The sequence below is a fragment of the Penicillium waksmanii genome, assembly GCF_028829765.1.
Source record: "Penicillium waksmanii strain IBT 27052 chromosome Unknown utg000008l:1.0-5622682.0:1.0-5626561.0, whole genome shotgun sequence".
Taxonomy (NCBI): domain Eukaryota; kingdom Fungi; phylum Ascomycota; class Eurotiomycetes; order Eurotiales; family Aspergillaceae; genus Penicillium; species Penicillium waksmanii.
The window spans coordinates 338,966-1,429,700 of NW_026643254.1; the positions used below are offsets into that span (position 1 = coordinate 338,966).

General features: G+C 47.9%; 361 protein-coding genes across 361 annotated transcripts in view; 188 read left to right on the forward strand and 173 right to left on the reverse strand.

Moving 5' to 3' along the window:
• Window positions 1-5,502: 5,502 nt before the first annotated feature.
• N7481_008535 (Superoxide dismutase) lies at window positions 5,503-6,315 on the forward strand (the record flags this gene model as incomplete). Its single annotated transcript, XM_057267754.1, has 5 exons — window positions 5,503-5,515; window positions 5,655-5,834; window positions 5,885-6,036; window positions 6,089-6,185; window positions 6,236-6,315. The coding sequence occupies 5 exons, from the start codon at window positions 5,503-5,505 to the stop codon at window positions 6,313-6,315; spliced, it is 522 nt and encodes a 173-aa protein (XP_057118431.1).
• A 3,013-nt stretch (window positions 6,316-9,328) lies between these two features.
• On the reverse strand, window positions 9,329-9,544 carry N7481_008536 (uncharacterized protein; the record flags this gene model as incomplete). The annotated part of the gene is made up of 1 exon (XM_057267755.1): window positions 9,329-9,544. The coding sequence occupies one exon, from the start codon at window positions 9,542-9,544 to the stop codon at window positions 9,329-9,331; it is 216 nt and encodes a 71-aa protein (XP_057118432.1).
• A 2,508-nt stretch (window positions 9,545-12,052) lies between these two features.
• On the reverse strand, window positions 12,053-12,802 carry N7481_008537 (MARVEL domain-containing protein; the record flags this gene model as incomplete). Its single annotated transcript, XM_057267756.1, has 4 exons — window positions 12,053-12,248; window positions 12,311-12,433; window positions 12,489-12,592; window positions 12,641-12,802. The coding sequence occupies 4 exons, from the start codon at window positions 12,800-12,802 to the stop codon at window positions 12,053-12,055; spliced, it is 585 nt and encodes a 194-aa protein (XP_057118433.1).
• Window positions 12,803-18,106: 5,304 nt separating this feature from the next.
• N7481_008538 (3,4-dihydroxy-2-butanone-4-phosphate synthase) lies at window positions 18,107-19,298 on the reverse strand (the record flags this gene model as incomplete). The annotated part of the gene is made up of 4 exons (XM_057267757.1): window positions 18,107-18,154; window positions 18,430-18,844; window positions 19,010-19,127; window positions 19,238-19,298. 4 exons carry the CDS (start codon window positions 19,296-19,298, stop codon window positions 18,107-18,109), a joined length of 642 nt encoding a protein of 213 aa, XP_057118434.1.
• Window positions 19,299-20,169: 871 nt separating this feature from the next.
• On the forward strand, window positions 20,170-21,015 carry N7481_008539 (FAD synthase; the record flags this gene model as incomplete). Its single annotated transcript, XM_057267758.1, has 1 exon — window positions 20,170-21,015. One exon carries the CDS (start codon window positions 20,170-20,172, stop codon window positions 21,013-21,015), a length of 846 nt encoding a protein of 281 aa, XP_057118435.1.
• Window positions 21,016-24,465: 3,450 nt separating this feature from the next.
• N7481_008540 (catalase) lies at window positions 24,466-26,553 on the forward strand (the record flags this gene model as incomplete). Its single annotated transcript, XM_057267759.1, has 11 exons — window positions 24,466-24,499; window positions 24,551-24,680; window positions 24,751-24,774; window positions 24,825-25,035; window positions 25,106-25,198; window positions 25,256-25,263; window positions 25,312-25,435; window positions 25,486-25,773; window positions 25,823-25,907; window positions 25,969-26,397; window positions 26,477-26,553. 11 exons carry the CDS (start codon window positions 24,466-24,468, stop codon window positions 26,551-26,553), a joined length of 1,503 nt encoding a protein of 500 aa, XP_057118436.1.
• A 1,596-nt stretch (window positions 26,554-28,149) lies between these two features.
• Window positions 28,150-29,527, forward strand: N7481_008541 (DUF2841 domain-containing protein; the record flags this gene model as incomplete). The annotated part of the gene is made up of 3 exons (XM_057267760.1): window positions 28,150-28,843; window positions 28,897-29,082; window positions 29,133-29,527. 3 exons carry the CDS (start codon window positions 28,150-28,152, stop codon window positions 29,525-29,527), a joined length of 1,275 nt encoding a protein of 424 aa, XP_057118437.1.
• Window positions 29,528-34,476: 4,949 nt separating this feature from the next.
• On the forward strand, window positions 34,477-35,022 carry N7481_008542 (uncharacterized protein; the record flags this gene model as incomplete). The annotated part of the gene is made up of 1 exon (XM_057267761.1): window positions 34,477-35,022. One exon carries the CDS (start codon window positions 34,477-34,479, stop codon window positions 35,020-35,022), a length of 546 nt encoding a protein of 181 aa, XP_057118438.1.
• A 7,694-nt stretch (window positions 35,023-42,716) lies between these two features.
• On the reverse strand, window positions 42,717-43,065 carry N7481_008543 (uncharacterized protein; the record flags this gene model as incomplete). The annotated part of the gene is made up of 2 exons (XM_057267762.1): window positions 42,717-42,844; window positions 42,921-43,065. The coding sequence occupies 2 exons, from the start codon at window positions 43,063-43,065 to the stop codon at window positions 42,717-42,719; spliced, it is 273 nt and encodes a 90-aa protein (XP_057118439.1).
• A 2,078-nt stretch (window positions 43,066-45,143) lies between these two features.
• Window positions 45,144-45,644, forward strand: N7481_008544 (uncharacterized protein; the record flags this gene model as incomplete). Its single annotated transcript, XM_057267763.1, has 2 exons — window positions 45,144-45,239; window positions 45,327-45,644. 2 exons carry the CDS (start codon window positions 45,144-45,146, stop codon window positions 45,642-45,644), a joined length of 414 nt encoding a protein of 137 aa, XP_057118440.1.
• Window positions 45,645-57,404: 11,760 nt separating this feature from the next.
• N7481_008545 (ankyrin repeat domain-containing protein) lies at window positions 57,405-57,887 on the forward strand (the record flags this gene model as incomplete). Its single annotated transcript, XM_057267764.1, has 1 exon — window positions 57,405-57,887. One exon carries the CDS (start codon window positions 57,405-57,407, stop codon window positions 57,885-57,887), a length of 483 nt encoding a protein of 160 aa, XP_057118441.1.
• A 707-nt stretch (window positions 57,888-58,594) lies between these two features.
• On the forward strand, window positions 58,595-58,905 carry N7481_008546 (uncharacterized protein; the record flags this gene model as incomplete). Its single annotated transcript, XM_057267765.1, has 2 exons — window positions 58,595-58,660; window positions 58,720-58,905. The coding sequence occupies 2 exons, from the start codon at window positions 58,595-58,597 to the stop codon at window positions 58,903-58,905; spliced, it is 252 nt and encodes an 83-aa protein (XP_057118442.1).
• Window positions 58,906-59,522: 617 nt separating this feature from the next.
• N7481_008547 (uncharacterized protein) lies at window positions 59,523-60,713 on the reverse strand (the record flags this gene model as incomplete). The annotated part of the gene is made up of 5 exons (XM_057267766.1): window positions 59,523-59,642; window positions 59,673-59,917; window positions 59,972-60,071; window positions 60,132-60,305; window positions 60,378-60,713. The coding sequence occupies 5 exons, from the start codon at window positions 60,711-60,713 to the stop codon at window positions 59,523-59,525; spliced, it is 975 nt and encodes a 324-aa protein (XP_057118443.1).
• A 248-nt stretch (window positions 60,714-60,961) lies between these two features.
• Window positions 60,962-62,007, forward strand: N7481_008548 (uncharacterized protein; the record flags this gene model as incomplete). The annotated part of the gene is made up of 3 exons (XM_057267767.1): window positions 60,962-61,361; window positions 61,424-61,731; window positions 61,792-62,007. 3 exons carry the CDS (start codon window positions 60,962-60,964, stop codon window positions 62,005-62,007), a joined length of 924 nt encoding a protein of 307 aa, XP_057118444.1.
• Window positions 62,008-62,140: 133 nt separating this feature from the next.
• On the forward strand, window positions 62,141-63,991 carry N7481_008549 (uncharacterized protein; the record flags this gene model as incomplete). The annotated part of the gene is made up of 1 exon (XM_057267768.1): window positions 62,141-63,991. The coding sequence occupies one exon, from the start codon at window positions 62,141-62,143 to the stop codon at window positions 63,989-63,991; it is 1,851 nt and encodes a 616-aa protein (XP_057118445.1).
• Window positions 63,992-69,732: 5,741 nt separating this feature from the next.
• N7481_008550 (uncharacterized protein) lies at window positions 69,733-70,071 on the forward strand (the record flags this gene model as incomplete). Its single annotated transcript, XM_057267769.1, has 2 exons — window positions 69,733-69,964; window positions 70,019-70,071. The coding sequence occupies 2 exons, from the start codon at window positions 69,733-69,735 to the stop codon at window positions 70,069-70,071; spliced, it is 285 nt and encodes a 94-aa protein (XP_057118446.1).
• A 3,034-nt stretch (window positions 70,072-73,105) lies between these two features.
• On the forward strand, window positions 73,106-74,272 carry N7481_008551 (bulb-type lectin domain-containing protein; the record flags this gene model as incomplete). Its single annotated transcript, XM_057267770.1, has 7 exons — window positions 73,106-73,265; window positions 73,323-73,504; window positions 73,558-73,575; window positions 73,646-73,648; window positions 73,711-73,723; window positions 73,768-73,793; window positions 73,871-74,272. 7 exons carry the CDS (start codon window positions 73,106-73,108, stop codon window positions 74,270-74,272), a joined length of 804 nt encoding a protein of 267 aa, XP_057118447.1.
• Window positions 74,273-80,716: 6,444 nt separating this feature from the next.
• On the reverse strand, window positions 80,717-82,803 carry N7481_008552 (uncharacterized protein; the record flags this gene model as incomplete). The annotated part of the gene is made up of 2 exons (XM_057267771.1): window positions 80,717-81,537; window positions 81,612-82,803. The coding sequence occupies 2 exons, from the start codon at window positions 82,801-82,803 to the stop codon at window positions 80,717-80,719; spliced, it is 2,013 nt and encodes a 670-aa protein (XP_057118448.1).
• Window positions 82,804-84,164: 1,361 nt separating this feature from the next.
• On the reverse strand, window positions 84,165-84,693 carry N7481_008553 (uncharacterized protein; the record flags this gene model as incomplete). The annotated part of the gene is made up of 2 exons (XM_057267772.1): window positions 84,165-84,387; window positions 84,527-84,693. 2 exons carry the CDS (start codon window positions 84,691-84,693, stop codon window positions 84,165-84,167), a joined length of 390 nt encoding a protein of 129 aa, XP_057118449.1.
• An 816-nt stretch (window positions 84,694-85,509) lies between these two features.
• N7481_008554 (bZIP transcription factor) lies at window positions 85,510-86,382 on the reverse strand (the record flags this gene model as incomplete). The annotated part of the gene is made up of 1 exon (XM_057267773.1): window positions 85,510-86,382. The coding sequence occupies one exon, from the start codon at window positions 86,380-86,382 to the stop codon at window positions 85,510-85,512; it is 873 nt and encodes a 290-aa protein (XP_057118450.1).
• A 1,710-nt stretch (window positions 86,383-88,092) lies between these two features.
• On the forward strand, window positions 88,093-89,554 carry N7481_008555 (VTA1 family vacuolar protein sorting-associated protein; the record flags this gene model as incomplete). Its single annotated transcript, XM_057267774.1, has 4 exons — window positions 88,093-88,195; window positions 88,260-88,360; window positions 88,492-88,619; window positions 88,699-89,554. The coding sequence occupies 4 exons, from the start codon at window positions 88,093-88,095 to the stop codon at window positions 89,552-89,554; spliced, it is 1,188 nt and encodes a 395-aa protein (XP_057118451.1).
• A 129-nt stretch (window positions 89,555-89,683) lies between these two features.
• On the reverse strand, window positions 89,684-90,117 carry N7481_008556 (uncharacterized protein; the record flags this gene model as incomplete). Its single annotated transcript, XM_057267775.1, has 3 exons — window positions 89,684-89,774; window positions 89,843-89,998; window positions 90,071-90,117. 3 exons carry the CDS (start codon window positions 90,115-90,117, stop codon window positions 89,684-89,686), a joined length of 294 nt encoding a protein of 97 aa, XP_057118452.1.
• Window positions 90,118-90,975: 858 nt separating this feature from the next.
• N7481_008557 (uncharacterized protein) lies at window positions 90,976-92,298 on the reverse strand (the record flags this gene model as incomplete). Its single annotated transcript, XM_057267776.1, has 1 exon — window positions 90,976-92,298. One exon carries the CDS (start codon window positions 92,296-92,298, stop codon window positions 90,976-90,978), a length of 1,323 nt encoding a protein of 440 aa, XP_057118453.1.
• Window positions 92,299-93,096: 798 nt separating this feature from the next.
• N7481_008558 (uncharacterized protein) lies at window positions 93,097-93,601 on the reverse strand (the record flags this gene model as incomplete). The annotated part of the gene is made up of 2 exons (XM_057267777.1): window positions 93,097-93,422; window positions 93,535-93,601. The coding sequence occupies 2 exons, from the start codon at window positions 93,599-93,601 to the stop codon at window positions 93,097-93,099; spliced, it is 393 nt and encodes a 130-aa protein (XP_057118454.1).
• A 309-nt stretch (window positions 93,602-93,910) lies between these two features.
• N7481_008559 (YoaK family protein) lies at window positions 93,911-94,519 on the reverse strand (the record flags this gene model as incomplete). Its single annotated transcript, XM_057267778.1, has 1 exon — window positions 93,911-94,519. One exon carries the CDS (start codon window positions 94,517-94,519, stop codon window positions 93,911-93,913), a length of 609 nt encoding a protein of 202 aa, XP_057118455.1.
• Window positions 94,520-96,304: 1,785 nt separating this feature from the next.
• Window positions 96,305-97,415, forward strand: N7481_008560 (isocitrate lyase/PEP mutase family protein; the record flags this gene model as incomplete). The annotated part of the gene is made up of 3 exons (XM_057267779.1): window positions 96,305-96,514; window positions 96,575-96,722; window positions 96,793-97,415. The coding sequence occupies 3 exons, from the start codon at window positions 96,305-96,307 to the stop codon at window positions 97,413-97,415; spliced, it is 981 nt and encodes a 326-aa protein (XP_057118456.1).
• A 270-nt stretch (window positions 97,416-97,685) lies between these two features.
• N7481_008561 (uncharacterized protein) lies at window positions 97,686-99,320 on the reverse strand (the record flags this gene model as incomplete). Its single annotated transcript, XM_057267780.1, has 6 exons — window positions 97,686-97,990; window positions 98,041-98,314; window positions 98,390-98,577; window positions 98,627-98,705; window positions 98,758-98,798; window positions 98,969-99,320. 6 exons carry the CDS (start codon window positions 99,318-99,320, stop codon window positions 97,686-97,688), a joined length of 1,239 nt encoding a protein of 412 aa, XP_057118457.1.
• A 519-nt stretch (window positions 99,321-99,839) lies between these two features.
• N7481_008562 (uncharacterized protein) lies at window positions 99,840-100,473 on the reverse strand (the record flags this gene model as incomplete). Its single annotated transcript, XM_057267781.1, has 2 exons — window positions 99,840-100,166; window positions 100,369-100,473. 2 exons carry the CDS (start codon window positions 100,471-100,473, stop codon window positions 99,840-99,842), a joined length of 432 nt encoding a protein of 143 aa, XP_057118458.1.
• A 197-nt stretch (window positions 100,474-100,670) lies between these two features.
• N7481_008563 (pH-response transcription factor) lies at window positions 100,671-101,270 on the reverse strand (the record flags this gene model as incomplete). The annotated part of the gene is made up of 2 exons (XM_057267782.1): window positions 100,671-100,970; window positions 101,028-101,270. The coding sequence occupies 2 exons, from the start codon at window positions 101,268-101,270 to the stop codon at window positions 100,671-100,673; spliced, it is 543 nt and encodes a 180-aa protein (XP_057118459.1).
• A 19,076-nt stretch (window positions 101,271-120,346) lies between these two features.
• Window positions 120,347-121,510, reverse strand: N7481_008564 (uncharacterized protein; the record flags this gene model as incomplete). The annotated part of the gene is made up of 1 exon (XM_057267783.1): window positions 120,347-121,510. The coding sequence occupies one exon, from the start codon at window positions 121,508-121,510 to the stop codon at window positions 120,347-120,349; it is 1,164 nt and encodes a 387-aa protein (XP_057118460.1).
• An 8,485-nt stretch (window positions 121,511-129,995) lies between these two features.
• Window positions 129,996-130,459, forward strand: N7481_008565 (uncharacterized protein; the record flags this gene model as incomplete). The annotated part of the gene is made up of 2 exons (XM_057267784.1): window positions 129,996-130,241; window positions 130,295-130,459. 2 exons carry the CDS (start codon window positions 129,996-129,998, stop codon window positions 130,457-130,459), a joined length of 411 nt encoding a protein of 136 aa, XP_057118461.1.
• A 765-nt stretch (window positions 130,460-131,224) lies between these two features.
• Window positions 131,225-131,968, reverse strand: N7481_008566 (uncharacterized protein; the record flags this gene model as incomplete). Its single annotated transcript, XM_057267785.1, has 3 exons — window positions 131,225-131,591; window positions 131,645-131,778; window positions 131,843-131,968. The coding sequence occupies 3 exons, from the start codon at window positions 131,966-131,968 to the stop codon at window positions 131,225-131,227; spliced, it is 627 nt and encodes a 208-aa protein (XP_057118462.1).
• Window positions 131,969-132,776: 808 nt separating this feature from the next.
• Window positions 132,777-133,330, forward strand: N7481_008567 (uncharacterized protein; the record flags this gene model as incomplete). Its single annotated transcript, XM_057267786.1, has 2 exons — window positions 132,777-132,939; window positions 133,041-133,330. 2 exons carry the CDS (start codon window positions 132,777-132,779, stop codon window positions 133,328-133,330), a joined length of 453 nt encoding a protein of 150 aa, XP_057118463.1.
• A 2,543-nt stretch (window positions 133,331-135,873) lies between these two features.
• N7481_008568 (uncharacterized protein) lies at window positions 135,874-136,448 on the forward strand (the record flags this gene model as incomplete). Its single annotated transcript, XM_057267787.1, has 2 exons — window positions 135,874-135,993; window positions 136,044-136,448. The coding sequence occupies 2 exons, from the start codon at window positions 135,874-135,876 to the stop codon at window positions 136,446-136,448; spliced, it is 525 nt and encodes a 174-aa protein (XP_057118464.1).
• A 15,093-nt stretch (window positions 136,449-151,541) lies between these two features.
• On the forward strand, window positions 151,542-151,865 carry N7481_008569 (uncharacterized protein; the record flags this gene model as incomplete). Its single annotated transcript, XM_057267788.1, has 1 exon — window positions 151,542-151,865. The coding sequence occupies one exon, from the start codon at window positions 151,542-151,544 to the stop codon at window positions 151,863-151,865; it is 324 nt and encodes a 107-aa protein (XP_057118465.1).
• Window positions 151,866-151,894: 29 nt separating this feature from the next.
• Window positions 151,895-153,592, forward strand: N7481_008570 (uncharacterized protein; the record flags this gene model as incomplete). The annotated part of the gene is made up of 1 exon (XM_057267789.1): window positions 151,895-153,592. One exon carries the CDS (start codon window positions 151,895-151,897, stop codon window positions 153,590-153,592), a length of 1,698 nt encoding a protein of 565 aa, XP_057118466.1.
• A 2,000-nt stretch (window positions 153,593-155,592) lies between these two features.
• N7481_008571 (alpha/beta hydrolase family protein) lies at window positions 155,593-156,459 on the reverse strand (the record flags this gene model as incomplete). Its single annotated transcript, XM_057267790.1, has 1 exon — window positions 155,593-156,459. The coding sequence occupies one exon, from the start codon at window positions 156,457-156,459 to the stop codon at window positions 155,593-155,595; it is 867 nt and encodes a 288-aa protein (XP_057118467.1).
• Window positions 156,460-158,111: 1,652 nt separating this feature from the next.
• N7481_008572 (uncharacterized protein) lies at window positions 158,112-158,902 on the forward strand (the record flags this gene model as incomplete). The annotated part of the gene is made up of 2 exons (XM_057267791.1): window positions 158,112-158,341; window positions 158,398-158,902. 2 exons carry the CDS (start codon window positions 158,112-158,114, stop codon window positions 158,900-158,902), a joined length of 735 nt encoding a protein of 244 aa, XP_057118468.1.
• Window positions 158,903-164,195: 5,293 nt separating this feature from the next.
• On the reverse strand, window positions 164,196-164,633 carry N7481_008573 (uncharacterized protein; the record flags this gene model as incomplete). Its single annotated transcript, XM_057267792.1, has 1 exon — window positions 164,196-164,633. One exon carries the CDS (start codon window positions 164,631-164,633, stop codon window positions 164,196-164,198), a length of 438 nt encoding a protein of 145 aa, XP_057118469.1.
• Window positions 164,634-171,491: 6,858 nt separating this feature from the next.
• N7481_008574 (regulator of G-protein signaling domain-containing protein) lies at window positions 171,492-172,262 on the reverse strand (the record flags this gene model as incomplete). The annotated part of the gene is made up of 2 exons (XM_057267793.1): window positions 171,492-171,627; window positions 171,682-172,262. 2 exons carry the CDS (start codon window positions 172,260-172,262, stop codon window positions 171,492-171,494), a joined length of 717 nt encoding a protein of 238 aa, XP_057118470.1.
• Window positions 172,263-173,718: 1,456 nt separating this feature from the next.
• Window positions 173,719-174,103, forward strand: N7481_008575 (uncharacterized protein; the record flags this gene model as incomplete). Its single annotated transcript, XM_057267794.1, has 2 exons — window positions 173,719-173,986; window positions 174,042-174,103. The coding sequence occupies 2 exons, from the start codon at window positions 173,719-173,721 to the stop codon at window positions 174,101-174,103; spliced, it is 330 nt and encodes a 109-aa protein (XP_057118471.1).
• Window positions 174,104-174,110: 7 nt separating this feature from the next.
• On the forward strand, window positions 174,111-174,625 carry N7481_008576 (uncharacterized protein; the record flags this gene model as incomplete). Its single annotated transcript, XM_057267795.1, is given in 2 exon segments — window positions 174,111-174,199; window positions 174,211-174,625. The coding sequence occupies 2 exon segments, from the start codon at window positions 174,111-174,113 to the stop codon at window positions 174,623-174,625; spliced, it is 504 nt and encodes a 167-aa protein (XP_057118472.1).
• Window positions 174,626-176,180: 1,555 nt separating this feature from the next.
• On the reverse strand, window positions 176,181-177,867 carry N7481_008577 (oleate hydratase; the record flags this gene model as incomplete). The annotated part of the gene is made up of 2 exons (XM_057267796.1): window positions 176,181-177,246; window positions 177,311-177,867. 2 exons carry the CDS (start codon window positions 177,865-177,867, stop codon window positions 176,181-176,183), a joined length of 1,623 nt encoding a protein of 540 aa, XP_057118473.1.
• A 6,582-nt stretch (window positions 177,868-184,449) lies between these two features.
• Window positions 184,450-184,809, reverse strand: N7481_008578 (uncharacterized protein; the record flags this gene model as incomplete). The annotated part of the gene is made up of 1 exon (XM_057267797.1): window positions 184,450-184,809. The coding sequence occupies one exon, from the start codon at window positions 184,807-184,809 to the stop codon at window positions 184,450-184,452; it is 360 nt and encodes a 119-aa protein (XP_057118474.1).
• Window positions 184,810-189,698: 4,889 nt separating this feature from the next.
• N7481_008579 (uncharacterized protein) lies at window positions 189,699-191,339 on the forward strand (the record flags this gene model as incomplete). Its single annotated transcript, XM_057267798.1, has 1 exon — window positions 189,699-191,339. One exon carries the CDS (start codon window positions 189,699-189,701, stop codon window positions 191,337-191,339), a length of 1,641 nt encoding a protein of 546 aa, XP_057118475.1.
• Window positions 191,340-206,602: 15,263 nt separating this feature from the next.
• Window positions 206,603-207,301, reverse strand: N7481_008580 (uncharacterized protein; the record flags this gene model as incomplete). Its single annotated transcript, XM_057267799.1, has 1 exon — window positions 206,603-207,301. The coding sequence occupies one exon, from the start codon at window positions 207,299-207,301 to the stop codon at window positions 206,603-206,605; it is 699 nt and encodes a 232-aa protein (XP_057118476.1).
• A 745-nt stretch (window positions 207,302-208,046) lies between these two features.
• Window positions 208,047-208,724, reverse strand: N7481_008581 (uncharacterized protein; the record flags this gene model as incomplete). The annotated part of the gene is made up of 2 exons (XM_057267800.1): window positions 208,047-208,215; window positions 208,474-208,724. The coding sequence occupies 2 exons, from the start codon at window positions 208,722-208,724 to the stop codon at window positions 208,047-208,049; spliced, it is 420 nt and encodes a 139-aa protein (XP_057118477.1).
• A 3,479-nt stretch (window positions 208,725-212,203) lies between these two features.
• N7481_008582 (uncharacterized protein) lies at window positions 212,204-212,754 on the forward strand (the record flags this gene model as incomplete). Its single annotated transcript, XM_057267801.1, has 2 exons — window positions 212,204-212,585; window positions 212,636-212,754. 2 exons carry the CDS (start codon window positions 212,204-212,206, stop codon window positions 212,752-212,754), a joined length of 501 nt encoding a protein of 166 aa, XP_057118478.1.
• A 961-nt stretch (window positions 212,755-213,715) lies between these two features.
• On the forward strand, window positions 213,716-214,347 carry N7481_008583 (uncharacterized protein; the record flags this gene model as incomplete). Its single annotated transcript, XM_057267802.1, has 2 exons — window positions 213,716-214,017; window positions 214,305-214,347. 2 exons carry the CDS (start codon window positions 213,716-213,718, stop codon window positions 214,345-214,347), a joined length of 345 nt encoding a protein of 114 aa, XP_057118479.1.
• A 3,571-nt stretch (window positions 214,348-217,918) lies between these two features.
• On the forward strand, window positions 217,919-220,847 carry N7481_008584 (GAG-pre-integrase domain-containing protein; the record flags this gene model as incomplete). Its single annotated transcript, XM_057267803.1, has 2 exons — window positions 217,919-219,756; window positions 220,721-220,847. The coding sequence occupies 2 exons, from the start codon at window positions 217,919-217,921 to the stop codon at window positions 220,845-220,847; spliced, it is 1,965 nt and encodes a 654-aa protein (XP_057118480.1).
• An 8,284-nt stretch (window positions 220,848-229,131) lies between these two features.
• Window positions 229,132-232,132, reverse strand: N7481_008585 (DUF3723 domain-containing protein; the record flags this gene model as incomplete). The annotated part of the gene is made up of 4 exons (XM_057267804.1): window positions 229,132-230,501; window positions 230,552-231,299; window positions 231,363-231,642; window positions 231,714-232,132. The coding sequence occupies 4 exons, from the start codon at window positions 232,130-232,132 to the stop codon at window positions 229,132-229,134; spliced, it is 2,817 nt and encodes a 938-aa protein (XP_057118481.1).
• Window positions 232,133-232,381: 249 nt separating this feature from the next.
• On the forward strand, window positions 232,382-233,574 carry N7481_008586 (uncharacterized protein; the record flags this gene model as incomplete). Its single annotated transcript, XM_057267805.1, has 4 exons — window positions 232,382-232,963; window positions 233,024-233,123; window positions 233,180-233,394; window positions 233,455-233,574. 4 exons carry the CDS (start codon window positions 232,382-232,384, stop codon window positions 233,572-233,574), a joined length of 1,017 nt encoding a protein of 338 aa, XP_057118482.1.
• A 452-nt stretch (window positions 233,575-234,026) lies between these two features.
• On the reverse strand, window positions 234,027-235,823 carry N7481_008587 (ferric reductase family protein; the record flags this gene model as incomplete). Its single annotated transcript, XM_057267806.1, has 5 exons — window positions 234,027-234,127; window positions 234,184-234,373; window positions 234,433-234,500; window positions 234,553-235,288; window positions 235,335-235,823. 5 exons carry the CDS (start codon window positions 235,821-235,823, stop codon window positions 234,027-234,029), a joined length of 1,584 nt encoding a protein of 527 aa, XP_057118483.1.
• Window positions 235,824-246,297: 10,474 nt separating this feature from the next.
• On the forward strand, window positions 246,298-246,982 carry N7481_008588 (uncharacterized protein; the record flags this gene model as incomplete). The annotated part of the gene is made up of 2 exons (XM_057267807.1): window positions 246,298-246,761; window positions 246,865-246,982. 2 exons carry the CDS (start codon window positions 246,298-246,300, stop codon window positions 246,980-246,982), a joined length of 582 nt encoding a protein of 193 aa, XP_057118484.1.
• A 315-nt stretch (window positions 246,983-247,297) lies between these two features.
• N7481_008589 (uncharacterized protein) lies at window positions 247,298-247,688 on the forward strand (the record flags this gene model as incomplete). Its single annotated transcript, XM_057267808.1, has 2 exons — window positions 247,298-247,451; window positions 247,525-247,688. 2 exons carry the CDS (start codon window positions 247,298-247,300, stop codon window positions 247,686-247,688), a joined length of 318 nt encoding a protein of 105 aa, XP_057118485.1.
• An 848-nt stretch (window positions 247,689-248,536) lies between these two features.
• Window positions 248,537-250,429, reverse strand: N7481_008590 (uncharacterized protein; the record flags this gene model as incomplete). The annotated part of the gene is made up of 2 exons (XM_057267809.1): window positions 248,537-249,991; window positions 250,058-250,429. The coding sequence occupies 2 exons, from the start codon at window positions 250,427-250,429 to the stop codon at window positions 248,537-248,539; spliced, it is 1,827 nt and encodes a 608-aa protein (XP_057118486.1).
• A 1,218-nt stretch (window positions 250,430-251,647) lies between these two features.
• On the forward strand, window positions 251,648-252,263 carry N7481_008591 (uncharacterized protein; the record flags this gene model as incomplete). The annotated part of the gene is made up of 2 exons (XM_057267810.1): window positions 251,648-252,133; window positions 252,192-252,263. 2 exons carry the CDS (start codon window positions 251,648-251,650, stop codon window positions 252,261-252,263), a joined length of 558 nt encoding a protein of 185 aa, XP_057118487.1.
• An 8,149-nt stretch (window positions 252,264-260,412) lies between these two features.
• Window positions 260,413-260,879, forward strand: N7481_008592 (uncharacterized protein; the record flags this gene model as incomplete). The annotated part of the gene is made up of 2 exons (XM_057267811.1): window positions 260,413-260,655; window positions 260,709-260,879. The coding sequence occupies 2 exons, from the start codon at window positions 260,413-260,415 to the stop codon at window positions 260,877-260,879; spliced, it is 414 nt and encodes a 137-aa protein (XP_057118488.1).
• An 835-nt stretch (window positions 260,880-261,714) lies between these two features.
• On the forward strand, window positions 261,715-261,933 carry N7481_008593 (uncharacterized protein; the record flags this gene model as incomplete). The annotated part of the gene is made up of 1 exon (XM_057267812.1): window positions 261,715-261,933. One exon carries the CDS (start codon window positions 261,715-261,717, stop codon window positions 261,931-261,933), a length of 219 nt encoding a protein of 72 aa, XP_057118489.1.
• Window positions 261,934-264,470: 2,537 nt separating this feature from the next.
• On the reverse strand, window positions 264,471-265,208 carry N7481_008594 (uncharacterized protein; the record flags this gene model as incomplete). The annotated part of the gene is made up of 1 exon (XM_057267813.1): window positions 264,471-265,208. The coding sequence occupies one exon, from the start codon at window positions 265,206-265,208 to the stop codon at window positions 264,471-264,473; it is 738 nt and encodes a 245-aa protein (XP_057118490.1).
• A 2,425-nt stretch (window positions 265,209-267,633) lies between these two features.
• Window positions 267,634-268,998, forward strand: N7481_008595 (ice-binding family protein; the record flags this gene model as incomplete). Its single annotated transcript, XM_057267814.1, has 1 exon — window positions 267,634-268,998. One exon carries the CDS (start codon window positions 267,634-267,636, stop codon window positions 268,996-268,998), a length of 1,365 nt encoding a protein of 454 aa, XP_057118491.1.
• A 6,642-nt stretch (window positions 268,999-275,640) lies between these two features.
• Window positions 275,641-277,707, forward strand: N7481_008596 (uncharacterized protein; the record flags this gene model as incomplete). Its single annotated transcript, XM_057267815.1, has 4 exons — window positions 275,641-276,058; window positions 276,123-276,460; window positions 276,523-276,773; window positions 276,855-277,707. The coding sequence occupies 4 exons, from the start codon at window positions 275,641-275,643 to the stop codon at window positions 277,705-277,707; spliced, it is 1,860 nt and encodes a 619-aa protein (XP_057118492.1).
• A 3,843-nt stretch (window positions 277,708-281,550) lies between these two features.
• On the forward strand, window positions 281,551-281,971 carry N7481_008597 (uncharacterized protein; the record flags this gene model as incomplete). Its single annotated transcript, XM_057267816.1, has 2 exons — window positions 281,551-281,739; window positions 281,801-281,971. 2 exons carry the CDS (start codon window positions 281,551-281,553, stop codon window positions 281,969-281,971), a joined length of 360 nt encoding a protein of 119 aa, XP_057118493.1.
• Window positions 281,972-283,889: 1,918 nt separating this feature from the next.
• Window positions 283,890-284,429, reverse strand: N7481_008598 (uncharacterized protein; the record flags this gene model as incomplete). The annotated part of the gene is made up of 1 exon (XM_057267817.1): window positions 283,890-284,429. One exon carries the CDS (start codon window positions 284,427-284,429, stop codon window positions 283,890-283,892), a length of 540 nt encoding a protein of 179 aa, XP_057118494.1.
• Window positions 284,430-285,150: 721 nt separating this feature from the next.
• Window positions 285,151-287,954, reverse strand: N7481_008599 (patatin-like phospholipase family protein; the record flags this gene model as incomplete). Its single annotated transcript, XM_057267818.1, has 6 exons — window positions 285,151-285,739; window positions 285,792-285,818; window positions 285,897-286,302; window positions 286,368-286,582; window positions 286,641-286,899; window positions 286,946-287,954. The coding sequence occupies 6 exons, from the start codon at window positions 287,952-287,954 to the stop codon at window positions 285,151-285,153; spliced, it is 2,505 nt and encodes an 834-aa protein (XP_057118495.1).
• Window positions 287,955-288,467: 513 nt separating this feature from the next.
• N7481_008600 (uncharacterized protein) lies at window positions 288,468-288,998 on the forward strand (the record flags this gene model as incomplete). Its single annotated transcript, XM_057267819.1, has 2 exons — window positions 288,468-288,772; window positions 288,836-288,998. 2 exons carry the CDS (start codon window positions 288,468-288,470, stop codon window positions 288,996-288,998), a joined length of 468 nt encoding a protein of 155 aa, XP_057118496.1.
• Window positions 288,999-290,204: 1,206 nt separating this feature from the next.
• Window positions 290,205-290,468, forward strand: N7481_008601 (uncharacterized protein; the record flags this gene model as incomplete). The annotated part of the gene is made up of 1 exon (XM_057267820.1): window positions 290,205-290,468. The coding sequence occupies one exon, from the start codon at window positions 290,205-290,207 to the stop codon at window positions 290,466-290,468; it is 264 nt and encodes an 87-aa protein (XP_057118497.1).
• Window positions 290,469-292,309: 1,841 nt separating this feature from the next.
• N7481_008602 (uncharacterized protein) lies at window positions 292,310-293,098 on the forward strand (the record flags this gene model as incomplete). The annotated part of the gene is made up of 1 exon (XM_057267821.1): window positions 292,310-293,098. One exon carries the CDS (start codon window positions 292,310-292,312, stop codon window positions 293,096-293,098), a length of 789 nt encoding a protein of 262 aa, XP_057118498.1.
• A 528-nt stretch (window positions 293,099-293,626) lies between these two features.
• On the reverse strand, window positions 293,627-294,694 carry N7481_008603 (ankyrin repeat domain-containing protein; the record flags this gene model as incomplete). Its single annotated transcript, XM_057267822.1, has 1 exon — window positions 293,627-294,694. One exon carries the CDS (start codon window positions 294,692-294,694, stop codon window positions 293,627-293,629), a length of 1,068 nt encoding a protein of 355 aa, XP_057118499.1.
• A 1,600-nt stretch (window positions 294,695-296,294) lies between these two features.
• Window positions 296,295-298,800, reverse strand: N7481_008604 (DUF3435 domain-containing protein; the record flags this gene model as incomplete). Its single annotated transcript, XM_057267823.1, has 5 exons — window positions 296,295-297,334; window positions 297,385-297,773; window positions 297,821-298,143; window positions 298,213-298,447; window positions 298,511-298,800. 5 exons carry the CDS (start codon window positions 298,798-298,800, stop codon window positions 296,295-296,297), a joined length of 2,277 nt encoding a protein of 758 aa, XP_057118500.1.
• An 11,491-nt stretch (window positions 298,801-310,291) lies between these two features.
• N7481_008605 (uncharacterized protein) lies at window positions 310,292-311,496 on the forward strand (the record flags this gene model as incomplete). Its single annotated transcript, XM_057267824.1, has 6 exons — window positions 310,292-310,363; window positions 310,813-310,892; window positions 311,079-311,118; window positions 311,167-311,223; window positions 311,263-311,405; window positions 311,448-311,496. Coding segments are annotated over 6 exons (441 nt in total), but the record flags the coding sequence as incomplete, so codon positions are not given.
• A 1,077-nt stretch (window positions 311,497-312,573) lies between these two features.
• Window positions 312,574-313,017, forward strand: N7481_008606 (uncharacterized protein; the record flags this gene model as incomplete). The annotated part of the gene is made up of 2 exons (XM_057267825.1): window positions 312,574-312,582; window positions 312,790-313,017. 2 exons carry the CDS (start codon window positions 312,574-312,576, stop codon window positions 313,015-313,017), a joined length of 237 nt encoding a protein of 78 aa, XP_057118502.1.
• A 4,626-nt stretch (window positions 313,018-317,643) lies between these two features.
• On the reverse strand, window positions 317,644-319,045 carry N7481_008607 (major facilitator superfamily domain-containing protein; the record flags this gene model as incomplete). Its single annotated transcript, XM_057267826.1, has 3 exons — window positions 317,644-318,376; window positions 318,471-318,836; window positions 318,888-319,045. 3 exons carry the CDS (start codon window positions 319,043-319,045, stop codon window positions 317,644-317,646), a joined length of 1,257 nt encoding a protein of 418 aa, XP_057118503.1.
• An 820-nt stretch (window positions 319,046-319,865) lies between these two features.
• On the forward strand, window positions 319,866-320,407 carry N7481_008608 (uncharacterized protein; the record flags this gene model as incomplete). The annotated part of the gene is given in 2 exon segments (XM_057267827.1): window positions 319,866-320,126; window positions 320,144-320,407. 2 exon segments carry the CDS (start codon window positions 319,866-319,868, stop codon window positions 320,405-320,407), a joined length of 525 nt encoding a protein of 174 aa, XP_057118504.1.
• A 67-nt stretch (window positions 320,408-320,474) lies between these two features.
• N7481_008609 (uncharacterized protein) lies at window positions 320,475-321,344 on the forward strand (the record flags this gene model as incomplete). The annotated part of the gene is made up of 1 exon (XM_057267828.1): window positions 320,475-321,344. One exon carries the CDS (start codon window positions 320,475-320,477, stop codon window positions 321,342-321,344), a length of 870 nt encoding a protein of 289 aa, XP_057118505.1.
• Window positions 321,345-322,850: 1,506 nt separating this feature from the next.
• Window positions 322,851-323,366, forward strand: N7481_008610 (uncharacterized protein; the record flags this gene model as incomplete). Its single annotated transcript, XM_057267829.1, has 1 exon — window positions 322,851-323,366. One exon carries the CDS (start codon window positions 322,851-322,853, stop codon window positions 323,364-323,366), a length of 516 nt encoding a protein of 171 aa, XP_057118506.1.
• A 13,328-nt stretch (window positions 323,367-336,694) lies between these two features.
• Window positions 336,695-337,562, reverse strand: N7481_008611 (class I SAM-dependent methyltransferase; the record flags this gene model as incomplete). Its single annotated transcript, XM_057267830.1, has 2 exons — window positions 336,695-337,279; window positions 337,350-337,562. The coding sequence occupies 2 exons, from the start codon at window positions 337,560-337,562 to the stop codon at window positions 336,695-336,697; spliced, it is 798 nt and encodes a 265-aa protein (XP_057118507.1).
• A 1,820-nt stretch (window positions 337,563-339,382) lies between these two features.
• Window positions 339,383-343,197, forward strand: N7481_008612 (uncharacterized protein; the record flags this gene model as incomplete). Its single annotated transcript, XM_057267831.1, has 2 exons — window positions 339,383-342,715; window positions 342,811-343,197. The coding sequence occupies 2 exons, from the start codon at window positions 339,383-339,385 to the stop codon at window positions 343,195-343,197; spliced, it is 3,720 nt and encodes a 1,239-aa protein (XP_057118508.1).
• Window positions 343,198-345,756: 2,559 nt separating this feature from the next.
• N7481_008613 (SDR family oxidoreductase) lies at window positions 345,757-346,667 on the forward strand (the record flags this gene model as incomplete). The annotated part of the gene is made up of 2 exons (XM_057267832.1): window positions 345,757-346,450; window positions 346,522-346,667. 2 exons carry the CDS (start codon window positions 345,757-345,759, stop codon window positions 346,665-346,667), a joined length of 840 nt encoding a protein of 279 aa, XP_057118509.1.
• Window positions 346,668-348,067: 1,400 nt separating this feature from the next.
• Window positions 348,068-348,871, forward strand: N7481_008614 (Glucose/ribitol dehydrogenase; the record flags this gene model as incomplete). Its single annotated transcript, XM_057267833.1, has 1 exon — window positions 348,068-348,871. The coding sequence occupies one exon, from the start codon at window positions 348,068-348,070 to the stop codon at window positions 348,869-348,871; it is 804 nt and encodes a 267-aa protein (XP_057118510.1).
• A 566-nt stretch (window positions 348,872-349,437) lies between these two features.
• On the forward strand, window positions 349,438-350,829 carry N7481_008615 (Aromatic prenyltransferase DMATS type; the record flags this gene model as incomplete). The annotated part of the gene is made up of 1 exon (XM_057267834.1): window positions 349,438-350,829. One exon carries the CDS (start codon window positions 349,438-349,440, stop codon window positions 350,827-350,829), a length of 1,392 nt encoding a protein of 463 aa, XP_057118511.1.
• Window positions 350,830-352,177: 1,348 nt separating this feature from the next.
• On the forward strand, window positions 352,178-353,537 carry N7481_008616 (Aromatic prenyltransferase DMATS type; the record flags this gene model as incomplete). The annotated part of the gene is made up of 4 exons (XM_057267835.1): window positions 352,178-352,853; window positions 352,981-353,108; window positions 353,174-353,364; window positions 353,429-353,537. 4 exons carry the CDS (start codon window positions 352,178-352,180, stop codon window positions 353,535-353,537), a joined length of 1,104 nt encoding a protein of 367 aa, XP_057118512.1.
• A 520-nt stretch (window positions 353,538-354,057) lies between these two features.
• On the reverse strand, window positions 354,058-355,955 carry N7481_008617 (FAD-binding oxidoreductase; the record flags this gene model as incomplete). The annotated part of the gene is made up of 3 exons (XM_057267836.1): window positions 354,058-355,017; window positions 355,078-355,610; window positions 355,679-355,955. Coding segments are annotated over 3 exons (1,770 nt in total), but the record flags the coding sequence as incomplete, so codon positions are not given.
• An 811-nt stretch (window positions 355,956-356,766) lies between these two features.
• Window positions 356,767-358,084, reverse strand: N7481_008618 (NmrA/HSCARG family protein; the record flags this gene model as incomplete). The annotated part of the gene is made up of 5 exons (XM_057267837.1): window positions 356,767-357,032; window positions 357,094-357,426; window positions 357,505-357,655; window positions 357,731-357,942; window positions 358,036-358,084. The coding sequence occupies 5 exons, from the start codon at window positions 358,082-358,084 to the stop codon at window positions 356,767-356,769; spliced, it is 1,011 nt and encodes a 336-aa protein (XP_057118514.1).
• A 1,201-nt stretch (window positions 358,085-359,285) lies between these two features.
• Window positions 359,286-361,726, reverse strand: N7481_008619 (cytochrome P450; the record flags this gene model as incomplete). Its single annotated transcript, XM_057267838.1, has 11 exons — window positions 359,286-359,448; window positions 359,506-359,749; window positions 359,843-360,020; window positions 360,074-360,193; window positions 360,253-360,355; window positions 360,417-360,597; window positions 360,654-360,840; window positions 360,906-361,034; window positions 361,097-361,201; window positions 361,261-361,400; window positions 361,573-361,726. 11 exons carry the CDS (start codon window positions 361,724-361,726, stop codon window positions 359,286-359,288), a joined length of 1,704 nt encoding a protein of 567 aa, XP_057118515.1.
• An 872-nt stretch (window positions 361,727-362,598) lies between these two features.
• On the reverse strand, window positions 362,599-363,873 carry N7481_008620 (uncharacterized protein; the record flags this gene model as incomplete). Its single annotated transcript, XM_057267839.1, has 5 exons — window positions 362,599-362,864; window positions 362,949-363,281; window positions 363,334-363,549; window positions 363,596-363,772; window positions 363,828-363,873. The coding sequence occupies 5 exons, from the start codon at window positions 363,871-363,873 to the stop codon at window positions 362,599-362,601; spliced, it is 1,038 nt and encodes a 345-aa protein (XP_057118516.1).
• A 1,226-nt stretch (window positions 363,874-365,099) lies between these two features.
• On the reverse strand, window positions 365,100-367,099 carry N7481_008621 (cytochrome P450; the record flags this gene model as incomplete). Its single annotated transcript, XM_057267840.1, has 6 exons — window positions 365,100-365,709; window positions 365,781-365,905; window positions 365,966-366,181; window positions 366,236-366,360; window positions 366,436-366,618; window positions 366,694-367,099. 6 exons carry the CDS (start codon window positions 367,097-367,099, stop codon window positions 365,100-365,102), a joined length of 1,665 nt encoding a protein of 554 aa, XP_057118517.1.
• Window positions 367,100-367,948: 849 nt separating this feature from the next.
• Window positions 367,949-370,047, forward strand: N7481_008622 (cytochrome P450; the record flags this gene model as incomplete). Its single annotated transcript, XM_057267841.1, has 9 exons — window positions 367,949-368,219; window positions 368,286-368,349; window positions 368,404-368,665; window positions 368,726-368,840; window positions 368,918-369,009; window positions 369,074-369,391; window positions 369,457-369,567; window positions 369,650-369,807; window positions 369,879-370,047. 9 exons carry the CDS (start codon window positions 367,949-367,951, stop codon window positions 370,045-370,047), a joined length of 1,560 nt encoding a protein of 519 aa, XP_057118518.1.
• An 821-nt stretch (window positions 370,048-370,868) lies between these two features.
• On the forward strand, window positions 370,869-372,545 carry N7481_008623 (FAD-dependent oxidoreductase; the record flags this gene model as incomplete). Its single annotated transcript, XM_057267842.1, has 4 exons — window positions 370,869-371,037; window positions 371,093-371,682; window positions 371,751-372,094; window positions 372,164-372,545. 4 exons carry the CDS (start codon window positions 370,869-370,871, stop codon window positions 372,543-372,545), a joined length of 1,485 nt encoding a protein of 494 aa, XP_057118519.1.
• A 985-nt stretch (window positions 372,546-373,530) lies between these two features.
• N7481_008624 (Cytochrome P450) lies at window positions 373,531-374,963 on the reverse strand (the record flags this gene model as incomplete). The annotated part of the gene is made up of 5 exons (XM_057267843.1): window positions 373,531-373,536; window positions 373,662-374,273; window positions 374,344-374,708; window positions 374,732-374,774; window positions 374,892-374,963. 5 exons carry the CDS (start codon window positions 374,961-374,963, stop codon window positions 373,531-373,533), a joined length of 1,098 nt encoding a protein of 365 aa, XP_057118520.1.
• Window positions 374,964-375,981: 1,018 nt separating this feature from the next.
• Window positions 375,982-377,358, forward strand: N7481_008625 (Winged helix-turn-helix transcription repressor DNA-binding; the record flags this gene model as incomplete). The annotated part of the gene is made up of 4 exons (XM_057267844.1): window positions 375,982-376,095; window positions 376,170-376,287; window positions 376,354-376,483; window positions 376,548-377,358. 4 exons carry the CDS (start codon window positions 375,982-375,984, stop codon window positions 377,356-377,358), a joined length of 1,173 nt encoding a protein of 390 aa, XP_057118521.1.
• Window positions 377,359-377,799: 441 nt separating this feature from the next.
• N7481_008626 (NmrA/HSCARG family protein) lies at window positions 377,800-379,046 on the reverse strand (the record flags this gene model as incomplete). The annotated part of the gene is made up of 5 exons (XM_057267845.1): window positions 377,800-378,059; window positions 378,119-378,451; window positions 378,529-378,673; window positions 378,753-378,958; window positions 379,007-379,046. The coding sequence occupies 5 exons, from the start codon at window positions 379,044-379,046 to the stop codon at window positions 377,800-377,802; spliced, it is 984 nt and encodes a 327-aa protein (XP_057118522.1).
• Window positions 379,047-380,780: 1,734 nt separating this feature from the next.
• On the forward strand, window positions 380,781-387,934 carry N7481_008627 (Male sterility NAD-binding; the record flags this gene model as incomplete). The annotated part of the gene is made up of 3 exons (XM_057267846.1): window positions 380,781-383,238; window positions 383,288-384,090; window positions 384,170-387,934. The coding sequence occupies 3 exons, from the start codon at window positions 380,781-380,783 to the stop codon at window positions 387,932-387,934; spliced, it is 7,026 nt and encodes a 2,341-aa protein (XP_057118523.1).
• A 1,066-nt stretch (window positions 387,935-389,000) lies between these two features.
• On the forward strand, window positions 389,001-390,422 carry N7481_008628 (synaptic vesicle transporter; the record flags this gene model as incomplete). The annotated part of the gene is made up of 1 exon (XM_057267847.1): window positions 389,001-390,422. One exon carries the CDS (start codon window positions 389,001-389,003, stop codon window positions 390,420-390,422), a length of 1,422 nt encoding a protein of 473 aa, XP_057118524.1.
• A 1,482-nt stretch (window positions 390,423-391,904) lies between these two features.
• On the reverse strand, window positions 391,905-394,347 carry N7481_008629 (putative NRPS-like enzyme; the record flags this gene model as incomplete). Its single annotated transcript, XM_057267848.1, has 2 exons — window positions 391,905-393,802; window positions 393,858-394,347. 2 exons carry the CDS (start codon window positions 394,345-394,347, stop codon window positions 391,905-391,907), a joined length of 2,388 nt encoding a protein of 795 aa, XP_057118525.1.
• Window positions 394,348-397,088: 2,741 nt separating this feature from the next.
• On the forward strand, window positions 397,089-398,135 carry N7481_008630 (uncharacterized protein; the record flags this gene model as incomplete). The annotated part of the gene is made up of 1 exon (XM_057267849.1): window positions 397,089-398,135. One exon carries the CDS (start codon window positions 397,089-397,091, stop codon window positions 398,133-398,135), a length of 1,047 nt encoding a protein of 348 aa, XP_057118526.1.
• Window positions 398,136-399,573: 1,438 nt separating this feature from the next.
• Window positions 399,574-399,884, reverse strand: N7481_008631 (Thiamine pyrophosphate enzyme C-terminal TPP-binding; the record flags this gene model as incomplete). Its single annotated transcript, XM_057267850.1, has 2 exons — window positions 399,574-399,644; window positions 399,707-399,884. 2 exons carry the CDS (start codon window positions 399,882-399,884, stop codon window positions 399,574-399,576), a joined length of 249 nt encoding a protein of 82 aa, XP_057118527.1.
• A 4,487-nt stretch (window positions 399,885-404,371) lies between these two features.
• N7481_008632 (glycoside hydrolase family 18 protein) lies at window positions 404,372-405,382 on the reverse strand (the record flags this gene model as incomplete). Its single annotated transcript, XM_057267851.1, has 1 exon — window positions 404,372-405,382. One exon carries the CDS (start codon window positions 405,380-405,382, stop codon window positions 404,372-404,374), a length of 1,011 nt encoding a protein of 336 aa, XP_057118528.1.
• A 2,222-nt stretch (window positions 405,383-407,604) lies between these two features.
• On the reverse strand, window positions 407,605-408,062 carry N7481_008633 (uncharacterized protein; the record flags this gene model as incomplete). The annotated part of the gene is made up of 2 exons (XM_057267852.1): window positions 407,605-407,892; window positions 407,970-408,062. 2 exons carry the CDS (start codon window positions 408,060-408,062, stop codon window positions 407,605-407,607), a joined length of 381 nt encoding a protein of 126 aa, XP_057118529.1.
• Window positions 408,063-408,770: 708 nt separating this feature from the next.
• On the forward strand, window positions 408,771-410,299 carry N7481_008634 (glycoside hydrolase family 30 protein; the record flags this gene model as incomplete). Its single annotated transcript, XM_057267853.1, has 2 exons — window positions 408,771-409,629; window positions 409,680-410,299. The coding sequence occupies 2 exons, from the start codon at window positions 408,771-408,773 to the stop codon at window positions 410,297-410,299; spliced, it is 1,479 nt and encodes a 492-aa protein (XP_057118530.1).
• A 902-nt stretch (window positions 410,300-411,201) lies between these two features.
• N7481_008635 (uncharacterized protein) lies at window positions 411,202-411,417 on the forward strand (the record flags this gene model as incomplete). The annotated part of the gene is made up of 1 exon (XM_057267854.1): window positions 411,202-411,417. One exon carries the CDS (start codon window positions 411,202-411,204, stop codon window positions 411,415-411,417), a length of 216 nt encoding a protein of 71 aa, XP_057118531.1.
• Window positions 411,418-413,052: 1,635 nt separating this feature from the next.
• N7481_008636 (non-ribosomal peptide synthetase) lies at window positions 413,053-418,080 on the reverse strand (the record flags this gene model as incomplete). The annotated part of the gene is made up of 3 exons (XM_057267855.1): window positions 413,053-417,049; window positions 417,105-417,917; window positions 418,058-418,080. The coding sequence occupies 3 exons, from the start codon at window positions 418,078-418,080 to the stop codon at window positions 413,053-413,055; spliced, it is 4,833 nt and encodes a 1,610-aa protein (XP_057118532.1).
• Window positions 418,081-424,132: 6,052 nt separating this feature from the next.
• On the forward strand, window positions 424,133-424,776 carry N7481_008637 (uncharacterized protein; the record flags this gene model as incomplete). The annotated part of the gene is made up of 2 exons (XM_057267856.1): window positions 424,133-424,590; window positions 424,650-424,776. The coding sequence occupies 2 exons, from the start codon at window positions 424,133-424,135 to the stop codon at window positions 424,774-424,776; spliced, it is 585 nt and encodes a 194-aa protein (XP_057118533.1).
• Window positions 424,777-424,929: 153 nt separating this feature from the next.
• N7481_008638 (putative C6 transcription factor) lies at window positions 424,930-426,630 on the reverse strand (the record flags this gene model as incomplete). Its single annotated transcript, XM_057267857.1, has 1 exon — window positions 424,930-426,630. One exon carries the CDS (start codon window positions 426,628-426,630, stop codon window positions 424,930-424,932), a length of 1,701 nt encoding a protein of 566 aa, XP_057118534.1.
• Window positions 426,631-427,673: 1,043 nt separating this feature from the next.
• tcsB (putative sensor histidine kinase/response regulator TcsB/Sln1) lies at window positions 427,674-431,246 on the reverse strand (the record flags this gene model as incomplete). Its single annotated transcript, XM_057267858.1, has 8 exons — window positions 427,674-427,767; window positions 427,822-427,961; window positions 428,011-428,134; window positions 428,184-429,691; window positions 429,804-430,380; window positions 430,450-431,016; window positions 431,068-431,102; window positions 431,163-431,246. 8 exons carry the CDS (start codon window positions 431,244-431,246, stop codon window positions 427,674-427,676), a joined length of 3,129 nt encoding a protein of 1,042 aa, XP_057118535.1.
• Window positions 431,247-432,879: 1,633 nt separating this feature from the next.
• Window positions 432,880-434,738, forward strand: N7481_008640 (acyl--CoA ligase; the record flags this gene model as incomplete). Its single annotated transcript, XM_057267859.1, has 4 exons — window positions 432,880-433,153; window positions 433,210-433,538; window positions 433,601-433,703; window positions 433,759-434,738. 4 exons carry the CDS (start codon window positions 432,880-432,882, stop codon window positions 434,736-434,738), a joined length of 1,686 nt encoding a protein of 561 aa, XP_057118536.1.
• Window positions 434,739-435,919: 1,181 nt separating this feature from the next.
• On the reverse strand, window positions 435,920-437,581 carry N7481_008641 (sugar porter family MFS transporter; the record flags this gene model as incomplete). Its single annotated transcript, XM_057267860.1, has 1 exon — window positions 435,920-437,581. The coding sequence occupies one exon, from the start codon at window positions 437,579-437,581 to the stop codon at window positions 435,920-435,922; it is 1,662 nt and encodes a 553-aa protein (XP_057118537.1).
• A 2,423-nt stretch (window positions 437,582-440,004) lies between these two features.
• N7481_008642 (uncharacterized protein) lies at window positions 440,005-441,536 on the forward strand (the record flags this gene model as incomplete). The annotated part of the gene is made up of 4 exons (XM_057267861.1): window positions 440,005-440,397; window positions 440,465-440,975; window positions 441,036-441,164; window positions 441,244-441,536. 4 exons carry the CDS (start codon window positions 440,005-440,007, stop codon window positions 441,534-441,536), a joined length of 1,326 nt encoding a protein of 441 aa, XP_057118538.1.
• Window positions 441,537-442,273: 737 nt separating this feature from the next.
• N7481_008643 (S1 family peptidase) lies at window positions 442,274-443,233 on the forward strand (the record flags this gene model as incomplete). The annotated part of the gene is made up of 1 exon (XM_057267862.1): window positions 442,274-443,233. One exon carries the CDS (start codon window positions 442,274-442,276, stop codon window positions 443,231-443,233), a length of 960 nt encoding a protein of 319 aa, XP_057118539.1.
• A 138-nt stretch (window positions 443,234-443,371) lies between these two features.
• Window positions 443,372-443,611, reverse strand: N7481_008644 (uncharacterized protein; the record flags this gene model as incomplete). The annotated part of the gene is made up of 1 exon (XM_057267863.1): window positions 443,372-443,611. One exon carries the CDS (start codon window positions 443,609-443,611, stop codon window positions 443,372-443,374), a length of 240 nt encoding a protein of 79 aa, XP_057118540.1.
• A 56-nt stretch (window positions 443,612-443,667) lies between these two features.
• On the reverse strand, window positions 443,668-445,391 carry N7481_008645 (uncharacterized protein; the record flags this gene model as incomplete). Its single annotated transcript, XM_057267864.1, has 3 exons — window positions 443,668-443,906; window positions 443,953-444,727; window positions 444,783-445,391. The coding sequence occupies 3 exons, from the start codon at window positions 445,389-445,391 to the stop codon at window positions 443,668-443,670; spliced, it is 1,623 nt and encodes a 540-aa protein (XP_057118541.1).
• Window positions 445,392-446,196: 805 nt separating this feature from the next.
• N7481_008646 (zinc-dependent alcohol dehydrogenase family protein) lies at window positions 446,197-447,449 on the reverse strand (the record flags this gene model as incomplete). The annotated part of the gene is made up of 3 exons (XM_057267865.1): window positions 446,197-446,285; window positions 446,452-446,550; window positions 446,600-447,449. The coding sequence occupies 3 exons, from the start codon at window positions 447,447-447,449 to the stop codon at window positions 446,197-446,199; spliced, it is 1,038 nt and encodes a 345-aa protein (XP_057118542.1).
• Window positions 447,450-448,112: 663 nt separating this feature from the next.
• N7481_008647 (uncharacterized protein) lies at window positions 448,113-448,746 on the forward strand (the record flags this gene model as incomplete). Its single annotated transcript, XM_057267866.1, has 2 exons — window positions 448,113-448,562; window positions 448,717-448,746. 2 exons carry the CDS (start codon window positions 448,113-448,115, stop codon window positions 448,744-448,746), a joined length of 480 nt encoding a protein of 159 aa, XP_057118543.1.
• Window positions 448,747-449,360: 614 nt separating this feature from the next.
• On the forward strand, window positions 449,361-450,446 carry N7481_008648 (uncharacterized protein; the record flags this gene model as incomplete). The annotated part of the gene is made up of 1 exon (XM_057267867.1): window positions 449,361-450,446. The coding sequence occupies one exon, from the start codon at window positions 449,361-449,363 to the stop codon at window positions 450,444-450,446; it is 1,086 nt and encodes a 361-aa protein (XP_057118544.1).
• Window positions 450,447-451,592: 1,146 nt separating this feature from the next.
• N7481_008649 (uncharacterized protein) lies at window positions 451,593-452,616 on the reverse strand (the record flags this gene model as incomplete). Its single annotated transcript, XM_057267868.1, has 2 exons — window positions 451,593-452,256; window positions 452,324-452,616. 2 exons carry the CDS (start codon window positions 452,614-452,616, stop codon window positions 451,593-451,595), a joined length of 957 nt encoding a protein of 318 aa, XP_057118545.1.
• A 2,599-nt stretch (window positions 452,617-455,215) lies between these two features.
• N7481_008650 (proline permease PrnB) lies at window positions 455,216-456,987 on the forward strand (the record flags this gene model as incomplete). Its single annotated transcript, XM_057267869.1, has 3 exons — window positions 455,216-455,399; window positions 455,449-455,586; window positions 455,675-456,987. The coding sequence occupies 3 exons, from the start codon at window positions 455,216-455,218 to the stop codon at window positions 456,985-456,987; spliced, it is 1,635 nt and encodes a 544-aa protein (XP_057118546.1).
• A 759-nt stretch (window positions 456,988-457,746) lies between these two features.
• N7481_008651 (TauD/TfdA dioxygenase family protein) lies at window positions 457,747-458,974 on the forward strand (the record flags this gene model as incomplete). The annotated part of the gene is made up of 3 exons (XM_057267870.1): window positions 457,747-457,849; window positions 457,903-458,482; window positions 458,545-458,974. The coding sequence occupies 3 exons, from the start codon at window positions 457,747-457,749 to the stop codon at window positions 458,972-458,974; spliced, it is 1,113 nt and encodes a 370-aa protein (XP_057118547.1).
• A 169-nt stretch (window positions 458,975-459,143) lies between these two features.
• Window positions 459,144-460,962, reverse strand: N7481_008652 (LipA and NB-ARC domain protein; the record flags this gene model as incomplete). Its single annotated transcript, XM_057267871.1, has 2 exons — window positions 459,144-460,096; window positions 460,164-460,962. 2 exons carry the CDS (start codon window positions 460,960-460,962, stop codon window positions 459,144-459,146), a joined length of 1,752 nt encoding a protein of 583 aa, XP_057118548.1.
• A 500-nt stretch (window positions 460,963-461,462) lies between these two features.
• On the reverse strand, window positions 461,463-462,861 carry N7481_008653 (class I SAM-dependent methyltransferase; the record flags this gene model as incomplete). Its single annotated transcript, XM_057267872.1, has 8 exons — window positions 461,463-461,831; window positions 461,886-461,988; window positions 462,058-462,201; window positions 462,253-462,316; window positions 462,372-462,497; window positions 462,557-462,584; window positions 462,639-462,755; window positions 462,811-462,861. The coding sequence occupies 8 exons, from the start codon at window positions 462,859-462,861 to the stop codon at window positions 461,463-461,465; spliced, it is 1,002 nt and encodes a 333-aa protein (XP_057118549.1).
• Window positions 462,862-465,470: 2,609 nt separating this feature from the next.
• Window positions 465,471-466,532, reverse strand: N7481_008654 (ankyrin repeat domain-containing protein; the record flags this gene model as incomplete). Its single annotated transcript, XM_057267873.1, has 1 exon — window positions 465,471-466,532. One exon carries the CDS (start codon window positions 466,530-466,532, stop codon window positions 465,471-465,473), a length of 1,062 nt encoding a protein of 353 aa, XP_057118550.1.
• An 822-nt stretch (window positions 466,533-467,354) lies between these two features.
• On the forward strand, window positions 467,355-468,758 carry N7481_008655 (FAD-binding oxidoreductase; the record flags this gene model as incomplete). The annotated part of the gene is made up of 2 exons (XM_057267874.1): window positions 467,355-467,968; window positions 468,017-468,758. The coding sequence occupies 2 exons, from the start codon at window positions 467,355-467,357 to the stop codon at window positions 468,756-468,758; spliced, it is 1,356 nt and encodes a 451-aa protein (XP_057118551.1).
• Window positions 468,759-469,010: 252 nt separating this feature from the next.
• On the reverse strand, window positions 469,011-469,841 carry N7481_008656 (A4/G1 family peptidase; the record flags this gene model as incomplete). Its single annotated transcript, XM_057267875.1, has 1 exon — window positions 469,011-469,841. The coding sequence occupies one exon, from the start codon at window positions 469,839-469,841 to the stop codon at window positions 469,011-469,013; it is 831 nt and encodes a 276-aa protein (XP_057118552.1).
• A 1,702-nt stretch (window positions 469,842-471,543) lies between these two features.
• N7481_008657 (hemerythrin domain-containing protein) lies at window positions 471,544-472,139 on the reverse strand (the record flags this gene model as incomplete). Its single annotated transcript, XM_057267876.1, has 2 exons — window positions 471,544-471,975; window positions 472,032-472,139. The coding sequence occupies 2 exons, from the start codon at window positions 472,137-472,139 to the stop codon at window positions 471,544-471,546; spliced, it is 540 nt and encodes a 179-aa protein (XP_057118553.1).
• Window positions 472,140-473,163: 1,024 nt separating this feature from the next.
• Window positions 473,164-474,652, reverse strand: erg9 (bifunctional farnesyl-diphosphate farnesyltransferase/squalene synthase; the record flags this gene model as incomplete). Its single annotated transcript, XM_057267877.1, has 2 exons — window positions 473,164-474,520; window positions 474,585-474,652. The coding sequence occupies 2 exons, from the start codon at window positions 474,650-474,652 to the stop codon at window positions 473,164-473,166; spliced, it is 1,425 nt and encodes a 474-aa protein (XP_057118554.1).
• A 306-nt stretch (window positions 474,653-474,958) lies between these two features.
• Window positions 474,959-476,715, forward strand: N7481_008659 (DnaJ domain protein; the record flags this gene model as incomplete). Its single annotated transcript, XM_057267878.1, has 5 exons — window positions 474,959-475,064; window positions 475,127-475,170; window positions 475,248-475,341; window positions 475,424-476,502; window positions 476,560-476,715. 5 exons carry the CDS (start codon window positions 474,959-474,961, stop codon window positions 476,713-476,715), a joined length of 1,479 nt encoding a protein of 492 aa, XP_057118555.1.
• Window positions 476,716-477,284: 569 nt separating this feature from the next.
• N7481_008660 (MARVEL domain-containing protein) lies at window positions 477,285-478,085 on the reverse strand (the record flags this gene model as incomplete). Its single annotated transcript, XM_057267879.1, has 2 exons — window positions 477,285-477,588; window positions 477,652-478,085. 2 exons carry the CDS (start codon window positions 478,083-478,085, stop codon window positions 477,285-477,287), a joined length of 738 nt encoding a protein of 245 aa, XP_057118556.1.
• An 868-nt stretch (window positions 478,086-478,953) lies between these two features.
• N7481_008661 (glycoside hydrolase family 55 protein) lies at window positions 478,954-481,748 on the reverse strand (the record flags this gene model as incomplete). The annotated part of the gene is made up of 8 exons (XM_057267880.1): window positions 478,954-479,147; window positions 479,199-479,413; window positions 479,453-479,545; window positions 479,618-479,698; window positions 479,751-480,261; window positions 480,305-480,880; window positions 480,937-481,389; window positions 481,445-481,748. The coding sequence occupies 8 exons, from the start codon at window positions 481,746-481,748 to the stop codon at window positions 478,954-478,956; spliced, it is 2,427 nt and encodes an 808-aa protein (XP_057118557.1).
• A 782-nt stretch (window positions 481,749-482,530) lies between these two features.
• Window positions 482,531-483,389, forward strand: N7481_008662 (glycoside hydrolase family 128 protein; the record flags this gene model as incomplete). Its single annotated transcript, XM_057267881.1, has 2 exons — window positions 482,531-482,730; window positions 482,783-483,389. 2 exons carry the CDS (start codon window positions 482,531-482,533, stop codon window positions 483,387-483,389), a joined length of 807 nt encoding a protein of 268 aa, XP_057118558.1.
• A 979-nt stretch (window positions 483,390-484,368) lies between these two features.
• On the forward strand, window positions 484,369-485,823 carry N7481_008663 (DUF1996 and WSC domain-containing protein; the record flags this gene model as incomplete). Its single annotated transcript, XM_057267882.1, has 2 exons — window positions 484,369-484,700; window positions 484,746-485,823. The coding sequence occupies 2 exons, from the start codon at window positions 484,369-484,371 to the stop codon at window positions 485,821-485,823; spliced, it is 1,410 nt and encodes a 469-aa protein (XP_057118559.1).
• A 1,173-nt stretch (window positions 485,824-486,996) lies between these two features.
• N7481_008664 (sugar porter family MFS transporter) lies at window positions 486,997-488,553 on the reverse strand (the record flags this gene model as incomplete). The annotated part of the gene is made up of 1 exon (XM_057267883.1): window positions 486,997-488,553. The coding sequence occupies one exon, from the start codon at window positions 488,551-488,553 to the stop codon at window positions 486,997-486,999; it is 1,557 nt and encodes a 518-aa protein (XP_057118560.1).
• A 705-nt stretch (window positions 488,554-489,258) lies between these two features.
• On the forward strand, window positions 489,259-491,049 carry N7481_008665 (transcription factor domain-containing protein; the record flags this gene model as incomplete). The annotated part of the gene is made up of 6 exons (XM_057267884.1): window positions 489,259-489,467; window positions 489,540-489,993; window positions 490,042-490,394; window positions 490,448-490,696; window positions 490,744-490,936; window positions 491,023-491,049. The coding sequence occupies 6 exons, from the start codon at window positions 489,259-489,261 to the stop codon at window positions 491,047-491,049; spliced, it is 1,485 nt and encodes a 494-aa protein (XP_057118561.1).
• Window positions 491,050-491,553: 504 nt separating this feature from the next.
• N7481_008666 (beta-glucosidase) lies at window positions 491,554-494,296 on the forward strand (the record flags this gene model as incomplete). The annotated part of the gene is made up of 4 exons (XM_057267885.1): window positions 491,554-491,623; window positions 491,673-492,279; window positions 492,332-493,601; window positions 493,658-494,296. 4 exons carry the CDS (start codon window positions 491,554-491,556, stop codon window positions 494,294-494,296), a joined length of 2,586 nt encoding a protein of 861 aa, XP_057118562.1.
• Window positions 494,297-495,338: 1,042 nt separating this feature from the next.
• On the reverse strand, window positions 495,339-499,057 carry N7481_008667 (uncharacterized protein; the record flags this gene model as incomplete). The annotated part of the gene is made up of 14 exons (XM_057267886.1): window positions 495,339-495,481; window positions 495,536-495,949; window positions 496,003-496,109; window positions 496,161-496,500; window positions 496,557-496,693; window positions 496,749-496,788; window positions 496,849-497,366; window positions 497,419-497,506; window positions 497,557-497,641; window positions 497,695-497,730; window positions 497,787-497,834; window positions 497,899-498,204; window positions 498,271-498,733; window positions 498,768-499,057. 14 exons carry the CDS (start codon window positions 499,055-499,057, stop codon window positions 495,339-495,341), a joined length of 3,015 nt encoding a protein of 1,004 aa, XP_057118563.1.
• Window positions 499,058-500,764: 1,707 nt separating this feature from the next.
• N7481_008668 (uncharacterized protein) lies at window positions 500,765-502,539 on the reverse strand (the record flags this gene model as incomplete). Its single annotated transcript, XM_057267887.1, has 8 exons — window positions 500,765-500,924; window positions 500,980-501,167; window positions 501,228-501,489; window positions 501,552-501,908; window positions 501,969-502,048; window positions 502,107-502,159; window positions 502,215-502,352; window positions 502,407-502,539. 8 exons carry the CDS (start codon window positions 502,537-502,539, stop codon window positions 500,765-500,767), a joined length of 1,371 nt encoding a protein of 456 aa, XP_057118564.1.
• A 1,385-nt stretch (window positions 502,540-503,924) lies between these two features.
• N7481_008669 (uncharacterized protein) lies at window positions 503,925-504,798 on the forward strand (the record flags this gene model as incomplete). Its single annotated transcript, XM_057267888.1, has 2 exons — window positions 503,925-503,990; window positions 504,052-504,798. The coding sequence occupies 2 exons, from the start codon at window positions 503,925-503,927 to the stop codon at window positions 504,796-504,798; spliced, it is 813 nt and encodes a 270-aa protein (XP_057118565.1).
• Window positions 504,799-505,650: 852 nt separating this feature from the next.
• Window positions 505,651-507,358, reverse strand: N7481_008670 (uncharacterized protein; the record flags this gene model as incomplete). Its single annotated transcript, XM_057267889.1, has 3 exons — window positions 505,651-506,500; window positions 506,561-506,690; window positions 506,743-507,358. The coding sequence occupies 3 exons, from the start codon at window positions 507,356-507,358 to the stop codon at window positions 505,651-505,653; spliced, it is 1,596 nt and encodes a 531-aa protein (XP_057118566.1).
• An 880-nt stretch (window positions 507,359-508,238) lies between these two features.
• N7481_008671 (uncharacterized protein) lies at window positions 508,239-510,133 on the reverse strand (the record flags this gene model as incomplete). The annotated part of the gene is made up of 5 exons (XM_057267890.1): window positions 508,239-508,274; window positions 508,356-509,435; window positions 509,494-509,663; window positions 509,714-509,848; window positions 509,917-510,133. 5 exons carry the CDS (start codon window positions 510,131-510,133, stop codon window positions 508,239-508,241), a joined length of 1,638 nt encoding a protein of 545 aa, XP_057118567.1.
• A 909-nt stretch (window positions 510,134-511,042) lies between these two features.
• On the reverse strand, window positions 511,043-514,337 carry N7481_008672 (uncharacterized protein; the record flags this gene model as incomplete). Its single annotated transcript, XM_057267891.1, has 8 exons — window positions 511,043-511,721; window positions 511,787-512,176; window positions 512,245-512,372; window positions 512,428-512,562; window positions 512,616-513,045; window positions 513,112-513,707; window positions 513,773-513,920; window positions 513,979-514,337. The coding sequence occupies 8 exons, from the start codon at window positions 514,335-514,337 to the stop codon at window positions 511,043-511,045; spliced, it is 2,865 nt and encodes a 954-aa protein (XP_057118568.1).
• Window positions 514,338-514,549: 212 nt separating this feature from the next.
• N7481_008673 (uncharacterized protein) lies at window positions 514,550-516,231 on the reverse strand (the record flags this gene model as incomplete). The annotated part of the gene is made up of 10 exons (XM_057267892.1): window positions 514,550-514,637; window positions 514,691-514,794; window positions 514,844-515,023; window positions 515,081-515,120; window positions 515,199-515,289; window positions 515,344-515,503; window positions 515,557-515,570; window positions 515,622-515,686; window positions 515,741-515,914; window positions 515,981-516,231. The coding sequence occupies 10 exons, from the start codon at window positions 516,229-516,231 to the stop codon at window positions 514,550-514,552; spliced, it is 1,167 nt and encodes a 388-aa protein (XP_057118569.1).
• Window positions 516,232-516,620: 389 nt separating this feature from the next.
• On the forward strand, window positions 516,621-517,799 carry N7481_008674 (uncharacterized protein; the record flags this gene model as incomplete). The annotated part of the gene is made up of 2 exons (XM_057267893.1): window positions 516,621-516,829; window positions 516,884-517,799. 2 exons carry the CDS (start codon window positions 516,621-516,623, stop codon window positions 517,797-517,799), a joined length of 1,125 nt encoding a protein of 374 aa, XP_057118570.1.
• A 1,582-nt stretch (window positions 517,800-519,381) lies between these two features.
• N7481_008675 (uncharacterized protein) lies at window positions 519,382-520,828 on the forward strand (the record flags this gene model as incomplete). The annotated part of the gene is made up of 3 exons (XM_057267894.1): window positions 519,382-519,672; window positions 519,736-520,322; window positions 520,429-520,828. 3 exons carry the CDS (start codon window positions 519,382-519,384, stop codon window positions 520,826-520,828), a joined length of 1,278 nt encoding a protein of 425 aa, XP_057118571.1.
• Window positions 520,829-521,211: 383 nt separating this feature from the next.
• On the reverse strand, window positions 521,212-523,082 carry N7481_008676 (uncharacterized protein; the record flags this gene model as incomplete). Its single annotated transcript, XM_057267895.1, has 2 exons — window positions 521,212-522,217; window positions 522,469-523,082. 2 exons carry the CDS (start codon window positions 523,080-523,082, stop codon window positions 521,212-521,214), a joined length of 1,620 nt encoding a protein of 539 aa, XP_057118572.1.
• Window positions 523,083-523,598: 516 nt separating this feature from the next.
• On the reverse strand, window positions 523,599-525,476 carry N7481_008677 (Y-family DNA polymerase; the record flags this gene model as incomplete). The annotated part of the gene is made up of 2 exons (XM_057267896.1): window positions 523,599-525,281; window positions 525,333-525,476. The coding sequence occupies 2 exons, from the start codon at window positions 525,474-525,476 to the stop codon at window positions 523,599-523,601; spliced, it is 1,827 nt and encodes a 608-aa protein (XP_057118573.1).
• Window positions 525,477-525,698: 222 nt separating this feature from the next.
• On the forward strand, window positions 525,699-528,118 carry N7481_008678 (DNA damage response protein RcaA; the record flags this gene model as incomplete). Its single annotated transcript, XM_057267897.1, has 5 exons — window positions 525,699-525,735; window positions 525,798-525,860; window positions 525,923-526,002; window positions 526,071-526,219; window positions 526,285-528,118. 5 exons carry the CDS (start codon window positions 525,699-525,701, stop codon window positions 528,116-528,118), a joined length of 2,163 nt encoding a protein of 720 aa, XP_057118574.1.
• Window positions 528,119-529,932: 1,814 nt separating this feature from the next.
• N7481_008679 (protein kinase family protein) lies at window positions 529,933-533,143 on the forward strand (the record flags this gene model as incomplete). Its single annotated transcript, XM_057267898.1, has 2 exons — window positions 529,933-530,253; window positions 530,591-533,143. The coding sequence occupies 2 exons, from the start codon at window positions 529,933-529,935 to the stop codon at window positions 533,141-533,143; spliced, it is 2,874 nt and encodes a 957-aa protein (XP_057118575.1).
• A 644-nt stretch (window positions 533,144-533,787) lies between these two features.
• N7481_008680 (uncharacterized protein) lies at window positions 533,788-535,708 on the forward strand (the record flags this gene model as incomplete). Its single annotated transcript, XM_057267899.1, has 5 exons — window positions 533,788-533,797; window positions 533,862-534,431; window positions 534,493-534,569; window positions 534,625-535,149; window positions 535,211-535,708. 5 exons carry the CDS (start codon window positions 533,788-533,790, stop codon window positions 535,706-535,708), a joined length of 1,680 nt encoding a protein of 559 aa, XP_057118576.1.
• A 1,086-nt stretch (window positions 535,709-536,794) lies between these two features.
• On the forward strand, window positions 536,795-538,484 carry N7481_008681 (uncharacterized protein; the record flags this gene model as incomplete). The annotated part of the gene is made up of 5 exons (XM_057267900.1): window positions 536,795-536,894; window positions 536,956-537,033; window positions 537,212-537,855; window positions 537,913-538,056; window positions 538,125-538,484. 5 exons carry the CDS (start codon window positions 536,795-536,797, stop codon window positions 538,482-538,484), a joined length of 1,326 nt encoding a protein of 441 aa, XP_057118577.1.
• Window positions 538,485-538,571: 87 nt separating this feature from the next.
• N7481_008682 (glycosylphosphatidylinositol-alpha 1,4 mannosyltransferase I) lies at window positions 538,572-539,917 on the reverse strand (the record flags this gene model as incomplete). Its single annotated transcript, XM_057267901.1, has 2 exons — window positions 538,572-538,865; window positions 538,922-539,917. 2 exons carry the CDS (start codon window positions 539,915-539,917, stop codon window positions 538,572-538,574), a joined length of 1,290 nt encoding a protein of 429 aa, XP_057118578.1.
• Window positions 539,918-540,608: 691 nt separating this feature from the next.
• Window positions 540,609-543,049, reverse strand: N7481_008683 (uncharacterized protein; the record flags this gene model as incomplete). The annotated part of the gene is made up of 3 exons (XM_057267902.1): window positions 540,609-541,598; window positions 541,653-542,760; window positions 542,820-543,049. 3 exons carry the CDS (start codon window positions 543,047-543,049, stop codon window positions 540,609-540,611), a joined length of 2,328 nt encoding a protein of 775 aa, XP_057118579.1.
• A 2,507-nt stretch (window positions 543,050-545,556) lies between these two features.
• Window positions 545,557-548,651, forward strand: N7481_008684 (beta-mannosidase; the record flags this gene model as incomplete). The annotated part of the gene is made up of 6 exons (XM_057267903.1): window positions 545,557-545,678; window positions 545,743-546,702; window positions 546,775-547,205; window positions 547,300-547,535; window positions 547,594-548,345; window positions 548,594-548,651. The coding sequence occupies 6 exons, from the start codon at window positions 545,557-545,559 to the stop codon at window positions 548,649-548,651; spliced, it is 2,559 nt and encodes an 852-aa protein (XP_057118580.1).
• An 88-nt stretch (window positions 548,652-548,739) lies between these two features.
• On the forward strand, window positions 548,740-549,924 carry N7481_008685 (zinc-dependent alcohol dehydrogenase; the record flags this gene model as incomplete). Its single annotated transcript, XM_057267904.1, has 3 exons — window positions 548,740-548,878; window positions 548,924-549,673; window positions 549,734-549,924. 3 exons carry the CDS (start codon window positions 548,740-548,742, stop codon window positions 549,922-549,924), a joined length of 1,080 nt encoding a protein of 359 aa, XP_057118581.1.
• Window positions 549,925-550,334: 410 nt separating this feature from the next.
• Window positions 550,335-551,242, forward strand: N7481_008686 (translin family protein; the record flags this gene model as incomplete). Its single annotated transcript, XM_057267905.1, has 2 exons — window positions 550,335-550,525; window positions 550,585-551,242. 2 exons carry the CDS (start codon window positions 550,335-550,337, stop codon window positions 551,240-551,242), a joined length of 849 nt encoding a protein of 282 aa, XP_057118582.1.
• A 166-nt stretch (window positions 551,243-551,408) lies between these two features.
• N7481_008687 (uncharacterized protein) lies at window positions 551,409-552,810 on the reverse strand (the record flags this gene model as incomplete). The annotated part of the gene is made up of 3 exons (XM_057267906.1): window positions 551,409-551,509; window positions 551,573-552,105; window positions 552,167-552,810. The coding sequence occupies 3 exons, from the start codon at window positions 552,808-552,810 to the stop codon at window positions 551,409-551,411; spliced, it is 1,278 nt and encodes a 425-aa protein (XP_057118583.1).
• Window positions 552,811-556,047: 3,237 nt separating this feature from the next.
• Window positions 556,048-556,545, forward strand: N7481_008688 (uncharacterized protein; the record flags this gene model as incomplete). Its single annotated transcript, XM_057267907.1, has 1 exon — window positions 556,048-556,545. One exon carries the CDS (start codon window positions 556,048-556,050, stop codon window positions 556,543-556,545), a length of 498 nt encoding a protein of 165 aa, XP_057118584.1.
• A 782-nt stretch (window positions 556,546-557,327) lies between these two features.
• Window positions 557,328-558,118, forward strand: N7481_008689 (uncharacterized protein; the record flags this gene model as incomplete). The annotated part of the gene is made up of 2 exons (XM_057267908.1): window positions 557,328-557,547; window positions 557,604-558,118. 2 exons carry the CDS (start codon window positions 557,328-557,330, stop codon window positions 558,116-558,118), a joined length of 735 nt encoding a protein of 244 aa, XP_057118585.1.
• A 1,640-nt stretch (window positions 558,119-559,758) lies between these two features.
• On the reverse strand, window positions 559,759-564,099 carry N7481_008690 (uncharacterized protein; the record flags this gene model as incomplete). The annotated part of the gene is made up of 3 exons (XM_057267909.1): window positions 559,759-561,390; window positions 561,442-563,781; window positions 563,842-564,099. The coding sequence occupies 3 exons, from the start codon at window positions 564,097-564,099 to the stop codon at window positions 559,759-559,761; spliced, it is 4,230 nt and encodes a 1,409-aa protein (XP_057118586.1).
• A 1,695-nt stretch (window positions 564,100-565,794) lies between these two features.
• N7481_008691 (glutaredoxin family protein) lies at window positions 565,795-566,590 on the forward strand (the record flags this gene model as incomplete). Its single annotated transcript, XM_057267910.1, has 2 exons — window positions 565,795-566,463; window positions 566,519-566,590. The coding sequence occupies 2 exons, from the start codon at window positions 565,795-565,797 to the stop codon at window positions 566,588-566,590; spliced, it is 741 nt and encodes a 246-aa protein (XP_057118587.1).
• An 839-nt stretch (window positions 566,591-567,429) lies between these two features.
• N7481_008692 (cytochrome P450) lies at window positions 567,430-569,048 on the forward strand (the record flags this gene model as incomplete). The annotated part of the gene is made up of 2 exons (XM_057267911.1): window positions 567,430-568,546; window positions 568,624-569,048. 2 exons carry the CDS (start codon window positions 567,430-567,432, stop codon window positions 569,046-569,048), a joined length of 1,542 nt encoding a protein of 513 aa, XP_057118588.1.
• Window positions 569,049-569,490: 442 nt separating this feature from the next.
• On the reverse strand, window positions 569,491-570,228 carry N7481_008693 (acetoacetate decarboxylase family protein; the record flags this gene model as incomplete). Its single annotated transcript, XM_057267912.1, has 1 exon — window positions 569,491-570,228. One exon carries the CDS (start codon window positions 570,226-570,228, stop codon window positions 569,491-569,493), a length of 738 nt encoding a protein of 245 aa, XP_057118589.1.
• A 1,159-nt stretch (window positions 570,229-571,387) lies between these two features.
• Window positions 571,388-571,980, reverse strand: N7481_008694 (RPEL repeat-containing protein; the record flags this gene model as incomplete). The annotated part of the gene is made up of 3 exons (XM_057267913.1): window positions 571,388-571,572; window positions 571,676-571,776; window positions 571,844-571,980. 3 exons carry the CDS (start codon window positions 571,978-571,980, stop codon window positions 571,388-571,390), a joined length of 423 nt encoding a protein of 140 aa, XP_057118590.1.
• An 812-nt stretch (window positions 571,981-572,792) lies between these two features.
• On the reverse strand, window positions 572,793-574,246 carry N7481_008695 (uncharacterized protein; the record flags this gene model as incomplete). Its single annotated transcript, XM_057267914.1, has 2 exons — window positions 572,793-574,015; window positions 574,126-574,246. 2 exons carry the CDS (start codon window positions 574,244-574,246, stop codon window positions 572,793-572,795), a joined length of 1,344 nt encoding a protein of 447 aa, XP_057118591.1.
• A 736-nt stretch (window positions 574,247-574,982) lies between these two features.
• Window positions 574,983-576,075, reverse strand: N7481_008696 (sulfurtransferase; the record flags this gene model as incomplete). Its single annotated transcript, XM_057267915.1, has 2 exons — window positions 574,983-575,040; window positions 575,099-576,075. The coding sequence occupies 2 exons, from the start codon at window positions 576,073-576,075 to the stop codon at window positions 574,983-574,985; spliced, it is 1,035 nt and encodes a 344-aa protein (XP_057118592.1).
• Window positions 576,076-576,275: 200 nt separating this feature from the next.
• On the forward strand, window positions 576,276-576,713 carry N7481_008697 (anaphase promoting complex subunit 11; the record flags this gene model as incomplete). Its single annotated transcript, XM_057267916.1, has 3 exons — window positions 576,276-576,417; window positions 576,468-576,627; window positions 576,692-576,713. The coding sequence occupies 3 exons, from the start codon at window positions 576,276-576,278 to the stop codon at window positions 576,711-576,713; spliced, it is 324 nt and encodes a 107-aa protein (XP_057118593.1).
• A 4,689-nt stretch (window positions 576,714-581,402) lies between these two features.
• On the reverse strand, window positions 581,403-581,864 carry N7481_008698 (uncharacterized protein; the record flags this gene model as incomplete). Its single annotated transcript, XM_057267917.1, has 1 exon — window positions 581,403-581,864. One exon carries the CDS (start codon window positions 581,862-581,864, stop codon window positions 581,403-581,405), a length of 462 nt encoding a protein of 153 aa, XP_057118594.1.
• A 2,200-nt stretch (window positions 581,865-584,064) lies between these two features.
• On the forward strand, window positions 584,065-585,126 carry N7481_008699 (uncharacterized protein; the record flags this gene model as incomplete). Its single annotated transcript, XM_057267918.1, has 1 exon — window positions 584,065-585,126. The coding sequence occupies one exon, from the start codon at window positions 584,065-584,067 to the stop codon at window positions 585,124-585,126; it is 1,062 nt and encodes a 353-aa protein (XP_057118595.1).
• A 279-nt stretch (window positions 585,127-585,405) lies between these two features.
• N7481_008700 (fungal specific transcription factor domain-containing protein) lies at window positions 585,406-587,280 on the reverse strand (the record flags this gene model as incomplete). The annotated part of the gene is made up of 3 exons (XM_057267919.1): window positions 585,406-586,121; window positions 586,174-587,210; window positions 587,267-587,280. The coding sequence occupies 3 exons, from the start codon at window positions 587,278-587,280 to the stop codon at window positions 585,406-585,408; spliced, it is 1,767 nt and encodes a 588-aa protein (XP_057118596.1).
• Window positions 587,281-588,181: 901 nt separating this feature from the next.
• On the forward strand, window positions 588,182-589,683 carry N7481_008701 (uncharacterized protein; the record flags this gene model as incomplete). The annotated part of the gene is made up of 5 exons (XM_057267920.1): window positions 588,182-588,216; window positions 588,282-588,410; window positions 588,466-588,775; window positions 588,843-589,313; window positions 589,378-589,683. The coding sequence occupies 5 exons, from the start codon at window positions 588,182-588,184 to the stop codon at window positions 589,681-589,683; spliced, it is 1,251 nt and encodes a 416-aa protein (XP_057118597.1).
• Window positions 589,684-589,902: 219 nt separating this feature from the next.
• On the reverse strand, window positions 589,903-593,601 carry N7481_008702 (putative kinesin family protein (BimC); the record flags this gene model as incomplete). Its single annotated transcript, XM_057267921.1, has 3 exons — window positions 589,903-590,862; window positions 590,913-593,060; window positions 593,122-593,601. 3 exons carry the CDS (start codon window positions 593,599-593,601, stop codon window positions 589,903-589,905), a joined length of 3,588 nt encoding a protein of 1,195 aa, XP_057118598.1.
• A 309-nt stretch (window positions 593,602-593,910) lies between these two features.
• On the forward strand, window positions 593,911-595,499 carry N7481_008703 (UPF0183 domain protein; the record flags this gene model as incomplete). The annotated part of the gene is made up of 3 exons (XM_057267922.1): window positions 593,911-593,968; window positions 594,029-594,448; window positions 594,502-595,499. The coding sequence occupies 3 exons, from the start codon at window positions 593,911-593,913 to the stop codon at window positions 595,497-595,499; spliced, it is 1,476 nt and encodes a 491-aa protein (XP_057118599.1).
• Window positions 595,500-595,779: 280 nt separating this feature from the next.
• Window positions 595,780-598,770, forward strand: N7481_008704 (isoleucine--tRNA ligase ISM1; the record flags this gene model as incomplete). The annotated part of the gene is made up of 1 exon (XM_057267923.1): window positions 595,780-598,770. One exon carries the CDS (start codon window positions 595,780-595,782, stop codon window positions 598,768-598,770), a length of 2,991 nt encoding a protein of 996 aa, XP_057118600.1.
• A 1,022-nt stretch (window positions 598,771-599,792) lies between these two features.
• N7481_008705 (opsin family protein) lies at window positions 599,793-600,971 on the reverse strand (the record flags this gene model as incomplete). The annotated part of the gene is made up of 5 exons (XM_057267924.1): window positions 599,793-599,874; window positions 599,934-600,068; window positions 600,125-600,612; window positions 600,697-600,763; window positions 600,826-600,971. The coding sequence occupies 5 exons, from the start codon at window positions 600,969-600,971 to the stop codon at window positions 599,793-599,795; spliced, it is 918 nt and encodes a 305-aa protein (XP_057118601.1).
• A 936-nt stretch (window positions 600,972-601,907) lies between these two features.
• On the reverse strand, window positions 601,908-602,307 carry N7481_008706 (uncharacterized protein; the record flags this gene model as incomplete). The annotated part of the gene is made up of 2 exons (XM_057267925.1): window positions 601,908-602,076; window positions 602,156-602,307. 2 exons carry the CDS (start codon window positions 602,305-602,307, stop codon window positions 601,908-601,910), a joined length of 321 nt encoding a protein of 106 aa, XP_057118602.1.
• Window positions 602,308-602,936: 629 nt separating this feature from the next.
• On the reverse strand, window positions 602,937-604,160 carry N7481_008707 (zinc-dependent alcohol dehydrogenase family protein; the record flags this gene model as incomplete). Its single annotated transcript, XM_057267926.1, has 4 exons — window positions 602,937-603,114; window positions 603,176-603,533; window positions 603,590-603,671; window positions 603,738-604,160. The coding sequence occupies 4 exons, from the start codon at window positions 604,158-604,160 to the stop codon at window positions 602,937-602,939; spliced, it is 1,041 nt and encodes a 346-aa protein (XP_057118603.1).
• A 327-nt stretch (window positions 604,161-604,487) lies between these two features.
• On the reverse strand, window positions 604,488-605,804 carry N7481_008708 (Cys6 transcription factor domain-containing protein; the record flags this gene model as incomplete). Its single annotated transcript, XM_057267927.1, has 3 exons — window positions 604,488-605,021; window positions 605,081-605,549; window positions 605,617-605,804. The coding sequence occupies 3 exons, from the start codon at window positions 605,802-605,804 to the stop codon at window positions 604,488-604,490; spliced, it is 1,191 nt and encodes a 396-aa protein (XP_057118604.1).
• A 478-nt stretch (window positions 605,805-606,282) lies between these two features.
• Window positions 606,283-607,032, forward strand: N7481_008709 (uncharacterized protein; the record flags this gene model as incomplete). The annotated part of the gene is made up of 1 exon (XM_057267928.1): window positions 606,283-607,032. The coding sequence occupies one exon, from the start codon at window positions 606,283-606,285 to the stop codon at window positions 607,030-607,032; it is 750 nt and encodes a 249-aa protein (XP_057118605.1).
• A 460-nt stretch (window positions 607,033-607,492) lies between these two features.
• On the forward strand, window positions 607,493-607,753 carry N7481_008710 (uncharacterized protein; the record flags this gene model as incomplete). Its single annotated transcript, XM_057267929.1, has 1 exon — window positions 607,493-607,753. The coding sequence occupies one exon, from the start codon at window positions 607,493-607,495 to the stop codon at window positions 607,751-607,753; it is 261 nt and encodes an 86-aa protein (XP_057118606.1).
• A 923-nt stretch (window positions 607,754-608,676) lies between these two features.
• On the forward strand, window positions 608,677-610,966 carry N7481_008711 (uncharacterized protein; the record flags this gene model as incomplete). The annotated part of the gene is made up of 6 exons (XM_057267930.1): window positions 608,677-608,753; window positions 608,801-609,152; window positions 609,204-609,254; window positions 609,313-609,600; window positions 609,662-609,923; window positions 609,978-610,966. The coding sequence occupies 6 exons, from the start codon at window positions 608,677-608,679 to the stop codon at window positions 610,964-610,966; spliced, it is 2,019 nt and encodes a 672-aa protein (XP_057118607.1).
• Window positions 610,967-611,911: 945 nt separating this feature from the next.
• Window positions 611,912-612,758, reverse strand: N7481_008712 (uncharacterized protein; the record flags this gene model as incomplete). Its single annotated transcript, XM_057267931.1, has 2 exons — window positions 611,912-612,275; window positions 612,379-612,758. The coding sequence occupies 2 exons, from the start codon at window positions 612,756-612,758 to the stop codon at window positions 611,912-611,914; spliced, it is 744 nt and encodes a 247-aa protein (XP_057118608.1).
• Window positions 612,759-613,726: 968 nt separating this feature from the next.
• N7481_008713 (40S ribosomal protein uS5) lies at window positions 613,727-614,886 on the reverse strand (the record flags this gene model as incomplete). The annotated part of the gene is made up of 3 exons (XM_057267932.1): window positions 613,727-613,984; window positions 614,070-614,327; window positions 614,623-614,886. The coding sequence occupies 3 exons, from the start codon at window positions 614,884-614,886 to the stop codon at window positions 613,727-613,729; spliced, it is 780 nt and encodes a 259-aa protein (XP_057118609.1).
• Window positions 614,887-615,568: 682 nt separating this feature from the next.
• N7481_008714 (Mpv17/PMP22 family protein) lies at window positions 615,569-616,356 on the forward strand (the record flags this gene model as incomplete). The annotated part of the gene is made up of 4 exons (XM_057267933.1): window positions 615,569-615,579; window positions 615,637-615,866; window positions 615,941-616,246; window positions 616,313-616,356. 4 exons carry the CDS (start codon window positions 615,569-615,571, stop codon window positions 616,354-616,356), a joined length of 591 nt encoding a protein of 196 aa, XP_057118610.1.
• A 674-nt stretch (window positions 616,357-617,030) lies between these two features.
• Window positions 617,031-617,890, forward strand: N7481_008715 (eukaryotic translation initiation factor 4E; the record flags this gene model as incomplete). Its single annotated transcript, XM_057267934.1, has 3 exons — window positions 617,031-617,219; window positions 617,270-617,341; window positions 617,423-617,890. 3 exons carry the CDS (start codon window positions 617,031-617,033, stop codon window positions 617,888-617,890), a joined length of 729 nt encoding a protein of 242 aa, XP_057118611.1.
• A 1,501-nt stretch (window positions 617,891-619,391) lies between these two features.
• Window positions 619,392-622,804, reverse strand: N7481_008716 (uncharacterized protein; the record flags this gene model as incomplete). Its single annotated transcript, XM_057267935.1, has 4 exons — window positions 619,392-619,509; window positions 619,590-621,051; window positions 621,106-621,741; window positions 621,820-622,804. 4 exons carry the CDS (start codon window positions 622,802-622,804, stop codon window positions 619,392-619,394), a joined length of 3,201 nt encoding a protein of 1,066 aa, XP_057118612.1.
• A 1,069-nt stretch (window positions 622,805-623,873) lies between these two features.
• Window positions 623,874-625,580, forward strand: N7481_008717 (Cytochrome monooxygenase xanG; the record flags this gene model as incomplete). The annotated part of the gene is given in 4 exon segments (XM_057267936.1): window positions 623,874-624,470; window positions 624,542-625,051; window positions 625,068-625,415; window positions 625,467-625,580. The coding sequence occupies 4 exon segments, from the start codon at window positions 623,874-623,876 to the stop codon at window positions 625,578-625,580; spliced, it is 1,569 nt and encodes a 522-aa protein (XP_057118613.1).
• A 409-nt stretch (window positions 625,581-625,989) lies between these two features.
• Window positions 625,990-626,637, forward strand: N7481_008718 (uncharacterized protein; the record flags this gene model as incomplete). Its single annotated transcript, XM_057267937.1, has 1 exon — window positions 625,990-626,637. One exon carries the CDS (start codon window positions 625,990-625,992, stop codon window positions 626,635-626,637), a length of 648 nt encoding a protein of 215 aa, XP_057118614.1.
• A 2,558-nt stretch (window positions 626,638-629,195) lies between these two features.
• N7481_008719 (peptide MFS transporter) lies at window positions 629,196-630,980 on the forward strand (the record flags this gene model as incomplete). Its single annotated transcript, XM_057267938.1, has 2 exons — window positions 629,196-629,221; window positions 629,297-630,980. 2 exons carry the CDS (start codon window positions 629,196-629,198, stop codon window positions 630,978-630,980), a joined length of 1,710 nt encoding a protein of 569 aa, XP_057118615.1.
• Window positions 630,981-632,378: 1,398 nt separating this feature from the next.
• On the forward strand, window positions 632,379-633,647 carry N7481_008720 (syntaxin; the record flags this gene model as incomplete). The annotated part of the gene is made up of 4 exons (XM_057267939.1): window positions 632,379-632,511; window positions 632,631-633,103; window positions 633,184-633,463; window positions 633,583-633,647. Coding segments are annotated over 4 exons (951 nt in total), but the record flags the coding sequence as incomplete, so codon positions are not given.
• Window positions 633,648-634,223: 576 nt separating this feature from the next.
• On the reverse strand, window positions 634,224-634,755 carry N7481_008721 (BolA family protein; the record flags this gene model as incomplete). The annotated part of the gene is made up of 3 exons (XM_057267940.1): window positions 634,224-634,401; window positions 634,494-634,600; window positions 634,666-634,755. 3 exons carry the CDS (start codon window positions 634,753-634,755, stop codon window positions 634,224-634,226), a joined length of 375 nt encoding a protein of 124 aa, XP_057118617.1.
• Window positions 634,756-635,012: 257 nt separating this feature from the next.
• Window positions 635,013-637,179, forward strand: N7481_008722 (acyl-CoA synthetase; the record flags this gene model as incomplete). The annotated part of the gene is made up of 4 exons (XM_057267941.1): window positions 635,013-635,349; window positions 635,433-635,755; window positions 635,899-636,842; window positions 636,915-637,179. Coding segments are annotated over 4 exons (1,869 nt in total), but the record flags the coding sequence as incomplete, so codon positions are not given.
• A 2,327-nt stretch (window positions 637,180-639,506) lies between these two features.
• On the forward strand, window positions 639,507-641,198 carry N7481_008723 (uncharacterized protein; the record flags this gene model as incomplete). Its single annotated transcript, XM_057267942.1, has 3 exons — window positions 639,507-639,658; window positions 639,703-641,027; window positions 641,116-641,198. The coding sequence occupies 3 exons, from the start codon at window positions 639,507-639,509 to the stop codon at window positions 641,196-641,198; spliced, it is 1,560 nt and encodes a 519-aa protein (XP_057118619.1).
• A 362-nt stretch (window positions 641,199-641,560) lies between these two features.
• N7481_008724 (exoribonuclease II) lies at window positions 641,561-644,812 on the reverse strand (the record flags this gene model as incomplete). The annotated part of the gene is made up of 3 exons (XM_057267943.1): window positions 641,561-641,844; window positions 641,937-644,547; window positions 644,603-644,812. The coding sequence occupies 3 exons, from the start codon at window positions 644,810-644,812 to the stop codon at window positions 641,561-641,563; spliced, it is 3,105 nt and encodes a 1,034-aa protein (XP_057118620.1).
• Window positions 644,813-646,902: 2,090 nt separating this feature from the next.
• On the forward strand, window positions 646,903-648,571 carry N7481_008725 (FAD-binding oxidoreductase; the record flags this gene model as incomplete). The annotated part of the gene is made up of 4 exons (XM_057267944.1): window positions 646,903-647,398; window positions 647,457-647,570; window positions 647,634-648,000; window positions 648,049-648,571. 4 exons carry the CDS (start codon window positions 646,903-646,905, stop codon window positions 648,569-648,571), a joined length of 1,500 nt encoding a protein of 499 aa, XP_057118621.1.
• Window positions 648,572-649,933: 1,362 nt separating this feature from the next.
• N7481_008726 (uncharacterized protein) lies at window positions 649,934-650,631 on the forward strand (the record flags this gene model as incomplete). The annotated part of the gene is made up of 3 exons (XM_057267945.1): window positions 649,934-650,095; window positions 650,154-650,482; window positions 650,550-650,631. 3 exons carry the CDS (start codon window positions 649,934-649,936, stop codon window positions 650,629-650,631), a joined length of 573 nt encoding a protein of 190 aa, XP_057118622.1.
• Window positions 650,632-652,242: 1,611 nt separating this feature from the next.
• N7481_008727 (uncharacterized protein) lies at window positions 652,243-653,967 on the reverse strand (the record flags this gene model as incomplete). Its single annotated transcript, XM_057267946.1, has 1 exon — window positions 652,243-653,967. One exon carries the CDS (start codon window positions 653,965-653,967, stop codon window positions 652,243-652,245), a length of 1,725 nt encoding a protein of 574 aa, XP_057118623.1.
• Window positions 653,968-655,064: 1,097 nt separating this feature from the next.
• On the reverse strand, window positions 655,065-655,964 carry N7481_008728 (uncharacterized protein; the record flags this gene model as incomplete). The annotated part of the gene is made up of 1 exon (XM_057267947.1): window positions 655,065-655,964. The coding sequence occupies one exon, from the start codon at window positions 655,962-655,964 to the stop codon at window positions 655,065-655,067; it is 900 nt and encodes a 299-aa protein (XP_057118624.1).
• A 2,113-nt stretch (window positions 655,965-658,077) lies between these two features.
• N7481_008729 (uncharacterized protein) lies at window positions 658,078-658,497 on the forward strand (the record flags this gene model as incomplete). The annotated part of the gene is made up of 1 exon (XM_057267948.1): window positions 658,078-658,497. One exon carries the CDS (start codon window positions 658,078-658,080, stop codon window positions 658,495-658,497), a length of 420 nt encoding a protein of 139 aa, XP_057118625.1.
• Window positions 658,498-659,627: 1,130 nt separating this feature from the next.
• N7481_008730 (uncharacterized protein) lies at window positions 659,628-660,695 on the forward strand (the record flags this gene model as incomplete). Its single annotated transcript, XM_057267949.1, has 2 exons — window positions 659,628-660,169; window positions 660,242-660,695. The coding sequence occupies 2 exons, from the start codon at window positions 659,628-659,630 to the stop codon at window positions 660,693-660,695; spliced, it is 996 nt and encodes a 331-aa protein (XP_057118626.1).
• A 264-nt stretch (window positions 660,696-660,959) lies between these two features.
• Window positions 660,960-661,443, reverse strand: N7481_008731 (uncharacterized protein; the record flags this gene model as incomplete). Its single annotated transcript, XM_057267950.1, has 2 exons — window positions 660,960-661,288; window positions 661,347-661,443. 2 exons carry the CDS (start codon window positions 661,441-661,443, stop codon window positions 660,960-660,962), a joined length of 426 nt encoding a protein of 141 aa, XP_057118627.1.
• Window positions 661,444-662,198: 755 nt separating this feature from the next.
• N7481_008732 (uncharacterized protein) lies at window positions 662,199-662,887 on the reverse strand (the record flags this gene model as incomplete). Its single annotated transcript, XM_057267951.1, has 2 exons — window positions 662,199-662,656; window positions 662,716-662,887. The coding sequence occupies 2 exons, from the start codon at window positions 662,885-662,887 to the stop codon at window positions 662,199-662,201; spliced, it is 630 nt and encodes a 209-aa protein (XP_057118628.1).
• A 1,335-nt stretch (window positions 662,888-664,222) lies between these two features.
• Window positions 664,223-665,248, reverse strand: N7481_008733 (cystathionine gamma-synthase; the record flags this gene model as incomplete). The annotated part of the gene is made up of 1 exon (XM_057267952.1): window positions 664,223-665,248. The coding sequence occupies one exon, from the start codon at window positions 665,246-665,248 to the stop codon at window positions 664,223-664,225; it is 1,026 nt and encodes a 341-aa protein (XP_057118629.1).
• A 556-nt stretch (window positions 665,249-665,804) lies between these two features.
• On the reverse strand, window positions 665,805-669,638 carry N7481_008734 (uncharacterized protein; the record flags this gene model as incomplete). The annotated part of the gene is made up of 6 exons (XM_057267953.1): window positions 665,805-665,878; window positions 665,945-666,291; window positions 666,392-666,443; window positions 666,497-666,694; window positions 666,775-668,978; window positions 669,028-669,638. 6 exons carry the CDS (start codon window positions 669,636-669,638, stop codon window positions 665,805-665,807), a joined length of 3,486 nt encoding a protein of 1,161 aa, XP_057118630.1.
• A 2,615-nt stretch (window positions 669,639-672,253) lies between these two features.
• Window positions 672,254-672,626, reverse strand: N7481_008735 (uncharacterized protein; the record flags this gene model as incomplete). The annotated part of the gene is made up of 2 exons (XM_057267954.1): window positions 672,254-672,302; window positions 672,373-672,626. The coding sequence occupies 2 exons, from the start codon at window positions 672,624-672,626 to the stop codon at window positions 672,254-672,256; spliced, it is 303 nt and encodes a 100-aa protein (XP_057118631.1).
• Window positions 672,627-674,070: 1,444 nt separating this feature from the next.
• On the forward strand, window positions 674,071-677,566 carry N7481_008736 (uncharacterized protein; the record flags this gene model as incomplete). The annotated part of the gene is made up of 2 exons (XM_057267955.1): window positions 674,071-674,693; window positions 674,770-677,566. 2 exons carry the CDS (start codon window positions 674,071-674,073, stop codon window positions 677,564-677,566), a joined length of 3,420 nt encoding a protein of 1,139 aa, XP_057118632.1.
• A 2,180-nt stretch (window positions 677,567-679,746) lies between these two features.
• Window positions 679,747-682,374, forward strand: N7481_008737 (ferric reductase family protein; the record flags this gene model as incomplete). Its single annotated transcript, XM_057267956.1, has 7 exons — window positions 679,747-680,175; window positions 680,227-680,267; window positions 680,340-680,627; window positions 680,703-680,932; window positions 680,988-681,049; window positions 681,103-681,224; window positions 681,279-682,374. The coding sequence occupies 7 exons, from the start codon at window positions 679,747-679,749 to the stop codon at window positions 682,372-682,374; spliced, it is 2,268 nt and encodes a 755-aa protein (XP_057118633.1).
• Window positions 682,375-682,694: 320 nt separating this feature from the next.
• N7481_008738 (uncharacterized protein) lies at window positions 682,695-683,249 on the reverse strand (the record flags this gene model as incomplete). Its single annotated transcript, XM_057267957.1, has 1 exon — window positions 682,695-683,249. One exon carries the CDS (start codon window positions 683,247-683,249, stop codon window positions 682,695-682,697), a length of 555 nt encoding a protein of 184 aa, XP_057118634.1.
• A 1,231-nt stretch (window positions 683,250-684,480) lies between these two features.
• N7481_008739 (uncharacterized protein) lies at window positions 684,481-685,233 on the forward strand (the record flags this gene model as incomplete). The annotated part of the gene is made up of 3 exons (XM_057267958.1): window positions 684,481-684,606; window positions 684,665-684,798; window positions 684,861-685,233. 3 exons carry the CDS (start codon window positions 684,481-684,483, stop codon window positions 685,231-685,233), a joined length of 633 nt encoding a protein of 210 aa, XP_057118635.1.
• A 531-nt stretch (window positions 685,234-685,764) lies between these two features.
• N7481_008740 (ankyrin repeat domain-containing protein) lies at window positions 685,765-688,884 on the reverse strand (the record flags this gene model as incomplete). The annotated part of the gene is made up of 6 exons (XM_057267959.1): window positions 685,765-685,787; window positions 685,841-686,949; window positions 687,065-687,312; window positions 687,372-687,663; window positions 688,174-688,550; window positions 688,606-688,884. 6 exons carry the CDS (start codon window positions 688,882-688,884, stop codon window positions 685,765-685,767), a joined length of 2,328 nt encoding a protein of 775 aa, XP_057118636.1.
• A 672-nt stretch (window positions 688,885-689,556) lies between these two features.
• On the forward strand, window positions 689,557-691,707 carry N7481_008741 (phosphatidylinositol-3-phosphate-binding ubiquitin-protein ligase; the record flags this gene model as incomplete). The annotated part of the gene is made up of 2 exons (XM_057267960.1): window positions 689,557-691,056; window positions 691,126-691,707. 2 exons carry the CDS (start codon window positions 689,557-689,559, stop codon window positions 691,705-691,707), a joined length of 2,082 nt encoding a protein of 693 aa, XP_057118637.1.
• Window positions 691,708-692,439: 732 nt separating this feature from the next.
• N7481_008742 (putative C6 transcription factor (War1)) lies at window positions 692,440-695,104 on the forward strand (the record flags this gene model as incomplete). Its single annotated transcript, XM_057267961.1, has 4 exons — window positions 692,440-693,539; window positions 693,592-693,872; window positions 693,924-694,459; window positions 694,517-695,104. The coding sequence occupies 4 exons, from the start codon at window positions 692,440-692,442 to the stop codon at window positions 695,102-695,104; spliced, it is 2,505 nt and encodes an 834-aa protein (XP_057118638.1).
• Window positions 695,105-697,319: 2,215 nt separating this feature from the next.
• On the reverse strand, window positions 697,320-698,132 carry N7481_008743 (uncharacterized protein; the record flags this gene model as incomplete). The annotated part of the gene is made up of 1 exon (XM_057267962.1): window positions 697,320-698,132. One exon carries the CDS (start codon window positions 698,130-698,132, stop codon window positions 697,320-697,322), a length of 813 nt encoding a protein of 270 aa, XP_057118639.1.
• Window positions 698,133-698,984: 852 nt separating this feature from the next.
• N7481_008744 (major facilitator superfamily domain-containing protein) lies at window positions 698,985-700,373 on the forward strand (the record flags this gene model as incomplete). The annotated part of the gene is made up of 1 exon (XM_057267963.1): window positions 698,985-700,373. The coding sequence occupies one exon, from the start codon at window positions 698,985-698,987 to the stop codon at window positions 700,371-700,373; it is 1,389 nt and encodes a 462-aa protein (XP_057118640.1).
• A 545-nt stretch (window positions 700,374-700,918) lies between these two features.
• On the reverse strand, window positions 700,919-703,108 carry N7481_008745 (Zn(II)2Cys6 transcription factor domain-containing protein; the record flags this gene model as incomplete). Its single annotated transcript, XM_057267964.1, has 9 exons — window positions 700,919-701,055; window positions 701,121-701,220; window positions 701,276-701,373; window positions 701,474-701,941; window positions 702,021-702,288; window positions 702,343-702,641; window positions 702,748-702,942; window positions 703,002-703,030; window positions 703,098-703,108. 9 exons carry the CDS (start codon window positions 703,106-703,108, stop codon window positions 700,919-700,921), a joined length of 1,605 nt encoding a protein of 534 aa, XP_057118641.1.
• Window positions 703,109-705,157: 2,049 nt separating this feature from the next.
• Window positions 705,158-707,373, forward strand: N7481_008746 (putative MFS transporter Fmp42; the record flags this gene model as incomplete). The annotated part of the gene is made up of 4 exons (XM_057267965.1): window positions 705,158-705,551; window positions 705,636-705,798; window positions 705,855-706,434; window positions 706,516-707,373. 4 exons carry the CDS (start codon window positions 705,158-705,160, stop codon window positions 707,371-707,373), a joined length of 1,995 nt encoding a protein of 664 aa, XP_057118642.1.
• A 249-nt stretch (window positions 707,374-707,622) lies between these two features.
• Window positions 707,623-709,149, reverse strand: N7481_008747 (ankyrin repeat domain-containing protein; the record flags this gene model as incomplete). Its single annotated transcript, XM_057267966.1, has 1 exon — window positions 707,623-709,149. One exon carries the CDS (start codon window positions 709,147-709,149, stop codon window positions 707,623-707,625), a length of 1,527 nt encoding a protein of 508 aa, XP_057118643.1.
• A 590-nt stretch (window positions 709,150-709,739) lies between these two features.
• N7481_008748 (uncharacterized protein) lies at window positions 709,740-711,637 on the reverse strand (the record flags this gene model as incomplete). The annotated part of the gene is made up of 3 exons (XM_057267967.1): window positions 709,740-710,647; window positions 710,723-711,103; window positions 711,166-711,637. 3 exons carry the CDS (start codon window positions 711,635-711,637, stop codon window positions 709,740-709,742), a joined length of 1,761 nt encoding a protein of 586 aa, XP_057118644.1.
• Window positions 711,638-712,301: 664 nt separating this feature from the next.
• Window positions 712,302-715,052, reverse strand: N7481_008749 (fungal specific transcription factor domain-containing protein; the record flags this gene model as incomplete). The annotated part of the gene is made up of 7 exons (XM_057267968.1): window positions 712,302-712,797; window positions 712,852-713,007; window positions 713,059-713,277; window positions 713,328-713,460; window positions 713,516-713,724; window positions 713,783-714,777; window positions 714,915-715,052. The coding sequence occupies 7 exons, from the start codon at window positions 715,050-715,052 to the stop codon at window positions 712,302-712,304; spliced, it is 2,346 nt and encodes a 781-aa protein (XP_057118645.1).
• Window positions 715,053-715,749: 697 nt separating this feature from the next.
• On the reverse strand, window positions 715,750-717,130 carry N7481_008750 (uncharacterized protein; the record flags this gene model as incomplete). Its single annotated transcript, XM_057267969.1, has 6 exons — window positions 715,750-716,176; window positions 716,242-716,322; window positions 716,383-716,505; window positions 716,558-716,748; window positions 716,806-716,927; window positions 716,977-717,130. The coding sequence occupies 6 exons, from the start codon at window positions 717,128-717,130 to the stop codon at window positions 715,750-715,752; spliced, it is 1,098 nt and encodes a 365-aa protein (XP_057118646.1).
• Window positions 717,131-720,415: 3,285 nt separating this feature from the next.
• N7481_008751 (uncharacterized protein) lies at window positions 720,416-721,012 on the forward strand (the record flags this gene model as incomplete). Its single annotated transcript, XM_057267970.1, has 1 exon — window positions 720,416-721,012. The coding sequence occupies one exon, from the start codon at window positions 720,416-720,418 to the stop codon at window positions 721,010-721,012; it is 597 nt and encodes a 198-aa protein (XP_057118647.1).
• A 700-nt stretch (window positions 721,013-721,712) lies between these two features.
• On the reverse strand, window positions 721,713-723,384 carry N7481_008752 (uncharacterized protein; the record flags this gene model as incomplete). Its single annotated transcript, XM_057267971.1, has 3 exons — window positions 721,713-722,350; window positions 722,410-723,166; window positions 723,286-723,384. The coding sequence occupies 3 exons, from the start codon at window positions 723,382-723,384 to the stop codon at window positions 721,713-721,715; spliced, it is 1,494 nt and encodes a 497-aa protein (XP_057118648.1).
• Window positions 723,385-726,878: 3,494 nt separating this feature from the next.
• On the forward strand, window positions 726,879-727,276 carry N7481_008753 (uncharacterized protein; the record flags this gene model as incomplete). Its single annotated transcript, XM_057267972.1, has 2 exons — window positions 726,879-727,190; window positions 727,256-727,276. The coding sequence occupies 2 exons, from the start codon at window positions 726,879-726,881 to the stop codon at window positions 727,274-727,276; spliced, it is 333 nt and encodes a 110-aa protein (XP_057118649.1).
• A 731-nt stretch (window positions 727,277-728,007) lies between these two features.
• On the reverse strand, window positions 728,008-730,319 carry N7481_008754 (Zn(II)2Cys6 transcription factor; the record flags this gene model as incomplete). Its single annotated transcript, XM_057267973.1, has 6 exons — window positions 728,008-728,715; window positions 728,773-729,279; window positions 729,326-729,873; window positions 729,928-730,022; window positions 730,077-730,205; window positions 730,252-730,319. 6 exons carry the CDS (start codon window positions 730,317-730,319, stop codon window positions 728,008-728,010), a joined length of 2,055 nt encoding a protein of 684 aa, XP_057118650.1.
• Window positions 730,320-731,198: 879 nt separating this feature from the next.
• On the forward strand, window positions 731,199-732,233 carry N7481_008755 (uncharacterized protein; the record flags this gene model as incomplete). The annotated part of the gene is made up of 1 exon (XM_057267974.1): window positions 731,199-732,233. The coding sequence occupies one exon, from the start codon at window positions 731,199-731,201 to the stop codon at window positions 732,231-732,233; it is 1,035 nt and encodes a 344-aa protein (XP_057118651.1).
• Window positions 732,234-733,331: 1,098 nt separating this feature from the next.
• N7481_008756 (uncharacterized protein) lies at window positions 733,332-733,658 on the forward strand (the record flags this gene model as incomplete). The annotated part of the gene is made up of 2 exons (XM_057267975.1): window positions 733,332-733,441; window positions 733,502-733,658. 2 exons carry the CDS (start codon window positions 733,332-733,334, stop codon window positions 733,656-733,658), a joined length of 267 nt encoding a protein of 88 aa, XP_057118652.1.
• Window positions 733,659-734,362: 704 nt separating this feature from the next.
• Window positions 734,363-736,297, forward strand: N7481_008757 (putative acetamidase; the record flags this gene model as incomplete). Its single annotated transcript, XM_057267976.1, has 4 exons — window positions 734,363-734,403; window positions 734,476-734,879; window positions 734,941-735,411; window positions 735,474-736,297. The coding sequence occupies 4 exons, from the start codon at window positions 734,363-734,365 to the stop codon at window positions 736,295-736,297; spliced, it is 1,740 nt and encodes a 579-aa protein (XP_057118653.1).
• A 1,590-nt stretch (window positions 736,298-737,887) lies between these two features.
• Window positions 737,888-739,916, forward strand: N7481_008758 (uncharacterized protein; the record flags this gene model as incomplete). The annotated part of the gene is made up of 3 exons (XM_057267977.1): window positions 737,888-738,551; window positions 738,614-739,115; window positions 739,175-739,916. The coding sequence occupies 3 exons, from the start codon at window positions 737,888-737,890 to the stop codon at window positions 739,914-739,916; spliced, it is 1,908 nt and encodes a 635-aa protein (XP_057118654.1).
• A 2,251-nt stretch (window positions 739,917-742,167) lies between these two features.
• Window positions 742,168-742,646, forward strand: N7481_008759 (uncharacterized protein; the record flags this gene model as incomplete). Its single annotated transcript, XM_057267978.1, has 2 exons — window positions 742,168-742,345; window positions 742,504-742,646. The coding sequence occupies 2 exons, from the start codon at window positions 742,168-742,170 to the stop codon at window positions 742,644-742,646; spliced, it is 321 nt and encodes a 106-aa protein (XP_057118655.1).
• Window positions 742,647-744,058: 1,412 nt separating this feature from the next.
• N7481_008760 (uncharacterized protein) lies at window positions 744,059-745,529 on the forward strand (the record flags this gene model as incomplete). Its single annotated transcript, XM_057267979.1, has 2 exons — window positions 744,059-744,545; window positions 744,613-745,529. 2 exons carry the CDS (start codon window positions 744,059-744,061, stop codon window positions 745,527-745,529), a joined length of 1,404 nt encoding a protein of 467 aa, XP_057118656.1.
• A 1,209-nt stretch (window positions 745,530-746,738) lies between these two features.
• Window positions 746,739-748,151, reverse strand: N7481_008761 (kinesin family protein; the record flags this gene model as incomplete). Its single annotated transcript, XM_057267980.1, has 1 exon — window positions 746,739-748,151. One exon carries the CDS (start codon window positions 748,149-748,151, stop codon window positions 746,739-746,741), a length of 1,413 nt encoding a protein of 470 aa, XP_057118657.1.
• A 1,255-nt stretch (window positions 748,152-749,406) lies between these two features.
• N7481_008762 (putative general amidase) lies at window positions 749,407-752,145 on the reverse strand (the record flags this gene model as incomplete). The annotated part of the gene is made up of 5 exons (XM_057267981.1): window positions 749,407-749,979; window positions 750,036-750,111; window positions 750,414-750,528; window positions 750,581-750,665; window positions 750,730-752,145. Coding segments are annotated over 5 exons (2,265 nt in total), but the record flags the coding sequence as incomplete, so codon positions are not given.
• A 376-nt stretch (window positions 752,146-752,521) lies between these two features.
• On the forward strand, window positions 752,522-753,852 carry N7481_008763 (M20 family metallopeptidase; the record flags this gene model as incomplete). Its single annotated transcript, XM_057267982.1, has 3 exons — window positions 752,522-752,611; window positions 752,664-753,055; window positions 753,108-753,852. 3 exons carry the CDS (start codon window positions 752,522-752,524, stop codon window positions 753,850-753,852), a joined length of 1,227 nt encoding a protein of 408 aa, XP_057118659.1.
• A 1,609-nt stretch (window positions 753,853-755,461) lies between these two features.
• Window positions 755,462-758,275, forward strand: N7481_008764 (putative ubiquitin conjugating enzyme; the record flags this gene model as incomplete). The annotated part of the gene is made up of 3 exons (XM_057267983.1): window positions 755,462-755,627; window positions 755,681-757,506; window positions 757,562-758,275. The coding sequence occupies 3 exons, from the start codon at window positions 755,462-755,464 to the stop codon at window positions 758,273-758,275; spliced, it is 2,706 nt and encodes a 901-aa protein (XP_057118660.1).
• A 508-nt stretch (window positions 758,276-758,783) lies between these two features.
• N7481_008765 (5'-methylthioadenosine/S-adenosylhomocysteine nucleosidase family protein) lies at window positions 758,784-762,464 on the forward strand (the record flags this gene model as incomplete). The annotated part of the gene is made up of 3 exons (XM_057267984.1): window positions 758,784-759,894; window positions 759,957-762,242; window positions 762,268-762,464. 3 exons carry the CDS (start codon window positions 758,784-758,786, stop codon window positions 762,462-762,464), a joined length of 3,594 nt encoding a protein of 1,197 aa, XP_057118661.1.
• A 200-nt stretch (window positions 762,465-762,664) lies between these two features.
• On the reverse strand, window positions 762,665-764,203 carry N7481_008766 (uncharacterized protein; the record flags this gene model as incomplete). Its single annotated transcript, XM_057267985.1, has 2 exons — window positions 762,665-763,927; window positions 763,997-764,203. 2 exons carry the CDS (start codon window positions 764,201-764,203, stop codon window positions 762,665-762,667), a joined length of 1,470 nt encoding a protein of 489 aa, XP_057118662.1.
• Window positions 764,204-765,021: 818 nt separating this feature from the next.
• N7481_008767 (Gfo/Idh/MocA family protein) lies at window positions 765,022-766,095 on the forward strand (the record flags this gene model as incomplete). Its single annotated transcript, XM_057267986.1, has 1 exon — window positions 765,022-766,095. The coding sequence occupies one exon, from the start codon at window positions 765,022-765,024 to the stop codon at window positions 766,093-766,095; it is 1,074 nt and encodes a 357-aa protein (XP_057118663.1).
• A 1,562-nt stretch (window positions 766,096-767,657) lies between these two features.
• On the reverse strand, window positions 767,658-769,292 carry N7481_008768 (T6SS phospholipase effector Tle1-like catalytic domain-containing protein; the record flags this gene model as incomplete). The annotated part of the gene is given in 3 exon segments (XM_057267987.1): window positions 767,658-768,902; window positions 768,913-769,019; window positions 769,166-769,292. The coding sequence occupies 3 exon segments, from the start codon at window positions 769,290-769,292 to the stop codon at window positions 767,658-767,660; spliced, it is 1,479 nt and encodes a 492-aa protein (XP_057118664.1).
• Window positions 769,293-771,649: 2,357 nt separating this feature from the next.
• N7481_008769 (uncharacterized protein) lies at window positions 771,650-773,099 on the forward strand (the record flags this gene model as incomplete). The annotated part of the gene is made up of 2 exons (XM_057267988.1): window positions 771,650-772,981; window positions 773,046-773,099. 2 exons carry the CDS (start codon window positions 771,650-771,652, stop codon window positions 773,097-773,099), a joined length of 1,386 nt encoding a protein of 461 aa, XP_057118665.1.
• A 1,570-nt stretch (window positions 773,100-774,669) lies between these two features.
• N7481_008770 (uncharacterized protein) lies at window positions 774,670-775,377 on the forward strand (the record flags this gene model as incomplete). The annotated part of the gene is made up of 3 exons (XM_057267989.1): window positions 774,670-774,768; window positions 774,857-774,961; window positions 775,006-775,377. The coding sequence occupies 3 exons, from the start codon at window positions 774,670-774,672 to the stop codon at window positions 775,375-775,377; spliced, it is 576 nt and encodes a 191-aa protein (XP_057118666.1).
• Window positions 775,378-776,614: 1,237 nt separating this feature from the next.
• On the reverse strand, window positions 776,615-778,104 carry N7481_008771 (uncharacterized protein; the record flags this gene model as incomplete). The annotated part of the gene is made up of 4 exons (XM_057267990.1): window positions 776,615-777,208; window positions 777,287-777,358; window positions 777,417-777,708; window positions 777,797-778,104. Coding segments are annotated over 4 exons (1,266 nt in total), but the record flags the coding sequence as incomplete, so codon positions are not given.
• Window positions 778,105-780,362: 2,258 nt separating this feature from the next.
• On the forward strand, window positions 780,363-782,009 carry N7481_008772 (uncharacterized protein; the record flags this gene model as incomplete). Its single annotated transcript, XM_057267991.1, has 1 exon — window positions 780,363-782,009. One exon carries the CDS (start codon window positions 780,363-780,365, stop codon window positions 782,007-782,009), a length of 1,647 nt encoding a protein of 548 aa, XP_057118668.1.
• Window positions 782,010-782,530: 521 nt separating this feature from the next.
• Window positions 782,531-783,029, forward strand: N7481_008773 (uncharacterized protein; the record flags this gene model as incomplete). Its single annotated transcript, XM_057267992.1, has 3 exons — window positions 782,531-782,552; window positions 782,615-782,729; window positions 782,786-783,029. The coding sequence occupies 3 exons, from the start codon at window positions 782,531-782,533 to the stop codon at window positions 783,027-783,029; spliced, it is 381 nt and encodes a 126-aa protein (XP_057118669.1).
• A 1,311-nt stretch (window positions 783,030-784,340) lies between these two features.
• rhgB (putative extracellular rhamnogalacturonase) lies at window positions 784,341-785,916 on the forward strand (the record flags this gene model as incomplete). Its single annotated transcript, XM_057267993.1, has 4 exons — window positions 784,341-784,967; window positions 785,048-785,086; window positions 785,138-785,339; window positions 785,465-785,916. The coding sequence occupies 4 exons, from the start codon at window positions 784,341-784,343 to the stop codon at window positions 785,914-785,916; spliced, it is 1,320 nt and encodes a 439-aa protein (XP_057118670.1).
• Window positions 785,917-786,769: 853 nt separating this feature from the next.
• N7481_008775 (putative sugar transporter) lies at window positions 786,770-788,320 on the forward strand (the record flags this gene model as incomplete). The annotated part of the gene is made up of 1 exon (XM_057267994.1): window positions 786,770-788,320. The coding sequence occupies one exon, from the start codon at window positions 786,770-786,772 to the stop codon at window positions 788,318-788,320; it is 1,551 nt and encodes a 516-aa protein (XP_057118671.1).
• Window positions 788,321-789,188: 868 nt separating this feature from the next.
• N7481_008776 (uncharacterized protein) lies at window positions 789,189-789,535 on the forward strand (the record flags this gene model as incomplete). Its single annotated transcript, XM_057267995.1, has 2 exons — window positions 789,189-789,204; window positions 789,279-789,535. The coding sequence occupies 2 exons, from the start codon at window positions 789,189-789,191 to the stop codon at window positions 789,533-789,535; spliced, it is 273 nt and encodes a 90-aa protein (XP_057118672.1).
• Window positions 789,536-790,406: 871 nt separating this feature from the next.
• On the forward strand, window positions 790,407-791,965 carry N7481_008777 (TDT family transporter; the record flags this gene model as incomplete). Its single annotated transcript, XM_057267996.1, has 5 exons — window positions 790,407-790,543; window positions 790,614-790,982; window positions 791,072-791,398; window positions 791,454-791,743; window positions 791,781-791,965. The coding sequence occupies 5 exons, from the start codon at window positions 790,407-790,409 to the stop codon at window positions 791,963-791,965; spliced, it is 1,308 nt and encodes a 435-aa protein (XP_057118673.1).
• A 703-nt stretch (window positions 791,966-792,668) lies between these two features.
• Window positions 792,669-795,547, forward strand: N7481_008778 (uncharacterized protein; the record flags this gene model as incomplete). The annotated part of the gene is made up of 3 exons (XM_057267997.1): window positions 792,669-794,252; window positions 794,352-794,928; window positions 795,291-795,547. 3 exons carry the CDS (start codon window positions 792,669-792,671, stop codon window positions 795,545-795,547), a joined length of 2,418 nt encoding a protein of 805 aa, XP_057118674.1.
• A 1,977-nt stretch (window positions 795,548-797,524) lies between these two features.
• On the forward strand, window positions 797,525-799,333 carry N7481_008779 (neutral amino acid permease; the record flags this gene model as incomplete). The annotated part of the gene is made up of 5 exons (XM_057267998.1): window positions 797,525-797,764; window positions 797,833-797,975; window positions 798,035-798,161; window positions 798,236-799,156; window positions 799,244-799,333. The coding sequence occupies 5 exons, from the start codon at window positions 797,525-797,527 to the stop codon at window positions 799,331-799,333; spliced, it is 1,521 nt and encodes a 506-aa protein (XP_057118675.1).
• A 1,902-nt stretch (window positions 799,334-801,235) lies between these two features.
• N7481_008780 (nmrA-like family protein) lies at window positions 801,236-801,439 on the reverse strand (the record flags this gene model as incomplete). Its single annotated transcript, XM_057267999.1, has 1 exon — window positions 801,236-801,439. The coding sequence occupies one exon, from the start codon at window positions 801,437-801,439 to the stop codon at window positions 801,236-801,238; it is 204 nt and encodes a 67-aa protein (XP_057118676.1).
• Window positions 801,440-801,453: 14 nt separating this feature from the next.
• Window positions 801,454-802,318, reverse strand: N7481_008781 (NmrA/HSCARG family protein; the record flags this gene model as incomplete). Its single annotated transcript, XM_057268000.1, has 3 exons — window positions 801,454-801,663; window positions 801,720-802,205; window positions 802,298-802,318. 3 exons carry the CDS (start codon window positions 802,316-802,318, stop codon window positions 801,454-801,456), a joined length of 717 nt encoding a protein of 238 aa, XP_057118677.1.
• Window positions 802,319-803,119: 801 nt separating this feature from the next.
• N7481_008782 (SDR family oxidoreductase) lies at window positions 803,120-804,050 on the forward strand (the record flags this gene model as incomplete). Its single annotated transcript, XM_057268001.1, has 4 exons — window positions 803,120-803,156; window positions 803,213-803,747; window positions 803,825-803,924; window positions 803,979-804,050. 4 exons carry the CDS (start codon window positions 803,120-803,122, stop codon window positions 804,048-804,050), a joined length of 744 nt encoding a protein of 247 aa, XP_057118678.1.
• A 384-nt stretch (window positions 804,051-804,434) lies between these two features.
• On the reverse strand, window positions 804,435-804,933 carry N7481_008783 (Endoribonuclease L-PSP/chorismate mutase-like protein; the record flags this gene model as incomplete). The annotated part of the gene is made up of 2 exons (XM_057268002.1): window positions 804,435-804,766; window positions 804,822-804,933. The coding sequence occupies 2 exons, from the start codon at window positions 804,931-804,933 to the stop codon at window positions 804,435-804,437; spliced, it is 444 nt and encodes a 147-aa protein (XP_057118679.1).
• A 424-nt stretch (window positions 804,934-805,357) lies between these two features.
• Window positions 805,358-807,620, forward strand: N7481_008784 (tryptophan synthase; the record flags this gene model as incomplete). Its single annotated transcript, XM_057268003.1, has 3 exons — window positions 805,358-805,493; window positions 805,571-805,874; window positions 805,925-807,620. 3 exons carry the CDS (start codon window positions 805,358-805,360, stop codon window positions 807,618-807,620), a joined length of 2,136 nt encoding a protein of 711 aa, XP_057118680.1.
• Window positions 807,621-809,107: 1,487 nt separating this feature from the next.
• On the reverse strand, window positions 809,108-809,567 carry N7481_008785 (TMEM14 family protein; the record flags this gene model as incomplete). The annotated part of the gene is made up of 3 exons (XM_057268004.1): window positions 809,108-809,304; window positions 809,371-809,463; window positions 809,531-809,567. 3 exons carry the CDS (start codon window positions 809,565-809,567, stop codon window positions 809,108-809,110), a joined length of 327 nt encoding a protein of 108 aa, XP_057118681.1.
• Window positions 809,568-812,293: 2,726 nt separating this feature from the next.
• On the forward strand, window positions 812,294-814,054 carry N7481_008786 (transcription factor domain-containing protein; the record flags this gene model as incomplete). Its single annotated transcript, XM_057268005.1, has 3 exons — window positions 812,294-812,920; window positions 812,978-813,729; window positions 813,793-814,054. 3 exons carry the CDS (start codon window positions 812,294-812,296, stop codon window positions 814,052-814,054), a joined length of 1,641 nt encoding a protein of 546 aa, XP_057118682.1.
• An 8,691-nt stretch (window positions 814,055-822,745) lies between these two features.
• On the reverse strand, window positions 822,746-825,383 carry N7481_008787 (Zn(II)2Cys6 transcription factor; the record flags this gene model as incomplete). Its single annotated transcript, XM_057268006.1, has 3 exons — window positions 822,746-824,045; window positions 824,101-824,807; window positions 824,874-825,383. 3 exons carry the CDS (start codon window positions 825,381-825,383, stop codon window positions 822,746-822,748), a joined length of 2,517 nt encoding a protein of 838 aa, XP_057118683.1.
• Window positions 825,384-825,993: 610 nt separating this feature from the next.
• Window positions 825,994-827,854, reverse strand: N7481_008788 (fungal specific transcription factor domain-containing protein; the record flags this gene model as incomplete). The annotated part of the gene is made up of 4 exons (XM_057268007.1): window positions 825,994-826,657; window positions 826,730-827,050; window positions 827,103-827,431; window positions 827,594-827,854. 4 exons carry the CDS (start codon window positions 827,852-827,854, stop codon window positions 825,994-825,996), a joined length of 1,575 nt encoding a protein of 524 aa, XP_057118684.1.
• Window positions 827,855-829,839: 1,985 nt separating this feature from the next.
• ugp1 (UTP glucose-1-phosphate uridylyltransferase) lies at window positions 829,840-831,321 on the reverse strand (the record flags this gene model as incomplete). Its single annotated transcript, XM_057268008.1, has 1 exon — window positions 829,840-831,321. One exon carries the CDS (start codon window positions 831,319-831,321, stop codon window positions 829,840-829,842), a length of 1,482 nt encoding a protein of 493 aa, XP_057118685.1.
• Window positions 831,322-836,574: 5,253 nt separating this feature from the next.
• On the reverse strand, window positions 836,575-837,480 carry N7481_008790 (uncharacterized protein; the record flags this gene model as incomplete). The annotated part of the gene is made up of 1 exon (XM_057268009.1): window positions 836,575-837,480. The coding sequence occupies one exon, from the start codon at window positions 837,478-837,480 to the stop codon at window positions 836,575-836,577; it is 906 nt and encodes a 301-aa protein (XP_057118686.1).
• Window positions 837,481-837,965: 485 nt separating this feature from the next.
• Window positions 837,966-839,777, reverse strand: N7481_008791 (fungal specific transcription factor domain-containing protein; the record flags this gene model as incomplete). The annotated part of the gene is made up of 4 exons (XM_057268010.1): window positions 837,966-838,490; window positions 838,546-839,128; window positions 839,186-839,468; window positions 839,534-839,777. 4 exons carry the CDS (start codon window positions 839,775-839,777, stop codon window positions 837,966-837,968), a joined length of 1,635 nt encoding a protein of 544 aa, XP_057118687.1.
• Window positions 839,778-840,513: 736 nt separating this feature from the next.
• Window positions 840,514-841,725, reverse strand: N7481_008792 (alpha/beta hydrolase; the record flags this gene model as incomplete). Its single annotated transcript, XM_057268011.1, has 1 exon — window positions 840,514-841,725. One exon carries the CDS (start codon window positions 841,723-841,725, stop codon window positions 840,514-840,516), a length of 1,212 nt encoding a protein of 403 aa, XP_057118688.1.
• Window positions 841,726-842,652: 927 nt separating this feature from the next.
• On the reverse strand, window positions 842,653-844,029 carry N7481_008793 (MCT family MFS transporter; the record flags this gene model as incomplete). Its single annotated transcript, XM_057268012.1, has 1 exon — window positions 842,653-844,029. The coding sequence occupies one exon, from the start codon at window positions 844,027-844,029 to the stop codon at window positions 842,653-842,655; it is 1,377 nt and encodes a 458-aa protein (XP_057118689.1).
• A 1,885-nt stretch (window positions 844,030-845,914) lies between these two features.
• N7481_008794 (uncharacterized protein) lies at window positions 845,915-857,772 on the forward strand (the record flags this gene model as incomplete). Its single annotated transcript, XM_057268013.1, has 8 exons — window positions 845,915-846,214; window positions 846,285-846,429; window positions 846,484-853,536; window positions 853,593-855,013; window positions 855,064-856,204; window positions 856,293-856,795; window positions 856,863-857,042; window positions 857,083-857,772. The coding sequence occupies 8 exons, from the start codon at window positions 845,915-845,917 to the stop codon at window positions 857,770-857,772; spliced, it is 11,433 nt and encodes a 3,810-aa protein (XP_057118690.1).
• Window positions 857,773-859,521: 1,749 nt separating this feature from the next.
• N7481_008795 (sphingomyelin phosphodiesterase) lies at window positions 859,522-861,487 on the forward strand (the record flags this gene model as incomplete). The annotated part of the gene is made up of 4 exons (XM_057268014.1): window positions 859,522-859,653; window positions 859,723-859,809; window positions 859,858-859,998; window positions 860,123-861,487. 4 exons carry the CDS (start codon window positions 859,522-859,524, stop codon window positions 861,485-861,487), a joined length of 1,725 nt encoding a protein of 574 aa, XP_057118691.1.
• Window positions 861,488-863,945: 2,458 nt separating this feature from the next.
• N7481_008796 (uncharacterized protein) lies at window positions 863,946-864,687 on the forward strand (the record flags this gene model as incomplete). The annotated part of the gene is made up of 3 exons (XM_057268015.1): window positions 863,946-864,118; window positions 864,177-864,480; window positions 864,553-864,687. 3 exons carry the CDS (start codon window positions 863,946-863,948, stop codon window positions 864,685-864,687), a joined length of 612 nt encoding a protein of 203 aa, XP_057118692.1.
• A 486-nt stretch (window positions 864,688-865,173) lies between these two features.
• Window positions 865,174-866,700, forward strand: N7481_008797 (Zn(II)2Cys6 transcription factor domain-containing protein; the record flags this gene model as incomplete). The annotated part of the gene is made up of 4 exons (XM_057268016.1): window positions 865,174-865,287; window positions 865,341-865,805; window positions 865,855-866,132; window positions 866,178-866,700. The coding sequence occupies 4 exons, from the start codon at window positions 865,174-865,176 to the stop codon at window positions 866,698-866,700; spliced, it is 1,380 nt and encodes a 459-aa protein (XP_057118693.1).
• A 41-nt stretch (window positions 866,701-866,741) lies between these two features.
• N7481_008798 (uncharacterized protein) lies at window positions 866,742-867,197 on the forward strand (the record flags this gene model as incomplete). Its single annotated transcript, XM_057268017.1, has 1 exon — window positions 866,742-867,197. The coding sequence occupies one exon, from the start codon at window positions 866,742-866,744 to the stop codon at window positions 867,195-867,197; it is 456 nt and encodes a 151-aa protein (XP_057118694.1).
• Window positions 867,198-867,775: 578 nt separating this feature from the next.
• On the reverse strand, window positions 867,776-868,438 carry N7481_008799 (uncharacterized protein; the record flags this gene model as incomplete). The annotated part of the gene is made up of 2 exons (XM_057268018.1): window positions 867,776-868,092; window positions 868,174-868,438. 2 exons carry the CDS (start codon window positions 868,436-868,438, stop codon window positions 867,776-867,778), a joined length of 582 nt encoding a protein of 193 aa, XP_057118695.1.
• A 498-nt stretch (window positions 868,439-868,936) lies between these two features.
• Window positions 868,937-869,215, forward strand: N7481_008800 (uncharacterized protein; the record flags this gene model as incomplete). The annotated part of the gene is made up of 1 exon (XM_057268019.1): window positions 868,937-869,215. The coding sequence occupies one exon, from the start codon at window positions 868,937-868,939 to the stop codon at window positions 869,213-869,215; it is 279 nt and encodes a 92-aa protein (XP_057118696.1).
• A 190-nt stretch (window positions 869,216-869,405) lies between these two features.
• N7481_008801 (ankyrin repeat domain-containing protein) lies at window positions 869,406-870,521 on the reverse strand (the record flags this gene model as incomplete). Its single annotated transcript, XM_057268020.1, has 1 exon — window positions 869,406-870,521. The coding sequence occupies one exon, from the start codon at window positions 870,519-870,521 to the stop codon at window positions 869,406-869,408; it is 1,116 nt and encodes a 371-aa protein (XP_057118697.1).
• A 639-nt stretch (window positions 870,522-871,160) lies between these two features.
• On the forward strand, window positions 871,161-872,357 carry N7481_008802 (Zn(II)2Cys6 transcription factor domain-containing protein; the record flags this gene model as incomplete). The annotated part of the gene is made up of 1 exon (XM_057268021.1): window positions 871,161-872,357. One exon carries the CDS (start codon window positions 871,161-871,163, stop codon window positions 872,355-872,357), a length of 1,197 nt encoding a protein of 398 aa, XP_057118698.1.
• Window positions 872,358-872,812: 455 nt separating this feature from the next.
• N7481_008803 (alpha/beta fold hydrolase) lies at window positions 872,813-874,084 on the forward strand (the record flags this gene model as incomplete). Its single annotated transcript, XM_057268022.1, has 1 exon — window positions 872,813-874,084. One exon carries the CDS (start codon window positions 872,813-872,815, stop codon window positions 874,082-874,084), a length of 1,272 nt encoding a protein of 423 aa, XP_057118699.1.
• A 914-nt stretch (window positions 874,085-874,998) lies between these two features.
• On the reverse strand, window positions 874,999-879,830 carry N7481_008804 (uncharacterized protein; the record flags this gene model as incomplete). Its single annotated transcript, XM_057268023.1, has 5 exons — window positions 874,999-875,699; window positions 875,761-876,382; window positions 876,448-879,393; window positions 879,463-879,525; window positions 879,624-879,830. The coding sequence occupies 5 exons, from the start codon at window positions 879,828-879,830 to the stop codon at window positions 874,999-875,001; spliced, it is 4,539 nt and encodes a 1,512-aa protein (XP_057118700.1).
• A 2,256-nt stretch (window positions 879,831-882,086) lies between these two features.
• sti1 (Hsp90 cochaperone STI1) lies at window positions 882,087-884,069 on the reverse strand (the record flags this gene model as incomplete). Its single annotated transcript, XM_057268024.1, has 7 exons — window positions 882,087-882,239; window positions 882,329-882,565; window positions 882,612-882,921; window positions 882,971-883,257; window positions 883,352-883,662; window positions 883,722-883,915; window positions 884,005-884,069. The coding sequence occupies 7 exons, from the start codon at window positions 884,067-884,069 to the stop codon at window positions 882,087-882,089; spliced, it is 1,557 nt and encodes a 518-aa protein (XP_057118701.1).
• Window positions 884,070-884,775: 706 nt separating this feature from the next.
• Window positions 884,776-887,251, forward strand: N7481_008806 (ATP-dependent 6-phosphofructokinase; the record flags this gene model as incomplete). Its single annotated transcript, XM_057268025.1, has 3 exons — window positions 884,776-885,513; window positions 885,582-886,043; window positions 886,100-887,251. The coding sequence occupies 3 exons, from the start codon at window positions 884,776-884,778 to the stop codon at window positions 887,249-887,251; spliced, it is 2,352 nt and encodes a 783-aa protein (XP_057118702.1).
• An 826-nt stretch (window positions 887,252-888,077) lies between these two features.
• isn1 (IMP 5'-nucleotidase ISN1) lies at window positions 888,078-889,835 on the reverse strand (the record flags this gene model as incomplete). Its single annotated transcript, XM_057268026.1, has 9 exons — window positions 888,078-888,176; window positions 888,261-888,400; window positions 888,486-889,066; window positions 889,131-889,281; window positions 889,353-889,500; window positions 889,570-889,584; window positions 889,646-889,666; window positions 889,740-889,750; window positions 889,811-889,835. The coding sequence occupies 9 exons, from the start codon at window positions 889,833-889,835 to the stop codon at window positions 888,078-888,080; spliced, it is 1,191 nt and encodes a 396-aa protein (XP_057118703.1).
• Window positions 889,836-890,673: 838 nt separating this feature from the next.
• N7481_008808 (uncharacterized protein) lies at window positions 890,674-891,372 on the forward strand (the record flags this gene model as incomplete). Its single annotated transcript, XM_057268027.1, has 1 exon — window positions 890,674-891,372. One exon carries the CDS (start codon window positions 890,674-890,676, stop codon window positions 891,370-891,372), a length of 699 nt encoding a protein of 232 aa, XP_057118704.1.
• A 700-nt stretch (window positions 891,373-892,072) lies between these two features.
• On the forward strand, window positions 892,073-893,206 carry N7481_008809 (uncharacterized protein; the record flags this gene model as incomplete). Its single annotated transcript, XM_057268028.1, has 1 exon — window positions 892,073-893,206. One exon carries the CDS (start codon window positions 892,073-892,075, stop codon window positions 893,204-893,206), a length of 1,134 nt encoding a protein of 377 aa, XP_057118705.1.
• A 184-nt stretch (window positions 893,207-893,390) lies between these two features.
• On the reverse strand, window positions 893,391-894,233 carry N7481_008810 (uncharacterized protein; the record flags this gene model as incomplete). Its single annotated transcript, XM_057268029.1, has 1 exon — window positions 893,391-894,233. One exon carries the CDS (start codon window positions 894,231-894,233, stop codon window positions 893,391-893,393), a length of 843 nt encoding a protein of 280 aa, XP_057118706.1.
• A 456-nt stretch (window positions 894,234-894,689) lies between these two features.
• Window positions 894,690-895,213, forward strand: N7481_008811 (uncharacterized protein; the record flags this gene model as incomplete). The annotated part of the gene is given in 3 exon segments (XM_057268030.1): window positions 894,690-894,885; window positions 894,900-894,982; window positions 895,001-895,213. 3 exon segments carry the CDS (start codon window positions 894,690-894,692, stop codon window positions 895,211-895,213), a joined length of 492 nt encoding a protein of 163 aa, XP_057118707.1.
• Window positions 895,214-895,452: 239 nt separating this feature from the next.
• N7481_008812 (uncharacterized protein) lies at window positions 895,453-895,925 on the reverse strand (the record flags this gene model as incomplete). The annotated part of the gene is made up of 2 exons (XM_057268031.1): window positions 895,453-895,612; window positions 895,702-895,925. The coding sequence occupies 2 exons, from the start codon at window positions 895,923-895,925 to the stop codon at window positions 895,453-895,455; spliced, it is 384 nt and encodes a 127-aa protein (XP_057118708.1).
• Window positions 895,926-896,271: 346 nt separating this feature from the next.
• On the reverse strand, window positions 896,272-898,390 carry N7481_008813 (Zn(II)2Cys6 transcription factor; the record flags this gene model as incomplete). The annotated part of the gene is made up of 4 exons (XM_057268032.1): window positions 896,272-897,005; window positions 897,063-898,010; window positions 898,079-898,281; window positions 898,341-898,390. 4 exons carry the CDS (start codon window positions 898,388-898,390, stop codon window positions 896,272-896,274), a joined length of 1,935 nt encoding a protein of 644 aa, XP_057118709.1.
• Window positions 898,391-898,718: 328 nt separating this feature from the next.
• Window positions 898,719-899,637, forward strand: N7481_008814 (uncharacterized protein; the record flags this gene model as incomplete). Its single annotated transcript, XM_057268033.1, has 3 exons — window positions 898,719-899,349; window positions 899,411-899,499; window positions 899,554-899,637. The coding sequence occupies 3 exons, from the start codon at window positions 898,719-898,721 to the stop codon at window positions 899,635-899,637; spliced, it is 804 nt and encodes a 267-aa protein (XP_057118710.1).
• A 574-nt stretch (window positions 899,638-900,211) lies between these two features.
• Window positions 900,212-900,853, forward strand: N7481_008815 (cupin domain-containing protein; the record flags this gene model as incomplete). Its single annotated transcript, XM_057268034.1, has 1 exon — window positions 900,212-900,853. The coding sequence occupies one exon, from the start codon at window positions 900,212-900,214 to the stop codon at window positions 900,851-900,853; it is 642 nt and encodes a 213-aa protein (XP_057118711.1).
• A 3,695-nt stretch (window positions 900,854-904,548) lies between these two features.
• N7481_008816 (class I SAM-dependent DNA methyltransferase) lies at window positions 904,549-905,208 on the forward strand (the record flags this gene model as incomplete). The annotated part of the gene is made up of 1 exon (XM_057268035.1): window positions 904,549-905,208. The coding sequence occupies one exon, from the start codon at window positions 904,549-904,551 to the stop codon at window positions 905,206-905,208; it is 660 nt and encodes a 219-aa protein (XP_057118712.1).
• A 2,927-nt stretch (window positions 905,209-908,135) lies between these two features.
• Window positions 908,136-910,036, reverse strand: N7481_008817 (hexose transporter protein; the record flags this gene model as incomplete). Its single annotated transcript, XM_057268036.1, has 7 exons — window positions 908,136-908,795; window positions 908,850-909,135; window positions 909,194-909,284; window positions 909,338-909,455; window positions 909,515-909,750; window positions 909,806-909,859; window positions 909,913-910,036. The coding sequence occupies 7 exons, from the start codon at window positions 910,034-910,036 to the stop codon at window positions 908,136-908,138; spliced, it is 1,569 nt and encodes a 522-aa protein (XP_057118713.1).
• Window positions 910,037-912,468: 2,432 nt separating this feature from the next.
• On the forward strand, window positions 912,469-912,952 carry N7481_008818 (CVNH domain-containing protein; the record flags this gene model as incomplete). Its single annotated transcript, XM_057268037.1, has 3 exons — window positions 912,469-912,686; window positions 912,739-912,854; window positions 912,912-912,952. The coding sequence occupies 3 exons, from the start codon at window positions 912,469-912,471 to the stop codon at window positions 912,950-912,952; spliced, it is 375 nt and encodes a 124-aa protein (XP_057118714.1).
• Window positions 912,953-916,892: 3,940 nt separating this feature from the next.
• N7481_008819 (fungal specific transcription factor domain-containing protein) lies at window positions 916,893-917,238 on the forward strand (the record flags this gene model as incomplete). Its single annotated transcript, XM_057268038.1, has 2 exons — window positions 916,893-916,900; window positions 916,944-917,238. The coding sequence occupies 2 exons, from the start codon at window positions 916,893-916,895 to the stop codon at window positions 917,236-917,238; spliced, it is 303 nt and encodes a 100-aa protein (XP_057118715.1).
• A 48-nt stretch (window positions 917,239-917,286) lies between these two features.
• Window positions 917,287-918,162, forward strand: N7481_008820 (C6 transcription factor; the record flags this gene model as incomplete). Its single annotated transcript, XM_057268039.1, has 1 exon — window positions 917,287-918,162. The coding sequence occupies one exon, from the start codon at window positions 917,287-917,289 to the stop codon at window positions 918,160-918,162; it is 876 nt and encodes a 291-aa protein (XP_057118716.1).
• Window positions 918,163-918,292: 130 nt separating this feature from the next.
• On the reverse strand, window positions 918,293-919,518 carry N7481_008821 (isopenicillin N synthase family dioxygenase; the record flags this gene model as incomplete). The annotated part of the gene is made up of 4 exons (XM_057268040.1): window positions 918,293-918,726; window positions 918,784-919,158; window positions 919,226-919,411; window positions 919,482-919,518. The coding sequence occupies 4 exons, from the start codon at window positions 919,516-919,518 to the stop codon at window positions 918,293-918,295; spliced, it is 1,032 nt and encodes a 343-aa protein (XP_057118717.1).
• A 620-nt stretch (window positions 919,519-920,138) lies between these two features.
• Window positions 920,139-921,779, reverse strand: N7481_008822 (sugar porter family MFS transporter; the record flags this gene model as incomplete). The annotated part of the gene is made up of 3 exons (XM_057268041.1): window positions 920,139-920,318; window positions 920,348-921,498; window positions 921,572-921,779. 3 exons carry the CDS (start codon window positions 921,777-921,779, stop codon window positions 920,139-920,141), a joined length of 1,539 nt encoding a protein of 512 aa, XP_057118718.1.
• A 3,588-nt stretch (window positions 921,780-925,367) lies between these two features.
• N7481_008823 (uncharacterized protein) lies at window positions 925,368-925,904 on the reverse strand (the record flags this gene model as incomplete). The annotated part of the gene is made up of 2 exons (XM_057268042.1): window positions 925,368-925,600; window positions 925,652-925,904. 2 exons carry the CDS (start codon window positions 925,902-925,904, stop codon window positions 925,368-925,370), a joined length of 486 nt encoding a protein of 161 aa, XP_057118719.1.
• Window positions 925,905-926,030: 126 nt separating this feature from the next.
• Window positions 926,031-926,315, reverse strand: N7481_008824 (uncharacterized protein; the record flags this gene model as incomplete). Its single annotated transcript, XM_057268043.1, has 1 exon — window positions 926,031-926,315. The coding sequence occupies one exon, from the start codon at window positions 926,313-926,315 to the stop codon at window positions 926,031-926,033; it is 285 nt and encodes a 94-aa protein (XP_057118720.1).
• Window positions 926,316-927,753: 1,438 nt separating this feature from the next.
• On the reverse strand, window positions 927,754-929,386 carry N7481_008825 (uncharacterized protein; the record flags this gene model as incomplete). The annotated part of the gene is made up of 3 exons (XM_057268044.1): window positions 927,754-928,394; window positions 928,452-929,165; window positions 929,218-929,386. The coding sequence occupies 3 exons, from the start codon at window positions 929,384-929,386 to the stop codon at window positions 927,754-927,756; spliced, it is 1,524 nt and encodes a 507-aa protein (XP_057118721.1).
• Window positions 929,387-930,972: 1,586 nt separating this feature from the next.
• On the reverse strand, window positions 930,973-931,320 carry N7481_008826 (uncharacterized protein; the record flags this gene model as incomplete). Its single annotated transcript, XM_057268045.1, has 1 exon — window positions 930,973-931,320. The coding sequence occupies one exon, from the start codon at window positions 931,318-931,320 to the stop codon at window positions 930,973-930,975; it is 348 nt and encodes a 115-aa protein (XP_057118722.1).
• An 892-nt stretch (window positions 931,321-932,212) lies between these two features.
• On the reverse strand, window positions 932,213-933,907 carry N7481_008827 (uncharacterized protein; the record flags this gene model as incomplete). The annotated part of the gene is made up of 1 exon (XM_057268046.1): window positions 932,213-933,907. One exon carries the CDS (start codon window positions 933,905-933,907, stop codon window positions 932,213-932,215), a length of 1,695 nt encoding a protein of 564 aa, XP_057118723.1.
• A 1,421-nt stretch (window positions 933,908-935,328) lies between these two features.
• On the forward strand, window positions 935,329-935,760 carry N7481_008828 (MAPEG family protein; the record flags this gene model as incomplete). The annotated part of the gene is made up of 1 exon (XM_057268047.1): window positions 935,329-935,760. The coding sequence occupies one exon, from the start codon at window positions 935,329-935,331 to the stop codon at window positions 935,758-935,760; it is 432 nt and encodes a 143-aa protein (XP_057118724.1).
• A 2,858-nt stretch (window positions 935,761-938,618) lies between these two features.
• N7481_008829 (uncharacterized protein) lies at window positions 938,619-939,383 on the forward strand (the record flags this gene model as incomplete). The annotated part of the gene is made up of 1 exon (XM_057268048.1): window positions 938,619-939,383. The coding sequence occupies one exon, from the start codon at window positions 938,619-938,621 to the stop codon at window positions 939,381-939,383; it is 765 nt and encodes a 254-aa protein (XP_057118725.1).
• Window positions 939,384-940,260: 877 nt separating this feature from the next.
• N7481_008830 (glycosyltransferase family 69 protein) lies at window positions 940,261-941,670 on the reverse strand (the record flags this gene model as incomplete). The annotated part of the gene is made up of 1 exon (XM_057268049.1): window positions 940,261-941,670. One exon carries the CDS (start codon window positions 941,668-941,670, stop codon window positions 940,261-940,263), a length of 1,410 nt encoding a protein of 469 aa, XP_057118726.1.
• Window positions 941,671-945,319: 3,649 nt separating this feature from the next.
• On the reverse strand, window positions 945,320-945,859 carry N7481_008831 (uncharacterized protein; the record flags this gene model as incomplete). The annotated part of the gene is made up of 2 exons (XM_057268050.1): window positions 945,320-945,670; window positions 945,758-945,859. The coding sequence occupies 2 exons, from the start codon at window positions 945,857-945,859 to the stop codon at window positions 945,320-945,322; spliced, it is 453 nt and encodes a 150-aa protein (XP_057118727.1).
• Window positions 945,860-946,671: 812 nt separating this feature from the next.
• Window positions 946,672-947,052, forward strand: N7481_008832 (uncharacterized protein; the record flags this gene model as incomplete). The annotated part of the gene is made up of 2 exons (XM_057268051.1): window positions 946,672-946,683; window positions 946,786-947,052. 2 exons carry the CDS (start codon window positions 946,672-946,674, stop codon window positions 947,050-947,052), a joined length of 279 nt encoding a protein of 92 aa, XP_057118728.1.
• A 1,170-nt stretch (window positions 947,053-948,222) lies between these two features.
• N7481_008833 (uncharacterized protein) lies at window positions 948,223-948,563 on the forward strand (the record flags this gene model as incomplete). The annotated part of the gene is made up of 2 exons (XM_057268052.1): window positions 948,223-948,444; window positions 948,498-948,563. 2 exons carry the CDS (start codon window positions 948,223-948,225, stop codon window positions 948,561-948,563), a joined length of 288 nt encoding a protein of 95 aa, XP_057118729.1.
• Window positions 948,564-950,346: 1,783 nt separating this feature from the next.
• On the forward strand, window positions 950,347-950,656 carry N7481_008834 (uncharacterized protein; the record flags this gene model as incomplete). Its single annotated transcript, XM_057268053.1, has 2 exons — window positions 950,347-950,399; window positions 950,485-950,656. 2 exons carry the CDS (start codon window positions 950,347-950,349, stop codon window positions 950,654-950,656), a joined length of 225 nt encoding a protein of 74 aa, XP_057118730.1.
• Window positions 950,657-951,168: 512 nt separating this feature from the next.
• On the reverse strand, window positions 951,169-952,289 carry N7481_008835 (hydroxymethylglutaryl-coenzyme A reductase family protein; the record flags this gene model as incomplete). Its single annotated transcript, XM_057268054.1, has 2 exons — window positions 951,169-951,204; window positions 951,240-952,289. The coding sequence occupies 2 exons, from the start codon at window positions 952,287-952,289 to the stop codon at window positions 951,169-951,171; spliced, it is 1,086 nt and encodes a 361-aa protein (XP_057118731.1).
• A 1,962-nt stretch (window positions 952,290-954,251) lies between these two features.
• On the forward strand, window positions 954,252-954,950 carry N7481_008836 (uncharacterized protein; the record flags this gene model as incomplete). The annotated part of the gene is made up of 1 exon (XM_057268055.1): window positions 954,252-954,950. The coding sequence occupies one exon, from the start codon at window positions 954,252-954,254 to the stop codon at window positions 954,948-954,950; it is 699 nt and encodes a 232-aa protein (XP_057118732.1).
• A 461-nt stretch (window positions 954,951-955,411) lies between these two features.
• On the reverse strand, window positions 955,412-956,831 carry N7481_008837 (uncharacterized protein; the record flags this gene model as incomplete). Its single annotated transcript, XM_057268056.1, has 5 exons — window positions 955,412-955,722; window positions 955,798-956,237; window positions 956,309-956,432; window positions 956,515-956,641; window positions 956,691-956,831. 5 exons carry the CDS (start codon window positions 956,829-956,831, stop codon window positions 955,412-955,414), a joined length of 1,143 nt encoding a protein of 380 aa, XP_057118733.1.
• A 1,028-nt stretch (window positions 956,832-957,859) lies between these two features.
• Window positions 957,860-959,314, forward strand: N7481_008838 (uncharacterized protein; the record flags this gene model as incomplete). The annotated part of the gene is made up of 1 exon (XM_057268057.1): window positions 957,860-959,314. One exon carries the CDS (start codon window positions 957,860-957,862, stop codon window positions 959,312-959,314), a length of 1,455 nt encoding a protein of 484 aa, XP_057118734.1.
• A 472-nt stretch (window positions 959,315-959,786) lies between these two features.
• On the reverse strand, window positions 959,787-960,290 carry N7481_008839 (uncharacterized protein; the record flags this gene model as incomplete). The annotated part of the gene is made up of 1 exon (XM_057268058.1): window positions 959,787-960,290. The coding sequence occupies one exon, from the start codon at window positions 960,288-960,290 to the stop codon at window positions 959,787-959,789; it is 504 nt and encodes a 167-aa protein (XP_057118735.1).
• A 2,323-nt stretch (window positions 960,291-962,613) lies between these two features.
• Window positions 962,614-963,480, forward strand: N7481_008840 (uncharacterized protein; the record flags this gene model as incomplete). Its single annotated transcript, XM_057268059.1, has 1 exon — window positions 962,614-963,480. One exon carries the CDS (start codon window positions 962,614-962,616, stop codon window positions 963,478-963,480), a length of 867 nt encoding a protein of 288 aa, XP_057118736.1.
• Window positions 963,481-963,793: 313 nt separating this feature from the next.
• Window positions 963,794-965,528, reverse strand: N7481_008841 (uncharacterized protein; the record flags this gene model as incomplete). The annotated part of the gene is made up of 5 exons (XM_057268060.1): window positions 963,794-964,690; window positions 964,745-964,879; window positions 964,938-965,044; window positions 965,094-965,237; window positions 965,294-965,528. The coding sequence occupies 5 exons, from the start codon at window positions 965,526-965,528 to the stop codon at window positions 963,794-963,796; spliced, it is 1,518 nt and encodes a 505-aa protein (XP_057118737.1).
• A 996-nt stretch (window positions 965,529-966,524) lies between these two features.
• Window positions 966,525-967,268, forward strand: N7481_008842 (fungal specific transcription factor domain-containing protein; the record flags this gene model as incomplete). The annotated part of the gene is made up of 1 exon (XM_057268061.1): window positions 966,525-967,268. One exon carries the CDS (start codon window positions 966,525-966,527, stop codon window positions 967,266-967,268), a length of 744 nt encoding a protein of 247 aa, XP_057118738.1.
• A 286-nt stretch (window positions 967,269-967,554) lies between these two features.
• On the forward strand, window positions 967,555-968,362 carry N7481_008843 (uncharacterized protein; the record flags this gene model as incomplete). Its single annotated transcript, XM_057268062.1, has 2 exons — window positions 967,555-967,866; window positions 968,018-968,362. The coding sequence occupies 2 exons, from the start codon at window positions 967,555-967,557 to the stop codon at window positions 968,360-968,362; spliced, it is 657 nt and encodes a 218-aa protein (XP_057118739.1).
• A 367-nt stretch (window positions 968,363-968,729) lies between these two features.
• N7481_008844 (putative cytochrome P450) lies at window positions 968,730-970,412 on the reverse strand (the record flags this gene model as incomplete). Its single annotated transcript, XM_057268063.1, has 3 exons — window positions 968,730-970,006; window positions 970,092-970,189; window positions 970,393-970,412. The coding sequence occupies 3 exons, from the start codon at window positions 970,410-970,412 to the stop codon at window positions 968,730-968,732; spliced, it is 1,395 nt and encodes a 464-aa protein (XP_057118740.1).
• A 589-nt stretch (window positions 970,413-971,001) lies between these two features.
• On the forward strand, window positions 971,002-971,819 carry N7481_008845 (uncharacterized protein; the record flags this gene model as incomplete). Its single annotated transcript, XM_057268064.1, is given in 3 exon segments — window positions 971,002-971,098; window positions 971,213-971,531; window positions 971,543-971,819. 3 exon segments carry the CDS (start codon window positions 971,002-971,004, stop codon window positions 971,817-971,819), a joined length of 693 nt encoding a protein of 230 aa, XP_057118741.1.
• A 493-nt stretch (window positions 971,820-972,312) lies between these two features.
• On the forward strand, window positions 972,313-972,726 carry N7481_008846 (uncharacterized protein; the record flags this gene model as incomplete). Its single annotated transcript, XM_057268065.1, has 2 exons — window positions 972,313-972,454; window positions 972,518-972,726. 2 exons carry the CDS (start codon window positions 972,313-972,315, stop codon window positions 972,724-972,726), a joined length of 351 nt encoding a protein of 116 aa, XP_057118742.1.
• A 900-nt stretch (window positions 972,727-973,626) lies between these two features.
• Window positions 973,627-975,098, reverse strand: N7481_008847 (uncharacterized protein; the record flags this gene model as incomplete). Its single annotated transcript, XM_057268066.1, has 2 exons — window positions 973,627-974,918; window positions 974,969-975,098. The coding sequence occupies 2 exons, from the start codon at window positions 975,096-975,098 to the stop codon at window positions 973,627-973,629; spliced, it is 1,422 nt and encodes a 473-aa protein (XP_057118743.1).
• Window positions 975,099-976,018: 920 nt separating this feature from the next.
• Window positions 976,019-977,800, forward strand: N7481_008848 (cytochrome P450; the record flags this gene model as incomplete). Its single annotated transcript, XM_057268067.1, has 3 exons — window positions 976,019-976,151; window positions 976,212-977,048; window positions 977,115-977,800. The coding sequence occupies 3 exons, from the start codon at window positions 976,019-976,021 to the stop codon at window positions 977,798-977,800; spliced, it is 1,656 nt and encodes a 551-aa protein (XP_057118744.1).
• A 174-nt stretch (window positions 977,801-977,974) lies between these two features.
• N7481_008849 (uncharacterized protein) lies at window positions 977,975-979,054 on the reverse strand (the record flags this gene model as incomplete). The annotated part of the gene is made up of 1 exon (XM_057268068.1): window positions 977,975-979,054. One exon carries the CDS (start codon window positions 979,052-979,054, stop codon window positions 977,975-977,977), a length of 1,080 nt encoding a protein of 359 aa, XP_057118745.1.
• A 1,406-nt stretch (window positions 979,055-980,460) lies between these two features.
• On the forward strand, window positions 980,461-981,735 carry N7481_008850 (uncharacterized protein; the record flags this gene model as incomplete). Its single annotated transcript, XM_057268069.1, has 2 exons — window positions 980,461-980,549; window positions 980,691-981,735. The coding sequence occupies 2 exons, from the start codon at window positions 980,461-980,463 to the stop codon at window positions 981,733-981,735; spliced, it is 1,134 nt and encodes a 377-aa protein (XP_057118746.1).
• Window positions 981,736-982,729: 994 nt separating this feature from the next.
• On the reverse strand, window positions 982,730-983,523 carry N7481_008851 (TNT domain-containing protein; the record flags this gene model as incomplete). The annotated part of the gene is made up of 2 exons (XM_057268070.1): window positions 982,730-983,350; window positions 983,431-983,523. 2 exons carry the CDS (start codon window positions 983,521-983,523, stop codon window positions 982,730-982,732), a joined length of 714 nt encoding a protein of 237 aa, XP_057118747.1.
• Window positions 983,524-984,602: 1,079 nt separating this feature from the next.
• On the forward strand, window positions 984,603-985,424 carry N7481_008852 (uncharacterized protein; the record flags this gene model as incomplete). The annotated part of the gene is made up of 1 exon (XM_057268071.1): window positions 984,603-985,424. One exon carries the CDS (start codon window positions 984,603-984,605, stop codon window positions 985,422-985,424), a length of 822 nt encoding a protein of 273 aa, XP_057118748.1.
• A 448-nt stretch (window positions 985,425-985,872) lies between these two features.
• On the reverse strand, window positions 985,873-988,135 carry N7481_008853 (uncharacterized protein; the record flags this gene model as incomplete). Its single annotated transcript, XM_057268072.1, has 11 exons — window positions 985,873-985,990; window positions 986,084-986,168; window positions 986,246-986,515; window positions 986,576-986,672; window positions 986,756-986,885; window positions 986,985-987,115; window positions 987,175-987,260; window positions 987,325-987,418; window positions 987,503-987,677; window positions 987,773-987,946; window positions 988,014-988,135. The coding sequence occupies 11 exons, from the start codon at window positions 988,133-988,135 to the stop codon at window positions 985,873-985,875; spliced, it is 1,482 nt and encodes a 493-aa protein (XP_057118749.1).
• A 647-nt stretch (window positions 988,136-988,782) lies between these two features.
• On the forward strand, window positions 988,783-989,563 carry N7481_008854 (uncharacterized protein; the record flags this gene model as incomplete). The annotated part of the gene is made up of 2 exons (XM_057268073.1): window positions 988,783-988,798; window positions 988,950-989,563. 2 exons carry the CDS (start codon window positions 988,783-988,785, stop codon window positions 989,561-989,563), a joined length of 630 nt encoding a protein of 209 aa, XP_057118750.1.
• Window positions 989,564-990,004: 441 nt separating this feature from the next.
• On the forward strand, window positions 990,005-990,557 carry N7481_008855 (uncharacterized protein; the record flags this gene model as incomplete). The annotated part of the gene is made up of 2 exons (XM_057268074.1): window positions 990,005-990,113; window positions 990,226-990,557. 2 exons carry the CDS (start codon window positions 990,005-990,007, stop codon window positions 990,555-990,557), a joined length of 441 nt encoding a protein of 146 aa, XP_057118751.1.
• Window positions 990,558-991,483: 926 nt separating this feature from the next.
• Window positions 991,484-993,073, forward strand: N7481_008856 (uncharacterized protein; the record flags this gene model as incomplete). Its single annotated transcript, XM_057268075.1, has 1 exon — window positions 991,484-993,073. One exon carries the CDS (start codon window positions 991,484-991,486, stop codon window positions 993,071-993,073), a length of 1,590 nt encoding a protein of 529 aa, XP_057118752.1.
• A 953-nt stretch (window positions 993,074-994,026) lies between these two features.
• N7481_008857 (uncharacterized protein) lies at window positions 994,027-994,521 on the reverse strand (the record flags this gene model as incomplete). Its single annotated transcript, XM_057268076.1, has 3 exons — window positions 994,027-994,052; window positions 994,128-994,189; window positions 994,250-994,521. 3 exons carry the CDS (start codon window positions 994,519-994,521, stop codon window positions 994,027-994,029), a joined length of 360 nt encoding a protein of 119 aa, XP_057118753.1.
• Window positions 994,522-995,872: 1,351 nt separating this feature from the next.
• N7481_008858 (uncharacterized protein) lies at window positions 995,873-996,280 on the reverse strand (the record flags this gene model as incomplete). Its single annotated transcript, XM_057268077.1, has 1 exon — window positions 995,873-996,280. The coding sequence occupies one exon, from the start codon at window positions 996,278-996,280 to the stop codon at window positions 995,873-995,875; it is 408 nt and encodes a 135-aa protein (XP_057118754.1).
• A 524-nt stretch (window positions 996,281-996,804) lies between these two features.
• Window positions 996,805-999,787, reverse strand: N7481_008859 (Zn(II)2Cys6 transcription factor; the record flags this gene model as incomplete). Its single annotated transcript, XM_057268078.1, has 7 exons — window positions 996,805-997,559; window positions 997,645-997,718; window positions 997,779-997,855; window positions 997,918-998,056; window positions 998,147-998,722; window positions 998,795-999,484; window positions 999,618-999,787. 7 exons carry the CDS (start codon window positions 999,785-999,787, stop codon window positions 996,805-996,807), a joined length of 2,481 nt encoding a protein of 826 aa, XP_057118755.1.
• A 929-nt stretch (window positions 999,788-1,000,716) lies between these two features.
• Window positions 1,000,717-1,001,194, forward strand: N7481_008860 (cupin domain-containing protein; the record flags this gene model as incomplete). Its single annotated transcript, XM_057268079.1, has 2 exons — window positions 1,000,717-1,000,760; window positions 1,000,822-1,001,194. 2 exons carry the CDS (start codon window positions 1,000,717-1,000,719, stop codon window positions 1,001,192-1,001,194), a joined length of 417 nt encoding a protein of 138 aa, XP_057118756.1.
• Window positions 1,001,195-1,001,340: 146 nt separating this feature from the next.
• N7481_008861 (NADP-dependent oxidoreductase) lies at window positions 1,001,341-1,002,343 on the reverse strand (the record flags this gene model as incomplete). The annotated part of the gene is made up of 2 exons (XM_057268080.1): window positions 1,001,341-1,001,744; window positions 1,001,791-1,002,343. The coding sequence occupies 2 exons, from the start codon at window positions 1,002,341-1,002,343 to the stop codon at window positions 1,001,341-1,001,343; spliced, it is 957 nt and encodes a 318-aa protein (XP_057118757.1).
• Window positions 1,002,344-1,003,571: 1,228 nt separating this feature from the next.
• On the reverse strand, window positions 1,003,572-1,004,870 carry N7481_008862 (uncharacterized protein; the record flags this gene model as incomplete). Its single annotated transcript, XM_057268081.1, has 1 exon — window positions 1,003,572-1,004,870. The coding sequence occupies one exon, from the start codon at window positions 1,004,868-1,004,870 to the stop codon at window positions 1,003,572-1,003,574; it is 1,299 nt and encodes a 432-aa protein (XP_057118758.1).
• A 1,053-nt stretch (window positions 1,004,871-1,005,923) lies between these two features.
• Window positions 1,005,924-1,006,690, reverse strand: N7481_008863 (putative SNF7 family protein Fti1/Did2; the record flags this gene model as incomplete). The annotated part of the gene is made up of 2 exons (XM_057268082.1): window positions 1,005,924-1,006,526; window positions 1,006,646-1,006,690. The coding sequence occupies 2 exons, from the start codon at window positions 1,006,688-1,006,690 to the stop codon at window positions 1,005,924-1,005,926; spliced, it is 648 nt and encodes a 215-aa protein (XP_057118759.1).
• A 1,152-nt stretch (window positions 1,006,691-1,007,842) lies between these two features.
• On the reverse strand, window positions 1,007,843-1,008,976 carry hacA (transcription factor HAC1; the record flags this gene model as incomplete). The annotated part of the gene is made up of 3 exons (XM_057268083.1): window positions 1,007,843-1,008,150; window positions 1,008,228-1,008,706; window positions 1,008,765-1,008,976. 3 exons carry the CDS (start codon window positions 1,008,974-1,008,976, stop codon window positions 1,007,843-1,007,845), a joined length of 999 nt encoding a protein of 332 aa, XP_057118760.1.
• A 479-nt stretch (window positions 1,008,977-1,009,455) lies between these two features.
• Window positions 1,009,456-1,009,734, forward strand: N7481_008865 (uncharacterized protein; the record flags this gene model as incomplete). The annotated part of the gene is made up of 1 exon (XM_057268084.1): window positions 1,009,456-1,009,734. One exon carries the CDS (start codon window positions 1,009,456-1,009,458, stop codon window positions 1,009,732-1,009,734), a length of 279 nt encoding a protein of 92 aa, XP_057118761.1.
• Window positions 1,009,735-1,011,672: 1,938 nt separating this feature from the next.
• N7481_008866 (uncharacterized protein) lies at window positions 1,011,673-1,012,254 on the forward strand (the record flags this gene model as incomplete). Its single annotated transcript, XM_057268085.1, has 1 exon — window positions 1,011,673-1,012,254. The coding sequence occupies one exon, from the start codon at window positions 1,011,673-1,011,675 to the stop codon at window positions 1,012,252-1,012,254; it is 582 nt and encodes a 193-aa protein (XP_057118762.1).
• Window positions 1,012,255-1,014,388: 2,134 nt separating this feature from the next.
• On the reverse strand, window positions 1,014,389-1,015,173 carry N7481_008867 (putative histone h1.3.; the record flags this gene model as incomplete). The annotated part of the gene is made up of 2 exons (XM_057268086.1): window positions 1,014,389-1,014,721; window positions 1,015,057-1,015,173. The coding sequence occupies 2 exons, from the start codon at window positions 1,015,171-1,015,173 to the stop codon at window positions 1,014,389-1,014,391; spliced, it is 450 nt and encodes a 149-aa protein (XP_057118763.1).
• Window positions 1,015,174-1,016,964: 1,791 nt separating this feature from the next.
• N7481_008868 (snoRNA-binding rRNA-processing protein ENP1) lies at window positions 1,016,965-1,018,582 on the reverse strand (the record flags this gene model as incomplete). The annotated part of the gene is made up of 3 exons (XM_057268087.1): window positions 1,016,965-1,017,823; window positions 1,017,886-1,018,139; window positions 1,018,202-1,018,582. The coding sequence occupies 3 exons, from the start codon at window positions 1,018,580-1,018,582 to the stop codon at window positions 1,016,965-1,016,967; spliced, it is 1,494 nt and encodes a 497-aa protein (XP_057118764.1).
• A 394-nt stretch (window positions 1,018,583-1,018,976) lies between these two features.
• Window positions 1,018,977-1,020,855, forward strand: N7481_008869 (SPRY domain-containing protein; the record flags this gene model as incomplete). Its single annotated transcript, XM_057268088.1, has 2 exons — window positions 1,018,977-1,019,223; window positions 1,019,255-1,020,855. The coding sequence occupies 2 exons, from the start codon at window positions 1,018,977-1,018,979 to the stop codon at window positions 1,020,853-1,020,855; spliced, it is 1,848 nt and encodes a 615-aa protein (XP_057118765.1).
• A 301-nt stretch (window positions 1,020,856-1,021,156) lies between these two features.
• N7481_008870 (glutamyl-tRNA(Gln) amidotransferase subunit HER2) lies at window positions 1,021,157-1,022,935 on the reverse strand (the record flags this gene model as incomplete). The annotated part of the gene is made up of 4 exons (XM_057268089.1): window positions 1,021,157-1,021,899; window positions 1,022,033-1,022,325; window positions 1,022,391-1,022,715; window positions 1,022,800-1,022,935. The coding sequence occupies 4 exons, from the start codon at window positions 1,022,933-1,022,935 to the stop codon at window positions 1,021,157-1,021,159; spliced, it is 1,497 nt and encodes a 498-aa protein (XP_057118766.1).
• Window positions 1,022,936-1,023,487: 552 nt separating this feature from the next.
• N7481_008871 (uncharacterized protein) lies at window positions 1,023,488-1,023,769 on the reverse strand (the record flags this gene model as incomplete). The annotated part of the gene is made up of 1 exon (XM_057268090.1): window positions 1,023,488-1,023,769. The coding sequence occupies one exon, from the start codon at window positions 1,023,767-1,023,769 to the stop codon at window positions 1,023,488-1,023,490; it is 282 nt and encodes a 93-aa protein (XP_057118767.1).
• A 1,136-nt stretch (window positions 1,023,770-1,024,905) lies between these two features.
• Window positions 1,024,906-1,025,514, reverse strand: N7481_008872 (uncharacterized protein; the record flags this gene model as incomplete). The annotated part of the gene is made up of 1 exon (XM_057268091.1): window positions 1,024,906-1,025,514. One exon carries the CDS (start codon window positions 1,025,512-1,025,514, stop codon window positions 1,024,906-1,024,908), a length of 609 nt encoding a protein of 202 aa, XP_057118768.1.
• Window positions 1,025,515-1,026,574: 1,060 nt separating this feature from the next.
• N7481_008873 (NAD(P)/FAD-dependent oxidoreductase) lies at window positions 1,026,575-1,027,840 on the forward strand (the record flags this gene model as incomplete). The annotated part of the gene is made up of 1 exon (XM_057268092.1): window positions 1,026,575-1,027,840. The coding sequence occupies one exon, from the start codon at window positions 1,026,575-1,026,577 to the stop codon at window positions 1,027,838-1,027,840; it is 1,266 nt and encodes a 421-aa protein (XP_057118769.1).
• Window positions 1,027,841-1,029,210: 1,370 nt separating this feature from the next.
• N7481_008874 (uncharacterized protein) lies at window positions 1,029,211-1,030,954 on the reverse strand (the record flags this gene model as incomplete). Its single annotated transcript, XM_057268093.1, has 4 exons — window positions 1,029,211-1,029,846; window positions 1,029,930-1,030,342; window positions 1,030,400-1,030,822; window positions 1,030,861-1,030,954. The coding sequence occupies 4 exons, from the start codon at window positions 1,030,952-1,030,954 to the stop codon at window positions 1,029,211-1,029,213; spliced, it is 1,566 nt and encodes a 521-aa protein (XP_057118770.1).
• An 857-nt stretch (window positions 1,030,955-1,031,811) lies between these two features.
• On the forward strand, window positions 1,031,812-1,032,793 carry N7481_008875 (uncharacterized protein; the record flags this gene model as incomplete). Its single annotated transcript, XM_057268094.1, has 2 exons — window positions 1,031,812-1,031,883; window positions 1,031,990-1,032,793. Coding segments are annotated over 2 exons (876 nt in total), but the record flags the coding sequence as incomplete, so codon positions are not given.
• A 757-nt stretch (window positions 1,032,794-1,033,550) lies between these two features.
• Window positions 1,033,551-1,034,664, forward strand: N7481_008876 (uncharacterized protein; the record flags this gene model as incomplete). The annotated part of the gene is made up of 4 exons (XM_057268095.1): window positions 1,033,551-1,033,652; window positions 1,033,729-1,034,303; window positions 1,034,372-1,034,525; window positions 1,034,581-1,034,664. The coding sequence occupies 4 exons, from the start codon at window positions 1,033,551-1,033,553 to the stop codon at window positions 1,034,662-1,034,664; spliced, it is 915 nt and encodes a 304-aa protein (XP_057118772.1).
• A 34-nt stretch (window positions 1,034,665-1,034,698) lies between these two features.
• N7481_008877 (uncharacterized protein) lies at window positions 1,034,699-1,037,099 on the reverse strand (the record flags this gene model as incomplete). Its single annotated transcript, XM_057268096.1, has 7 exons — window positions 1,034,699-1,035,009; window positions 1,035,062-1,035,384; window positions 1,035,432-1,035,518; window positions 1,035,575-1,035,800; window positions 1,035,907-1,036,380; window positions 1,036,435-1,036,516; window positions 1,036,572-1,037,099. 7 exons carry the CDS (start codon window positions 1,037,097-1,037,099, stop codon window positions 1,034,699-1,034,701), a joined length of 2,031 nt encoding a protein of 676 aa, XP_057118773.1.
• Window positions 1,037,100-1,038,115: 1,016 nt separating this feature from the next.
• Window positions 1,038,116-1,038,723, forward strand: N7481_008878 (uncharacterized protein; the record flags this gene model as incomplete). The annotated part of the gene is made up of 2 exons (XM_057268097.1): window positions 1,038,116-1,038,274; window positions 1,038,334-1,038,723. The coding sequence occupies 2 exons, from the start codon at window positions 1,038,116-1,038,118 to the stop codon at window positions 1,038,721-1,038,723; spliced, it is 549 nt and encodes a 182-aa protein (XP_057118774.1).
• A 601-nt stretch (window positions 1,038,724-1,039,324) lies between these two features.
• Window positions 1,039,325-1,040,676, forward strand: N7481_008879 (enoyl-[acyl-carrier-protein] reductase; the record flags this gene model as incomplete). Its single annotated transcript, XM_057268098.1, has 4 exons — window positions 1,039,325-1,039,545; window positions 1,039,633-1,039,672; window positions 1,039,731-1,040,415; window positions 1,040,465-1,040,676. The coding sequence occupies 4 exons, from the start codon at window positions 1,039,325-1,039,327 to the stop codon at window positions 1,040,674-1,040,676; spliced, it is 1,158 nt and encodes a 385-aa protein (XP_057118775.1).
• A 244-nt stretch (window positions 1,040,677-1,040,920) lies between these two features.
• On the reverse strand, window positions 1,040,921-1,042,820 carry N7481_008880 (uncharacterized protein; the record flags this gene model as incomplete). Its single annotated transcript, XM_057268099.1, has 3 exons — window positions 1,040,921-1,041,975; window positions 1,042,005-1,042,606; window positions 1,042,660-1,042,820. 3 exons carry the CDS (start codon window positions 1,042,818-1,042,820, stop codon window positions 1,040,921-1,040,923), a joined length of 1,818 nt encoding a protein of 605 aa, XP_057118776.1.
• Window positions 1,042,821-1,043,275: 455 nt separating this feature from the next.
• N7481_008881 (pyruvate dehydrogenase (acetyl-transferring) subunit E1 beta) lies at window positions 1,043,276-1,044,730 on the forward strand (the record flags this gene model as incomplete). Its single annotated transcript, XM_057268100.1, has 4 exons — window positions 1,043,276-1,043,529; window positions 1,043,615-1,043,738; window positions 1,043,843-1,044,129; window positions 1,044,259-1,044,730. 4 exons carry the CDS (start codon window positions 1,043,276-1,043,278, stop codon window positions 1,044,728-1,044,730), a joined length of 1,137 nt encoding a protein of 378 aa, XP_057118777.1.
• A 592-nt stretch (window positions 1,044,731-1,045,322) lies between these two features.
• On the reverse strand, window positions 1,045,323-1,045,565 carry N7481_008882 (uncharacterized protein; the record flags this gene model as incomplete). Its single annotated transcript, XM_057268101.1, has 1 exon — window positions 1,045,323-1,045,565. The coding sequence occupies one exon, from the start codon at window positions 1,045,563-1,045,565 to the stop codon at window positions 1,045,323-1,045,325; it is 243 nt and encodes an 80-aa protein (XP_057118778.1).
• Window positions 1,045,566-1,045,758: 193 nt separating this feature from the next.
• Window positions 1,045,759-1,046,620, reverse strand: N7481_008883 (putative C2H2 finger domain protein; the record flags this gene model as incomplete). Its single annotated transcript, XM_057268102.1, has 3 exons — window positions 1,045,759-1,046,466; window positions 1,046,523-1,046,549; window positions 1,046,612-1,046,620. The coding sequence occupies 3 exons, from the start codon at window positions 1,046,618-1,046,620 to the stop codon at window positions 1,045,759-1,045,761; spliced, it is 744 nt and encodes a 247-aa protein (XP_057118779.1).
• Window positions 1,046,621-1,046,914: 294 nt separating this feature from the next.
• Window positions 1,046,915-1,047,979, forward strand: N7481_008884 (MCP1 family protein; the record flags this gene model as incomplete). Its single annotated transcript, XM_057268103.1, has 2 exons — window positions 1,046,915-1,047,125; window positions 1,047,195-1,047,979. The coding sequence occupies 2 exons, from the start codon at window positions 1,046,915-1,046,917 to the stop codon at window positions 1,047,977-1,047,979; spliced, it is 996 nt and encodes a 331-aa protein (XP_057118780.1).
• A 327-nt stretch (window positions 1,047,980-1,048,306) lies between these two features.
• On the forward strand, window positions 1,048,307-1,050,454 carry N7481_008885 (tRNA (guanine26-N2)-dimethyltransferase; the record flags this gene model as incomplete). The annotated part of the gene is made up of 1 exon (XM_057268104.1): window positions 1,048,307-1,050,454. The coding sequence occupies one exon, from the start codon at window positions 1,048,307-1,048,309 to the stop codon at window positions 1,050,452-1,050,454; it is 2,148 nt and encodes a 715-aa protein (XP_057118781.1).
• Window positions 1,050,455-1,051,553: 1,099 nt separating this feature from the next.
• N7481_008886 (trifunctional fatty acid synthase subunit FAS2) lies at window positions 1,051,554-1,057,167 on the reverse strand (the record flags this gene model as incomplete). Its single annotated transcript, XM_057268105.1, has 4 exons — window positions 1,051,554-1,052,064; window positions 1,052,099-1,055,649; window positions 1,055,678-1,056,582; window positions 1,056,648-1,057,167. 4 exons carry the CDS (start codon window positions 1,057,165-1,057,167, stop codon window positions 1,051,554-1,051,556), a joined length of 5,487 nt encoding a protein of 1,828 aa, XP_057118782.1.
• Window positions 1,057,168-1,058,288: 1,121 nt separating this feature from the next.
• N7481_008887 (tetrafunctional fatty acid synthase subunit FAS1) lies at window positions 1,058,289-1,064,549 on the forward strand (the record flags this gene model as incomplete). The annotated part of the gene is made up of 1 exon (XM_057268106.1): window positions 1,058,289-1,064,549. The coding sequence occupies one exon, from the start codon at window positions 1,058,289-1,058,291 to the stop codon at window positions 1,064,547-1,064,549; it is 6,261 nt and encodes a 2,086-aa protein (XP_057118783.1).
• Window positions 1,064,550-1,065,841: 1,292 nt separating this feature from the next.
• On the forward strand, window positions 1,065,842-1,066,800 carry N7481_008888 (uncharacterized protein; the record flags this gene model as incomplete). Its single annotated transcript, XM_057268107.1, has 2 exons — window positions 1,065,842-1,066,269; window positions 1,066,362-1,066,800. The coding sequence occupies 2 exons, from the start codon at window positions 1,065,842-1,065,844 to the stop codon at window positions 1,066,798-1,066,800; spliced, it is 867 nt and encodes a 288-aa protein (XP_057118784.1).
• Window positions 1,066,801-1,067,603: 803 nt separating this feature from the next.
• N7481_008889 (transcription factor IIF subunit TFG1) lies at window positions 1,067,604-1,069,960 on the reverse strand (the record flags this gene model as incomplete). The annotated part of the gene is made up of 2 exons (XM_057268108.1): window positions 1,067,604-1,068,449; window positions 1,068,536-1,069,960. The coding sequence occupies 2 exons, from the start codon at window positions 1,069,958-1,069,960 to the stop codon at window positions 1,067,604-1,067,606; spliced, it is 2,271 nt and encodes a 756-aa protein (XP_057118785.1).
• A 450-nt stretch (window positions 1,069,961-1,070,410) lies between these two features.
• N7481_008890 (Oligopeptide transporter OPT superfamily) lies at window positions 1,070,411-1,075,431 on the reverse strand (the record flags this gene model as incomplete). The annotated part of the gene is made up of 9 exons (XM_057268109.1): window positions 1,070,411-1,071,305; window positions 1,071,382-1,071,892; window positions 1,071,966-1,072,479; window positions 1,072,571-1,073,575; window positions 1,074,098-1,074,880; window positions 1,074,951-1,075,064; window positions 1,075,145-1,075,248; window positions 1,075,308-1,075,353; window positions 1,075,411-1,075,431. The coding sequence occupies 9 exons, from the start codon at window positions 1,075,429-1,075,431 to the stop codon at window positions 1,070,411-1,070,413; spliced, it is 3,993 nt and encodes a 1,330-aa protein (XP_057118786.1).
• A 412-nt stretch (window positions 1,075,432-1,075,843) lies between these two features.
• N7481_008891 (inositol monophosphatase family protein) lies at window positions 1,075,844-1,076,876 on the forward strand (the record flags this gene model as incomplete). The annotated part of the gene is made up of 4 exons (XM_057268110.1): window positions 1,075,844-1,075,961; window positions 1,076,029-1,076,110; window positions 1,076,200-1,076,764; window positions 1,076,823-1,076,876. 4 exons carry the CDS (start codon window positions 1,075,844-1,075,846, stop codon window positions 1,076,874-1,076,876), a joined length of 819 nt encoding a protein of 272 aa, XP_057118787.1.
• Window positions 1,076,877-1,077,161: 285 nt separating this feature from the next.
• N7481_008892 (lipase ROG1 family protein) lies at window positions 1,077,162-1,080,613 on the reverse strand (the record flags this gene model as incomplete). Its single annotated transcript, XM_057268111.1, has 2 exons — window positions 1,077,162-1,080,270; window positions 1,080,423-1,080,613. The coding sequence occupies 2 exons, from the start codon at window positions 1,080,611-1,080,613 to the stop codon at window positions 1,077,162-1,077,164; spliced, it is 3,300 nt and encodes a 1,099-aa protein (XP_057118788.1).
• Window positions 1,080,614-1,080,865: 252 nt separating this feature from the next.
• Window positions 1,080,866-1,082,332, reverse strand: N7481_008893 (uncharacterized protein; the record flags this gene model as incomplete). Its single annotated transcript, XM_057268112.1, has 1 exon — window positions 1,080,866-1,082,332. The coding sequence occupies one exon, from the start codon at window positions 1,082,330-1,082,332 to the stop codon at window positions 1,080,866-1,080,868; it is 1,467 nt and encodes a 488-aa protein (XP_057118789.1).
• A 572-nt stretch (window positions 1,082,333-1,082,904) lies between these two features.
• Window positions 1,082,905-1,086,867, reverse strand: N7481_008894 (inositol polyphosphate kinase VIP1; the record flags this gene model as incomplete). The annotated part of the gene is made up of 4 exons (XM_057268113.1): window positions 1,082,905-1,082,992; window positions 1,083,051-1,084,419; window positions 1,084,475-1,086,551; window positions 1,086,604-1,086,867. 4 exons carry the CDS (start codon window positions 1,086,865-1,086,867, stop codon window positions 1,082,905-1,082,907), a joined length of 3,798 nt encoding a protein of 1,265 aa, XP_057118790.1.
• Window positions 1,086,868-1,087,832: 965 nt separating this feature from the next.
• N7481_008895 (rRNA-processing protein UTP21) overlaps window positions 1,087,833-1,090,735 on the forward strand; it is a gene marked incomplete at both ends in the record, with an annotated part of 3,369 nt that continues 466 nt past the window's right edge. Inside the window, 5 exons of the mRNA XM_057268114.1 lie at window positions 1,087,833-1,087,952; window positions 1,088,025-1,089,518; window positions 1,089,579-1,089,839; window positions 1,089,894-1,090,532; window positions 1,090,593-1,090,735. The exon at window positions 1,090,593-1,090,735 is cut by the window's right edge and continues 466 nt beyond it. Of these exons, the coding sequence (XP_057118791.1) occupies window positions 1,087,833-1,087,952; window positions 1,088,025-1,089,518; window positions 1,089,579-1,089,839; window positions 1,089,894-1,090,532; window positions 1,090,593-1,090,735 (2,657 nt within the window). The remainder of the gene's footprint in view (window positions 1,087,953-1,088,024; window positions 1,089,519-1,089,578; window positions 1,089,840-1,089,893; window positions 1,090,533-1,090,592) is intronic.

The window sequence follows — 1,090,735 nt, forward strand, 5'->3', positions numbered from 1 at the left end:
GATGCGAGCTACTCTTAGTCTTAGCACCTATCATTTGCCTAATACGGGGGTCGACCTCGCTGAACATCCCCATGACGGCTTCCTTCAGCTCTGCAGGCACGTCCTCCAAGGTCTCGGAGACATTTGCCACCCACTGTCTCTTCTCGGCCTCATCAAAGACTCTGTTCCATAGCTCCCGTGGCTGGACGTAATCCTCGTCATCAACCAAAATCTCATTCTGGGCTAGAATAGCGTTATGTTCGATGCGCTCGGTGTGTCGCACATCAGACACCACTTGGCTGGGCATGCCTGGGCTCAGAGTACTACGCACATAATTTGGGTCACCGCCATAGTTTCGGGTGACGGTACCCATGCCATCACGCTCAAAGGGCGCGTAAACAGGGCAAATGGCGCGGTTTGGGGGGAGCTGTGTGTAGTTTACCCCCAAGCGGTATCGCTGAGCGTCAGGGTAGGCAAACATGCGCGCCTGCAACACTAAAGGGCGGAAGGGTTAGTGTTTTGTCAATCGCGATACTTGAGTATGCACTTACTAGGATCAGGTGTCATGGCAATTCCAGGGACCATGTTGGAAGGTGAAAAGGCCGCCTGCTCGATCTCGGCAAAATAATTCTCCGGCTAGGTTCTCGTTAGCATGCGCTCCTTGGCCTTCCGTCAAAAGCGGTCTTACGTTTTTATTCAGAGTCATCTGGCCAACCTCAATCAAGGGAAAGTCTTTGTGGGGCCAGACCTTCGTGATGTCGAAAAGAGCACGACCATATGTCTCAGCCTGCTCGGGCTCCATCACCTGCATGTAAAGCTTCCAGGCTGGGAACTGATTGCGAGAGATGGCATCCCACAGGTCCTGGGTATGGAAGTCGGCATTCACTCCAGCCATCCGGGTGGCTTGTTGTTCAGAGAAATGGGTGATGCTCTGAGTCGGTCGGAAGTGGAATTTGCAGTACCGGGACCTGCCGTCCGCTGCCACCAATTTGAAAGTATGCACCCCAAAACCGGTCACTCTCCGGATCGAATCAGGGATACCGCGGGAGCCGAACAAGTGCATCAACGCGTGGACACTCTCTGGCTGGTTGACATGGAAGTCCCAGAACTGACCGATTAGCTTCACCAACAAGAAGAGAAATTAAACCACACTCACCATAGTCCAATCCGGTCGGTTTGTGGCGGGGTGCCTTTTGTGACTTCTGTTGAGGGAGGGGAATCGAATTGGATCGCGCACGAAAAACACCGGCTTCGATTGGATTAGAAAAAGAAAAAGAAGACATCAAGGAATGGAGACTCACAACGTGGTTCCCTACAATGTCGTGATTGCCGTCCTCTGTAAAAAATTTGACAGAGAAACCTCGCACATCCCGGACAGTGTCTGCACTGCCCTTTTCACCGCCAGTAGTACTTAAACGAAAAAGCACCGGAGTCTTTTTGCCCACGCCATTCAGGAATTTGGCCGACGTGATGGAGGAGATATCATTGGTGACTTCGAACTCTCCCCACGCTCCAGCAGCTTTGGCATGGACAACTCTGCTCAGTGTTAGCTCTGGATTTACTTCAAGGGCGGACTGTCCACTGACCTTTCAGGAATACGCTCACGGTTGAAGTGCGAGAGCGTCTCAATAAGGAGCGTATCACCCAAGGTTGTGATACCTCCACCGCCTAAAGTAGGCAATGTAGTGCTTACGGATGGGTTCGCAATTGGCTGGCCTTTCAAATTATAAGCAGGAGCATATTGTGTTGGTCATTGAAGTGACGTACCTTCTGCCAGCGTGAATGTAGGCTTTGACATAGCGATCCCTTGTTCTGGGGTGCCAAATACACGTGCTGTGATAATTATCTATGGCGGCGGCAGTCTGGCCTTTATTAGAGCAAATTCTGACAGTACATGAAGCCCATTTCCGATGACAAAGAACCAGGGCCATTATCCGGGGGCACTCGGGGATACTATGATGTGAGGGGTAGAACGGACAAATCCGTATTAGACACTGACAGCCTGCGGGCAAATAGAAACCGGCGCAGTACAAAGCGAACCGAACCTTAACGGCGGGCCGAGATCCATAGCTAGTGTGAGCCGATGCACCACCGAGTATTCGCCGGACTCGGCATCCTACCCGCGCACCGTACCAGCATTGCTTACATGATCGTGCGGGGAACCCTTACCCCTCATGCGGGGTCAAATATCTCTGCTGCCATTCTATCTGATGCCTGCGCAATGACAATTAAGGTTACAGAAAGGCGTTTTTGAGATGTTTAAGTAAGTGGAGCCATCAAATAGCCATATTAGGTAGTACTACCATTGTGAGAGCTGGACCTCACCATGTCCTTGCTCGAAATTCGGCAGCTATGAAGATCTAGCCGTATAAAGCTCGCTGTCTTGGCTCACTAAGAGCGTGTTTGCACATCAGGTCTGCTAGACATTGAACAACGCTCAACGTCTATTCCTCTACTTTTCTTCCAGACAGATCTAAATCATGGCAACCGTTTCTAACGGCTCCGAGTACGACTTCATCGTCGTCGGTGGTGGCACTGCTGGCAATGCCGTTGCTGGTCGGCTGGCTGAGAACCCCGACGTCCGCGTTCTGGTTGTTGAAGCCGGTATCCCGAACCCGGACCAAATCGAACAAATCACCACGCCATCGAAGGCGTTTACTCTTCGTGGAAGCAAATATGACTGGGCCTACAAGACTACCATGATCAAGCGCGATGATTACGAGCGCATTGAAAAGCCCAACACCCGCGGAAAGGCCCTCGGTGGAAGTACATGTGCCAACTACTTCACCTGGATCCCTGGTTCAAAACCCACATTTGACGATTGGGAGGACTTTGGTGGCCGCGACTGGAACTGGGACAGCTGTGTAGACTACCTTCGCAAATGTGCCACTTATCATGACGACGAGAAGCTGTATCCGGCCGAACTCAGCAAGATTGGAACCGGAGGTCCTGTGCAGATCTCCCATGCCGACTTGGTGCCAGAGATGCAACCATTCCGCGACGCCCTTACTCAAGCTTGGGTCTCTAAGGGTGAACCCCTGACCGAAGATATCTTTTCTGGCGAAATGAAAGGTCTCACGCATTGTGTGGATACCATCCACCGTGGTGAGCGTCAGGGCAGTTTTTTGTACTTGAAAAACAAGCCGAATGTGACGATCCTTTATGGGGTCCAGTCCAAGCAATTGATTATCGACCCCACCACCCGAATTTGCTCCGGCGTCACTGTGGTCAGCGAAGCTTCCAACACTGAGATCAGTGTTTATGCTAGCCGGGAAGTGATTGTGTCTCAAGGCGTGTTTGAGACGCCTAAGCTTCTGATGTTGAGCGGTGTCGGGCCTGCCACGGAACTAGCGAAGCATGGAATCAAGCCAATCGTGGACTCTCCTCACGTCGGCCAGCATCTCCTGGACCACCCCATCGTGCCGTTCGTGCTTCAGATCAAGGATGGATATGGTCTGGATGATCACATTCTCCGCCCCGGTCCTTTGAATGACAAAGCCCTGGCAACCTACCAGCGTGACAAGACTGGTCCTGCCAGTTCCGGCTTTTTGGAGCTGGTGGGATTCCCTCGCATTGATGAACGACTGGAGAAGTATCCAGCCTACCGTGAGGCTAAGGCTGCGAATGGTGGACTGGATCCCTTTGGACCCGCGGGTCAGCCGCATTTCGAGCTTGACTTTGTCGGCCTCTTTAGTACCGCTTTCCAGTGGCACTTCCCATTGCCCGAGAAGGGTAGTTACATGACTGTCATTGTCGATCTGCTCCGTCCCCTGTCCGAGGGCGAAGTTACCTTGAACAGTTCCAACGCCCTGGTACAGCCCAACATCAATCTCAACTTCTTCGCCAACGATTTGGATATTCTGGCCATGCGCGAGGGTGTTCGCTGGACATACGACGTTCTGACCAACGGAGCTGGGTTCAAAGACATCGTCGTTGGGGAATACCCTTGGAAGATGCCTCTCCATTCCGACGACGATATGAACAAGTCTGTTCTGGACCGAAGCCAGACCGGATTCCGTAAGACCGACCCGCATCAAGACTGCCAACAGCACTAACATAATTCACAGACCCCTGTGGTACGGCGCGACTCTCCAAGAGCATCCATCAAGGTGTCGTCGACTCTAAGCTCCGAGTACATGGGGTGCGCAATCTCCGCGTAATGGATGCTTGTGTTATCCCCGTGATTCCAGACTGCCGTATCCAGAACTCCGTATATATGATTGGGGAGAAGGTGAGTGATCAAATCAATCTTGCTCAATCATACGAGGAAACTAATCCATCTTCTAGGGTGCGGACATCGTCAAATCAGACCACAAGGATCTGTATGAGGCAAAGAATATTCCTTACTTTGTCTCCAGCAAGCTATGACTTGGTCCATGGCCTCGGGATGAAAGCCATTGAATATCCTTCACAGAGCAACCCCATTGTTCGATGCACTGGCACAGCCCCATAAAAGCCTCGCGGCTTCGAATTTGTGATTTAAATCGCCATCTCTTTGTAGCTTTTACGGTTTTGAATATGAATCTATTTTAGTTTCTTGCCGTTCTTAGTACGAAAAAGACTTTTCGTTTCACCTAAAGCATAGATAATTTAATCATCAAGCAAAGCCTTTTTCAGCGATGAGAACAGACTGATACCAGATGACAGCCAATCAAACTTGCTTCATTCAGTAATGAGCCATGTTGTCATGTGAGGAGCATAGAGTACAATGTATCTACAAAATTCTCAGCAAGTCCGCAATACTCATAACTATGCGCATGATACGTTGAAAGTCAGTTCGCTTTCGTTGTTGTGGTGGAAATGCATTGTACCACCTAGATTCCGCTGTCATGCGGAGGGTATGTATTCAAACCAAAGGGCTCCTCGTATTCGCGTTACCTAGCCACTGAAGTACCGTCATGAAATATACAGGAGACACAGGTTATCACGGAGAAAAACCATAATGAGCTGATTGACTATTCACCACTGCCGCATGGTCGCTCTGTAGTCAAGCGCATATGATACGAAACAGGCGTGCCGTCCGTCCCGACTCCGAGCTGAGTCCGAGTGGTGGATTACCACCCTATGAACTTAGTGCCCGATTAGCCGTTTGTGGAGTCGTAAAACTGGGCGGACCAATTTTCTGGTGCTACCAAATAGGGAAACACTAAATGAAGCGGCGGAGGTTGGCACTCTGGCAATGTCGAACCCAAATAATGATTTTCGTTCGTTTGCGAAGTTCTAGATCGCCTTGCACTGTAGTCAGGCGCCAGCTGGAACGAAATTGGAGGCTGTGTAGATTCAAAATCAATCATATGTCTCAAGTTTGAGGAAACTTTAATAAATACGACAGGATCGCCGTTTCCGTTCCCCTAATGCACACAAAAATCAAGCCTACCCCACCCCGTGGCATGTCCGATTTTTTTCTCGGCCTTTCAAATTTGAGCTCACGTATCCAATAAATTTCAGGCGACCGTTCCCCTCCCATCCTTGCTCTGCTGACCACGAGAAAAATTTCATTCTCAAAACACCTGCGAACCAGAGATGGTACGGGGCGGTAAGACTTCTTCTCTCGCGATGTCGTCAGCTCTGCTCAGTTGTTGCAGATGTATAATCTGGTTTTCTTGGACATTCCTGGAACCCACGCCAGCACTGAACGAGCCGGGGGTTCAAGATCGCTGACTAATCCTACGCAGTTGCTCTTGTTCGGGGTGACTCGAAGATCACCGGGGTAGTAAGCTTTGAGCAAATCGATGAGAACTCTCCTACCACTATTTCCTGGAATCTTACAGGAAACGATGCCAATGCCGAACGTGGATTTCATATCCATCAGTTTGGTGACAATACCAACGGCTGTACATCTGCTGGCCCCCATTGTTTGTTACACTTTGTCTTCAAACTGGTTCTACCTCTAACACTAAAACAGACAACCCCTTCGGTAGAGCCCATGGTGGACCAGGCGACACTGAACGTCATGTCGGTGACTTAGGAAACTTCAAGACCGATGCTGCTGGCAATTCCAAGGGGAGAATGAAGGACCACCTCGTCAAGTTGATTGGCCTGGAAAGTGTGCTTGGTGTAAGCTTCACCTTGTGCTGGACAATAATATAACTCTAACAAAGCTGGTCAGCGTACCTTAGTCATTCACGCTGGTACAGATGACTTGGGCAAAGGCCATAACGCAGAATCTAAAAGAACGGGCAATGCAGGACCTCGGCCTTCTTGTGGTAAGTCGAGGCACCTACCAACGGGCTCTCCTGTTTAACATTCCGGACAGGTGTAATAGGACTCGCGGCTGAGTCCAATTCTTTGGCCAGGTCAACCTTGGTAAAATCGGTCTCGCCTTCCCATCTGTGAATGTGCGGGATATCGTGGCGACGAGAGTCAGCGCGACTGTATAAATCTTTGGCGACGAAAGGTCATCGATGCGGCAGTGACTTTCCATATTCATGCCTATACCGAGTGTAACCCTAGTACTTGAATGACACGGCCAATTATTCAAGGAAAGAGGTATGCACCAGTACTGCAATACGCCGGAGGCCCTTGCATGGCACTTAAAATGTGTTTTTCTATGAACGTCTGAGAGCACGACTTAGGCCCGCCCCATTGATGATTCAACACCTAGTACTCTAAGAAGCAGGAAGCAGGAAGCCGAGGAGGCTGAATGGAACAATAGTACTAATAAGATTGTCTCCGCTTTCACCGTCATTTTATTCTGCATATAAACTTGATATAAATCTACTATGAGTCTAGGCTGTAATACCAAGATGCTGTAACTGTCTGTTTTTCCGATATGGTTTCCGATAGGCTATATCTAGATATATGCTGAGACGCTCTATCGACGAGAAGGTCCCGGGGGGGGGGGGGGGCGCATGGCCAATGAAAAGGAGTACACACTCATGCCCACATGGTAAAGGTAACTGGGGCAATATGTACGGAGCAAATCCGAGGAGTTATAGAACAACCGGGCTACTTGAGGCAATATAATAAACCTCGACGTGTCTGTATAAACTAGCAGGTAAATTGGAAATCGAACGCAATCCCATTATATATGTATATATAGACCCATGTAATCCCACACAAACAACGATGAATCTTTCTTTGATTAACAACCGAGTAAGTAGACAAAGTAGAACATACAAGGCTTGCTGACCAGCACAATGGGATATGCAAAGTCAGTATCATATCCGGTGAATAGAAATGTGGCATACACCGAGTTTCGAGCAAAAATACTGCGAGGGGTATTTTTCGCCATGTTGGGGTCGCGAGTGTGCCGAGATTTCTCCCCTCATGAGGGGAAGCTGTGACGCCTGGACCTTCCGCGGCTTGTAAGTCATTATTGCCAGCATAAGAATCAACAGCCTTGAACCAAGAAAGACGCATGACTCATAAAGGACTCTACATTGGGTTCTAGCTATTCTCTGCACTACCCCTTTGAGAAGTAGTAAATGTGGGGCTTTCGTCCGGAGGCAAGTGGAAAGTAGTGAAGTCTAACCCGACCAATCAATACCCGCAGACGTTCCTCCTCCTTCTTGCATAAAAAATATCTATCTTTATACGCACCTTCCAATTGAAATTACAACGAAGCCTAGTAATCACCAGAACCTTGGAATATGAGCCGAGGACAATGTTAGTGGTCGTAGCGCAGAAAATATCTGCTGATTGAATTCGCCACACCAAATCCATAGAGTAAACCACTCATAAGGCATTTGCAACAGAAATATCATTCTAGAATTCCAATGCGCTAAAAACTGCGGGGCGACATATTGTCAGAATGCTGTCGAAGTTTCCAACAGGGGTGGGGGGTCGGAGTAGAAACCTTTTCTATGTCTGTTCGATTCACCTTCAACAGCTCTCGCTGCTTTTCCTTTTTTTTTTTGGCTCTATCTACTCTATCAAGTCTGTCTTACTTTACTATACACGATCTTTTACTGACCAAATAAAAAAGCAACGTCAGAATAGCGATGATACGATGTCTGCCGATATGACAGACTTCCTACCAACCTCCAACTGTACGACGAAAAACCCGCGTTTCTTTTTTGTCAATGGAAATGAAGCCGAATCCCGCAAACATGCCATGCGAGAACACTGGAGGAAACGAAAGGAACGGAAGATGGCTGCTAGGGAACATGACAAACCATTTCGATTGCTCCGCTTTGTCTCCAAAAAGGACCATATGGTCTGCAGAATGGAAGCTCAAAGCCATTCCGATGATCCAATACTGAGTCAAGCCCATCCATACAGCTGTGGAGCTACGTCGGCCTCTACCCGTGGGTACCCGTCAAACATGCAGCCCAATCCATATGAAGACACGTTAGCGGCTGCGGTGGTCCAAAGTCAGGCTGAATATCGCAAGACACTCGCCCCTGAAACGTGCTTACCATAACACTAACATATTTCATAGGCCCCTGCAACACATCACAGCCTCCGAAGGGCATCTTAAAAGACAGCCTTGACCCAATGCCTGGCATACATGAGGTATGCAACCTCAGGGTTGGAGATGCCTCCTTCGATTCTTTGGTCCCTCATGGCGCTATTGAGGACCCGGTCATTATACTTGACACCAAGGTGATGTTCCATTCCCCTTGATATCGCAAATACACTAACCATAGCCTAGGGACTGAACCATTTGCAACGCAAAAGCACAGAGCTCTATGGTGTCAATGGTGCGTCTTGTGTTGTTGCTAGCAAATTGTAATACTGTTTCAAAGCGTCAATAGGATGAAGTTAGGTCCATAAACCAGAATTTACCACTTTTGCTATCAAGATCGAGCTGTGACAGCCTGTGGTATCGTATCCTAACATTCTACTTGAAGCGCTTTCAAGCCAGCCTACTAAGAAAGCTACTTTATCACGAGGATCCGCCACGCTACTGATGGCTGCGATGACATGTACTGAAAATAACCACGTATGGGCTCCAAGGAAAGACGACTTATATTAGGAAACTTACTGATAGACTAGTGATAGTTGCTCTTTCCGCTTGGCTGCCGAGCGCTAATTAATTATGGGTGTACACCATAGCGTGGAGATACATGCTACAGTGCCGTTTGGTCCTGTCCTTCACAAGCCCAACATCAAAACAGGGTCCCCCCTTCTCTTGCTGGCTCTTATTGGCTCTCCTTTACGCTGTTTTCTACTGCCAGCGAAATAAGCCAAGAAATTTCAACTTTCAATTTATGAAAACTATATGCTGCCCTCGTTGAGACGAGTGTCTGTCCCGAGGGCTGATATCCATTAACTGCGAAGGCAGCACATCAACTGTTTGTAATAGACTAAGTGACTTGCAATTCCGGAGATGGATTTCTGGATATTCATGGATCACTGTTAGTTTAGAGAACACAGCCGACTCTTTAACTGTGGGCACTGACCATTATCGAAATACCTGCGAGTCGTCCTGGCCGGCATATCTGCCAGGAGGAAAGTTGTATTCGTCGTCCAAATGCTCCTTAGCAGCCATAAGAGGTCCCCATTTACGCTTCATAGCTTTCAGATGTTGCTTGAGACCCGATAATACAGTAGTAGGATGTGGGGACTCTGTAGAGGACAGAGCAAGGCTATGAGTATGAACAGATGTTGTTTTATTCATTTTTGCGGAAACACCCGTGGGAAATGAGATGAAGGGAGATATCTGACAAGGTAGCTTTGAAACATTTCAGGTTCCCAGCTGATTCTGGATGAGAAGTCTAACAATTTATAGCTTTCAGAATTGACAAGTTGCGACCACACGGTACAGCCGCTCCAACCACTGTTGGCCGAGCCCCAGCCGAAATATCTGCGTCTTTTCTATTCTCAAAATACAACATACCTAGCACCTCTCTACAAATCAGCTGTCGGGTGTCATAGTCAGCGTGGATGAATAATGGATTCAGAAAGCCCATTTAGGCTCCAGAGCATGCAATCTGGCGGTGTGACATGGTTTGAAGTTGGGGAGGAATGATTGGAGTTCTAGTATTACCAGATCAGGAAATTTTGCATGTGGACGATCCAGGAGCTGCATTTGCCGAGCTATCACCGAGGCCGTACCCCAAAGTCGACTTGCTTTTTAGAGTGACGTTGGCTATGACTCAATGGTATCGTTTTTATAATCGTGCGGAGATCACTTTCCCCTCGCGAGGAGACGGGTATTTCCCTATAGAAAATTTTCAGTCGCCCTTTGCCGGTAATACATACGGAGTTTCTTGCAATTGATAGCGAAGAGAGTCTGTCTGGGCCTTGAAATAGTATGTAGGATACAAGGCAGGCGAGGCCGATACTTGATTGATTCCACTTGGCTGAATCTCGGCACTTTGATTTATAACATTTTCTGACATCATCTGGAATCTCTGATGCCACACTAATATAGTAACATCGATTGCTGCTTTTATGGGAATCAAAATTTGGCTCAATTAGCTTGGCTTTAAACCATGATGGTCCCTATCGTTTTCAGGGGCTGGGTGGTAGTCTCCATGGGTAGTAACAATGTAGATCACGCCTCATGGGTTAGATGGCTCAGAATTGGAGGCGGATCATAATTTTCATGGTCCCTAGCTATGCGACCATACTTTGGACGAACGATGAAAATTCTCGTGATTCATACTATAAGATTGGTGTTCACAGAAAGGGATCCTAACCCGCACAGTGCAGTACACATAGAGGACAACCATATTAGAAACGCCATTGCAGCCTTCAAAGCCCTATCTGACACTAACCCATTTGAGGAATTATCTTGCCATAAGAAAAGTTTGTATTAAACTTTCTACCAAAATCCCTTGATATATACGTATCTCTCGGAAATCGTTTACAGTACTTGAAGACTTGAACTAAGCTTACCTTCCTCCGCCATTTAGTGACTGATTTTTGGCCCGGAAGAGACACCCCGGTACCAAAATAGATTACATAGCCAGAAAATCCAATTATCACGCTCTGTGATCGCGGAGACAATTTCACTTAATCTTTGGTGCAAGTTCATCATTCAGTACTCCCAATAGTCCAAATATCTGGGCTGGAGTTATTCACAAATTGGTCTCTTTATACACACTGATGTAGCTAGAATGATGCCGCACGTACAAGAACAGGTACTAAAGGTTTTAACTAGTCATATCCAACGCACTCCTCAATAGACTCTATGCAACGACAGACAACGATTTCTTAAAATCTTGTCTCTACTGCCCTGCGCAAGTACAGCATTTCGGAGCTTGTCATACTTCCGGTCCTTTTTTAACAGAGCTTGACTGTTATTTGACCAGCCTACGGTAGGTCTTAAGAGAGCATAGGAAGGCAAACCCCACCAGAAGTCGGAATTAAATTACGATGTGGTTATTCGTGACATTCCGGTATGTCGTAGATATCCGTGCCGTCGATTCGCTCTCAGCCTTTGATGATTTAGTCATAAGCTCTGCTGGAATCTACGGAGTTAAAATTGAAGAACTTACCATGAGGTCCTCGGAGATAGCCATGCAAGATGCTTATGATAAATATTGCTCGCAACAGTTAGGATCTCGGGGCATGTTAGTTGGTACTCGTCGATCTGGTCCTCATAGCGAAAACAAATCACTTTTCCATGAAATATACCAATGATAAGTGAATATTCTTCGCATTCATCATATTACTAATTGCGATTACACCGGTCTTTAAGCCTTTTATTCCTCATTTTGATTGTGAATATTGCAATTGCTATAGCAAGGTTTAGAGCGGGTTGGGAGGAACCCCAGACCCCCAACCAAACCCCAAGTCACCGAGGCAACACTTTTTCCCAACCGAACTCACTGTAGACGATAGCCCAGAATTATAGTTCTCATAGATTCAGCCCTGGATAGCTTAGTGAGTACGTCACCGAAATCTGCAAATTCAGACGAATAGAATGGAGAACAAAGTGGCTCGGAGTAATTGCAAACTGAAAAGCGTCGGTCAATTTGAGTAAACAAATGCACATCAATTAGGTTGATCTCTTAGGCGAAACGACCATTTGCACAAGATGCCTTTTAAACACAAAGATCCACCATTCAATTCTTGTCACAAGTTGGCGGCCGAGTATAAATGAAATTTGATTCCTCTTCAAAGCCACCTTGATGATCACTATGGGTGTTCTGGTGGCTATTAAAGGAAAGAGACTGTCTCAGACTTGGTTTGCCCCTGTGGCATCCCGGGTAGCCTCTAGGTTGCCAGCCTCCAGGTTGGCGGCATGCATTTCACCGCTGGTCCCCTCGGCGTTGAGGTTTCTCTTTTCATGCAGCTCTGAGCAGCTTCGATGCTTTTTGTCGTCGATCCAGAGCGACAAGGCTTCAAGAAATAGTGCAAAGAATGTGAAGATGCTATAGTAATGTGAGCTGATGATAATGATGATAGTAATTAAATGGAGGCCATTGACTCATACAATACCAGAAAGATGAAGGCTTCATTTGCCCATTTCTTGGAACATGCGACCCCAGGGGGTGCGTTGGCATTGCAATTGTTCTGGTTGTAGTCCACTGCGGAAAATATGAATGCAGCGAGCCAACTGGGAAACGTCAGTAACTTATTTTGGATTTTTCTTTTGGTTCAAATGGCCTCACAGATATGAAAAAATCACATCAATGAAAACCACAAAGTCCTTCACTGGTGTGGTCAAGAAAGGAGATACAAAGGCAGGTAAAAAAATAACCACGGAAACAACAGCCTATTTCCATCAGTATCAAATAATGCCTCAGTCTTACTGTCTGCTTACTATGATTTCCACATAAACGATGGTCAGTCCGCGGGGCCCAACATTGATGAATGAGGACGTTATGCCGAGAACTATCACGCTACTCAGCCACTGAATGACTCTGTTGCAAAGTAGGAAAAAGGTCATTTGGCCGTCGGTCAGGTAGGGGATTTTGGAAGTCATAGTGTCTGAGTGGTATGTAGTCCCGGACAGATGTAGCAAAATCCACAACGTTTTGAATGATAAAAACTTTCTAGGAAGGTATGACCATGCTTATACAGTTAATGAAAGGATAGATTCCAGTGTATATAGCTCATCTAGTCTTACTAAGTTTGAGGGCTTCATGATGTCAAGACTGCCTAGTTATTATTTGGCCTGAGTAACAAAACCCAAATGTCATCTGCGTCTGCATGGTCAGCATTTCTACCGGCCATTCCATGGAAACACTTTTTTCTTCAACTCCAGTGCAGAACCTGAAGGTGGAAAAATTTGGAAAGAAAAGTTTTGGCACTGTACATGGCTGGCTGTCAGTGTCTGGGTTGCCAGACAGTTGGAAAGCACTGAAACCTTGCCGAGAACCGCAGCCACAAGTCAACCACAAGTGGATCTCACGTCATAATTGTCTCCGAAGTTTGGCTATTGGAGTCGCATTATGATTCGAGAGTAAAGGATGAGAAAATGTTTCATAATTGAGCGAGAATCGTGCTGCGGTTTTTCTAATAATCCCGTTTTTCGGAATTGTTACAATATCTTTCTTAATCTTGTCTTGCATTGTGGAATTTACATGAAATGGAACCTCTTCCGAATCCACAGCCAAAAGCTGTGCAGATATTTAACCGAATTGTGATAGTGTCGTTGGCCATGACCCGCATCCCCGACAATGGATAATTGTGATTTTTGCAGATAATGGAATGTATGACGGCAAATTGGACAGCTAGCATCCTTTGAAACCATCCACTCGTCGATACAAGGCTTGTGAAATATGTGGCTGCACGGAATCTGACGAAAGGTAGATTCGGACTCCATATCTTCAAAGCAAAGATCGCAAACACTGGGCAACAAACCGACTGATAATATATTAACACGGAACAAATTGTGTGAAGCATCAAGACAGACATACAGGTGGATTTCTCCTCGCACTTGGTATAGCATGGCATAGCTGCGGTCTCGATATCTTCGATACTGAGCGGAACCTGTCCGCTTGCTGAGGATCTGTGAGTAAATGATGACAAGCTTTCTCTCTGCATCATCGACTAAAGTAAGAAGCATAAGGGTTCTAAAAAATGTCAATGTTTGGATTTGAGCGTAGAAGCTCATGGCGTCAATTTGTATTATTTCCCCACATATTCTTTTTCGCGCATTCAATAAGTGGCGGAAACTCTAACTTGGATAGAATTCCACCATAAATCTTTTATAGAATCTGATAGGCACAATAGTATTACTCAAAGAAGGTGGCCGCTCGGCGGCGCCTTTTGGCCTTATCAATTGGGAAAGTTAGACTGCACCGACCCACTCTACAACAATTCGAACGTCATCGTTATTCATTCAAAGATCGTCGAAAACACCCACCGGTATGCTTTTCTAATTCGAGTATAGTTACCAACTTGTGGATTCGGTACTGAAGAACGGATCGCTCATCTTAGTATTCTAATCTTGTGAAAACATCCGCGGTCGCGGTAAGACCGATCGTGAGGCTTATTCATCATCGATTTGGTCGTTCTGCCTCATGGGATGCGGTCCTTTGCTAGCTCTAGTTAGGGATCAGATAGGCTGCTTTTTTAAAAAGATTTTTTTGATAAAAAGGACTGTCTAAGTCGTACACTACATCTTTAGCAGACTTGTGATCGGCTGCAATTTATATCTCCATATTTGAAAGTGCGGTCGTTGACTCAATGTTCAACGTTGCAGAGTGAAATATTCATTCTATGGGAATGGGAGAGTCCTTGGGCTTTAATGTAAGCGTTTCTGTTTACTGAGTTGCTTTTACAACAGCCCAGTACTTCACACAAGTTACCTCCTCCAATAAACGATCCTTCAACGGCATTGTTTGAAAAGACTTAAATCACGGGTCGGCATGATAGCGGAAGCTGAGCCCCGGCTGTCTTAAGAGATTGAGAATATCATTCATAGCAGACAACTGGTGGATTGTCTCGAAAAACAGTTTTTAATTTAGTGCAGAACTTCGCCATACTCAGATTTTGATACTCAACAGGGTATTTCATCTGCCCAAGCCCTACAGCATGCTTCGAGCCCTAATTGAATGTTCGTATTGTGTGTAATTGATAGATAAATGCGGGGACAGAAGCGGACTATAGGGAAAAATTGAATGAGTCCATCGAGGATAGGTGTTCAGGTCGAGTCATGTTGGGCAGGAAAAATTACATGGGCTTGAAAGGCAGAGACTCTCGGCTTGCAGAATCTCCTCATGCCATATTAAGCCACTGCAAAAGCGAGCCACTACAAAGCACCTTCGAGCAAACCCCAAGAGGAGTGTTCCTTCCTTTGGGTCAGACGAGCTATATTCAAGTAGATGCTAGTATTTTAATTTGTTCTTCATACTCAATTTGAGAAATAGTAATCCACACGTGCAAGTTATGGCCATCTACAAATAGATTTCCATATTGAATAACGCCCAATATCCTTCAACCGACTTCGGTCAGCTTATTTGTAGAAATCAGAATGATCGCGTTTGATGGCATCGGCGCCCTTTTCGGCGACCATGTACACAGAGTTCTGAATCCGACAGTCAGGGATGACAGGGATACAAGATGCGTCAATCACGCGGAGATTTTTTATGCCGTGAACCTTGAGGCCGGGATCAACCACCCCCTGTTGAATATTCTTAGACAGACGGGCAGTGCCACAAGGATGGAAAGATGTCTGGGAGCGATCAAGGACAGTTCTCTTCATAAGATTGTCATCGTGCAGCGGCATTGGCCATGGATACTCGTCTTCGATGATGTCTTTAAAGCCTTCTCCATTTTTGAGGACATCATATGCGTAGCGAATACCCTCGCGAATAGCAATGATGTCGAGATCGTTATTGAAGTAGTTCAAATTGATATTGGCTTGCTGCAGGGGATCACTGCTGTGGAGAGTCACAGTACCGCCTTCCGATACAGGACGAACAAGATCCACCATGACAGTCATATAGTTGCCCTTACTGGGAGTAGGATAGTGCCACTGGAAAGCACTGCCGAACAGACAGACAAAGTCAAGCTCAAAATGAGGCTGGCCGTAGGGGCAAAAAGGGTCTTTGTTGTCGTTGGAGGCTTTGGCCTGACGATACAAAGGATCTTTTTCCAGGTAGTCGTCAATGCGAGGGAATCCGACCATCTCCAAAAATCCGGAGCCCAGAGGACCACGGTGATTGTTTTCGTATGTTTTGATGGCCTGATCATTGTGGGGCGTTCCTTTCCGTAATACATAATCGTCCATGCCAAATCCGTCTTTCAGACGCAGAACGAAAGGAACACCGGGATGATCCAGCAGATGCTGCCCCACATGAGGGCTATCGACAACCACTGGGATGTTGTGTTTTTTGAGCTCGGCAGAGGGCCCAATACCACTCAACATCAGCAACTTAGGGGTCTCGAAAACACCTTCAGATACAATGACCTCACGGGTGGCAAAAAGATTGAGCTCTTGGCCGGAGCCGAGGATGACAGTCACACCCTTACAAGTTTTGTCGGCAGCGTCAAGAATGAGACTCTTCGAATGAGCCTGAGGGAGAATCGTCACATTGGACTTGTCAGCAACACAGAGGAAACTGCCGGATCGACGACCCTTGTAAATAGTGTTGACGCTGTGAGTAAGGCCAGACATAGTGCCATCAAAGATATTTTCGGTGACTGGATGACCAGTGGATTTCCATGCCTTTGTGAGAAGGTCTCTGAAAGGCTGCATCTCAGGGATGAGCTCCGAGTGGGCGATTGGGATCGGACCACCCCCGCCGATCTTCTTCATGTCTGGGGAATATGCGTTGTGATCGTCGTGGTATGTAACGCTCTTCCGCAGATAGGGTACAAGTGGATCCCAAGTCCACTCCTTTCCTCCGTACTCCTCCCACATGTCAAAAGTACCCTTAGACCCAGGAGCCCAAGTGAAATAGTTCAAGGATGAACTACCACCGAGCACTTTACCACGTGTATTGGGCTTTTCAATGCGCTCGTAATCATCGCGCTTGACCATGGTGGTTTTGAACGACCAGTCATACTCACTATCACGAAGTTGCATGGCATTTGAAGGGACTCTGATAGGCTCTAGATCCTTTGCGTTCTCAACACCTGCCTCAATGACAAGAATCCGAGCTTTGGGGTTCTCGGCGAGGCGACCTGCAACGACGTTGCCGGCTGTGCCCCCACCGACGACAATGAAGTCGAATCTGGCATTGTTCTGGATAGTCATATTGGAGGAGAACAAATCCAAGAAAGTGTAAGGGGTTGAAGTAGTTGTATCGAACAAAAGATTGTCATGGAGAGCGGCGGGGACAGAGGCTCCAATGCGCCTTTTATAAGTGCGTTGGCTACGAATTTTAGGATAAGGAGATTGCAAGCAATAGCTAAGTCTCCTCATGTCATGAGGTCATAGAGTCTGTATATTTTAACGCTTATGCGGTTCCATTGCCTTGCCTAAGTGGAACATAAAGAAATGTTATTAGATATTTATCTATGGGATCATTCTATTATGTACGTCAACTTTTATAGCCAGTGGCGCGAAGGTGTTCAAGCCAATCAACAAACATCCGACTGACTCGTGACGCGATTGACGTCGTGGGGCTACCAAAAGCCACGCAGTGGGTATCCAACCGGGTGGGGCATGATCGTCGGTTCAAGGGTCTGGGCAGTTCTCTGCACGAGGTGATGCAAGTGTGGACAAATCATATGGACTGAAAGAAAGAACTACGTCTGTGCTACTCCCAACAGCAGATTTCTCGCAATGGTTGGGGGAAATTTTTACTTTTATTCAGATATCTGATTGGTTGAATGCTATTGCCTGTTTGGAATAGCAACAACCCTGCTTTCGGTTCCAGACACCACGTTCCGGTTCCAACCCCTGCTACATGGTTCATGCTCAGCAGTCTGAAACCGTCCATAGATCTCCCTAAGTAGTGCACTCTAATACAGACTTGGCAATTCATTCTCCACATTGTGTCTCAAAGTCAAATTCAATTGGTTATCGGGTGCCAACGCTCAGCAGACGAATCATTCACATGGTCCAGAAACCTTGAGCTAAGCTTTCTAACAATTTCTTTCGAGGCCAGCCACTTGCTTTCTTTGTCGAAGAGAAGAAGAAAATAACGATGAAGTTGGCACTCGTGGCCACGCTAGGTAACACGCTTTTTTCGGTAGAAACAGACGCACTTGGGATCGAGAAAAGTGTGAGGGCTGGACCTGACGAATGCCTTGGCGTCTGCTTTTTCCCGTACACTTTCCTTTGCGAATTTATCAGCTACAACGTCGCGGCTGGTGACTTTTGTGTTGTAGCTCATTCTTCCACGGTTCCAGCACCAATGAGGTCCGCTGCGAGAACTACCTCCGAGAAATGTGGCCATCACTGATCACGACTTGTGCACTTTGTACTTTGGAATTTCGAAAGAATTGATTCGGAATTTCTTTCGTCGTCGCCTCGCTCTCTTGTTCCGTGCCATACTTTTGTCATTTGGCTTCAATTGTACAGTACTTATTTTTCCGTGGATTGAGATATTTATATCGAATGCTGTACATTCCATAGGCAGATGCTTATTGTCTTGTATTTGAGATTCCCTCTTCCCTATCCAAGTATATCACCAGGTCCTCAATTGTGCATACCCTAATTCCCCATCTTTCCCCAAATCTTAAGCACCCATCGCGACGCATCATTCCATTATTCCCACCTACCTCCGGTACCCCCTCCACAATCTCTCCGTCTTCAACCAGCTCTGCTATAACGCCGACGGGAGCTTTGCCAGCAAGTCGGCACAAATCCACCGCAGCTTCAGTGTGGCCCTTACGCTGGCGCACACCACCAGGTCGAGCGGCTAGCGGAATAATGTGCCCTGGCCGTCTGAAGGAGTCCACATGAGCATTTGGAGAAGCTAGGGTGCGGCATGTCAGAGCGCGGTCTTCGGCGGAGATACCTGTTGTGATAGAGTCGGCGCTTGAGTCGATCGCAATTGTATAAGCCGTTCCCTTTGGATCGGAATTTTGGGTGACCATTTGAGGGAGGCCGAGGCGTGACGCAAGGCTCGGGGTGATGGGAGCACATATCAGACCACTGAATACCATGATGAATAAATGACACGTCATCAATACATGGCCAATGATTAGAAAGCAGCAGTCGCACCTTTCCCAACACGATCTCCTCCTTGGGTGACGTGGAGTAGTGTGTGGCCTCAGGGTCCTTTCTCACCTGGTGAATCTAACTAGAAAGGCCATTTGAGCAGACGTGATCGACTCCGCGGCGATGATCAAATCGGCTTCATTCTCTCGGTCCTGGTCATCGAGGACAATGATGAATTCTCCATTCTCTGCATGGACACAAATCAGCTTTTATATGGGTTGTCCTCAAATCCTGCGCGTCTTTCTGATACACGCGCATACTGTAGGAAAAAACTTATTTGGCAAGATGGAAACTCACTGAAAGCGGCGATTGTGTCGGCAATCGAATCAAATTGATATTCTGGAGAAGTTGTAGACATCTTGTCCCAGGTATAACCGGCTCGTTTTTTACCACGAAGGTTCTTCTCTCCCAAGTGCAAACGCAAGGCGACATCTATGAGTGTTAAAAGCAAAGATAAAATCTTGGAGATTTAGAATACATTTTGGAGAACCCCGCAATTTTGAGATGCTCAGCCACTGTGCCGGTGAATATGTTCCTATTCCGAACCTTCCTTGATAGTCTAGGGCGAGAAATATCCATTTTGATTGGTGTTGTAGGTCTCTCCGGAATTGGACGACCTGGTCGCTTCCGCGTAACAATTTTTGATCTACCATTGGTCTGTAAATGGGAATGTTAGCCGGCTAAGGCGGAGACGTCCGCTGCATCGGGCTGTTAGCTGTGTCTGGCAATACTACTGATCCAATCACCTCCTCAATGTGGAAAAGATACTTCCCACAGCATATTCCAAACGATCTGCGACCTTGTTCACCCCGGGTCTGTACCAATGTCACCGGTGACCGGCATCCACATAGAAAATCAATCAGGCGCTAGACCATATATGGATGAATATGAAGAATTCCGGCATGAAAATATTGGATTGGGTAGTTCTACCAAATTCCGACTGGGCCCGACCAGGTCGCTTTTCTGCGGAGGACCCTTTATGTATGTAATATCCAATGATCAAGGGAATGAAGCTAGCGACCTTCTTATCGGAAGTGTCGTTGCCCGAAAGAAACCCCTACCCCTCTCAGGACGGTATTACTGGTAACTCCACTTTCTCTTGCTGTGATCCAAGTCTCACGTGATGGCAATTTTACGCCTTTCCTGTTCGCTTCATACCCCTTTACAAAAGGTTCGGCAATGCTACATTCGTAAATTATCTATGTGATTTGAATTATCTCCTTCAAATCATGTTATTGCAGATACACGCACAGATCCAGTCATTCCTTGACGAGCCACATGCCTCTGACTCACTACTCGGCTCCGTGCAACGACAGACAGCAATTTCCTTAGATGTTGTGTCCGCAGCTCTCCACAAGTACGAAATTTCAGAGCTTGCTATTTCTTACAACGGGGGAAAAGACTGCCTTGTACTTTTGGTGCTGTTTCTGGCCGAACTTGGTCGCCGCCAAAGTCAACAACGGAACGAAAGGGCAATTATGAGTCTTGGGACGAATGGAATGCCGGAAGCAGTATTCGGCACAGAAATGAAGAGCATTCCAGCTGTATATGTTCGCCCAGCCGATCCATTCCCAGCCGTTGAAGATTTTGTTATGAGGTCTGCCAAGTATTACGGCCTTTCTCTCACGAAATTCACTATTGGGTCTTCAAACATGACATTGCGAGATGTTTTCGAAGAATACTTAGCGGGCCAATCCGATATTCGGGCCATATTAGTGGGAACTCGCCGATCTGATCCACATGGTGAAAATTTGTCGCATTTCAACAAGACAGACAAAGGATGGCCTGAATTCGTTCGTATCCATCCTGTGATTGACTGGAGTTTCACGGAGATATGGGCGTTCATCCGTCACCTGGGCCTAGAATATTGCAGTCTCTATAATGAGGGGTATACAAGCCTAGGAGGAACATCGGATACACAACCTAACCCCAAGCTATTGAAGGAGCAAATTAGCTCGACCAAAGCTAGGAATAGGAGTGATAGCATGGCGGAATCGGAACAATACTGCCAGGAAAAATACCACCCTGCCTACGAACTCGTGGATGAGAAGAGTGAAAGACTGGGCCGCAAATGACCCTCCTAAAAAATGATGGATTCATCCATTGAGTGGCCAAGAAATTGAAACTGTGAATCAACTCAAACTTTGTTCACGACGAGAGCAGCTGCGAGCAGAGTTGGCCACATCTCGCGGCCGAGATTCTATTGTTTAGAATGGGAGGGCTGTATATAGGTTGGGATATTTGAGCCATTATAATCAGGCATAATTTACAAATGGAGCCTCTGTATGTGGCCGGGATATTTACATGCTGGTCAGTCCTAGGTTTTTCTTACTCCTACCTCTCAAGTGGCAAAAGCCGACAGGACAGCGTCCGAAGCCAAAGATTTCAAGGTACTGTAGTATCTTAAATGTTTGCGCATAGCATAGGTTATTGTGCAATACACTTAAAAGTTCACCCAGGCAACAGACGATAGCAGTCACCGGATACAATTGAGCTCCCTGGTGGCCATAGGCCTAGGGTTTAGATGTCATTTCCGAGTCTCGCTGGCCCGCCCCTGGTAGCTGATGTGAGATTTGGCACAATTTGTCGTCGTCATTCAGCATTCTGCCATCCAAGTCACAACATCAGTCTCTGTTGGTATCACCAGCTAGGTACTGTATGCACAGTTAAGTGAACAGCATGTGTGCTCGAAAAGCAAAGTCAATTGGTTCATGTAGATAGATGTGTGTCCCGGCTCAGGTTTGAAGTACCCCTGAATCCCATAAGCCGGAACCGCAGCTTAGCGCGAGGTTACATACACAGAAATGTGATCTATCAGACGCTGGCTTGTTCTGATAGAGGGATATATCCCGACAGTCTCAATCTGCATGAACCTACCGATACAGTGAGTTTCAGCTACCAGCAAGCGTAATTGAGTCAGGCCTCTGCAGGAGAGCCTGGATCAGCATCCGCACTCTCTCCCGTGGTCCGTAAATACCCACACAATGCGAAAGAGTTTGCGGCACAGCAAAGGCGGGAAATAAAGTAATAGTGTCCAACAAAGGAGTAATAGACTGGTGATAACGAAGGCATTGACGATAATCTTTTCCGTAGGAGTCATGACATACAGCCCAAACGTGACTTCATAGCGATAATACTCCAGCCTTAGGAAGTGCACCCCTTGTTGGATCATATTGTGCCGTGCTTTCTGCAGCGCTGCAGTTGGCATGCTGGATTTCATAGTTGAGCCGCGTCTACTGATTCCACTAGTCAACTATCATGGATATGTGCGACGCGGTAATTCTGGCGCGAAGGTTAGAGTGCAAAAAATGATTTGATCCCTCTTGGTATGACCTACTTCATCGAAATTGAAATTAGAGACCCATAAAATTTTGACAGATTTGGAAACTAGGTGGATATTGTTCATCCTGTAACACTTTGCGAGACCAGACTGAGTGATTTGGGCGGGGAAGGCAGTTGAAGGTAAGACAAAGAGCCGACGAAGGTAAGCACAGAAAAGAGGGTATGAAAAGCTCAGCAGAAGCACAACTCTCCGCTTTTGAGCTGCTGCCACGAATTAAATCGCGAATGAATATTCATTGACAAACAGCATACACATTCATACATATATTGAACTGGTCATTGGGCCAACTTCGCTTGTAATCTAGAAATAAACTCCACAATTTGGTATCCGAGGTTGGAGATAGCAGGCTTATGTGTAGCTTCATTGAGCTAATGGGTACCTTTTGAATAGGACATTGATCTGGTACATTAGTTGATTGGGTTGGTAGTACTACCAGATGGGGCAAGCAATTGGATGCGGCGATCTCTCATATGTTACCTCATCACTTATAACTTCTCGGTCACTCAAAGTTTCTTTTCTACGTCTTCATTATTTCATTATTTTACTTTTTGCTCAGCCCAGGCCAATTGCCTAGATTGGAGAAGTACGTTTACGGAATTCCGATATACGGAACAACATAAGGCCGATACTAAGAAATTTTCGGAGCCGGCTCGGCATTCCGCATACGTCACTAGCTTCCCTGTCCAGCTAAAGCCATGGGTAAGATGCAAATCCACCAAGCTGTCGCTTTTTAGTCTAAGAAACCACCAAATCCTTCTGTATCATAAAGGTGGAGTGCAATCATCAACCTACAAGCCTTGCACAGTCATATATCTGGTTACGTTCGCTCTCATTTTGATTACCTCACATCCTTTTCTACCACCGAAAATGCACACTGTGAAAAATCCAAAGTCCACCCTCAAAAACCGTGGAAATGTTATAATTGCCTGGCAGGGTGTGAGGGTTTGTCGAAAAAAAAAACATCATAATTCAGAAAGCCTCGACATACTTGCTCTGGTTAGCTTCACTTCCGTTTCTGGTCCTGGGTTACGCTCTTTAATTCGGCGGCATAAACAATTTAGATAGCCCCCTACTATACGTCAGAATTCGAAATCAGTTCACCCAGACAAGCTTTCTTTCTCGGCATCCCACTCATAGCGCTAAAAAGAGAACGACGAGGTCATGTCATCAATTTTGGGTTGATTTATCTCCTAGTGGGTCACAAATTTTATGTACCGTAATTATGTGTTCCGGTATTGGACAGATTCTTTCAGCTGAAACTTCAGTTTGAAGCGAGTCCATTTGTAACAAGCTTTCGATAATGTAAAAATAATGTCAATATCCACAAGATTAATGAATAAGGGAGCAACGGAAGTAGATCGGGGGGGCTCTGTGCTCGTTCAGCCACATAGTCATTACGTCACCCTCATGCGGAGAATAACATCAGTTCCTAGGCTCTTATTGCTTCTGCAGAGGAAAAGTTTGAAATTGGATGAAGAAAGAACTGAAAGAACTGTACCCCAGGATATGGGCCCTCTTACGAAACGGAACCAGCGATCATGCAACTGAAGCTAATGCACTCATTCGCTGCTGCGAGGTGAAAATCCACCCTGCGAGAAAATTCCACATTGATTGGTCATCAACAAAGTAATTGTTGAATTGAAGGCTGCGAGTGTCTTTCACTGTAAGATCTATCAGTTCCTAGTTCTTTGGCAGTTACATAGTATCGAGCATACAGCTTCAGACCAAGCCTTCCAAACCTTGCTAAACGGCGGTGGGTGGGTCAAGCGTTCTGTGCCGTACAGTCCGGATCTAGTAGTGGTATTTGCCCAATCAAAGATGGACTGTGTCTTGTTGCAGCTTTGATGCTGTCATCAATTTCGCAAAGCTTCATTTTGGCTTTCCTGGCTTGCCACGCACTCCTACAACAGCCCGTACATGGTATCAGTGCATCGTCATAATGCTCGTTACTATGATTCAAAGTTACGCTTGATAGCCTTTTCAGGGTGGAGCGCTGAGCTCCAATAATCGTAATCGTATTACTATGGCTCAATCCCAAGTTCCATCTCAGGAGCAGGCAGCACATCACTGTTTCCAAGCTGGAAAATATAACGAGTCTCATTCCTCACACAAAGTCTAACTTCTTCCCACTCCACTTTCTGCCTTCACAAATCCTTCATCATTGATCAATTCATAATTCGACATGGGCGACGATAGATACTATACTCTGGCCGAGGGTGTGCCCTTTCTTTATTATTTGTGATTTTACTATAGACTGACTTTTGCAGGCTGTCCCTTCGCGAATAGCAGCACCGCTGTCCTGATGCAAGGTAGACAGGGCGGCAGCCTCGGATTACTGCAAGATACCCAGCTCATCGAAACCCTTGCTCATTTCTCTCGGGAGAGAATTCCCGAGCGGTTAGTTTTTTCCTCAGATGGCTCTTGGGTTCCAATTATCTACTGTGCACTGACTAGAGATTTTGAGTAGTGTCGTTCACGCCAAGGCTGTCGGGTGAGTTGTCATGTCCCACTATACGAAGGATTTCGGATTGACAGTTGTAGATCATTTGGTGAATTCGAAGCCACACGCGATTGCTCTGACTTCACCAGCGCCCAATTCCTCAACACAGTCGGAAAGAAGACACCCGTGCTGCAGCGGGTGTCAACCGTTGGGCCCGAGTCCGGATCTGCCGATACCTCCCGCGATGTGCACGGATGGGCGATGAAGTTTTATACCGAGGAGGGAAACCAAGATTTTGTTTTTAACAATACGGTGTGACATCCATTCCTTCTGAGACACTTTAGTCTCTTTTGTTATTTATTTCTGATTTCGCTCGATTTAGCCTGTCTTCTTCATTCGTGATCCGATCAAATTCCCGTCTATGAACCGTTCTCACAAGCGGCATCCTCAGACCCACCTCCCCGACCCGAACATGGTAAGTTTTATTATCTTAACCGCCCATAGTATGTCGCAGAACTAATTGGTATCGCAGTTCTGGGAGTATGTGATTTCCCAAGCTCTAGTTATCGAATCAGGCTAATCATTTAGTTTTCACGTCGGCAATCCTGAGGGTATTCATCAACTTCTGGTTCTGTTCAGCGACCGTGGCACGCCTAAATCAGTTCGCTACATGAACTCTTACAGCGGACATACATACAAATTTACTCAGGCTGTAGGTAACACTGCGCGTGGGATCGGGATCTTCTACTAATGTGTGCATAGGACGGCTCGTTCAAATATGCCAAAGTCCACGTCAAAACGCAGCAAGGGGTTGAGAACCTCTCCTCTCAAGAGGCCACCAAAATCGCCGGGGAGGATCCTGATTTTATGATCCGTGACATGTTCGAAGCAATTGACAGAGGCGACTATCCTGTCTGGAATGTCTACGTCCAACTGATGAGTCCCGAAGAGGCCGAGAGGTACAAGTGGAATATCTTTGACATGACTAAGGTTTGGTCGCACAAGGATTTCCCTCTGCAGCAGATTGGTCGACTTACTATGAACCGCAACGTGAGTCTTTGTTTTTGAGTTTTATATTACAGTCGCTGAATTGGAATAGCCACAAAACTACTTCGCCGATATCGAGCAAGCTGCGTTCTCGCCCTCGACAATGGTCCCCGGAATCGCTGCGTCCGCTGATCCAGGTAGGCCAGAAAGCTGGAAAATTATAGGCCTTATGATTTGCAATGACTAACTCTCCCCGAGTGCTGCAAGCAAGACTCTTCGCATACCCCGATGCAGCCCGCTACCGCCTCGGTGTCAACTACCAGCAACTCCCCACCAACGCCGCGAAGGCGCAAGTCTACTGTCCCTTCCAGCGTGACGGAGCCATGCGATTTGATGGTAACTACGGTGGCGATCCCAACTACGTTGGCTCCTCGATCAAACCCATCAAGTTCTACCAAGACCAGAAGGGAATTCGCGCTTCTGCACTGGCCCTACACACCGAACACGAAAAGTGGGCAGGAGAGGTGTCCGCCTATACCAGCGAGATCACTGACGATGATTTCGTTCAGCCCGCAGCGTTGTGGGAAGTTATTGGCCGCCAGCCTGGTCACCAGGATAGAGTCATCGAGAACCTCGTCGGTAATATCAAGGGTGTTAAGTACCCTGAATTGCGTAAGGCTGTCTATAGTAAGTTTCCCCTGTAGCCTGAACCGAGCATTTTCGGTGAATCTGTCTACTAAGAAAATGAGGCTAACACCGAGCCTAGGCCTCTTCGGACGTGTCAACAAGGATCTCGGTTCTAAGTTGCGGCAGCGCACAGAAGCAGCGATCCAGGCTGCGTAGACCTCGGTAGGGCTGATTCACATATTCATTCTACATCACAAAATGAGTATATACGCGTCAGTCCGAAAAGGGAATCATTGAAATGATTAGGTTTCTGGGATCAATACGATTGAAGGATTGAATCATCGGGTTCGCAGTTTGTCTGACCAATGAGAAAAAAAAAACAAAAAAAAAACAATGACCACCTGGTTAACGAAAAATTGATAATTGTTTGAAATGGATAGCCACTCTTTCTCATCTTCTATTCTACACAAAGTGCATGCTGTCCTGCAACTGCATCCAACTCTTGGATGATTTTGTTGAGGGAGACACGGCGGATTTTGCCCTACCGTCACCAGTCACGTGTAGAATTCGGAATCATGGCTCTCAAGAACAACTGAGTGGAATGATTTGGATGTCTGACCCATCGGTCCATCAGTAGCTAGAGAGTAATTAATCAAGTAGGGGTGTCGGAGACACGTTAGGCGAAATCGCGAAACTCACGGTGGGACTGGATGTCTAATTGTGCAGATGGGCACGGAAATCCCAAATCATACAATGAGATCTGGAAATAGTAAATCCCTTCGACACTACGGCTTTTCTTTTCCAGTCTCCCCACTTCAATATATTGATTCAGGGAAAATTTGTCGTGCCATGAGGCATAGCAAACTCTGTCGTTTCAAATACCGGTTCAAGCATACGTTATACCTAAGCCTCAGAGCCGGCGAATTGTCTTTGCTACTGCATTTAGAGTTAGTGGCGTGGACCTGTAACTCAAAAAATCAAAGAAGTCTAATCACTCCATACTGGGGCATTGCGATAGTTGATATGATTGGTCAGATACTATTACCTAATTTGGCTTGATGCACTTTTGCCGACCGTCAAAAATACCGTACTTCCAATTTCTAATACATACCGAGCACCCCGCGTTCCTAATTTCCTCTCCCAGTGTTTTAGGAAGGCCGTTCAGTTGCGCCGGCCCTCTCTTAAACCCTTAAGGCTTAGTTCCCAGTGAACTGATTCACTACCCCAGGAAGCAAATTCCGTGATGCATGCATCGCAGAAACATGTAGCTACTTCATAGGCACACTGCGATTGAACTATTTCTGAGCCCTGATCAAGATTACATACGCTCGGCTGAGGACAACAACCTAACCCACAACTGATCTTGATTGCCTACCAGTACTGTGGTACAAGTAATAATATATATGGAAGTAATTTACGACACCATAAAAACGTCACGATACGACTGTTGGGTGAAGGATGTATTTCTTGGCAATTAATCATCATCTCTTGCTGCTGATCGGCAGCTTGCTCTCACGCTCGGCCTTCTCTGCGCTTTCCATAGGCGAGCCACAGATCTATCATAATTTTATTTTCGTAGTAAAGTTTTGCCGCGCGGTAGCAACGATTTAGCCATCACCTTCGGACCTCAAGGATGTTTGCCTCTACATCAATCATGAGCGCTCAAGCGAAGTTCTCTTTGTCCTTCATCTTTACGGCTAGAGCTCACTTTCTTTGAAGCTTGTCTCTGCTACGTGTATGTGTCATGTAAGCTGATCTCAACCTTCTTGCTTCTTGGACCTTCAGCAGAGCGAATGAACATAGCCAGCAAGCATGTCGAGCCAGGCCCCACAGGATTACACGTCTGCCCAGCATTTTGCCCTCATATATATTGATCAATATGGGAAAATTCGCCATCAGGTGTCCCCTTCACTCGTCCACTATCGCGGCACTATCCTCAGCCCTCAAGTCACCACGGAATTCCTGAACGCGGTGGCAAGATCCACTCAAGTTGGGCTGCAAAAGCCTTCCCTAGAATTCGCTTCTACCCAGCTATTTCCTAGTCACCTCGTGACGTATGACTCTAACGATTCCTGGTTGCCAGAAGACAGCAAGATCGAGGGACATATTGCGCCCATGACGAGTGGATACCATTACAAACCTACACAATGGCCAGGAACTGGAAAAGCTGGCTCGGCAATCTTGAAAGATGAACTGTTTCACATGGAAAGCCCTTGTATCCAGAAGCACAGACTGAAGCTCCAGGAAGCCGTGTTATCTATCAAAGATACAAACTTCCTTCGTCGATACTACGAAAAGGTTTTCCAGAATATACAGCAAACCAATTGCCGAATCCTGGCAAAAGCCTATGTGAAACTTGTTGAGCCCCAAAAGCAAGTTCACCACCCATACAATGGGCGAAAACTCGCGGGGGGAGAATTGCAGCAATTGAGTCCCGAGGAGAGTAAGCCACCCTGGTGGCCTCCTGGAGTACGCCATCGAGAGCCCGACCATTTACTTAAAGCAGGTAAGAGGACACTTTCCTGCGCATGATACTCGCTTAACTCATCATCTCACTAGAACGCATCGCGCTTCTTCTCCATATTCTTTGTGATTTGCGCTGCAGTCACGGAATTACTTCACAAAAATTGAAGAATGCAGAGCAGACTGTCCGGTCGCAGATCATCCCGGTCGAGCGATTAGAACTCCTAGATGAGTTGTATCGTGTTAGAGGCGAAGAGGAAAAGTTTTTGGATGGCCTTCTTGGTAGGGACTTGGAACCGCCTATTATTCACAATCTAACGAGGTATATCTAGACAAAGACGCATATGTTCTTGTTTCGCGGATCAATTTACCCGTTCCCGATGAAATGTCCAGCAAAAAGGGCCGACCGAATAGTCGGGTCTCTTCGAAGTACAAACAGGATACAGCGACACACAAATCATCATCTCGTAATCGAGTTGTGTACAATATGCCTTTGGACCTTCAGCATAGCTTCGCAGGATACACCACTGGCCAACAATCTATGACAAGTTCTTCGCCAGCCTCTGCAACGCCGTCCGCTCCCCTTGAAAACAACTGCTCGGCGATTGAGGAGGCATGTCTTTCGACAGCCATTGTTAACCCCACGGAGTTATTATCCTCTGATTATGCCAACAGCCCTTCTTGGCTTATGAACTTTCCAGTAATGGAGTGTTATGCGGCACTTTAACTGCAAAATGTCAGATTGGCTATTTTGAATGGCAGTATTTTTGCAAATCGCATCTCAATTTACGAAATTGGAAGGTAAATACCGACATTTACTCTGCTTGATACTTGCCTGTGTTATATACTGTTGTCACCACACAACATCAAGGGGGCTCCTTTCTTCTGCAATCGATTCTGGAGGGCATTCCCGGTAGAAAAGGCATGGGCTTTTCATTTGAAGTACATCCCGTGATATCTTATATCGTTAATTCCAGATAAACTTAGTCCACTAGAAAGAGGTCTGGGAGCGTGGTCTCTAAGTATGAAAATATCACAAATTACCCTTTTTACGTTCATCTTTCAGGTCACAGGCCATAAGAGCTAACGTAATAGCCAATTTCAGATACCACTACATCAGATTGTGGACATCCCCGGTTAAGAAAACTGCTACCCCATCCCCGTGATGGACCATACATGTATTTATAACTGAGCTAAATGTGGCGTAATTAACAACTGTGGCTACTAGAAGTCTTAAGTCTATTTTGATCACTGTACCTGTAAGATACGGCACTACGGCCGATATACGTATAATGGTAGGCAAAATGCCTCATTCGAACTCCTCGGGGCCTTTTTTTTAAAAAAGGCAAAGATCCACGCAAGTGTCTAGAAGAGCGAGTATTTTAGAAGAATTCATGGTCTTAAGGAAAATCTATCATCAACGCCATCACTGGTGCTATCACTAGTCGTAAATCAAAATGTTGCGAGAACTTGTGTGAACAAATAACGGCAGGATGGCAACCAATCACCCAAGGTGAGACTGATAGCAGGTAACGACGACCTTCACTCTGTCGGTATTATAGCGGGGCAACCGGTGGAAAACTGTAATTTCTTTCAAAGACGTACCCACTGTTTTGTGACTGCATCTCCGTTATCTTTAGTGGAACACATGTACCCGCCGGCACCGAGCCAACTTCATTGTAGGTCATGGCAAATGCATCCACAACTCCAGGTCTCTGACGGACTCCTGGCTGCTTCATCTATATTCATTAGTTAGGTGAGCTTTAAATGGATCTCTGCATATGTTATATCACTTTGATGTTTGGAATTTCGCCCATACCTCGAATTTTCTGGATCTCTCTATCCGTCGCTTCCATCAGTTGCTGCCATTGGCTTTGATAGCCCTCAAGCAATGAAACACTACTTTTTTCTCCCTCCTCTGGTTGGCAGCTTTCCCTTAGATGTTTCCATTGCCGTTGGCATGTCTCATAATATGCAAGGTGAGCAACGGCTTCTTTCGGGCGGTCGAAGTCTCTCATTTCAACTTGATCCATTTCAGGCTAAAAAAGAGATATATTGGAGAATTAGGCACTGCCTACCAAAGCGACGGGGTATATGATAACTTATTTCACTAAAGTTCACGATCAAACAAATGGGGTGGGAGGAGTCTTTATTCATTTTTGAATGCTCTCGACCCATAAGCGGGACTGCATGACTAACATTGCTGTCCAATCGTAGCCAAGTAGTTCGATTTAATTCTCAAAATATCTGAAACTAGTCACAGACTACAGCCGGGGCCCCGATTTCTTGAAACAATTTCCCCCTTAGATCAGAAAAATCCTAGCGTTATTTCGTCGTTACATCATTGTCCGGTAAGAAGAAAAAGCCTCACTACCTCGAAAGGCCTTCTGGTCAATCGTACAAGTCGTAGCATCTCCAGACAAAGAAAATTGCCAAGGCACTGCCACACTTCAGCCTCTCTATGGTCTCGATAGGGGCAAATTAGGTTTTAATACATCACGCTACCAATGTGATATCCAGACTCCAAAGGGGTAGGTGGGTGAGTCTCAGCCTGGCAGTGCAGTCTTGGCGCGTGAATGTCTGAAGCCAATAACGATGACTCAACTAGTTGAAAGCGTAAATCCAGAAACTAGGGCAATAGGATAAACCTGTGGATCCAAATTCCCCGGGATTTATTCGATTGATGGGTGTAGGCTTTATTGATGCGATGGGGATTAATCCCTTTCTAACTCGCACAACATTTCCCTTTCAGGACGGGTCAAGATCGTCTTATTCCGCCCCTCGCTTTCCCTTCAACAAGAACACCATGACGCACTAAATATTTATCTTAAGAATAATGTTGACTTCCTATAGAAGATTCGCTATTCCTGGCTATTCAGGAGTTACGCTAAGCTACGGATACCCTGATATTCCGAAAGCCACAACATAATGCGCAGCATTCATTCAAATCGACTAATGGCCTAGGGACACAGCATATGGCGAAGTCTTAGGGTCTTTGGGCGAAAAGCTTTTGGGAGAAAATTTGTGGTATGTTGATTGGGCCGCTCATTTTGATTTCAGATTTTCTGGGCATAGTCACTAGCTGCTGTTCGACAAGGTACACTGAGATCGTCATCACAAAAGAGTGATCTACGGGCCATAACTCCCCAAGCCTATTAAGTACTACGGACCCGTCAAGACTTGCATGGCCACAAACATCCCCACCATAATCTAAATTAAGCAATGTGATTCACCTCTAGCCGCACAGTTCTTCCACATTGGGCCGAGCAACGAGCTGGAGAAACGACCAAATCTCCCAATTTAGACTTACCTGATTGGAAATGAGGAACCGAATTCTACAATACATCCCAGCTGGTATTATATGCATCCCTAGAGTAATTCTTAACTGGGTTTCGAGAGCATGCCAGACTATCTCTCCTAGGCATAGGATTTGTTTCGCGCATGGCCCACCTTCAGGCATAATGGTGCCCGAGGGGTTCTCACGTTATTGTCTGAGTGCCTGAATGGGATTAAATATCCGTTGGCTGCCTTTCGTTCCCGCGAACTTTACGCCCACTGCCCCTGGACACCCCTCGGGGATGTCTGGTCACCATGCACTGTTGCACTTGATAAATCATCATACTGATTGATTGTCTACAGTCTAGTTTGCCTGTAGATTTACTATGAGCTAGGGTAGGTAGTACAGGTGACCAACTGTACCTCCCATTTTGATCTCACTTTTTTTTTTCATTTGTGATGCCGCCCAAACGAGCCGTGTCAATCGGAGGCGGTGGGAAGATGGTCTGTGCGACTGAAGATGCGCTGAAATACCCCTGGTTTTGGGACTGCTACCAACTGCCCTTCTGATAGGTAGCAAGTACGAACTCAGAAGGAATGTGAGTTCATTTTTCTCAGCAAAAAACATAAATCGTACCGGTAAGGGCAATGAAGAGTAGATAAAAATTTTCTGACCGGCCAATTTCTCAGTTCGATATGACTGAACAGGACTTCTATCAAGGGATGGTTTTCCCAAGTGATCACGATCTTCCTAAGAACTGCTTGGCCAGCACTATCCTTATAACTATCGTAGGTCTCGTCCTTTCTTACCTTCCACTCGGCACCGTATCTATGTTCTTTGCCTTTTCTGCCATTTTCGGTGTCGTGTTCAAGTCTACTCTTCATAAATCAGGGACTTCGGCGACGCTGTACTTGACATGCCTGAACGTGTCTACCCTCACGCTCAAGTCGAGCGATATTTGTGGTCCGAAGGGTCTAGTCCATCTTGGCGGTTGAGACCAGGCGCCCCGGGCCTACCGGAGTTCATCCCCTCGCCATATCGGTGGTCTCCAACCTATCAGCCCCAAATGAACAAGCAGCGGGCGACCTCACTGGCTCCGCTGTCACTTCCCGCCGATCCATGCCCAAAACTTCAATCACAAAGCTCAAAAGGAGCATCCTCCCCAGGCAAGGAATCGTTGACCTGTACCTCCATGTCGCCAAGGTATACACGCTCTCACTAAGCTTTTATCGCAAACGCCCTCCAATCAGTATCCTATACCGCTAGCATTGCTAACTTTGGCCTATTTTATAGGCGTACGAGCTTGCCATATAACCCCGCACCTACGAGGCCAAATGCTTCAGCCGATAAATATGACAACAATCAAACTATCCAAAGCAAAGTTGAACATCCCAGGGAAACAGCACACAATCCTGCTCGACAAAAAATCCAAAAAAAATGGAGAGAGAATGAAGAAGACAGGCAATCAAGCCTTTTTCGTTCCAAAAAAGGGAAATATTGATAGAATGTGCAAAATTATCAACCACGCTGATAAACATTCATGTTGTCAAGAGACAGATTCAAACCAGACGTGGCAGGGTAGCGCCTATCGCTCGAAGCTGCCTTTGACTCAAACTGAGATCATACCCGTCCCATCCCCTTCACCGACATTCCATCATTGTGGTCATCTGCCTGTCGAAGACATTTTTCCAGATATTCCACAGCCGGAGACGAAAGATATACTCAAGGAGAAAAACTCGGTATCGAACAGCCTGTTTCATTGCAAGACGTGGCTGAGGGGTGTGCCAGACGGTCGAGACGATAATAATCACAGTGATACTGCGGCTTCCAGCCGTAGAAAATTTCAGATTGTTGAGCAACCTCCTCTTTCCATGCCGAAGGTATTCCCAGAGGCCAAGTCAGCTGATGTACCTGGGGTGGATTTTTCACATCCATTGCAAGGTCCCGGTACTGGATGCACTGGAGCCTACCAGAAGCAATTCTTCAAAGTTACCTAAATCGCTTCAAGTCGGACAAGCATCTTCGACCTCAGTGGCTACTGTCGTGTCCACAACGCATATGCTGCCACTTGCTTCGCTGCCAAGTGAGACACCTTTTGAGCCGCAAGAGCGATGCGTTGTTTCAAGCCGAGATGTACCAATAGATATGCCACTTTTTGGCTGCAGTATGCTGGAACGTATGATTGCCCCAAAAAGCTGCCGAAATTTGGCTGAGAATGGAGTACATGCTCATTCGGAGGGTTTAGAACCTGGCTGTTTCATATCATCTGCTATCGGTGACTCGTCGGAATCCTCGCAAATGCAGAGAAGAACAATCTATCAGTCTGAACCACAACCACTCAGTCTGGACTCAAAACGCCATCACCGGCTAGTATTTACTTGCCTTATTTTAATTCCGACATGTCCGAACTGGGAGACAGGATGGATTTGCGGCCCAAGCAGCCCCTAAAGGATCCCAAATGGACTCTACGGGAGCTTGATCTCTCCGTGAAACGTTTCCCTCACCACATCCCCGTTCTTACATCACCTGTCATCTCCTTTTTGCGCAAAAGCAAAAGGAGAGACCTTCTAAGACCCTTTCGCGTGATCTTCCCTGAAGTCACTGAAAGTGTTTTGAATTCCCTCTGCGCTACAGTAATTGCTCGCAATTATCTTTTTTCTACTTCAAAATTTGATCTCCAAAAGCTCTCACGAAATTGTTACAATGTATCCTCCCCCGATCAAGCTGATACAAAAGCCCGCAATTACCGTGGAGCTCACTCCGCTCTAAGGTTACTGGATCAAGACGAATGCCAAGCTCTCGATCCTCAAAGTGCTTACCTTTGCCAAGCATCTGATAAAATTGTTCACCATCTTATATTTACAGTCATGGGTCGAGTTGACCAAAATCTGAAGTCGACGGTTGAAGTCTTAGCTCAAGTTCTTGAAGCAAGTGCCTCGAAATGAACTTCGTTATGTATCATAATTTTGCTCAATGATGTTTTCATCATGACGTGTAGATCCTAGAAATGTTTTCCCGGCTGCTAACATGTTTCCGGGCGCCCTACTCCGATTGTAACTTACTAAGCTACCGTTGGACAGAAAAGGTTCCCTCTGTGGAGCTTACAGCGGTAGGATTGGCTATATGAGACTTCGAAGCTGGGCTGGACCACTCTTCTTTCGTTATTATGCCCTAGATGTTTCCAGGGTGGGTAGGTTGCGTTTTGGTAGGACCAACTACAAGGCTCAATACTATGCCAAGAGGGAACCCCACCAATCGCTATGAGGGTCTGCGGGCGATTTTGCACGGCCGGAGTATATGCTTAGCTGCAAGTGTAGAATAGCACCTGTGGTCGATAGATCAAGTTCAGTGAAAATGATATTGTTTAAATAATGGAGGTAGCTGTCGAAGCTATATAATTACCGAGGGTATTGGTCGCTCCTGATCAATTTGATATTCGTCTGTACCTATGGGGATTTTATTGTTAACAGTGCAGCTATTTTCCTGCGTTGGGCGCATACTACGATAGGCCTCTGCGAGACTTTTTAATTATATCCTAGAAGCCATGTATTGCTAGACTTTTTTAATGCTAGTTTTGATAAGTAACCTCTATATCATGTTATTTGAAGCTTACGATTGTAAGACTATTCCATATTATACTTGGACAACCCGAGGTAGTCGGCATATACGGCAAGTTTCTGTAGAAGCGTAACTGTCTCGATGTTTCTTCTTTTCCTAGCTTGGCACAGAGACATACCATTATCGCTAGATACCATTATCGCTAGGAGTCGCGGGATCTAGATCTGGCAGTTGCACCAATTGAAGGATCAGTCGTTCGTTGTCAGTATTTGCTGTATGCCACAGTACTGACCGGCCTCTTTAACCTCGCTTATTACCATGGTCTTTGAATTTGAAAGTAGAAGATCTATGACCTCGTTTCTCTTAGGGTCCGGGCCGTCGTAGGCCTGGGAAGCTAGAAGGAGTACGCTATTCCATGTAGAATAGCGATGGTTGATGTTAATATGCGCATTATCCAACAGAATCTTCACGGCAACAGGGTCATCATATATCATAGCGAGCTGAAGTACAATCTGGCCTTCGCTACCTTGAATGGCAATATCGAGTCGCGGATCTTTCAGAAGGATCGTCAAGATTTCATATCGTTGATATTCTAAAGCTATCAGAATCGGAACCTGGACTTTCGGACGCCGGCCGTTAACATCAATATCGCGTTGATGAAGTAGTTTTCGAACGGGTCAGCTGCCTTGAGATGTACTGATACTTATATATGAGGTCATGGCTCACGAATGACAGATGGGGCGTGTGCCATATTTTCCAAAGAGGGTGGGGGCTATCTCACTATTTTGGTACCTCGTGTGAAAAAAGAGGGCTCTGTGCTGTATTATGGAATTATTGATTCATTACGGAGACATGCAGGGCCGTATTTGTAGCGAGACGTTGTCACGAGCAACTTCTGATGTGCACTCACATATCTGTAGGCGTGAGCTCTCATAATTGCGGTGATTCGATTGCTAATCTTTCTTCGAGCTCAACACATACATTTATGGATACGCTACAGTCAACAAATTGGTCCCACAGAGCAAGAATCTCGCTATTGGGAGAATAAAAACTCTCTGTCATGGTCTCACATATCTGTATATATGGATAGTGTTGTTCAAAACATCGACAATCAGTCTTAGGTAATTTATAGTCAAGGTTAGACACAAAAAGTGGCGCGAGGAGGCAAAATAATAATAGTTTTCTTGCGGTTAAGACATACCGTTTATATGTATACTTCTTGCCTGTCCCTGGCACACATTTAACGAAGTTCCCAGGATATCGAGGTGAATATTGCTTTGCGCAAGCTCAAAGCTGATGGAGAGGCAAATTTTCCATGGAAACATGACCAACATAATGATTCCACTACTCCCGGGATATCCTAGGGTTCGCTTGTATTCACCGAAGCGTCACCGTATTTATGAGCCTATGTTTCGCCATCAGCACGTGTCGTATTACGAGTATTTGCGTTGACATATACGGTCTCAGAGACAATAATTATATTCATTGGGGCATTCATGCTAGATGGCATTCCTCGCATCGCTCCCTTCCTGCCGTTTCTGGATCATCTCAGTGAAATGCATAGTACCGATGGTTGGTAAAAGGCGACACGCAGGGCCGGAAAAGGCTGCATTTCGTCTTAACTCATTTATCAAAAATGGGTCTTATATTACTAGGAGCCGCTATTCCTGATGCTATTTCAAGGAAATGGGACATTGCACTTGAGGTATTTTTCTATTATTTAAGCCTACGTGATGGGAGAGCTGAATTTAAGTTGAAAAAGAGTCATTTGATAATTTGAAACATCGCTAAAGACGCGAATCTTTATTTTTGAATTCCAATTCCCTCTTTAAAGGCGCTGAACATACTTCTCCCAATTCTTCTTCGAGAAAGTGGAAATTCGTCAAACAACTGAATCTAGTTCTTCCTGACGTGGCAATTTTCTAAACTGCCTGACTTTAACCCTCATTGTTTTCTTCGGGTCATGAAAAACCGGTCGCTAGGTGATCCTGATAACGTAACTTTGGAGGCTTACGAGATTGAATCCAATTCTCTCGCATGCTGTATGAATTAGTTTGCAATACTCTGACCCACTCAATCTAGGATCTGCACTAAAGGCTTACTAATGGACCAGAGAAAGATTCATGGAGTCCGCATTGGGAAGTTTCATTTTGAAGGAATGTAAATGACGTGTCAATATGACACATCCGATGATCAAATATAGTATGCGCCGGGGCGAGCTATGTAGCTCCGAGCTCCTCAACCAAGATCAGCAGATTTCATTGGTCTCTGATTGGCCAACTACTAATACCGGATCGGGAAAACAAGATATCGACTCATCGTATCATTGAATCGTTCCCAGGCTTTCAACTATATTGCACTCTAGCATTATGCCTACAGTATGCACCATGGTGAAATGTTAGCTAGTAAAAGCATTGTTGAGGTTTTTACAGAGCCTGCTGGAACATCCTAGCTTGACAGGGAGGTCGGGAGATCCAGCTAGGAGGACAGTTTAACATTACTGGCAATATTTTTAGCTAATACCACTATTACCTGGAAGAACTAAACCAAATCCAACCCCACAATATCGCGTTGTGAAACTACATAATGATGTTGAATTACCATTACCCACGATATGCCACGAAGAAAGCTCGCCCACCTTACTAGCGGTCTCGGAAACAAAAAATTCTTATCTCACACAGTAAGTCTAGTTTCTTTAGCAAAATTCGCATTTGTGCCAGATATCAGTTACTTGCAAGCTATAGATCATAAGGTATGTGATTACAAGCAGCGAAATGGATGCCAAACAGACGAAATCTGGTCTGGTCTCATGCGAGGATCTAGAGAGATGTCTCCTCGCCATGAAAGAACGAGAGATACGTTGCAACACCTAGCAAATGTGAGAAGGGACTTAAGCAGGTGGCAGCGGGGTATTAGAAAGAGAGAGAGAACAATCCCAATATAACTGTGTAGCTTTTGTGTGCTGTGAGTTGCACTCTGTTTGATTAGAGGTCAGATTCATTTTAAAAACGCCCTGTTTCTTTCACCTGTCAACACCAAAGAGTCTATAGTACACCGTTATATTCTCGCAGTGACGAACCAAAATAAACTATTGACAGTCTTAAGAGACGTTAAAGATACGAATCGGGAACTAAATCCGATGGTGCGGTTTCGTTCCCGATCTACACCGGTCTCATATCACAACATATATATTTGACTGCTAGCCTTCTCGTACATGACGCATAAAAAACATATAAGTATCCCATCGAATATGTGAAAACAAAAGTGTGACTTATCAATCAACAGGTTTATCAAAGCCAAAACCCGCGTTAGGCAAATATATATTATATGATATCAAGACCATAGACATGACCCTTCAACCTGGGAATACAAGCCCACTAAAACTGCTGGTTGATAAGCGATGCTTTGGTGCTCATAATATAGTTGGAGTTGACTGGATGATGTTATGCTAGAAGTCGGCCGATGGCCAAGTATATATGTATGCACGTGCTATCAGTGGCCGTGATCATCTCAGTGACCGTGATAGTCAACAGTGCAAGCCCCGCGATTTATAAAGAAAATGGACGCACCAGATCGCTCTTCATCGACCAAGCGAAAAATTAAAGACAGCGGCAGCTCCCCAAACACTCTGGGGATGACACTACCAACCTGCATGGCCTATTCCGAGAACCTTCGGGCGTGAAAGTATCGACTTCAAGGTCAGGATCTTCCCACTAGCGAAATAGAAGCTTAATTGACATGTTATAGGACACGAACGGCACTGCCAGCCTTTTGACAACCGAGGCCAAGCAGATTCTCCGGATGGGCTCTTCCGTCTCGAGGCCAGCTCTCGACCTACTCGACCTATTCCTACGTCTCTGGCAATGTTATGTTGTCAAATCTGCCGAGACAATCCGACTCGAACGCGAGCGACGTCAAATTTGGCTGTCAAATGACGAGCTAAAAGCCGAAAATGGTCTTCTACAGCAGCGTTTGAATGAGCAAGGGCTGGTACTCTGGGACCGTGGGCGCGCAGCCCACGCTGTTCAGGCTGGGATCATCTCAGTGTTACGGAAGTGTGGTCAATATTCTGACCAGATGAACTGTCTTCAAGGATCAACAAAAGTTGGTGAAGATGCATGAAGGCGAGGGTGCTGGATGATCTTCCCTCACGGCCAACGGGGATGACCGTTAAAACGTCGATGCAGCCGAGAGTTGATTATTAAACCGTTGAGCTTGTGGCTATCCATACCTTGCTCATATAAGACCGCTTGAAATATCAATCGACCTTTGATTAATACGATGTCTGGCTCTGATATGAAGGTTAAATTGGTCTATTGCTCGCCCCATTCCAGCCCACAGGATCGTCGATCTAACATCAATGATCCAGTTCTGCTCTCTCCAACTCTTAGAACTCTCGACTTCCGAGGAAATGAATCATTTGGCCCAAATTGGTTGGTAAAGTCCATTTTACATCACCCATACACGCTTACTTACCGCCATACAGACTTTGTCTCCGATGATGACATCCACGCAGCCTGGCAGGAGTCCTCTAATGTACCCGCTGTACCCCCCTGCCTTGCTACCGACCGCCGCGGATTGAAGCAAAATTCATTTAACTTATCAGGGGTCTCCAGCTCTGAGGTTTACGGGCTATCTTTGGTCGACTGTTTTTTTTTATCCGAATCCTGAAAACCAACAAAGCTTTCCGTGGACAGGTCCGGATCCTCTGTCTCCGTCTACCAGGGCGGAGGATATTTTTGTGTACCTCTCCGCCTTCTTGCTACCAGAGGAAGTCTATTGGGTGGAATTTCGTCTTTCAAGATTTGACTCTCTCAGTGATGAGTTGATGGGTGAGCACACCTTTTTTTCCTGCCACGATTCGAGACAGCGATGGGGAATCTTTCTCGGGTGCGCAATCAGATTCTCGACATAATCTCCCAAGTATGCTCTGCAGCGCAGACACCCCGCTTCCGACTGTCGATGTGGCCCCGCTTGGAACCTCTTCCTTACACTCAGCACTTCATGATGTCGCCGCACTCCACCCTGCCTTCGTTGCCATGCCTTGATCCGGGGTTCTTCGTCCATAACATCTGCGGAAATTTCAGATAGAATTAGCAGTTGAACTAAAGATACATACCTAATCAAAAATACAACGACTTGACATGAGTACAAATGGTAATTTGGGGATACTCATCCTTTCAAATGAAATCCTCTTTAATTCTTGGACTAAAGATAAGGCCAAATCGTGCTAAGAAAATGCCGCTACTGGCACTTCATTCAAGTTCCCTTTGCTCTATTCTTTAGGAAAATTGTCTCGAGAGATCAGCATTTGGGGTTTGAATGTAATATATCTCTATTATAATTTTTTCTTATAAGCCTGATTTCGCCTTTCCGTTTATCGAAAACTCCTTGATTTCTCATTCCTTCACTTCATTATAAGAGTAAGAATCTAGTTGTATTCGAGGATCTATTTTTTGCCTGCCTCTTGCCTGTATTCTGCCTGCATAACCTCCGCAATATTCCCTGCTAACGGATACGAAAAAGATACCAGAGGCTGATGAGACTGGTCAAAATCACGAGGCCACCAAGTACAATCTGACCAATAGCTCCATGGTATATGATGCTGCAACGAGGGAGGGAGCCTCGATCATCGAATGCTGCGGAAATGTCTAGAAATCCATGCATCTGGTCCATAATATACCCAAGCAAAGTCAGGATATCCACTCCGAAGGGTACCTGGGCGAAAAAGAAGTTGACAAAGGCAGTCCTGCCTTCTCGTATCCACCTTGACTAGACCAAAAGTGCAGGGCCAAACAGTGAAAGCATGGCCGAAGAAAGTGCGATAATGATTATTGCCTTGCAAAAGTCACTCATGAGTTTTCGGAATGCGCCGCGAGGATGGGACTGTCGTATTCAATGAGGCCAGCTGTTGCCTGGTCTCTCAAAGTATAGTATCTGCGTAGCGAGCTGTGATGGAATTAAACGCAGCTACGAGCAGCCAGTTCGTGGCGAGGGGAAAGACACCGAGACGAATTAGAATCCGGGATGCATCTATATATTGAGACATGGTGTAGTTCAAAGCAGGGAAACCGAGATGAAGTCTAGCCAGAAGCTTAAGCTGCACAATTTCAGGGATTCAATCTAGGCTCAGAATGAGTTGGTAAAAAGAGATGGGACAATAAGACAATTATTTGGGAACCAGCGTATAAATACTTTCCATATATTCCAGAGGCATATGCGAGTGCATCATCCTTGCAAGCTCTCACATCACAATAGGTAGGTTGCCTACAATTTCTTTCTTGCTCCAGCTCGTCAATCCATGGCTGCTGTAGAACCATATTATCCTAGGAGCAGACAAGGAATACCATTCAGCCCAAGCTACTGAGATTATCGGAAAACAAGATAAGTTTATCATTCCCCAGAAGCATTATTGCTCCAAGGAATCGGACGTAACTTTCTAGGAGTTATTTCTGAGATGGCAATGCCTAGAACGAATAGATATTTTTGCTACCCACTGTTTGCACATTTAGCTTCATGCCAGGGTGTTATTTCTTCTTTTACTGTATGATGGGTGCCCTGAACAGTTGGTGGATGCTCAAAATGCCCGCATTGCAGCAAACCAGTTACTTTCGAGGGACAGCCTTTGACAGGATTGTACAGAAAGAGATGAAATGCTTCAGTTCCATACCCGAGTAGCGAGTGTCTAGTAACTTGAGATATATTCCAGTAGTTCTATTTGGAGGTAGCACTTTGCTGGCTCGGAACCAGCACTATGTTCCACCTGTACCTAATGAGCATCACTAGTCTCGTTTGAGTGGTGGTTCACGAAGAATGCGAAATCTCTAGATCTTACTCAAGACCCACCAGCCCAGTCTGCTCCCCGCGAGAGTACTGGCTCCAGTCATTGAGAAAGCTGGTCAATCGCTGTCGAGACAATTCCAACTCTCGGTCCAAAAGAAGCAATCGAGACTGCTGCTCGTCATGGTGGAGTTCAAGTACATATGTATCTTTCATTGTTCAGATCCATGTTAGCCTCTCGCAATTTTTCTTTGTTCTTTTCGAGGCTCTCGCCATCGAGGTGCTTGGACACGCAGGACTCCTATAGGCGTCGATAGATACCCAAAATTCGCGCTTCTTGGAAGCCTAACTTTGGATCGTCCCGCTCAAGGTCTGCCAAGGCGCTCAGAACGCGCTGAAAAGGCTCGTTCACCAAGGTGACTCGCTCGTCTGTTATCTACAACGAGTGTGACATACGGTTGTCAGTCAGAATAGCCGACGCGATTGGGAAGACACAATTACTTACCACAAGGAATACTTGCCCGGGCTGGGGGACCAGGGTTGGTAGGATAGCCGCAGTCTGGCGTGCGATCCGAGGGAAACTCAGCTAACTTACTCTCTTCCGCGTCTTGCCCGATTTGAATGTCTTTTGTGATATCCATGTCAACCATGCAGAAAAGTAACTTTAAATTTCGCGGATGATCGGGGGAACTTTTTTCTGTCAATCTCTCTTTTATAGATTTATCATAGACAAGCGGAGAGGTAAATGGAATCGAATTCCCTAGTGGTGAACCAGGATCATATTCAAGGCAGTTGGTTCGTGCGTCGTTGTTAGTTCAGCGATGACAGTTCAGCGATGACAGTTCAACTTTGATGCCTCCAGAGGCCCATGATTCCGACGGTAAGTCAAAGATTGGTAAGATACCCAATTTGCCAAACCCTCAATCGGTGAAGTGATTGACCGATATTTCAGCAATTAGGTCTGTCACTCAACGAATAGTGCAGAAGCAACTGATTATCATACACACGGGCCTAACTTCATAAGATGTTGGTGGGAAAAAATACGATAGGCGCATGAGGGTGACAGTCATCATCGCACATGGACATATCTCCCAGATTTAGCCACAGGCCAAATATTTTGAAAGAACAAGCCAGTCTACGTCGGTCATTTACGCGCCGCTAGTTTGTCTCAATGAGACTATTCTTAACCAATCAAACAGTGGCCTCTTTGTTGGCCAAGAGACTAGCGCTGTTAGCGCTGGTACTTGAACTGTCTTGAGGCGTCTCCAGACTTTCTTTCACTTGAGCTAGATAGGTCCTGCCACGTCCAATAATTAAATTCGAAGATTTACATGGTCGGAATTTAACATGATGTTTCATTGCATTTGTTCTGGCTGCTGTAAACCATGATTAGAACATTGAACCTTTACCGAAGTCAGCTGCGGGCCTAAGAGCCTTCAGAGGCTTGGACCACAAATAAGTACGTGCCCCGGGGCTAAAAACATGGATATCCACTTCCCAGGCTCCCCGAAATTAACGATCGTCGGGGCTCTTACTTGTGAGGTGGATTACCTGGTCCTTGTAGCGTGCTCCACCACTCGATCGACTTTCGTGGTCGCGGAACACGATTTCTGGGATATGCCGACGACCCAAAAATTGTCTGTTTCCATCCTGATCCGTGTCACATGCATAGCTTGTAGTATCGCATGGTTTTTGTATTAATAAAAAAGTGGTAAAACGCGCAAGCATGACTGAAGCCTAGATTGAGGGCTATGTCTTCTAATGCGTGTGACTGCTTCGGTGTTCCTTCAATCACCAACGGCGCTTAGAGTCTCGTTGTCATTGCAGGAATACACACCCAGGAATCATGTGGCTCCCTTGTGACAGTGCTTTCCGTCGAATATTTGCACTTCAAGGCGATCAGAAATAAGACGAGGCGAACTTGAGATACATATACCTGACCTAGCCTTCTTCGAAGCAGGTTGTCGGTAGATCCCCGTTTACCCCGGTGTCAAATTTGGACTACTCAAGTTTAGAAACTGACTCCTGAGCCGATACTCGGCTGGGAACCTTTTATCCGTGCCAGGGTTGAGAAAAGCGCTAAGCTCAGGCGGTCGGCATGAACCATGGTTCCAGGGAGAGCGCCCCTCATTCAAAATGCGACCATAGAATATCGCCTAAATTATTGGATGTCTAAGATTTACCATGGTTCTCTTGCCAATACTAAAAATCAGTACGACTCGAATTTACTTGTGCCTTGAATGACGAGGCGGTACTTTGGGAGCATCGAGTGTTTTTTCATCATGCTGTGAGACTAAGAAGCTGATTTAGAAAACTCACCCTATGATCCGTCAAAGAGTTTGGTGGGATAGGGCGAAGTAGGTTACGCAAAAAAAGACCAAGCTCCAAAGGTCCGGAGACTAAATACATGTCATGAGGGCGGGTACGGAACACAGTGGGTGAAATCGTGATGGTAGCTCGTGGATAGGATTGCTTCGCTAGAATCCCCGGCTAGCTTCGTGTAGCTTGGCGGAATCAAAATAGAGATAGCGCCGTAGCATCCCGACAGGGCTTCAATGGCTAAGTGTGTTGGGGGCCAAAATTGTTCATTGGATTTAAAAAGTCAAAGTCACGCATATCATAAAGGCACAGCTTAGAGACCTATGCCTTGTGCTCTTTGAGAGGGAAATCGACAAGCATTCGCCTCCTTATACTCTCTCCACTTGTGTATACCCTCTAATTCGATACCATGCCAGCTTCAACCCTATCCAACCGGAAGTCAGATGACTCGGCTCGACCCGTGAAGAGGAGACGTCTCCGGGACGAGATCGACACTATACTTTCAGTGAGTCACCAGATATCCGTCCATTCGCCGTTCTAGAAGACTGACTGATCCTACTGGGAATCTGATGGCACGATTGAAGACCACCAGCTTTGCGACTATTTGATCGAAGCAACTACCGACTCGAACATAAGGCTGAGATCCGAGTTGGTAGAAACCCGGGAAAAGCTTGCAAAAGCTCAAGGAAAATATGATGATTTGGAATCGAGTCATTTGCAGTGTCCCTACTGGATACAAAGAAACGAATCTCTTGCTTTGACTTCGGACGATCGTTGCGAAAAGTTAGAGAAAGAAAATGAGAAACTCCAGAAGATGTGCGATGGGTTGAAGGCGGAAAATAGACGCCTCCGGAGACAAGGTAGCGTGGAAGACGTCGATAGTGAAGGGGAGGAAATGCACGATGTCTAGTCATTGCTTCAAGAAGGGGGTCTAAGTTAAATCAAGCAAGTCTCATTCTCCGTCTCACACGCGTCAGCGTTTGGAATGTTTAGCATTTTGTAAAAAGTAGTCACATGAGGTCAAGGTCTCAGACTTGTGCAGTACCACTTCTTGTAGACTTCCTCCAAGCTTTGTTCTCGAGGAACGATAACAACACTCATTCCTTTTGAATATCCGTTCGCATCCTATTTGATCCGGTCTTGAAAACGCATCCTCAAACGATGCAGGATCAGCGTCCTTCAAACGCGAGATTTTCAGCGATCCGGTGACATACAGCTTGTGTAGCGTCCCCAGGGACGGCCAAGAAGGTCGTCGCCTCCAAACGCATGTAAAACAGCCAAGCCTCCATTTAAACTGTAGCTGATGCTTTATTAGAATGTTCAGTGAAAGCGTTTCTCTAAGACTCAAGATTGGCACTTCCTTTCCTTCGTAAGAGGCTAAAGGCGATGACGGTGGCTTAGGCAAGCAGTGCATAGAGAGCGCACAGTTTGTGGAACGATAAGTGATATATAGCCGTTGTCCGGGAAGTCTTTGTCCGTTTCTCCCATAATGAATGGCGCCACCGAGGTTCTCTCGTCGAATTCGGCCTCATATCGTAGATGGTCACAACGCATCGAGCAATTCAAGTGTGTCTAGGAGATTTCTTTTGACTGTCGAGCTAGCTGGAGGAACTAGATCGGCGAAAAAATACCGATTAGCGCCGTTGCCTCTCATTTAATCTCTGAAGACGGGCTTTCGGTGATACAGTATTAACTTTATCTTGTGCCAATCGTGGGGCGAGAGAGATCCGGCCTGAATATGATGCGAGCGAAGATTCGTCTTCGTAAGCCAATTCATATTTTCGACAAGACAACATTCTCGGCCTCGGATCTCAGATTCAAATACTGACAGGTGGTTTTTGTCCTCTACGCAGGACTTGAATGAGTAAAATACCTGGATGAAACCCAGCTTTAACTCAATGTTTGGGTAAACGACGATGAGAGGGAACAGCCTGCCGTGGCTGCACTTGCACCATGCCTGACTTCAGGAGGATTTTCTGTAGAAAATCAAAAAGACGACAGAGAGTCTCTGCGCCATAGTTGTCGCCGACGCGAAGGCATAATTCGATGGCAGCACAATTCTTATCAAGCAGTCTATCTCTGTCTTGGGCTAATCGATGAACAGCGGCGTGGCGAATGCCGGCGATCGAATGGCGCAAGTTCTGAACAGTGGTGATATTTTCACGGTGTTGCTCAGACGAGATCTTTGATCGGTTTCTGGCTAAGAGTTGGAAGAACTTGTGCAGCTCCAATGCCTCGGGGCATGTCCAACCAACCGCCAAAGACTGTGGTAAAAGCCATTTTTGAACACATTGGAGGCGGAATGCTCGAGGTCGCGTTGCAGCGTTTGGAGGATCATATGTTGCGCTCGAAAATGGATAGGCATCTTATGCTGTCCTAGCATGGGAGACAAAATCTCTATAAACTCTACCGATCATAATTAGCGAAGGCACGCTAGTCTCTTCTTTTAGCTTACCCTTAGCTTTCAGTCCCCGGCTCTGTTTCAAAAAGAATTTCAAGGACCTTCGACAGTCAATTATGGAACTATTCCATTTCGAGAGAATCGCGAGGTGATTTACCGGTAGCTGATTGACCGTGGAGACCATGCATGCTGGACAGCGGCGGAGTCTCTATTGGGGCGCGACGAAATCATGTTCCGACGACGGAGTCGGCGTCGACATCTCTTCATCGATGGTACCTCGGCTGGCTTGTAGGTGTGGGCACACGAAGTATCCTGGTCGTTCTGTGCTGGCAAGTGAAATAAAGATTTGGGCGGCATGAGGCGTTGCAGTGGCTGCGACTTGCGGCGGAAAATATGTCGGCTAGGCTGAGGGAAACCATTCTTCTCTCACGGTGGCGAGGGCAAAAGGTTTGCAGACAGAAATTTCAGTGGGCGGGCAAGCGATCTGCCAAGGCGAGTCTCCCATGGAACGACTCTACATATTAGCTGCGTGAAAACCGTTTCACATCGTTGAGCAATGTTGAGACCAATGATTCGCAAATCGATTGGCCACGGTGCGAGCGAATACTGGCAGACTTTTCAAGCTACGATGATTAGGATGCCACGGCGAGTGGTCCATGGAATGCCACTTCGATCTACAACTCATACCAACTGCGTTAAAAGCCGTTTCATCATTGTCAACAACGTTGATGAGGCAAATGATTTGTCACGCATCGCATCGTGTCAACCACGGCTCCAGGTGGATCCAGCCACTCCGCCCGCTCTCCACTCCAAACTCTTGAAATTTCTTATTTCAACGTTGATAAACAGCCTCAACGGCCAGCGAAAATGCGACCGCCCGGTGCGAATGTCGAGTGGAAATCTCTGGGTCCGGCAAAATGTACGCAAGTGGTCGCTGCCGAAGGACGTATCCGAAATGACATAAAAGACGCTCTTTTCCCGTCGAAAAGAAAAGCAGGACTTTCCTCCTCACACTCCCGGGCAGTCGGGTTTTCTTCGCAGGATAAGCTCTGCGATATCAAGTGTGCTTCGCAGGATAAGCTCTGCGTTACCAAGTGTGCTTCGCAGGATAAGCTCTGCGATACCAAGAACTCTTCGCGGGAAACGCCCCGCGTCATCAAATTTGCCTCGCAGGGGGACGCTGCGTTACCAAGGGAGACCCGCAGGGAAGTGCTGCGTCAACAAATTCTCCCTCGCAGTGATGAGCCCTGCGATTGTAAGAGTGCGCTCCCTCATAGCCAATGAGCCCTGTGTTGTATAAATGCGCTCCGCGGGGACTACCGCGACATCAAGAGCCTCCGCAGGGGGACGCTGCGAAACCAAGGGAGACCCGCAGGAGACCGCTGCGATACCAAGTTCTCCGCAGGAGACCGCTGCGTCACCAAGTTCTCCGCAGGAGAGTGCTGCGTTAACAAGTTCTCCCTCACAGCCCATGAGCCCTGTGATTGTTGTATAAGTGTGCTCCCTCACAGCCAATGAGCCCTGTGTTGTATAAATGTGCTCCGCGGGGACTACCGCGACATCAAGAGCCTCCGCAGGGGGACGCTGCGAAACCAAGGGAGACCCGCAGGAGACCGCTGCGTCACCAAGTTCTCCGCAGGAGAGTGCTGCGTTAACAAGTTCTCCCTCACAGCCCATGAGCCCTGTGATTGTAAAAACGTGCTCCCTCACAGACGATGAGCCCTGTGCTGTAGAAACGTGCTCCCTCGCAGCAATGAGCCCTGCGTTGTAAACATGTGCTCCGCAGGGACGCCTGCGTTACCAAGAGCCTCCGCAGGAGAGCCGCTGCGACACCAAGTTCTCCCTCACAGCCCTGAGCCCTGTGATTGTATAATCTTGAGCTTCCATGCAGCCTTAAGCCCTGCGTTATCAAATTTGTGCTTGTTAGGCGACCCGTGGCGCCGCGGTCCTCGTCCTGATCCTCTGGCGATTGCAGGCACCTCTTCGTGGTGTCAGAGACTAGTATTCGAGGGTCCTCGAAGAAGCCAAGACCTGCTCCAAAGAATCGATAGAATCAAGAATCCAATAAGAAATGGTGTAAAATGACTTCCGTATCGTATTTATATGCCACCGTAATGGTAGCGCTCAACCATGCCCTGAGCTTCAAGAATAGACATACTCCTCCATGCAGTATGAATCAGAGTATCGAGTCATGGCTGATAGCGGGGTGGCCAATCTGGATAGCGGCTGTAATCTAAGGTAGTTCATTTGCGTGAATGTTTGTCTCTGCTGGCTGGCAGTGGCAGCAGGGTTTGCCTGGATGTATGGAGATGCGGAGTTTCGACGGTGAGTGGTTGGTGTGCTGGGGTGTTGATGGTGAGGGCATGTTGACGATGAAGACATGTTGACGGCGATTGACGGTGATTGACGGTGATGGATGGTGTGCTGATGGTGAGGGCCAAAGGTGAGTGAGGGTTGAGAGTGAGAGCTGGTGATAACGGGGCAGTGGGTCCCTCTGTTGATGTGCAGTGCGGGTGACTCCCGGGCGGTGAAGTGGCGGCCAAAGGTAAGCACCCATCCCCGTCATAGTGGGGATCTATGTTCCTCACGAATGCAAAAGTTGATAAAAAGTGTGAAATGATGATATCTACATACTGGATTCGATATGATAGTAAATAATTTGGTCGCTTTTCTGTATGGCATTCTCTCGATTCGAGCTTCATCGCGTGCTCTCTGGCCATATTCTGTACAATATCTGAAATGGTGTTGCCGTATGCTGATTCAATACCAATATATATATTCCCAACCCAATCCTATTAGGTACATTATCGGCGGTAAAATCGGCAAGGAACTATTAGCGTACCAGCGATAGAAAGACTCATTCTTCTAAGTATACTTCATTTATCATTTGGACTCGGCCTGACCGAATGAAGGACACTTCTGGAGCTCGAAACGCTGATCTTGCCGGATGTGTGCCCAGAAGAACGCGGGGTGTCATTACTTGGAATGTGGTGGCTATAATGAAGCAAAAGCGTCGCCTGCAGCCTTTCTCGCTGCGTGGTCTAGTGGAATTTCTTATTTGCTCTCTGTAGCGGCACGGGTTCGATTTCCGCAGGGTGCATCAATTGAAATTGAGTCAGAGCGACGGAACTTGCTCATGCGGCCCACCCGAAATCGCAGCCACTTTGTGTTTCCGATTCGTTTTCCGAGCATTCGCTCTACGGACCCGATTGACCTTCCCGCCAAAGTCAGCTACCGGCGGTATGAAATTGAGTATGAAATTGATGGTCATCGAGGATCTGCCGCACCAGACTCATCTACGGGGGGCCAAGGCTGGGTGCACTGGAGCGTCGCGTAGAACACCCGTCACGCCCACTCTGAGAGTACCACCAGCGGCTACGTTCGAAGTCAACAAGCACGTCTTCTCCACTAATATCACAAACTGAACTGGCATCTTTCGAATATCAATTGGGCCATTGTGACCGTCTCGGCAATCGACTGGCTGTACTTGCAAGACAGCTTCTGCTGGCGAGTCCGTGCCCCTCGGCGGTGGCATGAAGGGGGCATTCGGTCGGCTTGCGGCTGCATTGAGCATAGCATTAGCCTCTAGCGACTTTACTATGGTTAGTTGACTACCGAATTATTCTGATGAGAAGGTACTTACCAGGATCAATCATGAAAGAAGCCATGGTGGCGGCTTTCAATGACCGTCTGCATCAGATCACATGCAAGGCAATTTGCCGCTGGATTTTTCAATCTAGCACTGATTATCAGCAGCTGGCGCAGGATGTCGCTCGCAACTTACCTCGTTCGCGGCCTAGATGAGGTCCCCAGCTGGCTATAGTGCACTTTCTCGATCGGACTCGTCAGAACGGCTGAACTAGGGCTGTCTTTCACTGCCTCTCTATGTTAATATGATTTCTGGTGACCGAGGGTGGGATAGACTTGCCGTGATTCAGCCTGGAATCAGTATAGGCATTCCAGGGACGAGGTAGCGGGCTCAATTCGACCACGCGTGGAGGGCCTGGGATCACATCATTTCACGGGGAATGGATGTAGGCGTACATGCCAATGCACGATTCTGGGCAAATATTCAACCATGCCAGGGCAAAGTACCACCAGAAAAGAGATTCATGGTATTTTGTTTGCGACAAATTCGACCAGACCTGAAAATGACTGCTCTCGCGGCGAGGGATCTGTAATAGCTATAAGCCACGGCTTATCTTATCGCTTGCTCAGCTCAAATCAGGGGTTGAAATAACTGGCCTTTAGACTATCGCTAATAGCTCGTTTCAATTCGCTGATTGATGCTCCCCGGGGAAATAGTTGTCCTTTTCTGTGGTCGTCGATTCTCGGCTTCTCTTCGTTGTCGCGGATGCTCCGATGGCTCGCTTGGTCCACAGTGAGGCCGCATCATGGCCACTGACAAACCTTCGTATCGTATTTGGGGAAGGGGGGCTCATAGCCGTCATAACATGTTGAGTTACTCATACATTGACTGTCAGTCTTTTTTTCGGACAGGGTGATGTAGAAGAGACGAATGAAAACCTTTGGAAATTTTACCATATGGCTAATCAGAGGGCATCAGGCCTTCCTGATTTGGGCTTGATTAAGTGCCCGTGTCAATCATTTCTTCGGAAACAAGAAAGACGCAAGCGTAGTGAGATTAAATGGCTTGGCCCATCGGGTTGTTGCAGCTGATTTAGTTTCGAGGAAGATGGGGGAACATAGCTCGGCCAGGTCGAGTGTAAGATTGAAGCTTGCCCTATGACGAGAAAGAATCATCAGCGGTATTTCCTGAAGAACGGAGAGTACCGAACGGCCAGCGTTCATTTTGAGATCAAAGTGCAGTACCGGGCGTTGAGAATGGATAGGGGAAAAGCCCAAGCGTGACTTACAAGACATTGAGTGACTTGCGATAGAAAGTTTGCCATCCTACAAAGAGGGCCGTCAGCATACGATATCTGCTATTAATTTTGCCGTATTTTTGGACTTACGTTGTCGGTTATTGCTGTTCACTGTAGGGGATTTTAAAAAGTATGACATCTATTTATCATCAATCATTAGTAGGTAGCTTGTGAAGGCAGCTTGGAACTCACTGTGCCCGCAGTTTGGACCACTCCAGATCCTGAAACATTTGTTCAATAAACTCTCAGAGTTTTGCAGAGGCGGGGCTATATTGGGTATCCTCCGCGTTAGCATGATTTCAAATGATTGGGCAGCCACACTCACTGTTCGAAGACTTGACTATCGAGAAAGGTTAGGCTATTGTGATGTAAGAGGTTAGCTCATTTCATTGCATGAATCGGAGGTCAATCCATACCAAATAGTAGCCGTGGAGACGAATCATACTTGACACTCTTTGTTCCAGAATCACAAAGGAATCTTTGTGAACGACTGCTAAGCTGGCCAAGGACCGAGTATTTATAGTTATTCAGCAATGCATTCACTCTGCGTCAATGAGATCATCATTTTGAATTGCGAGGGCTCAAACGCGAACTTCTCTTCAATAATGACTGACTCAACATTTCATCATTGGCTTAATGCAATTTTCAGAGAAATTGAAATTTGCGCCTAGTGATCCAGACAGAAAATATAAAACGTTTCTGGCTGTCGGCATTGTTTAAACAGTCATGAGGATCCCGCTGATAAAAACCGATGACAGTCATCAACATTCACCACCGTCTGTCCGCCCCTTATTGCGACGGGCAAGGTGACGAGATCATGCGATTTCATCTCACTCACCGGCGATGAGCCCGTTACTCCACGCAACAGCAACTCACCAAAGTCAGGCAGACCGCAATGTTGTTTGTTGCCTACCTCGCATATCGGCGAAGATGCATGGCACCTACACAACATCAAGAAGATACAAGCTATGTTACGGCGCGGGACTGACTCGCACAGCCCCATCTCACAACAGAGTCTCCTGTTTAGTGAGTCAGATTATAGGTTAACAACAAGTCTGTAGAAAAAACCTTTGCGATCAGTCTCATCTTGCGTCTGGCAATACCCACATCAATCTCCTGGGAACGAAGCGGAGGTGGGTGGGTACTCGGAAAATATAAGCCAATTAGTGCCATCGATGGCCCACATGCTCACAAGTCGTCTTTGAAATAATTGGCTCATAATTGGCCTTGGCTCCCAGGAGCTCATAGCTAAATTTAGACCAATCATTTCTACGGAGGCTTTATGGACAATCTGGATTAATCATGGCACCTATTGGCTCGTCATTCCTCTGCTCTATTAGTGGTATCCAATTATAGCATTCTACTCGACGACCCACAGACTCCTGGGAGCCCGACCCTACCATCATACCTACCGTAATTGGATAGCCAGTCAGCAATACCCACATCGAATTCCCGGGAGCTGAGTGCACATGTGATCTGGAGCCAAATTGATTGTAAATCAACTCGATTGTCTGTATAGAAATTTCTGAGCTAATTCAGATGCTACGGCCTGCTTCCTGATCTGTGAATCCTCATCCCACAAGATAAGTATTCCCTTGTTCCCCCATCTGATCGTAATTTACCAATCTTCTTCTCTTACGCTTCTAAGAATTTTCTCGATTGACAGATGGCTTCATCACAAGAGCCATGGAACTACTGTTGTGGTCGACCGTGGTATTGTAATCATCTAAAGCTACATCCATCCCCCGTGTCAAGCTATGGACAGTGAATGGAACCAAGCGGGCTGGCATTGTAGGATCGCAGCTCTCCATGGATTGCCTTTTACCGGGCTGCTTGTTATATAATCATTCTTTTACGGTGTAAATCTAGCCTACCTGAAAAAGCCGCAACCTAGCTTTACAGCCATTTCACCACCTTTTTCATTTACGAACCCTTTTCATTGGATCCAATGATATGATTGATTCATCATTGACAATTTGAATTTCTTCATCTTTCGGAATGACTTAGTTTGATTCAATCAAGGTACATAAAGCCACCTATTGCGCTTTACGTGATATTCTGGCTTTATATCGCCTGCATGGTCAAAATTATGAGCTGTATCTAATCTGTGTCAGCTGTCCCATAATGTAAGCTTAAATGGTAGAAAATCACCTCAAGTGCAATGTCCCGTTTTCTTGAAATCATGCCAAAGATAGCGACTCCTAGCAATATAACACCCATATTTGATAAATGGGTCAAGATAACATGCAGCTTCTTCCGGCCCTGCGTGACACCTTTTACTAACCATAGGCACCATGCCATTTCACTGAGATGATCCAAGAAAATTAAGAAGGGAGTGATGGAATGAATGTCATCGCGCATGAATGTCCCAATGAATGTAATTATTATTTTCAGGGCCGTAGACGTCAAAGCATATATTCTGAATACGACACGCGTCGATCGATTTATGAAAGGATTGTTGAGCTGCTGAAAACCGATGCGGAGAAACTGAGCCAGTATTAGCATAAAAATGGCTTTTTTAACGGATATGACGAACATTTTGCATAGAAGGAATTGTTGAAAGTATTCCAAGAAGAATTTGAATCCATATCGATTTCTTGTCGCTCCAGAAAATCCCTGCCAATACAGCGGACAGGAGAAAGGATAAGACGTATAGTGCCAAGTCCATCTTATATAATGGCCAATTATCTTCGAACACCCACACAAGAAGTGACTTGGCAATCAAGACAGATAGAAGCATTCTGATCAGCAGTGCTTGGAGGGATGATTCGGAAACCATGACAAACGAATCGGAATAGATGTGTGCCGGTGAGAAGGGGACGTCGATGGCGACATAAAGATCATTTAATAAAGCAACGCTTCATTGAACGCCAGTAGAGCCTTAGGATAACCCAGGAAGCGAACCGTCATTCTTTGCGAGTAGAATGTCTGCCTCGCCATCATATTTGAGCTCGCGCAAGGAACTATTCACACTAAGTTCCTAGGAACTCTGCTAAAAATGTGCCAGGGAATGGCATAAAGTATACACGATTTGCGCAGGGTACAGTCCCACATGGCTCATCAGTGCTTTCCTTGACAAGAAAATGCTAATTCTCTTCTGTTTCCTCGCGCTAAGTCTTGTGTCTAAGATCAGCCTGTGGTTCCCTACTTTTGGCTGTTAATGCTTCGAAAACACAAACCGCGTCTACAGATACGTTAGCCCTTGACAGCTATATTCCCGGGAGCAGACCGCTTGATCTGCGGAATCAATATCTTCTAGGAACTACAATGATCCATATTAGTATGACATGAGCTCTGAGTAAGCTAAAAAACTGTAGGAAACCAATTATGGGAGCTTATGCATACAAATATGTGGATAATAATCAAATATTTTCGAGATCAAAGCTGCTTGCAACATAGTCTCGCTATAAATACTGCCCTCCGTATCCTTGTGATGGAATCAATCATCTCATAAAAGCGCAACGAGCTCTCTCCTCTTCACATCTTCACATTGCCAGAATTGAGGCCCCAAAGTAGCGAAGTAATATCATCCTTTTCGAAAACATGGAGCATCTCCCACATATCATTCGTCAGTCATTACCCCATATACAAGCATAAGTACGACCAAAGGTAGCTGACCCGTCTGATTTTATCAGTGCGCCAGGGAGCTTCTTGTCTAGTTGGTCCATTCCCATGCTGCAAGTCTCTAGATATCGCTCAACTCCCCCAGTGGGCACAAACCGTCCTTTCATTTGCTATCATACAAGGAAAATTGTCAACCGTCCGAAGGCTACTCCGTCGACATGATATTGATATCAATGGTCGAAGTCCGAGAGCCCCACCTCCAATCCTGACAGCACTCGAATATCAACAATACGAGATCTTGAGGGTCCTTATGAAAGATCCGGGACTCAATATCAACGTTCAAGATAAGCGAGGATACACCGCACTTCATCTGGCTGTCATATACGACGACCCGGCTGCAATAGACATCCTCTTGGGTCACAAACATATCGACGTCAACCATCTCGATTTTGCGGGGAATAGCGCACTTCTTATAGCTGCCATGGCATGTGACGGCCTGGAACCCGTGAGGAATGATATCATAGATCTTCTACTCTTGAATTGCAAAACTCTGGTGAATCAGCGAGACCAGAGAGGCCGCTCGGTACTGTGGCATGCAGCAAATACTGGCAACAAAAGACTGATCCTTCAACTGGCGCAGCTACCAGATCTGGAGCCTGAGATTCCAGGCAATGATGGTGTGTCTTCTCTGGACCAAGTAAAAAAAGGGGAAAGAACGAGATACTTGCGCTTCTGCAGGGCCTTGCTGCACGTGCTGGCTGCGGGGGGGGGGGGGGGATATCCAAGCATGGCATGCGATGGCCCGATAATCGCAAATTTGAAATGTATTGATAAAAGGCTAGTCGTTCAAGCCAACAAAAAAACATTTCGGGATTCCTTTTCTGAACAACGTACCTTGGGAGGCTTTGCAAACAAAGGGTGTGCTCTCGGGGGTGATCTGTTTTCGAAATCTTCCATGTGTGCGTAGAGCCTATACATGCTGTATCTCCTCGTATACCTTGAGCTCTTACCACTGAAAGTCTTCATCGATTGGTAGGTCAGGGGAAGCCAGAGGCTAGGTCGCGAATCTATTTCGTAAAGTTCGCGTTGAGAGCTTGAACTTACTCTCCCAGCGATTATTCCCGTGGCTCATTAATTTCATCAAGTTAAGACGTAAAAGTGTAGCAATCGAAATTCCGCTTCTGAAGTAATTACTGTAGGCGTCGGCACTGGGTGTCGTTGCGTTGACCTAGCGTGTCTCAAGGCGAGACATATGGGAATAAGATTTCCGTTGACACCGACGAGCTCACGGCCATGCTGGAAGTATATCTTGGCTGATAATTGCGCGGGTCCCAGAATTCTCCTTATATGGCCTGCTATTGAATTTCGCCATTGATATTCGCTGCCCTCTACATTATGTGTTTCTAACCTAATTATCACCCCGGGAGTCAACCATGCGACACCCAATTTTTGTGAGGCAATGTGATTTCCACGTTAGTCAATGTCATTTTTCCATAATTAATTCTACCCCGGGAAGCTTTATTAGTCGCCGACAAGATTCTGCGGCAAAGATGTCTTAGAGTACAGGTTGTTCAACTAAATCGTGTATCTAACCATTCCTGACCAGACATTTTTCTGACCAGGCATTATTTCAGGAACGCAGAAATTTGATAGGCACGAAAAGAGTGGAAGGTAAATACTGGAGTTCATATCCTAGAAGCTATTTAGTCAAGGCCTATAATTGCCCGATCCCAGCTTGGGTGCCATTTGGAATATCATTCTTGACGTCAGTGTCGACACCATACAATATAATCAAGTTCACATGGCTTCGCAAACTACCATGAGCATCATTGATAAGGAGTTTGAGCGCCTGAAGAATATGCGGGAGAACCGTTTGAACAAAGACATCATGAATTACCTCGATCAAACACACAAAGAGATCCAACTCAGGGGCATATGTAACCCCAGAGGCCCGCATAAGAAGTCTCTCGTTCATTTCGCCGCGATGGGAGATTGTACCTCTCTACTTCAAAGTCTGCTGGACGCCGGTGCTCCCGTTGACGATCGTGATCAGAATAAAAGAACATCCCTCTCTTGGGCCGCAGAGTATGGTTCTCTCGGCGCGGCCAAAATTCTGCTGAAGAACGGTGCAAAGGTTAATTCTCTGGATGATATGTACAGCTCGCCGCTTTCATGGTTGATCCATGCTGGTAGTCCTCAATACAAGGGTCTCGAAGCTACCAGATCATACCTCAAAGAGAACGGGGCCACTACGAAGGGTGCAAAGCGCGCATGGATACTTAATAAATTGCGACTCCTCTGAGAACGAGGATGAGGCTGTGCTTGTCGTATATCAAAAACTTATGTTTATTATGGAAGAAGGTGAAATTTAAGAGAAGAACTGGGATTCGTCTTGCAAGTGCCTCATGGCCATCAAATAGAGCGTTATTTACTGCGCAATGAATATTGCCGTGCTACATATCCGTGTCCAGATCACGGGTGCATCCTGCACTGATCCAGCTCTCCCATCGCCTTCTTGTACTCATGATACAAGGTCCGTGAATAATTGCGCAGACGTTCGAGTTCAGAAATGAGATTCTGTTGACGATTTTCAAGTAGCGATACATGCTCCTCGATTTGGCAAAATAGATGATAGAAGCGTGTTCTTGCTTAATGCCCCCTTGGATATTCAAGGAAAGCTATTCAGAATTAGTAGGAAATTTTTGACTGTGCACATCAGACTCACGGTAGCGCCAGAAACGGAGATCAGAGGCGAGGGCCGTGGATGACACGTATCTGTTGGGGGTCATTTCGCAACCAGTGAGATTGTTGACGGGTATGAAACCGTGCTTCTGGTTGCGAGTGGTTTCGGGATCGCCGCAACAATTCCGTATCTGAAAAAGATGATACCTGGTTATAATACCTGCACACTTCATGTCCGTCGGCTGCATTTGGTATGGCAGATAGAATCAATTGGTGAGAAGACCCTTCCGTTTCCAGTCAGCCAGCAGCAGCACTAACAAATTAGAAATGGTCAGCGCAGCTGAGGACCTGCTCAACCCCCTCCTGGAGGACGATTTTATAGATAAAGGCTATGTAAGTCACCGGCTTCAAAATGGAAACTTTGTTTAATATTGACAGAAATCCGTATACAGATTCTCAGCATTTCAATCTACGTCGAAAGAGGGCTTGCTCATGATAAGACGCCAATAGGAAAACATGAAAGAGCCTGCTTTTACCAAGGTGTACCCGATTATGACAACATAGTCTCGCTCGAGGCATTGGGGGACCAGATCGAGAGGCTACCGAACATTCGCGATGAGCAAGGCCGGACCTTGTGATGGGTAAGTGATCCTACTGTAGCCTGGCTCTATTCTCTCGTTTACTTAGCTCTTTCTAGTTTCAGCAGCAGGTAGTATCAGAGACCAGATCTGAAAGACCGTCAAGGGCTTTTTGCATCATGGGGTGAGGCTTTCGGAGCTGGAATATCAGCCGGAGTTATTAAATGACAGGGAGTTCGCATAGACCTAACGCAATAAGTAGCCCCGAGCATTTGATGCTAGTTGGAGTTGCCTTCCATGCACTTGAAAGCGTAGTAAAAGTGTGATATTTGGGCAATTGGAATGCGATATACGACGGATAAATTTGCCGATTTGATCTCCGAATCTCCCGGATCAGCCAATTTAAATGAGCTACTTGGTCAATTATGAATTGACTGGGGCCAGGCATTACACTGAAAACAGCGGCTAGATCTTGATTAATGATGCAATTAATGCAACTCTTTTCTATCAAAATCAAAACGCGTATTATTTAATAGCAGACAGAACAAAAGCTTGAACAATGAGGAACAGGAAGATCGTCGATTACCGTACCATGCATTGAATTTTTTTCATCGGTCATATTACTGCTGCTGTGCCTGGCAAAGTAGGAGTGCCCGTATGGGAATTTGACTTCTGCTTTAATCGTTCTTCATGGGCCCTGGCGTGTACGAGTAGAATGTACGAGCGGAGATCAACGCAAACCATGCAAGTCCGATGAGATTCCCTGGGCGGCATGGAATTTCCGTCAACAGTCGTTGCTAGATATTATTAGTACCGTTTGAAAGCACCGTTATGGAAAAAGTCCGAGGGAAACAAAGCTCTTTCAGTTCCTCAAAAGAGCTTGCCGAATTCGTCGCGCAGAGAAATTCGATCGCAGCCGGGCAGCTTCTCCAGCGGTCGAGATTATCAATTCCTATTGCCCCATCTTCTTTGACATATTTCTGCATCAATTCCATCATGATTCTCGAAACTGGTGCCAAGTCACTGGCTTGAATTGTGCCCTGTTGCCGGATAACACAGCAATCGATCCGTGCTGCCGTGCCTCGTTAGGTAGGGTTGTCTGCAGGTAGAAATGGAATAAACTTACCGATTTTGACCTGCCCATTGAGATTCACAATGACGCTAGAACAATTCAGGGATGTGTGATGGAAGTTGTTCGCCACGAGATATAACAGCCCGTCAATGAACTGGGCCCAGTCAGTCATTTTGTCAGGTGGCAGACAAGTGGAAAGAAATGAGGAACAAACCTGAGACATTATGGCTGCCAGCTCCTGCTCGTCTGGGAAGGCTTTAAAAACGACGATATGATCCAGAACGAGAGGGCCGAAATCCCCCAGTGTGTACAGAAGCTCGGGAGTGCGGAAACACTCCCGAATGGAGGCCAGGTTCTCATGGCGCATAGAGCGGAGAATCCGCAGTATCTAGTCAGCGTCCTCAATCGGATACTGGCGCACCGCCCAGACACCGCGGTCTCCAGAAGATCGAACGCATACCGCGACGGGGCCAGCTAGGTCACAATCGTAGTACTTTCTGAAAGTACCCCAAGGAGATTCGTCTCGGACTGTCAGGCCCGAACCAATAATGCTCTGCCACTGCATAGTCTTCTGGCGAGGCGGGCTTAGTGGCATCAATCGAGTTTTCTTGCCGGTGTACTCCGAAGTTAAGGAAGTGATGGACCTCTTTCCAGGTGCGGGTCCTAGATGGAGAGGTTGTGGACCGGGCTCGAGGTCAGTTACCGGTGATACTTCTGCTCGGGTTTGCGGCTGGGGAAGCAATGCAACTTGAGCGGCCTGGATTCTTGTCACTCTTTTTTCGCCGAGTTTTCGCATTATGGAAGGAATTTGGCCAAAGCGTTGAAAGCAGAAAGATGAGCATGAAACGCAAAGAGAGAATCTGGTCAGTTTAAATGGGCTTTTCGTACGGGTGGAACACTAGGGTGTTGGATCAAATCCTCACCGGCAAAGAAACGCGGTGCCAACGTTGAGCCACCACAACAAGGGAGTCCAGATATATTTATAAAGGCATTCACGCCCGATAAAACCAAGCCAATATTGAGCCCCATCTTTATCCTGACACCATGACTCGACATGTCTTCACCGAGCAAGAGGTGCGACTCGCAGCAGAACGACGACTCAAATACATTGGTGCTGCTAAAGTCAGCATCCGCCAAATCCAATTTGAACCTCCCTTACCACGGGACTTGGACCCCAAAAATTTGGATCGGCTACGGAATATCTTTCGTAAGAATCGTTGTCGCCGCCTCGATGTCCACAACCATGTGCCCGCGACCGTGTCTCGGCATGACCTCGCGGATGCATTGCAGAAGGCGAACGTTCCCCAGGAATCATTGCTGACAACCGAAGGCCGCCATATCCCCCGGCTAGAATTTCGGACGGGGCAACTTAGGGGTCTCCATGGTCGTCATCGCGTACAAGCTGGCGTCGCGGTACTCCCCCCCGGCGGATCGCTGGTGGACGGTTGATCTCTACACAGACGGTACGTGACGGACCCTTACCTTCCGCCAGATCGATATTGACAGTCCCACAAGACATTGGTGAAGAACTGAGAGCCGCGTTGGTGGAAGAATATTCCAATCAGAAGAAGCCGACCGACGGGGAGGTCTATCGCAAGATCAGACAGTATGAAGGCGAGGGTAACGAAGCTTTCCGAGAGCGATGGTTCGTGAGACTATCGCCCAGCAATCAAGACCGTTTAGATCAACTCGACAATAAGACGAATCGTCGTCTCCGGCATGCAATTGACCGATTGCTAACGATTCCTGGACTTTGGCCAGGCGGAATGAGAATCAGCCTGCTTCATCGATTAATCGCCTCGGGCTGCATTGAGGTGAGTTTCAGGCTCAAGCTGCTGTCTTTCGCTGGCTAACCACAACTCTTCATTTCTCAGGAGATAGCAACCTATTTTGACCACATCTTCGACTTCTGGTCTTCTCTGGTCGGATCGGATCGGCGTCTGATGAAGAAAATCGATCGGGATACAGTTCACACCCTGCAGTTACTGGCACCAGGTAAATCACGCACTGATGAAATGACGGCGTGCGGGATGGTTCTCAGTGGCCATGTGTTTGCCGAGTTCAGTGCTGACGAGCGAAGCGCGGTATAGGCCAGAATGAAAGATTTTGATGGTCTCATTCCGTCCTTGTACACTTTCTTTGAGGATTTCAAGTACCTGGAGAGTTGCGCTCACTGTCTGAAGCGGCTCTTGGGCCCATCCCCCCCGATCTGTGAGAGAAGCCATGAGCTCGATGTTTGACCCAGACTCGGAGTCCGAGGAAGATCACCGAGAGAAAGGGAAGTGTATCATTCAGACCTCGGAGTCAACTTTCCGACGCCTGCGTGCGACCGAGGCAGAATGCCTTCAGACCGGATACCAACAGGTATGGCTCTATGCCATGCGATATTATCCTCTGATGCCCCCGGACCCCAAGAACACTGATGATCTGTTGGCCAAACCGACTCGCGCTAAGCCGGACCCGCGCGCGATCTACGACATGGCCCATCTTGCTCATCAGCTCGGGTTTCGATCCCCAGAAATTGATGGGCTGCTGAACAGTTCTCCGGATCACCAAATTGCACGATCGGCCCTTCTCCAGGCCCGAAAGTCAGGGCGATATCGATACAATGACCAGCAGTTTGATGTTCTGGTGCGCCGAATTGTAGATTGTTTTACTGAAGCTGTACCCGATCAGCCTGGTCCCTCGCGAGATCTTTTGGCAGACAGTACCGTCAAGGCGCACGCTCGATCTGGGGTACCACAGACCCGTACCCATGTGCAAGATGCCCCATTTTTATTTTTAGATAGATTGCATGCTGATGTCGATGTCGCCGACACCATCACTAGCTTTTTTGTTCGCCGTTGTGTCTTTTTCGCATTTTTGGGAAAGCCGCCAACGGCTGATCCCATCAATAACAGAAGATGTGGCAATTTGAATGCAGATCAAAGGTTGGAAGGGGTAGTGGAATCGCCCTTGTTTGTTGAAAAGGACGGTGTGCCGGGTGCGCCGGGCTTGGATACGTCTGGACGGCACATGGACACATCCGGCAGGTCATCTCTTCTCCGAAGGAGCAACACTACAACACGCCAGCTAGTTTCCTGCGAGACTGACACTTCAGAAATTGCACCCGAGCCTATGGACTTGGATTTTCTGGAGCCAACTCTAGACCAGGACAGCTTTGATCAAAGAAGTCCATTGGATGGAGATCACTCTACTCCCAGAGGGTCACTGAGCGAATCCGTGCTGGAAATGGTCCCTTCTCATCACGCGTCTGGAGCCAATGCAGAGCTTGGGGATGCTAGAAGTGAATGTACTCAGATCTCGTTGGAAACAGTCTCGATGGAATGGAGTCAGGGCGAGCGAGCAACAGGAGAGGAACCCAACCCCGACACTGGATCTGTCCTTGGAATTGCTGCTCAGGCATCTATCGATCCTGCAGCACAGCGACGATCTTCTTCAGAAACGATAATATTGTCAGAAGAACGCCGTCCCTCCAGGTCTGAAGAACTAGAAGCTTTTCTCGGTGGCCTGAGGAGGGCCCAAGTGGAGCAAGAGGAGTTGGAAAAAAGGATGGAGAGCGACCGGCTCAATGAAGAGCTCAATCTGCTCTATCATAATCAAGCTTTACCGAGAGACTTGCTTCAATTAGGTCAAACTCAGAATTTGTCACTGCCGACCTCTGCTAACCAGCAATCGGAAGCAACATACAGAGAGACCGGGCACATCGCAACAAAACCTGTCGACCCCAATTGTCAAACGTCTACACAACCGCTTATCGAAATCAAGTTCTGGTCACTCGAGCGAGGTCAGTGGAATCAATCAGACTGTCTCCTCGTAGACCGGTTGGATCCCTCACCTATGGAGCGACTCGCACGGAAGTACTCATGCAAAGGATATACACTCTACGATGTGAACCTCAAGAGCCTTCGTCCAGCCCATTGTTACCGCGCAGCAACAGCGGATGATACCAATGCGATATTCTTGATTTCCACACATGAAGAGAAGAATATTGTGGCCACGGACGGATTAAAGAAGGAGGAAAAACTGATGTCCATGTCCGCTCGCGTTGTGGGACGTGCAGGTGAGCGATGAACCAATTTGCCCGGCAGTGCGCGGTACAACCAGGATCTTCATGTGAATCATTGGTTCCTAAGACTTTCTTCTTGGGGAGCTGATGAGGACAAGAATCTTCTTTTGAGAGGGCCGTGTTTCTAGAACACGTCTCCCAGAAGGCCCTTGTTCTTGTGAAGCGCTGCCAATTGAGAGAACCTCGAATGAGCATAAAAATCTAGACGTACCTTCGCAATGCAGCCACCTTTGTAGAGAAGATTACTTGTAAGCATTTGTGCAACTTTGGCACACCTTAATTGCTGGCCTGGCAGGCGGAGATGAACCGGCAAAAGGGATCAACGGGAAAGGATTGCACCATAAGTGCTTGCGTGTTTCTTTCAGAGATCCGTGATATTTTAAAAATTGCTATTAGTAGATTCAACCGGCACTCAAAAATGCAGAATCTATCCATGCTATCCTGCCTGCTGAGTGAAAACTAGCGTTATTTGCAGTGCCTCTAGAATATGATGTTTTATGCAAACCAACACCTTCACAATAGCTTGTTGGACAGGAATTGATGATACTGGAAGCAGGAAAATGAAACATCTCAACAACATGATATCAAAATAGGTTGGTGGACAAGTGCACATACCGATTTATGCATACGATATTGGGTGTCAGATATTCATCACCGAAATGATCAATTGTCATCGTTGATCACAAGTTTTTCTGGTGACACAGTATATGAAAAAGTTTTTGCCACTGTTGGCACCGTTTAATCAGTCGTGGCAATGCCGCAGAAAAGTTTCGATCACGCGATTCGACATTCACCACCAACCTTTAGCTGGGTACCATTCCTCTGCGAGAAGGTCTGGCTAAATTTTTCAAAGGTAGCTGTTGATGTTTGAATATTGGGACAGAGCTGTTGAGCAACATGAAAAGAATGCGGTCGCATTGGAAAAACACCTAATATGATTCATTACCGAGGAGAAACTGGTGTAGCTATGGGCAGCAGCACGAATTTGACCGTGCAGTATGCAGCAGGTCAAAATTTGAGGGTCAATTTCCTTGGCTTTTCCCTCAGTCACCGATGATTGCTGCAACTGTGCAAGTTATGAGGCAGTTCACGGTTCTATAGATAAACCAAAACCATCGTCACCAAGAGAGCTGTTATCGTGACAAAAAAAAACCAGCCCTTGTCATCCTTACCCACTCTTTCTGCGAACACGATTGAAAGCACAATATCATAATCAACTACTGATCTCTTCTAGAGACGACGCAATCTATATATAAATACGTCAACCTTGCTCTTAGCGTCTGCCAACATACTTTGTTTCCGGTATGGAATGAAGCTGGGCTCATCTTTGTAATTGAATGCAAAAAGACGCACCAGCTCACCTTGACTTGATTGCGAAGAGTGCTCCTAGTAGGTGTGTTTATTGATGCCCAGCTACTTCACATTATGCTAACGGAGAAGATGCCCTGAGTAGAAGTTCTGCATTTACTGTCCCCCAAAATTCAGGCGACAAGCCCATCTCTCTTTCTCGCTATTCCTGGATCTCATTCTCATACAGCTCAGATCAAGGAATTCAGAATATACCACCGTTCGCCATTGTATCAGGTCGCAGACGCGCTGAAAAGCATCTATATGGAAACACTGGAGACCATCAATCCATTCACATTGGCACCATGGGAGGAACGCGTGCGGAGCGATAGTCATGCTGTACCGGAGACACAGACCGAAGCGGGCGGAGTTATGAGAATCGCGGTCAGCAGTTCGGCGCGGAATATGGTAGGATTTGGCGTGGCGATTGAGAAGCAGCCACCTCGATATCAAAAACCGAGGCTGAAAACTTTCTCCATCACACTGGGTGCAAGAACCAAGCAGAACCCATACTGCCGAATTGGTGGCAATGGCATACGCACTGGGTACACTACAGGGACTGAAACGGTGCAGGGTCACGCTGCTCACGAGCAACAAAGCGGCGGCACTCACGCTGAAGAATCCTCGACAACAGTCGGGCCAGGAACATATCTGCCAGATATACAAGTTGATCCAAAGACTACGGAGACACGAAAACCGGATGGACATCCGCTGGGTCCTAACCAACGGTTGGGCCTGGCGAAAGACCAGGCCGGGGCTGCAACGCACGAGGACACTACCCACAAGCACAGGTCCCCCGAATGAAGTTGACCACCCTGAACATTGTACGATCCCAAGTCGCAGCCAATCAATGCTTGCCGGAGAACGTAGGCAGACATTCCAAACGGGTAGATGCAGTCCTCCCTGGGAAACATACCCGGAAGCTGTACGATCGATTATCGTGGAAAGAAGCGAGCGCGCTGGCCCAGCTCCGGACTGGCATGGCGAGACTCAATGTATATCTCTATCGATTTAACGTTGCAGAGATGGATCAATGCGCATGTGGACAAGCCAGAGAGACCGTGGAGCACTTCCTCTTTCGATGTCGGCGGTGGACCACACACCGAACGGAAATGCTGCAATGTACCCATACTCACCGAGGCAACATATCTTCTTTCCTAGGTGGAAAATGGCCTTTAGATGACCAGAACTGGAAGCCTAATTTGGAAGCAGTGTGAGCCACAATACGGTTTGCAATCGCCACGGGCCGACTCGACGCCGCTTAACCGTGTCAACTCCTATACGATGATTCCAGCATCAGCAAGACCACAGCCGCGGCTTCCACGGAGACCGAGTCCGTGACAAGCATAATCACCGCCTCTGCAACAAAGGCCGCCACAGCCGTCTCATCTGAAGTAGTTGAATTCTCGCAAATAGCTTTGCTTTACATTCTAGAAAAGGCGGGCTCGTTTGACTCCGCCGTCAGTACGAAGGAAAACATCCAGTCATATCTTGTCGGCTACTACAGCAGCGCGACCCACCCATCATTGCAGGTGCTAGGCAGTTATGACCTGGACTTTAAGAACAAAACCATTACGTTACCAAACGGGACCATGATTGGAGGATGAATTGAAGTTAGGGTTTGTGTACCGAAGGAGATTAAGGAGAGAAAAGAAACGATATATAAGAAGACAAATGATGTATCTTATAATGAGTGGCTTTTAGGTGTGTTTTAAAGGGTTGACCAATAACAAAGATCCGGAGAAAACTTATTCCTTTCTTCCTTTTACTCTTATCTCTTCATTACAACTATCGATATTCAAAGGGATCACGTCGTTTTTCCCTTCAAATCTCTCATATATAAGCGTACTTCAATAGGCCATTTCTGGTTCAAACCGAAGTAAGATGTAAAATTGGGTAAATGAGAATGCAATCAAATATCGAGTTTACAGAGAAGTTAGATGTGTCGTGATATGAGGCTGGTGCAGATCAGGAACCAAGCCGAACCACCGGAATTAATCCCGAGATATTTATACGAAGAACCAGGTTGATTTCTAATCAACTTGCCCTTCTCATTGTATATATAGCCTAATGTTTCCCTCTGAACAATCACAATTTATACCTCTGAACTACAACAGACAGGAATTGTCGGAGTAAATAAAACCATTGGCTTTACTACGAGCTGAATCGATCTTCTCTCTACTATAGTATAGGCGAAGCTACTACGTTACCCTAATTGTGATCTCATACCGACATTCTCTAGTCCATGAATTTCTTCGCTCACCGCTTTGATTTTAGACAAAAGAAATGTAATGGTGCAAGAGTGGGTGTATCAGCGCGCAATACTTGAAAACTACGCAGATCCTTGACAGCTGAACGCATCGCTTGCGAGATCGAAGGATGCGGCAAAGCAATGCAAAATCACCGAATGATTTTTTCGCGATCTGTTAGTCTCCTTTTCTGCACACACCTGCCTGAGGCCGGTTCAACCTTCCCCTCCTTGTGGGATCTCGCACCAGGACAAAATGTTTTCAAGCAAGCGAGTCATTATTTGTACGAGCGAGACAACAGGGTAAAATATTAGTCCTGCGCTGAACCATGCCAGACGAGTACAGAAATCTTCGGGGTTTCGGGGATCTGCATTGCTGGATCGCCACATTGTGCAGAGCATATTGCGGATTCTTCAACAAACTATTTTGGAACGGGTTCGGCGCTATTGCAGCCACCTGTCTATGCTTCCGCAATAGAGGATAGCGGTGGCAATTTCAGCTAGACTGTTGGATCCCCTGTACAGATGGTACTGTCCTGTCACCCTGATACGCACTACTCATGCATTAGGGATAGACCAGTACCTATAGTACTGGATTATGACCCACAGAACTCCATAACATAAGACTACCATACTATGCTACAAGACGAAGTATATATTGTATAATTGGTTTTGTTTATGTATCGGAACAATGGATCATTTATAACTAATCAGATCTTTCGTCAGCTTAATTAGTCAGCAGACCACACAAGTTGCTGTGTGGCAGATTAGAGAATACCTGACAAGTACATATACGTGACCCACACCATTGGTACATGATTACGTGTTCAGAGATTATGCCACTGTCACGTGCTTCTCTGATACACTTTTCGTGTCGTCGCCATCAGTCTGCAGGTTGTCGAATCTCAATAAGTGCAGGTGGGTCCAATGAACCGATGGTCCGTTCATGTAGTGGAGTTCGTATGCATTTCCATATCATCAACACGATGGTCAAGACTGCTCAGTAGCATTCACAAGATGGTTGACAGTAGACCTGCGACTGAGTTATCGACCCTGAGGGTCGGACGCAGACGTATACGACCCTCAGGGTCCTCACGTGACTGGCCTTCGCTCAAAAAGTCACGTTTTTATCGATTTGAGGTGTTAAATAGCTTAGTCACTCAGCCTAATTAGTTAAGTAAAGCGTGTCCCAAATAGGTAACGTGTGGCTTTTGAGGGTCTATGAGGGTCGATGCGGATAACCCTCAAGGGACCCTCAGAGGGTCAGGGTCAGGGTTAGTGTTAGTGTTGGAATATCCCGGCTGGCGAGATAATAATGAGGGCGGGTGAGTGCCAGGTCTAGTTGACTAAAAAATCAGTGGCGTCGATCCTGTGCGACAGCAGCAGGCCTTGCCGGCAATTCAAAACGCGAGGAGCAGAATTAAATCGTTCACGTGACATACCATGCCATAGGCCTATGCAAAATACATATATTCTGCCCTCAACTCACCAAGCAGAGGACGTGCAGTTGGTGTAACATCTTGCTTAGTAGGGCCAATGTGGAATTCGTCTACCAAAGGTAGACGTCTGTGAAAGACTGACAGAGCGATCGTAGTCAAGACAATTGTACTGTACGGAAGTCGAGCAGACTTTCTGATGATAGTTGCGATCCCAGCTTGCAGGATCTTCCTTGAGATCCCCGATCGCAGCGGGGGTTGAGTTTCATGCATAGCGGGTCTGCTCCACACAAAGTCGCTGGGTGAGATTCGAAGAACTGCTGTCACCGAAACCCCCCCCGCCTTGGCCCTGCTACCGCAAATTAAATGACTGGTCACCAGAGTCCGGGTATCAGACCCCGCCGATCTGGGACTAGCAAAATTCGAAGAACCACAAGAGCTGAGCCAACTCCGAATTACTGCCACACTCGGCCGGAACTCTTTAATGGCGGTGAGACTCCTGCGTCGAACTCGAGTTTACTTACGGAAATGTTCTCTAGATTACTGAAAATCTGTTCGGTGCAAGCGGACCGAAGGACGACGCCCAGTGAAGACTTTACGTTTCGATAAATTCAGGATTCGGCCCCACTTTCTCGACCCTGATCTGTGATCATTTCCAGTGGAAATATCCCTTGTTGTGTGCCTTCCATATTTCCAAATACAGCATATTTCTGCCATGCCCACATCCAGATTTAACAACAATCTCATCTCCACGGCGGTGCCGATTGGCCATATTTATCTAGGGGATGATGAGACGAATTACCTCGGGAAATGTTTTACTGGCGAGGTAGAGAACGTTCGCCTCACATTTGAGGACCAATATGGCCGAACCCGGCACCTGCAGTGCCAAATTGCTGAAGACGTGGACTTCCTCCCTAACGAAAGCGTTGTGCTATTAGAAAACCAGAGTGAGCAGTTTTATGGTTCCGACTTTATGAATCATCGCTGACTATGCACTTCAGGGGTCCACAAGTTTTATCTTCAACAGGGCAGCAAGAAGACTTGGCTGCTTTAATGTATGCAGCTACTGTAAACATTTCTGTTCGTGTATTGCGACATTAAGTCTGCGTTACGCGTTGCTGACTCGTCACGGTTAGTGGTTAATCAGTTGGTGAACCTACCTTGTTATTGTTATCAGGGAGATTTAGACCTCGACATGGTAGGGTTACGGTTCTGCAAGTCGGAACCCGTAGTCGGACCATGCGGATCGCAGGTTCCAACTTTTAGAACTGGAAGCAGACCAACCGTCCTGCGGGATCTCCCGGTTCGCATCTGCAGGAACCTCGAGTACATAATTTTGCCAAGAAATTTCCTATTTTGGGTGCATGAATTGCTGATTCATCCTCTTTTATCACTGGCGTATTTTGCCGAAATATGGAACTCAATAACGAACAGCACCGAAAAGAACCCAGTGTTTATTAATTCATCCAGCCCTTTGCTAGGGCGTCTTATTCAATACTTTGGACCAAAATTTTTCGTTCCGCGTCGGAATGAGAAGGAGAAGCAGAATACATCGAATGACGTGCCTGTTGTTATTCCTTTCCTATAAAAATCTAAGATTCTTCGATCAAAGCTATTCCACTTTTTCTACATACCTCAACCCTCATATCATCTATTGTCACTCAAGCTGAGCTAAAATAATGGAAAATACCCTATGTGGCTTCGCAAACACCGGCCCCAGCGCTACTGCAATCAACGATGAACATAAGAGCTACAGTTATGGAGATCTCATTGCAAGGGCTGATGTCTTAGCGTGTGAGCTACAGGAAAGAGATGACTCTACATCTATCTTACCGTCGATAATCCTCCTATTTGTGATGAACCACCGATATCTGTTTGGATCGGAAATGATCGAAGTGCTCATCTTAGGCTCCGCCTATTTCATCAAGCGACATAGTTTCACCGTTTTCAGGCCCTTTTTGGATACTTTTTCAGGCCCTCATTTTAGGGGCTACTCTCTTTCCTCTAATAATAGTTTTAATAATAGTTTTAAAAGAGCCTTTGTATTGTGGTCGTACCTACCTCACGACGATCCTCTTTTTGGTAACAATACTATGGAGACCTCTTGCCTCCTACGATCTGACTAAACGCCTAGGTTAGCACTTTACAATAGGTTTTGTCTCAAGTACCGAACTCAATGTTTCTATTGAGCACTAGTCAGCACTAGTCAACACTCCAAACTGGAGCCGAGATCCCCGTATGATTATCTCGCGGGATACGAGCACATCTTCACGTCCAAAGTAGTCCCGAAAACAATTTCCTCCTCCGAGCATGGTTTGGCCGGGCTGGCAAATTGCACTAGAACATCATATTCGGACAATAATAAAATTTAGAACTTCGTCTATCGCTCAGGAACGAAACTAAGCGAAACAGGTACTTTGTGGTGTTGAAGAAACAATAGTGATATCAAAAAGTAATGCATATAGCACAGTTCTGCTCCGTAGCGATAGCAGAAGACAACCTGGAAAAAAAGAGCTGTCAAAATGCGCAGATCCGTCAATCCGTCAATGCGTATAGGCACTCACATAGATGCAACTCAGACCTCGATCTAGCGTGAAACCCTAACAAAAGAAAAAGGGGAAAAAAAGACGACGACGACGTAAACATCATTCAACGTTTTGATTGGGGAAACACTGCCCATGATCAGTGAATAGATTTAAATGAGGTGGCCGCTGTTGTGCCACCTCTGGTAGCGGTAAATTACACACCCATGTTGATGAATGTTGAAACACGTCGTCGGCGCTGTTCTGTGGACCGCCGGGAGTATTGGAATGGTGCCAACAGTGAGGGAGGCTTTTTGATATACTCAATCATCAAGAAAAAGCCGCGATGCCTCCGAATACTGCATCAGATCAATGGGTAAATGTTGAACCAGCTGAAATCTGAGAGTCAGCGGTGTTGAGACCCTCACAATTCGCAAGAATTATCACATCGACTCGAGAGTAAGGGTTGCATGCAATGCTATAAGTACCCGAACTCTCGCCAGCAGAATGGTCCTTCTCAAATATTCCCATGTCATCCTGAAGAAAAGAATATCGAGCACTTCTCGATTTCGCCAGCTGCTCTCCTCCGGTATGGACTAGCCCAGCCCCCGAAATTCCATGCACTTGTGATCGACTGACATGTTGTATCGCTCCTAGTCTGTCTATGCCCGACACTGAAATCTGTAAATGGCAGGTAAGTTTAGTTGCCCGATCATTTGAGACCATGCTAACGTGGAAGATGTTTAATATCAGTTCCGTCTCGGCTGTTCCTCTGGAATTTAATCAAAGGAACTGGAATGTTCTCGATAATCAATCCAGGTTGCGAAGATAGTGAGTAATTAAGAGTCCCATAAGCTACCTATGATGATTTATCATAGATCGGAACCATCCACTACCAAAACGGCTCGACCAAACTCGAATGGCGCGCAGCAGTAGCTGGCATGGTACGTTTCGATCACTATGGCAGTTTCGAGAATGGTTAGTATGCGCTGACAACTCTCTGTATAGGAAGCCGATTGTTTTACCATGAGCCAGCCCATGTCTTGTAAGTTGCCCCATGCGATGCCATTACCTATCCCCAATGACCGAGACTCAATTTTGAGCCTCAGTGCGGAGTCTATCTGTTTGTGGCTCTTTGTTCTTCGGAAAATATCGCTGATGTCTCTTGCTCCTCATAGGGTGAATAAAACTTCACCGGCAGCTTTTGGTTCAATAGTCTACTGCCTACTGGTAGCGAGGAAACTATTGGTCTCCAACTGAGTTATACGCACACACTTGAGAAAGCGTCGAGTAAAAGAGTCCTAATTAGCATGGTCTTCGACACCTTCTCCACATCTACCCCACTCTTCAGCTCTCAACCCCTGTGGTCATGGACAGGCTATTTGACTCAGGACGGCCTCAGCTGAGAGCTGACGTGGCGTAACTTTAAGATTCACTCTGACTGGGGATTTCGGATGTCTATATATTCACAGATCCAGCCATCGTTCGTCCCAGGATAATATCGACGTTTTTGTCTTTTCTGTTTCCATCTGCGACTCAATTTGACATACTTAAACGACCATCAACATGCCCCATCTTCAAGATATCTTCGATAGGGTCGAGATCAAGGATGTGAAAAATTTCATCAAAGGCCAGTATTTCACTTTTCCATCATCTGTATTGATCTTCTACAGAGATGGTGAAAGCTTCAGCATTGACCTTGCTGGGCATGTTGGAAATGACAATGGTAGGAGGTTCTGTCATGGTAACTGATGATATCCACATCTAATCGTACCATCCACAGGGGCTTTCTGTGTTCCGGGAGAGAACTTCCACAAATCCTCAAATGGATCGAGAGTTGAAGATAATGGTGGGGGTTGGGAGCTTGCGTCTGGGCTCAGAGAGGCCTGCTCGTCGTCATATTGGTTAGCAAAATTGAAGCTAGATGATTACATCGAGTTTCAAGATGGTCAACTTGTATTCATGGTGAGTGTCCTCTGGTGACTATACAAAATACTATATGAGGGTAATGTTAACAGTCATGGGACATACAGGGCGTGAGTGATAAACAACATTCTATTGAAAGGCCATGCTACATAAGGAGGATGCTAACAATTCTCCACGCAGAATGTAAGTATCCAAGACATTTTTATCAATATGCTAATGTGAAGGACATAACGCTAATACAACAGGATGAAAAAGGAAGTAAGTAGGGATGCTACATTCGCAATTATCTTGACTTGCAACAGATCGAGCTGACAAAGAGCATTTAACAGTCGGTAAGTGGTGAACCGAACATCGCGCAGATGAGACTGCGATCAGATTCTGAGATAAACTAATAAATTCCAAAAGTCAACCAATGAAGAGGACGCAGCCGATGAAGAGGGCCCAGAAACAACAAATCGCCTTAATGTTGGGCAGACCTTAGAGCTCGGCGACAGGCTTGTTTCCGACAATGGTGAATGGACTCTGTTGTTCCAGAGCAACGGAAACCTGGTTCTCTATAGCAGCGGCAGTGCCTACTGGCAGTCCAATACAACGAATAATTCCTCGGGAACTGGATCATTCAACGTTCGACTTGAAGAAGACGGGAACTTTGTTGTCGCGCGAGAGGGTGGAGGCCGGAATCGCTGGGAGAGTGAAAGCAATGACTATGGCGCTATTACACCGTATATTCTGGTCCAGGATTATGGCGATGTTTGCCTATATGATGAAGAAGTCGAGGGTTGCCATTGGTCAGCGCGTGATATCTAGATGGTGTGGCTTTAGGATTCGGCCTTGATATTGGTGGATTAGTAAGTCGTTACTCAACACTAGTCCCTTCAGCCACTATAAGCTAACTGTTAGAACTAGTCTTGACATGGGCCTTTCCTATCAAAACAATCGTGCAAATGTGAGGGATAGTGGATGCTATTAAGCTTGACCTTCTTCTACCCTAAACAAGTGGCTGGATGAATCAAACCTTCCCTGCAAAGCTCCGTAGACATGTATCTGTCAATCAATAAGCATGATACCCAGCCAACCACGAGTCGTATGATGTTAATACCTGCTCGGTCCCTCAGTCTTCCTGGCGGGCATCCATTCCTGCAGTCTCCGCATCCCCGCGAACACTTCTCCGCAGCACCAGGTGTCCACTAAACGAGGGACAACAAGTCCATTTGGAACGCTCGACAAGACTGGGGAAAGCTGGCAAACCTGTGCTGGCTAAGAGAGCCGGTTTCTTTCAGTTGAAAGGGACCTAGTTATAGGCCGCAGTCCGAAAGAGCCTAAATACATTTACTCCTTGAGGTGGTTTTCATCATAATCAAACGATACTCTCCTTAGCCTTATCAGTGATATTTCGGGACTTGTTGCGTATAGTAGTTGCCCTAAGGCGTTAATCTCAATATATAAAGCAATCAAACCATAAAGAACGGGTTATTTGAGCTGTGGCGAGACCGAATCTGCCCGGCCCTAAGGATTTGGGGCTTCGACCACTGGGAACCAAATTAGCCTTTCTACTGAACGTTTATTCCATGATACACTCCTCGTCTTCTATGAGGACCTCTGGGCAGACTACGAGAAGGATATCAAGATCTTCTCCAAAAGACCTAAGTTTCTTTGTCGGCACGGTCGGAACAGCGAAGACCTGGCCCACATTCAGCAACTGAAGGCAGGCACGGCGACAGAGTCCCTCGTTAACACCGTCAGCCGTCATTCACATCTCAGATTCCTTCGCCTTTTGTACTGTTACCACCACCATGAACATTCGATCATCTTGGTGTGGGAACCTGTGGAACTGTTCTTGCAAAAGTCATAGGGTCCAAGTACTCGATCCGGGAAGCAGAACTTAGCTCGATAGCATGGCCAGTCAGTTACGAAGTCCGCTTCTTGCCATTGGAATATGAGCGCCGCGCTCATATACTCCAGATCATCCAGGGTATTCGGTACCTCCGTGACTCAAGCAGAGCCCTGGGCCATCTCACATGCGAGACCATTTTTCTGACCAGTTCCGGAAGTGTGAATATTGGTATGTGCGGCTCTAGCTGCTAATGCTAGGATTGACAGAGTCCGCATGTGTACTGACGCCGTTCCGTTTTCTATCGCTCAGCGGACGTTGATCGCGGTTGGGTAATCGATAGGGAGGACATGAATGCTGCGACGCTGAAGCTCTTGGGTGTTCGCAGCTTGCCTTGCTCGCAGTCTAGATGAGATTCTAAATTACAACCACAATACACTATCCCGATCGGACTCTTGGGAACAGTCGAACTAGGGCCATGTTCCACTAGCTATGTCAGCATGCTTTCCGGTGAATGAGGCTGGTACAGACTTGCCATCAATATAGTCTGGCATCAGCATGGGCAAATCAGAGACGTAGTAGCAGGCGTCAGCTCGATCACACGTGCGCGAGGGCCCGGAACCACTCCATACCGCGGGGAATAGATGTTGACAATACCTGCCAATGCAGATCTGTTTCGTATTTGCTGTTCGTGCGCCATGCAAATCCTGAACTGTGTTAGGGAAAAGTGTGACTGGAGTAGAGACTCATGGTAATTAACCTAGGGTAAATTAGAAACTGATCTGAAACGACTGCTCTCGCGACGAGAGGTCTGGGGTAGATCCAGTGCTGTGGCCTGCCTCGTCACTTGCTCAGCTGCAACCGGGGCATGATAGAGCCATCCCTCAGCCTGTGACCAGAAGCCCAATTCCTTATTGGTTGATACCATCTTCGGAGAGATCATGGTCTTTCTCTTACTCGTCAATGCTCCGCTTCCCTTCGTCATCACTAGATACTGCGATAGCTCACTTGGCGTAGCATGGGACCAGATGATGCCGTCGTCGAGACTTCGAATCGGATATCGGACAAGAGGTGCAGGGCTGCCGGGATACGGAAGCTAATATAGTGACATTTAACCTTTGGTCAAATAGGATGAAGCTGAGAGAGATGAAAATATGTTGGAACTCTACCGTATGGCTAATCAAAGCACACTGAGCCTTCCTAGATTTGTTCCGTCAACGTGAGCGAAATGGACGTTTCAAGCAGGTGTCCTGGAACTTAGTTTTGAGGGCAATGGGGTAGTACGGCACGGTCGTGGCGAGTGCCATCTTGATATTTGTCTTATGACTAGAAAGTTGAATCAGCGATCGTTTCTGATGGATAGAGAGCACAAGATAAAACCCCAAGTAAATAGCAGCCGCACCGAGATCCAAAATGCAGCCCCGGCCATGGGAGTAGACAGAGGTAACGCACCAAGGTGACTTAGAGGAGATCGAGCGGCTCGTGATCGAACGTTTGCCTCCTCATACAGGGAGTAGTCAGCACAGGATGAATACTCTCCAAATTGCCGCTGATGAAAATTCCGTTGTTAGCTATTGCTGTTCGCTGCATTCTGGCAAGGCCGAAGATGCTCCGTAAGGGATTACTTCGATCTATCACTTATGTTAGTAGTAAGCTTATGAAGGAAACCTATAACTTACCGTGCTCGCAGCTGGTATAATTTTTGAGGTCATCCGAGGTCCTTCAAATGATTTCCTAGAGAAGTAGTGGAGGTGGAACTGATCTTGAGCATATTCGATGTCAGCATGATTTCAAATGACGGGGCAGCTACACTCACTTGCTATTTGAAGACTTCAGTATCCAAGAATGATAGGCTAGTGTGATGCAAAAGGTCAGTTAAATTATAAGTGCATGACTTCGAGATCAGTCCATACCGAAGTGTTGCTAGCGAAGACAAAAAAGCAATCGATATTCTTTGCCCCAGAGTGACAAAGGAATGCTTGAGACCGAATGTTCTGTTGGTGAGGGCTCGTGTATTTATAGCATTACAGCCGAGCATTCTGCTTGCGTCGATGCGATGATCATTGTCAATTGTGAGGGCACGAACACAGATGATTCATTAATTGCAGCTGGTTCAACATTTCATCATTGATTTAGTGCAGCACTCGAAGGCATGGTATTTTCCCCTGATGATCCAGCATATGAATTGTTTTTTCTCTCTGTTGGTCTCGTTGAGAGCCGTAAGGATGCCGCAGAAAAGCACCGATGCCGAATATCAACATTCACCACCATGTGTCGGTACGTCATTGCGACGGGTGGGGCGGCAACAGGTCATGCCGTTTCAGTTCACTCACCGATGATGAGCGCCTTATTCAACTCAAAGAACACCTCGTCGGGATCGTTGCGCCTCTGGCTACCTGCTAACCCAACCGCAAGTTTCTTCCTCTTCATCCACTGTTGGTGTCTGCCTCGTATATCAGAGAAAACTTTTACGTTTCCGTGGAATAATTGTCTGCCATCAGCCTCGTCTTTGCGTAAGGCAATACCCACATCAGCCTCCCGGGAAGTAAACTACATGTAAATAGAAGCCAATTAGTGCCATGAAGAGCCCACATACGCACAAGTATTGAATGCAATTATTGGTTGATATCTGGCCGTGGCTCCTAGGAGCCTGTGGGTCGTCAGTATTATTACTATAATTGGATACAATGAATAAAATTATATCGGCAGATCAGTAGAAATGATTAGTCCAAATTTGGCGCTGAGCTCCTAGGAGCCTGTGGGTCATAAATTCCTTGTTATCATTTGGTCGTGCTAATAAATGATGTCCATCGCATTTAACCCCCATCCCGGTGACATGAAATGCCCTGTGTGACGAAACTCCCCCCAGGTACCTGCATATTCGAGCACGTTCACTCCCAATTTACATATGGAATATTGCCTGGGAGCAGCAAAAGAATTATCATTTGATTCCCTATTTGATCTGTCAGCGCATCGAGTGGTATTTTACCACTAGCAAGCGATTGATTACCCAGGAACCCACATTTCTTTGTGTTTTGTATCGTAAATTAGCAACCTCGGTGTAATAACCACCGAGTATACGCACATACGGGGGGGTATTTCAACCTGCCCTCAATCGCATGCTTATTTCGATTCAATCAATCAATCATTTCATCCTGAATTGGTTCCGCTCGATCTCATTCGTCCTGAATGCATACTAGTCCATATGCTTCTAGCAAGTGCTGATATAGTTTGAGATTTGGCGTATCCGGTTGTTGAAATGGACAGAGCCGACTTCAGAGTCACTAGATGGAGACTGACGGAAGTGCCTTCCACAAATGACACACTCCTTGTAGCTTTGCTGACCGGGTTGCCCCATTTTAAGTTTGCCGTAACCGCATTGGGTGGGGCTTAGTGTTATCACTACTAACGCCCGGCCCCACTACCCACTGATCGGTGAGCTCTGATGTTTTTTGTACTTCTTTCCAGCCCACAAGTTCGTCGATCTAATACCAATGATCCAGTTCTGTTCTCCCCAACTCCTTGAACTACCGACGTCCGAGGAAATGAATCATTTGGCCCAAATTGGTTGGTAAAGTCTATTTCACATCTCCCTTAAACGCATACTTACCGCCATACAGACTTTGTCTCCGATATCGACATCCACGCAGCCTGGCAGGAGTCCTCTAACGTACCCGCTGTACCCCCCTGCCTTGCTACCGACCGTCGCGGATTGAAGCAAAATTCACTAAACTTATCAGGTGTCTCCAGCTCTGACCTTTACGGGCTATATTTGGTCGCCTGTCTATTTTATTCGAATCACGAAAGCCAGCAAAACTTTCCGTGGACAGGTCCGGATCCTCTGTCTCCGTCTACCAAGGCGGAGGATATTTTTGTGTACTTTTCTGCCTTCTTGCTATCAGAGGAAGTCTACTGGGTGGAATTCCGTCCTTCAAGATTTGACTCGCTCAGCGATGAGTTGATCGGTGAGCACCTCTTTTTCCTGCCACGAATCGAGACAGCGATGGGGAATCTGTCTCGGGTGCGCGAGCAGATTCTCGACATTATCCCCCAAGTATGCTCTGCAGCGCAGACTGCCCGCTTCCGACTGTCCATGTGGCCCCGCTTGGAGCCCCTCCCCTACATTCAGCACTTCATGATGTCACCGCAGTCTACTCTGCCTACCTTGTCATGCCTCGATCCGCGGGTTTTCGTCAATAACCTCCACGGGAATTTTAGATAGACCTGGGAGCTGAACTGGAGATGCAGAATTGGAAATGCATCGAGTCTGTTCAGGCAAGTAGTACGTTACAGAGGCTAGTGCCGAGCTACTCACCTTGCCAAATGAACTCTTTGAATTCTAATATTAATTATGAGGCCAAATAGTGCCGAGAAAGACCGCCACGAACAGATTAGTTGATGATGTCTATTCTTTAGGACCCTTGTCACTTGGACTCCACATTTGGTGTGTCAATTAAACAAGAACCCATCGTTTCTGTCTCACGGGCCGACTGGACGCCACTTGACCATGTCGACCAACACAAACGAACCCTTTCCCCCAAACTAACTCTCATCAACCACCTCGTGCCCGAGACGGTAGGCACGCTTCAACTGCCGATAATAGTATGTTGAAAACTTGAAGAAGCGCCTTCAAGCCAGTCTACTAACAAAAGTACTAACCCGCGAGGACCCGCCACGATATCGATAGCTGAGATGGCATATACTGAAAGGAACAATGTATGGGCTCTAAGGAGGCACTGCATATAATAGGCCATGTATTGGTAGATTAGTCATAGTTGCCCTTTCGGCTTAGCCGCCGGGCGTTGATGAATTGTGTGTGTGTATATGCAGCGTGCAAAATTGCGGAAAAGAAAATTGAGAGTTCGAAAATTGAGAGTTCCCGTGCGATGCATTTTCAAGTCCCGGGGGAGTAATCAACTTGAACGTGGGGTATTATATGAGGGGTAGCTCGGTTTACGTTCCAGGTACTTAACCAAGCACACTATTGCTATGGGCTATGGGCTCCCCCTACCTGCGCCCAAGTTCACATCTTATTAAGATTCTGATTTCGTCCCTAAGCAATGATCTAAGTTAATTTACGTTGATGAACCTGGATGTGATAAATGGGCGGGGTTTAGGCGGACAGGCTGGTCACCACTTGGGAAGATGGCCCGAATCTAACTATGTTCTGGTTATGAACAATGCACCATTCCATCATCCAGAGCGGATTGCACAGAAATGCGTGGACAGGGGTGAAACTGGCCCTCCGCGAACCAGCCATGTAGCGGCCGGGAAGGTTACCCTACAGGACGCACTGGCCAGTACGTGAGGGACGCTGACTTTCGGCGAGGGCGATCTGTTTCAACCCCCGCCTGGTCCTGTCGAGATCCACCTAAGGACTGCACTGGAGAAGACGATTACGGCGGAAGGTAGTCGTTATATTACGTTCCGCACCACTTCCAAAGTACATTTACCAGCTGCTGCCGATGCAGTGGTTTAGCAACACAGTCATTCATGCCCCTGGCCAGGTAGGTCTCGGCATCGCCCTTCAAAGCGTTCCCTGTCAGCGCAATGACAGGCACAGCTGCATTCATTTTGCGAATATGCTCTGTCGCCGTCAAGCCATCCATGACCGGCATATTGATGTCCATCAAGATCAGGCTGTAGGCGAGTGGCTTTGATTTCACCATTTGCACGGCTTCCGCACCGTCCCAGGCGGCATCCAACCGGTCAAACCCGAGACTATTCAGAAGCTTTAGCATGATAGTGTGATTGATCTTGTTGTCCTCGACTAGCAGGATATGCGTCTGCGGGGCAACCTTCTGGAGGAGGACAGAAGTATCAAGCGGCGTTTCGTCTTCCCATGAGCGCGACTGATTTGCTTGAAAATTCGATGTATCGACGCGACCCACCTTTACGGCCATCCAAAATACGTTGCCCGGCCCGTCGGGATTCGCATGGAAGCCAACCGTTCCATTCATCAACTCGGCTAAAGTTTTGCAGATCGAGAATTCCAGCCTAGTAGCCGGAAAACTCTTGGTGGCTGAGTCTGCAAATTGGGTTAAGGGTTCGAAGAGAGAATTGATAGTATCATGTGGGACGCCGACCCCGGAATCCACTACCCGAGCCGTGATGATATATGTCTCAGGATCATCCTCATCGACGGTGTACGTGACATCGACGCGGACATATCCGCATTCTGTGAATTTCACCGCATTGCTGACCAGATTCTGCAGAACCTGCCGGAACCGCAGCCGGTCGCCTTTTACGTTTTGGGGAAATTGGGGGGGGCAACGGTACACCCTAAGACTACCCCGGGCTTTGTCCCCGACTTACATTTGCGGGTCACCATGCTGACCTCGTCGGGAATACTGAAGATATCTGTGTGCAAAAGTAAAGGATCCGACGACAGTTGGGAGTAGTCCAGCAAGTTGTTTATCACCTGCATGAGGAACTTGCCTGAGTCCTCGAGCATGGATGCATATTCGCGCTGGTTGTCATTCAGCGGTGTATCCATAAGCATGGCCAGAGCCAGAGACATCCCGTTCATCGGGGTGCGCAGCTCATGCGACATGCTGGCCAAGAAACGAGACTTCAGGTTGGATGATTCTTCGAAAGCATCGATGAGGCGCGCTTCAGCTGCTCTATGTTCAGTCATGTCACGGGTGACCTTCACAAATCCCACGTGGCGGCCATATTGATGGGTCGCCGTGATCATCACATTGGCCCAGAATCGTGTGCCATCTTTCCTGTAACGCCATCCTTCGTCCTCCACCTTGCCCTCCTGTAAACAAATCTCCAACTCCCGGGCGGGCTTGTTCTTCTCACAGTCCTCGCGCCCATAAAAGATGGAGAAATGCTGGCCGATGATCTCTTCGGCTGTGTACCCCTTCAAAGTCGCGGCCCCCGAGTTCCAAGTCGTGATGTGACCCCATGTATCCAACATGAAAATGGCATAGTCCTTCACGGCGTCGACAATAACTCTGTACAGCTCGTTCGGATAGACCTGTTCCCCCATGACCTTCAATTCAGCCATTTCACGTTTCGCTTTTTGCACCTCCATGAGTACGTATATCAAGTCATCGTCGTCAAAAATCGGTGTTATGTGGAATGCGATGTCTACATCGTTCCTCCCGACGCGAACATTGTTGATCACTTGAACGGCCCGCGTGGCGATAGCCATTCCCAGCGCACCACTTAACGATGCGATGTCTGGGGCCAGGATCACGCGCGGTGTCAACGCGTACACGCTAATGTTGATTGTCTGGTCCCGAGGCGTATCGGACAAAGCCTCGTAGCTCTCAGAGACTTCCACTACTTGTAGGGAGCCGTCTAATACAATCGTTGGTGTCGGTGTGCAACGGTAGATCCGTAGAATTGTATGACCGATGCATGTGCTAGTCGGCACGCCGGCCGCAATTGCAAGATTCTGGGGAGCCTCGTGCTCAGGAGCCAGCGTCTGGGCCGTAGGTTTGGCAGTCAAGGTGACATTTCCGGTCCGACAGTCTTCCTCTTGGTCCAAATCCATCGTCGGATCAAATCGGTCCTAACCACTCTGAGGGAACAGAATTCGAATGAGCGAATGACTGATTCGTTCAGCCAGTCGGTATCAAACGGTCAGAAAGAAGGAATATTAGCTTGGGGTATAAAGAGACTGGCGAACAAAAACGACGAAACGCCAGACACGCTCATATTACGGGTTAGCTCGGTTGCTGAAAATTATCAGCTAGGGCACAGCGAAGGTCGTTTGCTCAGTGGCGCAACCAGGGGCCATAGACGAAAGGCCTCCTTTGGATATTTTCCAAGGTGGCGCACCGCTGGTGCTTGGGCGGAGTTAACTATCTAACCGACTTAAGAACAAGTCACCAGACCCCCAACGAATCACATTTGCCCAATGCCAGACTCAGAAATCAAAAGCTCAACTTTCGGGTTCCATCATGTTCCAGACTAGTTTTACGGAGCTACATTTTTCCGACTTGATTGCCGAAACCGAGATGAAGCAAGGGACCACAAGAGGGCGAATCTAGTCAACAGTTCGACGGTTTGGCTTTTGGTGAACTTGTCACATCGCCGAGCTAGCATCCTCCCTTTCAGATGTAACAGAACCTGTGTGTACCATATCTTAAATTTACTACGAAAACCGACGAAAGATAGTTGGGCCAATCACTTTTATTCGCTTACAGGCAGCCAATAGTTCGCTTACAGACAGCCGAAGCAGAAGTCGAAAACGTGTTGTAGTTCAGAGGTATGAATTGTGTTATTGTTCAGAGGGAAACATTAGGCTATATATATACAACAAGAAGAACAAGTTGATTGGAAATCAACTTGGTTCTTCGTATAGATATCTCCGGATTAATTCCGATGGTTCGGCTTGCTTCCTGATCTGTACCAGCTTCATATCAACAAAACGGATTACCCCTCAGACACTCGTGCTTTCTTTCCCAGCGACCCACCCAGATCGCGCTAAACTAGATCTGGGTCATGAAAACCCCACTATTCTTTCTTGATGTATCCGTCGTAGGTCATGAAAATTACCGTAATTGCCGTTACCGGCCTTATGGACCCATATTTGCCAAGACGCCCTGGCCATAGCCTACCTAGTTTTAGCTTGGCCTCGATTGCACCAGTTTTGAGGATCCTAACGTCCCCCCCTCCCCATCCCAGATTTCCCTTTTTTTTTTTTTTTTTTTCCTCCCGAAACTTACAAAACTGTTGCACTGTGGATATGCTAATCCAGAATAACAAAACTTAATTCTGCCTCATATCTTATTCGATAAACATGATTTTTAAATACATACATCTGACAATGGTGGCATATTTCGGGTCTCAACGGGAAAGTGACAGATAACCGAAACAAGCTCACTTCGGACCCAAATTCGGTCTTGCGTTTTAGATACTATCCTTATAGAAGGAATTCATTGCTGTTCGAGCAGATAGAAGACTGTCATTCAGATTGCCGATTTCTTCCTTAATGAGGGTAAGACGGAACATCTCAATTGCTTCTGCGACCTCGCCATGTATACTCATCATCGCACTGACTCTTCCAATATTTTCACAGCTTTCGTGAAATTCGCGGAAGCCCAACGCCACTGCACATTGTTGCAGGGATTCACTGTTGAAGATCAAAGAAACAAAGTCTCTTTTCGAACTACCCATGAGCATATATCGTCAGAATGCCAGTTCACCTCTCTTAATTGCCTCAAGTTATGCACTCTGATTAAGGCAGGTTTGCATCGGGCATCAGCGCTTACAGGGCCATCTCCATATAGTCCACCTTCTCCTTGCCTCTTTCAATGAAGCCATAGAGCGCTGTTGAGCTACTCTTTCGATCTTCTTCCTCATCCGTCTCCAACAACTGGGAGAAGACGGTCATATCAAGTACTCCCTTCATCTTGATGTTGAGTTCATTGTTTTCCATGATCCTTTGAGAGGCTATTAGATGATAAGTTAAACGCCAAATGAATGGGTCGGCTTGCCTTTATAGCTCTGTACTATGGAATCCTAGAATATAGTATTCACAGTGCAGCAATCTCATAGGTTTTGGAAGGAAACCGCAAAAAAGAAAAGAAGTAGTCTTGGGGTTTTGGGTGGGGTGGTTCCACAAGACTGGTGCGATCGAGGTAAAGCTAAAACTCAAGCTAGGCTACCTATGGCTACAGGACATATTTGCCAAGTGCTGGAAACTGCATTTGCGGTAATTTTGATGATCTACCAGAAATTCATCAAGAAAAGCTGGTGGGACTTTCCTTGACCATATTAGGTTTAGCGCTACTGAGTGGGGCGCTGTAGAAACAACATGCAGATACGGAAGGATAGTTCGGGGAAGGATAAGACATAAGAGAGAGTGCCAGGATGAGGAATTGATGTACTGGCTAGGTAGTACTGAACATGTCCAATAGAATCAGATGATTGATTGATTAAGGATCAGAGTGGTTGAGCACCCGTGAGAGTCTGTATCGTCCAGTTTTGGTGTGTTACGGCACCGTACTCCGAGTCTAGCCCGAATACCACGCGAATACCTCTGGAATTGGGTGGACGATGAATATCCTATCCCGAATGGGTCTTAGTGGTATTTTACCACTCCTTCGGTTGGACAGAAAGGAAGAAGAAAAGAATCCGGGAAAGATAACGTTAACGCAAGAACAAAACTCAAAGACTATTAATTTCCCCAAGTCAAGAACCATCTCACAACAAAGCTTCAAATCTATAGGCTACAACCTAGCATGGATAGCCATCAATCTGCCTTTTCTGATTTGTCAGGATAGTGAGACATTGCTGCCGGCAACGATACAAGTCTTTTTTCTTTGTTATTTGCTGAAACCACAGTAGTTGCCTGCTGAACATCACTTGCAGTATCCTCACTAAGGACCCTTCCCGTCATCTGCTCCACGTACCGCTTGATGTACCCCTCACACTGTGAATGCTTGAGGATTTCAAGTCGCAGATCCAACAACTCGTATTGTAGCCTATTGGTACCAGCCAACAGTTCCTTGTTCCTAGCGGCTTGCTTTTTCAGAGTCGATTCGTCCTGCTGGTTCTGTAGTTTTCTTTTTTGACGGCATCGTTTCGCTGCTTGTCGGTTACGTTTGAGCAGCAGTTCATGATGGGCTAGGGGCATTAATGGTTTTGATGGTTGCATGGTTGATTTGGTATTGGAGGCAAGGCTGCCATTTACCAGTTCAGGCTTCGGCTTAGTAGGTTCGATAGAAGCGATGGAGTTTTCTCTGTTCGCATTCGGGCCGTTGGGTTGTGCTTTCATATCCGAGGAGACGCATTCTTGCGTAGTCTTCAGATTTTCGGCCTGTCTCAAGGCCGATGGTGCAATGCACGATAGGCTAAATATCTCATTCTGTGATATGTTCTGGTTGAGTTGGAGGGGAGAATATGGTTGTATTGATGATGCGTCCAAGGTGAGGTTGACTGACTTTGGGAAGATCTGATTGAATTCTCCCAGTGACAAAACTGGCGGTGGTGAAATGAGGGGTAAGCCGCAGAAGGAGTCATCTTTTACCTCGGTGGTGATGGCGTCGAATGGGATAATGTTTACGTCGTCGGGGCCTAGACTGTCGATACCGTTGAGCCACGTAATGTTTTTGAGATTCCCCATTGTCGTCGTTGTTGCCGACTCAAAATCCAAAAACTTACGGAGACCTCGGATTGTTAATGTATGTGCTAGGTTTAAATGGGCTGAAGAATCTTTTGATCTGCCTGGCTATGTAAGTAGTTCACGGAGGAACTAGCAAAGTAAGCCCGGCGGAATTTCGTCTTATGTATACCAGTTTTCTGTAGATAGTGGACGAGGGTGGTTGGACGAGCGAATAGATCTACGACTCTGTCAAGTCATCTTACAAAATAGAATCCATTATTTACAGAGGGGCAAGATTTCAATCCAATAAAAACCCGTCCTCGAATTTCCCCGCACTGTCCGGTGACTCACTCTTTGGGGACAGAAATCGACCGGATATTTGGGCCATCGAGTGAGGAGGCTCGGGAGCCTAGTCACCTACCTCGACCCCTCAGAGTTTGCTTTCCTACTAGATCAAAATACGAATACAGTACATATGTACTTAGCCTAATGGGTGAGGTTTACAATCAATCGCGGAGCAACACACAGGCTACAGCAATTATATATTTCCATGCACACACATGTAGGTTATAACTACTACTTCCAAAAAACGGACTTAGAGCTTCGTCAAATCCTGTCGTGACCGAATTGCCGTTCGTGTTGTTAGGCTACCCTCGAGGCGCGCGGCTTCGAACTCGTTGTGACGCCCCGGCGAAGTCTAGAACGGCCTCGGCCGCCCTAGCCCGGGACATATGTACCCGTCAACCTCAGGCTCTCGGTCACCACGCTCTCCAACTCCCTTGCCGTCGCTGCGGCCTGGCACCATCTTCACCCCATATTCGTAAGCTGCACCCCGAACGTGGTTTGTCTAATTTTTGTTGGTATATTTTGAGGAAATTGGCAGCTTTGAGGATTACAAAGTGGTCTCCGGTCACACTGTCAGCTCAGATGGGAAGTGGGACCCTAAGAACCGATTCGGTCAAATTTCTATCTTTTTTTTTTTCTCATTTTTAGCTAACCTTAACTCATTTACTAAAAAGGAATTCTCTTTATTTATTTCATCTATGCCTGCCGACGAGAGTCTTTGATTTTTTTTTTGGCGTTGGCAATGAACACGTCTAGTTAGCAGGACGCAGGAAACGGCCACACCCACCGCCTTTCGCCGGAACTCATTAGCCATAAATCAGCACTTGCTAAAAGTGTCAGGACCAGTATGCATTCAGGACGAATAAGACAAAGCGGAAACACCTCAGGATAAAAAGATTGATTGATTGAATAGAAAACAAGCTGATGAACTGAGGGGGTGGTCAAATTCCACTAAGACCCTTCAGGATAGGCTTATTCGTCGTTCACCCAATTCGTCCTAGTATGGTTTCATAACAAGCCATAGTTCAATTAGAAGAAGAGACCCCTGAGATCGCTCAACCGATCTCAATACCTTCAATCAATCATCTGATTCTATTGGGCATGTTCGGTACTAGCCAGTAGATCAATTCCTCATCCTGACATAAGCATTCGATAGGGGGCAGGTTGAAATACCTCTGTATGTGCGTATACTCGGTGGAACACAAAGGAATGTGGGTTCCTGGGTAATTAATCCGCTTGCTAGTGGTAATTTACCACTGCATGCGCTGACATGTAAACTCGAGCTCCTGAGAATTGGAGCTTTCGCCTCCGCAGGCTGTGATGTCATCGCCATGATCAGGCGCCTCTCCTGGGTGTCATTAATTCTTCCTATCCCATACCTCGGACATGGCAAAAATTATTCCAGAGGGGCTGAGATCCACTGACATTGGCCTCTTTGCCATGAGAGCAGCCCAGATCGAGAAGACCAAGCCTGTGATTGCCTATTGGTGTGAGTCTCAACTCCCTGGATGCTGCAGTGGATGTTGGAGCTTACTGAATCGCCAATATCGCAGGCCACTTTCACATAGTGAATCAGATCATCGGACGGGGTCTTCATAAATCCAACGATGAAATTAAAACCTACACCACCAACCTGGTGGATAAGCTTGAGCAGGTTCGCCGAGTCCCCAAACTCGACCTCTTTCCTGCTCTTTACTACCTGCTCTTTACATGACTGACAACGATTGTGACTGACAACGATTGTGACTGACAACGATTGTGACTGACAACGACGCTGTGATATAGTTCAAAAGCGAGCATTCTGGCGATGAATCGGTGGTGGATAGCGTCGTGGCGAGTGCACTCGTCGAGCGCTTTGGGTTGGAAGTTTTCGCTCGCGCTGAAGATGCTATGAACGCTAACAAGGTCACAAAGTGAGCTCCCAAATGTTGCTTGTGGCTACCAAGATGCCTCTTCTCTGATTTTACTAGGCAAACCGCAGATACATTCCAGGCAGCGGCTCTATTTCTCGAACTACGTCAAATCTGGGGGGGCTCTGGACCCGGAAATTGCCGGAAGGATCAAGTTCGGAAAGTATCATGCAGTCCGAATTGTGAAGGCGATCAGGAATGGCGAAGATCCCAATGCGACGAATCCTGTTCCAGAAGAGGAAGCACAAAAATCAATCGCCAATCTGGAAGTTCGAACATTCGATGGATCGGTAGCGGAACAGCCCTCTCCATCCAGACAGCCGCCAATCGAGAAAATTCCAGAAGAATTCGACTGTCTAAAAGGGCGGGAGCTGACCCAGGAATTGTCTCTTGATGAATCGCTTCACACTTCCCGAGCTTCATCACTTCAGTGGCCGCCTGCAACATCGAATCATGATATTCCGTCTGTACTCGATGATATCCCTGGTTCTCCTGCGCGAACAAAGGAAATCAGCAATCCACAACCAGGAGACTTAGAACTCTCCTCATCCCCGGGGACAATTGGGTACTCTTCTCCAGTGCCGGGCCTACCAGGTATTCCCGGGGCCTCAAATACCTTGCACTCCTTTCCATCACCAACCACTGGTTCTTCAATCGCCGTACCGGCCTCAGATTCGTTCCATGAGCTATCGGGCACTAGCTCTCATATTCCGCATCCTGCAGCTGTGCCGTCCGGACCACCTCCAGTCCTACGTGCATCTCTGGCTCATGTGCCCACTGGACCACCAAGTCAACCATCACAGTCGGTCGACGAACAGTCTATCTCTCTGGCACAGAAACATGCTCACTGGGCGCTCTCTGCGTTGACATTCGATGACATCGACACGGCCATAAAGGAATTCAAGAACTCTCTGAGACACCTGGGTGCAGCGCGTTAATATTGCTCTTTTAAGACATAAAAGCTAAGGCAACCGATAAAACTACTCCCGTTATACATTGTGATCGCAGTAATACCTTAAAGATCCCTATATTAGCTGGCATTGAACTACTCGCGTGAAATGGGATCATTATTCCTCGGGACTTTCGCCACCCATCCGAATCAATTCCTCGTATGCCTTCTTCTTGTCCATTTTGGTTACACCAGGACTCTTCTGAGCTCTTAAGTAAATTAGGGTTGTTAGCCATATCACATCACTGTAGCCACTTTCATTGATTTCAGCACTGACGCTTCAGGTCCAGCAGGGACTTTGCTCAAGTCTTTGCTTTGACCACCTCTAGCATTGTATAGCCTTTTGCATGACTGGTCACAGTCAAGATCTTGATCAAGTTGTACTTGATCGGGTCCCTTTACCTCATCTGAGGCATTTGGGTTGCTTAGTCCTCTGTATTGCAAATTGTAATTAGCGTTGGCCATAGACCCTCAGCGTTTAGTTGCCAGGTGGTAGTCCACGAACGACTTATAACCTCTCATAGCATCTGGGTTCTCTTCGGTATTGGACATGTCGGGGTTCCTAGCTCATCAATTAACTCCTAAATATATTCGTCGATTGATAATAGTGAACAATGCGTGAATAAAATGTGCAATGTCTTTATACCTTCTGATCTGTATTACAAAACTAGCGTGTTGTGTCGTCACGCATCCGTCATCTTCCGCCTTTAGGCATATGACGTAATTCATCACGGAAAGAAGGGAATTAATACAGTCTGTCGGAAGTTGTCGTTACAGTACGGACTAGTACGGGCATGGCCAATTGAGTACTTGAGAGTGTTGATTTTGAATACTACGGGAAGTACAGAATAGTTATAACTAGTTATGCGATGTGGGCTTAGTAAGATCGTTTAGAGCCATGCAATCATGGTTGAAAACAGGCATGTGGGGGTGCTGAATATTCCCCGGGCGCACTAGTAAAACTGCGACCCTCTTTTGTCGACACCATACAAAACTGTATGGTAAGGGGGGCACTTCAAATTGAGACTCCTTGCTATCTCATTCGTGCATGCTAATTAGGGCCCACACCTGCTCCGACAAAATAGTGGGCCATCCACGAGCTGTTATGCCCCTTTTGATAAGGTGGGTAATTAACAATCATAATTGGCTGCTTGTATATCCACCGGCTCTGAGGCGTGCGAACTATTCTACTGAGCACTGCCTTGTCATGACGATCAAGACCCAAGAGGACTCTCCTATTAGGGGAAAATTGGACCTAGATTGGCCCTGCTTGTTGAAATATCCTCGGGGGGGATTGGGCGATTCCTGGACTTTATAACCTAAGTCTCATAAGCTGCTCTCCCGAGCGCCGAGGGACAAAAAAAAAAAGAAAAGAAAAAAAAACCAATTTCCAACTGGGACACGCAACGTTCATTCAAAGTCATCCAGCATCAACCGCTTTCTCCTTTCATTCGAGCTCGGTCTGCCATATTTTCCTTTCAACTCCGCAGATTGCTCGCCATGGCTTGTTTCGGGGACAAAGACCGGTCGGCTGGTTTTTGTCTTGTTAATCGAAGGCAAATCAGAGGTAGAAGATCCAGCAGGGGCGGACTTTTGGGTATGTGAGCCAAACCGACTGCTGTAACGTCTTTCAGTCAGATGACGAAGTGCCTCATCCGTCATTGATCCGACTAATTGTGCTGAATTACCCTGAGAAACAGCTCTTTTGATGTCGAACAGATCAGCCAAAGTAGTCACTACTACTTGATCGCTGTCGCCCTCCGCAATCACCTCTCCAATTCTGTATGTTTTCTGATTTGACACTTCACTTGCAACTCTGCATACCTCTAAGCACTGCTTAGAACTATTGATATCTTCTTGTAGACGAGCCCTCTCTTTCTCATCGCTAGGGTCGTTTTTCAAGATCAAGCTCTCCAGACGATTCCGGAGCTGACTTATGATCAATGAGAAGCTATCACGATTCTCATCCAAAGCTTGACGTGTGAGTAGTTGCGCTTGGAAGCGTTTGTCTCCATCATCTTCTGCGTTATTTTGTGATCGGTCTTGCAAAAGAGAAAATTCTCGGATTCCTATGGATTCGATGCAATGTCTCGCGTCTTCGCAAACACGAAGACACTGCTTGGTAACCTCGCGTTCGTCGTTTAAATCCACTGTTAAATCAGAAGAACCTGCGCTGTTGATGTTAAATCGTTCCACTTTCTCGTCGATTCGTTGCAGATGCAGCTCGAGATTATAGACTGTATCCTGAATCATCTCATTGTATTGCTTGAGGACGTCCTGGGATATTTTGGCGGCATGTCTTGGGGACACGTTAGCGAAACCTCGAGAATTAGGCAAGGTGACAAACATGTTAACGGTACCTAAGCCCACAGAAATTGTAGACTTGTAGCCAGATATCATTTCGATGAATTCGTTGATGTCTCCTCTCATGAATTCCATTTTAGTCCAGTCTCGAATGCTTGTTTTCGACTTTCGCCAAAAAGACTCCATCGACTCTTCGAACTCTCGACAAACTCTGCTGCATCGGTCGATTGGACTCTGCAGGAGCTCCAACATTGTAATTTCCTCGTCAATGACACGCGCCAAGGACTCCAGGATTTTTGTGAGGTCTTGAAGCTCATCTTGCAGCCTTCCGAGGGTTTTGTCACGACCTCTGTAGCGTGAGACAGCACCGTATAATGATTTTGTTGATTGAACTGCGGCTGTTATGACAGCAAGCGCTGAAGCAGTCATACTTATTGGATCAGCCATCATCTAAATCTTTTGCAGGCCCTTCTTGTTGATGCTATTTAGGGAGAGAAACGTATTGAAGGAGAATTGTTTCCTCGCCGGATAAAGGGCGGGGTAGGGGGCTTTCATCACGTGCCTAAACTGATTGGCTGAGTTTAGGCGTCGCCGAAACCCACGCACGAAAAACCAACATACGGGTTGGGTTGGGTCTTAGTCAGCAGATCCGCTGTCGGAGCAGCTGTGGACCTAAGTAGCATACACGAATGAGATAGCAAGGAGTCTTAATTGAGAACGTCCCTGTTACCATACGATTTTGTATGGACAATCTATCTACCGAATATTACAATCACGTTACTAAATACAACATATGACAAAACAAAGCTCCATATATTCCGACATGAAGAGAAGTTTGGAGTGCTCAGCTCGACCTAGTGAGCAAATCCCGACGAGGTTAAGCACTAAACCAGAAAGGGAACGCGAATGCAAAAGGTTTCAGAGGAAATTTAGCATGTAGCTGAAAAGATCAATGTGGCGGGCGCGCGATGAAGGGCGATTCTTATCCGCTCTCACTCTGTCTACGTAGCCAAACATTGAAAAATAGTTGGGCTCCATAGCCCCTCGGCGAAAATGTTCCAGCCGTAAACAATTTCTTTATCTTCTATCGGGCGCACAAGCATGATGTGCTCGCCGCTGGCTCAGCTAGTATCTAACTCATAGATCAAATCACAGTATTTACGTAGATATACGAAAGTGGTCGCTTATATTAGCCGATGTACTATGAAGTCGATACTCTTGGCAGGGCTAAGAGGTCCCTTTATCGCCTTCAGGCTCTTCCACCATTTCCTTACCCGTGCTGGAGCTAAAGGAAAGTGACTCGGAAGATTGAATTGAACCCCCGCCGGGACCAGCCTCGTCGGTTTTTTCCGGGGAACTTGGCGAAGTCGGGAATTGTATCACGACCATCAACGCAGCCACTCTGCCAATCAAGCTTTCTCCGCCCTCAGCACCCATCGCGGAGAAGGTGTGATCTGTGAGCAGGGTTGCGGCGCTGCCGCGGACTGAGCGGGTGATTGCGGACGCAGTAATGAGATAGACATCCACGAGGAAATTCCGCACTGCGTTCCGAGCTGGTGGAGAGGGTCCGATAATGAGGAAGATGGATTGACTGGAATGCGAGAGAGCTTTCCGAGATTTGATAACGAAAATTTAAGAAAGGTAATAGGTAATAGTTAATAGTACCTAGATCTGGTAGCTCAGCGACGAGGCGTGTTTGGTAGTATTGCGTAGTCGTGTGCAACAGTTCCATACTAGACGCTATACTTCATAAACGGCCGCCATATGGTGAGGAGTAGGGGAAGTCACACTCGAGAAGCTTTATGAATTACGAAGATGGAGGGTCAGGCAAGGATACAAGGACTCTGTGTAATCTATATGCAAGTGATTTTCACATCTCTACAGAATTCACAACTCGACTGACCTTTACCAGGATAATTGCTGCCTGAATGTTTAGGCTGTACATTGTGGCCCGAGAATCATGGCCACCAACACTCCCTGGTTTCCTTCCACTTTCACTCTGAAACTATTCCAACTTCAACTTCCCCAACTACTCCAAGAATCATGCCTTGGTTTTCCACATTCCCCAGGATCCCGCCACAAGGAATTTGATTCCAGCAGCCAGCCAAAGGATTGGAGCGATGTTCCCTGTGGCCTTGGTGACCCAGCCCCCAACAATGGCACCCGCCAGCGTTAGAACGAACGCTATGATACGACGGTCCCGCTTGTCGTTTCGCAAGAGAAACAGTTTCGGGTCCGACATCAGATCGCAGAGCAGACTGGTGATTACCACGGTCGGAATCTCGTTGAAGCCCAACGCACGACTGGCCACGATCTGTCCTGCCGACTGAAGACTAAGAAGCACGATCGGCACTTCTTGGTCCCATCGAGTGATGGATTGTGATAAATCGTCATCGAGAGCACTCGACACAACTCTTCCCTGAACGAGGGCAGCTGTTATGATGATGATGCAAGCTTGGATGAGGAAAGACAGCATCAGAGACCCCCGACGCCGTGCCCCAATGATGCGATTGAGCCGTGCAAAGAGGAAGCAGCCGATCACAAAACACACGATCGAGGTCAACGAGTGTGCCCATCCGAACGGACGCGGGTTTTGATTTGAAGCTCCCAGTCCCACGAAAATGGTATTCCCTGCAATGCGAGACATCATGGAATATCAGCATCTCTACACCATCTCAAGCTCATTGATTGCTGATTGTGACCAACATCGCGTTCATACCAGTTTGCATAGACACAAAAGTGTTATAGGCTGCTCAAGTCAGTTCGACCAGCCTCAACTTCCAAACCAAGCCAACAAGACGACGCTCGTACCCTTGTATATTGTACTATCCACCAAACCCGAAGTCAAGCAGCAGGTAAACAATAACAGGTCGGCATGGCGAGGATCGACCTCACCTCCCAAGAACCTGGATAATCCACGAAAAGGTTTCTCAGGTTGTTCCATTGCAAGTGACAGAAATCAGAATGTATGACGGGAGACAATTTGCTCTTGTTCCTATGGGGCTAGGAACTCGCCGGAATATGTGAGAAGCCTAGGCGAGGGTCCTCCCCTCCCTGTCGGTCCGTCGATCTCATCCTTTTTCGGGAACTCCTCTTTCTTCATATCGGGGATGTGTGTCCTTCTTGGCCTGAGGGGCAAAGCGAAACAACCCCCCACGGATGCTGGCTTCCAAGACGAGCAAGCCTGGGCATGGACATGAATCTCCGCCCGGAAAGACCGAACAGCCTCTGTCACCATTTAGCCTTCGGGTAGATCATTCTTCGGCCGCAATCTGAGCATTGGGCGGAGTGTCTGACCCCCGCCTGGACCGGATATTTTGCCTTGCACACCGGCTGAATAAGGTGGTCCTGAAGCGCCAAGAAGGACTCGGGGGGAATTTGTGGTGACACTCAGCGGCTTGGCGCCGTATCTGGTCTTGCCCCTGAGATCCACCACACCACCCACCACACCACGGAAGTTGTGTCACAACGGCTTCTCGTGTGTGGGGGATAGAATTAAACTTCCAGCTTTGTTTGTGATCGTTCTGCCCCCTCTATGGGTCGTCATGGCCGAATGATGAGCCATAGCTTTATGTTCCTTGAAATTAAGTTATAAGAGCAACTTTGAACTGACGGATATACTCCCCTTTCCCCCTCCGAAAATGGAGGATACCACGCTGTTACGCTCCCATGGCTAATGTGGCTGCTGATCTCCCGAAAGATTAACTGCGAAAAACGCTTGGCGAACTGGGGTTTGAATAATTGAATCGCGGGCCAAGAATTATATCACTCCCGAGCACTGCCCCCTTCACCCCTGATAGGAATTTGCAGATGCAAGTGAGAATGCGACTCATGCGCAGCTGCATATGCATTTGCCGTCACTGGCGTCTTCAGACAGATTATCTTGCCTGTGTACTCCGTGTCAATTGCCTCTCTTCTGCCTCGCCTATCCCATGCTACTCATTTTGCCTTTGTCCGATTGGATCGCAGTTCCGTTATCAGGACCGGAGCCTGACGATTTCACCACCTTCTTCCATCCGTGCCGTAAATGGCTTGACCTTATCGGGAATGATAGTCATCCTAATATCTCCTCGGCGGTCTTCACGCCTTCATTTCCTGGCAGGAACTAACTGGGTTACCATGTCATCTATGCCTCCTTTCTAAGCCAGTACGACCCAAGAATGAGCAAATGATCAATTTCTGGCTTAGCACATGATGGGATGTTGCATCCTCAAGAGACCTAAGCCCTTTTTTTCGTGACCAGTGTCGGAGATCCGCTCGGGGTTATTCTGCGCAATTGAATTCACTCGAAAATCGGGCCATGCTACTCCGGATAGGAGACTATTGAACTATAAGTAGTGAGATCCGAAATTTGAATTCAAACCAAATCATAATTCGCCTTACAATCACACAAACTCTTTCTGTCTTTTCCCGTCGTTGTGCTACCGTCGGCACAATGACAATCACTATCACTGTTGAGAAGGATGGCTTCTATGAAGTCAATGGAATGCGCCATGAGCCTAGTGTCTCTCTTTATGTCATTCCCGCTGCGTCTAAGCTGCGTCGAATGCTGAAGGACTCCAAGGACCTCATTATCTGCCCAGGAGTGTACGATGGTCTGTCTGCTCGAATTGCCATGGAGCTAGGCTTCAAAAGCATGTATATGGTATGTCATGCGTTCTGGTTGCTCCTCACTTGGGCCTTGGGCCATAACTGATGTCAATAGACTGGTGCCGGTACAACTGCTTCACGACTTGGAATGGCGGATCTGGGTCTAGCTCAGCTTCATGATATGAGAACCAATGCGGAGATGATTGCCAACCTTGACCCATTTGGTCCTCCTCTTATTGCAGACATGGATACCGGTTATGGAGGTACGTCTAGAAGGGCTTGCTCAAATAATACAACTAAACATGGATGTGGAGCTGACATGCTCAATTGCAGGGCCTCTGATGGTGGCCAAGTCCGTGCAGCAGTACATTCAGGCTGGCGTGGCTGGATTCCATATCGAGGACCAGATCCAGAATAAACGATGTGGCCACCTTGCCGGAAAGAAGGTAGTGGGCCGTGAAGAGTACCTGACGCGAATCCGGGCGGCCAAGTTGACCAAAGATCACTTGCACTCGGATATTGTCCTCATCGCAAGGACTGATGCCCTCCAACAACATGGCTATGAGGAATGCATCGCCCGCTTGAAAGCAGCGCGAGACATTGGGGCAGATGTAGGTCTTTTGGAAGGGTTTACATCGAAGGAGCAGGCGCGCCAGACAGTGCAGGATCTTGCCCCCTGGCCTCTTCTCCTCAACATGGTAGAAAACGGTGCCACTCCAGTGATTACCACCAAGGAGGCGGAAGAGATGGGATTCCGAATCATGATCTTCTCATTCGCTTCTCTTGCCCCGGCTTACATGGGCATTCGGTCGGCTTTGGAGCGCCTGAAGACTGACGGGGTGGTCGGAACGCCCGATGGGCTTGGACCTCGTAAGTTGTTTGAGATATGCGGACTTATGGAGTCTATGAAGGTGGATACAGAGGCAGGAGGCGATGGCTTTGTGGACGGTGTCTAGGGAGTGATGAGAAATTGTTGATTGAATTTCTGTGCTTCCTCTTGTTTCGTAGCTAAATAGAGCCAAATCCTCGATAAAGCTATTTTGAACCTTGAAATCACAACTAGCCCCTACTTAAAGTGAACGACTGGAGAAATCCGCGGAGAATCCAGTTTCAGTGACAGTCACAGGATCCGGCTCGATTAGTTGGACGACTTCCTTCTCCACAGTGATCCAATTATCAGAGATTCATTGCAGAGCATCGGCCATATACTTTGCGAGACAGTCGCTTCAGTAGAGGATACCCCGGTCAAACCCCGCATTCGTTCTTCGAGGAAAGGTGTCCCCGGGCAGCTCCAACGGAAAAAGTATACAGATGCTTGACCGCTCAGGTCTCAGCTTGAACCTCGCGCATTCCAGTAGCAGGTCTTTCAATTGATGCTTCCTTTCCTTGGTATTTGTGAGAGTATACAACCCGAAGAGTTCGTCTATGTTTTGTGTAATCTGATCACAAATTTCGCCAAGTGCTTCCCCCGCGAGAGATGCCCCTGCAAGGCTAGTGGAAGCACGCCAGTGTTGCCAAACATGCGGTGGGACTGATATTGTTAGCACAAAGCCCCCGGTTAGGTCAGGTACGCTAACTTACAAGCTCTTGATACTTTGGTGTCAACTTCATAGAAAATTTCGTCATAGAATCTGCCTGGGAGGCCAACCATATAGCGGGAAAATATTCCATGGTGGATTTGCTCGGAGATGGCTGCCTGAATAACCTGAATAGTAAGAGCAGAATTGTTGTAGCTAAGCAGAGCTGCATCAAGACTAGCATTTTTTGTAGACTGTGCTGCATGGAATACTTGGTTGAAATGCCGTTTGGTCCAGTCCTCCAATCCCCGAAAAACCTTGCGCATAACTTCAACGACCTCACCATCGTCAACGCTTTCAGTCCATTTTGAAGCTCAGTAAGCTTGGCCAATGTCTGAGATTTCTCTTAGTACAGTCTCTGCATTTCTGCGTGACTCTTGGAGTAGCTCATTTTGCCGTCGAAGGCTCTCCTCTCCGATCAATTGCGCCATCCGCGCCGCGTTTGCTGTCTTCTCGGCAATTTCTAGTCTTTGCATTAGGCTTTGATTCTCCCGATGAAGATTCTCGATCTCTGCAACAAGATCAAATTGAGTTTCAATATCTGAGTAATTTAGCTTGTTCTTGAATTTGGAAATCTTGCCCTTGCTTACCTTCGAAAGAATCCCCACCCAAGTGCTCTGGGAACGTTTCAGGAAGGAAAGCCGATAAGACGCGGATCAGCGAGTTTCTCTGTACTGTGTTCAGGTGTCACAGATGGGTCTTATCTCTCAACGGGTCGTACCATGCGGTTGACGCGTAGTCGACGACCGGCGTGACGCATGCCTGGTAAAGCTGTCGCATCTGTTCAGGCCGCAGGTGCCGCAACCCACATAGAACGATGGTGGTTTTGGTTGCGCGCTTGATGGCCTGCTGTACGTGTTCCTTCCATCGTAGCTCCGGGTCAAAGACCACGCCCAGCAGATTCGTTGTGGGTGAGGGTTAAACAACTGTACCATTCACGACTATCTGGCCTTGCAGCCGGTCTCCTCTCTTCCTGGCGAGGTGAATGAGCTCAGTTTTCTTGACGACGAAGCAGGGTCCAGTTTGCCGTGCCCACGTCTCAATACGGAGGATATCTTCGGATTGTATGTTGGCCAGGTTCTCTTCGGCCGACCTACCCACTCGCCAGCGGAAGTAGTCGTCTATAAATGCCGAAGCGCCTCCGTGGATGGTGACGGGTTGATCAACTAGGTCAGCGTTGAAGAATGCGAATAGGATGGGTGATAGCGGCGAGCCCTGCGAGAGTCCCGCGTTGGCTAGCGGTGCTGTCTCGGTACGAAAATCGTCGAACCCTATCTTGAGCATGGCGGTCCGTCCAAAAGGTTGCAATCCATTTTCGTTCCACAGAGGGAATCCGTCTGGTTCGTAAACAGGCGTCTAGACTCATCTCGTTGGTTCCGTTAAATGCTCCCTTTAGATCGAATGAAACGAGGGTGACTACTTTGTGTTATACCATGCTTGGTCGATGGAATTCGAGAGTACCAGCAGCGTTTGCTCAGTGGTCCTTCCGGGGCTACCGCCGAACTGGGTGTCCGGCAGCAGCCCGTGCTTTTCTGAGAGATATGAAAGTCGTCGGGCGACGACTGCTTCCAGGAGCTTGCCTAGAGTGTTGAGGAGTGAGATCGGACGATAGGCACCTGAAATCAAATAATCTGGCTTCCCAGGCTTCCTTAGCACCACAATCTTCGTTCTCCGCCAGTGTTTCGGGTGGTACCCTAGGTTCACTGAGGTATTGCATATTTTGGTGATGACGCTCCTGAGGTGTGTCCAAAGCTGTTTCCATTAAAGCATCGGTAGATTGTCTCCTCCCGGGGCGGTGGTTCCTTAAGCAGCTTTGAGGGATCGTTGAATTTCAAGCTCGGTGATAAGCTGCCACGGGAGTTCCAACGGGGCCGCCATGGACGCGTTGGTGACTGGCGTGTCCATTTTGGGGAAGAAGAAGCGGAGGAAGGCCTGCGCCTTGTCTTCGCTCTCGATAATTCCGTGGCTGCCCACCTTCAAGACCCCAAGCTGTCTCGGGATTTCATGTAGGTAGTAGCCTCCCAGGGATTTCTTCCCCGGTTTCGTCCAAGAACGTCCTCCAGTGTGATGTTTTAGCCTTTTCAATGGTCCAAGTCCAGGCTCGTCTTTCCCTAACGTTGCACAATGTTCCTACAATCTAGACGCAGCCTGTTGACAATGTCTTGTTGAACTTTAAAGTTTGGCATAAACCACCGCTTAGAGTAAGGAGTTGGGCGTGTGTCAGGTGTATACTGGTTCGCGGCCTCCGTTGTCGCATCTATGGGTTTCTGGACCATGTCGCCGAGGGTTGGTCGAGTTTTGATTTCTTTCATGGGTCGACCTGCTTAACTACCTCATCGCCAATATTGGTCCAGTCTGCGCGGGTGTAGGCCTTTTTTCCTGTTTGGTAAAGGTACGTTGGGTTTGGAGCTTCCATGGTCGGACCTGTAATTTTCATGGTAGAGGTGGCACTTGATGAGTCGATCCGGTCGGTTCGTCGCCGTCAGATCAATTGCGGAGGTCCTCCCTGGGTGTTAAGGGACCGGTGTGTTACTGTCCCTCTAGCAAGACAGCCATGTAGGCTGTTGGTCTGAAATAAATTGACTAGGTCGATTGCGCGTTACGGCGAAAGGTTCCAGAAGTAGGGCGGAAGAATCACGAGACTAGATCTTCTGATTCCCAGAGAATACGATAATCTTTTTGCTTCATGCTCATCTCAGAAAATCGAATCTCCGGGTCGTTCGCATGAGTCTTGACATGTTTCTTCAAATCATGGGGCCGCTTGTAAGAGTCGCCGCAGACATGGCATTCGTGAGGCTTGAACGGCACATGAACCCGAACATGGGAGGTAATATGGTACCGCTTGGCAGCAGTAACATTGCAGCTACCCCATTGGCATGCCAAGCTGAGGTTGTTAGTGGCCTTGCGGTCAATATGCCCCTCGCAGATGTGCTCCTGTGTTGCAATAACAGTTAGAAATTTCGGGGGCAACTGATTCGTCGACGAGCTTACATATAAGGCCTCGGCAGTGAAAAACGTTTCACTGCATCCAATCCATTGGCAGGGCAGTTCACGAAACCTATCTGTGGACGTGCGATTGACAGCCGCAGTGGCGGCCCCAGTACGGACGGCGGTCGAGGGGATAGAGATTGCAGTTGTCTTAATAGACGCGGCTTGCTCAGTGTCCACGACAAAGGCGGAAGTTATCGAGGTCTGCCGCGTGGTACTAGAAAAGCTGAAATTGCTTTCCGTCATGGTGCCAAATAGAGCTATGCTGACAGAAAGCCTCAGCACAAGTTCAGATGAGTAAAGACGTGGGGTCCAAACCAACCAACCTCTAAGAGTGGAAGGAAACGAATTGAGGTGACTTATTCTTGAGAATGCGGTAGGATAGGAAATATACTTTCCAGCATACGTGGTCCAGAGGTGAACGAGAGAGATAAGGTGAGAAACTAGGGAGAAGAAGAAAGGGAGCATGTCAGGCGGAGTTAGCATCCGCGGGTCTTCAAATTGGGAGTCATCAGGGACCTACTCCGCCGAGCGCGTGCCGCGGGGAGGATAAGGCGGTGAATTTACGCGGCGTAACGCGTCGTTCCCTTAGTCGCGTGGGACGCATTGGCAGCTCCGTTCGAAGTCAACAAACTCCACCTGGTATGTATCAAAAACAACCTTGCATCTTTGGAATTATCAACGGGATAATTAGACCTTCGCGGCAACTGACTGACCATGAGCATCGCAAGTCTATTTCTGCCGGCGAGTCCGTGCCCCTCGGTGGTGACATAGATGAAAAGTGACTGTTCGGTCGGCTTTCGGCTGCATTATGCATAGCCTAGTTCGGAGGGAAACGGTCATCTTCATATCAGCGATTTGATAACATGGTTAGTTTGCTTCCAAAACGTCTGAGGGATGAGAACGTACTTTGTCAGCTTTGTTTCATGAAGTTGGTTATAGTGGCAGCTTTCAATGGTCGTCTGCATTGGGAAACTGCCAAGGCAGTTCATTACCAATGTTACTCAAACTATCGCTAATGATCAGCAGATGGCTCGATATGTTCGTTTGCAACTCACCGTTCTAGCGGCATCAATGAGATTCCCATGCCAGCCATCATACAGTATCTTAATTGGATTTGTGGGAACGGCCAGAACAGGCTGAAGTTCAATATATCTCACGTCAGCAAGATTTCCTGTGACCGAGGGCTACACATACTTGCTCTGAGTGTAGCTTCACTTCGAGCACGGGCAAGGTAGAGACGAGACAGCAGGCGTCAGCTCGATCACGACCCAGGGGTCCAGTATCAGTCCGTACCCAGAGGAAATAGATGTGGGCACAGGCTCATATTCTCCAATGTATAGCTGTATGCTTTTGCTGCTTATGTGGCCACAGGCAGTGGCCAGGCGGGTGTTCAATCATGCCAGGACAAAGAACCACTAGTGGCTAGTGAACAAAATATTTTGATGTTTTGTCCAGGGCAGGCTAGGAACTAACCTCAAAGCGAGTGCTCTCGCGGCGAGAGATCCGGGGAAGTTCTCATACCGCGGCCTGCCATGTCGCTTGCCCGGCTGCAACTGGGGGCTTGACAGAGCTGACCATCAGATTGTGGCCGATAACTCAATGCATCACTGGCTGATTCAACTTTCGGAGAAACCGTAGTCTTTCTCGGTGCTCGTCGCTGCTAGGTTTCCCTTCGTTCTTGTCGGATGCTGCGATAGCTCGGTCTAGCATGGGACCGGACTATGCCATCGTCGAGGTTTCGAATCGGAGGTGGGGCAAGAGGTTCATAGCCGTCGGAATACAGCAAGTCCCTAATACATTGACAGTTAACTTGTACCGGACAGGGTAATGCTGGAGAGATGAAAACACTTTGGAATTTTACCGTACGGCTAACCGGAGGCCATCAAGCCTTGCTGAATTGGGCCCGCTAAATACGCCAGGCGAAGTGGCCGCGCCAACCATGTCTTCAGAAACAACAAAGGCGCAATCATACTGGAAGTCAGTGGCTTGGCCCATCAGGCTGGTGCACCTGACTTAGTTGCAAGGATGATGGGGGAATACGGCTCGGTTCGTGTCGACTACAATAATCACATTCGCCCTATGGTGAGAAAGAGACATCAGCGATATTTCTGAAGAACAGAGAGCCCCAAACAGAAAGATTCCACACTGAGATTCAAAACGCAGTCCCGGGCGTTGGGAATAGGCAGTGGCAACGAATGGGGCAACTTACAAGACATGGGCTGGCTCATGGTAAAACAATCGGCTTCCTATACAGAGAATCGTCAGCACAGGCTAACTACTCTCGAAAATGCTATAGTGATCGAAACTTACTTTGCCAGCTACTACTGCGCGCGGCATTCGAGTTTGGTCGAGCCGGCTTGGTAGGGGACGATTTCGGTCTATGATAAACCATCAGTAGGTTGCTTATGGAGGCCCTTCATAACTCACTGTCTTCGCAACCTGGATTTATTATCGAGACCATTCTAGGTCCGTCGATTGAATTTCCAGAGGAACAACCGAGACGGAACTGATAATAAACATCTTCCACGTTAGCATGGTCTCAAATGATTGGGCAACCAAACTTACCTGCCGTTAATAGATTTCATTGTCGAGCATAGAAAGACTAGGAGCGATACAATAGGTCAGTTCGATCACAAGTGCATCACAGTTCGGGGTCGGGCCAGTCCGTACTGGAGGAGAGTAGCTGGCGAAGTCGAGAAGTATTCGATATTCTTTGTTCAAGGATGACAAGCGAATGCTTGAGAACGACTGTTCTGCTGGCGAGAGTTCGGGTACTTATAGCATTGCATCCAACCCTTACTCTCGAGTCGATGGACCAATCCTTGCGAATTGTGAGGGTCTCAACACCGCTGACCCTCAGATTTCAGCTGGTTCAACATTTACCCATTGATCTGATGCAATATTCGGAGGCATCGCGGCTTTTTCTTGATGATTGAGTATATGAAAAACCCTTCCTCACTGTTGGCACCGTTTCAACACTCCCGGCGGTCCGCAGAAAAGCGCCGACGATGTGTTTCAACATTCATCAACATGGGTTTGCACTTTATCGCTACCAGAGGTGGCACAACAGCGGCCACCTCATTCCAATCTATTCACTGATCATGGGCAGTGTTTCGCCGATCAAAACGTTGAATGATGTTTACGTCGTCGTCGTCTTTTTCCCCCTTTTTCTTTTGTTAGGGTTCCACGCGAGATCGAGGTCTGAGTTGCATGTAAGTGAGTGCCTATACGCAGTGACGGATCTGCCGATTTTGACAGCTCTTTTTTCTGTTTGTTTTCTGCTATCGCTACGGAGCAGAACTGTGCTATCTGCATTGCTTTTTGATGTCGCTATTGTTTCTTCAAGACCACAAAGTACCTGTTTGGCTCAGTTTCATTCCTGAGCGATAGACGAAGTTCCAAATTTTATTATTGTTCGAATATGATGTTCTAGTGCACTTTGCCAGCCCGGTCAAGCCATTGTCGGAGGAAATATCCCACGATCCGGAAACTGTTTTCGGGGCTACTTTGGACGCGAAGATGTGCTCGTATCCCGCGAGATAATCTACCCGCCGCGGCGGCGGCAGAAAAAGGGGTCTGTCTCGCAGCGCAGACGTTCAGGTCAATTCCTTAGGTCGCAAGCAGCTGCTTCAAAATCATTATATGCGACCGAGTCGCGGCATGGTGTAGTGGTGCCGAGGGTGTGTCATGCCGACCGAAGCCACCGATCAAGTTGGCATCAATGTCCTCCTCAGCTAGAAGCCTTTCGGTAATCTCGTAATATGACAAAAACGTCGACCACCAAAGCGGGGATTTGCCGTCATTATCTATACAGTTCACATCCACTCGAGGATGCCGGAGAATGAGGTCGACCACTTCCAAGCTTCGACTGCGGACAGCGAGATGGAGGGCTGTCGCACCATCACTGTCGATTACCGCCAAGTCAAGACCTTTCCGCCCCAGGAGCAGCTTCACAGCATCCACAGATCCATGCGGGACTGCCTGGTGCAGTGCCGACGCATCAGAGTGAGCATACATTGGCTGGACATACTCTTCCTCTCGTGAAAACACAGCCTTCATAAAGGGCCTATCGTATTGAAATGCCCAATCCCATGGCGAGCGACCAGAAACATCGTATGCGTAGGGATCACCACCGTTGGAGAGCAGCGCTTCCACCAAGTCGATTCGACCCCACCATACGGCGAAATGGAACGCAGTCTGGCCTCGTCGATGCCGGAGATTCACTGCGCAGCTGGGCAATTCCAAGAGAGCCCGCAGCGTCGAGCATGATCCATATGTAACCGCAAACCATAAGGCACTTTCCTGCTCTCGGTTTTGGATATTGATATCTAGCCTAGGGCTTTCCAGTAGGAGCTTGAGCACTGCAGATGAAGAGTACTTGAGAGGCCTCATGACCGGGGTTTTCGCACGAAAGAAAGCATTGACGTTTGCTCCGTGGTGAAGCAACATGAGCGTAAGATCAACATTGTCATCTTTGGCGGCCAGGCCCAGAAGATTGCTGTTCTGATATTCGATGTTGAATTGAAGGACTGCGGTTCGTAGTCGGTAATACAGCGCTCTGCAGGATCTTGCAAGAGCGAACTTTGCGCTACCATGTAGGTATGTGGTAATCATCAACACTATTTCTGGAGGCAAGTCTCCGATTTGAGACTATTAATCTGTTTAGTTTCCCATGGGCAATATGTCGTGAGGATAATTAACGAACCATGATGTAAAAGAAGTGTGAGAGGGTGTGAAATTGAGAGAAGCTTGTAGAAAGCCAAGAGACGAGCGCAGCTTTATGAAGGGCTCCAGTCCTCAGACCAGTCCATCCGACTAAAGCGTTTGCAGCTATAAATAGGTATTAGCACAGGGCTTCTGGGATCACTTCAGTGGTTCCAGGGGCCTACTCTCTGATGCCAAAGTCACCATTGAGGCCCCAAGGCGCTTCGTTGCTCCTGGGAACGTGGAAGGTCTTCCCCGGGTCACTACAATTCTCTCAGCATGTCACAATTGATGTGACTCCAGACCACAGGCTATTTCTGTCCAGAGAATAAGGGGTGAAAGTGTCAGGGCATGCTGAGTGCCGCGACGCTCCAGATAATACCATGCATTTTCAGGCAGCATCGGATCCAGTATGCCGAAAGGGCTCACTACTTACCACTTTAGGAGCCGTACAGCTCGCCACCAAAGCCTTGAAGAATGTTAAAGAAAATACCGTCTGAAGAATACCATGGCCACGGTTGTTGGTGAATTTAAAGTAGACTCAGTGTCGCTTCGATTGCATTTCACTTTTATCAAAGTTTCATCCAAATCAAATATCCCCAAGCCACGAACTATCTCGACTGCTCCTCTTATTACAAATTGCTTCGCAATTTTGATAGAGGCAAAAGAATACATCTGCGATCAATCCAATTTTGATGGTTTATTTCCCGAAGCCATGACAGAACCTTATGGAATGGCAGCCCCATGCTCTAGAAAATTACGGCGGCCCTGCATCCCCTGTCGCAATTCCAAAAAAGGATGCAGTAGAGATATACCCGCCTGTCAGTCTTGCTGTGAACGTGGGCAACCGAATCTATGTTTGTATGAAGAACGGGTCGCTTTGGCGTTGGGGTACAAGACAATGCCGCCAACCCAGCCAAGAAACTCGAAGCGGCAAAAGGCTGTCTTCGAGGTCGAGCAGACGCATTATCATGAGTGGAATGACAAGACGATCGATGTACAAAAAGAGACCGGGCAATTTGCCAATCAATCGGGGTATGAATGCCAATCTCCATCTACCAATGACGTCTTGTTTCCCAGGGACTTCCAAGCCAGCAACGGCCTGATAGAAGATTGGAAAAACGAAGGCGAAGTGGTGACATCGCAGAAGTCACCTCCCGGTCTCGTCGGTCGCTTTCCACTCACTACAGGCGATCCTGAGGAGCGCCCCAGCTCTTCCAGTCCTTGTAGCAACGCAGTCATACTTTAATATGGCACTTCCGGTAAATTCGGCTGTCTCTTTGTACATTAGCATTCACGGCTCACGCTATTCCAGGTTTCCTTGCCACCTCGGCTCCAACCCCAAATTCCAGCACCTGGCACTCCGTCAGCCGAGAGCCACCACACCTTTCATCAGCTCTTACTGGTACTGAACTACTTATTGGTTACTGCAATTATGCCCGGTGATGAGGGCACCTTATATGCCATAATATACCGGAATGACCATAACTGGGAGAAGAGTTTCGTCTTGCAGTACTGTCACTTGCAGTCCTGGCTCATTGATATCCGCGACGCGTTAAGCGAATTTCAGGGCTTGCATACTATGTCCTGCGAAGACTTGGATATACAGATCCGATATATTCTGTCCCTTTTCGGGCAATATTCATCACAAGAGTCTAGCTTTGTTCAAACGTGTTTCGAACAACCCTGTTTTCCTTACAGACCGTTTGGTGCGGGAGCCAGTATCGCTCTGATATGCTACGCTTTTATGGGTATTGATGCTCTGCATATACGGGGCTACGAGTCGAAAGAGATATGGTTACGTGACGAGCTATTCTGTTCTGCTATGCTGGAGCATCTCAGATTTTCACCAATATTCTCCTCTCATCTCTCGATGAGGCAGCTACAGTCCATTCTCACAAGCCTTCAAACGGCGTTCCAGAACGAAGAAGTCAGGGTTGCGGCAGTACTTCCCCAAAGAATTGATGTCAAAAACAGAGCGGAGGTGATAAACTATTACACGCATGCATTCTTATCGTTAGATCCGCTCCTTCTTCCCAGGATATCTCTGGTTTGGGGGATTAAGCCATTTGCTAACTGCACCATTCGTGATTTGGCCACCACCTCTGCAATTTTGTTCTACAGCAAAAGTCTGATCCCAGATCTAGAAGAAGATATCAAAATGATCCCTGAAATTATGCAATCAAAGCCCGATCGCATCGTGGTCACGGAAATGTTTCATGTCAAAGCATGGCAGGAGATTTGTCGGGGTGGCCGCCGAGAAGAACTGTACATTAATGTCTTTTATGTTTCTGTCGGACCTATGGCACAACGGATGACCTAGAAGGGGCTGGTATATTGACTGGATGATCAGATACGAGAAAGAAACCTAATTTCTTAATTCGAATAGAAAGGTCCATTTGAAGATTTTTGACCGTATGTATCATAACCGAGAGAGTAGGCTGCGGTAAAGTTATGGGAAAAGAATCATGCATGCCCTGCCGTGGTAAAAAGTACTGAAGTTACCGAGCTCGGTTTGATGGCATAGCTAGCCCGATGGATATTATTTCCTATGCAGCGGATACAGTACCCAAAAAGACTCCTCTGTGGCGAGACTGAGAGCCTCTTTCCACAATCACAACGTTTCAAACTTTGGCCTCCCTGCGGGGGCTGAGAGGGGCCGAGATATGTGTTTGTGTATCATTAGTTGCTGCACTGGTGAAATCAGTTCAAGTCTCAACGACATAGTGCTAGGTGAATCATCACTGAATGATCTAGATTATGATCCATCACCATCCCATTTCAAAATCTGTTTTGGACAACTGCATAGCTGCAAATCTCGGCGTGATTGCTTTTCTCTCGACATCATCTTGCATAGAAGTGTCTTGGTTGATTTTTTTACACTACATCACCCCCCTATACAAGCCTTTAGATCGCCAATTTGTCTATCCCAGCTTCGCCGCATTGCTTTCAGGCCCGTTCTGTATTCACGACTACGAAAAAATGGATCTGAATGGCAAACCATTGTACAGACACTCAAAGCTCGACTTCAATCGCTTCTGTAAAAAGCCCGTTGGTATGTGATATCTGATTCCGGCTATGGCAAACATGAAAGCTAATCCTGATCAAGACAAGCCTCCATCTCCGATGCATCGCTCCTCTGAAGCCTTTGTGAACCGGCTCCCTTTTCTATATTCGAAAACCGAGGAGATTGTCTGGAAATGGGAGCAGTCCAAGTTCTGTGGCCAGAGCATCAACACTACCTTGCAATCCACCATCATGCCACAGGATCACCCTTCCAACAGACCGGACAGGGCAGACAAATTCGTTTGTATGCTGAATGGAAGTGTCGTCGTGAAACCTCCGGCCTACCTGACGAATCTGAAGCCGGAGGATTATCAGGTGGGATTTCTGCATACAGAAAACCTGACAGATATGAAGATCATTCTCCTTGAGCTACCCGAATGGAAAAGACCTTCCAAAGTCCGGGAAAGCATGCTTCGTTTTGAGAATTTGCTGGCCGGGAAAAGTTTTCCACTCTTCTACAATTGGTCAACCGAGTACTGGATCTCAGATTCGGTCATTCTCGATCCACGGTCAACCGATGAGGTGGAGATGATCAGTAAGGGGAAACGGACGGCAAGTAGTCAAGATTTGAGGTACCTTTGCGCCGACCTTCCGTCAACCACGATAGGACCTCTTTTCAACACGCTTGTGACCTCGGGGAATGCAGACCCAGCCTGCTTTGAGTATTCGATGGGGTTCATTTGGATTCATGCGTCGATAGATGGGAGGAACTTCGAGATAGAGCTTGACACTTCTATCGATCCGTCTTGCGATCGCGTTGATTACATGCTACAACAGATGAGAGAGAGGTCGTGGTTGGTTCAGGCAAAGCTAGCGATCAAGCTCGAGAGGTCCAGCAGGGTGAAAGCCGCTATCTCGGTTCAGGTTCTGGGCGTTTCTCAAATTCGCGTCACTTCTACTCATAAACCAATTACTCATCAGTAGGATGTGTTTCAGAGCCAGGTGCCATACCTTCGCCTGGGCCATGCTATTTGTGTCAAAATGTCTCTTCAAATTCCATCATCTTCATATCAAGTTAAAAACAATTGCGTTATTCGTCGCGTTGCCGCTGTACCGGAAAGACTTACCGAAGGGACGAATTGGTATAAAGAATCGGCCACTGAGCAAAGATTTACCTCTGTGTAATACGTAATATCGACTGACTCGGTTGGTAGGTATATTCATAAAAGGTACATTTGAAAAGCCTTTGCTGTATTCGCAGAAGACAGATGTAGTGTATAACACGTAGAGAAAGCACCAGAGTGGTCCTAGTCCAAAAATACAACAGCTGCTAGTCGTAAGGCAAGAGTGTAGTCAGCGTGAGAGAGCCCATATGACGAATTCTTGATGAATCTATGCATAGATAGTGTCCATAGAGGCCCCTGAGCCAGCCGAATTTTATCCCCGCTGCGACCGCCGGGTCTGCTCCGTCTTCTGCTCCGGCCCAACTGGCGCATCAGTCATATCACTTTTGATCCGCTCCTCTGCTTCCGCCTCGACAGCCTCCAGCCGGTGGAGAAGGTCTGCCAGGTCCCTGCGGAGATCCTCGATACACTTATTTTGGTCCGTCAATTTACAATCTAGGGATCTGGCCTTATGTTAGCCCTTTGTGTATTGCTTGGAGGAAATGTAAAACTCACTTCACCCGCACGTCTAATCTTCAAGTATCATCTGTTAGTAAAGACTTTGCTTTCACGGTAAGGGGTGACTCGGACTAACTCTGCGAGGCATGTGAGGGTAAGCACGTTGCTATCTCTGGGCTGAGATAAGTGTCCGCCGTATTGAGGACTCGGAAGCACCCTGTGATCGTGGGTACTGGGAGGATTGCCCTGTTGCGAAGCAGCTTGATCATTCTTGTTGGAGGGCGTCGATGGCTCTTCCTCGGTAGTGTCTCCAGACAGAGGTCGGGATGGGCTTCGGCTGTATTCGGACTCCGAGGATGACAAGGACAGTGCGCGCTGCAATCGACGTCGGAAGTCTGGCATCTGCCGTGTGTATGGAATTTTCCGAATGGCTCCCATAGTCGTGTATCGAATCAAGCGGGGTGCTGCCGACAAATAGACCTGTTTGAAAGTTATGACGGGAGTCGCTCTTATATGATTCGTGACGGGTGACACTCTATATATGTGAATATAGATTCGGCGAGCAAATGGTCGCAGTGGAAGAGGCCATCACCCTGAGCCCCGGCCAGCCATATCTGGCCTCACATCGTGAAAATTCAAAGCGGGGCCCAATAAGCATTTGGCCACACTTCAGCGGAGTTTCAACGGGACAAACGTTGACTAACAAGCTCTCGGCACGAAGTGGACATCCCAATCCGCGGCTTGCAGAAAGTTGGATTTGCGGTTGGAGTTGCAAGTCAGCGCCCAGCGATTGGTGCCGCAAAGCTGTCACTTTCAATGTGTCCTACTAGCAAAGATTCATCTGCGTGCACATCGGGCTGGATAATCTTGTAACATCCTAGCAGGGGTCAATCGAACTGATAATTTAATTAAAGATTCGTTCATTCAGTGCCTATATTAGATAAATGTAGTGAGGAAGGGTAGATGCGTCCAAAATTGGTAGCATGCATCGAGGCAGCTACGATGGCAAAGTCTACAAACACAAGTTCGAGGGTATGGTCAGTCGATTTGCCAGAGCCAGCCTATTCTTTCGAACTTACCAGCCAAGTTGAGAGTCGTTTGACATTTGTCAACAACGTTGAGGCATTTTATTTGTCAGGCCTAGACCCAGGAGAGCCAAGGGACCAGGTGGGGCGTGCCACTCCACCCGCTCTCTCCGCCCCGAACTCTTGAAATTTCTTATTTCAACGTTGATAAACCGCCTCAACACCCACGAAATTAGGGTCGCCCAGTGCGAATTTGAAGTCAAAATCTCTGGACTCGGCAAAATTTACGCAAGTGGTCGCTGCCGGAGACCCTACCCACAATGGCATAAAAGACGCTCTTTTCCCGTCGAAAAGAAAAGCAGGACTTTCCTCCTCACACTCCAGGCCTCGCAGCCTTGGGGTGTCTTTTGCAGGTAAGATCTGCGTTACTAAAAAGTCTTCGCGCGAAAGGCCCCGCGTAATCAAGTTTGCCTCGCAGGGGGACGCTGCGTTACCAATTGAGACCCGCAGGAGAGTGTTGCGTCAACAAGTTCTCCCTCGCAGCAATGAGCCCTGCGTTGTAACAATGTGCTCCGCAGGGACATCTGCGAGATCAAGAGTCTCCGCAGGGACATCTGCGACATCAAGAGTCTCCGCAGGGACATCTGCGACATCAAGAGTCTCCGCAGGGACATCTGCGACATCAAGAGTCTCCGCAGGGACATCTGCGAGATCAAGAGTCTCCGCAGGGACATCTGCGAGTTCAAGAGTCTCCGCAGGGACATCTGCGACATCAAGAGCCTCCGCAGGGACATCTGCGACATCAAGAGCCTCCGCAGGGACATCTGCGAGATCAAGAGTCTCCGCAGGGACATCTGCGACATCAAGAGTCTCCGCAGGGACATCTGCGAGATCAAGAGTCTCCGCAGGGGGACGCTGCGAAACCAAGGGAGACCCGCAGGGACGCCTGCGTTACCAAGAACCTCCGCAGGAGACCGCTGCGACACCAAGTTCTCCCTCACAGCCCTGAGCCCTGTGATTGTATAATCTTGAGCTTCCATGCAGCCCTGAGCCCTGCGTTATCAAATTTGCGCTCATTAGGCGACCCGTGGCGCCGCGGTCCTCGTCCTGATCCTCTGGCCATTGCAGGCACCTCTTCGTGGTGTCAGAGACTAGTATTCGGGGTCGTCAGATCCCGAAGAAGCCAAGACCTGCTCCAAAGAATCAATAGAATCAAGAATCATCCCGCATACTTTGTGTCATGCCCTTCAGCCTGTTTGTAGAGTTCAATAGCCAGGTTCCTGGTTCGCGTGTAGTTTTAATGTAGCCTTGAATCACGCCCTGGCTTTCGACAATGGGCATTTCTTCAACGTAGTGCGAAGTAGAGCACTGAGTCATCGGACCAGTGGGGATCTAAGTGTATGATAGCTTGGTGGCCGATCCGAGCGACGCGTGCAATCCAAAGTAGCCTCCATTTGTGTGAATGCGTATCTTTGCTGGCTATCAGTGGTGGCAAAAGTTGTCGCGACGTGATGAGACGCGGGTTATCGACAGTGAGTAGGTAGTGTTGGCGTGCTGATGAAGGCGTGCTGATGGTGAAGACGTGTTGGTGGTGAGGACACGTTGATGGTGAGGGCTGGAGATGAGGGCCGGAGGTGAGTGACAGTTGAGAGTTGGTGACATCGATGGGAACCAGTGGGTCAACAAATTGATTTGCGGCGCGGCGTAACTGCCGAGCGGTGAAGTGGCTGCCAACGGTGACTACCCATCGCCGTTACCGTGGGATCTTCGTTGGCTCACCAATGATGTAAAAGATGACAGACGGTGAAACATGATACCGTTCATCAACCTAGAGTATTTCATTACAGCAGATCGCAATTAGATTATCTGTTGAAAGTCTTTTCTGGAAAACTCGATTATGGGCTTGGAGTTGCGTGATGGTGCAATCAACTTTGGTTCCCAATTCAAAAATATGTTAGAGGGTACGCCATGTACATCTATTGACGATAGACTGTATCGTTATTTTCACTCGGGTCGCTCTTCTACGCGGCTCGAGCTTCGCCGTATATTCTTTGGCGATACACAGCTCTTAGGTATTATCGATGAATGATCATCATGTGCGTAATATATATCCTCAGATGCGCACGTACATGGTAGCAGTAGAATTGGAAAACCATCAGAATGTCAGCGATTCAAGCCCTCTATTCTGGCCCTCTTTTCAAATGTCATATTACGTTAGCACGGCCAAATGAGAGACACTCGTGGAGCTCAAAGGGGTGATGTAGCTGGGTACGAGTCGAGACTCACGGTGGCTATAATATTCTAAAAAGACGGTGGATATAGTGAGGCAGATTTCGCGCGTTCAGCGCATCTGCTCCCGTGATCTAGTCGAATGTAACACGTTGGCTTCCTTAACGAACCGGGTTCGATTCCCGCAGGGCGCATCTGGATTACCATTCCTCAGAAAGACGGTTCTCGCTCATGCATCGTGTTCCCAACCTGGGGGTTTCCCAGCTCATCTCGCGTACATTTTTATCTCGTGGGCCTCGTGCTTTCTGTCGTCACTTGACACCGTCCTAGGGCAGCACCCGGCGGTATACTACAGGCGACAAGGCCGTGCACTGACGCGTCGCAGCGTCTCTCGTCGGGCGCAAGTGATAGGCCCCACAATGGCAGAACAACACAGCTACGTCCGAGGTCAATAAGCACGGCTATTCTACCAGTTATCACAAACTCGCCTGGCATCCTTCGAGTAACAATTGAGCAATTCCAACCGCTGCAGCAATCGAACGGCCGTAATTCGCGAGGCTGCGTCCGCTGGTGAATTCGTGCCGTTCGGTGGTGACCCGGGGCACAAGAATGCGACAATTGCGGTTTATTGCCAGGAATGAATCACCTCGAGTATGGCAGAGTGACTCCCTTAGCTCGCACCCGTCGGCCCTACAATGCACTCCCGCCCAGCTCCAGGTCGATTCCTGTTTTCGGCCATGCAACAACCTCTATCGGCAGCAACTTTCCAGCGAACTCGGTCATGATGCGTGATATAAGGATTGCCAGACTTCACCTGTGGAGCATTCGATCGGCTTGCGGCCACGTTTGGAAGGGAAAATTTATCTTTATATCAGCGGTTTGGCAAAAATGTCAATTGATTGTCCCAAGCGTGCAGTTATGAGAACGTGTTGCCAGCTTCGTTCGCAAAGCAGGCCATGGCCGCAGCCTGGGTATCGCTTTCTGCATTGGGACACAGCAAAGCAGTTTGCCGAGGGATATACTAATTCTCAGCACACATTTTTCGCTGCTGGCGCAAGAGAGGTCTTCGCCACTCACCATGCTCGTGGTATAGATGAGCTTCCCTAATACCAGCCCACAAACAGAACCCCGATTGGACCCGTGGGAGCGGCCGAACCACGGCGGTTTCTCACTGCCTCTCCATATTAGCATGATCCCAGGCGATGAGGGTAGTGCAAACCTACTTCAGTGAAGCCTGGCATCAGCATAGGCAGACTAGACACGAGGTAGCTGTCTCGCCTCATTTACACGTCAAAGGGCCCGGCATTGCTCCGTACAGCAGGAATGAGTGGGCTATATCTGTCAATGCGTATCCCTAGGCAACTTCCAGCTGTGTCAGTGAAGGACATGACTGGAGGAGATAGTCATGGTATGTTGTTCTGAGGAGGCTAGGAACTGACCTGAAGATTACCGCGCTCGTGGCGAGAGATCCGGGGTGGATCCAATGCCGTGGCCTACAATGTTGCTTGCTCGGCTGCAACCAGGCTCTAACAGAGCTGGTCCTCATAGTGTAGCCAAAAGCTCAGTTCATTCCATATTGATTCTTTTACTGGGGAAACCGTGGTCCTCCTCGGTGGTCGTTAATGCTCGGCTTTTTGCTGTCGCCGGACGCTGCGATAGTTCAGTCGGTCTATCATGGGTCAAGATCAAGCCTGTCGATATACGGAAGATCTTTCATGCTGTGACGGTTAACCTTTAGTTGGAAGGAGGGGGCATGTGGGAGATGAAAGCATGTTGGAGCTCTACCATATGCAAATCGAAGAGGACTCAGGTTTCCCAGGGGGTTTTCCGTCAACACCAGCGAAATGTCCCTGAAACAACAAAGGCGAAACACACTGATTGTCAGCGGCTCGGTCAGTCGTGCATCCTCAATTTGAGGGCGATGGGAAAGTGTGGACCGGCCTTGATTATTAGCTTCTTGGTGAATGCTCTATGGCTAGAGAGAGGCATTAGCATTGTTTCTGATAATCAGAGAGCAAGGCAAGATAGAGGATGAAGAAAGTCACATTCGCATAAAATTCAAAACGCGGCCCCGGCCATGGGAATGGGTAGAGGCGACGCACCAGGGTGAATTAGAAGACATTCGGGGGCTTGCAATCGACTATTTGCCTTCCTATGAAGCGTCAGCTTGAAGTAAGTAGTCTTGAAACTGCCGCAATGATAAAAACTTACGCTGTCAGCTATAGTTGTCTGCTACATTCTGGCACGATCAAAGCAGTTGCATAAAGCATGTTATCGATCTCTGAATGATGGTAAGTAGGTAGGTAGCTTATGAAAGCACTTTGTAACTTTCCCGCAGATTCCATTGTATCAGAAGTCGTCCACGGTCTGTGTAAGGATTTGCCAGAGAATGGGTGGGTCGGCACTGATGTTAGACATCTCGTCGTGAGATGCTGCTATAGCTCGCTCGGTCTGGCATGGGGCCGGATCATGGCTGCTGACGAGGCCTCAGATTGGACGTGGGATAAGAGGTACGGAGCCATCGGAACACGGAAACCTCCTATTACAGTGATTGTTAGCCTTGATCAGACAGGGTAACACAGAGGAGTTTAAAACGCTTTGGAATGGTACCGTATGGCTAACCGGAGGTCCACAAGCCTTCTCCTGAATTGTTCCAATTGACAACTCCAGGTGAAGTGGCCATGGCAACCACGTCTTCAGAAAACCAAAGGTGCAAGCATACTGGGAGTCAGTAACTTGCCTCATCAGCCCGGACACCTGGCTTACTTCCAAGGACAATGGGGGAATAGGGGTTCGACCACGTTGACTGCGATTTTGGCATTCGCCCTATGAGGAGAAAGAGACGTCAGCGAAATTTCTGAAGAACAGAGAGCTATAAATAGATGGATTCCATAGTGAGATTCAAAACGTAGTCCCGGTTTTGGGAGTAGACAGTGGCAACGCGTGGGGCACTTACAAGATATGGACTGGCTCATGGTAAAACGATCGGCTTCCTTTATAAAGAGTCGTTAGCACAGGTAAACTACTCTTGAAGCTGCCATAGTGATCGAATCTTACCTTGCCAGCTACCGCTGCGCGTGATATTCCAGTGTGGTTGAGCCGGTTGGTTAGTGGATGGTTTCGATCTATGATAAATCATCAGTAGGTAGCTTATGGGGCTCTTATAACTCACTGACTTCGCAACCTGAGTTTATTATTGAGACCACTTCAGTTCCTTGAATTGAACTCCCAGAGAAGCAGAGACGGAGCTAATTTGAAACATCCTCCACGTTAGCATGATGTCAAATTATCGGGTAGCTAAGCTTACCTGCCGTTTACGGATTTCGATGTCGAGCATAGGCAGACTAGGAGCGATACAACAGGTTAGTTCGATCACACGTGTATCACAGTTTTGGGTCGGGTCAGTCCATACCGGCGGCAGCTGGCGAAGTCGAGAAGTTCTCGATGTTTTTGCGGGGTAATATGTAGAGGAATATTTGAGAACGATCGTTCTACTGGCGAAAGCCCAGGTACTTATAGCCTTGTACTCAGACCTGACCTTTGCGCTGGTGTCATGAATGCTGCCAATTGTGAGGATCTCAACATCCTGGCCCTCAGATTGCAGTTGACCTAACGTTTAACCTGTGATTGAGGCAGTATTCGGCGACATCACGGGTTTTTGTGCATTCTGTTGATGATTGAGTACAAAAAAGCCCACCTCCCCGTTGTTCTCGTTTCAACACGCACAGTGAAACCGCAGAATAGCGCCGACGACAATGTTTCAATATTCATCGACATGGGTATACACGTTATCGTGATAGGAGGGACGGCAAGTGGTTGTTCGACCATTCTGTCTTGGCGTTTGCTAGGTGTCTCTGTATACTGATTCCGCAGGCTGGTCACCAGGGGTTGGCAGTGTTCACTCCCAGAACGGAGGCGAAGACTGATCATGAAGCAGGTTGAGCTCTCCGTCGAGCCGCTCGATCGCCATCCTTTTTTCAAACTGTTCTCCCTCCTCCTGGGCCCGCCTCAGACCATCAAGTGAGGTATTTAGTGCTTCTGGCCTAAAGGACCTGCCTGTTTCAGACACACTGCCTCAGTCGGATAAAGGTGGCTGCTATACCTGAACGTCGACCTCGAGCTCAGATGCAGTACATATCTGGCTCTCGCTCCTGGCCCCCTTCCGTTGTCAGTTCGTCCTGGCTCCATCTGAGCTGTACTATTTCCAACAATATTTGAGTACCTTCACTCAGGGAATCGCCACTTTTTGGACCCGTGGGGGGAGGGGGTGAACGGCAACAGGATACATTTTCCCAGCATTGATTAACGTTGTGATGCTTCGGGTGGGCCGTATGAATGACTTCTTTGACTTAGGCTGCATAGCATAAATACCCAATCCGTGGGTCCTAATGGCCTAATTTATACGCTCATTTCAACATCTGAACTGTTTGGCTGATGGGAAATGCGCTCGCTGGCTACGACGTCGTATTTTTCCCCATGGGCGGGTAGTGTGTGGAGCGTGGGAGCCAGTTCTGCGCTGGCCTGCAAGTTCTCATTCATGTTTGATTTTGATTGAGCAAAACATTTTTTGGAGAAGATGTCCGAATATTCAAAAGTTTGTTATGCTCATGGAGACTGGACACCATGAATATGGGCTGGGTTCCTTTCAAACTAATTTTCACCTCATTACTGGCTGGTTGTGGTACCGAATCGCTGTGGGGAGATCGTGGAAACAAGAACTGATTTTGCTCCTCTTTCTAGATCTCTACGCTCCAGATTTGAGACGATCGTGGATAGAACACTGGCTCCACACTTCAAAACCTGTTCTCAATATGCTCGATATCAAAGTAATCATCGACGCTGGCCTATCCGCCAGACTCTCACGGAAGTTAAAGAACAGCCATACTTTCAAGACCTAGCTAATCTAGTCTGATAGTATGTAAACAAAATACTTTGATGTCTTTACAGTCTGGACTTTTGGAAAAGAAACCAGCTTTTGTGGACTTTCTTCTGGGCATAGGATTTCTGCTTTCGATCGTAGGGTTAGAAAAAGAGCACATGTATGGAGGAAAAACTAGAAAATGCACTTCTTACTCAAGCAATTCGAAGCCCCGCTTATTTTAAAGGGAATGGTTGACATATCTCAAACTCCCATGATACTCAACTGCTTGTACGCCACTATTTCCTTCACCGAAGCTGGCATGCGTGACCCCAGAATTCGCCTTATAATCTGGCTCATGGCTCCGTTTCAATAGATCAAGAACCCTTTGGGAATGGTATATGACTAGACCTGGTTGCTCTGCTCTGGCAGCATACTGAGCTTCCATGACATCTAATTGCTCCATGGTCGCCGTGAGTTTCTGTTGCTGTGGTACATGTCATCCGGATTCCTAGAATGCCAACCTGATTAGATAACTTATACTGTAAGCGCCACATGAGAAGCCCGAAACATACATCAGAGCTGCGCCATACACGCATTGGAGTGCCAAATGGCATGCGGTAAATCCATCGTGAGACGGAGAGTTCGTAAGGGGAGTGGAAGAGAGCTCGCCGCAGTCTATGGTGCAGCAATACAAGAGCGAAAAGACATTCGACACGACTTCGCTGCCTAGGGAGCCCCATCGTTCAGTTTTGAGCTCTTTGGTATTCAGAAGAAGACTTCCAATCTGTGTCATGATATCAATGATTCGCGAATGCAGAGATATATCTCGCTGAACTAGGACGGAGTGCACGTATTTATATGTTCTTCGCCCATGACCTCGCTCTGGGCCGGATGTCGTTCATAACATGCAATAGTATGGTGACGAGCTCAATAGCTCACCTGGCTGCATGGTGCAGGTGGGACATGCATGGACCCTGTTGGCTCATTTTCATTGGCAGAACTGAGTTAGTATTCATAGCATCCAATGATGCTAATGATTTGGTGATTTGGACGACCCACAGAAACCATTACCTGATATCGGCCAATAATGTCACTGAAGACCCGTGTATGTGTGGGCAATATAATTTACATGACGTTGGCAAGGCATTTGCATGATGTATTTTAGACGAAAGTGCTATACGCTTGCTGCCTGCGTGCCCCTCCTTGGTTGCTGTCAACCTCCCCAACCGAAAGGCTTCTTCCCGTTGACTCTTGATCATCATCCAACGTTGAGATACGTAATATGGCTTCAAGGCTCCCCCTCTGAACACTGTATCTCATCCGTGATAAGATCGAGAGCCAGTCCTTTACCACCTCTCGAATGGCTGAAGAAGCTGAATGCGGCAAGCTTACAATCACAAATATTCGCAGAAACTTGCGGCGATTTGGGAGCTGCCAGTTCCTAACGCCTGTTATTCTACATTTTGCTCCTGGAACGCTTTAGAGTGATATTCACGGTGTCCATGAGCTGTCACACTTTCCTGGTGGTGACTCGGTCTTTCGTTTCCGTAGCTTCTCTGTTGAAATCTTCATTTGTTGCCGGCGTTCGTCAGTATCCAACCAGGCTAGCCGTGCTCAGAAGAATTCTATTGTAGCTAGTGATGATGCGAAGCCTCTTTCACGTCAATCTTATCTCGTTATATATGTGTTGAAGAGTAATCTTCGAGTCGGTCATGGATGTGGCTATAGTTGAAGAACCTAGAATGAGGTTCTCGCTAAAGCCAAAATGGATAGATGTGGGTTTGTAAACAGCCATTGGGTGACAATGGCAAGGATAACTCTTGCTGCCAACGTATCCAGCGTGCAGACCTTATAAGCCTCGGTAACCACTATTCAAGACATCATGCAGAAAAGCTCCTCTAAATACCACTCCCCCTTCGCACTTCGTCTGTTTCGCGTAAACCGAAGAAACGTTTTCGCTTCGTCTGAGCTCAGACCATCTCGAAGGCGTGAACTGGCTAGACGAAAAGTTCCATAATCATGGACTCTGTAATCCTCTGGAATAAGTTCTTGCTGCCTGTCGGCAGTGGACGGGTACCACTCTTCAAGCGCAACCATGACCAGTTCGTCCTCGCGCGGAGGCAAACTGAGATGCCTTCCTTTCAGCAGTACGCGTTTCCTTACTTCGGAAAGCCGTCCCTCTTCAATTTCAAGGACCTTCTCGGCCAGAGCAGCCCATAACGAGCAGTTAAAGAAACCTTGTACCGAAGGCGCTTGTCGAAGGAGATCCAGTGCGTCTCGGCGTAGGGCCGGATGACGGCACTTAACAGTGGTGAAAAATAGAGGCATGCCGACGCCCATTTCGAAAGTGAACGGTGATTGTGATCGACCTGGCGTTGCTGAGAAATCTAGAATATGCTTTGACCAGCTAACAATAGACCGGAATTGACCTAAATGCATATCATACTCGGTCTCATGTTGTTTAAGGCAACTTGAAATCATGACTGAGATGGCTGCGTGCCAACTCAATAGAGTTGCTGCAAAAGCTGTTTTTGCGAACGAGGAGTCCTTTTCACTCCATATGGCAAAGTCGACCCTCCACCGCTGGAGCTTGGACTGAAGATCCCATTGACGCGACTGGAAGAGGGGCGACCTGCTCACGACCTCTCCAGCACGGGTTTGTCTGTTTGCTTCTCTTTGGAGAAGCATCGTTTCCGCTATTAGCGAGATGATCGTTGTTCGATAATCGGCGGGGGTACGAAGCGCAGTTTCCGTGAATGCAATAATTGCCGACGAATTTTTAATCGGATACCGCGTAGCTACCAACGCGAATGTACCCAGCCGGAGGAATAATGGGACAATAACATCTCGCAGGACTGACGAATTCCAAGCCGCATCTCTTCTGTCAGGCAGAGCTGCGATGAGACTAGCACCCTGGTTATATAAATGTAGAGCCTCTTCAAAATGACCTTGGAGAGCCTCGATACAGATATATAGGATGCAGGTCACAAGCGCGATATACATATCAGTGGCATTTTTTTTAATCTGCCGACGCATTTGGGAAATTGATCGGCAATACCACCTGAGTGCTTCGCGTTGTTTGGGCCCTAGTTCCGTTGCAGTAGATACCGTTGATGTACGAGCAAGGCGGTCCCCATCTTCGTATAGCCCACTGATAGCAATAATGGCGTCATATACAGCTCGTTCAGAGCGGCAAGTCTCTAGGACTATTCCTTGCCAAAAGGAGACATCAAAGCAGCCTCCGATCGCAGGACCGACTCGTTCAAAATAGTACTTAAGTGCTACTTCTTCTCGATTTTCTCGAAGAGATAGGTCGAGCGGAGAATAAGTACGCAGAATAGATGCCGGGCCCGGCGCCTCGAAGGCATTGTCATATGAGCAGGATCGGATAGAGGTTCGACAGCGTAGGCAATAGGGCTTTTCCTCGTCACATTTCACTTTGTGGGTCCTATAGTCCATTAGATGGTCCCTGTGCAGGAAATCACTACGCACCTACAGGCTATACAGCCTGTTCGGGATTTCAGTTTTACAGTTCGATGAATTGACTGACGAAAGGTATGTTCCATGCTCTGAAGTTAAAAGAGCAGCCAATGTAAGAAATATCCGAGGTACGTGGTAGCGTTTTTGGACAGAGCCGAGTAAAAGTGTCATAAATCCACACACAGTAGAGATGGCGTGACGATAGAGTGTGCTCGAGTGAAACGTCAATGCAGAGGATCGAATGGCGAACTGAGGGGCGGGTCTCAGGTTACGTGGGAAGGAGTGGATACTCGCTCTATAACATGATTGGCCGATGTAGTGCGACATGTATCTACGATGTCAGATCACGCTAGGGAACCGAGGGATAAACACCATCCGAGAAGGTTATAAAAGATCTGAAATGCGCACAAATATAGTTATTACTTGTATGCTCCTTTTGACCGAACCACTTTCTAGACCCCGAAGGGTCAAAAATTTGCTCTCTAAGCAACTTGAACTTCAGTTCTAGTGGGACTACGGACTAGCCACAACCTCATACAATCGTCGATCCTGTGAGTCTAAACCTAAGCTGGACTGCTATTATTAACTAGCTCTAATATGGAAACCAAAAAGGCACCAGTTAAACCGACGGCCTACACAGCTACCATGAAGAGTGACAGCGATGACAAAGGCAGCTTAGTTGTTGGTCTGTTCATCCTGGGGGGGTGCAATCACCACTATGATATATTGCGGAATCCGACAACTTATTGAAACAATGCCGACATATGGCGTTCGAGACATTTCTTCGGATCAAGTCAAGTACATGCGGGGTGTTCGGCGGAGGAATCTGAGCTGGCTATGGTATAACTCTCGGACAGAAGATATTGCCTCGGCGGCGTGATGGTTTCTCGTATTTACTATGATTGCAATGAGGCTTTCATTTATTGGCTGTGGGTCCATAAAATAGTTATAAAGTGTATGTTGGTCAAGTCGATTTCGAGAACGACTGTAGAGTGCGTGGCCGGCGACGACTCTCACCTCCCGTGGTGCCGGCTGGGAACCTGTAAATACCTAGCCTGGATGGTATTTGCAGAGCTAAGAAGAGTCACCACCGGCCAGCACTGTCCGCTGGCTAGGGCTACGGCTGGAGCGAGAGCTCAGGGGTCAGGGGCTGACCCTAGCCGCAGGCGACAAGGGAACACTTTGAAAACCACCCGACACACGACTGCGAGACCGATCCTACAATCAGTGGACACTAGAGTCGTGGGATAGGACACCCTTGGGGTGCTCTCGGGCTGCTCTGTTGAAAGGAAGATATCGCTGGGTCTGAGACACAGAAACGACATAGTGTTGTGATATGAGGCTGGTGCAGATCAGGAACCAAGCCGAACCATCGGAATTAATCCCGAATTATGCATACGAAGAACACAAGTTGATTTTCAATCAACTTGGCCTTCTCGTTGTATATGTAGCCTCATGTCTGCCTCTAGAATAACACAAGAATATACCCCTGAACTACAAGAAGAGCTCATCCGGAGAATCTTGCTTGGCCTCGGTTGTCAAAAGGCTGGCAGCGCCGGTGGTGTTCTATTGCATGTTATTTTGGCTCTCCATTCGCTACTGGAAAGATCCTCACCTTGAACTCGATACTCTCGCGCTGCGAAGGTTCGCGGAATAGGCCATGCAGGTTGACGGTAGTGTCATCCCCAGAGTGTTTGAGGAGCTGCCGCTGTCTTTTAATTGGTCGCTCGGTCGATGAAGACCGATCTGGTGCGTCTATTTTCTTTATGTACGAAGTGAGCTGCATGGGTTGCGAGAAGAGACTCTTCAGAAGCTTCTTATATGCTATCATGGAAGGAGACACGCGAAGCCAACATATACTCCACGCCCGCAATGATCAGCTTCTTACCCGTAATGGAGCTCTATAACGACGCATGTTTCAATCTAAGCCCGTTTGCCATATCGCATAGATGAGGATCAACAACAGGGTCGTTCATGAATTGATGCAAAGACAAACATTCTGTGGCAGTATCTAATCCTGATTACTGTCGAGCTATCAACGCCGCGCCCTATGACGGTTGGCATTATTCTCAATCCATCAAGATCCTGGCCTTCCACCATCCCATTCCACACGTCATCATTGATCTACACCTCTAGCGGCCTTTCAATGCAGGTTGTATCGCCCTGCTGTACAAGTCTTTTCCTGAACTTTGAGAAATCCACCGATTCTCCCGATTCTCCATTTAAATGATGAGGCTGCACTTGTACCTCGACGGCTGCGGAGATCATTGACCCGCTTCTGGATTGCCTGCCGAATTGGACCCTCCTCGGCAAAATGAAGCGATGCCCCCAAACTGTTACGATCCATTCTCCGGTCCTGCAGCAGCATGTCAACGACCACCAAATGTCCGCCTTTTACTGTAAGCAACAAAGGATCCTCGAACCAACGATTCTGGTGGTTGGGATCAACTTTGGGATGGCGCAGTAAAACTCGCACCATCTCCGAGTCGCCCGCCCGGGCGGCGAGACACAGGGCGGTGTCTTGGACGGTAACAGTGCTCTGGTTAATTGCCAGAGCCTCGCCCTGCAGCACTAGGAGCTTCACCGCTTCCAGGTGGCCGTTTTCCGCCGCTCGACAGAGGGGCGGATCTGCCAACTCGGTCGCATTGATCTCTACGCCTCCCTTGTTCAAGAGCATCGCCATCGCATGGGTGTTTCCTTTCGCGGCCGCTTCGGACAAAGGAGAGACGCCTGCCACACAGAGGTTGGGGTCGATGCCAGGTATCTCGAGAAGCCACCGCAGAGCGACAGTGTCACTCCTTGCGACCACGTGGTGCAGCGAAGTGGAAGGCGTTTGGGTCTGACCACGACCACCCACAAAGTTGATATCAATGCCACCCGCCTTTAACAGCCTCTCGGTCATGTCGTCGCGCGATAAGAACGTCGACAACCAGAGCGGAGTGTTGCCGTCTTTGTCTTGGCAGTTTATGTCGGTGCACGGGTGGCTCAACAGCAATTCGTCACTGCCAGACGCCGACATCGAACAGCGAGGTGGAGTGGAGTATCCCCGTTGTGATCCTGATCATCCAGGGCCAGCTCCTTTTGCGTCAGAAGTAGCTTGACAGCGTCTGCGGACCCATGGGCTATTGCTTGGTGGAGCGGCAGCTCGCTGTTATCAGTGGTCTGATAACCGGCGGATGGCCTGTAGAAAGAGAGCGAGTGCCCAGCTTCCTGTGGGCCTACAAAGATCCACTTCATGGACGGCCGGCCGATGCGCCATGCCCATGCGCGGGGTGACTTGCCAAAGTCATCTGTAGTGAGAGGATCGCTGCCACTGGAGAGGAGCAGACGCGCCAGGCCCGTTTTGCCCCACCAGATCGCGAGATGGAGTGCCGTTCGTCCTCGCCTGTGCGGGAGGTCAACTTGTAACTTTGGGACCTGCAGCAAGCTCTGTACCACAGAAAACGTTCCGTATGTGACGGCATACCATAGCGCGCTTTCTTGCGCCTGGTTTTGGAGGTTGATATCCAGCGTGGGGCTTCCCAGCAGGAGCTGCAATACGTCATAGGATGAGTACTTGAGAGCTCTCATCACCGGGGTCTTCCCTCGAAAGAAAGCGTTGACGTCTGCCCTGCGATATAGGAGTCTTTCGGCGAGATCAATATCGTTGTTCATGGCAGCGAGGCCGAGCAAATTGCTGTTTTGACATTCGACGTTGATTGCAAGTATGGCCGGCTGTAGTCTGGCTCTGAGATTTCGACATGATCTCGCAAGAGAAAATATCTCGCTGCTCTCGAGATATGCTACAACTCTGTATAAGATTGGGTTGGGTAGACCTCGCAGATGGGGCTGCCTCTAGTTAAGTATGTAGTTGCCAGCGTAATGGATATACGTAACGAACCATAATGAATATTGGGAGGGCGAGCAAGGATAGGGCAATATGATTACGCGTAGGGTTATGATGGCCTCGTGAAAAGAGCGGCCAAGCGAGTTTATATTTTGCGTCGTGCCGCTAACACAATCATCGTGTCGAATCTATCAAGGCAGCTCCTACTACAAGAATGCGTTGCGAAGAATGGAAGTTTCGCAAAGCGGATTGTAAGAGTAGCACTGCTCATGCCCCCAAGATTGCATTCATAGTTCCTAGGAGAGCCAGGTTCCGGGGAGCCCCCCCACGTATTTCCAGGCACTGCCTTCAAGCCACAATGGGACTGGTGCTTGAGGCAATGCACTCTAGATGCAATGAGACTACAGAGGAGCGTTCAATGTGAATCTTGGTCCTGATTCCTGCCCTTGGTCTTATTTGAGTGGGTCTGACGGTTCATCTTTATGTCGTTCCGAAAGCAACTAGTTGAGGTTCTTTCCATATAGACCAAGCCGACTATACGTCCCGTTCGTCCGCTATACGAAACACCCTCACCCATATGGGCTCTATCATCTAATCTAACAGCATTTTGTTCCGTTTGACTTTTCTATCCTTCTCTAAGGCCAAGAATCCTTGCATGTGTGATTTCTGTTGGGTGGGCGGAATTCAGTCAATCGGTCATTTTGACTCGTCTGAATGGCCGATTCTCTATGATCTTGCTAATTTCGTCTCAAGCGCCAGGAGATACCAAAAGCTAACATTGATGAACTTTGTCACGCTGGCGCGAGGCTTATAAAGGGAATGTCGACTAGGACACGGGGCCAAATGGTCAATATGCAGCCTGTCATGGCCGTCCAATCCGTGTCAAAGTGCGCCATAGCTCTCATTAATCGTCATGTTGTTATAGGACAGCGGATGTTACTAGGACAGCGGAACGCGATAGCAATGCGAGAGTGATAAAAGATACGACTTGCTCAGTCCATATACTTCCGTCTTTTGCTTCTCGGCTCTTGGGCAGATGAAGCTGTTTTTCTCTTGATCCGCGGCGGACCCGAACAATCGATTGGCCCGTGCCTGTGTTGGACATCACCGAGAGGCTGACCGCCGACGACAACGGAGGGTCCAATCTCCGCCACTGCTAGGGGATACAAAGACTCCGTTATTAGACCGTACAATGCGGACCTTTCGTTGAGTGAAACCGTCGCGTAGTACCTTTTGAATTCATCCAAGTCTGCGAACAGGCATTGTTTGGTCCGCTGCGGAACGAACTGCTGACGGCACCCGCAGACTGCAAGGTCCGACGAGTCCAGAACTATATGGCAAGTATCAGAATTAATTGTCAGTCCTAAATGATGATCGAGAGAGTCTTACCTGGGTCCGAGTGCAGGAGCTCCTGCTTCATGTCGATACAGCTTTCCTCGTGTAGTATCACATTATACGCCGCCCCATCGAGGCCATGCTTCCGAAACAGCTCTGTCTCATTATCTTCCCAAGCAACCGTCAAGCCGCGCTCCGAGGGCGCCAAAGTGATCTGGTGTGGCATGTACCGGAGTAGACGTCGGATATGGCGCATATACCTCATCTCGGTGGTCCGAGGGGCCTGAGAGCCTCCAAAAATCGACGAGATGGAAAGAGATAAAAGCTCCTCAATGATGTGACCGCAAAAGAAGGGTTCGCGCTTTCCGCTTTCCTTGTTCGCACTACGAAGAATCCAGTTCCGGCACGATGTTCGCTGATGTGTATCGTCAAAGTCCAGCCATCGGCGGTGGACCTTCAGTGTCCTTTGTTGAGGATTATACACAACATCCGCCCTACTATCGAACCCCTTGACGTAAACCACTTGAATCTCCTGCATCGAATGTAGCAAGGCAAAACATGCTCTCAGTGCCTTCCGCACAGTTCTCGAGAAAGTAGTACTCGGGGGGGCTACAGACCTCGGCATTTTGGAAAAGCATTGAAAGTTCTTCCGCAGCACTGCGGATAGGCGTAGTCGACCGCAGTAGGCGCCACAATTCTCGTGACAGCCTCATCGGCCTTTTTCCAATGGTCTCTCGTATCATCTTGACATCCTAGATTTGCATTAGCCTGTGACAAGGGATACGGATATTGGACTTCCGACAAACCTGGGCTCCGGATGTTTCGCAATAGAAAAAGTCCTTGCCCTTGGACTCCTGTAGCAAATACGTCCAGATGCGAGATATTGTCGAGGGTAAGAGCAAATCAGCAGCCAGACTAACGTCCATCAGCGCTGGTGTCTTTCGGAGGAGGCTCACGTATATCGGAAGAAGGACGTCCTCGTGCGTTTGGAGGGCGGACTCCCAGATCCGGCACACTCGCTCTGCCAGTCCATGCCGGTCCATGAGCCATCGCCGATCGCGATTGAATTTCCCCTCTGTAAAGTTATAACCAAGTTTGAACGGGTAAATCGAGTTTGTTCCAGAGATTAGCACACCGTGCGCATAAATAATCCTACCAAGGAGATTTTGGTCAAAAAGCAGGTCCCCGTGGCTTGTCTCGACAACCGAGGACGGGTAGGCGAGGCCACGAATATCCAACGATATTTGCAGCCACTCAAGAAATTCTTCAGGTGCCACCGGCCGACCCTGGGTGGTGCGTCCAGGGCCGATGAGCACGGCCACATCTCGCTCGGGGTGGAAGCGCAGTCCGGCAATATCTTCGGCCCAGTCCGTCCGGGTGGACCCAGATTGGCGCGATGGGGTGATGGTGCAATGGAGGCGAGACTTGCATGGCTCCCGCAAATAAAAATTCCAGGAACACCGGCTGGCCGCCACTTGCAACCTATACCCATCCCGAGACAGAGCCACGGCTGCCAGCTTGAGTCCGTCGCCGTGGGAACCCGCCAGTTGGTTCTGGTCGCCCTTGGTCGTGAAGCCCAACTCGAGAGCCTCAAAGGGCAATTGCAGGCAGGCGTTCGCCAAAGTGACCCGACTGGACTTTTTGTCATAATTAATGAATCCCAGGGATCGGCGGCCCTTGGGGTCCGCGGGGTCTGGTACCAAGACGGCGTAATGATCGCAGGCGTCGACGAAATATGGCCGGAAGGCGATTCGATCGATCTAGAACCGTTCCAATATGGCGTCCTTCCTGTTTTATGATTTAGCCCCATGATCCGACAAGACGACAGACACATACCAATTCTGATATAGTTCCCGAAAGGCATCGGTAGAGGTCCAGTGACTCACGTAATGAGGAGAAACCCCGAGCGAGACAATTCGCCGCGAATGCACAGCAGTTGGAGATGAACCTTTGTGGCACTGAAGAAGTTCGCGTTCAAGTTGCTGATTCGCGTCAGTCATCTCGCGACTATCGTCACTGGAGTCGATTTCCATGCGGTCGGCCATCCTTTTGCAGGGGGGGTAGATGTCCCTGAGAAACTAGGCTCTTTGTCGGCTATTTATATTCCGTCCCTCTGTAACTCTAGCGCATAGCTCTGTACGGTAATGCATGGCCAACTAGATAACGGTAACCAACGTCATGATATCAAGATAGAGCCAAGCAAAGATCGAAAGGATCTTAATGGGAGAACGATGGTCAACCACCACCAATCCTGCGGCTGATTGCGCCATCCCTTCCACCTAGGTGTGTGTATCATCATGGGCCGTGCCACAGATTTTCCATCGCCGCCTGGCTTCAAGATAGTATGAGGATTTTGATCATATATTGATGTCTTCAGTCATGGCCTTGCGACGATTCTGCATCGTCGACAGTTGGTGCTCAACATTACGCAACAGTTGAACCCAAGTTGTCGACAAGAATCAATATCTTTACAAAATTGGGGTGTGCATCAATTAATTCAAGTCATCTTGTTGAGATGAGTCCACGACACGCTGTTTCTGGCCGACTCGCAGACTGACCGCGGTGGTACTCGTTTCACCCGCGTCACCAACGTTGACGAGGCAAATGATTTGTCACGAGTCATCTGGGCCAACCAGGGGCCTCTGGTGGGTCAGCGCTTTCCGTGATTCAACCATCTTAATGCCCAGTGATGGTCCCTGCCAACACATCGCAAAATTATTTTTGCTTTTTCTTAGAACTTAGCATTATGTTCCTCACCTATAATCACATATCTTCAACCTCAAGCTACCGAGTACTACCGCACGCCCATGATTCTATAAATTGAGATGATCTCTGCCCTGCTTGAAATATCCAAGTCAGTTGTGGCACTTCATTTTAAAAATGCCAGAGAAAAGAGAGGAAAGTGACAGTGAGATCCTCGAGGTCCTATCCAGTTACGGAGACCTGAATATTGAAGAGACGGATGACGATTCTACTTCCACAGAAGGTGACATGTCGGAAACCAGCGAGGATCGCAGATTTGTGGCATCAGAGAGCGATGATGCCACATATTCCGACGAAGAGTCGCTAGGATCCAGTTTTCCCTACATACACCCCCTCATGGATGGTCAGGAGACATCGAGCACTGTAAGTGTGCCCATGGGATTTCTTTGGGCTGCCGAGCTAATGGGAGCAACCAGGTCGGCAAAAAGATACCGATTAGCGCCATTGCCTCTCGCTTGATCTCGGAAGATGGAATTTCAGTGGTACAGTATTTGGTCTTGTGGCAATCGTGGGAGCGCGAGATGCCGCATGAGTATAATGTGAGCGAGGATCTGTCTTCTTCGCCAAGGTCATGTATCTAATACGAGAAAGTTTTGGATGCCGTCTCATTATTCAATATCGAATGCTCACCACCAAATTTCTATGCAATATCGAGCTGAATACTCAGATTGAAGTCAGTTTCATCTAACTGGATGGCAAGTCGGTGTGTCTCGCGTTTTCTTCGGAGCAGGTTACCGATGGATAAAGTGCCTCACCAGGTGTTCAAAGATCAGGTGTATTTGCTTCGGAGCTCAACTTCTTTTGTTCGAAATTCTATCATCCCTAGCACTGCAGTACTGTAACTACTATAACAACACTGTAGTTCTGTCCAGGGACTTTAAACCCCATCGAACACATTTGAAATATTGCGTATGCGGAATTCATACTTGCACGAGTGTTGTGAGTCCCGGAAAAGCCATACTTGGGAGAACTCTTTACGTCCGGTCCATGATTATGAACTTGGAAATACGCCTATCTGGCTCTGTTACACAACTTAAAAGATTTCAAATCAAGGACGTCTGCATCGAAAGTTTTCTAAAATCTTATCTTTCGGCACCCTTAAGCAGCAAAAGTGACTTCTTTTTTGGACAGGAAATGGCCCTCACTAGACACAGTAGCGTATCGTGTCTTCCTGCTCATCTGAGTATCTATATGTGACACGATTCCTTCTGTATGATCTAGACTGATCATCATTTATACAAGATGACTGATATGAAATGGTACCGGTATCAACAAAGGAGAACGAGCTGCAGGTGCCGTTTCTTTCAAGCGAGCCTGAGCAGTGAATTACCAGACTTTGGTCACTGTCAAGATTGAAATTGCGAGCCCATCAATGGGAAAAGCAAGGTGTATCCCGGAGTTCCAGCCATAATCGATCCCATTGTGGCATATAAGCCCCATGAGGTCTTGAGCCAGAATGTTCCTTGGCTCTGAGCTGCCAGTGTAGTAGCCGTTTCTGTTCCTGATGGCAGCTTCACGGGAGATGTGACCATAACTTGCTGGGTGGAGATTGAGGAGCTTACTGCACCTGTTGTAGTTGATATCGCGGACATGACTGGTATTGCCATCCAGTTGAGGTCTTTCGGGGCTAGTGTGGCGTGAACCGAAATCTTGTTGGTAGCATAGCAGGATGCGTAAGTTGTTCCGGTAATATGACACGACAGGGACGCGGTGCTGCAATGATTCATTAATATCAAAAATTCTTTGAGTGTATACAGGGTACCGACCTATTCTTTTTGTTGACATCCACCAGCTTTACGGAGTCCTTAAGGATAGCCGTCATTCCTGCTTCAGAAACGCCGCAGTCAGATGCAGCGACGGTTTGAGGGCAAGTCACAAGGAACGTTGTCGCTTCATCATCCTAGAATGTAGTTAAAAGTTATGTCAGAGCCCTGAATCCCAATGTCTCGGCATTTCTCACATACGGTAGATAATATGCTCGCTTCCAATTCACGCCCTTGAAATCCCGGCAGTAGGAGGCTGACTGTTTGTCCGAGAATTGTTGCAGCTGCTCCAAAAAGGAAAATGCAGTAAGTGAGTAACATGGTCATTCAGATTGTGGCCGTCTCAAGCTTCGGAGGATGACTGTTTCAAGTTCGGACACTCAATCTGTCAAATCAGAGGCTTGATATGCTGCCGATAGCTGGGATGGCGGACTATTGTGATATGACTGTAAAATCTTGATTTTTTTCAGCAGCAGCCACGCGAAATCCTAAAGATTTCTCTTGATAGACGAGAAAACCAGAATCTATCAGCAAGGCATTGTGGGAAACGTTTGTGGTTACCTGGGAAGAACCTGTTGAGTGATCTCAAACGACCGGTAATTAAAAGCTGTTGTGACTAGAAACACCGCTTTGGGGGTCAGTGAGTCTCTTTTTTTTCAGCACCTCTTTGATAATTTTCATAGAATTTTTGAGGTTCTATCTGGCAACTTGGGTACCCTTGAGCGGCCGCCAAATTGCGAAAGGGGCGGTACGTCCGTAGCCAAAGAGCGCATAAAACTTCTACCGATGATTGTATTTTTGTTTGATAGCCAACATTATTGTATCAATTTTATGGGAGCAATGAAAGCTTGAGGCCTTTCAGCTATTGATAAGTGAATCGATTCCAATTTATAATTCCACGACAACTCATCATAAAAAAGTCTTTATAGATACATTCAGTATGAGTTCTTTGGCCAAGTCAAAATTTTGATGGCTATGTAAAATCTATCGGAAATAGAGTATGCACGAAACCTCCTGCAGCTTTATTCGAAACGGAGCTATAAGTAGTTTCGCGCGTGTCGCAAAATGCCTGGTTTGAAGAGCAGGACAGATCCTGGTCTGCTGAAGACACCCCATCTCCAGAAGCGAAAGAGACATGTATCGTTTGTTTATTTACTCTACTCTTATCTCGACGGTCTTTGGCGGAATGTTTCAGATCATTGACCATAATAATCAATGTTTTGTGTATTCTACGGGGAACTTCGACTGCACCGGGATCTCGGAGTCGTTTGCGCCTCTTGATGGCATATCATGTTCCAGTAAGTAACGCAATCCATTCCCGAGGAGAAACCTTTCTGACATCTTTGAGACCTCTACCCAGAAACCAAAGGCACACACTCTAATTCATCGTCATTTAAAGCCATACTATGTGACTCTGATCAGGGTACCGCATGGGTTGAGGTACATCGAAGCGGCTTGATCAACTTCCATAATGAAGAAGGGGATGCGGTAAGTTGCAAGGTCGCGGATCCCCTGGTTAAGGGAAGCTTGTGTACCGCCAGCAATAAAGCAAGGACTTCGACGAAAGACATTGAATCCCAACTGACTTCTTTGTCTACCACAACCATCCATGTGTCAGTGACAGCGCCATCGGCGGCCCCGACTACTCCCTCGGGCCCGAACAGCTCTTTGAACACGACAGATTGCTGAACACAAAAACGTGTTTGATTTTTAAAGCTTTTGCTGGGCTATGTTACTTCTGTTCTATCAATCAAGGCTACCATTTGACTATGAAGCCCTAAGCCCAGCACGGGTCTTTTCTTGCACCTCGCTGCCCAGGTCTCCGATTCACAATTTACAAGCAGCCTACCTTTTTAGCACAAAAATGAGATGAAATGGAATAAAATCAAATAAAAATTCGTTGTATGCCTGAAGCTTATATCAGAGCCCTGCTCCTATTGAGATAACACGAATATTCAACCCAATGGATCTGACAAAAGGGAGCCAGAGTTTCAAAGCACAAACTGGTTGATTGGTGTCTAATGTAATGATGTTGTCTGCTTTTACTATAATTCCCGGGCGATAGGTCGATCATTTATTCCTTGCCACTACATTTATCGGGATGGGCAATTTCTTCGGGGGTTCATGGTTCCAGAGAAGGGTTCTAGAAACCGCGGGATTGATAGCATGGCTAGTTTATTGATGACCTCACGCAGTCAAGAGGAGCAAGAAGAGTGTGGTTTGGCCGTAACGGGTCACCTGTTGCTGCGGTCGTAGACCGTAGCGTCAGATAGGGCCCGTCCGCGCTCCCCTGAAGGGAGGCAATGTGTTTGTATTGTAGTGGATTCTATATACAGAGGGAAGGCGGGAGGGACAAAATCAAGACTTGACTGCGTGAGAGATGACGAGCTACCCGCAGAGGCAAGCAACTGACTCTCGTGAAGCAGTTGTGGGAGGAAGAGGCCCTCAGTAATGTCGGTGTAGATATCACGTGAGGCTACAGGCATTGTGAGGCAACCCCAATAAAACCACTCCCTATATCAATATTTACTACATGCATCACACGCGAATTACATTAAAATGCGGCTATACATTATTTATTTGCAACCGGTGGCAGGCGAGGAAAATCATTTTGGGGGCAAAAGCAAATTCATCTCACATCTTCGGGGAAATATTTCATACTTTAAAGCGGCCGGGACCTCAAGACGCAAGCCATGAAACGGAAGGGGTGGTCATGGCGTAACATGAACATCATGTTCTCGAAATTGAATCTTCTCGATATTAGAAAAAGCCGGCCAGCCCTCCAATGTCAATCGACCGCGAAACTTAGGGTCGTAGGTAGGACTCGTATTGTCCAAGGTTGCTACATAGCGGTTGCGACCGCCCATTTTGGCATGAGTCTGGTAGTGTGCTTCCAAATTGTCCGAGCGTTTGAAGCTGCGATGACATTCTGGCACCCAGCATACGTATGGTCTTTCATCTGAGTGGCAGGTCAGATGTCTCTCGAAGGCCGTTCGGCGCCTGAATTGGCGGTCACAGCCCAGGTATGTACACTTGAACTGCCGCTGGAGTATTTTGTGTGGCAATTTCCGGAAGCTCCCGTCCGGAGGTACCTAAGGGGAAAACAGAGACGCGGCGTTTGTAGGCCCTAGAGAAACTGGGCTCATTGCAAGCACTTCATTGCTATCAAGTCGCATAGAACGGGGGTTGCAGGTAGGGGCCATCTTTGCCTCACAGGCATTAGGCTTGGAGAATGGCTGCGAGGGGCCGAAAGGATACGAATGCGACATATGTTCAAGCCAATAAATGACAGGGATCGGCTCGCAATGGATGAAGCTAAGATCGGGAACGTGTCCTGGTCGTTGAAAGCCGCAACCGAAGAGATCATTTCGATGAATCTGCCGCATGGTATCTCCTGAATTAAACATCCCAAGCGACGGTTGTGGAAAGGGCACACAGATAGGACGTGTTATGAAGCACTTTTCGAGAATCAAGGGCCATTGGTCGTTCGACTCGTTCATGAGAGATCTTTGACTCAAAAAATGCGAATTCATTTGGAAACAATCGTTTGGGAATTGCACGTAAGGGGTATCGCGTTGTGACTGATGGCTGCTTTGTACAGAGTAGAAGAAAGCGAAACACGACAGTGGCAATTGCATAATCCAAAGGACAATCTGCGACGGGAGAGATTTGGGCGGCAATATTCTGAGTGTGTGATAGACTGAGGCCGCCAGTAGCTTGATACAAACGGCGAGCAGATATACAAAAGAAAACGTCGATATGCAAATCGGCGGAAGTAAAGAAATCTCCCTCTTTCTTGCCCGGAAGACTTTTGACAACATCCCGTTGGTTCAATTTACAAGTACTGTATAGCAAAAACGCAAAAACCATGTTTGAGCGACATCTGATTTATCACTGTTTCAACAGCTGAAGTGTCGGTGATGGTTCCACGCCGAGACAATCAAAGCCTATTCCGACTGTCACTTCAAAGTTTTCTTGCGCGAAGTTCTTCATTTTTTGTCAGTAATTACCAAGTTAACGTTGCTTCACTTCTTTCAAACTGTGTTATTTGTTGACCGCATATTCCTTGCTATTAAGATTGGTGATAACAACATCACCAAGTATCGAGCATTATGGAGAACCGAATTTGCGGCCTTTATCGGTCGTTGTGGCTATAAATTAGATGAAAAGGAGCTAAAGCTATCCATACTACGTGTATCCAAGTTCTTGAATATATTACTTTGAACATAGAAATGGATCCTTTTACTGTGTGCCATGACATACAAGGGGACGGAAAGACCGATTCCGATCCAAATGCAAGCGCAGATGAGCGACTGAACCCGGAAATGACAGCTGAAGGAACTCCTACTCAGGTAAGGATAATTTTAACCTCTAATGTCATGCACGATGCTAACCAACGCAGCCGGTCTCCCCGCGGCCAGCCGACGACGAACAAACCCCAGCAGCAGAACCCTTCCAGCCGATACTACAGCTTCTTGCAGAGCTTGAACGGGATGATCCAAAACTCGCCTTTCAAGCAGCTCGGATCTTGGGACTCTACCGTCGACTTTGGGATTCATGCATGTCGAAACATACTGGCAGTGAGAAACTCCGTCAAACCAACCAGGAGTTGAAAAGGGAGAATACACGATTGGAAAATGAAAAGGGGCTGCTTCTGGCTCATCATGATGAGCAGCTATCTCAGTTCGATCATCTGAACCAAGCATTGGAGGCGTCTCGGGAGCGATTGATCAGCATTCTCAATGATTGGGAGCAGTGCTCGGAAGGCCAAGTGGCAGGGCTAATGAATTGTGAGCGAGGTCAGTGATAGAATCCTGGTCAATTGATCTTTCACTGTACCTACGAGATAGTCAAGTAAGTTGTGGTGTTTGTCCAATTTTATGTTTTGCCCATTGATATTCAAAGTCGGATCCATTCGATCTCACACGTCACACTGTATCATAAATGATGACATTTTTGGAGATAGCCGAAAAGATAGGTTGGGCGGTTGATTCGATAATAGCTGTAAGAAGAAAACCAGACTGTTCATGTTTGCCGATGGAAGATCCCTATGTGAAAGGGAACCATACATTGATAAGAAATCACATTGTTACAGTACAAGATATAAGTAGCTTATAGGTGGCTGAGAATTGAGGCCATGGAAGCTATTTGAGAAACATCACAAGACAGCGAATGATGGGGTCGTAGAGCTTCGCTTTGCTTCACATACATGGTACAGTAAATCACATTTCCATGGAAGTTCCAGCTGAAGTTGTACTATCGAAAAGAATATATATCTCTAAACGGACAAAGGACGTATGGCTCTGTGCATGAATCAAGGCCTATCAATGCGATAGTAAGGGAGATCGATGGTTTGCAAGGCCGATATGACATTCACATGGAATGCCTTCACTGTCCGTTTTCGACTCTCTAACTCCACTCCCTGCCGGTTGCAGCATTGGAGGAGACTATCGGTCTCTTCTTCCAGCAATTCGTTTAACTCGCATATCTGACGCCACTCATCTTCGAGCCGGATGCTCTCCGCCGATTTCACAACATAACTTTCCCATAGACATAGATACAAATCCAAGAGTCTTAGGGCCGGTAGGGCGAGGTCGCTATTGCGGCGCAGGATTTGATCAAGTTGCGTCGTAGGGAGGTTGCTCACTGCGGTAGAGCCTGAGGCGGGTGAAGTATCCTCTGCGTTCGGGTCGTTGCAAGTGTCCTCGGAGAGTCTTCGCTGTCTTTTGGCCGGCCGATCCGCGGGTGAAGGGGATGCCGTGAGTGGATTCATTAGGGAGGAATGGGGAAGATTGAGCGTGCACAACAGAGCGGGTTTCCATAGATCTTAAATACAGCATATCACTCTGGGAGAGAGATTTACTGCCATCAAACTATCCTGGGTCATACTTCACCCGTGTTGTGTTGACAGACAGTCCACGCACGTTCTGACCTTTAATGCACGACGTTGAAAAACCTGTGGCAAGAGCAATGCAGTTTCTGCAGCTCCTAAAGGCAATCTGGTTACCACCACGTATTGTGAGATCAATGGTTATATTCCTTTCATGCTTGCTATACGCTGCAGTACACGTTGCGCATCGTGTATCAATGCTGGTCGGCACTTTTCTGTAGCCCACATTCAGTACCTCAAGCAGCACTACCTCAGCACCCGTCCACGCAGACTACCCGCGTCCACTATGCCAGGGACCAGTGTGCCTTAATCCATTCACAGCGGGCTCTGCGATCATCCATCTCATACTGAATGGCCCTTCGGATACCCTCTGTGTCGCGATTGCTCGTGCGACTCGCAAACTGTACGTATCCACCCTTGGATCCGCCAGTAGAGCATCGACGACAAGGACATGTGCGCCTTTGACTGCCAACACCAACGGAGACTCCAGCCATCGGTTCTCCAGGCTGGGGTCAATCTTTTTGTGTCTTAACAGAGTCTGGACTATTTCCAGGTCACCCGCACGGGCGGCAATCCCCAGAGCCGTGTCATGCATCGTCAAGGTACCCTGGTTGATTCTGAGCCGCTGTCTTTGCTAGACCAACAGTCTCACAGCCTCCAAGTGGCCTCCTACCGCCGCTTGGCATAGAGGAGGGTCCATTAAAATTCCTCCCGTATTGATTTCGACGCCCCTCTGACTTATAAGGATTCTCATTGCGCTCACTCTGCCTGCAGCGGCGGCGGCAGAAAAAGGGGTCTGTCTTGCAGCGCAGATGTTCAGATCGATTCCTGGAGCCGCCAGCAGCTGCTTCAAAATAGTGGTATCCGATCGAGTCGCGGTATGGTGCAGTGGTGCCGAGGGTGTGTCAAGCCGACCGAAGCCACCGATCAAGTTAGCGTCAATGTTCTCCTCGGCTAGAAGCCTCTCCGTAATGTCGTAATATGACAAAAACGTCGACCACCAAAGTGGGGATTTGCCGTCATTATCTATACAGTTCACATCCACGCGAGGATGCCGGAGAATGAGGTCGACCACTTCCTAGCGTCGACTGCGGACAGCGAGATGGAGTGCTGTCGCACCATTGCTGTCGATTACCGCCAGGTCAAGGCCTTTCCGCCCCAGGAGCAGCTTCACAGCATCGACTGATCCATGCAGGACTGCCCAGTGCAGCGCCGGCGCATCAGAGTGAGCACACATTGGCCGAGCATACTCTTCCTCTCGTGAAAATATAGCCTTCATAGATGGCCTATCGTATTGGAATGCCCAATCCCGGGGCGAGCAACCAGAATCATCGTATGCGTAGGGATCACCACCGTTGGAGAGCAACACTTTCACTAAGTCGATTCGGCCCCACCATACGGCGAAATGGAGTGCGGTCTGGCCTCGTCGATGCCGGAGGTTGACTGCGCAGTCGGACAATTCCAAGAGAGCCCACAGCGTCGAAGATGATCCATATGTAACTGAAAACCATAAGGCGCTTTCCTGCTCTCGGTTTTGGATATTGATATCTAGCCTCGGATTTTCCAGCAGGAGCTTGAGCACTGCAGATGAACAGTATCCGAGAGCCCTCATGACCGGGGTTCTCGCACGAAAGAAGGCATTGACGTTTGCTCCGTGGTGAAGCAACATGAGCGTAAGATCAGCATTGTCATCTCTGGCGGCTAGGCCAAGAAGATTACTGTTCTGATATTCGATGTTAAATTGGAGTATTGCCTTTCGCAGACGGTGATACAGCGCTCTGCATGATCTTGCAAGAGCAAATTTTGCTCTACCATGCAGGTATGTGGCAATCATCAACAATATCTCTTGAGGCAAGTCTCGAATTTGACTCTATTCACTATTAGCTTTCCAAAGGGTAATAGGTCGTGAGAGGACGTGACGAACCATAATGTGGTGGTGGTTTGAGGGGATGTGAAAATGAGAGGCTTGCCGAAAGCCAAGAGACACGAGGGCAGCTTTATTACGGCTTCCAGTCCCCAGGCCAGTGCATCCGAAAAAGAATAGTCTGCAGCTCTAAATAGGTCGTCACAGGCTCCTGGGATCTAGTCGGTGGACCCAAAGGTCTCATTTCTGATGCCAAAGTCAGCACTGAGAGCTCAAGCGCTTGGAACTCCCAGGAATACGAGAGGTGTTCCCCGAATCGCTGCAATCTTCTCATTATGTCACATTTGGTGTGTCTCCAGACCACAAGCTATTTCTACCAGAGGAAAGGGGTTTGAACATTTCAAGGTATGATGAGTACCGCGCCGCTCTAGATACTACCGTCTATTTCAGGGTAGCATCTGACCTAGTATTCCGAAAGGGCTCGCTGCTTACCTTTTCAGCATCCGTACAGCTCGCCACCAAGCCTTGAAGAATGTGAAAGAAAATGCTTCTGAAGAATAGCATGGCCACGCTTGCTGGTGTATTTAAAGAAGGCTCAAGGTAGCTTCAATTGGATCTCACCTCCCTCTATTCATTCAAATCAGATATCCTCAAGCTAATAGCTACCTTGATTGCTCTTATTTAATATAAGTTGCTTCTCTTTTTGATAGAGTGGAAAGAATATTTCTATCGACCCAGACCCCTTATTTTATTTCTGAATCTATGGCAGAGCCGCGTAGAATGGCAGCCTCGTGCTCTAGGAAAGTACGGCGGCCCTGCATCCCCTGTCGCGTTTCCAAAAAAGGCTGCAATAGAGAGATACCCGCCTGCCAGTCTTGCTGTGACCGTGGGCAACCAGGTCTATGCTTGTATGAAGAACGGGTCCCACTATTCTTGGGGTACGACACAACGACACCAATCCAACCAGAAGGCCTGGAGCGGCAGGAGATTGTTTTCGAGGCTGAGCGGATGCAGGATACTGAGCGAAATGACAAGACGACGGATTTCCAAGAAGAGGTTTGTGAGACCGGGCAAGCTGCCTATCAATCGGGGCAGGAATTCCAGTCTCCATCTGCCTATGCCGCCTCATTACACATAAATTTCCAAGCCAGCAACAGCCAGATAGAAGACTGGACAAACGAAGGTGAATTAGTGATGTCGAAGAGGTCATCTCCTGGTCTCGTCAGTCGGTGTTCCCTCACTACAGGCGATCCTGAGGAGCGCCCGAGCTCTTCCAGCCCTTGTACAACGCAGTCATACTTTAATATGGCACTTCCGGTAAATTCGGCGGTCTCTTTGTACATGAGGTATCACGGCTCACACTATTCCAGGTTTCCTTGCCACCTCGACTCCAACCCCAAATTCCAGCACCTGGCACTCTGTTAGCCGAGAAATCCCACACCTTCCATCAGCTCTTACTGGTTCTAAACTACTTATTCATCACTGAAATGCTCCCTACAAATGAAGGCTCCTTATGGGCCATAATATACCGGAGTGACCATGACTGGGAGAAGAGTTTCGTCTTGCAGTACAGTCAGTTGCAGTCCTGGCTTACTGATATCCGCGACGCTTTATGCGAATCTCAAGGCTTGCATACTATGTCCTGCGAAGACTTGGAAATACAGATCCGATATATTCTGTTCCTTCTCGGACAATATTCATCGCAAGAGTCTAGCTTTGTTCAAACGTGTTTCGAACAGCCCTGTTTTCCCTACAGACCATTTGGTGTGGGAGCCAGTATCGCTCTGATGTGCTACGCTTTCATGGGTATTGATGCTCTGCATATACGGGGCTACGAGTCGAAAGAGATCTGGTTACGTGACGAGCTATTTTTGTCTGCCATGCTGGAGCATCTCAGATTGTCACCAATATTCTCCTCTAATCTCTCGATGAGGCAGCTACAGTCCAGTCTCACAAGCCTTCAAAGGGCGTTCCAGAACGAAGAATTCAGGGTTGCGGCGGTAGTTCCTCAAAGAATTGATGTCAAAGTCAGAGCAGAGGTGATTAAATATTACACCCATGCATTCTTATCATTAGATCCGCTCCTTCTTCCCAGAATCTCTCTGGTTTTGGGAATCAATCCATCTGCCAACAGCACCATTCGTGATTTAGCCATTACCTCTGCAAATGTGTTTTACAGCAGAAATCCGATCCAAGATATAGAAGAAGATATCAAAATGGTCCCTGCAATCATGCAATCAAAGCCCGATCGCATCGCGGTCACGGAAATGTTTCATGTCAAAGCGTGGCAGGAGATTTGTCGGGGTGGCCGCCGAGAAGAATTGTATATCAATGTATTTTATGTTTCTGTCGGACCTATGGCACAACGGATGGCCTGAAGGGCTGGTATATTGACTTGATGATCAGATACAAGAAAAAAATCTAGTCTCTTAATTCGAATAGGAAGGACCACTTCAAAGATATTCCATCGCATCATGACCTACATAGTAGGCTGCAGTAAAGCTATCGGAAAAGAATGATGCATGTCCTGCCGTGGTAAAAAGTACTGGAGTTACCGAAATTGGTTTCATGGCATAGCTAGCCCCATGGCTATTCTGAGTCCTAGGCAGCGTATACAGTACCTAAAAAGCCTTCTCTGTGGCGAGACTGAGAACCTCTTTCCACAATTACAATGTTTCGAACTTTGGCCTCCCTGCTGGGGTTGAGAGGGGCCGAAATTTGTGTTTGTGTATTATTAGTTGCTGCATAGGTAGAATCAGTTCAAGTCTCAACAGCATAGTGTTAGACGAATCATCACTGAATGATCTGAACTCTGATCCACCATCATCAGATTTCGAAATCTAATTTGGAAACCTTGCGACCGTTATTGTATACTAGATAGCTCGGTGTGAATGTTGTTGTCTCGCCATCACCTTGCATATAAGTATCTTGGTTTATTTTTTACACTACATCACCCCCTATACAAGCCTTTGGATCGCCAATTTGTCTATCCCAGCTTCGCCGCATTGCTTTCAGGCCCGTTCTGTATTCACGACTACGGAAAAATGGATCTCGATGGTATACCATCGTATAGACACTCAAAGCTCGACTTCAATTGCTTCCGCAAAAAGCCCGTCGGTATTTGATATATCTTATTCCGGCTATGACAATCATAAAAGCTAGTTCTGATCAAGACAAGCGTCCATCTCCGGTGCATCGCTCCTCTGAAGCTTTTGTGAACAGGTTTCCTTTCCTATATTCGAAAACCGAGGAGCTTGTCTGGAAGTGGGAGCAGTCGAAGCTCTGTGGCCAGAGCATCAACACTACCTTGCAGTCCACCATCATGCCACAAGATCACCCTTCCAACAGACCTGACAGGGCAGGCAAATTCGTTTCCAAGCAGAATGGAAGTGTAATCGTGATGCCTCCGGCCTACTTAACGAATCTGAGACCGGAGGAGTATCAAGTTGGATTTCTTCATGCAGGAAGCCTGACAGATATGAAGATCATTCTCCTTGGCTTGCCAGACTGGAAAAGGCCTTCCAAAGTCCGAGAGAGCATGCTTCGTTTTGAGAACTTGCTGGCCGGGAAAAGCTTTCCACTCTTCTATAATTGGTCAACCGAATACTGGATCTCAGATTCGGTTATTCTCCATCCACGATCAACCGATGAGATTGAGATGATCAGTATGGGGAAAAGAGCGGCAAGTAGTTACAATTCGAGATACCTTTGCGCTGGCCTCCCATCAACCACGATGGGACCTCTTTTCAACACGCTTGTGACCTCGGGGAATGCAGATCCAGCCTGCTTTGAGTATTCGATGGGGTTCATTTGGATTCATGCGTCGATAGATCCGAAGAACTTCGAGGTAGAGCTTGACACCTCTATCGATACGTCATGCAATCCCGTCGATTACATGCTACAACAGATGGGAGAGAAGTCTTGGTTGGTTCAGGCAAAGCTAGCGATGAAGCTTGAGGGGTCCAGCAGGATGAAAGCCGCCATCTCGGTTCAGGTTTTGGGCGTTTCTCAAGTTCGCGTCACTTCTACTCATAAACCAATTACTCATCAGTAGGATGTGTTTCAGAGCCAGGCGCCATATCTTTCGCTTGGGCCATACTATTTGTGTCAAAGTATATTTTCAAATTCAATCATCTTTCCTGTAGAGTCAAACCCTCGCGTGGCGTTGCCGCCGTACCGGAAAGACATACTGAAGGGACGAATTGGTATATAGACTCGGCCACTTAGCAAAACTGTACCTCCCTGCAATCCGTAATACCGACTGTCTCGGTGGGTAGGTACATTCATGAAAAGTTCATTTGCAATGCATTTGCTGTATTCGCAGAGGACAAATTTTATTATGTACCACCTCTAAAAAGCACAAGAAGAGTCCTGGTCCAAACATTCTACTATTGGTAATCGTAAGAAATGCAAGTGTGTACTCAGCGTAAGAGAGGCTATATGACGAATGCTCGATGAATTTCTGCATAAATAACGTCCTCGGAGACCCCTTAACCCGTCAAATTTCATCACCGCTGCGACCGCCGGGTCCGCGTCGTCTTCTGAACCGACTCATCTGGCGTATGAGCCATGTCACCTTTGGTTTTCTCCTCTTCTTCCGTTTCGATAACCTCCACTCGGCGGAGGAGGTCTACCAGATCCCTGCTGATGTCTTCGATGTATTTGCTTTGGTCCGTCAATTTACTATCCAGGGACCTGGCCTTAGGTTAGCAGGTTAGCCCTTTCTTCATTGCTTGGAGGGAACGTGAAACTAACTTCACTCGCACGTCTAGTCTTGAAGTATCATATGTTAGCCAACATTTTACATTCACGATAAGGGGTCACCCGGACTAACTCTGCGAGGCATGTGAGGGTGAGCACATTGCTGTCCCTGGGCTGAGACAAGTGTCCGCCGAATTGAGGATTCGGTAGCACCCCGTGATCGTGGTTGCTGGGAGGATCGCCCTGTTGCGGAACAGCTTTGTCGTTCTTGTTCGAGGGGGGTCGATGGCTCTTCCTCGGTGGTGTCTCCAGACAGAGATTGAGATGGGCTTCGGCTGTATTCGGACTCCGAGGATGACAAGGACAGTGCGCGCTGCAATCGACGTCGGAAGTCTGGCATCTGCCGGGTGCGTGGAATTTTTCGAATGGCTCCCATAGTCGCGTATCGAATCAAGCGGGGTGTTGCCGACAAATAGACCTGTTTGAAAATTATGACGGGAGTGGCTCTTATATGATTCGTGACGGGTGTGACACTCTATATGTGTGAAAATAGATCCGACGAGCAAGTGCCCGCAGTGGAAGAGGCCATCACCCTGAGCCTAGGCCAGCCATATCTGGTCTCACATTGTGAAAATTCAAAGAAGCGGGGCGCAATAAGCATTTAGCAACACTTCAACGGATTTTCAACGGGACAAACGTTGACTAACAAGCTACCTGCACGAATTAAACGTCTCAATCCGCGGCTCGCAGAAAGTTGGCTTCGCGGTTGGACTTGCAAGTCAGCGCCCAGCGATCGGTGCAGCTAAGCTGTCACTTTCAACGTGTCCTGCTAGAAAAACATTCATCTGCATCCACATCGGGCTGGATAATCTTGTAACATTCTAGCAGAGGTCAATCGAACTGATAATTTAATTAAAGATTCGTTCATTCAGTGCCTATATCAGATAAATGTAGTGAGGAAGGGTAGATGTGTCCAAAATTAGGAGCATGCATCGAAGCAGCTACGATGGCAAAGTCTACAAACACAAGTTCGAGGGTATGGTCAGTCGATTTGCCAGAGCCAGCCCATTCTTTCGAACTTACCAGCCAAGTTGAAAGTCGTTTGACCTTTGTCAACAACGTTGAGGCATTTTATTTGTCAGGCCTAGACCCAGGAGAGCCAAGGGTCCAGGTGGGGCGTCCCACTCCACCCGCTCTCTCCGCCCCGAACTCTTGAAATTTCTTATTTCAACGTTGATAAACCGCCTCAACGCCCAGCGAAATTAGGGTCGCCCGCTGCGAATTTCGAGTCAAATCTCTGGGTCCGGCAAAATGTACGCAAGTGGTCGCTGCCGAAACCCATACTCAGAATAGCATAAAAGACGCTCTTGTCCTGTCGAAAAGAAAAGCAAGACTTTCCTCCTTACACTCCGGGCCTCGCAGCCTTGGGGTGTCTTTTGCAGGTAAGATCTGCGTTACCAAGTACTCTTCGCAGGACGGGCTCTGCGTGATCAAGTGTGCCTCGCAGGAGAGTGCTGCGTCAACAAGTTCTCCCTCGCAGCAATGAGCCCTGCGATTGTAAGAGTGCGCTCCCTCACAGCCAATGAGCCCTGTGTTGTATAAATACGCTCCCTCACAGCCAATGAGCCCTGTGTTGTAGAAACGTGCTCCCTCGCAGCAATGAGCCCTGCGTTGTAAGAGTGTGCTCCGCAGGGACGCCTGCGATATCAAGAGCCTCCGCGGGAGACCGCCGCGACACCAAGTTCTCCCCCACAGCCTTGAGCCCTGTGATTGTATAATCCTGAGCTTCCATGCAGCCTTAAGCCCTGCGGTATCCAATTTGTGCTTGTTAGGCGGCCCGTGGCGCCACGGTGCTCGTCCTGATCCTCTGGCGATTGCAGGCACCTCTTCGTGGTGTCAGAGACTAGTATTTGGGTCCGTCTGAGGGACCCAAAGAAGCCAAGGCCTGCTCCAAAGAATCCATAGAAATTAAGAATCCTCCAAGGGGGCTTTGTGTGTTATGCCATTCAGCCTGTTTGTAGAGTTCACTATTCATGTTCCTTGTTCGCGTAGGGTAACTATTTTGTAGCCTTAAACCACGCCCTGGGTTTCAAGGATGGGCTTTTTCTTCCACGCAGTGTGAAGTAGAGCATTGAGTCATGGGGCCGGTTGAGATCTTGGTGTATGATAGCGTGGTGGCCAATCTGGGCGACGGATACAATTCAAAGTAGTCTCCATTGGTGTGAATGCTTGTGTCTTGCCTAGGAGCGGCGGTAGAGTTTGTCCGGAGAGGCGAGTATGATGAACATCGAGGATGGAACTTGTTGAGGGTAACGGTTGAGGATGAGGGTTGAAGGTGAGGTTCGATGGCGATTGACGGTGATGGATGGTGTGTTGATGGCGAGGGCTAGAGGTGAGTGAGGGCTGAGGGTGAGGGTTGGTGATAACGGGACCGGACCAGTGAGTCCACATGTTAATGTGCAGCGCGGCGCGATTGCCGAGCGGTGTGGCCGCCACCGGTGACCTGATCACCCATCGCTGTCAAACAGATTATTTTCAGCTAGCTCATGTCAAGAGCTAGGGCTAGTTAGGGGTCCGAGAACAAGAGATTTATTTCGGGAGGGTTCGGCTCGTGGGAGAATCCTCTCAAGAGGAAATCAGTCACAGGACGGCCTACTGAAGAGAACAGGCGACGCAGAAGGATACACGTCATATGAGCTGGCTCTTCGTACTACTCCCCTCCTAGTCCAATCATTCTAGGCCTAGAACAGTCTTGAGATAGCCTAGAGAGCCACGCTGCCCCAGTAAGTATTGCTTTCATTCGCGTATCAGCTGTGCAGAAGGAGTGGGTCCGCGCAATTTTGATATAGAGTTTGTGCAGGACAGGGCCAAGCCGCACCATAACTTGTATTTGCCTGCTATCGTGTAAAATGTGCTTAGGCAAAATTTACTCTGCTGTGATAAGGTAGATATCAAGGCTGAATGAACATTAACAACTTTGCGGTTCAGCTAGCACGTAACCAGAGGCGCATCTATAACTTGATGTTTGCATAATTTGGAGATGGGACATTCTTCGAGTAAAATATTACGCTCATCATCGGTGAGCGGAATGACATGGCATGACCACTTGCCGCCCCTCCTGTCGCACTAACGTAGGGACCCATGTTGATGAATGTTGAAACGTGTCGTCGGCGCCTTTCTGCGGACCGCCGGGAGTGTTGAAACGGTGCCAACAGTGAGGAAGGGCTTTTCATATACGCAATCATCAAGAAAAAGCCGCAATGCCTCCGAATACTGCATCAGATCAATGGGTAAATGTTGAACCAGCTGAAATCTGAGGATCAGCGGTGTTGAGACCCTCACAATTCGCAAGGATTATTACATCGACTCGAGAGTAAGGGTTGGAAGCAATGATATAAGTACCCGAACTCTCGCCAGCAAAACGGTCGTTCTCAAGCATCCCCTTGTCATCCTTAAGCAAAGAATATCGAACATTTCTCGACCTTGCCAGCTACTCTCCTCCAGTACGGACTGACCCGACCCCGAACTGTGATGTACTTGCGATCGGACTGACCTGTTGTATCGCTCCTAGTCCGCCTATGCTCGACACTAAAATCTTTAAACGGGAGGTAAGTTTAGTTGCCCAATAATTCGAGACCATGCTAACATGGAAGATGTTTAATATCAGCCCCGTCTCTGTTCCTCTGGGAATTCAATCAAAGGAAATGGAATGCTCTCGATAATAAATCCAGGTTGTGAGAGAGTGAGTTATGAAGGACCCCCATAAGCTACCTACTGATGGTTTATCATAGATCGAAACCATCCCCTACCAAGCCGACTTGAACAAATAGAATGCCGCACGCAGCAGTAGCTAGCAAAGTAAGTTTCGATCACGATGGCAGATTCGAGGGTAGTTAACTTAGTCCGTGCTGACGACTCTCCGTATAGCAAGGCAAACTTTCTATCGCGAGCCGCTCAATGTCTTGAAAGTCACCCTGGTGCGTTGCCACTGCCCATTCCAACGCCCGGTACTGCATAGTGAATCTCAGTACGAACGCCATCTGTTTGTGGCTCTTCGTTCTTCAGAAATAATCGCTGATCTCTCTTTCTCGTCATAGGGCGAATGTCAATATCGCAGTCGACGTGGACGAGCCGCATTCACCCATCGTCCTTGAAACTAAGCCAGGTGCACCAGCCTGCTGGGCCAAGCCACTGACTCCCAGTATGCTTGCGCCTTCGTTGTTTCTGAAAACGTAGTTGACACGGCCACTTCGCCTGGCGTATTTAGCGGGCCCAATTCAGAAAGGCTTGATGCCCTCTGGTTAGCCATACGGTAACATTCCAAATTGCTTCCATCTCTCCAGTATTACATTGTCCGATCCAAGGTTAACTGTCACTGCATTAGGAACTTGCCGTACTCCGATGGTTATAAACCTCCTGTCCCACATCCGATCTGAAGGCTTGTTGGTAGCCATGAGCCATATCCACGCTTGATTGAGCGAGCCATCGCAGCATCCAGCGACAACGAAGAGAAGTCGAGCATCGACGGTCATCGAATAAGACCATTGTCTCTCCGAGGCTAATATCAAACAGTAAGAAATTGAGCTTCTTGCTACCGTCTGATGGAAAGCTCTCTCAGACCCGGTTGCAACTGAGCAAGTGGCGAAGCAGGCCACAGCACTGATTTACCCCAGACATCCCGCCGCGAGAGCAGTCGTTTCAGGTCAGTTCCAAGTTTACCCTAGACCAAATAGCACGAATCTCTCTTCCAGTGGTACTTTGTCCTGACACGTTTGAATATTTGCCTGGCGCACGAACAGCAAGTACGAAACGGCTATGCATTGGAAGATATGGCCCACTTCCATTCCCTGCGATACGGAGTGATCCCGGTCCCTCGTGCACGTGTGGTCGATCTGACGCCTGTCACCTCGTCGTTGGCTTGCCTATGCTCGATGCCAGACTTCATTGACGGCAGGTCTGTACCACCTTCAGTCACCAGAAATCATGCTAATATGGAGAGGCAGTGAACGACAGCCCTCGTTCGGCCGTTCCCACGAGTTCGATCGGAATAGTGTATTGGGGCTGTTATTAGGAATCTCATTAAGGCCACGAGCAAGGCAAGTTGCGAACACCCATCTTGCGCCAGCGGCTGATAATTGGTACCAGATCGAGTGTATCCAACGGCAAATTGCTTTGGCCGTGTCCAATGCAGAGGGCGATTCATAACTGCCACCGTGGCCTACTTGATAAAGAAGCTGGCAAGTACGCTGTCATCACTAAGATAGTTTGGAGGCCAACTAACCATGTTGTCAGGTCAATATGATGAAGATGACTGTTTCCTCCCAAATGCGGCCACGAGCCGATCGGATGCTCCCTCATCGATGTTACCACCGAACGCCACAGAATCGCCAGCCGAAGCAGCCTCGCAAAGCACCTGGCTGATGGTTTGCTTCAGCTGTCACAATTTCCCATTAACGATTCAAGAGGTATATGGCTAGTTTTTAATGCAAGACGGAGATGGCCTGCTTATTGACGTAGCCGCTCATGTTTCTTTCATTGTGGGCGTGTCAATGTACGTGGCGCGCTGTGACGCGTCAGGGCAACCACTGCCTTGTGCCCTCCGTTGCATGCGTCTGGTGCGGCAGGTCCGCGATGACCATCAATTTCAATACCGCCGGTTACTGACTTTGACCGACATGCCCAATCGACTCCGGGAAAGTGGTTTCACCATTCTCAAGGAATATTCCCGTCAGCATGGTATCAAGTGCTAGGGTTGATGTACATACCTTCCATGAGCGTATCCCCATCAAGCATAGACAAGCTAGAGGCGGTGCTGTGAGCGTCAGTTCAATCACAAGTATGAGAGATCAGGCTCCGTACCACAGAAAGAAGGCCCAAGGTGCTGGCCATAGTCCGAAGCAGAGCCGTGCTACTGGGTGCCATCTCGCCCTGGAACAAGGCATACGCCAGACTCGATATGTTCAATCGCACCAGTACAAAAGACGGTCAAGGGGGAAGAGAAACTGCTCATGTCTTAGGCTGGGCTGACTGGGACATTTTTGCGAAGAGACCGTTGTGCTGGGGTCTGGGGGACATATTTATAGTGCTGCAGGCGCGTTGTCGCTCGCGCAGCTGTGATCGAGGGTCCGACCGAGTTGGCCCTCATATCATGGCCCGTTGAACCGTTTCACGATTGATTATATGCTAGTTTGATTGGAACCGCAGTTTTCATCTCGATGAAAAAACTATTCTGAAGTCGTATTCCAGGATTTCAACGTCGCTTCAACGTTCGTGACGCAGCTACCAAATCAAAACACCAACAACGCATCGTGTCAACTTTCATAAACATGAGCTTCTACCAGTCCGAAAAAAAGTCTATTCCTGAGCCCTGTAAATAACGCTGGTTCCCGGAGATATATTCGCCATCGATTAGCATGGTCGGGCCGACCTCAAATGGAGGGCGAGCAAGCAGGAAATGATGGACAGATGCGGCATTTTTGAGTGTCGCGTTGAATATTTCCATGTAAACTTCCTCCGAAATATCACAAATCTCGAAAGTACCACTCAAGCACTCGTGCTGCGATCTTTTTTCGTTAATCCCTTTTGCCGGTTCGTCTCCGGGTGATCATCCCGGACCGCCTGCCAGGCCGGCAATAAGGCGGTGAATAGAGAATTTCCCTTTGCGATGATCCCAAGACTTGTCTCCAAGAAACACGATGTACCGAAGTTGCTGTTGAGAGAGTGTTTAGCACAGCGAGGGATCTGCTAGGCATCCGGAGATATTCTTTGAAAGGTGATACCATAAGAATGCTGATGTTGATTCGCGACGGGTATAAGTGGTAGCAGTCAAGGGTCGGAGTTGGTAAAATTATGCCGTCGCGATGCCCCGGTTTTGCATTCATAAATTGTCAAATAAAACGGCTGTTCGATCAAAGCACGCTCGCTCTCTAGATGATTTAAAGGAAAAATGTGCCGATGCCGATACGATATAACGATATCGTGGGTGGTGATATCGTCAAATTTGAAGCCCGCCGATATCGTACCGGCAATCGGCATCGACAAATTCAAAAGCAGCCGATATCGTATCGTCTGTCGATATCGTATCGCCAATATCGGTATATTGGCAATATCGTCAACAGCCCTATTCCAGGTTGGCCGCTTCAGACCTCGATTACTAATCGATTACATTCTCCGCTCGATCCAGGAATACTGGGTGGATGAGACCAACGTCAAGAAGATGGGGAATGGAGAATATTGCATTATCGGTGTGAATTGTACTTAGCGGTGGAGGCACTGGCACGGATAGGAGCGTGCGTCTGTTGAGAGTCGAGACCCCAAGAACAGCGGTGTTTTGAGTGCAGCGGTAGGCGGTGCGGTGTGATAGGCGGTAAAAAACTCATGTTGCGTCATTCTACCCCTGACACTCTCATTTAGCACACCACCACGGGAACCAAATAACCTACACGATGAGCGACGACGACAATGGGGATTCTGAACTCGATGAGGAAATCCACCAGTTTTCCAAAAATCTGGAAAGGATGCGGAAGCGCAGACGGCTCATAGAGCTGCAGGCACAAATCGCGGAGGAGAGGAAATGGCTGCAAGAAGCGCAAGAACGCCTCGACAACGCTCGACGAACTGTGGGCCCCGACGCTTTGGCTTCGGTTAGTCACCAATCGTCGGTGGTTCCTAGATCGTCTGTCGTTCCAAATCCACCTGTCATCTCGGAATCGACAGCGTTCTCCGTTGCCCCGGCCAAGACACCAGCAGCGCTGTGGATGCGTTCATGAAATCTGTCCTGAACCCTTCCGGCGAGAATATGGCACCGAGAAATAACAATGCACTTGAAAATAATCAAACGTTTGCCGATAACGACACACCTGCCAATGGTCACACGCCTGCAAATAATGAGCGGGTTCAACTAGAGGATTATCTTCCGGCAGCTCACCAGTTCCATATATCAGAGCACGCGGCTGCAACTTCTGCCCCTACCCAAGCACGGATGGTCAACGGGGAAGTGAAACGGGAGTCACCAGCTCCGGCGATCTGGGGCAACAACGTAGCCCCTGGATCTGCTTCCCTGGAACACCCTCTCTACATAGGGCCTTATGAAAAGGAGAACAATGAAAAAAAGATGACGCTTCTCTCTGAAAGCGGGCACGAACCCGAGGAAGCAACAGACGCAGTCCCTCCTCAACATCGGACAAGCATCCAACCCGATGTGCCGTGGCCATTCATCCAATCTACAACTGTGCGTCGAATAGCTACTCCGCCAATTCCGCCAGCTCTTGAATTTGGAAGCTACCGAGGAAGAAGATGGGCTGAGTGCGTACACTATATTAATACCATGGAAGCCCACTTCGCCCGTTACCCCAACTACTACACCGAGGCTCGCAAAGTGGAGCTAGGTGCAAAATACATCTCGTCCGTACTGATGGATAAGTGGCACAATCACATAATAGCGTCTGGAAACACATCATGGATGTTATACTGTACATTCCTAGCTCAGCAGCTCTCACGATACGCAAACCACAGGCAAGCCCTTGAGGGAATTGCAAGCGCCTCCCAGAAAATTGCCCAGCCTGTCACTCATTTTGCTCTCTGGCTAATCCAATGGGCACCTGTCACTCCGGACATCAGCAGCAATGAATTTATGGCCTATTTGCTGAGAGGAGTTCTCCCCGATATTCGTGCTCATGCGCAAAAGTCATACGTGCAGTTTTCGGATTACAATTCCTTTGCTATGTATCTGCAGGAAGTCGAAAACTCCACTCCGTCCCGAGCGAAATTTCTCGCAAAACGGAATAATAGTACCGCCTCGACTGACGAGATTTTGGTCTCGCTGAATATGAATGAAGCTGAACGGAAACCCAAAGAAATTTTGTCATCAGAACCGCCTACACAGCTGCGTAGTCAATTCGAATGCCGACTATCACCAGAAATGCCGGCTCCTGGGGACCTGCGGCTCTACTCGGCACGCAGCTGGCGGGAATGCAAAACTTTCATGTCTAAATTGCAGGATTACTTCGACCAGTACGGAAGCCACTTCAACGAAGCTCGCAAAATCAAGATTGGCAGGGACAACCTCTCGCGTGTATTGCTTGGAAAATGGGACGAGCATGCCGCCCATCTTAGAACAGCAACCTGGTTCGCATTCTGTGTTTTCCTCGTTGACCAAATTCCTTCCGAAGGCGCAGGAAACTTCAAGTACACTAATACCTACCAAAGGGTCAACCAATCTGTGTGCACCTTCGCGCTGGAGCTACTCCGTTGGGCTCCACCCAACTTCGGCGCGACGCATAACCGTCTGCGGCATCTGTGGGACCGGGTGCTCCCGGAAATCCGTTCAAGGGCCAATAAAAACTGGGAGGACTTTGACGATTTTCTTGCCTTTCTTGCTTATCTGCAGCAGGTCCAAGACTCTTTTTCAATCCGAAAACAGACAGCAAATCCGTGCAGGCCCCCCCCCACGAAAGCGTTTTCGCGTCGATGGGAGCTCTTGAGCATGAAATCTTAGATTCCTCTGTTGGGGAATAATTGAGACTTGTACAAAATTGAGGATTGCACAGTGGTGTTGTGAGTCGCGTTTTACAGTACATTCTTAATCTTCTGTAAACATAGGTAGGCAGAGCATAAGCGTCGACATTGCATATCAGGGTGACAGAATAATGTCATGAGAACAAATGCTCCGAAAAGAACAATTTCGGCGCATCTTTGAAAATCCGATCAACCCTCGTTTTGGCGATTCCTGCTCAAGCATAGAGATTGTCTGGGCCTCAGGAGCTGCGCAAAGTCCCAACTACGCATGTCAGGGATATACATGAGGCATACACGCGCATACGTCGATCTAATTAAGCTATCAATTTTATTTTGATCTAGGGCATCCCACGCCTCAATTATCGCCTTTTTGAATAGCTTCCAATCAGCATCAGAGGTGCCGCAATTCAAAAGATTAGGGTATAGCTCATATAATTTGCGTTTGAGCATACGCCACACGGGTTCAATAGGGCTTAGATCGGGCGAATGTGCAGGCCAATCTAACACCTCAATACCGTGACGTTCAAACCACTCTTGCGCCCTATATGAACGATGGATTTTGTCGTTATCTTGCTGAAAGATAATTCCAGGTTCGTAGTGTTGAATAAAACCTTTTTCTAAGACATCAATGTATGATTGGGTTGTATAGCCCCCATTTTGATTCTCTGAAAAGTCACGCTCCATGATCATAAGATTTGTACGCCCCCCAAGCCAGATACCAGCCCAAACCATTTGACTAATGTCCTTTACATGAGGCTTAACAAGCACAAGTCCCCGCCGATATGCTTCTCCTTCAAGGCGTGTAACATATTGGCCGTTTAAATTCGGAATACGTTGGACGCTGCATTCGTCAGAAAAGATGAAGTCTTCGAGGCGGGAATTAAGGGCCTCACGGCGCCAAGTTGGACAAAATTTCTTTCGCTTTCGAGCAACTACCTCTGAAATAGGTATACAACGGCGCGCCCTAAATCTCCGAAGACTTTTATGGCGGAGGAATCGCTTAATTGTTGATCGAGATGGATGACCGGGTATCGTAGCACTAAGCTCACTGAGGCTTTTCCAGGGCTCCCGACGCGCTAGAAGAACAGTATATTTAAGTGTTGAGAGGTCAAATGTCCTAGGGGTACCTGAGCAAGGCCTTGATTTTGTGTTGTGTTGTTGTTGAAAGCGTTCAATTGTTTTGTATATCTTAGGGCGCTGTCTAGCTGTTCTTGACTAGCAAATGGACTGATATGTTCCAGGAGCTGTTGCTTCATCTCAGCTTTACCGTTCATGATATGTTCCATCGTACACCGCGCAACGCCTATATCGGAAGCGATTTTAGTAGGCGATACACCACATTCACGTGCAAATATGATAGCGGCGCGGGCTTCAGATGAAAGCTCTGCCCCAGGCCTTCGATTAGCACTTATTTCGGTACCAAATTGACGCATATTGGTGGTGTATTAGGTGTTTGAAAAGGAGAGGTTGGGGGGGTGGACGCGAAAAAACGCGCTAAATAATTAGCGTGTGTAGCCAGACTTCTGGACCGCCTTTGTATCTAGAGTCGACTGTAGCTTTCTTTAATATTGACTATACATCCGAAAGACACGCTACTCATCCACAGATACGTGAGACCCTCACATTAAATATTAATCAATCATTCAACCGAAGGCCTGTGTGCAGGTGGGCCACTCACGGCACTAATTGGTCATATATCCAATCTGTTGTCCCAAGTATTTTCTCATTTACTGCGCGCAAAGACCGATATCTCCGAATACTCCGAGATTGTCTCTTGAAGCGGACACTGCGAGGTTTGGCCAAGCCCAAAGCCTAAGAAGGCAGCGACGTTTCGGTGAACAATTTCAAATCCCTTGGCTCCGTCTAAAGTTCCAACCATCATTTGAATGGCCGGTATCTGCTCAACAGGCAGACGCAGGAGCTTCAATAGAAACGGCAAGTCGGAGAATGCGTAGTGTTGAATCTTGGCGACTTCCAGCTCTAATTTCCACCCTGCAGATTTGACCAAAACTCTTTCCACGTTGAGTCTGTCCTCTGGGTCTTGTTTTCATGTCCGAATAGGAGGAATGGTCCCTGAAGGCCTTTTTGAACCACCGGTCCGAACATTGACCCGTCCAGGTTTGCACCTGCAACAATCCGACGGTCCAGATGCATGGCTGCGGCGGTAGCTGCACCCCCGACTGAGTGACCATACATCGCAACGTGCCGAGTTCTCAATCCCGCAGCCCCTGTTCCAGGGAGTAGGGCTGCGACGCCAGCCTTTGTGCCCAGCTGATCCAGCACGAACCTCACATCCTGAGCTCTGGTTTCGACATCTAGTGGAACCTGCGCGTCACTGATGTTTGCTGCAGTCACGATGCTTCCGTCTGGGAACTCCAGAAACTCGGTATCATAGGGATGGTCAAGAGACACCACGATGTACCCGGCGCTGGCCACAGCCTGCGCAATGGCATTGTAGAACAGGCGTGTCGTGCCGAGAGCAGGCGAGAAGATCACCACCGGAAAATGGAGGTGATGGCCTCGTGGCGGCTCTGGGCATGCCTGGAAAGAGATGGATTGAAGCGAACCGTTGGGAAGTCCGTATGCGCCGTATAGTTCAGAGTAGTATTCGGCTGTTGCGGGGGGCAGGTAGTCTTTCTTCTTGAGAGCGACTTTGCAGTGGGTGGGAGCAAATATTGAAGTCATGACTACACGCGGACCGTGCTTGGGATCAAAGGGATCGACTCTGGTCTTTTCGACCATTTTGGCCGTGTGGTAAAACACATCGTATTGTCCGAGTGGGTTGGGGATCACCACTGCAGAGACAGACATGGCCACAATGGGCAGAAGGCGAAGAATCTGAAACATTCTCAATCACCAAAATATACAGCCCAGGAGAAAAGTAGGATTAGAGTAAAGTCTTTGAAATCTTGCTGATGTAGATAATGAGATTCAAGCACAATAGTCAGAGGACCGCCCCGACCTTTATACATCAGTAAAGCACCCGTAGCAACTCACGAATACAAATTTCTCTCTGCCAACGTAAATGAGGTTCCCAAAATGGAAAGGATAGAGCGTTAGTTGATCAGATTTAAGTCAGTCACCAAGAACTATCCAGAATTGCTGAAGCAATGTGCATCGGTGCGTCGCGATATTACTTTCTAATTGGGGTTAGTGCCATCTACCAAATTGCAGCCTGATGTTGGAGTAGGGCCCGCTGGAATATATCCATTTTCATGGTAGCGGTCATCGGGGACAAACTGACAACTTGAAGGAGTGGTCAAATACCACTAGGACCCTTCGGGATAGGCTTATTCATCGTTCACCCAATTTCCTTCTAGTATGGTGTCATAACACGCCATAGTTCGAATATAGAGACCCCTGAGATCATTCAACCGATCTCAACACCTGCAATCAATCATCTGGTTCTATTGGACATGTTCAGTACTAGTCAGTACCTCAATTCCTCATCCTGTCACAAACAAGTAATGTTCAAGTAATGTCGATCCTTGTCTCGCGACATTAGTTCCCAATTGGGCTAGCGCCATTCGTGTCGCGACATTGATTCTTAATTGGGCTAGCGCCATCAGCCACGTCGCAGGCTGCTGCCGGACCAGGTCTCGCTCGAATATGTCCATTTTCATCGTAGTGGTCATCGGGAATATACGCTTGAAGTGTTTGTTAGAGAATTCTCCAAGGTCATGTCCACATCTGCAACGTTGCAGGGGAGAATGGTCGGCCCGCTGGACAAGCGAAGGCGGATGACGCGCTGCCTCAGCTGTGCGAAACGACGCATCAAGGTCTGAATTGTGAAGCATAAATTATATGGGATCCGAGCAGCTAATATTTAGTAGTGTGAAGGGGGATTTCCATGTGCTCGTTGCGTTCGACAAAACACGATGTGCATTGCCCAGGAGCAATCGGGCCACGGTATGACTGTGTTTGTCAACCAAACCCAGCAAGATGATTTTGGTGGCGCCCACCGAAGTTCTGATCAAAAGGGCATGACTATTAAAAATAAACATACCTCAGGGATTCACCCACTCGATTTTATCGGGAAGGATAAGGGTACCCGCCTTTTTGATTATTTTGTTTCTTTTATTCAGCAGAACATGTTCACGATGGGCTTCTCATCGATAGTTCCGGACTTGCTTCCTCTAATTTCGACTTCCCCGCTCCTGTATCATGCAGTGATTGCGGTTGGTGCTTTAGATGCGAACCGACATACCGGTGGACGAGCATTACAGGGAGAGAGACCCCCCCTATGTGGATGCCATGACCTCTTACCATAAGTCAATTGGTATTTTGCGGTGCTGTGTCGGGAGAAGTAATGTGATGCAAAGAGAGGACGTTCTCTGGGCCACATTTTTCCTAGGGCTGTTTGAGGTATGCTTTTTATCAGAAAGGGTATCCTCTATCGGGTGCATTAAATCGGGGTTGACTGACATCGATACACCTAGTTGCTTTCAGACGATTCGGGCCAAGGCTGGGTTAAGCACATGCTCTATGGAACATCAAAAATGCTCCAGCTTGCAGGACCAAGTGATTGCATGTCATCGGCCAGAAGAATATTCTACGACCTGTTTCGTATTCTCGAAGCCAGTCGAGCATTACTCTTCGATGAAGAAACAATCCTTTCTCAGGAATGCTGGCTTCGACTCCAAAACAGCTTGTCGAGAAATGCCACTCGCTGGGAGCCCTTGGAAGAGATTATAACGCTCATGATTCAGGCATCCGCCTTCACCCTACGGTAAGTCAGCAATAACAAATGAGCGACTTCTTCTATTTTAACAATTCGAATGACAGAGCCGGTGCTATAATTGATAAGATTCCTGAAGAAGAACGTTTCACGGATCCATCAGTTGCTCTGATTGCGGCTGAGGGTCTCGATGTCCAAGGAAATATCTATAACTGGTACACGAAGACGCTGCTGCAGCTGGTCCAGGGTGGTCCTAATGAATATTCAAAATTAGCTTTGCTATATTATCACGCGCTACTAATCTTCCTTTCTGGCAACTATGACTATTTCACCTACTGGGACAATATCCCAGCCCCGGTGTTATCCCCTGCTGAAGTTTCTGAACACCTGAGTTCGATCCTGTATCTCTCGGGAGAGGTGTTGCGCCACTCCAAGATCCCAGGAGTGATGCTATTTTTCCCAGTAACTGTTGCAGGAGCTCGAGCCCGGACGGTCGATCAACAATTCGAAATTCTGAATCTGCTCAACCTAGTCTTCTGCAAAGGGTTTGTGGTCGCAAACAAGATACGGGATGGTCTGCTGGAACGGTGGGCCGAGAAGGATCGAGAATAGACGATACATCTAGCTACATGAAATAATTCGCCTCAATCTGATACTCACGAGCAATATGACCCTTGAAGGTCTTATATGTACCTACATAGTTAGGCACAAGTTGCTTGTTCATTTACGGGAAAGCTGCCATCTAATAATAGATAACAATGTTGAGGTGCAACGTACCACATTATGCACACAGCACTACCTATGTTGTACAGCATACCGATCCCTTGCAAAATGGGCTGCATATGCAGCTTACATGTCGAATACTATGCAGTGCAGACGTCATAGCATCTGTTGCCCATTATGATCCATTTCCCCTGGATTTACTTGTATCCCCTATCCTATCTGTCAGATATACCTAGTTCCCTCTGATTCTATAGTTCCAATTGATTGGGGGTCTTGCACTGCCCTTTCGGTTACACCTCGTTTCTCACTTCGTCAAGGAACACTTTGGCACCCATGTGGTGGTGCATAGATTATGCGGCGATCCTATAGTTGTTTCTGGGAGTGGGCTTCCACCTCTTCCTCCGTTTCTGTTTCTCGGGTGAATGCATTGAGTATTGCTCCAGATTTCCGCTCCGTTCTTATAGAGAGGTTATCAGCCCTTTGCTCTACTTATAAGCACCCTTTCTGCACTTCAATTTGATGAAATTTAATGGTTGGATGGTATTGACGGAAAACCTGTCCCACTGGCTACGCCTCCACGAGTTCCCTTTAGCTGGTTTATTCGGTGGTCACATTTTAGAGAATAAAGCAAAGTAAATCGTAATAGAACAAAAGAATTACCCGGAGCTTCAATTTATCAACACACACACACACACACACACAATTCATTAACGCCTGGCGGCTAAGCCGAAAGGGCAACTATCACTGATCCACCAATACATGTCATGGTACATGCCGTATCTCCCTAGAGCCCTTACATGGGTCTTTTCTGTATATGTCATCTCAGCTGTCAATATCGTAGCGGGTCCTCGTGGGTTAGTATTTTGTTAGTAGATTGGCTTGAAGGAACTTCTTCAAGTTTTCAACATGCTATCCTCGGCAGTTGAAGCGCGCCTACCGTCTCGGTCACGAGGTGGTTGATGGGAGTTAGTTTGGGGGAAAGGGTTCATTTGTGTTGGTCGACATGGTCAAGTGGCGTCCAGTCGGCCCGTGAGACAGAAACGATGGAATTTTGTTTAATTGACGTACCAAATGTGGAGTCCTAGTGACAAGGGTCCTAAAGAATAAAGCTCATCATCTAATCTGTTCGTGGCGGTCTTTCTCGGCACTATTTAGCCTCACAATTGGTATTAGAATTCAAACAGTTCATTTGGCAAAGTGAGTAGCTCGGCACTAGTATCTGCTACATACTACTTGCCTGAGAATACTCGTTGCATTTCCGATTCTGTTTCTCCAGTTCAGCTCCCAGGTCTACCTGAAATTCCAGCGGAGGTTAATGACGAAAAACCCCGGATCGAGGCAGGACAATGCAGGCAGAGTGGACTGCGGTGACATCATGAAGTGCTGAGTGTAGGGAAGGGGTTCCAAGCGGGGCCACATGGACAGTCGGAAGCGGGCAGCTTGCGCTGCAGAGCAGGCTTGGGAGATTATGTTGAGCATCTGCTCGCGAACCCGAGACAGATTTCCCATCGCTGTCTCGATTCGTGGCAGGAAAAAGAGGTGCTCACCGATCAACTCATCGCTGAGCGAGTCAAATTTTGAAAGACGAAATTCCACCCAGTAGATTTCCTCTGATAGCAAGCAGGCGGAAAAGCACACGAAAAATATCCTCCGCCTTGGTAGACGGAGACAGAGGATCTGGGCCTGTCCACGGAAAGCTTTGCTGGCTTTCGTGATTCGGATAAAATACACAGTCGACCAAAGATAGCCCGTAAAGACCAGAGGAGGGGACATCTGATAAATTTATAGAAGCCTGCCTCGCATGGCTGCGGTCGGTAGCAAGGCAGGGGGGGTACAGCGGGTACGTTGGAAGACTCTTGCCAGGCTGCGTGGATGTCGATATCGGAAATACAGTCTATATGACGGTAAGTATGAGTTTATGGGTGGTGTGAACTGTACTTTACGAACTAATTTGGGCCAAATCATTCATTTCCTCGGACGTCGGTAGTTCTAGGAGTTGGAGAGAACAGAACTGGTTCATTGGTGTTAGGTCGACGAACTTGTGGGCTGGAAATGGAGCGAACAATAGGCCAATTTAATCTTCTTATCAAAGCCAGACATTGTATTAATCAAAGGTCGATTGATACATCAAAATGATCTTACTGTAGAAAAGTATGGATAGTCACAAGCTAAACGGGAATTAACTCTTGGCTGCATCGACGTCTCACCAGTCATCCCCGTTGATCGTAACGGATGATCATCCAGCACCCTCCCCTTCATGCACATTCACCAATGTTAGTTGATGCTTCAAGGACAATACATATGGTCAGGATTCCGATCACACGTCCGTAACACTGAGATGACTCCGTCCTGAACAGTGTGAGCTGCCCGCCAACGGTCCCACAGTACCAGCGCCTGCTCATTACAACGCTGCAGGAGAAGACCATTTTCAGCTTCTAGTTCCTCGTTTGACAGCCCAAGTTGGCGTCGCTCGTTCTCGAGTCGGATTCTCCCGGCAGATTTGACAACATAACATTGCCAAAGACACAGGAACAAGTCGAGCAGGTCGAGAGCTGGCTTCGCGACAGATGAGCCCAGGCGTAGGATCTGCTTGACCTCCGTCGTCAAACGGCCGGCAGTGCCAGTGGTATTCTATTACCCATTAATTAGGCTCTAACTTTCTTACTAGAAGACCCTAACCTTGCACTCAATACTTGCAGCCCCCAGAGGTTCTCGGAACAGGTCATGCAGGTCGGCGGTAGCGTCATCCCCCGGGTATTTGGAGAATCGACGCTGCCTTTTTGTAGGTCGCTCGGTCGATAGAGGAAGATCTGGTGAGTTCATTGCGTTCACGAAGTGAGTTGCATGGGCTGGATGAGGGGTATCGGCAGGGGTTTTTATATGCTACCATAAGGGAAGGCATGTGAAGCCCGACAAAGTTTGGACTCCCGCAAGTACTAGACTCTTGCCTGGAATGGCGTTATATTTCGATGCATGTTTCAATTAAGGTGCATTTGACGTGTCGCATAGATCAGAATCAAAAGCAGGGTGGCTCAAAAAATCGAAGCGGATAGAACAATTCCGTGGCAATAGTTGGCCCCTGGTGCTCGTCAAGCTATCAACGCCACCGCTTTATGTAGGTTGGCTTTCTTCTCAATGCATCAAGTTGTTGGCCTTTCATCATCCCACCTTTGTGTATCCTCCATTATCCACGCATCGTCACTGGTTCAGATATCTGTTGGCCCTTCAAAGCATCATGCTGGATTATTCTACAATTCTTCTGTTGACATTTGAGCAAGACACCAAGTCTCCATTTTGATGATGAGGCTGTACCTGCCTCGCGACGGCTGCTGAGATCATTGACCCGCTTCTGGATCGCCTCATGAATTGGACCCTCCTCGGCAAAATGAAGCGATGTCCACAAATTGGCATGCCGCAACCTCCGGTTCTGCTGAAGCATGTCAACAACCAGCAGATGTCTCCCCTTTACTGCAAGCAACAAAGGATCCTCGAACCACCGATTCTGATAATTGAGATCAACTTGGGGATGGCGTAGTAAAACCCGCACCATCTCCGAGTTGCCTGTCCGGGCGGCGATACACAGGGCGGTGTCTTGGGCGGCGACGGTGCTCTGGTTAATTGCCAGAGACTCGCCCTGTCGCACCAAGAGCCTTACCGCTTCCAAGTGGCCGTTTTCCGCCGCTCGACAAAGGGGAGAATCCGCCAAGTCTGTCGCATTGATCTCTACGCCTCCCTTGCTCAAGAGCATCGCCATCGTATGAGTGTTGCCGTTCGCGGCCGCCGCGGAAACGGAGAGACGCCTGCCACACAGAGATTGAGGTCGATGCCAGGTATCTCGAGAAGCCATCGCAGAGCGACTGTGTCACTCCTTGCGACCGAGTGGTGCAGAGAAGTAGAAAGCGATTGGGTCTGACTGCGACCACCCACAAAGTTGACATCAATGTCTTTTGCAGCCAATAGTTTCTCGGTTATGTCGTCGCGCGAGGAGAATGTCGACAACCAGAGCGGCGTGTTGCCGTCTTTGTCTCGACAGTTGATGCTGGCACACGGGTGGCTCAGCAGCAAATCCACCACTTCCAGGCGTCGACATCGAACGGCGAGGTGGAGTGGAGTAGTCCCCGTTGTGGTCCTGAGCATTCGGGGCCAGATGCTTCTGCGTCAGAAGGAGCTTGACCGCGTCTGCAGATCCATGGGCGACGGCGGTGGAGCGGTTGTTCACTGTCATCGGTCGTCTGATAGCCGGCGGATGGCCTGTAGAAAGAGAGCGAGGGCTCGACTTCTTGTGAGCCTACAAAGAACCACTTCATGGACGACTGGCCGATGCGCCATGCCCATGCGCCAGGTGACTTGCCGAAGTCATCCACAGTCGAACGATCACTGCCGCTGGAGAGGAGTAGTTGCACGAGCCCTATTTTGCCCCACCACACCGCGAGGTGGGGTGCCGTCTGCCCTCGTTTGTGGGGGAGATCCACGATGAAGTTTGGGACTTTTAATAGGCTCCGTAGTGTAGAACAAGTTTCACAGGTGATGGCGTACCACAGCGCACTTTCTTGTTCCTGGTTCTGGAGATTGATTTTCAGTGCCGGGCTTTGCATTAGGAGCTGCAATACTTCATAAGCAGAGGACTCGAGAGCCTCATCGTAGGGGTTCCTCTCTCGGAAGAATGCATTACGTTGCCGTGCCTTGCAGTAAATCCTCGGTTTATTGGAGATCTATTGTGGTCGGTGGCTAGTTTTAGTGCATAATTCATAAAATTACATGGAAAGACATGGCAGATTGTAGCACAACGCTTCAGCTAGAGCTTGACTTTCGCTATGTAGATCGCATGAAATGGATGTCTCGACATGGAGGCCTCAGAAATGCTTCTCGTTGCTGAAATTGACATAATTTTTGTGCAAATTTCATTAAACTGTTATCCACATGCTTCACGAAAACATTAGTCGTTGCTGTTGTGCCTTTCTTCCTATTCATCGAGACATCGTCGCCGCGAAATCAAGCTGGCTTCAAAAGAAAACATCCGGTAACGTATGCTGTGAAGGCGTCGTTCGAATTGCAAATGTCTGAAACCCCGCTTTCGTTAAAGCTGCCTATTTGGTGAGAGTGAGTGATTGAGTTTGCTGCGCGACACAGGCGGTTGTCCACGATTCGTTTTAAATGTTTCAGATTTTCTAGGGATCTGAGATCATTTTACCACATTGTCCGTTGTCTTCCCAGCAGGCTTTTCTTCGTTAAACCCAGATTGAGCCCAATTTTTCTCCGAGTAGATAGGTGCTTGTTTGGAAGGAATGGCGGGATCGAATCCCCAAAGGTCCGGTGTGTTGCAGTCTTTCTCTTCAGTTTGGCAATGAAAAGCGCTATCAGGACGGTAGAACTCCGGGTTGAGTCTCATTGGTAAGTCACGGGATTCCGGTTCCTCGGGATATAAGCTTGTGGACGAATGCCACGCGATATCCTGCTTTTGACGTCTTGAATGATTTCCCGTTTCTTGGTGCGGCTTGTATCTTTTGTCCGTCAATGGAGTAACAGTATCAAAGCCAAAGTAATTGTTTTCATGCTCTTGCTCACGCCACCGCTCCACCACTTGACGCGTTCGGGAGTCGTCTCTTTTAGGTCGATCCATAATATATGTGAAGCTGAATGAAAGGAACGCCCTTTTTGTTTTTCCAACAAAAGGCTGCAATCGTGAACGCAGACACATGTAAGTGTGACAGCAAAAATGTTTGAAACTTGGAAAGTACGTAGCGGCTGATTGGTCGGAGCTTTCAACCACGGGAGGGTTACTCGCACGAAGATCCGGTTTTCGTTCCGGCCTTAGTGCTATCTCATAGCCCCACCCCGCTTAGGAACAAATACTCGCAACGGGATTATTTGTATGCACCCTTAGCTCACGTAATTAGAACCATCTATAGCTAATGGCAGTTCATAATATCCGAATGGGTCATTTCAAAGATTCTCGATTGGTGCAGACGTGGCCGTCTTGCTCAGTGTTCCTCTTCAGATGCTGCTTACCCAATATGCACGCCGGGCGGCGTTGCCTGCAGTTGCTCCTGCGTCAGCGGTCGGTACGGAGTGCCGGTCTGCCGGAGGCACCCTCAAGTCACCCCAGATCAGATGTCCCATCCGAGCGTGCCACAACGCTCCGAAGGCCTGGTCCGCTCCTGTACCCGCATCTGCTTCGAGTATCCCTTCACCACCGAGTTCAGAGGTTGACGCTGTACATTCTACGTCACTTGACTCTCGAGGGTCGTCGACATCCATGGCCACCGCCTGCGGTTCCAGGGAATCTGCATGGTTATGGGTCGCCGGCGCCCTCGCCAGTTGGACTCGCTCTCGGGATCTCTTGCTCACATGGCACCGCAGGATCAGTAGATCCTCCTCCGCATGGTAAGCAGTCCCCACCGTCCGTCCTCGGCGTTGCACAAAGACATTCTGCGGGTGTGCCACCACCGAGTAGCGGTCTCGCAATAATCTCGGCACGCTGATCAGGTTCATCCCGATGCGTGGTGCGAAGTACACATTCTTCAGCACCAGGGGTTGGTTGAACTTCCCCGGAGCGTGAGCTTCACCGTTCCCATGCCCTCAGCTTCCACTGGATCGCCCGCCGTGTCCAACATCTCGCGATGGGGTCGCAAACTGCTGAAGCAGTTCCGATCTCAGCAGATGTGGCTGGTGGCGGCTGAGTCCAAGATCCACCGGAGTGACGGTGCGTGGGTATAAAGGGTCGTCACCCTCGCCCTCACGATATTGGTCCGCGGTCTCTTGGAAGTCGGCGGGCCCTGCCGACCTTCCATCTGGATTGATGGTATATTTCGTAAATTGCTTCTTGGTGAGCCGGAAGCACTCCGTTCTGCCTTCAGGGCATGGTCCCTGGGCGGTTGTTGCTCGCGTTGCTTCTTCCAGCATTCCGCAACTACGTGGCCGCGTTTCTTGCAGTAATTGCATTTCTTGGTGTTTTTCTGCACCGTGTTGATGGAAGGGTTGCTCATTCCGTTGGGGACTCTCTGCGGGAACATCGCAGCGTCCTTCCGCTGCACCGTCTGCTCGGCATTCGCCAGACGGTTGCCAATAGTCGCCGGGTTGACGGGATCTTTATCATTTTGGATCGCATCCACGATCAGGATGTATTCTGGTCCGATCTGCGTGAGCAGAATCGCAATATGGGCTTTGTCGCCGATCGATCCAGGGGCGATCGCATTCAATCGGTGCACTAGCATCCGTACACGATCGACAAATTCGCGGGCACTGCCGCAGCGCTCGCCGGTGGTTTCACGAAGCTGGGCGAACAGCTCGCAGAACGTGGCGAGTTCCATCCGCCGGTACCGTTCTTCGAGCTCATTCCAGAGGTCGCGAGACGTCTCGAGTCCCGCGACATGGATGCTGATCTGGGGGGATAGGTACCGGAAGATGGTGTGGTAGGCTTCGGCTTCGCGGCGCGACCATTCACGGTGGCGCTCGAACGCCTGGGCCTCCACTTCGAGGCGCGCCTCAATGGCTCGGGATCTCGCCACAAGACGGTATGGAATTGAATATATGTAACTCTGAACTTCGAAATAATGACTGGATCCTCTAAGTATATCCGTCTACGTGCAAGTAGTTGTGCTCCACTTCCTGAAAACGAACTTACAGCCTCGTCAAAGCCTACCGTGGCCTAATTGCCGCTCCCATCGTTAGGCTGCCCTCGTGGCGCGCGGCTGCGATACCATTGTGACGCCTCGGCGAAGTCATGGACCGTCTTCGCTATCGAGATGGTGTGTGGTTTACCTTTCTCTCCTTGTTTTGAGCCTCCCAGCAGACTCAACACGCTACTGAACGCGTCCCCAGCTCTTCAACTTAGTTCCCTTCGTAACTCCTTCAATATTGGGCCGTCCACCAGTACATGAGTGAATTTTTCTTTTGCGCACCGCACACGCACTGATCATCTTCGCGGAAGCCGAAGAGCCTGGCGTAAGTGGATAACCAATTGTGGCCCGTGTGTAGTTGTGCCAACAAAATGTTCGTGTTGTGATATGAGGCCGGTGCAGATCAGGAACAAAGCCGCAGCATCAGAAATTATTCCAGGTGTCTATAAGAAGAACCAAGTTGGTTTCCAATCAACTTGGTCTTCTCGTTGTATATATGACCTCATGTATTCCCTCTGAAATAAGCAATCAATTCATACCTCTGAACTACAACATGATCGGCTCGTGGCCGCATTTGGGAGGAAATAGTCATCTTCATCATAGCGACCTGACAAGACAAGGTTAGTTGGCCTCCAAGCTATTTTAATGATGACAGCGTACTTGCGAGCTTCTTTATCAAGTAGGCCATGGTGGCAGCTTTGAATCGCCACCTGCATTGGGACACGGCCAAAGCAATTTGCCGTTGGATATACTCGATCTAGCATCAATTGTCAGCAGCTGTTGCAAGATGGGTGTTCACAACTTACCTTACTCACGGCCTAGATGAGATTCCCAATAACAGCCACAATACACTATTCCGATCGAACTCGTGGGAACGGCCGAACCAGGGCTGTGTTTCACTGCCGATATCAGCATGATTTCCGGTGAATGAGGGTGCTACAGACTTGCCGTCAATATAGTCTGGCATCAGGATGGACAAATCAGAGACGAGGTAGCAGGCTTTAGCTCGCTCACACGTGTACGAGGGCCCGGAATCACTCCGTACCGCGGGGAATGAATGTGGGCTATATTTGCCAATGCATAGCTGTTTCGTCTTTGCTGTTCGTGTGACAGGTAATCCTTGAACCGTGTCAGGACAAAGTACCGCTGAAGGATAGATTCATGGTATTTGGTCTAGGGTAAACTAGTAACTGACCTGAAACGACTGCTCTCGCGGCGAGAGATCTGGGGTAGATCCAGTGCTGCAGCCTGGCTTGTCGCTTGCTCAGCTACAACCAAGGCTTGGCAGCGCTGGCCCTCAGCTCGTGGTCGGTAATTTGATGCATCGTTGGATGATTCTGCTTTTATAAAGACCGTGGTATTTCTCGGTGGTCGTCGATGCTAGGCTTCTCTTTGTTGTCGTCGGATGCTGCGATGGCTCGCTCGGTCTAGCGTGGAACCGGCTCATGGCTGCCGACGAGGCTTCGGATAGGACGTGGAGCAAGAGGTTCATAGCCGTCGGAACACGGCAAGTTCCTAATACGATGACAATTAACCTTCGATCGGACAGGGCAATGCTGAAGAGATGAAAACACTTTTGGAGTGTTACCGTATGGCTAACCGGACGGCATCAAGCCTTCCTGGATTGGACCCGCTAAATACGCCAGGCGAAGTGGCCGTTTCAACAAAGTCTTTAGAAACAACGAAGGCGCAAGCATACTGGGAGCCAGTAGCTTGGCCCATCAGGCTGGTGCATCTGGCTAAGTTTCAAGGACGGTGGGGCTATATAGCTCGGTCATGTCGAGTGCAATATTGACATTTGCCCTATGACGAGAAAGAGACATCAGCGATATTTTCCGAAGAACGGAGAGCCACAAATATATAGCGTTTGTTTTGAGATTGAAAATCCAGTACCGGGCGTTGGGAATAGGCAGTGGCAACGCATGGGGCAACTTACAAGACATGGGCTGGCTCAAGGTAAAACAATCGGCTTCCTATACAGAGAGTGGTCAGCACAGGCTAAATACTCTCGAAACTTACTTCGCTAGCTACTGCTGCGCACGGCATTCGAGTTTGGTCGAGCCGGTTTGGTAGTGGATGATTTCGATCTATGATAAACCATCAGTAGGTAGCTTATGGGGCTCTTAATTACTCACTGTCTTCGCAACCTGGATTTATTATCGAGACCATTCCAGTTCCTTTGATTGAATTCCTAGAGGAACAGAGACGGAGCTGATATTAAACATCTTCCACGTTAGCATGGTCTCGAATTATTGGGAAACTAAACTTACCTGCCGTTTACAGATTTCAGTGGCGAGCATAGACGGAATAGGGCGATAAAACAGGTCAGTTAGATCACAAGTACATCACAGTTCGGGGTCGGGTTAGTCCATACTGGAGAAGAGCAGCTAGCGAGGTCGAGAAATGTTCGATATTATTTGCTCCATCATGACAAGAGAATGCTTGAGAATGACTGTTCCGCTGGCGAGGGATTATATTTATAGCATTGCAGCCTGTCATTTTGCTTGCGTTGACGCAATGATCATTGTGAATTGTGAGGGCACAAACACAGACGATCCTCTAACTCTAAATGGTTCAACAGTTCCACATTGATGCTAGGCTGTATTCGGAGGCATTGCGGCTTCTTCTTGATGATTGAGTATATGAAAAACCCTTCCTCACTGTTGGTACTGTTTCAACACTCCCGGCGGTCCGCAGAAAAGCGCCGACGACGTGTTTCAACATTCATCAACATGGGTCTGTACTTTATCGCTCCGAGGTGGCACAACAGCGGCCACCTCATTCAAATCTATTCACTGGTCATGGGCAGTGTGTTTCGCCGATCAAACGTTGAATTATGTTTACGTCGTCGCCGTCGTCTTTTTTTTTCCTTTTTCTTTTGTTAGGGTTCCATGCGAGATCGAGGTCTGAGTTGCATGTATGTGAGTGCCTATACGCAGTGACGGATCTGCCCATTTTGACGACTCTTTTTTCAGGTTGTTTTCTGCTATCGCTACGGAGCAGAACTGTGCTATCTGCATTGCTTTTTGATATCTCTATTTGTTTCCTCAAGACCCGCAAAGTACCTGCTTCGCTCAGTTTCATTCCTGAGCGAGAGACGAGGTTCCAAATTTTATTATTGTCCGGATATGATGTTCTAGTGCACTTTGCTAGCCCGGTCAAGTCTTTGTCGGAGGAAATATCCGATCTGGAAACTGTTTTCGGGGCTACTTTGGACGCGAAGATGTGTTCGTATCCCGCGTGATAATCATACGGGGATCTCGGCTCCAGTTTGAAGTGTTGACTAGTGCTGACTAGTGCTCAATCGAAACATTGAGTTCAGTAGTTGAGACAAGACCTATTGCAAAGTGCTAACCGATACTATTCTAGACAAAGCGCCTCTCCGTCGAAGAAGAATATGGGTAATCCATCATGGTATTATGTGGCCCTTATTAGTACCAGGGCTTTTTAAGATTAAGAGGATCTCAGGATGGTCATCTCAGAACGAGAACTCTCTCAAAACAGGACTCTCATTCCAGTCCTCTTCCCACGTACGAATCAGTCATATGAAGACTGATCAGTTCCACACCCACGACTGTCAAGGTTGCTTCATCTTGTCACTGCCCCAGCTACAACTCGTGAAGCCATTGATATCAGCTGTCTCTCCTTTCCAAATCTTCCGTCGGCAGCGAGCTGGTTCTCTTCGTGCGCGGAAATCAAGAAAATGGCATTGCTGCCATCGGCTGTGGCTGCACGGTAACAGTGGCCTGTACGGAGGCTGTGTAGGTTCACATCATAGAGTGCATAGCCTTTGCATGAGTACTTTCGAGCGACCCGCTCCACGGGTGACGAATCCGACCGGTCTATGAGGAGACAGTCTGATGGATTCCACTCACCTCGTTCGAGTAGTCAATCTCGCACATCCTGCATTGGAGGTTAGGGATTATTGGTTCGACCACTCTGTGTTGGTATGTGGTCGGTGTCTCTGTGTATTGCTTTCGCTGGCTGGTCACCACAGGCTGACAGTGACCAAATTTGTAAACTTTCTGGTCAATGAGATTCCTCGGGCGGAGGCTGATGATGAAGCAGATTGAGCTCTTCGTTGAGCTGTTCGCCCTCCATTCCTTTTTCCAACCGCTCTTGCTCCTCCAGACCCCTCCTTAGGCCATTAAGGAAGGCCTCTAGTTCTTCAGACCTAGATAGACCGCTTTCTTTTGGCAAGATTGCCGTGTCCGATGAAGATCGTCGCTGTGCTGCAGGATCGATAGATGTCTGAGCAGCGATTCCGAGTAGAGATGCAGTGTCTGGATTGAGTTCCCCTCCTGTTGCTCTTTTGTCCTGACTCCATTCAAGTGAGACTGTTTCCAACGAGATCTGGGTGCATTCGCTGCTAGCATCTCCAAGTTCTGGATCGGCCCCGGGCGAGCAGCGAGAAGGAACCGTTCCCAACACTGATTCGCTCTGTGACTCTCTGGGAGTAGCGTGATCTCCGTCCGGAGGACTTCTCTGACCTAAGATGGCTTGGGTTCATATCCGGGTCCAGAAGATTTAAGTCTATAGGCTCGGGTGCAATTTCTGAATTGTTCGTCTCGCAGGGAACCAGTTGGCGTGTTGGAGAATTGCTCCTTCCGAGAAGAGATGACCTGCCTGATGTGTCCATGTGCCGTGCGGACCCATCCAAGCCAGGTGGGCCGTCGTTTTCCACAAAGAAAGGCGAGTGCGGCATCTCTCCCACCCTTTGGTCTGTGTTTACGCCCCCATTTTCTCTGGTGTTGGTAGGTTCAACCCTTGGCGAATTCCCCAAAAGGGCGAAATAGACACAACGCCGAACAAAAAGCTAGTGATTATGTCGGCGACATCGACATCAATACTGTTCTAGGTCACGGGGTCTGACGCTTATGAAAACTAAACCATGTCCTGAACTTGAAATCTTTGGAAAATCGCGACTTCACCCGGGAACCTTCAAGAAGCTGACTATCCTCAACCCGTTTCGTGATAGACCCATCAATAGAAGATCTGGAAGCTGGAATTAGAGGCTGTATGGTTCACGTTTATAGGGATTTATCATACAAATTATCCCTTCGCGAGGAGTTTGCTGTCCGACCAATATCCGAATCGGATAAAGTCGATTTTGGAATATATTCTGGACCTATATGGTGATTGTCTGCCAAATGAAAACTTCTGATGAAGGGTACCAATACATCTTCTGTCAGAATTTCGTAGGCATGATTCATGGCAGAGCTTAATTGTTCAGGACTTGGAGAGGATACCATCTCAGAAACAATGCCAAGTAACCGGTCACGCATATAGCTTGGTAAGTTGATTTCACTTGGAGACCCGGGATAAATGTACGTGGCCATTAAACGTTTCCACTGCTTTCCGACAAGCATGGGGTCCCGAGTCATGTCGTTATTGTCGATAGATGCTGAGTTCACATGGTAAATGTCACAGTAAGCTTCTGCGTCAGTAATGAAGTCCAATGTCTCAATGCAATGATTCTGAGTCAGGAAAATCATAAAAGCATTTAGTGTGTAAGGCTTCGGCGACTGGTCAGATAGAATATTCTTGAGAGTGATACAGGACAGAGAAGGCATATCGCTCGAGGGCGAGGCTTTAGGTTGCTTGGAGTTGCTTGCTATTGCAAGAGTCATCATGCTCGTATCGGTGAAAGAATATAGAAGCATCAAAGGATATATTTTGAGACTAAGGGGATCAATTGACCATATAACTTTTGGATTAGAAACTCGGGGCGAAAGAGGGGTTAGTAATTTGCCTCACCCGCGGCACACTTGGTTAGGAGTGTCCGCGTAGACATCTTCCTACTAGACGAAAGGTGGGGTTTTCGGACAGCATACATGCGATTGAGACCATCATACGATTTGATTGCATGGTTCCCATTAAAAGAGTTCAGGCGCAGTGAGAATTTAGCCATCCGTGGTAAAGTAAAGCGCCACAAAACCCAACCAAGCCACGGACCAAAGGGCAAGAACCAAGCAAGCATTTCTAGTCTAGGAGAATCTATATTTTCCGATAAGGGACTGCTAGGCAAGCTAGCCGGTGCTCGATGGTACAGTATAGAACGGTTTCACCAGCTTATTAGCCACATCGCAGAGGTAATAAATTCCCAGCACAGTCCACATCCTGCAGCTTGTAGCCCGAAGGATGAGGTCTCGTTTTTAAGGAAGAATGTATAAATCCATTTAGTTTAGGTTTTACTTTGGATACTGTAAAATTCAGAATAAATAAAAGACGGTCATGGGTAAAAAGAAGTCTGGGTGATGCTTTGTTATTGGTGGTGAGGGAGGGACAAGATGGTGCGCGTATGGCAGTTTCGTGTAAAATACATTCGTTGACGCCTCACATCAGTATTGTAATAAACATAAACCGTCTTTACTTTAGGGAAGCGGTCTGAGGACAGGCTCGAAGATCCCATCCTATCAGGACACGCGCACTTCGGTTATATTTTCCGAGATGCCCTCGGACCCACTCCGGAGTGCTTTTTACTCGGGACCTTTGCCAAGTGGCAATGCTGACATCATCACTGGAAACCTTCCATTGACTTGCTGTATGTGTTTGGCTTGAGGAGTCACTGGAAGCCATCCTCTTATACGCACCTAGCAAGATCCCCGGCGCCAGATCCGCTGCACAACTTCTTTCCCCGCAATACCCACCACAATGTAGCCGCAGTTTCGAGCTATCTTCTTATGGTTCGTGTCGCCGAGTCTCCGGAGCTTTCAATTATCTCCTTATTGATCGCTTTTTGGATCTACTTGAATCCGTTCACAGGTCCCTACTTTGCATCCGAAAGAATTATCCGGTGTGGGATATGGCTTTTCTCATAACTTTGTTCGTGAGACATGGGCGCTCTGTGCCATCGGGGTCCTAGGTGCTGTCCTCAGGTTGTACGTTATCATGGTTGAGGTGAATGAAGTATTAACTGACTTGAGAGCGTTCCATAGCATTGCTCGGTTTCAATGTTCAGGTACTCGCAATCTTCAAGCAGATTACTATATAATGTCTTTCAGTCTCGTGTGGTATACCGTTCTTTGCGTTGCCCTCAATAAAGTCATCCAAGGAGGGGGCTAAAACCTAATGATAACAACGGAAATGAACTCCATGACTCCCTCTATCCATCAAGAACGGGTGAGGGTCAGAAGATGGGTTTTTGTGTCAGAACATGCTTTCGTTCTTGCTGTCTGGAGCTGCAAAGCGTGTATGCTAGTGATCTATGCTCGAATCACCGCCGGTTTGAAGCAACGCAGAATCATTAACTACGTTACCCTCTATGTTGGACTTGGCTTTATCGCTACTGAACTTTCACTTCTCCTCATATGCCGCCCACTGTCCGAATACTGGGCTGTGCCCAAGCCTAACTGTAAGGGAAAATATTTGCCCCTTAGAAAACAGACTTAACTCTGAAGTTTCGCAAGACCAAATGTTCATCTTATCAGCACGACGACATAATCCAGGGGTGTATTTCGATTTCCGCTGAAATCACCATGCTTATTTTCGCCATTCCGTTGCTTATGCAGGTCCGTGTCCCACTGAAGCAGAAACTGATCTTACTCATTCTCTTCGGCATGGGTACGTTTGTCGTAGTTGCCGCCATCTAAATAAGGTGTACTGCTTATTTCCGTCACTCATCTCTTACGTTTACATGAATTGGTACTTCCGCGAAGCCACTGTGGCAATCCTCGTTACCAACGTGCCATGGATCTGGCCTCTCATGTGGGCTCTCTTGCATGCGACCAAGCCGAGGCTCGAGGGATTGAAGCACGGCCTTCATAAATATGGAAATGGTCAATCGACCACCAAAGGGTCCGGATCCCGGCCTTACGCGGGTCATTTTGAGATGCAAAACTTCACACATAGCGCGACTGTCACTCCGTTCGCAAATATATACACCAATTGCAATATCGGTGTCGATACCAACTCAGAACAAAGAACGATTAGCCGCGGCGACGACCGCGCGTGGGGATTAGAAATTAAACAGGACAATACAGTGACTGTGTAACGCCAATTATTCTCATGGAAGCTCTCGGTAAACGCTTCTAGATGATCAAAATACAGAGGCCATTCTCTACTGGTAGCGACTAGCACGCTCCTTTGGACTCAGCGAGAGGTTTCAGCCGGCTTTCGTCCCACCACCTGGTTCTCTGGACTTCAACAGACCACCGGAAAAGGAAAGTCAGGTACCGAAGATCCATCCTCTGAAGCCTTGGTGCGGAGATTTAATAAGAATATATTCGATTGCAGCTGGCAGTTAAGCGAAAGACGTCCATATATATTAAATGTTTATCGTGAAGAATTGAAACTTCATTATCAAGCTCAGTGTTGGGGGGAGGGTAATGGGAATCGTGGGTTCGTAGGCCCTAATTGTGTATTGATTTTACAGCCACATCCATAAGGTTTAATAATCTATCAGCACTTGCTAAAAGCGTATGGACTAGTATGCACTCAGGACGAATGAGATCAAGCGGAACCAATTCAGGATAAAATGATTGATTGGTTGAATCGAAATAAGGATGTGATCGAGGGCAGGTTGAAATACCCCCCGTATGGGCGTATACTCGGTGGTTATTACACCGAGGTTGCTAGTTGAACCAATTCAACATACAAAACACAAAGAAATGTGGTTTCCTGGGCAATCAATCGCTTGCTAGTGGTAAAATACCACTCGATGCGCTGACAGCATGGTTTCAAAGACGTAGATAGCATGATAACAACGATCTCCTGGAATATAACACGTGAGCATAGCTGGTGGCGGCGAATATGAAACAGACGACTGAGCATATAAAGTTTTGGGTATTCTTCAGATTACGCACCAATAATCGCTCAAAAATGGGATCAGGAATTAAAGAACCAGGTTGCGTAGTAAGACTTTTCATACTCTTCCTCACTCACAGTGCTAACCAAAATTCCCCAGCTACTATCAGAAAGTGAAAAATGCCACCCCAGCACACATGAAAAGCGAACTCTTGACGATCTACTTGGGCAACGATCCAAGGTACTCTGTTGTAATTTCACAGAGGGGATTCAAACTGACAGTCAAAAGAAACGTACCTATTTCGACTCCGATGATCTCGCACTTTCCACCGCTCATTAAATGACCGATGATGGCACTACTCAAGCAACTGATGCTCATCCCCGTTGCGAGAGCATTTCCCATCCTTATTCCACGGTCCCTAATACCAGCAATGTTGATAAGGATGCCATCGGGAATTTTTATAGGGGGGGAAAGCGTGAGTCCTGAAAGAAAACGCCATTTAGATCAGAGAAAAGATATCGAGCGTAACAGTTCAGCTTAAAGGGAGGAGCAGGGAATGGCTATATCACGCGTTGACGAATAATACCGCTTTAGATATTCAGTTGATGTTGAGCAAAAGCATCTGACATTCAGTAAATAGTATGCTGCGTCAGTACAGCAGCGAAATTATGACTTGTTTACTACTATCAAGCAGTTTCAAAGCTTTATAGGTACCCGGATATCCACCACCCTAGTCTTACGCTAGGGCATTACTGTATTTTTTGAGAGAATGATGTTAGAATTGTATCTTTTGTTAGGTCCATCAAACCCAGAAATCCAAGAAAAGAAAACTTAACCTTTTCTTTGTCTCCTCTGGTTGTTTATGAAGGTCCATCAAATGACTAACTGCTAACTGGGCTCCTCGTACCCCATAATCCATACTAACAGTGGTCTCATCTGGTATCTCCACAAATTGGCCTATCGCAGCGAGATTGGTCATGCCGTCCAGTATCACCGTTGGCCGATCTCCACGAATTCGAGGCAATAGTGATGCTGTCCTTCTTGGCATCACAGATGGGATTGTGATGGAGTTTTTAAGGATTGTGTCTAAAGGGAAACCCAAGTGCCGTAGCAGCTCGACCATTATTTCCTCTCCAGAACAAACGAGCATCGGCTTTTTCACGAAGTTTCCCTGACTTTCTGGGCAAAGTCCATAGCCCCAGAAGGTTTGTACATTGTCAGGTTGACAAGAGAAAAATGGCTGGCGAGGTATGCAGATACTGATCTTCCAATTACTGTGTTTTAGAGATACCAAGTGTCCTATTCCGGGCTTGTCGCATGTCAGTTTAACGAGGCGATCGAAGTACTCAGCATCCCTGAGTGTAACCGTAAAGGTCTCCAGCCTAGACTCAGTGAGGCGAGTGCAGAAATTGTACGGATCTCCAAAGCCCGGATACTTTGTTCCCAGATTCAGCCAAAGCGACCAGTTTTCATCTAGCTCATCTTCGGCTATCATTGTCTTCAAAGGTGGCGGAATTTTGTTGGAACCACTCGACGAGCCTGATGTAACGGATCCAAGAGTGACAATAACGATATCATCGGGACGGACATGGAATGTTTCCTGAGAACTGTTGTGCAATACATGAATCGCTGAAACAGTTTCTGCACCACGGTCTGAATGTGTTACAATATCAGTGACCTTGGTGCATAGTCGGAAATCAACCCCTCGGTTTTGGAGAAATTGGATTATCGGCATGATTATTGATTCAAATTGGTTGAATTGAATGCTATCCAAGGGGCTCTTAGTGTTTAGGTTTCGAAATTCGTGGAAGTATCTTCGAAGGCATCGACGGAATTCGGCAGCACTGTGCCACGGCTGGAAGGTAAATCTAAAAGCTTTTTTTAGCATGTGTGCTATCAATTTGTTTTATTATTATTCGGTAGGCAGCCTACATAGTAGAGAAGACAGTCCAAAACACACTGTCGAAAAAGGGTTTGCTAAAAAGCTGATCGATTCTCTTTTTGTTCAGCCTTTCCTCGGATCGCAACATGAGAATCGTCAATTTCATTCGATCTTTCAGGCCCAGGTCGAGTTTTCCAATTTTGATTCTCTTCGGTCCATGATCTCCTTTAGTTAAGATGTGCGTGGTAGGAACTTCTTGGCAGTGTTCATCGTCATAAAACTTTTCGATATCCTCTTTGACTGTTCTTCCGGAGCCGCTGGGGGAGGGCACCAACGCAAGCAGCTTTTCCATGCAGACGTCACTGAAACTTGGCAAGCATCCTGGCCGATGATCGTATCCGTTCAATGGATTGCCACTACTGATTATGCCATCTCCAGGGGTGCTTTGTGACTCGAGTATATGGATATGAGAGGCGGGCACATTGGCATCGGAAATTAAATGAACTGCCGACGCTAATGACGCAAGACTGCTCCCTAATATCCAAGCGTCGACCCTGTCAGATGTTTGATGGGTATGGGCTAGGGTAGCGTGATGTTGTCGGACCATCGTAGACGTGAGTTTATAAAAGGGCTGAACTATGAGAGGCCTGGTCGCGATATGTTCTCAGAGATACTGTCATGTACTGGTCCATCTGGTTATCTCGATGATGTATTTCGAAGAAAGTGATGACGTAAGGCTAACCGCTCGCCTTGAACGAGCCGCAAGCTAGAAACCTTAAATATCTAGTTTAATGGGGACATGCCGACATTTGTAATGCCTGATGGGTAAGGCAGCGTTTGATTTTGCATTAACTATGATCGCATTCATTCTTGTTGTAGTTCAGAGGTATATATTATCTTATTGTTCAGAGAGAAACATTAGGCTATATGTATACAACAAGAACAAGTTGATTCCCAATCAACTTGGTTCTTCGTATAGATATCTCGGGATTAATTCCGATGGTTCGGCTTGGTTCCTGATCTGCACCAGCCTCATATCACAACAATTCTTTAGCATCGGTTAGCACAGTTTAGAAACTTACATATATATGGCACCTTTCGAACGGTGTAAGGCTTTTTCGCATTCCCATTTTCTTCATGTCATCTATTCCCTCCTCCTTACTAGAGAGCATGCTACGTGTGTGCTGCTACTAGGTGGCGTGTTGTGTATGTGTGTGTGTGTGTGCGTGTGTGTGTGTGTGTGCGTGTGTGTGTGTGTGTGTGTGTTCTAGTCCCGGCTGTTCTACAGGTTGCCATCGTGCATGTCCCATTTTAGTGACTAAATTCTACAGCAAACTGTATATGGGTTAGCGAATTATGGCTTTCATTGATAATAGGAACAACCATGCCTCACCCTTAGACGTGGAGGAGGTTTGCTTGCGAAGGCCTCTGGCAGCACTGGCTACCGTATAGCTTGTGATAGAATAATTGCCTTCATATATGGCAAATTTTCAACACTTGTCAGCTCTGGTTCGTGAAGCGCTGGCTATCGGTGTGGCTTTCAATCACCACGCAGCGCTGCATTTCGGCACGTCCAAGTCACTTACTCGCTTGATGGCCCGTGCAGTCTATCATGAATAATGGTAGCACGGGAGGTCTCCTCCTGATCCCCCATTATCACAGCCTGAGTGTTATCTTTCCAACCGAAGGTAGATAGGAGGTAGGGTCCGTCGACGGGAGTCTTGGGGAACAGCGGAAACGGGGGATGGTACTCAATGCACATTTCAAGTGACTAGGTAGCAAAATATATACCTCTAATAAGCTGAGACAAGCTAGAGACGATTTTGCAAGTGCCAGTGCCATCGAAGTATGCGAGACTAGGTTGAGTCTGGGCCAAAGAAAGCAGGTTAATGTAGGCCCAACCCATATTCTAATGCAAATCCAACAATCCTTTGTGCTATCTAGTGATGTGAAAAGACCAGAGACTTTCAGTCGGTCAGTCAGTACAAAGGACCGGGCAATTTGGAGGTGAAAGGTATCATGTCTTTCGCCCAGAGATGAGTAGTGGCGATAGTCCTGGACTCGAGTATTGATAGTGTTGTGGCTAGCCTTATTGCCTATACAGCTGCAGTCACCCTTGGGTATTATCAAGGTTCCCCAACAGAGCCAGCTCTCAGATTGTGGCCTGTTGATCTATTTCACCGTTGAGATTGTGCTGCTTTTGGTGTCACTACGGTCTTTACCACCAGTGATCAACCATGCCAGGCTCATTTTGTTGCGTGCAGCAAAACCAGTCCCACCCTGATCATCCTTCGAAGGAAATACCCATTGATCCAGCGCCACTACCCCCAGAACTGTAACGCTCTCGGTGATAATACACCTCCAGTTAAAAGTTGGTGGCCTCATTCGACATGTCCAAAATTTCGAGCCCTCACAGACATTTGTCACAGCTGGCCATATTATCAGATATAATTGTCTAGTGTGTGTCAACTTCTCCTATCCTTGCCATTGCAATCCGAACGCTAATCGTTAATTCACAAACGGCTTTCCTTAAATCCTCACAGATCCGTATCCTTTGTAACCTGTGCGTCTTCTTGAACGCCCTTTCGGTAATAACATGATCCACCTTCTTTTATTAGCTGATTGAGCTGAACATGCGCATACAGTTTCACTCCTAAGGTTCGTGCCACTCAGTGGTGACATCGAGAAGGAGGCATTCGATCGGCTTGCGGCTGCATTGAGCATAGAATAGTTTGGGAAAACGGTCATCTTCATATCTGCGATTTGGCAACATGGTTAGTTAGTTTCCAAAGTTTCCAAGTGGTGAAAACGTCTTTTGCTAGCTTCATTTATCAAGTAGGTCATGGCGGCAGCTTTGAATCGCTGTTTTCATTGGGACACGACTTAAGCAGTCTTCCGCTGGTAATCCTCAATATACCATCAATAATCAGCAGTTGGCGCAAGGTGATCGTTCGCAACCACCGTGCCAGCGGCCTCAATAAGATTCTCAATGCCAGCCATCATACAGTATCTCGATTGGATTTGTGGAAACGGCCAGAATAGGCTGAAGTTCAATGCATCCCACGTCAGCATGCTTTCCAGTGGCCGAGGGCTACATATACTTGCCATGAGTGTAGCTTGACTTCGAACACGGGCAAACTAGAGATGAGACAGCAGGTGTCAGCTCGACCATGTACCTGAGGGTCCGGGATCAGTCCGTACCAGAGAAAATAGATATGGGCGCAGGCTCGTATTCTTCAATGGATATATATATGTTTGCGTGGACACAGGTAGTGGTCAGGCGGATTTTCAATCATGCCAGGACGACGAACCACTAGTGACTAGTGAACAACAAATTTTGATGTTTCGTTGAGGGAAAACTAGGAACTGTCCTGGAAGCGAGATATATGGGGTAGATCCAGTGCTGCGGCCTGCCTTGTCACTTGCTCAGCTACAACCGGGAGTCATACCCTGCGGAGCTGGCCAATCTCCATAATGACGGTGTTTTCTAGATAACGATCCTGACTGAAGGTCCTTTAGTGGCTGAATACCTAGGGGGCATGAAAAGAGCAGCTCACATCAAATTCGACATGGGGAGAGAGAAACCGGTGGCAAGAATAACGCCCCCTCCAGGATGTAAAGACCCCTTGAGAATCTCCAAATTCGTGCTATCGGATAAACCCTCCCAGTCGAGCCCATGTCAAAACATCAGTCTTCTATAAATCACCAAGGAGATATATTTGCTCCATCTTTTTGCCAATTTGATTGACTAGCTGGGGCAAAGTAAGTATCTTCACGAGAATAGTGGGAGAGCCTACTGACATCGGAAGCGGCATTGTCATCCTAATCGGGCCCATATTTTGGATAGAGATCCTTGAAGATGAGCCAATCAGATTTCGTTCGGAGGCCCAACCTCCTCCTCCCCCCTCCTACCCGAAATGATGGCATTGCATTGATTTGCTACCCGTTAGGCAAGAGGCACGTATTGTACTTCATAGTTGTGTGGCGACTTAGAATACCTTCAGATGCTTCAGCTCCAAATTTGCATAGGCTGTATTTTGAAATCCCTATCAAATGGAAATGACGATGACGAGTGTAACACGTCAGACAACAATACACCTGGAACTGGTAGACGCCAAAACACACCCAGGACAACTCAACCCAAGGCCCAGATAGTTACCCAGTATGACTCGCAAAAGAAAACAAAAAGGTGGTTGAAATGATGATGATGATGATGATTATTATTATTATTATGGGTTCCAAGCAAGCGCTTAAATTCAGCCTTGTGTAAAAGTACGGTGGTAAACCCTTTCACTCCGTTCCTTGTTTTGGGCACTGGACTAGAAGAGGCGCCCGTTGCACAAATCCGCCATAAATCGAAGAAACTGAAAGGCAGAGATGGAAAGTAAAAGAAAATAAAGTCGAATTGATTTGCTTTGACGGGAACTTGAAAGCAAGTGAGCTTTTATGGACTACATGCATAATAATTTGCCACATCGAGTCTCAAGCGTCGCGTCGCAATACTATTCCTTTATGTGGCCGGGGAGGATCCGCCCTATTAAGAACTGCTTAGAACCATGGTAAATTAAAAATGATCCGTGGTGCCGCAGGATCGGGAGCGAAGCTTGGTCTGGGCATATCTAGACCTTATCGCTCCAAGGTCTAATTAAGGGAACCAAGGCCCAGAAGGCGGCAAATTTTCTACCCCAAAAATAAGTCTTCGCTACTGAATATGTACGGCCCGCATTGAAATCACCCCAACCCCACCAACACCTCAAAACTTTCACACACACACACACACATTATACGTCTACTGACCGCGGATTGCCTCTGTATTATTTCTATGACCTCCACTCCAGACTTCGAAGCCAGCAATTTTTTGGAGAGTGTAGGGCACGTTACACAATCCATCTCAACCTGTCTTCGAAACAATAAGCTGAATACGAACAAAGTCCAAAAGGTTTTGTCACAATACAGCTCTAATGCATTGAGTGACGGCCATCTGATTGATAGGGCACGTTCCGATGCTCGATGTGTTGACCATGCAACACATCTACTACTCGCTCATATCGACTTGATTACATGGCTGGTCGCGCAGAATTATACCCTTACTTCCTGCTCAGTCAAATTTTATAACTGCAAAGCACTCCTAAACTGGAATGACCTACGAAATTACCATTTGTGGCCGAAATTAGCACAACTCCAGGAGTTAATGGAAAGAATTCGAGAAAAAGAGACACTCGTCAGGGCTGATATAGCCTTTTATCAAGTGAGCTAAATTATCCAAGCTGTGGATTGATAGATCACTAATCTGGAATTCAAGATTACTGCCGGTCTGGTTGGATTCCAGCATCCCACATCTTTCCCTGACTCTCCGAGGATTACATCCCATGAAGGTAATGTCCCACTCTTGTACCTTCACTCGATTACATGCAGTGAAAAGATCTCATTTGTATAGAATTCTACAATGCGCTTCGTAAAGGCCGGGATATTGTGGAATATCTCTATTGAGCCTGTTCGAATGTCTAGTTGTTTAATGGCATTTGTCTTATGGTCATAAGAAGTCACCTAATTTGCACCCTGTGCGATGGGCGGACAGGATCTGCAGTACTTGTTATACGACGCGGTGAGCTTGATGTTGCTCACAAGCAGATTAAGTTTGGATGAATTGGATCCAGTAAAGGGCGAATCTATAGCATAGCGCCTTCCTGACTTCTGATTTTGTCTAATTCTCATAGGTTTACGATGGCTAAGAAAGCCCTCATCAAAGGAAATGCGACGCTGGGTCTTTGGTCAGCCCTAGGAGCCCATTTTATCTAGAATAGGGCCTATGAGATATCCGTTAATTTAAAAGTATTTCTAATAATCCACACCCAAATAATTGATAGTGCCATAATGGCCGTGCCGGCAATAATCATGTTGCTTTGAGTAAGACACTAGTTTGCTTTAGGTGGAACCCGGGGATCGAAGAGAGATATCGAAGATGAAGCCGATTGCGCATAATACGGTAGTCCATGCTACAGAAAAATAAGCACCCAAGTCCTTGTACATCTGACCGCAGCTTCACTAACACTTCACCCGCAATAATCGACTAAAAGCATGTCTCATTCTGATATTCTTTATAGGATTAGCGGTGATGAGTTATAAGCGCGAAGTACATGATTTCTTTGAGGTAAGTCCAATGGAATATAAATAATAGAAGTACGGTACCGGCAACTGGAACTACACTCCGCTTTTCGTTCGCAAGTATATCAGCAATACTGACCTCGCTAGACTTTAGGGCTATCCATATATCCGAACTTAATCATATCTGCCACTATTTCCCCAATATGAACGCTCTCTGACACTGAAACACATTGTCTGCTCTCAAAGTCGAACGCTTATATAAATTAATTTTGGAGCCATCTTCCAGGGGTTTCCATAAACTTCTTTTCCATCATTCCTGGCCACTAGGCCATTCGGCCAGAAATGTCGTGCACCTACCCAATATTGGGCACAGGAGCACAGACAGGAGGCACATTCTAATTATCTCGATAAATCAGTGGATCTCTAACCTATTGCCCATTCTAGTGCTTTTCACTTCCTCATAAGCCTAGTCAGGGAGCGCGATTTCCTCCGGGAAGCCTCAACATTGGGCGTATGCAGGGTCCTTCATAGAGGGCTGCTATCCCCCCCCCCCCCCACATATGTACAAGCGCAGAGGAGGCGATCCGTACGTGACTGACTCGCAATCGTGAGTTGCTGTTCAAGGGAAACTTTCTTGACTTTACAAAGGGAACAGCAAGGGCCTACGCTATGTAAACCTCTTTCATTTCCCAGCCTCTAAATTGTCTGTATCTGATGAGATTCCTGCAGCATAAGTCCCGCGACACCCTTTTGGTTCAGGCGTTCTGGGTCGAGGGGTTTTCGTTTAGTCATTTCCCTGAAAGCCAATCATTGAAGCAACATAGAGAAGCCTCGCTTATAGAAAGACCACCGACCCCGCTTTCATTCTGTTCCCGAGAATCACCTCCCGACCTTCCAGAAAGATTCCAATACCGCTCAACTTGATTTGCCTCCTCCATTTGGTTTATTCAATATTTGGCTGAGGGCTTGCTTCGAACTCCAATAAATTCCAACCCGAAGTCACGACACGACCTTCCTTGATAATTACCAGCAAATGGTCATCAGGCCGATGAAACACAGTTATATCACCTAAAGGGTTTGCATTTCATATGAGCAAGTCGGCGGCAAACCCAGGCGCACTCTGACCGAGGAAGCTATCCTGTCCCAGCATCCGGGCAGGAGTGGTAGTAGCGCTTCGAAGGATTTCCAAATTTGACTGGACAGTGCTCTGAATGGCGAAGTCTTTACTCTGGGCGTAGTGCAAGGGCCCCAATAGATCGGTTCCAAAACAGATATTCACCCCAATCTTACTGGCGAGGCCCAGAGCATGAAAGCTTTTGTCAAAGCCTGCGCGGTTCTTCTTCGCAGAGACTAGGGGAAGGAACCCGCTAAATTCTGGAGCAGCCATGGCCGCATAAGTTACCAAAGTGGGGGTAAGAAAGACGCCATAGTCCTTCATCATCATTGTCGCTTTTTCATCGAGGAGATTGCCATGTTCAATCCCTTGACTCCCTACCTAATGGCCTGCTAGATCGCTTGCGACGTATACACGTGGCTGGTACGTATGTCCCAGTATTTTTGGCCACTGTGACAATTGCTTTTATTCCTTATCGGAGAACTGAGGGCTGTGCCTGGTCCGTTGGACTAGCAACCCCACCGCCTCCCATGCTTTTGACAAAATAGGAGCCCTGTCTCAGCTCCTCGCGGAATATATGGTTTCACAATATGAAGCAATCTTGGCAGTCGTGGGTGTGGAACTGGTCAGTCTCCATATAAATGATTCGTAGCTGGGAGAAGGACTGGAATGAGAGAGTTGTTTTGAGAGAGTTCTCATTCTGAGATGACTGTCCTGAGATGTTCTTAGTCTTGAGAAGCCTCAGGAATAATAAGGCCACGGTAAGCCACGACTGATCACCCGTATTTCTTCGAGGCTAGAGAGAAGGTTTATAGAGAAGAGTATCGTTTAGTACTTTGCAATAGGCCTTGCCTCAAATACTGAACTCAGTGTTTTGATTGAGGACTATTCAACACTCCGAACTTGAGCGGAGATCCCCATATGATTATCTCGTGGGAAACGAGTACATCGTCGCGCCCAAAGCGGCCCCGAAAAGGGTTTCCGGATCGTAAGATATTACCTCTAGCCATGGCTTGCCCAGGCTGGCAAAGTACCCTAGAAAATCACCTCCGGATAATAATAAGCTGCGAGCCTCGTATATCGCTCAGAAGTATAATTGAGCAAAGCCGGTTGTTTACGGGTCTCAGGAAATCAAATAGCAGCACCAAAAATCAGTGTGGGTGGCAGTAGTTTTGCTCCGTAGCGATAGCAGGAAACAACCAAAAAAAAAGAAGAAGAAAAGAGATGCTAAAACGGGGAGATACCTTAATGCGTATACAGAAGGCACTCACACAAATGTAACCCAGACCTCGATCTCGCGCAGAACCCCAAACAAGGACGACGATGACGATGTTAACAACATTCAGCGTTTGATCAGCGAAGTAAGTGTTCATGATCAGTGAATAGAATGGCCGCTGTTGTGCCACCTCCTGTAGCGGTAAAGTACAGACCCACGTTGATGAATGTTGAAACGTGTCATCGGCGCTTTTCTGCGGACCGCCGGGAGTGTTGAAACGGTGCCAAGAGTGAGGAAGGGTTTTGATATACTCAATCATCAAGAAGAAGCTGCGATGCCTCCGAATTCTACCTTAGATCAATGATTAAATGTTGAACCAGCTGCGATCTGAGGGTAAGGGTTGGGTGCAATGCTATAAGTACCCGAACTCTCTCCAGCAGAACGGTCGTTCTCAAATATCCCCTCGTTATCCTGGAGCAAAGACTATTGAACACTTCTCGACTTCGCCAGCTGCTCTCCTTCAGTATAGACTGACCCGACCCCGAACTGTGATATACTTGTGATCAAACTGACCTGTTGTATCGCCCCTAGTCTGTCTATACTCGACACTGGTATTTGTTAACGGCAGGTAAGTTTAGTTACCCGACCATTTGAGACCAAGCTAACGTGGAAGATGTTTAATATCAGTTCCGTCTCGGCTATTCCTCTGGGAAGTCAATCAACGGACCTCGAATGATCTCGATAATAAACTCAGGTTGCGAGACAATGAGTTATGAAGGGCCCCCATAAGTTACCTACTGATGGTTTATCATAGATCGAAACAATCCACTACCAAGCCGACTGGACCAAACTAGAATGCCGCGCACAGCCGTGGCTGGCAAAGTAAGTTTCGATCACTATAGTAGTTTCGAGAGTAGTTACCCTGTGCTGACGACTCTCTGTATAGGATGCCGATTGTTTTATCATGAGCCAGCCTCTGTCTTGTAAGTTGCCCCAGACGTTGCCACTGCCTATTCCCAACGCCCGGTACTGCATATTGAATCTCAGTGCGGAGTCTATCTGTTTGTTGCTCTCCGTTCTTCAGAAGATATCGCTGATGTCTCTTTCTCATTATAGGACGAATGTCAATGTTGCACTCGACATGACCGAACCGTATTCCTCATCGTCCTTGAAACTAAGCCAGGTGCACCAGCCTGATGGGCCAAGCCACTGACTCCAAGTATGCTTGCATCTTTGTTGTTTCTGAAGACGTGGTTGACACGGCCACTTTTTTCTGGCGTATTTAGCGGGCCCAATGGAGGAAGGCTTCATGCCCTCCGGTTAGCCATACGGTAGCATTCCAAAGTATTTTCATCCCTCCAGCATTATCCTGTCCGATCGAAGGTTAACTTTCAATGTATTAGGAACTTGCCGTATTCGGACGACTATGAACCTCTTGTCCTACGTCCGATCATAAGCCCCGTCAGCAGCCATGACCCCGTCCCATACTAGACCGACTGAGCCATCGCAGCATCCGGCGACAACAAAGAGAAGCCTAGCATCGACGACCACCGAGAGAGACCATGGCCTCTCCAAGCATAGTATCAACCAGTAAGGAATTGAGCTTCTGGCCACAGTCTGAGGGATAGCTCTGTCAGGCCGCAGCATGAGATCCGCCCCAGATATCTCGTCGTGAAAACACTTGCTACCCGGTCATTGTCTAGTCTCGCCTAGAGGAAATGCCATAAGTCTCCCCTCTAGTGGTTCTCTGTTCTGGCATAATCTAACATCCGCATGGCCACTTTCTGTGTCCGCGCAAGCACCAAATTGATATAGCCATACGTTGAAAGATATGGGCCTGCGCCCACGTCCATTTCTTCTGGTACGCACTGCTCTTGGACCCTTGTGTACGTGATCGAGCTGACCTGCTGCCTCGTCTCTAGTTCGACCATGCTCAAGCCCAAACTACATTGACGGCAGGTATGTGCAGTCCTCGGTAGCTGGAAACCATGCTGACGTGGAGACGCATTGGATTTCAGCATTTTAAGCTGTTCCCATGAATTTCATCGAGATAATCTATCATGGCTCGCCTTAGGAGTTTCATTGGGCCCGCAACTTACGAACGATCACCTTACGGCAGCTGCTGATCATTGATGGCATATTGAGGATGTCCAGCGGGACATTGCTTTGGCCGTGGCCCAATGCGGATTCAAAGCTGCCACCATGACCTACTTCATGAACTGGAGCTGGCAAAGTACGTTTCCACCACTTAGAGATTTCGGAAGCCAGCTAACCATGTTGCCAAATCACTGATATGAAGATAGTCGTTTACCCACTATGCTGTACACAAGCAGACGCAAACCGACCGGATGCTCCCTTCTCAATGTCACCATCGAGCGACACAGACTCGCCAGCAGAAGCAGCCTCGCGAAGCTCACGGCCAGCCGGTTGCCCCAGCGGTCACAATTGCCCACTGATGATCCCAAAGGTACAAGGTTACTTTTTGATGCCAGATGGAGAAGGCAGGCTTGTTGACTTCGAACGTAGCTGCTGATGTTTCTTTTAGTGTCCTCAAAAGTCTCCATCAACGACTGACAATTGTCATCTCAATTGTCAAAGTCACAGGCATTATATGGTCAAATATTCGAGGACAGAAGCCATTATTAATAACATTTCTGCGGTTGGTGGGGTGAATCATTCATTGCCATGGTGTCAGAAGCGGTGAAAGCCTATCATGGAGCATACGCGGAATGGCGGAGGAATCTGATCTAATTGTATGTATCTTCCCACCTGTTTTGTGTGGGAAGTTACCTAATCTAAGCTAACCGTTCTTGTCTAGTCCCTTGGTATTCTGCCATACGCTCCGCCTATTTCTCCTGACACATGGAGCTCGATCAGCTGACATGATCTTCCCCTATTCTCGTACCCACCGCCTTTGTGTACCGCGGCCCGTCTTGGGCTGTCATTGGGCCAATAGCGTCTCATCTTTTTTTCAAGCCGTCCTCGCCCAGGTTCGGGTATCCCTTCATGCATTAGCCTCAAGCCTCTTCTCTATTCCTTCACCCTGTTTTCTCTGTCTTCAAGGGTTTTCAATTTGACACTCCCCAACATGATCCAATCATCGCAGCCTAGCTGGAGGGATAAGAACCTCCACAAAATTTACTTAGCCGAGGTAAGGAATACGCTGTATTTGCTCAAACGGGAACGTGGAAGGGGCAGGATTTCATGCCCATCAAGCTTCAAAGTATTATTTCGACTGTCATCTGCTAAATTCACCTAGTAGCTAGGAATTCCCCTAGTAGTCAAGAATCGCCTCGTAGCTAGGAATTTGCCTAACACTTTAGATATACCTACCATTCCCTACGCCTAGTCGTGTCCTCGCTCACCGGTCTCATACCTCTGAATCCACCTCTCCTAAAGTCTGCCTAACCCGTGAGTGGCAAATGATCTTTGATGCCGAACGAGCTGCGTAGGATACGTGATCAACCGTCTGTGATGCAGCCTAAATAGGCCAGAAAGTTCAGTCGGCGTTGCAATGGTATGCTGACTTGAGGAAGAATTCTATGCATTGCCGACTTGGCGCATTCTCGCCAGACAGCACCATCGTTCATGCCCGAAAAGCTACAAGGCAGGGATGGGAAATGGAGATTGACCTCGGATGGTCAGAGGGGTCAGTACGAGACTTCATTGCCAATTACTCTGCTTTGCTTGTCTTCCTTGTATCTGCACCTTATCCATGCCCTTTGGGCTGTCGCCATGCCATAAGCCCATTCCGCCGACGCCACGAAGCCCTTAATGGAATGGATGGCTCCTGGACTCACGAGCTAACTAGGATCGCGGACCTTTCGTGGAATGGAGTTTGTATGCGCGGCATGGGTCTACGCGTGGATTTCGTGGAGTGATTTGCAACTGTGCTTGGTGTCCACGCTGTCTATATATAGAAAATTCCCAACACTGAGGACACACTCATTACGCGACGCTTTTGACTTGCAAGTCCAAGCCTTGGCAAAAATTGTCCGCCAATATGGCATCCTCGATATTTTTGCCACGCACTCGAAAAGTCTTTCTCGCCCTCGTCATTTCGACATTCTGTCGCAATGTTCATTCGAACCCAGAACACTACCGCGCTTCCTGGCCTGCCGCGGTTCATGACCGCTGGGCAATGTTACGGGACGAGCGCGTGTCGCAAAGTTACTCAATGGACACCACCATCCAGGGATGGGACGACGACGGCAGCGTCCAATGCGGAACGCCGGACGACAGCCAGCCAATGTGGTTCACTCAGGGCGGTTGCAGCCTTGCAAGCCAAGACATCACCTACGCCGACACGAGCGGCAATGTCACTGTCATCCGTACGGCCGCAAAGGGGGATCTTATCAAATTGACTTGCGACGACGTGTATTGTCCGATCCCAGCTCGAGTCGACTGTTATGAACAGCCGGGTATCTGCTCGTCCGATGAGTGGTGCATGATCGACATCCACGAGAGATGGGGTCCGTGGGCCATGGCCCGTGATGGATCTACTCCCCAATGGGAATACTGCTTCACTGCCGCCGATATCGTCGCGAACTCTACTGACGAGGCGTTGATCGCCAGCTACAATGCCGATTGCGTTGCCAGCACTGTCGGCGACTACGGCATCAAACTTGGACCCAAGACGGAAGCCTGGAAACCTGTGAGGGGTAGGTGCGTTTCATTCCGAAAGGAGGAGGAGAGCTGCATTGGCAACCCGCTCGAGTTTGGCCCTTTTGATCCCGACTTTGGTCTGAACTATGCCCGGGAAGAAAATGGTTGGCCGTTCCCTCGCCCGCTCGTTTGCGGTCCTGGACTTACCTGCACGGGTGCTGAGTTTGAGGTCCGCCCATCGACCTGCGTTGTCCAACGGCCCGTCAATATATGCTTTGCTGGTCCGTGGTGGGATTCTACACAGTGTCCGAGAACGAAATCCGATGCCCCAAAAGGCGGCCTAACCATGAACCAGGCGGTGGAAGCTATTCGCAGGGCCATCCTGTTGTATCCGGGCGAGATTGCCTCTCCCGGAGAATGCGCCTATTGGAATCGCACCAGCAACGTCGGCGTGAGTGTGCTCGCTACGCAGCATAGGATCTACAACATAGTCGCTGCTCTGTGGCCCACCCAACTCTTCGACACAATACCTAGTTTCAACCAAGTTATGCAACTGATTCCGGATCCCAATCTTTACGGAAGTGCCTCGGATTGCGTCGCCCAAGCCGACGTTCCTGACTCGGACATCAACAAAGCTCTCGCTAGCGCGGCCACGCTTTCCTCGCAACCTAACCAAGTGTGGTCGCTCGTTCACTTTTTGATGCACAACCAACAAGCTCCTCTGAGTCCTAAGCGCGTTGCTGCCTCTCGAGCACTCGCCGCTCACCTCTCGGAAAGCTTTTGGTGTGACGACTGTCGGGGCTTTTTCTCAGTTGGCATTATCGAGGTATACGGACTCCCACCTATGAGCTCAAATCCTGAAGACCATGCCCAGTGGTGGTGGTACGGCCACAACGTCGCTTCAGAACACGTCGCCACGACCCGTGGCGGCCATCCCTGGATCCATGAATTGGGGGAGCAAGGCGTTGCCTCGTTTCAAAACCCCTTCTTCATGACCTGGAGAGATGCTGTGGACATGTGGACATACAACGATTCTTAAACCAACCACTATCAGACCGGTGCTTTCATCAGTGTGATTCATTTCTTAATCTCAGTTAATTTAACATCCAACTCACAAAACTATGCTATCATGAACGTGCCAGACGGGGTGGTCATCATGGGCAGAGGCGGTCAATCTGTACAAGAAGGCCGTGTGGTTAAGCGTTGTCGGAAGTGAGATATAATAAATACTTGGGCTTCCTAAGCAGCTGTACCTTTAACTAGCAGCTCGAATTAATTACAACCGGAAAAGTAATAAATCAAGGCCCCTATCTATAGGTATAATGTGTGATGCAGGAATACGATCATGCAATTCGAAAATCGGGCTCGTTCGCCCTGGGGTTCAAGATGACAGCTTCAAATTCCCTATGTGGCGCCACACACAGACCATTCATGTGCTACTATTGGGTTAGTCGACGGAATAAAAGACATCACGAATCGTTTCTTCGTCAAAATTGAGTAGAGGTTTTTCACATCTGCTAAGAACTCAAGTATCGCGACATATAACTTGACCACGTTATCAGTCAGCTGGGATTTGAACACCGATGTTCCTGAGAGCTGCTTTTTCTCGACTTCTTCATATCGGGCAATAAACTCAGACACAATCTCAACCACTTCAAAGATAGAACTGAACTTTTTAATCTCATCGACTCCAGCATCCAAAAGATACCGAATAGCGGCCTATGAAACTCCAGCATGCGACGAGTCAAATGCCACCAAAGCAACACCGATTTCCTTGAATTTGAGTACCCATTTCGCGATCCTTTCAAATAGGTCTCGGACCAGATATTCCTTCCCATTTCGCGTGTAAATCTTCCAAACCGCGAGATGGAGTGCCGTTCGTCCTCGTCTGTGTCGCAGGTCGCCGCGGAGGCTCGGGATCTGCAGCAAGTTTTGTAGCACAGAACAAGTATCGAATGTGACGGCATACCATAGCGCGCTTTCCTGCGCCTGGTTTTGGATGTTGATATCCAGTACGGGGCTTTTTAGAAGAAGCCGCAAACGTCAATAGATGAGTACTTGAGAGCCCTCATTACAGGGGTCTTTCCTCGAAAGAGCGCATTGACGTCTGCCTTGCGTTGCAGAAGATTTTCGGCGAGGTAAACAACGTTGTTCGTGGCAGCGGGGCCCAGCAAATTGTTGTTTGACAGTTGATGTTGATTGTAAGTATGGCCGGCTGTAGCCTGGCGTGGAGGTTCTGACATGTTCTCGTGAGAGCAAATATCTCGCTGCTCTCGACACATAAGCTGCGGCTCTGTATAAAATTGTGTTCGATAGACCTCGCAGATGGGGCTGTCTCTGGTTAGTATTCAATTGCCGAGATAAAGCATATCCGTTACGAACCATGGTGAATTTTGGGACGGCGGGCGAGGATAGGACAACAGAAGCGCGCGGAGGATGGTGATGGCCTAGTGAAAAGGGCAGGCAGGCGAGCTTATATCGTTTCCTTCTTGCTACCGCTGCCCGGCAATCATCATGCCTGATCCTATAAAGACAGCTTGTACCACAAGAATGCGTCGCGAAGAATGGAAGTTTTGTATTGCGAGTTGTAGCAGCACTACCTATGCCCCCAGGATCGCATTGGTAATTCCTAGGAAAGTTAAGTTCCTGGGAGCTGCTACAGTATTCCCAGGCACTGCCTCTCCGCCACATTGGGGCTGGTGCTTGAAATTTTGCATAGGCACCTAGTCTAGGATTTTCAATGTGGATATTGTTCATACATTCTACCTGCAGTCTTGCTCAGTGACTGTTCATTATGTTGCCAAAGCAGCTAGTCAAGGTTCTACCCGAAGCGGCTTACGCGACTGTCAGTCCCGCTCGTCTACAATACGAAACATCTCATACTAGGCTTTCCCCGTACTAGATACATATTACACTAAAGGATTGCGCTGGCTGCGAGCTATTAAAAGAATCGTCAACCTAGATATGAGTCACCCTCAGCTATATGGATCCTCCCCACGGAAGCTTGTTCCGTGGGACTTTCTATAAATTATGGAGGCCAAGAATACTCGCATGTATGGTTAGGCAGCATTCAGTCAATCAGTCATTTTGACTCGTTTGGATGGCCGATGCTCTGTGACCTCGCTGACGTCTTCTCGAGCGCCAGGAGATACCGAAAACTTACGTCGGTGACTTTTGTCACGTTAGCGCGAGGCTGCCGAGAGAGGATATTGATGAGGACACGGGGCTAAAATATACGGTCTGTCACGGACCATCCACTGCCGTGTCCATGTGGTCCCATAACTCTCAGCAATCATCGTAGTATTGTTCGGACAGCGGAACGCAATGGCAATATGAGGCTGGAAAGAGTCGCGACTTGCTCACCTCATATACTTCTGTCTTTAGCTTTCCGGCTCATGCATAGATGAAGCCGTTTTCATCTCGATTGTCGGCGGACCCCGGCCGATCAACCCGTATCTGTGTCGGACATCAACGGAAGGCTGATCGCCAACGACCGAGCACTGTCCAGCCACGGCCACGGCCAGGGGAAACATAGGCTCCGAGATCAGACCATAGAATTCAGACCTCTCATTGAGTGCTACCATGGTGTAGTACCTTTTGAAACCATCCAAGTCTGCAAACACGCATTGTTTGATACGCTGCGGAACCAGCTGCTGACGGCACCCGCAGACTGCAAGGTTCGACGAGTCCAGGGCTATATAGCAATATCAGAATTCAATTTCCAGCTTCAGGCAACGATCAAGCGAGACTTACCTGGGTCCGAGTGCAGAAGCTCCCACTTCATGCTGGTACAACTTTCCTCATGGAGTATCACATGATACGCCGCCCCAAGGAGAGTCACGACCGTCGCCACATCAGGACGCTTTTGCCTCAAGAGCATAATCACAGCATCCACTGCTCCATGAAGCACTGCCTGATGCAGCGCTGGCGTATCAGAATGATTTTGCACCAGGTGAAAATAGTCTTGCTCCTTTATGAAGATGGCCTTCATAGACGGCCGGTTGTATCGGGAGGCCCATGCCCATGGCGAACTGCCAGTATCGTCGTATGCGTAGCGGTCACCGCCTTTGGAGAGCAACAATTGTACTAATCCAATTTTGCCCCACCATACAGCGAGGTGTAGTGCGGTTTGGCCTCGTTGATGCCGAAGGTCGACTACACAGTCAGATCAGTATTCCACGCCGAGAAAACTGGGCAGCCATTGAGTTTGAGCAGTTTTTGAAACTTGAGAAATAATTCTTCCCCAACGTGATATAGTATTTGAATCGACATCTCTTTGTCAATAGTTCAGTTCTAGCTTAATTTTGTGTAGAAAACGTCGATGAGGCGAATTATTTGTCTGGCCTGACCCTAGAACAATAACGTCTAGTTAAAGGTAAAAACTTAAATGCTGATCTCATCATTGTCGTCAAACACTGACTACTGCTGTTACTGAGAAGGCTACATTCTCCATCAACATGGCAACTAAGAAAGTGCTCGCGTTGTCTGGATGTTGGATATCAACCAACAGAATCGCATGAGCAAGTCAACCCACAAACACAAGGTATCTAGAGTATATTGACGTCATATCCTACAATTGCTCGAAGGTGATTGATTGACACATGTACATGCGAGCAATGGACTACTTTATTGCCACTGCTCCCGCCGCGCGTATGGATCTTTTCTCATCTTCAAGGGTCAATGACTTCACAACAGCAACTGGAGGTAAATTTATGGGAAGGAGCCTTTCTTCCGAAGGAAATTTTGAATTTACAAAAGCAGGTCATGGAGTTCGACACTGGTAGGAGAATTCCGTTCTAGGCCACAGGTACTTTCTGAACCAATGAGTACATTACTGTACAGAGCCCTTTACAGTAACAAAGACGCTTAATCGTTTATCGTGAAAATTTGCAGAATTTGATAGGTATTGTTAGCATTGATGAGCCAATTTATCAATCTCATCCATGCAATCGGCCAAATTGACTTCGGCTGCTAAGCTTTTTGATTGAATGACGCTTCAGTGTAGTCATTGTAACTTTAATTTTTGACGTAATGCCTACATTCAAGACAGTGACGAATTTAGATCCAGACTAAAGCGCTCTTCATTACGTCAGTGATCACGCTGTATGCCATTCCGAGAAATATGCAGCCTATTCTCAATCTGGTCTCAAGCTCACTGGTTTTTTCGCAACATTCATACGCCACTTACTCTTACATGTATTTAGTACATAGCTGCAGCGGTATACTTATATGTGGTAATGCGCAAGTGTGGAGCATTTAAGAAATAACTGAGCAATCAACCCATTCAACATCACCTATACACCATTCAAATTTCACAAATGGAACAAGAGCTACAGCAAAATATTGACTATCAATTCAAGTCACTGAATCTCCTTCAAGAGGCCTTGCATCCTGCAGGTACTGCACCACTTCAAGGCAATAAGCGACTAGCCCTTGTTGGCGATTCTGCGTTGGCTCTTTCTATCCTCTATAGTTCCTACGACCACCATGATTCCACCAGTAAGTAGCAATGCTGATACATGCATACAAAGCCCAGGACTTTCTAATCTTAGGAATCAGTGGAGGGTACCAGAATTCTGCAGAAGCATACCTGCAACTCAAATCTGAGTTCTCAAGGGCTCAAATCTAATCTTGACGGTTTTATTGAGAAGCATCCTGCCCAAAAAGGACATATTACTGAAAGTGTGCGTGCATCAACCGTAGAGGCTATTCTGGGTGCTGTGTGGGTTGATTCAGACATGGATATGCGAGCGGCTGATCGTGTGCGCAAAAATCTTGGCGTCGACCCAGAATTTAATTGATACAATACTAGGGTACTGAAAGGAACAATATATGGGCTTTGAGGAAACACAGCATATACAAGAACATTTATTGTTAGATCAGTGATAGTTGCCCTTTCGGCTTAGCTGCCAGGCATTAATAACTTGTGTGTGTGTATCGTGAATGTGTGTGTGTGTGTGTGTATGTGTAATCGGCCTTGCAATTCGATTAGTCAAATAATGTGACGTATCTTAATGCACACACATCGCTCTCTGCACTCGCCTGCGCACAATCAAGACCTTGCACAGCTGATGCCAAGGTCTGCAGCGTGCCCCGTAAACCGGCTCATGTTATGCAACAGCATCCAATTTGAGTCTAGGCAATCTAGCAACCCCAAAAAGATATCAAGCAACCTCTCCCCATCTATACCCTTATTTTCCATCTTCTACTGTTCGCTCTTCCGAGACCCTACCTTCAAACCCAATCATAGAATGGTCCATTCCTCCGCCTCGCACCAGCTTTTATTTTGACTCTATAGGCTAACAAATCTCTCAGCTACATATTTCTGATGCTGGATCCTGCCACGTCCATAACAGAATGCGATTGAAGAATCCACATCTTAAAGACACCCTCCCAACCCAGCTATGTCTTCTATGCGATCGAGCTTTCTGCGTCGACCACAAGGGAAAAGAGGATGGCGTTTGTGAAATCAACCATGAGACATACTATCGTAACCACCCGGCGGCCCAGAAGCACTTGTATCGGACGTATGAGGACTGGCAGAAAGATAATGAGCAGATGATGATTGATCAGGTGTCGGATAATGAGGGGAAGGTGGTGGTGGTGGGGAGAAAAGAAAGCGATCCATCGGGCAGATACCCCGCATGTGGGTCTTCCAAAAACGCATAAATTTGACAGCACCATTTATTTCTGCTTTTTTGCAGGTATCAGAAAGCATTTTGACTACAATCAAATGTAATGACGAGGAAAAGCCATGTATTTGGAAGGGTGTAATTGCTAAGCGTGCTAGTCGCACCCACCACAGCGATAATCGTGCTGCAAGCAGACGGCGCTGAGGATTCCGGCGAAGCTTTTCGCGGCAGGCATCACAGGACCTAAAACTATCCAGGGTGCCAATGCCGTGCATAGTTAGAGCAGAGCATGCAGTGTGCAGATTTCCTGCTGCAGTAGAAACCGAAGGAGTTTGAAGGAAGCAGATCGTCCGTGGTTGGAAGGAACGGAATGGTGAGAAGCAAGTCGTGTCAAACGCACAGACCTCGCGTGGCCACGTCCTGTGACGCAGGGAGCGCCAGGGTCGGGCACAGCCAGAGCAGAACTTCCGCGGCTCAGAGGGAGAGGGGACAGACGAAATCAAGTAGAGTGGTGATAGAGGAGAACGCAGTGTTACTAACAGCAGCGAGCTCGCGAGATGCGTGTTGTCTCCGGAGCCTAGCCTTTCGACGGCAGTCATCACCACGCGGCGGTGCGGTTTTGATGTTATGATTAGTTGGATAGTTGGATGCGTCCCCATCGAGCAACTAGGAAAATCCGATGGCCCAATGAGGTAAGAGCCCATTGCGATCGTGGTGCCGACGGAACCGAGGAACAGGGACAGGAACATAGCACTAATGACAATTTCGAGCATCTCTGTTGCGATCGGGGTCATAGTTTGGATTGATTATCTTGGAATGAGTCACTACACAAGCTAGTGACTCTGACTCTTGGGCGCTACTAATCAATCCATATAACTGGACTAAAATTAGGCTAGATCACGATCTAGGTAGCTTGGGGCGCGTTCCTCAAGAATCGTATTAATGCTAAAATACTACCGCACTTGAGCCATCAGCTTATTGATGGATTATCATAGCCTGAGGTTTCAGACATGTGCAAGTAATCGATACATGCCACCATTCCAATCTAGCCCAAGAAGCAAGTTTCACGACGACCGAGGTAAACGACGGTGTTTGCGGTCTCTCCAGAAAATAAGTGCACTTGAAGAAGACTAGGAGACCTAGAGATTGATTGGTCCGCCAATTATCATGACCAAATCCAAAGCATTCTCTCAAGGGTACTGTAAATAACAATAAGCTCAGAGGTCAGTACGAGCAAACATGACTCGAGAGCATCAAGGATTTGAAATTATTCTATAAATAGTACCGATAGAGTTTGACGTAGTCTACTAACAATGTTTGTATTTTGAATATATCCGCAAAAGCTAAATCTGAATCTGAACGGTCAGAGCGTAATATAATTTCTATTCTGGGCTCATAAGAATGGAGACATGGGTATGTTGGGGATATCATTGTATCAGCGCTATCCAATGATGGCGAGTAGAATAGTAACCTCAGGCTCCTAGGAGCTCATAGCAAAACTTAGACCAATCATATCTACCGAGGCTATGTGGTGTATGTGGGTTTTTTATGACACCGATTGGCTCATTATTCCTCCACAGATATCATTGTATTCATAGTATCCAATGATAGCATTGGTATTGACTACCCACAAGCTCCTGGGAGCCATGACTAGATATTAGCCAATCGTTCCACTACATACTTGTTCGTATGTGGGCCATTCATGGCACTAATCGTCTTATATTTCGTTGTAGCAGTGCCCACCTTCCCGGGTCCACTTAGTTCCCATGAGATTGATATGAGTATCGCCATACGCAACGTCGAGACCGATGGCAGCAACAATTGTTCTACGGAAACTTCATCGATCTAGTGACTGAACTCACTCACTATTCAAGGAGCTCTTTGGTAACATGTAGACTGCGCGAATCAGTCCCAAGCTGCACCGTAGCTTGTATCTGCTTGAACATAAAACATTATGTGTTTGGCCTAGTAGGTAGCCAGGAGCGAAGCATCGCTTGACGGTTGTTTATTATTGATGGGGCAATCTTCGAGTAAAATAATGCGCTCATCATCGGTTAGTGAAGGTTGCCACCCCACCCATCGTAATAACCTACGGACACATGGTGGTGAGTGTTGATACACGTCATCGGTGCGTTTCTGCGGCATTTTCTCTACTGTTTAAACGATACCAACAGTCAGAGAAGCAATTCATATGCTGGACCATCAGATAGAAATATAATGCCTTCAAGCGCTGCATTAAATCAATGATGAAATGTTGAACCAGCTGCAATTAGAGAGTCATCTGTGTTTGTGCCCTCACAATTCACAATTATCATCGCGTCGACGCAAGTAGAATGCCCGGCTGGAATGCTATAAATACACGAGCCCTCGCCAACAGGAAATTCGGTCTCAATCATTTCTTTGTCACTCTGGGGCAAAGAATATCGATCGCTCTTCGTCTTCGCAGCAACACTTCGGTATGGACTGACCTCAGAGTCAGACATTTATAATTCAACTGACCTTTTTTAATCGCACAGGCCTGTCATTGTTCGATGCTGAAGACTTCAAATGGCAAGTGAGTGTAGCTGCCTCGTCATTTGAAATCCTGCTGACATGGAATATGCTCAAGATCAGTCCTTCTCTACTATCTCTCTGGGATACCATTTGAAGGACCTCGGATGACCTCACATTTCATCACAGCTGCGAGCACGGTGAGTTATAAGTTGCCTTCATAAGCTTACTAGTAATAATATGTAATGATAGATCGAAGTCGTCCCTTACGCAGCTGCTTCGACCTTCCCATAATGCATTGAACAGCAGTGGCTAACAGCACCCTGTATAAGAAAGCAAACTTTCAATCACAAGCCGCTCAATCCCCATCAAGTCACCCTGGTGCGTTGCCTCTGCCTATGCCCATGGCAGCTGAATTTTTGGTCTCGTACGGATCTATCCAGTTGAGTGTTTTATCGTGTCGTGCTGTCTGTCCGTCAGAATTTTTGCTAATGCTTCTTTCGAGTCATAGGACAGATTCCAAGATGGCAATCGCCACTACGGAGCCGTACTTCCCCATTGTCCTCAAAACTAAGGATGCGCGTCAGGCCGGACCGATAACTCTCAGTGTGTTTCTATTTCGCTGTTCCAATACACCTGTTTGAAACGTCCACCTTGCTCAGATTGACAGAATAAATCTAGGCAGGTTCACCGCCCTTCGATTAGCCATATGCTAGTGTTCTAACATTTTTTGGCTCTCCCGGCTTCATCCCTTTCGACCAAGCATTAACTATCACTATACTAGCTTCCGTATCCCGAAGGTCCTGAACCCTTGTCCTATTCCCAATTCGAAGCCTTGGCGGCGCCATCATCCGCCCCCATGCTAAGCCGAGTGAGCTATCGCAGCACCCAGTGACAGTGAAGATAGGCTGAGCATCGACAATCACCGAGAGAGAGCATAGTCTTTCCGATGATAGTATCAACCAATAAGAAATGGAGCTCTGGCCACAGTCTGGGACATAGCTCTATCAGGCTCGGTTGCGGCTGAGCAGGCGACAAGCCAGGCCGCAGCACTGGATCTAGCCCAAATCCCTCGCCGCGAGAGCAGTCTTTTTCAGGTCAGGTCGAAGTTTGTCGTAATCAAAATACCATAGATCTCTCGTCCAGTGGTACTTTGCCCTAACACGGTTGAAGATTTGCCCAAAGCCGTGCATTGGCAGGTATGGCTACATTCATTCCCCATGGTACAATGTGATCACGGGCCCTTGTGCACGTGGGATCGAGCTGACGCCTGCTACCTCGTCTTTGGCTTGCTTATGCTGATGCCAAACTATATTTACGGCAAGTCTGCACCACCTCCAGATACCAGAAATCATGCTGACATGGAAGGGCAGTGAAACACAGCCCTGGTTCGACTTTCCCACGAGTCCGGCCGGGGTGCTGTTCGCAGCTGGTAGCAGGGAATCTCATCTGGAGCATGAGCACGGTGAGTGGCGAACGACCACCTTGCGCCAGCTGCTGATAATAGGTGCTAGATCAAATGCTCCCCCCCTTGATGTCGTCACCGAACGCCACGAACTCATCAGCAGAAGCAGCCTCGCAAAGTACGGCCATTCGATTGCCGCTATGGTGACAATTGCTCAATTATTACTCGAAAGATGCCGGGTCAGTTTGTGATAACTCGTAAATAAGATGTACTTGTTGACTTCAAACTTGGCCGTCATCTGAATTTATCCTGCAGGAATCGAACCTGAGCCGTTATTAGAAAGTAAATGCAGCAAGTTCCACTAGACCACACAAGGAGAGGTGCTGGCTGAGCGAATTTTGCTTAATTATAGCCACAATTTTCCCAAATAATCATACCCGCCGTTCTTCACGTATCCAGCTAGATCAGCGTTTTGAGCTCCACAAGTGTTTTTCATTCTATCAGACTGACACAAAATGATAACTGAAATATGTTCAGAAGAATCAAGCTTATATATTGCAGGTATCAACTCAGCATACGGCGACACTACCTCAGATACAGAATATCGCCAAAGAGCACGCAATGAAGCTCGAGCCGAGAGTATTTCACACAGAAGAGCAACCGGAGTACACACACACACACACACACACACACACACAACTCATTAACGCCCGGCGGCCGAACCGAAAGGGCAACTATCACTAATCTACCAATACATGCATGTTTGAGTATACGCCGTGTCTCCTTGGAGCCCATACAATATTCCTTTCGATATATGCCATTTCAGCTGTCAATGTCATAGCGGGTCCTTGTGGGTTAGTATTTTGTTAGTAGACTGGCTTGAAGGCGCTTCTTCAAGTGTTCAACATCCTATCCTGAAGCGCGTCTACCGTCTCTGGCACAAGGAAGATGGTGGGGGTTAGATTGGGGATGGGGTGGGGTATGGTTAATTTGTGTTGGTCGACATGGTTAAGAGGCGTCGAGTCGGCCCGTGGCGATTGCAAACCGTATTGTAGCTCGCACTGCTTCCGAGTTCGGCTTCCAGTTCTGGTCATCCAAAGGAGATTTCCCGCCTAGGAAAGAAGATATGTTGCCTCGGTGAGTATGGGTACATTGCAGCATTTCCGTCCGGTGCGTGGCCCACTTCTGGCATCGAAAGAGGAAATGCTCCACGGTCTCTCTTGCTTGTCCACATGCACATTGATCCGTCTCTGCGACGTTGATTCGATAGAGGTATCCATTGAGCCTTGCTATGCCAGTCCGGAGTTGAGCCAGCAGGCTTGCTTCTTTCCAAGACAATCGATTATACAACTGTCGAGTGTGTTTCCCTGGAAGTGCTGTATCCACTCGTTTGGAATGTCTCCTGGCGTTCTCTGGTAGGCTTTTGGTGGCGACTGCTTGGGACCGTGCGATATTCAGTGTGGTTGACTTCGTCCGGGGGTTCTCTGTTTGCGGGGTAGCGTCCTCTTGGGTCGCGGCCCTGGCCTGCTCTTTCGTCAGGCCCAGCAGTTGATTATCTTCGCTGCCTGGGACCCAGCGGATGCTGCTTTCGTTTCCGTGTCGTCGTAGTCTCTTGATTATCTTATACACCTGGCAGATATGTTCCTGGCCCGACTGTTGTCGAGGGTTCCTCGGCGTGAGAGCCGCTGCTTTGTTGCTTGTGAGCAGTGTGATTCTGTACTGTTTCAGCCCCGATAGCGTGTCCAATGCATGTTCCATCGCTGCCAGCTCCCCAGGGTATGGGTTCCGCTCTGCTCTGGCACCCAGTGTGACGGAAAAAACCTTCAGTTTCAGTTCTCGATAACGAGGTGGCTGCTTCTCGATCGCCACTCCAAATCCAACCACCTCGTTCCGTGCCGAACTGCTGACTGCGATCTGCATGGATCCGCCTGCTTCGGTTCGTTTCCCTGGGGTTTCTTGAATATCTGTCTGTATGCGCTTCTCCCATGGGGCTAAGGCAAATTGGTTAATGTGTCTCCATCTCGATATTCTTCAGCGCATCCGCTACTTGATGCAATGGCGAACGGTGATATCTCCTGAGTTTCTTGATCCGCGCTGTATGCCTGCGGACGGGGTTTGTTTCGGGCAGGGTGTGGATGTCCGTCCACATCTTCACGGCGCGTCTCCAGAACCGATGCTGTGCAGTCGCAATGTGGGCCTCGGCCTCTGCTACGCTGGTCGCAACTGTGAGAAATGTTCCCACAATTGCTTGCGCTTCTTCCCTTTGAACTCAATTGATCGGTCTGATGTTCTTTTCCGCTTCAAAGGTCGCTCCGCTCCTCATTTACCAAACCAGCCCTTCATTGATAATTGCTTCAATACCTTCCCGGTTACTCTGCGCGGTTCGCCCGGTTACCCATGTGGTAAAGTCATCCACCAAAGCAATCGCTCCCCCCTGGCCGTCCATCTGTCGCTGTACGAGGTCTCCGTTAATGAAGAGGAATAGGATCGGGGACAAGCGGGAGCCCTGGGGTAGTCCAGCCTGTGGAAGGCTCTGGACCTCGGACACTTGCCCATTGATTTGGAGGGTCGCCGTTCGTTCCGAGCAGAACGCCTCGATCTACCGGGCAGCACCTCTGGTATGCCCCGCGCCTTCATCCCCTGGAGCAGTCGTTCTTTGCAAACCCCATTGTAAGCCCCTTTGACATCGAAGCTGATCAAGCTCAAGTACCGTCGGCCGCGCCATGCCGCGTAGATTCGCCGAGCATATGTAATCCAATTTTACAACATCCGCGTCCTTCTATTTTCTTCTCATTCTCAAAATTATCCTGTATAACAACTTGCTCTTGTTGACTCGAATACCAGGATGAACATTGCCCAGTCTCAAGGCTTAATGGTTTACAATATCCTCTATGCCCACGGTTCAAAGTTGAGTCAATGATCACATCTTTCAAACGCTGACAAACGAGCCGCAATTTATTTACGGTATTTGTAGCATTCTGCCTATCCACAGCTCTCGGACGGTGTGAGTAGAAAGAAGCGAGGATACTATATAGCTTCCTACTCTATACTCCCATCCCCAAACACAGCTAATACCTTCTCTGCACCATCCCCACGCTAGGCTCATTCGCAAAAGTCTTCCCCCACTTCACACCCTCCCCATGCCTTTGTGTAACTTTCCCATCGCAATCAGAGATAAAGCCTTTTAACTTCACGGTTTTCTACTTCACTCTCCATCACCTTTTCACCAGGTATATGTCCACAGCGTGCAGAGCGTGCGTCACCAGTCCTATTTGATTAACTCCCTTCTCATGTCATCTAGGGCCCGGAAACCCTTATTGTGACAAAAAGCTTTTAAAGGCTTTGTCAACAACGAGTAGACCACGGATGGGTCGGTCTTCAACCAATACCTCAAAGGCGAGGGCGCTCAGGCGCAGACCTGCGTGGTGACAACCCCGCAATCCGCGGGGCTGAGCACAGCCCCTCTCCAATCCTCCCAGATCATCATCTTTGCTCCCTTCTCTTTCGCGATTTGTCCGTGATAAGTCGCTCCTAGTGGGCATATCATTGGGAGTCAAAACGTGGGAAATGGAGAGCGAAGTGGCGTGGCCATGGAAGCCCTCTCAGACCAGATCTCGCAAATGTACATAGCAACAAAGCTCTGAAACGGTCAATTTCATGACCTTGGGCGGATTTCATATTAATTTGATAACTGAATGGATACACAGACGTTTATGCTGATCCAACTTTATTGCAATGCAAAGCTTTATTAAGTTTAGAGTGAATGCATTGTGGAGATTGGATGCTCGGATTTACAAAGTCTCGATGAAAGTATAAAAGTTAAAGGCTGAACCTAACCTACCATTAATGAAATCATCAAGTTGAGTTAGGCATACGTAGCTATCAGACTATACACACCAATGAAATTTTGGGCGCCAAAAATTACATTTTCAGGTCTCTGATTGTCATTGATATGGAATATCTCCCTCGGAAATACAATTATGACATGCATGACGGTGACAATTCATCCTCCGTGCAGCGATGTTGTGAGACCGGCACAGTAGATTATGAAGATGGTTTCATTTACCTTGACCCCTCGCAATTGAAGTTGATTATAAACCTCATCCACCAGGCTGAGAGCGGATTCGTTTTTGGTCTGGTGGTAAAATCTACAATTGGAGCGACATGCAGCATACGAATACGTATATGCATGTACACCTCTATGTTAACTGCCTGTACATACAATCTAACGATATTAAGATCCTCAATGGCTCTCCATTCATAGAGAACTGTAGTACTCCAAGCACGTCCCTCCCTGTATTAAATATTCTCTCAACTGAGACTTCGGAGGCTGGAATTGCTAAACAATGATTGGCAGCAGCAGCCATCCAATAGTATTCCTTCTTATGCACCTGGTTTTCCAGACCTCATTCTTACCAAAAGGTTCGACAGCCGGTCAGATATCGCTTTGTTGTCTTTCTGAGTTATTTTTAGGACGCATTCCCATGAAAACAAGCTATTTTATCATCTCAAGATGAATGAAAACCGGGACTGCATCCAGGGGGAAGGATGGCAAATCCCCACAGCCACTTTTGGAAGTGGGGACCAAAAATACATGAGGGCAATGTGGATTCCATTCTTATCTTGGCTTTTTGATATTGGAACAATTAGGACCGCTGAGTCCTGTGACCACAATAAGATTATCGATGGTAACTGGTCGAGGCATTATTCCCTGTGGTCGCAGTTTTACCACTGTGTTCATTCCATGCTCTTTTGGAGTAGGTAGAGGAATTAAAGCACGGGGTTATGAGTCTCCACACGAAGAATAAAGCGACTGGCAACTAGACCGAAGGAAACACGAGGATTAAGATCGCTATGTAGCTAGAGCCACATAAGGAAGCAGGGAAGTGAGAGCGGAGGTGCTATTTGGCCGAAAGACGCTGAGTGAGCTGCCAGTAACCGATCCCTCACTCTGTGAGTGTTTTGAGATAGTTTTGTGGGATTATTACCTGCTTTTATATGGCTCTACGTCATATCTCCTTTGTATTTGTCAGTTTTATGCGTGGTATTTGGACGGCTCTAGTTTCCAACGGAGGAAACATTTGCATAGCCCCTCCGGTTCAAGTTAAGCTGCACCAGGTTATTGAGATTTGAATCCAATAGAATCAAATAGAATTTAATTGGATTGAATTGAAAGTTCGAGTTTAGGAATCGGTGGTAGTCGTAGCCCTAAGCCCACTGGACTTCCGTGGCGCCTAGGAACAAGCTAGTATTCGTATGCTTTCACTATAGTAGGCCGCCCTTACGTACTTATTTTACATACATGTCTTTCATTTTATGGGTATTTAAGAGTAAGAAAGAGTAAAGCTCAATTATTTCTCAAAAATTTCTAGTTATGGGCCATTCCAAAAATGCCTCCGACTACATCCTAGCAGGGGAAGAAAATCGGCGAGACAGCCTCTGAGGGGTGACTGCACCCACCCCCCTAAATCCCCTCATATGGAGGAGTAGACCGTTTAATAGGACATTGTCGAAAGGGATAAAATACCAAAACAAGTATTATCCCTAGCTAGCTACCTAAGTGGCACTAGCAAAATAAAAATATTCGCAGGTCTCACACAGCCGAGTATCAGTCGCATTGAACAACTACCACTCAATGACTAAAAGTCGTAGTAGCTAGAGCTAAAAGAATAAGGGAATTTTGTGCCAAACTTGTCCTTTTGGTCTGTGCAATCTCCAATTGCGTTGAAAACCAACCACTTTAGGAATTTTGTTAGCAGAAGTACAAATTTATCATTAAAGAATGCGACTCACATCAACATTAGTCGTCTTTTGGCCTTTCATCGTACTGCCAACTTTCAATTCACAAATTGGCAAGTTGAACATTTTGGTTGTGTCCACCTCTGGCCAGTCCTCAAGCATCTCTAACGCCGACCAACCCTTTAGGTATCCCCCAAGATCTTGCGAATTGATAGCCGCATTGATGAGAGTTTCCTGATTGGGCAGATCGAAGTCGTCCAGATTGTCGATATTTGGAGGCTTTTCAATAGGGAAAGTCGTCATCCCGTTGTTGTTAGACGTCTTGGCCTTATGGAAGACGTATGCCACATCATCGATGCATGTGCAAGTTGTCTCGAAAGTAGACTCCCAGTCAATATCACAGGGCTTAGTGCCCTGAACCGAGTCAGAAAGCTTAATAATAAAGACATTCTCCTGATACCAAGCGGATGTCAGTGCACCAACGTTCACTTTCCTGCCATATGCACCCGCAATTTCTGCGACGACATCGTCAGTGTGCCCCTCCACAAATGCTCCATCCTTGAGGAGATTAGGTAAGCTTCGGTCTTGGTCAGAATACCAATCCGCGTTGTAGGCATCATTTTCATGCCAAAAAGGCTTGGCATATAGATCAACGCCCCATGTGTTGACGTATTCCCGCAGTGTAGCCGTGATATCGTCAATGCGCTGGCTAATGGCATCCCCACGCAGGATCATATCTTGGACCCTCCTAAATGCCATTAGTCTGTGTCATATATTCTGGGACATGGGTCACTTACTTGGCATTGTCATCAGTTGATGCCATATTGGCAAGTCCAACTCCAATAGTGGCCATACCAGATCCAAATCCTGCAATCGCGTTCCCACCAGGGAGAACGGCCCCCCCAAGCGCCCAAAAACCCCGCAGCAATCACAAGAGGGTTTCCAACGTTGGTCTATACCACTTTGAGTCAAAGATATCTTTTGAAAATGTTGGTAGAAACTTCACTAACGCTGCTTTCGTCCACATGTGAGCTAAATTGATGCATAACATTCGTGGCATTGTCCCTTGCAGTCTCCACCCTGGAGGATTCCATCCTGTACTGCCGTAATCCAGGCCGAATAGTGCTTGATAGATCGCATGAACATGAGCCACATTGGGTTCAAATCGGCCATATGGCAAACCTCGTCATCGGGCTCGACGTCATCGCATCCGTCATCTCTGTTCATGACCTAGTCAGTTGTATTCCCACGATACAAGAAAGGACTTCACTGGAAATTCAGATACTGATGCGTTACAGCCCTCATATCCTTTGAAACCCTCAACCCGGTCTCGGATCGCGTCCATGAAGTTCTTGTAGTTGCTAAACGAAGGGTAAAGTCCGGCTCCGCAGGGTCCATCGGTATAGAAATTATTAGATCTAGAATTCCCTCAAAATCAACGTCTCTTCACAGAAAATCATGAGGTTTCTGTACCATTGACTTACTGGGCTACGAGCTCGGTTCCCAAATCAGCTTCATCCCATTGAGCCTTGTTAAAATTGGTCGAATCGCAGAACTTGGAGTATTTTTCCTTGGTATCCTCGTCGTCTCTTTTAGTAATATCAGTTCCATGACTTCCCAATTTACCGAAAGTCTCGAGCCAAGTGCCGCTGTAGGTAATGACCTTGTCTGTTATCTTGTTAGAAAATAACATAGAAACGGGGCCGTAAGATTTAAGTTTAAAGGCTTTTTTTACCAAGATCCACTGTACCCTTGCAGTTATCTGCATGACACTCCATTGGAGCACTGTCGCCCTTCTTAACAATGACGGCGCATTGATTTGAGTCGCAATACCCCATTGCACCCCCCCCCCCCTGGCCCTGTCAGTTTGACATATACAGCATATGTTAGGGGTAAGGGAGTCTTACTTTTCTTGGATTACGAGTTCGCCATTTTGATTACCGAGACAATCGTTCAGGTGAATACCAAAAGTGCCAAGTTTTGCACCCACATCACATTGAACTGTGAGCCAATCACCATCAACAATATTTGCGTTCGAACAGCCCTGGGAGAGAGGAATCTTAGATCCCCCACCAGAATCCAGCCCGTCCGCGTCATTGCATGGAATATAACTTGCGGCGGCAGCCCCAACGAATGGAAGGACTTGAAGAAGATGCATCTTGTGTTGATGGTGAAGAAACTTGCACCCCTGAGACCCTCGACTTATATACCCCTTAGAGCTGTAGTGAAGCCCCAATTATATGTTTCGGACCCCACGGTCCTTTCGCAGTGTTGACCGTATCTAGTAAGTTGCTGCGTAGAAATCGGGGTTGCCAAGATTTAGTGGCAGAGAATGTCCATTTACTGGGTCGGGACCCACATAAATCTACAACAATATAACTACCATACACATGCTATAAGACATAGTATGTTACTGTATTTAGGGTACTAGCGTCTTGGCAACTTGTCAGGGCCCCAAACTTGGCGTTTGGGGCCAGCTCTATTATTGTCACGGCCCCTCGGACGCACGGGCAGACAAGATTCGGTATATGTCCATCAATATCGCAATCTCCAAACACTTGAAGAGACGGAACATAATATCTTATCTCGTTTCCTCGTCTAAGTTATCTAGATCTGGGCTAACCTATCGAGCCACAGCGTGTAGGTCTTCAGCCGCAGCGTCACACTTAAAGAGGTGCCTTGTCAAATTGCTTGTACGGGAAGTCCCAACCAGCATATTAACTACTAGCCTCGTCGCTGTGCCCCTTTTCGGCGAATTTGGGGAGGTTGCTTGAGACACAAAATTCGAGACGTAGGCAGGTCACAGGTGAAGGACACTGCAGTCACTGAAGTTGAGCGGCTTAAGAAGGAGACTACGCAGCTGCGGCAAGAGCTGGAGTCTACAAACACCACGTTGCAGGACCAGGTGGCATGGGACGATATACAGCCAGTCTTGCATCAGACACACGGAGAACTGATATCCGCTGCGACTCGTTTCGGAAACTTGATCGATGGTCTTCAGAATAAACGACTGGCATCCTTCTTGCCTGGCACCGAGGTGTTCCATGGCAATTGGACCGCCCCTGCCGATCCTTCGGGATCCGCGGATCCTTACGCGCTTCCCGGGTTCTCCGGATCAAGCAATCCGCCGCTGCTTGACACACAAGCTTCAACCTCGGCCAATGAGTATGGGCTATTTGTTTAAAAATCGACGAGGCCGACGATCTCGCGGGGTAGGATATCGTGGTCTATGCGAGGAAGCCTCTCCATGTCCTTTCAGATTATTCAATTATTTGCTACGGCCTTGTCTCTACTATAGTATGAACAGTAACATCAGGTTCATTCTGTCGATAAAGTCAAACTGCGTCTTTTTTTCACTACCGAATAGCGCCGATTGGAGGGCACTCTAAGTGGTACTTTTGTCCTACCTCAGTTCTATGGCTCCAAAACTTCATACCGTTCGGGCCTACCCTTTCGTTTCCCGGGAACCGTCTCTGTCCGCCTGTTAGCTTCTCTGCCTAGTGGTATATTTGCACAACAGTGCAAAGCATTCAGTTAAACCATGGAAAGCTAGTATATCATAATCTTACTCTCCACTTCAGTCTTACTGGCACGACCTAATTGTGGAACCACAACCTTTTTTTCACTTGGGATTTCGTACCTCATCTTAAAAGTACATAATGCTCTAGAACAAAAGACTTGTTTCCAAAGAAACAAGTTGATAGGCTTGTGTTTCCTAGAGTCTAGAACATCCCACGATGAGACCTATAAGAATTTGATTTAGCCAAAAGCCCTACACCCACTAATCAAGATGCTACTAGGGTCGGTCTGACAATGGAAAGGATGAGAAAATAATATCACGTCCGAGATCGGAGCTATTAGACTTTATCGATTGCAAATATAGGTAGACTATAGCAACCAGTAATTTGGAACCAGGGAGGACAATCAAGCTATATTTCAAATCTGGCTAATAGAAATCAGGAGTAGGAGAAATCAGCTCCTGGTAGCTAGCACGATATTACGTCTTAATTTTTTATGGCATAGTCGACCGCTAAGACTTACTATTGCGAGTTCTCAGTGCCATAACAATTATACACATTAAGAAAATATAGGATTTAGTGGTAGCTCAAACAGCATTATCTTCGTGGCAGTCTTTCTATCGGCTAATTCTTTTTCGACACTACAGCCTCTTTCTATTCCATCGTATCATTTATTCGAGTCTCCATGGTGGCTAGCCGGCTCAGAGTATCTCCCAGATCACGCCGGATCGTCTTATTCCAAGCAAACTGGTGGCTAACAGAATTTGCTAAAGATCTGTAGAGTAAAAATCAGTAGTGTTTCTAGCCTCTTTATTATATACTGTACTACTGACTTCATTCGGTCATCCAGACTTGATTCAATATATTAGTAAAATAACAACCATTTTCAGTCTTAGTACTCACTCTGAAACATATTTCGGTGCAATAATGCTATATTATATGGACTCTTCGGGCTCGGGCTCGGGCGCGGATAGAGTCTCGGGCCGACTTATCTTATTCTCAGATTTCATCTCCCACAGTCGGCAATAGTACCCCTTCAGATTGTCGGCTTCAATTCCGACTTTCTGCATCCGACAGCTCTATTATTCTCGAAAGACAACGTATGCCCAGTGGTATAATTTATTCTAGGTCTTTGGCTCCTAGTTTCGTTGCTTAATTCGGAGGATAACAGAGATAATGCACGTTTTAGTCTGTTTCGGAAGTCGCGCCGTCCATTGACAAGTGATAGTCTTCGACGAGAAGGTATATTTAGAGTTGTTAATATCAGGGCAGAGAATTCCAGCTTATTTGGATCTCTTACGTTAAAGTGGAATATTAAATAAAGGAAAAAAATGGAAACTTAGGGGTATGCTAAACCCGCGACCAAGCCTGGAGCGGATGGACGATCTGAGGTGGCGGGGAGATCTTGCCCCACTGATCTCTATATCCGGAGATCTAATCGAAATAGCCTCCACTATTTTTAGCCTCTAGCCGGCATCCAGTTTCTAGTTTTTCTATTAGAATTAATACGTCTGCAACAACGGCGTCATATAGACTTGATCAATCTACAATTCACTCCAATTGACGAACAGATAATATACGGAAATTGGCAGATGTTGATTATAGTGATCACAGAAAAAGCTAATCGCCGTGGTACGATATCTGAATCACAATGTTCAGTCGTGACGCCATGTGGCGTTATGGGCGAAGAATGGCTTTGTGTGGATTCAAAGACGTTCTTTCAAGCTCTCAACACGTTACATCCGCTCTTTCGGTGAACTTGTTGGGAAACAAACCATGCGTGTTGGTTGAGCATCGTTGGATAACATCCGAAATTCAGTAAATAAATGAGGGTTCAAGGTTACAGAACAGAACCACGGGACATCTCAATCTACCCATGTCTCTGACGTGTTGCATTGGTTCATCACTTCACTGGCAAGTTCTAGGGATAACCAGTGATCCCTGGGGATTAGTTGAGTATTCTGGGTATGATTGCTTCTAGAATCCGCCGCTTCACTGGAACCATTTCAGTAGGTGCGAAAAGTTTAAAGCTCACCACGCCCACTTTCTGTACGTTTCACTTTCCTGCAGAAAGCTCACAAAACAGCATTTTATTTCCTACTGCCCCTTATTACCTGAGATGTCTCAACACAGTTCGCTAGGCTGGTCAGAATGGGAGGAGGATAAACTTCTCCCTTGGCTGAATACAAACCGAGCTCTGTCTTGGGATGCCCGTGCTGCCGCCTATCATGAGCAATATGGGATCAAGCGAACAGTCGAATCGCTCCGGGGGAAGAATTACCACATTCTCCGCAAACGCCGTCTCAATCGTGCCAAGTTATCTAGGCAGCGCTCGGTTCCAAAACGTCAGAAACGTATTCGACGGCTTGGGGGTGCCAGGAAGAGATTCCCAGCATTCACAGATACCAAGGCTCGAAATATCGACCAGTGGCTTCAGAGAATTCCTTCAGCAGAGTCCACCACTTCAGATAACAGTTCCGCCACAGAAAGATCGCATCCCGGTACGCAGGCACTTCTTTGTAGATTACTCATGCTAATTGTTCTGTCATAGTTTATACCACACCAGTTCCGCATCATCCTCAACCGCAAGAATTTCAGTCCAGGTCCTGGCTTTGGGACTATGTACACCGTGTCTGCGGAACCAATGGGCTACGTCTTCACCGCGAGTAACAATCGGGGGGTGGTATTGCGGGTGAATTTCGAAGCGACAGTATTATTGGTAAAGATACCTATCAGAGCAGCTTTGATATGCCAGTTACTTTAAACACAACATTTATCGGTGTGTTTTGCAGAATCTACTTGGTATGCGATTTTATGAAACCTCTGCATAGTTTCCTCATAGATATTGTTGTTCAAATACACATTAAAGTACTATATGAGCTCATTGTTTCTCTTCCACGTCTATCGTAGAATTTTAATCCCGAGCAGGTGATCTAGTACTTCAATAGTCATATGAGGCCTTTTAAGAAGCTAATAATAGTCCCTCGAAAGCGTGTCACTACCGAGTGAGATTTTTGCGAAGAGAGACGTGATTCCTCGAACATTTTTCATTCATTCAAGCCAGAGGAAGCATAAGGTAGGGGTTGAAAAGAGTTAACTTCGCCAGAGTTCAAAGAGGGATTACCATTCGAAGACTGAAGAATCTCCCCAGGTCCATTTATCAGAATGCCATTTCGACCCAGAATTGCAACCGTGTTGAATCTCCAGTCCTGATTAAGTTCCTTATAGAGGCAGATGTTTTGAAACAAGCATAAAAAAAACCTTTGGCCTTGTGTTTGAGTCTCTGAGTTAACCTCTGGGCTGGTTTAGAGATAGAGTTCTATTTTTCTGGACATGTTTTGAATTCTTTGAGAGCCTAGACTTTTCCCAGAGTTGTTAAGTTACATGTACCTTAGAATGAAAACGGAATTCCTTCCCTAACCACTGTCCATTGGGTTTTGTTCCATGGATCCTGAGGCCAAGAAACACACACGGTAGATAATGCTGACACATAAAGTCTGAAGCTCCCTTTAAATGGCATGCTCTTAGATATATTCAATGTTTCCTATTTCTAAATCTCTGACAATCCTCTGCTGTTGCTTCCCAATATCGTTCTTTTGCTTCCTGGAGTGTCTTCCACTGCTATACTATTATGAGCGACCAAGCCAATCACGTATCCAGTCACTGGGTGAAAAAATTGCACGCACATGTCGCTCGTGTTAACACGAATCACAACGAGGGCCGAGCAGAGAAGGCAAGAAATGGAGAGATTCTCTCTGGACAAAAGCCACAAAGCACCTTTCGCGTTCGAGACAACGACATGGAGAGAATTAAGAAGCGTCGTCATGACGCAAAGCGCGACCGCAAGGTCCGATTCGAAGGGGTTCCGGAAAAGGGATCTGTCGACGGCTCTTTACCCTGTCAGTCTGATGATTTTCATTCTTCGGCTAATCGGTAAGTCACTACGTCTCAGAATATTGTGGTGCTCTGTCTTTAGTGTCCCATATGATATCTAACCAGTGTCTCTACAGTAGCGTGAGCAAAGCAACAAATTAAGTACTCGTAGCCAGCCTCAGCTCATATTCCGTGAAATTTCTTGGATTCCACAGTCAAGAGACTTGAAGGTAGAAAGACGCTAATGGTTGACTCGAAAGTTTGGATAGCAAATCCAACATGGGTTATCCGGAAACCCTTGCTGGTGATGTGAGAATTCTAGCTCGACAGATTGGAACTCTAAAAAGGGAGATGGAGAAGATGAAGCAAATGCTGGAGAATATGCAGTGAACTCTACGCGGGAAGTCAAAAGGTCATACTTTTTTTCAAGTAATCTTAGTCGATGCATAGAAATTTTGATCGTTGACCAAAGTTTCCGAAACGTATACAACGCTTTTTGAACAAGTATTTTGATGGCGTTGCTGGGCTCCCTCGCCGTCAGGACTACCAGCCTCTGAGAGATGCAACAGCCTGGCAGATATCGATGCACACGCGATTTCAATAGCAGTGGAAGACTGAATACGTATACATACTGTAGATTCCAGTACGCCAGCTATTGAGGAAAGAACAGATCAGCTTAGTACATATGTAGCGAAGGCGCTCTAGTCTCTTACTTTAGCTTACCCTGGCTTTTAGTCCCTGGGTGCAGTCCCTGGTTTTGTTTTAAAAAGCGTTTCAGGGCCTTCGATAATCACTAATTATTCAATTTCGAGAGGATTGCGAGGTGATTTACCGGCTGCTGATTGACCATGGAGACCTTGAATGCTGGGCGCGACAATATCATGTTCCGACGACGGACTCGGCGTCGACATCTCTTCATCAATGGTACGTCGGCCGGCTTGTAGGCGTGGGCACACGAAGTACCCTTGTCGTCCTGTACTGGCAAGTGGAATTATAATTTGGGCGGCATGAGGCGTTGCAGTGACTGCGACTTGCAGCGGAAAATGTGTCGGCTAGGCTGAGGGAAAGCATTTTTCTCTCACGGAGGCGAGAGCAAAATTTTTGCTGGCGAAAATTTCCGCGGGCGGGCAATCGATATGCCAAGGCGAGTCTTCCATGGAACGACTCTACATATTAGCTGCGTGAAACCCGTTTCACATCGTTGAGCAATGTTGAGACCAATGATTTGCGAATTGATTGGCTACGGTGCGACCGAATATTGGCAGACTTCTGGAGCCTCAAGAAATTAAGCTGCCACGCCGAGTAGCCCATGGCATGCCACTTCGGTCTTTACCTCATACCAACTGCGTTGCAGGCCGTTTGACCCAGGTGAATCAACGTTGATGAGGCAAAAGATTTGTCACGCATCGCATCATGCCGACCACGGCTCCAGGTGGATCCAGCCACTCCACCCGCTCTCTCCGCCCCGAACTCTTGAAATTTCTTATTTCAACGTTGATAAACCGCCTCAACGCCCAGCGAAATTAGGGTCGCCCGCTGCGGATTTCGAGTCAAATCTCTGGGTCCGGCAAAATGTACGCAAGTGGTCGCTGCCGAAACCCATACTCAGAATAGCATAAAAGACGCTCTTATCCCGTCGAAAAGAAAAGCAGGACTTTCCTCCTCACACTCCGGGCCTCGCAGCCTTGGGGTGTCTTTTGCAGGTAAGATCTGCGTTACCAAGTACTCTTCGCAGGACGGGCTCCGCGTCAACAAGTGTGCCTCGCAGGAGAGTGCTGCGTCAACAAGTTCTCCCTCGCAGCAATGAGCCCTGCGATTGTAAGAGTGTGCTTCCTCACAGACGATGAGCCCTGTGCTGTAGAAACGTGCTCCCTCGCAGCAATGAGCCCTGCGTTGTAAACATGTGCTCCGCAGGGACGCCTTCGTTACCAAGAACCTCCGCAGGAGACCGCTGCGACACCAAGTTCTCCCTCACAGCCTTGAGCCCTGTGATTGTATAATCTTGAGCTTCCATGCAGCCTTGAGCCCTGCGTTATCAGATTTGTGCTTGTTAAGCGACCCGTGGCGCCGCGGTCCTCGTCCTGATCCTCTGGCGACATGCAGTCACCTCTTCGCGGTGTCAGATACTAGTATTCGGGTCCGTCTGGGACCTCGAAGAAGCCAAGACCTGCTCCAAAGAATCGATAGAAGTAAAGAATCCAACAATGCTTGTTGTAAAATGACTTCAGTATTGCATGTAGATGCCACCGTACATGGCCCTGCTTCGAGCAATGCACTTTGTAGCGCTCAACCGCGTCCTGAGCTTTGAGAATGGACATTCCCTTCCACGTAGTCACGTAGTGTGAATTAGAGCATCGAGTCAATCACCGATATGAGGATAGCCAATCTGGGTGCCAGGTGATATCCAAAGTAATCCATTGGTAGGAATGCTTGTTTCTTCTGGCTGGTAGTGGCAGCAGAATTTGTTCGGATGTAGGGAGATGCGGAGTTTCGACGGTGAGTGGGTGGTGGGTCGGTGTGTTAATGGTGTTTGGTTGTTGACAGTGTTGACGTGTTGATGTGTTGATGGTGAGGGCTGGAGGTGAGTGACGGTTGAGAGGTGGTGATGATGGTTGTTGAATATCACGGTGGTCAAAGCTTGTGTGGCGAGACTAGCGATGTACATTTAAATAGATGGGTCTCCCACTTTTGATAGTAACCTTAACAAGAATATTACAACTACCTATCTCAACAGGTTATGAGCCCGGATGGCTTTATCTTTGGGCACTCAAGGATCTAAAGAGAAAAATGGAGACATTTTTATGTCTGCCATTACAGCTAAGCTTCTCTATCAAAAACCGAGTCCATGAAGTTCTGAAACTGATCATATATTTTCAGTAACTTGATGGAAACTACGAAGTCCTATGACTCGAATTCTCTTGGAGCATTAACACAGTTGGACTATCTCCGCCAAAGAATCACAGAAAATATCTCATCATTGCTACTGTTACAGTCTCGCCGACATGGGGTACTGCAGGGTTACCCTCGTAGCGGAGACATGTCACCGTTTGCAGCGAAGTTTCAATTGTGTCTCTGCTAGAAGGATCATATACATTACGCCATTATTGCTACGGTTACTCTATCGCACTGGCATGGGGTACTGTGGAGTCGTATCTACAGCTAGGATGTGTCACAATTTGAATCAAGCCCAAGAATCATCTTCTCGGGTTTACCAGCCCGAGGGATATCTCGATTCTGCGACAAAATGCGGGGGAAAGTACAAAAGAGACATTCTTGGACGGACGAGGAGCTCAACATCCTCTCGTACCTTCGATACACTCACCACTTGGGTTTCAAACAAATCCAAACGTCATACTTCCCAACACTTTCTTCCAGCGCACTCCGAGGAGCCTACTGGAACCTGTCCATTGAGGACCGCAATCACCGAGCGTCGAGAACCATTATCCCAGCTGCACCTTGCAGCTCTGTGGAAGGCTTCCCAACGGCCGTCGAAACGCAACCCGCGTCATCCAGTATTGAGCAGGGGACAAGTCGCTTTAGTTGCCCCGCCTCTGGCACTATCACTCTCACTCGGTCAGAAAACAGAATTGAGGCTTTGGCATCGACCCATCAAAGCCCCGAGGATAGAAACACGCCATTCATTTCCAACGAGTCCAACTCGAGTCGCTACGAACTTCGGCCACACAGACCCTCAACTTTCCCTCCAAGGGAGCCGCAGTATCTAGTTGACCGACACCATTTCCCACACTTCTTTAGATCGTATAAGCACTCTATCGATCTACAAGGGCTCTCAGACAGCGACTATATTCCTCCATCTCGGATGTCTACGCCAAGCTCATCAGATCGAAGCGTCTCCATTGTCTCAAGCCTTCCCAGTGCGGCGTCAAGCCTTGAACTTTTCGGCTTAAAGCGACATATCTACCTCTGAATTCTTCAGTTCCGAGGAGCATCCTATGCCGACATGACTGAAATCGCAAAGTTCGAACAATTCGGAATCATTGCCGACGATGGAGAGACTCCACCGATAGATGAAGAAGAAGCACGGAAATGGATTCACCGCCAAAAGTTCTATTCTGCGATGATTACGGCAAAGTTGACACACAACGCGGCGCAAAGAACCAATGCTTTTGAGATCCGGCGAGTTCAACTACTGCTTAAGGCAGTCCAGGACAACTTCAAACCCGAAGGCTCTGGCACATATGTTTGTCTCCAGCGACGATACATGACCCTCACAAGAGACAAGTGTGGGAGCACCCAAGCGCTAGGGGCAGAGATCAGGAAAATCCACGCTGAAAAGCTCCTTCTTGACCCTGACTGCGTGACCTCCGAAATTGAGCGAACATTTTTCTTTGTTCATGCACTCGGCCCCGAGTACGAGAGCTTCCGCGATCATATCTTCCGACAAATGAATCTTGTCAACGAAAGAGATGCAAATGGGAGTATCATCAAAGCAGCACCTACATTTGACTATATCGAGAATAAGGCAATTGAGGAAGAGCATAGAAAAGGGCAATTGGGCAAACAAGCAATGGAGACGCAAGCACTTCCTGCTCTCGCCCTAGTCCGTGGGCCAGGTGATAAGAAGCTCATACCGTCGTCGGACGGAAGTACTTGCCGAATAGAGATTGATAACGTCCCGTATTGCTCCTTCTGCCGAAAACCTTATCACATCGACGCCGAATGTTTCACCAAGAACCCGAGACTGAAGGTCCAAAACAAAAACGGAGACGGACCGAAGCCAAGACCAGGCAGAATGCCCATAGGCGCACGCAGACAGTCAAAGAGGCGGACCTTGACGGACGACGAGGACGACGATGCGAGTGGCTCAAAGGACCCGAAGAAACCAACCTTCATGGCGACAAAAGTCTCCGGGAAAGATGTCAACGAAGCATTTAGAAACGATATCGAGGGCAATCTCGCCCTATGTGACCATGTTCCCATATTGATGGCGATCAAGACCCCCTCTATCCGGGACGCATGGATCGTGGATAGTGGATGCGCTCAACACGTTTGCAATAGCGCCTCCGGGTTTGTCCAAATGGCTAAATATCACGGGCCTTCACTGAGAGTCATTGATACCTCAACAACTCCCTCGGGAGTGGGAATAGTAAATATCCTGTGCAATTTACGCGGCAGAAAGAAATGGCTAGTGCTTTATGACGTCTTGTATCTCCCATCTGCACATGCCAATCTCATATCGGTGCTCCAGCTTCTCCAACGAGGGGCAAAGGTCGAATTCTCAAGCCGGGATGCTATTCTTCGCAACAAGTCAAACGGAAAGAATCTGTTTACTGCCAGCGAATATCACGGAGTCTACGCACTCGATCTATGGGCAAGTCTAGCTTTCCCCTCTTACCATGTTAGCCCACAAATGTCTCTGTGGCACAGCCGGCTTGCTCACATGAGTGATGCAAACCTTCAGCGACTCAAGCAGCAGGCTCATGGCGTGCGGGATATGGAGGCACGCCATCCATGCAATCCCTGTCTGCAGGGGCGAATGATCGAAAGGTCTCACAGAAGATCAAGAGCCAGCAGGAGAGGAGAACACGCAATGGACTTCCTCCATATTGACGTCGCAGGGCCATTTGATGAGGGCCTTGATGGCAGCCGGTATTGGCTGACCATCGTTGACGACTTCACGGGTTGGATCGAGATTTTCCCTATACCGCAAAGACAACACTTCGTCATAGAATCACTACGGTTCTTCCTCGACCACAACGAGCGCCCCGAGCAAAAATGCAAACGAATACGTCTGGACTGGATATCTGAACAAATAGGAGACGAGATGAAGTTCATGTTGTTCTCGCGCGCAATCCAAGCGGAGGTGACAGGAGTGAATCAACATCAGCAAAATGGGGTTGCCGAAAGAGCTCATAAGACAATCTATGACCGCCTTGGGCCTACACTAGCACATGCAAGGCTGCCGTCTAAGTTCTGGCCGGAAATTTCTCGAACTGCAGCTTTCCTCTCAAATCGGTCCCCGTCTTCGAAGCTCCACATGACTCCGTACCAAGCGTGGTACGGCGACAGACCTGACCTCTCCAGACTAAGAGTCATCGGATCCAAAGGAGAATACTTAATTCCGCCAAAGCAAAGAAAGAAGCTCACGGATCCACGAACAAGGCCATGTATTTTGCTAGGCTACGAAGGAAATACCAACTACCGTATCCTCTTGGGAGACGGGAGAATCATTGGAACACCAAATGCTGAATTTCGAGAAATCCTTACAGCTCCCTCCACACGGACCATGGAAGATGTGGGAGCCAGACAAGACGGCTCACCTGAGGCAACGGCTGCTGCCGCAGGGGGAGTGGAACGGTGGGACTAATAAACCAACCGTCGGTAGGAATGCGGCAAGCATCCGTGCCTGCCTCGGGGCACCGATTGTCGATGGATCCCCCCCGAGCGGGCCCTACCTAAGCCGAGAGACGATATCTCGCACACACTGCCTCGGAGTGATGATAACTCGCGAGTGCTTACCCAGCCGAGTGACGATATCTCGCAAACTCAAGCGTCGTCCCAAACGAGTGACGATGACACGCAGCCGGCTGTTGCTGTACAGGGAGACAGGACCTTGTCGCGCACACGGAGTGAAAACACCTTCGGACCTCTATCACCTGCTTTTCAGGATTCTGTCCCTGGGATTGAATCGCCACCCGGTGGCGACCAGCAACAGGGCGACGCAGTTGCTGCACAGGGAGACATAACCTTATCGACCACACGGAGAGGGAACACCCTCGGGCCATTATCACCTGATTATCAGGATTCTGTCCTTGGGATTGATTCACCATCCGGTGGCGATCAGCAACACCAACGTGGGCCAATTTCAGAATGCCAACGATATTCCGAGCTCCATCGGCCAATCCATGAAGTTCAACAAGGAACATTAGATCACCACCCTGAACTCAAACTTTGGGCTTCGGAAGCTACATTGAATAATCCTGATGGGGACGAAGAGCTTGCGCTCATGAACGTACCTGAAGGGAACGTCATTCCAACCCTCTTGGCCATGGCTGCAAAGGAGACGGAGCCATTCGAACCCAAAAGTCTGAGCCAAGCAAAAAACGACCCAAGCTGGATGGATTGGGAAAGAGCCATGCTTGAGGAAGTGAATTCGCTCCACCAAAATCACACGTGGGAACTTGTGGATACTCCCAAAGATCGGCGGGTGCTCAGCGGTAAATGGGTCTTCAAACTCAAGCGCGGGCCGCATGGCGAAATCATCCGCCACAAAAGCCGATGGGTAGTGAGAGGATTCACACAAGAAGAAGGGATGGACTATGATGAAACTTTCGCATCGAAGCCAATGAGCTACAAGGCTCTCTTCGCCATCGGAGCGGCCCTGGACTTGGAGATTGAACAAATGGATGTCAAAACCGCATTCCTGTACGGAGATATCGACCACGAGATCTACGTCGAACAGCCCCATCACATGGCGGACGGCACGCCACGGGTCTGCAAGCTTCGAAAGGCCCTCTATGGCCTGAAGCAGGCCCCTCGGATCTGGTACCAGACCCTGACAAACTTCCTTCGCAGCCTTGGTTTCGAGCCAATCACCGCCGATCTCGGTATCTTCGTCCGGAGCAGTGTATACATCGCAGTATACGTTGATGATCTCCTGATCGTGGGTCCGAGCATCGCTGAGATCAAGAGGATCAAGCGAAGCCTGAGAAACCGGTTTCAGATGACGGACCTGGGGCCATGCAGTTACTATCTCGGGGTGTCCATCCAGCGAGACCGTCAAAACAGGAGACTGCTCCTAAGCCAAGAGGCATATATTGACAATATCGCTTATCAATTTGGAATCGACAACTGCGCTCCCGTCAGTACGCCGATCGAAACCTCACCACTTCCGGAAAATAGACCAGACTACACCTGCTCTCCAGATCAAAGGACCTCTTACCAACGCATTATCGGATCACTGATGTATATCATGCTTGGAACCAGGGGGGGACATCGCGTATGCGGTCTCTGTCGCTAGCAGATCTCTCTCGAACCCCGGGCCCCAGCACATGAAACTGGCCCGTCGCATCCTGCGGTACCTCAACGGAACAAAGAACCTCAGACTCACCTACCAAGGTCAGCTTCAGACACTGAGAGGCTTCACAGATGCAGATTGTGGAGGATGTCACGCCACGAAACGATCCACAGCTGGCTATCTCTTCAACATTGGAAGCGGAGCAATCAGTTGGCAATCGAAACGCCAGGGCGTTGTTGCCCTTTCAACCTGCGAGGCCGAGTTTCTAGGGCAAACGCAAGCCACCAAAGAAGCCGTCTGGCTGAGAAGACTTCTCAATGAATTGAATATGGATCAAGGAACAACCGCCACAATCATCTGCGGTGATAACCAAGGTGCCATCGCTCTTGCTTCAAATCCACGATACCACTCCCGCACAAAACATATGGAAATCCAACGCAAATGGCAGGGGGAGGTCCAAGATAGCGGAAGTGTACAGCTTGGTTATGTCCCAACCACAGAGCAGATTGCCGATGGTTTTACCAAACCTTTGCCTCGGCAAAGATTTGAGTGGTTTCGAAAAGAACTTGGCATCGAGTGATCACGACTCCATTTCACTTGAACCAGTTCAAGGTACAGGATACCCTTTCCTTCTTTTCTTCTCAAATGAAGTTTTTTGGAAGGTTTTAATGGGACCTGCTAACCCCGATTGAAGTGTCACTGGCACCATCGGAGATGGTTGCCATCGAGTGGGAGTGTTGAATATCACGGTGGTCAAAGCTTGTGTGGCGAGACTAGCGATGTACATTTAAATAGATGGGTCTCCCACTTTTGATAGTAACCTTAACAAGAATATTACAACTACCTATCTCAACAATGGTGATGGCGATCGGACCAGTGAATCGTGAATCAATATGTTGATGGGCAGTGCGGGTGACTCCTGGGCGGTGAAGTGGCGGCCAACGGTAAACACCCATCCCGTCATAGTGAGAGTCTTTGTTCCCTCACGAATGCAAAAGTTGATAAACAGTGCGAAATGATGATTTCTACATATAAGATTCAATATGGTAGTACATACTCCGGTCGCTCTTCAGTATGACATTCTCTCGGCTCGAGCATCGTCGTGTGCTCTTTGACGATATTCTGTATCTGAGGTAGTGTCGCTGCATGTTAGCTTGATATCTGATATATATATCCGTAGACCGGTGCTACTATGTATATTATCGGCGGTAAAGTCGGGAACGAACCACCAGAATACACTAGGATTCGAAAACAGTTTCCCCTGCGGAGACTCAGACTTTCTCTCACAGAGTGTAATTAAAGCGAATTTTACAATGGAATGATCTAGCCAAAAGCTGTTCCGGAAATTATTGGCCATTATCTTACAGCTATATCCTATTTCAGTTCAGCTTCATTGCGGGTACAACCCGAGATACAACACGTGTGTGTCAAGAGGGGAAACTGTTTTCGAATTTCTCTGTAACAGCGATAGAAAACTTGATTCTTCCGAACATAATTCATTTATCATTTTGTGTCGGCCTGATCAAATGAAAGACACTTGTGGAGCTCAAAACGCTGATCTGGCTGGGTGCGTGCCCGGAAGAACGGCGGGTATGATTATTTAGAAAATGGTGGTTATGATTAAGCAAAATTCGCGCTGCCAGCACCTCTCCCAATCTGGTCTAATGGAACTTGCTGCATTTACTTTCTAATCACGGCTCCGGTTCGATTCCTGCAGGATACATTCAGATGACCTTTCATCAGAAAGACGGATCAAAACCCGCTGGATTTTCGGGTGATTTCGTGTTTTCTACGGTTGATTTTTACCTCTTGGCCACCTCATGATTAAAATGAAACCAATTTTCCGTAGTCACTTGAGCATGCCGACCCATGGCAGCATCCGGCGGTATTCGGACGTGTGCCACAGGCGACGAGGCCGTGCACTTACGCGTCGCAGCGTCTCGCGCCGGGAACACGTGACATTCCCACTGACAGAAACATGACTGCTAATTTCGAAGTCAACAATTACGTCTTATCCACGAGTTATTACAAACTGACCTGGCATCTTTCGAGTCATAATTGAGCAATTGTAACCGTTGCGGCAATCAACTGGCCCTACTTCACGAGGCTGCTTCTGCTGATGAGTTCATGGCGTTCGGTGATGACATCGAGGAGGAGCATTCGATCTAGCACAGATTATCAGCAGCTGGCGTAAGGTGGTCGTTCGCCACTCACCGTGCTCATGCCCCAGATGAGATCCCCTGTTACCAGCCGCGAACAGCACCCCGGCCGGACTCGTGGGAAAGGCCGAACCAGGGTTGTGTTTCACTGCCATCGGAGGTCAGCATGGTGTCTGGTGGCTGAGGAGTGGTAGAGCCTTGCTGTCAGTGTAGTCTGGCATTGGAATAGGCAAATCAGAGACGAGGCAGCGGGCTCGGCCGGATCACAGGTGCACGAGGGCCCGGGATCACTCCAGATCGCGGGGAATGGATGTTGGCTGAATCTGCCAATGCATAGCTGTCTCGCCTTTGCTGTTCGTGCGCCAGGCAGATCTTCAACCATGTCGGGAGAAATTTTCACTGGAGAAGGGATCCATGGTCTTTGGTCCAGGGAAAACCATGAACTGACCTGAAAACGACTGCTGTCGCGGCTAGAGATCTGGGATACATCCAGTGCTGCGGCCTGGCTTTTCGCTTTCTGTTCTGCAAACCGGGGCCTGACAAAGTTGGCTTCAGCCTGTGACCAGAAACTCGATTCTTCCTGATTGCTACTATTATCGGAGAAACCGGGCTCTATCTCGAGGGCCGTCGATGCTAGGTTTCTTTTCAGTGCCGTCGAACGCTGCGATAGCTCACTCGATTTAGCATGGAGCCCGACCATGCCGTCGCCGGAACTTTAAATCGGCAATGGGAAAAGACGTGCAGAGCCGTCTGAATACGGATGACTTCTAGAGCAGCGACAGTTGACATGTGGTCGGACAGGAAGGGCTGGGAGAGGTGCGGCTCGGTCGATGCGAGTGATCTCTTGGCATTTTTGCTGTGACGAGAAAGAGGCCTCAGAAATGTTTTTGATGGACAAAGAGCAGGACAAGATAAAACCTCAACTACACAACACCTGCAGTGAGATCCAAAATGCAGCCCCGGCCATGGGAATCGGCAGAGGCAACACACCACGCCGACTTACAAGTCATGGAACGGCTTGTCATCGGAAGTCTGCTATCTTATACAGGGAGTCGTCAGCGCATGGTAACTACTCTCATAATTACCACAATGACAAAACTCACGTTATCAGCTATTGCTGCCCGCTGCATTCTGGCAAGGTCGAAGCGACTGCATAAGGGATGACTTCGACCTATCATTAATCATCAGTAAGTAGCTTGAGAAAGCATTCTATCACTCACTATACTCGCAGCTGCGATAATTTGAGATCGTCCAAGGTTCGTTCGGTGGTTTCCTAGGGCGTGGTGGAGGTGGGACTGATATGAAGCATCTTCCATGTCAGCAAGATTCCAGATGACGGGGGGGGGGGGGAACAACCACACTCACTTTTCTCTTCAAAAAATTCAGTACCGAGGAAAACAGGCTAGTGCGATAATGTGAAAGGTTAGCTTATCACAATTGCATATCAATTTGGGGTCATTCTATCCAAATGAGTAGCCGGCAGAGACGAGAAGCGCTTCGAATGCTCTGGCCCAGAGTGACAAAGGAATGCTTGAGAACGAATGTTCTGATCTTGAGGGACCAGGTATTTATAGCATTGCAGCCAGTCATTCTGCTTGAGCCGATGCATTGATAATTCTGAATTATGAGGGCACAAACACAGATGACCCTCCAATTATGGCTGGTTTAGCGTCTCATCATTGATTCAACGCGTACTCGAAGCCCTTCTGATTTTCTTGACAATAAAGTGCATCAAGGATTCCCACTCTCTGTTGGGATCATTTCAACACCCGGGCTGAAGGCCCATCTCAACGTTCCCCAACGTAGGTCTGTCCGCTGTTGCTACATGAGGTACAGAAAGGTGACTTGTTGGTACATTCCGTATTACTTATTTAGATCCCACGAAAGATTTTTGACCTGCCTGATATCCCTGAACCTCACCAACTCATTTCTCTTTTAAACACCAGACTCTGATTCTGCAAAACGACTCTTCTCGCAGATCTGACATGTTCTCCAATAATTCAAACGCCGTACAAATAAAACCGCGACTTATTACATTCTTCCTTGCTACCGCTTGGCTAGCTGTTGCTAGCCTCAGCTCCATAATTGCGCATTGTGCAACTCTTCTGCTTGACCGCGCAACGCATGATATAGCTAGTGGCAGCGGCTGGATTCTGGACATAGAATTCAAACGCCTCATGAACAAAGTCTTCGGTGGAGCACTCGCTGTGGCAATTATTTCAGCTCTGCTTTCAACTTTTGGAACCGCTCTTCTTTTCCAGCCGAGATTGCTGAGCAAGAACAGTCAGGCTCGAGCTTTTTACGGCTGCATCCAACTTTTGCTGAGTTTTCCTCTCGTATGCATCGAAGTTTACCTTGCCGGTCAAGTCCGCGGCTTTCAGCCCTCTTTCAAATTCTTTACAAGCCAGGACTATACTCCGTACTACGAGATCATGTATTATGGCGCTACGAGCAAAGCTATCTTCGGCACTATAGTGGCCATTTCTTATCTAGTTTATGTTTTCGCATGTCATTGATAAAGCCCCTGGTATCCAAAGCAAATGGAAGTGTTGATACAATTCTATTCTATAGTCATGAAGCACTGGCGACAAGAATCAAGAATCTTATTTCACACTAAACGTTCCCCAGTAATTGATTAAGCATATCGAATTTCTGCGACCACTGGCTCTAGCAGCCTGGGGCTTCGAGAAAGAGTTTGGCTGGCTCCTTGTACTGCATTGATGAAACCCTTGAGTTTAATAGTTTTAACTGCACATTCAAGACGGACCATGGCCACATTAGGCACGAAGACGCATTCAGTAGGTTTGTTTCTATCTTCAGGGTGTTCTTAATTTTTCAAGTATATGAAATAAAATACTATTAGGTATAAACCCCCACAGCTGTAAGGTGTCGTTAAAATCGCCTATACTTGATTTGGCATGTTGAAATTACCTCTGGGGGCACAGAATAGTGGTCAGTGGTCAATAGATAGAAGACTGGGCTCTACGAAAAGATAATAACAGTTTTCAGCTCCAAATATATCATTTTAAATGATGAAAGTTACTTCCACATGCCGATACGCTTGGTTTCCATCCACATAGATATAATTAGTATACTGCTTTCTCACTGGAAAGAGGTGAACTCGGCTAAAGCAGCATCTGGATTTTGAACATAGTACAGTACCTCTGACTTCCAGTGAGAGAACATTGCGTGCGATATAAAGAGGCGCCAATCTATCACTGAAAGAAACAATCCTTCGTTTTTGTTGAGCTCCTTTTCTCTTAGACCAGAGAAGGATGCCCAGCGTCGCGTCGAGTGCCCATAATCCTGAGTGAACTTCCAACCCAGCATGAGAGCTGCAAGGAACATCCGCCGCTGACACTGTAGAGGCTGAAGCTCCTTGGGCACTTCAAACGGCTCAATGGGAAACTTTTGCTTAATCGTGAACCGTAAGATAGCTAGATAGTAGAACGCCGCGATGAGTGTATGATATGTCGTATGAGATCTTCGAAGGATATTTTTCAGATAAACCCGAAACCCCGTCGAATTTTTGGGACTGTTCTTCGCTAGAGGAGACCAGAGGATAATAAGAAATCTTTCCGAGAAATCTAACGACGCAAGTATGAGCATCACGAGTATTCTTGTCATTAGATGACTTACCAATGAGATCTTCGATAGAGACAAGCCGTCTGATTCCTTTATTCTCGCTCAAAAGTTGTGCCATGAGAATCAGATCAAGAAATAGCGAGAAAGAGAGATGAGCTTTTTGCCTGAATCTCGGGGGACAGTAAATGCAAAATTTCTATTCAAGGCGTTTGTTAGCATAGATTGAAGTAGCTGGGCACTAAGAAAAGAAAATTAATATACTGACCTATCAGTAGCACTCTTCGCAGCCAAGCCAAAGTGAGCTGGTGCGTCTTTTTCCTTCGATCCAAGACGAGTCCAGCTTCATTCCATATCGGAAACAAAGTATGTTTTCAGAGAATTGTAGGTAAACTGACGTATTGATATAGAGACTTCGTCGTCTCTAGGAGAAATCAGTAGCTGGCATCGATATTGTGTTCTCAATGGTGTTCGCAGAAGGAGTCGGTAAGGATGACAAGGGCCGGGTCTTTTTCCAGTCCAGGTCAGATGATAGGATGTCACGATAGCAGCTCTCTTAGTGACGGGAGTTTTGGTTTATCTGAAAAGCCGTGACTTGCTTCATAACCTGCACAGTTGCCGCAATTATCGGTGACTGAGGGAAAATAGAAGGAAATTAACTCCCCAATTTGGCTTGTTGCATACTGCACAGTCAAATTCGTGCTCCTGCTCATGGCTACACTAGTCTTTCCTCGGTGATGAACCATATCGAGTGTTTTTCCAACGTGACTGCATCATTTTCATGTTGATCAACAGCTCTGTCCCAACATTCAAAGATCAACTGCTACCTATGCAAGATTTGGCCAGATTTTCTCACAGGGGAATGTTAACTAGCTCAAGGTTGGTGATCAACGTTGAGACGCGTGATCGAAGCTTTTCTGCGGCATTCAAACGACTACTCATATGGTGCCAACAGTGGCAAACATATTATCATATACTGTGTCACCAGAAAAATCTGTGATCAACGCTGATAATTGATCAATTCGGTGATGAATATCTGACAATCAACATCGTATAGATAAATCGATATGTGCACTTGTCCACCAATATGCTTTCATATCATGTTGTTGAGATGTGTTCTTTTTCTGCTTCAACTAGCATTACTTCCTGTCTGGCATTGTGAAGGTTGCTATTGTGAAGGTGTTGGTCTGCATAAAAATTATATTCCAGAGGCAGTCTTCTCTACAAACTTGTCCGCACTGCGAAGATACATCTAGATTTGAATGCTTCTTCAAGGCACTCTTAGTTGGCAGCACTTCACAAGAACAAGGGCCTTCCGGGATTGTCGTCCTAGAAACATGGCCCTCTCAGAAGAAAATCCTTGTACTCATCTGCTCCTCAAGAAGAAGGTTTTAGGAACCAAAGATTCACATGAAGATCCTGGCTGTACCGCGCACCGCCGGGCAAATTGGTTCATCAATATCGTGCACGTCCCACAACGCGAGCAGCCATTGAAATCAGCTTTTCCTCCTTCCCTAATCCTTCTGTAGCCGCAATGGCTTTCTCCTCATGTGCGGAAATCAAGAATATCGCATTGGTATCATCCGCTGTTGCTGCGCGGTAACAATGGGCTGGACGAAGGCTCTTGAGGCTCACATCGTAGAGTGTAAATCCTTTGCAGGAGTATTTTCGTGCGAGCCGCTCCATGGATGAGGGGTCGGATGGGTCTACGAGGAGACAGTCTGATTGATTCCACTGACCTCGTTCGAGTGACCAGAACTTGATATCTATAAGCCGTTGTGTAGATGCTTGGCAATTGGGGTCGGCATTTCTTGTTCGGATGTGCTCGGCCTCTCTGTTTGTTGCTTCCGCTTGCTGATCAGCAGAGATTGGCAGTAACAAATTCTGAGTGTGACCTGATTGAAGCAAGTCTCTGGGTGAAGCTTGATTATGATAGAGCATATTGAGCTCTTCATTGAGCCGGTCGCTCTCCATCCTTTTTTCCAACTCCTCTTGCTCCACTTGGGCCCTCCTCAGGCCATCGAGAAAAGTTTCTAATTCTTCAGACCTAGAGGCCCGGATCTCTTCTGACAATATTACCGTTTCTGAGGAACGTCGTCGCTGTGCTGCAGGATCAGCAATTCCGAGCGCAGATCCAGTGTCTGGGCTGGGTTCCTCTCCTGTTGCTCGCTCGCCCTGACTCCATTCGAGTGAGACTGTTTCCAACGAGATCTGGGTGCATTCACTCCTAGAAACTCCAAGCTCTGGATCGGCCCCGGGCGAGTAGCGAGAAGGGACCATTTCCAGCACTGATTCGCTCAGTGACCATCGGGGAGTAGAGTGATCTCCACCCGATGGACTTCTCTGATCAAAGATTTCCTCATCTTGAGCTGGCTCGAGAGGATCTAAGTCCATAGGCTCGGGTCTATTTTCTGAATGGTCGATCTCACTGGAGAGTACCAGACGTGTTGAAGCGTTGCTTCTTCCGGTAACAGATGACCTGCCTGATGCGCCCTTGTGCCGTGCAGACGTATCAAAGCCCGGTGCATGTTCCTTTTCAACAAACAACGGCGATTCCATCCCCTCTTCAAACCCTTGGTCTGTATTCAAATTGCCGCATCTTCTGTTATTGATGGGATCAACCGTTGGCGACTTCCCCCAAAAGGCGAAAAAGAGACAACGCCGGACAAAAAAGCTAGTGATTGTATCGGCGGCATCAACATCAGCATGCAGTCGATCTAAGAATAACAAAGGGGCATCTTGAATATGGGTGCGGGTCTGCGGAACCCCAGAGCGAGCGTGCGCCTTGACGGTGCTGTCTGCCAAAAGATCTTGCGGGGACCGGGCTGATTAGGCACAGCCTCAGTAAAACAATCTACAATTCGTCGCACCAGACTATCAAAGTGTTGGTCATCGTATCTAAACCAGCTTGGCTTTCGGGCCTGGAGAAGGGCCGATCGTGCAATCTGGTGATCCGGAGAACTGTTCAGCAGCCCATCAATTTCTGGGGACCTAAAGCCGAGCCGGTGAGCTAGATGGGCCATGTCGAAGATCGCGCGCGGGTCCGGCTTAGCGCAAGTCGGTTTGGCCAACAGATCATCAGAGTTCTTGGGGTCCGGCGGCATCAGTGGATAATGTCGCATAGCATACAGCCATAGTTGCTGGTATCCTGTCTCGAAGCATTCTGTCTCGGACGCATGAAGGCGTCGGAAGGTAGACTCCGAGGTCTGAATGATACACTTCCCTTTCTCTCGGTGATTTTCCCCAGACTCCGAGTCTGGATCAAAGATCGAACTCATGGCTTCCCTCACAGATCGGGGTGATAGACCCAAGAGCCGCTTCAGACAGTGAGCGCAACTCTCCAGGTACTTGAAATCCTCAAAGAAAGTGTACAAGGACGGAATGAGGCCATCATAACCTTTCATTCTGGCCCATATCGCGCTTCGCTCGGCAGTACTGAATTCGGCAAACACATGGCCACTGAGAACCAGCCCGCACGCCGTCCTTTCATCAGTGCTTGATTTACGTGGTGCCAGTAACTGCAGGGTGTGAACCGTATCCTGATCGATTTTCTCCATCAGACGCCGATCCGATCCGACCAGAGAAGACCAGAAGTCCAAGATGTGGTCAAAATAGGTTGCTATCTCCCGAGAGATGGAGAGTTGTGGTTAGCCAGCGAAAGGCAGCAGCTTGAGCCTGAAACTCACCTCGACGCAGCCAGAGGCGATTAATCGATGAAGCAGGCTGATTCTCATTCCGCCCGGCCAAAGTCCAGGAATCGTCAACAATCGGTCAAATGCATGTCGGAGACGACGGTTCTTCTTGTTGCCGAGTTGATCTAAACGCTCTTGGTTGCTGGGCGATAGTCTCACGAACCATCGCTCTCGGAAAGCTTCGTTACCCTCGCCTTCATACTGTCTGATCTTGCGATAGACTTCCCCGTCGGTCGGCTGCTTTTGATTAGAATATTCTTCCACCAACGCGGCTCTGAGTTCTTCACCAATGTCTTGATTGACGGTCAGTATCGATCTGCTAAAACGCAAGGGTACGCTACGTACCGTCTGTGTAGATATCCACCGTCCACCAGCGATCCCCCGGGGGGGAGTACCTCGACGCCAGCTTGTATGCGATGACGGCCATGAAGACCCCTAAGTTGCCCCGCCATAAATTCCAGCTGAGGAATATGTTGACCTTCAGTTGTCAGCAAGGATTCCTGTGGAACATTCGCCTTCTCCAATGCCTCCGCGAGGTTATGTCGAGACACGGTCGCGGGAACATGGTTTTGGACATCTAGGCGGCGACAGCGATTCTTACGGAAAATGTTTCGTAGCCGGTCCAGATTTTTAGGGTCCAAGTCCCGTGGTAAGGGAGGTTCGAATTGAATCTGGCGGATGCTGACTTTAGCTGCACCAATGTATTTAATTCGTCGTTCTGCTGCCAGCCGCACCTCTTGCTCGGTAAAGACGTGTCGAGTCATGGGGATAAATATGAAGATGTGGTTCAAAATGACTTGGTTGAGCTGATTGTGGATTTCAATATATATATATTCATGGCTTCCATTGTTGAGGTGGATCAACGTTGACACTGCGTTTCTTTGCCGGTGAAGATGTGATCCAACACCCTAGTGTTCCACCCGTACGAAATACCCATTTAAACTGACCAATTCTCTCTTTGCGTTTCACGCTCCTCTTTCTGCTTTCAACTCTTTGGCCAAATTCCTTCCATAATGCGAAAACTCGGCGAAAAAAGAGTGACAAGAATCCAGGCCGCTCAAGTTGCATTGCTCCCCCAGCCGCAAACCCGAGCAGAAGTATCACCGGTGACTGACCTCGAGCCCGGTCCACAACCTCTCCATCTAGGACCCGCACCTGGAAAGAGGTCCATCACTTCCTCAACTTCGGAGCACACCGGCAAGAAAACTCGATTGATGCCACAAAGCTCGCCTCGCCAGGAGACTATGCAGTGGCAGAGCATTATCGGTTCGGGCCTGACAGTCCGAGACGAATCTCCTTGGGGTACTTTCAGAAAATACTACGATTGTGACTTAGCTGGCCCTGTCGCGGTATGTGTTAGATCATCTGGAGACCGCGGCATCTGGGCGGTGCGCCAGTATCCAATCGAGGACGCTGACAAGATTCTGCGGTTCCTCCGCTCCATGCGCCATAGGAACCTGGCCTCCATTCGGGAGTGTTTTCGCACTCCGGAACTTCTGTACACACTGGGGGATTTCGACCCTCTCGTTTTGGATCATATCGTCGCTTGTAAAGCCTTCCCAGACGAGCAGGAGCTGGCAGCCATTATGTCTCAGGTTCGTTCCTCATTTCTTTCCACCTGTCTGCCACATGACCAAATGACTGATCTGGCACAGTTCATCGACGGGCTGTTATACCTCGTGGCAAACAACTTCCATCACACATCTCTGGACTGCTCTAGCGTCCTCGTGAATCTAAATGGGCACGTCAAAATCGGCAAGTTCATTCCATTACTACCTCCCAAGTCAATCCAACCTAACAAGGCACTGTAGCACGGATCGATTGCTGTGTGTTCCGGCAAAGAGGTACAGTCGATGCCAGTAATCTGGCGCCAGTCTCGAGAATTATGATGGAATTGATGCAAAAATATGTCAAAGAAGATGGGGCTGTAGGCATTGATAATCTCGACCGCTGGAGAAATTGCCCGGCTGCGATCGAATTTCTCTGCGCGACGACCTCGGCAAGCACATTTGAGGAGCTGAAAGAGGTTTGTTTCCCTCGGTTTTTTTCCAATACAGTTCTTTCAAACGGTACTAATGATATCTAGCAACGACTGTTGACGGAAATTCCATGCTGCCCAGGGAATCTCATCGGACTTGCGTGGTTCGCGTTGATCTCTGCTCGCACATTCTACTCGTACACTCCAGGACCCATGAAGAACGATTAAAGCAGAAGCCAAATTTCCATACTGTCACCCTCTGCTTTGTCGGCCACCGCAGATTCGACCGATGAAAAAAATTCATGCAGGGTACGGTAACTGACGATCTTCCTGTTCCCATGGTTCAAGCTTTTGTTCTGTCTGCTATTAAATAATACCCATTTTGATGTTGATAGAAAAGTTTTAAATTAATTGCATCATTAATCAAGGTCTAGCCGCTGTTTTTCAGTGCAATGCCTGGCCCTATTCAATTCATGATTGACCAAGTAGCTCATTTAAATTGGCTGACCAGGGAGATTCAGAGATCAAATCGGCAAGTCTGTCCATCGTAGATCGCATTTAAAGTGCCCAAAGATCACATTTTTACTACTTTTTCAAGTGCATAGAAAGAGACTCCAACTAGCATCATATTCTCGGGACTACTCATTGCGTTTGCTCCATGCGAACTCCCTATCATTTCATTACTCCGGCTGGTATTCCAGCTCCGAAAGCCTGACGCCACGATGCAAAAAACCCTTGACGGTCTTTCGGATCTGGTCTCTGAGACTACCTGCTGCTGAAACTAGAAAGAAATTAGTATACGATAAAATAAAGCCAGGCTACAGTATGGTCACTTACCCATCACTAAGGTCCGGCCTTGCTCATCGCGAATGTTCGGTAGCCTCTCGATCTGGTCTCCCGATGCCTCGAGCGAGACTATGTTGTCATAATCAGGTACACCTTGGTAAAAGCAGGCTCTTTCATGTTTTCCTATTGGCGTCTTATCATGAGCAAGCCCTTTTTCGACGTAGATTGAAATGCTGAGAATCTGTATACGTATTTTCGTCAATACTAAACAAAGTTTCCATTTTGAAGCCGGTGACATACATAGCCTTTATCTATAATATCGTCCTCCAGGAGGGGGTTGAGCAGGTCCTCGGCTGCGCTGACCATTTCTAATTTGTTAGTGCTGGTGCTGGCTGACTGGAAACGGAAGGGTCTTCTCACCAATTGATTCTATCTGCCACACTAAATGGAGCCGACGGACATGAAGTGTGCAGGTATTATAGCCATGTATCATCTTCTTCAGATACGGAATTGTTGCGGCGATCCCAAAACCACTCGCAATCAGTAGCACGGTTTCATACCCGTCAACAATCTCACTGGTACCATGTGGTCCTGTGAACATGGCCAGGAATGGTACCGGATAGCCAGGAGCGCCAGCGGCAAGACTCAGTAGGTCTGATGTCATGCCACTGCGTGGCTGCACAAATAACTCAATCGTGTCATGTCTTCCGCGCGACCACGATGTGACTATGAAAGGGTGTGTTTGAAGCCACGACCAAGATCCGGCGGACGGCATCCACAGGTTGATATACTGGCCCGCATCGATCTTGATAGATCGGGGCAGAACCAGACGAATCTGGGCCGCTTTTCTTAGCTTAGGATATGTCAGAGATCTTTCTGGGGTGAAGGATACAAAGGCCCGAGGAGCACCGTGGCCCGAAAATAGCCCGTTCGTGTAACATAAGTTGACAACCTCCAGGAATGTAGTCAGGGCCAGAATTACCAGCGGCACGTAAAGGTACAATCTTGGCAAGCGACTCTGGTCTGGAAGATGTTGCCACGTGCCATATAAAAAGAGAGCAGTCAGGGCTTGGTGGCTTCGGAGGAAGACTTCATAGCACCGTCGACGAAGCCAGGGGAGCGAGGTGAGGGCAAGTGTGGCCAAGGAAATTGACCCCTATCAGCGTTAGTCCTGAATTCATGACAGCGAGAAGGAAACTTACAATTAGGGTAAATATGTTACGTATTGCCCCAAGAGGAAAACTGAATCCCCGGCTCTGGCATTCTGCAACCACGTGAAAAGAAAGCAGAGCAACAGACATCCAACCTGTTGCCTGGTGAATCTTACAGCAAGTGTGCCAGGTGATACCCAGAAGGTCAGCCAAGTACCCAAGGTGAGTGGCCGAGAGGGGGAAAATAAGGTTGATGAGAGCCAGCTCTCCGGCTCTCCGGCCAGCTTGGGCGACGGAGTGTGTATGGAAGAATACCACAATGATATTGACCACAGTGTAGGTAAAGTAGATGAGAACATTCAACCGGGACCAGGGGCCCCAAATACGATGCCTGTGGACAAGAGCAGGAAGTGTGAGGTGCCGAGAGATCAGAACAGAGCAGGACTCGATCCAGCCAATCATAGTGGTTCGGGTCTGGATGAGGAAGAGAGCTAAAAAGCAGCCTCCCGCAGCGATTGCATAAATCGATGACACATTCATCCTTAGTGGGATCTCCATTTACAATGGACCTTGGAGGACGGCATGTGAGGGGAGAACGGACCTCTTTAAATGAAAGCCATTAACCACGACATCGTCATGTCCCTATTAGCGACATCTTGCAGTGGAGGCGGAAGCATCAGGAACAAGAAGCAGAATACTTTAGAGAGCCTCGACTAAGTGTTTTCGGTGTCAAATTTCCCAGCTTCTGCAGACATCAAAATGAATGAGCTGCCGTTGAGTGTACTGGGAAGAGAGTGTGTCAGATAATGAAGGCTTTTCAAGACTCACAAATACATCCCTTCTTGCTCTGAATCAACAAATCAGAATCTTCAAGAGAATAGTGGAGTGGAAAAGCCATAAAAATGAGGTTGTTCCTTCTTTCCGTTCGATCTATTAATGAGCTTTTTGGCTATTATCGGCAATTCTGAGCGCGCAACTTATCTCACATAATGACAGGTCCATTCCTAGCTAGCACCGAAGGTGCTGCACGGAAGCATTCACTTAAACATAGAGGCCCGTATGTAACAAGCAGCCTGAATAAAGCGATAAATTAAAAGGGTGAGTGCAGTTAATCAACGGATGTGCGAAGAGACTCCGCATTGTGTGTGCTCAAGAGGAGGCAGGGGTTCGGCTTAGCACTTTTAAACGTGCGAGTTGAGTGGCGAAATCCTCACCCCTTACTTCATAATCATATTTGATGCATTTTACTGGCTACATTAACACTTGTGAATGTATTGCATGGCTCTAGACTGAACAGTTGCAGTCTGCATCTAGGTTTCTAGTCTCGGCGTATACAAGAGTGTGGATTTCGCGTCTAACTTCATAGGAGGACCGCTCATAGCTCAGTATTGATGGGGGACAATAATACGATAGCACACAAACAGAAGGATACATTTCCCTTGCTCTTTTACGTCATCTCTCTTGAAAAAACTCTTTGCAATTCTTTTACCACAGGAATGGGCTCGGGGCTCGAGGAAGCGCGACTTGAATCCTGGGAGTAGGATGGGAAGTATGCAGAAATAAGGTATCCTGTGACTCCTCAGCCAGGGTATAAGTATCCAACGTGCAGTCGAATCTGTAACCATCGTAACCCATTGGAACCCCGGCTGGCGTGCACCCGCAAAGGAAACCTGCGAAATGACCCCCGACAGATACGTGCCATCCACGGCCCTCGCCTATTATTTCCGCTCCAGGCGCTATCGTGAGTCTGTTATGTACAATCAAAATATTCCTACTAATTCCGAATAGCTTTTCTTGAATATCCAAGACGAAACCAAGCAATAACACGATTCTATCATCTATTTTACCAAAGCGAGGAGCAGGTATCGCTACTTGAAAATCAGCAACAGGATCTCATTTCTGAATTCGAACGTCTGCGCAATTATTCATGGACCCTGTACAATTAGTATAATAAGGCAATGGGAGAGCTAGAACAGGCCAAAATGCACCAGTGATCTGAACATGGATGACGAGGGACTATTCATTGCGCCGTAAACAATGCTCTATTTGATGGCCATGAGACACTGTCACCAGAAACTCCAGATACTATCTCATTTCAATTTCATTCGTAATTGATAAAGTACATTTTTTGAACCACGATTTCTAGTAGGGTTCTCGTAAGAAACCCGGTCGGGCTGTGCGTCTTATACTCCGATTGAATCCTCCATGAATTTTACGATATACTGTGACCTGGTCTACAAAAAATTCTTGTATTTTGAATACATCCGCAAATACTACACCTGAATTTCAACGGCCAATTCTTAATGTCGTCTCTATCTCGGGTTTAAAGGAGAGAAGACGTGGGTACATTGTGGACATAATTGTATCAGCCTTATCCAATTATGGGAGGTTATGGTAGGCTCAGGCTCCCAGGAGCTCACAGCCAAATTTGGGCCAATCATTTCTACGGGGGCTTTGTGGCAGACCTGGATTATTCATAGCACCGATTGGCTCATTCTTTCCTCCGATCTGTTATTAGTATCCAATGATCGCATCAATATTTACGACCCACAGGCTCCTGGGGGCCATGGCCAAATATCCACCAATCATTTCATAGTCGACTTGCACGCATGTGAGCCATTGATGGCACTAATTGGCTTATATTTCCTTGTTGTAGTACCCACTTTCCCCCATCCACTTTGTTCCCAGGAGATTGGAGTGGGTAATGCCTTTGCAAAGATGAGGCTGATCGCAGAGGTTTGTTCTACGAAAACGTAATCGACCTAATATCTGACCCACTATACAAGGGACTGTTGTGAGATGGGGCTGTGTGAATCAGTCCCGCGCTGTACTATAGCTTGTATCTACTTGATATTGTGTAGGTGTGCTTCCTTTTCTCCGATATACGATAGGCACTGAAAAAACATGCCGTTTGGCTGGTAGAGATCCAGGGCCGCAATATGGCATGGTTTTTGCCTGTCTTTGATGAGGTGTTCATTAGGTAGGGTATCGTGCCCATCATTAGTGGGTGAAATTAAATGGCGTGATATGCCGCCGTCTCACCTGTCGCAATAACGTACGAGCCCATGGTGGTGAATGTTGAAACGGGTCATCGATGCTTTCCTGCGGCATGCTCACCACTGTTGAAACGGTGCCAACAGTGAGAAAAGAAATTGCATATATCGAGTCGCCAGGAAAAATGCGATGTCTCCGAATGTTGTGTTCAAATGTTGTGTCAGATGAATAACCAAATGTTGAACTGGCTGCAATTTAAGAGTAGTTTGTGTTTACGCCCTCACAATTCACAATGGTGATCTCATTGAAGCAGACTGAATGCCTGGCTGGATAATTATAAATACCCGATCCTTCGCCCGCTGAAGAGTCGTTCGCAAGCATTCCTTTTTGATTTTGGACCAAAGAATGTCGATCGTGATTCGTCTTCGCGGCTACTCTTTGGTATGGATTGACCTCCAAATCATGCAATGAAATAAGCTGACCTTTTATATCGCAATGGCCTAGTCTTTCTCAATAATAGAGTCTTCAGACAGCAAGTAAGTGTTGTTTCCCAGTCATTTAGAATCATGCTAAGTCGGAAGACGCTCGATATCAGCCCCGTTTCCGCTACTCCTCAAATAACCCATTGAGCGAACCTTTCTGGATCCCGAATAGCCCAAGCTGCGAGCACAGTGAGTTACAAGTTGTCTTCATGAACTGCCTACTGATGATTGATGATAAATAGATGTCATCTTTTATACAGTTCCCTGCAGCGGACAGCAATATCTGAGAACGTAAGTTTCAAAACATTCCGCAATTTTTAAGGCAGATATCATGCGCTGACGACCCTCTATATAGGATGGCAATCTTTCTATCGCGAGTCGCTCAATGTCTTGTAAGTCACGCTTGTGCTTTGCCCCTGTCCATTCCCAACGCCCGATCCTACATTTCATTTTCCCTACCATTGCTATCCGTTCGTGGCTCTCTGTTCCTCAGTACGGATTGCTGATGATTCTTTTTCGTCATAGGGCGAGCTTCAATTTTACACTCGACCTGACGGAGCCATGTTCCCTCTCGTCTTCGAAACTAAACCAGCTTCAATAACCTCATGGGTCAAGCCACTGAATATTACTACTCTTGCGCCTTTGTTGTTTCTGAAGACGTGGTGAAAATGGCCAATTCACCTGGCGCATTTAGCGAACCTAATTCAGAAAGGCTTGATGCCCTCTGCTTAGCCATACGGTAAGTCTCCAAAGTGTTTTCGTCTCTTCAGCATTACCTTTTCCGATCGAAGGCCATTAATCAGGTTATTAAGAACTTGCCATATTCCGACAGCTATGATCTCTTGCCGACCTCCGATCCGGAGCCTCGTCGGCAGCCATGGCCGGTCCCATACTAGGCCGAGTGAGCCATTGCAGCATTCGACAACACCGAAGAAGAGTCTAGCATCGACGGCCACCAAGAAAGGCCATGGTTTCTTTTCTCCGGGTGTAAAATCAGCCAGCAACGAATCGAGCTTTAGGCCAGCTCTGCCAAGCCCTGATTGCAGCTCAGCAAGCGACAGGCCAGGTCGCAGCACTGGATCTATCCCATGTCTCTCTCCATGAGAGCAGTCGCTTTCAGGTCAGCTACTACTTCACCTCAGACCAAATACCATGAGCTTCTCCGTCAGTGAAACTTTGTCCCGACACGTTTGAAGATTCACCTCTCACACGAAAACCAAAGACGAAACAGCTATGCATTGGCAGATGGTGCCAACATTCATTTGCAGCGATACGGATTGATTCTGGGCCCTCGTCCACGTGTAATCGAGCTAAGCCCGCTAAATCTCTGGTTGGCTTTCACTGATACGAAACTACATTGACGGCAAGTCTGTACCACCCTTAGCCACCGGAAGTCTTGCTGATATGGAGAAGTAGTGAAACGTAGCACTGCTTCGGCCATTCCCACCACCGGGTGCTGTTCGCGGCTAGTATCAGGGGATTTCATCTAGGCCATGAGCACGATGAGTTGCGAACGAACATCTTGCGCCAGCTGCTGATAACCGGTGCTAGATCAAATGTGACCTACAGCATATTCCTTTGGCTGTGTCCCAGTGAAGACGGCGATTCAAAGCCGGTCAGTACGTTCTCATCAGCGAAAGAAATTTAGATGACCAACCGACCATTTTGCCAGATCGCTGATATGAAGCTGACTGTTTCCTCCCAAAGGCAGCAGCAAGCCGATCGATTGTTCCCTTCTCAATGTCATTACCGAACGCCACGAATTCATCAGCAGAAGCAACCTCGTAAAGTACGGCCAGTTAATTATCGCGGCGCTCAAATTTCCCAACTATTACTCTAAAGATGCCAGGTGGGTTTGTGATAGCTCGTGGATAGTTAAACGTAATTGTTGACTCAAACGCAGCCATCATGTTTCTATTCATGTGAAAATATCACATGCGCCCGGCGCGAGACGCTGCGACGCGTCAGTGCACGGTCTCGTCGCCTGTGGCACGCGTCTGAGTACCGACGGATGCTGCTTGATCGGCATGCTCAAGCGACTATGAAATGTGGTTTCATTGTCGACGCGATGTAGCCAAGAGGTAAAAATAACCGTAGAAAACACGAGATCACCCGAAAAATCAAGCAGGTTTTAATCCGTCTTTCTGAAGAAGAGTCATCTGAATGTATCCCGCAGGAATCGAACCCGGGCCGTTATTAGAAAGCCAAAGCAGCAAATTCCATTAGACCACGCAATGAGAGGTGCTGGCGCACGAATTTTGCCTAATCATGACCACCATTGTCCAAATAATCATCCCCGCCCGTTCTTCAGCACATACATCCAGCCGGATCAACGTTATGAGCTCCACAAGTGTCTTTCATTCGATCAGGCCGACACAAAATGATAAATGAAATATGCTCGGAAGAGTTAAACTTTCTATCCCTGTTAGTTTGGTGGTCTGTTCCCGATTTCACCGCCGATAATGTACATAATATCGCTGATCTAGCGATATATATTTATCGGCTATTAAGCTGCATGTACATAGCGATCCTGCATCAGAAATAGAATATCGCTAAAGGCTATGCGATGAATTTTGAGCCGAGAGGAATTCATATAAAAAACCGACCGGCATATGTACTACAATATCGAATTCTATCTGAAGAAATCATCATTTCGCACTGTTTATCAACTTTTGCATTCGTGAGGGAACAAAGATCCCCACGATGACGGGGATTTACCGTTGGCCGCCACTTCACCGCCCGGGAGTCACCCGCACTGCAACGATTCACATGTTCGGTCCCTTCACCATCATAACCAATTCTCAACCGTGACTCACCTCCAGCCCTCACCATCAATACGTCCTCACCATCAACATGCCCTTGTCATCAACACCTCAACAAACCAACACATCAGCACGTTCACGCATCAAAATATCAAAACCATCAAAACACCAACCCACCACCCACTCACCGTCGAAAATCCGCATCTCCCTACATACGAACAAAGTCTGCTGCCACTGCTAGCCAGCAGAGACAAGCATTCACACCAATGGATTACTTTGGATTTCAGCCGCCACTCAGAATGGCCTCCCAGCTATCAGCCATGACTCGATGCTCTAATTCACACTACGTGGAAGAGAATATGCATTCTCGAAGCTCAGGGCGTGGATGGAGCGCTACAAAGTGCGTTTTTCGAACCAGAGCCATGCACGGTGGCATCTACATACAATGCTGAAGTCATTCTAGACCATGTCTCATTGGATTCTTGATTTCTATCGGTTGTTTGGAGCAGGTCTTGGCTTCTTCGAGGACCCCCCCGAATACTAGTCTCTGACACCACGAAGAGGTGCCTGCAATCGCCAGAGGATCAGGACGAGGACCGTGGCGCCACGGGTCGCCTAACAAGCACAAATTTGATAACGCAGGGCTCAAGACTGCATGGAAGCTCAAGATTATACAATCACAGGGCTCAGGGCTGTGAGGGAGAACTTGGTGTCGCAGCGGTCTCCTGCGGAGGTTCTTGGTAACGCAGGCGTCCCTGCGGAGCACAGGTTTACAACGCAGGGCTCATTGCTGCGAGGGAGCACATTTTTACAGTCACAGGGCTCATGGGCTGTGAGGGAGCACGTTTTTACAATCACAGGGCTCATGGGCTGTGAGGGAGCGCGTTTTTACAATCACAGGGCTCATGGGCTGTGAGGGAGCACGTTTTTACAATCACAGGGCTCATGGGCTGTGAGGGAGCGCGTTTTTACAACCACAGGGCTCATGGGCTGTGAGGGAGCACGTTTTTACAATCACAGGGCTCATGGGCTGTGAGGGAGAACTTTTTGACGCAGCACTCTCCTGCGGAGAACTTGGTGACGCAGCGGTCTCCTGCGGAGAACTTGGTATCGCAGCGGTCTCCTGCGGGTCTTCCTTGGTTTCGCAGCGTCCCCCTGCGAGGCACACTTGTTGACGCGGAGCTCGTCCCGCGAGGCACACTTGATCACGCAGAGCCCGTCCTGCGAAGAGTACTTGGTAACGCAGATCTTACCTGCAAAAGACACTCCAAGGCTGCGAGGCCCGGAGTGTGAGGAGGAAAGTCCTGCTCTTCATTTTGACGGGAAAAGAGCGTCTTTTATGCTATTCTGAGTAGGGGTTTCGGCAGCGACCACTTGCGACATTTTGCCGAGTCCAGAGATTTTGACTTCAAATTTGCACCGGGCGACCCTAATTTCGTGGGTGTTGAGGCGGTTTATCAACGTTGAAATAAGAATTTTCAAGAGTTCGGGTTGGAGAGCGGGTGGAGTGGCTGGATCCACCTGGAGCCGTGGTCGGTATGATGCGATGCGTGACAAATCATTTGCCTCATCAACGTTGTTGACAATGGTGAAACGGCCTTTCGCGCAATTTTGTATGAGATGTAGACCGAAGTGGCATGCCATGGGCTATTCGCCGTAGCAGCTTAATTTCTTGTGGCTCCAGAAGTCTGCCAATATTCGGTCGCACCGTAGCCAATCAATTCGCAAATCATTGGTCTCAACATTGCTCAACGATGTGAAACGGTTTTCACGCAGCTAATATGTAGAGTCATTCCATGGAAGACTCGCCTTGGCAACTCGCTTGCCCATCCGCAGAATTTTTCGCCTGCAAAATTTTTGTTCTCGCCCCGTGAGAGAAAATGATTTTCCTCAGCCTAGCCGGCATATTTTCCGTTGCAAGTCGCAGTCACTGCAGCGCGTCATGCCGCCCAAATCTTTATTTCACTTGCCTGTACAGGATGACCAGGGTACTTCGTGTACCCACGCCCACAAGCCGGCCGAGGTACCATCGATGAAGAGATGTCGACGCCGAGTCCGTCGTCGGAACATGATTTCGTCGCGCCCCAATAGAGACTCCGCCACTGACCAGCATCCATGGTCTCCACAGTCAATCAGCTACCGGTAAATCACCTCGCGATCCTCTCGAAACTGAATAATTCCAAAATTGACTGTCGAAGGTCCTTGAAATCCTTTTTGAAACAGAGCCGGGGACTGAAAGCTAAGGGTAAGCTGAAACAAGAGACTAGAGTGCCTTCGCTAATTATGATCGATAGAGTTTATAGAGATTTTGTTTCCCATCCTAGGACTTCATATGACGCCTATCCCTTTTCGAGCACAACATTTGATCCTCCAAACGCTGCAACGCCACCTCGAGCATTCCGCTTTCCGATTTGTTCAAAAATGGCTTCAACCTCAGTCTTTGGCCGTTGGATGGACATGCCCCGAGGCACTGGAGCTGCACATGTTCTTCAAATTCTTAGCTAGAAACCGATCGAAGATCTCGTCGGAGCAACATGGTGAAAATATCACCACTGTTCAGAACTTGCGCCATTCGATCGCCGGCATTCGCCACGCCGCTGTTCATCGCTTGGCCCAAGACAGGGATAGTCTGCTTGAGAAGAATTGTGCTGCCATCGAATTCTGCCTTCGCGTCGGCGACAACTATGGCGCAGAGAGTCTCTGTCGTCTCTTTGAATTCCTACAGAAAATCCTCCCGAAGTCAAGCATGGTGCAAGTGCAGTCACAGCAGGCTGTTTCCTCTCATCCTCATTTACCCGAGCTCTCTCTCCGCACACGACTACAAGAACGATCCATGATACCCATTGACGTGATAAAGAGACTCATTGGATGTATCGAGGAGGACTTGATCTCAGAGGTGATGCATTTCTTGCAGATTGAGTTTCCGTGAGGCGTGGTGTGTGGGCCGGTCCGATTTATGTTCGGGACCTTAGTGAATTGCGGCATGTACCTGAGCATGGTCAGCCCAAGCAAAAGAGACCTCTATGTACTGTAAACATTCAACTTCCCATTTAATTTTACGTTATTGACCTCGTTACCTGTAGTCTCTGAAATGTGTGTCGGAAAGCGGGTTACACCATCTGAACTCAGCGTTTCAAGAATATCTCCCGCATTTGGACATACGCTTGAGCAAATGATCAGATCTGCGTCAAACTCCTCGACGATCAGATATATAATGCAAAGAAAATGCTTTCGAAGTGCGAGAGGAGGTGCCAGCCGCGGCTGAGCGACTGCATATTATAAGCAGCCCCGAGAAAGTGCGATCTATCTTCACAATAAGGCCCCATTGACGTCGCGAGATCAGGGCAGCAGATACTCCCAGAACAGCATATCGGCAGTCATAATCTTTGGAGCGTGATGTGTATAAGATCTTTCAACAGTGCCATTGATGTTTCAACGTTGCTTTCAGTGCTTCATCATCAGCAAACCGATCTAATCGTGCTGCCAACGTTGGGATTATGGCTTCGGCATAGCCATGTCAAATAGACTGGCCTGTGATTTCCTATGCTTTTCAGAGCCGGTCATCTTCCGTGACCAGAGATTCATGGGCTATAAATTTCCTACTCATCATCGACTTCTGAGAAAATAACTTTTTTTCTCCGCCTCATACCCACCACATCTTCTCTGGTCCCACAAGGTAGGCAACGAATCTCGATGTAAGGCACCAACACCTGCTGATCTCTATGACTTTCTAGACGAATACCACGATCGTCACGAGCCTACAGCCAACCGCCACGATTAAGACTCCAGCAGTCGCAAGACTGAATCTATGTTCTCCGAAAAAAATCAAAGCCTAAATCACCGCCCAGGAGGCAATTTCCTGGAGCTAAGAGAAAGTCTCCTGGAGCAGTTCCAACCGCTGCAAGAAAGACTTTGCCTCACCCTAGAAGAATCCCAGGACATATTGGATCAATTTGAAAAAAATGCGAGCCTCGCGGTCGTTTACAATGCCCCGATGATCAGTGTCAATCTTATGGAAGGGATAGACGCCATCTTTGGTTCTCCAAGCCCGAAAATCATCCAGCTCGAAAATGGCACGATGCAGAGGACCATCACTTGGCTGGATTTTCTGAATGCAGACAGATCCAAGATCGAATTCAAGGAAGCCGAAGTCTATCATTATTATCTGCATGACTTCAACGCAACTGCGGAGCTGTCAGACTTCCAGCATAATATGATGATTTCCGGCCTACCACAGAAATTGATTCAACCTTGGTACTATAAGAGGGATGTCCAAACAGAGTTATATACACTGTCGTTCACTGCCGAGATGGTTGCAATTTCGAACCAACTTGCATCAAAAGGTGAGTTATCTTAGGCCTTATCTGGTACAAAAAACGATCGTGCTTTGACTGACCAGCAAATTCCTGAGTCATAGTGATTGAGGTCAACAATAAGATAATTGGAAAGGCTAACCAGAGAACTCGAGCGCTTCAAGATATTTTGAACAAATGGAAAGAATCAACAGATTCGAATACATATCCATCAAGCCTAGTTTTGGAGCAGGCCTAGCATGATCAAGGTTTAGGGTACGCGGCAGTTCCCAATAAAGAGACTCTCGTGGGGAAAGCATGGTCATCCCTGAAGGAGCTCAAAAGAGCGCATCGCATGTGGCGCAGGAGAAAGTTTCGAAGTAGTCTTCCTGGCAAGCTTACTAGACGGAGTTTCCACGGTAGGAAAACAATGCCAGCTTCCAGGATAATGGCGAATAAACTGCTCGGAAGAGCCCCCATGAGAATGGGCCAGAGGAAAAGGCTACATAGCCGAAATGGTCGGCGAGTCACCCTTCCAGATGCACCGTTGTGGATGCCCGTGAAAGGTTCTGAAAAACGACAGAGTCTTAGTTGCCAACCAGGGCCCCTGATGGGGCATCCCTATCCACAAACAGAGAATTTCAACCATACCTGTCAGCATACAAATCCTAGCGAGGACAGTGGAAACCGCAGAAACTCCCTTGAGGAGGCGAGCAGTGGATTTGTCAAGACCTGTTTTGATCGGCAAAATAGCCTCCCAGAACTAAGGCCGAATATCGTGAGCCCATCCAACGACAGGGAGACGCTGGCTGAACATGAGTCAATGACCGGGAGGCCTACGCCTCTGAATCCGGGGGCTGAAGCCATGGAAGGCCAGAGCAATACTGGCATAGGACGCTACGGTACAAGAGGAATTACTGATCTACGGGACGAAAATGATGAACGCGTGTCAGTGCTGACAGACCCAGTCAACAACACAGGTCTCACCTTTCATGGTAACACTGTGACCGAAAATCGTCAACCACAAACAATATCTCGAAATTCTTCAAAGACATCTTCAAGCCCTCACCCCACAGAGACAGCGAAACATAGCGAAGAAGCCGTTTGCCAAGGGCCAGGCGGGTCCAATCTGCCGGATGGAGTTCCATATTCTGCGACACATCAATTGAATGCTTCGGGCGCTTCTACACATGGCGGGAGAAAAGGCGTGTCAACCCACAAATCACATATAGAGGTCCAAATTATAAATAAACCTCAACTTAGTAAGTGACGCAATCAATACCATACCAGGGGCTAGAGCTGATAGAGAAAAAGCCAGATCCCGCAATCGTCGATGGGCAACCCAGGACCTGGAGCGCTTACCATTCTGGTTTATGCAAAGGAGACATTTGAATAAGGAAGAGATCCAAGCTGAGTTTCTGGCAGACTTTCAACATGAGAGGAGCTTTGGAGCAATTCATACTGCTTTCAAACGACAAATGAGGATGTACCACGAGACAAACCACGCGAACAGGATGCCACATTTTGTTCGAGATATTGATCAACCAGGCGACTTTGTCGCAGCCGATAACTTCATGCATCCAGCGCCACAACTCGGGGATGGACAACTTCGGGATTATCGGAGTTTGCCCCCAGAAGGTATGTACTGCACATAAGACCCATTATTCCAGGCTCACAATAGCTAACTTTGATTATCTTTCCTTTTAACTAGCCCCCACACCAGAAATTCTCGCAGCCATCCCTGGGTATTCGGATGGCATAGAGGGCTTCCCAGAGAGGGCATACCTGAGTGAAAGCCCCTCCACGATTGCATATCGAGCGACCACTACAGAAAATACTCCCTTCTCTCCTTCCTTTTACGACCAAGGAAAGTGAGCTGCTGTCTCCCGGCTAGAGTACAGATATGTTTTGTTGCCATTTGGAATTTGCCATTCAAATTCTGAGTGTGTGTTCTTGTGAAAGTTTGTCTTATGCCTTGTGTGCTGTTATACTCATCTGCTGAAAATTCCAGGCCCGTCCTATCGTTAACCCCAGAACTATTGTCCTTCCACAGGATAGTGACACCCCAAGCACCTTTTTCCCCTTCGTCTTCTTTTTAGTAGTCTGGTTGTTTCAAGGCCGTCAAACCCAGCACGCGAAATACAGGTTTTTGAGCCTTGAATTGCTCTTTTTTACATGATACCTATGAATTTTGGGACACCACCTGTCAAAATATAATGAGTTTTTGATGGGCTAGTACACGCATAGCTCGACGAGGACAAGATCCCCTTCGAGATAACTGCTCACTCTACGTGCAACCTTCCTGACTGCGGTCTTTCCAAGGTCTCAATTTACTCCAGAAGATTACCATTTGATGACCTCCGCTTTCTCTCGATCTCGATCTCATGATATAAATGAAAACATTCTTACATCACTTTAGGGGCCGAAACGCTTTCAACCCGGGCTTCACCCATTTGACTAGGTCCTACATCGCTAATTTTTATACTGCCACGTCCTCCACATCAAAGACCATTCATGCCACGTCGTTTGAGGGCTTACAACGTGCGGCAGCACGCGTCCCCAGTGGAGAGACCGTCGCGGTGTAAACGTGTCGAAGCACAACGCGTCCCCATTGGCCTATCTACCCCTACGGTTGGGGCGCTAATACCAAAAGAGGGAGGGTCCTCTAACGCAGGCATAGTTGAAAGTCTTTGCATGAATATCCATAGATACTATTCATATGCTCATTTCGAATTATCCTTCTGTTCTAAAAGGGCAAGAAGTTTCATTTGCAGTTCCTTCTGTTCTGCTTCTCGCTTCTCTTCCCGTGCCTTCTGTTCTATTTCTCGTTGCTCTTCCCGGAGCTTTTGCTGCTCTAGTTGAGCGAGAAGTTTCTCTTCCCGTGCTTTCTGCTCCGCTTCTCGCTTTTCTTCCTGTGCCTTTCGTTCCGCCTCTCGTTTCTCCTCTCGGTCCTTCTGTTCAGCCAATTGTTCTTGTAATGTTTGAACCATCATGCGTAGCTCCGGTTGCAAACCACGATTCTGCGAGGATGCAGCTCTGCGATACCCCAGACGTTCCTGCGATCCACCCACGGAGAGCTGAGAGTCAGGCCCGTCGACAACGACACTTAAAGAACCCTCGTCTGGGTCCGGAACTCCTTCAAGTATCCGCAATAGCCGGTGAGTATGGATAGGCAGAAATTCGCGGTCCACGTTCTCCACGAACCGATAACATGTCCACCGATCCTCTTTGGTCCAGATGTTGGGTTGCGCGACCGGCCAGCGGTAAAATGACACTTTGCCACCATCGACCTCAGGATAGTAGCCGTACAAACGAACGCCTTCGAGCTCATGAGAGACCGAAAACCCCAAAATCCGCCGATGCACCTCTTCCGTGCAGCCCGCCGCTTGGCACAGAGAGACCACAGCCCGCAGGGCAATGCACATACTGTGCATATTCTGCCGGTCGGCAAGCTCCAGCGCTTGGTTCCCACATTTGATTTCTGCTGTCAAGTAAGGGAAATACATATCCTCTCGCGCTGTATACGGTGATTTCTCGTCCGGCTTGATCCCCAGTTTGCGCCGCTGGCTCTCGGAAAAGGTCGACCACTTCAAGCCGCGCGCGTGGTCCGGCTGCGGTTTCGGACCATATATTGGCTCGGTCTTCAGCCACGGATCATTGTATCCATCAATCACGTCTTTCAAGGATTCATTCCCCTGTATATACTGATTTTCCGCGGATGGCATAATGAGAGGGTGTAGGTCCACCAGGAGACGCGCTTCAGATCGATTCCGCAATGCATTATGGAAGTCTGTGATGTACAAGTCGTCGAAAAGTGTACCGGTAGGAGGCTCGACCGGCTGAGCGAGAAGACGCTCACAAAGCGCAATATCGTCGGGTACCGGGCCGGCGGGGGACGGTCGCATGAAGCAGCCCTTGGTTTCCAAAATAGTGACATAGTTGACGGCTCTGTAGGCATATGATCTGGTGTCCCGGGCCGAGCTGCTCTCGCTGTTCTCCGACGAAACCGACCGAGCACGCCCCCGATCCGTTGAGATCGAACGTGATCGGGACCTTTTCGATGATGGTTGACTCATTGTCTCAAGCGCGTCGACCTCCGATGGGGCAGGTATCCACTGATATATTCCGTCCGTGAGCTCGGTGGGCGCATGCGTGAGAGACGTTGGTGCTGTTCGATGCTCTAGGGTATTGGGATTCTATGCAGTCAGTCAAATGGCTATTGAGAGACGAGATTGAAAACTGACTTCGCTGTTACAATCAGGCGAGAGTGGAGAGAGTGGCTGCTGTACTCTGCCGGGGTCTTGCCCGAGCTTCAAGGGCCCTGGATTCGTGCTTGAGCTTCCTCGCCGGGGCACTTTTGCTGGTCGCTCATCACTCTCACTATTGCAGCCTCGTGATTCAGACGCGGCTTCACGTTTCATGTTTGTCGATGTGACCAATCGAAGGAGATCATTTTCGTGGCTAGAGATCACACATGCACAAGAGTGAAAAACCGGCTCCGTTTCATCAGTCAGAAGGAGTCGGGCATCGAGTGGTGACAGGAGGTCGTTGACCAGGATTAGCGCGGCGTTGTTCCTTGGCATGGCTTGGGCGCGAAGATATCCAATCAACTTCATCATGGACCCACTCGTTGTTGGAACCGGGGTGCGATCTCGTCACAACACAGCACGGAATTGAATATATGCATCTCCTAAACTTCAAAAAGATGACTCGATGCTTAAACCAAATATATCCGCGTATGTACAATTAGTTATGCTCCACTTGCTGAAAACGATCTTAGAGCTTGGTCAAAGCCTGCCGTGGCCTAATTGCCGCTCCTATCGTTAGACTACCTTTGGGGCGCGCGGCTGCGATAGTTGTGCCCCGGCGAAGTGTCGGGATGAGGAATTGATGTACTGGCTAATACTAAAAACGTCCAATAGAATCAGGTGATTGATTGATTGGAGGTCCAAAGATCGGCTGAGCGATCTCTGAGTCTACTGTTCGTGCTCTAATGTGTTGCGACACCATATCCAAACTCAGTCCGAATACCATACCATTACTTGGGGAAATGGAGTGAACGAGGAACAAGCCTATCCTAAAAGGCCATAGCAGTAATTGGCCGCTTTTCCAGTTTGTCAGAGACTGGCGATGTTCATAAGGTACAGGTTGAACATAGTGCTGGCTCCGAGCCGGTGAAGAATTGCCACCTCCGAAAAGTAATATTGGAACATATCTCAAGGTACTAGAAGCTCGCGAATAGTGTATAGAACTTAAGCATTACAAGTCTGTTTGTACCATCCTGCCGTAGTCGGTCCCTCGAAATAACCCATTTACTGTCCACCAATGCTCAGTGCACCCATAATACAGCAAAAGAAGGAGTAGTACACTGGCATGAAGCTGTATGTGCAAACAGTGAGTAGCAAATTTATCTATTCGTTCCGGGAATTTCCATTTCAGAAAGAACTCCTAGAAAGTTATGTCCGATTCCTGGGAGCAATAAGGATTCTGAGCAATTTTTAACTTATCTATTTTGTCGATCATCCAGCAGCTGGGGCTGAATGGCATTCCTTGTCTGCTCCTAGGATAGTATGGTTACGAGGTATGCATTGACGAGCTGGAGCCAGAAAGGAATTGTAGGCAACCAACTTTTGTCATCTGAGGACTCGCAAGGATGATGCATTCGCATATGCCTTTGAAATATGGAAAGTATTTATACGCTGGTTCCCAAATAATTGTCTTATTGTCCCGTCCCATTTTAACAATTCAATCTGAGCCTGAATTGAATCCATGAAATTGTGCAGCGTAAGCTTCTGGCTAGACTTCATCTCGGTTTCCCCTTTTTCAACTCCACCATGTCTCAATATACCGATACATCCCGCATCTTTGTTCGTCTCTGTGTCTTTTCTCTCACCACTATTTGGCTGCTCGTCGCTGCTTTCAATTCTGTCACTGCTCGTTTCGCAGATACTTTGCGAGACCAGGTAACAGCTGGCCTCAATGAATCCGACGGCCCCATCCTGTACGACGCATTCCGAGAGCTTATGAGGGACTTTCGCAAGGCAATGGTTATTGTCGCGCTTTCCTCGGTTCTCTTCTTCTTGTTTGGTTTCACACTTCTCGCTCACCCAAGTTGGGTACGAGATGGGAGGACTGCAATTGACAACTTCTTTATTACCCAATTATTCCTCGGGGTGGTTGTAATCGCTTTGGGTGGGTATATTATGGACCAGATGCATGGATTTCTCGACATTTTTGCAGTATTCGATGACCGAGGCTCCCTGCCTCGTTGCAGCATTATATACCATGGGGCTATCGGTCAGATTGTACTTGGTATCCTCGTGATTTTGACCAGCCTCATCAGCCTCTGGTATCTTTTTCGTACATACCCGTTGGCAGAATGTTGCGGAGGTTATGCAGGCAGAATACAGGCAAGAGACAGGCAAGAAGTGGATCCTCGAATCCAATTAGATTCTTGCTCTTATGATGAAATAAAGGAATGAGAAATCAAGGAGTTTTCGATAACGATAAACGGAAAGGCAAAAGCAGGCTTATAAGAGAAAAAATAACAGAGTTAATTTTCGTTCAAGCCCCAAATGCGGATCTCTCGAGACAATTTTCCTTTAGAATAGAGCACAGTGCACATGAAATAACTGCCAGTAGCGGCATTTTCTGAGCCCAATTTGGCCTTATCTTTAGTCCTAGAATCAATTGAAAGGATGAGTAGCCCAGATTACCATCTGTGCTCGTGTACACTCGTTGTATTTCTGATTATGTATGTATCTTTAGTTCAGCCGCCACTTCTACCTGAAATTCCCGCAGAGATTATGGACGAAGAACCCCGGATCGAGGCATGGCAACGTAGGTAGGGTGGAGTACGGCGACATCATGAAGTGCTGAGTGTAAGGAAGAGGTTCCAAGCGGGCCCACATCGACAGTCGGAAGCGGGCTGTCTGCGCTGCAGAGCATACTTGGGAGATGATGTCGAGAATCTGCTTGCGCACCCGAGAAAGATTCCCCATCGCTGTCTCGAATCGTGGCAGGAAAAAAAGGTGCTCACCCATCAACTCATCACTGAGAGAGTCAAATCTTGAAAGACGAAATTCCACCCAGTAGACTTTCTCCGGTAGCAAGAAGGCGGAAAAGTATACAAAAATATCCTCCGCCTTGGTAGACGGAGACAGAGGATCCGGACCTGTCCACGGAAAGCTTTGTTGGGTTTCATGATTCGGATAAAAAACACAGTCGACCAAAGATAGCCCGTAAATTTCAGAGCTGGAGACCCCTGATAAGTTGAATGAAGTTCGCTTCAATCCGCGGCGGTCGGTAGCAAGGCAGGGGGGTACAGCGGGTACGTTAGAGGACTCCTGCCAGGCTGCGTGGATGTCATCATCGGAAACAAAGTCTGCTTGGTGGTAAGTATGCGTTTTGGGAGATGTGAAATGGACTTTACCAACCAATTTGGGCCAGATGGTTCATTTCCTCGGAAGTCGATAGTTCAAGGAGTGGGAGAGAACAGAACTGGATCATTGGTATTAGATCGACGAACTTGCGGGTTGGAAAGGGAGCGAGCAATAGGCCAATTTAACCTTCTTATCAGAGCCAGAAATCGTATTAATCAAAGGTCCATTGATACTTCTATTTGAGCAAGGTATGGATAGTCACAAGCTCAACGAGAATTAACTCTCGGCTGCATCGACGTCTCAACGGTCATCCCCGTTCATCGTAAGAGAAGACCATCCAGCGTCCTCGCTTTCATACATATTCACCAATGTTTGTTGATCACTCAGAGATAATTTTTCAGGTCAAAATTCCGGTAACACGTCCGTAATATCGACACGATTCCATTCTGAACAGCGTGGGCTGCGCGCCCACGGTCCCAGAGTACCAGGGCCTGCTCATTACAACGCTGCTGTAGAAGACCATTTTCGACTTTTAGTTCGTCATTGGACAGCGAAAATTGGCGTCGTTCGTTCTCGAGTCGGATTTTCTCAGCAGATTTGACAACATAACATTGCCAGAGACATAGGAATAGGTCGAGTAGGTCGAGAGCTGGCCTCGAGATGGAAGAGCGCATCCGGAATATCTGCTTGGCCTCAGTTGGCAAAAGGCTGGCAGCGCCAGTGGTGTTCTATTACATGTCAACTAGGCTCCCATTTTGCTACTGGGAAGATCCTGACCTTGAACTCGATACTTTCACGCCCCGAAGATTCTCGGAATATGCTATGCAGGTCGACGGTAGTGTCATCCACACAGTGTTTGGAGAGCTGCCGCTGTCTTTTAATTGGTCGCTCGGTCGATGAAGAGCGATCTGGTGCGTCCATTTTCTTCATGTACGAAGTGAGCTGCATGGGCTGAGTGAAGAGAATCTTCAGAGGTTTCTTATATGCTATCATGGAAGGAGACACGCGAAGCCCAGCCTGTTCTCCATGCCCGCAATTATCAGCTTCTTACCCGGAATGGAGCTCTATAACGACGCATGTTTCAATCTAAGCCCGTTTGCCATATCGCATAAATGAGGATCAACGACAGCGTCGCTCATGAATTGATGCGGAGAAAAAAGGTCCGTGACAGCATTTCTCCCCGATTACTGTCGAGCTATCAACGCCGCACCATATGAAGGTTGGCATTATTCTCAATCCATCAAGATCCTGGCCTTCCACCATCCCATTCCACAGGTCATCATTGATCTACACCTCTACCGGCCTTTCAATGCAGTTTGTATCGCCCTGCTGTACAAGTCTTTTGCTGATTTTTGAGAAATCCACCGATTCTCCCGATTCTCCATTTTAATGATGAGGCTGTACTTGCACCGCGACGGCCGCAGAGATCATTGACCCGCTTCTGGATTGCCTCCCGAATTGGACCCTCCTCGGCAAAATGAAGCGATGCCCCCAAACTGTTACGGTCCATTCTCCGGACTTGCAGCAGCATGTCAACCACCCCCAGATGTCTCCCTTTTACTGCAAGCAACAAAGGATCCTCGAACCAACGATTCTGATGGTTGGGATCAACTGAGGGATGGCCTAATAAAACTCGCACCATCTCCGAGTCGCCCGCCCGGGCGGCGATGCACAGGGCGGTGTCTTGGACGGTAACAGTGCTCTGGTTAATTGCCAGAGCCTCGTCCTGCAGCACCAGGAGCTTCACCGCTTCCAGGTGGCCGTTTTCCGCCGCTCGACAGAGGGGCGGATCTGCCAACTCGGCCGCATTGATCTCTACGTCTCCCTTGTTCAAGAGCATCGCCATCGCATGGGTGTTGCCTTTCGCGGCCGCTTCGGAAAAAGGAGAGACGCCTGCCACACCGGTATTGGGGTCGATGCCAGGTATCTCGAGAAGCCACCGCAGAGCGACAGTGTCACTCCTTGCGACCGCGTGGTGCAGCGAAGTGGAAGGCGATTGGGTCTGACCACGACCGCCCACAAAGTTGATATCAATGCCACCCGCCTTTAACAGCCTCTCGGTCATGTCGTCGCGCGATAAGAATGTCGACAACCAGAGCGGAGTGTTGCCGTCTTTGTCTCGACAATTGATACTGGCACACGGGTGGCTCAACAGCAATTCCACCACTGCCAGACGCCGACATCGAACAGCGAGGTGGAGTGGAGTATCCCCGTTGTGATCCTGATCATCCAGGGCCAGCTCCTTTTGCGTCAGAAGTAGCTTGACAGCATCTGCGGATCCATGGGCTATTGCTTGATGGAGCGGCAGCTCGCTGTTATCAGTGGTCTGATAACCGGCGAATGGCCTGTAGAAAGAGAGCCAGTGCCCAGCTTCCTGTGGGCCTACAAAGATCCACTTCATGCTCGCCCGGCCGATGCGCCATGCCCATGCGCGGGGTGACTTGCCAAAGTCATCTGTAGTGAGAGGATCGCTGCCGCTGGAGAGGAGCAGACGCGCCAGGTCCGTTTTGCCCCACCAGACCGCGAGATGGAGTGCCGTTCGTCCTCGCCTGTGCGGGAGGTCAATTTGTAACCTTGGGACCTGCAGCAAGCTCTGTACCACAGAAGAAGTTCCGTATGTGACAGCATACCATAGCGCGCTTTCTTGCGCCTGGTTTTGGAGGTTGATATCCAGCGTGGGGCTTTCCAGCAGGAGCTGCAATACGTCATGGGATGAGTACTTGAGAGCTCTCATCAGCGGGGTCTTCCCTCGAAAGAACGCGTTGACGTTTGCCCTGCGACATAGGAGTCTTTCGGCGAGGTCAATATCGTTGCTCATGGCAGCGAGGCCGAGTAAATTGCTGTTTTGACATTCAACGTTGATTGCAAGTATGACTGGCTGTAGCCTAGTTTGGAGATTTCGACATGATCTCGCAAGAGCAAATATCTCGCTGCTCTCGAGATATGCTGCAACTCTGTATAGGATTGAATTCGGTAGACCTCGCAGATGGGGCTGCCTCTAGTTTAGTATGTAGTTGCCAACATAAAAGATATCCGTTACGAACCATAATGAATATTGGGGTGGCGAGCAAGGATAGGGCAATATAATCGCGCGTAGAGGTATGATGGCCTCGTGAAAACAGCGGCCAGGCGAGTTTATATCGTTCGTCGTGCCGCCACATGGCAATCATCGTATCGATCCCATCAAGGTAGCTCCTACTACAAGAATGCGTCGCGAAGAATGGATGTCCCTTAAAGCGAACTGTAATAGCAGCACTGCTTATGCCCCCAGGATCGCGTCCATAATTCCTAGGAGCGCCAGGTTCCGAGGAGCCCCCTCGCGTATTCCTAGACACTACCTTCTACCCATAATGGGGCTGGTGCTTGAAGCAATGCACTCTGGATGCAATGAGACTGCAGTGAAGTGTTCAATGAGAGTCTTCGTCCTGATTTCTACCCTCGGTCTTATTTGATTGAGTGTGACGGTTCATCCTTATCCCGTTTCGAAAGCTACTAGTCGAGGTTCTGTCCAAATGGACCAAGCCGACTATACATCCCATCCGTCCGCTATACGAAGCACCCTCACCCATATGGGCCCTATCATTTTATCTGACGGGAGTTTTTTCCGTTTGGCTTTCCTATTTATTTCTAAGGCCAAAAATCCTGGCATGTGTGGTTTCTGTTAAGTAGGCGGAATTCAGTCAATCAGTCAATTTGATTCGTCTGGATGACCGATTCTCTGTGACCTCGCTAATGTCTTCTCGAGCTCCAGAAGATACCGGAGACTAACGTCGGCGAACTTTGTCGCGTTCTCAAGCGGCTGCCGAAAGAGAATATTGCCGAGGACACGGAGCAACGAACGATATACGGTCTGTCACATACCATCCACTCCGTGTGAAAGTGCGCCATAGCTCTCATTAATCGTCGTGTTGTTACGAGGACAGCGAAACGCGATAGCAATGTGAGGGTGATTTGAGACACGACTTGCTCAGTCCATATACTTCCGTCTTTTGCTTCTCGGCTCTTGGGCAGATGAAGCTGTTTTTCTCTCGATCCGCGGCGGACCCGAATGATCGATTGGCCCGTGCCTGTGTTGGACATCAACGAGAGGCTGATCGCCGACGACAACGGAGGGTCCAATCTCCGCCACTGTTAGGGGATACATAGGCTCCGGTATTAGACCGTACAATGCAGACCTTTCGTTGAGTGAAACCATCGCGTAGTACCTTTTGAATTCATCCAAGTCTGCAAACAGGCATTGTTTGGTCCGCTGCGGAACGAACTGCTGACGGCACCCGCAGACTGCAAGGTCCGACGAGTCCAGAACTATATGACAAGTATCAGAATTAATTGTCAACCCTAAGCGATGATCGATCGAGGCTTACCTGGGTTCGGATGCAGAAGCTCCTGCTTCATGCTGATACAGCTTTCCTCGTGTAGTATCACATGATACGCCGCCCCATCGAGACCATGCTTCCGAAACAGCTCTGTCTCGTTATCTTCCCAAGCAACCGTCAAGCCGCCCTTCGAGGGCGTCAAAGTGATCTGGTGTGGCATGTACCGGAGTAGACGTCGGATATGGCGCATATACCTCATCTCAGTGGTCCGAGGGGTCTGAGAGTCTCCAAACACCGACGAGATGGAAAGTGATAGGAGGTCCTCAATGATGTGGCCGCAAAAGAAAGGTTCGCGCTTTCCGCTTTCCCTCTTCGCACTACGAAGAATCCAGTTCCGGCACGATGTTCGCTGATGTGTATCGTCAAAGTCCAGCCATCGGCGGTGGACCCTCAGTGTCCTTTGCTGAGGATTATACACAACATCCGCCCTACTATCGAATCCTTCGACATAAGCCACTTGAATCCCCTGCATCGAATCCAATAAAGCAAAGCATGCTCTCAGTGCCTTCCGCACAGTTCTCGAGAAGGTGGTACTCGGGGGGGCTACAGATCTCGGCATTTTGGAAAAGCATTGAAAGTTCTTCCGCAGCACTGCGGATAGGCGTAGTCGACCGCAGTAGGCGCCACAATTCTCGCGACAGCTTCATGGGCCTTTTTCCAATGGTCTCTCGTATCATCTTGACATCCTAGATTTGCGTTAGCCTGTGACAAGGGATACGGATATTGGACTTCCGACAAACCTGGGCTCCGGATGTTTCGCAATAGAAGAAGTCCTTGCCCTTGGACTCGTGTAGCAAATACGTCCAGATGCGGGATATCGTCGAGGGCAAGAGCAAATCAGCAGCCAGACTAACGTCCATCAGCGCTGGTGTCTTTCGGAGGAGGCTCACGTATATCGGAAGAAGGACGTCCTCGTGCGTTTGAAGGGCGGACTCCCAGATCCGGCACACTCGCTCTGCCAGTCCATGCCGGTCCATGAGCCATCGCCGATCGCGATTGAATTTCCCCTCTGTAAAGTTATAACCAAGTTTGAACGGGTAAATCGAGTTTGTTCCAGAGATTAGCACACCGTGGGCATAAATCCTACCAAGGAGATTTTGGTCAAAAAGCAGGTCCCCGTGGCTTGTCTCGACAACCGAGGACGGGTAGGCGAGGCCACGAATATCCAACGATATTTGCAGCCACTCAAGAAATTCTTCAGGTGCCACCGGCCGACCCTGGGTGGTGCGTCCAGGGCCGATGAGCACGGCCACATCTCGCTCGGGGTGGAAGCGCAGTCCGGCAATATCTTCGGCCCAGTCCGTCCGGGTGGACCCAGATTGGCGCGATGGGGTGATGGTGCAATGGAGGCGAGACTTGCATGGCTCCCGCAAATAGAAATTCCAGGAACACCGGCCGGCCGCCACTTGCAACCTATACCCATCCCGGGACAGTGCCACGGCTGCCAGCTTGAGTCCGTCGCCGTGGGAACCCGCCAGCTGGTTCTGGTCGCTCTTGGTCGTGAAGCCCAACTCGAGAGCCTCGAAGGGCAATTGCAAGCAGGCGTTCGCCAAAGTGACCCGACTGGACTTTTTGTCATACTTGATGAATCCCAGGGATCGGCGGCCCTCGGGGTCCGCGGGGTCTGGTACCAAGACGGCGTAATGATCGCAGGCTTCCACGAAGTATGGCCGGAAGGCGATTCGATCGATCTGGAACCGTTCCAATATGGCGTCCTTCCTGTTTTATGATTTAGCCTAATGATCCGACAAGACGACAGACACATATCAATTCTGATATAGTTCCCGAAAGGCATCGGCAGAGGTCCAGTGACTCACGTAATGGGGAGAAACCCCGAGCGAGACAATACGCCGCGAATGCACAGCAGCTGGAGATGATCTTTGCTGGCACTGAAGGAGTTCGCGTTCAAGCTGCTGATTCGCGTCAGTCATTTCGCAGCCATTGTCGCTGGGGTCAATTTCCATGCGGTTGGCCATCCTTTTGTAGGGGAGGTGTCCCTGAGAATCTAGGGTCTTTGACGACTATTTATATCCCGTCCGTCTGTAACTCTAGCACATAGCTCTGGTACGATTTTCCATGGCCAGCTGGAAAACGGTAACCAACGTCATGATATCAAGATAGAGCCAAGCAAAGGGTCTTGATGGGAGAACGATGATCAACCACCACCAATCGTGCGGCCGATTGCGCTATCCCTTCCACCTAGATATATGTAACATTCTGTGCCTTGTCACAGATATTTCCATCGCCGCCTGGCTTCCAGGATGGTACGAGGCTTTTGATCATATATGGATGTCTTCAATCATGGCCTTGCGTCGATTCTGCATCGTCGACAGTCGGTGCTCAATATTAAGCAACAGTGGCACCCAAGTTGTCAACAAGAATCAACATCTTTTCAGAATTGGGGCGCGCATCAAGCAAGTTCAAATCATCTTGTTGTGATGAGTCCACGACACGCTATTTCTGGCCAGCTCTGCAGACTGACCGCGGTGGCACTCGTTTCACTTGCGTCGCCAACGTTGACGAGACAAAGGATTTGTCACGCTTCATCTGGCCAATCAGGAGCTCCTGGTGGGGTCAGCGCTCCCCGTGGGTCAATGATCTGAATGCCCAGTGATGGTCCCTGCCAACACATCGCAGAAGTTCCAACTTTACGCTTGCACGAAGTAGGCTAATGCGAATGAATTTTGCTAATTCTTAGATCTCTGCAATATATGCCTCACCCGTCATCACATAGTTCAACCCCAAGCTACCGAGTACTGCCGCACGCCCATGTTCTATAAATTGAGATGATCTCTGCCCTGCTCGACATATCCAAGTCAATTGTGGCACATCATTTTAAAAATGCCAGAGAAAACAGAGGAAAGTGACAACGAGCTCTTCGAGGTTCTATCAAGTTACGAAGACCTCAATATTGAAGAAACGGACGACGATTCCACTACAGAGGAAGACCTTTCGGAAACAAGTGAAGATCGCAGGTTTGTGGTATCAGGGAGCGATGATGCCACGTATTCAGAAGAAGAGTCGCTAGGATCCAGTCTTTCCTGCATACACCATACCATGGATGGTCACGAGACATCGAGCACCGTAAGTGTGTCCATGGGATTTCTTTGGGCTGTCGAGCTAACGAGAGCAACCAGGTCGGCAACGGCAAAAAGATACCGATTAGCGCCATTGCCTCTCACTTGATCTCCGAAGATGGAATTTCAGTGATACAGTATTTGGTGTTGTGGCAATCGTGGGAGCGCGAGATCCCGCATGAGTATGATGTTAGCGAGGATCTGGTTTCTTCGCCAAGGTCATGTATCTAGTACGAGAAAGTTTTGGATGCTTTCTCATTTTTCAATATCAAATGGTCATCACCAAACCTCTATGTAATATCGATCTGAACACTCAAATTGAAGTCAGCTTCATCTCAGTGGATGGCAAGTCGGTCAGTATCGCGTTTTCTTCGGAGTAGAATGCCGATGGATAAAGTGCCTCCTGAAGAATTCAAAGATCAGCTGTATTTGCTTCGGGGCTCAAATTCTTTTCTTTTAAAATATATTATCTTAGCGCTGCAATAAAACCGAGAATAACGCAGCAGTTCTGTCCAGGGACTTTAAAACCCATCGAACACATTTCAGATATTGCGTATACGGAATTCATACGTGCACGAGTGTTGTGAGCCCCAGAAAAACCATACTAGGGAAGAACTCTTTACGTGCGGTCCATGATTATGAACTTGGAAATCCGCCTGTCTGGCTCTGTCACACAACAAAGAAAATTTTAAATCAAGGACGTCTGCATCGAAAGTTTTCTAAAATCTTATCTTTCGGCACCCTTACGCAGAAAAAAGTGGATTCTGTTGGATAGGAAATGGGCCTCACTAGACACAGTAGCGTATTGTGTCTTCCTGATCATCTGAGTATCTATATGGGACACAATTCCTTCTGTATAAGATAGACTGATCATAATTTATACAAGATGATTGATATGAAAGGGTACTGGTACCAACAAGAGAAAACGAGCTACAGGTGCCATTTCTTTCAAGCGAGCCTGAGCAATTAACTACCAGACTTTAATCACCGTAAATATTGAAATTGCCAGCTCATCAATGGAAAAAGCAAGGTGAACCCAAGAGTTCCAGCCATAATCGAACCCATTATGGCGTATAAACTCCACGAGGTCTTGAGCCTGAATGTTCCTTGGCTCTCAGCCGCCGGTGTAGCAGCCGTTTCTGTTCCTGATGGCAGCTTCACGGGAGATGTGACCATAACTTTCTGGGTGGAGATTGAGGAGCTTATTGTGCTTGAGGTATTTGATATTGTGTTTATAACTGGTATTGCCATCCAGTTGAGGTCTTTTGGGGCTAGTGTGGCGTGAACTGAAATCTTGTTGGTAGCATAGCAGGATACATACGTTGTTCCAGTAATATGACACGAGAGGGACGCGGTGCTGCAATGATTCATTAATATCAAAAGTTCTTTGAGTGCATACGCGGTAGCAACCTATTCTTTTTGTTGGCATCCACCAGCTCTACGGAGACCTTCCTAAGGATAGCCGTCATTCCTGCTTCGGAAATGCCGCAGTCAGATGCAGCGACGGTTTGAGGGCAAGTCACAAGGAATGTTGTCGCTTCATGATCCTAGAATGTATATAAGAAGTTAATTCAGATTCTTGAAGTCTAATATCTCGGTATTTCCTCACGTACGGTAGATAATATGCTCGCTTCCAATTCACGCCCTTGAAATCCGGGCAATAGGAGGCTGACTATTTGTCCGAGAATTATTGTAGCTGCACCTAAAAAGAAAATGCAGTAAGTGAGTAGCATAGTCACTCAGAGTTTGGCCGTCTCAAGCTTTGGAGGATGACTGTTGCAAGTTTGGACACTCAATCTGTCAAATCAGAGGCTTGATATACTGCAAATAGCTTGGAGGACGGATTATTGTATTATGACTGAAAAAATCTTGACTTGTTCAGCAGGAGCCACGCGAAATCCTAAAGTCTTCTCTTGATAGACGAGAAAGCAAGAATTTATCAGTACGGCATTGTGGGAAGCGTTTGTGATTATCTTGGAAGATCCTGTTGAGTAACCTCAAACGACTGGTAATCAAAAGCTGTTATAACTGGAACAACCGCTTTTGGGGTCGGAGAGTCTTTTTTTCTTTCAGCGGCTCTTTGATAGGTTTCTAAGGATTCTCGGGGCTCCATCTGGTCACTTGGGCACCCCTTGAGCGGCCACGAAATTGCAAATGGAGCCGTACGACAGTAGTCAAAGGGCGCATACAACTTCTACCGATGATTGTCTCTTTAAGTTGATAGCCAATACTATTGTATCAATTTTATGGGAACAACAAAAGCTTGCGGCCTGTTAGCGATTGGAAAGTTAATAGATTCCCATTTAATTCCACAACAACTCATCACAAAAAAGGCTTTACAGATACGTTCGGTATGAGTTCTTTGGCCAATTCAAGATTTTGCTGACCATGTTAAACATATTGAGAATGGAGTGTGTCCAAAAATTCCTGTAGCTTAGTTAGAAACGGAGTTATAAGTAGCTTCACGCGCGTCGCCAAATGCCTGGTTTAAAGAGCAAGACAGATCCTGTTTTTGACGAAAACCCCCATCTTCAGCTCCGAAAGAGACATGCATCGCTTGTTTATTTATTCTACACTCATCTCGGCGGTCTTTGGCGGAACGCTTCAGATCATTGAACCATAATAACCAATGCTTTGTGTATTCCACGGAGAACTTCGACTGCACCGGGATCTCGGAGCCGTTTGCGCCTCTTGACGGCATATCATGTTCCCGTAAGTAATGCAATCTACTGACGAAAGAACGATTTTTCTGACATCTTTGAGACCTGAGCCCAGAAACCAAAGGCACACACTCCAATTCGTCGTCATTCAAAGCCATGTTATGTGGCTCCAGTCAGAGTTCTGCGTGGGTTGATGTACATCGAAGCGGCTTGATCAACTTCCACAATGAAAAAGGGGATGCGACAAGTTGCAAGGTCGCGGAGGCCCTGGTTAAGGGAAGCTTGTGCACCGCCAGCAATAAATCAAGGTCCTCAACGAAAGGCATTGAATCCCAACTGACTTCTTCGTCTACCACAACCATCCATGTGTCAGTGACAGCACCATCGGCGGCCCCGACTACTTCCTCGGGCCCGAACAGCTCTACGAATATAACAGATTGCTGAACACAAAATTTTGCTTGATTTTTTAAGCTTGTGCTAGGCTATGCTGCTTCTGTTCTATCGATTAAGTCTACCATTTTACTATGGAGCCCCAAGCCCGGCATGGGATGTTCTTCTTTTCCTGCACCTCGCTGCCCAGGTTTCTAATTTACAATTTACAAGTAGTCTACTTTTTTAGCACTAAAATAAAATAAGAAAAAAATTCTTTGTATGCCTGAAGTTTATATGAGAGTCCTGCATCTATTGAAATAACATGAATAATCAACCCAGTGGATCTGACAAAAGGGAGCCAGAGTTTCAAAGCACAAACTGGGTATTTGGTATCTAATCTAATGCTGTTGTCTACTTTTAGTATAACCTCCGGACCATAGATCGGTCGTTTAATCATTGCCGCTAAAATGGGCAACCTCTATTGGGGTTTCTGACTCTAGAAAATGGTTCTAGAAACCGCTGAATTGATAGCAAAGCTAGTGTATCAATATTATCCGCATGCATCACATGCGAATTACATCAAAATCTGGCTATACATTATTTATTTGCAACCGGCGGCAGGCGAGGAAAATCTTTTTGGAGGCAAAAGCATTTTCATGTCACATCTTGGGGGAAATATTTCATACTTTAAGGCAGCCGAGATCTCAGACGCAAGCCATGAAATGGAAGGGGTGGTCATTGCGGAACATAAACATCATCTTCTAGGTTAAAGATTTGAATTTTCTCGATATTACAAAGCTGGCCAGCCCTCTAATGTCAATCGACCGCGAAATTTAGGGTTGCAGGCAGGACCCGTATTGTCCAGGGTTGCCACATAGCGGTTGCGACCGCCCATTTTCGTATGTGTCAGGTAGTGAGCCTTCAGACTATCCGGGCGTTTGAAGCTGCGATGACACTCTGGCACCCAGCATACGTACGGCCTTTCATCTGAGTGGCATATCAGATGTCTCTCGAGGGCCTTTCGGCGCCTGAACTGGCGGTGGCAGCCCGGGTATGTGCATTCGAACTGCCGCTGGGGTATTTTGTGTGGCAATTTCTGGAAGCTCCAATCCGGAGGTACCTGAGAGGAAGAAAGAGGCGCGGCGTTCGCAGGCTCTTGAGGAACTGGGCTCGTTGCAAGCGCTTCATTGCTGTCAAGTCGCATAAAACAGGAGTTGCAGGTAGGGGCCACCTTTGCCTCAAGGGCATGAGGCTTGGAGGATGACTCTAATGGGCTGAAAGGATACGAATTGGGCATATTTTCCAGCCAGCAAATGACAGGGATCGGCTCGCAATGGATGAAGCCAGGATGGGAAAAGTGTCCTGGTCGTTGAAAGCCGCAACCGACGACACCATTTCGATGAATCTGTCGCAACGCTTCTTCAGGATTAAGCACCCCAAACGACTGTTGTGGAAAGACCGTACAGATGCGACGTGTGATGAAGCAATTTTCGGAAATTAAGGGCCGTTGATTGTTCGGCTCGTTCATGATTAATCTTTGACTCAGAGAATGCGAAGTCATTTGGAAATAATCGTTCGGAAATTGCACGCAAGGGATATGGCTCTGTGTCAGTTGGCTGCTTTTTACAGAGTAGAAAAAAGCGAGATGCCACATTGGCGATCGCATAATCCAAACGCCAATCTGCGACGGGAGAGGTTTGGGCGGCAAGATTCTGAGCGTGCGATAGACTGAGACCGCCAGTAGTTTGATACAAACGGCGAGCAGATATTTATGCAAAAGAAAATGGCGATATACAAATCGGTGGAAATATGGAAAATTTCCTCAATACTTTCATGGAATACTTTTGACAGCTCCCAGTTGGCGCATTTTACAATTGTAGGAAAAATGCGTTTGAGCGATATCTCATTTATCACTGTTTCAACGGCTGAAGTGACGGTGATGATTCCACGCTGAGACAACCAAAGCTTACTCCGACTGTGCCACTTTTAAACTTTTCTCTTGCACGAATTTCTTCATCTTTTGTCAGTAATTACCAAGTTAACGTTGCTCCACTTGTTTCAAACTGAGTTATTTGTCGACCACATATTCCTTGCTAATACACGATTGGTTATAACAACATCATCAAGCGTTGAGCATTATGAAGAGCCGAATTTGCTGGCTTTATCGGTCTTCGTTGCTATAAATCAAATGAGATAGAGCATAATCTAAGTCTACTACATATACCCAGAGTCTCGAATATATTACTTTCAGAAGAAAAATAGACCCTTTAACTCTGTGCCACGACACACAAGGGGACTGTTGGTATCACCAGCTAGGTCCTGTGTACACAGTTAAGTGAACAGTTTATGCTTCTAAAGCAAAGGTTGATTGATTCGTGTATATATCGATCTGTCTCCGGTCAAGGCCAAATACCCCTGAATCCATGCGGCGGGAGCCGCAGCTTAGCAAGATTACGTACATGTCTTTGCTTATTCTGACGGGAGGATATATCCCGACAGGGACGAAAAGACCGATTTTGATCCAAATTTAGCCCCAAATGAGCGGCTGAGACCGGTATTGACAGCCGAATAAGCTCATACGCAGGTAGGGATCATTTTAACCTCTAGTTTCGTGCACGATGCTAATCAATGCAACTGGTCTCCCAGCCGCCAGCGGACGAAGCGCCCGTAGTGGGCCAAACCCTCGTAATTCCAGTCGGCCCCCGCTGCACTTACCCCCCCCCATATGTCGGATTTTTTACCTGGTACTTGATCCAGGATTTGTGCATGACCAGTGGTCTACGTGTGGAACTATGTCCGACCTGTTTATACACTAACGGTCCGCGTGTGTGGAACTGAATCCGCCCTGTGTAAGAATCTCAATATAAGCAAGGATTCCGTAGGTCCTATTCATCGAGGAAGTGGTGTCCAAGAAAATGACTACTTATTCGAGTCAGTTTATTTCAATCCCTTCCACTTCCGCTCTTGGTCGAGAAGATCATCGTATATTTTGACCTTGGTCCCGCCCAGCTAAGATTCTGACTAGGCCGTCCCTATTCCTATGTTAGATGCGGCGGGAGTCCAAGGGTATACCATATTTCAACTGCCGTCATTCTTGGACTTTGTCACATTCTTATACTGTTATGTTCGGGGTCTTGCCTTTACAATATTCTCACACTAACAATATTGTAATATCTATCCCATGCTACATGCAGCGGGAGTCCAAGGGTATACCATATTTCAACTGCCGTCATTCTTGGACTTTGTCACATTCTTATACTGTTATGTTCGGGGTCTTGCCTTTACAATATTCTCACACTAACAATATTGTAATATCTATCCCATGCTACATGCAGCGGGAGTCCAAGGGTATACCATATTTCAACTGCCGTCATTCTTGGACTTTGTCACATTCTTATACTGTTATGTTTGGGGTCTTGCCTTTACAATATTCTCACACTAACAATATTGTAATCACATCAAGTCACTAGTACCTATCTTCTAGCTGCTAGATTCGCTAAATTCCTCTAGAGCATTCTACAGCTAAACGAGAATTACACAAGAATAAGGGGCAAATGGCAGTAGGGAAGCTATACTTTAGGAGATTCAGTTTGTATGTTGTAAATATACTGCATTATTCTCTCCAATGCAGGCATACTAACAGGAGATGTGGCAGCACGTCCCTTGCGTACTGGAATAGTTTTACTCTATAGCATTCTTGTTGATTGAAAAAGAGGAAAAATGGGGGTGCGTTCGCATAGTCTATGCACTACGGGGGGGCCAGGGCCGTCTCAACTATTTTAAATTGGTAGGTGTTGAAAATCGAGGTTGCATTGAAGAAGGTCTTTGGAAATCGTGGCTTGAAGTATTTAAGTAGCAAACGTCTCTGATATACAACACCGCCAACATCCAACACCTTTAACATACAAAACTGGTCCGACTTACGGCATTGATTTCGTGGACAACTGAAAATCATGTTCCTAAGCCTCCTCACCTCTGCTCTCCTCTTCTCTAGCATCAGCAATGCGCAGATTAACCTCGGGACTGCTGCGTCCTTTGCTGTTCTTGGTGGCTCAACAGTGACGAACACAGGCCCAACATTTATTACTGGTGATCTTGGCGTCTGGCCTGGGACGTCTATCACGGGTGGGGGTTCAATTACGCTAGTTGGAGCTGTACACCAAACTGATGGGGTCGCTCATGGAGCACAGAATGATCTGACGACTGCATATACTACCGCAATGAATCTGGCATCTTCGACCTTGGCATCAGCGCAACTTTCTGGTCAGGCACCTCCTCCTGGTGTATATGATTCACCTACCTTGGATCTTAGTGTTGGAGGAACTCTCACGCTTAACGGAGGTGCGAATTCAGTTTGGATCTTCAAAGTCGGTTCCACCCTGGTCACTGGATCAGGCTCGGTAATTGCCCTGACTGGAGGTGCCCAAGCTTGCAACGTCTTCTGGCAAGTGGGTAGCTCAGCGACCCTGGGAACAAATAGCGTTTTCGTTGGGACCATCATGGCGTTAACTTCCATCACAGCGCAAACTGGCGCGACCATCAACGGACGCCTTCTTGCACGTAACGGAGCTGTGACTCTGGACACCAATAGAATCATCAATCAAGGTTGTGGAATTACTCCGCCTACGACGACAACAGTAGTTGTGCCCACACCCACGACAACTACTGCCGGATCACCAATCATCAATGTGCCTATTTTAGGGCCCATCGGGCCCATCGGGCCCATTTCGGTGCCCATTGACGCTGGCAGCGGCAACATCGGCGACAACGGCAACGGCAACGGCAACGACAACAACAGCGGCAACGGTAGCGGCAACGGCGGCAACGGCAGCGGCAGCGGCACCAGTGGTAACGGTAGCGGCAACGGCGGCAACAGCAACGGCAACGGCAATAGCGGTGGCGGAAATGGAAACGGCAATGGCAACAACGGCAGCGGTAACGGAAATGGCAATGGCAACAACGGCAGCGGTAACGGCAACGGCAATGGCAACGGCAATGGCAATAGTAATATCGTCACATTGTCCACGTCACACACAACCACGTCACCCACAACCACGTCACCCACAACCACGTCGTGGAAACCATACTCAACTATCACGTACAATCACCCCGACCACAACCAAGACTACAACCAAGAGCACGATCAAGACTACAACCAAAAGCACAACCAAGACTACAACCAAGACTACAACCAAGACTACAACCAAGACTACAACCAAGACTACAACCAAGACTACAACCAAGACTACAACCAAGAGCACGATCAAGACAACGACCAAGACGACAACCAAGACGACAACGTAGGATGGGACTTTTAATGGAATATTGGGAGGGATTCCCCTTCCCATCAGATTTGGGATGAATTTCTGGAAATTTCATATGGGAATTGTCCACTTGGTGTAACAATCGAGATCAGCCTCTATTTCCTGTTTGGGACTAGCGTGGCTCGCAGCCTATCTGCCAAGCCTCACCTCCCTCTTTGTTTCTTCTTCTTCTTCTCCAGACCTAAGTTAGTATCGCGTATTCAATGCACTTGTTTTTCGACGATGTGGCCATCTTTACACTTGGTGCTAAGCTCGAAATGTGACTATATTCGGGAAATGATATACGAAGTGGGCATTCTCTAAGTTTTTGGGATTACCATAGCAATGGAACCCGGCCCCGGAATAGGAGAGTAATTTCTTAAAACTTTGGGATCGAAATATTGCTGGAACTTGAGTTAGAAACAGTTTTACTACTATAGTTTATTAATTCTACGTGGTTGTCATTTTTTATAGTTAGATTGTCGACATTTCTGTATAAAAATTAACTATTATGTTGATTATTACATTGAATCCTTTCATGTCCCAAAAAACCACATTCAGAACACTTTGGTGGCGCCCGTACGCGTGGCTGAACTACAGATGATGCTAGTTCAGTCTACATAGCTTCCCGGGCCTCCTCTTGTCTTTTATTCTGACTTTGTATAAGATTATGATCATCTCCAATCGATAAGCCCTCTGGATGATTGATTTTCCGCTTAGATCGCTTTCGTTTTGTAGTTGTTTCTCATTTGCAGCCCGTAGATCATGGTTTTCTTTGGTAAGAATAGCAGCACTATTCATAGTCTGGAGGAACCCATGTAAAGCTGACTGACCAATGGAGCCTGAGGTCACCGTCGACAGCCCACATTCCAGACCCCATGGACTTAGGTGTCTGCCCCTTAAATACTTCGAGATTCTATTGTAACGGAGGTCCTTGAATCAAGCATGATTTTCCATATCTACCAATGTAAATAATTGCCGACATTCAAACTCGGCCGAGGTATGGTGCCTTATTTCGACCAAGGAGAATACCACAGGGTAAAATGTGCCCCTTTGCAAGGCGCAGGCTTCCTCATTCTCTCATAAAACATCTCATTGAAATACCATTGAATTGATGACCTTCGAAGGTTGTTAACATGAGAATATATGAAATAAAATGCAAGCCACCAGAATTTGACAGCACGAGAATATGTCAAAGCCCAAGAATGAAAGCAATAGGAGGCTAATATACAGTAAAATTCGAAAAAAGTATACCCCTTGGGCACACACACTTTGTTTCTCGGCTCGTAATCAAAACGGGGTTAAGCCTAGTTTGGCTAAATCGTAATAAAATCCGTTTGTGAGTGGCCATTAACTTACTGGAAGATGCGCGCGTCGCACGCATCGGCCCTGAAACGAAAGCCAGGGGAATAGGAATTGGAAGCGAAAAACAGCGTTGAAAAGTTTTGAACGAAGCGGAAATGTGACTGGAATTCCAATATTCTAATGAAAAAGAGGCCACCAGATGACTAATACCCGCAATACGAGGGGTGATATTGTTGGTATCACCAGCTAGGTCCTGTGTATACAGTTAAGTGAACAGTTTATGCTCCTAAAGCAAAGGTTGATTGATTCGTGTATGATAGATGTGTGCTCCGGCTCAGGTTCGAAGTACCCCTGAATCCCATAAGCCGGAACCGCAGCTTAGCGCAAGGTTACATACACAGAAATGTGATCTATCAGACGCTGGCTTGTTCTGATAGAGGGATATATCCCGACACTAATGATATATGCCAAGAAATAATGGGCCAATCGGTGCCGTGAATGACTCGAATGCACTAACACCTTTAGTCTGCCACGTGGAGAAGACTATTCAGATGAGCAATTTGACTCAATAGAATATATTTTTGTTGTTTAGAGGTATGAATCGTGTTATTAGTTCTTGAGGGAAATATGAGGCTCTATATACAACATAGAGCCAAGTTGATTGTAAATTGACAGAAATGGTCTGTACAGCAGGGGGAATACGATAGGCTTTACCAGCCCATTAGAGCAGCGAAATCAAAAGGGATCATGTATTGATATCATAAAGAGAGTGTTGATTCTGATCTTCTGAACTACTGGGTTTCATGGGGGTTGAAATATCCATGAGACTACCAACGACTCGGTGGTTGCACATCCGAGGTGGTGCCACGAGGAACAGGCGACTTAGCCGCGTTAGACGAAGAGGGTGTCGTAAGATTGTACATGATGAGTTAGTACAGTGCCAATGGTAATTTTTCTGACATAAATCAACTTGATTGTCTTTATAGACATCTCGGAGCTAATTCCGATGGCGCGGCTTGCTCCCTGATCTGTACAGCCTCATCTCACAATATATTCCCTTGTTCTCCCGCCTGATCTTAATGTACCAATCTTTCTTTTCTTACGCTTCTAGAAATTTTGTGGATTGACAGATGGCTTCAGCACAACAGCTATAGAATTACTGCTATGCTCGACCGTGATATTGTAATCATCTGAAGTTATAAAAATCTCCTGTGTCAAGCTAAAGACAGGGAATGGAGCTAAGCGGGCTGGCATTGTAGGATCGCAGCTCTCCACGGATTGTCTTTCACCAGGCTCCTTAATATACAATCATTATTTTGTGGCGTAAATCCAGCCTACATGAAAAAGCCACAACCGAGCTTTACAGCCATTTCACCCCCCTTCTCCACTTACAAACTCTTTTCATTGGAGCCAATGATATGATTGATTCATCATTGACAATTTGAATTTCCTGATCCTTTGAAATGACCTAATCTGGTTCAGCCAATGTACATAAAGCCATTCATTGCACTTTACGTAATAGACTGGCTGTATATCGCCCGCATTATACAAATGATGAGCTGAATCTAATCTGTGTCAGCTCTCTCATAATATAAGTTCTCATGGTGGAAAAATACCTCAAGAATAATTTCCTAATTTCTTAAAATCGCGCCAAGCATAGCGGCTCCTAGTAATATAAGACCCATATTTGATAAATGGGTCAAAATAACATATAGCTTCTTCCGGCCCTGCGTGGCACCTTTTACTAACCATAGGCACCATGCCATTTCACTGAGATGATCCAAGAAAAGTAGGAAGGGAGTGATGAAATAAATGTTACCTAGCATGAATGTCCCAATGAATATAATTATTACCTTTAAGACCGTAGATGTCAAAGTATAGATTCTGAATACGACACGCGTCGATCGTTTTATGAATGGATTATTGAGCTGCTGAAAACCAAAGCGGAGAAACTAGAACAGTGTTAGTATAGAATTGGCATTTCTCAAGCTAGAACGAACATTTCGTATAGAAGAAATTGTTGAAAGAATTCCAAGAAGGATTTTAATCCATATCGATGGCTTCTCGCTCCAGAACAGCCCTGCCAATACAGCGGACAGGAGAAAGGATAAGACGTATAGCGACAAGTCCATCTTATAAAGTGGCCAATTATCTCCGAACACCCACAAAAGAAGTGACCTGGCAATCAATGCAAATAAAAGCATTGTGATCAGTAGCGCTTGGAGGGATAGTGCGGAAGCCATGACAAACGAAATCGAAATAGATGTATCACGGTGAGAAGAGGGCATCGATGGTGAGATAAAGATCATCAAATAAGGCAACGCTTCATTAAACGCCAGGAGAGGCTTAAAATACCCCAGGAGGAGGCAAGTCGTCATTCCTTGCCCATAGAATATTTGCCTCACTATCAGCTTTGAGCTTACACAAGGCAATATTTACATCGAGCTCCTGAGAACTATGTTAAAAATATAACAGGAACTGGCATGCAGTATACACGATTTGTACAGGGTACGGCCCCACATAGCTCATCTCCACTACTCTGAACAAGAAGAAGCTAATTTTCTTCTGTTTGCTCGCGCTAAGTCTTATGTCTAAGATCAGCTTGTGGTTTCCTACTCTTGGTTGTTAATACCCTGAAAAACACAATCCGCATCTACAGATACGTTAGCCCTTGACAGCTAGGTTCCTAGGAGCAGGCCGCTTGCTCCACGGAATCAATTACTTCTGAGGGCTTCAGAGGTCTATAGTATAATGTGATGAACTCTAAAGAAATTGGCTACCGGATTAGCCCAACTATGGAAGCTCACGCATACGAATATGTGAATGCAGATCAAATATTCTCGAGATCAAATCTGCTCGCAACAAAGTCTCGCTAATTCAAATTATCAGTGCCGAATCAATTATACTGTAATGTTGGTCCCAATGACGTGGGTAGTAAGTGGAGAAGGAGGAGTGTGAAATGGCTGTAAGGCTTGGTTGTGGCTTTCTCATGTGGTCGAAATTTGAATTTAACAAAGAATGATTGTATATTAAGAGTGACTATCCAGAGACAAGCCGTGTGGAGCTGCGATCCTACATTATCAGCCCGCTTGCTTCGATCTCCGTCGAAGGCCTGACACGGGGGAATGAAGGTAACTTCAGATTCTTACAATGTCTCGACCGATTCAAGCTGCAATTCCATAGGTGCTGTGCTGATGTCATTTTTCAACTTTCCAAAGCTCCTGAGAATGTAAGGGAAGGAGACTTGGCAAGAACAGGCGAGAGAACAATGGACTCTTGTGAAATCGGGGTTGTCCAGGTCAGTACCACGCTATATTATAGCTTGTATCGGCTTGAAGCTTTTTAGAAAGGTCTGATAAGCTTACTCTTATATTATTAGGTAGACACCAACACTGAAATGAACATGACCAATTCTGCGGTGGGGCTGGTAGGTACATAGCCAAGGTGCAAAATAACCGAATGTTAGTATGATTTCGATGGGGCTTTCTTTGAGTAGAGTAACACGCTCATCATCGGTGAGTAAAATGAAATGAATGGCATGGCCTGTTGCCACCAAACCCGTCACAATAACATACGGACCCATGGGGTGAATGTTGAAACGCGTCATCGATGCTTTTCTGCGGCATCCCTACAACGGTTTAAACGGTGCCAACAATAAGAAAAAGAAATTCATATGCTGGATCATCAGGAAAAAGTACAATGCCTCCGAGTGCTGCATTAGATCAATGACGAAATGTTGAACCAGCTGCAAATGAAAGGTCGTCTGTGTTTGTGCCCTCAGAGTTCACAGCGATCATTGCATCGACGCAAGCCGAATTACCGGCTGCAATGCTATAAATACCCGATCGCTCGCTAGCAGAACAGTCGTTCACAAGCATTCCTTTGTCATTCTGGTTCAATAAATATCGGACGCTTTTAGTCTCTGCAGGCTACTCTTTGATATGGACTGACCCCGAATTGTCATGCAATTGTGGTACTAGCGCATACTGCCTCTCCCGGAACCGACACATAATTATCATTTATTGGTGACCTCACGCAGTCAAGAGTACAAGGAGATAGTAGTTTGGCCGTAACGGGTCACCTGTGGCTGCGGTCTTAGACCGTAGCGTCAAATAGGGTCCCATCTGCGTTCCCTAGTAGGGAGGCAATGTGTCTGTATTGCAGAGGTTTCCATGTACAGAGGGAAGGTGGGAGGGAAAAAATCAACTCTTGAGTCTTGACTGCGTGAGCCATGACGAGATAGCTATAGGGGAAAGCAACTGACTCTCGTGATGCAGTTGCACGAGGGAAGCCGTCAGTAATGTCGGTATATATATCACGTGAGGCGACCCCAATAAATGATATGTTCTATTCGGGATTGTTGCGGAGAGCCCCTCCCCCCGAACATCGCCGTTTCGAAGGAGAGTTGGGCTCTCTCCGCAGCGGTTTCTTCCCGCCCACCGCAGAACCCCTCATGTATGTACTAAGTATGCTTCCGCATAGCTTTGCTTCCTCCTGAAATATACGGAGTGCTACGGGCCCGCCTGCAGCCCTCGCGGCGCTGTAATCTTCTGTCAAGGAGACCTACATCACCATGTTCAGACTGCAGGTGCCCCGTACGGGCCAAAAATATCTCACGCGTCTCCATTGTAGCAATGTAGCAATGGTTGGAATAGATGTTGTATTTAGTAACGTGATTGTAATATTCGGTAGATAGATTGTCCGAGCTACCATACAAAATCGTATGGTAACAGAGACATTCACAATTAAGACTCCTTGCCATCTCATTCGTGTATGCTACTTAGGCCCACAGCTGCTCCGACAGAGGAGCAGCTGACAAATATTAATATCAGACAGGGGAAGACCGCGATCGAAAGCGTCAAGGCAGCAGCTGAGACGAGCCGATCTAGCCTTGGTATTGTTTGGAGCTTCATTGTTCTAGAATATATTTCATATACAAGAGATGACCAAGAGGATGAGTATTTGACAGTTTGATAGAGAATATACTTATACTTTGCTGATCTTAAAACCTTTCACTTTCTATCATAGGCGGATTCAATGTGAGGTAAGTCTCTAAATATCTCATTGTCGGCGGTTTGTGACTCTAGAGTCACAGTATTGACTGTTCACAGTACAAAATTGTACTTCCAGCGATCAGAAAATGGTAGGCATCTGAAAAATTAGCATGACAGTTTTATAGTTGAAGGTATGTGGCAACTTTGTGCCAAATATATGAGGCCGAAATTTTCACTACATGCCCAACATATCACACGATATAAAACATCAAAAGAATACCAACCAAGAAGTAAATTTACTACTTCGGGTCTTCCCGAAGCATTCTTCCTCCAGTTGTGCTCTCTGAAAGTACTCTACATGGCGTCTTCCAGTCAGTCCGAAACGGAGGACCTGGAGTGTAGGCTCAATGCTTATGCTAGGAGTCGTTTCAAGCTATCGGCCAGGGTACATATGTCCCATCTCATCTTCGAAACGGGATTCAAGAGACGTATGGATCAGCGTCGGAATGTTCGCCGTCTCGAACGAATCTTGAAAATACAAGGATGCCATCGTTTGATGAAGGAAAATCATGTGTCCGTCATAGTACCCAAGGCAGACTGGCAACATCGGGTACACCCGCGATCGAACAACGGAATCCTTCCTAGCTTGGATGTAGATTTGGATTACGGATTACGAGCGCTAGACCACGACAATCTAATTGTAGCTGCCAGAAATACACTCGCATTCAGCAACCAGTGGTGGGTGGTGGATGTCTATCTGACTGAGGAAGAGCCTGGTACGGATCCTTTTGATTGACTCAAAACTTGACCCTTTCTGACTAACGACTACTTTTCTTTCAGATGACCTCAATGAAACTGCCCAGGAGCTTCAAAGAAAGCTCCTCCAATCATTGCGAGAACGATTTTCAAACGAGCATCGGCCATCAGATGGACTGATATATGAGCGTATCAATTACTACGAGGGCCGTCTTGACGGGCCTGAGAATCAACGGGCAGAGGAAAGCTGGTGGGCAGCCCTAGAGTCGGTCGCAGGAAGCAAGAAAGGTCAGTATTTGAAATCATTTTTCAGGAATGAGTTTCTGACCCGCCAATTGAACTCGCTACTTGCCATTCCAGGGCTTTGGGATGGGATGCAGATTGGAAACCTGCACAAAGTTACCGCTATGCACTGTGACGAGGTATGTAAGATTTCCGGGGCCAGATTTCGGTGGAGCAGGGGCTAATAAAATTGGCAAACCAGGCGGTTTCGTGCTACTGGAGAAGTATTTTGACTACATTCCTAGGGATAGTTGGTAGCCGCAGCGAAAATTTACAATTGGTTGACGGTATTACGGTCAACCTCATCGAGTCCCGAGTGCCTAAAGTCTCCAAAAAGGACAAAGAATTTTTGCAGAAAAAGTTTGACGAAGGCGTGCTTTTCCCCAGTTTTTCGGAAAATGATCGACGGGAGATCTGGAACCGATTGAAAGAGATCGACTCTCCAATTCCATCGTTAAAGACATTTTTCAGAGACCGTCTCTATCTGGAAGTACCGCAAAGTGTCATGAAGCAGATATTTCTCTAACCAAATAGTGCTGATGATAAATTGACAATCGACAATGGTGTTCATGGATTATGGGAGATAGGATCAACGCTCGACCCAGCAGCCCGAAAGGCCAGGTTTCGAACTTACATTCTGGAGCTCTGGCGCTTCAGCTTCCAGTATGGATTCGAAATGACCGATTGGAGGCGGCTCAAATCATCAAGAAGTTCGGCATTCGCAACAGTGTCTAGCCAGCAACACTTGCCTCTACCCAGCCGTACAGATATCTGGCAGCATTTTTACATGAAAATGGTGATCATGGGTCTCCGAACACCCAACGTTGTCGACTTTTCTACCCCGCCAGTTGTATTATCATCCGAGATACCTTGCGATTACCCCGAAAATGCATCAGAAGAAGTGGATGTCAAGAAAAGGAGTGGTAAACCCTCGGTGGATACTGTGGAAGCCGACCGATATGCTCTATCAGTAGTATCGCTGAAGGAAAGAAGAATAGAAACCCGTGTCACAGCGAGATTTCTCCGTATATCGGTGTTCAAAAAGTTCTTCGGTTATTTAATGGACCATGATACCATTAGTGGCCAGCTGCTGTGGCCCGAGCTTCTGGAAGACAGCACTCCGCATATTAGCGAGAATAACGACGAGGACACACCGACTCTCTACACACCAGGATTGGGCAGCTCGAACTGGACCATTGCCAGTCCTGGAGTCCATGGGTCTGAATTTCGTGTCTACCAAAGCACACCCTACATTTATCCACCAGATGATCCTGGAAACAGCTTCGAGTCAGCCCCGTTTCCGAGCAGTTTTGAGTCCGCCCCATTTCCTCCTCCTGCAATTTCGAAGAGCACGGCTCCATTCCCATATCCCGATTCCTCCGTTTGATAGTATAAGGCATTATACTATGAATACGTGCAGATTGCGTTCTGATGGCTGAAACTTTAACCCTAGGTCACTTTACTAGCTGGTCATGTCATGTCTTCCATATCAAGCCATGTACACAAGCGAAGAGAAATTGAATGCGAAGCATTTCTGGAATGACAAAAGGTTTGAGCAGAGGAATCAATTTTTAGTGCTTTCGAGCAGGCTGGAAAAAGTACCTGTTTTTTGGAATGACTACATCGAATTCAGTCGATTACACTATCTCCTAGTTGCCTTATGCAAGTCTAAGTTTGAAATACAGCTATTGTTCTGCGGTCCTATTCTCGCCTTGAAAATCTGGCAGCTAGAGTAGCACATGGAGACACCAGGTAAATCTAAGATGACGAAATATATAAAATGTTATTTTGAAGCGTATTGGTTGACCGCTAGGGTAAGTAGATCTATAAAGTCCTTCTGATCTCCGTCCACCACGACCTTCTCAGAACCCTCTACAAGACGTTTCAGTATGAAAGATCCAAAGAAGTAAGCATGGCTTGGTAGCGATTGCGACAATAGAAAGTCTTGTTTGTGATTCAGAGTGCTGGCTAAGATTTTCAGGGCACGGAATAAACAATCCGACCCCGGCCGTGATCTGCGGAGATATGAACGGCGAAGTGACCGGGAGATGCGTTGTGAGCGACGAGCTATCGCTTGACCCAGTCGCTGCATTTTAGGCACACCCCTTATTTCAAGGCCGCGGCACGCGATCAGTATTGAGTGAATATCTATAAAGAGCCGGACATTCGGCCCAGGCATTGCTGTAGGTCTTGAAGCACTTTTGATATAGTATGATGCGAGATCGCCAGGTCGGCCGCCCGTGAAGATTCCTGGCGCGGCGAAGGCAGGCGGTGTAAAAGTATTTCACCCATGGGCTGTTCTCTTCGCCCTAGGGGTTGGGGTGGTGGTGTAGATACGTGCGACAGCATCCACAAAAGCAATACAATAAACCTGACGTATGATTCACTCAAATTGGGGTTGAGGCTTTGAGTAGCATCGAATAAATTATCACTGGGAGGCTTGTGAATCACATTATTTTCCTTGGGAATTGCGCTCGTTATAGCTGATGAGCATGCCATGAGGCTTGGTAGCCCGAATTTCAATTTGATGCATTTTCTTTCACGGGTCGGGCCTAGACATTATAAATATTATTGGCTTGTGTCTTCTAGGAAGGGGGGTCGTGTTTGAAAGGGCCATGATAGTTTATTGAGGTGATGATGGAGATGAGTCATCAGTCACATGATCAAGACGGCAGATTCTAGGAATTGGCGGACGAGTTGGCAAAATGCGGGTGTTGACTCACCACTTTCGATGCCCTTCCCGCCCTCACCACCAGGTCCCGGGTCGGTGATCACCGGTATAATCAGCTGTAGAGCTCACTCTAAAAAAGCCTAGTTACCTACTGTTTCAACACATTCTCGGTCCAAATTTTGATCCACTTGATCCACTTACTCACCATTTATCCTTCACCGGTTTAATCTTCGGCGGTTCACATCTCACCAGTTCGTACTCCAACAGTCGACCTCTCTATCGCCTACATTTCAACCTCCTAGCTTCACCAGTTCCAATTCAACATTTGATCTTCGCTAATTACTACTCAACTGTTTACTTTTCATCACTTTGCTTTTCAATAGTTCAAATATCACCAGTTGATCCTCGGTCCACACTTCAACGGTCAAAGTTTCAACGGTTCACCAGTGCACTTGTCACCTGCCTACATTTCACCAGTCACTCTTCGCCAGTTCACTTCTCACCAGTTCACTTCTCACCAGTTTACTTCTCACTAGTTCAAACCCCACCAGTTGATCCTCGGTCCACATTTCAACGGTTAAAGTTTCAACGGTTCACCAGGTCACTTGTCACCAGTCACTCTTCACCCGTTTTTTCTTCACCCGTTTACTTCTCACCAGTTTGCTTCTGACCTGTCACCTCTTACCAGTCACTCTTTACCAGTCTGCATCTCACTAGTGCTCCTCAATAATCTAGATTTCAATGACCTACCTTTCATCGTTCACATCTCACCGGTTCATATCTCACCACTTCAATTCGCCGGAATAGGCAACTTCCCGACATTGTCGGTATCTTTTCCCAGTAACGGTACATACATTACCGGTATTTCAATTGCATTACGATTTATTTCCCAGGGACGCTGTTTTTAATTGTGGGACTGTATATCCGTTTTCCCGGTCCCATCAATTCGTGTTTCCAAACAGCTGTCTGTATAGACATATTCTGGAGGGCCCTTGTTGCGAGATACCCTACATGCCCATATGTAAATACATTCTATAGGAGCCTTTACATGGAATTAATCAATATACGATTAGGATTCAATTGAGAAATGCGAAACTTCCGCTACATCTGGAATATGTGTGCTAGACTCCCCTCTTGAAAAGCTATTCGCCAGCGACACTGGAGAAAGATGTCTGGATCGCTCATTTTTTCTTTGGTAAGAGCGGGCGATGAGGCGGTGTAGAAGCACGATACTAAAAAAGGCAAGACTCCCTCCAACCACAGTCATGAGAATCAGCTCTACACCCTGTTTGGAGATATGTGTTGACCAATTGATACGACTGGATACCGGATCGTGCATCCATCGGGTTGATGTCATGATGGCAGATGTAGAGGTGTCATCTTTCGTGCTCGTTTGTACTAGCGTGGCTGTATCTATCGATGTTGAAGACTTAGCGGAGGGGCCTCCATGTTGTTTGGATATAGATACGCTTCCCCAGACCCCGTCGTTCAACCCAACTGTATGTGGTAGCTCCGTATCTGATAAGCTGCCTTTCGAGCTTTCTTTGCCCCAAAACACTACACTTCCAGAATCCCCGGGCATCTTACTGTACAGTAGGGGCATTGGCAAAGAAAGCGAAGCCGGTTCAGGGTCTGACCAAGATTCCAAAGTAGATGGTTCAAGAGTATCCAAAGCTTTTTGCTCCGGGTTGCTGTTAGAAGTCAAAGGGAATACATGTTTCCTGTCGGTCTCGGGTATGTAAGGCTTGGAACCATAAGCTGAATGCGTGAAACCGTGTACATCTGCAGTGGTGGGTAATTGACTCTCATATGATGAAGTGGCGGCCGTAGAGTATCTCGATTCCGTAAAATTGGATAGCAAGTTAACTTGAGAAGTGGGTTCAGAGTAAGAGAAAGAAATATCGGAAACAGCTGGACTAGGAACAGTTGTCACGAAAAGATGTTCTGACGGAAGCGTTCTTTCCTTGCTGGGTATGTTTGGAAGCAAGGCTGCGTAAGATGTGGAGACATCATGGGGAGCGGACAGCGATGTACAGGAAATACATGCTGGATATTTGAGTTTCCTAGTCTCAGCTTCAGTGGGCGTTCTGTCATGTTCTAGTTTTCATTGATCACCTACTCCAGAGAAGTTTTGGATGGCCCATTTAGAAGCATCCTGACCTGAAGGACAGGAGTGATATGAATTGCTGAAGTCTAAACCAAAAAGCGTCAAATGTCCTTCCAAGCTTCGCGGGCTTTAATCCAATCTATAAGTTAAGATACGACCAAATTTCCAAAATTTAATCTCCGGGGACTACTTTGTTGGAATAGGAGAAAAGTGGTTTAAATTTTGCGGCCGCAGAAATACTCTTTGCACTCAATATTGATCCTCAGTAACTAGCTCGTTTTGGGAAAACTGCCTGCGCCTAACTTGGGGTTCATAACTGTTGAAAGCTTCTGAAAGCTCTTTTGTGTTTATAGCTCACCATTGTGCTGGGACATATGTCGAACTAGTGCAGAAGACATGTATATAACTGCCATTAGGAATTTTGATGATTTCTTCATACATACATTCTAAAAATGGCTCCTGTTTTAACTCGGGTCAAGAAAGAGCAACTACGAAAGCGCCGTAACAACCTGCTTCGCCGCCACAATGAATTTTGGCTTTTGTATGGGATCAAAAGCTGGCTGGTTATGGAGCTCCCAGACGGTCAAATCGTTACGTACCATTCTCACCCAAATAGCCCTCCACCATCAGCGGAAGATATGGTAAGGCCGAGAAGAAGGTCATCTTATAGTGATTATCCCACGAAGTGCTAATGCGTAGAAGAGAAACCGCGCCAAGCCCCCAATTGTCAAGACATCTCGCGATTACGAAACAACAAACCTTGGTCAACCAACGCAAAGCATGCCCCGCTGTGTCGATGCTCCAATTCGAGAAAGCGGCATATGGGAGGATCTGGCGCACTACCTGGACGAATATCGTCGTGCAATCGTATGATCGAACAAAATCGGCCTCATTCAGTCCATTTTCAAGACACTGCAGACTAGCCAAATGTATGAGACATTTGAATGTGATTGTTTCCATTATAGTTATCTGCTGTACTTATAAGACAGGGAATGACCTAATCATATTCAAACTAGCTATAGTACTCCAATTTTTCGGCAAATATCAAATTATCAAGTCACGTATGCTCCTTATTATAGCCGATACAGACCCAAGAAGGGAATCGTTGTTTACCTAAAGCCCGTTGAACGACTTTAATTTCGTTCCATCTATCCCACCAAATGCTAATGCTTGTGCTTCGAGTGATGTTTTCCATGCCAGTGGGCAAGGTCATGATTTGAGGACGGATGATGATTACCTGGAATGAGATGTCATCAGCTAGGCGTACTGTCATATGGAATGATCTTTGTTACTTGGAGAGCGCTGTAGCGACTCTAGCTGAAGAAGCACGAATTAGTAAGATGCATGATTTTGGTGAAACTAGGAAGTCATAGATTATATGAGTACCTTCAGGGACACGGGAAGTTCTGGGGGCATTGGACGAATAGCCTAGTGGACGATCAATATCTGAAAGATCAGACGAGTGGATGGGAAAAATCACCATGGGAATTGCAAAAGCCAGGGCTACTATAAAGAAAGAACACCAAATTATCATGACTCCAGTCAAAGGTAAAAATTACCGATAGAGTTCGTGTTTGGAAGAAGAATGGGGTTATATTTATAATCGAAGTCACTATCGGACTAAAGGCATATCATAGCAAGGCACCAAGAATATGATGGCATTCCTACTTCTCCTTTTGATTGCTATTTCAATTGACTCACAAAATCGATGCAATGTATAATAATCTATCTACATATATATACTTGGTCTCGAGAGTTTGAGAGGAACTAGCCGAGTTTTATCTTGTTAGCGAGCTCAATTTGTTGTCTCGCTTTATGTGATCCATGAATGTTACTGTGAGAATACTGAAAGACAGAACGAGGGTCCTCAACTATACAGAAAGACAGAGAATTCGCCCACCCCCCCCAAACAGAGATTCGAGACGAAATAGCTTCCTTGCCAGGATTTTCTTCGAACTATCTACCATTCCGAGCCCAGCATATTATTCTACGGTGTATACAGCGGCACCTAGAAACTCAATTCTTCCAATTCATGTTCCGATTGCTACCGTCTGAGTCGATTCAAGTTGGGTGGAAATGTGCCGAGTCAGTGGAGCTGCACAGGATTTTCAACTTCCTGGCAATGTACCGGGGCAGGATTCAAGACCGTTGCTTCAATTTGGCATAAAAAACAATTCAGCGGTGGCGATGCGTTATTATGAACATTCGTCACGCCGCAGTTCACAGGATTGAGCAGGGACGAGATACTCTGCTGCGAATGAATCGAATTGCGATCAGACTAGTCAGAAGCATTGCTGGGTTTGAAAAGTCGCACAGCCTGCGTGGCCTTCAGAAATTTCCTGCACATGAAAATCTCAAATATGGACCTGCTGAACACTCAGCTGCGGAAGAATCTCGACCAGCAATTATTGCTATGCGATAGCCGTCCAAAGGTCCACGAAATACGCTTGAAATTGCTGCCCGAGGCTGCAAACAGACTCCAGCAATCTCATGAAGACAAATTCATCGCAGAAGTCAGTAATTACATAGGCACCGAGTTCGAATCCCCTTAAATTGACCTAAAATTCATATACTGTGTGAAACGTACGTACAGGTTCGAAATTTCGGAGAGTGAAGCTGAGTATGATTAAACAAGCCGAAGAGTAAACTCAAGGGCACTGAAAAATGTATTTCCTGGACTGAAGCATCTCCAAAGTCCGTCGCTTTCCGTACTCAAAATACCAAAGGGGCCATGGTTGCAAGAAATACTTCGGGCTCTTCAGCTATGCAAAGCATGGCTATATACGCACTATCATAGCCACCCGGGGGCTGATAAAGTCGTGGAGGGAACATCCCATTGTTGTTTCAATCGCTTCTCGGCTTCAGCTTCTTTGGCTCGTGATTTGTCTAGTGCTACCCTTAAGAGTATGATTGTTCGGATCAAGCGTGGATCTTTCACAGGCCCTTTCCCGGGATTGAAATGATACTGCAATACCAAATCCTGTGTGGATTCCATGATTGTGATGATAAGTTGGCGAAATATTTGAAAACAATCTTGATAGAATTCGTTCTCGCGTTCCTGCTGAGCCTTTTGTCGTAGCTTTTGTCTCCTCAAATCGTCACGTGGTATGTTGATCTGTCCCTTGCAAAGCTGTAGACGCGATCGTGTCATTTCCAAGGCCATCGTAGATCCTCTTGCCAAGGCAATTTGGTGATCTAGAAGGTTGATTTCAGGGGCCGATAAGCCGACCGAGGGAATTTTAGGAAGAGGGTTTGCTGAAGTCTCATGTTTTGCCGCATCAAGAGGCCTGCTGTAGATGCTCGAGCTATTGTCGGAAAAATCGGTTGGCATATTGCGGGATCTTGATCCATGCGGAAATAAAACCTTGCGACCAATTCGATAGGAGTAGCATTGAAATAAACACAATCTAATCACTGAAGAAGGAGGAGTATGTAATAATGGCTAAATTCATGGTTGAAAACGTTGATACATTAACGATCATTACTTTTTCGCAGCGGTTAAAGATTATCACCAGCGATCTCTAACTTCAGCACTAGATAATAAATGATAGATTGCTAGTACTTCAAGAATACATTTTTTTAAGTCGATATAACTTGCACTCGAAATTGAATTGATCACGCATCCGTGCCCGAACAAAGTAAGATTGTGACGATCGGAAAATGCCATGGGGATCACCAAAATGACACTCTGCGTTACAATCAGAGGCGTCACCAAAGAGAAATCTTATAGTCGTGTTTTTTTGGAGAGGCATGGTTGGTCGGAGAATTGAACCTGACGCTTTTTTCCATTATGACAGGAGCATTGCCTGTGTCGAGGCCACTCTAAGACCAAATGGTCCGCGCGCCCAAAAGGAGCAAAAGCCTGTTGATTATCAAGTATCTTCTGTATGGATGTTGGAAAGCCTCCAATCCTGTCGCAGTGCCTGCCACTTATTATTTCTATGGATACCCTCTCCCCGAGGCTGGCCACCGGGAAGGCGACAGGCTTTCGAAAGTACCCGCAAAGATTGCAACAATTGAGCGAGCTCACATCACCTAGATCACAACCGTGGCTAGTCTGAAACCGTGCACCCGGAAATTCGACTAACACTCGCTGGAGGATTGAAACAGCACCGGCTCTCGCACAAAGGATCGAGCCTCGGCATTGAAAGCTGTCGTGGCTTCTCACGGGGGGTTTCATCCAGCTCAAAGAAAAACATTGCCGTCGCGAGAACTGCCCGAACGAGCGGATCTGGGACGGCGAATTTCATCTCTAGCATCTTTTCCAATGAATTGATATCATCTAACTCGGGTATTGGACCATGGACCTCATGATCAAGTCGAAAAACATCGGGCTTTGAATGATGAGGAAGATAATTGAGTGCTTCGATATATCCTTGTTTCCCGTCCATCGAGGGGGAGAACATCAAGGCCCGGAGAAGACGCGGGAGAGCACCCTCCCGTAGTCTACTACAACAGCCTGAGGAGGGATCTTGGACAGAAGACGACCACCCGGTTCCGACTGAAAGAAGGAGATCATGTCTTTCTGCTGCAGGCCAAACCATACTTGACTCGCGCAGAGCAATTGACAACGGATTGTTTGCACGCACTCCGCCATCTTGTAGCGGCCCTAGGCCAGGTAACACTTTGGTCGAGAAATAACTCAAGATTGTCAGCTTGACATGTTCAGAACACAAAGGAAAGGGTAACTTACAAGGGTGCTGCAACGCTGGAGATTGTTCTGCCGTATTATAAATAGTATTAGCAATGTCTACTACCGCCAATTTGAATGCGCACCTCCCATTGGAATTGGACTTACATTTCTATCAAATTCAGGTCCTCTTGATTGTCGTGGGGAGTCACAAAGTGATAGGCAGCAGGAGCTGCATTCCGACCCACTCCTCGATAGTTTGCCATCACGCATGCCTTTCCATCGGAGGTACGACTTGCTACAACAGCCACTCGACAGCCTGAGGGGCTCATGGTAGGAACATCAAAGACTCGACGACCAGGATTGATGGCTTCTTGTAAAGTTTCCGACAAACTTCTCGAATCGTAGAGCCCGTGGGAGGTCAGATTGAATGCAGAGGCCAGCCAATGGGCATAGCGAAGAATCGGATGCCTGTATTCACGACGGAAAATCTTTCGTGCCAGATCGGGGAATTTGAGGAAACAGCTGGTGGCCAAACTACCGTTGATGAAGATGTCAATTGCCGCCAAGGCACCTAGAAGCAAGTTATTGTAAGCTTTTAAGCATAGAAACCAATTTCTCCACCGGGGTCATACCTACCTACACTCGTTCCGGCGCACAGGTCCGGCAGCAATGAAATGGGTATACCAATGCGTTTTTCCAATGCACAGAGAAGTCCCAGCTGGATGAGGCCGCGGACACCTCCTCCGTCTAGGCTGAGAATAACGGGGCGCTTTGTCGGAGGAAGTTGACGGATGGTCATGTTGCACTTGCGTTCACAAATCGGACATTGGACAATTTCTACTTGATACGCCCTAGAGGGTTCAAAATTCCCAAATATCGCCACACAGGTGTCACACAATGCGTGTGTACATGGTAACATATGCTCTGGGGGCCGAAGCAAGCAAACAAAGCAGGTGGTAGTGGAATAAAGGTTTCCTCTCCTGACGATGAAATTGGCCAAGTGCATCTTTACGGATAGATGAGGAAGTTCTGTTGACGCTCAATTCCGCGAACATTTCAACAAAGCGCGATCGAATGCGTTCGGTGAGACTCCCAAAAGGATAACCGCTCCAGATATCTGTACAATGAGCCTCGAATAGGGCGGTAAAGACTGCCGAGGGAGGGAATCCTAAAATCGTTAGCGTTGGTATTTAGTTGGGGACTGTCAGCCCTACCGTGCATGCCCGGTGGATAAGCATTCATCAGAAAAGCCGAAGCGACAACTTCGACCAATCCTTCTGGAATAGCACTATGGTTGACAGAGGACATCGCAGTTTGCAAAAGCTCGTGCAGGAATTCATCTTTCTTCTCGGTTTTGGGGAACCCTATGCGAGCTTGAGCCAGCAGATCTAATGGCGATGCTTTGCAGAGCTGGCCATTGGCTGGAACACTTGCGCCCCAGAATGAGCTCAGATGAAATGCAGAAAACCGACCACAGACTATCTCATCTTCGGCGTGGACTGACTGCAGTTTCTCAGATATAAGGGCCCACAACGGCTCAAAAGCGATCGTGTCAGAAAGACTGGATCTTGAACTCAGATCTAGGAATGTGATCCTTCCTCCCTCGACTATCTGACGCAGTTTTTCATATCTTGGTGAGGCGATCGCTGGCCCGTGAATGTTCTTATTGATTATAATGATCACCTCGGGTGAAGATCGAATAGCTTGGCTCCCGACTTGAAGCTGCCTATGCGGTTGCTGGAGCAAACTTTGCGTGGATTTGAGATCGGATTCGGATTCGACAAACAAGCACAAGACCCGGGTCCATGGTAGGACGAGCTGTCTTTTTGTTTCTTCCTGTATTGATCCAGGGGAAGACAAGCCTCCCGCCTTCGAGAGTGCGTATTTTCGATGCTTGGTAGTCGCGTGTCTGAGCCATTTGGTATCGCCAGTACTCTGCTGTAAGCATAGACTGCTCTCAGCAATCATGAGAGGGCTATCCGTATTGATAGCCTTATGGTCAATATGTAGGCGGATCAGCCCATTAGCACCCTTGCGGGTGACATTATTTTGTGGAAGGAAAGATCGTAGGGCTCTGATTCGGCTTTTATGACCTGCGAAGTAAATTAAATCCGGATATTGGCGTTCAGGAAACGACATCCCCCTGACAAGGTCACCTAGCCGGTCCGTATCAACTAGAGCCCAGTCCTCTCCTTCTCTGACAATGTCTAGCCATGCTGCCATCACGGGTGGCGGCAGCTTCGGGGTTAGAAAGGCAGAACACACGATTAAAGCGCTTTTATATCTGAAAGTTTGTTATAAATGCCGACTATGAGACCTCATCTTTATTTTTTCATCCAGAAATCAACAGCAAAAAAGTAGTCCCAGTTGTGCATCTCTCAAAAGTTCCATAATATTTACACCCAGGAACACATATTATAGGCTCATGATCATCATTTTGATGAAGCCATTACAAATACTACCTCCGTCGATTTCGTATTGCTTGATTCTCAACTACTAAGCTTCGAACCCGAAAATATCTCTTGATTTTAGCTGAAATTCATATAAATATCTCACATAGTATTGGAATTCGACAGGTAGAGATCTTCTTCTTTACAAAATCCAGGAAGCATGCCTACCAATTCCCAAGGAACGCCGATTCCGCCTCCAGCTCGAATTTATGCAAGGGAGAATGTCACCTTGGCCAAAGGGAACATTTACTGTCCCAGGGACGCCAAAGAAGAGCAATATTTAAGAATGCTCAAGGAAGAGGACCAAATGGACGCAACCTTCAACATCACAGCTAGTGCGGCTAACTGGGCGCTTCTAGCCGGGTACCTTGTCGTCCCCGGTACCTTTGCGTCACTCCAGACGTCAAAAGAAACTGAACATGTTTTGACGTCTAACAAAACGGGCCGCGTTATATTCCACACCATTCAGAATCCACCTTTGCTCGGAATTGCCTGTTTGTTCCTCGCGAGCGGCATAGCAGCAATACTGTGGCTACTTCACTTTCCGCGCCTAAGGGGAAACTATGTGTGGCTGACGAACAAAATTTTCATGTAAGTAAGACTTGGGTGTTGTATTGGCCAGAAGAAAGAAAGAGCTACTAATTCCTGTAACAGGCCATTGACTTTAAACGCCGGTGCGGGACTGCTTACCACCTTGATCAATGTTTTCGCATCAAATCGGGGGGGTTTGGTCGGTGATGGCTATCGTAACAACTGTTGTCACTGGGGCAACATTTATTGTCTTTTTGGCTGTTTTGCTAGTTTACAAGCTTTATAAACTACCCCCATTGAGCGGACAAAGAATTGGTCTCCAAAATCCGCCCTACGGCCGCAGGGAAGGTTGCGAAACATCTGCAGCGGGTAATGATAAAAGCTAGAGAGTCTATCATTATCTTATTGCCTGTGTTCTCGGGGTTTCATGAGGTGCAGGGGATGACGCGAAGTATGTTGGCGACTAAAACAAAAGAGCATGTGGGAATTCTTCCGGGCCTTTATCACGCGTTTTGTCCCAACTCAGGTATGGATTAAGTAATTCTCTCGGTAGTGAAGAAATTTGAATTAATAATGAGGTTTTTTTTTTTAAAAAAAAAAATAAATAAAAATAAAGCATGACAGCACCATAGAAACTAGGCTTGTCTATCTGAGTCGCCTGACAGGGTAGCTTGAGGCAATTTCTCAACTATAGTAATTGTTTACGATCTCACAGTAGATATGTACAGTACCCACCGAGCTGCTTGGGCTTCACACGCTTGCCCATAACCGATAAATATGTGACATCAATGTCATACTTTGAAGAGGACATGTTGCCTGTATATTAATCTCTTCACATTTAAATACCAACATGCTGTACAGGAAGTCATCGTTGGACCGGCAGAATCTATCTCTTTTCCGCGCCTCCTTCCCCCGCTCCTTTTATACGCCTATTTGATCAAGACACATCTGCTCCCTATGAACGGTCAAGGTGGGCCCAATCTGACTCTACACTACTAACTAGATCGCATCAACAGATGAGCCAATTCACTGAACTATATTTCTTGATTCTGAGAGCCTACTGATACGTGGCCGCCGAGTAAAACACATACATAGCGCTGGTAAGCCTGTCCTATCTTGTCAAAACTTTCACTGAATTGAGGCACTAACCCAAATTAAGCTTTTCATCAACTTCTGGAGATTAAACAACATTTTTCCCGAATTCACAATTCTTTGATACTGAATTTCCTCGAAGTGATACAGAGTGGATAGAAGATGTAGTTGATGGAATAAAGTTCACAGTTGATAGTCGTTCTATTTCATTTTTGAGTCATGATTCAAGGGCTATTTGAGTCTCCACTTTGATGAAAAATCATGCATAGCTGAGAAGCGTTCCGATGTCTCTTTTAAGTGATTCAAACCTTAGATCAGCGGTAATTAGAAAGAACATAAATAAGCCTGGCTGAGTCCCCTATGCATTAACCTTGAGATATTTCACCATCAGTCATTCAAAATGTCATCTCGTCTTTTTAAAGGCCCGAAGAACGGCATTTGCAAAGCTCAATCAGCGATTAGGAGCGATAAGAAACTTTCCAAGCTCGCAGAACAGGGGTTTTTGGCACTGGACGATACCATTCCTTGGTCCAAGAAAGATAGTTGTGCGCAGCAAGCTGTATTTGTCGGTGAGACAGGCAAATTTGCAAATCACGAAGACGCCCCACACCATCATACGAGTACCACAGATGAGCAATATCCCGAGCCCAAAAAGCAGACTTAAGTACTACTCAAGGAGCTCGAATGCAATGATGATCCCGCCGAGGCACTAAATCTCGAAGCGAATTCTTTCTGACACAACATGAGCAAGTGATGGGAGTCAGGATTATTCTTTTGAATCAGTCTCTTATTTTCTAAGCTGTACTGGCCCAATACAAGTGAGACGTGGCTTTTCAAGGATTGTGGTTGAGCAGGTCATATATTTGTGATTATTCAAGTTTCCAGCAAAATTACAGACTACGAAGCTTTAAACTTATCTTGTGATTGTGCTTATTTTCAATTAAAAACGGCTTTTGGTAATTTACATGAAAATATCTACACTATAAAGCACTACCACAAGCCCAAAGCCTCAGTGTCATTGCTAGGAGAACAGAGAATATTCTCAAGCTGAATGATGTCTCCCAGGATAAATTTTGTTAAATTCAATGATTGATGTAGACGCAACGCAATTAGGCTCTCTTTATGCTCTTCTCTGTGTATTATCTTACTCTTCGTCCAACAGGGCTTCCGAGAAAGAAAAATGGACTGAATTTCTGACGGTGTAGATCATGGCTTTGTCGCTTTAATACGAGCAAGCAGTTTGTACAGCAAATATAAGAGGAAAGATAATCACGACAGAAAGGTGCTCTTATGTTAGCTCATGGACCATAAGAAATGAAGTAATGCGGCCGACTGCAGTCCTGGGCATCACATTTGAGGCACAAATTCCTGCTTTGCGGCCCACCTGGTGAGATTCCCTTATCGGCCATTGGATTCCCCCGTTTCACTGAGTCTATGCCACCCTTCATCGTTTCATTTCGCTGAGTTTGGCAAACTTTTATGGATTGGCTTGGGGTATTGTGATTTCTTGGAAACAGACAGTAAGTACATTGCACTAGATTGATTTTTACGAAAAAATGGAGTGTAGGACTTACTAGTTGATCTTGTGAAAGTGGCCAACCTTCCAAAGACGTCACCAGTGTGTAAATTTGGCCAGAACCTTTCATCCGAATACTCAGATGAATATCAGCAGCACATTCAGAACTGTATTCGGACAGCTTTTTGAAAAGTGTTTCCCTTCTTCTTCGAGCTTTCTGACTAGATGCACTTCTGGGTTTCGTGATTAAGCGCGGGGAATCATCCATTATGAAAGAAAGTTTGAAACAGGATCAATTGCGACAGATTAAAATCGACTTAATATCTGACATGTCCTATCATTTAAGTAGGCTTTAAAATGAATTTTCATTCATTTTAAGGAAATATAAAATGAGAGTTGATAAAGAAACAAAGCAAAAGTTTCCTGTTAAGTGAGCGACGGGTTTCTCACAGTTGGTCGAGCAGTATCGGATTCGGTGAAACTTGAACGTTTCAGCAAACGGACGGACACCATCTGTTCACCTCCATCAACTAGAGCCGTGCAGGAGAGCGCACATAGTATCCAATATGCAATTATACGGTGGTAATAACAGTCACATTATTTTTCAGCTACGGCGTGCCAATCATTCTCGCATAATATACCTCTGTCTGAAGAAATTGAGCCCATTTCAGACTATCACAAAAACACCATCAGTTGACAGCCTCACATTAGACAAAAGAGGTTCGTGCGATATAAGAAAAATAAATTGCATTGAGCACATGCAGTGAGCAAGGCACTCGCAGTTATTTATTCGAGGTCCAGTGATATGTCTCTTTTGGCTGGCGAGATCTTCTACATATATAAAAGCTTCGATCAGCTTCCATACATAAATTTCAAACATAAAATTTGTCCTCGAGTGCCATTGCATTCCGATTGCTACTATGAAGCTTTCTGTGGGGAATATTCTGCTCTTCGGGACTCCAATTTGGCTAGTTCGTTCCCACCTCGCCATGACGTCACCTGAACCATATGGCAAGGATACCCTGAATAATTCGCCATTAGCTGCTGATGGTAGTGATTTTCCTTGCAAGCTTCGCCAAGGTAGCTTTCAAGCTCCCTTGCATGAGAATTACTATCATATCGGAGAAAACCAGACAATCCGCCTTCTAGGGAGTGCAACACATGGCGGTGGGTCTTGTCAAATCAGTCTCACAACTGATCTCGAGCCAAGTAAAGATTCGAAGTGGAACGTTATCAAGTCATTTGAAGGTGGCTGTCCCTCAGATGTATCATGGAATCTCAATGGTTTGTCGACGACTGACCATGATCTTGAACTTCCTTTTTCGATTCCTGAAGGTATTCGACCGGGAAAATACACCTTGGCTTGGACCTGGTTCAATAAAATCGGCAACCGTGAAATGTACATGAACTGTGCCCCAATCACAGTGGCCAAAGCGCCACTAGATCCACCCTCCAGAAATATGGCGGATGCCCAGGTTTTCCCACCTATGTTTGTTGCAAATATCAACGGCTGCATGACGACGGAGGGTGTGGATATTAGTTTCCCCGAGCCGGGAAATTTTGTGGAACCCAAGAGACAGGCAGAGAAGTGGCCCGAAGAAAGTGGACCAGTGTGCGTTGGGTTCCCTCGCTTTGGTGGCTTCGTAGCTTCGGAGAGCACCAGGCCGGTTATGGCAACAGCTCCCATTCTTAAGACCAGCAGTGTGCTAACTTCCAAATGTTGCAAATGTGGCTGTCATAGTTCGCATCCTACGGTCGCCGCCCAAAGGCGCAAATAGACCCCATAAAGTTTAAAGATTTGACGACGAACAATCATATATACTGTGATATTTAAATGATTTCTTTTGATTTTATGTGATTTTTCAATAGAAAGGGCCTTTCTGCGGAACTTCATATATAATACAAAAATCCTCAATCCAACGGTCCCATGATTACCGTGTCCGAATTTCGATATTGGTCAGCGTTTCACGGAGGACGGGCAGGGTTTCGATTTCACATTATTTACATCCGAAAGTATGTTTTGATGATATTGAATCAAGAGTTCGCGGCATAAATAGCAATATGTAATTTGCAAGGCTATATATAACGGGCAGTGTCAAGAGCGGAAAAGCGACTTATAAATGTGCAGTATCTAGGTAGTCATGTTTGATTGAATCTATTGGCGACGGTAGAATCTAAGAGGTTCCGGCTCCGGTTGTCTGACCCGATAACGGGGAGATGGCTGGCCCCGAGACTACTACATTCGCTAGACTAAAACTGATTACGTCGCCTGGACATTGAGTCATGCTCTTGTGGTATGTCGGTCTTCATCCAGGTATATCAGATTCAAGAGCCTTCGATGACGATGAGTTGGATTGAATGTCACCAGCCGATAGACCCACATTTTCAGGATTTGCGCCAAGCTTTACCAGGGTCGCCGTATGCCCGTTCGTATTCTCAAAGTCATATCTTAGGGCGCTGTCTAGCTGTTCTTGACTAGCAAATGGACTGATATGTTCCAGGAGCTGTTGCTTCATCTCAGCTTTACCGTTCATGATATGTTCCAAGATAGAATGGCCAACGCCATCCCGGGCAGTAAAGACCGCACCATGTCTAATCAAGCAGTCGATTATTTCTCTATATCCAAAGTACCCTGCTTCAATGAGTGGCGTGAAGCCGAACCGATCTCTGCGATTGATATTTGCCCCAACAAGGATCAGTGCATCAAGCATATCCACGGAACAGGTAGATATCGCATATGTCAACGCCGAGTGGGCCATACAGTCAAGCTTATTGACAAAGTCAACTTGCTCTGGCTCGGGAGTTGCTTTCAAAATCCGATGGACAACGTTGAATACTTGCGGAGCCCGACTTAGGATGGAAACATGTAAAATGCTCATGCCTAATTTGTCCGTATCAAAAATAGCATGTGGGCTTCGCTGTAGATACAAGCCACCGATTCCTTTGAACCCTCGAAGAACACAGCTATGTGAGATTGGCCAGTTAGACTCGGCACATGTAGAGATAATGTACCGCATGATTCTCTCCGGACAGTCAATATCTTCGAAGATGCCAGTCAATATACAAATATCTCTTAGTATTGGTTGCTCACACTGTAGCGAGCTTTGAACAATCTTGTATAGCCAAGACCTTGGCCACCGACTTTCGTTGAACAGCACAGCAAGGAAATTCAGATGTCGAAGCGTGGGGCCCACTTTGTGCTTGAGAAAATCGAGCGAAGCAAGTAAAAAGTCCCATCTGCTGAACGCGAACGAGATTGTGTCCTCAAGTGATAGGCAGTCCAGTATGTCGTATAATAATTCAAGGGGGAGGGGAAGAATGGCATTGTTAGTATCGCTTGATCGATCATTACTAGATTTCAGTTGCTGTTCCATGATCACACCCCGATTTTCAAAGTGTCGGGATATATCCCTCTATCAGAACAAGCCAGCGTCTGATAGATCACATTTCTGTGTATGTAACCTCGCGCTAAGCTGCGGTTCCGGCTTATGGGATTCAGGGGTACTTCAAACCTGAGCCGGGACACACATCTATCTACATGAACCAATTGACTTTGCTTTTCGAGCACACATGCTGTTCACTTAACTGTGCATACAGTACCTAGCTGGTGATACCAACACAAAGCCTTGAACCGGAACAAGCTACTGATCTTGATGTCAATGGTGGCTCTCTAGCGTGGGGCTCAGAGGTTTTAAATATTAAAAATCTTTGAAAAGTGCTATTATGGCTCTTGAATGTCTTTTGTATTCAAATTTGACGTTGCCAAGGAAATGAGTATGTCATGTGAGCGTATGAGATGCTATCTCGATATCAGTGAGGTATGAGCTTCCGCCCTTATTTATATTTAAAATATCTTATTTGCCCCAACAATATAAATGATGCATTTGAAGTCCAAAGCTATCTACGCCAAAGAAATAAATTTTGCTCTAATTCTTTCTTCCGATTTTATCAAATAGCTATGGACTTTATTCATGATATTTTTTGATGCGGTCACTCCATCATTTAGGTTAGGCTTAGAGGACAATAAGAAAGGCATTAACTATGGCTTCCTGTAACTACTTGGCGGATGAACCAGCCCGGCCCAATCGGAGATATACGGGTGGGAACTCGACAAATGATCCACCCCCGCCTCTCCTCATTTCAAGAGTGGAATATATAGCGGATCAGGCCTTGCCTAATACTATTCATCAATTGTCCCCTCATATTAGCGCGTGATGGCTCTGGAAAGACTGGTTTTAGCGAGCTGGCTTTAGCTCATAATGTAGTCATCAAATCCTCCGAGCTGTACGAGTCCTTCTCTCAGCCGAGTTATTATAGCTTCTTGACAAATGCCAGGGAAATAACCAAGCGGAATTTTGGGGAAAAAACATGCCAGGAATATTTGTAGAAAAGGCGAGGTGTATTGAGGTGTGTAAGCTTGATCGAAGGCCGGACTTATGCAAGGTCGCTCAAGAGGATCTCTTTTCGCACCGCAAGGTATACTCAGTGTGTGCTCATATTTCAAATCTTCCACCGGGATCCATAATACACTGCAGTGGGTAGTTTTGAATTTTCATTAGCTTCATAAACATTATAACAGGTGGCATCTAGGCATTTCAAATGTTTCCTCAGATCGGCCTATACTGGCTTTCTTTTCAGTCATTTATACAAGGTGCACTTTATCTCCTCTAATATACATTCTAGAAGGCGTTGATCGTATAACTATAAGGATTATTGCCCGGATGAGTAATCAAAATACTACTTGACTCAAAATTTCAGATGAATAGAGTCAACGATATTTATAACAATGCCCTTCTCATTATTACCAGCTTTTCAATTGATGTTACATATCTTCTTCGCATTGCGTATATAGCGCGAAAGCCTTGCTCATAGTTTACATACAGGACATATCAGAAAAACCATGGGAAAATCTAAATCTCTCATTAAGAAATCTACGCTGAGCCCGAAGTGAAATGAATTTTCACAACGTCAGCCTTATCGTGCATCAGACGAGATGCCATGCCAAAGAGGCCCAGTCACAGTGGAGTGAAAGTCATAAGCATGTCGCTGAAGATGCATGACTTCTGCGAACTCCTCGCCACATACTTTGCATTCTATCGTGGCGCTCGACATGATTTTCTTGAAATGCTTAACTCTAATATGTTTTGTGACGTCTCCGTGGGAGGCAAATTGTTGTGTTCGCTTTGGAATGTCCAGGTTTGGCTGACCCACGCAAATGAAACAAAATAATGGCCGATGATCTTTCATCGCAGATCGAAGAGCAAACTCTAGGGGGCATTCTTGCTGATTGATTACGACAGCCTTTTCGTTTTCCGGTTGGGCATTTTCACAGCTTCGCTCATTTTCACTGGAATCTTGTGGTCGTTTTTCTCGTGGCCGGCGACACGTGTCTCCCTCCTGGAACTGAGAATATGCAGCTACTGCATCAATCGCTTCAGTCCTTCGAAGCATCTCCTCTTCTATCGTCGAGCGAGGCAAAGAAAGGAGGCTTTTGATCAAGAGTTGCTGCGGAACAGGAACATCGTTCGAGCATTCCAGCGGCTTGGGTGAGGTACCATTTTGGTCGATCCCTGACAGCTGACGCTTGATCTCCAGCATAGGTTGCTCTCTTTCATACTTTTCTTGCACTTCCGCGAGAAGTCGATCATGTTCACGCTTTTTGGTTCCTGCCAGTTCTTGCTTCAATTTTCTGTACTTTTCGTACTTTGTTCCTTTGTGCTTTGATATGGGGCCGTCAACGGATTGAACGATTTCGTCGCGCTGGCGTTTCAACTCGACAATCACAGGCAGTTGATTCAGAGAGAAAGATTGCTTGGTAGTCAGCCTCCGTGGGCGATTTGGATCGATAGTGCGACTCATTCGGCAGGCTGCACGCATGATATCATCTTCTGGATCAAGACCACGAATTATTGCAGGCAAATTTTTCGAGATCCTTCTGCTGAGGTAAAACTTCAAAAAGGTCCTCGTATCGGCGTGGTGCATGACAAGATTGCGCATAGAATCACTGACAGAGCCTAGAATCGAGTCAGCCTGTTGTGCCCACAGATCCATAGAGGTCTCGTACCGCTATTGTCCAGAGCCGTGCCTGCTCCATAGCGCAAACTATAAGGACGTGTCACCTGCCGGATACCTGTGATCGCTCCTATCTTCTTGACCCACGGTTCCAAGGTTGAGTAAGGAAGGGGTTTAGCGGGGGAAATGCCAATCCCGTTCAAAGTCCTTTCCGACATCCGGAATACCGGTACATCATCCATCGCCGAATCAAGTTGTAGTTTTAGCTCATTGCACTCCTCACGGATTCGGATTTGAGAAAGCTGACTTGCGGAGACAAGTACTTCTTCGCCGTCAACGCGGCCAAACGCACGATCCGCAAATAGAAGACCTAACAAGAAGACATGAGGGCTTAAAACCAAAGAAGGATCAAAGATTATTTCCGGTAGTATATAAGTGTTCCTGGAAAGGTCTCAGCAAGAGTGAATGATTTGGTATTGTTTACTCACGCATCTTTAGCACCCAACCATTCCTTGGTGAATTCGAAAGTAAATTCAATCACAATGCGATGTGGACCGCCTCGTGGATCGCGCAAGAGGCTGACTTGGATGTGACGGTATCGCAGATTCAGAATGGCCTGTGGTCGGTTCGTTGTGAGACCTGCAAGTTGCAGGAAAAGTCCAAGCTCTATGCGGTGGCGCCCATGCCCGAACTTTTTCTCAGTTGTGCTGATGGCGGTTTCCACTACCTTGGCCAGATCCTGAACATCCATAGGCGGCTTATCCCTCCCTTTTTCCGCCAATTTGTACTTTTTGGCTAATCTTCGAATCACCTATTTTTCGAAAGTTTCAGCGTTGAGAAGGACAATACAGCTGAGAGGAAAGACTGTGGGAGCGCATACTCGTCGCATCTGACGGTTCATTTGATTCCCGATTTTTTTTGATGTGGACCTTTCATATACTAGTCGAAAGACTTTCCAGAACGTATCCAAGGAGCTTTTGCACTTGATACCTGGAAGCCTTCTTCCGTTCTTGCCGCGTCGCAGATTGAGGGTCCAGTCGAGGAAGTTATATAGAATCGGAATCGATATACGATGGTATTCCTCGTCGGGCTCCTTTCGAATAAAATAACAGAACCTGGCGTATATATTCTTCAGCTGAAGATTGGGAAGTAAGCGAAAGATTACAAGCAGCACTCACTGGGTCCATTTTTCTTCAACGCGGTCGAGAAGGGTCGTGGTGCCTTTCCCGTAGTCTTCCTGTGTGTAAATTTCCTCGTCAAAGGTACTAAGTTGCTTGATGTAGTACTCCGGTGGGTGCTCGTTGTCTGCGAAAAGTAAGGCAGCATCATTAGCGTGCTCTGGCTGAGCTGCATTGTCCTCGGGCTCGGTAATATCTGTTTCAGATTCGCTATCAGCGTCACTGTCTGTTCCAGGGTAGTCACTTCCACTGGGTGACTGGATATAGGGGTTGCGACATTGACGGCCCATCGTGTGATGATTTTGTCGTCAGCATGCAAGTACAAGCAATATGCAGAAGCGACCGGGGTGTATATTTAAAATGCAAAGTGGTACTAGACCTTGGGCAAGTAAGATTGGAGACAGGAACTTATTCCATGATTAAAAAAGCGAAACACCCTCCTATTTATAGCTGCAAATTTTTTTTCAAGAAAATTAATGGTACCGAAGCCAGGCACCTGAGGGCATTCCGAACTATAGAAGGATGTGGATCTGCCGGAACGAATGAAAGGCGGCAGCGTTGCGGCTGCGGTTCGCACAGTCCGCGCTGCGTGAATAAAGAGGTGCGTGGTTCATAGGTGGGAGTGAGTGGCAGAAAAGTTGGCAAATGGGCGGCCAAAAACGGCGCTCCAGAAGGTCATTTTCGGCCGTCTTCTTGCCGTCTTCTAGTTTTAAGTAGTATTTAGTATATATATAAGATTTAGGACTATACTCTTACTTTAAGAAATTAGGTAATCTTCTCTTTTTTCTTCTGATCTGTACCGATACAGATTATAGTTTTTAAATACTTAATTATTATTGAGGTTCTATAGTAGCCCTTTTGCTTTTAAAGAGGATTATATAGATATTCTAGAATTCTAGTATATCGTTTATATATAATCTTTAGCATACTGTCCTTAGCTAATATAACCTGATGGTAATCTTTCTAGATATCCTTATTATGGTTTAAATCCTATACTACTTTACTCTTTTGCCTATAATCAGTCTTAATCTACCATTAAACCTAATCCTTATATATTATGCTGTCGTATAGTAGATAATCCTTTCTACAGTTAGGGCTAACTTGTTTAAGGGATAAAGGAATCAGAAAAGGACCAGTTTAGCGAAGAAAGTCAGGCTTACTATAAGGCTTAAGAAGCTTAAGAGTATCAATAAGGTATTAATTCTGACTACCAGCTAGTATAGCAGTATTCTATAAAGAGATCAGATAACTAAGAGTCTCTATATTCCTATTATATAGTAATAGGAGAAAATCTGAAAATTAGCTTTAACTCTGTAATATAGTTACTATTATAGATTTATAAAATTATAGTACAGTAAAGGATAGAGGATATAGAAAGAGTAAATACCTATACTAAGAAAAGGAAGAAAAATATTTAGCTTAGTAGATAATAATTAATTATAAAAGAAGATAGATCAGAAGAAATATATAGCTATTCCTGCTACTACTACTAATTAGTTACTAATATAGATAAGATATAGTTAAATCTAAAAAACCTATCCAGACTGACCTATAACCTATCAATAACCCATTTATAACCTATTAACCTATTAACCTATCAATAAACCATCTATAACCTATCTATAACCTATCTATAACCTATTAACCTATTAATAACCTATTAATAACCTATTAATAACCTATCTATAACCCATCTACAACCTATCTATAACCTATTAACCTATTAATAACCTATTTATAACCTATTCTGTTCTCTAATATACCTAAGATACCTAAAAACTATTTAGGTCTAAGCTGTTCTTTCAGCAGAATGATCTTGATAGCTTATCTTTCAGCAAAAATAACAGAAGCTTATCTTTCAGCTGAAAGAAAAGAATAGTAATAATCAGTAGCCAGGGTAAGCTAAGACTTCAGCAAATTTGGCAGAGGTTTTAGAGTCTTAGCGCTTTTAGGGAAGCAGGGAAGTAGATATATTATATATAGGGTATTATATATCCTCATCAGTGTAAAGGGTAGGCTTAGGTATCGCTAGCGCTAAAGTTAATACATAGCTAGTAGCAAAATAAGTCAAAGCGCTATAGGCAGCAAGAATTGCTAAGGTCTTAGTTAAGACTGTTAAGCGAAGAGAATCAAAATCAGAGAGTGCTTAGATCTTAGAGAAGAGGTACAGAAAAGATTTAGGCAGCCAGACGGATACAGATAGTCAGACGGGTATGATGCTGATTGGTTATCTTCTGATAAGAAAGCAGGATATCTGCAGGCAGACCGTAGAACCTTTGGCTAACATCCGACCTATACTTAATCTAAGACAGAAACTAAGCTAGAGCTTCTATTAAGTATAACTCTATAGAGATTAAATATATTAGTTAAATATATTAGTTAAATAAACTACAGATTCAGATTCCTGAGAGATTTCTTAATTTTATGGTTTTTTTAATTCTATCTAGCGACTATATTAAGAATATTAAGTCTTACGGCCCTTACCTGCTTAGGTCTTACCAGAAAGTAGACTAGGTTGTATCTATAAAAGATATATATCTTTACTTATAGAGAAAAAATATAAACTTAGCCTAAGGCAGCACTGATAAAGGGTTATTATATAGCTAGATTGGTCTATAGCCAGGCTGAGCCTACTGCGACCTGTGTACCCTTTTCTAAACAATATACTTTTCTTTTACTAAAGATATCCCTACGGCTTACTTTTTAATAGGCGTCTACTAAACAATATATACAGTAAATCCTAAATCCTTTATATCCTTATTTTAAGTTATCTATAATATACTAATTAAAGGGGGATAAGGGATATAGTAGCCTGTATGTATATTAGGCCAGATATATTCTGACTTCTGAGCTTTCTAAAGCTTTATCTCTCAGTATACTAGCAGAAATACTCTCAGACAGAATAAGCAAGGTCTCTATTATACTTTAGATAAAATAATAGTATATAATTAGCCTATATTTACCCTCTCTGCTCTGACTATTTTCTAATAAGCATCAGTGTTATAAGTACGGCTGCCCTAGCCAGTAAGACTATCTTTCAGCGGAAAGATCAGGTCCTGCTATACCCTAGCTGGTAAGACTATCTTTTAGCAAAAAGATTAGGTCCTGCTATACCCTAGCCGGTAAGGCTATCTTTTGGCGGAAAGATAAGGTATAGCCTGGTTTATAAGGCTATCTCTTCTAGGCAGCTTATAACCTACTTAGATTCGTAAGTAATATCAAACTACCCTAGCCAATAAGATTATCCCTGCTATACTGACTAAGATAGCTACTATCTAAATAGTAAATTAGTAAGCCTGAGTAGTAAATATATTACCTTTTAGATAAATATATCTCTGGTTGGTATACTTCCTATATATAAGGCTTTCTTTTTGGTCTCTGTCTAATAACTGCCAGGATTACCAGTGTTACTATTACTATATAGATATCTCTTGCTACCGCCGCTGCCTAGGAGATTATCTTTTAGCAGAAAGATATAGCCTAGCCTAGTTTACAAAGTATCTTCCCTTCTGTCCTAGGTTATGCCTTCCTTCTCTATAAGACTTCTACTTTAGGTATACCTTCCTTATTTGCTAACTTCCTCTTTTGGCTGTTAAAAGCTAGCTAATTAAAAGCCCGTACAGAATATAAGATCTTCTTTTACTATTATTTTAAACTTAACTTCTTTAAACTTCTTCTTTTTATCCTAATTTCTTTTATCTCTTTCTGGCAAGATATATTCTTCTTTAACGATTTTAATCCTTTTAAAGACCTTCGAAGCTATTCCTTGATATTCTTTGTTTAAAAAGGATACTTTAATATAGCCGAAGACGCTATAGAGATAGATCCTCTAGAATACAGTAGTAACAGTTCTCTTAGCAGCACTAATAGCCAGATCAGCAAAACCACTACCAGCCGTAAAACCACTAGCCGCAAAACCACTAGCCATAAAGCTGCCAATACCCGCCGTATTATACCCTAGAAGAAGATATCTCTTATACTTTGTCCTTCTGCTTCTATATCTGCTTCTAAAGCTCTAGCAGTATTAATAAATCCTCTGGTTTCTAATCCTTCTAAAACCCTGGGTATTCTTATCGTTAGCGATAAATATTTTCGAAATACTCAGGAGCTATTCGATTAGCTTGAGAAATTACCAAAGACTAATATATATAAAATCGTCAATAACGCCTATAATATTACTTTTGAATATATCGGCAGTATTAAGTAAGCTTTTACTGAGCTTTATAAATAGGCCCAGCAGCACTAAGTCTATAAGGGTATATATAACGCTTAAGAGTTTAAGAAAAAGTAGGCTAAGGTCTACAAGATAGCCTAGTATCGTACCGGCTAGTAGAAGTTTATATAGAATACTCACGCTAGGGTAATTAAGAGATAGGGCAGGCCTGAGACAGAGGCTTTCTTTATTTATCTAAAAATAAAGGTAATATATAATCAGCTTAGTAAAATACTTACCGCCGGCCTTACTTTTAAGGATATATACAATATAGTTAACAATACTATAGTTAAATATATTGGCAACAAACAATATAGAAGCCGTAGCTACAAACAGATTATATAGGGTAATCTTAAGAAGGTTACTATTCTGAAAAACTTCAAAAAGCCAAAGGTACATAGGATCTAACAGTACAGGCTATAGCTTAGTTAAGATAGCTTTTATTATAAAAAAGATAAGGGCATTAAGCCAAAGGACAAAGATAACAACCCAGCCTAAGTAAGCAATAGCGACAGTAATACTACCAAGACCCCTATCTCTTATATTATAACTATTTTCCCTAGCCTATCTCCTAATCCTAATATTAATATAGGGAATACCGCCAATACTACCAATACTACTAATACTAAAGTTGTTAATAAGCCTGAGGATACTGAAATAAATAATATCCCCCCTCTTTTCGTTAACTCCTATAGTATACAGTATATAGCCTACTCCTTCTGCCCTAGTCCTATTATATAAGCTACCTACTCAGTATATATATATTATTGTCTATAGAAGCATAAACCGTATAATACTAGCCGCTGCTAAGGCAGAAGATCTTCGTACGAGACTTATTATACTACAGAAGATTAGTAAAATAATCTACCCAGAAGATCAAATCAATAATCAAAGCCTTTATAAGGATTATACTCTCAAGCTTTTTAAGCTGTTCAAGATAAACGCTATAAGCAAGAGCCACCAATAGCTTACTAAGAGAATTAATTATCTGTATCGTTATATAGATAAATTCAATAATCTTCTTAAGGATAAGTCCTCCTGGTTTTCTCTGAAAGTTAAGCTTATAAACAACAACTAATATAGCTTCTATCGTTAGGCATATATTATATCTCCTCCCCTAATCGCCAACTTTGCCAAATATAACTGGCTTATATCGCTAGAGCTACTATATCGTATGCTACTATATAAATCCCCTTAGCGCTAATCTTCCCTATCTACTGAGCTTTTATATCTTATATAGCAGAATAGCTCTATTATTATCCCTGGCCTGTTTACTTATCTTACTGATAACTAGGATAGAGAGTATCCAGGAGATCTTCTTCCTCTGATCCAGAAGGAAATTAATATATACGACTACTACTTCTGTATACAGCTATACCGCCTATGTCTTGGCTAGAATAGGATTATATAGTATTTACTAGGACAGTAGCTAATATGGTAGGATCTGGCCTATTATCTATACTATATCTACTTTTGTCCTGACTATACCTATTGCCTTATTTCCTTTCCTTACTATACTAAGAGTATATAGGTTAGGAAAAGACCTTCTTTCGGTATATAGATATTAATATTAATAACTATGTCTAAACCAGCAGAGGTAGCAGTATTCTCTAAGGATCGTTATTACTGACTGATAAAGACAAAAAGAACTATACTAAGATTATGCCTAGTATACATCATTATATTATACAGTAGTAGAACTCTATTAAGGAACGTCATCTAGCCTAAGGAAAGAAGCCAAAGAATAGCCTGGTATAGGGTATTGATAATACTATATAGAATCCAGCTGATACAGTAAAATATCAGACCAACTAGACCAAGCAGGTATATAAGATCAGTAACGTCTGTCTCAGCCTACTGATAATTCCCTATAGCTCAACTAGCCCTACAACTCTTCTTCGTCAAACTAAGCTTCTCTAGTATATTCAAATATAGGATAACAGGGTTATACTTAATACCCCAGAATCTGGTACTTAGGAGAAACTGTCTGTAGCTTATCGAGATCTCTTACCAGTAAGTAAGATACTATTAGGGTATACCTCTGCTAAGTATAGAAAGATACTATACCTATTCCCAGCTTCTACCTATCTAAAGACTATATTAGAGATTTTGTCTTATCTTATTGGCTAACAGAGATAGTTAAGCCCTACAGTTATTAAGGAATTAGATATTCTCTTTGGCACAAACTCACAGGCTGCCCAGAAAATAATCAGTTTATACTGTAAGGATAGCTATCAGTAATTCGCACTAACATATAAATCTGTTAAGCAAATAGAGAAGACAGTATTTGGTAATAATTCCTTCTTTCACCAGAAAGAGGCTAGTCTGCCTATAGACCTAGTCCCAACTATAGAGACTATAGAGGTAGAGAAGGTTGATTTAGAGGACAATAGCTTAATAATCAGAGATAAGGATGTTTTAGAGTTGTAGGCCTAGGAGATATTGTAGTATCAACTAAATAGTTTACAGTAACAGAATAACTTATAATATTACTCTGTTAAGTTAGAATTCTTTAAAATCATGTAGCATATAGAATATAGGACTTACCTTAGAATAAAATACTTATAATAGAAAACTATCTGGTAACTCTGTAAATAATATAATTCCCTATTGCTTAGTGATCTGATTTATAAACGCCAGGACCTACGGCTTATGCCAAAATAGGTTGAAATAGGAACCCACTGGGTTATTGGGTTTAACCTATTAGGTTTTGGGTTGGGTTATAATATAGCTCCCGTAACCCAAAACCCAATAGGTTGGGTTTTGGGTCGGCATCTCTAACCTAAAATGGGTTATGGCGATGCCTAATCATATACAACGCTCCAGGGTCTAATAAACCACTCATTACGCCTAAAGTCTAGGTATAGTAAGTGGCGAAGCAGCTTGAGTACCTTATCGGTTTTCTTAAGAGAGGTAAACGCCTTATTTTCCTGAGTAATATACGGCCATCCTTCGGGTGGGGGGGTAGAGAATATTGGTTAGCTCTATATACAGGAGAGTGGTAAGAGATTTGTAAAGGTTAGTTATAGCAGAGATAGCGGCCTTACGGCTGTATATCAATAGCTTTCTAAGTCAATGGTCTAAAGGGAGCTCTATGCTTATCTATAAGAGTAAAGGATAGAAGAAGTATCAATAAAAGAGGGTCGTAATTTTACTAGTATATCCGAGGAATATTCAATACCCCTATCTGCCTAATAATCATAATATTCTCAACAGCCTTACTAAGCTTATCCCCTATTTCTTCTGTACGTTCTATAGTATATAATAGACACTCTTAAGTACTTTATTGGCTATGCCTGTACTAGCCCGTACTGTAATAACGACGTTCCGACAAGAAGCTTTAAGTTAGGTAGTAAGAGATAAGTTGTTATATATCCCTAGGGCTACAATAGTTACGATTATGATACACTAGAGCGATATTAGTCGATATACTAATATATTAGCGGTATAGATAGGTACAGATAGTAGGATGCTATATAAAATAAGAGAACGGTCATGTCCGACAAATGCTGGCTATACAGTTTCTTTTGATATAGTGTTCTGTGTATAGTTGTTGAAGAGAAGTAGATTCTTAAAGTAATTAGTCTATTTATATTTAAGATACTAATATAGCATATCGACAGGTTAACCTAAAATATTAAGAAAAAAATCAGCTCTATAGAAGCGCAAACTACTTAAGGCGTCGCTTATCGAGAAGATAGAACTGTAAGAAGTCTACGAAAAGACGTTTTAAGACTTCGGGGCCCTAAGATATATCTTCCTAGGTTAATTCCAGTAGGAGAAATAATAGACTCTGATCGGCTCGTAGTATAACTCCTGCCTTAGGTAGAAGTATCTATAATCATCTTCTAATAATAGGTAGGTGCTAAGATACCGAACGTTTCATAGGAAACGATACAATTCAATAATACTCTGCCTTTGTTTAGTCAGCTAAAGGGGTTAATACACGACTTAGGTAACTTTTACCTAGCTTTTTACCCTATCTATAGCTTACTCACCCTTCTTACCCTAATCACGCTAAGCGGCGCTTACTAACTTCTTATATTTTTGAACTAGGGCTATATATATTCCTCTTAACGCTAAGCCTGGTATATACGACCATAGGGTATAGAAAACAGGGCTTCCTGTCTGCTCAGCTGTACTTAAGCTATATATCGGTGAGTTAGTAGTTAGGTAGGTGACTATTAAGAACTATGCTAATTACCTACTAAGAGGCTCTCTGCTAAACCTCCCTCGATAGGTTTTCCTTTCTCCACTTTAGAGTGCCAAGATAAGCCCAAGGTCAATATCTATACTTCAAGTCTTTTTATAGAATAGGGAACCGAGCCTCTACCAAAAGCAGTCATAATTCCTGGCAGTACGTTTTATTCTGACGGTTTAATAGCTCTTCAGCCAGGGTTTAAAACAGCACAGTATATAGTTTTATTTAATCCTTATATATTGAACTAGAGAACGCTGGCTTAAACGGGTAAAGTATTCTATTTATGGTTTAAGCTCTTCGTTAGAAGAGAATAAGTACTTAAAGTTGCTTTGTCACACTGGGGAGTATCAGTCAACTATTCGTCTGCGTCAAGGTAGACTATATCGCCCCTTTGACATATATTTCTCAATGCTCTCTCTTCTAGAGAAGCGTCTAGCATATCGGCTTTTAAGGTATATACAATACTATACTTAAAGAGAACCTTCCGACCTCTCAGGGAAAAACTTTATAATTTCCTTCTATAGCAGACTATAATCCTCCTTTAATTTAATCAAAAGCTGATTATCCTTAGATAAAACTTGACTTAGCCTGGTAGTAGCCCCAGCTTAAGATACTTTAGGGTAATATAGCTTAGTAGGTCGGCTGCTAACTTACTTCCTAGAATTTGATAGAATTCTACCTGATGCCCCCATACAGGAGTAGTCAAATTATTCTTCAACTATAAATAAATAAACAACTTTTGAAAGAAGTATTTGTTGCATCAAAAAGCCTCGGACAGGAATAGTTTCAATATCATATAAGCTTGTTAAAGGGGTCTGATCCTCTGGTACATCAAGGGATTTTGCTATATTGGCTGAGTTAAGTACAGTATATTGTATACGGGCCGGTATAGCTCATCGTACTCTTTTCGTTTGGTAAGGAATTATAGATATCTTACGAGGGTCATTACCTCTTTCGTACATATAGTCGCTATTACTAGGCTCGTTATTCTCATCACTGTTAATCTTATATAAGACCTCGCTCCGACGATACCTTTTAGAAGACTTACGCAGTGCTAGATCAGACTTTATAGATTCTGGAACTTAAGAACGCAAGTTAATAATAACGACCGATAGAGGCTCTAATGCCAGAGAGGATCTGGTATCTCTCACCGGAGAATTACATTATGGCCGCTTATTACATTAAAATAAGAGAGAGACGGGCCGTGCTATGTTGCTTTCTCTATCCTCTTTAGAGCATACCGGCAGGTCATCCTCGCTATTTCTTTAGGACTAATCTTACTGGTCTGAATCTATCACCTTATCTGTGTCGTGATTAGCGGCCAGCTGGACCTCTATAACTGGCTTATTACTGTGGTTCTTAGTCTTCCTGTTTCTATCAATGTTGCAAGTTGGCAGTTTGGAGCTCGCCTTATCCAACATAGTTCTAATCTCGCCAGCTAAGGACTGTATATAGTTAGGTAAATAACTTTGAGTATCGTATGTTTCCTCGTCCGCAAGAGCAACGTTTTCTCTATTAATGGCTACGCTTTAATTCGAGTTATTTACGATCGGGTCTATTTGTCGCTAATCGATAGTGTGCATATTAGAACTGTCTAAATCACACCCAATAAGTAAACGGTATTGATAATATAGATACCTATAAACTGACCTGAAGGACCTAATAGTTCGATTTCCTTAAAGACTCCTCTATATTCCCCGGGAAGGCCGAGTTTGTCGGAGTCCGGCACAAAGATAGAAGCATCGGGTAGCGGAAGATTTCCAAGGCCGATTGCAGCTTCAGTATCTTGAGTAAGTTTTGAGGCACTCTCGTAGTATTCCGTATCTTCAGGACCTGTCTTTAAAGATTAAATCCAGACCTTAATCGTTTACTAGGAAACAAAAGAGAGGAAGGCAAAAGCATTGGGAAGAAGTACAATTTGAAGAGCAAAAGCTCAGTAGCCGAGCCAAGTAAAATTAAGAAGAAATCAAAGCTAAGGATAACCAGCACCATATACCTCTTAGATACCGTTCACTAATCCCTTACTGTAGACAAGTATTGAAATCCACTCGCAGATCCCGTTCGGTTAAGCAAACGCTTGATAAAATGGCGTTGGTATCTTTATTCTGGCTGACCTTCAAGAATTCTGAATCAAAATCGTTCAAGTGGTCAGGAGATTCATCCGTAGCAAGCTTATCGAGAACAGACGGACTTTTACTCTCACCAGACGAATCAGAGAGATTGCGCATATCAGATATATGTTTCAAGCTCTAATGACTGCTAACGGGTGGTCGAGAGGGCAGAAATGAAGAGGCTTAAACTACTTTATTCTAAGATGAGGATAGAGCAAAGCAATTTATCATATTGGATTTTCTGATAGGCTAATAATTAGATTATATAGCAGGCGGGCTATAATAAATAACATTGTCTAGGCTAATCGGAGGTATAGCAGCAAAGACAGCCTTAAAAAGACTACCAGATCAGAAAAAACTTAACAGAGGGGAATATAGCCCTTCACATTCTAAAATAAGGTCCTAAGACCTTTCTTATAGTGGTATGATGCTCTCTATATCTATTCGCGATCTATTATCTTGTAAGATTATACAGAGAAGGATATACAACGCAGCCTGCCGATAACAAGGCCTACTCATCTAGTCCACAGCAGAAATAACCGAGGGAAACAAGTCAACACTACTGTATAAGGTATTTTTGCCACTGGATCAAGAGGTAGGCTAAAAATCAATATACTGATAGCCTTACTGCGCCTTACTAAAAGCAAAAGATTACGGAAAGATCGTCTTCAGAGGGCTACTTAGCGTAGGCATAAGCGTCTAGTCAAATAGAAGACCGCTATTTGTTTAATGGCACTAGCCTAATTAAGGCCATCGAGAGTCGAAACTTTTACAAAAAGGAATCGGGCAATAAGACATTTTTTGTTACAAGCTAGATATACGGGGCGTAAGAGCAGCGAATGCTAAAGGGTATATAGGTATTACAAGAGCTTATAATTAGGTTTGGCTCGGCGAGGCACCAAGTTACAGTTGTGACCGACCGACCAGTTAGTCAGTCGAATCTGCTTATACGTCAAGGCTCTCTCCCTAGGCCAGTTATAGATAGCTGCTACGCCTTTACAGCAGGCAAAATAAGCACGTCCGGGAATAGAGGGTAAAGATACTAGTTAATACCCAGGCCAAATTAAGGGGCTTCAGCAGAACATTCCAAGCTGATCATCAGAGTAACTAGGGTCGATGGGTCTATTAACAGCCAGTCGAATGGAGAAAGTACGCGCAGGCGATGACAAGGAACTCAGCTGAAACAGGGAGGTATAGGGGGGTAAAATACCGTTCGATCCGCAATTACGGTATCATTTCTATACTGTTATAACAGAAAAGAGAAAAATAGAATCAGTCAAAGAGGGGAGGACGCTAGAGCAACGTACTGGAAATTATATAGTCTAAGGGTAAGGCTTGCAGGCGGTCAGAGTTGGCAGATCCCCGTTTAGGGATAGCCAGAGGCGCTAAACTTCTTCGGGAACCGCTAAACCAGAACAGGAGAGGGTAGGGCCTCTGCTATTTTAGGAAAAGCGTAGACGCTATACCGAATTAGGATAGACCAAACCCAAACGGGGCAGACGCTAAACCTGATCGAGGGGGCGGCCGAATCTGGCAGTACCGGTACAAATAGTATTTATATATCTTATAGAACTACTAATTATATCTATCTTAGAAAGCCATCTAGAGCACAGAATTCAAATAGGTAGATAATTTAGACTTATCGCTATCCCTTTCTTCCCCTTGCCTACTTCCTTATATACAACATAAATCTTGCCGTACCTGTGCTTTATATTTCTTATATCTCATCTTTATTATAAGTATCCGGTAGCAGTTTCCTGATATATACTGGATATAGAAAGGAGGCATCTCCTTTGTCTATAAGGTTTATCCTTATATCGTGGTCAAGGTCCCTAGGCTAGGAGGCTTTGAGAGAGAGTAATTTCAAAAAGAGCTTAAAATATATAAGATCTTTTTACAAAATCCTCCCTGCCCTTCTGTGTTGTAGTGTTTCTTCTATACAGATAACAGCGTTTTCCTAGAGTATATACGAGGTACAACCCCTACTAGCATTTGACAAATAAGTCTGCTAACTACGTTACTAGATGTTTCCCTATATTCTAGGATACAAGATAATCATATCCGAGACCAGGAAACTACAATAGTTACTAAAGTAGAAAAACTGAAACCTCTACCCCTATACAAGGAATAGATAAACGACCTTGCTCAGGCTGTCGCTTTCCTCGAATTGCTTAACCTTGCCTATAGCGTCCTATGACCCAAAAATATCCTGCTTGATCGTAACTAGTTAAAGCTATCTGACTCTGATTATACAGCAGAAATTAGGGCAGATTTTGAAGCTTATATAGCCCCTTATAGAAGATTGTTAAACGACAGCGAGCCAGACCAAGAACGATGTGGCACTTCAGGCTTCCTTGGTCCTCGTACAGAGTAATTTGCTTTTAGTTCGTTGTACTACTTACTTAACTATAGTTTTGAGGTTTATAGAGACCGATGCCTTACTAAGGATCCCGGGGAGTAAAGGCCTTAAGTCGTCGACTTACTACAGAACATAGAATATCTGATACTTAATGGTAATCCCCTACTTAACAATATTATCAATAACTGTTGGTATAATAAATATGCCATATATAAGACTATACGTCTTACTAGGCTCAGGGAAGTAGAAGGTAGATCAGATGATCCAATAAGAAGCTGTTGGTTGGTAATAGATAAATTAATTGATGTATTGAATGGATGTATATGTTATTAGGATTGCAGGAGATTGAGATGCTATTTATCCTTGAGGTTTAGCAGGCCTCAGGCTACTATTGTTAGTAATTATAATGGTCACACGACAATAAGTCGTCGTAATGTATTAATCATGATTAGTATCGAATGGTAATTGATTATATAGGTTACCATAGTTAGCACCATAGTCAATTATGTAGGTGGCAGTCAATTATGTAGGTGGCAGATGGCCAGAGTTGCCACAGCATCCAGATAGTTTGCCACTATCGATCAGGTTCCATGAGGTTCCATGATCTATAGGCTATTGCTATATATTCAGACCATAATTACAGAGTTAGCTGTATACACAGAGATACTTCTCTCAAAGAGCATTAAATAGAAAGAGATTAACGCCAGAAGAATCTCTACCCCCTAATGGCGTATTATTCTAGGCTACATATTTCGTGGGTTATAGGGAAATTGGTAGGCTTTAGTGATCTGTTACAGTAAGGTCGCTGACCCTGATATAACTAATCGCAGAGAACTAAGTCCCCCCCATCTATGGTATAGATCAAAACTTATCAATAAAGGAATTCGCTTTGACAAAAAAAGTCTGTCAGAGGCTAAAGATACGCAGACTTCTTTATATACTCTCTTCAGGGGAGCCTGAGCAACTTGGTTTTACTTTCGAGTGGTATAGGCATAGTTACTGAGCTAGGGTAATTAAACAAGCCTTGGAGGTAGTAAGAAGTAGTAAAAGACACTGATAGTCTCCGGGAAATCTACCAACAATATATACAGTCCTGTTCCAAAAGTTTAAAATACCCTGTGCGACCGCCTTTTTCTACTGCCTACTAGATTAGTACACCGCCCCCTATTCTACTTTGTAATGTATATTGTATACAGCATATTATATACATTCTATATGTTATACTGAGCTATTTAGGCCTTTAGAATACCACTAATTCGTCTTACTGCACTGTAAACAGTATAAAATCAATATAATACACCGTCACAGTATTTAAATATTGTACAACACTCACACCGCTGTCAGTTAGCACTATATAAACGTATTCGATTAGTTGAATTAAAAGCTATTGGATAGTCATACGCTGAGATCCAGAAACGATATCCTTATATTCCAATTAGAACTATAAAAACAACAATTACTCAGGCAGCAAAACAAGGCCCAACTCAGGCTGCATTACCTCGTTCTGGTACACCAAAAAAGTTGGATAAAACAGACCGATTAAAGATACTTACAGTAATTTTAGAGAACCTACAAGTCAAATATAATGCATTACTAGCAATAGTTGACTTTAAATATAGCTGAGCAACTCTTTAGCGACTTCTTCAGTATAAGAATAAACAGAAATGGCTCTGACTTCAACGTCCTAAGTTAACCGCCCAACAGGCTCGCCAACGACTAGCTTAGGCAAATCGTATCTAAGATTATAATGCTGAAAAATAGAAAAAGATCTTTTGGTCGGATGAAACAACGATTAAAAGAGGAAAAGGAGGACGCCGAGAGTGGACTTTTACACCACCAAGCCGCCAAATAGCAGAGCGAGATGTCTAAGAAGTCTTATGCCATAAGAGTATAAAGCAAATATTTTGGGCTGCGTTCTTAGGATCAGGTCATCGATCAGGACTTATTCTACTCTTTGGAGATCTAAATTCTCCTAATAGAGGGGTTAATCGGTTTGTTATCTTGGAATTATATCAGCGTATACTTCCAACTTTGTTGGATGGAGTTGAAGGTGCTATTTTTCAACAAGATAATGCTTTAGTTTATACAGCATACGTTGTACACGATTAGGTGGCTGATCAGGACTATAAGCTTATAAAATAGCCTCCATATTTACCAGATCTAAGTCTAATTAAAAATTTATAGCTGTTACTGAAGGGGAAAGTATATAAATTACACCCTGAAATTAGGGGTATGCCAAATAATGAGGATACTATCTAGTTTATTATAGGTATAGCGCAGACAGTATGGTCTATGATTGATATAGATATCCTAGAGAATTTGGCTATTACTATGCCATACCGTGTACAGCAAGTTATTGAAAACGATGGCTAGTATACTAGTTATTAGCAATTATAATATATAAGGTTTTTATTTTACACAGGATTACGAGGTTTTGGTGCGGCAGAAAAAAGTAGCAGAATAATAGGGGTGTTTCAAACTTTTGGAACACCACTATAGGGTTAATGGCCAAGTTAACTGTTATACTCCATTACTGGGCTTGATTAAGATCTGTATGTATAGCTATACCGGAAATACTTAGCCCCTTTTTCCTTGGCTACTTATTGATCTTCTAGAGGTAACCAAGAGTAATAGCTTCAAGGTAGTCTGACAGTTTAGGATCAAGATGTTGATAAATAATAATAATTTAGATTTATACAACAAAAGTTAAGGGATTCCCGAAGCTCTTCAATTATCCGGTCCTATTTTGAGCGGGAGAGAGTTAGCTGTTATAAGACTGTTAAGGTCTTACTAGGCTTAGGGGAATATAGATAAAAGAGGAATAATTATAGATAGCTGATTACTGAGTAATCAATAAGATTAAGGATCTGATTGCTTGATTATAGATGATTCTGATTGCTGTGTTGATTTTTTGTATTATCTTCTGATTGTATTGTTTATTATATCTGGCTAAGAGGGTCTTATTTATATCTAATAGTATTTTTATAATAGGACCTTATTTATTTTACTACCTATACCTCTCTAATTTAGAGAGTAGGTTTAGGCGATTAGAACTATTTTAGTATAGGTTTAGGCGACCTTGGGGTTCTAGGATTATTTACCTATTTTAGGTAAAGTTATCCTTGGTTATAGTATATTTATCTTTAGTTATACCTTAACTAGATCTTAACTAGATCTTAGCTAGATCTTGGCTAGATCTTAGCTAGATCTTAACTAGATCTTAACTAGATCTTAGTTAGAGTATTATAGGATAATATTCATAGCTGTGTTAAGCAAGCGCAGCTACAGGATATATAATACTTTGACTCTAGCGTCGCCTGTGACTTCTAGTTCCTCGGTCCTTGAGCTTCGTGCTATAGCAAACCTAAAGAGTAACCTTTATCCTTCCTAGAAAATACTTCACGATCTGGTTCTAAGGGGGACTATACTTTCCCTTCTGTTTAATCTAAAGTATAGAATTCAGTAGCTATAGCCAGCTTATTTATCTTTTAAAAAATATTCCTGAGTCTAGTTTGCTTCTCTAAGGGTAGAGAATAGAAAATATTTTGCCATAACATACTTACTTTAGCGAGGATAAATTATCGGAAAAACCTCTGCCAGAACCCGTGATCCGCTGATATTAACCCCCAATCAAGCTGGGTTGGCAGGTTTTAATTATAAATAATAGCCTCTCTTATCTGTATTGCCTTAGTTTTCTAGACCGAGAGCTGGCCTTATGGCATAATTTAGTTAAATAATAGACTTAAAGGGATGATATATTTCGGCCTGGGAAGTAAGTCATGATCTTAGGCTATGATATTACCTCTTTTTTCTTTAGTTATACTAGCAAGGCGTTCTTATCTAACGTATACCTTGGTTTCTCTAGAATAACCTCTGTATAGGGTCTAGATAGTATTAGGCTAGGGTCGGGAACGAAAGTAAAGAAATATGCCGGTTTAAGACCAGAATTAGATTTGACTATAAAAAGAGCACTTCCGTATAGGCCCTAGATAGCACCAGGGCAATACGATAAAATAAGAATAGAAAAGACCAATATATCAGAAAACGGTATGATTAAGGGTCTCTGTTTCCTTCTCTTTTGATATAGTTATTTTATATTATAGAGGGTGGTGTTCTTATCTTGGTAGTTATAGGTGTTTTGACCTAAGTAGAGTTACTGCTTGTATACTGCTGCGGCAGGTCTTATACTTATTCTGATAGCTATTTACTTCTAGGACGGTAATAGTATAATTATAGCTATTAACGGATAACATACCAGGATATTAAAACTCTGTATTATTTAAATATAAGAATATTCTAGGGAAGAGTATATAGTTAGTAGAGCAGACAGATAAGACAGGACTAGCTTATCTTCAGTAGTACTAGAATCTTTAGCCTACTCTAGAGTATTATTTACCGTAAAGTATAGATTTTTATCTAGATCAGATATCTGACCTGGCTCTGTATTATTTTTGGGGTCTTTAGGGTACAGACTGTCTAAGGGCCCTGTAGGAGATAGCTTCTGCTTGGCTGATTCTTATTAGGAATCACTTACTATAAATAGGCTGCTAAGGGCACAGGCACAGTTTGCTTATTTAGGTATAGGCATAGGTACGGCTACAGTAAGTATAGGCATCGCCATAACCCATTTTGGGTTGGAGATACCGACCCAAAACCCATTTTGGGTTGGGTTGGGTTGGGTTGGGTCCGGGTTATAGTGGGTTCTGGCGATGCCTAGCCCTAGTATCTCCCCTTATTATATATTATTTCTACTAGCCTAAAAAGACTATAATATAAAAGCTTATACTTAATATTCCCAGGTATAGGTATATATACTATAAGGTATTATACAACAACTGGCCACAGTAACCCCCAGTAATATCTATAATAGAAACATTTATTTACTAATATCTCACTAACTACTAGGCTTACCTCGCTCATACTAGTATTAATCTAATCGTCAAAATCCCCTCTATCACCCTATATAAATTGATACTAGTCAGCAGACTAAAAATTTCTAGACCTCTTCTATACTATTTTCTACCTCTCTAGATCCTGCTTATATAATCATAGCCTTCTAGACCCCTACTAACTAAGCTTATCTACCTAGTAGTACAAACCAGATTCAGTTAGCTCTAGTAGTTAGCCAATAAGCAGCAACCCTACTCTCGACCCTAAAACCCTAGAATACCTTATAGCTAAGGCAGAAACCCTAGGCTTAGAAAGCTGGCCGAAAAGGGTATAGACTACCCGTCGGTCCTGGTCTTGGCATACCCCATCAAAAAATCACCTACCAAAATCAGACCCCTTAGGGTTTTACCCTTCTGACTAGAAATCATCCTATTCAACCTAATAGGAGGGTAGTTTAGATGATTCTAATCAAACTTCTAAAAAGCCCGATCGAAAAATATAAAGGGGTGACCTAGTTAGGGGGGGGGGACGTATTTACTCGTCCCCCCCCCCCTTGCCAAGACTTTTATTTGCGGGTCCCCCCCCCGGGGACGGGCCGGAATATATTTAGGTGACTCAAAGGGGATTCGTCTATGAATCGGCCTCGAGAGTCTGGGGTATCGTATACTTCAAATCCCGTGACAAAAATAAATCCAGATTCACTATATACTATATCTTTAATTTAGCTATTTCTAATATAGAAGGCGAACGTGGGCGGGCCTGTGAAGAAAGATAAAACCACCACTACGCTTGTTCTGTACGACAAAATACTTGCTCCCTTTCTCTTTTCACTATAACTCTAGAGGATTAAGGTATTAAAACAATCATAAAAATGAATTACATAACCGTATAAATCACTGGGAGTGTCGGGACTATTATCTCGCGTGTGGAGTTATACCAATCTGGACATACTTCATGCTCCTGTCAGCTCCATCGCCTATAGAATAAGCAAAAATTATAACAAATACTTGAGCTACACCAGTTTACAATCCACACACTGCCAGAATAGTTAGTCCGAGTATCTAAAGAAAAAAGTATAGGATGAGGATGAACATAACTTACATTGATACTGTCGACCCACTCTTCGGATATACAGAGCCCAAGGTTAACTGTGGTGTCTGATGAATGTAACTCCGAAGGCTAGCTTCTCCTGGAGTGTCTGATAGACTAGACCTAATGCTACGGGGAGATATTATTGAGCCTCGGTCTCATTAAGCATATCGTCATAAGGGTACTTCACATTTAATTTCGTTATTCATCTCTAAACTTGAGCTTCCTACCAGCGTGGCCATCAGGTAGTTATAATGGGCTCGTAAAAGTCTATGTTGCCACGAAAAGTTTCCAACGAGTGAGGAGCCCCCGACAAATCAGGAAAAGAGACGCAGCTGTAAGATACATGCAAGCCGAAAATATCCAAGTCGCATCATATCCATAGCGATCAAGGATAGCGCCTGCAATCGGAGGCCCAACAAGGTTACCGAGAGTGGAAGCTAGGTAACCACACCCTATGCGCGAGCCGATAACTCGGGGGTCTGGAGAAATCTTCACAAGAAATGCCGGCTGTAGGGAGACTGGAGCAGCGGCGAGAAAACCAAGAATAAACACCATGATAATCAAACCGCCTTCGGTAGTCACTTCGAGCAGAATAAAGACCATCACGCCGCTAAGGCTGATAGAGATTGCCATCGAATTGATGGGACCAAGCCATTTGGCGAATACATTTATCCCAAAGCATCCGCATGTGTTTGCAGCCAGATAAATCGGCAAAATATATGAGACGAGCGCTTGATTCTTGATACCGATGACGGACGCATAACTTTCCAGATAGACAATCGGGATGCACAAACCGAGGACCAACGGGAAGATTGCAAGAAGATAAGAGACAAAGGCGGGCTCCTTGAACATCTTCCAGTCGATGAAGTGATTCAAGGCTTGAGGACGAGGAGGTGTTTTGACGGGACGAAAGACAGCAGCCGCAATGAGTAGAGGGACCAGAAGGACCAACCCTATTACTCGTGTGGTCCAGGGGAATCCTATTTTGCCGATGGTTCGGCTGAATATGATTGGAAATAAAATTCCACCTAAAGAGTGTCAGCAATGTAACCCAGTGAACCAGCAGTCTATCAGGATGTACTCACCAATGCTACCCCCCCATGGAGGCAATGCCAGTAGCCATTTCCAAGTGTCGGTCAAAGTATGTAATGAGAATGCAGAAAGCAGGTACCAAAGTCATTCCGGCTCCAAGACCCATGCAGATGCCCTGCGAAAGGAAGACCTGGTAGTACGAAGTCGAGAGACTGAGCATCATTTGGCCAAGCACAACAAGGAATGATCCAGCGTATACGAGAGTGCGGAAGAAGCCACGATCATACAGCGGCCCTGCAACAATTCCTATCGCAAGAAATAGTGCCGATTGAAGGGATCCGATCCACGAAACCGTTGATGTTGAGACGTTAAATGTGTTCTCGGTTAGGTAGTATGACAGGTACACTCCGAATGAATTGGTAATTCCCCTTTGTCGAGTTAGCGTTCATCATTATAATGAAGATATGGGATAAACTCACACTGAACTGAAAAAGATCATAAATGATCCTAAAATTTGTAGCCAGGCGCGATGGCCTCTGTCGCGAACCACCTCGCTACTAGTATCGCCTGACAATGATCCTTTTGAGACAGGGAGTACCAACGGTACATCGCCATTCTGTTGTCGCTTGGTGTTCATGATGATCGGAATGCCAGTCGATGGTTACTAGCTGGCAAGAATAATGGATTGTCTTCTTAGAATTAGTAGAGAGAGTATTTAGACTAAATGCTAGCATTTTAGAGGAAACCCAACGGATTACCTGCAGCAAACCCCTTACGTCCACGGGTCCAGACAAAGTAGGACAGGGCTGGTGCGGAATCGCCTATCATAATAATTGATTGAATCGGCATAATCTTTCTCATGCATCCTGTGGGGGGAGTGGAGAACACACTGTCATCTCAAGCTCGAGATGCTACTAACAGGAACAAATTATGTGAAACTCAACGAGCCCCGTTGTGACAATGACACTCTAAAAAAATGTATGACGATGTCCCTTGAATCCTTACATTTACGCTGAAGGGGTTGAGTCACATTTTCTGCCAACTGAAGCCATCTTCGCCAAGCGAAGCTCAGTCCCTCGCATGGGAGAACAAGACGCCAGTCTTGTTTTCGGTGTGGTTACACAGATCTATGCGTGCAGTTCAGCTGCCTCGTAAAAAGAAGATTTCAAAAAAGCAAGGTTGGCATTACACAACACTGGGATTTGCGGACTATTAGACATAAGTTTGTAGTTTTATGCAATACAATGCAATGCACGACCTCAAGATAGACGAACTTGAAGCTGCCTAGCATAAAGGGGCTGGGGTTGGGATCAGCCATTCATTACCCACCTTTCCACTGCCAGTGGTCGATACAAAATAGGAGTAGGTATAAAGTTAGACTGGAGGTTAAGGGTTCCAAGTTGTAGGCACGTTTTTTGAACTTGGATCAACAGCCAAAACTCCTCAACACCGACAACATGGCGGCCGTATTGCGCCTACTCAGACCGTCTCTGGCAAAAACTCCACCTCCCTTTGCTGAGAGCGACGACGTCTATCCCGTTCTTATGCTAGACAACACCAAGACGCTGCGAGACATTGTCGTCACATGGACGCTGTGCTTCAACGATGTGCTGGATGCGGACAACTTGTACGCATCACTGTCAAAGCTATTGGAGATTGGCGACTGGAGGAAGGCCGGGGGGCGGCTGCGGTTAAAGGTTACCTCTTGTTTTGATAATGTGTGACTACTCAATAGCTGCTGATTGGCCAGCAGAATAGAGAGCTGGAAATTCATATCCCGCGGGCCTTTACGGCAGAACGTCCTGCTGTGTACTACACCCACCAAGCCCTAGACATGAATATTGAAGACCACCCGCTGGCGAAGTCCCTCCCGAAAGCCACTGAAGCCCCGTCCATCCAACCTGGGCCCCAGGTCTTTCGAGCTTTTGCGGCTTGTGAAAATGCGCCGGAAAAGCTTGAAGACTTCATCTACCAGGACCCCAACTGTCGCTCCATATAACTTCGTTCAACGATGCGACGCTCGTGGCTCTCTTATGGCCACACACACTAATGGATGTCATGGGCCAATGGGCCAGCAGGCCCTCCTGCACGGTTGGTCTCTGGTGCTAGCTGGCCGAGAGTCCGAAGTGCCACCCATGCTCGGAGCACGAGAGGACGCCCTATATGTAGCGACAGATACATCCGTGGAACAGGAGGAGTTTATAGTGGGACAGAAGCAGTTGAGGGGATGGAGCATGCTCATGTTTGGGCTTCGATTCGCTTGGGACCTTATGTGGAATCAAGTTGTCGAGACGCGCACCATCTTCTTGCCTAAGAGGGCGGTGAATGAGTTATGTCGCCAGGCACGGGGCGACCTGGCGGCTCAGGATAACGGGGAGCAGAAGCCCTTCATCAGCGAAGGTGATGTGCTGACAGCGTGGTCAGCGCGCGCAGTGGCGTCCTCCCTACCGAAGCCACGACCCGTGACGGTGCTTCATGCGCTCAACACGAGATTCCGTCTCACGCCCCTGCTTCAGGCCTCCGGGGTTTACATCCAGAACATGGCGGTTGCAGCTTTCAAATTTCTGTCTTCCGAAGTCGCGACTGGACCACTAGGGCCTATCGCTCGGGAGAACCGCCGCCATCTGATAGAGCAGTCGACCGAGGCTCAGGTACTGGCCTTACTTCGCGAGCTCCAACGGGAATTTAAGTCCGGCAGTGATGCAACGCTGGTGTGCGGTGAACCCGACGCCGTACTTATACCCTTCACCAATTGGACAAGGGCCAATCTGTTCAAAGTGGTCGACTTCAGCCCCGCGGTTGTACGTGTTGGGGAGACGGCGCAGTCAAGAAATAACCCGCTTGGCACTATGGTCTTCCACCACGCGCAATCAATACGACAAATTCCCGCAGCTAGAAACGCGTGCGTTCATGGCTCTGGGCAAAGACAACAGTGATAATTACTGGCTGACTGGGCTTTTGTTGCCCGCGACTTGGCTCAAGATCGAGGAGCAACTAAATGGGATGTAATGACGGCGCCAATAAGACGGAAAATAGCTCTGCTAGATGTAGATAATGCTGCGATATAAGGCAGTTGCCGCTTACGAACGAACCCGCAGCATGGGAAATAATTCCTACGCTATCTATACAAAGAACTAAGTTAATTTCTTGGACTTCATGTCCTAGATATAACCTATTGTATCCCCTCAGAAATAACAATTCAAGCTTCCTTTAGTCTACAACAGATATTAGACACCGGCACTCTCGGTGTTGAGGTCTATTCGACTTAACGAATGTAGAAAAGTCGACTAATACTGCGAATCCATAACTAACTATGCCTTTCTATGGTGAACTTATACCGGCACCCTTCTGGAAAGCTAATTGCACTCTCTGGATTCAGCTAGGGAGCTATCTAATCTTTGTTCCTGAAGTAATCCTTGGCGCATTCTAATAAGTTCTTCTGTTTTGTCGTCGGGACACGACCCACGCACGAAAGTGCCGGAAATACCATCTCGACGATCTATAAAAGGCACGCTCTTTGGAGTTGCGAGCAAAAAGTGAAACGCAGCCTTTGCAATCGCTGTATAGTAACAAATCCAGCTTGAAGAAATACACCGACCATAGTAGCTAGGTATGATAATTATATACGCTATGCAAATGAAACGACCAAGCTCAGTTTGCATGTTGATCTATGTAACGATCGAAGCTCTCTCGGTGCCTGATCACGTAACGCAGGCAGCCGCTCATATATAGATAGTTGTGATGAGAGCTTCTCTCCTTCTTCTCTTCTCTCTCTCAGCTCAATACCTTCGTGCAATACTACTGCTATCCTTCCAAGCATCTAAGTCCTTACATAGTATTAAGCTCACCCCATTCTCATTCTCACTCCCACCCCCCTGAACACCTAAGGTTGTACAGACGCACGCTTGCTTTGCTTACGCAACGTCTCAGCCACTCGAGACCATTCCATCCAATCAAACCCCCGAATCAAACCGAACCGACCAATCCACGCACCAAGATAGTCCTTGATCATTCCACGAAGCCTAAGAGCAGCGGCTCGAAGACACGAACCAAAGAACCTCGTATCGAAGAAGTTAGTAACGACGCTGACGATCGCTCCGCTCACGACACGACTAAATCCGAACCCAAAGATAAACCGATCACTCCCACCCCCATAACTGCGAAAAAGGTACTCACTGCCACTGCCACTGCCACTGCCACTGCCACTATCAATAAGGGCAAGCAGAGAGATAACCGCCGCGGCTCATTCTTTATATCACACAAAGATAGCCTCTACAAGTTCAAGAACCCTAAAGATCTTCAGACATACCTCCAGGAGGACCTTGAACACTTCTATCACCTGATCAATAACCAGGCTGAAGTCACTAATCAACACACAACTAACCAAGAGGCTCTCGAAGAGATCCGCCAGCAGGTCGGACGAGTTATAAGTAATTTACAAAATGCCCAAGAAGATCTACAAGAAGCTAACGAAGATCGTGACCGTCTGCGAGAGAAACTCCGCCGGAGCCAGCAGCCTGAAGAAAGAATCCCTTATCGATCCTATTGCGCTCGAGAAGAGCCTAAACCACGTGTGCGCTCTCGCTCTCGTTCACTGTGTTGATTACAGCGTTGCTCCCGCTCTAGATCCTGTTATTGCTTACGCTCATAGGGTAAGTCTTCGAAGACCTATAAGCTTGCTAATCCCCCCTGTCTTCTCTGACAGAGCTAGTGACATAAAGTTTCGCAGCTGGCGCACTGCGATGGAAGGTAAACTGCAAGCTAACAGGGATCACTTTCCGACTGTGAAGCTCCATAAGACGTACGTTGCAAGCCGCCTAGACAGCGCTATATATAACCAAGTTGTTCTAGGGCTAAGTATCTTCGACGACGACAATAACAACAATAACCCCTCCTTCGATAACAAGGACAACATCCTAGATTATCTAAAGAATATCTACAAAGACCCTGTTCGCTAAGAGAGAGCCAAGCACAAGCTTGAACAACTAAAGATAAAGCCTACTGACAAATTTACTATCTTCCTTACTAATTTCACTTATCTGGCCAATAACGCACAGATCCCTAACCACAAGTGAGTGTAACTACTCCAGCGAAAGATAAACACAAAGCTATAACACAAGCTTACTAAAAAGGCCACTAAACCAGATATCACCTTCAGTGAATATATTAACAAGGCTTACTATACTGCTGCTCTTCTGAAGATTATAAATGCTAATAAACAAGTTCAAAAGTCTCTCAACCCAAAACCGAACATCAGCACCAGCGCTAATAAATTATCATCTCGAAACCAACGACCAGGAACCTATTCCTCCTCTGCTATAACCAATAACCCTCCTCCTCCCCTCTCAACATAGCCAAACAGCTTAAGCGAAGAACCAAGGGATATTGCTTCAAATGCAACAAGACAGGCTATATTAGTAAGAATTACCCGAAGCGTACGCTACGCCTATCGAAGGAGCCTAAACCTATTGCCGCTGTTAACCTTACTAACATAGAAGTACCTGCTCCCCCAGCACCCACCGTCAATACAGGAAAAGCCTAGGTCTGGTAAAAGTCTCCTTACCAGACAGACCTAAGATATCCCTAATAGATCTGGATTTATCTGAGTTAATAATCTCGAAAGCCTTTGTACTAAAGCTACAGCTAGTTTATAATAGACGATTATTCTCTATTTCAGCCCTTTAAGATACTAGAGCACAAGGATATATATATATCAACACCTCGTTAGTAGTACAGTTGTATATAAATAGCGGTATATATGTCAAGAAGTTCGATAACCCAATCCCTGTAAAGGGCTATAATAAACACCCTGGCACACCGATAACCTATTTTGTCCGGTTTACGCTGTATATTAACAGACATCGACAGTTACAAATCTCTATAATGATCACCGATCTGGGGCAATATAATATTATACTCAGACAGGATTAGTTTGATTACTTCCAGGTTCTCGCCGATTGCCACAATAACTAATTAATCTAGCCCGACGAGATATTATTACTAGATAAGGTTGCAACGAAACTCATCGTCCCGATGCCCTATGCGATATTAAAGAGACCCACTGTCAACGCTGACCACCAAGCAGATACTAACCAAAGAGATCTGTTAATTAAATCAAAAGCCTCACAGAAAAAAGATATCGACAAATAATAAAGAAGATAGACCGAGCGATCTCCTAAGAAGAAGAGAAAGAGAAAAACCTAACAGAGGCAGAGTTTCCTGCCAGAAAACAATCTCCCCCTCCCCTGAGCAAGTAACTCCTCATTCCCCCAGTTAAGATTACCGCGATCAGAGCGGTAGTGTGAAGGGCTACAGCCGAATTGATTCAATTGAGCGGTGCCTGCATGCAGTTTATCTAAAGCTTGGAGAAGGGTAAGAAAAAGGGGGCGACCCGCGGTGAGTAAATATCCTGGTGAACTGATAGATCACATCGCACAGGCGAAGCCTGGGCCATATATCGGGACCTGGCCCGTTACAATCCCCCATCGAATCAATTCTCGTTTTATTCTTCCCTGGTCCTTCTTATTGTATTTCTCTCTTACTGGATATCTTGCCCTGTCCAATGTTCTACCTCTTCTAACTTTCTTCAAATTCCCTCCCAACATACTTCTTTACCATTCCAAAATATCTCTCTTGCCACCTCCTCTATTTGGGTTTCCCTTACATTATGTGCATATATCATCACTTCGATTTTTCTTCTTTGGTTGCTTTTATGATAATATATCTCCTGAACTATCCCTTGGTCCGATATCTTATTAAAAAATCTACTCTGTACAGCTGTATAACCCCCTGCTTCCTCCTGACCATAATACTGTTATATCCCTGGCATTTGGGATCGTTGACTTCCGGACACCTGGACCCCGATCTTTCTTGTACTATTGGAATATATATATTGCGAATATGATCGTTTCTTGGTGATTTTTATCCGGTGGTATCATTCTAGTATTCTACCAAAATATTGATCCTACACAACCGGCTATTCACTACACTTCTCCCGTCTATGGTATGCCCGCCGTAACTATATAAACTCCTCCGTTAAGTGTAACCGTTTCTGTGCTGTCCCTGTACTGCTTGACCCAAATACTGAATTATCCCTTTATTATTACTCTCGGGATTCACTACCCTCTGTGCCTCTAATCGCTGAAACCAACGCTGCTGGATCTTATTGTCCTTTTTGGCCCCTTGACTATTATGGTAATAGTTGGAATCAAAACCGTACGGTATCCTTGATACTGCTTTTGGATATCCTTACTATGGTTGGCGTAATGATCGCCCAGTAGATATATGTGCTGGGATATACTATACTAATAATGTGTAATATAATCGGTATAATGGATCTTCTTGCGGACTATAGATATCTAATCCTTGCTCTCCTTGGGGATTATTCTGTTGATGATCCCTATACCAATATATCTATAACGCTATATCTTATGCCTATTATTATATCCTATTGCGTATATATCCAACAACGATCTACCTACTTCTTGATCTTACTTATCAAAAAATCTTCGTCGTCAGAACGCCGCCCGGCTGTACCCGAATACCGCTATGCGATATATGCTCGCTAGATGTCCTACTCCCAGAATTGATATTGTATCGCTATTGGTACTGTTACTAGTACGGTGCTAGGTATATTGCTTGCTTAGACGTGCGGTTCGGCCGGGGAGATAAATAGCACCTAGGATATAAAACTCCTACTGTTGCTATTGGACTCAGCGCCACTGGTGGATATATGCTCTAAAACTATCCTATCCTATAGCTGGGGCTCGGCGGGTAGCGGGATCTCCTTGGTATAGGCTTCCTCGGGCTCCTCTATTATAATATCCTTGTCTATGGTAATTGACTCTATAACCGGGGATGCTGGCCTAACCTGTGACTCCTGGTCCTCCTAATCGGGCTGGTATCTATATCTATTATATATTCTGAATATATAGCAATAGCCTATAGATCATGGAACCTTATAGAACCTGATCGATAGTGGCAAACTATCTGGATGCTGTGGGAACTCTGGCCATCTGCCACCTACATAATTGACTATGGTGCTAACTATGGCAACCTATATAATCAATTACCATTCGATGCTAATCATGATTAATACATTACGACGACTTATTGTCGTATGACCATTATAATTACTAATAATGGTGGCCTAAGGCCTGCTAAACCTCAGGGATAAATAGCATCTCAATCTCCTGCAATCCTAATAATATACACATCCATGCAATACATCAATCATCCTATCTATTACCAACCAACAGCTTCTTATTGTTACGAACCTAACGACATGAGGGGTCACAACCCAACAGATAGGCCACCGAGAGCCAACCATTCTAAAGGAACACATACACGTCACGTGCAACCAATGAGAAGTATTACACAGACGTTCCCAGGAGCAGGGGCCGGTTAGAACCATGCTCCTAGGAACCAAAAACAGAGCTGTGCAAAAACATCTTACACAGGGATCCTGCTCAGTGAGCAGGAGGGTGATCCGGGACACAGTGTCCTTAAGCCAGATATTATCCGGTATATATGCAGTTCTACAGACAACCCACGAGCAACCGCTCTAGTACCCGATCGGGCCACTTACGTGACGAGTATAAGATCCTGTCTGTTCGGACGGAACGGACCTGATCTGATATCAGGACCGGGATTCTGACAGTACCTTAGGAAGGACTAGGATATATAGGGCGCTCTTTACGCATATGTATTTAGTTCTTCGCGATTAATTAATCTAAGTTACTACAGTATACCTTCGGGCTATTCTTTATTTAGTTTTATCTCTTGTGACAAATATACTATAAATAGGGGAGCTCTTCGGACTGACCTATTCGGTGCACTATCTGGCGTATCCTTCGAAGTTACTCTACAGGATCCGAGTCTGTATAAGGCTTAGTACAGTAACAGTACGATTGCGAGTCGATACTTGAGGATTATGAGTGATAGATATTATACCCAATTAAGACAGACCTAACAACTGGTAAGTTGTTGTACGATAGTCTAACCACTTACTGTGACCAGTTAGCAACGTGTAATACATTAATCGCCCTGTCGACACGAAACTGTGAAGCATAGTCAATATATCAGCAACCGGCAGTAACAATAAGGGTAAGGTACCAGAGCCTGTACCTCCCAAAACACAATCACGACGACCTGAGCCAGAATCGGAAGATGAGGATGAGGGAAGAGTCAGGGAACTAGAACGACAGGTCTACAACCTTATTAATTAACTTAACGTATTCGGCCAGGGACACAATCGCAATATGACCGAACTGTACGAATCTATTCAGCAAACTGATGTACAACTTGGCGTACTATCGCCTATGGCACCAAAACTGCCTAAGGCAGAGAACTTTAACAGAACTCGCTCTAAGTTGCGAGGATTTCTTATACAGATAAATATATACCTTGACGTCAACAAATACAGGCTGAATACTGAAGTAAGCAAAGTTATCTTTGTGTCTACCTACCTTCGAGGACAAGTATGGGACTGGCTCGAACCATTCGTCCGGGAATACTATGAGAAAGACCGTACGGAATGGTCGACTACCGTATGTACTATCTTTTCTAGCTACCTCAAGTTCAGAGAGCATCTGGAGAAAACGTTCGGTGATATAGACGCCAAGAAGACAGCGGAGCGCAAATTGAAGCGCCTCTGATAAACGACCTCAGCATCGGCCTATACAGCCGAATTTATGCAGTAAGCGGCTATCCTTGGATAGGATGATTACGCATTGATTCCTTACTATGACGAAGGACTTAAATTATATATTAAGGATGAAATAGCAAGAGTTGGTGACTTCGACACTATGGACAAACTCATCGACTTTGTGGTTCGAATCGATAACCGATTTTACGATTGACTAATGCAGAAGAAGGAAGTTGAGGGATGGAGGTAAGGCAGCGGACGCCCTAACCATTATTGATTCTAGCAATAGCGACCCTAACAACGGGTAAGCAGGAACAGTGACCCGTACGGTCTATGACCTATGGAGCTCGACGCAGCAAGACTTCTGGATAAGAAACAGAAACGTCAGAAGGATAACAGACTCTGTTTTAATTATGGCAAACCGGGCCATATGTTAAGAGACTGTTATAGCAAGAAAAGTGATAGGAAACCACAGCAACTATATGCAACTCAGGAGAGAGGAGCGTATAACACTACTAGGGTAGAAAAGACGCAGCGACTCTGTGCTACCCAGGAAGGTAGGCAACCTGAGACGACTCTCTTAGAAGGGGCTGCTTAAGAGAAAGCACCTAAGAACGGTGCAATAGGAAGCACCCCGACTCAGAAGAAAAAGCGGATCAGGAAAAGCATAATCCAACAGCCTAGCCAGAACTGGATAATAAGCTGGCCAACGATAAATAGACAAACTAAGTAGGCGGTAGGATGGCCACCACTATATACCAATAAACAAAAGGCAGAGCCAGAACCTAAAACGTAGGAGCTCAAAGTAACAAAAGAAGCTGACCAGGCTATAGTCGACTTATAGCTCGAAGAGTATGACAGACAGGAACAGTATCCACAGATTAACCTAAATACAGTAGAGAGCTAGGGATAGACCTAGTATACCTAGGAACCTGCTGACTCTCAGGAACTAATAGACGAGTTCCTAGAAACGCCTTAAGAGTCCCCAAAGTATAACGAACTTCCTGGAACAGTCGAAGGGCTCCTATAACACTGGACAACCCTTACCAAGGAAGAAATACAGGAAATCCCAGAGACCCCACCAGAAGGATACTGGATAAGCTACCAAGAGGAGCAGGAACTACAACAAGTCTACAAAACTGGTGGTATAGCCCCAGAAGACCCTCGAAGGATCCTTTTTGATAAATCGGACGACGACGAAGTAACGCCGTATGTTACCAATACGGAAGGGATATACCTATGTCACAGAGAAAATTGCGCCTGTATTAGATACGCACAATACCCAGATCATAACCTAAGAGCTATAATTAGATGCTGTGACTATGACTACAGAACGTATATACAAGGCAAACTAGACTATAAAGGAATTAAACCTAAGCTACTGTAGTGACTATAATGCCTAGAGTAGAGATAATAACTTACAGCAACAGTATAGGGGAAATATATAAAGGCAGAAGCACTAATTACCTTCTACGGAGGAAATAAGATCAGTATACGAGTTATAATTGTCTTAGGAGCAGCAGGAAACTTTATAGATTTAAGCTTTACTTTGACCGGCAGAGTGCTGACTATCAGAAAGGCTTGCGCTACTCCTCTTGTCAGACTTAACGGAGAAAAGCTAAGCAAAGGAATTATATACCACACTGAATAGATTAATATAATTGTCGGTAACCACCTCGAACCTATATGCTTTAATATTATAGGGTTAGGAGGGTACGACGTAGTGCTTGGTATTCTATAGCTATACTAGCACAGCCTAAGGATCGATTAGCGAATAGACAAAATCTACTTCGACCACTGTAAATATAAGCAAACAGAAACCAGATAGACTAGAAGAGAACCACCGAGTATTAAAGGGCCTAGCCCCGGGACGGCAGGTACCTATCACAACCTATACAAGGATAAACCTAAACAGAGTCAGCGGCCCAGAGGCAGGGTATCAGATAGAATTATAGATATTAGCGTCCTTATAATAATGGAACAGAGTCCAGATATATCGGACGACAAACTATAAGAATATATTATGGTATACCACGAATCACGACAAACCCTCTGTACGACAGGGGAAGAAATACAGATACCTAAGGAGTACTATAAGTACTGGGATGTATTTAAGCCACTACTAGAGGGTAAGCTCCCAGAGTATAGTATATTTGACTATAAGATTAGGATTAAGGAAGGCAAGGAACTAACCTTCAGACTAATCTATCAGCTATTACTATTAGAGATAGAAACCTTAAGAAAATATATCGAAGAGAATCTTAAGAAAAGATATATCCGGAAATCGTTATTATCGGCTGGATATCCGATTATATTTGTACCAAAGAAGGGAGGCGAACTTCGACTTTATATAGACTATCGGTATTTAAATAAGATCACTATTAAAGATCGATACCTGTTATCTCTTATTCAGGAAATATAGGATTGTATCTAAGGAAGCATTTATTTTACGAAATATAATATTACTAATGTGTATAATCGCCTCAGGATTAAGGCAGGCAACAAGTAGAAAACAGCGTTTAGAACAAAATATAGGTATTTTGAGTATACGGTCATACTATTCAGACTTATAAATATACCTGCAGTATTTTAACACTTTATCTTTAGTGTACTGGAAGAATACCTCGATATCTTCGTAATGGTATATCTTAATGATATCCTAGTGTTCTCTAAGACGATAGAAGACCACGTTCAGTATAATAAGAAAGTACTATAAAAGCTCAGAGAAGCTAAAGTTATACTCAAACTTAAAAAGTATAAATTCTACGTTAAGGAAACAGAGTTCCTAGGATATGTAATCAGCGAAAACGGATTCAGTATACAAGAAGAAAAGGTCAGAAGCATTCTGGATTGGCTAATACCCAAAAATATAAAAGAAGTTTAACAGTTTTTAGGGTTGTATAACTATTACCGACGTTCAGTTAACGGGTTTAGGAAAGTTATAGTCAACCTTAATAAACTGACAAAGAAAGACCAAAAGTAGGTCTAGGACAACTAATCAGAATAATCGTTCAACGACCTTAAGGAGTTGTTTATCAAACGAACAATACTTACGCTAGCAGACCCAGAGAAACTATATACAGTAGAAACCGATACATCAGATTATATACTCAGAGTAAGACTTACTTAACCAGAGAGTAACAGAAAACCATAACTAATCTTATTTTGGTTAAGAAAAATAATACCCGCAGAACTCAACTATAATATCTACGATAAGGAATTACTAGCTATAGTATCAGTACTTAAGTACTAGAGAGCATACCTAGAGGGAGCGAATCACTAAGTTTTTGTTAAGTCAGACCATAAGAATCTTATATTCTTCATAAGTACGAAAGAATTAATAAAACGATAAGTATGATAGGCAGAAACCCTAGTAAGATACGATTACAGGATTAAATATTACCTAGGCATATCCAACAGCCAGACAGACATACTCAGCAGAAGACCTAACTATATAATAGAGGTTAAGGAAGCCGTTCCGGCTATACTCAAAACAAACGATAATAGCTATCTAGTATATAATCACCAGACCCTAGCCGCTATTAGTAAAATCTAAGACAATAATTAGATCTATAGGCTAAAGGAAAGCCTTACCAACAACCTAATTATATAGAAAGAAATAGATAGGGAAAATATTAAATATAACAACAGGTTAATCTATATCCACAGACTGATTTACATCCTATAACGACTTTAGGATAAAGCGATACAACGACACTATAATAACCTAGTATACGGTTATATAGGAGAAGAAAAAACAGTAGAACTTCTCTTAAGGAACTACTATATTCTGAATATACGCAAAAAGGTAATAAGATACATTAAACAGTACGATACCTGTCAGCAAAACAAACCATTGTAATATACACCATATAGCAAGTTATAGAACTTAGAAGTACTAATATAACCTTAGGAATAGATTATACTTAACTTTATCACCAAACTACCTAAATCAGACAGACACAATATGATTATAGTAGTAGTAGACCGATTAACGAAATATTCGTATATAATACTAACGACAGAAACTATCGACATAAGCACCATAGTATTTCTATTGTTCAGATATATATTCGCCAATTATAGAATACCCTAGAGAATAATCTTAGACAGAGATAAGCTTTTTACAAGCAAGATATAGTAATTATTTACAGACTTTATAGGCATTAAGCATAGACTCTCTACTGCCTATTATCCTCAAACGAATAGCCAGACAGAGAGAATAAACCAAACCTTAGAACAGTACCTAAGACACTATATAAACTACCAGCAAGACGACTAAACAGGACTGTTACTACTAGCACAATTCGTATATAACAACAGCATATATACGACCACTTAAGAAACACTATTCTTCACAAATTATAGGTATAATCCTATAATTATTAGCAAAGCAATCAGAAAAAAGACAGAAGCAGAGTCATCGAGACTACTAGCTTTAGAACTTAAGCAACTGTACCTTTAGTTAGCCAGAGACATCGAATTTTTCAACCTATAAATGAAGTATTACTACAACAAAACCTACCAGAGGGGACCAGACTTTAAAAAGGGAGAGAAGGTATACCTTCTACGTCAGAATATCAAAACCAAGCGACTAAGTTTAAAGCTTAACTACCTAAAACTGGGACTATTTAAAATTAAAGAAAAAACAGGACCAGTTAATTATCGCTTAAAACTACCAGACAGTATACGATGTATATATATAATATTTTATATCTTGTTACTCAAAACTGTACCAGAAAACACCGAACTCACTATAAACGTAGAAATTAAGGAAGAGACCGAAAACGAATATAAAGTCGAAAACGTTCTAAGTATGAAATATATTAACGGAAAACCTTACTATCTAGTAAAATAGAAAGGATATAGTACCTTAGAAAATATATAGGAACCTATCGAGAACCTAACGGACTGCCGCCGGCTGGTTCAATAGTACCACTAACAGATAAAGGGGACTTTATAGCCCTAGCCGATAAAAAGGCGTCTAGGTCGTCCTAGGAAAGAGACGGTAAGGGATCTACTGATATAATTATCTGTATCAGAGTAGGATCCTTAGACGTTGCCGTAAGGACCTAATAGTCCTGTACCAAGGTATAATTAATTTTTTCAGAAGCAGTACGAAAAGACTCAGCCTTATACTCTTTTTGCTCAGACTTAATGCGTTTATCTTTAAGGCACTGTAATTCTTTGGCCTTATAATGCTTAAGCTTCTCTAACTTAGCAATATCCTGACATTTCTGTATAATAAAATCACTAGTATGCTTATACAGTAGCTTCTCTTGCTTATAAAGGCATATTAATTTTGTAAAGATTTTATTCTGAGCCTATAGGAGCTCCTTCTCCTGATTATAAAGGGAAGACTAGGACTTTAGAAGACAACGCTACTCAGTATCGGTAAATAACTTCTTAGGCATCTTATACTTAACGCCTTGACTGGCACAAATACAATAGGAGCAGTTCTTAGAGCGCTTAGAACGAATATAAACATATCGAAGGTAAGTACAACGGAGATAGGGCACAAAGGACTCAAAACCTTTATGGTTAATTAACTGATGAAGCTTATGACTAGAAACCCCAGAAGAGGAAGATATAATCAGCGAATATTTAGAAAAATAAGAAACAAAAAAGGGCCTGTACTTACTAAGGGGGAGTAGGCGGCTATAAGGGATTCTCGAGGGTAAGAACCTATAAAGGAGGGGATAATATTACAAATCTAACGATATAAGGGGTCACAACCCAACAGATAGGCTACCGAGAGCCAACTATTCTAAAGAAATATATATACGTTATATGCAACCAATAAGAAGTATTACACAGACGTTCCTAGGAGCAGGGGCCGGTTAGAACTATACTCCTAGGAACCAAAAACAGAGCTATATAAAAATATCTTATACAGAGATCCTGCTCAGTAAGCAGGAGGGTAATCCGGGATACGGTATCCTCAAGCCAGATATTATCCGGTATATATACAGTTCTACAGACAACCTACAAGCAACCGCTCTAGTACCCGATCGGGCCACTTACGTAACGAGTATAAGATCCTATCCGTTCGGACAGAACAGACCTGACCTAACATCAGGACCAGGATTCTGACAGTACCTTAGGAAGGACTAGGATATATAGGGCGCTCTTTACGTATATATATTTAGTTCTTTGCGATTAATTAATCTAAGTTACTATAGTATACCTTCGGGCTATTCTTTATTCAGTTTTATCTTTTGTGACAAATATACTACGAATAGGGGAGCTCTTCGGACTGACCTATTCGGTGTACTATCTGGCGTATCCTTCGAAGTTACTCTATAGGATCTGAGTCTGTGTAAGGCTTAGCACAGTAACGGTACGATTGTGAGTCGATACTTGAGGATTACGAGTGATAGATATCACACCTAATCAAGACAGACCTAACAACTGGTAAGTTGTTGTACGATAGTCTAACCACTCACTGTGACCAGTTAGCAACGCGTAACACTTATTAGATTATCTGATCTACCATTACTTCCCTGAGCCTAGTAAGACATATAGTCTTATATAAATCAATACAGAAATTTAATAATATATTCTTAATAGGGCAGATCTTAAATAGCTCTGGCTTATTATCTATATCTATATTATTCTTGGCAGGGTTAGGGCTACTAGTATAGGCTTATATATAATACTATAAGGTATCCTATAACTACTGCTGGTGTTAGGTAAATATATACTTAGGGGATTCTTAATTATATTTAATCTATAGCTGTTAATATATATATATATTATTAATAAAAAATAGGGTAGGTATAGAAATTAGGGTTATAACTGTACTATACGGGTCAGGCCGGGCTCTTTATAACCTTAGAATATCTACAGATCAGCGATATAAATATCTCTCTGTATATTAACTAGAACACTAGTATTCCTATACTATAATCCGGTAAAATCCTTAAATAAATATACCTAAGTTTGTACAAAAAATATCAAAATATACTGCTATAGTGCTATATGCTTTTTAATAGTAGTAGTATCTAAATATACCAATAATAGCTTATAGGGCTTTTATCCTTAGTAGTTCAGATAACTTTAATCTGTAATAAATAGCTATACTCCTTAGTAATTTCCTGGCTTATATATATTAGTTATTTAATAGCCTACTAAATAACTAATATAGTATACTCTAGTCCCTTACTATTCCCCTTAGGGTACTAGATACTCTTAATTAATAGTTGGCAGGGGGTCTCTTATAAAAACTATACCTATCCTATCTAATTCAACTATAGTATAGCTTTATCTAAATCTCTAGCTTAGATAATAGTATCTTAGGCCTTTTAATCTTCCTGCTAATACTCTAATATAGTTTATAATAACTGGCGAATTATATTAGTATTAGGAATAGGATCTGGGGATACCACCTAGGGGTTTAGCTATACTATACAGATGTAATAGGACCTAGGCCCTTAGGTAAATAAATATTAGTATAGAATAAACTAGCTATTAGCTTTGATATAGCCCTAGATAGCTTAAATCTAAGTAGGGGTAGGGTAGCTACTATAGTAGAATATATAATACTTATAGGCCTTTCCCTAATACTTCTTTATAGATTTAATCTGATAATATATATATTTATTGTATAACCAATATATAATTCTGTCCTTATAAACCGGTAGCTTAGGGATAGGTTTGTTAATCTAGCAGGGCTAACTATCTACCTAGGGCTACTGATTAATATAATCCTACCCCTAGATTATATTTTGAATATACTGGGCCTATATAATAGGGATATAATAAATAGTACTGATTATATAGGCTTTAATATATCCTAGTTATACTGTATATTAGTATTTCTAGTAAATTAATACCCAGAAAGCAGTATTAATATAAAAAATATTATAGATATTATATTTATAGTTTATTATCAATATACAAATATATATTAGCGGTTAATAATAGAAATACTAGGGAATAGTACAGCCTTAATATCCTAGGATTAGGCTTAAAATCAAATAGGATAATAATAGGGAAACTCTGAATCTACCCCTGAAAATTCAAAACAAAAAAACATATTCTGTTGCTAAACTGAATATAGTAGTTGGCTACGATAATAGTAGTGACTAGTCACAGTCAGCAGGTGGTAGTTACCCCATTAAAAAATTACACTACTTTTAAACCACAAAAAATATTACTTAATATATACTGATTGTGCTTAAATTTGGCTAGATAATTAAGCTTCTTCTGAATTACAATATACTTAATTTTGAGGATCCTGCAACCCTATTATATATACTCGAATGGGGGTGTGAAGGTTAATTTGAATAGGCCCTGTCTCTACTTTTTTTTCCCATACTTAACAAACCCTAATTAACTCGAATGGGGCCCATCCGAGTTGCCCCCATAGGATAGAAAACTGGCCGAAAAGGGTACTGACTACCCGTCGGTCCTGGTCTTGGCATACCCCATCAAAATATTACCTACCAAAATCAGACCCCTTAGGGTTTCACCCTTCTGACTGGAAATCATCCTATTAAACCTGATAGGAGGATAGTTTAGATAATTCTAATCAAACTTCTAAAAAGCCCGATCGAAAAATATTAGGCCAACACCCCCCCCCCTTGCCAAGACTTTTTAATGCGGAACACCCCCCCCCCCTGGTGGGCCGGAATATATTTAGGCCTTCTTCAATACGTACATGGTTTCATTGCTGGTTGAGCGCGTCTCAACAAGTTCCAACCCCGCCGCCGCCGCCAGCAGTAGCAGTTCGCCATCCTGCCAAACACGTCCACCCACTGAAGCCACATCCTTCTTGATCACACTTTCAACTCCTTTCTCGTCCTTCTTGATCACCTCCACCGGTATATCCCAAAAAAGGAGGTTACCCTCCCGTCGGCAACTTTCTTGCCCATGGCGGTACAAAATCCCAGGGAACAATACGCTCTTAGTATCCTGGGAGTACGGGTTCTCCGTCATTCGCTCCACCATTTTCGCTACTTTGGCCTTTCGCGAATCATCGAACATATAATTTACAGAGATAAAAGCGCGGCCTGTTTCTGGGCGCAAGACGCCAGCTGCCTGGGCTAGAAACTTCTCTGCTTGCCCACTCTCCATCAGTACAGTGATGCTGCCAGCTGCAAATGTCATGAGGTCGACGGTAGGCGGGCCTTGAAAGTCTTTCATCGCTGAAAGCTCCGTTGCAGAGCCCTGGACATATTTGATGCTGTGCGACAAGGATTTTGGCATCTGTTCGACCGCACGCTTGAGCATGTGAACCGAGAAGTCTCAGTCCAATGAACTGTGTGCGGTCCGAGGGTTCACCGCATCGCACTAGGCTGTTCGCGAGCTGCCTAAAGACACGGCCAGTGCCGCAGGCGATATCAACAAAAACAAATTCGTCCTCTGGGCCGCTCAAAGGACGTCCGGCTCGCATTTCTTTGTATGCGTCCAGATAAATGTTCGCATCTTCATTCAAGCAGTCAAATGAATCATGAGTGAAGTCGTATAGCTCTGCCCAATAGGCTGAATGGTATCCGTCTTTCATGATGAGCCTTCTTGTGGAATGGAAAGTGAAAATGCTAATAGTAACTTATAAAGAGTGGCCAATGTCTGGTTTATATGTATCAATGTTGTGAACCTAGGCTCTCTCGCGAGCAAAGCGGGGTATGCACATATGCAGGGATGATGAATTGATATAACTTGGTCTTGGAATATTTTGAGATTATACACTGCACGTATCGATTACAGAAGTTTGACGCATTACTACACCGCCTATCTAATGACCACTTGTACTGTAGTCAGGACAGCTTACTCCCTCGCCGTGTGCGTGCATATAACCGCATAATAGCGCATATATTTTGATGTAACGAGCTTTTGAGACATGAGGCATCAGAGCTGATTGTATATGAAAGTGCAGCCGACATACAGTAAGTCACTTCCAACTTGGCCCCTTGCTTGTGCGGGATGATAGGATTGCCACGGCGTAAAGACAGGCAATAAGGTATCCCCGGCCAGAATACTATTATCCATCGTCCTTATTTATTTTATATTTTGATCCAAATCAAAATTTCCTATTTAGGGAATAGTCGATTTCGCTTGATGTTAAATAAAGACTACTAGTTATTCCCACTACTAGTCTTAGAGTCTCTACTGAGAACTATCCAAGCCGTGTATCGCCGCGTTGTATTTCGCTCACAAAGATAAATCTTTGTATGTAATTGTCTTAAAAGTTTTCTACTAAATTGGCCTAAATTACTGTGGGTACTGAATTCTACTAAATAATAACAGGGTGGGCATGGCTTGCCTGCGGCTGATCAAAATCGACTTTGGGGTCTTTCGGCTCAATAAGATACTTCGCGCCGTAGATTTCATAGAATTCGGCGTTGCCATAAAAAGAATCGGTTTGGGATTCCTTGACTTTTTCTACAACCTCCGGGACGGTCATGTTGGCGCTGGTTGGATGGTGCTAGGATGTTGCTCAAGGAAAATGGAAAATTGAAAATGAGAAACTGACGCGGTACGTAGTCTGCGGTTCTTGGTGATTATTCTTGGTTTACCATATCCACGAAAGATGTGATGAATGTGCAGAGGCGAATAGGGACCAATTACCTAAAATCTCAAATTTATATATATATATATAAAGAAATGGAGAAAATGAAAAATAGTATGCAAGTGGATATGATGATACCTTTACAATACACGAAGTCCTGTGTACCATGCAGATCTATGTAATTTGGGAAGTACTTCTGACATGATATAGGCGATAAATTACCTAAAGCATACTTGAAAAATGTTAGATAGTGATATGGTAAAATGTGTATGCCTTTAGATTCATCCAGTGGACCGTCGCACAGGCATGGGCCAGTGCCCCTGTCCAGCTGGGAAAAATTGAATATCATATCCACGGATAAACTTTAGATTTGATACCGTCAGATTCACTATTTTTTTTCAACCATGCTCACTATGGCTTCAATCATGCGGCGCTTATGCAAGGACCCACATAATTTAGGCAGGGAGCATGGGGCGATCAACCATGCGGATGAAAGATCAGATCTCCTTACATCGTTCTACTGCATACACAACACTTCAGCTGGCACATAATGCAGCCTGTGGTGGGACACGAAGCATGCTGAGATTTACCCTGCCCCCATCGACCTCGGAGAACCATCGCTGTGACCTCTCGTGCCCGGATTTCCCCGAGGAACGAAGCCATCGCTTGTGGCGGGAATTCAGGCTCTTCCCGGCACATGACGAGTGGGTTGCACGCTACAAGCGACTGTGAGTGCTGCTGCACAAGATATATTGACGTCCCCGAGAGCACTAGCCATTCTAACAAGCAATATTTTACACTATACAAGGATCACAATGCCTTCAGTCGCTAGGTTTGAAACAGTATCCGCGCAGCTGAAGAATATTTCTGGACTTGAAATCTCAATCCCGCACTTGGCCTGGGCACTCACGCTCTATTTGTTCACCAGCGAAAATAATGTTCAATTTCAACTATACTCGCAAGGGTCTGTTCGAACACTCGATATCCCAATTGATACCGAGAAGATCGCATCGGGGGCCCTGGTAGAGATCCGAAGCCTCCTTAAAACTGCCTGTGTCGATTGTGACCCGGTTGCGAGGTCGAACGACTGGAAGTCCAGGAGTCTTTTAGATGTGACGATCACGAGGCCCTCTGACAAGGACGGAACTGGGGCAACAGCCCCAGATTTGGTGTCCCCGATGATATTGAGATGCGACTTAACAGAGAATTCGACTGAAATTAGCGTCATTGTCGGCACTAGAGGACCCCCTTCATGGCAGGCACTGCGAATGATGTACCAATTCAGCCACCTCATGAAACAGCTTCAATGTTTCACAGAGAGGAAGATTGTAGCCTTACTCAGTCTGTGTCCCGAAGATCATTCCTGGATTGATATTCGAAATGGACCAATGCATCCATTGAGTCGCATCGAGATATGCATTCATGATCTGATCTCATCCCAGATTGCAGCACGGCCTCAGAGTGAAGCCATTTGTGCCTGGGATATCAAAATGACATATAGTGAGCTTGAGGCACAAGCAAGGGCACTCAGCCTTCGTTTGGTCCAGGCTGGGGCGGGTCCAGAAGTCGTGGTGCCAGTGCTCTTCGAGAAGTCTGGTTGGACACCAGTCGCGATGCTTGCTATTCTCTATTCTGGCGCTGCGTTTGCCCTCTTCGATCCATCATTCCCTGATGGGCGGCTGAAGACGATGTGCGGTGATATTGGTGCCATGGTCGGGGTTTGCTCTCCTCAATATGCCGATCGCGGTATATCCATTGGGCTGCAGCAAGTTATCACTCCAAGGATCACTGCTTCGAAAGCCTCAGATATCATTCTGCCCCAAACTGTTCGTCCGGGTAACATGGCAATTCTTGCCTTTACATCTGGCTCTACAGGCAAGCCGAAGGCCACTGTGATCGAACATGCTGCGTTTAGCACAAGTTTAATAGCAATTGCAAAGAAAATGAATTATCTTCCCACCTCACGCGTCCTGCAATTTGCATCATATGGGTTTGATACCAGCATTTCAGAGACTCTCGGGGTGTTGATCGGAGGCGGGTGTATTTGTGTACCATCGGATCAAGAACGCCAGCAGGATCTAGCGGGCGCCACTCGACGTCTCAATGTCAATTCAACCTTTATGACACCTGCGGTCCTGCGAACATTCGACCCTGATGATTTTCCAACCATATCAACGGTAGTCTGTGGAGGCGAAAAGATTGCCATGAATGACATCTATTCATGGGCCGAGAAAAAGACCTTGACCAATGTCTACGGCCCTTCCGAATGTAGCATTGGCTCATCATTTGCGGAGAGCCTTTCCTTCACGCCAGATACGGCGAATATAGGGTACCCAACCGAATGTTGTCGCTTCTGGGTTGTGGATCAGGATGACACCAACCGGCTAGTACCTGTCGGTGCTGTCGGAGAATTGATCATTGAAGGTCCCAATGTCGGCCGTGAATACCTCAACAGACCCGAGGAGACTGCGCAAGCGTTTTTTCGAAATCCACCCTGGATTCGTCCGTTTCGTACGTCGCCGTGGTCCTTTTATCGCACAGGTGACTTGGTGCAAATGGTATCAGACGGATCATTTCGCATACTGGGACGGAAAGATAACCAAATTAAGATCCATGGGCAAAGAATTGAGCTCGAGGAAATTGAACATGTCATTCATGATGTATTGCCAGAGTCTCAGCGCGTGATCGTGGCCGTTGTGAGCCGCACATCTCCCGTCCTCGTTGCCTTTCTCTTGGGAATGAATGGGGATACTTGTGAGAAGAAATCAGCCAAGTCGACGTTCCTCAAGCCTTCGAAAACTTTCCAACATGCTTGTCGGGTTGCTGTCGCTACTCGTCTTCAGAGGGATTTACCGCAATTCATGATTCCAAAATTGTGGATCCCATTGGACAAGCTGCCACTCACACCGAATGACAAGTTGGATTTTCGTCTACTATCAGCAGAGGTGGCACAATTCTCGTCGGAAGAGGCGTTCGAGTATACTCTCTTATTGGGGAATCGCCGTACCGTAGCTCATAACGAGATGGAAAATCGAATTCAGTGCTTGGTTGCGCTGGCGCTGGGTGTTGAGCAGCAGCAAGTTGCTCTAGATGCGAGCTTCTTTGTCCAGGGAGGTGATTCGCTGGCTGCAATGAGAATATCCGCGTTGGCTCGCAAAGAGAACATCGAGCTAAGCCCATTTGCTCTTCAAGAGGCGGAATCGATAGCCAAGCTGGCTCAAAAGCTTGACAAAGAAAAACAGAAACCTGGTTGCAATGAAAAATTCGCTCCTGAGTTTCTTCAAGATACCGACGGCACTATCCTGAAGACGCTCTCGTGCCAACTTCCGGGAATAGAATCCCCAAATATCCAGCATATTCTTGCCGGCACTAAAATGCAGGAGTATTCTCTTGATCTGCCGTGTGAATATTTTCAATTAAATCTTTGCGGATCGCTGGATATCTGTCGATTAAAGTCAGCCATCAAGTCGCTCCACGAGCGACATGAAATCCTCCGGGCTGCTGTGTTCTCTGGCCACACACCGGCCAGAACGTACCAAGTCATCTTACGGGATTTCGAGCCTCAACTTGAGATCCTTGAGAGTACCGAACCAGCAATTCAGGTTGCCGGCCGATGGATTGTCAACGACAGTGAGATGATAAAAGAAAGTCTGCGCGCTTTATGGCCTCCCTTTCGATTCTTTCTTGCCTTGAAGGATGATGACGCGCGTGAAATGTCCCTTGTTGTTGCAATTAAGAACCCGTACTATGACGGCGTGTCCAGTATAACCTTGTTTAACGATTTAGCTACCTTCTACGAGCACGGACCAGATTCATTGCCACCGGCCATGACTTATGGCGAATACCAGGCCTTCGCGGCATCTCTCCCAATCAGCGATGCCATCGATTTTTGGCAAGAGACCTTGCGAGGTTCATCGCTTTTTGATGTGGGACGTTGTCGAGTCCCCTCGCGTTGCCCAGAAGTGTCTACCAGTCGTGTCATTCCCTTAGTGCAGCCACCTCTGGGCATCACGCTAGCTACAGTTGTCAAGACTGCCTGGGCGCTGACCCTGGCACACCAAGCTGGTAAGGATGATTGCGTATTTGCGCAATTCGTTACTGGTCGTTCACACGGTCCGGCTGGTATCCAAGAAGTAGTCGGGCCGTGCGTGAACTTCCCCCTGTGCGGGTTTCGTTGGCCGGAGAAAAGCCAAATCTATCGGCAATGGAGGTGATGGAGGCAGTACAATCGCAACACGTCAAGTCACTGTCCTATGAAACCGTCGATTTCTTTGGGTTGGGAGATCAATGCACAGAATGGGGCTCGGATGCCTTGATGGAGACATTTGTTATGCATCAGAATATCAAATTTGATAATGAATATCGTCTTGGGGAGGCAGTTGGCAAGCTTGATTTGATTTATCCGGGGGTTGAAACGGATGGGTTTGTTCTCCATTCTGTTCCCCGCGTCGAGGATCATGAATTCCGCCTCTCGGTTCCCGAAGGAGTGCTTGACCTCGCCACAGTCAGCCATCTTGTTACAGAGACGTGTTACTGGGTGCAGACACTCGTAGCCCATTTGAACACGCCTGTCGCCGATTTAAGGACACAGAGAAAGGCTGACCTGGACTCGGCAATGAACTGTGAATGATCGTGTCAATTCGTTGACCCTCTGATTTCATCTGCTTCATGGCCGCTGTGGCTGGGAGCTGTGAGGTATTAAGTTGAGACCACCTAAGAGGCATTCCAGCACCACATCAAGTAACGATACCTTCAACTTAGGAAGTCTCAAGCACGGAGCCCGCGCGAAGCAATTTCTCATGTCAACTAGTCTTCACGAGAATCACTTCACATGACCGGTAACGCTCCGCGATAGAGGAAAATCATACAAGTATTATTTCGGTTCATATTCAGGACATAATATGGTAGAACAAAGACATAGATTGTACACCACTGCTTCTGGAATCTTGTCACGGGATATCGATATAGTGCATGTGGTCATCCCTGGCCTTTACCCACCCGAAGAGGAGCTTCTAAAGTAACACTCAATATATGTATATAACTTAGAACCAACGGTACTATACACTTCTGGTAGGAGCACCAGAAATAATAGTATTAAGATAAGGTTGTATTAGTTATAATTTATACAGTAATCAGAATTAATATCTGATCAGTAGCTATATAACTAGTGAAAGAATAGCCGCTGAGTCTTGAATACATATAGATATCAGTTGAATAGCATCGATATATATCATTGTAGGGAGTTATTACCTAAGTATCTATAGCAGGTTGTTTGCGCTGTGCCCTGAACCAAGAGTCTAGTCCTATATTCTGGTGGTCAATTTACTGTACTTGGTTGCTGTATGCTCAATTGAAAGCATCCGGGATAAACCCGAATTTTTTTATATATATTTTTTTGCGTTAGGGCCTGGGCGGCTCATCTCTTACAGGTTGCTCATACTACCTAAAGAGATCCTATTCAATAAAACTGTTCATCACATTAAAGCATAAGTGAGCCACTTAATTGTGGCAAATAAATTATGTGAAGTAACATTATTCCGTGGTAAAGATACAGATTAGCACTGATCCAGTTATGTCAAGGTCCGAAGCCGCGGTATTCTGAAGTGGTGAAATAATTGTACAATACTCCGTAGATCATCTGCATTGGTACCAATAACTATGCATTGGTACCAATAACTATGTAGTGGTACCAATAACTATACAGACACCAATAATCATGCAGTGGTACCAATAAGCATGCAGTGATACTAATAATTATGTAGTAGTACTAATAATTAATAACCATGCAGTGGTACCAATAGTTAACTAATCATGCGGTGATACCTCAATATATTCGGGCCCGTCCGCGGGGGCAACGTTGACTAAGAAACCCCGGCCATCTTACCAAGACCTTTCTAAGCAGATCCCCATACGGGCCCTAAGTACGGATACACTCAGGTCGGTCCACCACCACTAAAGAAAGGCTTGGCGAGAGAGTCGAATTAGGTCAACTCAATGGCGCCACCCCCCCCCCCCCCCTCACATCAAATCTTAAGAGAATCTTGTCATTTGTTCAATTGTTCAATTCTGTCCGAGTGATGAAGGGATACATTATCCATCACTAGCACAGACTTTGGCTCGGGCCATTTGCCACGCTGATGGAGAAGCTGCGCGGTAAAATCCCTAAAGACAAATGCATCAGTTGAAGCCTACAATGCTCCAGATAACATAATGCCCTCTTGTATATACACAGGCCAAATTTAATAGCGCTGGCCACAACTTGGAAAATTTCAATGATTAAACCAGTGACCAGTGTAGTAGCAAAGGGTGACCGATCTGTTCGCTACAAACCTATTCATTTATTATATCCGGGTTTATCGATATATATAAGGTGGTGAGATGAAGTCTCAGATAAAATCATAGTATCCGTCAAGAAGATCAAAGTTGCGTTCCCGGGCTGTGATCCATGCAGCCTATTTTGACCAACTTTGGGTGTAAAGGTGCAACTTACACTAGATAGAAGAGCGAATTCATCCCATAGAATAACCATTATCTTTTCCACATATATCAGCCGTTTCAATCAGATGATCACATGAAATCTCGAGTATAACTTGAGTGATACTACGGGGTCGTCCGCCTTCAAATAGAGGTGCTTTAACACTGCCAAACACTTATATTGGAAGAGATTCTTGAAATAGTGTTTTGATTGTAGCCAGCGGCTCGTGTCATCGTAGCCATAGATAGTTCGCGACTGTGGATTATATAATAGATAAACTTAGGTTTAGATAAAGCTAGGTTTCAAGCCATCTTTGGTTGTCAATTTTCAAGAGTGTCATGACTTCCGTGAGCGGCAGATAGTTCAGCCAGCCTGCGCTGATTATCCATTGTTCTGTTGATCTTTGCTGTAGATATGTTGCTGGCTTTCCAATGCAGTTCTCACCGCTTTTTGCCCAATAAAAACATCAACAAACAATAAGCGGTCATGGCGGCGCCGGAGATGTGTCATAGAATCAAACACAGACATTATCCTTCGATTATACTACATACAGTATTGTTGGCCGAAGTAAGGAGGTGGTAATTTACCTTTTCCGGTCCTATGTTAACTTTATACCGTCATCATCGTACTCCTAAAATAGGTTTATAGAGTCTCTTGTGAAAAAAAATGAACCAAATCCTAGCTTGGATTTATTCTTCTCCTTTCATTGACACCATGTCGTATGGACCATCTCCAACCACAACCTTTCACTCAAAGACATATCCAGCCCTGTCTCCGACTCGACCAGAATTATCAGCAAAAGGTAAAAATGTCATTATTACCGGAGGTGGTACAGGAATAGGCGCCGAAACTGCTCGGTATTATGCTCAAGCAGGAGCATCTCGAATTGCTATCCTAGGTCGCCGAGAACAGCCTCTTCTGGAGACTAAAGAGTTGATCGAGAGGGACCATGCGGGAATTGATATTTTCGCTCTAGTCACCGATATAACGAGTAAAGATCAGGTCAATGCGGCGTTCTCACAGTTTGCCGAAGGCGGCCAAATACATGTGTTGATTAGCGGTGCTGCTGTGACCGGCCCTCAAGGTGCTGTCAAAGATGTAGACAGCGTCAAATTCCTTGAAGCTATTCACCAGAATATCCAAGGCTCCCTACATGTTGCACAAGCCTTCCTCCAATATTGTTCAAACGATGCAGTAGCTATCGAAATCAATTCTTCTGCCGCATATCTCGATTTTGGGCCAGAGATAGCTTGCTATAGTGTCGCAAAGCTCGCGGTATTTCGACTTTGGGATTCTGTAGCAGCTGCACATCCAGATATTCGAGTCTTTCATGTTCAGCCTGGCGTTATAGATACGCAAATGTCCCAAGAAGCAAGAGGCGATGTCCCTCTGGACTACGAGGATGATGGTAAGTTGACTCCTTGATTCCCGGATAAGAAACGTGAGAGATGACTGATTTTCTCTAAGTTTCTTTACCAGCAAGCTTTAATCTATGGCTTGCAAGCTCCGAAGCATGCTTCCTGAACCGCAAGTTTGTTTGGGCAAACTGGGACGTGAATGAACTGAAAGCTCAATCGAAGGAAATTGGAAACGGTAGCAAGCTCGATATTGGACTGATAGGATAGCCTTTTGAATGAGCATTATTACAGTATGCTTGCAAGGTAGAATGGCATTCAATCAGGCAAGGGAATGCCATGGGGTCTGATTGCTCCACAGCTATTATTTAAGAGGTTTTAAACCGCTCCTCGCGGCTGGCTTCTAAAGATATCGCTTTGCTACGACACGTGCGTGTCCGCAACGAATATTGTTTTTGAGTTCCACTGTACAGCCAGGCTAGATAGTTAAACCTCGTTTGTAGCCTAGAGAGTCTACTTCTCCCATAACACTAGGTTATCACTCTTACATATAACTCAGTATCGAAGCATCCGCCTTTGACAAATCTAATCATTTTAGATATGTAAATCTTCTTATTCTGTACGTTGACAGTTATATAGACGCAAAAAACGTCTTTGGATAGCTAGAGTACGCTTGATATAGTTTCCAACCCAATTCACGCCAAGCGTTTCGGCCTCGGTCGCCGCAAGAACAATATTAGCCATATTGCGTACCATCTTATTCCTAGGGGCTGCACCATGGACGTCTATAGAGAAAATACCTTCGGTAAGTGTATCCTGTTCTACTTGAATCAGTCTATGACTATTGGCGAGTGTGATAGCTTTTGAATTATGACCTTTAATACGATCGCATTAGCTTAATTACGGTATGCAATAGACGCGCGCGGCAGCCGCAATAAAAGGAACATCTTTCTGTTTTAGGTTGGATTGCTAGTTCAATTCTACCCTCTTGATGGATAAAAACCTGTTATATTTTAGAACATATTGGTGGCATAGTGCGTAATTCTGAAGAGACGCGAAAATTAAAGAGATGGCGGATGGTTTGTGGACGACGTTACACCGATTATTTAGCCTCGTACAATGAAAAAGCACATTCTATAACTATCACATGGAACTGGCAATTACATATCAGCTGGTCACCATACGCTAAGGGCCGAGTTTAGTCTCAAAATGGCTTTAAGAGGCGTAATGTAGAGATCAACTTCCGTATAGATGCACTTGCCCATTGGTTATGTCAGGGTTGCCCCAGCCTAGCGCTACATCTTCATGCACGTTCAAAGGACAAGGTACTCAAACACGGATGGTGCAGATAAGACATATGATCAAGATGATGCATGACATTTTACTGTGGTCTAGACTTCCGTGGGCCAATTTTCTAGTGGATACACTCGTCCAGAGTCCCTTACAGCGACGATGCTCCAGCAATCCAGACAATCCACTCTTTTTGAGGCAGAGTGAAGTGCGCGTCCGTGTCTGTGATAGACGAAAATATGCAAGCTAGGCCGACCGTGCATGCTGAACAGTACTACTCCTCGTACATTCGCATATTGGCGCCTCGTCTTAGAACTACAAAAACTCGGTTGTGAAACCAGAAGCCCAAATAATATCGTACCTACCCACCAACGGAGAGGATGACCGGCCAAGCAGCAAAATACGTGGGCCGCTTAAAGGACAAAGTCGTCCTCATTGTGGGAGGGACTTCGGGCATTGGTTACGCCGTTGCAGAGGCGGCATTGGAGCACAACGCCATCGTGATTGTGGCTGGATCCAACTCAGTTAAGCTGGAGGATGCCGTCACCAGACTCAAATCATCATATCCGTCGCAAAGCTCTGGATCGCGACTGAGTGGGATTACTATTGATCTTGCCGACATCGAGAACCTGGAGACGAATGTGCAATCCGTGTTGCAATTTGCGGCCAATGGGGCGAAAATAAACCATCTCGTTGTCACGGCCGCAGATATGATGCCACCGCCGCCATCACTGGCCGAAATCACCGTCCACAGTCTCGAGCGAACAAGCTGCATTCGTTATATGGCACCTCTGATCTTCGCCAAACATCTGCCTAAGTCCATGGACCAATCTTCTGAAAATTCCATTACCCTCACGAGTGGCGCCCACGGTCACAAGCCTGACCCTGGCTGGTCCGCCATTACCGGATACCTTGGAGCGGTGGAAACGATGATGAAGGGGTTGGCCGTCGATCTGAAGCCTCTCCGTGTGAACGTCGTGTCTCCCGGAGCGGTCATTACAGAGGTTGTGAGGGAAATGTTAGACGAGCACTACGATATGGCTATTCAAATGGCGAAAGAAAAGTCTTTAGTAGGCAGTGCCGGGATGCCAGAGAGTGTAGCACAGGCCTATCTGTATCTTATGAAGGACCCGTTTGTCACCGGGACGGTGTTGGAGACCAACGGCGGGCTGCTGTTGGCTTGAGAAAGCAAATGAATGGCGAATCTCACTCATCGCGTACATCAATAATATCCTCTTTGTCCAAAAGGATGTTGGGTTTATCCACTCGTTCTCCAAACATTAATAGAGCGTGGCAGTTGCAAGGCCTAGCTATCCGCTGGGCATACCCGTAATTTTGCCTGAATTAAAGGATAGTGAGTACCCAGCGCTGTGGGTAAAATGCACAGTGTGATCGGCCGCATATATTCCCATAGTGTGGGCAATGCGTCTTTGCATTGCCCCTTGCCTAAGATGACCCTGCAACTTGCAAATCGCTGTACAGTCCTTAGCGACACGGAACAGTGACCACGGCAAACTAATGCAGATAATGAATCGTACTTGGGAAGAGAATGGCGGTCAAGTGGTCATTTTCGTGATGTGATCCTGCTCGCTTCATAGGTGCGATGCATCCCGGGACACATACAGAAAATTTGTCATGGCCTTGACCTGCTCGAATACTATATTTGGGCTAGAAACCGCTTCGAACCCAGGCAAAAGCAACTTCGGTACTATATTGATTCTTCTATGTGTCTTGACACGTTCGAATTACCATGACGATTGAAGAGACCAAGAGCCATGTGTCCCAAGGCATGCTGGCTAAAGGAGCTTCCACTTCTCCCATCTCCACAACTTTCGATGTACTGAGCCGATACTATCTTTTCACTGATACTCACCAGAGGGTCTGGTGGGAGAAGACCGGCCGACTGTTCGACAAAGTCCTAGCTTCAGCGGGCTATAACCCTTCCCGTCGCTTAGAGGCTCTCACGTTTTACAAACAGGTCCTGATTCCACTTCTGGGCCCCCACCCGCATCAATTCCGCAGCGCAATTACCCGGAGTGGGCTGCCGCTAGAGTTCAGCGTCAACTACCAGCAACGGGGAGACGTCGACCCGGTGGTTCGCGTCGGATTCGAACCGGTCGCTGCAGCATCGGGAACAGAACTTGACCCCTACAACCAAACGCCGTGTGTTGATCTTTTAAATCAACTTGAAAAGCTGAGTATATCGGGATTCGACCCATCACTGTTCCAATATTTCCTGGACGCTCATACCGTCAACGACCACGAGAAAGGGCTGCTCAAGGAGAAGAAGATCGAAGGGAGCGACCTAACCTCCCAGGCTGCTTTTGGGTTTGATCTGAAGGAAAAAGCTATCTCAGTCAAGGGCTACACATTCCCCGCTATCAAATGCGGTCTCAGCGATAAAGGGTTTGGGGATTTCATTGCCCAATCCATTCAGCCTCTCGTGGCGCAAATGGGCCCCATCCCCTCGTTTGATGTGGTGCACTCTTATCTGGAAGAGACGAATGGCTACAGCCAGTTTGCTTTCTGGTCCTTTGACTGTGTTGACCCTGCCCAATCACGCCTCAAGCTCTATAGCTCCCACAATAGCGTTGTCTGGTCCAAGGTAGAGGAGATATGGACCCTTGGTGGGCGGGCCAAGTCGCCTGCCATCCAAGAGGGTCTGAATTACCTTAAGGAGCTGTGGGAACTAACCAAGCTGTCCGAAGGGCATCGTGAATTCAATGGTGGCTTCGACGATGGCAATGATTTCACCGCGTCCCCAATGGTATGGAATTACGAGATGAAAAAGGGCGAGGCCATCCCCCTCACGAAGTTCTACTTCCCAATCCATGGCGAGAGTGATCAAAACGTCATTAGGGGCCTGGCCCAGTTCTTGTCCCGTATCGGGCTGTCTAAGTATGGTGATAACTACGAGGCGACGGTGCAGCACTATTTGTATGACTTTCCTACTTTCCCCCCTCTCCCCCCCAACATTGATCAGATTGCTAAGTGTGACAGCCCCGAAAGAGATCTGAGTAAAACCGCTCGTCTGACATCATGGATTTCGTTTGCGTATACGGAAAAGACGGGGGTTTACCTGAGTGTATACTACCATTCTTCTGATGAATATCCATGGTTAGAACTAGAGGAGAACAATTAACACAGTCAAGCGGGCTTTCACGCAGCGATTTGGCAGTTCATATCAAACTTATGCCTATCCAGAGCAAAATGAGAAACCTCGATCATCAGGAACTATTATCTCGTAGACCACTGTGCCTGGTTTACTCGAGTTCCTTAGTCAGAAAAGAAACATATAACGTAATCCACGGCCGAGCTGCGCACCCGGTCGAGCTGCGCACCCAGTCGAGCTGCGCACCCCAAAACACAAAGTAAATGCAATAAATTACCACTTCATATCTCAACAACCATATCTATTTATGATAATATATCAAAAAGATATAGTCTAGATAGTATTACTAGCCTACTGGCGAAGTATAAAGAAAGTATTGGAAGTACTGATAGAGATATGTATATTTATGTCCCTCCTGTCAAAATTACGCTGTATTTTATGGTAAAGCATCGAAATAAACATCTAAATTGCGTAAAACTAAGTTATGTTATTTCATATGCTAGAAAAAGCCTATATTATAATATTCAAGTAAAATCAAGCCATGGTTGTTGAGATATGAAGTGGTAATTTATTGCATTTACTTTGTGTTTTGGGGTGCGCAGCTCGACCGGGTGCGCAGCTCGACCGGGTGCGCAGCTCGGCCGTGGATTACGTTACTTATAGATGATTAGTATATCTATAGTCACAAAATTAGGTAACTATCAATCGTGGTTTTCACACTCCGACCAGCTTAAGGCAGAAAATTTCACAAAATATGACTTGATTTATGTATGAATTGAAAGTCTTAGCACACCTTTCACCTCATGTACTTTAACGCCAGGATGTATATCTTCCCCAAGGTAGATGAAATTTAATTATTTCTGGAACTTTTCAAGCATGACGTATCGTGAGTAGTTCTTGTGCAAAAGGCACGTGCAAATCTACAATTCGACCGTCATGGTTACAAAAAGTCGGTGAGGTTCGATCAGGTATCTGAACGACGCATAAGATTCATCTAGGCCTTGCATATTACACTTGGACGCATGAAGAATAGGAAGACTGGCCCGTCTGCAAGGGTGACGCATCTTTGAGTGGGTCGGCCCGATGTGTTGTCTTGCCAAGTATCGAGCAAGGCTATCAAAGCGCACGCATTACTTTCCTACGTACAACCATCAAGGACGTACATGGGTATCTAAAGCTGCATCTTTTCTGCGTCTCTCCTTGCGCACGATGCCAACTCTCATGATGGGTTAGACCATCATCTTTCATTCTCTCACCCCAGCCCGCGCGGTGTATTTAGACTTAACACTTTTTTTTTGTCGATAATGAAAGATCACAAGATCACTTTACTCGTTACCACAATCATTTTTGACAACCTAATCTAATTGCCAAAGGCACCATGACAGTCACAGTCAAGTCTCCCACCTCAGGGGAAATCAAAGGCAATGGCGATTCCCAGAACGCGAGTCCGCCATTCAAGTGCTTCGCCTTTCAGGATCATGCCGAGCATGCCTGGTGGGACAAGACGGCGGCACTATTGTCTAAAGTTCTCCAATCCGCCCAGTACAGTGTTGAACACCAGTATCTTTATATGATGCTGTATAGGACTGTTCTGATTCCTCGCCTCGGCCCACACCCCCATACCTGGGATTCCTTTATCACGTATTCCGGAGTCCCAGTGGAATTCAGCATTAATTTCCAGGAGCATGGTCCTCCCACAGCTCGGATCGGGTGGGAGCCTATTAGCCACAAGTCAGGTTCCTCGGCAGACCCAATCAACAAGGCCACTATCACCGAGGCAATTGCCACCATGTCCGAACTCAATCTCAAGGGATTCAACACTAGGTACCTCAATCATATGATAGAATCACTCACCGCTACTAGCGAAGAATCCGCCGAGGTTGGTCGCGATCACTTATATCTTCTCAGGATGAAGAATCAAGTGTCCTTCGGGCTCGATCTGAAGGGCGGAGAGGTCTCTGTCAAATGCTACTTGTATCCAGCCCTGAAGTCGCACCTGACGGGCAAGTCGTTCAGAGTCTTGGTGAACCACGCGGTGCACTCTCCTCGGTGGGGTCTGCTATCCCGCCTTGGATACAGTCCACGAATATCTAGAGAGTGCAGGATTGTACAACCAGTATTCTTTTATTGGAATTGATTGCACTGCTGTTGCCAAATCTCGGCTTAAAGTGTACAATACAGTCCAGGACGTGACATGGTCTAAGCTGCAAGACATATGGACTCTGGGTGGTCGCTTTAAGTCCCATGCCACTATACAGCGCGGGCTTCAGTTCGCCCAAAAATTCTGGCAGCTGGTCACTTTGGATCAGGTGAGTGGTTACAGGCTCTCCTTTCCAGTCATACTCAGTTATCTTTACTTACTATCCGGTCTCAGGAGAAAATGGACGTGGGCATCTGGAGTTACGAGCTCGCTGCTGGATCCAGCATTTTCCCCAATCCGAAGTACTATTTCATTCTGCATGGTCTCAATGACATTAAAAATGCTCAGGCTATTGCCAACTTTTACGAATATGTCGGATGGCATGACTTGGCTGCAACATTCATCGATTCGGTCAAAGGATACTTGTTTGTTTGCCCTCCTGATTGCTCCTGCGTGTCCATCCATGCTAACTACTTCATAACGTGATAGTCCGAATTTCGGATCTGGAGAGACGTCGAACTTGATACAATATGTTTCATTAGCATATTCGGAGAAGACAGGCGTGTATCTGAGTGTTTATTACCACAGTTCTCTGTAGCCAGATAGCTCGTTGTCAGGCCAGAAGATTTACCTCTGAATTTAATGATCTCTTTGACTTCCTCCGTTTATCTAGTGCGCTAATAATTCTTCAGGGTGCTTGTTAATTTCTCTGTTCCACAAGCCTGGCGGTTTGATCGGGCTGTGTATAGAGCAAGGTTCATGGTCAATAATTGCCTCGGTAATCAACCAAACTAGTCCATATAGCAAATCAGGGGTTCCATTGAAAATTTGAACACGATATTCCTGAAAGTCAGAGGGAAGGGATTTTTTGAACTTGAAGATCTAAATTCTACACTGATCAGATTGATTGGCAAAACCACTTTTGGAAAGACTAAGTTGGTGAATTGCAAGCATCGCGTAAGATTGCTGAATTGAAGGTCAACCTATTACACAGAGACAAGAGCAGCCCGCTACCTTCATACAATAATCCAGTCCAGGTAACCACTAGATACTATCTGCGTTGTCCATGATTTGACACGATCTACAAAGCTATAATACGGCCACAGAGAAGCCCACCCCCGATCAACTCGACACATGCCATCCTCATCCCACCGCTCCGAACCCACCCCAACTCGAGTTAGGAATAAATCATCAGGGTCCCAACGCCCTTTGAGAGCCACAAGGCGATGGTAATGGGATCCCCAGAACACCTGGGAAGGGTGGCTTTCGTACGGGAACGGTATGCCCAGGTATCCTCCCATCGTCCCCTGTTCAAGGGCCTGAAGCGCCGGCAGCTGCACCATAGCCAGTTCGCGCTGGACATGGTCGTATCCGATCCAATCAGGAGCTGAGGGCAGGCTGTGGCCCAGAGTTAGGGACATTACAGCATATCGCCAGGATGGATGGATAGCGCGATCCGCTGTGTCCTTGCGTCGCACGGCGGGCCCACCGACCATTCCTTCCAGACTTACCACATTTCCAGGCTTGTAACTGAGCTGGGCGAGCGTTTGGCTAATCCGCGAAGGTCCCTGGGCCGACGTCATTAGATCTCGTGAAACTAGTCGTGACGCGGTCATCATCCCCATGCCGGCCTGGTCCAAACCTTTGGGAATCGCAAGATACGCGGACAATCGATCAAAGGACTCCTCGGACGACTCCACTGATAACCCGCGCGCTTCGATGCCTTTTCGTAGTTCATGGAGAACATCTTGGCCGTCCACGTGGGTTTTGTTGATGAGATAGGACTCAATGGTGAGAAATGCCGCGTTGCCATGCATAACCGGGATCGCAAAGGCTTGGACAGCGTCGCCGCGATCCACCAGGACAGGGATTGTGTGGAGTAAATCGGTGACAGCGTCCCAGAAGGCAGGGTTCTGCCCATGGGGACTGATCACATTCAATTTCGATACGGTGGCGGGAACATCGGGGTAGGTGCGGAATGTGACGTGGACGATGACCCCAAACGTGCCGCCGCCGCCTCCACGAACGGCCCAAAAGAGATCCTGATTCTGGTACTGGTTCGCAGTGACATAGACACCCTAAAATGAGCAGTGAGATCGGTCATATACCGGGACTTCTAAGACCGGCAGGCCACTTACCTGCGCCGTTACAACCCCAATTTCCAACACATTGTCGACCCCCAGGCCTCGCGACGGGGTCAGAATTCCATAGCCACCACCTTGCATCCAACCACCCGCAATTCCAACCGTACTGCAGCTTCCTCCTACCACGGTATATCCCGCGTCGGCGGCCGCCGAGTAGAGCTCCCCTGTGAGCACCCCCGCCCCTACTGTCACTGCGGGGCCGTCTGAAGGCACTGATTGACCGACTGGAGCCTGAGGAGTGAACGATTCCACATGATCAATACCCTTAAGACCAGCGGTATGAAGCTGCAGTGAGTTGGGGGCTGATGAACGTCCTGCCAGATCGTGACCGGTGTTGCGAATGGCCAGTCGCAGGCGATGGGAGGCGGCAAATTGGATCACCTGCTGCACCGCCGACACGGACCGGACATGGGCCGAGTAGTGTGCCACGCGACCCTGGTGGCATTGACCGCGTTCCGGTAGGTCTTGGGCGTGGCAACTCTGCTTCTGTGGTCGTGATTGTTCCCAGGTGTCTACCTGCAGCGCGGCTGCCATGAAGTAAACAATTAGTATCAGCGAGAGTAACTTTTGAGACTCCAGGGCATGGCCAGTTTACCGGGATTGTTAACGCGCCATGTGGTGTTGCGATAGTGTTGAACGAGCTCATCACAGGAGCTTTTGGAATAATCCTTTTCGTGGCACACAGCTCCAACTGGGCGTAATTGCACCAGATAGCCATCGATGGTATCATTGAAGTCACTCCACGCCGCCGGCGAGGGCCAGCAATCATCATTCGGACCACACCGGCATCGGGACTCCTGGTCGTTAGAGAAGTAATGTCCTAAGCCGAGGGCAAGGATCAGAAAAACCCCAGCGAGCCGGAACGCCATCATGAAATGATTCACGGCGAGAGGCTGAAGTTGACCCGCAGTCGGGTCTTGGAAGCTAAGCGGCGTTGGGTGGAAAGTGGAAGTAGAACGGGGGGGGAGACCAGAGTTGACGATGAAGAAACAGCAGAAGAGCAGGAGTGATAGAGAGAAAGGGTAGCTGTAGACTACTATGAATGGCGCACGAGGGGAGTGGAATTCGAAAACTATGAACTGTCGAGATAGCGTCACCAGCCTCGCACTCCCACCGATCTCTCCCATGATAGGATTCGCGACGATTAGGTGGACCTGCAAGGGGGAAGTCGCGGCGGGTTCCCAGAGAGTACCACCGCACGGCGTGACAGTATGTGCAAGGGGCAATCTGTTCATGCAGCATACTGGTTCCATTCCCCAGTCTGTGATTGCGCCGATAAAATGGAGTAGTCCGCACTATGGGTCCCTTCCATCACAAAGCCGAAAAGTTGCTACAAAACCAGCACAGCAAGGATCATTGGTGTATTGGATTTTTGGAGGCCAAAAGTAGAGTAAATGTAAATTTGCAAAAAATTGTTTGTCTTAGAGCAGACTATTACAGTGGGACCAGCTTCTGCGGATCGGGCCGTAGTGTACCAGCGCTTCACAGTATGCAACCCGACTTCTGCGGATCGGGCCGTAGTGTACCAGCGCTTCACAGTATGCAACCCGACTTCTTTCAAATGGCCGTGTTTTAGATAATTTTGCAACAGAGTATGGAGTATGTTTCCGTGGCTTTACCCCATGAAATTGCGTTGGCCGAGCATAGAGTAGTAATTCAGTCTGCCTGGGGGCTGCTAAACTGCTACGTGTGCTGTGGAAAGACGTCTGCAAACCATTCCGCACATGTCATAAGAGATTCTCGGCCTCCAGCCCCTTGTTTAGCCTTCTGGGCCGTTTTCTTCAGTTCAGCCGCAGTCTGAGATTCGGTGATGCCACACCCAAATATTTCACCGGCCCGCATTTGATAAAACTCGAACACATCTTTGGACTCCTTCAACTCTGGCTTGTCAAAGGCTGGGAATGTTGACGGGTCATTATATCCAATGAACCGTGCCGGCTGGTTTCTGACTAGAGAGAAAACGTTAACAACCCACCAACGACAGGAATAGGGTATGCGGGTTTGGAATACCTCGGACAAAGGTGTCCACCACATCCGCAAAGGACTGGATATCACCGACAGCTTGGACGGTGCGCCGGTTCCAACGAAGCGGGTTCAAGAAGATACCATGGACCAAGTCACCGAAATCTTCCTCAATACAGATCCAGGGTACGTTCTCACCACCGCCGATCAGCGGACTCCGTAACGTAAGTTGTCCCTCGGAGTCTTTGTTAAACGGGAACCCGCCAAATCCCTGGTAGAAGGATGGCATGAGAAAGTCCTCCATATACCACGAGGACATGATCGGGGTAAAGGTGATGAAAGCTGGATTTTCTCGGCCCCAGGCCTCGCCCCATGCCTTGACTGTCGCGGAAGGGTCAGCATTTCTAAGAAACCAACACTCTCCGTTCATTCATCGGGAGCCTTGGGGAAGGTGCATACTGTCCAAAATTGGGGTGCGGATTTGGCCATTAGTGAGAGCCTCTGCGGATGGCTGAGAGCTGAAAACAACGTGTGGGATAGCAGCGGCAGCGGCGCTCCTTAGAATGAGGTTCCCAAAGTCCAGATCATACCGACCATTTCTCACAGCGTCCTGGTGGTAGTCAGTCGGGGCTGCTCCTACCCGGATCTACGATAAGAAAAGACCATAGGAGTGGAAGTAAAGTACCGAGTTTGAATAGGTATTGTTAATGAAGATGCCCCAGCTACCAGCGATGGCGTTGAGAATGGAATTTTCGTCAAGGCCATCAGTTTGCACCACGTCTGCACCCAGTACCCTAAGCTCGCTTGCCTTGCTAGATGACTTATCTCGGGTGAGGCATCGCACATGGAACTCGGAGTTTTTGAGAAGGGAACGGGCAACCGAGCCTCCCTGTTGACCTATGCCATCGTGAGATCATGTCAGGAACAGCCCCAGGAATATTTCACTACGCCCTCAAAGAGGCATCAATATATGGAATATGGCTGGCTCACCGGTAGCTCCAACCACAGAGATAGTCTTGCGCTCTGTAGAAACTGTCATGGTTCTGTGGAGGAAGTGGATGAGAAGGGATGATTCGTCTGACGACTGGTTTTTCAGGACCAGGATGTGTTACCAATCGTTATTCAGTCGGAGAAACGGAGCCTCGTGAAAGCCTGACCGGTGCGTAAGCATACGTACATCGTGTCTTGAGCTGATCACCCATTTTCTACCAGTAAGGAGAAAACTCAAGTTTTTCTGGGCCTGGAAAAGAATTTTGATAGGAAGCTCTGGAATTACCGCTTAGGTACGCGATGGTCCCGCAAGGGACCTGGAGTTGATATTTTCTCCAAACTACTCATGCAGAGTCTAGTTTCACCGCATGGAGGCACATTTTATCGCTCAGAAACATGCATAATATGACATGTCGAATTTGATCCAATATCTATAGTCGGTGTGAACTAGGACCCAAAGAAGAACAATCAATACGGATCTAGCCCGGCATGCGCCTTGTATTTTCAGCCAGGTGACTACCTCGCTATGGGACAGCAAGGACTCTGAACCTACAAGTTCACGTACATCAGTGTATGCAATACTCATCGTGAGCCCCATGAGCAAATACGATGTAGATATGAAATCATTTGGAGGAGAAATCTTTTTAAAATCACACGGTGTAGCTCACATGGGAGCTACGCAGTCCAATCACCACCGTTAAAAGCGAGATATTTTACCATAACATCTTAACTACCACACTCTTAGCTCATTTCTAGGTTTTTGACAAATTATACGTGTTCAATTAGATATCAAGCTATGATAATGCAATAAAATTAGAATCGGCAGTTCTCGGCAGTATTATTATGAAATGAATCGAAAGCTTGCACTGTTATGCATCAATATGGTACCGAAACTAGAGTATTTGAACTTTTCAAAGATATCGCCCGGTCTCCATGTCGTGGAATATACTGAATCTCTCGAAAGTTAATAGATATTATGTTTTAAACATCCGACTATAAGAGAAAGTCCATGTAGATCACTATTGCTCAGATACTGAGACGTATATTATCGCATTTACAGTATATCCGACAGCTCAGTGCTAAATGTATCTCTAGATCAATGCCCCATACAACCGAAAATGAAATTCCTCAAAGCTAGATGCCTTTGCAATGCTGCTAGCTGGGTTGAGCAGAGTGACCTAGACCAGTTTACAGAATTCAGTAATTAGGATGGTACAAGTGTCGCGCTGATCGGTCGACGTTGAAATAATTTATACAACGGCTGAGGGTGAAGGTGTACGCTGCTTGATAGACATGCGTCGTTGTTCTAAAGAAGGGTAGCTAGTGTCTTCATCACACTTCCTGATGTCGAATTTAAACAAGAAGTGGGCCAAGATGAGACGCAGCAGATCCGCAGCGAGTTGCTTGCCCGGGCTAGGAAGCGTCAGTAATGCACTGGGCAACGATGAGGACACAGACTGGTAAACTCACCAGGCGTGCTTCCCGTCACCAAACTGGCGTGTTCTAGGGGTCGAGCCAGCTATTTTGTAGTTGTTTGGTTTGTCCGACTGCTTCCCGAGCTTGTGGAATCGGAACGCATCAAATTCTTCCGGGTTATCGTAGTACCGTTCATCCATATGGAGCTGCGTATTTGGGGCAAAAACCAATGTTCCCTTGGGTAGCTTTAGGCCGTTAGTAAAGGTGTAGTCTTTCTTAATGATGCGATGCACTGTGGCTACGGGAGGTTGTCAGAATTTAACCCATGGAACACAATGAGGCAGATGATTCAGGAATTTTCGACAAGAGAACAAGTCGCAGTGAAGCTTACCTGGACCCACGGGCTGCAGGCGCATGGTTTCTTTAATGAAACTGTCCAGTTTCGTCATGGCTTCGATAGATTCCCTGCAGACCCCTCCATGGTCGCGGATGGCTTGCTCAACTTCGTTGCGAAGATCTTCGATCAACTCGGGCCGTTGAGTGAGCTCGTAGAAGCACTTTGTAAGTACCTGAATCGCTATCAGTATCGTTGAACTCAATACATATCGGGACATGTTCATACCGAGCCGGCGGTGTGAACGGCGCCAAAGATGGAGGATACCAGCAACCCAGCCACATCGAATGGGGTGTACTCGCCGGGTGTTTCTCGCTTTGTCCACTCCCACACCCACTGGGCAAGTGTCTGCAAACAATCTCAGCTTCATTATCGCAGGCGAAGAAGGGTAACTTTCAATCACGAACCATCTGGTCTTCTTTGGCATCGGCACCGTGCTTCATGTCTTCGACGATGAGACCGCTCAGTTCAGCCTGCATGCGAGAAGCGGCAAAATGCGGACCCAACAAGCTATGCGAAGAGTTAGCTGAATCAATGCAACTCAAATGACAGGCGAGACGAGGGTACATACGGTCTCAATATGCGTGGCAGCCACGAAATCTGATTTCCACTGACTGGGACGGCCGAGCCATACCTCATGAACAACGCGATGGCATCAGGGTCACGGCAGAGCGGGTGTCCCACCAACACTCGTCCGATCATGCGCAGCATCAACGCCAGTGCAACCGGAAGGCAGTCGAAATCACACCACACTGAGTCGATGTTAGCTGACCATAACATATATTCGCGGGCTAGGGACGACATTTACCGCCCGGAGGGATGTTGAGTTCCGCGATCATGCCAAACTCTTGCTCCTTGACGAGCTCCTGAAAGTATAAGGAGTTCTTTCCTGTTGTTCGGTTTCTTGACCAAACCACGGCCTTTGAGAGAGCTGCCACCGGGACGTGGTTGAGCGAGTCTGCAACACCCGGGCACGTGTACATGGTCTGGAATAGCTGTGGACGTGGTTTGTCAGGATGCCCATTTTGGACCATAATCACCGGAAACAGGAAGGACTCACATCTTCACTGACGGCGTCCAGGGATGCGTACTCAGGGCCGAGGACCTGATATTCGCGAACCATTTTATCGTTGCATATACAGACCTCCCACCTGTTCCGTGTCCGTATTTGGAACGCATAATCGCCGTGCTTGGATTCATTGTCAGTATTGTCCATTGAAATGGCATATATTTTTCGTTCAAACAACCGACCTTGACGTATCCTTCTTGAAGCAATTGGTCACTGTTCGCTGGCCACTTTAGCCCGGACCATCTAGACGCCAGAATTCCCTTAGGGCCAACGGTGGGTAGATCAATCTATTAGACCGTCGTTAGTTCATGGTTTTGGTATCGACCGAGCGGCTTCAAGTCCATACCCATGAGCGATAGTAGCGAACCCAGCGAACAAGCAGCCAGACAGCAAGAAGGCCTCCGAATGCCTTAATCTCCGGGAATCTTCCCAAGTGATGATAGAGGATATTTAGAAGACCTGCGCTGTCCATACTGAATTCGGCATCTGAAGAAATATCGTTACAATATGGTTCTATGCTTCAAATCGGTGGTGGAACGCTGTGAATTCGTTGATATCTTTATATTATTGCATGTAATGTGTCATTGATGCCTCTACCACTACTCGCTGACCGCTTCTCTTAATACCCCTTCATTCGAACGAGGATAGTTCCACTCACTGGCATACCGTTCCATTTCGGTGTCGCAAAATGTGGGCCTGATGGAAATGAAAGGAATGTCACTCGGCATATATGGCTGCTTCTCCTTGCAGGCTGAGCAAGGGTTAGGTGCAGTCGGAATTGCAGGTAGACCTCGCTTGATCTTTTTGAACATTAATTGTATAGTGTTGTTTAGGTATCTTACCGTTGATGGGACGGAACGAGGCGGGGATCCTTTTCCTTGATAAGACCTGCAATACGAAAATAATGACTCACAATTTAAGCGGATTAAGATGATGCCAAAATTAGATGAATAACAATGACATAACATACCGGCAAGCGAGTGGTTCTACCTAACACGTCACCTCGAATGCGATGAATTGTAATTTTTAACTCCTACGTTTAAGGCCTAATATTAAATTTGGCTCTGTTCATATAGTATAAGTAAGGGTTTAACAATACTTTAGGAGCCTTAGGTTGTTTTGAGACGCTATTATCGAGTTATATATTCGCGCAGAAATACGTCGTGTTTTATAATAATATCGTCAATCATGATTCGGCTGTACCATAACTTATATAGATACTATATATACTATAATAAGATACTTGTCTTAATATTGGATCATAGAAAGGGTTGATTGTTAAGATTTTTATTTAATCTTGAATTTAAGGTTCTGTTCTAGCTAGATCACTCGCTTGCCAAATACGGTCTCTTATTCATTCAAAAGACAGGCCTCATCTACATCCTGATGAATGGCCGAATATACATAAAGAGAGAAATCGAGGGAGAGTTGCTACTTTTGGCTGTTCCTGAAAGCTACTGCTTCCATTGCTTGAAGTCTTAAGTTATGATGCAGACTCATTGAGCTGAGCGCTCCGTAGTGTCCGTCCCAATTGAAACGTCCAAAGCAAGAAAATGTGACAGCCGCCATAACTTTATTGACCTTGGATGAAGTAAAGCAGTGATATTTTGATAACTCAATTTCTATATGCCAGATACTAGATATTGAGACGAGGGTACGGATTGCCGCTTAGATCTCGGAAGAATCACAAATTTTGGGCTTTCAGGACTTGTGCCTTTTTAAACCAGGTCTTAAATGTAACAAGACCTCCCTTCTGGCCCCGAGACGACATTGCTGATTCTTTCAATGCGACCGCAGTAGACATATCACTTTCGTGTTCTGCAAACCACCGGCCACCACAATGCTTCATGTACCAGAACATTTGGCGAGTTTCGACTCGGCACCTTGTCCCATTGAGCTTAATACTGGACCAGGATGGCAATTCCTCGTACCGGGCAGGAATGCCAGTGGCTACAAGTAACAACCTTTAGTCACATGAAAGACCCAACTGCCAGAGGACGGAATTGGAAAAAGAGAGGAGGGGGAGCGGCGTACCTTGTGTATATGAAGATGCTACATCAGACATTGTAATCTGTTGGCTCGTTGCCTGAACCAATACCTGATCGTATTTGCACGGGTTCAAAAAGATACCAATCACAATGTCGCCGAGATCGTCCTCGCAACTGACCCAGGGCATATCGCCTTTCCCTCCGTAGTCCGGGGTGCGGAAGTCCACTTCTCCTGTTTCTGGGTCGGGATTCCAAGGAAACCCACCGAATGCATCCACGAATGAATCGTCAAAGAAGCACTCCATAAAAGAGGCACATAGAATGGGAGTGAAGCTCGTAAACTGTTTCTTACGCCCATATTGCTCAACGTGGTATTTGGCTTCAATTGTTAATAAGCAACTGTAACAATGGCGGTGATAGAATTTACCTACTCTCGAAGCCTTCGATATGCATTCTGCCTTTCGTAGCGTTCGTGATGGATGGTCCAGAGCTATAGACAACATGCTGAACGCCTGCTTTCTCCGCAGAATCGATTACCGACACGCCAAGGTCATAGTCACTAGGACCATCCAATGACTTCAAAGCCTGTGCACACACAACTTGAGTAAGCCTCCTTGTCACCAAGAATGGGAATTTCGATCGGAACCCTACCTCATCATCAGAATTGGTGTTGATAAATGCCCCCCCAACTACCAGCAAAGGCATTGGTCATTTCACCGATGTTGAGTCCATCTGCCTGGACTAACTCCGCCCCAAGCGACGCAATAGCTTTCGCTTTGTCGGATTGAGGGTCTCTCGTGATTACACGGACGTGAAAGATCTTATCTTTGTGTGCCAGCAGGGAACGTGCAACACTACTGCCCTGGTTTCCTGTATCGGTCAGCTCATCACTGGGAGCTTATCTCAAGCATCAAAAGCTTCTTACCAGTTCCTCCGAATACTGTCACAATTTTCTTCGCTTGAATAGTCATGTTTACCAGCTCAGGATAAGCTTAGGGGTGATGTTCGATATCAAATTAATTCTGACTTGTACATTTGGGTCCAGATTGAATGCATCGGCACTTTTATATATATCTTGTGCCGGAAACTGGATAATCTTCTTCACACACACCACAAACGAGTATGCATACATACGGATTGAATTGGCTACGTGTTCTGACCGATTTTGCATGTTAAATGCCATCTGACGCGCAAAGCATGCCCTCGATTACTGCATAGCACCACGATTCTTCTGTAAGCGCTACTGCAAGCGCTATCTGATAGCTCAATTCTAAATCATACGAGCAAACGAAGAAAATATGAGCTGGACTTACGCATGCACACTGCTGTGCACCATGACAGTTTTTCCCTTGCATGCTAGGTGCTGCTACCTGCATGAGACCCATGGCCATTAGGAATTGTGGGGCTGTGTCCCGACTTCCCAATACCGCTCTCATGACCCGGGAATACGACGTCGCCTCATGTATTTAACAAGTAATACCTGAGCTCGATCTGAAAAAGTCCTAGAGCTAATAATAGGCAAGTGTCGGTGTAGTAAATATGGGCCACTGGCACCAATTTGTGACAGATCCAGAGGCTAACTCAATTAGTAAGATCCTGAAAGAATCATTAGTCATCCTGAATTAATATATCGCTGAGTTTTGGGATTTTATGACGGCTTTTGTCGAAATTGAAAATTGTGTAAAGCAAATAAAATAGTGCAAGCATACGTGAAAATGCCAAGGAACAGTTAAGATAATCTTTACACGCAAGCCATTCATTCCACTATTTCTGATATATGGTATTTAACCCGGGACTGTGCAACTCCAGATAGAGGCTCTGACAAGACAAGCCAACATGAGTATTTCTGAGCGATACATGCTATCGAGGCAATTTCTGCGGCTCCACGGGTTGTTGTAATGCGTGAGCCGGGTACCTATTGGCCTTTCCGAGGCAGCATTTGATACAATATGCTACTGTATGAGGCGAATGAATCATATGGATGATATTCATTAAGTGGCTTAGCAATAACCGCACAATATCTTTGAAAATTTAGGGGGCAGCCCTGGAGGTTACGTAAATGTCCAAAAACATACAAATATAGCTTGATATGCCAGGAACGGTGGCAAAATATCATGAGCGTGAACAAGCGGATATCGATCCTTTTCGGCGACAAAATTATGGAGTAGATATCCTAGCAACAAATTTCCGTCCTCTATCATTGAATTGTCGACGTCCCTCGCCCAGGACGTTCCTTGAAGATGGTCCAAAGAGGGCCAATCCCCATACTGAAACCGTCAGCTCGTTGTTTCCAGTATTCCTGTAGCTGGTTCTTGTTCGATGGCTGTGCTTCAAATTGGCTCAAAATAGAGTATATTGTATACCTGATCTGCATCAGAGCAGCATTCTTGCCAACACAATTGTATGCTCCCATCAAAAAAGGAGCAAAAACCTCTGGATGGTGAATCAGGTCGCGACGGCTTGACCAACGCTCTGGAATGAACTCATTGGGGAATTTGAAGTTCCGCTCATCCCGGAAGACGGCATAGAATGGGACCTTGACGTGAACATTGCCGGGAATGAACGTGTCTCCTACCTGTATCCCCTCAGGTGGTGTGATTCGGGGAAACCCCGAGGGCCCGGCGTAATGAAGTCGTAGTGATTCATTGATTATACCGTTCAGAAGCGGTAGCTTTGCTAGATCTTGGATTTTTGAGCCATTGTTGCTGTCTTCGGCCTCATCAAACTCGTCCTGCAGTTTCTTTTGGTAGTCGGGGTAAGCCATCAGATAATACAAGATCCCAGTCATAGTGATGGCCACCGTGTCGCTGTTAATACCAAATCATTAGATCCCCTCGCATAATAAACCATCGAGTCCAGTTGTGAAGTTTTACTGTACCTTCCGGCAAAGACCGATAACGAGGCATCAGCGATCAGATTCCGCCTTGCCTCCAATGTTTGGGGTGATTTGGTAGAAAATTCGTTCCAAAGCCAAGCGAAGATGTCTCGCGGGTCATCCTTTCTCTACATGAGCGTATGATTAGTTTCACAACCACCGCATTTCAGAAACACTGTGGTAGCTACCTTCAACCTCTTCTCCATTGCCGTCTCAGAGAAATCCAGGAACTGTTGCAGTCCTCTATTGAGAATCGGTATACTCCGGAAAAACATGATGACCCACGTCGCGCGAATCATTATTCCCGTTGACATGTTTGAGTCGTGTAAATATTGCATCATGTAATGTGGCTTTTCATTGGCAAGGGTGCCAAATGATTCTGCAAACGCAAGTTCACCGATGATCTGCTCATATATCCGTGATTAGCAGCACCTCTCCATCCAGACGGAGCCTCTTACATCAAACATGAGGCACCCGAACCACAGAGTCATATTCACGGGAGTACCCGAGGCTGCACGATTGCTAACTTTGTCGGCGAGCTGATTCACGCAAGCTCGCAGAGAGGGTTCGTATTCTTTAAGAGCTAAACAGGACCCACATGGCAGGGTTAGAGAATACAGTGGTAAAAGTGGTCCCAAGTTCGTATCGCGCAACTTACCAGTAGGTCTAAATGCATGATCCCATACACGTCGGCGACGTTGATGTTCTGCTCGATCGCGTGTCCCAAAAACGGACCGATGCGGCTGCAATATATCATACCAAGGACCCTTGATACATGAAGACTTGGACGAGTGAATTGCAGCGATAGCATCCGGATGGTTGACCGAAAGCTCAGCTGGACCTGACCAGGTGACTTGCATTAGACCATATTTTCGCCCGCTAAGAGGAGACGATCGGGAAAGACCGTACTACTTACCCACTCGAACAAAATCGCCATACAGTTGGTGATAGTCTGCGACCATCTCGAAAGCGTTGGTGCTCTTGGCAGATTTCCACATAATGTACGCGTTCGACAGGCGGGCTTTAGGAGGGCCTGGAAATCGCCGCAAAGGATGGAATTGCCATCGGTATACCAGAATGCTCATACAGAGACCTGCGCTGACTCTCAACGCGTGCAAGTTTATTGCTGATAGCCTGGCCCAAAAAATATCGTGTCGAGTATGAGGCATTATTGCTCCAAGTGCCAAAAGCGGTACCCAAACAGCAATCAGTTTGACAATTAATACCGGCAGGGCGAAGTCCCATTCCCCATGTCGAAGCACAAGAAGATGGAAGGAAATGCCTGCGGTGATATCCAGGAGAATAGGCGATAATAATTCCATTGTGGCCACCATCATTATAATTGAAGTACGATCAGTATAGATATCCTCACCAAGACAGCAGAAGCGCTGCGGTCGCGATATTTGGCTGGAATTGACTATCCAAATGAGGCCTTGAACTGCGACAAAGACCTTGCGCTAAAATGTAGCGAACCAGTCAATGATGGGATTGAGTATACTCAGACGTAGACCGGACACGCTGGGTCTAATCTGTTCTCTTTTTGCTACCTAGGACTGCTAGGTACAAATTTTGCCGATCCTGGCTATCAGCATCCTGGACCCCCACTCTTCTATGGGTTATATTCAATGATTAAAATTCTCGCGGGGCTTGATGGGTGCTCCAAAATTGGTACCTGATGACGCGAAATATACGGTATGAGGGCTGGTTCGTGAAGGCAAGGGGCACATGCTATCCCATGTTATGATTCTGGAATGCTGCTCCACTTCAGCGCACCCGGCACGTCCAAGGTTGATGCAAGGAGCACCTACATTGTAAATCTGCCACTGCAGAGCTACGATGTCCTTTTGTAAAAAGCAAGATAAAAATTGTATGTAGCGGAATTTTACCGGCCGGGTATGCATAACACTTCCACTGAATACGCGGACCGTACCGTAGCAGATTGGGTTGCAGGAATAAATCCGCATACCCCTTACAGGTAAAAATTCGACATCCCATGAGTGCAAAGGTAGCAAACTAGTAAATTGATGTTGTTCCACCGCCTCTCTAATTCACGCGGAATGCATATGGTCGATGTCTTTAACTCTTGAGTAATGGTATATAGGATATCGGTCCAATTTTCGAATTTTTTCTTGATCACTGTGAAGGTGACTTAAGTGGCTGTGAAACCTATCATGGCTGACGGATCTACTACCATGCCGCTACAGGAGGGAACGAAGTGGACATATTTGTTACTTGTCCACTGGAACGAGATTCTCTATGCCCTGATCACCGTGTATCTGGCTTCACAATCGTGGAAGGCATTCAGCCGTCTATACCTTCATCCACTCGCTTCCGTGCCAGGCCCGAGGCTCGCTTCTATCAGCACCCTTTATGGGTTCTATTACAATTATATTCAAGATGGCACATACAGCAAACGCTTCGCTGAAATGCATAGCAAATACGGTAATATTACTTGACTTCCCTGTCATTGTCCCAGGTCACAACATAAAACCTGACATGAGATCACAGAATCACCCGTAATTCGAGTGTCGCCCAACCGAGTTCATGTCAATGATGTGAAATTTTATGAGACGTACGAATCATCTATCCATTTATTAGTAGCTGAATACTGACACCCACGCAACAGTGTATTTCGTACAGGAGCCCCTTATTACAAAGAACCCGAGTTCTATAGTTCCTTGGGCGCCGACGGGGCATTGGCCTCTCTTATAGATCCAGCAGAGCACCGAAAGCATCGTTCTTACTTGAGCTCGCTATTCTCCGCTCAAACAACGGTTGCTTTGAAACCTCGACTCCTGGAGACCTTGATCAAAACAGCCGGTTATCTCCAGAAGGCAGCTGTGAAAGACAAATCAGTCAACATCCAAAATATTTACAGCGAGCTCATCGTAAGACACAGGCACCTAGGTTTAATATGAAATATGAGTGATGCTAACTCCGGACTAAAGGGCGATGTAGTGTGTGAGCTAATGTTCGCGGATAGCTACAACTTCATCGAATCCGGCGATGAGGGCCACCCTCTGTTGAACGAGGTCGACAATCTGGGGTCTATTACCTGGCTCAGTATGTCAATCAATTGCTCCGTCCACCCTGCCCATTTATCTAGTTCCTTTCAAGATTACCCAATCTAACTTGAGCAGTGATGGAGTTTCCTGGCTTAAAAACAGTCATGAAAGCTCTCCCTTCTTCTATAGGTCATAAGCTAAGCCCGGAAATTATTAGGTTCAAAAAGGTGAGCCTAATTCCCAAGGTCGGAATTAATCCTCGGAGGGGCAATGCTGATATTGACTGCGCAGTTCTGTGAGGACCGGCTGGAGGAGGCACAACACAGAAAGAAAACTGGCAATCCCCCTGCCAGGAAGTCATATTTCGATCTGTATTTGGAAATTGACAGTCGCAAAGACACCATACAAAACGTGGCGCAGGTGTTCGATGGTGCATTCAACTTCATGACTGCAGGAATTCACACAACTGCTTACACTCTATCCTGGGCTACCTTTAACATTCTGAGCTCGCCATCTGTTTTGGTCAAGGTCCAATCGGAACTAGATGAAGCCAAGGTGACGATACGTGATGACTTCGATCCAAAGGCGATTCAAAATCTGCCGTATCTGGTATGAAACTTTCCGAGACTCTGTTCCGCTATTTCTGGACAACGTCGCTTATATTATCTGTCTAGGGAGCAGTGATCCGAGAAACAATGAGGATGGCCGACCCGGTGCCTGGCTATCTGCCCCGTGTGGTGCCGAAGGACGGAGTTCAAGTTGGGTCATTCTTTCTACCTGGAGGTGTAAGCCTATACGAAGTCTACTATGACCACCGTAGCCCTGATCAGTTGGGCTCGGATATTCTCACTAACAAAATTTGTTCAGACCAGCGTTTCCACCAGCCATCCTGTCGTTCATATGGATCCGTCCATCTTTCCTGAGCCACATAAATTCGACCCTGATCGTTGGATACGTGGGGGAGAGCAGCTCGAAAGGTACAGCGTCCCTTTTGGAAAGGGTTCGCGTCGTTGTATTGGGATGAGGTATGTTGAAGAGCGATCTGATTCAGCAGTACATCCGAGAAGAATAATGCTAATAGTGGTTGGGCATGAAGCGTCGCTTACATGGAGCTATACACCGTTCTCGCCTTTATATTCAGTCATTTCGAACTTCAATTGGTGGACAACGACCAGTCCCAAGAAGGGATCCAATGGGCCGACCGCATTGTTGCCCGCGCTACATCTAGCTTCAAAATAAAGGTGATCAAGGATCGCTGGGAGTGAATAGTACGGCTGACATCCACGCACCGGGGGCAAATTGGTTAAATAGTAGTTCACCCTAGAGAGTCATCAGTCTTCGATCTCCGGGAGTGTATCATGGGGTCCATTTCATCACAGTGTAAATATCTGGATGCTGAGGAAGTCAATCCATTTAGGCTACGCTGTAGATCCGGCCTGCTAATAATAGCAGGCTCATCTGGACGTTTGCCTGCAATATCGAGCAGTTAGGCTATCTTTTGTTTATTCCCATGGTTCCACTCAGATATTATAATGCGCAAACCGCCTCAACATCTTTCCGATGGTTCCAGGACTCAACTTCATAGTCTTCCGCATTTATTATGTCCGAGTTCCTCCTGGTACATCAAATAATGCCTGGTACTAAACATTGTGGTGCATTCAACCTTTGCTACATCCTTGCTTCGTGACCATCTGGATTTATCATCCCTTTATCGTGGACCAAATACAACTTGCAGAATGACGCAGGGACTCTAGTCAGATGCCAAGGAATGATATATGTGTTCTTAAGAATAGCGGTGAGGAATGTGGACTAATACGAGTGCCAGCAGATAGATAGATAGTACGGACACTGCAGCCGAGTGGATTCTGTGATGCCTAGACAAGATGGTCGGATCACTAACGAATGCCGATCATAAGCTGAATATTTTAGTCGGATCTGCCCTCTTCAGCATCGACCGGATCTCTCCCAGCAATTCAAGCTTAAGTGGCTCTACTGACCGCAAACCAAGGCCAAAGCCCATAATAACCCAGACACACCCACCTCTGCAAGTTGTGTCAGAGAGATTAGTGACGTGTGACCTGTTATCATGACTGTCACCCATTCCGGCCCAAATGGCACTGCACCGCCTAATTCATCCGGTATCAAGGTAATAATCGTGGGGCTGGGTCTTGCCGGATTGACCGCTGCGATTGAATGTTACCGCAAAGGTCACAGGGTTATCGGTTTGGAGAAAACCCCGAAACCAACACATCTGGGTAGGTCAATTTAGCTTCCGAGAAAATGCAGGGACAAAGATCTGACAAAAAGCAGGCGATATCTTCAGCATCTCCAGCAACGGGGCCATCGTAATCCAGAAGTGGGACGGCGGATCCGTTTCTAGATACCTCGACTCTGTCCGTTGCGACGTTGATAACATTACTGTCTGGGATGAAGCAGCCAATGTCAAGCTTCGAAAGGATATGAACGGTTATAGAGAAGGCGAAGGTCTGGTACTGAACCGGTCGACGACAGTTTGCACTCTGTACGAGTACGGAAAAAGTCTGGGCATCGATCTTCGATTCGGAGTATCAGTATCTAGCTACTGGGAAGACGATCGCCAGGCGGGCGTCATAGCAGATGGCGAACGGCTCTCGGCAGATTGTGTCATTGCCAGTGATGGTATTCACAGCAAAGCGCGTCCGATTATCACCGGGGACACCAGACCACTCACCAAGAGTGGCGCTGCCACATATCGCGCGGGCTATCCTGCTGAGGTTTTGAACGATCACCCCGATGCGCAGTGGATCCTAGAAGGCACAGAAAAGGCTGATCAGTTGAACCACTTCATTGGTAAGGATATTGCAGTCATCATGGGCACTGGCAGACACGGCAAAGACGTGTACTGGGGCTGTTTGCATCGTGTACGTATTAATTCCTGTACAGCAATCATTCAGGACACTGACTAGGGAATCTTTCTCGTTCTCCGTAGAGCTCTGACGGTGTGTCGAAATCATGGCTTCAGCCATCTGATGTGACGAAGGCGTTGGCCTTGATTGAAAATTGGCCCGCAAGAGACAAAGTCGCGGCAGTGATCAAAAACACACCGAATATGACGTGTTATGATCATCTGGTCATGGCGGTTGATCCTCTATTGAGATGGGTGTCAGAAAAGGGTCGAATGATGGTCATCGGGGACGCCGCACATGCTTTCATTCCCACCTCGGGTCAGGGTGCCAGTCAGAGTATTGAAGACGGTGCGGTGGTTGCGATATGTCTAGAATTAGCCGGCAAGGATCGAATTCCACTCGCTCTTTCGGTGATGGAAAAGCTAAGGTAAGCGGACCATTGTCCCATTCTTCTCGTGACGTCCGCGGAAGGCATAATTCACTAATGACCATATAGATACAAACGGATTAGCTTCATCGGGGAGGGAAGTGCGAAAATGTTAGAGTCTCTGCATGGGGCAGACTGGGATGCCAAACAGCAGGACAAATTACCTACGCTGATAGCCCGTGCAATGTGGATCTTTGATCACGACTGCCAGACGTCCACATACGAAGAGTTTAGCAAGGCCGCCGACGCCGTGGCCACGAATAGCATGTATGTGCCGGCCAATATTCCAAGCGATGGCCGATACGGAATCGTGGAGGAGGAAGGCAAGTCCACCGTGAAAGTACCCCTGGAACCTCCGGCCCCCTACCTGTATAGTAGAAATCGGCTGGCCCTGTTTGAACTGTTGAGAGTCAGACATGATAGAAAAAATGCGTGCTATCGATGCCTTTGAATCAGTGTTCAAACTTGCCTGGTTCAAACAAATATTCAGCTCCCTCGGATACTACACTTCATCCATCAATCAACTTTCTTGAGATTGTGTCTTTTAGTTCTGCTAGCCTCAAAATCGGGCCATAAGTTTGCATTCAGTTTGGTTGGCTCTTTGTTTCTCTCACTTTATCTTGGTTTACCGTCTGTCTCAATTTGTCCAGGAATAGCTTTCTGTTGGAGATCGGGTGATTATAAACGTCTCCAAGACTCTAGCTAGCTCTCTCCTCCCTCCTCCTCCTCCTCCTCCTCCTCCTCCTCCTCCCTTCTTTTTCTTGGGCTCTTCGATATTTATAACAGATTGTGCTGCTATTTGCTGCTTATCTTTCCCCCCCAGACATTGTGCTCTACATTGATCGTTCTTGAGAAAGTGTAATATGTAGGAGTCAGGAAACCTCCCAGTTAGATAGCAATAAGCTGCACCGTGCGTTACGACATGTTTGCTAATGTGTCTAAGAAAGCAAGAAAGCTGATTTAGGCAAATTTATCATTACATGGCTCCATGCGCACGATTAAGGAAGGATAACCCTGGGGTCGGCGTCAAATTTTGGATATCCATCTCATCGACCTCAGCACCATGTGTACCAACAAAAGAAAAATGAGGCCCGACCGATGAATGACAACTGAGCTATTTTGTTAAATCGGCCCGCTTTCTGATAGAAACACGGAGGGGCTTTTTAATATAAGTGATATTCACAGCTTGTCGTTCCCAGTCCTCACAGTCAGGCTCTAATAAAAGGTCAAATCTCCACAACACCCTCGCCAGAATGAGAGAGACATTAGAAAGTGCCAATCTGTGGAAAATTAGCATTGAAATATAGTAGCTGGAACGGGGTTCATGGTACTTCTCTCCAAGACATCTATACGGACCGCAGGCGAATGGTCGAAAGACACTTTTCTGGTCATGCTCAAAGTCCTTTGATTCAAGCCACCGTGTGGGACAGAACTCATCAGGCCTTGAAAAGTTCATTGCTGAATGATTGGCTACATATTGCGGTATACAAACTGTGGTCTAACGAGAAACCGCTTTATTAGCAATATGTCGTGTGAGATGCATCAAGGTGCAATTGGTTTGACTCACCCCTTCAGGTACAAACCTCCCAGCTATTGTTGCGCCCGGTTTGGGTACCACTCGAGTAAATCCTACGGCAGCCGGGGGATATACACGTAGCGTCTCCATGACACAGGCCAGAAGAAGCTCATTGCTGTCCACGGAGGCCTGGTCTATCTCACTCTCAGACTGAAAGCTTTGACGGAGTTGCAGGGATAGTTTGGTTAGGAATTCAGGGTGTTGAAGCAGGAAATAGGTCGTGCCGCTAAGCAAAGTCGCTGTTGTGTCACTCCCAGCTCCTATCAGAGCCACGGCATTCGCACAAATATCAGCCTCACTCATGCCATCTGTAGTTTGAATGACGTGCTCCAGGAAGTCTGACCGTCCGGCCGGTCTTGTCATTCGATCCTTGGCCTTTTCAGCCGATATTGCTGTGAGCTTGACGTTCATTTCCAGCAAATATCGCGGTGTCAGATAATTCATGAATCTCGCCGCCCACGGAAAGTATGCTACCGCTCTGAAGATGGGGTCGACTTTGTCAAATTCCTTTAACAACTGGACCCATTGGTGAAAGCTTGACGTCTTGAGACAATCCAAGCTCTTCCCGAACGCCAAATCACTCTGAATGTCATAGGAGAAGAACTGAAAATTGTCAGTCATCAATGCTTGAAAGTAAAACTTCCCCGTCAGTTCCAAAGGCCATCAAACGTACTGTGTACCATTTGACGAGATCCAACACACTTCCATCATCCTCAGCGTTTTCAGAAAGTCGTTGTATGAAGAGATCTGCATAGGATAATCGGAGGGATTCCATATCCCGAAGAGACTTGGTTGAGAACCCATGTGCCAGTTTCTTGCGCATCGTACGATGGTGATCATGAGTGACAGTCAGTAATGATTGTCCTTGCCCACCGGCATCCTGAAAGAATCGAGGGTCCCTAGTCATCTCCGGCTGAACTTTGCTTTCATATATGTCATTCCATGCTTCTGGGCAGATATACGACAGCTCATCTGGCGCAACACGAACCACATATCCGTATTTTTCATGTGCTTTCAGGAGCTCTTCAAGCAATGTACCTCGAATTAGATGAAATACATACCAGAGCCGAGTGAAGCATGCAACCTTCGGCCCCGGGTAGCTCGCTAGGGGATGAAAATATGTGTCAAGCAACAACAAAACACATGACAACCCTATAGCTGTCTAAGGGGCGTTGTTTTAGTATGTTGAAAATCGATATAGTGGTTCAAGCGTGAGCTTACTGTAAAACCAACTGCGACAGCGGTAGGAAAAGCATCATAACTTCCAACTAGGTCCAAGACACCATTCAGCATTCTCGTGATATGTCGGTACCTGCGCACACTTTTCGTGAGAGAGGAAAGTGGAATACTGATCAAATATACGGTGTAGGACTCCGTGTATGGTGGATCTGTCAACTGCAGTTGTCGACCTTCTACCACGAATTAGATCATGTTTACATTCCTTGTCACCGCCGTTTAGCACCCTTGCGTAATTATCTACGCATGTAACCCAGCGCTACCACTGGGTCCTGAAGAAGCAAGTTCACGGGGCGGGTCGAAGTACACAAAACTTTGGCATCCACTCCGATTTCTTGCAGAGTGCTACATCAACTTTTTTCCTGCAGATGCATATGCACGATGTCTCCCCCTGGCATTGTTTTGAAGCAACTCCCCACATATGTTCCATGATCCGTACAGTACACATCAACACTCGTTACATAGTACTTTTAGGGCCAATGGAAACCAAAATTTCATTAACAATTCAGTTTCTATTTACGACGTAAACAATACTTACATTTCTCTTCAAATAGTGCATATCTACCCTGGTCGAATACACACGGTCAATCGGTGTAGATGTGGATAGGTGGAATTATTACCACTGGCCATTAAAAGCGTATTGTGTAAAATTCATACCACAATGGAGGCGAGTAGGGAGTATATTTAAGTAGAAATAGGCGTGTAAATCATGGCCTCGGACATCTCACTATGCTTTTGTTTCAGTACGCTTCAGTACAATTCAGTACACAAAATATTTTAGGCCCATTCAGTAAAAGACTCTAAGACAACGACATATATTGATTTATCCTTCTAAGCGAAATACAACGCGGCAAGCACGGCTTGCATAAATCTAATTGGAGTTTTATCTATATTACTGACCTGGAAGTGTAGTTTAAATGAGGGCTCCTAACCCCAATGTACTTTCCCAATTCCAAACTTTGTTCTCGCATTAGTTCAATCTTGAACTCATTCTCGGACCCGGTTGCTGGTCATTCCCATAGCTATGCTGCTTCCACACCTAATTGCCTCGATCAATGAGACTAGGGAGATTATCATGGACCCTAGTAATGCTGAGAACAAAGATGTCGCCCAGCTTCGTCAAGCCTGCGCCTCGCTGGCCAAAGACTTGGAGAGCCCCACCGACAGGCTCTTAAACCAGGCTTTCCAGGTGCGTTCTCTTTCTGTATCGACCACTGTAGTCTGGATGACGAAGTACCTCTCATCTCATTCTAACGTGAATAGATCCAAGACTTGATTATTGCCAGAATGGGCATCCAATTGCGAGTTTTTGACCAACCTCAATCTATCTTTGGGCCTAGCGAGGTCGTCGGTTGGAGCGGCTGCGATTATGCGTTGGCCTGTAAGTCTGGGCGATTCTAGCTTTTCCCGATCGTTGGATGCGAATGATGACTGAAGTGAGATCTAGCACGCACACTGAGGGCATTGGCTAGCCTGGGCCTTCTCCACGCCACCGAAGAGGGAATGTACAAATTAAACCAATACAGCAAGTCTCTCGCGGACGGTGGGATGGTTCGTGATGGTATTCTATTGACAGTGTAAGTCAGATATATCTTAGTTTGCTTTGGTTTTCTGTGTCACGAATATCTCACTGTATTTTAGGGATCTGGCACTCAAAATGTCGGCAAATACTATCGCGTTCTTCGAAAACGGCGGGTATAATAACCCAGCAAATTTCAATTGTGGCGTTTTCCAGCACACGTTTGGGACGTCACTGTCCTTTTTCGACTGGCTCCAGTCCCAGCCTCAGCTGCAGGGAGCATTTAACCGTTTCATGGAGGCTACTGCGGGCGAAGGCACTCCCGCGGAGTGGGCTATGTGGTTTCCAATTGAGACAAAGTTCCAGGAACTCTATGAGAGATCTCAGAAAGACATAAAGGCTTTGACGTTCGTCGACGTGGGAGGAGGTCATGGTCACGAGGCTAAGGCAGTAATGAGTCGATTTTCTCACCTCCCCTGTCAATTCATTGTCCAAGATGGCCCAAATTATGTGAACAGCCATGACGCTGACTGGGAAGCCGGAGCAAAACGTCTCATGAAACGCATGGAGCATAGCTTTTTCGATAAACAGCCGGTCGAGAACGCCCATGTTTACTTTTTGGGCAAGGTACTGCACAATTGGCCTGATGATAAAGCTCTTCAGATCCTGCACAATATCCGTATAGCCATGGGTCCAGATTCTCTTCTGCTCATCTACGACTGGGTTCTCTCCGATAACCCTCTCGATCTGTCACCGGAACAGGCTCGCGATGACTGGGCTATGATGACTCTCTTTTCCGCCCCAGAGCGATCCGAGTCAGGATGGCAAGCACTGTTGCATTCGGCCGACTTGCAGCTGGTAAAACTTTGGGCATCACCTGTTAACAATGGTGGCCGTCGGGCGTCACTGCTTGAAGTTGTTGTCAAAACCTGAAAATCTTTCCCAGTCGACAGCCTACAATGAAAGATATATATGATGGGTGCCTCGGGACGAAGATCCTAGAATTCACGCTTCTACTTAGCAAACACATCAAATACGTACGACTTAAAGTGTGTCAATTAAATTTGTTCACATTCTAATAGAGTTGACAATTTCCTAAAGGACGTTCGTATGCCTCAAAAGCGATTAAACAGCCATATGTTAGGCCCGGTGCTTCCTCGTATTGTGTTATGAGCTGGCATATCTATCATGATAAGACTTTCCATTCGGCCCTAACATTCTTCTGAATTACAATGTATATAATCATGCTTTGCGTGGCTTTGAGATGGTGAACTTGGGATAATGGGTTCTATTTGTTTATTCTACTGTATGTGTCCCGTCTATGGAGTACGACTAGCAATAATTGCGCGATACATCAGCAAACGAGTCAATCACTCAGGAGAATTCTTGCTCAAGATATTCCCGCAGTGTCAAAAGAGTTTCTCGCCCCTTTCCTCCTTTGGCCTTGAAAGCAGCTTTCTTGAGTTGGCTAGAGGTTCGGGTCTCAGTAGGGCCATTGCCATAATACTCGCCATCCCGTAACTGCGAGTATCTAAACAAGGCGCTGTGATCCGAGTTCTTCAGGTTGTCATATGTTACCCCGAACCTAACCTCAGACAATTCACATGACGTGTATCGTGCCTTCTGTCCCGTGACTTAATAAGTGTGAGGTGAGCTCATGCTCCCTTAGTCTCGTCTGATTTATGTGACTTACCAAGTGAAAAGATTCGAGTCATCTCTCCAAACGACATTGGGTCGGCCACCGCTTGAACCGGCCTGTGATTCCATCGAATCGGATCGAGAAATATGCCATGAACCATGTCCCCAAAGTCATCAGTTATACTGACCCAGGGCACATCTTCAATTCCACCCCATAAAGGTGCGCGGCATGTCAAGTATCCATCCTTGTCCTTGTTGCAAGGGAATCCTCCCAGCAGCGTTTGCATAAGGGGATCTTGCATATTTTCCATGAACCAGCCAGGCATGATGGGAGTAAAGCTGTCGAATATCAGATTCTGATAGACCCATTCATAAACTCGTGCTTTGACTGAGAGAAAAGATGAGGGGACGCGGTCAGCAAGGTAGAGGGTGAACCGGAGGTCAGGAGAAGTCAGCATTGCTTACCATCCAAGTAATCGAGAGGGACTTTTCTATTTGTGAGCCGCTCAGGATGAGGCTCGGAACTGAAGACAACCTGTTTGATCCCCGCTGCGGCCGCTGCAATGAATATATTTTTCCCCAGACGTTCTGCTTCCTCGATATCGGCACCCTGGGTAGTGAGAGACAAGATGGGGTTAGCGCGATGGCAATACATTGAGACCGAGCGAATAGGTCACAGTCGAGCTTACATAGACACTGTAGTTTACAAAGAGACCCCAGCATCCCGAGAATGCATTCTCCAGCTCTGAGCGTTGTGTGGTGTCAGCCTGGATCACTTGAGCCCCGATGGACGCGAGAGCCTTTGCTCGGGGCAACGACGCGTTTCTCGTAATACATCGCACTTCGAAGGCCTTGTTATCCAAAAGTGAGTGGGCGACAGAACCTCCCTGGGTGCCTATGTAGTGTGAGAATCTGGTACGGATGTCGGGAACAGCCGACTCACCTGTCGCACCAATGACCGCGATTGCTCTGATCTGCTTCATTGTCCTAACTACTGGAGGAAAAAGAATGGACAAGGTAGCCTCAACAGAGAAACCAAAGACAGATGGGGCTTTTCTCAATCAGTGTAAGTCACGGGTCTTGAGTGCAGTGCCGGTGCTTTTGTACTTCCACAGATGTTAGCAAGTGGGATCCAGCCGGGTCGGGGCCAGGATTCCTCCTTCGGGCGGAAAGGAAAACCCCACAGCCTATGACATGCATATCACAGGTGCGAGCAAACAAAAAACCAAATCGCGAGATCAATCTGACGAGGCACATGAAGTAGCGAGCCTCTCAGCCATTCTCTGCAGAGTGCTGAAAAGGTTACACAAGCGAAATATGTGATCCACGCCAAAGTATGTCTGCGCTGTGAATCAGTCAGATACCGCACCTGCGGTGGTATTTGTATGTGATCCCTCTAGAGGTGATGCATTGCATTCATTAGGGCCATCATCAAAATATGGGTAAGCCAAGACTTTGACGATCCATGGTAAGGGGTAGTTGTGGAGACAATATCCGCTAGCGCATCGAGTTCGGGACAAGTATGGTATCCACATGCTTACATGCGTCGTTATACATGCTAGTCGCGGTATCAAAAAGCAAAACGGCGGTCTGTCGGCTAAGGCTGAACCATTCCTATTGAATCGTCACCTGAGGTTCCGAGAATTCCGAGCCCCCACTGTCTCATGGCCATCTTCAGCACGAAATCGAACGCCATGTTCCGTGCCCCTTGTCTGTGGCGGATATTAGATCCTGATCTGGCGGGAAGTATCCACGCTGGACTTAATGGCGCAGCTGAAAGGATCTGAAGAAACTCTTGATTACCTCTACTGCCACACCGCACTCAATGCTGGGCCATTGGGTGCTCGATCCACTTGGAAAATTTTTTTCCGGTATGGGCCTCTCATTCAAAAAGATGATTGTTGTGGCTTTTTATAATTCTTAAATATACAGTGGAAATTAATTTAGCCTAGCATTCTAATCATCCCTTTAGGGTTTACTCGGTATTTCTTGAAATGTAATTGATAAATATCTCTGAAAGAACCAGTAGATGAATGCAATGAATTAAAGAGATATGTTGCCATGAATGCATACATTACCCAAGACTATGTCATGCACCAATATCTAGAAATATATTCGACTCAAAAAACAAGATACGGAGTTATGGGTTTGCTTAAAACTTGCTAAAGAGGGTATATATGATATTGTGGGTATTAATTGGCCCGAAAACTTTGTTCAGGGGGCCGTTTGCCCCTATTATGACCCAGTCAATTGCCTTGTTGATGTAGCGCGTAGATCAGGTAAGTGATCCCTTGCGTGACCATGCATGATCCAGAGCTACATGATCTACGATTAGATAGAGGGTCGTCTGTACAACTTCTGCATCACTTTTCATCGCATGGTACGATATCAGCATTGGTCTTCTCTTTTCATGCTGATGATTAGCAGAGCATAAATGGCCGTTTTTGCACGGCAAGGGCCACTTGAAGAATTTGTAAGGGATTGCACTGTAAGGGACTGCACTGTAAGGGACCGCTATCATTCCAATAGTGCAGTACCGTAGTATATTGCAAAGACGCTTGGCGAATAGCTGGTCTTCATGACGATTTTAGGGAAGCCATGTTTAAACCTAAAGCTGTTCAGTGTTATCAATAGCTTGAAGATCAATAAATTCTAGTTTTCACATCTCCGTTGCAAGCAAACTCTGAATTATCCTTTTTTGGCCCCCGCATTTGAGAATGGTCGGGATACAACAAGATCCTGAGGGTGTCATCGACCCCTCCTCGGGGCTAATCGCGAAGAACCAAGCAGGAAACGGACTGCAAGTCTCGGGAGATTGCTTATTTCCGCAATCAAAGGACTTGACCGGCCAGGGAAGACAGGACTACGGCGACGTTCGACACATTCAGTCTGTGCTAGATGTCCATGGAGGAGAGCACTCGAAACAAACAACTTCGTTCTTGGTTCTGGCATGGGCTATCCTCCTCAAAGAATACAACATATCTGAATCTTTCCTTCTCTCGGTTCATGGGAACAAAGATTGCGTTCGGCATATCCCATTCAAAGTACGGCCAGCATCTTCAATAGATTCAGCCGTGAAGGAGACGGCGGAATTTCTCAGATGGCCCAGTCTCCCCGTTGAGTCAGAAGCCCAGACAGGGGAGAACGACGAAATAGCCTCCCGTGTCACGCTGAAAATTATGAACTGCCACGATCGTCCACCGAAGGAACGTGCCGACTTCCGACTCCGTTCGCATGAAGCCCTACAATTGATGTGCTGGCTGCAAGCGGATACACTCATAGACGCCCATATGTACTATGACGCTATGAAATGTATTGATGAACAGGCACGGCGGTTTTTAGATCAATACCAAAGCATTTTAAAACAACTCATGCAGCAAGATGGAACCCAATCCCTCGGAGATATCGACGTGATCAGCGGCCAAGACAAGGCCGTTCTGATGAATTGGAACTCGAAAGATATTTTGAGATCGCAATGTCTGCTGCATGAGTCCTTCCAAGCAAAAGCACGTGAATTACCCACCCAGAACGCGGCTATCAGCACTGAGGGATGCTTAACATATGCAAAATTGGATGAGCTCTCTTATATTCTCGCTGCGACTCTGGTCGAGCGCGGTATCGGCAGGGGAGCAATTGTCCCCATCTTATTTGAAAAGTCGCTCTGGGCTATCGTCAGCATATTGGCCGTCTTGAAAGCGGGCGCGGCAAGCACATCGATATGTGTGAGCCATCCAACTCCCTATATTGCCAAAGTGATAGAACAGACCGGGTCCGCGGTGGTGCTGACATCGGAGACCGAATACGACCGATTGACGCGGTTGAAAGATGTTGATGGCCTGATTATTTCAGAGAAAACGTTGAAATCATTGCCCCAGCCATCAACGAGCTGGCAGCCCCCGAAAGGCAATGAAGAAGACATTGCCTGCGTTCTGTTCACGTCTGGAAGTACGGGTCAACCCAAGGGCGTTCTTTTAAGCCACCGAGCTATCAGCACGACGATGCACCACCACGGGCATGCCACGGGCATTGATGGTCCACCAAAGACCCTCCAGTTCTCGTCATATGCATTTGATATGGCCATCTATGAGATCTTCCATGCACTGGTGCGAGGAGGGACAGTATATACCCCATCAGAGGAGGAAAGATTGCATAGCCTCCCGTCTTTCATCTCAAAATACCAACCGACATGGGCGTTTATCACACCCACAATTCTCAGAAACTTCACTCCCTCGGACCTTCCGACGATGGAAACTATTGTTGTTGGGGGCGAAGCGGTGGGTAATGACCTGGTCCAAACATGGGGTGATAGGTTGTACAACGGCTTTGGGCCAGCCGAAGTGAGTATCTGTGTGGCAACTCGAATGAACCCACGATGCTGGGTGGATGGAACAATAGGCCGGCCTGTTGGGTGTATTGGGTGGATTGTGAGCCCCCATAACATGAACATCCTGACCCCAATTGGAGGAATAGGCGAACTTCTCGTGGAAGGACCGATAGTTGCTCACGGATACTTGAACGAGCCAGAGAAAACCGAACAAGTCTTTGTTTCAGCTCCCAGCTGGAGGTCTACCTTTGACATTCCACTTCGCGGTGCCTTCTTCAGAACCAGCGACCTGGTTCAATACAATCCGGACGGCTCGATGCGATATATAGGCCGAAGGGACAACGTGCGAAAAATCAATGGTCAACGGATAGATATCGAAAACATCGAATTCACCCTGCGACAATTGGAGACGAACATGGATATCTCGGTGGATGTTCTGATGTTGCCGGGCGCCCACCGGCAAGAGAAAGTCGTCGCGTTCTTCGCGGAGAGGACAACCGCCAATAAACTGAGAGTGAAATCGTTGTGCAAAATTGGTGCGCATGGAGAGATGAAGCGTTACAGTAGAGAGGATGCGATTCGAGATGAAATGAGGCGCCTTCTGCCGCGGTACATGATCCCTGCCATTATGGTTGAGCTCCCACTTCTACCCAAGACAGCTACTGGAAAAGTCAATAAAAAACAGCTCGCCAGCATTCTCACCGGGCTAAAAAATTCCGAGTTTACCAAACTCCTTAAGTCCAGGGTGAATGGGAGACCCAAGCGAACTGCGCTGTCCGCAGCCGAGCATCAAGTGGCGTCTCTGGTCCAAGAGACATTGGGACTAGATGTGACAGATTTAGATATGGACAGTACCTTTGTGCATTTGGGGGGGAGATTCATTGGCCGCGGTGAGACTAGTTAGTCACGCGCGAAAGGCTGGAAAGTCTCTAAACACCTTGGATCTCTTGCAACACGATCTGAAATTAAGGGACTTGGCGGGAAGAATTCAAATGTGGGAAGCAGCAACTTCTCCGGATAAGTCTACTGCGATCCCATATTATTCTATGCTCCCGGAAAATGGAGATGATCGTACCAAGATTTTGAAAATGGCCCGAGAGCAATGCGGCATTGGGGAGGAGTCCATTCAGGACATCTACCCATGTACATCTATTCAGGAGGGTCTTTTCTCTGCCACCTCCGGTGGCTCCGGGGCTTACGTCGATCAATTCATGCTAACGCTATCTCCCGAGGTCGACCGGCGCCGGTTGGTGAAGGCATGGAACAGCGTGGTTCGATCCAGCGACATACTGCGAACCCGCATCATTCAAACATCCATCGGGAACTACCAGGTCGTCACGGTCTACTCTGAGCTCTTGGTGCAATACTACACTTCTCAGGAACACTATTTGGCAAGTGAAGTTTCCATGAAGATGGGTGCCGGAGCTCCTCTATTCCTCGTTGGTTTCACAGACCCGGACACGGAGTCCAGAGCAGAGGAAAAGTACGGTTCCATGCCAAAGGCACAGCTCGTTATCACTATTCACCATGCAGTATACGACGGTTGGTCGTGGGAAATGATGTTACAAGATGTTGAAGCCGCATACCGTGGTGAATCACTGCCTCTGCGCCCGTTCTCGGGATTCGTTTCCTTCCTTCAAGACCGAGATCTTGCCCGCGAACAGGATTTCTGGCGTTCCTACTTTCGCGATCTCAACTCAGCTGTCTTTCCTGAGACCCTCGCCAACAATCAGCCCCCCCCAACTCCGCACCAGATTAGCCTACCATCACTCTCTCCTGCAGAACTCCCAACCAGGGAAGGGAGAAAGTGATCTGTCAGTACTTACTAGCCCTCAAGTGACCCCAGCAATCAAAGTCCATTTGGCATGGGCTATCCTTATCTCATTCTACACTCAGTCTCCTGATGTGGTGTACGGGACCATCAGCAACGGAAGACTGTCCTCGTTGACGGGAATAGATGACATTATGGGGCCGACGATGGCCACCATCCCTTTCCGTCACACGATTGATCGATCTATGCGCGTTGACCAGGCGCTTCAAATGACACATGCAAACATGCAGTCAACCCTTGAATGGCAGCATGCGGGATTGCCCTCCATTTCCCGTACCAGTCATGATGCATCTACAGCGTGTATGTTCCAAACCCTGGTCGTGATCCAACCGTCAAAGGCTCCACTGGAATCAGCGGTCTTTGAATCTGTCGAAGAGCGACTGGGGGCAGACGGGTTTATTCCGGGGTATTCGGTTATTCTGCTATGTACCCCTGGCATGACGGACCAGAGTTGGGAGTTGGAGCTCCTACTTGACGATGAAATCGTTCCCCGGGCTCAAGGGGAGCGTATTCTTCGTCAGTTCAGCCATATCCTGTCTCAATTGCACGAGGCAACGTCTATTCGCATTGACCAACTGGATCGATTATGCTTAGCGGATCAGGTGCAACTATGCGAGTGGGAACTACCTGGGCCCAGCCGCGTCGAGTACACGATCCATGGCCTCGTCAAAATCCAATGCCAGATTCGCCCAAAAGAGCAGGGGGTTTGCGCCTGGGATGGATCTTTCACATACGAAGAATTACAGCAGTTGTCTGAGACAGGTGCGATCGGACTGCGTGCCATGGGCATTGGGGCAGGGGCTATTGTTCCTATTTGTCTGGAGCGCTCCAAGTGGCTGGTCATCGCCATTTTCGCCGTCATAAAAACCGGAGCTGCGTTTGTCCTACTGGATCACAATGCAGCCTACGATCGAAACCGAAGCATATGTAACGCAGTAGCGGCACAATGGATTGTAACGTCCGCTGCATGTACGGAATACTGCGAGAGCTTTGCCCCTCAACTTCTGCTGGTCTCCGATCAGGCAGTGCGAGGGGATTGCATTCAGCCACCGCCTGTGGACAATGATGTAGACTCCTCGCACCATGGCGACCTGCTCTATGTGGTTTTCACCTCCGGCTCGACCGGAAACCCCAAGGGCGTGGAAATTGAACATGGATCTTACTGCTCTGCCCTAGTTGCGCAGCGTGAAAAACTCCATATTGGAGCCGGTAGTCGTGTCTTGCAATTGTCTTCATATGCATTCGACTCCTTTGCGGTCGAGATATTCACGACGCTGTGTACCGGCGGCTGTGTCTGCATTCCATCTGCCGAAGAGCTGGCTGGGGGAATTGGTCCAGCAATTCGGCAATACCGAGCCGAATGGATTTGCCTTACTCCTTCTATGCTTCGGCTCATTGCACCTTCTGACGTTCCCAGCGTGAAGACTGTGGTCGCCGTCGGAGAGACGTTACAACCCTCCCAGGTCGCAGTATGGGCCACCGCAGTCACGTTGTTGTGCGGTTATGGGCCGTCTGAATGTTGCACCGGAGCAACCGTTCAAACCATACACGGCAAATCTGTTGACCCTCGCAATATTGGGAGGGGAATGGGATGTTCGATATGGGTGGTGGACCAGCACGACCACAATCGGTTGATGCCTATCGGGGCAATTGGAGAATTAGTCCTCCAGGGGCGCATCGTTGGGCGCGGCTATCTGAACGAGCCGGAAAAGTCCAGTTCTGTATTCTTGGATCAAACCGAATGGTCCAGCAACATGGATTCATCTTCTGTGGAGAGGTTGTACAAGACAGGCGACCTGGTGCGGCTCAATCCCAATGGGACCTGCCTCTTCCTCGGCCGGAAAGATCATCAAGTAAAGCTGCGCGGACAACGCCTCAATCTAATGGATGTCGAACACCATTTGACGGAAACTCTCGGATCCCAGTTCACTACGCTCATGGCGGACATAATCAAACCGAGTGCAGGCGCAAATGATGGAGACGGTCATCCTATGCTCGTGGCAGTGGTTGAAACGTCAAACAAAGAAATGTTCAGCACTTCCACTTCCCAGGTTGAATCTAGAAATGGGTCCTTGTTTGTCCCCCCAAATTCCCGATTTGCGCACACAGTCTCCCAAGCTGAACAGGAGCTCTCGGCCACCGTGCCGGCGGTGATGATTCCCTCTCTGTGGTTTCTCACGCGCCAAATGCCGCTCACGATTTCCGGCAAAGCCGATCGACGAAAGGTTCGAGCCGCGGCTGAATTGCTATCCCCCGAGATGCTCTTGTCTCTCGGATGTACTGGTGCCCAGGCGAGAGATGCCCCGTTGGCAGCTACGGAGACCACCGCGTGGGCGGTGTCTGAAGTGGTGGCTGACGTTCTTCATTCGCGGTTGAAAGTGGACAGAAGCCGCGTGGTGGGGAAGAATGTTACACTGTCTCGCACTGGCCTGGACTCTATCGACATGATGGCTATCTCCGTGGCGATTTCCAGCCGTTTCGACGTTCGGCTGTCCGTGGCACCACTCTTTCGAGCCGGCTTAACCATTCGCGACGTGGCTCTCATGATCTCGATGCCACCTGCCATGCAAGCCCTGAGGCCCGGGCCGTCAGTGACAATGGACCTTTGGGCAGAGTACCAAATTCTACGAGAGAAAATACGTAGCATTTGTGTACAGTCACGGAAATTGCAGGATTCCAATGGTCTCGTTGTAGGTCCAGATGAGAAAAATGCTCGAACTGGGCACGTTCTGTTAACAGGTGGCACCGGCTTTCTTGGGACGCATATCTTGAAGGCCCTGCTTGAAGATCCCCGGGTACAGTCGGTCACGGTCCTTGTTCGCGCCGAGTCAGACACGGTGGCGATGCGGCGTGTCGTTCAAAGCGCTCATGTCGCAGGCTGGTGGAGAGAGTCCTACCGAAATCAGATTCGGGCATGGAAAGGATGTCTGTCCAAGCCTTGTTTGGGGTTGTCTGAAAGTCGGTGGAAGATACTGTGCGGCCGTGGAAATTCGGAGGGAGGATTTGACAGTGTGATTCACAACGGCGCCTGGGTTCATTGGGGCCAAGATTACCACAAACTTCAGTCAGTCAACACAGAAAGCACGGTCAACCTGTTACGTGCCCTGACGCAGCTGGCATATCCCGTGGCATTCACATATGTCTCGGCTCTCCTGCCCAGCTGTCCAGTCAAGGATGACGATCGTAGTGTGGCCAAGGTTTTGTCCACCTCCGATGGATACAGCCAAAGTAAGTTTATGTCCGAACTGGCTATCAAAGAGTTCCATCGAAATTCATCCTGCAAAAATCTTCATGTGAACATCGTTCGGCCAGGCTGGATAATTGGATCTACGGACATCGGGATGGCCAATGTGGGCGACTATCTCTGGCGTGTGGTGGGCTCCGCTCTGGCTTGTGGTGTGTACAACAATGAAGAGGACCCCAACTCGTGGATCTACATCTCTCCCGTGGACCTCGTTGCGGGCTTGATCATCAGTCAGACTCTGGACGGACCTCGAGCCTCAATGGAGAGTCACACTGATGGTCCTCAATCTCCCCAGATCACGTCCATCATTGATGGCCTTGCCGCACCGGATTTCTGGCGTGCTGTCTCAACAGCGTGCAGCCAGATCTTCGGCAGCCATCTCCAACCTTGCCAAGGAAGCAGCTGGTTACACCGGATGAAAGGAAGCATGATGGCAATCGGGGGGGGAGCATCTGCTTTGGCCGGTGTTTGACCTTCTGGAATCCGACAACGGCCGTCTGGGATCCTCCTACACCGGTCCTATTGAGCTCCCTGCCACTCTGCGAAGTCTCCTCTTCCACTCAGTCATCCAAAATGTAAAACATCTTTGCTTCGCAGGATCTTTTGATATCGAGAGTGGATTAATGCTTGCGTCGTCTGACATATTCCGTCGGAAACCCAACTAGGAGCAATATTGAAAGCGTCTCGTCCTCCATCGTTTGGTGGCCATGTTAATCTCGTGGAATCTTCAGTAGATGTTGATGGAAACAAATGATCGAATTTGTCTCTAAAGCTCAGAGACATTCAATCTTAAATATGATACCAGCTTGGAAAAAAAGGTTGGGCTTGAAATGAAGATGCCCAATACTCGGATGACGAAAGGGTTGAGCCCTCTGAACCTGTTTGCTGTTGCCTAGAGTTCCGAAAGGGATAAGGAATGCGAATAATTTTCACATTTATATTCGCATGATTTTATACATATATTTTATTTTTCATTTTTCGCTAACCTTGTCTGCGTAATGGTTACTAAGTTGTCAGACTAGAGACCTGTGACTAGGCAAGGAAATTGGATAGTAGAGATCAGATTGGACAGTTGGTATATAAACTGATTCTTTAGGAGCTTAAGAATCCTAAGTATTTGTAGGATCTCAAATATACTAGGGTTTAGGTAGATATCGATATATGGATAACTTAAAGGGGATTTGCCTATAAATCAGCTTAAGAGTCTGGGGTATCGTTGTTTTTGTTTTCGTTTTCTTTTCTTTTTCCCCTCGTCTCCCTGTTCAAGTGGATTCCACACCAGAAGTTACGATAACCATGGCAGATACAGAGATAAAGGTGTCCTCGCCTGATGTGAGGATTGAGACCGATTCTATGTCCTTGACGAAGAATGACAATGGTATTGTGCTCATCCCTCAACCGAGCGATGACTCGGAGGACCCATTGATAAGAAACGCCCTACCATCAAAATATGATAATGCTGATGGCTGTAGAACTGGACAATCCACAGGAAGTTGCTTGTGTTCGCCTCCATTTGCCTGGCTGGTTTCGCAGGCCAGATGTCTCCGAATTCCAACCAGCTCACGTTTATCTATCAAATACCGGCTTATCACAGTACGCAAGCCGCGTTACTCAGTTCTGTGGCGGCAGGTCTTGCAGGCTGGGTTGCCGGTCCGTTCTTTTTCATCCCCTTTGTTGCGGTAGTTGGTCGCAGTTCGGTTGTGCTCTGGAGTCTGGCGGTTATTCTTGTATGCCAGATCTGGGCGGCCCAGATGACTGGCCCAGATGATTATATCTCGTTTACTATCTCGCGGCTCATCTGTGGCCTTTTCGGCGGCATCCCTGCTATCCTGGGCAGTGGGTACATCATGGACATGTTCTTTTTGCATCAACGAGGCAAGGCATTTGCAATCTTTGAAGTGCTTATAATTTTTGCGGTTGTTAGTGGTGGCACCCTAGGCGGGTTTATTGCTGAAACTAAGCCCTGGAATTATGTCTTTTGGTGGACCCTGGGCCCCGCTGGCAGTGCAATCGTGGCTGTTTTCCTCTTCGTTGAGGATACTACATTTCCTCGCCGTGATTCCATGCCCAGGCGTGCACCTCTTCCGAGGAGCTGGTTTGAAAACCGCGTTGCAACCTTCCTGCCTGGCACAAAAACTCAGCCCTCTAACAAATGCAAAGAGCTGGTAAGGCACGAGTCCTATAAGAGAAAAGAAACCAGGACTAACGGAAAGTCACTATCTCAGGTCCGCCGGGTAATCATTCCATTTCTCTTTATTGCCCTCGGTCTTCCACTCATGCAAGCCTCGACACTAGCGACCTACCTCGAACCACCCACCGAAGCAGACGGGTACGGCTTTTCATCGCTCCAAATGGCATTCTTCACCATGACCGCCTGGGTCGGCATCATCGGGGCGCAGGTCTACGGCTTCTTGTTCAACGATAAAATACCCTTATGGCTGGCTCGTCGCCGTGGCGGAACCTGGCACACTGAGTACAGATTGGCCAACACTATCCTACCGAGCATCATCATCCCCATTGGACTGAGGATCTACGGCGCAGGGCTGGATTATCACCTCCACTTCATGGTTCTGGCGCTAGGCTCGTTCCTGATCTGGTTCAGTGCTCTACTAGCTCTTCCTGTCTGCTACAATTACATCATCGAGTGTTTCTTGCATCACCCCGTTGAGGCCTCTGTTTCGCTCAATGCCTACAGAGTATCGTTTGGGCTGATGTCTGTTTTCATTGTGACGCAGTGGCAAGGCTCTGTTGGTGTCGGATCGATGTGGGGGATTGGTGCTTTCCTTATACTCTTCGTGGATCTTATTATGCTGTGGATAATTCTCAAGGGTCACTTGGTTCGAAAGTGGACGGATAGCCTGAGCAGTAATATTACTACCACTGAAGATGGGGCCAAGATCAGTATCATTGCTAGTCAATTGAAGGGGGATGGGCCTTACAACGATGAAAGGCTTATTTGACTAGGAACCGTGTTTAACCACCATAAGTGAAATGGTGCTTGTGCAAATAATATTTGAAAGATGCAGAGTGGCGGATGCAGATACAGCAAGCGCACGGAAGAGCCTAATAGCCCAAGTGTTAAATATTCCTGGTAAGAGCGGAGCGGACATCAGCAAACCATGATCTCGTATATAGCCTCAATAACTCCCACCAAAATAATAACTTAATCAACGTCTCTGAACTACACCTCTGAGCTACACCACGAACAGGCCTTCTGGGCAAATAACTTGACCACAGTACTAGAAGAAAGAAGGTTATTATTGCTTTTTTGTAGTAAACAACCTTAATCTGCTTATTGTCTGACAGTCAAAAAGGTAGACTACTCAGTATAGTAACTTAATACCAATAGGACCAAAAGCATTAGGCCAATACATAAAAAGACAGTTATAAAGCTTTCGAAAAAGAACTGTTTGATAGATCAAAGGGCAAATTATCTATTCCTATGTATCTGAAAGGATTATCAAAAAACAGTCTAGATTTTTTGTTTTAAAATGCATTTCCTTGATTCATAAACTGGAATATGCAAAGAAACCGCTTTCTATTTGGCTTACATACTTAAGAAAAAGTTTTACAATTGTCTCAGGTATTGAAAATGTTGAAACCGGTGCCCGGTGATGCCTAGGGTAAGGAGTACCCGTTCACCGACGGATTTCGATTCGTTTTATTTGTCTTCTCCTCCAGCATAATGAGTTGTGGTCGTTTGTGTATGTAACATATCCACTACAGTACAATATATATGCTGAACGATATAACTTAGATACACTTACGGTTTATATTGGCAGAACATTGATAATTAGGGGAGGATTTTGTTGTCCAGTCAATATAGTATCAGTTTACTTCGACTTAACTTGCACAGTAATATTTCTTTTCGTATCATGCTAAGTAATACGGTAATGTAAACTTCCTTCTTAATTAATGTCAGGTCTTCTTGACTGCATCTTCTCATAGTTTGCAAAAAATACTTTAGAACTTGATCGCTTAGAAATATTGTGTACTGTATTTCCGGAAATCAGTGTCACTACCTATATGCTTTCATTGTTTCTCAAACCCTAATGCCAACAAAGCCTTAACTATATTTAGAAAGTTATTTCCCAGTAGGGTACAGCTTTGCCTACTACTCTCCTGCACTCCTCGAAGGCGGTGGTTTTGTCCTCTTGCGATCTACTCGTCTGCCAACGCAGACTGCCAGCGAGCGTTCCCGTCTTATAATATATGTATTCATTTCAATTATATATTAGATTTGGTAATCTATTTGGTATTTAGCCTAGTTAAAATCGTTATTTTGATACATAAATAAATTACCACTAGTAATATTGAAAAATCCATAAAATTAATGCAATTTAGTGGCCAAATGAGTACCCAGCTAGCAAAATTTCGGCCCATGGGCGGGTCATTGCACGGGACTGATCACCAACAGTTCGGCCTTTTCCAAATTCCCTTCTTTACTCCGCTATATACCATTTTTGGGCCAATTGATGCAATTTTCTGCGATCAAGCTTGTTAGACCTAGTACGGGGAATCCGGTCGACAAGGAGAAACAAGCTGGGCATCATGTGTTTTGGCAGCGTGCGTTGGACTTCATTCTGCATCGCTTCTACCAAGCTGTTCACTCGGACACGGTTCGTTATCGGAAGGAACGACATTTCATTGTCTGGGATTCCAGGAAGAAGATTTGTCGGGTTATCAACCAGGTAAACAAAGGCCACCAGAACAGGATCATAGCTACCGCCAATCTCACCGAGCATATCGACGACGGTGAGATCACCAAGTGAAAGAGTTTTCCGAAGAATGTACTCGACTTCGGTCGACTCAACACGTCCACCGTTGAGTTTAAGAAGTGTATCCTTTCGACCCATGTGCTCGACTGTGCCATCGTGGCGATACCGCCCCAGATCACCAGACCGATAGATGCGAGAGGTTGATGCTCGGGACGGGTGGAGATCTGCAATCCACCGAGGGACTTCACTGAGAAATCCCACATCTGGTTTCTGACACAGATCGTCCAAGTAGCCACGGGAAAGATGGGGACCTTCAATCAAGATCTCGCCAACAGCGCCAACGGGAACGGGCCGGTCAGGGGAAGAAGTATTGGCGATCCAGATGGCACCGCTACCGGATCTACCGACAACGGCATTGTGGCCTGCCTTAGGGTTGTCGTTGTAGGCACAAAAGGTGGCGGCCTCGCCCATTCCGTACTGATTGACCAGCTTGACGTGAGGACCCCATTTCATGATTAGGTCGTTTGACATGGGTTCGCCACCGACGCAAAGCAGTTCCAGCAATGGGACATCTTTGGGGTTAACTTGAATTGCAATTGTCGGGGTCATGAAGCTCATGTTGGCCTTCATGACATTGATATTTTCAATCAGACCAGATATGGTTTTTTTGGGTGTTGGAACACAGCAACAGCCACCAGCTGCCAAAGCTGTGAGGTAATCATTGTTGCTGATGTCGAATGCATAGTCGTCGAACTGGAAGACACGACTGTGTCGACCTAGACCGAGGACCTTGTTGTAATCGCGGATTGCTGTGGCGTAAGATCGATGTTCCTGGATAATGCCTTTGGGTTGACCCGTGCTGCCGGAGGTGAATAAAATCAGACAGGCATTTCCTGGCTGGACTGTGGAAGATAGTTCTCCGGTGGGAAGTGCTTTTAGACTCTCTTCTGTAATCGCAATGACGTTTGAAATAATTGAGGCATATTTTGATGCATACCCAGGAGATGTGAGCATGATTTTAGCGTTAGCGCGAGTGATGACTGAGTCGAGAAAATTGGGAGGATCGCTCGCGTCGATGGATACGTACGCTCCACCGGCTTTCAAAATAGCCAGGCGCGCAATAATCGCAAAAGCTGACTTTTCGAAACAACTGAGGACGAAGGTTTCAGGACTAACACCAATAGAGGTCAAGTGAAGAGCAAGGCGACTTGTGAGATCATCTAGCTCTCTGTAGGTGAATCTTCCATCCCATGAACAAATTGCAGGAGCGTCCGGGGTTAGTCGAGCATGCTCCAATGTCATGTCATGTAGTAAGACCTCGTGGGATTCCGAGACCTCTTTTGTAAACCTTTGCACCAGAATGAGGTCAAGGTCCGAACATAAATCAAAGTCATCCAAAGAAGTTCCGAGGGAGCGGTATATTGAAGCGACGACCTTGTTGAAGCAGTGAAGAAGACTTGTTGCGAATTCTTTGGACATCTCGGTCGATGAGAAAGCGAGACGTGCGTGCAGATCACCATTTGAGTTTGTCACGTTAAGCATCAACTTTGGATTGGGGATCTGGAACAGATGGTGATCAGTCTTGCTGGAGAGAAGATTTGAGTCGATGATATGGCGGAACACTGGTAAAGGTTACCTTTGAAATTGCAGGCAGAGATGCCTCCTGCAAAGGCTTACGTTCACGGGCATAGTGGACAACCGAGGCAAGAGGGTGGTTCTTCTCATCGGAAGTAGACCCTTCTTCGGGGTCAGGTAAGTTCATGCCCTCCTTGATACGACAGAAATCCCGAACGAGATCCTTCAATGAATGCTTCGAAGAAAATTCAACCGCGCGTGAGTTGACATCCTGACTTTTGCCATCTATATAGCATAGATTGGATCCAGCATGGAAGGTCAGGTACATGGTTCTCACAGGAGAGAAACCATATATCACGAGTAACCAGCAAACAACGAGAACTGAATCGATTTCAAGACCCTGACCTAATTCTGGATCCAAGTACTCCAAGTATTGGGAGTTTACCGCCTCAACTACATAAGCTTCGGAAAGAGTAAGTGGAAGGTCGATGGCTTGTTGTGTGACCTGAGTGGGAGCTTTCTTAGATAGCTCCAAGGTGTTGATGGGTATAACAGAGCGCTCACGTTCAAGACTCGTGATTGAGGGCGCCATAATAGAAGATAGTGACTGTAAGGAGAGGATATAATTTTACGTTTATTTGTCTTCTATTGAATGTTTCAAGGCCTAATAAATAGAAAAAATAAATTGAATGTAGGGATATGTGTTTCATGAAAAATTTCAGCTGCTTACCATAGTGGACGTGGTTCATGCATCAGATGCAGTTGGATTCTAGAGCGCATACTATGGAGATTGGCAATGCACGTTCAAAAACGGAGTACATTTTTGTCTTTTTTTTTTTTCTTTTCAAGATTTTCTGTTAATTTATTTTGCTATAAGGAGCTGTGTAACCCTGGTGGATTAAATCCCGAATCTTTTATTTGATCATCGATTTGTATGTTCGTCGGTTGATTGGTCCTACTGTATATCTTTTTTCAGCTCCTCACGACTCCGTCATTTTCCTGATGGTTTTTGTCGTTGATGCCTTGGGGAGTGCTACCTATTTCGCAGATCTTGGTTTCTCCACTCTGTTTTTCATTTCTCCGACCCTTGCAGTTCACAGCACGTCCCGAAACTGGTGTCACCACTTACACTCTGCCAAGATGTGCTAGTCTACATTGGGGAGTTTTCCAGAGTTCCTTCTCAGTGACTGGAAGACGCGCGCGCCACACGCTTCGGCCCTGAAACGAAAGCTAGGAGGAGTAAGAATTGGAAGTGAAAAGCGACGTTAAAAGCGCGAAACGCTAATTGAATATATGGAGGAGCCCTCAGATGATTAATACTCGCAGTAAGAAGGATGACATAAGCTTCTGTGTCTTCAGCCGTATTTACTTATTTGGACTGTGTAAGTATATCGGCCTATGAAGTCTTTGTTAGCCTCAGTGAACGCCTCTCTGGTCTTGGTATATCTGCTTTAGGTGAAATTCCAGTCTCATCTAACATGCCAGTCCACATAATAAGAGTACTAAACTCACCCCCATCGACATAAGTTTTCGCTCTGATAGGTAATTGGCTAGACTGAAAAGTAAATTCGTGCAATGACAGCTTGTGGAGCGGATAGGAAAGAGAGTTTGGCGGCACATGCAAGGATGGGTGTCAAAATCAGCTAGTGAACAAGCCAAGCAAAAAGAAGAACGCCTCGGGGGCTGAACGTCCGATAACGATCGTACTCAACGACTACGATCAATACAGGAACGTAGAGATAGCATGCTTCATAAAATAGAAAAGCGAAAGCGTAGAGTGAAAAACCTCTTTTCAAGTTATTCGCTCTAGATATATAGTTAGACCTTTTTTTCACTCCATTTTTTGCCCCTTAGATAGATAATTGACTATGTCTTACTTCTATCTGTACTATTCAAAATAGAAATTAAATATTGTGGCCTAAAATAAATTCTCCTACGGAAGAGCTACTATGATGTCGGCGCGGAGAGTCCTTCATGGGATGGAAGGAGAGATCCTCTGGTGGCAATGGGATGGAGCAGACTACGATGGTATAGTGTGGTCTGATCCAGAGAGGGAAGGCCGTAAGAAGAGAATGATAATATTCAAGTCTGATCTGCTAACTAGGGGATACATATGATTTTTATACCCGAAATGACAGAGTGATGAATGGGATGAAATCATTGTAAGGAAGTTGCTGAAACATTGTGGAAATGGCAATAGACCCTGACAATGTACACCGTATGTTGAGATCGGATGATAGTGCATAGGGGGGTAGGGGGTATGCCTGGCAGTGTATGATGCATGGAGAGATGCATAGAGGATGCATAGGTAAAACGCCTGAGCACCGGCCACGTTGAAGATCGATGGTAATATCACACGACTAAGGAGGAAGGAAAGGAATCACATGACAAAGGAGAGGTCATATAATAAGCATGGTATATGGCATATAGGCCAGAAGAGCAGGAGGTCTTAGGGATAAGGCAGAATCATGGCTGGAGGAAAGATAGCAATTCTTTCCGAGAGGCTCGAGGGCAAACACTATACGCTGACATATGAGGAAATTTTCAACATCCTATAAACCCCTAATTCTGACCTAGAATTCTTAAGATACTTTTCGCTTAAATATAAGACATATTAAACTTTAGGTATTACTCTCTAAAATAAAGTGGTCCTTAGTAAAAATGCATTAATATTAGAAGGATACTAGAAATATGAGGTAAGTACCTTTTGTATGGAGATGCCATACAAAAAAGAAGTGACGAGGATACCGGGCGCATCCATACGCGGGGGCGGTATGGGTGCGCCGGAATATTATAGATGGCACATATATCCCTAGAGAAAGGAAAGGCATACTGTATATCATGGTGTTACAATAGTTGCTTGGGTTGCACTTCTGGCCCAAAATGCAATGTTGCGAGCCTCGACCGCAATGTGTGCAAGGAGCATATGACCTATAACATGCCTTGCTGCAGAAACAAGCGACAATCTTCTCGGTGTTACGTAGCAGCGTGTGATACTTACAGTGCTTATTTGCAAACTGCAAGGGATAATTAGCTGCTTTGAAGATTAACAACCCAATTAATTCTAGGCAGGGTGAAGCTTCCAGGGCTTAAATATTTTCTTGCATACATTGAACTTAACTTCATGATGGTTATTAAGAAGGAAAGGAGTTAGTTAGCTAACCGGGAGTGATTGGTAACAACAAATTATTTAAACTTTATTGCTGCCATTCAATCACGAGTAACATCTGATTTTAAAATATAAAAGGTACCAAATCCCGTTTCCAAGATCGGACTAGTCTTCACGAACCTCAAGACCTCCCCTTCATTGTTAAAACTCTATTCAACAGCACCATGTCGAATCCTGAATTCAACAACAAGCCAGACAATCCTCGTCAATTCTACTTGATCACCTCTCCCAGAACCGGGTCTAACCTCCTCCTGAAAATCCTGGCATTAGAGGACCAGCCTAACGTTGCATTCCGCAAACATGGAGGTTATTTTTTTATGCCTTTACTTTTATTAAAGACAAAGCTGCGTTGTTCTTGGATACATGTTGAACAATTATCCGCAGACCAAAGGGAACAAGTAGAAGAGTGTATGAAGAACTGTTTCCACGAATTAAATCAGCATGTGGAGAGTGCAAATTCAGAAGGAAAGCTTGTGGTCGTTAAAGAGCATTCTAATTTCTTGACTGACCCGGTTGCCAAGACACGGTTCCTGTATGGAGAAGAGAGCGTCACTCAAGAGATGCCATGGGAGTTGCGAGGCCCAAATGAGCTGGTCCAACTGACAAGCCGGTCAATTCATAACGAAACAATACTCTCAGATGGATTTCTAAAGACATGGCTACCTATTTTCCTTATCAGGCATCCAGCGCTGTCTTTTCCTTCGTTTTATCGCGCCTGCGTTAGGGCTGACGGTGAGGAGTTCATGAAGTCAATCCCTGGGCGACGGAGCTGCCAGATGGTGATGACCATGCGATGGACACGCAAATTGCACGACTTCTATGTTGAGCACTTCAACGAAAGCAACATTCAGGCTGAACAGGGAAAGGCGAAGGCCATTTGGCCCATAGTTCTTGACGCAGATGATATCATGACTGAGCCTGCAGTGCTTGTCAGGCTCTGCAACACCATTGGGCTAGACAGAGATAGACTGCGCTATCAATGGGAACCTGCGGATCAAGTTCCACCACTTTGGGCACAAGCTTTTAGAACGACGCTCGACAGCTCCACTACTATCAACACCAAGAAGGCTGCTGGCGATATCGACATCAATGAGGAAGGAAGGAAGTGGAGGGACGAGTTTGGAGAAGAAGACGGCCAGATGATAGAGAATTATGTGCGAGCGGCGATGTTGGACTACAACTTCTTGAAATCCAAAAGGCTCAGAGCATAATGGCGAGGGAAGAGTGATTAATTAACTGTGTTCAGCCTATGTGATTCATTCTTCCTGAGCGCTGAAATGGAAGAATATCTGATAATTCCTATTTCGAAGATGGTTCCTTGTCTATCTTTCATCTCGAGATGCCTATCGCCGTGAAATGCTATTCAGTCCGACGAGAACAGATTCCGATCTTGTCTCACTGACTATAAGATTCAATGTGCGACCCTCGATTCTGCCATTCTAGATCTGAAAAACGATTGCAAGAATCGACGGTACGGCTCTCCTAGAGAATATTGCTCAACATACGTACAGCTATGGTCCAACAATTCCAAAAGCACAAAACCTTTCGCAGAAATAAGTGAGCCCTCGCGCATGGAAGTGGCAGCCTTGGCCTCAGATTCCTCTGAGGTGGAGGTAATGCTCTCGTTTTGAGTTTGTCAAATTGTTGGTGGTTGGGTTTATATGCCACATCATTTTCTCACACACTAGCAATGCTGAGAACTAAACTGATGTATGGCTGTTAAGTTCACCAAAATCCGGCAGATTAATAGCCGATCCTCCATCACTAACATGCAAGGGGCTTGATGCAGTTTGTCATACGAACAGAATGAGAGTGTCAAATGACGCAATGGAGACAGCTCAATATTTTGCCTGACCCGTCAAGGTTGATCGCCATCTTCCAAGTGAATTATTGAGTCATATTTAAATTTAGTCCAGCTCAACGGAGGGAGACGTGGGACAATTCATAGGCCGTGGCTGGGATAGACCAACGACATCTTATCCGAATGCTGCGCTCGGAGCTGTGTGGCGAATAGGCAGTGGGGATTGAGGTACTATCAACCTTTTCATACCGCTATTTCATGATAGGTTGACAATCGAGATCTTCAAGAGATTGAAATCTGCATTCAGCTCGCTAGTTTACTCCAAGTGGGGAGAGCCCGTGTGAGAATCGATCCATGATGCTGATCTTGACTTGATTGAGCTACGGCATACTATCTGAGAAGATTCCATTCTTTATACTTGTGATTAAAGGCCACCTATAAGTGCCTGCTGGACACCCTACTCCAAATGATCAAGTTTTCTTTTTCCTTTTTCTTTCCTTTTTCATTTTTTTAATATTTTTTTTTCAAATGACATCCATCGTTAAAGGGGCGAGTTCTATGCATGGCAGTTGGGTTACCATATTCTTTTCAGCTTTATCCCCATGGTACCAGCCCGCCACCATCTTTATCGTCAAAATGTGATCGATGGTGTGGTGGTTTTTTTCTTAATTTAAAAAAGTTTGATTTTTTCCTTGTGTTGAGGAAATTCCGGGTTCGATCAGTCCCAATTGCTTTTGGTGAACCGGCCAAGAAAGCGCCAAGGATATCAGTGGGAAAAATTAAACGACGGCCAATAGGGACAAGTATCCAGGGCGGTGCGGTTAGGATGCCAGTTTGCCTAGCGTGCTTTAATCGCGGTAATTGACAGCGAAGTCGACGTTACGCTTGCGCATAACTTCCTTGCGGTCCTTCTCCTTGGCTGTGAGGATAGTTAGTCATTGAGTTTTGAAGTGGTATGTTGGAAATCACGAGTTTTCTAACCTTCGTCGTAGACCAGGAACTCGTGCAGACCATAGCCGGCAGGGACCATGGGCAAGACGGGAACCTTGCGATCGGTGATGACCTCCAGAAGGTGATGAATCTGCCCGGCTTCGGTCGTATTGGGGGATCGTTCGACCAAAAATGCCACTCCGACGATGACTGTGTCTCCCTCTGCCATGGACCCGACTGTATATGACTGAATCCGGCCGATGCTCAGTACATGAACAGGAACCTAAATCAATACATGTTTTTGACGTAGAACCGACGCCGGTACTGGTACGATGACGTCGATGAAAGGGGTCACGAAGACGAGCAGTTCACTGCCTATGGGATTGGAGTATGCAAAGCTAATACCTGCTGCCGTCGAAAATGTACCGTCAATTAATATTTATTATTATTATTATTGTTCTGTTTGCTGGTGGGTGTGCGTATAATAGATAATATGGTATAAACCAACTGGTGCTTGGAGAGTAGTAGGGACAAGGTCACATCATACAATAAAGATATGACAACCCTAAATGAGAAGCAATCAACTTCATTCAGTGACTCGATTAGTCTTTTAGTCACCTACGACCCTTGTTAGCATCGGTACATCAGTACGTAAAGTAGGTATTCTATCTTTGAAAGTAATTATGACAGGTCGGTAGTAGACAGGCAGTGGGCTTGTGTAATTAATCTCCATATCTTTAAAATAGCGGCCATAGATCCAATTAAGGTAGCTAAGTATTAATAGTAGGTTACAAAATGTATTCTGCAGGGTCTGTGATACCACGACTTATCTTTATAACGATCATCAACTCGTATACTCTATACAGCTGTCCAGTTCATTACTTCTACTACGTTTGCTTTTTTCCTAAATTACTACTAGCTTAGATGTATTCAAGTTATAAATTACTTGAGATATCAGGTGCTATAGCTCCCACCCGTCCCGAGGCTTCGCTCAGGGCTTAGTGTGCTCTACGCAGGCGCTAAAAAGATTGATGCCTAGTGGCAAGGCAGTGCGACTTATAAGGGAGGTCTAGAGAGCTTGTAAGTACTGATGTTACAGGCTAAAATGCTATAGGAAGTTCTATAGGGGTCTCTAGTGATTAGATAAAGCAAACCTAGTAGAATTAATCCAGCGGAGCTTCATAGTTATTCTATGACTAATTTTAAATAACACAACTTGTCCCACCGCTCTATCCACTATACGAGCTAAGGATCTCAAAAGGACAACTATCTCTTGGCGGAATCGACTTATTGCTCTATCTTGACAACCAGGAGGCCCTTTGGACTTCTTAATATGTTTATCTGATCCGTTGTATTGGCTGCTATACTTTGATATAGGGTCTCTCTAGTCAAAATGGCAGCTATTGATAAAGTGCGGCCGGAAGTTATTTTTATGCATCTGACCGACAAAATCTTCAAAATCCTCACGCCGTCCCGGCCACCCAAGCAGCTGACTTCGCCGTTATATAACAGAAAAAGGCTATATTTATAATAGAGCAGATTACCGTTATGCCTGAATAATCCTTAAGCACATCTCTGACAATATAGGGGATCCCCTAAACGATACAATATATAAACTAATCTATAACGTTGAGCGCTTTACAATAAACTGCATTAATAATATCTATTATCCTACTAATAGTGTCCTTCTTTATACATAAGAAACAGGTAATCAGATTGATATTACTACCGCAAAATTAAGCAATAAAATCAGACATATTAAGTTGTTAATATCGTTATTCTTCTCCTTCTCTTTCTCTGAGAATAGCGCTATTGTAGCAACTATCTAATAGTACTAAAATTCCCTACCTAATACTGTCCCTATCCTCTCCCTCTCCTACAGTATATTTTCATTATATAATTTCTTCCCTAGGATTGGCAAAACTAAGCTTAATAAGGATAGAGAGGTTATTATTAGGGTATACAATAAGAAGACCTAGAAGATATTTATCACAGGATTCAGTGTATATAATACCCCAGACTCTCAAGGCTTATAGGATAGAGGAGAGGATTAAGAAGGGGGGTGGCTTATTGATATATACTCGTGGACTGCGGGCAACAGGAATATACAGAATAGACGAGTCAAGAGGTAAGAAATAGGATGTAGTGCATCCCTTTTGTGACTAGGGTATAGACTGTAAAAATAAAGTAAGTTATTAACTGACTATAGAACAATATATAACCAAAAGCTAGAGCATTCAGACCCGGCAACACGCAGACGGCTGCATCACAGAGGAAAAGCAAATACATGAAAAACCGGCGATATGGGGCCATACTGAGTTGGACCCTAGAAGACCTAATGCTATACCTTCCGCCTACCCCCATGGGATAGAGTACGACCTGGATCGTCTTAATTTTCGTCCAGTATATAAAAAGAAGGGTGACTGCATCTCCATCATCGTACCAAGCCCTTCAGGCCAGTCAGACGAGCACCAGCGCCTCGGAGCTTTGAGCTTAATTAAATCTGACAAGCGAACTGCTCGAAAAGTCTTGGTCAATCCGGGTGCTCGTTTAAACCCCGAAATCTTCGACCTTGAAAACTCATCCAAAAGGCGAAAATCCAAACAAACAAATAAAAAGCACTCTAGTTGAATATGACTTCAAAAGAACACTTCCCGCGAGAGAGTCGAAATTAAAAATCTGCCTACCCCCAAAGAAACGAAGAGGGTTACATTTAGGAGCATTAAAATCCAGCTGCCAAGTAATCGATAAGGGATATACCAGATGCTTGTTCACATGCCCCCTAACTCTTGCATTAGTTCAGGATTTTGGCTGGCATGGCATACATAATTTGGCAGGAACATGGATAACGCGAAAACGAAAGGGGATATGACCCGAAGCGGCACTAGCGTTTAAAAGCTGACAACCACTCACCATCTACCCTAGAGAGATAACCCCGCATTTCCGCTAGAAATGCAACCCTGAGAACCGTAATATATGTGATACAGTTCTTGCTGCCCCTAGATGTGCCGAGAATGTGGATTTGGCGCCGGATTCCATGGTAGGGTGCCCTTTTTTGCTATTCTACACCGCAGATACTACCGTGCTGAAAGCTGCCGCCCGATACTAAGGACCTCGCAGTCCTGCCTTGCGCGGGTGATTTGAGAAATAAGTAGAAAAAAAGAGCTGCATGACACAGTGGCTCTCTGGGCTCGGGTTTCTTATTCTTTGAAATGTACATTCATTGCCACGTAGCCTTGTTACTGGCTCCCAATAGATCTAGAATGCCGGTGGGCCTTCAGGAACTACTTACGCTGTTCTCAATCCATTGGCCACGAAGCGAAAAGGAGCTCTAATCTAAGCAACGTCATCTGTCGATCGGGTGATCTGGACAGATTATTGCACAGGCCTCGGTCCAACTACCCGGTCGGTCCCTCTTCATTTCCCATTTTGCTAATCTGGAGCGTTTTTGTTTTTGTTTGAAACGTTTGGGTATTTTAAGACTGCTTTTATGAGCAGGAGATATTCATGATATTGATGGAGAGCCGTTAAGCTCTTCGCTACCAGATCACTGTACTACACTGTGTTAAGATAAATGCTAGGTTCTATTCGGGATTGTTGCTGCAGAGCCCCTTACCTCGTGCCCACGATATTCCGTGCTGGACATCGCACACAAATATCTCCTGGCCATCCCCTCCCTCGAAAAGACCATCCCCGTTTGGAGGGAGAGCCGGGCTCTCTGCGCGACGGTTTCTTCTCGCCCACCGCGGAACTCCCTTATGTATATATCACGTATCCTCCCGTGTAGCTATTTTTCCTCCTACGATATATTGAGTGCCACGGGCCTGCCTGCAGCACTCAAGGCGCTGTAGCCCTCTATCAACGAAGCCTACATCGCCAGTTTCCAGACTGCAGGTGCCCCGTCTAAGCCAAAAAATATCTCACTTAGCTATATCTGTGCCAGTGTAGCAATGGTTGGAACAGAGCATATTTTGTAAGCACCACAATGTTACACAGTTGATGACCGCATACTTGAACACCATATCCGTGGGGTCTAAAGGTACATCTTTGTTGTGAATTTATCACTAGTATATGCATGATTGCTGCTTGTCGTGAAATTTATAATTCAGGGTCTTGAGGCTGTTCCGCGATGTGCAGCAGAACTATGTGTCCGCAAGTTGGCGAGTGTTTCAGGGCACTCGATAGGACAGCAGTTGCCCAATGTAGCTGAATAAAGTCATGTTTCCTTTTTGCATGAACTGATTAAATTATTTTACCTATACGTACAGGTAAGAGCCGAAGGATGGCACAGGTTTAGACCCCGTGTGCACTTGACTGTTTCGGCAAAGATTGACCTGGACAAGCCACAAATCCTACCTGTATGGCGAGGAGATTATTGGATTGGTCAAAGGTTACGCGTCCTTAACAGGACTTCATTTAAGTGCTCTGAGAGCCATCCTTTACGTGAGCCCAAGGGATTTCCCATGAATGAGAAGGTAGAAGGTAAGCTTTAATTTCAAATCACAATATACAGCTGAGCTTTATCCACAATCGACCTCACCGACCAACAGGGAAAGAAAAGAACAATAAATCAGGCGAATAGATAAATAATAAAAAAATAGTCATCCAATAAGTTGGTCTGACGACCATCAATTGAAGAGACCAGTAGAAATGAAAGAATTGCCACGTAGATGACTCCATGGTATAGAGTTTTTCTGTGGACGGTTTCGCGCTTGTCTAGCAAGGCGAGCCGGTGGTGAGAATGTTCTTAGCCTCCTGGGCATAAGTACACCCGTTATTAACATTCGAGTCGGAGAAGCCCGCCGACCACATCATAATTCCACCAAAAGCGGAGTTACTCTTGTACTCGTCCACCAAGGTCGCCAGCGCACTTGGATCAAGGTAGTACTGTGCGCCACTATCCGTACCTGTAGCTCCCAGGGTGGAGGCAGGCACACCGATGAAAATTTCAGCATTGGCAGATGGAGTTCCAGAAATGTTAGAGACCCAGTCATCGTAGTTGATGTTGCCGTTCACGGAGCAGCCAGGGTTGTTGTAAAATTGGACCCAGAGATAATCAAACTGAGAAGTGGTAATAATTTGCTGCATGTTCGGTTCTGGGATAGGGCACTGCGGGGCGCCAGTAATATAGTAGGTGTTGGATGAGTCGGAAGCGAAATTGGACCGCAGAGTGCTGATCAGGTACTGGTAATATTGATTTCCACTGGAAGCTTCAATGTCAAAGTCCCAGCCATTAACGAAAGTGGTTCCGAAAGGTCGAGGAACGCTGCCACCAGCAGTATTGCCATATGCCTCCCAGAGGTTTTGACCGATGGTCTGAGCCTCGATCTGAGATGTAAGTGAATAGGCCCCAACAGCGCCACCTAGCGACATGATGACCTTAACACCATTATTCTGGCATGTTTTGATGGCAGTTCCCAGATCCTCACAGTTCTGAGGCTCACCAGCAGGTGAGATGTAGCAGGACTGGCCAATGGTGCCGGATGCAATAGTGTTTCCGTTGCCGTACTCGTAGAGGAAAGCAAGCACAATAATATCAATGCCTGAGGTAGACGTGCAGTAACTCGATAGATCATTATTTTCAACGGTTCCGCCGCCATTCTGACCCCAGTAAACCACATTCTGAGCACCAGATGCACGACGCTGAAGCGTCTGGAGCTTGTGAGGCACTGCCACCACGGAGCTAGCCAGCAAGCCCAGGCTGAAAAGGATGGTCGAGAATTGCATATTGAGAAGGAATTGAAAGAAGTTGGATGTAGAATAATTGTAAAAGGATTGTAGGTGGACTTCACCTCTGAAAAGAAATACTAGTGAAGTTTTCGTCGAGAACTAAGGAGTGTCGTGTCGAATTGTCAAGGAGTGTCGTGTCGAACTGTCGAAGCTGATGATAGAAAGATATCTACAATCTGGGAGATATTCTGTCCTTCTTATATATCTTCCATCTCCAAAATTTAGGGGTATACATCCGGCATTGGAGAGCCGTGTCACTTCATGGTGTAGCTGCTCAAGGTAGGATGCGCTAGTTGAGGCGACCTCATCGGGGAAGCCAAGCACCATTCCACAAAGTGTTGTAATTTAACTCGATCGGAGATAACCATTTACGATGGAACCTTCCCCCAATGTGACATCCTATTAGTGAGCCCTGAGATTGTCCGGCGCCGTAGACCTATTGCTCTGAGGAGGCTAATCTTCAAGTTTCAGCACGTCCCTACTGTAACCTATGTGTGAGCGAGCACTGATCTCAGCGCAGCAATGTAACACTAAAAGAACGCGAACAGTCCAGGATAACGACTAAAAGAAAAATTGATCTATGCTTCCAAAAGACTACTTATATGCATCCTCATGTTACTTGACAGAAACATGATCTCTTGGGGAACGGCATTTAGTCATTGGCCCCCTCTTCCTGCAACCAAGGGATCAAGGAATTCCCACTACCCGTTCCACCTATTTGTCTACTGAGCTTTATGATAAGTTGACGGAACCTTGGTGAAGTATGGGTTACTTTTTCATCCAGGGTCAATCCTAGGAAGCTATAAGAGCCGTTCGTCTGCAACGATGCGCCATACGTCTGCAGCGCGACCAATTGGGGAATCGTAACAAGCCACCATACTCCTTGAAGACTCCTAGAGTTTACCACTCTTAATATCCAATGAATATGGATGTAGGAGAGTTATGCGCGCGATTTGGGATTACCAAAATTGCGTAAGAGGTCCCTTTCGTCCGAGCCCATTTATTCCGGAGCTGTCCAGACTGAATAGAAAAGTGAGGGTAGCAGGAGAAATACTCCGTCGCGAAGGCTAGACTTCCATGTAGGTCCAAGCGTAGAGTTGAATGACAAAAGGTCGATATCTAACTATACAGTTGGGTCTCTAACTGTGTCTCAGCGGATCCGACCTCAGCCGTTTGCCTTCTAGTTGTCGGGCTGTGACTATTTAGTTTGGTGCTTTTTGGGTCTTAGGATCAGAGTAGAAGACTAAGTGAGTGGACCAAGCCTCAAATGCTGAGATCTTCGAATTCCGACTGAAATTTCGACTGTTTTTCTGGCTCGGATATTGTCTACGTGGGTGTGTCTACTCGGGCTTCAAGATTGGGGACACATTCGATTTGAGGCCCGCCAGATTCCGATTTGCTCTAGAGGAGAGCAAACACAATTTGACAGTGTAATACCGTATTCTGACTGTCTCAATTTGATGTTTTCTGCTTGACCTCTCTATAATCCAAAATCAAGCTAAATTTAGCGAGGATTCTAAATTATATGGATCTTGTTACGCCAACCATACAGGGAGTAGTTTTATTGGGGTTGCCTTGCAATGCCTGTAGCCTCACGTGATGTCTACACCGACATTACTGAGGGCCTCTTCCTCCTATAACTGCCTCACAAGAGTCAGTTACTTGCCTCTGCAGGTAGCTCGTCGTCTCATACGCAGTCAAGTCTCGATTCTGTCCCTCCCGCCTTCCTTCTGTATATAGCATCTATTACAATACAGACACATTGCCTCCCTACAAGGGAGCGCGAACAGGCCCTATCTGACGCTACGCTCGTAGACCGTAGCGACAGGTGACCCGTTATGGCCAGATACATTCTTCTTGCTCCTCTTGACTGCGTGAGGTCACTAATAAAGGTCAATTTATATTCAATATAACAAAAATATCTCTTAGATCTCTATCAATCCATGGATGCATCAACAACAGGCCCCTCTTATAACACTCAATAATAAACGATCACAAGCTTCTAGTTCACAGAAAATTGCCGCTAGATGCAGCTGGATAAACACACTCATAGGGAATAGCTCGATTCTCTTTCACCTCCTTCATGGTACGGACAATATCGATCGACAATAAATGCCGCACGCCTCGGCGATTTCCTGGCTGACACGGGTCAATTATTATATATCCTCACAAATGGTTAATGCCGCTTGGTCTGGTCCGATAACATCCTCTTCGAGTCACTAAATACTCTCGTACAACGGCTGGCGGGGTGTACCCTGTAATTTCGGCACCCATCCGGTCCAGTTCAACCATGGCGTGGCTTCATCAAAATCTTGCTGCTGATATTCTTTGATGCGCTGCAGCAACTGGCTAACGGCAACCTCGTCGGTAACGGGGGCATCGGGCCGTGTATACCTCGCATTGTACACACAATATCCCGTCCTCGTGGGTGGGCAACTCGAGAAGGATCCATCGATCTGGCGGGGACAATAATCTATCTTGGGCTCATCGTCGATATAATACCACTGCTGGAGGGTGACTTAGATATACTGGGCCCACGTACTGGGAGCCCGATGAATGCTACTCGTTAATGGCAATGACATACGACTAACGGATGACGCACTCGAATTGGCGACAAATCGACACCTCCTACTTGAATTGGTAAAAATAAATCGCTGAATTGGTACTCGCATACCATGCTGAATATGGAAATTCATTTAACTATTAACGGCTGGTGTTGGATATCTCCCAAGAACGAACAAACGAGGGTTCACGGAGTGGTCTAGTTAGATTGCGGATCTCTACCTGTTTGGGATGGGAATTGTCACAGTCGCTTGGCCCGCTCCTCAGTCATCGAAGTAGCCGGGTCTATGACATGGTTGTTTTGGGCCATGATCGGCGAAGTCACTATTTATACATAGATTGTTCCTCAGCTGAAACTCATTCGCTCTTCGCTCAATTACCGGATATGTTTCTGGGACAGCGCCATACAGGGACCTTAGCACAGAAAAGTGAGATCGAATTCTGTTAGACCAGTTTCTGCGTCGGGATGGACCCCGCACACCCCACGGCAAGTAGATTCCGAGTACCAATCCTCAGCTTCGTTGGCCCGCCATAAGCCTTTCCCTGAGCTATCTGTGCACTCCTCCCCAGTCCCCGCTTGCGTGGCATTTTGAAACATCTCACTGCAGACGCTAGTTGCTGATGGACTCATTTTATTGGCATCTGCATCACGTATCTCGATGCTTTTACTCAATTCAAATCTTTTAATTGAAATTGCGTCGCATTCACTCTCTACATGGGCTAGTTTGTGATTGTTGGATTATTTAAGTCCCTGGATAGTTCCCCTCTGCTGGGACAAGTGAATTTCACAGATCATCATCTTCTTCACATTTCAGTCCCCACGATGCGCACGATTGCAACCCTACTCAGTTTGGCTGTTGGCAGCTACGCCTTGAAACAAAGGGCTGCATCTGCATCTGCATCTGCATATTCTTCTAACTCGGCCGGAAACTACAAAATATCCTCCGTCACAGCGCCTGTTCAGGGAGAAGGTGATCCGGGCTTGAGCTCAACATGGAAGCTGACTGTTGATGATACAAGCTCGGGACATAAGCAAACCATTGTGGGCTTCGGAGCAGCTGTCACTGATGCGACGGTGGAATCCTTCAATACACTATCTGATTCGAACCTTCAAGCCCTTTTGAATGATCTTCTCACCGATTCGGGTGCCAACTTTGCCTTGATGCGACATACTATCGGCGCGTCAGACCTTTCCGGAGACCCATCCTATACATATGATGATAATGGTGGCTCCGAAGACACCTCCCTGTCTGGATTTAGCCTGGGCGATCGAGGAACATCCATGGCAAAATTTCTGGCTTCCATGAAGTCGTTGCAGTCCGACCTCACAGTCCTCGGGTCCCCTTGGAGTGCCCCTGGCTGGATGAAACTGAACGGGGTGATCGATGGAAACACCACAGACAATAATCTCAACGACGGATATTTGAGCGAAGGCACCGGGGACTCGGGGTATGCTAGTGCATTTGCCCAGTACTTTGTCAAGTATATCCAAGCCTACCAAGATCTTGGCGTCTCTGTCGACGCGATCACAATCCAGAACGAGCCGTTGAACAGCCAATCCGGATACCCGACGATGTACGTATACGCCGACGAGTCTGCACAGCTGATTCAGAACTATATCGGCCCTGCTCTCTCTCATGCCAACCTCAACACGAAAATATGGGCATATGACCATAACACAGGTGATTTCTCTCATATTACCAGCTATTCATGCTTCTTCCTGCTGATACAGAGCTCTCAGATGTCACGTCTTACCCACAAACCGTCGTCAATGACGCCGGCCAATACGTCGACTCGGTTGCATGGCACTGCTACGCCACCAATGTAGACTGGACGGTCCTTAGCTCCTTCCACGACATAAATCCCAACATCAACCAGTATATGACCGAGTGCTGGACACCCTCTTCCGGTTCCTGGAACCAGGCAGCCGACTTCACCATGGGTCCCCTGCAGAATTGGGCTGCTGGCGTGGCAGCGTGGACTCTTGGCACCGACTCCAGCGATGGTCCGCATCTGTCCTCTGGTGGCTGCGGCACGTGTACTGGCCTCGTGACAGTCAACGATGATGGAAGCTACACTTTCGAGACTGCTTACTACATGATGGCTCAGTTCAGCAAGTTTATTCCGGTCGGGGCCACGATACTGAGTGGAAACGGCAGTTACACCTACTCCAGTGGCGGGGGCGTGCAGTCTGTGGCGTCTTTGAATCCGGATGGGACTCGTTCTGTTGTGATTGAAAATCTGTTTGATAACGATATCTATTTGACGCTCAGTACTGAGAGTGGAGAAGAATGGTCCGGAGATATCCCGAGTGAGTCGGTCACTACTTGGATTCTTCCAGCTTCTTCTTAGGGCTTTTATGTTTGTAGAATCATATTTAGTTCCTCTGTTTTCAAAGTGTGCAGATAAATTGGTTCATCGTAAAGCTTCAGATTCTTTGCATACATAGCCCTCTGCGTCACTTACTAAACTGCGGAATTGTGGTGAGACTCAACAAACCGGGGTGATAGCCAAAGATAGGGTGTGGGTTCTCGGCATCGTCGACGCTGTCTGCTTCGAAGAACGCGCCGGGCAGTTGGTGCCCCGTAAACGTGGCAAAGGACGTACAATCAGCCATATTGCATATGCGATCGGTAAGCTAGTGATATGGAAGAGAGAAAAGAACAAGATAGCAAAGAAACGCGAGGTAAGAAGGGGGCGACGAAGAAGAAAAAGTGATGGCTCGGACTAGATGATGTTTATATATGTTGTTAACTGAGGCTGGTGCAGATCAGGAACGAAGCCGCACCATCGGAGTTAGTTCCCGAGAGATCTTCTCAATGTATATATAGCTTCACGTATTCCCTCTCGAATAAGATCTCAATCGATTCCTTTGACCAACAACGACCAGCAGCTGTCTGCTTCTTCTGCAAGTTGATTCACACTAGGAGCCTCCCTCCTGAATTTTGTGGTTCTGTGCCTGCAAATAAGATGCGCTTCTTCACGAACGCGACCACGGTCGTGGCTATTGCGTCTCTGGCCTCCACCCGACATACCATTCCCTACGATAAGGTGCCGTTCATCAGTGGCACTTTTTTCTATGTGAACGGCCCAGCTGTGGCCAACCAGACTTCTACCTACCAGGTTCCTTTTCGCCGTCTCGGTATGGCGGCTATTATTACTGGGCAGTCAACAACAACACCGTCAGTGGCTCCAATTTCACAAGCCCCCAAATGCAGCTGGGATAAAACTACTATCCTGACGGTGCCTTCACAATGTATCCTTTCTTTGGGGTTGGTGAGGGTAACCCGAAGCCTATCGGCAAGATCAAGCTCTTCGACTCTTGCCAGAAGCCCAGCATAAACAGGCGCAACCATGCCCGCGACTTCGACCACTGCCAGACCGAGAAGTCTGAGGGGAATCTTAAGAAGATTCTGCATATTATCTTCGGGAACGAGGTCTTCCGCTGGACCATAAGCGATCCCTACTAGCCTTTTGGCGAAGAAGGATAAGCTGTTGACCAACAGCCACAGCATTATCCACCTTTCCCTGCCCACCTACGCTGCTATTGTGGTTGGTGACTCCTTCGATATGGCCCATGAGGACTTCTACAACATCAATGCCTAAACTATCTCTGAACTTCTAGAGGGAAAAAATATCTCCTATGGTACGTACATCGAGTGGTACGACCCCATCACCACCCACCATAGAAAAAAAGACTGCAACAACTATCTTCGACGGGCCTATCGATGACACTAACCCAGTCTGGTGGGCTCAAGTCTACCATCACCTGGACGTCCCCGCTCTGATATTCAGCACGTACACATCCGAGTACGAGCGCTGCGTCAAGCTGTACGACGCCAACAACCCATAACCTGCCCGTCTACTCATACTACGTGCCGGAAATGGTCCACAACGCCCATAACCGTATGTCCAACAGCGATTACGTGCACCAGCCTCAAACGGTGGGCGACTGGCTTAATTACTTCCTGGACCTTTACCGGCCCGAACTCGAGGCTCAAGGAACTCTGGCCGTTGTCACTTCCGACGAGGCTACATAGCAGAACGATGTCGACAGCTCCCCCAACAACAATAACCAGATCGCCAGTCTATTATTCGGCGCTGGTGTCATCTCCGGCACTCATGACGACACGTCCATCACCACCTACGGCCTTCTGCGCGGTGCTATCCGGAACTTGAGCCTGGCTCTCTCGGTCGTAATGACGCTATCACCACCCCCTTTACAGCTACGGTACCACCGACTTGGCAATATTCATGAGACCATAGATGTCTCGAGGAGAAGTGTTCTGTAGCTAAAACCTGTCAATAAGTATCAGCAACCAGCACTGATGGCGCAGGGGTTAGCGCGAGGATTTGCAGTGTCCTAGGTCGGGCGTTCAAATCGCTCTCGGTGCTTGCTTATTTTTTTATATTTTTTTTTTCTCCATCCGTACCATATCGGGCAGGCTACGATATGATTAACTAGCCGCTTCTATCTCTTCATAGCTGGCCGAGCTATATCCTTTGCTAACCTTGAAGCCAGCTTCAAATTTGAAAACTAACTCAAGATATTAATTCTCAGCACATTACACAAAAAACAATTCCACTACCTACCCTACATAACTTCAGACAGGCAATCAAAAAGGTAAAAAGAAACAACCCTTTTACTCATTAGGCGGCCGCACGATCGCGTGGGATATCAAGAATTAGGAAATCCTTGTTCTTACAAACCACAAAAACTCCATCCGATGGAAGCCAGGCTCTGATCCAGATAGCCCCTGAGGTTCATAAGAGAGACTACGGACACTGTCATCACTCTGACCATTACCTGGACATCCAGCAAGAATATCTAGTTTTGGCGCCATGTTCCAAATCCGTACACCGTAGCATGCAATACAGATAGAAAGGAAAATGGCGTTTGGTGGTAGGCTATAGGTGCGGATTCCTACAAGCATAGGACCAAAATCGGTGAATGCCTACAATGTTCGCAGTAGAATTGAAAGTATGCGCAAACTTGAGCTCTCCATTTACAAACACGTAGAATAAATAGATATATCAAACCATGAACACTCTATAAATGCCGTTGTATGAAATCACCGGTAGGGAATCATCTCAAAGTTTCAAGTTTATACCCGCTTCCCTTCAAACCCTTCGGCAGGCCATCCCTGAAGTGTACCTTTATCCTCTACGTGGTCACCCGACAGGACCAAAGTGTGTTCCAACAGACAGGCATCTTCCCCCATCGAAGCCCCGGACATTAAGCGGGATCCAGCACGCATAATGCTCCGGTCGCCGACCGTCAGAGTATGTAATTCGAACTCACCACGAGAATTCAGATGGCAAACCAAGCTGCAATCATCAACAGCCACGCGGTTACCGAGTGTGAGAAGGTCAGGCTCGGTAAAGTAGACGTTCGGCGTACCATTGGCGTGGATCGCGCAATCTTTTCCAATATTCGCACCCAAGAGGCGGTAGTACCAGGATAAATAGGCCGAGCCCGTAATCATAGGCAGGAGACCGGTTCCGCCATAGCAGTCCTTGATGAGTGTCTCACAAGACAGGAGGAATTGCCATCGTTGGTTATAACTGCTCTTGTCCCAATGAAATTCGCCCTCCTTGCGACGACCCATGACGATCCACTTGACGCATATGACAATGCCCAAAGCGATGAAGGCCTGAGCACAACTGATGGCCGATAAGAAACCGGCCAGTACGCCATACAAGACAAATGGCCGCCAAGCTCCAATATCGAATCCAGCCGCATTGCTATGCTCAAGACAGGCGCGGAGACATAGAAGAGCAAATACTACACTCAGGAGCCAGTACACAGTCACGACAACAACCGACAGAACAGAATAAATGACAATCTGCCAGATGCGTAGCACATAGTAGCTGGAATCCTTCCGGTAAAACGCACGACCAAAGGGCTTGCAGGTGTCCGCCTCAGTGATATTCGAAACGGTCTGCTTCTCATTTTGAGTCTTCTTTTCCATTCCTTTCTCGTTGTCGCTGCTGCTATCGCCATCGGTGCTGCTGCTGCTGCTGCTACCAACAACAGTGGGGGCAGTTGAAATGGGCACCGAAGACGAAGTCGGGAACTGCACAGCATCACCACCCTTGCTACCGGTCCAGATGGTATTCGCTGGATAACGACCATTCCGACGAAGCAAGGCCCCAGAGCCGATCATTGCCTCACGGCCGATTGTGACACCAGGGGAAGCGACCACGCGATCACCAACCATGGCACCGTCACCAATAACAACACGATCACGGCCATAGCCATCGGATGTGATAAGGGTCGAACGGGATCCAAACACGACATCGTTTCCGACTTCGATGAGATCAAAATCAGGGAGTGAAGGGCCTACACTGGGCCAGTAGATTCGCTTCCCGACCTTGCCACCAAGGGCACGGATAGCCATTGAGACTAATTCATAGTGACGGCCGACTAGACGGGTTAGTTCATGAATATCGCCAGATGGGAGAATCTCTGCTAGGACAGCGGTGCGAATCTTCTGCAGAGCGCTCTGCTTAGAAGCAGGACTGGGCTTTGGCTTGCCACAGATGAGATCGAGCAGTGATTTGATGATCAGAACTGATGCGAAAAGCACGATCGGGCCACCAATAGCACGACAGAGCCTTGCGGAAATGTGGAAGCCAATTCGCTGGCCACTGGTATACCATTGCAGAGTTGCCAGGAACATGTCAGGTTGGGCAACCGGGAACTGCCTCACCATCGGTACAAGACCACCCATCCAGGTGAGACGGGCAGCGACCCAGACCAGGATTTTGATGGGCATAACAATTAGAAGGGCAAACATCCAATGTGGCTGAGGAATGCTGGAGCTTAACAAATCCCGGTTCGACTCATCGGCATCTTGAAGTTCCCAGCTTGACGAGTTGGGGCCGATGCAGGTGTTCTCCGGTATATCGGCGCCAGGGGCGAGGATTGACTTAAGACCGATGGAAGAATCTCTACCAATGCGAATTCTCTTGAGCAGCATGGATGTGTTGCGCTCCACAGCAAAGGGACGACATTGACATGTATCTAACACGACATTGTCACCAATTTCAATCAAGTCATACTCTCCAAGCTTGGCAGATGGGGGTATAGTGACATTTTTGCCAATCTTGACACCGAGTAGACGGTAGAACAGCACGCGAGACCAATTAAAGTGATTGAACATTCCTTTTCCAAACACCTGTATTGCCTTCTGGGTCAACCACCACCGAGTGTGATAGGGTCCCCACATAGGGTAAATACCCTCCTTGTAGCGGCCGACAACAAGCCACTTGAAAAGAATCGTGCACATGGGAGTCACAATCTCACCACTGACACGAGCGGCTAGAACGGCTAGAACAATCAGGATCAATCGACCAATGAGTAAATCGCGAATGGGAAAGCGGAGTGTGCCTTCAGCAACGACATATGAGAAGACAAGCCACTGAAAGGCACGCTTCATTGGGAAGAAGAAAAGAACGGGGAAAAGGTGCAAGACCATCACCAGCGGGTTCGTGCTGCTGTACGTCTTTTCACAGCCGGGTAATTCGATCTCCTCTTCGTTGCCTTTAGCAGCCTTGATCTGAACGGCTTCTATGATCTTGTACTCAATTTCACCGACAGTGCTATGGTGGAAGAGAATGTCTCCAGCCAGAAAGATCCCAAAGTCACGTCGGAGTTGCGAAACAAGTCGACCTGCGCTCAGACTATCGCCGCCAGCGGTGAAAAAGTCGGTTATGGCAGATATCTCCTCTGGTGCGCAAGACAAGGCTGTGGCGAAGACCTCGCGGATCCGGCGTTGGATGGGTGGCAGGCTACAGTCTGAGTTTTGAGCGCGGATAGCCTCGTCAATGGCTGTCTGGTCGGGATTTCCGTAGAAGTCAAGGGGCATGGGCCCCCTCAGAGTAGTGATGCGGGAGGGGACAAGATAGCCATCAAGCTGCTCGCGAAGGACATTAGGAGTGAGTTGATAGTCGTCCGGGTTGTCGACGAAGAGAACAGCTTGGGCGAATCCATCACGTTCGTTAATTTGAATATGTACTTCGGAATCCTTAGCGATCTCTCCCAAGGCGGAGCGAACAGCGTTGCGGTCAACAGCACATTTTTGTTTCAAAATCGAAGTACCCAACGGAGTGCCGTTGGGTGGGCAGACAGCTTCATAATGACGATCTCCGAGGGGTGTCTTCGGTGTCAACGACTCCAATGTGAGTCGCTCGGCAAGCTTAATGCGCTGGATTTTGTTATTGGACTTGGGCACACGATCCATATATACCACGAGGGCGGGCCACTTGGGCTGATGAATAACAGGCTGTAGCGATTCGTGCAGCTGGCGGATATCTGGCCTAGGTGTGCCTGGGGGCGTCACAATAACAATTCCCACCACCTCCTGGAGTACTTCATCGGGGACAGAGAAGGCCAGAGTCTCAGTAACGCGACCGTATAGCGGAGAGCCGGGATGCTTGGCTGCGGTGAGAACTGCGTCTTCCACCTCGACGGGAGAAATGATTTCACCACCACGGTTGATGACCTCCTTGCTGCGACCGGTGATATAAAGGTAATTCTCAGAGTCAAGGTATCCAAGATCACCGGTGTCAAACCAACCAGCCTCATTCAAAGTACTTGTATCGATTTTCCCCTCGGCGGTCAGATATCCTTCGAAGGCAGGTGATCCGCGAACGCAAATATGTCCAAGAGTTCCGCTTTCCGAGACCGGTTTTCCATCGTTCAAAATGGCAACTTCGGGACCGACAATTCGTCCCGATGTGCCGGGACGGTCAAGAGTGTAGTTCTTTGGTGGTGCTGCGATGGGCATGCATTCAGTCATTCCATAGCTGGGGAGGACCGAGCAGTTGAACGCTTCACGAAGTTGTAAAGCAAGAGTTGGGGGTAGACCACCGCCAGCGTTACAGATAAACCCGATTGCACTTTGACGAACAGCATCAGGGCGGTGCTCAGCTTCGCCAAGAATCATCTGATGCATTGTCGGCGTGGCGTAGTACCATGTGGGTGTCATGGCGAGTGATTGCACAGCATCCCAGAACATGCTGGGGTCGAAGGACGGGCAGCATATCGTAGCCCCACCGGCGAGAATAGGAGAAAGGATACTGCGCATTATACCTCCACTGGTGTTGTTTAGTACAAATATCATGTGTTGTGGTATATTGGTGGGGAACATACACATGGTTTAACGGCATCATGTTGAGGCAAGTATCATTCTCAGACAGTTCCACAGACTCCATCGTAGCGATCGTACCCGCGATGAGATTGAAGGTTGTAATTGGCACCAATTTCTTCTTGCCACTCGTGCCGCTAGTAAAAAGGATGATTGCAATGTCATCCCCAACATTTGGTGCAAGAATTGATGTGCTTGAAGTGTGCCTTTCTGAAACAACACGAAAGGTCAAGTCTTCCAGCTGCTCAAGCCCAAATACTGGACGAGCACCGTTGTCTAGTTTCAACTTGCCAATATCATTTTCCAAAGCGACAACAGCATCAGCTTGCACCTGCTCAATATCCATGTGCAGTTGCTCTGGCACCGTGTTTGACGCCATAGGAACAATTGCATACCTGTTAGCGAAGGCAAAAACCGCAACTGCCATGAGGAGACCATTAGGCAGTATGACAGCCACTCGAGGCTTTCCATTGGATAAAGACCCCACAGGGATATGGAAGCCTTGTACAAACTGACGGATAGCAAAATGCGTCAGACTTTGACCTGTGCTGGGATCAATGAAGCCGGCACGGTTGTCGGTTCCTATCAGCTCGGCGATACTGGGAGTAGCTTCCTTAATCTGTAACCTGAGACGATGAATTGCTTCATTGTTCTCGACTTTTTCCAGCTCTGGAAGGGATTTATAGATATCCTGGAAGGTCAGGATGAGCTCCCGGGTGGGCCATTCGCCGGAGTGTGCGGAAAGAAGAGTTGAGAGAATATGTGGAGAGTCAGGGTGGGAGGCGTCACTTCGCAGACGACGAAGCTGTTCCAAAATGCTTCCAGAATGTCAGCCAAGAATGAAAGAAGCTCAAAATTTGAATAACGCAAAAATAATGCAAGATAAGCCGGGAGAGGGGTTAAACCATTCGATAGAACAGATTGGGAAGCAAGAGAACATGGGGCTATTGAAACTTACGAACATCTTGGCAGATCCGCCATTGTGTATCTCCAATAGGTAATTTCTGTGCTAGACAAAGATTCACCAGACTTTTTACTAGATCTCTCACGATGCCACAGAAAAAGGGGTTAGCGGTGCCTTATATGGCTATGAATTCTACTCCAAAAGACCCAAGATCCACCGGCAAACTTGGAATTACCTCATGGACCCAACTCCAAGTTCACTTTCTCCATACGGGGCAAAATGGGTCAAGACTGATATGAGTCCGACCCATGGGGCAAGCAGGTCTCCAGTCCTAGTTTAGACCCATGGAATGACCGCTCTCATTGGAGGGCATATTCCATCGAGCTGAAGAAGACGATAGTGATACATCTATGATTCGCTTTGACCTTTCCCATTAACTATTTTGCGTTGTAGATCTGACAGTGGGCGACTTCAATTCCTGTTGGTGGATACATCAAGGGCCAGTCCTACATAGAGCTACAAATAATATAATTGGGGGCATTGGTAGGCATTCTTCGCATTGAGACCCACAGACCCTAGAGGTTACAGTCGGGCCCCTGTCGAGTTTGATCGGCTGGGTGCCTGAAGGCTGGTTCTTCGAGAAGATCTTATTCTCCATCAAGCAGCTGAATTGTACATAGCTCGGAGGGTCTGTGGCCCGTGCTGCATGTTCTCGATATTAAGTGATTCCACCAAGTTTGAGGTAAAACTTATCCCAGATCATTCAAGTTGGTTTTTATATACCTTCTAAATATGAGCCTGTGTCAATAGTATATGATACTAGTACAAGTCTCGACCTCTATACCCTGTATTATCAAAGGCATTACATCCGAGGTACAATTATCGCAATCACTAGATCACTATCAGATGAATGGTGGTTCGAAGATCATCGCTGGTGATCTGCACGTTGAGGCAAGGCCCACATGGGTACGCACCGGAGAATCCTTGGCAAGACTTGGCAGTCGTACCCGTTTGTCCTCGGCCTGTATGTATAAAATGGTAAATGCTCGGGACGATCATAGATCGACAGGACCTTGGAAGTTTCCAAGGTCTCAGTTTGAACGAAGGTCCACTTTGTGGCGGACAGCTCTTCCAATCATCAATCTAGTTGCCTCCAAATTGTATCAATGCCAAGCTTGCTTCCCACCGATCTTCGGGACCGCTCTTGATTTGGCGTCATGGGGGCTCGGCTGAAGAATCTCGACTTGTACAGGACGCTAACAAATCAACTCCCACTCCGTAAGGCAGGCTCATCCGTTTGATTAGCCCATCGTCCTGAGATCATTCTTGGATTGCGTGCTCCCGCTCAGCGCATGCCGGTGGTACACCGGCGAAGCCCGGCTTAGAGTACTTCCGCGTTCTCGGTCGGGAGAAGAAAAAAAAACTCGGGCATACCGGCTGAAAGCTCGGGATGCCACGGGTGCGACCGACCATGTTCGGCAGGGTTCTCGGACTTGTTTTTTTTGGTGTTCAATTAATCTAGTGCACACTGACTGCGGTATACCATCTTACCGAGGGGTTATGTACATAGTGGCTTCAAAAAAATCTAGAGGTCGTTTCTGAATCAATGCGCGGCAGCTCGCACCGATCCAAAACGCTACGTTTTTTTATACTATTCCCGTAATGCCCCTTTTGGTCAGTTACACCGGCATAAAACCCAATGTGACCCATTTTCATTATTTGAAAATATTGAGTTACGGAGTGCTCCGTTCGCTTCGAAAATTCCATTTGACCACGGAGCGGAGGTGGTGGAATGATTTCGGATACCGCCTACCACTTGCTGATTGTTTCTCAATGTGGCGATGGTTTGGAGAATAGTGCTCATCTTATCATGCGTCATCTTAGTCGCGATCCCAAAATGTGCAAGATCGTCCTCAATAAGTGGCCACAACCACCCTGTGGGAAAGATCGGCAACGGAGCGGAAACCGGACGGATCAGATCGTATATCTTATCAGATGTCGTTAAGGATCCCGAGTTAGGGTCGGCGGGATGGTCGGCAAATGCGGTTTGATTTTGCTACCACCCGCTCTTGTGACATCGGACCGGAGTATCCATGGATTGACTTGATTCGCACGAAGTATGGAATACGATAATTGGATGATTTCTCCGAGCCCGGTTTGCTTAGAGCCCTGGAGGTGTTGCACTGTGAATGCCAGTCCCTGGCAAACTAGCCAAGCCCCATAAAGTGGCATGCTTAAGCGCACCCCCCCCCCCCCCACCTGATTTTTATACTCGGTAAATATTTTGCACTCTGACGCGTCACATCCACTGAAGGAACCGTGTTCCACTCAAATCTAGATGAACCTCAAGTTTTGAATTGGAGCCAGGCTCTCCAATCTCACAGCAGAGAAGACTTTGCATCCCATGCTCCGTACTAGCCGAATATTACCAGCATTGATGACCGTAAGGCTGAGATTCCCGACTTTTGGTCCTCACACGGTCGGTCCATACCCTTCTCAGCTCTCCCTCACTCCTAGTGCAATAATATAATAAAATCTCCGGTAGCGGCGGCAGATGACGAGCATCGCCTCAACCTTGAAATGCCAAGACCTGAAACAAATTGTCCGCATATTACTGCAGCGCCCTACATAATACCTGAGAGTATACTATATATTCCTTTAATTCGTGGGCCCGACTCATATTAACGTTTCAGGTATACCACAATACTTTCTATCGTCATCCGATGCATTTTCACATGCCTATGGCAAGTGATTTTCTCGCAATTTGTGCAACTTCGCCATCACTTCCCTTAATCCTCGATCACCCAGGAGTGTTTTTTCTATGTATAAATATTTCAAGCTCATCTCATAGTCATAAAAATCAATCCCTAGTACTACTTAACATACTCGACATCTCTTGCACAGCTGAGAAGTTGATACTGCAAAGCCTACGTGGATATCCCGCCCGAAAGGAGCGTCAAAAGCCAAAAGATGCACCCGCGGGCTTCGATTGGACACCTCGTTGGATACTCCCAGGATTACATGTTTTAATATGTCATTGAATTCTTCAAGTTTGCCATCGACTTGGCCACGGCTACCTTCAACTTCATATATAAGCATCCTTTTCCGAGCAGAGTGGGCATCTGAATGATCATTTCTTCGAATGTTAGATTTCTGCCATGCAATAATTCATTACTATTAGAATTAATTCGAGTGAAAACTGAGGCATTCATATTCGCTTTTGTCAGTGATAGTACACTCTACCGCACTTATTGAGTTCGAAAGATAATTTAGGAGATGCGCCCACCGAGTTCATCACCGCTATGACCCTTTGTCATTGTATAAAATTCGTGGTACGTGATTCCTGCATAAAAATTGGCTATTTCATCAACGCCAATCAAACCTCTTTCCCGGCATTGAGAGCCTAGTGAACTTATCATTAAGAAGACTTCCCAAGTCCATACGAGTATCCCCCAGGCCCAAAAGCTCCGAGTCTAGAGCTCCGGATTAGATCAGCTATCACCTTCTCTCTCCCGGCGATCACCGCCAACAGTACGGAGTACGGATACATCATTCTTGATCTCCCATTTCGTACCATTTTCGGGTTTGCTCTCTCATCCCGAAGAACTATATGGTTGTAAAGGGATACTTATCTTGAACCTATCGCTACAACAGCTCAAGTGATTATTTCCAGTGAACAGTTGTCAGTTGCTCTTCTCATTCATGGTGGGTATGGGAGGCTTAGTAACTTAGTAATTTGTATGGTTATCTGTCTAACTCTGTACAAGTATGTACAGAGTCGGGAACCCCAGCTGTGGCTAATTTATCAAGTATTTCAGCGCTTAACCGGGTCCATAGCAGATCCCCAGCCTTGGAATTCGACAGCGCTGGGCTACTGGGTAAAGGCCTTCCTAGAAAGTATTAGAAAAGCTTAGTTGTGGTATCCACCTCACTTTCTAATTCACGTTTCTAACACTTGTCCAGAGTTTCAGGGTGCGAAAATTTCAAGGGATATTGCATATTCTGGAACACTGAGAAACTGACTAGAACCTGATTTAGTTCCTGAGCTTGTCCTTCTTATTACGGGGCACGATTACTGATCTTTCATATGATCCTGTATCGGGTGCCAAGGGCCCCCTCTACCACTGTGGACCATGAGCCCAAAGTCTATTGATTCCAAAGCCCACTGTGGACCCGACCAGGGCTCCAAGAGACCGACTCAATTTTGAGTATGTATCTGAACTAGCCTCGTCTGATGTAAGAACTCTAAACGGGATTTTCTACATGTCAGCGAGCCTCGTACGGAGTGCAAAAAAGCGAAAATGACGGAAAGCAAAATTGTGGTCTTGGCACCAAGGCTCGGGAGTCCCCCTGTTATGACCGAGGTCTCGTTTTATCCCTTCATAAATAGGGACTGTGCCAAGGACTACGCGGGCACGTGAAATGTAGGCCTGCTCCACTCGTCTAAATTGCCCACACAAATATGACAATCCAGGAGCCCAGGGGCATATCATAGTCCCGTGCAACGCCAAGGGGGAAAACGGTCAGGACAAACCTTTATTTTCCCACCGTGGAGAGAAATGCGCATAAGTACTCCCCATATCGAAGTCAGGGTTATGCCCTTGGCTACTAAATATGAAGTAGTTCACATTGCCAGGCAATCTAGCCCCCTATGGCGGTGGGGTCATAATGCGTCCCCTAAGCCCTCCAGGGCTGTGGACTTTTCTACGAGTAGCTACGAGTACATATGTATGTATGTTGTACACATGTAGCAAGACGATCACTGTCACATATTGACAAACACGGTCGTTGATCTTACCACTTGGACAGTATGTACTCCGTACGGAGTACCGCACCATGACTCCACTCCATATAATGGGTTACGATCTGCTCGTGCTCCGTACATAGCCTTTTAACAACTTGGATATACTCTTTCCGGACTCGAGGTGGACGAAATAAATCAAACATTAGAGCTCCTGCCAAATAGTTACTGGTATGTACTATACTCAATCCTCGTAAGGAGCCCGTGAAATGCTCGGCGGGGCCCCATCCCGGTACCTACTCGTATCTCGACCTTTTTCAGTCTGAGTGGCTAGTAAGAGGGAGGCACTACTATAGTAGTAACGGCATATACCTAATGCACCCGTCTGGCAAATTCCCACTGGTAGGTGCCAGTGGTTAGGTCACACGGAATAGTTACTACTACTAGTACAAAGTAGCGAATTGTACTTGTACTAGGTACCACAGTAGCAGTAGTTATTTTGTCTGACTCATATCTCAGTATATGATATCTAGAGAAATTATACTGTTTTGATTGAGAGGAACTTTTAGTTCTTTCACATTAATGATATCGTGAAGCTCACTCCTCCATACTCCTAATATTATAATTTTTCCAATCTTCCTTTTCCGCGCCAATAAAAGCGGAACCGCCCGGTAAGCTGGAAGTGACGTCACCACTCGCCTCTTTCCCGACATGCCCGGACAGCAAAATCGATCTGTTTCTTTTATTTCGTTTCGCATTTCGAATTCGAATTCGATAGGATGCTCTTATCGACTCGCAAGTTCTTGATCCTGCATGCCCATAGTGACAGGGCCCCGCATCCTCATGGGGCAATCATCTCCCGATAATGAACAATCAGCCCCAAGCGGCCAATAGTCTGGATTCAATCAGCCTGGTCACTCAGATTCTCTGCTTTTCTATCACTTCGCCTCTGATTGCTCTGAGGCTACTTGCTCGGCTCAAACTACATCATTCATTTGGTGTCGAAGATGGTAAAAAATGCAATACATCCAGCCATATGTTTTCGCGCTTCCCGTTGCTGATCAATATTTAGCATCCTGCTATCTTGCATGGGTATGCAATCTCGAGAATCGAGATTATTGCATCCAAATAACTAACGTACCTTAGATTCTCTTCTTAGGACATTGTATTTGTACCCTATTATGTATACACTCTCTTTCTGCGTCCTGTCAATTTTGATTGGGCTCGCTGATGAACACTCCAATAGACACCTTTTCCGACGTGCCTTTTTCCCCCGATAGTAATACCCCCTCGGCTACTCGGCTTGACCTTAAGGTATCTTTAAAACCATGTTTTAATCAGCTATATATGCTGATGAATTGTCAAATTAGATATTTTATATCGCAACGATGATCTACGTTCCGATGATTCTCCTTGTGAAAACCTCTCTCATTTATACATTGATTCGACTTTGGAGCCCATACCGGGCTAAGGTCGTATCTCTCTATATCTTCCTGACCATAATAATTGCCTATTATATTATTATTCTGTTCGTGAAAGTGTTTTCCTGCACTCCAATCCGCCTATTGTGGGAGGTCAACGATTTATCTGGGTCATGTCTCAATCGTTCTGCTATCATCATTGCCGACTCTGTGACTAGTGTGACCACTGATCTGGCTATTCTAACATTTCCGATAGCCCTCACCTGGGGATTGCAAATGGCTGTCTCTAAGAAAATACATGTTATTGTCATTTTGGGCGCGGGGGGCACTGCTATTGCATTCAGCATCTACCGGCTGGTCCTTGTCGTTCATTACAGAGATGCCCCCTTTCAAAGAGATCTCTTTTTGAGAATCCTTCTCTCCGAGTAAGTTAACAAAATTATTTCCTTGGACTCATTCTGTCACAAACATTTAACAATTTCAGTAACGCCGAGGGTGGCCTAGGTCTCATTTGCACTTGCATTCCGGCTATAAATAAACTAATTAGTCATTTGAAGCAGGAATACAATAAGAAGAGGAACTTGAACAAGGGACAATTTCAGCTCGTTTGATATATGGCACCTGGCCAACATGGAAAAATTAAGCCAGTCAGCTGGCAGAATGGTTAACATGTATATTGGGGGGGCTTATCCATTGTTTATAATCCAGAAATCAAGACCCCGTTGCCAACACCTGCGCCATAATATTTTCGTGTATTCTTTTTTTCAAGGTTCGAACCAGCTTTCACCACTTGCTGAATGAAAAATGTCCCAGTCTGAACAGTGTAGGTACAAATTTGGATCTTCGAGAAAGTCGAATCCAGAGTCGGATGCGAGCGGAGGAGAAAATATTCCATCTAATGGATTTGACTGGAAGTCGGCAGGTAAAGAGGTTTCGGCATTCTCAACAACCATGCCACTAAGCAGTCCATGGCATATATTCAGACTGTCATGGGCAGCTTTGCGTATAGCCTTCTCGGGAGGGTTGCCTTCAAGTAAAGCCCGGACTCGCGCGGTTGCCATGTTGAAAAATACATATCCCTTGACATTCGTTTCCCCATGTAACATCCTGTTTTCTGCATATTTAGCCACCTTTTGAGCATCCTCCATTAATGGTATCTGGCGAGACTGGTTCTTTTCTTTGGCAAAATGAGAAATACTAGATTCCACAGGCAGTCTGGAGGTCAACTCTAGATATATCATCAGAGCCCCTCTCGTAATGATATCTCGAAACATACCACCACCATTTATGAGCACTCGGGAGTAAAGACTGTCATCAAGTAGAGAGACAAGTTCTAGAGAAACTTCGAGGCATACCTGTTGTGAATGAGTGTATATTGGAGAGCTTTTGGCCTTGATTGCATAGGTAAAGTGAAGACAAAGAAGAAAGCGGCGGATGAGGTGGCTGCAAAAGCTATGTGCAAATTGATTGAACGGAGTTTGGCGTTGCAGGGTGGCAGATCTGTTCAGCGCACTCGCGGCTTCGCGGCATGCTATCTCTAGCTTGTGTCCAATGGAGAGAACTTCATCGTAGGAAGGCTTCACATTCAGACTGTTGACAATGCGAACGACAGTTAACCTGAACCCAATTGACTGTGCCAAAACACATTGAAAAAAAGTAGGGCTTTCTTGCTGGGATGGACTCCCATCTTCTCCTAAAATTGTGGCGTGGTCGAGGTCTTCATCGCTCAAGTCCAATGGTGGTCGGGTGGTGTAGTCATCGTCCGTAACCATGGGCGCCATACCAGAGTCCAAAGCGGAGTGCGCATTCATCTCCAAAATTGTATACCATAATCTTCTTCGAACTTCCCTTTGTTGTATATCCATATCTCGCAAAGAGCTCGGATCTTGGTGTAACCCCATCTGCATTGCCATTCGCATGAGGGTTCCTGCCGAGATCCACACCAGATCTGCCCCGACTCGGTTTACTTGACGAGCAAGAAGCAAGAGACAGTGGATTTGAATCCCTTTCAGTGTCAGTCTATCCTTCTCGAATGGGGCTGAGAGCCATGTTTGAGAAACGCTGATCCAAGATTGCGCCTTGGCCGATATGTCCTTGCGAACATGAGCTTCATTGTGCAATGTGCCGGAAATAGACATAACAAGCAGAAGAACTACAAGGAAAGATGTTTTGGTGTTTTGTGGTTGCTCGACATGACTGTCATACTCCTTTTTGAACGAGGAGAAATGCAAGACCCTGTAGCAAGATTCAAAAGTGGAAAAATAGAGACTGATCAGATCCTCAATGACTTCAGGTTTGGGGATTGACTGGTATATATGTGTCGGGATAGACTGCCGAAATGGACGCTGCTTTTTGGCCTCCCGGGCTAATTGCTTGCATTCGGTCATGAGTTGCGAGATCGGGTCTTGCTCGCCACTACTAGACGGCTGCGTGTAAAGTGACTTGTAATCTTCGGTTGGGCCCATTATAGAAAGCTCAGACGCCTGTACAGTTTCAGCAGGAATGCCAAGAACAATATCTCGAAACCCGATTTTCTTACTAGAGGCATTGTATTCATCCAGTGCCCATGGCCGAAAATCCGAGTCTTGGACATAATGCCATGTATTTGGCCAAAGGTCACCGAGTCCCGCTCGGATACATCGTTACTTGACTGTTCAACAGATATAGGAGATTGTGACCTGGTCTCGTTCCCTTCGGTCGCTTGGCCAACATGGGATGTCTGCCCAGCGTTGACGTGATCCGCATAAGTGCAAGACGGGGCGCGGTGGGAGACGCATTGACCACACGGCTTATTTCGATCGCACCGGACTTTGCGGCGGCGGCACTCAACACATGAATGCGCAGGGCGACGGCGCTTTCGGATAATTCTGGATGGTTCGGACATGATCGTTATAGATTAATGGCGAAAGAATTCCGACAAAACAAGAAGGAAGGGGGGGCTTGGAGACAAATCGGAAATATCAACGTTTGTCGGCGGTTGTAAGTTTAAATCCGATATGACCGACCCGACGGAGAGAGAGTTTCATTTTAAAAACTTGAACAACCTTGGAAGCCAAATTGAGGCGTGAAATAATGAGTAACGACCTCGGAGTACCTGAAAGCGTATATATACATATCAGGAGAAAACTGTCTGACGAAGGTCAGAACCATGAAAGTGGTGACGCATAGGCACAAAATACTACCACTAGTATCCGCCAGGTGGAGATCCAGGAGAGGGCAAGGTAGCAACCCGCCGGGAAGGCAATCTTGGATGTCTAAGGCACCTGGGCTGCCTCCTTTTAACTTGTCCCTAGTCATTACCAGCACTCCGGGGCTACTAGTACTAGCAGCCCTGGAGGAACGTTCAACCTTGGAAGTTGGAAATGCCGCGGCGTCTAGTAGGAGAAAATGCTAACTAATACATGAATACACTACTAGTAGCAAAATATTTGCCCAGGTAAGTTCAAGTTGAGTTCGAAGAAAACATGCTTTAACACGCCGGGTGCTTGTACAAATTGACTTGTTTCCACTAGTTATTAATGTGTGAGTTGCCTTCCAGCTCCTCCGGGATGGTCGCAAACTTATTGAGAACCTGTTTTAGTGCAGGGCGGCGGATCGGTTTGCTAGGGTTGTTATTAATTACAAGGTCTGCATTGAAGGCAGCGACGGCTACTCACCTGATAAACATATCCATACCCGACTCCATGCATTCCTTAATGTTACTCTCTTCTGCAAAGGCACTCAAGGCCACGATAGGGGCAGAGTAGCCCATTTCACGAATGAGTCGGGTGCTTTGAAGGCCATCCAGGTTTGGCATCTGAAATATTTAGTAACCAAGGGCTTCGAGGTTAGGGGAGGAAACGTACCTGAATGTCCATGAAAATCAGATCGAAAACGAGTCCCTTTTCCATGCTCAGCTTAACGATGTCAAAAGCCTCCTGTCCATCCTTCACCATCGTGATATCATATACTTCTTCAAGGGCAAGCATTCTACTGGGTATTAGCGACTGGCGACTGGACGGAAATTCCTTGAACATACCGCCGAACAACTTCTTGATTGACCGTGTTGTCCTCGGCAACCAAAACTCGAATCTTCCGAGGGTCTTCGCTCTGCGTCGTCGGGCCGTTCTTGGACCGTGGGCCCTTGGATGCAGACGATGCAGGCGATGCGGGAACTGTTGGGGTGAAGAATGGTTGGCTCAGGCCAACCAGTCGCGGTTGGATATCGGACTTGTCAAAGCCAGGAGCTGTAGGTTCGCTTTTCAAAGATCCGTGATTAGACGTCGTGCGTGCAGCATTTGAAAATCCATCCAGAGACAGAACACTAGGTGTTCGTGAGCCGGGAGCACTAGAGTTGTGAGTACTTGGGGCCAGCTCCTTGACGAATTTCAAAGGAATCCGTAGAGTGAAAATGGATCCTCGTCCCTCCTCGCTATCCACAAGGATGACACCATTCAAGATCCGCGAAAGCTGCGCGCAAATACTCAGCCCGAGGCCGGTGCCTCCATATTTACGATTTAGCCCCAAGTCGCCTTGGACGAACGGATCGAAGACACGTCGATGAAGGTGTGCAGGAATGCCCGGCCCGTTATCCTCCACCTCAAACTGGAAGAACAACGGTCGGAAACATGATTGATCTGTTGATTGCCTTTCTAGGCTATCCCGGTGATATGTTTGGCTATCATCCGACCCACTACTCGCTTGAGGCCCTTGCTTTGGAGAACTCGAGCCCTCTGAGGCCAAGGGACCGTCAAAACACCGGATTCGCACTTCAACTTTTCCGTTTTCTGGCGTGAATTTCAGACTATTGCTGACCAAGTTGATCAGAACCTGAAGGAGGCGATGTTGATCACCCCAGAGGATCATATCCATGAGCCTTCCTGGCGGATCTGACTCAACACTCTGTTCATGGCACATCGAATACTGGTTCGCGAGCTGATCCTTTCTACCAGCCATACAGTTGACACTGAAGTCAATTTTCTTCTCGTGCACCTGGTTCTGAAAGATTATGGCCAACTGCGATCTAACATCAGAAAGCCTAAACTCTTTCTCCTCGAGGTGGATGGCCTGTTCAATTTGATTTTTGCTGAACGTCAGCAAGTCATTCAAAAGATGAAGGAGAAGATCTCCAGATTGATAAACGACCTGGAGAGACTTCTTGATTCGAGGCAGGTCGTCTTCTCCCATGCAAACGGCACACATTCCTAAAATTCCGTTGAGGGGTGTCTTCAACTCGTGTGAGATATTGGCGATAAAAAGTGTTTTGCTTTCATTGGCAGTCTCTGCCATTAATTTAGCCTTCTCCAGCTCCCTAGTCCGCTCAGCCACGCGCTCCTCAAGGCGGTTGTATTGAATTGTCAATTCGTCTGACATTTCGTTGAAAGTCCCGGTAAGCTCCGTGAGTTCGTCCGTCACACAGTGCCGCCGCTCTTTGACTCTGCCCGGTATCTCAAAATTATTTGGTGGGTTTCTCTTCACCGAATCGTTAGAAGTGTTCAGTCTTTCCATGAGTCCTTTCGAGCGTTTTACCCATAGTGAAACAGTGCCCTTTTTCGTCCGGTTCATGAGAGTTTTCCGCTCCATTCATCCTGCTCATGCTGTCAGAATTCTCTTCATGGGAAGAACGAGGTTGATTTAGCTGTAACACTTGGGGCGCGACCGACTTCTGCGCGGCCTGTCTGAGTCTTCGGATAGGAGCAACCGCCCAATGAGTGAGGAGAGGCACCGTGAGAATGATAGCACCAGCTGTTCCGAATACACAGGCAAGGATAATTTTGCGTAGTCGAACGACAGACGCAAACGCCTCTGCATGGGTTTCTTCAACGATGAGAATCCATTGTACTAAGGGACTTTGGGGCCGGATTGCGCCAACAGCCACATTAGATCCTTCCTCATTTTTAGTAGAAAGACGGCTGATCGACTTGTTTTCGTTTTTAGAAGACTGGCGCATGATTTCCAGTGCGACCACGTACTTGGATAGCGGAAATGAAGTGTTGGTTGAAACACCGACGTGACGGCTGTTTTGGCCAGGTAGGGGTGTTGGCTCGAAGATATAGTGCACCTCTGCATTGGCAAGTTCTACTGCCTCCGGGCCAGAAGTAGCGGTTGAAGGTTGGGTTGTGCTGGCAAAAGTGTTCTCTGGCCTGGATGGCCCCAGCAAAAGGGCCTGCCCCGTAGTTCCAAGTCCATCGCGTGAACTTATGACATTCTGAACATTTGTCGCACTGGCTACGACGCTGTATGCGAGTTGGGATTAATACTTGCAAACAAAAAAAGCTGAGACATATCTGTGAGGCTGCACGTACGTGATGAAGCCTAGGAGGTCTTTATTTGATGTGTTGTTCACAATCGGGACGGTTAAAGAGATGAGAGAAAAGGAACCGTTGATGGTAAGTGGTCCCAATAGTAGCGATGATCCAAGGCCAAGAGCATAATCGGGAAACGCAAACGCAGAAGTTGAGTTCTCCTCATTGGATGAGTTTGTATAGGTGAGGTTCGGGTATAGAGTTGATGGGAAGCCGAGATCCGTTGACCCCAGCTTGACTGAACTCCCATTCAAGTAGTTATATGGGAGGGTAATGTCCGGGATGCTTTCGCTGGTGACCTTGAGCAGCCTTTGACTCGAGTTGCCCTCTTTGGGGAAAAGAATCGCCTGGTATAAACTCAAGTACCCTCGGCTTCCAAGTGCTGACTGTAAGTCCGTAATGGCGTAAACCCAATTCTCACTCGAGTTGTTTCCTTCATTGTAGCGACGGAGAGCGGACTGAACAAGGAGACGCGTCGAGATCGTTTTGCAGGTTGTTTCGAGAAGATCTAGGTTGGAAGCGATTTGGCTGGCTTTGATGGTAGCAACGAGTTCGAGGCCTTGAGATCTGGGTAAGGGTCAGCAATGATGTGGGAATTCAGGAAGGTGAATCGTTTACCCTACGTCGACCACGAAGTTGTAGGTGGTAATCCACTGCGCGAGATGTTAAATCGTCTGCTCGGCGGGCGCCTTCGCTGGGACTGGGGCACTCACCGTCGCAATCGCAAGAACTGCTATCCCCACCACGGAAGTTAAAAGCACCAGCAGCGCAAGCTGCACAGCGATAGGAACGCGCATCCGTTCGCGGTGGTGCCAATGTAGTTCATGGGGGAGATAAGTCGTCGGACCGGGGTATGTATTATCGGTATCTGGTCTTTGGTGCTGGAAGATGAGACGAACTTTGAGCAAAGTTCCATGCGAAAGAAATGAATGGAATAGCTCTTCCCGGTCAGGTGCCCATGCAACATGGCTGTGCCCAGACTGCAAGGTTCTCGGGTATTCCGGCCTAGTAGACCTGTGAGAAGTGGCATCCCGGGGTGGCGGAAGTGATTCTAGACTGGACTAGATCCATTTGACAGTCGAAAATGGGGCTTTGCGGCCGTCAACTAAAACGGGTGAAACTTGCCGACCCCTTTCCACCGAGCAACCCAGACGCGTTAACTTGGGTAGCTGTCAAACGCGAAGATTTATGCTCTGAAACACAACCTAATTTTTTGCAGGTAGCAATCAAGAGTAGAATACACCCCGATGGGGCAAAGAGCCGGCATTGTGATGCTAACTAATCTCCGTCAAAGTTTTTCACCAATTCCACGACGGAGTTTTGGCTGTGGGAGGGCCCTTGTGTACGCAGAAGTGGCAAGCCATGTTATGTGGGGAAAGATCTTCTTTGGCGGCTTCAGATCCCGAATAAGATGTCTGCAAATATGAAGTTCTGGGATCGCGAAGAGAGAAGAAGCATCTCGCCGGTGGCGAGCGTTGCCAAGACAGGTGGCAAGAGTTGTGAACAGGGGGAAAAAAAAAAGAAAATTTCGTTTCGTTTCGAGGCCATTCAAGTTTATGAGAGCCCTACAGGCTCTGGGACTAGAAATCAATTAATCTAGGGCGACTGTTCTCGCATACAAATAAATGCGCTTGTATTTGGAGAATGTTCATGGTCAGATCAGATCAGGGGTATTGCGTTGTTTTCTGTTTGTTTGTTTGTTTGCTTTGCTTATTTTCATGAAAAACCGACAGGCGACCGAAGCAGAATAAACAACTTTTTGATTCGGTCATGCCACAGAGTACGCTCCGGAAAAGTCACAGTGCAATCAATGGATTAAGTCCAATCAATCACCATTGCAGATAAGGATCCTTCGTGAAGGGAGAAAAGGCGGCGGAGCATCCTCCGGTCACTAGAAATTCCCCGCAATCCCCGCTCGGCATACTTCTAGAGTTAGTACTAGCAGTAGTAGATACAATTGAATCGACCCAAGTGAAAGAGTGTTTTGATGTTGAATTAAATCCTTCCAGCGTCTTGCGATTTTTACACAGACTGCGCGATTAGACGTGCGTGTACTGCAAATTTCCATCAATGTGCATTTTCTCCCTACTTGTGACCATTGCCTGCAAGACTGTAGACCGAGGGCCGAACACATTGTCGGCAATCTCACCGAGCCGAGAAACTCAGCAGATACTAGTATATTTTTATGACCCCGCTCCATACTAGTACATCTCATAAATAAATCCACTAGTAGCACGATTGCACCTTCCATCAACTTAAAACGCCAACCCACCAGCAGGCTCAGAGAGTAAGAGCTGTAGAAGAGAGTTCCGTCGCAAAATAAACATCCGAGTAGTATTTTCTCAAGCATGATTTTCAACTCAAAGCATCCGGATATATCAGGTATAAGATGCCTAATTTTATCTGATTGAAGATTTGAAACTAACTTGAATGACGTTGAATGCAGTGCCGGACCTCACTTTATGGGACTGGCTTTTCGAATCTAGCAGTTCTCCTCTGCAAAACAAACATCCTTCTACTCTTTCTGGATTCACGAATGCGACCACCAAAGAGCGGGTCAGATATGACGAGGTGAAGGATTACGCTACGTATCTTTCAACAGCCTTGGTGCATAAATTAGGACTTGCCGCAGGGGAAACGGTGGCACTGTTCAGCCCAAATTCAATATGGTATCCCGTTGCCATGTTTGCGACTAATCGTATTGGTAAATTGTCTGTCCTTCGGGGGTATTGGCTTTAATATGCTGAATAACATTTGAAGGAGGTCTTATCTCCGGTGCTTCCCCTGCCTATAATGTGGAGGAAATGACCTACGCATTACAAACCGCCCAGGCCAAAGTTATTATGACTGCGGCCTCATCGCTTTCCGTTGCAGTGCCAGCTGCCAGAAATGCGGGGATCTCGAATTCTCATATCATACTTCTCGAGGGTCAGGCTGATGGTTTCTGGACTGTCAAGGATCTTCTAGCATTTGGCAAAAAATATGGAAACAATCAAGTCACACCTTATCAAATTCCAGCAGGAAGGACTAACCGGGATGTCTGTGGATTTTTGAGCTTCAGCAGTGGAACTACTGGGCTTCCGAAGGCAGTAAGCTTGTGAATCCACCTTTATCCTCCCACGATAAGAGCTTAACACCAGTCACTTCATAGGTCATGATATCGCATTCGAACGTAATTGCGCAGTGCTTACAAGTTGCCCAGATAACTGCAGATAATCATAACAAGGTTTTAGCAGTGCTTCCACTTTTCCATAGTAATTCACCCTAAGTCCCTACTATCTCACTGTTTTGCTGATAAAAAAAACCAAGTCACTGGTCTTGTGCACCAGATGCATCTTCCCCTATTCAGAAATTCAGAGGTTTACATGCTGCCTACATTCACAATGCAGGCTATGTTAGAAACCGTGGTTCAATATCAAATCGCTGAGATGCTTCTTGTTCCACCTATCTTGATCCGCCTTTTACGTGACCCAATCGTACAAAATTACGATCTTTCTCACGTTCGCAAGTTTTCTTCTGGCGCGGCTCCATTATCTGCGGAAGTCATACTGGCCCTGAAGAGCCGTTTCCCTCATGCCGGTTTTAAACAGGGCTATGGCATGACAGAATCCTGTAGCTGTATTACAGCACACCCGTTGGATAAATCTACATACGAATACGCACACCGAGTTGGAACCATTGTTGCAAGTACCGAAGTCAAGATCGTGGACCCCGATACGGGCAAGGAGCTTGGCTATGATATGCCCGGAGAAATTCTTTCTCGAGGTCCACAGATTGTAATGGGCTACCTCAACAATGAAAAGGCCACCCGAGAAACCTTCGACGCCGAAAACTGGCTCCACACTGGCGATATTGGATTCATTGATTCAGAAGGCTTCATTACGATAACCGATCGGATCAAAGAAATGATCAAAGTCAAGGGCATCGCAGTTGCCCCGGCGGAGTTGGAAGACCTTTTGCTTGGGCACCCAATCGTCGAGGATGTAGCCGTGGGTGCCATTCCGGATGAATACACAGGCCAGCGACCAAAAGCGTACGTCGTTCTTAAACAAGATATTCGCCAGAACAAAACTCCCGGTCAGATTCGATCGTTGCTGAATGTTATTATTGACTATGTTCGTAAGAACAAAGTCCGCCATAAATGGATCACCGAAGCCGAGATGCTAAATGAGATCCCCAAAAGTGCCAGTGGAAAGATACTTCGCAGGGTGCTACGACAGATGGAGAGTAACAAAAATACGAAGGGGCGTCTCATAGCTACTCGCGGGGAGATCAAAGCCAAAATCTGAGTACCATGGCCTTTTTTGTCTCTATTTCTTTGATTATATCCATCTTGCGAGGATTAAGACAGCTGTGAGCTTTATGTAAAGCAAAGCATATTCATAATCCGACATATTCAATAAAATAAATGCACCGGTCGCAGAATAGATTCTATATATCAAGAATAATGCTAAACCTCAAAAAGGTCGCAGATAAAGAACACTTCCAAGGTTATAATCAGACGCCCTACCTTGGCTCCTAATTTCTTAGTGGGAGATTTGATCTCTATTTTAATTGTTATAGATACCATGGGTTTTCGCATATCATCCAGAGTCTGAGTGGCTCGACATTTCCCTCCGACTATCCTGCTTCTTTGCTCGCATCTCTACCTTCCTGCTCTCGTCCCGAAAGATCAACGGCTGATGTGACCAGTACCCAGGACAAGTTTGACCATAAGCAATACACCTCTTGCAATACGGCTTTTCCTCGTCGCACTGGATTATTATCAAAAGTAAGGATCGGTTACACTCTTCGTTTTAGACAGGTGCATACCTTGACCTTCCTCTTTCTACATAGAAAACAGCCCGTGCTTCTTACTCCAGCGTAAGTCATATCTCCCGGTGGCTCGTTATTTGATACTAGAAACGGGGAGATTCGCAGTTTGGACAGGCACTATGCAGTGTCGCCTCTGGTGGGTTTGGGGGGATGCTGTGGTATATGGTGTTTTCAAACCTTCATCTCGCTTCCCACTGGGGACCTGCAGGTTTATAAAATTGCGGCTCTCCCGTATTACATATTGCGAAGGACTTTTTGATTGCCTAGCCCCGGAGGAGCGAAGGGTATCACAGCCCGATGACCCCACTGTTGCAGACAACAGACGATTTTCCTAATGCAGCACGTCGCTACGGTATATTAACCAATAAAATTCGTCATTTGATGTCCTGTGGGGCAGTATGCGAGCTCTAGACTCTACACTTGGAAATACGGAACGAAACGAAGTCAAAGATAGATCCGGTCTATTAATATGGAAATATGCAAGGTATTCTATAAATACATTCCGCCGTGAAATGCGTGACAACTCGGAACTCCAGGCCCAAGACATTGCCTATCGCAGAATTCATGCAATCATGAATAATGTGGCTTTAAATAAACATGCCACTTCAATAAAGGAAAGAAGAAGGAAAATTGCGAAGGAACAAGGGCATACCGACTATGCGACCTCGGCGTGCTGGTGACCTCCTTGCTCCTTGCGGTTATAGAGAGTCTCATCCCCGGTCCATTCCTGGCGAGGGGGAAGCTCATAAGAGCTGCTCTTCCAGGGAGTAACCTTGTTGACGTACATCCAGTCAAGTTCCTCCAGGGTGCGGCCCTTACCCTCGATAACGAAGAAGTAAACGACCAGCACAGCCAGGAAAAGGCAACCAGCGAAGACATAGCCGTAAGCAAAGTCAATCGAGTCGGTGATGAACGTAGTGAAGAAACTGATAAGGAAATTCCAAGCCCAGTTGGAGGCAGTGGCCAGAGCCATACCCTTGGCACGGTACTTGGAGGGGAACAGCTCGGCGGCAATGGCCCAAATCATAGGACCCCAAGTCATGGCGTAGGCAGCAATAAACAGACAAGCAACGACGATCATGCCCTTGCCAACATTGGGGGTGTTCTCAGGGGTTTCGATGTCCAGCATGAAGTGACCAAGAGAGGAAAAGATCATGAACATAACAAACATCCAGCACGCACCGAAGATAAGAGACTTGCGTCGACCGAAGTTCTCAACGATGTACAAACCACCGAAGGTAGTTCCGAAGTTGACGGCACCAAGAATAACTTGAGTGATGAAGCTGTCAGAGATACCAGCACCCTGGAAGATGGTGGTTCCGTAGTAGAAGAAGTAGTTGGCACCGGTCAGCTGCTGCAAGGACTGCAGGACCATACCCAGGGCGATACGGTAGAACATGCGAGGAGCAGTCAGGAACTCGTTCCACTTCTGTCCTTCAGACTCAGCTTCGAACTGCTCGCGAATCTCATCCATCTCCTCGATAATGCGGGTGTGGTTCTCGGGGATACCATAGAGTTTGGCCAGGGTACGCTGGGCACTCTCAGCCTTGCCGTGACGGAATTCGAAACGAGGGCTCTCGGGAAAGAAAGCCATGCCACCTCCAAGGACGAGAGCAAATAGGAAAGTCAGGCCAAGGGTGATGCGCCACTGGGCGGTACCATCGAGGGTGTGGGTTCCCAGATTGATGCAGTACGCAAGGAAGATACCAAGGGTAACAAACAGTTGATAGCAACTAATCATTGCACCACGGATATGACGAGGGGCACTTTCACCCTGGTACATAGGGACGAGCAAAGAGCAGCCACCAACACCAAGACCGGTGACCCAACGGCCAATAACCATCTGCCACCAGTGTCCATCGGGTGAAGAAATCTGGACGATGATACCGACATTCAAGATAAGACACCAGACAGTGATAGACCACTTGCGTCCGAGATAATCAGCGAGAGGAGCGCCAACGAGGGCGCCAATCAGGGTACCAATAGAAAGCAGACCGACGATGAGACCCGAACGAACGGTACTGAATGCATAGTCGCCTGAACTGTTCTGTTCACCGTAACGCTCCAAGTAGTTGCTCATTTCCTGGAAACCAGAAATCTGACCAGTATCGTAACCGAAAAGGAGACCTCCCATGGAGACGAAAAGGGCCATGACGAGGGAGCGCAGGGTGATGCGCGGGATTGGAGTATCGACGCCGGCGTGCTTCATTGGCTTCTGAACGGGGCTGTTCTGGTAGGAGGTGTCGGCACTCGACTGGAGAACACCCTCTGCCGGGGTGATAGACTCCCCATGGTGGGAACTTGATTCAATACCCATGATGATGATGGAGATGAGGGTAATTCTCTGCCGGGTGTAGTTGGTTGACGATTGGTTTACCGGATGGATAATCTATCAGATATACTAGTATCCGAGAAAAACCGTGAACCCCTAAAGTTTAGAAATGAGAAAGAAAGCAGGGAGGGAAGTTGCCCATGGGAAAGAAAAGAAAAAAAAAAAGAGAGAAAAGCAGGACAAGCAAGGGCTTTTTAATAATTTGCCAGCAGGGACAGGAAAACTCAACGCCCGTCATTTCGCCCATCATTATTTGCCCACAATCCGCCCCGGGGCACACAGAGTGGAGATGTGGAGAGGCCACCACGCTGGCAACGGCTCTGCCACGAGTGTCTCTCGTTTGTAATGCCCGCCAAATGCCCGATGACAACAAGGAAACCGGCCGAAGCCGACTCGCACGGCCCCGAATCCACCGCCGGCAGGGGAACAGCCAGCCAGAATCGGTTCCAGCGGACGATCGGAAGCGGTTCGCCAGTCATACGGATAGCCGAAGTGCCCCGGCCGGGGCAATTGCGTAGTACGGAGTAGGCGAGGGGAATATCGGAGTGGCGAACTCGGCCTCGGGACGGGGTGGGCGTCGAGACAGCCCCAGAGATGCCGGGATACTGGCTTGGCTCGGCCATCCGACTCGGCTCTGGCCCGATCAGGATCAGATACGAGATATGTATATCTCTATCTTTGCTCTGGTGGGATATATTCACCATGTTATGGAAGCTTAACATTCGTATACCACGAGTTGTTGCTGTACTGTAGTCGGGTAATTGCAAGTGGGCCGGATGCCCCGGGTTACTCCAGGCCTCCGGATGTTCACCCACAACTCATACCCGATGAGTTTCTCGGTGAGTCGCACAGCCCAGCTCCAGAAACGCCAGAAATAAGGGGATCGAGGGGAAATGCGGAGTCTGGAGACATCGAGACAAGGTCTTTCATCACCATACATATCCTGCGCGGTTTCTCCAAACATTTCAACTCCCCCCTCCCTGCCCTAGCAGATGTACCTAGTCCGTCTAAACCCCAGTGCACATTGAGGCAACTCCCCCTATACTAGTACATACTAGCACTCTCATAGCACATCGTCATTCGGCATCCGCCCGAAGCTAAGTCAGCTCGGTGGCGCCGCCACAGCCGGCTCTTAGTTGTTTGTACGTCACTGCAGAGTCTGCTCAATAAAGATCGCCCCCCACTAGTAACACATAGAATTTAATAGGTTGCTCGCACTGTCACAGAGTTCCCGTTCGAGAAGGTCTTAAGGACAATAGTTTGTTTTCGGGGGCACAGCTATCAGAGTTTTACTTGTGGGGAACCCCTGGATGCGCCTCTCCTGAAAGGAATGTCTGCCCAAGCGCTGAGTAATGGCGGAGTAGTTCTTAGCCCAATCCTCGTGTTCTCAAGAACGTGGAATAATCTACGGAGTAGCGCCTACGAAGTACGGGCATGATGGATAACACACAAACTTGGTACAACCGATCTTACCGCGCGGTCTCGAAGGAATCCGACCGCGCCGAGAAAGAACGTGCCTGTAATCCCCGGCTGGGAGATGCCGGCTTCTTTATTGGTGCATTATGTCTTCGCTACCAACAGTTGTAACCTTGGTCTGGCCGAGATCGAATCGGAAGAGCAGGGGAAAGTATCCAAAATGCCATCCTTGGTATTTTCCAGGCATCAACAGGGCACTCAGGAAAGACGCCGAATTTAATGCTTTCGACCGAATGGCAGCCGACAAACCTGTGGTTTAACGGTCGTAGGCGAAGGCGAAGCATGTGACGCGTCTTGGATCTCCATCCGCGGTCGCAGCGATTGCAGTGTGAGGACTAACCATTCTGTATTCACGGAAATTCTCTGCTATGTACTCCGTTCTCCCCACGATCTCGCCTAATAGCCGGAATTTCAACCCGAAAGAATGCCATAAGGTAATGCATTTCTCTTTTTTTTATCTTTTTCCCCCCGCTCCCCACAGCACGGCCACGGCGACGCAGCCTTGCCCCGTCGAGCAACCGGGCTTCGTCTTGTGAATTCTTCCGCCCCATCTCCGCATACTGCAAGCTTTTTGTCCGGATCGGGGGTACGGACTACGGAGTATGTATTAGAATGCTAACTGGGATCGATATTGAATTTTACCTTTCGTCAAGCCATAATCAAGTCACTAGCCATCTTGACATCCACTTGCTTCCGCAATCAATCTGGCACGCCACCTATCTACGTCCCCACTTCTATGCCCCAAACATCACGGAGCCGGCGCTCGAACTACCCCAGACATGCACGGCCACTATATCAATTTGATCTCCAAATGCATAACGGAGGTGTACCCGTTCCCTGTAATTTCTTTGGTGTAGATTCCAGCAGCTTAAAATCGGAGATAAGATTCCCAATTTCGTCAACTCAAGGAACGCATCAATTGAACATCAATCATGCAGTCTTTCGCCATCCTGCTTCTCGCCGGTCTGGCATCTGCTGCCGTATCTCCATATGGTCAATGTGGCGGTGTTAATTACTCAGGTGAAACCACCTGCCAGTCAGGATGGTCCTGCCAATATCAGAATGATTATTATAGTCAATGCTTGGTTTCCACCAGCAGCACGAGTACTACTCTTGCGACGACCACAAAGACAACTACTACTTCAAAAGCAACTTCAACTTCAAGCGCCAGTAAGACGACCACTAGCGCATCTTCTACTACCTCGGGAACATCGGTTGGAACGTCAACAGAATTTGTCGGCATCGAGGGCCTGAACTTCACTATCAATGGCGAGCCTGGGTATTTTGCTGGATCCAACTCGTATTGGATTGGCTTCTTGACAAACGTGAGTAAATTCTATCGTTGTAGAAAGAAGAAGTCAAGACAAACTCACTGATTATATCTCCTCCTAGAACGACGATGTAGATCTAGTCTTGGACCACATGAACGAGGCAGGACAGCGTATCTTGCGCATATGGGGCTTCAACGATGTCAATACTGTTCCATCTTCGGGTACAGTCTACTACCAGTTGCTTAAGGACGGTGTTGCAACGATCAACACAGGGTCTGATGGTCTCCAGCGACTCGACTATGTCGTCGCATCCGCGGAAAAGCGCAACATCAAGCTTATCATCAACTTTGTCAATAATTGGAGTGACTATGGCGGCATGGCGGCATATGTCACGGCTTTTGGAGGCTCCCAAACCACATGGTATACCAATGAAGATGCGCAGGCTGCCTATCGCACATACATCAAGACAGTAATAGCGCGGTATAGTGATTCGTCAGCGATCTTTGCCTGGGAATTGGCAAATGAGCCTCGCTGCAATGGTTGCGATGTTTCGACGCTCTATAACTGGATTAAATCGACTTCAGCATACATCAAATCGCTTGACTCGGAGCATTTGGTTTGCATTGGTGACGGTCAGTCAATTGGTCCCCACATTTTATTAGTCTTTCCTTTTTCTTACTGACTCCTTACAGAGGGCTTTGGTCTTAATGTGCAATCCGATGGAAGCTATCCTTTTACATACGGCGAGGGCTCAAACTTCACCATGAACTTGGCTATTGATGACATTGACTTTGGAACATTCCATCTTTACCCTTCTAGCTGTAAGCACCCAGTCTTGGCTGCCCTTCCTATTAATGCTTATATTTTCTCTTCGCACGCCCGGTATTGACATGATCATAGGGGGCACGACTAACGACTGGGGGAATCTCTGGATCACCGCCCATGGGGCTGCTTGCGTTGCAGCGGGCAAGCCCTGCCTCTTTGAGGAATACGGTGTTACCTCTGACCATTGTGCAGTTGAAGCTCCTTGGCAAACGACAGCTCTACACACGAAGGGAATTTCAGCAGATCTTTATTGGCAACTGGGGGACACACTCTCTACTGGTCAAACTTCCGACGATGGCAATACCATTTATTATGGGACGGATGACTATACTTGCCTTGTGACTGACCACATTGCAGCTATCGGTTGATACTTGGAATATTGGAGAATTCAGGCCAAGAGAATGTATACCTGGGTACTAACTATTAAACTGGTCCAGAGGATAGTATTAGGTAGTATTTTCCTAGTATTACAAGAAATGCAGCGTATTAGTACATAGGGCATGCCGCCCAAAGGTAGCATTGTTTTTCCAAGGTTTTTTCTTTTTTTTAGCTAGTCTCTCCAGGGCTATTCCAAGGTTGCCACCTAGGCAGTGGTTCTTGAGTAGGTAGTACTGGTAAAACCTAAGAGTACTAGCAACACAATTTAATCAATTCATTTTGGAATTTTCACCTGGGCAAATTCAAGTTCGACCTTGGAAGTCAAGTTCAAGTTCCCGAGGTCCAACCCTTGGAAGTTCAAGGTCTAGATTCAAGTAGGTGCTGAAGGTGTACAATATATATACTAGTACTAGTAGCACTATGCCCCACGCCATCCACAGGGAGTGTGATTCAAATCGGAACCTTCCAAGGTTGAAAGAGCCAAATACAATGAGGAACTTGAGCTTACAAGGTTGAATAATCCCTTTGAGTAGAGTCCGCAAGTCCATCTGGCTCTTTCTTACTTCAAGTTGAAGTTGTACTAGTATTTCTTGTATTTCTTGTGGTTCAACTTTTTGTTGTGGCTGCATCACGTGATGAAGTACATCGCGTTCTCCAGGGATGCCCACTCGACAAACTTGGAAGTGTCAAGTTTGCTTCCAACAACCTTGGAAAACACCCCGATAATATGCTTCGTCGGCTGCGATCACACGCTAAATCATCGGAACTAACAACAAACAGCCACTCACCTATTCATTTTGTCCCAGCTTCCACTCCGAGCGAACCAGGAATCATTTTCAACGAATCGCTACCTGATCTCAATAGCACCGAGCTTCAGGTTCTACGACAAAAACAGCAACGACTACGAAATTCAACCCCATCCACAGTTGACTTGGCCCGTGAAATAAGTCCACAGGCAGTGCGCGCTCTGAAATCCACGTTGATATTCGGTCAAGCCGAGGCAGGTACAGCAGTGTGTATCGACGCAAGAGGCTGGATCATCACCTGCGCGCACTGCTTCGGTGAAACGCGCCAAGAATGGCAAACATACCGACGGAAATGGCTGCTATACTACACCGGGCTGGCGGTGCAAGTGGAATGTCGCGTCTGGGACCCACGACGCGATCTCGCGCTGGCCAAGGTCATCCGCGTTGAGATGGAGCAGCCCCAGCCGGGTGATGCCGACAGGCGATGCCCCATCTTCAGCCATATCTCCCCCGCAACAATACAAGACCCCACCGCATCGATATTTTGTATCGGACAACCCGGCGCAGACGACCTAGAGTCAAGTTTGCCCCGCAAGACGGCATACGACCTGATCGAGGTATCCGAGGGTCGGCTATGTGGGCTGATTCCCAACGTTGATCCACATGACAACTCGGAAATTGGCGTTCTCAAACATGATGCCTGGACCTACTGGGGCCACTCGGGGGCACCGCTGTTAAGGTCATCGGATGGGACTCTGGTCGGACTGCATTCCTCGTGGGACGATTCCACGGCCATGAGGCATGGCGTCCCGTTGGTTGCGATCCGGGATTTTCTAGAGGCAAATCTTCCGGCTGGACCGCCTAGACCCGTACATCTTCCTATTGACCTTGTCGGACAGTCCGAGTCCGATGCTATTGTTATTGATAGTAGTTCTGAGTGACCTGGTCACCGGGAGTTCTTTGCAAATGTAAAGCCGAAGGACTGTAGATCTATGCATTAAATGACAGGTATATAGCTATGCTTATGTACATCTATAACTCCGCGTAAGCTACCTCAAGCTACGACCCACATTGGGCTTTCAATGGCGCATCTGGTGGTGAGGATGTTGCATGGGAATGGGCGCCTTGGAGAGATCGAAACGGGTGAAACGGGCGAGAGTCGAGGATCCTAAGAGCGCAAGGCAAGTCGAGTCCGAGTCCGATCCGTGGAGATCCGAGTGCTGCCGTGGGAGGAATGGGCCGTGAAGGATGGTGCCATGGGTCGTGTGCTGCTGTGGTATGTTATTGCGATGGCGCTGTGGTTTGCGGTGGTGCTGCATTGGTGCGGTGCATAGGAGCGATTGGAGTAGATGACTGGGCGTTTTTTTTGCTTGATTTATGGGCTCTTGGTCTTGGTGACCTCCTCAGTTGCGTCAGGGGTCGAGTCAGTCATCGAGTGGTTATCCACCGCGTCAGTAGGAGGTCCACGGTAGTTGTTGTAACCCCAAATTCCGTACCAGACGGCGGCGATGACAACAGTTCCGAAGAAGACCACCGAGGCGTAGTTCATGCTATCCAAAGTGACCTCCTTCAGAGTTGGCATGCAGAAGAGGGGGATGGCGAGAATACTCCAGCCTGGGATTGTTAGCTTAGGGACTGAGGGAGAGGCGTTTCCACTTACCAAGAGCAAAGACGTTGGCAATCAGACCAAAGATGCCGAAGTTGAAGCTGCCGTTCTTGATATCCTCGCGACGACGGAAGATCAGAGAGACGGCGATGGGGCATGCATAACTCATGGTCAAGAAGATGACACCAACACCGGAGAAGGCGTTGTAGGCAGCTTGGGAACCAAAGTAGATCAAACCGAGGCAGATCTCGACGACCATGCTGAGGACGAGGGCATTGAAGGGGATGTCCAACTTCTTGTGGACAGTCTTCCACCAGCCAGAGCCGGGAATACCTCCATCACGGGCAAAGGCCCAAGTGCAGCGCGAGGTAGCGGTGACACAGCCGATACCGCAAATGAGACCGAGCACGAGCAACGGGATCATCAGACAGAAAGCTCCGACGCTACTGCCAAGGGCATGCTTGAAAATGACGGGGGTAGGCTGGGATTCGTTCAAGATATCGGCGATCGTAGGCATGACGAAGCAGAGGGGAATCAAGAAGAGCAGACCGGCGATGAAGTTGATGACGATAGTGCCAACCATGGCCTTGGGGACCATAATGGCGGGTTCGCGCACCTCCTCACAGAGACTGATGATCATTCCAGTAGCCGAAGTGGCATAGGCGGCTTGCAAGAGACCGATGAAGAATGACCAACCAGCAGGCCAGCCAGCGTTGGCTTCGAAGCTGCCAAATACCCATGAGGCCTCCCGGCGGCCTTCCTTGGCGACGACCAGGAGACAGATGATGATACAGACCATACCGATGATGGTCCAGAAGATGGCGAATGTCTATAAAGTGTTGGATTAGTATGAGTTGGCACGAGGGCTGGGAAGTAGCAAGTACCTCGATATAGGGCAGATACTTGTTCCCAAAGGCCGAGACGGCGTGGGTCAAGAGGGTGATGGCCAGGAAGATCAGGAAAGTCTGATAAGCCTGGAAATCCGATGTGATGCCGTTGCCATTGGCATCCTCAAAGACATTGAGGCAACCGATAAAAAGCAAAGTTGTACCGAAGTTGACAGCCAAAGTAATGGTGATGTTGCCAGCAACATACGACCAGCCACAGATCCACGAGGCGACACGACGACACCAGAGAGGCGACAGAACAAATGTTTGGTAATAAACACCACCGGCAGTTGGATAAACCGAGGTAATTTCAGCGAGGGAGATGGCGACACAGAGAATCAAGAAGGAGACGAGGACCCAACCCCAGATAATATTGGCGGGACCACCGGCGGCGAGGGGATAGTAGAGGGTGGTGGAGAGACCGTAAGGGACGGAGGAGAGAATGAAGCACATGAAAGTAACCTGCCAGACCGAGCGATTGCGTGCAAGTTCAGGCACGTAGCCCATATCCTCGAGGGTTCGATCCGCATTGCCCGTGTTGGCGCCGCCAGTTTCAGTGGCGACGGAGACGCGTGATGAGCGGCGCATGGCGTCGACAATAGCCATGTTGGAAAGGCAAGAGGAATTCAATTATTGCATATAGAGTATAAGTAGATTTAGAGGTGGTCGGGGAGGAGGAAGGGTGAATTTGTGATTGTAAGTGCAAGAAAAGAGAGTGTTGAATGTAGATAGCTGTATGGTGGGCAGAGTAGAGTAGAGATAGTCGCGAAAAAAAGAAAAAGTAAAAAAAAAAGATCGATTCGAACGGATGCAAGCCACGCTGGAGAGAGCCAATTAGAATAGGATTATCCTTCAGTTAGCTCCACAACTTCGAGAAACGGGCAAAGTGGATCGTTTCGTCCCGGGATGAAGCAGGTTAACAGGATTTTGCGGAAAGGCCCCGAGAAAAGGGAGATTGGAAGGATCTGAGACGCTAGAGAACTGAGGCATTAACTGTATTTTCTAGATCGAGAGAACTCACGGAATATTCTAGTTTACGACTACATTGCGAGATTCTACACGTCTTTACACTTCTATTCGGTATGATGTCAGTGCGCCACGCTCATATTGCTGGGTACTAATTATGTAAATGGCAAAGTCTAACTACGCGAGGTTACAACCAACGGAACCCTTTCCTTTTGAGGCCTTTTGCCTTCTGTATCCCTCGGAAGATAGAAAGTCCCGTAGTCGCCTTGGGGGGCCGACGCTAGCCTCGTGTCCATCCAGCAAAAACGCCGAAGAAGCTCCATAGTGGAGATAGGGACAAAGACGCGCATGAAACGGACGAGAGAGGACGGGTGAGGAACGAATCGAGCAGGTCGGTGTCGATCGTAACCTACTCTGTATGTACTCCGGTAGATAAAGTCAAAGGTCAAAAGTCAATGGCCACTTTGAGTGCGCGATGTTGAGCAGCATTCCTAAAGGTGTCAAACGCAGCTGTGCCGTTGGAAATGGGGAAGTCTATGATTATAGAATAGTATTAGTGACCATTGTGAAAACTGTAGCAAGTAGAAGTATAGCAGAAAAGAGCAAAACATGAGTACGAGTACTCTCTTCTCCCTTCTCCTTTCTCTCGTCTTCTCTGCTATACTTGAACCTGGAATTAGGGCTTGGCTGGGTTGCTGACTGTGCGTGACCAAACGAGAAATCTCCAATTGATTCGTGGCCACCAACGTTAACAATTTCCCGGTGGTTGTCGCGTTCACAAGCGACATGTGGATGCCTGCTGGTCAGCACGGATATCCTACTTGGAATTACTTCAAGGAGTAACTTACTGATATTCCGATCCCAAAGCCGGTCCAAGTTGAGAGCCGCCTGTTTACCGTGGACGCCCACGTTGGCAATGCGCCCGCCTATCCCCACCAATTCCTGGGCCAATGCAAAGGTTTGAGGGATTCCGACCGCTTCAATTACCGAGTCGAACCCCTGATCCTCCGTCAGACTGAGTAGCTTCTCGCGTGCCCCCTCCTCATCCGCCTGAACCGTCTCCGCCCCGAGCTCCCGCGCGGTAGCTAGTCGCGCCTCATCGCGATCGACCATCACAATCAACGCTGGTGTATAAAGCTTTGCCGTTAAAAGCGCCGCAATTCCCACCGGTCCTGCCCCGATAATCACCACCGATCCACCCGGCTGCACGTTCGCACCAAGCACGCCCACCTCCAATCCCGTCGGCAGAGCATCGGACAAGGCCACTGCGGCCCGTGGATCGATCAGATCAGGCAATGCGTGCAGCGAAAGTGTCGCGTGCGGCACCCGGACATACTCCGCCTGCGTTCCATCGATATGATGTCCCAATACCCAGCCACCGGTCTGGCAGTGCGCCGGGATGCCTTGCCGACACCGCTTGCAGGCTCCACAAGAAGTCATACAGGATATAACGACGCGTTGTCCAACCTCAAAGTTGTGCACTGCCGAGCCCACTTCCTCCACTATACCTACGCCTTCGTGACCGAGCACCAGTCCTGGTTGAGCTGTCGGGACATCTCCCATAATGATATGGAGATCTGTCCCGCAGATCGAGGCGTGCATGAGGCGTATTACTGCGTCAGTTGGTGCTTGGAGGGCTGGTTTGGGCCGGTCCAGGACTTCGATCTTCCCGGGTCCGGTGTATACAAGGGCTTTCATCGTAGACTCGACGTGTAGTACGCAACGTAGATTATATGCGTAGTGTATAGGGGATGGGGTTTACTTTGCTAAGATGAATATTCCACCGGATTTATATTCGACGGGATCTTCAGTTGTGAACCAGCCGCAACAATCTCATGTCGTGCGGGGTGATATCGGATCCGCATGGAGGTGGGGGTTAGGTTTGATGCGGAGATGCGGAGAGGCGCATACTATTTCACAACTCTCCTCAGTTAGATTTTTCGTACAGATAGTTCAATCCCAGAAGAAAAGTGAATGGTCTATGGGAGTTTAATGCACCACATTTCATGGTCATGTTCTTCCGTCAATTTCTTTTGCAGAAATGAGGTAGCCAAGGGATATGTCGCCCGATAGATTTTGAGCATCCTTTTCGTGGTACCGCTCAACGATCCGTGGTTGGCTTGTCCGGAAAGGCCAAACTTGATCTCCTCCGTCAGAGTACTAGTATTTAGAGACGATACTATTTCGATGTCATGACTTTGTCGGACTGTCAATTTGGACGCGGTCCCTACTCTCTTATTCCCTATTATATTGTACCTGCCATTTAGAACCTTCGCCTTCATACAATACTCTCTCTTACTTGGTTCCTACACCCTACTGAGCAGAACATATATACACAGCATTTCCGAGAAAGAGCACACCATGGCACGCGAAGCCATTGTCACGTTAATCATCGGCAAGACTGGCAACCTGAAAAACAAACGTCAGACCAGTGAGCCCGCCATGGGCAACTACTTACCCGACCTGGATGAAAACTCAGCGCCCGTGGAACAAACGGAGGAACAACTCACCTGGATCAGAATACATAGACAGGAAATTCGCTCTGGCCATCGAATCATCGAACGTGAGATGCACATCGGCGCCCAACTCTTGCACTACGACCACGCTGAAGAGCAAGGGTTGGATACATCCTCATCCAAGATCCATCAGCTGCAGATTGAGGTGTGCAACCGACAACTCAAAGCACCCAGAGGCGACTTCATCGCACATTCGCAGCGAATCGTCAAACTGGAAAGGGCAAAGCCACCCGGGCGACGAGTCCGCGAGTATCTGTGGCAGACACAGCAACATCAGCGCCGCACATTGTGGAAAGTCGGGCGGATCTTTTGTCAAATCCGGGGAGGTTGCTGCTCGCGTGACTGTGGTTGCTGCAAACGATCGCGGAGGACGATACATGATCACTCTGGCCGGATCCAATACTTGAATTGCAATCGAAATTGCTGCTGTTGTGTTCGACATCGTACAGTGGTGGTATCGGGTTCTCGGTCCAGTTTAGTAGCTGTTTCGCCGACTGTCTCTCCAACCGGAGAACCACCTTCGGATACGATCGCGGGCGCTTGCGTTGAGATGGATGGGAGACCAAAAATTCCTTTCGAGCGGCTACACACTTGACAGTGGCAGAAAAGAAGGATGTTTTGATGGATAATTTATGACATTTTGAATGGCTTGTATTAATACTGGTAGTAGTACAATACTAATCTGTTTCCACATCCCAATGTCCCTTGCTTTCCACTGAGTACTAGTATAGATAGTAGTACTAGAAGGGATCCTATTCCGATTAGACCTGTGCATGGGAGTCCCATTCCCATAGGTCCCATAAGATTACTGCTTATAACTACTGCATAATACGGAACTAGTATCGGCGCTTGCCACACATGCGACTTCAACGCGTCGGGCATTGGAACGGGGTACTGATATTTTACCCTAATACCGGAACCACCTTAACCCGTTAGTCATAGACCTCCAACCGAGAACCAAAAAATGGACATAGGGGCTTCAAGAAATAGACAAATCTTTCATTTCCAGTTTGCTTTCTACACACAACATGCATTTGTGATTATCTGGAAATTACGTCTTTTTTTTTTTTCTTCTCTCCTATCACACATCGAAATGAGCCTTTCTCAGCTACCCACTGAGATCCTGTGGATCATTTCATCCTATCTTTTGCGCCAAAGCGACATATACGGATTGGTTCGAACAAACCGTCGTCTGTACCAAGAGCTGATAAAGTCTCTGCACTATTGGAATGCTCAGTACGATCATGGGTCGGCGTTCCCTGTTGCTGCCGAGTACAATCTCCTTCCGCAACTTAGAAATATCTTAGTCGGATTAGATCTTGCCCGAACTAAATCTCACTCGCCTCCCCAGCCAGGGACCCATGTGCCCCATTTGACCCGACGTCAGGGAAACCTGGGTGTTGTGAAAAGGGACCGGGGCCGGAAAGAAGAGGAAAGAAGATCAGATCCCTACTGGGAGGACATCTACACTCATCCTCTTCTCTCGCGAGGATACTGCTTTATGAATATTATCAATATTCAGCATGCCCTAGCGATAGGTATTAAGGCTGGACATAAAGAGGTTGTTCAGGCTCTGTTAGATTTTGGTGCAGAAGTCAACTTCTATCGTGGAAGTCATACTGCAAACCCACTTCCATCAGACTATACCAGCATAAGATGGCATAGCCAGGAAGTTGACATTGACAACCCACCATTGTTTATAGCTGTGCAGTATGGACACACTGAAATGGTGAGTAAGTTACTCGAGCATGGTGCTGATCCACAGCGATACACCCCTTCGCCCTTGTACCGCGCGGTTGAAGATAATCATCGGGAAATCGTTTCTGTTCTACTGAAAAGGGATATGCGATCCCAGAAATCAGCATTAAAACTTGCTACATTACGAGGGAACTACTTAATGGTTGAATTTCTTCTATGTAATGGCTTGAATGCCTCAGAGTATGGGAATGCTAGCCTACATGTTGCTGAAATGAAAGGTTACAAGAACATGGCTAATTTACTGAAACTTCATGGTGCGACCATTGATACACTCTCCGATGGTGACAGAGAGAACTGGGAAGCAGAGGAAAGAGATGGCACCGACCGCCCCATCGGATATGGGTGGTGCTCTGGTGCTCCTGAAGAAGGGTATCCTGATGACTCTTCAGACTCTGAGTCTGAAAGTATAAATTCAATGTGAAAATAAATTCTGGAACATGTGCCAGTGACACATAAGCTCCCGTTTATATTGATGAATAGGTCGTAGTATCATGATATTATGAGTTTTTGTAGTCATGCCTTTCTATCCGAACAGGCAATAGGGTGGATGTATTTCTTTTCTTTCCGAAAAATTCAATACGCATATTGCCCGAAGGGGTTATAGAAAGGGGCCTTATCGAGATAAAGGAGAGAAAAATAACAAGCGAGAGAAAAAAGAAAAGAAACTACAGACTCCGTACAAAAATAGGTATTGATGGAAGTGATTTCTCGGATAACATCATAGTACAGCCGAAATATTACAACACACCGTGTATTCTGCGTGGATTTTTAACCTTTGCTAGGCTCCAACGTTGTAATGGTTACTAAGTTGTCAGGCTAGAGACCTGTGACTAGGCAAGGATATCGAATAGTAGAGATCAGATTGGACAGTTGGTACATAGACTGATTCTTGAGAAGATCAAGGATCCTGAATGCTTGTGGGATCTTAAATAAATTAGGGCTCTGGTGTATATCGATATGCAGGTGACTCAAAGGGGATTCGTCCATGAATCGGCCTCGAAAGTCCGGGCTATCGCATACTCGAATCCCGTGACAGTTCTGCAGAGTAAGGCTAGTAATCAACTGCTTCTAGTATTATAAAAAGATATTAAAGTATACATCAGAAAAGAAATAGTAATAAAATACTTCTGATTCTTATAGCTTTCGGATAGGATAAGATCAAAGAGCTTTTATGCAAATAAATTATAAAAGAATATACAGCAAATTTGCTATAAAAAAGTATTAATATAGGTATAATGAAACCGCCAAAATTACAAAGAAAAGATTCATCATTTTACACACCCCCATAGGTACTAAAAAGGGAAAGGTGCGTGCAATAATTTATGAAATAAATGGGAATTATGTGGGTCCCATGGGATGGGATAGGATTAATATTTAGTCCCATGGGTTCTTGGCAAATGGGGTAGGATTCGATTATTACTCCCATGGGTCCCAGATGCACAGGTCTAATTCCGATGGAATTGCCCAACGGTGAGTGAGATTAAATCTTTGTTTACAATAAAACCATTATATTCTAGTAGTATCGAGTTGTGTCATCAAGTTGTTGCCGCAAAGTGTTGGAATATCCTCATCTTGCCCCAGTGTTAGTGCTAGACCTAACTGGGGAGCCTGGCAGCTCCACAAACACTTGAACCTGTGTTGGGTTTGACGCTTGTGAATGTGGAGTATTATAATCTGTCTTCCTCTCAGGCACAGGCCTGGAGTCCACCTCCTGGGCCGTTTCGGATGAAGCAGGGAGTTCCGCCGGGCCTCGAAAGTTTTGGCCACCTTCATTCGCGTTTATGAAGCCCGACTCTACTCCCTTACCTCTTCGCGAGCGGAGGAAGAATAATATGGCGACAAGGATGAGAAGGATACCAGCGACCGCACAACCAACCCCGACGCCGACCCTCGCACCCGTGGACAGGCCGGATGAATCGGATGATCCCCCCAATATTGTTTCTCTTGTCTGCGTGGCTGCCGTGGCTGATGTGATTCCTGAACCAAATGTCGGTGCGGCAGTAGTAAGATCAGTCGCCCTCCATCTCAGTTGTACCCCATATGCATTGATTCCATCCACACCTCCGGTCATATCGGCAACCTGGGTCCCAGTTGACGTGATTTCGAGGTTTGTTTGAGTGAGAACTAGATTGGAAACGTCCGTGGTATAGTTGTAATAACACGCTTCGATACTGTGCCAAGGTCTCCAATTATCGTCAGTGACACGTTGGACGAATTCCCAATTGTTCCCGCTCTGTCTTAAAGATTGTATACACCGATTAGTTCTCGCTTTGATTTATATGAAACGATTACACTCACGTATAGACAGGGCAGCATGTTGCTCTCGTTTCGCCACCCGCCACGAAGTTTCTTCCAGTCGAGTAGCCCTCGGGACAGGCGAGCCCGGGTGAAAAATATGATTGTGTTGTCCAACCCGACGGCATGCATTTTGCGGTATTGTCAGGGCCAAAGTTTATGTATTGGGTGAAGTTGCCATTCCAGCGACCCTGAAGCACCCAGAGCTCGGAGGTACAACCCTCTGGCGGAGTGAACGTTGTTGTGAGAGGGAGCGGCACCGCCGTCACACTTGGGATGGTATCAATGGCTGTCATAGCATATCCCTGCTCCTAAGGACGCGAAAATTGGGCGAATGGACGACCGAGGCCCTAAGAGTTAGTAGGTGACGAAGGTTGAAGAAGGGACCCGCGAAGAAACGCGCCGAGTCAACAGGGGAAATGGAGACTGTCACGTCGAAGAGGAGGATTTCACAATTTCAGCAAGAGGCCCCCCGGGCCCTTAGCGCTCCCTATTGGAGAATAATTGCGAGTGCGAGGCCGATAATGTGAAACCGACAATGGCCCTGGGGCTACCATATACATCAATTCCGGGGCCAGAAACGCGAAGGACCTCTTGGCACAGTTCACTAGGTTGCGCGATTGTATTTCCGATGCCATGAAAACGCCCTTCAATTTTTGCTCAGAAACATCATTCCCGAATTTCACACTTCAGTTTTGAATTTGCTGTCCAACTTGAACCAGCCTAAGTTAAATGTTAAGTGAAGTCTACATCCTCGTTTTTTGAACAAATCCACTGTCCGTGTCAATTTGAATTTCCCGGCTGTGGAGATATCCCCACAATATATCTCCCGATAAGTGAATATGGGCACAAACCTTGGAATAATTGATCAGTGAGTCGCATCTATTGTTGAAATTACTCCACTTTCGCTGCACCTACTAATATTGTACATCATAATAGAAAAGCGTGGTGGCAGCTATGTGCGCCTTGTAAGAAACTTAGCATCAAAAGCCGCATTATCGGAGTTATGCTTATATCGATTTGCGTTTTCTCCAATCTCACCTTGGATGGAAGCTGAAACATGTGCGCCGCCGTCCGACCCACAACTCGCAAGGCTTTGTGGGAGAGGTTGGCAGTGCCTCCGGTAAGCAGATAAACCCTTGCATAGCATAATTCCAGTGCTTGGTTAGAACCGCTTCGTGTTTCTTACCAGTTGGGTTGCAAATTTAGTATTGAAGTAGCAACCCATATACCAGACCGAAGTCACTCCGTTTCAGAATGAACTTGGGTATCTATTCAAATGTCAAGAAGCTATACACAAGGATGTGGTTGTCCCCGTTCCTCCTTGTTCAAATGAGCACCCAATTTCGGTCCATTGGTTCGTATGCGGAAAGAGGTATTGCTTTTAATGAGGTAACAAAATCGCCCTACTCCTTCCACTTAACAGGTAATGTCTGTGTTTCTATGGGAGCTGTATCGATAGTGATTTCCGTGCTGTTGAGAGTCAACTAAATGGCCTGGGATTACATGCTAACACACGTACTCCGTACTTTTGAAATGCCCTTCAAAATCAACTTTATCAGATCTACCATTTTCCATTGGGGGTCATGAATGTTGGTGGATATAGCCGTAGCTCGAAGTTTGGCCTGAATACTCGATCTTCTATTGAGTGCATAATTTTGTATTGATATTCGCCATTGAATAGGCATTGAATTAGTGCGGAATGTTGAGCTTCTCGATGCCAGGAAAATATCGACTCGGGTTGCATGTAATCTTCAAGGGTTGGACTTTGAGACTCTTTTACAATCGCCAGATCTCATATAGGCAGCATGTTATCTAACTCACTTCGATTGTTAGTCAAATATAGCCATATGGAATTTCCCGGTCTCTCGAGGACGTGTCACCTGACATAAAGCACGAGTCAGCTGGTAAACTATCTTGGATATGATTTGCGATAGGTAATTTGCCTGCTCAGGTGGTCCGGACTTTTCTTCGGCCAATGCAGGGACATTGCTGATTTTCTTGGCTTGTGATTGTGCTTTACCCCCCATTCGTGTTAGACTCTGAGGCATTTCCCGTCTGGGCAGCGCCTCGGCCTCGTGTTGCTGATAAAACCAACCTCCCATTGGCAGAAGCTCACAATCTGCCATGCCCTATCCCTTTCTTGTCCTAGCGTCATTTAATCTGGCCGCCACCACCACCAAATGCTGCCGTTGCTTCGATCCCTGCATTCTACTTGAATGCTGATAAGACGAAAGGATTTTTAGAAGCCGTCGCTTGCGCGCTCGGTTACCAGACTTTTTAATAGACTGCGTGTCGCATATTTGCCGGTCCGGCCACCGGTCCGGTCGTGAGGCCATCGCTGTGGTATGTTTGACGTGAAGCACAAAGTAGCCAGTCTCAACGTCGAAGAGCTTTTAAGGCGACATGCGCCATCCCAGTCCACCGGAGAGCTGCCGGTGTGGCTGACAGCTTGGCAATTTTTGTTTGGAACGAGGGGTGACATTGTACTTTTTTCTTTCCTTTCATGCTCGCGATCAGTGCGAGGGTGCAGTAGTCGCGTGAATGGTTGAAAATTCACTGGGGAAAATGAGAAGCAGGACTCATTCTTCCTTATAATTAGCTGGTTAGAATTCATATGCGGCTGGGCCTCTTGTGGCTACTCTACAACAGCCTTCCCTGCAACAGAATACGAAAGAACAGAATAAAATGAGGCCCCCGTTCAATTACATGTTTTCCCCGGACTCTTTAGCTTCCTTGGCTTCGGTTAGCTTATCACAGGCCCCTAACGGCTTGGCTTGCCGCAGCACGGGATGCCGGAGCTGAAGTGCAACGTTTATTTAAGGATGTTCGTATCCCCATCTCTGGAAATCATCCGTTTTCCAAGTATTTACTCGTGAAGACAGCAATTTGAACATGTCGAATATCGAAACGGCCCCGCCGGCTAAGGGCTATGACGAGCAGCCGATGACTGAAAAGGGAAACGCAGTGCGCAGTCTAGTCCAGGAAAATCTTCTGGATGAGCGCTACGCGACAACTCAGCGTGGTCTAAAGAGCCGTCATGTGCAACTAATGGCCTTGGGTGGAACAATCGGGACAGGTAAAACTGAATCGAGGCACCAGTAGTGTATTGCGCTGACCATTCAAAGGTCTTTTCGTGTCATCCGGCCAATCATTGGCGATCGGTGTCCCTGCTTCCCTCTTGCTGGGATATCTTTTTATCTCTGCTATGGTCTACGGCCTTGTAACTGCCATCGCTGAGATCGGTGCTTATCTTCCTGTACATGGTATGTCAACATTGAGACAAAGAAAGTCTCGACCCTGTCGAGTCTATGGTAATATTTCTTTCATCGGTCACTTCTAATATTTCTAGAGGGGCCACAATGAGCTTCAACGGATTCAGATACGTTAGTAGGAGCCTCGGCTTTGCCATGGGATACCTATACTGGTACTCTCTAGGTATCTTAGTGCCATACGAGATCACTGCAGCTGGCTTGGTTATTGGCTTTTGGGATAGCAATGCCACCGTCAACATCGCTGTCTGGATTACCATAATGATGGTTGTCATCATCGCATTGAATTTCCTGCCGGTCAGGTTCTACGGGGAGACCGAATTTTGGTTTGCCGGAATCAAAATTATCACCCTCATTGGATTGCTCTTTCTGTCCTTCATTTTATTCTGGGGTGGTGGTCCGTCGCACGATCGTCTAGGCTTCAGGTACTGGAAGGATCCGGGATCGTTCAACACTTACATTGTGGATGGAAACGCTGGTCGCTTCGTTGGTCTACTTAAGTGCACCGTCTCCAGTGCAATCGCCTTCATATTCGCACCTGAGTTGATAATTATCAGCGGCGGTGAAATGGAATCTCCTCGTCGCAATGTGCCACGCGCTGCACGACGCTACATCTACCGACTAGTCTTCTTCTACATCTTCAGCGTGCTCGCTATCGGTGTTATTTGCCCGTCTAATGCAGCACGCCTGACGAAAGGGGATGGCACAGTCAACTCGTCACCCTTCGTGGTGGGAATCAAAAACGCCGGCATTCCTGTTTTGGATCATATCGTCAATGCAGCAGTTCTAACTTCTGCATGGTCGGCTGGGAACTCCTTCCTGTACATGTCCTCTCGTTCATTGTACTCTCTAGCCATGTCGGGAAATGCGCCCAGTATCTTCAAATCCTGCAATCGCTGGGGCGTGCCCTACTATGCCGTCGCCGTATCGGCCTGCTTCTCATGTCTGGCTTACCTATCGGTCGGAAATTCGAGTTCTATCGTATTCAACTGGTTCGTCAATTTTACTAACACGTCGGGCTTCATCTCTTGGATTTGTTGTGTGATTGTCTATTTCCGTTTCCGAAAGGCAGTAAAAGCACAAGGAATCGAACAGCCTTACAAGTCCAAAATACAGCCTTATGGAGCAGTTTTTGGTCTTGCAGGTGCAACTGTTATGGCGTTGATCAATGGTTTCACTGTCTTCTTCCCATCCGAGTGGTCTGTCAGCAACTTCTTTACCGCCTATATCGGGATTCCAGCGTTTTTAATACTCTACTTCGGCCACCGAGCCTTATTCTGGAGCGATCCATGGGCATGGCGACCAGAGGAGGTCGATATGCATACCGGACTTGAGGAGATCATATCTGCCGAGGGACCGGAGAGAGTCCGTGGCCCGTGGTGGAAACTATGGTAAAGAGTCACGGTGGTGGCTGCCCATTTGTTTAGGCTAGAAGGCATTGAAGTATCTTGAGGCAGTTTGAAACTCTCCTTTCAGATATATTTCCACCTACTACCTACTAGTAGTACAGCTAGGAGGCGCCGGTTGGTAGTTACGCCTATTAGCTACTAGTACCTAATTGTGTATTTTTCTACCTCGGTGCACAATTCCTTTAGAATCTGAAAGAAATATATCTTCAAATGTTAAAAGAACTTGAACCTTTGTCAAGAGACGAACTGGCTTGATACTATTTACTAGTATTTTTCCAGCTTCAATGATAATTCCGTCATTGTGGCGAAATTGGGGCAGATCTGGAGCTGGAACTGGGCACAGAATCGGCACTTCACAGGCACTTCACAGCTCCATTTATATTTCATCGAATCGACTTTCTTACCTAGGTACGTTATCATAGATTCGGCCCAGTATCGGCTATTCCTATGATCCTTCTTTCTTTTCGTGGTGTTCGATGCGTAGATCTTATCGAAAAAACCCGCACTCGTCCGCACTCGTCCGCACTTGATAATCATCACAGCTGACGACACTACCGATTGCTTGCCGATGAGAATCGCTTATAAATTCGGCATGCGCCGTAGACCGTGTCTTTCTCGGCGTCTGCATCTCGGATTTTTCGGGAGACTATATAGTACAGCGCGCTTGGACTCAAAACTATAAACTTACCTCCCAGTTGGGCTATCCGTGCCGAAACCCGCTCGCCGAACAGCCATGTCCGCTACTATGACTGTCACCTTGCCGAACGTCCGACCGTTACAGCCACCGACGGGCTCGGATATTGATTTTGGCGCTCAAATTGGTGGAATCGATTTGGAGAACTTAACCGGTTTGTGAAATCGCCCGATATATGCTCAAGTTCTACCCGCTGACACGTCCTAGATGAACAATTCGCCTCGATCCGCAAAGCGCTATACGACTACCACGTTGTAATCTTCAAGAACCAACACAAGCTATCTCCCAAAGCACAATATGAGCTCACCAGGCGATTCGATCCGGTATCGGAGAACTACGGACATGGAAAGACAATCGATGCGAAACGCTCCATCCTGCATCCAGATCTCAAGACTGTCCCGCATCAGCCCCAGGTCCAGGTGATCGGCAATGGCTTTGTGCCGTCATACGAAGGATTGAAAGACGTACAATTAAGGCACCCTCATCATCGGACCTTCCACAAAGACCATATCCCAGACGAGCAAGACTACGATTTTACCCGCTTTTACCGATGGCATATCGATGCTGCACTATACGATCTCTACCCCCCACAAGTGACGACACTTTTGGCAGTCAATGTTCCCAAGGGCCGTCGTCAGACACTGATTTACGATGACGGATCCGATGAAACAATGGATGTCCCCCTTGGGACAACGGCATTTGTGAGCGGACAGCGAATGTACGAACTGCTCTCTTCAGAAGACCAGGAGTTTGTCCGCACAAGCAAGGTCGAATACGCGCCTCATCCGTAAGTTTCTATCCTCTATCCGCACTTTCACGTACCCTTTCCAGCTAACATAAAGCCAACAGGTACATCTGGATGAGTCCTGCTCGCTCTCGCTCCACTGGACTAGGCATGCACTCTGAAGGTCTCGAATTACCAGATTCAGAGCTACCTCCAATCGATCCATCGAAGATAATGGTTTTCCCCATGTGCTGGAAGAATCCAGAAACAGGAAGGCTCGCATTACAGATCCATCCATCCGCAGTGCGCAAGATTCACCTTAAAGACGGAACAGTGATTGACGACTTGGAGAAAGTGCGCGAGATCGCCTATAAATTGCAGCGCCCTGCAATCAGTCCCCAATATGTGTACCCACATGACTGGGAGGACGGTGATCTTGTCTTGTTTAACAATCGTGGTGTACTGCATTCTGTGGTTGGAGCTTTCAAACCCGATGAGGTGCGCCTGTTTCGACAGTGCAACTTGGCCGCGTCGGAGCCGCCCGTCGGGCCTTGAGAGTATGATACCAAGATGAATCTTATGCCGTTAGTCAGCGTTAAAATGAATGAATGATACTAGTATTAAATATAGTATAAATAATATACATCGGGTGATATAGTATTAGGACCCAGTAGTACCTGCCTAGGGTGGCGCATAAAATACAAGACGCAGTTTGTACTCAAACTCATCGAACGATCCAAAACCCATTGACAGCCACTTGTCTCTCCCGCCATTCATCAGTCTCCGAACGAACCCCAAGCTTATGCAACGGCACTTGATCGACCCATTTCTGTCCTTTGGCCCGCATGGTCGTGTATCCTTCCAAGGTTCGACCAACCCAGCTCGATTGTTGCTTCTGGATCTCAAGTGCACTAGGGGTTTCAGGTGACCAACCTGGATAAACCAAGGTATTCTGCACTACATCAGCATCATAAGCATCAGCTAGGACGGCTGCTTCTCCAGCCGCAGCCTGGGCGTCTGCAAGTTCCTGACTAGTGCTACCTCTGGGAGGCGGAACCTCAACTCTGAGGAACCCCAACACCCGGATTTGAACCTTGCTTGTCTGTATTGGTACCTCGTCCAATAGACGTAGTGTTACAACATGTTTCGAAATTTGTGAGATATTGACACGCGAAGCCCGGAGTGGATCCAAATTTCGAACGGCCAAAATCATGGGGGACCAAGAACCTAATGATGGATCTTTCTCAGTGCTTGCGTCGAACCTTGCCCAGCCAAAAAAGTATCCACGTAGCTGCTCAATTACCCAATCGGGAGTGCTTGTGAGGGTCAACTTTGGAGTGTCTGTGGGACTATTGAAAGGTGCGGAGTTGTCAATTTGACCTCGGGCTTTGAAGGTCAGTGGGAAGGGTGCTTGTGGACCATCCCCCACCGGTAATTGACAAGCGACTGGGGAAACACTTTCATCGACGGCGACGCCTTGACCTGGACCAGCAGAGGAGGTGAACAGTCCTGCAACGCGTGTTTCAACACCACTTGCAGTATAAACCTTTTGTACTGCAGCCTGTTTGACCCAGGTCGGGCGATATCGATCGACTCTGGTAGCAAGCGCCGCAGAGGCGGGGGCGGCTGCAGTTCGTGCGGCTGTTTTCGCATATAAACCGACCACCATTGCGCCAACTTCAAGCGGCATTGTACTAAGGCTAGCACCGCGAATGGAGTGGGGGCTGGCCGAGGTCGAAAGAACACGAAAGACTGGACTGTTGCCTGAGAACCTTCTTCTTGGGGCCCTGGCAGAGCACCAGCTGGAAGTAACCATCACCGGCCTCAGCTGGAATTCGCACGACAACCGTCTCGCGCAACTGATGCGTATCACGAGGACGTTGGGGAGCCTTCTTGCGAAACTTTTTAATATCGCGCTGCCAAGCACGTTCATCATCCGGGTTCACCTGGTCGGCTCGTACGGGCATGCCTGGTGTGACATCAAGCCAACTGTCGTTTAATCGAAATAATGCTTTAGTGCGCATTCCGGTTGTTCCGGACCAGCCTCTGTTTTGCAGCCAGAGAGTCCGATCGAGCGGCAAGGGGCTATCGGAGAAGATAGACACCGCGACCGATGTGGCATTTCCGCGATAGAAGACGACTGGAAATCCATGGCGCAATAGAGTGAAATGCTTGTTTGACTCCGCTGGGTGACTGATCAAACCCCCGAGAAAGTGCCGAGCTTCCCCATACGCTCTTTGGATGGGGGTTGGCAGCTGTGGCGGTGGCGGTGGCGGTGCCTGTGTTTGTGTTTGTGATAAGGAGATCGATGAGGATGTCGCACCAGCTGTTCGAGGCCTCTGAGGTGTCACCGGAGAGTCTCGATGTGCCGGTCCAAATAGATCAGTGTAGGATGGAGGTCTGGACAATGAACGAGGCGGAGATAGCGAGCTTGTGTTGTGAGATGGGGGATCGACAGTCGCCCGCAAGTTGGGGTTGGAGACGGGCTTGCGCCTGATGCGAAAGGAATCCGGGGGTTCAGGGCGCACAGTCAAGGATTCCATATTTCCATGGTTTAATAAAATGTACTAATATACATCATAGCATTCTCGTTGGGGGGAGAAATGGGGGAAAAGGGTGGGCGGAAAGATACTAAAGCAAAAGAAAAAGAAAGGTGAGGATTGAAGGAAAAGGGTGCGGATGTTGGCCTGAGGCCACTACAATTTACAACAATCTTGGCAGACGGTCTTCAAGAGATGTTCAAGTTGAATCACATATGAACGTGTAAACATATGATTCTATTTCTACCAAGGTAGTATTTGTGACGGGACTCTTTGTCCAGATTGAAGGTGATTCTTGTATTGGTATCATGTCTATGGTCATAAGTCATTATCACTGCCTTCTATTTTCGAAGGTTCCCAAGTTCCCATATATAGTAGTAGTAGTAGTAGTAGTAGTAGTAGTAGTAGTGCAAGCCCCAATGTTCATGCCGGCTTCTGTCCTAACGCAAAACCCCTATTTCAGTTCCGAGGTTAGCCGTCAATGTTCAACTTGATAACATGAATCAGTCATCGCGGACGGTGATAGTATCACCTGCGGTTATGGTCACATACATTCGAGAATAAACGTGGATTTTATTCTGTCGAAGCTCTGCTCTCACCTGAGCCAGCAATACCTGCACTTCGGCAGATGTCCAATTCCCAAACCGTGTGAACAGAGCAAGCGAATAGCTCTCCACGGCACCGTCGAGGAACTGAGCCCGAAAATAGCGCCCTATCTCCTTCAATTTTGGATCCTTTGCCCAACTCCCCATCGGAACTCGGAATTCTGACAACTCGACATTCTCGAATCCGGCTTCTGAGACTAGTCCTTTCAAACAGGTTGACAAATCCCAAAGTCTACCCTGGACTCCGGTTATTCGGTGGTACTCGGTCTTTGAGAGAATGAGCATTTAACCATGAGTTCCGAGGAGAAGTGATAAATTTACCTGCCAGATCCGTAGATAACTATCATTTGACCATGTGTCATCGTCACATTCTAGATGTGGATAGCAATCTGCCACTTCAAGTCGGCCTCCGGGTCTGAGATGACTGAAATTTGGTAAGCAAAAATCGGTTCCGACTGGCCTTTCTGGCCTTCATTTCTTTGTATGAACATACTCGTAGCACCGGCGTAGGAACGCAGTCCAGTCATCGAGGCAACCCGCGAGGCATCGTATATGGATCAAGTCAAATGAACCCTCAGCAAAGCTCCAGTCCGATTGATTCATATCTTCGATCACGAAACGAACGTTTGGCGGAACCCTGGAACATTTTCAGCATCGATCTCACCAGATGGATCCAGATTGTATTTACCATCCGGGCTGAATCGGTGACAAATCCACACCGATAACCTCTGCGCCTGGGAATTGGTCCCCAACTGTCATTTATTGTAAGCTATATACGACTGAAAGGCTGGAACGGTCGAAACAAACCCTCAATGGCCCAAATGCCTGTCCCTGTGCCAATGTCAAGAATCCTTTGTGGATGTTCGAGTTGCGTTTGACACAAGTCGCCACCGTGGACAAGGCGGAAAATATGATGCAAAACATCGAGTCTATCTGTTCAGGCATTCATGTCAGTTTATCTAACCGGCTCGGCAAAATGGGATTGTCCATACCTTGTTCCCGCTCATCATTGGGGAGAAACTATCTTGTCAGCTGGCTCAGACGAAAATCAGCACTCGGAGAAGTCACCCATACATAAGACCCGGATCGGTAAGCGTGATAGGTGCGGCCATTCTCGTAGATGTAGGAATAAATGGACTCCGTCAGAGACGTCAAGTCACTGCGTATGCTGTCGTAGTCGCTGGATGAAGTCTGATCCACCTGTCAGTTGCTGGGCCAGCATGGAATTTCGAACTGATTGACTGACGCTAACATCTGGATCGACCTGTATATCTGCAATATCTGCGATATTCGCCATGGTATCAAGGGAGCAATTGTAGCACCAGCATAGGAGCTCGAACGGCTGGAAACGCCAAAGCTAACGAAAGTGGGGGAAACCAGCTAGAAGAAGGAAAAGTTGGCCTCGGCGGAGAGCCACCTGCACCGTTTTTCAAGGTCAAGCCAGCGCGCAAGGGAAATGTACGCGATTCCGACCCAGACTGTCGGGAACCTAGCTCATGCGAATACATACATAGTGTTGTTTCGAAGTTAAATCATTCCTATCCCCACCAGGTTCAACCAGTGTGTCGGGACAAGCCCCGGGATGGTAATGACGGGCCCCTAAATTAAAGTCATGCGGCAACAGGGATGTGCACGGAGTCCTCCGTACTGATCGTAAATTTTCTGCTTGTTTTATTTCAATACGAACCATCTCGGCTGAGTCGATGGGCCCATGAGACGACCAGGATCTGCAGTTATGATCTACAGCCCACTTCTAAGAAATGTACATACACTTATGTACGGAGTATGTACTCTGTGCTCCATAGTTAGTACACACCCACTCCCTACGGCTTGTTGTATGTACTCGTACTAATTTGGGCCACAGAAATTTCCGGAATCCCCCACTCCACTCTAGCAGTACAGCGGCTGTCAGGATTGGGGGGTTTACTCAAGGCTTGAAGGCGAAATGGGCGGTCTGCGTCCCTGTTTGGGATCGAATGGCAGGCAATTATCCGCCACGGACCCGACACGATGGCGCTGGTGGCCCCGGGAGGAGACAAAGGGAGAAATATGTAGGTCCTGGGGTACACGCGGAAGACACAACGCACCAGGCTTATGCAGAAGCAGGACACGTCTTTTCGCGGTCAGCCCTGGGGCCGGGATTTGACTCGCGTACCGCGTTACCGGAAGAGGGTCCATCTGCAGGCGATGTATCACTTTGGCCCCGTGTTCTTAATGTTGGCCCGGGCAAGCCGGAGACACAGAATTTCTGGGATAGACGGAACCTTTGTTAAAAAAAAAAGTGCTTCCGAAGCAGACTGCCTCCCAGGAAGATGCCTCGCTCACTGGGCTCTTCCTTGAATTTCATGCAACGCGGGTGAGATCCCAGATCGGCGCTTTTCCAAGCCCACCCAGAACCCCTCCCTCTAACCCGAGGTGTCGGTAACCAATGGCAGTTGGTTGAACAGGGATGGCAAGTGGAGTGGAATTGTTGAACGGACGGCCCCATCGGCCCAACTCGCCCGGCCCTCTCGTATGACGGCCCAAATTTGGGTTTGTCAAGGCTGAGGGGAGAAGGTCAAGGGTTCATGAGGATCAAACGCGACCATGGGGCATTCACATGGGGAATACAAGACTAGAGTGCTTGTTCTCTTCAAAATCAGATTTTGGCATTTCCTGCATCGGAGATAGCGACCGTTGAAGGATTCTAGTAGTTCCTTCGGGATTCTGCGGGGCTCCTCCGAGTCGCGTACACCTTACCACGTCAACAATTCTCCTGTGTGATCCGAGGGAAAGGTTCTAAGTTGTCGACTCCACTTTAAGACGCCCTAGCTTTTGATTTCCCAAATACAGATATGTAACGATGTCTTACAACCGATAGAATTCCCGAGGGATCGGGTCCATCTGCACGTAAGGAAATGAAAATGGAAAATGAAAATGGAAAATGAGGAAATATGACATCAAAAAGCGTCTTCAACAAGGTTACGAGGAGTGCCTAGGCTAATCTAAAATTTCGCACTGATCATTCCTCCGTCTGCCGATCCTTCGATCTCTCAATTGCAATCCGGCCTGGTGCATTTGCCTGGGCTTCAGGTTCTTCAACAGCTCAAAAATTTCTGAAACAATTTTCGCACGTTATGATAGACGCAGGCGACAGGCCTGCATAAAACTGACCATCCCAGCCGCTGTCCGCGGATTTACTCCTGTCCGCGGATTTAGTCAATTCCCCACCAAAGTGCCCAAGGGAGGAGGAGCTCACACGCGACCCGAACAGTATCCTGGATCGCCCATCCAGGTTGGCTAAGTGTAGTCAGTCTCTTCTCAATCTTCGAATGATGCGAATACTGATAAATTATCAGCCTTCCTAGTTCTTTCTCGCCCTAGTACCAAGAGAGAGAGCAATGCTGACCGGACCCTCAACAATCATCGTGCCACCTTGTCCGATATCCCGCAAAAGAAATATTGGCCGCCAAAAAGTCAGAGTAGTGAACGATTCTAATTGACCGGTCGGTGAGATGTATTACATGGCTGAAACAGGATTGTAGCATCGCTCAGCAATGATGCGTGGCCTTTTAGTCGGGTGGGCATATCCGTGTCGACCAAATCTTCAAACGTTGATCGGCGTGCCCGATGATGGTCTGGACTGCAGGGGAAAACTCCACAAACCCCTGGATGATACTTTCTTTGTCACCGACGATCTAATGGTTTTCAAGACACGTGTCAGCTCGAGATGATGCATATAAAAAAACTCTATTGACTCACCGTCATCTTCGGTATCCGCCTTGGACTGACAGGAGGGCATAAAAGCACAGGGACCGGCGAGAACTTGGCTGCCAGAGCATGTATATGCAACTAGCCGACGATTATTCGCTCTCGGTGCCAATGATTTCCTCGGCTTACTGTTATAAGATTCCGCGGGTTTGTCCATCATCGTGAGGCACGGTTTGTACTTTGCGCTGAACGTCGCGCAAAACGCTCCGCGATGCTGTAATTTCGATGCTTCCATCCTAGCTGAGGTAAATTGCGCCCGTCTAGATCTCTCACCTCGACTTTTGCGCGATTTGCAACTAAGCAGTCAATGACTTCTATTGAGTATCCAAACGCAACAGCTTTCTGCAGAGAAGTCATCCCTTTTGCATCAACGGCCTCAATTTCAGCACCCTTGTCGATTAAAAGCTGTATGATATCTTCGATGGGCCTGCAAGCCCCACTCCAGACCACAGAATGAAGAGGCGTTTGTTCGCCCCAGTCTATTGCGTCGACTTCATATCCCTTTTCGAGCAAGAATGCAGTCGCTTCATGAAAACCCTCCCGAGCTGCGTGAGGAAATGGCGTACTGGGAAACTTTTTACACCCGTTGATATCGGCTCCTCTCTCCAAGAGAAACCTGATCGCCTCTACATGGCCACGGAAAGCAGCAAGATGTAGCGGAGTGGTGCCTTCGTCCGACGGAAGTGTAATATCAGCACCGGTTTCCACCAAGACTCGCACCATTTCTTCATCGGACAGCCAGGCTGCCTGGTGCAGAGACATCCATCCCCTTCCATCTCTGCCGTGGATGTCGGCATCACTATCGAGTAGCAGGAGAATCAAGGGGCGATAATCGTCGAGCCTGCTATCTACCACACGAGGGTCGACCTTCCACCCGAAATACTTTCGATTATTCCACAGTTGACTCATGTGATATCGAGATTTTAAAGCTTCGCTCGCCACGCAATACCCGTGCCTCGAAACTTCGTCTTCCTTGGCATCGAGATATGCCCCGGCTTCGAGTGCAAACCGCGTCTCAGTCAAGTTGCCAATCCGGATTGCCCACCACAAGGCGGCTGTTGCACCTCGAGATTTGACAGCGCGACGAAAAAGATGGGGATTCAGTAGCAAGTACATTCGCTTGCTTGTTCGTGCGAGGGAGCTGAGGCTACCATATTTGGATAGCTGGTCCGCAATGAGGAGCAGGCAGTCTGCGGGCCAATGAGAGAGATAATGCATTATAGGTATTACCCTCAATAGGATAGCGTGGAATAGTTTAAATCTCACACTTTGTGTCGACTTCGAACTTTAGTGTGTCCGAAGAGGACAAGTTAATGACAAAAATTTTAGAACACGAGTGTCATCGTGGAATGGTTGCTCTCTTGGTGAATAGCTGCAGCTCTACCCCGCCGCAATACGCAATACGCAATACGAGGCCAGGATCTTACAGGATGCAACGGTCACCCATGTCACAGCCGTCTCAGTGCCCCGAAAAGATGAAAAGAATTCAATCGTGTATGGGGATGATAGTTTAAGAATATAATGCCACCTGGGCTTGTAATTGGATGCATAAACATTACCGGTCGAAAGGCGACCTTTTCTGGCGTCAAAAGCTGCCATTTTCATTGTCGAACCTAGCGTATATTTGGAACCATTGCCATTATTTAGTAGAATCGACAGAGGCACTCTTGCTAATACATCATTCGCTATTCACCCTTGGAAGCCTGCTATTCGAAGCTTATGGGTCTTGGGGACCTCGACCAATGTATGCTAACCTGCACTTGGCGATGGTTTCTATGATCTCGCCCTCATCGAAACGGGGCAAAATTCAAGATCCGGAAACTTTTGCGTCATTGCGAAGAGAGCCACTCTAAACTCATACCTGAACCCAGGCTCTTGTTCGAAATGGCTTTTTGGGTCAGGAAAATGTCAGATTAGGCCCCCCACTGCGGTGCCGCAGAAGCATAAATAGAGCTTCCAGCACCTGCGGTGAGATTCAAGTTCGATCTGCTTTATTCCATTCCAAAGGCACATAAAGAGTTAGCCTCGGGATTTATCGCCATGAACCGACTCATCCAATTTTTATCGGCAAACTCACACATCCGTCATGCAACTCCAGACTCCACCGACTTTGCGGAACTTCGCGAGCAGTTCGTTATTCAGGAAACTAGAACCCCGCGGATAATCGTACGCCCACGTACGATCGAGGATATTGCTTCATTGGTAAAAGTTCTGACAATAAGCAATCTGCCTTTCAGTGTCAGAGGAGGCGGGCATGATATGTTCGGTCGAACGGTTGTACAAGATGGTGTCTTGATCGATATGCGTGATATATCTCATGTATATGTCGACAAAGCTTCTCATACTGCACAAGTTGGTGGTGGGGTGATAAATTTGGATCTACACAGAGAGCTTGATAAGCATAAAATGACAACCGCCCACGCAGTGACACCCAGTGTCGGATATACTGGGTGGGCTATTCATGGGGGATACGGTCTTTTGAGCACAAACCACGGACTTGGATCGGATCAGATCGTGGGCGCTCGGGTAGTGGATGGACAAGGCAATATTGTGGATGCCGACGAGACTTTGCTCATGGCCATCCGAGGAGGGGGTGGATCGGTGGCAGTTATTTACGAGCTTCTCATCAAGGTCTACCCTTCAGAAAAGGTAAGGTGAGATTATTCGCATCAACTTTTTTTGGATTCTAAATATCAAGACAGATACTTGGGGGGTTTCTTCGCCTACCAATCGGCAGATTTGGTCGCCACGATACGACAGTATAATGAGAATTATCGCAAGCTCAAAGAGGAGGGAATCCCACGCGCCATGGGCTTATATCAAGCCGTGATGGATGGGCCAGAAGGAAGGGCATTCACCGTTTTTGTGATTTGGTCCTCATCCAATCTCGAAGAAGGCCAAAAGTGGGTTGACAGAGTAGCCGAACTGGCTCCTATTGCGGTCAAAAACGTCGCGCCAACAACAATCTTGGAATTCAGTGAAGTAGCTGCGACTCTCACAGAGAAAATGTCATACGCTACAATTTTCTGTCCTGGATTCTACGATTTGACACCCGAGGTTATTGATATAGTTGGCACTTTCGCAAAAAGCCGACCCAACTACTCAGGACCTGCATTGGGCATACATGAGCTCCGTGCGGAGGCACCCCGAGAATTTGCAAACTCGGTGTTCAACGCAAGGGATCCGCATTTCCTCGTCGAGATTCTTCCCTTGTCTTCCTCTCCAAAAGCTTTTGAGGAACTGCGGGAGTGGGGCCAGCGATTTTACGATGCTCTCATGAAGACAGATCCAGCCAACATTTACCCTATTTCATATATTCCGCTGAATCCAGACGAGAAATTAGATTTGAGGGTCATCTACGGGAATCGTTATGAGACACTCAAAAAGGTCAAGCAAGAATATGACCCAAAGAATGTCTTCAAGCACTCAGTTGTGCGGCCCTGATGGCTAATGCCATGTTGGAACGAGTTACCTTTTCTCCAAGCAATCAGCAGATACAAGTAATATTAAGAAATTAAATATATCTTTTTATATCAAATCTCGTGAGCTCATCCCCTTCTATTTCTAAAGACAACTCCGAAACACCAATAATATTCGAGAGCCTTCCAAGGTTCAAAAGCCCCAAAAAGGGAGAGAAAAAAGAAAACATGACCGCCTGGGCTATACACAACTTTGAATTAGCCGAGAGATTTTCACTTACTCATAAGTGACAGTAAACTCAGTATCACTCTCAACCTCGACATGCGCCAGCACCTGTCCGTTCTGTTGAATATCCAGAATCGAGCCATCGTTAACGCCATACTCGCTGTCACCACCCTTGGCCTGGGCACCGGTGAAAGTGATTTCACCAAAGTTGGCTAGAGGCACCATGGAGTTACCACTGTTGAAGTCCTCAACAATCCACTCGGCATTTTGTCCACCAAGAGTGGCAGAAGTAGAAGGAGCCGAGAGAGTCTTAGTCACACTCTTTCCGGAGGACTTGTTCTCAATAATAGCGACGCCCTCGCTGGGCGAGTTGGATTCAACTGTGGCGACGATCACATCGCCGGCAGAGAGATCGATCTCGAAGTTTTCCGCTGGGTTGGGATACCACTCATACCAGGCGTCGTAGGACTTCTCGTCGCCATTCGAAACATAGGCATCAATTCCGGTCTGAAGAATAGCCTTGGTATAGGTATCGCCATCAATACCAACCCAGGCCGAGGCAGCTTGAGTGTCTCCGGAGTCATCGGTGGCCGTAGGGTCTGGCACGGTAAAGGTTGCGGAGACGATATTGTAAGTACCGCTGGCAGGGGGTTTCTCGCGGACAATACCAGCCCAGTTCTTGCTATACTGGACCTTGGCCGAGCTGGAGCCTTCCTTGAGAAGGACGCCGTTCACTTCGTCGGAGTTGTCGATCTTGGGGAGTGACTGGCGAGTGAGGACACCACGAGCCTCCAGGCGGGCAGCAAGACCAGAACCTCCAGGCGCCGCGAGGGCATTGCCGGCCAAGATGGCGGTAGTAATAGTTGCGGTAATGAACTTCATGGTGAAAAGCAGGTGAGATGGTGTTTTCTGGGAGAATGTTTGAACCAAAAGAACCACTATGTGACGTGACAGGTCTTTTCCTCCCAGAGTACACGACTAGCCGGTGGCTCTTATACTTTCGTCTCAAGAGTTTGCATGCGGCGCGTGAGCCGCATGAGGAAGTAAAAGTCGTGCTGATGTTAGGCTTCACAAGACTCTGGGGAATTGCCCCAGACCCGCTAAGAGGTGGGGATGTGGGAATCATGTTGATCAGGGCAAATGCCGACCACACTTGGAAGCGCGAGTGATTTGCTGTTCTGGTCTCAAGACTGTGCTGATATTCTGCCTTCTGCGTCTATATTCTGCTTGTAATGGTCCTGAGTGGAGAAATCGATCATCTGCACTCATCAGACACCAGAACAGGTGGGAAGCAGCGTGCGCGTCTAGATGACAGATACATTCCAGTCGGGGTCTGGTGGTCGCATCTGGTTGACAGCGGCGCCACGACGGATTGGACAATGATCGCCATGCGTCCGATCTCAATTTCATGTAATCTACGAGAAATACAACCTAGGTACTAGTAGTTTCTAGTTGCGCTCGAAAAGGGAAGAGAGGTGGAATTGTCCTGTTTGATAATCTACAGGTTAGCAATGTAGATACAGAACTTCAACTTTCCCATGGCGACTCTCTACGGCATTGGCGAGAATTCAAGTTGTATGACCATCGGACTAAACAAACCTCATTCGGAACTCTGTTTCCACTCTCAAAAACATATTATTGTACTCCAAAATCACAGCTTGGCGTTGTGGGGATGATTTCTTTGTTCTCGGAAAGTATAGTCAAGATTAATATAAGACGTGCCTACTTACAACGGCTTTGGAAAGCATTTGGAATCACTCGCCTCTCTCAGAAAGTATGATCACGAGGCAAAGATTGGATCGCGCGCAATTGATAAGCTACGGCTCGTCATCCAAGGAGAATGAACGGATGAGCTGCACATTCTTGTCAACCCCTTGCATACCAACGCTCCGGCCACCAACTCTGATTGGAGGACTGTTGACTCGTAACTAACGAATGCGGCGTAATATGTTGATCATTTCTTGGCTAGTAAAAGCGGCGTCCTCAATTCTTTTATTCGACCCGATGCGCGTTGGAGACGCCGCGAACGATCGCCAATGGATTCGGACATCGTGGCACGGCAAGTCAATCGTGCATGAAGATCAACAGATGCTTCGATCGTCACTGCAGCGACGCAGTTGCTAAATCAGCAGTTTAGAAGCGCAGATTAATCAGATAGTTACCCAGTGGTGCTCATCATGTGTCGATCAGTAGATCGAGGCTGATGGCCATGGTAACGCAGTGTAGCCAGTGGCATATCAAAGTGGCATATCACTGATAGCAAAGTAAGATATTATGATGGTCATCGTGTACCGAGTAAGCAGTCGGTCGCAAGCTCAAGGTGCAATCTCAGTGGGCTTCCCCATCCCGAATGCGTCAAGTAGACTGGGTCAATGTCTCACGATGGTTCTCTATCGCAAGATACCGGTTAGGACAAGAGGCCGAATTCATTTCTCCTCCTGTTGCAGGCCATTCCATCACTGCTACCAACAGAGCAAATCTACTGATATAACAATGCCCGAAATAGTCATAAATTCAAGATTACATTAATACTGGTAGAAAGATGTGAGGGTATAAATCCAACCACCGAACAACTCGAAAAAAATCACATCGGTAGGCGGCGCATTTCCTCAACGGACCAATATTGGCGCATATTTTCCGCGTTGAGCGTCTGAACCTCCTCATCAAGATGCTGCCAGAGCACCTTACCAAAGCCCTCCATGAGTCGGCGCACCTCTTCACGGCGCATGTCCTCCTCGCCGGAGCGACATTTCTCAAGGTAAGCCTCGAGCTTCTCGAGGCCAGCATGAATCTGTTTATGCTGCTTCAGAAGATCCAGTTCTTTCCGGAATTCGGGCATTTTCTTCGCAAGCACTGGGAAAATATGTTGCTCCTCGATAGAGTGGTGGAAGTCGAGTTGCGAGCAGAATTGTAGTCCCATCATGATCATCTGGCGGGCTGATAATCCCGCAGGACGCTTGCCCGTGGCATTACATGCGTCCCAAAGCTGATTCCAAGTCAAACGAAAGTGACTATGCTTCGCTATCATCAGTACTAAGTCCTCACACGAAGATGGCTACATGGATAACTTACAAAACCCTCCATCTGCTCAGACATGCGATTATATGCACGAAAGTCACTCGCGGAGAGCGGAGGTAAAGACCCGGAGTTTTCCGTCTCAGTCTTCATTTTGCCAGCCATGGTGATTGGATATCTTGAAGATGCAGAGTATAAACGAGAGGAAGCCAGGAGAGCTGGTGGGGGAATGAGACTTCGCAGACCACGCATAAGACGGCAGTTGGGTAATTCGGACTGCCGAGTATCGGTCGCGAGAGTACTTTATTACTGGGAGAGAAGCTTGCGGGGATTGTATCAGAGTTGAAGGAGATATGAGATGCATTGATTGAAGCGAATCCGGGGGCGCTGAGAAAGCAGAGATTTCTGATTCGGTGAAGTGGGCCCGATTTCAAAGCATTTGCAATCATTCATCTCGTGGGGATAGTTGATGGGTTAAGATTGATCTCGGTGCATGCATATTTCAGGAGGCTTAGGAAGAAGCATGTCAAGAAAGTACTGCCTTCCGGTTCATTTCGAGATAAACCTGCGCCAAATCGTTCCACTGGACACTTCAGCAGTCAAGAACTTGAAGATGCGTTTTATTTTCGGCTGATATACTGTCTCTTCATCAAGAGGGACTACAAGTTAGGTGAGAGGAGTAGGCAAAATGAATGAAAGGAAATAGAATTGATTGGATTGATTGACTGAATAGACAATTTTACGAATACTGCAGGATTACGTACCATATACACGCAAGTATACGATATGTGCCAGATCTTCAATGGACGTGTGCTATCTCGGCGAACCGTAGAACACAAATCTAGTACATCACTGGTGAATGAGACGAATCTCCTAATAATATCAGCACTTCTTCGGCACGACCTCGGCCATTGGAGGGCCGGATCGCAATTTGACATCCGTGCTAACCCCATTCAAGGGTCCCAATCCTATTCGAACAAGTCCAACGAGGTCAAGGTCAGTGAACACGGAAAAGCGAAGAAAGAAAAAATGGTAAATTATTATCAATACACATCGTGGCTGCGGTGGCGACGCGTGGTAGCTGGGTAATGGGGGAATAATAAAACAAGGCCACCGGAGGGGAATCGAAGATTAGCAGTAGGTCGTAACGCCGTAGATGTACAGGGTAATTTATGAGGTGGTTGGTTGATTAAAGATCCTCATGAATCGCGGATGCGGATGGCGCTGGGGGTCGGAAGTTACCACTCATGAGCTCCTTGAAGGCAAGGTCGAACCGGGCGCCCATCATCCAGGCAAAGAACATCATAGTGCCAGCGACAAAAAGGACGATGCAGCCCATGAGTGCCATCATAAAGTAGACGTCATTCTTGTTCTCAGCATCTTCTTCACGCTTCTTCTGTTGCTCCTCGGAGATAACACCCTTGACCCGACGGTTGGCATCCTCGGCATTCTGCGAAGGGAAGATAGTTTCGATGAACTTCTCGATCTTACCGCAGGCCATGCTGATCTTGAGGAAGTTGGGATCCTTGGGAGTGTTCTTCTTGTGGATCTTCCGGGTCAGGTCACGGAAGCGATCACACAGGACACGAAGGTTCTGGGTTGATGCGAACATCAGAGAGCATGCATCGCCCTTGGTAATCTTGATGTTGCGCTCGAAAATATCGTAGTTGCGGAAGCACAGCTCCAGCGTAGCGATAGCCATGGACTGGGGGATGGCACAGAAGTTGAAGACACTCTGCTCCCGCAGGCCAGCGAGGTAGAAGAGACACTCGTCAGCGTGCTCCAAGGCATTGAGGACCATCTCGGAGTTGCAGTTCAGAGCAGCCTCCTTGTACTCCGGCTTGAAGAGATCTTCAAAGTTGTCCACATGTTTGGACCAGATCTCTTGGGGCCAGAAGCGACGGTTATCATCGGAGTCCTCTCGGATGTCTCGGATGATGTTGGTCTTCTGCAGGAAGAGACCCATCGACTTTTGCAAATGGGGGCGTTCGAGGAGAGCCGGGTTGGCCAACTCGGCCTCGACGAACAGGCGGGTGAGACCCTCGCCGACCAGACCGGCAACGTAGTAACAGTACAGATCGTATTCCTCGACCGTCTTCACGCTGGCGTCCGACAACTCAGCCTTTCGGCAGTAGTCGGCCATGCCGTTACCCATCTTGGCCGTGATGTCCTTGATGATTGCCTGATAGGCGGGCTTCATCTTCATGAACTCGGTGATGACACACGGGAACTGAACCAGCAGCTCACGGTCCTTCTCTTCCTGACGGTTGCCAGTGAAGTTCCATCCTTCCTGGGTCAAGAAATCCTGGAAGCCACGGAGCAGGGGCTCCTTCGTCTCGAGAGGAATAGAGGTATCATCCTCGATGGTATCCAGACCACGAAGGACAAGGTAGAAGACGCAGACGGGCATGAGCAGCTCGGAGTGGAGTTCCTGAATGACAGCACTGAAGCTTCGACTGGTCAAGTCAAGGAACTTGAAACAATCCTTCTCGGACTGAGTCTCATTGGCGGGGTTACGCTCATGAGGGGGGTTGTGCCAAACTTTCCTGTGAGAGAGACGATTAGCGATATGATCCTCGAACTCTCCACATGAACACAAGGCAGGTCTACCATTGAACGATCGACCTCAATTGGTACGGATGGAAACTGTAGTAGATGGCATTGCCAATGAAACCCATGATGGGCAGATGGCAAACAGCAGATGCAAATGCAAATGCAGGGGAAGAAGAGAGAGGAAAAAGAAAGGAGGAAGTGGAGGAAGGAAAAGAAGAAAAGCGAAAATCGCCAATTAAAAGGGGGGAACCCACGTGACACACCGCCCAATCGCGGGGAGGCGGCAAAAAAGTAGCGGAAAACCAGGCAAACACGTTGAATCACTTTGATACCCTTGATATTCTTGATATTCACTTCATTCTGGGTTATTGTTGATATTTGGATACTTGGACCCTCTATTTACAACCTTGGATACTCACTCCACGACCATCATGGTCGCTGATACCACCTACTACGATGCTCTGGGTGTCCAGCCCACAGCCACCGAGCTGGAGATCAAGAAGGCCTATCGCAAGCTGGCCATCGTAACACACCCCGGTATGTTTCAGCCTTGTCTCGAATGAGTATCTCAAGTCTAATCACTTCATGAACCTCTGCAGATAAGAACCCCGGCGATGAGACCGCCCACGAACGCTTCCAACAGGTACGCGAAGCTCTGATGACATATACCTTTCTATCACACCACACCACACCGAACTAATCCCAACCTAATCTCACCAGATCGGTGAAGCCTACCAAATTCTGAGCAACGAAGATCTCCGCAAACGATATGACAAGTTCGGCAAGGAAGAGGCCCAGCCGAGTGGAGGTTTCGGTAAGTTGGGATCATGGGCTGACGGCCTGACGGGCTCATACCTACCCTCGGAATCTGGAGGAACAAGCTGACAACCGCATAGAGGACCCATCCGAGTTTTTCAGCATGATCTTCGGCGGCGAGGCCTTTGTCGACCTGATCGGCGAGATCTCCCTCATGAAAGACTTGACCGCGACGATGGATATTACCATGCAGGAGATGGAGGAAGAGGAATTGGCCCAGTCCGCCGAGGAGAAGCTACACGTCCATGACGAGGAGGTTAAGGCCGGTGAAGCCGAACATCCCGCCGAGCGCTCTAGCGATGCCGCCCCTGCCTACACGGAGAAGCCGTCTGCTTCGGAATCCACATCCGCCTCCACCCCCGCCGGTCCGGAGAAACCCTCGGCTTCGACTACCTCTGTCCCAAGCTCCGGTACCAGCACCCCCCGACGGAACTGGGGACAACAGGCGCTGATGGACCGATCCGAGGAGGAGGCGCGCATGGATGCAGCTGGTCTGTCCCAGGAAGAGAAGGAGCTTCGCAAAAAAGAGAAGAAGAAGGGGCTGTCGAAGGAGCAGCAGGAGCGCCTTGCCGCCTTTGAGGAGGAGCGGAAAAAGGCCCGCGAGGAACGTGTCAACACTCTCGCCAACAAGCTGGTGGATCGCCTCAGTGTGTGGACTGAGACTGATAAGAACCTCGATGTCACCCACGCCTTCGAGGAGAAGATTCGGTTGGAGGTGGAGAACTTGAAGATGGAGTCCTTTGGTCTGGAGATCCTCCACGCTGTCGGTGCCACATATGTGCAGAAGGGTACTTCGTTCTTGAAGTCACAGAAGTTCCTGGGTATCTCGGGATTCTTCTCGCGTCTGAAGGACAAGGGCACCCTGGCCAAGGAGACCTGGACCACCATCTCCACGGCTATCGATGCTCAAATGACCATGGAGGAGATGGCCAAGATGGAGGAGCGTGGCGGCGAGGACTGGACTGATGAGAAGCGGGCGGAATATGAGAAGAAGGTCACCGGCAAGATCCTGGCTGCGGCCTGGAGAGGTAGCAAGTTCGAGATCCAGAGTGTCCTGCGCGAGGTCTGCGACCAGGTTCTGGGTGACAAGCGCATCCGTTTGGAGAAGCGGGTGGAGCGTGCCCACGCTCTGGTCCTGGCAGGTAACATTTACGCCAAGGTATGTCCTCTCCCTTTCCTGTCCACTTGAGAGATGAACATATACTAACAATACAAGGCTGCGCGTGACCCCGAAGAAGAGGGCGATTACATGGCGTTCGAACAGCTGATGGCGGACTCGATGAAGAAATCCGAAACCAAGGATAAGAAGAAGAAGGAGAAGAAGAAGCACAGCCACGATGAGACCGAGGCGGAGGAGAAGCCGGCGGTTTAGATGGAGGGGGCATTAGTCTTGCTCTTGGACATACGATCGTTTCTTTTTTTTTCCTTCTTCATGTTTTCTTTCGGGTGATCGACCCCTGTTTCCAGCGACGCGCCGGGGTGCGCATAATTTGAGTTATGACATAGATTGCCCTATATACCAGGCCCATGCCCGAATGCAGAGATTCTTCGCTCAGATAGAGCAGTATTGCAGAAACAGAGAAAGTTCCAAGTAAAAGGGAAAGTGGGAGAGGACTAGGTAAGATAGGATGTAGAATAGAACGGAATAGTCAATGATATATATGATACCTAGGTATGAATGATATCAACATAGTTGGACCAATACTATGATCCAAAATCCACAGAACGGATAATCCCACCACACAACACACAGAACCATTACACATTATTCGGATCCTCGAGAGGACTAACACCACGAGAACCTTGGAAAACAGAAACCCAGATAGATATAGTGGAGGTGTAATATCGTCGCAAGCCCGGACAAACAACCCCGGAACCAAATTTCAGTTGAAGATTCGAGTTGGACTCCGAGTGCGACTTGAAGAAGTGACGAATCACCCACTAGTATTTATGACCGTTGCCCCCGTCGAGCTCCGCACTGTTAACGGCCGATGGCGAAGAGATACTATGGGATTGGCTGTGTGCCTGATCATGCAAAGCCTCAGCATCGCGCGCAGATAGCTCAGAGGGAACAGCACCAGGGACAGGGACAGGGGCAGGGGGGGCAGTACTCATAGGTACATCATGAACCGGGGCAGTCCCCGACATGCGGTTCTGGCGCATATTTTGATGGCCGGGCCAGCTGGAGACGAGGACGCCGACGGCAGTGAGGATCGTAAGAATGACGAGGGCGACGAAGATCAGCCTGTGTTTGAAAAGTTAGTACGATACAGCAAAAATGCAGTGATGGGACCAGGAATAAACTCACCAAAGAAGGACCGCAAAGGCAACAACCGCATTCAGGTAATCATTATAAACATTACCGGCGCCAAAGATGGTCACGATATCAGCGAAGCAAGCCAACCAAAAGACGGAGGTGATAAAGTAAACAACGATAGTAGAAATTCCCAGAGTCATATTCAACTTGGAAGTGACATTTCCCCTGCGCGCATAGAACCAGGGCAAGACGGCGGCGGCAACCGAGACGATCATCGTCCAGAGAGACACGAAGACGAGGAAAGCCAGAATTCCTGGCGTGGAGACCTTGACAGTGTGATAGCCACATGTGAAGGCATCACAGCTCCATTCCTCGGCGTTACCGGAGTATCCCGAGACAACATAGGCGGACAGACCCAGTTCGACGATAGCAAAGACTAGGGCTGTGCCCAGGAGGACGTAGAGGGCGATATGAAGCGCCAACATGGTGTCGGTGGGAGTCGTTGGTAGAACAGAGCAGACTCGGAGTAGACGGGCGCAGAGAGGAAGTAAAGGATGCAATCAGGAGAAGACTGACAGCAGCAGCTGGAGTCGAGAATATGAGCTCGGGGAAAAAAAGATCGAAAAGTGATTGATCACCCCCCCGGCGCGAGGGGGGTCCCTTGCTGGATTTATTCCCGGGATTTGCATGGTTCCACACCGCAGCTGGCACACGAGTCAACCGGGTCCGGAGCTCGTAAAGTTGAAAGGAAGCGACCAAAAACGAGATGTCTGGAGCCGCAGGATGCAGAAATCAGAGGTTGAAAAGCCAGCCGCAGGGCTGTTGTGAGCAATAGTGGGGGGGGATATGCGCCACTAGGCTTTGTTCTGCCAATGAGTCGAGACGGATACGAGCACCACGTCGAGATGGCGTTTGACTCTGGGCCGAATCGGTGTAAGACAAGCGAGAGGAGTTTCGGGTTGGGCTGATGATCTCGTCGAGGCTGAAAAAGGGGACAATTTTGAGGAGAGTTGAATAGTGGAGCTGACTGAGGTGGTTGATGTTCAAGATGAGGTTGAATTGGAGGGGGAAGGGAGTGTAAGCACATGACTGACACAGCCCTGGAGAATACGAGATCCATGGCCAGGTCCCATGGATGCTAGACTCGGAGATACTGTGATAGACAGGGGCGATACGAGATGATTTGTATACTTTCATGTGAATAGTTGTATTGTTCTTCTAGTACTAGTAGGATGCCATTTACCTAGGATATACACAAGGTTATCTAGATCCGTTACTGTAGATCTACTAGTATGCCCTGCTCGCCCCCGCTAGATCTGTGCAGACCCACAGCCCATGCACATGCGGTGGTGATTAATTTCTGAAGAGTGCGATGTTCTCATTGAAAACATTCGCATTGTCCGACTGCTTCGCAACGCTTGTACCTTTAATATCAACCATACTGTCCGAGCCCACAGTGTTCAGATTATAGACGCTGATCGACGACGAGCCTTCGATACTGAAAATCGAGTTTTGGCAGCTCCTTCCGGAGTCCTGGGCCGAACATGCTGCAAAATGTTAGTTGAGGCTTGTGTAATGGGAGACAAGGAGTCCGATACAAGCATCATTGTTGTCGAAGAACGAGTATAGGCCGGCGCCATATACAAAGATATTTGTCGAATCCAGAACACGTAGACCCCAACCTTCAGAGCAATACTTGTCTTTGCCTGAGCAGTGTTCCGTGAAGTTGGGATCGTGGAGTGAGGCCACAACCGGGAAAGGAGTTGTTGCTAGGGGGGTTGGGTTGGTAATACCTTGTATGTCTGTTAGTGATCTAAGGATTATGCTGAGGTTTGAATGAGGAATTACTCACGCGGATTCCGTCTGGATCTGTCCCATGTATATATTCTTTGTCGAAGCAACCTGGTATTGGTAAAGTACGTTGTGCTCTACTGAGGTACCGGAGCTGAACATTGCAGGGTGATTAGCTTCCGAGGTTCTCTGCACTTTATCTTTTTGGCTTTGGACTCAAACTCACAGCCAAATATTTCCCTCGGTGCTTTCAATATTCAAGCCACGCCCGCTATATATCGTAATCTGACCGTTGCCGTCGAGATCACTAGCTTGTCAGCAAACTGGCAACTTCCAAAAGAAAGAAAGCTTGAACCTACTGATCTGCAACCCAGAGCCAGTTGTTCTCCATGTACAATCCACGCGCTGACGACGTAATATGCATCAACATAAAAGCAGCGATGCAATTCTTGTTTACATTGTCAGAGGTCACATCGGTCTCGGGAGTTGAAAGGCACTGTGAAGTTTGAAGCTGGGAGCCTGCGAATCCTCCAATTCGCACATGGACATCCCACATTCCAGATGGGCTATCGGAAGGGGAAGCCAGATTCCACTCGATAGCAATAGCACCTGCCTGAGCACCTTGTGTACTGACAATCATATCAGACCATTCGACCTGGCCACTATCGCCAGATGCCCCGACTCTAACAACTGGCTTAGGATTATCAATATCGTTGAAGAAGCTTCCACTGGACAAAATGACTGGGTATGACTCGCCCACAATCTTGGAATTTGCAGGGATTTCGAGAGTCTTCGTCACAAGATATGACCCAGCGTCGAAGAAGACGATTTGACCAGAGGAAGCAGCATCGTTGATCACCTTCTGCAGAGCTGCAGTATCATCTGTCTTTCCGTCGCCCTTGGCCCCCCCCACTGCGGGTGCTGCTGATGGAGGATGCAATGGCGCTTTGGTATTTGGGCTTCGAGCGTTCATAGAACTGTTGTCCTTGAACGAGAGATACGGGACGATCGTTTGGGGAAAACGTGTCCTGGAAAACAGTCGGTCCATTCGGGGTATATCGATGTCCTTGCCCCCAGGCAGCAACCTGAAGGTTCGGTCCTGCAAGAACCGTTTGCTTATTCGGACCTTGAACAATGACTGGGACATTCTGGATGGAAACGTTCTCGAGAATAACACTACCTGCGGTGGCAGGCTGAGAAGTGGAGTCGCGCGAAGTGACGATGCCGACCGGGGTGCTCGTAATGGAGCTGTCCAGTAGGGTAATGGAACTGACACTTTGTGCATCATGGCCACCAGACGTGATGTCGATTCCGACTTGGCAGTTGTTGATATGAATGTTCTTGTATGTCCAACCCCAGTCCCAAAAGTGGCTGATAGCGGTAATGGCGTTGTTGAATGTCAGGTTACGAGCTGTGAACTGTTGATTACCTAGTGCGGCGCCAATATTTCCACCGTTGAAGACAAGATCACCCATATACCCGGCGGAGCCTTGAGATTGTCAGTTCCTATGATCCACTTTTTCCGGTGAATATGGTTATACAGACCACTTTCAATGAAGAGGCCTTGGTGTTTAGTTCCAGACGCGGAGCTCATCTCGAAGACCATGTTTTCTAGGCTAGTTGCCTGGGCTGTTGGCCAGTGAATGCCACTCACAGTGTTGCCAGAGGGGATTTCGCGAAGGTCAAGGACGATATTTCGAATTGATCGGAAAAAAACCACAGTGGATCCCCAGTTGAGATCCGAGGAGAAGTAAGGGTCGGCGTCGATAAGATACCCACCTTGGAAATCCGATGATCCTTTGATCACGGGCAAGTCGTTGGGGTTTCCAATGATCTGCGTATAGTAGTAGTCAAAGATAGGGGACGAGATCTTGTAAGTTCCTGGAGGTAAATAGACCAATGCTGGGGTTGTCGTGTCGGACGGGCAATCCTGCCCACATCGGTTGCCACTGCTGATGGCTGCGTTGATGGCCGCCGTGTCATCGGTGACACCATCTCCTAGAGTTGTGGTCAGCCATCATACCATGTAACATTTCGATGATAAATACATTACCTTGAGCACCGAAGTCCTTGACATTGCGAAAAACTTGATATCCAGAAGTACCGAAGGCAGAAACACCCTGGTGGCTAATAGATTCTAGCCAATAGGATGAATCTTCAAGTGTCGCTGTATTTTCTTTCAATTTGATGGCGTTTGCCTCAGAAGGAGCCTTCTTTTCAGGGCCAGTGTAGGCTTCATAGTTTCCGTATTCCTTGAGCGCGGCGGCAACAGCAGCATCAACTGACGGAATATCCAGCACAGCTGCCGTTGCCCAGAGGGCAAAGGATACAATAGCAAAAATGTTCAGCAAAATCATGTTTTTTCAGCAAGTTTATTACAATGGAGATTGAGAACAAGATCTATAGCTATGACTATCCCTTTATATAACATTCCTTGGAAATATGAAAAACTATAGCTGCATGAATTGACATGGTCGCGGAGGCACTAGTACATGTCTACCCCGGACCCCTGACCCCAGACCCCGCGGAACGGGCCATGCGTGGCTTGGGACTAACGTGCTGCATGTTCCCATTTGCGAAAATATTTTAGCGAGAACTAAAAAAAAGCGCTGTTATGAGGTTCCCCTACTTAGATTTCTGGATATTGCCTTTTTCCCGGCGCTATTGCAACGGGGTTGTAAAGAATGCATGGTGCACAGATCCCACAACTAGTGCGTGAGTCCGCAAATCCGCTGGCGAGTTGATTGATTGATTGGTATAGACACAAATTATATTTGAAGTTGAGCTTTGAGGTGCCCCGCAATTCCGCGGCCGTTGCAGTATTTGGGTGGCTCATCTCTCCCGCGGAATAATAAGGATAATTCCGGGGATTGGCGAAAGGAGGAAGTTTATAGCCTTGAATAAATGGCTCATAGTATACTAGTAGAATAGTACAGCAAGTGCGTTCTTACAGTCGACAGTGTGCCAGGTTATACGTTACATTCGAATATTCGGAGGTAAACACGATTTTGCACGGCATATATTGTGCTGCAGTTTAAGACAACATTTCTTTTCTCCTACTGGCCTCAAGCTCTTCATTCTTTCAAAGAGCAAAGAAAAAAAACATCAACCTTTAGTATTTTAGATTCAAAGCCCAACAATGGCTCATCTCTCCATTCTATTAGGTGTGCCTTTTCTCCAGGGCGTGCATGGACTTACTGGCAAACGAGGCATTGCCTACAACAACAACAATCCCTTCGGTAATGCAGTCTACGCAAACCTTTTCAAAGGAAACAGCAAGGTTTCATGGGGCTATGACTGGGGATATCCCTCCTGGAACCTAGATGCCTCATTCGAATTGTCAGCCAATCTTTGGAGCGTTGTGAACTTTCGATACTAACTGAATTAACAGTGTACCGATGCTCTGGGGGCTCCCCAATGGGCCAGATACAGACTGGACCGCAGCTGTGCAGACCCCTGGGACACTTAACATCCTTGGATTCAACGAACCCGATCTCACTTACGACGCCTCATCCAATATCCTGCCAGAAAAGGCTGCCTCTGGGTATATAACGTACATGCAGCCATTTGCGGGAACCGTACGAATCGGATCTCCAAGTGTGCTGTGGAACAACGTGGGATCCTCATCTGGCGGTGCTTACGATACCGCGACTTGGACTCAGTACTTCCTGGGGAACTGCACTGGTTGTCATTTGGACTTTGCTGCAATTCATTATTACCAGGACTGCGTTACTCCGGACGGACAGAACGGGGCTATTTGGTTTGAGGGTAATGTCACAAATGCGCACAATGTTTTGAATTTGCCAATCTGGGTCACCGAGTTTGAGTGTTATGGTAGTGAGGAACAGCAGATTGAATTTTTGGAACGAGCCCTTCCTTGGTTGGATTCGCAGGCCTATGTGGAGAGGTATGCGTATTTCGGCGCTTTCCCGGAATTTCTCGTCAATGCCGATGGTACTTCACTTTCGAATTTGGGTGGCGCTTATGTTTCGATCTAACCTTTCCTTGATGTGGAGTAGTGGAACAGCCTGTTGGGGTGGGTAAAGCTGTGAAAGGGTATAGGTTTCAATTAATACCAATTGCCTTTTATTTGGAAGCTCTATATCTGATATCTGCTTCGTGTCGTAAATGCTGTTTTTTAGTGGAGCCAGAGAGTCTTGTCAGTGGTTAGGTACTAAGGTCTAAAAGCTCGAAGTATCCCTGTGCCTTCTGGCATACCTTTGGCGAAAAGTATTTTCTTCCGTATTTGCTCATGGGCCTTGGCATGATACACAATCTCCATCAGTCACTTTCTATTTTTCAGAAAGCGCCACGGAAAGGGTCTATATGAGGAGGATGATAGAGCAACTGTGCACAATTCTTACAGAACAAGCGAAATGATGGAGAGAAGGAAGGGGAGACCAGCTTGCCACTAACTTCTGTCACCAGAGGTAGCTTAACGTCGGCTCCCGAAATTACAACCTTTCTACAGACCTTCGCAACATAGACTTATTTCATATTTTGACAATGCCAAGTTCTTCGTATAAGGCGCCAATTTCGTATCCCCTCAATGTACCGTTCATATAACTACGGCATGTCCTGCATGGGAACCCTGCAGAATATGCATGTTTAATTAAGAATGACTAGTTTAAGGCCAAATATGCGGGGTTCATGGCCAATAGGCCGATTCTGACATGAACTCCGGCACTAAACGAGATAAGATGTAACCATATAATACAAGTGCATTATTGCGTACACCGCGGAATTGCGGAGATAACAAAAAAGGTTGTGGTTTTCAACTTCTGTAAACAAATTCGCGTTGGACTCAAATAATAATATTAATAATAGCAAAGAAGATATTGCAGATGATGAGGTTGCAGTAACAGCTTGCGTCCAAATACCATGATGATAAAATAGTCACAGCTGCCCCAGTCAGGGGGGGAAGAATCAATATTCCCTGCTGTGGAGAACAGGCTTTGAACGTCGAGGTACTTCACGATGCGCTTTTTTGTGTACCATACCATCTGTCTTTACTTATACCTCAAGCCTGCATTTGCCTTCTTCAAGGTGCCATGCAGTACGCCGCTGGTTATCGAGAGAGCGGACCCGCTCATCTCGCCAGGAGTAGCCTCCAATCATGTCCACACCATCATGGGAGGGTCCGGTTTTGGATTTACCATGGACTATGACATGACACAAACTTCACAATGCAACTCCTGCTCTCCGATTGAGGACAAATCCAACTATTGGGTTGCGGCACTCTACTATCACGCCCAAAATGGTAGTTTCATTCAAGTCCCACAGAACGGCGGAGCATTGATTTACTACGAGTAAGAATATGTTGTCACATAATAAAGATATGCTAAAAGACCTAGGCAACGTCCAGATCCAACTACCAATGGTACGATAGTGGCTCCCCCGCCTGGCTTCCGGATGATTGCCGGTAGTCCATTTGATCGCCAATACAAGGACACAATCGCTGCCGATGCGCGTAGCTTCGCCTGTCTCAATTACGATGGCCCTGCCACACCCCAGACAAATGGTTTTCCAAAGACAAATTGCCCGAATGGCATCCGTGCACAGATCTACTTTCCTTCCTGTTGGGATGGAGTCAATCTGGACAGCCCTGATCATAAGTCACACATGGCATATCCGACTCAGACCTATGACAACGGCCCATGCCCCGCATCTCATCCCGTTCGGATCGTGTCCATATTTTACGAAATTACCTGGCACACCGAGGCCTTTGCAGAAATGTGGTATGGTGACAGCCAGCCATTCGTGTTTTCTTTTGGCGATCCCACAGGGTACGGCTTACATGGTGACTTTGTCAACGGGTGGAATGTTGATGTTCTCCAAGAAGCGATCGACACCTGCAATGATGGTGGCGGTGATATAACCCAATGTTCGCCAATCCACCTCTACCCCGACACCATCACAGATAGCTGTCTTTTGGAACAGTCAATTGACGAAGAAGTCGGAGGATGGCTAGATGCCCTCCCAGGCTGCAATCCCATTCAGCCCGGTCCCAATGATGCGACTATTTTTACGAACTGTGGTGCCCCTACGCAGATTGGATCACCACGGCACTACTATACCGATGTCACGACTAAGCTTGGCTGGGAATGGATCGGTTGCACGGTCGACAACGCAGGCGGCATCCGCATTCTTACAGGCTCTAGTTCACGGGGGCCTGACATGACCCCTGAAAAGTGTATCCAGAATTGTAAGGCAGATGGATACAAAATTGCAGGCCTGGAGAACTCCCTAGAGTGCTATTGTGGCAATATCCTTGACCCTGCCAATGAGCCGAAGACCACCCCAATGGGGAATTGTCTATATCCCTGCAGCGGCGACTCTGGTCAGAACTGTGGTGGATACGGATTTATTGGACTTTACCAGGAATGCAATGGGGACTGTCAAAATTTGCAGTACCCTGTGGTTCCCCACTAAGGTCGGTACCTAAACGGGACATATCTTGGGGACCCCGACCTATGACTAGTGACAAGAATTAGACTTTACTAGTAGCTACTAATAACTAGTGCAATGGGGGGATTCCGCTCTCAACGTCGGAGCCAGGTGATTGGGGCCTTAGTAACAAGGCAGCCATTTAGTTTCGGAAGAATAAGTAGCGTTCGTTCCATAGCATCAATAACAATATGCATGTTCCCCCTAATGAACTCTTCTTTTTGCTAAGGCTGCTGAGGCTGAGGTTGCGGTATCGGTATATCGCATGTCCATGAAGACTCGAATGTCTTATTAGTCGCATATCGATAGCGTCACGCTTTTTCTACTACTCTAGTACACTCTGCGAGTGTAGTGGTTTTGTCCTCTTACAATCGACCCGTCTGCCACAGCAGACTGCCAGCGAGCATTCCCATTAACTTTCTTTTTCTCTTGTTTCCCTTTTATCCCCCAACTCCTCCGTCGACTTACTATACATGAATCAAACCTTGGAATAAAGTCTTTAGCAGACAGTGATCTTGCCAGCGTAGTAGCAATGCCAAGTTGAAGATGTACTAGTAGTACTTCTTGACACTATCCATTGGTCCTTTTGACTACGGCGCTACTGAATTTTTGATTCCAAGGTTGTGGTATCCGTGTGACGGGGTTTCGGCCAGCCTACCTACACCTTTGCAATGTGTTTTCTGCTAAATGTGGTATTGTGTCTCGGAATTCTTTACTAGGTAGATTAAATTATCCGAGGGTCGAAAGCAGAACTTCTACGAGGAAATAATCCTTCTCGAAAATAGGACACTGCAGTCTTTGATGGGGCAGATACGATAGAAAGCTTGAATGAAAGGAGAAGGGAAAGTAGAAAGAAAACAGGAAGGAAAACAGAAACAAGCCCTGGAAGAGAGGGTAGTACGAGGGGTGGTATGGAGGAGCAGGATATACTACTACTAGGTACCTGCCAATATCTTAAATGGAAATGACAACTTGAAGGATACAAGCATAGTGAATCTTGTTATTCCAATTGAATCATACCCAGGAAGCTAGTACCTAAATGCTAGTACTGGTATGTAAACCCCCGACACATATACCCGCGTTTAGACAATTCCTTCACCAAGTACTTACCAGTAGACCCCAGGTTTGCCATCATACCCCCATTCTACTGCTGATAGCTCAAACTTCATCCGGGCTTTGTTTCTCATGGACGTCACCGAAGGCCTTGTCCCCATCGAAGATCAAAGCAACCTCTTCCAAACTGCGACCCTTAGTTTCAGGGAACCCGAAATAGACCAGCGCAATTTCAACAGCAATGACACAGCAGTAAACAATATAGTATTTCCAGCTGATCGCATCCATTGCAATGGGGTTGGCATATCCATTGAAGAGGATAGCACACGTGGCCGCGATCTGCATGATATTCGTTCCTTTGGCACGGAGATGAGTAGGAAGTACTTCCGTAACATAAACCCAGGGTGGACCATTGAGACCGGCGTTGTAGAAGAGCTGATACATGAAAATCATCACTATCACGCCCGTGCCGAGACTAGTATCTTCGAAATGGCGCTGCTCATTGATTGCAGACAGAATGGTCCAGATCATATAGCAGGCCAGCATACCCACTGTGGAGAAAAGAAAGAGTCGTCGTCGACCGACTATCTCCATAAACGAGGCTAGGATAATTGAGACACCCAGGTTGAACACTGTCAGGCCACCGTTGATACGGAGTTGCTGCGGATCAGAGGAGAAACCAATGGAGTTGAGAATGAGATGGAGATAGTAGGCGATCAGACCGTTGCCGGAGAGCTGCATCATGCATGGGACTGCGATGATGATGAAAAGGCGATGCAAGTTGCCGCGTGTGCTTAAGAACTCGCGATAGCCAGTTTGAGAAGCTGCTTTGGCGGTCTGGATTGATAAGATAATTTCTTTCATCTCGAAGTCAACTAGCCGAGAGTCCTCGTCTCCGCCAGCGTGGTACTTGGTCAAGACCTTTCGAGCTTCGTCATAGCGGTCTTTCTGCACAAGATATCGGGGCGACTCGGGAAGCATATAGACGAAAATAACCTGTAAGAGGGGAAAGAATCCCTGCAAAAGAGATGGGATACGCCACGCCCATGTCATGTTTGGGCCCATGAAGTAGGTTCCGTATGTAATCCACGCGGCAAGCAAAGCCCCGAGATACCACAGGTTGTTGTAATAGCCGACCAGAACGGATCGATGTGTCGGATACGCCAATTCACTGACTAACATCGGTGAGGCTTCGACGGCAATCAAACCACCAAATCCGATTATCATACGGGAGACCAAAAACATAGCGTAGTTCTGGGCAGCGCATTGAAGAATGGCTCCAATGACAAGGAGGGCCGATCCGAGGAAGATTGGGAAGCGTCGGCCCGTATGGTCGCAGAGCCAAGGAGCGATAGGGAAGGCGGCGATCTGACCGAAGATCACTCCATTCGAAAGTGATCCTAGCCGGGTACCGGTTGGATGACCGAAAAAATCCTGCCACTGGCTCATTGACTGCAGACCGTTGAGCATGGATCCGTCATAGCCGTTGGTCGTCGAGGATAGATAGGGAACAATCATTCCAAGATTGAGGAGCAAAAGATGACGGCTCTTGTACCATGGTTTGCCGGTACGTGGGAGAACGCTTTCCAGGCTCCATTCGGTGGGGTTGTTGGCATGGATATCATGGATCTCGGTCGTCGGTTTATCAGCCTGATCAGCCATCTTGATCGCTGTTCTGTTAATTAAATGCGAGAAGGAGGAAAATAACCCTGTCTGCCATATAATAACGGTGATTTCGGGTGTGCTGTGTCTATTATATTAGTTTATTTCTATCACATCAATCCGTGATTCCGCAATGAACATACCGATTGAAGTTGATGGCTGAACTCAACTCTGTGGTTGAAACCGCCTTCTGCTTTCATTCTTTCATTATGTCTGTCCACCGGAAGCCATTGGGTGCGGCAGTGTCGTTAAGATCCGCAATTCCGCTTCGGCTAGCACAGTGTGGCTTATTAACACCACTCGTTTGTTATGAACTAGTTCAAAGTAGTCGGCTTATTGGCCAGTTCGGGTTTAGTGCCGGATGTGCACCCTTTCCCCCGCAATGGCATCCCCGGCGATTTTTCCTCCCGTCTGGGGAAGATGCCACTCAGCCGACATGGCAAATACCACCAAAATTTCTCATGCTAATATAGAGGGCCAGGTCTAACCGGTTTAGGGTAGAGGTGAAAAGTTCGCGTGCACCCTACGTGACCAAAGCGCAAATACGAGAACAATCAATGCACCCTCTCTTCTTCTCCGACACTCCGCTGGATACTTATTTCACTTTCAGGCCTGCATGGAAAATACCATCGATCAAAACAAGCTTGTATTTTGCTGGGATTGACCTACCAATCCAAGATACACTGATAGGTCTCAAGCTCCAATATGGAGTCCCCTACCCCACCTACCGACAAGCCGGATGTCCAGAAACGAAGACATGCCCGTGCAGCCGCGAGCTACCCCCGGAAGCGAGCTACCCAAGCATGTCAGACTTGTCGTCTTAAGCGGACGAAGTGCGATAATACCCGGCCATCGTGTGCATCATGTGTTCGGCTCGGGGCGGAATGTTCTTACCAACAAATGTGTTTATCGACGTAGGTTCCGGATGATCAATCGATCGTCTCGTCTAATGTTTGGAAAGAAAGTTGAAACTAATCAAGCAACAGATTTGATTCCGCGAGTCTGGCTATTCTGAAACGGATTGACGACTTGGAAGCACTGATCCAGACCAAGGCAAACGATCCAGTGGCTCTGCCTAATGTTCTTTGCTCTTCGTCATCGTCTAGCAGTCCCCATGACATTTGGGCATCTGGGCTGGAGCAGCAGACACAAGTGGAGCCATGTTTTATCAACATTGAGGAGGTACTGAAATGGCCTGTATTTGATAACCATGGATTTGACCCGCGCCTCTATCTACTATCTCCATCTGATGAGAACACCATACAACCGAACCTGCAGACTTCCGTTGACCTTGACCTCCGTGTGGCCGACCATCTTGTGCGGAGCTTTTTCGATAATGTGCATATCTTCAATCCCACGCTAAAAGAGGAAGACATCAACGAATATGTTAGATCTGTACAATTAAATGGCATCGGGTGGGATGCGATGTCTTGTTTGTTGGTGAGTGACTCTAACCTATGTTCATATGCCGGACTCACATGATACCAGCTTCTCATCTATGCCAACGGCTCAATTGCAACGTCATTTGTAAGGAATGGGCAAGGCGTAGATTCCACTCTGTTTCGCCAGTCAAAGGAATTTCTCCAGGGCGAAGCGTATTTTCTTGCCGCCCAGAAACGAATGGGCATGTTGCTCTGCAGAGGCGGCGTAATAGAGGTACAATGCTTCTTCCTAGCTGGTGTATATTTAATGACTACGTTGCGGTCGGTAGAGGCATGGAGGATGTTTGTGCAAGCACTTGCATGCTGCGAGGGCTTCTCCATCCTCCGCACGAACGACTGTCATGAAGATGCGTGGGAGACAAAGCAGAGAGTATATTGGACCTGCCTAAAGTCTGAGCTGTAGGTAAGCCAATATCTGAGTCACGAGGGTATGTCTAACATTTTCTTGATAGTGAGCTACGACTGGAATTGAACCTTTACCAAAAGAATTTTCTCGGTCTGAAATACCCTACCTTCTTTCCATCGCCTCCAGAAGAACTCAAGTCTAGAGATGAAGCGGCATGGTATTTCTATCTCGCGGAAATTGCTTTGCGAAGATTGGAGAACCGGATTCTGAGCTATCTTTACCAACCCCACGATGTTATCGCAAAATCTAACCTGGAATCTGTGATCCTCGACTTTGAGGAGCAAGCAGACGGTTGGTAAGTAGGGTTCTGAATTGAGGAAGACATTAATTAACCAAGGCTAGGCTGCGATCTCTCCCAGAGGCACTGGCCCCAGATGCGGATAACCTATACACAGACCAATATGATCCCTTCCGATTTATTCTCAGTGGTCATTTCCTTGACTGCCAAGAGACAATGTACTGGCACTTTTTGGTCGAAGCAATGCATGGCCGAGGCGACAGAACCAGCAATAGTTTCCTTCACAAAGCACTCAAGGTTTGTGTAGATAGGATACAGCAGAATCGAACGGGATTTTACCATCGCCACCACGGAACATGGCTGATGCTTCGATCGTGTGCAAGGAGTGCGACGGTGTTGCTCGCTGCTGAGCGTAGTGTGAATCTTGTCTGCTTTCTGCCTATCGGCTGGGAGGGAGCGGTAGTAGATGTTACTCGGATGTTGGAATTCTGGAAGAATGAGTCGAATGATATAATGGGCTTGTTCAATATTCTACAGGTGTTAATGCAGGCGAGGACAAACTAGGTCCATTTCATTGGGTGTATTTTATTTCTTTTTCCAGCCGGTTAGTCAAATGAGTAGAGCAGTAATTTATCCCTTCGGGCTAATTATAAAGACACGAAAGGGAATCGTGTTTGAACTAGTCTTATCAGCTAGAAGTTCTCCGGTGAATGTAGCGTGGCCCGCACTGCTGGCTCCACTCTGATGGCGCAAGTCCGATACTCCGCGATGCTCCCCCAGGCGCAGGTTTCCGAAGCTCGGATTATTGAAGAAACCTAGATACTCGTCGGCCATAAGAATGCGATTTTCCGACTGGGATCTCGGTCATTTTTTATTATTCTTATTCTGGCTTAGACACTGTTCTTCCATTCACCATGTCGGCAATTGACATCGAACATGTGCTCTCGGAGCTATCTCTAAACGAAAAAGTCTCATTACTTTCAGGTTTGTCCCCAAAACTGATAAATGCTTTCCCAGCTTACCAGAAGAACAGGAATTGATGGCTGGCATACATCAGCAATTCCGAGACTCGGTGTCCCTTCAATTCGCATGTCAGACGGACCAAATGGTGTTCGAGGCACCCGCTTTTTCAACGGGGTTCCTTCAGCCTGTTTACCCTGTGCCACAGCACTAGGCGCTTCTTTCGACACAGAGCTCATATTCTCCCTGGGGAAACTTCTTGGTTTAGAGTGCAAGGCAAAGGGGGCCCATGTCCTCCTAGGACCGACGATTAATATCCAGCGAAGCCCGTTGGGAGGTCGCGGGTTCGAATCGTTCTCAGAAGATCCTGTACTTTCAGGATCCTTGGCTACCAGCTATTGCTTGGGTGTACAGACTGAGAATGTCATTCCGACACCAAAGCATCTTGTATGCAACGATCAGGAGCATGAGCGTGTTGCTGTCAATGCGCTTGTCACTGAGCGTGCTCTACGCGAGATTTATCTACTTCCTTTTCAGCTCGTCGTTGCGGGCGCAAATCCTCAGGCCCTTATGGCATCTTACAACAAGGTTAACGGATGCCACGCCAGCGAGAGCCCTGCTCTACTCCAAGAAGTTGTTCGGAAGGAATGGAATTATAAGGGCCTCATTATGAGCGATTGGTTTGTCTCTACTGTTCCTCGAGCTCTCAAGTTTCATTGCTTACTAGAACAGGTTCGGCACTTATAGTGTGTCAGAGGCTGTCAATGCCGGGCTGGATCTTGAAATGCCTGGCCCATCTCGATTTCGAGGGCCAGGCTTGGTACATGCCGTCACATCTAACAAAGTCTCAGAGAGGACTATCAATGATCGGGTCCAAAGTGTTTTAGAGCTAGTGAAGCGAACAGCAAGCTCGGGAATCCCTGAAAATGCAGCTGAAGCTCAGCGGAATCTGCCCGAAGATAGGGCATTGCTCCGCAGAGCAGCTGCCGAGTCAATTGTTCTTCTCAAGAACGATGATCAGATTCTTCCCTTGGATTCGACCAAAAGAACTCTCGTGATTGGTCCGAATGCCAACATCGCGGCATACTGCGGTGGAGGCTCTGCCGCTCTGCCAGGGTATTATGCCATTACACCCCTAGAAGGAATCAGCAACTGCTGCACCGGGGGTGTGGCCTTCTCGCAGGGATTTTATGGCCATAAAGAGCTACCACTTCTAGGTGAACAACTGAAAACCGAAGATGGTCGACCTGGGTATACATTTAAGGTGTTTACGGAGCCATCTTCGAACAAAAACAGAAAGGCAGTGGATATCCTGCACATGAAGAGCAGCTCCGCATTTTTGATGGATTACAAGCATCCAGAAGTACACTCCGACCTTTACTATATTACGATAGAAGGAGTCTTCGAGCCCATGGAAAGTGGGATATATGACTTTGGACTTACGGTAGCGGGTACCGGGGAGCTCTTCATCGATGGCGACAAGGTAGTCGACAACAAGACCAATCAGCGACAGGGAACGTCATTCTTTGGCATCGGGACTCCAGAAGAACGTGGCTCAAAGTACCTCGAAGCAAATAAACGGTACAATATAATGGTCGATTACGGCACTGCACCGACTTCAAATCTCAAGTTGCACGGAGTCGTTTCCTTTGGACCCGGTGGACTGCGAGTGGGAGGATGTAAGCGCATCGATACAGAACGCGCCATTCAAGAGGCTGTTGATCTTGCAGCTACATTTGACCAAGTCGTTGTATGTGTTGGACTGAGTGGAGAATGGGAAAGCGAAGGATTCGATCGTCCACACATGGATCTTCCGCCGATGTCGGATCACCTGGTCCAAAGAGTTCTCGATGTCCAACCAAACGCTGCGGTTGTTGTGCAGAGCGGAACCCCGGTAACAATGCCTTGGGCTCGGGACGCAAAGGCCCTTCTTCATGCGTGGTATGGTGGGAACGAAACGGGTCATGGCATTGCGGATGTCATTTTCGGAAATGTGAATCCAGTTAGTATTGAGCAACCTCGAATGCGATATTAAGCACTGGCTAACATACCTTCAAGTCTGGCAAACTTCCTCTCAGTTTCCCAGAGTTCATCGAGGAAAACCCAGCATATCTGTCATATCGATCAGAAGGAGGAAGAGTGTTGTATAGCGAGGACATATACGTTGGTTATCGCTACTACGAAAAGGTCAAAGTGAAACCTCTCTTCTCCTTCGGTTATGGTCTCTCATACACAGTATTCCGTCTCTCTGGGCTAGCTACTTCGCAGCCGTTGGAGGCTCGCGACAACATCAAGGAAGAAGTGTTGGAAGTTTCCGTCGCAGTGGAGAATATTGGACCTCGCAATGGTGCAGAGGTTGTCCAAGTATACATTTCACCACCTAAATACGCCAGCATTTCCCGCCCTGTGAAAGAACTCAAGGGGTTTAAAAAGGTCAAACTCCAACAAGGCGAGAAGAAAAAAGTCATGATTGTTATCCCAATCGCTCTAGCTACCAGTTTCTGGGATGAGAGATCGTCTGCCTGGTTGAGTGAAGCAGGAGAGTACACAGTCACTGTCGTTGGGACGGGTGAGCAGAATGTACTCTCGACAGGATTTGTGATTACCCGCACTAGAGGCTGGAATGGCTTGTGTGGACCTGTTACTAGTGATGTATCCCGTGATGTATCCCGGCATGTCAATGGGAATGGAAAGTAGAGATTGTTTTAGACTGGAAATCGTACGGACTTTATAGTTTACGGGAATTTCTAGCTTCAGCCCAATTTCAACTTCGAAACTAGATGCTACCACCCGCCATATTTAGTTTTAGTCCTAGATAGGGTTGTTCACGATTTCCTATCGCAAAATTGCACTGATAGCCTTTACTCGCAATAGGTGACTCAAATTCTAACATCAGCCTGTGATCTGGAAAGATGGTGACATCAATATGCACTGGTGAGTGGCTACTTCAACTTAGCCAGAGGGGCAATTCTACTGGTACTGGGGTTTCCGTCGAATCTGAGATGTGTGGGAACACTCGTTCACATATTCATCTCATGAGGGTTGATGGAATGGGATCGATATTAGTAGTGATTATTATTGTCGAGTTAGTACGGCAATATTTGTATTTTTGAGTCTTAATTGAATCAATATTCATGATTTTGGATAGTATCTTCAATTAGAATTCTTGATCAGTAATGACTGAATAGATTTCAGTCTAACATATTTTGGGTCATATTTGGGTTTAGATAAACCGAACGCGACTGGCATAGGAGTTCAGGACAGATATTCATGCGACAATGTATGGCGCATTGGTGGACTCCCGGAAATTCAATATAGGTCGAGTTTTGAGGTTGACTGCTAACTAGAATATTATGACTTCCACTGTTGGATGAGATATAGGGACATCTCCCAAATGGTTTACTGGGGTATCTGGCAGGCCGATCCAGAAGAATCGAGTTGAGCAGCAACTGAATAGGCTTGATACGAGGTTCTGTATTTTACCAGTACTGGATGAAAAGGGAAAAGAAAGAAAAGAGTTTCCATCAAGAGTTGAAACCTCAGCAGCCCCGAATGATTATTCCCAAACTGGTAACAACAGACAATTCTGTAATCCCAGCGATGGCTCCTATAGCTCGTTCGGATACCAGCCGTGCGTATCAATCTTCAATATCTATCAACTGAACCCAAAGAAGTTGAGATGAATTTGAGCGATTCGTCATTATTGTTCATAACGCAGAAAAATGATTCGAGTGCCTGCTTAGTTCAAGCCCAGAATCAACGGGAGAATAGCAGCATTTACAACCTGGATAGCGAGCGGGCCGATCGCGATGCTGGCAGTCGAATATTCCCCAGGCTTAATTTTCCAACCCCAGGGAGTACCGAGGGCCATAAAGATCATTACTAAATAAACCGGTCAGCGATACATCCTCTCCCCATGAGATAATTGATACGAACCGCCAGCAAGGAAGGCGCAAATGGCCCAAGTATACTTGAATTTCTTGACCATCTTGTCAAGACCAATGAAGAAGCCAGATGGACCGGGCTCTTTGGCAGTTGACGACCATTCGATGTTGATGCTGAACGCATGACAAAGAATAGCCTTGGCGCAGTTGAGACTGATTCCACCGAAGAATATGATCAGAAACGGGAGCCACATCATTGACTTGAGAAGGGCTTTCCAGAAAACCATCTCTTTCAGCTGATGGCGGGCCATGCTGAATGCGACCGAAGCAACACCGTTGAACACGACGACTAGGGAAATCCAGATTCCCCAAGATTGAAGGTAGATGTGATCAATCGAAGAGTTGAAAAGACCGACAATGACGTAGTTCACTGTAGCCAAAAGCATACCCGATGCGATTGCGTAGTCTATTGATTAAATTTAGAACCCGAAATAATATTGAAGGATAGAAAGAACTGACAGGTGAAAATATAAGCAATGATAGTTATTTTGCTAGTGACAGGCATGTTGCTCCACAAGAAACGAAGGAAGAGTCGTGTGACAGGTCCTTTGTATGGCCATTTATAGCTAGTCCAAACGTTAGCGGGCGGATATTCTGAAGAATCCAAGACAACTCACAAGGGATGGAAAACAAGCTCGTTGCAACCGTATGCATACTTCTCCCAACGCGTCAACTCATCATACAAGGTGAGAGACACGCCTTCCTTGAAGCCACCGTTATGGTATGTAGCCAGACGTACAGTCATGCCCTGCATCTGCAAGCGAAGACTGATGTCGAAGTCCTCAGATACATGTGCATCAGACCACCACTTGGTTTGGCCATCCGATGGATCCACAAATGAAATGCTCTGGATAGCCTTCCACCGGAGGAAGGCGTTGTGGCCAACAAAGGGAGATACATCACCACAGCCAACACCGTACTTGATAGCCGTATATACAACATCGGTAAAATAGGCGACTTTTTGATGAACAAGTTAGCGACCAGTGAAAATGAGGGAAGATGGAAGCACTCACTGCCGTCCTCAAACATGTTGTTGACCACTTGCATAACACCAGAGCCGTGTTGAACGATTGCGACTTCGGGACTCTCGTGCATCTCCAATGCTCCATAGAGGAGACAGTCAATGGGAACTCGGGTGTCACAGTCAATGCTAAGTATTAAATGTCAGGGACACTATTAATCAAAGGAAGTTACCGAAGACATACATAAGGATGTGTTCACCGATACGAATATTTCCTTCAGCCCCTGCATGGTGTTAGTAACCGTCTGCAATAAAAAGATCGAATGCTTTGGAAGGATGCTCACAAGTGCGGCCTTCATCCTCAGCAAGCATATTGGCGAGAGCCTGCTGGTATATCTGATCATCGTCGTCGACAGTCAAGTCTTCATTCATACATCCACGGCTCTGGCATTCCAATTCAACCAGATGAACCATTTCATCTTCAACCCTATTAGAGAAAGCGAGACCGTAGTTCATGTTGCTGGCCTTCTTGAACTTTCCCTTGCGTTCGAAGCCAACCTTGTTAGCGATCGCCTGGGGACTAGTAGTGTCTTCCTCTTTCTTGGATTCCGTAATGTCTTCGACTGGCTTGCCCTTACGAAACCATTTAAATCTCGAAGCTTTCTTTGGAGATTCTTTCTTATTCGGGAGACGGGCTGTATAGCCGATTCCATTTTCTCTGTAGTATTGCCTGCGGGCTTCGGCGAGCTCGGGTTGAATACACTGCATGCCGTCATCATTGATGAAAACCGATGCAGTACCTCCTTGCTCTTCGTAGAATTGGACCGCAGCGAGAACACTCATCATGGTAGGGACAATGACACTATTCAAGATCAGTTTCCCGTGTGAGATCAAGTCGCAATAATTTCACATACCCTTTGAGGCCCTCCTTGTACACGGGCATTTGGATGGTGATATGGGGCAGCTCATAATCACGGTGGAACTTGAGATTTGGTTTGATCGCTGCAGGAGAATAAGCGCTAGAACAGAATTTCAGCGGGGGGGATACTAACCAGAATGGAACTTGGAGTTCTTTAAGCAGAAAGTGGCTGGTAGTAAAAGTTGGAAGGCGCTTGTAACGAGAACAATGAAAAAGAACTAGACATTCTGAGTAATTGATATAGCAAAGGATACAACAGAAGGGTACTTACCAGAGAGAATAGCGAGAGCGGAGGAATGGTAGAAACCTATCGCGCATCAGCATGATGATCTAGCAGACGGCAAAAGAAGCAAGCAAACTTACCAATGCAAATCGAGTAAAGTCTCCGTCCCATGCCCACTCATTGAGCAACTGCGAAAGAAAGAATCAGCCTGTGTCAGTGCGAAAAGCCAATTCGTGGGATATTTGAACTCACGCGAGCCACTCCAAGCGACTGTGTCAGAATAACCAGCATGATAGCAAAGCTGATCTTGAACGCATGGATTCGATGAGTTGGTCTCGGAGCCATGTTCCCTTCCAGATCGACAACCGGATCATCCTCCCCTTCGCCATTTTCCAGTGCGACAGCCTTGCTGTAGACCTCATGCTTTTCATCAAGGGCTCCCCGAACCGGGGCAATTATGCTGTTGGAGGGAGTTGAAGCCAGCGCATCGGCGTCAAGATCGAAGGGAGAAGAACGTCCAGAGACTCGGGGGCTGGTTACATTCGAGATACGAGGTCCCTATTGGGAGAGGAAAATTATGTTAGTGAGATACAGGGATATTGAATGCTCGGAGCTGGCACTTACCGTCTTACCGAGCTGTCTCTCAACGTCAAAGGCCACATTGAGGATTGCCCCGGAATCATGAGACCAGACTAGAATTATTCTCTCTTGAACTACAATGCAAGCTCGTGCAAAATGAACAAGATCAGGATTGACATCGTCCAGGCAGTAGACAATAGGGATGCGAGCACTGGTGCTCTCCATAATGAGACTCTTCTGACCCGGTGCGACAGAATCAATCAGCGCCGATGTGAAAGTAGAGGACATGGCAACCGCAGATGTCTCGCCTAATCGTACGATTGCATCACTCAGTGCGGGATTGACATTGTACGGGAAAAAGGAATACTCGTCATCGAAAATGCGAACGGCGACGCAAGTTGAAGACCAATTCTGGACGTCATCGTCGCTTTTAGCTTGATCAAACCATCCCAGGAGAGTTGCTCGTCGAGCGAGATATCTCGCCTTCTGAAAATACGTCAGTTGATTCCTCGCAAAACAATTGGAAAAAGGGTGGAACAAACCGAGCTCGGATCTTCTCCTTCCCCGTTTCCGAGATTGATGGTGCGGCTAGAGAATGCACGACAGAAGCTGGGTCTCGTCGTGTGCGATGAGACATCGCGGGGTTTATAGAGCCCGGGGTAAGTACTCGAGCGATCTCCGCCGTATCAAGACGCGCTGAAGATGGCCTTGATTGGAAATCGCCAGCATAAGAGGCTTCATTTTGGGTGACATTTTCAGTTGAAGCGACTGACAAATCTCCAGGTATAGTTGGTTCTTTGGCGAGGGAACTATTACCTTGCGTATCCCCCATCATTTCAAAACAACTTGTGGCAGAAAGAAAGAGCGGATGTCCCCGCAAGATTAGTAGGCCTGTCTATAAAATGTCTTCTCCCTGCCACTGACACTCGGAAAGATCAAAGATACTTAAACAAAAGAAGATCGCGATTTCAAGGTAAATGATGCGAAGGGAACTGATAAGCGGAGAAAACAGTTACTAGTCTAGACCTCGCGGTCGTGACGGGGGCAAGCCAGCACGGCTACGCCGGCGCATGGTGCTTTGTAGTATGGTAGATAGCTAGCTGAATCGACTGGAACTATTGAAATGTGGCTCTGAAAGCCGATCTAGAGCTTGCCTCACGCAATCAAACGGTGGAACCCAGTTCGCGAAACTGAAGCAAGGCAAGTCTAGTGCGAGCATGGGGTAAGCCTAAGAAGGCCACGTCTGGATTTGGGCGGATCCATGGGAAGCATAGAGCTACTGCACTCTTCGCATAATCCAGCTTGAGTTATCAGTGAAATTCGGGCGCGCCGGAGTGTTACGTTTCGAGGCGGTCAAATCTCGGTGGCACTGTTTTAGCGGCTTTGTTGGCAAACAAAGAGAAATAGCTGCGTTGTGGTACGGAAGGGTAATATCTGGCGATGATCTGTGCCACTATGGCTTTTCAGGAACAGTTTGGGCGGCCTGAGCACCTTCGCGTATGTCGAACGGTTCAACCCACAGAAAAGCTTGATTGGCGGGGAAAAGCAGGGTAATTTATCCCGAATCGGCGATTAATAACCTAAAAGTTTGACAGATTTGACAGATGGCTTCGGCCAGCTTGGCAGTTTCGGCATTTGTAAATCTTAACTTTGCAGACAGTATAGCCAGATCAGTATTGAGATAAAAGTTGGTTTGAAATTAGCTGAGAAATATCATTCATGCCTATCCAATAAATTCACCCGCTCATAGTACGGACGCTCTTTTGGTGACGTCCCTTCGGAAGATATTGCCCGGTACGAGTACGCGCCCAAAGTCATCACAAGTGTCTCAGTGAAAAATAAAAGATAATTGAGCTTGACACACATGGCATCAACGAGCCAACACCAATCGCATCTCGAACCTAATTCTTATCCGAAAGCAGCCCTCAAACTAGCAGTCATTTTGACAGGAATAGTACGGAATAACCGAGTGGCTGGATTGCCGTAGCTGGATTGACTCTCTATCTATGAGGCGTAGGCTAGTTTCGCGCCCGAGCACCTGGTACTTGGTGTTCAATACAGCCAGCCAATACCATCTATGGTGATTCTACTTGGAGGTGTTAGTTAAGCCGATTGGAGTGTAAGAAATGGAAAGTTCATGAAGCGATGCAATGTGGATATTCTCGCATTTCTCATCAGAGCGAATGGTTTTAAATTATGAGAGAAGGAGCCTAGTTCTAGAGCTCATACCATGGCCCGCTTACTTGATTTGGAACTGGCACACAGCCTGTGAAACAACTTGGAGCTCTAAGGCGTGTAGATCTAGTTTTAAATTTCTCGGTCAAGCTTTTCAAGAAGCTGGTTAGCTTCAATGCCAGATGAAAAATGAATAATTGAAAGTAGTTAATGTATGGGATCAAAAATTAGAAAGCTATATCGCGATTCGCTATATCACTGGCCATTCAAAATATCATTGTACCAATTAAGATCTATACGTAAAGACATCATTGCTATTAAGTTCAATAAACAAAAAAGAAAACCCAAACAAAGAGGCTTCAACTCATGCACAAGCTCCAAGCTCCCACATCTTCACTGATTTCACGATCATCCCGCGCTCTTCGGGGGTCCCCCATGAAGGTAGCCAGGAGCTCTGGGCGAGGTAGAATTCTTTCATAGCACTTTTGCTCGCATCAACCCAGGGTTTGCCATCCATTTGATCCCTATAATATCCAAACTCATTAGAAAGATCCAAAATAGCCGTCATGGGAAGCTCACGGGAAATAGTTGTTAGTCCCACCAACAGCCACATTGAGAATGAGATAAAACTCTTGATCAAATGGAGTATTCTTGCGACCAGTCTGGCTCCATGGGTCACTGGGGACAGTCTTGTTCACAGTACTGCCGGCAAAGTCACCATAGGTCCACATATTCTCGTTTTTGGTGAAATCAAAGTAGAGGATTTGCTAGAGTCAGAAGTCGAGTTAGCGTCTGTTTTGCGGAGGTGATTCAATAAAGAGCCATACCCTCAATCTACCGTCGAGCCAGGTAAACATATAGTCCTCAGTCCATTCCAGCCCGTAGGTGTGATAGCCTTCACTGTACTTGGTTCGCTGCGCACCCCAGTCAGAAGTACTTTTGAGGTAAGCATCGTTGAGGTAAGTGGTGCCCCAGTGAAGGGTTGAAGTAACAATATTGTTGCCAAGGGAATACGTCTCCGCATCATTGCCCCGTGCTTCAATGATGTCAATTTCACCACTTTTTCGGCCACTCGCCGTAGACAGAACCCTCTGGCATCATCCTACCTTCAGTCAGCTAATCGTCTCTTCGGAAGGTATGGTCGGCCTCACCAAATAGCCGGCCACAGCCAGTCTCCCTTTGCTAGTTTTGCAACAACCTCAACTCTTCCATATTTTATGCTCTTCTTTCCTTTGGTCGTGAGACGAGCAGAACGAACCGGGTTGAGGATCTGTCCGGAGGTATCATTGCTTCTAACCTCGCATGCACTCCAGTCCGCAAGGGTAGACACACGCTGCTCGGAGTATGTGCAAGTACCGTCGGCAGTCAAGTTCAAAACAGTGTTATTGAGAAGTTCCGCCTCAGTATAATGGGTGCTTTCGAGGGTCAGGGTTGGGACGATGTGAAGGCCTTCGGCGTCGACGTAGGAATTCTCCGAGTCGGTGGTGGTCCAGTCAAAGGAACCCGTTCTAAAGTCGGAAAGAGTTAGCAAATTTCATATTTTACACCTCGAATCCGTGGGTACTCACCCGAAGCCATTAAGCTGGACCTCGTGGTTCCAGACGGCGGTGTCCAAAGTTTTAAAGTCTTCATCTAAAATCATGCACCACTGCAAGCTCTTGGTCAGATGAAATATTTAAGGTTTGAATAGACTGATTAGCACGTACATCATGTCTGGGAACCTTCTCATACTCAGACCAACAAATATAGCCCGAAACACCTTTGCATGGAAGGTCAATTTTGTTCCAACGTGCCGAAGGCTGCAAATTACTTACAGAGGGCAATAGTACAGCAGGTGTAGAAAATAATGCTGTCCCAATTTGGTTTTCTTTTTCCATCCTCCAGCCAAGGCTTTTCGAATTCACCGGTCAGTCGCGAACTTCGGAAGCGCCTGCGAGGACGAGCCGGGGGTACTAATTTTTTGGTCAGTGAAACTAAAGGAAAGTATTAAATTTGAAGAGACCTACCGGGGTGGCCATTGTCAGCAGAGTCAGGTCTTCGCGACCGAATGGACCCAATTGGAGTCGCGAATTGTGGTGGTGTGGAAAACGGGTTGTGCAAGGCACGGATGTGCTCAGTGGTAGTCTCTGTAGTCTCCATTGTGGGGTTTCAAAGTATAGTTCAGTCCAGTGGGGAAGACAATAAACAAAAAATCGGACTTGATGTAGGAAACTTCAGAGACCCCAGGGGTGTTATGGTCCGAATGTTATATGGAACAGACCACTTTCCATGCCTGCCTGTGTTCGCGAAGACTCCTCGTAATATCAGGTTCTGGATTTGGCGATCGGCGATGCCTGAACCATGCTAATGCCTTTTTTGCCATCGAACATGGGAGCCGCCGGCCGAACAGTCTGAGCAGTGATAAGGGACTCGGGCGCGGTCTGGCCGCAATATTCGAAGCGAAGTGACGGGGAGAACTGCTAGTGCAAGAACCATTGCCGAAAAATACTAGCGATTACGAGTTAGCCACGGTGACAGGGGCTCAGGCCGCTAAGCTACTCGCGGGAGGGGAAGGAGGAGGGAACATCCTCGTAGCCGTTAACTAAGTGGGCCCTCTTCGTCTTGACTCCCCGCTGGTAGATCAGGCCGACGATCCCGCCCATTTTCTTTAATTTTCTCAGAAGTCGAGTATGAGGTCGAGCCCGATCGAGTCCGATCACCTTATCTGACCTTACACGATGCATTGAATCTAGATCGCTTACCACTCATGATTACCGGCGCAATTATCACCAAGATGAGAAAGCATTCTACGACGCAGTAGCTTGTCCCTGGTTGCTTCCGGCAAACCAACCGCCTGCAAACTCCTCGCTTTTTTGGCCTCCTGCGAGAGCTCTATCCATAGATGTTTTCAAGTTTCGTATGGTTATCTCGCCCCAATTTGGTGATGGAAACACGCTACATAAGAAACGGAAATTCCAGACGAGCCCACGGCGCTTCCCGTGACTGATACCGGCCTCGCCGAATGGAAAAGACAAATCAGCTCAGTTTCAGGAATCACTGACATGTTTTCAGTCCACTGCCATCATAATTGATGTCGTGGCTTGACAATGGCTGCAAATGACTCCCAATACGGCACCATCATACGTCCTTCTTCCCACGTTCACCATGTGGCTGAACGAACCATCAGTAGGCTCCAGCCTCTGACTTGATTTTTCCTCCTGGACACCTAGTTCTGGCTTTGTTGGTAGAAACTCTCGACAAAATTGAGTGTTTCCATCAAGCTTTTGTGAGCTTTCGCTCCCTACGTTGGTTGCAAGAGGGAACACAAGGCTCAAAGCTGGAAACTCTCTCGGCATTTTCCACCTCAAATCGTTCTCCAGTGCTTTATGGCTGAGCTGATAATACGGGAATGCCTTTTCTTTCGCATTTATGGGTATATAATGCATCATAAATCCCAGGAAGACTTGGCTTTTCCTTCTCTTTCATCATAGCCCTCAATCTTAACTAAACTAAGCCGGAACTTGAAACTCGACCTTTCCATCAAAATGTCAATTGCCGCTTTGCTCCTCGCTGGTCTTACCCTGGCTTCTGCAACCCCCACTAGTCTTAGCGTAAGTCCATTGCCCCTCCCGGCAGATACATCAAGTGGCTGATCCAATCCATGAACAATAGTCTCTCAGCGAGAGGTCTTCGATCTCTACCAATGGCGTCTGCGGAGCTTATAACGGCACCGCTAGCTGCGCTGGCAACAGCTTCGGGAGCTGCTGCTCTCAGTTCGGCTGGTGTGGCAGCGACACCGACCACTGCGGCAGCGGTTGTCAGTCAAACTACGGAAATTGTGGAGTCTCGACCACTCTAAGCTGGAAGAGCTTAGGCTGTTACTCAGACTCCACAAGCAATCGTGCACTCAATACCAGTGTCCTGGTGCCGGGTCACACCGTTGAGGCATGCCAGTCCGCCTGCGAAGACGCAGGATTCCTCTACGCGGGGCTGGAATACGGTACCCAGTGCTTCTGCGGTAACGCCATCATGAACAGTGCTAGTTCGATTGATTCCTCCCACTGCAATGTCCCTTGTGCCCAATCAGCTAGTGAGATCTGTGGCGGGTCCAACGCGATTAGCTTGTACGTTGTTGTGCCTATTTGGCAAAGCGTCGGATGCTACACTGATACAACCCTCAAGCGAACTCTTGCAAAATCCTACAATATCGCTGGTAATACCGTTGAGAAATGCCAGGCCGAATGTCAGTCAAATGGCTATCTCTACGCTGGTGTGGAGTATGGAACTCAGTGCTTCTGTGGTAACAGCATTGATAACGGTGCTACTATTACTTCTGCCTGTGGTACTGCTTGTCCCGGAGACAGTTCGGAGGTCTGTGGTGGCGCGAATGCGCTGAGCATGTATTATCTCTTCCGGTAATTTTAGGTCGAGATAGGATGGTCATGAAACGTGAAAATATCGTGAATTCAGGTTGTGATATAATCCGATGGCATGTCGAATATATTAAGATTTTGTATATTGGTGCGGTCGGTTTGCTGGATACGAGTAATATTGTACAAGATGGAAATATTGCCACTAAGGGTACGATTTTCCAGTTTTCAGAGGGAATTTGATTTTGGTAATTATACATTCATCACAACGTGTCATCATAAGGTATTCGTCATTCCGAGAAGTGAGAAGGAGCAATCTGAAAACAGTATTCAAACATTCTTACTTGGCGAGCAAGGCACCATTGGCAAGTTCTCTCCAATCAGGGGTACAGCTGAAGTGGATCGGTGTCCCAACGATGGACGGTCCGATCTCAACACCAATTGGTCGAATTTCGATTGTGCTACAAAAGTTGCGAGAATGTGCTGCGGGATTCTCCACCTCCCGCATTTTGTGAAGCTTTACACGCTGCCGAGACATCGAATGATTGGGGGATGCGAAGCCGGACTGGCAGCAATCAATAATTTCCAAAGGCATCAATTTGATTCTCATCTTGTAGCTGGTGTCTGACTTGGTGTCAGCCGACATACTTGCCATTCTTGGCGGGAAATCGAAGTTCATTATTCCTTGGAACACCAAGTTTCCCATTGCCGACATCGCCACCAATGCTAACTCTACTTGGTGATCTTGTAACTACGGCCTCTGAAATGTGGAGCTACATTGTCATACTATGAACGTATGGTACATTGCACAGCCTCAGTTCAAAGTGGTGTTATTTGTGCGATGATCCCGAAATGAACTGAACCATACACTCTACCGGCATACTCTATCCGCTTTATATACTTAGACCGACTTTGGCTGGCCATTGGCAACCTGTTCAGTTATGTTGTAGTTGCCAAAGCATGCTTCCTGGTACATCGCCTCCTTAGTCAATTCGGGAACAGAGTCAACGAAAGCTTTGAGAGGGCAGAATCCGTTCACAGAGCCCTCACAGGCCTTCATTCCTTTGGTGGAGACGGGGGCATTATTCAGCACGAAACGAATGTAGTCAGTGGTATCGGCATGCGCAGAGAGATCGGGGTTCCTGTACTTCATTTCCTGCAGGTTGTTGAACTTGGCATCTTTTGGACATGTCCAGATCTCCGAGAACAAACGCGCGCCAAAGGGAACGACCTGTTGGAGGACGAAGTTGCGGGGGACGGCATGCGGCACGGAATCGGGCATGCCGTGAGGCCCGTACTTAAAATAGTCCATGCCAAGAGCCGTGAGGGTCGAAATGATGATGTCGTCGTGCGACATGTCCATATACAAGGGCTGGTGCAGGGGAAATTCCTTGGTGTTATCATCGTAGGTGTAGTTGATGCTGCTGTTGCTGCTATAGATCAAGCGAGATTGCAAGCGGGCGGCCAGCTCCTGCACGTATCCGATACCTTGGGCTCGACCACTCGGAGCACCAAAGCCAAAATTGCCATAGAAGCTCATGTCGAGAGAATATTCAAAGTCCATCCACTCCTGCTGAGTAAAAATGGCGCAGAATGAGGAGCGGCCCAGGGTGGCGTACTCATAGGGACACATGTTCAGCATGGCATAGACATCGTTGGCAGTGAGATTGAAGTCGCTGGGAAAGTGCTCCTGCAACCGTTTCAAGGCATTTTTGGTGAATGCTGGAACGAACTTCTCTGCTGAGTAGTCTCTGTGAACTTGTCAGTCTCGGATGGTTCGGATTTCGGGGGATAGGAAAGGAAAAACTCACCCAGATGAAGATCCATTGGTGCAGGTGGAAGTGGACGACAGGGTGTTGTTAAAGTTGTCCTCCTCGGGGATGCTGACCAGGTCGTACGAGGCATAGCTGCTGTTTGCGCCGGTGTTGCCGAAGAACCCACCTAAGTTTGGTCAGTTTTCCAATCTGCTTATGATGAGCAACGGGGTACATACTCAGCCACCAGCGAGCGCTTTCCAAAATCCGCGGGTATGAAGTGGTTCGGAAGATGGGCTTGGGACGCTGTGTACCATTGGGAAAGGTGTTCATGGAGGGGTCGTAGATCGCATCTCCTTTGCCTGCATGATACAACAAGCGGCCATATTCACTCCAAAACAGAGCGCCGGCGGTGGCTTCAGTGGCGGCGCCACTGGGGAGGAGAAGGTTCTCGCCGAGGATATACTCCCACTCGTTGAGGAAGGACAGCGGACCGGCGCCGACCTTCTTCTCGGGATTCTTCTTGGAGTAATTGCCGACTTTGTAGGCAAAATCATCCATGCCACCACCGTCAGTGGGCCAGCTGGTGGGATATCGTTGGGCGTGGCGGTGAAGGACATGGACCTGAGAGAGCTCGCATTCCACGGGGAACCCCTTGTCGACGCCGAAGTGATGAGCATCATCGTAAGGGCTCAAATGGCCCCAACTCTTTTTGATCTCGAAACCGGAGGGATAAGAGGTTCCGGTGGGTCCGGGGGCGGCCGAGATTAAGCTTGAACTTGGTGAACTTGGCATGGCAGCGACACCGTTACCACCCGCCAGAGCGAGCAGGGCGATTGCAGGAAAGGTGGCCATTCTGGTGAATTCAAGTTTTGAAACAAATCAGTGGGCTCGACTGCCTTGGGCGATTGCATTGGGCTCATGTTTGGATATATAGGCCAGGGGGAGAGGGGGGGGGGATCGACCGATGTATTTCCCAAATCGGATGGGTGTAGGCTCTGTTCTCCGCATGTTGTGCACATTGCAACGCTGAATGAAGATAACAAAGTATGATTGGAAAGGAGCCCCGTGCGACCGACGATCCGGGGCATTTATCTCCTGGTAGGGCGATACCACGTCATGGTGGGGAGAAATGAAGTTGAGGTTGAGGTTGAAGTTGAAGTTGGCCCTGGTTCGGTCACGCGACTACTTTCCTTGGGGGGGAAGGTGCATCCACCACTGGCACTGGCAATTGTGAGCACTCAGAGGTAAACCTTGGAAGTTCAACCTTGAAAGTTGTTACTAGTAACAAGTTGTTAGTAGTAGTACTCCAGCGCTAGCATACTACTTCTATATATATATCCAACCTTGGAAGATGAGTGACCTCGGGACCAGACAAGGTTGACCTTGTAAGCATTGGAAGATTAATACTAGTAATACTAATAGTACTACTATTACTACCTAGTAGGTACTGGATATAAGCTTGAACTACTAACTACTACTTAGCTACTGGTTAATATTGACTGCCTAGTACTAGTAGTGGAGTACTTCCAAGGTTGTCTAGGCACTCAGGCTAACATTGATATATTCAACTTTGGAACTTTGGGACTTGTAGAACAATGAAGTATCTTATGCTCATTTTAGTACTAGTATAGTAATGAGAACTGTGATCCAAACAGGAAAGACATTGTTCCACGTTTCTTAGACATATTCAAGCGCCAATTCCAAGTTTCACACTCGATGGCAACCACTGTGACTATTTCGACTCCCGGCGTTCCATATAACGGCGCCACTAAAGTATTCGTGTCAGCAATGTTCTTCAATTATCTGCAAAGCAAACAGAAGAATATATTTATCATCCATCAAGACTTACCGCAGGATTGAAAAAGTACACCGGGATACCCAGTAGGAAAACACCCGCACAGACACCAGCTAGAATGCCCATCGCAGCAGGATAACTATACTTCTCTATCATTGGATTCAGCCCATAGCTGATCCCAAAAGAGATGATGTTCTTCGTTCCGACCACAGCAACAAGTGCTGGACCGGGATTCTTCTCCCAGGCCTCTGCTGCGAAGGATGTCGAGAGAATGAGCACCGAGACAAACGCTACCTGAAGCAGCGTCCATCCCATATATGGCCCAGCCCATGTCGACCCCTCTGTTGTAAAACCATAAAGTAGGAGTGAAACCACGGTAAGAATACCTGGGAAAATGAGCAGAATCAATCGATGTTCCGGGGTGTGAACACCGCCAGATTTCTTCGCCATGCGCAAGATAAACCAGTCACCGAAGACACCAGCGTATAACATCCCGCCAAATCCACCAAATATTCCCCCCAGGTTTATCAGACCGACATTCTGAGCAGGCCAGCCGTAGGCCTGGAGAACTGCGTCGTAGGTGAGGGACATTCCAATCGAAGACCCGAGCACAACCGAAGACAAAAGCGTGGCATACAAAATCCCAGGTGAGCTGAAAGCCTCGAACATATGAAACCAAGATGTCAGAACCAGACGGATAGGATGATCCGACGGCTTGCCGCAAGGTTTCAGCATCTCGCGATATGTCTTCTTCGCCCTCGTTTCGTCGGGGATCCCCTCATCACCATCTTGCTGCGCCTGCATATAAGCCTGCGCCTGCATATAAGCCTGCGCCTGCTCGCCGGAAAGTACTTGAGTATGACCGAAATGATCCGTCACAACGACGTGACCATTGAACATCTGTGCACGACGCTCATACTTTGTTTCGAAGCAGGTGAAGATGACTATGAACAGACCAACACCCACGGCGATCACATAGACCCAGTAGAACCAGCGCCATCCTAGCGCAGCTGCTTCGTAGGAGCTGGCTAAATTCAGAGCGCTGGTCACCACGTTCTGGGTTGCCCAATAGACGCCGTAGATGAGACCGCGTTGGTGGACGAAGGTAACCTCGGAGAGCATCAATGGAAGCAGCTAAGGTGGACTGTTAGTTAATGCAATATTGCACAGTCGCAGGGGATGGTGAACAAACTGATTCAGTCGCGCCGGTTGCCAATCCTTGAAGGATACGAAGTCCAAGATGTTGTTCAAATGTTTGGGACACAGCGCATCCCACCGTAGCAACTAGAAGCACGACGATAGAGATAATGGCAGCCGGTCGACGACCGTAGACAAGGCCAAGTGGGAGGATCAAGTAATTACCTAGGGCAATCAGTAATTGACAACGGAACTCCATGTAGTATACCACTCACCCACACCGACAAATAGTGACGGAAAGGTTCCTAGCCAAACTACCTCCGTCGATGTGTGACCTTGAGGTATGTACATCTCGAAGAAAACACCCAAGATAGCTCCCAGACCACCAACAACGGAGAGAGACATGATAGCTAGAAAGAACAGTTAGTATAGGAACCAGAGAAATTCAGGATGCGTACAGAAAGAAAAGAGAACTCACAAAACCAACAGCAGCTGACAATCACACCCATCTTCTCCCACTTGGTGAAATTCAACGGATCATTGGGATCAGCACTAGGAACGGGCAACCGCAGAATATCCCCAGACGCATCGACAAGAAGGCCACCATCTTTGACTCCAATCTCCTTTACATCTTTAGTCGAGGCCTCGACATCCTCGACAAATTCAATGTTGACTTTCTGGTCGATGTGCGCCATGGGTAAATCCAGGAAGGCTAACCACCCAAATATAAATGCGTAGGTGGACCTGATGAGTTGTTTCTCGCAGCGGCTCCAAAGAAAAAAAAAGAAGAAGAGCCAGAGTGATGCGACGAACAGCGCTAATAATACTTCTCGCTCCTAGGAGGGTGCCAGCCACGCGCCTGTGCGGGGGGTATGGAGTTGAGTTGAGTTGTGACGGGGCGGGACTCGGAGCGATGGACAGCCATCATCATTGCCGAAGTGTACGGACGAATAAAGGCATCCCAAGGTCAGCGATAGTAGATGTTTCCATAGTCAAGACGAAGGATTTTCCCTATCCTGTCAGTTGACCCCATGCGGAGGAAGAGTGGAGTGAGTGGAGATCTCCGTCCACTTGCCGATGTAATGCCGAGTGGAGGTGGAGGGTGCGATTGAGGGGAAGGGGAGGTTAACAACAAATGAAAAAAAAAGAGAAAGGAGGGAAAAAAAAGAAGGATGATGCCCTGGTCTGGACCCTTCGATCTGAAAAAAAAAAGCAAAAAGGAAGCCGAGGTACGCACAACACTGCGTCTCTTAAAAGCGTGGTGACTCTTCCCCCCCCCGAATGTTGTCCAGACCAATTCCTCTAGACTAATCAGGGGCTACGTAACTAGATATACTCCTTTACTTTTCTTAATCTTTATTTCTCTAATATTTGGTTGGTGCGAGATGCCTTTCAGAGAGGGTGTAGCACCCACCTGTACATAACACCCCTGCAGGTTACAATTGAATTTGAACTCATCAATAGTAATATTTGGGAACAATATACTCTTATCCATGATAAAATGCTTCTCATTGTCGTAATCGTAGTCTCCTTGGGTATCATCTAGGTTTACTTCACAAAATCGCGCACATCCCTCTATCAAGTTCACGAACCACCTCACACAATCAAGGGAGATTCCCCAAATCCTCAATAAGCGCGCAAAGGTTCTGAATCATCGGTGGGAGGATGTCATCAGGAAGAGGCAGCGGACAATTACCCTCAAACACCTGCCTTGCAACCGCCATTACCGATCGCGGTTTATTCAACTCGCAAAAGACCTTAACATCAGCATCATTCGCACCTCGTGGATGAAACATCGTGAGCCCAGGTCTACCAACCCCTCTCGCCAAAAACCCCTTGATCAACTGACTCTCCTCCCCATTCCCGTCCCCATCCCCATCCAACGCAATTGCTGGCGCAACCTGCTGACCTCCCTCGCTAACCGGCGTCCCAATTTCCAACCGCCGACTCTCGCCACATTGCAACACCCCATACACCCACAAGACCAGTGCAGCGTGATATATCGAAAGCGAGTCGAATCCACGAAACTGGTACGCGGTAACATTGCGCGCGGCACGGAGAACTTGACCCGCGTGCCATATTGCGGTGCGGGCTTCTTTTGTCTGGCTCCAGTCTCGTAGAGCTGGGTAGGCGCGTCGGGCATCGGTTTCGCCTAGCTTGCCGACGAATCGTTGGATGCCGTCGACGTCGATATGGAGGTACATCATGACAAATTCGTTGAGGATGGTTGTTACAGCTGGTGGGTTCGGAGTGTCGTTTTGGATTGTGTGAAGGGTTGTATATCTAGAGAGAGGAGGAATAGTTAGCCGGCGATGACGGGTAGTGGATAGTAGTGAGAAAGGACGGACAAGTCTTCCTGCCGGCTTTGTAGCCAGAGACGCGTTGTTGCCTTCGAGCCGGATTGAGAGCCTTGCGAGAGTAGCATCTGCTGACGGAATTCCCAGGTTTGAATAGCAAAACCATGTAGAAGAGCCGTTCTGGCAACGTCGGCATCGAGTTCGGGTGGAATTTGACCGATGAGGGACGGGTCTGAGAGTAGTTCGCGCAGATTTAGTTCCGAAATCGTCATTATTCTGTATCGACTGGTCCATATTTCCCTCCAGGCGAACGCAGTCGGGGCGAGCCATAATTCTCGTGCGGCGGGGAATGGGAGAGTGAGTTCGGCGTAGGATATGAGGGCCGGTCGGTTCATTGCTGTTGCTACCTCTACATCGTGGCCGAAGAGGTGATAGACGAGGCTGGTTGTTGAAGAGGTCGGTCAGTAAAGGAGGATCAAATTTAAGCCCTATGCTGATGTGAGGCTCACCGTTTGAGAGATTCCTGTCGCACCCAACTATGCCAGGCGCGTTGTAGTGCTACATCGTCGTCGCCGAGAGAGAATGGTGTGATGGTGGAATAAGTCGAGTGATCGAATGTACACGCTCGTCGAAGGGCCTAGATAGGTCAGCAAAAACGAGCGCAAATATCATTTGGGCAGAGAAAAGCCCACGGTGCAAAGTGGCTGGAGGTAACTCTCCGCAATTTGCATTTTGCGAGTATAGCCACAGAATATCCCAATATCGATCCATAACATCGAAGCCTGAAGGTATTGTAGATCTCGCAGGACACTATTATCGTCTTCGACCTATGGGAGTCATTAGTTCCAATGTCCGGTGAGGGAATATTGGGGGGGCTCACAAGCTCAGCTAGACCAACTCTGCTAATTTCCTGGAGAATAATTCCCGTCTTGCTGATCGAGGGCAGCCCACAGCAAACACAACCCGCAGCGACTAGCGCTGTCAGAAGCTCCGGCCGTAATTGTTGGTATTGTGAATCATAGAACGTATAAGGATGAATCCATGCATCTGTCTCGGTACGCTTTCCAATGCCAACTTTGATCAGGGTATCGAGATATTCCGCCGAGGGAAACGCCGCCACAGATACTCGCGATCCACCGATGCGAATGACCAACTTGAAAATGTCATCGCGTGCCAAAAGAGATAGATTCCCCGGGATCTTGAGAGTTTCCAAACGATCTTGGTGCTTGGAAGGAATGCTGTCGCTGTCTCGGAGGGGTATTCTCGTTTCTTCACTGAACGCGTGCTGGTTCTTTTCTGGGACCCATAACCTAGAGGGAATATTAAGGCTCCATTCATCGTATTTGGTGGGCTAGGAAAGCAAGAAGTAGACGCACCAGAGTGACCGTTGAAACGCGGCTGCACGTAGACGCGCCGAGTCCTGATCATCGAGCAGAGACTGCTGCGAGTCCTCAAAACCAACAAAAGGAACCGTGGTATCCAAAATGCGGTCCAAATCGGGGATGAAGTCGGTACCGAATATATCATATTCCGCCAGTGTGAAGTCGGTATCCTGCATGAAGTCAAACGCCCTCGGCTGTTGGGTCTCTTGGAAAGAGTCCTCCGCCCCAATACTGGGTAACATGACCTGTTCAAAGAACGCTGGAAAATTGTTGAGACCAGAATATGAATGCATTTCGTGCTGCGGGATAAATGTATCGAGTGCTAGATCTGTCTGCGATGTCATGCTCGTATCATAAATATCACCACTACCGGAGTAGGAGACAGATGCGGGTGGCACGCTGAAATCTGAAGGGCCGGAATCCGGTGTTGCGGTGAACTGTGGGAGAGTAGATGGATCCATTTGACCTTGTCCGCTGGTCTGTGGAGAATAAGACATGCTAGTGGAAATTGGGTAGGAAATGCGCTCGCTGTGTCGACGCGCGCCTCTGGGTGCGCGCGCCACGCATTCGATCTGTTTTGTCTGACACCGCTGGGAGAGGTTAGTTGTGAGATATACCGAGATGTTGCAAAATAATTTCAAGTTCGAAGTCATACCTTGCAAGGTCTCTCATTATCGCAACTCAACTTTGCGTTTGCACAAGCCTCGCAAGCATGAATAGCTCGCTCCTTCGCCCGCCGTTGCGATGTTTTGCCTTCAGTAAGGTCTCGCTCGTGGACCGCCTGATGTCGCTGCAAAACATCTCTAGTCGCCATTAGCCCTCGCATTCAAATCATTAATTAAACAGTAACGAAATCCCTACCGTCGGTTGAAACCCCGCTGGCATGTCGGACACTGATATACACGCTCGTTGCGATCTCGACCCACTTCAGCAGCTAGTACCTCACGAATACCGAGTTGAGTACTCACGAGAATCCAAGTGTCGCGCAAGATGGTCAGGCCGTTCATACGCCTTGTCGCAATGAGGACACCGATGATGCGCAACGTTGCGAGATGAACGACGAGGTGTCTCAGGGCTGTCCGCCATGACGCGATTGCACAGATTGTCCACCTGGCAAGTTCAGAAAGCTGGGGAAAGCTGGGGAAAGCGTTGGATTTATGGCTATCGGGAGGCAAGGTTTTTGCGGGCCACGTTGCGACGAGCCACTCAGCGGAGCGCATTTACGGAGTACAAGCCGAAGTTATCCCACGGTGGGTCGGCTTCCTAAGGTTGACTTGATTTGCGGGGTTGATTCCAAGCGATAGATCCACTGCATTCGCTGCATTTCCGAGGGTATTAAATTCAGGCTAGAATAATGCACAGAAGTTTAATTTTGGGGTAAATCCACAAGGATGAGATTCACGGCACTTCTAATGGGCTAGCTATCTCTATCTTATGCGGCGGTAGATACCTCCTGCTGCTGCTTCCACAGCTTCGCCCCGCGGTACATACAATTATAATCCATAAACTCATCAGGCTTCCTAGAGAGGGGTTAGAGTTGTACCAATGGAAATCGGGACTTCCAGACACATACATGGTCACTTTCTTGGTGTCGTCAGTGGCAGTAGCAGGCTTGGCCGCCTGTCGACTGTATGCTTGAATGAGACTGACTCGTGAATAACGTGCCTGGACAATTTCCTAGGAAGTGTAAGCGGCCTACCAAGTTTGGTAGATAGAGGATTCATACTTCGAAGATCTTAGAAATACTTTCAGAGGATGGGGAATTGGTAATGTTTTCAAAGAACGAGCCCAGTGCCTCTGCGTCCTCAATCGCCTGACTGGCGCCCTGCCCCTGAGTGGGCAACATTGCATGGGCAGCATCACCAATAAGAATCAAACGGCCATTATGCCATTTATCGAGAGGATCCTAAAGGAAGTTAACGAAATACAATAGCCGGCGATGGGAATTGCTCGGGGGACTTACCAAGTCACGAAGCTGCCACAGTCCAAGATCTTGAGAATGCCTGTTTCGGATTAGCACTTAATACCATGGAGTTTAAAGAATATTCGATTGCATATACTTGAAAATGCTTGTTACCCACGACGGGTACTCAGAAAATGTCGCAAGCATCTTTGACAAGTCGCCCTCGGCAACCCAAGATTGCTTTGCATTTGGATCCTCATTCATTTGTTCTGCAGAGATCAGTACTCAATCCGGGCCCTTTGCTGATTGAAATCTGTGCTCACCATCTGGGACCAAAGCCACAATTCCATAGACCTCTCCCTGCCTACCTGGACCCATGACAAGACGACAGTTCTGGGCAACCATCATGGAGGTGAAAGGATCGCGAGGGTTGATCTTGGAGCAAAACTCAGGCGCTTCTTTTTCCAGGACCTCGCTGGGGATCTTGGAGAAGTTAGTCCATGGAATCAAATCAAAAAAAAAGATGAATGTCACACCATAAGACGATATGCTATTGGTCAGTCAGCAAGGTGATCTTCAAGCTCATGTCCTCTCAACGTACCGGAATGACCTGTTGGTAGAGCCGACGGCTCAGTATCAAGGACATACTTTCGCATTGCGCTATGTCTGCATCTGTTTTTAATACAGGACTTTCTGCCGCATCTTTGTGAATTGACATACATTCCATCTGCTCCAACAATCAAGTCACCGGTAACAACTTCACCACTTTCTAGAGTGACTGTTCCTTTCAACGTATCGCAGTCAACTACTTTGGAAGCAGTACGAACGACTACCGGGTCTCCTTCGCGATCGGGAGACGTTGCTGCTTTTTTCAGAGTATCGTGAAGATCTCGCCTGTGAAAACAAAGTCGATCGCCTCCATACTCCCTTTTCGATAACAAGGGCACCGTATTCACCAACCGGCCGTCGGTGTTGTAAATACGAAATCCCTCATCTACGATCGCTCGGGCATCGCCATGCAACTCGCTTTTCAACCCCCAAACACTCTCAGCAATTCGTGACGCATTGGGCTGGAGAGAAATCAGTGCTCCAATCTCTTTGTTCAATCTTGACTGCTCCAGAACTGTGATGATTCTGTCCGGTCCGCGCAGAGCAATCGCCGCAGTGAAACCAGCGATACCGCCACCGACAATAACAATACGAAACGGCATGTTGATGACCTTTGAAATACAACTCGCTCAATTGAAGCCCAACCTACGCATTTGATTCCTTTTTAGACAGCATAGACCTTGTCCACATGATGCTGTCCAAAATCCCCGTTCTCCACCCCCACTCCCCCACTTACCGAACACCGGGGCACAGAAATCCTCCAACAACCGAAGACGAATCGAGGCCAGCATCAGCGATAGAGTGATTTGCCGTGGCAAACTCCGGTGGGCCATCGTCTTTGTGGTCAGCTGTTTTGTGTTTTCGAAGCAAGTGTTGCTTATAAATGACGCGAAGAAGCTTTTGCGTTTTGGTCTATTCCATGGCTACCATCTAAGATACATTGGAAGAAAGTTGCAAGACGAAGCAAAATCGAAAGTAATTTGCTCCTAAGATGTCTTCAACCGCTACTATCACTCAGGCGGCCTCGGCCAATCCCAACTTGCATGGCAATGGTCGCATGCGCGTCGATGGCACGGATCAACACTACGGTGACTTCCGTGACGATCTTACTCGCGATGGCTTTGCTATCGTCAAGGGTGCCATTCCACGCGAGAAGGCCGTGAAGTACTCTGAGGAGATGTACTCATGGTTGGAGAACTTGTAAGTCCTGGATATATCGGCGGTTCATAATCTCGGATACTAATAATAAGACAGCAATCTGGGCTTCGACCGCAATGACCTCTCCACTGTGCACAAGGACAAGCTTCCGCTCATTAACGAGAAGGGAATGTGCCTTCACTACGGCCTTCCCCACGAAGACTTTGTGTGGGGAATTCGCAGTGAGCCTGGTGTGGTTAGTGCTTTTGAGAAAATTTACGACGATGAAGACCTGATTGTCTCCTTTGACGCGATCAATTTCCAATTCCCTAAGTATGACATCCCAAGTATCTCTCTTTATGAGAGCCAATTAACTGACACAGAGTGTTATAAAAGCCGCACCGATATTGCCCCCAACAAGCCTTGGCCTCACCAAGACCAGAACCCCGAGAACCACGGTTTCCGTTGCATGCAAGGTCTTGTCAACCTTCTCCCGAATGGGCCTGATGATGGAGGTCTCATCGTTTGTCGTGGTGGTCACCTTCTCTCCGAGGAATTCCACCGCGACATGGCTGACGAAGAGCGAATTCCTGCCTGGACCCCTGAATGGTACGGCTTCACCGAGCGCGGCATGAAGTGGCTTGAGGATCGCGGATGCACATGGGAGAAGATCTCCGCCGAGCCAGGCGATCTTCTTCTGTGGGACTCACGTACTCCTCATTATAATCTCAGTCCCAAAAACAGCCAGCCTCGCTTTGCCATCTACACATGTTTCATGCCGGTGGCGGACGCTACACAGGATGACCTTCTGCGGAAGAAAGATGCCTTTGACCGTCGTGTTGGCACGACACACTGGCCAAATGCCAAGCACACTGGCTCAAATGTGGCTCAGCGTGATGGCAAGGACGATCCTCATAACCGAGACCGCCCGGTTAATGATCCAGTTCTGAGCGAACGTGCGTTCAAGCTCACAGGTATCCCCTACATCAAGGGCCTATCGGCAGATATCAAGCAGACTACAGTGGCTACATAGTGGCCAGCTAATGCTGGTTTGCGTTTGTTTGAACTCTGATTTTGTACATAAGACTGCAAAATAAATGATTCGATCCTTGATTATGGGTCCAGTTTTGAAAACCGAAATATTTAGCCCACCTTCAGACCTTCCATTATCAAGAACTGTCTCACCGCGGCCATGCTCTGGGCTCACGGGAAGTTGTCTGAAATATGGAAGAAAGAAAGAATCCAGGCGCGTGAAAATTTGATATCCGAGAGAGTCTCGGACAATTGGGAATAGGTGACCCTATTCTTGACCCAAATGAAACATTTTTCTTTCATTAATTGATCACCCATTGCAACTTCAAGCAGTCATCATTTATCAATAGACAGGTAGACAGGCGTAGAATGAAAGCTATTTTATGACTCAGGTAGGTTTGTTTGACTTCTTTGTTGTGAATATGATATAAAAGTGAGTAGTAGTTCATGCCCTTCATGTTCAACGCCCGGGCGAGAAAACGCAACTCTGTGTGCAACGCTAAATATAATTTCAAACACTCGCGATCGATGGGTATCCGGACAAAATGAGGAGGAGAAACGGCTTTTGGAGTCAGAATGGTTCGAAGTCCTCCTCCGCCTACGCGTCAGTGAACCTAAAGCCTTTGACAGATTTATTGAAGATTGCCGCCAGGGTCTTCAATTTGGAAAGCGCTAGCTTGATGTAAATACTACCTGTCGACGGACATGAACGTGGAGCTACCTTAAAATTGGAATAAACCATCATTTCTTTTCCTATACCTAGTACCTATAGACTGTTGTCGCATCTAGATATTGCATCACCACCTTAGAATCACAAGCAGAGCATAAATCCCAATGAACATAGCGAGTGCAAAAGAAATCACATGTGAAGTGGATCACCGGACCAACGAGAGCACACGCAAATAATCGCAACTTGTCGGCGCCGATCATCGACTTCATTCAATTGATAATTGCAGATCTCCCCGCCTGCCCGCATTCTTCTCCCGAGCTTCGATCCGTAACTTCAGTCGTACGATGCCGGGATTGAAGAATTCCGACCGATTCACCGAATAGTGTCAGCCTTGTGCGGGCATAAGTTCCAGATTCCAGGGATTTTCTGTCGTCATCCGTGTACAATTTAGGCTTTTGTAGATGCTACGCCCAAATAGGCTGGCTAGACCTCGGCTGTACATTGCTGGGAACGCTCACGCCACCTTTTATTCTTACAACGTGGCACTTCCGAAAGGCGCTGTTGAATGGAATATACCCAAAAACGAGAGGAACACCCTTTTTAGGTTGATGATCAGCAACCAGACAGTTATTATCCTGGCACTTTGGTGCAATTTGCCCTCGCTACCCCGCCTCCAGAGACAGCCTCCTCGGTCCGCACATCATTTTAGATGACTATTTACGGTTTCACGACTGGTTATTGTGCCGATGATAGTTAGGATGGTCCAGGAAGGCGGCACCGGTATTCACCAAGTCATAAATCAAAGATCAAGTAAATATTCATATAAAATGCCAGTGTTACTACCACAGAACTATCCGTTTCTCGAATCAAGAGCGAGTGTTTCATAATCTAAAACCTCCGAACCACCGCGAGAATGGCTTCTGGCATGTCACAAATCATGCGGAGCCCTACGCTCAGCAAACTATTTGAGCTCTCCACTAAGGAACGATTACTCTATGGTGCACTGGGTGTAATCGCCTATTTATTCCTAGCCTCATCACTACGATTCCAACGTCGTTCGGCCCTCCAAAACAAATACCCTTACAAGACCCGCGAGTCAATGTCCAGAATGACGCATCACGATGCATGGGCAATCCAAAAGACAATCCTGCAGATGGAGTTTCCATTCATCGTCCTCAAATCACTGCAATTCGCCCTCTTTCGTGTAGGAAACCACAATTAAACCCATCTCACCAACCAACATGTAACCGAACTAACAAAGCAATAGACCTACGGAATTCCGAGCATATCAAGCCTCCTTCTAAAAACCTCCCAGTTCTCGGACTCGGCAACCTCGTTCAAGCGATACGCCGACACAGGCGCCCTAATCGGCGAATTCATGGCCTTCGACCCGCACTCTGAACGGGCGCAAACATCGATTGCCAGAACAAAGTTTCTACATAAGGGATACAGAGCCAGCGGCAAAATCCTGGACGATGACATGTTATACACGCTCAGTCTGTTCGCGACAGAACCGATTCGATTCGCATCACTATATGAGTGGCGGGAAATGAGCGAAATGGAACGCGCAGCCGTGGGGACGTACTGGAAGAGTCTTGGTGATGCGTTGGATATCAGTTATGAAAAGCTTCCATCTGGAAAGTCTGGCTTCCAGGATGGCATTCACTGGCTTGAGGAGATCAGTGTTTGGAGTCATGAGTATGAGGTGCGACACATGAAGCCTCATGAGCGGAATAGGGAGATTGCGGATAAGACGATTGATGTGTTGGTCTATAATCTGCCGGGATTTATGAAACCGCTTGGTGTTTACTTTGTTTCGTTCTTGATGGATGAGCGGTTGCGAAATGCCATGATGTATGGACTCCCTTCCTCACCAAAGATACTCTCCGCTTGCTGGAGCTCGGAGGGTATTGACGGATATAACAACTTTTAGTATTGATTTATTGACAAATATCTACAGGATGACACCACCGCCAGCATTCTTCAGCGCACTCTTCGCATCGGCATTCCAGATTCGCAAGCTATCGCTTCGATATGTGGCCCTTCCACGACCAAGTTTCCTTCGCTTGGATGTTTTTACGGAAGAACCGAATAAGCACGGCCGAAATTTTGTGCTTTTCTACGAAGGGGCACCATTTTACGTGCAGCCTACCATTTGGAACCGATGGGGTCCAGTGGCGTGGTTCAAGTGGGCTTTAGGACACCCATTGCCGGGAGATGATGGCGATAAATATTATCCTCAGGGGTACCGCACTGCTGATCTCGGTCCGAGGTATTTTGAGGGAAAAGGACAGAAGGAAGTGATTGGCATGCGAGAAGAGCTGCGGGCGCAACGCATGGGACAGAATCCATTCCCGTAATCCATAGGTGTTGAGTGCGTTGACGATTTGATGAAATTGAACCGTGGAATGAGCTTCAAATGAATGCATTGACGATCGTGGTATGCCTACCGTGGCTGAAAGCATAAAGGGCGTATATCACAATATTTAGTACATGACGAATTGCACATCGGGTATTTATCACAAAATCAAAAAGCGTGGTGGCCATGTATAACGAGATGCCCCAATTCTATCGCTCATCTCCAGAAAAAGTCAAGTCAAACACAAAGAAGGGAAGCCGGCCAGGGTATATATGGTTGAAACCGAAAGAAGGTATGTCTAGATACAACGCATGGAATGGAATCAAAGGAAGGGTATTTGGCAAAGTGGCACAAGTGAAAGGAAAGGAGCAAGAAATTAGTAGGCTAGTCCGTCCCACCAGGAGACGAAGGCAAAGGGAGTGTAGCAGGGTCGGGTTCGTAGAATGTATCAAAGGAGGTGTCGTTAGATGGGAAAGCAACCGAGAATTCGGTGGATGGGCTGAGTAGAGCACGTCCACTTGGGCCAATTTCTCCCAACTCTTCTGGCGCAAGAACACGGCCGCCCAATTCGATATCCTGGACATGAACACTATATTCAAGGGCTCTCTGGCCTTCTTTGATGAGTTCTTCGGTCCAGCCCAGACATCGTTTCAGACTGTGGTTCATTTTCTGGCTGTCGACTAGAAGTTCCTGGTGTTTGGCGAGGTCAAGCATGAATTTCTTTTCGTCGTGGGCGCGGTGCTTGGCATCGTGCTCTGCAAGAGAATCGGCGCTCATATCGTTTTCGTCTGCAGCAGAATCTTCGTCGCTCACGTCCGAGATGTCAGAGGACATTCCCATTTCACTGGCTTCTTCATCCATTTCACTGGTAGTTGACATTGCCACCCCCGAGAATGAGCGGGTCGATGGGGCCATTGAAAGACGTCCCGATCGACTGAGACGGCGAAACCTTCGAAGCTCGGCATTCTGCTTTCGCATCTCACGCTCGAGAGTCCGGTTGATAGCTAGAAGAGAAGAGTTGCTGATTTCCAAGTCCATGATCTTACGCTCCGTCCGCGCATTGAGCACCTCGCCACCACTTTCCGACTTTCCAGGACTCATCGGCCTTGACAAATGCGGATTGCTCGGGCTCATTGACATGGGTAGATGTGGTATTCCGGGACTCATGGGCATATGGGCGAGTGGATCGTTAGAGACGGAGGAACCATTGCTGAAGACCCGGGGCCGAAGGGTTGGAATTTGGTCGGACATCATCGGTGGAGTGTTCTCGGGGTTGAAAGTGCTTGACACGATGATCGGGCTGGCTTTCAGGCCATCGTATGTGCCTTGGCTCGAAGAGCCTATACTGGAAGACTTTCGGTGCCGCGGTAGTGAGAGAGAGAGGGGAGTTCTGTCGATCGGGATGATAATTTGGCGAAGGGGAAAGTCCATGCAAGACATTCTCTATTCCTTGATCTATATTGGGACTGAATGAGACTTGTTTTTCGGATAGAGGAGGGGACGTCGCGTCGGATGGTCGAGGAGATCGGAGACGTGGTGAGGGTGAGGCCATGGGCCTAGCAGGAGGTGCAGGGCGTGGAAGACTTCCTGGCCCCCCCTGAACGACGACCACTTGAGGATATAGGTAGAGATTCAACGGACGCGGTCTGTCGTTCTTGGTTGCCGTTCGCATATACGAAGCTCGCAACTGAAGGGGCCTTGGTAGGCTTCGGGCGGGAGGTATCGACCTCGGAGGAGGTTGTTGAGCCGGCGTCGGAGGCATGGAAGAATCGAGGAGAGATCCCTGCCATATCCGTGAATGAATTTGGGCGCGATAGCTGTTGTCCCTCCGCAGTTAGAGTCTTTGCTCTCAAGCTCCTTGACTGGTCCGGCTTCACCCCGCGAGCTGGGCTGCGTTCTGTTCGACGAGGGGCAGCCAGTCCCAACCCGACCGGCGGTTGGGTGTAAGGCTGTGGCGACGGGGCCGGGGAAGTACTTGTTGGAGAGGGAAAGGTAGCATCACGGCGAGTGGTTCGCGGACCTGATCGTGGGGTGATGTTGGCGCTGAGGAGGGATGGAGGAACGGCGGGGGAATCGTCTTTGGAAGGGGTAAAGGGTTGTTGGTCATTGGCGAGACGGCGCGCTGCAGGATAACCGGGGCCTGGACTGGCGAGTTTTGGCGTTAAAGGAGCGCGGTTGGTGCGGTGAAAAGCCGCGCTGAGCGTGGGGGTGAATGGTTTGGCGAGGGAGCCATGATTGTTTTGTTTATCGGTCATGATCGGGCATTGCGGGGGGGCATGGCGGAGGAGATGAAGACAAGGGGGAGAGAGAGTAGGTCAAGACAAGAGAATATGAAGTAGCCTGCTAGTCTGATAGAACAGAACAGTCCCAATTACAGTGGTAAAGACAGCAAAGTCCAGTGGTAAAGACTCCTTTGCTTTGGCAAACTTGAATGACGAGGTTGACGAAGGAGAAAACAAACCCCGAAACGGTTTAGGGCGCCCTTCACCGCAACGCGAGGAATGAAGTGGGGATATCCTGGTTATTGCATGATATTGGATATTGGCTATTGATCGGACCGGAGATGGAATTGATCGCTATATTCATCGGCAATCGAATGCCGATAATTCTTGTTCTTTCGTTGATTGTGCTTTATACTCTGACTGAACACGCTGTTGTGTTGTGTTGATTGCTGAAATCCCACTGTATGCCGTGTTGTTCCTGCGTGGGGAAGATCGGCGCAGCCTGCAGAACAGGGGTGTCCTTCTATATACTCCGTACTGCAGCCATGATCAACGGAAGAATAATCGCTTCTGTCGTGAATCTTCCTGGCCCCCTATATTGGTAGGCTTCCGTTTGCGACTCGCCGCTGTCGCAAGGGACGGCTCATCGACAACCGAATGAGTATCCTGTGTTGCCTCACGGATCGTCTGACGTGACAGGCAGAAATCCACATGATTGTTGAACCCGCGATCATCCGCCACTTGTGGTTTACTACAAATCGGACATTCCCATTGCGCCGGCGATTCCTCAACTGGACCAGACTCGATAGTTGGGGTCGACGGGCCTGGGATGACCGCTTCCTGGCTCAACTGTTCCAGGTCATTCATCTCGTCCTGCACCTCCTGCCTAGCCGCCGCTTCAAACGCTTCTTCTGCTCCAATTTCATGCTCTTTTCTCGGCTCCGGTGGTTCCACAGTGGGTGGCTTCGGCTGTGTAGTAAATCCGAAGAAATTAAGACCGGTCTTCTTCGTGGTGACCAGGTTCGAACACCGCAGCCCTAACAACCGTAACTTCATCCCAGGGATCTCCTTCTCCAACTTGATCAGCATGGGAAGTGCGTATGTATAGAGATCCTTCGCTTGGGAGACTGCCCGCGGAGGTGCGGTTTGGCGTGTCAAAACCTCAAACGTATGTAGTTTCACCTTGAGGCATAACGTCCGACCCTTAAACTGGGTCCGCGCCAGGTCCTTTTCCATCTCCTCCGCCGCCCAGCGGAGTTTGCCTCGCAACTCTTCCTTGTCTCCAATCTCATGGAAGGTAGTCTCAGTGCTCACGCTCTTACGCTCGTGTGTTTCGACTGGTTCGATGTTGGTCCGGCCTAAGCCAAGGTAGCATTGAGCCAGGAACTGAAATGCTTTTTCTCCAAATAGTTTGGTGAGTACAGCTCGGTGAGGGTATATGTCGCCACAGGTTTTGATGCCAATGGAATCGAGCTCTCGCTCGAAAACTCGCCCAATGCCATTCACCTTGCGGCAAGGTAGTGACTGCATGAATTCCATGACTGCTGTTCGCTCATTCGCCACACGGAACTGGCCGTTCGGCTTGTTGATATTCGACGAAATTTTTGCAATTTTCGCATTCGGGGCGATGCCGGCAGACACGGAGATTTTGGTGTTTTCCAAGACCTCCGCCCGCAGTCGTTGAACTGCGTCATCTGGGTCCATTTGGTTCTCATCGCAGTAGGCTGTGATGTTGAGATAGGCCTCGTCACAGCTGGCACTTTCAAAAAGAGGATCGTATTGCGCGAGAATCGTACGGATTTCGGTTGCCTTTGCTGTATATTTATCGTAGTTCGAAGGTAAAAGCACCAACTGCGGACATAGCTTCTTGGCCACGAAGGAGGCCATACCACTACGAATTCCGAATTTCCTGGCCACGTAGTTGCAGGTAGTCAATACACCTTTTCCGACGGCCATGGGAACGGTTTTCAATTCCGGTCGATCGAGCTCTTCAACCGCGGCGAAGAAGGCATCACAATCCACATGAATGACGTACTGGGAGAGATCCCGAGTCAATTCTAGCTCTGCGAGATATTCATCCGCACGGCGCAAGTCATGACTCAAATCGAGTTTCTCTAACCGGACCTTTTCTGCGGCGATACGCTCGATCTTAAGGGTCTGGTTGCGATCACGCTCCTGTTCGTGATTGAAGAACTTGGAGCCTTTGGACGCATTGTAGATGATCTCAGACACCTGTGATAGTCAGTTTTGTCATATCTTAAAATTCCTAGACTTTTCTCCCACCTTTTGCTGATCTACGGCATCTTGGCCCGCTTTGGTTAAAGAGGGGCCCAGCAGTTGATACCTGAGAGAGTCATTGTCGTTGTCGTTGTCATGGCCACTGCCATTGTCCTCGTCGACCACTCGGTCGGTCGATTCGCCTGCCATTTGCCATGAATAGAAAAGAGTTAGAGTAGAGTAGAGAAGAGAAGAGAATAAGTGAAGAAATGAAGATTTGAGGCTCCCATGGAAAGTGCCAAAAAGGGAAACAGGCAGACGCGGTCACGTGCTTTCGCGTTTGACGCGGCCAACTTCAACTTCAGCTTCAACTTGCACTTGTGCTCACTTCAACTGCAGTCGCACTTCGGTGAATCTCCAAGGGATGCTGCAATGTGGATTCTGCAGTCGACGGGAGAATTCCTGAATGGTCAGTCATCGCAGATGTTCCAAAATGGTATGCGACCGCGGACGGGCTGACTCTTTATATAGGGAAGCGCGTATGGCTCCGACCTGGCAAGCGTTACCTCTTCGGTAGGACCGATGAGCCTGGCGGTAGGTTACATCTTTCCTCATTGCTGTCGCATGCGCCAGGCTGACACAGCTGACATATTCAGTCTCTCATGGCAGCAAAAGCCGTTCAGTCTCGCGCAAACACATGTCCATCGAGGTGGCTAATGTGACACCCCGCGATGGAGTATGCCCCTCCCCCCGTTCGTTCAGCACTGTTAGATCGTTATACCTGACCGCTGTATGCCTTTGAAGACCTTCGCACACGCCCGGACAAAAGTCACCGTGACCGACCTTGGCTCGACGAAAGGAACCTTTGTGGACGGTGAGAAGCTCTCCGGTGAGCGCATACTCGATGGAACGGAGCACAGCATCATATTGGCTAAGGCTGCTTATACACTACAGTGGGTGAAATCCCTGCCATCAACCGCCTTGAACAATTCCCATTGGCTAATATCTCGAATCATAGTCTCAAGTGGGAACCCGTCGTGCTCAGCTTCTCCTTCTCCTCCAGGGAGATGAAGGCTGAAGATCCTCTCGCCAAAGTCCGCGGCCGACTAGAATCCCTCGACATCAAAACCATCGTCCCATATCTGGTGGACCAGACCACCCACGTGGTTCAAAATAAACGCAACACGGCGAAAGGTCTGCAGGCCTTGATCAACGGAAAACACATTGTCAAAAATTCATACCTCGATGCCATCGAATACGCAACTACCCCCACCGACTTGGAGAGCGAGGCCGCTCTTTCTCCTTTAGAAAGTGACTTCGATTCAGCCTGGCCAGATCCAAATGAGCATCTTCCTCCAGCGGGAAACGAGCCAACCAGTCGTCCTGCCGAAGCATTTGCACCCAACCCGGATCGAATCAACATCTTCGACAAATATACATTTGTGTTCGGAGATATGACCCAGTTTGACAATCTACAAGCAGCGATCACAAATGGGCACGGGAAAGCTCTTCATTATGAGGTCAAAGACGGCGAGACAACCGCTGCGGAAATTGTACGATTCATGAAAAAAGCAGCAGGAAACCAGGGTGTCGGGAATGAACGAGTTGGGAAAGGTGGTGTTGTTTTGGTGCGCTTCCGGTCCAAGGGGCACTACGAAACTTGGTCTATTGAGGTGGGAAATGAAGTCGCTTTGATGACGGACCAACGTGTGATTGAGCAGCGCGAGTTTCTTGATGCCATTCTGAGCAACGACGCTGCCCCGTTATGTCGCCCACTGCCGCATGAAGAAGGATCCAGCCAGGTTTCCATCACTCCAGCACCCGAAGAGCCATCGCCGCCATCACCACCACCAGTGGTTCGAGATGAGCCCTCTACATCGATCTCGCCACCAGCGCCAAGCCAACCGCCTACATCACGCCTCAAAGCAGGTCGTGAACGCAAATACGTGAGCAAGATGAAAACATTCGATGATGGATTCGATATGGACTCTATCCCCGCCTATGAGTCAGGGCCAGATGAGACCGTCGATACACAACCCATAGATTTCGAGCCCATCGAGCAGTCAAACCCAGATCAGACCATGCCAACAGTGGAGGAGAACGAAGATGCTGATCAAGATGCCGTGTCTGATCTGCTTCCTGGTGCACGGGCCATGAAGCGCCGACGAGCGGAGATGGGCGACGATCAAACTATGCCCGCCAAGCGCATAAAAGCAGAATCTGCCCCCAAACCCCGTCGCCGCAAGATAGATGTGCTTGAAGAAGCACGTAAACATCGCGAGGAAGAAGAGAAACAGCAACAGATCGAAAAGGACTCTGCCCTCTCGAATGAAATCGACATGGAAAAACTACGCGATCTTGCCATTGTCGAGGAGATGGAGTTACCCGTTCGGCAACCCCCTGCACGAGAGGAAAATACGTCAGATCGCTGGGACGACCAGTGGAACGGACGCAAGAACTTCAAGCGGTTTCGGCGTAAAGGAGAACCCCGTCATGCTCGCCAACGTGTGCAAAGTGTCATCGTACCGCTGGAAGAAGTCACTCGCAAAGATTTCGGCATCGGAGAACACTACTGGAGCAGCAATCACAAGCCATCTGAGCAAGCTCCGGTTGTGGAAGTGGAAGAGGAAGAGGAAGAGAAAGAACAACTAACGACAACGACCAGTCAACCTAGTCGGAATGGGCGATCAGTATCACGGTCCCAGTTGTCTGTGCCAGAGACTTCTATCCCTAATCAAACCCCTGAATCACAAAGCACCCTTGCTCGCAGTCGCAGCCAGAAACGGCCTCGCCCGGTGCAAGACTCGGAGAGTGACGATGAACCCAAGTTCCGATTTCGCCGCAAGCGGTAGCATTTTTACCAAGTTGTATCTTTATTTTAGCGTGTTGTTTGTATCGATACCCTCGCCACCTCTGCCTCCAATGTATCATAGGCTTCAAAATATAGTATGCACAGAAGTAGAGCAATGCCAGTGCTGCAATCTATGTCATACCTCTCGCCATTGACCTGGGCACCTTTACTCCCAAGTCTACGAGCAAGCACCCTCAAAGGTGAAGATTACTTGAAAACACTAGATCTTGTCTCTCCCGATTCACCTGCAACTGAAAAACATCCAACCTCTGATATCCCCCGACAACATCATGGTACTGCTTGCCCTCGACGCAGCGGTCAAGATCCAGATCTGCATAAAGAACCCCTTCCTCACTCTGCAAGAATTCCACCGGCCGCTGCGCACCAGTCTCCTCGATAGTAAAAGAACGCAAAGGCGAACCAGTAGGATCTACAAACATACTAACTCCACGTGGGGAGCTTTCCAGCGCACGACGAATAGTTTCCTCCGAATTCGACCCAACAGCAATCATATCAATAGCTTCTTGATCCAATACTGCACTACACATGACCCCAAAAGACTTTGCCTCAAACAATGCGCCGCAGCCCGAATCCGATTAGCAAGAACATTATCATAATTCGCCGAATGCTGCGACGCCTCTTCCCCTTTCTCTGGAGAACTTGAAGCCAATCTCGTCGGCCATATAGCCGGCCAAGAAATATGAATCCGTTCCCGCTGAGCCATGAGCGAATAGCTTGCAAGTGGATTTGTATTCTCGTCACATATTAGCGCACCAATACGACCGTGCTTCGTATCAGCGGCGTGTAGTCCGTGTCCATCGCCAGGGATTCAGGTAAATTTCTCAAAGAATGTTGGCCCCAATTTGCGATGGTGAATGACATTTTCTCCCGCGTCGATGATTAGGCTCGAGTTGTATAAGCAACCCACACTTGCGTGCGACCTTTCTGATATACCTATGCTGGCGATGTTATTTGTCTCGCGAGTTGGCTCGCGGATTGCTTGGACTTCTTCTCCATTTGCTTAGATGGATTGGTCTACCATTCGCTGGAACAAAGTGTGGTTTTGAGTTGGAGGGCGGAGAGTGCTCCAGATTGGAAAGGCTGATGTGAATGTTTCCGGGAAGACGATTAGGTTGGCTTTGTTCCTGGACGCACGGTAGATTAGGGAGATGACCTTGTCCGTTGTCTTTTGGGCGCAGAGGAAGTGTGGTGCGGTGTGGGGCTGCAACGCGTGTGATGGCCATGATGGGAGACGTTATTTCAGGGTTGGTTACTGCTACTAGTCGGGAAATGAATAAACTTAGAAGACGCAATTGTTGTGATTGAAGTTTGATTTTGCGGGGATAAAGTTAGGCGGGTGTTGCGGCTCTGGCGGCATTCCAAAGCCTAAAATAATTCATGTCAAGCATACTACTAACTTGTAAGTTGCGATGTCTACGTGCTTTGCTTAACATTATGACTGACTCTTACTATTCACCACGACATTATGGAGCAGACTGGCCCATGGAGCAGAATATTTGTCAATTTGTGAATGATCTCCCTCTTTTCGACATGCAATTCGATGTATCGACTCACCTCTCGTGTAAAGAGGAACCAAAAACAAAAGTACCACGCATCGACCTATGAGGCCTACCGATGAAGTAAATCCTTCCTCTGTGGGAATAGCTGCATATCAGGTGATAGACAGGCACATACCACTCGGTGGCCAAAATCCAGCAGGGTGTCCCAGCTGCCTGGTTCCCGATTTAAATCTGACATTATCGAAGCCCCTGTGGTGAATCACAACGAATACCCAAGGAGAATCGGATCGATAAAATGACCCGCCTGCCTGACCTGGTAAGAGATTCAAGGCTTGAAACTCACTTTCTCCCCGATTGCAGTGTGGAGACAGTTCACACTTACAATGAATCCGATGCGACGTCTCGTCGTCGAGTGGTCGCCAGGTCCGAGCACTGGAAGCGACGAAGAAGGATCGGTGGTGGTGGCTACTCAACTGTCTGGTTGGAGGAATGCGCCCAGGGCTCTCGGTGTGACATTCAAGTTCGAGCAGTCAAGCAAATTGAGACAGGTGGACGGTTTCACCGAATCGACTTCAATCGCGAGCTCGAGACGATTGCCAAGTTTTCGCATTCGAGGGTATGTGCTGTGAAAGGTCTTGGCAGACCTGAAGTATCAATTTGAATGCTGATTGTGCAAGTATTAGTATGAACGATGCTTTGTTCAATCCTTTGGGTGGTATCGAAGCCCCGAACATCTTTTGATTGCGATGGAGTATCTTGAACTAGGGGACATGCTCGACTATCTGGATGAGAGACCGGCTTTGTCAGAAAGTCAATCCCAGGAGATAACTTTTCAAATCTTGGAGGGTCTGAAAATGATGCACGAGAATGAGTTCACACACAGAGACCTGAAGCCTAAGGCAAGCAACCCCATCTTCTAACCTGGTTGCTACCGGAGGCTAACAGGAGAGTAGAATATCCTAATCAAGTCGCACCCACCAGATGAGTGGTGGATCAAGATCGCAGACTTCGGAATTAGCAAACGCATCGAGGAATCGCCAGAAACATCAACAACATTACGAGGAACAACGGGGTTCATTGCTCCTGAGCTTTACGGATTTCTCGAGCCGGGAAGCCCATATGCAGCAGATATTTGGTCCTTGGGTGAGATCACCTTTCAAATGCTGACGAAGGCGCCGGCATTTAAGCCGATCGGACGTCTGTCATCTTATACCACGCAACCAGAGATATTCCCCGCATCTCTTCTAGATGAGGCCGGGGTATCCAAGCTGGGGATCGAGTTCGTCCGATCGCTTATGCGACCTGTCCCTGATAGTCGACTCACATCGGAAATGGCAATCCTACACCCTTGGGTCAAACCGTTGTCGCAAATACCTCTATTACCGCGCGCCGAAGCCCTGTTTCAACCTACACCAATGGCACAGGAGGTTTCTCCAGGAGGCAACGACACGTGTGCAGCAATAGAAGAAATTACAGAGGAATTATCAACCATTCACCCACCTGAAATAACTCCCAAGGGAAACTCCGACCAGTCGAGTGGTGCAAAACAGCCACCAACGCCTAATGATGACATGGAAGAGAGGGTCGGCGAGAATGATCTGACAAGAAGTCAAAGCTCTCTAGCTCGGGGGCCAAAAGCTCTCTCTGTCTCGTCGGAGAATTCTAAAACCTCCAGCAGTCAAGCAACCAGTATACCATCCCAGCACTCACCACCGAGCGACCGGCTTACAGAAGAGTGGTGGACCGATCATCTCAGGCACGCAGGGCTTCTCAGCACAACCTCCAACGAAAGCGCGACCGGAGCCTCGCCAAAAAAGGGGGCATCTGTTCTCAGAGGGATTTTTGCAAAGCCGAAACGTGTTCCCGAGGTCGAAGGAGAAAAAGAGCTAACGCGTGTTAAGCCATTGTGTCCTGGTAGTGGGATGAAGGATGTAGGGGCATCCCATAACCAATCATTCCTAGAGGATCCCATTTCCCCGCCTGAGTTGAAGCCAAATACGCCCGAGGATGAAAGCAAGCTGCACAGACCAGGAACATCTCTTAATAAAAAATCCGATGTGCGATGTCTTGCGGACACTTTGATGCCGTCTTTGAGTTTAGATGGAAGTCTGAGCCGCGGCATCAGTGGCCCAGGCCCCTCAATACGTGTAAGACCGACATTGCCCGTCTCTCGTTCGGCGGACGATGCGAATCTGGAAGCCTGCCACTTTTCTAGATCACGGATGTCTGAGCTGGAACACAGGACCAGGCTCGAAGCCGAATTGTGTTCCTGGTTACCATCTAGTCCCCTCGCTCGGAACCGCACTCGGTCCCAGACGGTGGATGAATCAAGAGATCCAAATAGAGGTATCGTCGCGCTGCCATTGATCGAGTCAGACGACGAGAAACATGGAAGGCCACCATCACAAGCCGGCAAAGGGGGATCTGGCAGCAGAAGTGGTGTCGTTAACAGGATCGTGGCTGGATTCGGCTTCGGAAATGGTGACAACGAGAAGGGAAAGGGATCGTCCTGTTCCCACGGTGGTTTTAGATTTCGATTCACCCTCCCCCTTGAAGCGAAAAGGCACAGACAAATCTCCTTATGTCCACACAATCTACGTCTAGTCACCGCCTCGGGAAATCCTACCGGTGTTGAGGTTTGGAGTATTCCCAAGAGATGTCGAATATCTACCGAAACTATCTTCAGGAGTAATTCATGCATTGCTATGTCTCATGGTGGAACTCTTTTCGCCTCAACATCGGGGGATTGTCTCACCGTTTGGAGCAGCTTTGACGGATCAAGTACCGCAATCACATCGACGGAAGGCTTGAAGAATCCCCAGTTTTCCCACGACGGCACTCTACTAGCAGCCATGTCAAGGCAAAAGAAGATCCACATCTGGCAGGTATTCGACCATCATAATCTTCAGTTGCAAAAGCTAAACACTCTGCATCTGGATGATAGTGCTCTTGCCTTTGCTTTCCAGTCTAGGAGCAGGAGAGTCGTCGTGGCTCTGAACAATGCCATCAGAGTTTTGGGAATATATTCAGATCAGGATGATATTGATGGGACATATCAATTTGATCTATCCGTGTTGGGGCGTTCCTTCAAACCGAAGAGGGTGGACATGGAACGAGGGCTAGTAACGGCACTGTCAGAAAATGGTAGGATGGCAGCGCAAGCTTATCCGGATGGCCTGATTGGATCAATACTATTTATTCGTGATCTGAAGTGGAAGGCTGACAAGAGAAGCCGGAAGTTCGTGGTGTCTCCTATTATCCAGACCATGACTTTCTCTTCAACCGGTGAAATCCTGGCAGCTAGCACAAAAGGCCGCGATATTATTCTGTGGGATGTTCTTCAAGGAAAGCAGATTCTCCGACTTGAAAATTGTCACGAAACATCCATCACATGCATGTTTCTTGCTGATGAGGGGGAACTGTTGGCAACTTGCTCTAGTGGTGAAGGTATCAAATTTTGGGGAACAGATGAAAGTATGGACCGCTTGGCTGAGAGAACAATGTAGAGGGTTAGATAGGACCCTAGGTAGAAGCAGTAAATGTATAATTAAGAAACACCATGACTTTCGTACTATTACTTCAGTTGTTGTTATTGTTGTTCGGGTATACTTCGGATCGGGCCTTGTGGGCCTAACCTAGTGGGGAGACCCACTCGATCGCCACATTTATATCAATTTGTACTAGTAATATTACTACGGTGTGTACAAGTAGATCTACTGGTAGACATTGGAATATACCACTAGCTTTAAATCGAAAGTCATTGAATTAAATAATCGACAGTAATAAGTGTTTACCAGTGTATGCCATCTTATACTACCAGAGTGTCACGTGTCTTCCCCCGCAGCGCTTTTTGTTCTTCGCTTCACTTCACTTCAACTCTTCCTCTTCCTCCTCCACTCCTCTTCCACCCCTTCTACTACTACTTCCCTTTTTGATTAATTTTGTTTCGCCAAATCTTCTCCATTCGCCCCTTCAACTTCCAATTGTGGGTTCTGCCCGCCCGCCAACAGGGCCTTGGTTTCGCACGGCAGCCTGGACTCTGGCGCCGCCTGTTGTCCCACCTGTTCAGGCGCCTGATACTACGCCCAATTAATGAATCCCAGCAGTGCCAAAACTATCTACATCTCTTAGATCTCGTTCTACATCCTCCATGGTGAACGGTGAGTCGCGTCGCTGATTTGTGCAAACCGGGCATATCAATGCTAACGGTAACCCCTCCACCAGCTTTGGCGTCTTTCAGGTCGCGTACAAATATCCATCCAACATCCCCCTTTCTCCGCCTGAAATCTCTCGCCTCTATTCTCCGCGCCATGATAATTTCCTCCTCGACTCGACCAGTTTCGGTCAAATCGTTGGCCGGCAGCCCGCTCCGAAAACCCCAGGATTTCCCTGAGGATGTTGAGGATCTCCGCAGTATCAACAATGACTTCCCACCCATCGACTTTGATTTTGAATTAACCCCTGTTCAAAGTGTCCATCAGCCTGAGCCTTCCTCTGTGTGCGACCCGGTCTTCCAGCAGTCTCTATTTCCAACTTCATCTGAAACGGCTGCATCTCATGGAGTGAAGAATCCCAGCTCAGCCTTTTCGAGCTTGCCTTCCGAGATTCATGACAAGATCCTGGATTACCTCCTAAGTCGGAAGGTTTCCGTGTCCAGCCCGAGCGTGACGGTAGATTCATCTCCCACTAGCTGGGCTAAAGTACCTCGTTTTTCTCGTCGCAAGAAAGTGACAGATCTGACCTTGGTTTGTCACTCGTGGAGAAGCCTCATCCAATCTCGTCTCTACAGGCACAGTAAGTTCAATGGGACCAAGCCCTCTGTCGCGAAATTGTCCAAGGTGCTGATTCCATTTAGTCGAACTGAAGGGCACGAATGATGAAATGCTCGAATGTCGGCAATGGTTCCTCGAAAACACACACCTTCTTTGCTACGTTCGCGTGTTGGAGATATGGATCCCCGTTTGGGGAAAGCGCTCATACACTCCAGTTCCACGCAACCCTGAAAGAAGAGCCAGCCATCACCGGATCTTCATGTCCAGGACGATGGGCTGGGAAGATGTGCAACACCCCCCCATATGACATTCCGTTTCTTCCTTCAGAGGAGAATGCAACCATGGAGGAGATTTTTCAGCATATGCAGCTTTTTACCTCCGCACGAGTCCTCATATTGCAAGGTGGCCACGCAAACACCCCGCCGGCACTTCGACACTTCCGGAATGGAGAGGATGATGAACCGGCTCGTAGCCTTCCAAGACTGCCACATATCGACACGTTTGTTATGCGCGGTGCCTGGAATCTGGTTCGCAAACACCACCAGTGGAAGAATATTGCTAGGGCCCTGCCCGCATTACGCGAATGGCATGCTGTTTACCCTACTCCTCGGTCAGATGTGGATGAACTCATTTGCAAAATATTCCATCACCCACCAACCCACCTCCGTCACCTCAACTTGAACCTCGAAGGAACCGGCATCGGAGAGGAGATAGGACCTCTTCAACAGTTCCCAGATATTGTCTGTGCTTTACTCGGCGAGATTGCCTTCCATCTCGAAACTCTCTCTTTCACCGGCAAAGTATGCGATGTATTATTCAGCAATTTGGAATACCTCGCTAGAAATGCACGGTGGCCCCCCTCGTCTTCGATCCCTCGAACTTTCCGTTTTAAGCTGCTGCCCTCCGGATCCTGCGTACATGATGGGCTATCCATACCCGGTTCGAGGAATTACCGACATCGGATTCATTGACGCCTTCGAAAGACTCGTCTTACAAGCAATTGTCTGTCTAGAGTTCCTTCCGGCTCTCACATACCTCAATATTCGCTTCCTCGATGTATCACCATTCATTCCTCAAGTGAAGCCGTACTTCCGACTCAACGGCAACGTCTGTACTGGTCTGTGGAGTGATGCCATTTTGAAAGCCTTGAAGCGAAGTCGCCCCCTCGCGAAATATGTCGAACTCGCCGATGGAATCAAGCCCTTATTCAGCGACGATGGGCACCTTCTAGGTATTTCGCACATACCCCGCCAGCCGCTGAGTATCAATGCTCGCATGTATGAGTACATCGCCAGCTAGAGGCTCAATTTCTCTCCACTGTCGTCAACCGCTCCCCTCCGTTTTATTTCTGCAGTTCCATCGTTTGAGTGTTTCGCGGATACCCCGTCATTGAGTATTATTCCTCATGACATTGTTACTTTTATTCTTCATTGTATATTATGATCGGATCACTATTTCTAATCTCTCCATGTCAAGTGGTAATCTACGTGGGTTAGATGTGGGTGGTAGATTTCGGCTTCAAGCTATTCTCAACTCCAGTTCTTCCAGATTTTTTTGAGACTCTGATCAACTCTTTATTTTCTTCTAATTCAATTTGTTTACTATTCTTAATGGATTAAGTCACTCTGGGTTATCTCCGAGTGGAGTAGTACTAGATTTATTATGGAATGATGTGCGAGGAGACGTCATACACAAGGCTGGAAATGGGCCAAGGACACGCACATTATATTATTCAACATTCGGAGGCTTTTAGCGTGGTTGAGAGCAAGTTTGAGGACCCCGGTTGCAAATTTCATGCGAGATTCCCAACCCTTGGAAGCGTTGTACATATGGACTCGGAGTGTATAAGACCAGCCTCCCCCCAATGAGATTAGAATCAGATTTAGACACCATTTAATGGCCCCCACGTACGCCAAAAAAGCATTCCCGGAATTTCTCCAAGTCAACTTCCTTCAACATAATTGCGACTGCAATACTTTATCTCGAATCTTCTGTTGTTGAGGTCCCACGCCTCAGACATCTCCGCCGGTCCTTCCTCTCCTCTGAATAGCTTCAGTCTCTTCTTCTCTCACCACACCAAACACCACCACTTTCGTCCTTTCTTCCCATTCTGACTCGTTGCCTCCTAGAAATCATGAACAACGCTGTGAACCTCACAAATCCGGCAACAGAGTCTGAGACTAACCCACCAGTTAACGATGACACCATGCAACGCATAAGAGAACATATGAAAAAGAAAAAGCCAAACGACTCCGCAATGAAGGAAACGCCCAATACATCGAGGCCAGCAAATCAGTCCATTTCGAACAATTCGGCGTAGATCCATGGGTTAATCCGGTCTCAATTGAACCAATCACAACCAAATTCCCCGACAACCAAATCGAAATGCTCATCGTTGGAGCAGGATGGGGCGGAATCCAATACGCAGTCCGAATGATCCAAGCGGGCATTCCGGCCCAGAAGATCCAAATCATCGATCCGGCTGGTGGATTCGGGGGAACATGGTACTAGAATCGGTATCCGGGTCTGATGTGTGATATTGAAAGCTACATCTATCTGCCCTTTCTCGGAGCAACGGGATATGTACCTCGGCATCGATATTCCTGCGGTGAGGAGATTCTCGAGTACGCCAATCCTGTCACCAGACATTTCAGACTTGTCGAGTGTGTTGTCTTCCAGACTCAAGCGGAGAAATTGGTTTGGGATGATGATGCGAAGATGTGGCACGTCGATCTTGTGCAGTCTCGCTAGGGCAAGATCCGCAACGACTAAGTGTTCGATCTAACTTTATCTCAATCACAGCAGGAGTACTGAACCGGCCGAAATTACCGGGTGTTCCGGGGATTCTGGATTATCGGGGTGAGATGTTTCATACGTCGTGTTGGGCATATGATATCACCGGTGGATCTCCGAAGGATCCCTCTCTTGACAAGTTGAACAATAAAACAGTTGCGATCATTGGGACTAGAGCTTCTTCTGTGCAAGTCGTGCCACAACTCACACGCTGGTGCAAACACCTCTATGTCATCCAGCAAACTCCCGCCGCAGTCGATATTCGTGATCAGAGAGGAACTGATGAAAGGTGGTTCAAGGAAGAAGTAGACCGATGCGAAGGATGGCAGCGAGAACGAATGAAAAACTTCAACGAACACTTCACGCTTGGAGACCCGCCATCTCTGAATCTCGTTGACGATCAATGGACTCGTGCACCGAGCTTGGTCGGAATCGCCGGCAATTCAAACGGGCCTAAACTACCCAGCGAAATAGTCGCATACACATCAAAATTGATTAAAATCGACACACCCCGACAGAACCGAATTCGCGCGCAAGTAGACAAACAAGTCAAGGGTCCAGTCACGGCAGAGAAACTTAAGCCCTGGTATCCATCCTTCTGCAAGCGACCTCTCTTCCACGACGACTATCTGGCGACCTTCAACAAAGACAATGTATCTCTCATCGATACAGATGGAAAATACGTGGATAGAATTACTGCCAACTCTTAGGTCGTCGGGAACGAGGAGTACAAAGCAGATATCATAATCTGCGCCACGGGATATCGGTCACCATCAACAGAAACGCACGCCGGCAAGGCTAACCTGGCCATGATCGGGAAGAACGGAGTTTCCATGAGTACTGAATGGCCTCGTGTCGGGCTAACGACCTTGCACGGTATCCTTGACGTCAAGTTTCCGAATCAGTTTTGTCAGGTCCCCAGCAATCCGGACTTGGCGGGAACTATGCCTTCACCCTGGGCGAATATGCGAAGCATGCAGCTTATATACTCTCCGAAGCCAAGCGCCAAGCAAATGGAAAGCCTTTCGCTGTTGCGCCGACTGCCGAGGCCGCGGAGAACTGGGCTCAATTGGTCTTGATGAATTCGGCGGCAATGGCGGTGATTGTCGGGTGTACGCTGGGGTATTACAATCTTGAGGGTGAATTGGCGCTTCTTCCGGTAGAGTATCAAGCTATTGCTGCGTGGTCGACTCTCTGGGGCACTGGAATGGAGGATTGGTTGGATGTGATTGAGAAATGGCGCGCGGTTGGGAGAATGGATGGGATCGAGGTGCGGATTTAGTTTAGTCGAATACAGTCAGAAGGAGGTTACATGAGAAATGTATGGAAGAATTAAGAAGAATGACGCTTGATTGTTGTTACAAAGTACTCAATTTTCCCAGTGAACCTTTCTAGCCAGGGCGATTGGATCGCCATTGAAACCAGCATCGTGCACAATCATGCCAAGGATCCAGATGTTGATAGCGAAGAAGACCAAAGATGCTAGGAAGAGGCCAGGAACAAACGATGAGAGGCCGAGGAATTCGAGATTAAAGCCTTGCCATAACCAAAGAGCCTGTCCCACGACCCAAAGGACGGCAGCCGATATACCCAGCGTCGGCTTACGCATGAGTGATGAGGTGGGGAGATAGAATGGCAATAGGATCAGGTACCAGATGAAGTACTATGGCGAGGTTAGTAGACGAACAGAGCACGAATAATTCTAGAATGCAGACATACCTGACTAGTGCAGACCTTGTTAAAAGTAACGAAAGCAAAAGTCTGAGCAAGCATAGCAGTAGCGAGATTCTTCTTCGCCAAAGCCAATGGCAAAGCAACAACAGAAAGGATCAGCTGAGGCAAGAACGCCAAAGATTCAAAGTGGAAACCCGCCGCCCCAGTCGAAGTAAGGTACAGCAGGGTAGCGTAAGGCGAAAAATTATGACGATGATCAATGCGAGTGAGGTGATGGAAGAAAGTGTGTTGAAGAAATGGCATTCCGTACCGGAGATACATAACACCATTGAGAGCGACAAAGGTCGCCAACGCCGAAAGTGTAAATCGAACTCTGGAATGCGTCACGAACTCCATAGCTCGAGTGAAGGGATCAGCATCCGACTTCGTAGCCGGCTTACCATCTCGCTGCGCATCCCACCACCAAAGAATAGAAGCTCCATAAATGAAAGGATAAATCTTGAAATGCACCGCAAGACCAAGAATAGCACCGGCCGTGATGGGTCGTTTTGTAAGAGTCGCCCACAAAAGAGCCGCAACGAACACACCCAGCAAACCCTCGGAACTACCGCGGGTACTGATATTCGCGACCATGGGATTCCACAGCCAGACAGCGGAGACGTATTTCAGCGCCTTGATGGTAGACATGCGATACACACGGCGCAAGAGTTGAAGCACAAACCACCCAGCAAGAACATCGGCGGAAGCGAAAAGGACCTTGCCATAGGCAAACGAAACCGCGGACCAGGGGGGTGGGAGTTGCCAGGCAGTTGGGACAAGCATCCACGCGAGGAGGGGGGTGTATCGATAAGTATCCCGCGCGTAGGGAGAGTCACCATTTGCAACGTAGCGCGATGCATCGGTGAAGACCATGTAGTCGATATCAGTATATTTGACGGCGGAATTGGCATCCTGCCAGCCTCCGTAGACGAGCAAGATGAGGCGGAGGAGACAAGCGCCGAAGAGGACGCGAGGGACTGTGAAGATGACAGAGGAAGGCATCTTGGAGAGCTTGAAGCAATTGAATGAACAAGTTTGTGAAAGAAGTCGAATATGGAACAAGATCGATTCACTTCCGATCTTAATGCGCTCTGATTGATATTGGTTTGGGTCCCGGACAAAGAAGTGGAGCAAGGCGGAGGCACTTCAGTAGCAATCCAGAGCCCCTGGTGAAAAAGATGTATCCCAGAAAGTCCGAGTCAATTCAACCTTGTAATTCAAGATAGGAACAATGGCCGGATTGCCTAGCCTTTGTTCCCACAGCCGCGGTGGGTTGCGCGCGGATGTTTGATGTTTGATTTTGATGTTTACAGATCGCCGCAAAAGTTGGACGAGCCGCGTGATTTGCCGAATGTGGATGACTCAGCAGGTACCCAAAAGCGGAAGGAGCGAGTGCCGCTGGAAGAAGCGGCGCTGCTTTAACAACAAACAAACCCGAACTATACAAAGTAGAGTAGTGTAGAGTAGAGTAGTAGAGTAAACAGAGTAGAGTAGGAGAAAATAAAACTGAAATAAACATATTTTGATGCGGTCGATCAAATAAATATATCAAGATGAATGAATATGCTGCGTTGCTTCGTTTCTGTTCCTGCTAAACCTACATGCCCAATCCAAAACAACCAAACACACAACAAGAAAGGAATAGAGAAGAATAAGAGATAATAAACAAAAGCTAAGTAAAGTGCAACTCCCCTCAGTAATAGAGTGGCGCATTGACAAAGTAAGAATCCGGCATAGGCTCGAAATACGGGTGAGTCCCAAACTTCGGGCCCTTCTCGTGATCCGGCGTCAACAAGGCCATCGCTTCATTGCGTGTATCCAAGTCTGATAAGCCGGGCCAGAGGTTCGAGTTATCACTCCAACTGAGATACTCCCACAGGTACTGCCCAGTATCATCCACAAAGGGGGTGGCTAGTGGGTCTGCGAGACCATTCTCGCCCAATGAGATCCCCATACGCGATGATGGGTCGGACGTGGAGAACATATTACTGGTCATATCTCGGCCAGCTGGGAAGAAATTACCGAAGGAACTGGGTGCACTCGTGGCCGATGATAGATCCTGGTTGCGTTTGCTGGCCTCATAGATGCGGGCCAGCGCATCAAGGGACCGCTTGGCCGTATGTCCGAAGGATTGCATTCGGGCCAGTGTAGCCAAGGCAATTTCGACCTGCGCTTGACAAGACTCGATGCTTGCGCGGTGATCGTCAGCAGTCGGATCGTTGAGGAAGAGGCCGACTAGCGGGACAAGGGAGGCCTGGAATGTCCACCAAACGGCATTCCACCCGCAGAGCTGGTTTAGTTGAGCCGTCGCGGCGATGTTTTGGATAGAGATTTCCGCTACTTCGCGGCACTTTTCGATGGCGGTTCGCTCCTCGGCGCGGAGGGCGATGTAGGGGACTCGGCGCATGGCATAGCTCAGCAACGTTGGTCGGTAGATGAGCATCCGTTGGTTGTAGTATCGCCATCGCATGACTGTGCGGACAGTTGCGATGGCTTCGTTGCACGGTTCGTGATCTTTCAGGACGGGTGGCAAGTTATCCCACCATTCCAAGAGCTGTACATCCGCATGGGCCATCTCTTGGTGTTTGACGAGCGGAGCCGCAGCAAGTGATTCTTGGATCTGGGTGGCGATTTTCGAAAAACGAATGTTTTCAACAAGCGGGAGAATTTCCAGAATGTTTTCCTATGTCGCAGTGAGTGACTAAAGGGATGATATTGGGGATAGGTCAATACATACCTTATCTCTGCAGTTTGGAGGCTTGACTGTAATGTTGGGTCCAAAACGACCCATACTTGGTCGGCCAAGGGTCATACCTCCCCAGGTGTCCATGACAAATAAGGACCACCAGACACGTCGCTTGATATCCATCGATGCCATCCTAGCCGGGGTCGGTATTTGCCGATTCTCGACAAATTCCTTGTGCAGTCCCTGTCCTGCGGCCATTCGCAACGCGGCGCCCATCAGAGAATATGCGAGATTGGGTTGACTAATATAGTGACAGTACCACCCACCGACAAGACCAAAAGCCTGGATAGTTTCCAGGTGAGAACTGCCGAGAGAGCTTAGGCTTAGGTGGCTTTTGCAACGGAGGAAGTAGGTCTGGTGTGTCGTGTCGTCAGGGGTAGAAGCAGCCACACATCCCAAAGCCAGGACAATGTTGAGCAGCGCAAGCCAGTGATCATCCTTGCGTCGTCCGGAAATATAAGTTTCACGGAAATGCTGCTCATCGATGAGTGGTGCAAATGCCTGGAAGTACAAGAAATATGAGTCCAGCATCTGCATCTCAGTAGGGATGAAAGGATGTGGCGGAGTGGTAGGCGGGTGATGTGACCACCCCTGCTGCACGTCAAATGCATGGGCGGCCTGGCTGCCCGAGCTCATAGGCGGAGTTCTATCAAAGTATGAAGCACACCCTGGGTCCAGCCAAACGATGACTTTGAGCACGGCCTGGATTGATGACACGCCCAGGTAGGATGATGGATGCCTAGCGGAAAGAGATAATGCATTCACATCATCCGAAACACCCTCGACAAGATCGCTAGAGCTGGTATGACGGCTATCCTCTACCTCTTCTGGCATGGTTTGGAGGGATTCAAGGTTGTCATCTTCATTTGAGAGTGGGGAGACGTGTGCCTCGACAGAAACAGAGGTCGCTGGGGAAGCGGGGTGCGGTGCAGTCACGCTTTGAGTTGATGCCATGGCTGTTAGAGAGGAGTAACTTGATGTCAACTCGATCAGCTTCTCCCGGGGAAGATTGACGAGGGACTCAGGGGCGATGTTTGGGAACAGCTTCCCCAGAATGTTCCGATATTCATCAAGAGTGGTCGACAGTTTCTCGACATGCCTTTGGCAACTATTTAGTTATCATCGCGAGACCTCACGATCAAAGCTGGACAGACTTACCTCCTTGATGGCCGAGGGTCGGAATATTGACATTGGTCGGACTTCTTATACCAGCGACAGGCTTCACATGGCTTCTCACCGTCGCACTTGATCTTGCGATGCCGGCATGATGTACAAGCACGAAGTGTCGTCACTCGCCTACTAACGGATTCACGGCGTTCCGTTGGCGGTCGGTTTCTGGCAGGCGATGCTGCCACAGGATTCTCGAAGCCTTCGAAGGTGTGGAACATGTTTGCGACGGTCACCCAAGATTTGCCGATCAGAGTCACATATTTCGAAGGAATCGAATGTGAGTGGAAAGGCGGCGGCGTCGTATGATAAGCGCTAATCCCGCAGTGGAATGTTCCAGTATGGCAGTATGGCAATATGACTATTGCTACGTCGGTGGAGATGGATGTCGCAATGATGTAGTGGTCATGAAAGATGGCAGATCATGTCGTCAGAAGGAATAACCGGTAAATGAGAGGACCAGGGGGGAAGGGAATATAAAGAAAAAAGAAGGCAGCAGAACGAGTAGGCCAGTGCGTGCGGGCCGAAGGGCGACTAAAACCAAAAGGAAATAGTGAAAGAATCGTGGATAATAGCCTGATCCGCCTAAAGCCCAAATCTCCCCGCATTTTAGGGAACGCAAGCTCTTTGGGGCGAGTCCGGGGATCCGAAGACCTCGCTTATTGGGTGGCACGCAGGTTCTTGGACCAGTCATTCTCTCAGGAGACATGCATTTAATATCCCCAAGCACCAAACCGGAGATGAGCGCGATCACCAGCGCTAACTGGGATCGGCCGTGGAGGTGGAGGTGGAGGTGGGCGGATTCGAATTTGAATGAGACCGATGAAATTTACTATAATTTCTAGACCATCCGCGTCATCGCCGTCTTGCTAAAGACTACCGGCATAACCAGACTAGGGTTCTCAGGTCTGTCCTGTAGTGAATACCGAAGGGGTAGCGGTGTACCGGGATCCAGGATGCATCGAGGATGCATCGAGCATCCACTACATCCGGCCAGTGCTGACGACCACGCGCCAGGCTGACAAGGGTCCGGGGTTGTTGAGGCAAATTACGGGTGTCGTAGGCTCATCCACACGCCACAAGGTCGGCATCCATGCGCCGGACTGGGTGTCAAAATTTCTCCAGGGGGGGAACACAATTTTCCCGGGTCGCTTGGATTCAAAGGAAGATGGAATGGGGTGGAGATGCGGTAGTGGAGTATGGAGTACAATGAGCCCTGGCCCTGCAGATGCGACGATCGTCTGGGGGAGATGTTGCACAGAACGTCTCGTGGATCCAGGGTCTACTACCCTCCAGCTCGAACCCATCTCACTCTCATCACCCCACCGGCATTTTGTTCCGTTTGCCCGGCAGTAGCGAGAGTGGTTTCGTCGTCGTGGTAGCATAGCCTCATGCAGGGGAATTTAGTGAATTAGGGGCACATTGAGATTTGGTGTGGGCAGGATCAACGATCTCCGAGGGTCGCATGAATATTGTAGGACTACTTGGGCCCATGGTCTGGGACGAATGAAATGAAAGAGAACAATAAGGTGAATCTGTTCAAGCGGGGCCCAACATACAATTCCTCCAATGGTTACTGGGAGGGCCGAGGGATATCCGGACATGATGTCCGTTTTGAGTCAAGGGCCCGAGATGGAATTTGGAGGCACGGCTCTTCTTCGAGCCCACCTCGAGTGCCGGAACTGCATGACATGACGGCGGAGTTCAATTCAAGATGTTTGGGCAAAGCAAAGTGGAGAACATGAACGAGGGGGCAGCGAAGGAAACACATGGGGGGGGATATGCGAGGTCTGCTCGTGGAGGTGGCGGGGTTGACCAGGATGGATTGCACATGGCAAGGGAGGAGGATTCCAGTACTCCAGGGCTAGGAATGCCAAGAGTGGAGTGCGTGTTCCTGTCACGACCGATAATCGACAGTTGGCCAGGGACTGGGGGTGGAGAGAGGCCATTGGTTCGGTTAGAAGGACTGGGCTGACTGGGTGGATTTAGTGTCGAAGTTAGTGGGTTTCAGCGGAGTTGAGTAGTAAGGTCCACGGGTAGTATGGCACTGGAGATGCAGGGAGGATGCAGGAGCAGAAGCAAGCGTCGATGCGAATGTCCAGTTTCGCTCGTGCTAGTTCTGAGGGAAATGGAATAGAGTTGAGGCCGGTGAGAGAAGATGGCAGAGACTCGGAGTAGCCAAGCATCACCGTAGTGAATACGGAGGATATATTATGAAGTAGACTTCGACATGCCAGCTGGGCGGAGTGGGCTCCGTGTCGAAACAGGTAATAAGTGTGTTAGCCAGCGTGCCAGTGGTCGATGAATATATATCAACCTTCCCTGGTACAACCACCATTTGAAGTTTGAGATTAGTTGAGAATGTATGGACTTTTGAGTATTGTAGTGTAGTAGGTTCTGTCATTCTGATACACCAATGATTGAGAGATGAAGAAGAGAAGGAGAGAAGAAGGAAAGAAGGTGGGAATAAGGTGAATAAGGTGTGAAATGGAAATTGCTGCCTGAATGCCTGAATCATGTGACTGCGGGGTCTCCGCGTCCAAAAGGGAAGGCGCGTGGGGGGGATTCCCTTATCGATAAGCAGCTCCTTCCTCCGACTACATACTTGCCTCAGGTGACTTCCCAATTGTAAATTAAATAACTTTTAACTTAGACAGCTCCCTCTTTACCTTGTCATCCTCTCTCCTCCTCACTACTCTTTACCCAGTTACCTCAAAATATATCAAAAATGCCCCTGGAGCGTCACTCCCTCTCGGCCAACTGGTCCTTTCGTGATCGCGATTCTGATGAATGGCTGCCTGTCCCTGTAGTGCCATCCTCGGTGCAACAGGACCTGATTCACAATAAAAAGTATATGATCTCTTAAACAAGTCAAGTAAGCTATCATCTAATTCTAATTTTTCACTTCCTACAGATTAAAAGATCCATTTATTGGCTTCAATGAACTCGATGCTCGCTGGACAAACGAAAAATCATGGGTGTACCGCAACACCTTTACCAGACCACCAACAATCCCCGATGGAGCCATAGTAGACTTGGTCATGGAAGGCTTGGATACTTTCGCCACGGTCAAGTTGGATGGGGAAGTCATCCTGATCAGCGATAACATGTTTCTCGGCCACAGAGTCAACATCACCAAAGCCCTGGCAACACAAAACCGGGAACATACCATCGAGATTGAATTCGACTGTGCCCTACTAAAAGCCCGGGAAATCCGCAATCAACATCCCGAACACACATGGGTCGGCTTCAACGGGGACCCTTCTCGCCTCGCAGTGCGCAAAGCACAGTACCACTGGGGCTGGGATTGGGGTCCAGTCCTGATGACCGCCGGGATTTGGCGTCCAATTCGGTTGGAGGTCTATACTGCGCGGATTGCAGATCTATGGCCGAAGGTCGAGCTCGCCGCAGACCACCAAACCGCCGAAATCAAGACTGTGGCCACAATTGACACTCCCATCGACGGAGACTTCATTGCCCACTTCACCCTGAGCTTGCGTGGCAAAGAAATTACCAACATAGATATTCCGGTCTTGCACGGGACTCCCACCGACGTGTCTTTCCTCGTCAATCGTCCTGAGCTTTGGTGGCCTCATGGCTATGGTGACCAACCTCTCTACCAGGTTTCTGTGGCTCTACTGCGTGATAACCAACTCGTTGACCAAACAAGCAAGAAAATTGGCATTCGAACAGCTGAGATTATTCAGCAGCCTGACAAACATGGAAAGTCATTTTACTTCCGTATCAATGGCCAGGATATCTTCTGCGGCGGTTCTTGCTGGATCCCCGCCGATAGCATCCTGACGAATATCAGTGCTGATCGGTATCGGTTATGGATTGAATTGATGGTAGCTGGTCGACAAAATATGATTCGGTAGTTATCCCTTCCTCCAAGTCGAACTTGAGTTACTTGACCTTTCCGAGTCATGCTCTGACATATACTTAGTGTGTGGGGCGGCGGTATCTACGAGGACGATTATTTCTACGAAGTTTGTGACGAACTCGGCGTCATGGTATGGCAAGACTTTATGTTTGGCTGTGGTAATTACCCAACCTGGCCAGCAATTTTGGAATCGATCCAGCAGGAAACGATTTACAACGTCAAGCGACTCCGTCACCACGCATCAATCGTGATATACGTTGGCAATAATGAGGACTACCAGGTGCAAGAATCAGAGGGACTGACCTACAATTACAACGATAAAGATCCGGAAAGCTGGCTCAAGACGGATTTCCCTGCTCGGTATATCTACGAGAAGCTGCTTCCCGAAGTGGTGGGTGAGTACTGTCCTACCACCTTTTACCACCCTGGCAGTCCATGGGGCGATGGCAAAATATCATCTGATCCGACCGTTGGCGATATGCATCAGTGGAATGGTAAGTCTCTTATAACTATCCTGGTATCTACTTAGGTACCGATCAGGGTAGGTAACCTCTATCCAGAGAAATATCTAACGGTTGACATTCTTAGTTTGGCATGGCACGCAGGAAAAATACCAGATTTTCGATACTCTGGGCGGTCGCTTCAACAGCGAATTCGGAATGGAAGCCTTCCCACACATTTCTACGATTGATTATTTCGTTGAGAATAAGAGCGAAATGTTCCCACAATCACATGTGATCGACTTCCATAACAAGGCAGATGGCCACGAGAGAAGACTTGCGACATATCTGGTTGAGAATGTCCGGTCTGCAACTGACCTCGGGGTAAATATGACTCCAGCTATACATTGGCTGACGATTTCTAACATCTACGGGCTTTTAGACCTACATCTATCATACTCAGCTCATCCAAGCCGAGACAATGATGTTCGGATATCGCGGCTGGCGCCGACAATGGGGCGATGAACGACACTGCGGCGGTGCCCTCTTATGGCAACTGAATGACTGCTGGCCCACTATTTCATGGGCCATCGCCGATTACTTCTTGAAACCGAAACCCGCGTATTACGCGGTGAAAAGAGTTCTAAACCCAATTGCAGTCGGGGTTCGACGCGAACATCATGATTGGAGCGTAGCACACGCCCAGCCGCCAAAGGCCAGCAAGTATGAGCTTTGGATCGCCAGCAACAAGCCAAAAACGGTCCGCGGCCATGTAGAGCTTCGATTTATATCCGTCAATACAGGCCGTGAGACTCGGCCACCGATCGTTCACGCAGATGTTGAGATCACGCCAAATGGAACAAGCAACATAATCACCGATGGAGTGTTGGATCATGTTGCAGACCCCGAGCCGATTGTGTTGGCTGCACGCCTGTGGGTGGAGAATGAGGTCGTTGCGCGAGATGTAGACTGGCCACAGCCGTTCAAATATCTTGATCTCTCGGATCGCAAACTCGATGTTGAAGCGATTTCGATCTCTGGTTCGGTTCGTGTGACTTTCCGTGCGCACAAGCCTGTTAAGGGTCTAGTGTTGGAGGAGCAAGTTGATGTTAAGTTGAGTGATAATGCTTTCGATCTTGTACCGGGTGATGAGCAGGTCATTACCGCTGAGGGACTGGAAGGGCGTACTCTCAAGTACCGCTACCTTGGCCTGGATGAGGCGGGCGAGATATCCCTGTAGGCATATCTACCCAAGCAGGCATTTCGTACGAAACATTATACTACTTGGTAATTATCCTAGCCAGTCATATATTCAGTAGCCGCAGTTTTTAGGATATTACATTATACCAGTAACATACTACTAGTAAATAGTAGTAGTCCAAGTCTTCCGATCGATCGCCAAGAGTAAATTTGAATGACGCCTCAAGTTAAGGTTATCCGAGGATCTTCCCGTTCGCCGACACGACGGCAAGGAATCTCGGCAGTCCGTCCCGCAATTAGATATCCACCCCGGATTTTCTTCTACACTTGCCAACCACCAGGGTTCTCACAGAAATTACCTAAACAACTATATACATAATCTCCCAAAATGGCATCGGATCTCCCTCGTACCCAAAAGGCCATCGTGGTGCAGAATCCCGGCCCCAACCACACCATCGTCCTGCGTGGTGACGTCCCCGTCCCGGAACCAGGACCAGGAGAGATCCTGCTCAAACTGGAATGCACGGGTCTATGGTATATACTCCTGCTAACTAAACTGAATTCGTTTATAGCCGTCACTAATATCAAAAACAGCCACTCAGAAGTCCGCGCGGTGCTAGGCTGGGGCGTCTACAACCCCATAATCGGCCACGAAGGTGTCGGGACAGTCGCAAAGCTAGGCCCTGATGTTTCAAACGCATTCGTCGGCGAGCGCGTCGGACTGAAATGGCTCTATAACGCCTGCACAGAATGCAGTATCTGCAAACGCGGCTTCACACACCACTGTCCCAATCAACAAAACACAAGTCGGCACGTACCCGGCACTTTACAACAATACGCTCTCGCAGATGCAAACTTCATAACGTCCATCCCAGCAGGCCTCGCCTCCGAGATCGCGGCACCGCTCCTCTGCGCCGGCTTGACAATGTCCGGCGCACTGTCCCATCTAGAAACCTCGCTGGCACCGGGTGATTGGGTCGTGATATCCGGTTCTGGAGGCGGACTCGGACACGTCGGCGTCCAAATCGCCGCGCGTATAAACAAATACCGCGTCATTGCAATTGACAGCGGCGAAGATAAGAAGGAAACAAGTCTCTCGTCTGGCGCGGAGGTATTCATCGATTTCAAAACGGAGGATGTGGCCAAGCGTGTGGCTGAGGTTACGGGCGAAGGTGCGCATGCGACAATCGTTGTCCCTGGTACGAAGGAGGCGTTTGAAATGGCACCTATGGTTATTCGGAATTTGGGGATTATTGTTAATGTCGGATTACCGAGGAATGATATTGAGATTCCGATTTCTGCGACAGTTTGTGCGGCTAGAGGTGAGTTTGATTTGTGCTTGATATGTTATTGGCTAGAATCAAGGTATTAACTTTGCTTAGGTATTACTATCAAAGGGTCATCGGTTGGAACTGAAGACCAAATGGCGGAGCTGTTGCAATATGCGTTACAAGGCGTGATTACCCCTGCCATTGAGGTGTTTGAGTTTGCGGAGGCACCTAGGTTGATTCGGGCTCTCATTGATAACAGGATTAAGGGGAGAGCTGTTGTTACTATCCCCCATGGTATTTAGACTTCTGCTATAATCATCCAGCAACATTTCGAGTTTCTCGCAGAACGATAAAAATGCAATTACTGCATTTTCAAGAGACTACTAGTCTGCTTCGTTACTGCCCATATTGTGTGGATCAAATAAATTGAAAATTGCCTTGTACTGAAGCCCCAATTGGTGAAAGCATCAATCGAGATATAATGAGCTAACTCTATCAATATCAGAGAAACGGAGTATTGAATAACTGATTACTCCAAATTGAGTGACTATAGATACACTATGCTTCTTCATACGGCAGGCGGTGTCACTCGGCAGGTCCCATAGTGGAGCCGGGCTTATCGCTTATCGGGGATTTCCTCCACGTCGATTCCACTTGACTGCTTGCTTTCTTTACCTTCTGCAACAACTACCTCTTCTTCTCTTTCACATCCATGGGCACCAAGCGATCCTGGCAAGGCCAGCCTGTCACTATGCAAAACAAATCAGACACCCAGTCTTCCGACTCGGCCGGTCCGACCATCTCCATCTTTGAGAACTTCCGCAATGAGCTGGACGAGCACCACGACAGGCGCGAACGCATAATCAAGACTAGCCGGGATATTACCGCCCTTAGCAAGAAGATGTACCTATGTTCTCACTTTTCTGTTTCAATTGAACCTCAAACTAACTGCTGTGGCGTAGTATTTTCGCCCTCCAACGCGTCCGCGCAACCAACACCCCCATCCCCGCCAACATCGCCAAAGAAAACCAAACGCGCCTCGATCAGATCCAAACTCTCTTCACAAACATCATCCCTGACCTCACCGGCATCAATTCCTGGCGCTATCGCTCAATCAGCGGCGGTATCCAAGAGTACATCGAAGCAATCTCCTTCGAGCACTACCTCCGCACACAAACCCTCATCACCCACGCCGAAGTATGCGAACGACTACCCGCCGGTATTATGGTCACAGAAGAGGATTACCTGATGGGTCTCTTTGACTTGACGGGTGAAATGATGCGATTCGCCGTACTGTCCTTGAGCTCAGGCAACGCTGCTGCCACATCTACCGAACCCGCCGAGACCGAGTTGACGGACGCGAAGAAGCAATTACCTCACCTTGCCGCTTCACAAGCGGACCTCGTCGTTGATTTGCGCACTATGCGTGCAGGCTTCGAGGAATTATCTGTACCTCGGAAGTACAACATGCTCCGGGATCTCCATAAGAAAACCGAGGTCATGCAAAATAGCGTGGAGAAGGTGGAACGGGCGGCTTATGGTATCTTGGTGCGAGGTAGCGAGAGGCCAAGTGGGTGGACACCGGATTTGTCGGCAGCTGTTGAGGTGGAGGCTCAATAAATGAGATTGACGATTACTCACGCACTGGCCTGTGTGGTTACCCCCAGGCCTAGTATTTACAGCAAAAACTCAAAAATGATATTATTTGATTGACTATCATTTGGTTGATATCCTTCTTATTCAAAATTCAAATCATCTCTTCAATCGTGAGTCTTTTGCTAGGCGTCTACGACCCTCTCTTTCCCAGATAATCCCAAACTGTGGATGCATGCACTTTGGTTACATGGAAAAACTCGTCCAGCGAAGCAGACTCGTTGACAGACGCCACTGGCTCAGTTGACGATTAGCTGTGTGATTGATAGTCAAGGAGGCAATCTCTTCAACACTTACTGCTCAGTGGACTGCACCCGTAAGCGTAGGCAGGTATATCGGCATATCGATAGTGCTTGCAATCTGTAGCACCCATCGATGGAATTGCTATTGCATGGGAAGCCCCCGCCTTCTCTGCATTATCTTTGATAAGGCCTATAATTGGGTGATCAACAGGCGAGAAGCTAGCAGGGTTGCTAGCTGCATCTTGCTTCTTCAACTCGATCTTTGCATCTGGATATTTCAACGCTGCAGATTCAAGAACAGTCATTACCTCGCTAGCGACAAGGCCAACCGGTAGCCGGATATCAAGCTCGAAGGTGCAGAGATCTGGTATCATGTTCACCTTGACTCCACCTTTGATTGTCCCGATATTAACGGTCGGCCGAGCGATGATTGATGAAGTATTTGGCCCCATGGCCTCATCCACGACAGCAAGGACCTTTGGATCGGTCAGATACCTGGCAATCTCGGGAGGAGGGTTCGGCTCGATTCCTTCGACATCCTTGACGACAGCATTCAGAAATTCGGCCGCTGTTCGGATCGCTCCTTTACTGTTGTTTCAAGTTAGCCTTCAAGCGACGTCCATCATGATGTTGTTCTATAATCTCATACCTGAGATTCAGATATGCTCCATGTGCGGCCTTCGTCGTGATAGTCCCAGAGAGCCTCAAAGTTCCTTTCTCAGAAAAGCGAATAGTCTGTCCCGTTGGCTCAGTGCTCAGCATCACATCTCCTCCCCACCGGGGTTTATCTTCTTTAATGAGATACTGCGTTCCCCACCGACCACCTGTTTCCTCATCGGAAACAGCACAAAGAGCAACACTCCCACTAAGGAAATCTCTTCTAGCATAGAGATATGCGTAGGCGATGACTAGCGATGCGGTTCCAGACTTCATATCAACCACACCCCGACCATGAACGCGCCCATCAACTAGATCTCCCGACCAAGGATCACGATTCCAGCCGGGAGCAGTCTCGTCCACGGGGAAAACATCGATATGACCATTCAAAACAACGCGCTGACCCGAACCATTGCCTCCGGAGAATTCACTGACGATATTCGGATACCCCGGCTTCGGCTCGATGATTTCATAAGGGATGTTTTTCGAAGTGAGATAATCGGTCAGTACTTTGGCCGCGACCTGGGTATTTCCTGGTGGGTTTGGGGATGCAGCTCGAACGAAGGACTGCAATAATTTGGTTTGACTCTCCTCGTCAGATTCCAATGCGCTGAGGAGCTCCGACTTTGTGGACATGATTTACTGGGAGGGATTTCTGTATAGAAATAAACCGTTTGAGTCTTTATTTGGGACAAGTTGGTAGATGACAGGCTCTCCTTTTCTTACCACGATTTCTTTATGCTAATATAAGTCCTCAAATGTCGATCGATGACTGTCGTTGCGGGGGCTTTCTAGCGCTACGCTGAAACGGTTCCCCGATCGCCGATCACATTACACTATGATGACTATGACTGGCCCTGGGTTATTTTATTACTACGAGTAGTATGCCCAGGTGTGTAGGACAATTGCAGTGATTCAATATTAACAGTCACCTCAAGTGGCAGACCGTTGGTGCTTTAACCCTAAGGTAACTGTTAATATTGAATTCTTTGCCTACTACTGCTAACAACCTTGGAATATGATACCAAATCATGAACAGCGTCGCTACCTATGTTTAACCATCCATTTTAACCGCCCACCGAGGAATGAAATAAAACACAGGCGCACTAATGTGTCTCATAGCCTTAGCCAATGAACAAATCGCCCAGTGGGGGCCAGATCGGAAAATTTCGCGCCACAACCTTTCGCGACAGAACAGGGGCAAAATATGATATTCGGCTAAGAAGTGTGCACGCGTAGATCTAACTCTGTATCTGTACGTTGCTATTTTGCCCGACACACCCGGACGACAAACGTTCGAATTAGTTGGTTCACCATTCCATTGCTTTGTGATCTGTAAGACTCGGGGTTCCCCAGGCCGCTCTCTCCACGGGTTTTTTAATCCATCGCGCATCACTTTTCTGTTATCGCTGGACAGCATGATACCGCACATGGTGGTATAGATCGTAGTCTCAGGGGGTTCAGGTTCTCCTCCGATCTCCTTGTTACGGTTTCCGCTAACCTCACGACGCTTCTCGATCTGGTATTATACCCTCCCTTTTCTTTTATCTTCTCAGTTATCACCGTGTGCAGCAACTGACTTTGAATTAGCTTTGGTACATCTAAACCATGTTTCACCGACACTATTGATTCTCCAAGTTTCTCAAATGGAGACACGGAAGACAAAGATAGTGCAAGAACCACGCGCTACTTTCGGAAATATTAGAGACAGTTTGCGCCTCATTTAACAGGCACAAAGCCCATACACCTTCTTCCGCGCATTTAACATTGGCTTGTTTCAATTTCTGTTAACTGGGATTGTCACTGAGTTATTACAATGGGTTGTCTTTCCGGAAGCTGAGTTGCTGCGACCACTCGCCTACGCCATTTCTTCCGCACTTCTGTACGAGTTTCATCTCTTCTTCACATGCGCTATTATCTCGGCCGAAAGAGTTCCATTTCGGTCTTTACTGAGAAAGCCTGGTCAGAACCGGTGGAAGCATTGGGCATTACCGCTTTTTTGTACGGCTTATCATTGTCCTTGATGGAACTACTTTACGATATCGCTGCATTAGAAGTAGCTTTCCGCCTCACCCCTTTGGAAAAGAAGAACGACATAGGAACTTGGGCAGCAGCAGCAGTACCAATCGTGATTATGATGCTTGCATTTCGCTTGCTGGCGCTCCTACCGACATACATTAAGCTCACGCTGGCAGAGGTTAGATTCTTGCCCGCTAACACTCAAACAATAGGAATTCCATCTTCCAAGGATCGTTTGAGAATTTGGGAACTTGTTGGGGAGCAGAAACCATTAGCTCCTCTTTAGATATCCGGCAATCCTATTAAGCCGAGTAGGATGTACATTTTTAAATCCATGGATTTTTTGGTTATTTTATTCTCATCTAGGCATGAAATACAATATTTCAAGATTTACTCACCACCAACGTGGATTTGTAGTCAATTGTTCAACCGTTTTGCTCTATTAGCTTACCGAATTTCTGTTTTTTTAGACCATTGGCAATTTCCCCAAAGCCTCCTATGGATATATCCATTTCAACGTGCCAAGGTACATTTCCACCAGTTGTGACGCATATAAGGTTCCTGTCAGCCGCACGGACCAATTTCCATCTCGACAAAGTGGCGCAGTTCGGTTCACTTTTCATTTCTGACATGGAACTTCAACCTCACTTTTCTGTTTCTCGTATTTTTCTTGCTTCGTAACTCATCAGTTTAAAAATGCGGAACGCATGCTGGACATGTCGCAGCCGCACGATCCAATGCGATCGGTCCAACATCCCCTGCGCGAAGTGCGAAAAAGCCGGCCTGGAATGTTTCGAGAAAAGACCAATAAGATGGGTGACTGGTGTGGCGATTCGCGGTAAAATGCGCGGACGCCGTTTTGAAGATGACCACAAAGCTTCTACAAAGAAGTTATCTATTCAACCAAAACACAAACCGATCACCTCCTTCCAACGGAAGGCTTTGGCAAACCCACGCCCCTCCGTCGCCATAGGAGATCCCTGCATGCAAGACCTCTATTCTTCCTCCAGATTCTATCTGGACTACTGTGAGTTCGCGAAGTTGCTTTTCCAAGATGGCATGCTGAGACTAGGTGCAAGTTAACCGTCGCATCTGCAAATTATTCATCCTCTGCGACAGCGACAATAATCCGTTTCGGCATTTACTCACGTACGCCATGGACGATATTCCCTTACAAAAATGTATAATTGCCGTTTCTGCACGGCACTTTGCCAATACAGGGAAATCGTTTTACCAGATTAATACCAATATGGCCCCTCGGTTCGTTGTTGCTAATTTAGATGCCCTTCATTTCAAACGGCAAACCATCCAAGCAGTGACACGGGCATTGAATGGCCATGAGATGTCTCGAAAGAACACTTTGCTGGCATCGATCTTTCTCCTTATCTTTCTCGATCTCCTAGAGTCCGGCATGGACGGCTGGAATCATCATATTTGTGGTGCGAGGGGCCTGGTCAACCTTGGCAGCTCACTACTGGATCCCGGTGATGACCAAGTAACAAAACGCCAGATGAAAAGTAGCTATGGTGATATGGCGACCGATACGAGGGAATTCATTTCCCGACAATTGAGCCTGTATTGTCCTCTCTGGTTAGTGATACGGCGTAAATCAATATTGTACTGACCAACTCCAGGATCTCAACACTCGGGGATGCATTGTCAGGCTCGAAGTCAAGATCAGGAGCATTTCCGAACTGCGATAGCGAAATAAAACAGGAGTCAATCGTTCGAAGCTTCCTCGGCTGCCCGGATCTTTTGTTAAGAGCGATTCGATATTTCTCTAGCCAGAGAGATTTCCTCAACAACTTGGACGGTCAAAAGAGTGATGCTATTAATGACCATATACGAGACACTATGATCATGCTTGACATGACAAGAAACTTTGATTGTCAGCAGTGGGCATCAAGGGTCATTTCCCTAACTGTTTCCCACGAGATGGAGAAGCTTTCATTGCTGGCGAAAGCATACAAGATCGCTGCCTTAATTTATGGAACCAGGATATTCCGTGCTTTCGCATCCCCCGCCAATACACCTATCAACACACAAGGAGCAGAAAATGAGATCCTAGTTTCGAAATTAATCGCGACAATTCAACTTCTCGCCTCGGACGAGATGTTTTTCAAATGCCTCATATGGCCTACATTTATCGCAGGCCTGGAATGCCAAACAGAAAATACCAGAGAGTCTATAAATACGCTTTTACGAGGCCTTTGGGAATATACGTCTTGTTTGAATGTCATCAATGCCTCCAGGATTTTGCAGGTATACTGGCAAAAGCAGGACTGGAGTGATAATTCAGGAAAGGCACATGAAGAAATCGAAGTCATGGGCCAGGGATGGCTATTGATCTGACAATCGCGCGGAAATTATGAAACAATAAATATACACTTAGTCCGTGATGTTATTACAAAACAGCTTCAACTCGTTCTCGCTCATCCTCGGAGTCTATCTACGATGTTTTATTATGCATCTAGATGTACTAGTACTAGCCAAAGTTCTTCATGGAATGTGACTTGGAGCCACCACTGGCAGGGAATTGTGGCGTTCTTTCCTCAAAGTAGGCAGATTATCGAATCTCACTCAAGGGACTATTTTTAAAAAAGAAATTAGCGACCCAATCTTGTTTGTACATGGCTCAACTTCCTATTCAGAATACGAGCATCCACAAAGCATTACGCTAGAGAAGAACTGAAATCAAAATCTTGAAATGCTTATCTGGTCCGAGTCTTACATGCGCACGGCATGTGTCATTGCTAAAGTTTCGTGCTGACCTATCAAATTTTCACCAGGCCCCACCAGAATCAACTTCCTAATCCGGTAAGCGTGAGACCACCAGAGTAAGTCATGTTGGAAAATCTCGAGATATTCGGGCGCATGAGGCGCGAATTCGATTTCTAAGCAGTGGATTTCGAACAGATTGCCAGAAAAAAGTCAGAATGGCTTACGGGATCATCAGTGGGCAACATTTGAAAAATAATTCCGTACAAGCCGACTTGGGAGATCAGCTATATAAGGTCACAGTTCGCAGTCCTGACTTTCAATTTCCAAAAAAGTCAAAATCTTTCTAGGTACAATTAAAGCTTGAAGCAAACCTTCTATTTTTGAACATCTACCCTTTATCAAAATCTGATATTATGTGCCAACACGAGATCGCAAGCAATGGCTGGACCAGCGTGCCAGTTGACGCAGGCGTGATATTTGGCGATAGGCCCTTCATCAACGAACCCGAAAGCCTCTCAATCAGTGAAGTCAGATTCCCCTCTGATGATCCCATCGCGGCAAAAACTTTCGACTATGCGAAAAAGGTTTTGCATCCGGCAGCTTTCAATCACTCAATGAGGGTTTATTATTATGGTGAGGCTAGAGATAGACCCTGGATCCCTTAAGTCCCTCATTTAACTCTTCGCCAGGTATGGTAATCGCCAAACAACAGTTCCCCGAGAAGGCTGCCACCCTTAGCCCAGTGACCTGGGCACTGACATGCCTCTTACACGACCTCGGCACGGCAGAAGAAAACCTAACAGCAACACGAATGTCATTTGATCTATATGGAGGTATCAAAGCTCTACAGGTTCTGAAGGAATTTGGTGCCACTGTCGATCAGGCCGAAGCAGCTGCGGAGGCAATCATTCGCCATCAGGATCTGGGAGTTGATGGTACCATCACGTTCATCGGCCAACTGATTCAGCTGGCAACGATCTACGACAATACCGGCGCTCATCCACATGTCCAGGACATTGGAAAAATGATCCATGGCACCACCCGTGCCCAGATCAACAACGCCTACCCACGCCAACAATGGTGCTCGGTCTTTGCTGATACCCTTCGGAAGGAAATTTCAATCAAACCGTGGTGCCATTCAACCCACATTGTCAATTTCGATAAGTTGATTGAGGCCAACACGCTAATGAAGGAATGGGAATAGGTACAGATACTTGAGCTCGATTGTCCATTCCAAGCCTTTTATATTGCCTGTTGTATCGTTGGGGCTCTTCTTCTGAATTCTCTCATATGCGTACAATAAAAGAAATCACCAGGGGGGTTATGTTATATAAGCGTTTTCATCCGAAAGTAAAACTGCGATAATTGAAATAAATGCAACTCCCCCCCCCCCCCCAGGTTATGAGTGCAAGCTTATGATAATACTTTATTGGTGTTACTGCTATTTTGTTTATCTAGTACTGTATTGGTGTTAATTTGATGGCTAGTGCTGTAGCGGTGCTGTATTGCTTACAGGTTCAAATTCCCAATAGTCTTTTAAATATTTGAAAAAATGTATGTTCTTCTGTTACGTACTATCTGACAACGGATGTGGAAGTCAAGTATTCTACCCATTTCGATTGTGGAGATCGAAGTTTTCGTAGCTTCATTCAAACTGTCAGGACTCTTCGCCGTAGAAACACGCTTACTTACTAAGCTGATCGATTGAGCGATTAATGTGTTTCACGACCACGATAGGCCGCTAGTCGTCATTTTGGTAATGGTAATTGCTCTTGTATGAAAGTCTGGTTTATTCCGGGGGGGGATAGGTAACCACCAAAACTTGAAGTCCACCACCAAAGATGATTCAAGCTGTTACTAGTACTGGCACTCGACATCGCTAAAATATATCACACATCCAACACCGCGACAACAAATAATTTCTTTTATCCGGAATTTTAATCATTTATGACTTATCTCTATGTTAAATACTCCACTATTTGCTTGCTTGAGTCCTTATTTTCCACAAATCCTTTTAAAGACTGATAGATTTCTGTAGTTCCCACCAACTTGGATATCCCTTTCAAGATACTAGAGAATTGATTAGTCCCTAGCTCATAAACTCAGACATTCATTGAATTACTAATCAATTGGGCTTGTGGTTTAGTGGTATAATACTCCCTTAGCATGGGAGTGGTCCGGGGTTCGATTCCCCGCGAGTCCATCTTTTTGCTCTTCTCTGGAAATCTCGATGAAGTGGATCTGGCTAGTGATAGAGACAAAGTCGTTCGTCAGGTCTCTGACCCCGACGAGTTTTCCTTTTAAGGTCTGGTATGGAAAACCGGCGCAATAAATTCATTTGCCATTTTGAATGTATCCACTTGGGTATCTGGAATAAAGGAATTTGAAGATAAGAATTGTCAGCCTGTTTTACCTATGTTGTATTTGTGACTTTAAACCTTCAAACGAAAACCGCCTTTCGACGAGGGATCAATGGACATTATAGAATTTCGTATTATTGATTTATTTCTGCGTAACCTTATCACTTAGAAGGGTAGGAAGCGGGATATTTTGGAGATCAGACTGTTGAATACGGACATTTAAACAGCATCAAGATATACTGAACGACACCCCTCTAAAAGGAATAATGTTCTCTTTTCGTCGAACAGATGTCCAATCATGGCCCTACTCAGCCCCATGTTACTTAGCGGTTTATCCATAATAGATTTGACTGATCTGATAGTAGGAGGTCTGATATCGTGGCAGAAGTTTCATGCTGTAACTATTGTGAATTCAAGCAAATTTAAGATTTAGCATTTCACATAAATTCTTCCATAGCCGTCAACCGTCCAATTCATTATTTTATCATACCAACTTGATACCCCACTCTTTGCGGATTCGCTGAAGCCAATCATCCACTGTCAGAATTTCCTCCTCGACCTTTACATTCCCTTCGCCAATCCTCTTGCGCTCAGCTGCATCGTACGCTGGAACATGCAGTGTATCATGGTGCTTAGAGCAAATCTTGGCTTTTCCAGACCCATCTCGGAGTCTGTCCAAGCACTCTTTGTCGAACTGCACATAGTGACAGGTTTTGCACAGGTAGAAATCGTCGGCATATTTCCAGTAAGTACCACAGTCGCCATCACAGTAATTCGAGAATTCTTCAGCGTCATCCACAGACAAGTCAGGTATAGGATTTTCCTCGTCCCTGTTCGGAGTTATCAGAGACCATGCAGCGAGAGCATCTGCATCTTGTCCGGCAAACATAAAATGGATTGCCAAACCATTATACGCCTGCCAGTCGTTGAGAGGATCATCGTCTGAGAGAAGATCTAGGTTCTGCTTGATATAGGGACGCAGGATACTTCGAGCCTTCTCAATATCCCCCTGAAGAATATGGTAGCGGGCGAGGAGGCGGCTTGGATGCGAGCTATAGAACCCACAGACCAGATCCTCTGCGCCTTTGAATGCCGCGGCGTATTGAATGTGCTTGAGGTATTCCGCCGCATTATCTGGATACTCTTGAGCTTTGTCAAAGCAAATAAGAGCGAGCTGCGAGCAGATTACTGCTTGTTTTGCAGCAATATAGCCGTCGTGAATTTCGTTGACCGCCAAGATGCGCAGCAAATGTTCGATTGCACATTGAATTCGATCGGGGTATCCAGTGCCATGTGCTGTGCATAAGAGTGCAATTTGAGTCATGAGGTCGACCTGACACATCTGGGCCTTCCACTCTCCTGTGGTATCGCCGGCCTTTCTTGCCTTGGCGGATTGTTCCCTCGCAGCAAGAACGGCGTCGTTGTAGCCCTGGAAGATGATATCAAATTCCTTATCACCATTTACAGATGCGAAGAGAGCTTCGTTATACAGATCTTGCTCGTAGTGTTCATGGAAATTGCGGGTTAGAAGATCGAGGCCAGTAATTGTGTCCGTGCTATTTTTCAGGGACTGTAGCAATTTCAGCAAATTTTGGTGGTTTCCTTCATGGTGCAACAGCGAAATGAGGTTGTAGGTGGTGCCGTAGTCTTCCGGATAGACCTTCAGTCGATTCTCATAAATTGCGAGAGCTGCTTCGCCGCGGCCGAGTTCCCTGTTCCATCTCGCCAGATCGTTATTGATATCCACCAGCCAGTCTGCGAGCTCCTCTGGATCCCCAATCTCCCCGCTCTCAATACCTTGCTTTGTGGCCTCGAGGGTCTCAATGGCTGCGGCAAAGTCACTCTTCATTCCATAACACTCGGCCAGGCCAATCTGAGAAAACCAATTCTCTTTGGCAAGTGTCGATGTGATTTTAAATTGCTTGATCGCCTCGTCGAATTTGCCATAGTCGCGCAGGGTTCGCGCCAAATTGCGGTTCTCCTCATAGTCGAGTTTCTCGATTCCGATCCGGTGCTGGGCCCAGGTCACGGCGGCCATGATTTGAGAAGGCTCAATTTGAGAAACATCGGGATCCGCAGTCACACGTACATGGCTAGAGTCCTTCCGGTTTTCAATCTGCAATCTGTTAGCTCGTCATGCCAATTGGGAACAGGTTGATAGTTTTACCTTTGAAATATAACCATGAATGGCGTCAAACAGGAATGCCACGCCGTCTGCGCCGGACTGGAGCCATCGGCGAGCAAGAAATCTGCCAACATGTTCAAGAAGATCTGCCTCAAGCTCGGACTTGGAACTGAGACTCTTGATCCACTTCTTCTGTTCCTCCGGTATATTCTTAGTAACAGCAGAATCCTGCAACCATTTCAAAACAACGTCGGCGTATGAATCAACATAAAGCCATTGCTTCCGCATCCAATTGTTACTTAGGATCCACCACCGCTCAATTACCTCGTCATCAGTGAAAACTTTTACCAACTGCGGACCCAAAGCTATTTTGTGTCGTGGCAGTGTTAACGAAGGATCTGCGGACTCGAGATGATCACCAAAATACTCGACTGCATATTCAAGCAGAGGGTCAAAGCCTGGCAACTCCTTAGCACAGATGACCTCCAAACTGGCCGAGACGATCGTAAGGTGTGCCATATCAGCATTGACCCCAACACGAGCCGTCTTGCCCTTGAGTTTGCGCTGGAAGAAATCTTCGAATCCAAACTTGTCAAACAATTTGGGATCGCAAACAGATTCCAAGAACCGTCGGACAATTCTGACCTCAGAATCATTAACATCGCCTGTGTCTTTCAAGCTTTCGTCTTCGTCCTCATTTCCTGGACCTGAGGTTCCGCGCAGAAAATCGGCAATTGAGTCGGAGACAAAGTGAACACGCGCGGCCGCAATATGGAACACTGAGGAATATTGATCTCTGATTTTCTCAGCCAGAGGCCGGAGAGAAGGCTCGCGGGATTTCAAGAAAATAACCGTCTCCAATTCTTCAAGCGAGAGAGGACGGAAAGAAAAAAGGACCCAAGTCAGCAAATCATTCAAATCAGAGATATCATCTTCGCTGAGAGTCTCGTTGAGGAACTCGATCTTGCGAGCAATCGTATCTGATCGATTTTCGCCCGACCTGGACAAAATCTCACGAATCTCGCCGGGGCGTTGCTTGCCACTGATTTCGTCCAGGAGAAGTCCGACGTTGACGAAGTCGCCGTTTGTTTGTTTTGTCAGAGCTTCCAAGACTTCCCCACGGAGAGACTTCACCTGATCAGACGATCCGCTCAGGTTATCCATCTTATCCATGCGATCGTCGATAAACATGATCATGTCGTGGCGGTTCTTGGATGCCATATCAAGAACCGATATTCCATCTCCGAGCTCATTCTGAATTTTTGCAACTGTCTCCGTCCGACCAGTCAGGAGAATGCGAAGAGTAAACCGAGGCCATTCGGCAGACTTGGATCGCCAATTGCCTAGTACCTCCACAAACTCTTTGAGGTGTTGTTTATCGACTCGATCCACGCCATCCAGCAAGAGAAAGAAGGTGGAATCGGTTTTATAAGATTTGCCGAAAAGCTGATCGCAGAGATCGCCGATCTGGTTCACCCCGACTGTATTCAGCGAGCCCAAATCCTTTCTGTATAACATGTCCGATTTTGCAATCTGCCAGGAAAGGACCTCAAGAGCCTTGATCAGAGATATATCTTTCATTTCCTGGTCAAAGAAAGAGTAGGCTGCAGATTTGCATGTCATTTCGTCTCCTCCTTCACCACACAGTTCTTGAAGACCCCTCGCGATGGCGGTAAAGAGGAAAGACTTTCCAAACCCTTCATCCCCAGCCACGGCCAGAATTGAAAATCGCGACTGTGTATCCACCCATGCCGTATACAGAGGGTCTTCTTGAAGCCATTCTCCACTACCCTGAACTTGGTCATTCAAATGACGTTTGAAGATAGCCTGCATACTCTTCATGGTCTCGCTGGGATTGTCAAGGTTATTATCAATATTGCTCAAAAGCCGCTGTGCCACATTGTCGGCATCTCTCTTCTTCTCAAATGTCAGAAGTTTATCAACAGATGCGGTGACTTTCTTCGTTCCATCGCGAGTTTCCACGATAACTTTCTCGCTGATTTTCTGAGACTCGAATCCCAGCGTCGCACGCATCTGGGATTCACGTTCAACGAGTGAAGCTAAGCGACCCAATTGACCGCTGACACCTTCATCGCTGTCGAAGGCGAAAACCTTGAGCGCTGTGAGGATCTTGTTACCCCTCATCACCCTGATCGACAAGGCGCAGATATCAACAAAGCACACCAGCTCTTCATTTATGATCTTGCGCAGGGCGATATCGACCGCTTCCGCTGGTAATCGCATGTAGATCTTGCATCGCTCGAGCACATCGGAGATTCGTCGAAAGAGCTCGGCTAGACTGCTGAAGATGCGCTTGTATTTGGCTCCCACATCAACGAGGTACGAAATCGCGTTGAAGCAAAGACTGCTCGGAGCAAAAACCTGGAATCACGATGTCAATCAATGACATACCCCCTGCTTCCCAATTATCAACTAACTCACCATACTGGCACCTTGGGCAGCTATGCCGCCCAAGAGCATGATAAACTTGCTCGTCTTGGCGATAGCATCCTTGGCGACCCTATATTTATTATGTTTCTCATCGTCATCCTCTTGTTTTTTATGAATCTGGTCGAGGACTTCATCGACAGTAAAAGCCGGGGATTTGGTCAGATCGACCTTGGCGGTCTGCGCGAATGCCTGACATGCCTTATTCCACGCCTCCTGGATATTATAATCGTCTGAGATTTCAGCGGACATGTGAACGACAATATGAGTGCCAGTGGGTCCTGTTATGTTTTTCTGACTGAAGATTGACTTCAAGTTCCCACCGGGAGGGTGGATTCCTTGGAGTATTTATTTATGTTGGGCGACGATACGAGCTGAAGACAAACGGCATCGTCGCGCAGAGAAAGCGGCTGAGGATTGCAGGATGAAAAGAGGGGGTGGCGCCGTCGCGGTTAAGCCATAGGGTGAAGTTTTAGCTTACAGTAAGCTCGGAGATTAGGCTTGCTTATGCCCAGGTTTGCTGTGTTAAGCGCGCATATATTGTACTACGCTCGATGGTGAGATTATCTTATGACATTTATAGAGTAATTTTTGCAAAGTTGTGACGATTTAATTCTTACACCACTTTGTGTAAGAAGAGATGTCAATTGTACTGAATCTCCAATAATTTCGTGACGAACTGGTGAAGATGCCGTTGACGATCTTTTAACTTCGCCCCACTTACTCGCTAACTATTGGATGAAGACGACTCGTGTCAGCGGGGATTACCGAGCAGTTTCCGTTCAGGGGCAGTGTACTTCACACACAGCTCAGCTAGCTCAGTCACAAAATGTGCGTGCGGAGTACCTATACAAACTTGATAGTCTACGGGAGGGAGTTGCCTCATTCGATCACTGCTGTTTTTACAAGGGTGCTCAGGATTATAGTCTCTGAGTAATTATGGTCACGGCCTGACTTGCTCTGAGTAGGTGCTAGCGCTCGGTGTCTACTGCCCGATTATAAAGAAGCAGGTGTGAAACTAGATTACTAAGAGGCTTAATAAGGTACATACTGGGCAGCCATTGGAAGCTGTGTGGACCGGAGGCTCATTATATCGGTAGGTTTCTCCAGTGTTAAATCTGTTGACCCAGCGAGAGGCGCGGGAATTATGCCAATTAAGACGGTTAATCTACGCCAATCGCCGGTGGTCGAATGTGGACATTGAATAGCCTTATATTGACATCGTTATGAAACAAGAAAGACCTAATTCACGACTTCAAACTGAGTGTAAATTGTATTTGAAAGGTTGAGGAAGCAAAACCAACGTCAATTCTCTGAATGATCCGACACCTTTCCCGTTATTCATTTGGACTTGTGCATTTTATCGGCACCCACTAGCAGTCGCTCCACAGCCTCCTGAGATCGACCGGAGCAGTCTTTCCCTGGAATTATCTTTTTAATTACTACTACACTTAGTATATCTTTCAGTTTAGCTATATCTGAGATTGGTTAAAGTTCAAGTTGTCATACGAAACCATTTGATAACAACCTTGGAACATAGCTCTCTGCGGCGGTAAGCCCACCCGACTACGTATACCCTAGTAGTATAGCATGATATAAATACCTGGAGGCACTAGTAGTTACTGCTAGTTACTAGTAGTAGCGCACATCAGGTGTACTACTATATAACTACTAATGGTACTTTAATGCTGACTACGTTATCTTAGTAACAGTTTGCTAGGTTTTGAAGATACCAAGTGCCTAGAAAATTCGTATAAATTTCGTTCCGAGTCACTTGTATTCATTAACTCTGGAACATCAACACAACTAGTATCTCCGTTCTCCTCAATTGCATAAGTCGAATATTTTTGGGATTCATTTTTCGTGCATAGCAACTTGAGCTTGGTGGCTGCTTCTACCATTCTCTGCATTCAAACGTCCTTCGATATTGGGAGAAACCCCCACATTATGTCGAAGATGATTGAAATCGCTTCGCAGGCCGACTTTTCATTGCATCTAGCCACTCTTTCGCCTTCAACGCTCCTCATAGTGTATTTCTATACCCCATGGGCCGAATACTCCACACAAATGAGTACCGGCATGTCCACAATTGCCTCGCAATGCCCAGACACTGTTACACAGACCACCTCGTTTGTCCGCATCAATGCCATAAAGCTGGTCGACATTGCAAAGGAATACAAGTTTCCAGTAGCGCCCTATGTTCTTTGCCTGCGTAGTGATCAGGTCCTCGAGTCAATCAGAGGATCTGACTCCTCCAAAGTCCGCAATGCTATTGGACAGGATGCGGGTGTTGATGCTATAGTTGTTTCTGCACTCCTCGCTGACCCAGCACCTACCATGGAAAAATCGAAAGAGGAAAAAGAGGTCCTGATTGCCCGGCTTACCCAGATGGTCAAATCTGCTCCTATTGTGTTATTCATGAAGGGCACACCGAAGTCGCCTCTGTGCCGGTTCAGTCGCCGAATGGTTGCTATTCTGAATGAGCATTATATCCAGTATGATTCATTTAATATATTGGCCGATGAAGATGTTCGGGAGGGTCTAAAGGAGTTTGGTGACTGGCCTACATTTCCCCAATTGTGGATTGACGGTCAGCTTGTGGGTGGGCTGGAGATCGTAAGTATTCCAGTTTACTTTACTGCTTCAGAGTGTTGCTGACTTCTTGCCTTAGGTTCGCGAGGAAATAATTACAGATGCCAAGTTCATTCGTCAATACTCGGTCGCCAAAGCCGTGGGGGGTTGAGAATTCTGCAGTATGTTCATAAGCAAATTAGATAGCTGTTGATATAGACCAGGTCAACAAGTCAACACCTGCTTCTTTTCAAGGCTTTAGAAATGAAAACCGAACCAATCAATGTATACAACCTTTCGCCAGTACCGAGTATACTTGAGAAGCCTTAGTAGCCCTATGGCTCAGAGACCCCCCGAATTTTGTATAGGCCCATGTATGATCTGGCGTATCGTTGCCTTTCGCTATTGTAACGAGGGATCAATATACTTCCAAGGCTTGAATAAACTTCTATGTCAATTCCAAACATTTGAACGACATCTTGATCTAGCGCCCGATCGGCCACGGTGTCAGTCGAATTCCCCTGCGTGTAATAAAAACCGCCTATGCGATTTCAGATATTTATAGACCATCCATCCAGAAGATTTGTAGCACATAAATTTGAGTGCTTGGACCTTGCATCGGATTTCGGTTACAGATCCCGGGGAATTAGATGCACGGACTTGGACTCAAATTGACTCCGTGTCCGTACCAAATGCCGATGACCACGTAAACCGATCAACGACCGGTCTCGATCTCAGATCCCCACGTCATTAACAAATCCTTCTCTCTTGATACGTCAAAATACCACGAGCTTGTCTATATAGGCTCCAGGATTTTATAACATTTCGATCATACGCCCGCGACCCCACCACAGGATCGCGTATCTGACAGGCTCGGGATTCAAATCTGGCCGCCCCGAGCACAAAACTAAACACGTGTCGCTTAACCTGCCTCTATTTAACCGGGACAACCCCGAATTCCTCAGCTTTCGTGCCCTTTCATGGGCATTATTGGCTGCTCTCTAAATCAACATGCATAATCTTGGCGGACTCCCACCTAGTCTGGTACTTGTGCTGGGCACAGTGCTAGGAGCCATAGCCTACGTATACCTCAAAGGTTACTTTATTCGTCGCCAGTTTGCACGCGCCCACGGTTGTCAGCCAGTAGCGAGGTCTGCCAACAAAGAACCTTTCTTCGGGCTTGATATGATACCGGGGACTATCCGGGCGCTGAGAGAAAACAGAATCATTGCAAGAACCCCGGAGTTTTATCGCCTTTATGGCAATACACATACGGTCAGGGGCCTATTTGCGCAGCAGATAGCGACTATTGAGCCAGAAAACATCAAGACAGTTCTATCGCTTAATTTCAAAGACTATAGTCTCGGATTTCGTCTCCCTTCCTTCAAACCACTTCTAGGAGAGGGTATTTTCGACACAGATGGCGAACAATGGGCCTCATCACGCGCTCTGATTCGGCCTAGTTTCACTCGTGACCAGGTGGCAGATTTGACGACTCTTGAGAATCTGATTCAAGATCTTTTCGCGCTACTGCCGCGCGATGGGAGAACCGTTGATTTGCAGGAATTATTCTTCCAATACACCATTGATTCCGCGACGGAATTTCTTTTCGGTCAGTCGGTTGGGACGTTGAAGAAGTCGCAGTCGGAGCAGTCGGAGCGCGGCTTTGCTGAGGCATTTTATAATGCCCAGAAGGCTATTTTAACGCGTGGTATACCGTTTCCGCTGAAACTATTCTTCTCTCACAATGAGGCTGAGGCCGAGAGATATAATCAGATCTGTCGGACATTTGTTCAACAGTTTGTCGACGAAGCCTTTCAAGCTGTCGAGCTTAAAAAGCCCGAGACCGAACAATCGGACTCTGAGACAAAGCGACGAAAGCATATTTTCTCGCATGAGCTCGCAGCACGAACCACTGACAGAACTCGCGTTCTTGACGAATTGATGAACGTTCTATTAGCAGGGCGCGATACTACTGCGAGTCTGCTCAGTAATTTATTCTTTGTCCTGGCCAAGGACCCAACTATCTGGGAGAAGTTGCGGAGAGAAGTCGCATTTTTGGAGGGTCGACCACCGACATACACAGAGCTGAACAACATGAAATACGTCCAATGCTGCATGAATGAATGTAAGATTACCCCCTTGAATTCACCATTAATATCATACTTTTCCACCAATCTTGAAGACAGGTTCTAACCTTCCCAGCACTACGTTTACACCCAGTCGTGCCACGCAATCAGCGCGAGGCAATTCGAGATACCGTCCTGCCCGTCGGCGGAGGTAAAGATGGTCTCTCGCCAGTATTCGTACCGAAAGGAATCTTCGTGTCTTACAATGTATACGCGATGCATCGACGAGCGGACATTTATGGACCAGATGCAGAAGTATTTCGTCCAGAGCGCTGGGAAGATGGAAAACTGCAACCTCGTTGGGGATACTTGCCATTCAATGGTGGTCCGCGTATCTGCATAGGTCAAAGATATGCCTTGACCGAAGCCGGATACGTTGTTGTTCGGATGGCTCAGCAATTTCGCGTGCTGGAGAGCCGAGATCCTGGGCCATGGGAGGAGTCAAGAGGATTGACTGTTACCTCCCGAAATGGAACTAAGGTAGCTCTCACAGCTGATTGAAAAATTTACGTGGGATAGTACGCGAGGAAGAAATGGTTCAGTAAATGTGGTCGGTGATACTATATTGGGGAAGAGAAAGTTTATATAAGTAGTTCAAGCTCTTCATTGATATCCCTAATGTTTGCACCCGTTCCAAGGTTCTAGTGAAGGAGCCGGCAGTGGTGGCAATGGTAATACTGATGGTGGTGATCCCTGTATTTTACATTCTTTCCTTGAACATCGGATATTTTTAGTATGCATTTGCTATGTTACAGTAGTTCCTGTCCATTCTCAGTCATTACAACTATTTGGAAACTTCCAAGTCGAACCGACCTTAACTAATATTCAGGAAAAGTCGAACACGAGTGAACAAAATCCAGATTAGTGTGCAGCCCTATACCAGTGAATTATACCGCTTCAGAGTAGTCCGCAACCATCCATTTGAGCACGAACTATTGCATGATCATAGGTGGAACACCTTTGTCGGCAGAGGGATTGCAAGGGATGCATTCCGCAACAGAGTCGCTCTTCCGTACCGAAGGACTTTGACTTCATGCATCGGGTCAAACCTTGATGGCTCGGGGAAGCAGATAGAGCCATCGCCTTCCCAAACCTCGCTTGCCTCCATACTGATTTCGACTGGCACCAGTTCCTTGACGGAGGGACTGTGACCCGAAACCACCGAGGGGATGACTCGCAAATTTAACCCCTGGATCGTTGTCTCAACTGCGTCCTTCACTCTTTTTTCAGGCTGGAAACCAACTTCAACGACCTTTTGACCTGCTGGTCTCTCCACGTAGCCGTGAACAACCGTCGATCCATTTTTCAACACTAACGACACGTTCCCCAGCTTCTTAGGGAATCCAAATTGCTCGCGACCGCAGGATATTGGCGAGTCATTGTCTAGGATGAGTAAAAGGAAGTAGTCAAATGTGTCGCCATTGTATTTGACCTTGACCGAGTGGACATACTCGTTGTATGGGCCGAAGGTTGTCATTGTGTGCTGCAAGATCATTACTGATACCTGTGGTTCGTCTTCAAGCTCTAGCATGTCCGGCACAAGATGGCGCACACATTGAACCGATGTTTGATAGGTAATGGTGAGAACAGTATCACTTATATAGTCACTGCCACCCACGGGATATAGAGGAGCATACTGTGGAATGGCCGTGTTGGATACTGAGAGTGAGCCAAATGGCATTTTGGAGTATTGAGAGCGATAGCAAGATTTTTACACGACAAGCATGCAATCGATAGCTGTTTTTCAGGATGGAGGTGAGAATATATAGTACATTTAAGCTACAGAGTGATGTCGTGCGCTAGAGCCAGAGGCTGTCACCGAAGGTCTGGCCACATGGCAAAACCATGGAAAGTTAGAGAAACTTAGATACGCGACAAAAAGTATATGAACTTGGTCAGATGGGCTCATATTCTAAGTGGTCTAGACAATCAAGTGAGCTCCGATTTGGCAGTGATATCTGGTAGCCAACACCTCACCATAACAGCGGATCAGCAGACTAGAGTCCGTTGCGGCTCCATCACGGTGACGATAATATTTACCTGGGTCAAAGTGGTCGGGATGTATGGTTATCATGATTTGCCATATGTTGACCTTGTGTTCAGTTAACCGCGATGATATTATGGAGGTGTATGACAGGGTATTCCGACTAGGCAGCCCGCGCCGTGTATAATCTTTCGTGATTGATGCTTTTTCAAAATTCGTAGAGCTGCATGATGTTTCACTGGCACCTCCTACTAGTAGATGGTTATCACTAGCAAATGTCGATGTTACAAACCCGTACCTACACAGCGGCAGGGCCAAAAGGCCAGAGTCAAGACGCATTCCAGTTCCAGATGGAGTGTCCCAGCTATGTTCAACGGGTATCCTCCACATCGCGATAAGTCAAGACATTCCATGGGTGGGAAAGCTTAAATCCTATCCAAATGCGGGGGAACTACTCACACCGCCGATCCAGGGTCGCATGATGGCACGATAGCAAACGTTATAGTACGGGGTATATGTTCATTAGTCAAGTAAAACCAACCAAATTATAAAAAAGCGAATTGATTGCGGAGAAAACTATGGACAGGCGTCACGGTGATGTCACCACCACGACTAGTGGGACCGGATCAATCAAAGAGTACTGCATTGCAGAAGAAAGAAAAGAAAGAAAGACCGAGCTTCAAGTCGATAAAGTAGTCGAGTCTTGAGACTGTATCCCGAGCCAGTCAAAGAAAGTCGATCGCAGACGTAAAAAGAAAATGAGGGCGTGTCAGAGCAGAGCAGAGCAGGTCAGGTCAGGCAGGGCGCGGTGAAACAAAGACTGCGGGGTAAGTCCAAAGTATGAAGCGCACGTTGGTTACGAAGTTGAAATCGGGGAGCGCGGGTCCTCATCTTCCTCGAGAATGCCCTGCTCAATGAGATCTTCAGGCTGGGGGCGATTCTGAATTTTGTGCTCGAGGTTATCGGCCAGCATATGTTTTTCCAGTTCGCGGGCGTGGGCTTGGAGAGCCGGGGCGGCGTTTGTGGCGGGGAGAATGTTGCCTTTTGAGTGGTTAGCAAGTACTACCGCGTTGGGTTGTCGATGTCATGGGGACGGAGGAGGTGGCTTAGTGTTGGTGAGAGAAATGAGACGGTATATGCATACGCTCGATCAGTTCATCGCGTTCTGGTCGCTTCTCCAGGTTCTTCTTTAGGTTATCTTGGGTACGCTGGCGGTCGAGCTCCTGGCGGGCGGCTTGAAGGGAACTATAGTATCTGGTTAGGAAGGAAATCGACGAGAAAATACTAGTAGTAGCATTGGAGACAGGCGTACGGGGAAATGTTTGTGTCAAGCAGAATATGACGGTCCTTCAGGTCCTGAACGTCGGGGCGCATCTGGAGGTGCTTTTCCAGCGAGTTACGGCGCTCGTGGGGGGCGGCGCTGAGGGGAGTCTCGTCGACGCTGGCCATAGTGATGGTGATGATAGTAGGATTGGATAAGAGAAGGACTAATGTCGACTAATGTGAATGTAAAAGAGAAGGAGGGAGGAAGTGTAAGAAAAGAAGAGGAGAAGGTGTGAAGTACTTCGAAGCTGAAGTCAAGTGAGGCGGACCACGGGGCTGTCAGCTGACCAGCAACAGCAGCAACAACAGTGCACGAGTTACAGGATTAGAATATTAAAAGATTAGAATACTATTTCCAGTAAGACTAAATCCAAGAGAAAAGGGATATGAAGAGATAAATTCATGTAGATTCAAGAGAGATCCACTATCTAAGCCGGTCCAGCTCATGAGCGATCAATACCGACTCCCAAAGAAAGCCCACATCCAAAGGCAGAAGTAAAGGCAGAGGCAGAGGGAGAGGCAGCAAAGGCAGTACCCAGGAATATACCTCCAGTCATCCATCACGTTCATCACATCACATCACATCACATCACGCCGAATCTGCTGACACCCGTTCATGCAGTTCGGGGGTCATCGCGACCGATCATGTGGAGAATCGGATCTGGAGGAAAAGCTTCATGCCAAATGAGATGCCATGGGCCATGGAGGATAGGGGGGAGAGACAACAACAAGTGTCAAATGTCAAGTGCAAGTGCAAGTATCCCCCTTCCACGATGTCCTGTTAACAGGAAAGAAGAAGACGAATTCGTTCCGTTCCGGTGGATATGCAATGGTTGTACAAAAAGAAGACTTGGTCTGTCGAACGCCTTGAACCATATCAAAAATAATAATAATAATTTGTCCAAAGGAAAAGGGGATCGACAGACCCGCCCGGCTCTTCAAGGAACCCACAGCTTACCCCGACCTCGTCCATTGCCGCGTGCAGCACCCCGACCAGAACCTCCACGGCGCCCACCACTGGGTGGTCGACGTGAGGCGCCCGAGATATTTCGGGCCGCTCCTTGCTGCGTGCTCAGATCGACCGTGGGGGTCTTGTTGGGACCGAGCGATCGGCTGAAGGAGTTCGGGTCGATGGGTTGTGTGGGGACTTCAATCGGAGCAGTCTCGGTCGTGATGGGCGCGGCCGGCGCAGGCGTGGATGCGGATGCGGATGCGGATGTGGGCGCGGGCGCGGGTGCGGGCGCAGTCTTGGTTTTGCTCTTTGGGGCGGCCTTGCGAGAAGAAGAACCAGCCTTGGCTCCACGAGGGGGGTTGTTGCTACCTTTTCCACGATTTCCACCTCCACCTCCACGGGGCACAAAGACTAGTTCATCTTCGTCGCTATCCTCTTCGTACGAAAGGAGGGTCTTCGGTTGGTCGGCGGTGGGTTGGGTCTGAATCTTTTCAACGTATTTGCAGCGATTCTTGAATTCGCGCTCCTCGTACTGAATGGCCGTGCGTAGCTGAACAATATTCTTGACTCCGATCCCGAACTTCTGAGCCCACACCTGCGTCGCGCGGTCGTTGGTGACCAAGATGCAGCCCTTGGCGGAATTTTTAGCATCCGGCCCGCCGTGCAGTCGCCACAAGAGAGCGCTCAGCAACGGTCGCAAAGTAGGCGGAGCGACCGGGATGATCGACCCGGATGCCGTGCGCAGATGTCCTGACTTGGGTTTGTCCAACTTGGCCGTGCCATTCTCGTGCTGAGCGCACTCCGGGCTGGTGCGCGAACTGCGGGAGGATGTGCGCGAGCCCGGCCCGCTGGGCGAACCGGCGGACTCGATTGATGCGGCCTCGGCCTCGGGCTTAAAGTTCAACTTGCTCAGCAACATCTGCGAGAGATCTGCCGAATCGGTCGTGCCATTGGTTTCCTGAAATTCGGGCGTAGAGAGGGAAAGGTCCGCTTCGTTCATCAGGTCGGGTTCTTCCTCGAATTCGGGGAGAAAGAACTGTTCGGCATCTTCCCAGTGCTCGTACTGTTCCATCGGTCCTTGGAGAGTAACGCGGTCGGCGGTAATCTGATCTTTGCCGGAGGTGACTCGGTCGAGGAAGCGAACGGCCTCACGAGCATTGATGGCGATTTGCGATCCCGCCCGTTTCAAGGCATGGAGGCGTTCGAGGGCTGGTGGACAAGAGTGTTAGATCAGCCTGGTATAGCGCAGGACAAGCGGAGGAAGGCCGGTGATCTTGAGGGTTCAAGTGAGGCGGATTCAGCAGAGAATTACCACTTACTGTAAAGAGGGACAATGAGGTCGATAGCGCCGTTGGTGGTCCATTTCTTGATTTCGCTGATATTGGTGGTCAAAGCCGTCTCATCCACGGCGCAGTGAAAGACCTTGCGTTCAGTCGACATGACGGGGGTGTGAATGAGGAGAAAGAGAGTAGAGGGCAGAAGTGCCCTATACTGAGGGGGTTGAGGTGTTGACAGCCGCAACTTGGTGGAGGAGGACTGGAGTCAGCAGAGAAGGAGGTTGGAGTTGGGAATGTGGGGGCACAGCGTGCACAGCGGGCGCGGGTGGTGCATCGAGCAGAAATGCATCAAACAGAGGTAGTCGAGAACAGAAATACTCACGAGGAGAAGGTATAAGTAGAATGATCGGCATCTGAAGCATCTTTAGAAAGGATACTAGTAGTATTGTGAGAGTTCAAAGGAAGTGGAGAGAGCAAAGAGAGAAGAGAAAGAATGAAGAGAAGTGAAGTATGGATGACTAAGCGGGTACCGAGTATACAGTAGGAGTAGTAGTAGTATACCACTAGTATACTAGGAGTAGGATCAAGGCAGAGATGGATGGAATTAAAGAGAAATGACAGCGGGAGTATTTACATCAATGCTATGATTCATCAGTTCAACTGTCCTTGACGGTGAGTGGTGAGTGTTGGTTCGGAGGCATATACCCGACGTCAAGATAGTTAAACAAATGAAACTTGAACTTGAAGGTACAGATAGAGATGAATGAGCTGGGAGATAAGAAGAGTGGTGAGTCCTGGAATGAGATATGTGAGTAAGTGAGTGGGACTGCTAATATCTATGCAGTCTAGCCTCCTGCTAACAAGTGCCGCCGAGTAGTGTACACCTTAACCCTCCACCCTTACGCCTTCACCTTCTTGATGAGTCCATCTGACTCCTTAACTCTCTGTGCCCATTCACTGGAGACAGTTAGCATAATCGATTAACAAAACACCCCCCCAGAGAACCAATACTCACGTCCAGCTGCCATCATACACTCGGCGCAAGTTCGCATCTCCATACTCCGCCTCCCCCAGTGCAGTCTCAATGATCGAAGCAGTGACACCAGTGCCACAAGAGCTGATGATTGTCCGACTATCATCCACCTTATTATCCTTAAAGACCTTCCGGAGGTCTTCAGCAGGCAGATAAGTCTTCGTCTCCGGATCGAGCAATTGTTGGAAGGGCAGGCTTCGCGAGCCTGGCACATGGCCTGAGGACAGACCCGCTCGAGGCTCAGGGTCGGTACCAGCCCAGCGACCATATGATCTCGCATCCAAGATCTCCACCTCCTCCGCGCCCTCCTTTCCATAATCCCCCGCCAGCTCCTTCATCTCGCGGAAGGAAATCACCAACTTCGAGTCATAAGTCGGGACGGAATACTTACTCTTCTCGAACTGGGTAGGCTCGCCACTCTCCGTCGGAAGACCCTGCTGAGTCCAAAGACGATAGTTGTTCAAAATGTGCACGTTGGGGTGACCGAAGACCCGCAGGGTCCAGCCCACGCGGGGGGCAGAGAAGATACCCAGCTCAGCAGTGTCGTACACAACCACATCGTCATCACGACGAATTCCTAATTCACTCATCGCCTCGGCGAATGTCTCGCAGGTCGGAAGCATGTGGGGATAAGGTGAATCCTTGTCCTTGATAGCATCGAGGTCGAAGAATCGCGATTGCGGGATGCGAGATTGACGAAAGGACTTAATTCCCGTCCGGCCCTCGGGGTCATTTGGCATGAACCATGCTGCACAGAGCGGGATAACTCTAGGCGAAGTGGAGATTTTGGTCGGTGGGTTCTTCTTCAAGGCTTCGTTCAGTTGTGTAGGGGTGACCAGGTATGAGTTGAAGGAAACGTTGCGGGTGGACTGACGGCCAGCAAAAGCCGAGACGGGGGCGGACATGGAGGAACGAAAGACACGAGTAGGCTGCACAGAACGAAAAGCCATGGAAGCCATGGTTTCGGGGTGTGAGTCGGATTAAATGTAAGGAGAGAGAGAGAGGGGGGAAGTTGGAGGTGGAGGAAAGCGGAGGCCAAAGGGAAACTGCGGAGAAGCGCTCATGTGATGATAACAACATCCACCACAGACGCGCTTATCTTTTCACAACATCACAACGCTCTACTACATTCTACTACTCTGTGTTTACACTCTACAACATGAAAGTCACCCTCAAAGAATGGAATGCCGTCGCCACTTGGCACTGGGACATCCCCGAAGATGAGGTCTGCGGTATCTGTCGGGTCCAGTTCGACGGCACCTGTCCCACCTGCAAATTCCCCGGCGACGATTGTTCCCTGCGTACGTCCAATATCCCCCTGCAACATGACTAATGCTAATCCGTTGCGCAGTCCTCGGCAAATGCGGCCATTCGTTTCATATGGTGAGACTTGCTCCTCTCTCCCCGCTGTGGGACTGTGCTGATGAGATCGACTTCTTCCGAATAGCATTGCCTTTTAACCTGGATCCAACAAGAATCCTCCAAGGGGTTATGTCCAATGTGCCGACAAAGTATGTCTCCAATTCTTTGGAACATTTTGTCTTATCGAGGTATATTCTAACACCCCGCGTCTAGAATTCGAATGGAAGCAAACTGAGGAGTCGGAAGAGGCATAACCGACTACTGCATGCATGGGTCGGGCGGAGTTCATTGGTGCAAGGATACCCTTTCTTTCTTTTATTGCATATTTCTATTTTGGCATATTTTACATCACACCAGTCTAGCCTTGGGATGGAGACAGCTCTTATCGTGTGCGATTAATAACGAACTGAAGATCAATTATTCAAAATGTTGAATTCATAATATCAAACTGGTATTGCGCGACCTAAGTGGAGTCCAGAACTTGACATCCGGGGCTCGAAATCCTCCGTCTTGAAATGGATTGAATAAAATCTCCATTGGTGCATGAAGCAATCCCGAGGTCAAATTGTGTCATATCGAGAATCGACTTCCTCCCCTTGTAGAATGCCAAGCCTTTTCAGCCCTATCCTGATTCTCCTCATCCTTTGCGCGGGCGATCACCTGGGCATGCCGACGACGTTCAACCCCTGCCGGATTGATTTTGCGTATAGCAGAAGAAATCTGTTCCCGTGTATAAACGTAGCCTTAAATCCGGAGATGGGTATAAAGTGAGCGGTCTCCAAAACCCTCAATATATCCAGCGTCAACTTGAAGTTCAATTGATACTATAGTGTCGAGCTCGATACTTCGACGTACTCGTTCAATTTCGGTTCAATTTCGCAATTGGTACAGAGTTAAATTCCAGGACGCTTTCGATGTGAACAGAGAGTTCGTTCTGACATTGTAAATCCCTTTTTTCGGAGTACTTCAAGGACCTCTTTTGTACGGATGCTTGGTATCCAAACTGCAATTTCAATTTACCTCACAACTCTCCCCTAGCACCACACTTCTTTTTCAAACACTCCAGGGCTCAGAACTACACTGAATATCTATATTTTCATTTCCGTGGTTAGTTTAAATTTTGACCATTCAATCGTATTAGTCTCACTTATATCCAGCAGTCTACTAAGCTTGGAGGGCACTACCACGACCGATGGAAACATGGACACTGAACAACCTTGGAAGACGGTATTTTGATATTGCTAATTTCACGGTGAGTCAGTTCCTCATCTCATCCATTGACGAAACCCCGTCCATGACCGACACTGAACGAGCGCTAGTGAGAGGGCCTTGAAACCCCTGTGGCCTCATATAGAGTACTGAGTGACAGCAATGATCAAAAAGCCAGCAATAGTTGATTGTCTCAGCAGTGACAGGGAGGTACGATGGCATGCAAATAGAGGAATTGCAAAATCGGACCAACCTAAACATATCATTAGAACTGGAAAAATGGCAATACCATCAGGAGCAGGTGGTTTGAATCAGGATGACATACAGAGTGAAACGATATTGCAAACCACCCCAAGCTTTCCGAGCGAAAATTTTCCTTTCTAAATATCCCTCCGGCCACCGAAGAGAGAGGCTATGATCGGAATCGCATGACTCACTCTTAAAAAAATAACACCGGCAGATGAGAAAGCGTTAAATGCTGTCTCAGAGCCAAAGTAGACGCAGCCCAAGACAATTTGCGTAACCATACTCAGCATCATGGCGTTCAATGGAACTTTGAGATTTCGGTCCACCAAGCCTAACAATTTTGCACCTGGGATGCAAACAACATGGACGGACTTGCTGGTGGACTACCCCAATGACCGCTTACCACCATATTTCCTTTTTTCTTTTTTTTTTTGTACCATTGTTCCCCCTGTGAAGACACTGCTTTTCAATCAAGCCAAGGTAAATGAATGATAATGATATTTCTTTGTTATTTGCTAAAATGTTGCACTTCTTTGACTACGCCTTCCATGATAAGATGTCCCTCCTGCCTAGTGGTCCTTCTTTCTTCTTCAGCATTCAATGCCATGCCACGTCTCCATCCTCGCCATCTCATCTAGTAATCTTGAGATCTATGCTACATACTGATAATGACCCCGCGAACAACGCTGGAGGAAGGCGGATCCCACGGGGGCGAAGTGTTACTATCCTCTGAGGCACCCGCAAAACTACTAGTATGCCCAGGTGATCCCGAGCCCTATTAGTATTACCATTGGACTCAGGTGTCTAAGTGTTTTTGAAGTTCGATCCATCTGAATATATTCAAAAGAGTGTTATATCGTTCGATCAGAGAATTCTCCAAATTTGGAGATTGTCCTTCAGAAATACGAGTATATGATGACTCAGATCCAGAATGGAACGACGAAAATGTGGCACTGTTAGATCGAGTGCTATTCATGGGTATATCATACTATTAATATAATGATCTCTTACTAGCAACAAACACCAATCATACTGATTTCAATCTTGATCGTATCTAAGCACTTCACACAACGCAAAAGAGTTAAGTAGGGCTTAGAACCAAAATGAACTTGTTCAAGTTTGTATATTGTCCATCACCTGACCTAATACGCCTTCTTCTTTCGTAGACTATGGCTGGTACATGCCCAGGTGGTTTTTTTATTTGTAAATACAAGACAGCCCTAGAAGGGATTCATGCATAAAAATGCTCTAGCTGAATGCACCAGAAGAAAAAAGTACTGATCCTTCGGAATTCTTTCTCAGAAATTGCCGTGAACAGATGGCCTCAGTACTACGCCCCGCAGCAGGCGCCGGGGCCTCGCGCCAGCTACAAAGCGACCGGCTTGTTGGAAAAAAGAAAACCCGAGACAAACGACCATATTCTCACAAGGCAATCTCAATACCCACCAAGAGCTATAAAGCCCCTCTCCCAGATTTTGATAGAATAGTATTTATTTAATCCGCGATGCGTGCTTTGCGACGGAATGGTGACTACTCCGTATTGCGCCAGTGTGAGCCCTAGGTTGTGCACATTGCTTTTGGATGACCCGCATCAATCCCCATGCACGATCTACAATACTTAAGCAAGGCAGAACTCATCCACTACCAATCATTTACCGCCATCTGCGAAGTACCGAAATCACGCTGCACGGGCGCACGGGGCGGCATGGATGAACGCCCCCTGAGAGATGTGCAAACCTCTAACAACCCTGGTCAAAGTGTGACACCGTATGTATTACCGGTGTCAGATCTGAGTACTTTTGGCAGCCATATGAATTGATAATCAACTCACTGTGAGATTGTTTAAAGAAGGTACCCAATAGCCCAGAAGTCAAGTTAAATAACTTGATGCTTCTTCAAGGCCCAAATATTCCAGTTGGAGTGTTCGTTAAGAGGGGGTTGGAGACGGGCGTCGAGATCCCCAGCAGGCGAAAAATACATACTAGTACCGTAATACATGGACTTCGCATGACCTTTAGCGGTATACATAAACAGTAAAGGGGCTCCAGGCTATCTCTTTCATCAACGCCCGGCCTATGTAGCGCATTGCGCCATCGTATCCTTGTGACTGAAGTCTGAAAGCCAATAAAGAATGGTGTTCAGGGCATCTTTGCAGCCTCCACCTGCATATCACTACTAACCGAGGGTATCTCCGCCCCCAAGAGCTGAAATGCATGGGTGTAGAATGAGGGGCAAAATCATTTCGTCCTCATCAGAAACTTTCATTTCAACTTTGTCTTCATTATGATCCTATTGCTACTCCTGGGGACAACAAACCAACGATACTACGAGTTGAATTCAAATTATATTCTTGAAACAGCTCTGGATCTTGAATGACTTTTGAACGGGACATTTTCATTATCTACTCTATGAGATCCGCATAACTATCAAAGAAAGATGCTCGATTTAACTCTCATTCAAAAACTCGTCACTTTATCGCTTGATGTGGATATTTAGAGATTTACCAATGCCAGATCTTGTATCTTTGCTTGGGACTCTGTTATCGAGGCTCTCGGTGTCAACTTCACAGTCTACATCAAGTCTATCGCCAACAACCAACACAAAGACGCTCATTACCGAGAGAGAATACACTCTGTGACTCAATTTCTTGCTTGAAATTACGTTGCTGCGACAATAGAGCGGTATTTGGTTGATCTCTTTGAAACTATTCGTTGGCTTTTGCTCGAATTATACCCCTTTCCGTCCATTTATGACCACTGCTATTGTATTGTTTCTACGATTAGAATACCTATCCATATATGGCGTGCTATGAATAAAGAGCTCCTGTGCTTACACAAGAATCTACCAGGCATGAAGTTCTATCGATCGTTTATTCCTCCCGTGCTACAAGATCGGGCAGTCCATACTACGGGATGAAGGGGAGTTTCTGGAGATAGAATGGGTTCTATCTGATGAAAAGACTGAGTTATATTGGAACGTCGCGCCAAACACAATACGTCAATGTAGGGACCGTTGGACCCTATATACAGGACGGCGAGATGTGACGTCTCCCAAAACAAAGTGGTTATCAAGTAAAGCCCCCAGGAGGATGGGGCAAAAAAGGGATGAACGCTCAGGCGGCCCATATATAGGCGAGGTGTGTTGAAGACTCTTCCTCTAACTATGGGCAGCGCGCCGATGATCCAAGAGCTTGTCCTTGCGACTGAAAAATTTCCTGCAGGGAGGGCACTCGAACTCATAGGGGGCGAGGTGTTTCGATTGAATGTGCCGCCACAGTGTGTTTTTGCTAGAAAAGCCACCACTGTAGCTACAGCCATCCCAGCTGCATTCTATCCGCCCGGAAGTCATATGACTTTTCTTGATATGGTGCCAGACAGAAATTTTGTCTGGGAAGCAGCCGCTGTAAGTGCACCACTCCCAGTCACAATAAAAGTAGACCTCACCAACATTAGATCCTTCCGAGTATGAGCTAAAGGCCATACAAAGTTAGCCTGCCGGCTTGCTCGAAATATTGGATCTCAACTTGCCTTGGAAACGACTCTGGTGTTGACAAATGCTGCGAAACTTGGTGATGGGGGGCATGTCCCACCGCGCCCATAAACTGATCATCGCGACCGGGTCCCCTCGCCTCGAAATACATTCCTGGGTGGAAGAAACTCCCATTATCCCCAAACGGACTCAGACTTTCTGTGAAATGGTCGTTGCTTTCGGGTGGGGGAGCTTGGACTGAGGCACGCCAGCCAGGGTAGGCATGCAGTGAGTTTTGCAGAAACATCATATGGCGTTCTCTAGCCATGATCTCCTGATCATGTTGCCCATTTATCTGTCGTGCAGTATGGTTGAGCGCCTGTTGAGGAGTACCCTCGGGTGTTCTGGTCGTGGCCTGTGAGAACGCTCCACGACTTGATCCTTGACTTTGAGTGATGGGCATGTCGACGTTCAAGGTACCAAGAATAATTTGGTCTGAATAAATAGATTGAAAAGGTTGATATTTGATGAAAGATTTGAGCCTTGGGATGGATGGAGATGGAAAAGGGAAAGGGAACTTTGAATCTCTTCAGAGGAAGCTCACAGCTCACTACTGCAGGGCTCTGGGGTTGCGCTCCGCCACAAGCACAGGTCCTTCAAACCCTTCCTCTTTCAATCAATAATTCGTCGTTAATGTTTCTTTTCGACTTCCAGGAATCTCCGATGCGGGTTCGCGCTTCAAATATCCTTCTCTCGCTCACATCTTTCGCCTGTTTATCCACCGCCTCTCCGCCGTATACACCTTCGTGATGGTCAGAGGATCAACGCTTACCTTTTCCCGATTGGTGTGAATGATGCGTCCCAATGGAATCGGGCACAATCCAGGGGGATGTACCGGCGGTGTGATATACTGCAAATTGATGTTGCAATGGTGAGGTAGCAACTTGTTCTCATGATGTGTGCGTTGTGATTCCCGACAACCTGGGCTCTTCACTTTTGTATGGCATGTCCAGTCCGTCAGGACCAGTTGGATGGCTCTTTTTATGTCAAATTTCAACTGTTTTATATTTTGCACATTTTTTTGTAATAGTTCTTGTTATTAGTATAGTAGAAAATAGTTTAGTATTAAACCCAGCTCATGTAGCTCTTTAATCGACGAACAGTATTTTTTTTATTGTGTAGTTTCTGTTTAAATCCTTATATTTTCTTTTCGACACTTCACGCATTTCTGCTACAGATTCGTAGATCTAGACTATATTTCTGAAATGGTTTTTGCGATCAAGTCGTTTTTGCGGAAACTTCAGCCGCTTTCGAGTCCTGGGTGCAAGTTCCGAGGTCGTCTACTGGGCTGTTGGTGGAATTTGGCTTTGCAAAGCCATTATATTAGAAGGTATTATTGAGCTTAATTTTTCGGTTATGAAACAGGCTGCAAGGGTGAAAATTGTAGAGATGAATTCCTTATTGCTGCCATTCTATGATGCCATCAACCAATCAAGCTGAACATTAACCGCCGACAGTCAGCTTTAGAATACACTCAGGGGTTGATTCAAACTTCAATTTCTGGATAAATATTCCTGTGGAGTTAACCGACTATTTGGAATGGGAAAATCAGGATTGGACCAAAACTGGGACACAATTGCCGTGTCGAAAAGAAATCCTTGAGGGTTAAAGCGTCCGTGTTACAATTCGTTTTCGGGCTTACTTATCGCACAAAGTCCAGAGGAGGAGATTCGGCGGCTCAAGGCATATTCCACAAAGGGAATGAGTGCCACGTCAGGCATCACCGGGGTGAGTGGGTATCGTACTAGTAGAGCCCTGCGAGGCGCAAGTCTGATTGCAAATGGGGGTTCTCATGCGGACCAGGAGGCTGCTGGGAAGGGTATGGGTGTTTTGGAAAGTCATAGGAATTTCTATCCAGGGCTGCGCCGAATTTGCGGCGCAGTCCTGGATACACATCCTACGTCATGAACTCAGGAAGCAAACATCTCTCAGGTGATGAAACCAGCGGTCTGTCTGGGCCAACATTATTCGCCAGCACATAAGACCATTATTCAACGCGATGGCACCTCGGCCTCGATAGAAGCATCCTCGGTGCTGATTCGGGCAGCAAAGATTGTTCTGCGCCGAATTATTGCCATTGATGGGTTTGAGGGGGTGCGGCTCTGCCACCAACATTGGCTAAACGTGCCCCAGCCAGGAAGGTCACCGAAACCAGCGGCAAACAATTGACGACACCGTATGCAACGTATCTTGCTATAATCAGAAATTTGAAGAATAATATTTCGAGCGAGAATTTGAGAAAGCCCTTGTTTTAGTCCCTTATTTTAATTAACTGGAACTTCTTAACCTCGAACTAATAATGCACGGATATTGAGGCCGGTCCCAGGTTTGAATATCATTGCCACGCACTGCCCGGGGCATCAACGATGAATAGAAAACATTTTCTGATGTATGTGACTTTTTTAGTTTTAGTAAACATTCCATTCATCAAAAACAAGCGCTCCATGTGAATATTTACCAAATTGCAATAGAATTCCAAACTGGGGCATGCCGCCATCACGTGGCACGTGTCAGATAAGAGCAGCCTCACGTGCTGATAAGAGCTCCGATTTGAGGAGAAGCGCCGTCCCGCTGACTTCTCCGCGATTCACGATGCTGTGGAGATGGAGTTGGAGATGGCCGACAACCCATTTCAGACTTTGTCGCCCTCGGAGGATGCTTCGGGGGCTCTCTCAAAGTCACCGCCGGCTCGTCCAGACCCCAGCCCCTTCCCAAGCTATGGGTCCGGCAAAGAGCCAGAGCCGCCGCTGCCGGTAGAGTCAGAGCACCACCCAACAACCTCACAGAGCTACGATGAAGCTGGGGGCGGACAAGGATATCTAGCACATGAGGTGGAAAATGCAGAACCAGACCAAAGTAGTCCCAACCCTCCATTTCAACCCTTCTTCACTATCATCGAAGATGCGCATAGCTCGTCCGTCCATCACCCAACAGTGCACTATATATTCTCCGATGACGACACGGATATCATCAAAGAAGCCGGATTTCGCAGTCTCGAAATCCAGGGCATCACGATACCCGCGGAGAAGAAGGAGAAAGATTTCGAAGACGATCCCGATAGCCCAACCGACCCGGACCCAAACGAAGAAGATAAATCTATCCTTCCGCCTGCTATTCCAGGCGTACGAACACACTACCTCCTATTGGACGTTGAGCCATTCTCTGCGCCAACCGAACAAGTCACACCCGATGCGAAAAACATTAGTACCTCCCCCGCCGGCCCGGGAACTGTAACTAGCCCGATATCACCACCGGCAGCGAATCCAGCCGCCGTTCCACATACCCAGTACCGTGTCACCTCAGCAAAGAGCTTCTCTCCGACCTGGCAGATTCTGAACGCCGATCTCGTCCCCGCGCCGACATTTGACAGCCAGGATGCCAATGACGGACCTTCTCACGGGATGATGCTGAATATTCGCGGGACCGGCGGCGTGCCGAAAGACCCGCGAAGCAAAGAGGATGGGCTAGAAGCTCTGATGGGGAGATTTGAAAGACACATGAGTGAATTGCAAGCCGTGATTGATTCCGCCAAGGTGGAGGAAGTTGAGGAAGTGGGGGCAGAAAATGAGCAGGCTGTTGAACACGAAGGCGAAAACGAGTCAAAGGCGGAAGTGGACGCGGAGGCGGAGACGGAGATTGAAGCCCACGGGGCTGAACTTCCTTGATTAGAGCTTGCAATATTGCTATGCGGTCTTCATTTCTTTCGGGAATTTGCTGTATTTATGTCTTTACGACAACGGATCTGGCGCATATTCAAAGCATGGCGTTTTGTGTTTGGCGGAATTGTTTGCTTTTTGGACGGAAATACCATGGTCGGGAGTATCTAAGTTTGCTATCTCTGGAATTCCTCCACTATATTAAAAAATTTTCAAAAAAGATATATTTTATTGAAGTCATTCAAATGATCATTCAACAGCTGGTCGGAATCCGTGGCATGTTCAACGTCATATCAATGCATCGTAGCATCCAAGGGATTGCTCGCCCAAACAAGTTGGGAAGTTAACATCCAAGAAATTCTCGAAAAAGGTTTCGAAAGAACCCGACAGATCATGGTTTTCGAAAAGCTGGTCCAAATCAGAGGAGAATGGTGCTCCAGACAAGATGTCTTTGGGAGTATCAAGAATGCCCTGAGGCGTGTTGAGGTTGTCAAGTGTGTCGGAGTTGGGTTGTGTTTGTGGAGTGCCGTAATTGACATTCGAAAAATTCGTGCTCTGAATAAATGGAGGTCGTGTCCTCGGAGCTTCATCCAAAGCATCCCCATGTAATTGTGGTTCGGTTTGAGTCTGAAATACTGGTCGCTGGAAGCTTTCCAGTGCATGTTTGCCAAGGCGTACCATGACAGCTGCTAGCCACCAAGTGCTACAGAGTGATTTCAGACTCTGGTGAAACGTGAGAAGATTCTCCCGTGCCAGAATCCGATGGCCTTGGAGCTTTGCTCTTTGCAGCTGCCGATAGGTGATTGAAAAGGCGAGCGAAAGTGAATAAGCCGATACAGGCATTGGGGAAAACTCTTTGACATCCTTTCTTCGACAGATCGCCGCGAGAGCTAGGATTGCCTGGCTTTGGTGGATATTCGATAGTCGTGATGGCTGGCGGCCTTGAAGCTCGGTTGAGTATGTGCCAAGGATGATGGTAGCGTAGTGATACAGCTCAAGTGAATCTTTTCAATGATCGTTAGCGCGTTATTCAAACAAGACTGCAGGCATACTCACCAAGTAGTTGTGGCTCTATGTCCCACGCCTCGGAAGTTTCGATAAATTCTTCGAACGTATAAAGATCAGCAACCTGATCTCGAGCACCTTCCATTCTTGGTCTGTAAGTGCTGATAACGCGACCAAGTTGATCTGCAATGAGCAACCAGATGCGGAACTGTGGTTTGAACAGAGGAAGGACATCGGTCACCTTCTGGCCGTGGTCATAGTCATGGATCAAGACCGGCCTCCCATCCACGACAGAGTTCCACTTGTCAAGGCTCCATAAACACCAAAAGAGAGACTTTGCTTTCAAGGAAGATTCACTATCAGGGCCTCTTAGATGTAAGCCAATAGACTGGGCATGGTGTACAGCCTGAGCTAGGGAAAGAGAAGCATCTTCCGACCCATTAGGGCCCCACTCATGGAGTGACAAGATGGCAAGGATTCTAATAATGAGGACCCTATTTCCATCTCTTCTGTTGGGCATATTCTGCGGGATATCTTTCTGGAGTCGTGGACCGAATTCCTTCAGAGGCAATAACGTCGGATCCGATCCCAAGAAAAGAAAAGCTGCCGCAGCTCGATCCTTTGATGCGACAAGGCATATAGCCTGAAGAAGCGGTAGTGGTAGAGAATCATTGTTGAATTGATGGCGTGTGTCCTCCTCATCCACCAGAGGTAACAGCGGATATATGCGAGAAAAGAAGATTTCCACCAGGGCGACCTGGCATTCTTTCGGAGGCAAGAGTCCAGAGTATCCACTTCGCTGAGGGATATCTACCCTTCGGGGCTCCAGTTGTCTAGATGTGACATCCTCTTGGTATGATGTGACGCCTTCTTCATATGACCAGGCTCCTACACCTCCCTTGCATGATTGACTTCTAAGCAGTCTTGGTTGCGGAGGTTGCGGGTCGTTCTGCAACGCCACTAAGGGGCTGGTGTCGCACAAGAAGCGGGGAATATCCAACTCTTGCCTGATGCGATCACCAAGGGTCGTCGGTATGCCGGTGGCATCCTGAGGCCGTGACTCTTCAACTTGTCGGGATACCGATGAACTGCGTCCAGGTAGATGCTCTGACGTCGTCGGGGTCGTGTTTCGCAGAACATCTACAACTCCCGGTCCATTTGGCAGCTCTTGCGGTTTTGCCGGGAGTTCTTTGTCTAATCCAGCCAAGCTTCCATGGAAACACCGTTTCTATTGTGAGGTATTAGCACGTTCTGCCTCATCGCAGGCCCTCTCCACTCCGGTCTATACTTTTCTTTGACGGCACGGCGTGCATGCCCAACGGGGTCTTTTCACATTTTGGCCGTCTTGACCGACTAGGAATGTAAGTTCCATCGCATTATTGGTTACTTCAAGCCGATCGGAGGTCTCACGGTGGATTGTGGATGATTCAATATCCCACCTGGTGAGAGCGAGAGGGCGGAGATGGTGGCAAACAGGAAAGTCACCGCTTTGCGGCGTCTTTCCTAAAGAAGAAGCTCGCCCAGTTTGGCAGGTCGGCCAGCAGCCAAAATAAAATATTAGTACACAGTATTAGTCGGATTGCATGAAAGAGGAGGAGAATTTCTGAAAGAGAGCGTCGTGTATCTCATTACTTTTAAACCCTAGTTTACGATCAAGCGGTCTATATCAGATATTGTAAATTGGCCACTTCGAGTCGGTAAACAGGAATCTAGAAAATAAAAATCTTGCCACTATTTAACTTGAATCATACGGCTTCAATCAAGAACAAAAATTCCAAACCACTGCTTATTGTTACTAAATTATAACCAAGCGGCCAAGATGAAATCCACTGAGAAACTCCGAAGAACTTCCCTGACGAATCGACATGAGCTTAGTACTAGTACCCACCTGAGTAGGTTGTTAGTATGTTATCTCTGAATCTCTGATGTCACTTCCGACCCCGATTGGGAAGGCCTCCGAAGCCGACAAATACTAGTACGCTGTTATAAATAAGAGAAGGTGAAGAAACATTGTCAGAGTGACAGTTCGAGCTTAAAAACAATTGATGAACAGTCCAAAATGTTCAACCAAAGCAGCGAGACTTATGATCTGAAGTGCGATAAACCCATCTCTGCGATGTATAACCTTCTAGTTGACTAAACTCATATGGAACATCTAGACTCGACCAGGCATGCATTTTTCTCCAAGATAGAATCAAAACTTCCATCAATGGAACATTCCATGTCAACCTACCACACAAGAACTCCTTTAAGAGTATCCAAGTCAAGCTAGTGGGAATATTGAAAATGTGAGCCGCATATTTGAAACTTACCGCGTCTTCACTACTAACACTCATCGTATAGTCCACGAGATGACTACCTCATTCGCAACGACCGCCAACTCATAACATCCATCTCACATCAATCGATCGGCGCATCTAAAACTCTCAACTCTTTCCAACTCCCCGCGGGAAACTACGAATTCCCCTTCAACATCCCACTAGCTGGGAGAATCCTCGAGACCGTCACTGGTCAGCGCCACATGTACCACACCTATCACGTCCAAGCCATAGTCGAACGCCGCTTCAAAGCAGACTCAGTCGTCTCCCGACCAATTCGAGTCTACCGCTACCCTCACCTATCGACCGAGCCTCAGACAACATCAATACCTACGGTATGTTCGCCCTTCCACCAGAACACAAAGGTAAACTAGCAGTCTTAACGAAATTCAAACAAACCAGACAATCGAAAGACAATCCGGCCAAGAAATGCAATATTGTATCTCAATTCCAGAATCAAATATCCCCTTCGGAAGCAAATTTCAAGCGAAATGTTATTTCTCCCCTTTATCGAAGAATCTCAGCCTGAAGACGATCTCGGTGTCAGTCTTGGAAAAGCACAGTCTACAAATTGACGCAACAGCAGCGGAATCAGCAATGCACGGCATTCTTAAATTGAATTCGAATCGAACATCTACGATCTTTGAAGCCGAGCACGATTTTTCGAATCAAATACCCGACACTTCATTAATAGAGATTGACGGTGGAGATGGCGATATACCCTCTGCGGAGTGGCCTTTAAGTCTGCCAGTGCAATTACCTGAGAGTTTCGACTTTGCTTCACAATCTGTTTCAACTAGTATCATCCGCATATCCCATGAACTGGTCATACAGGCGCATTTCCAGAATACCGAGACAAACACACCGATTCTGGTGAGTGGTTACTCTTTCAAGAAACCTTTCACTATAGAACTAGGGGTTGACCAATCACATACAGATCCAGGAACGAATTCCTTTCTCGATTTACATGACACCCGCAGTCATTGGGGACGATGGAACAATCTATGGCCAAGATCTTGAATGCTTCCAGTCATATGAAAATGCGCCTCCAGCCTACGGTCGACATAAGTGTGATGCGATTCCGGTGGAATGGTTTGGCTATCTTAACCAGCTCAGCGCAGAAAGGGCACGAATGTCGAGTGAACAGTGCTTTCAGCCAGCCATCGGCAGTGTATCGTGTGTTCCAATTGCTGGTGTATCTTTGGAGACCGAACCACCTGCTTACCAGTTTTGTTCTACTTGAATTGTCGGAAGCTTCGATAGTAAAATGAATCATGTATTATTATGAAGTAATCCTATCTACCATAGGCCTCGTCAGAAACACAATTTTCTCAACCCGAACTCCGGTCCAAAGAAATCCCATCCAAACGATTAGGGTATCAAGATGTCACACGAATGGAAACAAAGAAAATAAAAGTAGTGAATGCAATAAATGCAAGGAATGCAAGGGGTATAGACTGCTCTAGTGGGAGCCGTTTCTGTAGTTTCTGCGACCAGCAATACCAGATGGAGGCACGTTCTCACGGCCTTCCATCATGCCGGCCATCTTCTTGGTGAGCATTTTGTGCGGGAGTTTGTTCTCGACGACGGTGCTTGTGGCGTTGGAGGTTGAGCGGCGTTTCTTGAGGGGTGGTTCCGAGTCGTCCTTTTCAGGTGTCTGGTCTAGATCCGCCGAAGCGATTTGGGCGGGGGTTTCGGTTTTCGCTGACGTATTGACTTGTTCGTCACACCCGAGTGGTTTGGCGACGTTTATATCGACTTCCCTAAGGCCAATGTTGGAAGGTGTGCTGAGTGATGATGGAGGAGGGTGGGTCCCTACCTCTTCCGACGCATCGCTATAGACATAGGAGCGTTTTATCGGCGATGACACAGGCGAGCCGGATGCGGGGTTTGGTTGGTCATCTCCATCGAAAGGAAGGGCGGTAAATTGTTTAGAGGTGCGATGGCGAGAACGAAGACCGTCGTGTGACTCCGTGCTTGGCAATTCCGAGGGGTAGTCATAACGACGCTTCTGAGGAGTCGCGCCGGTGGGTAAGTACTCTTTCATGAGATGGCTGTTCACATTCTCCCGCAGTTCGGCAAGAGGTTGACGGACATGCTCTTGCAGAGGAAGGGCCGATTGTTGGAGGTCCTCTGCGTGTACATCCATGTCCTCTTGCAGTTGCTCGACATTCTCGTTAAGGCCGTTGAGCTGACCGTCAACAGCCGAACGCATTTTGCGGGCGTTATTTGCCATTGAGTCCAGGCTACCCAGCTGTGCTTCGTGGAAGCGGCCATTGTGAGACCGAGCTTTCGCAACAAAGTCATCGAGGGCTTCCATTTGCGTGCTCATGTCGCTCATCTGAGCATCCACAATCCGAACAGTCTCTTGATGCACGGACTCGGTAGCCCGCTGAATCGAGGCGTTGCGTTGGTCGAATGCCTGCTGTGGTTAGAACGCGTTCGGGATATTGCCAGTGTAGATTCTCTTACCTCCCAGTCATTTTGCATCTTTGTCTTAATGTCATCGCGGGATGCATTGACGTCCTTCGCAAACTGCTCCTCCTTAAAGATCCACTCGTCGACACTGCGATCATAATGTGCCGTGGCTTGCTCAAGCGAATCCCCTGAGGCTGACAAATCGGTTCGCACGGTGTCGAATTTGCCCTTGAGGCGATTGGTTTGTTTTTGGCTAGACTCTTCCAACAGGTTCCGAATCTGGGACATCATGGCATCGCGCTCAGCTTGCGCGGTTGCATGCTCCTCCTCAATAGCCTGGGTCAGGTTAGACGAAGCCTTGCGGTTGGCCTCGACGGATTGGCGGTTGGCCTCCTGGACCTCGAGACGGAGGCGGTTTATCTCGGACTTTTGCTGGTCGATATGGGAGGTCATGTGTTCAAACATGCTCTTTAGGTCTTTCCCAAGCACGCTATAGGACGAATGAAGCTCCGAATGGAATTCTCCGAACTCGCCGATGACTTCTTTCGAGATCCTACCGGCCGCAGCAGAAAGACCACTGAGGCCTTCGCCAACCTTCGTCTTCACGTCCTCGCGGAGAACCTTGATCTCCTCGAGAACCTCATTCATTTCATCGTGTGCACTGGATGTTTGATTCTTGGCCTGGGATTCAACCTTTTCAAGAGAGGCGCCAAACTCCTGCAGCTGAGAGCGGGTTGATTGAACACTGTTCAGTTCGTCGCCGACAAATTGGTGGATTCTAATTGACATATTGTCCAATAGCTCGGCATGGCGTGACTGGAAATCCTCCAGGCGTGTGTCGATGTGCTGGGTAACAGTGGAAAGCTCGCCGGTGGAAGCCTGCCAGATTTGACGGTTATCGGTCTCCAGGTTGTCCTTGCGGTCGAGCTTCGCGTGAAGTCCGTCGACATCTGCCACGGTGTGGTCAAGAGTTGTCAGAATTTCGGCACCGATTTCGCGGAGCCGACTCTCGGTTTCCTCGTGAGCCTTGCGCACGGCTGTCTCCTCATCCAGCTTCTCCGATGTATCTTTGAGGGTGCCCTCGGTATGTTCCAGGTTAGCTCGTGTGCTACTCAGTTTACCAAGGGTTTGCTCGTTATCCGCCTTCAAGTTGTTGAAGTTGCTAGTCAAGGCAAACAACTCTTGGACTTTGTGGCGGAGGCTGGATTCCATCGACTCGATCTTGGCACGCTGTTCTTCATTGACAATTCGGCGTGATTCAATCTCTGTTCTCATCTCCTCGTATGAATCTGGTGTCATATACACACCATTTCGGTGACGTGTAGCGATAAGCTCACTCTTGAGCTTCTGAATTTCCAGGCCGATGTCCCGAAGAAGTTTGTTCTTTGAGATGATCGAGTTGATCTGGGGTTTGTTGCGAATGTTCTTAGCACGGAATGCATAGTCCAAAGTTGATATGGTTTCCTCCAAATTGCTCCTCGAGGGTGAGACAGTAGCAATGATACATGTCTTCGTCTGACCACCAAGTGAGTCTTGCAATAGGCGGGTCAACTTGGACTCGCGGTAGGGGATGTGAGAGCCCTTATCGACCAGGGCATTGATTACTCGTCCCAACGTCAACAAACTCTTGTTGATCAACCCAGCCTCGACGGCACGCTTGTTCTCGGCACCGCTTCGTCCAATGTTCTCGCTACCAGCCAAATCCACCAAGTTGAGCTTGCCAGAGCTGATGTAATCCTCGCCGGAGTCTGTCGTACGTTTTGTCATGACTGTGATTGTGAAGACAGTGTGACTGCGGGAGCTGAGGTCGTTGCATTTAGTCGCGGCCACTTGACGCTTGTGGCTGCCCATCTGCAAAAGTTTGATACCGTTTGAGGCCGAGTCAATATAACTCTCTTCCATTCCCTGAACCACGGTCGCAGAATGGCCCTTCTTCTCATTCTCAAAAATCTTTAATTTCGTGTTCTCTTCGGCGGATAGAAGATCGCGCAGCTCCTCGTTGTATAATTCGATGAAAGAGCACTTGACCATGCTCTCAGTTCCCTCCAGCTTGTTAAATAGGGAGTAGAGGGTTCGAGGGATGATGCCTGCATCATCAGATAAAATTCCCAGGGTATCGGTCATGTCGCCGGACATGGTATATGTCTTTCCTGTTCCTGTTTGTCCGTATGCGAAGATGGTACAGTTGAAGCCGGTGAGCATCTGTAGATGGAGTTAGCAAGCAACTCATGCGCCGGCCGGGTTATAGTGGATCATTCCATACCTCGTGAACAATAGGAAGTACAGTGTCCTCGAAGACTCTTGTTTGATCAGCGGCGGGTGAAAACACTTTGTCGAAAGCATATGCCTTGTTGGATAGCGCATTTGGTCCCATCGAAAGCTCCACCGTTTTACCATTAATACCTTCGGGGGTCGACAGGACGACGCCGCTGTTTTCCTTGACTTCGCGCTCATTGCGACCGCGGCAACGTACCACCACATGAATGCTGGTATCTTCATTGATCTCGCGCTCATAATCCCTTTCTTTCCTCTTTCCGGCGGCGGCGTTTATTGATTGATCCGGGGTCGGTTTTGTTGTTCTTGTGCCGGTTGTCGCAGCGGCAGCAGCAGCGGCAGCCTTTGTTGATACGGCGGGTGAGGCATGTCGCTCTGGAACTGCAGAACCAGCTCGCCGAGTAGTAGGTTGTCGCAGATTCGACCTTCTTGCGGGAATCGCAGAGGTAGGCCGAGCTGGGCCGACCATAGTGAAGAGAAGTGAACTGCAAGGTGATGTGGAAGGGTGATGTTCAAAGTAAGTGTAAGCATGTGCTCAATGCAGGTGGAAGTTGCTCGGGTGGATCCTTTCGGGCAAAACATAAACAAATGCCACGTGACCAGGTCACAACCCCCACTCATGTGATATGGGTCACATGATCTTATCCGTCATGCCCCAACCTTCCCCTCTTCACTTTCATTCACCCTCACATCCAGACTCATTCATATCTGCTCTTGTTACTCTCTCGGCTCTTTGATTCTGCCGGATGGTCATTCTTGTGGTATACAACCTGGCACCATGACCGCCAAATCGGCGCCGGTTCATATCTTCCCCGGCAAAGGCCTGGGCTTTATCAGTATGTCTGATGATCTACATCTAGATGCGGGGAGAGTGTCAAGCTTACTTACATTCACAGCTCTCGGCGCTTCTCTACACAACGTTTTGACTCGAGTCAAGTCACATCCTCAGATATATCCCGCGATCGATCTTGCCTATTCTTCCAACGATCCTTTGCGCAACCCTGTTGTTCTCCAGTTACCCTCAAATGGGCTCCGCCTACGGTTCGACGGCCCGGACCAACGTCTGCGCCTGATCGAAGTACTAGATTTCTCTCGCGTGGACCTTGTATACAAGAATCAAGATGTCTTGAAAGGTGGCAAGACAACGGAGCAGCCGACATCTTCTCAAGGGCCTAGCTTCCGTCATGTCTACAACCGACTCTTCGGTCCATCGTATCCCGGTGAATATATATCTCCGCCGGATCAGTCACCATACGGCACCTATGTGCTCTCATACCCCGGGGTTGCTTTTTCCTTCCCCTGCAACACTCCGCCTGGTCGGAGCAATGCGATTTCGTAGCACTTCTATCTTCCTCTGCTGCTCAGCCAGCAACCTCCATGTCCATTTTCCAAGGGTCCTCATGGCCCGAGGTCCGTGCGAATCTCTTCACCCAGCAGCCTCAATACCCCCGCGCATCGGCAGTAGTCAGCAAGACCCGTGACTCCTTTGCCGACGAGGTTGAAGAGTTTCATATTCTCGGCGCTGGAAAGTTGGAAGCATCCCGGCGAACGGGTCCCCCGGTTCCCATCATCCTTGGAGAGACCAGTCCACAGGATTTGATCGCGGAATTCGGGCCTCCCGATGCGATATATCGTAAACATGACCGCCGCATTTCTATTCACCGCGCAAATGGTACCGGTGGTGCAGATCCGTTGAATCCGAATCTATCGCCAGGAAGAGGCATGGATTTACCCGATACTGATCATTCTTCCACTAATAGTATCACTGATGATTCCGATGAAGAGACATCCGCAGGACAAGTCAGCGATCCAGGATCCTTACCAGCCGAAAGCTTCTTCAATTATTTTCATCATGGATTTGATGCATTCATCTCACACCCGTCTACACCAGGCCCTGCGTTCCCTGCGTCCGGTATGCCAGACCCGACCGCCCCAGCACTTCCGTCGACTCAGTTGGCCGTGACCAAGATCATCCTACATGGCAATGTTCCGGGGTCATATCCGTTCAACCGCCACCGCCGAAGCCGCTGGACTATTCATCTGGATCAAGCCAGCGAAGGGTTAAACGCTGAGTCGCCTTACGATGAGATCTCGGAGCGGCTACGTGGGGTATGGAAAGGGTCCTATTCTAGCCCTGGAGAGGAGCGCGCTACACAGCGCCCGATGGTTTTGAATCGCGGCTGGGGTGACAGTCCCGAGAGCAGTGTTGAATTTCTCGGAGGTTGGGAGGAGACCACGGCCAAAGGACAACGCTCCGGTGCAGATGGACATGACGGTGGGTTGGGTAACACGGAACTCTTTGGATTCCCGGGACTCTTATTCGAAGTCTTGAAGAACGGTGCTGTCAGCTCTCTGACCGTCTACTGATAGGGATTGGAATATCCTCGAGGCATGCGATACGACGTGATGACTGGTTTTTTTTTTTGGGCGCTTGGAATGCCTTTTTGTACACATTTTGCGCTGCATTGTAATATGGTATTTAGATTTCATAATATCTCGTATTATTACCAATTTTTATACTATATTGACTGTAAGATTTGTTCCCGTCGGTAACTTGCGGACACCCGCCTTTCTCGGCCGCGCGATAATCTTCCCAACTTCAACTTCAACTTCACTCCTCAAACCTCCGAGAGGATATGCAGGGAGGATGCAACAACCAGGGCGAGCGCTCCCTCGATCCTGGACTTCGACACTAAAACTCCCCAAATCAAGTTTCCCTCCACGCGTGTCACCAGCCGACCGAACAAAATATCTGAAACGATGCACCGATGAGCTCTACGCCTGGCAGCGTCGCGAACGGCCTGCGACTAAACCTTTCGTCCTCCACGATGGCCCGCCCTACGCGAACGGCGAATTACATGTCGGACATGCGTTGAACAAAATCACAAAGGATATTATCAACCGGGTGCAATTGAGCCGGGGCAAGCAAGTCCGCTATGTCCCCGGATGGGATTGTCATGGATTGCCAATTGAACTCAAGGCGCTACAAGGCCTGCGCAATACCGATGTTCTGGATAAATCGGTCAGCGCTGCCGTGATCCGCAAAGCTGCCAGGCAGCTTGCGCGACAGACGGTGAAGGAGCAAATGAAAGGGTTCAAAGGATTCGGCGTCATGGCGGATTGGGAGAACCACTGGAAGACAATGGACCACAACTTCGAGATGCGCCAGCTAGGAATTTTCCGCGAAATGGTCGATCATGGACTCATCTACCGGAAGTTCAAGCCCGTTTATTGGTCGCCGTCAACTGGAACCGCGCTCGCGGAAGCGGAGCTTGAATACAAGGATGATCACATTTCGACTGCGGCTTTGATCAAATTCCCGCTTGAAAATATCCCTCAACACCTCGCCAATGATCCTCTTCTAGCAAATAAGGAGGTCAGCGCTGTTATCTGGACCACTACCCCATGGACATTGCCTGCCAATGCTGCAATTGCGGTTAGCGAAGAGCTACACTATGCGATTGTCGAGTCGGAGCAACACGGTCGTCTGCTTATCGCTCAGTCCCGTATCGATTACATGGAAAAGATGCTGAAGGAAGACTTGTCCGTCATTATCCCTGACATTCTTGGATCCGAACTGGGCGAAAAGGCCACCTACCGACCTCTTTGCAAGGGCCCCGAGGCGGAAGCGCAGCCGATCATCGCCGCTGACTTCGTGACCGCTGATTCTGGATCTGGATTGGTTCACTGCGCCCCTGGACATGGTATGGATGACTATGAAGCATGCTTGGCCCGTGGAATCGAGGTGTTCGCACCCGTGAACGACGAGGGAAGATTTACAGACAAGGCTATGCCGCATGATCCTTCTCGTTTGAGTGGCAAGCCCGTCCTCGGCGAGGGTAATGATGCAGTCTTAGAATTTGCAAAGGAACGTAACCAACTTCTTGCTCAACACAAATACGAGCACAAATATCCCTACGACTGGCGATCCAAGCAACCGATCATCATCCGGGCGACTGAACAGTGGTTTGCCGATGTGGCAGACATCCGTAAGAACGCGCTGCAATCGCTGGAAGATGTCCGATTTGTTCCTGAGACTGGCAAGACCCGACTCCAAAACTTCATCAAGAACCGCAGCGAATGGTGTATCTCGCGCCAACGTTCCTGGGGTGTCCCCATTCCCGCTCTTTACCACCGTGCCACCGGCGAGGCTGTTCTCACCAAGGAAAGCGTGTCGCATATTATGGACACCATTAAGGAGCGCGGTATCGATGCCTGGTGGACAGACAGCGCTGATGACCTCGCTTGGGTTTTACCATCGCTACGTGATGACTCTACTGGTTACCGCCGTGGAACAGACACGATGGATGTCTGGTTTGACAGCGGTACTAGCTGGGCAGAGATTGATGTGCCCACGGAAGGCCGAAGCCACCCTGCAGATGTTTACCTCGAGGGAAGCGATCAACATCGTGGCTGGTTCCAGTCGGGTCTTCTTACCTACACTGCGCACCAGCTCGCCTCCGGCAAGACTGATACCCGTGCCCCTTTCCGTAATCTGATCACTCATGGTTTCACTCTGGACGAGGCTGGTCGTAAGATGAGCAAGTCCATCGGCAACACCATCGCCCCACAGACCATTATGGACGGTACCTTATTGCCCCCTCTGAAGCCCCGAAAGGGCAAGGGCAAGAAGCAGGCCGAAAACCAAGAACCTTCCTTCGACGCTCTAGGCCCTGATGCGCTTCGGTTGTGGGCTGCGGGTAGCGACTACACCCACGATGTCGTTATTGGGAAGCAGGTCCTGCAAGGCGTTCATACCAGTCTGCACAAGTTCCGGGTGACCTTCAAGCTGCTGCTGGGCGCTCTTGGTGACTTCTCACCGAAGAATGCCGTGGCGTACGACCAGCTGCAGCAGGTTGACCGCATTGCCTTGAAGCACCTCTCCGACATGATTGTCGCTTCTCAGAAGTCCTACGACAACTTCGAGTTCTACAAATCTGTCAACATCCTCAACCGCTGGGCTAACCTTGAATTTTCAGCCTTTTACATGGAAGCCATCAAGGACCGCTTGTACACCCTTGGCGAGAACAGTGCCAGCCGCCGTGCCGCCCAGACAACCCTGTTCTACATCTTCACCCATCTCCAAGAAGTACTCGGCCCCATCACCCCGATCCTTGTCGAGGAGACCTGGGAACACACCCCGGAAGCCATCAAGTCACACATCGGTCACCCCTTACAGCGCCTCGCCGCCAGCCCTCCAGCGGAATGGCAGGATGCTTCACTGGACACCAATTACCAGGAGATCGTCGCCGTCCACTCAGTGATCAAGAACCTGCAGGAACAAGCCCGCAGCAAGAAGCAGCTAGGCTCCTCTCTGCAATCCTTTGTGCACATCTCCCTACCCGGTGACGAAACCTCTATTTTCCACCGCCACCTTTCTGAACTTCCAGACCTCTTCGTCGTGTCCTCCGTCACGATCGGCAAATCTGGCGAGTCCATTTCCGGAAACATTGCCAACGCAGAGTGGAAGTATGAAGACGAGTGCGAACTTCCGAGTGGCGAGAAGGGAACTGTGCACGTCTATTCCCCTCAGGCGTCGAAGTGCCCGCGATGCTGGCGGTATGCCGTCCCTGAGATTGATGCGACAGACGCGATCTGTGGTCGCTGCGAGTCTGTCGTGGCTGAGCTGGAGGCGTGATTTCCTCCAGAAATGCCTTTGTAATTATATGCATATACCATAGAACTGTTCAAACCAACACACCCCATTCTGGTGAAGCATCTCAATCAAAATGTATTTTTATTGGCAATGCCATCCTACTTTGTCCTATTACTAGTAGTAGTAATGTCGACTAATGTGCAACCTTGCCATCCACCTGGGCGTCACAGATAGTACTAGGTCCGCAGATACTCTGCGAGAGCCATAATTGCCATCGCCTGACCATATGGCATAGATATAATCGGAATATCCTATAGAACTGCAAATCATGACCCATAGGCGTGCCGTAACTAGTAGTATTCCGAAGTTCACCCCATTCATCCTCATCTCCCAGAACAGACTGGACAGCCCGAAGTCCAACATCTGGATATTCCGCCCCAAGATAATGTCCTCGCACAGACTGCAAACTACCATACACATTACTTAGCTTATACTAGTATTATACTTATAGGCAAAAGGGTGAGATCATCTATTCCCTACTACTGGTAAGAGGGGACATGGGCATCGTGGCTCTTAAGGCATCCATCGATCAGAATACGGTATTCTACTATGCAGGTAACTTGTAGGTTTATGCTGTAATGCCCGCTTAAAATAAGGTAGGAGATTGCAGAAGGATTAAATGTATTGACATCGTGAGTAGCTCGAAATGCTTGGATGACGTCAGTCCTTGAGTGCTAAGAGCAACTTGAACGTATTACTACATTCACGAATTCGAGGACTCGGAGTTATGCTGGTTGAGAGAAGTATTGAATGGGTTCAGTTCATTCGATAGGTAATTTAACTAAATTAAAAACAACAATTTGAAGTCTGGCGTATCTCATCAAAAACTCATGATGCACTTATCAACTTAACCCTTTCATCCAAACAAAAGAAAAAAGACACCGAAAACCTACATCTGCAGATTTGCATTTGGCGATACCTCCATGGCCAAAAATGGCTCCTTTCAAATCAAGACACACATCCGTCCTAAAATAAGTCTGGGAGCTTGTCGAACCTAGGGTACTTTAAGCACCCTCCTCGTCCTCTGGAAGACGAATGGCGCCCTCAGTGACACCGTGGGCCCAGAAGCCATTGACGTGGATGGTACTGGAGCCGTTAGTAAGAAGGAGTCGCCATGGAGCTCAAAATCAAATCAAATCACTTACATGGCGGTGGCGTTGTCATGTGCCAAGAGAAGCCAGTAGCCGACGATTCCTTGGGTCAGAATATCGTGAATAGCGAAGACGACGGTCTCAGCATCGACGCTCAGCTTGAGAGCCAGAGGACCAGCTCCAAGTACACTAAAATAGTCAGCATTAGAGACGTCCACATGAACACACAGCAAGAGGGTACGTACATCGGGTACAAGGCAAACACGACAAAGGTTAAGCCAGAAATAGCCCCGAAAAAGCGTCGAACCTGGTCATCCTTATTCTGACTAGCACGGTGGGCATGGAATCCGCCGAAGTGCAGGACAGTGATGTATGACAGGCAGCTGATGGTCAACCACGCCCAACGGGCCCGGGTATGACCATCGTATGTACCGAGCAATCCCGCGGCCAACATGACCCAGTTCGCCGCAATGGCGGAGACCAAGTGAGCGCCGGGTAGACCGCTCACGAGAGCAAAGTTGGTGAGGATGAGCGGAGTGGAGAGGGCCCAGTTCACGTAGCGCAGCCATGGGATGGCGCGGTAGAGGTCGTCCTGTGTGTTGGGGACATGTTTGTGGTGGTTCTCGATGGGGGACCAGGCATGATTGAAACCTTGGCCGGTTGCGAGGGCGAGATAGGTGATGAAGGAGATGGTTGTGACAAAGGCAGACAATGTGTGGAAGACACGCTTGGACTAGAGTAGCAAAGAAGAAAGTGTGGGGTTAGCGCCGGGGTCTATCTTTTGACGGGTGGGGATGCGGAGGAGATCTGATCTTACCAGCGGGGCCCGGGCGGCGAGGGTGTAGAAGACCACGGAAGAGATTCCCATCAACACAGTGACGACCCTAGAATGTACATGGTAAGCTGGAGTCCGATTAGAGGTATAATTTGGCAGGAGAATCAATACCAGAGAGTGCGGTGTCCGGTGGCGTGAAGCTCCTGGTAAACCTGGCCTACACCCGGGATCACCGTGGGGATAGGGTCGATGGAGTGGGTGGGATGGGCATGCTCCACCTTGGTGGGAAAAACGTCAAAGTCCGAGGGGACGATCATGATGAAGATGGATGGGAAAATGGGGAGGATGAGAGAAGGGAAGATGATGAGGAAAAAAGAAGAAGAAGAAGTAGAAGTAGAAGTTAATGGGTGAATGGCAAACTGGGAAGGAGCGGAGGGCAAAGCAAAGCAAAGCAGGATTCGGTGGAGGCGGGTAGCTCCTGCGTTGTAATGCGTCATTGCCACCAGTATTACTGTATACAGTATACACTATAGTGTATTTAATTAATATATTAAATTATATTAAAATACATTACAATACATTATAATACGGTATTTAGTGAGGGTATTCAGTATCGTACAAGGGGGGCTTATGCAGATCCTGTTACTGGTATGACCAATCTCTATGCACTGCAGCTGCACATTGTATGTATGAATATTCTAGTATATTGATCGACAGGAGGCTTGCGATCTGTCGAGCTGAAATAATCTAGACTTGCAGACACAGGCTACTCGAGACTGCCCCTATATCACAGGGCTCTCTGATGATTGTGAGGAGCTCAGGTACTCACAGAGATCAGGATACGGCGTAGCGTAGCAAGCAAACAAAATAGTAGCGTTCGACAAACGTAATAGTAGGATGGAAGGCTAGATACACAGGTGTATGGCGTGGATGCCTAGAGTGGTGCCGTAGGCATGAGGCACCCACGAATGGTAACAACCCCATTTCGTTACTACAATGATCTCCGTCTTAGAGTATGCATATACCATCACGCAAGAGGAAACCTACTGTACTCCATATTCTCTAATTTACGCGCTAGATGGATACAATCTCACTAATATTCTTGCAGGCCTTGTTTTACTCAGATGCAAGTATCGAGGTACTAATACATAGGTATACATATGTGGAAAGTATTCTGCTATGTCCATTGCTTACATATGCAGTAGTACTAGTATAATCGTCAACCCCACGCTTAACAGGCTACCATATACATTTTATGCGCGCTCCATTTTCTGCACGCTGTCCCCTGGCGACTTGACCTTTTCCTTATTGGGCCCATGGTGGTTTTGTGTTTCTTCTCCGGCTGCGGCTTGGGCACTCGCATTGCCGCGATGCCAGAGATAATACATTAAGCCAGCCCCCGTACCCACGATCACCCAAATTCTAGAACGAATAATGATTAGCAACGTCTTTAAGAATCAAAAAGCACACTTCAATTTAGTGTTACTAGTCTTGGACTTACCGCTTAGGGTACCCGCTATATTCAACGGGCTCACCAGTCGTGGTTGAAACATTTCTGCCTCTAGATGAGAGAGGAAATTGCACCCGCCGGGAGTTTAATTGGATGAAAGAGGGCCCAAAGACCTTCTTTGAAGAATGAAGAATCGAATTCATGTTTTCTCGGAATATATCCCTTGATGAATTGGTTGCAGGAGAGGGTCCTACCCTGAGACCGTTTGGAAAGGTTTATATGCAGGCTTCGATTTGTTACATCATTGGCTGGCCTAGTAAGGGATTTTCAGCTTGAATCATTTTTTTCTAGCACAATCAAGGACTGCACAAACACAATGACAAGCATTCAAAACTTTGATCACCCTGCAACTTGCTTAAAAGCTTCTCGATTCTGTGAGCTGTGGGGCAGACAGACCCACCTACATGAAAGTGACTTGATCATGACAGCATCTCATCTCAACCTCGGTCCAGAAACAAGATCTTTGATTATGAATAGCGGGCAAAAAAAATCAATACCTTGTTAATTAACTGAGACCACCACTTGAAATTGCTTCGACGAGCAGCCCCTAGCTTGCGAGCACGTTACACTGTCGCCAGGCCGATCGCCTTCACGGTGGCGGTTCCACCAATTAGAGCCTAGGTCGATCTGGATGCTGCAGGTTTCACAGCATAGCTGCACGCGTTAATAATCACTGGTTCTAGTATCATAGAAAGTAATTTAATTAGGTCACGTATATAGTCTGTGTGATACCTGAGACTCAGCTTAAACTAGCCACCCGCAAAGTGAAGATTTAGAGCTTGATGATGACCTTGCCGAAGTGTTTTCCAGAATACAAATAGTCAAATGCAGCCTGTGACTCTTCAAAAGAGAAAACCTTCTGATCCAAAATCCCCTTCAGACTAATCTTTTTCTCCGACAGAAAATCGCACAAATTCTTCTCATCAACCTTCGACCCGACGGCAATCCCCCTACCCGTAGTATATCATGTTAGTAAGTCCTGGAAGATTCATGATTTCTCTCAACTCATACCTGATCGTAGCAGTTTTAAGCATTGCCGGCAAAAACAGGTCTGGTGGAGTACTGGCAGATAATCCGCCCAGGAATCCAACCAACGAAACAACACCTCTTCGCGCGATCGAAGCCAGGCTCTTGGCGGCGGTATTTGGACCACCATTTTCAATCACGACATCTACACCGCGCCCATTTGTAAGGCGAAGAACTTCCTCGTCCCATTCCGGGTGAGTCCGATAGTTGATGGTATCGATAGAGCCTGGTCTACCGAACGATTTTGCGGCTTCAAGCTTCTCATCGGATGAAGATGTCACGATCGGGCGGATCCCGGCAGCCAGGCAGATCAATAAGGCGAACATGCTGACTCCGCCAGTGCCTGATAACAAATCAGTATAGATATTTGATTTTATGATATGGGGCGGTATATCATACCTTGGAGCAAAGCTGTTCCCTTTGATCGAGGCATTTCCAGAGCTGTCCATGCCGTCACACCAGCGCAAGCAAGACATGCTGCCTATGAGAGATTGAAAATGTCAGCCCTCAGAAATCAAAGATAACTCTCAGGGGTTTGGGGGCTCACCTCTTCCCAAGAGAGATACTCGGGCACGTGCAGGAGAACATTTTGGTGGAAAATGGCATACTCTCGAAGCACACCCTCAGCCTCCCCACCAAGACCTTCACTCTGATCGTCCGTGCCGTTCAAATTTTTCAAGTCAAAAATCGGCGTGACGTGGTCTCCGATCTTAAAATCGTGGACTCCAGAACCGACCGAAATCACTTCAGCAGCACAGTCCGAAACGGGGATTCCTTCGTCAAGATATTTCACAGGATATGTTCCGTGTAGCATTGCTACATCTCTATAGTTTAAAGAGACGGCATGGATTCTAATGAGGACTTGGTTAGCATCCAAAGTGGGCGGAAGCTCTTCAGTTGTCAGTTGGAGGGTTTTCGGGATGCCCCCCTTGCTGCGTCGGTAGGCTTTGTATGTTTGCGGTGCTGCCATATTGGAATCAAAGTGCCAATTCTTTTCTTTCCGTCTTTGAAGAGATGAATGTGCAAGTCCCCCCCGCGGTTGGCGAGGTATTTATGTGATCTTCCACTCGCAAGGAAGATCGCCTAATTAAGCTGATAAATCACACGTATCCCGGTACTTGGTGGGATTGGGCATTATTCATCATCACTATTCAAGAGATTCTATCCCAAGAGAATAATGCATTCATAAATCTACAGCTAAAACCTCCCCAGTCATGTACAGAAACTACTATTGTAAAGGTGAAATATTCCAGATTCCAAACTTCGATTATTACTCAGCGCAGGAAAGATATTATATTTAAAGATACTCCAATAACTCGGCAGATCTTGACATCCATGTGTTCTCGACGGTTTCATTGAGCTCAGGTCCGATCGACCCAACTGGTACTGCACGATCCCATTCACTTCTAGTGGCAGCAACCCAGATACGGCCTTTTGGCATTGGAAATTGGAGCTCATCTGTATTAACCCGCCAATCCAAGGTATGCGGGCCGACGCTTGTAAGTCTCAATTTCCTGCCAAGTTTGTACAACGACAGATTAAATCGCTTTGTTTCTTCAATAAATAGCAAGGCCAACCCTTCGTCACCAGTATCTCGATATTGAGCGAGAATATTTGGGTAGTAAAATAGACCAAGCTTTCGGGAACTTCGGACGAGCGCAGTAAATAATTCGGTAGTCTTCGGGGTGAGAGAGGCCTTGAGCTCGAAATCAGAATTATCCCGACTTTCTATCATGCAAGAGAATATAATATGTAAGAGGATTGCTTGGAATGTCGCCAGTGGCCAGCGACAACTGCTAGAAACCTCATAATCTGAAGCATCCCATTTTTCCTATGAACCGACTTGTATCAGAGATCGAAGAAACAAAATTCCTGCGAAGAAACTCTTACCGTCTGCTCTCGGATAGCCGCGTCAAGTTTATTATGAAGATCCTTAGCAGCTGATTGCGAAGCCCGCTCGTCACTAGCCCATAGACCAATAACAATCATCGACTGCACCATCAGGGGTACCTCACGGGGCGCATAGAAAGATGCTCTATGAATAAAGGGCCAATAAGGATTGAACTTCTCGAAATAAAGCTCAATGCACCTATCTCTCTTCTCCAGAATACTGGGAGACTGAGGGTCGTTTGCTATAGCGGTTGATTGCTGGCTTTTCAGAGGTTGGCGATGGTCCTTTCTCAGGATAGGACCCTCCTCTTTGAATGTACACTCAGTCTCTCGACGTACACATTCCTCGCACGGTGGGCCGCCTTCACAGCGGGACTTTGCCACCTGGCAAGCCTCACACGCCTTCCGCGCACGATTCGTTGGCTCGTTGATTTTATGATGTTGTCGGAGGTGTCGGCGAAGAGTGTCACTAGAATCAACAGTCAGAATGTACTGTTCTGGCAAAGGGTATAATACGATATCCAAAACCGTCTTACCTCCGACCGAATTGCCGCTCACAATTTGGACATCTGAACGGTTCGTGCTGGGAATGTTTTGCCCGGTGGCGTTGCAAATGCTCTTTTCGGCGATAACTTGCTTTACAACCATTGAATGGGCACTTGAAAGGTGTTTCATCAACATCACTAGCTTCTCGATCGCCTTCGGGCTTTTGTCTAGTCGACATAGTGGGATTTTGTAGGAATCTAAGTTCAGCTGGCGGCTCCCACCGGATCCCACCGGAGCCCATCGGTCTCCCACCGGCATCCCACTCGTTAATAAGCAGGTTTCATAGTTTACTTCTTCACCACAACTCTCTCTTCACATACACACACACACACAAACACAATATCACTGCATTCTATTGCATTCTACTATTTCAAGTACGGTCTGACCTTAGGAATAGAGTTAAAAAAAAGCAGGTGTCAACTCGGAATCAAACATCCGCAGCTGCCCTTCGAACACACCCCAATAATAGAGATAGTAAAACACGACAGTTTCCGGTATAGCGTTCTACCTCATTTTTCGTCATCGAGTGATGGACGGTAGTATATCTTTTTGTGTACCTGGGCACTTACCCCGCATCCCTATTTACCGAAGGTGCTCCTTAGAGTCAGAAACAAAAGGATATCATCCGAATTCATCTACGCGACAAATTCTCGAGAATGCTGGGCTGGGTTATAATTCCTCTCTACGAGGCAGCTGACGCCCTGCTCGACCAGTGTGGTTCATTCAACTCTATCCAAAAGCTCCGGTTGTCGATGATCAGATATCACGCCAGACATGACTCCAATGTCGTCAAAAGGAAGATATATCAGAATTTCCCAGAGCTCTGGAGCATCGCAGTCTTTAACCTCATCGAATCCGATTTACGCCTTCGAGAATTGACCCAGAGAGAAGAGGTAATTCGACAACAGTATCAGGCTATCAAATTTCTAAGCCCCGAGAACCGACGGGAGGCGCACATGAAATACCCTCAGCTACTGGATAGCATTTCCAAAGAATACTGGGAGGAAGAAAGAAGCTACTACTACTTAGAAGCTTCGCTTCTAAACGGGCCTGTGACGCGAGCCTATTCCAAAAACCGTGAGAATCCGAGATGGTATCTCCACAAGGATCTTCGGAACGATTGTGCTGGCAAGGGCGGATGCTGTGGTCGGGGTTGTGGATGTTGCGAGAATCGCGAAATCATACCGGGAAGGATGAAAGGGGTTGGTCACTGCACTTCGGAGTGTGGGTGTTGTATTCAGAACCGTGACTTTGAGTTGACCCCAGAAGAAGAAGAAAAGCTGGTAAAAATACGGTTCGATACTTTGAATGATGATAGGAATCGGACTTACCGGCGTCGGCTTCTCGAAGCATTTTTGAGTGGGGTTGAGTCTAAAAAGAAAGCAGCTCCTACTTGGAGAGGGTAATAATTGAGATTTGGTTTTTGAAACGAACCTTGAAAGAATTGGAGGATTTTATTGAACTTTTGGAATTGAGAACAGAGCAAAAACTTGCTTCGATAGCTAAATTGGCTGAATATGAGAGATAAATGTATTGCACCTAGGCAGTGTTGAAGAAGAGCTGAGGAATGCTATAATTGCTTCGAATTGTCTACTTCGTGTGCGTTCCGGTATTTATATTACTGTAATATACACTTCTGCCCTGGTTTAGGACTATCGGGCTATGTATTACCTAGGCATCATAATCGGATCCCAAAATTGGGCTTAACTCTTGTTCCTTCACAGAAAGTGTGACACTTATCGCCGAGGTAAATGAGCATGCTCAACTCACTCCTCGCCACTTTGACAGAATCAATGGGCTTTATCTAAGCCCCTCTTTCTTTGCTAGAAATTCATCTGACGCAGCTTTCAAACAAACACCGAAGTTATGGCGAACGCAGGAATTGAGCGACGCGTCGACATCCAAATCCCGTCCTCCTCTGATGACATGATGTGTGGATGGCTTTATTCATCAGACCATTTTACATCTTCATGTCCCGGTTCAGCAATTGTTCTAGCCCACGGATTAGGAGGAACTAAGGAGCTGAAATCGATGTCTATGCCGATAGATTCAACCAACTGGGGTAGACGTGTGTTGTATTCGATTACCGCTGCAACGGGGGATCTCAAGGTCTACCAAGAGCGCTGATTGACTGGTCAAAACAGCAAGAGGACTGGAAATCTGCCATCGTATTTACACGAAGATTGGAGAATGTTGACTCTGACCAAGTGGGATTGTTTGGTACATCCTTTAGCGGAGGACATGTCATCGAATTGGCCACAAGGGATCATAATATCAAAGCTGTCATCTCGCAAATGCCTCGTTGGAAGCAGCCCGGGTGAAACGTGCTACAGAAGTCACATTGATGATGTCCAATTCCATGGCTCGAGTCGGGATAGATTGCGCGTGATTTATGACAATATCTATACGTGCTACTATCAACTGCCTGATGTTCTCCCGGATGCCGATCCCTCAGCCCATTTGTCTCAGCCTATTATTGGATATGGGCGGGACTCTGTTGGAAATTGGATCACCTATAAGGGGGAACGACTTCTCAAGGTGCCCGCAGAATACCGAGTTCAGGAGTGGGCAGCTGCCACTGCTAGAGGGAAACTTTCTTTGGGCTGTCGATCGGGGCAGGTTTTGATATTCCAATTTTCTCATTGACTGTGTATAGAATACCTAGGTACAGTGGTATTCGAAATCAGATTTACCACTACACTCTTAGACTTTCATTCCCTTACCCTAGCTTGAAACACGCTAGTCTAATTTTAGCTATTACCCTGTAATCCACGTTGAGCTGTATTGTATTCTCTGGTAATTATGGATGAGTCATTGGTATAATACAGTAATTTCCTTTAGAATGGGATAGAATCTTCTATGCAAAGAGAACAACAGGGCAATCCCCCATCATTTGATCTAAGAGTAGATACATGCTCCGAACGAAATTTCACTCACTACAGCCTCTGCTATACCTGCTAGAAATCTGAACTGATCCATTCTTTCTCAGTCTTCATGTCCTGGATGAAAACTCAGACTGACCTACCTATATAAGAGTTACTAGTACAGTAATGAGTGACGTACAACGAATCGGATTTACACAGCTCTTGGGTGAGAACGGCACCAAGAACAGGCAGTATCGAGTAAAGTTCGTGACAACCAGACCAACCGAAGAACTGAACTGACCAAGTGCAGCATCATATTTGTTCATGGTTTGCGAGGACATCCGAAGGGGACATGGGAAGCCGCCCCAGAGGCGGATCGTGCCTCAGATGCCGCAGAGCCAGGCAAACAAAAGCCTCGCAGGTTTTGGTCCAAGTCTAAGCCGCCCGACTCAAACACTGCGGAAGTTTCCAACAAAGCAAAACTTGCCAAGAGCTTTTGGCCAGAGGATTTCCTGACGAGGGATATTCCTGAGGCGAGAGTATGGACATATGGCTATAATGCCGACGTAATAGAGGGTATTTTCCAGTCCAACAACCAGAATAGTATTTCACAGCACGGTCAAGATCTTGCAGTGTGTTTTGAACGAGAGATAAACAACAAGGTATACCTAGATCTGGCCCCTTGGATGCGATGACTAGACTCACGATATTAGGACCCTGTCTTGTTTGTAGTGCACAGCCTTGGCGGTATCATCACCAAAGATGTTTGTTGCTACCTTCGAGCACTCAAATTTGGTACATTAGGGCTTACGTGGTAGATAGGCGATAAGAAGATCCGAGACGTGTCGCGAGCGCACGAAATTGATTGTCTTCCTTGGTACACCTCATCGCGGGAGCAGCTATGCACCATGGGGTGCGATTGCAGCGAATATTGCCATTGTTACGCTACACGATTCTAACAAAAAGATTGTTAAAGCACTGGAACCCAATAGTGAGGTGCTGGACAACATTCATGAGGACTTCAAGAACATTATAACTACCTCTAAGATCAAAATACACTCATTTCAAGAGGCGCGAGGAATGACGGGATTCAAAGGACTACACAATAAGGTACCCCAATATTTCTTGTTACACGCTCTCTAAAGTTCTCTCTAACTAAGATTGCTGGCAGGTGGTAGACAGCTTTTCTGCTAAGCTCGATCTACCAAGGTCCGCAGAAACTGTCGAGAGTATTGACGCAAACCATATGCAAATGGCTCGGTGCAGCAATATGGCAGACTCACGGTACCGGAAAATAGCCGGTGTCCTTAAGCATTTCATTCACAGTTGTATACTTGACAGCCCTGAAACTGGACCTTATGACCCACTTTGCACACAGCAGCCCGTTCAGTCATGGAGAAAATCGATTAGTGAATTGAGCGAAGAATTAAGCAGTCAGTGAGAACGAAGTGTACATTTGGCAAGTGACCATATTGACCCTACCACAGACCATACCCCGGTTGCTCAAGTCAGTTCCACTCCCAGCTCCTTGGTACAAAACATACCTAGAGTAATTTCTGAAGATGTGAGCAACGAGCCCGGAAAGGGGGCTACTGGCAACGTGGTTGCCTACGATGAAAGCGAGATCTCTACCATTTTTGACGTTATCATACAAGGTGATTTCCAAGCTGTCAAGCGATATTTAAGGCACAATGATAAGGAAAGTCTTAATGCCACATGGCAGCCTAAAACGCGGAAAGTCCTGCCGCTTCATTTTGCTGCAATGCTGGGAAAGACCGAAGTCGTTCGATTACTCCTGCTAAATGGTTCCAATCCTGTGATACGTGCAGGTACTGGAGACACTGCTTTGCATTTTGCCGTTAGACAGGACCATATCAACACCGTGTGTGAGATACTAAAACGGGATGAGTATGGTCAACTTCTTTATCCACCCGAAGACAGCATCAACTGGATAATGCCCGAAGGAGCAACCGCTTTAACATTCGCTGTCTATAATGAGTCTGTAAAGATGGTACAACTGCTACTTGACGCTGGAGCGGATCCGGATGCATGCGATTTATCTGGGATAACGCCATTGCTCACCGCAGCATCCAGAAGCCTTGATAATATCCTTGTCATTCTATTGGATGCTGGTGCAAATCCCAACAATGCTACAGTTGAGGGTATCACGCCGATTCATACGGTAAAGACTTCTCGCTCAGCTCAGAATCTTATAGCCGCTGGGAGTGATCTGTCCGCCAAGGTTCACAGAGAAAACAAATACAACTTTCTTATTGGAACAACGCCACTCAGGGCCATTGTGGATAATGGAAAACCGGATATTGTTAAAGTACTGGCGAGGAGTTGCACTCGCGAACAAATTCATGTCAAGGCTTCTGATGGGAAATCTGCACTGGAAGCTACAATTAGGCCTTACCGGCCGGAGCTGTCATCTATTCTCATGGACGCTTTAGAGGATCTGTCAACATATAGCTAAGTGATTACATTGCTGGGATTGAATAAAATTTAGTTCGTTTACTGTGCGTCGTTTGAATTGAGATACTAAAGGACTTGAAATTCGATCCATCTTCCATGGCTTTTACTGGGAGAAGAACTGCACTTACATGGCCATCTAGAGTATTGAGTGCTGTCGCCTTACAATGGTATTGCTCCTAGGAATGGCTCGATGTTGCTAGAGGAAGACAGCTATCTCATGGAGGTGCAGGCCCGGGTTTTCCGGACAGGTGGTGGCAGAGCGCGTCGATCATTAGCGGTGTTATAGTTCGTTTTCGACTTATGCGAGTTGGGGGTTGTGTGGGCGCTGGAGAACTGCTACTAGTTTCTGTGAATACTTTATGATCGTGACCTTGCTGCAAATCAACTTCTTCGGCCTTTGAGTAGTGGTTAGGGACTGGCTCTCTATCATATCATGAATTAGATATAGATTTGAGGGGAAAAGTTGCCGGGCGATATTTGCAAGCCTAGTGTAGGGTGTTACGCAAGATTTATCTACAGGGGAAGAAAACTGTTTTTTTAGGGGAGGGGTAGAGTGGTATCGTATGTATAGTGGTTTCTTGTTAATTTACATTGGACAAGGTCCCACCGGCGTTATGTAAAATACAATTTCTATTACAGGAACAAGGGGATAAACGGATATACCATATCCGGATTAGCGTATTTAAAATTAGGGTTCGGGAATTAAAGTCGAAGAGTGTGGAGGTAAAACTGATTTCGAATATTACTGTAGGCTGTTGTGACCACTCGTGTGTTTCGTCAACGGGTCGCTTATTAAATAGCTTCTTCTTCTTCTTCTTCACACTAGACAAATACAATCCATAATCTATTCATTGTGTATCGTAATCTAAGAATCGCTAAAAGCAAAAGCACCCTAACCCAAAACTTCTACTTCTTCAAGTTCGTCCTAGAATAAGCCGGAGGCGGCTCATCCGGCACTGAAGACTCCCTCACCGGCCCTCTCTCCAAAGCCTTGGACAATCTTCTCTTCTTCCAAATCCTCCACCCAAAGAACCCCCCCAAGACCAAGCAAAACAGCACCCGCTGCAGCACCAATACCAATACCCGCCTTCTCTCTGGTACTGAGCTCCTTCTTAGGCATGGGCAATTTAAAGGATTCCGTCGGAACAGGAACAACCGAAGAATCACTAGCCTGGAACCGGATCTGAATGGCCGAAGCCGTAGCGGCCCAAACACTTGTCTTTATTGATATCGTTGAATCGGAGTACGTAATTGTGGAAGGGCTATTGAATGTTTTGGCGCAGTAGTCTTGGAACATGCAGTCGAAGCCACTATAATTTCAAATAGATCAACTTAAACGAACCGCAAACTCCGCAAAAGGGGGAAAAAAAAAAAAACCACGCAATAGTTGACCGTAAGAACAAAACAACATACCTTGGACAACAAATCTCAGTAGTAACAACCCTCTGCGTCACCGTCGGCAACGTACAAGCCTTATAACCCGACGGACATTGACCGGGACTATAATAGCGATCGAATTTCCAACCTTCTGGCGCACAGTCGTCGCCATTCGGGCCATCAACGCCCTGTAACAAATATGGGATGCCATAGTACACGCTGGTGTGTGGGGTAAAGCAAGAAGCAGGTGGGGTGAAGACTGTCGTGAGAGGGCCTGCGTTGGAAGTCCGCGTGGAATCGGGTCTGGTGGCGCTAGAACTTGACCAGGATGTGGTATCGAAGGAGAGAGAAGGGGTGAATAGAGTTGATAAGATAATAAGGTAGGAATGTACCTTAAAGGTTAGTGTTGACCTCATTCTTGTATCTCGTATGCTGTATACCTCGAACTTTTGTGTCATCAATTAAGCTATAGGTAAGTCGTTCAAGTAAGTTTCTCAAGAATCGATTGCTATTTCGCTACTTATACATTCCTTGAAGAACCAAAATCCAAGTTCTACGGGTTCACGTCTACAGTTCCCACACCTCGTATTCCGCCCTGTTTCGCGCCGGAGAAATCAACCCAGAGCCACAGGTAGGGCCGGGTTTCGAGTCAAAGAGCCGGGCACTTGGCACCCTCGGTTGCCCTTTGCCCTGCTGCGGTTCATGGCGCAGCGGGCTTCCCTAGCGGCTGTCTAGCCTATAGAGGTGGTAAGTTGCGAGATCCCGAGTCGACTTGGGGTTTTCAGGGCCTTTGCATGATTCATGTTGGTGGGGGGAGGGTCATCAATATTATGTTACTAGGCTGACTGGCACTAGGTTGAGTTATGAGTCTCGTGTGTACTAGTAGATACATGGATCTTCTGGGATGATCGTATGAGGTATAAGGTACAAGTATGGTGAATCTAGAGGCCATGACGATTTGGATGCTGGTTGATTACATTCAGTGAACTGAGACCAGCTCATTGGGTCTCTATCCATGAGTACTGCTAGAGTCCAGCCCATGGCTTGCATAGTACTAGTACTACTAGTAGTATCAGATCTACAATCTAGTCGTAGGTATGGACCTATCCCCACTTCCAAGCTCATCTACGTCGTTTACAGAGTAGATATACCACTCTTCACTGGGTAATCCTACAAAAGAAAAATTGATGGTAGATGGCTGACTTCGCTATTTTTGTAATCCCATCCCGATAAATACATCCAAAGGACACCTCGTCCGAGCCCGGGGGGGGATACCTCAAATCATACCCGCAAGCCATTTTTCGTCATCTAGCGCAGAGAGAAAATCTGGGGGTGTGTAAAGAAACTCGGAACTAAATCATGCATCGTCGCAAATCGCACTCCTCTAGTACTTCTTGCCCTGGCGGAGGACATCACCGAACTCCTCGAGAGGGGAGCGGATGAGCTTAGTATCCTTCCACAGGTTGGGGGTGAGGAAACCGTAGGTGTTGACGACAGCGACGAAGGTGGCCTTGAGGGTGTTCTCGAGGGTCTTGGTGGAGCCGGAGGAGGAGGTGTAGGCATCCTCAACACCAGCGAGCTGGAGGAGACGCTTGACGGCGGGGGAGGCGACAAGGCCGGTACCACGGGGAGCGGGGATGAGCTGAAGTGAAAGGGATTAGTGGGGTTCATGGGGGAATAAATATCTGGATCAATTCCATATCCAGCGGGGTTGAAGGTATACATACACGGACGGAGACGGAACCACACTTGCCGGACTGCTTGACGGGCAGAGAGTGAGGCTCACCAAGGTTGGAACCCCAGTAACCGCGACGGACGGGGAGGACAGCGAGCTTGGCGATGGTGATGGCGGCACGGATGGCAGTGGCGACTTCCTTGGAGGTCTTGATACCGAGACCGATGTGGCCCTCGGAGTCACCGATGAGGACGATGGCCTTGAAGCGGGTACGCTGACCGGCACGGGTCTGCTTCTGGACGGGCTTGATCTGTTGGGGAGAAAATAATGAATTAGCAATTATGTTCGGTTCGGTTCGGGTTCGAGTTTGAGTGTGTGATTGCTTTGCGATGCAATGACGCAGATGATGGCCATCAATTGGTGGGGTGCTGCAGCATCTGTCGCATTCTGGTGTTGATATTGATATTCCTTGATCCTTCTTGTCGTAGTTGGATGTCCTCCTGCTGCAGCTCCCAGTCCAATTGGTGTCTCTCATCGCATGATCGCAGTTCGCATGGCATTCGTTCTCGATGGGTGTTGAATCGGATTGTTGATGTGTATCGCACCTTCATAACCTCATCCTTGAGCTTGGGCAGGAAGAAGTCGACAATCTGGAACTCCTTGATGGGGAGAGAGTGCAGGTAGATCTGCTCCATGGAGGTGATCTTGCCGGCCTTGACGAGACGACCGAGCTTGGTGACGGGCTGCCACTCCTTCTCCTCCTGCTTTCCACCACGACGACCACGGCCACGGCCACGACCGCGACGGTCACCACCACGGTCGCCGCGCGAGCCAAATCCTCCACGTCCACGGGGAGCAGCGTCAGCCATTTTGGATGTATGTTAGGGCGACGAAAGCGAATTTGTCGATAGAGGGTCGAATGGTCGAACTTCACGGGCAGCGGTTAGCACCAAAATTTCGGGGCGGAGGTGGGCTAAGCGAGCGTGTTCGATGCCCTACACGCCCTAGCCCTAAGTCCAGATCGGGAGGTCACGTGGTATACCCGTGCGCTAGCACGGGTGTGTCATGTGACCACAGTACATCTGGTGCCTGCACCATCAGGCACCAACCATCCAGATCACCTGATCTGATCCGGGGAAACAGGTTTGCCCCTGCCCTCGCAAGCAGGATGATGCGCATCATCACACCAGACTCGGACTATTCAACATTCATTATTTATTTACTTTCCCCTAAACAGTGCCCTAATATGTCTATCTCTAATTCCATAATACATATACTATATTCTATATCTATATACTACACTATATACTATACTATACTGTAATGTACACTTGTTCCGACCCCAAATTGAGCCTCCCGACGCGGCTGCATTTCCCCTTTGGGAAGCGATAGCCTCCCCTCGATTTCCTCGACTCCGCAATTTAAACATGCGGGCCCGCCTTTCTTGTTCTCTCTTGACTTCTGGAATACTTTCTTTTTCTCTCCGACTTCCTCTCACCTCCTCTCGCTGACACTCACCTACTCTCTTCCTTAATTCCCTTCACACTCACCATGTTGCGCTGGTTCGTTCCACGGTTCTCCTTCTCCGAGGAAAAAAACGAAACACTGACTTCATTCAGGTACCAGTCCAAGTTGGCCAAGCGCCCCATCCTCACAGCCAGCATCACCAGCGCTGTACGTCTCTCCCCTCTCCGCCCTATGCCCTCCGTCCTGTCGAGCCTGTCGCTAATTCACAATCGCAGGTACTCTTCGCCTCCGGCGACACCCCTCGCCCAACAGGCCGTCGACCGCCGCGGTCTCGAGAAGCACGACTTTGCCCGCACCGGGCGCATGGCCCTCTACGGCGGAGGTACGACCGACAATACCCCAATGACCCTCTCCCCTCTGTCGCAAGATTAAAATCTAATACCTCGCTCCTCTTAGCCGTCTTCGGTCCCGTCGCTACCAAATGGTTCGGTTTCCTGCAGCGTCATGTCGTTCTCAACACTACCTTGACCACCACCCTCGCCCGTGTCGGCTGTGACCAATTTATCTTCGCGCCGGTCCAATTGACCGCCTTCCTTTCCTCCATGGCCATTATGGAGGGTGGTTCTCCGCTCGAAAAGTTGAAGCACTCCTGGTTGCCGGCCTACAAGGCCAATTGTATGGTCTGGCCGTTTGTGCAGGGCGTCAACTTTACATTTGTGCCACTGGAGTTGCGTGTGTTGGTGGTGAATGTGATTAGCTTGGGTGAGTTTCTCTCCTATTTTTCCGTTTTTTTCTCTCCCGATGTGTCTGGACTAATTTATTTCCCAGGCTGGAACTGTTTCCTCAGCTTGATGAACAGCGATGAGGCGTAATGGGCATCCATCCTCATTCACTCATCATCTTCATGTGCATTGTTTGCGATCATTGGCATATAGAGGTTCTGTCTGGTCTTATGATTCCCCGGTTCAAGTTTGCTTCAAGTTTCAGGTTTGCCAGGTTTGGCTTGGTTTGTTCATGATAGGTCACGGTATATATATTGTTAGATTCACAGTGATGTGAGATTTTCAAGATTTGAGATTTGCGACCGTAGTACTAGTAGTACTCGAGTACTGTTGGTCCGAGTCAAGATAAATAGAATAAAATAAGATAAACATTACTGTTCAATTTAATTCCTCAGTACTAGTAGTTAATATACTGTACTAACTACTACTTTTCTGGTGCATCTCTACCCGCCCATCCCAAAAAGGAAAGGCAGTTTTTGTGGTCCGCATCGCCCAACTGGAAAGTCTCGAGAATTTCGAAATTTCCCGCCCGACCACTCAATCACCCGGGGTACCTCATTTTCCTGCCTGGTGCAGATTCCATCCTCCCTTATCCCATCGCCTCTCGAGTCCCTTCACCTTGTCCGAGTCCTCACGTCTCTTTGTGTCCACCGACGGCACCTTCCCGGCCCGAAAATCTTCCCCCTCCGCCTCCGCCTTCGCCTTCTTAGCACAACTTGAACTTCACCCTCTCCCACCCCTCACCCACCACAACTTCACCCACCATGGCTGCCGTGGAGAATGGTCACCCCGTGACGGACGAGAATGCCGCCCCTGCGGTCTCCGCCTCGACCGACGAGGTCACCGTCTTCCATGACCCCGAGAACTTCAACGTGAAGCACCCTCTCATGCACGAGTGGACTCTGTGGTTCACCAAGCCCCCCCAGTGGAAAGGTAAGCCGGCCACCAGACTAGTACTAACAAACACTGCGCATCCCATCGCTAACACGCAATTCACTACTAGGGCGATAACTGGAACGACCTACTCAAGGAAGTCGTCACATTCAGCTCCGTCGAAGAATTCTGGGGCATCTACGTATGACCGCACCCTCCATCCTCCTTCACCCGCAAGACCTATCCTATCCTCCAAGGCTTACACTAACACCAACACCACCAGAACAACATCACCCCAACCTCCGAACTCGGCCTAAAGGCCGACTACCACCTCTTCAAGAAGGGCGTACGACCGGAATGGGAAGACCCCCAGAACAAGCACGGCGGCAAATGGTCATACCAATTCAAAGACAAGCGATCCGTCCCCATCGACGACCTCTGGCTACACGCACAGCTAGCCGCCATCGGCGAGACGCTCGAGCAAGACGCCGACAACGAAGTCATGGGCGTGGTAGTCAATGTGCGCAAGGGATTCTACCGAGTCGGACTGTGGACCCGCACCGTGGGCAAGAGCATCCAGGGCGACAAGAGTACCCGCACACCCGCGCAGGGCAAGGATATTCTCGAGGCGATCGGGCGTCGGTTTAAGGAGGTGCTTCGTCTCAATGAGGCGGATGTGGTTGAGTTCTCTGGACACACTGATTCTGCGCACAGTGGTAGCACCCGTGCCAAGGCTAAGTACACTGTCTAGATCTATCGAGACGGGGAATTGGAGTGGCAGTGGTTGCTGGCTGTGGCACCCGGTGGATGGATAGATGGCGCGGGGGCGTCCACGGGTGTTTCATTTGACATTTGATGGCCCCCTGATGGGTCCCTGGAGTGAAGTGAAAGTGAAAAGTGATGATATCCAGTTATGTTACTGCTGCGAATATGCAGCGACGACCTGATTGCTTGCGACATGTATCTTACCCTTAACAACGCATTTTATGAGGCATATGTCGTGCGTGGCTGGTACTGGTCCGTGTTTATGGTTTCATAGTTCAATACTTAAGTTTACTGGACATTCCTCGTTCAGATAATTGGTTCTAGTAGCTGTACGTAGTGGATGGATGCAAGGTAATGATTCAGAGTCACCGTGTAGTACTACTAGTAGTAGTACTAGTTAGCCCTGGAGTACTAGGAGACACTAGGGGGGTACTAAGTGCTAGACCGGAATATATATCTGGGCCTGTAGATCCCCCACCTAGTATCTACCTAGGTACTAGTAGGTAGCAATTGTCCGAGTCTCATCTGTTCTGTACCATCCACTCTTTCCTTCATAATGCAGGCTCTATCCCGCTGTCCATTCAATAAACCTTAACAGAAATCCTCTCATAATCTTTGATTCTTCATATCCGGGCTGGCTCGATCCCAGGACCATCATACACTGCCACCATGGGGCAAGTCACGAAGACGAGCGAGTTAATTAAAAACCAAAAGTTCGTTATTTGAAAGCGAAGAGGACTATACAAATAACTATCTCTCCGGGCTTAGGAATGCGATCTTAATATCTGAAGCGATTTTATAGCCTGGCCATTGCTGAGGCTAAGTTCTCTGATAATCTCGCCGATACCGATATCCTCAAAGAAAATCTCGCGGTGCTTCAGCTTGTAACAAAAACGCTACAGCACGCATACGGTATCATTGCATCAAGCACTGTAGCAATATAGATAATCCTGTTCGACAAGCTACGACTATACAAGCATGGCAATATCACGCGCAGGAAGTGGCCCGACGAAGACGAGCGCCGATTAGTGAAGCTGAGAGACTCCCAAAAATTACTATAGAGTCGAATCCGCGATTCGTTCCCTGGAAGAACTCCGAGCGCAGTCAAACAACGCTTTATCCGTAAGACTTCTAAGCAGACCGAAACTCCTTCTGGTATAACTCGTTATTGAGGTGGGAAATTGGGACTTATTCACGGAGAATCTCCTATTGGTAGGACTCTGACACAAACATCCTGAGCTACCGAAAGATCGCCCGAAAGCTTGATCCCTGGAAATAAATATATATATATGATACAACGATAGCTACAGACTCAATAGATCTCAAAATGCGACGGTGGCAAAGAGTAGTGAGCATAAATACATGCAATCGTTCGACAAGTCAGATCTACCCTAGCGCTTCACAAGGAGCCATGTTAGTAAGAAATTGCAGAGAATTAGGCACTATTTAGCAACTGCAATGCTTAATGCGTTCAACGTCTCCGCAGGTCACTGAGTTTTATCGTGATCTAGACCCAGAGCCTTCTCCTTGCCTGCCAGTGCTTGCTGGTACAGCTGGTCCATCTCTTCTGCCTCCTTCAGCTTGCCTTGAGCCTTGTAGAGACCCCTAAGGTTGTTGACTGTATTGAGAGTAGATGTATGCATAGGCCCTAGGCCTTCTCTTTGCCTGTCAGAGCTCGTTGGTACATCTCTTCTGCATCCTTGAGCTTGCCTTGAACCTTGTAGAGAACACCAAGGTTATTGACTGTGTCGAGAGTAGATATATGATCAGGACCTAGGGCCTTCTCTTTGCCTGTCAGAGCTCGTTGGTACATCTCTTCTGCATCCTTGAGCTTGCCTTGAACCTCGTAGAGAACACCAAGGTTGTTCGCTGTATTGAGAGTAGATATATGATCAGGACCTCGGGCCTTCTCCTTGCCTGCTAGTGCTCGCTGGTACATCTCCTCTGCCTCCTTTAGCTTACCCTGATCATAGTAGAGAACACCAAGGTTGTTCACTGTATCGAGGGTAGATATATGATCAGGGCCTAGGGCTTTCTCCTTGCCTGCTAGGGCTCGCTGGTATATCTCTTCTGCCTCCTTTAGCTTACCCTGATTTAGGTAGAGACCCCCAAGGTCGTTGACTGTATTGAGAGTAGATATATGATCAGGACCTAGGGATTTCTCCTTGCCTGCTAGGGCTCGCTGGTATATCTCTTCTGCCTCCTTTAGCTTACCCTTATTTAGGCAGAGACCCCCAAGGTTGTTGACTATATCGAGAGTATGTATATGATTAGGTCCTAGGACCTTCTCATATCCTACCAGAGCTCGCTGGAACATCTCTTCTGCCTCCTTCAGCTTGCCTTGGGCCTTGTAGAGAACACCAAGGTTGTTGACTGTTTTAAGAGTAGATGTATGATCAGGACCTAGAGCCTTCTCATATCCTGCCAGAGCTCGCTGGAACATCTCTTCTGCCTCCTTCAGCTTGCCTTGATTAATGTAAAGATCCCCTAAACGAAGGAATGCCCACCATGTCTCAATATTATCATCTGACCAATCTAGATGATATATATGATTGGCGTGTGGAAGAAGCCGTTGCTGAAGCTCTGAACAGACCCTATTACTTTCACTGGGCACAGAGTATCCAACAGATATAAGTGCCAGCTCATTAAGCTGCGTGAAGTTCACATTTTGATCTGTGTTGGCAACATGAAGGCACCAGTCTTGTACTACTGGGTGTATCGTATAGCTTCCTTCTTGTTGCTTACTCTCAAGAAGAGAGAATCGGATGAGAGACTTCACACCAATTTTGAACGCGAGTCCGCTTGATATAGTCATTTTGAGCCAGTCCGGGACGTTTGAGCTATGGCAGCCATTCTTCACTAACTCGTACCAGATATCATGATTATCAAAACGAGCAAGTAGCAATAGAAGGTGTGCTGCGCTTGGGTCACGCTTCTGGATCTCAAGATATGAGATCATCCATGTTTGCAGTATATTGCCTTGCTGGTACTGACGACCGGGATTTGATTGTAGCTGTAGCTCAGACCAAGATTCTTGGTAGTATTGTAAGTACTCAGTGATGCTGGTTCCAGTTTCACGCATGAATGCCCCGGCGATAACAATAGCTAAAGGCAGTCCATCCAGACGATTAGCAAGAGCAAGGACATCTATTATATGTATTAGCATAATCTATAATATCTATTCATCAAGTGCCATAGTACCTGGATTGCTGTCAAGTTTGCTAGTGGTGTCCCTTGCTGATAGTCCACTGCTTTGTAGGAGTAGTTGAATTGAGTTATGAGAGTCAAGCCTGTAAACCGGGAAAGGCTTTCCTAGCTCACTCAGGTCCTGAAGTCGAGAAGTGATAAGAATGGAGCCATGGTCTGATTTAGGGAAAAATTCCCGAATGTCATATCTATCACCAACAGCGCCGTTGAAGGGGGAATATTGATCGATGTTGTCAAAAATGATTAGCCAGCGCGAGTTGCCATCCAATGCTAGCCAACGTAACATATGCCTAGCTCGTTGCTCCACTTCTCTGTCATTAGTGGCCTCGCTATCCCAACCCTGTCCTGGTATTTGGTTTATGGCAAAGCTCAACGATTGCAAGAGTGTATCGCGATTCTTGCCACTTAGCCAGAATATGGCCGTGAAATGATCTCTATGATCTCGCGCGAAGCGAATCGCTAGCTGCGTCTTTCCCATTCCGCCAAGCCCGTGAAGAATTGCAACTTTCTGAGATGGAGTATCTGTCGGTTGTAAATACTGCCATAGATTGTCTAGCTCGTCTTGCCTTCCCACGAAATTTGTAATTACAGGCACTGTGGTAAGGTCTAGAGGGACATTGAAGCGGTGGACTATACACAGAAACTTTGATTAGTCATGAATTCGAATTAGGCAATAAGTGATATAGTTTGAAACTCATGATCTCTTACCAGGATCTGCTAGCGTGTCTCTTGCTGTTAGAGTAGTTTCAATCTGATCAATCGGAACCACCAAGACAAGTTCTTTAGCATAGGCTGCTGCCACTGCTGCCGCATATCCTTGCCATTCGTTGTTCTTGTGGGAGTCAGCATAGTCACAGATACCTCGAATCACTAGGCAAGGAAAGTCATTCATGAGCCCTGCAGCTTCCATTTCCACACAGAGGACCCCTAGGTCTCGAGCTAGCTGGTCTCGCTGTCTAGCATCCTTCACTACCTGATTTGCAGATGCTATCAGTCCATAGTGGATCACTGGTTCTTGATGGTCTCGTGAAAACCGCAGAGCCAGTTTAGATCGATCACAATCGATACATGTAGCAGATCCTCCATGGATATATTCTGATTGATATAAACAGTCCTCTTGAGTTGGCCGTGTAAAAGTTGTAGCTCTGCGCGGGGTCGTTTTGACTTGGGCGTCAGAGAGAAATTCAAGAACTCGACTATCATCTGTGAAGTGGTGGGCTTGGAGGGTAGCGAGGGCAGTCAGCAGGACCTTAGGTGGCCGATTAAGCATCCCCGTCCGCTGAAATTGACCGCCGCTTAATGTTTTACCAAGATCGTATTGTATTACGCCTCCGGATGTTTCTGCTGGCTGGCTCACCACAATATCGCCTAGGCGAATGTCTGCGTTGCTGCTTGGTACACCTCCACCGATACCGACCATAAGCCCAAAACGGATAGAGCGGAAGCTAGAGAGCAATTGGGTCGCTACCGTTGCAGCTGATACAATGCCATATGCGCCACTTGGTAAACAGGCAATAACAATATTGTGTTTCTCGATGTTTCCAAGAATATACGTGTTTTGGTCTGTCGGTGGGCGAGGTAGATTCGGGTGTATGGCGTCCAACATAAGCTTTGCGGCTGCCATCTCCAGGGGTAAAGCGCAGATCCATCCGACCGTGTAATCGTCACGGCATAGAGGGGCCCTAGCTGCCATGATGGAATATATAATGGTGGATTTTGAGACAAATTATCCTATCGGGAATTCATGGTAAACATGAGATGAATAAAGATGTATGCAGCCTAGGAGAATGCCAGAGTTCATGAGAAAAGGGGCGGCGGGGTTCATTGGTGGGGCTCACCCATAATACTCTCAAAACCAATCATTTTTTGCGGTGGAAACGAAAATGTTAACAGATTGCCTACTCAAAGACCTCGATGTTTGCTAGGTTTGCATGGACTCTTCTAGTCCAGGCGTCTAGTTCTAAGCTCCTAGACCTGGCACTCACCCGCAGCTCCGAGGGCTGACCTTCCTTGGTCTAACCGACCCGCGTAATACACACTTTACCTATTTAGGACACACCTTACATACTACTATTTTAGGATAGACTAAGTAGATTGACACCTAAAATATGACTTTTTGCCTAAAACGGCGTCAAAGGTAGTTTTTCGGCGCCCAATTTACCGTCACTTAGCGTTGGGGTGTAGTAAGTAAGCTCTAGTCAGATCGCAATCCCAGCCAACCGTTACTGGAAGTCACGGTATACACAGCATTGCCCAGGGTGATTCATGCAGTATTAAACCTTGCCCTCAATTGTCCTCCTCTGGCCACCGTGACCTGGGTATATAATTTTACTACTATTACTCCAAATCTTGGAACGAATTCAAGATTTTCTACACAAACACTAAAGAAACTCGAGCTAACCAGAGTTCCAAAGTTTCCAAGGTTACCACTACTGAGTGTGCTGCATTCCAAGTCGAAGACCGCACAAACCAACGAAAGTCTAGCCTCGCCATGGTGATACAGAATCTCAGCTCAGCCGTACCGTCAGCACGTTCCACTGGACCTTATTAACTACTATTAGCACATAGTATCCGACTCGGTCCATTCCGGCTGTGAAGCCTTAATGAAGCGGTGGTAGTCAGCACTACATGCCGATACACACGACAGCAACGGCCATCAAAAGGCTGCCCAGATGAACCAGGACTCTATAGTAACTTCAAATTCCCCTCTCCGCTGGCAGCCTCGAGTCTTTCAACTCCATCCTATCCACCTATCTTCCACCATGGACTGGTCCCTCCTAAACTTTGCCCGCAGCGCCCTAGCAGTCCTCCTCTCCCTCCTCCTAATATTATACTGGTACATCCGCATACCTCACGACATGCCGCAAAACATCCCAACAGTACCAATCTATATCTCAATAATGGGGCTATGGAGCGACATGGGCCAAGACGACATTTACGACAAATGGCTGCGTCCCAAATTGGAAAAATACGGTGCCGTGAAGATCTGGTTCGCTGGACGGTGGAATGTACTCGCCACCAGACCGCGATTACTAGTCGACATGTTCCGGCACGAAGATGTGTATGCGAAAGCAGGATCCCAGAAGAAAATTCCCTGGAGTGTGATTGCCTCGCTTGTTGGGGATAATATTATTAATGCGCATGGGGAGAATTGGAAGTTGTATACTTCGATTATGAAGCCGGGGTTGCAGAGGCGGATTACGGATTCGGGGCCTTTGTTGTTGAAGTCGCGCCGGTTTGTGGATGTTCTTATTGAAGAGCAGGAGAGTTTGGATAGTGGAGGTGTCATGGTGAATCCGATTATTCAACGGTGGGCATTGAGTTGTATGGGGATTAATTTTATGAATGTTGATTTGGAGGTATACCTCATCCACAGCGAACTATATCCTCAATAAAGTACATCTACTGACACGCACGAACTTGAACATAGTGCCTCGAAAAACCAGGCCAACGCCTCGAACAACTCCAAACGATCATCAAAAAAACCCTCTTCAAACCACTATTCTTCAACTTCCCCGATCTAGACCGCTACCCAACCCTCTTCCCCCAACGCGCAACCGCCTTCTCCATAATGCAAGAATTCGGCGACCTCATAGTGGAAACCGTCAAACAACGAATCCAAACCACCGACGCCGACGGTGAACAAGTAGTCGACGGCCTCGACAAAGCCCTATCAACCGGCGAAATAACAACCGAACAATACCGCGCCAATCTAAAAGTAACCTTCCTAACCGCACACGAAAACGCCCAACAACTCCTCAACAGCGCAATCTGGGTCCTAGGCTCAAACACCACCGTCCAAAACAAACTTCGCGCAGCGGTATTATCCCTCTCCACATCGAACCCAACAACAGACCAAATAAACAGTCTACCCTACCTGTACGCGGTAATTCTCGAACTCCTCCGCCTCTACCCGCCCGTCTCACAACTCATAAACCGCGTAACGATATCATCAGCTGTTCTGGGCGGCGAAGTCCCCATTCCGAATCACACGTGGGTGGGGTGGAATGCGTACGGGGTACACACGGACCCGAATGTTTGGGGAAGCGATGCGAGGACATTCCGGCCTGAGAGGTGGGGGGGATGATGTGAAGGGGATTCATGGGGCGGTGCGGAGTAAAACGGTGCAGTGTCATTTTATTGCGTTTAATGCGCATTCGAGGAAGTGTTTGGGACAGGGGTTTGCCGTGTTGCAGATGAAGATTTGTTTGTTTGAGATGGTTCGTAGGCTTGTTTGGATTGTTGATCCGGATTATGAGTTGAAATTGACTTCGGTGAGTTCATTGGAAGTTGCCTTTGCCGTGGTATACTAGTTATACTTTGGGTATAACTTTGTCGGCTGATATTTGTTTCAGGGCGGGATTATGGCTCCTTTGGGATTGAGTGCTATTATTACGGAGAGAGTGGAAGGTGAGATGATGGAGAAGGAAGAACAGGGAGAGGATTCCATGATGACTGGGGATAATTAGTTCGGGATAGTATTGGTATATTACTACTAGTACGACTAGTATTATGTGAGATGTCTGTTTTGGTTGGATATGGTGGGAAGAAACTATACTTGATATACTTGAGACTATCTGGGGTCATTTGGTACTGGAGTAGCCACTGGCATTCCTTCTGCACCGCCGAGCCCGAAAGTGAATTCAATAAACCCTGATGTCGGCAGATATCATTTCTTAGGGGTCACACGACTGTAGCTGGATAGTATCGAGAGTTCATGGCCAACTTGAACTCAAACGGTATTGCGCCATAACTCTATATCTACTCACAACGCCGTCCCCCCTACACTCCGAACCATGGACCTCAAGCCCAATGCAAAACTACAAACCACCTGAAAAGGATCTACTAGTATATACACTTACCAGCAGTACCTACACAATGAGTCCCATAGTCTACAAAGTCGCCGTCCTAATATTCCACGGCGCAGACATCCTCGATTTCACCGGACCAATCGAGATCCTCTCCCACGTCTCGTGCAGATACAAGGACAAAGAGAAAGGCAAAGACGACGGCGACATCAGTGAGCCTCAAGGACAACCAATCTTCGAAATAACGACCATCGCCCGCGACGAAACCATTACAACGAGCTGCTCAACAAAGATAAGAGCAGACATGCTCCTATCAAACGCCTACCCAATCATCAGTACCTTCAACATTCTCATCGTGCCCGGCGCCGCCCCAACCCTGATCCACGCCCTAGTCGAGCACAAGACGCCGGAGAAAGATCTCGTTCGCGCATACGCCCGGACAAACCCGTCCCGACCTCGGATTATTTTCTCTATATGCACGGGGGCATTCCTGCTCGGTGCGGCGGGGATTCTGCCCGGGACAACAGTGACGACGCACCAGCATGCATTGGAGATGTTGCGGGGGATCTGCGCCGGCGCCGGCGCCAGCAGCAACGGCAACGGTAACGGTCACGGCAACGGGACGAAAGACATACCGCGAATTGTGAAACGACGATTCGTAGATGGGGGATATGTGCGTGAATCGCGGGTTCAGGTAGTGACAGCTGGGGGGGATTAGTTCAGGACTAGACGCGACGTTTTACATTGTTTGTTTGTTGGCTGGGGCGGAGACGGCGTCTTGGATTGCGAGGGTGATGGAGTATGGGTGGAGGGAGCCGGAGAGTGGACTTTGGCCGAGGGGATTTGCTGGACCGCGATCGTACTTGGGTAGACCTTAGGAATTGGATGGCCTATTCTTCGGAAGTTGGAAGCCGGAAGCCACGGAGGAGATACATATTCAAATTTCCGGTGTGTCTGTTCTGCTCCACTCTGTAATGGCGGCGACTGGAAAGGGAAGATGTCTGACTCCACTGGCTTTGGCTCTGGCGAATACGGGTGGCTGACGATGTCGCCATTGAGCAGCGATTTCGGAGGCAGAGGAGGAAGAGGAGGAAGAGGAGGAAGAGGAGGAAGAGGAGGAAGAAGAGTCAGATGAGGTAGAGTAGAGTAGAGTTGGAGTTGGAGTTGGGAAGAGAGGGAGAGAATGTGTGTGTGTGTGTGTGTTAGTCGAAGGAAGTAGCGGCAGTTGATCATGTGCTTCGCCATCTTCCACGTTGAGCCTCACGTACTACGGATACTTTTTAGGAGGATTCTACCAATTCACATAGCAGATCTCCCAGGGCCAATGCCAATGCTTTACCAATGCTTTGCCAATTCTTACCCATTTTTACCCATTCTCACCAATTGTCCCTGCCAATCTTTGCCCAGCCTGGGCACTCTTGGCCGCTCACCTTTCCCCCAGTTGCCGCGCCCTTCGCAGAGACTAAACCCAGCCACGAGCATCTCGTTGGTCGACCAGAGCGAAGTCGGAGCGATAAGCATTGCCAACACGGTTTATTAGACGGGCGTACCCCCAGCTGCCTTACGCAAGGCTTGTCTTGACTTCTTGCAGCTTTTTACTGCCTGCAGTCACTTCCCTTGACTTCATCCAACATCAGATCACATACAATGCACCTCCAGAATACTCGATTCAACCAAACCTATACCCAAGACATAGTATGACCAATACTCACGACTCACCTCTTATCTCCCGACCTTGGCGTCAGGGTGGTCGAGAGGACGCCCGACTCCACCGCACCTTCGCTTGAACCCGCCATGCCCACACAAGGTCGAACCTCGACCTTTACGTTTACGAGAGAAAAATTACCCCGGATATTAGCGACTCCCCTTGCAGCTACGATGGATCACATCTCGGGCTCACTTGCCACTGCCCAGGATGACAACCTGCTTGAGCCCAGTCCAGCCCTGGATCTGTACCAGCTTGATTGAACGCATTGGTACACTCCCCGCACAGCGGACTCCGGGGTAACATCCCAGTGAGACACCATGGCCGAAACTCAAAGCGCAACCAATTCCCATTGGTAACCGCTGATTGGACTCCTGCACGCGATAAGCATCCAGCCTCCCCAACTCGTCGCGGGGGTCCAACGTTGCAGTGGATTGAAACTGGGGTGTTGGGGCGGAAAATCGACAGATTACCGAGGATATCATCCACTACGGGGAAAGGAAAGGGGCGAGAACCTACGGAGTACACGGGGAAGGGGGAAAATACACGCATGGAGCCTGCATCAGCCATGGCCAGCCATGGCCAGCCGCATCAGCCAACACCAACGCCAACAACAACCGAACACCTCGGGCAAAGGCGAAGGCGGAAGGATTGGATAGCAGAGATAGGAGTGCGGATGAGCCCATCGCCCGCTGCACGCCGCGGCACCTCCGCTCCTCGCGTGGTGTGGTGGCGGCATGTCCTAATTAGCAAAGTCCACGCAGTCACCAAATCCAAATCCCGCGAATCTATCCGTATCTCACACTAGGGTTGGTTTTCTTTGTTTGCCGGGGAGGCCGGATGGACTCCGAGTGCAGACTCTGCGAACCAACGATCGGGTTGTGGCGGACTCCCCGTGGCGCATTCCGGCATTCCGACTGTTTTCGGAGACTCAACTCAATTCAACTGCAAACTGCAACTATCAATTGCGGTCGATGATAATTGATACCGAGTACTGCTGAGTACAGAGTACAAAGTCCTACTAAGATGATTATGTGCTGACGCCTCCGTTGGCTGGAAATGCATCCCACCCCATGCTACTGCAGATAAGGCCTGGCTAATATCCTGGGTCAGCTGGGACTCCGGCCGGCATTTCCTGGCCGTTGATTGCCTAACAGTTCGGGGCCCACCATGCCCACTGCATCTCTCGCGTGCTTGACACTTTTTTCCCATCGCTTGCGTCCGTGCCGCGGGGTTACATTCTGTGGGTCAATCTCGAATGAAACAAAACGATTCGCCATTCACAAAGGGACCGCCGATCCCATCCGTGGTTGGCAGGCCGCGAACAACGGACGATTGGTTTATCTTTGGCCACCGGAGAAGACCCAGGAGGAGACCCAAGCTAGATAATTACTTTCCCATATCAAAGTGGGACGGTCTTTGTGGACAGAGCTAACTTTTTTTCGGTTCACGCGCCGATAAGCATCCCCACTGCCTCGGGGCGAATTTTTGTACACAAAGTACATATAGAGCAGAGGCGACCCCCTCAGCCCTTGGCTTGTCTGTTCTGCTTCTCACTTCCATTCTTCGCCATGACCGACCACGAGGTAGCGGCTGTGTACGTATCAATACAGCCTCATTGATCTAATCGATCATGAATCGAACTCGAGCTAACCTAACCTACCTTGCACAGTCCCCCCTCCTACGCGCCCAATCAGGAGATCGTCGTCTCCGATGACAAGACCGCCTTTGACGATGTCAAGGACGTGAGTCCTACCCCCGATGGCCAGGAGCCCAATGATCAGGAAAAGGCCAGCCTCCGTCACATCGCTGAGAACCTGCCTCTTTCCGCATGGCTGGTCGCCGTTGTCGAGCTGTGCGAGCGTTTCACCTACTATGGAATGTCCGGTCTCTTCCAGAACTACGTCCAGCGTCCGCTCGACGGTAGCCAGGGCCGCGGTGCCCTCGGTATGGCTCACCAAGGTGCTACCGGTTTGACCACTTTCTTCCAATTCTGGTGCTACGTGACTCCCATCCTCGGTGCCATTGTCGCCGATCAGTACCTCGGCAAGTACAAGACCATTGTCTACTTCTGCATCGTCTACCTCGTCGGTCTGCTCATCCTGGTCTGCACCTCCATCCCCGCTGCTCTGGAGCACGGTGCCGGTCTGGGTGGTTTCATTGTGGCTATTCTGATCATCGGTCTCGGTACTGGTGGTATCAAGTCCAACGTCGCCCCTCTGATTGCCGACCAGTACAAGCGCAAGAAGATGGCTATGTCCACCACCAAGAAGGGCGAGCGCGTTATCATTGACCCCGCCCTGACCATCCAGCGCATCTACATGATCTTCTACGGATGCATCAACGTCGGTTCGCTCTCCCTGCTGGCTACCCCCTACATGGAGTTGTACATCGGCTTCTGGTCCGGCTACCTTCTCTGCCTGTGCATGTTCGCCATGGGAACTTGTGTCCTCTGCCTCGGACGTAAGTACTACGTCGTCCGCCCACCTCAGGGCTCCATCATCACCGACGCCTTCAAGGCCCTCGGCATGATGATCATGAACCGCAACATGGACGCCCCCAAGCCTAGCTGGCAACTCGAGCACAACGGCAACTCGTCCGCCGTCCCCTGGGATGATCATTTCATCGACGAGCTGAAGCGTGCCCTCGTCGCCTGCCGCGTCTTCGCCTTCTACCCTATCTACTGGGTTGTCTACGGCCAGTTCTCCAGCAACTTCGTCTCCCAAGCCGGTCAAATGGCCGGCCACGGCGTCCCCAACGACCTGATGCAGAACTTCGATCCCATCTCCATCATCGTCTTCATCCCCCTGCTGGAAACCTGCGTCTACCCACTGATGCGCCGTCTCCGCATCCCCTTCCGTCCCATCACCCGTATTTCCCTCGGATTCGTCGTCGCCTCCCTGGCCATGATGTACGCCGCGATCGTGCAGCACCTGATCTACGCCAACAGCACCATCACCGACGGCGTCGCCGCGCAATCAAACGTGCATATCGCCATTCAAACCCCAGCCTACGTGTTCATTGGTGTTTCCGAGATTTTCGCCTCCGTCTCCGGTCTCGAGTACGCCTACACCAAGGCCCCTCCCAGCATGAAGTCATTCGTGCAGTCGATGTACCTACTCACCAACGCCTTCGGCTCAGCCCTCGCCGAGGCCCTGACCCCCGCCGCGTTCGACCCGGCTATTCTGTGGATGTTTGTCGGTCTGGCTTGCGCTTCGTTCGCGGCTGGTATTATCTTCTGGCTTGTTTTCCACCACCTCAATGCCCAGGAAGATGATATGAATGCCCTTGATGCGGATGATTGGATGCCCGAGGCTCCCCGTGAGGAGGAGCGTCGCGCTTCGACTAAGCAGTGATTGCCATTGTCATAGTCATTTCGTTCCGTTCGTGCTGCCCGTAGATGGGAGGATAAAGAGTAGATCTCTTTGTTTCGCATTTGCATTGTATAGCTTATTTTGTTTTTGTCATGATTCCTTCATTGCTGGGATCTTTGCTGGGCGTCTTGTTGCGCCGCTGCTGTGCAGATATGAGTATGAGATATGATTAATCTCTAGTAAATAAACATAATTATTATCAAAATGACTTGAATTGTAAAAGAGTAGTAAATATCATGCATTGTACTAGTACTAGTAGTAGCCTGCCCAGGTACTAGGCCACTGGCGGTGTGGATAGTTGCCTGCAGTTGGCCGATCAATGGTTGATGCTTGGCTTGCTTATGTGAGATATATTTAGAACACTGCGGGCAGTGACAGCTGCCTTGAGCAGACAATAGCAACCATGGAATGTAGTAGTATCTAAGTTGGAGCCTTAAGTATACTACTACTACTAGTAATACTAGTAGGTATTCATGGTTATCCGAGGTACTAACTACAGTAACTAGTAGTCACCTTGAAAGTACTATCTACCACTGTTTCCCAATGTCTGGTTGCAGCTTTGGAATTGGCGACTCTGATTGGTCACTGCAGTCGGAGATTAGACATGCGACCGATACATAGACTCACAGAGACCTACCCTAGTAGTTGCCCTAGGTATGACTCTGTATAGTATATAGTAAAGTCAATTAGTCTATTTAATTCTATATTCTAGTATAATTTCACTACTATTACTACTAGTAGTATCGTGGAATGACTGTTATGACTGTTATGCTGACTGCAGGTCTCGATGCGGAAGGGTTTACTATTGCGTGCAGTGCAGTACAGTAGATACAGTATACTAGAATATATAGAATAGTATATACCTAGGTAGTATATATAGTATATCTATACTCCGTACTATATACTATATACCATAGTACGTACTATACTATACTATACTACCTCTACAGCCACCGCCGATCGAACTGAGAATAGAACATCAGCCACACTAGGGGTCCACTGAAAACTCATCGCCCCTGAGACTGTCTCTTTCAAGTTGCCATTATCATCCCTTCATTTGATTTTATTTCATTTTCCATTTTTCAAGTCTATCTGTTTAATTCTTTCCTTCCTTAATTTCTTACTATTCCATTGCAGTTTCAGGTTACTAGTGCAGCACCATTACTGCTAAGCGCCAACCATTCCAGCAGTACCAAAGGACACCACCCACTGACACCCGACAACCTCCACTTTCAACTTCCCTTCCCGTCTCACCCTCCCGAGCTCCCTTCCCTCCTTCACCTCCCCCTTCCATTCCCATTCCCACTTTCACTCCCATCGCCATTATGAGCGTGAGTTTTCCCGGGATCCCACCACCCTTGTTCTTTCTAACGTTGCTAGTATCAGAGTCTCGGTGATAACCAAGGTGGCTACGGCCAGTATGACCCCTATGGCGCGCAACAGAACCCCTACGGCCAGCAGCAACAAAGCTACGGATACGGCGGTGCGGCCGAGCAGGGCAATGGCGGATATGGTGAGTTCTCATCTCGATCACTGCATCAAAATGATCAATCCGATCAGAACCCCCTCCCATCTCCCTAATCGCGTCGCGACCGACTCCACTCAGCGCTAACTCCCACTCCCCCCCTCCAGAAATGTCCAACATGCAGCAGCAATCCGGCGGTGGCCCCTCAGCCATCCTGAACAAGTGCAAGGAAATGAGCGATGGCATTAACCAGCTCCGCACCAAGCGCGAAACCACCCTCATCCCCGCCCAGAACGTCCTCCTCGACAGCGCAACCAGCAAGGAAGACCAAGTCGCGCGCCAAAACGTCGACTACATCGAAGATGAGATCAACACCGCCCTGCGCTACCTGCGCGACCAGTTCAAGCGCATCAAGGAGACCCCCGGCTCCGGTGACCCGCGCGTTAGCGGCCAGGTCGAGAACGTGAACCGTAACCTCCGCCGTGAGATCGAGCAGTACCAGCGCACCCAGTCCGATTTCCGCAAGCGCCTGGAAGAGCAGATTCGCCGACGCTACGAGATTGCCAACCCGGAAGCCACCCCGGAGGAATTGGAGCAGGGTGTACAGAATGTGATGGCGGGACAAGAACAGGCCTTTATGGTAGGCCCTCCTCTCCATCCCCACTTCACAAGACCGGGATTGTCGTCTATGCAGCCTACAGATGTACTAACTCCATTCAGACCCCCGGAACCCGATCCCGCCAGGCCAACGATGCTCGCCAAGCGACTATGGAGCGATCCGCCGCGATCCGCAAGATCGAGCAGGACATGATCGCTCTCGGTCAGTTGTACCAGGAGGTTGCGGAGCTGGTGCACCAGCAGGAACCGGCCGTTGCGCAGATTGAGCAGGGCGCCGAGGAGACACACCGCAATGTGGCGCAGGCCAACACCAAGTTGGACAGCGCTATTACCAGCGCCCGCAATGCCCGCCGGTGGAAGTGGTATGCGTTGATCATCGTTAGTAAGTAGTCCACGCCCCCACAGCCCAGCCATAGCCAGTGGCACTACTTGTGACATCCAGCTTGATGTCTACATCCTCTTCCTCTTCCACCCAAGTCCATCACTAACAATACATTCTAGTCATTATCATCGCCATCATCGTCGGTGTCGCAGTCGGTGTCACCGAAGCCAACAAGAGCAAATAGTGGCCGCACGACCCCGACACGTTGTTTTCTTCTGTCTGTTTTACCTATCGCTTTTATTTTCCTTTCCTTTCTGCTCCATCTTCGCTTTCTTACACCTTCTGTACTCCCGACCTATCGCTGTCCCTGTCCCAGTTCTTCCCCCTTCGTTTCTATACCACCCCCTCTCGCATGTCATTTGTAAAAGCAATGCCGATCGGCTCTCCTTGTTTGACCTGGTCTTTGTCCGTGTATAGCGCGCTGACTGCACGCGACTGATGATTGCTCCCGGGCCTCACTAATCTGATCCGATCCGATCTGATATGGTCTGATCTCTGATCCGACCTGAATGGCTTTGGGATGTATATACTAGACTCTTCGTTTCTCGGTGCCCGTTTTGGCGCTAATCTATGTAATACCGATATGATTCTTTGATCGCACAGCGTAGCGTAGCAGAGCAGAGCAGAGCATAGCAAACCAGCGTCGAAGAGAGTGGTGGATGTATCTGTACCAAAGATAGAAATAGATTGGGTATATCGCTACAACAACCTTAGCCTCACTCAATCCAACCAAACCAATCAACCACCATCTCCCCATCACTCATTGTCCATCTTTCTCCCGCTGTCCCTCCCTCTCCTCCTCCGCCGGCGTCTTCGTCCGCAACTGCAATGCATGAATACCGCCCTCCCGGGCCATTTCCTCTTTCAACAGGGCATACACCATTCGATGGCGGGCTGGTTGCATTTTCTTCTCGAAGGAGGAGGATGTTATCGTTACGCTGGAGTGTTGTTAGCAAGGGCAGTGCATAGCACAACACTACAGATATGTATGTGGATTGGTGTAGTGTGGTTGGGTGTGATGGGCCCATACTGGAAATGCGTTTCTTTTGAAGTCGAGCCTTCCATTGCGGCGTGGTGGGCGTGTTTATGCGAATCGTTGCGGATTATGAGTGTTGTTGGGGTGAATTCGTGGGCGATCTGGTTGTTTGAATAGTTAGTATTAGTATGGTTATAGCTATGCTTGTAGTCGTAGCTGAGGGTACCTTGTCGCGCATGAGGTCTTCCATTGGAGTCATGGACATGGTGGAGAAGGGTCGGCGCAGGGGGAAGCGCGCGAGGAAGGGGCGGAGCATTGAAATTGAATGGTGGTGAGTGGTGAGTGGATGTGATCCTGAGTGGTGCTGTTGGAGTGGCGTGGTTGTGGTTGTGGTTGAGTTGAGTTGAGGCAAAAGAAAAGGGAAAATGCGGAGAGGAAAAGATTCCCGCGGAACGTCATTCCCTTCACTTCACCACAACACAACACAGGATACTCTCACTCGCACACTCACTAATCCCTGAATTGACTTATGATACCAACCCAATTTAATTCTCTTTACTATACCAATGAGATTCGCAACCCTCTCGCGCATATCTGCGCACCCACATCCTCCGCATCTCCACCTCCATCTCCGACCACAGCGACATCTCCAACTGCAGACAAAGCTATACCCCCGCCACTCCTCCTCCTCTTTCGCACAAGCTTCCCAACATCCCCATTTTCCAAGCAATCAAGGACCATGACCCGAACAGTCTAGCTGTAATCCACAGCCTCAGCCGTCGCACCTTCACCTACGGAAATCTGATCGGCGATGTCCTCCGCGCGCGCGAAGATCTGCGCCGCAAAGCCGGGCCCAATCTGGCCGGCGAGCGCGTCGGCTTTTTGGCTGAAAATAGCTATGATTATGTTGGTATGTTTATTCTCGCAGTACCCTGCTGGTCTGCGCTGCTGCCCTGCCCTGCTATATGCCGTCACTCAACTAACACTTTCCAGTAACAATGCTATCAATCTTCGCCAGCAACGCAATCGCCCTCCCACTATCCCCCGCATTCCCAACCAGCGAATTGCAATATATAATGGACAATTCCTCCGCAAAAGTCCTCCTCGCTACGGAAAAATATGCCGAGAAAGCAGACCAAGTGCTTGTCTCGGGATTAGCGCGCGAGCCAGTCTTTGATATTCGCTCCAAGTTGACTACCGGCGCTGACCCGAGTGAATCAGCCCAGCTGGAACTGGAGCCGGAGTCTGAGTCTGATAAATTGGACCCAACTGTTTCTGGGATGATGCTTTATACTTCTGGAACTACGAATCGACCGGTATGATTAAAGCCTACATTAGATTGAGTGGGATAGGATGGGATGAGATCGGATTGGATTGATCCGATCCCATCCGATCAGATCATTCCAAGAATCCATTCAATCCAATGCACCTCGAGAAACCCTCGCTAACAAACACCCAGAAAGGCGTCTTAATCCCCGAATCCGCCCTCGCGGCCCAAGCACGATCACTCCTCCAAGCATGGGAATACACACCACAGGACCGCCTCCTCCACCTCCTCCCACTCCACCACATCCACGGCGTCGTAAACGCAATAATAACACCCGTATTCGCCGGCTCATCCATCGAATTCATGTACCCCTTCAACACAGACGCCGTCTGGAGACGACTAGCGGAGCCATTCTTGCAACCCAGCAGCAGCGGCGGCGGCGGCAGCAACACTGCCAGCAACACTACCACCGCATCAAAAATAACCTTCCTAACCGCCGTACCAACAGTCTACAACCGTCTAATGGCCTCCTATCCAACTCAACCACCCTCCATCCAAAAAGCGGGCCAAGAAGCCATTTTCCCCACAAACCTCCGCCTCAACATCTCCGGCTCCGCAGCCCTACCCACACCGACGAAAAGTAAATGGACAGAACTAAGCAAGGGAAACGTCCTCCTCGAACGCTTCGGAATGACAGAAGTCGGGATGGCGCTTAGTTGCGGGTTGAGCAGGGATGATCGCGTGGATGGGAGTGTGGGGTGGGCTTTGCCGGGTGTGGAGGCGAGACTTGTTGATACGGAGACTAATGAGGTCATACCGAATGGGGTGGAGGTTGATGATTGTGGGAGACCTGTTGAGGGGGAGATTCAGTTACGAGGCGAGACGGTGTTTCATTCTTATTGGGGGAATGAGAGTGCTACGAGGGAGAGTTTTGTTGAGGACGGGCAAGGTAAGCCCTGGTTTAAGACTGGGGATGTTGCCAGTCGGAGGATTGTAGATGGGGCAGGGAAGGGGGAGAGTGGTGAATGGGCACAGGGTCCGATGTATTTCATTTCCGGCCGGAAGAGCGTGGATATAATTAAAAGTGGCGGGGAGAAGATCAGTGCACTCGAGGTGGAGAGGGAGTTACTTTCTCTGTGAGTATACACCACGCCACACGCCACCCTACACTGGCACACAATTGATACTAACCAACCCACCCATCCTAGACCCCAAATCGCCGAAGCAGCCGTCGTCGGTCTCGCACACGAACAATGGGGCCAGAAGATCGCCGCCGTAGTGGTGTTGAACCCGGGCGCGGCGAGTAGTGGGCGCAATGGGAAGTCCTGGGGGCCGATGGATATGCGGCGGGCGTTGAAGGATCGGTTGGCTGGGTATAAAATTCCGCAGGAGATGAGGGTTTTGGAGGGTATTCCTCGGAATGCAATGGGGAAGGTTAATAAGAAGGCTTTGATTAAGGAGGTTTTTGGGTGAGGGGAGGGGAGGGGAGGGGAGGTGAGGTATACTTGTGTTACTATTAGTGTATAAGGTGGGTATTGGTTAGAGGATTTAGAGGCTGGCTGGCTGGGCTGGTTTGTATGATATAACATTTGTACTGGTGCTGTGTTTTATTATTTTGTTCTTCTACTACTACTACTACTACTACTACTACTACTACCATACAATCTCTGAATAGCCTCAATATCAACTCGACGAGAATTGTCACATGGCAATAATCACCTTTATTCAAAGGCGGTATGGCCAAGTAATCTAATCTCCGGCAGCACTTGGTCTCCCATCTATTTCCCATTCAACTTTATGCTTATATTATTTCCACCACGGCTGATCTCACCATCGAAGCTGATTCCCTGGATAACAAGTTTGTCGCGAAGATCTCCCAAATATTAAACGACGCTTGTCTGCCAAATCTCCTCTGGGGAAACTATCTATTAATTAACCGTCTATGGGGTCCCGACTATCACCGTAGTCAGTACTAATATTTCCCTATTCTATAATATCACCCGTCACTGATTCTACAGTAGGAGCCCCAGTTGTATGAGTACTCGGCTGTTTTTATACTGTAAAATTACAATGGATGCGCTAATGCACACTAAAAGGGCTCCTACTGTACACACTCGTACTGGCCGGGGAGTATATGATCTGCTAGAATCACCACATGGCATGCCCGATGTGGCTGCCCAGTGGAACTGGGATGTTGTTGTTGGGAATAATGATCCGATTCCCGCAGCCAGGTCCGTGGTATCGGGAAGTCCCCATAACCATCATTCTACCACGTAAACCCTAATCACATGATTCAAGACACCGAATAAAGTGTTAGTTAGTTCCCTACTTTGAATCATGTTTCGGTTTTGAACGGTAAATTCCAGACAGACGAGAACTGTAATGCTATGTATTATTACTGATCCAAAAATAACTAACCCGGCAACTCTTCTCTAGATCGACGTCCCAGGACCCACCTATTGTAATGAACTACTACTAGTTAGTACTAGCTTATTGTCATTGTCGATTCCTGACGGATGGCATCCACCAAGGCATCCGCGCCTACCTGGACTAGTATCTAGATTCCGTGCCTTCCTTCGAAGAAAGACAAGATTGGAAAGCGCACGTGACTAGGTATCCAAAAACAACTTCCCTTGAGCTTCTCAGGCTCTTCTCTCCAATTCCACCTCTTGATTTCGACCTCCTTTGCGGACTTGATAAGTACTAGTAGTTTAGAGATTGCCCTCCCGCGTCGTTGCAACCGCTTGCTGACATTGATATCCAGTAAAGACCGCCAATATTTTCTTAAGGCTGGGATCAGACTCCAGGAAATACGATATACCATATAGAGCCCAGGGAAAATTACCTTCAATGGGTCTTGAAGGGATTTGCGCGCAAATCGCGTGGTACCGGAGGGCGTCACAACTTGGAGATGCACTCTGGTAAATATGAGATCTTACATTTGCCAAGAAGGTACCCTTTCTGACCATTTCCGAAGGGGACCTGCTATCTAATTCTTCAGAGGACTCTCTCATTCTACATCTTGAAACAATTCCCCCACATTCTTATTTCAGATCCGACGGTAATACGGTCAATCAAATGGGTCTTCGACGCAAGCCATGTTTCTCTGCCAGAGGTATGACCATCCTTCATACTTCCCGTCAGAGCTGTTACTGATATACACCAGAACAGACACTTCATACGGCTCTCATGGAACACCGTACTATACGCCGCGGACACAAGACGCGGAATTGAACGTTGTGGGGGACGCTGGTTGACCGAAACGAGCTGGAAGTGCATCAATGGCACTGAAACTACGAGCGAGGATGGACCTTGTTGGATTCAAATCCGGAAACAGGACGGATTCTCAAGACGTGGTGATCTATTGCCGCGCTTAACTTGAATATCTATATCTAACGATCTACGGGGACAAGGCTGGTCGGTGAAGTCCAGGTCGGTGAATACTAGCATACTATCATCGTATTTATCGAATGATATGGTCGCTGCTTTATGAGAGAATAGATTCTAAGTAAGAAAAGCCGAAGTGATTGTATTCTACTGGTTCTACTATTCCCAGTAGTCCTTGTATGCTGTCTGTACCCGACGAGGTCGACTCGGCGGGTCCCTCACTCCATTTCCTCTTTGAACTTTCACTTTCACTTCCACTTCCACTTCCACTCACTCTTTTACTTTTACTTCCACCTCGACTGCATTCATCTCTCCTATCTCCTCTCTCCTCCACTTACCATTTACTACCCCGTGGCTAATTCATTCCTTGCTACATTAGCTCCATCCATCCTTGTCCACTGCCACAATTCATCATGACCGTCGCCGATGAATACACTACTGCCGCGAGCGACATCCTGGATGCCAGAAGGACAATCCAGATTCTCGCAGCCACCTGTCGAGGAATTGCCCAATCTTGTGCACAGGAATCATTGCAGGACCAGAAGCCTCAAAACAATATACCGCAGTACTACTATGGTGAAAATGGTATCCGCAACTGAAGACCCCAAGCCCCAACGAGCGCCTGTCGGACCAAGTCGTCTTCGCCATCATCCAAGGCAGGATTGGAGGGATGTGTCGCGGTAAGATCTGGCCGAATGACTTCGACTCAGATGGCCATATCAAACGAGATCGAATCCCTCGAGGCCCACCCGTCATCTCATGGGCAAATGGCATACCCTTCTTCACTGTGTACGGAGGATACTACATACTCGGCGGCCACTATCTCGCCCGACGAAGTTGGCTCCTCAGTGCATCCTCAACCTCAATCTACCCGGGCTGTCTCGCCGGCCTAGTCATTGCCTCACCGAGTGCCATACCCGCCGACGCCATGCTCCTGTCTGAACAGATCCAAGCCTTCCGGACGGAATCCTGGAAGAAAATCAACTGGGAACCCAAGTCTGACCTGGAACGAACCCAGAAGAACTTCACCACCTATACCAAAGATCACTCACGCCTGTCCCTCATTTTCTTCGGTGAGGACTCCTTTGGTTTCGCCCCCCCAATCCGCGAAGCAGCTTCATATAATCTTCACCTTGACCCGGCCGAGACGGCCACCGTGTCTCCTACGCGGGTAGCAATAAATGTGTGGAACCAGACACGCCTCGAACGCTACGTCAACAATATGAACGTGCAATTCCACTTTCCAATTCAGCAGTTCACGCTTTTCTTCGATGAGGCGCTTGGCCATCCAATGTCAAAGGCCCAATCCACCTTGGAATCACCACTGAAGAATCTCACATTAGAATCAGAATCCCCGAAGAAGAAACACCCACTCACACCAGTCACACCAGTATGCAGCAAAACCAGCGAAGCCACCACCACTTCCAAACGACCAAGCAACGACAAACTTGATGAAGATACACCCTCGAAAAAGCGCAGGCAGCTGAAAACCCACTCCTGGAAAATGAAACAGCAACAACAAACGCAACAGAAGCAACAACATCAGCAACATCACCTGGAACAGGAACAGAAACAGCGACAGAAGCAGCAGCAGCAGCAGCAGCAGCAGCAAGAACAGAAACGACAACCCCCGGCTGGACACAGCTCAAGAACAGCGAAACAAATCGGGCAAGCATTCACAACCGAGTTCGAAATCGAAGAAACCTGCCTCGCCTTCGACGATCTAACCAAAATCTACAACGAAATCATCCAAGACCGCGAAACCCTCGATACATCCCCCGCGCGAGCCGTACTTCGGTTATACAAAACACAGCAGGAAAAACATGCCCGATATCGGGATCTCCTTGAAACTGTGCAAAAGGGGATTGGGCGGAAGGGTCGGGCTGTGAAACTTATCTTTCAGGAGAGACTTGCCGGTGTTGCTTTTCCGGACGGTGATCGGGTTTACACTGAGAGGGGGGGGGGGGGGGGAGGGAGGGTATGGAGTTGGATCCCCTTGAGAGTTCTGATGTCTCTCTCTAGACTTGACTCCGAGTCCCACGCCTGCTTTGGCTGAAGGTTTGGCCCTGCATACGCCGATTTCCACTGACGGGGATGTTGATTAGTTTGGGTTGGTATGCTGTATTCTGCGTGAGTGTAGAGGATGTCCGGTGTGCCAGTGGTGGTTGGGTACGATGAGATGAAATGGGATGTATGCTTCAAGTTCGATCTTGAGGAGGGAAGATGTCGTGCTGGTGTTTGTTATTTGTCTCATTATTCAGAGATAGAACTATCTGCATATTAGTAATTTCATGTAGAAACCTTTAATCTAATGCTAGCTTCCAAGGTTCGGAGCTATGATTGCTGAAGATGAAAAGTTGTCGGAGATTTATTCATACACAAGCCACCACTAGATGACTTAAGAATAATTATATACAATAATATACAAGTGCCTTTATAGGCCCTCCATCTACATTGCCTCAGGTAGTTACGCCCACTCCCCAACCCTCTCAAACGCCTTAATAAACCCAACACACTCCATCTCAACATCAAGCTTAGACATATCAACACCAACAACTCTCGCCTCAACAATGCCAAAAACATCCATATTCTCCACACCCGGACAATCAGCGGGAATTGACACGGTACAGTTAACGCCGAGATTGGAGATGACGCCGGAGTACTTGAGGCCGTCGCGCTCGAGGGTGAGTCTCTTGGCGCGTAGCAGGACGGGGAATGTTGTTGGGAGTTCGCATTCGCCGAAGTAGAAGGCTCGGAAGAGGAGCATGCAGGACCAGTGTTGGCGGGCGAAGGTTGAGATGTCGCGAACTCGGGTTGTTATTTGTTGGGCGTGGGGGATGTACATGTCCACGTCTGTTGTTGTGTATGGGGGGGGGAGGAAGATGGAGAGGAGGATTCGGATTCGGATTCGATTTGCTCGGCCTCAGTAGCGATCTCCTCCGGAAGATCAACTCGACCATCAAACCTCCGCCCAAATTCATTCTCAAACCGCAACGCAGCCTCAATCTGATAATGCGCAATCACATCGGTAAACCGACGCAGCGGACTCGTACACTTGACATAAGAGTCCAAGCCCATAATATGATGCTGCACTGGACTAGACCTGGCCAACGACTTCGGCATAGCAAGACGATAAAACGCTTGTCCGCCGAACTCGGCGACATTATCACGCGTCACGCGCTGATACTCCGGATCATACCATGTACCATTGAACACGACGGGAATGTTTCTGTCCGCGCAGAATCGGCCCGAGATATGGCCGGCCAGATTCATGAGTAGTGAGATGAGATAGTGTTTAGACTCATCGCGGACGTCGTGCGGGTTGAAGTCTTGCATGCGTAGTTTGATCTTTGGGTCGCCGACGTAGTATCGGCCCTCTGTGACTTGCATTTCGTAGGGCTTGAATGGGGCGGTTCCGATTTGGAGGGAAAGTGAGGGGCCTGGGTGGGAGGGTTGGAGATCCATTGCACCATTCTTTTGGCGCTGGGTGCGGAAGCCTTGCATTAGCTTTTGAAGGGTTGTGAAGGATTCTTTGTCTTCGGCTGTGAGGGTTTGGCGGGAGGTTTGGGCGGTCGGTGGTGAGGACCAGGTAGACTTATCACCGACGGCGAGGTAGTCTGCGGATTCGGTGGAGCCGTTGAGAAATTTGGATAGAGTGCTGTGTGTGATGCTGATCACGTTTCGGATGGTGCCGTTCACGACTTCAGTCTCTAGGATCTCACCTTGGAGGTTCATCTTTGCGCTGAAGGTCAACGTTGGTCTGCCAGCTGCCAGACTGAAATGGTCCTGTGTCAAAGCGGTTGGCAGTATTGGGTAAGTTCTCTCAGGGACATAGGTAGTTGCAACGCGTGACGCGGCGTAATCGATAATGGGATGGCCACGGTCCAGGAAAGCCGTCGGGTTGGCAACATGAATGTGCACCCAGAACATGTCATCTGAGCCGGGGATGCGTTCCAGTGAGACTCCGTCATCGATCTCTTGAGCTGAAACATCGTCCACACAGTAGACTGGTAGATCACCCCAGTCTTTGCGAAGATTTTGCATGGAGTCTTCGAGAGGAATGCTCTTGCAGGACTCCTCCACCTCTTCCCACTTCATGTCTTCCAAGAGGGACATTCCGTGACCGGGTAGCAAGAGACTCTGGTCTAAGACACCGAGATTTTCCCACGGGGAGATAACTCCTAGCTCTTGCAGGAATAAGCGAGTCGATGCCTCACTCAGTCCGAGCGTGTTGTACATCCCCGTAGCTCGCATTATATGCGAGGCCGCCGATCTTAGGGCACCGGAGGGCATGATGACAGATGGAATCGCGTAGTACTGCATGAACTCCAGAATTGTTTGGTCATTAGCGGTGAACCTTTCGGTTAGGACTTCGCGAAACATCATAGATTTGCCATCATCACCGGGGATAAATTGTTGTGAAGAAGGACCGACGCTGGACATGATAGTTGGCGAGCGGACCTTCCGACTCAGACGGATCATGCGCTGCGATTTCTGAATAAACTGGTGCATAGGGTGGTCCTTTCGCCCGGGCTGCTCTTTGGACATGACGGCACGGATACAGAAATCTTGGTGTTCGCGCACCCAATCAATGACCTGATCAACGACTTTGGCGATCCGCATGGGCTGGATAAGATACGTCCGACTGAAGAAGGAAGGAATATCCTTTTCAATCTTGAAGGGATGGCGTCGCACAGCCTGATGCACGTTGAACATGTTTATCGGGGTAAGTTCCGACTCGTCGATGGAGAGAGCCTTCATGGTCAAGTCTTCGAGGGTCAGACGCTGGAACTCCGAGTCGTCCGCCACCAGTTCATGCAGACTATCAAGAACTTTTGAGTGGTCCCTATAGAATGATAGGAGATGCTCTTCAAAATTGTTCATCATATTTACCAACGGCGCCCCAAGTGGTCGCGGAAGCCCGCCCTCAGGAACAGACTGGATTTCCGAGTTGACCTCGGTGAGGCCGTCAGGGAAATATGGAATGATAGGATCGAGAAGCTCCGGCGGCGCAAAGTCCTTGAATACAAAGTCGACCTCGCGATTGGTGCAGACACGCCAGTTTCCGCGGCTGGTGTAGAACTGCTTTTGCCGGTGGACGGATCGCACGTAGATTGCAAATATGAAGACGCCATCCGTGGTTAGACGAGCCACCATATCACCCGGTTCCAGGTGTTCACCCTCACATTCCTCGGAAGTATCGAAGTCGTCCTCTTGCTTGAGGTTCGAGTTGGCCCAGAGCGACTCGCTGGATTCACGACCGTTGAGCATCGATCCTAGGACTCCTTGTCCTGGTGAATCGGTGGATATTCCGATACCAGCGTCACGGACAGGGTCAAGGACCAGAGGGTTCGTTGCTTGCCATTTGTGGAGGTATTCTCTGATGTCGCGATAGGTTTCGAGCTCGGCCTGCGAGAATGCTTCGTTGGAACTGGAATTTGGTTCCGCTGAGTTCTAAAGAAAAACATAAGTTAGTCATGGTATAGGCTAGGGAAAATAGTTGTCATACTGTGTCTGCAATCTGATCCTGCTTTGTTGTTTCCGTCGGAATGGCTCTCAAGATGCGCGTGGTTGATAAGAGGCGGCGGCCAATCGGCCTGGGCGCGTGCCTTGTCCGGAGAGACAGACATGATGACTGGCGCTGTCTGGATAAACAGCGCAAACAGAGCTGTTGCACATTGGCGACTGTCTGCAGGACGCCAATCCTTGATCGCAGCATGGTTGACGTGAAGATAGCATCATCAGTTGCGAAATTGGTTATTCTGCCTGTAAAAGGAATTCACCGCTCAGAGGGCGGTGAGAAATATAGTAATGCCTGGTAAATAAGGCGATAAGGCACTCAGGCAGTAACTCGCGCATTCGAAGTATACAAATAACAATAACCATTCAAAAGACTTTGCAATCTCGCTTCTACTAGACCATCTAATCATATTGAATGGTCGCATGATGGGAACAGTGTTCTCTCTTGCTCTCCATGCATTTTCGAGGTTATCATTTTCCAGTCAAGGCTGATCTTGCCAAGGCATGCCCCATTACCGCCACGATGTAACTCAACTGCAGGAACACCCCCAGTCTTTTTCTTTCAGGAGGCTGTGGGCGAACTCCATTTGCCGCAGTTGGGACGGATCCATTCGGCTATTGAATAGGGATTTGAGCAGGGATTACGGAGTATACATACCAGGTTTGGTTATGGCCTGCCTGATGACCGACACTTCCCCCTGAATAGTTTCAGGCTAGTGAATCAGCCCCCACATCTTGTCATCTTGTCATCTTGTCAGGCACCAAGGTCATTTCTCCAATTTCTCCAGATCGTCCTCAGAAGCACCCAGGAGAGCCCGCGTATTCAACGTATTCGCTATCGTGTTTTACTCCGCACCAGTGGGAGATCCTAATATCTACCCCGTACCCTTGCCGTGACCCTCGGTAGATTTAAACCATGTGAAGGTTATCTCATCCCACATTGATCGCCCTGCTTAACGTGAGCCCCGTCGATCACCAACAAGAGCAAATGCCCAAAACCTTGTTGACAGCGACTATCATTACTCTACTGGTCTAAGCGAAGTCGGTCCGAGCTTGATGGCGTTGCTGGCAATGCACCGGCCTTCCTACCAAATTCAGGTTCAAAATCCAGGAACCATTCAGGCATTCCGCGCAGTCTGATTTGCCATTCGATCCACTTCTTTGGTGCCAGGAGGATACCGTTTGTCGGCCCACTCCAATGGCTGATCATTAGGTTGACGGACACCTCTCGGAATAATTATGGCCGTGAGCCACGCGAAGTGTCGATTTACCCCTTCCATTCAGTGGACTCAATGGACTTAGTGGACTAGAAGGCAAATTTGTCTTCCTAGGGGCATCTACGCACAAAACTCAACTCCTGCTTAACGTCTCAATTCAGAGTTATGATATGGTCAGGCCATTCGTTCCTTGTCTCACTCTTGAGATGATCAGTGGGGCCAGGATGAAGGAGCCGGTCTGGACTTAATCCATGGTTGGCTGTTCACACAAGCCGCAGTACTTCGTCCGCGCCCAAGGAACGAACTATTGACGCCGCTTACTTCCGGGACTTACCCGTCTTTGTTATTCGGGGATTTTTAATCGCTGTCTACGCCAGATGGCGTCCTGTCGCGTGCATGGCATGCATCCGTGACCACAGATAGTGCATAGTGCATCGGCGATCGACACAGTTAGACTCTCGGCTGCGGCCTCATACTTCTCTAATCAGCCTTTCAGCCTTCGATCCTGAAGAACATCCCCTCACGGCCCCTTCTCCCGAGGTCCCAATGGCCCAAGTTTGCTTCTATACGATAGATAGATGCCACTGCCATGTGCATCTCAAGGATATCCAACCGAGATGAGATTGATCATCGACGTTTCTTTAGCCCATGGCCCCTCTGTAGAGGTCAACCGCTAGGGATTCCTTGCCAAATATGGGAACTGCATAACTCCATCCGAGCCGGATGGAGACCCTCCTGATACCCACATCCGCCGACACCCCGCGGTTTGCTTTTTTCCACTCTTCACGCCCCCATTACTAGGTCCACATCGTTCCGGAGGCTGATCAGTGGCTCCTGGATATCCACCGAATCCGGGAACACTCCCTAATCCATAGTTGCAAAATGGAAAGGGAAAGAAAAAAAAAGGTTTAAGTACCTATTGCAGATCCCCTTATTTGAAAAAGCAATCGAGGGTTTGCTTTCAATTTAATCGGTTCCCTTCTGCGAGGAACTTAATTTCTGAAGTTAACACGAGGACTTCAAATCGACTTATTCCTTCTAATAATTAATTCATCCCAACAAATTGTTCGCCATGTTTTCCACCCGCGGGTGGCAAGCCCTAGCGCTTGCTCTGGCAGCCTTTCCTCTCGTCCAAGCAGACATCTGCTCAACCCTCAAAAATGCCGGCATTGATATCGAATACCCGATCTCGATCAACTACAATACCGATCTGACCAAGTACTGGTCAGCAGCATGTGGTGACCTGAAGCCGACATGTATCGCGGCACCCTCCAGCGCGGCCGAGATGTCGCAGGTGATCAAAGAGCTTCACGACGTCGACACTCTGTTTGCAGTTAAGTCGGGCGGTCATATGCCCAATAATGGATTCGCAAGTATCCAAGACGGACTCCTAGTTTCTACCAAAAACCTTGACCAGGTATTTTACAACCATGAGGATCAAACCGCAGTCATCGGCCCTGGTTTGGCTTGGGAGGAAGCTCAGAAGGGCTTGGATGATGCTGTTGGCGGACGTGCGGTGGTGGGTGGTAGACTTGGAGGCGTTGGGATCGGAGGGTATATGCTCGGATGTAAGCTTTTTAGTGTTGAGTTCATGCGATATTGCAACCCAATTGCTAACTTTAACAGGTGGAATGAGTTTCCTGAGCACACAGTATGGCTGGGCAGCCAACAACGTGAAGAATTTCGAGGTCGTGCTGGCCAATGGCACTATTGTCAATGCCAATGAGAAGGAAAACACAGGTGAGATTAGCCAAGATTCTTATCAACTCGCCGCCACGGCAAGATACTGATTCGTCCGTCCAGACCTTTTCGCCTCATTGAAGGGCGGCGGTAACAACTTTGGCGTTGTTACTGCGTACACCATGCAAACCCACCCCCAAGAGCACAAGGTCTGGGGTGGTAACTATGTTTTCACGGCCGACAAGACCCCCCAGGTGCTCTCGGCTTTGCGCAACTTTGTCGACGAATACCCCGATGACAAGGCAGCTATTATTCTGACTTCCGAGCACGGCGCACTCATTGACTTCTGGATCATGTTCCTTTTCTACGATGGACCCGAACCTCCTGCGGGCGTCTTTGACGAGTTTACCGCTATTGATCACACCTCGACCACCAAGACCTGGGATACATACTACGATCTTCTCAAGAACAATGACTTCTTTATCCTGCAGTAAGTTCCATGTATCGCCCTATAAAATTCAGATACTAACAAAGATAGCGGCCAACGCTACACTATCGCCACAGAGACAACACCGGTTCCCAACAAGACTGTCGGATCTAGCGTGCTGCAGGAGTACTACGACCACTGGTATAATGTCACGGAGGACGTCCTCGGCGTGACCGGTGTCCTAGGATCCATCGCCTTCCAGCCCGTCCCCAAGACCTTTTCCCAGAAAGCCAAGGACCGCGGTGGCGACCTGCTTAACGTTCCTACGGACCAAAACTATATTTTCATTGAACTTGACTTCTCTTACGCGCTCTCTATCGATGATGACAAGATCGATCAAGCTAACCAGAAGCTCTACCAGGGCATGGGCAACCTTGTTCAGAAGAACATTGACAAAGGTCTCCTGCCTGACGTTTATCGCCCGCTCTTCATGAACGATGCGTATTTCCGGCAGGACTATTGGGGCCGTATTGACCCTGCATCGAAGAAAGAGGCCCTTGCGACACGTCTGCGATATGACCCTGATGGCTTCTTCCAGAAGCGGACGAGTGGTGGATGGAGATTGAATGAGTGAGCGTCTTTGAATATTCTGTCTTAGAAAAAACGTCAAGCTCAAGGATGGGTGACTTTTGGTTGGAGATATATATTGTTCATAATACTTTGAACTAATTTCTGAATGAAAATTAATGACCAACATATCAAGTTTGACCAATCGGAGTGCCTATTGTATACTCAGCTTTGCGACAAAAGGTTTCAGCGTATCCATTGACATTGCCTACCTACCTAGGTACGTAGGTTTTCATTGCTGGGCTGGCGGCGCAATCCATTGTACCTCGACAGTTGTCAATCCCAACAGTTATTGGGATGGCGTTCCTCAGGAAAAAGATCTGCACGATGAGTCAAAGCGCCAGTGGGTAGGCTATGTACCAGTCCAAGAAGTAGGCGAGATTCTCATCGCGCATGGCCAGGTATATGAAATGCGCAGAAGCCACCAGTAGCGCACCCAAGACAATGTTTTCCAAGGGCGTTCCAAGACTACTGTGGCTGGCAACATACATGAAACATGATCGTCCTCGCATCCACATCCTAGTAGGATGCAAGCTCGTACCTGACTTATTTGTGTAGCCGCCTGCGTCAGAAATGCAAACGCCAGGGGAACGAGTGGCTGTGGCGCCTTCGTCGGAATTAGGGTTTCCCTTCCAAGCGCCCGCGGTGGAGCCAACCAGTTGCGGCGCGATCGCTCCCACAAAATCCCCGACCAGTTATTTTGAATATAACCAAGATCTGCATTCAAAAAAGCAAAAGCTCTTGCAGCTAGAGCTGTCATTTCTGCAAAGCGCCTGTTTAGGAGAGGCTGGAGCTTTGGCCTTGATGTTGATGCTGGGCCACCCGGCAGAGCGGATGGGATGTTTTCAGTATACAGACGCTTTAATTGGTTCGTTGTCGGCGCTTGGGGGTCTAACAAGATCATCTCTGACGCCAATTCTAAGGGACTATGATTCATTTTCTGGGGATGGATCTAGATCTTGGACCACGTTTTGAATGCTGCTAAATTTATCCGGTCTAGATCGTGTCTCTTTTCCTGCTGGGCTGTTAGAGATGGGTTGAGCTCTTTGATCTGGTGTTTATAAGTTGTCTCAGCCCATCTCTTTCAGATTTTCACTTCCATTCTTCAATCTGCATCATTAATTATTCACTTTTCATTGTTGGCTTCTGGTCTAGACTTGTCCACACACTCCTTGACATCTTATTCTCACATCTCATTCTCATTTTGCAAGCAATTTCTTGCCTCATACACTCGCAGTCCGTTATAATAACTGCCCAATTCCTTCTTTAACTCCGACTGTGTCGACCTTGCTTTCGTCTCATTTTCCAAACATCTTCAATCGCTTTTTTTTGAACTTTCATTTCGAATTTCCTTCACATATTCTTCAAAATGGGTGGTCGCTACGGAGCTCTCGGCGCTACATTCCAAATCGCCCGGCTCTTCCAATTTTGCTCGCTGATCGCGATAATCGGCATGACAGCCAAATTCATTTCTTCCATCGTTTCGAACAATGCAACTCCTCCAAATATTCTTATCGGAACTATATCGGTGGTATGATTGCAGCAATCAATCTCATTACTGTATCAGACCCGGTACTAACAGAACCCAGACAACTATCGCAGTCGTCTACTGCATCATCTCAGCAATTCTCTTCGTCGATAATATCCTACCTTTTCTCGCCAGCGCAGTCGCAGACTTTGCTGTTCTAATTGCCCTCATCGTGGTGGCTGTTGTAATGGGCAAGCCATTGTCTTACTTGAAGTGCAACACACTTGCGGAGCTGGGATACAAGGACGCGACCGTCTACGCATTTTCCTCTAAGCTGTCTAGCTATATCGCTACGATCAACGGGAAAATCGGCTACTCTTCTTGGATCGGCGCGTCAAAGGCAATTTGCATCGAGACGAAGGCTATTTGGGGATTGAGCATTGCTCTTTGGTGAGTTCACACGCGTCTAGGATACCGCGCCTTACACAGGATTCGAGTACATTTCTGACAGTAACAGTATTTTGTTTTTCTTTTCGTCTATCTGCAGCGTTTGCTTGTGGCGCCAGAAGAAGGCTATGACCGAGCTCGATGATAAATAATCTGTTGAATCGAGCTGGGTTTACTGTTACCAGGTGTCGCAGTGACGGAACAGTGTCGATGCAGTGTGCGGATCGGAGAGCTGGATGTAATGAGGCTTATGAGAAGGAAGGTGCATTAAATTGGGGGTTATCTTGCTTTTCATGTTTGACTTTGCGCAATGCGCTAATGATCTGATTCCTGGCGCTTGGAGTTCATCTTTTCAGAAAATGTAAAGAAATACTGCCAGCTTACTCTCGCTAAATATACTACTCATACTGGCAAATAACGGCTTTTCCTAGATATGACCAGCAGGTTTCTGCCATGACATGAGTTCATGGGTATACTGTACTAATCACTAGTAATAATAAATGTGTCTTAATTTTGTAAACAACAGGGTGTATTCCAACGTATTCCCTGCCCGTCGATGTCAATATGAGAAAAGACCCTGAGTGGTCTTTGGGGTTCATCTTCCACAAAATACGCCTCAAACTATTCTCAGCAACTGAGAGTGTTTCCAAGCTACAAATTCCACCAACTTTGGAATCAAATAAAGATAAACTGGCAGGTTTACTAGTATGCACTGCAGCAGTGACTTCGGGAAAAATTATTTGAGGAAAATATATTCCTCGCTCGATCTTTGATGACTTCAACCGGACAGAATAGGCTCGGGGTGTAAGCTATACCGCAAAAGGCCATCAAAGAAAAGCTCGACATCGGAGCAGGGATTTAAGCGTCGGATACTACCAAATGAAGGGGCTGTGCCAGTCCTGGAATACCGTCAAGTCAAAATCCTGTGATTAAGTTCTGCCGCTATCATCCCAGCATAACATAGGGGTATTATACTAATAAGCGTCTAGTTTCATTAATTCTACATGATCTAAATGTGGCGACAGTAAGACGGCCATGCCTACTCCAAGGTTCGTCAGTAGAAATCTCAAGATCTAAGAGGATGATCTCCTGCCTGTTCTGAGTGTTGGAGTATATTTCGAACGCTTCAGAAGTAGATTTAGTACGATAATAGCCATGGGCGGGTTGGAAAAGATCTACCATATTATTGGCGAAACCCTAATGACAGCTTGTAAAGATGTCAGCCTCATAATTACGAATTACGACTAGTATAATTGATACTAGCAATAATCAAGCAAACACACACTTCCAGCTTCCAACTGCAGGTTTCTGTGAAGGCCTGTGATTCGAGATAAGCTACAAATGGGAAATAAACAATCCAGGTGAAGTTATCCTTCAAATTGAGGGGCAGGACTGGTAATTACAGTTATATGGTTAATAAAAGCTTCACATATGATAATAAAGTGGAAATAGTGTGGCCACGGTAGCCCACGTTTATCTTCGAATCCTTGAAGGAATGTATTCTTAAAGCTGGATATAAAACATCAAAAACGAGCAGCAGGTAATCACCGTTTCCAGCAGAGAATTTTAACGGCAAGATTCAAGTTTCAAGGTTCCAAGTTCAGATTCGTCCACAACATTTGAGGAAGAAAACTGTGACTTTGCAACATATATGTCCCATTCAGATGTAGTCGCCTGGACAATCGGCTTACTAGCATTGCTATATCCCTTTCGAGAATGTCTAATGTACTCACTGCAAGTTCCTTTCCGGCTTTCTATGAACCTTATTGAAAACGAGGTTCCTCACCATCGAGATGCTTCTCACATAATCCGTCTTTGCGCCTTCTTTGTGTGCATCCAGGAAATTCGCAAAGTATGCTCTCAGGCCACATCTCTTTTGCATGTTGATAACATAAACTTTTTCTCCAGGAGCTTTTATCACATCCAGTGCTCGTGCAAACCTTTGATGAGACTTTTACACGACTCCGAGATCCCCCAAAATGCTTCTCACACAATCCACCTTTCCATTTGTTATTTCCGCATTCAGAAACTTCGCAAATGATGCTACCAGGCCACATTTCTGCCGCATGATGATAACATAAGGATTTTCTCCAGGCGTTCTTTTCGCATCCAGAGGTCGTGCAAACCTTTTTGGCTTTTGTACGACATTTTTGGCCCGGATTTTCGAGGTTCCAATGGCTTTCGCATAATCTCTGCTTCTTTCTTCGGTTCGGGCATCCTGGAAAGGTGCAAGCATCCCGTGTGCTATACTTGGGGCCATTTCGAACTAAGTCCTTTTGTTTCATATGCCGACCGCAATATGATTCATGTTTCCGCCTAGGGTTAGCGCAGCCAGAAAAGGCACAAATCATATCATGAGGGTTTAACTCATTCCAATGGGACACGCAGTATAGACCCTTTCTTTTCTGCGCAATACAACCAGTAGACTCGCACTTCCGGCGCCGAAAATGACTATCATCTGGATTCTCTCCATCCGCATGCCATGTGCAGAGCAAGGAGCCGGACTCTTTCTTGTTAATGCACCCGGGGAAATTGCAATCAAACTGCTCATTATCCGGCTCGCAGCCATGTGCCTGCGTCCAATGGTCAAAACAATAGCCTTCTACCATACTCCGAGAGGTACATCCGAAGTCTATGCACGTAGTCGGTATTTCCTGTGCCTTGTGATATTCGCAATGACGGCCATCCACCATGCGCTCTGCGCATCCTAACATAGTGCAGATTTGTAGGAATTCCTGTCCCTTTGGGAAAATGGAAGTCTCAGGCTGGCTCTCAGGAACCTGAGGCTGATTCTTAGTCCCCCAATCCAGAACCCTATCGCCAGCCTCCAAGTCTAAAAGTGTCTTGCTGAAATCAAATTCCATAATGGCTGTATCATTGGCCACCAAGTCTACACTGGCAACTGCCAGTGTATCATCAACATCCATCCGAGTCAACGTATCGTCGAGATCCGGAAATTTATCCTCGAGATCCGCGAATGTATCGTCAACGTCCATAGCTACCAGTGTATTGTCGGTATCCACAGCCGTATCGTCGACCCTGGCATCCCCAACTGCAGTATCTTCAGCCCCCACAAATGTATCGTCAAATCCCATATCAATAGCCCCATCATATAACCCGCCCTGACTCACGTCATCGCTTTGATTGCGTGTAAAGCTTGGGCTATAATGATTACTCTGGCTCCGACGGTCTGGAGATGCATTGGTAAGCATTCTCCAGTTCGCAACTTCATTTTCAACCTCCCAGTCCATAACACCAGTTGCGAATGACATATCCAACACCCCAAGCTCCTGCTGATGCTGAGCATTACTATGGCTCAGGGAATGCCTCCGAGGGACAAGACCATGGCTCGGAGGCTCGCTCTGGCCATCTTGGGATGGATTAGTGAGAATACTCCAGTCCGCAACGGCAATGTTGTCCTCCCAGTCCATAACATCAGTATCCAAATGCCACTCCATCTGGTCTTCTTCATTGACTTGGTTCGACATACCTGTTTGTCCTATGTGGCTAGGCCTTGGTAGAGTTTCGATAATCAATGTTTGAAGTTAGAATAAATTGAAATTCAGAATGAAGTAGGATGGTTTTTATACATGTCCCTCGAACTCTGATGCGGCTTAACGTAGAATTCGCGAACATGAAGCAGAATATGATAGACAGGACTCGTATAAAAATGCAGCATTGTGGCTAGCTTAACTTTCTTTGTATTCAAAACAAGGCATTGTTCCAGCAGCCTCTATCCATATAAACAAAGAACTAACTGTTACCTATGCGATTGGGTCTGTATATTAATAGATACAGAATTCATTGTGTCATTTTGCGAAAGAGTCTAAGTCACGATGTTATCATTTGACCCGATCAATGCTTTAGCTATTGACTAGATATCGAAAAAACAGATCCTGAAGTGCGATAGAAAAGCAGAATGAGACAGCATCGTTCTCTTTGTTCCGTAAATTGCGATCTGAATATTTGGACTCGGAGCAGAAAGAAAAGCCGAGGACTCCACTCAGATATTTACAAGCTTCTAGGCCATATCGTGAGACTTTAAAGACACTGATATGATTCAAAATAAATGCGAGAGAGCTGAAGTTGTCATCAAGAAGTATTTTATCATCTACTTGGGGTTGAGCCTTACTTGAGCAGTTACCCAATCTGCACCCTTCAGCTATCCACAACGTGGGAATTTAACAGACAAGTAGGGACGTACAATTTATCACGAGAATGGCTACCTAAAACAGGCTCGTAGCAAAGGACCACGCTTTGGCCAATAGAGTTAATAGCCTTCTTTTACTATTGAAGAAAATCAATGAGAAGTAACAGGTTTAATCTGGCGATCTTTGGTATGAGCCTCAAGGCCAAGTGTGATTTGGATTCGGGATAATTAAGCTTCTGCCCAATTCTTTGCCGAATACCAAAGCAATTAGTCATTCTGTTTAAACAAAAAAATTGCACTGTTATAAGTGAAATCGGAAGTGAATCAGAAAGCAGATCAACTGGTAAAGAAAGCGAATTATCGTAAATACATAAGTAGGCAGTCAAGTACATACTTGATTTTTTCAACGACCTGCGATGTTCCGCAACACCATAATCACTTCTTGTTACATGTGTTCAAGAACCGATGCTCTGAATCACCACGATCAGCTGTAACACATCCCCATGTATAGCCATTTGAGTCACGTATCACTGCCGCAGCTACATTGAAATTGCATACTTTCGGCTTCCCCATTACGCTATTAATAGCGTTATAAACAAGTTCCCCGTCAATAGGTGTGTTTTTGGTTTGTGATGCGAGACACCACATTGTGTCCGGAGTATCATGACCGTCACTTATGAATGGTTTTTCGAGTTTGATCGGTTGCACTGTTTGATAGTTTGAAATAGCAGAGTTGGTGGAAATCTTTGTTAAAAAGGCCACCATACCGGGGTTGACATCACAAATGTGCATGTGGACTTGATCCTGACTTATAGATCGCACAGGGTTGATAGCCAGGCCTTGGGTACTTAGGTCAGAAATAGGAAGTTGCTGGCCCCAGTCCCAAGCAGACTTTGCAAGACTTCCGTGGTTTTGTAGGGCCAAGATGTTGCGTAACGGCTGATCTACTGTGGCTAAATTGCCCTGCCCGCCAAGTTTCACCCAGCCTGTCGTTCCCTTTCCGTGCTGGAAATTACAAAGTGATGGATTTTGCTTGCACTCGCAGACTGAATGAAGCCATACCCCACAGGAATCGCTGTTCTCGTTCTGTTTTGATGTGCAATCAAAATTGCAGTCGGAAAGGCAGATTCCTGAATCCTCCGATGTACAAGTAGAAGGACCAACTGGACATTTCGTGCAGGTATCGTGAGGGAAAAATTGTCGGCAAGTACATCCATTCGAGGCGACGTCATCACGAGAGATTTCATCACTTGTGCAGATGTGGATGAATTGACCGGTGATCTTTCTTGAACATAAGAAGAGGACACTGAGAAGTAGGATCCTTTGAGGAATCATTTTGAAGATGGTGTATATTATTTCGTTGAAATACCGCTCCACTCCAGAGAGAAGGATGTGTTCAGAGCAAGCCGGGTTGGATATCTCTACTTTTTCCGCTCGATAACTTCCATTAAGTGTATCCTAGAATCTATGACACTTCATGAACTCAATGATGCGTTCTAGGTCTAGAATCTCCATTTTATTCCAATTGCGGCGGTCTGGCACCTGAGAGTAAGCATGCCACTAGTTTGGATCAAGATGTTTCCTTCTTGAGCACGGTCATCAGGTTGAATAACTGAATACGAGAGGGTCTAGGCAGAGATTCTTCTGAATGCATCGCCGGAGATGGAAATAAGACTACCTAAGTGTTAATTTACGAAAACTACCACTCTGGTGCCTCGCGTAAAATAAAGCTCCCACTTGTCAAAATTCGCGGAGCGTATTGGTCGCGTAGACTCGCTGCTAGCGGGCTGTCGTAATGGTGGCGAACAATACCAATCGAGGCTTCCGCTACCATCCGACGCTGTCCATTCCTTATCGATAACATCCTCACTAAACTATGAGAAAAGAATGGAGCCTATAGCAATATTTTGCAGTTAGGCTGAGGCTTTATTGGGGGTTTTTGAGGTCTTCCAAAAATTGCTGCATCGTAGCAACTTAATGCGGGGAAATGCGTTACTTTGGAGCGACGCCTAGCTATACTTTCAAGGCTATACAAATTATTAGAGTCGTCGTTTCCTGCGGGGAGGAGCCTGACCGGCAGGTATATAAACACTTGTAAGGTGCTATCAAGCTAGGAAGGGAATGAAAGAGGTATATGTGCATTTCTCACTATGAAGACGAAGTCCCCTGTTGGAGCGGTCAAACGACTAACGGCGGGGCGAGCGATAAACCCGTGGGTCTGACTGGCAAAACCTGGAGGTGTAATACAGGTAATAGTTCGTCGCGATGTGAATAGTTATTAAGGTTAATTAATCCCGACGGCGGCCGAGAGAGGAAAGCCCTTCCTGCCAGACATTATCCAGTCCATATAGTGGCAGGTACAAATAGCTGGTCCTTGCATAGCTTAGACGAAAATCACACTTGTACCCCAATCCAGGGCTTCAACTCACGAGGAGACAGGTTATATGATTTCCATACACACACACACACATGCTGTATTAGCTTGCCAGTTGCAGGTAGTGTTTGGCAACGTCAAAATTGGCCTTGGACAGCAGTGAGGTTGATAACCCGTTTCACCTTGTTCCTTCGTTCCGAGGCACCCATCCGTCCAGCGACTATATAAGAGCCGTTGTGAGTTCTCGGTATTCAGCTCGCCTGTAAATGAGGTACATACTGTATCTTTTGGCTTAATAGAGCGCTTAAGCCCTCGAAGATGCATAACCATGAATCGCTATAAAGCTTTGCTTTGGGGTAGTAGTATTCCAAGGTTTCTGAGAGAATGAAAACTGCATTACCTCTAAGCAAAATTGTTTAAATCCTCTCAGTCTTGAAAGAGTAGACAAGCGCCTAGAAGGGGAAGAATATTTGACGACTGTCAATGTTCTGCTTGAATAAAGATATTTGAGTTCTACTATAGAGTTACGGTTCTGAAATGAGATAGGTATAGAATAAGTTTAGATACTATTGAACAATATTGATACACAAGCTTCAAGTCGTCTTTTAGTAGATATGAATACAGGCAAGCTTTATCATCAGGTCTGTATATTCTCATCTCGGGGTTACCAAAAACTTCCTACCAGCAAAAGGCGATACATAGCTGCCAGCTATCTAGTGCTGAACATCCGCAACTATTTTACCTTCCAAGGCTTGCTTTTGCTTTGTGGATCTTTGCCATGTTACTCGAGTTTCCCGTTTTCCTTTGTTTATTTGAGACAATAAACGTTAGTTCCATAAAGAAATAATTTTCAATGAAGCTGAAACAAGTGATTGATCTTTATTCGTAGACCTCAAACTCATTGTTTGTCTTTATGATGGTCATTTCGAGGGAGGTCCTATAAGAAGCCTCGGGTATTCCCAGTGATTAGGTTTTGGTATCATCGGACAGCCTTATTAGCAGCACACCCACCATCATATTTATCATTTGCTATATACTACATTTATCATCACTTACTCTGCATAGTCATTCATCATGTCCCAAGTCGATCAGACACACTATGACGTTTATGTCGCGTTTGGTAGGAAGCAGTTCCTTTGCGACCCTGTTCATTCACTGATCATCATGAGCCATCCAGGGGCGGAGCGATGCATTCGGCTACATTGCGAGGGCTGGCCAGGATACTGGAAGCCTGCAATTGAATCCAATAAGCGGTTCCAGAGCTGGTGGATCGAGAGTAAGGACCTTGTCGCCCAGATCCCAGCTTCAGCAGGGCCTATCGTCGAGCAAGAGGCTAGGGCCATCCCAGCCCAGAGTTCTGGTCTTTGGGCTTCGTATCTGCTTCTTAGACTTGAGAAGAAGGGGTTGATTCCGGAGGGAATATATGAGCACTGGAGGGACCAGCTTCATATTCCCGCCACCGATGAGGATGTAGGACATAGTAGCTGTTTCTGAAGCTAGGGCTGAGGGAACGTGGTCCTCATGGGGCCAGATTATGTGAATCGCCAACTAGCATTTAGTCTCATAAAATATCATGCATCTCTACTATTTCCTCCTAATTATTTGGCAGCCAGTTAGTACGGGTGGGTCATCAAGAAAAACCAATTCAATTCCATTTAACTTCCTTTGTAATTCTCGTCTAATCGATTCCGCTCCAAAAGAATGACTTGATCTTGTAAATGACACTTACTAATTTTGTTGCACAGAGAAAAAGTCGACTTTTTGAATTTCCGAAAGATTTTTTCTAACGTACGATTGTGCTTTTATGATTAGATAGATCATAGGTAGTTCGGTGAGAAGGAAACCATGTGCCATGTACGCAACCTACTGGTGGGCCACGGAGAGCCAACTATTCCCGGATTCCAACTTCCTCTCCCCAACAACTCCTATGCAAATCAAATGAGCCCCACCATTAATGGGCGTAGTAATGAGAGAGTTTATGTCGAAAAAGTGTTAAGCTGATGGATATTCTTGTGACTTTCTGCTGGCGATGATAAAATTCACTGATAATGCCAGACTGGAATTGAATAAAACAGAGAGCGGAGAGCTGTGCAAGATTCAAAGGGCTCAGATAGATCCGGAGATGGAATTGCCTTAACAGTCCAAACCGTACCATTCAGTCCGCGGACTTGAAAGACCCCTTGATGGGTTCCTTCCGTGGCCAAGAGAATCCTGCGTTAAAACTCGATAGTGGCCAAATCTGATCCACTTGCACCACGCTAAACATCTTTCTTGGCGGTCTCAGCGAGTCGGAACTGAAGCTAAAGAAGCTAGAGAACCAGAATTTCCAAGGCCATACGACCCTAGAAAGCTCGAACTAGCTAGAGTTGGTCCTAGGGGCATCGGGTGATCCTCTGGTTTGTAGATTTGACTCTGCCAAGTCGGAGTGGGCGGCAGTTCGCCGTTTAGCGAGCGTAGTGGAGATTGCAGTTTTAGCCTCATTCGAACGGCCCCAAATCTTAGGCTGCCCTCTGGCCTGCAAGCGGTGGAAGCGAAGGAGATCTGGGTGTGTTTATAATGGATCATTTCCGTCTAATCAGTTGGTAAAAGGCCGTTTCACTCCACTCCTCCCTTAAATTGCAACCATGACGGGATTGAACGCCTCCGTCTCCGCGGGTTGGTATACCTTCTCCAACCTTGGCCCCATCACAACGACCTTCACCCCAGCTCCGAGCTGTACTGCATCTGGGCGTATGATGCTTGGTTACTTGGTTGACGATGGAAATTATTTGAACCTCAAGTATGGTGCAGAGCCCACCCTGAGGATCAAATTCGACGGCTGTACGCCATCTCCCTCGCCGACAACCACCGCCACACCTGAGACAACCATTCACCATCTTTCCGAAGCACAAAAATCTGCTTTTGCAGCTCAATATGTAGATTGGGTTAACCGGGATTTCTATTATTCTCCTGGCCTGCACTGCCCTTCAGACTGGGAGACGATTGGCTTGGTAGCCCGCGACGCCAGTAGCTCGCTCAGTTCATCGGGCATCTATTTCGCTACCACCACTACAACTACCGACACAAAGGATGACTACTATTACTACAGAAATGACTACGAATATCCTGCCTCCGTTCTGAAGGGCATCTTGGAACCTAAGGAGACAATGGTGGCATGCTGTCCAAGGTAAGTCCAGATCCCATCTATCTGAAAAAGCACAGAATTCTGGTAAAATCGGATGGCTAACATCTCTCCCAGCGGTATGACTGCCGACAAAGGTGGCTTCTGCTACTCTGAAATTGAGGGCTATAAAGCTACTGTTGGCTACCAGGTCGGCGTAGGAAACAACTACGAATACGGATCGAGTACAGAGATCTTCACCTTGACGCGAGACAGTTCCTCAGTTCTTCAGACCGAATATCTTCTATTTGAGACAGCTACTACAGCCCGTACAGATACATACACGGAAACTTTTGACCGCGCTGAGACGTCTCTCTACAGCGCATTTTCTTATGCGCCTGTGATTACGATGCTGCATCACGAGTCCGACTTGAAGTCTGCAACTGCGACTGCGACAGCCACCTCCACAGCTACCTCCAATGCTGCTGGTAGAATTTCTGCTCGCGCGTCAGTCTGGGATGGATTTAGCTATGTGGTTGGAATCTCGGCAGTTACTGCTGCGTTGGGGGCTGCTATGATCTTGCCCTGGTAAATACCACGATCCTTATAGTATGTGAGCAAAATAGACAGAGCGACCAAATCTATACTATAATTTCCCCTTTCTCCTCTCTAATGAGATGTTTCTGGACACCAGGAACGACTAAAACCGCCAGCGTATCGTATAAGTAGAGGGCAAATACGAGATCAAGTATCCAGATTCTGAAGATCATATAATTGCACTGAATTTCGCAGAAAAGAGGCCAACTCGAGAACGATCTAAGTATAAACGAGAACCAAATTCATATAATATCCAATATCACCACCCAAGAAATCCGCCACCGTTCTTGAGTTTAACCTTACCATCCCCAGTCTGCTTCCTACGAGATGATCTAACGAGTTGCCCACCAGGAAACGAGTTACCAACATACGTAGTCTTCTTCGGGGGCGGGGGCTTCTGCTCGGCCTTCTCCTTCTCCTTCCCATAGTCGGCGTTCTTGGGCTTCGACTTTTTTCTCGTTCCGCCACCGGCGAACCATGCCAGAGTTGAGATGGGCACTTCCACCTTTCGCCTTCCAGTGCCTGTATGACCCTTGGATTCTCCTTCCCCGGTGCGCTGGCTGCGGAAACTACTAGCTTCTCCAGATCCTAATGTTAAAGTAAGCTTCATGTCATGACCATATATTTCATTATGGGAATATATTACCTCGAGTCTTTCGCGGCTCGCGAGCGATAACAGGAGTATTGCGTTTCATGTTGCTGGAAACGGTTTCGTTCTTGAAGTTGGAACGAGAACTCGACATACCGACTTGTGAATATGTGTATAGACTTTTGGGATACTAGTGCTCTGAGGAGTCTCAAATATAGCGAGGATGGTTATAAAATCCGTCTGGCATGATCCGAAGTCACTCTATATACTATGAACTGTATCTATAAAAGAGTTCTAAATATCCAGTAACCCCATCTATTTTTTCAGACGGCTTTCATCGTGTCTGGCTTCTCTACTATATGTTTCAAGATTCTTTATAGTCGAGATATTAACAAGGAAGACGATTCAAAGGAAATAAAGAAGATCGGATCTCTTATCCGTGGTACTAGTGATGAGTGCATTGTTAGACAAAGACATTATACTATAGCGCCACGGTTCGGAATAGATCATGCTAGGCTAATTAAATCCCAATGAAAGCGCACACGCTATGTGTTCTATTATTGGTGATTTGATTTCCCTGGTTCTATTATTTTTGCTCTCTTTCTTCAGCACAAGTAAAGCCAAAGGACACGCAACTTTCAATTAAATTGTAAATTTGATTCGATTATTCAATTCCAGAAAAAATGAAACAAAGACTCATGTTCCAATGATCGGCATTTTAAATAAAGAAAATTAAGAAGAAGCAAATCACAATTCTCCATCTTTCAATCTCTTCTCCCCCTCAAGTAAACGATCGAGTCCTCGTCAGAGAGAACCTTTTGAAATTTACACGCGACCTCATTTACTCATTTACAGCAGCTATCGCTGATTGGACATTGTACTGGTCAGCATTGAAATCGTCTTTTCTTTCTAGGCTTCAACTACCGTGAACACGTACTTCGGTTGATCCCGTGCCCATGCACCGAAACCGTCGGGAACCGGAATCTCTCCGCTCTTCAATCCCCATGTGCTCTGGTGATGAACAGGCTGTCTACTTTTCAAATCACATGACGATTGCTCCCTTGACCAGCGCTTTGTCGATTTAGCTTCAGAAAGCGTGGAAGAGGCGGTCTTTTCATTAGTTCCGATACTAGAATCGCCACTACTTGAGCCATCTTCCGTGGCCAACTCAGAACCATTAGATGAGGATGAATAGGATCCAGCTTCAGATAGTTCAGGTGGTGGAGGTGGCGAAAATGTATCTGATTTTGTCTTAGGGGAAAACGGTCCAGTTTCCTCGAGGTGTGTTTCCCGAGGTTCTTGTCGCTGAACGCGTTGTCGCTGAGGGGTTACTCCCTGGTGAGGGACTTGCGACGATGAAATCCCTCCTGAAGGATTGAGGTTAATCTTGAGTGTTCCAACGAGTCTGGATCCATGTTTAACTCACCATTCCTACCCGCTGCAGCGGCTCTGATATTGCAGTTGCATCGTTGACGTATCCCCAGGTCCTGTAAGCCATTTCCTATGGCTTTGTTCCGGCTAGAAATAGTGCTTCTTAGGTATCCAGGGGTCGAATCACTGGCCATTGTAGATTCAGAGTTGTGCACGGGACACTCCATCTTGAAAGAAGACTACCTAAGTCCACAAAGAACATCGCAAGAAACTGTCAGAGGAGGAAAGAAAAGGGGAAAAAGGCAGTAAAGAAGAAAGCAGCGGGGCAACACAAGATTACCAGACGCCCGGTCTCAGAAGGGGAACCACCTATGCATAGGCACAAACGGCTCAAATTGAGATGATCTATTCGCTGGCAGTGTAGTGTTTGCGATGACTTGAATAGAACACGAACTCGACCCCTGTAGAAGAGACATGTGATGCGCAGGCAATGCCTCGAAATAGTCAAGCGGGTTCGTCGATCGTCATACGTGCAGTGCAGCGCAGAATTATCGTTCATCGTTGGAGGATGAGAAAAGCCATGGGGCGAACTGCTGCAGCGTGAGTAGATCGGGGCGACCAATGAGGAGATAGTAGCGAAGCCCTGGAGGTCATGGAATAGAATATTCTCTTCGAGTTTGAATGAGCGAGATGTCGTACATTCGAATTCAGGTGAAGAGGGGAGTAGATGGACATATTTGAATCAGCAAAAGTCCATTGATCTTGATCATCGATAGTCGCGATATAATTATGCATACAGGCGTCCGACAGTAGAAAGGACGAAAAAGGAAAAGTACAGATAAAATCAAACCCCACAGTTCAGACCAATGAATTGCTCCTCAATCAGCCCCTACTAACCAACCCCGCTGAGCATCCCATCCCCATCCCTCACCCCGAGCTAACCGGTGGAATAATAGCAATCTCATCCCCATTCCCAATAACAACACCACCCTCACCCTCTAAAATCGAATCGCCACTCTCATTCTGATCAACATAGCCCCCATTCAGACTCACCGCGCACGAAGTCAGCACCTTCTCCCGAATACCGGGGTACCTCCTCTCCAGCTCGGGGAAGAGGTCTGCCAGGCGGAGTGGGGCGGGGAGGAGTTCTGTGTTCTTGGCGGTGAATGTGCTTGCGGCGGCGAAGTAGTGGATTGTAAATTGGGGGGGAGTTTGATGTGGAGGTTGTCATTTTCTAAGGTTGTGGGTGGTAACCTGAGAGAGAGAGGAAGTAAGTCCAGATGTGGTTGTGGTTGGTGGTGGAGGGAAGATGAAGGACTTGGAGAGGTGGGGTTAGTTATCAGTTATCAGTTAATTATCAGCTACTTTTACTATAAGATACTACGCTAGTTACTACACTAGTTTAATTTGTGTTTATGCATGGACTTTCCTAATCAATCAACGCCTCGGGGACTCCCGATTCGATGGTCATGTAATAATACTATAGATATTCAAGATATACAAAGAACCCCATCTAAACACGCAGAAATACTACTACTAGTAGTATCACCACTCTTCCCACTCTACTCCTTCATCTCCTTGGCCAACTCACAAAAAGCCCCCTCCAAATCCCTTCTCAAATCCTCCCAATTCTCCAAACCAACACTAACCCTCAACAACCTCCGATCAACCATCCGATCAGTCAAAGTCCTCCACTCAATCAACGTCTCAACACCACCAAGACTAGTAGCATGCTGAAAGAAATGCAATTTACTCGGCAAAAACCTCGCCGCCCTCTCACTCCTCATCGTAATCGCAAAAACAGGCCCAAATCCATTAGGCATTTGCTCAGCCAACCACTGCCCCCCATCTTTCTGAATACTCCCATGGAAGACTTCTTCCAGAACAGCCTGCACACTCTCCTCCACCGATCCGGTAGCGGGGTTCGGAGCCCGCAATGCAGAATCTAACCAAGTTACCAAATTCTGCGCATTGGATGATTGCCGCTGAACCCGAACTTCCAACGTCCGAAGACTCCGAACTCCAAGCCATGCTTCCATATTCCCCATAACACTTCCTAAAAAGACCCGGTCTTCAAAAAGTTGTTTATACCAGCGTTCCCCTTGCTCGTCACCGTCGGACTTTGTCACCAAAACCCCACAAAGCAAATCACTATGACCGCCGAAATACTTCGTCCCAGAATGCATAATCAAATCCGCACCAAAATTAAACGGCTCCTGCAATCCCGGCGGAGCAAAAGTGCTATCCACCACGAGAAACGCGCCACGCGAGTGCGCCTTCTTCGCAAAATGCCGAATATCGAACGCCGTTCCTTTCGGATTAACAGGGGTTTCTAATAAAATGACATCCCCCCTTTCCAGATCTTCGGGGGCACAGTCCAGCGGTAATTTTTTGAGGCCTGTTGTTCGGGTGAAGAGGGATATTACCCCGTGGCAGCCGTGGTAGCCTTCGCCGACTGAGATGGAGCGTGGGTTTAGGAGGGTTAGGGATGCGTGGAGGGCGGATAGGCCGGAGGAGTAGGTTATTGCGCGGCCGTTTAAGAGGGTGGAGAGGATTGTTTCGAGGCGGGTTGGGTTTGGCGCGGACATTCGGGAGTAGATGTGGGATGGGGTGGACTGGGGGGGGGTGGGTGGTTGTTAGCATAATGTTTTTCATTCTTGTTGGAACTGGAGGTGAGCTGAGCTAAGGTAGGTTTCATACGGTGGTGGCAGCGGCAGCGGCAGCGGCATCCGCATCTGCTGCGGGGACTAGAAGGTTTGGATCGCTGGGATAGCGGAAGGTTGTGGCCACATGCAGTGGGGGGAGCGACGTCGGGGACGAGGTTTAGGAGGTCATCGGCGTGTAGGGAACGCGTGGAAGTACCAGTGGAATGCGCCATTGTTATGCTATGTTCTTGGAATTGTATGCACAGGAAGAGGCGTTGGCATGGAGAAGAAGTGTGAAGTCTGAAGTGTGAAGCGTGAAGAGGTTATGATACAAGAGGGGCAGAGGAGGGGATTGGTCACGTGGTGTGGGGAAGCCCGAGGAATACCGATATAAATGTAGGATGGTGTGATTGAGGGTATGGTGATGATGATAGATGCATGGACATGGCATGACAGGATAGAGGTAAGTTAGGTCTGCTCTGTTCTTCTCTGCTCTGGACTATCGCCGCAGAGAACCCATCCGAGATGGTTCACGCACAGATCCTGGCAAGGCCACCTTAAAGTTGGTGCGCTCTGTAAGGGAAAGAATTAGCATTTTGCACTACTTGGCAAAGGAACTGGTACTCAGAATTCACTCACCAGCCTCCGAATCAAACGTAATAGCAATATCATCGTGTTCAATCGGATATTCAGGCATGTCAAGACACACAAATGCCGATCCCGGATCATCATCCTTCTTCGGAAGAGCAAACTTCGCATCGACAATTCGAATACCGAATTTGCCGGACCGACCGAAGGACTCAATGTGGTCGGTGCCCTTGAGAACAAAGTTCATGCATGAACCGTGATGGAAGTCTTGGAAGAAAGCAAGCAATTGCACGACCTTCTCCTGCTTCACGATTTGGACACGCGCCAAGCTGGCCTCCCATTTCTTGTAGATCGGGACCATACTGCGGCGCCGGGAGATGGTGAAGGAGGATGCGATACTGGATGAATTGGTTAGCAAACAGCTTCATTGGGGTACAGAACATAACACAGCACAGCGCAACGCAGCGCGCGTCGCCCGAAAATCGACTCTTAACTCACCTATCGTAAATCACCGAGAATCCAGTGACGGCCTGCTCAAATGCGTGAAGAGCTGAGAACTGTCAGCATAATCCAATCCAACTCATGTGAACCATCAACACCTACCCTGGATGTTTGCAAAGTCCAGCCGACGAACCATCGGCTTCGCAGTCATCTTCTGAAGAAAGTCGGCGACCTGGTCCGGCATCTCAGGACGAACAAGATTATCCGCCAGCGAAACCGTGAGATCCTGCTGTGCCGGTCGATACAAGCTCATGCCAGTCCGATTCTTGACATCCAGCCCAAGCTTCAATTCTCCGGGGCCTGCGCGCGTCAGTAATCAAAGCAAGACAAAGTGGAGAAGAAAAACCTTGAGTAAACCAACTCAACACAGCTCAACTCACCCATATTAAATCGATCCGTAACAGACCCCCACTCCGTAGCAATAAACGCCCTCAAATTTTCAGACAAAATCGTTGGACCATAACCGTGTTCCACATAAGAATCCTCTTGATCAATAACCAACACATTACCAGCAGGGAATTGTAAATGATTAATGGCTTCCTTGCCACTCCCCGCCTCACCAGGTTGCTCGATGCTATAAGCGCGAAGAGGGTACTCGGGTGTCTTGCTCTCTCCCTCCCGAGGAGCCATGCCCAGCAACACCGAATGCATCCGAGTACGCTCCTCCGATTCATGGAAAGTCATCAACATAGATCGAGTGCGTCCGTCCTCCGTAACCTTGAGCAGAAGCGCCGCAGCACCATCCTCTCCTCTCAACAGCCCAAATACGACAGGCGCCCCTTGCGCCAGAACGTGACGGATGCTGCTAAGAGTCTTAACCTTGGGACTTGTCAAGACGGCAAGTCTGAAACCGCGGTGTGCGTTCCGCGTTCCAGTACCCTCGGTCACCTTGACATGACGCTCGAATAAACGAATGCGGCAACGCTCCAATGGCTCGGGCGGGAATGCCTTTTGCGCGCCGGGGTCCATATACTGGAATACTTTGAGGGTGTTTTCGAATACCACCGTCTCCCCGGCTTCAGGCGAAAGACTACCCTCCGATTTCCGCGTGTATTTAACAATGTTCCAAAGGGTTTTGAAATCCTCTTCCTTGAACATGACGTCCAGCTCGAATCCGCGGGGCAGCTTCACTCGCATAGAGTGTGTTCGAACCTGCCATTCCACGTCGTCCCAGGTGGGACCCTGCTTGCGGTCGGACTGGATCATGATATTGACAAGCTGGCTCTGGCTGGTAATCGCAGCAAATACGTACCAGTCCGAGCGCTCTCGAATGATGGTCAGTGCGCACGGCATGGCGTATTGTTCGCCATCGTCCTCGCTGGAGCTGACACATGCCTGGACAAACAGGCTGCCGTAACTGAAGTACCTCGGGGTGTCGGCGAGCGGCATCATGTGAAACAAACTCGGAGCCTTGCCAGGCTTATCGGCCAACATTGATCGTGTCGCATTGCCTGATAAAACTGCGGATACGTCCGGGGCGAAGAATGGGTATCTGAGCCAAATGCTGGTGTCCAGGTGACTAGGAGATTGTTCATCGCCGAGGATGACTGCAAGAATATTATTACGCTTGATTGACATGGAAAGAGAGCGCAGATGGTTCAGGGTAGTCTGGTGCAGGGTGAGGGCTTCGACGAGTTCTTTATTAGCGGTGGTGTTGGCCACGGCGAGAAGAGCGTCCACACTCATTTGCCCGTATTGAGCGAGTTCATAATGTGTAGGAATAATATTCTCATTGATCCACAGAGACTTGCCCAGATCGATGACGGCCTGTTTAGCATAGCTCGGCGGTGCCGTTGCGCGCGATCGAGCAAAGGATTCCAACCGAGTCTTTCCACGCAGGAACCACCAAACTGCCGCACGAACCCACTCCATCAGAGAGGTTTCCATCAACGGCTTCACGCTCTCCGCGGCCATCGTCAAGATGCTATCATATCGGGCAATATAATCCTTGAAATCGGAAAACGAGGTGTCGCCCACCTGATTGGCAACATTGCGTAGAGAGAACTTCGGTGGATTTGGGCTCCGTGATGGCTCGCGACCTTGCTGAGGGGAGACCAACTGGTTCGCTGGGGGAATCTCGTGAGCGGGAGGCTTGGGAGGAGATGATGGTTTGGAGGGGCTTCCTGGGACGAGACCCGGTGGGGGGCCTCGAGGGTCGACGGGGCTGAGGTTGGCTGGGGGCCGATGAACGGCCGGGCTGGAAGGGTATCGAATAGATTGAACGACGGATTTGAGGGAGGGTGCTTGAGTCGAGCTGCTCGACATCGGAGGTGTATCGTAATTCGGCGGTGGCGCGTCATGCGGGCTGAATGCTGATGGTGGCATTTCGGGGGGCGATTCAGGGCTAGGCAGATCATCCTGGTCGTCATCCGCCGGGGATGCGACATCAACATCATCTGTATAGTGGTTGTGTAAAGCCCGACCTTCCTCAGCCTGCATCTGATTCCGTACGCGCTCGGCGAACGAATGCGAGTCTGGCGACCCACGAAAGGAGAGTCGCGAACCGGGTTTGTTGCTAATACCCAGGGTGTTCAACAAATCCGCCTCCTGCACATTCTGTGTGGGCGGGGGTCGTGAATTAGGACTGGTGGCACTTCCATGAGGGGAACCTCCACCCCGTCGACGTTCCGCACCTTCGCCCAGCGTGGTGTTGACTCGGAGTGACGGGAGTGGGGAGCGTGAAGGGGCCCGGCGCGGGGGGGTTCGCCGCTTGTCGCTCCAGCGCTCGCTTGCGATTATAGGAGATCTCGATGGTGGGGAACTCGGACTCATCACCACCCTCTCCCATTATCTCGGGGGCACGATCCGAGAAACCGACCCGGAGGCCCTTGTTTTTGCGACGTCTCATGGTGGGTTTCCGAGCTGGTTCGGCGGGCAGGGGGCGTGGTTGGGGAGGGGCATCTTGGAGATGAGGAGGGGACCCCTGGTCGAAATTGAAGGCGGCATAGTTTTCCTCCGAGATAGGAGGGATTGAAGGGATTGAAGGAGGGGCATGGTCACGATGGTGAATTGGGAGGGAAACTTGAGCTTGAGGGGCACTGGAGTAGTCCTTGGGGATGTCGGCCTTGGGCGCAAGGCCATCCGGGACAGGTCGCGAGGTCGCAAGGAAGTCCTCGATCTGTCTGTCTGGGGTGGAGCGATTCTTATCCTTTGAGAACAACTTGTCTCTCCAGTGAGGTTTCTTTGCAGGGGCGGGCTTGGGCTGCTCAGCAGCCAGAAAGGCGAAAGGGTCATCGGCAGGCATGTCGGGGAGGATGGCACATCGCAGAGCTGAAGGGAAACAAGGAACCAGTCCTTGGTCGAGAGGGACAGTGGGGGGCAGTGTCAGTGTCAGTGTCAGTGACAATGACAATGACGGCCTGAGAGAAACAGAGACACAGACGTGGCAAAGACGAAGATCGTCAGGGGTGCCCAAGTGGTACTGGTGGTGTGGTGGTGGTGAATTGGGGCAGTGCGAAGGCGGGGAGATGGTGAAGTGAAGGGGGGATGAAAGGCGGGAGGGGCGTAGTGTGTGTAGTGGGTGTAGTGTAGCCCGTGCAGACGATCAAGGGAAGGCCCTGAGGTGTTGGGTGGGTGTTTGGGTGTTTGTTAGTCCTTTCTAGTCCTGGTGGAGATGAGATCGGCGGAGAGCAGAATGGAGTCGGAAGAGAGTGTGTGTATAGTAGTGAGTGTGGGAGAGAGAGGTTGTATACTGCCAGTGTTAGTTAAGAAGTGGGCTGTGGGCTGCAGGAGAAGAGTAGTACCACGGTATCTAGTCGAGTCAAGATATAGGAATGAAGTAGGAGGGTCAATGAGTGATCCTGATAGTCCTGATAGTGATGAGTTCTAGTATCCTAGTATAGTACAGGAGTGCAGGAGCATAGAGTATAGAGTATAAACATACACTTATAGTATCTGTACACACTTATAGTATACAGGTATATACTACTAGTACCTAGGTATTATCTACCACAGATCTATACTATTGCCATGACTATATAGTTCACACTTATCATGTAGCTGTTTCTGACCATCCACTTCTCCGGACTTCAGGTGGACCGTCTCAGCATGAAACCGCCTAATCCACATCGAGCGATCCTGCTGGGGCGGCGGGTCCGCTGACGAGGCATTCAGCATACATAGTATATCGGCATAATGTATGCGATTATCTTATTGTACTAGTACTATAGTAACAATTATAATATCTATCTATTCTGCTAGCAGTATATCAATACTAGTATATCTATATATCTATGCATATATTGTATCCTTACGGCTTCCCCCTTTGGTCCTCCCGCCAGGCATGCGGATCCGACGCCACACGCCATTTGGCGCCCGGTGGCCTTTGCTCCCAACTGCCATTGGCTGCACCCTGCGTCTATTCTAGGTCACACCTGAGACCAACCTAATTTAAGAACGAGGAACCATTCTCCAGCTCCCACTTCTCCTTGCAGGGATAATTATAGCTAGGGAAGAGTAAACTAGCGGGCATATAGCGGTCGCAAATTGCATTTAATAAGTGGACTGCAACGCTACCCACTAGTAAGCAATCTGACAGTCCTGGACTACGGAGAACGCCGTAGTGAACACTAGGTATTAATAAGTTATATTGCTCTAAGGTTATTTTAAAATAAAGAACACCTTTAGGTACAGCCCTACCACTCGCTTGGCAGATACTACTCCAGTGCCAGCCCTGTATGGTGCCAGTGCCCACCTGGGCACTGGCAGGCAGTGGTCAGTGCTCAGCTCCCTTGCAATAACCGTCAAAATATATCTACACCGTCACTGTGACCTTGGCATAATTTATCGATCCATAAATGTAGTTTAGTCACGCGACATGGAATTTTCAAGTTTCCACCTGGGCATCGGGAACCTGAAATAGTACTTCCACCAGATACACTGCCCAGGTGACCTCGACCTCGTATAATGTGTTGTCCACAATAGCGCCATGTTTCTTATACTATTCCACCGTGACCATTCACCGCATTGTCTCTAGCCAGGCTCACGAGGATACTACTAGTACTACTAGTACTATAGGGATTGTTTAGTATTAACTACCACTCGTACTACTATTGTAATAGTCTACGTATAAAGTTCAAGTTCATCAGTATTCTAGAAACTTAACCTTGAAAAGTCCTAGACACTCACAGCTCTGGCATGAGACACACTACACGTCACCAATTCCACTCTACAACCTCAAAGACATCAAAAAGCCCCCAAAAAGCCCCAAAAGAAAGAAAAACCAAGAGTAATTAACATCCTACTTAAAAAATAGCAAAAGGAAAACTACAGCCGTGGTAAAAGCGAAGAAGGGAAAAAACGAAATGCCGGGTCCCCGAGTCGAACGGGGATTACTTACAGCACTCGAAGTCTGGAAGGGCACGTCCCCTTGTACTAACCCGGCAGATTATGAAAGTATGGGTGCGTTTGCCCTCATTACCGAGGAAATCGCCGAATTAGGCGTCGGAGGGGGGGGAGGGCGGGTTTGGTTGGGTATTAGTAAAGAGGGAAAGGGAAGGTACCCCGGACGGTGAGCCAAACTGAAGATCCTGACAAGACGCGCATAGATGGAGTCCGGAATCGTCTGTATAAGAGGTAGCCTTTCTGTCGCTGTTAGATAAGACGTATGCAACTTGAAGCAGTGCTGTGTTTCTGGAGCGGCCGATCGCAGGAATATACCATGGTAGGGGGAATCGCGCTGTGATGTATTGTCGAGCGATAAGATTCATGCACGCCGACCAGGGAAGTCGAGCTTCGAGTATCGACGGGAGTACCGAAGGGAGTATCGAAGGGAGAATGCTTGAAAACCGACCAAGGAGGTGTAGGAAACAAGAAAAGGGACAAGATGTGCGCGGTACGGAAATGGAAACGTTCTGCAGATCAGTGATAGCGCGAGAAGATATCCACAACTGCAATGGCACAGAACTGTCTGAGTAAATATGCAAAGGAAAGGGAAAGGGAGCTGGATGTAGGGAGTGGGGTAGAAAGAAGAGATACACTGGTCTGGATGCTGAGCGGCTGCACCGTTGCTTTGCAGCTCAAGGTGTCGGTCTGTGGAGTCGCACCCATAAAGAGCGGGCGTCGACGCGGTGGTGATATAAGTGCGAGTTCTGCGGATCTCCTCACGAGTGGTAGCTTGAATAGTGAAGCTGGGGGAGAAATGAGTGGTAGGGGGATTATTCGGGATGAGAATGAGTAGGATGGATGTGATGGGGATAAGGACAGAGGAGATTGGGCTATGTGCATGGGCCATGTTCCCAGCTGAGCAGCCGGGGAGATTAGGGATTGAATACTCCATCGGTGAAGGATTCAGATGGACCGTGTGGATTCTTGGCTGGAGCATTGTGAGAATAATGGCTCTCCTATATGCAAGCTATCTGGCCGCATGATTGGGGAAAAAAATGCAGGGTCATAGTAGACCCAGAGTACATACTCGTACTCGAACATACAAGCATCCTCGTATAGCAGGTGAGTGGCTGGCTGTATTGACGCGAGGCTCGCCAGTTCAGGCATCCCATGCACAGCAGTCGGTGTGGCGTATCTGCATATCCGAATGGAAATTGAGAATTGGGAACTGGGAACTGGGAATTAGGGCAAAGGGACAATCCACACCCACATCACATCCACAGCCAACAGGTGGTGAGTGGTCCACCTGGCTGAAAAATATCAGCCACAATTCCACAGCCACTGAGACATCGTGCCAGGTTGAGCTTGCTTGAACTCGTGGGTACGAGTAGGCGGAAATGGATAGGCGGAGACGATTGCAGTAAGAAGGAGGCCCATTGAGACGATCAGGCCGGACAGAGGTGTCGAGCTATAGACTATACGGAATTGAGTGGACGATCGTGCAATGGAACTCCTGATCGACACGAGAGTATGACGAAGGAGACGGTGGTGGGCATGAGGATGAGATTGCCTTTTAATTTTCAAGGCGGATCAGCGAGTGAAGTGAGACAAGCATGGCGTGGGTGGGTGGATGGAGTGAAACATTTGAATATAGCTGGGTATGGGAGAGGTGACATGGAAGAAGTAGAAGTAAAGTAGAAGTAAAGTAGAACTAGAAGTAGAAGTAGAAGTAGAGGAGAGGTAGACGTTATAAAGTAATCAATTAGTCAAGGCAAGAGCGATCAGAGTGCGTGGAAGGCAGGCGCAACCCAAAACAAACATTGGAAGGGAAGGGAAGGTGCGACTGGGCTACTCAGTATCGCACTATCGCACTATCGCACCTGCCCTGCGGTCCCCGGCTTGGCTCTTTCCCTGGCCAGACCTACCTGACCTACCAGACCCAACAAGGCGCAGCAACGCAGCAGCCAACAACATCACTTCATTCTCTTACTTTCTCTTTCTTCCTTCCATCACCTCTACCACCACCACCATCCACTGGGGCTTCTCTAGTCTCTGCCCCCCGGATCCTCCCGTCCCAGCCTGATCTGAACTGAACCTGCAGACTTACGTACTCTGCGTTCGCGTTCCACTCCTCCCCTCCCTCCATCTCCGAACGACCTGGTTCCTCGTCTTGTTCCGCCTGCCTAACCCCCCCTCCCTCCTCTCGGAACCGTATCATTCGAGCTTTCATATCCCTTTGCTGGGTGTGCGTAAGCCCACTCGCCAGCCCGCGACCCTTCCGATTGCCAACACAACGTGGATTCGATCTCCAACACCGGGGGTTGACCCCCCCCCTTAGGAGGTCATCCCGGATGCCCGACCCAGAGATGTGTCGCGACTTGACGCGCGTGGGCCGACTGCCCAGGGAAACTGCGGATATCAAGACAACCACCATATTACCCCATGGGAGTCTGCGAGATACGTCCAAACGACAACGGCCGCGACGGCGGCGCCTTTCGCTGGAGCCTGGGCCATCCATCCAAACAGCTTATGCTCGCTCTTTGTGGTGGATCGCCCTGCTGTGTCTATTCGCTTGCATTTCACCCACCACTGCTGCCCTCATCAACTTTGATAACTGTCTGGAAAAATCCATCTTGGAATCGGACCCCCTGCAGCTCCAATTCATACCCCTCGACGTCTCCGCGACATTCAATCTCTCCGATCCCCTCCACCCACTGAATGTTACAATTTACGGCAATGTCTCCGGAACGACCGATGGTTCGACCTACAATTATTCTCCAAGTGACCCCGAGTGGACGAATTCCTCGTCGACATACGGCAAGATTTGGAATCTGGGGGAAACGACCAACAAGTACACCACCTTGTTGACAGAATTTGACGTCCTGAGTTATATGCCCTGGCATAATGGAACCCCATTTTGCTCCACCGTGAACCAGGGTGAATGCCCGCTGGCGCCGGCTTTCGATGCCAACAGGTAAGCCTATTTTGTTGGTGATGTTGGTGATGTTTGTGGTGTGATGATTTGGTTCTGACTCAACAACTCTACTTAGGAGCGACTTGCGAACGCTGCGATCCTTCTCCGTCCAGCATGATATGGGTTCTACCTATCGCTTCTCGACCATCACTCCCAAGTTCACAATCCTTCTCGGCGATGCCGCTGTTTCCGAGCTAGCCTGCATCACCGTGCCGATCACCCCAGATTTCGGCGCGCCGCTCAAAAATGCCCTTGCATACGTCCCCTTGGTGATTCTGGTCCTGGTGGGAGTAGCTACTCTGCTAGCGTCCATGTATACACCCTGGGGTACGACCGATGTCTTTCGGTGGACGAGTAATTATGGCCGCGATGAAGATATCCTCCGCCTAGTCACCCCCGGCTTCGCGGATTGCTTGCAGTATCTGCAGTTCGTCGTCTTGACGGGATCACTCTCCCTGGAATACCCTGGATTCTTCCAACCGGCCGTGAGCCAGGGTTCGTGGTCGGCCCTCATGTTTAACCAGAGCTTCGTCAACGGAGGTGGCAACAACCCGATCCAAGATGGTGTTTTTGCGATTAACGCGACATACGGACTCGATCGGATGAACCAATTAGTGGGCATGGGCAGCACTCAAGATATGTGGCCTGGCATGATGATCTGGCTCCTTGTGATCCTGGGGTGTATCACGCTGCTGATCCAGTTGGGCTTTGCATTGCGCTGGCTGCATCGTGAACTAGCCCACACCACCGAGCAGGACCTGCGGGCCAAAAACATGCCCTTCACCGTTGGCAACGTGATCCGCATTGTTTTTAACTATTTCCTCCTTCCCATTATCTCTCTATCCTTCTTCCAGCTGGTCACCGCGAGTGGCTCCCCTGCATATAGCGTGGCCCTGGCGGCACTGGTGATCGTCATTCTTCTCTGCTTCTCCATATGGATGGTTCGAGTCATTGTCTCCACGCGCCCGAAATCTCATCTTTTCGACGACCTTCCCACCGTTCTTCTATATGGACCGTTATATAACACATACTGCGACGATGCTGCTGCGTTCGCCATGGTTCCGATCTTCCTCAATTTCGCCCGTGGTGTTGCCATTGGAGCCCTGCAGCCGTCGGGAATTGCCCAGGTCGTATTGCTGGCCATCTGCGAAGTGGTCTCCGTGCTGACGATCATCGCTTTCCGGCCATACGCGTCCCCGACACACATGAACCTTTACCAATGCGTCTTCTCTTTCGTTCGGTTCCTCACAATCATCCTCAGCGTTGTTTTTGTGCCTTCTCTAACGATTTCCTCCGCCGCGCGGGGCTGGATCGGCTACGTGATTCTCGTATTCCATGCTCTGGTTCTGATGTTTGGATTCTTTCTCAATGCCCTGCAGACCTTGATTGAGGTCTCGGCAAGAATGGCCGGTGCCGGCGGTTCCACCCGTGGAGGTCTGTCCAAAGTCTTTGGCATGCGTCAGCTATCAAGGCGTGAGGCTCGCCAAGGTCTCTCGCGACAGAGTATGGGCTCCGAGGCTGCGATGCTGGCTAACGTCGATGGACGGATGTCTTCTCAATGGGAAGGTTCTCGTCCTCGCAGTCTCTCAGGCAGCTCCGCTCTGCTACTGAACCGTGCCACCGCTAGCGAAGGACGTGCTAGTGGCATTCTTGAGTATGCAAGCTCGCAAGGTGGTGGTTCACATAGCCGTGCCCCTAGCGGCGGTATATATGCTCATTCGCCGACCGCGTACACTGGAGGAGGTGGTATCTCACCAAGCAGCAGTACCTTCATGGGTGCTCACCCACGTGATCCATACTACCGACCCCCAAGGCCTGGTGCAGTGCGAAGGTCTACCCAGCCTGGAACTGGCGACCGGTCTAAGAGGAGCTCTCGAACGTTCTTAAAACCAAACTTGAAGCACAGCCGTTCGGGTGACGCTGACGATGAAATTGGGGAGGGCTTCCCCATGTCTGGCCGGAATACACCAGTGCCTGCATATCTCCCTGCACCCAAAGACGATATGGAGATTGAAGATCCTCAACAACCAAAAGACTATGCGGTCCGTGAAGTTGACTTTTACTATCGCGTCCGTGGTCCGCCACTCTCACACATGGGCACTCGGAAGTTGAAGACAGGTCCTGCTGACCCCACTGGTCCAGTCTCCTCCGCAACAGGGTTCTTCCGCGGTTTATTCCAGGGCAAAACGAAAGACAAGGGCAAGGGCTTTGAGGTCGTGCGAAGCGCTCGCGCCCCTCCACCTGGTCTATTCCCCGCCGAGGGCTACAACGAAGCGCCATATCAAGATGATCCCGAGGACCAGGCGGCCGGCGAGACCCCTGGCGGACACTCCCGCAATGTGTCTGTGGGCGATGAGGCTCCATATCGAGATTCTGAAGGCGATAATACCCCGAAGCGAAGCGATGCGCGCGCCCCAGTTCTCCCCCAGGTTAATTCCGTCGGCAGCATAGAACTTCCCAGCCGAGTGGGATCTCGCCGCACTCAAGCAGCCGCCTCGGAGCATGGCGACCGCCCCACTACGCCAGACCTTCCCGCGGTGGCAGAAGCCACTTCGCCCTCTCGGAGCGCTCCAGACTCTGGTCATCTCCAGGCGGAATCTCCGGGCACTGCACGTCTGCCTTTTAGTGGAAGCAGCTCGCCATCCCGAGAACGCGGTGACTCCATTGCCTCAACCTCCAAATCCAACGCATCAAGCCACCGAACCGGCCGGGAGGGATCCCGACGAGACCGACCATCTAGCATGGGCTATGTCGCACAATACCGCACGAGGGACAATATACACGAAACCAGTCCCGAAGAAACTTCTTTCACGGGGAGTCAAGCAGAACTAGTGATCGAACAGCTGCACCCTGAAAATACCCATACTACATAACCAAATGTACATCCATCACATCAACACCTTATACTACCTTCCATCCGCTTCCTCCATCCCTCACACCCTAACAATTCCCAAACCACCATCCATCTAAACAAAACTTCTTGTATGCTACCTCTTGGATCCGAAGCACCACGAATTTCCTTACTATCGATGCTCATCAGGCGATCTTCAAAAATTGTCGCGGGCGTTTTGCTGTGCTTTAGCTTTTTGCTTTGTCTCTGCCTTTGACTTGTTGGGATGTGTTTGCTTCCAATGCTCGCGCCTCGCTTGCATCCCGACCTGATCTGACCTGGCTTGGTTTAATTCAATTCACCCTCGTGCAAAAAAAACAATGCACTGGACATTAATTCTCCCCCACCTCCTGCTCTCTTCTATATCTTCTCCTTTCCTTTCAAGTCTTCTTTTACTAGTCCTAGCATAGCCTGTGTTTACCCTGGATTGACAGTGTTTGGTTTCCTTGATCTACGCATTCAAATTCTACTTGTACTACCTTGGATATAGTAGTTGGAATATTATTATCTCTTGCTGTTTGGCCCTGGATTCATGCTGCTTTTAGGTTTGCTGATGTGTAGGTAATAGCAACTGGCAGCTACTAGTAGTTATCGGCCAGTAACCTTTTACTTGTAATCCTGACCTAACTATCATCTGCATAATCCTTGGTCATCATTTGGCACAGGCATCACTGGAATCACTTACTGATGATCTCCACCATTGCAAGTGCCAACCTTGGAATGTTCCTCCGTACGAGCGGAGGGAAAATAGACCCCACTGCCAATTACTCAGAAGAGAATACGGTATACCTGCTTTGAATTTATGGTTAATCGAGGGATGTTTTAGTAGCGATCAATTGAAGTTGTTCATCATTACCTTAGTTACTGGTGGTAGTACAATTTTAGCAGAGCCAGACGAGACTTATGCTCACTACTGTCATAGTCCGTAAGATTAATCAATGCATAATTTGACCAAGGGTCTTCATAACGCCCAGGTGGACAAATGAGAAATTAAAATGTTAGCAGAAATCCGCGCCCTACGTAGTGGGGCTCAATGACGGGGGTCGGTAATGTCATGATCCAAAATGCAGTTTTTTACTTATATATGGGCCAATATGCCCACGGACTGAGCGCCAGAAAAGTTATTTCTTGGTATGCTTCACTTATTAGAGCTTCTTAAAATTAGTTCTGGTTTGCCATTCCTGCGACATTATTGCACCCAGAGAGGTTTTTCGTTCTCGCCAGGGATACGAGAACGAGTGGATCTAAATAAACTTGGCGGCATGGGAGGCCAATTAAACTCGAGTTTCTGATCAGATTAGCCAAGGGAAGCATTCTCATTTCACACAATCCTGGAATCCCCAAACTTTGTTATTATTCTTCGGAAAGAACCCTTAATAGGGTCCAGATCCGTGCATTTTACTCGGCCGGTTGGTGGAAAAACGAATACCAGCACTGACGATTCTCGATAGGTCCTAATGGGGTTATTGTACTCCGAATATTCCCAACAGCTGCAGAAAGCCAAGGTGCCAAGCGGCGTAGCTAGAATTGGCGCGTGCAATAGTCGGATCCTGATAAATACTGACTGCCCTGTCATCAAACTCAAGCAATGAGCACTAAGTGCGTCTGTCAACTCGTTAATCTTCCACGTTTATCAGATCCCATCTAATCTGATAAGTCGGCCAACTAGGCTGTCTCTTGAGTTAAATTACGAACCCAGCATATGGGGGGGGGGATCTTCAAACAAATACGAAAGCATAAAGATCTGCCTAAACTCCATTCACCGTGCTTCTGGTCCTCTGGCCCACCATATTGAGGCTATGCAACTGGTCCCTACTCCATATCCGAAAGTAAATCCCCCGATGCCTCTCACACCTTCCGATCTGATAGGAAAACTCTCTTTTTCAACGTCCCGAATGGGCTGGTGAGACATGGGAATCTGCCGATCCTAGCCAGGTTTGGGCTTTCTAGATCTTGGCTTATACTTCGGGGTTCCTGGCTAGACAAACGCGGTGGAATTAAGTTGCTCCTTTGTCGATATCCTGTAGAAAAACTTCGGAATTAATAATATGTATGTAATCAACCATTGATCATCGTGCCACTGAGCACTTTTCCTGTCCTGAAAGCGGTTGTCACCTTGTCCATCTTCTGTTTCACGGCGGATTCAGGATTCAAGGTCCTGCGATGAGTTCATTTTTCCTCGCCTTTTGCCTATGGCAGGCCACAGCTGCGGCGGTCAAAACTAACCTGAACACTGTATGTGCAACTGGATGTCAAACCACAGTTTCCAATATCGGCTTTTCAGGAATCAGTGCTCTAGAAGACTATTATGGGTCTTTGTGCGGGAATGTCCTTCAAGTGAAGTCAACATTCAATTGCATGCGAGAATACTGCTCGGACAACGGACTTTTGGACGGATGGAATGGCCTCAATCAGGTTTGCGAGGAGGATGGAGGGATGGAACTTCTCCCGTGGTCTATCATCGATAATGTCACAGAAGCAGAGGTGAAATCTTGGCCTACTCTCACCTATGAGGACACTCAACTGGGTGCTGAGTTTAGTACCCCTGTCTCGGTTGATCAAGGTCTCTTTCAGATTGGGTATCAGACTATCGTAAGTGACATGATCTCCATTTCATCTGAGTTAATACTAATTGGTACTTAGTTTGACTGGGAGAATCAAAGAACGAAGCGACACAATTATGGGTAAATAATCAAACTCCAAACGTACACTCTCTCGATTTTCCCCTGCATTCTCTAACTTCTGGGAATCGGCAGCTACGCGATAGTCGGCTTCTGGGGACTTATCGTCCTCTTCGGTACTATGCATAACTTTATTCGATATTTGATGGACTCATCTATCCTTCGGTCGAAAAAAGTAGCGAGATGTCAGGGTTTCATCGGCCGATACTTGGCCGTGCCACCGATCTTGATAACCAGGAAGAAAAATCGAATTTTCAGCATGCCTTCCACTCCGAGACTACAAGCCATCATCATTTCGATATACTTCATTATCAGTATAGTCCTAATGTGTGTCGACTATCATGCATTCTCGGAAAACCTTTAGTAAGACCATCATTCACCGACTGCGGAAGACTAATCTTATTGAAAGGATATTCACTGATTGCCTCGATTCATCAGTTTCACCAAGAAATCCACACAGCTATGGCGGTACATCGGAGATAGAGCGGGTGCTTTGGTGATCAACAATCTGCCAGTTATGTGGCTGTTCGCGACGCGAAACAACTTGCTCTTATGGGTAACACGGTGGGACTTCGCCACGTTCAACACCTTCCACCGTTGGATAGGCAGAGCGTGTGCCATCGAGATATTTTTGCATGGAATGGCAGTTTGCATTTATCAATACAAAGGTGGATTGAGATTCCTGTGAGGAGGTGAATCAGGCTGATTTTTGTCAAAATTCAGAGCTTGGAACGGAATATTTCCTTCCACTTTGGAAGGACGTCGACTGGTATATGGGTGTTGTTGTAAGAAAGGCTCCCTGGCACCTTTTGAGATATTGACTAATGCCCTCGAACAGGCTGCTTGCTCGATAATTTTGACCACTCTTCTCGCAAGTGCACCAATTAGAAAATCAGTCTACGATCTGTTTTTGATCGTTCATCAAAGCTTTGCTGTTGCTTGTCTTGTTGGACTGTGGTAGTGAGTATTTTTCAATATCGCATCTCCAATGCATAACTAACGATATATATTTAGTCATCTACCCGTTGACGGTCCCGACTACGTCAATTTCATCTGGCCTTGTATTGCTATTTGGTCATTTGACAGATTGGTAAGAATAGTCCGACTTTTGACCTGGAACAAATTTGCATCCTACTCCTCTGCGGAATACAACCGCGACGCAGATGTTATCCAGTTGAGGACCAGAGTACGACGGATTGCCTCTCCCCGTCCTGGAAGCTACTATTATGTTTACGGCTGGCGCTCTCTCAAGTTTTGGGAAAATCACCCATTTACTTTGAGCGGTTGGAACACGGTAAAAACGACAGACGAATCATATACCGAGCTCATCTTCCTCATTAGTGTCCAAAGCGGATTTACTTCCAGGCTCCGGAGCCAACTACTCAATCATGAAAAATCAGAGATTGACGCTTCATCAACTGCGAGGAAATCCTGCATCTCCGTCGAGGGTCCGTATGGCTCTCATTTCTGCCCGTGGCATTCCGAAACTGCTCTTTTCGTCATTGGGGGCGCCGGTATCACGGTTGCAACATCATTCATGCAAGACCTGGTTGATTTGGTGCAGAGTGGCAAGCATACTGACCAGAGGATCAAGAGGGTCAAGATAGTCTGGGCTGTAAAGAACCCCACCTTTTACCAATTTGTCTATGAGCGCTACATGGTGACTTGGGAAGCCGTCTTTGCATCAACAGATATCGAGCTATCGCTGGATGTGTATCTCACAATACCTTCCAAGATGGATTCGGACGATGAGATGTCGTTACCAGAACTTCGTGCCGGGCCCAACGAGAGTACAAAGAACATGGATACCGTCGTCTCGCCGTCGTCTTCATCTAATTCCAACATCGCGACCGAGAAAGTACCCTCTGAAGAGGTTCCTACCAATGCGGGCAGGGGAACCCTAAAAACAACTTTCGTGCAGGGAAGGCCGATGATCAACGATGTCATTAGAAGCCAAATCGAAGCTCTCCGCTTATCTGGGGAGAAGCAACTCGCACTTGTCGGCTGTGGTCCAGCTACAATGGCCCATGACATACGCCTCTCCTTTGTCGAGTCTTCGAATGATGCGCAAGTAGCAGTTGACTTCCACTTGGCTCCATTCGGCTGGTGAACGTCCGTGAGCCAAGACGGATCTGATTTTATAGACTGATAGAAGGGAATATTCGAAATATAAACGTACGAGCGGAAAATCGTGTCGAAAGCCAAAACATCTGGGCAGAAGATGGTTATTGACCTCGATGATGGTATCAGGAGGAAGCGATGGATGCTCTCGCCATCAAAGCTGTTAAAAATACTAGTACACCATACTGCACGAGTCTAAGACCCTTCTCATAGTAGGACATGTAGGATCATTGATGGGTCCGGTTTCTCCATTATCTTCAGTTCTATCGTCACCTTCTAAAAGCGAGGGCAATATCCGTCAATCGCGAATTATAGATCCTCCCCAAGCCAGACCCGCCGTCTTTTCCCAATAATTTTATTACCTCGCGTATCGCCATCGTCGGTCTCATCCACTTCGAACTCCTCTAAACTTGGCGAAATAGCCAAAAGAACGTTGTTCCCAGCTTCTTCAGCAGCGTGCTCGACGAATATTTTATAGTCCGCTTCATACTTTCCCACCACACGCGATCGCACAGCAGGATAATGCCACTGCAGCCATCGTTCTTCAAACATGATGGAGCAAGATGTAGCTTCAAACAAGCCTATAATAGCCTTGAGATCTTGCAAATACAAATCGTCCAGATAAACAATGACATTGAGAGACTTGCGGCTTTTGAACTCATATTTCAGAGTACCGACGAGAGCCTGAAGATACGCATGCCTCCCTTGGAATGGGGTTGCTCTATGAGCCCAGCCAGCCACCTTGACCAGAGCATAGATGGGGGCAAATATCACCAGAAACACTCCTACCAACACCGAAACCCCTAGATGCTGTCTTATAAGGGGAACCACGTCTTCATCCACTTGAACCAAAGGACCACTCATTATGGCGGGTTCGGGACGAAATACAACCGTAACTTTCCGTGTCATCTCACATAATAGAGGATACGCATTCAAAGTGTTGAGAACTCCAGGTACTGACATATTTACTTTACTCAGTCCCCCATATCTGGGGATCTCAACATGAATGCATACCGAGGATTTCTGGAACATTATTGCCATTGATTCATGTCTCACCTGTCGATTGACAGAAAGAAGGTTGAAGGACTTGAGGAAGTGGCATTTGAGACCCGCGGCATTTATGGTGAAATCGTGCGGCTCTATTTCATCCCCAGTCCTGAAACCGCCACTTTGCGATGATGACTTGAGGAGATTTCCGCTGATTGATTCGTTGATTATTTGACATCGGAGTTCGAAGGGTAGATCTAGGAATTGAGTTGAAACCGATCCGACATTTGGATCACCTAGTCGAATGGGTCAACCCTATACCTTGCGGATGAAAATATTCTGGGCACCGACTTGGAGTAGCCATGCAGCTTATCTTGATCAAAATAAAGGAACAGGTGTTTTGTGACCTGGATGATAATATTCTATCCTGAAGTGATTTATATTGCTCCACAAATTCCAAGATAGAGAAGATCCTTTTCAGTGTGTCCAGGGTGGCGGTTTGGGTCAGGTATCCGTGACGAATAGTTACGCGCAGCAGCTGAGGTCAAGTGCTATGCGAAAAGTCGAGCGGAAAATTCCTCCAGTCTCCCGGGATAGTATAGCGGTAGGACGGAAAGAGGGAAGTAAAGGTAAATGGAGTTTGAAGATGAATAATGAAAAAATACGGGACGAAAGCGCGTAATAAGCCAGATTGCAAAGTATTTTTGCACCATAAAGGTTTAGTCGGGACATTCGCCGGACTGTCTTAGGTGCCATGCGTGATTAAGACACGACTATTGCCTTTTCTTTCTACACATGACAGGTATGGGTAGCTCCCACTTGCCCCAATATAGTAAGCGGCTTAAACTAGCGAAGCTTGAAAGAGCGCCAATTTTGCCGAGGGCCCAACCAGCGACGAAGCCCCTGGAAGCGAGGGTCCAAGCTACCACAACTCCGAAGACCAATTCGGCTTGGAACCGAAAAATAGATCCGATCGCATTGGCGTTTTATTACAAAATGAGTACATTGCCCCTGGGTCTTCAGAATAAAAATCGAACAGAGATTTCCGTTTCGGTCCACGGAATACTCCGCATTTGCCAACACTATCACCAAAGTCATACTTGAAAAAATGTTCGCTCGCGCTCTTCTTGCCTTGAGCGGAGTCTCCGCCGCTTATGCTCAAACTACTGCTGGCTCGCCATTCTTGGCCCAGTTTCTTATCTTGAGTGACTACTCCGTTTCCACCGTTACAGGCGTATGTGGCAAAACCTTTCTATCATAAAGAATTGATATCTAACATTAAAATGCCACAGGATAAAACCCATACCACATACAATGTAAAGTGTAATAGCGAGGCCACTCTTTGCTCGCTGCCTGCTACTGGCGTCACCGTTGTCACTGCCCCATCATCTGTCGGACTATCATACACCGAACCCTCAGAAACATTGTAAGCCGGGATATTTCAACCAGCGACAATTATTTATTGAGACGTAGCTAATCCCTCGACAGTACTTCTTCAGTCGGATGTACTTATATCGACGATCGAGCATCGGCAGTTTGTGTTACTCTACTGGCTGCTCCTAGCGTGGGTGTCCAGAGCGGCTCTTTTGTCACAGGCATGGATACTGTTACGTCGACTGTCACTCTGCCAGGCGCTTCCGTTGATCTGGGTTTTAACACGGCCGCTACAACGACTGCCGCTTCTCAGAAGACCGAGGGGGTTGCGTCTACAACAGCAGCAGCTTCTCATAGCGAGACTGCCACGGGGACTAGCGTTGTAGTGAGCGCAACGAAGACCGGGGGTGCAAACGAGGCATTTGTGAAAGATAATTCTGGTCTGATTTTGGGTGTAGCAATGGCTGGCCTAGCACTTCTACAGTAGAATGTCAAGACAGACTCATCAGACACTTACGCTCTCTTTCACAGCCCGTACCCAGAAATGTTCTCAATCATATTTAGATGTAGTGTTAGCAATTGGTTTCAGCCTTTTAGCTACGCTCTGCTTTAGTTCCAGAACAAACAGCGTATACTAAGTCACTCCCTGCTCGGCTTTCTTGACGACTTAAACAGTTTTTAACCTAGAAAGATTTGAGATAGCTCTGGGGTCCACTGGTGCTTTTATAGCATATCCGTGTTATCAATTGTAATGCAGTAATAGAGTGGAGTAATCCACCCGGACATCATCTGGGCATGCGCGGTCATTATAGTATTTGACAACAGTCCTCAGCTGTGGTACAAGACTGATTCGTCAACAAAACGTCTGAGGAGAGATATAAGCTCGGCTGGGCAAGAAACATCTGGTGTTTGACAAGCATCCAGTTGCTCTTTTGCCAGCAATACCACCGCTTGATTCTCCCTTTCCTCGATTGCCCATTGAATTGCTGACCTGCCGCATTTGTCCAACGCAAATACATCAGCTCCCGCCGCGAGGAGTTGCTGTAACACTGTTACATGTCCACTTCGCGCTGCCCAATGGAGTGCGGTCATACCAGTGCCATCAGGGAGGGAAGGATCGATTCCCTCGGAAATCAAATCACCTATCTCAATTTGTTGTCCATTTCGGGCAGCTACATGAAGTGATGTCAAGCTACTCATGTGAGTCGGTGTAATTACAGGAGCGATAGCAGAACCTTCTTCCCGACGAAGAAGTTCATCAAACCGGGGTGGAAAGGATGCCCAGTTAAGTGCAGTTCTTCCACAGTTGTCACGTGCAAACAAGTCGACTCCAGCGTCAAGTAGTTGCTGTATTGTTGCTGCAGCTGTGGCTGTTCTACCACCTTGGACAGCCCAGTGAAGGGCGGTCATTCCATGATCATCTATGGCTGTGATGTCTACCTCCCTTTCCAGAAGTATTGAGAGGATTTGCTGACTTCCACCATATGCAGCGTGATGAAGAAGTGGACCAGTGTGAACAATTTGTTTTCTTTCCACTACTTGTCCAAAGGACAAGTGGAATATCGGCATTGGTGCGGATGTAGCCAGTGCGTCAGCGTTCTCAAAGGCATCAAGAAGTTCACTAAATGCCTCGACGTTGCCGCAATTTGCGGCACTGTGCAATGCTGTAAGCTGGTTGAAATCCTGATGAGATTCCGATATACTATTGTGATCAAGTAAGAGCTGGACTGCTCTCAGATTCCCTCCTTGAGACGCGTGATGTAATGGTGTCATCCCCCTTTCGTCCAATGAAGTTGTACTGGCTCCAGCATTGATAAGAAGCTGCACAACAGAGCTATGGCCTCCGGAAGCTGCCAGATGCAGTGCTGATTCTCCAGTGACATCCACCAAATTTATATCTGCTCTGGCTTCGAGGAGGAGACGTACGATTGTCTCATGGCCCAAGGAAGCTGCCCTATTCAGTGGCAACAATCCTGATGGGTCCGGTAGGGAAGCAGTAACCCCGGCGTCCAGGAGAATTCTTGCAGCTTCCGTATGTGCAGAGGAGACTGCCAGATTCAAGGCTCTTTGACTAGCATGAGCGCCCGAATTCCTGAGCAATTTAATTGACTCCCCATTACCTCGACCAGCTGCTGCTTCTAGTGCAGTATGAGGTGTTCCAAGGCCTTCCATATGAAGGTCAGCCCCCCCAGTCCAAAAGCTGCTGTACTATATTGTCATGGCATCCAGCCACCGCCCAATGTAATGGCGGCACTTTACCAAAAAGCAAAGAAGCATCGTCATTAGTTCGATCCAGCATCGCCGTCAGCCCCATAGACCCTTTTGCTGTTGGATCACCGAGTGTGTCCATCAAATGGTAGGGAAGGCTTGATGGGTTGGCTCCATTCTCGAGTAGCAGAGCCACTATGTCTTGGTGCCCTTTATAGGCAGCCCAATGTAAAGCCGTCAAGCCAGGGAAATCGAATGCAAAGACATCCGCTCCAGCATGGATAAGGAGCTTTACCACTTCAAAGTGGCCGCCGTATGCTGCCAAGTGGAGTGCAGTTGTGCCCTCGAGCGCGTCTCTCTGAAGTATCAAACGTATTAGCAATTTACAGAGTATATTCGATATAGGATATTGGATACTTTGTAGTCTGTGTGAGGGTAAAGGATATGAATTTTTTTCGATTCTTCCTTCATATATTCAGCTTGGTGTCTGTATGACGCAAGGTCGGCTCCGGCAGTAAACAACCTCCGCACTGCTTCAGTATCTCCATCCAAGGCTGCCTGGAGGAGAAGTTCTGTATTGGAGTACTGCTGAGGGCGGGTTACAGGGAGATTGGAAGTAGTCGTCACGAAATTGTCGGCAGGGGATATAGGCAGTTGGCTGCACACCCCTCTTTCAGCGCGTAACAAGCTATCTGTGCCATCGAGATTCCTGTTGCAACATTGGAGTTTGCAGGGGTCACCGTCCACCATGATCGAAGTTGACCTTGCCGTATCCGATTGAGCTAACCGGCAGATGGCAATCAGGTAAAGAACAGTTCTAGCGGAGTGACGCATGTATAAAATCAGAGCTAGGTGACTCCTTAGGATGTGCCGAAAATCCACAAACAAATTTTGTAAATGGTTATTGGATCGAAACGAACTATCGGGGGAGAGCCAGTAATCCTTGTTTGCTGGGCTTGCAAAGAACCTTCTGGACAGGGGATGGTTTGTGAATTTCAAATGAGACCTGGGGATTTTTGAAACTGAAACTCGCACTAGCCTGATTGGGAAAATATAAACTTTGGAATAGTACAACGGCACGGAACCCCACCCCAAACACAACCCGCCTTCTTTGCAGGGAATATGTTACGGTATTCTCATCATATGCCTCCTGACCTGGCTAGAAATGCAGTCAAGATCGCAGGCGGGAGAGCCACAATCCGGGCCCCTAGGCCAGTACCCCCCCTGGACATCATTTCGAAGGGTCGCCCACAGGATTCCAGTCAAAATGCTTGCGAGTATTGTAATCATCATAATCGAAAAGATCACCTCGCGATTTGGTCCTTCGATCATATGCATTCTCCATCCCAAGCACGCCTCACCGCAGTCGATCACTCTTTTGTCCTTCCGCTTAGGCAGGCGAGGAAGCCAATCGTTTCGAATGGGGTTCAAATCCCCTTTGTCGTGATTCAGATAGTGAATGAAGATTTCTGGGGGCATGGACGGATGCCGTATCGGTGGTCTAGAGAACTCATAGTTATGGCAGTTGTCCGGAGGAATGCAATTCAGTCGGTCGCAGACAGAGATATAACCACCCTGCAGATTCCAAAGCGTGAACTAAGCAGCTGTTAAAATATTAAAGTAGCTCTTCCACATTGTAGCTATCACTTACTTGAATTAATTCAATAGTGATGGGCTCAATTAAGAAATTGAACCGTGAGCGTATTCCTCGCGTCTTGAGATACTGATCCTTCTGCATACTGAACGCGATTGCGTCTGACTTCACGCTGGACATATCGGTCTCCGCTTGTGTCTTATGTATGGTACCCGTGTTAATGCATAGCGCTAGGAATTTTGCCCGTTCAAGTTCCTCGCTGTCTTGTGATATATCGCCACCATATGTAGCGATTTGCTGTTCGTCTCCTGTTGAGCTGCGCGAGGATCTCTTCATGGTTTGGGTACTACTTGTTGGTAGACCTGCGCTGAGTCCCTCAATGGAAGCAGTGCTACGTGAACCGTGAGGTAGATGCGGTGATTGTGGTGTAAGGGATGCCAGCTCTCGTGTATCTTGGAGGGCTCTCTAGTAGATACCATGGACTGTTGCTGTTGTTCTATACTTTGTTATACTTGAAGGTGGCGACGTCATGTGTTGTTCTGCCCGTCCTGACCGCCCTAATAGTGGGGCTGATACCGTGACTGGCCCAATTTGGGAAGGTCACGCCTTATCAGCCCAGCCCGCCTGCACTTACAAACAAACCAGCCCCCTTTGCGCTTTCGAAGATTGTCGACATCCAGATACCCAGTGCAGCTGGTGGGGTCTCGCAGCATAACAACTTGGATCGAGATACCCAACAGACACCGCCTTTACCACGACAGCCCCTTGACTCCTGCATCACGAGACCACTCCAATCTGCATCCTTGAGCCTCATCGTGTGATTGCCACCCCGGACCGCGCATAACGAGCCATATCGGGCGAAAGATCCAGTGCCGCACCCCTTCTACCTTTTCCACCTCTATCTCATGACGAAGGGACTGCATGGTTACGGCCGAGAGTGATCTCGCAGCCCTCTCAACATACTTTTGAATCTAATAAACCCCCGAGTTCCCTGGATTGGCGCTCAATATGTCTCTCCCAAGTACCGCATCATCCCCGGATCCTGCGACAAGCCCTCCTGGCGAGGATATCGATCTGCCTCACGAGCGGGACCAACAGACAGACCGTCGCGAGAGTGACGCCCCCATTGAAGCCAGCTCAGCCCCCATCGTCCTCGATTCCGATTCCGACCCTGATGTTACCGATTTGTCCACACCCCCAACACATAATGCCCCCGCAGAACAAACTCGGACTCAAACACACCCCGGTGAAGCGGCCGGCCGCGAAACCTCTGTCAGAAGCCTGCCCCATAGATCTGCCCCTCCAGCAGAACATCGTTCGCAAAATCGGCCCGAACTGGCAGGAGCAACATACGATACAGCAATAGATATTAGCTCTTCACCTCCGGCGCTGAACAGGGTGGAGCGAGTTCCCCGTTCACCGGCATCCTTGTCTCGAAGGGTATCACAAAGATCTAGCTATATCGGCGACGAATACCCCGCACCGCAAAGAGGTCCTCCATCCGCTGCATCTATCTTCGATGTCGATATGGCTCAAACAAATTGGTCTGGTAATACCCCGGGTCGATCTCATGCTTTCGGGAGAAGGTCATCCCGAGATAATCTAGAAGCGCCGGGAACATATGGCGGTTACAGATTTCCTGATATGACTCCGTCTCATAATGGCGCGGTCGAGGGAGGCAGCCGGGAGCCAGTATCCCGAAGAAGACCGTCATCCATGTTCATGCCCCACCCTTCGCGAGATTTGGTCGATGGCTTCGAAAATATGATGTACGGAATGTCGCCTACTTCTACCAGACGATTTTCAGGAGGATCACCGCGCCATTACTCCGATATTGCCGGGCCGCCACGGCGTCAAAGCTCGGATTTTTATGACCCCAGCACACGCAACAGGTCCTTTTCCGATCGATACCCAGGCGAGTCTTCTAATCTATCGCGGCCAGGTGCCCACCAGCGATATTCGAGTATGAGCACGCCGAGGTGGCAGGGCGCCGAGGGACCTAGTCGCAATCGTCGCGACAGAGGTCCATTGCCTATCTCAGGGCAGACGCAGCGAAACACGACTCTCGACGAGATTTTCCAAGATGTTAGTCTTCCGAGGTGGCAACCCGACTCGGAGGTATCAAGCTGTCCAATTTGCGGGACAATTTTCAGCTTCTGGCATCGGAAACATCATTGCAGAAAGTGTGGCCGAGTCGTCTGTGCTGCATGCTCGCCTCATCGGATTACAATCCCCCGACAGTATATTGTTCGGCCGCCGGAATCCACAACTACTCCGCCTCCTGGCTCCTCGCCATCCTCCTCATCTAATGTAGTCGATCTGACAGGCGATGAGGCCCCGACCTCGAACTCTGCCCTCAATCCTGCCCTGGGAGGCGGGGAAGAAGTTCGTCTTTGTAATCCTTGTGTGCCAGATCCCAATCCCAATCCGCTGGGATACGAGGCTCTACGCCAACATGGTCACCGCTCCACCCATTCCTTGTCATCCACGATGGGAGGCACCTGGACGGTAAGTCCTTCAATCACGTCTTCTCCTTGCCCGCTTCCTGGCTTCCAAGCTAATAAAATACATTTTTAGCCCGAGAGCCGCAGTTCACGACACGGCCGACTCACCGTTGGTGCGAATGATCGTCCTTCGACCCTGGGAGGACTCCGCCAGGATGTTCAGCGATCGTTCCAAGCTCCGCCAGGAGAACGAACCTCACGAACCAGCTCGATATATCCGATATTCAATCCACCACAGCAAGCACAGCGTCCCTCGGCAGTTTCAGAATGCGATCTCTGTCCCATCTGTGGCAATCGATTCCCACCACTAGACGACGAACATCCCGTCGAAGCCCGTGAAGCGCATATCCGGCAATGCATCGATGGATACGGGGCAAGCCGTGAATCCCCCGTCAGTCAAGGTCCCGCGGAGGGCCCGGCGCAGCAGGCTCCGTTGCAGTCTCCTCCCATCGCTCGCATGCTGGCATTCACCGCGACGGAGAAGGACTGCCTTGGCGACGATGGTGCGGTAGCTGAGTGCACGATCTGCATGGAGGATTATGAGGTTGGGCAGGTCCTAGCCCGGTTGGAGTGTCTTTGTAAATTCCACAAGGAATGTATTGTGGATTGGTTTGGGAGGAAGGCTGAGTGCCCGGTGCATAAGGTGTCATACTAGTAGAAAGGGTAGAATTAGACTTGTTGGAGGTGGCTGATGTGATGTGCAATTTTGGCGTTTGGATTGAGTGGTGTTTTGTTTCTTCTGTGTCAGTGATTTTGTATATTCCCCTCATCGCGATCAATGACTGTCCATCAGTGCTTTACTCGTCCTCATATATACTATACTCGGAGTAAATACTCGTAGTATACTATACTCATTGCTGTGGTTGTTGTGTCTGGCCCGGTCACGTGCGCTGACCGATTTCACTTCTCTTTTTCGGAGCTCCTTTTGACTCTCTTCGTACTTCATCCTCGTTGCTTTGAACTGTTACCGCAGTCCAGTCCAGGCTTATTTTTCGATTTCTGACAGCTACCTTACTTATATAACTTGAACGCCCCTTGCCTACTAAGCCAGCGCCAAGTCTCCACAGCCAACGAGTTCCACGTCGGTGATCGGTGCTTGCGTCCGCCGTGCTCCGCTCTTCTCTAAAAGTCGCAAAACAATCTTGAATCCTCGCGGGAAGCAATCCACACAAGACAGCTGTCATACAAGCCATTCCACCTCTAGCAGAGCGAATGAATTAGCTGCAGCCACTTCGTTTCCCACCACGCGCGCTCCACAGGCCGAACCATTGGGCCCCCGCCGGGAGGTCTCCATCTCCGCATTGCTGCACCGCTCGATCTCATCCCTCGCGGACTACGGCATCTTTTTCGCCGTCCCGACCGACTACCGACTCCTCAACATACAACAATGTCCTCCGACTATCCCGAACCCCCGTCACACCACTTAGCCGACTCGCACGGTCATGGTGCACCATTGGGAGATCGGCCCGGTCTCGACAGGTCACACATAGCCGAGACCTCCGCCGAACCCGACGACGTCAAACGACCACGCGCTTGTGAGCCCTGTCGCCAGTTGAAAGTCCGCTGTGACCCCGATCCAACGCATCCACATGGCTCGTGTAAGCGCTGCGCTAAAGCGCATCGCACATGTATCACCACAGCGCCGACTAGGAAGCGCCAGAAAAAGACCGATAGTCGTGTGACGGAGCTAGAGCGGAAAATCGACGCCCTGACGGCCACCCTACAGGCTTCCCATAATAAGCCATTTATGGGTCCTTCGCCGCAATCGCAATCGCAGCCATCTTTGCATGATGCGCATGCTCCGGTTGGAGGAACTAAGCGTAATCATGATGGGTTTCTTGCTTCGCAGTATGCTCGCTCGGATAGTCCTTCCGCGCAACAGCTTCCGAGACCTTCGGACTCGGTGCACTGGCGTGGCCCGTATGCTGGGGACATTGTGCCTCCAAAGGAGAATGCGAATGCGTTTGCTGATGTTATCGATAAGGGCATCGTGGACATCGATTCGGCCAATGCGGCTTTCCAGCGCTATGTCACCCGCATGGCACCAGAGATGCCATTTGTGATTATTCCGCCTGGGACTACCATGGGTGATGTGCGTCGTGATAAACCTGCTCTCTTCCTGGCTATTATCGCTACGGCGATCGGTCCATTCAAAAAGGATGTACAGGTCTCACTCCTCAATGACGCTTATCAAACAATCGCCGATCGCGTGGTTGTCAAGGGTGAGAAATGCTTGGAGCTTGTGCAAGCGTTGATGGTCTGCTCTATCTGGTATCTTCCGCCAGATAAACTGGAAGAGTTGAAATTCTATCAATTGGTTCACCTTGCCGTGATATTATGTATGGATCTTGGTCTGAATCGTCCTGTCAGTAATGAACCAAAACCTTTCATGAAACTTCGCGAGCAATTGATCAAAAAGCCGCCTGGAGATATGAAAGGTCCAGAGGCAAGAAGGACGTGGTTAGGATGTTATTTCATGTCGGTGCAGTAAGTTGTTCTCCGCATTTGAAATACGTTACTCTAATGCTAACCCCGACAGGGTTTCTACTGCTTTAAGGCGACCCCAGCTCCTGAGGTGGTCAAGCTACATGGATGAATGTGTTGAGACCCTTAAAACTCATCCAGATGCTTTGCCTACCGATCGTCAGGCAATCTGGTGGGTGAAATTGGCTTTCATCATGGAAGACGCTAGTACGCAACTCTCCGATGATACCGAAACTCTTTCATCCTTCATCGATAGTAAGGTCCGATATACTATCCGAGGATTCTCCAATCAGCTATCGCAATGGAGGAGAGATATTCCAGACGACATATATTCAGGTTTGTATCTCCGCATTTAATCGTTATGTCATTTTTACTAACCTCTCCTAGACGTCCTAGCGCACACTTATCATGTGCTTAATCTATTTGTCCATGAAACCGCGATGGGCATCGACTGCAAAAACAATGGTATCATAAAGTCATCCTCGGGTGATCAGCTCCCGACATCCGCGATTGCTCCTCTCATCGATGCATTGACCACCTGCATCAGCTCGATTCACCACGCATTTGACATTATCATGAGCGTTGACTCGGATAGACTTACATGTCTACCAACAGTAGCACTGGCCCGAACATCGTACCCCCTTGTTAGCCTGATAAAGATACATTGTCTCCTCACCGCGCCGGACAGTCGCCTTGGCCAAGTGATCGACATTGAGAGTCTAAAGTTGGAGTACTACCTGGATCATATCACGAACCACTACCGAAACGCCGCCTCGCTCGGCGGCGGTCGTGCGGCAGCCAAATTCGGAAACATCATCACCATGTTACGGAATTGGTTTATCAGACAGAAGGACAACGGCCCCGCGCTGAGAGAAATATTTGCCACGGAAACAAATTCAGAAACCCCTGAAGTGAAGCAACCGGTACGTGTCCTGAGATTTCCAAAAGAAGGAAGCAAACCAGTACTAACAAATATCTAGATGCGAGGAAGCACCACCCCCCTCGAACTTCTCAGCATAGTAGCATCCTCCGGCCAAACAAAGCAAGACACCGCAGACCCATTCTCCGAACGCCGAAACCAAATAGCATACACACCCTCAACCTTAACACCCGGTCTCCCACCATCCCAATCGCCCAACCCAACTAGCCGTCTAGACCCACTAAACCATCTTCCCAAGCCGGAACACCCCTGGGCCCCACCAACCTCCTTCTCACCATCCATCCACAACCAAAACCCATCTATATCATCAACGACACCAGGATCAACCACTGAGCCAGATCAAACACGGGCATTCTACTCACAATACCCCCAACCCTATACAACAACCAACAACAACCAACAAACCCCAACATTCGCAGAAATGCCAATGGGCACTGGCCCTGGCGGTGGTGGTGCTGGCGGTGCCATGCCCATGGCGCCTATGATGGGCATGCCCGGTAATGAAATGGGCATGGATCCTAATTTTGGTCCGGATGGTTTCTTCGCACTGGAGACTATGATGGATGAGGGGTTGTTTAGTTTTCCGGTTTCGTTTGAGAGTTTGGGGTTTAATGCTTTGCAGTTTTAGGTGGTGCGTGCGTGCCATCCATGCCTAGCTGTGAGGTTGGTTCTAATATCTATACTAGTCTATGTCTATCTGTGGATATCGTGTATATTTCTGGTGTTTTGGTTTATAGGTAGCTTTGTTTTTCTTCTACGCTGTTATGACGGATGAGTCTCTACTCGATGTATTTATATACACAAAGAAATAAGCCACTGGCAATTTATTTAACTTTCCCCGGGGATAGCTAGAAGTTTTGAAAGATGAGAATAAACCTTTATCTCCACAACATCGGATTGTCAAGACCGCGACCCCGTGCTACGGTGCTCCATAGCCGCCGGACATCCACCAATCGCCACCTGTGTAGTACTACCAGTAGTATGTGAGACAGTATATTGAAGATTATTATACCACCAGCACCAGTACTAGGTACCAGTACTCCCGTCGGTACTATGGATCTTACTCGGTCACATGCCCATCGCCTTACTACCAGTAACTTGTTAGGCTCAGGTAACTTGTGCATCTAGAGTAGCTTCACTGAGAGGATTGCAGAGAGTCATAGTAGTAAGTTTATAAGGAAATACTGGTTCGATTGTATCTATGGAGCACCGCTACCGTGCTATGCTGCGGTCTGTAACGGCCCAGGGCGACCTCCAACCTTGGAAAACCAAGCTGCACCTCAAATTACATCCCGATGCACCGACCGACAGTGCTGTCTTAAATTGTCCTTGCGATTAAAAGCCAAGCCGCAATTGGGATGAGGGCATTGAAAGGAACGTGGGGCCTCGTGCTGAGTTTGGATGTGGCGATTGAGGGATCCTTTTTTAGAGAATGGACCAGGTCGTTGGCAACCAACCCAAGGGCATACTAGAGCAATAGAACTGCTAACGGGACTATATTAGAAGGTTGTCAGTACCCTATTCAAAATCGTATACTTGGCACGTACTTGACCACCTCTGAAGCGATTTCAGGAGTAGATAACAAATCGCTGCCCGTTCTTCCGTCGCCCATGGTATAGCGAAAGCTCTGCAGTGTGTCATTGTGAATGGGGGTCGCCAAATTGGAATAGAAAACTGGACTCCGCATAGAAAGAAAATCCAACGAGTCCAATTCTTCCCCTGGGAACGGCATCAGACCCCCGGATGTAGGGTCTAAAGTTGCGGGCGTTGAAACTTTGTTAGACGCTCCATTCAAGTCACTGGCTTGCCACATAAGCATGACTTGACTGTGCCATGCTGGCTGTGGTTGAGCTTCAATTCCTGGTGTATTATCTTGATTGTATACCGAAAAATTCATTATGAAGAGAATGTACGTTGAACTTGAAGAAGAAGCCCCTACGAACAAAAAAGGGGTTGGATGATGTAGGAAAGTTTCGAGCTTCTTGTACGGTAGGGAGACATTTATATGAGAATTGGAAAAATATGGCTTTCTGCCTAAGCTCTATGCAATGGCCCCATGTGCTGTCAGGGCCACTGGCCTATGTGAGCATGTTAATGGTGATGGTGACGGTCGCACCTGGGCAGACCGCGTAAGGCCACAAGCCAATCATACCTCTTGCGCGACGCCACCTCGAAAACTCTCGATCAACATTGCATAAATTTCCATCCTTTTTCCCATCCATTTTCCCATCCATTTTCCCACCCTTTGTACCATCCTCTCTCCCATAACATGACCCATCACATCTGCCATCATATCTCCCACATAAACTGCCACGCAACCAATCAGCCCTCGAGATGAGCGCCAGTAACTGCGGGTCCCAAGGTGAGCGTGGTGTTCTAGGCAAGGTTGTCATGGCGAAGGTATTCCAGTAGTAAGGTCTTCGAAACAATCATCAGCGGTGCTCCGGTCATATCACAAAGCTGCAAATAGTTTAGATTGTATCGTACCGTTTCTTCCAGAACTCAGGACGGTAAATTACTCTTCCCAGTTTTATATTGATGCCAGGCGAGACTAGAATGGTCCACATGCTGCACCCTTTCCCCATTCAATGTTTCACATGGACTGATCCCCTGCAGGTATATTCACCTCCTCGATGAACGCTTCTTAGTAAATCTGATCCCCGCAGCTTGGGTCTCCAATCGAAGACATTGGCTTCAACAATCAATGGCTGTTGATATCACCCCTATTAGCTTTGCCTTTCATAGCTCTCCCGTTCCTTCGGGTGGCCTCAAAAATAGACTAAACAGATTTGGGATTCTGCAAGCGAGACTGGAAGGGCCTCCGTTTCAATTAAGACATTAATTCATAGCTTGATTCTGAGCTGACATATCTCCGTTTTAATTCCCTCGAAGGGTCTCTTTTTCCTCCCATTCTCGTCGCAAACTTCTAAATCTTCAATCACATACTCCGCCATAACAACCACTCTACACGGTGGCGGCAGATTCTCCCAGACCCTACGCACGATCGCATTCGAAACCGGAATCTCAATAATCTCAAATCCACGTCGTTTCGCCTCCACGACCAGCCAAAGGGCTAGACCTTTCATAATGCCTCTTCCTTCATAATCACCCCTCGTCACCGACCCCTTCCTCATCAGCACCTTTCCCAATGGTGCATCTCTATACCCATCCCTAGCCGAGGCTGGAATGAGTGATTCGAGGTGTGCACATAATTGCGCATAACCAGGTCGGATATCAAGATGCCGCCGCATTACATGCTCATCGGGTGGATCTGCTGCATCATGACTTAATGCGATAGAGACAAGAGGAAAGTCGATTTGGTGGAGAAGCTGTTTCGACGATGCTCTGATATCGTTCACGTCCCAGTGTAGTTTTCCACCTGTTTTGATTGACGAGGGATAGCGATATGTGTATTCAGTGTCGAAGACACCGAAGGACATATTTGAGTTTATTGTGTGACGGACTAGATCTTCGACTGCATGGTATTGTTGGTATGCGAGGATTGTTTGGTTTCCAGACTCCACGGCTGGGCATATTGAGGATGGAGATGTCTTGCTTTGCACAAGGAGAGCTTTTGCCGAAGATAGATCGGCGAGCGTGAGTTTGCGGATTTGGTAGCGGGGCGAGAGAGTGTGTAGAGTTTGTACTTTGGTCATTTTGCTCGTCGGCAAGGTATCTAGAATGGCAAAGGGTTGTGAAATTGGTGGATTATCTTGTAATTCAACTTTCAAGTTGGAATTGCGTGTTCAGTGCCTGCGCAGCCTTATTTATATTACTTGAAGGGGGAAATGAATGGTGATGAGTCTTTGGGTTTGGCATTCCACCATGCGTCGTTATGCATAGTAGGTCAGGTAAAACTATACTACTTTGCATGTTTCCCAGATTTTTATTGGAGCTAGCGGCAACGAACCCGAACATCGGACTCGTAATACACCTGGGCATAGATTAGCTGAAACAGAGTGTAGTGACATCATTCATGGAATGTACCCATGAGCAGCATACTAAATGAATAGATGGGACCATCAAGTCAACCTATCAAAGGTGTGACGATGCTACCGATCTCGAAATGACCGGGCACTAAGCTTGATATTCGCATACGCGCAAAGTACAAATCTCTTTTTGAATAGAGATGAGATCGACAGAGCGGCTGATCGACATGCATTCTTTTAAGGTTGCTTGTCAAGGTAAGTGGTAATCCACGCTCTGATTTCCCCTTTACTATGGACAGCCGTTTGATGCTACGGCGTCTCATGGAGTCGAGAATGCTTATATTACGACTCAAGTAAGGAAACCTGGGGTGTGTCTTCGAATAAAAATCAAAGTACGCGCGTCTCTACTCATAGACGGCATTCGGGGGGTGAGTATCGTCGTCATTGTTTTCGTCCGACCTGAGAAGCATGTACGGGGTATATCCCCCCTAGTTATCCCTTGTTTTGTGGCTTACCTTATTCCTGAATCTTGGCTTACACCGTAATATGTTCTAACCGATTGGAATCGAGAAACACACTATGGCAAACGTCGAGGTTTCTATAGACAATGATGATATCTACAACCGCTTCTCGCCTGGACGAAAGGTAGCTATCACGCTGGTCCTTGTTTGGTCATCGTTTCAGTGCACACTCGCTACAACCACGGTCATATCGGCTATCCCAGAAGTAGGCGCCACATTTCACACGACAGAAACTACCATTGCAATTTCCAATGCCGTGATGCTTCTTTGTCAAGTGGCTGGGCCAATCCTATATGCCCCAATCGCAAACACTGTTGGTCGCCGGCCCATTCTCCTTGCGACAAATGCTATATTGCTCGCGTTTAGTCTGGGCACCGCATTCGCCCCGAATCTTCCAAGTTACTTTATCTTTCGATTCCTTACCGCACCTCAAGTGACAGCCAGCCAGGTTATTGCAACTGTCGTCATTGGTGACATTTACCCAGCCGTCACGCGCGGCCGCGCATTAGGATGGCTGATGGTGAGCACCACCCTCGGGCCAGGCATAGCACCTCTTCTTGGTGGAGTGATAGTATCATATGCCTCATGGCGTGTGATATTCTGGGCACAAACCGGCATGGCGAGCCTGTCGGTGCTGTTGCTAGCTATATTCCTGCCAGAAACGATTCACGAAAGGAAAACTCGGATCTTCGCCGACTTGTCTCTTAGCGGAAAGGTGAAGCAATTCATTCACCTGATTAATCCATCAGAGATAGTCACGCTTCTGTTTTCAGCCCCGGGTCTAGCAATCAATGCCATTACGGTTGTCATCTTGCACTGGAATATGTACTCCACTCTCACGCCGATCCGCGAAGTGCTCAATCCGCGCTTCCATCTCAGTTCGCCCCTACAGGCAGGTCTCTTTTATCTGGCGCCCTCTGCAGGATTTATGACTGGGTTGTTCTGCGGCGGGCAACTTTCAGACTGGGCAGTGCGACGGTATATCCGACGACGCGGGCGAAGAGTGCCAGAGGACCGATTGAACAGTACGGTGGGTGTAGTGGGCATAGCCCTACCAGTCTGTTCACTCTTGTACGGCTGGGCAGTGCAGCAGGCAGTCGGCGGCATTCCCCTAGTAGTGGTTGCGCTATTTCTTCAGGGAGTGTTTCAAGTGATGCCATTTGTCAGCCTGAACGTATATTGCGTTGACGTGATGGAGGGAACAGGCAAAAGCTCGCTAGCCGTCGCAGGAAGTTATATGGCCCGCAATGTGGCGGCAGCAGCGGGCACGGCTGCATGTCTTCCTGCCATTGAGGCGATCGGAGTCGGATGGTTTATGACTATCGCGGCCGGCTTACTGATGGTGGCTGCGGGTTTTTTGTGGTTGGCGACGCGGCGTGGGGAAGAGTGGCGGATGCGCGGCGAGGAAAAGCCCACTGAGCGATCTTCCCTCCCGTCGGTAAGATGATTATATTTATTCTTTGCTGCTTATGTAAATTTGATATTGATCGTCTTGATCTAACTACTCAGATGTATGCGGGGTATGAATCCATAGACATTCAGTTCGGATTATACTAGTAATATTACTGCCCAGGTGTATATTCTCTAATGCAAAACCAATTGAACTTGAAGTCGGTTTCTGAAGAACATACAAAGTATATGTAGTAGGATAAAAAGATGATTTATGCGTGCTGGCCGTAACCATTAATTTAATTTTAGTGTTCGATAATGTGCACCATCAACCCCGAGATGTAGGTATATAGTAGCTCTAGAGACTCAGAGTCAGGACCGGGAAGTACTACTACTACTTAGAGTCCAGTATGTCAGCACTGCTAGTGGTAGTGTAAATAGCCTGTATCCAGTATTCAAGTTGTTAGAGATATAAACGCGATACTACTTGGTACCTTATGGAGCGCCGTACACATTACCGATGGCCCGGAAACATATGATAGTACATCTGTGTTTTGTCATTCTCGGTTCATAATAGAACAATATGGGTATATAATAACACTTTTATCGCGAATTCCCCTGCCATGTATGGAGAATCCGTTGTTCCACATATGCCCATGGCCATCCATTCTCTCGTTCAGTGCGACGAAGTAGATCGAATAATAAATTTTGGGCTAGAGGTTCGTCTATCCAGGAGCTGCCTATAATGAAGGAAAGGGAGGGTCAGTACCAATTGCATTAACAAGAATTCTTCCAGGAAACGTACAGGCACACAGGGCATGACAAGCCATGATGCGCAACGATGGTTCATCATCGGCGGATAGTGCAATGCCAAAGAGATAATTGAGGTTTTCAGTAATTCGTGCCTGTAGACAAGATTAGAACAGCGACCCAAACATCATAATCACACCCAGTATTTACCTTTATTGAAACCCGCTGCTCGTGCGAGTTTTCATAGACCTCCGTCTCGCGAATCAACATTAGTGCCTTGGCAAGACATAAATGTTGCATTGCGGTAGCTGCCAAGGAGAAAGCAATATTAGCCCCGAACTCCACACTGCCCCGACGCATCCGCATTCGCATTTGCATCGCGCACAACACAATAGACAAAACACTTACAATGCCATAAACTTGTGTATAGCACAACCGGGAATGGCTTCCCTCGTGCGTGGTCCGGCGACGAGATATGCAACGGGACGAACGTATCCGGGCGACCATGCTCCCATTCCAGAATTCTCTGCTTGAGAGCATTCTCGCCAGCAACACCCAAATGACCACCGTAATTCCGCCCTGAGACGTTATAGCAAAAGTCAATCGTTTCGGCAAGGATCCAGATTGCCCGATTAACCCAGTCGCCGTCGCTAAGGACCGGTTTGGCGACCCACCACTGGCGTAGGCGATCGTCGAAGGGGGCAAAGGTTAGCCGAAGGCATTTCTGGTACGTAAGTGCGAACTGGATGTCTTGAATTACGAAGACCCAGAAGGAGGCCGAGGCGAGGCCGCCGGAGATAGCGCAGTCCACATGTGAACTGATGTAGACAGACCCTGCGAGGAGGTGGCGCTGCGGGTCATTGGAAGGAGTGTGGGCTGAGAGTAGTGGGTTAGCCGGGGGACGTGCTTGTCGGAGATTATGTGGGGGCAGGGGATCATTTAGAGATTAACGTACATGAGATTTGTTCGAAGAAGCGCAGGATCACGGTGGAACTGAGGAGAATATCAATGCCAATGTCGAATTCGGGTTTGTCGAGCACTGGCAACATAATCGAGATACAGCGCTCGTGATAATTATCGGCGACATCAGGAGCGATCGTATTTGCCGTCCGAGATAGATGGCATGCTGATACAGCGATGCATGCGTAAAGAAGCAATGGGCATCGACTAGCCAGGTGGGCCACATCCGAGGTAAACCGGTGTTCCGGGTCCCCGGCATCGAGCTGACCAGTTAGTCATGTAGTATCAAAAGAAGTTTGAAAAGAAAAGAAACTCACCCATGGTGCTAGGTACTGTTGGTAATGCCGAAGTAAATACGCCTCGTTTATGCTTGCCAACCTTGGCTGAACGACGGGCGTGTTTGAGGAGAGGGGTGAATTTGCAGAGGTTGAACGTGAGCCACGCGAATCCGCGACATAGAGAGGAACAGAATTATTCAGACCCTGAACAGAGGGGTCCATGATTGAGGACGAGGTCGAACGAGACTCCGAGGGCGATCTAGACGCCGATTTAGGTTCTCTCACGGACACAACATGATACTCTGATGCAGTCTGGTTTGTTTCATCTTTGAAGGAATCTGCAGGTCTAAAGTTAATTTTTTCCCTCCTTATTCTTAATTTTTTTTTTCGTCTCATTTGCCGACCATATCGTGCAAGGTTTGACAAATATCGTCTCTCACTTACATTCAGAAGATGTTTCAACCCAGACCTGGTCATCTGGAAACGCTAGATCGCTCTCCCCGTATCTCGGGGGGCCCTTTCCACGTAGAGACGGGTTCTGGCCGTGGCGAAAAGAGACCTCTTCAGATTTGCCGGGAGCCGGCACACATTCGCGACCAGATCGCTGGCACCGCAGACATTTTGCTCCCGATTTGTCACCTGCAGAGAGTGTTAGATATCGCACACGATCATGAATTATGTAGGGAACACCATATTACATTTCAAATGGCGCAGCCGACAGGTGAGGCTAAACAAAAATTTTGTCAGTAACTTGGCGAATTGGCGTTTGCGTAGGCATCCGAATTTGCACTCACCATCCCCTCATCACGCAGCGACAGTAGCGGGGAGACACACGAAGAAGGAAGGTTTCCAGAAAGGAATCATAACTCGGTATTCCAGGCCCGAGGCTACGAGATAAATAAAGACGCCCCGGGAAACGGCCAGGCTACGATCCTCGATGATTGATGGAGCACTGCTAATCAATATCTTAAGCGGAGAGGGTGGGGATCACGAAATGGCATGGGTAGATCATAGCGAGTTTGCGTGGGTTTTTTGGAGTACCATCCAGCCAACGCCCGGGCTGTTGGAGATTAGCTTCGACCAGGAGGGGAGAATCCTCTTTGGCTTTGCCCCTCGACCACCCCTTAGCGTGGGTATATTTTGGTCTTGTTGGGTCGGGCGGGTTTCAAGGGTAGGCTGAGCTTCATGCGAATTGGTCCTGATAGAAAAGGAACCCGCCCGGCAGGGGCCCAGTGGTGGCCCGGCTTTGATTATGATTGCAACGCTCCCCACCCGCCCAGCGTTTTGACAGTCTCCTGCTGGATTTGGTTGGTACGCACACCCCCACGCATCCGCAACAAACTTTTGCACTCACCCCGATCAAAACCGATCGTTGCCCGAACTAGAAAGATCTGGGAAACAGGGCGTCGCCGAGACACCACGACAGACCTCGGGAACCCGGCAAGGTGAAAACAAGCGAGTCAAACACGGTGAGGATTGTATACAAATTTTGACTACGATGAATTATGGCGGCCGAGGCTTCCTTGCTCCTCAAACGGCCCCCAGTTTAGTATGCTCGTAAATTTCCAATCTTTTCTTTCTTCTTTGTGCTGTGTGGGAAGGTCGAATCCTGGCGACAGATGTTTAGCGGTATGCATCAGGCCAATCACGGTAGGGAGGTACGGAGTACACGGTTGAGTTTGCAGTCAGAGATTTTTTCTTCGATGTTGATTGAATGCAAATGGGACTTGTCATCATAGGTCATGTCATGCTGACTGTGGCTTACTTGATGTGAGGTAATGCCCCGGCAAGATCAAATGTCTAAGCTTTGAGATGCAAATTTAGCGCAGCCAGGGGCGACAAGCTGTCACCCACTTGAAACCGGGCATTTTTCACCGAATTACCTGGTTCAGGGGACACGTCCGTTGATGCCAGCCATATTTTCGGGACGATTGTTCAGCATTGTTCAGCAGTCGCCCATATGGCAGCAGTTAGTGTTGGTACTAACTGTTAAAAGGCACGCTAGACGTACATACAGACTTTCCTGCCCCTCCGCGACCGAGTTTAGCCAGGAGCGCGCCATTATGATCATTGGGCCGGCGACGCCGGGATCGACTCCTGTACCTGACAAATCCCGCAAAAGTTGGTTGGAGTTGGTGGCACAGGAGATTCGGTGGCACAGAAAAGGCCGAGTGGGGCGAATCAAAGAAGGCAATTCGGCACTGTCCGTGATTGCTTCGGGTTTCATTTCACTGGACCCGTGGGTAGCGTACTCCGGACCCGTCGAACCCTGTCGATCGTTGGGGGGTTGGAGGCGTACGAAGCCGATGCTGTGATTCGATGGAAGTGAAGACTGTTGGGCTCGAAGATTCCGTGACGCGTCTGCAGCCCACAAAGTTAAATGAGCTTTGCCGGACGTATAACCAGAGTAGTGTGCGTTCGTCCGTGGAGGGTGTGGGGAGGACCAGATGCCGAGTTTTTCAGCTGCCTTTTTCAGATGATGTGCCGGAGGTAGACCCAAAGAGGCATCTCTTGAGAGTTGGGAGATTAGACTCGTGTACTATCGATGATGAATGAAGTATAATCCACCCTTTGAATCCCGAGTGATCGGGGACAATAGTTGTAGTCTGGATGAATACGAGTAAGCAAGGACTGGTAGTTATAGGCTTATAGTGAAGTCTGGAAACAGCACGTGTTTTATGCTTATCTGCCACGCTTGCGTTTCCGCTGCCGCTGCCGCCAGCCGCCAGTTTTTGTTTTGTTTGGGAAGGCGCGATGTGATTAAGCGGGGGGGTCAGGTGACTCCCCGGATTCCTTGTTTTGGGACGTCGTGACATCGTCCATTCCCAGCTTCAACCAGAGAAGAGGAAATAAGATGTCGCTCAACCGCATATCGTTCCTCGAAGGGTGGGAGCGGAATCCGGCGGCCTTTCTGCGGGGGCGACTGGAGGAAACGGGCTCCACGGCTTCTGATGAGGAGTCTGACGTGGATCAGGACTTACCAGAATCTCTCTCTTCCTCTTTCCCCTCCACCTATTCCAGACTCAATTTCAATCCTTATGCTGGCCCCGCCTGGAGCGAACGAGGCGACGATCGCGATGATCGTTCACTGAGAGGTGTATCCCCCACGACGCGGGATACGAGTACTCGTGCGGAGCGGGGGTGGGCACCAGGGCCCGTGGCACCACTGCCCGAACCCAAAGCCAAGTCTAGGGACTGGCTGTCGGAAACGACCGGGGCGTTTGAAGTGAGCCCCGCCAGGCGAGTCGGTATGCCGAATCCCTCCCCATCCCATCCCCAGTGCGAAAGCAGAGACGTGAGGCCGTAGGATTGCATCGCTGACCCACTTTCAGTTCAGGTTTGTTTGGCAGTCGTGTACTGCTTTGTCTCGGCCGGCATTGTCTTTGGATTTGCTGCTTTGAAACCGGTACTCGTCAGCGAGAATGTGTATCGAAACTATTGCTCGTTGGATGAACTAAAACAGAATGTGCCCATCTGTGACGGGCAGGAAATTCGGTATGTCTCGGGAAGAGCGTCCCCGTCCTCGTCTCATGCTCACCTCTATATGAAAGCTTGAATTTGATGTTCACAATTGCTGCTGTTGCAACCAATGTTTCTGCTCTCCCCGTGGGGACCATTTTAGATTCCTGGGGCCCACGAGTCAGTGGAATTATTGGGAGTGTGCTCCTAGCCTTTGGTGCCATCATATTCGCATTTGCTGATCAGCTACCCTTCGACGGATACATTCCGGGCTATCTACTTCTATCTTTGGGCGGGCCCTTCATCTTCATTTCCTCCTTCCAGCTATCCAATACTTTCCCCTTGCGCTCAGGCCTTATCCTGTCGTCATTGACCGGGGCGTTTGATGCATCCAGCGCAGTATTTCTCATATTTCGCCTCATCAATGAGCGCTCAGCTGGTGGTTTCTCTGTCCAAAAGTTCTTCCTCCTCTATCTCATCGTTCCGGTGTTGATCACCGTGGCACAACTGACTTTGATGCCTGCAACATCGTACAAAACTGCCGGTGAACTAGTTCAACATGCTGAGACACAGATAACAGCAGAACGAAGAGATCAAACTGACACAGCAATCGAGGATCGCGATGAGAGTGAAAGACAGCGCCAAAATCGCCGCGCTGAACGTCAAAGCATCGTCTATCAAATCCAAGACCTTCTAGATGACGGCACCGCTTCTCTTTTTCTCAGTGACCGGGGTTGACGATGCTGTATTCAGCGGTCTCTCAAGTCCTCGTCGGCCACTTTCCCGCGGTCCGCTCGCTCACGACCTGACACCCCCAAACCCCTGCCAATTCCACCAAATGCACCAAACACAAGCACCAGTGGCGTCTGGGGTGTCCTCCACGGCCAAAGTGCACTCTCACAACTACAGACAGCATGGTTCGCATTGATTGCACTATTTACCGTTCTCATGATGCTTCGAATCAATTATTTCGTGGCATCGCTCCGTACGCAATACACATATCTGCTCGGTTCGTCCTCTGAAGCTCGAACCATAAACTCTGTTTTTGATATTATGCTCCCGGTCGGTGGCCTTTTCTCCATTCCATTTATTGGAACATTCTTGGACAAACTGCGAACACGTACTGTTCTCGCGATTCTCGTTTCGACGGCCACCGTGATGGGCGTGCTGGGCTGCATACCACATAGCACAGAAGCTGCCTACGCGAACATAATCCTTTTTGTCCTTTACAGGCCTTTCTACTATACCGCAATTTCCGACTATGCGGCAAAGGTATTCGGCTTCCAAACCTTCGGGAAGGTCTATGGACTGATTATCTGCCTCGCTGGCGTGGGGAATTTCGCGCAAGCTGGGCTTGATGCGCTTACTCTGAAAGCCTTTGAGGGTGACCCGGTGCCTGTGAATGCCGGTCTGACGGTCATGGTCGCTGTTGTTGGTGCCTCGCTAGTCGGGTATGTGAGTTGGAAGACAAGTATTCTGCTCGGCTCGACTACTACAGTCGAGACTCGTGAAGACCACCCGGGCTTGATTCACAGAGACTGGGAACGAGAGCCACTATTGACAAGATCCGGGAGCATCGAAGGAGGTGGTCAGCGGGCCTATGGTATATAGGCCATGTACTGTGATATTTGAAGAATGCTATGATAATGAACAATGCAAATATTGCAAATAACGGAATGCCAGAAGATGCCATGTACATGAAAGAATCATTTGTTAAAATCAACAAGGTATAGGTATATAACATATCGGAGAACGCATAACATCGATGCCCCTTTTCGAGTATTTGCACTTGAAATCTCGCCATTTATACAGATGAATCGAACACAGCCTTTGTGCAACGCCCTCTCTTCCATAGTTTGTTCAAATGCTATTCCGAGTCGATGACTCTGCCTCGCGTATGACGTCAGCGACGACTTTTTCCGATAATGACCAGCCATCGCCATTCTGTTGGCTAATTCCACTCAATATCCGACGAGCCTCATCGGAGATGAGATTCACATCAGCCCCGTAGGAAAGCAACTGGCCGATAACCTTGACATGGCGCTGGTTGGAGTGCCGTTTTGAGTGTTCGATGATTCTGCGAAGAGCCTTGATGGCCACTGCGAGAGGAGTCAGACCTGTTCGTTGCATGACATTCACTCTGGCACCATTTTCCAAGAGCACATTCGTCACGGAGGGCCAGCCTTCCCGTACGGCATGCATAAGCGGAGTTCGAAGGACGAGGTCTCGAGCCTCGATATTCGCACCATGGCGAAGTAAAATGCGGACAGTCATGTCTTGACCTCTTGAGGCAGCCAACGCCAATGCTGTCCTGCCTTTGTGGTCTCTGTGCTCGACCTCGGCGCCCTGTTGTAGAAGGATTCGCGCCATGCTGCCGTCGGTTGTTTTGAAAGTATTACACGCGTTAAGAAGCGGCGTGCGGTCCATGAGGTCAACTTCTTCGATTCCCGCGCCGTTCTCAATCAACAACTGCGCGCCCGTAACAAAGTCGGAAAATGCCGCGGTGTTCAGTAATGGTGTCATGTCGAAGGCCGTGCTGCGTATATTCAGCTCGGCTCCGTGGTTTAGGAGTAGTTTCATCATGATCAGGGAGGCCTCGATAGTCCCCTGGCATCCTGACTTGGGGGATTGGATATCCACACATAAGCGCAGCGCGTTGTCGCCGATATTGCTTGTTGCAGTGACATCGGCGCCGTGTTCTATCAGGACGCGTACGGCACGATCGCGTCGGTGATAAACGGCATAAAGCAAAGGTGTCAAGCCGCGATAGTCTCTATGATGGATATTCGCGCCCTGTTCGAGGATCGATCGGAGTGATTCCTCGGTGCCCAGTACGGCGTAAAATAGAGCGGTGCGGCCGAGATTATCCATGTGCTCCACATCCGCACCTCCAGCCAACAGAGCCTTCACGACATCATCGCGGCCACCCTGCAGCGCGAAATGCAAGGGAGACTCGCACAACGCGGGCTCAGATTCTAACCTATATTGAAATCCAGGTTCTGACGCAGCTGCAGCTTCAGCTTCAGCTCTATCGACATGGGTGGGACACGGGTCCTGACTCAACCGAGGTTTCTTCCGGTGGCCATCGCTCACCCCTTGAGAACCCGCCAACCCATCTTCCGAAGCGACATTCCGCTTGAGAGTCTCCATCAGCTCGGGCCCCATTTGAAGCCCGTCATGAGCCCGTTCTGATGAAGACGTGCCTGTACCTGGGCCGGTGCCTGAAGTGGCAGGTTTAGCAGATGGCGGCAAGGTCAACGTTTGCCGCCCCGCGACGGGTAGACAGCCGCTAGCCGCTTCGGGAGCGGGGGAACTCGGGTGAGCCGCGCCTGTTGATGTCTTTCGTATAGGCGATTTGCATCGCAGCCATTTCCAGCAGGAGGGCATGGATGCTCGATTGGGATGGTTTGACACTTTATATCTCCATAAAGTTGAGTTGCAGATAGATTATCTCCAGCCATAGAGTAATGAGACACCTTTTGTCGGGGGTGATACGCTAGCAGCTGATCCGACTCCTTGTGGCGTCAACGTGCATATCCGCGTGGTCAGGATGTTAGTAATACTGTCAAGTGATATCGACGAGGTGGAAGTAGGGCCTAGTAGCGATTAGCCTGAGCCTTTTTGGTTAAAAGACTCATTCGATCTCAGGGGTTCCAAGCTTTGTTCGAAAACGACCACCTGCCCAGGTCTCAGTGGGTGGGCAGGTTTATATATCTGGTACACGAATTTCAAGTTGGCCAGGTGAAAAACTTCAGAGTGCAGGCAGGTCCAGGGCTCCTGGATGCGTGATTGCAGGGTCCCTACCTACTATAGTAATTTTGGAATTGTTCAAGTTGAAGACGTCCCAGATTGCCAGCGAAACCTCATGATTCCATAAATAGTAGAACTTGAAGTCGAAAATTGTCCCGGAGCAGAGAATTCAAGTCGAGCGGAGATTAGTATTCATTATTCATTCAATCGTGCCATAGTATCATGATCTACTTCGAGTTCGGCGGAAACGGCCACATCTGCGTTGCAGACTCAGCGTCTATATCCTTGCTCACCGTCTGAACAAAATCCTCGTGCAACTCCTGATTCGCCTTGAGCTTCTCCTCCCATTGATCACTCGCAATCCACCCAACAGAATTTGTCGAAAGCTTGTCTCGCACAATGTCCTCCACATCAAGCGACGCGATCAACTTGTCTTCCTGCTGTCGCTGCCGCTGAACTTCAGCCTCTGTAACGGAAAAAGGGCAAGCCCCAGGAAGCCCAAGTGCAGACCAGTTCTCAAACAATTGGTGGAGTCGGTTGCGGAGTGGGGTTATACTCCCAGAACCTTGCATCGCGCAAACCTCGAAGAGGCGCCACAGTTTGCGGTTCACTTCATATGGATTGTTCATTTTCTTGATTTCCTGGCACCGCTTCAACTCGTAATACTTGGCTCTCGATGCCATGTCTAGTTCTTTGATAACAGACTGCTTGGTTTCGGGACTTAAAGTATCGAAATCATCCGGGCGAGAGTAAGTGTGCGCACCGTACGTGTAGAAAGCAGGGAGTGGGACGAAGTTTGGTAGGCTAGCCTGCACGAAGAGCGGCAGTACTTTGCTTGTCCGCCAGCCGATAAACCCTTCAATTTTGGTCGGATCTTCTAGCGAAACATAGATATCCTCCAGGCCTAGCATGTCGTTTCGTAAAATCGGCTCTGCTATGTCAAGCACACGTTGATCGCGTGAGAGAATCGGTATCACACTTTGCACTTTCTTCAGCAGGTCCTTATATTCGGCGAGAGACTGGGACTTGTCAAAACTCTCAAGTCGTCGTTGGATTTCGGGCGCTGTGCTTTCGTTTTCGATAAGCGCAAGCTCGCGTTGCGTAATCGCATGTCCATACTCTGCAAGAGTCAACCCTGTGAGCGGGTCAAGGCAATTAGCAAAGTCATCCTCTTAATGGCATTCGTCCACCGGATGATTTATGCACTTACAAGGGCCACTGTCTACAATTTTGGCCTGAGTGCCATCTTGGTTCCGAGTATACCACCAGTCTGAGTCGAAGCATGGTCCAATAGCACAATGCCGGTCGGGGTCAAGTGATGAAGACAGTGGGTATGTGCGGAAATCCACCTCCGACAGAACTGGAGTAGCAAGACTGCCGTACGCCGGGAATTTGAGGTTTGCAAGCTCCTTTTCCATCTCCACGACTTGATCGATTATCTTCATTTGATCCAGGCTGCTCATTGAGCCCCATTTTTGCGTCAAGGGGACCCCCTTCATCTTCTCCATGAGAATGTATTCTGCACCCAATTTTTCCTCATCACATTCGAGACCGTACACTTCCGGACCTCGGATGGATGTCATTCCATCCACTAGGGAAGGGATATCAGACAAATAGAACAAAGGCCATTTAAACGGGGACATTGGTACATACGGAATGCAAGGATGGTAACCTCCGAAATCGTCGTCATCATCACCGGACCAGTGATTGGACATTTGATCTTCGCTATGATTTCCTTCCCATCGTCCATGGTCAAAAGCAAGACCCTGCTATTCAAAGAAGGTATTTTGTCAACGCGAATAACCTTGGTCCCATCTCCAACGTCTTCAGCAGCACGGCGACAAAGTTCGTGGACATCAAATTTGACGTAACGCAGTTCTTGATTGAGGTCATCGCCAACCAACCATCGACCTTCAGTATATCGGAAGAGTTCTTCCGATGTGATCTTAATATCCGGAGAGTTGAATCTTGGTGAAGATTGACAATATGAACGATTTGACCTGGCAATGAATGCCTTGGTGAAGCCATGTTGAACCGGAGCTTGGCTGTACCCCGGGGTCAAGCTTGCGCTTGAACACCTAATGATAGATCGAACTGAACCTCGTAGACTCAGTCGAGTCAACATTTTGAAACGCCAATTTCGACGCGTACAATGATGAAAAAGTGAGGCTCAAAGGTGAACTGAAGCAGGGCCAAACCAAACAGGCGCCCCGTAAACATGCACGTCATCACGTGACCGACTATACATACTGCAATTCACTGGCAGGACCAGCGAAACTTGGAAATTTAGGTCAGATTTTATGATAATCAAATGACATACCTTCTAATTAATTTAAAAGAAATATACTAGGTCATGCACACTATACGGTGACCCGTATAGTCAGCTCGGCGTGGCAAATCAAGCCGGGTCACAGGTGCACAAGCCACACTACAAGCTTCGCCACCACAATCACGATTCTATGTTCTTTATCATGAATTTAACAATATTTCGATGAAGGAGATCGGGAATAGACCTAAGTGATATGTGAAAGAGCCATCTATTTATTAACACAAAAACCCTACATGTATAGCTAGGCAATGGCTAGATGTGAGCCAGGCAACAGTATACCCATTTGCACGTATAGCCCTATCAACTCTCTCTATCAAACACAACAGAAGTAGGATCCCAGCGAAAAATATCTCGATCACATGTTGCCGAGAGGAGATCGTCATCAGTCATCAACATCCAGTCTAGCTCCGGATCAGGTCCTAACGCCGCATTAAGATTACCATTAGCCCGGGTGGATCTTTCAGGGGGGTATAGACGCGGAAACTGGATCTCGGGTTGATGTTCGGGGGCGTTTATTCGATAGCCATGTAATACCATCAGCCTGTCGATACATCTTCCCCGAACGCGTCCGCAGTTCCCACTGATGCTGCAAGGTGACGAGTAAATCTTTCGCACGTCTTGCATTCATCCAAGAAAGCGAGAACTCATCGAGAGCCCGGAAACATGTACCCAGATGGGCGACTATGTGCGCCTTTGAATGTGAGGCATAGTTGGAAACGGCGGCTAAGAGAAGGAAGAGAACGGCAGAGGATGTTATGGAGACCGCTTTGACGTTGATACGGCGTAGAGTGTATCTGGTTTCGTATAGAAGGATGATCTTGGCAATTGATATGGCGGATTCGATGCACATTTGCCGTGCGTGAAGATAGCCTAGGCCCTTAGGTGGTTGTGGTTGAAGATAGCTTTTGGACATCCAGGGTCTGTGGGCGTAGATGATATTTTGATGATATTGCATACTGTGATGGTTTAGAGATCTGGCTACTGAGCGCAGCAAATGGGAATTTTCTTACTGTAATAGTAGCACATGCGGAGGGTAAGGAGATGTATGGTCGTTCAGGTCGATTTGTAATGTTGGTGGCAGATTGGCTTTCCATTTGCAGAGCTCTGCCACAATTCTTTCATTGAACTCTTGCATCGTAGCTTTGTTAATCTTCGATGTTGTGTATCTTGAGGTAATTAGTTCGTGGCTCGTAGATCGAGGGGCTCGGGGGTCTTACAAGACATATCCACATGGTGCCATGATTTCACAAAGAGAAACGAGTTGTTGACTAACCAGCCCTGTGCAATCAAGACCATCAAATCGCTGGGTTAAGGATGCGGGACCCTCGTATGGTATCCATTCCTGGGACTGGTTACAACAGTCTTGAGAAGGCTTACCAACTGTAACGTCGTCCATGTTTGTGCGGAAAGGCCTGCCGAGATGGAAGCCCAATTGACTAAAAGGTATGAGTGCAAGATTCGATTAATGGAGAGATTCCAAACTCACTGGTCAACGGTATATGCAGTCCAGAAGACGGTTCGGCGGAGATCCGCATCAGCAGCAGAAATGACTCCCTTTAAAACGTGCGAGGACATGTCAATGTGCAATGCCAGATCGAAAGCAAGCCGGATTGCCATTCCTTTCCATATGAAGTCAGCACTGTGGATGATTCCTTCTATTTCTCTCACACTCACCACTGTAAAGCCACCCTCGAGAATCCATGCCATTACCAATCTCGTGGCTGCTCAGAATGATCATCGCCTGAACAGTCGCCACACTCGGGAAGTCTAGTTCAGACTCAAGCAATGACTGTGCCCGATCTCCGAAAAAGTCCACCAAAGTCTTTGGAAACGTAACAAAACCTGGATGGAATCTTGTTTCAAATGCGCAACCGATCGCACACCTATTTAATTCTGGTCAGAAATGTGACTCAACGATCAACGAAATAGTAGAACACCCACATCGCATTCCGCAAAGCTTCGGAGTAGAAAGAAGTATCCTCCATAGCGAACCATTTCTCTTTAGCATCTTCGTACAGTTTCCGATCAACAACATGAAACGACGGATCCTGCCAACTGAAGTACAAACTGATCAAGTGTTCCTCAAGGGCGGAAGGTACTTCTTTGTCAGCCTCGACTCGACAGGGGCTATTAAAATCGTTACTCTGCATTCTGCGATGGGAGTCAAATGTATCAGAATGCGGCATATCGCGTAGATTGAATGTAGACGTCGGACCGAAAAAGAGAGTTTTGCCTCCTCGCCCGATGCGTAGCGTGCCGACTCGGTCGGAAAGGTCGTCGATGAGTCCTTCGATATCGGTTGTAGTATTGGCGTCGTCGATCGAGGTCGATCCATCATCGCTTGTAGTCGGAGTGGCGGCAGTGGCTGCATTATTGACCGATCGGGCCATTCCATCTAAGTCGAGACCTAAAGCATCGCGTTCAGAAGTCGAATCAATAAGTTTTTGCAAGTCGGTGGGCGCGGACATTGCCGAGCCGCCGTAGGCAAGATCCATATCCCAGCTGCTGAGTATGCTTTCCGGGGTGTCTGCCGAAGGTGTTAATTTTCCCTGCTCCGAGGGCCGTGGCAAGGGGGAAGTCTGAGAAGCGGCTGGAAGTAAAATCTGGTCGGGTGAAGTCGCAATTGGGATCTTCGGGGGCGCAAGAACTGCAGGAACAAGAGGTGGCCCCATTATATCTTGCGAATTTCCAAAGTCCAGATTAGGATCATTTGGTAGAATAGGAGACATTTGTGATTCGCAGGAGGGTTCGAGTCCGGGGATCGCTTTGGTCGACCCAAGAGCATTTAAAATCTCCTTCAATGCCGCGTCCTTGTCTTTAGGGTTCGGGGGAGGCTGGAGGCCATTTTGACAAATGAATTCTGATAGTTGATCGACTCTTCCGATGAGCAAGTCAATGGCTATCCGAAGAGGAAGTCTAGGATCCAGAGTCAGATGCTGCAATTTGTACATGGTGGTTACAATTCACGCGTCGGGAGATAGACTGTACTCACTTCCTTTTATCAACCGACTGATAATGACAATTCCGACACTTGGTTATGCAGTTAGAGCAAGTTGGCTCAGAGCCATCGCACTATTTGGGGGTGAGGTTTATCAGTCGCTGAACGGATTGCGGGGAGTGGAAGAGCTTTGCTTACCTTGATCTTGCTCTCCCGACAAGGAACACAAGCCATAGAGGCATGCTTCCTCTTGGATGCAATCTTTGGTGACATATTTGGATTGGATGGTCATTGCATAGTCAATTTACTACGCGGATATGCGCAAGTTGAGAGTTGACAACTCGGGTGGCGTGGATTTCGCGGGGAAGCAAAGAGTGGCGGGATAGAAGAACCGATAAGACATCAATGAAAGACTCAGTCAAAGTCGACGGGGATGCGATCCATGGTCCTGTCAGCCTCAATGTATTTGTTGAAGTCTAGCGACCTGCTGGCCAGTAGAAATCGTGCAGAATAAGATCTTCTCCAATGGGGGGGAATGATGCTAAGACTTTCCGGTCGGTGATTGAATTCCGAAGGATCGGCAGATCGAGAATGGCGTTGCGCCCCGGATTTACCCCGAGTTTTAGTGTTTAGTGTTTCTTTTTCCACGCTGATTTAGGTCTACTGCGAGTGAATTAATAGCAGGAAAAAATTGGAGAGTTATGCGATTTTGACCATCTTGGCTCGGCATAGAATCTGGAACAGCATTGCCAAAGGAGGATCGCTCATTGTAAGAGATGCAGTGTATGAAAATTATATGCGTAAGAGTATCTCTACTAGTATGTACATAAAAACAGAAAGACAGGGAACGGATGCAAGATCAGCCACGCTATGAAAAAGGACACCAGTGGGTTATATGGGGGAGAAATAAGGAACGACACGGGAGTATATGCATTTTCGGTTGAAAAAGAGGCCAACGCAGCCGAAAGGATTAGTCATAGGTCACCATAACTTGACGGTTGACAAGGATATCAGCTTGGCCAGGCTTTTGTCCATTCTCCAGGATGTCTTTCTGGCTATCACCATCACTCAAGCTGCCACGCGGGCCGTGATCAACCTCGGTAGTAGTATGGTTAAGGTTCTTTCCGCTCTCGAGCTCGTAGTTACGTGAGAACATCGCACCTCCACTACGGGAGCCACTGAAGCCGGGAGATTTGTTGTAGTTGTTGTAGTCGGAGGTCTTGCCGTCGCGGAGGACGCGGAACAGCGGACGGAGAGTTGCGATGTTGCCGACCATCATTCCGATACCATTTTCTGCGAATCCCCAGATCACAACGTTTGCGACTTCGAAGAGGTAGTCGGTCTGGCTGGTAAGGGCGACTGTATATTTGAGGCGGATACAGGCTGAGAGGGATGCACTAAAGTAGGGGGGAGAGAATGTTAATCACTGTTACGGGAGATTGAAGATCAGGGGTGAACGAACAAAACTCCAAGGCCCATCAGTCCAATAATCGAAATCTTGGTGTTACGATTGATCTGCACATTCCAAAGCAAAGGTACCGGGCTGCGATTTATTAGATCATTTTCATTGACATAATGTAGATGGGATGTGGCAAGGACGTACAGGAAAGCAGTAACCCAGTCAGTAAAAATGTTGACGGCAGTACAGGCGTAGTAAACGTTGGCGAGAACATAGCTGGGCTGACAGTGGCCACCATGTTTGAGGAGTTCCGTATCCCAAGCAGCTCTAATATTAGATTAGTATCTTTCTTTCGCATGGTGTGGGCACGGGATCATACTGGACGGGAATGCAGTTGATCAGAATAAAGATTAACGCGATGATGTTCATCAAAACAAACATGCTAATGACGACGTATTGCACATAAACATAGATTTTTCTCCCTTCTGCCACACGGATCAACATCCAGCTGATACTCAGTTTGATTGGGATAATAGCAGAGCAGTAGCCGACCTCGAAGATCAGGAAAAACTAGTCGATTCAAAGTTAGTATCATCGGAGTCTGAGTATGATCGGAGTGATATTCACCTTCTGTGCCTCGGCTGAGTATTTTTCATTGCCAGGCTTCGCAAGCGTGGTAGTATGAGCACCAATTCCATTAAATGCCCCCCCCAAGACATCCACCAACAAGTACAAAAAAGGGTGCCTATCTGATGCGTTAGACAATTACTATATTTTATAAGAGGATCCGATGAGAACAAACCAATGCTGCTGTCATGATCCAGTCTTCAGGACCCCACGATCTGCGGCTCAATCTGCAATAAGCGCGCAAACCGAATGTGATTAGTGCCAACGTCGTAAGTAGAATCGTTGTGGCTGCCAGCCCTGGGGCTGCATCGGCGTAGACGACCATGGCTTCGCCTTGTTAATTAAATTTCACTTCTTAACAGCCTTGTGGTTCTGTCTCAAGAGTCGCTGACAGTGGTGTAACACATAAGCATTGAGTGTAAAGTGTTGTGGAGTGGAAAGAACAGGATCGTACGGGGTAAAGCACGAATTATTAATATCCGTCGAGTCCCTTCCGATGTTAAGGAAGATATTTCCTCCTGTTAAGCTAGCGTGATACTCTAGTGGCGGCGGACAAGCGACGAAAAGACAATGGTCAGCAGGTGGATCTGCACATTGTGGAATACATAGGAGCCTCAACAGGGACCATGACCATTGTGATTCGCTATCGGCTATTGGTATCTGACAGCTTTCAGATCCGACAAACCGGAAACGCCATTGACCCTCAGTGGATAGGGACGCCTCGGAGATGAAAAACAATGATCTCCGCACATCAACGGGGAGCGACAAATGCCATGCCAAAGACCGCACCATGGTCCTGAGCTGCTGTATGATTCAGAAAGAACTTAGCATTAATACACCATGTACTCCGTATGCTGGCAGGACTGTTTTTATCTTCCAAGGTTTGCAAAGCAAAACTCGTCGAGATTCAGGCCATCAATGACACGCCAGTGTCAAAGTCGGCCCTGACAAAACACACTATAATGGCCTAGGAAACTACTCGTAGTAGACCCAAGGACTATGAATGGAAGACGAAATGACAGAAGGCGCATTGTTTCCAGGCTAAACAAGGATAACCCATTTTCAGACCAGCCCTACCAATCAGCACCAGCAATACCATCACCAAATTAAGGAAAGCCTCAGATCGACACGCCCCACCACAACGGAGAAATTTTCACACGTGTGTGTACTCCGTACCCGCCCGCTACTCCGTCCAGTTCCACCATTTCCACCCTTGCATGAAGCACTATTGCCTTTTGCCTAGAAAAAAAAAAGCCGGAACGAGGTAACACGACGGGGACAATGCGCCAAAAGCTTTGGTACCGAGAAGAGAATCGCGATGGAAATCGATTTCAATCCGATCTCCCCGATTGCCGCGATCTGCGAACAATTATCTTTTGAAGATCTCTTCGTAGTCAATGGCAGAAAATGTTCCCAACTCAGATCTAAAAAACCTTGTTTGAGTCAGTAGCTATCGTAGATTTGGCGGGTGGTTTGAACGGCATTACTCGTAGTCCAATCCAACCTGATCCAGCACCCAGCACCCACCAACCAGCGTCCAGGGGGTCTGTTCTCGAAGCCTAGCTTCTAGCGCGGTCTCGGCTTTCGAGCTACTCCGTAGGCAGAATCTAGAACCCTAAAATCATCTCGCTTAGGCGGCTCGCCAACGGTCCTGTCCTCCCCGGCTATGATCCTGCACATACCTACCGGTTCTGTCAGTCGGCGCTCCTAGCGCATCCTTCGAGACACGTTATTCGCTTGATCTGCAAGCCATGGCCGATCCTTATTTGCCTAACTCACTTCTGTACAGAATTTTTGGTATGCGAGTATGCTATAGGGGTACATAAGGCTTGGCTTCATCGGCAGACTCCGATATAAGGGGCTGTATTATAGGGAGGTTAGGAGCTGAGCTTTGCAGCACGGACTTCCGCGTGGCCGATCCCCATCGCCCTGAATAGATACCCCGTAGCTGATCTATTCTTGGGGTGATTGATTTATGTTTACCCGAAAATCAGATATCCATGGACTGTATTGCAATTGAGGGACCTCGTCCCGGGGTCATGATGTGGAGGGATTTGCCGTCTAGACGAATTCAATGCCGGAATGCGTTTACGATGATGGAAAACATTTAAATATCGTATGGTGTAGAATCTGGTATTCAATCCCATTGCATGAGTTTCAGGTTGGAATTCTCCACCTGGCAGAGCTCCCCGTGGCTTGAGGAATCCATGCATTCCAACATTGGAACCTTCAAGTTCCAAAGTTAGATGGTCAAATGACGAGGCAAGGGGCCAGCTAGACCAAACTCCATGGCTTACAACAAGCTTCGTGATATGATGAAGATTATTTTGTAACAATACTAATAGGTACTAAAAGACTCCTTGGCCCTGAGGCTTCAGTACTCCCCTGCAGACCGAAGTCATCACAAAATCCCTAGAAACAGGCACTTCGCAAATCATAGCATACCCCTTCAGGTTTCCATCGAGGATTAGTCCTATTTCTAACCAGGTCTTCTAGGCTATAAAACAACTTGAAGTAACAGTACTAGTAGTAGCATTGATAGACTTCTATATAGGTCAGAACTCTCACTATACTAAGTTTAAGTTTAGGGTACTCGAATGGTGATACTAGCCGTCAATACTCGTCCAGATGACTTCAGTATACTCTCAATGGTGTGCCCAGGTGCCCAGGCCACGGTCGGTGCCAGTGGGTACTATTAAGATATTACCCAGACCAGAATCGTAAATTACAGTACAAGTATGTACCGCCTAGGACCGCGGATACATAGCCTTGTTTCTTTTACATATGTAAACCAGTATGTGGCTCTATTACTTGAATAACCATCTAATAGTAGTGGGCGCTTGAGAAAATGAAACAATGAATAAATATGCTGCCCAGGTACAATTTCCGAGAAAATCTGTGTTTCTGGCATTTATGGCACCATGCTGATAAGGGCATAGTCTCATGCATGATGAGATGTTCATCCCGTCCCGTCAATTTGATCTGGAGGGGCCAAAAACACTCTGACATTTTCAAAGCTTATCAATGATATGTACGGAGTAAAGTCCCGGCCTCTGTATCTCTATCTAGAAAGCCAGCAAATATCGTGCCGAGCTCACTCCGCCATCTGAGCATGCTGAACAAGCTGCGAACAAAGCTCCGTCGTGGTAAAGGGGACCGTCACGAGGGGGCGTGCCCCGCTGAGCACACTGAAAACCCTTCAAACGACAACAATGACCGGCCTGGCCAGGAATATTATTGAAGTTGGCGACCGGGACAAAGGAGTGGAGCTCTTTGCTTCAAATGACGAGGTTCTGGATATCTTACTTGACGCATGGCCCGACGTGAGAATCACAGAACAGGCCATCATTCGAGCGGCGGAAACAAAGAAACGTCACGACTGATTCTCTCACATAACCAAGGCAGTAATGTGCCGATCTCACAGGAAACCTTTTCGAAGATGGTTGTTAACAACCCATCCTTGGATGCGGTAAGGCATGTCATCGATGTCTTTGGCCCAGATGTTCCATTCGCAGAACCATTATTCAGAGCGGTTGCAGGCGAGTTCAAAGTACTACAGTATTTTTTCCAAGCCACTGGACCAGAAGCACACTTCTTCTTGTGCGAATAAATGCTTGCAACTGCCACTTGTTACCATCCTCCAGCCTTGCAGTGGCTCATTCGAGAGTTCGGTTCAACGGTACCGCCATCAGAAATTGTCCTGGTGGCTACCATTGCAGGCAGTCTTCGCAGTTTGGATTGGATCCTCAGAGAACATCTCCCGGAAATTGGCTTGCATCGGCTTTGGAAAGCAATCTGGAGGTTTGATGGGAGACGCGTCGGTCTTTCTATTGACTCACCCCACCATGGCAATGTCCAAGAGATTCGAAGATCCGCTGCCGCTAACCTTATCAAGCATACAACAGACGTCGTATATGTCTCGAAGGAAGGTCCTGAACAGGCTTCAACGGTTGTGGAGGAAGTAAGATTACCCTCTCGTGATTTCCTAATGAGCAATGCCTTTGAAGACCTGATTATATTTTGCCTGGGGCATGGTCTAACCATGCCCATGACGGAGAGAATGAAAAAGTTGGTGATGGACAGATCTGAGGCCGACCGGATGGATTTGCTGATCCAATATTATTTCCTTGAAGACATAAAGGTCAATGAGTGTGCTGCTGAAGAGAAACTAATATCGTTCCTCACTGAGCGCATGGATAAGGGCTAGGGGGTCAATGTTGCTAATTGTGGTGCCGCTACCACTTCCCGGGCCGCTATATTTGAGATCAATCTACACCTGTATCTCTCATTATTCTGAGAACAAGATATAGCAACCTGGAGATAACTTCTCGCCTTAGTATTAATAGCCATTTTTTCGTGGTAGACCTTTGGTGCCTTAAGCCTAAGGCTAATACACACCCCTAGAGGAGCCTGCCAAAGCTGGGGCAATATTACAATCCATCATGGTCGACGGCTCATGTTCAACTTGAAGTTGGAGCGGTACTATAACTAGAAACATTCCCCTGTAACCTTGGAAGATGCCCAGGTGTTCAGTAATAATTTACGTTCGTCTCGACCTGGGAAAACTTGAGCTTGACTAAGAAGTTTGACTACTTGTTCATTTGGCATTAAAATTTTGAGTTTATGTATATCATTCGAGTACCAAAAGTAATAGAAGGAAACTAGATACCAGAGACTCGGAAGAGAAGAGAAGCTGAAGAGCAGATACCACCCAAGACCCCAGACCTGTATGTATATCGATGAGTGGGAGACTATTCTACCATCCATGGATGATAGATAGTAGAGGATGGTGAAGTATGAGAGAAGATGATCATGATCCCATGATAAAACAAAATCAAAATGCCAGTATCAGCGCCGCGCCAGAAATTCAGAAATTGCTCAGTCAGAATCATAAGTAACGTTATTCATCAGTCGTATATAGGTCTCCGCGGAGGGAGATAAGCTCCGTCCTCGGCAACGCTCGTCGGTATGAAGCGTTTCGCTGCAGAACTTCGGGAAGGACTTGTCCAGCGTGATGATCGGGTGTAATAACCCGCACTACTAAAGGAACGGGGTCGTTCAGATCCACTGCCTCCACTGCCAGGCCGACTCCCTCCCGCGCTGGCGCCTCCACCGCCGCTGTAACTGCCCCGGCGCCCATCGTCAGGTTCGAGGTTGAAACGGTGACGGGGTACAGCGCGGGGCGGAGGTGGTGGGGGTTGCGCATATTGCGGTGGATCTGGTGCTGGAGCGGGCACGGGACCGTCGAAGGAAAATTCGCGGAATTTCACATCGGGCGTTGCGGGCGTTCGAGAGTGAGAACGTTCTTCTCGGCGGCGACTTCTTGCTGCTGCTTCGGAATGCGATATGGTCGACCGTTGCGGGCGGGACTCGTAGCTTCGTCGTGGTGCTGAGGGTGAGAGTTCTCGTGCTGGTTTGCGCATGTACGCGTCGTGAGAGTGTCGACGTGCTCGGGCATTGGAAGGAGGCGACAGGTTGTGATTGTGAGAACGGTGTTCGGGTTTAGGAGGTTCGGGCTCTTCCATGTGCGGTGGGGTGTCGTGGTCTATTATATCTGGGAAGACTGGACCGTCGGCCATCCCTGGGCTGAGTGGATGGCCATACCAACTTTCGCGATCTCGACCCCTTGAGCGCGGCGGACGAGTTGTCCGTGGGGAGGGCGATCGGACGCGCGGAGTTGACATCCCTGATCTTCCACCGTTGGTGCGATCCGACCTTCGTGAGCTGGATGGAGGGTGCTCCCGCTCAAGCGTCGGTGGTGGTGATGGCGTCGCCGGCTCGGTCGATCTGAGTCGTTTTGTCCACCATGGCGATGCGATGCCGCACGACGGGGTGGGTGTGTGAAATAGTCTTCCTCATCGGGCAAAGATTCCTTGCCGCTGAAATGATAGTGGTATGCACCGAAGTTGGGAGGAGATGCGCGGTAGGCCTGTCTCTTCACGAAGTCGTATTCGAGTTTGCGACACACCCCTTCATGCCACTGGAGCATTTCAGGGTCGGGTTCAGATGGGAATGCATCTCGCGGGATGTCCTTCGGGAAGGTGTCACCTTTCGCATCGACAATATTCCACTGGTTGACTGCGTTCTGCAGAAAGCGTGCATGCTCATCCGGGTCCATTAAAAGCTGTATTGTCTGCCATCGTACAAAACCGAGTGGTAGGAGCGAGGGTACTGAGGGTGACTCGTACGGGTTATTGGAGGGCTGGAGGCTGTGGAAACATCCGACGGATTGGTATATAAACGAAAGGGCCTGTGACTTGGTCTCGAGAAATAGTGAGTCGTAGTTGCCGCCAACTTTGCGATAGAAAGAGGCGAGTCGTTCGGGAGTGAGATCGATGGTACCGCTGGAGTCAAAGGAAGGCTGTGGTGAAGGAAAGGGCATTAGTATGGGGCGCATGCAAATCGAACGGGTGAACCGTGGGCCCCGGAGAGCTTCCAATGTTCTCGAACATGGGGCCGGGTTTCAAGGAGTGGGCGTACCATCAGTTGGGCGATCCCCAAACATAACTGCTCCAACAGCGGCGCAGGGCTCTTGTCAGGATTGATTAGGGTCCCCCAGGAATTCGCCGCGGAAGACATGGCAGGCTGGGGACTGGCGCAGTTAGAAGGACATGCAGAGGAACTTGAAGATTCCAGGGCATCGCCGGGCGCAGAAGCAGAATAAAGACACAAGGCAGTGCGATCATCCCCAGGCAGCGAGGAGCGGTCAGGCACGCACATGGACCCACTGCGGGGGATTGGGGAGGCTCGAGGGGGCGTCACGATAATCAAATGCGAATTGGATGACTCCTAGCGTGAGTCACAATAGGCACGCAGTGCGAATAGCGTTGGCACCTGGATAGTGCGAGACTGTGATCAAGATGAGGTTCTCAGGGTGACAGGAAACGTGAGAAGATGAAGTGAAGTGCTCAGCTGGCGAGAAAGTCAGCCGTGCCTGCCATGTGCCAAGTCACGGGATATCAGGCCACTCAAGTATACTACCTAGTATTGGTATTAGGTATTAGTAGTAGGTGCTAACTAGTATAGATAGAAATGCATAGAATAATTCTGTTTCACTTATACTGCATCAGTTCGATGTTGCACATGCGCAGACTCGGATAGGTACTATACATATCAGGCACAGTCGGGCTGAAGTAGATGCCCAATAAAGCACGTCAGAGTCGGACCGCGCAAATAACACACCTGCTGCATGAAATAAGACATTCTAATTGAAACCTTTGCATTAGTATACATTAATCCCGCATGGTTGGCAGCAACAGTCAGGCAGCAAGATCGGAACTTTCGCGCATGCATCCCGGCTTATCCATCCAGGGACATCTCCACTGGCTGAACACCTGTACAAATTCTGGAACTTCCATTCATCTAATCTAAAGGAAACTTTGTGGAATGTAGTTTCGAACCTGACTCTACAAAATAAAATTATTTACAATAGGAGAAGAACCATCTTACTCAGCATGAACTGTACAAAAACATGACATATTAAATTAGGTATCCATGCCTTCTGACAAAGAACTGCCCGTCGGTAGTTACCAGTCGTAGTATGATATGCGATTGATAAAGCCAAGGCGCCCAGTTCGGACACCTGGGCAATAAAATAGGTACCTCCCTGTCTTTGTTTGGTTGCATAGCACTGTGACTGAGATTCTTTCCCATTGCCCAGCAAAGTAAGACTAATAAGCCTCCCGGGCCCACCAGAGATTATGATAGATCTATACGGAACTGGCGTATAGTATTTCCGAGACTTGGTGTTGCCACCTACACTATTTCATTGTTTCTCAATCCATAATGCCAAAAAACCCGTTTCGATGTGAAGAAGTCCTTCTGAAGAGATGATGCTATAATCAAACAAGGAAATGAAGAGAAATATAAAGATAAATCATGAAACCTTCTCAAATATAATTTCTGAGTTATCCTCTATATTAGATGTCGGGTGGAGCTTTCGAGCTTTCTGGAATGATCATCGACTTATCCTGGTCTCACCACATCTAATCGTCAACGATTGGATCGAAAATTAATTCTCGAGACAAAGGTATTTGTACCTTAAGTGGCGAGCTCAGTGACACTAGCCACATAAAATACAGAAGCATTAACCCAATAAGACAATACGTGTTTGAGTTTTTATGGTTGTTATGTATAGATAAATCGATTTGACGGTGCATTGATGGCTAGCCTAAGCGTCAGTCCCCTAAGCCCACAGTTATTAACCTTGGCATATTTCAAGGATATGGTCATCGGAACTACTAGTTTTCCTGCCTCTTTCTAAGATGAATTCTGGCTTCGACATGGAACAGACGCTACTTTGTCTTAAACATCACGTTACAGACTTTTATTGGCTTCTGTCAACGATGACTAGTACCTGTCGACACCCTACCCAAAATCAAATTATTACGCTATGGGTGCGGATTTCCGATATCTAAGTACGAGTCGTAATATTTGCATTGCATACAGAACAATAATGAGCTACGGCTGGTTTCCTGATGCCTTAGGTTTATAAATCCGTATGGCGAGCTCATCAGTTTGACTCCTGCGGTCGCAGACGTATGCCAAGCCTTGTCAGGTCGCCAGCGGAAGACACTCCTGAGATACGAGCGGGAAAAGCGTCCCCGTATTCTCTCTACCAAGCATCTCTTGTTCGGTGCCCAGTCTCATGATCTCACGCGCTCGCTCTCGCTCTCGCTCTCGCCCTCTACTGCTTCCGCTTTTCGGGTGTGAAAACCAACGAATCCAAATTGGAAACCTTTTTGTCTGAGATCTTGAACCGTGGACCTTCTGCCACAAAGACCCGGCTATATGTAATTTCCCTGGCTTGCTGTGAGAATTAGATTTATGCCACCAATAGAGAGTGATCTATCATTACTTTAACCGAAACATTGTATTACTTAATTTCAAGTATTTCAAGCTTAGGGGGAAAAAAAGGCTATCTCTGCTAGTATGAAAAGATCAATTATCTTGATGTCATCTGATAATGCTTATAGCTATGCCTTTATTAGAACTGATAGGCCCATTCGAGCAATACTAACATGAGAGAAAGTAAAAGCGTAGAGGTCTAGCTCCTGGAAATCAATTAATACCTATACTGGATACAAGAATATAGGTGTGCATCATCTCCTTATGTCTCTTAATACTAATATCTCTTGGCTCATGGGCTTGGCAGCGGGTTGGCGGGAATTTGCCACCCTGTATCATGGTGACGGTAGGACCCGGGGTGGACTTTCTATTTCCTAAAATCGATCTGCCGAAGGTAGACCTATCGAAATCGAATATTGGCTGATCTAAATGATAGTTAGGATAATCTCTGAGATAAACCTTTTACTAACCCGATGCGTCCAAGGTTTACGGAAGTCAGGATTTCATTTTTCTAAGCCTACTAGTTACAGCCCCGTGGCTTGAGGACCAGACGTGGTCGCTTTATGCATTTCTAGTAACTCGAACACGAAGTCATGCGACCTTGTCAAAAGACTATCTATCGACGATCTGTCGAACGTAAAGTACTCCACTCGGTACCATCCTGCCCAAGTCGAACTTCAGAAACTTTCATAACTGCCCAATATCCATTTTTCAATAGCGAAAATTGAGTAGCCATTTAGTTGGCCATTGCTAGATCTCAGGCTGTCTTTGCAAGGTTTCCTGCAAAACTGAGCTTGCCACAGGATATGTCTTCATCTACCTACATTGGCTGCTACTCAAGAAGCTCTGGCCTTGAGAACCAAACAACATACATATATCAAAGCTTTGGATGGTGTTTACAACAATGTGTCAAAACCCAAGCAGCCTCTTTTGCCCTAACTGGAGGTTCTGACTGCTTGTGTGGCAACGAACTACCTCCAAACCAGACTAAAGTTGCTCAAGAAAAGTGCGATCGCGCATGCAATGGATTTCTTCCTGATATGTGTATGATCAACTTTACCATGTTCATCTGATTCCGCTGCTCACTTTTCATAGGCGGTGGAGATGGCTTTTATTCAGTCTATACAACAGGCCTGAAAAAAGACGTCCCGACCTACTCCGAGTCCCAGAATCCCACATCGTCAAGTACTGACGACTCGCAATCAAAAGTGACAGCTTCGAGTGACATGTCGCTCGGGAAAGCTCCGGAACCGCCCTCGAAAAGTCATAGCGCGACTGCTACTATTGTAGGTGTCGTGGTTGGAGTGTGTGCGCTTGCTGCTCTTCTGGGCGCTGCGTTTTTCTGGTGGCGATCAAAAAGACACAAACGCCGAATTGACTCCGATTACAACTCTGATGACACCACAATGAAGGATGGCGACAATTCGAATGTATTGCCCTTCGCTGATCCCCGGGTTAATGGTGCCTACATGACACAATGCTACCACAGCAATGGTAGTCTTGATGAATACAATGACTATTCTCGCCGTATATTACATGTGAGTCTTCGTGAAATCCTTATATGATTATTCGACTTGACGTGAAAATAGGTAACCAACCCTAGCAACTGAACGAAGAGGATTAAAGCGTACTGTAATGCGAGGGGCTACCAGCTCAATATTTTCTTACGGACATCTCCCTACACACCAGAGCCCACACGGAATGTACGTCAATTTGTTGAAAATCAATGGCAGTGTCCTTCGAATAACTCATTAATATATTAAGCCAATGAGCACAATCCAAATGATGCTCAATTTGCTACTACCACTATGGAAACCTGAGGGAGGGTGGGAGTAATAGGATGGGAGGCCACGTTGAATTGCACATCACGTTTGATTGTTTATATTTCCACGGAAGCTTCCAACAATTACACCTGTATGCCCAAACTTGAAGCCGTCGGAAGCCACACGGTATTAACATGATCTTGTAAGCATCTGTATTTGGCAAGATCCAGGAATTGATTATTGCAGAAGTTGATCTAGCGCGGCCAAGTGTGTCTTGGCATTGGGGCTTAGACAATGAAAGAGTGTACTAGTAGGTTGTGATCCCCGGGCCGATGCCCGGAAATACTATGACTATCCAAGGGCCATTTCCTCTTTATATTCAGAAGATATACTATCCCATGTAGTTTCCCCTCCATGGATTTACAGGCACGCTTATTGCAATCTCGTTGGTCCACAGAACACAGCAGGCGAACCCACCATCCGGACCATCTAGCAGTAATCATTAAAGTAGACCTGAGGAAATCTTCTGAATTTTCTCACCTCGAGATTAACTGGCTATTGTATTTATCTGAGAACTGGCGCACGCGCAATGCTACGCCGTCCAAAGTGAGAAATTTGGCCACGAGTACACCGCATCCGCCACATTGATAGGTACTCCCGAGGGATCCAATGGCCCAAAATCAACATCGGGTTGAGCCAAAAAGTCCTCCATACTTTGATCCAAAAATATCATTTCGTCTGTCAGACTCCCCGGTGCCATAGAATCAGGCAAAGCCGAATTTCCGCCCAAAGATACTTCACTGGGTCCATGCGTGGCGTCAGGTGAAAATGATAGAGGATCAGAATTTCCATGCCTTGGAAGACGAGAGCTCGACGATGCGTGCCGGGCGGTGGATCCATGTACCTCGTCTAGACACTCTCGCACACTTTCTAAATTGTCGTAGAACTCCGTTGCAGCAAGGTTTCCGTGGTCGCGCATCATGCGCAGAATTTCATAAGCAGTTTCGAATAAGGTGAAATCGCTGTGATTATCGGAGTTGATTTGACTCGATATTACCATAATCAGTGCGCAAGAGAAGAGATAGTGTGCGTAGAAGTAGCCGTAGATTGGAAGGGAGCCATTTGCCCACTCCTCGACAATAAGCGAGTGTGTATGTCTTGCAGCATGAAGACATGCGTCGCCCAGAGTCTTCAGGGTTTGTTCTTTCAGCTTGGCGGACTGGTTTGAGTCTTCTTCTGGGTCTTTTCTGGATTGAATGAGTGTGAAAAGCAAAATAGGTCGAGTTGCCAACATGATGCACTGTGTAGGTCAGAACCTCAGATACCCTTCTTATTGAACGAATAATATGAGTCCTACCTGGTTAAACTGAAGGTGCAAAGATACCACATTGTTTGGGGCGTGGCTGTTCCTATTGAGTCGAAGATGCGGAGGAAGGTTTTGCGACCATTCCTTCAAGGAGATAAGTAGCTTTTGCTCTCGTTGCAAAAACGAGTCCGGCTGCTTCTTTCGACTATAGACTTTCTCGATGGTCTGGCCTGTTATACGAGCCAGTTGAATACTGGCGAGGAGAAATTCAGTATCGGAGAATTGCTCCTCGTGCAGATCGCAGGCTAATTTTGATGGCATTTCGACGTGGATGTCATCGTCGGCGATTTGGATGGGCCAACCTGTTTTTGATCCATACATTCTATCGAAAACATATATTGCCCACCACAGACGAATTCGGTGTTGGCGCTCGACAGGATCTGGGCAGTTGCATTCAGGGATATCGTGATTCAATCCCAAAGTCAACCCAAGACGCATTGCATTACCGACGAGGAGGAATGCGGAATGGCGTCGGTTCAGAAAGTAGGAGTATAAGGACTGAAGGGTTAGCCGTGGTGTTCAAGAACGATAAAGATACGCTTACTAAAATGAGTAAAGACTCGATGACGGTCATACTCGGCCTCTCGGGGAGTATGGGAATCAGAGTCATCGCATTCACATAGTATGGAGCACCGGGAACTCCGCATTCTAGTTTAGTATTTGAACGTGCGGAATAGACTTCACCCATGGCAAAAAGAGCGAAGAACTTTGTCTTTAATATCGGATCATCAAAGCTTCCTTTGCGATAGACGTCTTCCAACTCTTGAATCGTCGATTTTCTGAGAAACAGGTGATATACACGGCTAACCTGATTGACGACAATTTGGATTAATAGGCGCGCCTGTGGCAAGCCCGGCCATTCCAATGTAGAATCTCGGAGTTTGTACAGCGTTGCTTCGGGAGTATACTGTATCCTCGGCATATGCGACGCCCTCGTCTGGGTGAGGACTTGACGCAAGCGAGTTGCAAAGGCAGTGCACGCTGCTTCCCCGATATGAATTGGTGGAGCAGAATGGTCATAAGGCTGAAACCATCCTCGTTCGCCAATCATGGGGTTCTGTACGACTGCATCACCATCCGAAACATGGCCATCTGCTGGAAATTAGCCAGGTGTTTGGCGAAGCGAGCGCGGTGGGGGCAGTTCACCTTCATTATAGTGTGGAGACTGGCTCAGAGTTGCCGGTGATTGTGAGAGTTGCTCACGCAGCCGCTCATTCTCAGCGGCCAGTTGATCGAGATAACTGCAAAATCTTAGTATGAATCTAGTGGGTGGAGCAGGATCAAATCACACCCACCTCTCGTGGACCTTGATCTGACGATCCCGATTAACATAGGTGCATTCGGCAGCGCGTCCAGAATTGCGACACTTGGTGCACGGTTGTTCGCCAGAACATTTGATCTTGTGCGTGTGACATCTTTGGCAACTGGGCTAGTCAGCGCGGGTGTGACCACGGCGGAGGCAGGACTTACGCGATGGACTTTTTCTTCTTTCCTTTCACGACCGAATGAGTCGGCGGTTTTGACGAGGAAGTACGCATTTATGCCGAACTCAATAGTATTAGACCGATATGCGTATGTAGGTGTGTAGTGGTATGCGTTCGGTGAAATTCTGCTCGGTGTGTGCTTCGGCGGTCGGTAAGATTAAACTTCGCCGAGTGGCGATTCCGGTGGTTCCGGATTGACACAACTCCACCATAATATCAAATACCGAGTATAATTAATAGAGTTCTTACTATATAATTAAACCCGAGGCTTAGTTTAATCTACTATAAGAAGGTTGATTTGTTGTATCCCGAAGTGCTCTATCTCGGTCACCAGCGAATAGTCATGAAATGCGATCGCTTATTACGTCGTTGCTTTTTCGTCCAGATGAACACGATTCTCTCGTACAATTCGATATCCGCAGTTTCGAGCCAATGGCAAACTACTCAAAGTTGAAGATGGGAAGAATCTCAACCTTCAACTTGAACCTTGGATCGGAAATTCCAGAAATAAAGCCTTCCAGGAACAACTTGAACCCCTTCCAGGAACAACCCTCATTAATGGATCTCGGTGTTCGTCGAATTGGACTGGTGTGTTTGGACCGGCGACTGGCTCTACTGCCCGATTCGCCTGGTCCGTCGCCGAGCGTCGGCAAATATATACCAGCAGCTGCCCAGATGGAAGTAACCCTTTCTAACATCTTGAAAACCATCACCGATCATGAAAAGACCTTCAGTGGAAATATTCGTCCGCAACTTAAACTCTTCCGAGTCGGGGTCGCCGTTTTTCAAAACAGACGATGTAATTCTAGGCGAAGTTCTCTTTGCACCACGTCATGCAACACGACTGGAAAACATCAATATTACTTTCCAAGGTATTTTGAGAGCACTAACGCCCATTTACAAATAGAAACAGCTAACTCGAAAATAGGAAACATGACAACAGAAACAGATAACCTGGACAACCATCTTCCCGTCTCGCATAATACCCTACGAAAGACATTTCTGCGTGTCGACTTCCCGGTAGAAGAATCTGTGCCAGAAACAATCCTCGAGCCGAAAGAAATACATCGCATCCCATTCAGTTTTGTCGTGCCTTCTCATATCCCGGCGCAAATGTGCCACCATACCTGCGCGAATTGCCAAGTTCACGAAGAACACCTGCAACTTCTCCCGAGCCTAGGCAAAATATCGCAATACTTTGAGAATACCCACGACATGTCGCCATCCGAAGCAGAGATTACATATAGCATCAAATTTTCAGTCGTTGAGAAGATGTCGAACGCAGAATGGCCGAAAATCCTCAAAGAAACAACCTACCCGATTTATATCTTGCCTCGACGATCGGAGATGGCCCCGCTCCTGCTCGCCCCGGAAAGCAGATACTACAAAATAAGAAAGGAAAAGTGCCTCAAAAAGGGGATACTGCGTTCGGAAGTCGGAACTTTGGTGCTGTCAACTTTCCAACCGCTGGGAATAGAGTTATGCCGCGGACCGCAACCCCAAAATAGTATTGAAGCATCAACGACAGTACGAATCAACCTTCGATTCGACCCAGCACGTGAGAAAGAGCTCCCACCTCACATGGTATCAAGCGAAATCAAACTCAAAGCAATGACATTCTTCGGCATGGAGCCATGGTTTAGCTTCCCTGACCATTCAGGACCATCGGCTTGGGGTTCCAGGCAGACATATTGGTCTGAAACAATCTCGCTACACTTGGAAGATTGTTTCATCAATTGGAGAAAACAGGCGAAGGCCGAGGGAAGCGATTTGGCGTTATTTTATACGGCGTCTGTTGACATTTCGATCGCACTGCCAGATACTCTGGCGTATCCGCCTACTTTTCACTCATGTTTTATTTCCAGGGCGTATGCCCTCAAGACAATACTCTCATATCAGGATCACAGCAAGTGGCGAGGTAGTGCCTCTGCATCTTTGACTGTTCCTGTGCAGATTTATGTGTCGTGATGGGAGGAACCAGTCGTCAGCAGATGAGCCCAATTTCTTTGAGTTGACTAGATACCCGATTGTTTATTTGTTTTATCAGCAGCCCCTAAATGCGGGGTGGGTCTACAATACTAGTATTTATGGTTCATCGAGAAACACCGGGAAGGAGAAGAAACTGTGTTGTTCGTTGTTGATTCCACGCGTCATTGGTTCGAATTGTACCCCTTGATGCCAACAATCAATGAACCCCGTAAATTAAGGTTCTGCCACGGGTCTGAAGACAATAAGATTCAAAGAATCATTGGTCATGTTTTGATAATGTATACGGCAGAAGAAATTCCAGATCGGTTCTCAGGATCTCGACCAATACGTGCTCTGCATATCGAAAGAGATCCGCTCAACGGTACTGCACGACATTCAGCCACCAGATGTGCCGCATGCCGATAGTCGATCAACACGATGTGCATTCCAAAGATTCAGTCCATGACATTTTATTGGCTCGGTCCCACCGACAACTTCTGCCATCAGCAGGCAATGAGCCCCTTCATTCCCGATCGGCATACCGTGTCAACCAGCGGTATTCCTCAACAGAATAGGCTGGTTCTATTGGACCATATGGAAACCATGACAACTATCCACCTTCAATAGGCTAGAATTACCTCTTATCCCAGTGTTTCTGGGGGAATACTCACATATCCGAGCCGGGCCAGACGGGCCAGATATGAGCTGCCTTGTCCGCCCAGCCCCAAGAGAGAGGCAGCATGGCGGGCGCTGGATTCCTCGGCCTGCATCTGATCGCACAGCCCTTCTTTCCATCAGTTAAGTGTGCTGGATCCCCTCTGTCCCTCTATCTAATCTTCGGCCCTCCCTGCTCACACACCATTTCTACGGTCGCACATACCCTCACCATACCACTTGTCAATCCGTCCGAAATTATCTAGAAACACTTCCTGCGCACGATCCTCAGAAATACAAGGAGTTATCCCAAGCCTCTCACAAGAAAAAGCACGCTCCGAACGGCCTCAAGTTCCAGCAAGGGGTGTCAACAGCCGCCTCGCAGCACAACAACAACCAAAGTACTTCTGCAACAACTCCATCTATCGTCGGTCTACATCTAAAATGGCACTCGTGCGCGACCCATACTTCTGGAAGCGATTCTCCACAGCTGTCCACAGAGATGACCAAGCAAAAACACAAAGCCAACTAGATCTCGAACAAGCTATCAAGAAGTAAGACTCATTCTCCGAATGATACCCATTCGAATGCCCGTTGACTAACAAGTTACACAGACAACCCGACTCCTGGCTCGAGCGAGAACGTCAAAAACGCAAGCGGTCGCTTATCTGCGGATTCATCATCTTCTTCTGCATTATTTTGGCGGTGACTGGCGGTGTGGTTGTGTGGTGGCTAGCCAAACACAACTGGCTGCAGTCACCGGAGCCATGAACGACTCGGAGCGAGATCGAAAAAAGAAAACACGAACACTATAGAAGCATGATTTCTTTGGCGATGTTTCACTTTCAAGTTTTGCATTTCTAGCGATTGTTGGCGTTGACCTTGGAAGGAATTGGAGATATACCCGCCGCAACTCCAGCGGCATCGAGATGGACTAGGAAATATTGGTAGTTTATATAGCACCATGATAATACTGAATGAAAATACATAATAGAAGATACAATGACTCAATTGGATCCATATTTATCTGTAATGATAAATAACTACTAGTATTGCCCAGGTGGTGGGTCCAAGTACCATCCATATTACCTTCAAGTTCTATATACTCAGTCCCGATTAGGAAGCTGGACGCATGCTTGCTCACTTCAACCTTGGAAGTTCCAATCTAATGCTTATAGTAATCTGGAAGACTATATCAAATTAAATCGGTTCAATTCACTTCCAGTTTCCAACTAGTTCTAATATCCACCTGCATACCACTATAGCTCTGGCTATCAGCGGACTAAACCCCGCTGCGGCCAGCCTCGGCGATCCCATCGGATGGAAGGGGCTTATCGCAACTCCCCACACGCCTTCCCCGCACATTTGCTGCTTCACCTCTTTCACCTCTTTCAACTTCTTCTTCTTTTTAACTCTGCTTTTCCCCCTTCCTAGCCCAAGGGTGACCTCCGTTGTATCCCACCACAACATCCATCATGCTGCCCCCATTCGACTATTTCACCTACCGCCGTATACGGTATGTATTTCTTCGGCCTACAGCTCCCCCAACTTCTCTCGAAACATCCCAACAGCTCTAACTTCACACCAGCAATCAAAAACAAGCGGAACGCGCTGCCCGGTTTACCTCGTTACCATACCCTTACCACCTTCACATCACCGAGACCGACCAGGATATCATCGACCAACCAATCGAGGACTTGGTACGCGATGTCCAAGCCGACACCACCTCTCCGCTGAACGTCCTGCGCACATATGGCAAAGTTGCGGTGAGAGCACAGAAGCGCACCAACTGCATCACAGAGCTACTTCTTCCCGAGGCAGAGTCATGGCTCAAGTCCGATATCAACTTAAAGGGACCCCTAGCGGGAATTCCCGTCTCTCTCAAGGATTCAATCCAGGTCAAGGGCTTCGATACAAGCGTCGGCTACGCGGCATTCGCCAATAAGCCAGCCCAAGAGGATGGTCCCATGGCGCGACTACTCAAGGATGCCGGTAAGTGCTTTAAAGAATGACTCGGGATACTATCACATCGTCCATACTGATCAGATCGCAGGAGCTGTGCCCTATGCAAAGACCGCGTTGCCGATTACCTTGCTATCTTTTGAGTCAGCCAATGGCCTTTGGGGCACCTGCTTGAACCCTCATGTCCCAGGTTACTCCCCCGGTGGCTCGACTGGCGGAGAAGGCGCCCTTCTGGCGCTGGGTGGTCGTATCGGCATTGGCTCTGATGTTGCTGGATCGGTCCGTGTCCCTGCTGCATGGAGTGGGATCTACTCGCTGCGCTGCAGTACTGGTCGCTGGCCCAAGGCTGGTGTCAGCACCAGCATGCCGGGCCAAGAAGGTATTCCCAGTGTCTTCAGCCCAATGGCTCGCACCCTGAATGACCTCACCTACTTCACCCGCGCGATCATCAACATGCAGCCTTGGAAGTACGATCATTCTGTGCACCCCATTTCGTGGCGTGGAGATCTCGAGACCGAAGCTCAGAGCAAGCCCCTCCGCATTGGTCTGATGAGCAACGATGGTATGTCTCTAGCATTCTCTTGCAGTAAATAACCCCTCAGCAAAGACTAACTCACTATCCAGGTGTCGTACCTCCAACTCCTGCAATCGAACGCGCCGTTGCAACGACCGTCGCAGCTCTAACTGAAGCCGGCCACACCGTCTCAGAAATCACCACCCCATCCAACGCAGACCCATTCACCGGCCTAAACCTGGCATCACAACTCCTCAATTCCGACGGCTGCCACCACTTCGAATCCAACCTACACACCTTCGAGCCATCAGACCCAGGCGCAAACCAACTCCGCCGAGTCGCCCACCTCCCCCGACCCGTACGTTATCTCTACTACCTGTACGTGCGCTACATCAAGCGCGACAAAGCCCTCGCAACCCTAATCCGCAACTTTGGCCCGAAAACCGCCGCCCAATTATGGACACTAACCGCCGCCCGCGAGTCATTCCGCGCAACCTGGCACCAATGGTGGGATGCTGAAGCCCAGCAATATGACTTTATTCTGTGCCCGGTCAACGCGACACCCGCACTACCGCACAAAGCCATGCACGACGCCGTCTCCTCGTGCGGCTACACGTTTTTGTGGAACCTGCTTGATTACTCCGCCGGTGTGATACCGGTCGGCCATGTGGATGCTGTGCGTGACGCTCTTGTCACCCCTTACAAGACGGTGCTTAAGCGACTGGGTGCGGATAATGCTATTGCCCGTGGGGCGTGGAAGCATTATGATTCTGGAAAGATGGCGGGTTTGCCTACGGCTGTGCAGATTGTTGGGAGGAGATGGCAGGAGGAGCAGGTTTTGGGGTATATGGCTGCGGTGGAGAAGGCTTTGGAGGTTTATATTGATCCAGCGACTGGGGGGAGTGCGAAGTATTCTCTGCTGGAGATTGATTAGGTGCTGCAGTGATTGATGTTATTTACCACGAGATTGTATTTTTTTTTATAATAGCTGCTAGTGGTTATTTAACAGTTCCATGTGGTAGTAGTATAATGAATGGAATATTCCGAGAACCACAACAACCTCCGAATTCCAACTTGAACTATCGACTTCCAAATCCGAGCTTCCATACGAAATTGTACTCGTCGGCAAAATTGAAATGAACCGTATCCTCCAGATGGCCAGGATTTCAAGTTCGACTAGTACCCAAACTAGGACAGATGCGGACTTCTCTTGATGCGCAGGATCAGGATTAAGATTTGCCTCTTGGTCCTAGGTGGTTCATTAAATTCGGTTACTCCGAGATTGATTGGTTGTTGATTGGAGTTGCCCCTCTGTAATACGAGGTTGCCGTGACGGTGACAGTTGACAGTTGACAGCTTCGAACGCTAGTTTGCCTACCCACCATTACCATCGGCATTGCAGATGCCGACATGCGCTGTGACACATAGAAAGCGAGGCCCTGGCTGTTCATACGAGTACACACTGAGATATGATATGTACTCGTACCCAGGATCGAGAGTTATTGATAGTGAGAAAATAAGGGGTGGATAGAAGGGAGTCATATACAGGTACGGAGTATACTCCGCGGGTACGATATCTAGGACAGTTCGAGTTCCAAGGGTAAACTTGAAGACAACCTCGGTTAAAATAGCGGGGACTTGGAGATGGACCTTGACCCTCTCCGCACCATCTCGTCTCCACTTCACCTAGCCAAGGACCTGTGGGATCTGCGGTGCCAGCTGTCATTTATCTGCTTTGCTTACAGGGGCAAGCTAGGCGTAAGCCATGGCTTGTTTCGCGCAGGGATAGGGATCGATTGAATCGAGATGAGGTCTGAATTGAATGGATCATCCCGTGGGAAGCTGAAATAAAGATAGCCATGGCATTCGTACTGTGTACTTTATCCCGTATGCCGCCCCTCTCCACTCCCTGCTTGGGTAAATGATCAGCATGGTCCTCGTACTTTGCACACTGTACTGTACTTATTGTGTGAGAATGCAGATCTGGATGACCGGTATTCCTCTGCTTGGGCCTGGTCAAAAGATAATAAGTCAATGAGTCAATGCGAAGGAACGGTAGAGTTGATGGGGGTGTGGTCTAATGCGGCGCTAAAGAGGATGATCCACCAGGGAAACATAATCCAATGGATGGCGGTGGTCCAGATTCAGTGGAGTAATGTCAATTGAGGAGTGCGGTTGAGAAGAAGGTAAATTGAGTTAAGCTGAGGAAGAATACTGAAGGTGAAGAAGATGAGGAAGTCACGGGGTCGACGTACGACTAGGCCAACTTTCACTTTCACTTTTCTCCCCACGTCTTCTCTTCTCTTCTCCTCCTTTTCTTCAGTACTTCTCTCTTTTTCTTCTGTGCTTCTCCTCATCTCAATTTACCCCTCTATTCTCCACACAACATCCTACCTGTCTCGTGACCGGCCACTTGCGACCTGCGACCTGCGACCTGCGATTTGCGACTTCTGACTCGCAGGATGCAGATCCTGGACTACTGCATTTCTCGCCCCCGCTGGTGATGACTGGGCTTTGAGGGAGAATGGCATCCAAGAAAAACCAGCGAGGTGGCATTCGCAAATCAGACGGAATCCATTTCGTCAATGCCAGACCTGCATCCGAGACCGAAAGAATAAAAGCACATCGCCTGGTGCGAGCGCATGTGGGACGATGGATTTCCGACCAGACCAGAGATAAAGATCGTACGGCAGAAGCAGCTTCCAACTCGGTGTCGTCGATTCCCTCGTCGGCGTCAGCCTCGGCTTCGGCCTCGACCTCGACATCATTTTCACCCGCCTTATCGATAGGCGCGTCAACAGGATCAACTCCCAATAATTCGCAGAATGCACAGGCTGCCACCCGCCCCTTATTGCCGAGCGATGATGGCCCATCGTACTCGTTTATTGTTGTCTCGCGTCCCTCACCGCAGCCGACCCGCTATGCCCCCGCCCCGCGCCGCGGCATCTCTACCAGAGGCTTGAACCAGCGACCGCTGCGGGAATGGCAGCGATCACCATTTCCCCCATCCCACGCCAGCGACAGCAGCGATAGCAGTGATGATGCGGTTTCGCCGACAGAACCAATAGCCTTCATCCCATGGCACGAGGTGACCCGCGTCGAGCCCCAGATTTCCGGCCTCTTCGACCCTTTTGGCACATATCCTACGCAATTCCCGCCAGAAATCGTGAGCCCATGCGAGACATACCGTTCGTTTTGATGGAATCCCGATCCGGACTGAAATGGAGTAATTCACTAACAATTCCGTCAGTGACAACGGTATTATGGCCCGGGCTCATCCCTAGGTCTAGACACGTGAAAAAGGCTGGCGAAGCTTGGTTTTCTCTGTCATTATCTGATCCTGCCCTCTTTACGGCGTTTATATACGGATCGCTCTGTCACCAACGAGTCCAATGGCTCAATCAAGTCACTCCGAGCTCCAGCTTTGGTCCTAGGCAAGAGCGTCTTTTACAGCAATGCGAGCTGGAAGCAATCAAGTTGATCAATGCTGCGATGAAAGACCCTTCTCGCCGAGTTAGTGACGCTGTAATCCTGAGTGTGATTTGTATGGCTCACCACCAAGCAAAAGACGACACTTTCAGGCGACAGCTGCCCACTCCGTTCAAGGCACCGTTTCAAAGCCTGCAGTGGCTCAATGTCTACGGCTGCTTGCCTCCTAATATGATCCATATTCAAGGGCTGGTGCAACTCATCATCATGCGCGGTGGACTGCAAAGTATAGAAACGGCCGGGGTGGCGGCGACTATCTCTTTGTTCGTTGGCCCAAAAATTACAACCCTATTATTCAGTGCGAAAGCTAACCCACCCCAAGTTCCGACATATTCACCGCGAGTGTACTCTGCACCAAGCCAGGTTTCGAGTTCTGGCCAGTAGATGAGTCTCGTTATGGAATCGAACTTCAGCCCCTCCTAGGCTTCGATCAATCCGATATCGACCGTGGCTTCGGTCGCCTGTGCAGCATTGGAATAACTCCACAAATGGCCGAGGCATTCCAAGCCGCCCGCATGTACATCAACATTGTCCGAGCTAATCTCGCAACAAGCCATGATTCCTCATTACTAGCAGACCAACGCAACCTAACGCAACATACCATTCTGTCTCTGCCACCCGCGTCGACAATATCTCACCAGTTCGTCCACCCCGCACATGCTATCACCTACGAGGCCTGCCGGTTAGCGTGTTGGATTTTTTCCGTCGGCGTTATTTTCCCTGTCCCAGCTCAAAGCACGCCGCTAGCCAGTCTAGCCCAGCAACTGCAAGGTGTCCTCCGTGACCCAGAAGCCTCTGGATTATGGACATCGCCGCAAACACGGATTCCTTTATTATGGATCCTCATGTTAGGCGGGATTGCCGCAACCCAGATGCCAGAGCGACCATTCTTTACTTCGGCCTTGGAACGGACCTTACGGAGGAGCGGGATCTCCTCTTGGCTAGGTGTCAAACGAGTCCTCGATATCATGTTATGGTATGATATGGCTTGCGATGAATCGGCGGAGGCGCTTTTTTACGATGCCGTTCGCCTTGCGAATAGTGTGTCTGAGGCCCGAAGTTGAACGCGATGATTGAATGATATACCCCCAACCGGCAGATTTCAGGCCATTTCCTCATGTCCTCGCTACCCCGAGACCGGGAGTTGGTGTGAAGCCATCCAGTGCTTCATCTGTCCTGGAATACCTATAACGCAATATACACTCTGATGTCGCATGACACATCAAGTTCATCACAAACTTGAGTGCGATCTCAATCTCTGACGTATCTCATTAATGCCAGTAATAAAAACTAACATCTTCGTTTTGATTTATTGAACTTGAATTCACATAAACAAATCAAATAATTGAAACCAACCTCGGAGTGTAGTAATGAAACTAAATGAAAACTTCCAGAAACCCGGAACAAAAGTCCCATCCAAAGCCACAAGTGCCCCTAGAGTTTTTGGTGGAGCTTTTGTTTGATTTGACGTGTTTGTTGTCAGTTTTAGCGGGATCGAGGCTGATTTTAGTCTTTATTTCACAATCAGTTGGTTCTGTTTACTGTTTCGGCCTTTTAGTAGTTGGTCCCGACGTCTTCCAGCTTTTTGGTGATTGATTTTTCGACTTGTTGGCATTTTGCTACCTGTCCTGTTGACGCGATGACTACCAGAGATTCTACTCGTTCTACCATTTTATCTTCAAGTTGCATTTGCCTGCATGAAGCCAATACGGGATCATCATTTCGAAGACCTCATGGGCCCTGGTCTTGAGAATTTCTCCCAGTCCTGATTCAGACAGCTAACTAACGGACACGATACTGCAAAATGATAAGCGCAAAATATTGTTCCTCTGAATGGTGTTGCAATCACAAAAGTACATGCACTCCCCCACACCATGATGTCCTTTGAAACCTTGTCCAGGGCCCTTGCTCTGACTCATCGCTGGATCGGTAGCTGATTTTCATGATTCAGACGTCAATAGACTAATGTATTTTCATGTGACCAGCCTCGGGGATGGTGGTAACAAATGAGGCTCAACCCATTAACTAGCATCGGACTAGTCGATATTCTAGACAGGGAAGACGCATCCGGCATTAGCGCCATTGCACCCTGCAAGGCGATATGCAAAGAATGCTGGAATGAGGTCTTCAAGTGGATGCTGAATAGTAAGGCTAATCGAGTCTGGGCGCGGGTGCCATCTCCCTAGGGCCGACGAGAGTCCATGCCTGGGCCCAGATCTTGTCCCTAGCTTGTTTCACCCTTAGATTCTTGCAGTTTCTGGACGGTCGGGTTCCCAGGATCATCGCTTCGGGCGCTACCCCGTGATTTTGGCATCCTGCAGATCAGCGGGTTCGTGGTCACCTCGTGGTTGGTCAACGATTTCTCCCTTGAGCGGCCATGCAGCTAAGGAGAGACATGCCGGCTCAAACTGGACTCATTTGCTGCAGGCGGTATGTGATGAAGCTATCTCGTTCCTCTGGTAGCCCATGTCATCTGCAAAGCCTAGCTCGACTGCTCGATTTAAACCATGGTATGGCTCGCATGATTGCTCTGGTGACGAAGTTCTCAGGCAGCTCTGCCGCAGACGGTGCTGTCCAACATTCATGCATAGGCATCATAGAATTGTTTCAAACCAGCGTTGCCTAAATGTGGGATGGTACTGTCGTATATTTCAATTCCAGAAATGCTTTCCACAGGGGGTAATGTGTAATGTGCTAACAGCTTCATGGGGTACCATGTGTTTTGCCATGCTTGTATCTCCTCAAAGAATGTTATAAAGTTCCAGCTAACATACTAGTTCTTCTTTTAGTTGCGCGGCCCGGAACGTTCGTGGGGATGGAAAGCTACCTACACACGCGACATTGTATCCTGGTAGACATTCAAGCTACATTTGCCCCACTATACATGCATGAACTAATCTAAGAAAATCCGTGAATTTGGATGATCTACAAGCCTTCAGCCTTGACCAGCTTGACGGGAGCTGCTTCCCCGGTTTTACCGTATCTACCCTGGAAGGTCTTTGAGCACTGCGCACTCCAACGCGTCCGATTCGCCAGACTGTCGATCGGACGTATTGGTTTTCTCCATGCACAGTGAATGGCCCCTAGTCCTGGCATTCTTCTGCAAGAGGAATCGATCTGATGTGTTTTTGCAGCTTGATTTAAACATTGTTCCCAAGAAGTGGACCTTTCTTCTAGTGATTGTCATGGCGATTATTTAAAGTCTGCCTTTCAGAAAGGGTTTCGCTCTTTTTTCCATCTATTTTTACCCTAACACTATCGAACGGCTCTGTGAGAATCCAACATACTCTACGAATTTGTGCAGTTACCCACATCATGGCGGCTCCCTCGCACAACACCCGCCCCAACGGCCCAGCCCTGTCGTCAAATGACGACAACTGGGATTCAGGGTACTCAGAGGTCGCCTGGACCAACCCAGCCTGTTATCCCACACCGGCGATGCCGGTCGGACAGCACTGGTTACACCACGCACCACATAGCAATTCGAACCCCGGTATATCTCCTATCTCAGCATCTCCTTGCTCAAATCCAACAATCACACCACCCTCCTCCTTCCATCATCCCAATTGTATCCCCTGGCCAGTCGGTAGTCCAAATGGTTACATTCTACCAGATGCCCACAACGCAGCCTGTCACCCCAATACTCCCAAGAGCACTCCAATGGCAAGGATCTCGTCCTTCAATTCCTCGCCGGAAGAACCTCTCGACACTACGAATTACGAAAATACATGTGCACATGGGGCAGGGGCACAATCCCGTCAAGCGGCGGGCATCGAGTATGTGTTCACGATTAACTATACCCTCATGACTTACGAATACTATGCTACATCACTCTCTGACATGCATTACCTAGTGTCAACCACTATGGGAGATATAAGTGCCGATGGGAGGGATGCACGTGTACCAGCACGTTTTCCCGACAAACTTGTCTCTGGCGACACATTAAATCCACTCATGTCTCTCCTGAAGAGTTTAAATGTCCCGTTCGTGATTGTAAGGAAACCTTTGGTCGCAAGGATAAGCTGCAATCACACATGCGACTTTATCATATTACTCACGGCAGGTCAGAGTCATGCTCGTGCCATCCTTAATTTGGGCTTGGGATTTTCTTCTCCACTCATTCACCCTTGGAAGTTTCAACTTTCAATTTCTTCATCTTTGTCTTTTTTTTCTTTATCCTTTTGCATCCATTGACTGGTTTGCCTCGATCGGGAAATATCTTAAAAACATTCATACTCCTTTCTTTTGTATTGACGCTTGGCTTCAGTTTTCTCGTTAGCTTGGGGTTTTGGAGACTATACAATGGGTTAATGATTTCCAATGTTCATGCAGGGTATCAACCCAGCAACTTGAAGGATTCGTGCTACGTTTTGATCTATGTAGCATTCCCTGCAGCCTCGTAGTCTCCGATTAGCCCCAGACGATGTGGATCTTTTCCTGCCAAACAAAATTAAAGTTTTCGCCAGGTTCTCAAGGCCACACAAATTGGCGCCCAGCCGTCCATGGTCTCGGGTCTCGGGATGCCGAAAGTCGCCACTGCGTTCGCCTTCGAAATTTCTTTTCTAAAGCACCTCATTGTTCTATCCTCTGAATTCTCTCAAAAAACTTGTAGAAACTTCGAAATTAGATATCTCATTGTTAGTTAGATTTCATAGGAATAATCAAGACATTTTGGAGACAGATGGCGTGCAGAAAAACACACGCTTATTTACGTAAAGGGAATCTAGCCCGGTGGGTCCGAGAATATTTCGGCATCTGCGATTTGATTCCATGGCATCGCTATTCTCGCTTAGGCCACAAGAGTCCTTGGCAGGAGTATCCAGGTTGCACACAGATCATGCAGCAACAATGAGAATGGAGAAACCGGTACTTTTTGTATCGTTATAGTTTTGGAGTACTAGTATCTGTGGGTTACAGATGAACTGGAGTGTAGCTAAAATGAACTATGGGGAACATTCAAGTTCGGATCTAAGCCGATAATTTTAAATTTTGCTCGCGTGGTTTTAGCCTGTCAAAGGAAGGTCCCGCTGTCGCAGCTGCTAACTTTTGAGCACGCCATCGCAAGGGGCGATTTTTTGCCGTGGTTGTCCCCGAATATCATTTTGATGGCTCACCCCGCCCCCATTTAATATCTCACGCGGAGGCCTCTCTCTTTCCTTTCTTTATATTTAATCGTCACTAAAAGTGTTGGATCTTTGCCACCAAAATGGGTTCAACAACTGCCGAGAAAGAAGTGAGGGATGTCGCTGCTGAGTCTGTTGACACACAGGTCTCGCAGCAGAGTCGCTGGCGATCGGTATACCGATCCATTCCTTTCCAGATCGCCATCGCTAGTGCTGTTTCCTTCACTGCCCCTGGCATGTGGGATGCCTTGAACAATCTGGGAGCCGGTGGAGCTGCAGAGCCATATGCAGTTTCCGGAGCGAACGCTCTGGTCTATGGTCTTTTCGCAGTCGTTTGTGTCTTGGCTGGAGCTATTAACAATCGCATTGGTCTTCGCTACGGCCTGGCCCTGGGGGCGATTGGTTATCCAATCTATGGCGGTGGTCTATATGCCAACAGCTACTCATCAACCACTTGGCTGATGTTCTTCGGAGCTACCCTGTGTGGTATCTCTGCCGGTTTCTTCTGGGCTGCGGAGGCAGCTATCATTATCGGTTATCCTAGCCCGAAGGACCGTGCTTTCTACCTTGGTATGTCAACTGGGAACCTTGAAACACATTATAAATCACCCAACCTCTATACTAACATTCTTTCTAGCTATCTGGCAGACAGCAAAGGCCGCTGGTCCCATCGTCGGCGGTGCTATCAGTCTCGGCCTCAACGCCAAGAACTCCGATAAAGGCACCGTCAGCACCGGAACCTACATCGTTTTCATCGTCATCATGTGCCTTGGTCTCCCTATTTCGCTCTTCCTGAGCCCCGCCGATAAGGTTCAGCGCAAGGATCGCACTCTGGTTGTTGTTCACAAGAAGGCCAGCTGGGCTGCCGAGTTCAAGGCCGCTCTTTCGCTCTTCAAGACCCGCCGAGTCCTCCTGCTTTTGCCCGCTTTCTTCATCAGCTATTTCTACAACGGCTTCATGAGCACCTGGGTGACCAGCTACTTCACCGTCCGGGCCCGCGCTTTCAACTCATTCTTCACCAACTTCGCCGGTGTCGCATCCTCTTTCATGATCGCTGCTCTACTTGACCGGCAATCAATTTTCATCAAGACTCGCGCTCGCATCGCTTTCATCTCGATCGTTGTCGTTCTTACCGGAACTTGGATCTGGGCATCAATTCTCCAGAACCAGTTTTATGGTATGCCCGAAGCCCCTCTCTTTGACTGGTTCAAGGGTGGTTTCGGAAAGACCTATGCCTTGGTATTCTTCTGGCAGTTCGGAGGACAGGCTTTCCAACAATTTCTCTACTGGCTGGTTGGACAGTACAGCACCGACATTTCGTCGCTCTCATACCACACCGGTATTCTTCGCGGAATGGAGGCTCTCGGCCAGACCGTCGCCTGGGCCATGCAGTCCGAGGGCAATGCCAACCACTTCGTCAGCATTGGCTTGAACTTCGGAATCACTCTTCTGTGCATCTTCCCCACGTGGCTTGTCCTCTCCGATTTGGAGCACAGCCACGAGGTGACAGTCACTGCTGAAGACTTGCAAGATGATACCACCAAGCCAGTCTAAACTGAGATTCTGGCAGGACACCACCAACCTTGTGTCATTGTATAAAAAGGGAATTTAACATTCCTCTACGATTTTCCGATTGTACTTATAGAGCGTCTAGACATTTCAACATATACCCCAGTCGATAATTTTAATCAATATTTCATCGCGATTTGCGAAGAATCACATGTCCAATCCGAAATCTACAGGATCTTCACTCGAGACGATATATTCAATTGTAATTCACGACTAAGCTGCCCCGAACCTATATTTCCATATTTACCGTAGCTGGCTAAGACGCAAAACGCTTCCCATGTTCTTACTTATGCTGTGGAGGCAACAGTTGCAAACAAACAGGCTGGGGGATCTCGATCAAAGGAAGGATGGAATTACGCCTCGAAGAAAATCACTGTGACTCCTTTTTGCGAAGGCAAAATTCCTCTGGGTGCTTCCAGTGACTTGATGCTATCGCAGCTACCATCAAAATATCTCGCTGCACGGAGAAGAGAAATGACAGAGCCCCAGCTTAAATCACTCGCACCAGGATCAGTCACGATTTTTCTACCCAGTCAACAACATACAAAAGTGTGCACAGCTATCATCCCTATCAGGGTAACATTTGAATCGGGCCACAGTGGAATTCCGCCCAAATTGAGCCGAATCTCACGCAAGCTGGTAGCCCATACCACAGCACACGCCGCGCCATTCCGAGCCTCTGATTCTGGGCCTGTTCGGCAAAGTCGACATGGTGTCTATACGTGCGCTATGTCCTTGCCTGAATTGAATGTGTCTTCCCTTCGATGGGAAACATGTCCACCGGCCATTTTTAATTCTGAATGTTTCACGGGCCCATGTTGCAATTCGAGTGACGCACTTCATGGAGTGAAAGGATCTGCCTCCGAAACGATGCTCCGGGTCCCAGTCTCACTTCCTCTAGATACTAAGCTAGCGCCAAGTTTCGATTCATGCCTCATATAGAGATCATATACACTGGAGATCGGTCTTTCGTATCGGGCTACAGGGAGGATGGGGCATTCCACCGTTGGTCTAGAAATTCCATTGGAGCTAGTACTGCAAGAATAAAGATCGGGACTTTCGAGTTTCCATCTCTTCCGAGGGATGTTGTACCTGAGCGGATATTTTTGTACACATAGAGTGTCCATAATAAAGAAAAAGCCAAGATTGCAATTTGTCGGACATCTTTTCCAAATCAAAAAGTTCAATCGAACATCATTTTTTGTGCAGGCTTGAAATATGTTGCTCTTTCTTTTGGCCACTAGAAGGAGGGAATGAAGATCGAGTATTTGCCAACCCAACAAGATCGCCGTACTTCAATGTATTCATGGTCGCTCCGAATTGATCCCCACTGGGTGAAACTGTCAATATCATAGCTGAGCGTGTATCGGGTTTTGCTTCGAAGTGCTCCCGCAGCACCATGGTCAAGGGCGAAGATCGATAAGGGATACGTGATTGACCGAGAGACCTAGCTCTAATAACCTCCTTCAAGGCAAGAAGGTCAGTATTGATTTGCTTCCCTTGTTGCTTTTCCAGAGCTGTTTGTTCAATCGCATTTGTATTCGAGGTAGAGAGGAACTCTGCTCCTGCCAGGTCCACAAAAACGAGCTTACCCCCAATACATGGATGTACTCGAGCTGTGGCTGTGAAGACTTCCGCCTCATACTCTTCAGCCTTCTGCACGGCTGATTCAAACTCTGCCTTTTTCGTCTCAGCTGCATCGATGCGCTCTTGGTCGATCTTGTAATCGGGATTCGAAACATACTTGCCGTCTGCCGTTAAAATAATGCCGCGGGTTTGCTCTTCAATGTAAATATCTGTCGCAATTTTGCCGACCGGCACAAGCTCTGATTGCCGCTCATTGACCTGGATTCTAGCCTCAAGTAAATCCTTTGTTATTACTTCTAGCTCCATGATAGCATGTGTACGCGAACTCTGATCGTGCATCGATGACGTCGCAGTTTGCCTGCGCATCAAGCCCTGTTGGAGCTCACCTTGCAGTTGAACAAAGTTCCAGCAGGGCTTGGTGGTAATTGGGCGCACCCTGACCTTTCCGTTCTCAAGTAGCTCAGTTTCACCCCGCACATGAAGGCGACCATCTGGCCCCTCGCGGACAAAACACTCGTTGCCTTCATTGAGAAGATCAATAGCTTTGTTCTTGCGCAACTCATAGACTCGAAGACCAATACCAAATTTGGAAGCAGTACTTCGTGCATTAATAGCGATAAGCTCCATCGCCAGATGATGCGCAGATGCCAAACACAAGCCAAGCTCATTCTTGTGTTCGAAGTCGTAACCAATCATTGTATGCGTCTTACCACTTCCTGAATGGCCATAAGCAAAGAAGTTGCAAGATTTCCCGCGCAGTACATCTGGTATAGCGGATGAGACGACACGCTCAAATACGTCGTGGTTGCTGTCATTGGGCCGAAAGATTCCATCAAATGAAAATCCACTTGTCCACGAATTTTCGCGCTTTAAAAGGCTCTTGGCGCGATGCGGTGAGGTGATAGAAATGCGTGAGCGCGATTGGCTGTCATCTTCCTGTGATTGACAATGAATCTCGCCAGTGGGTGCCTCGATTCCCTCAAGCGGCCGCCATCTAGTCCAGACCTTGAATTCACTCATGACGAAATGTTGTGACGGTGGCGTGGTCGATGGAGACGTCGACAGGTGTGTCGTGGCGGCTGTAGGGTTCCAGAGTGAGTCACTGGAAGAGATAGAATGAAAGTCATAAATGTAGATTGGGAGAGGAGGGGAGGTAAGATCCTTTTTGAAGGGTTGATCTAACGCGCAGCACTCAACTGTATATGGGAAAGTCTGAGACCCACAGATCGCTCTGTAAACACCCTAGAATGACCTAGCGCGGCCCAAACCGGGGTTTCGGGCTTTTAGAAGTCCGGCACAGCAGGCTTTATTTCGTCGCAGGAGAGGGTAGACCTATAATAACATGAAAACATGGGGACAATGATGGTCCTAAATTTTGAAAAAAAGAGAAGGTATTTCTTCTGCCCATGATGAACTGTCCTGGAACGCGGATATGTGATTTTCATATTGAGCGCGATATTAGCTCTCTATTGTACCGGCGAGCTAGATGCATCCCCCCTCCCGGAAAGATTCACGTGCTCACTGCCCCCACAACTTTCTCCGTGTGCACGAACGGTATATTGTCATGGCTGCGAAGAATTAATTTGGTAACATTTGCTAACTCTGGAATCCATCCCTAGACTTCAGATATGGATAGATTTGAACGCGACTATCACAAATGTGAATTATGGCTGAGGGGTTGGTTTAACTGACTATGAACATGGCGGGACAGAGCTCAACCACGTACTGCTACGAGGCATGATGGATGATACCAGTAGAAAGGGGAGAACCCCTAGAGCTCATTATTGGAAAGAAAGATGTTTCTGAAATGCTTTGTCCGTGTAGATCAACCTTCACTTATAACCAGAAACCGCAGACATGACTGCAATTGTACGCGAAATATGATTCCTGAATATCATTTCTGCAATACGTTCACTCTGACTATTCCATTATGTACGTATTAGAAGTTAAAGACCAAGTAGCAGCCTGTTTAAGGGTTCTGCTCTAACAAAGCGGGACCGGCGTGATTACCAGAAGGGTGTGCGCAAACCTCCAAGCGGACTGAATTTGAACTAATTATAGTTACGCCATGCTAGTCACGGCTGTTAGTTTGTGCATACGATATTTGATAATTATCCTATCAATCTGACAGATACTATTGTAACTCTGAGAATTTTGAAGCATCAAATTTCTACTTGAATGTATTCTCCGAGACGGCCCATGGACCAGGAGGTACCTTGTTTGACCACTCCCCTCGAGGGGGACGCCAAAGTAGCATAATTCCAGGTGGCTTACATTCATGGACTAATCTAGACCACTCGTCACTCGGATTAGGTTTGTCAAAGTCAACGTGCAGACCCATAACTCTTCGATATCCATATTCCTCATACAGCCAACGTCCGACGGGACTACCCTCGATGAAGCTCTCGTAGCCCAATGGATCGATCCTCTCATGACCCCACTCCATAAGAAGTCGACCAACACCGCGACGTCTATACTTCGGGTGGACGCCCATGGCGTTGACACCCGCGTGCGGGCGCTGGAACCAGGACTGTCTTGGGAAAAAGGCTTGGGAGAGCATGCGCTCGGCGTACTCGGCACGCTCCGTTCCTTCGGCATACCAAGTGCACTTGATAGGTTGGGGTCCATTCGGAAATGGATTTTCGCGGAAAATGAACCATTCACAGCCACCCGCTACTTCGCCTGTTTCGTTATCTATCACGTAAATCAAGTGCGAAAATGGATTTTTCTCGCTTGCATTCCAGCGGATCTCGGTGTCAAGTTCTTTGTCGCGGGCGCGATCTTCGGGGGTGTGACCACTAATTGGGTGGACAGCAGTGAAAACGGGGCTGATGTGGCAAGCAGCGGTCTGTTAGATGGAGCGTCAAGACGAAGACGTTCGCGAGGGGCAATGACTACGCTTACTTGTACGGGTTGAAGTTGGCCGCCCACAGCACATCCACAAGCCGAGCATACTCCGATTTTGTCGGAATAATTTTCACTTCAAATTGTGATTGCCTCATCTCAAAGAATTTTCAATATGTCGAACGGAGAGAACAGTGTCGTTAAATTGGGAATTGATAAGACGAGACTCGATTTATAACTGTGGTTTGAACAGAATGGGGCCAAAACTACGTCGCACTATTTACCCATTGAGGTTTAAATCGAAAGTCAAAATCAAGATCAAATTCTTTGGTGAAAAGATAGCGAAATTGAAAATTGGAAACCAATTTCCATTCGGAGAACAGACCCTACCAGATCCTTCTCGGCTGCCCATGCCACCTTTTCGGCACGTCCACCTACTAGTTCGACAGAATACTTTCCACAATCTGGGCATGACTAACTAGAAGTTCGTCCTTCTGGCGACGACCAATAAGCTGAACGTGACATGGAGCTCCCTCTATTCGCTCGGGCTCATCTGCGAAGATTAGCAAGCAGGTCGGAATTCTTCACGTTGAGTTTGCACTAACATAATGGATAATAATCGACATCGCGAATAAATTTCGCATCGGCAGCTGCGTCAGCCTTGCCGAACGGTATAACACAAGCAGGATACTGAGAAATTTTGTTAGCCAGACATTATATTCAGAGTGATGCAATTTACATCATGGGTTCATACATCTACCAAGTTGGCGAGAACAGTATATATCGGAACCCCATACGTGTCGTGAGGGACAGCTGTGGTCTGGAAGCCAGGTGCAATTATCAAGTCAAGCTTGTTATGAAGGTAAACACCTCGCATCTGGCTTGATATTTTAGCCTTTTTCGCATTGAAATTGAAGAAATCACGCAGTGTTGTTTCAGGCCCCTTTCCTTCCAAGTCGTAAGTGAAACGAAGAGATGGGATGGCAGGCTCCCCACTATCACTGAGACGTTTCAGTACAGTCTGGTCGGGGTCAACCCTGAAGAAATCGAAAGCCAAGTCTGAAGCTGCTGCAATAAAGGGCACTTGTCCGGAAAGATCCACCACTTGATTCCCAGCAGCTTTCAACTTTTCTATAGCAATCGCCAAGGTGCGTTGCATGCTGGGATGCAAAGGCTGTTGAGGATCTTCAGGGAGAATTCCGATGGTCAAAAACTCTCCCGTTCTTTTCGCAGGTTCAACCCAGGGATACGCAAGTGCAGTGTCATCCATATCATCCATGGAAGCATCAAACACAACCCGAAGGAGCATCTCGGCGTCCCTGACTGAGTGACATAAAGGACCCGCAACGGCAGCGATACCCGTCATTCCAGGCCGACCAGCACTTTTCCCAGTCGGGGGTACACGACCCACGCTGGGCTTAAATCCAACGGTGCCACAACAGAGGGCAGGAATCCGAATGGATCCAGCGATATCGGTTCCAATTCCCAGGATAGACCCTCGCATAGCGACAAGAGCACCTTCACCGCCACTGCTTCCACCTGCCGTGAGACTTGCACGATAGGGGTTGAGCACGCGGCCAAACACGTTGTTGTGCGAATCTGCAGTCATCATAGTCTGTGGAACATTGGTCTTGACGTATAGTACAGCCCCTGCTGCAAGGAGGACATCGACCAGGGGCGAGTTTTGGCTGGAAGGCGGGTCGTCCAAGAACGATACTATCCCCAAGCTCGAATGAACCCCTTGAACGTTTAGCGAGTCCTTGATACTGATGGGCAACCCGTGCAGAGGTCCATATGGCTTGCCAGCCGCTTTGATATGCTCATCAAGTTCTTTCGCGCGCGCCAGGGCTTGGGGAAACATTGTTTCAGTGAGGCAGGAAGTGAGCTGCTGAGCAATAGCGGCACGCTTGCAAAACGCTGTGGCTACCTCAAGAGCACTCAGCTCCTGCGCGGCAAGTTTTTCTCGTAGAGTTGTTGCATCTTGAATTTCAGTGATCTCTATTTCCGCTGGGGTGAGAATACCACACTTTTCAGGTATATCTAAAACGTTGGCATCGCCCGTCTCGTCTTGTGTCAAAAACTCGGCCGGCAATCGCCATTCAACAGGGATCTTCGTGGCCGCTTCCCCTCGCTTAGCACCGGCTTTCTCTTGCCAGGTTGCCTTGGTCATATTTTTTTTTTCCAAATATTTCGAATATTTCGATATTGTTTAGAAGTCAGTTCTAATAGAAACGGGATGCACAGAAAGGCAAGCAAGCTCCCTCGATTTATAGTCGGGCATACTTGGTAGGTGCATGCGGGGGTGGACACCCCCCCACCCATGGTCTATTCTCCAATCAACACTATTTGCGCGCAGCAAGCCACCTGGAGATAACGGGGTCAACCGGTATACTATTCGGCACTCCACACGGCGCTGGGGCGGACTACGGCGGACAGTTCCGCTGCTGTCCATGCATAAGAAGGACTTCGACCACCAATGATAGGAATTGCAATTTCTTTCCTTATCTTATGTGAACAGCCCCCCCCAAGAGCAAGAAATATTCGACATGACTCCCCCTTCAAAAACCGAGGTTCAGGCTGCTATTGGCCAATACATCAAGGAGCTGGCAGAGCCTCTGCGAGAGTTGAATCGGAAGGTCGGTGCCAGAATAATCTCCGATTACCCTTCTACCTTTTTCTAACGACAAGTGGCAGATTCATGAAAATCCCGAGTTGGCATATGAAGAACACCACTCACACGATGTAATCTGCGAATTCCTTGAGGCTCAGAATATCCCCGTGAAGCGACATGTCTATGGACTCAAAACAGCCTTTGAGGCTATCGTTGGTGACTCGAACGGTCGCTGTGTGAATTTTAACGCCGAATATGATGCCCTTCCTGGTATTGGACATGCCTGTGGCCATAATCTCATCGCTACCGCCAGTGTAACCGGATTCATGGCCCTCGCATTTGCGATTCAAAAATTCGGTCTTTCTGGTCAAGTTCAGCTTCTCGGAACGCCCGCTGAGGAGGATGGTGGCGGTAAAGTTGACCTTATCCGCGCAGGTGCCTTCAAAAATGTGGACGTATCTTTGATGATGTGAGCTCAACATATTTTCGATCGAGTGTGGTATGTTGCTAATCTTTACTAGGCACCCGATGGCCGAGGATGAGTTCTCCAAAGAGAAGGTTTTAGGAATTGGCGGTCGATCAACCATCGCCTGCTTTGACATCACCGCAGCGTATCATGGTGTCAGTGCACACGCGGCCGCAAATCCCTGGGAGGGCGTGAATGCGCTCGACGCCCTGGTGTCAGCTTACAACAACATCTCCATGCTTCGCCAGCAGATCGGACCAGACGAAAGAATCCACGGTGCTATCATGCAAGCGCCGAAAGTGACTAATGCAATTCCCGAGCTCACGCGTACCAAGTACACAATTCGGAGTCGCACCCAGAAGGGAGCGCGTGCACTGGGTGAGCGTGTTCGCAAGTGCCTAGATGCAGGCGCTCTAGCCACTGGATGCAAAGTTGAGCTGGAGGAAACCCAGATGTATGCAGATTTGGTTGTTATCCCTCCATTGTGCGAGGGCTACCAGGAATCCATTGGAGATTTGGGAGTTCACGTCGCGGCTTGTGATGATACTCTTATGCCAGGATCGACCGACCAGGGAAATGTTTCCCAGGTCGTTCCAGCTCTCCATGCTTTGGTTGGTATCCCCGTCACGGACGGAGCACACAATCACACTCGGCAATTCACTGCTGCGGCGGGTACGGATGAAGCACATGAGCGCTCGGTCACTTCAGGGAAGGCTATGGCGATGACAGGCTGGAAGCTCCTCGTCGATGATCAATATTATGGCAAAGTTCGCCAATCTTTCGACGAAATTATGGGGTAAAACCAGTCCATATTGGACGATAGGAAATAAAGGCCACCGACATATTCTAGCTCCCTAGCAATTATCCAATGCAGGAAATCTATAAATGGACAAATTATGGCTATTTACATCGTAAGACTTCATCTTTAAACTCACACATCAGTCGCCATTTCAGTGTTTGCTGTATTTGACTGGGGAGCGATCGAAAGTCATGAATCGCATAGGCCGCAAGATTGATCAGCTGTTGTGGGGTTCAGCCCTTGACACGCATACGACGCATTGTGAATCATTTGTGAGACGCGTCCACAGTGAGTAGCCCCACTTCTGACAATCTCGAACGGCGATGGGATGTCCGGCTGTACCTCGAATATCACTAGCACGCGAGGATTGCCAGTAGTGGATATTCTGATAACGCTCAGCCTTTTTTCGAATTAATCAAGCTGTTGCTTCTCAGGTTCAGTCTATGTGGCAGTAGTCAACCCTTCCAAAAGGTTGCAATAATTTCGTACTTTGTCTGCTATGTATCGCGATTCTGGATGTGCCCCGGGCACCATGATACCACTAGTACTATGCAGTGTCTTCACTAAAATCTAGAAAATACATCCGGAATTTATAGTTCACTGATAGACATGGATTTTATTTTGAATTGTACTTAAACTTCAAGAATAAGCAATAATCAGGCTTTCCTGTGATCTAAATGAATTAGTCGTTGATGATGTCATCTCCAATATATCTCGACGTCAGAATTAGTATTGAATGCCGTCGATAAAAAGAGCAAGACTCCCTAAATAAGTCGCTGCAATTCGAGGAAACAAACACCTATCTTTCATAATTGCTTCTAGGCTACTAGCATAGTATGGGAGCACCTTGGAAACAAACTTGAAGATGTATGTGGCAAGCCAAATGGAATCTTGTTAAAGATCTTCCAAGGATTCTAACAATGCGCGAAGGAATCGTCTTACTGCACCCGTTGTCAGCATTATCGGAGTCATAGGAGGGACCGCTCTAATGTTTCGATACCTTTCTCCCAACAAAGACGGCTCCTTTGTATCCGACGAGGATCGCCAGAGAGTGCGGGGCGGGACTGATGGAGCATCGCCGTTTGGAACGGTAGCTGGCAGGCCCCCACGAAGCACCGGTGGGTCGGGCTGAGGCTGAAGGTGGATTTCCTATTGGTTAAAGTACTATTATTTAAGAAATCTGAATAACACCAACACTCCTCTCTCTATCCTAAATAATGATCCAGGCCAAGATGCCCTGTCATATGCAAAAGTACACAGTGCCCCACACTTACAATATTCAATAGGATAGTCTTTCAAAATATCAACGAAAATAAGGATGTTTCAATTATTACAAAATTAAACATTTTCAGTGACTCACAAGGCAGGAAGTGGTGGTATCGTATCAGTTTGTTGTTTGCAGGGGGTCGTTCCGTACGTCAACATTGTCCCTTCATCAGGCACCACCAGGCAACAACACACAAACTTCGGCAACTTCACTTCAACATCACCCCGCATCAAGGCCAGCAATCTGGGCAAGTGAACGAAGAAATACTTTGCACCTCACCCGAAGCTCAAAAACATTTACCAGACACCTCCACAACCTTCGGATCGTCTCTTCCGTTCTCGCCATGCCGGCCAGTGAGTTTCGCGCTCATCGCCAAGAAGCTTCCCAACCAGGCCGGTATGCTCATTTGAGGGACGTGAAATCTGGAGATTTGGATTACTCTATTTCCTTCATATTGAATTTACCCGGAGATGAAAAGTCCGAAATTGAATTTCTACTTGTGGTTAGCGGTGGGTCGGGTGAATTTCTGCATCAATAAACTGCTATGATTAATATCGACCAGATGCCCACGATTACCCCGACAGCCATAGCTTTCTCGCCAGTATCTCCAGTCATGAGACCACAGATCAAGTCACCAGCCTCATCCAAAAATGCCAGGACCCACATCGCTTCTCGCGCCTCAGCATCCACGATGCTTTGATGACTATCGATAGCCTGTTGTCTCCCGCCTCTCAATCCACAAGCCATGGGGTTGATGCGACTTCCGAGGAAGACACACCCGACTCCGAAGGGTTGAATGAATTTGATGACAGCTTTAACTTTGATGATGGGTACGAATGGGTATCATGTCCACAATCCGCCTCACTTCTTCATGAGATTCGCAATCATGATCTACGGACCGCCAGTGCAGAAGGGTTTCAAGTCGGATATATTGAGGATACAATGGGCAAATCGATCATTTCAGTGTCCTGTCAAATCGCCCAGTTGGATATATCCAACGATGCGCTGCAGGTCTGGGGTATTGACCGCTCGGAAACTCTTATTCTTCTCATCCGGTATCCCAGATCATACCAATCCCTGCAGGAAATCCTCCAGACTCACGAGATTTCCCTCTCTGGTATTGAGATGCGAGTGGGTCTTTGTGAGTATAGTTTCACCTCTCCGCATGTTGCCAAGGATATTTTCAAGTGTGATAAGATGCCGCGAAATGAAAAGGATCTCTCTTCCGACCTAGACAGGCAACCAGGGCTCAGAGATTTATTTATTTCATATTCTCTGCATCACGTCCTAAATGAACGGTTTCTTGCCATTGCCAAACTTCGAAGGGACTTCAACCTCTCATGGACAGGTGCGGAGCTTTTCTGTCATGAAATGCAAGGCAAGACAATCGATGCTACTGGGCCGGAAGAAAAATATTGGGCTGCAGATGAATGGCTTACTCCTGTTCCTCATCTCATGGAGTCTGATCATTTTGCAGATGCTGGAATGAAAGTGGAATTTATGTCATTGCCACTTCTTGCCATGCAATACACCCTCCGCCACTTTGTGAGGTGTCCAGAATTTTGTCTGGTCTGCCATTGCAAGACTGGTGATGGTTTCGAATCCCTGAAACCCTACGTCTGTTCGCGTGGACTATGCCTTTTCCAATACTTGGAGCTAGGGTTGGGAGCCAGCATTGAGTGTGAGGTTCGGTCAAAGCCGATGGTAGTTGACCTCCTAGTGTCTCTCGCATATGCGAGCGCAATATCCGGTCATCTTGAATCATTCCCAGATGGGCTGCGTCTGAAGGTCCCGCTTAAGAATAGCTATGGTTTTGATCAGAATGGGGAGATTCAAAATCCCGATTTCACAAGCCGGGCTCTTTTAGATCCAGTGACCATGATTCTTTCCGGCTCGGGCGTGGAAAAGATTGACTCAGGTGATTGGATCATGATACGCGACGCAGAGCCTGTCAAGCCCACAGTCACCTGGCATTGCCAGGTTAAGCGAATACCTCGGAAGGCAGGCGAGGTTATTCTATCCGATCCAGTGAAAATTATTAATCAAATCACCTCCCCACCCCCTATAGCGACGCAGAGTTGGGTGCCTCCCTATTCTCATGTTAGAAAACATCCTGTCAAATTCACTTGTTACGATCAAGCCTTTGAGGTATTGTCGCCTCAAGACAAACGAGGTGCCATCAAGCTCTTATTGGATACTTTGCCAAGCATCAATCAAATAGCAAATCTCCTCGGCGAATCCAGCACTCGAGGTCTTCGCTCATGCTTGGAGGGCAAAGTTAGCCCAGCAGCCTTCGACTTACTTCGTTGGATCATTGCCTCGAACCGATCCTACATTGTGCATGAAACCGGAAAATCGGCACATCGCCACGAACAGATGACTAAACATGTTCGATTTCGCTTCATACAGGGGGCTCCTGATAGGGAGCAACGCTTCTTGAAAGCCGTACAAACTCACGCAAGAAACATCCAGCCCTCGACGATTTCCGCATGGCACGGAAGCCCCCCTTTATAACTGGCACGGTATCCTGAGAGAGGGCCTTCATTTTCGAAAAATCGCACATGGTCGTGCCAGTGGGAATGGGGTTTACCTTTCGGAAAACTTTGCGACATCGTTGGCTTTTTCTACAAGAGGTACGGGGGGTAGGAATTGGCCACACAGCGTGCTGGACATGCAGTACGTTATCTCTCTCAACGAGATCGTGAACTGCCCGGATAAATTTGTCTGTAAAATGCCACACTATGTTGTGCAATTTATAGACTGGATTCAGCCGAGATATCTTCTTGTCGGTGGAAAAGTTTCCCCTTCACAACCAGTCACCCCGTTCGGTGTGTCTCCGCCAAAAGGACCGAAGACAAAACGGCCAGTGTCGAAGACAGGTATCACTGACTTGACAGACGATGACGATGACGGACCCAATCAAACCAAAGCCAAAATACAAAGCCGTGAAGAGGCTCCTCAAAGTATCCCCAGTAACCCTGGTGTTATTTTGTCATCGGATTCCCTCCTTTCTGCAATAATGGATGCCAATCATGCAGATGAAGAGGGGGAAATGACGGACAGGGTGTCAAAGAAGGCGCGAAAGTACTCCGCTGGGCAGCTGGATGCTATCTGGAACTCACTCGACTCAGAAGATGGAGGCTTACTTCTTCCGTAGATATATTATCTGAGATAATAATACATATTGCCTCCCTCCGCTCCTGACTCACGCCTAGACATCTAGTCATTCAAGTTCATATATATCCACCACCTGGGGACTTCCATACGAAGAGCATCTTCTCGACGGGCCGCACCATCATGTCGAAGGGACTCTGATAGGCGTTCCTCGGCCCACATTGAAACTGCTTCACAAAATGGTCTGGTACGATTGCCCCGCTTTATCAATAGAATAGAAGATTGGAAATCGAGTCGTGTTTTATAGAGGAACACAAATAATTCTATCTCCAAGGTCATAGAAACGACCAGAAAAGACATAGTGCTAATATCGCATCAGGATAACAGTTCATTCATAGCGGGGTCATGTGCACAACTCCACAAGCCAATATCGGTTTTGTTTTTTTGTTTTTTTACCCCGCCTCTTACAACAAACCGTGTCTGTCATGAGCCTGAGGCGGGATCTGATGGCTTGAAAAGTGCTAAGCTGCCCATTCAATTCTTCTTGCCAGATGTCCGGCTCCTTGGCTTTGCGGGATAAATTCTCAGAGCCTTCGCTCACTCCCCTGGACAACTCTCAATACCGTCCATTGGGCCGCGATGGATTCGAAATAGCAATAATATGCGCCCTACCCCGCGAAACCAATGCTGTTCTGTGTGCCATGGATCAGATATGGCATGATTGCCGCCATTACTACGGGAAAATTGCCGGAGATGATAACTCATATGATTTTGGAAGAATGGGCTCGCACTGCGTGGTCATTGTAACATTACCTAATATGGGCCCAGTGGCAGCATCGAGCGCTTCGCGATCCCTCAAAATGAGTTTCAGCTCCATACAGCTTGCCTTGCTGGTTGGTATCTGTGGTGCAGTTCCATTCAAGAAAGACAATTCTGAGATATTACTCGGAGACGTCATCATCAGTGAGGCAGTTGTTGAGCTGGACTACGGGAGGCAATACCACGACAGCTTCCGGCGCAAGGATTCACTACTTGACGTCCACGGTCGACCTAATGAAGAAATACTTGGGCTTCTGCAGCGCTGGAAGATTCCAATGATCCTCGAAACACTCCGGCGCGGATCCATATGGCATCTGAGACATTTGCTGCAACGGCTAAATATAGATTATCCGGGCGCGAGCCATGACATGCTTTTCGCTTCAGAGTACATACACAAACATCATGACCACTGCTTGGGGTGCAGTGGTACTGCGGATGCTGTCTGTCAATCCGCTCTCGCATCATCATGCAGTGACATTCTGTGCGATGAGAGACAACTAGTCGCTCGACATCGGTTGCATGAGGTCGTGAAATCGGGTAACAGTATTCAGGATCTTGAAATACACATCGGGTCCATTGGTACTGGGAACGCCGTTGTAAGGTCGGCACGGCATAGAGATCAGCATGCGCTGTTGGAGGGCATTATTGCTTTTGAGATGGAGGGGGTCGGTGTTTGGGATAAATTCAATTGTCTTGTCATTAAAGGCGTGTGTGACTATGCGGATAGCCATAAAAGCAAGACCTGGCAAGACTATGCGGCTGCTGTTGCTGCCGCGGTTGCAAAAGAGGTCTTGCAACAATACGTGAGGCCACAAGGGCTGCAGCAGCCAACAGTTCCCAACGGTAAGCGCCCTGAGATAGTTTCTTATTATTTGACTGATTGTGAATGGCTCGGTTGGCTGCAGGTAGCCCCCATTTGGTACATTGGGAGCTTTTTTCCCGCTCTACAGAAGCTAGTTTTCGGCATGTCTACGGTTCCCATCATTCGAGATCGAAATATCTATTTGAAGGTAGTGCCATCAAGGACCATGGAGATTTTTCTGAAAGGGGGCCGGGTGACATATCCGCTCAGCAACGAGTTTTAGCTAGTCTCCGGTTCCCTCGGATGCAAGACCGTGCACAACAGATTGAATCAGCCCATGACCAAACGTACGAGTGGGTTCTGGAATCGCAGCAGAAAGGGGTACAGAGGTGGGATGACCTGGCCACATGGTTGTCTTCAAATACTGAAACAAGAAATATTTACTGGATATCCGGTAAACCTGGATCCGGGAAATCTACTCTAATGAGGTTTCTGGCCGAGAGGCTCAATTTGCAAGAACACATGCTCCCATGGGCTCAGGGCTGCTCCGTTCTTCGTGCCTCTTATTTTTCTTGGAGCCCTGGGGAAATACTACAGAAGTCCTTGGAAGGTCTTCTGCGTTCATTATTGTTGCAGATTCTCAAACAGAAGCCAGATCTGATAAGAGAGGTAATTGATGATACCAGATGGAGTACTGCCAAGATTCCTTCAATTGCGCTAGCTGATTGGAACAAATTGGAATTAATTTCCTGCCTTCAAAACTGCATTTCGGCTCTACAGAAGCTTTTCATCAAAGTCTTGTTGTTTGTTGATGGGCTTGACGAATTTGAATGCACGGATGAGATCCGTCAAGAGCTGATTGAAACATTTAGAAGACTGGCTTTTACAGGAAATGTGAAGGTGTTCTTATCTAGCAGGCCTTGGAATATATTCCAAGACAGCCTCAACGGAATCCCTAGGATACGACTGGAGGATCTCACGCGCGAAGACATTCGCCTATATGTGAGGGCAAAATTTCTCAATAATCTACGATTCCACCAGCTACTTTCTTGTGATAAAAAAATTGCAGAAGCCCTTATTCTCGCGGTTGGGGACAAGGCTGAAGGGGTATTTTTATGGGTACGGCTTGTGGTTCGTGATTTACTGAAAGGAATTCGTGATGGAGATGGCATTCAAACTTTACACCGGAAGTTGAATGAAATACCTGCCGATTTGAATGAATATTTCAAAACCTTGTTTTCCTCAATTGACTCTCAGCACATGCGAGAGGCCTCTGTCATGCTCCAAGTTGCACTGCATGAAGAAGATCACTTTGCCACGCTGCATCCACTCCGCTTACTTGACTTGTCATTCACTGACGAATCAAGCCCTGATTTTGCAATAGCGGATTCATTCAACTACCCCAAATTATCCATGAACGACCGTGAGGGACTTAGGTTTCGACTCGACTCAACGATTAGGCGACTCAACAGCAGATGTATGGGCCTGCTTGAATGCACCTACAACCCTTGCAGCTTCTTTGACATTTCTGGCCACGAATTTACAACAGAGGAATTAGAAAATGCTTCGCTCTATCAAGACCTGAAGTTTGAGCCGTCAATATACCCAGAGGTTTTTGATTGTCCCAACTTACTTCAAGTCTTCATGCCAACAGTCGACTTTTTGCATCGATGTTCCCGGGACTTTCTCGTTTCTCCACACATTGAGGGCCTACTCCACCAACAAACTGGAGGCGAATACGATGCGAGGATGTTGATCGTCAATGCCAGAATATCACAGTTTCTAGCGCTACAGAAAGCTGGATGCGGCCGCAGTATATCCCTAGGGCTCGCAAGCTATATTATGAGTGCCCTTTCGATTCCCAAATTTATAGATGCAGCACCATCCATCAGAGCTGCGTGTATGCTCCAGCCCGCTATTGAGGCATTTGCATGCCAATGCGGTCATGAAACATATTCTATGGGCCCGGGTTGGTACATTGGTCCCTCGCTGCGTAGTTGGCATGAGGAAAAGAGCAATTTTCTCACACTGGCAATCGACTTCAACTTACGGGGATACTGTACAGAATATCTCACTGCAAACCAAGTCCAAAGGAAGAACGGCCGACCGATCTTAGATTATATTCTCCGGCCAAGATTCACATCAGAAGCATTCGTGAATATTGGGTACTCAGTCCCAAACGTCGACCTTATCCACCGGGTTCTCATTTTTGGGGCGGACCCCAATGGTCTCTATCAGGGCGTTTCTGTCTGGGCCCTCTTTCTCTCCTCAACAGCAGACTGGTTGAACAGAGGATTTAATACTTCGGCCATCAACAAGTCGTCATATCTTGCGTCGCTTAGGATGATGATTGATAGGGGGGGCAGCACTATATCTCCCGTGCTCCTGGGTCTTGGGTGACGGGTTTCTGCAAGGCTATGGGTCCTTTGCGATTGGAAATGAAAAGAACTACCGTTGGCCAAAGGACTTGCCAACAGTTGACCAGGCCATTACTCGGTTTTCACAACCCAGTTATGCTGTCGCCGATCTCCTTGAGACCTTTCGGATCCACTTCGAACCAGAAATGAATGACCTGATTGAACTCGCACGGGGCAGAAGTGGTAAATATTAGGATTGAGCTGATTCCATTTCGCTTATTTGAAAAAAAATCACGCTTCGCTAAAGCCTGTATTACCCGAAAACAACAATATAAAAATGTAGGAAACGCCACAAATGGAGCCAGTCCGGCTGTTCTGAGTCTGGAGGTCCGTATATGCAACATCCGCCACCTAGTTGAGGTCGAATAGAACAACCCTGCAGGCCAAGCTCGGACTATCGCTTCAAATTTCTCAGGGCTTCTTCTATTTGTACCCAGGCTCGAGGCAACAAAGTCCCCATGAGCCAATAATTCCCAGCAAAATCCTGACCAAGCATATTGAAAATATTGAAGCCAACATATCCCGGCCCGATTGCCTCGTTGTAGTAGTTGACCATCGTCCCTGGAGGATTTTGCCGTTTCTCACCAGCATCACCTCCCCTTACAATGGCTGGCGAAAAGTCGACGATTTTGATTAATTTGGCTTTCAGGACGTTGTTGAAGATGATCGGTACCATATTCGATTCTCCAAATAAAAGTTTTGGTTCCCTCCCTGCATCCTTTTCATGGAATATTTCACGCAGTAGAGTCAACCCCTGATTCTCTGTTGCTTGCTCCGTGAGATGTTCTCGATGCTGTAGAGCGATAGAACCGACAGTTTCGGAGCCCGCTTTCCCAGACAAAAATGTGTATGTTCCCAGGACCATGTTCTGAATGAAGACGCCGGCTGATTGGGCAAGAAGCGGAATTCTATATCGCGCATTCATTAAATTCAAAATGGTCACCGGTCGATTATTAGGCTCGGACGCCGTAAATGCCTTCGCTACCCAGGCTGTGAGTATGTCGCTGTCGCTAACAAATGGGGGTTTTTCCTCGTGAAAGGTAATCTCGGTGATCTCCCGATATGCCTGTTCCTTCAATCTGGAGAAAGTATCCTTTGGCAAAAATATCACGCGTCGTTCTCGGTTAGAACTCCATAATTTATCCCACATGAAGCGAAGCATGAACATCATAACGCCTGGGCCTTGGAGACGCTTCCCCTCGACTTTCAACTCTTCCAGAGAGTCATCCGCACTAGTAATGATCGGGTGTCGACAAATATCTTCTCGCGCACCAAGGACGTCAGGAACTTCATCTTCGCGACCAGCCAAAACCGAAGACCATCCGGTCAGTAAGGCGTGTCCCCCCATTGCATCCATAAGAAGGTGGGGCCATGTGAGCGCAACTGTTGTCGCATCTGCGAAGGTTGTCACATGCAGGGACACAATGGGCTCGTTTTGACGTATCATATTGTCGAAAGTTGGGAAATTTGGCCGAGCGATAAATGGTCGCGTATCTGTGGTGATAGTCTGCACAGAAGGACCTTCAGTCTCTTTGGGAAATTGCCTGCCGATCGGATGATCCTCCAACCTAGTGTCGTGAGAATTATGAGTGAAGAAGACTGTTCTGTGTTCCAGTCCTTCGGATCTTGGGACATGAATCTCCAGTTTCCCATTATCCTGCTCAATGTCAGTCATTCAGGCTCCATTATGAAAAAATGAAAAAAGTCTTTCAGCTCGCCCTCATACCTTGAATCGTAAACGCCCGCCTAGTTTCTTCCAGTCGCCCATCCGTAACAGCTTCGATAAAGCCTCATTCAACTTCTCAGCATCGAGGACATCGTTAAACCGCATCATCCAGTTGACGAAACAATGATTAACCTTGCTGTCGTCCAAGGAATGCAAGGGGTATACATCATGAGTGAGTTCGTCGGGGTGCACTTCAACATCCATCATGATGACAAGAAAGTGTTCATGGTTAACATCACAACTGCTCAAAGTTGGGACCGGTGGCAGTTTTGAAGCAGACCGCCAAGGGCGAAGATCGAAGTCAGAGGAGCCATTATTGAGCCGGTTCCTGATTTGAGAGCAATGGCGGGTCTCGGTCTCACAGCAGGACCCTTGAAGATCGCCCCCCGAGGCCGCGTCGGAAGGGGAGAGATCGACGTATTTTGGAGTTTCGACGAGTCACTCTGTGATCCAGGGGCTATTGGACCGCGGGTCGTCATTGTTCAGAAAGTCTATGAATGGCGGCGTACCCACTCTTTCCTTTTTTGTTTCGAGCCGTTGAGTGGCCATCGTCATTTTCGTCGCTGATCCCGCTAAATAGCGATCCTAATCTCTTCCTTCACTCTAGTCTACAAGGATTTTCTCTTTTTGTGAGGTCTCTAGCAACAGCGACCGATGAAAATGGTCCTCTAACATGAGACAAAGGGCTTACCTAGTCAAGTTTCGTATCTCGTCTCATGGACCAAGTTTTGGGATATGCGACCGACTCAAATTTCAGACACCTCGCACAAACTTTTACTTCTGATTGCCAAATAATGCGCAACTAAACGCCATCTGGGATGCAATTGAAGTCCCCACAGCAAGATTTAACCTACAAATATTATTATTGATATAGGCGGGGCACATTGGGGGCTGAATGGCTCGCAGAACTAGCCCTCTTGAGGCAAGGGGGGTTGCATCATGCGGGGAATCCCCAAACATTGCATCTTCAAACTCTCCTTGGACAGCAACAAACATTTGTTAAACACCAAGAGCCCAAATTTGAAATGGAGCAGACCCGCCGACCACTGACAGTGGCAGTCATCGGCGTCGGCCAGATGGGCATCAGCCACGCGTTGGCCTACCACCACAATCCTGGCTTCGAGATTGTCGCTCTTGTTAATCGAAGTCCCATCAAACACCTTCCGGAAGAGCTAAAGATTTATAAAACGCTTCGCGATATACAGGAGGCACTCTGCCTCAAGCCAAATGTAGTATCGATTAACACGCACACGGCAACACATGCTAACTACGCTGTGGACGCGATGGAAGCCGGCGCCCACGTCTTCGTGGAGAAACCGTTAGCTGCAACGGTCGCTGAAGCGGAGGAAGTCGTGAACACAGCACGCCGCACAAATCGGAAGTTAGTGATCGGGTATATTCTTCGACACCATCCCAGTTGGGTGGAATTTATTAGCCAGGCCAGACAGCTCGGTCCGCCTTTTGTGATGCGAATGAATTTGAATCAGCGATCAACTGGCGAGGCATGGAATATCCATAAACGACTTCTTCAAGATGCGAAGAACCCTGTCGTTGATTGCGGAGTGCATTACTTGGACGTCATGCTTCAAATCACCGATAGTAAACCGGTACAGGTTCGTGGTATGGGTCTTGCTCTCAGTGATGAGATCCCGGCAGGCGATCAGGTCAATTATGGACATTTGCAGGTTCTTTTCGCTGATGGCTCAGTCGGCTGGTATGAAGCTGGCTGGGGTCCGATGATGTCCGAGACCGCGTATTTTGTCAAAGACGTGATCGGTCCGAAGGGGTCCGTCTCTATCGTCATGGACGAGATGGGCGTGGCAGCCGCCGGTGGCTCGGCTGATGTAGATAGCCACACGAAGACGTCGAAGATACGTGTTAGCACTGTGGTTGATGGGCTTCCGCGTGATGATATCCTCTCGACGGAGGACGAACCGGGTCATAATGAGCTTTGCGCCCGTGAACAGCAGTTTTTGCTCGATTCGATTCTCGAAGATCGAGATTTATCTCAGCATATGCAGGACGCGGTTCGATCGCTGAGTATTGTACTTGCCGCAGATGCCTCGATGCGTTCCAATCGCGCAGTTGATCTTCCTTGATCCTATAATCGGTTCTATAACAATCATCATTTCGCACTCAGCTCTGTTAACCTACGTAAAAGCCTATGTCAAAACCTACGTTCTGTCGCTGTTTCTGAAGGGTTGCGATCTAAATTAGTCCATTGAATAGCATTTGTATATTTATGATGTATGGAGTTTACTGACTAAGTATTGGTGGACTATACTACTAGTACGTTAACTCAGATCATATGCCATTGATTGATGCTGGCATCTGTCGAAAATTAGCATTCTTCAAGTTCAAATCGCAGGGTAATAGTTTCCAACACCCCCGCCCATGATACAATTCGAGAAATACGTCGAGTACCCCTTGTAAATGCCCCCAAAACAAAATACCCCACGACTTTGCCAATCCGCGTCCCAAGTATCGCCTGGTACTCCGGGGTCGAATACTCCCATATTCGCCGTTCATCATCGGGCCAGGAAAGCCCTCGCTCATCTGTGTAAAGAAGATTCTTGATCATATGCTTGGTGTCTTCATTAATAACGGTATTGAAAAAGATATGACGAAGTGTGTCAAGAGGTAACTCATTCTCATAAGCAACCTTGATAAGCTCTGAGATCCAGGGACGCGGGGCTCCGAGAACTCGTTCCATGAGTGTAATAAAAATGACACTCCTGGCAATTGTTCCCTCCAAACGGTGGCTAGGATGATCATGATACGTCATCTGAAATTCCATTTTAATTCCAATACACGAGCAATCTGATTTCCCTGATACTGGTCCGGTATACGGTATTCCAAGGGTGATTGCATCATGGACACATGCTGATGGGAAAGATGCCGCAAACTGTCGAATTGACCAACCTTGTTGAGAAAGATCAGTAAACTTTAGGGAAATTCGAAGAACGAAACACCCTTGGACTCTTGGATCCTCAATCCAACGATGAATATTGGTTCCTGCTTCAACATATTCCTCCCATCCGGTATGCTTCGGGCTTTTGCGCGACCATTGCTCGGAAGGAGGATCGAATTTCTTCCACATGCTGTGAATAGTTAACTACTGGTTCCGAGCTCAGAGATGACTCTTCATATCAGTGTACCTTTCAAAAATGAATTGTGATAGTTTGGATACAATCGATAAGGATGGTTAACGCACTCTAGTCCACACACTGAGGTTATGCTGATGGTTTGGAGGGGTGAGAACATCTCTTATATTGAAGGACCTCAGTTTGATTTTTGGCAAATGATAGATCTCAGCAAATAAGATGAATGGACAAAGAGATACAATTGAGCCACAGGTCTTGGGATAGTTGAATAAAGCCATTGTCTATCACAATGAGGACAAAGAAGCGCGCATGAGCAATCCATCATCAATTCCTCGTTAGTCATGACCTCTGTTCCTCTATCTCTCGTTTTCTCTGCTCCCCAGTGATGATTCCCGAAATTTACAGTGCTATTATGGCAATGCCTATATCCGGAAGTGCTGTAACGAATTGATAACTTGAATTAGGTATGAGACAATAAATTTATCGGGTTAACATTTCCAGTCCTACTATATGCTAAAGTCCAGCTTCTCGAACTTGAAAGTTCCCACCATCTTCACTTAGTGGTGACTAGGATCTCTGCATCCTTTCCGAATATACGTTTCACGAGTTGGATCTCCTTCATAACCAATGACCTCCCACTGGCCAATACCATACTCAGCACTAACCTCCTTTAGGCCTCTGCCACCACCGCCGATAATCATATTTGCCGGTCGGTACTCAGGGTTTGATTGCAAGCGATGAACAGCCGATCCGTGAATCAGAGCGTAAGATGGAATATCTCGGGCCTGACCACGATGTAGCGGCCAGCAAACCAGTTTCCACGACCCATCAGGTTGCATGTCAGACCGACGAATGGGGAGATATTCCATCAACCGCCACGCCAGAACCGAAATAGGTGAGACCCCTTCGCCAAACCCGATCCGATCATGGAGTAGGCCTTCCGTGCTCGACTGTCGAAGCGCTTCATTGAAGTGAGTGCTTGCTGAAGGGTCTTGTTCCCAGTGCTCCAGACATTTGTATTTGTACAACTTTTCCTGGTCGAATTCAATACCTGCGCGCTGGGCCTCCTGGACCATCCAAACCAATGGGGCGTGGCTGAGCTGGAACTTCTCATCTGCTTCGCGTTGAAATCCACCGCCGATGTCTGCATGTCCACCTGGGAACCAAAGCTCTTGCAGATCCTGACTGCCGTCGTCGGCTTTCTGTTTTGACCCGCGGATAGCCGGGCTCTTTTCGTTGATATCGCCATTTTCGCTCTCGGAATCATCCACGGATAGTGGGACACCAGGTACAACTAGGGGCTCTGTTTTCACAGGATCCAGCCGCTCTTTGTATGTGGTACTTCGGCTACCTACTGTCTTTCCTGTCTTCACGCCTGAATCCAGCAAGACTGGTTGAAACTTGACCCTGCGTTCGTCAATACTTACCGCGTGTCTGATCACACGGGCGGTCGGCATCGTGTCATTGTTGATTTCGAAATCAGCAATGCTATTGACGGTGTCAAATAGACCCAAAAAATTCACCCTAGTCACCGGACGACATAAGGTCTCCCGACAATTGTTCAGGAAGTCTGTCGCTTGTTTCCTTTTCTCTGTTCCCTCGTATCGGGTCAATTTCCATTGCGAAAAAGCGTCCCATATGAAGGGGACCATTTCCTCGTTATCCGGGCCCAATAGTCCAGCGTAGTCGAGCATCTCTGCGAGAAATCGAGCGGTGTAAGCTCCGCGAGAGAAGCCAAAAATAAAGATATTTCCATCTCCCCGGTAGTGTCGCATCAAAAACCTATAGCCACCCAAGACGTGCTGATCAAACGACTCCCCCTAGAGCCTGACTGATTGTCTTACTCTTTCCTAGATGGCTACTTTTCTTCAGTGTCTTTGCTGCCAGGGAACCTGGTGTGATTTCAGTTCCGATTCCCGCTGAGATTTGTTAGCTCACGAAACTATTTCTGTGATAGGAGGCGTTTAAGGGTCTGGTTGAGATCATACGCTGATAATAAACCACTGTTAAAGCATTAGATTAGTCTCAGTCGCACGCGTAAAGGAAGTAAATCCAGCAAACTCACACTGCTCATCCGTTCTTTGCAACATCCGACAGATCTTGAGAATGTTGGTCTCCGTGCCATCAGCGCGAAAAGTATTCCCCGTTCCATCAAAACAAAGGACGATCTGAATCGGTTTGGGTTGCGACATCTTTCTTCACTGAAGCTGCAAGACTAGGAGTTGAGGTTGAAGATTTGCGACCGACGGGCGCAGCATGAGCGATCGCTTTATTTGAATGCACTGACCGTCACGGTTCGTTTCCAGCTTTGCCTATCATGACAGTTTCGGGTTAGCTCTGCTTACAATGAAGACCAAGTTCCCGGCTAGCTACCTTTCACCAAGACTCTATCCAACCTATCGCCGAGCATCATTTGGAAGCAATGGCACATTGTGGGGCCACTCAATCGACTTGTGATATCCTACTGACAGTAGTTGGTGGAGCGAAGGGCGATCATGGCTGATATTGCGATTTCTTCACCCCTTGGCACTAACTCCTTCCCGCCCCACGGTTCGCGCCCAGATTTCCCCTCCTGCAGGCGATGCCCGCCACCATCTCAATAGTTACCCAGCGAATATTGCTATATATGGCCAGGGGCCAAAATTTTAGGGTCTCCGGGATGCAGAACAGTTTCTTATAGTACACCGTCGGTCAGGATGGTCAATGTTTCAACAAGAATTATTTCCTAGAGGGCTTCAGGGATTTAAATTGTCTGCCACCCGCCTGGGCGGTTCAAAATATATAAATTAGTAGCTCCTATGGATCTCATGCAACACTAATAATAATTTATCTCGCTGCTTCTCACCGCCAGTGCATATCACAACTTGAATTTGGAACATCCATGAATTCAATAATTATGTACCATGCACAGATAAAAACTCGATGTGATATACTCCAAGGCTAGTGGTGAATCGACTCTCAAAACCAATAGCAGAAGCGATTTACTCACCGGGATCCCTAGAGGCTACTAGAGAAGTAGTAGTATCTACAAATGACTCGGTATTCTTTCGCCGCCTGAAGCGTCTGTCTTCTAGTATGCATGTTCTGATTCTAGGTCGCCGCAAGGGTAGGGACAAATCTTGGTTGTTCTAGATTCAAGTTGGACGATGGCTATATCAAAACCTTGATGTACGTGGCTCAAAAGCAAAAAAAATCATGATTCGATAAAGGCTGTGAAGAACAAGACAGAGAGGAGAGTCCACTTCTACTGCTTATAAGCCACGAATTTACCAGCTCAAAAAGCATTCCTCTGACATGTACTTCTTATATTGTTACTCAATAAACTGCCAGCTTGGGCTTTGAGCCGAAGTGGGGAGATTCCGAAGAATGAAAAATGAATATAGTAGCCGACCGTACTGATTTTAGATTGCCAAAGCTTGGGCCCGAGTCCTAATTTGAGATTTTTCCGTGGGCACGGGTAAATCGTTGGATCCTCAACTTGTGCAAGCTTTCGTACAAGTACTCGGCGCTTGTTTTTAATAGACCACGTGATGCTTTCTTTTTATGACTCAGGCACTGGCCCACCCGAAGACAAATGGGGATATGATTGCGTGGAGTAATGTGTGGTGGAGTCCCGGAGTTGTCCTGAAGCTCCGAGCCCATCGGAAACATCCCAATAGACGATGTCAACACTTCATGCCTAAATAGCCGCGCTAAATGCTGTGTAATCGGTGTGGAGGAGGCGAATGCACAACGGTTGCGCGTGTATTTCGTTTATTCATGGTATATTCGAGATAAATTGTTTTCGGCGTTATAGTTGTATCCTAGTCATATAACTGGAAGGGTTCCCCTGGAAGCCAATGTTGAAAAACAAACGACGGAGTACTCCGGGGTGAACCCCAGATTTGATTGCACACTAGTATGCTTAATTAAATGACATCAATGCTACTGTCCTTTGTAACCTCACGCCGATTTCCCTAGGTAAATAGCCGTTCTACTCCGCGGTATACCTCGGATTCAGACTTCCTTCCGCCCTGTGGGTTACGAGTATTCTGCAACACCCCTCAAGCACTAAGTGGGCCAAAAGTTGCCACCCCTTGGCATGAGTCAAACAACTCCAGTTCTCAGGGGATTTTTCTGATGACGTTGTTCAGTCGTATACAGTGCCTAGAGAATCATCTCATCTTTTCTTCCCAAAGTCATTTCTATTTTTCTCTAGAAAAGCTAAAAAGTTTCAAGGTTAAAAAGTTAAAATAATCAAAAGATAAAAATCAAAACGAGAGGCGATGAGGCTCCCAAGGAGGGAAGGTGGCTGCTTAGTCACCCAATCTGGGGCGCTTAACCTTCCGATTACGGCAAGAGTGGATCCGACTAGTCCTAATTCGGCGAACATCGCCTATATCGGAGGCAATTTTTTGGCAGAAGCTCCATTTTCGAAGGTTCTTCTTATGACCCAAAAATTTCCTAGCTTTCTTTCTCCTCAATATTATTGATCAGCGCGGTTTTCGACAACTTTATTTCCCTTATCTTCCTTTTCGCGTTCGTTTTTTGACCTTCACACTCGCCCAAAATGAGGGTTTCTAGCGGCAGCGATGCCAAGGAGGACTTCCCGGCTGAAGTCAGCGATGGCTTTGTGCCCGACAATATGGACGCTCGAGAGCTGCAAATACACGAGCACGGAATTAAGAAGTTTAGTCGCTTAGGGTGGAAGCGACTCACAGTCGTCCTCATTACTGAAGCTATCGCGCTAGGCACGCTGTCTATTCCTTCCACATTCGCCACCTTGGGAATGGTAGCTGGTGTCATCTGCTGTGTCGGTATCGGTCTCATCGCGATCTACACGAGTTATGTTGTTGGCCAGGTCAAGGTCAAATACCCTCACATCACCAACTATGCCGACGCGGGCCAGGTGCTCTTCGCCAAACTTGGCTGTGGGCGATTTGGATACGAGCTTATTACTATCATGCTGAGCTTGCAGTTGCTTTTCCTGATCGGATCGCATTGTCTTACTGGCTCGATTGCACTCATCACTATTATCGACACCAATATTTGCTCTATCGTCTTTGCTGTTGTGTCATCCGTCATTCTTCTTCTTCTCGCCATCCCACCCAGCTTTACGGAAATGGCTATTCTGGGCTATGTTGATTTCGCCTCGATTATAATTGCTGTGGGTGTCACCATCATTGGTACTGGAGTTCAAGCCACGAATAGCACAGGATTGTCAAACGTGAATTGGTCAGCGTGGCCGAAGGAAGGCATCACCTTTGCAGAGACTTTTATCTCGGTCACAAATATCATTTTCGCCTACACCATCACCATCTGCCAGATCTCTTTTATGGATGAAATGCACACACCCACGGACTTCACGAAATCTGTTTGCACACTGGGCGCTATTGAGATGGTCGTTTACACCATGACAGGTGCTCTGATCTACGCCTTTGTTGGTCAAGATGTCCAGAGCCCTGCCCTTCTCTCTGCGGGACCTACCCTCAGCCGTGTTGTGTTCGGCATCGCACTCCCCGTCATATTTATCAGTGGCTCCATCAACGCGGTGGTCTTTGGGCGCATGATTCACGGTCGCATTTTCAAGAACTCCTATATCCGGTTCATCAACACTACTATGGGCTGGATCACTTGGCTGGCCATGCTTGTGGCTGCCATTATCATCTCTTTCATCATTGCGGAGGTCATTCCATTTTTCGACGACCTACTCTCGCTAATGTGCTCGCTTTTCCTGTCTGGCTTCACTTTCTACTTCCCAGCCATGATGTGGTTCCTTCTTATTCGAAAGGGAAGCATGTTCACACCGAAGAACCTTGCCCTGGGCGCCCTGAATGTCTTCGTATTCTTGATTGGACTTGTGACTCTGGGCGCTGGTATCTACTCATGCGTCATTGATATTGTATGTTTGCATTCCCCGATCCCTCCGTCAAAAACAAAAGATAAGAAACTAATCAATAATATAGAGAAACAAATATCGCGATGGCAAAGTTGGAGGTGTTTTCAGTTGCTCATCTTGATAGTTTCTGGTCGGGAGTTTTGCTTGTGGGTTCTTTCGAGATCTTTGTATAGATAATTAGACTTTTCAAATGTAAATATAAGCATTGCTATTCTGTTTTGGGCCTCATTTTGTATGATATTCAGGATATGCAAACCCGACTGGAAATCTCTCATTACTAGCTGAGTCATTGAGAAATCATTAGCGCAACATCAACTGAAGAGTCGATGGGGTGAGATCCAATAAAACTCTACTAGTCTGACGATCATTTGCTCTATATTTCCCTCGCCAAGTATACCTAGTACACACGACCACAGGGTGTGGAGAACAGGGCTTCCCGTCCGCTCAGCCGTACTTAAGCTACATACTAAACGCGGTCAATAGCCAAAGAGCCTTGGATCTTAAAATAGCGTCAGTTTCTGAGTGAGGGTGAGTGTGGGTGATATGGGTGAGAATTTTAGAGACTAGGGCAAGAGAGGTGAGAACGGGGTGAGAGCGGGTAAGAACAGGGTGAGAGGGGTGAGAATACCTACTATGATGCGTTACGTTCTCCTAATTTACAATAGTATAAAATAAAAGCCTAAGGGTATAAATCTAGTCTGCTATTCCTAATTCTTTTTTACCTAGCTCCTTGACTGAAGATATCCCTAGAAGAAATATAAAAGAAGCTAGATAGGAGAAAGGTATATGCTGTATTATATAGTTTTACCTATAAGTATTAGAATATACAGAAATAAGTAGTTAATCCATGGATACTATCTGCTATAAGTAGCTTACTCTAGCTAAACTCTATAACTTGAAGAATATAGTATTAAATTAGGTACTATAGGTAACTAAGATATTATCTTAGGCTATTAAGACTAATCAATATATAACAGATAAAGACTTTTTTATAATAAAGTAACCAACGCTAACTTCTCTAAAGAAAAACCTAATCCTATCACTACTACCACTAATCCATGGATACTACTATTTAGATACTGGGCAATATATTTACTAATCAACATAGGCTACCAGAGCAAAGTTAGAAATTATAGTTTTGCAAGTACAAAAAGTTCTAGAACATGAATAAGACAAAAGAAGCATTGAAATAAACTATACTATAGTAAAAGTATTCCTAATCTCTAAATTAAAGATACTTCAAACCTTGGAACCTTTTCGTTTTCTATTGGAGTATTTACTACCTTGTTACATCAGCACATGACCTGTTTGACCGGTATACGGAAGTGGGTAGTCCATCCCGAGGTCTAGTTATACCCAATACATGAGCCCTGATCTCCAATTTTTGTGATTTTGTTGCCGCCCTGTTCGACCGTTCGAGTTTTATTACAAGTGCTGTATTTCCTGTGAGGTATTGCACAGGTTTGTTTATCGTCAGGTAGACAACCTGGCGCTCTCCAGTCACGGATGACGTCATAAGGGGTTCAAAAGTAGTTGCCTTTGGGCCCTTGTCTTTTGGCCCCCTGCGGGCAGCCTGGTGATTTGTATTAGATCACTCAAGATGCTGGATAGGCAGGATCCAAAGGAGTCCTCATATCCACTCCTTGAAACTTGCAAGATCTGAATAGAGCTTTTCTTCCACCATCTCCAAGATGAAATCGACGTTGAAGTCGCTTCTTTGCGACAAGTTCTGGTACTGGGACTCGAATGACGAATCCTGGATCGAATTCAAGACAAACGGCACGGGGAATGTAAGTTAACTCATGTCAGCAGAGCATGCAAAGGGCTCTCAGCTCGAGCCGAGACGATATCATAAATATTCACGCTGATATTATTCAGCTCTTTGCCCGCCGCGAGTTTTGCATGTTCATCGCCGCAGAGTTCGACTGGAAAGCCCAGAATCCCGAGATACTCGACTCCGAAATCGATACACGAAGCTCTCCAGTGTGTCAATGTGAGATAGAAATATCTCTGACCAATCGCTACAGTCCCTTTTTTTTTCGCCGTTCAAAAAGAACAAACCGGTCGTAGTTGACAAGAAACAAGGCAACGCTGCAGTCAATTCCTTACGTCTCTCTGACGATGCCTTCACCTCCCGGAAATTTGCCATCCGTATCGAGAAAGGCGAGTTTATCACAGGAGAAGATAAGAAACTAGGATTGTCCACTTCGGCTGCGGCGAATTTCGCATACAGGCTTGTCTTCGATTTGTCCCCGTATCCCCCACAAAATATGTGGAAAGAAGATACCTCGGGGGATCCATTGGGTAAACTTCGGATCTGGGAGTGGAATGAGTTTTGTGCACAGCGAGAGCCACGGAGTTCATGGGCGTGGAAGATCTTCGGAAGGTTCTTTGGATAGATGAGGAGGATGGGAGTCGTTCGGCCGAGTATTTCTATTGAATTTCCAATTTGGATTACCAGAAATTTGTTGAGGAACCAAAGTATAGTCAATTGCCCCTGAATACTGCGAGGGAAATCCTGGTGACTGGATCTAAATAAAATGAAGATCCGATATCTACTGGCTGTATTCTCTTAGTTCAATACCACATTAGTAGTTGACTGGATAGGTTTTATAATTTACAATAGCAGTCGTCTTAGTTGATGCTCGTTACAGTGGATCACTTCGCACAGGCCATGCGAGTCCTGGGCAATAGATCGGGACCTAGCCCGTACAGATATCATCAAGATTGATTAAAAATAATCACTTTTAATATTTAAAGTGGAGCTTACTGAAGAAATGACTAAATACGGCAACAAATTAAATAGAAAATAACTAGATAGATGGCAGGTGAGGAAAAAGAAAGAACCTTTATTTTATCACTCCTGTGCACTTAAGCACCACGTTGAATTTTCCATCTTGAAGTTCCTAAATGCGACTTTTGCATGCCATTTTCGTCTCTTCAGGTAAAAGACTAATGGGCGCTGAAAGGGGCGGCGAGCCGCCTAGGACGAAACCGTGGGCGCTAGGTGACCATCAACATACAAAAGCTGTTGTAAGTATTTTTTTTTGTTTTTCCTTTGCTCTTTTCTATAATTTTAGGACCCTTGTCACCCTACCGATTCGGATTAGCCTCCCATTATGTGCTCAAAATTGTCACTGTCGTGGCGTTACAATTATTTCAAATATTAAGTGCTCGCATCTCTTATCAGGTTTCGATTGCTTGCACTACTCATACAACTATATGCAGATCAAGAGCCGGAACAGGCAAAGCATAAAGAAGAGTCCACCGAACAGAACCAGGAAAGATGAACTGAGGTGAGCAGCGGCTAAACACCCCGGAAAACGCCCGCCGGTCGAACCATAAAACAACACACGACCAAGGAACTAGTACAACTGAATCATTCAATCCGAACAATGCTGTATCTTCCGTGCATAGATGATAGCTTCTCTTTCTTCCCTCATCCACTATTTTCTTACATACTATAACAACATATTAAGGATTCGATGAATTCAATTATTAACCAAACACTGGCAGCGGAAACTTATATAAGAGTTAAGAAGTGAACTCGAAACTATTTGGGCGAGACCCTTCTTCCAGAATAACAAAAAGCATTAAATACAGCATAGATATAACTTGACCCTTTGAAACCACAACTCACTCAGGAACCCTCCTCCCCCTAGGTGGTGGATGTTGCTGGCCCCTCCCAAATAGAGGATTAGAACCGACTGTTTGATGAATAGCCTCGAGTGGCGTTTTTCTAGCTGTTGGATAGAAGTCAGGAACAGTTCCTTCGTAAGGTGACCTTCTTATCTCCACTGGAATACTGTTTGTCATGTTCATAGCAGTTTTTGAAGTCGAAAAGATTATGTCGTTTTTATCGTCCGGCGTCGTGGAGGTAAAGAGCAGCCAGCGTAAGAGTGGCCCATCAGATCGATCTGCCGGAGTATCTATTGGATGATGTCCTAACTCCAAACAACATATTATTCTGGTCCATCTTGTCATTCGCTTTCCTTTTCTATCCAGGGCCGTTGCCTCAATTTCAAAATAGCTGTTTATTGCAAGACCATTTGCAGTATGTGCAGTACCGTCTCCAAGAATTGGAATTGGTGGAGGGTTTGCGACGTGGTTAGGGCCAATCAAAACGTACAGATCCCCTTCGTAGATAGTCATATACGATGCTGCTGTATCGTATAGAAAGAGCATTTCAACCCACCAGTCGTAACCAGGCAGTCTAAGAGCAACGGAGTACTATATTGCAAATTGTCAGTAATGAGCTGGAGATATAGGTTTGGTTGCCATATGACATAATGGTATGATGATACGTACAGTGAATGTCCAGGTATCGTTTAGAGGTACAGTCAATGTCGGACGCTGTACTCTAGGATCGGGTCCTAAAACCTAAAAGTGCTTCAGTCTTGTAAATCTTAAGCAGGAGGACTTAACTTTCTCCCCTTACCCCTTCTACCCAAAAAATTTTATGGCCTTCGTTTGCAGAATTAATAGCCTCAAACCCATCCCAGTCAAAAGGGCGTGGCTGGAACAATTGTTTGCCATTTGCCCAGTATGTAACAAGACCTGTCGCCCATGGAAGGCTCTTTGATCTATATGCTTCGATTATCGATTTGATATTTGGAATTTGATTATTCTTGTCGCCATCAGTATTTCTTGTTTTCAAAATGTATTCCAAGGCGTCAAGTCGTTTATAGACATTTGAATCTAATCCGGCGGGCTCGTTCCTTGCGACTCCACTTATGCCATGTTAAATAATACTTTCTTATTTTCAGACATCCAGAAGACAGTAGCAGAGATTATAGTAAATGGAAGCACTTGACTCACTTTGCATAGTCTCTTCTTCCTTTGTATTCAGTCAATCTTGCTTCAAACAGTTGAGTCATGATCCCATCTTCTATTCTTTCTTCGCATCTCAATATCTGTGCATCAATATCACTGGGTAAGTTAGAAAGATGCGCGGAGGAATTGAGAGTACCAGTCATAATAACATACTTTAGATCAAGGTCTAGCTCGCGTGCGTTCCAATCATGGGGCAAGTCTTCAAACTTTGTTATTGGGGTATTTCCCTCTTTTCTCCATCTTTTCTGACGAGCCTCGATTCCTTTGTCACTGGTCAGCACGTCGACCACCTTCTATATTTTTCTTTCACGAAAAAAAGTCCGGACGCTAAGTCTTTCAAGGCCCTCTGCTAGACTCTTTATGTTGAAGGAGGGATACCTCAGGAATCACAGATCACCTTCCGTTTCTGCCTGTAAATCTCCTGCTCATGTGCTTTATCAGTAAATCGAGTAAACTAACTGACAATGAAGCTAACAAAATCAAGATCATAATGTCCTCCGCTCACCTGAACAAACCACCAACCACTCAAAAGCAAAGTGTTCAACCTATGTACAAGGCTCGGCATGTCCATAAATAGACAAAGTAATATTCAAAGGGCAAATTAGATTCGTTACACGAGATACTGAATTTCCCAAATCCCCAGAATGGTTGTCGGTAGGCAAGCTCCCACAACAAAGGCCCCGCTCGCCGCCGCTACAGCCCCATTGAACGATCAGACATGTCTTAGCACTGTCTTGAATCATGCGAACCCGGGTCATGGAATGAAATGAATAAGTAAGCCCATCATCGCTTCGGAAACGATCATTGGCTGAAGTTAGATTACTAACATGTGCGTCGGAGCAACTTCGGTGATGCACGTGATATGATCAAACGTGCCAGCGCAGAGTTTTGAGACTCAAATTTCAGTCACCGTGGAAGCCTTACAGAATTTTTCTAGAATTTTTCCAGGGCGCGAAGAATTGTGATCCCCAAAGAATTCAAGTTGACGTTGGGAGAAAAAAAGCTGAAAACAATGCTCTGTGGTTTAGCCGGAGATATTCTTCTTTATCATTTGCCACCGATCACATAAATACAGCCTCGGCTTACTAGTACTAGCAACATTGAGAACGACGCGATTCGTAAACTCAGTATCGATGGTAATGAATTAATAAATACCCAGGGATACTATTCATTGCGTTTCTCGTATTTATTACCGCTGCTCGAGTCGAGTGCAATCGGAAGATTCACGCTAGCCTAGGTGATGAACGAATAGAATTGCTCGCTGAGCAATGACGAGTGCTCAGAAGCTACTGTATGCGGCTAAGGAATGAGAAGTTCCCTACTTAAATAGGCATGTGAGGGCGGAAAACCATTTAACCTTCCATTTCTATTCCGTACGCCGTGAAAAGACGTCAGTCATGCCCAAATGAATCTGAATGCAGATGAGATTGTCGGCGGGACCCCCGAAGCAAAACGCGACCTGCCTCACTTTAAAATGTATAAATCTGAAGGCCCAGTTTTGTCGGGGTATACCGGACACAGTAAACCACGCATCGATCGTCATTCAACGAATATGAGGTGGACCTCCCGAGGATCTACCGACCGGACGATCTCTCGGTCAACCGAACTGGGAAACAAGACCACCAGAACATACTCATTCATGTCTCCCACTGTTTGCACCGGATGGAGCCCAGAATTTCCCAAAATAAAACACAACGTTCATACATTTCTACATCTACAAGTTTGATATCAAAAAGAGTCGAAAACCCCTCCTCTCCGACTAAACTGATTTGTTCCGAGTCGCCATTCGGCATGCCGGTGGTTTGGCGGTGGGGCCGAGTTCCCCAAGGCATGCCGAGAACGTCGGCGAAAGCGGCATCGGGATGTAATCGGTCTTTCTTCGCAATTATTAGGATCTTGCCGAATAATCGCTTCCCGGTGGTTGTCCGAAAGTGGCCTGTTCACAATAAGTGGCGTCCTTGTATTGAACGACAATTCGCCCAACATTATCGTGGTCCACACGTCTCATGCGACAGAGGGACGGCGCATGGTTCATCGTATCGGTCTGCTTCCGAATCGGGGAAAATAGCATCAATGACGACGTCGAGACCACGGATTTTAGCCCAGGTTTTCGAGTAGAATCTGGAGTTGGAGCTATGAGATACAAACAAAATAATTATTCATCTATGGAAATCGTAGTAACGAGCAGCGTGAGAGCCGAGAAAGCAGAGAGCTAAGGGATCAAGGTTTGAAAGCTACCGGTCGTAACACTCCTTTGTGTACCTCCACTAGAAGAAAAAGTCAATTTGGTCAAATGACATGAGCCGGAGCACGTTGGAGCACTATGGAGTATCAGTACCAAACTAACCCCCACGCCCCATGCTGTATCCCGGTCCCCATACTTGTAAACCCGGAGTTTTGCGGATGACGCCAGGCACTGCGCCTGTCTGGGGCGAACTTATATTCCGTCCTTATCCTCCTACCCAGATCCTGTCTTCAGAATCTTTTCTCCCCTTCATCCGCGTACATACTTGTGTTGCTCTAAGGGTCGACACACTATACCACATTCATCATGAAGCCAAAGCAACAACAACAACCCATCTCGTCGTCTCATAACGAGAACATCCCCAACGGTGAGACGACAGTCGCCCACGAAGAAACATATCAGAAGAACTGGGTCATCGGAGGAAAATACCGGGAACAATTATACGAGGAACACTCCCAAGAGTTTGAGGGTAAATTGGTACAGGAGGTCGATTTCGACCTTCCCCTTACAGCTACCAAACCATCTCAACATAATGGCCAGAACTTCGTTATTCTGGAATTTGCGGAGGGAGACAAGGAGAACCCGTTCAATTGGAACTCGAAGTACAAAGCGTTCATCAGTGTCCTGCTGTGTGCAATGACACTCTTTATCGGTCTCGCCACCACTGCATACAGCGCCGGGATTTCACGCATGACAGAGGAATTTGGTGTGTCAACGGAAATTGGTCAATTGGGTCTTTTCTGCTTCAACTTCACCTGCGCCCTGGCACCTCTCTTCCTGGCACCATTCTGTGAGTTGGCCGGTCGTCGCGTTGTCTATGTCGGAGCATACGTCTGCTTTGCTCTGATGTTCATTGGACTCTCCCTCGGAAAGAACATTGCTACAATCCTCGTCTGCCGTTGTCTGCTCGGTCTGTTTGGCTGTGTCGGAACCATCCTGGTCGGTGGAACATTCGGCGATATGTACACACCTGCCCATCGCGCCATCCCGATGGCATCCTTCTCTTTCATCGCCATCTTCGGAACAGTCGCCGCGCCCATCTACACCGGCTTCATCGACCAGGCTCTGGGCTGGCGCTGGGTCGAAGGTATCCAAGGCTTGGCCAACATTCCCCTTGGAATTCTGATCGTCATCTTCCTCAAGGAGACTCGCGGTGGTGTGACCCTCACCAAGCGCGCCAAGATGCTCCGCCAGAACACTGGTGACGAGCGTTTCGTCACTCACAACGATCTCGAAGCTCCCGGTGTTAAGGAAATGCTGCACAACTCCTCAGTTAAGGCCATCCGCATGCTCTTCACTGAGCCCGTTGTATTTGCTTTCGGACTGTGGATCAGCTTCGCTTGGTTCCTGGCTTTCCTCTTCCTGTCCGTGATCCCGATCACATACCAAGAGAAGCGCGGCTGGGGTGAGGGTACTTCCGGCCTGCCATACATCGCCCTGTGCTTCGGCACAACCCTGGCATTCGGTCTGAACTTCTTCCAGATCCGCAAATACGAGACCATCGTGGCGGACAAGAGTCGCAAGACCCAGCCCGAGGACCGCTTGTACGGTGTCCTCTTTGGCGCTGTCTGGCTTCCCATTGGACTATTCATCTACAGCTTCACTCAGTATAAGCAGCTGCACTGGTTCGGCCCGATTGTCGGACTTGCATTGATCGGTGTTGGTATCTTCTTCATCTTCGAGTCCTGCTATAGTTATACCTCGGACTGCTACGGCGAGAACTCCTCATCCGCGATCGCCGGTCAGGGATTCATGCGTAACACGCTTGGTGCTGTATCTCCGCTGTTCGCGTCGCAGTTCTTCCACAACCTCGGCAGCCAGTGGGCGGGTCTGTTGTTGGCACTGATTGCCACCCTCCTGACCTTGATCCCCTTTGTGCTGTACAAGTATGGGCCTGCTCTCCGGGCACGCTCGAAGCTTGCCAGCACAATTGTGAATAGCAGCACAGATTAAATCATGAGAGATAATTGTGCGTGAGCAATTAATGTGAAGCATGGGAGATGAGTGCATGATCCTGCACAGAATGTATATAAGCATACGAGTTAGCATATGATAGACAAGCATTAGCATAAACCAAAATTAAGACGAGGTTGACCCTCGACGGCGTTGACGCCCACCCAAATTACATGCACGTGATGAACATAGGCGCCGATCGTGCCTGCCAAAAAAATAATACCAAAACACAAAAACACAAAGGAAGGGCCAGCTCCCCGCGTTCCTTCCGTAAATGGAATGTGCTTGTCCTCCAGAGGGCGGTCAACGTGACACGTGATATCTGCCAGCTCCAGCCAGCCCACACAAGGCGGTGTAAATGTTCTGCCGTATCAAAGATCTTCACATCCGAAAATTTCACTCCACACCTCAACTTCACCCACCCGCACTTTTTACGTCTATCCTACAGGCAGTGATCCTCCGCGTGAGCCATTTCTCAAAGATCTGGTTTCTTGATATCATTCTCCTCTACCAAATTCAAAATGGCCGAAGATAGCTCCGCCGGTAAGCTTTTTTTCACCCACCGCCCAAATCGGTGCATTCGCTAACACTCACTTTTTCACCAGCCTGGCCCATTGCCGACGAGACTCTGTCGCAGTCTCTTCTGGACCTCGTCCAGCAGGCTGGTCACATCCGCCAGCTTAAGAAGGGCGCTAACGAGACCACCAAGACTCTGAACCGGTACGATATCCATCCGTCAAGAGATAAATTATCCTCATGCTAACTTTTGCCATTAGTGGAACTTCTGACCTCGTCATCCTGGCCGCCGACACCACCCCTCTCCCCATCATTCTCCACCTGCCCCTCCTCTGCGAGGACAAGAACGTTCCCTACGTCTACGTTCCCTCCAAGATGGCTCTCGGCCGTGCCACCGGTGTCTCCCGCCCCGTCATCGCCTGCTCCATCACCACCAACGAGGCCAGTGACCTGAACGCTCAGATCCGCACCATCCGCAACCAGGTCGAGCGTCTGATGATCTAAAGTGTCTGTCGGACATGGATATTGGATAAAGGTTGGAGAGAGAATTTTATCGAGATGAGCAGAGGTGCGAGGCGGAATTTCAGCGAACCTTTTGTCCGATGGATGAAAGTTTGCTGAGGATTATACCGTCTTTTCCCTCTTGCTCCTGCTGTCGAGTCTTTAGCTAGAATTTGCAGCTAGATATCATTCAGATCTCTTGAGAAAATTTCATGCTTCGGATGTAGGTGTAAATCTTTGCCGAGATCGCCGCGTATACGTAGACTGCCAGTGCTCGTTAAGCTTCGCTTGGTAGGTTGCCTGTAGATCTTAGACTAGGCTGTGGGGATGGCGGATGGCGCCGTGGCATGCGTATGACACGCTAGAGTAGTTTGCTTAAAACCTGCCGAGGAGGTGACCCTGTGCCGGGTATGGCCTATCGAAGTCACTCACCTTGATCGAGCCTAAATATTCTGCATACCTCGCACCTTCGATTAGTATATCTGAACGGAATAACTTTGAACGAGGTGATTGGTATTATAGGTCCATTCACATTGTCGTCCACGGGTCTCAGCTATGCACTGCATAGGCTTTACTACTAAAGATTGATTAGATTTACCACTTAATAAGTGCCCCGGACCACTCTGAATTGCCGACAGATTAAACCCACCTCTCCTCGTCAGCTATCGCCCCTTTTTATTGTCCCGGTTTCTCTTGAACGGTTAGAACTAAATGGAGCCTCCTGGCAAATAGGATCACTCATCCGAACCCTAACTAAGCTCCTTCAACTGTCTCCGGCTAAAACCAATCCTTAGCGTCGAGCCCGGTGCGTCAGAACTAGCTCTAACCTGCCGATCAATCAATACCAAACGGCTCTCAGTCCCCCTGTCACCCTGACAATTTCATCTTTCCACCAAGGAGCCCCCTGATGATGTGGGGCAATGCCAATATCTGTTGCAGCTGTCCTATGGCTGTTTCGTTTCGTGGTGGGGTTCCACGCGGACAGAACATCCACACTCGAACAAGGCGAGACAGTTCATCGGCTGCAGTATGTATGTACCACATACAATGAAGACTCAGTGGGGCCGAGATGGTCTGACTGGGGTAAACGGGAGAATTTCTCCTTTGGCCGAATCCCCGTTTGAGATATAAACACATGTCTTATCCAGCTTCATATGTTGTCTCGCGTTGATATACGACGTCGCCCGCCGTGTCTCTGCTCTATTCTGCAGCCATCCCTTCATTTTTGACTTTTTTTTTGCTTTCTTTGTTATATTCTGTTTCATTTTCAACCCAAACCACCCTCGCTTTCGCAACCTTATTTCGACATCTGCGATGTTCGTCTCTTCCCTTCTCGCGATCGGCCTGGCGCCATTGCTCGCATCCGCCGCTCCCTCTTGGTCCACCGGTCCAACAACCGACTACGCCACCAAGGCTAGCACCAAAACCTGCAGTGTCCTCGACTACGACGGCGTCGCCGATGGAAAGACTGATATCGGCCCGGCCATCAGCTCTGCCTGGGATGACTGTAAAGAGGGCGGCGTGGTGTATATCCCGTCTGGCGAGTATGCCCTCGGGTCATGGGTGACTCTGACCGGTGGAAAGAGTACCGCTATTCGTATGGATGGTACTATCTATCGCACCGGCTCGGATGGAGGCAACATGATCTTTATCGAGCATACCTCCGACTTTGAACTGTTCAGTTCCAACTCCAAGGGTGCGGTGCAGGGGTACGGGTATGAGTTCCACAAGGAGGGATCTCTGAGTGGACCTCGTATTTTACGTCTGTATGAGGTTACGGACTTTTCAGTTCATGATTTGATTCTGGTTGACGCGCCTGCTTTCCATTTCTCCATGGATACTTGCTCTAATGGTGAGGTTTATAACATGGCTATTCGTGGTGGTGACTCTGGTGGCTTGGATGGTATTGATGTGTGGTCGAATGATATTTGGATTCACGATGTAGGTGCATTTATACTCTTAATTTGGGATTTCTATTAGTTTCGGTTGGGATTTGTTGGACGGTTTCTCATGATTACCAGGTCGAGGTCACCAACAAGGACGAGTGTGTCACTGTCAAGGTACGTATTTTCACACGACCCTCTTGTCCTTTCTTTACTAACGCGAAACAGAGTCCCTCCAAGAGCATCCTGGTTGAGAACATCTACTGCAACTGGAGCGGTGGCTGCGCCATGGGTTCGCTCTCCACCGACGTTGACATTAGCGACATCACCTACCGCAACATCTACACCTGGTCCTCCAACCAGATGTACATGATCAAGAGCAACGGCGGCAGTGGCTCTGTTTCCGACGTCACCCTAGAGAACTTCATCGGTATGGACCATTCTACCCCGAGATTTCAAGTTACCAAGACCCGACAGTTCCACCTACATAACATAAACGTCACAACTAACACTAACACTAACACCCCCAGGCCACGGCAACGCCTACTCCCTGAGACATCGACCAAGCATGGAGCAGCATGTCAACCGTCTCCGGCGACGGCGTCCAACTGAACAACATCACAATCAGCAACTGGAAAGGCACCGAAGCGAACGGGGCCCAGCGCGGCCCGATCAAGGTGAACTGCGCACCCGGCGCACCTTGCACCGATGTCACCATTGAAGACTTCGCGATGTGGACCGAGGAGGGCGACTACCAGACCTACGTCTGCAACAGCGCCTACGGCTCCGGCGAGTGTTTGAAGGAGGAGAGCGGCGATGTCACTTCGTACTCGACTACTGTTACTGTCAGCGCTGCGCCGACTGGTTACTCGGCTGCTTCTATGGCTGCTGATTTGGCTACTGCTTTTGGAACGGATTCTGAGATTCCTATTCCTACTATTCCTACTTCGTTCTATCCTGGTGCGACGCCATTTAGTGCGTTGGCTGCTAAGGCTAGCTCTGCTTAGATGGGAGTGTCGGTGCGTGTCTAGGTGGGTGATTGGGATTTTTCTAAGTTGATAAACGGATTACTACAAGGTTGCCACTGCATTGGAATAGGGCTTGCAATCTGCTCATTTGGAAAATAGGATTCAGGTTCAAGTTCATTCGATGAGTTTGAAATCCATGATTCTCATCAACGATCAGTTGTATATTTCTCGTGGTATTCAAGTTGTTGAGATCTGCAAATCTTGAAACCAGTATTTAGCTGCCGAAGACAAAATTGCATTCAAGTTGAGTAGTTCAGTCAAGGTGGAAGACAGTCACTAGATTTACTTGAAGTTGTGGTGGTGGTAGTAGTAGTAGTATTACTAATAGTACTGTAGTCATAGTGCTGCCCTTCTGAGCAAATGGTGTCATCAGTGGCAGCTCCACCTTCCAAGGTTCTCCTTCCACCGCGCCAACTTCAACCTTAACTTTCCTCAGCCTGCCAACTTCAACTCCCGTCAGCTCTCTCTCCACTGTTTCCAGCACTTCAAGGACCGTTAAAATCACGAACAAACACGAAGACGAAAACACACCCGTCGATCACGCCATGCCACGATCCAATCGAACACGAGGAGAACCAAGATCCCCACCGCGATAGAGTTTGCGGGGCAATTAAAGCTGCCCTGATTCGCGCTTGTTGATGCAGATTCCGGAGTTCTCGCGTAAGGGATTCGACGTTGCATCCAGCTGTCAGCTGTCCCTGTCTGTGCCAGGGCAGCTTGAAATAGACACCGAAGCACGAGCTTGGGTATTCATATAAGAACGGAATTCTCTCTTCTCACCTACAGGAAGAATGCCTTGAGTCCCATTTAGGACTTCCCAACCACCATCGTCATGGCCGTGGATAGTACAACAAATAACCATGATCATCAGACAAATCCCAAATCACCCTCTCCGCAACCTACTCCGATCGCAGATCTCCCGACCGAAGATGGTCCCGACGCGACGTACCGCGCCAAAGCAGACGTGCTCAACCGCGCGATCCAAGAAATCGGCATGGGCCGGTATCAATGGCAGCTGTTCGTGGTGATTGGATTCGGCTGGGCGAGCGATAATCTATGGCCGATCGTGACATCTCTAATCCTCACGCCCCTCTCATACGAATTCGCCGTCTCCAAACCGCCACTCCTAACACTCGCGCAGAACATCGGCCTCCTAGTCGGCGCCGTGTTCTGGGGCTTCGGCTGTGACATATTCGGGCGGCGCTGGGCATTCAATCTGACGATCGGCATCACCGCAGTCTTCGGGCTCGTGGCGGCGGGGTCGCCGAATTTCGGCGCTGCGTCTACTTTCGCTGCGTTGTGGTCGCTCGGTGTTGGGGGGAATTTACCGGTTGATTCGGCGATTTTCTTGGAATTTTTACCGGGCTCGCACCAGTATTTGTTGACGGTTTTGTCGGTTGATTGGGCTTTTGCGCAGCTTTTGGCGAATCTGGTGGCTTGGCCTTTGATTGGGAAAATGACCTGTGCTGAGGCGGACGGGTGCACTAAGGGTGATAATATGGGATGGAGGTATTTTCTCATTGCGATGGGGGGTCTGGCTATGGTTATGTTCGTGTCTCGCTTCGCGTTCTTCACTATCTACGAATCGCCGAAATACCTGATGGGCAAGGGGAAGAATGACCAAGCCGTGCAGGTTGTACATGAGGTGGCGCGTCGTAATGGCAAGACCTCGTCGCTGTCCCAGGCTGACCTGGATAGTTTGGACGAAGGTGAAGCGCATGATCACAGCGCAACAACAATTGTTCGACAGAGGCTGGAAAAGCTGAAGTTCAATCACATTCGTGCATTATTCGATACGCCCAAACGTGCTTTCTCCACGACTTTGATTGTTCTTGTCTGGGCCTTTATTGGCCTCGGATTCCCTCTGTACAACGCCTTCCTCCCATATATCCAACAATCTCGCGGAGCAGAATTCGGCGACGGCTCCGTTTACATCACCTACCGGAACTCCCTCATTATTTCAACGATGGGTATCCCCGGCTGTCTGCTGGGTGGACTTCTCGTGGAACTCCCTAATTTCGGAAGAAAGGGCGCACTGTCAGTTTCCACGGCTCTAACAGGCGCTTTTCTTCTCGCGTCAACGACAGCGAAAACTTCGAATGCCTTGCTGGGGTGGAACTGTGCATTCACCTTCATGAGCAGTCTCATGTATGCTGTGCTGTATGCGTATACGCCAGAGATATTCCTGACGAAAGATCGTGGCACGGGGAATGCCTTGACAGCATCTGCGAATCGCATTTTTGGAATTATGGCTCCTATCATTGCCATGTTTGCCAACCTTCAGACCGCCGCTCCGGTGTATGTCAGTGGTGCATTGTTCATAGCGGCCGGTATTCTGGTCGTTTTTATGCCTTACGAGTCACGAGGGAAGGCGAGTCTTTAGCTCGGTTCAGGAAGAAGTTACTTACTCTAGAGCCCCGGGGGATCGCCCTGCAGCTCCCGTGACATATACATGTATCTACCAATTGTTAACAGCGTGCATTTCCATATAGACATTCTTATGTAAATAGGAACCTCAGCAAATATAACATTGATAACTAGTCCCAGATAGGACCCGGCAGCGCAAGAACAAGCGCATTGACCATGCTTAGTCCGCACTGCCCCCAAATTAATATAAAACAATTTGAACAACCAAGGTACGATCCACAGAATTCCCCAGGACAGGATATGGACCAGATGATGTCATTCCGCAAAACAGGCGTGAGGTCGTTACGCAACAGTCATACAACCAACCCCCAGGACTGGGCATAACCTATCATTAATCTAAGAAAGTTCACATTCAACAAACATCAGCCACCCATCCACCGCAGGGGGGGAAATCGTGATCCACAAAGCCGTGGCCGACAGGGAATTCCAACCAATGCCATCTTACCTTTACGCGACTCCATCCCTGATAATGCGATCAAGGCTGTGGATACCCTGTATGTCACTACGTCAGGAAAGACATAACTGGTCCGATGGCCCTGGCTTGCAAAGTGACAGGCCAGATGTGGGGATGTGATTCGTGGGCCGCGTGGCAGGGTTGTTATGACAGTGACAATGTGGCTTGTAGGACGCATTATATCATATTTCGTAAGATGTCTACCGGGTTAGTATTTAAACTTGTTGTGATCGCGATGTCGAGGTAAAGATATATTTCAACTTTTATCATTTCCATCAAAGATTTACTTATCTCTTTGAATCCAATCTCAAATTCCCCCCTTCTCTATCATCCACCTGGGCAATAACATCTATCCCCCCCCATATACAAAATGTCCCAAGACAACAGTACGTTCCTATAAAATACCACACCCTTATCGCATCTCAAACCAACTTCTAACTCACCTTCCACCTCTACCTAGATGGCGGCCTCCTCGGCGGACTCACAGACACCCTCGGCAAAACAGTCGGCGGCGTAACAAACACAGTCGGAGGTGCGGTCGGTGGACTCGGCAACACGGTCGGCGGCGTAGCAGAAGGCGCCGGACAGACGGTTTCTGGCGCAACCGAGGGACTGGGAAATACCACCAAGGGCGTTGGACAAGGTGTGCAGAATGGTGTGTCGAGTACTGGGGGCAAGGAGCAGACAGCTGAGAACCCGCTCGGTTTGAACAAGTAGATTCTCCCAATGTTCCAAGTTTGGTTATTTGAAAGAGAGGATATTTGTATCTGAGGAGGTATAGTGGGTTTAATGTTCGATTATGTTTTATTATTTTGAATTTAAATGATTACGATTTTCAGAATTTTTAAGTTCAGTTTTTTTGTTGGGAACGTGGTGGTTGATCCTGTAATGGTTTACTACTACCGTGCAGATGCACTGGCACATTTATACTATCCTCTAAATAATAGCATGGGAGTCGAAGTAACCATCACGATTCCAAAACAGGGAGCCTGAGTAACAAATTGATTCTTAGTAGGACTATTCCTGTCATGCAGCCTCCCTTGCCCGATTTGGTCTCCCTGGAGTGTGGGGAAACTGAAGATTGATGTAGATCCTCTTTCTGATTTAGATTTTAAGTTCGCAAGCTACTCTAGTTAATCTTCGTCCAGCGAGTAGTAAGTACTGTATTTTTTCGCATTGTCAAACAGCCGTAATGAATAACATTTTCTCCAGTTTTGGTTTTACCAAGGGCCGCTGTTGTACTAGTGGTGAAATTTGTCTAAAATCATGACCGATTATCCTGCTTCGGGAGATTCAACAACCTCAAAATATCTCAAATTCATATAAATTACTCCGTGCTTTGACGTCCAACTTGACGGCGGCAAGTGGACTTCGTTGGGAACTTGAATGTGGGGATGAACCCTGAAGCGGATGCTAGTTACGTGCCGACATTCCCGAACCTCGGCCGACACCGATCAACGAGTCATACCTCGAGACCCTCTCAAGACTTCTAACCCGACGATTCTTTGTTTTTCAACTGACTATTACCAGTCCAATTGAGGCTAATTGAATTACACAACAGAGACTTTCTCATTTCTGTGTTTCAATCATGTCAGCGAATCCTCCTCGCCAAAGCACACAGTCGCCACCTGAAGCTCAAAAGACCTCATCTGCAAACCCACCGCAGAAGGGTAGCTCGAAACATGAACATGGATGGAGAAGAGTTGTTCGCAATTTCACCCCATCGTCGGTCCCCTTCCTTCTCCCTTCTAGACTTCTTCACATTCGTCGCATGCACCCACTAATCTCCAGCTAGATGGTTCTCCGTAACAATGGGCACAGGAATAGTCTCAATCCTCCTCCACAACCTTCCCTATAACGGAGTATGGCTTTACTGGATCTCCGTAGTAATATTCGCCCTAAACGTCCTCCTCTTTGCACTGGGGACTATAATCAGTTTTCTTCGCTACACCCTATACCCCGAGATCTTCACAGTGATGATCACGCACCCGGTACAGTCAATGTTCATGGGAACGTTTCCAATGGGTCTAGCGACGATAATTAACATGGTCGTTTTCGTCTGCGTACCTGTTTGGGGTGTATGGGTAAGATATTTTGCGTGGGGACTGTGGATTTTCGACGCGGTTATTTCGGTCTTGACAGCTCTTTCGTTGCCTTTTATTCTGTGAGATTGCGACTCCCTCCCCTTTCCTCGGTTTATACTGAAACACCAAAGACAAAATTCCGAGGCTAATGAGACCCGGTGATGATTAGAATGGCCAAAGGAAGCGAGACGCATTTATCTTCGATGACGGCTGTTTGGCTTTTACCGATTGTTAGCTGTATTGTGGCGGCTGCGTCGGGGGCAGTTGTTGCCGAGATCCTGCCTAATGAACAGTATGCTCTGTGGACAGTCATCGCCAGCTATGTGCTTTGGGGAATGGGTCTCCCGCTTGCCCTAATGGTGATGGTTATTTATCTGATGCGATTGACTCTTCACAAACTACCGCCGAAAGCGGTGATTGTGAGTGTATTTCTTCCTCTGGGTCCGCTTGGGCAGGGGGGGATATGGGTAAGTTCAAGCTCAAGCATCTACATCTCGTTTTATTCCATTTATAGGCGAGGATCTCTGACTGATTGAACTGAATGTGTTTAGCGCAATGAAACTAGGCCAATGTGCCCAGCTGATCTTCCCGCAAACGAAGACACTGGAACAATCGTCCGGGTCTACATTTTACACATTGGGATTTCTGATTGCACTGATTCTGTGGGGCTTTGGGCTTGTCTGGTTGTTTTTTGCGTCTGCCTCGATTATAAGGTCCAAGAGCTTTCCGTTTAATATTGGGTGGTGGGGTTTCACGTTTCCGTTGGGGGTGTTTGCGGCGAGCACGGTGCAGATGGGGAATGAGCTTCCTTCGAAGTTTTTCCATATTCTCGGGACGGTGGGTATTTCAAAGGCAATCTAAGCTGGATGTATATGAAGTGTTTGCTAATTGTGGTTTTTTTTTGCAGATTTTGTCTGTTCTGGTGGTGATGCTGTGGATAGTGGTTAGTATGGGGACTCTGCGGGGGGTGGTATCTGGGAAACTGTTCCACGCGCCATGTCTGGGTAATTTGAAGGGAGGGGAGGAGGGAGAGGAGAGGAAGAGGAGGGGAAAAGAGGTGTAAAATACTAATATAATCTATGCATTGAATAAGTATACACTGTAGTCTGTTGTATACACCTTGTATACACCTGTGTATCACGTGATGTGGAGAAAATAAATTATTTTTTCTTCCCCCTCGAATTGTCGTTAGATCAGATCCAGGCCGTCATCCACTTTTGGTCTTGTCCTTGTTCCTCCCATCTGGCCTACTTGGCTTGTTTGGTCTGCTTCTTCCTTTTTTTCTCTCTTTTTTCCTCTCAGACCCTGTTGGACTTCACCTCGTCTTCCCCCCTGATTCCCTCTCCGTGTGCGCCCGCTGCTGATTTCTCAACTCAACTCGACTGCGCTGACGGCGGCTCCGGGCAGAAGTAGCCCCTAATCCTTTTTGGGATTCCCGATTGGGGTTGGTGCCTGAATGCCTTAGTGCCTTGACACCTTGCTGCCTTGTTGCCTTGTCTCGCCTCTCGTTCGGCCGGAACAACAAAACACGCGGCGCGCCCAGATCGCCCCAGTCCAGCCCAGCTGTACCTTTGGCTCTTGCGGCGATTGTCTGTTGTCGTTGCGATCTGCGTCGAGTCTTACTCGTGTGGTCCTTTAATCGGCGACCGTTCGTCCAGATATCCTCCTCCACCCCCCATCGCATGGATCTCGCGTGACTCGACGAAAAAGCAACCGACCCGAATTTCGCCGCTGACGGCAACCTTCAAAGAGATCACACCTCGAAGATGATGGGATACGGGGGTCAGCCCTTCCATCCCCAGCAGCCACAGCAACACCAGCAGCAGCAGCAGCAACAACACCAGCAGCAGCAATCCCAACAAACCCATACTCATCCTTCCTCGCAACCGCAACATCCCCTCGGCTCCCAGCGCCAACAGACCCCATCGTTAGGCGCAAACCCGAACCTATCACAACATGGATCTCCATACGCAGGCAATAAACCTCTCTTCCGACCTCCTCCCCAGCAAAATTATACCACCGCCCAGTCTCCCGATATGCGCAAGATGGCCCCGACGTCGGGCCCACTCGCGGGGTATCCCCCAACGACCAGCTTTGCGCAATTCCCCGGACACTTCGCCCCGCAAGGCTCTCCAGATCTGATGGGTAGGAATCAGGATCCAATGGCGTTGCACAACATGCAAAACATGCAACGCGGTTATAGCCTCGCTCATCTACGCCAACCTCCGGGGATGAGCCCTTCCGCGGCTATTTCGCATGGCCAAGGCATGGGCGTCTCTTCTCCTCAGCAGTCCATGAACCGCCTGCCCCACTCGGGTGTTCAGCAGCGGGAGAACCACCCTTCTGCCAGTCCGTCAATGGCTAGTCCTTCTATGTTTGCCATCAACCAGCAGCGACAATCGCATTCCCAACCACAGTCGCCCCAACAAACGCAACAGCAAATACAGCAAAGACAGCAACAGCAATACCAGCAGCAGAAGCAGCTCCAGCAACAGCAGCAGCAGATGTTGGAGCAGCAGCAGCGCCATGAGCAGCAGCAACGTATCGAGCAACAACGGCTCGAACAGCAACGACAGGAACAGCAGCGCCTAGAGCAACAGCAACGAGCGGAGCAGCAACGGATAGAACAACAGAGGGCTGAACGACGTGCCGAGCAACAGCGACAAGAGCAACAAAAGCGCATTGAGAAGCAGAGACTGGAACAACAGCAGCAGGAACGAAAAAAGCAAGAGCAGCTGGAGAAAGAGCGTGTAGAAAAAGAGCTGGCGGCGGAGCAACAGAGGTTGGAACAGCAACGACTCGAGCGGCAACGTTTGGAACAACAGCGGCTCGACCAACAAAAGGCAGAGCAGCAGAAGCAGCAACTTGAGCAGCAAAGGTTACAAAAGCTTCAGCAACAAGCCCAACATTCCTACCAGCATCAAAATTCCTTTCAATCGCATCCGCAAACTCAATTCAACCAATACCAACCGCCTCAGTCACGATATCAGTTCCAACCTCAAGCCCAAGCCCAAGCCCAAGCCCAAGCCCAAGCTCAGGCACAAGCTCAAGTTCAATACACTCAATCCCCGCAACAGTCCCGACAATCTCAATTCACCCCGACTCAGTTCCAGCACTATCAACCGCCATCTCAATCCGCTCAGTCAGTTCAGCCGTCCCAGTCACAAATCGATCAATCGACGGGCTCCTTCATGCCTCCACCCCGCCAACCTGCTCAAGGAAACGTCATATCTCTGCCCGAGTCGCATGTCAAATCTGAGCCGCAAAGCCCTGCCCCGAAGAAGAAGTCGAAACCTCGTCATTCTACGGTCAGCAAATCCCAATCTGCATATCAGCATTCGTTTCAGGCGGTACCTTCTATTCCAGCTACTGCCCCTCCCCCTGCTCCCGTCTCTTCGTCCATGGCCACTGCAATTCCCACGGCCACTGCCACTCCAGATTTACAACAGAATGGCCATGTCCGATTAACTCCGGTCGCGGGGACGAATGGGGAGATACCACAAACCCCGACACGCCGCAAACGAGGTCGGCCGCGGAAAGAAGAAGTTGCCGCAAGAAATGCAGCCGCGGCAGCCCACGCGGCAGCTACTGGCAAGCCCCTCCCAGCATCACATCCCGGACAGGCCTCGTTTGGTCCCAATATGACGCCTGTAGCGCTTATACCGGGAACGAGCACCCCACAACGAACCATAATCGGCCCGGATGGAACCCCATTGCCCCTCAAAAGGAAACGTGGACGGCCACGCAAGGCCGATCAAATTGCCTGGGCTCAGGCGACCGGACAGCCTCTGCCGCCGCCAAAACCGAAGAAGCCATATGTTCCCAAGCCCGGAACGGGCCGGCCTCGTGGGAGACCTCGAAAAGCCGATGTTGCCGCTGCAGCAGCTGCAGCCGCCGCCGCTGGTGGCACAGCAAATGGCGATCAGGCGCACGGAGACAAATCAACCTTACCGGCTCACACATCAGATGCAAACGCAGCCCAGAAGCGAGCTGCTCTAGTAAATGAGGAGGCCCACAAACATACTGGTGCGACGCCGCCTTACCCTCAGCAGGGCCAACACCATATGTCAATGTCAGGCCAACCCCAGCTGCAAGGCCAACAGCCATTGCAACAGCAACAACAACAGCACCAGTCAATGTCCTCACAAAGCCAACCGCACCCGCATTCTGGTCTGTCGGCACACTCGGGCTTGCCCTTCATTTCACCACAGGCACAAGGCATGTCGCTTCCACAACATTCGCAGCAGCAACTGCCACAGCAGCCTGGGCAGCAACACATGGGACAGCAAGGGCAGCATATGCAGCAGCAGAGCCAGCACCACCCATCAAGCCAGCAGGTCCTCCCACAGCCAGGCCAGACGCTAATGCCGCACCTACAAATGCATCAGCAGCCACCCCTCAATGCTTCACGGCCAACACCCCCCCCCAGCAATACATGCAAATGCCGCCTATGCACAGTCTGCAGCACCCGTCTATACAGGCCCACCAAACTGCCCAAGCCCCGGTTCAAGCACAGCCACAAGGCCGGTCTCCCAATCAGCAACAACCGCACTCCCAATCGCAATCACCGGCCCCGCCTAGACCTGCCCCGCAATACCAGCATCAACATACCTTCCAGGTCCAGCTGCAGCCACAACCAACATAACATAGCCGCCTACCTTTCATCCCATCCCGCCCCTCCGACATCTTACTGTCAATATACCTCACTTCGGCGTTTACGTTCCAGCCCTACTTTACAAATAACCTCACCCTATCTCTTGCATTGATTCATTTGATTGATGTCCACGACACATTCCATTCCATTCCCATATTCCCCCAGTTCGAGTGCACTTTTTTTCATCTTGCTTTTATACTCTGTTCTCCTGCTCTTGTTCTCGCATATCTTCTATATCGCATGTCTCATGTCCCGTCCTGTCCTATCAACGGGCTCTGACTCGACTCCCCTCTGATCAAACGGTCGAGGAAATTTCCGGCGGCGTTCTGCATGTTTTTCTCCCTTTCTTCTCTCTTCTCTCTTGTCTCTTCTCTCCCTTTTCAAGTTCGCATGGGCATTGTTTTGATATGGCTTGTTCTGAACTTTCCCCGTTTATTCGCATTTCCCTGTTCATGTCTCCGTCTTGCCTGATCTTGTGTCTTGTGCATGTCTTGTCTTGTCCTGCTTAGCCGGTGGTCCTCTTGTCTTAAATATCTAATGCTGTAGTACATATTCCTAATTTATGGGCGAATACCTGCATTGTTTTTCACTTCTCAAAACTTCTACTATGATGCATTTCCTGATTCCATCGCTACGTCCACAATTTCATCTTGGTGTTCTATCTACCCCAGGGCCGACATGTCGACTCGGGATGATAAGCGACCTGGGCACCACTACGCCTATGACCTACTTTGGTAGGTATATCCATTCTATTCCACCCATCCAATCGGACCATGCTCACCTACACTAATGCACGGCGGCTACGCTAATATCAGAGTCCTAGGTGATCTGACCACCGCACTCTATCTCAACCCAGCATAGAAAAGGTAGCGCACGAAAATGAACACTCTAGTTATCTCAGAATTTTATACATTCTGCAAATTCATCGAGAACTGTAAATTTCTTCTCAATACCAGCAATCTTTGCAGAAAGAATCGTCGCTGAAATGAAGTCTGAACGCTGGTGGGGTCTTTCTCTATCTTTTCCTACTCCATACTCGGAGCCGAACCAGACGAACACAATTACCTCAATTTACCTAATGCGAGGGATTAAAAAACCAAGGAGCCGTTGGTGACCATGTGGACATTCTGCGCGGAGTAAAGGACATAATATCTCCATTCAGGTACGATTTCCATTCCCAAGAGGCCTTAGCACATATTTTGTGGGGGATGGTTATCATTCGCCGTTTTCGGAACAGTAGACCGGGTAAAGAATCCCGCCATGCGCCCTCATGAACACCTGGGCAAATATTGGCATTGAGAAATTTCGCGCGGGAATTCGGAGAAATTATCGCTGCCGTATTTAATATTTGTGGAACAGTTCGTCATTGAGCTCTCTTGTAAATATGCGGTGTGTTCTTGGGGGTTGGCTGGTTCCAAGGTTAGAGCGGGGTGAGATGAACTCATAGTCTGATATTGTCTTGAAGTGAGCAAATTAACAGACTCCGGGTTGAATTTGCGGTTCATTGCTATCTGAACTTTATCACTAATGCTGACAGCATCGCTAGTCCCGCTTTTTGGGGTTCACCGTTTAGGATAATGGGTGTGCCGTGTGGGGTAAAGTGAGGTATTACAAGATATCTTGCTGCCCCTTTCCTCACATCTCTGTCCACAACCAACCCCAGATTTTGTCCGTTTCAAGCTCGGTTGAATCTAAGTCATTGTATCAAAGCTCTTTGATTCACTTTTCAGTTTATTTTCTATTACTAGTGCAGCTAGCAGGTCTCCTCTATCTCCCATTCGTTTCCATGACCATTGCCTCTATTTGGAAATCACCAGGTTATCTTACTCAACGGAGAATTAAACATCAACAATTACCCAGAGCAACCAAATCTGCAAGCGACGATAGGAGAAGCAACCCGATACACCCAAGTGCGTCAAGAGAAATCCTTATCGATAAAAAAGTCCGCCTAGCAACAACACTCCGGAAATGGACACCCATCCGGAAATGGACATCAACCCTACGTCTCAGTCACGGCCACCTTCAATCCAGTCCGAATCACAAATCACAAAGCCAAGCAACTCACATCAAAAAGAGCCGAAATCATCTTACCCATGCGACGATGCTGCCAAGGTAGAAACGGGTTCCATAATGACTGACAACCTTGGCGACCAAGAGGTCCTGAGCAATCAAGACACGATCAATTATCGAACATGTAGCTGGCAAAAGGTAGGCCGGTGAAGTTGCGAATATCACTCTGTCTCCAAGTACTCGCTGAACTGATAATTTCTATCTAGACCGCCGCCTTGCTATTTTCGGAATACATCTGCATAGCCATCATGTCGTTTCCGTGGTCATACTCGGTTCTCGGTCTCATCCCGGGTCTACTGTTAACATTGGCTATTGCGATGATAGTGCTCTATACATCGTTGACAATATGGTGCGTCTTACCTTTACTGATTTTGATCATTGGGGAGAAATAAATTAAGCAATATGCAGGAGATTTTGCCTGCGACACCCCGAAGTTCGGGATGTTTGCGATATAAGTAAAATATTGTTCTTCGATTCAGATATCGTGTGGTACATCGCGGCCGCCATGTTCTTGCTGAACAATACTTTTATTCAGGTATACCTACCTCAATGCCAGAAGTTCTGTGTGTGAGAGTTCAAGCTGTGAAAAGATATTGACAGAGTTTTTAGGCACTCCATTGTCTAGTCGGGGCTGAGTATCTAAACACAATCTCAGGACACCCTTTCTGCACAGTTGCCCTGGCCCTCCTCACAGCAATTGTGTCATTCTTCTGCTCTCTACCACGAACATTTGGCACACTATCGAAAATAGGAACATTCTCAGCCATCGCGACATTTATCTCCATCCTACTGGCCGTAATATTCGCAGGAATCCAAGACCACCCCTTCGGATGGACCGAGGCCAAAGGAGACCCCGTTATACGCAATTTCCCGGCGCCCGGTACGACATTCGTTCAAGGAATGAGCGCATTTCTAAACATCAGCTTCACATTCATAGGCCAGATTACTATCCCCAGCTTCATAGCCGAGATGAAAGAGCCAGAAGATTTCTGGAAATCCGTCGCAGCAGTCACAGTCGCCGAAATTATCTTATTCACAATCGTCGGTGCTCTCATTTACGTCTTCGTCGGAAATCAATACATGACCTCGCCAGCCTTCGCCTCATTGGGAAACGACATCTACATGAAAATATCCTTCTCATTCATGGTCCCCACGCTCATTTTCCTGGGCGTTCTTTACGCTTCGGTTTCGGCGAGATTTATCTTCTTTCGCATGTTTGAGGGCACTCGTCATAAGGCGAATCATACGGTTATTGGGTGGGTCAGTTGGGCGGCTATTCTTTTATTCCTTTGGATTGTTGCGTGGATTATTTCAGAGGTCATTCCGTTCTTCACGAATTTGCTTTCGATCATGAGTGCGATTTTTGGCTCCTATTTTGGTTTTATCCTTTGGGGTTTCGCTTGGATTCGGATGCGGCAGGCTGAGAATCCTAATCTTATGAAAAGAAAGAGTATTCGGGAATGGGCTGAGTTGGTATTTAACGTGCTTATTATTTGCATTGGGCTTTTGTTTTTGGGACCGGGGACTTTTGTGAGTTTGACTCCTGCCTGCATTCCCCTTTACGTATAGTATATGCTTTTTGGGTCTTGTGACTAACTGGCTTCGTGCATGTTCTAGGCTTCGGTGCAATCGGTCGTTGATAGTTACAGATCGGGTGGATTCGGTCAGGCTTTCTCGTGTGCCAGCAATGCATTGCATCCAGGCTGATTCAAGAGTGGAATCGATCACCTGGGCAAAGACTCGTCGATTTCCAGGGTTCCCGTAATCGAGTTGCTTTTTTTTTTCCTGGCTGCGGGCGTTAGTAACTGAAACTTGAATATAATTTATATACCTCCAGGGCTCTGTACCCTTTGTGTTGGTCAAGTACCTAGTAGTTGAATCTTATGATTTCCTTTGGAACATCAATAACATGCTCGCAGGAGTGAATATCCACTCACGTTTAGTCGAAGTACAACTTGGACACTGCCAAAAGCTTCGCACGCCTGGGCAAGAATCGATATATCGATTCCGGAATTTCCAAATTATGAACTCCAGCCCCCACAAATGAAACCTTTAGAGCTTTCTTGGCAAACAAAGAACCTTGGAACGAATAAGGGACGTTCTTCTCGAAGGTGAATCAAAAGGTAAATTTCTTTTATGTAAATGGCGGACCTGTGAATTACTGCATCCAGTTAGTTTCCCCTTTCTAGGTTTAGCGCCCTAATATACTGTCTTGTAACCTGTGCTTCATATTGCCTCGACGATCAACAGCTGGGTATATCTTCAACATTGGCAGTGGTGCAATCAGTTGGCAGTCGAAACGCCAAAGCGTAGTTGCTCTCTCGACCTGTGAAGCCCAATTTTCAAGTCAGACAGAGGCAACCAAAGAGGCAGTCTGGCTGAGAAGTCTTCTGAATGAATTGAACATAAACCAAGGAAAAGCTGCAACGATCATTTGTGGTGACAACCAAGGAGCCATCGCCCTGTCTTCGGATCCACAATACCACTCGCGTACGAAGCATATGGAAATCCAGCGCAAGTGGCAAGAAGAAGTCCAAGATCTTGAAATAGTGGAGTTGCAATATATTCCAACTACCGAACAAATTGCCGATGGGCTCACCAAGCCTCTTGCACGAGGACGATTCGAATGGCTTCGTGAAGGGCTTGGCATCGAGTGACACCTCGCTCGGGCCACGGGCCTCGGGCCTCGAAAAAAATTTAAACTGCAGGGGGGGTACCCCTTCCTTCTTTTTTTTGAGAGGTTTTTGAAGATTTTAACGGGGCCCTGCATCACCGTGATGGATGGTCACTGGCACCCTTGAAGGTGGTTGCCATTGAGTGGGAGTGTTGAGTATCACGGTGGTCAAAGCATATAATGGGGATCATCAAAAAACAAATAAATAGATGAGGAGCCCCACCTCCAACAAGAGTGATAACTTAACTTAATAGAATTACTTCTCTTAACACGTTTATTCGCGCGAATATGAATATGTCGTATATTCGCATCCCTTTATTCCTTTCGGAACCCTACACCCAACACCATGCCAATCACCGAATTGATCCTCCTTGCTCGCACAACCAATATGTAACATAAACTTATATTCTAGAAAGCCCTTGTCACAACCCCCATCTAGTCACTTAAACGGCTCATTGAGCTTTTTTTTTCTACCCATACCAGAGCGCATGGCGCACCAGCCTCGAACAAAACTGGCGATATTGCACACGCGCGGGGGGGCGAAGCCAGTTCACTAGGTCGGTCACTGCAAAGGCTACCGAATTCACAAGCGGTCTCATGCCGTAGGAAGCGGATAATTATTGGCTATTATTCTATATTCCTGGAATATAGCTTCGTTAACACCTTGCAAACATTATTTACGGTTTAGAAGTTTTGCGCTAAGCGCTTTTTCAGTGTCTTCTTCCAGGGCCTAGGATTTCTATTTTATTGTAGATCTAAAACACTAGCCTGGCTCTCACTTATATATCTACACAAGCGGCTTGTCTATGCTTCCATCCCATCTCAGTCATTCTTAGAGCAGCTTGTGCTCCCGAAATGAACTCGGACCAGCTCTGAAGATTCAGTCCGGGGATCTAACACGGTCAGCAGATGTAGTGCTAATCGAGGAGGGCGTATTATTGACTTACATCCTTAGCTTGCACGAACTCCTCGCGTGCGTAGACATTTCCGCAGCTTTCGAAAATCAGCAACTGCTCAGTGAAGTCCAATGCAATGTCCTCCGACATGCCGTCACGAGTCATGAGTAGCTCCTGGAATTCGCTGGCAGTCGAAGCTTGATAGCGAGTGGGAACGTTATAGTCTGATACCGGAATTAGCATGACGAACCACTACTTTAATACAAGGGTGTCGTACAGGAGCCCATCTCAGCGAGCTTTTCGGCCTCGGATAGCGCCTGAGCCCAGAAGGCAATGGTCTTGGTGAAGTAGGTAGAGCGAGCTTCGAGGACCTGATGTACCAGCTTGCCCGTATCACGAATCGCCACATTAGGCAGAATCGTCTGAGGGCTGTGTGGGAACTTGAGCGTGTATGTGCCTTTGGCGTCCTAAATCGCGATTTTGGTGAGTACTCAACTTGAATTTTATCGGCAGAATAGCTCACTTTGACGGGCAGGTACCGCTGGGGATCGGTCAAAGTGTTCTCAAAGTAATTGGGGAAGAGAATGGTAGTCGTCTTTGCCCAGAGGTTCGGTTTCTGGGTCAGGATATACTCAGTAATCAGGCTCTTACCCTTCCAGTGATGCACATTCAGATATTTGCCGTCAGATAAGGCGACGGGGTCTGGCAAAGCGCTCCAGATTAAGTGCTGCAACGTCACTACGCCAGCAGCAGCATCCACAATCGCCTTGCCCTGCTCGATCTCTGCAGCAGCAGACCGCTTTTGCCAGAAGTCAGTCAGTGCGTAGATCACATCCGCACCAGCAAAGGCCGCAGTCAGGGTTTCTCTGTCACCATCCAGGTCTGCACGACAAAGTTCAACTCCCTGAGCAGCGAGCTGCTGAGCCTTAGGCTTGGAAGGATCACGGGTGATGGCCCGGACATGATAGAGATTAGGGTACTTCAGGAACTCTGTAACCACAGATCCGCCCTATAGATACAACGTCAGCAACCTGCATCGTCCAAATGACGTGCGGATGTGAGAAGACTTGCCTGAGAGCCAGTGGCACCGATCACCACGACATTTCGCTTGGCAACTGTCATTGTCTTTGCAATTTGGTGTAGCCTTGTATTAGGGTACTGTGAAGGGATTGATTCAACTACGGGATACGCGACGCTGGAAATTTATATAGGGCAGTATACAGGAACCCAAGAGACTATAGATGCTATTGCTACCGCTGAGTCAGCGGTAGGCATGCAAATGATCGACATGAACCTGACGCCAATCCGATGCTGTCCCATCTGTCCCATCCGCCAAACCTGAGTTCCGGATACACCGATCACGATTATTGATATTTTGTGAAGGCTCGGAGCATAACCTAAGTGTCCGCCATAGTTGTGCTCCAAACCGCTGCAGCATCGTCCGGGAAGAGACCGGACACCTCGCCTGAATCCAACTGGGCCATGCACTCAATAGGCCAAGGGTCCCAACGGATTCGGCCCGCCGACTCTAAGGAAGAACGGCAATAAACCCTGTCGATCATCAAGCTGGAAAGCTCGGAGTATCTCGGCAGTTCACCATCTGCCGACACCGACGGTGATTAGTCTCGACGAGCTGCGTTGGTGGAGCTTTGGCGGCGAACTAGCCGCTACCATGGAACATAGCCTCTCCGGTCCGAGGCTTGTTTGTTTCAACTCCCCATTTGTTCTATTTATTCTCGGTCCTGATCGGTAGATGCGGAATCCGAGATCGAATCCGAGATCAGGTGTGGGGCTTCCCTGTGAAATCAGTATCTATCCCAATATAAATTCGGACATTTCGGACAGCAAGACCGATTACTCTAATGACTACCCGAGTACGAGCATTTAAAAATTGCTGGATTTACGTATTTGACATATTTCACGATGACTTTTGTTGTTCTTGTCACCGGGGCTAATCGAGGTGAGCGGGAACTCTCCTCCCAGTGTGGTAGGTCCTGTGGCTGACTCAACTTGTAGGCATTGGAAGAGGTCTCGTGGAACATTATCTTGCTCAGCCAGAAACGACTGTCATTGGTGCTGCTCGAGATGTTTCCTGCGCAAATGCAAAAGAGCTCAATGAGCTGCCAAAGGGTGAAGGCTCCCGCCTGATCGTCGTGCCGTTGAGTGCGGACAGTCCAATGGGTGCGACAGAAGCGGTATTGGAAATGCAGAAGCAGCATCTTGTTGGGCATATTGATCTTGTCATTGCTAATGCTGGTATTTGCAACCACTTCGGACCGGTAGAAGAAATGACCGACTCCGACGTGCTGTCTCACTTCGAAGTGAATACGCTAGGACCGCTTAGACTGTTTCGAGCCATTGCACCATTGCTACGGAAAGCCAGCGTTCCCAAGTTTGCTTATATCTCTACGGCCCTGGCAAGCATTCATATGATCGAACATATTCCCTCGTTGACGGCTGCTTATGGAATGTCAAAAGTGGCTGGAAACTATCTGGTAAAGAAGATGGATGCGGAGAATAAGGACCTGATCGCTTTGTCCATTGATCCGGGGTAAGTTTGCCTTTGCATTTCCATTTTTCAGGAGACAAGGAACGCTGACGATGAAACTCACCTTTCTCAATGGGTAGAATGGTACAAACAGACATGGGCAGTCGTGCGGCACAGGCCAATGGGCTAGAGAAGGCCCCTGTAACCCTCCAGGAAACCGTTCAGGGTATCACTCACCAGGTATGCAGGAATTTGACTACCATTACTAGCTGCAGGTTACTGACGTTGCTGCAGATTGAGGTAGCAACGAAGCCGACCACGTCTGGTCAATTTGTTGATTATAATGGGCAGAAGGTCTCTTGGTAAAGGCGGGGGTAGAAACGTTAGATCACTATATAGCTGGACTTTATATTGCTTTCATGCGACATATGACACGGCATAGACTTCGTTCTTCATATCTCATACCTACATAAGAGCTGCCCCCCCGCCCCTCGAAAAATAAAACTGGTAGATTAAGCGTAGGCGGAGAATCTATGGGACTTTCATTTTAAAGGGTCTAAACGTATTTTCAGTGCATCTTAGTATAAATATTTGAAAACGTATTTGTGTGATCACAAGGTACATGATACGAATAGATTTAGGCATGAAGTGAATGCAATAGTCATTTAATACAAGGAGTTTCTGTCCATGTTGCACAATTCTTGAAACAGAGTTAAAAATGAATCTAGTTGTACAATAGCATGCTCCATTTCAAGGAATCCATACATCAACTTCAAACTCCACGAGATGCTCGGGAAATGGCAGGCTTTCGATTCCCACCATGGTGAATAACGGCTGGTGGCGGGGACACCATTTCTTGATGTAGTGAACCATATTTTCCCGTGCCACTGCACGCATTCCGGACAATCCCACAAAGAATGCGTGTAGCTTGACCACGTAATCCCAGCCAGAATCACCCTCCTTAATCGTATGACCTTCTTTGACGAGAGTGCGGATGATCAGATCATCAATGTTTTTGAAGGCTTGCGCAATTTGCTCCTCGATTTTGGGAGATGTCTCCCTAGTCAAGGGATCCATGCCAGCTTAGCAATATAATTAGCCCTATGTCCTCAGAGGTGCCGCCGGTATATTGCTTACTCTGGCCGGTGACGACTAGCCGATTGCCGATGAGGCAAGCATCGCTAAACCCGTATTTCTCGCGACATTCTTCTCCAAAGCCAGGAAGCGCGTGGTACCTAAAGGAAGCCATTTTGCAGGTCGTAAGCTTGTAGAATTCTACAGTTCATAGATCAGCGATCGCCATACCAGATATAAATATACTGTAATTGGTCTAAGATGCGGATTGGCCGGTCCGCTTTGTCAGCGGAGCATGTCTCCATTACCTACGTACAGTGGGGGCGTGGAGCGTCGGGGGAGCGTCGGCACTACTCCGTATAATCCATGGTTTCTACTATTGCCACTTTTTCGGACCGAAAGAAGAAGAGAAAAAAAAATCCGTAGAGATGAGTCATTAATGATACATATAATAAAAGCTCAAGAAAATCAGTCAGAGAAATATAATGGTCTCAGGTCACTTTGTCTACGTCAGTCAATTATCTTTGTGAAAAAGTCCCTTCAACTGCTAGCTTTGCCCACGTGTTATCTCGCATTGAACAACTTACTGTGTGCCAGTCATGGAGCATATCAAGCAGTCATTTGCTAGAGCGAAGCATGAGAACCGCGCTGCTCTGGGAGCGTATGTTACTGCTGGGTATCCTACAGTGGAGGAGACGCCAGATATTCTACTCAGTCTTGAGAGCGGCGGTGCAGGTGCGTACCTATCAATACACTATGGTGAATAAGTGTTTATATCCATTCATACCATCTGACGCTCTATAAATGAATAGATATGATCGAGCTTGGCATGCCGTTCTCCGACCCTATTGCGGACGGCCCTGTTATCCAAGAGGCCAATGTGATCGCTCTCACCAATGGTGTCACTGTGTCGGAGGTGTTGGACATGGTGCGAGAAGCAAGACGTCGAGGATTACGGATACCAGTCCTGCTTATGGGGTACTATAATCCAGTCCTTCAATACGGCGAGGAGAAGCTGTTGCACGACTGCAAGCAGGCAGGTGTCCGTGGGTTCGTCTTGGTTGACCTCCCCATTGAGGAAGCCGTTCGTTTCAGAAGACTATGTGTCAGCAATGGGTTCGTACAGGATCGTCTTCTTTTTACATTTATGAGCTAAAAATCATTAGGCTTTCTTACATCCCCCTCATTGCTCCATCTACGCCCATCCCTCGTATGAAAGCCCTGTGCAGCATAGCCGATTCGTTCATCTACGCTGTTTCCAGACTGGGTGTGACAGGTGCCTCCCAATCACTGAGCGTCAATCTTCCTGAGTTTCTTAGCCGTATTCACAGGCATGCCCGCGATACACCAGTTGCTCTCGGTTTTGGCATCAGTACACGAGAACACTTCCTATCCGTGCAAGCCTTAACTGAAGGCTGTATCATTGGCAGTCAGATTATACATACTATCGGCGCTGCGCCACCCGGCCAAGCCGCCCGATGCGTGGAGAAGCATCTATCTGGCATCACCGGGCGCAAGCTCAAACGGGATGAGAATGGTGCGATTTTACGTGATGACACTGAGTTAGAATCTCCCGTACCTGCTGCAATGCCCCAGGTAATAACTTCAGAGGATGAGCGTTTGGATACTACGGATCTCACGAATTGGCAGGGACCCGTTGCTTCCACGCGTTTTGGTGAATTTGGTGGCCAATACGTGTCAGAATCATTGATGGGCTGTTTATCTGCATTAGACCGAGAATTTGAAGCGGCACGACAAGACCAGGTCTTCTGGGAAGAATATCGTTCCTACTACCCTTATATGGGCCGGCCGAGCGGGTTATACTTTGCTGCACGTCTTACTGAAATGATTGGCGGGGCAAATATCTGGATCAAACGGGAAGATCTCAATCACACTGGGAGCCACAAGATTAACAATGCCCTGGGCCAAATCCTCCTAGCTCGACGATTAGGAAAGAGACGAATCATTTCCGAAACGGGCGCCGGGCAGCATGGCGTGGCCACTGCTACAGTTTGCGCTAAGTTCGGAATGGAATGTGTTGTCTACATGGGCGCGGAAGATGTTCGTCGTCAAGCACTGAATGTGTTCCGGATGAAGCTTCTCGGAGCTAAAGTAGTATCGGTCACGTCCGGTAGTCGAACGCTGCGTGATGCTGTGAATGAAGCGTTGCGTGCATGGGTGAAAGATGTCGAAACCACCCATTACATTCTCGGTTCGGTTGTTGGCCCTCACCCTTTTCCTACGATTGTGCGCACCTTCCAGTCCATCATTGGGCAAGAAACAAAAGAACAGATGCAACATGCTATTGGAAAGCTTCCTGACGCTATTGTAGCCTGTGTCGGAGGAGGGAGCAATGCATCAGGGATGTTTCATCCTTTCCTAGACGAACCAAGTGTCCAGATGTTGGGCGTGGAAGCCGGTGGTGATGGCCTCAATACATCTCGCCATTCAGCGACCCTCTCCGGTGGCAGTAAAGGTGTCCTTCACGGAGTATATACCTATCTACTACAAGATGAATACGGGCAGATTTCGGAGACGCACTCTGTCTCTGCTGGTATGGACTACCCAGCTGTGGGGCCTGAACTCAGCTTCTGGAAGGAAATTGGGAGGGCCCGATTCATTGCTGCGACCGATGCCCAAGCCCTGGCCGGGTTCCGCGCTCTTGCAGAGTATGAAGGTATTATTCCCGCACTTGAGTCATCCCACGCCGTACATGGTGCCATTGAACTCGCCAAGACAATGAAGAAAGGCGCACAGAATATTGTCCTCAATCTTAGCGGACGAGGTGACAAGGATGTCAACACTGTTGCTGAGATTCTACCTCATCTGGGACCTGAGATCGGATGGGATTTGCGGATTTAATGTTTGTTTCAGTATTTTGGATATATCGGTGTACTAGGGAGAATTAGGCGTGACTTGGGTAGATCCTGCTAGAGTTCTTACTTAAAATAGAGGGCGGATTTATCTGAGCTATTCACATGCATAGTAATGATGTACAAATTTTATTATAGTTATACACACAGAAGCATGCCCTGTCCACTTTCTAATTGTATCGGCTGTAAACTAGAATCTGCATCATCAATTAAAAATTGTTTGTAACACATTCGGTTTCGCAAATAAATTACCCCTTGTAGACACTGACGTTGTTTCTCGACGCATACTCGAGTATACAATAACGTTTCAAGAGTATTTGCATTTCAGTACATCCTACCCTATATCGTTCTTAATACATCTACCTCCATATACCACCTCCTACATCCCACTGCTACGCATTCTGCGTGTGCATGCGTTTGTATGCATAATCCCCAGGTCAACGAGGTGGTTTATCCGTACTTACTGCGTTATGATCTATGATATTGATTATTCACTATCTCATCAGCTAGAAAAGCAACGGATTTCCTATCACTCTTGTATTCCACTTCTGTTATTTCGGATTATATCAGTCTTTCCCTGTGACATTTTACCATGTACTTCTTATTATAATTACCACCTATTTGGACATCCTTTTGTTCATGAGTAGAGCTCCCACGCATACCTAACCATACTGCGTTAACCAGCCACTGTTCAACCTTCCTGTTTGGTAAGCCGATATACCTCCCCGTGTCCAGTCATTCTTCGATAATCGTAGATCTATGGTTAGATCACACGGCCTTTTGTCTGCTCTCGTGCGCAATCGCTTTTTGTGCACACACCGGGATTTATGCGCAGCGTGTAAATCCGACACTTTCAATATAAGATAACTAATCGCAAAGGCACATAAGATCTTTATATATAGGCCGACCGGTATAGTCGCCTTAAGCGAGCAATAACGCTTTCATATATTGCCATCGCGGTATCCGCATCAAATAAGCCCGCCCTTATCATTCGGACATGATAATTGAATTCTTGGAAAAGGTTTAGGTAACTCTCGTAAAAGACCTAATGAGGAACGCAGTGTAGTGCCTGCGTATGGTTGCTGATTCGATTGAATTTCTGATCAAGGTAAGGGGCCTGATATGGAATTTTTGAAAGCGGGAGATCTCGAGTTAATATCATGATTATCATTCATCTTTGGTACACTAAGGGGACAATGGAAAAGGTCGACTTGAAAGGAACCTAGGTGATTATGAGCGAATAAATCAAACATAGCTTATAGCATAGCAGAATATGGTATACATTAATCCGAAGACATTGTAAGAAGTTCTTGAATCGAGATAGGACCTCTTAATAAAGTAAATACATTCTTGATCAGCTTCTTCCGGCCCCTTAACTCTGTCCTCCAGTATGGTTTCTGGATAGTGCTGGACATTCTCTTTCAATATAGAGCCGTCAGACTAAACAGACTGGACAAACTTATTTGATTTTTGTTATCAGACTCCGAATCGGAACTCCCGGACCTTTTTTTGGTAGTAAAAAGTTGCCAAAGATCCTGTGGCTCCGAGAATTATGGGCACGGGGGATTTGGCTTGCGTCTTGATGATTCTAGGGATTGCAGAAGCCAGCAGGAGTACACTGTTTGCCAGGGCCAACTCGGTTCCGTAGTCCCTGTTTTCTTTGACCAGATAACCTAACAATTTGGTTAGCTCGGCGTAGGAAAAAGCGCCCCAAATACGTGTCGCTCATTAGCACTCACCAGCGTATCCATATGAAAGTCCGAGTCCCACTCCTGCGATCAATGATGGTGCTGAGCGTGTCTTTAGATACCCCAAGACCCCCCCAGCAGGAACTATTTTCGGTTAATAATACTCAGTGACTCGGGGATTTCTGTATTATGCATCGAATTGAGAACTTACGGAGAGCGGCAAGTGTAAAGGAAGGATGCTCGGCCATGTTGATAGAGATTCGAAATATAATGACTGACACTGGCGGTCGAACCACGTTCACTTCCGATGTCGAGATTACGAACGGTAAGAAGATTCCATTTAAGCGCGGTCCAACAGTCGAGCGGTCAAAGTCGGCCTCGGCTGTTCGAGTACCCCGAAGCATATCCGTTGATTACTCATGCGGCCCCGGATTTCTTTTGACTAGTTAACTAACTAACGTAATTCCCGCCCGAGTGAAACACCCGCCCGAGTGAAACACCTACCCCCATTAGAAAAATTCAAAATCGATTATCTCAACCAACACCTATTAATTCGGCTAAATATAGCGATTTTTACATGTATTAATCTTGTGCCCAGTCTCCCTGCACCCACTACACCTAGGCAGAGCCCTAGTACGTGGTGGATCTGCCTGAGCAGGCAATTCGCCCTGCTCGTGCGATACTACCCCATCACCTTCTACTAGCTGGTTTAGCTGTTCAACTAGCTGTAAGCCCTCTTCGACGGTTAGACCCTCTTCGCAGGGTATCTGCCTAGTTGACCGATTGCGCTTCTTAATAATTTTCTCGTTCGCCATACGTAAATTCGCATTATCCTGCGCTAGCAACGCAGCGTTGTGAAGCGATAGTGCAGTGCCCTTGATAATTTGATCTAGCATACTTTTAATTGGGCTTGGAGGGCTACTTAACCGACGGTGTAGTAGATCCTTAAGCATAGATGCTTGTTTTTGTAGCTGAACAACAGTTCTAGACGTTTTTGGTGTAAATTGGCTAGATCTGCTGCTTGGCCGGCTGCTTAGTGGTGTAGGCGTTCGTAGAGAGATATTAAGCTTTAAAAGTACTCTTTCTACATCGACTAGTACTAGGCCACTAGCTGTAAAGCTATTCTGAATAATAGCTGGCTTTTGGAAGGCCTCTAGCCGTATATATTGATAGTTCTCTAAGAAATCGTACTTATCGATATGGTTATATCCCCTACGCGTAAGATCGCTGACGAAACGACTATACGCTCTCTTGACTACTGCAAAGCAGCCAACATCTAGTGGCTGTAGTAGATATAATAAATGTAAAGGTATACAAAGAGGTATAATATTGTTTTCTTTACAGATTTGGTCGAATTAGGGCGTAAGGTGGCTACCATAACCGTTAAGAATCAGTAGGCGAAACTGGCCGTGTATATGCAAATTTGTTGATAGGATAAAAAGCTTTTGTAGCCAACATAGGCCAATCTTATCAGTAGTCCAGCCGTTATTAGAGACCTCGATTCGCCAATCTTTCGGAAGATTATCAGTAAACCATCCTACAATAGCTACTTTGCCCTTAAAGATCATACATGGCGGTAGCGAATAGCCATCTACATATATTGTTTTGATAGCAGTAACCCATTCACAATTTCCCGGTTGTAATAGACATCTCCGACCGTAGTATTCTGCCCGCGTTACTACCTTCTGTAAGGATATAAGGCCCATTACAAAGCCTGTCTCATCAAAGTTATAGATATCCTCCGGTTGAATACCGTTCTCATCAATAACGCGTTGTACGGTAGAAAACCACTCTCGTAGTGATTTTGGGTCTTCATTTAGTGCACGCTGGTAGTCGTATCGTACTGAGTAGCGTGTGCGTAGCTCATCACGACGTTGAATAAATTTAGATGGCCAATTCTTGCCAACAGTAGGCGGAGGTTGGCTACCGCACACAGCCAGTAGGATATTAGCCATTTCTCCTACAGTAGCCGGCCTAGGCACTGCTCCACGCACATCCATAGAGAGAATCCACTCAGTAAGCAAATCCTCCTCTAATTGGGTCAATTTATGGCCGTTTGGGCGTATATCGACGCGTGAGGGTAGGCTATTCGCCCGTCGAGACAAGGTAACATAAGATACACCAAATTACTTCGCAGCTGCGCGAATTAATTTGAATTGACCCTTTTGAATAGCTTGCAAGGCTAATAGAACCCTGCCCTCTTTCTCGGTCGCTTTTTGCCAGGATTCAGTGCGTTTTGGTGGCATGGTAGATGGTTGAAGCATGTAAGTTGGTCAGAACGCGCGATTTCTGGTGGGGTGTTTCACTCGGGCGGGTGTTTCACTCGGGCGGGAATTACGTTAGTTACGTCAAGTCGCCGATTAGTCAGCGGGATCGAGTACCTCTGAATGTCGATTTTCACAAACCAAAATCTCGAACGACAACTCTGCAACCGCACTGGAACTTTGTAACTGAGGTTTTCAGTGATTTACTACTTGTTTACCCTTTTGATGTGGGCGGTACCCCTTATTTGTCACTAGACATGAACGAAAACCGCCAACTATACACCGGTCCACCACGATCACGGAAGGGAAACCGGAAACCGAGACGCAGGGCATGCGACTCTTGTTATAAGAAAAAGGTATACCTCTCATGCCTCTGCATCATGTGTAGTACTTCTACGCCATTAGACACAATAGACTCAGTCTCTTCGTTGACATCCAATCCCGGGTTCGGTAGATCCAATGTGATGCAGCTCTCCCCCAGTGCAATTGGTGCGAGCATCATAGTCTCGCTTGCACCTACAATCGACTCCGAGGACAGATGAATACCAGGTATGACTCTTACCCGAGTAGATGGGTCTTTTGGTTCCTGATTGCTTTGCTTTGTTTGCTCTTCGTCCTATGTCGTCCTCTTCGGCTCCGTCAGCTGCCTAATGTCATGAACCAATCGGCTCGTTTGCTCATAACCAAACCTTGTTTTGCGTAACCAGACGATGCCGCTAACGATCGGAAAATTCCGGGTTATCAGGCTTGATACAAGACATAGTGCATCTTACCCACTTGGTGAACCACTTCTCCAAAGTTCTGACACAATACGCCATTTGAGACCAGGATATGCGTTCTTGAACAACATCACCTCTCTCGGGGGGTACCGTATATTCTCAGAGCAAGGCCAAAGATGGATAGAGTCCCAGGTTGGAGATAAAGTCAATTTTGACAGAATATTTTCTCTCGAACTTGACGGACTAAAACCGCCTAGTTCGCATACGAATCCTGAGAGCTCTATTCTTCGGCACCCTGAGCTTCTCGATAGAGCAAGTGTGGAAAAGTATATCAAGGTCTATAACTCATCCTTCCCAAGTCGCGTTTTCCCCGTGATTAGCCAGTCAATGTTCGGGAAAACACTGGACCTCGCCTATAATCCCCTACAAGTCGCAGGTTCTGCTAGTGCCAAGTCATGCGTTTATGCGTTTCTCTCTCATATATCATTGTTTGGCTTTGACGATACTACGCAAGGGAGCAGCATGGATTGCCAGACCTATGCCTCAATGGTGCAGAACTTCACCACGGCAGTAATCCAGGAGTCAACAGTTGATGGCCTCCAGTCATTAATCATGCTGGTGAGTACTGACCCTACCCTCACATGATTTCATCTGAGATTTTAACCGATCTACTAGCTGCATCACCAATACTTTATAGGTGATCTACTTTCCGCAGCTGCAACATTATCGATCGCCACGCGTCTTTTGTATACACTTGGGGCCCATACATTGTATACCGATGAGCCCTTGAACACTTCCTCATCCAAATACAACAAAGGCAACATAAGATGCCACCTACGAGATCTCTTTTGGCTGTGTTACTCTTTCGATAAAGACATATGTCTCAGAACTGGTCAACCGCCCTGTATAATTGACGCACATTGCGATCTCACTCTGCCTTGTGACTATGTGAGGCTGCATTACATCAATCTATGTGACAATGTGTCACAGGCAGATGATGAGATTCTTCCACTTTTCCCCTGGGACCTCCGTCTCTCATTGCTAAAATCAAGAGTATACGAGAGGTTATACAGCGCTCATTCTGCTCGGCAGTCCAAACCAGAATTCTTATCAAGCATCCGCAGCCTTGATGAATCACTAGAGAAATGGAGGCAATCCCTTCCAGAAGAGCTTCGTCCGACCTTATACTTTTCCCAGGAAACACCAGTGGCCGCCAACTTGAACACGTCAGCAGTGATGTTGAGACTTGCGTACTATCATTCCGTGGCAGTAATCCACCAGGCCAGCAGCAAATTCCAAGATTGCACAACCGATATTCCAAGGATCGACAACATCACTTCCAGTACAAGTATTTCCACTACTGCGAGCCGTTCAACGCTATCTTTTCTTCATAAAATGTTATATGTTGTGCACCCCGAATGCGTTTGGTAAGGGCTCCAATGCTTAATATTTAGTAACCATTCATAACTGACGGTCGGCTGGCAAACCAGGGTGGCCCTCTTTTACGCTATTACTGCTGTATTGACTCTTTTCTGCAACATACTTTCCAACCCCCATGATCCAGATGCCATTAATGACATGAAACTGTTGGAAGATGTTCCTATCTTGATACGCCGCATTCCAGTACGAAAGCTTACTCTCGGCGACTGGCTTCAATTGCAATATATGGACGGTGTTATGACCGAACTTGCGGCAATTTGTGCTCAAGTCATATCGAAATCGCGAAGAAATTCACTTGGTACGGGTTTATAATCTAAGAAGTCTTAATTTAATATGGGCCGCCTCTATGTTCGTTACTCATTATATCGTAACTATGAACTCTCCACATCACCGACACATCGCGGTCCTCGGCACGAAAGCCTAAGCTCTAAGTGACCTTTCGAAGCACGGGTATACTTACCTTCTGAAACGCATACATTTCAACGGATACCCCGGCTCTCAAATACCAACTTTGGACTAGCTGCTGAGTCATAATCGTAACAAACCTTCATTGGACACAGTGCATCATGGACTGACTAATCCTATGTGATGTACCTTGCCTTGAGAGATTTTGTGTGGCTATTTGAGATGCGGAATTAGTCAGAGTCGAAGTGAGAGGAGCGGTTGAGGATAAACGGTGAGTAAAGAGCAGGCCGCAGCTATATTTATACCACATCCCGGTGGCAAGGACTAACCATAAGAATTTATATCGTCGTAATTAGCGGTATTCAATCTCTTTGCCCTCGATAGGCTACCGCTTACATTCCAGTACCAATAATAAGCATTGAAGCTCCGAGGATCTCAATCCCAGATCCTAGGAGCAACCTGTCCTAATCCTGGAGAGGTCTTAAGTCCCTCAGAGGTCTAGACAGTTCTACCACTCTTATAATCGTAAGATAAGCTTGTTGATTCACATGGACAGCCTATCCAGTGACTAGGAAAACGTGACAGAATTAAATTAAGATAGCGGGATTTGAGTTATGCCTAAAGAAAAACCCTTTACGTTTAGTAGACCGTAGTGTGGTGGCCATCTTTGACCAGAATCTGTATTACTAAGTAGTGGGAATCATGGCTGGAGCTACTATCTTGTAGGGAATGCTTTGTAGAGCTTTACTATAATTAAAGGAGAATTTCAGGATGTTTCTAGACTCTTGAGTTTGCAATAGTTCTTAATAATTACTGACTGCTAATAGCAGAGTTAAGTAGCAACTAGACTAAGTTGTCTTATACTAAGATAGTGGACGTATAAGATATATTCAAAGAAGCTAAGATACTTTTATTTGTGATTGACCCGTCCTCCAAATATACTTCGCGATATACCAAAGAGACGCAGAATTTTTCCTTGTATAGGGCAAAGCTTGCAAATCTAGAACCCAAATTTCGACATTATATAGTATTAGGCTCGATACACATAACCCCTTTGGATAGTTTATCGGCTCCAAGATAGGGTATAAAGAGATTGATTTCTGTCCATCAGATGCTGTCCTCATCACATTAGCGTCTACATAAGGCCTATATTAAATATGGATTATCTGACTCAACTAGGAAGTATATAGCTTATTTATGTTCCGGAGAAGGTCTATCAAGTTAAGTTACAAACTGTTCCTATAGAAGGTTATATAAGGGAAGGTCGCTCTTCTCATAGCTTCTGGAGCAATAGTATATACTGTAACGAACTGGTGTTGTTACCATTCGTGGATGCCTTATGCCTACGGCACCACTCTAGGCATCCACGCCATACACCTGTGTATCTAGCCTTCTATCCTAGCTTCCTTCTTATTCTCCTCAAGCTATTACTTTCGTCGAACCGCTACTGCTTTCTTTGCTTCGTATGCTACGCCGTACGTTGATCTCTGTGAGTATCTGAGCATCCTCACATATACTATAGCACTATGTATATTAAAATCTGCGGCTTCTGCATAGTCATAGGTGGCTAGATAGGCAAGGCTTCTTATCCAAGAATTAAGGAATTATCCTTTTGTGCCGGATCCCGCTAGCAGAATTTTGGACTATTACTATACCGTGTATTCCTTTGGAAAAAATCACTTTTTAAAATAAACCTAGCTGACCAAGAGATTCGAGAATCCTAGGAGTAAAGCTTTGTTAGCCAAACCCAGCGGGACGGCAGGTCCAGCTAATCACACTATCTTATAATCCGGTAGTCCTTATATAAGCGAGTTTGGAGACTGAAATCTCGGCTTCTGACTAACTCTGCTTCATCAATAGCTTCGGGTTCCGCAAGGCAGTACAAGAGTAATCATTAAAGCAGCAAGGCAGATCCCTGTGATACAGAGAATTTTTTGGATATAGTGATAACTCATAATATTAGCACTTCTCTCTGGCGTCCTAATAGGATACCAAAGGACGACCTCGAATAAAGAGCTGTAAACGGCTACTGCCAATATTATATTAGGCTAGAAGGCAAGTTTAGATAACAGAGTTTAATACAGTGTCTACGTCCAGATAGACCCTGACACACACTTTCCAACTGCACTGCCAATATTATATAAAGTAAGATAGCATTAAACCAAACCCAGAAAATATCACGCCTCTAAAAGCAAATAGCATTTCGCGGCGATATATATAGATCTAACAACTTTTAAGCCTTGAGCTAAAAGTATAAATATTCACGCTTCTTAAGCGATCGGTTCTTCTCTTATATTAGGTCTGAAACTAACTTAGAGAGACTAGGAGGACTTCGCTATTTAAGTTGTTTGAATTACTTGTATCTCTTTGTAAGGTTCTATCAATATACTTATATATATTATATAAACATAAGCATGTATTATGTAGCTTAATTATATAAGTAATGTAAGATGGGAATGCTTGCTGGCAGTCTGTCAAGCAGACGGGTCGATCGTAAGAGGACAAAACCACCACACTCGAAGAGTGCAGGAGAGAGAGTAGTAGACAAAGCGATGCCCTACTGAGAAAACAGCATTCAGAGTATTCGAGCAAGGGCTCGAATGTTAGCAATCCGAAATAACGCAAATAACATTGGTGACCCGAAAGGTGGATGGTAAGTTAACTATCATCGAGGGCTTATATACTGCATGAAGGTAAGGCCTCAGGCCTATAACGTCACCTGACATCACCAGAGCGATTCCCCCACTACAGTAACTAAATTTGTAAAAAACCAGAAATTCTCTATTTCTATTTATTGCTAAATATACTAAACTACTCTCGGATAATCTGTGTTAGCCTTATTTATTTTGGGTATATATCGTAAATTACCGGAATATTATATTAGCAGGAGGAAATGCGTATTATCTGTAAGATAAGAAGCTACAACCTAATATGCCCTACGTTATATTTCTCAGTCCTCACCTAGGTTTCTTAGTTAGTACTTCCACGGGCGGTACAAGGAACCATAGCTCCTAATCTAGCAAAGTTAACTCTTATGTTGATTCGTGATGTAGTGTTTCGGAAATCAGTGTTATCCCCTAAGTGCGCCTTATCGGCTTTTCCAGCCATTAACCTAAGAAGATTTTTTGGGGCTATTGAGGGAAAACTTTTTTAGGTAGTCATCGAAATTATAAAATCTAAGATACATTGAAGAAATAATTAAATAATATTGGAGCATTCAATTTAGAAGTCGTTAAAAATAACTGGAGGGGATTGTTAAAGGGGTTATTAAAGGTATTAACAGAGAGGTTTGCTAGAAGATTTTGCGTTATAGAATTATTTAATAAATAAAACAAACGCTAGACGATTTAACTTTAAAAACTCTGATGAGAAGCGGTTAAAAGAAGTTGTTAGAAGAAGACGTTGAAGCAACTAATTCGAGAGAATCTTTAGTATAATCAAATTTTGAGTTATTGAAAAATTGGCATAGCGAGTAGGTGAGAAGGGTGTTAAAGGGGCTGGTTAGAAGTTAGAAATATTAGTGTCAGAAAGTCGTTGAAATTCTTGGTATGGATAGGAAGTAGGTAAAGGGAATAGTCCAAAAATTGTTCGAGGATTTGATTTATCGTAATTATCTCAGGCAGTTGTTGGAGAGAGTTAATGCCAGAAGTCGTTGAAACCGATCGTTGAAGAACATTGCCATTTCTCAACAATGCCATTGTCTACTTCGAAAAGTCAACTTCAATAATTTTTTTCCAGCGACTTTCATCGGCTCCGTGTTAGTAGTCTTTTTAAATAGATTTTTCTGTTAATATATTAAGTGATGCTTCAGTGCTTATATTATTGAGGGGGGTTGATTGTATTGTATTGCATGTTATGTCTAAGATACATGTAGACTGAGAAATCAGGTATATGTGTATGCACGTGATCTCAGCCTCATGAGTATCCCAGCAACCGGGATACTTCAACATTTTCAACGACTTTCAGTGACCAATTTTTCAACGCTTCACTAATCCATTCTTCCAACATTTTTGTTGGAAGAATTAAGTGATGCTTCAATGTTCATGTAATTGAGGGGACTTGATTGTGTTGTGTTATATTGTCTAAGATACAAGTAGACCAAGAGACGGAGATACACGTATTCACGTGAGCCCAGCCTCATTATCTCAGCAACCGGGATATTCCAACAGTGGTGAAAAGGGAGGGTGGTGAAAAGAAGGGTGGTGGGCGGTGGATGGATTCAATTTCACTCCGACCACATATTCACTTCTGTATCGCAAGTTCACAACTGAACTGGCATCCTGCCCATTGGAGCAGAATAGTGATGCACCTCTAATTGGCGTTGAATTGATGAATAGAAGAAAAGAAAGGCTGATCGCAGACAGCGGGTCGAATATCTGATCAGTGATTGAAGATCTTATTGCTGACTCATATAGCTTGCCAGTAGATTGTCGCTTGAATATCTTTGACGAAAGCCCGTTCAGAATGCATTTACGGCCGCAATAATTAGGGCTGGGCAGTGGCGGATTACCAAAGAGTGCATGTAGTATACTAAGCCCGTAAATCCACAGTCCTTCCACCACGGTTCCTCAACATTGGACATGCATCGCCTGGCCAGTAGCTTGCCGGGCCACCAGCCCTCATATTCTGGTCAATGCCCCGCAGGCCGCAGCCCCTAGTCCCAGTCAGCTCACGAGCCCCGGCCCATAGGCCAACCAGGCCTGGTGTCTGTCACTGTCAGCTGGCCACTGGATCAGACCGCTGACCGAATGATCTAGCAAACACAAACAAATTAAAACCGCAAAACCGAGTCTTTTACTGTACACCAGTGAGTCCGGACGGACATGGGCGACTAGGTGACCCTTTGTGGATCGTGCAATTGGGATCCGCTTAGATTCCTCCTGGCTATGTTGCGGTTATTTTGGCCTGACAGGGACAAGGGTCTGATTATGCTCGCCTAGAAGCCAAGGCATCATTCTAGGTTGAAAAAAAATCAAGGCTACAGCCTGGGGGCTGCGGACTAATAGGAAATACACGTGAGAAAGCTTATGGAGATAATCTCTACTCTGGGTAGTCTTTCACCAGGCATACTTTTTAGAGGACTTAGTGCTTCACCACCTTTACCATAATAACTGTGTTCAGAAGAATAAAAATCGCTTTAACTTTGGTGATAGGGTAAAGCTTAGCCAGAGAAACATTAGGTCTATTGTATAGGTAATAGTATACAGATCCACTAGGTTGATCAGCGTATTGGTATATACCGCAGTAATTAGTTAGTTGCAAAAAAGATATATTCTACTCAGAAAAATAGTACAGCGAAACATAAGCATTAATAAGGTATTTACTCTCACCAGTGTTAGCAAGTCTTTGTCAAGACCGGGTAAACTTTATTCTGAAGAAGCAGTATATTCTACCGCCTCTACATTGAAAGAAAGGCTATTAATTCAAAAAGAGATAGGTGAGTACTATAGCTAAAAATAAGTATAAAAATAATATATTATTTAACAGCTATTTGTCACGGTGCGACCTGAGAGGTTGTCTGTACGGGCCCGCCAGGCCTGTTCTAGTAAGATCACGGGTACGTGATCTTAGCTTTGTTTATCTGTATCTTAGATTCTGATCCGTATATGGCTCCTCGAGCCACGTCTTGTAAATTAGCTTAGGCTAGTCTGCCCGTCTGCCCGCAATCTGAATAGTTAGAATACTTCCTGATACGAACTGATCCGGTGGATCTCCTCCTATTACTATCCTGTCCGCCCGCGCCCTGACACTATTCGCCAAAGCCCACAGTTATATTTTCTTTTTCTATATTTCACACATATATTTAAGCATTTAGGATAGGTCTTAAACAAATACGAAAAAGGAGTACTTTATAGCGGTTACTGATTCATTATAGTCTTTTTATTAAGGTAGGTTTACATACACCTTGATAGTTTATATAATAGTTTATTTCTAAAACAGCAGATAAAAACGTATTTATACAGTAGTAGGGTAATAACCTAAATATACTTACTTTCAGGGGTAAATAGCTACTCCTAGAGTAAGTTAGCAGCTTCTTAGCAAATATATACCTCTAGCTAGGTAAAGGAGTTATTATAGTACTAACCTTATCTAACGTTAGGTCAGTAATTAACAGCCTCTTACTAAGAGGCAATGCTTGAATTTTACTACCCACAAATATATAATATTTACGTTGATTCCTAACCAAATCTTATAGCGTATTTGAGCAGGATTTATAAATATACTATTACTTTTATTATACCTAGTGTAAGATGGGAACGCTCAATGGCAGTCTGTCAAGCAGACGGGTCGATCACAAGAGGACAAAACCACCACACTCGCAGAGTGCAGGAGGGTAGTAGACAGTGCGTGACGCTATAGAGATGCGACTAGTAAGACATTCGAGTCTTCATGGACATGCGATACACCGATACCGCAACCTCAGCCTCATCAGACCGCGCAGAAAGAATAACTCTTAAGGGGGAACATGCATGTTGTTATTGATACTATCGAACGAACGCTACTTATTCTTCCGAAACGATATGGCTGCCTTGTTACTAAGGCCCCAATCACCTGACTATGGGATACCGGTGTTGAGAGCGGAATTCCCCATTACACTAGTTAGTATCTGCAAATATTTACTACTGTCTTGGATTTACTGTTCTTATCTTAGTTTTATCAAGACAAATTCTAACCCCTAGCTACTTGAAAAGTAAGGCTCTAGTTTATAATAGCTACTATTAAGTCTGTCTCTTCTATAAGCCCTAGGAGATTGAAGAGACAAAAAAAATACCACCATAAAACAACTCTTATAAAAAAGGCATCTGAGTAAATTAGGATATGTAACGTAGATATATGTATAGGTATTCGTTTGTGAGAGACGGGCCAGGTATATATTTTAACAGCAGATAATTCTGGGTTTTGGCTTTCCTTACCTTATAATTAGTATGCCACAAGCTCCGCTATCTACAGAAGAGGCTGTTGATTTCTTGAAGTATATCTACTACCCCAAACCAACGTTTGTAACTGTCTAAGATTTAGATACGGTCAACAAAGGACTGGCCGTTACCTCCAAGTAATACTAGCAAACATTCTGCGGGTGATCGCCACGTTGAGATTATACCGTCACTTTGACTTCTAGTTTAGAGTTGCGATCGAGGGAGAGCCGAGCACTGACTCGCAGAAATTATATTAAGCTTTCTAGACTGTCCTCACTCATCTTGTATTTTTACCTAAAGCCGTAATTGCATAAGCGAACAGAAATTCTAGGTGGCCCTAGGTGGCCCTTCAACAAAAAAAAGACAAGAAATCAAACATTTTCCCGGTTTCATGCTGATAGGTTCGCGGGGGTGTGGTTGACTACTTGAAGATAAGTAGGATAGGCAAAAGCCAAAAGAATCAATCTTATCTGAGACACTAACCGCCCTCGGCCTATCATACCCTATCGAAGATGTGTAGTGCATATACAGTGCGTATTTTATGACCTTTCGTGTTCGACGTGCATCGTCATCATATCTCCTGTGCCTTGATTAAGCGATCATTGATCAGTGAACGTAATACTCCAGCACAAATTACTCGTTGCATGAATTTTTCTAATGCAAGAATTGCTAAAATGTAGAATTGTTGCCAAATTGTATCTCTGGTGATGAAGAGAGACTTAAGTTTACTGAGAGAGAGGGGAGGGAGCAGAGGCATCTTATAGGCGCCTGGCGAGAGGAGACGAAAAGAGAGGTCGCCTGGATGGGGCTGCAAAGGGGAGCCATTTTCGGCGTCGTTTAGTGGCAGGTGGAATCGCAGGGAAGTGAGTGAATGTCGAACGGGCGCTAATCTCGTCGCCGGACGGTGACTTAAGATTGCTAGGTGGGTGCGAAATAGATAGGTACTGGAAAGGAGGGCGGTCAAGCGGCGGCTCGTTTTCCAAGTTATGGGTGGAAAGGGCGGCCGTTTCTGGCGCCAAAAGCGGCCATTTTCGGCGTCGATTTCACAGGTCCTCATATTCTAGTTGTAAATACTTCCATGCATAGCCCCCACGTGAAATTACAGAGGGCCAATCTTTCGCCCCGGAAACAGCCACACCTACAAAGCTCATGGTTATCAGCCTGTACTCTCCAGGTTGTGCGATTTATCTGGTACTAGTACGGCTCTTCGCGTAGATTGCACATCTCATAGTTAGTATTTGCGGAATTCTCGGTTATGTGGAAGAGGTCCTGAGTCCTTTGCGTTGGAAATGCAAGGTTTTCAAGGTTCACTAGTAGTACTAAGTGTTCCCGTTCTGGTGCTGGATAGTATGTATTAATTACCGGTACCACTAACTATTTATTCCAGTCATACCGTCGATTCAAAATTTCAGGCTTCCGAATGGGAGCAACCTCCTTGGAACCAAAGGTCCCAGGTAGTAGGCTTGATAAATCAATGATGGATTTGCATGTAAATTCCAAAGGTTTTCTATCTCTTTCCGGAGTCAGATTAAAACTGAGCAGAATCATGAAATTAAAATTTGTTGATCGCGTTGATAATCATCATCATGATATATATCATAGATATAGTACGGGCAGAATCGATCATCCCGAGGTCCACTGTGGCACAGCCTCCAGGGCTGGAGTACGCCTATGCTCCTTATTAACCTGAATAATCAAAGTAACCATCCCCAGCACCGCCTTCAAAATCCACCAATTCATCCAATCTCGTCATTCGTTCATCCATAAGATAATCACCACCAGGAAGCGTATCCACACTCGGCCAATCCGACAAGTCGAGGGCCAATCCCGGCGCAATTTTCTGCAACAGTCCATCGCAGAGCTTAAACGCACGACAGGCGGCAGGGTCCATGGCAGCCATTGTATGAATCCACGTGAGAGCCTTCTTGGTCTCTGTAACCGCGATGTTTAGATCCGCCTCCAGGAGTGGGCGTGGTGGGGACCTAGACGGAGTGGTGTTGGAGGACTGTGATGTTGACTGTTCCGAGTTATCGACACTGGAATTCATCGGCGGGGATGAGAAGGAGCAATATGATAGTCCGAGGAGGAGGGCGGTCGTGGATTGCATGAGGAAATGCAGGACGCTCCACCAGGGAGTCTTGCGGGCTATCCAGGAGAGCTCGGGGGTATCTGGCAAGATTGAGATGAGGGAGCATGCGGCTTGGAGGCAGTTTGTGGCCATTTCTGCGCGGAGTTTGGTGCGTGCGGATGGTTGTGATTGTCGTGGGTTTGTAGGATTCGGACTGGCGGTGGGTGGTGTGCTCGGTGATTGGGTAAGGCACGGTCTGCAAAGAGTGATTCTTGCAGAGTAGTAATTCATCGCCAGACAGACTCTTTCCCGTGTGTTTGGGATGGAATCATCTTCCAGGTTGGGATTGACCTTCCAGTACCCGGTGTCTGGGAGACTGAACTGGTAGCTGGGGGTGAGTTTAGATACCCAGCGATTGAGGCTCCGACTGTAACTTTGGATTCGGAATTCCGTCTGGCTCGTGCCTTCACGGATGCCCTCAATGCTGTAGACCTTGCTAAGAACGGCTTGCGAGATGAGAGTCAGATCGACGAGGTGATGGAAGAAGAGCGACGACGATGGATCGCGGGATGCAATCCAGGAAGCCGACGTTCTGCGCTGATTCTGTGTTTCCAAGAGAGTGGGCCTGAGTTGATCCTCACGACGAGTTGAGTTCTGAACTAGCAGCTGCACCTCGGGATCATCGAATGTCTCTTCTTCAGCTGGCATCGGGAGCGGTACAGAGCAAAGGCTGTCGCTCACACAGGAGGCTCGGCCATTCATTGAGATGAGTAGGTGTTCCAGCGAATAGATGGACCACCATAATCTACCACGAGCCTCCTTTGCCCCATCGTGAATGCGACCGTCTGTGTTGCGAAGATTGATACCGAGCGAGAGCGCAGAGTGTAGTGCCATGTTGGAAAACTTGGATGCCCTGTTTTCGTTAGAATATTTGAATATCAGTTGCCTGACGTGCTGCGATCACATACCGGTTGACCTGTCCCAGGCACAGAAGATACAAGGCCATCAGAAGCTCAAGCTGGATTTGCTGCAAGTCCGGGTGGTCAAACAGAATATTCTCGTCGAAAACCAATTTCCGTGCCCGGGCTAGATAAACCGAGTCATCCTCCCGGCGACTAGCATTGGGCTCAGCGAGCTGAGAATAGTGGCATCCGATGGCGAAAATCATATTGAGAATTCCGAGCCATTTTCGCGGTGGGTTGGACGGGACGTCATAAAATTGCCGATACTGGGCGACATATGTCGTTCTCCGAATGGCTGGGAAGGATGGGTGAACAAAAGTCAGGTAGGCATTGAAGTATTCGTCGGCGACGGCACGGGGCGGCACGGCAAAGGGGTCGGCGTCGTCGAGCGGTGGAATGGCCAGGTCGTCTAGATGATAGTTCATAATGTGAAGGGAAACATCGCGAGACGACTTCCGGTGGGAAGAGGATTGGGTGTCACTCGAATAAAACGGCGTGATGGGAGAAGGGGATATAGTAGAGTCGCGGTCGACATTATGCTCCAGACGTTGCATCCACGAGACCTCGGAATTCTTGCCAAAGAAGCCAGCCGCTCGAGTGCTCTCATCGCGGTTCAAGTCTTCACCCACTTCATCGATGTCCTCGAGAGAACCAACAGAAGAATCCGAGTCCTCGCCATTATTGCCGGTTTCGGACTTTTTGGCGCCTTTACACTGTATGGAGCACGAATTCGTCAAATGCTGAACTCTTTGTCAAAACAATCGATTGTCGATGCTTACCTTCAGCGTTTTTCGGATTTTGCGCGCTGCATGCGGTTCCACTTCTGTTTCCAAGCTGCGCAGCAGGTGCTCATAATACTCCACGCGATGTCCGAGAAGCTGCAACTCCTTCTGTTCTCTCACCCGCTTGACATCTTCATAGGAGCATTGATTATTGTGGTAGTTGCATTGCCCGCACGTTGGCTTTACCCCGTCGCACTTGATTTTTCGTTGTCGGCACGCTTCACAGGCTCGAGCTGAACGTCGACGTGCTCGATTGATATTCGGTCCGGTGATGCGAGGTATAGCGACCTTGCTGCCATGCATATTGTTATGCTCTACGTGATTCCGGATAGGAGGGGAGGGTAAGTGTGGTTGCAGCATGTTCAAGTCCATGGACCGCGTGGGCGCTGTAGACATTTCATCAAGAGGCATTGATGAATTGGGATTAATAGCCAAAGGAGGCGTCCAGTTTGGATGATTCGTGTTATTGACAGGGATGTCGTACCCCTGACTGCTCCGACGAGACATGATGGCAGGGGTGGTGGTGGTATAGAGGTGTAGGGCGACATGCGTCGGTTGAGTCGATCAAGGAGATTAATTTACAGAATTTGACAGCCGACCGATAGATGAAGGAGCGATGATGAAATGAGGTATGTGTTCATTTATAAGTCAAGTCAAGAAGTTCCACTCACCCCACTCCAACATCTCCTCGGCCAGGGACAATCCTTCATCTGATTTGGCGAAGTCGGTCTACCTCTCGTGGGGAGGTAGTCATAGCTCCCGGCTGTGTGGAGTGGGTCATGAGCGGGCACTATGAGTGGCTAGAAAGGCCAGTGCGGGCGCAAACAAGAGGGCGCAAATGAGAAGGCGGATAAGTTAAATAAAAAAAAGATCATCAAATGCAGATTTTGCTGGTTAATCGTCCAACACTCCCTGGTTCCAGGCGAGATTTCTGGAAATGACTGGATCTGAGCGGTAATGTATCAGGTTTTGTGGAGAGGCAACGGATGACCGAATGATATCATGTCCGAAGTATCCAACAAATCAAGGGTCTGGTCGTACCAGGATTAATGTTCCCCAGTTCCGCATAGGAGAGGGGACACGCACGCCACCCGTGATCGACAGATACTAATTACTATTAGCATGGAGCCGGATATTGTCGTGCAGGTAAAATGCTGTCCTTTCCCAGACTGAGGCTCTCATATCGATCCAACATGTCGGAAAGACCCAAGCCGGGATAATCCTGGAGGCTCTGGCCTTCACCAATGCCGTGGTACTTTTCATCTCGGTTGAGCTTCTCCAACCCCTCTGCGTAATCATCAAAACGAGTGTGGCCCTGGTTGGTCGGTTCCTCGTCAAAAAGGTCTTTCAAGTCGTCGGGGACGGAACTGGCGTCGCGAATGCGGTCGCCTTGCGCCTTAGCTCGTACTGATTGTCGGAAGATATGGAAGAGATTGCGACCCAAGGCGGAACGACTAGCCACAATCGACAATGCGCTAGCAAGGGATAGGAAGTCCTGATCGAGGACATTGAAGGATTGATGCTCCATCATCGTGAAAAGGGCCAAAGTGATCGCGTAGAGAGCGAACGGGTGGGCCCGACTCATTCCGTACTCGCGACGATGGAGACGAGTTAGTGCTGCAATACCCTGTGCGGCGGTTTGCGTTACATTCCAAGCAGTGTATTTGGGCTCTGGTGAAAATCGTGGACTCTCTGGTGTCTTCGGTGCGTCAGAGGAGTTGGAGACGTCGTAGTAGGGGACGCAGCTGAACAGATTGACAGCGAGAGTATGGAATCGCATTCTTTAATGAGTCGTGTGAGCCACATGCAGAAGAAGGATACATAGGAATATAGAACCCTCCAGGGCTACTCACAATAGCAATATCAAATGCGGCGGCATCCCACCATCGAATTCATCCGGCAACAACTCCTTCCACCGCATCAACCGCTCATATAAGTCCTCGCGATTCAATTGCTCAGATATTTCCTCACCGAACATACTCCTTGAAATATCACGCGCAATAGTCGACAAATTACACGCCTCATCAAAGTACAAACTGATCTCAGACGGTCGTGACTGCCGATGCGTCGGATACGGTCTCCAGAGAAGCTGATCTTGACCAACATCGCGGCCAACACGAGGCATATTGACATGGGAAATGAGACAAGGGCGAAGAAAGCCCGTATGAACCATCCTGTACCTTGTTAGCCTTTCAATCCTGAGCGCAGTGGGTTTTATTCACCCACGTATCGATATTGAACAGTCCCCACGCCGTCCGCCGACACGAAGCATCCATGTCCCTGGACAATTGCTCGCTAGTAATATGCGGACCGGAACTGCCGATAAGTCCGAGCGATTCTCCCATACGAATGGCCTCATGAAGCATGATGTATCCCAGATCATCGTCGCGAGACATCGCATACCGCTCATACATCAGAAGCGTTCCCTGCAGCGTAGCCAGACTGGGTCTGGAGGGAGTATCCGCTTTGAGGCGTTCTGCTTCAGCGAGAAAGTCACATCCTTTGGAGGAAATGTCGCCGGGGATGACATATGCTTCAGAGAATTCAGAGAAATACTGAAAGCATCGCACCGATCAGCCTCAGCATCATCCAAGCATTGGAGGCTCGGAAACAATGTGAACAACCCCTAAAGCAAAACATCCAACCAAAGACCAAATTGGAATCAAGATGGAATCAAGAAACGAAGTGACAAAAGAAAAGAATCAATTTGAACTCACACAGGCATTACTCAAAAGCGCATTCACCAAAAATGCACTACAAAATTCCCCCTCCCTCGGCTCAGGCCCAGCCCCATTCCCACCGGAAGCACCCATATACTTCAAAAACACATCTTGATCCAAAAACGTATGTACAGGATAATCCCAAGTAAAATACAACGAGACAAGATGCGAAACAAGATCATCATCATCCGTTACATTCGTCCAAGGTTTCGCGGGGACTTTGATCGGTGCCTCATCGCAGATATAATGGAGATCCATGACTTTACTGCGAAATGACGGCTCGGATCCCTCGATATTGATGACATCTTTAACATCTTCCAGTTTGGAAATGGTGGATTGGATATTTTCTTCGTCCGTTCTGGCTGTGTCGCTTGCTGCTAGACTCGCGCCTGAACCCGAGCCCGAGCTCGAGCCTGAAGCACGAGATGCCGAAGTCGATATCGAAGTCGAAGTCGAAGTCGAAGTCGAAACTGAGCCCGTTTTCATTGCGGAAAGTAAAGAATCGGAAATATGTCCCCCTCCTCCTCCTCCTCCTTCTCCTCCTTCTTCTATCCCCTCAACCCTCAACCTCCCACTCAACCCAGAAAGCGTCTCATGAATAAACTCCCTAACATCCTCAGGACCCGCACTATCCCTTATAAGCTCCAAAAGTCTCTGCGCAGCGCACGAATCCGCCTCCCTCACCAGCGTAAAAAGATCATTCAACAAATCACGATGATAGGATAATTCATCAGCGGTTCGCTTGGCAGCGACTCGCCGGCGCTGATCGAGTGATTCATCGAATACACATGTTCGATCGAAAGTGAGACAATTGGAGCACGGTGGTGTGCCGGAGCATTTCCTTTTGGACTTTTTGCATGCTAGGCATGCTGTTGAGACTCGCTTTTTCCATGGTGTGTTTGTACTGCCACTGGCAGTTTCCAGTGTGTCACGGTCTATTGCTGTAGAACTGCTAGAGGAATTTGAACACATACCTCCGGCAGCTGGTGCAGTGGTCGAGCTGGATGCTAGTGCTTGGGTTGATGTGGAATTTTTGAACGGTGGGGGACTGCTTTGGTCTGAGATTGGCGAGGGACCTGTTGTGATGTGGCGTTGATCGGAGGTCATATCGATTGGATCCGTGGTATTGGTATTTTAATACTATACTGCAGGTAGACACCAACAATGTATACTAGTAGTAGGACCAGTGAGATAAATTCGACTTGAACTTGTTTTGGGTGATTGTTTAAGAGGTTGTAGAGTGGTTGTAGTATACGCCGCAGTACACTTTAATGTAACAACAGTCGCCATTGTCTAATTCTTGCCTTTGCCGCGGAAATGACGACGGGGGCGAGGAGAAGAGAGGCGATTGAAAGGGAATTATAACCCAGTGAGGCGAAAGGGAACTGGAATGGGATGAGAGGGTCTTAATTGGTTGTTCACATGGCAAGGGGGATCTAACTATCTCTCGCCAAAGACAGCCGCAGCAGAAAACGAGGAAGAGTAGAATGAAACTTGTAAAGCCCTGTGCATTTTTATAACCCTGCAAGGATGTCCAAGATCAAGACCAAGTTCACCAGGACTTAAATGAACAGTTGGGAGGTAACTACAGCCGCCGAGACCGCATCGAATGAACTTTCCACCAACAATATCGCAGAATCAAGTACCCGGCTGTTAAATCCTTGTCTCATTTTGACCAAACAGGGAAGACATCATTCTTGGAACGCCTAGGGGGCTTTGCTTTGGCTGGTGTCAAGATGACGTTTACTAGTGTCGTCGGGAACAACACCCCGCCAATCCGAGGACGGAAAAGAGAGCAGCAGCAGCAGCAACAACAACAACAAACACTTCTGGTGAGCAAAATAGCCAGTGCAGTGACATCGATGCACTAGTACAACCTCGGAATAGTCTGGGAAAGACATGACCTGCTACTAGTTAACCAGAAAGGAACTTGAAGTAATGGTACGGCTACTACTAGAGCACTCCAGCTGCCAGTGTCCATGTCAATACTACAACTACACAACTACAACTAATCAATTGAATAATGATGAGGAGATAGATGCAACTGCCGTACTTAAGAAAAGACCAGACCGCAAAGTGCAGCCCGAAAACAAGACGCTGGATTATTGTAATGTAGTACAAGGCACATCTTTAGCATACTCCATGATTCCATCGAATGCACCTCCCAAAACCAAATTAAAAAGTCGAATCGACGACAGCAAGAAAACTGAGACCGAGACCCGACCGGGGCTCAATTATTAAATCTAGTGCTCCAGAATACGGAGGGAACCCTGCACAACGCAGTTCTCCAGGACGGATCCAGGGGGGATATCAATAGTGCTGCCCTCGGTGGCGACGATGATCACTGTGCCCTTGAGAGTGACGTTGCGGCCCAGGTTGACGGCACCGGTGATGGTCAGGTGGTCCAGCTCGACGATGCGGGGGATACTGCCAATGCGCTTCTGGAAGTCGGAGACCTTCTTGAAGTCAGAGCCAAGCTTGATGACGGGAACACCGCCGAAGCGGTTGGGGTCCATGACGAGCTGGCCGTGCTCGAGGCGGTACAGGTCGGACTTGACGACCATCAGGTCGGAGCAGGTCTTGACGGGCAAGAAGCGGCGACGGGGCACGTTGACACCGTGGGCGTTCTTGAAGTGGCGGATGGCGGCACCGACGGCGGTCTCCAGCTGGTAGATGGCCTGGTCGGCTTCACCCTTCTTATCGGCGGGGATGGACTTCTCGTTGGCGATGATCTCCATCTCCAGCTCGTTCTCCTCGACAACGCGCTTGATGGCCTGGACGTTCATCCAGATGTTGTTGGTGTTGAAGTACTTGAACTTCTTGATGGACTTGAACTCGTTGACGTGCTCCTTGGGGACCTGGGCGATCTCCAGCAGGCGGACCTTGCCGTCCTGGTCAATGATGGTACCACCCTTGACATCGGCCTTGGTCTTGTCGGTCAACTCCATGATGTACTCCGCCTTGGAGTCAACCATGTGCTGCAGGATGCGGAGATCGACGACGGCGCCGAGGTTATCGGCGTTGGACAGGAAGATGTACTCAATGCCGCGCTCGATCAGCTTGTCGAGAGTGCCGGAGTTGTAGAGGGACTCGTAGACGTCACCGTGACCGGGAGGGTACCAGTCTTGGAGGGGAGCATCGAAGCTCTTGGGGGCGGGGAGGAGGGAGTCCTTGATGATACGGGGATAGCGGGACTGGTTGAAGGTAATGATATCGACGTTGTGGCCCTCGTACTTCTTGATAATGGACTGGGTGTCCTGGTCGGTGTTGAAGGAGTTCATGAGGACGAAGGGGACGTTGACGTTGAAGGTGCGGTTGAGGTGCTCAATCTGGCGGACCGACAGGTCGAGGAAAGACATGCCCTCACGGACCTCGATGACGGACTTGGGGCCGACGCAACCCATGGAGGTACCGAGACCACCGTTCAGCTTGACGACAGCCAGCTTGTTCAGGAACTCAACGGAGGCATCAGCACCGAGCTCGTCGTAGCCGACGACCTGCGAGGGCTGGGGAGGAGCGATGCGGTCCCAGTTGACAGCGTTACCCTTGGCCTTGTCATTGAGGAAACGACGGAAGAGGGCGAAGAAGTTGTCCATCTCGGTCTCGAAGCGCTTCTTGTCGGCGGGCTCAGTGACGGAGTCGGAGAGGGCGTTCAGGGCATTGCGCATCTGCGAGGCAGCCACGCTGGTGGAGGCATTCTCGAAAGCCTGGAGTGAGTGGGGCATTATTAGCATGAGGGGTACAAAAAGGCGAAAGGGGTGGTAGGAGGATGAATTAGGAAAATGTGTAGCAAGCCGATCGAGTAGAGGAGAGTAGATGGGGGAGGGGAGGGGAGAACAGAAGGTGGCGAGTAGATGAAGGAAGGAGTGAGGTATGGGAAGTAAACAGAGACCACCCTGGGGAGGGGCAGAAGTAGAAGCACTGCGATCCACGGGATGAATAGACAATGCGATGGTCCCGGCAAGAACGATCCAGTAAAAATGTGTGATGTCCGCAACGCAAATACAAAGGCATACAAAGTGCAACTCTTCTCTTTTCTCGACTCCTCAAGGAGGCAGCGGTGAGGCACTTACCATGTGGGACTGCGACTTGCCATGGTGCTTCCCGGAGAAAGAACCGGACGAAGCATCGGCCGCGGGGGGCAAGGTGAGTAGGCAGCGCCTTAGCAGCCATTGTGGAGGATTGTAGGGGGGGTTTTTTGGAGGCTGCGACTGTTGGGGATAGCAGTTAGTGGAGAGCTTAAGGTAGAGGAGATGCGACGGGCAGTGGATGGGGGTAGCGGACAACAACAAGATAAGAGATGGCGGGGCAGAAGAAAGAAAGGGACAAAAGGAATTGGGAAATTGGTGGAGAGGAGATTTTCAAGGCGAACACAGGAAACGTCCACGCCAACACAGAGGAGGGGTTAGTCGCCACGCATGTCGATCATGTCGACAGTGGCAGAGAGGAGAGAGCAGTAGTACCAACAACAGTGGCCCGATAAGGCGAATTGGGAGGTGGAAAGTACAGAGTACCAGGTACAAGTGACAGGGAGGGGGAATAGAAAGGAAATCAAGGAATACTCACGGATCAATGGAGAGAGGAAAGATGGAGAGAAAGAGAGACAGAGAGGAGGAGGAGGAGGAGGAGGGAAGCAAAGCAGAAGGAGGTGGGGGAGTAACGTGATATTTATTGTTCTTCACTTCTCCCCTTTACACTTCCACTTCCACTTCCACTCACCTATACTATTCTAGACTTACTCTGCTCTTGAGTTATTTATGGCTCTACTCTATCCATTCATTGCACTCTATCCTGTCTCTGCCATACTGATAGCTTCATAGGATGGCTTCATACTCCACTACTTCACCGCATCATCATTACCACCAATGCTTCACCACCACCACCACCACCACCACCACCACCACGGCTGAACAATCTCCCGCAAACCCTTTCCATGCTAATTCCAGAAGGACATCCAGATTCCAGATTCAGACAGATTCAGATTCCACAGTCCCGAATCCAGACCAGAGCCCCTTTTCCTTGCTCTCCTGTGGACTTCTCCACCCCGCCCGGGCCCACGCGTCCTGGCCGATCGTGAGCCCTCGTGCTGAAAGCAGCAGATGCCTCTCCGTTGAGGCGTCGACCCTGGAATGTACCACCTACAAAATCCCTTGTCCCTTGTACCTCGTACCACCAGGATGACGATCGCAATTGTCGTCATGATTGCAAGTGCAATTACAATTACAATTGCCACTGATATCCCAATGCCATCTCACTCCAAGCCATGTCACATTCAAGACAATCCCTTTCCAATGTCTCTCGCTGTCTCTCTTTTGTCTCGGTGCTAGCTCTGCAACTGGCTGTCCCTGTCCCTTACCCCCCGGAGTACATCCCTCCTGGGTCTTTCAAGGCCAGCCCGGCCCAAGTGGAGCGGCCGCAAATTAGCCTCCACCGAACCCAACCGCCCGCCAAAATTAGCGCCTACGTAATGCCAAATATCTGTCCAGGGGTGGTTGGGTGGGCCTTGGCAGGGCTGCAAAGCTGTCTGGGATATATTTTCCATCCTTTATCAGAAGCACTGGTAGCAAGCACTGGGTGCAGGGTTCAGTATCCGTTCTTTGCTCCGCTTCGTGCAATGCACGGTCACGGTGTGCTCGGACTATGGTACAGCTCTGACAGGTAGCTGTACAGAGTATCTCGCCCCAACCACCCTGAACGTGCATACTGTTTCTGCGCCACCGATCGTTGAGACTGGCTGCAATCCCAATCGCTATCGGCATCTTAGACCTGCCAAGTAGACTGCCCTGCGCAGCGCAACAATGCTTGGCTACATCCCACGTACCCAAGCCACCTCAAGTGATGTTCCAAGGTTTCTCTAATCTGTACACAGTACACCGTAAACTTTATAGTGTACTTATGTACTGCGCAATCAGCCACTGCTTTGCTTCACGCAAATTCTGCAATTTATCTTTGCGTGAGGTATCTCTCAACCAACACATCCATATTTCGCTTGCTCTGCAACCAACCGCTCATAACTACAGCTTCAGCTTATCCAACCGAACTGCATCTTACCCCTCCCCCCCCACCAACTGCAGCTCTTGAAGCTTTGGCCTGGCGACTCACTAGAATTTCAACTTGAAGTTCAAGTTCCAGCCAAGAAGGATAAGACAACAAATCTGCTCTACTACTACTACTAGTACTAGTAAATTCTACCATTCTCCCCTGGATCAGTCACCATACTACTAAATATAGTCAAACCAAAACCCAGCATCCATGGATGAATCACTTCTATGTAGATACCCATACGGAGTCCAAAATAGCTTATTCTCTAGCAACCCCCACTCTATTCGCCACATCCCGAACAAATATCCCACAAAGACCCGATATCTCGGAACACTCCGCGCAGCCCAAAAACCCAAGGAAATTTTGAACTTGAATATAACACATTAGCAAATACTAGTAGTAATTTCTTACTCCGTAAGGTAGGAACCCCCATCTCAACCAAATACCGACACCCCCAATCTAATCCACACTCCGCCACTGCCGACGGGGCCTAGCGCGCGCAAATCAAGCTTCTTCGCTGATCATCGAGGCAGTGCAGGCAACAGAGTTTCGGGAAGCCCCTGCTCAGATCAAGTCAGACCCAGTCCGATGCACCTTTGCAGACATGTGGGAAATTGGGGAAGACCACTGGAGTTGGGTAGGGGTTGGGGTTGACATTGACACCTGGGCCTATCAGTATGCGTGCGGACTAACTCTATGGAGTACATTTGTACGAATCGAAGTCTAGGCCTGTCCTGGTGGATCGGTCCCTGAAATTTGAACGGGTAGAGTACTCCGTAGTGAAGGGAGGATGCCATGGATCTTAATGAAATGAAATCTTGAGATTCGAATACGAGTATCCAATCCAATCCCCTGGTTAAGGAGTACGAGTACTCGTACTGTGCTTTGTTAATCGGATACTCCCTACACCATGCTGCATTAATTAATTCGTTAGTTTGAATACTAGTAGTTCGCATCTAAATAAAGACCCCCCCTCCCCTCCATCCTCCCCTCCCCCCTTCCCCTGAAACGTCTCCGTAACGCCTATCCACATCCATATCCACATCCACATTTTCCAGTGTTCGCGTCCACAAAAGGAGCATGGTAAAGCAGTTATCGTATTGATATCCCTTCCCTTATTCGCGCCAACTTTTGAAAACTCATACAAAATTTTGAACCCACCTTGCCATGAAATTCCGAACATTTCTGTAAAAGCCTTGATTTATTAGTCGACAGTTTGTTTCGTGGTAGCTTCCTTAACCCATCAAAGGAATATGACACGTGATTATTAAGTTGCTGCTTTCAAGCTTTAGACTGATCAAAGATTATTTGTACGTCGAAACTCTTGCTAGCATTTTCATGTCCTATGGTCGGGGCAAATGTGGTCCAAGGCCAACGGTCAACCACCACCACTACCGCTTTGGCCACTGCTACCTCCCCCAATAGCCTCAGTGCAAACGGTTAGAACATCGATGAGAAACTTGTCAAGTCAGCATCACTTCGCCGACGCAATCTACGCGACTTGTCTTCTCGGTATCACAGCAAGGGTTTGACCCTTGCACGAGCTGCCCACTATAAATTGATCAATGTAGCCCAAGTTAGAATGTGAGGTACCATACAGTTTACACATCCGACTCCAATATCAACAGTCTTCCCTAGTATATTGACAAGAACCACACTCTGGCAGCATTTTGGTGTCTGTTTGCCACTGGAACATGCAATAGAGGTTTCCCTCTTCGTAAATGGAGACGCAATAACGCCGCTGGCCACTATAGAAAGTATAAAGTGAGAGAGTAGCAGTTTGCCTAACTTGTCGTAAGTGTATATGAGAGTTGATTGTTATACAAAATATCTTTCCTGATCACCAGACATAATGAATACTTATATTCTGGGATAATTTGAAGGCCCAGTCCGGATCTCTGAGTAAAGTTCGCTATACTAACGGAACACGTTTCATGGTGTTGGTTCTTGGATTGAACCGGCGATCTACTCTTTGGCCTTGCGGCATTGTATAAGTAATCATACACCAGTACACCCTGGGTTAAAGTTTGGTACTTCTCTCATCCAATAGCCCTTGTAAGAGTCACACACCCTCTTGTCTGGTCGTGTTCCGGCTCCACTGAAATAAGCCTATAGCGGAAGGATTTTCACGCTGGCTCTTCCACCTTCTCAAGGCTGAATTCATTTTCCCTAGGACGATGACTCCGCCTCTGGAGCGGCTTAGAAAAATATCAGAAAGTCCATATGCTTGCTATACACGTGTGCCGGTCGATTTTGGATTCAACACCTACGGAACACCATCTGTCGATGATAAGCTGGACACCGACAACCTTACAAGGTGTCATTCTTCTGACATTGCCAAGTTTACCAACCTTAGATCTCTTCACTTCCAGGATCCACCCCCATCGCTCCCGCAGCCCCAATTGGCAGCGTTCATGGACACGGTCGTTTCCATGCTGCTTGATGTCCCGCTTGTTGATCTAGAAGACCTTGATATTTGGTTAGCTGAAAGAAAGGAATTTGAACGCTTCCCGGCCAAGGGCGAGAGTGGCTATTTCCATAAATCAATTGAAAGTCTTATGCCACGTCTTCGGCATCTCGGGTTGACGTCCGAGGATTTTCTCCCTCATTTTGAGACATAGCATCATCGTAATTTGTTAGCACTTGGTCATTTGCAACGGGAAGTCAATTCAAGAAGATTTTCGGTGGGATTAGAACCTTTCTCTGATGCGGAGTATCAATCTGAATTTGGAACTTGAACCCTAACGTAGGCTTGGAGGTCGATGCTTGAGCAAATATTTGTATTCTAGAGGCATTTTTATGATGCCAGTAAATAGATGTTCAAATTGGAATCAGTGCACGCATTGTCCTCTCGGGACGCAGAATGGGTTATTTTAAGACACCCGAAACACCCAAGCTAAATCATCAACTTTTTAATAAGAATAAATCAAAAATGCTTACTGAAATTGCATCTCCCAACCCCGCTCGGCAATATCAATCAACCATTCCCTATCTATGATAACGTCCTTTTCTCTTGGGGTCTGGGGGTCTCGTAGAAATAAGTGACGAAACGGAATTATCAAAGGACCTCCAGACAGCTCGACCTTGTCTGTCTGGTCTTCCGAAACCTCGATGTGTTGTGTCTGAACTGCGTTCCTGGTAGCTGGGTCCCACGTCCATTTATCTATGGTGATCATCGGTTTTTTGCAATTTATCTTAATTGCAATCGCTACTCCCACCATTCCACGTGTCGGATCGAGCCAAAGATTTACGTCTCGGCATAACTTACTTTGCGTCTCAGACACCCCAACCTCGACGACCACTGTGGGTCGTTTAGGACAGCCAGGAGGGGGCCTTCTTGGCCCCCAGCCTAGATCTGCCTGCTTCCTTCTTCCATTGACATCAATATCCACAGCTTCGTAGACGTAATTGAGGGCGTTATCAAGCCCCATAGGTTCAAGAACCCCATCGACGGCCTTTCTGAAAATGGCACCGACCTGGGTATGTTCGGCGGTAACCATCTTGATGATAAGTGTGTGCATTTTCGGATTGAATGATAGTCGGATGGAGAAGGTAAGGATCGGATTGTGTTCGAGGAAATCCCGTCGGAAGGTAAATGGATCAATATTGAAAATAAGGAATTCGGTGACCTCACAGGTTGCTGGCTCAGTGTTGGAGATATCGTCGGATGCAGTATTGAATTCGTTGTGTTCACGAGACTTTTGCATTGAGTTGAGTAGGCGTTCTCGTTCAACTGCGACGATTCGAGAGAAGTGATCTTGTCCTTCGTAAATGTACCGTCTCACAGATGGAGGCAGACCTTCTAAATCCTGGTCGGACTCATTTTGATTTGAATCGGACATTTCGCTTGATATCCTGAGGTCGAGGGTACCAATATAGGCAGGTGATGTGTCCAGATAACTTTATCCCAAGGTGGCTTATAAAATGTATTATTCCCACTGAGCAACTTTTGCTCTTTTCTTATCAAAGTTTAAATACCGTGACTGGATGTAAGCCCAAGGACTAAATCTCCTGCCGGCGTGCGGAGCTCCAAAAATCCCAAATTGGCTGCGTTGGCAGGCAGATATGACGTCCCTGTTACTCCGCTCCACAACAATGTACGTCAAAGGTTTTTAGAGTGGGTTTTCTGTTAAGCCTTCCAAGGTTGGTACTTGGAAATATCTAAATATTTGACACGCAGATACTGTAGTACTACCATTACGCCCTCCTTTTCAATATCCTTGATTCTCAAAAGTGCGAAGGGCCCGGGGTCCCGGAGTGACCCCTGAAGGGTACCCGCGTCCACACACTTTATTCGTCGAGATATACATAGTTAGTAGGTATCCTACTATTCAAGATCCTGCTCATCGTATTCAAATCCCGTAGACTCTAAGGCCACCGGACGAGCCGGAATCCAGCTCCGTGGCTTATGGTGATGAGGATATATAGGTTCTGTGACTATAGCATTGTAGGGAATTGGTTGCGGACCGGGAATTGGAGATATTCGTGTCGGTTCAGGTTCGGGTTGCCATGTGTAGTATGGTTGCGGGTAGAAGTTCGCCGATTGATCAAGGATCGAAGGATGACCCGCGATTTGATGTGACGATTGTAGATTTTGAAATGAAAAATAGGCCGGATGGCTTAGGTCTACCATTTGCAGAACCTGCGCAAGGTGCCGACTCATGATATTCTCGAGTTCTTCTTGATGTGGTGGTAGTGGAGCCAACGGAGTTCCATCAGGAATTGTGGTCGAGGGCAGGATATCGGATGAATTTCGTAGATCGTGGCCATGTTTTTCTATATCGGCCGGTGATATTCGGACAGGGAAGCATAATGGTTGAAGACGGTCAAGCTGTGAATGAAACCCGGTAAGCTATATGATCTCGGGTAGTATGTGAGGCAGTAAGAAATAAACTGGGATTACATACCAGTTCTTTACACGAGGACCAATAAGATTGGAGGTGCAGCAGCACAAGAAGGCTGGATAGGGCTCGTTTCCTCAATAAAGCCAACGCAGGTGGGCTAGTATAGGGTGGATTTCCGGTAGATCCCTGAAACATCTTTAAAGAAGCCAAATGGATCGACGCTGTCAAGAAAGCACAATATGCAATAAAAGGTGGATTTGCCGAGGCGTTAAATGGAGCAAGAGACATAAAGCAGGTAGCGACATCTGCAAAATTATTCAGGTGGGACATCGAGACACGGGCGCATAAGTTGACGTAATCGGGGGGTGCTGAGGCGTTTTGTCGTAGGAACATGAACATGGAAAGATGGAGCAGAGCTCGACACTGGTGGTAGACTGCGTGAAGTGATAGCAACAGTTCTGGGACCTCGCCTGAGTCACAGAGGCTACCCCCATAAACGTTGCGTAGTGTGGTGGGAAAGGATGAATAGCAGGAGATGATTTTACTATCCAACGCAAAGAGAGCTGCCCACCTCCCCGTCAGAGCCGCCTCGGGTGCAAGATTGTAAATGAACCTGAGATTTCGAATGAACGCTCTAGCCTCACGCCTAACAAAGTTATTTAATATGGTTCAAAATCCTCAGATAGCCCTCGAAAAAACATACCAGAGGCCCAATGCCTTGAACAAGGCTTCCTGCCCAGGAGTTGGCCGTGTCTCCAGTGAGACCGACAACGTGTTATCAACATCCTTGGTGATAAACCTGTTGTAGGGTTGGGTAATATCAGATATATCCATATCCTGATTTGAGTTGGCGAAACTATCATCAAGGACGAAACATCGACAGATTGTGTCGGCCCAGAAACAAGACCATCGCAGATCACGGGATTGAGGTTTCGGCAGATGTGAGCTTTGCATTTGTAAGTCGCGTGCTGCCTGTATAACTAAATCTATGTGCGCGTAAGCCTGAGCCTAAAACTAGTATAGATATTATCTGAAACCAGGATGGACTTACTCGCACCCGCCTGGGACCTTTCTCTCTGACCAATGCCAAACCAATAAGTAGTAAGATTGGAAAGCATTCGAACGGTGTCGACAGAAGGCACTTGCAATTGGAGGGAAGCGATGTGCCCAGCATTATTCGCCCAGTCCTGGCCGTGGTGAGGAGCGATTTGGGAGACGTCTGCCGAGTCATCGAGTCGACGCCACTTGCTTGGCGCCTGTGTGCGGCCCAAGAATAAAGAAGCCAAGGCGAACATGGCGTGCAAAACACCGGTACATAATTCGCCATTTAAATATAGTCGTTTGGTGCGTCCTTGTTGGGAAATAATACTGGAAGGAATGAACTGTGAAAAGTAGACATCCAGCAGGGTGAGCCCATTTGTTTGCGAGGCTAATTGAGTATCTGTCGCTAGTGCCATTATGAGATTTGACTGGACCCCCATAGGCCTAGTTTGATATACATTTTCGAGTGCGGTGCTATTGTCGTCTCTGGGCGTGGCCACGATACGTGCTTCTCGTTTTTTGCGCTGGGGGTAAGCACAATCGACTCCTAAATGACGACAGCGTTCACAAGTTGGCAGTTCGCGGGAGCATTTGCGCTATATCTGTTACTAAGTGACCGATTCAAGGCGTATATATGTAAATTACCTTGAACCTTCGACAGCGCCGACAGGAAAGACTGGTGGAACTCATTTTTTTGGCGGGAGTGGAATATGAAGGTGGCATGAAAGACCGCGGGCAACACAGGAATGTAACTACAACCGCGCTAACCTTGATAGGAAAGGACGGAATAAGCCTGCAGATCTCCCGAATTATATGAAAAAAGAAACAAAAGAAAACACAAAAGAAACCACTCATAAAAAGAGCAAAACATTCATTTCAATCAGAAATCTTCATCACTAACACATAATTCATGGAGACCCCAGAGTAGCAAATTATTCTCTCCTGGTTCGCAGACTACTCAGAAAATCGAAGCAAGACACGTGAATTCCACTATTTCAAAACAATGTCGTGAAACCAATCTAGCAGCCGTTGATTCATAATGACAGCGGCTCCAACGTGGCAATGATGACCTGCCCCGTCCACGGCAGTCAACGTATCAAGTGTCGCCTTTGCTCCGATATTTTCTTTCACTAAGCCCGGCTGTCCCTGAAAGAAATGATCATCGGCCGCATCACCGACATAAACTGGACATTCAATTTGGCCCTCGAGCCCCTCCAGTGTCATTTTCTTGATCCCATCAAGCAACCCGCTCACATCTTCGACGTTGAAAGACCACAGTCCTTGGTCAATTATCCAACGAAGTGTGGTGGATGTATCAGTCTGAGAGCGGAATTCATCGATCTGAGCATTCAAGCTCAACGCATCACCGGCTTCGAATGATTTTAGCCACTCAGGCGGCAAAAGATCATTCGCGAAGGATTTATAAATGTCCCAAAGCCCGTCCACGGCTATGACAGCTGCCAGGCGGTGTTCAAATGCTGCTGCCCGAACAGACAAGTATCCACCGAGCGAGTATCCCAGCAAGCCGATACGTGCAGTGTCAACTTCAGGCTGATGGAGCAGGTAGTCAACAACGGGTGTAACAGCTTTCTCCCAATCATGGATGAACCCTTGGTTCTGCCCTCGGCGAATCGTTGGCTGTCCAGGTCCCTCATAAACAATAACGTTGTAGCCTCTCTCCAGCGCAGCGAAGCCAGAAACATGAAGCATCTCCTCTTGCGCGCCGTCATACCCATTCCCGAGAATCAAAGTTGGTCTGGGATTAGTGAAATTGTCATCGGCGCGGAAGAAAATGCCATGGACGTTGAAACTGTCCGCTGGGAGGATAACACGCTCCCCGGGAATGGGCAAGAGTGCGATAGCCTTGTCGAATGCGAGTGTCTGTTGGGTCCAGAGACCATTGATTCGGGGGTCGTTTGGATTGCCGTGAATGAAGAAGTCTGCGGCGCGGAAATATGATGCAGCCCGAAAGTAAGCATCTCGTGCGGAAACAGGGTGGGCTTTAGCATTGATTCCGTCGGCCTGTGCTAGGACGCGTGAAGCGAGGTTGGCGAAGGCGTCGTGGAAGCTTTCCATGTTTCCTGGTTCGATATGCTCCGCTGCTTCCAAGACTTCACCGATGTCTGCACCTCTGTAGCGGGCAAGAGCTAGGGTGCGGAGTATCTCGAAATTAAATGCACCATCTGGGCTGAGAGGAAGCATGATGAAGAAATATTTGCTTTGCACCTATGTAGTATTACTGGTGTGACGTATGATTGTACCGATGTTCCTCGGCGGTGGACGTTCCAACTTGAAGGCTGTCGAGAATAGGATCTGGCCTGGATAAGGAGTTTCAAGGTGGCAAGATGCGGGGGAAGGATATATATGTTTTTCCGATGCATAAAGTAGTACACTAGTAACTACTAGTAGTTCAAATTACGTAGCCGGCTTTGTTCCCAAGTCCGAATCGCTTTTTTGGGGGCCGATTTCGCCGAATCTGCGCGTCAAAAGTCCGTCCGCCCCTCACAATTGCGGTCGATCACTGCGCAGATCTATGATTTTGGGCCTTATGTGACCTGAATCAGAGTTATCATTTCTTTGATCAGTGTTCGCCAGTAGAATTCCTCTCTCACAAGTAGAGCATAATGGATTTTGACTGGTTGTAATTTTAAATTGTTTTGCAACTCACTGAAGTCCAATCCATCGAACTTCCAAGAGGTTGGTTTATTCATTCCTAGCTGTAACTAAAGGTAGGGATAGTATCTTGATGAAACCCTAAGGTCACAATTTGAGTCCAAATCCTTTAAGTCAAGCCATCGCAAGCTTTACCTTTTTTACACTTTGCCCAGGTGATAGATGCAATTTGAAGGTTCAAGTTCCAACCTTGGAAGGTTCTTGTCCGAGTTAGATGCCCACTGGCAGGTGGGTGGTTCCTGGGCAGTGGGTCCCGAGGTCTACAAGTAGTTACTAGTACCTAGTACCACCAAAATATGTTTCGCGACCTCGCGGGCGAGTGGAATTGCAAATTTGTGATCCATACCTAGTAGCTTTGTGTAACATTTTCGACTACCGAGACAATTGACGAGAACTTAAATCTGCTACCTGATATATATATACTAGTATATTTGAATTACATCGAAATCGTCCTTTTTACAAAACAGCCCACTTGAATCCGCCTTTCACAACACGAGTCAGCACGACCAGGGCGGCACCAGCACACATTGTGGCCCCGGCAAAAATCTCCAAATAGCCATATTTACCCTTGTCAACAGCAACCAAGGCCCCGGCAATCGGACTCCCTGTAAGCACGGCGATTGACACAAAAAAATATAGAGCTCCTGTACGAATGCCGATCTCCTGGATAGGAGACAACTGGGCAATAAGAGCTGGTGTCAAAGAGACATAAGCGCCAGAAAAGAAACCAAAGAATGCGGCATATAGAATAATTGCGACGTTCGAGCGGCCAGTGAGCCATATCGCAAAGGTTAGAATACCCGAAACCAGGGTTGCCACAGACATGACATTGAAGCGACCGACCCGGTCAGCGATCAGACCGGGAATGATACGACCAAAGACACTAAACGAATTAGTATAGACTTCCTTAATCGCGAGGTTTAGTTGAAAAACATACCTGGTTGCGTTAAGAATCGCGACGAGATAATTCGCCAAATTGGGGGACATGCCGAGGGTCTGCGCTTGAGCAGTAATAAAGTTGAAGGGTAGGAACAGTCCAAACGAAAAAAGCGATAGCGATATGACCAAAAGCAGAAATGGGATTTCCGTGAAAGGCTTGATGTACTGTCGAATATGAACTGGCTTCGGTTCGTGAATCAGCCGCGATTTCACAGTAAGATTGACGATAACAAGACCCCCGAGGATGAGGAAGGCAACCGCGCGCATAGTCCAACCGAAGCCAACTTGGTCGATGAGACGGTCAACCATTACAGGGAATATAACACCGCCAATAGAGGCACCAGAGGCGGCAATTCCAAAAGCAGTTGCGCGTTTCGCCCGAAACCAGCTAGCAAGTGAGCCCAGACAGGCATAGTAGATGGCGCTGGCACCTATAGCACTGCAAATTGCCTGCGACAGGAATATCTGATAATACTCCTTGGAAATAGAGGTCATCATTAGGCCGAACACATGAGCGAATCCACCGACAAGCAACAGCCACCGAGGTCCGTAGTGATCGAACACTTTGCCCAAGACAATGCCGCCACCATACATCATGAATATTTGAGTGGATGCGATCCAAGCAATTGTGGATGCAGAGTAAGCGCGCAGTAGTTCTTTTTCGTAATAATTCTGAAACACACCAAGGGAGTTCGTCCAGCCGAAGGCTATGAAGAGAGCCCACCAGCTGCCAAAGGTGACCAACCAAGCATCACGGCCTCCATCGGGAGGATCATTGGTGGCAACCTCTGCGGCCGATGGTGGTGAAGTGTGATCATCTTTTTCGACATCTGGCCCTGGACGAGCTTCGGCCAGAGTTGACTCGCTAGTCGAATTCGTTTGGTGCGTTGGCATCGCACGTAAGGATTTCTTGATATCAATCTATGGGAGAAAAATAAAATAAACAAGAAACGGAATGATCAAATGGAATGTAGGAGAAGGTAACAAGAAATGCAATTGCATGAAAAGCTAACTCGTGAGGTGATAGCCATGGCATTTCCACGGGCTTTTTAAGGAGATGCCGAGCTCGGTGGCTTCTAAGGGCGAGGACCGAGTGCAAAGCTTGGTGGAATATGCAGGTGCGGACTTTCGCTTCGTACTTTGGCGCTGCAAATGTCCGCTTGACGCTGATTGGTGCACGTAAAATAGTAACACGCCGAAGTGTGCGCACTGTGGAAAATGATGTGATAAAACTCTTCGCATCCCATTCCCATGTCCATTCAATTAACCTTAAGATCCGACAATAAGTTTCTGTAAGATTAGTACGACAAATTCGCCTAGAATAAAGAATGCTTTCAGAGGTACCGTACGCGGTGAGAGCGATCTTGCCAAGCGTGTGGATCGCCGCTTTCAGCCACAGCCAAGCCGCCCTGAAGAAACGTTAGGCATCCTGGCGCTTTCTCCACCGTTTGGCCCATATAAATCACTTTTTTTGTTTGAAAATTCCGCCCCAGTTTCGACAATTCTTCACATAAGGAGTCCTTGTGTAGCCTCTCTAATCGTTGTTATCGAAAGGTTATGGAAGAAGAAGACACGAGCAAACGGACACGAAATGACAGAATGGACACACTGGAAAGAATGGAGTTATCCAAAGGCCCACTTAGTAAATAGAGTAATACAGAACGTAAATTAAAAAAAAAATTCTACGTGCAACCTCGGAAAAAGAAATCGGGAGCCTCCCATATTGGCTGCCCGCGGGCCGTCGGGAATCGGATATACCCGAAGTCCCGTATTAGGCAGTCTATGAGAGGACTGACTGTACCCGCTGGCTTGAGAGAAAAAGCCAAATTATAGCCAATTAACCGAAGGAATACGATCTTCATAGGATTGCAGCATTGTGAGTGGAGAATGTCAGATCTGAGCACGCAAACATTCAGCCTCGCTAAAGTACGATACGAGAATGTAGTTACCTGATGCGTGTTCGCTTTTTGTGATCGGGGCATGAACCTCAATAAGGCATCCTGTACTCAAAAGTTGCAGGGTTTCAACTACTGGCACGGGGATGCTTCCGGTACTGACCGATTGACGCTACTTGATGATCCGATCCATGCTCGTGTTCCTTCAATGGAGGCTATGTCAAACAGTACCACGTGTTTTTTTGCGAAATTTAGTTACCAGATTTACATATTGTCAATTCAAATTAAACCATACCGCGCAACTTCTGCACTTCTTGTCGCAAAGATTCAAAGTACCATATTCTCCCGTCCAGATGCCACGGATAGAGAGCCCACCGCTCTCATTAACCATACAGACCAAGCGTATATGGTGGGTTGCGGAATGATTGAACGAAGACTAGGCACGTGCAGCAAGTGCTTCATCGTAAGCTTGGCTTTTTTTTTTAGATTGGGTTTCTATTGCGCGATGTACCGTTAAGGATGGGTAAGCCTTCAAATCTTGGGTTCGAAGTTTGATTGTGGCTTGAATAGAAGTCGCCATTCGTCGATAATAATGCAATGCTGACTGGCCCCGCTACTTGGCCCCTTCATAGTCCCATCGATTTCGTATTCAGCATTTCGCTGCAACAATGCTCCAAACCTCGTAGGCCGATGCAGCTCTAGACTGGATATTCGTGGTGGGGAGCCTCTGATGCAGATGAGATTTTAGTTCAATTCGTAGATAGAGAGCGATATAATCACGTAAGAGGGATCAATATCAGGGCTATATAACAGCACCAGGAAGCCAGTAACTTGCAAAACCATAGAAAAATACACCAAGAATATAGACCGAGCTTTATAAAATCATGGCTCCCATCATTGCCACTTACTCTAGTCCATCATCTGGAACAGAGTCGGATGACATAGAGACTTCGTCTAGTTATAGCTCGACTGTCATCTCGGAAGTCAGTGATGATGACATTCGGCCGGGAATCCGGACGAACCATTCTGCCATCACGGGTATGGCGTGCCGGGTTGCCGGTGCTACAAATGCGCGTGAGCTTTGGGACGTGCTGGAAAAACGAGAGGATCTCCAGCGTAAGATGCCGGAGGATCGATACAATGTAGACGCATTCTTTCATCCACAGGGAACAAACAAAGGAACGGTAAGTTGCTTATTCCTGTCTGAAAAGGCCCCAGTGATATCCGATACTGATGGAAGTTGTAAACCGACAGACAAATGCGCGCTATGGTTATTTCTTGGACCAAGGGCTCGATAAATTTGATGCCCAATTCTTCAATATCTCTGGAAAGGAAGCACAGGCGATGGACCCGCAGCAAAGGTTGCTATTAGAGGTCGTTTATGAGGCTGTCGAGGATGGTAAGTCTACAAAAGGCGCCATGACCTCAAAGAAAATGAACTGACATGGCATAGCTGGGATCACCCTTGATGAGCTCAGTGGCTCTCGGACCGGTGTTTTTGTCGGTTCATTCACCAACGATTATTCAGTCCAGGCACAGAGGAACCTTGAGCACTATCCCAAGTACAGTATCACGGGTCTGACAAACTCTATCCTCGCCAATCGTATCTCCTTTTTTTTCAACCTTCATGGACCTAGCTACCAGCTAGACACGGCCTGCTCATCATCCTTGACATGTCTTCATCTGGCCAACCAGAGTCTGCAAAGTGGAGAGAGTGATGTTGCTATTGTATGCGGGTCTGCAATCCATTTTGACCCGTACATGTATATCACGATGACCGATTTTGGAATGTTGTCAACTGATGGCCGCTGCCGTGCATTCGACGTTGATGGCTCTGGTTATGTCCGTGGCGAAGGTGTCTGTGTCGTTGTTCTCAAGCGCGTCCGGGATGCGGAGACTGGAGGCGATACCATCAAGGCAATTATTCGTGGAAGCGGTATCAACCATGACGGACTCAAGGAGGGGTTGACTATGCCCAACCCGAAGTCGCAGGCCGCACTGATCCGAGAGACATATAAGGCTGCCGGGCTATCCACCGCTGACACTCAGTACTTTGAAGCACACGGAACCGGTACTGCAGCAGGGGACCCGCGCGAGTCCAACGCCATCGGATCTGTGTTTGGCCCAGAGCGTTCCAAGCCCTTGTATATCGGCTCTCTCAAGACCAACCTGGGTCATTTGGAGGGTGCATCTGGAATTGCCAGCATAATCAAGACAAGCTTGATGCTGCAAAAGGGAAAGATCGCACCAAATTTGCTGTTCAAGAACCCCAACCCGCAGATTGATTTTGAGCGTGGGAAGCTCAAGGTCGCCACTGAAATGATTGACTGGCCCGCCACTAACGGCCCCCGACGTGCCAGTATTAATTCCTTCGGATTTGGTGGCAGTAATGCTCATATCATTCTTGACGCTTACTCGCCATTGAGGCAACCGGGCATCATCTCCACTGTTTCCGACGAAGAATTGAAGAACCGCCCTTTCCTGCTTCCATTATCCTCACACTCGGAAAATGCTGGCCGGCGCCATATCACCAACCTCATGGCTTATGTGGAGCAGCGGCCAGAGATCGCAGTGGCTGATCTGGCGTATAGCCACAGTGTTCGTCGCACATTGCATCCCTACCGTTCCTTTGCTATCGGCCAGACCCTGTCAAGCCTGGTGACCGACCTTGCTTCTCCCAAGCCAGTGGCCGCGTGGATGCGTAAAGCTTCCTCACCTCCACGTGTTGGCTTTGTCTTCACTGGACAGGGAGCTCAGTGGTATGCCATGGGTAGACAGCTGATAAATCAGTGTCCGCTATTCCGCCAAACATTGGAGAAATGTGACCGGGTGTTGCAGCGTCTCCCAGACGCTCCTCGTTGGTCCTGCGTTGATGAACTTCTCAAGCCAGCCGAGGAGTCGCGTGTCATGGAGAGCCAATTTTCTCAGCCCCTGTGTACTGCACTCCAGCTCGCACTGGTCGATCTTCTCCGTTCTTGGGGAATTAAAGCATCGGCTGTCGTTGGCCACTCTTCGGGAGAAGTTGGCGCTTCTTATGCAGCAGGTATCCTCTCATTCCAGAATGCCATCACCTGCGCCTTTTACCGCGGGCTTTACATGTCAAAGGGCGTCGGTTCCGCATCAGGAGCAATGATGGCGGTGACAATGACGGAGTCTGAGGCGAAGACTGCATTGGAGCCGTTCAATGGCCGTATTACATTGGCAGCCATAAACAGCTCGTCTAGTCTCACTCTTTCTGGGGACGAGAGTGCTATCCTGGAACTGAAGGCCACTCTTGACGAACAAAATATCTTCGCCCGGAGACTGCAAGTTGAACAAGCTTTCCACTCCCATCACATGTTCCCTCTCGCACCAGGCTTCAGACAAGCTCTATCCACATTGTCCACCTTTCAGCCTCGGGTAGGCAAAGTCCCGATGTTCTCCAGCGTCACAGGCAGACCGTCAGGAGCACGCGCTATGGATGCCGAATATTGGGCGGCCAATATGACAGGAGTGGTGCGGTTCTCCGATGCGCTGGCCGGTGTGCTGATCGGCGAAGACGAAGAGCCCGCTCTTGACGTGTTGGTTGAGATCGGTCCCCATCCTGCGCTGAGAGGACCGTCCAAGCAGATCATGAAGGGGCTAGGGGTTGACTTGCCATACATTGGCTCGCTGGACCGCAAAGTGGACGCGTATGAGAGTCTGCTTGCTACAGCCGGGCAGCTGTTTACCTTGGGCTATGACGTCGATCTCGCCGCAGTGAATGCCGGGCATGTGATGGGTCCGTTTGGAAAACAAGAACAACACCAACTTGGAAGAGCTTTGGATGACTTGCCCAGTTATGCATGGGATCATCAGAGCTATTGGTCTGAGACCAGAGTTGCCCAGGAGTACCGTCAGCGAAAGGCCCGTCACGGGGTTTTGGGAGCCCTAGTCCCAGGCACACCTGCGGCCCATCGCCGTTGGCAGAGATACCTTCGACCGACCGAGCTTCCATGGCTCACAGAGCATGCAATTGATGGCAAGATTATTTTTCCCGGCGCAGGATACTTGTCGATGGCCCTTGAGGCTATCACCTCCGATCTGGAGCCCAACGCGGTGGATGAGATCATCATTCGGGATGTCACTATCAAAGCGGCGCTGTCTATTCCCGAGTCAGACGCCGGAACAGAGACAATGCTAGACCTTGTTGATCTCACTGGAGAACAGCAGACCCAGTCTACTCATTCCTGGAGCCGATTCACAATCTACTCATTTGATGATGGCAAGACCACGGAGCATTGCACAGGACTCATCTCCGCAATTGTCCGAGACCCTGCGATTGCTTCAACGGCCAAGAGTGAGGGCTGGGAGTCCGAATCTTCCTTTGCCGATCTTCAGGCACTGACCACACGCTCGCAGCTTCCTTCGAAGTTCTACGACCGACTTTATAATGTGGGCCTGCAGTATGGGGACAATTTCCGTCTCATGCGTGGCCCCATCGAGAGCGGCCCCGGTTTTGCTATTGCTCCAATGGTATACCGTCCTAAGAATGTGACGACAATACCGGAGGACGAGTGCATCCTGCATCCCAGCTTCTTCGACTGCACTCTGCACACGCTCTTCGCGGCCCTTGAGACTCACCTCCAGAGGCCCTTGGACGATTCCTATATCCCAACTTCCATTCACACGGTTCGTGTGTCGGGCACTCTTGTTCGTCGGAAGCACGACGCGGAAGACCAGGAGTTTTGGGTCAGGGCAGATAATGAACGTCTGAGTCCCCGTGTCAGCAGAAGCGACATCTTCATTCACGACAGAGACTCCAATACTCAGCTTGTCACGCTGAAAGGGTTGGAAGTTACTGGACTGGGAATTGGAGACAAGAGCCTGGATGAGGACAGGAATTTGTTTTTCCGAATTCATTGGCAAGAGGCGTTTAGTCTTCAAGGACTCGTCGATAAGAAGTCGCTTTCGTCTGACATTGGTGATCTGCTGGGGATTTACGCGCACCAGTTTCCGGCGGCAAAGCTTCTCCATGTCACCCCTGGCTTGCTACAGACCCAAAGGTTGCTTACCCGAGTTGTAACCCCTGAGGATCGCCGGATCCAGAGTTTCTCGGTACTTGCCGCGAATGAGACAATGCCTGCTTTGAACGAGCAGCTGGATGCTCTTCTCCCAGGTTTGCGGCAGGAGGTTGACCTCGCCAATGACCAATTCGACATTGTCGTGCTGGAAGAGCGCACAGAATCAGATCCGCTGTCCCTGGTGAAAGACGATGGCTTCCTGGTAACCTTGACAGATATCGCTGAACAGGGCCTGCAAAAGCGTTTCTCGGCCGGACAATGGACGGTCTGGCAGAAGATTGCAGCGGAGCGTGAACAGCCAGTCAAGGAAAATCTGCATCTTATTATTTCCTCGCAGCCATCACCAGAGACACTGGCTATTGCCGCTGCCATCGAAACTCGGAACCCCAGCACTCAGACAAGCACTTTGGAAGCAGTCCCTAAGGAGGCCACCCACATCATCTCACTCGTCAACCTGGATGAAGATTTGTTGTACGATGCGTCTTCAGATCACCCCACTCAGTTTGATGCTGTTCGAGCTCTGTTTGTATCGGAATCTCTGAAGATCGTTTGGCTTCTGAGAGGCGCCACCCAAGAGCCCGTTCGCCCTGCACAGGCCTTGTTTACGGGTCTTGCCCGTGCGGCGCGCAGTGAGAACGAAGATCTGCATCTCGTGACGCTGGATGTGTCCGATACGTCCGACGCGAAAGCAATTGGGAATTTTGCAGTGCATGTTCTAGATCCTTCTGTGGCAGAAGATGAGCTACGTGTCAGCAACAGCAGGCTTTATATTCCTCGTGTGCTCACTGACGATCAGCTCAACCGCAAGCTGCCAAATGGTCCTGGTCGCCAGCCTATTCGACAGGCGTTCACCCAAGATAAAGTGCTAGCCTTGGAAGTTCTCCGCACCCCAGGACAAGCAGACTCTATCGTGTATACGGATGGCCATGGTTTAATTACCGATAAACTCGATGACCATGAGGTTGAATTTCGAGTGTCTGCATCAGCCATCAGCGATCGAGATGCCGCCATTGTCGCCGGAACCTTACACGATAGCCACCTGGGAGAAACTGCTGTCGGATTCGTTACTCGTGTCGGCGCTCATGCGGATGGCTCCCAGATCCGTGTTGGTGATCGCATTTTCGCGTACTCGCCTCAAGGGGGCGCTCACCGGTCGCTTCTCCGTTTGCCAGAGAAACTCACGTTTGCTATCCCGGGCGAGATCAGTGACACTGATGCTGTTGCTCTTGGGCACAACCTCATAATTTCACACTACGCGTTGCTCGATATCGCTCACCTGAGGGCAGACGAGCAATGTCTTGTACTCGGTGGTGCTTCTGGCCTTGCCCAGGTCGCGGTGCAATTGGCAGAGGCGGTGGGTGCACACGCGTTGACTGCTGTCCCCACTTCGAAGGCGACCAAGGCCAATGTCATTCTTCGTACGGATGCTTCTACTCCTTTCACTCACGAATTATGGGACGTGTTGGCTATTGGTGGCCGGATTATCGACCTTGCTGCCACCTCCGCCCCTTGGAATGCCGGCGCCTTCCTTCCTGGATATTCTTATACTGCGGTCGATCTGGCAGCGGCCAGTCGCCAAGATGATCGCCTGGGGCCCCGACTAGTCCAGAGTGTCCTTCAACTGTTCCAGCAGCAAAAGTTTTCTATTCCCAGCCCGGTGACAAAGTTTGGATATGGAGAGGCCAGTCAAGCTCTCCGACACTCACGTTCGAATGGCGGTGGTGGCCAGCTAGTGCTCTTTGAAAGCGCAGGCGAGCAAGTAGCAGTTGCACCACCCACCTATAGCAGCATGCAACCGCTGTTCCAATCTCACAAGACCTACCTGATCGTTGGTGGACTTGGTGGTATTGGTCGTGCTCTGTCTCAGTGGATGTTCCGCCGTGGTGCTCGCCAATTTGCCTTCCTCTCGCGCTCGGGTGCCCGCAAGGCCGAGGCCAAGGAGACTGTGAACTGGCTCGAGCATCGCAAGGCGACAGTTACTGTTTACTCGGGGGATGTCACCTCCGAGAAAGATGTCCGTGACTGTGTCCAGCTCATTGGAGATAGTCTCCGCGGTGTGATTCAGGCCGCCATGGTTCTAGAGAGTGGACCCCTATCTGAAATGACAGCTGCACAATGGGCATCGGTTATTCGACCCAAGGTGTATGGCGCTGAAAACCTTCATCACGCGACGAAAGAGCTCCCGCTTGACTTCTTCATCTGCTTCTCGTCCATCTCAGCCATTATCGGGTTTATGGCAGAGGCCAACTACTCCGCTTCAAATGCTTATCTCGATGCCTTTGTCCGGTGGCGCCATGCACAAGGTTTGCCGGCCTTCGCAATGAACGTTGGAGTAGTTGCCGATGCTGGCGCCATCGCCGAGGATGCGCATCTGCGGGCTATCATCGATCGCATTGGCATGGATGTTCTCACAGAGGAGGAACTATTCTATCAAATTGAAGAAGCGATAAATGGCCAGCTGGTATTCTCGCAGCAGCCCCTGGAAGGATGGGTTGGAGATCGCCACCAGCTTCTCAGCGGTATCAACACTCGTCGGACCGATCTTTTCTGGTCCAAGAAACCTTTATTCCGCAACCTGTATGCCGGACGCAGCCAGAAGTCGACAGTCTCAGGCAACTCGGAAGAGCAGCAGCTTTCCGAGCTCCTGCAACAAGCAGGAGAATCCGATAAAATGTTTCCTGTGCTGTTAAATGCTTTTTCCGATCGCATTGCTAGCTCCTTGGCTGTTTCCCGTTCCATTGTTCAGGCCGGCGTGCCTCTGGCTGCATATGGAATGGATTCTCTTGTGGCAGTCGAGTTCCGCAAGTGGTTCTCGAAGGAGGTTGGGGTCAACCTTGCTCTGTTTGATATCCTAGGTTCAAGGTCGACTGGTGACCTTGTGGCCAAAGTTTGCGACCTGGTGGTTGCGAATGATTCTCTGAAGGGACCTGGTGCCAATGACACGCAGGCTGCCTCATCTGAAAGTCCCCAGGCCTCGACTGTGGCCAAAACTTCGGATGTGATTTCCATAGTGAACCCACGCCCGGCTCAGATCCCTATGTCGACCTTCCAGCGCCGTCTCTGGTTCATGCATAACCTTACCGCTGACAGTGCCTCGCTAAATGTTTCAGTTTCCTTGATAATCGATGGAACACCAAAACTGTCCGTCTTGGAAAAGGTTTGGCAAGAACTTGGCCGTCGCAATGAAAGTTTGCGAACCTCTTTCTTTGAAGGTGATGATTTTGCAGAGCAGGAGATCGTTGAGAATGGCCTGATTCCAATTGAACAAGCCGATGTTAGCAACACATCAGACCCCGAAGAGTCTCTTCGCTCTTTTGCTACTGCTCTTCGCCAACGGGCTCTCGATGTCGACGTTGGACAGCTCATCCGTTCTGCCTTGGTGAAGTTTGCAGACTCCCGGTATGCTTGGGTTCTCAGCATCCACCACATGGCCATTGATGGCGGCAGCAAGGCCTCACTCATGGGTAAGTATATTTGGATTTCCCCCTCGCACATCAGCTCTAATCTAATTTTATTGTAGAACAAATCAGCACGTTATACAATGCCATTGCGAGCGGTACCAACCTCAATACAGTAACCCAGCCCAAACTGTCATATGTTGATTTCACTTTATGGCACGATCAGAGGCTGCAAATGTCTGAAATTCAGGATGAACTGAAGTGGTGGCGCAAAACGCTGGCTGGTTCTCCTGCCGCTAGCAAACTGTTGCCATTTGCTCAGAATGATCGTCCTGCTAGCTCCAGTCGGGAGCGTGATATCGTGCGAGAAGAGCTCAACAAGCAGCTTTTCAAGCGCATGAAGCGCATTTGCAGTCGTCTCGAGGCCACTTCATTCCATTTTGTTACCGCTGCTTTGCGGGCTTTCCTGCACCGATACACTGGTGAAAATGACCTGACGATTTTAGTGGTGAGTGGTGAAAGACCACATACCGAACTTGATCAAGTGCTTGGATTTTTTGTCAATATGATCCCACTTCGTTCTGAGATGACGGGTGACGAGACTTTTGATGAGCTAGTCACGCAGATCAAGACACAGGCGGTTGACGCCCTAGGCCGGTCGCAAGCTCCATTTGATGCTATTGTGGAGGCCATGAACATCGGGTGGAGTCCTAGTCATTTTCCTCTTGGGCAGATCGCTGTCAACTACCAAACATACGCCAAAGCACCAACCTATCCTACAGTCGACTTCGATATTCCAGAGGTCTGGGTTGAGGATATGCCCACTGCATTTGAGATGCAGCTCGAGATTACGGAAGACGAACAGGGTGGATTGAAACTCCGCCTTGAGTTTGATTCATTCCTTTACAGCAAGCCAGACATGGAGCGGCTGTTCCAAAATTTCAGCACATTCCTCACGAGCGTGGTTCAGGATTATCGCCAGCCCATCGAGGAGATTGAGATGGTTGGAAATCTTGAATTGACGCGACTCCGCGCGCTGTTCTGGACTGAGGAAATCAGTGCTGGTGTTGATGATGGCCGGTCTCTCTGGGGATCATTCGCAGAAAGCGCTCGTGTCTACCCTGGCTCAAATGCAATTACCACCTCCAGGGGCGAATCGATCACATATAAAGAACTTCTTGCTCTAGCAGAGAAGCTTGCAGCCACTCTGCACAACTCAGGCATTACCCCAGGTGATCGGGTCGGCATCTTGTCTTGCGCTTCTATTCACACCATTGCAGCTATGCTCGCCGTATCACGTCTGAGCGGTACGTATGTGGCCCTGGACCCCGACTTCGCTGAGTCAAGACTTGTACACATGATCCAGGACTCCTCTAGCGTGATTGTTCTTGTTGATCAACCTTATGAGTCTTTGGTAGGTGGGATCAAAGAACAGACGACAGCACGCTTTATGTCTCTTCACACATCTGACTTGAGCGACGAGACTTTGCCTCCTATGGAGCAACATCCAGATCCGTATGCCACATATGTGACTTATACATCGGTAAGTGGTCTTTGTTGTTGATGCTAGAGATTATTATTGACACATCCTAGGGCAGCACCGGAGCGCCGAAGGGCGTCGTGGTCACCCACGAGAATACAAGAGTAATGCTCGACAACTATACGCGGGCACATCGCCTCGCCAATCAGGATATTGTTCTGAGTGCAACGTCCATTTGCTTCGATATCTCCGTCGCTCAAATATGGGCACCTCTGACTACAGGAGCAACTCTCGCTCTGGCTCTTTACCCAGTCCGAAAAGACCCCGGTGAATTAGCTAAGTTCATGCAAAATGCCGGTGTTACAATGGGTTCTTACACGCCAACTCAATTTGCACTCCTGATCGAGCATGGTGATTCTTATCTTCGACAATGCACTGCGCTCCGAGCAGTCAATTTGATAGGAGAAGCTCTTCCAGCCCGTTTAGCGAAAGCGATCTACGACCTGGGTTTGTCCACCACAGTTTATAACGAGTATGGACCCTCCGAGGCGACCTCACAAGTCACTTCTCATCCCGTTCCCCGATCACTCAAGACAGAATCCTCTGTATCTATCGGTCGTTCATTGCCAGACTCAACCCTTTATATCGTCAATTCACGCCTGCGCCCGGTTCCTGTCGGAGTTCGCGGTGAGCTCTGCATCGGCGGTGGCCAATTGAGTCCTGGGTATCTCGGTCACCCGAAAAAGACGCAACAAGCCTTCGTGAAGAACCCCTTTGTACAGGGTCAGTTCCGAGCCCGCGGATGGACTCAATTGTACCGAACAGGCGATCAAGCATGCCATCTTGAGGATGGCACGGTTGACTTTCTCGGGAGAATCGCGGGTGACAAGCAAATCAAGTTACGAGGCTACCGGATCGACCTTGCAGAAATCGAAAATCAGCTGAACAATAACTTCAGCAAGAACAACGCTATCTTTCACGCCCGAGCTGTCGTTTTGGTGCGCGAACCTCAGTCACCAAACGGCCTGACTGACGATCGCCAGCTAGTCGCGTTCTTGATTCCCCGGGTACCCGGAGAAAAGCAGCAACTGTACCAGGATTCTATCAATTCTGCTCATAAATCCATAGCCCAGTCGCTAAACAGCTACATGCTGCCAAGCTCCTACCAGGTCCTGGATGTGTTCCCAAGTCTGATTAGTGGAAAAGTCGATCGAGCTGCGCTGAGTCGTATTGATGTTGAGCCATTTTTTCCCGGTGCTACGAACGCGAAATCCGAAGTCGCCACGACCGACGCCCCCCTCTAGCCAAACCCTGGATACAATTATCACTATCTTCCGATCAGTTTTGAAGTTGGGATCCGACCGGGAGATCAAGAGTACAGACACCTTCTTCGAACTCGGAGGCCAAAGTGTTCTCGCACTGCGGCTTCAGGGGATTCTGAAGCGCAAGCTGAAACAAGAGATCACGCTCTTGCAATTGTTCGACAATCCCAGTCCTGCAAAGCTGTCTACATTGCTTGACTCTAGGGCCAATCCAACGCAAGCTAGTGTCGCAAAATCAGCCGGCGATCTCAATGTCATCGATTGGGACCGTGAAATTCACTTACCAGACGATTACCAACATCGTCCTACATCTCGAGCAGGTGCAGATGAGAATCAGAATCCCACTGGAATCTTGGTTCTAGGTGCCGACTCTTTCATCGGTGTTTTCCTGGTGAAGGCGTTGCTCACAGCAAATCCCGATGCTACAATTTATGTTCTCGGTATCGGAAGCTCCTTGGACTCGGCTGGAGTGTTGCAGCTATTCCAGCAGAATCAGCTCCTGAGACACGATCGTGACACCGGAGTGGCTATCTAGTCACGTTCGTCCTGTTCCTGGGCTCATGGTTCAACCGAACTTTGGCTTGGGACAGAACGAGTTTCAAGCGCTTGCTGGACAAGTCCAGCAGATTTTCCATACTGGTGGCCATGTGTCCCTCCTACAGACTTACTCCGATCTCCGCCAATGCAACGTGGAAAGCGTATATTCTATGATCCGCCTTGCTGCCTTGGGTTCCAGCACTTCCCTGCACTATATCTCGACCTGGAGTGCAGTACACATGCAGAGCTGGAATACTTCGACACGCAAGACAGGTATTGTCTCAAACCGTGAGGTCAATCTGGGTTCCTTCGCCCCCCCCTACTTCCAACGCCTCGGGCTATTTCAAAACCCGCTGGGTAGGTGAGCAACTCCTTGAGACCGCATCTCAGCGCGGATTTCCGACCACAATCTACCGTTGCTCTGGCCACACCGCACCTCTGACTTCGTCAATTCCCACTCCTCGTGAGAACTTCACGCTCAACCTGTTCCTCGGCATGATTCGGGCAGGCGTTGTGCCAGATATTGCCTCTGCTGGTGCCGGGCTCGATGCAACAGTTAACCTCCTACCAATCGATAACCAGATGGACACGATTGCTCAACTTGCCACTCACCGAGCCACCGGCCAAGAGATCCAGCGATTCCACATCAATAACCCTGTCCCATTATCATGGGCGCAGCTGCCATCGGTGATCTCTGAAGTTCGTGAGGATGGCCAAGCAGGAATCCTCGTCGACATTGACACTTGGACTGAGCGCATGCTTGAGCATGCGACCACGGAACAAGAGCGCTTGGAGTGGTCAACTTTCAAGGAGTATTTGAGTCTCGGCCATGTGATGTTTGCGCTCGATGAAACCAACACTCGTGCCGCACTTGAAAGGCAGGGCCGCAGCAGACTGGAATGTCCCCCTGTTGATGCAAAGTACCTGCAGCATCTGAAGCTAAAACAGGCTCAATTTAGTTAGCTCTGGTGTCATTTGTTGGTGCATCCTTTCAACCTTCAAGTTGGCAACCGCTGAACCTTACGCTCATGCACTGAATGCTGTTGATCGATGTTCTTGTTCTCCAAAATGTTTCTTCCTGACATATATTATCATAGACTAGGTGTACTATTGGCAAAAATAAATATATTGTATTTGTTGATATTACTACATTACTAGTAATTAAACTATGGAATCATCCGAGACCTAGAAGAAGAAGATAACCAATGCTAGAAATCCAAGATAAAGACTACTAGAAAAAAACAGAAATAGAATAACGCGCATGCCCAGGTGGATTGTTGTTGAGTAGCATTCCAGTTTGAATTTTACACTTGACCTACACCGGGGCGGTCCACAGGTGTTTGGGGCCGGTTCGCTTGGCCGGTTCGCTGGTTACCCACCCACCCTCACCCCTTGTGCGGTATCTGCCCAGGTAGTCTATTCCTCTCACCTGCCCAATTGCCCAGTGGACAGTTTGTTCAACCGAATCAACTTGAACTGAACTGGTCCAGCAGATTCAAATTATTCCCCTCATTCTAGATAATATCGTACTCCTGGCTGTTCCGTCGCTTCATCAAATATTCTGCCCTCATCTCGCGGTCACGCTCCAGCCTCCAGGATGCTCATATTCTCTAGGGTTCTGTCTCCCTCTAACACAAGCGATTCAAGAGCTCTTTGGTTGATCATGTGCGTGCACGTGAGTTGAGCGACAACCGACTCGTCATTACACATTGAGACTTTTGGATTAACTCTCGATGGGGAGTTCCATCTTCCTCTAGCCGAAGAAAAGCGAAGGTTCACTCACTAATGCTCGATCGACCGACCTGTTCGCGCCAAGTATTCAAAACTACAACCCAAACTCAAACCTGCCCATCCAGGGCTCCCAGAGCAACCGCAGCGTCTTATCAGGGATGTCTATCTGCAGCCCACGCGCTTGGCATGTCAACACGGTCTGGCATCTCTCAACCCCAGCACGATCATATGTGCGAGACCTTCAATGGATGGGGCGAGTGAGATCCAGCGAATATTAGAGAATCATCCGCAGGAACGTGCCCATCAAGCAAACTATGACTAAGTCCGAGTCCCGTGGATAAGATGGGATTTGATGTGGAATTGGCTCCCATGTGAAAATCCGCCTTAAGTCTGTAGCCAAGACTTCTGCAAGATGCGATCCCCGACGGCATATATTCGGTCTCCGAGATGGGCTTCTGCCACACTGCCAGCGTTGCAGAAACGCTCCCGCTAGCCGCTTGGCTGCAGGTCCTACTCACTGGTTTGAGTATGCCGTCGCGAATTCTCCTCTCGGGGCCCTCGTCGTTTACCACTTAGGCCCCGGTGGCTCTACTCCTCTTTCTCTCACTCGTCAATGCCTTTCCTTTGATCGACATGTCCGAGCCTATCACTGTCCTCGGCTTGTCAACTCATACCCGCTGTCAAGAGCTCTACTAGCCCGCAGATCACACGAACCTCTCACCTCTTCCTCTCATACAGGAACATAATATAGCCAAGTGAACTGTAGCATCGCTTAGCTGGCTGGGTTAATATCGGGCTTGGGCTCTGCTAGCGTGCGAAAGGGGAAAGGGGAAGGGGGGGGTATAAGTCACGGCATGCCCAGGCAGAGCTCTCGTCCGAGTCCAGTAGCTTTTCAGCTTGAGCTTCGCCAAATCCAGTATAGGCAGATCTTTTCGTCCTACCAACTCGGCCAACCGGAAACGTATCAGTCCTCCAGTAAGGATGAAGTTGGCTGTTCTGCTGGTCGCTCTCGCGCCAGTAGCGACTACAGCTGCCCAGCAGAAGTCTGCCGATGACTGGATCACCACCATCTGGGATGACTTCAAAAATGCGGTAGACTGCTTCAGCTGCCAGGTAGAGTGACCAAGAACTCAGTTTGACAGCTTATAATTCCGCTTAACTAACAATGATCTGATCATATAGGCCCTCCTCGGCGGTCTCAAGCTTGTCTCCGGTCTTGGTGAATCCTTTATGGAGGATGTTATAACCGGTGTCTGCTCCATCAGTGGTGTAAGGTCCATCTCCTGTTCACTAGGTCAGAAAACTGATGCAAGATAGGCCGAAGACAGCGATGTGTGCGCTGGCGTGATTGCCAACGAAGGTCCCGCTGTATATTACTCGCTGAAGAACCTGAAGCCGGGCTCCCACACAGCCAAAACATTCTGCGCAAGCTTGGTCGGTCTATGCGAATTTCCCAAAGTCCGTCCATACGATATCTCCTTTCCTTCGCCCAAGCCACCAACCACCCGCCCTCTACCAAGCGATAAAGCCCCTATAAAAGTTGTCCACTTCAGCGATACTCATGTCGACCTCTCCTACGAAGAAGGATCTAACTACGAGTGCTCGAAACCTATCTGCTGCCGTGCATACACGGAGAAAGACGCCCCCCGGAAACACCACTTCTCCATGCGGACCCTGGGGAAATTCCAAGTGCGACCCGCCGCATCGCCTACAAGAGAGCATGATGGCCGCCATTGCAGATATCAATCCCGCCTTCTCAATATACACTGGAGATGTAGTAGCCCACGATGTCTGGCTCGTCAACAAAACAGAAGTACTCCAAGACTTGAACGCGACCTACAGCTCCATGGAAAATAACCTCGGACTTGTCTATGCCGCTCTTGGTAACCATGACGCTGCACCTCTCAACCTCTTTCCATCCGACAAAATCCCAAGCAAATATAACCCGCAATGGGCCTATGATGCCCTCGCCGAAGACTGGCTCACCCTGACTGGCATTTCCTCCGTGCAAAAGGCCAGCGAATATGGTTCTTACTCCGCCGTGCACCCAGACAGCAAACTGCGAATAATCTCCTATAACAGCATCTTCTACTACAAATACAACTTCTTCTCTTACACTGAGCCCATGGAATTCGACCCAAATAACCAGCTAGACTGGCTCATCAAGCAGCTACAGGAAGCCGAAGACGCGAAGCAGCGCGTCTGGCTTATATCACACATTCCAACTGGTAACTCGGACCATTTCCGCGACCACTCCCACTACTTCGACCAGATTATTCAGCGGTACGATGCGACAATTGCCGCGCTATTCTTTGGACACACCCATACAGATGAGTTTCAGGTGTCGTACTCCAATTACATGGATCGAAGTTGGGACACCGCGACGGCAATGGGCTATGTCGCGCCTTCGATGACACCTACCTCCGGCCCTCCTTCATTCCGGGTCTACGAAATCGACCCCGTTACCTTTGGCGTCATGGATTTCACGCAGTATATTGCCAACATCACTGATCCTTCACTCCAGACGGAACCTGAATGGAAACCTTACTACTCTGCCAAAGCAGACTACGGATCAAAGCTTTCACCAGCCGTGAAGGACGCCAGCATCGAGCTCACGCCAGCATTTTGGCATAATGTCACTGTGGCTATGGAAAAAGATACTACTGTCTTTCAAGACTTTTGGAGTCGACGAACTCGTGGGTTTAACGTCCCGGATTGTACTGGCGATTGCATCACGAATGAGATATGTGCTCTTCGCGGTGCAGACGCCCAGTACTCCTGTTATAAACAGGCGCCTGGTTTTAGCTTTGAGAAACGGGATGGATCGGGCATTTCGCATCTTTCGGAGGAAAGTTTCCAGCAGCCGGAGTGTAATCATGCAGGAATGGCGCCTCTCTTCGCGAAGATTTCGCATCGGGCGAAGCTTGCAAGGGAGAAGGGGGAGTAGAGCTTGCATCGATTCTAGATGTAAATCTAATAGTCACACCACCATATATTCACGGCAGGGTTATGCTTTGTTTGATTTCGACCGTCCGATCTAGTTCAGATTAATACAATCCTCAACATTGCATCGCTGTCAGAGTACATCAAACAAGTAAAAAGACTTGCTCAATACTAGTATTAGTATATGCCAACCATGCCGATAGCTATGCATACCGACGAAGCTAGGGCACTTTCATTAAAATATCATCATCTAACGGGCATTCTCGGAAAGGCACGAATACCGGGCTCAAGGGGCAACATCCATTTCTTCGCCCCCAAAGCACCGATCTGACACACCACACCGCCTGATGACTCTATCGTCTTACGTATTATCTGTGGAGCAATCTTGCTCTACTTTACTCATGAGTCATGACTGCATTAAGCGAGGACAGTTAGGATGTCTTTTACCGACCTTCCGAATGAGCTGATCTGCCTTGTGGGGGAATACCTGCCCCAGAAAAGTATCTCATCTCTAATGCAGATTAATCATAGGCAGTGTGATCTGCTCCAGAAAACACTATATGATAAAACGCCTGAGAGTGAAACCCATCTCATCCTTTATAAGGCATGCCAACAAGATCTGCATTTCACTCTCTCAACGGCGCTATAGACATTGTGGCTGCACAGCCACAGCGTGACTACTATGTCCTGTCTCGAAAGTCGGCGGTTTGGAGATGCACAGACACATTTGGCTGTATGGCTGTTCGGGAGAAAACTTGTATATATAATAGTCTGTTCCGGGAAAGGTTGTCTATGTGGTGTCAACTATCTCTAGCTCAGTCATCTCCAAGGCTCTGTTTCTGGGCGGCCGTTGAAGCGATGTTTTTTCCTCTCGATCAGTCCGCTACGCCATGTGAGTGGTGCTGTCGCCGTTTTGACTGGGGGTTAAGAAGGCAAGTAGAGGCACAAAGCCCTGATTTTGACGATATCATACTACTCTATTGGTGAAACAGGCGAATTTCGTCACCTACTCTTGGCAGCTTTCCGCATCCATTATGGTGAAAAAAAATGATATCGTGAAGGTTGTCCTGGCCCATGATATCCATGGATGCTAGCGGTGATTAATAACCTCCAGCCCTGAACGGGATGATATTTCTACCGTACTAGGATCAAAGTAAATTACATGTGAGTTCCCTTTACCTTTGAGACTAACCTACTAGTTGGAATCTATCGACGGGTAGCTGTCTGGATAGTCAATCAACATACAAATGCACTGCAATTAAGTATGTTTACCTATCACTGTGCACAGAATTTGGCAACTGAGTATCCGATGTTTTCGCGGGGGCGTTTACTTCTCGAATAAAGTAAAGTACCGCGCTACCATGTACTGCATTGGATCGCCTGAAAGCACATTTCGTGCGGGGTTTTTTACATACTTAACTGATGTCGTCATGTGAAGTAAGTGAGTGACTCGGAGTTAATCCAGGCTCAGACTCTGCTCACTTGATTTGGTATTGAAAAGTGTATAGCTTTATTTTCCAGGCCGACTCCTAAATATTACATGGGTATTTAATTGCAATTTGCGTCGTAGCTGACTAGCCAAAACCATTAATGACTGGTAATATTTTTGATATTCAGCAAGGATAGAGCCAGAGGTTTTACCAGACACCCCAAAGCCAATACATCGCTCTTCTCATTCCACGTGATACTCCAGTAGAAGTTAATTTTGTAAAGGGGCATGGGCCTGAATATTATGGCACTTGGAAAGATATGTAAATCGGAAGTGCTATTGTGTAGCCTAATAATCAAGAATCAATTTGTCTTCAACCCGGATTTTTGACCTGGACACGCTCGAATATTACCCGAAACGGTCAAGCGTAAACTCACCCAACAGCGGGCCCACCCGATCGGCATCACTATGTACTCCGTACATTTTACCTGGAATTAGTCCTTATGAGTAGAACCTATTTGCCGATACAGTGTTTCCGGAAATACCGTACAACGAGATGAAAGTTATATTTCCGTGGAACGAGGGCATTTTATTTTATCCTGGAAATTATGCAAGTTGATATTATTTATTTCATAGCATATTTCCAACGACGATCGCTGATATGCGGCTAGTATCAGGTCAACCTTGTTCTAAGTAGGGATTTCGACTCCATTATCCGATCGTACTAGAACCCAATTAGGTAATAAACGAGCGAAATTACAGCCCTCGATAGGCCCCATATAGTTTAAAGTCTTATAGCTTTGCTCATAAACGATAACCCTGTTTGCTGCCTAGCCTTGGTATCCGGAACTGGTAGCTATTGAGCGTTGCGAGCTCGGTCCGTCGACTCGATCGGCCTCGCAGACGCTCCTGTGTCCGCCTCGAGGAGCTATAAAGCTCCAGTGTCAAGGCCATCCAGAATCTTCAATTCCAGCCAGGTATCATCTTCCCGAGATTCTCTACGCTTATCAGCTATCATTTCTATTCGAACATCATGCGTTTCCTCCATCTACTTTACGCCTCACTTGCCACTTGCATACTGGAAGTGAGAGCTTCAAAGTGTTCTCCATTCCCTTCTTCAGTGGTCGAATTCTCTTTCGGATTCGAACAGCCAGAGCCTCCCTCCATCAAGGCTGAATATGGGACCAACTTCATCCAACACAAGTGGTAGGTCGCAATAAATAATGCCCGCTTTATCTTGCTAGTCATGCTGACGGAACTTCAGGAATCAAAACCTGTCGCACATTACGACTGGTTATATCAGAAATTCCCCATCTCAGCTTCTTGTCCGTGCTGATGAAGCCTACAATGGCACTTTGGCATCTTCCGTCTTCAATTACGCCAACTCTACCAAGGACGGCCTGGTGGATAACACGCTTACTAGTTATGATGAGTCTGGAAAGCCAACCATGTGGAGGGGGTTCGTTAACTCGAACTTTCCTTTGTTTCCTGAAAGCTTTCTTATCGACAATGATGCTGTTTTTGGTGGGCTAGTTGATCGACAATTCAACGATGGGCCTGTGGCAACGGTGAGTAATATAACCCAGACTTCTTTTATGGAATATAAGTGTAGATCTGAAGCTAATATTGCACGTCATCAGTGGAACATTATGTACCAGGGGGCAATCCCTGTCACAGTCTATGTGAACAACTGCAACATCATGGTTGGATATGACTATTTCTCCCCAGGACTACGTACAAGGGTCATCACCGAATACTTTAACATTCAGGCCTAAGAATCCCGTGCTCAGCAATGTGCCTTCGGATTAATTGGACCACACACTTGGGCCAAATCTTGTGTGGTAGTAAAGTTTCGCTACCAAAGAGTGTTCCGAGCCACCACCGTTGTCAGATAGATTTTATCCTAGGAACTCCAATATATATCAATTTCAAAGACTCAATGAATGCTCAACAATAATGAAAATTTGATTCAGGAGAAAATGTGCCTTGCATATCCCCGGCGAGTAGCTCGTCGATACCTGGAGGTTGGGTTTTCGACTTTTGAAAATCCTCCTCAAATCAGACACATTAAATGCATAATATTTCGGAGTACACAACAATTCCGGTTTCGTTTCGGCTCCATCGTATACTAACTGGATCTGCACTTTCAAGCGGCTGTGCTGGCCAATGATTGTGGCCAGGTGATACGAGTCACATGATTAAAAACCAACCGAACCCCGAGATTTGCCTTCATCCTTTTGCATGTTCTTGGAAATTCAATGATGACAGAAACTCAGTCTGTAGCGCCGATCGAACTGAGGAAGCGCGCCATTGGGCCTCTGGACAAGCGTAGAAACACAAGGCGCTGTCGGTCATGTGCGAAACTACGGGTAAAGGTTCGAACATTCCTCATTCCGCTTGATAAACCAGCGTGCTTATTTATGAGTAGTGCGAAGGGGGCCCAGCCTGTCAAAGATGCATTCGGATGAAGACTCCCTGCGAGTTGCAACGAGTGCAGCAGCGTTCGATTCAATTTATCCATGCCCCTAAGCACGGTTTACTTTCAGCAACTCCTTTGCAAATGCGAAGACATGATGACGATATATACTTGGACCATTTCGCATCTTTCCTTCAGCGATGCGACTTTAGCAGAGAATTTTCTGCCAGTACCAGAGAAATAATGGCAATCATTGGTCGTTATCCACTACTTTCGAATATCGCAATCGCGATCGGTGCTTTGGATACCAGTAGAAGAGGATCTATAAGATCATTCACTGGGACCAAATCGCCTCGAAATATTGCATTTCTTCGATGTGGTATATCATTGAAATATCTCGATGCGGAAATTTCAACGATAACCTCGGTCTTTAGAGAGGATGTGTTTTGGAGTACGTTTCTTCATGGACTTTTCGAGGTATGGAAATATCCGCTATATCAACCACTCCAGCTAAGTATTTCTATAGCTTATCGCTGAAAATTCCGGTGATTCATTTGCAACGCATATGACCTATGGCCTATCCAGGATGATCCTTCTATTGCAACCCGCAGATCCCCTTTCAATACCCACGAAGTCTTTGATCGATGTTTTCTGGCTTCTTGAAGCCAACAGGTTAATTATTTATGGAGATGACACCCTGATTTCTCCGTTGGAATGCCCATGGCGCTCATATCGGGATAATTGGCCAATTGCGATGAAAAATATTATCACACTGATGATACAGGCTGCCACATTTGCTCAGAGGTAAGTAAATTATAACCCGCTATCAGACGCCGCTAATGACCCCAGGCTTTTCACAAGAATTGAGAGCATTCCGGAGGAGGGTAGATGCTTTGATCCTAGTTTGGACTGTCTCGCAAAAGAAGGAATCGAAATCAAAGCAGCTATTCTCAACTGTAAAGAGATAAGCAATTTAGAGGAAATGCACAAAGACGACTATACGCGGTTGGCGGTCATCATGCATGGCGCTTTGCTTCTATACCATTGTCGGAATTTTACTTTCTATTCATGCTGGGAAATGCGCGAGACTCCTCAACTTGACCAACGTGAGATTGATACGGAGGTGACCATGATTCTGTCACAGTCTCAAATCCTTTTGTCGAACACAGAAATCCCCGGCGTCCTATTGTTGTTTCCACTGCGGATGGCCGGCACCCTCGTCAAATCCAGTACTTTACAGGGGAAGATACTGGACATTCTTTACCAGATCCGCCGAAAAGGATTTGTCATTTCAGATAGAATCGAGGCCGATCTGCAGGAGCTTTGGTATCATGAATGGACCACAACGCAGCCAAATGAAATGGAAATCTGATTAATCACCCCGGCAGAATTGAAGAAATAACTACAGCCTTCATGTTGATATATACTCGTTCAACTGGTAGTATATTTGTCTCATTCGGCTTTTTAGCAACGGCGTTACGTGCTCCGCGTGGATTGCAGTATCTTGGTATCTCGCATACAGATGACTTCAGACACCACAACCTCTACTCGGTAGCTGAGAATAATGCAACCGTGGAAGAATTCGTGGACGTGCTACTGCTGCACCGCGAGTCATTGGAGGGGATCAAAGTTGATTATGAAGATGTCTTTGACCAGCGGAACAATGACCCAAACCGGCCCCCAGAGATCAACGTTGCGACTTTCTTGCCGTATGCCAAGAGGTTTCCCAAGCTGAAGCGCAGGGAAGGATGTGGTAAAGGTGAGCTGATTTTGTTTATGGGTGATTATTCTGTCTATGACGAGTCGAAAGATGAAGCAGCGCCCGGAGAGGCCGCTGAAAGAGAAGGAGAAGAAAGAATTGACGTTTAGCACATGATTTCTAATGGACGGCCACCGTAGTCAACTGATAGTCGGTCTAGGCTTAGGGACGTAACATCGCATAATATTTACAGACGGGGCTGTGGCTGTTATGCCCAGCGATGGTTGTATTTTCCATACCCGAAGTTACATCATTGTTATCTTTCCATGTATTCCCCTTAGCAAGTTTGTTGATTTATGTACCTTTTCCTTGCCAAGAAATTTGCTCACACTGATATCTTCAAATTTAACATCATTTTGATGGCATAGAAAGATGACCATGGCGACCGGAGAAGTTGGATCATGCTCCATAGTCTTTTTCATCCTTCTCGGATATCTTAGTGAGTGATCTTGGCGTCGTAAAAGCTGAGAGCGTATTTCCAAGTAGTGTGTGACATCCTGTAATTCAGCATCTGAACAAACGATTTTCTTTGTTTCTGAAGAGCCGTGATATAACCGTTGAACAAATTGCACTTGTCATTATTCTTAGACAACAATTCCCACATGGATCGAGAGTAACGATGCTCGAATGTGTAGGTACCTGGCGGGTGTTTCATCACAAAAGGCATTTCATGTCGCCGGGATGGGGGTTAGTTGGCCAGCAGACAGGCCTTTCCGTCCGAGATGCGGCTGGCGATGACGGTCACGCGACTTCCCACGCCGCATGTTGTCTCTACATCGAATATTCGAAGATCTGGACATAAAGCAGCCTTCAGGGTTTCATCAAGCACATGATCGTCATACTTCCCATCTCGGATAAGACGCTCGACACCTTTGATCCAGGCCAGGCATTTGAGGGCCGGCTTAGCTGGCTGCTGGAAGATCTTTCGTGCGAGGTCCGGGAAGCGTTGAAAGCTATCGTCTACGGACGAGTGATTGAAGACCAGGTCTATGATGTTCAAAGCCCCTGCGGAGTGTCAGAACATTGCGATCTCCAGGTTGCTCAGGCTAGAGTCATCCTTATGGAAGCTTTTCACTGTGAACATACCCACACTGATGCCTACACATAGGTCGAAGATTGCCGTCCGAAGATCTCCTCCCAACCGCTCCTCCAACGACCGAAGCAAACTTAGTTGCCTAATCCCATGCACGCCGCCGCCGTCAAGGCTCAGGATATTGGGTCCCTTTGTTGGCGGTAGCTGTCGTACTGCGAGATGAACCTCGGAGTCGCAAAAGGGACACCGTGTGACATCGAGATAGTGTCCCACCGTCGGGCTACGGCACCCAAATACCACAACACAGTTATCACACATCGCATGCCGACATGACAGCACGTGCTCCGGCTCTCGGTTCAGGCAGAAGAAACAACTGGCCAAGGAGCGCAAAACCCCTCAGCACCGGTGAAATGTGCGGAGGATGCGCCGCCGAACAGCCGCCGACGGGTTCGTAGGATCTATTGATTTCATGAGGTCAGTGAAACAGCTCAGGATTTCGTTACAGAAGTCGGATCCGCTCATAACAGCGCTATCCTGCACGGCCCAAGCTTCGGTGCATTCCCTTCTATACAGCGTATTGAAAACATGTTCTGGATGGAACACTGGGGGTGTCAGTCAGCAAAGAGAAGATAGAGGAGCAAACTGCGGAGAGGTCAGACTGGGTGAATTAGCTAGGAATAGGTGGGCTCACAATGCATTCCAGAGGGTAAGCATCCACCAAGAGGGCCGAAGCGATAAACGAATAGACATCTTCCGCCTCGCAGCGGGCTTCGTTCGCTTGCCTCAAGAAGTCCACTAGGCATGCCACCCTTCTCAATGTCGATGGGAAACCACGTCGTGCGACGCAAAGGCAATCAAAGGCCGTACTATCTCGATTTCGCATTGCAGATCCCAAGTTGGCTTCCAAAGTGCGCCCAGGTGGTTAGCCGAGAACAAAACTCCACACTGTGCTTGTTCCTTTCGCACCGACAGAAGCTTGTCGAGTATGGCACTGCGCAGCGGCTCGAAGGCGGCCATGGGCGACAGTTCATACCGATCTCGCAGATCTACACAAGTGATTTCCGGAGCATCGGCATCGCCGAAATCTTCCTGTGATATCGGGGCAGCCTGTTCATGCGAGGGATGTTTTGGAGAGTTTGGATACTGCATATTCGACCTCAAGGGAAAGGAAAATTACTACGACCTCATCTTTGTACCGGTCAACAAGGTCTATAGGGTGTTCATCGCAATAATGTCGTCGGCATAGGTTCAATCTGTGTAAATGGGACCAAAAAATCGCTGCATCTTAACGAACTCCATACTTCAAGCAAATGTCGATAATAGGTTGATAGCCAGAATTCATAGCTCTTTCAGCGACAGATACTCTGCGATATTTCGCAGACAAGCTGGCACCCGTCTCCACGAGATACTCAAACTCCCTCGTCTTTCCATAGCGAATTGCAGTAATCAAAGCTTGGCTGTGATATTGAGCTACTGCCCCGTATTGTATTAGGAGATTAATTAGACAGTAGCTCTCGTCTCTCTGAAGTGCAAGATTGATTGTGGATTGCACCCGTTCAGATCTCCCAGCTGATTTATTTTTCGATGGTGATGCCTTTCCGTTCGGGTCTGCTCCATAATCTAATAAAAGCTGGGTGGTACTTCTTGGTCGTGGAGATAGAAGCGCACCACATAGAGGCGGATGACTTTCTATGGATAGCTGAAAATTCACATCCGCTCCCTGCGCCAGGAGGTACCGTATTCGGTCTTCATCGCCGTGCTCTGCGGCGTATTTCAACATCCAGTAGAGGTCTAAGCGGGGGTTTGGTTTGCTGTAAGGGTATTGGCGAAGCTGATCGAAGAGATAGTCTTCAACATTGTGGTGGCCATTTAATGCGGCTTGCACAAGTGGATATCTTTCCTCTTTGTCGTGTGATAGTTGCTTTGCGCCCAGCGATATGAATTTCCGAGTCAGATTCAAATGGCCTTCGCGAGCAGCGAGAGCGAGGGGCGTTAAACCGTCCCGATCTCGATAATTAATATCGGCTCCTAGATCGAGGAGATATTCCACGATTCTTGTATGACCCTGAGCTGCTGCATGGGATATTGGATGCTCTTTCATCATCTCTATTTGAAGTGGACATCGGAAGCGTCTTCCATGGTATTGTACCGAGTGGGCGAGGTACTGAGATTCCCATTGAACATTTGCCCCAGCATCAATGAAATGTCTGAAAGTAGATTCAGAACCCTGAGCCGCTGCCCAGCATAATGCAGAGGTGTTGTGAATATTACGTTGAAAAAGGAGGTTGTTTAGAATGCCGTAAAGATGAGAATGACATCGAAGAAAACGATTCAGATCGGGGCATTCCACATCTTTCCCGATTTGAATCAAAAGCTCGGGGGGTACTTTGAGAATAGACATGGTGAACAAATAGACGAAAGAAAAAGAACGCACCTGGCAGAAAAGGATTCTTGGTAGATCTGCGCTCGTCTATGCCGATGAGGTCAGCGGTGGACACAGGTTACTACGGTGTATTGTACTAGTCATGCCTCACATGACTGGGGTGATTCGATTACTGAGCCTGAGCCTGAGCGCCCTCATAAAAGCGGCGGCAGCCGAGAAAGGAAAGCCCCACCTGGAAGACAAAATCCGGTGTATATAGCTGCATATAACTATTCAATTTTGAAAGTCTTTTTCAACGGGGACGCATGATAAATTTGCTGTAGCCGCCCTGCTTCAGATATTCAACATATAACATGTTGCAGTTTGAAAGGATCTGGTTTGAAAAATAATTTCGAAAGTTCCAACGGTTTTTTTTTAAAAAAAACAATAATAATTCCAGCCCTCGCATCAGCAACCACGACTCATCCTGATTCGCCCCATCCTCCATGGATCTCAGTCACGTGGGATGTATCTAAGCCGATCTCACGCCTCGGCCCTCTTCCTATCCCGCCGAAAACACCTATTACGATATTCGGAACCTTGGAAGTTGAATGCCTCGGGATAACTGCGAATCCACGAATATATTAGAATGGCACACAGCCGGTTCACACCCGCACCATGCCCCCTCGCCGCTCCCATCAAAAGTCTCACACCGGCTGCATAACATGCAAGCGTCGCCATGTCAAATGCGACGAATCAGGTCCACCCTGCAAGCGTTGCAAAACAAGAGATGTAAACTGCGAATACGCAGAGATCACAACCCGTCCACAAATATCGCCAAATCCGAGTCAGGATACGGCAGAAGCAGCATCGCCAGACTACCTCAACTCTTGCCCGACATTTCCCGCCAATCCCCACCACCTGGATCTCCAACTCATGCATCGATGGTCTACTGGTACTTATAAAAGTTGCTGTACTCCTGGTTCCGGCGACGAAAAGCTTTGGCAATTAACCGTGCCCGCACTGGCGCTTCAATACGACTTCCTCCTAAACGGGATACTAGCATTATCGGCCTTTGAGAGCGCCAATGCTCTACTATTACATCAAAACGACGAAAAATCAAATTCCAATCGCGAAAAGTATATAAATTCCGCGATTGAGCGCCATGTTCTCGCACTGTCCAATTTCCGCACCCAATTGTCTTCGTCTAGTCCATGTGCGGACCACAGAGCTGCAATTTGCTTTTCGCTTATGATGATGGTGCTCACATTTGCAACCGTGCGCTTCGGAAAACCACTAGAGAAAAACATCGTTAAAACGGCCATTGCTCATTTCGAACTTGTTCGTGGCGCCGTTCAGATTGCAGAAAGTGATGAGGAACACAGGGTTAGTCAGAATGAATACGCGCAAAAACTGACGCCGTTTCAAGATCTTCCCCTCACGACCTTGGATCCAGCTATCGCAAATATAATGGCCGATGTGAGAGAGTTGAATGATGAAAGGATCGTCCACACTGTCTGGGATACACCCGAGCGGCGAATAGAGCAGGTCGCCCTCTGGGAGGCTTGTAAGAAGGCATTGAGTTTGTTGCAGGACTGCTTTGAGAGATGTGTTGGTCCTGTTTATCGAGGGTATGCCCTTGGGTGGTTGAATATGGCGGGCGAGGAATATGTCCGAGCACTGAAAGGCAATGACAACGTTGCGCTGCTGATATTGATGATGTGGGGTGTTCTTGTCGAGAGGTTGGGTAATGATGTATGGTGGGCGCAGGAATTTGGAAACTCGTTGGTTGATGAAATTTCGAATGAATATCTTCGGGATGATTCAGATCCATCCATCCAAGATGTAATGATAAGAGTTCAAAAGTTAACATGAAAAACGATCCATTGTCTTGATGAGTATTATAGAGGATGGTGAGTGATGAAGTCAAATGATGACTTAGAGTGTTTTCCATAAGGTCCACTGAGTCAAGACAATAGGAGCCAATGGGCCAGGCTTGACCCTCTTACGTAGTATTGCATCTACATCATGGTTTAGTTCAAAGAATTTGAATAATGGGTGGGGCGACCTTGTCTTTCCAGCGAAAACCAATCGCACTCACTAGTCAAACTCATGTTTCGGCTCGTGTTAAGTATTGATCGTGCTCGTATTTTACGAACACGAGCTCACTCGACCTCCGAACACCAGCGAACGCCACGCCATGGCTAGGGACTATAAAACAGAGCAAAAGGGCCCAACAAGTTGAATAATAACCAATTCCTCTCCTGATCCGACAAAATTCACACTTGCTCAAAAAAATGCAAACTTCAGCATCACCCTTTATCCGCAAAATGGCAACAACTCCCACAAGTATACAAACAGCATGCCTAAAATCACGCTCTTGCTCCGCATCATCAAGACCAAAACCTTCATTCAAACGAGCCCACACAACTCAATCCTCGCCAGAACCCCCACCACCACATCTACTCCACGAAAAACTCACCCTCCCCTCCGGCCGAACCCTAGGCTACGCAATCTACAACTCCCAACTGGCACCACCGCAATCCACATCATCCTCTGCCAAACTTGAAACAAACCCGCCCAAAACCATAATTTACTTCCACGGCTACCCCTCCTCCCGCCTGGAAGGCCTAAGCTTCACCACCTGGCCAAAAAAGCATAACTTCACCCTAATCGTGCCGGATAGACCAGGCTTCGGCCTCTCAACTCCAGACCCATCCCGAACAATCCTCTCCTGGGCAAATGATATCCGCGCCCTAGGTCACCACCTACGTCTACCCAGTTTCTACATTTTGGGTTGTTCGGGTGGAGGTCCGTACGCGATTTCTTGTGCGCATGCGCTGTCTGGAGATATGCTTTTGGGCGTTGGTGTTATTGCGGGATCGCCGCCTTGGTATGGTGTTGGAGGAAAGTTTAATGCAAAAGATGTTACGTTGAGTAGGCGGATTTTGGCTTGGGGGAGTGTTTCTTATCCGGGGGTTATTAGGTGGGTGGCGGATGGTATACTTGGGGGTCTGAGGTGGGTTGTTAAGACGGAGTTTGTGGGTGGGTTGATTGATAGGTGGATTGAGGGTGTGAAAGGACTTGAACAGCAACGACAAAGCAGCAAAGGAGAAAATACAGGTTCAATTGCATCCGAAAAAGCAAATGCCAGTTCAAGTTCAAGCCCAGAGGAAAGAGACTACGAAAAGCAAGATTCTCTCGAAACAGATGAACTATCAATCACACGCGCACGAAACCACCTCCTATCATCCTCCCTCGAAGCCTTCACTCAGGGTTCACACGCCGCAATACAAGAAGCTCGACTGCTCTCTCAACCCTGGGGTTTTGAACTCGAAGATGTACGGTATGAGGGGATTAAGATCTGGCATGGTGTTCGGGATATAAATGCGCCGATAAGTATGGTGCGGGCTATGGTCGAGCGGTTGCCAGCGAGTACTGTCTTTAAGGACATAGACGCAGATCATTATTCTATGGGTCATTTTTTTGAAGACGCTTTGGTTGGGTTGTTGGACTCGGGCTGGAGGACCTCAGAGGAGGAAGATAGGGAGTCAAAGACGTCTAAGGGGATGCGAGTTGAGTACGAGAGTATAAGGATATGAGTAAAACCCAAGCCGGGCTGGAGGTGGTTAGATAGTTTCAGGGCTAAACGAATCAGGTGTGCATGCTACTTAATTCTATCAATAGATTCACCAAAAACCATGCCCTCCAGGGCTAAAGGGCACAAAAAATGTGCAAAACCGACAGCTGGCGGATTTGAACCGCCGCCTCCGAAGAGAATTGATTTCTAGTCAATCGCCTTAGACCACTCGGCCAAACTGCCTTGGGATGAGTTGAGGCCAAAAGGTATGCATCAGGAATATAAAGGCAGGAATTTAAAGGTTTTACTGCTTTTCTTGCTGCCTTTTCAATCTACCGGTCCATTCCATCCGACCTTGGAAGCATAACTCATTGTCATTTCAGAACTGATCACGTAGTATAAAAACAGCATGCTTGCGAGGTTCCGGAGTTAAATAGCTTCATGATGAATAATATAATTCGAAAAATTGTTAGCTTGCGCTGTGGCATCTCTGCTCAGTAGGTTGTACATTATTTTGATCTTGGTAGTTAATGATTATCCTCCGTCGCATGTAATTAGCAGGCACGCACTACAAACCCGACACGAATTTAGTTCGAACCATCCAGAAGCCCAAGCATAAAGTCTACAAGAATTAGAAATGATAGGAGTAGAATCCAATGAAATGGAAATCCATTAACAGCGCTAACCGGAAGAAATAAATCAAAACAACGAGCCTTTGCACAAGAGATAAGGAAATGAAAAAGAAATAAGGATATCACAATACTCGTCCAATCCATCCCAATCAAAGCAAACCTAGACCGTAGTCCCAAGCTAAACCCAAGAAAACTACCAACGTGTCATGTATCAAGGTAATTTCCCAGGTCAAGTTAAGTACTCTCTCCACATCCACTCCGTAACCAACACATACCAGCACATCACATCACTTAAATCACCTCCTCACTGCCCACCGGTACTAGGCTGACGCTTACTCAAAAAGCTACGCCTGGGCAATTTCCTCGAATCAGGACTCTCAGACCCATCCTCCAATCCTGCACCAGTCGTAGAATGACTAGTCGTAGGCCTAAGGTTCCCCGCGCCAACATCCGCAGGAACAAAACTCGACCGCAGGGTAACAGACCCCTCACCAACCGGGAAAGCCTTTTCAACATTCTCCTCGGAGCCCTGGTTCGCGACGAAATAAGGCGCGTCACCGAGGACAGTATCCGAGCCGAAAGTCGAGTGGTCCACGACTCGGATTTGATACTGCGTGTCCGCGGTGGTGTGGGTGATTTTGAACGTTTCCTGGTACTGGACGATACCGGAGGAAGTCTTTACGGCCTTTGTCTTGAATTCTTTGCCGTTCTTGCTGCCTTGGGCTTTGATGATTACCCGGACGTGGGCGTTGCCTGGGAAGCCTGTTGCGTTGGCGACTGTTATATTTGCTGTGCCGGTGTCACCGCTGCCACCTGTCGTGCTGCCGCCGATGATGCTGAGACGGTCGCCGAAGGCGGATGCTGTGCTGCGGTTGCGGCTGTGTTCTTTTTGAGGGGTTGAGGGGGGTCGGCGAGTGGGTGCCATTGGAGGCTTGATTGTTGTCTGTGAGGGCGGTGGCGGGGCTGAGACCGCGATCGGTGGGAGTTTCGTCTTCGTCAAGGGTGCTGTTTATGATTGAGGCGTCATCGTCACCTTTGTCTTTGTGGCCGAATCGTGACATTACACCGTGCTTGAGGAAGGATGCACCGCGGACAACGTTGCCGCCGACGAAGCCTACGCCCTTGACTGGGGCGCCGACAATCTTGCCGGGTACGGCGAAGGTACCGGAGAAGGTTGAGGAGCCTTGGCGGGAGCGGACAACGTAGCTTGGCTTGAAGAGGAGGTTTAGGTGGATTGCGCCTGATTTGCCGTTCAAAGGGAGGTGCATGTCGGCGGGCTCGAAGGGCGTTAGGCTTTCGAGATCGATATGTGCAGCGCCGAGGAAATCGGCCTTGTCACCAAAGTCCCAGTCGTACACGTCGACGTGGAAGTCGGCGCCGATGCGAGTCTTGATCGGAGTCTCGAAGTATTCGTTCCAGGCGGGATGGAGTGTCTTCTTCTGGACTTTGGTCTTGTAAATTACCTCACCATCATCGCCGATGCGGAACTTGCAGTACGGGTCACTGAAGCCGTTGCGGTCGGCTGAGGGGAGGTCGGCGGCATCCATGACCTTGACGCGGAGGGTGCCCATGTTGTTGATGCTCTCCCTGGGGTCAAGCTTCATCTGAACTGGGATGTACCGAGCGCTAACAGTGACCTTGCTAGACTCGCCATTTGTAGCGGGAAGAACAAGCTCGGTGGGATTGTACTGGTGGGGGTTAGCATGAGACCTTATAAATGGCGAGAGAAGTGATGTGGGAAAAAGAAACTTACCAGGATGCGCTGAAGCGTGGGCAGAGTATCACCAGTCAACTTAGCAACAGTGTGCTCCTCGCTCGAATCCTTCGGATCATCCTTATTGACCAAACGCAGGGTAATCTTCGAGAACTCAAGCTCTCGCACAAAGGCCTCGCCGATATCAGAAGACGTGAGAGTATTGGAGTGGATCTTGGGAGAGACATAGGCAGGGAACATGTAGTCGTCCATAACGACCTCCAGCTGCACATTGGAATGCGCAAGCTTGCCCTCGTGGAACTTGAACACAATGAAACCGGACTCGTAGGTGGCAAGGTCTTCCGCAGCAATGTAAGTCCTGGGGATGCTCTTGATCGATCGGACAGAGGCGGTCTCTGAGGTGGTTGTCACGGGCCGAGAGTTGTTAGTCTCAAGACTGGGACGGCCGTTGGCAGTCGCCTCACCATTGGTGGCGGCACCATTGGTCGCAACGCCATTTGACTTGGAAATCTTAGAAGCCTTCGAGTCCACGCTTGCAGACTTCGAGTGCATGCTCTTGCGGATCGGGGTACCGGGGGTGTCAAGGTTAGCAACGTCCTCACCCTCTGCTGCTTCCTCCTCAACCTCATCGTCAGGGTTGACGACAGGCACAGCAGGGAAGAAAGAGACGGTGTAGTTGATGTGGCCCTTAACACCACCCTTGCCCATGCGCAGACCGCTGCTGATGAGCTGCTTCTCGTTGTCGATTTCGTACTCGCCCGCGGTCTCAGTCTCACGAACAAAGTCGGAGGCCTTGAGCTCTACCCAGCCAAGACTTCGGTCCTTGTTGATGGTCTCCTCGTCCATAACCTCAATCGAGAGCTTCTCGCGAGGGCTGCGAATGGGGACGTACACGACCTCGTCCCAGTCGGGGTTCAGGTTGTTGCGGAAGGTCACAGTGCGACCCCGGGTAATACCAGAAAGCAAAATACGAGCGTAGGGATCCGACTTGCCCATGGCCTCCAGGTTGCGAAGATCGGTGGCATTCTTGAAGTGGAAACGCATGACACCGATGGGATCAACGTATCCAGCACCTCCCGCGACGGCGCCGAGGGCGACGGGCTTCCACTGTAGTTGCAGCTTGGCACGTCCGCCGCCAGCACCGTGCAGGTGAAACCAATCCTTGCCCTGCTCCATCATCTTGATCATATCGTTCATCTTGATCTGGTAGCGGCCAATGATGGGGTCTGCCATGAGGTCGCGGTCATCCTTGATGATGAGACCCAGGCGAGCGGTCTTGCGATCAGTAACGAGGAACTCCTTAGAAGCGTTCTGGAAAATAGGGTTGTTGGTTCGCTTCAGCTTGTTGGTGATGTGAATTTCCTTTCCGTTCAGAAGCAGCACACCGTATGGGTTCAGCTTGCCGACCAGACTCTTGCTGCCATCCAGATCCTTGGCCTGCTCGACGGTAAATTGAGCAATACCGGTGTTCACCTCTGGTGGGGGCTCCAGCTCTCCAGACTCGAGCTTGCGACCCTCCAAAACAGGGAAGAATCGAATATCGGCCTGAACCGCGCCGCGGTGACGACCACTGGCCGTAACCTCGAGGTAGATACCTTCGTGAGAGGGCTCTTGTTCAAGCTTGTCCAATCCAAAGGACGCGGTTCCAAGTTCCTTGTCCTTGCGGTACTCGTTCCAATCGTACGGGGTGATGGTGAGGGCATCGGAGAAAGAAGTGATGATGACGTAGATAGTCTCGTTCCAGCGCGGGCTGTCGGTATCGTGGATAATCTTGGTGCGACCCAATTCCTTGCGGTTGTTCAATGAGACGACGGCGTACGGGTCGGGGGTACCGGAGAACTTGTCGGGGTTCTTCAGTTGTTGAGCACCGTGCAGCGTAACCGCAACAACACCAATGGCTTGATCGACGGGGTTTCCTGCCAGCATCTTGGCGATTTCGATGGGGAAAACGTTGGGGTCGTACATCATGGGCTGAAGGTTGTTGTGAATCTGCTCCTTGATGAAGGTCTCGAGGCCGGGGATGAAGTTGATATCAAATCCAAGGTGGTCACCACCGAGGGGCTTGCAAACGTAGTCGAGCTCGGGCTTATCCAGGAAGCAGACATCAACACGTTCAATGTGGGGGAAGGGAATCTGCAGCTTGACCTTGACGCGCATTAAACCGGAGCAAGCCATGTCCTCGACAATGACGTCCAGACCTTTGCTAACAAGACCCTTTCCGAGACGGACTTCGAGGACAATCTTGGGGTTGATCTTGTCCTTCAGCTGACGAGCGGTCAAATCCATCACATCGTTTGGAGTGAAGCTAAACTTCCAATCCATGATGACGGTGTCGGGCTCAGTCTTGGGGTAAGTCTTGACATGCTCCAAACGCGGGGGCTTCGTACCCAGGACAAAGGTCTTCAGGCGCAGGCTATCGAGAAAAGCGGGGGTCGAGGTACTCAGAACCTGATCAACAGAGTTGATGATAGTATCACAGAGAACAGGAGCATAGATGGGCCAAAATTTCACCAGGAAGCTGTTGATCCACTCGAGACTCTCGTTATCGGTCTCGAGACGAGCCTTGGACATCTCGCGGCTGATATCGTCGCGGAAATTGCGGCGCACTCGACGGATGGAAGTGCGATAGTAGGTACTGCAAGCAGCCATGACCAGTAGCACCCAGCCAACACCACCGCCCAAGGCCGCGATCAGCCAGGAGCTCAGACAGGCAAAGATGATGATTCCGGCATTGTGATACCAATCGCCGAAGAACTTTTCGGGGAGTCGGCCCTCGAGGAAGGTTTGGTGGTCTAGTAGTGTGCCCTCGGCATCTTCTTCTTCCGTTCGCTCTTTGTGGAACTTGGGTTCCCAACCGGTGCGGTCGCGCGCCCATCGCATGTCGTCATCGGCACCGGGTTTGGCGTCGGTAGCATTGGCATCTTCGGCGATGAGTGCGGTCGCAGATTTTGGGGGAGGAAGGTCGTAATCTGCTTTGCCGTCATCCTATGAGAGGTCAGTAAACCGATCGTGAAGGGGTGGTGTCTCGCGCAGGAAGGTGGTGAGGCGACTCACTCTGTCTGTAATTACTGAGATTCCCTTGGGCTTTTTAGTGTGGTGGAATCCGGGTGGTACCCTCTATGAGTGTGTATTAGCGTGTGCGCGCAAAGGAATGGAATAGGAGGAGCTGGGAGGAGCTCGGAGGGAGCTCGGGAAGCTCTCTAGGTTGAACGTACAGCCTCGGCGGCAGCCGCTTTATCGTCTGGAGAGGCATCCGGATCGAATTGATATGCAGCGGCGCCAGCCTTACGCGACTCATCGACTAGAGTCTGCTCGACGGTGTCGGGGTTGACCTTGGACTCGGGGTCTTGCTGCAGCTCGGTTGCGGCCTGGATAACCCCCTCCTCCCTCAGCTCGGTCTTCTCCGCCTCCAGGGACGCCATCGCGGCGATCGGATCAAGTGTGTTAAGTACAGGCGAGTGGTCAAGGTGGTGATGGAGTGGTAGTCTGGGGAGAAAATGGTGGTTAGGATGTGCACTATGTAGGCTTCAAAGTTCCCATGGGCTGATGGTGGGACGAATCCCAATCGGACCAATCCGATTGATCAATGCGAGTCCGAATCCGGGGATTGGAATGTTGTGAGGGGAGGGGGAGAGTGGTAGAGGTAGGCGCTTACAATAAGCCCTGTGGATGGAAGGGAGAGTGAGAGTGAGGGTCGTAAGTTGGCAAAGTGAAGAAGAGAAGAGAAGAAGAGGAGAGTCGGAAGTGCCTTGGGGAGAAAGAGGAAAGAGGAAAGAGGAAAGAGGGGAGGAAGCCAATTGGAATTGTGGCAGGAACCACCCAGCCGCTTGCGTCAAGTTGTACTCTCGTACTGTACTGCTCTAGTGGCTGGGTATTACTGATACGAGAATATCAAGGCAGACCGTAGGGTGCTAATTAATTAGTACTAACTAAATTAATTAGTTTCGAAATTGCCTGCCCTGTAAACAAATTGAATTGGTAATTACACGATGCGATCGACTGGGGCGATCGGAGATGAAGATCAGTGACGTATTAGCTAGTTGATCGGGTATAGTACGAGTACAGAGTAAGGCTGTAGATATGGCAATAGTATTTATTATAGTATATACAACTTGATACAGGGTTACTGCCTAGTATACTATAGTATACTGTCTACTCTGTAGGTATACCCCTATCCAAACAATAGTAATATAGTAATAATACTCCTAATAATACTTGTACCCAGAAATGTGAGCTCCAGCCAAACTATTGGTGCACCGCCACAAGTCTTTCCATTTTGGGTAGGCCCACTCTCTTCCTTAACCAATGCTATTCTTGTGGATCTCTGTGGCTGGGGACAGCCCTGCCCTGTCCTTCTCTGCGCATAGGCAACCAGATATCCCCCTTCCCCTATACTCCGTCCCTATAATAACATATCCATAATATAGCCATTTATACTATTTCCTCTACGCCCCCTACTCCCACTCATCATACCTACCATCAATTATTCCCTTAAGACCCTACCTCCTGTAGTACACGTGGCACCCCCACCGATCACACTCCTCATCCTCCATAATCCAAACCCCACCCAACTCGATAGCTGCCAGCAAGGTTTTCTAGCGCCAGTCCGATCGCCATCCCATCACCACTTGCATAGAACTGGGGCAAGCGCCTAGTCCTCACCAATCCCGAGTTCCCTAGGGAGTACGAGTACATATCCATGCGGAATCTGCACTGCAAGATGCATGCAGTCTGCACAATCGGGATCCGAGTCGGAGTCAATTCTAATCGATACATCACTTTCGCTGAGGGGGCTGGGTTCAGGAACGTGTCAGTATCCATATCTATTCCGCGGCCTGCAGTAACAGTACGAGTACTCGGTACTTAGGTTAGCATAGATGTATATGGGTTAGATGACCACTGAGTAGTAGTACTACATACTATAGTACGTAGCCCTATCCAACATTACAGTATGTAGCTGTCCCTGAACCCACATCGGCTCTACCTAGTGGAGTTCGATCGGCGAGAGTTCACCGAGGTTGGCATGTGTGATACCAATGTGGGGATGTGGTGTGGCACAGCTGAAATCTCTGCTTCAAGTTGGACATTGGTGTTTACTGTATTCCGTACTCTGTAGTCTACTCCGAGTCGGTAGTATATTTTATTTATCATTTTTTTTTCCTCGTCTAGCTTTCCCGTGTTCAGCTCCCTGCGCTATCTGTGTTTGACTTTGGCTTGTCTCCACTGTGATCTGTGGTTCTTGTTCCGAGATCTGCGTCAGTATTATATGCTAGTACGACCTGGGAAAAGGAAATACTCGGACTGGCACTAGTTAGTCCTAGCAAAGGAGGTGTTACCTGTGCCTACATCTGTGCCATAGCTACGGAGTAACTAAATTGGCCTTTTCTTGTTTCAGACATCGGTCTAGCCCAACACATGACCAGGCACCGGCCACGAGGTTGAGCTTATTTCATCGACTGTGCGGGGAATACCACTCAAGCCACACTACTAGTATTGTACGGAGTACGCACTGGTTACTACAGTAGTATGCACCACTTCCTCAATAATATCAAATCATCAATCAATACATGAAGCTAAGCTATAGGTAAGCATAGATGAACCAATGAGTAAACTAAGGTGAACAAAGAATGATATCTGCAAACAGCTCGTCACATCTTAAATTCGTCGCGGGCAACTCTTTACCGGCCCATGCGGATCACACCCGCCGCCATCAGCTTCTGCACGCTGATCCGCACCTGTGGGTTCTTCATGTGCTCCTGCAGAGCCGCCGGGTCGCTCTTCGCCTGCTGCAGGATGCTCTGCATGACGGGGTCCTGGAGGATAGACATGATCTAGTAGGGTCTCAGTTAGCACACACACACACACACACACACACATCTCACACTAAGCTAGGGTTGAGTAGAAGGGAGGGCTTGCTTACCTCAGGATCATTCTGGATACGCTCAGAAGTCTGCTGCTCAGTCTCATCAGCACGAGCACTGAACTGCGCGTCCAGACACTTCTGCTGCTGCTGCTCAATTTCGCGAGCGTGGCTTCCATCATCCTTCTCCGCGGCCTCGGTGAAAGCATCCAGGGCACGGTTATACTCCTTCATCGCGACAAGAGCCTGGCCCTTGCGCATATAAGCACGGAAGAACTTGGGGTCGCGCTTAATAGCCTCGTCGCAGTCGGTCACAGCCTGGGGGGAAGGCCATCAGCTTAACCAGCGCCGCGGCACGGTTCGAGTATCCGCGGGGGTCGGCGGGGGCACGCTTGGTCATCTCGGTGAAAGCGTCGACCGCACCGGGCCAGTCGGCTTCCTGGAACTTCTTCTGACCGAGCTCGCGGGCCTCTTCGGCCTTGGCGGGGTCCATGTATGAGTCCTTTTCGAGAGTGTCGCGGGCCTTCTCGGCGGCGCGCATCTTGGTCAGAGCCTCGGGGGTGCGGTGCTCCATCAGGGACTTATTGTAGGACTCGATAGCCTGGGTGAGGTCACCCAACTTCTCGTAGGCGGAACCAATACGGGTGAAGGACCTGTGGATGTTAACTTCCGGATATATATTCCAGCCCGGGCAAGACTTACTTGGCGACAGTCTTGAAGTCAGCGCGCAGGTCACGGCCCTCCTCGACGGCCTTCTTGCACGTCTCAATGGTGCCTTCGTAGTCTCCCTTCTCGAACTTGGCGGCGCCGATGTTATTCAGATAAGTGATGTCCTTGTTCAGCTCCCAAGCCTTCTCGTAGTGCTCAATGGCCTTGTCGTGCTCCTTCTTCTTATAGAAGTCGTTACCAATCTTCTTCTCGGCATCACCAGCCTCCTGGGCCTTGCGCTTGGCGACAGCCTCCTCATCCTCGGGCTCGGGGGTGGGCTCCTTGGGGGGGAGGAGCGGGCTTAGACTGGGGCGCAGGAGGTGCCTCAGAAGGACCACCCTCGCCACCGAAGTTCATGTCGATGCCGAGCAGAACACTCATGACCTGGAGGAAGCGAGGGTCACGCATCTCCTCGCCAATGGCGTTGGGGTTGGACTTGAGGCGCTCCAGCTTGGCCATGAACTCACTATCAGCTAGCAGGGCAGAGGTCTTGGGGTTGTTGGCCAGCTTCTCGATCATCTGGGGGTCGTTGAACATGCCGCCCAGACCACCGAGAGGGTCTCCCTGGACACCGTCGGCGGTGGCCTCGGCCTGAATAGCACGCTGGGTGGCATCGAGACCGGACTTGGCCTGGGCGTTACCGGGCTCCAGTTTCAGAGCCTCCTCGTAGGAGTCGTAGGCGGCCACTGTGAAAGTCAGCCATGGTCACGTACAGCAATGTTCAAAGCTGGTATCCACAACTTACAGAGGTCTCCGAGACCGCGGTAGGCGGCACCCTTGCGGAGGTGGCCCTTTGACCAATCGCCCTTAATGCCGATCGCCTTCTCGGCATCGTCGAGGGCTTTTTGGTATTCGCTCTGGGCGTTGTAGACAGCGGAACGGTTGGAGTAGAGGATGTGGTTCTCGGGTTCGATCTCCAGGGCCTGGGTGAATTTCTCACTGTCGACTCCCAGCAGACTCGTTAGCGCCCCAGATTTTCACGATACGCGGGGTAGTTTGGATGAAGATGAAGCATGTCTGAGACTTACATGGCCGTGGGGTAGTCCTTGGCCGAGAAGGCCTTGTTACCTTCAGATTTCAATGCGTCCGCCATGTTGGGAATAGAAGTGCAGTTATGCAGATGATTGAAGGTGGCCGGGGTTAAAGGCTGGGCATGGGCATAGCTTGGAGCTCCAACCATGAAGGTTCTCGAAATTTCTGTGATGCCTTGATGCCTGAATGGAGCTTGTCACCGCTTTGCAGGACTGCTGACTACTCGGATTATCTGCCCGAATATCAGCTGCTTCTTCACCGCCTGCTGTCGAGGCCTGATGACTCAACTTAACACCTCACTTTCCAGGCAGGAAGCTCCCCGCACTAAACCTAGTTTGGAGCGGTGATGTCAGCAGTTTTTGCGACGATCGCCCAGTTTTTGGGTGGTTGCACCTCTAAACAATTTCGGCTTCATTCATCACCAGACAAAGAACTGGTTTTGGCTGTTTCAAACCAGTCAATCTGGTTTAATTTATTTCCACTCAGTGAAAGAGACCAAAAAAACCCCCATTCAAAACCTCTTCGGGAGTCCGCCTCTGATCTCATCTCGAGTCAAAACGGCCGCAGTGACGCAGTGACGAAATAAACTCCCCACTTCTTATTTGTCTCACCGGAATTGGCTTCGACCCCTCCACTAGGTCCTTTGAGTCTTTGAGCTTGACGACCGTTGTGTTTAATTCCACTAGTTCACCCATTTTTCTCCCCTCAATTCACATCTCCAGTGGTTGCTATTCGACTGGTTGTGGTTGATACCAATTTATCACACCATGGAGCCCGTTAAGATCTCCGACTCGACCAAGAAGCGTCGCATCGGAGTGCTCACCTCCGGAGGTGATGCCCCCGGTATGAACGGCGCCGTGCGGGCCGTTGTCCGAATGGCCATTCACAGCGACTGCGAGGCCTACGCCGTGTTCGAAGGATATGAGGGTCTGGTCAATGGCGGCAATATGATCCGCCAGCTGCACTGGGAGGATGTTCGTGGCTGGTTGTCCCGCGGTGGTACTCTGATCGGCTCCGCCCGGTGTATGGCTTTCCGTGAGCGTGCTGGTCGCCTGCGTGCGGCGAAGAACATGGTGCTGCGCGGTATCGATGCTCTCGTCGTCTGTGGTGGTGATGGCAGTTTGACCGGTGCCGATGTCTTTCGTGCCGAGTGGCCCGGTCTGTTGGAGGAGCTGATCAAGGTCGGCGAATTGACTGCGGAACAGGTCGAGCCCTACAAGCAGCTGAACATTGTCGGTCTGGTTGGATCGATCGATAACGACATGTCCGGCACCGACGCGACAATCGGTTGCTACTCCTCGCTGACTCGCATTTGTGACGCCATTGACGATGTTTTTGATACCGCCTTCTCACACCAGCGTGGATTCGTTGTCGAGGTCATGGGTCGTCACTGTGGATGGCTTGCCCTGATGTCCGCCATTAGTACTGGCGCTGACTGGCTTTTCATTCCGGAGATGCCTCCCAAGGACGGATGGGAGGATGAGATGTGCAATGTCATTACCAAGGTGAGTCGAGTCCAATTGACTTTGGAAGGCGAGATCTGATCCCGTATCTAACTTTCCTCGAACAATAGAACCGCAAGGAGCGAGGCAAGCGCCGTACCATTGTCATTGTCGCTGAGGGAGCGCAGGACCGCCAACTCAACAAGATCTCGAGTTCGACCATCAAGGACATCCTCACACAGCGTCTGGGTCTGGATACCCGAACCACCGTCTTGGGTCACACCCAGCGTGGTGGTGCAGCCTGCGCCTATGACCGCTGGCTTTCCACCCTGCAGGGTGTTGAGGCCGTTCGCGCCGTGCTGGAAATGAACGCTGACTCGCCCTCGCCTGTTATCACGATTCGCGAGAACAAGATCATGCGCACTCCCCTCATGGATGCCGTGAAGGAAACCCAAGAGGTCACCCAGAAGATTCATGACAGGGACTTCGCCGGCGCCATGGTTCGCCGTGATGCTGAATTCAAGGAATACTACCACGCATACCTGAACACCTCTACCCCAGACCACCCGAAGTTGCATCTTCCCGAGGGCAAGGTAGACCAGCCCTGTATACCCTTTGTGAAGTGACAACCTTTGCTAACCAATTACAGAGAATGCGAATTGCCATCATTCATGTCGGTGCCCCCGCCGGTGGTATGAACCCGGCCACTCGAGCTGCGGTGGCATACTGTCTGACTCGTGGACATACCCCCATTGCTATTCACAACGGTTTCCCCGGTCTCTGTCGCCACCACGCCGATAAGCCCATCAGCTCCGTTCGTGAGGTTAAGTGGCTGGAATCCGATTCTTGGGTCAACGAAGGTGGTTCGGACATCGGTACTAACCGTAGTCTGCCCTCCGAGGATATGGAAGGTACCGCCAAGTGCTTCGAGATGTACAAGTTCGACGCTCTTTTCGTCGTTGGTGGCTTCGAGGCTTTCACTGCCGTCAGTGAGCTGCGCCAGGCTCGCGAGAAGTACGACGCCTTCAAGATTCCCATGGTCGTTCTGCCCGCCACCATCTCGAACAATGTTCCCGGTACCGAGTACTCCCTTGGCAGCGACACTTGCCTGAACACGTTGATCGACTTTTGTGATGCCATCCGCCAGTCCGCCTCTTCCTCTCGTCGCCGTGTCTTCGTCATTGAGACCCAGGGTGGTAAGTCTGGCTACATCGCGACCACTGCTGGTCTGGCCGTCGGAGCCGTGGCTGTCTATATCCCCGAAGAGGGAATTGACATCAAGACGTTATCGCGCGACATCGACTTCCTGCGCGATAACTTCATTCGCGACAAGGGTGCCAATCGTGCTGGAAAGATCATTCTTCGCAACGAATGTGCCTCCAACACCTACACCACTCAATTTATCGCAGATATGATCAAGGAGGAAGCCAAGGGCAAGTTTGAATCTCGATCTGCTGTCCCCGGTCACTTCCAACAGGGTGGTAAGCCCTCGCCAATGGACCGTGTGCGCGCACTACGCATGGCCATCAGGTGTGTGCAGCACATTGAGTCATTTACCGGCAAAGATCGCGACACCATCGCCGCCGACCATCTCTCCACCTCCGTCATCGGTGTCAAGGGCTCACAGGTCCTGTTTTCGCCGATGGGTGGCGAGGATGGCCTTGAAGCGACTGAGACTGACTGGAAGCGCCGCCGCCCCAAGTCCGAGTTCTGGCTTGAACTGCAGGACGTCGTGAACGTTCTATCCGGCCGCTCTGCGTCGCGTACTCAAGAAGGCTGGTTCTGCTACGAGAGTACGTAATTCGTCAACACGACACTACCTATACCCCCCTGGATTTTCTGTTTTCGTTTCTGCCATTCTGGACGCTGCTCCTTCCTGGCTGGCTGGCTTTACGACTGACTGCCCGCCGTTCGCGCCCTCCCGAATCCCATTCTTGCGTGGTTTTTCCGTCTTCTATTTCCTAGGTGCTGGATGTTAACATTTTCCTTCTTCTCCCTCTCCAGGACCCTCCACCGTTCAATCTATCCCGTCTATCCCTTCGGTGCCGAACTCTCCATGAAGGAACTACCCGGCACCCCATCCCATTCCATCTCACTCCAACCTCCGGAACACATCCCCACATCCTCCAATGGCTTCCAATGAATGATCAGAAGAGACAGTCCATATCCCCAAGACAGGGCTGTCATTCTACTTCTGCTGATCTGATCTGTCCTACTCCGCTTGATTTCGAGTTCGAGTGACAGCCGCCGCCCCCTCATGTTTGTATGATGCTACGCAACGCAACGCATGCCCGACATGCCATCTCGGCACAACATTAAACTCGCGAGCAAGGGAGCTCTTATTACCCTTTTTTTCTTCCGTTTCATATGATACAATGCTATGTGCTAGATAACAGATAGATCTGTCAATCGCATTTTAGCCTAATATTTCCCAAATTTGAACGTAGTTGCATTATTAATTGAAGTAAAAAACGCGAGATCGATAATACTAGTATGTTGCCGAAATGTGTAATGTCGCTAGGAAGGAGATGAACCCCTTTCGACGTGATGAATGATCGAGTGTTTTCCAATGGGTAATCCAAACGAATACTATGTCCAATCAATGCAACCATGAAATAACGACAAGTTTACTTCGAATTGTTCCCAACAGCAGCCTCCAACTCATCTAGCAGATCGACGGTCTCTGCGGGACTGGCGATCCACGCCGTGGTTGAAGCAAGACGAGCCTAGAAAAGCGACGAATACGTTAGAATCAAGTTGGAAGGTGAGAATTTCTCATCCCTAAAGAACGTTGGAAACTTGAATCTAACCTTGAAGTCATTCGCACCAGCCGACAAGAACTGATCGCCGATATGCAGTGTCTTGCCCGGATCGATGCCATTGAAGTATCGTTGACAGGCACGTACACCCCAAGATTTATCGCCGATATCCACGAAGACATCGTTTCCGCCTGGAAAAATGTGATTTAGAATTAAGTGACATGGAATGGGATATGCATAGCACAACGAGAGAAGGGGAGGGAGAAAATAACACACCGTTAAAAGCACAGAAAGGCAACCTAGCCCCAACAGCAGATCTCTCAACTGTATTCTGCACAACAAGGACAGTCTCCTCCAAGAGCTCACGATTGATCCTCACCCCGTTAACCGGATAAACACCCACAGCCCGATCCTTCCTCAGCACAGCAGCAGGTAAACTCAGCGCATCCTTACATGTCCGCAAAGCGTTCTCGGCCAAATCAAGTAACTCCTTGATATCATCCTCTTTCCACGCGTTCATTTCATCGAGTAGCCACTCTTCACGAGGGACGTAGGAAAGCTTACACTCTTGAGTTCTGTCGTACCGGAAGAGGAAATTGCTTTCACCACCCATGACGATAATCCCTTCTTTCTGAGATTCGGTAAGATCCGAGCTGCTGTGAACAGCGTCAAGAAGTCCGTATAATCGCTCATAATACTTTGGAGCCTCCTCATACCCGGCTGCCGTGACGATACCGACTTTCCGGTTTTGAGCGAGGAGGCGCAGGATGCGTGAGATGACCGGGTTGGACGGTGTTAGATTTTTGCCATCGTCGTAGAGAGTTACATCTCCATCAAAGGTGACTAGCTTGACGGAGCTGGTTCGAACTGAGACCCAATAATTGGGCTGAATTGAGGGTTAGACGAATGTCATTGAAGGACGGGGCGACAAAGCGTCTTCGGCTTATGCAGCGCCGCTCGTCTTGGTAGTTGAAGGCTTCTTGAAGATGCAGCGCCGTGAAGAATGTTCCTACGGTTGGCACGAGAAGTTTCAATTTTGACTTTCCGGGAAGTGCGGCCGCTTCGTGGTGGACTTAGTTTATTTGTGTTAGTATTGCGGTGCGTGATGTCTTTGATATTGGGTCAGTTGGACGTGGTCCCTACTGTGGTCGGAGATCAAGTTCTCCACATCCAGCATGATCTCTGCATAGCGCTGGTGTGTGTCGGCTGCGACAGTCTTCAGGCCTTCGCTATGATTTTGGTAGATGACGGTGGGCTGGGAGTGCAGGACGAAAGGCACAGCTAGGAGACCCTATTGCGGCTCTTAGCATTGCGCGATATTCGTTCGGAGCTCCCTCCAGGCAGGAATTTGGAAGCCTACCTTGATCCATTCGATCTATGGCGTGTTGATTTTAGTGTTGTATTGGACATGGGTTGTGTTCTGTGAAGCTGCTTACCAGTTGATCGCGGCGGTGTGTCTACTTGCGGGGTTAATGAGGGGCAAACAAGGGCATCGTATCACATCTACAGATAGGGGGTTGGGTTGGGTACCTTAAGCGCATCTGGATATGATCAGCAAGGCTCTTGGAATTAAGGCAGACGGATTGCGTTGGCTTGCTTACATTCGACGCGATATCGAGTGGTCATGTTGATCGTGGGGAGTGGCTATAATCGAGGTCGTTGAGTGGTGAAGATGACAACAACTCCGAACTCCGCGTGCACGTCCCTTTTGGCTTATGTACGAGGGAGAACGAGTATTTCCTGTGACTCACGTTGTGCAATCAAGGGAGGGGGAGGAGAGGGGGGGTTGGTTGCCGATTGGATTTGAGATCCATTTCTGATTGGCCCGGCCTTCGGACTAAAATGTCAAGCATGACTTTCTTTCATTTATTTTCTTTCTCTTCAAACTGATCAAGGCTGCACCTTTCCGACCGCCCGGAATCACTCCTGGTCAGTTCTTATTGGCTATCGTTACAGTTCGGCGTGGTTATGGGCGGTGACGTGGGAACTGAGGCTTGAGGCTTGTCCTGAAGAAGTAATTGAGTTACTCGTTTTATGGATCCCCTGGGTCTAGATCGGCTGTACACCAAGCTTGATTGAGCTTAGATGGACATTTAATATGATGTGGGCACACTTTTACCTTTGTGAGGCATGATGACTCTGAGTCCCAGGCAGCACTGCCACTCGGCCCTGATTCGTATATTTCGTATACTTCGTATGATAAGAGGAAATCATTGGTAGAGAAGAAGGTGACGTGATGACCGGGTGATGTCTCACTCCGAGTCTGAGTACCTCTGCGGCTCTCCATGCCGGACTTTATATTCGGGCAAAATTCCATTGAAAGTTGGATATCTACTACATGAACAAAGACTTTGACTTCTCTCGCATTGGAACCAAGATCGACACTGGCAACTTGAAACATTTGAATATCTTACATTTGTATGATATGATAGCTACGCTACCAACGATTTTCGAAACATCAAAAATGGAGACTAGTCGCTGGCCAGAGGCCTTACCACCCTATGAACCCTCTCCGGACTATAGTCCGACAGACGAAAAGAAAGACCAAATCCTTCTCGAGCCCGACTCTTCCGAGCCAGGCTTCGCCAATTCATCAACTCTCAGTCGCGGCCTACAAGTACCGTCCCGCAATGCAGCCACAAGTTCCGGCTTCGCCTACCCAGAGGAGCTATCTAGGCACGAAATCTCTCAAGAAAGATGGACAGAATTCACAGCAGCGATCTGTGAAGAAGCCAAACTCTCCCGCCAACAGTGGACCACTGTCATCGGCAAAGGTCTAGGGACACTCGCGCTGGGAGGCGTGATGATCGGAATTCTTGGTGCGATACCTGCAGTCCTGGTCGCGAAGCACGCTAGGAGACGACAGGAACAGCGGAATTTAATCGCTTCGATGGCTGGTGCTCGTGGTGAGCAGCTATCAAGGCATCTGGCGCATTGGAATGAGACATTTTTCCGACCTAGAGGCGTACTCATTCGCGTGGATCTACCGGATGAGTACCTGGATGATATGGATATCATGGATCTGCACAGCGGGGGATCGAAAAAGAGCGAAAATCGTGCCAGGGAAGACGCAGCCCTTAAAGCCAGAATTGTTATTATTCCCCTGGACAGATCGGCTTCTGGGAGATCAAGTAGCGACGATGGAAGGAGTCAGTCGCGTTGAACTTAAAATAATCGCATACGAGAAATAGGTGGCTGTCTGTTTTTTTTATGAGTTGATTTGAACCAAAATTACCAGCAAGGCGTTAGAAAATGTTTTGTGGAAGGGTAGAATTAATTTAGCATTTTGGGATTTTTCTAAACATCGCAACGATCTAATATATCTTGTATTCGAAATTAAACTCGGTGTTTAGCTATTGACTTGGCTCGTTTTAAGAAGTGTCATGCGGATATCGAGTTGATTGCCTAGTAGCTTTGGGAAATTTAGCAATCGTACTATGCATCAACAGAACCCAGTTGCTGAATAACGTTATCCAAGCAGAGTGAGTAAGCCCCTGTCGACCTTTTATTTGGCCCCAATCACCAATAGAAAAGGGGTTAAAACAATGCGCCTTAAAAATTCACCACGTTGACAACATCTGCTTCTGTTCCACACGAGCCCCAATTCCCTTTTATGCATGAATTATAGCAAGGAGAAAAAGCCTTGACGACCTGGGGGTGGTAAAATCCATAAAAAAAGCGATCGACAGGTCTGTCAGGTGTGGGGGCCATCTACTTCTGCCCCAAAAATTTCCGCTAATCGTTAGCGTGGTAAATAATTGTGATCAAATAGCACTTAAAGGGGCTAGCGAGAATCATCAATGAGTGACAAAAAAAGAATTCCATGATCAAACTCCACAGAGGTTTCTCCCCCTCGCACCAATATGGGGAGCGCCCCGAGTTTCTTCCCACAACCACAACGCAGGAGGTTACTCTTCCTTCTGCTTGGTGCCGGTATCGCATTCTACCTGCTGAGATTGAGTTACGCAGCTCCACGCCCATTTGATCGACATCCCGAGTCATATCTGGACACACAGCCTGCCGTTTCCAACACTCTTTCGACCCACAGCGCGCCCACCACTCCAGACACGACGATTCCGGTCGCAAAAGCTCTGACACCCTCTCGTGCGAAGAGTCCATACTGCGTCGCTGTCTTTCTTGGTGCATATCGTGATTACCAGAATGGCGACGATGACTATGACGACGACACATATTTTGTCGGCGCACGAACACTAGTGTATCAGCTGCTCCATGCGCCCACTACCAGATTTACGGATCCCATTGAGACAGATCCAATTCCAGTGATATTGCTGGTGACAAAAGATGTCAGCGAAAGCAAGCGCAAGCGGCTTGAAGCAGATGGAGCAACCGTGATCGAGATTGAAGCAATAGATGCGTCTTGGGCAAATGGACGTTATAAACAGGTGCTCACGAAACTGCGTCTATTTGATCCTGAACTGCTCCCATACGAAAAGGTCTTTGTAATGGATACAGACATGGTGATTACGCGACCAATTGATGCGATCTTCCAGGACGAGGGTTCTCAGCTTAGGACTATTGACTATAATCGCGCAGGCCCCGACACTGAAATCGGTCGCCTACCTCAAAAATACATGTTCGCTGCCTCGCCAGAGTCTTACGATTTAGATCATCCATACCCGTTCTTGGATCTGGATCCTGAGAACCAAGACTTCAATGCCGGATGCATGTTATTTTCACCATCGAAGGAGATTTATAACTATTATCTAGAAACTCTGAGACATCCTAATCTGTTCGGGCATGAATTCCCCGAGCAAGATCTTCTGAACTATGTTCATCGATTGGGTGGACCGATGCCATGGAGCAGTTTACATTACTCGTGGCATATAAGTGGTCCGAACGAGAACGATATCGAAGGAAAAATGGCGATCATCCATGCCAAGTTTTGGTCTGATGGAGAAAGGGCGATAGCTAGGCAACTGGCAATCAGCTGCATGTCAGAAATGAAGGCATATTGGATTGGAAAGGAAGGGGCTTAACATATCAATAGCAATCAATTCAATACTATAATTCAAACACTACATTTAACAAGCAATTTTATGCTTAAACGTAATCTAATACGAATTTTCTACCTGCGATCTAAGAGTAAGAAATGTCGTATCTTGGTTTCATTTGTTGACGTATAATGGCTGAAATGAATTGGAAGCCCTGGTCGACAATCAATCAATCATCATCGTCTTCGATCACATAATATGCTTCGACTTCAGCAATGCATGTTTTCGCTGGAATTGTAACTGCAATCGGGAATCCTCCATAATCAGGCTCATCATTAGGCATGATCAAGAACTCTCCACTTGTCGCCTCATCGCCATTGAGTATTCTCAAGGTTTGCAATTGCCCTTTATAATTAACTTCCTTTTCCACTGCGTGGAGAATTCCACAAAAAGTAGATTCCTTAGGCACAGGCCTGAACCTGACCTGGAAACCTCGCCCTACCGCAAGCAACTTAGCATCGCCAAGATGAAAAACCATTCCGGCCCCTGGACCAGGTTTTCCGAATACAAATGCCCTCTCAATGATGACTTCAATGTCTCCGAAAACTCGTACCCACCTTTCGGGAAGCTTTTCAGAAGGTTCTTCGTCGAAGAAGAAACCCATACGATCCTCCGGAGCGGCGCCCAAGAGATACGGAGAAACCTGAGCAAGAAGTCGAAATTCGCGACCCGAAATCTCGGCTCCAGTATCAATTCCAAAAGGGCTTGTACCAAGAGCTCCATATGTAGCATGAGCCAGCCACATTCTCCGAGCCCCCTTTTCGTCACGTCGCTGTTCAGGATTGAAAAGCGGGTTTCTTTGTTCGGTGTAATAATGGCATATAGTTGTGTAGTCGTGTAGGTAGAGGTCCGGAGCGAGAAAGTCTAGGTTTTGGGTATTGCGCCGCCATACATCGAATAGGTGAGGGCATGGACCACCGGATGGATATACACCTGGTTCCGCACCACCCCCAACCACAATTGGAACCCCTTTCATATCCAATTGAGATGCATCGTCGAAATTCAACCACATATTTGTGCATAGTGGTATCGGATACTCCTTTTTCCCAGCGACGGCAACACGTCCGACGTAAGACGAAATGTGGTAGGCCATAAAAGCCTCAACATGGTGAGGACGAGGGGAAACCGGAAACGATGTGCCTTGGTTATTGCCTCAATGCAGCGGCAACGGGCTTGTTTCTTACTATGCAAGTCTTGCTGAATATCGCCCAAGAATACGAAAAACATCATGAATACTAACTGCTTCCACAGCTTGTGGCCATCCTGAAGACTGTCGGGATTACCGAGTAAGCTGCGACTCTCGATTCTCTTGAAAATTCTTTGCGGCAGCTACTAAATCTAGCAGCTCAGTTACACAGTCATATATTAACGGTTGCCTTACTATATGGTGTTGGCTTGTCTCCTTGGGAGCTTCCTTTCTCGTTGATCGAGCCGGTCGCCGGGTGCTTCTCCTCTTTGCCGTGTTGAGATGCTAATAGCTTTTAGCATTTGGACGTGTTACAGTGCAGTCTACGCAAAGACGGAATCAAATGCTTCTGGTACTGCGGTTATTGCGATGATATTTCTTTTCTACGGTGTCGCGGGAGCAGTGTGGCCTGGGCTCACAGTGTCGTACACCGTTGAGATATTACCATATAATATTCGCGCCAAAGGCCACACCTTGTGTTTTTTTTCACAGCTCTCAGTGGCGTTTTTAATCAGTGGGTCAATCCACTAGGCCTTGAAAGCCTGCACTGGAGATTTTATTTAGTTTATATTGTTGTATGAGTATTGATCAAGTCTTCGCTTTTTCTCACATTGATACTGACGATCTGCTTCCCTAGTCTCGTGTTGGAGTGTTTGATCATATTCTACTTCTTCCCTGAAACCAAAGGACCGACACTAGAAGAAATTGGAGCGATGTTTGATGGCGAGCAATCCGCGACTGGGATTGCGCAGGCCAAGGCATTTGAGAAGGTTATCGCTCATTGGGATACCAAGCGGGACGCATGATATAATTGCCAGTATGTCGTAACGGGAAGGGAATCTCAATCCTGTATTTCTATAATGTGATCGAATATTCAAAGTAATTTCTCCCGTGATAGATTGCTAGCGAAGAGTCTATTTACAAGAGGTATTGCCGTTTTGACAGGAGTACACATGTCGCACGGTCGGGGAAAAAGAAAAGAGCGGGAGTTGTCAAAAGATGAACTCTGGTCAAGATAAAAGAATGATTGGTTGCGCTCAACCGGTCAAGAGATGAAGCTCTGCAGCTTGACCTTATCCAGAATCTGTCCCTCAATCAAGCGCCCGGTTTCGACAACCTCTCCGTTGACGCGTTGATAGCGGACGAGCGCCGGCACATTGTTGACATTCCACAGCGAACGATAAACATTCTTTGGCTCTTTCCACCTAGAAGTTAACGAGTCAGTTAGCTCAGGGTACTCATATATTCAAAAAGATATGCCAGCTTCAAGTTTGGGATTTGACAGGACACCTACTCTGGCTTCTGCCCCACTGAGACCATGGCTACCGTCGGCGCATCGGGTGTCGCGAACGCAGTATCGATGTGAGGGAGGGCGGCGCGTACATCGGGGCACCAGGGCTGTTTCGTAATAGCGTCATCGCCCGAGATAAAGGCCAGGAACAGCTTTGAGGTGGATGCCTCCGGGAGTTCGAGCAGCTTCGCAGAAGCCGGCAGGCTGAAATTCCTGATGACGGGCATGGTGGTGGTGGTGGGTCGGGTAGTTTGAAAGGGGGGAAGAGATGCTTCGCAGGTAATCAAAGTGATGGGAACTCCTTGTCGGACTTTTCAAGGGGATCTCCGAAGGATTCGAGGTGATATCGGGGTGGAGGTGGTGAGTCGCCGATTGAGAGGTTTTACGGAAATTCTGCGTCCCCCGCGTTTGCTGAGGCCCACTTCGCCCCACGAAGTCATGAAATACTTCACTTTTTGCATATTTTTATTGTTTCAACTGGGAGTTCTTACAGGCCAGTGTGTCATACGAGAAGAATTAATCTTCATGATTTAAATAATAAAATTATAATCAGCCTAAGTGATAATTGGACTGCTATATTACACTGACATTGCCATCATCCGCCTGCGGCGACAGTAAGTGATAAGAAATACCCCATTCATCAGCCAAATCTCTGACACGATATTCAGTAGCCAGGCCAATAGAGGCCTCAATATGGCGCAAAAGACCCACAACATGTCGTCTTTCCTCTTCCAAAGACAAACATCGTCCAGCGATGTAGAGTGGTTGGAGCATATACTTTTGTACCGTCATCCCGGTCATCCCACCCGCTATGGAGAGAATCTCAGTTGAATGATAATTCAAGCCGCGTTGAAGTGCATTATATATGCTGAGTAGATCATGCGGCTTCTGGGATGGCACCGGGTCTGATTTTGGGGGTTCATTGACCAGTTGGAGGATTCGTGCCATATGGTAAAACGCCATGGCGATGGCACAGGTGTCGGAGCCGAACCATGTCTCCGGTGTCTCGCGGGAGTGTTGTGTAGTTGCTGAAGAGCGCTGTGTGATCGAGAAGAGAAATTCCGGTGGTAAGGCGTTATACCACTTGTTTAGATCTATATCAACACTGTCCCAAAGCGTGTTGTTCATTTTGACCTTATCCACTATCTCGCATAAGATATAGACAAGAGTGTTAAAAAATATAATTTCTTGAGTAGACTCATCGATCAGATCAAGTGCTAGCTCTCCAAAGTCTCCGAGCGGCACACCCATTCTTTGCCAAAGAGAGACATTGTGGACATTAACGCGACATTCTTGGCGGAGGGTCACTGTTGCAAATTGGTAAGAAATGATGCTTCTCGACACTTATCTCATAGATTACTCACAGCTATTCAGCATATCATTTAAAGCAAAGTACCAGAACGATGCCTTCAATGCCCGTAGCGATTGAGGTACCCGGTAAAAGTTATTCGGGGAAATCGGGAGATCCAAGTGTGGACGTAGTAATTTGTTGATGCCATCTAGGTGGCTTGTCCAGGCTCGCATTGTTGCATTCAGTTCCTCGTAGGAACTGAGGATACAGGCTGCGAGGATTCGGAATGCCGATGAGGTCGTTTCATGATCGTCAAAGTGATTACTATCGCTTCCAGGGGAGCGGTAGATGTCACCAGGTGACAGATGATTTTCGATGATGGAATGCCCATGTGAGATTTGACGGGCCATCAGTAGAATTGCCTTCTCGTAATACTTTGCTCCATACCACTCAAAATCGATGCTCGGCTGAACCATACTAGATGCCAAAATGCTGAACCGACGGCTTGCCTCTGTCGCCTGACTCGAATGCTTCATTTGACCGAGTTGTTTGGCAGCTATCGCACAGGCAGAGTAGCGGATAAGAGGGCTTTGGCTTGACAGCTGGATGATATATTGACTGAAATAAGACCGTTGCCCGGTACAAATGTCAATCCATTGCCCGCCTAGGTCCGCAAATTGACGAAGGAAAAATGCAACCTCGACGCGATCATTGTGGCTTTCCTCTATTATTGGACCGAGGATGGTGGGATTCGGTTCAGAAGCATTTCCGGCGACCGTTGGATAATTCTGTGTAACCGCGGGACTGGCAATGACGGGCAAATTTGGAGAGTGCAATAATGAGATTGGGGGGGTATCAACGATCGCATGGAATGTGCCTGGTGGTGAACTTTGCGACAGTAAGCCTCCAATGGGAACCAATCTCCTCTCCTTCTCCGGCGAGACTATCGATGCGTGATCGTAGGTAGATGCTGGTGTTGTGGGACCGTCCGTGCTGCGATTGACTTCTGCGCGTGGAGTTGCTGGAAACGGGTAATCAGAGAGCTTCCTATGGAAAAAGGCAGAGAAAACTGCTGTTCTCGAGACATACCATTGATCGGGGACGAATTGTCTTCCTGCGTCGGCCTTGGAGACTTTTTTAAACGGGATGTCGACTCGGTTTTGGTTGGAATGGAAAGAGAATGCGCCCGGAAGAGTCCATCGATGATACGACAGGCACGCCCACTTTTGAGGCATTGCTTGCACTCGGGCCGAGTTTCGTCACATTTGATTTTGCGTTCTCGGCATTCCGGACTGCATCGTTTTTAGCAATTAAGCTGATTGCAATGCCGATCTCAGACTCGACCACTTACCACCCCTTACGCGACCGGGCCGGACTCTTTCTCGGACGGGACTCGGGCATGACAGTGCGTTCACCGTGGCTGTTGCGGAGGCATGTGACCCCAATAGAATGTAACAAATTTGCGAGGTGTCAATCTGTTGATGTTGACTATCGTAAGTGGGGGATGGAGAAGAAGACCGCGTAATTTAACAAAAGCGGAGAATTTGCCGACTTCCAAGGTTTCTTCTCTCCGCACGACTCTCACCCCAGTAATTTCTTTCGTTCTCCACTTTTTATGTCTATGCAATCATGGAGGGGCAGCGAGGGACCACGAGGCTCAAGAGTCTCTGAAGATTAATGGTTAAACCCCGCCCCCTCATCGAAGTCTTCAAAAACACACATCTCCAACATGCCTCTTTATAAACCACCCAATGTCAACGCCCCGGTCCTGTCCCAGTTCTCACTGGAAGGCAAAATCGTCGCCGTAACAGGCGGCGCACGTGGAATCGGCCTTGAGGTCGTACGTGGAATGGCCGAAGCTGGCGCAGACGTTGCCCTTCTATACACAGCCAGCACCGATGCCTCTGAGTCCGCGGCAAAGATCGCCGCGGAGACCGGTCGCCGTATCCAAGCTTTCCAGTCCGATGTGACCAGTCGCAGTGAGATAGACGCCACTCTAAACAAGGTCGCCAATGAGTTCGGAAACGGTCGCCTGGATGTCGTCGTCGCAAATGCGGGAACTTGCACCAATCGGCCAAGTCTGGAATATGACGAGGAAAGTTGGGCTCGAGATAATCGTGTCAACTATGACGGCGTGATGTGGACTGCTCAAGCAGCGGGAAAGATCTTCAAGCGTCAGGGCAAAGGTAATCTTATAATTACGGCCTCTGTCAGTGCTATCCTGGTCAATATCCCCCAGACACAGTGCGCGTATAATGCCTCGAAGGCAGCGGCCGTGCATTTAGCCAAGAGCTTGGCTGTTGAGTGGACGGAATTTGCGAGAGTCAACTGTATCTCGCCTGGTTTCATCATGACGGAGAGTAGGTTCTTCAACTAACTCTGATCTTATGTCAATAATAATAATGCTAAGACAAACTGCAGTGCTTACCCAGCAGCCAAAGGAGCTTTTTGATAAGTGGCTATCCATGGTGCCCGGAGGTCGTATTTGTGATCCAGCTGAATTAAAATCGGTCTGTCTTCTCCCACCGTGCTGTGTCTTGCCCACTTTATACTGACCCGCATAGGCCTATGTTTTTCTTGCTAGCGATGCCTGTTGCTACATGACCGGCGCAAATATGGTTATTGACGGTGGCTACACTCTGCCCTGATGGAAATTCGTCAGAAATATAAAGTGGCGATATACAAGAGTCCCTTCTAGAATAGCAGTTTCGGATGAAGTACTATTATTAACAACTGTGATATGACCCCTCTTACGAAAGCCTCACCAATCAAGGTTGTGTGTTACGGAGGCCTTGCTTTATAAGGCACTGTACAGTCCCTCTTGTTTGAGAGCGCCGTTATAATTAGGTTTGATACCATCGGCTTCACTTCCGACGCATCGGGTCGATCGCCGTAGCTCACCCGAGGCTGGTGTGATTAAACACGAATTATGACCATACATGTCAAGCGCTAGTACATTTATGGGTATTCTTACCGCCATCCAATATATCCCTTATCTGACCCATGCTTGTAAGGTAAAATCCTTCCCATAATCGGCATCTCGTCATCAGCATAGTTCGCGCAACCCCGCACACATCAGGCTTCCTTGGTATAAAGGTAGACCGGCCACTCCACATTTTTCACTCTCACGGAGGGACCCTGCAGTTTTCATGATTAAATCACTGCAAACCAAAATCTACTTCCCTTTTTAAAAGACTCTTACGAATACAGTACATCTTCACCATGCATGAGCCAACAACCTACAATATCACCCCCACAAAACTAATCCCCAACTCCCCCAAACCACTTCTTCATTACAAAAACGCCTTCGTCCGGGACGGCAAGCTCGACATAGGACTTGCATATGATACCTTTGTGAAGAACGGGTGGGAAGTACAATGGGTCACACAATACGCCCGGTGTCAACGGTCGCACTACCATCCTAAAACCCACGAAGCGATGGTTGTCGTATCAGGACCGGGTCAAATTCGCTGGGGTGTGGCAGATCTCGACGAAGACGAAGAAAGACATACTTACGGCGATGCACGTGAAGAAGGTGGGTTTCTGTTGGATGTTAATGTCGGTGACCTATTCGTTATCCCGGCTGGTGTCGCGCATAAGAATTATGACCCCTTTGCTTCACATCCGCACGTCAACTGTCTGACTGGAAATGCGCGGGGGATCGAGTCCGATGATCCACGGGCCATGGTACAGGGGTTAGAGATGAAAGGGTTCATGATGATGGGTGCTTATCCGCATGGAGAAAATTGGAGTTGGGGAGATGGTGGGGATTCTCCGGACTTTGATGCCGTTTGGAACGTGGAAAATCCCCAGTTTGATCCTTTTGTTGGGAGTGACGGGGGAATTGGAAAGTATTGGAAGTGATTCTTGGTAGCGGAGAATGAATTGTTTGATTTTTAGTGTAACTATAATCTCGTGTTGAATTGCAATAGAATTTTACGGTGAGCCTCCTCCCATTTCCCTTTTCTGACAATTATTCTCCTTGCGAAAGGAATTGCTTCTATCGCTTCTTGATTTCAGTACTAGCCATGAGCTCGATAAATCGCACAATCTGACCCTGGCTCTTGTTCAAGCTTAAAATAAAAATATACTCTCCTTTACTCCCAATGGATATACTTACTGCCACTCCGAGGGATCATCGTCATTACTAACCTCGCCTTTTCCATGGCCACGCCAGTGTATGGAGTGATCCCTCCTTGGATTCAAGTTATTTTGTTTGTTTGTTTTACTTCGAAGTAATCACTTGCTGTATGTTTAGACTTGGAGCGAGAGAGAAAAATGAGCCTCGGGGACTTGAAAAGGCGGTTATAGTCGGCTAGAAACGCTGGTATTTATGCAGAGGTAGAGGCGGAAAGGGGTGGTAAATGCAAGTAGTTGCAGAGTATCAACACGACCCCGCAGTCATATAGATTGCAAGAAATCTAATTTGGGACTGCCTAGTGAGATAATAATTCTAGGAAATTTCACTATGCGAGCTGCATCCATTTGAGATGATCAGACTTGAAGCTATTAATAAGATCTACAACGTATATATATAGGGCATTTCGGTTTGAAGGAGTACTATTTCGGGACTATCCTTTGACTAAGAAGAGTCGACGCGTAATTAAGCATCGAGTTTTAAGCCCTGGACTCCCTAGTACAGGATAAGAGGCTCCAGTTACTGATCTGACAGGAGGAGACGGCAAATTGGCAATATTAGTATTGCCGTTTTCTATTTATCCGGCGACTAGTACAACGTACGAGGTTATAGTCAGCATGCGGCTCAAAAGAATATGACGGCTTGACCAATCCAGATACAACAGAGCGAAGGCATCCGAATCGGAAGGCTACATCAATTCCAGATATTATTTCAGTATGTGGACAATTATACCGTTCCCGCCGGTAGAAAATCACAAATTAAAGCCTGCCGATGTGTTTCTAAGCTCCAAGGTTTTACTAGAAACCTTATCTGGTCTCAACCCCCGAATAAAAATGCTGCGAAAAAAATGATGCCTGAATGCAACGACATGATTGTTTCTCGTAAGTGCTCCCACGAGAGAAAGCCCTCCTCAGTTAAAGTCCTATTCCTCATCCTCTTACCCACGCTGCTCTTGATACCAGTTCGATCTATTTAAACTTGATTTATCTGTCTATAACTCTCCATATTGAACAGGATTCTGCAAAAGATTCACTTGGCAACCCGAATACAAAGCTGATGAGACCGGATTTATTTCTTTGTTTTTATCTCCGCCAGCAGAAAATGACTTCGATTCCAATAGCACATTCTGACCCCGAAAGAACTTGCTGGAACACTGACCTACACAAAAGCCCTGCGCTCAACTTGGTTACCACTACGATTCCGATCTCACCCACGTCAGCCATCCTCCAAAATGGCAGTCCCCGAAGCAGGCTTCCATCCCAGTCCAATGAGTTCCGTAGGGCCGCAGTCAAAAGGCAAGGCTGGTCAGCTGCTAGGCCTAGCCCTTGAAGGACTCAACACCCCAAGTTCACAATTGGCTGCCAGCAAGTTTCATGCACTCATAAACCGGATTTCCCCTGCCAGGTGGGGCCACTTTTTCAGGATGGGGCTCAAGCACAGCCTGGGAAATGTCTGATCACCCCAGGGCTATAGCGCTTGGACGAAAAATGAAAGTAGTCCTTGTGCGAGAACTATTCGTCGACACTGGGCTGAGGTCAGGAAGGCTGATTGATCCCCACATGCTCCATTCACGCGTTAGTGCTGTCTCCATTCCCCGATTTAGCCCCAGGGAGCTGTCTGATGTGTATGATGCCCGCAGCCCCGCCTGAACCCCACTCAATCCGACTTTGTTGGGAGATTGACGGGGTGCCGTCCCACCCCCGCTTCCCACCCTCCTAAACTCAATCGTCGAGACGCCTACCGTAGCCCCTTATTTTCCTTTCGTAGTCATGAAGATTTGGCCACGGTATGTGGGCAGCTCGGGATAGTTGCTAGAAACTAGACAGGCTTGTTTCTCCTGGAAAATGCAAGCCACTCAAAATAATGATGGTTAGAATCCATCTGAAGAAGAGAGTCAGGGTTTTCAATGTTCGAGACTCAAATTGTGAGCAGAAAATGCAGATTAATCCAATTGTACAGCTTCCGATCCTTTTTTTTCTTAGAACATACTGTTGTTTAGTCTTGATTAAAAGGTATCCCCATTTGAGAAAATACCACACTGATTCAGGAGAGCAGTATTCGTCATATCGGCAGAGAGACTATTGTGAATAAAATCATTCATGTAATGAGAATTAGCTTGCAGCAATATCGATCGACTGCTATACGTAGGTCATATGTGACACACGGCTACTGCACAAAATAGCACTCAGGCGCACAGGGAACTAACGCATCTGCACCTGCACGCCAGAAGCAACGTCTTAGGTCGGAAGACACTCATCCGATTTTCATGTGCTTCGCCACCGCTGACGCACAGGACTACCGACCCCGCACTGTGGGTAAGAAGGGGAAATCGTGTTCTAGACTGACCCCCTTCGAATCTAGTTCCTGCGTAAAAGGATACTATCTTTATCTTCTTCCTGCCGGGACATTCGGACCGAAGCTGTCTAATCGATAAGCATTCCACGCATGACTAAGTAGATCTATATCAGTTCATCTTCATTCATCTTCATTCTCGCGCCAAAAGATTATGCCATGGGTGTTCCCAGATATTAAAACGAGAGGATTATTAGCTTTGGTAATGCTTTCATAATTACCGCTAAACATGTACATGCCAACCAAATGGCCATGTTCAAAGAGGTATAGCTTACTTTTCGATACCTGTCTTCTATTGATCAATATCAAAGCTAGAGGGGCGCGTGGAACCATTACGACACTACGGTAGGTGATTGACAGAAGCGGGGGTCTACGCGAGGCGCGTGGAAACACGCTAGGACACAGAAACCAGTGGGACCCTCGACATCTCCATGCATAGAAGTGAACCTAAGTATACAGGCCAAGAGAAGTTGGCTGGCTGCGTATTTCCTAGAATCAACTAATTAAAGCGAGTCTCAGGTTATTTATACCATGTCTTACAATACCATTGGCACGTCAGAGCTTTGCTCGTATCTGTATGAGTGGATAGTTGAAATTCAGCAGAGCAACTGGGTATCGATGAAAAATCTAGGGTTTCAGAGAAAATCATAAATGAGGGAAATAGAAGCTATCCAATTATACCTGGAGAAGTCTTGATTTATAGTAATTATTCGACCATGGTCTTCATATGTGGCCAGTATTGGGCTATCCTAGAGCGTCGTGGAACATCTCGGGATCGTAATCCACCGACATCATCGATCGCCGAAACATCATCCCATTGGGGTCTTTCTCTCTCGACCCCGCATCTTATGGTATCACGCCATACTCGATATGAATATAAGAGGTAATTGAATTATATAAGGGCCGCAATTGTTATAAGAACGCGGGATCCTCGCCCGTGGGATCAGGTCAGAACCAAACCTAACTCAACTCCGCAGAAAACCGAACCTTCTCTCCTACGAATCCCTACAACTCAATAAAAGGTCTTCAAATATTTCAAAAATAAAGACCTAAACAACATCCTCTCACAATGTCTGCCTCCGTGCCACCCTCTCAGCTTTACCTTCACCAGGCTCGCGATAGCCCGAGCTCCAAGGAATGCATGGATATCTATGACAAATGGGCCGCAACATATAATGCCGAAGTTGGAGACTCTGCTCAGTCATACGTTGCTCCTGTTCTTGCCGCTCAAGCTGCTATCAAATACAAGGCTGCTAAATCACCTGCTGATAGCGTGATCCTTGATGCCGGATGTGGAACTGGCCTTGTTGGACAAGCCCTTGCTATCTCAGGCGCACGAGCAATCGATGGTATTGATTTGTCTCAGCCTATGCTGGATATTGCACGCGATACTGGTGCCTACCGAGACTTGGCCCAGGCTGATATGAACCAGCCAATTGCACAGAAGGACGACACTTACGATATTGTATCATGCGTTGGTACTTTCACTCTTGGTCATGTTGGACCCGACCCTGCCCTCAGGGAACTCGTCCGCGTTACCAAGCCAAAGGGTATTGTTGTCGCCACAATTCTTCAGCAGATCTGGGCCCCCGGTGGGTTCGAAGCTGAGGTAGAGAAGTTGAGGGCAGAGGGTGTGGTGGATGTTCTTTCCAAGGACTTGATAGATTATGTAAAGGGACACGGCGACAAAGCAGTGCTGCTTATCATTCAAAAATCCCAGCGCGCCTGAACGAAAGAATCGCCAAACACCTCCCTGCCTACCCATGAAATAATGATGATCCAAGCAAAGCTCTTTTCAACAATCCCCTGTTTGGATCCGACCCAAAGCGACAGGTTTCAACATACCTCCCCCTACCCACAACCGAATGCAACATTAACGATAAACTACCGGCCGGCTGCGTGAAAGCGACTTTATGACCCTTAGAAATACCCATACTAAATGAAATACCATGGAAATATATCACGTAAACGAACGAAAATAGCTAGAATCCTTAACTAATCATAACGAGCGAGTACCTAGATTGTATTAATATTTAGAGGCGAATAACTTCCATTATAGATAATCGGCATCTGCAATCTTTTTTTTTTTCCTACGCTCAAAAGGCTGAATTTATTCGTCAGAACTTTTTATCAACCTATGAATTATTTGCTCTCTGTTGTTCCTCACCGAGTGGCAAATAGATTTGCCGAGTAAGATCCTCGAGATACGCTTTTTCAGGATAGTTCAAAGCATTCCTTTTTTTCTTCTGTGCCTCTTAAATAGTTCTTAATGGCACTCCAGGTTGATAATATCCTTTGAAATTACCAAATTAAAGCCTTTCCTTGGAGAAATCTTTCTGTTATTCGGTCACAGTGATCAGTATCCAGTGGTCCAAACACTAAACCTCCAGTAAGATCCATTTTCAATGACCATTTAATGACATTTTACTTTTGACGATTTTGAGAAAAAATAGTGGCTCCCAATAAGATATTATTTCAATTCAAGGTCTATGAATTGAGAGTCATGAACGACTTGAGATTTTCATTGATTAATACTAGTAGTAGATGAACTCCGCCATCAGTCGATATACCCCACGACTGGTACCTTGTTTAAAACTGAGTGAAATATGCCACGAATTTTCAGGAGGTCGATTATTACCGTAACTGTGGAACGGAAGCTTGCATTGTATCAATTAACTAACACCAGTGCCAAGGCTGATACCAAGGTCCTCTGCACCCTCATCGCGCTTGTTAACCAACACCAGCGCCAGGTAGAATACTCACATACTCAGAAACCAAGATACGAAGTAGCGATCAAGCAATGAAGTAGTAGCGGTTCGGCGAAAGTAAATAGCTTGAGGAGGAAGGAAGCAGAGACGGAGGCTAGATACAAGTGTAGGCAGTGGATGCCCAAGTGGATGCATCTGCGTCAGACATCAACAATGGTAACAACTCGAGTTCGTTACAAGCCAACGCTAATAAGCAGGTCCTCTGCATCCTCATCGCGCTTCTTAGCGTCAACATCAGCGGCAAGGCCAATACTCAAATTGTCTACATCGTCATTGCGCTTTTTAGCGTCGATGCCAAGATCAAGATTGATATCTGAGTCCTCCGAAATCTTCGCTGCAATTTATCACCTGAGCAGCAATAGTTGCGACGGCCAAGGATGTCGTCAATGCTATCAGAGACAGACGCATTTTGTCACGAGCCCCTGAATGCAAGTTGAGAATATGATCATCACGATCTAGGAAGTAGCAAAGCCGTACCGATTTCCCTGCTTCCGGAAGAAAATGAATGGTGTTTGGAAAGAGGTGTTGAGCTATAGTCACCGTTCCAGCGTACTTTGGCGATGAACAAAAAAGCCTAGACAGGACGGAAATGACCTCTAATTTATAGCGCAAATTGTTGTGATCTTGTCTAAGCGTTTATTTTGAACCTGGAATAGAGCATCATCTTACTCGTTATGTGGGTATAGTAGATCATTGGTCTCGCATGTGTTTGTGTGGAAAGTCCTCATGAACAGAGGCTTTCCATGGTTGTGTTTCACAGGTGAAGTCTTGAGCTCATGTTTTGCCACTCCGCTAAACAAGTGCAACTACCACCATGGATTTTACTAGCAGATATTCTTTCAGATTATGAAATCCTTGGCATATTATAAAATTGAAAGCAACATATTCGCAATGAGGACCTGACATTTATCTTATCATGTCTTGCGAGTTTAGTGTGGGTGGTGGGATCGTTAATGGACGGAAGTGGAAATTGATTAAGATCAGAACTTAATTTAGTGGGATCGTTCCAGGCGGCTTAATGCGCCACTTCTGCCTCCCCGGAAGGTAGCTAGGCAACCTTCCTATGACAAGGCTCCACATTGTATGGTTGTTCTGCTATCTCAAGCGAGGACTTTCCGCAAGCGGCAAGTCTGTATCCTACTACCGCACAGTCGGTAGAGCATTTCTCTGTTTTCGGTGGCTTAAATTTCGGTGGCCACGCGATTGAGCTAGTAGGTTCAGAACCTTGTTTTGTTGCTAGTTTGTTTGCAGGTTTTCAAAAATGTAGTCCTTCCAAGGTTGGTTTGGACATGGCGTTCTAGTACTGATGAACAGAACTGGTAACCTGACTGAGATATTCACCGCTACAGTTTGTTCAGATTGGATCACCCAGATACCTAGGTATAGTAATAATGAATGACGGTTATATCTAGCCCGGGATGATTGAATAGCTGCCGCAATCGCAGTTTCAATAACTTGTTTTGCGGCTACTTCGAGTTCTAGCTTCAGTTCAACGGATTCTACCATTTCTCAGCCATCTCTGTTGATGCCAAAGAACATAGTAAATTCACTTTTGTTTTAAATCTAAGAATATGCAAAGAAAACTGAGTTTGCGCCCAAAGAAACTTTGAAACTTGAATTACAATCATCCTCGTACCGGCAAACAAGCATGGTGGTACATATAGTTACGTCTATCCATGTAATCTGGGACGACCTCTCATTAAATTCACTAGGCGAGGATGATCTGCCATATTTCTATTCACATCTGTATCTACAGTAGTTGGAAATCGCAGACGCCCAGTAATATAACTTGCTCGCTTGTTTGTGACTCCTTTACACATTAAAATTTGATATAACTCTCAACCTTGACCAAGCCCGGTCCTTCCAACCCCAAACAGACCTTTGTTGCCTAGGAATGAAGCTCAACCTGTGTCGTGATTGCCTTCTCGCTATCCCCACCCACGTGTCCTGCGTTATCGGCAATAAGCTGATTGGCCTTATCTGTTGCAGCAGCTCCGCCGAGAATCGCTCGATCTCCATCGAACATCTTCACAATTTCTTCCAGCGGAATCTCCTTTGTCTCAATGTAATATTTCCAGACAACAAAAATCTCAAACACTAGGAAGACACAATAAACAATATAGTACTTCCACTCGATGTCCAACAAGGCGATAGGGTTCACATATTGGTTGAACCAGAGACTCAAATCAACACAGAAAAACATGATCGTCAGGCCCTTGGCACGAAGGCGATAAGGCAGAATTTCGGATGAGTAGGAAACCAGCAAACCGCTGAATCCAATATTGTAGGCAATGTAGTAAAGGAAGATGAAGACGAGCACGGTTCGTGCAGAAGCATCGTTAGACTCAATAGAGAACCTTGCAAGCGCGATAGTCATTGCGATGTAGCATAGCAACATGCTGATACTGGATGTGAGGAAAAGTTTGCGTCGTCCGAAGTAATCGACCCAAAAGCAAATACCAGTAGCAGAAACAACATTTACCGCACTGAGAATGAGATTGATTGTCAGGACTGTGTTACTGTTGGTGATCCCAATGAGTTTCAAGACCTATTATTGTTAGATTTAATCGCTGGTAAATTTGATTTGGCTTTTATGATGTACCTGAGGTAAGAAGTATGAAACGATTCCATTGCCAGACCACTGGGAGAAAAACCCAATCGAAATGAGGATAATCGAACGATGTCGGTTACCCGGTGTGGACCAAAATTCGGACCAGCTATTACCTTCAAACTGTTTCTCCAGTTCAATTGTCTGCTGGATCTCTTCAAACTCCACATTGACTAGAGCATCATCCTCGTCACCTTGTGCGTGGACATATGCCAGAACCTTCTTGGCCTGTTCGAGTCTTCCTTTGGAAATCAGCCATCTAGGAGATTCGGGGACAGTCCTAAATTAATGTCAGCATGCAAGACAACAGGCTGTGTATCCCTCCTTTCATTTCTTACCAGATGAAAACCAGTTGACAGATAGAAGGGATTCCTTGCAAGAGGCATGGAACACGCCACGACCATTCACTCCCATGGATATGATTTGTGCCTTGACCAACGTAAGCTATATTGTATATGAAACTGGGAATAATAAAGACATACCCAATGCAACGCATGCACCGATCAAGCTACCCACATACCAAAGCGAGTTGTAAATAGTACTGTAGATAGCTCGGTGCTGGGGATGTACCAGCTCAGTGACCAGAAGTGGTGCGCATTCCTATATTTAAAGTCAGTTCTCTGTGGTGGGTTAATATAATATAGTATTCAAGTTCTCACCTGTGCAATACCAAGACCGAATCCAAGAATTATACGACCGACCACAAATAAGGCGATTTTGTAGCCAATGGAAACCATTGCAACACCAAAAAGCATGATGATGCAGCCAATCACAACACCGGCTCGGCGACCCATAATATCTGCGACATATGGCACAACGGGGATAGAAAGCATTGAGCCAATCGACATAGAAGCGGCAAGAAGACCAAGAGTGGATCCGGTGGGATGACTGTAGGCTGCATTTTTGTTAATTATCAAAGCGCATGTTTTAACCGTCAAGTTATGCCTTACATTCATTCCAGGAATCCATAGCTTCCAGGCCATTCATAAGAGAGCCATCGTATCCTGGGAGTACTATGTCAGCGACGTTAAAACACGATTATCTGAGGCGGACAGACCATTGGTTGCAGAAGTGATCATTGCGGCCCACAAAGTGAGGTAAACAAAGCGCATCCCCTTCATTTTCCACCAAGTCACCTTGGGCCATTGCTGGCCGGCCAGCTCGAAGGTATCTTTGCCCATTGTATTTCCGCCTCGCAGGTTGAATATCTCAGAATTGGAATATCTTCCAGTACAGGAGCAAAATGTGTATGCGAGATTCACAGCTTCCCATCACTACTGGCAAGGGGAGAGTATTTAAGAGTCAAGGGTCTCCCAATCGATAGTCAGCCTATTTCGCCTAACATCCCGCGGCAGAATAGGATAAAGACAAGCCGGTTCTTGCTATGGCATTCCGGTCGCGTGGTTTTAGAAGCGGGGGATCAGCCGAGGTGTATGAGCAAATCAGACACACAGTAAGATTGTACTATTTTCGATCTTGCCATCAGCTCGATCAATAGCAAGGTCATTGCGCCTAATATCCAGTGGCAAAATAGGATAAACCCCAATCTTTGCCTCCTAATATCCCGGTCGCGAGCTTGAGCTTTGCGAAAACGGGGATAAGCGTTAGAAGGCTTCACTAAGCTTTCTCACTCCGTCGCCAAAAGCAGACGTGTAGAAACGGACACGGACTTGAAAGATGACACTGGGAATGTTTTAGGCTAAATTAATCGGATGTATCTCCCACAAGAGGAGATTCCGAGGGTCGCGTTGGTGTTCGTGAGGTCGAGCCTCGTGAAGCCGAAAGGATCTTACAAAATTGACCAGGATTGAAGTGGGCATTTGAAGCGATTGGCTTTGAACCGGAGAATAGTCCTTGGCCAGACGGGAAGATGGCCCTAATCCCGGTCGGCACAGGTGGCCAGCCTCACTATTGGCTTAAAGGAACAAGCTTGCAAACGGCACCTCGTACCACTGAGACGCTAAGTGACTAGTGCCCCACAAGATATTAGGCTTCCCCAGATTCTCCACGACTCAGGGGGGGCCGGTGACAGCTGGGGCTTTTCATCCATGGGTGCAAGGCTGGGCTGCGACAGGGATGGCAAGAATCCGGGCTTGGGGATTTAAAACTGTAATTTCTCATTTTTCTAACCCTGAGCGTTTTGTCGATGCGTTTTTGAAATCAGCCTAATTTAGCTATAACATGAAGCGACCTGCTTTGAACTTTGGTTTCTTGAAAGGGCATTTCATTGTTAGAAATGGGATCTCACACAAGTTGGCGCCCCTTTCGCATTTTAATGCGATTTTCTTTGAGGCTGGGAGACCCCTAGGATCAGATGATCGGCTACCCCCCCGGCGCGCGGCAGCGTCCAAACATCACTGAATCATGCTGTCTATGAAGATGCCCCATTCTTCTCCCTTACCTCTAATTTGTGAGACATCTTTCTCAGCCAAGACATGGGAAACTTGAAGGACCAATGCTCTTTATATGGGCGAGGTAAAGGAGCAATTGGCATGAACATCTCCAACGAACGTGGTGGTCGTAAACATTTGATGTTTTGAACGTATATACTCACCATTCTCGTGATAACTACTCAAATTCTATGACCACCCTTCAGATAAACTGGTAGAAACTGAGTCCACTAAGGGCTCGAATTACTTATAGTAGCCTTGACATCCATGGAGCGCATGGCCAAGACCCCTATTCTAAATCAAGGGTTGTTCATAACCAGCAGAATGCAACGGAAAACATGGCAAGATAAATCTATCTCCTGCTGTCATTGTCATGTGGGATTCTATAAAGTTTTTGGTGCTGCACGCGCTCGACGCAAGCCTTCCACGATTTAGGCGATTAAAAGTCTCTTCGGTTAGTCAGTCCCATGCACAGAGACTGATTCTTATTGGGCCCGTTTCAAAGATGAGGTAATACAATCAAATCACGGGCTACATATACTTGTCCGCAGGAATTATGATCAATGCCCCTTGCAGAATAAGGATCGGCATTAACGTACAGTCGATCCAGTACGACCTCAATCTCACCGCCCTCTTCCTATCGGAGTCTGAGGGAGTGAGTGATAAAAAGAATACTCTGACTTACATGGATCTAGTTTGAGGCAATTAGGTACAATTCAAATGATCGCAGCTTGCATATCCAGATACTTTAGGTCAATCTACGTATCTAAGCATTGACCATCCCATTTTAGCATGGCTATTTTCCTTCATCTGAAGATCTCTGGAGAGCGAAACTGAATTATAACGAGAGATTGCAATAACTATGCTAATTCGTGCTTAATAAAAAAGGTATGCTATTTGAAAATGGATTCTCGCGTTGTATGTCATGTCAATATCCATAGACACATGCAGGATGATCTCAAGGCCCTGATGCCGATTGTAAAATACTCTCGGGCAGGTGAAGGGCTCTAAGTAAGGAGAAACCGGACCTCCAAGGTCCCTTGCAATTGCATGCATCAAGTCTATGTCATCGGTATATGGTAAGAGAACTACTTGTTTCTCACCACGCTTTGTCTACCGAACGAAATATAAATAGTAGGAGAGCGCCTGAAGTCCACTCCATTCAGAGCCAGTTCAAAAACCATTCACTTACAGACCAGTAGCCTCCACAACACCCCGCCAGTATGCAGTTCTTCATGAAATGTCTCGCTCTTCTTCCTCTTTTAACTGTTGCGGTTTCTGGTGCATCCAAGTTCGCCGACACTTGCCAGAATATTGAGGGAAGGGGAACCCAAATTCGCGCGGACTGCCGTGAAAATGAGCATGGTCAATACCGAACCAGTACACTCGACCTAAACCGTTGTCTCAAGAACAATAAGGGGAACCTCAAGTGTGGAAAGAAGTGAGTTCAGAATGAAAGAGTTTCAGCCTACAAAAACTAATATTGGGACAAGTGGTGACTTTACCGCCTCTTGCATCAACTGCAGTCTTCGAGGGCACACTGAACTGGAATGCATGTGCCGCAATGTTAAGGAGGGACACCCATACGCTTCGGCCCACATTGATTTGAGTAAGTCTATTCTTATGAAATATGAGGTATTATGACTCTTCGGCTGATCATCAAAAGACAAATGCATCAGCAACAACCACGGCGAACTCGGCTGCTAGTCCATAACTAGAACCCACGGGATTGGAGTATGAAGGGAAATGAACCCCACCTTGAAACGGGGAAGATGAGGGGGAATGACATCTGCCGAACTTTATGTGAACACGCTCTTTTATGACTATATCATGTCCGATTTTACGGAAACATTTCGCAACGTTATTACAATTATTCAAGAAGTTCGAAGATCTTTCGCAATTCGTGAACAAACTCCGTGTTTACGAGTTCCTCGAAAACAGAAGAAAACCCAGGTAAAAACAATAGATCTTTTTTCACATTTTGAAATTAGACATTAAATTTGTTCGTATCTTCATCTAGACTAGTTGTTAGTAATTCAAACTCGCGAAATATTTCTTTTGGCTCATTCAGAACATCTTGTCTCTCCTGAGATGTCAATAAACGTTCGGCACTAAGTATGCGATCGCGAAGTTTGGCTCGCACGGCCATATTATCGTCTATATTCCAGAAAGATAAAGGAGATGGTGTTCGCTCAGAGGCAAAGTCTGTCACCGACAAGCCCCAAAATTCGGGCCCGGCTTTCAACAGCTGAGCGCGAATTTCACGTCCGCCAAAGAGAATAGCCGAGTACATGACCCAGATATAAGCAACGAGGAGGTGTGGTTTTTCCATAATCCGTTGGTATAAATCATTTCTTATTTCGCCCCCGAAGTGTTGTGACTGAGTCAACAGCTGATCGTATGGACCCATTGATCGTAATAGGCAAAGATCGGCTTCGAGGAGCCTCGTCCGTGGAAGTTCCGGAATGTAAAGGAGGCGTAGGAGGTGTCGAACTCGCTCTTTGTCACTGGGAATCGAGGCGTCTTGAACGACCTTATCCGACCACTCGCAGATCCAATCCGCGGGATCACCAATGCATGAGAGCCATGCTTCTTCAAGGCCAAAGTATAACTCCGCGTAGCGTGAAATTCCGAGGGTATATAGGGAAGGATTGCTCGTGCGAGGAGGCAGACAGAATGGAATTCGAGACAAGTTTAATCGGTGTATAGCTGCGTGGGGTTCTCTAGTATCCAGTCAGAATGCACGATGTGAACATGGGTGCGTGTATTTACTTTATCACCAGGCGAAGCGCCACCAGCAGGTTATCTGCAGTCATGGTTTTAATCCGACTACTTTCCTTTCAACTAGCCTATCTGGCCCGATCGATTCTGTGGCGATTCATGGGTATCTGCATGATCGACAAGGGTAAAAATTCCACGAAAAAAGCAATTTTGAACAAGCAGGTTTTCGGTTCCCGAGGCCCGCGTTTTTGTTAGTCCGAGGCCCCAGACCGAGCACGAAACCTGGAAGAACAAGGAATGCTGTCAACGTAAGAATAATTCTTGTATATTCAAGATTTTGAACCCAATTTATTCAGTTATAGTCTCTATAACTAACTGATTTATATCGTCCTAGTCGCGTACTGTGGGCAAAATTTTGCCTTGCAAAAAGTTTTCGCGCACGCACTGATTTCCATTAGCTCTGTTTGTCTGTATTCAATCCCCAGGGCTGCCTTACACTTAGACCAGATATCGCAGATATACATCTAAACTTGAAACCACCAAGTGGAAAGTGTATATATTTTCCTATTATCTCGAACCCTGGAGGTGGTCAACTTCAAGTTCCTTCGAACCTCCAGGGCTTGGGCCTTGGAAGGTTGCAAACCTTCAAGTTGGAATATATATTCCACCGGCCTATCCGTTTAAGTACCGGTACCTACCTAGTGTACTAGGGGAAATAGTCCGCAGAGTATCAAAATAGCAGTATAACTAAGGATCTATGTAATATAAGACTACTACAATGCGTACAGAAGCAGACAATCAGATACCCTCTTCTTCTTCTATCCCTAGGTCTCCTCTCATATACTCCCTCTACCCCCAGTGGCCTAGACCTGTTTCGCAGATAGGCTCCCCGCTACACTATGTAGATATTAGTACTAGGAGGACCGGGCATGGACTTCCGAGGTCCTCGGAAACTATCTCTTTTTGAGAGGTCTAAGGATAACCTGCCCACCTGGGCATCCATATTCACCCATGGATGGCACTAGTTAATCGACCTCGGGATCATTATTCTACAGGTAGTAATTGATGGCACATTTTCCCGCCACGTCATTAGAAGGTTTTATGGTAATTCAATAACTACATTTATTTGACCCGTTTCGAAAGTCTAGAAGGTTAGTCGTTGATTGAAAAGACTCGAAGGATATTTAGGAGATACCAAAGAAATATCGGCAGTACAACCTCGGGATGAAAGCCATAATAAGTCGGTATACTTTTTGACTAGGCTTGCACAGTAGCAAATATCGAAGAAAGATAATCAGGTTCTAATAAAATAAACCACAAAGTGCATACATAAATATAAAACTGATAATATATGATTTCGACAATGCTAAATGTGTTTAATTGGGACGATCTATTATGTCCAAAAACGCGGCAAGGGAGAATAATTTAGGCAGGGAACCCCAGAACTGTAGGCATAAAATTAAATATCACTTTTCTATTCAAAGCTCCGAAGTTCTATCACCATCGAGAATGAGAAATACGTCGCGAAGGATCCTTAGGTGGTTTCGGCTAACATGTGTACCCAAGCCGACTTTTCAGCTCTGGCGTACTCGGAATCATCTATAAGGCTTTAGATGAATGTAACCTTACTTCTTACTTGGAAACTCTCCCATGATGTTGCTCATAATAGCATTGGTTGATTCTTCCGTTCGGCGTTTGATTACGTTAAAAGTGATAAGCCACTTTCCTATCAACCTTGGGTCTCCCCGCATATCGGAGGACGCCGTTATGGGGGATTTTCTCAAGATCCCCTCACTCATATTCTAGACCGGACAAAGAAAAGCCATAACTCTCAACCTTGATCTTTTTGGGACTGGAAGGAAGAATGAAATCTCCCACTGGCCCACGAACGCCGAAGCCTCCGATTAGGCGACTGCGCCCGTCTTATTCGTGCACTGAATGCACTAGAAGAAAATTGCGATGCTCGAAACATATCCCTTGTTTTTCCTGTATTGAGAGAGGAATTGAATCCCAATGCCGACTTCGCCATCGGGTTAATGAAGGACGGAGGGGAAAGGATTCAAGAAACCAGCCAGAGAATTCAATCCCAGAGACGCAGCCCGTCTCGAGCGAGGGGCTCCGACCCTGTGAAACTGAACACCATCTACGCTATAATAACGTTTCCGACACCTCTCTGCCGGGCGCACTATCGGTGACACCCGAAGCCTCAACCGAAAGTAAAAGCCATCCTACATGTTCTCAGAAGCGACACAAAATATTGGACACAGTCTCTCAAGATGCTGCTGTTACGCTAGAGTTCCTGGCGTTTAGCCGTCAGCAAATTCTGAATACTGCTGATTTTAATCATTCCAACCAACAAACAGAAGATGGATATGTATCTCAAGCTATTGATTTCCTTTTTACAGCAGCCCAAGTTGAAAAATTGATGGCCTATCACGAAGAGTACATTGCTTGGATTCACAATGTTGTTCACATGCCGACGTTTCGTGAGCAGTGCAAAGATATGTTTCAGCTTTCTAGCACGTCAAATACTAAGCAGTCGTGGCTTTCTTTATACTATTCGATGCTTTCTGTGCGTCTTGCCTAGGTGTCTATCCATTTGATACCAGAGCAGACTGATTGACAAGAGATCAGGTCACTCTGTATCACACCCATCCTTCAAAACTACAAGACTTCGAGATTTACTCCGGTGGTAAGTCTATAGTTCAAATAAACTGGTGAGAAATACTGCGTTAACTTCCTCATTAGTTGAGCTGTCATTGCTGTGCTATCAAAAGAGTATAGACAGCCTCAATGCCGTGGATTTTATGAAGAATCATAGCATATACAGCGTCCAGGCCATTTGCCTCCTTATTTACATCGGGCACAATTCTGGACAGTCAGATAGGATTTCCGTTCTACTTGCGAGCGCAAGTCGAATTGCACAATGCCTCGGTATTCATCGTCTAGGTTCCGAAACGCCCTTCAGCATTCCCAGATGCGATGACTCAGATACCAGAAGCAAGCTTTTAATTGATCGTGAAGTCTCTAAGAGAGCGTGGTGGTTTTTAGTGCGACAGGATTGGCTACAAATCCCATTCAACAACACCTACAACATCCACCCTTCTCAATTCGACACCGAGATGCCCAAAAACTGCGACGAGGACGTTTCAAAAATGGGGTTGCCAACGGATATTGTTGAGCAAAGCAAGGATTACTACACACAAGGAAGCTATACGTCTGTTCTCAATAAAGGTATCGTCTATCAAAAAGAATTCTTAGCACATGGCTAATAATTTCTGTTTTTAGGATCGGTTATAATTTGGAAACTACAAGACAGAATGTGCAAGCAAACAAAATCAGGGAGTGGTCACAGTGGCGATGATCTGAGGAATCTTTATTCAGAGGTTCTACAGTCCGACCGTGAGCTCAAGCAGCTGGTTGACGGAATGCCGCGCTTCTTCAGACTCAAAGAAAATCTTGATGGTGAAACCCCGAGAAATATCGTCCAGCAAAATCGCGTTCTCTCTATATCGATCGCACACAAGGTATGGCATTGTTACCGAAATCCGATGAATTGCAGTCCTTTGCTGAATCTCAGAGACCAGTTCTACTGTATTCATCGTCATTTTCAAATAATGAGCTTGAAAGACCCATGGTTCGCATATACTAAAGTATGTCAAGATTATTTCGATATCGCATTCGATCTAACACAAAAGCTTTCGATCCAGGTCTCTTGCCTTCCACTCATGCGTCGTTACCTTATGGACTTCCTTTCGCTGCCCGATCATCCTGACACACATATCGTTAGCAATCTATGGACCGTGAATGCACAGGTCTTGACAGCAGCGGTTTGGCTGCTATTTGAACTGATATTTTCAAAGGACGAGAATGAACAAATTTTTGAAACGCATGAAATTCGAGATCTGGCTTTGCGGAGCTTGCAGTTCTTGCAAGTTAACCAAAGCAAAAGCACTATTGCTAAAAGAGGGGTCGGGCTCATTGAAAGTTTACTGGATACTGAGCAAGCCATCAAGGCAGGTACTAGAAAGCAGTTCTCATTAAAAGAGATAATATCTCGGGTAGAAGTTGAGTCGGACTCGGGATCGAATGTGGCTATGGAGCTTTCATCTGATCCATGTGTTTCGCATGTGTCAGATCTTCTTTTGGGAGATAACATGGCCTGGGAAGACATCTTCAGTGTATTTGACATGTGAAAAGAATAAGGTCTTCCTTCATCTTGCTATTGAAAATCTTAAACTTCGGTTCGGAGTAGAATAGAAATGATCTGCAACTGGCACAGCCGCTCATTTCGTATGATCACCATCTCCACATAAAGTCACCCCGTTAAACTCTACTAGCATCCATTCCAGCAACAACATCTTGACGGAGGTCTCCGAATGCCATACTCTTCGATGATCCGTAGGTATCCGCAAAGCGTCCGCTCATCCAGTCATGCACCTTGACTGGGGGATACTTCGCTCCTACCCGCGGATCTGCGCAGCTAGGCAAACACTTGACTGTATAGTTCGGGTTCCCGGAAAAGAAGAACGGAACACTAAAGCGTTCATTGCCTCCCTTGTTAATCACCCGGTGCAAGTTTGACAAATAGCGATCATTTGTCCAGCGCATCATCATGTTTCCCAGATTCACTACGTAAGCTCCGGCAATCGGAGTGACGTCCACCCACTCCGAGGAAAGGTTATTCCAAACTTGCAGACCACCTGTCTCATCTTGGAGGAGCATTGTTATGGCGCCAAAGTCCGTGTGAGCGCCAATTCCTAAGGATTGATTTAGTAAAAGTTAAAAATTTGAGGGATTCAAGCACGGCGACCTGCCTTTCTCGACCTCGGTTGCTGCTGGGTCTTGGGGCGGATAGTGCAAAAGCCGAAGAGCAGCTACTGGATGTTCGCAGAAATCATCAAAAAAGTTCGTGCTCAGGTTCAGTGTACATGCCAAGACCTGGAGAAGATTTACTGCTAGTGCAGTCATTGTTTTGTGATACTCTTCCATCACACGTTGGAACTCCTTCGGGTCGCGGAGTTCCGCGGGATATTTGTTGGGCCCCTGGCCGAATCGTTTATCGATTACATATTGATCGCTGAGCGGAAGATTCTTCCCCATGTAGAATCCCTCTTTCAGGTCTCCTTTCCCCTGCTTCTCAAAATTTTGGGATCGTAGACATTCATATCCTCTGTTGTACCCTCCAATGTCTTTTCAATTTTAGTAAATTAGAACGACCGAGAATAGGGATTAAAAAGGGAAAATTGAAGACTTTACCTTTCCCGTATTTTTCCTTTACTTCTAGACGTAGATCAAAAAGCTCTTTGCTTTGTTTGATCACTTGCTGTTGAAGAGTCAGCGGGACATCATGGTTGATCAGTTGAAAGAACCCGAAGCGTTCGCAGGCTTGTCGAATTTGCTCTACAAGCGCCAATTTCTTCGACTTGTCGGAGCCATGAAATGCTGCCCGTTCAATTGATTCTTAGCGGATATTCGTAGAAGCAAGGAAAATAGATTATCCGCCTAGACTTACGACTGAAATCAATGACTGGTGGTTCTTCAGATGTCATTTTGTAACAAGGCTCTTTACTTTGTAGATGCGACTGGTTTCTTGTATTGTTGATGACCAGAACATTCATTCAAACTATACTAGTTATATAGCTGGGATACAGAACTCTCCCTTAACTTCTCGGCCGTGGATCTATAGACTCGAACATTTTCACGGGTAGTTTTTTCTGAGGCCCGCGGCCGAGGCTGGCCTGTATTTTGAAGTGGATCTCACAAATGCAGCTGTGTCAAAGCATTATCTAATTATCATCATCCGTCGATAACCAGACCCACCGTGGCACTTCGCCCCATGAGATAGATAGGAAGCGGCGGCAATTACGATAGTTAATTTAGAAAAATAGTACATAAAAGAATTAAGTATTTACCAAAATAGATCTCTGTTGGGTATTGTATGCTCCTAGATCTTTCGCAATGCATCCTATGTACAATTCATTCACTACTTCTCAGTTTCCAGTCTCGGTCTAGCCCGGCTTGTCCCCGAGTGGCCTGTGCCCTGGGAATGTGCCATTGCTAAATAAACCTTTGGTTAATTCCATAACCATCCAATGGCCAAAAACAAATGAAAATATCACTCATGTTGAGTGTTCGAACCCAGTTCGATTAAAATATCATATCTCGTAGCTTATGCCTTGAGGTCGTGCTTGATCTCATCGTCATTAGAGCCTGTATTCTCGCCGCTCTCAGAACCAGCAGCCTCAGTGGTCTGCATTCTAAGCATGCGACGTGCGACACGCGGGGGGTCAAAGATGCTATTTGACTGCGCGAAGATCTCGTCGATCTCCTCGAGCGAGCGACCCTTGGTCTGGGGAAGAAAAAGTAGACGGAGGGCACAATGGCCGCGTTGACAACGGCAAACACGATATAGTAACGGCTTCCGATCGTAGCGAAACCGACCGGGGTAATTTCTGCCAGCAGGAAGTTGAAGACCCAGACGGTTGCAGTCGCCACAGCACTGACGGTCGCACGGATCTGAAGAGGTGCCATCTCGGCGGCATAGAGGAAGGTCAAACCGGAGTAACCGACAGTGAAGATAAACTGGAAGCAATATAGAGCAATGACGGCCACAACGAGGGCGCCGGTGTTATTCTTTGCACCGTCCGAGGTGCAACCAGCCAGAAGAGCCATGCAGACGGACATGGCACCAGCACTGTAGAGCATCAGTGGTCGGCGGCCAAGGCGATCGATGGTAAAGTAGGCAAGGTAACCACCAAAGGGTTGCATAAGACCCATAGCGGCAGCGAGGATGCGAGCGCGGACGGGGTCCATGCTGAGGTATTGTTGGAAAATAGTTGTGGCGTAGTAGGTGATCAGATTAACACCGCACATCTGCTGGAACATTTGACCGGTCGCAGCGAGATAGGTGCGGTGGAAAAGACGCTGCTTGCCATTTGTAAACATATCCTTCCAAGAAGAGGAGCCGCAGACAAGGAGGGCTGTCTCAATAGAAACGATGCTATCTTCGACAGCGGGAGCATCTTCATCGACATCCATTAGGGCTGCAAGAACCACGCGGGCTTCGTCACGGCGGCCAACCTTAATGAGCCAACGAGGAGATTCAGGGAGGAAGACGATGCTGATCATAGCCATAAGAGATAGAACGATCTGGAAGGCAAAAGGGAAACGCCACGAAACAGAGCTGTCCTCAACGAAGAAAAGGCCAAAGTCGATCCACAGGGCAAGCGTGACACCGGCACCAACGAAGATACCATCTGTCACGACATTCGAGCCTCGTTTGTGCGCAGGGGAAATTTCAGATTGCCAGACAGGGACGGTGGCAACATAGCCACCGATGCCCAGGCCGAGGATGAGTCGGGCAACGATGAAATGAGCGAATTGGAAGGCGGATGCCATAAGAACCGCGCCGATGATGGTGATAAAATTAGTGAAGAAGATGACCTTTCGTCGTCCAAGAAGATCACCCAGATAAACGCAAGAAAGCGCGCCGAAGATACCGCCGACAGTGTAGAGTGCAATAACCGTGCCTAGTAAACATGACCTTTTAGAGATGATCACCATTGAAATTATATGATGTCATGTATAGAGCCGTTCACGAACCTTGAATAGTCGAATTTTCCTTTTGAGTAGCGCCCGTGGTGTTGATTGTGTCCATCTGTGGGAATTGGCGATTGAACGCGTCCAGGGTCAAAAGACCACCAGCCACACTCATATTATAACCGTAGCAAGTAAATGTCGGGAAGACAACGAGCCAGACTGCGGCTCTGAGGAGGCCATTGCCCCGGAAGCCCATGAATGGTTTCCCCATGATGGCGATGAAATGCGGCAAGCGGGTCGATTGGAATGTGAAGATGGTGTAAATGTTGGGGATGGATGATTCGAGATAGACCACCGTTGCCGAACTCTTCTGTTATATCATATAGATGTGATATAGAAGGCTGGATCGTGCTATACAAAGCGCTAGGGTGCTGCGCGAACTCAACACTAAGTACGAGGGTGCAGTTTCGGTGCTCGCCGGTCCCCGGTGATCGACGACAGTGCCGACTTGGTGCATTTTTCCCCACAATTCCAATTGTGGAGGCGGCGGGATGCGACCGACCTCGGTAGAATATCATAGGAATGCCTTTACTATGCCCCGGGTCGCCCCATCCCGGCCTCAAAAGAGGTTGGTATACGGGGTAGAGTCCGGGGTAGTGGCTGCGTGTGCTGCTCGTGTTGCTCTGTAATTTCCGCAATAGGTGTTGGTGTGCATTAGGGGCTTGGTTTATGGCGGACTCGATGGGTCTACGCCGAGACTTTTTAGTAACAGATCGGATGGAGAAGAGAGAAGAAAGAAAAAAGTGGAAGACGAATGAAATCTGGGGTTAGAAGATCGATTCTCTTTACGAAGTACATAGGTGGAAACGATGATCGCGCATGTATGTTCTAGTTATCAACTCCACGCGGTTCATATTTCAAGTTGATGTCATGGCCTCCGCTGCTTGCACGAACCCGCAACATCCCCTGTCTTACCGTTGCAGTTCCGGTCGCAGCTCCGGTCGCCCTTTAGCGTATTCAGCCGCCTTCCTTGCCATAATAGATTGAGAATGCATCCTAATTCTCGCTCATGTTGGCAATGCACTGTTACCTAACAAGAAGTGTTGTTAAGGCGGCAGTTGTCAAACTAGGTTTTCCTATAGTTCTTGGAAAGGTCATATCCCTGCCGCCATCCACGTGTTTAGTGCAAAGTATCACAAGTGCCGGAGGATTGCGAGCGGCGGTATCGGCGGTAGGGGGCGTTGGCCGGGCCTCAAGAGCTGGAATCGATCACATCTCAACAATTCTCCTCAACTCGCGAAATATTAACTTCCCTAGTCAACAGCAGAGAAGAGAATTTCGGTATGATCAGGAGAATCCTTGTCTTAGAAGATCCCCTTACCGAAGGAGTACGGAGTTTGGAGTGTCGAATCATTGAATGCCGAGAAGCTAGCGGTCAATGTGACAGACAGCATTGGGGCCGTGCCAATTTGAGTTGCGATCGCGTCCTTCTCTCGTACAATTGACATTCACCATAGCGACCCAACTTCATGTCGATTCCAGATATATATAGACCTCAGACCTTAGATCTCAGATCCCACTTAGTGAGTTTTCTTCCCATCTCACAATCAATCGCATTGTGGCAAGACATGTCACCCGTGGACAATCCGCCACCGAAAATCAAGAAGAGAAACAAAATGTGGGGCCCCAGATCCGAGCCCCTACGCTGGGAAGGCAACTGTCTCAGTGTGTTCTGGAATAATTAATCTATTTATGATGATCTTGACAGTATCGTCAGAATAGCCACTGCTCATATGTGCTTATTCGCACATGTATCATGTCGAAGTCTGGAGGACGGCCGCGCTTGAGCCTCGTCTCGCCTCGCCTCGACTCGCACGGTCGCAGTCGATTAGCTCAATTCGACTCAAACTCAAGGTTCAGCGTGGCGGCTGCAACCTTACAAAGTCCCACTTCCAGTGCCGGCAAAATGTTAAACCTCTTTCATAGTTTTCATATGAGCTTGGCTACTCGAGATCAACGTACTTCGTCACTGCTTCTATGTTTCGAGCCAAATCCAGATCTGTTTACGTAGGCCTCGCGTGCAAAGGCCAGAATTCCATGTCTCCGACTTCCCCCGCCTTCTGGTGACCCACGGGAATGCAGTGGAGCACCTCCAAGCGAACTGCAACGAGGCGTAGCATGCAGCCCGAGCTCCGGCCTCGGGCGTCGTAACCGCGACCGAGTGGCCTTTAGTTCCGGGATCGCCGGATTCGTATGATTATGTAGGAGGAACCCTGAAGCGCTGCGTCTGCTCAAAATAAGCTCAGTCGCTGAACTTAAGGATTAGCATTTTACTTTAAGGTCAATTCTAACTCCATTCTCCACTGCTTCCTTTGCATACAAGCGCCTCACAACTGGCGATTTTGGCCCATACAAGATCTAAGCTCGTACAAGGCCTAGAATTGGGGGTTCCGCTCATCGCAATTAAGATGTTGTAATTATTATGGGGCATCGCCCCTCAGTCCTTCTAGCCTAGCACGGAAACGCCTCAAGATCAGGAAGCCGAGGTAATCTCCATCGTAGCTCTTGTCGCCGATTTCCCTAGTCGTGACCACAGGGAAATAAGAGATGACACTATTCACAACTTTTAATCCTCTTTCCAACTCACACCCCAATGGACTTTTCGCCACTCTCTCCCGATGTCAGCGACGCCTTTCCCACGATCCCATTACCCAGATTTGCATGTATCTCATATCGATGATGCTCAGAAATCGTTGAAGAATAGATTCTGCATGAGTGTTCCGTCGTCGCACAGGGTCGCTCGAAATCAGCTTCACCTTTGATTTGTTTTCTTTTCTTCTCTGAACTTTATTCTTTACATATAATAGCGCTTAAGTTCACCTGTTTAACTCATGAGTAGTGTAAACGAGAATATACATCGTCTCTGAAGGCAAATACGGGGTATAAGATCAAAGCAGGTAATTTCTTCTGTCTCTAATCAGATCACCTGCCGCAGTCTACTTCTAAGTCATGTGACTTATTGAGGCTTTACCGAATTAGGAAGTCTGGACGCCACGATGGGAGCCTAGGGCTAAGAAAAAGGGGACTTTCGACTGATCAATTTGCGAATTCTACGCCTAGATGTCACGCCTTCTCAATCTGCCCAGCGAACTACTCGCTCGCACATCTTTTAATGTGGATCGTTCATCATTAAAGTCGCTGCGACAATCCTGCCGTTTCATATCACAGCTGGCCACCGATCAGCTCTTCAGGACCTAGGTAGTGGAAATTATGCAGACGGTTTGTAAGTCGGCTGGGGGTTAGTGGCATTTGCTAAGTGATTGCTCAATATTTAAAATGATGTTACATATGAGAATACAGGAATATTAGTATATACCTCCAGGGCTATCTACGCAATATCCTTCATCCTTCAAATGCTGGTGAATGGACACCTAGGACTAGACGTAGACCACCTGGTTATCCTCTGGCACTATGATTGATTGATCCAGATATTGTAAGGTTCCATTTCTAATGGGCAATCCATGACTTGGACTGGAGCCACCCCGGGGTCGCAGGAAATTTAGCCTGCGTAGGATTGTCAATAAAGAGGTTCTTGATCAGAATCCACATTTTAAAACTTCTTCAACATCTCTGGCTTTGCAAATAGAAGACTCCTGTGGAGCTGTGGAGGATGAGATGTTGAGAGGAAGCGAATTCGTATTCTGGCCAAATAACCACTGACAAAGCGGATTTCCCTTTTGTTTGCTTTGTTTGCTTTGTGTCCTCTTCTCCTACCAACACATACCAAGCCGTCTTCATTGCGACATCGACTAGCTTTTTCTCCTTTTGTCGAAAAGTAAGCTTCTGTCCAAGATGCGAGTTAATCAAAACATACGATATTGTCTGCAAAGTTGTCGTAGGCCGCGATGAAGGATGAATTGTCCTTGTTCTCATCAACCAAGATTGTGCTGTCTGCGAAAAAGCAGGAAGTGCCATGCTCATAAGTAGTATACGTATAGATTGGAAGCGTCGTAGAGTCGCCGTTTCCAGTCGCATTTTGCAGGATACTGGAGACATAGTTCCCTGCAGTCCAACGATATTCTTCAGCGTATTCTCCACTGAAGTTACATCAACACTATCACCTCTGGTGTTGGTCAGACTAACGTCTGTCAGTCCAGCAGCAGCGAATCCGACCATTCCACGAAGAGACTTGCTCAGCGGTCGCAATCCTGCCTGCCATACTGAAAGCTGCGGAAATCCACTTCGCCCATGTTTGATCTGGAGAGACTGAGGAAAAGTCCTTGGCAATCTGGTCAATCGACAGTCCAACTAGCCAGCCAGTCCAAAGAAGCTTGTCATGGACGACATTGACCTTGCTATGCAGAAGGGAAACTGATAGAAAGACCCAGTATGCCATTGAGAGGAATATGCAGAGCACATCGAAGATGGATCACAGTCACAGCCAATGTCTCCGCAGCCAGTCTAGGGAGAGGTGCCCTCGCCGGGGAAAACAATTTCCCAAAGGGAGTTGACCCAGTCGCTTTCACCGTTTGGCATGCTGTCGAGCATAAGTATCTAGCCAGTCAAGGGCACCGGTAGAATCAAGAATTGCCTGCACGCCATTGGTGGAAGAGGTGTCACCAGCCGTGCAAGTCGAGGAAGTGGAAGTTGTTGTGGCAGTGGTAGTGGTACTAGTAGCGGCTGCGGCTGCGACGACAGCAAGCGACGTCACACTGCGTGCATGGACACGAGCTGCTGGGATATTCTGGGGATGTGCTGCACTTGTTGCTATAAGAGCGCACAGGATAAGTCCACCGAGCTTCAACATCATATTAAATTCAAGTTAACGGTCAAGATGATGTGAGGATTAACCTGAAATTATACCGAGGAAGATTAACCCGGCTTTATTCTATAGATTTATGCAAACTAGATGTGTACCAGAGTATTTATACATAATGATCTGAGTCTTTTGTTGCCGACATTTACATCGTCGTCGGGAATACTATTACACAAAGTTAGTCGAAAAGAACATTCTCCGTTCCGGATCCTGTCAGCTTATGGTCGTAATAAATATTGATAGTACAGAAATTTCATCTTTTTGTTATTCTTTTGGGGGCTTCTTTTGACCTTGGGGCCAATTTCAAGGAATTAGTTCCGTAAAGTACAGATTGGGGGCTATCATGACAAAAGGGTGAACGCCACGATTTGGGATAAGAGTTCAAATTTTCCTTTCGGTCTATTGAACGAAGGTTTTCGATTTCTCACGAGATTTTACAGTTGGACAGTTCGTGTCTATTAGTTCGAAACGGCGATCAGCGGGACATGGCTTGTATAGTCAGCACTAACAGGGCCGCAGCGCAAATATCCGCTTGGAATATTAGACTTGTCGCCCCTAATAAACCCAATCGCCTATCATAGCTTGTCCTTCACCCACATGGTCCCTTGTCGATTAGGTATGCTTGTCGGAAAATGAGAAGCGAAGCCTCGCCAACTTGAAGATCGCCAACTGGGCGTATATTTTGATATAAGCACTAGGGTCAGGGGCTGAAGAAATCTAAATTCCTTCCAAATGACAGCATTGTAATTTTTCTCTGACAAATTGATGACGCTCCTCTTTCCCTTGCAGATTCAGAAAGTCCCGATCAAGGCGAAGCTTGCTCAGTTCCCACAAATATAGTCAATAATGAAATACCTTTCAGATGTTGAGCCTTCTTGGGTGACCGTATTGTGATGTCTTGTTCCCTTTAGTTGGAATCATTGTGGGGATCAGGAATCGTACTACTAGTAGGCTTTACTGTGGTCAGTAACCTGTACAGATTATGGGCGTGCAATTCCCCTGGCGTACGGTCGCTCATGGAATTTTTGAGCCAGCATTTAAGTTATATTACTAGATCTTACGGGCCAAAAGTCTCTCACCCTCGCCGATGACTAGCCACTGTTTAGGGTATGCATGATGTGGAATATACAACTTGAAGTGTATACAGATATTTTTACACCTTTGTGGAAAGTAGCCCCTGGATGTGTGGGGATGTCGGTCGTGAATAATGATCGTATGCATCACTTCTTTGGAATGGATATTTATGTAATTTATATTGAATTCAAAGTCAAATCGAAGCCACTTGCAATATATTACGTGACAAGCGGCTCTGTTCAGTAGAATCGGATGCTGTCAATAAACACAAACTATCAAACAAATTTGTAGAACAATCCATCAACAATTGATATGTAACAGTTCCCGTATCCGTATATAGTCAACAAATACCAACCTAAAATTGGCTCTTCGGGGCGTAAGGCACGGTTCCAAAATCTTTCTCCTCGTCGGCAGACTCCACCGAAAGGCATTCCTTGCTTTCGAAAATGCGGGCGACCTCTTCCAGTGTTCTGTCTTGGGTTTTGGGGAATAAGAAGTATACAACTGCCATAAAAAAAGCAAGGCAACCCAAGTAAAGAGAAAAGTACCGCCAATGAAGAACGGAAAATGCCACGGGATTGACGTATTGATTGAAGAAGCAGGCAAGTGAGTCGGTTGTGAGAGTGATGGCGAGTCCTTTCGCTCTGAGCTGGAACGGAAGGATCTCGGCGGGGTATGCGATGAAAAGGGGCATGTAGGCGAAGTCGTAAGAGGCGCAAAAGAGAAAAAGCATTGGAACTACCGCGATTCCAGCTTCGATTATCTGTAGCTCCGCGAAAAGACCAGTCATGAGGGTTATTGTTGCCAGGAAAATCATCATCAAAGTTGTCGAGCTCAGCCAGAGGACCCGTCGCCCATAGCGATCAGAGGTGCTTGCACCACCAACAGCAAAAATCAGATTCCAAACTTGCAGGCTCAGATTGACGGCTGACTGGTGGACAGAGTCTTTTATTCCAACAGAGGAGAGGATTGGGGCAAGGTAATAGGAGATGATGCCTAGATGAGCTAGTCAGAAATTGAATCATAGTAAGAAGAATAAAAAGCCATTCTTACCGTTTCCAGTCCATTCTTGCATAAACCCCAAAAGAATGCAAATGGCTAGTCGGTGTGCGTCGCCCTTTGTTCTCAAAAATGCGCTCCATTGAGAAGCCGACTTGAGATCCTCCTCCGCACTGATGCTGCTGCAGATCTGGTCATACTGCTCCTGTACCACCACATCTTCTCGATTTCCATTTCCATGATATCTTGTGAGCATTGCCAATGCTTGCCCTCTCCGACCTTTGGAAACCAGCCATCTTGGACTCTCGGGGATGACACAAACGGCCACTAGTTGTAAAGTTGGATAAATAATCTGCATTAGGCAAGGAATGCGCCATGACCAGCTATTTTGTAGAGATAATGTGGAGAAAGCGATTCCGGCAGCTGTAATTGAGCCGCAGAACCAAACGGCGTTGTATAAACCTGTGAGTTTCCTTCGCTGTCTGGGATGTGCTGACTCGGCAATCAAAAGCGGCGCAGCGGTTTGCGAAATGCCAACTCCCATACCGGTCACTACTCGGGCGCCGAAGAAAGCCCAAGGGTGTGTCACAGCTGTTTGAACTATAGCTGCAATCATAACTAATAGAGCCCCAATACTAACACATACTCGGCGTCCCATGCGATCGGCAATGTATGAGGCGGGAATGAAGGTAAGGAAAGATCCTAATGAAACGGAGGCAATGATGAGACCTTTGGCACTAGCGTTGAGTCCACTCAAAAAGAACGCGACTTCTCATGATTAGCATGGCAACTTGAGACACCTTGCAAGGAAAGCTCTCACATTCAGGCAGTACAAGTAAGCTGTTGATTTGGCTCGCATTATAGCCGGCTGTAGCTGATGCGGACAACATCAAAGCGATGCCGACGTTCAGCTGGCGCAATCCACGGTTGGTCGAAGTGAACGCCATCTTTTCGGTAATGATGGCGGCCTGAGTGTTAAGCTCTAGCATCTAGCTTTACGGCCTTCCTTTTTATTTTATAAGCTGGCGGACATTTTCTCGGACAATTTTAGACGTCTACATTCCTCGCGATTGCTCTCGCCGATCCTTCCGGGTTAAGGTCACGGTGATGCACTGCAGGATCTGGAATGTAGGGAGAAATTTTTCCCAACGAATCACGAGGTTCATCTTCAAGAGCTTGTACCAAATTGTCAGAAACTGAGGAGCTCCGGGATGACGATATGCAAGGACTTTGCTAGCCAAATACAGGGAATTCACGAAAGCTATAGTAGAGGAATTACCACGCGGCCCTTCGGATTTCAATTATACTTTCCTACCAATGAGCTGGGATATTATGTAGCTATAGATCATCCAGCAGATATCTCTCCTTTCCCTAGGGTTCGGAAGATGTAATTATGTTCCGCGGTGGCCGCCACGGGCTCGAGCATGAAATATTGTCTCCTCACGTGTCCAGTCGTCTGTCATAACCAAATATCCCACGGACAAAAGTCCAACCAAGAGACAAGGGAGAAGATGACACCAAAAATGAGGGGGAAAAGCAAAAACATACAACAGCAGGGATTCGCATGTGGTCACCCACCATACTACTAACCTGCCGGCGTGTGGCTTAAGTACGGCTGAGCGGACGGGAAGCCCTGTTCTCCACACCCTATGGTCGTATGTATCAGGATTCTTAATAATCAGGAATATATGCTGTGCTTAGTAGTTGTTCGAGCCTAGAAATAACGTTAAGATCATCGATTCATCCGTGAGCCTATCGAGAGGGGAAAAAAAAAAAAAGGGGGGGGGGGGGCTTTACATTATATCATTATGATGATGTCTTTGGCACGGTCCTCACCCCTTGTGAATTTAAGCGGAGTCGTTAACCTAGGGATAATCATAATCCAAGCCTAATACTAATGAAATATAGGCTAGCATTATATGTAAAGGCTGCCTGGCATCGTACTTATGATTCATGTGCCATTGGGCAATGTCCAAAAAATTGACTCATGGTTTTACTCTCTCCCGGAGCCTCCCGACTCCAAGGCTTACACAATATATGTTAGCAGTACCTAGGTAGTACTAGATCCGGCTCTGGAGGCTAAGTCGAGGATCACGGACCAACTGTCGAAATGTGATACCGTGACTAGTGCGTAATCTACTAGGAAGCAACTTTGTATTATGCATTTATATTCTGCACCAGGGCATCAACTTCAAGTTAGATGTTCATTTACATAGGTGTAATCGCTTTGTGATTATACAGTACCTTATCCAGTATTTTTAATCTAATCAACTCTCCAATCAAACTAACTCGTTCATTGGAACTTCCGAGGTAAGAGATTTGGAATTGGGTGGCTTATTTGAATCACAGGACAGAGTTCAAATGAAAACTCATTTCTAAATTCCGAAAACAGCAACAGGTTTGTACACATGAACTTCGCACAGTTGCACGGTTCTGTCGGCAAATCACAATATAAAAGAAAACGAAAAGAGCTATCTCTCGAGTAACAAACAAAAATTCAAAATCTTTTTCCACATTTATCATTCGGCCAATTCCCCCGTTTATCGAGTCACATAGAAACTGAACGCCGGATCTTTCATTGCAGGACATTTGCGCAATGCATGCTCGATTTTGCGAGGCCACCCAACATTTTATCGATGGTATCGGGCGGAACCCCTGGCATAGCTTTGCGAGCCATTGATGCTGCTCCCGGTCGCTTTTTGTGCTCTGTTTCCATGGGTTTATCGAAAGATAACTGCATGATTTTCTTATCCATGACCCGTTTCAATTTTCCCATATCGTCAGGACCCAACTGATATTCGTTGTTCATATTGTCCAACTCTTTGTTCATGCAATTCATAAGCATGTCATGCTTCGAGACTGGCGCTGCAGTTATTTCGACAACACACAGGAATCCTAGGAGGAAAGGTTTGAAAAATTGCATGTCGGAAACTGATTGATGGATACTCAGATGGAGTGTTGTTCAGTAATGTTTTCTTCTTACAACTATCGACGGGGACACGAATGCCGTGGTTATATACCATGAACAAGCCTTCCTCCAAAGGGCGTTTTGGTCTCTCCGCCCTACATACATTTATTTCATCATATTTCGTAGGATCTGCGGGTTATGAGGTAAATTATAGCATCATTGCCGTCAAGACGAATTCCAACAGGAATTGAAAACCTGGGGCATTTCGATTAGTCATATGATTTTCCCTAGGGCTCTGCTTCTTCAAAGTATCCCCGCGCGAATAATTAAAGTTCAACTGGCATGAAGACAATGATCATTTCTCTCCATGCGGATGTAACCATGAACCCTTGGACAATTCTTTCAAGCTGCCTCGTATTCACCTCTAGGTAGCCGACGACGCGGAGATTGCATTTCGCATTTTGATCTACATATGATTTCGCCGATAACTGTAGCTCATTGCAGGGGTAGAATTTTGAAGCTACCTATTCAACTCATCTCACTGAAATTTGAGCTAGTTCTCCATGCATAGCGTATGCCAAGACCCCAAGAATGCCCTCCACATTCCGCCCAGCCCTGTGGATGATACCTTGATGAAGCTCACTGCGCTGACAAAGTGAAGACGATTATTTAGGCTCGTGAAAGCCCCCATGCGGGTTAATTTTCCGGGGAACTTCCTCCAATACATTCTGCTCGAATCATTCACCCCTGTGGGGGCGACTGCAAGAATGAGCATCCTTAACTCAGCCCATGCTCCTTGCCAAAATTTCCATCCAACAGAACAGCGAACTAGAAATCTGATGACCAAATCGATGCACCTCATAAAAATATTTCTAGACGACCTAAAGCAATTTATGCTTTGCCCCACCTAGATCAGTAACTTAAGATTTTCGTTCGCTGATGTAATCTGTCCATCTCCAGTGTATCTCCAACGGTTGACATATAGGCTTCCACCATCAGGACATTTTGATGCAGATCCTGCACCATTACAAGTAGCATAAGCCCCAACCAAACTTCCAACAAATGTTCCACTGCCTCCACTAACGAGTTGAGCAGAAGCAATTCCAATCTTCATAGCAGCATGTGGATTGGAGAAAGGCATCGCAGTAAATTCGTAATGAGTCTCGTTCAGCGTCTTGACCTGAAGCCTGATTTTCCCTCCAATCCAGGAATGTGGGACAGGAACAATTTTCGGTGGTTGAGGGTTTCCCGGAATGATGGGAATATTATCCATAGTACTAGCCTCTGTTCTAAAACGAAAATAAAGCCGAGGCGACCGGTGACCATTAGGCGATGAATCTGAATCGAGAAGCACAATCCCAAGATCGATGTGGTTCATTTGGGTCAAAAAGACACTCACTCCGGCTTCTTGGCCGACCGAGCTTGGATCGAAATCCAAATCGACCGAATATGTGAAAAATGTGTCAGTCTGGCGACGGCCGATGAAACCAAGCCCATTCTGTCCACTCAGGAGAGAATTGTCGGGGATTCCCGTCAAATTGCTCCTACTTGAAATAATACGAAGCCCTTTTCGCGTGACCGAAAAGCTGTCTTTTCCAGGAACTCGGAAATGGACAAGATTCCTGGGAATTTGAGAACCAAATTGGAAATCATAGACATCAGGGTCGGAATTGAAGGGGCCCTGGCCTGGGATATTTCGAGTACGCGACGGCAAGGGCCATCCTGTCATTTGGCCTCTCACTGGTTCAAGAGCGGGCCATTGGTCTTTCTCCCAAGTAACTGGGAAAAGGACTGTTTCTCGGCCCATTGGATAGACTTTCCAAGATGGACCGCCTCGGGTTGCCAAGCATATCCCCCACCACCTCCCGTCAGTATCCTGAAAAAGATCGCCATGCCCAACTGTTTGAAAATATTCGTCGGTGCCCCGGTTTGTTAATATCGGGTTATTTTTGTATGACTCATAGGGTCCCTGAATCTTGGTCGATCTGGCGATGCTGATTGAATGATTTAACTCTGTTCCTCCTTCGGCAATGAGAAGATAGTAGAATCCATCTTTTTTGTAGAGATGAGGCCCTTCAGGATATACACCACCAGTGCCATTCCAAATGCTCATGGAGTCGCTCAGATCACCAGTCTTGAGGTCGATTTCTTGAAGAGTTATGCCTGCCATGACAGTATAAGCTTTACCATCATCGTCCCAAAATAGATCCGGATCAATTTCAGATGCATTGAAAGTAACGGCATCGCTCCAGGCAGACTCATCATACGGATTCTTGGAGGTGTATAGAACACCAGTTTCAGCCGGTGCACCGAGATAAACGCATATCACGTAAAAAGTACCATCGTGATAACGGATAGTCGCTGCATAGTGCCCCAGCTGCTGGCCAGTAGTTCCTGCACTGTATCCGGGCAGCTGGCTCTCGCGATTCCATGTATGACTTACAAGCTTCCAACCGAGAAGATCTTTTGAAGCATAAATTGGAAGACCTGGAAAGACATCGAAAGTCGACGTCACACAAAAAAATACATCATCGACCCTAGTGCATGACGGGTCTGAGTGCCAGCCTGGTAAGACCGGGTTCTGGTAGCTGGAGTTTTTCATGGCACTGCAAGGGGCAAGAAGGAACATCAAAAATGACACCCATAAAGTTATTCGCCGATACATAACTGCAGCTTTTGGTAGACACTATTTTGTGAATTGACCCAACCCTTACAAATTCTAGATTTCGGGAGAAGCGACATGTTTATACCATTTGCCAGTGCTGTATGAATCGCTACTCCTCCCAAGGTACTGATGTCACATTGAAGCCCCGGAATTTGAACCCCGCTTTTCGGATAAATTCGTCCAATATTCTGAAATATTGTCAAATTTTGAAATTGCTGCTTAGCGTTAGAACTAGTGTCCTCGATCTACATAAGATGAGCTCGGTGGGTGAAGTGGGGGAAGACGGGAATTAAATGGATGTTCCTCCGGACGGGGAAGGGGCAACATAGGACTCAAACTTGCTGTGCTTCGTATGCAGGGGGTAGCATGGGATAGTATGTAATTGGTCAAACCAATGTGTCATCCTCCTTGAGGAACCTCCATGTTAGATCAAAGAAAACAGCGCGACAGGGATCTCGCGAGGGGCTAGCTGCCAAGGTCACCCCGCTTTAACTCAGCCTAAAGTGCAGCATCCTTTTAATATTTCGTGCTGAGAATCAAGTATTTTTCTTCACTCAGGCTAAGCTTTATACGTCCCCCTTATAACCCAAGGTAATATCTATTGCCTGGCATTGTAATAAATATGTAACTCAAGAATTTTCAGAATGGAAGTGAAATCGATTACCTCTAGACGTAAACCACCCTTTATTTTTGATGTCATTAATGCCATTGCTATGAAAAGTCTTACTGGCGCATTAATGAGCTTTGATTGAACATATTCAGAAATACCGACGACAGATTTGCTGCTTATTCGCAATATGGAAATGATACGTCTGCTGATTCTGACGACTTTCCATAAGAGAGGTTGCAGCCATAGCAATTTATCTACCTTGATTAGCACAGCCTTGTGTGAAATTACGTGGCGCTATTTATATCAAGGAACACTTAATACGATCTTGGATAATCATCTCATGAAATCGCTATTCATATTGGCCGACCTGACAAGCTGGTCATGTCTCTTCGTACACCAATAATCCCGAGGCCTCTATTGCCAGATTAAACCACTTACGTTCATCTGATTTTCAGCATGAACTAGTCAACCAACGGATATTCCCGGAGAAGGATTCTCTTGGCATCTACGCAAGGGGCTAGCTTAGTGCCCTCATCACCGCTTACTGGCTGTCGCTTTTCTTACCCCCCGCAGCATCTCTCAAAAGAGTGCTAGCTCCAGGAGGAGAATGGGCCGGGAGGGGTAAGTAATGTCTCTGCCTGTTTGACAGGTAGATATATCACATCATTTATGTCCGATCAAATGTCATTCGCATTGCGAAACCCTTTTGAAACGATTTGACCATTTAAAAGTTGCAGTGGGACCGAAAATGCTGGATAACCTTCCATCTGGTCTTTTGATGCCTGTTATTGCCCTCAATGGATGGACTTTGGCAATGGAAGTTTGGATGTATGCCGTGAACATACCGATCATCAAAAAGTTGAAGGTCAACAACACCACAACAAAGAGCCAACTTGAAGCTCAGACGCCGCCCGCAGCTCGTTGGAAGAGGGACAATTACAACCATTTGATGGAGCAACCTACCCAGTTCTATGCCATAGCTCTCACTCTGGCGATCGCTCGTCGGGGAAAAAGTGATGATATCGATGGCATCCTTGCTTGGGCATATACTGGAACTCGCATTCTACATAGCCTTGTTCATGCGACCGAGAATAAGCTCATGCTCCGTTTCTCCTTGTTTGCCTTCTCTTCATGTTTGTTGGCCATTATGACGGCAAGGGCAGCGCTTTTAGTCTTTTAGAGATGATCTAGAATGTGCAGACACACTGTTTACTCGTTGCATTGTGTTTGCTGGAAAAGTCCTTGCTGTTGAGGCCTTGGTGTCTCAGGAATCGCGGTTGCCGTGCCGTGCCTTTTGTATCATAGATAGCTTCACTCTCTCCTCCTCTATCTGCTCTCTCTCTCATTCGATATACTCTCCAGAGCTTCTCATCTTCGTGTACGCAAGTCTTGCACCGGTAAATATTTACTCACTTGAGGATCCCGGCATAGAATTGACTGCTCATCAGGTATATACCTTCACTTCTTGAGCTCCCTTGTCGAGGATATGCAGGAAAAGAAATAAAGGAAGCAGATGGAGAGAAAAGCATAATATATTTCTTCTTAACCGCAGCATCGTTAAGAGTATCGAGCTCTTGCAATCTCCTTCTAGCTCTAATACTAGTATTTGTGTCAGATTATCAAATATTGTTTCTGGGTGGCTGGACGATTCCTGTTGTGAACAAATCTTAGATACCACACTGTGATGGCATAATCTTAGCAATAATAAGCTCTGACGAGATCACTAGTGACTGCTTTCAATTTTCAAAGAACCAGACAAGGATTAGTACCGAATCACATGTATGAACATATTCGTGGGCTCCATTCACTCCCACATGAGCGCCAGACAAGGAATTTGGACGCATGTGCCTGGTCGAACTGCCTGACCATCACAAATCTAGACCACGCGATCGGAATCAATATTGAAGCGGCTTTGATTTCCACCCAACGCGAGGGTTTCCGGGGACCCCCTCTGTGAGAAAATGGGCACAGAAGGGGATCCATCTTGTGAACTAGTCCCACTAGATAGGAATAGCCGTCGCCAAAACCCAGAAATTCTCAGCAGAATGGACTCGGTGAGTTCGAAAATGGTATGGAACAGCGGGTCTTGGGTATGCCTCATGGTCCCTAGAGGACATTTCAGAAGGATTCAAGTGGACTACCCGACGAGGTATCCACATTCGTTGCGAGTTCACAAGCAGGTGAGCGGCGAAGATTCTGGTGTGAGCGGGGCCTTTGTATGTCGCCAAGGAATTGCGGGATTTCTGATCAGAATTAATTTGAATAAGGCTGCAATTATAAACTTGAAGATCGCCGAGAAAAAAAAAATCTATGTCCAGTCCATCACGTCGCGATGGCAAAAGCCATCAATGCGATAGAAATTTGCCCCTTCTGCATTGACCCCTGACACACAACACTGTTCACCCTCGATTCTATTTCATATGTCATTTGCCTTTGCCCCTGCGGATGGCGTCCATGGCGCCCATGGAAGACAAGCGAGCCCAGGCACAAGACATCATCCCACGGATCTGACTAGAAATTTGAAAATGGGGATTGGCAGATAGAATGCGCTGATTGGTGTATATCACATCCTGCCCTGCCAAGAGACCACAATGTTTTTTGATTTGTCAAAGCTAATAGCGAGGCTCCACCCTGCTCCAAATATTCCCCACAATACTTCCACATTTACTAAGCAGGTATCCAATCGCGCTGCTTTCATCTTGCCCTGGACCACTCTTCAATAAACCGTGGCGCAATGCAAACTCGACACAAATTAGCCGGCAAACACACAATCCTTTCTGGATGAGGGGAGATTCTATGAAGAGTCTAGAGTGAGTTCGACAACATTGGCATTGCATGTGAAGTCGTATTCAGGACAATGTTGTCTCATCCGAAGAGGGAGGGGTGGAGGGGGAAGGGTGAACGCCCTCTGGGAATTGGGCCTCAGGTCTCAGCCCAAGTCACAAGCCGCTAGTGTTCGGACAAACAACCGGATCGTCCACCGAACTCCTTTGCCGGCCAAGAGGCCCACCGCACTGGATTTGAAGCTGTTCGCCCGTTTAGCCAGCGTCGACTCGTCCACATCGTGAAAAGTTTGATGGAATCCACCCCACAGTATGCGTCTTGTGGCTGGCGAGACGTAGCGAAAATTCCGCCCAGGTACATGGCCGGATTCTCCATTGAGTTACGAAGATAGAATTTTGTCTTACGTCGCTTTCTATACGCCGCTTTCTAGGCACGTCAAATCACCCTTGAGAGTCGGCCTTTGTCTTTCCAAAGAAGAAGCAAAGAGGGTTCAACCACATGGGATCAAGATGTGACCACAAGACCGGTGGCTTTGTCCAACTCAACCCAAGGGCCATACCAGGTACCCCTTACTATCCACTTTTGCAACGCCCTTGGCCAGTCCACTTGTTGCAACAAACACAGTTCAATAGAAAACTGGGGGCTCCACGAATGATGAACTCCACAATGCTTTCACACGCCTCCATCTACCTCCGGGACCACACATACACCAATTACGGTTGTCACCGTTGGATTTCTCTCGTCGACCAGAGGATAAGGTTCACCTCCAATCCTAGCGCCAATCGCCAGACTCATTGCAAGCCACGCTCCACCCAAAATGACCCATGATGGCCTGGCCACACATCAATCCCACGGCGTCGGCCCTTCTGGAACCAACGCCTTACAATTCTATTCGCACACTGACGTACGTACAACCCCGGCGTCACTGCCCATGGATCATTGTCCAGGTACCAGGCACCGTGGATTGTGACTGGATTATGGGTCTTTTCAGTGACGGTGGAGGCGGGCGTGGCGGCGCACCACAAAGCCCTTTTGCGTCTCAGAATAGGTATTTATATCTTCGTTTCGTCCCCCGATTAATGATTCTGTTTCACACCACACTCTCTTTTCGCAAAAAGAACTACACTCTTTTAGTTCCAACCAGGAAGTTTCACACTTCTGTCATTCCTTTATACAGTCGTTCTTGAAACTCTCCAAAAGACACTCTTTATATTTCACAACTTTTCCAGTTGTCCCACAATCTCTACAATCAAAATGCAGTTCACCAAGTCTCTTATGCTGTTGGCAGCTCTCACTACCGGCTCCCTCGCTCGCCCTACCGAGGGTCACGCTCGCCGCCAGACTTCCACCTCCAGTGCCTCTTCCGACTGGACCAGCACCCCGTCAAGCGGTTCCTACTCGACTTCGGGCTTTGGCGCAGTCACCACTGCCTCCGGTAACGGCATTACCTACTCCGGCAACGTCGGCAACCCATACGGCAGCAATATCATCGAGGTCTCCGATTCGGACGCCAGCCAGTACCAGTACGTCGTTCAATTCACCGGCTCCAACACCGATGACTGGACCGTCGCCATCTGGAACAAGTACGGCTCGGACGGCTCCATGGACGGCTGGTACGGCAACGCGGTGAAGACCTTCACCCTCGCCGCCGGCGCCACTACGTACATCGCTTTCGACCAGGACTCTCAGGGTGGCTGGGCCGCTGCTGAGGGATCTACCATCCCCACTGACTCCAACGGTGGCTACGCCTCCACCTGGGGTGAATTCGACTTTGGCTCTTCCGGCAACTCGGCCTGGTCCGGCTTTGACGTCTCTGCCATCGCCGCCCAGAACGCCGGCCTGTCTGTCCAGGGTATGAAGATCTGCGATGCCCTTGGCTCCACTTGCTCGTCTATCACTGCCGATGCTGCCACCGTCGAAAATGCCTACACTACCGCCGAGACTGATATTGGTGGAATCGGTGGCAACCTGTCTGGTGGCGCTGTCCGCCTGGCTGCTACCCTCGACTACAGCAGCTAAACGGGCTGTGTATGGTATGAGAGATGCAATTTTCTTTTTGTTTGCTATGCAGTTTTAAATAGACTTTAGAACGCCTTTTCTTTCAGCGCGCGCGCCGGGGTCGCAGCAATGGAGTATGGTCTAGATCTATACCCAGTTGGTATCTTGTTTTACATTCTTTGTGGATATAGAAACTAAGGCAGGTCCTTTTTTGTTACGTCTTTGTTTCTTATCATGACCAACCAATATACCAGACTGGCTCTTTGAAAAGTTTTCAATCATCCTTATTCCTTAAATAAGTACAGCTCTTTGTTTCATTATTAGAACTTCTTCGAGCAGAATAGGGCTATAATCCCGTTGTGTTGTGGCGCATGACCGCATCATTGCATACGCGGCCGAGCAGTGTCCACTTACCCGTTTAGGCGCTAGTGCGGCGAACTCGTCACTTTTGGATCAGCGGCAAGACCAGGCTTAAATTTATCTTAGATATCGCATGCTATGTATTATATTAGCTAAAATGTATTGTATTTCATCTAAGTTTCAATATCGGTGGTGAGTCGCTTGTTTTGAATTGATGCGTTGCCCGAAGCAGCATCCGAAAAATCGCCGATCATGAGAGGAACAACAGATGCTTACATTGGGAAAGGTAGTTCTCGATGAATTCTTTGTCTGATACAATTCCAGGCCGTAAAATCAATTCTTAGGCAATACAAGTGCTAGATGTCGAAATATCAGTATACCATTTTTGTTCTTGATTCTACAGCAGCTCTTAGGAATCAGGTAGATCGCTTCAGGGCTCAGATATCTAGCTGAATTCCACAACGAGTATTAAGTTAAAAGTTTGTAGTATTCACAGTATGGGTATGTCTTAATGTACAATAAATTCAGAAAAATATCATTAAACCGGCGTGGTCCACCACTGTCGGCCAAACACTGGCATACACTTCACCTGTGGTGGAGGGGTCTTCTGCCATTTCACCATCTCCTCCTCCTTGCTATATTGAGTATGGCCGACAATCTTGTCGACATACCCACGCTTATCCTTTGCATCGCGGGCTCGATCATACTCATATGCAACATTCACCGAAGGTACAGCGAGAACCTTGCCCAGACCCTGACGCCACAGATCCTTGGCGAGTGTCATCGGTTCTCCCATGTAACACTCATCCTTTTCCGAGCTACGGAATCTCACCTTGCCCTCAATGAACGGTGCCGCATCTAGAGTCACCATTCCACCCCAACAGGAATAAACCTGTATCGGGAGAGAGTGATCCCAACGAGATGCGCTGTCGGGGTGGTCGAAGAACATATCATCAGCCAACCAGTGCTGGCTATCATGAGTGACCTCAAAGAAAAGATTCCCCGACATTGAGCGCGAGACCCAGGAATCGTAGAATGAGCCCCCGTTCGCGTTCCAGTCAAAAGCACATGTCATTGTTGCGGACTGTAGAACGCGCTGATGTAATAATTCAAGAATATCTTCCGGGCAAAGCACGATATCGTTGATGAAGAGGATTGTCGGATTCGCGGAAAGTCGACCATTCTTCTTTTTGCCCTCTTCAATTAACGGTTCTAGAGCGAGGTTGCGGAGGTGTGATAATGCCGTGATTCGATTTTCGCCCGAGGCTTTGGGGTCTAAATAACTCCGGGAAAGGAAGTAGGGTACGCCCATGGCGGCAAGCTCGGTCTTTAAACCGGCAAGAATGGCGTATGTTCCATCTGTCGAACGGCCCTCCACAATAGATAGTGCGCAGTACTCTGGTCCCAAATAACGCATTGTCTCGATGATAGTTCCCATAAGCGGAAGGATAATGTGCATGGCCTGATAGAGGTCTAATGCGAAGTAGTATTGGATCGGGGGGGAGGCGGAAGGGGATGGTCGCAGATGTCCATAGCGAGAGTCAATAAATGCAGAGCAGTCAAGTTTCGCCGTGAGATTCATATCGTGATTCATGATGCTGCAGACGAATTCCGAAATATCTTCGTTATTGTAGGTATGTTTCTCGAGCTTTATGGTCGAATGTAACTTTTCTGACACAGGTGCTGGGTCAAAGTCGATGCACTGCGTTTGATTATGTTTTTGGATCGCTTGGTCCATTATTGAGGGAGAGGAGGAGGAGTAGGAGGAGGATGGCAATGCCGGGGCGAGGTTGAGATAGAGCCATACTGTCAAAAGGAGACCTCCCGTGGCTATGACAAGCTGCACAAGGTGTCGTTGAGCAGGTCTCCATTTAATTTTGGAGCCAACCAGGCGAAGGGTGGACTCCATCGGCTGATATTTAGGCCATCGAACCTCGAGGCCTCCCATGTGAACAATCACTTTGCGATGGGGTGCTGGTCAATAGATAGGCAGTAAGAGTATGAAGCTGGGATTCGAAAAGCGAAGGGACCAAAGGGCTGAAAACCAGCGTCAGAAGAACCAGAAATCCTGAAGGAGCGCGAAGGACTCAAAGGTCGAGGAGAAGTGGGAATATAAATCGGGAGGGCCGGAAATCAAAATGATCGACTCATATGAGTGCCAATTATTGCCTTGCGCGGCCATCAGGCTCCGCAATTAGTCGATGAACATTCACTTGCAATCGTAAAAACCAAGACTTTGATTGGTCCCAAATGCCAGTTTGGCTTAGTTTAGACCCGCATTTAGGCTTAGCTCACCTTATCTCTTTCACCTCTGAGCTTTTGTAACCTCGCCGAAATAAGCCAAAATCACGCCCTAAACCTAGCCTGGACTCCAATTAGGCGCCCTATTAAGCCCACAGAGACTACAAAAAAAGTTAATTTATTTACAACGAGTACCCTGGACCACAATATGGCACACGTGGCCCTGGGGTCTCACAATCTGTAAGACATTGTTCCATGTACTCCGCGGGGCGCCCTTTACGACGCAAACGTTTCGCCATCCCAAAGGACCGGCCCGTGAAATTTCCCCACGGCACACATGCAATATGGGAGACTTGTCATTTTTGACTCTTTTTTTATCCCAGCAGCACCTCAGTCAATAGTCAGACTTTCACTCTGTACTGATCGTGGGGTCACATCCTGAGCTGAAAGAAATCGCGATCGCGATCGCGATCGCGATCGCCACCTCTGTCGCCTCTTTGGTGCTAGATAGCACAACGTTCTTTTTCGCACGTACCATTCCACCTCGTGGATCTGCACTGTCGGTGATTTTCGAACATCTAGAAGCAGCAAAGAAAATTTTATCTCCGAAGGAAGAGAGTTTAGTAAGGGTCTGCGGAGTAGAAACTGTGAATGGGGGACTCACTAGTTAGTTAACGTAATTCACATAGAGTCGGCCACACAAGCAAGCCGGCCACCCCAAAACACATAGTAAATGCAATAAAATACAACCTCATATCTCAACAACCATACCCATTTATAATAAGATATTGGTAGTACATAATGTAGATAGTATTTTTAGCCCACTGGCAAAGTATAGAAAAACTACTAGAAGTATTAGAAGAGATATATATATTTCTGTGCCCAATGTCAAAATTACGCAGTATTTTATTGCAAAGCATCAAAATAATTATCTAAATTATTTGAAACTACCTAGGTATGATATATTATTTCACACGCTCAGAAAAGCCTATATTCTAACTTTCAAGTAAATAAAGCGCATGATTGTTGAGATATGACGTTGTAATTTATTGCATTTACTATGTGTTTTGGGGTGGCCGGCTCGCTTGTGTGGCCGACTCGTACATGAATTACGTTAGTTACCCGTTTCGGGTGGGTGAATGCCTGAGGCAATGAGGCCCTCAGCAGAGACAAGTCACACAACCACACAACCACACGATCAATATTTCTGTGGCCGTATTCCGGCGTTGTTGACGACTGTAGTAATTCCCTACATTCGATGATAGGCATAGTACTTGGACCACTGTAGCGAATTGTGAACGATCGGCGTTCATAGGCTATTGGATGACTGGCTGATAGGTGGTCAATCTCGAATGACACATTCACCAAGCCGCAGATATCGCCAATATTCAAGCTTCCATACTTTGAAGGGGATACATCCCCCACTATCTGGCACGTAGGACCATGAGTAGGCTTCGGCATGGCCGCGGTCATGGGGAGCTAACCGCTACCGCTACCGCTACCGCAACTAATCTCCTGCCACCTTAGAAACTGGACAACATTGTCCCATGTGACTTAATATTCAAGGACGCTCTTCTGCATCATGGGAGCTTGCCTTTGTGTAGGATGATGTTGCTGAAAAGAAAAAAAAAATCAAATCAAGATCTAGACTATATGCGGAGGAAGCGTGTTGAACTTCAAACGACCTTTTCAATACCATTCCCAAACTATAAAGTTTTCTCAGAATAGACTTGACCGAAACTTTAACTGGCTGGACAAGATAGAAATTGGCAAAAACACAGCATCCAAAACGGTTGACGGTTTATCCTACCTGAGCGAATGAAGTCTCATATATCCGGCACACTCCTAGAAATCTTCTAATAATTGATCTGTCCCAAGCCTTTCATTGACGAGATTTCCCTTCGACAATCTAACAGGTGAAAGCGCATGATCCCCCTGTTGGGCAACTGTGCTCATTACTTTTACCCGGGAAACACTTTTCGCCCGCATTGCATCTTCCGTTTCCTAAAGATAACAATTGTTAGTTGATTTAATGTTGCTACCTAGGGTATGTAGAAACTACCGCAGCCAACGAGGACATCCCTGATTCCTCTTCTCATTGTGTTGGCATCATCACTAGCGGCTCTGGCTAGGGCGGCAATGGCTGAGACGAGAAGTAGACTGAGGAATCTCATGATTGAATCTGAACTGTTGGGGTTGTGATAGAGAAGGTAGGATAATAGAACGATTTCTTTCTACTGATCATACTTCCAAAACGGCGCTTTTATAGGTTTTATGGAACTGATACTCACGAGATTTTGCCTAATGCGTGCTGCCCCCAGACAGGGCGCTGGGCCAGGGCAACACTTCGAAGTACGACTGATCCTTTCGTCGGTGTGTCGGTATTCAGTGCCAACCAATCTACAAATGTGATGAATTTGGTTACGTAGCTGATACCTACCACGGAAAATCATTTCTAAAGCTGTTAGTAGTTCTGCCGATCCATAACTTTTGCCCCATCGAGTAAGGGGGCCAGCAGAGAAACGCCGTCATCCTGGGCATGGCTGCGTTGAAATCACATAGCCATACGGAGTATATCAGTCAGCCAGTTTATCAGTTGATGTGGAATATAGGACTTGACGTAAAAGCCCCGGATAGTCATCTGTGATTTCTAACTACAAAAAATATCTTTATTATGATGGGGTCCATCTACCCCATGGGGCGAGTTTTTGCCGAGTGCGCTAGTGTCGACAGCCCATTATATGATGGGCTGTCGACACTAGCTGATCCACTTCCTTTTGCTTTACTTACCTCCTTCTATTTTGGCCCCTTTCCCAAGCCCCATGATTGTCGAAAGGATACAGTAGCCGCCAACTATTCATGGGCCAACTATTCAAGGAAAGGGGAATGACTATACTCTGCTCTACGCTCCATCGTTCTCGTCATTGTCTTCTAAAAGTTTTAGATTTTTCTTGTGAAGTATTCTTGATTCCATACGTCTATCAGTAACCGAAGTCGATATCTACTTCACCCCTGATCCTTTTCAGATCAGAGGATGAGGAGCCTCGTGCCAAATGCGTGATTCTCACAGGACTGGGGCTCCTGTTGGATCGCATATTTGCAGTAATAAAACATAAGGGATCAGTAGAACGAATTAACGAGCCAAGCATGTTAACAGAAAGAAAGGACCTGACAATATCCTATCACTCGAGAGCTTCACTTAGAAGTAACGTAATTTATAATGCAATATCACCGCCAATTCCAGTCAAAAAGTTTGTTGTTTCCCGTTTGCTCGTTTCTTGGCACTTGTATTGAAAAGGATAAGGTCAATAGCTATCGAATCCAAGAGCCAGTAAAACTCCTCATACCGCAAATATCTAAGAGTAACTGTAGCAGACACCGATGGGATTGATCTTAAAGCAATCATCGCAGTTGTAGAAATAGCAATCAGGTCCCACATCACAGATACTTGACCAATCTGCACATCCGGGGCTTTTCTTCTCAAGATCAGAGCTTGGTTTGGGGGTCGAAGTAGCAGAAGAATCAGCGTTTTTGTTCGCATTGACTTTGTCCACCTTGGCAGCGTGCTTGCTGCGAAGATCAGCTTCCTGCTCAGTAGTCAACTGGATTTCATCCAGGACCTTTCCTTTGCTGTCAACACTTTGAAGTCGAGATCCTGTATCACTAAGCTGGATCCACCCCCGGGCATCGGGATCTCTGGTGAGGCCCTGTTTTTAATGTTATGTTAGCAAGTCCTCGGATAGGATATACGAAAAGCTTTCTAATTGCACAATAAATCAATAATAATAATATACCTTGATAGCTTCCGCTAGGTCATCATGGCCCTCTAACATAGACCCAAGAGAAGGGGTAATTGCGAGCGCAGCAAGAACAACTTGAACAAATGCGATCTTCATTTTTTTGGACAAGGCCGGAGTGTAGAAGATAAACAAGACGGAAGATACAGTTTCCTGAGATGCTGTGATAAGCGAATAGAGTGATTTCCAATATATCTTTACAAAGGCGAAGGGACAACGCCCACTTCAAATACTCGAAATCTGTAGCTTTAGTATAGAATCATGTTAGATACCAATTCTGAATAATGGCTTCCGATTTAGCCTTGCGCGCCTCGTTGCAACGGTGCAAATGTTCAGATACTAAAATAGCCTCTGGTCAAATGTGAGCGCAATTTGAAAACATTCCGGGTCTCTGGGTGAAAGAATAGAAGCTAAATTGCATGGGGCCAAAATCCTGTGCTTATTGTCATGGGAGGCCTGACCGAAAAAAGGTCAAGATTGGTGCGGTAGCATCTGCAAGGGGCCAAAGGCTCGTATTTCACCCTGAAGATCGGGAATACATAGTAGCAGGAAATGACAAATGGAAATTGAAAAATTCGATGAAACGATGGCATTGTATCCTGGTTTAGGTATACATAATTCGGTAGGTTTCAACTCGCCTTGGATAGGAAACACATACTCATCTTCTGCACAATAATTTATCTTAGCTCCCGCGCAGCTATCGGTCATTTTAGCTTTGGTTGGATGACAATATGGCTCTCTTTGAGTGGACGTGACTCAAGGTGGGGGCTGTAGACCCTGAATTCTCCCCTCTTTTCGCCCCATATCTCCCGCCTTAAGACGGTGCCTGGCCCACTTCCTGCTGCTTCCTGGTACATAACAATATTTTGAGGCTTGATAATCGCTGAAAACTCTCATTTACATATTTCAACATGAACTGCCGTGTAAGCCACCACCAAAGCTGCATGTACCGCCTACAGCTCAGTTGCCCCACTTGACGCGATGTCATCGAGTATCTGATTATAGTGCTAACATATTGGAACCAGGTCGTCCCTGAGTTTGTGAAGCACATGAAGCGTGATGCTTCAGGCGGCGGATTTACCCACCTTGGCAAAGACGGTGTCTTACGTACTATCTCAGGCAACTACGAAGTCCTTGATGCCCGTGGCCTTAGTCCTGAGCAGATCAATGGCTTTCTAGATGTCATGCCAGCTGAGCTAGCACGACGAGAAGACTTTCGTGACGTTGATGGTACAAAAGTGACCACTCAAGAAGGTCTATTTAATCCCGCACCTGGGGATTCTGCCGAGTAAACCAGGGGATAATGAGCAGGAGGACAGGGCAAGACGCGAGGCGGTTGAAGATAATCAAGCTGCCTACGAGAAGTCGAAAGGGAATCAGTAGACGAATTGAGGATAGTGGGGTCAGCATGCAATACGAGAATCGAGAATGAAAGTCAAAACAACTAGGGTCCATTGCACTCCTATCATTGATTAGAACTGAGGAATTTACAAAGGAGACTTTCTTTTTTCGGTCATCCCAAGTAGTTGAGGCTTTCCTATGAAGAGACATAATAGCCCTTCATGCAGTCATCTATGTAGATCAGGGGCGATGTTACGTTATTCAACATAGCCTTCTAGCAAATCTGACGTTACTGATCATTGCGAATCCTGCTTTTAGCCCCTTCCGATGATCTCATACGCTCGTCCAATGAACATTTGAAGAGAAGTTAGGTTTATCTTCTCTCCCACAATATCCCAGTATGCTGCGCGGGCAAGGCGCACTAACTTTGTTAAATTTAGCAGCAAAGTTCTCATGGAGGCAAAAGAGGCAGAATGGCCCTCCTGAATTTGGCCCCAAGTGATTGCCACAGGAAGAATAGTTACATCAAATCGTAGAGAGCCGATAAACAGCGCAGGAAAAGACTGCAATTGGAAATATTCAGTCATCATCTGTTTCAGACTGTCGGATAAGCTTTTGCTGATTTTGGGGCTGGAATGTTCTCGTATTATCTTCATCATGGCTCTTCTCATTGACTAGAAACTACATGTTATTCACAAAAAAAACATCTACTACTCCATCTAATTGAGACATGTAGAGAGGTGGGTATGGCAGTAAGATAAATTATATTTATGGACAAATAATTGGCTTGTGTAGTCAAAGAGCAGATATGCAACGAGGGGCTTTGGGCACTTGACATGTAAAATCTCTATTGGCCCTAAATTCCAGCTGGAAGTGGGTCACCGTAAGCAGCAACCTGGGTGTATAGTCTGCCTTGTCAAGATTCATGTATGTGAGTTTGGTGGCCTATGCATCAAAACGGGCAGGAATACAAGTTACTTTGGTTTCAATTATAAAAGCCCAACATATTTCCGTTGGATCCATTCCCTACGCTCACCATCAAAGCCTTACAAGCACATATTTCAAATTGTGGCTAAATTAACGACTCTGTTTCCGATATTTTCTCAATATACTCAAACATCATGAAGCCCACCATCGTCATCAACTTCATTGCTACCTTTGGCCTTCTCGGCCTCGCCTCGGCGGCCAAACTCTCCCAGGCTGAGGCCGAGTCACTTTGTGGTGACCTCGGTGTCATGGATACCTCAAACCTCCCTGATGGTGTTGATCCCAATGCCGTCCGGACTTGCAAAGAACATCCCGAAGGAAAAGCGGGAAAGACCGTCACTGAGGGCGATTTCCAAGTACGCAGCCTCGAGTCGCGTAGCTGTTGGTTTAAGAACCACCTCGGATGCAGTGCTGGTGGCCATTGTTACAAGTCTTGCGCGCAGCCTGGCTCCGGAGAATGGTGCTGGACGGCTGAGAATAACGGGTTTGGAAACTGGATTGGCTGCTCGACCGTGAGCGATTGCTCTCCCACTGACCAATGTGGCGCTGGCGGTTGCAGCGCATGTGGTTGCAGTTGCTAAGCCAGCCGACAATTTTGAGACTTTGTCTCATGGCTATGCTACTGTCGGAGAGTATATTGCAACCCCTCACTCTTTGCTATCGCTGTGGTGCTCTTGGGCTCGAGCTGGAATACGGCGGAAACCTGGGCGTGATATTGATGTTCCCATGAATGTGTCGCTTTGAATTTCTGGGTAGATACTTTCCAGGATATCATAGTCACTATTGAAACAGACAAGTATAAGTAAGAACATATTTACAAGCATTCTCGAAATCATCTTGACCAATTTACACTAAGACTGTCCTTCATCGCTGCGAAGAGAGAGAGAGAGAGAGCAGCGGCGTAAGCGTCGTAGCCTTATACAATTCGTCCACTCGGCAATCCAACCCTCCTGTAACCATTCCTGATGGTTGTAAACCATATTTCACAAGAATAGGGTCTATTTAAACTGTCCTGTCCGTGGAAAAATACTGCCCATGATGTGACTTAACATACGAGCTGCTCCGAGTCATTCATACAGCCATTATCATGATGATATATATAGTCAATTCGTTTACTAGTACCCTCGCCCGGACTATCTGGCTCAAACCTTGGAATAAGTCCCGAAACATCTTGGTATCTAGGAGAGGTATATTCCTTGAAGTATCGACCAACCTTGGAAAGTGACATCCGATCTTTCAGTTCCAATATTTATCTCAGCAAGGAAATTGTGAGACAAAGCCTGCTAGTGTTGAAGCATTTCGCATATGCCTCAGGCGTCGAGTTCGCCTTTCCGTTTTTGCCCAGGCCTGCTAGATATTTAAGGCGCTTGATAAGCGCAGGATGATCAGTAGTTGTATATCGGAGTATTTTACCTGACCTCTATTGCCTGCCATTATTGACCTTCTAATGGCAGACTAGTAGCTACCTGAAATGGATTGGGGTTGCCAATCTATTTCAGGTAGCTACTAGCCCACCATAAGGAAAACGGAGACCAGGGCGGTCAACAAGGGTTGGAAACTTTTGATGTGCCACTAGTGACTATACTATACTTACCCTTTTCTACCGACCTAAATACCCCGATATGCAACTACTGACCACCCTGCGTTTATCGAGCACCGTAAATATTCTACCCGTCATCTGGGGCCCACATGCATCCACCACTTTCATGGTTCTAAGCTTCCGACGTTCCATAAAATTAGTAGATGTCCTAGATGTCCCACCCACTACCCCTTCTTTTTCTAATCATCCATTGCGAGGGCTTTGGACCTAATATATCCCTCTATTAGGGGATTTCCAGTACATACGACCATAGGGTGTGGAGAACAGGGCTTCCCGTCCGCTCAGCCGTACTTAAGCCACACGCCGGCAGGTTAGTAGTATGGTGGGTGACCACATGCGAATCCCTGCTGTTGTATGTTTTTTTTTTTAGTTCTTTATTATCAAAAAATGAACAGTAGATAGAGAATAAGGATTTCTGACCCTCCTAAGAGAAGTAGGTATCAGAGATTTGAAAAAGCCGCCATCCTAAATAGCTTCCTTTCTCAACAAATAATTGCCACCGCTCCTAGTACCAAGTACGCACTTTCGGTCGTACGTTTTGTTTTCCGGTCTTACAGATCCTATTTCTCGCAGACCATGGATCAAATCGGATGATTTAGTCGTCGGAATAGCGGCATCTAACTAGGAAGGCGCGTAGACCGAGCCAGGTAGGATACAGATGGAAGGAGCGATCCCGAGGGAGTGCAACTTATCCCTTTCCTCTTCCTCGTGGTAAGTCGAGTACACTTTACTTGCGATCAGACACACATGTACGCGGGGATGAGCCATCAGATAGGAGCTAACTATATAACGATAGGGACAAGAACCCAATCGCCTGGAGAAAGAACTGGGTCAAGGGAAATAAGTCCAAAGAAGAGATCAGTGGCTTCACCGATGCCGAACTCGGGATTTATGGGGCCGAATCGGCGAATAGCGAACTCTACAAAGTGGGAGAACACCTTGACGAGGCGAAGCTTCGAGTTAATTAGAACAAGGATCAAACGATCTATGACCTGATCATCCGAATTGAGGAGCTGGAAAGGTCCGGTTCGTTGTATTTTGATAGCAATATTGGCCACCGTGGAGGGCTACACCGGCGCCCAAAGACCCCATCCCCGCGGAGAGCCGGTGGCTAGAACGCCCCTGAGCAGGCTAAGAACCTGTAATTATAATAATTATTATCTTCAGACAAATCAAACTGCCGCAAATGGCTTATGAGTGATCTTCCTCTAAATGAAGCTAGCTGGTAAATACAGTAGGGGTTAATGGGCCACCAGACTCTATATCGCACTGCAAATAAAACCTGACATTAGGAACCTTAGAAACTACCAGTGAGCGTCTCGACTAGGGAGTAGAGAATATTTGAAAACCGAATGGATATTTCAATGAGACGAATATTGAGATAGTACCCGTAACTGCTACCGAGCCGGTTGCCGCTATGGAGTCCCGTACACGGGTGCAATCGTCTCTGTCCAAAAAGTATCAAAGCTTCGACCGTGTCTCACGACTCGGAGGATCTCTTGCAAACTTGTAATGACTAGCTGCGAATGTGTTATTGGTCACTGCAGACACTGTACTGATGTCCAGGGCAAGAGAAAATGACGCAATTAGACCCGCCAAACGACCTTTGGACCCTGGACCAATACATCCAAGGATCTCCAACGCCTCTCTCTGTGTATCTAAAACAGTACCCCCACCAACAGTTCCAACTGGAAGACTCGGAAGGTATGTTGATACACCCAGCTCCTTGGTTTCATCATTGAATTCAGTAGCCAAGTGGCTCCACGCTGATTCCGCAATGCTCCCAGCATCTTGACCACACGCAATAAACATTGCCGCAATCACATTCACCTGATTGATATTATAGCCCAGCTGCCCGGTTCGCGTAGCAGCCTCCTTGCTATTTTGGATAAGTTGATATAGGTCCCAAGTTGAAATCCCTAGAACTTTCTGGCAAGCTTCCGGTGTGACCGTCCCCCATGCCATGACAGCCACGCCACGCGATTGGAGGATGTTTCTCCAAGAGAGAGATTTTTCCGCAGCCAATTGGCCCTCAATAGTGACTTTTTGAAGTTTCACAACACGGGCATTGTTTGATGCTGCGAAACGATCACATGCTTTCTCGGTGGCGAATGTAGCCATGTTCTGGCCCACGGCATTTCCACAATAGTATTCAAACAAGACGTGAACGGTGCTACCGATGAGTTGAGGCTCAATTCTGAGAAGTTTGGCGTGTTTGCTGGTAGATTGTGCAGCGTCTCGAAATTCGGAGAAGAGGCTTGGTACCAAGTCGTAGAATGATATGGCATCCCCCGGTGAAGAAAACCAGAAGACGGGGCCTCTCGTCATGGTCTCTCGGAGTACTTTGAATTGAACACCACCACTAGCATTGAAGACCTTGCATCCACGTGAGCAGCTCGCGACAAGTGTAGCTTCACTAGTTGCCAATGGGGCATGGAATACGCCATCTGTTCCATCGGTGCCCTTGACGTTCAGAGGGCCGGCAATTCCAACAGGGACTTTGACCGAGCCGACGCAATTTTCGATCTTGGCTTTTTTGATGGTATCTTCATCTTGATTGATGTATTTGAGTTTGGACGCAATACCGCCGAGTGAATCCATCTTTATAGTTGGCAAGGTAGGCAAACGTTTGATTGTGCTTCGGAAAGGAATTTCAGTAAGTTGTCGGAAGTCTTGAAGGATGGATTAGCAAAATTTATAAACAAACTGGGCAAGTGGCCTCCCGTCGATGACGGAGAGTGCTCCACACCTCCCATCCCACTCAATCCCCACCCTCCTCCCGTGAGATGCTTCCTGGGAGAATACCGCTGGCATTGCCATCCAGGATATCTGTTCCGTCAAGCTCTTCGAGAGTGACAAGGTTTCTGCCTTCTTCGAAATTCAAGATTAGTGCATGATAAACCTATGCAGCAATGATCTGGAAGTCGCAACGTACTTGCATAAATCTTATCTCGTATTATTTACGGTAGGAGGCGTGACGATCTTCGCTAGGTAACCGAACACATGCCTTGGCATTCACCTGATGTTTTTTTCATGCTGTTTTTTTTTCGCCACTTAACTATATTTGAGTTGAAGTGAAAACTTTGCCATGTAATCTTCAGCGCCGAATTCTAATACTGTATCACGCAACGTAATAAGAGAGGTTGAAGTTGTAGAATAATGATGGAGTATTGAACTTCGGCGTGAGGAAGCAGATGCATGGTGCCTTCAGCGACTTCATGATTTGTAGATTGGAGTGGAAGCTATTTCCGGAGAACTCTATTGCACCGACCCCACCATGACGTGTAGGTGGAGCGAAGAGGAGGGAAAGGTGGAACATCGTGGGAAAGTATACGAATGTTATCGTTTAACTGGGTTTTAATTCAGGTTTGTGCGGCTTAGTACGGCCTGCGAAGGGCAACTACGCTGACCGTCCGAGAGGTCGCCCGTAACCAGTTTGGCGACGCGCGCATGTATTAGGAGCGGAGGCGAGCGAAAAATATGGCGTAAGCGGTATAGATAGTGTGAGCAGCATAGGGACTTACACATAGCAGCTGTGTCCAAATTTGTAGCTGAACACTAATTAGTAATTTTAGGATACTGATGTTACAGGTAGAAACTTTATTGAGCCGGTTGTCGCTATGGAGCATCGCAGGTTTTCATGCTTAATTCCGTCACACCGACATTTAAATGCAATTGAAGTTTTGGCGCAAAATAGGATAATAAACTCTATTTACGGCTCGTGGTAGCGCAGAGTGACCTGAGAGCTTATTGTCAATTCTAATGCGTCAGGGATGGTGGCGTGTGGAATGATGATCAATATCCCGTATCAGATTTGAGATTTCTAGCGGGTACCCTAAATGGGATGCGAAGGAGAGAAGCGATAGAAAGTGGCTATCGGAGAGAAGAGTGAGGAGAAAGAGCGGCGCTATATACGTCGCAGTATATACGGAAGGCTCAACACCTCCGATGGGTATCTGTTTACAGGTCAGTAGCGGCTTCCAGTAGACCTTCATTTGTTGTAGTTTCAAGTTGTAATTTGTATAGTTTTTTTCTCCTGAGTCAACATATATTCTTTATTACTAGGTCCTTGTTCTTTGTCCTTTGACTAATAAATAGCTATTTAACTCCAGTCTCATCTTTTTCGTTCCCTCTCTCTTCGTCTGATCATTGCATATTATCCAGTAGCCTTTTCGTGCTCCCATGCTATCCATTGACTCACGTCACTATTTCTTTCTCTTTGGGTTTCTTTTTCTATATTTATAAACATCATTTGTTCCCTGGTGCCATCATCAGATTCTGGCCCCTAATAGTTGACGGGTTGTCAGAATCCGTCGTTGATCGAGACAAGGCAAAGTATTGTAGATGGAAGTAAACAAATCAAATCGCGCGCAGCCCATGGCAACCACCAAAGAGCCACCCAGGCCATCACCTCTATACCTACTACTAGTACTGCTAGGCGTTTCCCATGCACTTCGCCTTCCCACTCACTCCGCTCCGCATTTGTCTGCCCTACTTCTCACTTCTAGTCATTCCTTACTGCTCCAGTCTACTTACCTCCCACGACAAATTTAGAACACAAAAATGGCGTCGGCAAAGGATAAGCCTAATATCCTGCTCCTTTCCCTCTCATGCCTAGAATATTTTGATGACGTTTACAAACCACTTATCAGCCGCCTCCTCGATATCTCATACCTCACACGAGTGAAGACAACCTCCACCGCGCTTAAGGCAATCGATAGCACAAACTTCAAGGCAGTCATCGTGACAGATGAAGGCCTCGCAGACCCCGAAAACCGAGTAGTTTTGGTCAAGCTGAAAGACTACATCGAGAGCAGGGGACTGGCCATCGTCGGCCTACGTTTTTCAAACTTTATTCGCCTAGATCGCTTCAAAGTATTCTTCAAAGCATTCGGTCTTACCTGGGTACCAGGTAACTATCACGCCAAGACCATCTGCTTTGTTCCTTCGAATGCCTACCCCAGGTTCCTAAGACCTGCTTCGTTACCTGGACAGCGTACTGTCAATGTTCGCCACGTGCAGAATCCTAGACCGCACGAGAAAATATTTGTCCCTATTCCCGACGCCAAGAGAGATAACGACGCTGAGGCAGGGCGAGTGGTCAATTCAGAATCTGCCGTTACAGGAGCAAGAATTGGACACGACGATTTAGTTTACTGTGGAGATGTTAATGGAGGTGTCGGTTCAGCGCGTTTGATTTTAGCGCTCTGTGGATTTTTAACCCACCTGCTGGCTCTACAAGCCCAGCCAGATGGATCTTGATTCTTTTCGTCTGTCTTTTATTATAGAAAGGATGGCAGTGGGTTTCAAAATCTTCGGTGGACTTACAAATATCCTTCTGTATCCCTCTTTCTCTCTCTACTGGCTTTGTCTTCCTTCTATCTCTATTGGCTTCTTCCTGAGCTTTGACATCGCCAATGTCAATACCATGCTTGCTATCTCATATCTCATATCTTTTATTCAAATTTGACGGTGAGCTCTAAAATCAACCCCCCCTGCTGCCTTGCCTATTTCACGAAGGTCTTGCGTAGACTGAAAGATCCAAATCTCGATTCTGATTATCTCCCCGCCAATCAGAAAGGAGATCAAGCGGACAATATAAATCTGAGTCTTCCCATAAACTATCAGATACCAAATAGTAGATAGTAAGTTACAAATTCAGTTCTGATCCTCTGACTAGCGGGTACAGCCAAGCCATTTCCAAGATTTGAGCACAAGGTCCTCTATACCGGCACGCATTCCAAGATTGAGTTATACCGAGCTGAGTATGTGTGTATCTCCACAATCCTGAGACCCGCCTTTTCCAAGAGAGTATGCCACTGTTCAGTAGTCCGTTCCAATGACGCGAGCGAGGACATCATAGCCATATCGACTTGTGTTGCATGCCAATGGACCCCAGAATTCGGCAGAACCATTTCGTCAATAAGAATGGCGGAGTCGGGTCCCAGTGCAGAAATGGTATTCTTCAGTATTATCAATGCTTTCTCGTCGGCCCAATCGTGCAGAATACTGCGGAAGTAGTAGAATCGAGCCCCTGTTTATTCCCCCTTATTAGAGTCAAATTTTCTCGCAGAAAATATCTCAAAGCAGGAACGTTTGGATTGATTACCTTTGACCACTTGGGGCTGGAAAAAGTCAAACACGACAGTTATGACGCCTTCGAATGGTATAACGTTCGGGATAACTATTTCCATATCCTCCACAATTATGTCATTTTCGATGTCGGGCAGTCGCTTTTTCAGAGCCACGCTTTGATGACCGATATTTCCTCCGACATCCACAAATAAGGCTTGGTCCGGGCTCAAGTTCTTGGATTTATCTTCGATCGGAAATACATCGAACCATCGACGCATCCCACGTTGTTCTGCCTCCATGAACTTGTTAAAATGAACAAACAGTTCCGGTTTCGTCTGGGCCCAGACAAATGCCGGTTTATCAGTGTTGAAAGCCTGTTGTAAAGGTGTGTTGACCGAACTTGTAATGTCTTGATATTTGTTCTTTGCCAAAAAGTCCGGAAGAGCGAAGATTGGAGGAGCAACGATGTTCACACTAGCAAAATTAAGGAATAAGAAAAAAAAGGATATTCAGTATCAAGGAACTTTGTGAAGATGAGAACTTACTTGTGGTATATGGCGCTACCAATACCTTCGTCACTCAGAGATCTAGTAATATTATTACCGGTGAATGTGTTGTCTGCAGTCTCCTTGATTGTGCCGACCGACGCGAGATAGCGTAAAACGCGGGCTTCCAGCTTAATATTAGCAATGGACTTCAAACTCTGCCACGAGTCTATAGTGGTCGCTTGATCCGTAAATCAATGTCTCACCTAAAAGCGTCGGTGCTGCATTTGTCTTGGCAGCCAGTTCATCTAAATTGAGTGGATGATCACTTTCGGCGAGGATTTTGAAGATGTTCAAGTCCAGACCGACTCGAACCAAGGCAGGTTGAAGATGCTGTGCTCAAAAGTCAGAACGATCTTCAATGAAAGCCATTTTTACATACCAGATATGAAATCCTTTGCATTGTATCCTGCGGCGTTTCAAGAGACAAGGCAAGATCGCGAAGTCCATCAAGAATCTTCCTCCGACTGCCCTCGTCCGCGTCATGTGCTAGCGATTTGATCTGATCAATGATATTCTCCATTTCGATAGTTAAAATCGAGCTTTTTTAGGAGGCGTGAGGTTGGTTTTCATCAGGCTTTGGGAAGATGGGGGGGTTGAAAGAAAATATACCAGAATCATCATCTTTGTGGCATAAATCGAATATTTATATTCGAAAAATATACATGGATTGATTATACGAGCATGACCAACCTGTCGGTGAATGTTAGAATTCTCTTCATATTGTCAAAAGTTCCGAGGGCCAATAGAGGAAGTGTATCAATGAATAAATATTCCGCCTTATATTTGATTGGACATTAATCAGTTAAGAAAAGCTGACCATTCCCTATTTTGTGGTTTTCCGACTGTCTGTTGGTCTTCCAGCCTCCCCCGAGGATAATAAGCGCTAATAATTCGACGAATGATATTTTAATAATGCACCTCCTGTCTGACATTCCCCTCATTCCGCGATCTGATCCCCGTGAGATAGATATTTATGTCCTAATTAGTGAGAATCTGTGAAGTGCGAATGCAGTAGAGCTCAGCCGCAGTGGTGGAGTTCTTGATATATTAATGCGAAATGCTCGAACCAAAATTCCGCCCGGGCATTAAGCAGAAAATTGGAAGTGTAATTATGGAGCTTTTCTATATGCATTAAGGTGTATCAACGCATGCCCTAAAAGGTGAGCTACATAGTACCAAACAGTGAGATTAGTGGCGCAATTGAGCAAGGTGTTGTCGCCGCAACGTCTCGAGGCTGATTGGTGAGCGATGGAGTTGCGGTAATTTTTACCGAGTTGTCCACCAAGAAGATGAACGCACAAAATTTCTGAAGCCGAAAAGTGATATGTTTCTTTTTAACTGGAATATATTTTGAACACATGTAATTTTGCTGGATTGGTAAGTTACAAGGCGAACAAGGATGAGCAAGACATGGCAGGTTTAGCCGAGTGGCCACGTGATTGATGCCTAGTGCTACCGTTGTCGCCTAAGCGAGTGTCAACTTGAACAACTTATGCTTTCTTCTACAGGTAAACATGCCAATGTCCTTCCTTCGACATCAACTCAGCCATGCCGCAGGTAAACACCACTCCACAACAAATACTTGACATTGAAGACGCCCTAGTGTCTGACGAGAACCCTGCCCGTGATGGCGCTCTTGACTACGAGCGCTGTGCTAGACTACACAACTACTTAGTCGCGTATGGTTGGATGGCTCGTCACGAACGAGACACACCCGACCTTGATGCACTAGCCAGCGAAGAGTGGTTCTTTCAGGAGGCAGAAGAGGATATAGCAGCTATTCGGAGCCGCCTCATTACTCCGCTTAACTCGTTCCTGGATTCAATCTATGATCCCAACCCAGATTTCTTCTACTGGGTTAATCGTCTTGAGATGATGCTTTGTGACGAATATTTCATCTATGACGATAACAGTGAGATGGAAGAAGACAAAGAGCGATTTGTTTTGATTTATGGGACTCAGTGCGGTCTGGGCTCGCATAATCTGGGCGTTATTTACGACCAGCAGCGTCATCTGGCGTCATTCCCTATGACTATCGAGAATTCGGACAGCGTGGAGCCTGTAGATGAGCATGAAGAGATGTGGTTTCCGCTAGAAACTATTCTGACCCATTGGATATATATGCTTCGGATTGGTAAAATAGTTGCAGGATTTCCAGAAGGGAGTTTATGTGGTGATACGGGCCTCCCAACAAATCGATCACAATTTGGTATATGGTCATGGCTCCCTTACTGCGATCTCCAAGTTGAAAGCACAATAGCTGCGATGGAGCGCTACTCGGCTGTAGTCGAATCTCGAATGTCTCCTGATTCACTTCTGCCGATGAGTTCTTGCACACCACTCTTTACTGATACAGAACTGGATGCAGCTGGCGTGCCACGGGATTGCTTCATTCGCACATTCTTGACGCGGGTTAAAACTCCACGTTTCACGTTTATCGCGCCTGGACTAGAGGTTCCGCACGATAAGGAGGGGTTTATAAGGCGCCAGACGTTTACCAATATGGGTATACCCCTTGAAAAGGATTGTATTCCAGGCGTCTTAATATTTGCAGCCCCGGATAGGCTGGTAAATGTTAATCACGAAATCCATGGCCTATTCTCTGTCGCACATGAGGATTTGAAGCTGGGAAACCCTATTCCAACTGGACTCTACAGTGAGCCTGTACGTCGGAGCAATTATGATATGGAGGAGGCGGGGTTCCATATCGTGCTTCCATTCGGATTACGACGGGCGAGAATGAGTGATTACAGACTAGTTACCGATGGCATATTTGAATATACCAAGGGCTCATTCACGAATCTCTTTCAACATGGCTACTTCCATTCATTTGGGGGCGAACGGCGAGCGCAGAGATTGGAGAATTTGTTTGATCGGTGGAAGGTGATGGTTGAAAGTGGTATATGGACAGTGGGTGAAAATGGTGTGGAGGGAGGAATCGACAAATTCAGAGAGGCAGATAGAGATGACGGGCTTGAATATTCTATCGCACCAAGCTGGTGATTTGATTCATAATTATGCGTTAGAACCTGCCGGAGTGTGGCTTAAGTAAGGCTGTGAGGACGGGAAGCGCTGTCTCTCAACTATCTGCATGTACCAGGGTTGGCCACTAGAAGAGATTGAACGAGCTATTATCGGTGTATTCTCTGCCAGTTGACTGGAAGTTTATTTGAGGAAACTGGGTGGAAAGAAGGCAAGGTCTATTAAATTAGTCATTACGAATTCCTATATTCGAATTATTACCAGTACTATGCCATCTAACTTAACAGTCACAGTAGCTTGCGCGTGGATATGACCTACGATCTTTATAAACAAATTTGGCAGGTTGAATAGAATTTCTAGATGATCTATGTTCGGTACAACAAAGTACCCTGCCTGCTAATGCAAGTAAGTTGAATCGAGTCACGCTGTCATAGTTATAACCGGTATTTACACCGAATAAAATGCAGAGGTGCCCTAGCCATTCAATTCTCACTCAAACATCAAAGTAGCAGAAAGCGCTAAGCTTAGAACCGAAAGGCACATTCTTATCTTCGTGGCCACAACTGGGCACGCCATCATCGTTGTTGTAGTCCGTATCTCCATACTCAAATTTAATAGTGCAGCCTTTGTCACCACTAGCCGCGTTGTAGCACCCAGTGACATTGGTAGGCGAGCTGAGGTCATGTCCCGAGAAGAGGCAGTTGGTGCAGAAGGGGTCCTCGGAGGTACACTGGTCGGGTTCGGCCTCGACCTTAGTGCCCTGGGCATTGAAATATAAGCCGGAGTTTTGTGTACTATCGCCTCCTTCGCCTTCACCAACGGCACCGCCAGTGACAGGGAGAGCTTGAGTATCACAGGTAAGGATGAACTGAGAGTTGCCGGACTTGTCTTCGGGATCACGGCGAGCCAGGACATTCAAGTTGGCTGTATCGGCTGGGATGGCGCTGGTTTCGGCAAGGCCTATGAAAGCGGCTGCGAGTGCGATGTTGAACTTCATTTTTGGGAAATTGATGGTGAAAAAGGATAATTGGCTGATTAAGAGACTGATTCTGTTCAGATTTTCCAGGGCAATCAGAGGCGCTTTATACTTGACGATGAGATATTGTCTCCATATAATATGGAGTATATGTACCCAAAACAAATGAAACATAATTCAAATTTCATTTCTGTATAGTTAAATTTCGGAACAATGACGACATTGGCCTTTTTGGCCGCACGGGGATGGACAAGTCGGCATATGCAAAGATCTATTCTGGCAACAAGTTTATGACATCAAGCTCCAAGAAAATCTCGAGAATATCACCCTCACGGCAAATCTCTCAAATAGATACAGTGGCGTTGCAAAAGTTTGGAAACCCATATTGCCCACCAGTATCGACCTTTTGATTGGAAACTAGTTGCTACCTAAGAAAGGACAGATAGGACAATTATTCCATCTTGGCCTCTTGGGTAGCTACTACTCCGCGATTAGAAGGCGGAGGAGAACAAGTCAACAAGGAGTTTCAAACTTTTGCAACGCCACTGTATAATGCGGGACTCGGGATTCATGGCGAGATCATCATGTATCCAATAGCTATTTTTACTAAAGTCCATTACCCTCTTCGCAGTACATAGGAAAGATGTTGTGATGGAAGATACAAATGAATCAAATAGATTGAGTATACGCTTTTCTACTCCAATTGGCTACACTGGCTTCAAGTTCCATGGAGCACTTGGTCTAAATCGGTATTTTCCCTGAAGCAGGACTAATGATCCTGTTCCGGTTTCATTGTTGAATAACAAAGCCCCGGGTGCTTGTGGGCCCCCTAAAATGCAGATCGATCAGGCAACATGGGGAAAAAAACAAGCCGAGGAACGATTTCCCGCATATTCGGGGAGCGACATTGCTTGATTATTGGAATACCTCTTGGCTTTAACGATTTATTGAGTGTGAGATGACCTTATTTCGGCCACCTTTCAAATTATGTTCCATTTGCGCAATACCAAGCTACGCCAAGAAAACACCCATGATGAGACTGTGGTCATATAATCAGTTGGGGAAGTTTTTCATATGATTTTGCTGTGGGACTAGAAATATTGGTTAAGTGTAGATCGTAGGTCAGGGAAACAGGGAAATGGCATAGGGTCTCTAGGTTTCACGCTCGTCTATCTGAATGTGCAAAGATATACCCACTATTTAGCTGCCAATGCGGACAAACAAAAGCATAACCATACGATTAATTAGATACGGCCCCATGGGGCCCTTGGGCGGAAACTTTGGTGCATGGCAGAACCTGGGGGCCAATTTTTGCCGGTAAACCCGAAATCCATAGCGACTGCTCTATCATGACGTCGTTTATTGATCTTCATCTATATTTAGAATTTTTGAGTGATTGACGAGATTGGTACCTAACGGCTAGCGAGGCTCTTGGAAATTATCTTAAGGCGGGCAGTGGGTGATATCTTGGCCATGCTGCTGAGGCTGGTATGTCATGCCGCCTTTTGTCGAGATAGCTGCTTATCTTCATATCTTTACCACGATCTACCTACACCCTACCACCATTCATCAATATCATCACGACCATCACCTCCATCCCCACTCCTTGTTTACATGCACATGCTGCCTGCGTGCACACCAGGCGTATATCATGCAGGCATCACCTGGGCATGCATGTATCCCGCCTTTTTCTGCAAAATAAATATGATTTTTTCACATAGCAGCGAGGCTCAACCTTTATATTGTGTACTCATATTTGGCATCAATCATTTAATAGTAGGGACTAGTGTCTTTTCAAATTCAAGATTATTTCCAGCACCTCAATCCGTACATCTTCTTTCCATTTTTCATGCGTACAAACAACTGGATTCGAATTAGTATCGCTTCCGTTGAATCATCTTGCAATTCAAAATGTTTCTTTATCCAATAAAAGAACTTTCCATAGGGAGATTTATAGTAAGGAAGGCGCTATGGCTCGGTAATGTCACAGAATTACGGAAATTTAACTCCGTCCGGCATATTCGCTCCCCGATGTGCGAAAAACGGTTTCTCCGATGCCGATGCCGAATCGGGTGATTAATTTTGTACACTTTGCATTCATCTACATTTACTCTCAATCAATTCAATTCAAGCTTGCTCTCCTATTTTAAGTTTACCATCTCATACCGAACTCTTTCGTTGAATCCGGTGGGATTCCTGATCTCGATATTCTGGGGTGCGTCTGCACCCTGTGCACCTTCCCACCAGGGCACACAGTTCAGTCAATCACCATCTCAGACCAAGTGAGCGACTCGAAGACTAAGAATCAACCCAAGGCGTCCCTGAACTGAGCAACATATCCAAAATGGACCCCCGTCCAGGCATTGATTCCCGTGCAGACAGCTCTGTTATGCTTCCCAGCGGTCAGTTAGTTTGTGGCCCGCATCGACTGGTCGTCTGCAGCCTCTGCCATGAGGACCACATCCTCCCCGAACAAACCTCCCTCCGCAGAAATGGCTTGAGTAACGCTCCTATCAGATGCCTTGGCTACAGACCGACCGCCAAGCTTATCCTCCCAGAAACCTTCGTTCCACCAAATCAAGAAGATACCCCGGAGACACTGTTCAAGGCTCAGCACGTTAGCATGAGTCCGCCCATAGTCCGAAATGTGCGCCAATCCATCAATGAACAGCACCTGATCTACATAGCCGGTGTGTGCCCAGGAAATGGCCAAACAAACCCGAAAGCAGGCTGCGCATACGTGTTTGCTCCTGTGTTGAAGAGAATCGTCCGACCTTACGCATATGTCTCCTTCCGACTGGAGAACAAAGGTCCGACTGGAGAGTACCATTCACAAACTAAGGAGCGTGCGGATCTTCGTGCCGTGATTGGTGCGTTGAGATTCCGGTGCTGGAAGGGAATGGAGAATTGTTCTAGTCTCGTCATCGCAACCGATTCCACTTACGTGGTTGAGGGCATCACGTCCTGGGTTATCGACTGGTTGAACAATGGGTGGACAACTCAAGCGAATACCCCGGTAAAGAATCAAGACCTCTGGAAATATCTTCTCATGGAACTGGAAAACTGCTGGCTGGCGAGCGGAATGCGTGTTCAGCTCTGGCACATCAGCACAGTAGACAACTGGGTGGCCAACCGCGTGGCCAAAGAAGCTGTGAATGAGCGTGGGGAAACTGATTTCATTCATGATATTGGTCCGCTTTCGGAACTTTAAGAACATGAAGGGCGTTAGCGTCAGGGAACACATTACGGTTCTATGAAGGGAGGGTCTATCATGGAGTCGGAACGGTCTACAATGTACAATATGCTCGTGTTGAGAATAACCATTCTTCATTAGCACGATATCATCAACATACTACCATGTTCAAGTAACCAGTGGATTGAAAAGCCTCTATAAACCACCAGTGTAATTCTCTGAAGAGGATCCTATGAATACTACGGTATCGAATATTTTGTAGACATTAGAGCATCACCCAGGGCTTACTGGGCGTGTGTAAACTTTCAACCGATGATACCAACAGGAAAACTTAGACATCGCGACTTTGACTTCGCATTTCTTTCCCTTTATTCGCCTCTTCGGTCTCATCCAATGGAGCCAATTGGTGATCTCTGAACTTCCTCACAGGGACACCCTCGTGGAAAAGTCGATCCACCTCTTCAAGAGATTTCCCTTGACAATCCGGAACACATAAATATGTAAAAACACACGCACACACTGCAATACTCCCAAAGATAAATCCAACTTTGGAGTGCAGACCCGCATAGCCGTCATCAAGTAGGTATGGAATCGAAAATGTCACCGCGAAATTGACCGCAATGTTTGTGAGAGAAGACACACGCTGAGAATGATCACGAAGCGACAAAGCCGGTAGCTCCGTGATAACCACATACGTGAGTGGTCCCCAGCCCAGTCCGAACCCAGCTCCAAAGATCGCCATCATAGCTGCTATCGCGGTGCTTTCAGAGAAGGTCACCGGACTCGCTGTTCCTAGGCCACCCATTGTAAATAGCGCCACGGCTTGGATGCCTGCGCCTGCTATGAAAAGCTTTCGCCGACCGACTTTGTCGCTCAAAAGGTTCGAAATGAGACATGCCGCCGTGGTGATACAGCTTGTGATGATTGCGAAGTTGTAAGGGTTGACTGTGCCGAGCGATTTCACGAAGATAGCACCGTACTGACTCGAGAAGGCCTGGCCGGTGGCTTGCTGGAAAAAGCTAATGGCGATAACGATCAGAGTGCGTTTTAAGTTTGTCTCGCCGAACAACTCTTTGAAATGACCTTTTTCGGGCACGATGTCAAGTCCAATTTTCAAGGAGGCCAATTCATTCGCGATCGCTTCGCTCGTCATCGTTCCATGGCGGAGGCGTTTTAGGGATTGTTCGGCTTCATCGGGGCGGTGTTGAAGAAGAAGCCAGCGGGGGGACTTGGAAATAGCTATTAGTATGCCATCTTTGTTTTAATTTCAGGGGGATGATACCTCTGGGATTAACCAAATCATAGACAGAATCACGCAAGGGATCACGTAGAAAAGACCAAATGGTATTCTCCAGGATTTGTTGCCTTCCAAGGTACTGGTTCCTCTGCAAATACTGTTGATAATAATTCCTCCTATCTATACGTCGAGGTCGATTAGTGTGTGCTTCGCGCGTCACGTTCTGTATGAAACTCACACCGATGGCCAGTTGATATGTTCCCACCACAAATCCGCGGACCGGAGCTGGTACAACCTCTGACTGATAGACAGGTACAACTGATAGCTCCATGCCGACATAAACGTCTAAGTCAGGATTAGCACGAAGCCAAGGGATGTTGGGCCGAAGTCATACAATTCAAGATTCGCGCCGCGAGAATCTGCCCTTTGCTCTGGGAGGTCACCGTAATTGTAGCCGTTACAAGAGCATAGCAGCTCATGGAAAATATACAGAGGCGACGCCCATATCTCCGACTGATAAGGCTTCCGATTAATAACCCTGTAAAAACCGTCAGTTTCATTCCAATCACTTCGAAATTCATGTTCTTAACCCACCCAAGGCAAAGCCGATATAGTTCAGACTATTCAGCAGCGACAGATAATAGGCCGGAATAGCATATGCCCCCGTTTGAGGGTTGTATTCGCCGAATTGTTTCGTGAAAGCAGTCATCGACTGTGTCGTTGCGAAAGCTTGATTGTCGAATCCATAGTTGAGCTGGGAGATAGCAACTAGCGTGCACGACAACGCCAGCGTTCGATTGAAATGTTTTGTAATCGCCGAAATCGACATGATGGATTCCACAAATGCGTATCCTCTGCCGATTCACCATGGACCAGGGCGACCCCTGGCTTTTGAGAACGACATTTCATCTCTGCTTCGTGAAGCTGGACCTGCTAAGCCATCTCCTCAAGCGGAGTCTATATGGCGAATGACCGACTGCCGTATCCATATCCCGGTTATCGGTCACCGAGAGCCGTCCATGTTTCTGGCAGGGCGTTTTTAGTGCCAAGTCGACGCGAAAACGCGGGGAAAATAATCAACAAGAACCTCATCTGATGTGGAGACACCGTTGACGTGGGGCCAATGAGGGGTACTTGGGATTCCGCCATAAATAAGGACCATGTTCTCATCCGTCTGGCCATGATCCTTCTTTCGAAGGGGGTTGAGTAAATCCTTGGATTGTTGGAATGATGGGAATATCTCGCGACAAAATGGCGGAGGATGCGGCCAAGAAACAAACATGTTTGCAATGTAGAAAGCGAAAGGTGAGGTCTAATGGCACATCTCAATGTCAACAATTGCCAACATTCATATCAGGTCCGCTGTGACGGGAAAATACCAAGTTGTTCCAACTGTAGCAGACTCAACTTTTCCTGCATATTTGTACCATCGCAGAATACACCAAGCGATATTTCCAGTCACACGGCGCATGGCGCAAATGAACACTCCCAAGCACAAGCAGCAACAAGCTCACGAAATGGATATACGATTGGCGGGATCGAAAGGCGCCGTGGCCTCAAAGCTTGTCGACCTTGTCGCGTCTCAAAGTCGCGGTGTAGTGGTGGCTGGCCGAAATGTCGCCATTGCGAGCAAAGAGGTTTGGACTGCCAGTACCTGCCCAGCAAGCGAAGAAAGGGTGCGATAGACCCAGGGCAAGTGCAGCCGTTTTACACTGCCAAAGTTCCTCCACGACACATGCTCTCTGACATCTGTTTTCCCACAAGCGGAGATGCTCCTGATATAACTCAGCTCGCCGAAGGTCAGAATGAACTATCACGGCCAGTCATGTCCTTGACAAAATCAAATCCAAAGCCAAATTCGAACTTCAACTTGAACTTGAATTTGAGCCTGGACTTACCAGGAAACAAGATTTTTCTCGAATCTCACGTCAACGCCTACCTCGAATATTTCAATCCTATTCCGGCGTACAGCTTCGTCCACAAAGCCTCCTTCCTCCGGAACTTTCATCACAATAAACTCGATTCAATATTCCTTCGCTGTGTCTGTGGAATCGCCTCGCGCTTCCTTCAAAGAAGTAGTCCACGCCAGGACTACGCGTCTGAATGGCTGAAGGAGGTCGAAGGGCAGGTGTGGCCTAGAATAGCCGAAATGAAAATAGAAAATCTACAAATTCTCTTGCTTCTCATCTGCTGGTACTCACTCGATCGGAAGATCTCGAATATGTGGACATCTTCGGCCATGGCAGCAAGAATCGCCTATGGGATGCGTTTGAATTATGAGAGTACCGATCCGATGCCCTTCGTTTCCAAAGAGGTTCGACGTCGCATTATGTGGTCCATCTTCATGTTGGACAAATTCTACTCTGGGGGGTTTGCAGAATTGACCCTTTGCAAGGCGAGCACGATGCATCTCAATTTGCCATGCGAGGAAAGAAATTTCGAGCTAGATATCCCTACCGCTACGGCAACCTTGACACCCACTTCTCCTCCAGGGACATTGGAGGATGGAATAGGCTTGATGGGTCATATGCCTAGACTTGTCAAAATACGCCACGAAGTTCTGGAGTAAGTCGACACAACCAAATCAACGCGTTTGTGGCCTCGGGAACTAATGATTGAAAAAATACATTGATAGGGTCACGAAGCAAATCATCTCTTCGAAAGAAAGTCCCTACGCAGCGAAGAAAATCATCCAAGCCCTCGACGCGAATCTCCTCGATTTCGCCCACTCTCTACCAACCCATCTCCAAAATAACAAACGCAACCTACTCTCTCGTGCCTACATGACAGAGCTAACGGGCTATATAACCCTGCATTCTCTCTGGATACAATGTCACTGTGACTTGTACCGAATGATGATTCCAGGGATTCGTGAATCAGTGCCGGAAATCATCCAGCGCGATGTCCCATTCGACTATGCGGAGGAGTGTAGGGAACTATGCCTACAATATGCGATCGACATGTGCAGACTTTGGTCCGATACACTGTTAGAGTGTGATATGTCCAGGATCACTGACCAGTCACTTGGTATTTATGCATACCAGTGCGCAAATATACTGGTTAGGTTGTGGGACTTGGATGCCGATAGCTCACTACGCGACTATTTGATGATTCTTTCGAATTTCTTGGAAAGGCTGACCGATATTTATCAGATTGTTGCAGAAATCGTATGTTTCTTTTTTCTCTTCTCGGTCACTAACGCTGTTTGTTGTTACATTACTGAAACAATCCTAGCAATTTGAGATAAATGGCTTTATCGACAGTCTTGATGTTGTTACCAATTTCTACGCGACACGAAGTGACGACCTTTTCTCCCAGTCGCTTACTGAAATCTGGAGATCTTCTCTCAAGCAGCAAAGTACCCAGGAAGGACAGACGACGTCCAAGTTTTCACTATTAGAGTTTCTACAGCAGCAGAATATGTCCGATGGGTCGGAGGAATATTCAGACACAGTTGAGCCTTCCGGCGGAGGTCCAGCAAACCCGGATATTCGAGCTGATGAAGGTCTCCGCTTGGATGTCGGCATAGCTTCGGTTGAACAAACCGAGGAACTAAGCAACGATTTTTGGTCGACATCTCTAAGCATGGATTTTGAAAGCTATGATACGCGTGTGGATCCCTTCTGTCGGATGTTCGATGATTGGGCTTTGGTGGAACCATAGATAGGTAACGCGAACGATAAACGCCACTTGGTCGGTGCCTTATTTTCAAATCATGCTGGATATGTACTTGAGAAAGCTCCGCTCGATTATTTCCAGAGACTGGGAGTGGAATGACATTGGTGGCTTGCCCAGGTGTTTGAATGAAAATCTAGGCGGTACTGCAGTTTGTATCGAGATATTTCCCGATAAGAAGAAAAGAAGTTTAAAGACTCGTGTTAGACATTCACATAACAATTTACTATAGACACATTTCATTACCGACAATCATGAATCGCTAACTAACCCGAAGAAACTGAAATGTCTGCAATCTCACATAATTCTCGTAGCACACATAATTTGGTATAATCATCCATCATCCATCACCGCCCTACTTCTTGCGGGGGCTCATAAGCAGGTTAAACTCCAGGGGCTTGACACTGAAAGCACCATTTGAAGTCAACTTGTAGTTCTTATCCGCAAATTCAAACGAGCACTCCTTGATAATACTAGCCAGAGTGAAGAAAGACCACTGCCAGGCCCAGGTCTTGCCGTAACATTCACGCTTGCCGTTACCAAAGCCCTTCTTTGCAGCCGCGGGGAGATTATCCCACTTCTCGCCGAGAACACGCTCGGGTCTGAACTCCTCCGAATCCTCGCCAAAGACAGCCGGGTCGCGATTCACAGCGTTCAGAATCGCAATCATGGGCTGGTTGTGCGGGATTTGGTACTCGCCGCCGGCGAGCATGATGGGGGCCTTGCTGTCTGAGGGAATGGGCTCGATGTTGAAACCCGGAGCGGTGGCGGATAGACGGATAGATTCGCGCAGACAGGCCTCGACGTAGTGAAGCTGCTTCAGTTGGTCGAGTTGGATTTCGCCGCTGTCGCCGACGATGCTGTCGATCTCCTCGCAGGCCTTCTTGTTGGCCTCGGGGTTCTTGATTAGGTAGTACAGGGCGTAGGAGAGGAGGTTGGCGGCGGTCGCGGCACCGATGTACATGGAGATGATCTCGTCGATCACCTGGGAGTCCTTGAGCTTCTCGCCGGACTCGGGGTCGGTATTGTTGAGCATGGCATCCAGCAGATCCTTGCGGACCTGGTCGGGGGTCTCCTTGCGGCTTTTCATGATTTCCGCGCAGTATGAGCGCATGTGTTTGATCTGTCCGGAGAACTTGCTCTGATAAAACAGGTTCAGGAGCTTGGGGCGAGTGGGCCGCTTCATCGCCTCCATGGTAGCACCCTCGAATGCATCGACCATTCCGAGGGTCTTCTTTGAGTCCTTGTCCATAGCATAATAGCGCTGGTTGAAGAAGCACTTATTGCAAGATGCCACCAGGATCGCATCCAGGTCCCGAGACGCCAGAACCTTCTGCTTTTGGCTGGAGGACCACTTCTTGGTCAGGTCTGGAACAACCTCCATCATATCCTTGTAAACCTCGTCGGTCGCTTGCTGGGTGACGTAGGGCGCCATGATGCGGTGGGCAATTCCCCAGCTCGACTCCTCATCGTAGGCAGTAAATAGACTGTCGTGCACCGCATCTCGGATTGCAACGACAGGACCGGTCACGCACTTGCGGAAGCGCTTCTGGTCGCAGATTTCCTCGAGAAGAGCGACGCTACCGACGAAAACGATCTGGTGGCCGAGGGCATTGATCTTGAAGATAGGGCCTATAGATCGGTTGGTTAGCTTTGGACCACTATGAGTAGCCTCGGTTGCTTCGAGGAGAGCTCCCTTGCTCTGTCAGTCACTCACCATATTCCTTGGACAGCTTGATCAGCGAGTTCCAGGTTTCGTTGGGGTTGACATCAAAGATGTTACCCAGCAGCGGCACACCGGGGGGGTCCAGGGATCTCGTTCGACATGATGGGTAGTGGGATATCACAATAGTATACAGAAAAACACAACAGGAAAGCGAAGAAAAAGTGACAAAACAGTCAGCTCTGCACGGGAGGGGCGGGGGACCAGTCCTAAAGCCAAACAGAGTCCTCAGCTTTCACACCAATCTTCAGCTGGGTCTCCGATCGACAGATCTCATTTCTGGCCGTCATTGGACACCAGCGGGGAATGGCGCATGTCCAGACTCCATCGTTCACGACCAGTTCGGGACTAGCTGACAAGATCGGCACGATCGCGATGTAATAGCGCAGATTGGCGGTCGCTGATCGAACTGGGATTGGCAATTCAGCAGGCTTTCTGGAGCAAATCTGGCGGAGACCCAGCGCACTACAGCCCGTAGTGCAACCACCGGGAGGCAATGGGGTTCATCCCAATTGTCAGCGTGTGATGCAGAGTTTGTCTGCTTCGGCTCCACGTCGCTTGACCGCTCATCTTGCTCCCTGCGTCATGCTGGTTAGCTTTTTGTTGTTGTTACGCAGAGCGACAGAGCGGGAAGCAAAGCGGAATGCTGCAACTTGTCGACAAATGAATCTCCAGGAAGCTCTGGTGTGAGTAATCCAGCATTTACAGCTGTATTGATTGGCACGGACCCATCAAGCTGGTGGCTGTCATAGCGGGTCGGGTCTATGGTTGCTGGGGATTGACATCATCTTGATGGCCCACAATAGGGCCCTCAGGGGGGTCCCAGTCCCCAGCCTCCTCAGGGCCATGCCGTGCGCAATCCAATCCTGCAGGGATCGCAAAGAATCTCAAGATCATCTAGATTATGACCAATCCGTACAATTATCCGCCGATCCCCGCCGACTTTGTGGATAGCTTCAAGCCTGGTCCTCCCCCGCCTCGAGAGTTGAACCTGGTAACCAGTCAGCCTCCCCTCCCCTGCCTTGCTCTGGCCAGTGACAGCTACAGGGGAGTAAAGGGGAATTGAAAGACTAGAGAATCGTAGCGTATTGACAACTTGTCCCAAAATTCTCTAGGAACACATTCAGACAAGTGGGGTCCACGAGAAATCGACTCTGCTAGCGCTCTTCGCGAGACTCACGTTCATCTCGGTAATGAACGACTGTTGCGCACACATCATCGCTCGCTCGCGGCATGCCCCTTTGTATACCAGGCCACTGAGGCTGATGGTAACCAGATCTGGGTGGTGAGCATTGGACCTAGCGTCCCCGTATATGACACTCATGCGGCCGGTCGCGCGATCCACGTCCAACCCGAGGTTCTGCTTCCCGAGCCGTCGCACACGTTTAGTGGGACTCGTAAAGATCCTCTGCACCGGAGCATCAATCCGCGGCAGTTTTTACCAGCGTCGGAGCTGGAGTTGCTGCGCCGGTTCTCCCCTGCGGCGATTGGGCACGCATGCTAATTTCGGGGTTTCTCATCGTGCTGTTTCGTAATCAGAAGGATATTGAAGCATCCTGGCAGGAAGGGTGTGTCCATTCCTTTGGTCTGCTGCGCTTGGGATATGATGTCGCCGTTCATTATCCCACCGAGGCTGTCGCTGAGAGCGGGAATGCCGTCGTAGATGCACAGGATGGCTCAGCCACGCCTTTGGGGCTTAAGCTGAAGTTTCTCGATGACTGACAAGGTATCACCGTACCAACTCATGCCTTTGTTGACATTGAGACGCCGCAGGATAATATTGCATGTAAAGAATCCAGTTGTTGGGCCAAAACCAGGGCGGCTTTGCCGAAATCCACCACGATGAAATTCAAAGAATACTTCAAGAGGGCATCGAGAGTAACATCTCCACTGGGAAAAAGTATGTGGTTTGTGGAAGAACCAAAGGAGGTAAGCTATTCTGTCTATGGTGGTGGTGGTGTTTGTTCAGCAAGCAAGGTTAACTCGGCAAGTAGAAAGTTGGAAATATCTCAACCACCTTCGATCACCACGTAGTTCCATCCTCGACTTTCCCGCAAACTATCGATCAATACTTCCATTGTGACTTGAAATCGACTGCCTCGAGTCTTGAACCCCCCTCGGGCCTCCAGGATAGTAGGCTGGTGCAAATACTGTGATGCGCTGGACGGCTACTCTGCTTTCGCCATGGCACTCAATACTCTCCCCAGTGAATCAGATGGTAGGGAGAAGGAAGATCAAGAAGAAGAGGCAGAAATTCGACGAGACCTACGCAGAAAGTCTTCGTCGAGGGCTTCGAGTATCTATGGAATCGCAAGCCTCGAACACAGTCCGCTGCCCTGCTTTGGCGCGCGATGTATGTACGATGGGACCGAGATCGGTCTTATGTCTGGGACAACCGACCGATCCAATTTATCGTGCAGTACTGGTGAAGCATTTCGAAACGCCCATTTGTCCTCAGCATTTCGAGCCATCGGACAACGTGTCGGCGCGTGGTGATATTTCCTGGGGGAGTATCAAGGGTGGATTTCTACTGCCACCGGAGATCCGAGATGCTAAGATTATTTGCGAAGGTGATGAATCGACTGCAATTCCTGAGGATGCGCAAACTTGGGACGATGAGTTTGTATGAAACCTTTCACCATGAGATGGATATAGATGGTATATATACTATTCTATCAAATAATAGAGACTACCTTTGAAGACATTTGTCGAGTGTCAGTGGATTTTCAACTTCCGATGTTCAACTAATCTAGATAAACCATACTGATAATAAACTTGAAGGGATGTCGATATCACAAAATGGCTGTTTGTAGCAACCCCTTTATAATTCATATACCATCATATTGGCCTGTTGAGCATATCTCCTTAATATCGAGACCATATCCAGGATAGCACTGTATAACCCATGAAGTGTTTGTCATTCCCTTATGCCATTTTTTGCTTTTGTCTTAAAGTGATAGAGTTTCGGAGATGCTCTCGTTTCGGCCCGGCTTGTTTTTTTCCTCTCATTTCTTTTGGCCTTTGCTGATCTAGTTGACGCAAAAACTCCGCCTTTCCCCTGGGCGGACGGCCAGCCAATAATACAGAATGAGCGTGCATAGTGCAAATGGAATCTTTGAGATCCAGAATTGATCAGTCTGGTGGAGATATGCATTGTCGAAGTAATTACAATTTTACCTCGGTCCATCTATTTAACTCTATCAACGGGCGTCATTTGCATAAAGCTATCAGTCAAGTGGGGGTCCCAACCAACAGATCTCCTAAGACTCGGGATTCATTCCACTTTATTCCCTTCTTTTTCCTTCTTCGGCTCGTCTCAAGTTTTGTTGAGTTCGGGCCGAATCGGGGTTTCAGGGGGAACGGGGATCCCGAAACTGCTGATATGCAAAAACTCTGATTTGTCTATCGAGCTAAGAGCTCCACTAAAATAAAATAAAACCAGGAACACCATTCAATGCAATTCTAGAAGAAATCCACTAACCCAAGGAAAAAATAACCTCGGCTCTTCCCTAATCCAGCCGGCATCAATCTAGAAACAAAAAACCTCATCGCTCAACTTCGTCACCGTACCCGGCTTCTGGAAACCCAGCGCAGCCAAATTCTTTTTAGTCGCACTCACCATCCCCGGGGGTCCACATAGCATGATCTTGGTATCAGGCGAAGCCGCGGGCAATCGCTCTGCCAGAACAGTCTGATCCACATACCCACTACCGTACGCCCAGTCCTTGGGTGGCGCATCAAGCATGTACCACAGCTTGAAGTTCTTAGGATAGCGGCGCGCGAAAGTCTCCAATTCCTCGCGAAGAAGGATATCAGTCTCGGAGCGGTTCGCGTAAATCAAACTGACCTCCGTTGTGTCGGTGTCATTCTCGCAAATCGCCCGAATCAACTGGAACATGGGTGTGATGCCAGTTCCACCAGCCACCATGCCGATTTTGTTGCAAAGGTTTTTGGTATACTTCATTGCGCCCTTGGGGCCCCGGAACTCGACTTCATCGCCGATCGAAAGGCCTGCGAGATATTTGCCGCTAAGAAGACCATCGGGGTAACATTTGACGACTAATTCGATACGGCCGCGGTCGAGGTTGTTAGAGGTAGGAGTGTAGGAGCGAGTCACGGTCTTGCCATCCACTTCGGCTCTGATCGCGACATGCTGGCCAATAGGCAAACCCAAGACGCCCTTTGCTTTGGGCAGAGCGAAGACAAAGCGGTAAACGTTGGATGAGAGCTGATCTTTCTGCACAAGAGGTAGACGCTGGTATTGTTGCGGCTCGAGGAATCCGCGTGTTAAGTGCGGATCAACGCGAATCACTTTTTTCGCCTTGATGCGCGGCGGGTATCGCATGAATCCAGACTCGATCTTGGTGAATCGGCTGGCTTGCTTAGCAAGCATAACACCGATGGAGCCACAGATCACACTTGCAGCGAGAAATCCATTCACGAAGCCGCCTCGAGGCAGACGAAGACCCTTCACTTGGCTGGGAAGTAGGTGGGTAAAATGAGGGAGGTGCATAGCTCCCGGGTTGCAGACAAAGAGCGCTGGAACAAGTGCCAAAGCTCCACCTGCAACTGCGATAGTCCGTAACGAAAATGACGACTTCTTCTCTTCTGTGGCCTTTTGGGAGACCACGCGAACTGCCTTAGGTCGCACGAATTGCTGGGCATCCTTCAGAGTACCGATCAGGTAGGGCTGCATGATTTCACGCGCATCTTCAGAGTGACCAACATCTTCATACTCGGAAGTAGCATCTTGACCACCGACTTCAACAAGTACCTCTGCACCACCGGGGTGATCTTGACAGTACTCTGTGATATCGAAGACTGAAGATAGTCAGTAGAGCTCCGGTCAAAATGGATAAGTTCAATCAAACCTTGTCCGTGGATCACGATCCATGTATCTTTCTTAGTATTATGCGCCGCGATATCCTTTAATGTGTATTCTGGCAGCTCGACTTCGGTCTGCCATTGAGCCTTAGGCTCCTTAATATCTGAAGCAGTCATATCGTTTTGCAGAAGAAAGAAAATCTAGGGCAGTAATCGAGAGAAAGCACCGTACGAGTCGAAGTAATAAAGTGGAACGGCAAACTCGACAGACCTATCTATAATCAAATACTCGGCCAACCGAAACTCGCCGAAAGGAATTATCGTAATTATCTTTGCATAAATCCTCCTTGCCGTTTTTTCCGCTTGTCATTTGTACCTCGGGATTAAAAAGGCCTCAAAATTCTAGACTACGCGGCTCGGACAGCGCCCGCAAACGGGACGGCGTACCGATGCCGATTTCACCGCGAACCCGAAGAACAGCCCCATCCGTTCCCGCTAGGGGAAAGCGTGAAGATATTTGCTTCACTCCAGTGGGCTGATACCGAGTTAACCTTGGACAGAGTGGGGCGAGCCGCGGATGGCCGTTTCCCTATTCAGGAGCTTTGATATTTCAATAGGAGAACCTACTCAATTCATTAGACAGTTATTTAAAGGGCATATATTTCAGTAAATTGACAGATAAAGGCTATGTATTCAATATAACGATCAATGAGAAGCTTTTCAGACGTCTGGCCACAAGAAAAATCCTGCGTTGGCAGGCTGAACTTCCTATTCTCGTTAGTGACAGCGCCGATCGTCACTCCATTCGATAGTGGAGTCAATAGAAAAAGACTGAAACTGCCGAGGCAGGCAACCAGGCTAACAGGATTTCCAATCCAAACTCTAAGGCTCGAGCTACATTTATGAAAATGTCGCAAATTATGCGCGAGAAATTTCTTCGAAATAAGCCGTAGGGTGGTGGAGTCATCGGAGTCAACATTATTGACCCGAAACTGGTGGGCGATGCAATTTCGATATAAATCGGGTGTGTCCGTATGTGCATTTAGTTGGTGTTCTGGCTACTAGTATTCTCTACTTCAATTTGACAGAACAATAGTATGCCTGGAAAATCGTTCCACCTTCTGGGCGAGCCTAGCTCCTCGTCTCAATATGTCGAGCTGGAATCGACATTAGATTTTCAAGGGCTGCAACACTTGATTGCAGGTCAATTTGCCATTGTCGAGCCTAACGGTACGTATTTTGTGTTTCCTCCCAGTAATATTTAGAATATCCACTCACTCCATTCTACAGGCATTGGATTCCAAGCTCAAGACTCAACACTCACAACCGTGACCGAGGTCCTAGCCACCGAGGAGCCCATCGCCGTCAGCATCGATGGCGCGCCAGTCCGCGAGATCCCAGGACCAAAAGGTCTACCCTTTGTGGGCAATTTCTTCGAAATCTACCCCGACCATCTGGGAAACCACCAGCGACTCTTCGACCAGTATGGTCCAATCTTCCAAACAACCAACATGGGTCGCACGATATACCACACCAACGACCCCCAATTGTCCGCCATCGCCTTCTCCGAATCAGACTTCTTTACCAAGAAAATCAACGAATCCCACCCCCTCTACCCAATCAAGAACCAAGAAGCCGGCGTCTTCCTCGGTGACACCGATACGCCAGAATGGCGCGCCGCGCACAAGTTCCTCCCCCCGGCGCTGGGGCCCAAGGCTGTCCGTCACTACGCACCGACCATGCAGGAGACTGTTGAGGATGCGTTTGGCGTTTTTGACGAGCTGGATGAGCAGGGTGAGGCTTGGAATGTGTATCAATATATGCTGAAGCTGGGATCGCAGGCTGTGGGAAAACTTGTTTTGGGAATTGATTTCAAACACTTCACCTCTCCTAATGCCCCGCCTCACGAATTGGTCTACCGCATTGCGGAGTCATTAACTTTGAACAAAAAGGTTGCTGCGTGGGGTAATTGGTACGCGAAGATGCCGTTCGGTGACCCGAAGAAGCTGCGGGATGCTAGATGGCGCATTATCGAGATGGTCGACGAGTCGATTCAAAATGCCTCGCGTGGTGGTGTTGAAGATCTGCCCCTTCAAGATGCTGCCTTGAAAGCGACCAACATGGTTGGTAAGTATACCAATTTGACTCTACGCTTTTTTTCATTTAACTCCAACGCTAACTTTTTCTCTCTAGACTACGCCATTCGCGCTACAGACAATAAGGGCGAAAAGCTCCCAAAAGCGAGCCTAATGTCCGCGCTCGTCGTAGCCACAGGCGCCGGCTTCACAACAACCTCCTCTCTCCTCTCCTGGCTCATCTACTCCGTAGTAAACTACGAAGGGATGCAAGAGCGCCTCTTACAAGAACTAATCGACAACGACATCGACGCCAGCACCCAGATAACGGCAGATATCACCGACAAACTCACCTTCATGGACCACTTCATCAAAGAGACCCAACGTCGTCACAACCCCTCCTACCAACCTGGCCGCACCGCAAAGGTCGACATGATCCTCCCAGGTGGCTACAAGCTTCCCGCAGAGTCAATCGTCATTCCGGCCCTACACCACGTCCATAATAACCCAGCTATCTGGGACAATCCCGCCCGCTTTGATCCCGATCGTTGGGATACGGAGGCAGTGAAGAATCGCCATAAGGCGGCGTATATTCCCTTTGCTGCGGGGCCGCGTATGTGCATCGGTTTCAACTTTGCACTGCAGGAGGTTAAGGTGTTTTTGCCAAAGCTGTTGTATAGGTATAAGTTTACTCAGGAGCAGTTTGGAACTGTCGAGTATGATCCTATGTTTCAGTTGATTCGGCCTAATAATTTGTACGTGCGTGCTGAGCGTCGGGTGAAGTGGCCTCCAAAGTCGGAGTAGATGGTCCTTCGTCGAGGTGGTGGTGACGAAAAGAGATATACAATCTTTCAAATAGCCAATGATTCTATTCTATTTTCTTTTCTTCTCCCCAGTTCATACGCTCCCTCCGAAAGATTTGCGATGAGTAGAATGAATCCTCCTTCCGCTCGAGGAGGCGAAAATGATATACCACGCCTACTCTTCACCCTGTGCCCGACGAAATTCCTCCGCCCAAGGAAAATTCTCACATCGTGAGCCATCCTCCCTAAGCCGAACAGTCGATGGCGCATACACACCATTCAACATCCAGGGCGTATCATCATGTTTTAGCGGAAGTTTGCGCATTCGCATAGGACAAAGAGAATAAGTAGCAACCGCAAGCCGACCAGTCGAGCGGTATAGTCTCATAGCATCAGTAATAAAATTTTGATACTGCATATACCAAGGCTCGTTGAATAAGTACTCCTTCCACTGCTCAAGGGGCCATGGGTTCTGCATCGCCACACTGATGATCTCGTGATTCTTCGTTGAGGGTGAAAGTCCGTACTTAGCGCAGAATTCGGATGACACCGTGTCGTTCATGTGTGCCTTCCAGTGCCAGACCATTGTGAATTCTGTTGCGAGGAATGTTTGCTCCGGGCGAATGCGGGCTAGACAATATTCTAGCATGCTTCGGTGGCCGTCAAATGTCATCATGTGTGGGTGTATATCAACGCCGTCGAGTTCTGGAGTGACAGCGATGAAATGCAGGAATCTTTCTATTTCTGATGTGTGTTTGGAGGGGAGGTCGAGTCTGTTCAGAGCTCCCATGTACAACCGTGTCTTCATTGTGTCGTCGTGTTTCTGACGGAATTCAATGACAGCCCGGGCCATCGTTTCGTAAAATACATTCAGGTGCTCATTCTTCTGGTCCAATTTTGCCTCAATGAATGGTTCGTTGCCGATGACTAGGATATCGACTTTGCCTAGGACGAGAGGAAGCAAACGATCCAAGACGTTCAATTCAGCAGCTAATTCCGAGCTGCCTGATGCTGGAAAATCAAGACTCGTGTAATTCCATTTCAGGCTAAGGATGGCATTGAACCCGGCATCTATCGCCCGGAATAGGGCTTTCATGTTAGGGTCTTGGTCTTGGTGGTGGCTGTCGATCTGATGCATGTCGATGAAGCCGCGGATCCACTTGGCGTTGACGCGTCTCAGTTCGTCATGCTTAATCCAGATCAATTTCTCGTTGTAATTGGCCCCGAGAGCCCCGCATGAGCGTGCTGTCGCCATGCTCGCATCGATAACCCGGACAGGTTGATGAAGTGAAGATGAAACAACCCCGCAAAGATCGGCTTTGCTGGTTTCTGGTCTGGGTGGGTTCGTGGAGTTGGTGGTCCAATCATGTAAACTGTGGTACGCGGCGCATGAATGGGGGCAATTGTTAGGATGGAAGAAGGATATGGTGTTTAAAACTATACCATGGTAACTTACATTGGATAGAGTTGATTAGGGTGGCAAATGTGGCTGCTTTTTCTTTAAAAGGTCATTTCAATTCGGGTGTATTAGACACATCTATCATTCAACTTTCCATCACAGTGCAATTCACGGCTTTATTGTATCAAAAAAAAGCATACACACAATACACTAGAACCGCGGCTCTGGAAATTTAAGGTTCGGTTCTACTGGGGGAAAATATTGATCTTGTATAGGAATCTTAAAGATGGTAACGAAGAAAAATTGTCTCACCTGGTATCTATTAGCATTTTCGAGAACGTAAATTCGATATAGGGCCTGTTTGAACTATTTTACGCACAGAGGCGGCAACTGAATTTTGCTCTTTTCTTTTTGTTTTCTTTTTTGTTTTTCTTTTTTTCTTGAATCCTTCTTGCCCCGCTCTTTCTGGGGGCGAGAAACAAATAAGGCGGACTTTGAAGCCCAACGCACCTCGGCGCTCAAAGCTATTTCCTTTGACTGTCCATCTGTTTCTTCTACTCCCTTCTGTACACATCTAAAAAGGGTATTTGTATTTCATAGGCTCACCTAATCTCACTCCTCAAATAAAACTTATGCTTATTCCTAAAGTGGTAAGCCCATCTCACCTTCAGTTTCGCGCTAGTAAGTGGACCCTGTGATAGTTCACCAAAGCCTTGAAGCAGTACAAAATAGGCGACTAGCCCAAAAATGACGCATAAAAGCTCAAATGGCCCCCAAGGAGTAATCTTTCCTCCTCATGGCTTTGAATTGCGTTTCCGAGTTTCTGGTTTTAGTTCCGAGTCCTACTTGGCCCCCTGGCGGATTCCACTAGGCACCCACATTAACAACCAGTCACAATGACTCTACCAACAGCCCCCCTCCAGGCAAAAGAATAACACAAAGGTAACCCTGGATCGGCAAAGGCTATGGCAATCAAGCTTCATTTCCTTTCTTGGCGTGTCACGACCCTCGACCCTGGTCTCTGACAGTGCAACCTTGCGGGGATATTCCTACCGTCATCATATCACCATAAGCAACATCAGCATCACCACCACATTCTTTTTTTTCATAGCATGCACTCACCCCCACCGATGTCGCTACATTCGATTCCGGAAGACGAAGCCCTTCCATTGATGGATCCGATGGATCTGGAGGATCCGATCCGTGCCCGGAATCATCGATCATGCAGGTCTTGGTCTTCTCGGTCCAGGGTCAGATCCAAGATGACCAGCTGTGATATGCGGGCGTGGCTTCAAATGAAAACACTCAGGATATTGAGTCTGAGATTATTCTGGGCCGTTGTGATGGTTCTGTACGTCTTCTCTCGATGAACCGAGCCTCGATAACTATCCACATCCCCATATCTCTATCCTCATCCCCATATCTCTATCCTCATCAGCACTATACGCGATACGCATGCAATGCAAAGAAATAAATACTAATATCTCAACAGCGGTCTGACTACTCTTTTCACCCTAGCATACGACAATATCACCTTCTTCATCTCAACCCACGAAGACACTCCCACCAACCCCAGACACAGACCATCCCTCTTCACGAACTACTTCACCCACGGCGTCAAACCAGTACCCTGCCATTCGCACAACGACTACTGGAGACGAGTACCTCTCTATTCAGCCCTCTCAGCCGGCTGCACAAGCGTGGAAGCCGACATATGGCTAGAAAACGACATACTTCGTGTCGGCCATACGCAACACACAATCCTCCGCGGACAAACACTAAACAGCCTGTATCTGAATCCGCTACTGGAAATGCTAAAACAGCATAATCCCCACCTAAACGGATTAGTCCCGGTCTCCACATCGCCATTGGCAATGGCTCAAGCATCAGAATCGACTCCAGAATCACAATCAGCACCAGCATCAGAATCCGCCCCAGCATCAGATCAACCTTCAGATCTAACCTCATCCTACGCCGACGCCCACACTCACATCCCCGCTCACCCTCCAAAAGAAATAATCGGCATATTTTCGACAAACCCAACCCAGACCCTCGTCCTCCTTATCGACTTCAAAAGCGGCGAACACCAGTGGGAACACCTCATGGATGCCCTCCGCCCACTCCGAGAAAGCGGTTATCTCAGCCACACCACCACCAATTCCAGCTCCGAAACCGAGATAATTACCCGCCCCATCACGATCGTAGCAACAGGCTCAGCCCCCTACCATCGCATCCTCTCGAATCCACACAAAGACATATTCTACGACGCCCCGCTGGACAGCCTCTCCACAACACCCACATCTTCAATCCGAACCCCCTACTCCTGGCAAAATAGTTACTACGCCTCCGTCAATTTCCACCGCTCAATCGGGTCATTGCCACTAGCTCGACTTTCGCAGGCCCAGTTGGCGAAACTGAGGGATCAGATCCGGGGTGCGCATGAGCGGGGCTTGAAAGTTAGATACTGGGGGACGCCTGGGTGGCCGGTGGGGTTGAGGAATTATGTTTGGCGGGTTCTTGTTCGTGAGGGGGGTTGATATGCTCAATGTTGATGATCTTCGTGCGGCGACTAGGGTTGATTGGGCGAGGGATAGTTGGTGGTGACCAGGGGAAGGGGGAGTTTATTGTTAGCGAGTTAGCGAGATGCTGATAAAATGAAATGAATATGACATATCGTTTTGAAGTTTAATTTGTTCTCTCTCTATATGATGGATAGACCTGTGCATCTGGGACCCATGGGAGTAAAATATATATAGAAGTAGTGGTGTAGGAACCTTATAGGTACGCAGATATATATTTTTACAAGAGTTGTACAAAATATAAAAAATACTTATTTAGGTTAGATAAAAATTATACGCTAGCTGTATATGGTTAGCGTACTCCCATGGGAATGGGAATCCCATGCACACTGTGGGTCTGTCTTCGACCACTCCAAGCTACGTAAAAACAACTGAGCACTGACAACTGAGCAGCATGTCTAAAATAATCTCAGATATTCGCTGGCTTTTAAAACCTGGTCGAAATTTCATGGGTATGCATCTTCGGGGGGAGAAGGCACTTCGAGTCTATTAGTAAACAGACCTGAGCAGATACTATATACCCCACCGGCAAAAAGTAGTGAGCTAAATATAAGCACTAGGAGCTGACGTGATCGTAGCAGATATTAGGATTACTGTGGCATGAATTATGATTGTAGTTATCGAGATAATGATTAAAAGTATGCTCTGACGCTTTGTTCAAACAGTGGTGTTATAATACATACTGGTGTTTCAAGCACCTCGGAAGGGAATATTCTTCACCAAGAATGGCGGTGATCTCTTTGGGTAGACTAAAATATTGATTACATTATAGCAAATTTACCAGGGCCTTAAAAACACCATAGGTAGAAAAAGATTCAAGATAGAATATTATTATTAAATTCGACTAAAATAAAACTTCAAGGTCCTTCGCTATTCTCTCATTATCGCCATATTTGTGCGCTTTTCGTTTATCATCGCTAAGGCCTCCAAGGTTTCCTGGATTAAACCCGGCTCAAGAGTTCGGTCCAGGCGTATAATTATCCGCAAAGTCCGAACTATCATCATACTCCGATCTGGGAAGCTCTTTAATGAACTCCTTCTCTATGAGCTTTGTCACATTCAACTCGGTTGCGAACTGCGTTCCCATTCCCGGCTGCTCGAACCACGGAGCGATAGGACCCAGTTCGACATCCAGCTCTTTAATGATCTGATAAACATGATAACTGTATGGGAAGTTGCCATCACTGTTATTCAGGTTGCGAGGTGGAAGAGCTCTCTCGATATACGGGGCACCCAACGGACTGAAGAAAGTGCCACTTGCGCCTCCAAATCGGTCAATCTTTCGGCCAACAGGCAAAGTCACATTTGCCTTGATAGGATTGCCATTGGCATTGAGGACGAACCCATCGCCTGGCGGGTAGTGGTAGGATCCATTGGGCCAGGTCCATTTTGCGAGGAACTCGTATGGGCACAGATCGCCAAATCGATAGTAGGTGGCCAGTTCGGTTGACAGTGGGAATTGTCGCGGAAGCTGGACCGGGCCTAGCATTTCGTCTCCACATACATACGAGGCGTTGGAGAAAGTGATGTTCAGGCACGGGTCTGGGTAGCACCGAGCGGGATAAGATGGTTCCTGTCGGGAAAGAAAAGTGGAATTACTTGTTAGACGTATATTCAGGCTGAGATTTGGATGAATGTCTTTGCGTGAAATACCTTGACATTGCCCGGGGATCCAGCTTGCCACGCGTGGGCAGGAGCCACGGTTGCAATGAGCAGTAGAGAACTAACGACACTCTCGAAGTGCATCTTGACAGAGGGGGTTTCTCAACGCTGAGAAACTAATATTCTATACCTAGCAGGCACATCGTCCTTGATGGGCGTCTAGTTCTAGCATTTATACGCGCTGAACATGCAGTCTATAGCAGACGGAACTTTTGAATAGGCATGTTCTTTATCGAGGGTTAGAATTCTCGACATGCTATATTAATATCCCTACGGCGAATTTCAAGTAGTTTGATTTGCTGAGAGTGCCTTCCTTTTAGTATGAAATGCAAGCCAGATGAATGTTGTAGCGCCACAAGTTCAGAGCTAAGATGTAAGGAGAATTTTAGTATTGGCGGAAAGCTTCAAATTTTGAGAGAGAAACTAACCCGCATCCCTTGATACCATAATGTGCCATATAACCTTCAGGGCAGCAATATGATTGTTTGGGTTTGCACCGGCCTCAGAAATGTTTGAGCTAAAGCAAGGGGTCATTGGGTAACATTTCCGAATAGTTTTGCTGCCACTGATTCGTGGGATCCCGAAAATATTTCAAGAATGTAAGCTCAATACACTTTGAGGCCAAAGGTATGCCCTACTCCTCTATGTCAAGTCAATAATAGTGAAAACTGTTGTAAATTAATAAGGTAATGGATTTTGAGTAGAGTCAAAAACGCTCAGTGAGGAATGGACGTCTGTTCCAGAAATTAGTCAAACGTTTCTTCAAGCGCCTCAGTCGTCACACGAACCATTCTCTTCCGAGCCTCCAAATAACAAGTCGCCATTGGGAAAGATTGAGTCAAATGACTTTGTTTGGTTTGGCACCAGCCTAGATTAGCCGTTCAACCATGGGCTCTGGAGTTCTAGAGGCTCTCGGAGGCTGCGGGTACCCCACGGGACCCTGGAAAATGTGAGCACTAATAGTCAATGATCGTTCCAGCCCAGCACAATTTCAATATGGTCCTTGCAAGCGAGGATGACGGACTTTGACTGGATAATAGAGGGTTGTAGTATGAAGGGAGAAAATATTTATCTATCCCCAGAACACGGGCGAGCACTGTCAAAATCACACTTATTCCTCAGGACGTCCCAAAACCAAGGCGATTCTAATAGTGAATTTCAACATGACATTCTACATAAAACTATACTTTGCCATTGCTTTATTGCTCAGTATTTCCTCTGCACAGGGTCCTCCCCCGGCCAATATCCGCTGCCACTCAGACTGGATTCAAGACGACAACGTCGGCGGCACATGTAAATGCGAGTTAGGAGATCTCACAGGATGTTCCAAAAGTGATCTGGGAACATGCAACGGCAGGGATCTTTCATCCTCCAGCGAGCTCATGCCTGGTCACGAAACCGAAGGCTGCACCGAAGCCAATGCCGGCTGCGACTCCTGTTTTCTCTGGTTTGACAAAGTGTGCAATTGCCTGAAAGATGGCTGTCCCGATAGTCCCAGCACCCATTCATGGATCCGGTTACCCGATGGGAAAATTACTAGCAAGAAACGAATGGCAGGGATCTTGGAACTTTCGTCGGAAGAGCCTTGGGAATGGGGTCAGAGCATTGCGACCTCAGAGGAGGCTCTGGTGATCAACTCTGTTAAAGCGCGGAAGCAGGAGCAGATCCACATGCATGTTTGTGAGGCGAGGAAAGGAAAGCCCGGTGGCGTTAGAGAGCTTCTGGGGGGCTTGCAGAAATCGGACTATGCCACGCTGAAGCAGGTGAAGAATCAAGATGATTGGTGGTGTCGGGTTCAGAGCTCCCCGAACACCCATATCACTAATGTGATTAGTGATATCAAATCGAAAGTTACGAAGAATCCCGGCTGTAGTAATTTGATAGGTGCTGCAGTGTTGACGGATACTAATGGTTTCAAATGGGTGTGTCTTACTACAGGACTTGGCTCTACCCAGGGACAGTTCTGTGCGGCTAATGAAGGTTGAGATGGTGCGGAATTGGGCTGTGCTCATTGGGTTCAATGCATTTGATTTTATCTTATTATTTTCAACGTTGCGGGTCACCATTGCTTTTGTAACGAGAAAATCAAGCTTACGAGGTGGGCAAGAGTAAGGCAGGATTTTGTTTGAAACAGTCACTCAGCTTAAAAGCATTAATAGCTAGTTGAAGTAGCTAGTTGTTACAGAATGAACGGCCTTAGGGGCCATACAAAATTGGTAATAGCTACTACCAATAGCCAGATACGATAGGAGTCAGCCCCTCCCAGGGCGAGTCCGACCCCCCCCCCCTCAAGTTGAGTTACACACCATAAATTCGCCGGGTCGTTATAATATTTGATGGATTATTATATAACATATTTCCCATTCAAATTTCCTCCATGTAAAACCAATCGCAGGTCGTTAACCTCGTGCATGTAGTTACTGATGTACTTATTTATAGAACAAGCTTGAACTCCGGGTTCCGATCATCAGCATATCCAGCATACTGATCATACTTGCCATTCCGCTTATCGCGATTCACCTTGGCGCAATAGAGCACATTGAAAAGAATCCTAAAAAGAAAGAAGATCAGTCAGTATTTAATATATTCATACAAATCATCGACCGTTTCTTTTCAACTGGGTATCGGGAGCAAAGCAACTTACATAAACCATGCAAAAACCAACAAGCCAAGAATAATAGTATGACCGCGGTGATACAGCGGCTTGTCTTTAGCGGGATAATTGAACGCTAAATTGAACTTGTTAGAAAATGAAATTTCCGCAGCAAACCCTGAAAGTTGACTAGCCCCTTGTAGGTAAACTTACTAGCAACAAATCCGCCGCAATTAGCAATAGCCAACTGCATCGCTGACGTCGTAGCCCGCTTATAGTGACCGGCTGAATTGTTCGACATCCAGACCAAAATGCACGGCACGCTTGCGTACATGCCTGTCGCCATCATAAAAGTCATGCCATACTGGACCTTCGGGTTGCTGGTATTGGCGATAACGGCGTATCCAATTATAGCGATGGGGAGGGAGAAAAGCATGATTACGCCACGCAGTTTGAGACGGTCGGAGAGGAATGCGACAAAGACTGAAAAGTGAGTATATGCAGATAACCGATGATTAGAAAGGGGGATATGGATGGGCTTACCTGTCAAAACGGCGGCCACCGCGTAGGGAATCACAGACCACAACTGCACTTCGTTGGCGTTTTTGGCAAAGTTCATACCTTCAATGATGGTGGGTAACTAAGGAAGTTGGAAGTTAGCATTCTTATATTCTTGACTACCTTTAGTCCAGGGGGAAGGTAAATAGTGAATGGGTGTCATACAAACAGGCCAAAGGAGTACAGCCCAGACAAAATCGCGAAATATGCCGATGCCGAGAGCCACAGCTGCGGCTCCAGGATACCGCGGCGCACTTCTGACCATCTAAACTTATCGTTCTCGCCGGAAAGTGTTCTGCGGGTGTTGTGTTAGCAGTAGCCCAGTCTAGCTTCGTCTTGCAAGGGGACTGGGGACTGGGGACTGGATAAACCCGAGTCAATTAACTCAACTTACCCATCTGCCGTCGGGGGGCTATCCAAGAGCAAGCGGTCTCGTCCGAAATCCTTCTCCTCTTCGGTCAAGAAGGAGGCTGTCTCGATGCTATTGGGGAGAACCAAGGAGCTCAGTACACCACAGGCGAAAGTCTTGTAGAATTGTTAGCCGGACATTTTTATCGGAGAATTTGACGCTGTCGGGCACTTACCAGAAGCCCCTCAATAATCATAATCCATCGCCAACCCTCCAGTCCTCCTCGAGGACCGATTTCGGATAACCCACGAGCAAGAAGACCTAACAGTAGTTAAAAATTAGTATAATAGTCCCATCAGGTCAATGTACAGTGGACGAAGCATACCTCCAAAGGCCCCCGACAATGAAGCCGCCGTATAGAAAAGACCAATGCGCAAAGCCAAATCCCCGCGCCTGTAAAAACTTGACAGATAAAGGACCTGTACACGACGATGTCAGACTCGATCCCGAACGGTGTAACCTTTCAAGGTAAAAGTAGTTAAAGAAGTTAAAGCAAGGCATACCATTCCTGGAAGCAAACCACCCTCCGCAATGCCAAGCAAGGCCCGAACCGCGGTGAATTGAGCGAAATTCTGTACAAAGCCGAGACACATGGTGATGATGCCCCATAGCGCAGTCAAAAATGGTAGCCAGATTTTCGGCGACGCTTTCTTCAGTACGAGATTACTCGGCAGTTCACTAGAGTCCCCCAGGGAGTCCAAGTCAGTAATGCGCTCAACGATGACCAGCTAGGGGGGAGGCGGGCGACAAAGACACGCGGGAGGATAACCTACCTGCACACATAAGTGAGATAAAACACGGTCAAGCCAATATCGTACTGGTGATCGGTAATATTGATATCATCCTCCAGACCATAGATCTTCGAATTTCCGACATTGGTTCGATCTAGAAATGAACATAGAAAGAGCAAGGCCAACATTGGGAGAATCCTAATTGATGCGTAGCTCCTGTTAGCACGGTCGCTGTCGCAAAGAATAGGGGGCTGGGATTAGAACTGGGACTAAGCTGACATACCGCGTATCCAGTTTCACCAGAATCGACCGGCTTAATTTGGACTGGTGGGCATCGTCTCCAAAACGATTCAACGGGGTTTCCTTAGCCTCTTCCAGCATTAAGCTCACTGGTTTTGGCTCCATCGTGTTGTGTGGTGTGGTTCAATCTGGTCTGATCTCGTCTGTGCTGGGGGAGATGCAGAATGCAGAATGCAGGTGTACAGGGGGGGGGAAAGGAAAGCAGGAGGGAAGAAGCGCGACGTGAGACGGAGGCAAGATAAAGGCCCTGGAGATTAATACCACTCGGGATTCAATTCTAGGGGCCGAATTTAGCGAATAGACAGACAAAGTTCAGCCCCAACTTCTTTAATTTGTTGAGCCAAGCCTAATTCCCCGCACTTTTTCCCCAGATCTTTTTTCTTGGTTTAAGCTTGACTCGGGTGAACTGCATTACGAATATTACCAGCGGGGGTGACGTGTATCCTTGGTATTTTTTGGGTATTTTTGGTCACACTCTTACCCGCGGTCGGAGTTCACTTCTACAGCCGAGGCTCCTTCTCTTTCCGCTTCTTCCCTCTTCAACCTCTTTCCACCTCATCTCCCAAGACTCTTCCCCCAAGACATTCCCCTCCTCCTCCACCACCATCATGTCGAAGCTATCTGCCGGCCTCAAGGCCCTCATCAATAGCCCAGCTGCCCGCCCTCATACTGTCCCCGCCCCCCAAGAATATCACCGCCATCTACCAGGACATCCAGCAATCCGCCAAGGCCAATAATGTGTCGCAACCCTCATGGCTAGCCCTGTCAGTAAGTACACCCTTGCCTTAGCCAATTGCATTGCAATGCCAAGTCCAATACTAACAATACCTCAGACAGCAGCAACAATGACCATGAACTCCCCCCGAATCCCTTGCCGCCCTCTTCACTCTCGCATCCACCTCCACCACCACGCCCACAGACCTCGAAATCGCCGAACTAATGCGCGAAGTCGGTCTCAAATGCATAAGTTTCAACGGCATCCCCCGAACAATAAACAGTTTAAACGCCTTTAAAACAAGCCTCCCCGAGACAATCGCCGATAACCTCTCTAAAACCCCCACCCGCACACCCACACCAGAAAACATAACGTCCATCAAAGACCGCGGCCACACCCTGTGGGACTCAATCTATCGCCCCTTCGAGAAAAAGCTCTACAATCGCCTCGCAGATTCACACCCCGATTTGCCTGTCATTATTCTGAATAGTCACTACGGCGCTTTACTCTCGGACCCCGCGGAGCGTGCCGCTAGCACCAGCGCCAGCAGCAGTGCGGGCCGTGTGCTCACTTCTATCGTTGCCATTGCATGTTTGCGCGCGCAGTCGGGTGTGGCGCCGCAGGTTCTTTCGCATGTTTTTGGACTGCGGAAGGCGCTGGAGGATGGTTCTTGGACGAGTGATGTTGAGAGTGAGCAGGGGGCGCGGTGGTTGGCGAGTGATGAGGGGAATGAGTGGATTCTGAATAGTGTTGATAAGATTGTTAAGGCTATTGGGCAGGGGCAGGGGTCGAACTTTGCTCCTATGGCGAAGTTGTAGTCTGCTGTGCTGTGCTATGCTGTGCTGGGCTGTGCTGTGTATATACTGTAGATATTTAGATATGCCCTGCTGTACATAGTGGGTTTTGGATATAACTACTTCCGTCTACCTATTAACTACACTACGTTGGTTATTTTATAAGGTTTCTTGTGTAGTACTAGCAGTGCTACCGTAGCCAATGAAAGAGCTGACAATAAATCCCACTGGTGTAGGTACAACTTCGAGTAACTTCAAGTTCTCCACTTCACAATGGCCTAATTAGAACCAGTGTAACTAATGAAGTTGCTATATTTCACAAGTAGTATAAGAAGAAGACAATCTCGCGGCTATCCCTCTGTCGAGACCCTTTGCATAGTACGGTTTGAGAACTTGAAAGACCAGTCCTCCATCCAATACTAAAAACCTCCCCATCATTCAATTCAATTCAAACTCCACCCGAAAATGTCCATGAAAGAATACGCCTACCCAGGCTTCGGCAAAGCCCACCAAAAAAGCTACCGCTTTTCCTCCGCCGTCCGAACTGGAGATTTTATCCACTGCACAGGTCAGGGTGAGTCGATGCTGCGCTGCGTTCAGTTAGCGCAGACTATTTTATCTCTATCATACCATACCTCATCAAAGTCAAGGTAATGGTAATTACTCACTTAAATTCCAAACCATAGGTGGCTTCCACGACTCAACAGGCAACGAATCGCCCGACCTCACCGACGCAGCCCAAATAGACCAAGCCTTTAAAAATATCGATACGACCTTAAGACATGCCGGCGGCGCAAGATGGTCACAGGTCTATAGGGTGAATTCGTTCCATATATCGCTCGACGACGAAGCGATCCAGGCCATGGTTCGTAATTTCAAAGAGTGGATGCCGGATAATTATCCCACTTGGATTGTTTTGCAGGTTTGTCGGCTGGGGGATCCGAGGATGAGGGCTGAGATTGAGGTTTCGGCTTTTGATCCTGTTGGGAGGAGGGGGGAGGGAACTAATAGCAGGTAGCAGTTGGTAGCTATGTGCTAATTACAAGTAGATGCAAGAGCTATGTCTCTGATAAATTGGGTATTGATTTTGTATTCAAGTGCTACCAGTAGTATCATATAACTAGATAAGAGGATACTAGTACGGGCTCGCAGCACCTCACTACGGACCATATAAATCAGCAAGAACATTAACATGAGCTATAGGTACTGTTATAGTTATATTGATAATGGCTACAGCTTTCTTGGGTTATGCTTTACCATATAGATAAATATGTTTATAAGTTGCTACAGTTAGTACTAACTTAACAAGTGCTATACCTTGAATAGGTCAAGATGTAGTTGAATTTATTTAAGGATTTTTTTTCTGTTAATAATGCAACATTAGTTAGATTATTTGCATTGCACTTTTTATTACCATTTGAGTTAGCTACGTTAGTAGTAACGTACTTAATAGCATACAACAAAAATCTATGGAGATGATCGAGAAGGAGAGCGGGAACAAAGTTAGCGTATATAGGATCCAGGCTGGGTATTTCCCGAATGCCAGTATTCCAGCGGAAACAGCGAATGCTATATCTGCGGTAGTAAAGGGAAACTGAAACGACGTGAGGGCCCTAGTTTGATGAATTTCTATTTTTTGGATAAAAAGAAACGCCGTTAAGGAAATCCTATCCAAAGTTCCAGTGCTTGTTAATATATCAAGATGTACCAGTCAAAGATGACATCTAATATGATTATGATCATTGGAGTTGTCCAACTCGCTTGCATTGCCTGTAACCGACGTTAGCGTAGTTAACTCAAAGAAATCTAACCCCTGCATCCTTGGCGCGTTACTTGGAAAATTTCGCTTCCCTATTTTCTCCGATCCGAGAATGTTTGAATAAGAACGACGAACAGCCAAGGCATAATCACTCCAGCACCTCGAATTTCTTCGTATTTGGAAAGATGGCAGCCCCGTCTGACGATAGTGGCCTTCTCTGCCTTCCCGTGGAACTCATTTCAATTATATGCTCTTATTTTCCCAACTCTGGCATTAAATCTCTTCGCCTTGCTTGCACTAAGATCAAAGAAATTGCTCAGTTACGGTTGACTCGTGTGTTTCTATCTGCCAACCCGATAAATATCAGAGTCTTCCGCGCGGTCGCAGATCACGACCAATTTCGCAGCCAAATAACCGAGATTATATACGATGATGCACACTTTCCACCCTTTCCGGAACCAGATATCTACGAGATGGAGGAAATCATGCAGATGGATGACCCTGAAGCCGGATTGATTGATGACGAAGAGGGTTGTCCTCATTGGTTTGTCAAAGTTTGCCTGGAGAATCTCACAAATATGAAATACCGAAAGAATTTTGATTTAGACCGTCCAGGTCATATTCTGCGCGCACGTCAAGCCAATGCGCAACCGCCTCTTCGCATATGCTGGCAATATTATCAGAATATACACATGCAACAGTCTGATACGATGAAATTGAAAAGGGACGAGGAAGCTTTCATCTACGGTTTGAAGCAGTTCCCTTCTCTTAAGCGGGTGACTATCACAACAGCCACACATGGCCATCTTTACGAGCCGCTATATGAAACGCCCATGATCCGGGCATTTCCTTACGGTTTAAACTATCCCATTCCACGAGGGTGGCCAGGAGGGAGAGGGGAGATTTCCTACACACCTGCAGAATCATGGGAGGAAATGAACGAAGCTGAAAAGGAGCAATGGCACGGATTCCGCATGATCACGAGGGTATTAGCTCAAGAGAAGTCGCCTAGTCTTCTTGAACTAGTGATCGATACCAATCGACTTTCTGGCATGGGGCTGAACTGCACAATGTTCAACTCACCCAGTGATAATTTAGGATCTCCTTGCGATGAGTACGTCAATTTGGCGACGGTTCTTACCAATCCTGGAATCCGGCGCCTTGAACTCCCTTTGGTCATAGGAGGGCAAGAATACCGAGGATGGGCGGCTTTTCGGAGCGGTTACCTCTATCGGATGCTAAGTAGTGCCACTGAACTGGAATATTTCAGTTTTTCTACAACAGTAGACAATAACGCTGGGGGAGAGTACACCATGGAACATTTTATTCCACTGCAAAGCATTTTACCCATCACTAGCTGGCACAAGCTGAGACATTTCCATTTATCGACATTGATTGTGGCTCAATACGACATCATGGAAGCACTTACCATTTTATCTGCGAATCTTCAAACCATTTCGTTGAATTTCTTGCAATTCTTGAAAGATCAAGGAAATTATCGCTCACTGCTCAGTGAGATACGTGACAAAATGAAATGGCACGAGCGAGATTTCGCTTCCAGGCCAAGACTTTCTATTGGTATCTCTCCATACGGCATCGTGGCACCGGGTAGAGCAATTTGGGTTGATCAAGATATAAAAGAATTCCTGTACAATGGTGGAGAGAACCCTTTCAAGTGGGACAACCTTCCTAATCAGGTGGACTATGGTACAGGCATATACAAAGACGATTTTGATGAGGACTATGAGCGACCGAACGTTAGCTACACAATTTGATACGATTGGGATTAACAAGCTTAAAGTGCCCACCTGGAACAATAATATCTCTCCCAGAATAGCAATGCCCATTAAAATAACAACCAAATGTAACGTCCCACTTGTAGCACAGATATAATGTGAAAGCACAAATCAATCCCTCTTCAACTTCCCCGCAATCCTAGACCTAGGACACACTAAACCATATAGATCAACTCTTGCAGTATACTCAGGGCCCTACTTTTGGCAAAGACAGATGCTTACAAGATTATGTTATAGACCGTGTGCTTCCGAGGGTTTGGGTGCTGCGCGCTCGCTGTAGCATTGTTGGAATCTTCTATGGAAATGCAAAGAACTCATTGAGTATATTATTGACAAATATTCTCTTGTTCAAGTCGCATGGCTTCGTTTTCAAGTTAATAGAATGTGCAAAGCAACCACGGAATGAGGACATCTCAAGCAATCGACCTATAACCAGATGCGGAAAAATTAAAGTTTGTCCACCATGAACCTTGGACGCATCGCGCTGGGAAAAGGTTTATCTCAAAATATAATCCAATCATTGATATTAGCCAATACTTGTTGTCGACGGATCTGCCTTCCGACAATTTATTTTAGTAACAATAAACAATGAACCCTGGGCCCTAGCGTCGCCCAAATACAGGGTGGCAAGTTCCGCCAGCCTGTCGCCAAGCCTAGTTATGAGCCAAGAGATAAACTACCAGAGCCCCAAATAACATCCTTATTATGAGAATTGTCAGATAAGATCAAGAACGTCAATTGAATTTCAGTACCAGCGGAAACCGTGTTATTCGCCGCTGCATTATTTTAATTTTAGCAATACAAAGTTCCAGCTCGCGTATCGACAAACTACCCTCCACAAAATTAATAATTAAAGTCGAAAAGAAATCAGAAAAAAGTCAGGAAGTTCCCCAGGGCAGGCAAGCCCTATTCTGCGATGTTGTCGAGGCTACTCAATGGCAATCTCTCACATGGACATCTGTAAGAGAAAATGTTAGAACTCATACAAGAACTTCAAATGATCCGAACAGGATTAGAAAAGAGGATTTCCTACCGCAGCGTGGGGGCTTGTTATCGTCCCTAGCCCACCATCCTTGCGAATTCTGGTACCAATTCCTAGAAAAATAGATTTAGTAAAACACAGTGCAGCAAGTCAAGAAGATAAGAAGCACATACTGGTATTTGCAGACGGGTGCAAAGGTGTCGCCGACCTTGGCCTGACCAACTGTGTTACTGGAATCACAAGGATACTTATGCCACCAGAAGGGCTTCTTTATCTTGCACCAATCCTGAGGACCTTGATGGTTACCTCCCCAGTTCTTGCCTCCGTTATTCCAGTTGCCTCCTCGTTCTTCCAGGGAAGAGTCAGGGTCGGCGACTGGGCTGGCCAAGGCCACTTGGGCAGCCAGGGGAAGAAGGGCAGTGAGGATGAAGACGGGGGACTTCATGATGAATCAATGGAAGGTATTGTTTGAAATAGTGAGTATTTGATGTTTGGATTGATCTGGTCACTGAAGGATGATGAAAAAAAGCTGTAGATGTTGGATTCGAGAGGCTTTAAGTATTAGTGTGTGGATACTTTCTCTTTCTATTTTCTGATCTAAAAAAACATGCTTCGATGGATGTAAGTGTCATCAAGTGAGCTATAGTATGCCCGTATTCTCGACAAAAAGACATGAAGCTCTTCCTTGATTCAATTATTCCATGGTCGTGAATGGCAACATGATAAAATTATCGCAGTTTAGGTGATCTAGCCGCTTGAAGACTCATTCCCGATCAGGAAAGCTCAATAGCTACCATAGCATAAGGTTTGATCCGACGGCATAGATGTGGCTCTAGACCAAGGGAATTATACACTGCGAGCTCTTTGTGGCGGAGAGCCCCCGGTTCGAGATCTCCGACTAAGTGGTTCTCAATTTGGATTCGTCGGGTTCTAGGGGAAACAGGAGAGAAAAGAAGCGAGAGCGAGAGCGAGGATGAGGGCGAGGGCGAGGTATCACAAGATTGGATACTGGAGGAAGAACTGCTTGGTAGACAGAAAATGGATGCTATTTTTGTTCATAGCTGAACGAGTCAGAACTGTTTTCCGCTGGCGATGGCGGGCTTGGCATACATCCGGGCTTGGCAGACGTAACGACCACAGAGTCAACTGATCAGCTCGCCATACGGGCTTGTCAACCTAAGATTGATTTCTTGTTCCACTGGTGCTATTTATTCATCCATGGTATTGCTGTGGGTGAAATCCTGTAGGCTTGTTTGAGTTTGAGACATGGTCAACTCCTATCCCTGTTTACAAAAACGCCGACTCGGGAATATTCACTCAGCCTCCTCATGAGAGGAAAAGGTTAAGAAACAATGAAAGAGTGTAGGTGGTGACGCCAAGTACCAGGAATATTACTGCTACGTGGAGGCAGGACGAGCAGAATATGAAGAAAATCAATGACACAAGGACTGTAGGAACCGAAAAAAGACCGTGAGAAGTGTGTATTCGCATTGGCAACTGTTGCTGCGGGAGGCGTTTTATGTCTCGTCACGATAGTAATCTCTGAGTTCATGGATCCCCGGGGCCCAGTATCGCCATTTACTACTTTGGTACTATGTACTATCTACTAGTAACTACTAAATATACCTTAAAATGCAGGGAATCCTGAGTCTTATTCCCACTTCCTACTATCCACCATATATCATTGCAAATACATAACAACCATTCATTGCAAGAGAACCTTAGAATCAAAAAATAATATAGCACAAAACCAAGGCCTAAACCAGAACAAAAAGACATTCTCCCAGAAACACACATCAAAACCACAACCCAAACTTCAACCTTAAACCCCAAATCAAACCCCCGTCAACTTCCTCGCAATCCTCCCCCCAAATCCCCCTCTTCTTACCACCATCCCCATCTCTCTCCAACCGCGAATGAATCGGCCCATCACTATAATCACTCTTCGCACTCTCATTCTGAAACTGTAGCTGTAGACCCTGCGCTTCTCCCCGCTCCCCCGAGTCCTTGTACCGCATTTTTTGTGCTTGCTTTTGTGCTCGTGGTAAACCATCCCCACCCCCATCCTCATTCAAACTTTCAACCCCGATTCCATTTTCATTTCCAAAAGCGTCTTCTTCGCGACTTTCATGCTCACGCGCTTGTCGCTCTAGACCCCTCCGCTCGCCTAGCATACTCGTGCCCGCGGGTCCTGGGGCTAGCATTGTTTGATCGAACATGGCTGCCCACTGCAGAGCAACGGAACGAAAGTGTGGGGAATGCGAGTGGGGGGCGGGGTGATTTGAAAAGGTTCAAGTTCAAGCTTAATATAGCCCGGGGATAGATGGATGTTTGGTACTCTCACTCGTAATCATAGGCCTCAAGAGGAGTGGTTCGGGTTTCCTTTCTCTTGGAATAGTTGTTGTTGGATACTAGTATGTTTGCAGATAGTTCATTCGGGATATATACATTTCGAGATAAGTCCAAGTCCAAGTCCAACAAGATGAAGTTCGATTCAATGGGACACCCAGAGCATCCAAGTCCGGGATTGTCGGGATTGGTGTATTGGGAGCGATGACGTCGAACGACAAGGCTGGGTGAGTCTTGTGGACATCTAAAAGAGCGGTTCATCTCCACCGCCGCTGTAACAGCCACCAATCATGCATCGCATCCGCATAGGGTATACATACATACAGTACCCTCGTATGTATTAACTACAGCAGGGTTGTCAATGCAATGCAATGCCTACCTAAAACGTAAATTCCGCATTCGCGAAATCTGGCCAATCCCAACTAAGCATATCATCAAAGGGGACATCAGGAATCGAGGCTCCAAACGCACTCCCGCCCGCACGATTCACCGCGTCGATGATTTGGTCATCTGACATTGCGGAGAACTGAAGTGGTTCGGTCCAGAGATCGGTTGGTGGTAGTGATTGTGATTGTGCTGGGTGTGATGGGATAGTGGGTAGGGATGATGGTGGGCCTTGGTTTTGACCCTGGCCCTGGGCATTGACATTGGCATTAGCATTATCATTACCATCAAGGCCTCTGTTTGACGGCGATAGAATCGATTCATTTAAATCCATCCGGTGATGCTCTGCACCGTGACGATTCTGCGAAAGCGGAAGCGTAGGACCCCTCCTTATAAGTTCTCTCAAAAAACGACCATATAAAACCGAAGCACCATTTCGATGATTCGGCGTCGCACCAATACGTTCAAGTACACCGGCCGTTTCTTCAATGAGTGTTCTCACGCTGGGGGCGAGACTGGACTGACTATCACCGGGCGTGACGCTGAGACTGAGCGCCGAACAAGCCGCGAAGGAAATCATGATGACGGTATTATTTGGCATTGATTTTAGTCGGGATTCGCCTTGGATTGCGGCTCGGAGGACATTTAATGCGGAAGATAGACCTGCTGCGCGGAAAAACCGCTTTACTGCTGTTGGGGCTGTTGGGTGGTTGATTACGCCGCCGTAGGTTGAGAGTTGGGTGTGTGTTACTAGGATTTCGACGTAGGGGGGGGAGAGAGCGGGCTGTAGATGATGTCAGTTGTGATAGGTATGTTGGGAGGAAAGATTTCCTACCGCCGTCTTCACTGATCGCTATGGCCCAAGTCGTGAACCATTGTTCGTAGAAATTTTCAATAGTGGTTTTTATTCTGTGGTGGGTTAGCAAGGTCAAATCAGAAGATTGTCAGGCCAGATGGTATGGCACATACGCGTGGGCAGCCTCGGAGCCGGTATCACCAGTTCTATAGCTATCGCAACTTGATTTGACTTTTCGAAATAGTTCATCCTATATGAATTAGCCAGCTGCATTTCATTGCATTGCATTGCATTGTAAAACAGGAAACCTACCAAATCCCGCCGTAATATAGCCATAGAATTCATCGGGCCATCCCGTCGATCCGCAATATCAGACCGATACCACATATCGCAATTCTCAATCAGCGCCGTCGGCGGAACCGTATAGCTTCTCCCTCTAGCAAGACAGACACTGCACGCATTATTAGCATCCATCAGCCAGCCAAATCAGAACTCCACTCCACTCCACTCGAATTCAATGCAGTCCATTCAGAATACATACCCCCTCTCAACAACAAAAAGCGCAATCCAAGCCCTCTCTCTCCTCCTCAACAACCTTCTCCCCCACTCCGACCCAGGCTCAACATCATCAAACCCATCCATAAGCAACGCACGCTTAGCATCAATACAATCCGCCCTCGCGAGCTGGAAAATAAGATCACTTCCAAAACTCGACGAAGGCGTAACGATCTTATTAAGCGACAGGTCGAGGGCAACAGTCAATGCCATTGCAATATACGCGCACGTGTCGTCGTCACCGAGGCGGTCCCCGGGTGCCATCCAGGGTACGTTTACCATGAAAGCTAGAACGATCTCGACGGAACGGTGTCGGTGGGTCATTACGCGGTTCGCAAGCCATTTTACGTGGCGGGAGAGTCGTTTTGATAGGGCGCTTGCGGATGGGAGGAATAGAGCTGCGCCGGCCATTATCGATGTGAATAGGAAGGATGATTGGGTGCGGACGAAGTGGGCTGTGTGGACGAGGGGATCTAGGCCCCATCTTGTGTGTGCGAGATGTTGGTAGAAGCTGTGGAGGGAGGAGAAGGTTAATTGGGGTGGGACTGGAGGTGGGTTGACCCTAGGGGCAAGCATCGGCAAGCATCCTCACGGGGAAAACAACGCAAAGTAAGAAGCCAGCGATAAAACTTACAAAGAGAATAAAGACTCCGACTCATCAAATGTAACAAGACCCAACTCCACCGGATCCAAATCATCCCCTACATCCAGATTTGCTCGGGCAGGTACGAAGAAGGATTTAGCACTCTGTTCGCGCCGATCAAGCTCCGCATCAAAATCCCGGCTCTGGTCCCGACCCCGACCTCTGTCCCTGTCCCTGACCCCCGGGTCCACGGCAAGACCAATACCCTCTTGTGGTAAAGATAAAGACAAGGGAGCTGATATCAAGGGTAAGGGTGGCGACTTGGGCATATGCCGTACCCCAACAGGCGAGAGCTGCAAATCCGATGCCCGCGCTAAAAGCTGTAGCGGATTCTCCGCATCATCTAGCGCAAGATTCTCCTCTGGGGCTTCGCGTGGTGACGGAGAGGAGATGTGCGGGTGAAGGTCTCGATCTCGTTCCAGATCTGATGAGAATGCTTCAGATTCTCCTTCCCCGGTCCCGGCCCCGGACCCGAGCCTGCCGTGCTCTGGTGAGTGACTCAACTGACCCTGGAAGCGCGAGAGTAGCTCCTGGAGTCCAGAGATAGCGCGTTGAGCCTCATCTGCTGAGCTAGTGGATGAGTCGAGTTTTGGGCGTTTAATCGCTTGCTCGATCTGGTGGATTGCTTTTTCCAGGCCTTTTCGTTTGCTGGGGGTATATATTAGCGAATGTTCCAAGGTTCTATTCATGGTCAAGTTCATGTTCATATTCATGCTCATATTCATATTCATATTATATATTCCATGCCATGTCCACGAAATTACAAGAGACTTGAATGATCAACAGGGCTTGAATAAATCACCACTCCACTCACTTCTTAACACCCTTCTGGCGACCCAAGTGGTGGTTCGGCACGACACAGTCAACATTAGACTGGCGACATTTCTCGCAGCGGGCGTGGCTGGAGGGCCTATTGCAGCGGATTTTACTGCGGCGACAATTGAGACAGGCCGGTTGTTTGGTTTGGGAGGCCTGCTCGTCCATATTGGCCCCAGTGGTTGGTTGCCGAGGGCGACTCGGTAGTTGAGGATGAGATGAGATGAGATGGATGAGTTGTGGAGATTCGAGGAGTGCCCCAGGTATGGGGACTAGTGATTACCGGGGAGTACTTGCCTGATGTAACATAATCTGCTCCCCCCAAACAACAGCCCAGCCGGGCTAGCTCAATCGGTAGAGCGTGAGACTCTTAATCTCAAGGTTGGGGGTTCGACCCCCCCCGTTCGGCTATTCCTACAAACCTTACCTGAGATATCTTTTTGCCGGCACTGCTGGCATTCGTCCTTTTTTCTCTTTTTTTTTAGTGCCATTAAGATAGAGTCACTAGTAGTATTATCTAGTGGTAATAATCAGTATATTTTCCTTCTATTCCTTAGGAGAGTGCATACTGGAACAAATTAGACTTGGAGGGTATCTTGAACTGTGACGCCTCTGATGGCCGATGCCTCTTGATCACTGATCGAAGAAACCCGGCCACGACCTCGAAGAGACAGCTGTATTCATATGGGAGGAGTTTTAGGTCATGATTACCACCTCCAGCATTAGAAGAGCCCTTATCGCCAAAGGCTGGTCTAGAAAGACTGCCAGAGACGGACTAGAGAACAAAATCTCAGCATACTTTCCGTCTTGCGGTCATCGAAACTCCCACTACAGTGGATGCTCCGTCGGTCAAGCAATCTAGACTATTCCACTGAGACTAGAAGTTCGACTTGTCCGTGGAATACATACCATGTTCCTTTAACCGGTGGCAATTGCAATTCAGCACATGACGTAGGGATTTATGCCCCGTTTCAGCCAGGTATCCAACTAAACCCGGGGAAGTTTTAAAAGTCCGCCGGGAACTGTCTTTCAACCAGAAAACCTTTTGTTTCGCGGTTAGTCACTTTGGAACTTGAAACCTGAGAATGTCCTCCACAATGCCCAACGTAGTCCAGCTCGGTGATACTTATCACATTGAAGGGTAAGCAACTTAATATTCTGATGACTATAGTATGCCTCCAGTATGCCCATTTTATATACAGACGTCCGCGAGAGGACTTCAAGATTGTGAATGTCTACCATCCATCCAATATTCCAGGGAAAGCCGTCGTTATCATCTCGATCGATATGGTTCCTAACGCAGCTACACCTCCGCATACGCACTCGGGCGCAGCAGCTATTGCAATGATGATTGATGGTGTTGTGTTAAATCAAATGAATTGCGATGAACCCATCGTCTCCCAGAAAGGAGAAATGTGGTATGAAGCCCCCGGCTGTCATCACGTTCGATCGGAGAACAATGGATCGGAAGGAGCTAAGTTCCTGGCGGTTCTCATTATTGACGATCAAGTTATCAAGGATGGGTTGCACAATATTATTGTTTTAGACGCTGACCGGGAGGGTACTGCCGCATGAAAATCGCGACTACTATCCTTAGGATGTATGTTACTAGCGCAGAACCTCGCCAATTGGTGCTTCATATCGCTGCTTATTCTTCTCTGGCTATACGTCATTGTCGGATAATTCAACAGGAACGTTCGTCTCATCATTAAGGCGCCATCTTACTTTTGAGTATTCAATAAGAGGTCGAAAATAATCTTGCCTCGGACACGGCCACTATCCAAACGTTCGTATGCGTTTTGAAATTGCTCCAAGGGCCAGACACTGTCAACAATAGGCCGGCATTTGCCCTTTTCCACCAACTTTGTAATTTCTGCCAAATCTGCACCGGATGGATCCATGATGAAGAAAATAGCTCTCACGTCAGAAACTTCGCACCTCACGGGTCGTCTGTCTTCCGGCGGCTGATTGATACTAATGATCACACTATTGTCACGGAGACACCACCAGGCATCTTCAAGTGATTGCCCGCCAACACAGTCAACAATTACGTCGACTTTGTTCAATGGGTTCTGACCCCACTCGGCAATCTTTATCGAGTGATAGTTCAGCACTTGCTTTGCTCCTAGAGAGTGGACGTGGTCTAGGTTATCTGGTCCGCAAGTACCGACCACTTCCGCCCCCGTTTGACTTGCAATCTGGACGACCCAGATCCCAACCCCCCCCTGAAGCCCCAGTCACCAAGATGCGTTTACCCTTCCAGTTCGGGCTATCAAAGTTTCCGACTCCGGCATGCTTGAACAGAGCTTGCCATGCCGTTTCCGCAGCGAGTGGCACTGCCGAGGATTCCGCCCAACTCAGATTGCAGGGGCGACCAGCTAATTCATCTGTAGTGACAATTGCGTAGTCACGAGCGCATCCAGGGCGGTAATAGCTCGTGCGAGCGTACACCTCGTCTCTTACCTTGAATGGAGAGCCTTCTGGGGTGCTCACGACGACCCCTGCAACATCGTCACAGGTGATAATTTCTTTCCCAGGAATGTCACCAAAACTGGGCCATAGGCGTTCTCCTGCACAAGGAGCGGCAGCATAAACACGGATTAAATGTTCCCCCTTATCAAAATTCGGTATTGGCAGAGGGCGCTCGACAAGGGTGATAGTTTTTGAGGTGGGGTCTGCCTGCAGCAGAGCGCGTACGGTAGATGGGAGAGTGTTTATCGACATCGTTCACCGGAGGGGTATCTACTTTTGCTTTTAAGGACGATGACAACCGTTGGATATTTCGGATTTGAGGGAAATCGAACGATTCATGCGCCTTTTCGAGTAAGTTGTCCTTTCAGCGAGAGTCAACAATTTATTGTTTATGAGCAAATGCATCCTGACATCATAATTAACATCTCTTGCTGTCCACTGTTACCCTTAGCCAGTAGAGAAATCACTAACGGGGACGATGACATGTGCAGTTCAAGGGAACATGACTCCGCCACAATAGAACATGACTGGTCACAAGATTGGCTATTCTGGATGTGTAGCCCGTTTGTACTGTATAAGCTTCAGAAAAGAGAAGCAAAGTTCTTGGTGACTAATTGGTAGGTAACCTCTTTGACAATGGGCCAAGTATGTGGGGTTTCTTTGGTCTCACGAAAATCAATGATGCTGTGGCCCTATCGGGCCGTGTTATGCGGCTTTCAGACCCGTGCATCCTATTAGTTCCCGGGTATTAGCCCCATCTTAAAATAGTCTAATCATTATCTTTGCCCCAGATCGCCTCTCTATGCAGGGCTTTTGAGCCGTTCAGTCTATAGCAGCATGGGTAAGTAATGCGCATCTAACGTATGCATGTATGCGCTGTCACTCGTAAACTGCAGGGTTTTGAGAGGCTGTACAACTAACTGGAAAGAAGTCGCAAGAGTGGAGGTATAGTTTACTGATTGAAAACTACTGTACTACGAGTATTATAGAGTAACACCTGGGCATGGACCGTCTATTATGGCACAAATGCAAGCTTACTATTAGTACTAGTACATACTTGAGAAATTATCCTATATTTCCAAGTACTCAGAATCACATTACCCACACCATTGGCATTGATAACTTCAAATTGATACTTCTTAAAGTAGATCTCTCCAAATATTCATTAATATTAGACAGCTCCAAGGAGCTATAAACCACTGGCATATAAACATGAGACTTCCAGACCCTCAACATTCACTCCACTTAACGAGAATGAGCCTGTCCAACTTCCCCCTGGCCCCCACTCTCACCACCCAGTGCGCCAGATGCCTCCGGTACAACCGCTCTAGGCAAAGGCTGCAAACCCTGCTGACCCTGACCCTGATGAACCGGGACCTGAGTCTGAACCTGCCCCATCTCCGGAGCCGGACCTCCCACATGAACAGGACCCCTCGCACTACCCGGCAAACTCTGACTACCGTTCGACCTCAAACTCGCCTCAGCCCCCCAACAACGGCGCAGGATGAACCCCATCCGCATTCCCATACCCATACCCACCCCAAGCATAACCAGGCCTCTTAGAAACCCTAACCTGTGGCGGCGCGGGACCCAAAACAGTAGGATACTTATATCTAAACCCCCAAACCCAAAACAGGGCAAACTTTTTCCAAAATCCCATCTTCTCCCACCTCTCTTTCAAAATAGCCGCATCATCCACCGACCGCGCCCGATACCCCTTTCTAAACCCCCACAGACAACATAATGACAGCGGGAGAATGGTCATCGCCCAACAAACAGGTAATCCTCGACGAGTCTGCCAGCCGAGCATTAGACGACGGAATCGAATGAATGCTTCAAGAATTCCGGCTAGGAACCAGATTCCTATCCAGCCTAGGGTACTGATTAGGACGATTGCTAGGAGACTGATCCCGCTGTAGTATTTCCCGTTCCATTCGTCGTATTCGCCCCAGTAACCGTAATAATCGTATGGGTATGAAGAACTGGTGCCGGAGCCAGAGTCAGAATTTGATCCAGAGGAAGTGCCAGGGGTAAAAGTAGTAGAACCAGGCCCGGAGCTCAGGCCCGTATTGGGATCGTACCTATCGGTAGTGGAATCGGTGCCGTCGGCGTAGGAGGAGTGATAGTAACAATTGGCCCCGGCTCCATAAAGACTAGAGGGGTAATTTCGATTGCGCAGTGAGGCGAGTGAGGTAGCGGGGACCTGGGTGGGTTCTACCCAGACTTGATCGTATGTGTAAGTCGTCGGTTGAAAGGCAATGCTCGTATCAACGGACAATGAGACAGAAGTCCGGGTTCTGGGCAACAGGGCGGAAAGTGTAGCGGGCAGAGCGCTCAATGTTGCGGCTGTCGTAGTTGTCCATGTAGATGAGCAGCCTGTGGGCGCGGTGTAGGTCAAATCGACTACGAAGACGGTTGTATGTTTTGAATCCGAACTGTAGTAATCGTCATAATAGCCGGCGTTGAAGTCTATGGCTGTGCCGACGCCAGAGGGGTATAGTTTTTCGACTGCGGTGATGGTGTCGCCGTAGTATGTGTTTGTTTGGGTTATTGTTGACAGGGCTTCGGGGAGGGAAGTTACTGTTGGAATGATTGCTTCGATGGACGTGGTTGTTTTTGTTATGTAGTCTTCGTTTGAGTCGTAGGCGAGCTGCGTTATGGGGACGACTTGGTTTGCTTCGGTGATTATCCAGGGTGCGGCGTGAACGAGTGGAGACCAGCCAACTTGGAGTAGGAGGCTGGTAAGAACGAGGGACTTGAACGAGTGTGTGGATATCATCTTTGCGTCTTGGAACTCGATTGCTCAGCTTGAGCCTCGAGACGAGTGATTCTTCCCCTGCAGAGAAGGGTCAAGGAGTGTGGCTGCTGCCATGGTTTTATGTGGTCGGTGGCGTGCAAGGTAAATTTTGCTTAGGACTATTTTAGTATGCGTTTTACGGAGTAGCAGATAGCAATTTCAGGGTCACTGCATGCTAGTCTCGCCGTGAGGCGCTTGTCGACCCCTTTTTTCGTCGACTAGAGCAGGGTCCAAGAGGCTCTAGTCGTGGGGCTAGTCGAATTGGGAGAAATCTAAGACAAACTAGCATCGATGGGGAATGGTGGAGATTGCGATTTGGGGCGAGGAGTTGCTGATTGGATGGGAGGAGATGGAAGGATTCCCTTGGGCAGGAATAGAGTCTAGTAGAGGGTAGAGTAGAGCAGAGAGGAGGAGAGTAAAAGAGAAGAGAAAGAAAAGAGTGTGCAGTGGGGGATAATACCAGAGCATAGAGTATCACAGATTATCGTCATATATGGTATAATAGTATCATAGTGAGCAGTGTAGAATAAACCAATACCCTCGCTAATTCTAACAGTCACTCAATTATGGACAAAACAGCCGAGCAAATCAAAGCAATCCAAACCAACGGAATAAATTCGGGCACTCCCCGAGCCCCGCTGGTTTCTATCTGCTAACGATCCGATCTATCTCTAATTAAGGCACAATGCCCGAAGAGGCGAGTTTGCCTCTGAGTCGGTACTACTAGTAGTACATATCTGCAACTATGAACAGATTCCAATGCATAGACTATTGACAAAGGGTCCACGAAAATAAATCACTCATATCTTTACAGTAAACTTCTAATACATTCGGTAGATGACCGAGTATACTCTACTCCCCCAACCGCCCAGAAGTAGAGAAGCACTTACTCTTAGAGAAGACCAGTCCATAAACACCTATAGACTACTTGAACCTATCAAGACATCGATAAGAAAAGCAAAGAACAATCCTGTGCAGGGCGTAACTTCGTAAAAACCACCACCTTATACCACACCACACACCTCGTGGCCGACACTAATTAGCAGCCCGCAAGGCCCTCAACCTCGCCCCAAGCCCATCCTCAACCTCCGCCGGCTGCTGCTGCGCCTGCGCCTGTTCCTTCCCCTTAACCTCCGCATTAGGAACCTCCGTATCCTGCTCCAATGCAATCCTCATATCAACACCGGCCTCATCAGCAAGTTGCTCCATCATCCGATCAACCTCATGCTGACCCTCAGCCCCATACTCCTGTAAACTAACACCCTGCGCAACGTCCTCAATCGCACTACTAGCAATCTTAAAGTCTTCACTCCGGGCCAAGAAATTATTCGCATGCGAGACAAGATGTTCCAGATTCACGCTCTTGCTCGCCGCGTCCAGGCCCCGACTCGCCAGGGCGAGGGTTCGTGATGTGTCCCGTGTTGATTGGGCGGCTTTGAGTTCGTTGATTATTACGTCTGCGCGCGCGGCTTCGGATTTCAGGGTTACTTGGCGGCGCTTTTCGCGGACGGCGCTGGAGGCGTGGATGCGGGCGATTTGGAATTCGCGGTTTTTCATGGCGCGGTCGGCTTTGGCTTTTTCGGATTTGAAGGTTGATTCGGCGCGGGCGGCTTCTTTTTTGAGGCGGTTTGAGTGGAGCTGGGGGTTGGGTTAGTAAATGGGTTGGTCATTGTGGTGAGGGTAGGCTGGTGGAGGGGGGGTGTGATGTGAAGGCTGGATCTGCGGTGCAGCGGGGTGGGGAGGAGGGGGGTGTGTACCTTGACATTGGTGCGGGCTTCGAAGATGGGATCTTTGCGGACCATGATTGCGGTGTGAGGGGCGTGAGGAGAAGAGAGAGAGGGAAGAGAGAGGGTGAGGCTGGAGTGTAGAGTGTAGGGTGAAGTGTAGTGTTGATGTCTCGTGTCTCAAGGCGAAGTGCGGAGGCTGAGCAATTCCGAAGTGGCAACGTCACTGACCGCATTCGTTAGCGTAGGCAGATACAACACAGTCCAGTGGTAGTATGGCTCGAGAATTATTTCAGAATTATTAGAATTATTGTAGAATAACGGCGATGATATTCTAATTACTATACTCGAATCTCAGTTCGGTTCTTTCTCGACTTGTTTTCACCCGCAGAATGCCTACAGATCTAGTCGTACTGGTTGATATTGCCTATTCCAGACACTAATAATGGAAAATCCAACAACATCTGTGATTTTAATCAATGATACAACTATCAAATACTAAGCAAGGGATAGATCTAGACTCTTACTTAGCACTTCCAACTTGGGTACTACATAGCCGGACCTGGGTGGGTACCTTGACCACGATACGAGGATGGACCTCATAGACAAAGGAGATGCCTCCTCCCCAGACCCCGTGCACACCCGGAAACTGGCGTTGAATTTCCTTCATGAGTGCAAAGATAACCCGAGAGAGGAATAGAGGAAGAAAGAAGGTGAAAGGGGGGACTCTGGACCGCAGGGGTAGGGTCATGTGATCATGTATCAAGTTGTCTCTCGTGGGAATCGACCAACTTCTTTCCTTCCCTGGGTCGGAGGAAATATTTTGGTAAATCAAGTACGGAGTACTGCAGGGGGGATTACAGTTACATTTACAACTACAATTTAGAGATCTGTTGGTGTTTGTTGAAATATTGAGATTGATCGGCAAAGCCATAAAACCAGCCATAAGCCATAGTATAGTATACATTTAACCCAATTGCTTACCCACTCTCGATAAAGACTCGAGGGGGGGAACGCCGAAAACTCCGTGTCCGTACCTTTCCATGTCCATTGCTTCGTCGCCGTCCGGAGCGTTCGCGCTCACTTTCACTTTCACGCTGCTGTCGCTGACCACTCAGTCTATCAATAGCCCAGATCATAGTCAACAACGACTCCCACCGCGGTCGGCCCTCCGGGGCGTTAACATCATCAGCCAACCGGGTCCGTGTCTGGTCAGATGTAAACTGCTCGCTAACCGCTAGCTGCAATGCTCTGCCCGTCGCATCTCGAAGTGGACGCGCCAAGGCTGGGCTGCACGCTAGCAGTCGGGCAAGTAGGTTCATCCGAAAGACCGGTCGATTGGTCGACGACGTTGACGCCGTCAAGGGTGACGACAGACTCGGGGTCGAAATCAACCAATGAATCAAAGGGGAAAGAACTGAGATCTGAGACTCCGTCGAGAGCGCCAAAGGCGAACCCGTCTTCAGGGAATGAAGGATTAGACTCAGCGGCGCTGTCACCGTGGAATAGGCGGCGGAAGTCATCGTCAGAAAGAGGAGCTGCAACATCGTGATGCGAGTGAGTGAGGTCGAAGAGGGGGAGGGCGGCGCCACTACCTTCGAGGCTACCAACGGACACTGCAGGTCGCACAACATCGCGGCAGGATGTTGTGTCGCGTCGGAGGCCTCAGCCAGCGTGGAGGGTTGGAGGGTGGGGGAGTAATCGAGAGTGGAGGTGGCGGGGGTAGGGAAGGGGATGCGTTCCATTTGGATGTCCTCGCCTTCTTGTTTGAAGAGGGTAGGTGTGAGAGTGGGAGATTCGGTGATGGCGGGAGGAGGGGAGGTGGCTTTGTTGGAGATGGGTGTTGTGCTGCGAGAGCCTCGGACTTCGGCGGATAGTTGAGCGACTTGTTGGGATAGTCGGTTGTTCTCAACCTCCATCTGGGTTAACCTTGAAAGAAGGAATTGGTTTTGTTCTTCCATTCGGATCTTCTCGGTCTCCAGCTTCTCCATTTCTAGACGCTTGCGCTCGCGGGATGTTTGGGCCGCGGCGCGATTCCTGAGTACGCGCTCGATGCGGCGTTGCTCTTTCTCGTCGTCTGTCTTGGCTCGTTTCCTGGGGATGTTAGTGGGGCTGGTCTGGGGCAGTGGTGTGACAGGATGATTGAGCATACCTTGGGGGAAGGTTGGTCTTGGGAGTAGGAAGTTCCTGACCCCAGGACTTTCTCTTCTTTGTGGTCTTCTTATCATCTTCCTCCTTGATCTCGACATCGTCATCCTCGCACTCGGGCTCGGGTGAGTCGTCGAAGGTGTCTGCGGGGGAGACGGTCAAGGGGAAGTCTGATGGTGAACCGGGGAGGTCCATCGGGTTTATCGTGTCTGTCATAATGTGTGTGTGTGTGTGGTGAATGTTGATGTGTGTGGGTGTGAAGGTATAGTGGATGGTGGCCGGTGCCGTGTGTGGAGGGACAAGATCAGAACCGACAGGACGAGGGCGATCAAATCAAGTCAAATCGAGATCAGATAGAGTCAGGCCACGTCTACACGGTCGACCCCATATGAGTCAGCGGGGGAAAAGGACAGATTGTTCATAAGTTGGGTGGGTGGATGAAAGCGGACGTGGGAGTGTTTAAGTAGAGGCCACTTGTCAAGAGTGACCAAGTCACGGGATTGCCCCCCTGGACTCCCTCTCCCCCTCTGTCTCTGCCAACTCCCTGCCAACTCCCTGTGTCGTAACCCCCTTTGACCCCTGGAACATCCCCCATTCGCCAAGTGGGCCCCCGTTTCAGCTACTTCAACGCTCAGCCTCGCTATGAATAGCTCTTGGCCCCAGGCCCCCCGGCCCCCAAGCAGATCGGTACGAGTATGATCAGCACTAACAACGGTATTCTCGCACTCTACTGCAAGGCTTCCTACAATACACTTCATGGATACGGAGTACATAAGAGTCTACTCTGCCCTCACTCTCATTTGACTCGCTTTGTTCTCCAGAATGTGGTTCACACGCAATGGCGTACTCGTACCCCCGCCTGGACCAAGTGGGCCGGTCCTACGTTGCGCATCTCTCGGAAGAATGTCTCCCGTCGCCACACGCCCCTCCTGCACATTAAGGAGTCGAGTCTGGAATCTGGAATGTCTGGCTAGCATCCCATTGGCCCTGCATACACTGGATATTGCCTCGCCCCAGACACTCGCACTTGACTGCGTTGTTCAGTCCTAGGCCCCCCAATCCAATCCCCCAAACAAGGCTGTCGATCCATCATCACTTCAGCTGGCACTCCTTCACTCACCCACTGGATTCTGCAGTGTACTCGTCTTGTAGCACAGTATACATACATATGCAAACGACTCGTAGACTCGATCAATCATCCCCTGCCCGCACTCCCTGGGCACACCACACCATTCTGTCGCCATTGGACGCGGCCGGGCTCCACAGGGGCCGCGCACCGGAGTCCGTGTCCGTATTACGTTCCTTGACTGGTCGCACGGATAGATTCTCCAGACTTCCGTGGATCATTGTAGAATGGTTTAGAATGCTCGTACTCCGTGCTCCTCTTCACCCTGAGGGTCCCCCTCCCCTACCCCTGCAAGCACGGAGTCACGGAGTCTACGGAGTATCTAATTCGAGTAAGTCTCATTAGTGGCATTGTTAGCGGCTTCTAGAAACAGGGGGCCGGCTCTAGTACGGAGAACAGGAGATGAAAAACTACCGAGGACTCCGTCGCAGTGCGTACGTACGAACGATATTCCGTTTCACCATTTCGCCATGTTTGATCGTCACGTAGCATCCCTCCCCTGAAGATCCGTACTTTTGTCTTGACCTTCTTTGGTAAACGCTATGTACCTGGCATGCGAAAGTGGGTACCGGAGAAATTATTTAGAGGGAAGACTGTCGTGATTCGTGATTCGCGATTCCGTGATTGTCTGCTGCATTGACGAGTTCGAATTCGAGTCCGAGTCTGCAGTGTAAGTCAATATTATGTATGATGTGCTTTGGTGCCTGCAGTAGCACCTGGCAGTAATGACTAGTCTGATGAAGTGCCGCGGGTGCGGAAATTGTGGGGCAGAGGAGATTACTTAGAACAAAGTACTCCGTAGACAGACCTGGAAGTAATATAATCCGTACTTCATATCCGTGCATCCACAAAAGTACATTGGTTGGATAACATGATTCTGATTATGCGACATCACAAAGGGGCGGGGCGGTGGTTGTCCCGGGCATTGATTGTGTACGAAGTACCCATCTATGCAGCGCAGTACGGAGTACTTCCCTACTAATTGCAATCAAATCTTGAATGGAATGAGGACTCTGCATGAAGGTACTCCGTACAGGTACAGATACTCCGTTCAAAAGCAATTATCCTAGTAAATGAGCGCTATTACGAATTATTGGATAGTAACTAAGTCGTCAAAATCAATTACTAGTACTACTAGTAGCTATGACACAATAATAGGTTGTTCGAGAATACTATTTACTACTAGACATCGACTATAAATATGGCGTTATTCAGATATGGTGCGACTGTACCCGCGGCCGTATCGGCCATGTCGATAGCTTCTGCAATTCTTCTTATTCGACTCTTTGTCCGATTCATCCAATAGGGCGACTAAGACCCGTTTAGTCAATTTTATTCGCTATGTGGTGTTTTGTATCAAGTTCACCTGATTGATAAAAACATTTTTATCTCCTTGACAAGAATATTGAATATACAGGGCCGCTCGAAATTAGCTTCACCTTGAAATTATTTTTCTAGCTTTCATGAACTCTATCTTGCATATGATTATAGGTTAGACGACCCTTTCTAGGAATTTAGAGGTATTCCATTACAATTGTAACTGAACAGATAAAAACAGCCATCTTATTCTGTTGTATAGGCTTTTTGTTTTGTTGAACAAACCCCTTACAAACAAACCAAACAAATGCAGGCGGTCAGCTTCTGTAACCCCTTGTGATCTCTTTGGTCTGGTTTCATTTCATTATATTTGATTTTTGCAAGAATAAATTACATTGAAATAACACAAACACAAAAGAAAATAAAACAAAGAAAGCGATATAACAGTCTGAGGAAACTCAACCTTGTAATGGAGGACAGCCCTTTATCAACCACCGCGAACATATCCGGGATCCTCACGTTCCTTGCCGCCGTCTTCACTTTCGTCTATGTTCGCTACAACACTCTCCAAAATGGCCATGTTGAAATGAATGACATATATGAATCCGTCAAAGCCACGATCGAAGAGACTCGTCTGATGGAGAGCCAGATTGAGATTCAGCCAGGCTTTGAAAAAGTGCGAGAAATCTTCCACAAACTCTGGCGAACTGAGATCAGCATTATGATCGAGCTCGCTAAAGCCATTGGAGGTGATGCACTAGCCCATAAAGTCCGTGGACAGACAAGCATCGAGCCTGATTCGCACTATAATGTCTTCAAGTGGTTGTACAAGGACGAGGTGGATTATGAGCTGGGTCAAGAGCGCTGGGTTAAGGGAATCCCTCTTCTTGCTGTTGCTCTAACAACTGTGAGACTTGCTTGGAATCTCGGCGCGACACCAAAGCTACTACGGTGGTATATGGTGCGAGAGAAAGTGATGGAGAAGATCCGGGACAGGGATAATTATAGGTCGCGTTTGCGGTCTCACCAGCTGGCTCTTTTGAACCAGTAGGTATATTTGCCTTTCTACCTGACAAATGGATGGACTGATAGTTGTATTTCGTGTCTAGACAGTTCCGAGCACAGGAGAATTCAATTCGGCGTCTGCGTGATGATAATGAGACTTTGCTGAAATATATGGAAGACATGCGGCTCACCATAGGAAAAATGGTGGAAGCTCAGAGAGTGTCTTCTCATCCCTAAATTGAAACCCCACCAGTCTATACTGTGTAAAGAAGGGCACGATCAAGCCATCAAGGCCTAGACTGAGACGCATCTTCTTTCAAATCCGCAGATGCACTTTCCGATTGGGTGCTTGAGGACTATAGATCTGAGGATTATTGTGGAATATGTCCTCATACAAGCAGTACGTGCAGACTCAATAGTAGGTGGTGACTGAATATATATTCTAGGCATAATTAAAAGTGGCGATTGAGGACAAAACTGACAATTTGTTAGGTTCCAACTTACAATCACACTCTTCAGCTGGAGGAGCTATATACCGACCATAATAAACGCGCAACTATACTAGTCTGGCGGAGACAGGCCCCAATCAGAAAGCCAGCATTGTTAAATAACGTATAGGAAAGCCTTCACCAAACCAATGTTGTCTCTAAACACGTCGTTTTCTCACAGTGGTCACTCCTGTGGATGCTGAGTAGTTGATGGAAGGGAGAAGTCGAATTCAGGCCAGATAACCACACTGACAAGAAAATTGCCTTCTGTTTGCCCTATTTGCACGATCAACGCTCTAGAAGCCCTTGAGACATACCAGATTATTACGATGGCTATTTTTACGCTGTTATTTACAGCCGTACGGGAATACTGCCAAGAAATGGGTTCGAGGGTCGGTTAACCGTAATAGGTAGAGCGCAGTTTCAAAAGATGGACCGAGAAAGAATCTGTGTGTGTAGGTGGTGAATCTGATTTCGATCCATGCTGTATTATAAAGGCCTGGGCATGGATGAAGATGGATCATGTATCACGTGGAACAAAGAGTGCTTACTCTGGCTGCCACCGGAGTACCGACCGACCCAATTTGGCATTGGATTGGTAGTCATTAAATCGGAGACTCGACAAACCTGGTATTCTTCGATCAAGAACATAATTTCAACGAGGGAGTTATTTTCTATGTAATAACACAGTAGATTTAGTAGACTCGGCAAGCATCGATAGGAATGAATATGCGAAGCCGAGACATTACGAGACGGATAACCTCCCCCAAGATCTACAGTCCGGTCCAAAAGACACGGTGCCTAGAAACTAGCCTCCGAATATTTTCATGAGCTAAAGAATGACGAGACCGCTTTTATTCACCTACGAAGAATACCGGTAAATCGAGCTATGCAGGTTAATGTACATTTAGAGTTCTAACTCTCGTATGTCCGTTCTGAATGCCATCTACGCCTCGAACCGCTACAAAGATGGCAAGAAAGAGAACTAGTCAATAAAGAAAAGAAATGTTGAGAGAAATAACAGTCTGAACTTGAAGTTTCACTTCCGATATGTCTTAAATGTCCCCTCCGCCTCGACCGCTAAAAATGACAAAGGAGAAGAGAAAGATGGACAATAAAGACTTGCAAAGAAACAGCAGTAAATGGAATATTTTTTGAAAAGAAAATGTCGAGAAACAACACGAGTGACAACAACTCTGCCAACCAAGATGGAGCGGACATTTACGTTTCGAACTTCAGTACGTACCTGAAGTTGAAACGCTTGAACGTCTTACAAACTGCTCTCCGTCTTGGCCATTTCAGCTGAAAATAGAAAAAGAGATCGTGAAATTCATCAATAACAAGAAACAAGAATAGAAGAATTGTCGAACCCAGTGACTGAACTGCTGGATAACCGGTTTTGGAAGGATTTTCGTCGTTAGCCTCCACCTTTTCAAACTGCCACTCCGTCTTGGCTATTTTGAATGGAAATAGGAAAACAAAGCATGAAGAGCCCCACAAGAACAAGAAACAAGCATGGGAAACAAGTAAAAGAACAAAAACGAAGGGGAGCATGAAAGAAAAATTGTGAAGAACAATTGAAAAAGATTTGGAGAGGAAAAAACTCCTGCACATAAACCTCCCATCCGGACCTTCAAATAAAGGTCATGGAAACCCATATTGACCGCCCCATGTAGGTATTCAAATGAGAAACTAAATGTCAAAGAGAATATCTCCCGCGACCTCTTCCTCTTCACTGAATGAGTGCTTCCGTTTCAGGTCCGTGCGCATGGGAGACATCAAATCTCCAGACAGAAGGGCAGTAACCTCCTTGACCACTGTATCTGCCGCAGACTGCGCCCCTTGGAGGTGAGCGGTACCCGAATTTTCAACCGCTTGAGGGTTGGCGGTACTGGAGTCTTCCTGGTTATCGGTGACATTGACTTCCGCAAATTGTGCGGCGAGTTTGCGCTTCGCCTTCGCAAGAAGGACCCTGGCCGATGCCTTGGTGTATCCGCCTCGTGTGGCGAGAAGGTCGAAATCAACCTGGGGCAAATGTTAGTGGAGTGTTTCTTTCCGGTATTCTGGGGGTAGGCGGGGGAGGGGGGGTTTAGATTGGGAGAGAAAGATGGGACAGTCTGAAATGAAGTCTGAGGATTGTGCTGCATGGTTTGCGTGTTCGAGATGCTTGGGACGCTTCGTTCGGGAGTATGGGGATGGAAAGGGATGGGGGTTTTGAGTGCAAAATGAGTGGTCTTTTGGATTGCGAGAGAGAGGTAAGATAGGTCAAGATGATTCTCGAGTATGGTGTTCGATGCTAATCGCGTTTTCGATGCTTGGTTTGGGGGGTGGGGATGGGGTGGATGTAGGTGAGGACATACCTTGCCAGGAGTACTACATGCGAAAGCGATAATCAAAACCTTTATCTCTGCATCGGAGATGTTGAGCCCTAGGCCCGGGGCCGGTGCGCCTTTCGATCGCTTGCTGGGAGTGCTCATTGTGACTTGAAAGTTGTTGAGAATAGTGCGTGAGAAGTGAAGTGAATGGAGATGGGAAAAAGGAAGAAAGAAGAAATAAGAGAGGAAGACGAATCAAAACAACAACAAATACCACGTCACATCGAACGGAGGCAGTCACTGTGAGTCCTTTCTGGCGGCAGGAGCAATGGGTGAATGTGGATGTGCGTGGGGGTGTGGGGAAGGGGATATGGGGATATAAAGTGGGGATATGAGGTCAGCGCCTGGTTTGTTGACTGTCATTCTCTTGTTCATTTGGAATAAGTGAGAATACACTGACTTTGAGATTATGATGTGGCTGAATTCAAAAAAAAAAGTACTGTAAAAAGATGCTATACGATTTATTTTAAGGTTAGCTAGCGCCGGATCTGCCCGGCGCTTGCAGTTTGGTAAGAGCCGCGATAGTGCTAAAGTTCCCAAGGTGCGCCCCATTGAGGCGCCAACAGAACAACAACGGTGTTTGGAAATTGGTAAATACTTGAACTACTCCACTATTACATACTATAGAATTAATTATGAATTTATGAAGAGTTAATGTCATGAGAAATCTGGGGTAGAATTAAGGTGTAGACTAGTGCATAGTCCGCGCTTAGCTGCACAACCTTGGGAACTCCCTCCACACTTTCTCCCCAAGACAATCCCATTCACGAAAGGGAAATTCCAAGAACACCACGACTCTGCATCATGATCTCTTCCAACAGACTTCACATGTCTGAATACTCATTGAACATTAGACCAGCCATTTGTCTCCGGCAAACTATACAAACCAGTGTCCCTGCGCGAGAACCTCCACTTTCCAGTATGATCACCGAGGACTAAAATCCCCTGTGACCGGACATCCTATTTCCATTCCGAATCCATGGAATTGACCTCCATCGCCGTGGCTCCAGATCTGGCAGTGGGAACAAGCTTTTAGGGTCTGCAGTGTCACGAGGTGACCACGTGCTCTCTTGCCCATCAAACCCCCGAGAGGCTCTCGATATCCTGCAAATACTGCGAAGCAACCCTCGAAGCCGTTTGCCCTCAATAAGAAGTTGAATTCTCGTTGTTGTTTCCCAACTGAATGCTGGCTGGTATCTAAAGGGCATAGGGACAGATACTAGTATGTTTGTCCATGCGCACTCATCGCAACAGTACCCGCACGGTCTGCATTTTCCAACGTCGCAGGATTATCTTCAGAACGAATTGTCGCCATCCTTGTTCCGCAGTCGTCAAGCGTCAATCGCGATTCTGCTCCAACAGACGTCATGTGTCGCGAATGACCTTCAGGTCTTATGGCGGAGTCTAGTCAAGCGTGACTTCCGATAATCTAGAGGATACAGTGAGCATCATACTAGCAAATCATCTGTTAGGTTGAATACGAAATAGAAAGCAAGGTATGAACAGATTTGAAACAAAGTACGAAATAAATCAGTCAATAATTCAGATAGGCATTCAAGCAATATGCGAATCGGTGCCATGTCTCGCGGATTGCCCTCGAGTATATTCGTGTCTTATGTTATTTGCAGCAGAAATCTAGAAGACACCTGAATTTACGGAACCATGAATAAATGTCCAATACTTTTAGTCCATAGAGGCTGTGGGATCTATCGACTCCACTAGTTCCGACACCAGGGGAATTATATGCACAAAGAGAAGAAGAGAGAAAAAAAAGCAAAACAAGAACGCCATTCCATCAATACGTGCTCATGACCAGGTCGTAGGTGGTATATGCAGGGGGGGAAATTTTCATAGAAAGAAACCGCAGCATCAGCGTCAGCGTCAACAGCGTCTTTACATAGTCACATCCATCGTATCATCACCAGCGTCGATAGCATTCTGCGCCTCCGGGTCGGGCATCACAACACCACGACCACGACCAGCGAGCAATTCCCGACGAACCTCAGGACCAATATCCTTGTGTCCCCGGACCAGAAGAAGATCCAGCAGAGCCTCACGCTGATCCTCGGTGATATCGTTGCGGTAACGCTGGGCAAATACGAGCAGAGACTGGTGCCACAGAACGGGGAGCTTATAAGCCTTGGCACTGCCAGGACCATCGCCCATGCTGGTGTCGTTGTCGGTGCGGAAGCGCATGAAGTGGAAGACCAGGGCGTCAATGACCTTGTATGGAAGAGCGTACTTCTTTTCCAGGAAGACTCGGATGAAGGTGTTCACGGCACCGGTGGCTTCCAGCGAGCGCATGGACTGTTCTGCGGCCAGGTCGCACATGCGGAGAAGAGCTGCGGCGGAGTGCAGGACGGGGATGGAGACGCGAGCAATGACGGAGGAGACGATGTGGGCTTCGCGGAGGGAGCAGGTGCCGCTCTGGACGAGGGGGAAGAGCAGACCCTTGAAGAAACAAGCGGGTTTATAAAGAGCTTTGCGCAGGGCGTTGTAGGTGTGGACGTTTAGTTTCTTGGTCTCGTGGATCTCTTCGCGGACTCGTTCCAGGAGGACGGTGGAAATGAACTCTTGCGCCACGTGGGGCTTGGAGGAGATGAAGATGCGGGTTCCGGCGTAGATGGCGTTACCGGTCCAGTTCTCGGGGTGGGTGATGTCGAGAAGGGTCGGCCAGTTTGGCACGGATGGGAGAATCTTGAAGGGCTTGGGGAGGGGTCCGGACTTGTAACGAGAGAGAATCATGCCGACCCTAGTGGGGTGTTAGCTTGAGTCTTCAAAAAGAGGAAAAAAGAGCCTCGCTTCATAACATACTTCTCATAAACTTCCACAGCCTTAGCAGGGATCTGAACAGCATCCTCAGCCAGTCCACCACCCTGGATCTTTGGGCCACCAGTCTCAATGCCGGCCTGTCTGGCTTCGTGCTCAGCAATCTTCTCCAAAATCAAATCGGCAAGGTTGGTAGTCTGGCCAGCAGCATTGGGGTCTCGGGGGTGGAAGATCGGGTCTTCTTCATGGTCGCCTGGCATGAACTTATTGAACAAGTCGAGATCATTGGGATCAACCTCCTACAAACAAGCATTAGCGTCTGCCGCATATCCAAATCGTTTGCATAAATGTTCTCCCTTACAGCGTTCTCCACATCGTCATCAAGCCACTCATCATTCTCATAATTGGCGTTCTCGTCATCAGAAAGAGCCTCCATCTCCTGCTCATCCAATCGGGCATCAAAATCAAAGGCAGGGTTCGGCATGGTCTCGCCTGCACCCTTGGCGCGCTTCGTTTCGGCCTCATCCTCGTCCGCCAATTCCTGACCAATCTGCAAGATCTTGCGGGACATCTTAGCATCGATAAAGCGTTGTCCATTTTCGCCCTCCTCCTCCTCACCCTGCGATCGACTCTTGCCCTTCTTGTTAGACTGGGCCCGGAGTTGCCCCGCGGACGTAATATCTTCCGCCAAAGGGTTGTGGCGGCGGGCCGCGGCGGCGCGCGAGCTGGTGGCCTTGGGCATATTGCAGAATTCCGTCGACTGGGGGAATCTGGGGTAAATCAAAGAAAGCGTCGAGCTTGTACGGCGGTTTACAATGCAATGCTTGATTGCTTGTGGGTAAATTTCTCGGTCACGTGGGTCTAATCAGTAATTTTTTCTTTTTTGCTATCGCGACCGCCTTCCAATTTTAGGCTCACCGCCTCTCGGTCAATTTTCTGCCGCTTTCGATGCCCGCCGCGTTGTTCTTCCTCGCGTTGAACGGAAAGAAAGCAGAACATTCACTCCAATCCAGTCGGTCTTGCTGGTCCCGTCAAGTCTGGTCTTCGATATTTTACGACAAAGTTTGACTTTTATCGGTCAAGGATAGCTTCAGCAAGGAACTTCCCTATCAACTCTCCCCGCAGTGTTCTCCACCATGGCCTCCGCTCAAGCTCCGGGCTCATCTGCACCTTCATCCAATATCAACTCACCTATTATACCTCCCAGCAATGGCCCTCTGCTTAACGGCGCAATCTCTGACCTTAATTCGCGTTCCTCTCCAGCTCCAGGAAGCAACGCATCAGTACAAGGGGATGCCCGTGCAAAGCGGAACAAGCGTGATAGTCGCAAGAAACGCGAAGCCAAAGGCCTCGACCTTGAAAGTGCACCACCACCCAAGAAACGTGCAGCTGCAGCTAGCCTTGCACTCCCCAGCTCAAATCTATCCATTCTCCGTCCTCTCCTGCTCGCCGAACCGCGCTCCTCAGATCGATACCCCCCCACATCCTCGCCAACTGAGCTACGTCACCAAAAAGTCCTCCGACGTGCTCGGCCAGAGCTGGGACTTTTACGAAGTCGTCGATAAGCTCACAAATAAGAACGGCTTCCGCTATTCCTACGCCATTGCCGACCCAGGCTTTCCCCATATTAAATATCGCCAAACGGACGTCCGCCCCTACCATGCCCGATTCAGTTTCGAGGACTCCCCAGCCGCCATATCCTTCTCGCAAGATGCGACGGCGGTAACGACCAGCGATGCGTGGCATACAGCGCGCGCAAATGTGTGCGCGAGAGAGGGAACATACTACTACGAGGCGCGGGTGATAAGTGGCGTTGTCAATGATCCACAGGCCGCTCTTCGACCCGGTGGTCCTGCCTCTTCATCTCGTGGCCATGTCCGGTTAGGATTCGCCCGGCGCGAAGCAGATCTCGACGTCAATGTCGGAGTTGATTGCTACGGATACGGAATTCGAGATGTCAATGGTGAAGTGGTCAATCGGATGCGCTGCGAGTTTTTCTTCCCCAAGGGCGAAGCTATTAACGAAGGCGATGTCATCGGCATGCTCATTACACTACCGCCTTTAGCTACACACAAGAAGATTGTCGAGGGAACCTATGATCCTGCCGTGGATGGAGTTGGAGACGGTGCTGATACCGCCCATCCATCCGCAGCTCCGGCCCCGGTCGCCTCCAATATAATCCGAGACCGCATCCCTTTTCACTATAAGTCTGATTTCTGCTGGCAGCAGTCGAACGTCTTTTCGACCAAACATCTCCGCGACTACGCATTCAACTTGAAGGAGACACCCACCTTTGGTCATCCCTCTCCACTGAACAGTGAAGATGCCTCCCTGCGCACACTTCCAGGCTCCAGCATCACGATCTTCAAAAATGGAGTCAAGATGGGATCTCCATTCAAAGATCTTTATGCATTCCTTCCACCAGCCAGTCGTCTCGCGAACGGTACGAATAACCTCGGCATTGGCGAGCGTGAAAATGCAGACGACGGTATGATCGGCTACTATCCCGCTGTCAGCTGCTACGGCGGTGGCGCAGTCGAATGTCGATTTGAAGGGCCGTGGTGGGTAGGACCACCGGAGAAGACCGAGAACGGCGAGCCCATCCGTCCCATCGGCGAGCGATTCAATGACCAAATTGTCGAAGATGTCGTTGCTGATATCGTGGATGAGCTTGAGGCAATGTTTACATGGGGTGGTGTGGATGGCGATGTCATTGGTAATAACAATACGCCGGATGGAACTGCCTCCGGCGCTGTTGGTGGCTCGGAGGTTCTACAAAATGGTGTTGGGGCTGCACTTGATTCTACAATCCTTGCACCGGAGTCTACCTCGGCGCCTGGTGCTGCGGTGGCTTCTGATTCCGCGGCGAATAGTAACCAGGCTACCCCGGCTGCGATTGCTGATGTCTCTGCGGCTCCGGCGGTAGATGGGACGAGTAATGGGGTAGTTGGGACACCGACTATCGGTGTAGAGATTCCTGTTGCTACACAGGATGAAGATGTCGAGATGACATGAGATGAGAGAAAATGTTTGAATTGCGAGCCAGATTGGCTATTATGTCCTGGGTCATGTCAGGCGAGGCGTTTGGTGTTTATAGTCACATATTCGAAGATATGATACCATTGAATTGAAATATTGGGTTAAGATATCATGGCCATGAGCTCTCATCCAGATCTTGAGGGGAAATACACCAGTATGCGGGTATATCCATTTGAATAGAAATTGTACAGTAGATGGTATCTTTATAGTAATACAAATATATCAAGCAGAGCCAGCCCACCGTCGACCTATATCATCCACGCCCGGTGTTCTGCAATTATTGCTCTCCAAGTCGATTGCCTGCAAGCAACTCCCCAACACTCATAACCAACTCATCATCTCCATACTGACCCACAACCTGAATACCAGCCAACTCATCAGCGCCAGAATCCCGGCTAGACTCCGCCACCGTCACAGGCACAGAAATAGCCGGAAGACCCGCCAAACTAGCCGGCACGGTAAACACATCATTGACATAGGCATCCAAAGGTGAAGACTGGCCAGAATCACCAGTTAGATCCGATAACCGTGGCGGAGACGAAGGTGCAGTAGGACAGACAATCACGTCAACTTCAGCGCCAGCACCAGTACCAGCACCAGCACCAACCGAGTCAGATTGAACAGCTTGCACATCGAATAGAGGATGTTGAACCGAGAAAACGGCATTAAAGTCCCGCTGAACAAGCCTCCGGACACGCTGCGCCTGAATAAAATAATTATCCATAGAATCCGCACTCAAACTAAACGTGCCAAGAAGAATGCGGCGCTGAACCTCCGATCCGAATCCAACACCTCGCGTATTAGAATAAAGAACTCCATCCGGCTGGCCATTTCCATCTGGACCGTCGCCGCGGGTGCCGTAGCGAACTCCGTCGTATTTGGCGAGGTTTGAAGAAGCTTCCGCCGGTGCGAGGACGTAGTATGCAGATAAGGCGTGCTTGGTTGTTGGCAATGAGATCGGATGGATGGTGTGGCCTTGCTTTTGCAGATGTGCGAGAGATAGGAGCCAGGCGGTTCGGACTGAGGGGGGTGAGTTCGGATATGTTATATTCGAGTGGGACGCCGATTCGGAGGGGTTTGGATGTTAGGCGCGTGGAGAGAGTGGAGGTTTGTAATTGGGTGAGAATTCGTGATCGTGAGGATTCGGAGAGACTGGTTGGGTCGCGGGGATCGTGGTGGTTGAGGATGGCTTGGAAATGTGTTAGCTGGTCTAGTTCTGATTTCATGTCGTCGAGTGTAGAGCAGAGCAGAGCAGGGAGCGCATTCTTACAGAAGATGTCTCGAACGGTGGAAGTATTTGTTCCCAAAATCCCAACTGTGTCTAGTGAATTCGCATATGCCACAACGCCCCATCGCGAGATCAGTCCGTATGATGGCTTGAAGCCCACCGTTCCCGTGTATGCAGCGGGCAACCTGACGGAGCCACCAGTATCTGTTCCAATTGCACTGCGCGAGACAGACTATATCAGTAGTAATCCCAACAATTCCAAGGTATGTATGTCCCAACTCACGCATAACATTGCTCTGCAGCAACAGCCACTGCACTCCCACCTGAGCTCCCACCAGCCGATATCTCATGTCCCGCGGAGTCTCGCCGGAGATTCTTCACAGGTCCAAATCGCGAATGAACCGAGTGCGATCCCATTCCAAATTCATCTAGATTGGTCTTTCCAGCAATCACAGCCCCAGCCCCTTCCAATCGCTCTACCACTGTAGCATTGAACGGGCTGGTGAATTTATCGAGAATCCCCGAGGCGCATGTCGTCGGTAGTTGGCGCGTGCAGATATTGTCTTTGATCGAGATCAGGCGGCCATCGATTGCGGATTTAGGAGTTCCTATCATCAAATAAACCCTTGGTTAGTCTATGGTGACGTTTGGTGGAGGTGATTTGGATCATCCGATGCGGTGCGGTACGGTACCTTTCTCGCTGCGCTGGTCTGCTTCCTTCACGCGGTCCAGCCACTTCCCAGAGCGCGACAGTGGGGTGATGAAGGCATTTAAATTGTGGGCATGTTGGTTAGCGAGACATCTCTCCGCTTCGCGTAGCAGGGACATTTAGGCTGAGGGTGTGAGGAGAAGAGGAGAAGAAGAAATGCGGCGTTGCGGGCGGAAGTGAAGATCACCGGTGGCCCGTGCGGAGTGGTTGTATACATCGAAGTGACAAGTAAATATTATTATTAGGAAAATGACATTGAGGCTATAAAAATTAATTTATGAGAAAGTAGAGATATTCTTGGAATACACAAGGCTCTTTAAAAGGGAAAATCCATATTTCTGCTGACAAGCGTTGCTCAATCTCAGCTATGGATATTGTATGACCACCCGCTGACTTGCATGTCTATAATATATTTCACGCTCCTATAGCATTAATTGAGCCTCAGTGACTTTATTTCATTCTTGTAGTTGATATATATCCTGTCATAAGAAACATTGACAAAATAGAGCCACGCTCATTCCACATTCCATAGATACGAAGAACAAAATCATACGTGAACTTTAATAGCGAGGAACAAAATGAAACACAGAGAACAAAGACAGAAACATGGGCAATCCCTGAGTTCCCTTCAATATAACCATTTTGTGTCCCCCGGTTATTTTCTCAGCCATTCAGCAGCTGACTTTGAACGCTCCCATGTCGCGACTCAGCTCGTGCTTCTTCCAATCTTTATCAGCAATGCCGATCTGGTTATCGCATTTGCTGTCACTGTAGATGCGGATGGTACAGCCACGGGCGCTCCAGTCATAGGTAGTACCCTTCTTGTTTGGGGCTTTGGTACAGGCCCTGCTCTTAGTGCCATCCCACTGGCCGCTCTTAGTGGTGAAGATCCAGGCGTTGGTCATGGGGAGAATGGTGACGAGGGCGAGGAGAGCGCTGGCGGAGATCTTCATTTTGAAGGATATAGTAGAGAGCTTGTAAGTTGATTTGGTCAAGGGTGATCTGCTTTGAAAGGCTTTTGGATCAAGATGGTTGAATGAATGATTTGATCTCGGAGGGAAGTTGAAGATATTTATAATTTTGCCTAGATCGAATATGACAACCTTGGAGGACGATTTGAAAAGAGAGTTGGTGGAACTTACTTTGAACTCACATTCAATCCCAATTTGGGAAAAGTACTTCTTGGAATTTCACGCACTCGTATTTCCAGTTCTCTTGTTGCTCGCTGTTTGAAACCAAAAAGGGTTATCCTCGAGTAGAGTTCCCAGGAGCAAACACAAGACCCTCCATCGCCGAGAACACAAAGTGGAGTATCAAAATACGCTGATTGGGCGAGTGGGCTCAGCCAAGGAGTTGTGGGATGAAAAGGTACTGCCAGTCTGTTTGCCCATTTCCTTTGAGATCGAAAGACGGGATGCGGAATGAGGCCAATGCGTTACCCTGCCTGAGAGCAAGGAATGTTGCCAGACTGGGGGTCATTGCCCGAGGTTCTCCGCGAATGTATCAAGGTCTAGGTACTTGGCAGTCTAAATAATGAAACCGACTCTAAATCAGCCTTGCAGATGCAGGTTTGACCTGCGGCCTTGGCCTGATGTGACTGGACCAAGATCGACAGTGGAGCGTCACATAGACCTATCCCGCAATCATATGCATGTGCGATGAGTCGTTCGTCGGGTTTATTAGCCTCCGCGGCTGATTTACCTCCTGCAGCTCGTATTGCGGGGAGGAGCCACAATGTTGCTGCAGGGTTTCACTGCAGGAGTCCGACGGCCCCCTTGGGGGGGCTTTTAGCATCACCAGATGTCTTACATAATTTGAACTCGTCGGTTCTACAGGCTACACCGAGGGAGTACTTTAAGCAGTTTAGCATAGAGTTTCTGTTGTTCTCTAAACCTACAGACTGCTCGCTTTCTTAAGGATTGGAAGAATACGAGTAAAATATATTTCAGTTTTAACCAAAAATTCAGCAAAAAGTTCAAGATAAATATGATATTATATATGAAAACCAAATCCGCAATACAAAGCTCAGAATAAAGAAGGCTAAAGCGTCCTCTCGCAATCGCTCTCTGTGCAGACATCCCAACCGTACCTAGACCCCCAGGCACTGAAGGCATGCACAGCCAACGATAAAATCGATATGGATACGATTCCAGAATACCAACAGCTTAGCGATATCACCATTGGGGTCATTTTCTTCCGTCAGAATCATGGCGGGGCCTCGACATCTACCCCAGGTTACATAACCCCACTCTGTTTCCTCGAGCCTCCTTGCAGTGTCGATAGCATAGGTATCACTATAACCATAACCCCGCAGAGTCAGTCGTCCGACTTGCCACCCGACAATGTTGAATACCTGGGAAATAAAATAGAAAGAACTGACAGGGAAATCGCGAGTGAGCTCCCTTTCCTTGAGCCACTCAGCCTCGAGCCACTTATCGACCTGATGCCACACAAACTGCAATGAATCCATAATCTTCTGGACCTTTTGATGATAGCAATCGCCGGTTTCCTCACCACGTAGGTCATCCCATTCTCTCAAAATCGATATTAGTTGCCTAATATCGTAGATGATTGAATCTGCCTCCTTTTGGTTTAGCCGATCGGCCCAGCCTGAGATCTGATCAACAATTCGCTTACGTTCAGTGATGAATGCTTCGCACGCAGCCTGGTTGGGCTGGGTAGGAGCTGGAGGACGCATGATGGGTATATGGAGGTGGGTGGTCTAAATATGGAATAAGGCCGATGCTGAAGTAACTCGGCCCGAGTGGGCTCGAGCAGATAATAATGCGATGTGATGATGAGATGGATGATAAAACGATATTCGGAGACGGCCAGGCTTAGGGTTCTTATAGCGGGAAGTTCCACAGTAACAAATTAGAGCATGTCTTTGTTCTAACCGGACAATAACCTCGAGAACTGCTAAAACACATTGAAACAATATAAAAATTAACATTGTCTTTGTGTTGAACACTAGTTTCTTTGGCATTAGAAACCATGATAAAGGAGAATCAAATTTATCTTTCTCTCTGAAAGAACTTCTTGTCTTATCATCTTTTGAAAGAATCCTTCGAAGATGCCGTCATTCTACTCTCTAGGAGCGGAAGTGGAGTAAATTCTACGACCGGCAGAATTAACTTCAGGACAACTTACTTCGAGGACAGCTGCTCACGAGCCGAACTACTTTCCAATTAAAATGTATGAGTTAATCTCATTGATTAAGTGGCATGAAATTTTCAAGCATCAAAGGATACCTCTTATGTATAGAAATATAGAGATACGCGGAGATCCTCGCCAGGGCGGCAAACTAATAACACCACCATAGTAGCCAGACACCCTAAGGTTGAACATATCTGTGCCACAATAATGTACATTGAAAATAGTACTAGTACTTATTTATTTTGCTGTTCACTAAGAGATCCTCGTACTTTCTTTCAGTTTCCTATGTTAATTCGCATAACCTAGTATATGTCTGGGACTATTTTCCGATTTTACCTTCTTTAGTTATTGGTCTGAAACAACGATCTGCAATATTCCTTCGTCATTATGCATGAAGACTCGCTGAATATAACCAGTCTTGCTATGATGCCAAGTAAACAAGTGAGTCATTTCTCCTTCGTATCGCGGCTAAGCACGGATATACGAGCTCAATGTATCCGATACCGGCAGGCCGTTCATCCAGCTTTTGGCATATCTTAAATTGACTCCTCAGAAACGCGATTCTGTCTACTTTCTAGATATCACGCACGCAAAAATTCACAATGTTGCAAACCGTGGAAATTTCCGACCTAAATGACAACTCCTCCAACCGCATATTTATCATCGGAGGTGGTATACTCGGCGCTTCCCTCGCTTACTTTCTCTCCAGAGAGGACAATGGCCGCCAAATTGTCCTCATCGATAAATATCTTGATAAGTTATCAGGATCAACCGGCTATGCACCAGGCTTCGTAGGCCAGTACAATGAGTCGCCTGTTCTCACCAGTCTTGCGAAAGATACGGTATCCGAGTACATCAAAGTCCCCGACGGATTCAACGTTGTCGGCGGACTAGAACTCTCGTCAACCCCCAATGGTGTCGAGAATCTGCATCGCCGAAAAGAAGCTGCACAGTCTTCCGGTCTCCCCGCCGAAATTATTTCACCAGAAGTCGCTGCATCATTGGCCCCGGACTTTATCGATGCCAAAAGTGTGAAAGCTGGGCTGCATTTTTCATCGGATGGGACGGCAAATGCTATTCGGATTGTTTCTTATTATATTAGCGAGGCCCAAGCTAAGGGCGTTCGGTTTCTTGAAGAAGAAGTCACTGGTTTCGCAACTGAAGGTCATCAAATGACCACCATCAATTCCTCGAATGGAGATATCGCATTGAATGGTAGCATTGTCATTCTCGCCACGGGTATCTGGACTTCTCCTTTAACAACCGATATTGTTAAATTCCCAGTGCCTATCATCCCCGTTGCACATCCATATACTTTTACCCCTCCCCGACCTCCTCGATCTGGAACACCGTATCCATTTGTCCGCTGGCTAGATCACCACGTCTACGCCAGAGATCATGGCGACCGTGATGGGTTGGGAAGCTATGATCACCCGCCAATGCAGGCGAATCCAACAAAGTCAGCAATGGGGCCATGGCTCGAAAGCTTTGAGCACGTTCTGTCGGAGGCAACCTCACATTTGAAAAATCGCCATCAATTTTTGGTGAAAGGACCTAGTGACGATCCGGACGAGAAGCGCCCTTTCAATGGGATATTTGCAGTGACTCCAGATAATCTCCCTCTCGCCGGAAGAGTCCCAAGTTTATCCAATTTGTGGCTCTGTGCTGCAATTTGGATTACCACTGCAGCTGGAACAGCAAAATTGATATCAAGACAGATTCTCGGGGGAGCTAAACAAAGGAGTTCTGAGGATGATGCTTTGTTGAAGGCCTTAGACCCTGCTCGCTTTCAGAATATTGAGGACGAAATTCTGGTGAAGCAAGCGCTGGCCAGGTACAACGATATCTACAATAGAGATTCGAAGTGAGACCGGGGATAAGAAATGGGTTGCCATGGTAGTATTAGTAGGGGTTGCCAAAGGTGTAAGGTTGATACCTGACACAAGATTGCTACAGTGAGAGGAATTATATTCGAAGTCGCTCTATTTCCATACATAGTGTCGTAGATATTTAGATGGTGTTCTATTTTATAGAATATTCTCCATGTTGGGCTACTTCAGTATCTACTCCAGCAGCTACCTAGTGGGCCAAATTCAATACCTACCTGTGTATGCCCACATTCGAAGGTTTAAAGTAGAAATTCCAAGTTGTTAATAGGGGTCGTGAATATGGCAATACCTTCTAAGTGACCTCGGGCACTAGTATGCCGAGTCATTCCACATCCACCATTTCATTGTTCTCTATAGCCTCGGGTCTTCTCATCTCATCGCCACATTTATGCTGCCATTCCGTCGTATCTAGTTCGTTTAGTTTGTGGTAGGAAATTTCACTCCTAGTAATATATCATCATAGCGTCTATCGGTAGTTCATATTTACTTCATATGAGCAGTGTGGAATTACCGAGCTGGGTATAAACCATCCACCAGCAACTTTCATATACCGAGATCGACGAGAGCAGTAATGTATGATATCGCTTATGAGCTACTAATATTCGCTGATGACATAATTTAATATAACTTGTGATTTTGAAAGTAATTTTTGAAGGGAAGGGCAGAGGTATTCGAATTAAATTCAAAAAGAAACAAATCGTTTTTGTAGCTGCAGACAGACAATGGCCGGTACTAAAGTGATAGATGGGACGTGGCACAATCTAACCTACCCGTATACCAGTAATGGTCATGCAGTACTAGTAGGAGTCTAGGAGCCTGCGAATATGTACATACGCAGGTGCCAGCCTTGCCTATTATTTACTAGCAAGAGCTCTCGGCAGATTTACGCATCGGGGATAGTTTTTACACTTCATAAATCCTGAATTCGAAGAGAGTTCCACGGCAACTTTCCTACTTGGATATGTAAGCTACCACAGGTCGAGAGGCACTGGGGCGCGGCTGTGCAGATCTTTCAAACCACCTCAGGCGGATTTAGGTCGATGAATTTCTCCCCAAATGGGGAAATGCTAGTCACCGCAAGTAATTTGCTTTCGAAATCAGAAGTGCGTCTCTAGACACAATGACGGGAACTGTAAGATTTAGTGTTGAAGGCAATATTCAAGTCTGCCATATTCTCACCCAACGGTCAGTTTGTGGCGGCTTGCAGCCTATGGGGTATTTTGATTTGGGGTGTGACTGCCATATGTTGAGATCAACGTAAGCAGTAAAGTATGATATTTCAATAGATAGTTACTTAAAAATGAATTATTCATATATTCATTCATAATCATAGTTCTTTTTGCGCCCTATCAGACCTTCTCCACAGCTGTTGTTCCAGGCTTTTCAGCATCTCCACGAGGTAATTCCGTCAAATCAACCTTAGCACTCCAACCCATCCACCATCGTCCAGCGAATAACTCCTCCATTCTTTCCATCGGAATTTCCTTGGTTTCCGGTGCCATTAACCCCAGCAATATGAGCCCAATCGCACAAACTATCGACCAAAATATGTACGCCCCGTATATATCCAGTGAAACAAACATATTCGGCGTTACCCGCACCACAGCAAATTGAAAGAACCAGTGCAAAGTCATATTGCTCGCATAGCAAACGCTACGGATACGAGTTGGGTAGATTTCTGTGCCATATAGGTACTGCACTGTACATAGACCAATCGACCAGCCGATGGCGTAGATGAAGACCGAGGCGATGGCCGCATCGGATGCAGGATTATTCCCTCCGTTCTGGAACACGGACATGTAGATGGACATGTAGATGTGGGCTATGCACTGGAGGCTAATTCCAGTTAACATGCAGCGTCGTCGGCCGATCCTGTCAACGAGTCCCCATGTGAAAACCATGGTAAAGACTAGTTTGACAATACCGTAGGCACCCGAGGTTATGAGCGAGGTATTGCCTCCAGCTACTCCTGCGTAGGTAAATATCTAGATATTAAAAAAAGGGTTTCAAATGTTAGGAAACCAGGCGTATCACTTTTCAATGGGATGGATAGAATGGGCTTACACACCTCCGGGATGTAGTAAGTGATGCCGTTACCCCCGCTCCATTGGGCAACCGTTTGCATGAGTGCACCTAGGATAAACCGCTTCCGATAACTTTCAGTGGTTGCGATCTCTTTGATAATTTTCGAAATTGAAACATCGCCAACATTTTGGTCCGTCATCTGTATCTGTTCTTTGATGTCTCGGTACTCATGCGACACAACCAAGGCATCACCCGCGGATGAACGTCGAAGAAGTGTGAGGGCTGCTAGTGCCTCTTCGTCTCTTTCTTTGGATGCGAGCCATCGAGGGGTATCTGATAAGAAAAAGGAACCGAGGAACGCGACACCGACGGGGATTAGAGGGATTCCTTGTACGAGACGGTACTGAGCCGCACTGAGCGCCATTGTAGAGTTGACACCATAGTTGACGAAGAAGCCTGCAAAATCTCGTTAGTTGGCTCTTGGGAAGACTTTCGGGAGGAAGAAAGAACAACCGATTGTAAGGAACGAAAGCAAAACCACCATGTACATGCTGACAACAGTTCCTCTGGACTTCGCCAGTGCAATTTCAGAGAGATACAGTGGTGCGACGACAGTCAGGCCACCTGCACCGAGACCTCCCCAGATCCGTGCAAAAAGCATCAAGCCTATGATGCCCGAGGAAAAGATTTGCATCAACGTCCCACTAGCCCACAGTAATATGAATAGTTGCCATGATCGAAGTCGACCAAGTCTGTCTGTAATTACCAAGGCCAGCAACGAACCAAATCCTGCTCCCAGCACACCAAACGAGGATATATTTGCTTTGCGATCAGCTAGACCGCTCGGATTGTCTTCCCAGTGATCGGCAATGAGGTTGAAGTCTTTCTTGAACGAATCTAAACCAATGGAGGCACTGAATCCGCCCTCATCGTAGCCTGCAAAAGTATTAACATCTGATAGTAATACGGAAGACATCGGCTTGTTGGCTTGCCTTTTGGTATTCCTCCAGCGGCGATGATGATAATTGTGAATACGTAGTAAGCGTTAAGCTTCTTCAACTTGAACATGGTTCCGATTTGAACGCGGTATTCAAGAAGTGGCCTGATACTACGCCATTTCCTAAGTGAGATGGAAGGAAAGGCACTTATAGTTTTTTTGAATTGGAACAATACACCCCATACCCCGGAATTACCCCGCTACCCCGTAGCGAAGTGAAATGGAAGTGACAAAATGTGGCCAGTCTCTACTCGGAAGTTGGCCGAGGTATAGATAACAATTCTATATTTCTCTTGACCGTGGAGACGTAAAATGAAGGGAATGAAACTTGGCCAGTATATGCTCGGAAGTTGACCGAGATATAGAAAATAATTCAACATTTCTTTTACCCGTGGAGACGTAAGCTGAAAGGAATGAAATTTGACGAGTCTCTGCTCGGAAGTTCACCGAAACTGCACATAATCGAATTGTTTTCTATATCTCGGTCAACTTCCGAATAGCTGGCTAATTTGGCAGACCTTCATCTTCACAAATCCTTAGGATATCAAGCGTCACCAGCAATGTACATTTGCTGAGAAATTGACATTGGATGTCATACTTGTTCTGATTTTTTTTTGGAACACTAGATTGGATACGAAGCTAGTATCAAATTGACGATGCAGAATGTTTTGACTCGTCAAAGAGCCTGGTAAGATATCTCAGGGGAATTTCCCATGGACGAGTGCCCAACCCATCTTTTTCTTTCCTTCCTGATACACTTCCCGTGCTTGTCACACTCTTGTCTGCTCCAACTCACCCTCTTGTATCAAGTGCAATGATTTCTCTACAGATGTACCGATTCGTCAGAACTGTTAATCAGGACATTTCTCGTCTTGTTCAGTCGCTGTTACACTTTTTATCTTTACAACAAGATAAACCGCAAGTTAGCACAGGTCATACTAAAACGGGATTTCCCTTCAATCGGATTCCCCCCGACTCTTGGGACAGCCATATGCATGTAGTAAGTGATCATATATGAAGGGCCATCCCTAAAGCAAAGAAATGGAATTTGAATGAACTCAGCGCTTGGAAATCAAATGCAACACTGATTCCTGGCAAAACTTTAGACCGACCCAGTCAAGTACACCCTCGCCAAGGGCGCACAATACATGCCCCAAACGCACCTTCTCTCTGAAGCGCTGAAGTTCGAGAAATCACTGGGCCTCCGCAATGTCGTCCTCGTACAGCCTTCAATCTACGGAACTGACAACACATGCATGCTAGACGCACTTCGCGCACTGGGACCAAATCACGGGCGTGCGGTAGTGGCCTTTGACCCGGAGACAATTGACCCCTCAACCTTGCAATATTGGCATCAGTTGGGGGTTAGGGGAGTCCGTGTCAATACGCAATCCATCGGAAAGCACATGAGGGAGGAGGAGATGGTGACCATATTACACAGATATGCAGATATAATAAGGCCGTACAATTGGGTTTTACAGCTGTACGTGCCGCTTGATGCTGTCATTATCTTGGAGAAGGTCGTACCGAAGCTGGGAGTTACCGTTTGTTTGGATCATTTTGGATCACCGGCTTTAAATGGCCGCTTGAACTTTGGAGACCCGTACAGTCTTCCTGGTTTTCAATCGCTGGTCAATCTACTACTACAGGGCACCACATACGTCAAGCTTTCCGCACCTTACAGGATATGTCAGGATGAGGCTTGGAAGGATTTAGAACCGGTTGCAAAAGAGTTGGTGAGAGTCGCCGGCATGAGTCGGGCAGTGTTCGCTAGCGATTGGCCGCATACTCGGTTTGAGGGGTTGGATATCAAGCCATACATTGAGGCGCTGATAGAATGGTGCGGGAATGATGATGCTTTGCTCGAGAGGGTTTTCAAAGGCAATGCTGAGACTTTATGGGGAGTATGACCCCGAAGTCAGGCACATTAGAGCTACAGAATATATCAATTTAATACAAGGAATTACTAGCGCCACCTGGAGCATGAAAGAAACGTGCTTGATATCCTGTTTTGACCGAAGCTAGCACCGGCGATTCCCACACCCTTCGAGTTCTACTGTGAATTAACTCTAGGTAAAAAAGCCATTGCGCGTAATACCATATTTCCACGAAGATCCTATTGTATAGTGATTTTACATACACTGGATTCCACGGTTTTCTCTCTCTTCTTGTGTTAAATCCCTCTACGCTTTCAAATAATTCGAAATCTGGCTAACCAGGCATATTGAGCTTAGTGGCGTTTCGAACCATGGAGAGCCGGACTTGAACTTTCCAAGATCTTAGGAACTATGCACTCGTAGCTCTGTATTTCTTCTCGGTCAACTTCCGAGCTGTGCATCTGTCCTAATACATCGTGCACTGTCCGTCTGGGATGTAGATAAGAAAGCAGTGTAACGAACAGGCGTTGTTACTATTGTCGTTGATGCCCTACGCCTGTGGCATCCACCAAGGCATCCACGCCTACACCTGTATGAATAGCTTCTGTCCTAGCTTCCTCCTTCTCTCCTCAAGCTATTACTTTCGCTCGTACCGCTACTACATTATTGCATCCTATGATACGTCTTACTTTAATCTGTGAGTTTCTGAGCATCCTCACAAGCAGAAGAAAGCTCATATTCTTTGAATACTCCCATTCTTTCAATCAACCGATATCAATTCAGAAGAGCAATGATGGAAAGAACACAGAAGTTAAATCAAGGCAGTCCACCAGCTGTCAGTACAAAACTTCTGGCAGGTGGCATTGCGGGGGCCTCAGAGACGATTATAACTGTAAGCGACTTATTCCGGGAGAGCTGGATTCACACTCCTTCCAGGCCATTAAATCAGCTGATATTCTGACACCTAGTATCCCTTTGAGCTCCTCAAAACCAAACGCCAGCTTCCTGAAAATGGTATATCCTCACGCCCATCATCCTTCTCCCTTCTCCGTTCAACCATCAGCACACAGGGTTTACCTGGACTATACGCCGGTTGTACCGCTCTGGCAAGCAGCAACGCCCTGAAATCTTCTATCCGGTTCTTTGCATTTTCCAGCAGTAAAGAGTGGCTCAATACGTTCGGGACCTTCAACGCAACTACAGCAACGCTGTTATCTGGTATCACGGCTGGGATTGCGGAATCGGTTCTTGTTGTCACGCCAGCGGAAGCACTGAAGACGAGAATGATCGAGGCAGGCAAAGCCAGGACAGGAACCGGGGACTCGGGAATGGCCGGCACGATACGACAAATTCTGAAAAATGAGGGCGCTGGTGCTTTCTGGAGAGGCACGGCACCAGTGGTGGGTAAACAGGCTATGAATTCTGCCGTGCGCTTTACGACCTTTGAGATACTGGAGGGCGAAGTAGCGAGGCGATGGCCTGAATTTGCCGGGAGAGTCAGCACAACATTAGCGATAGGGGCTCTCAGCGGAATCGCTACGGTGTACGTACCCAATGCACCGCTTCCCTACATTCCTGGGAAGCCGAACTTTCTCCACTGACAAGAGACAGGTATGCCTCCATGCCATTCGATAGTATCAAAACGCGCCTTCAAAGTGCTAGAACTGAGTACAATGGTATGGTTGACTGCGCGGCCAAGATTGCGGAGAGAGAGGGGATTTGTGCCTTTTGGAGAGGTACAACACCACGTCTGATGCGTTTAATGGTAAGCGACTTCGTACCCAGTACCTGTCTTCCGACTAACCTGAGTTCTGTCATAGCTTTCGAGTGGTATAACATTCACAGTGTACGCACAGGTCGTTCAATTTGTGAGCTCCGATTCACGGAACATCATGCGCGTGTGAAAGGTATATAATATGATGTTCCAACTTATTCCATTTAGTAAACTTGATCATCACTGATTCCAAAAGCCGCATCAATGGGGGTAAGAAATTGGAATGCTTCAAGGGTCTCATCAGATATAGTAAATTCTTCATGATCGGTTTCCTGAATGACTGGATCGGGGTACTCCAAATACCCTGGCCGATGACCTGTATGATTGGACTCTGGAGATAAAAATTCATTTTGAGTTTTCACTTGCACTGTGACATTCACAGTTTCGTCTTCGTCGTTCGTGGACACAATGGGGAGTATGTCCGGTCTTATTTTTGACAATGAGTCGGTTATAAGACCCAGTGCGCTCTCAACAACTATAGTGGACGTTAATAAAGTTCCCGTGAATAAACAATATGGTAGTCAAACCTGGATTTGAAACGCTGAGTCGCTCCAAGGCACTTATACAAAACCTGAGCCGTGTCAAAGTCTGCGCATCCGGACGTGAGGCAGCCTGAATCTGGAGGAGAAAAATGGATGCTGCGGTATAGATGCTATAAGATAAAGAGAGAACAGTATATTCAAACCCGAAGGATTGACAGAAGAGGTCATAGATTGTAACGATTGACGTTGCAGACGATATGCACTCCAGAAGATGATGCGCATTCGCTCGGGGTCGATTACCGTTCATCGAATCCCTTTGGAACAGCATCGGCCGATACAGCAGGATCTTGAAAACATGGTATAGGCAGCTGGGATAGATTAGAATAGCGCTGTATTGATGGCATGGTGACTTTACTTCAAAGTGACAATGTGATTAGGAGGACAGTATTGCGGAAGGTTTTCCGTATCGATTTTTAGGACGTTTGGAAGATCTTCCCACCACCTGAGGTAGTCAATAATTAGAAATTCAGAAAAGAGATATCGATTATGTTCACTCACTGTTTCAGGGAATGCTTTTCACTCTGTAAACAAGCCCTCGCCTCCGCATCGGTGTGCGGCTTTGTCGGGTCATAAATGTGAATAAGAATCTCATTAAAAATGATAGAAAGCCGACACATCCATCTGAAACAAGTGACAGAGTTCGCCATAGTTGGTGGGTATTCTGAGCCTTCAGGATACGCGACCCCATGAGGGGACCAGAGTTCATTCTCTGCAGAATCGTCCACTAAGGAGACGTGGTACATTAGCGATCCTTATGATTCTCGCAAAACTCCCAAGAAATGTCTTCAAACACCTGGCCTAGCATTTCCTGGCGCAAGGGATATACTGACATGTTATCTGGTCGGGGCTGATGCCCGAATGCTGCAGCATCGGGGTTCTACCCAAGTATAAACTGACCATCTTGTCCCAGAAGTAACAACTCCAGAAAAGTCGCTGTCGGATTTCGACGTCCTCATCTTCAAGGTTTAGTTCCAACTGGCTCCTACCGGTATTGAACGTGATTCCCATATCCTCAATCAGTCGGATTGCCATCCCAGTGTACAGCCAGGCCTGGGTTCGATTTCCGGCGCTACATTCTTGCGCGCTCAATAACAAGAGACTTTGTATGGTTGGTACCTTTGGATGGCCCGTCGAAACTTCAGAGAATACCAGCGAGCGTGCTTGTCTCGAGAAGAGAGCTCCATTATCGTATGGCTCAAGGAGAAGCTGAATTCCCGCGTTATATTTGCACCAACGGGCGGAATGTGAGAGCATGGCATTAAGAAGGGTATGCGAATAATAAGGGCCGAGAACCTCCATATCCCCTGTCTTGCGTTATTCAAAAAAAAAGTAATGGGATTCATGAGGTTCAAACATACGTGTGAAAGCAGGACGGTAGATGAAATTGAACAGGGGTTGTATCCAACACCAGTGAATATTGAGCAAGAACTGGAAAGGTTCCTACCACATAACAAGGTGTCAGTATAGATTACCGGTACGCAATGATGTGACACACTGGAGTTTCCAGAAGCCGTTCTAAAGCACGCTGTTGCCATGCATTGTTGACCAGCTTCTCTTTCCTTCGATTTCCCTCGTCAAGGGTTTCGAAGGCACCCCCGCTTTGCCCGTCAAATGCTTCGTTCAAGTCCGAGCCTGGTAGCTGAAAAAAACTTGTCGCACCATGGTAGGTAATTGCGCCTTTCCTATCGAGTCTCAGCCCGTTTATTGACCTCAAATACGTCCGCTTTGTTGGCGCAGGCGGTAACGCCGCAGCCGTCGACGTGCTTGAGGAAGATTGCTCTGCAGTATTTGACGTAGATTCGTTTGCTTGTGCAATTGAAAGAGCATGCTCTAATGCCTTGACCCTATTTTCAAGCTTCTGGGTATAGGATAATGTGGGGGAAAGCTTGTATTCACAGATTTCACTGCGTCGAGTGCAGCGAACGCAAGTGGGTTTATGTCCATCGCACTTGACCTTCCTCTTTCTGCATTGATCGCAGGAGAAGGCGCTTTTTTTGGTGGCCTTAGCGGAAGACACCGACATGCTAGGATAGTCAAGGTCAAGCGAATATAGAGGATTGTTATTATGAGTTGTGGGAAACCTCGCTGGGAGGAGAGATCAGGTATTTCCCGAAGCCCGGAGCTTACGGTTCCAACTAAAGTAAGAAGGTTCAGGCAAGCGTGCTCGACAATCAAGAAAGCTCGAAGCCGTAACTTTTCAGTGCACAAAATGTATGTGGGAGAAAAGCAGCAAATGGAATTCTCGGAAGACGGCCGAAGCAGTGCACCATCACGTGGGATTAAATGGTAGTCAACGAAGTTAAATCCTTACCTACTAATTGGTTGAATGCACCCCGCATTTCTTTTTCAAACTTGTTCTCTCATGTTTATCCAATATCTCTGAATATACCTGCATCTATGTAGTCGGACATAATCAGGAGGGGAGATTTGTCTCAATGTGGGTCAACCCCCCCCATCTTCTATACTTACTCGTGAGATTTCTCGATCGGGTGAAATCTCACGAGTGTTCTAAATCTCTAAAAAAAAAATCGCCGGAACTATATATCTTTCTGTCACAAAGAGCTCTAGAATAGTCACTGGCGTGTCGAGTCCTCATTGTTCAACATAGTCTCGATTCTTCTCATCTTATCACCACCTTTGTGCTATCATTCCATCGCATCTAGTTGGTCTCCTTTATAAGAGCATTTTTCCCCTAGTAATTCCATCATCGTATTGTTTATCGGTAACTAATATTTACTATGCAAGTATGAGCAGTGTGGAATCCCCGAGTGAGTACAAGTCAACCACCAGCAACCATCATATTAATCGAGGTCGACCGCTCTTTCAAGCAGAACATACAAAGAAACATAAATAGAACTTTAGTTAATTGGGATTACCCAAGCCAAGCATTACTGGGGCTTGATGCTGAGTCATATCATATTTCTCTGTTTCAGGCTGTCTTTCACTGGCTACTAAATCAGTGTGTAGACCAGAATTGCTGATAGCTTTTGACTCCTAACTGCCTTTGTTATCACTGCAGTCGTTTTCCAATCCAGCAATATGCACCATATACTGAGTTTCCCAGTCGAAATCATTATTTACGTGTTCGAATCACTTGATGATATTGACGATGCCTTGCATTTTGCGAGATGCTGCAAGTATCTTTATAGTGCTTTCAACCCAATGGGCGTCCGATTGGCGATATTCAGATCCGTTATTGTATGTCCGGACTTTGCTCGAGTTTATTCTTACAGTACATAGTTTGACAATATGGACAGGCACGGGCTTCACATCACGAATATGATGTTGAGCTAAGTCAACGCACGAATCTGTATGGACAATTTTCCGAAGATTTCTATGAGACACTGTCACTTCCTATTGCGGAAAACCCAACCTACCGCAAGTCTCTAGCCTACAAATTTCTAAGCCCTTTGACATGTGGCGATAAAATCCCTGCTGAAATTGTCTGGGATGTGGTCTGTAGGTGGCAAAGAATGCGTGTTCTGTACAATCTCTATTGCAACTCTGCAATCAACGAAGCCTATTCCACTTCCACATTCCCTAAATCCCGAATCGGGTCTAGGAATGGGTTTCAAAGAGATGTCGCGATGACTAGAGAGCCTGCTCTCCAGCCCCCATCTGATCGCATCCTCGCCAGTGTCGAGTAAATGAGCATGAGACAAAGACGCCAGTCCTATCAAATATTTTACATGGCTGTGACGAGACATTGGACCTCTTTGGAAATGCTCTGGCTCGTCAAAACCCAGCCCACCTCAAATGCCGCAGAATTTAATGAGTTCTATTTCCTCGAGGAAAAATGGACTAATAATCCGACGATATCCCTGTCAGTCGGAAATAGAGAGAGATGCCAGAGTATATAATTATAAATAGGCTAGAGCCCTGGAGGAGGTATATATATTAGGAGGACTCGGAGACATACTGGCAGGTCAGGTGATAGCTTACTAGACCGTACACGAACTTGAACAATCCCACACACTATTCGCAGACCATGGAAACAAAATTTCTAGTAATAATCCAGAGCACCTTGCACGAAAACAAAGAGACGCAGGAACACGTCATTCTTTTTCGCCGGTGTTATACAATGAAGTAGTTAGATGCGGCTATTTGCCTTCTCCTTCGGCCCGAGCGAACTCCCCAACGCCGACGTCATCTCCTCCTTCCGCTTCGCCGCTTCTTTTCTTTTTCTCCCTCTCCTCCTCACCCACTCCAACATCCCTTCTTCACCCTACACACACAAACACACACACAATGCTATCGCGCAGCTCCCTCCGAGCTGCCGCCCAAGGCACTCGACAAGCCGGCCTCACTCGCCCTGTCGCCTTCCCCGCGGCCATCAAAGCTCAATGCGCCGCCAACTCCGGCCACAGCTCCACATTGCCCGAGGGCCGCAGACACGTCTCGATGTACGGCTACACGCAGGCCAAGGCATTGATGTATTCAAAATATGGCGAGCCAAAGGATGTTCTTAGGTATGCGCCCTGCACCTCCACCTCTAGCAGCAGTTGCAGTTGCACCTACGCTCCCAATCCAGTCCATACTAACCACCTGGTATGTAGCCTCCACAAACACTCAATCTCAGCGCCCCACGGCTCTCAAGTAAACCTCCGCCTCCTCAGCGCCCCCATGAACCCAGCAGACGTAAACCAAATCCAAGGCGTCTACCCCAGCAAACCCCCCCTTTGAAACCAGCCTCGGCACAAGCATCCCCGCCGCAGTCGGCGGCAACGAAGGCGCCTTCGAAGTCCTATCCGTCGGAGCAAGCGTGAAGAAGTTCCAACCAGGCGACTGGGTAATCATGAAAAAAACCGGCCAAGGAACCTGGCGCACACACGCCCAACTCGATGAATCCCAACTCATCAAAATCGAAAACAAAGAAGGTCTCACCCCTCTCCAAATCGGCACCGTCTCCGTAAACCCAGTCACAGCATACCGAATGATCCGCGATTACTGCTCCTGGGACTGGATGCGGGCCGGCGAGGAGTGGCTTATTCAAAACGGGGCTAATTCCGGCGTTGGTCGAGCGGCTATTCAACTCGGTCGCGAATGGGGTGTGAAGACACTAAATGTTATTCGACAACGTCCTACGCCCGAAGAAACCGAGTCCTTGAAGGCTGAACTAAAGGCCCTCGGTGCTACGGTCGTGATTACTGAGGAAGAAATGCTTTCGGGCAATTTTCGCGATATGGTTCATCAGTTTACGCGTCAGGGTAAAGAGCCTATTCGACTTGCGCTGAATTGCGTTGGTGGTAAGAATGCTACTGCGCTTGCGAAGACGCTTGCGCCGGACTCGCATATGGTTACGTATGGTGCTATGTCGAAACAGCCTGTTGCTTTGCCGAGTGGGTTGTTGATCTTTAAGAATCTTTCTTTTGATGGGTTTTGGGTTAGTCGGTGGGGGGGATAGGAATCCTGAGCTTAAGGAGAATACTATTAAGGATGTTCTTGAACTTACTCGCTCCGGTAAGTTCCAGGATATCCCTGTTGATAATGTTTCTTGGAGCTGGGATAGTGAGGGTCCTGAGCTTGCGGAGAGTGTTCAGGGGACTTTGGGTGGATATCGCTCTGGAAAGGGTGTGTTTACTTTTACTGGTGGTGATTAAATGTTTCATTGCGGTGTTTTGCAGAGTTGAGATGGGACAGTGTAACATAATATCCAATTCGATTAGATGAGCAGCTCTGCCTACTAGTAGTAGCCCTAGGTTAGAACTTGAATGGATGCTTTAATGTAACAAATAGTTATGAATACCGTGCTTATAGATGCTGAAATACAACCCAGTGAACACCAGACTAGAAATTCATGCTCAAATCTATTCTCAATAACTTAATAAGACAAGCGTACATCACTTAATTGCATGGCCAGTTCTTCCCCACCCATTCCAAGACCAAATCCGTCAGCGTCGAGCCTGGCATATAACTCTCGCTCTCCTTAGCAAAGTCAAGATCAAGCTGGGCAAACTTGGCCGCCAGCGTGAGATACGACTGGAGGAATTCAATGTACACCAAGTCTACTGTCTCAGGCGTAGCCGACGAATTTGCAGACAGTGTCGCTTGGAAGACGTTTGGTACACGATAAAAGGAAATGGGGGAGTGTATCGTGTCATCTCCGTCGTGACCGGCATCATCTTGGGTTGTATATCCCGGAACAACTGCACCGGATGGGTTTTCAGCCGACAGGGGTATCTGGCCCGTGCCAGCCATATCTAAACCATGCCATTCATTCGATGGTTCTGGGCTCGCAAGCACACTATCAAGATGTTTGACTTGAGCTGGGGGGCACAAGGCATCAACGCCATCGAACGTCTCCTCCAAGGAGCTTGTCAAAACCTGTGGTTGCTTGTTGAGAACTTCCATAATCAGTTGTACTTTATCGTAAGGAACGTCTTTCACGTATCGAAATTCGTTGGTAAATGGGGAAATGATCCACATGGTATCCTGAGTAAAGGGACCCTTGAAGATGTCGAAGCGGATAGCGCCTGTATTCAGAACGGCTACTGCAGGGCGGTCTCCGTCTCCACGAGACTCATTCTTCAATGTAGCCGGCAAGACCTCCTTCTCTAGCCAAGTATAGATGCTATCATCGTGTGGGTACGGGGCTCGTGACATCCAAAGGTCACGCGGATTACACCCGTGGATCTTGTCCAGGTGGAGGGCACTCCGCGAGTCCGTAATGAGCTGGGATACATTTAGGCCCTTGTCCGTATGGAAAGAGCTTTCGTCAAGACCTGTATGATGGTAGTAGGAGTAGAGGTTGTTATCAATGTATCGTCGCTTGAAGACGGGGCCGGCGGTGGTGCTTGGGTCGTTAGTGGAGGATAGACCATCGATCGACATAAACCCGATGGTCTCCATGAATCGACCGCTGGCGAGAGCGACGGCCTTTGCATCGTACTGGGCATAATCTCGGATATGCTGGTGTCCGCCAAAGAACTGGATCGGAGTGTCCCGTGTCCCCGGGTAGACCGAATCTCGGTGAAGATGGCCTTATACTCTGGGGAATGGGCGGGGACGTGTCCGGCGACGACGAAGAGATCGACCTCTTCGTCGTTAATAGCCTCTTGAAACCAATCTTCTTTGATGGTCTCCTCCACGCGCTGCACGACGGTATTATTATAGTTGCCGGTGAAGTCGAAGAGGAAGCCGAAAGCTACGATACGAATCCCCTGTTGTTTGGTAGTAAATTTCTTATATCGAGAGGCCAGCGGGACCAGCTCTTGGGTCTCCGGGTGAATTATATCGATATTCGAGGCGAGATAGCTACCTCGGAAATTGGGAACGGTGACCTGGAGCTCAGCTTCGGAGGTGTTGTGTTTGTATAGTTCGTGGTTCCCGGAGGTCATCACATCGATATGTTGGTGGCGGAGGATCTCCGAGAGGTAGACCCCTTGTGGTTGAGAAGAATCGTAGAGGCCATTTCCCTCGACTCGGTCCCCGGTATCGACCACTAGCAGATCCCGACCTTGAGCCTCAATCTTTTCCCGCATGCGCTCGGCGAAGGAGATATAGTCGCCCCAGTCCGCCGAAAATGAGGGCCTGTGAGAAGGGTATTAGTGGAGACTACAATGGAGAACCTCCGATAGGCCTACTCCTGCAGATGACCGGCCAGCCAGCCATGAGTATCGGTGGTGTGGAGGAAGTTGAGTTGTCCGAGATGGAGATCGCGTAATGGAGCACGGATGGGGGCGGGCGCGGCAGGTTGAGCGGCGAGCGCCGACGGGAAAAGCAAGGGCAACACCGACCACCACATTGCGGGGGGAAGGGGGTCGGGGAAGTGTAGATGTCGAGGGGACGTAGGTGAGAGCTAGGTGGACAGGGAGAGATAGAAGAGAGGAAAGAACAGAGTGATGTGAGTCTGTGAGTACCGTGACTATACTCGTGACTCGACTCTCGTGACTCTAAGGTACTCAAGGAAGGAGCTATAGCTGTCTCTTCTCTGCTCTCACGGAAGGAGCGTCCGGTGTGCACTACCCGCACCACCACCGACTCCTGCTGACTCAGCGCCCAACATCTTCGGATTTGCTGCCATCGTCAAAGTTTCTCCGGCGCGGCTTCTCATCCTTCCCCAACCAACTTACCTTTTTTGGTCTCACCTCCCTCCACGACTTGGTGCTTTCGACCTTTGCGGACTTTTCAATTGTCCCTTCCGCACCTTCAACTCCTTCGATTTCTACTTCTCATCCCTCCATTCCTCCCACCTTCGCCATGGTCGCTCCCCGAGTTTTCCGCCCTGCGGCCCGTCTGCTTTCTTCGCGCCTCTCCACCCCTCTGCGCCCGGCTTTCACCCAGACCGCTTGCGCTCCCTCAATTCTGCGCTCTCGTGGATATGCCTCCGAGTCCGAGTCCGGTGTCAAGCAGGTCACCGTCCGTGATGCCCTGAACGAGGCTCTCGCCGAGGAGCTCGAGGCCAACCAGAAGACTTTCATCTTGGGAGAGGAGGTCGCACAGTACAACGGAGCGTAAGGGCCCCTTATCATTGGAGATGAAGAGATATTCGAGAATGCTTGGTTTGGAATTGTCCGCTGACATTGAGCTTTCCCGCAGTTACAAGGTGACGCGAGGTCTTCTGGACCGCTTCGGCGAGAAGCGGGTCATTGATACCCCCATCACTGAGGCTGGTTTCTGTGGTATCGCCGTTGGTGCTGCCCTGGCTGGTCTGCACCCCATTGTGAGTTGAATAAGATCCCCGGGGAAATGCAATTGCGATCCACTCGCGATGGGTGGATCGCGGAACATAACGGGCAACAAGCTAACGGGTTGACACCCCTCTAGTGCGAGTTCATGACCTTCAACTTCGCCATGCAGGCCATCGATCAGATTATCAACTCCGCCGCCAAGACTCACTACATGTCCGGTGGTATCCAGCCTTGCAACGTCACTTTCCGTGGTCCCAACGGTTTTGCCGCCGGTGTCGCCGCTCAGCACTCCCAGGATTACTCTGCCTGGTACGGCAGCATCCCCGGTCTGAAGGTTGTCTCCCCCTGGAGCTCCGAGGATGCCAAGGGTCTGCTTAAGGCTGCTATCCGTGACCCCAACCCCGTTGTTGTCCTGGAGAACGAGTAAGTGTTGAGCCCAAAACAATCCCGAAACGAAAACATTTCCCGAAGATCGGCGCCCGGCGCACGGGCAGCATCGGGAACAACCCGAACAAAGCAACAACTTTAACTAACCTCTTTTTTCCCGCTCAGGCTTATGTACGGCCAGGCTTTCCCTATGAGCGAGGCCGCTCAGAAGAACGACTTCGTCGTGCCCATCGGTAAGGCCAAGATCGAGCGCCCCGGAAGCGACCTCACCATCGTCTCCGTCTCCCGCTGCGTCGGCCAGTCCCTCGCTGCCGCCAGCGAGCTGAAGCAGAAGTACGGCGTTGACGCCGAGGTCATCAACCTGCGCTCCATCAAGCCCCTGGACGTTGAGACCATCATCGCCTCCCTGAAGAAGACCGGCCGCCTCATGGTCGTCGAGTCCGGCTACCCCATGTACGGTGTCGCCTCGGAGATCATGGCTCTGTCCATGGAGTACGGCTTCGACTACCTGACCGCCCCCGCCGCCCGTGTCACCGGTGCTGAGGTTCCCACCCCTTACGCCCAGGGTCTCGAGGATATGGCCTTCCCCCAGAATGACACCATTGTCAACCAGGCTGCCAAGATCCTGCGTTTGTAAGTGGAGTGAGTCGAGCGAGCGTGAGCGAGCGTGAGCAAGTGTGAGCAATAATAAAACCAAACCATTGTGCCTAGTACCCTTTTTTTCATCTGTCCCATTTTCTTGTTCCCTATATCGTTGTTTCCATCATGTCGTTATTTTCATACTCGCCCTAGGCAGATTCTTGGAAAGCTATGTATCATTACATTATACCTTTCACAGGTCTGCGTCTTGTTCAGGTTCTTTTTACAGCGTAAATTGCGGGGTCGGGTGGAGTGGAGGACTGGCCTGCGATTGTTAGATTGATAGACATTGGAATTCAGTCGTGATATCTTTGAGCTATAGGACAGGACCACATGAGTAGATTGTAGACGGAGAAATTTACAGTGTAGCCGTAAGCGTAAACCAGTGAATCCGAAGCCAGTCTCCAAGATTCCTAACGCCGGAACAATGCTGATGAAATGTAAACAGAAAGAGAATGATCGTGGTCGTGAATGTGATTGTGGCCGTGATCCCAGCTAGCTCTCCCTTCCCTTATCACTGGAATTGTCTCCGATGTTGACATCATGCCAAGGATCTCATCTCAGAAATCTTCTTGACTTGAAAAAATTCTTTACTCCAGCCTTCTGGTGTGGTCATGGTCACCAAGTAAATGATCCCATCGTGGAGACGTGAGGGATGCCAGGGCATCCGAGTCTGTCTTGATACTCTCTGCAACGGTAATAAGACGGGCGAATTTCTTCTCAACAAACTCGGACAGTGGTGCTCGAGACGAGACGAGACGAGACGAAGCACCTGTATCTCCAATTTTGCATGCAGAGGATATAGCAGCCAATGGGATACCGCAGCAGGGCATTCTTCATCAAACTCGCCAGCCATGGGAGTCATGACTGCCCATTGAATGAATATTCAATAGTGTTCTGTCCTATCCACCGAGTCCGACCAATCGAGTCAAACGATATCGAGATTCCTCAAATCAGGCCAGACCTCAGCTCCAGCAGATAATGAGTGTCTGTAACTTTGACAGAACAGAACAAAACCCTCGCTGCTCATGACAGAGCCTTAACCTCTTTCCCACTCACACCCACACCTCCACAATCACCAAAACACCCTGTCGGCCGTCTCGGATCATAATACCCCCCACCATCCAGATCCCGCGCATACTCCTCATCAGTATCGCTCTCGACATCATCGCGAACGAGTTTGGACCCTGTAGTCGTAGCCGTAGCCGTAGGCGCAGCTTTCACAGCCTCTTTTCCAGTCTGCCCATCAATCCCGGCTTCGGTATTCATATTCCCATCATCATCCCCATCATCACCGAGAACATTCCTCTTAACCGGTCCCGATCCCGTTCCCGATCCCGATCCCGTTGCAGAAGACCCCTTAACTGACGCGAACGAACTCTTAAACCCACCTTTCTTAAACCCGCCCCCGCCAGCGCCAGATTTCGCTTTCGCCTTCTGCGCAAAAGAAACAGCTTCAGCTCCACCTCCACCCCCGGCTCCTCCGCCGGTGGTGGTTGTGGGTGTGGGCGTATCAATAACCCTCAATCCAGCCTCGGCATCAGCCTTCCTCTCCGCGCGCCGTGCTTTCTCCGCAGCATTGGGGTCGCGGGAAAGTTGTTTTAGATCTTGGAGGCGTTTTCGGTGTTGGTGGTCGTAGGAGCCGATGTGGGCTTCGTATTCTGGGTGGCGGGAGTAGGACTTTGAGCAGAGGGTACAGGTAAATGAGCTTAGTGCTGATCGGGCGGATTCTGTCTGTGTAGTTGTTAGTGAGGGGGTTGATTTGTGGTGGTGGAGGGAGGGTATAGTACCTTTGGGGCGGGATTTGTGAATCCTCGCTGGGTTGGGTTGGTTGTTAGAAAAAGATGGAACTGGGTGGATGAGGGGGAGTTTGAGGTACCGGTGGCATTTTGAAGGTTTGCTCTTTCTTTTTCTTGAGGAGGTGGAGGTGGTGAAGTTGAAGATGAAGATGGAGGTGAAGTCAAGGGTAGCTCATCTCAGCCAATCAGAGAAAGCGGGTTGCCCGTGACGGCCTTCCCCAACTTTTTCCCTTTTTTGCTTGTTTCCTCCACTTCAACTTTGACTTCCACTCAACAATGCCCTGATAGTCGACGATTCTCCTTGTTTCTTTCTGTTTTTTATCTTTCCTAATTGTCACGAACATAAAAGCAATACAAATATCACATCCACATCTACATCCATCATGACTTCCCTCTCCAAACCAATGGACAGCGACGCCAAATCCATCATCTCAATGCAAGAACTGGACCCTTTACCCGTGGACGACTCAACCTCCGACCTGGAGAACCTGGAGAGCGGCGAATACACTCCCAAAATCGTGGATGAATCACCCACACGCACCTGCGGTCTTTCCTCAACATTGGGCCTCCGTCCCCATCGTTGGGATGCATTGTGTACGATTTCCAGCCAGCCTATCCCAAGTACAATTACAATTACAATTACAATTACTAACTGACTCCCAGTATCCGGTCTCCAACGATACTCTACATACCCCCCAACAGCCTTCTTCATCCTCCACTTCGCAAATACATCCCTAATCCCACTCCTCACCCAATCCATCCCCGCTAGCGAGCCCTACCTCCTCCTCACGCGACCAATCTACCAAGCACCAGGCCTAGAACATCTCGTCCTCACCCTGCCCGTGCTGGCACACATCGGCTCCGGAATCGCACTCCGCAATATCCGCGCCACACGGAGAGCCCGTTTATACGGTGCTGAAACCCGTGCCCAGCGTGATCTTCTGCGCTGGTGGCCGCGCACCTCTCTACAAGCGAAAACTGGATTTCTTATCACGCCGCTGATCGGTCTACATGCGCTAGTCAATCGCGCCACGCCTTTGATGGTGGAGGGTGGTAGTTCGGGCGTGGGCCTGGGATATGTTGCGCATGGTATTGCGCGGAGTCGGATCTTTTGGAATGTGTTTTATCTTGTTTTTGTGGCGGCGAGTGTGTGGCATTTTGTTGGTGGGTGGGCGACTTGGTTAGGGTGGAGAGTTACTACTGTGCGCAGGGAGCGGGGTTCGAAGGGTTCTTTGGAGGGGTATCTTGGATATTCGGAGAGCCAGGGTCGGGTTAAGAGGCAGCGGAAGATTTGGTGGGTTGTTAATGGGGTGGCGGCTGTTGGAGCTGCTCTTTGGATTGCGGGTGCGTTGGGGATTGTTGGGCGTGCGGGTGAAGGTGCTGGGTGGGAGGCGAAGGGGTGGAATGAGGTTTATAGCCAAGTTCCACTGATTGGGCAGTGGTTGTGATGTATACTAGTACTCTATTATTATAATCCTAATACATACATACTATTCTATAAAAAATATCTACTTAATACTTATATCGAGTGTATACTTCTACTTCCACTTCTGCTAGTCCCACTTGGTCCGTGCGGAATCTTTTTTCGCCGACGCCGCCAACTTCTTTTTCTGTCGCATTCATTCATGACGCGCTTGTACCAGTCGCTCTTCGCTGCAATCCCAAGATGCCAATTTACTACTAGTGCTACTTGTACTCGCTCAATCTCACACCTCAATTCCAATACCGTCTTCCACCGCCTCGGTGCTGCACCCTTCAGCAACTCCGCCAGAGCCATGGAGCCCTCAACCACAACCACAGCCACAGCACCCACCCCTCTGCAAAGCAAGCTCGTGGAATTCCGCGGCGCAGAGTACAATGTCATCAAGGAGGGTCTGGCCCATATTCTAAACCCTCCTTCACAAGAAGCCGCCTCCAAGGCTACTCGAAGAGACCTCAAGACCGAAGACGAGTCGCAGTCCGTCTTTTACAACCCCATCCAGCAATTCAACCGTGACCTCAGTGTTCTGGCCATTCGCGCTTTCAGTGAACATGTCGTTGATCTGAAGAAGCAGAAACATGACCTGAAGGCCAAGAAGCGCACTGCGAATGGTGGGTCAAAGGGCCAGAAGCGAAAACGTGAGGATGAGGGGGATCAGAACCAGTCAAATAAAAAGGGAGAAGTTGCTGAAAAGTCGGAGACAGAGAATCCGAATGAACAAGTGGAAGTCGATGTCGATGTCGAGGCCGTCGGTGCTACTGCTGCTCCTACTGCCACTGCCACTGCCACTCCCACGAATGGAAAGCAAGAAGACTCTACCACCACACCATCCCACCAATTCACCATCCTAGACGCCCTCTCCGCAACAGGCCTCCGTGCCCTACGCTACGCCTCCGAAATCCCCCTTGCAACTAAGATCGTCGGCAACGACCTCTCCCCCTCAGCAATCCAGTCCATGAAAACAAACATCGACTACAACGAGCTGGGAAACCGCATTCAACCCAACCTAGGCGACGCACGCGCCTACATGTACACCCTCGGCCCAACCGAACGATTCGACGTAATCGATCTAGACCCCTACGGCACAGCCTCGCCCTTCATGGACGCCGCAGTCCAAGGCGTCAAAGACGGCGGTCTGTTGTGTGTTACCTGCACGGACGCGGGAGTCTGGGCTTCGACGGGGTACGCAGAGAAAGCCTTCTCTCTGTACGGTGGTGTGCCCATCAAGGGCTCACACTCTCATGAAGGTGGTCTGAGACTTATCCTAAACGGTCTCGCCATGTCTGCTGCCAAGTATGGACTTTCTATTGAACCACTACTTTCACTAAGTATCGACTTCTATGCCCGGACTTTCGTGCGTGTATCTCGATCGCCGGCGCAGGTCAAGTTCGTCGCGGGTAATACCTTGCTGCACTATAATTGTGATTCAGGCTGCGGGGCCTGGAGCAATCAATACCTCGCTTCGACGAAACATAAGCTCGATAAAAGAGGTAACCCCATGAGCTACCATAGTCTGGCCCAAGCACCGACTGCAGGACCGCACTGCGAGCACTGCGGTTTCAAGACTCATCTCGCCGGTCCGATGTGGGGAGGTCGTTTACACAATCCGCAATTCATTCAGCGGATCTTGTCAATCCTGCCAACGCTGGATAAGGAGGTTTATCAAACTGTTCCCCGGCTTGAGGGTATGCTTACCACGGCCTTGGAAGAGGATTTGGATCTTACACCATCATCTATCAAACCTGCCCAACCTTCGTCAGAGATGACAGAATCCCAATCCCAAGCCCAATCTTCTTCAGAATACCCCTCCATAATCGCCAAAATGGACCCCTCCCTCCGCGACCAATACCCATTCTACTTCATCCTCGGCGCGCTCTCAAAAGCCCTCCACTGCCAAACACCACCCATCGACGAATTCCGCGGCGCAATCCACTCAATCGGATACAGAAGCACGCGCTCACACGCAAAGCCGAATTCAATCCGCACCGACGCCCCTTGGTCTGTTATTTGGGAAATTATGCGCGAGTGGGTTCGTCAGCATGCTCCCGTTAAGGAAGGGTCTATTAAACCGGGGACTCCTGGTGCGGGGTTGATGAGGATGGATCGGGGGAGATTCAGTAATGGCAGTGGCAATGGCAATGGCGGAGCTGAGGCTGAGGGCAGTGCCGAAGCTAGCGCTTGGCTAGCTCGTCTCAAAACAGACCTCCTTTCCGATATCGAGTCCGGTCGAGATATTTCTGATCTCGTTACGAAGGTTGAAGCTTCGCTTTATCGATCGGGTCCTGAGACATGCGCACCACCAGCAGCAAGAGAAGAAACAGGATGGTCCTGCTGTGCCAAAGGCAAAGACTGCCGCAACTGCAACGCAACCACACCCGAGTACCCTGGACATCCGCTTCGATGCACAGTTAGGTCGGGACTCTTCGGTTTCACATACTCATAAGCGATTGGTGAGGTATCAGATTAATCCGCGGGCGAATTGGGGGCCGTTGAATCGGGCTTCTTGATTGATTGAGTTGAGTTGAGTTGAGTTGAGTTGATTGGGTGGGGTGGGGTGCGATTGGGGATATGTTAGATGTGGTGTTATTTTCATTTTATTTTGTTTTTGGTGTATATATGAAAAGAATTTGTGTCACTGTTTACAATCAAGTTTATACTTCCAAGGTTTCCGAGGTTTGGGTAACTCGGTCCGGTCCGGTCCAGTGCAGACCAGTCCTGTGCTTGAGGTGTAGTTAACTTTGACTTTACTAGCACTGGCATGCTTATGTATGTACTAGTACGTTACTAGTAACTTGAACATAGCTCACCCGGTCCACTGGCATCCATCCTTAACAGCCTGAGCCTGAGCCTGAGTCTGAGTCTGAGTCAGAATAACTTGAACCATAGGATCAACCTTCATATAGTTAGTACTCCAATCTTCAAGTTCCTTTCTCCTGTACCTACTCACCTCAGTGAACCAACCAAAAATATTACTGACTTGAAGTTACTTCAAGTTGCTAGTTATACGAAATCAACTTGAACTTGAGCCTACCTAGCACATGTGTAACCTTCAAGTTGGAAGCCCAAATGAAAATACTGGACTCTACCACTACCTAGACACTACTACAGTGCTACAGATACTACTGGAATAAAGTTGAGATAAACATGAGTAAAAAGAATCTTGAAAAGAATTAAACATATCATTACTCCCACTATAAACATAAACACCACATCACACCAAGGGAACTAACGAAGCCAGGAGACGAAACTGGCCCGGCCCGAATTGAATCTAGAAACAAAAAAAGATGAAAATGAAAATGAAATCACAAAGGTGCAACATGAAACATGAAAAAGACAAACATAAGTCACAGAGTCATCACGTCTCAAAAGTCAAGTAAATGGAATGGGGATGGGAGGGGAGGCGGGTTAATGACAAAATGCCCACCTACTTTCGTAGTGGCAATGGCATCATCTATATGCGAACAGAACAGAACAGGGGGCATACAATGCAACGCAATCTAATCTCACAGTCACAAGCCTAGCTCAACCTAAGCTAAGCTGGCCTAAAACTGCGAAACAGCAACAGCAACAGCCTGCGAATCACTGTGGCTGATACTAACATTAATCGACTTGACACCAGCAGCCTTAGCAGCAGCAGCAGCCTGACCATGAAGTTCAACAACCGGTGCACCGGTAGCATCAACTCCAATCTCAATATCCTTCAACGCAGCACCAGCACCCTGGCTAGAAACACCAAGGGACTTGAAAACAGCCTCCTTAGCGCTCCAGCGACCAGCGAACGAGGACTGAGGAGACGCGGCCTTGCGACAGTACGCTTGTTCGGTTGGGGTGAAGTTTCGCTCAACGAAAGTCTCATTGTCGATGTTCACCGCGTCGATGTTCTCAACGTCGACGCCGACTTTGGAATTCTCGGTTGCGTGGGCTTTGGCTAGGGATTCGACCATTTGGGCGGTTTGGGCACTTTCTTCGGTCTTGGGGGCTGTGGTTGCGTACTTCAGTTCGGAAGTCTTCTTGTCGACGCTGACGCGGTAGTCTGGGTTGAGGAAGATCTTGCTTTGCTGGTCATCTTCGTAGGGGGGCCTTGGACTTGGCGACGAAGATGGAGTTGTTGATCAGGCCGTTGTGGAAGTAGCGGTAGGCCTTCTTTTGACGGGCTTCGACCTTGGACTTGTAGGATGCGTATTGGGCTGCGTCGAGAGTGGCGTACAGGTACTTGGGGTGGATACCGATGACCTGGGCGCCCTTTTGACCGAAACCGAAGGAAGTCACGCTGAACGCCTTGACGCCGTCGGTTTGGATGCTGCGGCTGGGATAGACGATGTAGTCGAATTTCTCCATCACTTTGTCCACGTTGTCGGCGTTGCGGTTACCGGGGACGAGACCGGATTCCAGGACTTGGAGACAGCCGTTGAACATCCAGGCTCCGGCTGCACCCTTGGGGTGACCGGTGAGGTACTTCTGGAAGATACCCATGACGGCGTTACCCTTCTTGCGGCCGAGGTGCTTGAGTTGTTGGCAGATGACGTCGGACTCGTTCTTGTCGTTGGCGACGGTGGATGTACCGTGGAAGGAGGCAACGTCAATGTCGTCGACGGTCAGACCCCAGGTAGCAAGGGCACCGCGGAGAGGAGCGATGCGCGAATCCTGCTTCCAGAAGTTGTTGCCCAGGCTGAACTGAGCGTCCTTCTCTTGGCGGATGGCTTCGCGCTCGATGTGCTGGGCGCGCTCTTGCAGGTACTCGGACTCGTTGAAGGTCTCGTCGCCCTGGGCCTTCATGGCCTCGGCCTCCTCGCGGAGGTAGAGCAATTCAGACTCCTGCCATTCCTTGATCTGCTTCTTGCGCAGATCCATCTGGCGACGACGGTACTTGATGTCCAGCAGAGGCGAAGGGAACTTGCCGGGGTTCTCACGGGCAGTGGTGAGGACACCCTGGCCGGGAGCGGGGACGGAGCGGCCAATCTTGTCAGTGGCGGTGGTGGTCAGGGCAATGATACCGTGGATGGGGACACCCATGTCCAGAGCGAGCTGGGCGGTCATGATCAGTTGCATACCGCAACCCTGGGACTCCATGAAGCCGGCACGAGTGGTGGTGGTAGGACGCGACATCTCCTGGGGAGTACGGCCGTGAGCGAACTCATCCTCGGCATTGCTGGTAGCCTTCATGTTGGCGAACTCGTAAGAGCCCTCCTCTTGGAAGTCATCGAAACCACCAACGAAGCAGACACGAGCCTTGCCCTCGACGATGGTTTCGTAACCAATGTCAACGGACTCGACAGCAGTGGCGCAGGCACCGACGGGGGTCTTGATGGGACCGGTGGAAGACAGCAGCAGCATGTTCACCCAGGCGCTCATCGTGTTGATGAAAGACTCCTGCAGGATATCCTTCTGCAGAGGCTTGTCCAGGTAACGATCCTTGTACATACCGCGCAGAGCGTGGGTACCACCGATACCGGAACCAATGCAGTTACCAACCTCAGACAGGTGGACGTACTTGTAGAACTCGTACGGGTCGGTGATACCAGCGGACAGCATGGACTCGGCGGTACACACCAGGACGAACAGGGTGACGGGGTCGACCTGCTCGATGATATCATCGGGGATACCGTAGCGGCTAGCATCCCAGCCGGTGGGGACCTGGCCAGCGACCAGGCGGTCGAACTGCAGAGCCTTGGGGATGAGCAGGTTGGCGCCCTTGCGAAGACGGACAGTGAATTCGCCAGAGTCGGGGATCTCGAAGATCTCGACCTTGTCGCCGTGCTCACGCTTGAACTCCTCGGCAGTCTCCTTGGAGGCCTCGAAGGGCTCGAGGTCCTCCTGGATGACGATCTCCTGCAGCAGTTGCTTCTTCTTGGGGTCGTAACCCTTGAACAGCTCGGGCTCGATCAGACGAATACCGGTGTGCTCGAGAATGTACTTCTCGTACTTGGGCTTGACATCCTTGTCGTCGACGGGATCACCGGTCTTGGCGTCAACCCAGCCGGAGTAGGCCTTGCCCTTGAGGGGACCGTTATGGTGCTTGATCAGACCCATGATCCAGGCCATCTCAACGCAGCCCTCCAGGGAGAACTTGCCGCTGGACTCCATCTCCCAACGGGTACGGGAGTTACCCCAAGGACCGACCTCGGAGAAACCAGTGACGACAACAACCTTGTCCAAGTTGACCATACCCTTGAGAGACTCGTTGATGGGCTTGATCTCCTCCCAGTCGGGAAGCTTGGGGAACTCGAACTTGATGTTGGCACGGGGCTCGGCAACGACCTTCTTGTACAGAACGCCGCTGTCCTCGCCGTTGACAACCTTGTGCTCGATGGCGGTCTCCTTGATGACAGCCTGGCGGACATCGCTGGTCTCCATGATGTCGGTGCGCAGCTTGGTCATCAATCCCTTGAGGTCGGGGATGAACTGCAGACCACCGTTCAGGTCGGCCCAAACGGGGTCGAGCTGGCAGAGGTTGACAACGGCAGGGGACATCAGACCCAGAAGGTTGAACGCCATCTCCTGCTGAGAGAAGGTGCGGACACCAAGCTTCTCAACACCCTCGGCAACCATGTTGTTACCACTCATCAGACCAGTACCACGGGTCCAGCCAATGACCGCACCGCAAATGGTGAGGTAGTTGCCCCAGTTCTCCGAGTACCAACGGTTGAACAGGGTCTCCAGAGCCAGCTTGGACTCGGAGTATAGACCATCGTTACCAAAGGTACCGTGGTTGGGGGACAGAGGCAGGACGACCTGGGCGGGACGAGTCTCGAAGCCGTGAGCCTGCTTCTGGGTCTTGACGGAACCCAGCATGCGGAGCAGGTTGGTCAACATGATACGGTGAGCCAGCTCAGACTTGGAATCGATGTTGTCAATCTCGCGTCCGTTCTCGGGGATGGCAGCGAAGGGAACAACAAAGTCGAGATCCCAGCCGAGACCCTTCTTGGTGTCGTAGATGTAGTCGACAAGGGCCTCGACATCCTGCTTGCTACCCTGGTTGAAGGGCACAACAACAAGCTGGGAGCCGCGGCCACCGTAACGGGCGTACATGGCCTGGTAGTACTCGGTCACCTCACGAGAGAATCGGCTGGTGGTAACGATAACCTTGGCGCCACCACTGATGAGACCCTGCAGGACCTCAGCACCAATGGAACCAGCACCAGCGCCAGTCATGAGGACATTCTTGCCCTGGAAGGTGAGACCTCCAGAGGCGGCGGACTCGAGAACGTTCAGGTAGATACCGGTAAGCTTCTTGCTGTAGTCCCAGCTGTCTCCGCTCTTCTTCTTCAGGTGTAGGAAGGGAATGGTCTCGACCTTGCCGGGGTTGAGAGGACGCTTGATGCCCGACTTGTTGCCACCCTCCTGGGGCATGATCTGGCTCTCGTTCATGTTCAAAGCGTGCAGGACGTCCTTGTACAGCGCATCGAACTGGAGTTGGGAAGACTTGGAGAGATGATGTTGCTTGCGGATGAGCTTGTAAACGCTCTTCAGGTCATTCTGCACCTTGTTGCGGTTGCTGTACTCGGAGATGGGACCACCGTCAGCCATCTGCTTGACGTAGTGCTCCAGCTTACGGGCACTGGACCGGGACACCTCCTTGTAGCCGATGGTACCCTTGGAGTCGATGGTCGTCTCGGGGCCGGTAGGGACATTGACATCCTTGTAGACGGGGGGGCACATTCATGACCTCCTTGCAGTTCTCGATGAGTTGCTGGCCCAGCTCCTTGGCCAATTGGTAGGTCTCGCCGCGCTCGGTGGGGCAGTTGTCAATGTGGTACTGCATAAAGTCGAGGAGAAGAGGGTTGGAGCGGTTCATGATGCCAATGCAACGGCTGACAATTTCACGATCCACCACTTGGAGGCGACCGAAAATGATATCGTAGTACATGCTCAGGGCGTCCTGACGAGCCCAGTTCCAAGAGGAGTCGTAGACACGAGCCTTGAGGGGATTGAAGGAGGGCTCAATGCCGGAGGCGTAGAAATCACCGTGCTCGGCCTGCCACAGGTCGATTTGTGATTGCAGAGCCTTCTGGGTTTCTTGAGAGGTAATGAAAGCCTTGTCACCGGCACGCAGGTCCATCTTCAAGTAACGGGCGATCACCTCGAGCTGCTGCTTGAACAGAGCCCGTTGATCCTTGGTCAGAGCATCAATGGCAGCGGGGTCCATCATCATACCGCCGCCACCACCACCGGCGTCAGCACCGGCAGCAGGAGTGGACAGGTTGATACCAGCGCTGGCGGCGTATTTGTTGGTGACATCGTCGAGGAAGGCCTTGGCATCGGCCTCTGAGCCAAGACGGGAGGCCGGCTCCATTGTAATGGCAAGCAGGAGGACACCGTCCTGACGACCAGTGCCCAGACCCCAGCGGGTTTCCAAGTATTTGCGCACAGCTGTGATATTGAAGCCACCGGGCATCTTTGAGGAGACGGTTCGGGCAATGAGGGAGGAGGATTGCTTGCCCAATTGGCCGTTGAAAGTGGCCTGCATGGCGGCACCAAGCTCATCGAGGGGAGTGTCCTCGGGCTTCTCGGGAGTTGAGCCGAATTCCTTGCCCAGATCACCCAGGATTTCATTTTGTAATGTAGATTTACCTAGAGCGGGAGATCGACGTTAGCGGGGGTTCATTGGGGTATGCCATTGCATGTGATTTACTCACCTCCAACGAGATCTTTAATAGCTTTTGTCAATGGCACATCGGCCAGACCCTTCTTCAGCTTCTGAGCCACGAGAGATCGCAGAATGTCGACGGCAGTGACGGGAGCATCTTCGACAGCGGCGGCGGGACCGGCACTGGGAGCTGCAGCTGCAGCTGCAACTGGAGCAGCGGCGGGAGCTGAACCACCGGAAGCAGGGGCGGCATCCGCAGCGGGAGTGGGCTCGGGTTCGTCCTCTACGGGATCGACATCGTAGTAGATCTCCTTGGCGTCCTTGTTGTAACAGAGGATTTGACGTTGCACGGAGGTCGCGGCATCGTAAGCCTCATACTTGGAGGCGAGTGTGCGGCGGGCCATTCCACCGAGGGTATCTGCGGGACCAATCTCAACAATGCGCTCAGTGCGCTGTTCGGCGAGGACGACATCTTGGGTTTCAATCCATCGGACGGGGGAGGCGAATTGGTAGGCGAGCAGCTCCACCAACAAGGTGTGTGCCAGCTCCTGCTCAATCTCAGGACGCATAATGGTGTGAGAGAGGGGGTATCGTTGAGGGAGAGAGGGAGGGAGGAGATATATTAAGTTGTTGTAAGTGTAGGACCAGCGTCCTAGGATGGCGCGACGGGGGGGGGGAGATGGTGTCGCAGTCGGGGACAATTGCAGGTGTTTAATAGAAGGAACCCCCAAAAGAAGAGAATAGGGAAATTAAAAAGTTGACAAGTAATGACAATGAGGAGAAGGGAAGAGGAGAGGGGAGGTGGAGGAGGAGGAGGAGGAGTGTCAAGGCAGGACTGGAGGTTGACCCGATGGGGATGGGAAGCAAAAAAAAAAAAAGGTGGGAGTTGATAGTCGGTAATACAAATACAGGTACGATGGGTGTGGTGTGGTGTGGTGTGGTGTGGTGGTGGGCAGTAGTTAGGCGGTGGGCAGTAACCAGTAACCAGTGGTGGTACTGGTGGTGGGCGGTAAGTACAGCAAGTATGTACTGGGGATAGTGACAGTTGAGTAATCAAATCAACAGTTACTGGTGGTAACCCAATAAGCTATTGTTACTACAAAGTCCGGCATTCGGCCGGATGTTGAGTATGTATGGCCGAGTACTGTGCCTGATTCTACAGTAATAGAGTACTAGTACTAGTACTACAGTAGCACTAGAGTAGACTCTATACTCTCCACTCTCCACTCTCCATAAAATACATACTGTAACAATCCCAACGCCCCAGCGTCCCACTAAAAACGAAGATTACCAACAAACTCGTTGAATTCGGCGGGGCCACGCTAGTCCGTTTTGGGTGATTCAACTGATCTTTTTTTTGTTGCTTCCTTCACCACCTCCACCATCGCTGGCCCTGCCGACTTTGACTACTTCCCTCTGTCGTCCCTCCTCCACCTCCACCTCCTCCTCCTCTACCTCCCCCTCTTCAGTTCTTGCTTTTTACTTTACTTAATCTTATTTCGTGTCAATTGAGATATCTAGAGGTACCTACTCCTTCCTCTCCACCACCGCACCGCAGCTGCTGACTACCACCACAGTCAATTGACCACGACTCCCGATAGAGATAGAGGGAATTTACGACTGCACATACATTTAACACCTCCTCCGACTCCTCTTCTCCTTCTCACCACTGCCACCCCCCACCACCACCATGTACGGCACATCCACCGGCCCCCAGACCGGTATCAATACCCCCCGCTCCTCCCAGTCACTGCGCCCCCTCATCCTGTCGCATGGCTCTCTCGAATTCTCTTTCCTCGTTCCTACTTCCGTTCACTTTCATGCCTCCCAGTTGAAGGACGGCTTCGCCACATCATTACCCGAACCCACAGATGAATTGGCCCAGGACGATGAGCCCTCCTCCGTCGCCGAATTGGTCGCCCGCTACATTGGTCATGTTGCCCGCGAAGTCGAAGCCGGAGAGGATGATACCCAGGGCAGCTATGATGAGGTTCTCAAGCTGGTCCTGAATGAGTTCGAGCGTGCTTTTATGCGCGGCAACGACGTTCACGCCGTCGCCGCTGCTCTCCCCGGTATCGTCGAGAAGAAAAACCAGGTCGTCGAGGCCTATTACGCCGGACGTGCCGCCGCCGGCCGGCCCACAAAGCCCTACGATTCGGCTCTCTTCCGTGCTGCCTCTGACGAGGCCGCCGGTATCTACACCGTCTTCGGTGGTCAGGGTAACATTGAGGAGTACTTTGACGAGCTGCGCGCTGTTTATACTACTTACCCTTCCTTCGTCGAGGACCTCATTGTCTCCTCCGCAGAGCTCCTGCAATCTCTCTCTCGGGATCCCGAGGCCAGCAAGCAGTACCCTAAGGGTCTGGATATTATCCGCTGGCTCCAGGACCGCGATGCCCAACCCGATACCGACTACCTGGTCTCCGCCCCCGTCAGTCTTCCTCTGATCGGTTTGGTCCAGCTGGCTCACTACACTGTCACCTGCAAGGTGCTGGGTCGCCAGCCCGGCGATCTGCTGGAGCGTATCCGAGGAACTACTGGTCACTCGCAAGGCGTTGTGACTGCGGCCGCTATTGCTACGGCCACCAGCTGGGAGTCCTTCGCCCAGGCTTCCCGCAATGCTCTGACCATGCTCTTCTGGATCGGTCTACGCAGTCAACAGGCCTACCCCCGTACATCCATTGCCCCCTCTGTCCTGCAGGACTCGATCGAGAATGGCGAGGGTACCCCCACCCCCATGCTTTCAATCCGTGACCTGTCCCGCGCCCAGGTCCAGGAGCACATTGATGCCACCAACCAGCACTTGCCCGAGGACCGCCACATCGCCATCTCCCTGGTCAACAGTGCTCGCAACTTCGTTGTCACCGGTCCTCCCATCTCTCTCTACGGTCTGAACCTCCGTCTCCGCAAGGTCAGGGCCCCCACCGGTCTCGACCAGAACCGTGTTCCCTTCACTGAGCGCAAGGTTCGCTTCGTCAACCGTTTCCTCCCCATCACCGCCCCCTTCCACAGCCAGTACCTCACCTCTGCCTATGAGCGTATCCTGGAGGACCTCGAGGATGTCGATATGCCCGCCAAGTCCCTCGTCATCCCCGTTTTCCACACCAAGACTGGCGATGACCTGCGCCAGCTGGGCGATGAGAGCGCCGTCCCCGCTCTGGTTCGCATGATCACTCATGATCCTGTCAACTGGGAGCAGGCCACCGTCTTCCCCAGTGCCACTCACATCGTTGACTTCGGCCCTGGTGGCATTTCCGGTCTCGGTGTTCTGACCAACCGCAACAAGGATGGTACCGGTGTCCGTGTCATTCTGGCTGGCGAGATGGATGGTACCAACGCCGAGGTCGGCTACAAGCCTGAGCTGTTCGACCGTGATGAGCACTCCGTCAAGTATGCCACCGACTGGGTGAAGGAGCATGGCCCTCGCCTCGTGCAGACTTCCACCGGTCAGACCTACGTCGACACCAAGATGAGTCGCCTGCTCGGTATTCCCCCTGTGATGGTCGCTGGTATGACCCCTACTACTGTCGCCTGGGACTTCGTGGCCGCTACCATGAACGCCGGTTACCACATCGAACTGGGTGGTGGTGGTTACTACAACGCCAAGACAATGACCGAGGCTGTCAACAAGATCGAGAAGGTCATCCCCCCTGGCCGTGGTATCACTATCAACTTGATCTATGTCAACCCCCGTGCCATGGGCTGGCAGATCCCTCTGATCGGTCGCCTGCGCGCTGATGGCGTCCCCATCGAGGGTCTGACTATTGGTGCTGGTGTGCCGTCCATTGAGGTTGCCAACGAGTACATCGAGACTCTGGGTATCAAGCACATTGCTTTCAAGCCCGGCTCCGTCGATGCTATCCAGCAGGTTATCAACATCGCCAAGGCCAACCCCAAGTTCCCCATTCTCCTCCAGTGGACCGGTGGTCGTGGCGGTGGTCACCACTCTTTCGAGGATTTCCACCAGCCCATCCTCCAGATGTACGGCCGTATTCGCAAGCAAGACAACATTGTTCTCGTTGCTGGCAGTGGTTTTGGTGGCGCTGAGGACACTTACCCTTACCTCTCCGGTACCTGGTCCGGCAAGTTCGGCTACCCTGCCATGCCCTTCGATGGTTGTCTCTTCGCTTCCCGTGTGATGGTCGCCAAGGAGGCCCACACTTCCAAGAACGCCAAGAAGGCGATCGTCGATGCCCCCGGTGTTGACGATGAGGAGTGGGAGAAGACCTACAAGGGCGCCACTGGTGGTGTTATCACCGTTCTCTCCGAGATGGGCGAGCCTATCCACAAGCTCGCTACTCGTGGTGTTCTGTTTTGGCAGGAGATGGACCAGAAGATCTTCAAGCTTGACAAGGCCAAGCGTGTTCCTGAGCTGAAGAAGCAGCGCAACTACATCATCAAGAAGCTCAACGATGATTTCCACAAGGTGTGGTTCGGCCGCAACGCTGCCAATGAGACCGTCGATCTGGAGGACATGACCTATGCCGAGGTTGTCCACCGTATGGTCGAGCTCATGTACGTTAAGCATGAGTCTCGCTGGATCGACGACTCGCTGAAGCGTCTCACTGGTGACGTCCTCCGCCGTGTTGAGGAGCGTTTCACCACCGCCAACGGCCAGGCTTCACTTCTGCAGAACTACTCCGAGCTGGACACTCCTTACCCCGCTGTTGACAACATTCTTGCTGCCTACCCCGAGGCTGCTTCTCAACTGATCAACGCTCAGGATGTGCAGCACTTCCTTCTGCTTTGCCAGCGCCGTGGTCAGAAGCCCGTCCCCTTCGTCCCCGTTCTGGATGAGAACTTCGAGTACTTCTTCAAGAAGGACTCTCTCTGGCAGAGCGAGGATCTCGAGGCTGTTGTTGACCAGGATGTCGGCCGTACCTGTATTCTGCAGGGTCCTATGGCCGCTCACTTCTCCAAGATCATGGATGAGCCTGTTCAGGACATTCTTGATGGCGTCCACAACGGTCACATCGCTGGCCTGCTTCGTGATGTCTACGGTGGCGACAAGTCCAAGATCCCCGTGATCGAGTACTTCGGTGGCAGACTGTCCAACCCTGACGATGAGCCCGAGCTGGATGGCCTCACTGTCTCTGAGGAGCCCAACAAGCTCAGCTTCCGTCTGTCCGCTTCTCCCTCTGCTGTCCTCCCCGATGACGACCAGTGGCTGCGTCTCCTCGCCGGCGATTCCTACTCCTGGCGTCACGCTCTCTTCCTGGCCGATGTCTACGTCCAGGGCCACCGTTTCCAGACCAACCCCATGAAGCGCATCGTTGCCCCCACCGGCGGCCTCTACGTCGAGATCACCAACCCCAACACTCCTGCCAAGACTGTCATCACCGTCCGTGAGCCCTACCAGTCTGGCAAGCTCGTCAAGACCGTTGAGGCCAAGGTGAACGAGAACGGCCAGATCAGTCTGACCCTTTTCGAGGGCCGCACCGCCGAGAATGGCGTTGTTCCCTTGAACTTCCTCTTCACTTACCACCCGGAGACCGGCTACGCCCCCATCCGTGAGGTGATGGGTGACCGCAACGACCGCATCAAGGAGTTCTACTACCGCATCTGGTTCGGCAACAAGGATGTCCCCTTTGACACCCCCACCACTGCCACTTTCAACGGTGGAACCGAGACCATCACCTCGCAGGCTGTTGCCGACTTCGTCCACGCCGTCGGTAACACCGGTGAGGCCTTTGTCGACCGCCCCGGCAAGGAAGTCTACGCTCCCATGGACTTTGCTATTGTTGCTGGCTGGAAGGCCATCACCAAGCCCATCTTCCCCCGTACCATCGACGGTGATCTGCTCAAGCTGGTCCACCTGTCCAACGGCTTCAAGATGGTTCCTGGTGCCCAGCCCCTGAAGGTTGGCGATGTTCTGGACACCACTGCCCAGATCAACGCCGTCATCAACAACGAGTCTGGCAAGATGGTCGAGGTCTGCGGTACCATCAAGCGCGAGGGCAAGGCTATCATGCACGTCACTAGCCAGTTCTTGTACCGTGGTGCCTACACCGACTTTGAGAACACCTTCCAGCGCAAGGAGGAGGTTCCCATGCAGGTTCACCTGGCTACCAGCCGTGACGTTGCCATCCTCCGTTCCAAGGAGTGGTTCCGCGTGGATGAGAGCGACATCGAGCTGCTCGGCCAGACCCTCACTTTCCGTCTGCAGTCTCTGATCCGCTTCAAGAACACCACTGTCTTCAGCAACGTGCAGACCATCGGCCAGGTCCTGGTGGAGCTTCCCACCAAGGAGGTTGTTCAGGTCGCTTCCGTGGAGTACGAGGCCGGTGCCTCCCACGGCAACCCTGTCATCGACTACCTCCAGCGTAACGGTAACTCCATCGAGCAGCCCATCCACTTCGAGAACCCCATCCCGCTCAGTGGCAAGACTGCTCTGGAGCTGCGTGCCCCGGCCTCCAACGAGACCTACGCTCGTGTCTCTGGCGATTACAACCCCATCCACGTGTCGCGTGTCTTCTCCAGCTATGCCAACCTTCCCGGCACCATCACTCACGGCATGTACAGCAGTGCCGCCGTGCGCAGCTTGGTCGAGACTTGGGCTGCCGAGAACAACATCGGTCGTGTCCGTGGCTTCCACGTCTCCCTGGTCGGCATGGTTCTGCCTAACGACATGATCACCGTCAAGCTCCAGCACGTCGGTATGATTGCCGGTCGCAAGCTCATCAAGGTCGAGGCCTTCAACAAGGAGACCGAGGAGAAGGTTCTGGACGGTGAGGCCGAGGTCGAGCAGCCCATTACTTCCTACGTCTTCACTGGTCAAGGTTCCCAGGAGCAGGGCATGGGTATGGAGCTCTATGCCAGCAGCCCCGTCGCCAAGGAGGTCTGGGACCGTGCCGATCGTCACTTCATCGAGAACTACGGTCTCTCCATCATCGACATCGTCAAGAACAACCCCAAGGAGCTCACTGTCTACTTCGGTGGTCCCCGTGGTAAGGCCATCCGCCAGAACTACATCTCGATGACCTTCGAGTCTGTCAACGCCGATGGCTCCATCAAGTCGGAGAAGATCTTCAAGGAGGTCGACGAGACTACCGCCTCGTACACCTACCGCTCTCCTACCGGTCTGCTTTCCGCTACCCAGTTCACCCAGCCCGCCCTCACCCTCATGGAGAAGGCCTCATTCGAGGACATGCGCTCCAAGGGTCTGGTCCAACGCGACAGCAGCTTCGCTGGTCACTCTCTGGGTGAATACTCAGCCCTCGCCGCCCTGGCCGACGTCATGCCCATCGAGTCCTTGGTCTCCGTCGTCTTCTACCGTGGTCTGACAATGCAAGTCGCCGTCGAGCGCGACGAGCAAGGCCGCTCCAACTACTCCATGTGCGCCGTCAACCCCAGCCGTATCTCCAAGACCTTCAACGAGCAAGCCCTCCAATACGTCGTGGAAAACATCTCCGAGACCACCGGCTGGCTCCTCGAGATTGTCAACTACAACGTCGCCAACATGCAATACGTCGCAGCCGGTGACCTCCGTGCCCTAGACTGCTTAACCAACCTACTCAACTTCCTCAAGGCGCAGAACATTGACATCCCCGCCCTGATGGAGAGCATGTCCATCGAAGACGTCAAGGCGCACCTCGTCAGCATTATTCAAGAATGCGTCAAGCAAACCGAGGCCAAGCCCCGCCCCATTAACTTGGAGCGTGGTTTCGCAACCATCCCGCTCAAGGGTATCGATGTGCCCTTCCACAGTACCTTCCTGCGCTCCGGCGTCAAGCCTTTCCGCTCTTTCTTGCTGAAGAAGATCAATAAGACCACTATTGATCCGAGCAAGTTGATCGGCAAGTACATTCCCAATGTCACAGCGCGTCCGTTTGAGATCACGAAGGAGTACTTTGAAGATGTTTACCGTCTGACGAACTCTCCTCGTATCGCTTCTATTCTGGCGAACTGGGACAAGTATGAGGAGGGTGGTGAGTCTGCTGCTCGTGCTTAGGCGAAGCTGGCTTAGCACTGAGTTAGACTTTCGAGAACGTCTGTGATTTTTGTCATTGCATTGCCGATGCCAATACCTAATGTTTGTGTTTTTCTTTTTCTTTTTTCTGTATCTCCCATAGAAAGACCTGTCAATCAGGTCGTGATGTGACATGTCTCTGTTCTGCCTGGTTTTTTGTGGTTTTGGCGCTATTTGCTGTGGCATGTATATCTTTTGATGTTAAGAGTTGAATTCATTTATTTCATTTTATTAGTATTTTCTACTTCATTCTGCTCCAAGTCTTGGTAACTCTAGTACTTCTTTCCAGCGTAATTACTAGTAGTTGTAGGACCTTATGCGTAGTGTCAGTGTATTACTCAACTCAGTAAGACAGCCTGAGATACCGTGATCTGGGCACACTGATATAATATCTCAACCTTGGAAATACTACTGCACTGTATTAGTACCCTTTCCAAGCTACAAGGAAATTTTCCAGGGCTTCATACATTCCAAGGCTTGTATCTGACACTGAACCGAAACTTGAACCGTATTCTATGCTCAACTCGAATATCATTGTGTAACTATGGGATAGGATGCCTCACCAGGTGGGATTCGACAGCAAAAAAATAGGCAGAATACCGGATAAATACAGCGCTAGGCTAAAGAGAGCCAAAAAGTGCGGACGCACAGTTCAAATTCCTGTGTTCTGGGCCGCGGAAGATAGCCGTCAGTAGCTCGCATTAACCCCCCCCTCCCCGTAGTTCTTTATGTTCAATAATTATTGTACCCTCAGATCTTCTCTTCTCATAAAAGGTTACAGGGGCTGGTTCATGTACGAGTAAAGCCCCTTGTTAAAAGCGGCCACTTTTAGTAGATACAGTACGGAGTACGAGTAGTTCGAGAAATCATCTCACTCCCCACTCTTCCATTTATCGTTCACGTTCAATTCGGCGTTACCGATCCTGACTTTTTACCCTGTGGGTCTTGAGGCTTAAATTCCAGGGACTGGCCGGAATGGCCCCTGAAAAGTTGGGGGCTATCAAGTAGCGCGTCCAATTTAGGACTAAAACCTCGCTAACAGCGACGGAGACCGGAAGACGAGTTGGCTAGTAGCCATTTCCTCTAAAATCCGGCAGTGAACTCCGGAGGCTGCTTTCTTTATAACTCCGATTCCCGAGTCCAGACAGATTCCGTTCAAGTTTCTAACCTTCGTCTTTCGTTTCTTTCCAAGGTTATTATTATCGGGGATATTCAAGTTCTTCTTCGTCAATCTTTCACCCTTCCATTATAAATCTTTGCAAATATCCAGCAAAATGGCCCCCGCCACCACGATATTCCGCGTCTTCGCATTATCTGCAGCTTTGAGCCAAGCTGCTGCATCCTTCAGCCTCAACATTTCCGGTCCTAGCTGGGACTATACCACCAAGGACCTGGCAGACACCACTTCCCAGGCATGCAAGGATGCCTACAGCGCCAATATCGACTGTGATGAAACTCTTCTCAAGCTCGTGGCGTCTTTGGACATAAACTTCCACCCGGATAATTCGGACTTGCGACAAACTTGCACCACGACCTGTAAAGACTCACTGGACGATTATGTCAAGAATGTTAAGGCTACTTGTGACAAGGATGGCGATCTAGCCGGTCTTGATAACGGGAGATCTCTTGATTTCTCAGTTCCTGTTTCTACTGTTGGTGAGGTCTTTCAGTATATGTATGGCCGAGGCTGTGCGATGAATGGGTGAGTTTGTGCAGAAACGCAAAATCAAATTGACTACTTTGGCTTTTGGGTGTACTGAGTATGTGCTTACTTTCTTTTTTTTTTTTTTGCAGAACCGATTACTGCTACCCAACCTTCGCCGAAAGCGATAGCTGGGGTAGCGAGGATTTCTCATGCAGCGACAACTGTGCAATGAAGTTCATGCAAAACGCTCACAACCAACCTGGCTCTGGATACTTCTTCTTCTACTTTTCCCTCAGCACCCAGTCCTCGTGGTGGGAAGACGTCTTTGCGGGTGGTTGGAAGACTGTTGTTAAATGCGGCAAGGGTGGAAGTGGAAGCGATGCAAGCTCCGTCAGTTCGAGCGTAAGCTCGTCAAAGACTGATTCTGTTGACCTTTCATCTTCATCTTCAACCAGTCTAATTAATGGCAAATCTGCCGTTTCTGCGACTTCGACTTCGACTGCGACTGTGATGAGTACTAGTACTGCTCCTGCTCATTCGGCTACGGCTACTAGTGGTGCTTCGAGGCTTAGGATTCTCTTCTTTTAGACCTTGGGTGTATATGCTTATCTTGGATGTACTTTTAGGTACTTAGTATAATTAATTATGAAAATATGGATACCAAATTCATTATCCTTATAACAGGCATATCCAAGATCGTATCATGATTCTGGAACTAAGTCTTAGTATCTGTTACTACTACTGCAAGAAAACTATATAACCTTTGCTCTTTTGATCTCATATAGTAGTATATCTTAAACTAAGTAAGCCTTGTATAACTATTCAGAGAAAGACTACTCTATACTAACAGAGTGCTTATGTCACAGGATTTACTACTACCAAATCCGAGTCACCACCACATAGGATCCAGACTTAAAGGTAAGGTAACCCCAGATGATACTAGTAGTCAAACAGATAACTCACTTTGTCCGAATTCAAATTCAAATTCATTTGTTCAAGTTCGTTATGTTGGAACCCTGCGGATCAGCTTGGCTTGCCTAGGTGGTTTAGATCTAGATTTAGATTTAGCACAAATGTATTGGCAATTATCATACATCAGATTCCTGTATTGAATGAAATGAACTTCATTCTATCTTCAGTTCAGTCTAGTCCAGACCAGACCAGACCAGACCCGAAACTCGACAGTATCTCCACTCCATCCTCATTCTGAGCCACCAAGATATCAATCACTATCACTATCCACCTAGATACTCCTGCTCTTTCTTTCTTTCGCTGTGCACTCCTTTACGCATCTTTCCTTCTCTGCTTCTCTTCTTCTCTTCTCCTCGCGCACATCCCACTGAATCAACCCACCCCTCCCGATCCAGGCTTGGTATTGAAACTACTCCCTCCTACCCCTTCCAAGGACCAGGCTGCAACAACCTCGTCTCCTTAACGTAGACACTGACATCCTTGACAATAGCGATAAATCTCCGATGATTCTCCTTACTATCGCCAATGCGAGGTCGGAATTTCCGCAATAGATCACTGCTCTGGATACCCGTTGCCGGAATCGCGGCGTGGATTTCCGCAGGTGTTGGGAAGGGTTGGTTTCCTGGGATAGGTGTTGATCGGCCTGAGTATACGGAGTTAGCAACGTGAGTACAAAATAGACCGGGTGAAACGAAATGCTGGTTCGGAGTTTGGGGGTGGTGTTTACCTCTCGCGCCCTCGGGACTACTAGCCCGACTCCCAGAGAAACTCCGTCCACCAGCAATAGGACTACCAGCGCGTGAACCAACAGGCGTTCCAGTCCTGGATGCACCAGTCCCCGGCGGACTAAGCTTAAGTTTCTTCGGTTTACCGCTCTCACTCATTTCAGCGCCTGAACCGGCCATATCGACGTCACTGCCTGAGCCAGATCCGCCGAGGGGGATATTTCGGACGCGTTTTTTGCCCGCTGCTGCTGCGGTGGGAGAAATTGGTCGCGATGTAGGCTGTGGCGTCGGATGCGAAGAGGCGTGCTTGTTCTTGGCCTTCTTGCGAGATGTGTCTGTTCCACTTGCGTCTGAGCCGTTGGGAGATCCGAGGCGTTTGCGGGATGTGGTTGATTTCTTTAGCGGGTCGGTGTGTTTTGGTCGGCCTGAGGGGGTGTTGTTGCCTTTTGATGAGGCGGAGTCTTTTTGTTGGTTCTTTTCTTCTTCGGCCTTTTTCTTCTCTTCTTCTTTCTGGCGCTCGGTTTCACTGTCGTCGGAGCTCTGGGATATTGTTAGATCAGTCGAGTTACTGGTGTCATTTCAAGCTGGAAATGGAACCGAATCCCCAGGGCAGGGTATTTTCTTACCTCCTCATCAGTGTAAGGATTGACATCCGACCCAGAACTATAATCATAATTCTTCTCACGCTTCTTCAACGCCTTCCGCACCTTCTTACCCTGAACATGACGAGCCTCCTTTTCCCACTTCTCGCGTTTCTCCTCCTCCTCATAATCCTTCTCATTCTTAAGATCAAACACATTCGCCTTGAGCTGATCTTCCTTAATCCGCTTCTCTGCAGCCTTAGTATCCTCATCCTGGTCATTGAACAGATCATCACCATGCTCCTCATCATCCGCAAATCGATCCTCTTCGAAATCCATCTCTCCACCCTCAAGGCCCTCCCGTCCATTCTGAGTCCCCTGCTTGCCAAAGAACACCTTCCGAGACTTCGCATACTGGTCCAGCTGACTCTTCTCCATAATCTCAGCCTGTTTCTCCATAAACCATCTCGGATCCTTGATGCGCTTCGCCATATGTTTCTCAGCCTCTTCAATAGTAAGAGCCTTGAACTGACTCTTCGCACTGAACTTATACCACTTCTCCGCAGGAATCATTCGCACTTTCGCCTGGCCCTGCTGACCTTGACCCTGATCAAACATAAAAACAGCATGTGTCTCCGAAAGCGCAGCCTCATAATTCCCAACCCAAATATTGCGATTATCAAAATCTTCAATATGCCACGGCAAAGCCTCCTCATACCTAACCCTAGCACGCGCCAATTCTTCGGGTGTCATATCACTCTTAAAAACCTGCTGAGTCTTCTGCTTCGGCGCATTAGGCCGCTTAGAAGATCCAGCCGCAGGAGCAATCTGAGCCTGATTCTCTGCGCGCTCTTTATCGCGTAGTGCACGCTTGGCGTCCATGGCTTCTTTGTCGGCTTCTGTGAGCTGTTCGCCGCTTGGTCCGACTAGACGCTCGGGGTTGTGTTCGTGGGATCGGGTGCGTGGGTCGCGTCGGTGTAGGCGGACGGGTCGGGTGAATTGGGACTCGTCGCGTGGATCCACGGGTCGTTTTGCGGCGAATCGGGCGATGTGGTGTTTCATTCCTTCTAGGAAGGCGCGCTTGGTTGTTACGACGGGATAGTCGGTGTAGGTTGTGGAGAGGAGGGGTCCGCTGAAGCCATTTACGGAGTGGTCGCCTTGGAGGGCGGCTGCGTTGGCGTTGGGTGGTATAGCTGACAGGGCAGGATTCTCGGGGTGAGAAGAGGAAGCTTGCGGGTTTTGAGGCCGTGTTGGGAGCGTTTTGATTGATGTTGCGGGTACTTGGCGGAGTGTACCTGGCCGAGATGGTGGTGCGAGGCCACCTGGTGCACCTGTGGCAGCCTTTACTGGTCCTCTTCGCTTTGGGCGGACTAGGGGGTCTGCTTGTCTGGGGCGACGCATTCGCATTGGCGGAGCTCCGTTTGGCCCGGTTGGCGTTCGGCCGTTTGAGGGGTTTGTTGGCGTCGACATGGTGGACGAGGAGAGATTGGTTGGCTTGTGGTATCGTGTTTCTCGATCAAACAGGAGAGCGCATCGGAGAGATGGCGCTGTTGATGAGGGGAAAGGAGAGGAGGGCGCGAGTGAGGTGAGGTGAAGTGAGGTCAGTGACCGATAGTGACTTAGTCATCGGGCTTGGCATCGGGCTTGGACAAAGAGATTATCAGATGGACATCTGGGAACATCATGAGATGAGACACACCTGGGCATCCATGGATTTAATTGAACTTAATGGCTGAATACTCAACAAAATAGTTGCGAGGGCTCTCCTATACTAGACTTCTTTCATTATAATCTCTTTCATAAACTAACAGTTCGTGACATCATTCATTCAGTAGTAGCACACCATTATATACCTGGCGAGTATGAGTACAAACAACTCCTCACTCATCGATCATGATCATAATAATTCCAAGCCCTCAGCTATTGTCCAAATTTCTCCCCAGGCTCCAGGGGCCTATAAGGACAAGCAACCCAATCACAACCCTGTTTATAAATCTCCGTCCCCCACCACTTAAACCCATCAACCCAACCAGGATAAATAAACGCAAAGAAAACAACAATAACCGCAAAAGCCAGACCCGAATCCAACGCCGCAGAAAGCGTCATAGCATACTTCTCCCACCAAGCCGTCCTCCTCCTCCGAATAACATAATTGAACACAAAACACACAAGTGCCCAAATACTAAAATTCAAACCCGTAGCCGGCGGGATCCAACTCAAACTCCCGAAAAGGATGGGGAAATTCACCTTGCGCCAGAAATTCTTTCGACTTCGTCGGCCGAGGATCCACGCTCCTAATGGGGCAATGGCGCCGATCAGGAATGCCCACACGAGTGGGCGGTAGAGGCCATCCGGTCCGAAGAAGCGTTGTGGTCCGACTACACCCCAGAGAATACTTCCGTTGAAGTGGACTCGTGCGATGGGGCAGTTGAAGCCGTTCATTGCTTCTGGTGTGCAGAGGAGTGGAATGTGGGTGAACATCCAGTTCAGGACGCCGATTTGTGTTAGGCTTGATACGAGTGTTGCCATCATTTGGACGCCGAATAGGATTCGGGGCGGGATCTTCATGTAATGGCCGAGTTTTAGGTCGGAGGAGAATTTTATGCCTTGCGCTGAGCTGATGTAGGAATACGTCACGAAGATCATGTTTGCGACTGGTCGGCCCGGGAAAACGATGCCGCAGATCAGTTGGCAGATTAGGTAGAGACTGCTGTGTTGGTTTGTGACGGCCATGATGATGCCGACGGGGATGAAGAAGATGCAGGTTATGCCTAGGGCGAGGAATAGTCCGTACCAGGGTAAGTGCACGGGATAGCTAGAGGAGAAGTTAGTAATATTCAACTGAAAGCCCGAAAGCCTAAAACCCCTTCGAGACGGGTAACGAAACGTACTGCTCCACGGTAAAAGTTGCGGTGGCAAGCATTGTGACGAGTACAATGAGATACCATGTGATGGGTGCGTCTTTGTAGCGTCTCATAAGACGGCAATGAACATCTTCCATGCCCGGAGGCATCTCTCGATTCACATCTTGAGACGCATCACCCGAGGAATCAAAGTTCCGACGGCCGGGAGGAGGAACTTGTTCTGTTCGCAGAGGTTGGTAGGTCTCCATTCCGGGTATTTCTCGGCGCTCCTCGAATGCTTTGCGTGTTTGTTGCCAAATATCCTTGCCATACCAGCAGATGGTGTGGGTGACCAGAGAGGTTAGGGCAGCGAATTGGACGCCATAAGACAGGACGTATGTGATGGGTAGATATACAGGCGAGTAGTCCGCGTAGGCCTTTTCGTCGAATAGAAAGTCCGGAGTCAAGATCCGGCTCACGTCGTATGGGTGCCCAGTGTTGTCAAATACTGCCGCGGAGAGGATGGGCATATAGGACGAAAAGAGCACATTTTTGTAGTCTGGTAGAACAGTCAGAGATGAAATGAGATGAATACACGCCCGAGCATGTGACATGCGGCATCCAACACTTACACAAAATTGGGGCAAGGGCCCAAATGACAATGACCAAACCGGTCACAATGTTCGCAGCGGCCCACCAAGGCGTTAATAGCGGAGATCCGATGTAGGCAATTTGAGCCCAGTCAAACGTTAACGGAAACATTCCCAGGCCCGATGCAACTCCAAACAGATTCGAAACCACGACATTTTTAGGAGCGAACCAAGTGATCACGTTAAAGTAGCTCAACGCAGGCATCAGTAAACCTGGAACGAAATACCAGAGAAAGGCACCCGTCCAAACGACGACAAAGAACTTGTATCGAGAGATACTCCACCCGTTAGCCTTTTTATTGGCATTCTTGTGCATAGTTGAAAACATCGCAGTTGACATGAGAGTACCGGGCCAAATCATGGCTGATGGCCGAACGAGGAATCGTCTTGTGAGGCCAGCGAATGCGTATCCAAGGACTTGCGTGGAGATGATGAGCAGCAATTGGTATAGGATTGGAACTTCCTGCTGGTAGAATTTGTGTTGTTCCACGATGACCTGTTCACGTATTAGAAAAAGGATACAAAAAACAACCCATATGCATGTATATAATACGAAAAGTGTGAACTTGGGTTAGGGCAGATCTCACATCTGTTGCAAAAGCGAATCCAAAAGAGACATTGCTGCTGATATAAACGCAAGCATGTTCCTTCTCATTCCACCGACCCTGCGCCAACCAAAGACGCATCCTAGATAGCCAATTGATCTCCGGAGCATCAATCTCGCCAGAGAGAAGTTCACGGTGATGCAAAGTTCCATTCTCAAAGACTTCGAGCGGATCACCTGTCCGCTTAAGAACCCCGTCCCAGAATTTACCAAGAGGATGAACGAGGACAAGCGCAATGATCGGTGTAATAGCAACGCTAGGATAGCGAAGAGAGAAAAAGAGATTGGCCGCCGAACCTGTCAGTGAGAAAAGCAGGGAAAGAATCCACATGCGCGGGGTATTGATTGACAGAGTGATATCGTCTGTGGCTGGGACTGTAGCTCGTACTTGGGCGTATGGCGAGTTGTCCGGAGGATCTTCCTCGGTTGATTTGGTATCGTCACCATCCAGGTCTAAGGTATCTTCCTCATCACTCGTAATGTATGGCGAAGAGGCCGGTGTTTCTTGCACCACGGGGTTACCAGGTACCGCCAGGCCCGTCGCAAACGAGTATTTGGAATCGGCGCCCATTCCTACATCGGAGGTTGCTTCGGAAGGTCGACGATTCCTCCTATACCAGCCACTGCTCTTTCGTCGACCGGACGAATGTGATCGTCGGGCTTTGGATCGGCGTCCCTCATTTAAGGTCTCATTTGAGGGCCCACCGGTGCAGCTATCGGAGCTGGTCCGCGAATCCTGAGTCCAATTACGCCTCTGTCTCTCCGACTGGGGGGACGTTCCGGGGTCATCGGAATCCTCTTGCGGGATGCGCACGGCTCCGTATGAGGTCGAGCCCAGCGCGGGCGAGGTGCGGATAAGAGGGGCACGCGACATGAAGCTCCCAATACGCTGAGTGTAGGAGCCGGGGGAGCCGAAGGAGGAGGGAGGGGAGTTTATGGAGTGGTGTGAGTCGTCACATCCATCGTCGAGGGAATCGGGGAGGTCGAGCTGGGGAATGTCGTTTTGGTTTTGGCCTTGGTTATGGCTGTAGTTGGAGTTGGAGTTGTGGTTGTGGTTGACTCGATCCGATTCGGCGGGAAGCGCCTCGCCCCTCGGCGGCGGGGGACAAGACTGCTTCCGCGTCTGCAGCGGAATGGCAGCCGTGATGGGTGATTGAGGGGGGTGTCACTGGAATTGATTCCCCAGAGCTGTGCGCAGGAAAGAGGGATCGCCGTTTCAACTGAAAATGAAGTGGGAGAGAAATCCGGAAGTGGGAGAAGTGGGAGAAAAGGGAAGATAGCGAGGGAGGTGGATTCGCCCCACACCGCCGTAGCAAGAACTATGAACTTGAACATATATACCTAGGTACTCATGAACATTTATATTCATGAATTGGCATGGGTACTACTGGCGAGGTACTTCACAATTGAATGTATATTGCTGTACATTGCTGTACATTGCTGTATTTCATTCTATGGATATCTTATACACTTCTATACTCCTTCTTTTTGCTTAGAATAGCTCCGTCACCTCATTATCTTCATCGACGCGCGGTGCTTCAATCTGCGCTTGTCCACCCTCCTCCTTACCCTCACCCTCCTCGTCACGCATAAGAACTTGCACCAGTCGATCACAAGCTTCCTGCACATTCTCATCATCCACATTCATATGGCACTCTCGAACCACCGGATACACCTTCACTTGGCGCATAAGGTCCCGACCTGCCCGAGTGGTAGTCAAGAGCATGAGAGTCTCCACATGGGTAGTGATGATAGTGGGATCACTATCGCGCTTCTTATCCGGAGGCAACAGCTGCAGATCCGGCAACATGGATAACATATCCTCATCAGAGTACTCCTCCGGACCGGTAATGGGCAGCAGCAAGTAGGGAAGCAGATTAGCCGCGTCCTCGTCGAAAAGCATCGGGTGCGAGTCGATATCGAAAGCGACATTTTTGATGGTGGAGGCGACTCCCTTGCGACGGATATCGCTCTTGTGTTCCGTGAAGACGGTCAGCTTTGTGATAGGTACCACCCCGTCGTACTCTTGGCGGGTGGTGAAGTATTTCCGTCCTTCCTCGGTTTGAGACAGATCGGCGAAGAAGTAGGAGAGGTAGTCGAAGTTGGCATTTTTGTTGAGACCACCCTCGGCGCCCTTGACGAAACAGTCCATGAGTTGGTCGATGGCGTTTGCTGAGGTTGAGACGTTCTCGGGGATGCGGCGCTTTACGGCGAATAGTTTTTGTAGGGCTGAGGATTTGGCCATGTTGGCTAGCAGAGTTGCGAATTCGTCCGCATTGGGTTCCTTGATGCTCTGAACATATGGAATCAAGGTTAGTTAGTGGTTGTGAGAATGCGCGGCGGGGCACGGGCGATGGACGGACCGTTAATTTAAAGAGCAAGGTCTCGATGAATTCGTCATCTTCGGCGAGGACCTTCAGGACTTCCTCGTCGCCGGACAAGTTGATCAGGATTGTTAAGGCATTCTTTGCAATGGGCTGTATAGTAGAAAAGCGCAATCAGTGACTGATTTGCGGGACGGAGACGGAGACGTAGATGGAGACGAAGAGGCACGCACGGTATAGTCCAAGGCTAGGAGCTTCAAGTCACGGACGGGAAGTAATTGGTGACGCTTGAAGAGACTCGGTTGAGCGGTAGAGAAACCGACCAGGTTCTCAGTGGCTAAACGGTGTCAGTTTGGATCCTAGGTGATCATGGTATATGGGGCCAGTCAGGCTTACCAATCCCTCGAATTTGAGTGTTACCGTGGTGTAGGAATTCCACCAGCTAGCAGGGTCAGTTGATGCAGTCAAGCAAGGAGTAATCCAAGCACCGAATGCTCACCTCTTCGAGTTCTGTAGGCATTGTGTTGGGGGATGTGAGTGTGTAGAAGTTAAGAGAAGTGAAGAGTTCAAGCGACAATCTTTTTTTTTTTCTGCCAAAGTGGGGGAACTCCGACGTCACCGCGGGGTTCCATTTGCATCTATGAACAGTACTTTTATTTTATTTTTATATTATATTTATATTATATTTAGTATATTCTAATTATATCTAGTTGTTTGATAGATCAGATATAATCAACTAAATCAATTAAGTTACATTTTTATTCTCTACTCACAATTATCTCTCATCTTTCCATGTCTACTGTCTACCGGGCGGTATACATACTAACCAGGACTACGACTAGAGTAGTCCCCAACTCAACCCCAACTTAAACCTCCCCCGGATTTCCCTTCCCACTTCTCCAGTACACCGTGACTCCCCCCCAATCCTCACTATGGCCACCCCCAATCTAAACGAGATCCACGATACCCTGATCGATCTGGCCTATAAAGCTGGAGATATCATCAACAATGCCCTCCCAGACACAAGCGGTCCGGGATCCAAGAAGAACAGTACGAGGCCCCATCAACAATGACACAAAACAAGAACAAAAACTAATTCCCTCCCCCTCCCCTCCAGGCGCCGATCTAGTAACCCAATACGACCGCGCAGTCGAAACCATGATCTCAACGTCTCTGAAAGAGAAATACCCAGACTATGCGTACGCAGCCCAGCCTAGCCCAGCCCAGCCCAGCCCAACCTACCACTCATATACCCTAACTTACCCGGTTCTGATATACTATCCTCCAGCTTCCACGGCGAAGAAACCTACTCTCCAACAACCCCTCTAACAAACGCACCAACATTCATCGTAGACCCAATCGACGGCACAATAAACTTCATCCACAATTTCCCCCACGCCTGCGTCTCTCTCGGCTTCGCAATCGAAAAGATCCCCACCGTAGGAGTTGTCTACAACCCCTCCACCAAAACCCTCTACTCTGCCATTAAGGGTCAGGGTGCTTTTAAGAATCGGGACCAGCGCCTCCCGCTCCGCAAGGCTGAGCCTCTGACCGGTCTATCAAACGCCCTAGTCGCAATTGAATGGGGCTCAGATCGCAGCGGACCAAACTGGACCGTCAAGACGCGGACTTTTGAAAAATTGGGCTCGAGCAAGGAAAATGGTGGGGCTATGGTGCGGTCTTTTCGGAGTTTGGGAAGTGCGGCGTTGAATATTTGCTCTGTTGCTGAGGGGGTTGTTGATGTTTATTGGGAGGGCGGGTGTTGGGAGTGGGATGTTTGTGCTGGATGGGTTATTTTGAATGAGGCGGGGGGTTTGATTGTTGATGGAAATCCGGGTGGGTGGGAGAATGAGGTGAGTCTTGATGGGAGGAGGTATTTGGTTGTGAGGGGGGGCAGCTGAAAAGGGGCAGAGGGAACTTGTTGAGGAGTTTTGGGGGTTTATCCAGGGAAGGTTGACATATTAAACCTTGGATTGTAATGTGTGAAAAGGGGTGGATGGGAGGGAAGAAAAGAAGGAAGAAGGTCTAGAGAGGGTTGTCTTGTCTTGTATTCTGGTGTGATTAGATTGAGATCTATGGAATTACTATACTATTGTAATACAATAGTATAGCATGGTTCACTCAAGTTACGGTACTAGTATGTCCAGCGATCTGTCTGGGTATCATTATGTACAATCTCTATATTTCCCAACATTCACCCACCCACTCACACTTACACTCACTCACTCACTCACTCGTGGGACTACCAGGCTACGTTGGCCGAAGAGCCGGAGACCAGCGATAGCCCGCATCTTCATCATCTTCATCCAAGCCAGATTCACAACCATTATCCTCGTCGATCTGGCGATCCGTCCAACGCGCCGAGTCCTGACGGGAAACATCCGTATAATGCGAGTGCGCACGTTCGTGTCCGTTTCCATGGATGCTGGCCGTTTTATGAGATGAGTTATCGAAATCATTACTGTTCCCTGCTGGGTCTCCAAAGGTCTCGCTCTCGCATCGTTCGCATGTTGGCGTGAGATCGTCACCCTGGTTGTGGTTGTTGTTGTTGTTGCTTTGGGTTTGGGTTTGGGTCTCCCCCTGGTGTATCTCTGTCTCTGTCTCTTTCTGAGGTGTACCCGCGGTATCCCTTTCGCCAGTCTTGGTCTTATTCTTATCGCACTGCCCTTCAACTTCATCCCCCGAACTCGTCGGTCCCACATTCGGAGACTTAGCACGATCAGAATCCCGATTAAGCGTATCGTCTTTAGAAATAGAAGCGGGACCAAAGTGCGTATCGACGAGGTGTTTCACAACAGGCCATCCATACGCATTAGTGAACATGCGCCGCACAATAATATTATTATGAGCATCTGGTTCCAGACGAACTAGGACCTTGCGCCAGGTTAGATCGCGATGATAGGCTCGGGCGATCTTTTCTTCGACTTTGAGACCACTCTCGCCGGCTTGAGGCTGTTGCTGCTGTTGCTGCTGCTGGCTTTGGGTGCCTAAACTGGTTGATGAGGGAGGAACCGTTTTGGAATTTGAACTTTTGCCGGGTTGTAATGAGCCGAATGCGGTCGTTCGTCGCTTAACTGGCATCGGGGCCGGGATATCATCGGGGTGGTAGATACGATCGTGGAAAATGGTTCGAGACCGTGCGGCAGGATCCAGGATGAATTCGCTCGGAGGTAATGGTGGCATGAGCAAATCTCCTGCAGATTCGAAGAATGTTGTTTTTGGGGGTGTGTAGACCCCGGCGTCTTCTTCGTAGAGGGAGTTGCCCCGGACAGCTGATGGAGATAGCGACTCTTCGGTGTCGAAGGATCCGAGGGTCTGGCTTCGTTTGTAGATCTTCGCATGCTTGCCACTCGGTGTACTGTGTTTGACGTTTGGGGTTGGCTTTGTATCTTTGGTCCGGAATAGGGAGAGGAAACTGCTCAAGGGACCGGAGTTATTCTCAGAGGTGGGTGCAGATGCAGATGCAGATGCAGACTCATGGGCACTGCTATGATGTGAAGGAGGTCTTTGTTGCACGAGGAATTGCTCAGCGCTCGGTGCCGAATTCTCACTATTCACAGCAATTGCTTCGCGGCCTTGCAGCGCAGAAGCCCCATCCCCACCACCACCACCACCAGCAGCTAGCTCCGGCATTTCAGCCGATCGTGCCAATTTAGGCGACGATTTCGAATTCGCTCCTGTCAATTCGGCCCAGCCCCATTCAGCCATAGTTCCCACTATACCATTCCCTCTCCTCGCCTTCTCAACCCGATCAAGACCTCGCCAATCGAGGAAGAGAAGGCAAGAAGTTCGCAGCGGAACGATTCCATCATTGACAACATTCGAATAAAGCGTTCGATGGTGGAATTTCTTCAATACCTCATGCGCAGGTCCACAAGGTAAGATACGCAATAGCGGTTTGGCGCCTGGATCAGATGGTTGGCTTTGATCTTTCCCTGCGTCTGAGCCTCGACCACCAATTATTGCACCCCATCCACTTCGCACTTTAGGTGCTGTCCAGCTGAGTCCGAGATCCTGTCCTGTTCGGCCTACAAGGCCTAGGTCTAGTGCGAAGCGAACATACATCGGATTCTCATTACTGAGACCCAGAAATGGTGTTGCAAGGGCGATGAAGTTGATCGGTTGAATTCGAGTGAAGAATTCAGGTGAGTGTTTTTGAATGTATGCGATTGCGTATGTTTGAATCAGACCACCGAGTGAATGTCCGACGAAACTGATGCTGGTGATTTGATAAGCGTGGTCTTCGCCGTCTAAAGAATCATCTCGGGTTTCGGGCAGTGAGTGAGGCTCCAGGAAAGGCTTGGCTTGTGTCTGGTCTTTGCGAGTGCTGAAAAATGGTTTCGTCTTTGATCCTTTCAGTGGGAAGTATGGTTGGTCCGGATATGTCATGAGTAAGATGTATTTTGCCAGACGTTTTCCGAGATATTGGATTCCACGCTCGGTACGGACGGCATTGCCGGAAAATCCCCTGACAATGACTTGTTCGGCGTCTCCCTCGGAGACACCCGTGTCTTTTTGCTTTTGCTTCTGGGATTTGTTCATGGCGGCGTCAATGCTTTCTTTCAGATATAGCATGTCGGCGCCGAGGTTACTATGCAAGCCATGCGTTAGTACCACCAGATGGATCTTCTTTTTCGGTGGTTTTGAGGCTGGCTTTGAGGCTGGCTTTGAGGTTTCGGGAGCAGTCACATCGAGTTGCTCCAGATTAGACGTAATATCACCGACTTCATCTGTTTCTGTCTTGGTAGGCTGTGACGGCACCGACGGCAGCGGGAGACTATTCCAAAGACTGGCCGTATCATCGACGCGAAGCGTAACAGCTTGTGAAAATATCCCCTTTGTAGGAATCATCTGTTGACCCCTCGTTCCTGGTCCCCATAACTCATTGAATTTACCCGGAGGACCAAGACTGGCCGTCGACGACCCACTACTAGAAAAGAACTCCATGGACTTTGCATCTCGTCCGATCAAAAGATCAAAGTGGACTACAGCACTGTTTGAGAATATGACCTGCGACACGATCTCGATCACCCAGGTTACACTGTCATCCTGTCCAGGCGCAGTCTGGCCTGCGGAGAGAGCATGTGAATCTCCGAAATGGGCCGGGATCTTAATCGTTGCATCCCAATTTCCTCCGGCCTTCAGGTATGGTTCGAATTGGGGGGCCCCCTCGGAGTCCTGCTCGGTATATTTGCAGTTGGGGTCGAATTTGGATGGGTAGCAGGCTGTGTAGAGGGTGTATGGGCCATGGAGATATGCGGCTCGGAGGGGGATTGCGGAGGTATTTTTCACCCGCACGTAGATTTCGGATGGGATGGGGAGGATCGGGTCTGATGCTGGTGTATATGTGAAGGTATATCTGGGAATGGAATTATCAGCTTTGGCTCCTCTGTGTCTGGGTGTATAGGTCTATAGGTCTGGGTCTGTGTCTGGTATTCAAAATGGCTTGGCTTGGGCTTGGCTGCGTAGCGCGCGAAGGGGAATGCGCGACCGCATCAGGACTCAACTCACCTGGCGATTTCTCCGACGCGCACACTGCCAGTCTGATGAACTAACAGCATCTCGGAACCCGAGATAGCCTCTGTGGGAGTCTGGCGCCAACCCGCGAGTGTATGGTAGCGGGATGCGCTTTCAGCGCGGGTGAGGGTCGCTCCTTGATCGGGAGTTTGCGAAGCTGAGTAAGTTCGAGGGGTGATCAGCATCGAATATGGATGCTTCCATGGTATGTGAAGAATAGAATAAGGGGAGCCGGGGAAGGGGTGAGGGTGAGATTGTCAGGAAAGACGGAAGTGTCGGAGTCTCTCGTACTTTCAGGGCAATCGATCTGCCCTCGTGATGCGCGGCCATCCCGCAGTGGATCGACGATGTACAATATGCACTGCCCCTTTTGCTTTACTTTGCAGTGCTTCTTCCACAGTACGAGTATATCCATTGATTCTTGAATGCTAAACTAATCACAACTTGATAACATTCAACAACTCCCGCTCCTCCATACAAAGCTCCATCCACCCATCTTTCTCTACAGCAACAATCTTCCCATCAATACATAATCTCCTCCACCTCTCCTCATCCTCATGAAAATCAATTCGTACCCTTACAACCTCCTGATACATAACAGTCTCCTCGCGAACATGTTGACCACCCTGATACGCCAGCGTCATAAGTCGCATAGCATCTTCCGGAGCCATAGGACCAAAGCGTAGAAATTGCATCTTCCCACCAAGGGCCTCCGAGTCGGGCGATATAAGAAATTCCTTTTCCAGTCTAGGTACTAGAGTTGCTAGCACATACATGTGCTCTTGCTCCGATAATATCGTCTGCTGGATGCCATCAGTAGACTCGGACGGATCTTTCGTCCGAGTCGTGATAGTAATCTGCCCCCGGAACCGATGAGACTCAGACCCATCAGACGGATATAAAAGCTCCTGCGCCGCCATCTTGAACCGCTCTGACCCGAACTTTCGATACGCTGTCGTGTCGCTGTCTGCCACTAGTGCAGCGTGGAGACCCCAACTCGCGACAACGGCGCCATACATGACTTGCTGCGAAGCGGAGACATCGCAAGCATCGGAGGTATCGGAATCAGTAGGCGCGATAGGAATAGACGCCCGCCCATTCCCTTCCTCTGTAACAATCATACTTCCAGGCGAAACCTTCGCCGCAAATACCGGAAGCGACACTGGCTTTCCCTTGAGTAAGGACTTCAAACTCGAAGCCGGACCTGATCGTAGTCCGATAGAACTTGCCATAGCGTTCCCCGTTCCACAAGGGATCAAGGCGATATTAGGGGCCGCCATTCGTTGGACACCATTCGTACTGTCGTATTTGTTTCTGTAAAAAACATCCAGTATATCGATCAGCCCTCCATCACCGGATAAGAGTATAATCGTCTGCTCCACGCCGGCAGAAGCTTGAGGGAGAAACTGCGTCTCGGATAACGAGATGATAGACTGTGCTGACTGCGTTTCATGGGATTGGTAGTTAACGCCTAGTCCGTCTAGCAAAGGTTGGACGAGATCTTTGAAAACGGTTTGTGCGGTGCCGGTGCCGGATCGTGTTGATATCACCACTTGGATGGGCTCTGCCTCGGCGTTTGCACTTTGTTGACTCTTGAGGTGGGTGGGGATCTGCGTCAGGAATGGAGTCAGGGCTGTTGGGAGAGGAGTCGATATGTCGATCTTGCCCAGGTGCATGGGGGCATTCTCCTGGTCTTGAGCTTTCTCTTCTTTGCTTTCGAGAAATAAAATTCGATAACCTGGGCCCGGGCCCTGGCCCTGGGCCTGAAGTGCTGTGTTTGGACTAGATACCACGCAAACGATGTGATCCAGTTCCACCTGGCCTTCATCTCCGCCAGAAGTCCATCTTAAGATATTCCCCTCCACAGAGGCGGCGTCTGCTTCCACATTGTGTTTAGAGGGCATTTTAAAGAGCTTGTTTTGTTTGCATCGAGTGTCGGATCGGATCGTTGGGGGTAGATCGGCGATTTAAATCATGGGATTCCGTGATCCTCGCGGTTGATAAGCGGCGGGGCAACTTGGGCTTCCCCCATGCATCCTGCGCATCCTTTGGGGTACCCCGGTAGATCAATGGAGTGGGGGCTGAAGGTAAGTAATTCCTGCGAGTAATAACTGGATTCAATTGAGTTTTATATTTATAAATTATTTGTTTTTTTTTACTTGGTTCGATTACTTAGAAGGTAATGGAAAGTTAATGAGAAATACCAATACCATAGACCTACCCAACTCTAGCAAGAAGCGCCATCACCACAATCCTCAATCCAAGAAGTAAAAAATACAAATACACAATACAATACAATCAATATGCCATCCGAGCGGAGAACCAGAACCAGAAAGAACGGTAAATATACACATGGTGATACAGAGACCTGTAACATCTGAAACTGAAAGCCATATGTCCAATGTTGTAAAAAAGAAACGTACATTTCTCCTATTCGGAGTGGAGCGGAGTGGTCGAGATAGTTTTAAGGGTGCAATCATGGGCTGCCTTCTTCTTCCTCGCCCTGTGGAGCAATATGCTTGTCGCTGAGATTCACGGCAATAAACGACTTGGGAAGTTTGACTCTGTTGAGAAAGTTAGAAAATATAAACATCATTCTCCTTTTTGCACACAATAACTTACGTGTCAAACTTCGCCTTAAGTGTCTCGATCACCTCTTTCCAGTCTTGATGCGCAGTCAAACTGCGTCGCGGGGCACAGCCAATGGCATGCCTAGAGTCCAATTGCACATCAAGCGGATCAAAAGCGTGGCAGCCAGGGCTGACAGAAATGCGAATGGAGTAAGAGTTAAGATCCGATTCGCTATCGCGCGCCTCGTAAAGCTCAAAGCAGATCTGGGAAAGGTAGTCGAGTTCGGGAATGGCACTGCGGGCAATCTTCGTCTGAATACCACCTTCCAGGATACAGTTCATAAGCGTGTAGATATGAGACTCCTTAGTGAAGTAGAAGAAAGACTTTGCGTCGGGAGATGCTTGGACTTCTTCCAGATCGCGAACGATCTCTTGCAAGAGTGGGAGAGATGTGAGGAGGCCAATTTCGAGTTTCTCGCTGTCGGTGATGCCATATTCTTGCGGTGTCACGTAGTCAAATAACACCTTGGCTAACTTGTATAATTCCCGGAGCTTGGAGAGACGTTCGTCCATCTTGCATTTGGTTGAGCTTGAGCCAGGGAAAAGCTTGAAGTAATGGTCGTAGGAATCATCAAGTGCGCGAAGGTGTGGCAGTGACTCTGGTACATGAAGTCGCTTCTTCAATCCAAGTCGATGGGCAAATGTGTGATTCTCGGAGCGCGATTCGTCACTTGCCTCCTTCTCCTTCTCCTTCTCGCTGGAATCAGAACCGGCCTTCCCATTCCCATTCCCATCAGAAGCCGAGTCGGATTTGGACGAGCCTTTGCCTTTGACACTGCACCGGTCATCATCGTCACGGTCATTGTCAGGTGGCATGAATACCCATTCCAGGAACTGTCGATTGTGAAGAGCATCGAATTTCATGCTATCGTAGAGTTCAGATAGCTTGCTTGGGTCAACCTTCTCCGTGTCGCAGAATTCGGCAAACAGTTTCTCCCATCGCTCTTTGAAAAGTCTCGGGTCCTCTCCTGCACACCAACGTCCCTGGATATTGGAAATCTCAGGGTTTTCGGCGCTCAAATCCTTTTGGCTCGGTTCGTCGGCGTTGTTAACCGACGAGGTAGGAGATTTGGCTGCGTCGGACTCAAGTCTGCTGAAATTGTGACGCATGACGCTTCGGTGGAAGTTCATCAACTCGACAACCGTAGCCAGCACAACAGATGGCTCGGGAATATTGCTGTCTTTGGGCCATGCAAATTGTGAAGGTGCAGATCCTTCTCTCAAGAGAAGCTTAAGCTTCTTCTTAACCTTGTCCATGACATCCTTGGCGGCATTTGAATCATCAAGCAGATCCTTTCGGACCTGTATGAAGTCTTCTGGTAGCTCCTTCTGGTCGAGGAATGAACAGGCCCAGATTTGTGCTATTGGTAATTGTTAGCATAGACATCCTTAGTCGACCATACCATCAAAACCTACCGCTCGTGCTCACTCTCCTTTCCGAGCTTGTGAAGAGGCGGACATTGTTGAGAGCTTCCTTGTTCATCAGCTTGAGATCATCTCGCATGTTCAGACCAAGGTCCTGCGACTGGTAACGTGCAGCATGCGTTGGCTCTCCTCCCCACTTGATAACAAGCTGGAGTTTGTCCAGGATGAGATCGTTCTCTACTGCAGAGAAGCGGGAAAATGTGGGGCCTGAAATAGAATCACTGCGTGTCTGTGACTTCCGCAGTGCCTCGGCTTCTGGTGATTCTCCAGGAATAGGCGAGAGGGGCTCTTCGGTTTCCATTTCGACCGGTGGCGGTGCTGTCGCTTTGGGCGTGCTAGCTGAGGAGTCTTGTTCACGCATTTCTTCTGGTCTGCGCTTCCGGAACATAGGCTTGATCTGGACTTTTGTTCCAGGCCAACCACCCTTCTTATCTAAAGAGGTACGAAGCAGTTTCAGCTTCTCGATGTCCTCTAGTCCTTGTTCCAAGGCGGTCCTGACGGCATCCGAGACACTAGACAACGCGGCAGCACCCTTAATCACCACCTCTTCCTGATGTCCCTTGAGTAGATCCACAAATGGCTGACTATGGAAAGTGAACTTGAACTTTTGCTTCGGGGTACGGTCGGCATGTCGAACCACCGCCACCATTCCCTTGAGTTTCCACGAGTGTTTGGAGGCAGGTGGTGGCGCAAGGGCTTCCTCATTTGTTTGGTGAACCGATATCGCAGGAGACTTTGTGTTGGAAGGGCTGTAACCGCGAGTTTCGGAGTGGCTGTCTCGAGGGGGCAGGCTGCCAAGGTTGGGAACTGGGTCAACGGCCTCCAGGCCAGACGACGATGCGAGCGAAGGTGTGGCAGTCGACGTATCTGATGGGGTTGCTTCCTGCGACCTGGCAAGTCTGGATGTACTCGGGGACTTCAGCAGGGTCTTCAATGCTTGTCGGTGAGAGCCCGCGGTGCTTTTCCTAGAGTGACCCATATCCGGTGATGGAGGCTCCGACGATTCCATTGATCCAAACCTCTTCATTCGATCAACCATGAAAGTATCGCGGAGAATTTTGGCGCACTTATCATAATAGTCGTTGTTATCCTTCACAAAACTCCAGCCATTCACGTCGATGACATAGCTTCTGTCTTCCACACGAAGCATATCAAAGCCGCAGATTCGTTGGCCAAATCCGTTCGATATCTTGGAAGCAATCGCTGCTTCATCCTTGGTCAATTGAGTGATATAACGGATTTCTTTGCCGTGGGTGTTGCGTCGGACCAACCCATCCACAACCGGCGACTTGCGTGTTTCGGCGTGGCAAAAATCAGGGCCAACGGTGTAGGCCTTGACATCTTCGGCATTGTCGACACGCAGGAATTGCTCGTAAAGGTAACTTGTCTCCGTCTCGGTGACTGATCTCGGAACAGAAAGCTCGGGGTCATACTCTGAGCTCTTATTTCCAACCTTGCGGAAAAGCCTACGTCCACCTCCCCCATATTGCTGGTCATTAGGGAAGTAGATGTGAATGTTGTGATCTTCACCATTCACTGGCTTTTCCACAAAAGGTTTGCGGAAGACTTTGCCATCAACCACCAATGCCTCCCCATCCTCGGACATGGACACTTTCTGTGTTCTGGGGGCACCACCTCCTGTTCCATCTTCCGGTCCGTCCAGCTTCACTCCCGTTAATTTGTAGATGTGCTGTGCGAGTTCCGCCGATTCGAGAACAGGACCACCATCACGGTTTACCTCGAGCCTCTTAGGAGTGGGTACTCCCATCTGATCCAAGATCATGAGACATAATCGGCGATCCCACAAGACCTGCTGCATGGGTAAATCATTGACGCAGAATGGCTTGCGGAGCTTGGCGTATGCGATCGCCTTATCGAGGGGGAACCCGTCGGAGAAGAAAGCGATCAAGAAATCACAGACCGGCCAGTTTTCGACGGCTTCGTCAAGGATGACTTTGTCACCGAATACAATGACTTCGAATTCACCTTTGGATTGGAGTCGAGTCAATATATTCTGACTGGGCTTGCTCCGAGCTTTCACATCCAAGGCACAGACTCCAATCCTCCACTTAGGGGGGACCAGCATCCGCCTCACTAATGGAGCTGGCAGCGGTGCTTACAGCAGTACTCCCACTGAATCTTCGAGCGGCCCGACTGGATGATCGGGTCGAGTTGCCGATTAGAGGAGCCGAGCGGGATTCCGAGGCAGAGGCGGCATCGGGCTTGTTGGGCTTTGTTGGGCTTTGCTGTTTAAGCGATGCATCGAGGGTAGAGGAGTCTTTCTGGTCTAAATAGATGGGAGGGACTGGTCGGAGGGTATCTGAGCCCCCTTTTTCTGGCGTTATATTGGTGGAGGTGCCATTGTTGAGGTCATCGGCATCCATGTCGGTAAGGGCAGATTGCGGCGCGGAGGGGCAATGTGGGGGGGGAATCTCTAAGGCGAAGGATGGGACGAAAGGCGGAAATAGAGAGAAGAACGAATGACTCTATACTAGACCAATTACCCTGGAGGTGGAGGGTTACTGGACAAGTAGAGGCATGCGAGAGGAGGAGTGGAAGAATGTAGGAGAGGAAGAGAGGCCGAGGGGAAGAAGAAGAGGCGAATGTCATGCCCGCATTTGATTCTGCGGGAAGATCGCCCTTTCCGGCACGGCAATCATTACTTACACGCACTTGCCACTTTAAAGATACCAGTAGACTGAATTTACTATTAATTACTAATTATGGTAATATCTATACTGAGTAATGGGGTACTTATACTTGTATTTCTTTGTTTAATCTGATAGTATTTATTCTAGTTGGTCTGGTCACGGTGATAGTGATAAATAAATATAGCATCATCTTGATATAAAGATTAGAGAACACTATTAGGCAGTGAAGCTTATAGATTTAGTATCTATACCCTATACCCCATCTAAAATCTATATACTAAGGTACTCTAGATATATTCTCTAATTTACATAGAATATCCTAAGAAATATCACACTACTAAGTGCTGGTATCTGCACTCGCATCAAAGGCGGTCTGGAGCTCTCCGCCGCGGAGGTAGATATTAATACTAGGTGGACTTTAGATGATAAAAAGAGAAGGGTAAGGAATTGTTGCTAAAAAATATAGAACTGTTAATAGTTTAGTATTAAAGCTATCACTCTAGTTTACAGTTCCTCTAGAATCACTCTATCTTATGGCATTGGTGATCACCCCAGGGTGTTTGTACTCCTATGCCTCCTCCGCCGCTGTACGGCAGAACTGGAGGTTCCACTTTTTTTTCTGCTTCAATTTTCCCCGTCGATGATCTGATCTCCAACTCCCCAACTTTTACCCTCGTTTCGCATCTTCGTCCGCAACAATGCCGGCCGTCGCGAATGAGAGACATGACCAGCCTCTAGCAAAGAGGCAAAAGAGAGCCCCCGATGCTCAACTCCGCTCCAAGCCCCGTGGCGGTTCCAAAATCTTCGCGCCTTTCCGGGTATGTCTTGAACTGGCGAGAGGGATTCTCTCAATCTTCTAGCTAACCCTTGATGTTTTCTGTCGAATAAAGACTCTAGGACTCGTCTCGCCGACCCCTGTCCCCTTCACCAGCGTGCGCTTGGGTAAATCAACCTACCAGATCACCACCTCGGTAGGCCACTCGCTGCAAACTTACGACTTGCGCAAAGGCCTGAACCTCGTCTTCCTCACTCGCCCGGAAACCCCAGAGATTATCACCGCGACCTATGCCTGGCAGGATAAGACTTTCGCCGCATGGGGTCATCTTCGACCCCGGTCGTCGGGAGGCATTTGGGTCTTCAAGCGTGGCAAGCGAGTCGCTAGCCTCGACAGCCCGGGTCTCGACGCGCCCATTGAACGATTGATGGTCTTTGGTTCGTGGGTGGTTGGTTGCTGGGCGGGCGGTTTGGAGGTTTGGAAGACTGGCACCTACGAACATTATGCTAGCTTGCGCCCTCGATCTGCCCCGGACGCATCGTCGGCGGAATTGGTTTATACAGGTGCCCTGTGCAACATGCCAACTTACCTCAACAAGATCTTTGTCGGCCGAACTGATGGTGGTATCGATATCTGGAATCTTCGCAGTGGGAAGTTGATTTACACTCTACCGGCGCCGTCTACAGAGGCTGGCCCCGTGACCGCAATGCAGTCCACCCCGGCTCTTTCACTCCTCGCTGTGGCCCATAAGAGCGGCGCCCTGTCAATCCAGAGCGTTGACTCGGGTCAACTGGTTCTCAGTCTGCGGACAGCATCTTCCCGTACTCCAGCCGTAACGTCGATCACTTTCCGAAGCGACGGTCGGGGAGCCGGCCACGATGGTCGACAGGCGGGCGTGATGGCTACAGCAGCTAGTGGAAGTGGTGATATCACAATGTGGGACTTGAACGAGGGTGGTCGTGTGGCTGGTATCCTGCGTGGCGCCCATCGAGTTTCGAGAAGCGAGTCCAGCATGGGCGTAAACCGGGTCGAATTTCTTGACAATCAGCCCGTTCTTGTCTCGACTGGAGATGACAATGCTCTGAAGACTTGGATTTTCGATGAATCTCCATTCTCGCCTACTCCCCGACCTCTTCATTCTCGCGGTGGCCACTCTGGCGCCGTCAGTGCTCTCGACTTCCTGCCCGCGGCCTCAGACGGCTCCGACTCTGGTGGCAAGTGGTTGCTCAGCGCTAGCAAGGACTGCAGCCTCTGGGGTCTCAGTCTGCGGAAGGATAGCCAACATACAGAGATTTCTCAGGGTAACTTAGAAAGCAAGGCGAAGAAACTTGGACCGTCGGGCTCGAGCGCTGTTATGGTGGATGAGCTAAAGGCACCCGAGGTCACTTGTGTGGCTTGCTCGCTGAATCGTGATGGGGGTATGGGAACTAAGTCTTCGGGCCCTATCTGGTCGAACCCGAAGGGAGGAAATGCCGATGCCACCAGTTTAACCGGGTGGGAAAGTGTTGTCACTGGCCACCGAGGAGATAAGTTTGCCAGGACCTGGTTCTGGGGCAAAAAGAAGGCAGGACGTTGGGCTTTTGCTACAAGCGATGGAACTGAAGTCAAGGTATGTGTATTTTGCTACGCTGTTCGGCTGCAGCCTCGGTGTAACTAACTCGAGAAATAGAGCGTCGCAATGTCTCAGTGCGGTACTTTCGCCGTTGTTGGATCCGCAGGAGGCGCTGTTGATATGTTCAACATGCAGTCCGGTATGCACCGCCAGAGCTTCCCATCCCGTTTGCCAAAGTCGGGCTTGGCGAAGCGCAACACAGTCACTCTATCGTCTTTGAGTGCACAGGAGGCCAAGCACACCAAAGCTGTCACCGGTTTGATGATTGACAACCTCAATCGAACCGTGGTCAGTTGTGGTTTGGATGGCAAAGTCAAGGTACGACATCTTCATCTCATACCTCTGCTCCCACCGTACTAACACTCATACCAGTTCTGGGATTTGCTCTCAGGGTCATTAATTGATCAGCTGGATTGGCATCCAATGGCTGCCGTTACGGGACTCCGCTACAGTAAAACAAGCGAGCTGGTCGCCTTCAGCTGCGACGATCTTTCAATTCGCGTGGTCGATCTCGAGACCAGAAAGCTTGTCCGTGAATTCTGGGGATGCGTCGGCCAAGTAAATGATTTCATCTTCTCTAATGACGGTCGCTGGGTCATCGCCGCCTCAATGGATTCCGTGATTCGAGTATGGGACCTGCCAACCGGACATCTCATTGATATTTTCCGCGTGTCCAGTACTTGCACTTCTCTCGCTATGCCCTCTACCGGAGAGTTTCTGGCAACTGCCCATGCAGGAAGCATTGGCGTCAGCCTCTGGAGTAACCGCAGCCTTTTCATGTCGATATCTACCAAGAATCTCGACGAAGATGTTATTGAGGACGTTGGCGTGCCGACCACCTCTGGCGAAAGTGGTGCGGGACTTGTTGAGGCTGCTTTCGTGGACGAGACCGAACAGGACGACACGGAAGGACCTGTGCTCGCTACTGATCAACTGCGCAAGGACATGATGACCCTCAGTCTGGTTCCTCGCAGCAGATGGCAAGGCCTCCTGCACCTTGATTCTATCAAGGTATGTAACAGGATAATATCCCCCAGTTTAAAAGATCGATTTCTAACTAATTGACTACAGGAACGTAATCGTCCCAAGGAAGCTCCCAAGGCCCCCGAAAAGGCCCCTTTCTTCCTGCCATCTCTTCACGGTAAAGACGCGACCTCCTCGCCCAACCCAGCCGCAGTCGCCGCCGACGCCGAATTGGGCTCACTCGTGCAAAG